Source organism: Pseudopipra pipra, chromosome 10 (assembly GCF_036250125.1).
Source record: "Pseudopipra pipra isolate bDixPip1 chromosome 10, bDixPip1.hap1, whole genome shotgun sequence".
In the NCBI taxonomy this organism is placed as follows: Eukaryota; Metazoa; Chordata; class Aves; order Passeriformes; family Pipridae; genus Pseudopipra; species Pseudopipra pipra.
The window spans coordinates 2,685,566-3,712,203 of NC_087558.1; the positions used below are offsets into that span (position 1 = coordinate 2,685,566).

The 1,026,638-nt window shown below is 40.7% G+C and overlaps 8 protein-coding genes and 9 long non-coding RNA genes across 34 annotated transcripts; 5 read left to right on the plus strand and 12 right to left on the minus strand.

The window, feature by feature from the left end:
- Positions 1-608: 608 nt before the first annotated feature.
- Positions 609-124,154, plus strand: LOC135419427 (uncharacterized). The gene is made up of 4 exons (XR_010432982.1): positions 609-810; positions 26,248-26,441; positions 115,143-115,201; positions 123,870-124,154. It is a non-coding gene; the product is annotated as an uncharacterized LOC135419427 (long non-coding RNA).
- A 1,270-nt stretch (positions 124,155-125,424) lies between these two features.
- Positions 125,425-175,876, plus strand: LOC135419428 (uncharacterized). Its single transcript, XR_010432983.1, has 7 exons — positions 125,425-125,566; positions 129,636-129,701; positions 149,446-149,508; positions 159,868-159,974; positions 169,035-169,090; positions 173,203-173,320; positions 175,181-175,876. It is a non-coding gene; the product is annotated as an uncharacterized LOC135419428 (long non-coding RNA).
- Positions 175,877-182,100: 6,224 nt separating this feature from the next.
- SI (sucrase-isomaltase) lies at positions 182,101-224,038 on the minus strand. Of its 2 annotated transcripts, none has more exons than XM_064665780.1 (48): positions 223,995-224,038; positions 222,473-222,596; positions 221,115-221,188; positions 218,526-218,643; positions 218,336-218,445; positions 217,535-217,686; positions 216,070-216,241; positions 214,618-214,717; positions 214,225-214,337; positions 213,587-213,712; positions 212,745-212,876; positions 212,459-212,578; positions 211,626-211,739; positions 210,790-210,874; positions 210,093-210,210; positions 209,544-209,715; positions 208,770-208,886; positions 208,129-208,283; positions 207,756-207,840; positions 206,995-207,051; positions 206,503-206,627; positions 206,147-206,235; positions 204,502-204,551; positions 203,058-203,228; positions 202,400-202,549; positions 200,918-201,124; positions 199,881-200,035; positions 198,717-198,885; positions 197,814-197,910; positions 197,293-197,405; positions 197,069-197,194; positions 196,141-196,269; positions 195,922-196,029; positions 195,767-195,829; positions 195,386-195,520; positions 194,716-194,800; positions 193,682-193,820; positions 190,854-190,987; positions 190,077-190,111; positions 189,869-189,985; positions 188,505-188,653; positions 187,900-187,984; positions 187,759-187,815; positions 187,028-187,155; positions 186,740-186,828; positions 185,378-185,427; positions 183,910-184,080; positions 182,101-182,691 (listed from the first exon to the last, which is right to left on the minus strand). In XM_064665780.1, exons 2-48 carry the CDS (start codon positions 222,594-222,596, stop codon positions 182,629-182,631), a joined length of 5,433 nt encoding a protein of 1,810 aa, XP_064521850.1. In that variant the 5' UTR covers positions 223,995-224,038; the 3' UTR covers positions 182,101-182,628. The 2 variants fall into 2 exon arrangements, with proteins under 2 accessions (XP_064521850.1, XP_064521851.1); XM_064665781.1 differs by having other exon boundaries at positions 214,618-214,713; positions 216,066-216,241.
- A 2,066-nt stretch (positions 224,039-226,104) lies between these two features.
- LOC135419430 (uncharacterized) lies at positions 226,105-233,561 on the minus strand. The gene is made up of 3 exons (XR_010432984.1): positions 233,439-233,561; positions 226,839-226,931; positions 226,105-226,231 (listed from the first exon to the last, which is right to left on the minus strand). It is a non-coding gene; the product is annotated as an uncharacterized LOC135419430 (long non-coding RNA).
- A 31,349-nt stretch (positions 233,562-264,910) lies between these two features.
- SLITRK3 (SLIT and NTRK like family member 3) lies at positions 264,911-279,358 on the minus strand. Of its 4 annotated transcripts, XR_010432986.1 has the most exons (3): positions 271,115-279,356; positions 267,337-267,405; positions 264,911-266,685 (listed from the first exon to the last, which is right to left on the minus strand). XR_010432986.1 is itself a non-coding variant. In XM_064665786.1 (2 exons), the coding sequence occupies exon 2, from the start codon at positions 277,576-277,578 to the stop codon at positions 274,735-274,737; it is 2,844 nt and encodes a 947-aa protein (XP_064521856.1). In that variant the 5' UTR covers positions 277,579-277,596; positions 279,228-279,358; the 3' UTR covers positions 271,260-274,734. The 4 variants fall into 4 exon arrangements, 3 of the variants coding, with proteins under 3 accessions (XP_064521856.1, XP_064521855.1, XP_064521854.1); XM_064665786.1 differs by lacking the exons at positions 264,911-266,685; positions 267,337-267,405 and having other exon boundaries at positions 271,260-277,596; positions 279,228-279,358; XM_064665785.1 differs by lacking the exons at positions 264,911-266,685; positions 267,337-267,405 and having other exon boundaries at positions 271,260-277,596; positions 278,535-279,356.
- A 3,054-nt stretch (positions 279,359-282,412) lies between these two features.
- Positions 282,413-805,282, minus strand: LOC135419436 (uncharacterized). Of its 2 annotated transcripts, none has more exons than XR_010432987.1 (3): positions 804,907-805,282; positions 804,745-804,811; positions 282,413-282,432 (listed from the first exon to the last, which is right to left on the minus strand). It is a non-coding gene; the product is annotated as an uncharacterized LOC135419436 (long non-coding RNA). The 2 variants fall into 2 exon arrangements; XR_010432988.1 differs by lacking the exon at positions 282,413-282,432 and adding an exon at positions 494,618-494,628 and having other exon boundaries at positions 804,907-805,281.
- LOC135419431 (uncharacterized) lies at positions 334,806-343,340 on the plus strand. Its single transcript, XR_010432985.1, has 2 exons — positions 334,806-337,861; positions 342,162-343,340. It is a non-coding gene; the product is annotated as an uncharacterized LOC135419431 (long non-coding RNA).
- BCHE (butyrylcholinesterase) lies at positions 409,594-457,682 on the minus strand. 2 transcript variants are annotated; one of them, XM_064665782.1, is made up of 4 exons: positions 457,410-457,682; positions 435,671-437,192; positions 419,302-419,468; positions 409,594-412,026 (listed from the first exon to the last, which is right to left on the minus strand). In XM_064665782.1, the coding sequence occupies exons 2-4, from the start codon at positions 437,185-437,187 to the stop codon at positions 411,905-411,907; spliced, it is 1,806 nt and encodes a 601-aa protein (XP_064521852.1). In that variant the 5' UTR covers positions 437,188-437,192; positions 457,410-457,682; the 3' UTR covers positions 409,594-411,904. The 2 variants fall into 2 exon arrangements, with proteins under 2 accessions (XP_064521852.1, XP_064521853.1); XM_064665783.1 differs by lacking the exon at positions 457,410-457,682 and adding an exon at positions 440,328-440,486.
- LOC135419291 (uncharacterized) lies at positions 540,692-559,975 on the minus strand. Its single transcript, XR_010432905.1, has 3 exons — positions 559,836-559,975; positions 547,171-547,250; positions 540,692-540,874 (listed from the first exon to the last, which is right to left on the minus strand). It is a non-coding gene; the product is annotated as an uncharacterized LOC135419291 (long non-coding RNA).
- On the minus strand, positions 673,907-685,888 carry LOC135419292 (uncharacterized). The gene is made up of 4 exons (XR_010432906.1): positions 685,707-685,888; positions 684,070-684,216; positions 674,478-674,553; positions 673,907-673,950 (listed from the first exon to the last, which is right to left on the minus strand). It is a non-coding gene; the product is annotated as an uncharacterized LOC135419292 (long non-coding RNA).
- Positions 787,168-804,702, minus strand: ZBBX (zinc finger B-box domain containing). Of its 3 annotated transcripts, none has more exons than XM_064665788.1 (18): positions 804,442-804,702; positions 804,130-804,239; positions 801,837-801,924; positions 801,219-801,332; positions 799,612-799,705; positions 797,920-797,968; positions 797,664-797,773; positions 794,984-795,158; positions 794,098-794,218; positions 793,455-793,585; positions 793,089-793,198; positions 792,663-792,769; positions 792,004-792,035; positions 790,751-790,992; positions 789,805-789,964; positions 789,164-789,313; positions 788,092-788,227; positions 787,168-787,380 (listed from the first exon to the last, which is right to left on the minus strand). In XM_064665788.1, the coding sequence occupies exons 3-18, from the start codon at positions 801,902-801,904 to the stop codon at positions 787,308-787,310; spliced, it is 1,872 nt and encodes a 623-aa protein (XP_064521858.1). In that variant the 5' UTR covers positions 801,905-801,924; positions 804,130-804,239; positions 804,442-804,702; the 3' UTR covers positions 787,168-787,307. The 3 variants fall into 3 exon arrangements, with proteins under 3 accessions (XP_064521858.1, XP_064521857.1, XP_064521859.1); XM_064665787.1 differs by having other exon boundaries at positions 804,399-804,702; XM_064665789.1 differs by lacking the exons at positions 804,130-804,239; positions 804,442-804,702 and having other exon boundaries at positions 801,219-801,391.
- Positions 805,283-832,104: 26,822 nt separating the features above from the next.
- Positions 832,105-839,097, minus strand: LOC135419293 (uncharacterized). The gene is made up of 3 exons (XR_010432907.1): positions 838,635-839,097; positions 836,514-836,564; positions 832,105-832,445 (listed from the first exon to the last, which is right to left on the minus strand). It is a non-coding gene; the product is annotated as an uncharacterized LOC135419293 (long non-coding RNA).
- A 28,807-nt stretch (positions 839,098-867,904) lies between these two features.
- PDCD10 (programmed cell death 10) lies at positions 867,905-880,457 on the minus strand. Of its 2 annotated transcripts, none has more exons than XM_064665799.1 (8): positions 880,345-880,457; positions 873,622-873,836; positions 872,968-873,021; positions 871,517-871,634; positions 870,741-870,867; positions 870,365-870,443; positions 869,966-870,048; positions 867,905-868,392 (listed from the first exon to the last, which is right to left on the minus strand). In XM_064665799.1, the coding sequence occupies exons 2-8, from the start codon at positions 873,715-873,717 to the stop codon at positions 868,311-868,313; spliced, it is 639 nt and encodes a 212-aa protein (XP_064521869.1). In that variant the 5' UTR covers positions 873,718-873,836; positions 880,345-880,457; the 3' UTR covers positions 867,905-868,310. The 2 variants fall into 2 exon arrangements, with proteins under 2 accessions (XP_064521869.1, XP_064521868.1); XM_064665798.1 differs by having other exon boundaries at positions 880,208-880,412.
- Positions 880,452-925,897, plus strand: SERPINI1 (serpin family I member 1). 2 transcript variants are annotated; one of them, XM_064665791.1, is made up of 9 exons: positions 880,452-880,621; positions 904,767-905,034; positions 906,339-906,569; positions 909,086-909,280; positions 910,094-910,298; positions 917,257-917,354; positions 922,417-922,503; positions 923,710-923,799; positions 925,134-925,897. In XM_064665791.1, exons 2-9 carry the CDS (start codon positions 904,785-904,787, stop codon positions 925,208-925,210), a joined length of 1,233 nt encoding a protein of 410 aa, XP_064521861.1. In that variant the 5' UTR covers positions 880,452-880,621; positions 904,767-904,784; the 3' UTR covers positions 925,211-925,897. The 2 variants fall into 2 exon arrangements, with proteins under 2 accessions (XP_064521861.1, XP_064521862.1); XM_064665792.1 differs by lacking the exon at positions 880,452-880,621 and adding an exon at positions 886,408-886,583.
- Positions 925,898-927,736: 1,839 nt separating this feature from the next.
- LOC135419441 (uncharacterized) lies at positions 927,737-939,208 on the minus strand. Its single transcript, XR_010432991.1, has 3 exons — positions 939,105-939,208; positions 931,255-931,290; positions 927,737-929,433 (listed from the first exon to the last, which is right to left on the minus strand). It is a non-coding gene; the product is annotated as an uncharacterized LOC135419441 (long non-coding RNA).
- LOC135419438 (protein tilB homolog) lies at positions 936,900-950,063 on the plus strand. 7 transcript variants are annotated; one of them, XR_010432990.1, is made up of 9 exons: positions 936,900-937,085; positions 938,022-938,136; positions 938,746-939,805; positions 944,832-944,982; positions 945,460-945,553; positions 946,549-946,662; positions 947,363-947,505; positions 948,120-948,317; positions 949,709-950,063. XR_010432990.1 is itself a non-coding variant. In XM_064665794.1 (7 exons), the coding sequence occupies exons 1-7, from the start codon at positions 939,463-939,465 to the stop codon at positions 949,818-949,820; spliced, it is 831 nt and encodes a 276-aa protein (XP_064521864.1). In that variant the 5' UTR covers positions 939,398-939,462; the 3' UTR covers positions 949,821-950,063. The 7 variants fall into 7 exon arrangements, 5 of the variants coding, with proteins under 5 accessions (XP_064521864.1, XP_064521863.1, XP_064521866.1 ...); XR_010432989.1 differs by having other exon boundaries at positions 936,904-937,085; positions 938,746-939,484; positions 946,549-946,667; XM_064665794.1 differs by lacking the exons at positions 936,900-937,085; positions 938,022-938,136 and having other exon boundaries at positions 939,398-939,484; positions 944,840-944,982; positions 946,549-946,667.
- A 16,306-nt stretch (positions 950,064-966,369) lies between these two features.
- Positions 966,370-995,008, minus strand: GOLIM4 (golgi integral membrane protein 4). 2 transcript variants are annotated; one of them, XM_064665801.1, is made up of 16 exons: positions 994,682-995,008; positions 982,373-982,447; positions 981,173-981,222; positions 980,396-980,449; positions 979,727-979,877; positions 978,326-978,408; positions 977,621-977,704; positions 974,041-974,208; positions 972,864-973,196; positions 971,403-971,641; positions 970,890-970,969; positions 970,392-970,504; positions 969,098-969,265; positions 968,615-968,683; positions 967,011-967,091; positions 966,370-966,678 (listed from the first exon to the last, which is right to left on the minus strand). In XM_064665801.1, exons 1-16 carry the CDS (start codon positions 994,866-994,868, stop codon positions 966,517-966,519), a joined length of 2,097 nt encoding a protein of 698 aa, XP_064521871.1. In that variant the 5' UTR covers positions 994,869-995,008; the 3' UTR covers positions 966,370-966,516. The 2 variants fall into 2 exon arrangements, with proteins under 2 accessions (XP_064521871.1, XP_064521870.1); XM_064665800.1 differs by lacking the exon at positions 977,621-977,704 and having other exon boundaries at positions 994,682-994,982.
- Between the last annotated feature and the right edge of the window lie 31,630 nt (positions 995,009-1,026,638).

Below are 1,026,638 nucleotides of genomic sequence, written 5' to 3' on the forward strand. Positions count from 1 at the left end.
GTTCCCCTGACTCCCAAGAGGCCACAAACTTCTCTCCAAACACGTCATGCCCTCTTGTTTTTCCTTTGCTATTTTTGACAAGTATATCAAACCCAGCAGATGTGCAAGGGGGCACAGCCAAAACAGCACAGCCGCTGTGACAATCACGGAATCATGGAATGGGTTGGAAGGAACCTTAAAAATCATCTCATTCCAACCCCTCCACCATGGGCAGGGACACCTTCCACTAGCCCAGGTTGCTCCAAGCCCCATCCAACTTGACCTTGGACACTTCCAGGGATGGGGCAGGCACAGCTTCTCTGGGCAACCTGTGCCAGGGCCTCCCCACACTCACAGGGAGGAATTCCTTCCCAATATTCCATCTAACCCTGCCCTCTGGCAGTGGGAAGCCAATCCCCCCTTGTCCTGTCACTCCAGGCCCTTGTCCAAGGTCCTTCTCCAGCTCCTTTGTAGAGGGACTTTTTACAGTAGCAAAAGGGGGACAATCTCAAAGGAGTTGTTAATTTTGGCTGCTGACGTATTTAAACGGAATATTGTCTGGAAAACAGGCTGGCAAAGAACAGGATGACTTTATCCCAATAACAGAAGGAGAAAGGAAAAGGGGAGGGGCCGGTTCTCACCCATGGGGGGGCTGAGAGCCCTTAATGAGCTCGTTAAGAGTCATTCCCTTTCCCAGGTGCCCCCCATCCCGAGAGCAGTGGAGTGATGGTCCCTGAGGGAGAGGAGAAGCTGAGGAAGAGCAGAGCTTCGGTGGGGAGAAGCTGCACATTCCAAGGGGACCCGTGGCAGAAGGTGCACCCAGGAACCCAGGTAGGCTGGGGTGGCTGTTGAGGTGGGGTTACTGGGTCAGTCACCCCCTCTTTTGGGGTTTGCTGTGTTCAGTTTTGAATCCCAGTAGGATTAGTGCAACAAAATGAAAAAAAAAAAAACAGTAAATGCTGAAGTGGGAGAAGCGGGACCAGCGCTGCTCCCATGTGAGCCTGCTGCACGTTCCCGTTTCAGCATCAGGTGTCTCGCCTTCAGACTGGAAAATAAAAAGAACAACACGCTCGTCTGAAAAGGACAAATGAAGGGAAAACGTCTCTGAGGAGGCCTGAGTGGGAAGATGTTGGGAGGCGTTATCTGGAGTGTCTGGGCTCCCTCCCACGCGTGTCGGGGAACTGGAGCACAACCACTCCATAAACCCCCCCCTCCCAGAGCAGGAGGCGCTGGAGCTGCCACGCTGTGCCCTTTCTAGAAACCCTAAACCACCCTGGAAGCTGAAATAAGTCACCGCTGCTGTAGGAAAACAAGTCGGGATCATTATTCACGTGGATTGCTCCTGTAGGATATGCTGATTTAAATTAGCTCTTGCTTACTAAATGAGCTAGGAAGAACAACCTCGTGTTAATGCTGAGCTGCCCAAGAGAGGCGAGCAGTGGGAGGATAAAGTTATCATTAGTGTTCTGCCTGATGTTTTAAATTACATAACACAGGACTATGTGGAGAGGTAGATGCTCCTCACCGTGGTGCATTTTATCTGGCTGGGCTTGGGGCAGTCCGGGCTGAGGCTTCTCCTCTTCTCAGAAACTCCCAAAAATTGATATTTGACCATCCTCTTGCATTCGTTTATTTATTTGGTTGGTTTCCTGTTGTTTTCTTTTTTTTTTTTTTTTTTTGGTCAGTTCTTTGCATTTGCATGAAAATAAGGCTCGGTGTAGCCTTGCAGGCAGGTCGGGAAAGTGAATCCCTCAGGGTGGAAACCTGGATTTCCTTTCCTTCTCCTGTGGTGGTTTTTTTTTTTTTTTTTTTTGAGAAATCTGAACAGTCTGAGGGAGTGCTCTGTCCATCTGGTGAGGTGGCAGACGTAGCTCGAGAGGACAGCTTTTACCTTGGGTGTTCTGTTTGCATCTCCTCCCTCTCAACTTCTGCGTGTTTTCTGAAATCTTACAAAAGAGGTGGTATTCAGGAGTGTCTCAAATTGCAAAGGACCCTTCAGAGTTGCTCTTGTTCATCTCTGAACAACGTTCTGAGGTCTTTATTCCTTTCTTATTTGTCGCTCTTTAAAAAGCAAGTTTCCAGACCCTTGGGATTTGCCCCCCCCCTCCACCCCCGTCCTCTTGCTCTCAGCAGATGATTTTCTGCTTAGACTTTGTTTTTGAGCAACTCCCTTTCCTGGGGATTTCCAGCTTTATAAAGATGTTGAGATGTCTGCTATTGCCGAATTTCTCAGCTCATTGACTGGTACTCAGGTGCGAATGTCCCTGACCCTTTAGCTCGGCTTTGCCACAGGACGGAGCCGAAAAGCGGGGAAGAAATCTTCTGCACTTAGAGCGGGTTTAGCAGCCTAATGCGGATGTTCAGAGTATTTCTGATGTCCCCCAAATCCTCTTAAAGTTCCGCAGAGATGTCTTTTGCAATGCTGATTTGAACAACAGCAAAGCGTGGGAAATAGGATGAAAGGCCACCCTAGGAATAAAAGTCTGTATTTCAGAGGCTGGGAAGGTTTGGAGGTTACCTTTAATCTTAACCACTGCTGCTAAAACTTTGTCAGAGGTGTTGGATTTCGCTTTGTCTTTATTTTATTTCTGTATTTCTCCCGGATGGAGGCAGACTAATGAGTAAGCTGACGACTTTTCCGCTGACAACTGGCTGCTCGCTCTATAAATCTGTCTGGCTTCTACAGCTCCTTTCTTGGACTTAGAAATTTTTGCTTGCTCTTCTGCCAGAGGCAACCTATGAACCACGGCTTGAGTGAGGAGTTGGCAGGCAGTTCTGGTGATTTACAGCTGTCTGTGCACATGCAAGTCCTGGTGTTTCTCTCTTGCATCCCAAGCCAAGGGAAGTGCTGAGAGTTGTCCTTTATGGTGTTTGAGCCCAAACCGTCCATTTATTGATTAAACCTCTGTAAGCAGCTCGGCAGGTTTGCATGACAAACACCCAGTTGGGTTTTACACTAAACGTTTAATGCATCTTGAAGGGTTCAATGTCTGCTCAAATCATTTGGAGCTATTTAACTAATGGGGGGTCAGGAAGGTTGTTGCTGGGAGATGGTGGTAAAACATATTCTGGTCTCATCTATTGACACTGAATTATTGGTTGAATGATTTACCCCGCGTTAACGATGCTGCATAATAATTGTATGCCAGAGATGTCTTTAGGATGCTGAGGTATTTCTTACTTCAGCTGTAGTTCTGTATTTCTCTACCTTTCCTGTGTCCTTTTAAAAGTGGGGAGGGAATTACCAAGAGCTCTTCAGAAAGTCATGGAGTGCTTTTCAGTGAAACACAGTTGGAATGTTCAGTAGTTAACAGTTGAAAGAATAGGAATGTTGTTTGTTTTGACTGGAAGAACAGTTTGGTCTTTCCATATGTCAACTGTGGAATTTGCTTCCTACAGAGGAATGTAATTATGAAATGCTTTGAGCTCCCGTTGTCTCAAGGTTATGTTTAGGACATATTAAACAGCCATCAGTGTCTCATAACAAATCATAAATGATACAAATTGGATCAGCGGCCACTGAAATGCACTGGCTTATAACTGTCGAATAATTCAAGTGCAAGTCTCATTTACTTCAAAATGATTGTAAAAATCAACTGGAAATTAAAACTCACATTTTCCTCAGTACTGTGAGAGGTCAAAATGTTCCAGTGCAGTTGTGGACAGCCAGAGAGCTGAATTTGTAGCGCAGGGCAGGTTTGAGCTTGGATGCAATTGTGATCCTCTTCAGAGGGAGCAGAGGTGAGCTGCTATCCCCCAGATATGTCAGAGTTTTAGTGTATTAAAAAAAAAAAAAAAAAAACAAAATAAAACCCCAAAACACACCCATGAATCTGATCTTGGTTTAAAAAGTTTGGGATTTTTATGCCCTGTTTGACAGGCTTGCTCAGGTATTGAACAGAACATGTGCTTGTGTGCTGGGAGATCTTGTGGAATATTAGTCTATGAAGGTACAAGTGCTGGTGCTGTTGTCAGAATGTTCTCAAACATAGCTCTCAGCAGGAAAACTACCTTTGGAGAATACCAGAATCATTAAGGTTGGAAAATCCCTCCAAGATCATCCAGTCCACCCTGTGCCCCATCCCCACCTTGTCCCCCAGCCCAGAGCACTGAGTGCCACGGCCAGGCCTTCCTTGGGCACCTCCAGGGATGGGGAATCCAAACCTCCCTGGGCAGCCCCTTCCACTGCTTAACCACCCTTTCCATGAGGAAATTCCTCCTGATGTCCAACCTGACCCTCCCCTGGCACAGCTTGAGGCCGTTTCCTCTTGTCCTGTTGCTTGTTGCCTGGGAGAAGAGGCTGACCCTCAACTTGCTGCACCCCCCTGAGAGTGGGAGAGAGAAGAAGGTCCCCCCTGAGCCTCCTTGTCTCTGGGCTGAGCCCCCCCAGCTCCCTCAGCCACAACTCATTTGACTGAGCCTCCAGCCCCTTCCCCAGCTCCATTCCCTTCTCTGGAGTCGCTCCAGCCCCTTTCCAAGCTCCCGTTCTTGCAGTGAGAGGCCCAAAAGTGGACACAGGACTTGAGGTGCCTCAGCCACACCCAGTACCTTTCTCTCCAAAAATAAAGCCCTAATAAATTTTATTTGTTTCACTGTTTGATTACTGATTTGAATTACTGATATTTTTTACTTTCCCTGCCAGCCCTTGTTCAGGAACATCCCTCTGCTCAAACAGCTTCCCTTCTGCAGAGCACTGATTTTTCAGCATTGCAGTCTCCTCAACCTCTTCCCTGCTGTCACAGCCTGTGCCAGCAGCAATAAAAAGCTCGTGATGTCGAGTTAGGAAGGAATATTTCAGCTCCTGACCAGCCATCGAGTGCATAAGTAGCCATTTGGCATATTTACACCAACAGGCAGTTTCCTTCACGGGGCTCACTTAAGCGTGAGAGTCTTTGCCCAAGAGCAGCAGCGTTTGGGGAATAAAGGTGTCAGCCAGTCCATTATTCCATTGCTTCTTTTTGACAGCAGTAAAATGTTGGTTTTATTTGCCACCCCGCTGTTCAGAGCCTATAATAAAAAAAAAAAAAAAGTGGTTCTAAATCAGTATCGAGGGAAAAGAAATGCACTTTGTACAAAATCTTAAAGTTCTGGATGCAGAGGCGACGGTTTGAAAACACGCAAAGAGCGAAAAGATGGGAGGGCTGGAGTTCCTCCTGCAGACTTCTGTGCTGCCTGTCATGTTCCTGCAGGGGAGAATCACCCCAGAAACGCTGCTGAAACTTGTCTTGCAGGTCTTTTTTCTGATTATCCACCGCTCCATAAAGTGGAACAGAAGAATGGGAAAGGCTCGAGCGCTCACAGTGGGTTCTGCTGACAGGCAGAGCCTTTCTGCTGCCTCCAAAGGTCTCCCAAGTTCAGCCCAGTTCCTGCAGTAGTGACTTGAAATAGAGTCAAGTTTGGGAAATAGGATGAAAGAGCACTTTAAAAATAAGGAGTACTTGTCTTCACACACGTTTTTTTTGCTCCTGGAGAAATCACTTGAAATGCAGTTTACTTTTTCCCCCCTCCTCGTTGCTCCAGTGTCTGAGTTTTGACTGGTTTTGCTGCTTTAAAATGAAACCACTGAGTGGTCCAGGGGGCTGTGCTTCAGAAATGTTATATATATATATATTTTTTTTTTATAGATTTTGATGTCACTGTAGCAAAATAAAACCCTGTAGAAGTGAGAGATGAGGGCTGAGAGGCAGAGAGCTGTCTGAAGTGTACCCCTTTCTTCCCTGTTACCACATGGAAGGTAGAAGTAAATATATAGATTTTAGAAGTCATCAGAGTTTCTCTACAGATAGTTTATGTCCATGCAACTGCCATGTTATCCTCTGAGAAAAAATTCTAAATGCAAATATCTTTTGTATGTGCGTGTGTGTTAAATATTTGGACAGGTAGAAAACTTGCCCGAGGAATGTGTGTGTTTGTGGGTTTTGTTGTTTTTTTCCTCGCTGTAAATTGTTCTCTTTACTGGGAAAGGAAAGTTTTCATCTGTTTTTGAAACACTAATTAATAACAAAAGTGAAAGGAGATGTTAGATTAACAGGATAACGCAGTAATAAAGGATTTCCAGCCTTTATTCCAGTTGTTATGAATTTCTTCAGCTCAGATGAGCTGCCACGAAGCTGTGCCTCAAAGCAGAAAAATACTGCAATATTGGATTGCTTAAACTCACCTTCAGTATAAAACCAATATTGGAAACATATTGTCTTCTTTGATTTTATTATTATTTTTTTTTTGGCTTTTTGATACCCAGCAGTCAGTGCTGTATCTGTGAGCTCTTAAAGTTCAATCAGAGCTGTAAAGAAAATACTTTTATTTCAAAATGCTTTTTTGAAGACAGATGTGGTACCACAGCTGCTTCTTGGCTGCTCTGTAGGAGCTGTTCCTGCAACCAGGGGATTCCTGGGAGTTTGTCAGACTTGGCTGTCTCTGTTATCCAGCTATTCCTGTGCTGGGATGTGTCTCAGTGCACATAAACATCCACTCTGGGAACTGGCAGCAGGAGTGCACAGGCAGCATTGCTGAGTTAGGAAGGAGGTCATTTATCTTGGTGAAAATATCTTTGCAAAGCCTTTGTTTTCTTCAATATTTAAAGACTGACTGAGTGTAGTTCATCCACAAGTCTCTGAGGTCCTGCGTGACCTGGTGAGATATTCAGACTTGTGGGTGCATCTGAGTCACTCAAGAACGACTCAAAATGAAGATTTCCTCTCCATCATGATAAACTAAGAAGGAAAACTGAAATCTGTGTGGCAGCAGAAAGCAGATCTCTGTGCCAGGCAGCTCCCACTTTGCCCAGTAACAGAGAAGAGGGGGAAAAGCAAGACCTCCAGAAGAAAATTTACCTTTTTTTTGTTATTATTTATTTGTTCTGAACTCCTGATATGAATTTTGTAAGGGGAAAAAAATCTGGCAAAGTTAGAACTCCCTCTAGAGTCTGTCCATGTTTTATCCAGCTCTGCACAGGAGTTTCACCTCCTTGTAACTGCATTTCAGTGACAGAGTCTTGAGTTCTGACCTGGGTGTAACAAACCACAACCTGCAGCTTGCAAATCTTGCAATGAGGCAAACGAGATCTTTAATTCTATATTTAAAATTCCTTTCTGTTTCTCTGTAAATAATTAAATATAAAAGTTTAAATTGTTGGCAGCCTAATTCATCTTCCTGAAATATTTGAAGGTGTTTAATATCCCATGTAGTGAAGAGGGAAATATGTTTCTCTGTTTTTTTTCCTGTATAAACTATATTTTTTTTCTTGGTTTCATGGGTGTAAAAGAGTTCCTGCTGCTTTCAGTCCCACTGCTCAAATGTGATACAGTTTTCCATGTGATAACATGGCAATTATTTAAAAGGTTTTGAATCAGTTCAAGTTGTAAAGAAATAGTCCTATTAACCTCTAATTATTCAGTACTAATGATTTTTTTTTTTTAACTTTCTGCTTTTAGTATCTCTCTTCTGCTCTTTTATAGTATCTTTGTTAAAAGGTCAAGCTGCTTTATGGCAGCCTAAACTGACTTGGGAAAAGAAGAAGGTCATGAAGTTAAAACAGCATCATAGTGGGGGAAAAAAGGTGGATTATTGGTGCAAAGCCATGAATAGATTTTTCCAAGTCTCCTCTTGCCCTTGTGAACTCAGTTTACACAAGAAAAGTTCATTTCTCTCTGGAAAAGGACCAGGGCAGACAAAAGCAAATCGTGATGCCTAAGCTTTGGCAGCTTAGTTGAAGTGTAGGTTAGTCCTGCATCCAGCAGAAATTAAAACCCCTGGTAAGAATTTGAGACCCAAACTCTCCAGTTCGCTTTGTTCCATCTTAATTTATTCACAGAAGAACTGCAACTTCTTGTGTCTGTGTGAGTTTGTTTGTAAGAAGTTCCTTTTCTATGATTTTTTTCTCCCCTTAAAATATGATTGGGCAGGCACACATGATTTTTCTTCCTGTCTTTGGCACTTTTATGACCAAATAGGTGTCTGTGAGTGTAGAAAAACACAAAAATGTCTTGTTACATATGTCAAATCCAGCATCCCAAACTCTGATGACAAGAAGCTTAGGCACAACTGGCTTCTAAAAGCTCTAAAAATCACAGAGTGGGTGAGGGTGGAAGGGATCACAGTGGGTCATGTCGAGCATCAGAGTAAAAAAAAAAGTTAAATATGTTAAATCGATTAATATTCTAGAAAAAGAAAATTGGAATAAATGATGCAGTTCTGCAGTTTTGAATCATTTCATAAATCTGACCATGTGAACTGGACAATCTGTATTTGCCCTGTAAGGTGTGTTTGTGGCTTGAAATATTCCCATGGATATTTCACCTGGTTTTCCACATCACTTGGGCTCCTTTCCTTTTTTTTTTTTTCCTCCCCTCTTCTTCTGCTTTCTAAGTTATTCACCTGTTCAGGTAAAGTAAGGAAGGGACCTTGTTGCTGCTGTGAAATTGCTTCTGTCTCTTACTGCAATAATATGATTTTTTTTTTCATTGTGGAAATACATCCTAGAGATATATATGGGAGTCAGTATTGAACTTGGCAATGAGGTGGTTTTGGGGCACTGGGAAGTTTTTCCATCCCCTCATAATCTCTCTTGGTGGTGGGTTATGGACTGAGATTTGGGATGAAAGCAGAGCAGGATATGTGGAATCTGTAACCTGTTAAGGCATAACTTGCTCCAACTAATCAAACTTGGAGTGTGAGAAACATTATTTGTGTTTTCATTTTTGTATTTCTTTATCAGAAAACAGATCCTTTCAGTCCAGGCAGGGGACCACAGACACAATTTCCTTTTGTTAGCACATAATACTCATAGATAAAATGACTCCCCCTTTCCTGCCATCATCTCAGGAGCACACAGAGCTATTATTCTCTTTCCTCTTGATTTTCTTCCTCCCCATTTCCTTTGTGAAGCATTTACTACGTTGTGTACCTCAGATGTGCTGCAATTAGAATTAAATAATGAGTAGAAGTCCAGAGGGGAGCGTTGGGGGGTTGTTGAGAAGCAGGGAAAGGTTCCAGGAGAGATGGAGGGGGGAGATGTTGCAGGTGTATTAAATCAGAACAACTGAGCAGAGGAGCCTGTCAACCTCAACCTGCAGTGAGGGTCTGAAGGAGCAGAGAGATTTGTAGTAGGCAAGGAGAAAGAGTAAAGAGAGAACTGAATTATGAGTATTTATCTTGCTGTTCTGCTCCCAAGATTCACACAAGTCCATAAAATACAACCTGACTAGGGAGCAGATGCTCAATGTTTTCAACAAAGCCTTTCTGCCCTCATTTTACTTATATGCAACTTTGCTAAAACCCATTGGTCAGTGAGGGAGGAACAGAAAATCTGGAATATTTTCTGAATTAAGGGAAGGGATGTGTGAGTGCCTGTTACTTTTGGCTTATGTTTCCTGACCAACGTGTTCCTGTGTGAAAACAAACTTCTGCTGCCTTATTTTCCTGGCACTTCATCAGATGAATTGCAGAATATTGATGAACATGAATGGCTCTGTAATGGCCACCAGAGCCAGGAAATCATCTCCAGAGCAATCACCTTTCTCTTTGGTCAGGTTTTAGGTTGGTCCTTGCTGGTACATCCTGGGAAGAACAGTGAGGGTTTTGTAATCAAGTCTCTCTCTTTCTGACTCATTGTTTGTGTTCCTGGGTCTTTTCTCTCAGTTGCTGTGCTCTGCTGTGCGTATTTTCACGTCTTCCAGCTGAATCATAGTTAAATTAAAATGGCTGTGTCTTTCTGGAAGCTTTTATTTTTGTTTGTTTGGTTGTTTTTGGATTTTTTTTTTAAACTTAGTAATTCTGCAGCATTCGGAAATCAGAGCTGTGATGACTTAGAAGCGCAAATCTCATCAATATTTTGGCCTCAAGCTGCAGAAAGGGAGGTTCAGGTTGGATATTAGGACAAATTTCTTCACTGAGAGTGTGGTTAAGCATTGGGACAGGTTGCTCAGGGCAGTGGTGGAGCCACCACCCCTGGAAGTGTTCAAAAAACAAGATGTGGCACTTTGTGATGTGCTTTAGTGGGTATGGGGTGGAAGGTTGGACTCGATGATCTTGGAGGTCTTTCCCAACCTTAATGATTCCATAATTTGCTGCACCAATTTGCTGTAGTTCTGTTAAATCCTGTCCTGTATGTTTTTAGCATTGGCTATTATTCTTTCTCTTGTATTTTTTTGCACACAAATACACCTGAGTTACACCTGCTTCTTCAGCAACCTTTTTTTTTCTGTGTCTATTTATAACTTCAGGCTTTCCTTAGAAATAAATTTAGAAGCCTCATGCATTGTCTTTTATGAGTTTAATGAAAAACTTTCTTTTTTTTTGAGAGCACTGGAAAAAAACTTGAGATATTTAATCTGTGGCTTAGAAGTGCAGCTCCACAGGTACATCCCCTACTACTGCTGTGTTGGTAAATAACCCTAATCAAGATTGATGCTCATGAACCTCTTGCAAAGCTTCTGCTTTGTAAACATTTTGATCAAAGTACACTCTGAAGAGCTCTTTGAAAGTTGTGTTTTGAAGACCTGTGTGATCATGGTGTTTTATCATCATGCTTTACAGATGACAAATCACCTCAGCTGCTGAGAACAGAAAGGAGTCAGATGCCTTTTTTTGTTTTGTTTTGTTGGTTTTTTTTTTTTTGAGTGTTGTGGTGAGAGATTTCTAAACACAAGAGGTTTATTTTAATCACCCATCTGGGAAAGAGCTGTAAGAAAAACTTCATTTGAAGCCAAACACGAATTGTTTTTTTAATTAATATAATAGATGTGCATTCATAAAAATCTTTGTGGAGAAAGAGGCTGAGGGTATTCCTGGGGGAAATCCCAGTCCAACATGCTCCTGGTCACACCTGACCTGTGCTGTTTGATCAAGGAACTCATTCCAAGCTGCCTCAAAATTCATCTTGTGGTTTCTTGGCACTGTAAGGACACCACAAAAATTATTCAGTTAATGTTTGTTTGGTTGCCTTTCCCATCTGTTTTCGGATAATCTGCAGAAAGGAGGAGGGATTTATCCTAAATTATTGTTGGTTTGCTCAGCTGCAGTGCTGAGCACTGCCTGGCTCAAGTTGCTGGATGGATTTTAATGAACTTCACAGAATCATTTAGGTTGGAAAACGCTTCCAAGATCATCAAGTCCATCCTTTGACTGATGCCCACCTTGTCCCCCAGCCCAGAGCACTGAGTGCCACATCCAGTCCTTCCTGCGACACCTCTCTGGGGTGGGGACTCCAAACCTCCCTGGGCAGCCCCTTCCCAAGTTTAACAACCCTTTCCATGCACAAATTATTCCTTAATTTTTTGCAGAAAAGTTGTTTTGACTTCTTTGGTGAGATTTCTAAACACTAGAGTTTTCCTTTTGTTGGATTAATATCCTTAAAATGCTGAAAATCTTGGAAGAAGTGGTTGCTTATTGACTATTTCAGTCAAGAATTAAAATAAAACTAAAATATTAGAGTATAAAATATAAATACTAAAATACTAAATAAAGCAAAACTAAATACTAGAGATTTTTTTATCTAATTATGTAAGTAGAAACATAAGATCCATGTTCCCTGTAGGAATCAAGAATATCTGTTTATACTGAATATGAGGTGGAAAGAGTGCTGGGGATGTAGAGCAATTGTGCAGGGAGACAAAATAAGAGGAAAATATTCCTAAATTTCTCCTCCTATTCCTAAAATTACTGTAGTCTGATCTTAAAAATATCCTTGTTCACTGAAATGATGTCAAGGGTTGAGTGTTATGGTTGTGTTATGTAGTTATTGGAATTTATTTCTGCCCTTGAATCTGCTCCAAATCAGTCTCCTCGTCACAAAATACCTTATTCCTTGGTGATTGCCTTTATTGAAAATCAGAATCTTCATCCAAACTGATCTCTTGGCATGTTCAGGAGGAATTTCTCCATGGAAAGGGCGGTCAGGCTTTGGAAGGTGGTGGAGTAACCATCTTCTATCATCTCCTTCCACTGCCTCTCAACCATGGAAGATGTTCTAAAACCTTCTCCAAACTTGACCTCTGGCATTAATTAATGCTGTTTTTAACATCCCTTCCTTGTCCATAGATTTCAATCTTGAGCCAAGAATCCCTTTCAAGGAAGGAAGTACCATTAATGCAAAGCAAAAGAAGCAGGAATTTCCCCATTTTTTAATTAATAACGAAGGTTAAACCAATTTATTTCTCCCACTGTACCGTGTGACTGTTAATCTTAATTTCAGAAGATGGTTGATCTGCCTGCAGGGAAATAAAGGTGCATCTTCTTTTGAAATGCCAGTGACATCCTCCCCCACTCCCGTGGAATTCCAAGTTACAAAATGCAACAAGGAAACTCTTTTAAATGTGAATAAATAATCGAGGAAAGATTAATGCACTAATTGGACTGTAAAATGGAAACGATGTTTCCCTGCAAAGGTGCCTCAGTGGGGGATACAGCTTTAAAAAATCAAAAGCACAGCACTTCACTTCTTGCTTGTTTTGATCTTGCCTTAATTTTGAAAAGCTCAATTAGTTGGTTGTTTTTTTTTTTAGTTTAATATTTTCTTCCCATTGAGCCTCAGCCTAATTATTTTTCTCCTCACTTTTCTAACCTTCCAGTAGAGTGTTATTTTGCTGTTCTGGTTTCTGTTACCTGGCACTTGCATTCTGTAAGAAAAGAAAAACACATTGAGTCCTTTCTTCTCCCCAGCCCAGCCCCCAAACCCATCTGGAAGTCGGAGGAAACTTTTCTCTGTACCTTTTATTTTCAAAGATTTTGTGGCATCTACACATGAAGGATCAGCCCCTGATCTTGTTTAATTAGCTGTGGTAAAGCAGAGACCTGCATGTTTACAAAAAGTGCCCCCCAGTCTCTTCCCTTTTCTCATCAGAAGCATTTAAGTGAATTTAGAGAGACTTTCTAATTAACTTAATAAAAATTAACTCTTCTCTCTTATTTTCCTTGTTCTTGCTTATTGAACTGCCATAGGGTTGTTCGTTATCTTTCAAACTCTAAATTATTTTTAATATGTGCGTTTTTGGAGCCTATTTTGGAGTTTCTCCTTAGTTTCTATGGCTGAGGGCTGGAGGAAGAGGGGGACAAACTTCTTCTTGTCAGAACTTCCTGAAGGAAAACAGTTCTATGAATTAGGGAAATTTAATTCTGATGCAGGATCAGCGATACCAAAGGAGCTTTATTAACACTGCCACTAATTAAATATTCTAGACCTTTATTTGCAGTTGGGCAGGTGTGATTGTAGTTTTATTAAATCAGAAATTCATGGTGTCTTCAGCCAAAGAATCCACCTCATTTCGTGGTGAGTTCCTCAGGAGTGGTAACATTTGTTGATTCAGTCCTGTAAGTGAGCTTTTCCATTGGTGTCCAGTCAGCAGGTAAATGATAATTTTCCAACCCTTTAAAGAGAAATGTAAGATAAATGAACACAGCATTAGTTTTTGTATTATGTTGCTTTTGTGAATATCGAATGTGAAAAGCTTAGTTTATCCAATGTATTGAGACCAAAGGCTTTGGGGTGAATTGAAGCAGAAAGGAGAATTAATTCCAAGAAAATGGGAGCATCATAAATCCAGTTGTCCTTTTTTAGGGAGGCTTAAATCAGGTCAGGTTCACCCAGATTGGTTCAGGCAAATGTAATTGTTCTTTTTGGGCTTTCTGGGGCTTGCCTAATTATAGAACAAGGAGCTAATAGTAAGTTAGGGCTGGCTCTGAACTCTTCAGCTATTGTGTTGTTTCAGATTTAATTCTCTTTTCTTCCCTTAAAATATACACTTCTCCTGTGTTATCACCACAGCTATTGAAAGGAGTATCAAATATTGAGACTTTGGGATTACTGCTTTTCATACTCTCTTTTAGGCTACAATAAAATCCCACAGAACTTAGAACAATTCCTTTCTGGGTGCTGTGTCTCTGTGACTGCTGCAGACTTGGGTTGATTTTCTAATGGTTGAATACACTGTGATTCCTGGGAGTGAGCAAGAACAGCTCTGGAATAATTGTTCCTCCACTCACTGTCCCAGTCATGTCTTGGTGTCTGCCAGTGGAAATGTGTTCAGAGGAGCAGTGATAGAATCCCAGAGTCTCTGAGGTTGGAAAAGCCCTCCCAGCCCATGGATCCCCCCTGTGCCCCATCCCCACCTTTGTCCCCCAGCCCAGAGCACTGAGTGCCACCTCCAGTCCTTCCCTGGACACCTCCAGGGGTGGGGACTCCAAACCTCCCTGGGCAGTCCCTTCCAATGTTTAACAACCCTTTCCATGAGGAAATTCCTCCTGATGTCCAACCTGACCCTCCCCTGGCACAGCCTGAGGCCGTTCCCTCTCCTCCTGTCCCTTGTTCCCTGGGAGCAGAGCCCGACCCCCCCCCAGCTCCCCCCTCCTGTCAGGGAGTTTTAGGGAATGAGAAGGTCCCCCCTGAGCCTCCTTTTCTCCAGGCTGGAAAGAGCAATTCTGGCATTTTCAGGTACAGTTCATTAAGTTACATTTTTCGTGGTGGTGCCTCATGAATGACCCTTGTTGATGTTTCTTTATATGAACCTCAGTCCCAAACTTCCGAAGTTTTCATCATCTTTAGGCCTTTTTTTTCCCCCAGGAGTTAAAAAATTAACTTTGAGGCTACTGAACTATCAAGTTGCATGTCGCCAAAAGGAAAAAATGTGGGTTTTTTTCCCAGTTGTCACTGTTTTGCAGTGGGATGTGGTACCTGAGATCAGCTCAGTTGCTCAGAACACCAAGGGTGTGGGTTTGGTCCCTCCAGAGGCCATTCACTTAAGAATTGGACTTGATCGTCCTCGTGGGTCCCTTCCAACTCAGAATATTCTGGGATTCTGTGATTTTGGTGTCATGTGGAACTTTGGTTTTAGCAGATTTTTGAATTTATATTTTTCCTGCCCCATCTGCCTGTGCCATGTGTTGCAGTGCAGGCAGCTACTCGAGCTTATAAAGAGCTAGAAGGGGGTTTTGGGGGCCTTTTGGAAACATTTTCCATGTGCTACTGACAGTAAAGGTGGCCCAGGGACTGAAAAATGGGAGCACAGTTCTTCATTAAGTTGACTTTTGAGCTTTTTATATATATATATATATATATATATATATATATATATATATATATGTATATACACACATCTCTAGAAGTGTTCAGAGTCAGGTTGAACAGGGCTTGGAGCAACCTGGGCTAGTGGAAGGTGTCCCTGCCCATGGCAGGGTGTGGAACAAGTTGGTCTTTAGGGTCCCTTCCAACCCAAACTGTTCTGGGGTTCTATTTTTATAATATCTGTCTTATAAAGAAGTGGAAGGTAACATTGCAGAAACAAAAAAAAAAACCTCTTCCCTGCCCCTCCAAAAACTCCAGGCAGGTTGTTATAGGGGTAATTTTGGGGAAAACCAAAAAACACCGCACAGATAACGTAAAAAATAATATCTAAATAGAAATGTCATGTAGGAATAATAGCTAAAGACAATTCCAAAATGATTTTTAAGTTATTTTTAGAGCAGAGTGAGGATTAAAGGGTGTTTTCCATAGATGTCAAGCAACCATTACTTTTGCACATTCATTATTCTTTGTTGAGATAACAATTAACATGTATATAATGGGCCTGGAACAAGTTCACCACTCATAAGAACAAAGCTAATTAGAAGAGTGTGTGAGCCTGTTTGATATTGCCTCAAGCAGCAGGGAGTGATCAAGAATTCCTGGTGAACTGATATTACATTAAAAAAAAAAAAAAAGGCAACCCATGTGAGGCAGCCAAGACAAACTCCTGTTTCCAAGGAAAAGGCAGGAAAAAATTGAGTGGAGCAAATTTGGTTTGTAATATTTGGTCCCGTTTGTTTATTAAGCAACAGGGGTTTAAGTGAGATGTTTAAATCTTAAGTCGAGCTCATGGGTGTCTAAAAAAAAAAAAATCTTCCATATCCCTGGCAAGGTAAATGTATCATTTATTCCAGGAGGAGTGAATGGCTGGAGCTGTTCTTGGAGAATGAGCTGTTCCTCTCTGATCTGTGTGTAAATAGAATTAGGCCTAAAGAAACAAGGTAATCAGAATCAATGTTTTCTATCTATAGAGTCGCACACTGCAAACACAGGGCTCCTGCTGTAAGAACACTTCAGAAAACAGTATTAGATGTCTTTTAGAGAAGGAAAATCTGATCAAATAATAAAAATTCTCAAGACATTTCGATGAAGCATCAGTATTTACTGGGAAGAAGGAGGATGGTACCACGACAAACTGTGAATAAAGGAAGTTTCCTGATTAATTCTGTTCCTGTGTTAAAGGATTGGTTACTTGGATTGTTGAGTCTTTGAAAATTCCGGGAATTCAGGCAATAGTATGAACAGTAATAAGAGGATAAGATGATGGTGTTAAAAATAAGATTTAAAAAAAAAAATCCTTTGATCTGGGTGAGGAAATATTCGAAGCAGTGTTTGGTTTTCCACATTTGCCTCCTGGTTGCTGTTAACTTGAAAGTTTTCACTTTTTAGAGCTTGAGGTGACACTGTGGGATGGGGGGAGGCAGGAGGCTCTTAATCAAAGGCTGGAGAAAGACATTGATTAAAACAGAATAAATATGGCTTTATCTTAGACATGTGATAGAATTCTCATATTAGACATGATATGGAATTGCTGTGCAATATTATGGATATTTCACAGCTTTCTGGGTTGGCAGTTGTTTGTCCTTCCCTTTTTTGGGCACAATTATGAGGATTTATTTCTTGGGAATCAGTTAAATTCCCTGGAAGGGGCTCTGCCTGGACTGGACCTAGTAAGAGTTCTCTGCAGTGCTGCCCTGGCCCAGCAGCTCAATAACTGAAAGTTTTTATGAGTGAATCCCTGGTTCAAATTCAATAAGAGTTTTCTCTTTGTGCATTCAGAGCGAACACTTTGGCTGAAGTAAAGTAGAGGAATTTTAATACACTCCTAATCCATTTAAACTGGTGGACCACGTACAGGCTCCATATAATTTCTTTTTTTAAATATATCTGTGCTTCAGTCAAGCATTGCAATTTGCTGACAGATTTTCTTGCTGCATATTGACTTCAATTATTTTTGTGCCAAATAGTCCCTTACGCTTCCACAATAGACACATTTCTTCATCTGAACCTACATCTGTTTCTTTTCCTTTATGTCGAGCTCACAGACTGCATATATTGAAATATAGATTGGTTTCTGTATTACAGCATTGAACCTGCTTTTAAAATATAATCTCCTCAGAGTGGAAGGCACTGGAAATGAACCAATGTTTGAACTAAAAAAAAACAAAAACAAAAACCGCCCACAACTTTATATATAAAATCAGTTTTCTCGTCTGCGGTTTTTGTATATCAAACACAATATTTAATAGCAATCCCCACACCTCCAACTTTGTAAACACCATATGGGAAATGAAATTAAATACTTCATTTAAAAAAAAAATCTCAGTGAAATACTATTCTAAAGAAAGTTTATTACACTAAAACAGGGAGCAAATCTTGATTTATGCTGTTTAGCACAGTTTTGCCTGTGCTCCCAACTTTTGATACTGAAGTATTGAATCTAAATCCCCTTGATGAAATATAATATAGAAACCCTCTTCTGAGCATATTCCAGCTGAACAAAGAAATTATTTGCTCTAATTCACTTTATGGAGATGTTGTAGCAGCATCTTGTGTTACACAAATTGCAGGAGCTGAGGAGCCTGATCTCACTGTTAAAATGCTTAAATTGATTTTGCAAGTCTTTAATAATTTCTCACTGTTCTACAGCTCAGTAATAAATGAAGTTGACATTAAGAAATCTGGTTTGGGGCTGGAAATGGGACAGGGATGTGTGCGCAGAGCAGGAAAGCATTAACCGTTTTTATGTGGCACAGTGTGGTTAAATTGTTATTTTAAAGTTGTTCTTTTAATGCAGATTGGGTGGGAAATGCTGCCTGGATCTCATGGAAGTCCTTGGAGAGGGCTCCAGCACTGTGGGAATTTGGAGAAGCCTGAGGAACACGGACTGTGGGATAGAGGAGAATTACTTGATGTGAATTCTAATTTTCTGGACCTATTAATACATCCTGGACTCTGCATGGCTGCCAAATCATCATCCTTATTTAGTGTGTCTCAGTTATAAATTTAACTACCTTGATTCAGTGAGGCACTTAATCATGCAGGGAATGGCAGTGGAAGAGCTCATTCCACAGAAATTCCCAAAGTTTGGCTTTCACCAAGTCCCTCTCCTCTTCCAGATCTCAGTGCTCAGAGAATTCACCTGCTCCTCAGCCTGGTCCTGTGTCCCCAGATTGTAAAACTGGTCACAAAATGATCCTGACTTCCCTCGTGTACTTGTGAGTCCAGAATGGACTTGCTTCCCACCTGGAGCTTGCAGGCTCTGCTCTAGGATGGAGACCTGGGAAGAGGGAATTCTTCTGAGAAGCTTTAGTCAAAGTTGTAAAATAAAAATCCTCAGTGTATACTTTTTAGAGAATGTTGGCGAAATAATTGCACACAGAACAATTTGCAGCTGATACTGGTCAGTGTGTCAATTATTGCATCATAAACTCACTGATATTTCACATCCATATTTCAATTTGAAGAATCCAGGTCTCCTTTTCCACGGGAGCTAATGAAAACTTCACGGAACGAGGAAGATAACGTAACAACACAAAGGAAAAAATTTGCTATGAAAAATTTGTCTAAATTAAGGCTGTAATTGATCTCCTCAGCTGTCCTGTCTTGAGGAGCTGGCCAGATTTTATTGTGCTTTATTGCTGAATGACTGATCACCACGTAGATGGAACGGAGCAAGCACCATATGTTTTGTTCACCTAAAAGCTCATCAATTCAACGTCTGTTGGGTCCCTCGAACATGATGTGTTAGCAGATTCCTTCCAGGAAAACAAAACCCAACTACAAAGTCATCAGGTTGAGGTATTATCCTTTCAGATGTTTTTTTCAACCCAATTCGTTCCTTGGCTGGAAATACGAGCCAGATGCAGCCCTGAGTTCTGATTAATTGTTTGTCAAAAACCGTGTAGCACGCTGAGCATGGAGGGATCTTGGGTTGCTGATGAAAAAACCCAACAGTCTCCACAAAACCTCTGTGTAGAAACACTCAGAGAAGAGCAAATCTTGGATAAAATCATCTTTTATGATTAGCAGTGGACACCACAGGGGTGGCAGCATTTGATAGAATATGGATTAAATTGAATATTTATTTTAAGCTTGGCAAAGGTTCGGAGAGCGGGGTTATTGTGCAGGTTATTGTGTGTTGTATTATTAGAGCAGGCTCTGGAACGTGAGAGTAAAGGAATTGTGGTTGTAAAATGTCAGTGCAGCCTTGTGAGGCAGACAAAGAGCTCCTCAGGTAGAGAATTTGGAGCAGACAGGATGACTCAAGGCTGTGTGTCACATCTCTAACAGAGGGCAATGAATCACTTGCCCAGGCAGTCCCCGTGCTTGGCCCAGCCAAGCCTGCTTAATGTCCTTATTCCAGGAGTAACCTGCCTGCAATTCCTCTGTCCACAGCAGGTTCCTCTTCCTTCTCATCTTGGTTGGTGAGTTCTGATGCAAACAAAATGGGATGTTAGATCTGTGGCATTATGTACTGCCCACCATCCCACCTGCCCTGCTCTCCTGAGGGATCTTCTGCAGTGCTGGCAGCAGCTCTTTGGGCCATTTATATCCCAGAGAAACAGGGAATGATCCAAATGAACAAATGCCATCTCTCTGGCTTTATGACTTTGAAGTGCAGGGTGTTAAGGCCATCCTGATGCCACAATATGGGGATTTTTCCATGTGCCAGCTGAAAATCAGAGGAAATCTAAACTCCTGGAGTATTGCAGGATAAACCAATATGATTCAAACCCATCATATATTAAAGAGAAGTTTCTATCTTTGCACTTGTTTTCACAATCCTGTTTTATTTGTATTAAATTCAAAAGGGAGGAGAATGTTGCTGCTTTTTTTCTCATTACAGTTAAAAAGTTGGAAAAAGTATTCCCTCCCACTTCCTTCTGTGTGTGACCAAACATTAGCCCCAAACTTCACTATAGATCCACCCTGCTTTTAAAAACTGCAGCATTTCCAGGCACAGTTGTCCAGATCTGATGATCTTTTAGACTTCATCACCTGATAGACTCCTGCGATCATTCTTCTGACCACAGAATATGGAAGAGGGAAGGAAACCCCAGATATCCAACTTGCTGCCCTGTTTGTTTAACAAACTCACTTGTGGCGAAGTGAGATTTCTGAAAGGTTTCAAATGTCCTGCAGAGAGGGCTGGCTCTGTCTGTGCTTTACTGAAACTTTTGCAGAAATCACTCCCATTTATCCCTCCCGCTGTTAGAGAGGTGAAGGAGGTGAAATATCTCTTCCTCTCCTCTCTTTGAAGCTTTTTTTAGTGACAACGTTGTATTCCTTCTGAATGAATAACTCACTGCCAGGTCAAGCAGAGTGTGGGGTGTTGTGTGTGTGTGTGCACAGATAAATCCTGGGCTTGGATCCCTGCTTGCAAATAAACCCAGTGATGTTAAACCCTCGCTGAGGCTGATTCAGTTCTTACCCAGCTCAGTGGAAGTTCTGCCTGGGGGAAAAACTGAGAACCTTCACAGTGACTTTGATTTCATTCAAGCTCATTTTTGAAAAAAAAACCAAAACCCAAAAAAACAACCAAACAAAAAACACACAAACCAAAAAACAGCTGATCCACCAGAATCCTGTGAATGCCACATCTGTGAATGTTGAGGGCTGTTTCTGCTGTGTGTGATTACCACAGAACAGCTCTGAAAGATCTTAACAGTGGAGTGTGTGAGTCTTTGATTCCTCCCTCTGGAATTAGTGCAGTTTTTTAGAGCACACACAGAACAACTGACTATTAATTGCAGCTGTTGCTGACATCCTGAGCTCTCTCCTGGCACTGCTGGGCTGTGAAGGGGAAGTATTTGGGCTGCAAAGCCTGGAAATCAGGAATTCAAACCAACTCCTTACAAGTTGCTGTGTCAGTGAGGTGAGAGGAAGGAATGGCTTCTTTGGGATTCATAACCAGAAGTTCCATTTGGACATGGCAAAGTTAACTTGGGCCTGTCTGAGAGGAAGGAGTGGCTTCTGTGGAATTCCTAATCAGCAGAAGCTCCATTTGGACGTGGCAAAGTTACCTTGGGTCTGTCCTGTAGAACAGCCCTTGCCACCAGTGTGGAGCAGTGAAGGAAGCTCAGTCCTCATCTCCTGGTTTGTGTGAACGTTCAGAAAGGAGCTGAATGGGATTGTCCAAAACTTGCTCTGAAATCAGTTACTCTGCAGTGAACAGCAGCATTTTCACTCCTTCTGCTCCTTTGGTGTCTTGGACTGTGCCTCCTGGAGGAGAGAGGAGGGAGCCAGGCTGGAAGGGGGGTCTCTGCAGGCTCCAGACAGGGGTGGAGAAAGGGGCGTGAAAGTGCAGCTCAGCTCAGGCGTCTAATTCAGATGTTCTGAAACATCCTCTGAAAGGAACCTTTTCTTTTTTTTTTTTTTTGCAGGGATTACATAAGAAGTGGGAGTTGGGTGATTTGAGTCCTCCTCAGGGTATTAGTCATAACACAGACACTGTCTTGAAACATCTCCGCTTGATACATCTGTGCTTTTAGCTTTAAAAAAGGAATCATTTGGCTGTGGTGGGACTTGGGAGCCTGTAGGTCCTCGCTGGCTTGAATTTTTCCTGTGTGAGACATTTTGCAGTCCTGTGTTAGGTATTTCTGCTGATTTCTCAGCATTGGAAAACCTGGGCAGTGGGGACTCGTTTTTTATCTCTCAGAAAATGACAAATACAAACTTAATTGAAAGGGAAATGATTTTCCAGATTTATAGATTTCTGAGGCTCAGAGCCTGCATGAGTAACTTTAATTAAATTCATTTTCCTGCGGAGCTGCTCGTTGTTTCAGTTACTCAAATCTCTACACATGTTGCTCCTCCTTGCTTTTCAATTTGCTCATGAGACGTTATTTAAATGCTTGTCAGCTGCCTGAGAGAACCTGGAGGAGCAGGGATAACTTCAAGTGTTGCACAGGAAAGGGGAAAAACATTAAATTCTGTCCTTTTCCTATTTTTATGATGCTTCATATGGGCAAAACTGAGTCAACACCCATGTCTGTGTTGGGTGAGAAACCTAAAACATGAAGCAATCCTGTTATTTTTCTTCAATTATCTTCTCTTTGGCCTTTGTTTTGGTAACCAGGAGAACACATGGTAGTGATGAGAATTTGAATGCTGTTAATTAGGTAATTAAGAGTGCCTTGAGAGGATTATTCATATATAAAAGGTTAATGGGAGGCTTTAATTTATGGAGAGCAGCATGGCCAAAACCAACGGAGGGGAAATGTTTGGTGGCTGAAAAAGAGTTTAGCTGGAGAGAGAAAAGTGGGTGATGGGGAGAGGGTTGTGTTTTCTACCAGGGCTACAAAGAGCTTTCACAAAGTGGAGAAAAAGGTGGTTCAGAACTGGTGTGGACTGAGGGTGTTCTGAGGAGAGGAGATGTGACATGAGGAGTCTGCGTGACGTTAGTGCAAGAGGAAACAGTCAGACGCGAAGAAAGAATTGTTTTATCAAAGCAGCAGCACGATGCCCACAGAGATGAAAGAAGGAATCGTGGTCTCTGAGCTCCTGGAGATTAAGAGGCAGATGTGTGAGACTTGTGTGAAGAGAGAAAAGCAGTTTTGTTCTCGCACAAAAGGTGTGCTTTCGTTTCAGTCAGCGGCGGCTGCTTTTTGATCCAGGAAAAAAATTCGAGAGTGAGGGAAATTAAAGTTCTTAATGTGTTTTCTTGTTTCCTTGTTGAGTCATTCTGAGAAAACTCATAAGGAAAGGATGGTAACTAAGTGTCTAAAGGAACAGTCTGTCTCACAGAGAGATGATCAGACCAAAGAAGGGAAATGATTTCCTGAAGCTGAGCCACGGACAAGGTCAGCAGGTTTGGTGAGAACAGCTGAAAAAGGTGCTGACGTTCCTCTGTTTAATTATGGAGGGTGTTTGGGCTCTCAGGCTTTTAATTCTGTGCCCTCAACTTTAAAATGTGCGACTCAGTGCAATTTTGAGGGAGATGTGCCCCACAGGAGAGCACACACAGGTTGTCCCAGTGACCAGTGGACAGGTTGCCAGAGGAAAGTGTGGTGCATGGGGTTTAAAAAGTGTCAGCAGGTCAAAGCCGTGGGTTAAAGTCTGTAAGAGTCATGGAAAGGATGGTTTCTTTTGGGGTATTTTTAAATATTTCGCTTTGAAATGAAGGAAAGATCTTTCTTGGTTTGTTCTCTTTCTGGTTCAGTGCCTCTAAAATTTCTGCTCCATCTGGTATGGAAATTTGAGGAGAGACCAACAATAAAACTCTGTGTGGGGATGATTTTATTTAAAAAAGGTCAAGTTAGTTAAGTTCCAGAATAAGTCAAAGGACAGTTCTCATGGATGTGATACTCAGACTATTTACCTAAGAAAGGACAAAGACATCAAGCAGTGAAGATAAGCTCTGAATTATCATAAACTCCATTTCACATGAGAAACTGGCATTTTAATTCAAAAGGAAATATTCATAAGCCATCTTAGTTTGTAATTTGAATATAATGTGATGAAACCTGGTAATAAGAGACTGGTGGGGTTTCTTTTTCTTGCTGTCACAACAGGTGGCTGTGGAACACGGTCTGAACAGCACAGCCCTTCCAAAATAATCACCTCAGGAATTTTAAGAGGAAATTCAAATGCACATCAAGGACACAGAAACAGATCTTACCTTGCAGGGGGAAGAAGTGAGAGTTCATTCCAAAGTCCAGGGAGTTTTGTGAGGAAACTCATGTTGATTTTGGTCAATGAGTTAGTTTGGTATTGAGGAAAGCTGCAAAATCCGTGTGTTATTCGTATCTTGGTCAGTGAAAATGAAGATTTATTGTGAGAAGAGGATTCTCAGCTGGTAGGAAAATTCAGTGTTTATTGGTGAGATGGTGGGAATTGCAGTGAGTGCTAAGGAACATCATGAAACTGTGTTTCAATTGCGAGAATTTACCACCTGCTTTTACCTCAGCTTTATCTTACAAAGCCAAAGTGAAGGAGTAAAAACCTCACTGCACAACGAGCAGAAATTTGGATGAGAAAAAGATATTTTAATTCAGTTGTGCATCAGTATTTACAAACATCCCCACCTGAGTTAGGACATTTTGATTGCATTTTATTTTAGTGAGGTGCTTTCAAAACTCATGGCTGGTGAAAGAAACTCCAGGCAATTGATCTTTAATTCCTGTTGAATTTTTGCTTCATCTAATGAGGTGATTCATCCACAAGGTTGTCCTTGTTGAGCTGCCCATTAAACACATGGCACAGCCTCTCCTTTCCATGCTTTTGGAAATAATGATCCGTTCAGATGTGGGGCATCAGATGGTCAAGGTTTATGTAATGTGTTTTTAAGTGACATATCCAGGTTGGAGCAATCCAGGGGAAAAGAGCACGTCTCAAAACAAATTTTTTTTTTTTAGCCAATTTGTGCTTTTGACTGTTGGAGAAGAAACAGCGAGTTTTGGAGAGGCTTAATGGCTTTGGAGGTGGTTGGGGAATGGTCAGTGTGTTGGACCAGAGCACTGAGGAGGGAAAATCAGCAAAGTCATAGAGCAAACTATGATTTGGGTAAATAAATGGTAGGAGGAAGCATCTGCCTTCATCTCTGTTGGGTTCTTGTTGGAGTCCAAGCCCTGCAGAGCTCATTCCTTTATAGGTTTTACCCAGCACCCACCAAAATCAGTTGAGAAGTTCTCCAGCCTTCTTCAGATTGTGTCCAAGGGGCTTTTCCATGGTTTCCTTATGGCTCAGCTGCCACTTCTGACCAGCACATTCCCAGTTGCACATCACCCACTAAAACTATGACAATATATCCCAGCTTTGAGAGCTGCCAGTTATTTTGCAATGTCCTAACCAATGTGGAAGAATTTTTCAGATCCTTTTCTTCTTTAATTTCAGTGTTGTATCCGTGATTTTTGCTCTGTTGTGCAGTGTAATGGCCTTGCTAATGTGTTCCCATGCCTCAGTGGTGAGCTACTTAATGTATCTTGAAATAGTGTAATTTTGTTGGCATTACAGAGGACATGGAATTATATACATTATTCAGCACGTCCCCTGTTATTCCCTCGAGAGTATAAAAATAGAAATGAATAAAAAGTGCTTTAAGTGGATATATGGTTATGAGGGAGATTAAGTCTGTGTGTACACACAGGTTTGTCTTCTTCCCATGGTGACTTTGCCCTGTGTGACGTGAGGGAAGGAGATGACCTTCCCCTTGCAGAAGAAAGACAAAGTGGGTTAGAAAATGTGTATAATTTATAAGCCATTCTCTATAGATAAGAGTGAATATCCTGTATAAATCACAGCCTTGCAGAACTCAGGAAGGTTTGTCAGTGCTGTGACACGATGCAAGCCACACACTGTCAGTTTTGTATCTTCTCACAAGGTGTGTGTTGGATGAAAAATAAATCTGCCACAAAATGGAGATATTGCAACATGTTGTATTGGGTTTGGGGCCAGAGTCTGTGTATGGGAAAGGGAATCAGCTCACCGGGAAGCACAGAAATCCATAACTTTGCTTTCCTCTTGAATTGTCTCTAAAGCCTCTTTGTATCTCTTATTTTGCAATTTGATATTTAAGTGCTGATCAAGTCACCAAAGTATATAATATTTGATTTTTAATGCTCACAGTTGGCATCAAACCCCACAGATTTGCAGGTCAGGCTGGAGATGTCCTGGTTCTTGAGAAGTTGTGGACTCTAAGCTGTGCTGTAGGTTGGGAATAGGGAGTGGGATGCAATTTAAGGAAAACCCACCTGAAAAATTGAATAGATTCATGGAATTGTTAAGGTTGGAAAAGATCTTTAAGATCAAGTCCAACCATCAGCATGGCACCATATTCACAATTTAACCGTGTCCTCAAGTGCCATATCCACATGTTTTTTGAACACTTCCAGGGATGGCAACTCCACCACTTCCGTGGGCAAGCCTGTTCCTGGGCTTCACAACCTTTTCTGTGAAGAAATGTTTCCAAATGTCCAATCTAAACCTCATCTGGTGCAATTGGGGCCATTTCCTTTCATCCTTTTAACAACCTGCTCGGGGTGTCTTGCAGGAAAATAAACGCAGAGCTGAAGGCAGGTTTATAAACACAAGCGATGCTGGGCTGTCTCCTGCAGCTTCCAGAGGTGCAAACTGTTTTATTGGTATTAGCAGGGAGCCCCTTGGCTGTAATTAGGCAGCCACAGAGTACAGAATATTTCTCCAAGATGCCACAGCACTTGCTGGTTTGATCTAACCCACTGGTGCCTTTTTCTTCCTTATTCCGACAGAAAATGCCAGTGGCTGTTTCTTGCTCTGTGGAAGGAAGCTAAAGGAGTTAATTGAATTAAATCCTCAATCTGGGTAGCCAGGAGTAAGGCAGACTGAAAACTGAAGCCTGAACTCTGTTTGAGCTTGAAGAGAGACACTAAGAACGTCTTGGAGAGCAAATCTACTGCTTGGAGACCAGCGGGGCTGGTGAAAGGTAAGACTTCAGAGCAGGGTGGTGTGGAGGCCACCAAAATGTGACCAGAACACTTCAGAGCTGATCCAGGGGTTTGCAAACGTTCTCGTTGCTGATGACTTAAAACAATCTTGCTCCCAGTGGTGGGGGATGAATTAATTGTGTTCCAGCAAAAATCTGATAAGGCAGAAACAATTCCCATGTCCGTGTTTTGCCATTGGATGGTTTGTTTTGCAGGAATGGTTTATTAACAAATGTCGAGCGAGAAGAATCTTTGTGGAGGAAGGCAGTGTATAAAACTGAGGGTGAAAATCTGCTGCTCGTAATGAATTGGCTTAATTAGGATCCAATTAACTAAATGGTCAAAACAGAGGGACTTGGACTTTGCAGTTACTTTGGAAAGCACTGAATGTTGAGGGGTTTTTGTGCTCTGCCACAGTTTGAAGCTATCAAAATGTTCTTGTAAGAGGCATAAGAAAAAAGCCTGGCAAGTCAAGTCAGCTACAAACTTCTAAATCGTGACCACTGAATACAGTGAAATGCATTAATAGAGGAGGAAATGAGAGAATGGCAAAAAAAATTGTACAAGTCACAGCAGAGGCAAGAATTAGGTCATGGAGAAATGGCATTTATTGGCAGAGCAAGCAAGGGAGGGATTATGTCCTAGAAAATAAGAAATTAATGCTTCATTATTGGTGGTTCTGCCTGTTTTTGGTATCTGAATATAGACCTTTATTTTTTCACAAATAATATTTTATATGTGGTTTTTACACACTCTTATTTCTCTTGATTATCCCCAGCAGGGCAAAAATTCAGATCAAAAAAGCGATGAGAATAAAAACAGGGTCTTGTCACTAAAGTTCTCTTCCATTTTTAGAGAGAAACCTGTCAATAATATGAGTGGGGACTTAATGTGTAGGCTGATGTTTGTTCTGTGCTGGTAACGTGGTTTCAGTGTTTCCTCACTTAAACATTCAAGGTCAATTAAAACTTAAATAAACAGATTAAACTTTGCCTTGCTGGCTGTGGAGAAGGCAGTCTGTGCATGGGTCTTTATCACAAGAGCTAAAAGGCTGAAGAATTTGCTCCTCTGTGTGCAAGTTACTCGATATTTCCTATGGTTCCTTCCCAAATCTGACACTTAAATAGAGTGTCTTGGTTTTATGAGGGTTCTGACCTGAACTCAGATCTCATTGTCACTTTGGAAACAAACATCTTTCTTTCCAAGGCCTGCAGTTCTGTGCTGGATGTTGTACAAAAAACCACAGTATGTGTCAGCTCTGCTTTGAAGGTTGTGGGTTTAGTCTGGGGAGGCACTAACTAGATAATTGCTACCTGCTGGCACAGAGAATAGGTTGTTATTTAATGTATGCAGATTTTTAACAAAAAAAAAATGTTAAGCCTGCTGAATAACTTCATTTTCAGCATCAAAATGCGCCTTAATTTGAGGCAGAGATTTTAAAAATATACATTATTCCTCCCCTGTGTACTAGTGTTGTGAAGCTCTGGTTTATCACTCTTACTAATGTGGAGCAAGAAGGAGGCTGGATTGTGGTTGCAGGAAGTGCTGGGGTTTGTTGTTTTGTTGGTTTTTTTTAAATCAGTTGAGCAACAAGTTTGCCTTCCTCCTGAAGTTTTGCCCTTTAACCTCACAAGGGCTTCAGGAGGATTCCTCATGTGCTCTCACACTCCTTGTTTTCATGTGCCCTTCCTTTCTCCTTCTCTCCCAGTGTGTGTTGCACACTTTCTCTCTTGCTCTGCACAAAGTTGGCAGCTGAATGGGTAAGGCCCGTGGGTATCTGTCTGATTTTACTCCTCCTTATCACTTTATCCCTCTTTGGAAAGCATCCTCTCATTATGTATTCTGTTCTTCCAAGCTCAGGAAGATGCATTTCCCAGGTAGGATGGTTCAGGGTGTGTTTTATTTACATGCTGTCACTGGGAAGAGTTTGAGATGCTGGATAAGGAACAAGGTGCATCCTCTTGCTTCCCATTTGTCCATGGATGCAGTTCTGCTCCAGATTTTGTCTGAAAGAAAAATTACAGTAGCTTCTGATACTGGTATCACCTTGTACCTCTTGGGGGTTTTAAAGTTCTGTATCCCTTCACCCTCGTTTCTCCATCTCTGACAATTTCCTAAGAGCAGCAAATCTAAAAGTTCCTTTTATCTAGTCTTGATTTCTGTGTGTAGATTAAACACTCCAGATGTTTCGGATCATGATATGCTGCAGAGGTTATTTTTTTCTAGACACTAAAAATGAGGAATACAAAGGATAAAGACAGACTGGATTTAGCAGAACCAGAGGAGGTTTTAATCTTCATGCTGGGAAGTATCATCCCAAAAACTTCCTGGCACAGCCTGTTGAATAATTTCAAATACCATTTTCTTGTGGCATCATAGCAGTGTTATACTGTGTAATTTGGCAACTGAAATGCTGTGGCAAAAGATAAGTGTGGCTCCTGGCTATTGTCTTCTGCAAAGCAGAAAGTTTCCTCCTATGCGGGCTGGTGCCAGGCAGAATTACAGTCCTGATCCTAACAGCCCCAAAAGCAAGTAGGGCAGAAACAGCTCCTATAAATCACTGTTTTCAGCAGAGGTTTGTGCCAGGTGAGGAGCTGGGCTCTGCACCTGCTTCATCCTTAACTAAATAGGTGCTGATGCAAGTTTTTAAACTCCAGCCTCTATTTCCAGCTGTCACCGTTGAGCTGTGGCTTGGCTCGTTCTTCCTCTCACTTGACAATGTGATGGGGAATCTGAGAAACTGTTTTCAGGGATTCTAGAGTTTCCCTGACCTACTGTTGAGTTAAAACATTGGCTCCTGCGGTGAGGAAACCTTATTTACACCTAGGAATTGCCCCTGTGGCAGTGTGGAGACAAGAGCTGTGTCTGAGCTGTGGCTCTGCCTCTGTCCCGTTGGGTTTGCGGCACCAAATGCCATCAGTATTTGTGGAAGAGCTTGTGGAGCTGCCTGGGGAGCCCAGGATGTGCCCAAGAAGGTGCCCCAGGCTGTTTTGGGGAGGGATGGTGGTACCACAGAACAAGAAGTGCCTCTGGGTCAGGTTCCATCACGCCTCCGTCACAAACCCCGCACTGGGTGTCACCACCTTGTGTCCCCCCACCTGTTCTGACCTTTCCAGATAAAACAGGAGCATTGCCTATGAACAGGTGAATATTGCAAGCTGCTGTTTGGGTTGATTAATTGGTGGAGCTTGTAAATCATTTTCTGTAATAATTACACAGGTTGAAAACGATTAAAATTCATCATCGGCTGCTTCTTACAGTCAAACTTGTGCTACTTTATGTGGTAGGTGGAATAATTTATTGTGAGAGCCCATTTAAAAGCTTTTTTCTGGAAGAGATTAGCAACTGTCATCTTTATTTCTACTATTCTGCTTTTCTAATATTTGTGTTTCTACTCCCACTTCGACATATTTGAGGAATGATACCTTGCTGGGAGGGAAATGGGATATAAAGGCTGAACACAACTGGATTGTTCCAGGAACTCCAGGCTACTGCCTGACCTTGCAAATGCAGCCTCCTTGAAGTAATTCAAGTAGCTGTAGCTCATTATTACACCTGAGATTTGGACACCCTTTAAATCATCTTGTGTGGTTGAGGTTTTAAACCCTGGGTTTCTTAAATAAAGGGCCACGAGCAAATTCAGAATTGTTTTGCCCCAAAACAGGAATTAGGTTGATGGTATCGGTCAGCAGCCTGAAAATAAACACAAAGGAGTTCTCTTATTACAGATTTTTGTGAAGGAGTTCTCTTATTACAGATTTTTGTGAAGGAGTTCTCTTATTACAGATTTTTGTGAAGGAGTTCTCTTATTACAGATTTTGTGAAGGAGTTCTCTTATTACAGATTTTGTGAAGCTACTTGTTGTAGGATGACGTAGAGGTTCTTCACGGGGACTTGTGGACTGACACTCAACTGGCAGTTCTTGTATTGGGAATTCAGATTTTTGACTTAAGCAGATCAGCACCAGCTTGGAAAATAGGAAGATATCCCCAACTTCCTTGTTCATGTGTTTCCAGCTTCAAAGCGTGAAAAGAAATAAAAGTTGGGACTTGCGGAGAGGACTCGCATTTTTATTCTTAGTTTCCTGAAATATAATTAGGGGTGTTGAAATGGAGGTTTTGTGCTTCTCTCCATCTATTCTTTGGATGCTGTGCTGAACGACGCTTTCCTTTTCCAGCCCTGTACCTGGAATAACTCGTCCTTCTGACTGAAGGGATCTGCTGGAATGTGGGGGAAGGAGACTGGCACAGTTGAGCTGATCTCTGTGACAGCTGTGCTGTCTCTGACAGAGTCAGGAGCTGGGACTCTCTTTCTCATTTGGCTCATGATTGCAGCTCTCACTCTTTAAGAACCACAGGTCTGCTTCCTCTTGCTGCTGTCGATGGTGCATTTTCTGCACAGCCCAGGTGTTCACTTTTTATTTCCTGGCAGGTGGGTGAGACACCAATTCCCAATCCAGGCAGATCCTCGCTGTGAGGTGTCTGGGGATGTGGGAACTCACCCCCTGACCCATTAAAATAATTTAACAGTCTGTTTGGTGGGAACTGTGGCTTCAGACTTAACTTGGAGCAAATTTAACTACTCACCAGAGCACACAACATCTATTATTACCAGAGAAGCTTTGCTCTCCTGAGCTTTAATTAGAAAGCCCCTATTGTAGGTTGTCACCAGGATGCCAAAATAGCCCTGATGGGAGTTGCTGCCATTCATCACTGCTCTCCCCTCTCTGAGCAGGAGCAGGAGTGCAGCACAAAATTATAGGTAGCCAAGCAATGAGAAATGGCAAGATGATTCACAAGTACCATCATCCCCAAGCTTGGAGATTAATTGAGTGAAAGATACTCTCTGTGCAGCTTGAGTTAATGAATATAACCAATCATTCTGGGAAAACACACGTCTTGATTGCTTTCCAGGGAGGAAGGGAATCTCAGACAGCTTTTGTTATGCCACAGTTAGTTCCCCACTGCTAGTTAGGGCTCAGGGGCAGGCAGATTACACAGACTCTAGGAATTTGGGCTTTTTATAACTAAGAACAGCATTACTTGAATAACTCCATATCAGATTGTTATTCTGTTGAGTGATTTCCAGATCAAATTGGAAAGTTTGTGAGTAAAGTGACTTTCCTCACCCCACTGATCACACTCAAACCCCAAAATTCACGCTAACATTCTTTAGCAACAGCAGAGAAGTAGACTTGACATATTGAGGCTTCTTGAGAGACCTGGGCTGCTTTGCAATTCTGTTGTGGCCAGAGGTTTCATTAGAACAGCTGTTCACCTCGAGTCTGGTTGTTAATCCTTTCTTTATTATTGTTTTATTTTTAATAAGGAGGAACTGAAGAGTGCAGCAGAAGTGTTGGGGATGTTCAGCAACACAGCACAGGCTTAGCTGGCTCCAAGCATGGATGAATGGGCATGTAGGATTCTCTTTCATCCAGCTCTGTTTGCATTTGTAGGGGTATTTTCAGCTACTAAAAAAATTAAATTTTATCCAGTGTTTTAAATCTCTCCTCTGAGCTTCAAGGGAATATTGTCTCTGTGGATTTTCTTTTTTTTAATGAAAAAATGTTTTTAGTCTCCATAAAACCATTAAGGTTGGAAAAGAACTCTTAAAGATCATCAAGTCCAACCCAGCACCACCACCATGTTTTCTATTAAACCATGTCCTCAAGTGCCACATCCACATGTTTTTTGAACACTTCCAGGGATGGTGATTCCCTGGGCCTGTAAGACTCGAGGCTTCCTCTTTGAAAAGCACCCCTTTCTTGAGTGTGTCTTCCATGGCCTTTAAAATCATAGGCAAAAGGCATTTTCTTTGGTGTGATATTCTGGACCTTGTTATTCCATCTGCTCAGCTCTTTTTGCCTTTTTTTTTTGTTTGTTGTTGCTGTTGAACAATGTGTTGGGTAGATCTGGGAAATTCTTGGTAATAATTACGTCAGAAAACAATGAAGCAGTGCAGGATTTGGAGGATGTACCCCAGGTTTTGGTGATTAGCTGATAATGAAGGGCTGAGGAGATGCTGTTGCTTTAAAATGAGTCATTGCTGGCAGCTCCTGGGGACAAGGACTCAGTGTGAGGCAGGGACAGGGGACACTCTTAATTTTGGCGTTCTTTTTATGGGCAGGTATAGAATAAAGGAATAAAACCACTCTAAGATTGAACTGTGAAACTGCACCTTTTAAATGCAGATTTGCTGCTTCCTGACAGTTTGTTTTTTCTTTGGAAGGGGGTGATTTGTGTCCCGGTGTTTGGCTTTGATCTCCTCTGGGTTTGTGGATGTGGCACAGGGAGATCAGGCTGTGATCCCTGTGATCCTTCTGTGACTGCAGCCACCAGGACCACCCTCAGTTACTCATCTTTTCTCCTTCAAACAGCTTGGATTTTTTTAGGGGGGATGGGAATTTTCAGGCTGCTCTGTTATTAGAACATCCATCACTATCTTTGGTAGTCATTAAAATGGTGTTTGATATTTAAAAACCAATCCTCAAAATACTCAAGTGATGTTTATTGACACTCCTGTCACTGCCAGAGGTGTACACAACCTTAACCTTTTGAAGTTAAGGATTACATTGGGTGATAAACTTGAACCTTTTTATGACTTTTTTTTTTCCAGAGCTGGGCTTTTTTCTCCCCTGTTTGTATGAAAGGCTGTAATTTTTCTTAGTACTCTTGGTAAAAGAGCTTTCTTCAAAGGCTCATACAAAAACAAAAGCCATTTTTTACAATGCTGGGAGGAGTGAAAGAATCTACAGAAAACCCCCAAGCCAGGCAAACAGAAAAACCCAGATACCTCTTTAATATGTTGGTTCCATGCCACAGATGAAGTTTACACTAATTAGAAATCATCTGGAGGCACGGCAGCAGATTGAGTCTTCGGCTGGAAGTGCTTCCTGACAGGTGGTTTCCCACAAAGCAGCATTACAATTACCTAACACACTGTTTGATTTGTGTAAACCCTCATTACTACTCACATTATTTAATGAACTATGTGCATTCTCTGGCCTCCCTGCAGAATGCAGTGCTCCCTTCCAAACCTTGCCGAGCTCGTGCTCTGGGTTTAACTCTTCTCTTCCGAGGGGAAGAAGAAACAGCACCGTAAATGAGGAGGTAAAAATTGGAATTTAAATGCTGAAACTTCATATGTTAAGAAGAGCATAGAATCCCAGAATGGTTTGGGTTGGAAGGGACATTAAAGCTCATCCAGTCCCAACCCCCTGCCATGGGCAGGGACACCTTCTGCTATCCCAGGTTGCTCCAAGCCCTGTCCAAGCTGACCTTGGACACTTCCAGGGATGGGGAGGATTTGTGATGGTTTGAAATTTTAGCTGTGTGGGGGTTCATTTTAGTGAACCATCTTGACTGGTGAGATTTTATTTAGCTCAGTTATGTTTCATTGCAAACTTATTTTGTGGACTGTAAGGAGTAACTTCTCGCTCGAATGTCTGGTACAAAAATCAATATGAACACTTAGAGATCTTCTCCTTCTGTTTTTAAGAAGTCCAGCAGAGATTCCCTGGTTACTTTAACCATCCACAATCAGAAAGATGAGGGTTCTGCTGGTCACTAAGGATTTCCTGAGCTTATCAGAAGTTCATGTATCTCTGCAGGCTTTGTATAAAACGCCCTCAGGGTTATGGACTCTTTGTTATTTGCAGTCCTGGTCAGAGTGTTGCTGTTTCAGCCCCACGGGAGGTGTTTCACAGACTGAATTTCTGTGCAGCAACACAGCAGCAGAATGGTCTGTGACCCAGAGAAATATTCTCTTTCATGTAGTTCAGGCTCTGATGTGATTACACTCTTCAGCAAACACATATATTGAAATTCTCCTTCCAAGTGAACTTGGCTGTTTGCTGTTTATTATGAGAAAACCTCTTAGTGGAGCAAATGAAGTAAAAATTTGAATCCACAGGCACAGGGAGAGATCTATTTTGTGCTGTTTGCTTTCCTCACAGACTTATTTTAATCAGTCATTATTTCTATTTGATTCCTTTTGCAAATAAATTGAATCTTAAAACTTTTCCAAAAAAAAATCAGAATAACTTCAACAATTCCAGAATTATGACTCGTGACTACAAATGGTGAACTATACAAAATAGCACAGAAAGGTGTTTGTTTAAAAGCAGTTATCACTGGGTAGGTCAGCAGAACATGCAGGGGTTTACTTGTCTGGTGTTAAAAGAACTCAGCAGTTGAAGGGGTTTTTATGGAATCTGTTTGCTACATCAGCTCCTTGGGAAGAAGGAGCTTTTAGCAGATGAAGTAATAGTGTTAATTAAGGTTATATTCTTATGCACTATGTCACGGATTATATCAGCAGGTGTCCAGGGCACACTTAGAATCCCAGGATGGATTGGGTTGGAAGGGACTTAAAGCCCATCCAGTGCCACCCCCTGCCATGGGCAGGGACACCTTCCACCATCCCAGGTTGCTCCAAGCCCTGTCCAACCTGGCCTCGGACACTTCCAGGGATCCAGGGGCAGCCACAGCTTCTCTGGGCAACCTGTGCCAGGGCCTCCCCACCCTTATAGCCAAGAATTCCTTCCTAATATCCAATCTAAACCATCCCTCCTTCGGCTTAAATCCATTAGGACTCAGAACTGAACAGTGGTGTGGACTAAGCTGGAAATGTTTATCATAAGGGGAGAATAAATGTAAATAAGCAGGAGAGGCTGAGCATCAACTGCACAGGGAAGAAAATAAGAGGCAGCCCTGGGGTCAGAGCCAAGCGTAGGAAATTGTGGTGGCACCAAGACACAGCTCTGCTTGTCCCAGTGCAAACCCAGTCCCTGAGTCAGGGAACTGATGAGATGGAACCCTGGAGTCGTGGAAAGAATTTTAGGGAGCATCACTATCAGTAATTCATGTCAAGCATTGATGGTCTGTGAAAAACAAATGGCTTCCCCTTGAATCCCATTGGCAGGAATGTTCTGGTTGCAAGCATTTGGGCTCCTTGTAAGGAAGTGTCTTGTCTTCTAAGAAGAGGTTTTAGGGGCTCTGACCCCAGGAGGAGACCGGGGAAACCTGAGCATGACACTGTGCTTGGAGCAAAGCCCTGGAGCTGAGCTGCAGCTGGGACAGCCCAGGGCTTGGGAGCAGCACAGAACTGATCCCTTTGGGGTAACAAAGCCAGTGAGGAGGGAGAATGTTGGTTAACCAGGATTTTACCAAATCCTGGTGCTCTTAGGGGAGGAGTGTGACAGAGCACTTCTCCCAGCAGGAAGGGACATGATGGTGCCCCGGGCTGGCTCTGCCCAGGTAGTGCTGGCATTCCAGGTGTGTGCCCTCACACCCCTTGCCCAGCCTCAGAGACATGTTTTCCTCCTGCATTCCAGTGATGTTGGCAAAGCTGCCACTGCCTGTTTTCAGGCCAGCTCTGAACCACTCAAGCTTTGAAATACGAGCAGGCTCGGAGTGTCTCTGAGCTGTCAGAGGGACATGTGTATTTTGAGGCCCCAAATCTGGGCATCTGTTTAGCAATATTGTCTGAGCCACCCCTGTGAGTCAGTGGAATTACTCATAGTGCACACAAGTCCATTTATAGACCTCTGCCAGATTGGAGCCTGACAGTGTGGTGGGATGAGCAGCTTCTCAGATGCTGGCTGGAACATTTATTGTTAAAAAAGCCTGTGGCATCTAAAATTATTTTCCAAATCTAAGACACATTCCTAAAGTTAAAAAGGTGTTTTACAGCATTACATTAATGAAATTACGTTTCACGTCTTCCAGTCAGAGATGCACATCTTCATATTTCCCATGAAGCTGAAGTTTATTTTAGGGCAACAGATGTTCCAAGGTGTGTTGATACAGAGCTTATCTTCTCAATCAGCCTTTCCTGTGCCTGTTGCAGAGGAGACTGAATGAATTCGGGCAAGGCTGATCTCTTCCAGGATTTTTTTTTTCTGATGAGTTGCATTGTGGAGGAAATTGCTCTTTGATTTTTGCCCTCTTCAGCAGCTGCTCTTCTCACTGAAGAACTACTGCACCAGCTCAAGATCAGGTTCAAGTGCAGCACTGCTGTTAATCAGGCTCAGTTAATTTGCATCTCACACGGAGCTTAATCCACTGCCTATTGAAGTCACTGGAAAAATTCTCTTTGACCCGTGCAGGCTCCATAAAAACTCAAGTCTGGGTTTCATAACTAAAGCAACTTAAAAAATCCACAGTGGACATGAAAACTCAGTGGAATTACACAGCTGGCAAATCTGCTTGCATTTGCTTCCCCATAACAAAGAGATGATTTTTAAGAATAATGAGGTTTAAATGCAGGCAGTGTTTACTGTCCCTTGGAAATTTTCACTGTCAGCTGCTTAGAGTGGGTTTTGTTTTAAAAATCATACAAAGGTGAGGCTTTCCTATGCCAGAAGGAATGGGATATATCTTGTCTGATCAGGAAAAAGAACGAAAAATGGAAATATGAGAGGCATTTTTATCCTGCACAAATGGCTCAGCATAAGGTGGGGATTTTTTTTTTGTCACGCTTTGCTACTTCTTCCTGCTGATGGGAGCTTTGTGTTCGGAGGCAGGTGAGCAGCTGAGGGGGGTGGGAAGGCACCTGTGGGCTGGAAATGCTGTGCACAGGTGGGAATCTCCTGACCACAGGATGCTCAGCAGCTGGGCCAGGGCAGTTCCCTGCAGGAAGGGCAGCAGAGGCAGGTGCTCAGGGCTCCTGCTGAATCCACAGAACACAGGGGAGAAGTGCCAGAACAAAATGTTAACTGTGCTTGGCAGGTTTCACACAGTACAAGATTAACTGTTTAAACCATAATGGGGGAAAAAAACCCCCCAAAAGCAGCCTGAGATGTGCCAGGAAGGTCTAAGTAATCAGCATGTAAAAATAGTCCAGAAGGTTGTTGTTCTCCATAAAAGTGTTGGTATTTTTTCAGTTTGCTGCTGGCACAGGTTGCCCAGAGAAGCTGTGGCTGCCCCTGGATCCCTGGAAGTATCCAAGGCCAGGTTGGACAGGGCTTGGAGCAGCGTGGGCTAGTGGAAGGTGTCCCTGCAGGGGGTGGAATGAGATGGGCTTTAAGGTCCTTTCCAATGCAGACAATTCCATGATTCCATGAAATGCCCAACATACATTGCCTCGGGGGCTTTCACTGACACCTGACACTCGGAGCAGGGAGTTGGCATCAGCAAATATCCACACAGAGCACTTTTGAATCCCTGGTTATCTGCTCAATCTGGTGCCAATCCTTCAATGGCACCTTAAATCCCTGTGGATTCAGTGAATCCTCAGCTGCAGCAGCAGAGTGAAGGCTGTGAACAGGACACCAGACAGAACAACCTCCTTTGGAATTCCTGATCATTACTCACTGAAGGAGATTCACTTTGGGGGCTGTGTGGCTGCACATGCAATGCCAGTCATTTCTAGAGCTCCCTTTTCCAAGAATAATTATGTCTCACTCTGTTTCCCAAGGAATGTCTCAAATTTAAAGTTTCCCTCACAGTTTTTTTTTTCCTTTCTGGAAGGAAATACATGAATATGTTTGTACCTTTATTGTTAGGTCAGTGGTTTGATTGGTCTGTAGAGTTGTGAGACCTGAGCAGCTCTGGTGCTCTTCACCCAGAATGATTTAACCAGGAAGGAAATTTTGAATTAAACCCTCTGTGCTTCTGCTGCTCTTCATCTTTTGACTATTTAAATGGGAAAAAAACCCCAAAACCCAACAACAACCAAAACCCACAAACTTTTCCAGTGTGGGTAATTTACCAAGAAACACTTGGAAGAAAATATTAGTGAAAAGCAGTGCCTTTCATGTTCTTCAGTGTTTCCACAATACAATTTTGGAGTTTGTACCTTCTTTGAGGTTGTGGTTTGGTGCAAACATGATTCTCTACCAGATTTTATGATTCTAAATTATAAAATGCTGCAAAGTGTGGACGATTTAGGAAAATCTTGATTTAGCTGCCCTGCCAGTATAGAATGCTATTTCAGAAGAAGTCCTTAAGAGGAAAAAATACCAGTCATGCGTTACTAAGTCCTTGCAAAAATAACTTTGGTAGAGTTTTCATGCAGATGCCAAAAGCACCAAGCCAGTGACTGCAAGAATAACGTGTTTTATTCACTTTGTCTTCATGTCCCATCTGAGACACTGAGGGAGGAATTCCTGGTTGGGATTTTGAGCTTTGGTTGAGAGGTTGCCCTTATCAGAAAAATCACACCTTTAGCCCCAAGTGGTCACAATCTGCATGGAAAGGTGGTGCTGCTGCAGAGGTTGTGGTGGCACCACTGACTCTGGCCAGGCTCCAGCACCAGGGAAACCTGTGACAAGCTGAGCTCTGGGGTGGTAAAAACCTTTGCTCCAGGCTGAGGGTAAAAAAAATCAGGATTTCAGACCCTGGAAGGAAGATTGTTGGGCTCTTAAAACATAGTCATCAAAGATTTAGCAGTGCTGGGTAACGTGGGAAGTCCTGCTTGGTATTTAATAGAGGGCATTGCACTGTTTTCATACAAATTGATAAAATATTCCATGGAGGCTTTTCTTGGCTGAAGTAGAATAAGAGGCACAAAGGAGAACTGTAACTATGGACTGGTTATTGTTTTGGTTGGTTGGGTTTTCTAGTGTGTGTTTGTTTGATTTTAGTTTTTTAGGGGTCAACTTTTTGTTGTTGTTGTTTTGTTGGGGTTTTTTTGTCTTTTATATCTTTGTGATTTACTTCCAAAGAGGTTTCATAGAATCACAGAATGGTTTGGGTGGGAAAGGACCTTAAAGTCCATGTAGTTCCACTGCTATGGGCAGGGACACCTTCCACTAGCCCAGGTTGCTCAGAGCCCCATCCAACCTGGCCTTGGACACTTCCAGGGATGAGAAAACACCTTTTTGATAATCTGGCCCATATAAAAGGTGGTGTTTGATTCCCCAGCTCCTGGATAGGGATGTATTCTGCTGAATCAGCAAGTGGTCTCACAGGACCATGTTTATCTGCCATACAAAGGCAGTGTGCCCTCAGGATTAACAGAAAATACATCTTACAGGTTGTATTTTCCTGACAGTCAAAAGGGTTATCTTTCATTCCCACCCTCTCCAGTGCTGAACTTTGCTGGTTTTGTGGGTAAATGATACAATAAGCGTGGATGTGCTAATTTTGAGTCACTGCAGGGGTTAAAACACTCACAGATCTGGTCCTTTCCCAGTGAAGGCATCAGATAATGTGGTGTGATCCCAGATGTCAGTGCAATTTTCAGGTTCAGCAGCTGTGCCAGCACAAGCCACGTGTCAGGGACAACTCACACTTTACTCTGCAAGGAGTAAAGCTGGTGTAGTTAAGCTGCTTTTAGCTGGGGAAGTTTTGTGCCCCCCAGAACTGTAACTCAGTGGTTAAATTGCTGTGATTCCATGGGAATCCCTTAAGCAGATGGAGGAGAGGGATGGGCTTCCTCACTAAAAATCCATGGCAAAATAGGAACTTCAATTGGGAACTCTCTGGAGCAAAGGTATTAACAGGTTTTTGGGATGCATTAAACACTTCTAATAGTTTTAAGAGATTAATTCTAAGAACTTCTGCATTTGATGCTTCGGTTCTTCGGTCACATTGTGGGGTTTTTTACACTAAACTTTTATGTATTGGCAGTTGATGGGTTATTTTTTTTCTGTAATATTTTTAAAAATTCTATATAGTCTGTAACATTTCCACAACTTGCATCTCAGGTCTGATAATGAGCTTGATAATATAATCCCTCATCAATTGGAAATGTTCCTTGGTGTACCAGATGAGCAAATGAGTAAATCTCGCATGTCTCACGCCTTGAAAACACGAATATTTACCAAGATTAGCTTCTCAACCCTAAATGTCACACTTTTACACTTACATCTAAGTGTAGATCCTAAGTGTGGACTTAAAGGCTGGCATTGCTTTTTGTTCTCACTGAAATGCTGTTTGATAGGTGAGCTTGTGCCCCTTCCCAAGGTTATGTGTTTAAATTGCTCCATGTTTGAATTAAAACCAAGCTCAGAGATATCTGTGCTTTGTGAACATCATGGCAAGATGTTTAAGGTGCTGTAGCACCAGCTGCTAAACTTGTAATTTTGGTTTCTTTTCCACTGACCTCATATGGGTTCTCGGGAGAGAATGATACACGTGCAAAGAGATAATATCCCACTATTTATGTAAGTGATCTCTGACAGGAATTAACATTTGTCAGTGGAAGATAAATTTGGAGAGTTCACTGTCTTTATCCCTGGCACAGATCAGGGTGAGCAGAGTTTTGCCTGGTTGAGTTGTTCTGAAATCGTGTGAGATCTGTAAATTCGGCCTTATAATCTCACTGGAGGGAAATGGTGCTCTTAATATCCAAAGCCTATTAAAAAGGGATTTCACATCTTTGGAATTTATTATCAAACCTCAAAGATATGAGACTCCTTTTTTAATAGGTTTTGAATTTTATGGGCTCTCTGTCAGTGAGTAATATTGTTGATGTGGTTTAAAGCTTGTAAAATACATTTTTTTTCCCCCTTTCATGGCAGTTGTTTTAAAGTAGTGATTTACCAGTTGTTGGAGGAGGTTTGTTGTGTTGTCTCTCCCCCCCCTTTTTTCCCCCAGTGAACAGATTTTTATGTAACAAAAATTTCATAAGCACTTGGTATCATGGAAATCACCTAATTCATTGGAGAAATCTGCTATTTCCATAAGAATAACCTTTTTTTTCCCCCCCTCCCTCTGCCAGTCCCATGAGTATTCAATGGCATTGGAACATTGTTTTCCTTACTGTCTTCATAATAAATTCTGTAATACCAGTAATGTACTTAGAAATACACTAAATATACTTATTATGGCAACTGCAACTATGCTTCATACAGTTTCAGTAATTAGCTGTGCTAATTACAGTTGGGATGTGGGATGGGAGATGCTACATTAAAACCAGAGAAATTAAAACAGAGCCATTTTATGGAACTATTATGTTCTTTTGGGGACTGCAGATCTTAGTGAAGCATTAGCTAATTAAAAACACCAGGATAGTTCCTGAATAAACTATTAAAGCTAAAGGTTACTTTCACACTTGAGTGGGATATGTCAAAATGGTTTTTTTTCCCTTATTTGTAGCCTTTGTAGAAGAAAGATTTGAAAACACTGTGAACAAAAAATTCCTTGGTATTATGATGGCACACGTCCCTGCTGGTTGAGGGATCTTGAAAAGACTTTTCCTTTGTTGTCAGTTTTTAGCTTTTGTCACCTGAAGGGGCTCCAAGAAAACGGGAGAGGGACAAGGTCTGGAGTGCCAGGACAAGGGGGAATGGCTTCCCACTGCCAGAGGGCAGGGTAAGATGGGATTTTGGGAAGGAATTCTTGGCTCTGAGGGTGGGGAGGCCCTGGCACAGGTTGCCCAGGGCTGCCCCATCCCTGGAAGTGTCCAAGGCCAGGTTGGAGCACCCTGGGCTAGTGGAAGGTGTCCCTGCCCATGGCAGGTGTGGAACTGGATGAGCTTTAAGGTCCCTTCCAACCCAAACCTCTCCATGATTCCAAGGCATTGGCCTTGCAATTCTGTCCCCTTCCTGCTCCCTTCCTGCTGTCCAGCAGGGCTGAGGGCTGGTTCCCTCCCTGTGGGAAGAGCTGCCATCCCTAAACGTGTCTGAGACACTTTCTAGAGTTGTGCTGCTCCACAGAGCCCTCTCCTTAGCCTTCCTCAATCCTGGATACACAGTCGTTTAGCCTCTATTACTGGAGAAATCCTTTTCTCAGCAACAGGAGGCAAGCAAAGAAATCCAGGTTTTTGCAGAGGATTTTTAAAGCCACAGTGACATTGACTCTGAGGAGACAGTGGGATGTGAAAATCACAGAGTTTGACAGCTCATTGTAGGACAGAATTCTTTCCCTTTGCAAGACAATACATCTGTCCTGGGACTGTCTCTGTAATATTCACAGTTAGAAAGCATCAGGTTTGGGAGACAAGTTGTGCATTTAGAAACATCAGGTTTAGGAAACAGAATGTATATGCAACAGATTTTCACTGTCATAATTTGTTTAAAAAAACCCAAACAAACAAAAACAAACAATCAAACAAAAAAAAACCACAACAAAAAACTGAGATCTGCTGCTTACTGGAAATCCACTGCCCTGGAAGAGATTCCCAGAGAGGTTTCACATCCCTGGGAATGTTCAAGGCCAGTCTGGATGGGGCTCTGAGCAAGCTGGTCCAGTGGAAAGTGTCCCTGGCCATGGCAGGAGGTGGAATGAGATGAGCTCTAAGATCCTTCCAGCCCAAACCATTCTGGGGTTCTGTGATTCCTGCTTGTGTCCTGAGGGATCATAGGCCTTTTTTCCCTACACAAGCAGCAGGCAGTAATCAAATCCCCCCTTAAAAGCTTTGAGTTTGCTTCTTTTGGAGTAAAACAACTGCTCATCTGCTCCAAGGTTTGGGGAATCTCCTTGCTCTGCCCCTCAGGAATGTTTTAGGCCTCTTTCAGATGAACATCACTCTCATGCTGATTTATCTGCAGAAGTTGCATGACTTCATTGTTCACGTTGTGGAGAAATCTGTTCCCCCAATCTGGATACTCAGATCCTCCTGCCTATTTCCAATGCTAATTCTTCGGTTCTTGCTTTCAGTTTTTCCTGGGGAATAAATTTCCAGGGGAGCACAATGAGGCTGAGGGAGTAGGAGGGGCAGAGTGAAGGCTCTGCAGGTGGGGGGAGTTATTTAGTTGCCAAACTGTCTTTCATGTCTTTAGGATTTCTCCACCTTTTTTTCAAAAGGACAAGGATCTCTTTAAGCCTTTGGAAGGGAAAGGTAACAATTAAAAATATTAAGTAAAGATGTTCTGCACCAAAAGGGATCAGAGCAGAAGTGTCTGGAGATACATCTCAGACTGTGTGTTACCAAAACTTCCTCTTGCATCGTTCCAGTGAATATTCTCTTTAGAAAATATCTGCTACAGATTATTTATATTCAAACTCAGTATAATTAACAGTCAGGGAGATGCTACATCCACATGGGCAAAAAATATTTAGTTTAATTAGCCTTAATATTTCCTAATGTCCTTCCCAGCAATGTTAATGCTCTTAGAGGTCATGTCTTTAATTCCTTCAGCCTCAGAACAAGTCACCTCACATGCAGAAGTTGTAGCTCATGATTAATCAGCTTTGCAAGTTTTCAGGGTTTCACCGTGGAAGGTTTAATTTTCTCTGACAATAATTATTTTCAGATAGAATTGGAAGACTGGCAAGAGATCAAACTGGTCCTTCTAATGTTTTCCAGGGAAGTTGGAAAGTGAATAGAGGTAGGCAAAGGACCTCTAGCCATCTCACAAGGTACTTGCCTGCTCAGCCATGGACCAGAGCAGGGCACAACTTTCCACCCTTCCAAAAAATACATGGAAAAAAGGTTTTGCAAGCCTTGTCTGCTACTGATAACTTATTCAGGAAGCTGACAATTTATGCCTGGAGAAAAAGCATTTCTATTGTAACACACAAAGAGCATGAATTTCAGTTGTTTTAATTATGATTTCTCTGTTTAAATGTTCAGTATTCGTCAAATCGTGTTTCCAGAAGGAAACATCCTAAAGATATGAAAGGAAGAGTATTATTGATTGATCAGATTAATACACCAATCCTGTTAAAGCAATGAGTGAGATTTCTATGGAAAATACTCTGAAGGGTTTGAATGGAGTGCTGTGGTTTGGAAAACTTGAGTTTAGTCAGAAGGAATTGCTGGAGAAGCACAGACTTGTTATTTTTTGGGGTGGTTTTTTGATTGTTCCAGTCAAATCTGGAACACAAAAATAAACCATCAGTGTGGCTGTGACCTTCCTGTCCATGGGGGATTTCAGAAAGAGAGAAAGAGGTCGAGCTGAGAGATGAACAAGAATATTTCTTTAAAAAAAAAAACCACCACAGAATAGCAGAAAAGAATTGTAATAAATCTATGATTAAAGAGGTCAGTTATTTCTGACATGCAATTTAGTTGCTTTATTTTCCTTTCCCTCCTTCTTTTTGTTGTTTGTTTGTTTGAGGAGATAAGAAAGCAAAGGCTGTTTGAGAAGGAGAAGCACTTGCTTGTTTGAAAAAGAGAGGTCATGTAAAAATACAAATCTGAAGTGCAGTTCTCCTCCCACTCTGAATAGGAATTTTGTAGTGGGTTTCTACAAGAAACTACATCAGTATTTGTTAGTAAATCCCTGTTGTTGTCATTCTCATGCTGAGCAAATGAATACTAAATAAAGTAAAACGCTGGAATAATCAAGAAATTTCAATTTAGGGTTTGAGCCACAACAGTTCCATCAGCCTGTGACTCTTTGAGGAAACTCATGGTCTTGCTTTCAAGTTGGTCTCCATAAAGAAACACCTTAAAATTAGCAAAAAATGTAGAGTATATTGGTGGTTGACTCAGCATTATCAAGAAGAAAGTTCTTTACTGTCATGTGGTATTTTTTAAGACAAATCACTTCAATGAATTGTGAATTAACTTTGGTCCAGGCCCTGTTACTGCCCATCCTTCAGAGGCCCAGAGTGGAGATTGGATGGCACATGCAGAGCATTGGAAGGTGGTGGATAAGACTGTGCTTCTTTTAAAAGCTTAAAGGCAAAATTCCAACAAACCTCCTCCCAAAATATCCCATCCCACAGCACAGGGTTTTGTTAGAGGTGTGTGAGTGAATATTTAATGCTCGTCTGCCATTTTGGAAAGGGCTCAAAGTCAATTTGTAGCAAAGTGCAGGTGATGATTTAGGAAAAATTTAGAAAACAAACGAACAAAACCATCCAAAAAAACCTTCCAGGGTTTTTCTCTGTTTGTTTTTGTGCAGCTGACAGATTTTATGGCAGCTTTAATTCAAACCCATCATCCAGGTAGACAGAGAAGAGGAGTAGAAATCTGGCATGGGTGGAGAATAGACTAGTGGGCCAGATGGTAGGAAACATAAAGCTCCAGAATACAAGCAAAGGGAGAGCTTAAAGGAGATTATATTTTATGTCCATAAACAAATTGGCAAAGGAAAGAGTCAGACCTTTAAAAATAGAGTGACATTTCTTCAGAGAAGGTGAGCACTGCTTAAAAAAATCATTTTGTATGGATTTCTAAAGACAAGCATCCAAAGGCACCACTGAATTTTGAGTTTCCAAAGGTGAATATTTGAAACAGAAATGAGATCACAATGGGAGAGGGGATCCAAAGTAAAACTGACACAGAATTATGGGGATATCTGCACCTGGCCAAATTGGATCATATTTTGGTGGAGGCAGCAGGTTTAAGGAAAGATGAGGGGTCTGTATTCAGCAGGGGAGAGAGGAGCCTGTTAAGGATGAGCAAGGAACACTAAACATTCCATCTGGGAAGGCTCCAGCACTATGAGGCTCAAGAAGAGGATTATCTTCAAAACTGAGAATACCTAAACATCCAGTAATGTCTTCAGAACTGGGCATTTCCAGTGGAGCTAAAGCTTTTCAAACTTAACCCTTGAGCAGGGCCAAATGGAAAGTCCTTTACAGAGTTTACCTGCATGGAATAACCACGTGGCTGATCATTCTGGGAAGGAGTGGAACTTCTTGGTTTAGATAAATCCTTAGTTTTAGGATAAAAGATTTCTCAAGTGAAAGCAGATCATGAGGGTAGAAAATAAGTAGGTGGCCAAATGTAGTTCTGGAAGTAATTACCTGATACTGTAGAGTAGTGGCTGGAATTTGGGAAGGAAATTTATTCCTTTTGAGACACTCAGTGTTGGTCTGAGCAAAAAGGAGGAGGAAGTGGACAGGAGACTAAATTGCAAATGTCAGGGAACCACGAGGTGGAATCAAGAGAATGAAATGAGCTGTAATTTCACTGTTTGCATGGTGTGAAATGTTTGAGAGACATCTGGGGCTCTGGGGACTCAAGTGAAAATAAGATCCTTGGAATAATGTTTAACTGGGGAGCAGGGGGAGAGCAGAGAATAAAAAAATGCTCTTTATTAGCCAGGTAGCTGTGGGCTGTAGTTGATGTGGTTTTGAGATCACTGTGCAAAGGTCTGTTATTCCAGGTGTGCACCATGATGGGCAGTGTTCAGCTTATCTCACCATGTTATATCAGAATAACTTGGATCTCTGGGCAGTGATGAGGGTATCTGGAGGGGAATCAGCCCTTTACAGACACTCTGGAGGTTATTTCTTCTAAAAAGCCGAAGTTTCCTTGTGCTGGTGGCATTGTCCTCGTGCAAAGACATTTCCTGGTGCTCAGCCCCGTTCTCAGCTCGAGGATTTGACAAAGGAAATGGATCTTTGAGGAAAACAATCCAGAAATGGGCCACTGGCTTGGCTGTGTGGTTTTCTTTATTGATTGAGGGGGATAAATTGGAGAAAGCTGGGGAAAGGAGGAAGGAATTGGCGTGAGAGCAGGTTTAGAGTTCATAACACAAAGTCCCTGCAGCAGCTGACCTTGCTGTTTTTCTTGTTCCTGATTTTTCTCATGTATTCCTTGGAGGACAAGAGGAGGAGAAGGATGCAGGAAGAGTTCCCAGGGGGGTTGTTCTGCTAATGCAGGTGTCTGTGCTGAGGGATGCACAGGAGATGTTGCATCAGGAGGCACCAAACCCCAGTGTAATCTCTGCACTGAAAGCCCAGGGATTTGTTCAGACGTGGGAATTTGTCAGGGGGAGGAAAGATGAGGAGCTATTAAGCTGAGAGCAAGCCAGAGAACGAGGGAAAATGATGCTGCTTTAAAAGCCAAACCAACCACCCAGGTGGAATTTGTTCTTGGGATTTTGCAGCCGGGTGGAATGTGATGGATCTGCCAGGAAAGGGATGGAAAGAAAACCAACCCAACCTGCTGATCCGGGAAAATCAGTCCCAGTAAAACATCCAGGGAAAAGCAGAAATGCCTCAGTGATCAGTTAAAATGGGAATGTTCCTGTAGAGTTAAATGCATTAAATAATGCTGATATTAGATAGAAACATGAGCCTGATCATTAACTGCAGAATATAAAACTGACTTTGTAGGTAGAGCATAAAACACCTACTTTGATTTACTCATCAGAATTGTGATCTGACAGTAAAATGGAGTGATAAAAAGATTGCTCTTTTTCCGAGGTAACATCTCTACTTCCTATAAAAAGCTTGAAACCAACTTTATTTGTCAAATGTAATTCCTGGTATGAAATGTGGGGGTCGATAATGGAGCGTGAAGGAGCTGCTTGATTTAATATTGCAAATATTAAGGAGGATTTAAAAATAATGGAGGGATAATAGAATCTGGTAACATTAAATTAAACTTCTTGGAGAGCGATCAGAACCCAGGGGGTTAAATCCTGATGGGTCTTAAGAAGTCAAAGTGTCAAAACCCTGGGAACTCGAGTGAAAATAAGTCCTCTGGGATAATGTTCAACTGGAGAGCAGGGGGAGAGGGGGAAATATTCAGTTTGGGGTTTATATTGGTGTTATTAGTGGAATGAGGAAAGTTTCATATGTACATGAACTGGCTTGCTGAAGGCCCACAGAATATAATTTTTGGGAGGCAATCGACCATAAAATTGGGAAATTGGTATTGCAACTTCATTCAAAGAACACGAACTTCTGCAAGGAAATTCAGTGTTTCTGTGGGGCTTGTTTTGTAAAGGGAACTTAATGACCTGCACTGATTTTATTGGGATGGAGCAGGAAGAGCATCTTGGGCCAGATCAGTGAAGAGGCTGTGCTTGTCCTTGCTGTGCTCACAATTTTTGGGGGAATAACCCCCAAAGAAGAGGAATTCCTTAAAGTGTGACTAAAAGGCAGGTGTGTCAATATTTATATTTCCTTAAATTTCCAGGAGGTCTTCTGTGATTGGAAAGATACTCTGGATAAATGAAATAATAAATCATTTCTTAATAAGAAACAATTATTATATTAGGAATATAATTAGGGATGTTAGGAAACAGTTGTTCCCTGTCAGGGTAGGGAGAACCTGGCACAGGTTGCCCAGAGAAGCTGTGGCTACCCCTGGATCCCTGGAAGTGTCCAAGGCCAGGTGGGAGCAACCTGGGCTAGTGGGAGGTGTCCCTGCCCGTGGCAGGGGGTGGAACTGGATGATCTTTAATGTCCCCTATAACCCAGACCATTCCATGATTCTGTGAATTAAGGATAACTTCAATATGACCTTAAATATATGGATCTTTGTTCCTTTGATGCTGCTTTTGTGAGGTTTGCTGCATTTTGAATTCCTCTCTGTGCAATGTCGTGGCTTCCAAAGCAGAGGGGAGGGAATGTCAGTGCATTCCTGGCTGGAAAAGTAGGGCAGTTTCTCTCAATGAAGAAAAAATGACGTAGATATGAGACCCTCCAGGGAAGGAATTGAGTGCAGGTATTTCAGAGCTTTAACTATTAGATTAATAGTAGAAAATATCCGCAGCACTTTGGAAATAAAAGTGTTTTAAGTTATTTTGGGATCTAACTGGAGTGCTCAGCTGGGTTCCTGCTACTCTTCAGTGGTGGGATTTGGCTGTACCTGCATCACTCCTCAGGTTTGATTGTCTTCTGTACTCAAATGGGGCTCAACCCAACAAAGCAATTGCCTTTTACAGAAAATCCATGGAATTTCATTGCCTAGCACAGGATATTCAGGATTTAGTGGACTAGTTATTCAAGCTTGTGATGCACACACAAGGAAAAAATTGAGAGTGAAAAAAGAATCCTGAGATTGGATCATATTTTGTTACACTGATGCCTTATTAGTGACACTGTATAGGAAATTCATTTGTTTAAAACGCAGCTATCAAGTTTGACTCTATGTCATAAAAAATAGATTAATAGCTCTGCCTTAGAGCAACTTGGAAAAAAAAAAAGTATTAATCTTGTCACTTCCTCCTCCCACTCACATTGTAATGTTTTAATGTGCCTGCCATGAGTCTTTTCATAGTATTTATTTGCTATGATACAGCAGCCAGCTACTGTTTCTGTATTTTCCAGCTTCCTTTTAATTTCTGAGGGACATACCTGGCTTTGCTCTCTCTCTCCAGTTTAACAGGCTAATGGTCACTGGGAAACGTCTGCGCCGGTTGTAACTCGTAGGGAGGGAACTTTGTCATGAAAAATGTGATTTAATTCTCACAACGAACCAGTGGAGGCTTCTGAGGGACAGCACAACCTGCTTTTCCCTTCAGAGTGGTCTCCAAGGGGTACATTTATTTAACCCTGTTCCGTGTGACAATTCTTGAGAGCACCGACCTGAAAAAGGGGGTGGGGGGAAAGGCAGTATTTTAATGCCAGGTCCCCTGTGGTGGAATCTGAGGGGTCTGATAACATCTTGCTGTCCTTAATGTGCTTCTGCAAGTTGCCAGGAGCCCCTGACGTGATGGATGAACAGAGCACATCAAAGCAGGCAGGTGGAGATGTTTTATTTCCACGGGTTTTTCCTCCCCGAGAAGTACAACCCCACGAGTGACAGATGGGTGGAAGATGTCAGTAAATCATGCAAGGCCCTGCATTAGCACATTTGTAAAGCTCTGCTTTGTATTTGGACGTTTCCATGAGCGTTTTCTTCCCCTTAATTGTCAGGCTGTGCCCATCTGGAACTAATTGGAAAATCGGAGGGTTAATGGTCACAAAAGATGACTTGGGCCAATTAACTGGGATATTTATATAAGTTCTGTCTCTGTGTGAGTTTCTGTTATGAATATTATTTTCACTTATCTGGCACTGGCAATAATAATAATGTTTTAGCCATTAAATTACGAACATAATTTCCATAACAGATACACACACAATCCAAATTTTTGAAGATTGCTGTTTGTCAAAGGATGCCTTATTCTCTAAAGCACATTCTTTTAAACTTGTGAGGAGAAATACAGATGATTTGAGGAACATCAAAGCTGTTGTAATCTCTGTGTATGGGGATTTACTCTCCTTTAAAGTTCCTGCAGTGGAACTCCCTGACTTTGTGAGAGACTCTTGACTATTTGGATGTTTGTGACAACAAAACCCCAAATCCTTCTCCTTCCATTCACACTTGAATTTTCAAGTTTCATTTGCAAGATCTAAGATAGCAAATTAATTGGATGTAGGGATTGATTTAAAAGTCAATGTCATGGTGACAATTGGCTATTTGCAAAACTTTCCCCCTGTGCCCTGTTGCTGAAAGTTTTGAATAAATGGGTTATTATGACAGTTTGGAGGGAACTTTTAAGCCCAGGAAAAAATCCTTCAAGCGGGTGTTGATATTTTCACTTCATCTTGTGGGTAAAATGATGCAGAAATCTTTTATCTATTTCTACTGAAAACATAACATTATGTTGAAGGAGAAAAATATCCTATATATGTGTTGCTTTTCATTCTCTTAAAGTATAAACAAGATGCATTGAACTGGAAGGTTGTTTATCTTCATGTTTAAACCAAATCTTTGGGATCTGAGGACGTTGTGAAATGTTTTGGGAACTACAAGAGGAGTATTTTAGTCCTGAGGAGTCAAATTATCCCGGTTTGAGGTACTTCTGATGTGTTTTCTTTGCATTGTTGCCTGCCAAGATGCATTAACATAATTATTAGAGATTCAGAGGTTCATTTAGGTTGGAAAAGACCCTTAAGATCGAGTCCAGCCACAAAGGAAATCCACCACTAAACCACATCCCCAAGTGCCACATCTGCTCTAAGTGTGGCCATTAGTAATGTGAATATTTTCATAACTTCTGATGCAGAATTGCAACATTTTTGCATTTATAATTAAGTTAGGAATATCCCAGCTTTGTTTATTCATTTGCTGTAATATCAGCTTTTATAAAGGATTTTTAGGCACGATTTTAATGTTACAATGACATCAAAATTGACCTCAGTGGGTTGGAAACGTCCATGTACTTAAAATGCACAAAGCAGCCAACAGAGCAAGTCTGACCACCAACAAGGACAAGCTTAAAATACTGTGTAAGACAAAAGGACCATTAATATGATGGATTTTTACTCTCATTCTCATGCAAATATCTGTGTAAAGCACAGGCTGGGTCGGTCCTGAAGAACTTCCCTTGACCTTCATGGGAGACATGATTATGGATGAAGGATTCCAAACCTCCTCATTTAATTTCTAAATATTCTAAATATTCTAAATATTCTAAATATTCTAAATATTCTAAATATTCTAAATATTCTAAATATTCTAAATATTCTAAATATTCTAAATATTCTAAATATTCATCTATATGTGCTTTCTTATTTTTTTATTGTTACTTTCCCAGGCTCATTGCAACTTGTAGGAGTTACTTGGTGTGATTCTTTGGTTTTGGTTCTTGATCCTCTAAAGACGAGTCCTGTTGTTCAGAGTCATGAGCATTTGAAAGGCCTGATTGCACATTCTTTGTGACAAGAATTTAGTGCAGCAGCATCATGTCTTTGTGCAGGTGGAGCATAATAGGTGCTCCTTGAAGGTATTGTGACAGTGCAAGTAGAAAATCATAAATTACAGGAAGGGAACTGAGGTGTTTTTGAAAGTTCAAAGCACATCATTTGTCCGTCAGTGTCTCCTCCCGTCTCCAACTTTGTCACCCTGGTGACAAAAACAAGGAGAGCTTGGGATGACTCTTTTGTTGCAGTAATTGTGACTCGTGGCATTTGACACCATGGGTTAGGTAGTGACTTCTACTTCTGTCAGTTAGAAAATAAAAACAGAGCAGAATTTCTTGATTTTCAGTGCGCTGTCGTTTCTCCTCAGGGGAGCGAATATTCTTTTAATTGCTAAAATATTCAGCTTTAAAGATGTGGGGTTTATTCTTGATCCTTCATTTCACCTGTGCACACGTTAGTTGTGCCCATGAATAGCATTTTCAAATTCCTTGGGAAAATCAATGTGGAACTTTTGCTGTTCCTCATATTTACACGCTGTTCTACACAAATGCAGTGGTTTTCAGGTGCAAGTGTTGAGCTTGATTGGAAGCATTAAATCAAGTTTTTCTTTAACTTCTCCCTAATCAAACACAGGATTTGGAGAGGAATCAGCGTCTGTATCCCTATTTCTGTTCCTCTCACTGAGAGAAGAGCAAATATGCAACCTGGAAAGCACCAGAACACTGTAAATTAGTATATAAACAGTGAGTTCAGTGTTAACAACCAGCAGGGGTTCTGCCCTTCAGTTTTGCTGTATAGATTATTAAGTACAAAGCAGATTAGATAAGTAAATATTTTAATTTTAATTGTAATCCAGATTTTTGTACCAGTTGCTTCATATTGCAAAGAAAACCACAGGATGGTAAATTTTGAGCCTGCAGAAGAAACAGTCCAGATTAATATCAGAAAGGAAATATATTAATGTGCATTTCTTTTGTTGTTTTTCGTGGTGTCTGATGCACTTCAGTCAATACCAAGTAGCGTTTTGAATACCATCCAGGATGATGTGTCTTGGTTTTTGACCTCAGCTCCTATTTCCAAAGCTGATCTCATGAGCACAGAATAAATTGTGCAGTGGTCTGGCATTAACAGCCTCATCCTGGGAGTTAAATAAACCAAAAACATTTTATTGGTTATTCAGTTTAGACCTTTTCCATCTGAGTTCCAGCAAGCTGCAAATATGTGCCTTTGCCTGCTCAGCTGTATATTTTAGGATGTTCTCTGGTTGATACAATCCTTGGATCTGGATTTTAATTTAGTGTAATTGAATAGGGCTAATGCAAATTTAAAAATGAAAGTAAAAAATCTGTTAAAAGGGAGAGAATTTTCCTTGCTGCAGCATTTCAGGGAAAGTTTGGCAGTGATGGGGATGCGATCATAGGACCTGAAAGTGTCTCACAGAATCATGGAATGGTCTGGGTTGGAGAGGACATTAAGGATAATCCAGTGCCATGGGCAGGGACACCTTCCACTGTCCCAGGTTGCTCCAAGCCCCATCCAGCCTGGCCTTGGACACTTCCAGGGATCCAGGGGCAGCCACAGCTTCTCTGGGCAACCTGTGCCAGGGCCTCCCCACCCTCCCAGGGAAGGGAACTACACAAACCATGGAGGCACATCCCTGATTTTAAGAGTGCTCCAAGCGGAGCTGGTAAATCCACTCTGGCTTAGCAAATCCTGCAGTTAGAGGAAAAAAAAACCCAACAAACCCAGAACCCCAGAGATGCAACTTCTGCGACAAGGAGGAGGGAAAAAAGCATTAAATAGCAGGGAATCACTGAATCATAGAATTGTCAAGGTTGGAAAAGACCTTTAAGATCAGGCCCAACCATCATGATCACCACTAAGCCATGTCCCCAAGTGCCACATCCACAGGATTTTGGAACAGTATTTTGGTACCCTGCTGGTTACTAGAGGGACTTTGCATTTCGTTAAGAAACAGTTGATGTAGATAATTCTTATTTTATTTTCAAGACCTTTTTTTTTTTTTCTTTGATCTAAAAGAAAGAAGATGCTGAGCCAGGGAGTAGAGTTCTGACATGGCATTTGCTTTGCTCTCCTCCTCTTCCTGCCCCCCTGATGAAGCAGCAGTTGGGAAGAGCAGCAGGGAAGAAGAGGGTGGGTGGTGCAGGAGCAGAAGGAAAGGGGCCCCACGCAGAGCTTTTAGCTGTGTGTGCTGCACTGGAGCATTGAAGCTATTTTTAACTCAGAAGTATCACAGTGAAATACATTTAATTCATCCAAAAAAAAAAAAAAAAAAAAGGGCAACAAACCCTTTTCTCAAGCTCCACATCCCAGGTAGGATTCAGACAAGCTCTAGGGACGGAGGTATTTTGCTGTTGGAAGTGGCAGCTGGGATGCAATGACCTAAAGAAACCTTCTCTCTTCCTGTAAAAACCATTTGCAGCAAAGAAAAAGAGCCAACTCAGCAGTTTTCCTTTATCTGAATGGTTATATCATCTCCACTAGGAGTAATTTTTTTTTTTTTTTAATTCCATGCAGCTGCTGTGATATTACAAGGAAATATCCGTGGAACAAGCCATTAGCATTTGTGTAAGAGTGGCCATTGACTCAGAAAGAGTTATAAACTGAGCTCTAGGTGGTTTATGTAGGTAATCATGAGGCTGTTTGAGGACAGAAACATGTGCAGAAATGCAAAGAATATTTGGGTTTATGGTTGTGGGAGCAGATAAGTATTGAAGAATTATTTTCTTCAGAAGTGGCAAAATCGAAGAGGTCTCACAGGATGGCATTGTTCTGGGTATTTTGAGAGAAATGGGGGGTTTAAAATGGAAAATTGATTTGTCTTTAAAAAGATTTTTGGCTGAGTGGTCAGTTTGTACAGGGAGTGGTACCCTGTGGATATGGTTTATTTTCCTGGTGGAACTCGCAGCTATATTTTGGGAGCCTGTTCTTGCTTTATAGCTGAATTCCACAAACTGCTTGTGGCCTTGTGAGGCTGAGAAGTTTGATACTTTTTGGGGTCTGTCAGAGCTGGTCTTACCATTAATCTCCCTGCCCAAGATCAGCTGTCACCACCACCCTGTGGTGGGCACAGCCCTGCAGGGGAGCAAACCTCAGCCTGATGAGGCAGTGGGATGGATTCATTCTTCTGTGTGCAGAGCAATCCTCCAACAGATGGCACAGATGAATGGGATTAGTCACTTTAAACAAAAAGCACTAATGAGTAAAGTGGGTTTTTTCCACCACCAGTTGTGGAATTCAGAGTGTTGTCAGCTCAGGAGGAGCAAACTGAGGCTGTGACTTTGCTGGAGAGACCAGTGACAGGAAACACGGATTGGAATGATATTGTGGGTTCTCACTGCAGGTCAGAGAGAGAGAGAGGCTCCTGAGCCAACATCATGGAATCACAGAGGGGTTTGGGTTGGGAGGGATCTTAAAGATCATCTCATTCCACCCCCCTGCCATGGGCAGGGACACCTCCCACTAGCCCAGGTTGCTCCAAGCCCCGTCCAACCTGGCCTTGGACACTTCCAGGGATGGGGCAGCCACAGCTTCTCTGGGCAACCTGTGCCAGGGCCTCCCCACCCTCACAGGGAGAATTTCTTCCCAATATCTAATCTAAGCCTTCCTTCTCTCTGTTTGAAGCCATTCCCCCATGTCCTTGTCATGATGTCACATCATCCCTTGACAAAGATGTTAAGCAGTGCCAGGCTGAAGCAGAGCTGTGCAACAACATCCCCATCCTGTTCCTCTTTCCAACTGACAGACATCCCAGTCCTTTGGAACACGACCATCCAACAGCCAAACCCTGTTTACCCTCCCTGAATCTCCCCAGCACCGTCCCTTTGTGCACTGGGACTCTTCTCCACTCTAATGGTGTTCCAAGAGCATTGCAGAGTTGTTTTAAGGAGAGGATTTGTTTGCCTGGTATTGATTTTTGTTGCTGTTTTTAAGCTTTGGGAGCTAGTTTGGTCCTGGGTGTTTTGTATTTTTGGTTCCATGGATGATGTTGGCGTTTTCTCAGTGATGGAGGGTGTTTTCCCAGGCCTAGTGAAATCCAGTTAAAAATAGGAAAAAAAGTATCCAGAATAGGACCAGTGTCTCATGTCTCAAAGCTCTAAAAGCAGTTGTGCCTTTGCCTCTTGTAGTTTTTCTGTTACAGTGGATAAAAAGTGATTCTTAGTATGAAGCTCAGAGAAGCTGTGGCTGCCCCTGGATCCCTGGAAGTGTCCAAGGCCAGGTTGGACAGGGCTTTGGAGCAACCTGGGCTAGTGGAAGGTGTCCCTGCCCATGGCAGGGGGTGGAATGATTTTTAAGGTCCCTTCCAACTCAAACCATTCTGTGAGATCAAACTTCCAGAACAACGTCCTCCTGCAGGAGTAACATTTCAAATAAAATATTAATTTAGTGAGATTCCCACCAGAAAAAAAAAAACCATAAAGTGTCATGCTCTCTGTGAGCATCTGGACTTGTGCCCCAAGTTCTGCAGAGTGCCCAGGAGAATTCTGAAGCAAAATGTCCAGCTAAGTGTGGTTTTACAATCTTGACCTCCTTATGAAGTAGAAAAGCCCCAAACTGGACAAGTCTGAGATCAGCTGTCATTAAAACTGTTAAATTTAGGGTTAAAAAGTGTCAGTTGGGGAGTGACACAGAGTATTGGTGTTTATCTGCATTTCCCAAATATCACATCAAGAATTGTATTTCCCACAGCCAGCAGGTACAGGGAGCAACTGCATCCACCTGTTGGATCCTGTCTAATCCATAATAATAATAATAATAATAATAATAATAATAATAATAATAATAATACTTTGGAATAGGGACTCTGCTGTGTGCAGTCTATGCAGGGCTTTCTGCAGCAGGCCCTAATCAATTGGGAAGATTTATAAACACTGTTAGAATTCAGGGCCATGAATAAGGAACTTCAAGGCCAGCTTGGACAGGGCCTGGAGCAACCTGGTCTAGTGGGAGGTGTCCTTGCCCATGGAGTTGGGACTAAATAATCTTCAAGGTCCTTTCCAACTCAAATTATTCTCTGATTTTTTTTATTCTTTTGAATAAAATACCTCAGTTGGATGTCTAGGCTAAATTCCTGACAGATCATTTCAAAATCATCATGTCCCGATCTTTTTCCTCTTTTTTCTATTTTTTTTTTTTTTCATTCTCAGAATGAAAATCTATAATATCAATGAGCCCTCCTCCCCCTTGTCTTTGTGTAACCTGCACACCTCTGTGTGCTCTCAGCTGCCTTCTGCTGTTTGGCCTCTAATTAGGCAGCTACACTAATGAAGATAGTGAGCACGACAGAGGGTTTGGTGCAACTTTTGAAGTGCCAATCAATGAATATACCGACAAATTATGGCATTTTTTCAAGGCTGGAGACAGATGAACTGAGAAGGCGGTTGCACAATGATTTTTCCCTCCTCCTACCCTGGAAAACTAAAGTCCAGACTTTTTTTAATTAGGCTGCAGCTGCCTCTCTCTGATGGGAAGTGGCAGGGAGTTTTCTTCCATGTTACCCCTTGTGCTTTTTGAGGTGTTTATATATCCATTGTTTTCATAGAATCATAGAATATCCTCAAGGATGATCCAGTCCAGCTCCTGGCCCAGCACAGACACCCCAAAAATCCCACCATGTCCCTGAGAGTGTCCAAACCCTTCTGGAAGTCTGGCAGCCTTGGGGTCATGACCACTGTCCTGGAAAGCCTGTTCCCTTCCCTGGGGAGTGTGTTTTAGAAGATATATTATAATCTTCAACTTAAATGTCTTCTGGTTACCCCTCATGAGATGGCTTTGCTTTCACAGTCAGGGGTGAGGGCATTTTGCATCAGTAGTAAAGCATTAATCCACTGTGTCCCTCATGCTTTGGTAAACCAGTGTGTTTATACTTGACAAAAATCATGATTTATATATGTCACAGAGGAAACAGGCCTTTGCCTCATGTTGCTTCTCTGATTAGATCATGAATTACACCAAGCTGGCACAGGTTTTGGACAGGATGCTTAGGAAATAAAGCAGAAGATCATTATTGAGGAAATAAGAAATATTACTTCTTGTTTTCTTCAGTGCAGGAGATCCTTTAATTTAAAGCTTCGAGGACAGGCCACAGAGCTGTAAGTGTGGAAGAGTGATTCAGACACAGCATAAATCATCAAAACACAGGAGGAAAGGTCCCTGTCCATCACTAAAACCTAAGGAGTGACTGTGCTCCACTGGGAATTTGCTCCCTTTTCCTTCAACACTGTTCCTTTGGCCCTGGAAAGGCACTTAGGATTAATCTGCTGGTAATGCTTTCTAAACAAGAGGATTAATTCAACAACTGAAAGAATTAGAATGAAAGGCTTCTTTCTATTGCAGACCCAAATGAAACGAAAGGAAAAGAAAATCCTTGAATATTAGTGATATGTTCTATTTGACTGTATTTTAAACTCCTTTTAGTCACTTAAGGGCTCATTCAGAATATTTGTATGAATAACAACAGTTTTGAAATACAAGCACAGTATTTCCTCACATAATATTGTATGTAAATGTGTTGTTTGGCTCACTCAGCTGGAATATTTACTTAGTTCATATGATCTCTAAATGTGATTTACAATATTGATGCCAATAACCTTTCTGATTTAAGAAGTTTTTTCATTTGTTTTTGTTAAGAGGCTTAACCACTGGCAAGGTTAAAGCACAAAATTCTGGCATCAAAGAACATAAAAAAGCATCTCTTGCTAAAGTGTATTTTAAAGGCCAGAAGGGATTAAAAAAGTTGGTTTTCTTCAGAATTGTGGTAGCCCATTGTCTGAAATAATTTCCCATGAGCGTGCCTAGAAAAAAAATTAATCTGCATGACACCAAATGATAAATATATGTATTTATATATATAATCTTTTCTGACATCAGTGTGGAATTGTAGAGCAGGGAATGGTGGAGTGCTGTGAGCTGGGTTTGGCCCTGCAGGTGGAAAGCAGGTGTTGAAGCTCTTCCTCCTCTCATTACTTGCTCTTTTAAAGCTTTTCTCATAGCCAAGAGCAGTGGGGTTTGGTTCCAAGCAGGAAGAATGATACCATGCTCTAAGTCTGAGCAAGAGAGGCTTCTTAAATCCCTGGCTGAGCTGCAGATCCCTCAGATTTCCTTTGCTCCACTTGCAGTCCTTGTCTGACACTGCACCAAATCCTCTGCTCTCATCCCAGGCGGGGAAGGGAGAGGAACCTGGAGGGCTTTGGAGAGGGAAGGAGTTATTTGCACCATCTGATCTTGCATTTGGCTGTACCTGGACACGAGGAGTTGCTGGATCCCCCCCCAGAGCTGGATTTGTCAGCCCAAACTTGGGTGTTACTCTGAGCACGGGGGTGACCCTTGTGCCTGGAGCCTTTAAGCACAGATGAAGTTCGAGGTGGGGATTCATTTCAGAGGAAATATTAAGGCTTCCCTTTTTCAATTCCAGTCACTCACTTGAATTATTACACACGTGCAACCCTCACAAATGTTCAGGCTGCTGTTATTCCTGCTGCAGGATAAAGGTGTTTTCCATATGTACTTTGTCTTCCATGATGTTTTCTAAAAGGCTCTCAGCTGAGATGAATGAATGCTAAAGCTTGTGGTTCTCCTGAAAGTCAGGGAGGCCTTTTGCTCCAGGCCATAGATCAGAGAAAGCCAACAGTGAACCAAAGTTGACAGGTGAGAAGAAATGATTTTAAATTCTCCACGTATGGAAGGGAATTCACTGAATGCCATCAGTCAGACTTTGTCTCTTCAAAAGAGTTTGCACAATACTGTTCAAAATCTGCTTCTTCCTGCTTGCCCATCAACTATGTTAATTTATTATTATTTACCATAATGTAATTCTAACTCCAATTAACTTATAATTAATAAGCACTTGACATTTTCAGAGTACTCTGAAATTAATCCTCTCAACGCGCCTCTAAGTAATTGTTGTTCCTAAAGATGAGAGAACCAATTTTCAGATTATTCCTATTTATTGAAATGAAATCTATCACAAGAGGAAGAAAAAAGGGAATGCAGAGAGTGAAATCCCAGTGTTACTGATCTCAAAACTGCAGAGAAGTCGGACAAGGATCAATTAAAGTGGTTTGAGTGTGTTGATAAACCTGCAAAAAGCAGCGCTGCCCTTTGCTGCCCCAGCAGGGAGAGCAGAGCCAGGGTGAGTGTGGGATGGGAGAGGGCAGTAGGACACTCTGGCCAGTGAGAGGACTCCAGGAAATGGCAGGGAAGTGAGGCAGGGGAGGTTTAGGTTGGATCTCAGGAAAAAGTTCTTCCCCCAGAGGGTGGTCGGGCACTGGAACAGGGGAATGGTCACGACCCCAAGCCTGTCTGAGTTCAAGGAGTGTCTGGACAATGCCCTCAGGGACAGGGGGGGATTGTTGGGGTGTCTGTGCAAGGCCAGGAGCTGGACTGGATGCTCCTGATGGGTCCCTTCCAACTCAGCCTGTTCTGTGATTCCCAATGGGCTGCTTGTGGGGTGCAGGATGTGAGTGGCTGCAGGACCATGGGTTTGGTGTCTCCAAACCCTTGTTGACCCTCTCTGCCTGGTAGAGGGGATTATTAACTCATCCACAGCCCTGATGGACCTGGTGAGAGAGATTCCATGTGGCCCTTCCCTCATGGGGATGGAGCAGAGGCCGTGAAAGCCCAAGCCAAGAGGGCTCTGGTTTTGCTGCAAACCAGAGCAGTGAAAAGGTGGGTCTGAGCCCTCAGTAAGAGCAGCCTCCTGTGAATCCCTGGGCACTCCACAGAATCACAGAATATCCTGAGCTGGAAGGGACCCACAAGGATATTCCATCATTCTGGAATGCCAAGGATGCATGGCACAAGTACTTTATGAGTGGGATCATCTCTGTCCTGTGCTGACAGACCTGGACCACCCTGATCTCCAGTGTTGGCATCCCAGCCGTGTCACTCTGTGTTGATTTTGGCTTAACATTTTGGTAGATTTTGCGGCCAATATTCTTTTTTTTGGTTATTATTACTGTTTTTGGGGGTCTGAAATCAGAGTAGTCATTACATAATCTGCTTTTGCCTTCACACAGGCACAATTCTTGCTGTTAGCTGAAATAAAGGGCTTTTGTGAGTTAAAATAAAGGGTTAATCCGTTCAATTCTGGCTCTGTGAAGCTGGCTGTTCTATTTTCTGTTCTCTTTGGCCTGTTCTTGCACTCCTGTGATGAGACTCACACAGGAGATGTGTGCCCTGATGTCTGTTCCCTGCACTGTGACATCCAGCAGGTCAGTCCTGTCACTTGCCATTCAGGGCTGCTGAGAAGAATGTCTTCATCCATAAAAAACAGTGGATAAATTATAGATATCTGTGTTCATTTTTCTTCCCTAGACTCCTCAGTGATGTTTTTTCTGTTCCAGCTACTCATCTTGATGTTTTGCTTTGTCTCCTGAGTGTCTGTGTGTGAGAGCCTGATGTACCAGCACCCACTGGAGTGCAAGTCATTCCCTTCCACAGCCCAAGGACAGATTTTCTTGGTGTCTGAAGCATTCCCAGCTCCTGCAGGACAGGCTGCAGCTCAGTTCCTTTCCTGTAGTGCTGCTACATCTTGGTGAAATCCTACTCTCCTCCCTCCCTCCCATCCTTTGTTATTTATTGCTTCCTGGACTTCATGTGATAAGGTACAAACATGATCTTACAGAGGCACAAGAGTTTTGGGAAGGTATTTCTGCTGGAACAACTTGAATTTCATTATTTTTATATATATTTTGAGTTACCTGCATCAGTTTTTAGCTTTTACTGCCTCTTCTTATGTAGCTGAGTTCTGGTTTTGGCTTCAAATTGCTGCCCTGACTCTGTTGAGCTGCAGTGTGTGTGAACAGTCACCAAACCACTGTGATACAAGTTCCCAGCTGCTTTCCCACATGTTTAATGGATGTTTTAGTGGATTAGGAGTAGTGGATGGGGTCTGTAGTGGTTCCAGCAGGGTTGATTCATTGCTGGTGTCTTTTGTGTCCCTCTGAGGCAGAAGGTGAGATGGTGCCCAGCTCCTCTCTGGGTGTGCATCATGCCCAGAGTCCTCTGCTCCTCCTTCCCTTTGTAAATGGTGCCTCCTTCAATCTTTATGTTCTCTTGTTTCCCTCTATTAAACATCCCAGGAATGCATGTTTATTTTTTTTTCATGTCTCTGAGCAAAGAACAAACCACAAAAACCACTGCACATTTTAATTGAAGTGGGGTAATTTTCCCATTTTATTTTTTTTTGGGGCCAGGCTACAATCGACAAATCAGTTTTTCACACAGCCTGAACTTGAAAGACCAATTTATCACTGGGACATAATAGGAGGGAAAAAAATATTCCCCCTTATAAATCAATTTTAACAGGTCAAAACTGTAATCCTTTCACTTTTTCATCCCCTGTAGATACCCAGTGCAGCTGCTATTTAAAAAACAAACAAGCAACTCACTATTGACTTGAGTCAGGACTAGATAAGACACTATCTATGCATGAGCAAGAAAATTCTTGCAGGAGATGTGGACTAGAAGACAAGTAGATTATCTCTCATGCAGAGTTATTTCTCCCTTGAAATAATAACAGATTAACATGCCAGCTCCTAAATCAATAACACAAGTTTAACTTTCTCCCCAAGTTCACTCCCAAAACCTTTCAAAGGTTCTTTTTTTTTTTGCTGTTGTGCTGAAATGTTAAAGTTCCACCATTTGGTTTTGGTGGAAATAGGGCTTTTATCCTTATTTTGTAGGACCTGCTTACATTATTCGTGTCCTTCGGAATAACAGATGCTTAATTTATTAACTTACCTGAATAAACAGCAAAGCCATGGATTTCATGGAGCTTTTGGTGTAATTCTTTCACATGAGAGACTCCAAATTTATGGGTACATGTCTAAAAAGAAGGTATTTAAGTGAGATATTAAATAAAGCTCAAAAATCGCCCCCTTTCCCTTCTCAACTAATATTCAATTATTTTAAGCTTTAAAACAAAATCCCACTAAGAATGTATCTGTCTTTAATTAAAAAAAAAATTAAATCCCAAAGTATGTTAATAAAGTTTAAAATATTCCTCTTATTGGAGTCCTAAAGTAGGAGTTCTTTTATTGTGAATGAGTCTCTCTTTTCTGATTTATCTTCTGATTACTGAGACTTAAAAAACAACAGCAAGAACAACATCAGCAAAAAAACCCCAAACTCTCAAAAAACCACAAACAAAAAGTTAAAGAAAAATATTTATTTAAAATGTTTCACTTTATATAGGAGGGCTAAATCTGCACATTTTAAAGCTCTAGATGAATAACAAGCTCAAGGTATAAGTGGAAGCTGCTAGAAAAGGAAATAAATTAAACAAGCTCAAGTTCTTTAATTGTTGAACCTTCTCTTTTTTCTTTCCTTGGTTTGATAAATCACTTTTTATGGCTGGTAAAGATGCAGAAATTTACATCCTATACCAAAAATAAGCATGCAGGAGTAAAAGCAGGAATTAAATACCCTTCAGTGTTTTTTTTTCCCTTTCCCTTTTCGTTCCCTTTCCCCTTTCCTCTTTCCCCTCTTTCCTCTTTCCTCTTCCCTTTCCCCTTCCCATTTCCTTTTCCCTTTTCCTTCCCTTTCCCCTTTCCCCTTGTTCCTTTTCTTTCTCTTCCCTCTCCTTTCCTTCCTTCCCTCCTCTTTAAAGTTACTTTATCTGATGAAATAATTTACTGCCACATTTGAAATAGAAAAAAGGTTCTCAGCAAAAGGTGTCTTAGGAAAAACAAAGACAAGCAAGAAGTAAAATAATGGGATGGCATCGATTTCCTGAGTAACAGAATCCTGGGATGTGTTGCTCTATTTTGGTCACACTAAAATGTTTCAAAAGAGCAGAGTCTGCAAAAAAAACCCCCATCCCCAGAACCCACAGAGCCCTGGAAGTTTCACCCACACAACATTTCGTGGAAGGGACTCAATCCCTGAGGGAATGGGGGAAGAATTAGCTCAGATTTCTTAGGGCTGTTGCTGCCTTTCCTGAGAAGGTCACATTGGAAACTTCCATAAAAATTTCGAGCTGATCTCTTAACTTTTCCATGTATAATTCATCTTTGGTCTCCTGCATTTCTCTTCTTTTATGCTGGGTCCTAAACCTTTCAACTGATATTATAAAATGGGGGCTGAAATGAGTGTTCTGAGATGGGAACCAATGTGAATTTGTTGCTGAGATTTGTAAAGATCAGCATTTAATGGTCCTGCCTTTTACCAGCTTTGATGTGGTCACTTCAAAAACAAAGCTGTCCTTCTCAGTGGACATTTAAGCTTAGCTGAATGCAATGCAGCAGCATCTTAAAATGACAGTGTTTGTCACAGGGGATCAGGTACAAACTTTAAAAAATAGAATAGTGAGCTCAAGGTATTCACAGCTGCCAGTTTGTGCTCACCTGGAGCCAATGATGTCTCCAATGTACTGGAATGAACCTGCATTTTCCAGATATTGTATGTATAAAACAAGCCAGTGACTCAGAGAAATATTGATATTGCTTACCCAGCTGTTCTTGCTTGATTTCCTACTTTCCAAATTATGTTTTCCTGAAAGTTATGTTTTCCCAAGCTGGAGACACTTTAAAATATGCAGATATGTGTGTTAGTGCAAATTTGGATGTGACTGGAGGTGCTTAGTCACAACCAAGGATAAGACTAATTGTCTTTTCTAAAAATAAGGAATATGCACTGGATGGGGAGACTCCAAGGGCTTGTTAAAACAGTTGCAAGCTAAATAAAAAGTTTCATTAAAAGGAGCCCTATTCAGCACTTATTTGATGTGTGCCTGGGTAAATAGATCATTTGTGCTACCGAGATGTTCTGAATTCTGGTTATTTTTGCATTTTCTCATTTCAGACAGAGCTGCAGTGCTGTGTTTTACAATTTATAGGCTGCACACACTCTATAGGCATATGTAGGTGCTAAATGACAGCTCTTTGAGGATGAGTTGACAGCAAAGCTGAGCAGCAGTTTTCTTGTCTATAGACTCAGGTGCTCCTCAGAGACACAGATATCAAACCATGTCAGTCCCACATTTAGCTGTTTGCTAATAATAAAGTTGTGGTACTCTCCAAAGCAACATTTCATAGTAAGCTCAGTGTTTCCATAAAAGCATCAAACAAAATTAGAGGCAACAAGCTCTTATGGAAGTGGGGAATTTATTCAGCTTAAATCTGAACAGACCAGGGAAGGTGTTTCCCAGAATGTAATAAAGGGGTTTTTTTTTTGAGTTGTAGGGATATCAGTGTTGTCCCTGCAGGAAGGAGCAGGGAGCAGCAGTGTCACTTGGCAGGTGGGGCTGGTGGGTCCAGGGAGTGTAACCAAAAGCAAGAGGTTTCATTTTCAAAGGTGCTGCTTGAGCCTGAGAGAAAAACGCTCTGTCCAAAGGGATAGAGAAAGAATTGCCATTAAGTGTATGATTTAAACTGAAATAGTGTAGGTTTAGATGGGATATTGGGAAGGAATTGTTCCCTGTGAGGGTGGGGAGGCCCTGGCACAGGTTGCCCAGAGAAGCTGGGGCTGCCCCATCCCTGGAAGTGTCCAAGGCCAGGTTGGACAGGGCTTGGAGCAACCTGGGCTAGTGGAAGGTGTCCCTGCCCGTGGCAGGGGGTAGAATTAGATGATCTTTAAGGTCCCTCCCAACCCAAACAATTCTATGATTCTGTGAGTAAAGAATTTCCCGAAGAACTTCCCAGACCAGTTCCTCACATTCCATGACACGCCATCATTGTGGAAGGTTTCCTTTCCTTGGGAAGGAGCACCAGAACAGGAACCACAGAGCCAGGAAAAATGTCTTGTGTAACAACTTTTTGGTGCCTCGTGTTTCAAGTGGTCTCCTGTTCCCACCCCCTGGTGGAGTTGAGCTCCTTTGGGCGTGGATTTGTTGAGGTTTCTCTGGAGCTTGGCTGGAGTTTGCAGCTGCAGAGGAGATGATGAGCTGATTACTCCTCCGAGCTAAATATGCTGAATGTGTTCCATTGCAAAGATTGAGGGAATCTCAGAGAATTCCCTTGCCCCTGCAAGAGGATATTGGTTCCTTAGATCATGGAGAAATAGTTGGCAATTAAAACTAAAATTTATCAGCAAAGGAAATAATTAAAAATATTATATTTAAGCTAATACATTTAATAGGAGTGTATGTATGAGTTCTGCTCAGCTCACAATTATTATGTGTTGTGCAAAAAACCCCCTATGTTATTCTAAATAATAAGTGTGAGATGAGTTGATAGCGAGTGTTTTATGATATTTCAGTGTTACAGAGTGTTTGAGATTTGAATATTGATTTAATTAGTGTACTGTTAGGTGATATACACACATGGATTTAATGAAAACTAACACTAAGTAGTGAAAACACAAGTGGCTAAAATACAATTTAACTAGTAGGTAAAGCTTGAAGTGTAAAATAATGTAATTTTTGTTACAGTGCTATTAAGCAGTTATTAGTGCCAGTAACACAGGCTTAAGTCCTCTAAACCCTCCTCTCTAATCTTGACAGAAGCTGTAAAAGAGTTTTCCTAAAACAGAATGTTGGTCTGCAAAGTTGTTGTCAAGAGTTTTCCAGGGGCAGGCAGTAAATGTTGCTGTCAGCTAAAGGAGACAAATAATCTTTAGCTGGTGCAATTAAAGATCAGCTTTGTCATAATCATAAACCAGAGTTCCAAGGTCCTGCTGTTGGGCTACTTTGTCTTCATTAATAAATGATGATCCTGAACTGCAATGTTGAATTATTTGCAAGGGTCTTTTATTTCTTCCTGTCTCTGGATCGACGTTCCCACTGTAAAACAATCCCAATTTCAGCTCGTCCATATATTTAAGTGTATCAAACCGAGCCCTGATGAGTTTTGGATTTAAAATCTGATGTCACCCCCCTGTAGCATTTGGAGCAGTGACTGAGGAAGGTGCTGGTTTGGAGGTTGGGAGAGCAGCTGGAGCGAGGCAGGGTCAGGTTCTCTCTGCTCACGTCGTGTCTGACTGGCACGGACAAGTCATTAAAGGAAAGCTTCGATAACTCCCAAGTTAAAAGTTCATCCCCAAAGTTGTTCATCAGGAGGCAAGAAACGTCTCCTGAACTCTCACCAAATGAGAGTTATGGGGAAGAGAATCATAAACGTGTCACGGAGGGAAGTTATAGTGCCCAATGTTCCCTGTTTAACGTGAATTTTAAGGGATACAGCAGAGAAAAACTTTCCCAAATCGTAGCAGAGTTTCACAGAATGACTTGGGGAAATAAGTTGTTAATTTGACAAAGCTACTGCATAGTTTTGATACTATTACACTGAAAATATAGAAACACATATTTTTAATGGGATATGCATGGATGAAAAGTCAATCTAAGATTCCTCTCTGAATTATTTAGGATATTGACAGGAGAAAGAAACTGTTTAGTAGTTTCCTCCATGTTCATAATGCAAGGTGAGCAGTAAATACAAGCTCTTAGCTCAACCCCCTGATTTATGACTTCATTAATAAAGTGGATGAAATTTCTTTTATTCATTGCTTATTCAAATGGTTTGGAGAAAATATGTGTTTTAAATCAAATGCAGTGCAATTTCTAATGAAGCCTCCAGAGAAACATGGAGTGAATATTCAAAGAAATATATATATATATATATAGAGAGAGAGAGAGAGAGAGAGATATTCTGGAATTGTTTAATATCATGATAACAAGGAAAAAAATCATCCCAGCTCTGTCATACCATGCAGGATTTCTAATCTCTAATTTAGTGGATAGAATTGGTGTTCAATTCCTAAAATAAAATAATTTAAAGTAAAATATCAAGTGTTAAATGTATACAGAGTAGTTTTCTGTGGGTGGTACCTGCTGTGTATTCAGCAAGAGAACACACAGGGTTATAGGAAGTGTCTGTATTAACAAGTCCTGGATATGAGATATCAAGGAGGAATTTATGGGATTTGTGAATTGGTTTAGTTTGGGTTTTTATTATATATTTATTTATTTAGCTCTGGCACAAGAGGCACAAGCAGCACCTCTGAGATCCATCTGTTAATCTTGGGTGTTCTCCCTCTAAAAGGTGTTGGGTCTCCTGTATCTGGAATGGAATTGAAGTGGAAAATATCATTCCATGGCGGCAGAAGTAGGAATTTAAAGTCTGAGATTGTGGTTGGAAACAGTCAATCTTTAAGGTCCTTTCCAACATAAACCAGTCTTTGATCCCATAAAACTCCTCCATCCAATATTTTTCATAATGTATCTGTCCTAGGAATAAGAGAGGGAGTCACAACCAGGTGGAGAATTCCTCTTCCCGTGCCCACCCCACTGCAACGGGGAAGGTTCCTCTGGCTCCTGAGCTTTGGAGAGTGGGGAGATTGTACCTGGAAAGCCAGATTCTCTGGAAAGGCAGATTCCTTCTTGTACAAGGGCACATACATGGGCTATGGGACATCAGGAAGAGACAGGATGGTGAAGTTGAGCTCTTTTTGGATGGAGTGAAGTCCAGTCCCTGTGCAGCTCCTGGAGAAGAGTGTCTTCCCAGTGACCTATTCCAGATGTTCCTTGTGCTGTCCTCTGCTTCCATGGGAAAATAGTGAAGGGATGTTTATATTTCTGACATTTTCCTTGGTTTTCCTCTTTTCAGTGAAGCTGAGCACAGGCTGTCCATCCACATGAATGCAATCCCTGGTTTCTGCACATGGAAACCTTGCTGTGCTGAGCTTGGGAACAGATATTCCCTTGGCTCGAAAGGAGCTGGGATTTGACTCTAATTGTTCACTGTTCTCCCTAAATTGTCATCTGTGTCCGAGTTGTGTTTGTGGATATAACAACCTGCTTCTATTAATTAACAGAAAGTTAGGATTGAAATTCATGAGGGAAATTAGTGTCCTTTTCAGTTCACGGAAATAGCTTCACCTTCTGCTTGATCCCATTTCTGTCCTGTTTTAAATATATACAGTTTAATTTTAAAAAATTCCGGCATTGGGTATTTTAACAGGAGCCAAAGTTCTGTTCTGAAACACTCACAATGAAAACAGTATTTTTCAGTGGAGCAGCTAAAACTGACTTTTCACCTGGAGAGGGGACTTCAAACAGGCTGAAATTCTGGGTTTTAATTACGTTTTGACTGCTGAAGGTGTGGGGGGTTTTTTTTGTTAGGCATTAAAGGCCAAACAAAGTAGCAGCATCACGGCAGCATTGTCAACCTGGCTGTGGGTGCCTCTTGTGCTGGAATATAAAATTCAGGAAGGAATAAAATAAAATTGAGGGAGGAATTCACAATTGTTTTGCAGTACATATTTTAATAAAGGAATGGAGACATATATCTCCTTACTATCTCCGTTTGTGATGTTAATGGAGAGTGTTTTGGTATTTTGGGATCCTGCTGGAACTTTCCTTTATACATTTATGGCTGTTATATTTGGTTGTTTGTGCATTATCAACACTTTGGGTGTAAATCTCAGTGTAGCTTAACCAAGGCATGGAAAAAATAGTGTCTCAAAAATGCTGAAAGTCCATGGACATGGAATTTGGCAGTTTGTTGGAGATGTAGCTGGAATGGCTGTGAGGATTGGAATTCCCTTCCTAAATCCCTTTTGGCACTACAATCTGCATTTCTGCCTCAAGTAGTATACATAATTTATAATATTATTATATATTGTATATAATGTGTTATATATAATCATATATGTAATCATTTAACCTGTCCCACCTCTCCCTTTGGGCTGTGTGAAGGGTGGCTTCATTGATACTAAATATTGCAAGGAAATGACTATGTTTGGCTGTCTTAATAGAAAAATAAAAGCCTAAATTATAATCTGGATCACAGAATCACTGAGGTTTAAAAAGCTCTCTTAAGATCATCAAGCCCAGCCCTTGACCCAGCACTGCCAAACCCACCACTAAACCATGTCCTCAAGTGCCACATCCACAGGTTTTTTTGTAGAGATCCACAGGTTTTTTTTTTGTGGAGATCCACGTGTTTTTTATTGAGATCCAAACTTTTTTGTTGAGATGAAGATCCCAGCCGTTATTTGAAATTTGGAATCTGACCCAGCTGTTATTCAGGGAGTCTGAACGTTGGGAAGCAGCTCTGGAGACCAGAGATGGAAGTCCCCTTGCACAGGAGGGAAGTGTGGGGAGGCAGGAGGATCTTTCCATGGCCTGTAATGAAGCCCAGGTTTTTCCTTCAGTGCAGATCACACTCATTTCTTCATTCTGTACAAATTCAGAGTCATATTCATTTTAGATTCCTCAGACTTTAATAAATGAACCAGTAAGAACTGCACTAAGAGAACAAGAGCTTCCAGAAAGACACACTATGATCCATTTAAAAAATCTTTGGTGATTTTTGAAGCATTTTAATTAGTAGACTAGGATAGTTTTATTTTTTTGTTGTTGTTGTAACTGCTAATTCATGCTCTTTAAATTATTTCCTTTTAGATGGCAGAGCTTTTTAAGGATGATTACCTCATTCATCTTAAATCTGTGAGGGCCAGGCACTGAGTGAGAAATTAGAATTGAAGGGTTTTGTGTACAGACTATCACCAAGCTGATCCCAGTCCTCCTGCACACGCCATCAGCAGCCAGATAAATACATTTCCAAACTTTGATTTGTTTGTAAAAATTATTTTGACAGATGGCATGTGCATGGGCAATTTAAAATCTGACTTTTATGGCGTGTTTATGACTCTTTGTAAATAATTGCATAGTTTCTTCTGGAGAAATAACATCTTAAAAGATGATTACATCTGAGGATGCTTTGCTTAGTTCAGTGTCCCACAAATCACAGTGTCTTTCTATTAAAGCAAGTCTGCTTATTGTATTTTATTGTGCAGCAGCATTGCATATAATGATTATTTCCTTTTGTGCTGTGCTGGAGGGGAGTGGTTACTGAAATCTGCTGTGTCCTTGCCACCTGCCAGACTTCATGCACCAGCATTTTTCTTTTCTTTTTTATTTCCCTACTCGGCTCCCCGCTCTCCCTCTGAAAGGATTGCACAGCTTGGCTTCCCATCTACTCCATTCCTTGAATCAGGAGAAACTGGAGCTCTGTGCATTCAGGAAAGCAGCAAATATCTGTGGGCAAGGAGATGAAAAGAAAGCTCTAAATATCCCCCCAGAGGTGGCTCCTGGCACTGGGCATCAGTCGATAGAGCAGATTGTCCTGGGAACGGCCCTGCATCGACAGCCCGGATTTATATTAAATATTACTTTCATCTGTTGCTTTTTATCTGCACCAAGATAGATCTGTTGGCTCTGTAGCTCAGATCTCCATGTCTTTGCTGCCCGTTTCTTCTCTCTTGGTCAGGCATAACCATTTGAGTGATGGCAGATATTTCCTGGGACAGTCTCGCTTTGCAGTGGCCGTGACCCTGCCAGGGGTTCCCTCTGAAATCAGGGGGGGTTGTGACAAGTTTTTAGTTGTGTAAATATTCATCCCTCGATTCCACCACTTCCCTCAACCTATTCCAATTCCTGAACACCCTTTCCATGAGGAAATTTTCCCTAATATCCAGTCTAAACTTTGCCTGGTGACACTTGAGGCCGTTTCGTCTCATCCTGTCATTTGTTACCTGGGAGAAGAGACAATACAGACATACCTGAAATGATTGCTTATGTATTTAATGGATTTCCTTAAACTTAATCACATCACATGCCCTGGGGCATAGTGGTCAAAATTGCTGGGAGTGGCTTTCTGGGAAGATGAGAGGAAACACCAGTAAAGTGAGTGAGCACAAATTAGAGAATAAAGCAGCTTCTAATTGCACATCCATATAGTCCAGTAATCCTGGGATTACTGTTTTATGATTTACATCTGATTAAATCCTCTCTTATCACAGAGGCACTCGAAGCATCACTTTAGGTGATGATCTGAGAAGTCCTAAAAGAGACTGTTAGTTATTGCCAAGTGATTAATTTGCATCCACTGGTGAGTGACTCTGGAATTTGTCCCTGTGCCTTCTCCTACTGCAATGATGAAAACACACTCTTCTTAATTTTGTTTCTCACAGCAAAACTTTTCTCCCTAAATCTGATGCAAACCTTGACCAGTGATCTGTAGAATGCTCCAATAAACCCTTTGTGACAGTGATATCTCTTGAACTGACCATTCAAAAGCCTTGGGAACTGCAGAGTGCTCCTAATTAACTTGTCTGAGATACTGTTTATTCCATTTGTCTCTTTTCCTTCCTATTTTCCAGTGTCACCATGGCATCTGTTTGTTCTCATCCTTTTCTTCTCCCCCCACTAATTATAGATATGGGAAATGAAAATCTAACCTTGCTGGAAATTCATTAATATTAAAATATTCCCCAGATAAGCCTGTAAATCTCTGCACTGCACAGTTTGTAGGTACCTTGCTCAAGGATTCACCTTTGGAGTGAATGCAGGAGAAATTAGTAACCATTTCTTGCATATTCAAATTTACTTTTCAACTTCCAAACCAGAACAAAAATTTCTGTCCTCCTGCTGAGAATTGACAGGGATGAACTGTTCCAAACTTCAGGTAAAATGAACAAATAACTTCTAGAGAAATTATGCTGTGACCGTGTCCTTTTAACGAAAGCTCAAAGTTATTTGCTACTGTTATTATAGTCATTATTAAATATACATGTAATGCTGTACAAATACAGTACAGAGGTCTGTGCTCTAAAAACTAAGAATTAGGCAGAAGGATCCTCAGTGGTGGGACTTTTCAAGATGATTTCCTTGGGACTTTTTTGAGTAATACGAGGTGGATTTTCGACCCTCTGCTCCAGGCCTGTCAGCTTTTCTTTTGATTAAAAAAAAAATACAAATTTAATAAGAAAAGATACAAACAAAATAACCCGGTTGAAATTACACTCTGAATTATTTAGGATGGCGCAGGAGATGAAAGCTGCTTAGAAGTTTCCAGGTTGGAGATAATGCATCGTGATCGATAAAATGAATCCTGTCCTTCCTAAACCCAAATATATTTGGCATAAATTATTAAAGAGGCATAAAATTGTCTGATTTCATTATTAATGCGAGGTTATGCTGTGGAGCTGAGGAGGTCACCCAGTACAAAGTTAGCACTTGGATTTCGGAGTTTTGAGTTTTTAATTATTTGAAAGGGTTGCAGAAGAGCAGGTTTTGGTCTTCACCTCCCCTTCATTCTTCCTGTCTCAGCGAAATCCTCCTTGAAGTGTGAGATTGGAGGGGTCCAATTCTTAAATTTGAGGGTGCTTGGGGGACTGTGCCTTCATACAGATGATCCCAAAAAACCCTCTTTCTGTTACAAAGCCAAAGGAGAAGACAGAGATGAAAAATAAATGTTGACAGTGCACTTGCATTGTTGGTGTCTCAGTAGAGTTGTGTCAGTACACTGAATTTCCTAAATATTCCAGCTTTTCCACAGCAGCTCTGTTTTAACTCCTTTAGGGTGTCTCAGTTGGCTGGGCCAGCACTTTCTGGATGACAGATTTTCCTCCCTGAACCACTCTGATCTTTCCCTTCCCTCATTTCTTCTTTCCAGAGATTACAAATGCCAGCAAGTCTTGCTGATTATTTGCTGTTCCTGTCATCAGCTAATTCAATTTAAAGTTATTTTTTACAGCAACAACAAATCAAATGCCTGTAGTTATTGATAATTTTTTGGGTATGTTTTCAACCATTTTGTGTTGCAGTAAGTCCATATACTCAGCTATGATGGGAATCTCAGGATTCTTGACATAACTCTGCCCTCACATTGCCTTGTGAGCACAAATAAATCCTGGTGTGGTGGACTTAGGCAGAGAATGGTAGTTTATTATCCAAAAACATCCCAGGTCCTTTGTTTGTAGATGCAGCTGGAACTCTGATCTGGGCTCTGTGCATCATTTAAGGGTTTCCATCTTTACATTTTACTCTTCCTTTAGGTTTCTCTCTTGATTTTTACTTTCTCTGCCAAACTGTTCTAAGTCCATGTTTGCTGCCTTTAAAAATCTGTTGTTTCACTGCTTGAACTGCCTGGAAGAATCCTCTGGAATGAGGATTCTTTATAACTGAAATTTACTCTTTCCCAGAGTTATTTCTATGCTTCCCATTTCCAGAATAGGAGGTAGGTTACTTAATTTTTTTAATTCATTTTTTCTAAGTTGCATTATAACCTTCAGTGATGTATTTCCTGCTACCAGCTGGATTATGGAGGTGTCCCATGGAGCTCAAATCCATCCCCTTCTAAGGCAGAGAATAGAATTTACTCCCTTCTCATGTGCTTCAAAACAGTGAATTCACTTGATTCTCTTTTCTGTGGAAATACTGGTGCATGTCATTCCAAGAGAGACTCTCTCCACATTCCAGTACTTTATAATCAAGGAAGAACTATTAAGAACTGTTTTTCTCACACATAACACGATCCTTTTATAAACTTTTCTTCCTAACTTTCATGTTTTGAAGCTGTGCTTGTTGGGCAATTTGACTCCCCCATTCCCTTTTTTACTTTGTTGATGTTCAGAGAGTAAATCTTGTGAACTTCCCTCAAAGATCCAATTTCCAGGTTGCTCTCAGTGATATTTTACAGACTAATAAATCTTATTCCAGGATCATTCACAAGTAAACTTCATCCTTTACCAGGAAATAAATAAATACAGTGGAGCCTTCTGCAGATTTAAAAGTGTTTTCCTTTTCCTTTTCTGTGTGCATTATCCCAAATCATCAAAATAACTAAAAACTCAAAAGATTTAAAGACAGCATGGACTGAGGTAGAAGCACATCTTGTAATGCTGTTATTTTTTATTGGCATGTGCAAACTGATGCTTAGTGTGTTAAAATAGTATTAAAAGGAAACAAGAAGCATTTATATGTCTGTATATAAACACAGAGTATTCTAGGGGACAGACAGAACTTATAAAAAGTGGCATCTCCTCTATTAACTTTCTTTATCACTCTCCAGCCCCAGCACTGCTCTCTGTGTCCCTGTTATTTAGGTGTCACTTTGAGTCTCTTCTCTTTTATAGGCTTCCTGTATCCTTGGATCTGCCTTGTTTTCTAAGACAGGTGAGCTCAGAATCACCTTTTTACACTGGTAAAATCCACTTTATTGAAAACCAGTCAAAATGCTGCCATTTATTATAATAAGAAGACTCCGTTTTATTATTTTTATTATTTTTAGTTAACAACACAGATTTCAAAGCAATTATTTATCACACCACAGTGATGATTGTTCCAAATATCTGTGTGTTTTTCCAGGGATAATATTATTAATAGAAGTACAAACATTAGCAGAAATGAAGAACAAAGCTGCATCTTTCTTTCCAGCTCTCTCCTTTAAAGTAATTCCAGCTGTTCCATCTTTTCAGGAGTCACTGCAGTCTCCAAAGTCAAACATAAATATAAAAGAAAAAATTAAGCAGCACTTAGTTTTTTTTACCTAATTTATGTTGTGGTTCCTTTTTATAGTTGTGCATCCTCCTTTTTATTTTTGTATGTATTAGTGGAAGTGTGAAGTCATCTCTGAGCAGGGGGATGAAACCAAATTTCAGATGTGATGGGGAAAATTGATTAAATGTTCTCACCACAGAGAATCAGCTCCAAGGTCTCTGGCTGTTCCAAGGCCACAACCCTTGCTGGAAATAGAAAGCAGCAATAAATTGAAAAGAAACCAGTGATTCAACCTTAAAATTCCAGAAAACCTGGGAAGAAATGCACTTCAAGGTTTCAGCAGTACTTTGTGCACGTAAGTTCCTTTTTTTACATGAAAGTTTAAGAAGATTTGCAGCGGCTCTTGTATAAAATATAACCTGTTCAGAATGCAGACACTGTAATCCTGAGCTCTGTCAAAATTCATCCCAGCCCTATCATCTATTAAACCACTGTGTAAACTGTAGAATAAGATTTCCAGGGGCTGTTTTATTCCATCTTTGCCTGGGAAAGAACATAAGGGAGAGAGACTCTGGCACGACTTTTAAGTTACTCACACCAGGAGGAAGGTGCAGGAGAGGAAAGTGCAGCTCTGAGTTCCTTATCCATCATGACCTGCTTTTAATAAATAAAATAATTTAAAATAAAATGGAATAAAATAAAATAGAATAAAATAAAATAGAATAAAATAAAATAATTTAAAATAGAATAAAATAAAATAGAATAAAATAGAATAGAATAAAATAAAATAAATAAAGTAAGCTGGAGGTTCAGTCCCTGGAAAGCTATCTCTGGTAATCCCTCTCTCTACATGCTGACCTCTGTGCATAGTCCTATACATTTTTGGAATGGGAATGGTGATGGAAATGCTTTCGAGGAGCCCAAATAAAATGGGACAAAGATCTCCATACAGGACAGGCCCAACCTTTGTGCCAGCACACCTTTTAATTTCCGTGGATGCTGCTCCTTTCTGCTCCTGTCTTTCACCTCTTGGGCTGCATAAGTTTAATTCTTTGCTTTCAAAAATTCCTCCTGGCGTCAAAATCTCATGAAAACTGGTAAAAAATCCCATTTAGGCTGCATTGGTCTAAGATTGAGAGCCCAAGTCTGGCAAATCTGTCCACATATCTAAACTCCCCTGAAATCTGTGGGATTTAATAGCTCTGGCCTGCAGCTGCTTCATTTCTGCAGTGACTTTCTGTGGTGACCAGAACTGCCCATCCTTTTCCAGATGAACTTCCAGCAGCATCTGTGGTATTTCCCTATTTCTGTGTTACTGTTAAAAGTAGTAGTTTTCTTCTTTCTGTACCAGATAATTCCAACGTGCTGATCCAGTATCTTTCCTGATATTTATTTTCTCTCTAACATTTTGCTGTTTGCCAGTACCTCTGGCTTTGCCTAAATCCAAGAATATTTTAATGTATCCATGGAAATTCTTATTTTTCTGCTTCATACACCTTTCTTTCAAGTACAAATAGGACTCATCTGATGGCCCACCACCTTTTTTCCTTTTGAATAATAAAATGCTTAGATGGACCAGAGAAAATATTCCCTTTTTTTCCCCTCCACCAGTAAATCTGTACCTTTCATCAAGTGATGTGCTTTTTGTATTTGTGTTCACACAAACATTTTCTCTTTTAATACCGATTCCTCTCTTAACATTTGGGGCTCTTCTGTGACACAAAATCCAGTTAGAGCTCAGTGCTCACTCGAAGCAGATAATGTGATTTATTCTATTAGCGTGGATGGGCACCGTGTTCCAACACTGCCCCTGAGTCAAGTTACATTTTAGACATCAAAACAGGGCTGATTAGGTAAAACGTGGTGAAAATGTGATTTAGTTATACCTCAGTTGCAATACATTTTTAGCCTGGGCAAAATACCCTCGTTTTGGTGCTCAGGTGGAGGGTTTATTTGTGCAGCAGTGCTGACCCAGAGACTGTGATTTATCTTTAAACACAGCTCTCAACTGCTCGTTTGCTTCTGGAAAAGCCCTGGAAATTTTCTATTAGCAGCCTTTAGAACTCCTCAGATCCTCAAAACTCAGTTTAATCAAGATCTGATTAACACTGTTGTGTCCTCCCATCCCTATTTTCTGCATGGAGTGGAAATGATTTAGGCTTGGGGAACAGGAATCCTCCACTTGTCTTTTGGAAGAAACGTCTGTAAACCAACCTCTTTCAATAGGAAGGCTGTGGGTTTTGTAGATAATCTAGAAATTACTGCTAATTGAGTAGGATTAGCTTCCAAGTGCACTATCACTAGAAAAGATCAAAGAAATGAAGCAGATCTCTGATTTTATTTCTCTACTTGATAGGTTTTTTATGCTAAGAACCTCCATTTCCTCATTCTGTCAGACTGCAAAGTCTTATTTAATATGACTTGAATAAATTGCTGCTCAGAGCACTCTCCCAAAACTATTGTTCTTTGTCAGCAGGAAAATACCATCTCACTAACTACCAATCCGTGTTTCTTGAGCTGGGATCATGAAGTGCTTGCAATCTCCTTGGAATATTTCATAAATACACTGTTCCAATTCGTAACTCTGATCTGTCTTTTTAAAAATGGAAAGAACTCTAATCCATGTAAACTGAAGTGCAACTTGAGGCATGTCTTACCTAATATCAGGTTTTTTGCATGTGGTTTCCTGTTTTCCTGGATATTCTGTGAAGTATTTCTGGCCTGCACCATGTCTAGCTCCAGAATATGATTCCAGGTCTTTATTTTCAGCTGAGATGTCCAGTTAACTCGTGTTCCTCATTGGATGTGCCTGTCTTTTGATCCCATGTTTTTTGCTTTTTATCCAAGTACCATGATTAGATTGCCTTTTGAATGAAATCCAAGTCTTCTGTGCTGCACTTGACAGTTCCCAATAAACCTACATTTCTTATTCATGGGTACCACAGCTATAAAATTTGGCTCAGGATAATTTTCCATAGGAGTAAACAACATGAAAATCCAGAAATCAAAAAGCCTCTTATAGGCAAAGGTTGTAGCCCCTTGTGCTCTCTATTTATTTATTTTTTTTCTATTTTAAAGGCACTTGCAGAACTCAGCTTCCCTCTTACATTGTTCTACATCCCAGTTTCATTTAAGTACAGAAAATACCTTTCCATTCATTCAGCCATGAAGCTCTTGGTGTTACAAATGGATTTTTCTATAAACATTCCCCTGTGGAGCCAGGTCTGGATCACATCAGAACAGTTCTCCAAAGGAGCCTCTGGAATGCTGCCCAACCTCTTGTTTCTCCTTTGCCATCAGAAGCTCTTCTGCCTACTAAGTGCCTCAATAAGTCCTTCTAAATCCTCAAATCTTACATATCTTTATAGCCTTTGCAACTCCAGCTGCCTCTGGTGTGTGTTTTATACTGTTCCCCTCTTCAGACTCGAAGTGTGTCACTGTAACATCCACCCTCTGTCCAGGTTGTCCATCATCCCACTCCTTTTGATGGCTGTTTCCATCTTCAGCTTTTTCCCTGAGTGTGCCATATTTCTCTTTGGAAAATTTCAGTAGCCTTTCCCAACTCCTCTTCTGCCTGAACCACAAAGCTCTTTTTGATTTATGAGCCTTTTTATTCCTTTGCTTCCTTCTCTCTGTAACCTGTGTAACCAATTTACCTTTCCAGAGAGAAACTACAATCCAAGACTAAGTGTGTGGCTGTGGAAGTGTCTTTTTTTTCCCAATGGCAAAATGGGATAGAACATCCAGACAGAGCTGCTTTGCTTTGAGATAAAGAGCTAATCCCAGTTATTTAAACTTTTCTTCAAAACTTAACAAGCAGAGTGATCAGGATGTGAAAATAAGGGAGAGTTTTCAGTTCATATTTTATTTCCTGACTTCCTGGTGTCAAATCAAATAGTGTCACTGTGGTAAATGTAGACAGGGAACATGGAAACAGAAAGCCCAAGGCCAGTGGAAGGGATGAAGGCTACTGGACAGACTTCACTTGGCTCCCACCAGATCACAGAATCATGGAATGGTTTGGGTTGGAAGGGACCTTAAAGCTCATCTCATTCCAACCCCCTGCCATGGGCAGGGACACCTTCCACCAACCCAGGTTGCTCCAAGCCCTGTCCAACCTGGCCTTGGACACTTCCAGGGATGGGGCAGCCACAGCTTCTCTGGGCAACCTGTGCCAGGGCCTCCCCACCCTCACAGGGAAGGATTCCTTCCCAATATCCCATCTAATCCTCCTCTCTGTCAGTGTGAAGCCATTCCCCCACCTTGTCCTGTCACTCCATGTCCTTGTAAATAGTCCCTCTCTATCTTTCTTGTCAGCTCCTTCAGGTCACCTGGGTCACCCTGAAGGCTTCTCTTTTCCAGGCTGAACAATCCCAGTTCTCTCAGCTTTTCCTCATGGAAGAGGTTCTCCATCCCTCTGATCAAGTTGGTGACCCTCCTCTGGACTTGCTCCAACAGAATTTGGTGGGTTTATTTTCCCCAGAATGAGAAAAGCACTAAAGAGTTAATAAACCATCAAAAGACTTTTGGCCTGGCAAAGGAGATAGAGGTGGATGGATCAGTAGTCCATGGAGACAGAGAGGGAGGAGCTGCTTGAGGAATGTGCTGCTTCTCTCAACACAGCAAAATCTTTGAACAGAACTAATCAAGTCTGTCTTGAAAGGAAAAATTCATATCTAAAAAAACCCCAAGAAGCCTATTTTCTTGTGTTTTACCCTTTGTGTTATTCAGTGGGCAGCCAGGAGAACAGGACTGGGAGTGAACATGGTGCTGGTTGATGGCTGGACTTCATAATCCATAAGGTTTTTCCAAGATTAAGGACTCTGTGATTCTGTGACAGTTGGTGGTGCCAGGATAAGGAGCTGCAGCCAAGGGCTGTGATATAGGGTTAGTAAAGCCATGTTTTCACTGTATCACCAGCTGAGAACATGGGCCACCTGTGGAATGAGAGCTCCAAATAACAGTGACAGGAGTGGGGCTTGCTTATCACTTACAGCTCTGTTTAAGGTGCTGAACTGAACAACTTCAAGTGTGATAGTAAACCAGAAAAAGAATGATGTGGAATTATGATACAGTGATTTATTTGTGATTTTTTTCCTTTTAGAAACTGTTGGAAAGTCGAAAAGCAACATCTGCCTTTCCAAACTAAGGTGCCACAGTTGTCAACTCCTATTAAGACAAGTAATACCTTCTTGTGTGTGAATTTGTCTATTAACGTTTCTTCCTCCTTATTCTTAACCATGCAAATTAAACAAACAGAAGGAAATTGCATCATGTGATTCAGTGGAAGCTCTTGCCAGCTGCTCCCACTTTATTGAGCAATATTTCAGCAGGCTGGTGGGGCATTTGTGGTGATGCACTGCATTGGTGCATCGTTAGGGGAACCGTGGTCTTTGATGTATTAGTCGATAACAGTCCTGAGGAGGAAAAGATTTTTGAGAAGTCCAACTCCAGAAATCAAAGTTAGCCATAAATGCACTGTAAATGGGAGGCATTGACAGCTCATGTTCTCATGTTGCCTTTCTGTGTGTGAAAATCTGTGTCACCGGGGACTGGGGGCAACCTCAGCATCTGAGTTTCCTCACTGCAGGCCTCAGTGTAAATAGATATTATATATATATATAGGTGTGTGTATATATATATATATATAATATATATATGTAAGGAACCAGCAGTAGAAGAAGGCATCAGTCTTTCCTGACCTAGGAAAAAGGGCAGAGAGGTCCCCCCCAACCAAGGAGGATGTTTTGCCAGCAAAACCCGTGGTGGACTGAAAGATCCTTGCAGGCTTTAGAGCTGAAATCTGTCTCAGGCTGTGCAATGATCCTTTTAGTTTTCTACCGAAGTGGTTTTTGAAGAGAAACAATCTTAACACACTGTCATCATCTGTCCCTTTCTCTCTAATTAGTGTTCTGTCCTGATTACAGTTTCAGGCTGTGGCACAGCATTGTTACTTATCAAGGCAATTGCTGTAGATGTATCTATTAGAAGCACATTGATAAATGAGGTTTAATTTTAAGCAGCCCTTCCCTCACATCCAGTGGGTGGGAATGGGAACTGTGGGTGAACAATTGCAAGTGTTGAAAAGTCCACAAAACCTGTGGGTTTTTATCATTCTGGGCACCCTCCTTTGTGCTTTTTGCAATTCCCAAGGTTAGACAAAAATACTTTTTTACCATCTAAAGATAAGGATTTAACCTTCAGTATGTAAATTATCGAATAAGCATCGTGACCTTGTTAAAACAAAGTGCTTTTCCTCCATTCTTGGCTCTTTAAAGAAACACCATTTAAAAAAAGACAATGAAATGATTGCTCCTCTATGGTTAAGCAGGGAAGTAAATAACTTAGGACATGACTAATCTCATCTTAGGCTAAAACCTCTTCTAGTGAGCTATTTTTCAAATAAGTTTCTTAGTTAGGAAAGATGTTTATATGTGTTTTTTTCCCTCTAAATTGGGTAATAGCTGATGAGTAAATGGGGACACATGAAATAGCAAAGAGAAATATTTGTCAAGTGCCAAAAGGTTAAATTAACATTTATTTGGGACTTTTTAAGCCAGAGTTTTTACACTGATTTGGTGACTATGCAAGGAGGTTTATGAAGCCATTCTTGTTGTTAAGTGTTTGAAAACACTGAAGTTTTCAGTGTCAGGTCTGTGTTTTCAGTGAAATTATTTATTTGACAAGAAACGGGAAGGGAAGAATAAATTGAAGGTTGAACCTTAGAAGCTGCCAGAAATTTTTATTTGTGGTTTGACCACAACAAATGTCAGGATGCTGCACCTTAAACCGGTTTTGTGTGTGCTTTGTGCAGCTGTCACGGTCGTTTCCATTGCATGGGAATGAAGAAAACCAGGACTGAGCCCTCTGGAGAAACAGGGGCAGGAAAAATATGATTCTGCATAGTCTGAAACAGATCTGACATGATGAAAACAGTTCCACTTTGCAGATTTTCTAAGTGTTATAATACAGCTCACAGAAGAGATGTTTAGTCTGGAAACCCAAATATTTTAAGTCAGGTGGAGCTTCCCCTTTGCAGTTGGTCTCTGTGTTCTAAGAACCCACTCCAGCCCATGGCAATGGGAACTTATTCCAAATAAATCTCCCTTTCTCCTTGACTAGATATTAGATTTTCCTAGAATTACCTGAAATTTTTGCCCACTGGACACGAGACTCCATAACAAACCTCGAAAAATTCCTCAAATTGGAAAAAAAAGACTGAAATCTCAGAGAAAAAGCTGAGATAGAAAATGAAATAAACCTCATCAAGTTATCTGAGTGTCTTGCTTAAGTTATCTGAGAATTTCTGACCCTCCTGATTGCCTTAATTATTGTAATTCCCAAACTGAAACTTTTATTTTACAGAAAAAGTCTGAGGAATTTGTCAGAGCTGTCAGTCTGGCAGAAAGTTTTGGCTTGATCACGTCAGCATTTTCTGACTACAATGATTTGCAGAAACAAAAAAATTCCTGACTCTGGATTTATTAATGTTTTCCCTCAGTATCAAGCCACCAGGAAGAAAATTATGCTTCAGAGAGATGTGCTGGAGACAGGGTAGTTCTCCAGCTATCCCTGAGGACACTGGAGTTCTGCACTAGCTCAGGGCTTTCCAAAAAAAACCCCTTGTACAGCTACAAACACAGTGGGTCACGTTGTTCTCTCACCTGAACCACTGCGGGGTTTTATCCAATAACAATTTAATTAATCTTGGTAAAACTTAATTTTTCATCTATTAATTCCTGACCCGATAGCTTCAATAATTCTCCAACTAAATTAAAACTCTTCTAATCTCCTTTTCTCTCTTTTTTTTATTTACCATTAAGCAGACGAGATGCAAAAAAAAAAAAAAAAAAATAATAATAATAAAAAAAAAATTCATCAGGTTAAGAGAGAAAACTGTGTCCCTGCTCAATGCTTATCTTACTGTTTAATTTTGAAATTCTCTTTAGTGTCTTGGCTCTCCAGAGCAGATGGGCTGTAGGCTTGCTGTAAATCAACCTCCAAGTAGCTGTCTCTGGTAATGCCTGGGGCTGTAAAATGTAGGTGCTACCGGAGTTGGATGGAGCCCACAGGGCATCTTGCCCATTTTTGCTGTTGTTTCTTTATTTTTCCACATCGCCGTGGCTCCAACGTGACTTCACTTGCTTTTCCCGAGAGCTAAAAAAGCCATCCTGCAGGATTTGCTGGATATTTCCCTGGGTACATTCCTGTCCCTATTTCTGTTGCACAGTTCTTACCTCCTGCCTTTACCTGAAGCTCTTGATCCCACCTTGTTCCCACCAAAGAGTTGCTCTCATTCCCACTCCAGGTAGCTAACAGATGCCATCCCAAATAAATCAGAATTTTCTGCTATTTCCCAGTGCCAGAAGATGACAGCACAGGACACACAAATCTGAAGATGCATCTAAAGCTTAAGTTAATTTTAATGTTACTAATTTCATTATTTTTATTATTTGTGTGTTTGTAATGCCCCTTTTTTGTAATCTCACTTTTGGTGCGGCAGTGAAAGACTTTTTATAACCTGAGGGCTAAAAAATAGGCTGGGAAAGGAAGATGTGAGCTGCAGATGGATGACATGAATAACTGGGGACAGAACAGGCTGTGAGTCGTACAAAGTTATCCATCTCCTCGTTTTGCCAGGAGCTCATCATTCCATGAGGCTGTTCCAATGAAAAAAACCATCTATAAAAACTTTTGATCCAACTTGGTGAGAACTTGGTGTTTCCAGCAGCAGAGCTCAATCCTGAGCTCGGGTTCTTAACTTCCCCACTTTGCTTTTGTTTCTCCCGTGCCTTTGGGTCAGCTTTGAACTCGATGGTAAAGATTTTAATTTGCTATTTTTGGGTTTCTGAAGTTGCACAGTAGCGTTCCTTCGTCGTGTCAACAGAGTCACCAGTTCTGCAAGTAGGTCTCTGTTTGGTATTTTTAGGAAGGGCTCCATATGTGCAATAGAGCTGCTAGAACAGCTCAGGAATTAAAGAGGGAGCTCGAGTTCAGAACTGAAATTATCACCTTTGAAATTCAGCTGAATTAAGGAAAAAGTTTCCTTTATTTGTCATTTCTTCTGCTCACCTTGCAGGGGTTTCACCAGTAGACCAGTAGCATCCTAAAAGGCTGTAATTTTTTACCAAAACTGGCAAAAATACAAAGCAACAAATAAGATTTGGGTTTGTGAATAGATAACTAAGAACCAGAAGTAAAATTGAATAATTTGGATGAATAATTTGGCTTTGGGGTGGCTGTAAGAGAGAAAATTATCCAGATTTCCAGCAAGCATGAATCAATCCTTTGCAGGCCATGTAGGAATTTGGGGAGAAAAGAAAATGTGCTCAGCCATTATGAAAATGGGGTTTAGCCTCTGTAGTTTAGCTGTTTTTTCATTTTCCTTATTCAACCATGTTTAAGAAAAGAGCCTTTGGATTTTTTAAACTTCTTTAACTTTCTTTGGAGGAAAAACGTACTATTTCTTACTAACAAAAAGCCTCATTCTGCCATTCCCTTCTTTTTCCAGAGGTTTACCTGTTTTTAGTTGCTCATGCATTGAGCCAATCTGCAGGGAGAATTAATATATTAGATATACCAAGCCAGCTCATTTTTCTTCTGTCACTTTTGCCATGATTAATGATAGCAAAAGTGTGTTTAACTCTCTTCCAAATGACACTTCTGCTATTGCTCAGTGCTTGGATATTTTTTGAGTCTGTTATCATTAACTAAAAATAAATTCAAGTTAAACCGCAAAGGCAGATAAAACTATTTCCTTTGTTATTTCCTTCTCTTTCTTGTTTATTCTTGCTTTGTCCTTTTGAAATTACTGTATCTATACATTCAAATATTTTGGACATTTCCAGCAGCTGTAAAGATTATACAATTAAGCAGCATTTAAGCTTATTGTATTTTATAAATATAGGATGACATATTGATATCTTCTTGAAATGGACAGTTTCAAGCTCATAATTGTCCGTGGACTAAAAGCTCTGGGCCCTGAGGTGGCAGGGAAAGAAAAAAAATCTGTCTCCCATCTGATAAACTAGCTTTAAAGGGAATCAATACCTAAATCTATCACCTGCTTTTATAACAATAGGCTGCACTAGAACACAGCACAAAAAATAGCCAGGAAACCATTAGGGGCAGGAAATACTTCTAAACTGGTTTCCCATCAACCAGCAAAAAGGGGGCAGAAGGGATGCAGGATAGAAAGGGATTGTTGGTAGAACTGAAAACAAAATATTTTAAGGTTAGGAGGCATTTTTAGGAATTTTAAGGCCTGCTTTGCAAAAGAGCCTCTCTGTGTGCACAGGACCTCTTGGGGTTGGTTATAAACTTTGGATCCTCTTCAGCTGTTAATTCTTGTATTATATATGTTATATAATGATTCTTCATGTGAGGAGTGGCTGAGGGAGCTGGGGGGGCTCAGCCTGGAGAAAAGGAGGCTCAGGGGGGACCTTCTCATTCCCTAAAACTCCCTGACAGGAGGGGGGACCCAGGGGGGGAGGGCTCTGCTCCCAGGGAACAAGGGACAGGAGGAGAGGGAATGGCCTCAAGCTGTGCCAGGGGAGGGTCAGGTTGGACATCAGGAGGAATTTCCTCATGGAAAGGGTGGTCAGGCCTTGGAAGGGGCTGCCCAGGGAGGTTTGGATTCCCCATCCCTGGAGGTGTCCAAGGAAGGGCTGGAGGTGGCACTCAGTGCTCTGGGCTGGGGGACAAGGTGGGCATCGGGCACAGGGTGGGACTGGGTGATCTCAGAGCTCTTTTCCAACCTTAATGATCCTGTGATTCTATGTCTGTCTTGATTTTCCTCTTCTTTTCTCTCTCATGAAGGCAAAATGATTTTAAATTGTATTCCTACCTGTAGGTGGGGGTGGAAATTCCCAGCGCTGCTCACAAGGAGAGGGAGCTTTTCCAGTGTTTATTTAAACAGCACTGCCAAGCCTTGAAGGAAGTGTTTGGTAGGTGAATACTTCCAGTGCTCCTCTTAGGAAAAGTATAGTAGATTGATGGATACTATCTTTAGTGAATATTTGCAACACACTGTGAGTCTCTCCAGCTTTTGAGTCACTGCAAAGCAAAACTTAACGATTATCAAAGCTTATTATTTCATAAGCAACCTGCCCATCAGCCAGTTAGAAAGAGGGGAAAAAAATATGCATTATTAATGCAGATTGGTAATGCTGTGTGAAAACTGTTCAGCCACTGTGAAAACTGCTCATCTACCAACAGGCAAAGAGAAAATCTGAATTATTAATGTGTATTATTAATTCTACCCCAAATCCCTTAAAGGGAAATGAAAGGTTTCAGCATTTCTTTTGAAGAGATTTTAGAGTGGTGGAACCAGGGTGTGCATAGCAGCTGTCTGCAGCATATTAAAAGGACATAAATAATGAATGAGTTATGGAGAATCGTCCCACAAGAAAAGCAAAATATGCATTGTTAATGTATATTATTTGTTATTAAATGAAATCCCGAGGAAGAGAATTTTAGGAACTGGAGAGCGACCGCCTTTCTCAGACTTGCTGAATAATCAATGGGCAAAATGAAATCATGTCTCAGGAATGTGCTTTGTCTGCCTCACCAGCTGGGCTTGGAGAATTCCGAAGTCCTGTTTTTGGGAATTGGTTGGGCTCAGTGGAAGCTCCTGTTTGTGTGGCAGTTATGGAATGTCAGGAATGGAATTATGGTGCCTTCAGTTGTCCCCACACCAGGTGATGACCACGGGCTCAGGGGTGGACGTTGCTGAAAGGGGAAAGAACGGGGAGAAAAATTGTTAATTCAGTTTAGATCACTTTTCAGATTGACACAAAACCCAGCTGTTTGTTCTGGTAAGGGTGGAAAGCTCTATATTTTTTTCCTTTTTATGACAAGATGTAGCAAAATAGGAAATATGGATGTAGATGAACGGTAAAGCCACGTACCAGTTGGATTTCATCCTTGTGCTTTTGCTCCAGAAAGCTTTCCTGTTCTCCCTGAAGTTTAGGGATGTGCCTTTGGCTTTAGTTGGAAAGCAGAAACAAGCATTTCCAAATGCCCTATTTGTGTTATCTCTGAAGGTGTGGAGTCCACAGCCCAAGAGCTTCAGCAGAGCCATTAAAGCTCTAATCTATGTCAAATAGGCTGGGTCAAGAAAATAAATGAGATGCATTTTATGTTACAGAATCTCTTAGTTTCAGGTCACTGAGCCAATTTCTTAGGACATGATACATATTTAAGCCTCTTTTAAAGGATTTTTGAGCACATTATCAGATTTACTCTGTAGATCAAGTCTAACTCATTTTGACGGTCTAACAAGCTTTTATTGAATATTTAGGCTGCTGTGTCAACAGGAGTTTGGTGTGTGTAAAGCCCAGGTAACAACTGCATGGACTGATCCTTGTGGTTACTTGTGCTGAGATGAAACACATTCCCACACCTGGAGCATCTGCTCTGCTCCAGGCACACCCCTCTGAGCATCACTTTTGCCTGCAAAGTGGTTCTATTGATCTGGTAAAAGGATTATTTTGAGGGTGAACATGTTCTTAGCCAACCCTGTGAACTTTTTTACTCATCCCAGAGGAGATGATCTATCTTTGGGTCCGTGGTACTTCTGTGGTTGTCATCACTGGCTTTCCATAACTTTATCCTCTCAGCCTGGGGAGACACAGAAGACACAGAGGCTTCTGGAAAGTTGTGGAGGAAAATTATGTTGGGGAAGTGCAAAACCAGTCTCAAGGTGTAAGATAAGAGCTGCAGTCACTGCCCTGTCTTTCCTCTTCCATCAGGAATACCTGTGGAGGGATGGACAGCAGGTGAGGGAGGATCCAGTGGTGGATTAATGCAGAGGGATGTGAGAGGGTGATGATCAGGGCAGGGTCAGCAGCACCTTCCTTCTGTCACATACTCAGGAGCTGAGGAACCATCAGACTTCCTCTGAAGATGTATTCAATCATCAGACCTTTTTGTTTTCATCTTAAATTTGTTTTGCAGGTTTATTTTGGTTACATTCAAAAAAAAAACCCCAAAAAATGGTAATGATGATTATTATTATTACATACAGAAAGAAACTCCTTTACCCAGCAGAATGTCAAAGCTTTAAAAGACACAACACAATTTATACACCCTTATTTTTGCAGACCTGAACAACTGCAGAACAGATGGTTCAGCTGGTAATGGAGGTAAAAGGCTCTGCAGATTAAAAAAATTTTGGCTATTTTTATTCCGTTTCTGCCTTGGCATTTTGCCTATGTTTTGCATCTTTGCATATCACAGAAAATGAGACATTTCTGAGCGTTCTCAACTTTTTAAAACTCCTGGTTTATTCAGTGTAGGAGATCAGACCACCTCAGAAGTGAGAGGTGACCCAAAGAAGCAAAGAGACAGAGTTAAAAGTGATGGACTGTCTTCAGAATTTCTGATGAAACAAATATTTTGGCTTAGGAATCTTTCTTCTTCCATTGAAGCCATTTGCCTTAAACAGGCTGTGATAAGAGTTTGCTTGAAAATAATTGTCTCAACACATATTAACCAGTGTAATATGGACATAGTTGCCTTTTAAGCCAGTTAGTTGACTTTTGTCATCAAATTAGGATTTAGGGAGTTAAAAAAAAACCCCATAGATTATTATGGTGCTCTCACAGCTTCTATTTGATGTCAACCTAAAGAGCATTTGATTCCATTTGTTGTGCCCTTTGGAAAACTGTTTTGCTCCTTGCAGGTTTTTCAGGTGGTTTGTCATAAGGTACCTGTAAATAGTCAAAAATCAAGATATGTGGAATCTCACCAAAATCAGTGAGGCTGTTTGTGCATTTAAAGTGAAAGGCTCACTTGGATGTTTTGCTGAATCAGTGTCTTGCTCTGAAAAGTGAAGAGGATGATCCTGCAGTCCCTGAGTGTGGAGTTGAAATACGAGTTAAAAATCACATCCACAAAGGAAGGGCTTCTCTGTGGCATCATCTGCTCAGAAGATTGAACTCATCTGTGACATCCATCAAATGTTTGCTCAGTGTGTTGCCTTGACTGTGAGATTTGCTCAGTGTAGCCACGCTCCGGATGCCAGAGCCGGGGATGGGTTTGGCAGCAATAACTGATCCCACCAAAGCGGCCGCTCTGAACTTCTGTCGAGATTCGGTTTAAAAATAGCTCCCAACTCCCTTCTCCTGGAGGGAAGTCTTGAGCTGCCAGTCTCCATCTCTGGCTGGAGAGCAAACAGGAAGGGTCTCCAGAGCTTGGAGCCAAGCAGCTGCTGGCTGGAGTTCAGAGAGATCCGTGGTTGGGGCGATATGGGCCAGAGCTTCTCAAAACCCCCCCTGTTTCTCTTCTTGTGCCTACAGAGAAGTTCTGGCTTGACCTCTGTGACCCTGCCCAAACCTTGCACTTTACTCACATCTTTTCCCCTCTTGCCACTTGTTTCTTTTCTGTGGGTACCATTTTTTAATAATCGATGTGATGTCCACGGGGAGAGTATTTAAGAAATCGTAATACTTAACGACCTTCTTACCTTAATTGAGTGTTTATCTCAGCTATTAAAACATTCTTGAGAGGTCTTTTATAGAAAAACCTGGAGGTGCTCATTAAAATTAATGTGTGTGGTTTGTTTGTTTAGCTGCCAGAAAAAGAAAAAACAAGTGTTTCAAGTCTCCCTGTTAATGTGCAAAGGTGAGAACTGGGATGAAACTGTGACGGGTGTGAAGAAATTGGGAGCAGACAGAGGCTGTTTTTCTAATGTTTCAGACCTGCTCTTATGGTGCAGCACAGGTTGATTTACTGGCTAAAATGAGGAGTATTTTTATTAAAGATACTCTGTAAAATTAAGGGGGAAAAAAGATAATTAAGGTAAATCGTCAATATTGACCCTGAAAGGTTAGGAAGGTTTTTGAGTCATAAAAAGCAGGCAACAGGGAGCTGTTCAGTTGGTTCTGGAGCCTGGGGTCACCAAAGATTTGAAACAGCATTAAATTACAGTACTGCCACGGCAGGCACTGGAAAGCCAAGAAAAAATAGATTCCGTGGGTAGGGATGAAATATTTTAGACAAGCTGATTACCTCATGCAGAAAATGAGTTAGCACTTAATACTTGAGCAGCCCTATAAATTGTTTCTTCCTTTAGGAGTCATTTGCAGTTATTTTTTAATTCTGAATTAAGGTATTTTGCCTTATGGGGGCGGGGTAGTGCCAGTGTCAGAAATCAGACTTGTAGGAGCTGAAAGAACGTGGAATTGTTGAGTTCACAGAGCCCACACTTGTGTCTGGTGGTGAACAAGGTGGAAATGGAGGCCTGCAATCTTAAAATACAAGATTTTGCCCAGGAGCCACAAAAGGGTAAAATATGAGAACTGTGGTCATGGTTTGCTTCTCTCCCTGCACCTCTTCGTGTGCACTTGGGAAGTGGACTCAAGTGATAGATATGAGGAAAAATTCCCTCATGGAAAGGGTTGTAAAGCTTTGGAAGACCTCCTCAGGTGGATTTTCCATCCCTGGCAGTGTTCAAAAAACACGTGGATGTGGCACTTGGGGATGTGGTTTAGTGGTGAATGTGGTGCTGGTGCTGCGTGGACGGTTGGACTTGATGATCTGAAAGGTTTTTTCAACCCTAATGATTCTGAGATTCTGTCTGAGATTGCAGTATTTGGTGAGGAAAAACTCAAACCCAGTCAATTAGACTCTGAAGTGAGGAAAGATTCCCACAGCACAAGGACTGGACTGTGACATTATGTTCCAGTGCTTTAGTTGTGCTGGTCATCAGCTCATGTGTGACATCTGCATTTTGGAAGATGACAGGGCTAAAAAAACCCACTATATATATAAAAAATATATAAAAATATAAATATATATATAACTGTGGCTGCCCCATCCCTGGAAGTGTCCAAGGCCAGCTTGGAGCAACCTGGGCTAGTGGAAGGTGTCTGCCCATGGCAGGGGGTGAGATTGGATGATCTTTAAGGTCCCTTTCAACCCAAACCATTCATAGATTCTAAGAATCTATGGAAAGTCATGGTCAAGATCTCTAATAAAGCACAAAAAATGCATCTATTATTAGCCTGGATCAGTGTTGGGCAAAATTGTATCACTTTTCCTGCTAAAATTTTGTCATGATATTGGAATATCCAGGTGATTGCAGTTTGTTAAAACCCCAAACATGGATGAGAACAGTAGCTTAGGGAACTGAACAGGAAAAAAAAAAAAGGATATTAAAAGCTCTCTTACACTGGTTTCAAATGTACTGGTTTGTCTGACTTTTCCTAGTTAGTCTGTTCCTTTCTGAAGGAGTAATGTAATTATTCCTGGCACTGATAGTGCTGACAGCAAAGCTGATTCCAGGATGATAGTGGAAGATAAAGGGACTTTGGTATTCATTTGAATAATTGGTTTGACAAATGCAAAATAGGCAACCAACAATTTAAAAAAAAAATGCAGATTGTAAGTAGTGAGTTTGGGGATTTCCATTAGTCAGAATGCAGAAGAAAGAGTAAAAGGCTTAAAAGGTTAATTATTTTTTAACAAAAAAAAAAAATAGTAAATGGCCTGAATGAAAAATAGGATGAATAGAAAAATTACTGAAGTATTAATGTAGCAAAATGATCTTAGTAGAGTAGTTTGAGCTCTCTTTTAAACTGAGAGTACCATGGTTTTGTTTTTTTTTTTGATTCCTATAATAAAGGAAGCTTTGCTGTTTCAGGGTGAATATATTGAATTGTTTGCAAGAATTTGAGAATTCAAGTAGCTGGTAAAAATGTATCAAAAGAAGTAAAATGGAGAAACTTCACAAGTTGCTGTGTCATTTGTACAGGACAACTGTGAGATTTCAAGGCTCAGAGTCATCTGTGGGTCATAAATTTGTGGGGTGAATCCCATGAATTTCCCATTAGGACCCAAAGAAAAGGTGCTGGGAGAGAATGACAAGTGTTCAGAAGGCAATTTCAAGCAAATTCAGCTGTGTAATCTGTGCTCACAGTCAGTTTTACAGACGTTCACAATAAATAATAAATAAGCTTTATCCTCATTTTGAATAGTTCTGTCAGAGCTGCTGGAGTGGGAATGAGGATGGTGGGGGTTGTTGGTGTCAGTGCTTCCATTAGCCATTTAAAATAGTTCTGTTGGAGCTGCTGGAGTGGGATGAGGATGCTGAGGGTTGTTGGTGTCAGTGCTTCCATTAACCAGGCAGGTGCAGGCTCTCCTGGTTCATGGTGTGAGTGACAGGTCCAGAGCCTTTGGGCTTCATTTAGGGATGTTTTGTGGACTAAGACTTCACCTCCAGTTCACTGACATCATTCCACTGAGATCCCCAGAACCTGGAGCAGGGAGTATAGTTAAACCAGGAAGAACAGACGAGTTCCTTCCTTTGACTTGAACTCTTGACTTCTGCAACTCGAGAGTCGTCGTTGACCTTCTCACTCTGTTTTTTGGTCCCCTTGCTCCGAGATCTTAACTGTAAAGGAGTGTGAGGCAATTATTAGAACAATGATAAAAATGCTTCCTCTCCTGTAGGTCTGCAGTGTTGTTTGAGGTGGCTGCAAGTCCGTGCTCTGAATTGTAGAAGAGCGGAGGGACCGAAGGGGTGGGTGAGCTGCATAGCAAACAGCAAGGTTTGCTTTGCTCAACTTCTGGCAGCAGAACTAACACATGAGTGGTTGTTCACTTGCTCTTAATAAACTGCACCTAGAAAAATAGGGATGAGGAGGGAGAATTGTCATTAGAAGCAGAGCTTTTTTTGTCTTCTGCTTCCCAGTCCCTCGTTTCACTCTCTGTTCCTCCTTCCCTTCTGTGCTGCAGTAAATATTGATTTGAGGGCAGGAGCAACAAGGGCTTTGCCTGTGCACATGCTGATCTCATCAGAGGTGAATAGGAAAGGGCAACACTTAATGACATTTTCTTGAGACCAGAAATCACTCTGATATTTAAAAAAAACAGCATTATGCTGAAAAACGAAAATAGCTGTCAGTGGGAATCAGCATTAATGTTGTGCTGCTGGAGGCCTCCTAAAGGTGGAACTCTCAGAGAAGCTACTGGAGTATTGCATAAGATGTTTAGAACTACTAAGAACAGTTTTGTTTTAATTTTAAAATATAAATGTAAGTAATAGAGCTGCGTATTAGAGTGGAGGGAAAGAGGTAGGAATGTAATTGGCAGTTGAAATTTATGGATTACAAGTATGGTTCTGAGGTCCTGCCTGCTGAAGAGCTCCAAGGTAGTGTTCTTAAAAGTCAGCTCAGTGGCCTGATACCCATCTTGGAGAAGGTAGAAATGACATTATTTTGAGGTTTCTTGTAGGGCTATGGCATTGTTTTACACTCCACAGCCCCCCTGGGATTTTATCTTATTAAAGTTCATGGCTTATGTATAAAATAGACCATTCCAAGCATGAGCTGCCCAAAGTGCCTGTGCAGAGTGTGCTGTGCAGGGAATTGCTCATCTGTCATCAGCTGGAGAATGATCCAGATCAGCCCCTGACACTTGAGAGTTATGACAGCACATGCTGGATAAATGGAAGATTCTTGCTTACAGCAGAGACATATTTCATCTGTTTAAATGTCACAGCAGTGCTGTCTGTACTGCTGGGTGGGGGAGGTCATGTTCTCAGCTACTTCTCGTCTGACCTCACAAAATGCAAGTGTGAAGTCAATCTCACAGCTCAAATGCTCAACATGATTCAAAGAGCCAAACACGAGGAACAGCAGTCACAAACCCTTCATGGTGAAGGACAGCACCTGCTCTTTGATTTATTTCCAAACCAAATTAAATAATCCCCTGTGAGGGTGGTGAGGCCCTGGCACAGGTTGCCCAGAGAAGCTGTGGCTGCCCCATCCCTGGAAGTGCCCAAGGCCAGGTTGGATGGGGTTGGAGCAACCTGGGTTAGTGGAAGGGTCCCTGCCCATGGCAGGGGGTGGAACAAGATGATCTTTAAGGTCCCTCTCCACCCAAACCATCCTCTGTTTCCATGATTACGTGCCTTAGAAATTTCAGTTTGATATTTAATTGTTTCCTTTATCAGTAATGGCAGACTGAGGAAGGACCCTTTGTCAAGAGGAGCAGGTCAGTGAGCTGCACATCTCATTTTAGTGTCGACCCAAAATGCACAGTGCGACGAAGAAAGATGTGTTTGCTTTAACCAAGATTTTAGAGTTATGTTCACAACAGCCATTAGGCCAGCACTTTATACTTGTACTCCTTTTATTAGAAAAAAAAAAAAAAAAGAGGAAATTTGCTTAAAAAAATTAGATAAGTGTATTTCTAACCTTAGGTAGGCTGATGTTGTTAAATTTGGGCAGATGTCCAAGCTCCTTTGCTTCTTTAGCTGCCATCAGGGTTGTTACACTCCATTGGTTTTAATTGTTCAAGCAAGCAAATACCTGTCTTTGAGCAGATCTCTGCTCTTTGGTTGTGTTTGTAGTGTCTTTCCTTTCTTCAACCAGTCTGAAACTTGGGATGGTGTCCATCTGTGTGTGTGAACCATCTCAAACATTTCATAAGCATCCGAAAACCCAATCAGAAACCAACTGGGAGAGGTTCCTTACTGCCTAGATGAGGAGATCCTGTACTCAAAGATAACAGTCAGGGTGTTGTGGACTTAGAAGGCAGGTGCTGATGTAGCAGAAGGATCTGCAGTCCCATAACCTTGAGAAATTAGTGAAGAAGGAAAGATAAAGCCACTGTTAAGGAAAAATTCATTAGGAAACACTTTTGTTTCTGATGCATCGTTGGATACAATTAAATTTTTGGCAAGAGCAATGGTATTGAATGTTTTGTCCAGAAGGTTATTATAGCTGAAATTGAGAGGCTGGACAGCCAAACAACGACTGTCATCAAAGCAAAAGGGAGAAAAATTGCCTTTTTGGCAAAGTGCAAGGAAGTGCTGAGGTCCCAGTGGGAATTCAGGCTGGATTCCTGTCAAAGGTGGTGTTCCTGATCCTGCCCTGTGTGAGGGTGACAGAACCTGCTTCCATAGGTAGGATACAGCCTGACGTGTAGATACGAAGTGTAGATGTGGTTATATATACCATGAGAAATATATATTATTCCTTTATCATGTAAAACATTTAATGGAATCATCCTGCATTCCAAACAAAATCCCAAAAAACAACAACAACCCCCCCCAAACCCAAACAAAAAAAATCCCAAGAACAAAAACAAAGAAATAAAAAACCGAAACAAAGAAAAACCACCAGGAACAGAAACAAACAAAAACGCCCAAACCAAACAAAACCCAAACCAAAACCAAAACAAACCAGAACCTCCATTCCCCTTCCAAAAATAAAAAACAACCCAAAACAAACCAGCCAGGAAAAAAAGGGAAAGGAACACATTATTTCTGCAAGCAATTAAATCCCACCCTTTTTATAAAATACAGACTCTTCATTTCTTACCTGACTTCTGCAACAGCCACTTTAGATAACATAGATTATTAATTATTATCTAATTACGCAGAGTTGCTTTTGCAGACCATGAGTTTCTTTGCTTTTAGAAGACACAATTGTGTCTTTTAAAGAAAACTCATTAAAACGACACCTACTTTGAACAGAGGATGTGGTTCTAAGTGCTTCACACCTCTTTGAACAGCCTGAAGAGTTGTTTGTTGCCCAGCAGAAGAGCTGGATCTCTGCAAGGATGGTTTAGTGCCCCTGCTCCTGCAGCTGGGTGTAAATAAGTGGGTTATGGAGCACAGTCCTGCTTCTTGTTATATGTTAAACATTTTAAAAGGTTGCTTGGCTGGCCAGGGTGTGGTTTTGTTGCCCTTGCGAGAAGAGTAACAAGCTGTTTTCAGACCAAAGAATAACTAATCCACCCTAGTTTTTATTTAAATAAGGGGTAAAACAAAGACTTTTTTAAGTTAAAAAGTAAGACAAATTAATACATCCTTCAGCTGAAACACTTCTTTGTTCAGAAGCTTCAGGACTTCTGATGTGAGTGCATCCAACCCCTCTGCAGAGCTTTGGTGAAGAGCTCAGTTTAATAAAGCAAATCACCAGGGCCCTGCAGAGGGGCCCCATAAACATGTATTCCTTGTCCTTTAGCTGTGCTCACACACCAACATCCTGCTTTCCTCTCAGGGTAATAAAAGGAAGGTATCAAAGTGTTCCTCAGAGGATTTCCCCTGGCTGCCAGGCTAATTAACAGAGTGGAACTCTTTGTGTCGTGGCTTTCCTGATTAGATTTATCAAGGAAGATCAGCAATGGGTTTCCAGTTGTTTTATTTTTTGGCTTTTTAATTCCTTTCAAGTGAGATGGAAATGAGACATTCTGGTTTGGATGATCTATCTCCTTGTCTCCTTCCACACAGAGGGATGTGCATTCTCTCACCTCTCTGCTAATCCATTGTTTATTTTCACTAATCTTGCTAATTATGATTCCAAACAGCCTGAAACCAAATAGTTACATGAATGTAACTTCAGAAATATCAGTCTCTTCTTAAGAACACAGAAAGATTAAGGGGGACAGAATTCCAGCAGGAAAAGGGCTGAAGATTGATCAGCCAGGAGGGTTTCTCTGAAAGAGTTGGGCAACCATGTCATGAGTCACAAACTTGCTTTCAGTTTGCTCCCAAACTTTTTTGGGGGAGAAGAGAATGAATTAATTGTCCTTTAACTTAATTGATGCTCTACCTCAGTCATTTACAACCTAGTGAGGAACTTATCCCAACAAACCACAAGTCTAAAAAATTTTCCTTGTAGTTAATTCTCTTCTAAAAGGAGATATGGCATCCATACAATCTTATCACCAGCCAAGTATACATATATATATATATATATTTATATAAACATACCTGTTTCTTGGAAAGGTCATCTCTGTTGAAATGTTAATTAGATGTTGATGCTGTTAAATATTAATAGGCTGAAGTTCAGATAAAAAAATTCTTTCTCTCACTATCAGTGTAACTGTATGTTTTTTAATGTCACCTGTGTACCAGAGTTTATTGTGGATAAAGAAAATCTGCTTTTAGTTTTCTTCCTCTCAAGTTACTGCTCACTGGAAAAGCAGGCTCCTAAGTTAGTGCTCACTGGAGTAATAAATTTAAATTCTTGTAAGCATGAATTTAAAGCCGGCAGTGCTGCTGAAGAAACTCTTAATAAATTAAACACATTAATTTCACTTTACCAGATTATTAAAACACTTAAATATTATTAGCTGGATAGCCTGAGAGCAGTGGGCTTCTGCATGGGAATGTGTGCAGTGTAAGGCTTCCAAGAAGTCCCAGCAGATGGAGGATGCTTAGTGACTCTTTCAACTTATTCCTCATTCCTTTCTGAATTCTCTGTGTAGCAGCCTGGATTTTCCTTGAAATTAATTGTTTTAATTACGGCAAATGGCTTGAATGGCTTCTGTGTGAAGGAAGAATTAAAACTCTGGGAGGGTTTAGTGCAGAGAGGGGACATAAAGAGGGCACAGGATGGAGATATCCCAATAATGAATTGCATACACAGAAAGTAAATCTGGCACTTGCTCTGATCCTTTCTTATAATACAAGAACCAGGGGACTTGTAAGGAAACCAAAAGGCAGTAAAATTAAAACCATGTATTTACACAAATGCAGAATTAACCTGTGGAAATCATTCCCATGGGAGTTTAGTGAAGCCAGGAGCTCAGTGGGGTTCAGGAAGAGATTAGAGGTTTCTATGGATAATGGGAACATCTGGAGTTGTGTTGGATGGTGTGAGAAGTGTAAAGGGAACATGAGACAGCAGCTCCTGCTGAAGGCAGTGACAGGGAGGGGGAGTGTGGAAACCCTCAGGAAAACAGCTCCAGAAGGCCACAGCTGACACAGGGAGGGAGCCAATGACTGAGGTGGGGAGGAACAATTCCATAATTGTGCATTTCACTCAGTTAATGCCACTGTTCCACTTATTTTGGGAGGGGGTTGCACTGGGATGGAGCCATGGGAACAGGACACACAGTTCCCTGCTCGTTGTGCCCCGACCGAGCCAAGAATGGAGGTTTTAACATCAGGGGAGAACTAATTCAGATTGTTGCTGTCTCACAGAGTTATTATCACAACATTCCTAAAGAAATGCATAAGAAATAAATATAATTCATCTTGGAGAAGCAGATGAATATTGCAGGGCAGCTGAGATGTGGTGTGAGGGGAGCTGGGTGGTGGCAGCACTGCTGGCACTCAGTCACTGCTCGTGCTGCTTTGCCCAGCCAGTGTTTGAGTGTGTTGAATTTTTCTGAGGCACTAATATTTGAAATCCTGTAATAGCATCATTTCTACAGCCATAAGTTGTCCACAGTTCATCGAGTTCCTAAAATAATCCATGTTCTCTTCCCTTGTCAGGAATCTCTGCCAATATTCCGGAGACCAAGGCAGTTTGATGACCTACGTGACATTATTATTAAGCCTATTTCCCCCCTTGCTAATAATAATAATAATAATATTATCCAAATGGATTCTCCAGGGCTCTCTATCCAGCACATGCAGGGAATTGTTCACTCCAAACACAGATGTTGTGGAAATGTAGCAAACATATGGCAGGTTGGAGGTGGATTTCCACTTCTATTTCATTCATCAGCCTCTTCAGGATCTCTACCAAAAAGTGCCCAAGATATTTTGACCCTTCCATCGATGATCTTTGTTAACCCACTTGTGTGAGAAGAATTCTTTTGGCTGAGCATCATTATTTGGAGTGAAAATAGGAATTCCACCTCAGCACTGGTAGGTGTCCCAAAAGGCTTCTCGTTCACGCTCAATTGAATTTGCAGCAATCCTAAATGTTTCCCAGACCATTTATTTATGACCTATTTCATTCTAGGTGATATTTGAAAGCTCTGAAACGTGGCAGGTATGATCTTAGGTAGGTCAGTAGCTGCCCCACAGCTGGATGTGTACACTGTAATTCTTGTTACTCCTCAGGTAGCACAATTCCTGAATAACATCAGTATTTCTAAAGCAAATATTTTGAGTACCAAGTTACTTCTGTGTTGGAAATGGAAACAAAATCTGACTCACAACTTGAAAATAGCCTAGATTTTCAAAATTCTTGAGTTTATGGTGTTATGTATTATTATTTATGTATTTATGGTTCCAATTGTTAGGGTCGTTAGAACCAAGATTTCCTTGGACCTGAAATCTTTCCCTGAGCTTGGAACATCATGACTTTAGACAAGATAAAGAACACATAGTAAGTGAAAACTCCTCCCAGACTTCTTGTATTTGACCTGTGCAGTGTGTGACATTGGAGTAGACACCATGAGGGCCCTTTCCACCACAGACCCCCTGTGGGTGCTGTCCTGGGCTCTCCAGCACAGGGACCATCCCTATTGCAGAAGTTCACTGCTATGGCTGGAATAGGTGACTTTAAACTCCAAGGAATTCTTTTCCAGCTGCCAATCCCCCCCCCTAGTAACAGCTCATTGTGAGTTATATTTACACCTGGGCTGACACTGTCTGTGGGAGCTGAACAGCTCCTTCAGAGAATTGTCTTCTTCAGACTCACCTTTAACGTGCTCTTTGTGTGAGAGCTCCTTTTGTAATTTCGTTGAAGCTGAACTATGGAAGAATCCTGATCTAAATAAGCCACTGTCCCACCAGAAAGACTGTGACAAATATTAAATATTCTTATGCCCCTTGCCGATCTGAAAGCAAATTTGTTCTTTCCCTTTAACGCTGTTCCTTTGTCCCGATGATTCATTTGGTGAAGCGTTTTGGTGCCAATTTTTTCCCCTCTTCGTAAAGCTAACAGGTGTTTCTTGGATTTGCCTCATCTGTTAGGAATCACTGTTGAGTCCAGCTGGAATTTTTCCCTTCAGTAGCTGGGCAGTGCCCTGCACTTGGGTATTGTGCACCTGGTCCCAGTCCGCCCAGTCCACCCCCAGCATCGGAGCTGGGTTTGGCTGGTCAGGGCTCGACAGCTGGTTCATCAGATCCACATCATTGTCTGTGCAGGGTGGATTTATTGTGTTGGATTTGCTGTACACAGCCCAGGGCACCTGTATCACATTATGGAAATGCAACTGCTCCTGCCCTGAGATGATGTTTGCTGTGGGAATGTGATTAAAAGCAGGTACTAGTCCAGAATTGTTCCCTTTTCTAAAAAGATCAACACTTGAAAGCAGGAACATCAACAGCTCTCCTTAGGCAGTAGCTGGAATTTTTGTGCAGCGCAGTGAAAGCTGATTTTAATAAGATTATATTGTCCAAACTCTCATCTTTTTAAACTAAAATGTTCTGCCAGATTGAGATGAATGGGTAAATTATTCCAAATACAACACACGTACAAGTTCTCATCAGTCTTTGCTTTGGCAGGCAGTGGATACACGCATCCAAAGTCACATGGAGCAAAACTGTCCCCATTTGGTAGGAAATGCCAAATGGTGTTTGACAAATATTAATTTGATTTGACTCGATTGTAGTGCAATATTTTATTTGCAAGATGTTCAGACCTAATTAAAAAATATTTCTGACATATTAAAACCTCGTGGAAAACATGAGACTCCTTTAATTGTGCTCTGGTAAACCAAGAACTCAGTGGAGTCAGCCACATTTTAATCTGATTCTAGAGAAGTAGATTATTTTTGTAATATTGAGTGAAGAAGGATTAAAAAAATATTTGAGTGCATTTTCTATTCTGATCTCTTGGATTTGGTGATAATTTTATATATTTAATTTGTCTCTGGGAAATGTAGGGAAAGTTATTTCTTTTAAAAATGCCATTACTATATTTTAGATTTCAGAACTGTAAAAAGAGGGAACAGTAGATCAGTTTACCCTCATCTTGTGAAACTGATATTGTGATAAAAATACAATTCTGATTTTGCTATTGCTCCTCATTGTAATAATTCACCTCTTATTTAAGAAAGATTTCATATTTGATTATTTCATTAATCAATATTTAACACCTTGGCTTTGACTTATATACTGTTTATAAGAGTGCACAAGCAAAGTCTTGACCAAATACCTATTTTTTCTTAGAAAAAGAGGCGCATAGAAGAGTTAGCAGTAGTTTTTAGGATTTGAGGCTGGAATGCACAGCAGTCACTGCGGCTTCTCCTGCTGCTTTCAAGCTTCTTTACAAAATAAAATCACTTGCAAGGTTAATTAGAACCAGGAGTGTTTCACTGTAGGTTTAACACTCTTGAAATGTGCTGATTCAGATGAGAACACTGACAGGGTTACTCCTATGGCTGATTATCTGGGCCTTAATTATTAGATAATTCAATTCGGGATAAATAAGACCTTCTTGGTGTAGTGGCTCTCTGCCATTTGTGATTAATATTTCATTAGGCACAGAGCCAGGAAAGCACTTAAGCAGGTGCTCAATTTTAGCCACTTCAGTCAATTATACTCAGAATTAGGCATATGTTCCAAGGCTTTGCTTGGCTGGACCCCTGTTCCCCAAAGCTGAGCTGACCTTTACCTTTGTCATTTATATGTAAGAACATTTTTTGTGTTCGTGTCACCAAGGATTAAAAATAAGAAATTTGTTTGTCCCCGCCACAAACTGAACGTTGTCACAAGTTCCCTGGAGAAAGCCAACAAAGGATAGATTTCCCCAAATCCTTGTTTTCCTTTGTGTCCTTTGTCTCTCCAGGTGGCAATCCCATTAATGCACCATGAATTATCAGTCTTTAGGGACATGAGCCTATGAAATGTGTTTGTGTTGACAGAGGGTAAAGTTTTCTACACCTTTTCTTTTCGTAGTAAATAATATTTAAAATAACATTGCAGCTTTTCCACAGCTCAGCAGACAAACCTCACCCCTTACCTTCACCTGCTGCTTTTTGCATCACCAGCAGGTTTTTGCACCTCTTTTAACGAATTACTTTTGATTTGCCAGCATTTTGAAAGGCACCAATTAAAAATCATAGGCTGAAAATGCAAACCTGAAGCCCGTGGTCAGTTTAATTTGTATTTTTCCAGCCTTTGATGGCAGGATCTGCACAGCAGAACAGGGAAATGGGGAAGGGCTGAGGTGTCTCTTGCTATAACCAGAGAAACCTCCAGTTGTGAGACAAGTTTGTGGACTAAGAAAAGTCTTTCTTAAACTTATTTATGATGACATTCAGTTCAGGGTGTATCTGCTGCAGCATTAGTGGTTTTGAATCTTTCTGGTAGGTTTGAAAACAGGGTTTGACAAGGGTTTTCTTTGCTGCCTTTCTCATTGCAGATGAATAATTTCCAAAGCCTCTGTTCTCATTACTGATCTAATTTTGACTTCTTTGTGCTTTGAAAATTACAGTGTTGCCACGTGTCAGATTCCCTGATTTTCTCTCTTCTTCCCAGAAGGTTGGATTAAAGCCTTGTCCTCTGTTTGTACTTCCACACCCTGTGGTCTTGTTGTGCATCTGTTGTTACAAAACACATAATGGTGCCTTTCAGGAGATGGTCATTAAACACATGATATCCATTTTAAAAAGGGGTAAGGTCTAGAAAAAGGGCATAATTGATTTGTAATCGTATTGCATGGGCGAAAACTGAAACAAAAAACACAGTTCAAGTTGCAAATGGACAATTTGTCCATTAAATGATTTCAACGTGGTCACAGAGACAGAGAGTTGATGGTTCAGGATGTATTTGCTTGCAGCATTAGTGGTTTTGAATCTTTCTGGCAGGTTTGGAAACAGGGTTTGACCAGAGTTTCTTCTTTTGTGAGTGGCAAAAAAACCCCAGAGAAGTTCAGGCTGATCTGAAGGAGTTACTGGGGTTTATCCACTGGAGAAAGAAAAAGGAGTTTATGTGGCATTCCCATAATTTGTAGGATATCTCAACCTTTGCTTCCCTATCCTGTGACCAGGATAACTTCCTGGTCAACAAGGAAAACCTTCAGCTTTCACGGCAATAAATATTGGAGAAATATCAATCACAGTTTTCAAAAGTATTAATCTACTGGAAGGTCAAAGCTATGATAGGACTGTGTAACTTTATTAAGTCATTGCTGAAATATATTTATTTGACATCATTAATTAAGAAATGGTGGCTCAAGTGAAGAAAAAGAAAGTAGCAAAATATCTAAGATGGTATCCAGAGGCGGGTGGTTTGTTCTGGATTAGCTGTTTTATTTTGATTTTTTTTTCCTTGTCAGTAAACTATAAGAAAAGGATGTGATTTAACTTACTACAGGTTTCTGGGTTATGTATTTGGATTACACCAGAGATCAAATATTCACATAGTTTAGAATTCCATGTGTGGGACATTTAATGTCTGAATGGGCAGCAGCAGGGAACAGAAACAGCAGCCTAGGAAGTGTGTGGAATTTTTTGTTGTTACATTATATTGTTGTTCTTTTATTATTTGTATGATGACAACAGGGGGTTAAGAAGTAATTTTAAAGCTCCCACTGAAGATGTGAACTGCTGGTTCCCTCATTTTCACATTACATGTACCCAGAGAGCAAAAGGCAGTTGAACTGAATCCACATATCTGGAGAGTGGGAAAATCCTCTTAGATTCCAGCTCACTTTCCGAAGTGCTTCATAAATCCCTTTCCTGATAAAATCAACTCAGAATTTACTGAAAAATGGAAAATTATTAGCAAAAACGGGCACAAAACCCCCCTTTTAGTCAATATTAGGAGGAGGTTTGTGGTGGCCCCTGCAGGGCCCAACTGTCTGTTCCTGCTGGGAACATCGATCCTTTGATATTCCTGTCTCAGGACCTGTCTCTTTGTCTTCCTTTTTCATCTCAGAACAAAGCAATGTGTTCTTCAACTTTGACCAAAGAGATTGGCTGTGGTACAGGAGGAATAATCTTACCTGTCCAAGGCCCATTAATACTAACAAAAATATGCTCTAAATGAGACATTTATACAAATCAATATACATTAAAATGTATGGTGAGCCAAGGCAAGCCAAGCAGAACTTGTTCCTTAATCTTCATTAAAAATAGAAGATTAAAACTTTATCTCCTCCCTCCTGATGCAGAAAGGTATGGGGAAGGGAATGTGACCCAAAATTAAATTTTGTTAGCTATACAAAATAGGATTTTCAAAGTCAAAAAAATGGTTAATGCTTAAAAAAAAACCCACAAAAAAACAACAAACAAGTAAAAAAAAAGTGTTCATGGTTTGTATTATGCTATGATGGAAAAGTATTTTTTATAGTGAGATAGAGAGGCTGTCATTGGGAAGAATTAGGATTTTTAACTGTGTCCCCACAGCAGCATTTCTCTTTTTATCTCTGAATGTTCTCACTTCTACACCTCCAAATGTCAGGAGGGAGAGCTGGGATTGTTCAGCCTGGAGAGGAGAAGCTTTGGGGTGACCTCACTGTGGCCTTCCAGGACCTGAAGGAGCTACAAAAAAGATGGAGTGAGATCATTTACAAGGGATGGAGTGACAGGACAAGGGGGAATGTCTTCAAACTGACAGATTGGATATTTGGAGGAAGTTCTTTGCTGTGAGGATGTGAGGCCCTGGCACAGGTTGCCCAGAGAAGCTGGGGCTGCCCCATCCCTGGAAGTGTCCAAGGCCAGGTTGGAGCAACCTGGGCTAGTGGAAGGTGTCCCTGCCCATGGCAGGGGTGGACTGGATGGGCTTTAAGGTCCCTTCCAGCCCAGGCCATTCTGTGATTCTATGCATAAAAGCAGCCTGCTGGTTTCAGTTCCTACTTCTGTGCCTTTTGGATGACTTGGTTTTTTTCCTTTTATTTTTTGCTTTCCCCTTGACAGCAGTGGGAGTTATTCCTGCCTGCACTGTGTCATTGTGGTCACACTCATTTCCAGCACCCCTAGTGCAACAACAAACCCAGAAATTAATCCTTCTGGGGGCCCTGCGAGGAGCAGAAGAGGACTGCAGGCTTTTCTTTTCTTTATTTACACTAAATTTTTAAGTGTATCTTCTCTTTTAGATGTGATCAGCTGAAGTACTTTACAGTTGTTACTGATCTCACTTTTTTTTTTTATCAGAGCATTTGCCCATGGGCATAAACAGAGTGGAGTAGGGCTTTCATTTCAAGATTCAAGGACCTTTTGTATCTAAAAGCAAGCTGGCTCCTTTTACCCATTAGTCTATCACATTATTTGGTCTCTCAGATGCACTTTTTCCTTCTTTTCCATTTCTTAGGACTTGCAACAGTTAGCAGGAGTTGCAGGGTGAGCGTTAAGAATGCTGTGTCAAAGGGGCACGAAATGCTTTGTAGTCCTCAGATAGAGCTGCTTTCCAACTGGTTTATTTTCTGTAGAGGTTTAAAGTAAAGAGAGGAGAGGGCAGAGAAAGGATAGTGGCAATGGGGATAAATCCTCAGTAACTCTGAGGATTAGAACTGATTACAATCCTCAGGAACTCTGTGGCTTCCTCAGAAGTTCTAATCCCGCTGACAGACCAAGAGGGCACTGGAGGAGGAGGGTGAGGAGTAGTAAAGTTTTTCCCTGGGCTTCTCAGGCAGAGAAACAATCCCACTTTGACCAGGAAGTTGAGTGAATTTACAGCTCCTTTGGCCCTTCAGATTTGTCTGCTTGGAGCTTGATCCGTGGGGGTTTGAAGTTGAAACAAAGACATCCAAGGACAGTCAGTCCTTGCTGGTCCTGTCTGGTAGCAAACTGCATCCCCTTATTGCCTGGCATGCCAGATAAGGAATCTGGTGTCCAATGATTAATACTCCATCAGTTATCCTGGTATTAATTCTTTCACAGGTTTCAGGGCAAATCCATCCTTGGATGAGTATCAGGGTATTCCTGATTTTCTTCCTTCCCAGCTCCTCCTTGCCACAAATCAAGGGAGCCAAAGAGCTTAGCATGTATTTTTTTTTATTATAATCTCTTATCACACAGCTGGGTGCAGGTTTGGATTTCCTCTATCTGTCCATTTTCTCTCCACGTTTCTTCATTTTAAATTCATCATTGAACATAGGTTTTAGAAACACTAAGCCTAAGGACACTAGAAAAGAAAAAAAGATGTTCCAGCCATATTTTGCATACAAATGGACAAAGCCATCAATACATCCCCTTCTTTTATGTGCTGGATTATTTTTCAGGGTTTTTTTTACTGTGAACAGCTAAGGCATCTGGCTTTTTTTTCCAGGAAAAGGAAGGTTTGGACTGTCACTGTACTTCTTACCCTCTAAAAATCCTGACTAAAAGCTAAGCTAGTCTGGCTTTTAAGAGGAGGCAGAATTGAGCTCAGCTTGTAAGGAAAATTGATAGCAAATATCTGCTCTAAGTTTCATACAACTGTGGTGCAGTGCCCAAAATATTCCTTCTTTAAATGTGCAGGTAATCCTTAGAACACTGCGGTAATCTGAAGGCTGAGCAAAAATCACCTCTTCCCTTCTTTTGTGTTTGGGCCAGATGGATTAGACTCTTTGACCCAAATAATCTCTTTCCTCAAACTAATTTAACTGCCCTCTGAATGCTTTGAGAAATCCCAAGGAGTAGTGAATGTTTTCATATTTCCAGTGATTCCCATTGCAGGTGAAAGAGGATAATTGAGGATTTGTACCTCACCTGCTGGGTCAGCACACTCGTGTTTCTACTTCATTTTAGGGTGAAGGTGCTGTGTGTGTGTTTAAGTTTTGCATCACTCCCACCTCAGTAGTTCTTTTCTCCCTTTCAGTGCTCTCAGAAACCAACCCTATGATTACCCAGTGCTGAAATACAGCACATTCCTCTTATTTTGATTGTGCTGTCTGTCATTTTGGTGGACTTAGGAGATTGACTGTGTGATGAACACAAACCATGGTGTATTTATTCCATGGATGTGGTGACAGGGCTTGTGCTGTCAATCCCAACACTTGTATTCATGGCTTTCATGTCATGTGAGGGCTCCTTCCTCTGCCTCATCCTGCTCCAGGTCCTCCTCGGGGCTCTCCATCCCCATTTCCCTCCTGCTTGTGGTGAGGGAGATGAGCAGGAGCTGCACCCGAGGCTGAGCGGGCAGAGAAAAACAAAACGTTGCTCAACACTCAGAAAATTCAGCCCCTTCCAGGAATTTTTGGATAATTCAGCTGGGCCCTTCGTTTTTGAAAGCCAACCAAGTGATTATTTCTTCTGTTGGTTTCCCCAGGAGTGGGTAAAGGTCAGGGCATGTAAAAATTACTGAATGCAGTGGAAGTCACTCCTGTTTTTTTTGAAATCCGAGGAGATTGAGACTACCAACATCTTTTAAGGGCAACAGAAGATGAGTTTTGAGCAATTAGGATGTGAGGAGTCTGATAGGTTTTTCTTCAGATTCGAGAAGAGCAAAATGTAGGTGAGTTCTTGCTGGGAACTGGAGCAAAAGGCAGCAGGAGAAACATGGATTTCCTCCTGGAAGTTTAGTTCTGAGAGAGGCAGGTAGGCAAGACAAGCTCTGGGGGTAAAAATAAAACTCAGGTGATTTGCATGAGTCTTCAGGGTTTATTTTAAATGCACCTATTGATTTTTTTTCCCCCCCAAAAAAAAGACATGAAATATTTGATTTCTGCAGTGAAACCTGCTAATTCCTGCCTAAAACAGTCAGGCTGGCACAGAGGTGACACTTTGCAGTGTATCCTGGAACTTTTAGTAGGGAAGCACATCCTTCTTTCAGTGCACAACTGGCTCAAACTGCAGTGCTTCTAAATTGGTGCATGTGAAGTATATATATAAAAATATATATTTGGGGTTTTTTTCCCCCCTCAGAAAAATCTATCCCCAAGAGGGCAAAAATATAATTAGAGAGCCACCATTCCTTTAAAATATTTAAAATAAGCAACATCTGTGAGTGTTAAGGGATGATCACATTTTATTTACCCCAGTATGTTGACTTTTGGACACTGTTAGGATGTTGGTGTTCTCAGCTCAACTGCTGCAAGTACTGGGGTAAGAACCAATTTTCACCCAAGATCAAATTTCAGAGCGGTGAGTGATCATTTGGTGTCAGGAATTTTTCCTCCAGAATGTTATTTGTTTCTTGTTTTCCACAAAGGAGGCTCTGCATGAGGCGCTGCATTAAAAAATAGCAGCGTGGGAATGGAAAAAAAATTAATAATCATTTATGTATGTGGGCAAAATATGATCCATATATATGTGGGGGCAAAATAAACTTCCACATTAAGCTGCTCAGGTGAAGTAACAACAATTTGAAGCACTGACACAAACCAATTACCCCAAAACCTGATATGAATTTGTGGAAGAGGGCAGCTAAAAAAACCCCTTGAGATGGAGATATTTCACCTCAATTCCTCCAGAGAGGCTCAAGGGCAGAAAGAACAGGTAACTAAGAGTATCTTTTGCATATAAATAATTTCCCATTCTGCATAGAATTGAGATAGTAGGAAGGAGGGAATTGAAAAGGTGGCACTTGTGTAAAGATACTGTGTTTCCTTGAAGTGGGATGTTATACATCATCCTGAGCCCTGTGGTGGAAAAGCCAAACACACATTGCTGGAAGTGTAAGTAGAAAAGGCATTAAGCTGATAAAGAGACTGTGTTAAATGTCAGGGAGGAAACTCGTAGCACTTATTGCATATGTAAAAATAAAAAAAGTCCTTTCTATTACTCACTAAAAAATAGGAAAAGTTACTATTAATGAGAAAGGCTGTATTGTTACTGGATAATAAAAATAAATCAGGACTGTGAGGCACAAATTTCTTTGTAGGTGCATCAGGATTTGCTGTAAGTGCTAAGTTATGACTCTGTTATGCAGTGCAGTGTGATGGTCCACTTGTAGAGTGTTTCACACCAGTTCTTACATTTACTGTCCATTTTAGTACTTGGTCTAGTTGATTTAAAATGCAGCTTAAGTTGATTTAAAATGCTGTTTAAGTTAATTAACTATTTCAGCATTAAGATTATCTCTAAGAGCCAAAACGTTACGTTTGGGTGTTAATCACAGTGTAGCTACAGCTTTTTAATTTGATTTTTTGTTATTGGAGGTTCAGGACTAGTGGAGTGCCCAGCAGTGCAGAGCATTACCAAATTCTTCATTTAATCTAACCTGTAATTCCCTGCAATTCATACTGAAAGCTAAATACATAACAAACCACGAGACTGGACTGGGCTTGTAATTGAAAACCAATCCCAAGACAAACATTGTTATTTACAGTTTAAAATAAAAGCTTGTGTTCAATACCATCATTCTGCTATTTTCCTGCACTATAATTTCTCCTGAAAGATTTGTTGTGCTCTATGATTTCACGTTTTATTCCCCTGGTTAGATTTTCCTCTGGGTTCTGATTAACCACACTGCGTTTGTTCTGATGTTGTTGGAGTAAATGGGAAGTTATCTCTGAATCCTGTGGTAAGAGGGATAAGCTTGAGACCTGAATTTCTTTCCCAGTTCAAGGATCAGTTTTAAAACTGTCATATTCATGATGGTGGGTGATAATGTTTTAATATTACACCAGTCAGCAACAAAACACCCCCAAAGCTGACTTTGGTGGTGCTGCTGCCAGCAAGGTTCCACCAGATCTGCTGCTTTTCCACTCCCAATTAAAAACAAGACCTGGATCCAGTCTCTGGATCTCAAAGTGTTTGTTTGAGCTGGAGCAGATGTTTGGGAATCGATGGTTTCTTTCATGGCCGAGGGGCAGATCCTGCTCCTTCCCTCTGAACTCCTGCAAGGATCTCTGTGGAATTCCTTTCTGTTGAGATGCTTTGATTGCCTCCTGTGATTCCACACAGTTGGAAACCCGGCTTACTGTAATCTTGGCTTAACAGGCTCTTCAGGCTGGTCAGGTTTCCAGCTAAGCAGCTCTTGGAAACCTCAGTTAATGCTTTTTGTTTCCAAGCAAGATTTTGCCGTCCTTGATTGGGAGATAAATGGCTCAGATATTACTTTTTATGAGAGATTTCCCAGGTTTTCCACTCCCCGGATTTCAAAGGTGCTGCATTAGCTCATGTTATTTTATTTGCCTCTGTGTTATCTGCTTGACACAATCTCTCCCTTTCTTTCTGCTTTTGTTTAATTGTGATTTCACATCTCTTATGCCTCTGGGTTGCCTGCTGGGATGTTTTTATCTAATCACAGAAGGATCTGATGGTTTTCAGGAGCACTGCTGCTCTTAAGAAATAGCTCAAAACATAACTTGCTTCTTTGTCTGAGTGCATATTTACCACTCCTGGGCCCATTATTTTACTGAATAATAATCCCATCTCACAAAGACTTTAGAGCATGTTAAATTACAAAGTGCCTGTAGTTTGTGGGTGCCTGTTTAATTGTTTGCAGCTTGTTGAGATATAAAATGCCTAAATACATTTTCCTTTTGTGTTTACTCTCTGAAGGCTTACTGGGGTGAAACTCTGCCTTTATTTCTTAGCTTAAAAATGAAACTTTATTTTAGACTGGAAAACTTCAAAAGAAGAGAGACTTTTCCCACTGCGTGATATCGGAGTTTTACACATTCCCAACCTCCTGGAAGCTCACTTTCTGCCTCAGACTTGCAATCAGCCTTCAAGAATACTTCTTTTTCTGTTAGTTTATCCCCCAACTTGCAGCTCAGAGGTGGATGGAGTTGTGTAGATACTTTAGGAACCGGCTCAGAGCTCTGTCAGTATTCTGAGACTTCACAAGTCCAATTTGTGCTGCTGGGCTCCTTTTCCCCTCCCGTTTGCACATCCCTGTGACTGAGGCAAAGCCCAGGAACACCCTGAGAGGCTCTTTCAGGAGCTCTGGCTTGGCATCTCTGAGAAAGCTGGTCCTGGATCCTGAGCCTTAAAAATTACAGACCTTAGTAAGCTGGTAAAACAAAGCTTTGGCTGATGTGATTTTAGGAAGCTGAACTAGATCTGTCATGGATTCCTCTCTAATTTTACAACAAGTACAATTCTGTGGGCTAATTAGCCATCAATATCTAAATGTTGTTTTAGGGGGAAGGATGGAGCTGGTCCAGCAGCATCCACAGTGTACACCCCCTATATGCCAGCAACAAACTGACAGTATTAATGTCAATTCCCAAGAAATTTTGTGGAATAACATTTACAATTTTGGGTTTAAAAGGAGACTTTGCATGTCTTTACATTTCAGTCACTCAGTGGGAGAATGGGTTGGAGGGAGCAGCACTTGCTGCTGTCTACCAGTATTTGGTGTGGCTCCTACAAGCCAATCTGTGCTTTAGTAAGGAGTATTTTTAGAATGGAATTTTGACTCTGCATAGTCTGTAATAAAGAGAAACAATTCCTGGTGAGGGATTCTCTGTGTCTGTGCCCATGTCTGAGTGTTCACATTCAGCATCATCTGAAGTTCAGGAAATAATCCTTCCTTTTGACAGGCAGAATTGGAACCACAGAGGGGCATTGACTGGGACAAACACAGCAGTTGTTCAAAAACTCTCTCTCAATTATCACTGCAGTTTTGTTTGCCTGAATTCTGCCTGCCTGCAAAATAGGATTTGCAAAAACTCTGAGCCAGATTTTAATTCAATAGAAATGAGAGTGGAGGTAACCATGGTAGAATCACAGCTTTTTATTCCAGTAGAAAGTGTTGAAAGAGTTTCACAGCCAAGCCAAACCATTTGTTTGTTGTTTTGTAGTCAACGTTTTACAGCCTTCTTTTAGTACAAGCTGTTCATTTAAAAGAAGGGGGAAACTGGTCAGGGCATGAGCTCCAGTGGTTTTCTGCTTCCCTTGAATAGGAAAGGAGCTTTATCTCCCCTTAGAAGCCTTCAGATAGTCTGACAAAAGTTACAAAATACTTTAGATTTGAGATGAAGGACTAGAGAAATCTGTGCTGCTATACTGGGAATTAATGTTGGCATTGCTCTTCCTCTTGTTGTATCCTCCCAAAATAATAAGATAATAAGATGTTTCCTGAAAGGAAAGTCCACTGAGCTGCCCTGAGTTTGAGTTTGAATGAGTTTGGGTCTGCTGAGTTTGAATGCTGTGGGGACCCATCAGAGATAAATTTACAATTTATTTGTAAATTCACTTCCCAGTCCTGTTGACTCTGAGGAAAAAGCCTGAAGTTCAGCTCCTAGAAAATGTTTACCCCTGGATCCCATTTGGGATGTGAGGAGCAGTCAGTGAAAGGCAGTTCAGGTGCCAGCAGCGTTAAATGAAGTAGGAGCAGGTGGGATCACATTTCTTCATTTCTTTATAGCTTTGGTCAAACAATCCATTAGGATTTGTGCCTCACAGGCTCCACAGGAGCGAGCTGGGGATGTCCTGGGCAGAGAGATGTTGGTGGGAACTTTCTGGCCTGGCTCTTGAGTTAAAAAGAGCATCTGGGAACTCCTTTGCAGTGGCCACATTTTGCATAAATGCCTGGGCTGAGATAAATGTCTGAGATACTTGGGGATTACTGGGTGTGAGGAACAGGGCCAGCCAAAGGCAAGGAACAGCTCTGGTCAGCACAGGGATTTCTGGAATAATACATCCCAAATGGAGCTTGGCCGGGCTGCTGCTGTTGCCTTTTTGGCTTTTGTGAGGGAGGAAATTTTAATCCCTTAAATCGTGGTGGGAAGGTTGGAACGAGATGATATTTTAGGTCCCTTCCAAACCAAACCATTCTGTGATTCTACGAAATTCAGCAGCTCATTTTTAAGATGCTTCTCAGACTCCATCAGTCATTCCTGTTCAGTAGTGTTTGCATCACTCTTCACTCTCTTTTTTCACACATTTTTTTCTGGGACAAAACTGTAATTAAATGGGATTGGGGAGAGGGGTTCAGCCATGGTTTACTCAGTGTTGTTCTACAAAACAAAGTGGAGTTATTTTTTAAACTTCCATCTCTCATATTCCTGTGCTGATGGCCTTTTGGTGCTTGAAAATGTAAGATGTCCTACTTCTGGTGGTACCTCTGTTGACTTTTTCTTTAGCTTTGAGTTATCCTGAAAATCTTCACTGTTTCTTTATGTGGTTTTCCTGCTCAGCAATTCCCTAACATTGCAGAGAGAAAGTCCCCAAAAGTCTTGGCACTTGTGGAGGAGATTCTGCTTTAGAGCCCTGAGCTGCAGGGTAGGGAAAAGCTTCCAAATAATCCGACATATCAATGCTTTCAGTTATTAAATCTGAATTCCTGGGATGTGTCTCGAATCCCAATATAATCAACTTGCACGTGTGATTATTATTATTTTGTAACAGTAATTAAGAACAGGCATAGCAAAAGTGTTTCAGATTGGAAGTTGCCAAAGAAAATTTAATTTTGGTGCTCTTACCACACTACTAAAGCTCCATGATTTTAGGTGTTGACTTTCAGTTTTCATCTACCAGCTTGTTTCATGCTAGAAACCTCCTTTTGGGGGCTAATTACACCCTTGTTTATGTATTTTTAAACAAAAGCACGACTGGAATGACTTTCACCTGCTTCTTCTGGTCTGTTGAAGGGCAGTGGAGTTGGGAATGGTAATGGCACATACAGGCAGCAACAGGGAGAGGGAGGGATTGATGGACAGCACTAAGTCTGGCAGAGGAGCCCATGGAATAAACAGGAATTATCAAAGTCCTCTCTGAATTCTTCTGAGTCTGCATTGCTCCCTCATGTGCTAATCAGACTTAAAATTTGGGGCATCATTCCTTTGTAGCACCTTTGGTCTTCACTGACTGAACAGTATCAGACTGATAACTAGAAAAGTGATTTTTTTTGGAGGGCAAATCATGGGGTTGAAGAAAAATCTGTGTAGAATTTTGCTTGTTATTCTTCTTTGCTCATCAACAAAGCACCAAAGTTTCAGGAAATTATATCTACAACAATAATAAGCTTAAAAAAAGGGATAATAAAAAGTATCAGGTGTTGGCAGTGTGTTGTGAAAGCAGCTGGCTGGTCCTAAATCTAATTCCTGGGGTTTTATGGTGTGGCAGTAAAGAGGAGAGCAGACAGCACTTACCCACCGAGCTGGAATTAAATCCAGATTTGTTTCAGCAGGGCATTAATGGGGTTCCTGCAAGAGAGAATCTCTGCCTTTGGGTCTGTTACTGGGTGGCAAATCATCTGGACGGGGAGTTTTTTGAGCTGTGACAATATGTTACAAATCAGATTCTCCCAAATTAAATTCATTATGCCCATTAACTGGTTTTCATGTGAGATGTACTGTCAATTATCTTTTTTTGTGTGTGTGTGTGAAGCCTTTTACAGTAACTAAAGGGGCTTTCTTTGCCTTTATTCCTCATGTCTGTGTGGTTCACGTGCCTGTGCTATAATTCCTCATTACTAAATGAAAAAGTCCAGGTAGCTTTGCTGAGTTTCCCCTCTGGAAAATACATTTTGAAAGGTCAGTTCCTCACTCCTCTGTAAAGATATTAAAGACAGAATTTTGAACCAGTGGTATCTATTCACCAAAAAAAAAAAGGGAGGGGAGAGCTGGCAGCGTTGTGTCACATTATGAGCTTGCTGCTTCCTTAAAAAGGTGGTTTAATTCCTTAGTTATGGCCTTCCATAGAGTAAAACCCATTTACAGCTGTTCAGAATGTTTTCTGAAAGTGCAAAGGATTTAAGGAGAATAATCAAAGCAGAAATATTCTGTACTGGCCCTGCCCAGGCTCAGTGGATCCCAAAGCACAGGTTTCTGGGTTCCCTGACTGACCACGTTGTACTGGGTATTTTCTGACCTTCTGCATCATTTTCTGTTGTTGAATTGCTTAATTTCAATATATTTTCTATATATTTGGGCACTTTCTTTATAGAAACTTTATAGTTTAGCAAGTGGATTCTTTAGCACAGTGGTCATGTGGCATGAGGAGCAAATAGGAAAGGTTTGATCATAGAACTCAGTGAAATTCTTTGTGCATTTCTGAGCTATTTACTCATATTTGGGCTAAATTGAAGCCAACTTTGCCCCTCAGCAGCTGGTCATGTCCATTTTTAGCTTTGGCCTTCTTTAAGGTAGAATTATTTGAATTGCTATACCAATATACTCCCAATCCAGTTCATGACATGAGCATCTCTAATCATTGCTGTATTTTTGTCCTCGCTCTTCCCAGTTTTTAAACCTCTGAAAATAGCTCAGGAAAAATTCCCAGGAGCCAGGAGGGAACACTAAAATGGTATATATACTGTAAAATATATAGGTCCTACAATAACAGGAGGTAAGATGGGTGTAACACTGATAAATAATAACAGAGGGATCAGTTGGTCATTTTTAGCTGGGATCCCATTTTAGTCAATCATCTTAATTTGGTACCTGGAATCCAAAGAAAACTGGGGATGGAAAAAAAGAAGTGGAAGCTTAATCACAGTATTATTTTAGGAAACAGGATTAGCAGGGATGCAGAGACGTGTATCCTCACAGGGATAACTGAAAAGCATTTATTTCATCCCATCAGGGAGACTGATCATGGCAAAATCATTAAAAAATTTAAAATACAGACCAAATGTACATTAATCTATTACTTTATGCAGATGGTCAAAAAAAATCTTAGTTTTCTTTCTTAATTTTTTAGTCAGTGCCTAATTTGGGTTTTCTGAATATGCTTTAAATGAACAGAATAGTGAAATCCATTTTTTCTGATCACTGTTTCAGATTTCTGCCATGGAAGGAGACCATTTCTTGATCCTGAACCAGAAAGTCCCTTGGAAAAAGTAAGTGGATTTATAATCGAAGACAACAGTTAAATTCAGATGTTATGAAAATATTAATGACGTTTTAATGTCTTAATATCTAGTAAGAAAGTAGTTACAGAAGATAAAATAGCCTGTTACTTTCCTTTCCTCTACTGCAGATATACCACAAGTGTGTAAATAAGTTTATTTTAACAGTAATGCACTGTTTATCTTTTTTTCAGAAAGGGTTGTTTTAAGAATTTCTACCTGATTAATAAGGTTGTGATCTCTCACCATTTCAAAATCTACATGTATTTCTAACAGAACTCTGCCATTCTTAGAAATAAGACATTTATAAATGCCCATATTTGGGATGATTTAGCAGAAATGCTTGCCTGGTGTGCTTTCTTATGCCCTGAACATCTGGCCTGATGTTCAGGCCCATCGGTTCTTTAATTCCAGCGTGTGTTTGTGCCACTTAGAGAGGAGGAAACTTCATCTGGATTTTAGTGCCAGTCATTTCAACCCCCTGGCCTTGGATGGGGGATGATTAGTGATAGAAGAAAAAGATAATCTTGTATTAATAAAAATTGGGGTGGTTTTTAGGACTGTTGTGTCACTGGAATGTGGGATGTGACATCACTGTCACCCTTGATTGTCCCCATAATTGGTGAAGCCACCATGGACACGTCACTGCTGTTTGTGCTGGCTTTGAGCTGAGACCTCCCAGTGCATTCCCAGTATTTGGTTTCTCTGGATAAGGTGGAGTCCTGTGGGAATTTCTTGCCCCCAGGACACGCCGTGTCTGTGCAGAAGCAGCAAAGTGAAGTTTCTGTTTGGAAATCTGATAAATGGGTGAGCAGATGGCGGTTTGTACGTGTGATGAACTGATTTGAAGTGATTAAGACAAGTGTAAAATTGGATTTTGAGCATCTTAAAAAGTGCATGGCTCACTTACTTTAGATTTCATGCAAAATAACAGTAAGTTCTGTGACAATTTGGAAATTTGGCTGAAGGAAAGCTGTTAATAATCCTGGTGCTGTCTCACTTCTTGAGGGATGGAAGTGGTACAGCCTCCTGTGGTGGCAAAAGCAAGGACTTACCGAAGGGTATTAGAACTTTTACCCAGCTGGAAACAGGAGTTAAAAAGGAACTTCCCTACTATTTATTGTTTAAAATTTTACTTTTAGTGTTATGTGAAAAACTAAATCGTTTAAAGTGTTAGTTCTGGTTTTATGTGAAAAAATAGTGCACAGAACAAGGATTCAGTCTGCTCTATAATTCAAAGTTTTAAAGGTTAGTTATTGTATATAAATATGACAATTCCATACCTATGTGATTACAGGGGAAGTAATGGGTGGATTTACAGAATTTAATCCAGTTTATTTTTTGGTTTTAGCATTACTTTTCTAACTCTCTGGACTTCTGAATTCATTTTGAGTGGCCTGTTGAGAGCTTCAGCTGTTCGCACCCATCACAACTTGCCTAAAGGATTGCTGTTTAATTAGGATTGAATTAAATGACACAAACCAGCCTCAGCTCCTAAATATCACCATTTTTAATCCTTCAAGCCACTCTCATCAGGCTTAGAAAGGACTAGATGCACCTGCAGCTCATTCACCTGTACAGGCACTTAAAATTCTGCCTCACGAGTGGCAGCGATTGCATATTCACCTCAGATCTGCTCCTGTATATTCATGATGGCTCCTCTCTGAACAAACAGTTCCAGCAGGATATTATCAAGGGGAATGCTGAAATAATATTGCACAGTCAACACAGATCTTAACTTGACCTTTTTTTCCCCAGCCCAGAAATATAAATGTAGCCGGTCTGCGGCTCGGAAAGTAAATTAGGCAAAGCAGGGAAACCTGCTGTTGGTACAAGTTTTCTGCTAATAATTTTCTAGTCTAAACAATCTCCTGTGATCCAGAACTCCCACTCCCATCTGCAGGCCAGCCTGTGTGCCACACAGCTTCCCAGTTTAGGAAGGGGACAGCCCGTGTCTGAGGCTCTGAGAATCTCAGCAGAGCTGCTCGGGGGACGTGGGCTCGGAGCTGAAGGGCTGCTGATGGAATCTGACCCCCCAAACTCTCTCAGAATTCCCAGAATTCAGTCCCTAGGGACTGGATCTTCATTTTAATTGTGCAGTTAAAACCCACCATTCTAGTCTTTATAATACAAAGTGTAGAAATTCAGGTTTTTTTCGGTTTTTGGTGGTAATCACATTACAGTTATCTGAATTAAAACATGGAAATGCTGATTGGAAGGGACCTCTGAGTCAACCTCTGCTGCCTGAACACTCCTTAAACCAGCACAAGGTCAGGTCAGACCTCGTCTGGTTGAATCTTGAAAACCTCCAAGGATGGGGATGAGTTGCCAGGCAGCATTTCTACACTAACAAGCCAAAAAAACCCACAAAAACCTCCAAACAAACTAAAAAGTGCTGCACAAATGTCTCAGTTAAGTCATATTTTCACTTTCTATTTAAACTGCTATCTGTGGCCTTTGAAGGAACGTAGTGAAAGGGAAACTGGCAGGTTTTACATAAATAAATACATTAAATCTTGTCTCTAAAATTCTGAAAAAAACAAACAGATGATGAAATTGGTGTAGCCTGAAGTGCCAGGAAATGAAATAATGGTAAAATACACATATTTGAGAAAAAGATCTAATTTCATTGTGCTGCCATCCCAGCAAAGGCAAAATAGAATTAAACTAATGATCATTTGGAACATGTTATTGTACATTTTGCTTATACAAATGGTGTTGACTGTGTGTTACACAACATTTACCTTATTCACAAATGGGAATTTTTAATAGAATGTTTTTATTTGGAGAAGATATTTGCATATGCACTCATAATTTTTTTTTTCTTCTGGAAGATAAATTATTCTCTTTAATACACAGGAGAAATAAGCTGCCTTCCCACCAGCTTCCATAGAAATGTAGTTCAAAACTCCTTGTGATGTAGAGGGAGATTTGCAGCTCCACAAAAAATAAGAGGCTGTGATTTTTTTTTTCCTTTCTTTAAAGCAGTTCTCTTTTTTTTTCTTTGCTTTTCTTACCTGTAGCTTTATTTATTGAAAGTGCACTAATTTGGTTTCAAGGAGAAAGTGTAGTAAACAGATGGAAAAAAAATATTGGTATCTTTTGCCACCACTAAGCATCTTGCGGCCAGGAAATATTTATACTTGTAAATAAGATAACATTTAAAAAATTCTCTTTTGAAAGCCAGGAAATGATTCTTAAATATGGGAAAAAAAATACCTTTGTAATGAGATGTATCTGTGCATGTTGCCTGGGATATTAGACACTAATTTATACAGCTCAAAGTGTGTTCACCTATTTTCAGTTTATGAGCACAGATATACTGGGAACAAAGCTCTACCTTCTGAGAAGATAAGTGCTTTTTAGAGATCTCTGGGGTCTCTGGGGTTTTAATTAGGGATTTTTATAGCTTTTGTATACGAGCTTCTAAGACCTTTTTACTTCAAAATAAAATTCAGATTTTTTTTGTGTCCTCCCTTGATCAATTTTAAGGCCAACAATAAAGGTGGAGGGAACCCATTCCTAAATATTAATGAGTGCCTTTCTAAAAGGAGAAGGAACCTTCAGCAGTGTGTACGAGTAGTACCTTTAAAGGGATATTTTATAAATATATAAATAGTTCTAGAGCATTTGTAATTAAAGGAATAATTTAATTATGCTCCCAGATTTAGGCATTGACTGGTGAACGCTGCGTTTTGGGACAAGCTTTTCCATGCAGGTCTTAGGATGGGAGTGATGTGCATTTATATCTATATATCCTGCTAAAATCTGGCCTGGTTTTTGTGCTGTTGATTGAATTGCTTTGGGTTCTTCTTGCTGAGGTGGTGATGGGTTTAAAAAAAATGAATCTGCATAAGAACCTTGGCATTTAAGCCCTTTAAGTATAAATGAAGACACAACTTGCTCCCTGAATGGTTCCAGCAGCCTCCTGAGCCTCATCCGTCGTGGAGCAGCCCAGGCCCAGACTGGAACAGGGAGATGTAAATGTGTCAATATATGGACAGTGGTTTATGGGAAGGGTTCGTGCTCTCCTGCCCTTCCCACCCAGAGCACACTGGGATGTGCCTCTGGCTTGGGAATGCTCATCTGCACGGGCAGCCCGGAGAGACAAGTGTGCCCTGGGCTCATCCCACAGCAAGGGCAGAGGTGAGGGGGGAATTCTGCCCCTCTGCCCCCTCAGGTGAGACCCCCCTGCAGAGCTGCCTCCAGCCCTGGGCTCCAGCACTAGAAGGACGTGGAGCTGTTGGAGAGAGTCCAGAGGAGGCCCTGGAGATGCTCCGAGGGCTGGAGCCCCTCTGCTCTGGAGCCAGGCTGGGAGAGCTGGGGGGGTTCACCTGGAGAGGAGAAGGTGAGACCTGAGAGCCCCTTCCAGAGCCTAAAGGGGCTCCAGGAGAGCTGGAGAGGGACTTGGGACAAGGGATAGAGAGAAAGGACGAGAAGGAATGGCTTCCCACTGCCAGAGGGCAGGGATGGATGGGGTATTGGGAAGAAATGCTTCCCTGTGAGGGTGGGGAGGCCCTGGCACAGGATGCCCAGAGAAGCTGTGGCTGCCCCTGGATCCCTGGGAGTGTCCAAGGCCAGGTTGGACAGGGCTTGGAGCAACCTGGGCTAGTGGAAGATGTCCCTGCATGGGGTGGAATGAGATGGGCTTTAAGGTCCCTTCCAGCCCAAACCATTCCATGATTCCATGGTCTCTCCATGAGAGCCTTCACCCACCTGAGCCCCTGGCAGCACGTGTCCCATGACACCTGCAGGCTCTGCCTCCAGTGCTCCCCTCTGGGGACCAGGAGCCCCTCAGTGTCACACAGGCTGTGGAGGAGCCCCCTGTGCCACCCAGTGCCCACCTCTCCCTGACCCGCTGGGTGCTGGGGCGAAGGGGACCCAAATTGTCCCAGGTGGGGTGACTTTAACTCTCATGAGTTTCAGTGGGTGCCCATTTACATCCAGTCAGAGCTGAGGGCGATACACTGGGTTAAGCAGCTTGATAAGGGTTGAAATTCAATGTCTCAGGGTATCATTATGTGCCCCTGGAAGCTCTTTCCGGAGATGGAAGTGGAATGACGAGAGCTGGATTAGGTCATGTGCTAAATGACAGGTGAGTTTAATGGGTTCTGACTGACACAAGCAGAGCTGACACATCAGGGCTGCCTTTCTCAGCTCTGCACTTCATCTGATTACAGGCAAGAGATTATAAATTCTTTCTTTGCAGAGGAGAAGTGGCTCCAGGAGGTTGAAACCGTTAAAAGTGGTCTCCATCAAAGGCTTTAAGTGTTCAGGGCAACGCAGCCACCCTTGTGTTTCCAGAGTAATTACAAAGCTAAAAACATATCAACAACCCTGCCCTTCACACTGAGAATTCTTCTTATTACAAAGGCAAATAGTCAAAAGGAATAAAGAAAAAGGAAAGGGGAAAAATTGGCTGTATTCCCAGATAACTGGAACTTCCAGAAACCGCCCAGCACTGACAGAGACTCCAACAGCCAGAGCAGGGTGTGAGGAGGAACAAGGCCTGAAGGACAGAAGAGAGAATAAAGCAAACGGGCACCTCATAAACAAAAATTCATTCCCTATGGATGGTGCTGAGGGCCTGGTTTGGGCTGAAAATTTCAGGGAATCACAATTAAAATGTAAATCACGAAGGGATTTGTTTAACAGGACGAGGAAGGTGATTTGGAAGGTTGGGTGGAACTGTTTTGTTTTCACTGGTCTCTGAGACTGTTGGGGCACCTTTGGGTGCTACTGAAAGGTACCATTTTATGGAGGAGGGCTGTTGGAAGCAAAAGGGGAGGTTGGGATGGAGGTACCTGCTCAGCCTGGATGAAACCACCCCTTGGAACTGGGTGGTCAGTGTGGTAGTAGAACCACTTGCACATGAGCTCAGAAAGGGAGGAAAACTGTGGGCAGGAATGCTGATAAAAGGATATTTTAACCTGGAAGGGACCGCAAAGGAAATATATATTTCCAAAAAAAAAAAAAAAAAAAAATTCCAAGTTTAAAAAATAAAATAAAATATTTACAAGAGAGACATGGATACTTTAGTTTGATTATTCTGCTCTCTGATTTGTGGAGAAAAGGGGTGCTCAGGCAGGTCAGCACCACCTGGTGCCCTCCTGGCACCTCCTGTGACGTGGTGCCAAGCGTGCTCTGCCCCCAGCCCCACACACGGGCAGCTCTGCCGTCAGCAGCTCCTTTAGAGATTAGAAAGTTCACTTTGCTACAAATTATTTATGGTGTTCAGTTTTCAGGGCTGTTCTGAAGTGCTGCCTTCAGCTGGGGCTCAGATGATAACTCTGTCAAAAGCTTTCTTAGTCAGCAAAATATTAATAAATACTTGACGGCGGATCACGTAACACATATATTATAAATATCGTTTATCCCTGGAAAAGAGCACAAGTCACAGTAATTGTTGACAATTTTATTCAGAAAGGCTGTTTTTGTTTTTTTTTTTTCACACTTCTGTGCATCATCTGCCAAAAGAAACCCCCCCCAGACTGGGGAAGTTTGACTCATTGTGTGACGCAACAGAAAACAGATGGCAAACCCTTCACAGATTTTAGGGTTAGGCCGTGTGGGGTGGAACCCCCACAGCAAAATTCGTGGTTTTTAAAAGTCAGTGACCTCATTTTGGAAACTGGGTGTTTTTCTCGCTCATTTCATACGTTACTTGAGGCGGTTTGGGGTGTTTTGAGGTGGATTTGAGGCATCTGGAAGTAGTTTGGGGGGGATTTAGAGGGTTTTGAGGTGGGTTTGGAGAGGTTTGAGGTGGTTTGGGGGGATTTTAATTGGTTTGGGGGGGATTTGGGGGGTTTTGGGGTGGTTTGGGGGGGGGGCTGGAGGTGAAATTTTGGAATTTGGGGGGGCTTGGAGGGATTTGGGAGGTGGTCCGAGGAATTTGAGGTGGGTTTGCGAGGGTTTTGAGATGAGTTTGGGAGGGTTTCGAGGTGGTTTGAGGAGGTTTTAAGGGGTCTGGGGATGGTTTGGGGAGATCAAAATTACATATGAGAAATAGGGGGTCATGGTGTTCTTCTCTTTAGTTTCTGTGGTTTGAATAAAAAGATTTCTTCAAGAATTTTAGTTTCAAAAAAAATAATTCCCAACATTCCTACAATTCCTATGACAATTATTGTAGGATATTATTGCAGTTTTTACAATTTATGGTATATATTTGTGTCTTCTCTGTTAAAGCCTTGTATTTGTATACAAATATATATGAATATATACAAATATGTCTTAAAGGTTGGACTTAATGATTTTATAATTCTGTGGTTCTAAATAAAATCTCTGACATGTTGTGGAAAAAGGTTGGGATTACAGGATAAACCTATTATGATAAAGAGGGGGAAAAATGGGGAAATAAGATACAAAAATTATGTAGTAACTTTGATTAGACTCAAAGGAGTTCCCTTCTTCCAAAAAGACTTTTACACAAAAAGATTTATAGCTGATTTATAGCTGAATTATCTGAATTCAGTTGTGAAATCAAGAGAAATGTAGTGCTTTCAGACACAAATACAGGCCCAGGAGTCTTTCTGAAAACAGAATATTGTATTTTTATATTTTATATTCACCCACAGATTATTCTCCCGGGTAGAAACTGGATTTATTTCCATGGAAGTCTTTGCAGGAATGAAGCTGTTGGCTGTAGGAAGAAAAGAAAAAAGTGAATGGGTTCACATGGGAATATCAGGACTTTTCTGAAAATATGTGTTTTTTCCAGGTTGGGATTCATATGTGAGAAGATCTTTGCTTGTGGTGCTGTTTGCTGGGGCAGGGGAACACCCAATTCCGAGATGTGTCATGGTCTGCCTGCTCTTCCTTGGTTTTGTGAGCTGGGAAGTTTGGGAAGCGTCGGCAATAATAACTCTTTGCTTTTCCTTTCTGTTTCCAACCTAAACTTTTCTGTAACCTGGCAGAAGTTGTGAGTGAGATGTTCTGTGGGTGACCCAGGAGCCCTGCAGGCACTGTGTGTGATGTGCAGCTCCATCCCTGGTGCATCCCTGGCTGTTCCTGCCCTCACCTCTGTCCTCCTGCCCTGCCCTCCTCTGTCCTGCCCGTCCCCTCCTGGCTCACACAGAGGTCACTGCATCTGCTCCAAAGGGGCTGAAAATGCTTTAGCTGAGGACCTTCTGAAATCATGTTATTTTAATGACTCCATTTGGCTTTGGGCACATTTCTATCAGCTGGTGAGCACGTCCTGCAGCTCTTTTTGTTGACTGACAGGTGATATTGCAGCAGTCACTCAAGCGGCTGTTTTAAGATGCTTTGGATGATTTGTCTGTGCTGGGATGATTCATAGCTCCATTTTTATTTCATAATAAAGAGAAAGTGAGAAGGATTCTGTCTTCTCCTGCGCTTCTCACTGCACTGGATTGCCCATCTGTATCTGTGACCTCTTCTATCCCATCTCAAAGTTCAGAAGAAAATAAGTGCGAAGTAGCACAAGAACTTTATAAAATAAATCTCTCTCCTTTGTTTCTGGCTATTGACTTTCTGCTGCCTGCAATGTTGGCTTCAATACCTGGCTCTGTCTGGAGTGAATTTTTGGGATCTTAAAAGCAAATGTGGTGTAGAGCTGCCAAAATCTTGCTTTATCCAAACTTCTCAGTATTTGAACCATTTTTTTCTGTGCTGTGTCTCTGTTTCATATTTCGTGCCACAGGATGGACCCTCCTTTGGAAAAACAGGATAACTCTGAGAGAATCTGAATGATTTAGGTTGGCAAAGACCTTTAAGATCATCCAGTCCAACCTTTACCACTGCCAAGGCCACCACCAACATTCAGGTACATTGACTTTCTTCAACTGGGAATGGGGAAACCCCACAAGAAGTGACACCAACAGCATCCAAGAAATAACTGTGCTAATGGACTTTCTGGTCTAGAACAACCCATTAACTCTTAAAAAGTATTGCTCTGTGTCAGGAAACAGCAAGGATAGTAAAAATGGTGATGGATGTGAGACATTACATACAATTTCACACTTCTTTGGGTTCTGATTTATGGATGTTACTAATTTTACAGGCCAGTTACATGTTTTGCAGAAATCCTAAGATCTAATTATCAAAGGTGCTGCTCCTGTTCAACTCTAACTGAAGTCATAACCTTCCTGAAAATAGTCCTATAAATGATTTGCCAGGTTCTACCCAGATTTATCAAAAGAACTTTTATGGTAAAAAAAAAAAGAAGAAAGGATTGGTGGTGTGTGTGCTTAGGATGGTGCCAAAGGCCAAGAGTGTGGGGCAGCATGTGATTAACATCATTAGAGCATTTAATGCAGCATCAAAGGGAGTATTAGAGGGCAAATATAAAGTTAATCATTCACTCTGAGCTGGAGATAACCCTATAAAGAGATAGAGGAAAATAAAGGTAGGAGAGCTGAGATGAATGTGTGTGGACACCTTGTTAAAAGTCTGTGTGTGTTGGGGGAGTCTGTGACACTAAATAGATCATAAAACATGAAATAGTATTATTGTCATTTAATCCAGCAACCACAGCTTTAATTTTATGCTTAAAATTAACTTATGCCATTCAGAAAGTATTGTCTGGCTTAGAATATTTTCAACTTTAAATAATCACCGAAGCATCATGATTAATTCTAGTCACTGTGTTTAAAATATCACTAGTTTTAAAGTATATTTTTCTATACTAGTATCCAAAAACTTATCTCTTTCAGCTGGCCTGAATAACACATTTTCAATCTTGTTCACCATGTAGTTTCTGGGAGGCTTTTAAGTTTTGTTTTGATTTGCACTGCAAGGAACTCTGAGACTCAAATATGGAATTTCTGAAGAATCAATCTAAGAACTGATCTTATTTGATGTTTTCTCTAGTCCTCTGGAGAAAAAAATGAGAGGATGCTAATGGAAGTGGTTGAAAAAATGGGAGCTATTGTAAGAAGAGGAGGGCAACAATATCACAGAGAAGTTCTTGAATGACATTTGACAAAAAATAGCAGGCGGTGTTTAGCACCCGAGAGGATGAAGTGCAGTGTTCCAGAGTGAAGGATGAACAATTTTAAAAGGAACAAATTGAAAGGCTTTATCAGGTGGCCATGACTGATCAACATGTTGGTGCATCACTCAGACTGGGACAGGCGTAGGAGATGAACTCTAGGGATCGTAGGGAAGGGGAGATGGGAATAGAGAGCAGAAGAATATTATCAAATATTGTAAGTGATCAATTTACTGTGGTTTAACAAATTGCCTCTCACCAGCTTCTTTGTAGGAATGTGCCACATGGATTTCCTTCTTCCTCTGGTGGATTGTACAGTGGGTTTAAACTGCCTCGTGTGTGGTGATGGACCCACAAAGACCCTCTCAGACATGGACCCTGGACCATCCCATCCTGACTGTTCACAGGTATCAGTTTTGGGACATAATCAAGCTCATCCCATCGTTTACCGTGTTCATTCCTATCTTTACTTTTTGAAATGAACCACCCAGGGCCCAAACTAAATGTTTCTGATGTTTTCACCTTTCATTAATCAACCTCTAATCTTACAAAGAGGCACCTCATTAGTTGGGCAATGATCTAATCTTTATAAACCTGAGTTTGATTGGCATTAATTACACTTTTCTTAGTTCTGTGCTTAATGAGCTCTGCCTCAGTCATTCCATTACTTGGCCTGGAATCATTGTCAGAATGATAATTATATAATTACTTTGTCGTTCTGTTTGTCTCTTGTATATGTAGACAAAACATTGCACTTCTTTCACTTGTTCTTGAATAGACATTGAAAGTCACTGATCATAAATAACACTTGTTTGAAACCTGTGGAAGGAGCCTGTGTTGGCCCTCCTCGTTTATGATGCCTGTATTGAATAACTTGGCCTCTTAATTTTTGAAAAGAAAGTGACTCATCATCTCATGGACAGAATAAATCAATTGGCTTTTGGCACAACAACAGGTGAGTTACCATGCAGTGAATTACCAGTGTTAATTTTTCTGCCATTTTTGTCTAGTAATGGATAAATCCCGTTGCTGGCATTCCCTACATCTCTGCTGTGCATTACAGACTTTTCTGAATTTTGGGAAAGATATTGTAGTTCTATTTATTCTTTTTTAAGCAGATGGTCAGAGGCTTAACCCTCTGACCCTTTCCTGTCAACTTTCCACACTTTCCAGCTCCTGCTTCAGAGTCATTACACCGGTTCCCAGTTTCTTCTCACAGTCCTGGATGCTGTATAACTGCTTTTGCTTCCCAGACTTCTTTCCATATAATCTTTTTCAGGTTTGGTTGTATTTTATGGCCTCTTTTCGTCATTGTAGGAGACACTTGTAACTTCAGCCTAAAGAAGTTAATCACAAGTGAAGCTTACAGTTAATGGGCATAATGGGCAGAGGCAGAACCCAGAGTGTCTCCTGGGTTTGCCTTGCTCCAGGTCTGTCCTTGCTCCTTTGTGCACAGCAGAGAAGGGAGTTGAAGAGAACATGACACATGCACAATGCACAGCCAGTGCCATCACCCTCCTGGAGCAAAGCTGCCAAGGGAAAGAGCCTCTTTGAGTCCCCTTTCTCACTCCTTTGCTCATTAGTCACAGCTCTGACAAGCTCCTCACTCTCTCCAAGCTTCCATCTCCATGTGAGGAGGGAACGACAAATTGCTCCAAGCTGAGGCAAAAAGTTGATGAAAGACTCAGCAGTGATAACGCTGCCATTCCAAGTGGTGGGACAATCCCACCTCCTCCCAAAACACCCTGTCAGCTCAGCCACATTCAGGTGTTCAACCCCCCCAAAATATAGCCAAGCAAAGAAACTGGTCAATAGAATGCATCAAACCCAAGTTAGTTTGACATCAAAGGCTGAGCTCCCACATCTGCTGGGACATGCTCTGTGTCCCCAGGGCTGCTCCTGCCACTTGCTGGTTCCCTGTCCCTGGCTCTGCAGTGGTGCTCTGACTCAATATTGATGACCTTGAAACTTCAAAAAACCCCCAGACTTTATAGCCTTTCCAAGTGGTTATGACTTGGTTTTTGATGCGTGTAATAGAGCCAGATTTTGGCTACGTAAATTCTGCAGTCCCAAAGCCACTTGAGTGAGGATCCACATTTAGGAGATAGTGGTTTTTTTGATACTTTGGCAGTTTTATTTTATGAGGATACTTTTTTCCTTGATACTTTTTTTTCCCCCACTGTTTATGTGATGCAGTGGAGGAGACAGCAATGGTGTGAAAAGAGAAGGTAATGCCTGGTAAAATGGAGAGAGTTCAGTGATTCTGTGAAACAGGAAAGATTGCCTTGGAAAATTCACAAACTAATCAGAGCTCAGGGACACACACAGTGTTTTATTAAACTGGAAACACCTTCCTGCAGAACATGAACACTAAACCAAAAGAAACCTTGTGCTCCAGTGACCAGCTGTTAGAGTGTGTGAATACAGGATCCTGGATGTGGAAAACATTGTTAGCAAACACTTCTGTGGGTTTTTTTGTAGCAATGCAAGAAGGCTTAAAAAATGATGAGTCTCTGTTAGCTAATAAAGGATTTATCGCCGTATTTTTTATGGATTCCAGTTGCATGAGATTAGATATTCATGTGCTGGTGTCACTGTCAGCATCAGTGTGGGTTCTTACACCCATCAACAGTTAAACTTTCCTCAGCAAACAGCCCTCAAACCATCGGGGTGGAATTTGGATTTGATGTCCTGCTCCAAGCTCTGATATTTCAGTAGTTATTTTTAGTCTGGAAACATAAAAATCCCTACTTGTGATTCCAAGGCAAAGAGGGTATTTCTGGAACAAAACTCTCGGTGCTGCTGTGCTGAGCACCTTTGAGCTGAAGGAGAGTTACATTTTAACATCCCATTTTATTGTTGTTGTGTAGGGCAGATGGACTCACCCTGTGGACTCTCCTCTTTCGGGGTTTGCCTTGACTTGGAATCCTCCCACACCACGAACTGACCAAGCAGACCATAATAACTTTCTTCATTGAGTGTTCCCTTTTCAGGGTAATCCCGATCATTGAATCCTACCAGTGTTTCCCACGAGGAATGAAAGAATGGTCAGTGTCATAAAAATCCGAGAATATCAACATCAAGACTGCAATAAGCCACAAAACTAAAATTCTGGGCTCCTGGTCTTCTGTTTCTGTCCTTGACCTTGCAAATGTCAGTTGAAGTGCTGTGCTTATGAACATACCTATTTATGTCATTTCAAACTGCATTAGAATTTAATGAAATCTAATGGACTCATTTATTTTTTTATGTATTTGCTGTGTATCTAATGCCATCTTAACCAATTTTACCCTCAGACTGAATGAGTGATACAGTTAAGTGACCATGAGGTGTGACTTTGGGCCACAGCACAATTCATTTTTGTCTCACTGCTGCTGAAGTTTGATGTGTAAAGGCTTAAATATAGGCTTGCAACTCTAATGCACTGAGGATGGACAATATAATCCTATTTGTTATGTTAAAATAGATAACCATGAAATCTAATATGCCTCCTGATAAATTTGTTATTTTTAAAACTTCACACAGTGCCCAAATTTTAGCTCATAATTTTAGCAGCAGATACAGGAATTTGGTTATCGGTCCTCAGTTCCTTGCAAAGTATTTATCCAGGAGAGGGGGTGAAGTGCAGCCACAACATCATATCATTTATTAGACTTTGGACAGCAGTAACTTGGATGTCGACTCTATTTAAAGACATCTTATGTGTCCATGCTCTTAAGTTGAAAGTTCATTAATTAAATTGTAAACCGAGCTTTGATATTTTGGAAATCTGGTCTGGGGATTTTTTTTTTGTGTGCCACAGACAGATTATTTCAGGATCTTTCAACCCAAAGCTGTACAACAGTAAATCAGCATTTCCACAGACAGTTCTTGATGTCATCTGCTGCACTTGCTGTTTTAGCACATGAATCAAAGGTGTTGCACTGCAACAACTCAGACTCCTTCAGCTAAAAACTAATATACTGAAGACAGAGGAGACAACAAAGAGGAAATGGGGATGAATTGGGCTGGAACAGCAGAACTTCTCTCCTGACAGAACTCCTGACTCTGTGTTTCCATCTCTGATCCCTTCTGGCAGAAGTCTTACATATTTCCAAGTTGCACCTCAGTTTTTAACTCCTCTGAGTGCAGAACAGGGTTGCAATGGATTGAACAGCCCTTGTGAGCATCATTATGTGGCTGCTGAACCAGGTTCCACCCCTGCAAAGGAAGGTTAGAGCTGCAACCAGCCCAAAATTGCTGAGCCTTCTCTACATCCTCTTTATATGAAATGTTCTTTTCAGTGCTACTGTTCTCTCTTCCACAGTCTGCAAGGCCTAAATCTGTCTTTAATTTCCCTTAAAAATGTCAATTTGGGTATTTCTCTCTCCCTTCTCACCATATCCATGATGCTTTTTCTTCTTTTGAAAAGGTTCTGCGTCATTCTTTCATGCTGAGGTTTTGTAATTCTTTCCCATTTACATTTCTCTCTTTCAGGTCAATCTCCACTTATTTGAACAGCAGCTCCCCATAAAATCCTAGTGCAGCCCTCTCTACATGCAGGTAAAAGAATTTATCATTCTAATACACTTGAAAAACACTTTTATTTTCTAATTATTTGTTTCAACACTATCACTTCTCAAAAAATCTGTATGAATATACAAGTTGCTAATGGATAATGTTTATGAATTATCCTCGATTTCCTGTGTACTAAGCCAAGTCCAATTTACTTAATTATTGGTTAAATCTGACTGTGCTACATTTAAAAAGAAAGAAGAAACCGAGACTTTGATTAAACTTTTGTAATCACTAATTGCCAACCAAAGAGAAGTAAAATTCAGTGTGGGAAAAGTAACAAATTGGATTTTGCTCTGATGGTTTTCTTGTGTGGTGCATGCTTAATACTGTGAAATCACTATGAAATTGCCATTATTATTCTTCAGTACAGAAGTTCTTTAATACAATCTTTGCAGGTAATTTACTCCAGAGAACAAGTAGGTGTTAGAACATGATAAAATGAAATTTCTGTAAAAAAACCCCTGTTTCCTGTTCCAGGCCAGCCTTGTTTTCCCAGGAGTTAACATGGAATTTAAGGTTTGGGGTTTCTCATTTTAAATAAAAGTGTACTTGACCATCATACCAAGAAAAAAATAGCAGCAGCAGTGTGTATGGAATTATCTTAATTTTGCTGGAGATGCAGCAGCTTTTAGCTCACACTGGAGCTACTTTTTGAGGCAGGTAATTTCCATTTAAATAAAGGTAAACTATTTCTTATACATTGCTAAATGTGAACCGACAGTGGGAATGAAAAGGACAATCTTACTAATCCTTGTGTTGGGCTTGAAGCTGCCTGAGAAATTAAAGAAATCCAGAATGGCTTATCTGTATCTATAAAGAAAATCAGCTTGTCTTTTTAGACTACAAGAGGAGAGATTTAGATAAGATGTTGGGAATAAATTCTTTACCCAGAGGGTGGGGAGGCCCTGGCACAGGTTGCCCAAAGAAGCTGTGGCTGCCCCAGCCCTGGAAGTGTCCAAGGCCAGGTTGGACAACCTGGGATAGTGGAAGTTGTCCCTGCCCGTGGCAGGGGTTTGGAACTGGATGATCTTTAAGGTCCCTTCCAACCCAAGCCATTCTGTGATTCTCTGAAAATCAAAATTAAGTGCATCTTCACCAAATGTGAGCTCCCAGCTCACTGTGGAACCTCACCAAAGCTGCCTCTGTGTTGTATCACTCTGGGATGTTTGACTGGTGCAATCTGTAGGCCTGCACTAGCTAAAAAAATATTATTCTTTCTGCTGGTCAAAAGTACAGCATTCTTAAGAAAAATTACTAATATTTCAATTTCAATGTAAATTAAGAAAGATTTGATCCCGATTTTGTATTAAGTTGCAACTGTCCTGCTAAAATCAAAGGAATTGCAGTAGAGCAAAAACAAAATGGGGAAACAAACCCATAGAAAGGTGAAAAAATTGTTTATATGAGCAAAAAGAACAATATTTTGTGGTTATAAGAGAGCCTAGTGGGATAAGTATAAATTAGACCTGAACATTATATAAAGTAGACCTGAACATTAAATGAAATCCGAGGTGTCCCAGTGATGCATCCCCAAAACTTCCTCAAAGGGGCTCTGCAGGTGCAGAAGGGTTTGGGCTCTTGGGAAGGGAATGGTGCTGCTGGGGGAGGAGTCCCAGCTTCCCAAAAGCAGTGGGATGAGGGAAAGGGGAAATCCAGGTGAAAGACAGTTTTATTTGGATCTCAGGATATAAAGTTGATCCAAGCTCCTCTTGGATCCTTCAGTCAGTGGGAGTGAAGCAGGACACAGGGCTCTCAGCTCCCTGGGTCTGTCAGAGGCTTTAATCACACCCAGAGGAGTCATTTTCCTTCAGCCTTTTCCATGGATGCCTGGCAGGATCAGACATTTCCCTCTTTCGGGGACATTCCCTTTCCCAACCTTTTGGAGGAGGTGGTTTGTGCTGAGGAATGTGCAGCACTCACTTCATCCTGCACTGCTTTCCCAGTTCATCCTGCACTGCTTTTCCACTTTATCCTGCACTGCTTTCCCAGTTCATCCTGCACTGCTTTCCACTTCATCCTGCACTGCTTTCCCAGTTCATCCTGCACTGCTTTCCCTCTTCATCCTGCACTGCTTTTCCACTTCATCCTGCACTGCTTTTCCACTTCATCCTGCACTGCTTTCCCACTTCATCCTGCACTGTTCTTCCCATGCTGTGGGTTTTGCAGGTATCCTGTTTATTGCTGAGGTTATTAAAATGATATTTTATCCCAGGAGTGAGACAAGCACTTAGTGGAGCATATTTAATGAGCAGTTTTGCCATAGGTACACGGGGAGGGAGATCACTCAACACCTCCTCGTAATTGCATCACTGGAGGGGGTACAGGTTGTATTTTTGGAAGCAGCACTTTGTAAGCCTTGCTGTGCATCCCTGGTGCTGGAAGGAGAAGCAGTGAAGATGCTTCCTGCCTTTGCCAGTGCCCACACCAACCATACCCAGCGGGGCAAGGGGCCTTGTGCCACCTTCCCCTCTCAAAAGTCACCACCTCAGGGGATTTTGGATGGGAACAGAGCCCCTGTGCTCTGACATGGTACAGGGAGCAGAGTGAAAATGTGTTTCAGCTTTGCCCAGCACCTCCAGCCCACTTTACTCTGTGAAAGTGGTGCTTTGTAGACATTTCATGCAAATGCTGCTTTTTTATCATGTAAACTTAGGCGAGTGGGGTGTCTTTTGCCATAAATAAACATAAGCAGGTAGTGGTAGCTTTTTTTTGCTATAAATATAGCAAAGAAGTGGTGTCTTGCTGTAAATCCCTCTTTTGTACAGCAGGTTTGTTTCTGTGTGCTTCCAGCTGTGTGTGAGCTGTCCCATCCATGACCCCATTGCCCTCTGGCAGAAATGCTTTGGGGACAGTGCCCAGCAGTGCCAGGGGTTGTGTGCTCACGTGGGCAGGGCTCAGACTCAGCTGGGCTTTGGGGGACCCTGTGCCACTCTTACTTTATCCTTTCTCCTGTACCTGTGGATATGCTCATGAATTATTTACCTGCCTCTAATACTTTAAATTCCTTAAGTCTCAGCCTGTCTGATATTTGGGGCTGAGGATGTCACAGGTCGCTGGTGTCACATTTGTGTGCTGAGACACGTCTCCATTTACCTCTCCTGCCTTTGGTATCTTCCTGCAAGTTTCAATACCTTTGACTTTTCTTCCCCTTTCTCTCTTCCCTTTGTCCTCCCAATTCCCTCTTCTCCATCCACAGCAAAATTCAACTTAAATGTTCAAGCATTAGGGGGGATGGCTGGGCAGGAGGATTCCTCAGGGATCTGAGTTGAGGTGCAGTGCTAAGAAAAGAGAGGGAAGAATATGTTGCTATTTCTGCCTTCTTGTGCTTTATCTTTAAAAATTCACCAGCAAACCAACCTCTGGTTCTGTTGAAACACCACCCCGTTCTTTCTGGAGTGATTTAAACGTGAGAAGAAGAGAAAAATATCTCTTTGTGGATTTTAGAAGATGTGAAATTAAAATAAATAATGGAATTTCTGCAGCTTTGGCATTATTGATAATTTGCTTCTCCAGCCCGAGGCGAGATTGAAAACAGTCAAATTTAGATTTCCCAAAGGCTACTTCATGAGAAGAAATATTCCAATTTCTGTTTCTATTTTGGTTTGTTGCATGATTAGTGCTTTTTCAATAGAAGTATCAAATTTTTATCACACTCATGGATGTGTGTCTATTCCTGTACCTGTTCACTTTAATACACTTCAGCAGAAGGTATTTATATCTCTAAGGTGATTTTCAGCTGTTGTAGCACTTGCAGATGCAACAACAAATGATTTAGAGACAGTAGTTCAGTTTAAATAAACCCCAAAGTTACCAAGTGTCTGCTACCTTGTAACAGTCCTCTGAAGTGATTTATATTTTCCATGTTTGCTCAGAAAAAAAAAAAAAAAAAAGCTGAAAGGAACGTGGTAGGAGATTTTATTTCAGTCTTTCTAATGATTCATAATTAACTTTGAGGGAAAATGATATTTTTAACTCCAGATTTGCATCGCACGTCAAAACCGATCACTTAGTCATGGTAGAGCTCTATTATGAAAATTCCACAAAGATAGTGGCTTTTTTTTTTCTCCTGCTTTTCTGTACCTGACTCCAGGGATGGGAAGAGGGGATGGAAGCAGTGACAGTCCTGCAGCAGAGACACGTGGTTGGTGTGCAGTGGTGGAGAGGGATGAGGGTGTGGAGATGGGAAAAGGAGGAGAGTTCAGCCCTGTATTCTTTATTATTTGACAGTTTTATGAATAAACACAAGACATGTTCATTCTCTGTGCTTTAATAGCAAAATCTACAGGAAGAACATTAAAAAAACCAAGCAAACTAGTCTTAATTCCATAGACAGGCATCTAATAGGGCAGAGTTAGGTTGGATCTCAGGGAAAGGTTCTTCCCCCAGAGGGTGGTTGGGGAATGACCAGGCTCCCCAGGGCAGTGGGCACAGCCCCAAGGCTGCCAGGGCTCCAGGAGGGTTTGGATGATCCTCTCAGGCACATGGTGGGATTTTGGAGTGTCCTGTGCAGAGCCAGGAGTTGGAATTGATGATCCTTGTGACTCCCTTCCCACTCAGGATGTTCTGGAATTCTCTGTTTCTAACGGTTTAGGTTTTGGTTTCACCTCTTTGCTGCAGATCTGATGCTCAGAACCACAGAGTTCTTCCACCAGGACAAGGAGTGAAAAGTGGATCCTCCTGCTGTTTGATTTCCTTTTCCCAAATGTACCCAAACCTTACCAAAGGTATAAGGTATCTATATTTCTATCTATCTATAAAATAGCCTCTGTTTCAGTGCCAAGGCAATCAGGTGCAGTCAGTCCTCCCTGTAAACCTGCCCCTTTAGGTCAGGATGAGCTCAAATCCCGTGCTTAGAGGATGGGAGGGACATCTCCTGAATGTATCACACATTTGATTTATTGAACTGCACCAAAATGAACAGATTGAGTCCAGAGGAAGAGTGCAGCAACACGGGGTTTAATCAAACCATCCCTCACTTCTGCTGGAGCTCACTTTGGGGTTTATTTTCTGAATGCAGATAGTGTGCAAAAATAATAAAAGGATGTGTTATTTGAGACAGAACAGTTAAAAAATTTTAAATCCTCTCTGCATCGTTGTGCACATTATTATTGTTTTGAATATGACACAAGTGTCTCTCTTGATGCAAACAAATTAAATTGCTTTCACGTATATACAATATAATTATACCCCACAAGGGATAATGCAGTAAACACCATGTTTCAATGCTTCATGTGCATTGAAAATATTGATTAAAGATGCAGATAATCTATTCTGCATCACTTTGTAAGAGTCATATTTCTTCCTAGGAAATTTCTGCCTGTGCTCTGAGGTGTTGGCACACCAAGGGATTCAGTAGATTGAAACCACAGATGACAACTGGTGGCATTATTGAATTGAATCCCCTGAAATGGAGGCAGCTCCTTCACAAAGTTTATCCAAAAAGTTAAAGAATTAATTTTCTGAACTGCCTTGTTGTTAAAATCTGGACAACCAGAGGGAAAATGGTGTTTTCTCTATCTTTAAAACACGTGGTTGAGCTCAGGACTTGTGAACCAATGGGCCTTACCTCAGTATTTAGTAAAATAGCTGAAAAATAACAATAGATTAATAATGAATGTGATATATTCTAAGGATAAATTGCAGTGATCCCAAAAGGAAAATTTTCTTTCCTCCAGAGTGTCAGCAAAATAACAGATAACTGAGAAGTGATACAGTTAATTTATTTTGGGTTTTAAAAAGCTGAAATGACCATTAAGGAAACTGAGAGTAATCACAGGGCAGGGTATAATGAACTTTGCTGGACTAGAAGCTGCTTAAGGAAGGAAAGAAAGAATGGAATAAACAGGTTTAGCAAGTTAAAAACTGGACTGGACTGAAGACTTAATTCTGTTTTAATCTCTAATGGATGTTATTTATGGCATCGGGTGATGTATTGTCATATATCTGCTCAGGATTCAGATAACTGGGCAGTGAAAGGTCCTTCCTATCAATCAAAACCAACTCCTCATTTTGTTTTTTAGCAGCTTTACTCGATTACCAATAGCTGTCATTCCCAGAAAATCTAAATAGCTGTAGAAGGAGGAAGTTTTTATTACTTGATAGATGGATAACATTTTCAAAGTCTGCAGTTTACAGAGCTACAGTCTAAAAGATCCACCTTTATTTATTTGCTTTTATTATTAGGATGACAGTTGTTGTAATAATGAATTTGCATTTGGATATAAACCTGTAATTAAAAAAAAATCACAGGTTTTATGGGGGAAAAAATTTATAGTAGATCATCTGGTTGATGTTCCTGTCCAAATAGAAAACTCCCAGGAATTCTTTTTGCATTTTGTGGAGCTTGTAAGTGAGAGAATCGAGCATTTAATGGGTTTGGCTTTGTCCAGTCTCATGGATTGTATTGTTATGTCATTAGACTTGGTCATATTTGAGCTCTTCAAATGACCTGGCAGGGCAAAAACGAAATATTTTTTTGAGGCTGAACACAAGGATATGCTCCCTAAACAAAATTCCTTTCATTTTTAGTCTCCAGGCCGTGTGTGTGCACGTGAATTCGTGTGTACACACACGTGGGAAGGAGCAGGGCACAGGTTTGAGTGGGCAGAAGGTGTTTTGTGTATTGAATGCACATTCCAAGGGCTGCCACATCTTGGGAAAGTCACAGGACAGGTGACAGATTTATAAAAATAGGCATTAGGGTGAATAGTTTTCCAGAAAAAGGATTTTGGATGAATATTAGGAAGAAAGGCTTCTAAAACCAGGATAGGGGGAGACTCCAGAATGTTTTACTGACAGAGGTTAAAGATGCTGCTTCACTGGAGATTGTCAGAGTGGAGAAACATCCCCCAGGCAGATGCAACAGCAAAGCTAATTTAATCCAGAGCAGTGTCTTGAAACTTAAGCTCAATTATATTAATTGCTGAGACAGCCCAGGACAGGGAGCAGTTGGAATCTCTGCTTCGAGGGTTATCAGAAGAGGCAGGTGAGTTCTTTGGGGCAGCAGTACCTGTCTGAAGTTCTGTTCTCGCTGCACTGCAGAGATTTATGGATTTTAGTTCCTTAATGAGATTCTCAAAACCATTTCTAAGCTTCAGAGTCCCCTGTCCTAAAACCCTCCCTTGTTTATGGACTTGCATCCTCACAACTCTGTTACTCAAGGCTCATCCAGGTCTTGGATCAGTGCCAAGGAATGGTTTAAGCTGGGATCTTGGTGACTTCACAAAGCCACAAGTTTTGGTGTGAAGCTCCCATTGTCATTAGTATGGACAGGATTCCTTCACTGTGCTGAATTCCACAAATGATTGATTTTTGTCAGAACTTTGAAGGTGCTTCTTAGGCTCATAGATCTTTCTGAGTTTTGTATTGGACAGTCTGAACTTCTGCTTGATGCTGTGTGAAGTTCTGTCTGGGAGGGTGGTACTGAGGGTGAGTCTGTTCTATCCCTGCCTCTCAGGATGCTTCTGTTTAATGATGTGAACTCCTTTTTTTTGATTAGGGACTCAGTGCTGTCAAAACAGCCATGCAGATTTTATTACAGGTGTGCAGAGATGCTGTTTCGTTCCACTCCTTGGATGGCTGAGTAGTTTTGTTACCCAAATCTCTGTGAACACCTCAATTCTTCATTATTTTGTGAAGAGGCCACCCAGTGAGCTGTTCCAGTGGAAGGAAACAAAGGTGTTTACACATACCTTGGGAGGATGGTTTGATGTCACAATAATAATAAAATATGTTGTTGTGATCAGAACATCATTTGCACGGTGTGAGGGGGGAAACTGAGACTCCTGTTACTGATGAGATACTGATGATGAATAATCAGCTTCATCTCTCAGAGAGGTAAACAACAATCTGGGTCTGAATGTGTATCAAGGGAAGCCTTTAATTTATTTTCACGAGTCTTTGCACACAGATGATATTCTTGGATTCCTTTTCAGCAGGATTCTTTTCCTTTCATCTCATTTCCATCAGTGGGAACATCCCTTTCCCGAGCCCAGCTCTGGTTTCATGATGGAAAGGAAGTGGCCATGGAAGGGTTGCTGGTCATGCAGCATCCTCATGGCTGGGCACTGGAGAGAATCCCAATCATGGAGTGATTCAGGACCTCTGGAGATCACCCAGGCAGGGTCACACAGAGCAGGTGACACACAAACACATCCAGGTGGGTTTGGGATGTCTCCAGAGAGGGAGATTCCACACCCTCCTTGGGCAGCTGTTCCAGTGCTCTGCCGCCCTCATGGAAAGAAATTCTTCCTTATGTTGAGATGGAACTTCTTGTGTTTTATTTTATGGCCACTGCTCTTCGTCCCGTTGCTGGACACCACTGAAAAATTTGTCACCATCCTCTCGACACCCATTTGGAGATGTTTGTATGGATTGATGACATTCCCTCTCAGTCTCCTCTAGGCTAACCAGGCTCTCCTAAGAGAAATACTCCAGACTCATCATCATCTTTGTGGCCTCCACTGGACCCTCTCCAGTAGATCCTTGTCTTTCTGGAGCTGTGGAGACCAGAATTGAACACAGAAGTCCAGGTGAGGCCTCGCTGGGACCGAGAGCAGTGGGAGAAGACAGAGAGAGGCAGAAGTAGCTCAAAAAAGGAAGATGAAGGAGCAGAATCAGACACAAGGGGAAAAATAACTGCAGGATTTCACACTAGGGAGAGAGAAACCAAAGAGTTCTCCCAGCAGAGGTGGTGGAGAAGCAGCTCTGCCCAGGCTGGCGAGGAGCAGGCACAGAAATAACATTTGCAGCTCTATTTTTAATATTAAGAAAGCAACGCTCGAACTGGGCACTCAGCTGCCACTTTCCATGGAAAAGATGAATGGTTGCAATGATGCAGATACAGGTTAAGCACCATATCATCCCACTTTCCAACACAGGCATATTCCTGGAGAAATGATAGATGCCTGCTGACACGGCTTTCCCTGGGATCTTTTCAATGCTAATTATTGCACCGAACATTCAATAAGTGAGGCAATTTATCTCTCTATCTCCCACCCTAATATGTGCCTGAATTTTATCACTGCTGTGAAATCAATGAAATTATGTCGTGTTGTAGCACAGTGCAAGTCTGTGTGTCTAAACAGGGATTTTAAGGACATGAGAAAACCAGTTTGAATGGGAGAAGCCATTTGTAAAGATCAGCTCATTAGAGAAACTTTACATTACTTTATTTTCCCTCCCTCCCTAATTTTCTTGTACAGATGTGTCTTATCATGTGTTTGCCTCATTTTAGCATAAAATCTAAAGGAGATTTGTTGGGTTTAATTCTGAGGTACCTACTAGGAAAGGGTGTAAAAGATGCCATAAAGAGGGAAAAAAGCCAGACCTAAGAGTATCTTCTTGTAATGAGTCTGCCACCAACTGCTGCCGTGATTATAGAGCTGGATTAAGCCCCTGTGATGTCCTAGTTAACTAAGAAAAATATTAAGTGTCACAGAGACTTACTTGGTATTTGAGAATCTTCCAAAAGGAATTGTGCATTTTAAGCCATGTTTTTTTTTTTTTTTCAGTTCTAGTTTAGGGATTACTAGATGGAGTTACACCAGCTTTGGAAAAAATGCTGGAAAGTAGGTCACAAAAATGCTGAAAAACTGCCAGAAAACTGTGTTAGTTTAATTTTCTGTTTCATCCTCTACCTGATAGTCCTAAGGTGCTTTTTTTTTTTTTTCAGGGCTACTATTATGCAAATAAATGTGCTCTATTTTAGGTCAAATTAATCTATTTTTCCACTGTGGAAGGACTGTGGAGTAATAAAACCCAGACAAACCCAATTCTTGAGTTTTTACTGATATGGGGCTTCTGCTTGGGTTCTGAAGTGCTGATTCAGAACAAGATGTTCTGCTTCAAATCAGTGCAGGTTTTCCTAGGTGAAAGTGATGTTTTTTTAATTACATATTTAGCAATAAAAAAACTTTGCTTGTTGACTTACTGCAGCAATATTTGCAGCTCATAATACTGAGGCTGAAGAAATCTCTGCTGTGCTTTTTATCTGGCTGTTATCACAGTGTTTAGGATGTAAGTAATGAAAATGTTAATGTTTATGGATTTATTTGTTTGCTCTTAGTTATCTGCTTGCAATAATGTTAAAATTTGGCCATATTGTTCTGATGCTGTTGCATAACTTAGCCTAGAAATGAAAAAAAAAAAAATTAAAATATTACTTTTAAGGGTGTCATAGGATTCTTTCTTGAATTATGCATTAATAACTTCACCTCACCTTACCTGAAGGCAAGTTCTAGCACTTAAGTTGTAAAAGGACAATAGTTAGGGTAAGAACTAGGATTAGGAAGATGTCAGGCATGTGTTCCTAGTGGATAATTAGTGATGTTTGGGGGCATATGGAAGACACCAGACAGTAAAAAGTAACTCTGTTTCTTTGCCACTTTATAAATCACCACAGTCAGTCTGGGTTTTTTGGGTAGTGGCCAAATTTTAAGGACTTGTGCCTTAGATATCTTGTATAAACCTAAGCTGATAAAACCAGCTTTGAAAAGAAAGTAGATATCAAGCAATTCTTCCTTTTGACATTGAGTTGTTTTTTTTTTTTTTTTCCTGGGAAAACTCAATACTTTGGGTTTTTTTTATATTGGAATGCACTCTGGCTTCCCAAGAGAATAGAATTAAACAACATGATTAAAACAGGAACAAGTGCTTGTGTAACATGTAGAACAGCTGGAGTGGGGGGTGAAGCTCACCTTTACCCTCAGTGGTGCCTCCTCCAGAAGAAAAAGTGGAGTCAGGGAAGGATTTCTGGTGGATGTTCACTTCCAGGCTGGGGAACAGGTGGCATTTGGCTACCTATGACTTAACTTTTCCCTCCTGATCCTGTTGTGAGTACGACAGCTTGAAGAATGCCTGGGAAAGGGGCTGTGCTTTGTGGAGGAGCAGATCTTCTGCAGGGCACTGAGCAACTGGTGTGTGTTGAGTTCTCTGCTCTGATCTCTGATTTATATCCAGAGGTGTTTGAGTCTGGAATGACTTATTCCTCTCTTTTCTCTAAAATTCCTCCCTGATCATGGGGAATTTCCGGGAAACCTGGAATTCAGAAATTTTTCTGCCAGTCTCCTGTGCTTTGCACAGCCAGGCTGGTCCTGCAGTGCTCAGGGTTGTTTCCTACAAACTGGGCAAGAGAAAAACATCACCCTCAATCAAATCCATTCTCTCTCATTCATATAAATCAGGGAACATACCTGTAATTTGCTGTCTGGTATTATTTGAGCTATTAGGTGCCAATAGTGATGTTACAGATGTTATATATGTCATATGCTGCATATGTGGCTGTTATGGGAAGAAGGTGAGTCGGTTTATGGTGATGAATTTGGTTTTAATGGCTTTGCAAAAGCAAAAGGATCATTGTTTGGGTGTAGATAAGGATATGAACCAAAATCTTCCTGGCTGGAACTTCTGGTGTGTTCCTTCAGGTCCACAAATGTCATAATTGTAAGGGAAAAAACCAAAAGTCATAAAAGTATAAGGTCACCCTAAGCACACAAGATTTCCTGTGTCTTTAGCCAGCAGTGAATTTATGCTTTATACCAAATATTAAATCTTTAACAATTTGTCCAAAACCTTTGTGCAGAAACAATGTCCTACAAGAGTCATGCTGAGAAAGAATCTAAATGTTCCATTAGACCTTGAAAACTTTGTCTTTTGTGCTCTTGTTTGTTATCAAATTTGGTCTGAAAGGCAGAGGGTTGTAATTCACATTGTAAAATGACCTCATTGTTCTCTTCCTGACACTAAAGCCTGTGGTGGTTTGTAATGTGAGCAAAGAATTATGTCAATACAATATTTTTGCACTCATTCTGTCCTCACTCTCTGTTCCTTTCATCAGCTTTTTATAATCCTAGAAAGAAGATTCTGTGGGAATCAATTTGGGCTTCTTGTTCAGGGATGGAGAGAGGCAAATGTTTTGTTATATTTTTATCCTATTTACAGTTCTTAGTACAGTTAAACTTTTACCAGTGAATGGACACACCATAAAGATATAAATAGTTTTATTGGGAACTGCTCTTCTAACAGGGAGCACTAACAATTGCTTTATAACAGAGCAAGAGGAGGACAGAGAACACTTCCTACAACACTGCTTTAAAATGTAAGGATAATTGGGTGGAAAATGGATAAGAAATTAAAAACAACAATAAGGATACACTCAGTTGTTAAATCTAATAGCTAATATGCCTGAATTAGGCAATGTGCTGCCTTCTGACAGCTGCTGCTGGAGGTTCTCCCAGTAATTAACAATCAAAATTCCTCCCAACCACCTGAAAATATGGAAACATGGAGCATTTCTCTCTTTGCCTCCCCGGATGGCAGTGGGACGTGGCAGCTCTGCTGCTGGAAGATGATGTTGGTGCTGAGGTTGTGCTGTAAGAGCTGATGTCAGGCACTGAAAAATGACCTGCTTCATCAAATCCCTTACTTAAATTAGCCCGTAATCTCAGATTAAAAACCTCCCAGTAAAAAGCTCTGGCTGCTGCTGGCTCTGAAATTATACAATCCTTAGTTTAAATTCATTAAATAGTTATGTGGAAAGGGGAGCAAGCCATCTGTAATAAGCTAAAATTGCTGACACAGTCCTCATAATAGGTTCTTTCCCAGAGGTTTTTATTGCAGTTATATAAGAAATCATCGACTTAGGAAGTTCAAAGAAACTTTCAAAATAGATCTTTTTTTTTTTTGGTTATGTTTTCTGAGCGATGTAGCAGGAGACCATGAAGATATTGCTCATAATAATTAGAGCTGTGAAACCTTGGGAGCAGATGCCTGGGGAAAAGGGGAACTTCGTTATTTACAGAAAGTTTGAAGAATCCTTTAAAATGGAGGAATGTTTGAAATCCAAGTTAAAGTAGCCACTGCCTGGGAATCATGTTAGTTAGGCCTTTAATCTTAATAATAATTATAGAGGATGATCTGCAGATCTCAGCTACAAAATCACAATGCACTTGCTCGATGGATTTTTGGGTTCTCTCTCATCACACAACAGGTGATTCCAGGATGAACCCAGCGGGATTTACAGCGTGGATAATTCCAGGATGTAACTAAAGCACATGGATTTGCAGCCTGGAGCAGGAGGTGGTTTCCTCAGCCTCCAGCCTGAGCCCCACGTCCCAGTACATCACACAACTGACAGGCCCTCCCATGTTGGACCAGCAGAGTGATGGTGGAAATGAGATCTGGGAGCAGGAGGGGCCTGGAGGGTTTCTTGGGGTTGTTCTGAATTGAGAGAGAGAGAGAGGACAACATTGGAAATGAGCTGGAGAAATGAACTGGTTCATAACTCCTTCCCTTTCTGAGGGAGCCACAGAAAAAACACCACTCGGGGGGACTCGACGTGCTTTGTTTCATTATTCTTGTTACAACAAACACTTAAATAATGCCTTTTTTTTTCATCTCAGCTTCTCCTTCACTGCAGGCAGCAGTTCCTTATATTCCAGTCTGTCCTCTTGCTCACACATCCATTAATATTCACGCTGGCCCAATGCTCCAGTTCAGCATGGAAAAGTCCTGAGAAATTATTTCTTTCCCAGGCTGCAGAACTCACTGCCAATGACATCCCAACCTCTGGAGAGGCAAATTCATTAATTTTGGCAGAAAAATCACAATTTCTGCTTTGAAAGTATTGATTTCCTGAAAAAATACTGAAATGCCTTGTCATTAACACCTCTTTAGACATCTACAGCAAGGTACCTCTAGGTCCTTTATACAAGATTAACTAGAAATGCTGCTCATTTTTTTGGACAGAGCACATTCACAGTAACCACAGGACACCAGTTAAATTTTTTTTTTCAGGCCCATCCATAAATAAAACTTTTAGCATAAGGAAAAAGCATCCAATTTGCTCAGGGAAAAGTCTGAATACTCAATGAACCTCACACCAGGCCAACACTCAGTGAAGATCAGTTCAGCAAAATCACGTGACAGTTGTGTTTTTACTTCTGTTTTTCTTTATCATTTCATCTTTATCTAAATGTGGAAGCGAGGAATTTCCAGGGAAAATAGTAATATTATATGTATTTTAAATAAAAGTTACAAGAACACAAGATCAGAGTTTCATAGGATTGCAAAATGGTTTGGATTGGGAGGGAGCTTCAAGACCATCTGGTTCCACCCCCTGCAATGGGCAGGGACACCTTCCACTAGCTCAGGTTGCTCCAAGCTCCATCCAACCTGGCCTTGGACATCCTCAGGGAGTTACAGTTCTTTTTTATCCATGAAATTATTTATAGTTCCATTCTGTAAAGAATGTTACGAGGTAACTTTGTTTTGAGGATTGGGTAACTTAGTTTTAAACGGATTTTTTTTTTTTGCCCCTAGCCAGTCATAGTTTTATCTAGTTCTAGTTAAAAAATCACAACTTTTGATTATTTTTTTTTTACAATTCTGGCATTTATGAGCTTTCAGATGTGCCAGCAGTTAACCTTTATGTGACAATGAGTGAAACCTCTCCAAACATGTGCTGGTTGATTTATAATTGTATCTGCATTAAGAGCTCAAGTTTAAACCAAACAGTTGGAATCGGTGTCCCAGAAATAACTTCTTTTCAATATTTGGTGTCAGTCAGTATTAAGGACTGACTGATTATTCTGTAGCTTAAAAATTCTTGGCACAAACTTTGGGACATGCTGAGGATCTGGAGGAGATAATCTGTTTGATGGATGATTTATCTCAGCTCTAGGCCTGTGTTACCCTTAATTTTATAAAAGGGAGGAGGACTAATAACGCCCATGGGATTGTTCATAGTGCCTGACATTTGAAGAGGTGAAAAAGTCTTTGAGTAATTGGAATTGCAGTTTGAAGTAGTGTGGATGTCCTGTCACTCCTCCTGACGAGCTGAGGTTGGAAGGACAGCTTTCTTAGCTGGGACTCCAATGTTTAGAAAGTATCTGCCATTTATTAATCCCAGGATCTCCACACTCCAACCTCTGTGAGACGGGGAAAGCTCTTTTTATTCCACCTGTCCCACCTTCCCATTGAAACTGCTCATGTGTGGAAAATAATAAGATGGGTTTGGGTGTGTTTTTCAGTCATACAAATTCACCTCCTCTGCAGCTCAGAGCTGGGGATGCACAGGGTCTTCAAGTACCCAAAAATATCTGATTCTTTCTAGGTTAACATGTTGAACAGTGGAGTGATCTTAGTCCTTCCCTTGAAAATTCCAGAGGTGTATAAAGCTAACATAAATCTGCCCAAATTATTAAAATTCAAAGAGCAAAAATTAAAATTCGAACTGCAGAGTGAACACGAGAATTTGGGAGGTCTGGGAGTGTTTTACGGAGCTGCTGCCAGGGGATGTGATGTAAAGTGCCCTCCTGAGCAGAATTCCAAAGGTTTTCTTAATCCATCACAACAAAGGTGATCTGTAGTGATGCCTTCTTAAAAAGTCAGCCCAAAAAAATCTGCACCACAGGCTGATGATTCTTTTAGCTGCATGTTTTAAATAGGAGATATTTTTGGAATACTGAAACCATTAAAATCTGCTTTAGGTACCTGTGCTAAATATGGTTAACTGGCTCCACTTGTTAAATTTCTTTCCATTTCTGACAGAAGTTGGGGAGGAAGAAAGGAAAAGGGTCTGTTAATTCTGTAGCACTTTTTTTTTTTAATGAACTTTTTTGATTGATGTTTTGTAATTGCTGAAAAAAATTGTCAATATCAGTATTTTCAAAAAGGTTTGGCAAAATACACAGTAAATATTGAAATATTATGTGGACTTCCTGTATAAATTGGGTCATGGTTAATAACTTAGAGACTTGCTAAAACCAGAATGTTTTGTATTGCACAGGATTTTTTTATATTGAAGCATATTGAAGTGTATCTGGGAACTGAGCAATCCCAAATTGTGGAGATCCTTGTGGACAGCATGAATCCACCTCCTGGGTGGGTAAGGAGAGCTGGGCAGAAAAATTGCTTTGTGAACTCTGCCAACATCAATGACACTGAAATATCTCCTGTAATAGAGGTCAGCAAACCCCCAGAAAATTGCTTTATCATAATTTTTCTTATCCACTTTCTAGTCTTGACAGAAAAGAGAATTGAATTGTTAGATCTGAGGTATTATAAAATAGAGATGTCACTGGTTTAGAGCCACATAAATGTAGGTTTTGTGCAGGTATGCACTTACAGTATTAATGCAAAATATATTTCGGGCCATTAGTTAAATTTCACTTAAATACAGTGTATTTATGGAATTAAATGTGAATTCAAATGGAGACTGACAAATGACTGTTGGGGTGATAGGGAGAAGAAAGAGCCTACTTTAGGGTTTTGCTTAGTGAAAAGGAATAAGACTTTCATCTGCCAGTATCTGAAGGGGTTAAAAGTTGGGAGAAAATGATCCTGCTGGCACAATAACCAAGGGCTCACAAATAAACAGAGACTGGGAGGAAGATTAATTTTAACTGCTCAAGGTGAGAGGCTTCAGATCTGTCTGTCAGTGCTTGTGGTGGTGTAAAGGTCTCAACGTTTTGACTGATCTGTGTGGGCAGCTTTGGGGAGGGTTGTACTGCACAGGTGACACCCCTCAGGCTGGGGGGGTTTATTGGCATCCTGGCAGCAGAAAGCCCCAGTTACACCTGTCATGAATTTTCAGCAGAATGAGGATCAAATTCATCCAGAGGAGCAATCCCAGAGGGCCCCGAGGTGGTTGGAGCAGCCAAATGTGGCTCGTGGGCACTCCTTGCTAGTCCTGGTCTCTGGAGGGATGGAAGGATTCCAGGTTTGCTGTGTTGAGCAGGTAAAAGTCTTGTTTTTCCAAGAACACTTTATGTGCAGAGGTGGAGTCAGGGGGAATTAAATCAGAGGGTGAAGAACAAAAGCCCTGATGGATTTTGGCTCAGATAAGGAGAGGGAAGCTTGCCTTCAAGAGAGAGATGGATGCACAAGGCCTTATGGATCTGTGTGGAATTCCACTTGAGTTGTCCCCTAGGGCTCATATCTTGTGGTTAGGTGGCTAAACCCAGCTTTGAGCCCAGCCCTGCTCCTGCAGGAGCAGTTTCTGGGTAAAGCAAGTGGATGATCTGCCATAATTCCTGCATGGTCCAGGTCCCACTGGAGGGAAGGGCCATCTCAGCACTGCAGTCTTACATCCTCCTGCAGAGATGGTCCTGTTAGTGAGGATGGGGAAGCTCCCTAAAACTGTGCAACCCTGAAAATTCCATGGCTTTTCTGTGGCATCCATGGCTTTTCTCTCCTTTGCACTGCACAGGACTTGCTGTTTAATCTGTGAGGTTTTGGTCCTGGGAGCGAGAGGCACCAAATTCCTGGTGGGATGTGGTGCCAGACTGGTCGTGGCTGATTAGCAAATGTCACCAAGGCCTCTGCTATTCATGGATCATCATCCAGAAGGGTTTGGGGCTCCCAGTGTGCTCTTTTGTACTCTTGAGTGTGGTCCTGCAGGAACTGAGGTCAGTGGGGAAGCATCCCAGTGAAATTGTAGTATCACGCCCAAGAACAGCTCTGTAAATTCGAAAATAATGTCATGGCATTCTGCATTCCATTTTTTTTCCACTTCAAATGCAACAGCTCTGGAGATTAAGAGAGTCATTTCACTAAAACCAGCCCTGCTAACTCCTACTTAGATCTTTAACTCACACTTGGATCTGAAAGTCACAGAGTTCTCCTTCTGGTGCCCTGTCATCAGTAATAAATGCTTTGCAGTCCCCAACTTGCACCTTGCATGGCCTCATTGCCTTCAGTGGGTTGATCAGATGTAATTAATTCACTCCAGAGTTGTTTAATGATGCATAAGAAGGAATAGATTCAAGCTCAATCTTGTAACTGCTTTGCCTCTGAAATCTTAACAGGATTAAAGCACCATTAAAAAAATCCAAGTAGTTCTGTGAGCAGTGAAACTAATGAAGCCAGGATTCCTATGGATTTGTGTCTTTTGCTTGATTGACTATTTAACTGATTTATGGGAAGATTATTTTATCTCTACATACACCTCTAATCCCTTTCTGCTGAATATTTTGGCAGTTCCACTCTGCTCGCTGCAGAAATTCCCCAGTAGGATCAATAGTTATTAGGACAAAATTGTTCAAAACCTGGCTCCTCTTTTACCTAACCCCCTGGCTTTAGAAAATTGAAACACTTCAGTTTTTTTCTTTGCATCTTTGACTGCTACATTTTGATGGGAAAAAGCAGAGAGACATAGTCAGGAGCTCGATAAACCCTAATACCATAAAATAAAGATGAAAAAAAGTGACATAAAGAGTATGTTCTTTGAGATAATTCACAGGGCCGTGAGAATAAAAAGAAGCAATCACAGAGCAATCTTGAAAAGTGCCAAAAGGCTAACAGTATTAGAAGAAAATGTTTATGACTGAAACAAAGTTGTTGGGAATCAGATCATGGATTTGGAGTGGGGAACCACGCTTTTATTTTTACTAAGTCCATTATTTTAAAAAGCTTTGGGAAATAGTTCTGCTTAAATAGAAGAGTAAGAATTAAATAAATGTCTAAAAAAGAATGTCACCAAAATATATAGGTCCTAAAAAATGCACTAATGAACCAGATAAACAGTTACCTGGGATGAAAAAAACCTTATTATTAAATTTCTCTGGGTTTACCAGCTGTGAAAATAAAGCCTGTGTCATTCAGGAATATAATAAATCACATTTTAAATGTCATGTCACCACTCACTAGGTTTTATAAAACTCAGACTACCCAAGTAGTTAAAAAATCTTTAGAGCTTTATAGTTTATGAAACCCAAGAAATAGGAAAAGTCAGGGATAAGACCCAATACCTGGGAATGAAAAAAATATACTTAATGTCACACAGACAAGGAAAGGAATAGCATTTGTGTGTGTGTGTGTTCTTTACAACCTTTGTGCACATTCTGTATTATTTTTATTATTTATTGTATTTTTTTTCACATAAGTTGTGAGGGTTTCATGGTGTTTTTGGTAATTCTAGAACTAGTCTTGAGCAACACTTTTCATATATAAAAATCCCAGGTCCTGAATGTTCATAACTCACTAAAAGACACTCTCAAGGTGTAACCATAACTAGAGAGTTATTTATATTAAAATAATATAATTTCTTGTGTATGTGCTTTGCAGTGGCAGCAACACCCACATTCAAACCTGTAAATCTGCCATAATTTGGGGAGTACAAGTTTTACAGTCATGGCTCAGATTAGAGCAGACAGAGCTTGTTAAGTTCAAAGTCATTTGTCCATTTTGCTGTTTCTGATTCTTCACTCCAGGAGAGTTTGGATTGTATTAATGTGCTTTTTGTTCAGCTGGAGGAAAATTCATTACAGACTAATTCAATAAAAATGGGTAATTTTAATCAACTTGATGTATTTCTCCTTGGTTACTGTATTACAAATCAATAGTAGTAAATCCATAGTTAAGACTTGCAAGCTGTTGCATAAAGATCCAGTGACTTCTGTCTCAGGGTCTTGAATTAAAATGGAAAGAAAGAGCAATGAAAGTTTAATGTCTGAATCCTTCCAGTGAAAAGATATTTTTCTTTTCTTTTCAAAATTCTGTGATGGATACAGAAACGAGCTCTAGAATTTTTTAACTTAAAAACCTCAAAGTAATTAGTTTATTTGTTCCTCCCTGATGGATTCTCTGCCCCTGCTTTGAACAGCCTTTCCACGGATTTCTGTGAATAAAATGTAGGGGCAGAATTTGGGGGCTGGAGGTGAAAGGTGCAGGTTGAATGGTGATGATTTATGTCCTTAAACTTCCCTCTTTTGCGAATTTGTTCCTTTAGGAAGCTCAGCAAAGCAGTGGATCTCCCAGCCAGCCAGAGAAGGATTTGAAGGCTTCTTTCAAGGTAAGTGTAAATACGTAAAATTAAAAAATTTGTTTTATCTACGTGAGATGATTTTTGAGAAAACAAGTGCAGTGGATTTTTTTGGTTGATATAAAAGATGAAACCTGAGGTGAAACTGGGAGGAACAGAACTTGACTAAAATACATCTCTTACGGAGAATTCCCCCTAATTAAATTGAAAAGTTGGCACCTTTGTCAGTCCTAAACGTTGCAAAGAGAATAATTTATGAATCCTGGCAATCTCTGTTTAACAGTACAAGGTTCACATAATGCATTTCCTGCACCTTTTGAGATCAGATCTCGAGGACTAAGACCTGGACTTGTTAAAAACAAGCAGCACAAAGTTATTTTCAGGTTGGCAGCTTTCCGAGATGAAGATCAGGACAGTCACATTCCACTGGTGTGTCTGTCCAGGAGGTACTAAATGAGTTGGATTTGTTGCTTATTGTTCATGTTTCTTCCTGTGTGAGTTTTTACAAATCATGGCCACATTCCCAGATATCCTGAAAATACAGGAGTGACAGATTTCATATGTTGTACATACAGGTCATCGAAGTTAATTGCATGAAATGGAACAATCCCCTGATTTAATCCCTGCATTGAGTTTATTTAAAACAAAACCACTTGTGAGATGTGAGGTAGTTTTAGGATTCTTTTAGTCAATTCCTTGATGCTGAATGCCAGGAGAATCAATCTGTATTTTGGTTTTGGAATAAGCCTCAGTTTGCAGACACTGGTAAAAATTTGCTTTTTTCCTAATTAATGACTTTCATTCATGAGAGTACTGAAATCAGAAATTACTGCTGATAATTAAAAAATAGACAAATAAGCATTTGGGAAGGAAAAAAAAAAGCTGGAAACAAATTTAAATTTAATCAATTAATTAGAAAAATTAAGACACCCTGATTTTGGTGATATTGTTTTAACTGTTAATGGACTGAGAGAGGAGACATCAAAGATCCTCTCCAATATTAGGGTGAGACTTTTTTTCAATAGTTGGGCAATATTTATCACTGAAATCAAAATTTTTCTTCTTGTAAAGAGGAAAAAACAGAGTCAAAGATCTCTTTAAATCTATAAAAAATGGAAGACTTTGATCTCTTTTTTTTCTTCAAAGAGAAACATGTAATGCTGGACACGGACTTGTTTGGCTCAGCACAAGTAATCAAGTTGAAGACATAAAAATATTTATTGGCAGTTAAAAGAAGAAAATAACAGAAAAGAAAAGAAGAAGAAAAGAAACAGTTTTGGTCATGATTTGTGTGCCTGAATATTGTTAAAATCTCACTTGTAGTGTTAAATATGCTGCAGAGCAGGAGCAGGTCTCTCTGTATTTGGAAGAGTTGCCCTGTGGGACAGTGCAAGGCAGGTGTCTGTGGGTTATCCCCTGGAGATAATATTCCTTGCAGGCAGGGTGGGCCCATCCCAAGGGATCAGATAATTCCCCCAACCCTTCCATAAACCTTCCCTGGCCAAGCTGAATTAAGACAGACAATATTGTTTTCAACCCAGGAAATCATTTGTGGGGGAAATGTTGAGCTCTCCCGTTTATCAGCAGAATGAAGTGGTGAGGAAAGCACGTGGTGGGAAGTTTATCAAACTCCCAAGTAATTGAAAGGAGCAGCAGTTTGAGAGGTGGGTGGCAATATTTCACTGGGCTTTGATGCAAACTCAATTCTGCTGCTCGACTGGTAGTGATTTTTACAAGGTTTTAATAAGGGGACGTCTGTGACTGTAGCCTTAGCAGAGTTCATGTCCTTTATAGCATCAATAATTTACAATAATTCAATAGGGACCCGCAGAATATAAAACAATCCTAGTGGAAAATGACTTCATTGGAACCATCTTCTGTGGCTGAAGATTCTTTTAAGTGTCTGGTTTCAATGAAACACGAAATAACGTATCCATTATACTTTTATCATTGCACAAGAGAAAACCTTGTTCAACAGTCTTTTGGTGAAGAGAGTTGTTACATTTCACTTGCTTTAGTGTGAAGAGAACAATTTCTCATCTTTGGGCTGCTTCTGAAAAATTTCCAGTGTGACTTGAACAGGAAAGCATTTAATAATTTACATAATATCTATTTTAAAACATGTGCCTAAAGAAGTGCCTGAGATGTTGTTCAGATAGTGTTCAGTAAAAATGCATAGACCCACTTCTAATCTTGGTCACATCCTCCATCCTCCTAAAAGCAGAAGATTTCTAGGGATTTTAATAGAATAAGCTTTACAAGGGAAGAATTTGGAACCTGATGTGTCTTACAGCACCTCAGCATCCTCTGAGTACAACCAGGACTTGGGGCTGCTGGTGCATGAGAGGTTGGACACGAGCTGGATTATCCTGAGCTGGCCCTTTCCAACCAGGCCATTCCACAATTCTGGGACATGGATGGAGGGGCAACCCCTGTATTTGAATCTCAGAAGTGCTGAAACCATCGTTGTCACATAATACTTGATTTTATCCTGCTTTCTGAAGAATTAAACGACCATTCTCTACAACTTTTTGTCTCCATGTGAACTCCCTGCTTTCCCCAGTTTTCAATCTGTTTATCAGTGTTGTCTGAAATTGAGAGAAATACCAATATTTTCTATAAATAATAATCCAGATAGAGGAATGAAATCATAGAAATATAGAATGGTTTGTGTTGGAAGAGACCTTAAATTCATCCAGTGCCACCCCCTGCCATGGGCAGGGACACCTTCCCCTATCCCAGGTTGCTCCAAGCCCTGTCCAGCCTGGCCTTGGACACTTCCAGGGATGAGCAGCCACAGCTTCTCTGGGCAACAGATCCTTTTACAGAAACCACTGTGATAAAGTCTGTGGTTGTGTTCAACCTCTGTTGTTCACCAGATAAACTACATGAGAGATCATCCTCAGACAGGTGCTTGGAAATTAGTTTGTGTTATTCCTGCTTTTCCCACAGTTTCTTCCTTCATGATAATCACTCTTAATCTTTTTTAAAAGAAAAGAGTCACATGAAAACCCAAATAACAAGCAAAATGTCATCTGTGCTCATGTATCCTTAGTTATTTGACATATATCCTGATCTATTTTGTATCTTTTTGGCAATAATTCAGTTGTCTTTAGATCCCTTCAGCCTTTCAGGAGGCTTTATTTGGTGTTAATTCTCTCTGAAATCAACTGAGTTTGCCAAAGAATTTCTGAAGGTTCGAAACCCATTTCTAGTCTCCTGGAAATCTTTTCATTTTCATTGTTGTCACAAGGCTTTTTCTACATCCCCTTTACATAAGTTAAATTAAGAACATAGGTCTAGTCATAGTCGTAATCAATTTTCTGATTCTGTAGAGAAGGGAAAAGTGCTGGAGCATTAACAATTTTTAAAAGTACATTTAAATCATTATTCATTTATAGGGTTGCATTAATTTCTGAATAATGCAGCACTGGAGATGGATGATTCACAGCGATGTAAAGTCTTTTGTAGTCATTTAGAGCCTCATTATATGAATCTATCACTCACTGTTTCCACCCACAGACACTTCTTGAACTGATGAGGCAAAATCATTATGATGCAGATAAAAGGGAGAGCCTGGCAAAACAAATACAACAACAGTTTTAATTAGGCTAATGTTTTTAAATTCCCACAAGGTTATAAAAGCACACTTGCAGCCGTTTCAAGCACAAATGGATCAGGGCTCAATCCTTCCCAGTCTGAATACGGGATTGAATCCAACTGCAGCACCAAGCAGTGATCCCAGCTCTTCCCAAAAACGGGCCTCTGGTTCAGCAGCTGCAGGAGAAGTGGCATATCCAGGTCGGTGGAGGAATTTGCTGACTCGGCACATAAACCTGCAAAAGCCTTGATACCCCAAAATGAACCAAACTGAACCCAAAACAAAGCAGTAAAGGCAGAAAGAGTAATAACCTGTGGGTCCCAGAAAGCACAAATAGGTGGAGGTTGGCTCCAAAGTGCCAACTCACACGTTGCTTCTATTTATTTCTATTTTATTTGCACAAAGGCTTCTTTTTCTATTTGTTTCCTCAAATAATGACACTTGTGCATTGATTTTCTTTTTCTTTGTTTTTGTCTTTTGGAAATCTAATCCTTTGTTAGAGGTAGGACTGTGTTATTAGTGGAAACACGAGCCTGTTGAGGGAGGCTGAAGTGCTTCATCAAGCAGAAATAATGTGTTTGGTTTCATTTCCCTCCCCATGGAGAAGATTAGAGGCATGAACAAGTTAGGGTGGGGTACAACCAAGGGCTTTGATGAAAAGAATGGAAAAAAAACCTGCTAAATTTGATATGAACATTTTTTAGATCTTTACGAGGTGTTTTGTGAGCCATTTTTTACTTCTTAATTTGTGTGCACTTAACAGTTTTCTCATGGAAATTATAAGAAGAAGGAATTTCTATGCAGCTTCTTGTGGGCAGTTCTTGTTTGAAGAAAATTTTACTTTTCAGGCAGAGATTTTTTTTTTCTTTTCTACTTGTCTGTGTTCCCTTAAAAGGTGAAGGATGTCATTCTCTAATTTCTGACTTAACAATTCACCACATCTTTTACTGTTAACACACCCTAATGCTTAAGACTCTGCCATGAGTCTCTGTGGCTACTGGTTGTTCTGGAGCTGTTTTTAATCTTATATCATAGATTCATGGAATCACAGAATAGTTTGGGTTGGAAGGGACCTTAAAGCTCATCTTGTTCCACCCCCTGCCATGGGCAGGGACACCTTCCATTAGCCCAGGTTGCTCCAAGCCCTGTCCAGCCTGGCCTTGGACACTTCCAGGGATGGGGCAGCCACAGCTTCTCTGGGCAACCTGTGCCTTTTGGAGGGAAGAATTCTGTCCTAATATTCCAACTAACCCTTCCCTCTGTCAGTTTGAAGCCATTCCCCCTTGTCCTGTCACTCCATCCTCTTGTAAGTTGTTGTTCTCCGTCCTTCTTGTAATTTGTGGTGCCTCTGAGTTACTGCAGATGTACCCAAATACCTGCTCCTCAAACAGGCTTGAGAACCTGTTCTATGTCTGCTTCTAGTGATTCCTCTGGGGATGACTCCCACATCCTTGGACAGTAAGGAAAGGCTGTGAAGGGCCACATCAGTGGTGTCACACGTGCCAGAAGCACAAAAGCTTCTTTTGGAGCTCTTGAAACTCTTGGAGCTGCTTTTTCACCTTGATCTTTGAAGATCAGAGGAGATCAAGGCCACCATGTGACTGCAAGATGTACAGAAGCACAGTGCAGGCTCTCAGGAAATGTTTATTGAGACATTTGTTCTCAGTGTTGTGTATACAAGGGGTTCACATTGTTTATTTATTTATTTGCTTCAGGTATTTGGGCAGAAATACGAAAAAGCTGCAGAGTACAACTCACTTTTAGAGTCTTACACTCTGGAGGGAGTTATCAGAGCTGCTGAGCTCAGCACCCCATGTGTTAATTCAAAGGTTCTCATAGCTAAATTTCCTGGGTGTTCTAAAAAAATTAAACTTCCAGGGAAAATTATAAAGGCAAACAGATTTTTGGCAGCTGGGCTGAAATTACTGCAGTGCAGCTTGTGCATTCAGCAGGAGTGTTGAAGGCTTTGTGTGATGATGGGCAGAGCCTCTTCTTCCTTCCCACAGCGAGACCCCCCCAGTGGGACATTTGGGATCACAGGCAAAAAAGGACAAATCTGGACCTTTGAGCCCCAACCTGCTGTCCAGAGGATGTGGGTTGCTTCAGCAACACTGTACCTGCTCAAGGGGCCACCAGCTGCTTTGCAGGGTGATGGAGGTGACAGATCCTCTCTACCAATAATTCCTGTTCATTATCATCCATATCTGCCATTTTTGTCACCCCTGAGGAGGAGGGGACAAGCAGTCCACGTGCAGAGTGGCTTCTTGCATAGCTCCCTGTGAACAGGCCAATTTCTCGTGTTTTAGCCCCAAATGGTCACTGGGTGCTACAACCTTCACATTCCCCATGGAGAACAGGGAATATGAAGCATTTTACAATTAAATGTTCCTACCCAGTCTCCCTCCCAGCTGCCATCATCTCTTAAACATGCTTTGTGAGTGGTTTACGAACTGACACTCCGGGGGGGGGGATGTGTCTGATGGTGTTTGTACCAGTTACGTCCATTATTGAACCTGCCCATTGTCACTTGCTGTGTGAATGAGATTGTTATTGCTCCTCCAAAATGAAGTGTGCACGAGTCAGAAGCGCTCCATGAATATGGAAATGATGCAGGAGGCCATTAATATGCTATAAATTTTGCAGCTTAGTGCTTTGCTCGGAAACCGCGAGCGGTTTGATTTCGCCCCGTATCCAAACACACATCCAGCAGATTGGTTTCCCCAAGGAAAAGGCAGGTTATGGAGAAGTTATATTTCTATTAGGCAGCATTTGCATAGAAATGATTGCTTCCTGTGGGGCTTGAGGTGGTAGGAGAGCGAGGGGAGGAGGAAGTGCAATGGTAAAACACCACGACGCCGTGATTGTTTTTAAATATAGAAAGGAGAACTTGTTTTATACCCACGTGTGATGGTGATGGTGCTGTCATGAAAGATGTGATCACCTTGTGGCAATGCAGGTTACAAAAAACGAGTCATGGTTAGTGATGTATTTAAAAAAAAAAATATAAAAAAAAAAAGTTATTTTCTTGTTCTGATGGAAAACCAAACTTTTAAATCCTTGCTGAACAGTGCAGTAGAGAAGCCAAGAGCAGAGTGAGACACCTTCCCACTGGGGAGCTGTTCTCCTGAGTCTATTTGAGGTACATTAGCATGGAAATGCTGGGAAGACTGAAAATGCTGCTTTTCACATGGAATTAAAATCATTAGGCATTTCTAACAGGGGTTGTTAAGTACAGAAATGCCACCAGGGGCACACTGGAAGGAGCGAGGAGGCTGCAGGAGCCCCTTTGGTGCTGGTGGGCACCAAAGAACCCTTCAGTGACCAGAGCAGGACAGAGCCACTCTCCTGGCACAGCCCATCCATGGCTCTGTGGTGCCTGTGTGGGAAGAGACGGAACTGAGCTCCAGGGATCTTCTTCCAAGAGCCTTCTGGCTTTTGGAGTGTTGCAAGGGAAAAATAACACCTTGTTCCCCTGCTGGTTTCACTGCTTTAATGCTGGAGTTAAAAGTTCCCTCATTTAGCCAGGCTTGCTTAGCTTTCACTGGTAATTGTTCCTGCTTCTTTCCTAATTGCTCCTTGCCCCGCTGGAGAATTTGGGTCATGGAAGCCAGGCCAGATGCTCTAGCACAGTTGTTTTGGGATGGGGATATGGCAAATCAATTGATCACGAACGAATTTCTTGAACTGTGTGATGTGCAAACATGAGTCGAGTCCTTCGTGGTCCTGGCACAGAAACATATTTTCCCTCGTTGAAGAGATTTAAAAGGGAGAATATTCTCATTCCAATTTTTGTCGTGAGGACAGATTGCTTTCTTGTTTTCCATTCTCATTAGAACCTCTGTCAAAAAGGAGCCATTTGGAATTTTAATGCTTTATATTTCTTGTAATTCACGATGTTTAGGCTGTAAGAACCTGACCTTTCCACTACTCTGTGATTTGACTGACTGATTACTTCCTCCTCAAGTTGCCACCCCTTTTTTTCCCGTGTTACAAAGAGAGGTAATTAAGGAAGATTTACGTGTCTGTTCATCATTTCTTTCCGTGGTGTAGGTCACACGTGTCCTATTGTTGCGGTGAAGTTAAGAGGTATTAATCACTTTGGGTGAACTTGCAAAGCATCCCTTCCCTTTTTCTGGCTTTCATTGTTCTCAGGTATGCTAAATGAGAGTAAAATATGCAAGAATAGTCTCAGGCATAAAAATTAATGATCAAGACAGAAATTCACTATAGCAAGAGGCTTCGAAAACAGCTATTTCGAAATCACAGTGTTGGCTGAGGTTTCAAAATAGCTGTTTTCAACAACTTCATGGTCTTTCCACTCCAACAACAGATTCCCTCGCCTTGCTGAATAACTCACAGAGGGATTTAATGCATTTCATAAGCACCTTCTAACAGAGTTTTCAATTTATGAAAGTTGCTTTGGGTGAATCTCTGTTGTGGGTGTTTATAAAGCCATTGTAGCGGCATTAATGAAGAATCTCCACTGACATATTGTCCTAACCTTTGAATATTGCTCAGGTGAAATCCTCTCCCTCGCTGACATTTAAATTAAACTTATTTTGCAGCATGCATTCCTGAATAAAAGTCCTGAATAAAATCTGTTCCTGACTGGCTGCACAGCTTTGGCAGCCACGGTCTCCTAATAAAAACACATCTCTAGAAAGGAGATTAAAGTTTACAGGCACCTATTTTTGAGCTTGCCACATTTGTTAGATCTGAGTGTTCTAAGTTAATGTAAGACAATACAAACATTCTGTGTGGATAGAGATTTTATTCATATGGGGAGAAATCTATTGTGAAGTTTAGTTCATCTTGCATTTTTGTGACATGTCCTCTCCTCGGTGCTTTTTGTTTGGTAGAAAAACACTCTTATATTAAAGGAGTTCTGCCCTGTGTTTGAACAACCCCATTTCCTATTTCATTGGCCAGAGGCATTTTAACTGTTTCCTTTTTAATTATGCTTCAGGTAACATTTTGGTACTAACTCAGAAGTAAATGTTACCAGAACATCAGCACCTCCGATCGGAGGAAGGAGAGAGCCCAGTTCAACCCCCAGGCTGAGTGTGAGACCAACCTTTCCTGGTGATTCTGTGGGAAAATTTGGTGTGGCTGCTAAAGCCATTTCTGTGGGTTCTTTCACAGATTTACCAAATCTGAAGCCATCACCACCAAACCTTCTGCTTTACCAGGTATTTTGGTGGAAATGGCTCATCCAGCCTCACATTTCTTGTGTCTTCTGCCAGGATCCCTCCCAGAGGTACTTTTGCCCTTTTCTTACCAGTCTGAGGGTTTGGTAGAGAGGGAAATATTTTTTTAGGCTGATTTGATTCTGTGTTGTTCTGCCTGCAGCATCTTGAAAAACAAATTTATTCAAATTTTAAAAAACAATGTTCTCAATCATCCTCACTCCGTCTTTTCCCAGAGTTGTCTGAGGGTTTCCTTGAGGTGCTCTTGTCCAGGTCTCTGACTGTAAGTGAATAATCTGTTGCAAAGCTGTTTTTTGCTCCCTGCCTTCACACCTGATGAGTAGATCATGCGTGTACTGGTACCAGTGCTGGCACTGGGCATCCTCTGCCAACATTTCATTGTCTGTGAAACTCTGCAAAGGCAACTTCTTCATGTGAAGAGGTAGGAGAATGTTCCGTGTTCCTCCTGTAGGTCTGTAAAAGTCTGCCAGTGACGAGGCTGCCTTTCAGTGCACCTCAGAAAGCTGCAGTTGTGAGGTGACAGTTCTCCTCCCGTGACAATCACTGTCACAGGAATAGCTCAGCGCTCTCTGCACGGGCTCAGGGGGCACATTGGCTTCTGCCTCACTGGTGACATTCCCACAGACAGAAGGTTTAATGGAGCTCATGCCAAGGCACACACACTCCAACAGAAAAATTAACTGAATAACCATTAAAGTTTATGGAGCGAATTCCTGAACGTGGGAATCCAGGGGGAATCCAGACTGAAGGAGTTTGTGGCTCCTATCGCTCCTTAATCAGATGTCAGCTCCCATTTCCACAGGCAGGTGGGGACTCACTCTCACCAACACACAACCACATTTCCAATCACCTATTTTATGCTAAAAGAGCCTAAATTTAACTCTGCTTGAATATAAAAAAGGAGCAGAGCTGCTAAGGCATTTAATAGGGGCGTGGAATGCTTTGAAAGTCCAAACTGATTCTTTTTAATGTCACTTGGGCCTTGCTCTGCTCCACAACGCACAAGTCGTGGCACTTCAGCACCTGAACAGTGGCTTAAAGTTAGAGGAAAAAGTTGAAGTGTTGTAATTTGGTTTTGAATCTGAAGGTTTCTAATTTCAGCCACTTCATCTTTTGAATTTATTTCGGCCTATAAGTTCTTTTCAAAATGCAGTGATGAAGCTCTCTGACAGATAACAAGGACAATCAATCAGCTTGTCAGCTGGGGAGTGAAAATGCTGTTTGGGAAGTGAAATCACAGCATATGTTGAAGGGAACAAATAAGAAATTATTCAACAAATTCATGGACATTTGTTACTGAAATAAAGTGGTTCTGAAGCACCACCTTCTTTGGGCACGTTTGGTTGTGAAAGTTTCTTTTTATTCCTCTCTGGCCCAAAAGGATGGGAAAAAACTGAATTAAAAGACCCTATTGGGTAAGACATTCCCTTTGGACACCAGAGCTGTGTGTTGCCATCTGAGCCATCTCCTGACATCAACAAAAACCTGGAAATACTTCAGTGTCTTCAATGCAAATTGGGTTTTTTTGTTTTGTTGGGTTTTTTTTTGCTTAATTCTTCCTCTTCTCTCTGGTTGTTGCAGTGTTGATGGTAACTCCTCTTTGTGCTGTTCCAGTAAGGATGGTCATTGGAAATTCTTCTGGGAAAAACTGTCCAGATCACCTGAAAATCTGGGAAGAATTCAGACAAGTAAGATCTCGTTTCTGCTTTTTCTCAGGAGATTCCCAGTGAAATGTGGCTGGGGCAGGTTTGTCACCTGCACTTGCACTGAATCTTCCTGATAATTGAGGAGCATCAAGAGAGACTTGTCTCAAAGTCATGACTTACCATTTCCATTTAACTCTCTTGAGCATCTGAAGAGACTTAGATTAAAGTGCAGAGGGAAGAGTCTGCTATAGATGAGGGAAGAGCATGAAATAGTACCTGGAAAAGGTGAATCTTTTGGCAGATGGAGGTTTTCAGAGGCTTATGAAGTGGCACTGAGATTAAACTTTTTTGTAAGATCAGGTACAACATGTGCTATTTAATCCCTGCCTGGGTGTAGCCTGAAAAATAGGAGAAGATTTAGTGTTTTCATTGATTTACTTAGAACTTTAAAGCAATTTATTGTTTAAATGGCTACAGCAAACATCTCTTCTCCCCTGGCTGATATAATTTCCTTAAATTGCTGGCTGTTTGTGTCTTCACATTTTTCTTTCAAGTTCATATTTCAAATCTGCATAGAAGACTCCCCATATTTTCTCTCCAGCTTGCAAATTTGCTATGTCTCAATTCCTGGGAGCCCCAGAAAAAAAAACATTTCCCATTTAAATGAATGAGAGAAGTCACAGTGCAAGATTGATTTCTGCTGCCCCGTTTTTCTTATTTATTCCCAACATTCTGCCCATTTGCCACGAGCTTCTTCACATTTCAGAAGCAGCCAGTCTTCTGTGAGGACAAATTGTGCTATTTATTTCTGTTCTCAGAGGAAACTAATGGTTTAGTGGGTGAAATGTCCAGGACAATAAGGAGAACTAGTCCTGTGTATTCCCAGCCAGAGAAATACATCTCAAGTAAATTGCTCTCAGCTGAAATCATTGCATGTCATGGAAGTAGGAACTGATTTGTATTCTGTTCTTTGTGTTTCTGAAGCATCAGAACCTGCCCGTGGGGAGGAGAAAGACAGGCTGGGCTTCACTATGCAAATAGTTTGGTTTTTTAGAGGGGGGGAGAAAAATGGCAAATGGATTTTTATGACATTTTTCAAATGCAATGTTTACCCTTCATCTTTAAGAGGATATATCTTTGTTAGGAACCAAGAGGGAAACAGCAAATTTAAAAGGAGAAAGAAAAAAAAAATAGAGTTGTTTTAAATTGCAAGTGTATCTGGGCTGTCAAAGCTTCACTCCCTGCTTTGGTCCCAAGCCCCAGTCCCCACACTGCTATGTAAATATTCCCGATTTTGCTCAGCAAGGCTTGGTTTGGTTCAAAGTAAACAACATCCAGGATTTTTTCCCTCTCTCTCTGACTCTGCATAACACTCCAGAGCTGTCCTGACACTCCACGAGGACACTGTGCTCTTCTGCCCACCCAGCCCAGCAGCTGCACCATGAACTCATTTCAGGTTAAGCTGAAAAATCATAGAATCACAGAATGGTTTGGGTTGGAGGGGACCTTAAAAGATCTTGTTCCAGCCCCACCATGGGCAGGGACACCTTCCACTAGACCAGGTTGCTCCGAGCCTCTTCCAACTTGGCCTTGAACACTTTGCAGGGATGGAGCATCTGCAACCTCTCTGGGCAAAGCAGAACCCTTTTCTTAAAAACACAGGGGATACCTGTGCCCCAGAAATGGCCTGGGTGATATGACAGGTGCCCTCAGAGGGGACCATCCCTGAGCCCAGCTGGTCACTGAGCTCTGCCTGGAGCAGAAACCATGGGATGTATGGAATGTAGGAACCCACACAAGTGTCACCGAAGTTATTTCACTGCTCTTATTTCAAATGGGAACGAATCACAGAATCATTAAATTTGGAAAAGACCTCCAAGATGGTGAAGTCTGACCTTCACCTGTATCCCACCATGCCCACTAAACCATATCATGGTTTGAACACTTCCAAGGGTGTGACTCCCTCACTGCCCTGGGCAGGCTGTGCCAAAGCTTTGTCACTCTTCCATTGAAGAAGCCTTTCCTGATATCCAGCCTGAACCTCTCCTGGCACAACTTGAGACCATTCCCCACTAGATAATAAATGAATGCTGTGGCCTCAATCCTAAAGGTGTGGGACTTAGCCCAGGGAATGTGGGTGCCAGGAGCTGGAACAAAGTGTGGCCAGGCCACAGGTGGTATCACAGAAATTCCAGTTCTTTGAAAAAATCTCATCAGGGACCTTCAGGCCTTTGAAATTCAGGCTTTTAGTGTATTTAACATGATTAGTAATATCTCCCAAATGCTCTCTCCCTACGTTTATTTTGCATATGCCCTAATTTCCTTGGACACTGGTGACAGTCACTGGTGTGTTCTCACTGTGTCTGGCAGCAGGTGAATCCTGGTGAGACATTTATCATTTCCTTTGCAAATATATGCATCTGCAAACTAACATAAAATCACTCCTGCTGTCACTGTTACATAAAGATGCTGATATTCAGGAAAGCAGTTTTCTCCATGAACATAATCGTTATAAGAATCTCCCTTTCTTTTAGTTGTAGGAATAAGCTATAGCTATAAAGATGTTTATTTCAGACAATTTCTATTTCCTTCTCTTTCCTTCAACTTGCTTTGCAAGAGGAATAACCTGTGTGGGAACTATAATTCCACAGAGCAGATACCCCCTAAGCCTCATGTGGATTGCCTGGGTTTGAGGCCAGTCCAAGCAAAATTCATTTCCTAAATCCAAATAGACTCCTGGAAGAGTTGTGGCATCACTGTGTATCTCTGAGAGAAGTTTAAAAGCTGAGGGGTTGAGTTTTGCAGTAAAAAAAAACCCAACTGGCTTTCCTGGGTGGGTATTGAAAAGGGAAAAAATTCCTTGTGGTTCTGCAGAAGTGGGATTTACTGCCAGGGCAGTGGAGCAGGAGCTTCAGTAAATGGTTACTGTGCAATACATGGTCCAGATTTTCATTACAAGCCTCGAAGAAAGTTACAGAAAACATACAAATCAAATTCTAATATATTTTTGGAATTTCCAGAGCTGCCTGAGCCGTAAGAGTTCATTCCATCAGATGCTACACTTTTCCCTCAGCATTTAAAAGAGAAAAGGTTCTGGAAAAGTAGCAAAACTGGAGTCTTTTAATTAAAGTTGTGAACAGCATAATTATTTCAGTTCTCACAACATTTGGGAGCGAGCTAAGTGTGATATTTATATATACACACATGTATAAGCACACATACATACCCTCTGGAAAATCAAGTCTCTCCAGTTTTTTTTTTTATTTTTGGGTTTTCAATTTTGTCAGCTGTCCCACAGCAATTAAGAAAAATGGTCTCTGTGAGATCCTCAAAGAAATATGTCCCAGTGACTTGAGAAATTGAATCGGAAAAACTTTAAAACATGAAGATTGTGGTAGGGAATGTGGATTATGATCTCTTGCAGGATTTGTGGTGCTGCCTGGAGAAGTTGGGAGCTCTCTGGAAACTCATCCTTCCCAGAGGACTCTCCTGTTGGCCTCTTTCCCCTTCTCAGTGTAAATACATTTGAGAAATTCAGGTTTATTTATTTTTATTTTTTGGTTTTTTTGCTTGCAGTGCTACCTCTCCATACAAATGCCTGCAGTGTGGTTTGAGGCTTTGACCTGCTGTAAAACCCCAGTTCCTTATTTAAGGTCTAACTCACATATTATGCTGACTCTTACAGACTGGAAAAGAAGTCTGTTGTATAATTTTTCTTCTTGACTGCACTGTCTGAACTTGGTTTTTGCTTCATTTTATGCTTTCAAAGTGATCATAGCACCCTGGATTTTTTTTTTTTGTTTGTTTGTTTCCTAGATTTGGTGAAAGATATTTACCTAGTTCTTATTTTTCATGAGGTTGGTGGGTTTTTATTTTCCTAGAATGGAGTTCTCACTCCTTATTGCTCTTACCCTTCCTCTACCACTGAGAAGCTTTTTTAGGAATGCCTTTTTAGCTCTGTTTTTGACTTTCTGGCCTATAAAAAAGGAGAGTTTGTTCCAAAAGGTTGTTCATTCCTAATGTGACACTGCAAGCACAAGAGTATGGTTTTGTTCCCAGGTTTTTTTCAGAGGATGTGTGTGCTAATGGATCATTCTTGAGGTTTGGAGAGATGGTTTGGGATTCTATCCATCATTAGGCTGAAATCATAGAATGATTTGGGTTGGAATGAACTTAAAGACCATCCAGTTCCACCCCTGCCATGGGCAGGGACACCTTCCACTAGACCAGGTTGCTCCAAGCCCTGTCCAACCTGGCCTTGGACACTTCCAGGGATGGGGCAGCCACAGCTTCTCTGGGCAACCTGTGCCAGGGCCTCACATCCTCACAGGGAAGAAACTCTTCCTAATCTAACCCTCCTCTGAGTTTGAATCCATTCCCCCTTGTTCTGTCACTCCATCCCTTGTCAACAGTCTCTCTCCATCTTTCTTGTAGCTCCTTCAGGTCCTGAAAGGCTGCAATTAGATCACCCTGAAGCTTCTCTTCTCCAGGCTGAACAATTCCAGTTCCCCCAGCCTTTCCTCCCAGCAGAGCTGCTCCAGCCCTCTGATCCTCTTGGTGCCTCCTCTGGACTCTCTCCAGCAGCTCCATGTCCCTCCTGTGCTGGTGATCCCAGGGCTGGAACAGCTCTGCAGGGGGGTCCCAACTGAGCTGAGGGGCAGAATCCCCTCCCTCAACCTGTTTCCCAAATACTCTTGAGTTTGTGGTGTGTGGCTTAAAAACAGAGAGGTGGGATTTGTACCTCCAAGGCAGATCTTTGGAAATGCAGATGTTTTAAAATGTAGATGTTCAGATGCAGCTGCATGTCCTGTGATCAGGCTGATGGCTTTGTTCGAGTCAGACAGGCAGACTCCTTCCCAACGAACAGGGAAGCTCTTCCCTCAGCAAGTAGGCCACAGAATCTTAAAAGGAGAAAAGATATTGAAAGGAAAAAGAAATAAAAGACATTCCAGCTCTCAAACTCTGTTATTTCCATCTCTACGACCGAGACAGGAGTGAGCAGGAGCTTCAAAAATGCAGATTCACTCTCAGCACTTCAGTGTTGTTCTATAAAGGTGGTTGTATGAAGTATGTGTAAATATATATATTAAAATGTATATTTAATATTTATTTAATATAATCTGTATAAGATATATATTAAAATGTATAAATCTAACGAATATATATATGGACAAATGTCATTTTAATTCACATACATAAGAAATGCACAACCAACAAGTACCACATACAATTGCACAACCACCCCAGAAACAGTTATTTGACACCAACACTGTAAAAACTAAGCAAATTAAAATGAAACTTTATTAAAAGTCTAATTTGGGGAGTAGGGACACACAAACACTGTCATAAGATATGACCATTTGACCATATTTTTTTATTTATCAAGTGATGGGGTGGAGTTTCTCTTAGTTTCTTATTCCAGTTGAATTGTGAAGTTGTGACATTATATGATTACCTGAGAGTTGCTTTTCTGAGCCAAAAATGCCTCAGACAGCTCGTGGCTTGCTTTATGTTAGTCTAAACTATTTTCATTAGCTCCCCTAACAAAACAAAAATCTTGAAAATGTCGTTATGTTTTACTCTTTAAAAAAGAAGTACTTTGAAATGAAACACGGGAAGGAAAAAATAGAAACAGTTTTGCTTTGAAATGTTGAAACAAAAAAACACCACTTTGAAGTCTGCTCAAACTCTTTTCCCTTGGATGAGAAACGATCTTGTGAATTAGATATAAATAGTTCTGTTGACCTGAATCTGCATTTTCCCACAAATTTGTTCTTACAGCCACACTTTGTCCATTGTCAGCAGTGCTAAAAATCCCGCCCTGCACACAGGGAGTGGCACAGGAGTTCATAAGATCCCATTTATTGCTATTAATGGAGCGGATATTTTAATATCTGCTTGTCTAAATATATCTGAACCACTAAATCCTTCTGTTCATTCCTAGTGGACGGGTTTCCTACTGGTTTTATTTGCCTTATATTTGAAGTTATTTTGACTCAATGGGCAACTAAAATCCTCAAAATTTCTGAGTGTCCAAAAAATATTCTTCATTCCCAACATCTGTGTGGGAAGTAATTGTGTTTCCTATTACTTTTTAATTAATACAAACAAACAGCTGGATTTCTGATACAGTACTTCCAACAAAATAATTTTCCAGCCTACTTTGTGCCCACATTTTTCCTTTGCTGGTGATTTCCTTTCTGAAAGGTCCAAGTTCTCAAATGCAGATGTGCAGCATTTCCTTTGTCTGTCCTTCCTTTTCTCTCTCTCTCCTCCCTTTCCCTTCTGCCATTCCCACTGGGATGTCGGTGCCAGGCTCTGCAATATGTGCATGAGTTTTTCCAGGACAAAAGAACCAAGAATTTCCATGGATAATGAGGCTATGAATGTACCAAGGGGTACAAATTTACCAGGATGGTAAAAATTTCTTCCACTTTGGTGCTGCACTAAGTCAAAGAAGCTTCAAAATTATTTTAGGTAGATATAAAATTAAGTTTATTGGCACAAAAAACTTGCCATGTAGTGACTGTGCTCATTTTAAATGGTGTCTCCAGGCAATACTTAGTGCAGAACCAATTGCTTTTTGATTTTTGATTTGTTTAAAAACAACAATTCTAAATATGTAATAAATATTTGCAGAAGGAGTTGCTGCACACAGTGGTTTTGAGACTATTCAGATGTACTTTTGGATCTATATTGACAGATCCTCTGTAGCTTTGGAAAAATCCAGCTCTAATTAAGGCTACATATGCCAGGATAAAAGGATCATTTGTATTTTATGTATATGAAAGCAAATCTCTTCTTTCAAAGCAAGATGTTTGCTTGCTTTCTATTTTTTTTATTTATTTATTTACTTCTATTTTTAATACCCTTTTTGGTTTTATATAATGTATGTATCTGACAACATTCCCTGCCTGAGACTAATTTAGGGGGAAAGGCAGACATTTTTATTTTTAGAGGCTTGATCTGAGTAAATGTTGAAAAATGTACAGTAAAGCCAAAGTTTCCTTTTCTCTTGCAGCATTTCTATTCTTGTGCTATTTCATAAGGGGATGGGGGTTTTTTTGCCTTTCCTGGCTTGTTGTGAAGTCAACAGACCTCGACATGTTGACAACTTGCAGGGTTTTATTGTTAAGGGGGACACCAAGTGACAAAGACACACACTTAGATGTGCCTTCCATCGCTCCCTGTTAACCTCACAAAGCATATTTGGAATCTGGCACTGATTGGATTGCGAGATCTTTATCTGCTGGAATCCTTTTCAATATATGCAAAAGGGTTGCAAAACCAGAATCATCCAGATATTCCCAAACCGTGCACAACTCCACAGGAAGATGTTGATTTGAAGTGACAAAAGTCAAGGGGTGCCAGTTCAGGCAGCTGCAGATTCTCACATTTTGTAGCATGTCTGTTTTTTTGCAGCCTCACACATTTCTGGCCCCTCAATACCTGTCCTAAATTGGATAAACAGAAGGTGGAGTGACAGTGTCTCACAAGTGACTCCAAAGAGCAGAATTTTAGAGCAATTTTAGAATTTTTAGACCAATTTTAGACCGATTGAGGCCAGGTCTTGCAACGGCTTCGAGGAGTCAAATTTTTTTGGAATCCACCTACGTTATCCAAATAATAGAATTATTGTAAAATGTTTCCATTCAAATATTTCCCTTCTGGTACTTTCGGGGTCCTCAGCAAAGCTCAGAAAAATCCCACTTTTTCTGTGTGTAGAAATGGAAAGGGAGAGAGGGGGAACAGGTGATTAATGATTTTAGGTGTGCAAAAAATTTATTTGGAAGCGAATTGTAAGGAGTGACAAAAACTTTGCTGCTTTATCCCTTATGTTTGCTTATTTTGCCAATCATAGCAACTGTCTTATATTATCCCCTTCTTTTTCACAATTGTGAATAGAAAACTTAAATCTATTTCAGGCTGTGTTGGGCAGTGTCAGTGTGAGCTGTTCAACATCACATGTTTTAGTACCAAAGTATAGGAAAAGAGAATAAACGGGATTCTTGATCTCTATTCCTTTGTCCCGTGAGTTTTTTAATATGATTTTATTCAGAATATTGTGCAAAGTTTAGAAAAATACATCCAGTTTAGATTCAATCCATGCCTACAGCTGCTGGAGAGGGGGTGGGACGGCTCTGAGGGATGAAGAGATGACAAACCACCAGCAACGAGGGGGAAGCTCCATGTTAAATTTAGCCAATAATTAGTTCTAGATTTTAGAATTCTCATTGTACAGGCACATGCACACATATATATGATCATCCTGTCACCTCTTACTTGTACACTTGTAGGTCACATGAAATAAATAATCTTTCCACGTATTTTAGTGACCCATCAAATCCCAGGACTCAGTGTTTCAAGCTCTCGCTGCAAAACCTGCTGCCTTAGGTTTTTAATTTCCTTGAAATGTCCTTTTTTTTCTTTTTTTTTTCCCCCTACCAGCGAGAATGTGCTAAAATGTTTATCAAGCCTTGCTCTTTTCCCTGAGAAACTCAAAGCATAATTACATTTCATAATTATCCAGCGTCGCCTGGAAGAGCCTCGTTCACCCTCTGGACCTGTTGTTCCGTGGCTGTTCTATCTCTCGTGCAGAGAAATTCTCCTCAGCTTTACTGAAACAACATTAATCCCATCAAAAGTGACTCAGATAATGTCATCAGCTGTGACACAGTGTTCTCAGAATGTCCTGCTTCTGCTGAGGTGTAACGTCCTCTTAGGTGGAATTAAATTATGCCAAGAGGATTTTCTTGGTGGGAATAGAAAGGGAGCATTTAGGTACAAGGTTGTTTAATTTCAGCTGATGGTTTGTATATTCAAATATATATTTATATATTCAATTCAGCGTGTTATGAGGTCATACCTCTCCAAATTGAATCCTGGAATGGTTTGGGTTGGAAGGGACTTTAAAGATTGAGTCCCATCACGAGCAGGGACACGTTCCACTAAACCAGGTTGCTCCAAGCTGTGTCTTTGAACACTGGAAATAATGAGGCACCTGCAACTTCTTTTGGGCAACTCGTGTGCTTCACTTGATCTACCATCTCATCCTGAATCAGGATAAATGAATATGCTCTAATACTGGCTAATTTCTTGCAGCTGGAGAACCCGGGGTGCTTTATTCAGCTAGAAGTTGTGTGAAGATCTAAAATGAGGTGAGGAGAACCCCAAAATGAGTCACTTCAATAGAATCATAGGATAGAATCTATGATTCTGTGGAGGGGGAAGAAAAGCTCCTGCAGGACCTGCAAACACTGTCCTGCTCTGGGAACATGTGGTGCCTTGTTCCTAAAGACCCTATCTCCTCATTCCCAAAGCAGCATTTTAGCTTATATTTGGCTCTAATATTGCAAAGTTTGCTGCTGTCCTACTACTATGAGTAGCCCCTACAGCTTCCCTGGGAGAACATCCCCCAGTGGAACCAACGGCGTGAGTCAAAACGCCGTAATTTGGTCATCTGTTAGTTTTATTATCCTCCTAAATTATACTGCACTAACCTGTAATTTATGGAGTCCTGAGAGCACTAACTGCTGGATATATTGCTTCATTATCTATTTAAGATGCAAAGCAAGCCATTATGTTTGTTGTATTATCTTTGTCAAACTTTATTGCTTTCGTAGTTGGCGAGAGCTTTAAGTGTGTTCCACCACGGCTTCGTGGGCAATAATTCTTCAGGGTTTATTTCTAACCATCTCCTTTCTTTTTTTTTTTTGGAAGTGTAATGCAGCAATAGTTGTACTTACTAAATCATGAATTTGATCTAAAATGTTATAGAAGGAATGTCTTCATTTTTAGCAAAGCCTTTGTCTTTTTTTTTTTTTTCTGTAGTCGGCTTTTCTTTAAAAGCATTTCAAAAAAGGAAATACACATTTCTGAGAAACGAAATCTGTTTAAACTTTGTTCTGGTTGTCTTTACGTTCATCCAAGTAAAAAAGGAGAGAGGTCATGAGATGTAGAGGTGACATAGTTATCCCCAGAATTTGAGGGGAATCTGGAGGTTGAGTCCCTTCCTATCCATGTTGTGGTGAATCTTTGCAAGTAAAATGAGCCTGTACCTGATGTGTTCACCTTCTCAAAGTCAACCATGATTTCTGATGTAAGAACAGAATTTTGAATTTGCAATGAAGGCAAACAAGTTCTTGGTGTATTACAGACCCTGCCCATCTCCTTTTTGAAAGACAGGTTTTTATTCACCTAATTTATTCAAGATCTACATGAACTTCTGTGGGTGGTTTTTAAAAACACTGTACTCCAAACTCAGCTTAGCTTTCATTGCTGTTAATTGCCTCCCACTGAAGTTCAAGTGGGTTCTGAAGTGTGTGGAGAAGGTAAAAGAATGTCTGAAGTGTTCTGGTATTTAAAAAAAAAATAAAGGAGATTGACAAGTTGCATTTGTACCTGCAGAGCCCTAACATTTCTTCATCAGTCATGTGGAATTCTCTCTATTGTGCTTTTCAGAAGCGTTACTTAGTTTTTGGCTGTTTTTTCATCATCTAAGACAATTCATAATTCTTTCCTTTCAGAACAGTTTGTTAGAGTGATGGAAAACAGTCAAACACTTCCCTTTTTGTGACTGTGAATAAGGAAAAAACTGTTAATATTTGATGATAATCTTTCTGCACTAGACCAAACACAATTCTCTGCAAATTGAAATAAAATGCAACACTGCAGAGGAAATGCCCCAAACTGGGTATTCAATAGTCTTTATTTTTAATAATTTATTAATTGTGTGATTATTACTGCAAGTAACACAGATGGCAAACTTGACTGCTCCATATATATCATTTTTGGATGCAAAATATAACATCCTGTGGCCTTTTCCCTTAAAGTTTCTCGTAATTCTCGTGGCAAAATCATCAAAACTACTCAGTGTGACTGTGGCCTTCAGGGATTACAGACACAAAAAAAGAATGTGGCAGCTTCCCCCTGAACAAGGCAGATTTTACAGCACCTCTACCCAAGCCATAAGGGCTGGTTGGGGCTTGAAACTCAGCACTAAAATTTCCATCAGTGCCTTTTGTTTTCTGTTATTGTCCTCACTGGAGAGAAGTTCACAGAGGATTGGTTTTATGGTAGAGAGAAATAAAAATGTGGGGGAAAAAATAAAAAAGCCACTAGACCAGTGTTCTTGCATGGAAAGCTACAATTTTAAGAGCTCTCTTGACACAGTGTTATTGTTAAGTTAAAGGAAAAAAAATAGCAGTAGAGTAGCTAATGTGGATGCCATGATATCTGTGATTCTATTAAAAATATCTAGTAGGAAGCTGCATTTAATCTTAAGTTTCTTTTAATCTGTGATCATTTTAGCCAAAGTTTCTAGTGCAGTGTACAAAACTTGAGGCTGTTTCATGGTTGCATAGAAAACTCATTAGAAAAGAGTTAATAAAAATACCTAATATTTTCAGGTTTTGTGCCATTTAGACAACACAAAAAATGTTGGCATTATAATAGTGGAATTTATGTAAAGCTTTAATTATGATTTATGTGTAGAGTCTACAGAAAACATATCAATCAAATAATTGCTAATTTCACAATGCTGAGAAAAAGAAAAATCCCCATTTTTAGGGGAAAAGCAGTAGGATTTATTGCTGATAAAACCAATCATGGAATCATAGAATGGTTTGGGTTGGAAGGGACCTTAAAGCTCATCTCATTCCACCCCCTGCCATGGGCAGAGACACCTTCCACTAGCCCAGGTTGCTCAGAGCTCCATCCAACATGTCCTTGAACACTTAAAAAAAGCCAAATTTCTGGACTTTTCTCCCAACACAACTCCTGGAGGTGGTTTAGCTGAATTCCACTGTCCTGAATCCAGAGTCATTTGAGTCTCTGAGTGATGCTCCAAGTTCTCCCCCCCCCCAACTTCCCACCTTGAAGGAATTTCCCACTGATCTGTGATACAGATGGCCCTGCCAAGCTCTTAAATAAGAAAGAAGCCTCAGAGCACTAAAAATATTTAAATTGCTGCCTTTCCAGCTTCCTCGGCTGCTTCCTAATGGGCCTTCAAACACAACCCGGGTTGTTTCTCCGAGCGCATCGTGCTGCCAGCCCTCACAGACAGATCCCTTCTGCTTCCCAGCTCCTCTCCCTCCCCTGCCTGAGATCAAAATGCAGCTGATTCCCAGCAAACAAACAAACAAACAGGCTGCGTTCCCTGACAGCCTCTATTCACCAGAGGAACATCATAATGTGTTCCTCTCCCTGCTTTTGTTTCCCGAGTTGTCAATTAGAGGGAGGGAAAGTGTCACTCTCAGCACCAGCTTTATTTCTGTGGCCAGATATTTTTTTTTTGTTTGTCAAAGTGTCAGCTTGCCGGGGGTTTTTATGTCTCTGGAAATATTCTTAAAAGATGTTCTTTCATTATCTGGGTGTACATTTAAACCAAGTGCTTTTGAAGTGATGTTGTTAGGCTTTGGAAACTTCTGAAGTTGACAACAATAAAGAAGAGTGGGAAGTCGAAATTCTTTGGTTTCAACAATAATGTTGGGTTGGTTTTTTTTTCCCCTTGTTGTTAAAATACGTGACTTAGAATTTAAAAAAAAAAAAAAAGGAAAATAAAAAGGAAAAGTTTCCCTAGTTTTCGTATTTTTCACAGTACTACGTGCAAACTTTCTTCCCCTCTCCCATCTGCAGCTCTCCTTGTGGCCTCAGGGATGTGCTTTCCCACACATCCCTCCCAGCTGCTCAGGAGCTATAGGGATGTAGGAATATGGAGATCCCTCCAGAGTTAGGGATATAGGGTGCCTTCGGGATTTTAGGAGGCTCCACCTGGGCTGAACCTCCTCATCTCACATCTTGTGGTGGAACAAGTCCAGAGAGGAGCAACGGAGCAGGGAAGGGGCTGGAGCAGCAGGAGCAGCTGAGGGAGCTGGGGGGGCTCAGCCTGGAGAAAAGGAGGCTCAGGGGGGACCTTCTGGCTCTGCAACCCCCTGACAGGAGGGGGGAGCCGGGGGGGAATCAGTCTCTTCTCCCACAGAACAAGTGACAGAGTGAGAAGAACAGGCCTCAAGTTGCACCAGGGGAGGTTTTGAATGGATATTAGGGAAAATTTCATCATGGAAAGGGTTGTAAAGCATTGGAAGAGGCTGCTCAGGGAAGGGGCAGAGTCACCATCCCTGGGAGTGTTCAAAAACACATGGATGTGGCACTCGAGGACACGGGTTAGTGGTGAAAGTGGTGGTGGTGCTTGGACTTAATGGTCTTAAAGGTCTTTTCCAACCTTAACGAGGCTGCAATTCCATGTTTTACTGTGCCTGTGCTCTTCCAGGAGGATTCCAGTAAAACCTTTAATTGCCCCTGAAAGCCCAACCTCATAACCACTGGGTCACCTTGCACCGAGAGCTCCTCGTGTTCCAGGGGGTCTCTTCACAGGAAATATTTATGAGGTACCTACAAAGTAAATAAGAATAGAAATGTGATATTTGCAGCAAAGGGGCTGAGGGATTAAAGCAGCATTTCCTCACCATGTAAAACATTTCCTGCTGCTGTTTGGCTGCAGCAGGTTGGAAAATTGCTGTGGGTTTGCTGCAGCACAACCATATTTTTGGGTGCAGAAGATACCTCAGGTGAGCACCTGAGCAGGGGGGTGATGTTCTCATACCCATTTTGCAACAAGTGCATAGCTGTTACTTTTTATTTTTACAGGATGGTGAAACCAACTGAAGGATTTCAGGGTTTTTTTATATTTAAAAAACTCAAAAATGTTTAAAAAATTGACAATATATCAGGCTGCAGGAAATAAACTATTTATTTTGTCACTATTTATTTTATTATTCTTGAAGATAATTACCAAAATAATTAGAATGTAGTATTTTAAGCCTTGCAACTGCAGGTGTTCTTAGATTTATTTTATTATTAGATTGATATTTTTAATTTATAAATATTACTTATATGTTATTTTATGTACTGATTTTCATGATTACTTAAGATTATCTCAAGAAACCAAAGGAAAACCTTATGTGTCCATCCACAGGTGTACTGACTTAGATTTCTTTTATTATTAGATTTACATTACTAGTTTAGAAATAAAATTTATATTTATGTTATATTATATTATATTAAATATTATATATTAAAATTATAAAATTTATATATTAAATATATATTAAAAATATATTTATATATTAAATATAAAATATATTTATATATTAAAATATATTTATATATTAAAATTATATATTAAATATTATAAATATATTATATTAAATTTATATATATGTTATTTAATATAATGAGTATTTAAAATTATCTCAAGAAACCAAAGGGAAACCTCATATATGCATCCACCTATACAGCTGAACAGGTAGCTGGAATATATTTGTGTGAATAAATTTCATGTATCCATAAAAACAAATATGGTAATTTTTTATTTTAATTTTATTTTTTAATTTTTAAATTAATTTTAATTTAATTAATTTTTAATTTTAATTTAATTTTAAATTTTTTTGTGGTAAATTTTTACAGAGTTGCCATAGCATGAAAATAATCTTCTTCATAGATGCAGGAAAAAAGTTACAATATGTTATATTTTTTATATATATATGATGATGATGATGATATAGTTAATATAAAAATAAAAGAGAAAAAGAAAACTAAAATAAAAAATAAAGAGAAAAGTAGAATCAGTTCTGCAGAATATGGAAGTGCCTGTCTGCATATGTAAATATTTATCATGACAAACACATTCTCTATAAATAAATGTATAGATGAGTGTGAAAACCACACCTCCAGCAGCTGGAAATATTTCCTCTCCAGGGTGTTGTTTCTCCATGAGAACAACAGCAAAAAGAATGTGATGATTCATTACTCAGTACATAAAGAAACTTTGACTGTTGGAAATACATAACTTTAAAGTTTGACATTTTCAATGCATAATCATTATTTAAAAAGCTGCTTTGGTTTTGCTCCCCCTTTATTTAAGGAAAGAAATAATTTCAATTTGACCCATATATATGTTTGTATTCTCATAAATACACTTTATGGTGTGGTGGAAAGTATATTTCCTATTTGGGATCTAGTAGTAATAAGTACAGGAATCTCATAGGAATTATCTAGCAGGAGGTAGAGAATTCCAGTTTTTGTTCTTCCCTTGCAAGGAAATATTGTACAGAAGGAAAGTGTGAATTATCTCTCCAGAGCTCTAATGGAAGACTCAATAAGAAGAGCATTAAAATACATTATGAGAGGCAAAAAGCCTGACCCAAAATTATTCTCATAAGATATTAATGAATGGTTCTAATTTCTAGGTACTGAGTATTTAAATCGTGGAATATCTGGAGCTGGAAGGGACTCATAAAGACTCTGGTCACGCACAGGACACTTCCAGTGACAGCCTGATGGTAACACTCACTTTCTGAAAGTCTTAAAATCATAAAAATATGGGAGGAAATATCAAAAAATAAACATGTTGGAAGTCTCAGCATAACAGGGCATGAGATACAGCCAGTGAGGGGAGTGTTGATCTGAGCAAGGTTTTCATCTCAGGAATTCCTCAAGCTCCCTGATATAACACACACGGATTCAAAGCCTCAGTGACCTTAGCACATGAGTTCTGTTTAAAATAAGCTTGACTAAATCATGTTTCCAAGCTTACCTGCAGGTGTAAAAATCACTGGGGCAGGCAAAATATTTTAACTCCAGATGTTTTCATACCTGCAAATCACCTTCCCTCACACCCTCATGGGGTTTTGCAGCCCCCAGTTGCACAGGCAGGTTTTTCTGGCTCAAATGTCACCCCTGCTTGAGAAATGTCAGTGGATCTGATTCCTGTGGAAAGCACACTATGAAATATTGCCTGAGCACAGAGGTGTTGCCCCAGTGAACTTACAGCCTTTTGAGTTTTTGATGCACCACAGGACCAGCATAAAGATGCTCAAAAAAAAGGATTTAACTGAACTTTACAGTCCCAGACCCTCCTAAGTCTCTCCTCCCTACCCTCTCAAGTATTATTTGTCACGTATTTTTAGTTCCAATAAGAAAGAAAAGAAGAAAACAAAAGAAAAAAGAAAAGAAGAGAAAAGAAAAAAGAAAGGAAAGGAAAGGAAAGGAAAGGAAAGGAAAGGAAAGGAAAGGAAAGGAAAGGAAAGGAAAGGAAAGGAAAGGAAAGGAAAGGAAAAGGAAAAAGGAAAGGAAAAAGGAAAGGAAAAAGGAAAGGAAAAAGGAAAGGAAAAAGGAAAGGAAAAAGGAAAGGAAAAAGGAAAGGAAAAAGGAAAGGAAAAAGGAAAGGAAAAAGGAAAGGAAAAAGGAAAGGAAAAAGGAAAGGAAAAAGGAAAGGAAAAAGGAAAGGAAAAAGGAAAGGAAAAAGGAAAGGAAAAAGGAAAGGAAAAAGGAAAGAAAAGGAAAGAAAAGAAAAGAAAAGAAAAGAAAAGAAAAGAAAAAAGAAAAAAGAAAAAAGAAAAAAGAAAAAAGAAAAAAGAAAAAAGAAAAAAGAGAAAAGGAAAGGAATTTCCTTGGGAGCATTTCAGAGGCCAATAAACGTCCACATAAGTGAGAGAAAATGAGGAGGATATGCACAGGGAGAGTTGTGGTATCCAGCTATAATTAGTGTACCTACTGAAATTAAATATTTAGCTTTTCCTATAACAAATTCAGTGGCAAAATACACCCTGAAACAAGACTCAGGAGCTTCATTTCTTGTCATTCCATCCTTCCAAGGGACCTTGTCCTCATGTGCAGCTCCACTCTTTGGTTTTGTTAAACCACTCACAATCTGGAGGGTTCAGCAATTTTATAACCAGCTTCTTATTTATTTCTGTATGTCACTAGGTAAGAAAATATTCACTTTCCATTTGGGATATGATAGTGAAAGAAGTGGGGTGAGATGTGTGATGAAAGGATATTTCCAAAGAAAAAGGAAAAAAAACCCCACACTTTTTTGTGTTCACCAAGTCTGGAAGTGCCATAGGAATTATAAATCACTTAGATCTGGAGAGTTTGAAACTATTTGGGGAAAAGGGGATTGATGAGTGTTTACTTGTCTGTGCACTGTGAATGCAGAAATTCACCTCTGTTTTCTGAATTCATTTGGAAACAAATATTAATAAGGATGATTGTCACCTGCATCTGTCCTGAAGCAACAAATTAGTGCAAGCACTTGAAACAAGGTAATTAATAGTTCAGAACATTCTAAATAATATATTGCTGATTTTTTTTTTTTTAATTAGGAAAATTTAGACCCTGCCACAATTTTTAACAACATGCTGATTTTTTTATTTATGGAGTTTGTTTTTAATAATTATGGTTTGTGTAACCACAAGTTCTTTTGGGTGATGTGACTAATTTAGGAGAATTTGATGATATATTTTGCATATATATTTGAAATGTAATCTCTGAAATTTTGTTAAAAGAAAGTCTTTTAGAAAGTCCTAGACGTGGGCAGTTTAGATTCAGCTCATATACATATATTTTTCGCTCCTTAATTAATTTAAAACTGTGCAAACATCCTACAGTGTTATGTCCCAGATCCCTATGTTAAAAAAACAAAAGAACAAACAAAGTGGCTGAAGCCATCCCTATGAAAAGAAATAAAAGTTATTTCACCAAAGGCAACTCTATTTTGATTTCTGAGGTGCTGTTACACAAGAGCTTTCGGGAGAAGTGGGACAAGGATAACAAGAAGGGGGTCGTTATCCAAGAGTTCAAAGGTAGGCAGCTGATCAAAGGTTAAATACAAGAAAAGGAATTATTCCATTCAAGTTAAATATAGGACTTTGTAACCTAAATAGATGCTTAGCTTCAATTAAAAACTCTTGGAAAAGGCTTTTGTGCTGTGGGGAAGTTCTCAAAGTCAGGCAAACTTTGTTTTTATTGCTTGAAAGGATCTAGGGGAAGGGAGGGAAGGATGGGATATCTCAATTTTCTTTCCAAAATGTTTCTAGTTATAAAAGGTAGAGGGCAGAACCGATTAGATCCATTTAAAATTGCAGCTTGCAGAGGTGGCATGAAAATATTTTAGCTTCTAAAGTTGGAGATGGAATATTAGAGCCTGTAAAAGCATTTTCTCAGGAATAGGCAGAGCCTGTAAAAGCATTTTCTCCAGCCTGGTCGCAGCACAGAGCCCTGAAAGGAGGCAAAGCTGGCAGGGAAAATGTGCAAAGGAGCAGCTGAGGGGGAGAGAGTTCGACTGGGAGAGGGAATTCATTAAAGGAGTCAGATGGAAAGTTGTAGAGGAAGCAGGAGCTGCCTGGATGAAAAATAACAAAATGCCCTTCCCGAGCATCACTGGCTGCACTGGAAGATGGATCAGGAATGTTGGATGGCACTGATTAAATGAGAGCTTGGATATGCAGAGCAGGAAATTCTGTTTTCTGTCATTATTTAATAAGAGGGGAATGTTTGAAAATAGTGTGAGGAATTGTGTGGATCAACAGGAGACAACAGAGGGGAGAGAGGAGATGCTGTGGCTGTTACTGTAAATGGATGTCCAGGGTTGTGTCACCTTTTCAGAGAGCAGGAAGTGTCATTAGAGAGAACATTTAATAAATATATATCTGATGGTGTAAATGCTGTTAAGAACTAATTGCTCATTAATCTGTTAAAAATAATAACCAATAGAAACAAATATATTAGTGAAAGCAATAACAAATGGTTGGACTTGAAGAAGAGCCTAACTCTTCAGAGGTTTCCTTTTGCTGCCTTTGTTCAAACACGTCACAGTGTGTTACCCCCCAGTGCCTTCATATTCATGAGGAAATAACACAAACCATCAAAGTTCTCGAATTGTTAGGCAGCAGCTGTTGTAGATTCAAATCATCAAACTGTACTCCTCAGTCCTAGACTTCTGTCCAAATATTACAACCAGGTTGGACAGGACTGGGAGCAACCAAGTCTAGTGGAAGGTGTCCCTTCCCATGGCAGGGGGTGGAATGAGGTGACCTTTAAGATCCCTCCCAACCCAAACCATCCTGTGATTCTGTGAAAACCAGATACAAGGTTATTTGTCCATCCATGGATACAGGGCATCAGAAGGCTGTTGCATCAACTCCTGATTTAATCCCAGCTCCCATGGCTGTGTCCTGAGGAGCTGGTTTGGATTTTCAGATCCACGTGATGGTGAATATTTTCTCTGTTGCACAGCAGATCCTTCCAGCTCTTCCCATGATGTCAAAGAAAGCCATGGACACAGAGGGACTCCTCTAGATCAGATTCTTTGCTCTCCACCATCCCAGTGGTATTTTCAAGACTCAGTTAATGGCAAATAATGTTTTCAACAGATACTTTTTGGCCGCTCTGCTGGAATGTCACTTTTATTTGCCTTTCCTGCTCAATGCAAATAGCTTCCATTTTTAAAAAGAGCTGGGATATCTCAGTATCAGCTGCTTTATGGCCTGACCCTGAATATAGGGTTTATATCAGGGGAGTAAATGGTGCACTATATCCACCTGAAAGGGCTCATGAGATTATTAAAAAGGGACCCACTGGTCAGAGAGCATTTCTAAATTGCTCATTCCATAATTATTATAATGTGCATAACGCCTCATATGCATTAAACATTCAACTGAAATGACTCTGAATGGGAGAACAACCATATAACAAGGAAAAACCCCTTCTTTTACATAATAGAATTTAAAATATCAATATATATATATAGTGTGTGTTTAAGTGTGTACACTTCTACATGCACTTATGAATTATATATTTATAGCATATTCCAAATGTGTAGTTAAACACTTCAGCTTTCCACACAGGCTAATTTGAAGTGTGTTGGCATTAGATTAAAATTTAATATTTCAGCTGCAATCAGGATTCAAAAATTCCTATTGCAAAATATTGGTATTAACTAATAGTGAAAACATCATCAAGCCTCACTTACTCCACAGAAACACAGGATGTTAGTATTTTCTGGAAGTGGAAAAAGGAACTTCCAAACTCTCCATTACTTACTTATCAAAAACGTCCTGGCTTAGCTAAAGAAAACCACAAAAGGGTTTTGAAGGGAAGGGATTTGAAGGAAAGAGTTGGGAAGGGAAAGGGGAAAATAAAGACAAAAAGGTGAAAAGGGGAAGGGGAAAAGGAAGGGGGAAAAAGAAGGGGAAAAAGAAGGGGAAAAAGAAGGGGAAAAAGAAGGGGAAAAAGAAGGGGAAAAAGAAGGGGAAAAAGAAGGGGAAAAGGGGAAAATGGGAAGGGAAAAAAAGGGGGAAAAGGGGAAAGGGGGAAAGGAAAGGGAAAGAGGAATGGGGATGGGGCGAAGGGGAAAATAAGGGGGAAAAGGAGAAAGAGGAAAAAAATGGGAAAAGGAGGAAAAGGGGAAAGGGAGAGGCTCCTCCTCCTGAAGGGGAGGTGGAGGTGAGCTTCTCCTGCTGAATCAGTGAGGACATTTGAAGCCTTCCCCCCCTCCCTGTGCCATCCCCTGAGGTGGCACCACCACTCTCTTGTCACAGCCCAGCCCACGCTCCCGCCGTGTTGCCAGATGTTTCCATCCAGCTGCTACTTCCAGGCTCCAAGGAAAAAACCCAATTAACTGCACAAGTGTGGCAGCTTCATTAGAACAGGCACAGCCAAGTGTGACGTGGTTTTATCTTTTACATCAGTGGAATTGTAATTTCGGGGCCGTCAATGTCTCTTCAACACAACAATACCTGCTCCACCCCATCCACTCACTCCTACAGTTGTGCCCAAGATGAGGCCTTCAGAGTAAATGCACAATTTGGGAACGCTTTGGAGTGACACTGAAGGCACATGTGAGCTGGTTCTTCCCTGTCTCCTCCCCACACCAATTAGTGGTGGTTTTCCTCTCAGCTGGCACAAGTGGGCACTTCCCTTGAGCAGGGAAGGAGCTACTGTCAAATTGCAATAGTTCCATGGAGGAAGATCTGAGGCAAGGGAGGAGATCTGGGAGTGAACAGCTCACTGCTGATATCCTTCAGCCATAACTTGAGACAGGAGGAAGGGCAGTCACAGAACACCATCTTCCAAAAGGCAAAAAAAAATGGGAGCGTTTAGTCCACAAACCCCACAAATATTTATAAAATCGTCTGTTTTTGCAGCTATAAAAATTTCTTGCGGAAAGCTGCAGTTTTCTGTCTCCTTCTCATATAGGAGTGATATCAGGAATTAACCCTGCAGCTGGAGACCTGCATCCTGACACAGAAACATCCTGGAGATGCTGGAGTTTTATTATTTTTTTCTGTAGGGTTGGAGTCAGAATGTGTTCAAGGTGAGTCACCCTCTGGTTATTACAGGACATTCCTCTGGAACATCCTCCAGCTCCTACCCTGGCAAGGGTGTGATTTAGAGCTGCCACCTCCATAGTGCTCATCCTGGGGTGGCTGTTAGAAAGAAAACTCCCAACTCTTTCCAAGCTTTTCCTCCTTTTCAATCCGTTGAAGGATTCTTGGATCTTCCGCTTTCCAAGCATGGGAAAGGTAATTAGGCTGGAATACCACACGTTGCTACAGCCACATAAATCACAGAACCATTTGGGCTGCAAAAGGCCTCCAAGATCTTTGAGTCCAAACTACAGAATCAGATGAAATACAAACTACTGAATGAGCAGGAGGCTGCAGAGAGGTTCAATAGTCTTGATATTAAAGAAGGAAAACAAGTGAAATGAAAGCCCAGTTTTGCATTTTTTTTTTCTGTTTTTTTTCTCTCTTTCCTACCAAAAGCAGAGCTTTCCTAACAGAGGACGAAGATATTGGGTGGGAAGTCATCCAAAAATTCACCCTGGCCTTGGAGGGATCTGCATAACCACAATAAGCTTTTAAGTGCAGTTGCTCTACACGACCAAGTTACCCAAATCCTTTCCATGTCGAAGCTGGAGCAACTGGAAAGCCAAAGTTTTAGGGATCCACCTGTGAGACCTTGGCTACTGAGCTGTTTTACCACAAAATTCTGAGGCAAAAAATAATCATTTAAATGAATGTCACAGTCATTACAACTTACTATGACCTCTGACAGCAGTTTGTTCCCATCTAATTTAATTGTAAACGTGCTTTACCAGTCTCTTTAGATCATCTGCACTCTTGGGATACAAAGAGTCTTTAACATGAATTACTGTTACAGTAAACACACAACAATGTTCCCTTCGGTGAGATAAACACTCAGAGATAAACATTCATGAGTTAACCTTGAAACTTCAGGTTTAATTTTACAGCTTCAGGTCAAAACACCAAGAAACCAAAATATCTGGCTAAAAAAAGCATACAAAAAACGCCAACTTCAAATGTCTTTTGCAAATATCTTAGTATTTTATAGATCAACAACTTGAAACATTGCTTTGTGCTAAATCAGTCATCTGAAAACATTTGCTTTATCTGGTCTTAAATACTTCTCCATAGCAGTGGCCTACATAGGTATAATTACAATTAAATATAGGTACAGTTATGGCCCCAAATCCACGCAGAGGTAACATCAACTGTGTGTTTTTTACAAAATCTGGGATTCAGGAAATCAGCCACAATTCTACTCTGTGAGAAAACACAGAGTTTTACCTTCAGTTCTCAGTTTTGAAAGATTAGGTTAGTCTGAAGAGCCGCAGTGTTTAGAACACAGATTTTGCTTCCCAAGGAAAGACTGTGCTCAGTCTTCAACACACAGAATACCTGAATATGAACTGACTGTACTGGTGTGTTTTTATAGTAAAAAAGTATTCTAAGATGAAAAAAAAAAGCTGCTTTGGAAATTGAAAAATTGAAAGAGAGTTTCAAAACATGAGAAGATTCAGCGTTGTGGTCGATGTTGTTTTACAGGCATTTCAGCTCCATTGCAGGGTGTAGTTCTGGCCTAATCTCAGCTCAAGCCCAGTGATTGTCAGGAGCTGGGAATAAAACAGACAAAATGGACAATTAGTAACTTTGCCCTGAACATCCACAGCGTTTTCTGTGTTCCACAGAGATACTGGCTTCTCGTTTTAAACTATGATTTATTCCTCTTCCTTTGCTTTTGTGTTTGTATCACTATAAACAGACTTTAAGCAGCACAGAATTAGGAGTCTGACCGTGGTGCTCTGATCCCTTCCTTCATTCAGAGGCTCTTTTAGAACTGAGGTTCCTTTTATTTTTAAAATAAAGGAATTTTTGAAAGGCAGCAAAACTTGGAACGTGCTGTAATTCAACCGTGCATGTGGAATTTTTTTCCATCCAAAAGTCAACGGCAGAACAAAACACTTCCACTCTCTTTTGCATTTTTAGCTCTCTTTTTTTTGTTGTTGTTTTGTTTTGGGTTGGTTCTGTACAACTTCTATAGCTCTGGCTTTCCACTGAAAGAGAGGAAGAACTAAGTCTTAACAGAATGCTGAATTTTAAAGGAAGGGGAGGAAAATCCCAGTAACTCTCCCTCTGTCAGAAAACCAGGAAGACTGAACATCTCAGCAGTTCTGTTCGTATTTGCAAGATGCTCTGTAGAAGTGGCATCTCAAACAACAACAGTTAAACAGATTGCTTTCAGCTGCCTTCAGAAGTGTTGGATTTTATTGTCTGGGAAGGCAAGAGAAGATGATGCCCTGGACAGGCACAACCCATGGAGATGGAAACCCCAGCACTGTGAAGCTGGTGGAAGGTTTGTCAGTAACTTCAGAAGAAGTGGGATTTGCCATCTATGTGTAGGAATGTCTACAGCTGAAATGGGACCTGACAGAACAAGAAATAGTGGGAGGCAAACAGGGCTGGGAAATGGAACTGTTGTCAGACAAGACTGACAACAACAGAGTCATGTAGAGACTCTGAAAATACCTGGAGATGCTTTTCCTTCCCTCAAATCTCACAGGTTGCAAGTAAAGGTATTGTGAAGAGTGGAAATCAAGCATAGACCAAAATCCACCACTTTTCCACCTCTGGAAGTGGTTTGGGTTCCTCAACAGGAATTCCTGTGCTTAAGGGTTCTACCACACCCAGTAGTTCCTATATCCATTATCTGATGGTAGATTATGTATCTTGTTGAAATGTATTTCAAATCTGGTATTCCAGCTGAATCTCCAAAGGTGTAGGAGCACAAATGCAGGTGTGAAGGTGTCATCACCCTGCAAACATCATCTCACCTGCTTGGTGCTGTTGTAATTCGAGGCATGAGGTGATTGGATTGTCCCACTGTTCTGCAACACAGTCACCTGAGTGACACTGCTGGGCACCCCCAGGACTTTAATGTCAGTAAAATTTAAGTTATTTGGGTCAGTGTAGCCACCGTGCAAAACCCTGATATCTAAAACATTCTGAAAAGGAAAAAAACAAATATCAGAGACTGTGATTAGACTGGTACAAGTCTAGAGAAGCTGTGGCTGCTCCATCCCTGGAAGTGTCCCAGGCCAGGTTGGAGCAATCTGGGCTAGTGGAAGGTGTCCCTGCCCATGGCAGGGGGTGGCACTGGATGAGCTTTCAGCTCTCTTGCAACCCAAACCAATTTATGATTTTATGAAGTCCACTTGAGCTTTTCATTTGCTGTTCTTACTGCCAACTTTTTAAACTTTGTTTTTCTAATACCTATGTAGTATTATTTATTTTTCAAATGCTGAACTCTTCAGTTTTCTTCACATTGATAAACCTGGCCAAATCCTGGGCTCTGCTGTGCCTTTAATTGCCACTCAGCTGAATGATGTGAAGCAACACGAAACTTGTAACCCCCTGCCGTGGGCAGCAAGTGCTGCAGGACAAACCCCTCCTGCACTTCCAGCTTCTGCGAGAGCTGCTCCAGGCTCTGCTCTCCCTGCTTTGTGCCCTCCCAGAACAGCTCCTGCACTCCCATCAGCCCCTCAGCCCTCACAGGTCCCCTCCCATTCCCAGTCACTGTGATTTTAAGTACACTCTGGGCACACAATTCCTTTAGGATGTGCCCAGATCCCATGCAAATGTGCTGTGACACAATTCTGCATATTTAGTGCTTAGAATTACTTTTCCTGTGAGTGGTTTTCATTGTTGATTGATTCAAGACCTTTTTAATTAAGCTTTTCCTTACCAAGTTTTTGTAAAAAAAAAGGGAAAGGTGCATTTACTTTCTAATCTCCTTACAGCTGCAAATACTGAGTATTAGCAAAACAAACTTCTCTTCCTGAGCGATTAACACCCTTTTATTTGACAAAGATAGAATTAAATGAGAAGAGAGAACAGTGTGGATAAAATTAGAAGACATTCTGACACCCTGGAAAACTAATGAAATAAGAAAGTGTGTTTTCTACTACAATAGAAAGAGCATTTCTTTAAAACCAAAAGTCCATATAATTAGAGTCTAATTTTATTTCAGTTAATCACATGATAAAAATTGAAATCTGACAATGCCATAAATGTACAGCCTACTTAACAAAACACTATAATTTATAACTTTAGAATCATTCCTAAATTCATTCTCAGCACAGTTTAATCATATCACTTGTAATTTATTCAATTATGAGCACAATTTAATGTTGGGGGGGGTATATAGACACTATAAAGATCCAAATTAAAATACCCATAGTTAAAATACAATAATAATCACCTGAAGTGATTATTCAAAAAATGTGAGCTGATGTGACTTACCTGATTAGCAGTGAATGATGTCAGCAGATATTGACCGTTTTCATATGCATCTGTTAGAAAGAAACAATAAAATAAAATGTATTTTCTATCCTCCTTATTTAACACATTATCAAAATTTCAGTTCAAGAATTGTGTCCATATATTACACACAACTATATGTATCTATATGTAAATAAAGAGAAGTTGTGCATTTCCAGAAGATATATTAGATAGCAAATACTTTCAGGATTGAATGTGTGCTGTTTAAATGAGGCCAAAAGAACATTTTAGAGGTAAGATATATATTAAAAAAAGCAATGAAAGAGCATTAGGAAGATCAGGGGTGTTTAGACTAGAAGGAGAAAGACGTTTCTTTCTCACTGAAGATTCATTTCCCACACCCACCTCTATTCCCTGTCCAATTCCATGTGACACACGACCAGGATAAAGGCTGATACATCTTTGAAATTGTTGTTGTATATTTTACCACCCCTATTATTCAGCCTTAAAGGCACTCGGAGTAGTGCTGAGAACCACTGGAATGAGGTTCCTGCCTCTCCTGACTACTGAAAACAGATCACAGGCACCTGCTGAGATGCACCTTTGTAACCTGAGTGAATTCATTTTGTCATCAGACTTCCATAAGCGTGGCCATCATTTCTGAATTCCAGTGCTGACAGGAATGTTGGGTGTTGTGAAGCCCCTCAGGATGCACCAACGGCATCCTGCAAACTTCCCTCCACATCATCATCCAAAACAGCCCCATTTTCTGCGTTCCTTACATTAATTTTGGGTGACAGCTTATTGTTATTACAGGAGTGATGCTCTCTGGATGGAAAGGACAAATGATATTTAAATATCTCTTATCCGAAATTTCGTGGTGTTGAGGAAGTTAGTTAAAGCTCCCACATAATCTCTGGTTATGGCTCCCATAGGTTTGAGGATGAATCTTTGTGCTGCCTTAGGCCCAGGGCACAATTTCATTTATACAACATATTAATTCTGTAAATCATAGCATTATGTGGAATAAATCAGGGAAAATCACGTTTCTGTAATGGTTTAATTTCAGTTTTGCCTCTGAAGGCAGGTTCAGGTATGTCCTCCAGAAATGTGATGGCTTTGTCCAGAGTCCATCGTTTCCCCCTGCTCCTAAAGCTTCTCCTCAAACACCCCACACCACTGCAGAGTTTGTTTCATGTCTCCTCACTTCTCATCCTCGGGTTTTGTTCTGTCTGTTTTACTTTGGGTTTTGAATATCTCCAAGGGTGGAGGCTCCACAGCCTCTCTGGGCAACCCGTTGCAGTATTTGACCATTCTCACAGCAAAAAAAAAAATAAAAAAAAATAAAAAGGGCTTTATGAAGGCAAGAAGCACCAGACCTACCAATTGCAACTCCATCATCCCAGTAAAGGTGTCCTTCTGCAAACAGACTGTCATCCAATGCCACCGTGAGTCCCATCGCGTTTTGCCGGCTGTGGAAAACACAATTTCCTCAATTTCCTCAGCAGATCACATTTCATATTTCTCTGATGTTACAATTTGTAAAGGGATATTGCACAGCCCCCAATTCACCTCCTGTAACCATCTTCCCAAGCCCCATACTATCAAATTTCAAGGAGAAAAGCAAAGAGAAAAAAAAAAACAAATTTAAAAATTTTCGGTTGATCTTACCTGTAAAATGTTGTCCTGGCAGGATTTTGCCAAGGAATGATGTATCCACCTCGGATATGCAGGTTGATATGATCCAAAGGAGCTGGGAAAACTTGGTATTGTCCTCCCCCAAAGCCAACATATTCATCCTATGTACAAAAAAGTTAAAAAGTTTTACAGATGGTTGGGTTTTTTTGTTTGTTTTTTTTTTTTTTAGAATGAAATGATAATGTTTTTCTAAACAGATTAATTAGTAGTTGTTACTGCAGGAGTAACTACTAATGCTTTTAAAAGGAACTCTGAAATTTTGGCTCTATGAAAGACTTGACTGGAGGTGCAGCAGCTGAACCAAAGGGGCCGGTCAGGTGAAATCCAAACCTGTGATTAATGAAGTTTGATCCCTGCTCTTCCTATGACCAAATCTTTCATTATTTTCCAGGAAAGATGATGCAGCTAAACCTGCTTTGTCTTTCTATATTCCAGGATTCCATTACAAAGACATTCTGTGTATAATTTGAAGGTTAAAAAAGTCAATTGGGATCTAAATTAAAGGTATTATTTCACTTTTTAACTTACTCTAACCCTGGGCAAGTTATTATACAGGAATCAAGGATTTATTTTTAATCAGCTAAGTAGATTTTATATTTCTAGGAACTTATGTTAAATGCAAATTAAGCAGGAGAGTGTTCCCACCTCCCCACCACCCTCAGCACTGGGAAGAAGACATAAAATATAGTTTTTAAGTGACTTACAGTGTAGTAATCATACCAGCGGGCACGGGGCAAGTAACCCGTCACTGTTAGAGCATTCTGGAATTAAAAACATGTGTTTTAGGCACCTTAAATCAAAAAGTGAAGCTTTAATATTTTCATAATTGCTTAAAATCAGCCTACCTGCTGCAACACAGGGGTGATGAGCAGGGCAGGCCCCCAGAGGAACTGCTCATGTATGTCCCAGGTTGTTCTGTCGTTCACAAACCTGTCACAATTAGACATTGAGAGGTGAATTTTTCCAAGGTTTCCTTCTTGAAGACATTTTTGTCAGCCATTGAACCTACTCTTCCTACTATCTACCGTTTCCTCATCTTTATTTTAGCATTAATAATGCACAGATTAATTAATGGTTGCCAGGAATGCATAAAGATCCTAATGTGAGACTCATTATTGAAATGCTAGTACTTAGCTTTACTTTTTTTTCTATTTCTTTGCTTTTGCTTTTCAGTGGATTTAGACAATAAAACTCTGAAGGTCTGTTGTGCCTGCCTGGCATGTGCAATAATAATCATGGGAACCACTTTTTAATTTGTGCCGCTGTTTTCTTAGACAGTTGCTTTGGAAAAATCAGATCATCCCATGCAAACAACTCAGTGTTCCTCAGCCAAGACTTGTTTTTTCAATGAAGGGGAAAATGCTGCAATGAAGAGAAAACTTAGAGGGGTCTTCACTGAGGAAGTTTTAATGGGAATTCCTGATAAGGAGAGCAGAGGAGTTGCACTTACTCATGCAATACAGGACGGACCACAGTGCTGCCGTTGGCATGGGCATCATGCAGTAGTGTGTAGAGATAAGGTAACAGGGTGTATCTGACATTCAGCACCTTCCTGGCAGCCTCTGCAAATGTTGCATTCCAGGCAGCAGGATCTTGCCTCTGGAAGAGAGGAGACCATTGTTAGTGAAGCTGGATTTTCTGTTGGGAACAGCTGAAAAAAAAGTATCAATGGAGCAAGATAAATCCAAGGATATTTCTCCAACAAACGCAAGCACTTTCGTTTATTTTTTCTTAAATATGGAGGAAGTGATGCTAAAAACTGTAGGAATCACTGTCAGCCCTAAGAGGGAAGCTTGGGGAAATACTATAAAGAATGTTTAATGCCAAGTGTCCCCAGGGTGGGACACATCCCAGTGCACAGAATTTATCATCCCTCTTTTCCACAGGGCAGCTCTCTGGACTTGCAGGGGGACACCAAGCACAAAGCACTGATGGCAGGGAGCACTTCCAGTCTTTATTAAATGTAGGGAACAATACCTTGGCAGATTGGGTAAGACTGGGAGCAGCATGATAACCCTGAAGCTGCATTTTTAAAGCTTTAACAGGCCTATCCAAAGGTGTGTCACTGCGAGATAAAGCCCAGGGGGTTTGAAAAGGAGACTTTAATCCATGAGATATATTCCATATAAATAGCTCTGCTCTCCTAGACCTCAAGCTTTAACTGGAATAGAAGTGCTGTTTCCACTTCTTTTTCTTTTCCCAGTTATCTTGTTTTACAGCTTTCTCCACCCTAGTCCTTAGCCAGCACAGATCTACATTTAGGCAATTATTTCCCTTTCTTTTGAGCAGAAATACAATATCTGATGGTGGCAAATGTGCAAAGCACAGACATTTCCGAGTCTTACTCCAGCATCTTATTACACTGCTCCATTTTCTCATTTGTTGGGTAATTATGGGCAATTAGGGCTGAGAGCACCAGGGTCAGTTTTGCTCCTCTAAGTGTGTTTGCCATCAAAACTCTATTTTAGTCGTGGTGTAGCACATTCAAATCCAAATGGCACAGAGGGGAAAATATGCAGGAGTTTGGTTTAGTCCAAGCAAAGTTAGAATGGGCATCTTCCCAGTGATCCCAGTCCCAGAGCAGCCCCTCTGTGGGCATCAAACCTCCCAGGTAAGGGGAAGGTTTACAGGAAAGCAAGTATATAAATAATGACAATTTTTATTTGATAAAAAGCCAAGTATGTTCTTTTCTTGTCCATTTTATTGGAATGTACTTTTTTTTTTTTTTTTTTTGAGCCAGGCCACCTTTTGCATTGCTTGGCAGCTCTTTGCATGTGTGGTGCTGTTAACAACCATTAAAAAGTTGCATCTCACCCTTGTTCCTTTCTCGTTGTGATTCCTGGAATATGGATAGAATGCACCCAGCTGCGTCCAGCGAAGACACAGCTCATACTCTGAGTCTCTGAAGAAGCCACAGATATCAGCTCCTGTCTGAAATATTTAGAATGATCCGATTGGAATACTGTAATATCATGTACAGCATCAGGGTAATTGAATATAAGTTAATAACTTGTTAGCTTACATAAGATATTCCAAAGAGACTGAAGTCCATCATCCCTGAAAAGAAAAATAAAATGACATTACTGGCTGGGGTTTTTTTCCAGTGGTTGCATAGATAATACATGTTGCAAAGCTGAATGAGCAGAGAATAAAAACAAGTACAGGCCCTGTGATTCCTCTAACATGTCACGTTTTTCTGCTACAGAAAGAGATGGGAGGTTATTGGTCAGGAGGAAACAAAAAAAATGAGGGGCAGGACACAGGACATGAAAGTGGTGGGTATAAAAGACCTCCTGTGGCAGAAGGAAGGAAGAAGGAAAAAAAGGAAGGAGAAAAAAAAAAGGAAGAGAAAAAAAGGAAAAAGAAAAAAAAAGAAGAAAAAAAAAGGAAGAAAAAAAAAGGAAAAAGGAAAAAAAAAGGAAGAAGAAAAAAAGGAAGAAAAAAAAAGGAAGAAAAAAAAGGAAGAAGAAAAAAAGGAAGAAGAAAAAAAAAGAAGAAGAAAAAAAGGAAGAAGAAAAAAAGGGAGAAGAAAAAAGGAAGAAAGAAAAAAAAGGAAGAAGAAAAAAGAAGAGAACACAGATTCTGATACCTGAACTAAAGTGCTTTTTCAGCCAAAATCCCATGAATACTAAAAGCAAGCAGGTGAAGGAGAAGCAAGGCTGGGCTGGACGGGGCTTGGAGCAGCCTGGTCTAGTGGAAGGTGTCTCTGCCCACGGAATGAGATGACTGAGGTCCCTTCCAACCCAGACCCTTGTGACTGAGTGATTCCACGAGCACAGATGTTTCCCCTGGCACGTACCAACGATGGATGTGCCGAGCTGGTCCCAGGCTGCCGTGTTGTCCCCCAGCCAGTGCCCTGCCCACCTCCCGCTGCTGGGGTAGGTGGAACGGGTGATCACGATCCCGCGCTCCTGGGTGGCCTCATGCAAAGCCCTGCCGTTGAAAAGAGACAGAGAAACGAGTTACATGAGAAATATTCCATGAGCTTTGTTACCTAAAGGCCCCTGGAATGAAATATCTGGGGTTATACAGCCACAGTGAGGGGCTGTGTCAACAATGCTTTGGAAATGGCAGCTAAAAGTTCCAAAGTAAACACAGTTTACGTCACATGTAGAACTGCTCGAGGATGGGCACGACCTGAGTGTTCTGCTGACTCAGTCCTGGAGCTCCTGGAGATCTCTGCTCCAGGACTCAGCCAAAGCTCTATCCGTGAAAAGTAATTATTCATGTCAGAAAGCCTGGATTTACCCCCAAACAGTTCCTGTATTCACTAATGAGGGCTCTGGCTCTGCAAAAACCTCATTACAAAAGAACAGCATCGGGGCAACATCCCGAAGTTTCTGTGTCTAATATACAGAGAACCAAAATGACACCAGGGTGCATAAAAGAATGCTCACTTTTAAGTTACAGTGTTTTATGAGTTTTGTGTGAAAAAAGAAATCTTTCTGTTTGGATACTTTAGCATTAAAATAAATATTATTGCAACATTTCTTCAGTTTCCAAAGTACTCACTTCAGTTACTGCCACAGAATAAAATGGGGACTGAAATATATATATATATGTATGTATCAAAGTATATATTTTGCAGATAACATTTTCAATAAATTTCCAGTGTAAGAATATCTGTATGAGCTGTGTAATTTATTCCAGTGATTTCTCTTAAGGTGCTTCTCAAAAGAGAAGGAAATATTTCACTACATTTCCATCCATTCTTAAAACACAGAAATGATGGTAATATTTCTCTTACTGTCAAACTGTTGTCTACTCCTTTGGGGTAGCACAACAAGGTTTTGGGGAAGAGAGGGAAGAGACCTTCTACTGAGGAGGAAATAGCAGCAGAGACAACATGTGATGAACTGAGTGCAACCCCTGTTCCTTGTCCTCCTCCACCCCTTGTGGTGAGGAGGTAGAGAAAACAGGGAATGAATTGTGCCTGGGAAGAAGTGAGGACAAGGGGGAATGAAAAATTGGTTTTAAATAAACACTCTGATTGGATTGGTTGTAAATGAAACTAATTTCCACAACCAGTTGCTTTGCCCATGGCAGTACTGGTGAGTGATCTCTCCCTGTCCTTATCACAATGCACAAGCCCTTCCTTGTACTTTCCCTCCTCTGTCCAGCTGAGGAGAGCAGTGATGAACAGCTTTGGTGGGCACCTGGAACCCAGCCAGGGCTCAACCCTCCACATCCTTGCAATGCCCAAATCCCACGGGACTGGGCTGACAGCAGAGGGATCAGACATTCCTTCCTGTCCTGTCAGCAGTTTCACTCCTGCCTTGACTGGCAGCTCGGCCCTGGCCTGCTGCCAAATAGAACATCCGCTCAGTCACAAATTCCAGCAGCCTTGATATTTTCTTTCTTTATGGTAATATCAAAGTTACCAAGGGCTTTAAGGTCATTTAGACTTACAGAGAAACGCTGTTCCTTGCTTACTCCTGGAATTGTAAATGAAAGAGCACAGAGACATTATCATTAGATCAGACCTTATCTAAAGCAGGCTGGGGGACTGTTCAGAGGAACAGATATTGCCTTAGAACTGGGAAAATAAATGCTTGAAAGTAAAGCTTTATGCACACACTTTGCATTTTAAAAGTCACTGTTCCATCTTTTCACTCATTCTTGATTTGTTTTAGAGAACATAAGTGAGCCCTTCTTAAATTAACAGGACTGAAAAACTGTCTTCATTTTTACTTGGTGGATGTAAAGTGTAAGGGAAAACCAGCATCAGCCCTAGGAATAAACCAGGGAATCACAGCAAAACCTAGAGACAATAAGTACGTTCTATTTTAATTACAGTAATTATGTGGGTCTATCACTGAGCAATTGCTGTTCCCCACAGCTGATCCAAACCCTGTTCTGTGCTCTGCCCTGGGAAAGAACACCCGAGTTGGTGGGTCTCCTGCTCTTGTTTGCAATGCAGAGCATCACCCTGGGGAGCCCTCAGAACAGACACCTCTTGGTGTCTCCACATGTGTTGGGGCAAGGAAACACTTGGAGAGTAATTCCATCCAAATTAAAGTATCTCAGCAGTAGCACTGTGGCCACCTTATTTCATAATGCAGGTCAGCAGCACAGCTTGCCCAGCAGAACATTGATATGGATGAAGCCCTCAGAAAGGATATACCAAGAATTCCTCCTCAGCCAGGTGAAAAATAAGTTTCTTTAGTACCAGACTTGAGTGAACTGTCTTTAAAATGTACCTTGTAAATCGTGCCTGCTCAGGGTCAGTGATTTTAAAGCTGCTAAACTCAAAGTCTCTGTCAGGTTGTCCTGAGACAGCCGGGGATGCAGTGGCAGCTCTGCGAGCTGGGGGTGGGTTTTCTTCCCTTCTCCTTGGCTCCAAGTGCAGAAGGGATTTATTGCAGTGAAATCATGGAAGCAAAGCTCCAGCTCAGACCTGCCCAGTCCCACCTCCCCTTCTGCTGCAGCTCAGGCTTCCCCCACCCTTCCTGTGAGGTGACTGGAATTACACCAACTTCCGACCGGAAAATCAAAGGTATTATTACACAAACCTTTCTCGGGCATCTTAAATAAACTGATAAAAGTTTTGGCCATAAGAATGTTGGCACAGAATATTCATTTGTAACATATTTTGGGGACAGCAGGAAATGCGCAAGGTCCACTTACTCTAAGGTAGGTCTTGCCTGTGACCACCCGTAAAGGCTGTGGACATCGAAGTGTCTGACTGCAGTCCCATCTGGGAGATACTGTACACCTTCCATGCATGGAGTTTTGACAATTAATCCCTCTGACCTGAATCCCAAATCTTGTGGAAAAGAAAGAAAAAGATTTATTGTTTGTTAATAATAAGCGTGCAATAATGTTTTCTTTTTCTTAATTTTCATAATCTCTTAGGCTTTCAATCATACATTTATTTATTTATTCATTTGTAATTATAAAAATAGCATTTCCAAAATGGAATATTTCCAATATTCCTATGTAGGCATCTGGGTCTGTAAATATTTTAATAGTGCATTTACAGATGTTCTTACTGAGGAAGCTCAAAGAGTAAACAAAATATATCAGAAAATATTCCAAATCTTTGTAAACATCGTCATAACACTCACACAAACAGAAAAATGGGTTTGGTGGGGGTGTGGTCTGTGTCTGACTATTAATTTCCTGAAAATTCCTGAGAAACTATTCATAAAAATGGAATACAACAGTAAGCAACAAGAGTATGCTAATAAACCATTGATAAATAATTCCTAATTAGTACTACTTTATACCAGTTCTTCAGTGAAACCAAGCTAAGAAAGCAAAGCATTTCAAGCATTTGACTGCACAGATAAATGGTAATTAGAGGAGACACATGGATATTTTCTAAATTTTTAATTAATTGCATTATTCATCTGAGAAAACTGCAAAACACAGAGCTACATTCTGTGCCGTGCCTCAAGCAAAGCACTTAGATATTAAACAGGTATCAAAATCCATATTCAGGCGAGGAGCTGAAAATAAGTTTATTTTTAAGAAGTGCCACACGGTTGCTGCTCCTGCTGAAACAGCTGCCCAGAATCTCAGAAATAAAGGGCCACGTTCAGTGAGGGGCTGTGGGTTTATATTCCCATCTTTATTTAGGCTTTTGCACCCCATGTAAGAGGTAAGAAATTACGTGGTAAGAACAACCTAAAACTGATTTAATGAGAGATCAGACTTACGAGGAATGTAGGGTGGGTTGTTTAGGAGGTCGTCTCTGCAGCCATCAAGGGCACCATTATAAAAAGTTGCTGGTTCATTCATGTCCTAAAAACCAAAGAGCAAAACCCCATTTGTATTGGTTTCAAGCCTACAGAACCCATTTCACCCTGAATTACAAAGAAGAGCGTTGTAGGATTCCTCAGGAGACCCTGCAGCTGCAGGTTTAGTCTGATTTTTCATGTTCCATGAAGGGAGGATTACAGGGAGGCTGGAGAGGGACTTTTCACAGGGGCATGGAGTGACAGGACAAGGGGAATGGCCTTGATCTGAAGGAGGGCGGGGTTAGATGGGATATTGGGAAGGAATCCTTCCCTGTGAGGGTGGGAAGGCCCTGGCACAGGTTGCCCAGAGAAGTTGTGGCTGCCCCATCCCTGGAAGTGTCCAAGGCCAGGTTGGACAGGGCTTGGAGCAACCTGGGCTAGTGGAAGGTGTCCCTATGTTTTGATTTTACTTATCATAGAATCATTAATGGAAAAGGCCTCCAAGATCATCCAGTCCAAACTCTATTTAATGGGAATTTAACACCAGACACATCTGAGCTGCAGCAACAGATGCTGGGAATTGTGTCCCTCTCCACCGATGTCTGGCAGAGAAAAACAATCCAGAAATCAGATGGATTTCTACACTTACAGTCCACAGGCCATCGAACTTGACACTGTTCTCGGGATTGTTGGTATTGTTGTAGTACTCCAGGATTTCTCTCTTCCACCACTCGGCTGCAGCAGGGCGGAAGAAATCTGGGAAAGCAACATGTGCTCCATAGAGCTGGAAAAATAGAAGGAATGAGCCAGATACAAGATTAAAAGCATACTACTGTTAAAATGTTGGAATTTTGTAAAAAAATAAAATAAGAAGGGCAAAAAATAATTACTTGCTCGCTAATTTTTTTGCCTATTAGGAAGGCTGACCAGTTTCTGACTGTTATTCCTTCCATGAGATTAATCAGTTTGCTGTTATTTTTATTAATTAACATCTAATTTGAGTACCAAACCAAACCTTATGAACACTTACCTGTATCTGGGTTTGCTCAGGCAGGGACTCATTAACTACTACATTAGGAAGGAATGGCCAGACCTAAAGGAAAAAGAATATTTCAAAGAATCAAATCACACTGAATGAAATCTGAGCATCAGGGACAGAAAGAACTGTTCTTCCCTGTACAGTACCTTGGAATATATAATTTCATCAGAATTAGGCCGTTTTATGAAGACATCATTTTCCACACCTCTATCAAACGTAGGATAATTGGTTTCATTTCCAGAAATGGTTGGATCCTACAATTAAAAAACACTTTTACACTCAAACCTCAAGTTTATAAAGCTGTTGAATATATTCTGCATTCTGCAATGCTGTATTGATATTTAAAAACACTGTTCCAAACTGACCAGGATGATGATGAATCTCATTCCATCTGCTTTGATTCTGTTAATCAGAGCTGGTAATCCAGCAAAGCGTGTGCCGAGGGTGAAGTCCAGTTGCCTCTCCATGTAGTCAATATCTACATATTGGACATCCTGCAGTTAAAAAAAAACAAACCAAAAACAAACAAACAAACAAACAAAAAAACCAATTAATTTAAATTAATTTCTCTCTTTTTATTTTTTTTTGCTAAATATTGAAAATCTGCCAAAATAAGTAAAACACTGAACGTTTGATCTGTAAAACTGGAAGCAGTGGTAACTTTAGACTAAAGCTGTTAAATGAATATTACACAACTTATCAGCAAGTCCAATTCAAAATAACCCCTTCACTGCTGCATCCAGTCTGAGGGTAGAAATTGATACATGATAGACAAAAAAATTCCTGGATATGTATATATATGTCTGTACACAGAAACTGCACATGTGCTTCCATATCTATAAGAAAACAGTGGAAATAGTTGTTCTATATCGAAACCTTGATATTAATTGCAGTTAAAATGGAGTCATACTCAATTTATAATATAATTTTGTTAGGTCTATGTGCTATTCCAACCTTCCTAGCAACCTGTGATGAATCACAGTGGACTTGACAGAGAGCACTATGGAAAGCTGCTTCCTTTTTTCCCCCGTTTGCTTTCCTTGTTGATCTCTGCTCCTTCGTGCTGCTTTGGCAGGAATGATAAAGAAAATAAAGCAGCCTAAGGCCCACATTTAACATGGCTCAGAGTCTGCAGAGATGTTCAGCTGTGGCATAAAATCTGCTCCACTCTACCATGGCGTTTTTTTTTTTTTTTTGGTTGATCTGTGATTTTGTGTTTAAAATAGGTCCTAGTTAATGCTATGAAGCCAAAATTGCAGGAATGAGCTCAGCTATGAATTGTTTCCAGCGTACATGGGGAATGTCAGCTGCCTTCATCTCCTCCACCACCTGGGAGACCTCTGAGTCGTTCCTGTATCCGTAGCGGCACAACTGGAATCCCAAGGACCAGTAGGCTGGCATCACCGGCCGTCCAATCAGCTGGAGGGGAGGAAGAATATTTGTGGTGAGCAGGTGAAGAGAGAACAAAGTAACCAACCCAAACCCAGCATTAGTTTGTACGAGAACAAGGATCCTACTTCCGTGTACTGCTGGACAACCATCTCCGGCGTGGGGCCCAAAAACACGTAGAAGTCGAGAACTCCTCCGATTGTCCGGTAGGTCAGGGCAGGGGTTGGCTGGAAAGTCACATCTGGGAATGGAGGAGAGGAAATGAGTAAAGGGCACCTGTATCTACCACTGCTACAAAACACTGACCATAAAAATAAAACCCATTGAGGAAGAGGGGAAGAGTCTGTTTACAAGGGCCTGGAGTGACGGGACAAGGGGCAATGATCTTAAACTGAAACAGAGCAGTTTTAGATCGGATTTTAGGAAGAAATTCTTCCCTGTGAGGGTGGGGAGGCCCTGGCACAGGTTGCCCAGAGAAGTTGTGGCTGCCCCTGGATCCCTGGAAGTGTTCAAGGTCAAGCTGGAGCAACCTGGGCTAGTGGAAGGTGTCCCTGCCCATGGCAGGGGGGTTGGAATGAAATGAGCTTTAAGGTCCCTTCCAACCCAAACCATTCCATGATTCTGTGAAATAAAGTGAAGGTTTTCTTACCCATTGCATTGCTGTTAAGCAAGAAAACCCCGTGGGCATTGCCATCTTCTTCAAGAGCCATGTAAAATGGATGATAACCATAGGAATTCAGCTGGTACTGCAAATAAAATAAACCACATTTCACTGGGGAAACACCACAAACATTTGTTTATTTACATTTAGTAATATGTTTAATAAAAGACGAGGCACAACTGCCAAAGATATAACAAATAAACTCCAAAATTATATACCTAAACTCTACACACCTACAAAACATATTTACTTTCCAGCTTCACAATTCCAGTCAGCCCTGTTCAGGCTGCCCAGGCAGGAAGGAAAGCAAAGGTGTTACTGCCCTTAAAACTCACTAATGAGAAGGCTCTTCCTCAGGACAAAACTTTCCCTTTTCAAACAGGACCAGCTGTTTACGTGCTCAGGAGAAGCTGCTGACATTCTGTTATCTTTCATTTTCTCAAAAATATATTCAAACCTGACCTGAGAATTGGAGCTATAATTAACCACCACTTCCATTGGTCATTCTCAGCAAATTGCCAATGTGGCATCTTGTAGGAAATAACAGCAACAGACAAAAGATTGCTGAGTTACCCCTGTGGGTACTAAATTAATCCCAAAATAGTCGGAGTTGTCCTGACTCGTGTCTAACTTTCAGAATAATAAAAAAGGAGGAATGTGCTGTTATTTCTAAGCCATTTGTCATCTTCTAACACCAGCTCAAGGCCTGAGCTCCACACATTGGTCTTGCAGACCATGAAGAACAGTTTTACACAAGACCTTTGCCATTGAGACCGTCCAAATTACAAGCCCTGACAAATATGATCAAAGCCAATGGGTGTGTCCAGTACTGGACTTTAAATTCCTACTCAACAACTCATGGGTCCAAAAGTCGTGTTTTCTGGTACTTACAGTAGGAGGCTGATCCCTGGTGAACATCCCCCAGGTTTGCCAGTTGATGTCGTTCCGGAAGGTGGGTTTTTCAGACTCCCCGAATCCGTAGATGTACTCGGATGCCAAGCGGGTGGAAATCTGGATGAACATGTCACTGAAGGTGAAAGTGGGCAGGGCTGAATTCCAGCTGGAATGGGAAGAGGAAAACAAGAGTGGAGTGTGGTCTCAGTGCTGTGTTGAGCCAGCAGACGCTTTTTTTAGGCTACTCTCTTCCTCTGAAATTCCTGCTCTTCAATAAAAAGGGAATAAAACCGTTGTGGTTCTCAAGAAAACTTAAAGCTTGTTAAATGGGGGTGTCTAAGAACTGATAAACAGTTTAGAGACACAAAGTCTCTCTCTCTCTCAGAGAGAGGTATATTATGCACAGGCATCATGGTCATCAAGTTACACTGTATTTTGGCAATTTAGTGGCAAAATGTGTTTCAGGACAGTATTTGCCTCCCAGACTGAGCACTGGTGCCACATGGAATAGAGAAAATAAGGTCCTTTTTACAGTTCACTGAACTTTTTGTGCAGATTACGCTGAAATTGCATTCACATTTGTTGTAAATCAGCATCTTTAGAGTTAGAAATCAAACTGTAACCTCAAGTGCTCTGCCAAGGAATTACATCGTTCCAGGAGCTTGAACTGCAGGTTGGATTATTACTCTGGTTGGCAAAAGGGAACCCAGCTTCCAATTAAGTCTTAAGAACTTTAAAAATTGGAATAAGTGGGTTTTTTTAATAAAAATCATAACACACAGCTGCTAACATCATTGCTTTCTGTTTTCTAGCTCTGAATTAATCAAAGAAAGAAGTGAAGCTCCTGTCATGTACCAAAACCCATCTATAAGTTCGTTGAGACATTACTTCCTTCTATGTATTTTTTTTTTTCCTAACCATTCCCCAAAACTGAACCAAATTGTCAATCCTTAACGTTCAGTGCTGTGGTCACCTAAGGAATATTTTAGGAAGTGTAGGAAATCGCTGTGCCCCCCCCGAAAGCTGGGAATTACACAAGGAACACCCACTGGGAGCTGTCAGTGTCCCTCACTCCAGCACAAGAAAACAGTTTGCCTTGAAAAGAGCTAAAAAACCACAAGTGAAATAAAATAAAATAGCATAAAGTAAACAGTGACTTACATGAGTGTCCCTGTGCTCCTGCGCTGGATTCGTATTCCAAAGGGTTTCATCTGAAGGGATGCGTCATAAAGTCGGCTCTGGCTTGAGCTTGTTGGGGAGCTGGGGAGATTTAGTGGGATTGGGACCTCATATCGTGAGTTTGCATAATCATAGATCTGGGAAGGAGAAATCAATTTATTCCAATAAGCAACACGTTTGAAATCTTACCTACAACAGTGAGAGAAATCTGATATGATTTTTAAAACACTTGCTGTGATTTTCTAACACTTGCTGACTATTTTCTTTCAATACATTTTCTTCACAATTATTTCACAGTATTTTGTTCAGGGGAAAACAAATCCCTTAAGGATTTATTTTAGATCAGGAATGGCTTGTCTAATTATCTATATGAATTTAAAGTATGTACTTATATTGAAAATATTTATATGTGCTTTCTGTATGTGGTAAATATCTTTCTAATTAATCTTTTTCTCAACTCGTTTTTTTAATGATTCCTGTATTCTGAAAGTTGAAATAAGTTAGTTTATGATGTCTGATCATTTTATGGCATCACACTTAGTTCAGTATTGTGAAATGCATGGCAATAAATTACAGTTAAACAACAGTGCATCGAAAAATTTAGAACAGAAGTAGAATGATGGATGTAAAAATAAGCTGTAGAGTCACGATAACACTTATAGATAAATTTACCTTATCTATAAGGTAAATATAACACTTATAGATAAATTTACCTTATCTATAAGGTAAATATAACACTTATAGATAAATTAACAAAATACTTTCAGTTTCAAAGTTTCTGGTTGCCATTACACATTACATGTTTGATTCATTTCGTCGTAAAACTGAGCACAAAATTCCACGACGAAAAAAAAAGATGCGAGCAAAGAGCAACAACAAATAATTGCTTAGAAGGAGAAACATATTTTGACAAAGGTGCTTGTTGCCTGTGTAACATAAACCTGACTATAAAAACCTGTCATAATTTCCATAACCAAGGTTATTTTTAACAACTCCTGGAAGTCCTGGGGTGGGATTACCTTGAACTGCAGCATGTTGTCCAGGTGATATATGACCTCCACACGTAGGGTGCTGATGGGAGTAGTCAAAGACTCATTAGCTCTGACGCTGGCAGTGTCCAAAGTCAGGTCAGCCACAACCCCTGTGGAGGAGTATTGGATGTTCTCTAGGTAGTAAGGGGTGTCAGAGCTGAAGTAGCAGGAAGGGACGTCCGGATTTTGTGTTTCCTGATGCAAACAGAAAGAAGTTACAGGTTAAGGAGCCAGATTTTTTTATTACTTACAGCAAGGAATCCCGGTTTTATCAGACATCCATCAAATGTAGGATTTGAGGGAAAGCTTAATGCAACTACCAACAATAAAGAAATATCACAGAATCCATTGATCTCTACGCTAAATCAGATAGAATAAAACAATCCAGTGAAGGCTGTACAAATAGTTCAGTCAGGAAACTGAAGCCTTGGTGGATTTAATTTCCCTGCCGCTCTGATCTTCAGCTCATGGTTTAATCCTGGCTTGTTGAAATTCCTAAAGCTTCCTCACTCTCCATCCCAAAGCTTCCTCCCTTTCAATCCCGCTGCTCTCTGGTCTCCGACTGCCTTCAAGGGGATGTGCCCCAAACCCATCGGATATTCAGGCAATATCAGAGATCTTTCCATTGGCTTTTTTCTACAAATTATCCTTAAAACATCCACTTAAAATTATACCCTACTTATCTGAAGTTTCCTAACATTTCTAAATGCCCAAAATTACAAAAAAAAAATAAATACTATTAATAGTACAATAAAACCAGGAGAGTTCATCAGCCCCTTCAGCTGTTGCTGGTTCAAGAGCACCAGCAGAGAAATTTGTTTGTCATTCCTGGGGGATAAGACCAAGATGTACATTTTGGATTTAGAGGAGCATGAAGTAATTTAGTTGGAGGGATCCTCTGTAGTTCAACCCTGCCAGGTTTAGAGATATGGGATATTAATAAATGAAACAGTGTGTTAAACAACTCCATGTCAAAGATTGTGATTTGGAAAGAGCTCATTGACATGGACATAAACAATTAAGGTCACATCAGAATCAAAATTTCCAGGAGATTCAAGGGTTTCCCCTCAAACTCAGATCCAGAGGAACTGATTTGATTTAAAATGTCCCTCACTGCCTGTGAAGGTGAGACAAAGGGGATGAGCCTTGCAGGCCACGGTGCCAGTGAAGCAGAAGAGGCAGCTGCAGGTGTTATTATCCTTTTTCATGACTCTAATACTATTTCTTTCCATCTTTCAAAAAATACCACATTCTTCCTCAATTTCTGATGCACTTTGAGAGAGTTTACCCAGTTGCCAACTAGTGAGGAGAACAAAACCCAGCAGTAGAGGCCAGCTGAGATCTGCACCCCATTTTATTTAAAGCTGACAAATCTGCCAAACTACTTTTTATTTGGTAACAACCACAAAGAAAAAGCTCTGACTCTGGAAATCTTTCTGTCTCATTAGTTTAGAGAAAATAATTACTTACTTCCCAGGTACAGCCAAGTTGTTCACATTTTTCTTGTGTTGGATCAGGACTGGGATAACAATCAAACCTTTCCTCGAGAGTTGTGTTTTGCTGCCATTGTACTGTGTAAGATCTTCCCAGTTCAAGCTGAAGTCCTGTTATAGTGGCAGTCTATAAATATTAAACAATAAAGAGTTATTAAATGTCACATCCCATCCATCTTTCCTTCAGTCAGCAGAGCTGCTGGTGCTCAAGGATAATGCACTTTGTGACTTGACAGCTCACAAACCCCCCTGTCCTGTAATATTTGATCCAGTCTCGCTTTTACAAACACACACAACCGATATTCTTGCAGACAAAAATCAGAAAAATTAGGAATCTAAAAAAATTGAGTTAATCCCACAGCTTCCTTGGAAGCAAACCGGAATAAATACACGAGTTAATATAAATAATAATAAATAATAATAAACTGTTTGCTGCACTGAGGGTGCGAGACCACAACTTAGATGCACTTTTATGCAGTAGAGTTGAATGCAATTTTACTTTCATTCTGCAATAAAATCCGCATTATATTTTACTGAAACAGCGCTAGCACTGAGGACTGTCCTTTGCAATACACAAAAGAAAACCGATGCAATTTGAAGTATGTTTACTTTCCATATTCCTGTTACTGTTTTACCTGGTATAAAGAACTATAGTTGATATTAAGTGGATAATCTTGCACAACATTGTTTTGATACACAGTGACTGATGTGACTTCCTGGCGCACTCCGAATATCCTGATTTCTTCAAATCTCAAGTTGTTTGGATCACTGTAGTTGTTGAATGCAACATTGATGTGCAGAGTATTCTGAAAAATAGTGGACACGTTCTTATAAAAAAAAAATCTGCCAAAAGTCCTCTTGATTTAACTATTTCTTTCTGATCAGATTTTCATATTATAGCATAAAGTAAGCCAATCTAATTTTCCTAACATAATAATTCTTGCTCTGCTTGTTGTTATCACAATAATGCTTTTCTCCATCTGTATAATGTGCTTTATAGCTGTGTTTCAACTTTTTCTTGTTTGCTTTTTTGGGCAATAAAAAAGGCTGGGGTGTGTCTGTGACAGGGCAGGTAAATGTTGCTCAACTGTGATCTCGCTGGGTTTTAACAAGCAAAGGTTCTTATTCACTTTCCCTGATATAAAAATACCACTTCCTATTCAATGTCTTTAATTATTCTTAGATTAAGAGGCCAAAGTGCAGCATGGCTACCACACGTGCCAGTGTAGAACATCCTCCATGTGACACTTGAGGTTAATTTTTAATTCAACGTCATTACAGTCACGAGATGATTTGCTTACAGGTGTTTCAAACTCCAACAGCAACTGAGGTTTCTTATCTACAAATGATTCTTTGATTACTTATGATTAAAAAAAAAATTACTAAACCATGTTCTTCCACTCGTGTTCCTCTACATTCTCTCACTTGTCTCGTGATATTCCATCATGGCAAAGGAATGAATTCCTTTAGCAGATATTTATTATTATTATTGTTGTACAAATAATATGTTATCATGTTGTGTCCAAATTCCTTGTTATTTGATAAGTCCTGTCAATATTGAATAGAAACACTCTCAGGACTTCACCCTGGTGTAAAATAACCCTGCCCAGGCAGTTTCAGCTTAAACAAATAACACAATAAAACTTAATCATGATGGAGTTTCCAGGGGTTCAGACAAAGTGTGGGTTTTTCTCACTCTTTGGAGTCATTCAGCTGTATAAAAACCAGAAAATCTATTTTTTTTAAAATTTCCACAATTTTTAGAATCAAAACCACTACATGCACCTCCTTTTTGACTCTGTTTTAACTGCCACTGATGCTTCATAATTTTCTCTCTCAATAAACATCACTGTTGAGTTTATTATGTGAAAAGAAATAGGAGTTCTTTACCTACTTATATTAACTAGCAGGAAAAAAAACAACAGATTTCATCCCCGTTAAATTACAGTATTTTGAACATGATTCCTCTTTGACTTTTGGTTCTCAGAGGAAAATAAGGAGGGAGAAGAGAATGCTCTTGGACGACACTTGATAGAAATCAAAACTTGAAAATAAGAGCATTTAAAATAAAATACTTACACTGGAACATATAAACTCATAGAGAAGGTAGTTTCTATTCTCAATGGTACCTAAAAGGTAAAGAAAGAAATTACACTTACGCTGCAGAACAGAATTAAAACCCGGACTGTGCCACTGCTAGAGACCAATAAATTGTTAATTATTATCATTAGTGCATTCAGAAGCTGCTCTAAGCAACTCAAATATTTACTAATGTTTCTTGAGGAACTGAAATTTCTCTTTTTGTTTTTCCCCCTGGGCCAGCCTCTCAGGAGATCCGCTCTTCCCAAATTTTTCAAAAATTCGTTGAAATCAGCTTTTCAAAAACGGACTGATTTTTATTTCACTGGCGTTCCTCCTTATCTTAAATACAGATGTTTGGGTGAAAACCAACCCTTTAAAATAGCCCGTAACAATGATGACAATGATGATAGTAGTAAAAACCATGGAACCATAAGAGAGGAAATAATCCATGAGCAGGAAAAAGAAATACAAAAGTTGAGCCAATCTGTCCTTTTTTTTTTCCACTTCATAAAAAAAAAAAAAATAATACTGTCATCACAAGTAAATTGTAAATGGTTTCCCTGAAAGACTAAAACCTGTAGGTTTGGGGCAGGAAATAAAATCATAAGATGTTTTAGTGCTTTGTTTGCCAACAGTAGTGAGTACAGTAATAGCTGCATTATTTTAGGCCCTGCCAAAGGAGTCCATCGAGCTGTCACCCACATGTACAGCAGCCACCCAAGTCCTTCTGTATTTATGGCAGCAATAATCAGCTGAATCACAGCTCTATTTCTTAAAAGCATCCCTAAATTCCACAACATTTCAAAAAGCAGAGGCTTGGAAGCTTTCCTGGGAGGTAGGGTTGGTTTGGTTAACAAGAAAAAGGAGTTATGGAGGTTGAAGGTGTAAATGTGGAGGACAAGGGAGGTGTGCAATTAGGAAAGGGGGATGCAGTTGGGGACCCCAGGAGCTGCCTGTTTCCATGGAAGTTGAGTCAAGGCTCCAGCACTTGTACAAGTAGAACACATGGACTGTGACTAAATATTGGAGGAAGGTTATTTGTATCAGAAGACAGAGGGGAGAATGCTCCAATTCAGATATCACCCATGGATGGACAGTGGTTTGGGAAAATCACCTGGGAAAATCTGTCATCTCCTGAACACCTAAAGATTAGATACCTTGCATACCAAATAAGTCCATGAATCACCATTTGCACAATCTCTATCTAATTCCCAGAATTATAAATGAAACATGCAGCTAATATTGCAGCATTCATTCTTTTTACCCAGTGGTAATATTACTCTGACTTCACTCTTGTCTTTCCACTGCTCCAGGATGAGCTCTGCTTTCCTTACACATGCATGGATTCCAAAAGCATGAACTTCACTGGAAGCCAAAACCTCAAACTAGGGGTTTAACCTCAAATTAGAGGTTTGTGTCTTTTTTTTCTTTACTTGTGTGGAATTCAGTCATGACTTTAATCTTACAATTAATATTTTCAGTTTTCTACTTAAAATGATGAAAAATTATTGATAAATGAGCAAGCAGTAGCAGAGTGCTACATCATCTTTTTTTTTCCTCCATGAAACCAGCAGGAACACTGAAACTTGTGCTTTTTAATGCTTTGTTAATTATACTTATTCCACTATTGATAACTGCTCACCTGTAGATTCCCCATCATCCCAGAACAAGTCCCCAGTAGCATTATTATTATCATCCAGGGCAATTATAAGTCCCATTGGATTCCTGCGGCTGTGGAAAGAGAGACTTACATGTAAAACAGATATCTAAACAATCTTAAAACATTAATACAAATTGCTGTGCAAATAAACCTACAATTCACCACTGAACCTGTAACACGAACAGGTGTGGAAGTGAGGTGTGGCCCATGCTATTCCCAGATTTCAAGGTGAAAATGCTAAATACAATGAGCTGCTGCTTATTTGTAACCTAAAATTCCTCAACCCAGTCTTGGAAAAATAAAACAAACCATCAAAAGCTTTCAGTTTTGAAGAATACCTTGCAACTGTCGTGTTGCCTGGGTTTTGGAAAGGGAAAATGTATCCTCCTCTCAAATGGACTCCGATTTTGTCTGCTGGTGTTGATAAAGTGTACCATAGTTTCCTCGAATAGATTGGATTGCCCTTTTTGACAGAGATGGAAAAGAGAACAGGTAATGTTGTTACTCACTGCTGGGAGTGCTTTCTTAAGTGCTGAGTTTCATCAAAATTCTTCCCTTTAGAAAGAGCTGGAGTTCTGTAAATATCTCTGGGCTAATGGGGATGCAAAGATCAAACACCTGCATATCATTATGATCCAATGTCCTGTATCTGAGTCCTTTCTCGAGGTGTTGATTCATGAGCTCACTCCACCACCCTTCATCCCTTGTCTCACCATCTCCTTCCCACAAGCTTTACTTTTGGCAGCCCTGCTGTGGTGACAGAGACCTATCTAATTTAGTCCCATTGCCATTTAGGAAACACCCCCACGGTGTCCTCTGCGTTTCCTTACCGTCTCAAACTCGTACCACATTGCATCAGGTAAGTAGATATCAGTGTAAGTCACTCCCTGGAAGGTGAACAAAGAAACAACACTCAGATTTCAGGGCAACTTAATCAAATAAACTCAATATTCCAATAAAACTAAAGTTCACTGGGAGAAAAATCATCGATACTTGTGCATTTCTGGTTTTCAGGGTGATGCCCAAAAAGGAGGAGAGCAACCCAAACACAATATTTGCAAAGCCACTGGGAGACAACTAAATCACTGCTCTACGAGGTGGCAGCTTATTGCAAGCCACCCAAAGTCACAATGCTTCTAACCCAGTGAACCAGATCATATCCACAAGTATCTCTATGTCTTCTTTATTTCCACATTTTTCAGGTCTGGCCTCTTTCAGATTTTTGCTTTCCCTTTATGTATTTAACAAATGATTTGTGTTTCTCCATGGCGATCGTGTTGCTGGAATGGACAATCATTATCTACAACATTCTGCCACAGAACAAGTCGTGATCTTTTGGTTTTCTTGTTGTGCCACAGGCTGAAATGCAGCAAGAGAAACTGATTCCAAAGGAAATTCAGAGGTAAAGTAGAATATCACACCAGATACCTTGGACTCCCGAGAGGACTGGAATATAGGGGTTTAAGTGCAAGATTTTCCATTTCAGCAGGGATAAAATTATTTCTCATTGGGAGCAATAAATTAAGGGGGAAAAGTGGTGACTCAACATGTCATGTGCTTACAAGAGAGATCCCAAAACAGCCAAACCTACTGGATAAAGTACAGGGGAAATCAGCAGCCCAGGACCCCAGAGGAACTGCTCACCGATGTCCCACGTTGCTTCATCGTTGTAGAACCTGGACACATGGGAAGGATAGAGCAGTGACTGGGTTTTTTTGTGATCTGTACCATCAGCAGCAGTCCCAAGGTATCAGGGTATTGATTGTCTAGGATCTTAACTAAAGAGTGTCATATAAAAACTGCCTTCTTATTACTCCAAAGCGGAATTTCACGTCTTGGGAAGCTGTCTATAGACATTCCAGTGTCCATTTTCACAGGGTACACGGGGGTCAAAGTCTCTAACAGCATCTGATGTGCCTAACTCTTGTTACAAAATTGTCCCACGGGCTGATGAGCAAACTTACTCGTGCAGAAGTGGCCGTACCACTGTGTCCCCTTGGGTGTGAGCTTTGTAAAAGAGCGTGTACAGGTAGGGCAGCAGCATGTAGCGAATGTTCAGGTAGTGCTTGGAGCTGTTCACCAGCACTGAGTCAGCTCCAAACACAGCTGGGTCTTGAGACTGAAAACAAACAGCAACTTGTTATTTGCAGCACGTAGACAATGTTCTGTGAAAGGTGGGAGAAGCGGCTGCTGTTTCAGAGAGGCTGGAATTTAACGGTGCAGCTCCGCACTGGGTTCTCCTTCCTGGTGGTGTGGCCTCAGGTCCTGCCCCTCTGGGCTCCCCCTGCACATCCCTCATTCCCCATCACCAAGGAGGGCACTTCAGGGTTAGTCCAGGTTTTATCCTGGCAGCCAGGCTGGTGCCAAGGGGCTCCCGAGAGTCACACAGCCCTCAACAGTCAGAACTACTGAGGACACTGTTGCCAAATAAGTGTATCCTCCATCAACCTTTATGAAGCTGAACCTCTCAGATGTGAGACTTCATAAAGAAAGCTTAAGGTTCTGCTGTGTTCAAACTGGCCAGCGATAGCAATGATTAAAAGTGATATTAAAGGAAATGTGGTTGTGTAACACGAAGCAATTTTTAAGCAAAAGCACAACTTACTATGTATCCTTCAGAATTGTGATTCCTGGAGAAGGGGTAAAATGCTCCCACTTGCATCCAGCGTCTGCAAAGTTCTTCTGTGGTGTCGTCAAAGAAGCCACAAATGTCTGCTCCAATCTTTAAACAGAAGCAGAACATGTTGGATGCTGCATCTCAAATCTCTGCACAAGGTGCATTAATTCAATCTTAATTAATAATCATGGGGACTGAGCCACTCAACACATTTGTGTTGCCTTTTTTCTTCCAAATTCAGTTATATTGTCCAAAAAATTAAACTGACAACTAGCTACCACTGCCCATCATTCTATTTCTTCCAGATCTTTACCCTCCTGATTGGTGCTAATATGTAGACATTAGGACAAAAATCTCCAAAGTCATGCAAATTTAAATCATAGAAAGGAATTTGGCTATTTACCTCATAAATGGATGTCGCTATTTAATTTGAAATTACAAGAAAACCAGCGTTTTACATCTCTCACTAGGGTTTAAAAACTACTAGAAATAATGGGTAGCTTGAGATGTATAAAATCATAAATTTGTTAACCACATTTATCTCACTATAGACACACAGTAATCAAAATAGTGGCCTAAACCAAAAATCAATAATTGGGAAACATAAAAAAGCTAAAACCAGATTCCTAAAGAGGGTTAATTTGGAGCTGCAAATGTAGGATGGTTATCTGTATAGTGCTTGATCAGATAATGTGTTATCACAGAGCTGGAGTTAGTGCTTGTCCCTGGGTTTTGAAAGGATGGCACAAAGTGATGTCATACATAAGGAATTCCAAAGAGGTTGAACTCCAGCATTCCAGGTATTGCCCATTTTAAGTGATCCCATGTTGCTGCATTATCTCCCAGCCAGTGTCCAGTTTGCTTTCCTGATCCCATAAAAGTAGATCTTGAAATCATGAAGCTCCTCTTTCCAGGAAACACGCTCTCGATGGCTCTTAAAAGGAAATGAGACTGGAATTATGCAAAGACAACTCAGACATTCATAGTTCCACATAAGGCAGATTTACACTGATTTATACTAATTATTCATCCCAGGGATGTGGGATCCTTTACGGTTTGCAAGGTGTATTTTAGCAAAGTTCAGGATGTTAATTTTAAATAATCTTTTTACACAGCTCTGACAACCAATTTGTGGCTTTTTCCACCAACTCGAGTCAGCAGGTTTTGCCTTATCTGAATTGGCTTAAATGTAATACAATAGTTCCCAGGAATTGTGTTCCTTTAGTAGTCAAATCCCTTGGTGTTTTGGAAAATGCAGGTCATGTGCTGCTCTGAAACCCTTTTGTGAAGATTTTAGGATGCATTCCTTACCTCCGTGTTGCTATGCCCATGGAATATCCATAAAGATTGTGGACATCATAATGCTTCCCCCAGTTCTGCACTGCATCCATGCACAATGTCTTGGAAAACATCAACCTGTCAACAATTCCTCAAAGAAAGGTAGAAAAACATCATTTGTAAGGTATATTTTTACTTTTAATATTTCCAGTCTTTTCTTTCATGCACAGTCATGGTGTTCAAAAGCCCCTTTTTCCTCTTTAATTTTTCACCAAGGCAGTAGAAGTACTACAAAACAGAAGTGCTGCTCTTGGCTGTTGGTTTGATCCATCTTTGCTCTGTGATATTCCCACTCTTGAGCTTTGCCCCTTCCAAGGAATAACTGAGAATTTTGCTCTTAAGTTTCTGAATCATCATCTGACACATTGGCAAAAGTTACTTAAATTTACTACTTAATGCAAACTATGAAGTCCATTTTAGTTCTGGATATATCCAAAAAACCACTGATAGTGTCATATTATCAGACATAATTAAGGCAGCAACAATATTCAGAAATAATTTGACAAGAGAAGAAATGCATTTGTAAAAAACTACACCTACATTAGACATAGATTTTCCCATCCATAGGAATGTTCAAACTAAAATCATGTTGTATTCTTGAAGATAATTTCACAATAATTCATAATTTATTTTTTTATAAATATATTTTACTTTCTGATTAAAGACTTACCAGGGGTGTAAGGAGGATAGTTTAAGTCATTCTGTTCACAACCATTACTTGAGCCTTGAACGAAGCTGGCTACTTCATTCATATCCTGAAAAGGAAAGATGCAGGATATAATAAAATTTCCATAAGAATATTTTCCTAAAAAGGTCTTCCATTGTATTTCTTCCACTGTATTCTCTTATCCTTTAAGGAATCATTACTTGGTATTCTTAAACTGCTCCTTTATGAGATTTTTCCAAGTCCCTAAATTTCAAACTTTGCTGTCTCCTTCCATGAATATTTTGTTTAATAGTGGAATAAGTGCATTTGTATGTGCATCCCAGAATGTGCTGCAGGAAAAGCATGGAATGAGAGAGCAAATCTTGTCTAGGAAGCCTGAATTTTCCAAAGCTTTCTCTGGAATAGCAACTGCAGATTCCCTGAGTGGGAATTCTATGAGCTACTTGGAGCATAAACCCATAGTTTATATGGATTCTATTCTGCATTCAGGGTCTATTTAGCACATGTTCACTGAGCAGGGATGCAGGTCCCCAAATATTGCCATTCCAAAAACAGGAATGAACTTGCTTTCGGCAATGGTTCATCAATTGAAGCATTTAAGTGTCACTGAACATCCCAAACCCAGCATTTAAATGCCACAATTCACGACTCAAATTAAAATTTAAAATTCAAATCTAAACTCCAAGTTTGACACCAGCAGACAGACACATCCTGCACAGATTTTGGGTTCCTAAGAGTAAGAATCCCTTTCAAATTCAGGACAAACAGAATTTAATATTCATCTGCCCTTGACTGTTTTGGAAAAGGAAAAATAAAAATGACAATTCTGGGTTACTTACAATCCAGATTCCATCGTATGGCACCGTGTCATAAAACAATCTGCATTCTTCCACCCACCAGTTGGTGCACTCTGGGTTGGTGAAGTCTGGGAACACAGTTGCCCCTGGCCACACCTGCAAATATTAAAAGGGAATTAATTAATTAAACTTATGATATTAACTACATATTATATGATATAAACAAAATTATATTAAAAAGAGTTCACAGAATCACAGAACTGCCCATGTCAGAAGGGACCTTGAAGAAGGGAGAGAGAGAATGAATTTCTTAGATCTAGAGTTGTCAGTAATTCTTCTTGTCAGTCATAAAAGGAACAACACACAGCTGAAAAGTTTCTCAATATAAGATAAAATTTTAAATTAAAAAGGTAATATGGGAGCTGGGTCTTCAGTTATTACTGAAAATAAATAGGATCTGGCTGATTGTCCCTTGAGCCCTCAGATTACCTTTCAATGTAGAAAAAATTTAGGGTTAACGTGAAAAAAATGTAATTTTAATCATAACGTAAATTTAATTGTAACGTAATTTTAATTGTAGCGTAATTTTATTTCTATCGAAAAAATAAATTTAAAATTTAAAAATGTGAAGAAAGTAATTCGTTTTAATCCAAAAAAATTTTAATGTCAAAAACCACCTTTATAATGTAAAAAATTGGAAAAAAAAAAAAAGAAAAAAGAAAGGTTGAGAATTTTTGTATCCCGAGTGCTCTCACTGGTAGTAATTTTACTGAAAGAAGCAACTTAGAAATGAGAGTTTTAAAGGAGCCCCTTGCTCTAATTTAAACTATAATAGTGACAACAGACTGAGTTCAAATGCATAAAACCACAATTACCTCCCCAACTAAGGGTGTTACTCCGTCTGTTCCATTAATCCAGACTTTTCTCTCTGTTCCCCTGACGTAGCTTCCATATGCACTTCCATCCAATAGATTTTGTGTGCTAATGGCAGGATCCTAAAAAAATCAGGAAACAGAAAAGAAAAAAAAAAAGAAGAAACCAGCACACACTCCATTAATTATTGTAGGCAAGAAATGCAATAATTACAGAGAATAACGAAGTATAATAATAAATACTTATAATATTAGTATTTAAAGGGAAAGGAGGTCATTAAATGCTTACCAATATGATAATATATTTTTGTCCATAGTTGTGCATATACTCTGCAAAGTTAGGGAGATCTGTAAAGTTCTCTGCATCATAAGTGAAATCTTTCCTTGCCTCCATGTAATCAATGTCAGTGACCTGGGCATCCTGAAAGAGCAGGAATTCATCTTTTACACGTGGAGTGAGATGTAAAGATTTTTCTGTTAGTCCAAAATAATTTCTTCTGACAATTCCTGCTTGTTTTATACTGAATTTACTGTGGGGACTTTATGGCAGTCTGGCAGAAAGTTTGCTGTCAGGACAACTTGGAAGCAACATTTCACCTTGGATTTACAGCCCTAATTAACTGTTCTGACACATCTTTTGTACCTAAAAAGAGCTGCATTTAAATTAACAGAATTTAAATGAATGCATATATTTGCATCCTTTCAAATAACCCCTGGACTTGTGACTGTGTCACTGCAGTTGCCTGATTTCAAGAGCTCTTCCCTTAAATCCAAACGTTCCTTCCTTAACTCTTGGCTTAATATTAGGGCATTTTTATTCTATTAAGACATCAGGTTAATGCCATCTAAAATCTACTTTTACAAGTTAATTGTACTTTAATTTTGACTGTCCATTAAGAATAATATATGGTTCCAGAGAACAATAAAAAAATTATTTCATAGACTAGGTGACATGAGAAGAAAAGTGGATACAGTTGGATATGTAAAAGTATTACAATAAAGTGCTCAAGTTACACTTTCTCATAATGGGTCTACCATTAAAATGCACAAAACCTCAGAAATGTCCTAATTTAAACTGAGCTGCTGAACAGCTCTGGGTCCTTCCTCCTGCCCCCCTCACCCCATACTCACGTAGGGGAGTCCAATGGCCCTGTTCCTCTCCACCACATTCACCACCTCCTCCAGGGAGCCGTAGTTATAGCGGCTCAGCTGGAAGCCCAGGCTCCAGTAGGAGGGAAACATCGGCAATCCCACGAACTGCAAGGGGAGAGAAAACATCCCACGTGCCATCAGTGCCCGTTTCCCTAAATCCACATTCCTCAAATCTGCTTGAATAACACACACTAAATGAGCCTTCACTCCCAAATGCAATATTTTTTCTGTGTTTTTTTCTTAATTATTATTTATTTTAATAAACAAAAATATCTGGGGACAAGGACCATTCCTTAAAATATCACTGAAACCTAAGCAGATCTTGAGAAGTACAAAAGACTCCAGTGATCTTTTATGATCATAAAATCATGGCATGCTTGTAGGCACACTGTCTGTGCTATAAAATTGCCTTATGCACAGGAATTTGTCCTGTGCTTTACAGGAGTAAGTCACATTATTGAGATATTAGAGGTTATTCTTAGTTAGATATATACTGAGTCATGCCTTTGGTTGATAGGGTCAACACACACTGTCATACAAAGAGACAACAAAACTGAAATAAATCCCAAGAACTTTAAACAATCTGTTCAATGCACAACCTCTGTAGGTAACGATACCTGCAGGTACTCCTGCACTACTTGCTCTGGAGTGTCTCCCAGGAAGATGTAGAAATCCAGGATCCCACCAATGGTTCTGTAGGTCACTGCTGGAGCAGGCTGCACCACAAACTCTGCCAGACAAGAGTGCACAAAACCGAGCCTGAAGACCATCTCACTCTAAAATAACTTCTTAATTTTCCAGATTAGCAAATTTACTGAAGTAAAAAACACAAACCACAAATACCCAGAGAACCCAAAGCCATTAATTGAACTTTCTAATATGAATAAATGTATTCAGATAACTCTTTTAAATGTCCAGGTTTCCATTCCTTTACATCCTACAGAGAAGAGAATCAAAAGAAATCCAATTGTTCAAGCTTTTATCTTTTAATTTTTACAAAGATTTCTTACCCATGGCATTGCTATTCATTAAGAAAACACCAAAGGAGGCTCCAGTGTTGTCTTCCAAACACAGGAAGAAAGTGTGAACTCCATATAAGTTACGCACTTCCTAAAATGATAAAAAGAACATGTAAGATGACTAAAATCTAACAACAATCTCTGTTCTGCGATAGTTCAAAATGTACCACAGGTAGAACCCGAAATTTAAAATGGAGCAAACAGCAAACATTTAAATCCTGACACTTCCCTATAGTTCTGTTTTCTCTTTCCTGGCATTATTCTCCTTTATGAGAACATTTTCCATTAAAACAAAGGTTCCCCAATAAACAGACGATATAAGTGAGCAGATGTGATGGATCTGCAGGCAGGCAGCACATACTGCAGCACTATTTCTGGGTAATAGATGTGCACATCAAGCCAGCAGGAGAACTTGAAAGGTGCTTTCATCACCTTTGACCATAGATCTATATTTCTATTAATCCTGAAAGCTAATAATTTTATGTGTAATCTATGGAAATAAGAGTGCTTTGCTTCTTTTTTTTTTTTCCTTTCTAATGTGTTGTTGTTCTTTGTTTGTTTGTTTTTCCCTGTTGTTATTATTAGCAACAAAACCCCTTAGAGATGTTGGCAAGTGTTGCAATAGTTGTGCTTCTTCTGCAAAGAAAACTCAGGTCTAATTAAGAACCAGAACCTGAGTGTTTTAAACTCAGCCTAACTTGATTCTGTTCACTGTTAGTTAAACTTAATGAGTCTGCACTCGGTGGAGCCTCAGCTGAGAACTATCTTAAACCAGAGATAATGGTGAGAAGGAGTCTCAAAGTAAAGGATACATATTCCAAATCATTAATTAACTACATATAGTCATCTCACCCTCTGATTTCTGTTAATACAGCTCCCAGTTCAGTGAAACACTGTTCTCTCTTAAATTTAAGCATATGGGTTGTTGCTTCATGAAATTGAGGTAATGGCAACAAATAGTCTCACAATTACTGAGAAATGGGTGCCCCAGAAATTTTTTTCATAAAGAGACAGCCAGAAAAACCTAAAGGAAGAAATCACACCTAACAGGCATATTTTATCTTGGAAAGAAACAGCTGTTAAAGAGAACTTTTCCATCGTTTGGTGAGCTACAAGGATGTTACCAAAGCAGTATCTGAACTGAACTCTGCACACATTGCATTATTATCCTATGCATTAGGACATACTAATTATTTATTAGTCTGTTATTTATTTTACTTGTCAGTAGGAGCTGAAGACTCATCTATTAATGTTTATCAACTGGTTATCAACTACAAGGCGACACAAAAATCAGAAATGGTTCATCAGCACCATCGAGTGTGTGTCAGTAACAACGCACAGTGCCCGAGAAGTCTTTTGGGAAAAACCCGGTGGATACATTAATGCCTAACAGGTTTGGGTTACAGAACTGCAAAGAATGAGGTGAAATGCAGCCAGACTTACTCCAGAGGGGGGGATGTCCCTGGCCAACATGGGCCAGGTTTTCCAGTTGACGTCGTGCCGGTACTGCTTGTGCACGTGCTCCCCCACCCCGTAAATGTTGCTGCTGGGCAGTCGGATTGAGAGCTGTAAGAACTGGTCAGCATATACCAGGGGGCCTATGGTGGTGTCAAACCTGGTGAAACAACACAAAAATAATAAATAAGAAAAGTGTTTCAGCGAGGATCGCTGCAAGAACTGTTCAGTTGTTTTAGTTGGGCCTGGATGGCTCAGGTGTCCACCCAGATCATTCAGGTTTTCTTGCAATTGGTGATAGCAGCAGATCTGTCAGAACTCTGATCCTTCTGGGGCCTCCAGTGTGATAAATTATGATAGAAGTTCACAGATTTTATAAATATCTGGACAATCAGGATTTTGGTAATGAAATGTAATGCCACATTGGTTCCCACTTTACTTTTTCAGAGGCCTCCCTCGTGCAAACAAATTTATCAAGGATTTATCTTTGAGGGGCTGCCCTTGCCCCATGATAACATCAGCTTCCTTTAGATACTCAGAGTCCAGCATCATTGTATCTTTCTTTTTCTCTAGAGACCAAAACTGTTATGAAATTAAACAAAAGCCTAAGGAAAATTTAGACAATGTTCCAGAGCACTGCTTCAACACAGTTCCATTGGACTGGGTTTGTTATTCCCCCTCCATACACCTGTTTAATCAGACATGCATTACTGAGTACCAAGTCCATCTTCTGTGCCCTCTATAATTGCAAATCAATCATTGCAGAGGAATTCTAAGCAAGCAAACAATACTAATAAGAGCAAAAAGTAACCCCTAATTAATTAAACTTGAAGCCTGGGTAATCCAAGTGGCCTGGCCCTGTGACAGGTAATCATTGCTGGGCTGGTTTAATAACCAGGTTCATCCTGACACTTCCCCTCTCTAATGGCCACTGGGTTGGGTTATTTACTTATTTTTAGAAAGGCAAATGGGATGAGAGAATCCAATGTACAAGTCCATCAAATATCTAACTTACACCTTATATGACCAGCTCAGCAGTTCTGGACACAGTTCTATGACACAGCTATTCTGGATATCACAGGTCTAAAGGGCAGCCTGGCTTTGGTGATTCAGGGATTCAACATGATTGCAACAAAGGAGATAAAAGATGCAATCAGGAGTTTTCCCACATGGTTTGCACGTGCAAGGAGTGCTTCAGGTAATAAAATATTGCCCAAATTGATGGAATAAAGCAGCTGCAGAGATTTCCCCCTACTGGAGGGAAGTGAAGAGAGAGCCAGAACTGAAACCTTTCGGACAGAGCTCTCCATAGCACAGTCTTTGCTTCCAAAGACCTCTCAGGAGTCCTTGCAGAATATCCATCAGTCAAAAGAAGAGAAGACTATGCCCTGTGTGGCAACACCAGCTTTCAGAGAACACCCCTGTCACCCAGCAAAGCACCACAGTTACTCACAGCACTTTGCCATTGCTCACTCTGGTCACCACGAGGCCAAAGGGGTTCTGCTGCAGTGTCACTTGGTACTTCAGGTTGGAGGCTGCAGATCCAGTGAATGCTTTCACGTGCTCATGAGGGACTTCATACCTTTGTCTTTTAGGATCAGTGATCTGCAAATATTTAAACAGAAGTGTTGGGCCTTTATAAACTAATCCCCAATTCAAATATTTTTCAGCATAAAGACATAGTTCTGAGTCGGGGTACTTCCACCCTTACCCCAGTCTCCTCTTCTGCTTTCACTGTTATTCACTTCAAATTCAATTGCTAATTTTTAACCATTTTCCTCATAATACTTGACTCTGTCTCCCTGGATCAGCAGGAACCCACCATAAGATGAAGTCCACCACAGAAGAAGCTGCTCAAGCCCAGAACTCATTGACACCCCACATTCATGGCATGGACTGTTGAGCCTTCCAAAGAAAACAGGAATCATTGGAAAAGCTAATGCTGTCTGTCAAAATGATTGAGAGGTATGGCCAGCCCACAAATAAAAAGCAAGTAAAATATGTTTAAACCCAAATTTTTCCTGTGATGAGGACAAATGGTGGATAATATAAAACCTGAGATTTCCAAAGTCTCCAATTTTTCATGCAGAAATCCCACTGTGGTAAAGCTGATGCACTGAGCAGAGAGGACAGAGAAAGGAGACAGAGATTTCAGTGGGAACCATGAGGGTGCCTCAGAGGGATCAATCCAGCCCTCCAACCTCACACCTTGCAGAGAACAAGAGCCTTGGAGCAGCAGAGAAAAAGGATTAACCTTGAATCGGAAGCGATTTGATGTCTGATACTCCCCCGTGAGCAGAACGGTCTGGATGTCGTTCCCAAAGAGGGTAGGTGATGGCAGCCTCTTCAACGTAGCCTCAAACCCTTGGGAGGAAAACACAGGTTATTGTGTTATTCTGGCCACCAGCACATGCAGCAGTGGGGGAGCCCAGCCCGCAGCTCACCTGCCGTGGTTGATCTTTGTGACCGCACTTTGTAGCCGTGTTTTGGGGAGAAGAAGCACCAGGGCACGCTGGTGTCGGCCAGGGGGCTCCAGCAGCAGCCACGGCGGGAGCAGGTCGTCTGAGATAAGGACATGGGAGGCACAAATGAGCTGGTGTTACACAAATAAATGCATACTAAACCCATTTAAAAAGCACATTTTACCCCAAACACCAGTAATCATCATAACATCTGCAATCGGATCAGCTCCTTCTTTGAAACTCTGTTGAGGGAACTCAGTGGCACAGAACACACTAAGGAGGATTCTTTCTGGATTCAGAGTCAACTTGCTTATCAGACATATGTCCTTTCTTAAAACCACAAGATCCACAGGCAAAATGAACATTTAAAAATAATTATTGAACATTTAAAAATAATTATTGAAACATTTGAGCTGTGCAGTACAGTGTCACACTATAGTGCACACAGCTGAGATGCAGTATAGTGTGACCAAAAGGAACAAAGGAGCAGAGTTCACCAAAGACACCAGGGAGGTTGTTATAAAAGCTATCATTGAGTATAAACAAAGATGTGATCCCGGCCTCAGAGCTATAAAACCAGCACAAGAGATACCATCACCCAATAAAGCCAAAGTCAAAGCTTAATTAGGAATAATCCTGGATACGAGGAAACAGTTTATGATGGGGTACAGCATGAACTGAGCACTGAGGATTAAAAGAAGAGCTTGTCTCTGCTGTTACATGAACTCAAACAGACCTTTACCAGCAGGAGAGAACAAAAACAGAAGCCAAACCAACAATACACTAGCTCTGCTCACTGGAATTCAGATTTTACTGGTGTGTTCTGTGTGTCTAATCAAACTTTGTGAAAATTCTCCACAGCACCGAATAGTTAATAAATATTTGCTTTCTTTCACCGACCTTGCGATCAGCTAATAAATTAATTTCTCCCTTTCTTCCTTTGTTTCTCCCTTTCTGTTTTCCTCCTGTTCCCTCATTTTTGCTTCTATTTGTTTCTATCCTCTGCAATCCTACTCATTTTCTGGTTTCATCTTGAGCATATTGCATGAATAAGGGAATCAAGGCAGACAATAACCTTCTACATGAGCTTCAGCAAATCATGGTTTTCCCAGCTGCTGTTTATTGTAAAACCATTTGTGCAAACCACTACAGAAGAGTGATGTTATTCTAAGCAGGTACCTGTGGTTTTCCAGCTCTGCTGGTTGCTGTGTCAGAATAACCTAAAGGACAACCTGATTGCTTCCAGGGGGGAATGTCTACAGGAATGAATGGAATCACTGGGCTGGGACTCTGTGTGGAAACCTGACAGCTTTCCTCAGGGCACGGGTTAAAGGTGAGATTTCTCTCTGAAATTATCCATGAAATTTGCTGCCTGGTCTTTCTTCACCGAGGAAAGAACAGATTCAGGAATCATTTATTTTACCTCTAATTCCAGAGCAGGTACCCCCCAGTGTTCCAAAGTGCACCTGGCCCTACATTTCTGCTGGGATCTGTAATTTGATTATTTTTAATTCTTTCTCACAGTTGCAACCAGAGCAACACTGTTTCCCTCCCTGTATGATGAGTGCAGCACTTAATGTGGGGTGACTGGTTCAAAGGTAGTAATTAAAGATTAAAGTGATCTGCATGACTTCCACAGTGCTGTGCATGTTCCTGGGGCAGGGAAGGAACAGCAAGAGCAGAGGAACAGGCTGTGATTTGAACCTTTCCTAACCTGTCCCCCACAGGACTTGATTGAACTATATATCATAACAAAACCCATGGCATGACAAGAGCTTTGCAACTGTCATATCTGGAATTAAACTGGGAATTCCCTCAGAGATTGAGACAGCTGGCTAATAATTTTTTATGCTTCTGTGATTGACAGAAATGTCACACATCACACCGGGTTTTTTCTCCTAAGCTGCCCCTGCCCCTAATAAAAAGAAGATTCCAGGCATCCACCAGCTTCCATCAGAAGATGAGAACATTCATAAAAATAAGATGAAAAATAATTATAATTATAATTATAATACTCTTTCAAGGCTAACTATTACAGAATGTTTCTGAATGTGAGAGCACTGAAAAATAGAAGTTATCATAGAATCATGGAATGGTCTGGGTTGGAAGAGACCTTAAAACTCGTCTCATGGTACAGGGAAACCTTCCAGTAGACCAAGCTGCTCCAAGCCTGAGATGATACTTTTCACTGGGAATTTTAATTGAGTTGTTTTTAAGCCAAAATATCATTTCCACAACCATGAGAGGAGGATGCTGAGGTTCAAAGTGCTTTTGAAGAGAAACTGTGGCCCTTTGTCTCACATTTCACGTCTTGCACATTTGAGCAAAGCCCATCTTCACCTGCTATTTCTGAACTATTACAAAGGCTAGTTTTTGACCATCACACGAAATGAAGCTGTTCAGGCAAAGCTGTTAAAATAAAGAGTGACTTTTTTTAACTGCTTGATGTCTGGCTCATTTTGTTTCCACCTGTCCCAAACCCAAACTGCTGGGGAGAATATTTTTGTTAGTAAGCATGAGGTTTTATGGGAGAAAGAGTATTTTGTAGTATTTTCTAGAATATTTTCAGACCTTTGTTGCCAGTTCATCTGGGATGCAGTCAATCCTCTCCTCGTTTCGTATATTCGAGCATTGTGGGTAAAAATCTGTTTGGGAAAAAAAAGAATGGGTTATTTACCAGCATCCCCAAACTGCAGGAATAACTTGAATACCTCTTAACACACTAACTTCTCCCACTGGCTTCATCTTGGACTTCTAAAATAGATTAGAAGGAGTATAAATTATTGCTCCTATGATTTATATTTACCTTTGAAAAATTGCTCACGACTATTTCAGATGGGACAAACTCACTTCAAAGTTTTGGAACACGGGGTAATACTGACGATATTGATGCATTTATTTCTTAAGGTGTGCATTAATCCCATTTCTCTGTGGGTCTATATGTGTTGCTTCTTGTGAAAATAAGTGCAAAATTAAAATGAGAAGGAATTTTCTCTTTCCTAAATGTCCCTGTGGTGCTCTCATGGTGCTCCTTCCCCTGAACCACTGTTTTCCACAGGAGCTGGAATTAGAGCATCAGGTAAAAACACCTTAAAGCTCCATTAAGATGCTCCATTAAGATTTCAGGTTTGTCAGACTGAATTTAAGGTGACCTCCGGGCAGCTTTAGCTGGCAAAAGGGTGCACTGAATGTTACTTTACATATTTGGGAACATTGTTCATGTCTGGAACGAGGACCACGAAGTGTAGAAGTGTGGCCTGGGGCTGACATGCACACACATCCCCAGACTTGCCTCTCTGCATTATCTGCACTTGTACTTTTTGCTCAAGGAAACTCCTACTCGTGACAGAAACAGGAAAATAAAATGCAGATATTGGCCTGAAAGGACAGTTTTATTAAAGCACAGAAATGTTTGCTTTGTATAAGCAATTATTTTTTGTTTTTCTGCCGTTTTCACCTTCAAGCTTTTTGCTTCAGTCCCTGTATGTAAATGGAATTACTCAAAATGGAACTGTGAGTAAAGCAGGTGCTCTAAATCACAGCCCTACAGCACAAGAGGGTTCTAATATACCAATACATTAGCAAGAAATACTGTTGGGTTTTAGGGTTATATCTCCCTGGTCCTTTTTTTTTTTTTTTTCCAGAGTTACCTTGTTTCATACTCACAAATTTTGAAATTATATGAGTTCTATGCTCATAAAGAAAGTCCAGCCGAGGGAGGAAGAGGTAAAACATTTTTCATGACTATAAATTCTGAGTCAGGCTATTTATTACATTCATAACTGGTAATTTTACTCAAATTATCCGTAGGAAGGACTGACCATGATCCACCTTTGGATAATGCTAAGCACAGAACAGTGACACTGAGTCAGGCAGCTCCCACTCAGGGGTTTTGCTCTGGCCCTACAGCATCCATGGGAAGTCCTTACCTGGATCTTTGACTCCAGTATGTCCTGTTGCAAAAAGCCCAATGAAGACACAGAGTATGGCAGTGACTATGCAGAAGAGGATGATCAGGCTGATCTCCAGCCCACTGAATTTCTTTTTGCCCATCTAGACCCAAAGAAACACAGCAGGTAAAAGGAAAACACAAGCAACAGCTTTGAAAACCCTACAAATTGCATTACCAATTCAATAAATTTGCAAAATTATGAAGTTATTCAGGTTTTAAACCACGTCATCTAATCCCGAGGCTTACATAAAAAACACTCCTTAAGGACTATGTGCAATAAATCTCCAAGTCAGGACAATTCACACAACACAGATTATGGTTTTATTACACAAGTGGCCAATCACTGAGAAATGTATTTTGCTCCCCGAAAACCGCTTTACACACGGAGAACAATTTTCTCCTGAGATTAACTATGGGGTTCCCTACCTCCTACTAAAATTCTTGAAACTGGAAACAAAGAAAATCTTCTTTCTTTTTATCTTTTTTTTTTTTTTAAAGCTTTCTTTCCTGCTTTAGTACAAACACAGTTATCTTACAAAGGAGGAAGCTGATTTATTAAAACTGTACTTGACAAAGCCTCTAATAAACTCTGATAATGTGTCCATGACACGTGGGAAAGGCAAGACAGAGGTAACGGGGTAAATTATTTACACAATGGAAGAACAGATCATGTGTACAAGCTCATGGTACTGTGGTTGCTGCTGAAATCACAACTTAAATGCAGGAGAGTGTGCTGATGGAGTCAGTGCCTTAAACTGCTGTAAAACTTACAATTTTCCCAGAATTTGGAGGGGTTTTTTTGTTGGGCAGAGTGGAAGCAGTTGCTCAGCCCCAGTGAAAGAACACTCCAGTGCTGTTAACACTGAACTGTGCACCAGCAATAAAACTAATTAAAATTAATCTCCAGCGTCCAGATCAATATCCATTGGCAGCTCCTACTGCATTTAACATTTGGTTAAGAACATTTAAGCTTATAAAACAATCTCAAATGCAGGGAAATTGGCTCTTTTTAGTTAAATCAAGGAAGTGTGGGAATACATGTGCATTGTGCTGACACAGCAGAACACTCCTATGTGTTTTAGTGATGACCCAAAGCAATGAAAGACACTTTAAATGAAACTTTTTTTTGTGTGAAATCACAGTTTAAGTCATTTTAGTCTCCTGCCTGCCATTTCTTCAAAGTACAACCCACTGCCCTACAAGTATCCTCATCTCAAAAACCTCTTTTACTGCGTCACCCCACATGACATCAACCAGCAGTCCTAAAAAAACTAATGGTCATTTTTCTGGAAACCAGGATCTTATTCAAGTTCTTGTCATCCAGACCTCCCCCCCAACTGAATCACTGCATTTCAGTTCTTTCCTTCTCATGGTCTTCCCCCTGAGACCCAAGACTCGGGAAATAAAGCTTTATAATTTATAAATATAAATCCCGTTGTGTGATGTGCACATTCATTCAGCTCTCCAGAAACTTAGATGCAATCAAATGAGTGACATACCTTAAAGCTCCTCTGGTTCCTTCATGTGCTGCTCTTGGCTGTAAAGGTCAAGATGAAAACTGAAGCTTTATGTTCTGTGTTATCAGTTTTCTGCCTTGTTTGCAAACCCATCAGCCAATGGGGTAATTATGTTGTACAGGCACATTGCACACACTTTGGACTGAGCAGTCACTGAGATTATTGCAGGAATGGCTGGTTAATTATAAATATTTGGGTTCAATATAAAGCATCAGATTCTGCAATGAGGGAAAAAACCAGCCATAAAATGCGTAACTCCTGGTTTCTATTGTCTCCTTTTCCCATATCTTTGTTACAGAACCTCCACGGAACCTTCACGTGAGTTGTCACTCATATGTGCTTTAAGCACCACAAGAAGTCATTAAACATTCCCAAATCAGGAAAAGAGCTATTTCAATAGTTGCAGGAGAGAACTGAATTAAAATCAGTGTTAATTTTAAAATATTAATTTTAATAATAAACAGATTTCACGGCATGCTAAAAATAAATGTCAAAAGCAGAAGGAAAAGGTGAAAGATTAACATGGAAAAGAGTTTATAGGGAAGAGGCTTCAATCATAATCTTAATATGAAACCTTCACATTTAACTGAGTTTTGTGTTTTTCTCACAACAGATATTACATGACCTTAACATTAGGTCTTTGTTTTCCACAGGAAAGCTTTCATGCTATTAAGTGTTTACAGGTTATTTTTCAATAATAAAGAAATGGCTGAGAAGTGCCACTCGTATTTTTTTGAACCGTTCACAGGTTTGTTCCTCTTCCACAACCTCACCTCTGACTGGGGCAGTGCAGGAATGAGACGTTTCCTCTGGGAGCACAGGGGGAATGGTCCTCTTTTCCTCAGTCAGCACTTCAAAGAAAGGAAATCAATGGCACACAAAGAGCACTGGGGCTCTCCTGCAACCATCCATCTTTGCCCAGATCAATGCCACCAGACTGCTTTTGGAATGCTGCCTGTTACTGAGCCACCCCTCCCTCTCCTGTTTATTGGAACAACACCTGTGTCCCCACGTGTCCAAGCAAACTCTGGAAATATTGCTCAAAATGGCTAAATATGCTGCTTTATGAGTGCATATTGAGGCAAAAAGAATAGCTTCCTGTGGATTATGAAGATGATAACGGTGAGGGAGGCCTGAGGGGATTGTTTGACGTAAATCTCTTTTCCAAGGTGTGTATTTCATTTCAGTGTTCCAGGAAAGTGCTCCATCCAGCCCAGCAGCTGTCCACAGGTTTCATTTAACCCTGCCATCAATAAAACAATTTGCTTAAGTGCTTTCCTGAATTCACGGTGCTGCAAACTTTTATTATCCATCACCTGGTGAACGTTCCCCGTGCCCTATAAAAGCACGAAACAAAAAGGCCTCACAAGAGGGATCAACCAGCAGTATTCCCAGCTGAGGGTGTTTTCATTAGTCTCCAAAGGACATCAACAACAGGGCTCTCAGGGCAAAAGGTGGGATATTGAACTCCAAGAAGGAGGAATGGGAAAAGCTCTTCAGTCAGGGGCACTGAGAGGCCTCGAAGACAACCAAGAGCTCCATTAAATCAAGAGCTGGAGCAGTGTGGTCTCTGCTGTGTCCTGCTCCAGCTTCCAGGAATTAAGAGCTGATTCATTCCTGACAGCTGGGAAGAAGAATTACTGGAAGCCCAGGAGTATAGGCTAGACTGGAGAGAATAGTGTAGGAAAACAAGGCAGGAAATTAGGCACCGCTAAAATGCAGTAATTTGAAAAGAGACATTTATCTCTTCTCTTGTAACAGGTACATTTTTTAATTAAATCATGTACAACTTGACAAACTTGTTAGCTGGTCAGAGCCAGCTCCCTGGTTGTATTCTTTCAGTCAGGTGTGCTAATAATTGGGATTTCAGCTAAGGGACCGTGTTAGGAAAAAGAAAGAGCTTAGAATTTTTTTACAGTTTCATGAGATTTGTTGGTTTTTAGGCATCAAATATTTAATATAACTTATAGTTAAGTTGCAGCTCTTAGTTCCTGTAACAATCTGCTTGTGGGTTATCAGTTCAGCCAGGAACATTATTATTATATTATGGAAGGACATCACTCAGATCCAGTGGGAACCCACTCCCCACATGCCATGTTTGCATGGCTGAAACCACTCTGAGATCCCAGTTCAGCACACTGGGAGCTCTGCAGGGCAGCTCTTTTCAGTCACAAAGCTGAGCAGTTTTTAGAGTCCTGGAATCTCCTCCAGACACCAAACTGAGCAAGACAAAGAACTGAGAAGCCTCACAAGTGCTTTGCAAACAGGTTTTTTCCCCCCCCAAAGAGGCTCTGGAGAGAATGAATTTGGATTCATCCAGTGTCGTGTCATTTTCCCCGAACACCCCACAATTCAGGGTCAGGTGCTCTGAGCTTTGCCTCAGACTAAATTAGTTTTCATTTTATAGCAACTGACAGCCAAAATATTTTGATTTTGTTTACCAACCAGTTTCAGAAATAAAGTCAACTGAGTAATTTCATTGCAATGGAGAAGTAGAAGATATTTGAAGTTCATTTTCAAAATTGGTGCAGCTTTTCTAAAAGAAATGCAATTAGATATTGTACAGAAATGATCTTTTTGTAGGTTAATACTTTTCCATATGTCTAAGTGATGGACTTTTTTCTCCCTTCAAATGTCAAGAAGTATGGCAGAGGTAATAAACATACTTTAAAATTGACTCCCAGCATTATTTATCAATTTTTATGAGGTCAAGTTGGAGACCAGTACTAATTATGACAGTTACTACAAAGATAAGAATTCCAATGGAATATATGGCATATAAAAAGAGGAAATTTTGCAGTTCTTAGTGGAAATTGAGGAAAATACTTGCTGTGAATCCCTGAAATACAGCTCAAAGTCTTAGTGCAGCCGGTGCAGTACACTTTGCTCAGGTGTTTGTGATGGTTCAGTGGGTAAGACCTGAAATCAGAGGAAAAATGTTATAAAATACTTCTAAAAAAACCCCCAAACCCTCTCATTCTTATTTTAATAACTGCTGAACACAAGAAGCTGAAAGCTAGAAGGCCTCTGATGTAGAAAGAACAAGTGTCATGATGGTTTGAACCATAATCATGAATATAAATCACTTGATTATGTCTGAAAATTAATAACTGCTGCTCTCCAAGATAGCACATGGGAGGTCTTAGTAGAGCCAAGTCTTATGTATTGCCAGTATTTATTATCTACCTTTTCAGGTGAGAAAAATTCCAAGTTTGCACAAAAAACCCCCCACTTTTTCTTTGGCCATTCATGTCTCAACATATGGAGATATCAAAATGGGGTTGATACAGTTACTTGATCAAAATCTCTTGCCTGCTTTTTGATTTTTTTTAAGCTGTAATGAGAGAGCATTGGGGATATTCCAAAATGCAAAGTGCTCTGCAAGCAATTTGAACCTGTCATTTGTGGCTGACAGTATTAATTTTAGGAGAGAGTTCACTGCCTATGAACAAAGGGGGAAAGGAGATTAACATTTGTTTCCATCTAATTTCCAGCTCCTGATAGTGCACCATTTTCAGAGAATACCACCAATAATTCAGGTACATCCTCACAGCTCTGCCTTTGTGCTTTGGGCAAAATGCAGAGGAGAGAAAACCATTCTTGAGTTGAAATTTGATAGAAGCACCACTTAGAGCAAAGCTGAAAACAAACCCCAAAAAACAAAGAGAATTTTAATTAATTAGCACATCTTCCTGCTCCTCAAATACAAACTCACAGCTTGCTGACTTTTCACACCGAGCCCACTGTGGGTGCCTGTTTTGGAGCCTTTTTGCAGGGAATTGCTGACAGGTTTTACCTTCAAATCTTCTCTCAACTTCCTCAGCTTTATGTGACTTTCTTCTCCCTGCTCCTTCCTACCTGAAACGCACCAGCAGAAAGGAATTTTCACTTCTACCAGCAGATTTAGAGACATCAGAGACATTTTCTGAACATGGACATGTCAAGGTTAACTTTCAAGTTCAATTTTAATGCTGTGAACAAAAAATGGGCATTGCCCCACATGAAACCTAATTGGTGGAAAGCTGAAGAACTGAAACTTCCCTGAAACAGGGAAGAAAAAAAGCATATTTCAGGTTTTAAACCTCTTTAAAAAGACATCCTCCTCCTTCTGATTCCTCATAAAAGAGGAAAAACTGTCCCTTAAACCTCCCAAGGCACGTCATTAATTTTTTACCCTCTAGAAATGGATAAATTCACATATGATGTGCTCAGCTAAAGCACATACTTTCTAATAGACAAATGAGATTCTTGGATTTAAGAGCCCGAATCACCCCAGTCTGTATTTAGGTTGTCAAAATGCTCACTAACATAAAATAAATATTTATACAACTACCTATTTGTGCCTGTTTGAAGACACATATGCACAGACCACCAGGAAGCCCAAAATTCTGCCAGCTCCAGAGATTCTTGAGTCATCCCTCAGGCAGATCCAAACCAGTGTTTAATGTACTTTCTAATGTTATTTAAGTAAAAACACAAAAAACCTGAGGACTTGAAATTTCTCACTCACAGAAGCATATTTTTTTTACAACCAGGAACACCATAACTTTTAGGCATCATTTTTAAAATAAGATTATCCTCTATGTTAATAATTATAATAGTAATAATTGTAAAAAGTTACCAATTATCTTAAGGGAAAGTTACGGAGCTGCAATACTGACAATAATCTAAAAGCAATAAAAAACTTCAGTTACTAAACAGAGCTCAAAATACACCTTATCAAGCCCTAACTTCATAGTCCACAATTCCTAACCACTTTTTTTTTTTAATACATTTTTACTGAGCAAGAGCTGAAATGACAGATTGTGTCCCAGCTTTTGGAGGGAGGAAACGATAATGCTGAAAGTGGCTGCTTAATGAAATCAGTGTTTTGACCCTTTGCATTTGTTGTCAGAGCTTGTCTGGTGCCTTTTTCCATGACTTTCCCTGTCCTTGCTGCAGATGGTCCTCCAGCCACTCCTGTGCTTCTTGCTGCTACTGAGCAGGGAAAAAAAAGCAAAGCCACCATTATTATACACTGATTCCTTGCCAGCTTTTTGCCTATTTAGACATTGTATTGCAGGGGATTATTCAGCTTTGCATTTCTTTCCAGCAAAAATAATCGATGCATAATAATAACAAAATAATAACAAAAGGATTAAAGGCTCTGGAGCTTTTTTCAAGGAAATGGTGAATATTTAATAGTCAGATGTTTGTAATAATAACTGAAAAATATGAATAACACCAATCTTACTCCTCCATTTCTACGTGATAATTTAGCAACCACTCAGCAGGAGGGCTGGTCTGGGTAAGGGTCAGTCCTGCAGGAAGGATTGATCAGCTCTTCCATCATTCCAGTGCTGGGAAACCTCAAAGTTCCAAGACATGTGACCTCCACTGCCACAGACACCTCCAGGTAATCACAACTACACAGTGACCTCTAAAATTGCACCCAGGGGTGATGTTTGTATTGATGAAGGATTCAAATCCTAAAATGTTAAATAAAGCCCTCAGACACTTCTGTTTGACACAAGCGTTGCTCACAAATCCTTACAGATTCTGATCATGCTGATTTTGGGGTTTTCTCTCTAAACACAGCACCTGGAAGGTTTGTTTGGTGGGGTTTCTTCATGATATTTTTGCAGTCACTTGTAATCTCAAGTGAGAGTGGGAAGGAAAACATCAAACAGTGCCAGACTGTGCCCAAAGCCTTGGGGTCAGCAGAGCTGCCAGAGTTGTGCAGGTATTGAGCATCCCACCTCCAACCAGGAGTGCCCAGGGAGCTGCACCCACAGCCACCACAGAGGAACCTCAGCCCTCCTCTGGTGGAAATCTGTGTGCACTGACTGACTTTGTTTCCTGCTCACTGAAGATCTCAATAGAAGGTTGCTGCCAATTTTCCCTCTTCCAGATGTCCAGGTAAGATGGATTTTCCTCTGCAGACTCCACTTATCCTTCCTTGAGTCGAGGTTCAGAGACAGAGGCATCAAACAATACAAATGTACTCAGTGCAGAGCATTTGCTGGGCTGATGTTCTGTCACATCATGGGGACAGCAAACACCACAGAAAACCTCAGCAAGGCACAGCAGCTGATAATTTTTAAAAGTGGCTCCAAAAATCAGCAGGTACAGGTTTTCCATTCTTTTTTTTATTTTCCACTCTCTTTTTTTCCCCCCTCATTTTTTCCCTTCCCTCTACACCTGGAGGTGTGAATACCATCACTCATTATAACCAGCAGACTTATATCTTGAAGGTTATTGGAGGTTCTTTGGTGTCACTGTCACCACAAGGCCATCAACACACATTGGCTTTTTAACCTTGTCCTTCAGGTGAGTTTACAACTCCCCACATGACAAACTCCCAGCACTTGTGGCCAATTTATTTCCACGCTAAGATGCTCTCTCAACCCATCTCCTCTCCCTTAAACACCACTGCAAAAGCCTTGATTTGAATTCTTGTCATTATTTAACAAAATATGGAGGAAAATACCTTGGTGACTCAATCTGGGGTAGAAAACCACTTGGATCAGGCACTGCTGTCCTCTTGGATGGCTGCTGGGAGAGCAAAGATCCCTGTCCATCCTGCAGTTAAATGATTTTACAGCTTGAGTGCACAGGAGGGTCTGAGCAGAGCCATGATCTGCAGAGAATCGAACACAAGTGTCCCACAAGAGCAGGAGCAGAGAGAGAAACACTCAGGTGAGAGAATGGAAAGACAGGAGCAGGGAACTGGCCAAACCAAGGGGAAAAAACCTCAATGCCACCATTTTTGTAGGCTAAAATTGGTGTCTCCACGGGATGCAGGAGTGGTCATGGAACACACTTATAACTTTTCCTGAGAGCAGGATAACTCTGATGACAAATGCTTGGGAGCCAAGGTTGCTGCCAAGGGCTGTCTGTAACAACCCTGAACAAACAGAAAAACTGTGAGTTATGCCAAAGGTAAGATGTGTTGGCAATGACAATAATGACCAGCATACAAGAAACACCCTACAAAATACTTCTTAAAGTCCTAAATAACAAAAAAACCCCAACTCTGCAGAGCCTTGGCAAACAGCTATCCTTACAGGTAATATTGAACTGCATTATTAAGGAAGTATGGATAAAGAAGGAATCTTTTACTAACTCTTTAGATTTACCAGTGCATCACTCACTCCAGGAAAACTTTACTCCATGGAAGGAACAACTTGAGTACCAGAATGACCTTGGGCTGTCTCTAAAGTTTACTAGAGCTGAATAAAGAATTTTGTTTCAGTTGATAATACACTTTCAGAGACATAGAATTAACCAAAAGCAATACTAAAACCAATCAATACATTGGCAAATTAAAGCAAATGAAGTTGTTACTATGGCAATATAAAACTTCACATAACAGTCCTAATTTATTGTGAAGGAATTTGAAAGATAATGAAAGTAGTGATGAAGAGATAAATGTTACAGACTGTTGGCTCTAAATTAGTATAAAATAAGCACCTTGTTAAATGAAACGTTTTTCTGTCTGACTTGGAAGAAGTGGAGTCAGTGATACGTGTCCAAAGGGAATGGAACACAATCCCAATGGCAAAACAATAATTAAAGTGCCAAAAAAACCCTGGTGTGATAATATTGATAGAAAAATTTTCATTCACCCACAGGAAAACCTCTCAGGATGATCAAAAAATGAGCTGAGCATTTGTGGCCACAAGTGTTCAGGTGGAGGTACAGAAGTGATAAATAACAAAGAGAAAGTAATATTGTGGAGCAGAAATGTGTGAGATAGATATAAATGTCTCGAAAATTTGGTGAAGAGGGGTTATGTAATGCCACTAAAATGGGGAATAATAAGGCAAAGGGCAATTGGATACTGTCAGACAATGATGACTCATGGATATAAGGAATTTTTGGTCCCCTTTTGCCAGAAAAAATTGAGTGCACCTGATTTAAAATATACTGGTTGTCTGGTGTCTGTATTTGTACCAGGTTGAAGCAATGCAGTGATAGCCATTTTACTGCATAATTTAAGCTTTTCTGTCTGAGGCAAAAAGTGGAGGTATTGTCAAATCCATATCAGCACCTGGGTGATTATTGCAATCACAATGAGGTAAATGCTCAATGGAAAAGGGTTGGACTAGGGAATGAGCTGGTTTTAAACTAATTTTTTTCTGTTCAAAAGTCAATGTGCATTGTCTTTTACATTTTTCAATTCATTTGTTTTGGTTCTGTACAAAACTTCTATAATTCTGGCTTTCTAGTAAGAGAGAGGGAGAAGTAAGGTCTGACAGAATGCTGAATTTCAAAGGATGGGCAGGAAGATCCCAGTGAAAGAAGAGGTTGGAGACTCTCAGCAGTTCTGTTCATATTTGGAAGGTGCTCCATAGGAGTGACATCTCAAACAGCAACAGTTATACACTTATTTAATCTGCCTTTAGGAGTGTTTGACTGGGGACATGCCCTGGTCAGGCACGAACCACATGGAGGGAAATCCACACAGAAAACTCTGGAAGAAGTGACACTTTTGACACAAGATATCAGTTCAAGAAATTATATAAGCACCTTCATTTATTTATTCCTCAGTTAAGGAGTGACACTAAAAACAGTAGGTACGACCCAAGAGGGGAAGTACAAAGAGAAAAGTGGATAAAAACACGGGGGAAATACTATAAAGAATGTTTAATGCAAAGTGTCCCCAAGGTGGGACACATCCCAGTGCACAGAATTTATCATCCCTCTTTTCCACAGGGCAGCTCTCTGGACTTGCAAGGGGACACCAAGCACAAAGCACTGATGGCAGGGAGCACTTCCAGTCTTTATTAAATGTAGGGAACAATACCTTGGCAGATTGGGTAAGACTGGGAGCAGCATGATAACCCTGAAGCTGCATTTTTAAAGCTTTAACAGGCCTATCCAAAGGTGTGTCACTGCGAGATAAAGCCCAGGGGGTTTGAAAAGGAGACTTTAATCCATGAGATATATTCCATATAAATAGCTCTGCTCTCCTAGACCTCCAGCTTTAACTAGAATAGAAGTGCTGTTTCCACTTCTTTTTCTTTTCCCAGTTATCTTGTTTTACAGCTTTCTCCACCCTAGTCCTTAGCCAGCACAGATCTACATTTAGGCAATTATTTCCCTTTCTTTTGAGCAGAAATACAATATCTGATGGTGGCAAATGTGCAAAGCACAGACATTTCCGAGTCTTACTCCAGCATCTTATTGCACTGCTCCATTTTCTCATTTGTTGGGTAATTATGGGCAATTAGGGCTGAGAGCACCAGGGTCAGTTTTGCTCCTCTAAGTGTGTTTGCCATCAAAGCTCTATTTTAGTCTTGGTGTAGCACATTCAAATCCCAATGGCACAGAGGGGAAAACATGCAGGAGTTTGGTTCAGTCAAAGTTAGAATGGGCATCTTCCCAGTGATCCCAGTCCCAGAGCAGCCCCTCTGCAGGCACCAAACCATGATTGCCACTCACCTTGTTCCCCTCTGGTTGGGATTGCTGGAGTTTGGGTAAAACACACCCAGGTGGATCCAGCAAAGGCAAAGCTCATACTCCGAGTCCTGGGAGAAGCCACAGATAGCAGCTCCTGTGTGAAAGTTTAAAAACTGTCATTGCAAGGCTATAAAGTCATTTACAGCATCGAGATAAGATATGGAAGGTCATAACTCATGAGCTTGCACAAGGTTTTCCAAAGACACTGAACTGCATCAAACCTGAAAGGAAAAACAAGTTATCACATTCCTCCCTGTTTTGGTGTGCTGAAAATACACATTCAACAATTAGCTCCACTCCTCAAATAACTGAATATATTTCTCAGTTCAGGGGAATTTATGCTTCCCAGTTGCTCCAGCAGGGACACAAGCACCTTTCTCTGCTGTGCATCCTCTTCCTGAGAACAAGCCCTTTGCAGTCGTGCACTGGGAATCACCACAGCAAATCCTACACCACAATACTGGTCAGAAACCTGCCCTGATTAAATCCCACTCCTCTCCAGTTAAAGATCCACCTTAATTGCTTAAACAGCTGCTTTATAAAGCACTATTTACTCATTTTTCTATAGGATTTGCAACTTTAGTGCCACTGTAATTACAGCGAAGATACACAAGTCACTTAAATTACTGGAGCAATTAAATGAACTAATGTGCCACAATTATTTCTTCCAAGACAAACAGTAAGTTTTCCAGGCTCTTTTATTTCTTTGCAACACGCTGCACAACATTTTCCTTCCCTCTTTGGTTTCCCTGTGTCAATAATGCTTTGGAAATGGCAGCTAAAATTTGAAAAGAAAAGACAGGGTATGTCATGTTTAGAACTGCTCAATGATGAGCACAGATCAAGTACGTTGCTGTTGCTCCAGGACTGAGCCAAAGTATCCATAAAAAGCAATTTCTCATGTCATAAAGCCTGAATTTACCTCCAGACAGACAGTTCCTGTGTTCACTAGTAAAGGGTTCTGGCTCTGCAGAAGCCTCCTTAGAAAAGAACAGCACTAAGGCAACATCCAGAAGTTCCTCTGCCTCATGGATGGAGAACTGAAATGACACCAAGTTACATAAAAAATTGATGTTCACTTTTCATTTACAGGGTTTTATGTGTTTTGCATGCAAATGCTCTTCCTGTTTGAAAGGTTTAGTAGTAGAATAAATTATTATTACAACGTGCCTTCAGCTGCACAAATGCTTCTTCACTTAGTAGCAAAGAATAGATATATATGAGATATATATATGATGATATAAATACATTTTTTCAAAACTCATCTTTTTCTAGAAAATTTAAGTGCAGGAATATCTGTACAAGGTGGGTAATTTATCACAGTGGTTTCTGTCATGGTACCCCTCCAAACAGAAGGAAATTTTTCACTACATTTCAGTACATACATAACACACAGAAAAGCTGGTAATATTCCTCTCAGTGTTAAATTATTTTCTACTTACAATGCCCAAATCCCATGAGACTGGGCTGACAGCAGAGGGATCAGATATTCCTTCCTGTCCTGTCAGCAATTCCACTCCTGCTTTGACTGGCAGGCTGCCAAACAGAACATCCACTCCAAAATTCAAGCAGCCTTGATATTTTCTTTATGGTAATATCAAAGTTACCAAGGGCTGTAAAGTCATTTAGACTTATAGAGAAACGCTGTTCCTTGCTTACTCCTGGAATTGTAAATGAAAGAGCACTGAGACATTATCATTAGATCAGACCTTATCTAAAGCAGGCTGGGGGACTGTTCAGAGGAACAGATATTGCCTTAGAACTGGGAAAATAAATGCTTGAAAGTAAAGCTTTATGCACACACTTTGCATTTTAAAAGTCAGTGTTCCACCTTTCCACTCATTCTTGATTTGTTTTAAATAGAAAACATAAGTGAGCCCTTCTTAAATTAACAGGACTGAAAAACTGTCTTCATTTTTACTTGGTGGATGTAAAGTGTAAGGGAAAACCAGCATCAGCCCTAGGAATAAACCAGGGAATCACAGCAAAACCTAGAAATAACAAATATTTCATATTTTAATTACAGTAATTATATGAGACTCTCATTGAGCAATTACTGCTCCCAACAGTTGATCCAAACCCTGTTCTGTGCTCTGCCCTGGGAATGAACACCAGAGTTTGTGGGTCTCCTGCTCTTGTTTGCAATGCAGAGCATCACCCTGGGGGGGCCCTTGGTGGTGTCTTCACATATCTTGGGATGTGTTGGGACAAGAAAACACTTGATGGAGAGTAATTCCATCCAAATTAAAGTAATCTCAGCAATAGCACTGTGGTCACCTTATTTCATAATGCAGGTCAGCAGCACAGCTTGCCCAGCAGAACATTGTTATGGATGAAGCCCTCAGAAAGGATATACCAAGAATTCCTCCCCAGCCAGGTGAAAAATAAGTTTCTTTAGTGCCAGACTTGAGTGAACTGTCTTTAAAATGTACCTTGTAAATTGTGTCTGCTCAGAGTCAGTGATTTTAAAGCTGCTAAACTCAAAGTCTCTGTCAGGGTGTCCTGAGACAGCCGGGGATGCAGTGGCAGCTCTGTGAGTGAGTGAGGGTTTTTCCTCTCCCTGGCTCCAAGTGCAGAAGGGATTTATTGCAGTGAAATGGTGGAAGCAAAGCTGCAGCTCAGACCTGCCCAGACCCATCTCCCCTTCTCCTGCAACTCAGGTTCCCACCACAGATCCCTGTGACTGAAATATCCCCACCTGCCAGAGCTGTGCTCAGCCCTTGGAACACCCAACTCCACTGGACTGGAGAATCAAAGATATCAGAATGAAGAGTATTCATTTGCTACATATTATTATACCAAGGTGATATATAGAGAGAATTTCATTTAGAAGATACTGCAAATCTTTTGGAACACTGTCACATCATCCATACAAACACAAATCCAGGTGGGGCAGGGGAAGATCCGTGTCTGAATATTAACTTCCCAACAATTCCTGAGAAACTGTTCATATTAACTGAATACAACAGAGGGGAATTGGAGCACTTTAATAAAGCATGAATAAATAATTGGTAATTAGTACTTTACATCAGTACTTAAATAAAGCCAAGCTAAGAAAGAAATATTTCAAGTATTTTACTCCATAGATAAATGCTAATGAGAGGATAATAAAGGGATGTACCCAAAACCCATTAGATATCCAAGCAACATCAGATGAGACCTCTCCATTGGCTTTATTCATACAAATAATCCTTAAAATATCCACTGAGAATTACATCCTATTTATCTAAGATCTCCTGACAGCAAGATCAAAATGACTTTCGGTTTCCTGCTACAGCTGAGCAGAAACACTCACACAGGGTATCCTGGGGTTAGAGGAGCTGATGTAGGTTAATGCATCAGCTTTCCACCTCTGGATAATTCCCATCAATCCTGCCTCGTTCTCCAAATGAATCCATACCTGCTCCACCCAGCTTAATTGCTGTCCTCAACAAAATCAAAGCAACCTCTCAGCTGGAGCAAGTGTTTAAAACATGGCCAGACCGTAACAGGTCCACAGCCTAAATTCACAAGAAGAGTAATTTCCAAATGTCCAAAATGCCAAAAAAAAAATAAAAGAAAAAAAAAAGGAAAAAAAGTATTCTTAATAATGCAAAAACTCCCAGGACAGTTCATCACTCATTCATGGCTTCAGCTGGTTCAAGAGCAGCCAGTGGGGAATTTTGTCTTCATGCCAAAAGGAAAGGCCCAAGCTGGAAATTTTAGATTTAGAGGAACACAGAGGGACCCTCTGAAGTTCAACTCTTCAAGGGCACTTTGCTCCCACATGTTTAGAGCTGTGGGATATTAATGAAAAAAACAGTGTGTTAAACAACTCCACGTCAGAGACTCTGATTTGGAAAGAGCTCCTTGACGTGGATTTAAAGAATTAAGGTCACATCAGAATCAAAATTTCTGGGAGATTCAAGGATGTCCTCTCAAAGTGAGACCCAGAAGAACTGATTTGATTTAAAATGTCCTTCTGTGACTGAGGGAGAGACAAAGGGGATGAGCCCTGCAGGCCACGGTGCCAGGGAAGCAGAAGAGGCAGCTGAAGCTGATATTCTACCTTTTCATAACTCTAATATTATTTTTTTCCACCTCTCAGGAAATACACATTTTTCCTCAAGTTCTGATATAATTTGGAAGAGTTTACATGGCTGTAAGCTCTACTACTGACATACTTTATCATTCATTACCCTAACCCTTGTGGTAGAGGATTTCCCTTTTCTAACAGAAAACAGTTGAAGCCTTTTCTTTCTCCCCGTTCATTTGGAATGTGGGAGGTTATTTGACACTATAGAATTGTCAGACCCTCTTAAGTCTTTCCTGTCCTCCCTTGCAGTTTAAATAACACATTCTCTAGACCTGTAACTGCTCTTTCTGCTCTCTGCTGGTCTCCACTTTACCCAAATCTGTGCAGAGCACTGACATCTGTCAGCAGATTGATCTCTCTAACTAAGGCCCACCAAAGTTAGGAGGAAAGATTGCTCACTGCTTTTCCAATACAACCCTAAGAACAGATTTTCTGGCCAGAAACCTTTTTTCCTAGGAATGAAGAAGGGATATTATACCTAAATTTATAAAGGTTAGGTATATCTCATAGTAGCTTGAGTTGGTTCTGCTCATACCACTTTCTCTTACACTGCTCTATTCTTAGGCCAGTCTCCCAAGAGATCCAAATTTTCCCTTTATTATCCCATAAAATTTATTGATATAAACTTCTCTAAAATGTACTAATCTTTTATTTTACAGTTATTCCTTCTTAGCTTCTCTTAAAAGTTGATACACAACTCAAAGTTAATCCTTGAAATCCTGAAAAAGGACTTTTAATCATCATCATTATCATCACCTATGCCATGAAACCATAAGAGACGAAACAACAGCAACGAGAACCAGAAATACAAAAGTTAAGTCGAGCAATCTGACAATTTTTTTCCACGTATGGAAAGAAAAAATACTGTCACCACAAGTAAATTGCAAACATTTTCCCTGAAAAGACAATAACCTGTAAGTTTTGGGGCAGGAAATAAAATCATAAGATGTTTTAGTGCTTTGTTTGCCAACAGCAGTGAGTACAGTAATAGCTGCATTATTTTAGGCCCTGCCAAAGGAGTCCATCGAGCTGTCACCCACATGTACAGCAGCCACCCAAGGCCTTCTGTATTTATGGCAGCAATAATCAGCTGAATCACAGCTCTATTTCTTAAAAGCATCCCTAAATTCCACAAATTTAAAAAGCAGAGGCTTGAAAGTTTTCCTGAGAGATATGACTGGTTTGGTTAACAAGAAAAAGGAGTTGTACAAGTAGAATACATAAAGTTTTCTACGGGTTTCTTTCCTTTCCAATTAATTTTCCAGTATTGCCACCACTTCACCTCTGGAGAGCAAGAATGGTACTTTTTTGACATTTTCTGTAGTTGTCCCACTAACAGACTGTACAATAACCTCCCTCAGCATCTCCTGCAGGGTGGAGTTGTCTGAGCTGAGATTTCTGACGTCCATGTCCTGCTAGGAAATATCTGACAGGGAGTTTGGGACTCCAAAGAGACCAAGGAGTGAAGCTGAAGGCTTTGGATGGATGGAGTTGAGTGTCTCCCTGTCTCACCCCTTCCAGCTGCCTGTCCTGACCTTCTCCCGGGGTCAGTGAAATATGGAAAGGGAAACACAGTCCCATTTTCCTTTCTGCTGCTTCTGTTAGAAGGACTGGGACCTCCAGCAGAGGATAAAGTAACTAGGAAATCAGAAAAAGAGGAGTGAAGTTTGGAATCCCAAGAGTGGTTTGCTTTAAAGGAAGTTTAGTTAGAGCCCTGGACCCTGAACAAGTGAAAAAAAAATTGTGAATAAGGATAAATTTTCAGAAACAGGAGGATAAACTAGAGAAATTGGACTGCTTAAGGATCTAGAAGATAGTTTGTTGTACCAGAAAACAGGTAAAAATGCACAAATTCAGATACTATACTTGCACCTGCTTGATTACACAAAATACCTCCAGATCCTGTCTGCAGGATCTCTACCTAATTTTCAGAATTATAAATTAAACATGCACATAATGTTGTAGTATTATTTATTTTTGCATCAAAGGTGGTGTTACTCTGACTGGATTCTTGTTGCAGTCTGTCTTATTACTTAAACTATAGGAAAACACCAAAGGAGGCTCCAGTGTTGTCTTCCAAAGATAAGAAGAAAGTTTGAACTCCATATAAGTTAAAAGAACAAGTAGGATGATTACAATCTAATAACAATCTCTGTTCTGGGCTAGTTCAAAATATATCACAGGTAGAACCTGAAACTTCTCAAAAGAGAGCAAACAGCAAACATTTCAATCCTGACACTTCCCTACAGTTCTGTTTTCTCTTTCCTGGCATTATTCTCCTTTATGAGAACATTTTCCATTAAAACAAAGTTCCCCCCCAATAAACAGATAATATAAGTGAGCAGATGTGATGGATCTGCAGGCAGGCAGCACATATTGCAGCACTATTTCTGGGTAATAGATGTGCACATCAAGAGAGCAGGAGAACTTGAAAGGTGCTTTCATCACCCTTCAACACAGATTTTACATCTAATCTATATTTCCATTAATCCTGCAAGGTAATAATTTAATATGTAATCTATGGAAATAAGAGTGTCTTGCTTCTTTTTCATTTCCTTTCGCGTTTTTTTCCCCCTTCTGTTGTTATTATTAGCAACAAAACCCCTTAGAGATGTTGACAATTGTTGCAATAGTTGTGCTTCTTCTCCTAAAGGAGAAAATTCAGTTCAAATCAACAATAAACAGAACTTGAGTAATTTGAACTCAGCCCAACTCAATTCTGTTCTCTGTTAGTTTAACTTAATGAGTCTGCAAAGAGCCATCAGCTGAGAACTATCTTCAAACCCCAACACACTAATTATTAAGAAGAGGCAGTTTATAAGAGGAATATTTAGTAGGGATAGAAAATAAATGGGATTATTTCTATAATAGAGCTTGTTTATAGCGAGACAAATGTGAGCTAATTCAGATTTTGGTCCCGAAATCAAAAACGAGCTTCACGACGTTTCACCAGCCCAAATCACCCTCTGCGTCGCCCTCTCTAGTAATTATATCTTGACAGTGCCTAATTAGTTCCTCAAGTCAAATTCCCCCACAACTATCACATTTGCAAAGAAAATTTGAAAAAATACACTGCAAACACAGAGCAGGTAGAAGGCTCGGAAGGCACAAGAAACAGCAGTGGGGGTGTGTGGAATGTGTGTGTTCAGTTCGGTGGCACACGGGGCTGATGCAGAACTGCAGTTTTCTCAACTCCAGCTGGATGTAGACAAGAACCAGGAGGCTCAGGTCAAGTTGAGCCCCTGGGTGTCCCCCCAGCAGAGCCAGGAACATCCATTCTGCCAGAGGAGGCAGCTGAGGAGCAGCAATTTTTATCCTGGTCTTAGGTGTGCTCTAATATTCCTGCTCTCTTCGCCCAGATCTTCCTCTCTGTGACCCCTCCTGTGACAAAGAGGTACCACAAACACAGGAGGGACAGCTTAAAGAGTCAGAAATCCCCATGAATCACTAGCAGAAGTACCTTTAGATGCCTGATTAATTAACAACTTAGCTCATAATGCTGTTCAATGCTACAGTTCTCCCCAGGGAGCTCCACCACACAGTGCTTACCTCACCCCACATAAAACCAGTGTTTCAACCTCTTCTGAGGAAAAACTCCCAGAGCACGTGTCTTGAGGTAAGGGGTATGAATTCCAAATTATTGATTACATGCAGAGGTCTAAGTAGGCTGAGAGAATTGGGATTGTTCAGCCTGGAGAAGAAAAGACTTCGGGGAGATCTAATTGTGGCCTTCCAGGACCTGAAGGGAGCCAACAAAGATTGAGAGAGACTTTGGACAAGGGATGTAGTGACAGAACAAGGGGGAATGGCTTCAAAGGGAGAGTAAGTTTAGACAGAATATTAAGAAAAAAAAATATCTCCTGTGAGGGTGGGGAGGCCCTGGCACAGGTTGCCCAGAGAAGCTGTGGCTGCCCCAGCCCTGGAAGTGTCCAAGGCCAGGTTGGACAGGGCTTGGAGCAACCTGGGCTAGTGGAAGGTGTCCCTGCCCATGGCAGGGCATGGAATTGGATGATCTTTAAGGTCCTTTCCAACCCAAACCATTCTGGGATTCTATGTCTACCTCTAGCTCCTGTTGTACACCTATTTCAGCAAAACACTGAAGTGCTCACTCAAAGTAGAGCAAGTGGATTGTTACTTTATGAAGCTGAGGTAACAATGACAAATGGTGCTTATTTGAGGGTTATTAATTAATCATAAATAAACTACTTTAGGAACTCCAACAAAAATATTTAAAAAAATCATATTCACAAGTATTCTTTTATTGATGTTCTACATTGATTTCTTTCTCCAGAATGTGTTGGTTATGTCCTACATATGTAGGATTTTCACTGGGTTTTTACAACATTAGCACAAGTGAGTGCTTACAAGCCTTAGCAAATATTCCCCTGTTCAAAGCAAGAGCTATTTGTGAACAGAGCAACATGATCTGATTGTTTACATCCCCAAACTGCAGAAAGTACTTTCTCTGGGAATAAAAAGTTGGAAAAAGCAACGAGCAGAAAATGAGCATCGTTGTTTGAATTGGCACCTCAGCTGACTTTAACCCACCCACCCTCAGGGTGCCTCTGCCAGCAAATCATTACAAGGAGGAACAGGCAGAGCAACAGCAGGTACCTCTGTGCACAACTGTTCAGAGAACTTGAATCAAAGCCTGAGGAACTCTCCATGCAGGTAAAAGAGTCTTCTCTCACAGCTATGGAAAATTGGGTGCCCTGGAAAATGTTTTGGAAAGAGACAGCCGAAAAAAGTATGGAAATAAATAACAGGTAACAGACACATTTTGTCTTGGAAAGAGACAGTTGATAAAGAGAACTTGCCCATCATTTGATGAGCTACAGGGATGTCACTGAAGCAGCATCAGAACTCTGCACACACCAATGCATTAGGACATACCAATTATTTACTGATATGTTATTTATTTTGTTTATCAGTAGAAAGTGAAGACTCACCTATTAATGTTTATCAATTGGTTTTCAACTGCACACCAACACAAAAAATAGAAATTGGGGAGCATTTCTCAGCTCCATGGAGCTTGGAGTAATAAAACCTCAGTGGATATTCTTAGTGTGTCTACAGCATAATAGGCTTGGGTTCCAGAACAGGGGGACATTTGCACTCCCCTCTCCCACCAAAGCTTCCCACCCCACATCCCAGGCTGACTCCTTAATCCACTCACAGTAACAGGGCAGGTGGAAACTTTCTGTGGGTGGACACAAACACAGAAAAACTCCACTCTGTCAGAGTTTGCAAACCAAGGCCAGGGAAAATGAACCAGACCTGCTCTTGAGTCCTGCTGGGCCAGTCACCCCAGGGAAAGGCAGATTATGGCTGTGTGTAAACCAAGGGTAGGTGAGCACAGATTTAAGTAATAACAGGATCCTTAGAGCATTTCAAATCCCATTTGATGGCCAACATCTCCTGTGGCAAATTCTGCACAAAGCAGCTGCTAAGCTTTTAATGAATGTGAAGTTGGTGTTGAAAATAGATACAGAGATGACTGTATATGGCTGTACAAACAGAACAAGCCAGAGATCAATATTCCTCTTTACATCTATTAGCAAAACACACAGTAAAAGTCAATTTCATTAATAATGTTTCTTCTGTTAATTTAATTTTGCACCTTTTACCTTTCTCATTCATTCCAGACAAACAGTTCCTCTTCCAGATAAGGATTACAAGAGCTTTGCATATTTAAGCTAAACCTAATTTCAATTCTTGATTCTATGGGAAGGACTGGGGAAAGGGTGGGGAAATCTGAGCGTCCCAATTCCTGCTGTGGGCTAAACCAAGGAACAAATCCCTGCAAGGCACTGGATTCACCCTCTTTCCTTTGGCTCTGCTGTAAAGGAGAACACAGGACTCCAGACTTGCTTGACCAGCAAAGTTTCGGGTTGTGACTCCACCTGTGGTCCCTGATGGTGCCAAAAAGGCTTCCTCAGACCCCTCAGGCACCTCCCTCCTGATGGATGCTGGGGACCAGCCATAGGGATCTTTTCCACAGCCAGGTGTGTGCCCACAGCACCACCAAAATGTGCTCATTTTCTCTCTTGTGACACCAATACTGGGATTTTGGTGATTTTTTTTTTTCTTAGTGACACAATAAAATATCTCCCCAGAGAGCCAAGTGCACCAGAACAGTTAAACCTCTTTGCATTTCCTCAGCAACATCAAACATCCTGGGTAAGGGCCTCCCATAACTCATGGAAACAATCAAAACATTACATTTCATTACTTTTTTACTTAATAATGCTCATTTTCCTCTTTCATTCCTCTCAGATTTTGAATCTTTCCCATTGGCAAACGTATCAAACTTGGAAGTAGTTTTGAGTTTCCCCTCAGCCATCACTTCTTAAATGAAACAATCATAAATAGAATGCAATTGTGAGTTAAACCAGATTTAAAGCAGAGAGCAACTGCAATGAAGCTGATCCTCAGATTTGAAGGTTATTTTCAGCTTCATTAAACCAAGAGCTTACAGGGATCTGCAGGAACTCAGTTTTTCCCTGAAAGCAGAGAAAATTGCTTACTTTGAGACACCAAAATACCTTGATGTTTATGAACATCATACACAATTTCAAATCAATAGGCTTTTATCTACTCATTTGATGCAGTTTTAATTAGAAACTCATTTTTACAACCATATTTCTGTGATATTTTTGACATTTAACCGAAATTCTTCATATAAGGAGAGTAGCACAGCTTTCTTTACATAAGCACAGACACATTAATTTTAAGGGTCTTTATGACCTCAGGTGATATATGTAGCTATTAATATATAGTTATATAACATATGATTATTAGTACATTATATAAATATTAAGTTCTACATAATTTCATTGCTGAATATCATTAATTTTGTTTAGGCATGAAGTGCTCCTTAAACAAATAAACACACAGAAACTGCACAAACAACAAAACCAGGGGAGTTTGGCTTTGCTGCAATTTTAATCTGCTCATTTACCTTTTCCTTCTTCTTGAAAGTTAAAAACCTCAACACTAGAGAGGCTTCTTAAATTAAATAATCATTGATGTATTTCTGCCCAGTTTTAATGATTCCAACACTCTCTTGCCTGCCTGGTAAACTCCTGAAACCTGCTGTTGGGGTGGAGAGAAGGCTGTAATTCCAATGAAACCATAGGAATCTTTCAGGCCTCCAGGGTTATGGTTTTGGGTCAGTCAGAACTCTCTTTTGGGGGCTCAAGTGTGACAAATGATGATGGAAGGTCACAGACATCACTGCAATGTTTTTCTCTAAAGACCAAAATGCAACCACTCTTAGCAAATTAAGCAAAGGCCCAAGGAAAATATAGATAATATTCCAGAGCACTGTTCCATTGGACTGGGTTTGTTATTCCCCTCCATACACCTGTTTCATCAGTCATGCACTACTGAGTACCAAGTCCATCTTCTGTGCCCTCTATAATTGCAAATCAATCATTGCAGAAGAATTCTAAGCAAGCAAACAACACTAATAAGAGCAAAAAGTAACCCCTAATTAATTAAACTTGAAGCCTGGGTAATCCAAGTGGCCCTGTGACAGGTAATCATTGCTGGGCTGGTTTAATAACCAGGTTCATCCTGACACTTCCCCTCTCTCATGGCCACTGAGTCTGTAGGTTTGTTTATTTATTTTTTTTTTTGGAACCTAAATGGGATGGGAGAATTCAATGTTCAAATTGAAATATTTTGCTTACAGAGTAACTTACACTGAAGGTTATTTTGTGTATTTGGGAACACTGTTTACACTCCACAGTCCTCTTTCCAAACACAGAAATGAAATGTTACCTCAGGATGAGATGGACACACATCCCCAGACCTGCCTGTTCTCTCTACCTGCGATAGCTACACTTGTACTTTTTGCTCAGGGAAACTCCTACTCATGACAGAAAAAGGAAAAAAAAATATGCAATATTAGCCTATGTGGGCAGTTTTATTAAAGCACAAGTGTTTGCTTTGTATAAGCAATTATTTTTTATTTTTCTGCCATTTTCACCTCCAAGCCTTTTGTTTCAGTTCCTGTGTCTAAATGGAATTACTCACTCAAAAAAGAGCTGTGAGTAAAGCAGGTGCTCTAAAGCACAGCCCTGTAACACCAGGAGTTCCTGATGTACTAATACAGGTTTTTATGGGTATAGGGATTTTTTTTTTCCCCACATAGTTTGGCTGCACCCACATAGTCTTCCTGATCCTTGATCAGGAGTATCCTGATGCTAAAATCCCAATACAGACACGGACTACAGCTGTCCCCAGGCAGAAGAGGACAATCAGGGGGAGCTCCAGCCCACTGAGCTTCTTGCCCATCTAGACCCAGAGAAACAGGAAAAAGGAAAATACGAGTAATAGCTTTGAAAACTCTATAAACTGCACTACTAACTTATTAAATTAGCAACATCTATAAATTATTCAGGTTTTAAATCGTGTCTCCTAATCCCAGTGTTTAAATAAAACACTCCTTAAGGATTGTGTGTAATAAATCTCCCATACAGGATAATTCACCCAGCACAGATTACAACATTATTACACCAGTGGGCAATCACTGAGAAATGTGTTTTATTCCCTGAAAACCACTTTACACACAGAGAACAATTTTCTCCTGAGATTAACTATGGAGTTTCTTACAGGTTACTGAAATACCTGAAATGGAAAAGAAACAAAATCCCTTTTTTTTCCCCCCCTCCCACATTTTCTTTCTTCCTTTAGAACAAACACAACTACATCCTGTTTCACGAAGGAGGTTGTTGATTTGTGAAAAACACACCTGACAAAACCTTTAATGAGGTCTGATAACGCGCTCAGGACAGGTGGGAAAGGCAAGACAGAGGTAACAGGGTAAAGTACTTATTGCTACAGTGGAAGAACAGATCACCTGGATAAGCCCTTGGGATCTCACAGGGGCTGCAGTTCAGTGAAAGCAAAACAAACTGTCACAGGAGCTCCAGTGGTTGCTGCTGAAATCACAACTTAAATGTGGGAGCATATTTATATGGATTCCAAGCCCTAAACTGCTGTAAAACTCATGGTTTTCCCAGAATTGCACTTTTTTTTTTGTGAGGCAGAGCAGAGTGAGGTGTGCTGTGCCAAGGGGGTGCCATTAACACTGAACTGTGCACCAGCAATAAAACTAATTAAAACTAATCTCCAGCACTCAGATCAATATCCATTGGCAGCTACTACTGCATTTAGCATTTGGTTAAGAACATTTAACCTTATAAAGCAGAGCTGAAACACAGATAAATTGGCTCTTTTCAGTTAAGAACATGTGTGAATACACATGCTTTGCATTGGCATATCAGAACACATTCTGATTTGTATTGTGTTTTCATAGCAGGGTGTTTGTGGTGGGAGGCTGCAGCAGCATCTTCTGTGAGAAGAGACCAGAGACTGTCTCATGTTGGGCAGACACAATTCCAGCCAGCTCAAAAATGGACCCAAATATGAGCCCACCTCTGGAAATGGGGGGGGTGCCTGTCATAAAGTTTAAGAAAAGATAAAGAAAATCCCACTGCACAGCAGCTGTGAGACAGGTGTGAGGGAAAACTGTGAGAGAAAGAGCCCTGCAGACAGCAAGGTCACTCCACCTGGATTCCTGGAAATCCCACAGCCACAGGGATGAATGGAGAGCAGGAGCAATGCTGGCCCGTTCACACCCCAGGGGAGTAAAGCCCGTGCTTAGATAACTTAGATAACTCAGTGCTTCTCAGTGTAGTCATTAACAAAGAAGTATTTATAAATACCATACTTCTGGTCACATTTTCTCCTATAATTTTAAAATTTGTAGCCATTTTGCTCCAGCAGGGAATATTCTACTTCAAGTGTGAAAGTCCGATGTATATTGAAAACACATATTTTTGAAGAATACAATGAGGAGATAACACTCAGCAGTCCTGAGTTCCACCTAACATGTTGCCTAGGAGCCTTAAAACCTAACTTGAATGCCACAGAAGGAATTATACACCTTAAACCCCCTCTGGTTCCATCACCTGCTGGTCTTGATTGTCACAGAACTATCATGGAGTCACAGGATGGTCTGGGTTGGAAAAGTCCTTAAAGATCATCCAGTTCCACTGGGAATGGCTTCAAACACAGAGAGGAGGGTTAGATGGAGTATTAGTTAGAAGTTCTTCCTTGTGATGGTGGTGAGGCCCTGGCACAGGTTTCCAGAGAGGTTGTGGATTCCTCATCCCTGGAAGTGTCCAAGGCCAGGTTGGACAGGGCTTGGAGCAACCTGGGATAGTGGAAGGTGCCCCTGCCCATTTCAAGGGGTTGGAATTGGATGGTCTTTAAGGTCCCTCCCAATCCAAACCACTTTGTGATTCTATGAAATAGTTGTAAAACAATCAAATCCATGACAAAGCCATGACTAATAAGTTATCAATTTTAATATTTATATGAACACATTAAATGACATTTTCAAAATAAATGTCAAATGCATAAGGAAAAAAAAAAAAGGATGACCACAAAAAGAGTTTACAGGGAAGAAGTTTCAGTAAGAATTGAAGCATGAAATCTTTATATGTAACTGGGTTTGTCTTCTCAGATTTAATCTTAAAATTAAATATTTATTTTCCAAATCATAGATATGGAACAACTACACGTGCCATCTCCATTACCAGAGTCCTTTCCATGACACTTGACTGACTTAGTGACCTTTAAACTGTGCCTGGCACCCAGTGGTACTGTTTGCATTGCTATGATGAAGGATTAGTATCCTGAAATGTTACATAATGCTCCTGTTTTATACAGGCATGTCTCACAAATCCTTACCATACTGATTTCAAGGTGTTCTCTCTAAACACAACAGCTGGGAGGTTTTTTAATTAAAAACAAACAAACAAACCCCATTTAAAAAAAAACAAAAACAAACAAACAAAGAAAACCAACCCAAAACGTGGTTCAATATTATTTATAATTACTTATTGACTTATTAATCACAAATCAATGATAAAATATCAATTTGTTAAACTAATAACAAATTCACAGAAGACTTTCCTCCACAGAAGGAGTAACCTCACTCCTGCTGTAACCTTGTTGTGGAGACACTCCTGCTGCCATCAGATAAATTAAACTTGAGCATATGAACTAAGATCCCTTTAGAAAGTGGGGAATATTACAGTATCCCTTATTTCAACTGTGCCATTACTCAAAAAGGCTGTTGTTATGCTGGATATGACACTGCTCTCAATGAAATATTATGCTAATAACTGAAGAGACACATTGCTGTAAAATGGGCCTACAATGCTGCCTGAATTCCTTAAGGGTTATTTTTCAGGAAAACTGACTATACATTATTTTTTTTTCCTACTAACTGCTATCTGGTTGCAGCAGAACTGCCAAAATATCACAGAAGCCCTTTAGGTTACAGTGACTTAAAACTGAATTTAATCATCATAAATAAAAAGGAGTAAATCACCACCTAAATTAGCCTATTTATAACTTTATCAAAAGTAAACATTGACCAAATTTTCATTCATTCAATTCACATTAAAACTGATATTGACCCAGTGAGATCTAATCCTTGAACCAAACCCAGAACAGAAATCCCTCTTCAAAACTTCAATGCCAGAAAAAAAAAAACAAACATAAAGAAGATATAAAGTACAAATTTATAGGAATAAAGACCCTGTATTTGCTTCATGAGTGTGATGATTTCTGTGAGGTCATGTCCTGCTTTGGGCCTCACTGGGAACAATCATGAAAAAACAAGACCCTGTCTTGGTTCAAGACAAATATATTCTAGCCATCATTTGAAAAAAATATTCTTTCATTGGGTTTTATGTGCTATTCAGAATAAGACAGCAATTCCACTCTTTTTTGCATGAAAAAGAAAAGCCAAATACAACACCATCCTCCTCTTCAAGTCCATGGATAGACAGGAGATAAAAATTGCAGTATTTAAAACTGAATTTCTGTGAGAGCAAACCACAGGCTGGTTTATTTAGTCCCTGTGATTTTTAAGGGAAGCTACAGCCACTGGTTCTGCCAATTCACGTTAGAAACACAGAAATACATTAATTTTATGTCTTCACCTCTTAGCAGTGTCTCAGGAAGTTAAACACAAACACCTTCAAAGCTCCTTGTCTTTCTTCGGGGAGGGAATATGAGGGACACGTAGCTGGTGATTAGTGTAGGTCAGACAAAGATTGCAATCTGTTAATTCCTGGCCTTTAAACTTAGAATTCCCAGAGCCAGGTTGCCAAATTCAAGTACATATAAAAGGCAGATTGCATGAAAGAAATGTGAGGAGGGACGTTAGAGTGAAACAAATGGGGTTGAAGGGAAATCCTAAATACATGGAGAAAATAAGCCAGAAGACAAAGTGGAACATCATTCTAAATCTATGGTAGTGATTTGGTGCATCTACTACAGATACAGGACAGCTTTAAATGAGAAAAACTCATAATTTAGCCAAACAGGATTGAATTACTACACAAGTTCTGATTAGGATCACAAACATATAAAAATTGGTATAAAGTTAACCCACATGCCCCTTAACTTTTAAATCAGTTAAAATCCTGGGGTAGGAGAATGTTTTCATTGATCTGGTGAAGACCCAGAGGGAGTGAGCTAGATATGGTTGCCACAGGTGTGGGCTGTGATTTTAAAAGCCTGAAGAGAGTTTTCTTGTTTATGCCAAACAAGCCCCATCTTTGCACTTTCCTGGTGATCCCCTAGGAGTGAAAACATCTTGGCTTTTCACAGAATCACGGAATAGTCAGGGTTGGAAAAGACTTCTGGAGATCCTCTAGTCCAACAGTTTGGGTGGTGTTTGTTTTGGCAAAATAAATACCTAGGATGCCATAATAACTTCCCATATAGCAGCAATCTCTATTTATTCCCTCAGGGACAGCACCAGAATCACCAGAACTGTCAGTACCCCTGACATCTCATTGAAGCTCGTGGTGGAACAGCTCATAATTCCCTGGCTGCCACCGCAATCTCCAGTTGCTGCAGCTCCTCCTTGGGAAGGGTATTTTTAGCTGACTCAGCAAAGGGAGGACCTGCCCACACATTCCCATCCCCCAGCAGTGGAAACAGGTCGCTGGAAGGAGTAGCACAGCCCATGGAATGCTGTCCCCAAAAATCTGAATAATGGTTCAAAAGCTTTCCTGCAGCTGTATTATAAACAACCACAGAAATCTTCTAGTTCAGGACCTTGAAAGCTGCCTTTTGTCCCAGGCAGAGGACTCAGAGTGGTACATCAACACCCAGGTCCTACAGCAACAAGGAACACAGGTGGGAACACCCTTGTGAGCCTTTAGTACCTTCTTATTCCAGGAGCTCCAGGCTGGTCACCTCTGGATCAGGAGACAATGTGGATCCTGCCCTCTGGGTGGGGTTTATGTTGGGTGGGAACCAGAGGGGTTTCAATTTGCTGATGACCTGCAGCTGCTACAAAGCAGAAGACACAAGATCTGGGGAATTTGGTTGTTATCAAGCCAAGCTTGTGAGTTTAGGGAATTCATCTAAGCAGGTACATCGATTTGTTCACCCAAAAAGAGGCAGCTGCATGTCCAGCACCTACAGAGGTTTAAGCCTACCCACGTTTTTTGCTGTCAGAGGCAAAAAATGTGGTGGGGAGAAACATTCAGAGATGTTTTCCAAACCCCCAGGGACTATGGGTAGGCATGAAATGAGGAGAAGTAAGCAATGAGTGGTAAAAAAAAAAGACTTGTGCTGTACAGCTTGTGAAAAAAAAAAAAAAAAACATAAAAGAAAAGGAAAAGAAATATAAAGACAACTATGCTAGATATCTTTCACCTCTAAAGTGTGTTGCTTAGACAAGAAACAGGAGAAAGGACAAGGAAATATTTAATATTTCATTTGACTATTTGCTGAGAAAAGGCTATTGGGAGGAAAAAAACATTCCATTCAATTTTGCCCAGGATTGCAAGCCAGGAAGCTGCAGTTCCCAGAGGGTAGCAATCTAATCACAGATGAGATTATTTCTTGGGCACTCTGGTCACCTGTGCTTGTATATCCCAGGTAAGTGGTGACTGTCACCTGTGCTGCCACTTGTCCATGGTGCCCTGATACTGCAGGAAGCTGCTTGATTTCCAGAGCTGCTGTCACTGCTTTCTGTGGCTTTATTGCTACAGCTTATTCTCTGCAGTGTCAGAAACACCCTGCTGTGACTCTGGACTAAGTGACAGATGTCACAAACCTCCTGCCTGTCGCCGTCCCTGCCCCTCACACAAGGAGGGCTCAGCCTTGTCTTCAGATTTGCTCCTTGCTCCAGGTGAGGATTCAGACATTTCTCATCCCTTCAGCTCTCACTGCTCGTGTTGGAGCCTCCAGCTGGCTGACAGCCTTCACAGGAGATGTTTTTCCCACCCCCAGGGAGCAGCCCCATTCTGTGGTGTCACACCAGCAGGCTCAGCTCGTGCTCTGGAGCGGGGTGACCTGGCCCTGAACTGGTGGCATTGATGGATCTATTCTTTCTCCTGAGTTTCTGCTTTCTCATCCTTTTCTTCCTTTCACTGTAAAGGGAGCAAGTGAAAAATTGGCTTCCTCGGGGCGAGGCAAAATCAGCACATGGAATTTACTGCTGGTTTGCTCAGCTGAAACCCCACAGGGTGAGTGGCCCCTGGAAGAAAAGGGTTTGTAGCCCGCCTTGACAGAATCCCTTCCAAAGTGCTGTGGCTGCTGGGGGGAACTGCACAACCAAATCAACTCAAAGGGAAATGAGAAACATCTTAAAACATCTGAATATTCAGTTATTTGTCCAAAAGGTACTTTAATGAAGCAAAGAAAAAATGAATTCATCTTTGCTGTTTTCCAGCAGCCAAGGAGGCTGAGGTTTGGCATCTGCATGTGACAGGGAGCACAGCACAGGGACCAGCTGCCTGAGCCCTGGTTTGGAAATGCAGAGACAATTCAGGTGTTATTTCCACCTTCAGCCTGTGAGATCACTCCCAAAAGGCATCACCTGCCCCCAAATGATGAGGACACTGTAGGAACTTGGACAGAAGGAAGTTGATCAGGACCAGATAGTCACATAGACAAAGAACAACTTTTTGACCAATCCTAAACTGAGTTTAAATTCCAAAAAAATTGTTAACAAGCCTCATTAACATGAATATTTCTGTGAAACTGGAAAGCATTATGCAATTGCAAATTATTTTTAGACAATGAACTGTTGGTTCTTAACATGTAATTTTTCCTGTCTGAAGACTAACACAGACACTTTTTTTCTAATTTTCTAAAATAAATCCTTCCCCAAGAGTGAAAGTCAAAACTGGTTAGCTGCACTGTCAGAGAGGAAAGAGAGTGTGCCTGATTAATTTAAATTAATTTAATTTACCTTTCATGTACCAACAGTTGAGCTGGAGAGTGACTGGGATCATGGGATGAAACTTGTATTCCTCATGTGACATGCCACCCAGGAGGCAGCAACAAACCTTTTCCTCAGCAACTCCCATCTTAACTGCTTTTTTATGGGTGTTCCCTTGGCTCAACTCATAATTTTAGGAAGAAATCCTTCCCTGTGAGGGTGGGGAGGCCCTGGCACAGGTTGCCCAGAGAAGCTGTGGCTGCCCCATCCCTGGAAGTGTCCAAGGCCAGGTTGGATGGGGCTTGGAGCAACCTGGGCTAGTGGAAGGTGTCCCTGCCCATGGCAGGGGGTGGAATGAGATGATCTTTAAGGTCCCTTCCAACCATTCTGTGATTCAATGAGTTTCACCTTGTGCAGTCCTAATCTCTTTGTGGGGTTTGCTTTTTTTACCCACACTAAATCCAGCTCTATGTGGCCACAGATGCTTTGTGTAGGTTATTCCTGTCAATAAAAGAAATGAACTTCAAGTGTGTTCTCCCATCATTCTTCCCTGGAAGCAGCAAGTGGACAGTTTGGAGTTCACAGCTCCAAATCTTTGCTGCTGGTTGATCTGAAAGACATGAAGCAGCAGGAAGGCTCAGACTGGTTTAAAGAACAAATAACACTGAAAAATAAAAAATCCTGCAGGTATTTGAAATTATTATTTCACTTTCCTCTTGAAGTTTTCATAGTCTGACCTAAGCAGTCCTGATCATCCACGTAGGGTGGGATGGGACTGTTATCCTGGAGGTCTGCACCTGCCTTTCTGCTGTTAAACCCAATCTCTTTACATTGGGTCTCTGCTCCTTGATGAGGATGTGGAATATGACAGAACCTCCTCAAGGATGGTTGTTATCACAACACACAGGAGCTGCATCTTCTGGCTGCACCAGAAGCTCTTGTGGCATCACAGCAGTTCCTGGAGAAGGAAGAGTTTCTCACCCTGCTGCCTGTGCGTGTGGTTTGCAACCAGATCCCGGCTCTTCCCCTGGAGGAGCTGCTGTTGGAAGCAGGATGAGTAACTCAGCTTTGCTCAGAGGCTTGGAGGAACATCAAGTCTGCTCCTCAGTTAGCTTTTTAAGCATTTGAAAATAAGAGAAATCAGCAGATGCAAACAGATAAGCACAGCCTATTGCCTCGGGTCTGAGAGTTATTTCTGTTGATTTAATAAGTCCCTGCTTGGTCAGCTCTTGCTCTAAATGATGAGCTGGTTCCATTTTTCAGTTATATGCTCATACTGCTCTGAAAATAATATGTGGTTTAGTAGAGAACAGTGCTGGAGATCAACTCCTTTAATTACCACCACTCTTGGATACCTATTAGGGATGCTTCCCCTGCCAGAAATAATAAAATAATTGATAAAGTGCAAAGAGTCGGGTCTTATATCAGTAAAAAAAATAGTTTCAGATCAAAAAGGATTAAGTTCTTGCTTTCTCTTCAAAAAAATCTATATTTCATCTTCTGATTAAAAAGGAAAAAGAAGAAATATACTGAAATGCTTTGCCACTTGAGTCTTGGAAAATCAGTCAGTTGTTCAAAGTCAGAAGGACCTCAGCTGTGTGTCCTCCCTACACAGCCAACCCTGACTGAGGCACTGGAGAGTCCATTTTTGGAGAATTTCACTGCCTGTCTTGACATTTTACAGTTCCCTGTCCAGGTTCTTCTTCAGTTTGAAGTTGTGACCTGGGAAATGTAGAAATTTTGGGCTCGGCTCTTCTTTGTGTGTTTTTGTGGACCCCAAAAGTTGTCCCTGCAGCTGAAAAAGCCTCACAGAGACCCCTGGCTCAATCCATCTGTACTTGCCCAAATTCTCCACAACTGGAGTGTTTCCCTGAATGAAATATCTGATGTTTGTGCTTTAAAGTCTCATTTACATTCACTTTTGTGCTTGTGTGGCACTTACACAAAATTCAGAGAGTTCTCAAGTAAATGACTGTTGGTACTTAAATACAGAATATGCTCTTTAAACATATAATTAAGCCCAAGATACTTCCAGCAAGTGCATTGAAACCCACATGCCCAATTTCAAGGCTGGAGCCCTGTCACGTTCTGAGTGTGTGTTAAAATCACCTTTTAATTAAAAATCTGAGGGTTTTTTTCTGTCATGTTCTATGCATGTTTATCTTGCATGAAAAGGGGAGGTTTTGGGGTGTTTCCTCAGCATGGTTTTCAAGTGGGGGGATTAGATTTCCTTCTAACTCGTCTCTATTTCTGGCTTACACTTGAACATATGTTTATTTTGGAGGAAAAACGTTAAGCAACAATACAAGGTTGTAAATATAGTGGTGTAAAAAATGCCTGTTCATTATCCAAGCCTGTACACTGGGAATTTTCTCCTGGCAGTTCAGTGCTCTGCATCAAAGTCACATTTTCTGAAAACTAACATCAAAGTGATTCAGCTCATTATGGTGGTGTTTCAGCTACACCTCTGTAAATGAAAATGGAATCACTGTTATCGACTTTCCATTGACTGTATCACAATTATGTTGTAAAAGATGTGATCCAGCATCGAGAAATGTTTCAGGAATTGAAAAACTGATCTGTCTTAAAAAAGAAAATAAGTTGGTTTTACTTTCTTATTATGACATTTAACAATTATTTAATTATTTAACTACTTATGGTGGTGAAACTACGTAAGGAATTCTCTTCAAGGAAAATAGAGAGTCCACAGTGTGATCCTGAAGACAATAATATAGGACATAATCAGTCCTATATAGTTTTTTAATTTCAGTTAGGCAAAATCCCTAGTCAGGGACTTCATGAAACAATGACAAATCTTATCAGAAGCCAATGAGGAGAATTTGTCTCTCTGTGGTTACCATGAACCAGGCAATATTTTTAACAGATTTTGATCTTTCTGGAGAAGAGCTCAAGACCCAGAGATGTTCTGAAGTCCTGAGGACATCTGAAAAATTATTGTAATATGTCTGGTTTATATATAATAACAGTCATGTATATATAAATGAGATTACAAGGTGCTTTTTTACGTCGCTCACATATAAAATGAGCGAATTAGAGAGGTGACTAACTTGTTATATGATTAAAAACTGCTGCTGAAATGGTTTAAGGTTTGTGTGTGGTTCCTTTTCCCAAAATACCACGTGATCTCTACGTGGTTTTCCAATTTAGTTTCAAAAGTCCATCACTAAACAAGAGTTATCAAACAATAAACTGGCAAAGATGGAGCAAATCCTGACTCACAACTGTGACCTCACTGTAACGGCCTTGATTTGGCCATTTTGTAATCTTGTGCTTATTTTTATGATTTGAGAAACAAGTTAAAACTGTAAACACAGGCATGACTCATTTTATAGGCATATTCTCCAAAAGATGCTTACCCAGGGTTTTTAAATGCTTGCTAGTTTATGCTTCTGTTTCCTGGAGATATTTAGAGAAATAATTAGAACCAGGAAGATGCAGAGCTACTACTTTTATTAATAATGCACAAACTTGGGCCAGCCAACAACTTGTACACAGTTATTGAGCATCTAAACACTACAAAAAGGACTCTATAGATTTTACATTAATATTATTTTCTTGAAAGCATTAATATTCTGGAATTTTGAGTCAATCAAGTTCTGCAGATTATAACTTAAACTCAGATAAAAGAACTAACAAATGTGGGAATTTTGCCTGAACTAAAGTTTTTTTTTTTCTTCCCTATTTTGTGTATGATTATGCATTTTTCTGTTGAATACATGCCTGGAATCACAGCATATTTTTCTATTCTAGCTGCTAAAATATAACCTTCGTGATTGATGCAGCATCAGTCCTTATCATTCCCTCACTGGAATTTCTGATCCCACACAAATCCACGTCCTCTACTGAGATTTTTCCAACCCTGCAGCTGGGAAATTCTACTGAATAATACTAAATACTGTTACAAAAGGGACAAAACCAACTGAAACCTGACTTTTAGGACTGACTGCAAGCTTTTAAAAGGCAGCTCTGAATTTTTGATTTTTTTTTTTTTTTTGCCTGCATAACTTTTGGGAGTCTTTCACTTTTCATCAGCAACGTGCACAATCTGGCACGACGTGATAAAACGGGAAGCGAGTCCACCAGGAAATCATTTCAGTGCTTTTTTCTGAGTGTTGCAAACACGCTTTAGTGGCTGTAAAGAAACTTATTTCGTTGAAAGGATCCTTCTTGCATCGTGTTTCTCCGAATGGCTCTGCAGCAGCCACAGCTTTGCTGGGCTCTGTGTGTCCACGGGGATGTGCCCGCACAAAACCACGTGAGGAGCCGTGCCCTGGAAAAGCAATGGGAAGAATTATATTCTGCTCATAAGCCTCCCATTAAGGGGTTATTGTTTCTTAAATAAACCTAAAAACAAGCAATGGTTTACATTTTTGTTCCTCTCGTTAAGGATGATTCTGCAATTTTTCAGTTTGGATTTGCTCGGAAAATATTCAAAATAACCCACATTATCCATAATCCCTTCCAGCCTAATTCCACTCAGTGTTTACTGATGATGCTATCTGACATCCCTAGTAACTGAGGACTAAGTTTAGCCTCCAAACATGCATGTTGCATGCAGTTCTGTCAGGATTCCCTGCAGACATGGATCTGCCTTGACTGAGAGGGATGTAATTTGTTTGCTCCGGCCAAGACGAACACGCGGCTCCCACGACACTGGGACAAAGCAGATCCTTTGTGGCAGCGCCTCCAGGCCATGGTGCAGATCCCTGTGTGCAGTGCTGCTGATCCCTGCCAGCCCTGTCCCCCTGCCTTGGCACTGCAGGTGCCTGTGCCAGCCCAGCCCTGCTCTTTGGCACCCAAAGGACACGCTGCTGCACAGATTTATCCCCCAGGGTGGAAAAAGGTGGGAGAGCTAATGCAGGGATAGCAGCCCAAATGCCAATTGTACCCGAGGTGGGAGGGAATTTTCACCCTGATTTCATTTTAGGCTGGAGAACAGGGATTTTTCATTGCACCTGAACAAAATGCAGGCACCTCGAAACAGGTTAAAAAGTTAGATCCAAACCATTCTCCCCTGCTTGTTTTCTCCCTCCAGCTGGCAGCACACTGGTTTGAACAGCAACCCCATCCTCTTCCTCACCATCTTTACTTGTGGATATTTCCCAGCATTTCTGAAGAGCCATCATGGCCTTGGTGTCATCAGTCCCTGCTTGGGTTTTTCTTCCCTGCTCCCCATTTCTGGTCCCACAGTTTTTCTGTATGTGGCTCTTGAAGACCAGTGTGTCCCCTTCAGAAAAAATCTGACTAATTCCCAGCTTTCACATTATGCTTTCCATGCAATGATTTGTGCTTTGAAATAGGTGTTAGAACTGTTCTAATTGCACCCAAGGTGGGAGGGAATTTTCACCTCGTTTCAGTTTCAGGCTGGAGATCAGGGATTTTCCGTTGTGCCTGAACACAATGCAGGCACCTAAAAAAACAGGCTAAAAATCAGATCCAAGATATTCTTCCCTGTTTATTTTCTCCCTCCAGCTGGCAGCACATGGTTTGAATAGAAACCCCCATCCTCTTTCTCACCATCTGTACTGGTGGACATTTCCACCATGGCCTCAGTGCCCTGCTTGGGTTTCTCCTCCCTGCTCTCCATTTCTGTCCCCAGCTCTTGGAGACCAGTGTGTCCCCTTTAGAAAAAACCTGACTAATTCCCAGCTTTCACATTATGCTTTCCATGCACTGATTTGTGCTTTAAAATAGGTGTTAGCACTGTCTCATAGATAAGGAGAGGGAGACATGCAAAAACCACAGGGTTTTTCCGGCTGGCTGGTGTAGACTGAGATCTCCAAAATTCAAATAACCCACCCCACCTTGGCCAAGCTGCTCTGCTGTGTTATTGTTTCCCTTCTTGCAAAACATCTTTATTCCTATTTGCAGCCTCAAAGTGATGAGCTATTGACTGCTGGCAAGCCAGTGGCTGGAATAGTAAATAAATCTTCCATGCCACACTGCTGCCTCTGCAGCCAGAAAACGAAGATGACACGTCTCTCATTACTTTGTGCTGTTCCTTGTATAATTTATGAATCTCCATGGCATGTGTTTTGAGTCGTAAATGTGATCTGCATCCGGGTTTGACATCAGGAATGCAAAGGACGGCTCCCAATAATGCTGCTCCTCGTTCACGGGCAGAGTTACAGTAAATAACACTTAATGTGAAATATGTAGTGCCACAGTCAACACGACAGTGGGCTGAGGTTGCTTCTGCTGAGGATGCTGAGACTACTGGCAATGAGGGAAGGAGCTCCAGCAAGGGCTGGGCAGCAGGGTTTACAGGTTCTTTGCAGAATCCCTCCTCCTCGTTGTTGCTAAGGCAGCACTTAAGGTAAAACACTACAGTAAATTTGTTTTGATGCTTCTGTTACAATAAATTCTAAAAGCTCTGTCTAGATAAAATAATATCTGGTCTTCACTCCATTAAAGCTACTGAGGAGCAGCTCCAGGTAATCCAAACCAATTGATCCACTGTAAATGTGGATGTATCTCTTCCACTGCTAAATATGAGCACAATGTCTCCATCCAGGGCAATTTTTCACCAGGTTCAGAGACTGATGTCTGCATTCTCCCACTGCCTCACTAAACCCAACCAGGAGCACTAAGCAAGATGCAGATTTACTATCAGGGTGCACTTGTGTATGGAAGTCTGTGGGATATCAACCACTGCAGGATGAAATGCTCTCTCTCCACAGGGAAAATAGCACAGCCAAGAGTCTCATCGGATTTCTGAGCTGTAGAAATCACAGAGACCAACTTTCGCTCTCAAACCAGGACTGAAATGTTATCTAATTTTGGAAAAATATTGTAGGCAAATTCTGCTTTAAATTACACTCACCTGAACCTATGGAAACTCAAGGGCTGATCTTGCACTTTCTGAATATACAGAATAAATTGTTCCCTGTGAGGGTGGTGAGGCCCTGGCACAGGTTGTCCAGAGAAGCTGTGGCTGCCCCATCCCTGGAAATGTTCAAAGCCAGGTTGGACAGTGCTTGGAGCAGCCTGGGCTAGTGGAAGGTGTCCCTGCCCATGGCAGGAGGGTGGAAAAAGAGGGTATTTAAGATCCCTTCCAACTCAAACCATTCTGTGATTCTATTTTATGATTCTATGGTATTTCCTGAGATCCATTGGGAATCTGCTCTACCCAGAGCTGTGCCAGTGCCAGCAATGGTACTGTCTGTCTCTTGTGCCACACAAGCTGTGTCTAAAAGGTCAGCAGAAAGTGAAAATACCTTTATGTGACCTCTCAAGTGCTGCTGGTTATTGTATTTCTCAGGTATTGCCCAGATCTTCCCCAGGGCCAACCCTTCCACAGAGGTTCCGCCAGTCAAAGGTTGGACCCAATGATCTTGGAAGGACTTTTCCAACCTTAATGATTCTGTGAACCAGTTTGAGAGGTACAAAACTTACTGGGATGATCCTCACAGCTCAGAGCTGAGCAGAGCTTCACAGTTTGGGACTTTCCTGAATATTCCACTTTTCTTTACTTGTTACAAGGTGCTGCAAGGTTAAGAATTGGAAACCAGCCCAAAAACAGAACCAGCTTTTCATCTGGAAGGCTTCAGGATCAAACATCTGTAAATCTCCAGTGCCTCCAAACAGGGGGCTATTTGGGCTCTCTCCACGGCACCGGGAAACTTGGAAAACACGTTGCAGAGAATCCTAATTTGAAGTTTTTCTTATGCCCTGATTAAGCTGTGAAAAGAAACAGGTGAATGTAAAGAGAGCCACCCACTGCAAGCACATTAATTATAGGTACTGCAAATCAGCCAATAATGAAGGTGAGACAGAAATCCAAGGTTTTAACAGCTTAACAATGCTCCTTCTTCTCTCGTTTACCCACAGCTGCAGGTGTGCACAGCACAGGCTTTGTCTTTGCAAGGCTAATTTGAGCATCCTGAGCCCGTGACATTGCCAGAAGTGTTCCTTTATCCATGAATATTATCCTGCCATACCTGTCCTATGCAACAGAGACTCTCAACCCCCGTGCACATTTTGTTTCATGCACAAATAAACAGATGAAAACCTCTTTGTGTGCCCTCCTTCAAGGACCATTATGTTTTTCAGGACCATAGCTGTGGCACAAAAGCTAAAAAAAAAGTAAATATATAAATTAGGTCATTGAGACCGTTCTCCTGATATTGTGGTGACATTTCCCTGAGGATAAAAGAAAAAAAAAAAAAGGATGTGTTAAAGAGTCTAACTTCAGAAAAAACATCTTACTCCTGGTGTTAACCAGTGCCAGCAGTCAAGGACCTGCCCATACACAGCTGAATGCTACAGGGCCAACTAAAGACACACATTTGGACTTTTTTCGTGTTCTTTTCGTCATTAATCATTCAATTTTACTGTTAGTTTGTTAAATTGGATACACAAAGTAAAACACTCAGTTTTAGTGCCACATATCACTGGAGAAGCAAAATAGCTGCTATTTTCTCCAAGTTCTACTATTCCCAACCTTCCATTTGCCCAGAACTATCACTTTTAGTAATGACAAAGTGGCAGCAACAAAGATTATGAACTCAGTCATAGTTTATATTTGTAATGAGATAATAAAAAAGTGACCAAACTCTTTGATATTGGTCCAAAAGGATTATTCATTCATAAGCTCCTGTTGGTTACACCCACATTTCTGGCAATGGAAACCCAGTTTATTAATTTTAGGCCCTTTGCCACCAATACTCGAGGTTTTCTTCCCTTCAGTACTTCATTCCTTTATTAATCCTTAGGATCAGAGAATCCCAGAATGTTTTGGGTTGGAAGGGACCTTAAAGATCATCCAGTTCCAGCCCCTGCCATGGGCAGGGACACCTTCCACTAGCCCAGGTTGCTCCAAGCCCTGTCCAACCTGGCCTTGAACACTTCCAGGGATAAATTCTTTATTCTTTTCCTAAAATAATCAATTACTGAAGTGAGAGAACATGTAATTTCTTTTAGAAAAAAACTGATACGAGTAGAAAAAATTTTTTGAGTCCAGAAAACAAAACCTTCATGTGCCTGAGTGGGGTTTTTTTCCATAATACCAGAAAGATTAAAGATTCTTTTTTTTTCCCCCTACAGACAAAATTGACACAAATCAAAGCACATAAAAGTTAAGACGTTTTTTCTAATAAAAAAATTGCTCTATTTCTATAAATATAAAGGCTTGAAAAAAAAGTATTTTCTTCTAAATTGGTATTATTTTCAGAAAGCTTCTCTATGCTTCAAAAAGGAGTTTTCTCAAGATGAACAATGTGGGCTTTTTCTTAAAATGAAAACAATTTTGAAAAGGTTTTTGTTTGAAAAGGTTTTGTTTGTTGGTTTCAAGGAGTCACATCTTTTTCAGCTATCAAAAAATCATTAAAAAATCAGGTTGAGGATTTTGGTTTCAAATTTTCCGACTTTTCAATGCAAAATTTCTGAAGATGAAAAATTTTCAGCAATTAAATCACTACCGGACTGTTCAGACCTTAATCCTAACACTGCCACATAAATATCCAGATTTGTCAGTGATTTATTACCATAGCAGAGTATTTCAATAAGTTAATAATTATTTTGATATGAATAATTTAACTTCTTGGTTGTTTAATTTTTACTTCATCCTAAAATCCCTTCCTACAGAAAGAAATACCAGTAACATAATTTCTCCCTTTTCATACAAATGCAAAGTTCCATTAAATAGAGTATCTGGACATTTAATAACACATTATACTCATAATATTTTTATGAGATAAGAAATTCTTACTGTCCTCCCCATGGAGATGGGAAATTGGGAACAGGACTTTAATTCCAGTTAAATTCTAATTAATTTTAAATATCCAAATGTTCAGATCCAACACAACCACCCAAAGCTCCAGGTAGGATTAGTGGGTGGCATAGACCCCTCCCAGGGAATGTTCTGCTCCCCTTAGGACACAAACCTCTTAAGATCACTTTCCCATATTCTACCTGGGGAACAAATTGCATCTGATTAAAGTAGGATGAGTCTGTACCAACAGGATTTATAGAGGGAAGAGGAGGGAAAACAAAGACTTTTCTGAGGACAAATTTGTGGGTGCCTCTCATACTCCAGAGGAGACCTTGGTGGTCAGTGCCTGATTATTTGTTAATAAAATGCATTCTATAAAACATTATCATTATTATTATGGTGAAAATACCTCTCTGTGGTTTAAGCAGGATTTGGTGAAGGGATATTTCCTCAAGGATTTTTTTTGGCAGCCAAGGACAGGAGAAGGGTTTTAGGTGGATGTAGAAGCTCATGCAGGACTTGAACAGGAGCCTGAGAAACCCTTGTCCTTGTGAATCACCAGCCCATCCATGGGCCAGGAGATACTGGTGGCACCAGAGGTCATCACACAGCAGTGATTTCAGCTCTTTGCACTCCCAGGGGATAGAAAACCACCCCCTGGGTGAAAAGGGTGATGACACACAGGGGGAAGAAGCCCAAGAACTGTGCTGGGCCGGTGCCAGCTCACAGGAGCTGAGAAGTTGGGCTGATTCATCTTCATTTTTAAACTTACTTAAAGAAATATTAGTGGCTGCTTAGAAAGCCTTCCAGAGGAACACCAGCAGGTACCAAACCTCTTTGAGTGACCTCATCAGAGGGGGTGACTGCTGTGCTGAGGGCAGTGGAGCTGCAACCATTTAGACCAGGGGAGCCTTAGGCGCCTACAGGGCTTTAGGGCATCTCCTTTCTTTGGCTGTCTATCTACAGCATCAACTTGGTTTGTACATCTGATCCTAAAATCCGCTTCAACATAAAAAACCACAGCAAAATTCAACTTTACAGAAGGCAGGGTTGGTTTCTTGTTTCTTTAGAGCAGCAGTGCAAGCCCAGGTGCACCAAAGATTAAATTCATCCTGCGAGGAAGAGATTGCTACAGAGCATAAGGAGATTTGCAAACCTCATCACTCCTTTCCTGGCTTCAGTTTGTGGGTTTCCTGTGTGAATGGCTGCTCCCCTGAGGACACAGACATCCAGGCATCTTCTTGAACAAGTGACATCAGACAAACTTATTTCCCAAAGTCTCTGGATGCTCAGCAAAGCAGTGGCTCTCTGAGCTTTGTGATTCACTCTGCTCAAATCCTGATGCTTCTTGCTAAAAGGAGAAATTAGCCATTTGAGGATGATATTCCCGTGTGTGCCCCAGAGACACTGCATTCAAGTGCTTAGCCTGACATTAGGCCTGCATGAGTTAATTAAAAAATAATCATTTTTTCTGCTCCTCTTCTGGTTGCCTTCACTCAGGCAAATATGCTGAAATCACAAAACCAGCAAAAGGATTGCTTTAGCTAGAAGATACTATATGAATTCAGCATATTTTCTGCATAGAAATATGACATTTGTATGGAAATGACCTATTTTCTTGAACAGGCAGCTATATATCACAGAGAGTTTCACTGTAACATTTATGCAAAAGAGATTGGGAAGCACTTTCCCATAAGGTGCTTATTTCCTCCAGATGAAATAATAAGGCAAAGCATAATCAAGAAGCTTAGAAGAAATATTTCCCTCAATGTCATATGTTTTGAGCCACTGGGTATTTGTTTTGATTTCCATGATATTCTGTGTTTGTTTGTCTTCTGCCTTAAAGGAAGCAAAGGGCTCAGAAAGGAATAATCCATTCTCCCTCTTTCCTTTTCTAATCACATTACAGTTTGCAGGAGATGGCAGATTGGCAGCCTGACAGATCCACGCTGCCCTAGTGACCATGGCAGCCCTGGCCTGGTCACTGGTGGAGGCCCAGGGACATTTCTGTGCAGCAGCAGCAGCAGCAGGAGTGCAGAGGGAGCCGGGAACCGGCTTTGCCGCTCGGGAGCCAAAATCCTCCTGACACATCCACGTTACCATGACCTACATTTATCCCAGCACAACACATGTGGCAATTCAGCAATCGGCCACAATTCCGGGCAGACAGCTTAAGGAATGCTGACAGAGATCATTACTTTGCAGCTTTTCCCTTCAGCTGCAGAATTATGGTGTGTTATTCCAGGGGCTGAGCCACTTCCAGCTCCAGTGGGGGCAAAACTCAGGGTAACGACCAACAACACAAAATCAACCCCGATGCCAACACATCACATCGATAGAGAGGTGCTATAGCCATAGAATACATAACTAGTAAGTCATTTTTAGGTTGCTTTTATTACAAAATTACAATTTGAATTAATAGTTGCACAGCTACAAGATTGTTTTTATGCCAGCGCTGAATGAAACTCTCTGACCTGATTCAACCCCAACGAAGACAAGTGCAAAATTCACCCTGCTATGAATGGGTTTCCAGCTGAGGGATCCTTTGAGCTTATCATGAATTAAGGTATAGCTTGTTCTGATGATGAATTGAAATGATTTTAAATCAATTATAACATAAAAGACATCCCAAACTAGATGTTCACTGAGCTGAGATTCTTGATTTACAGCCCAACATCCTGCCCCTAAATGGAAATCCATACATCACTGAGTCAACGTAATCAGACTTCAGATAACTTACTTTAGAGCAGAAAATTCATCTTTTTTTTCCTCTGTTCAAGCCATTAGCATTAGCTGGGCATTAACAGCAACCAGAATAACTATCAGTGCAGACATTTCACCATCAAAAATCCATGAGCATAACAGAGACTTCCAAACAGTCAACAACCCACTTTGTTTGCCTACAAAACTAGCCCTGAGTCATTTTGGCCACCATTTTATGTCACAAATGTAGAACGGCTGTGGAGCAGATAATGATTCACTCTGAGCCCTCTGGAAGAGTCAAAACCTTCCAGGCTTGTGCTCGGCCACAAGTACCACTCCTTTCTAAAGAGAAAAGAAAACTTAGGACACTTGTGCCAATGTGATATTAATGGAAGCAGCTTTTTGTTGTGTTTTAAAGAAAAAGGACACACCGTTGAATTGTGACTTCCCATAGTTGCATGACTATTTATATAGAGAAATATAAATTCATATAAATGTATACATATCTATAGATACACATATAATACATTTTAGGCATATACATACATACATATATACACACAGTGCTATATACACATACACAGATTTGTATATACATATATATAAATATATATATATATACACACAAATGCACACACAGCTTGCTTTTTAGCTAGCTAGAGTTATAAATTCTCCCTCCCCCACAGAGCCAAGATGATCCCAGCTGCCTCTGCTGAACACCCCACGGTTGCCTCTCCATCCCAAATTAAATATAATCCTCATTATTCTGCCGCTCTGGTTCCTGAGAAACTTGGCAACCTTTCGGAACGACTCGAGATGCAGCAATTCCTCCTGCCTTGCCTCTACTAACCTATTCTAGGAGATGCAATATGCTGCTAAGATTAAGTGTCCAAAATGCTAATATGTCTGAGAAGTGCCTCCACTGACCTACATTGGGAATGTAGGTCGTAAAGTGGCTATTTTTAGCTTCGTTACCAAAATGCCCATATTTTAATAACAGTCCAAAGCAAGCCATGCTCCTGAACCCCCCAGAACTTTCCAGCAATCTGATCCTACACTGTAACAGTGCATTCATGGGTACACACTTAGATACACACACAGCACATGTGTACATACTGTACAAACCCAGTGTCAGCATTTCCATAACACACGTCCCCGTTCCAGAAGAAGTAACGACACGGGAGGCAGTTACTCCTCCTTTGAGCTGTCAGCAACTAATTTTAGGAGCATCTCCACTTTTCTCCCTGAAGTGTAGCTGTTAGGGATCCATCTGCCCAGGGATTTGTGCTCTGAAGGCTGTGACAGGCTTTGGTTGGCTCGGAGGGGCTGGCAGAGCACGGGGCCCGTCACACCACCGGGGCCAACCTCGGGGGGCTGCTACAGAGCCGAGGGCCAGGTGGGCAATCCAGTTGGTACAGAGGGAAGTCTTGAGGTGCAGTACACCACTCTACAGAAAAACCCAACAGAGAGAACCACATTTTCAGTTGGCCCCCGCTCCGGGCACGTGGGCGATGTGCAAACAGAGGGGGCAGAGCTCGTCGTCAGCCAGAGGGATGTCTGAGCATGCAGAGGGGTCAAAGCTGAGAATGCCAAAGACCTGGAGGCTGGTTGAGAAATTGGGCCAAAGGCAGGAAAAATAGGGGTTTATGAGATATTTGTTTACCTGCTCTAAAGAGTTTTCAACAAGATTTTCCTGCTGTTATTGACTGTCTCCACCCCAGCAAGAGGCACTTGGCTTTCAGGTGCCCTTGGCACTGTCAGCCTTGGCACAGTTCCCACCTGTCAGAGCTTAACCCACCTCCCAGCAATGCCACTGTCATTCCTTCCATCAGCATTCCTGGCTGTAGTGTCACAGCCCCTCAGTGCTGACAGGAAGAATATATATATTTATATTTATATACATATAAATTAGATACATCCACAATTCTTACTTTATTGGTTTAAAAGTGAAGGGGAGAATTAACTATGGATTAAATGAGGACTCTTTGCCTTAATCAGTGCCTTTACTCCTCCTCAGGGCTGCAGAACAAGGAGCCCATAGCTGTGATTTGCCCTTTCTTTGAAGGAAACACTGACATAAACTGGATCTAAAAAATACCTTTACTTGCCATATTTCTTTGCTTGCCAATACTATCCACTTTCCAAAGCAGCCAGGGGTTTTGGGTCACTGCAAGAAAACATAACAGAAGTGATGCCACATGAAATTGTTCTCCAATTAAGAAGAATGCATTAGCTACACATCTATTTCAGCAGTGCTTTGAGGAAAACTGATCAGATGTGCCCTTGCAGGGCAGTTTAACGGCACCAGAGAAACTCTGGATGAGTTTTCTAAAGAAAACAGAGACAAAATTTTAAACGCCCAGCTTTTTAAAAGCTCATTTTTCACCAAAATGCTACAATATGATTTTTTTAAGTGCTCCCTGTGCACACTGTGCCAGTCCCTCCAGTGGTGCAGCACCCCAGGGACTGGATTTCTCAGGGTGGAGCAGATTAGCTGGACAAATCCAACCCTGGAATCTCACTAGTGGGAATTTCTTACACCTCCCTTTGAGTCAGATTGTCCTGGGCACTCTCAGGACACGGCAGAGTGAATGCATATCAGCTCTACTGAGTGGCAATTCCTGCACTCTTTTGAGCATAACTCCTTCATTCTCTGAAGAAAATAAAAAGAATTAAATTTAAAAGTCCTATTAAAAAGTATAGTTTGGTGAGAATTTTCACACTTTGCAATATTTCCCTCTCTTCAGTCATACTCGGAATAAAATCAAACCAAACAATCACAGAACAAAAAAAAAACCCCCAAAGCAAACAAACCATTAATTAACTTTGATTTGCAAAACCAAAGCCTCCAAAGCTCAATGACAGACTTTGGTTAAAGGGTTATACAATAACAGACATTTTATATATATATGAAATAACTTAGAGACCAAGTACAAAACCAAAGGTTTTTGTAGCTTCCTAGAAAACTCATCTCAGTTTAGGACAGTCTTTTGTGACACACTCAGTTTTAAACAATTTTGGTCTGAAAAAGTATCAATAAACACATTCCTGCAGTTCTTTAACATGTAAACCAGGTACTGTCTCTGGAAAAGCAAAGTAAAGCTGAGGAAAGCAAGAAAAAACTCCACAAAAATCCCATAACGGTATATTAATGCCACTGTAACATCTGCAGAAAGTCATTAACTTCAGATGAGATGGTCCCTGCAGGATAAAGGCTCCCAAACATTTCCTCTGCTTTTTTTTTTGCCGTTTGGTTGGTTTTTTTAGGGTTGCTGTGGCAGGATTCCCCCCTTGGCGACGGTGCCAGGTGCCACCATCAGCAGCAGGGATGGCAGTGCCATCAGAAGCAGCAGCACATCTCAGGTCTCTTCCATTCCAGTAGTGATTTATCACAGTTCAGGAGCTCCTGTTTGGAATCATTCAATCCCTCCTGGAAAATCTGATTGCTGCAGAGAACCTCCCTCCCTGGCATCACGCTACAACAAGGTGCCAAATTGCTGTGCCACGTGCCATGGGCAGGATATTCCTCCCCAGCTAGTGGCACTTGTTTGAATTCCCAGGTACTGAGAGATTCAACCCTTGGCTAGCCTAAAATATTTCTTCAGGATTCTGAGATATCTTTCTTCAGGATATCTCTGAGAGTTAGAAAATTCTGGTGGAGAAATAAAGACGTTAGAAAAAGCAAATGGACATTAAAGATTCAGTGTATGACATGAGTGAGTTATTCATATTTTATGTTGTGCTATGCCCTCTATTTGTACCTATTCTTTTTAAGGCACCCAACAGCTGAGTATATCATGTACATCTTCATGATGCCTAAAAATAACCCCACACTTCAGATGAGCATCCTTAGCATTCAAAAATATAATGGTTGATGCAACATCCACCCTGCAGAGACTGCCCAGTGTGAATGTGGGACAAAGCATTCCTTTTCCTGTCATTTTTCCCCCAAAATGATCTGTCTGACACCATTCTGAAAAACACAATATTGACCAATTTAACAGAAAATGCCACCACAGGGGAGTGTTTCCAGATACAGTCCCAGTGACCAAAGATAACCCACAAGTTTCACCTCCTGGGTGAACCCCGTGTGTAGCAAAGCAAATGCTTTCCTCAGAAACACCCCAAACTGCCCCAAACAACCTCAACAAAAAAGAGAATTACATAATTTTACTACTGGGAAACTATAAGGATCAAGGAAAAGACATTTTAAGAATAATTCTCTGAAACACAGTTGTCAGTGCCTGTTAATTACAGAATCATAGAATGGCCTGGTTTTGTATAGTTAATATTCTTGCTTTCAAAGAGAAAGATAATACTAATAAAGTATTTCCAAACAATTTGCAATTGTTACATTAATAATCTTCTTGGCTAGTTGGTTACCAATGACATTAGGCCTAAACTTATTTGTCTTGATGCAAATATTCTTATTTTAAAATCAAAAGCATTAATTTGTGAGTGAGGTCAATCAGAAAAATTACTAAATGGATGCAAACCCATTTTCTCTGTACCATGACTCATTTTATTCTGAAATAGTCACAGGGAGCACTTGTCTCAACATACTTGAATCCACTTAATATATGTTGTAATTTTCTGAGATCAGATTTTGCTCCTCATTCAAGTCTGTTGACTAAATCTGAGCATAATGTGGTGTTTCAACACTTGCTCCAAGGGAGCAGAATTGGGCCTCCAGTCCATACCCACTCAAGGGTTTGTTCCAAGCACATTCCAATTCTTCCACTGGCTCAAACAGGTTTCAAACTGGGGCATAGCTACCCCTGCCCAATCAAAACAGCAATATTTCAAGAACTGGAAAAAGGAGATGTATTTCCACTCACATCAGCATCAAAAAATAGCAATTTTTGTACAAAAAGCTGCCGTGAAACTCCATATTGTGTGGATTTCCATTTCTTCCACGGAGAACAACTGTGTTGTACTGTATAACCCATTCATAAATCCATCCCTACATAAATTCACTGTGAAACCCAGCTATGAGGGAGCCAGATTTAGAATCGGGCCTTGGAAAACTCAGAAAATAAGAATATGCCATGCACAGCAGCCTGATTTCCAAGTGTACATAAATCCACATTGTAAAAGCAAGTGCCTTTGGAAGAAGTGCAAGCCTGGAACAAGTTCCCACCTAAGTGGCTGGAGCTCTGCCAAAAGTTGTACCCTGTGGTTGAGTGATGTAGCTGAGCGATGAACTCCCCCACTCACAGCCAAATTCTACACAATTTTTTTTCATATGAACATTTCTGTTCAACTTAAACCCAAATCATCAGGTCTCCTTCCTCTGAAGGAGGTACTTGAACCAAGTGGAAGCAGCACAGAGCTCATGAAGTGCTGCTGGCACACCTGAGTTCTCCAGAAAGGTGCAGCACTGCAGATTGACATTTTGTAGAGACCTTTTTTCTCCTGCTGCAGGAAAAGTTCACAGAGAGAACATAAGTTGAACGAAAACACACATTTCTAGCTTAAAACCGAATCAGCCACACTCAAAAGTGGGTTTTGTCTGGAAAGGCCTCTGACAAAACCTTGAGCTACCACAGCTTAACTCATATTCACTGAATAACAAATGAGGTTCTCACTCTCAATACTCATCTAACCAGAGCAGTTCAGGTCCTATCTTCCTGCAACAGGCATTGGATTGCTTCCCAAAATTCAGATTATTATTCATACTGTAACAATGAACATCTTTCTCTCACTGTTGATACACTCAAGAGATCCATGAAGCAATTTCCAAGTAAATTTTTTAACCCAGGGCACAGTGTGACAGTGACATCAATGACAATATCCAGAAACTAAAAAAGAGCACCAATAACTGAGCACCATCCTTTCCATTTCCCTGTGTGCAGCTGTTATTGATTGGGACTTACCTGGCCTTGCTGTTCTTTTCCACCTGTAGGAAGAATTTCAATATAGTCAATGAGTGAATAGACCAAATACATGCTGAAAACTTTGCTACCAGCACCCTCACAGGCTGAACTGCTCAAGCCAACACCAGGTACTTGTACAACAATGAAATAAGCTAAAAAAATATTTATTTAAAATAGTATCCCGTCAAACAGCTCTAATGTAACTGCAGATCACTTTGACTTTATTTGATTCCTTCCCAGTATCATGAATGCTACCAAGAATACTGCTGATAATGATATAATTAGCATTAATAATACCTAATAATTAGGTGTAACCCAGGTAAAGAGTCACCTATCAGAGATCGGAGATGATGGATCCATTTTAGTTTCCTGCAGTGGAAAGCACTGCTGCCACCCACTCAGCCTCAGCTCAACACAATGAAACAGCAAAATAAGAGTCATCAAAACACCCTTTAGACATCACACTTAAATATTGTCAACAATTCCAAAGCGAATTATCCCTTTAAACATTGTCAACACTTCCAGATTGAATTGTCCCTTAAATATTGTCAACACTTGCAGAGCAATTCATCCCCAAATCATCTCAATACACAAGGAAAAGGAAGTTTCCTACGCAAGGAAAGAAAAATAACTCAACATAAGCCAAAAATTATCTCTTTTAATACAAAATTCCATTCTCATAGAACAAATTTATTTTCCACTGAATAAATAGATCTGCTCACCGTCCACGGGCGAGATTACTGCCTATAGTTATGTTGAAATTCTCTTGCCTTTCTGCAGTTTAATTAAAATATAAACATTATTTGCAATGTTTACTCTATTTGGATACAAGTATGAACACTTGGGGGTTTGGTGACATTGCCAAATGTTTACAGCACCACTCTCACTGGGGGTTGTACTTTAACCTGATTTATACAGCTCCACATTACTTTGCATGTAGGCTCATGGATGTAATTCTTACAATTATGATGAGGAGGATCTGGCCTTTGCACTTGCATGTTTCACACCTTTAGCACGTGCATGCTCTTCTATTATCCATTAAAAAAAAAACAAACAACAAAACAAACAACAAAGCAAACGAATGAACCAACCCCAAGGGATTAGAGCTGAAGGCAGCAGTGAGAAAACACGGTATCAACTCAACAGAAGAAATTCAAATGGGTGACATTTTTACTGATGTAGTGGAGATGATGCTGGGTTTACAGACGTTGGGAGCTGTCCCTGTGTCTCCAGACACCCACAGCTACTACCATGACTCTCCAAGACAGATGAATGCAAAAAGCCTACAAGGAGCATCCTGGCTGGAGCTGTAAATAGCAACACTGGGGGGGGGGGGGGGGGAAACAAGTATTTATGGGTTTATCTCTGTTAAAACACATTGTGCGGGGTGAAACCGAGCTGTTCCCCAGAGGGAGGAGGGCGGATGGTCGGGAGAGTGACCTTGGGGCGGGGAGGTGACAAATCCCGGTCCCCTCAGGACAGCGGCAGGAGCGCTCCGGGCAGCACCTTTGGAGCTCAGCGGGCGAATAACCTCCACACACCTGGATACATCACCCTGACCGCTGCTCAGACAAATTATATTTATGGATAGATTGGGGGTTTCTGTATAAAAATCGCTATTTGAAGAACTTCGGGGCGGCGCAGGCCGTGCCCCGCCCCGGTATAAGGCGCCCGGGGGTACATTCAGCGGGGCGGGCGGGGGGCACGAGAGGGGTCGGGAGCGGGTCCGGCCCGGGAGCGGGGTCGGGATGCAGGAGCGGCTCCAGAGGCGGCTCCAGGAGCGGGTCCGTGCGCGCTCCCGCCCCAGCGCTGGAGCGCCGGTGCCACCTGGCGGCCGCGCGGGGCCGCGCACCGCGCCCGTCCCGGGGCCGGCGGGGACACAACACCGGCGGGGACACGGTGGGGACAACAAGGACAGCACACCAACGGGGACAAGATACCAACCGGGACCTGCCCCCCGGGGGCAGGGAAATCCGATCGTCTTTGGTCTCGCTCCGCTTGCGGCGGGAGCGGGGAGAGGTGCCTTTCCAGATCGCATCACCCCATTCCAAACTGGAAATGCCGTTTAATTCACCCCCTCTCCTGTGCATTTTGACCGCTCGCCCCGCACGGACTGCGGCTGCGAGCGCCGGGGGCACCCCAGCGAAGCCTCGGTGCCTCCAGCAGGCCGGGAGCCAGCGCTCCGGCGGGATGCGCTCCCAATTTTCCCGGTATTTTTAACTATCAGCAGAGCACAGCAGGGATACAGATCGCAAATCGGATTTGTGACAGTCTCGGGTGGTATCTTGGCAAGAGACGCTGTACAGGGTTTTTTTTTCTCTGTTAACATCACAGTGCATCGAACTGTTATTAATAAAATAGCGTTCAAGGTTATGGGAGGGAAGGAAATCTCCGTGGGGGAAGCTGAAGTTTCAGGTTCAAGCTTTGTATTCCTATATATATATATATATTTGGGGTTGTATATATATATATATATATATGCATTGTTTTTCAAAACGTTTTATTAGGAAAGCTATACCAGACGCATCACTGTACAATGATTAAACATTACCTTTACAATTTATATTCACTTGAAATTACAGAATAAATATATGCACATTGTTGTACCTTTGTGTGTGTGTTTGTGTGCGTGTATGTGTGCATGAGAGAAAACATTAAAAGTGCTTCCTACAAAGCTGTTAGTGAGAGGTGCCCAGTAGCTTCTTTTTTTTTTTTTCCCTTTTTCTGTATATTTGCATGTTGCTTTTATTAGGAAGGTGCGGATGTCCTCCAAAAAACCATGGCGTCATGATGAAGTGTCACTGAGCATCCCCTAGGTGTGTGCGCCACGTGGTGACATCCTTTGGGCTGCTCGGCTCCGGGGAGGGGGGGTTTCCCCCAGCCCACGGGATTCCCCCCGCGGCCCCCGGGCCCCGCTGCCGCCCTGCGCCGGGGGGCCGGGCTGGCGGGGGGGTGCGGGGAGGGTGAGGGTGAGTGTGCGTGCGAGGGAGGGAGAGAGACAAGAGTGAGACATTCGAGCAAGACCCTCCCCTCCCTTCCCTCTTGCAGTTTCCAGGCATGCAGCAAACTGCGCTCGTTTGCTTCTTTGCATTTTTTTTTTTCTTTTAAATAAATGTACAGAATCTGTGCCATGATGGGCAAGAAGAAAGCAAGCCACAAAATGCCATCTTCCCTCCCCCTCCCCTCCAAGGGAAAATATCAAGGAAGTTTACTCGCAACGGAGAAAAAAAAAGTAAAAAAAAAAAAAAAAAAAAAAAGCCAACAAACAAAACAAACGACAAGAATAAAGAAAATAAAAGAAAAAGGATAAAGGAAAAGAAAAAAGAGAGAGAGACACACACATAGAATTTACTTAATCAGGATCAATACAAAGATCCCCCATAATAATAATATAATAATAATAATAATATACCTTTATGACATGGCACAGTCAAAGTCTCAGTTTCAGTATAAAAAATAATGATTGATTAACATCTGCTGGCAAAAGTCTGCGAAGGCACTTCGTCGATTACTGATCTGAGAAGGGCCCTGCCCCGCAGCGCGCACATCTGGCGGGGCAGAGCGCACAGCTGTATCCTCTGCCCGCGGGCGGCGGGGCCGGGCGGGCGGCGGGGCGGCGGTCAGAACCGGTACGTGGTCTTCTCCAGGACTTCGAGGTAATCCGGCTTGGTTTGGAGTTTGGCCCTTAACTCGAGGTATTCGCTTGTGGGGGTTTGGTGGTCCGGGAAGCCCTTGCCGGCCGCGAAGAGGAGCGTCTCCTTCAGCCTGGCGTCCTGCTGCAGGTCCGGGTATTGCATGCCGGGGGGGTGGACGTGCAGTTCCTTCAGCTTGGGCACGGTGCCGTACAGGCAGTCCACGAAGCCCACGGCGCAGGGCGGCGGGCGGTCGCGGTCCCGCGGGGCTCCCCCCGCCGCCGCCGCCGCCGCCCCGAGCGCGCCCGCCGCCAGCCCTCCGCCCGCGGGGTGCTGGGGGTGCACGGCCACGATGGTGTTGAGCTGCGAGCTGGACACGGCCAGGCTCCACTCCTGCTCCTTCTCCAGCAAGGTGCGGTAGCAGCTGCCGGGCTCCGGCGCGGCGGCGGGGGCGGCGGGGTGGGCGAAGCCGCGCTCGCCGCCGCCCCGCAGCAGCTCGGCCGCCTCCCCTCCACCTCCACCTCCGCCGCCGCCGCCGCCGCCCGCCGCCTCCTCCTCCTCCCGCGGCTTGTAGATGGGGTTGTTGCACATCTGGGTCACCGGGTGCGGGATGTAGTCGTAGACGTGGCCCGCCGGGGGCGCCTTCTCCGGGGACCGCTCGCCGGTGCCCCCCCCGCCGCCGCCGCCGCCGCCGCCACCCTCGGGAAAGAGCCTCGGGCAGCGCAGCGGCACCGCGCCCAGGTCCGCCGCCTCCGCCCGCGGGCCGCGGAACGGCAGCTTCCTCCGGCGGCGCCGCAGCACGAAGGCGAAGAGCCCGGCGGCCACCAGCACGGCGGAGAAGAAGAGGACGAGCAGGCTGAGGATGAGCACGGACAGCGGCACGGCGGCGGCGGCCGCGGCCGGGGGCAGCTCGTAGGCGGCCGCGCCGGTGGCCGCGGGCGGCGGAGGGGCGGCGGGGGGCGAGGCGGCGGCGGCGGCGGGGCGCAGGGCGGCGGGGCACAGCGCGGCCAGCTCCAGGGAGCGCAGGTCGCGGCGGGCCAGCGGCTCGGGGCTGGCGCACAGCACCTCGCCCACCACGCTGACCGAGCTGAGCGCCTCCAGCCACTGCTTGAGCGGCACCAGCTCGCAGGTGCAGTCCCAGGGGTTGAGCTTCAGGTCGATCTGCACGATGGCGTGCAGGTGCTCCAGCACCCCGGCCACCGGCAGCGCCAGGAAGTGGTTGTTGCGCAGGTTGAGGCGCGCCAGGGAGGTGCCGGCGAAGGCGTCGGTGGGCAGAGTGCGGAGCAGGTTGTCGTTGAGGAAGAGGAGCTTCAGGTTGGGCATGAGGCTGAAGGCCGCCGGCTGGATTTCCCTGATCAGGTTGTACTCGAAGTACAGGTAATGCAAACTCTGCAGGCCCCGGAACATGCCCGGGGTGAGCCGCTCGATGTCGTTCCCGTTCAGGTACAGGCTCTTGAGGTTGGGCAGGTTGATGAACGCCCCGTCCTGCACGTAGGAGATCCGGTTGTTCCCCAGGTGTAAGAGATCCAAGGAGGAAAAATTCCAGAAATCGGAGCGGTAGATTTTCTGGATCAAATTCCCGCTCAGGTACAACTTCTTGGCGTTCAAGGGCCTGGGCAGGAGCTCGGAGATGTTGTGGAACCCTCGCTCCTTGCAGTTGACCGTCAGGCCCAGGTCGTTGATGTGCAAACTACAAGAGCAGCCGGTGGGACAGATGATGGGGATGGGGGGCCGGGTCTGGTAAGCAGCCACGGGGGGTTGGTTGGGCCCGGGGTACAGGCCGCGGGGGGTCGGGGGAGGCCGGGGTGCCCTGGGCTGCTTGGTGGGCTTGGGCTGCTTGTTGGACGTTTTGTACTCAACAGAGGAGGCGGTGAAATGGAAGGAGGACAGCATGGAGGAAGGCTTCGTAGGCCACGCGTTCTCCTTGCTGGACGACAGCTGAGGGATGCCCAGGCTGGCTTCCACCTCGGAGTCGGACAGCATGGGACACAGCTTGCTTCTCTTGATCTCCCTCAGGTCCTTCCCGTGGAAGTGGAAGGGGGTCTCGCAGGTGATGTCCCCCACCAGAGCAGTGTAGGGGATGCGCTCCAACCAGCTCTTCAGCTGCACGATCTCACACGTACAGTTCCACGGGTTCTCCTCCAGCTGGATCTCCATCAGGCTCCTGCCAATATGGTCCAACATCCCGCGGTACGAAAGGACTTTTAGCCGGTTCCCGCGCAAGTCCAAGTGGGTTAAGGACACAGACTTAAATAAATTGGTGGGAAGCATGGGGATGAGATTGTCATTTAGGATAAGGACCCTCAATTTACTTAGGTTTCGAAATGCCCCGCTTTCAATCCGTTTAATGACATTGTAATCTGCCTGCAGATATTCCAGACTTTCCAAACCCAGGAAAGTGTCGTTCCTGAAAATGTCCAATTTGTTTTCGTGCAAATACAACCTCTTCAGAACTCGGAGCCCATTAAAAGCCCCCGTCTGAATGTCCTGCAGTGCATTGTTCCCAAGGTTAATAGACACAGCATTGTTCAAGTGAAGAAAACTGTTGGTGTACAATTTCCTCATGGAATTCCTCTGCAGATAAAGTTTAAAAGGTCTCGACCACGACTCTGTTATCTGACTAATATTTATAAATCCTTTGTTGTCACAATGTATATGGAAAAGGCTCTCCTTCACTTCACAGTAACATGGATCAAAGCAGGGCTCATCCAGTTCCTCCGAGTCCTCTATCAAGGGGATAGGTGTAGTCCATGCTAGAGCAATTGTGCTTAGAAGAATTATCCACAACATCCTTCCTTTATGAAGTGTCTCTGCTGTGGACGGTTTCATCATTTGATGGTGTTTACAAAACTGCAACGGGAAGAAAAATGCAGATTTCAGTACTTCTGCCCCGCTCCTTTTATTTAAGCCCCTACCTGCCAGACTCGTGTTAGGCTCTTGGAAAGTTCAGCAATTGTTGGGCAGACGTTCACAACCAACTCCAGGGGTGTGGGATGGGCGAGCCTTGCCCTGATTTATACTTAAGAGATGGTAGACGGTTCCATCACGCGATAGCAGCCTCCCTTCTCCCCCTCCCCGTGGTAAATGCCACCTATAAAGGGGACAGCACATGCAGCCCCACACAGCAACACGAGCACACACAGGATGGACGTGTTGCATCTCTACATGATTTCCACCGTAGGACCAGCGTTTGGAACTCCACGGATCTCACACTCGGGTGCTTTGTAGCCATCACAGCCCGCATTGGCTACAGGGGGGGGAAAACACCAGTGGGCAGATTTCTCTGGTGTCGCACTCCATCCTTCATCCATGCAAACTCCCAAAGTTATTGAGCCTCAACCCTCGAACCCCTCTCCCTCCCAGCTCAATATATTCCACACGTAAGTTCAGAGGAGTGTGCAGGGTTTGCTGATGTCCCTGGCAGAACGGATCCCCTCAGAAATCCCCACAGTATCTTTACCGGAGTAAATGGTTAACAGCCCTGATTCGAAAGGGAAGCTTCCCCTCGCAAATGCGCCGGTGAATTAATGCAACTGGTATATTATCAGATAAATACACACCACATATTAGTCATTTTAGCTGATTAAAGCGTTTAGAGATGATTAATCTTTCTAAAGCACATGCCCATGCGATCAGCAGATCTAAAGGGAAGTGACAGCTAAAGAGGCACCTAGGATTGAAACGCTCAGCCTGCCTTGGATTAGGGCATTTTGTGCCCCCAGGACCAAGCAGGAGACCCGGTTAAAAAGCTGAAAGTGGAAGGAAAAAAAAAATACCTTGACACTTACCAGCCGATAAATTTGCTATCCTACTATATACGTTCCCGAATGAAGACACCATTCTTCTCCAATCAGATGAAAATAATGCTGCACTAATGAGATGCAGCTCCTTCAACATATGGTTTCACCCTTCCTTTCACCAGATATTTTAAATGTATGGGCACAGAGAAACGCTAAGGATGGTAATAATAACGGTGGTGATGCAGCCCTTCCTTGAATCCCTGAAATGCCCATTAGAATCATTCGGAGCGATCGTTGCTTTTAGTCTTAATCTCTCAATAGAAAAGGTCCTTTTTGCCTTCCTCGTGCAAGAACTAGAAAAATTTGCCCCCCATCCACAAACTTAAGAGCAGAAAGATGCATTTAGGGGAGAGAAATGCCAGAGGAACAGAAATCCTTAGGATCAACTTGCAAATGAAACCCTCCCCTGTGGGAAAGAGGAGATGGTTGAAAGCACGAAAAGAGAAATACCCTCTGCAATTAAAACCAGCATCTAATTGGGGAGAAGGGAGAGAGATGAGAGCTATATTGCAGTATCAGTCTCTCTGTCTCCTTTGCAAAATATTAAGTTCTTTCTCTTCTGCAAGGGCTGTAATAAAAATAAAAAAATAAATAAAGAGGATTATTATATCTTTTTTTTGGAAGAGGGGGGTGTCTTTGACCCTAGGCGGAAACAAAAGGATCCAGAAAGGTTGTACTTACCGGTTAGCAGGAGAGATTTTAGCACATCGTTACAATAGAAAAAAAGCAAAAGAGGGAAAGGGGGGGAAAAAAAAGCTCGAGTTTAAAGATTGCTGGTTTCTCTCTGCCTCTCCCTCTCTGTGGCTCTCTCTCCCTCTCTCTCTACTCCTGCTGAAGCTGAGGCAAAAGGAAAAAAAAAAAAAGGCAGGGAAAAAAAAAAAAGAAGAAGCAAGCCTGAAACGTGCTGGGAATGCAATGAGCCCCTCAATGATCTTCTTTAGGATGCAGAGCTGCTGTTTGGCACACTCAATGGAGGAGGGAGGAGAGGGGCTGCTGCAGGCTCCAGCGCCGCCGCCGCCGCCTTCTCCGGGCAGCGGCAGCGCGGAGCGGGAGGCTGGGGCGCGGCGGAGCGCGGGCTGCGCTCCCTCCCCGTGTGCGGGTGTGTGTGTGCGGTGTGTGCGGGGCGGGTGTGTGTGTGTGTGTGTGGTGCTGTTGTTGCCCTGGATCAGGCTTTTCCACGTCATGAAAATGAGCTTCAAGAAGGGGAACAAATGAAGGGGGCGCGCTTGGCTCCAGGTCGGGGGCGCGCATTTGGGAAGCCCTGACTATACAGTTTTTTTGGGTGGGTTTTTTTTTTTTTTGCCTTGCCTTTTTTCTTTTTTTTTTTTTTTTTTTTTTTTTAAGAGAGAAGGAGGGGGCTGGTGGTTGGCGGAGAGGAAGGGAAGTGGGAAACGAGCAGATGGGGGAGGGAAAAGCCTAAGAAGAATCAGAGAGGGAAAAGACGCTGGGATGGGGCAGAATTTGCACTCCCCCCTTCCTAAAAAAAAAAATACAGGAGGAAAAAAAAGGAAAAAAAAAGCCTAAGTCTGGAGGAAATCAAAGCTGCTCTGACTACGAATGCCAGCGGAGGGCTGCGGCGGGGAGCAGCCCGGGGGTCCCGGTCCGGCCGCCCCGCTCTCCCCGCCGCCAGCTCATCCTCCTCTCGGTCCTGCTGCCTTTCCTTCCGTCCCGGGGCCGCTCCCGCCCCGCAGCCTCGCCACGATCCAGCCGCTTCCCGCAAAGCCAAACCCCTCGGGGGAGAGACTCGGCACCTCCCGCATCCTCCCGCCCGGCGCGGGGTGTGCGCGGGGGCGGAGGGGCCGCGCCCGCGGAGGACGGAGCGGTGCCCGCCCGGCCCGGGAGCCGCCGGCAGGTAACGGGGCTGCGCGGGGGGCGCAGGGTCCGCGCAGGGGGCGCAGCGGGAGCTTTGCGCGGGTTCTCCCGCGGGTCAAAGTTGGTGGGTGAGATGCGCCTGGAGGCGGGTGGGGGTCGCGGACGGGGGGCTGCGAGTCCCCCCTGGGTCGCACCCAGGCGGGAGGGAAGGGCTGCGGGCAGGGCAGGAGGCGACCCCCGCGGTGCTCCGCGCGTCCCCGCTGTCCGCACCCGCGCACACCCCTGCGCACCCCTGCACACGCACACGCATCCCCGCCCATCCCCGCGCACACATCTGCGCGCATCTCCGCGCACACATCTGCGCGCATCTCCGCGCACAGCGGGAGCCGCGGAACTCCCGGGGCATCCCGCACCCCTCGCCATTCCCGGCTGCCGCCTTGAACCCGAATTCCCCTCCCGCCCCCCGGGGTGACCCGGCCGGGAGGAGACTTAACTGGAACCGCGGCTCGGTAGCAAAAAGTTGAGGGGCAAAGCTGCTGGTGCGGGCGGGAGGTCCCGGGGGACCCGCGGGGTCCCGCCGCCCCGGGGCCGCTCTGCGCGGGCAGGGGCGCAGCGTCCGCGCCCGCGGACACGAACCATTTTCCCCCGGCTCCCGAGCTCTCCTGCACCGGTGCAATATGGATGCACCGCTCCCTCCTAATTAAATTGCTGCATCATTCATTTTCTGACGCGGGAGCGACATGGGGGACCGGCAGGCGCCGTGCGCTGACACCCCCCTTTAGGGATGGGGGGGGAAGGCGGAGAGGAAGGGCGAGAGGGGGAATCACAACAGTTTGTTCTTTTAACAAGATCGCACAGCGGCTTTGGCAGCACCTCAGAAAAACGACCTCTGGGCGCTCCCCGCCGCACCTCGCTGTGTTTGGGGGGCAGACCCCCTTCCCCATGGGTGCTGGTCGCTGGGGAGGGCTGGAGTATAGGACGGGGAGCCCCGACCTTGCAACTTTCCCAAATGCCACCGAATATCGCTCGTTATCCTTGCCAGGGCTCCTGCCGTCGGGCTGTGCGAAGGGGCTGGAAGAGGGGAGGGAGAGGGGGGCTGGGAAAGGGGGGATGCCCCTGGAATGCAGATCAGCGAGCGCTGCGGGGCTCCGCGGGGAGAGACGGACATCCCACCGGGTCCTCCGCCCGCAGGCAGGGCCGGCCCCGGGCCCACGGACACCCCTGTGCCGCCCCTGCCCTCGTCCCCGGCCGGCTGTGACTCGGGGCAGCCCCGCGGGATGCCCCGGCGGAGGAGGGGGATCGCTCCGCACCTCGCCCTCCATCCTTTCCGTCCCCGCAGTTTTCCAGCGGGGTGAGAAGTCTCCGCTGGCCGCAAAGGCGGCTCTCACAGGGTTTGTCCAGGCCGTGTCCTCTTGTCCCCGCAGCCAGGAGACAGAAGTCACCGCGGGCCATGCCCTGCATCTCCCTCCAGCCACAGCAGCTCACGGCCCTTCTGTCGCTGCTCCACACACCCTGCTGAGAACAGGACCGGTGCGAGTGAGATTGGCAGGAGCTCCAGAGAAGGCTACAGCTGATGTAACCAAGACTAGGACGTCACTCGGTTATTAATGATAATTATTATTATTGGCAAGCGAGCTATTTCCTTGCAAAACCCCATCCTGGAGCTGTGGAGTCGGCAGATATGCATCTCAGCAGGGCGGGAGCTGGCAGGTGCCCTTCGGCTGCCTCTTCCCAGCCTCAGTCGTCATGACTGAAATGCACCTTTCCTCCCTGACAGCCTTGTGAAAATAAAGGAGAGAGACACAACTTAGAAAAGGATACTTGAGCAGTCACTGTACTTTTCTGAAATATCCTCACAGCATTCCCTTTCCACTGGGGGCGAACGTTCCCCCCACTGCAGTCCTTGCACAGCAGGCATTCAATGCTCCAGTTAGCCTGCAGTGTGAACCAGCCCCTTCCCTCTCCAACAGAAGTGGCAATGGTGGAGAGAAAGAGGGAGTTTTCTTCCAAAGCTTGCTCTGCCTGTCCAGAAAGAAATATGCCAAGCTTTAATAGTCTCTGTGTCTCCAGCAATCTACAGCAAGGGCAAAAGCAATAAATAGTGCAAGGGCAAGGGAAACTCTCTTGTAATTATTATAGATGGGAGCTGCTTCCCAGCTCTCTCGGTTTTCTTAGAGCTAGGGAATGGTTTAGAGGTTCTGGATCCGAGTGTGGAAAGGGTTTATACACAGCCAGTGCCTGGGTTCCAGCTGCATTCCTGCCTAAAAGCCCCGGCAAACCCAGCTCCCTGGGGAAGGCAATCGCCTCCAGCTGCCTATTACTGGGGCAGGAGAACATGTGGGAACCCAAGTGTGGGAGGGGGAGCAGGGCCGGGATGTGATTAATCCGTGACGCAAAACCCACATGCACTGGGCTGGGAGAGCTGCCAGCCGGTGCTCCGGGGAGAGATGCCTCCTGTGCCCCTGCCGGGGTGCAGGGCACGGCCCACGGCTCAGGGACAGCTTCCCACGGGGCATCCTGCCTTTGGGGGCCCCAACAGAGTAACACGGAAATCCTGGAATTAGGAGGGAAGGCCGGAGCTCTGGGCTGTGGGAAATACAGTGCTGGAACTCTCCAGCAGACAGAGAGTGGTCCTGGGCAGAAACACTCCTAGCTGCAGAGGCTGCACGAGGCAGACACCTCACCGTGCCATTAAAATTCCTTCGCTGGTCTGGTGACCTCTTTTCTTGTCTCCAAGAGATTTCTATTTGTCTGGTGTCTTCAGATAAATATATTCAATATTGAGGTTCCCCTCCTGGCACTTTTTTAGGGAATTTCTCAAATATTCTTGGGTTTGTATATTATAAATTATTCAAGAAGAAATTTTAGCATTTTTGAATACGTTGATAGAGGAAAATCAGAATAGAGAATCTTCTCTGAGTAGCAGTTAGTGAAGCAGTTTATGAGGCTTCACTTTTCTTTTTTCTTCTCTGAATAGCAGTTAGTGAAGCAGTTTATGAGGCTTCACTTTTCTTTTTCCCTCTCTGTTCCTTAATTCCTTTATCAGACACGGACAGAGAAATAAAAGCATCAGGTGGAATTTACCTGTAGATCTTCTTTGGAAGAAAATATTTCTGTTAAATCTATATGGTATCATCCCAGTGGTGTTTTAGGGACCACAGCCTCTCTCACTGTTGTATCAACAGTTCAGCCTCCCTTCAGGGGGATCCAAATTGGATGCAGAGGGTTGTCCTGTCCCCCTCAGGTCAATGTAGAGGTTTCACTGGCTCCTGGAGGGTCATATTTGGAGTGTGAGAGCTCAGGCCAAGGCTCAGGTCCCCCTGAGGGGCCTTCAGGTGTTACTGGCTGCTCCTTTTCCCCACGCCCTCCTGGTATTTGACACACATAAGCACAGGCACAGATTATTTGGACTGCATAAGCACTGGTGAATACACATGAAATGGAGGAAATGTAAGACTTTTAAACTGTGCTTTTCCAGCTGGAATCCTTCAGGCTGGAGAATCTTCTTATGTCAAACTGATGCTCCTGGCCACGATTTTTCTCAGTCATTTCATTATCAGTTATTTATTAACTCATGGAATAGAAGCTGATTTTTTTCTCAGTCCAGCTGATTTCGATGTGTTATTTTTAGATGAAGTTAAGAAATAACAATGCACCCAATTATATTAGCACAGGCTGTTTCTAATGTAAAAGTGTCCTCAGCTACCTTAAACTCAGTGGGACTCTGGAGCTGCACAGAAAGCCCAGCCATGCCCTCAGTAACAAGTTATGTGTAATTGGTTTCCACTCATGGGATTTTTTTTTTTAAGCAGAGAAATTTTGCCCAGTATTTGATGATATGTGTAAATATTAAAAGGAAAGGAGGGAAGAACTAACAGATAGTATTAAAATAGAACAGCAAATACCAGCAAATTGTGAGTGCAGCAGTTTTAATGGGCTGTTATTAGAAATAAAAGAGAAAAGGAGGCAAAATAAAAGGGTGTTTTAATAGGACAAAATTGACAGTTCTGTTATCCTCACTGATTCCTGACATTTCAAGATCAGTTTTTTATCTAGTGTTTCAACAGCTTTGGATGTTTTCTTCTAGTAAATCAGACTTAGCTATAGCTTTTTTCCCCACCTCAGGTATGTAAGCCCATAATTTTTTTCTAAATGTGCTGATATTTATTATACAAAGCATCGAAAATCTCCATGCTCCTCTTATATACGAGCTCCTCTTTGGCCTTTTTTGGGATGATGTACAGCTGTGGTTGGGCATGCACAGCTTCCCCTGACAGCAGCTGGAATTCCATGTGTGGGTCAAAGGTAGATTAATGCCCTCAGGGTGATCTCCTCCCACCAAACTGGAATCATGAGCCATCCTCCAGCACTGAGAGGGGCTTCTGCAGCTCTTCACACAGGCAGTTCTGCAGCCCTACAGCCACATCCTGGAATCATGGAATCATTTAGGTTGGAAAAGACCTCTAAGACCATCAAGTCCAACCACCAGGTTCAGCACTCAACCATATCCCTAAGGGGACATCGACCCCTTTTCTGAACAGCTCTGGGGATGGTGATTCCACCACTTCCCTGAACAACCCATTCCAGTGCTCGACAACCTTTTTAGTGAAGACATTTTCCATGATATCCAAACCTGCCCTGGCACAACTTGATGCTGTCTCTTCTTGTTCTATCGCTTGTAACTTTGGAGAAGGATCCAATCTCCACCTGTCTGCAACCTCCTTTCCCCCTTCATGACAACATACTGCATCTTTTTTAAGCTTTTTTATTCAGTACAGAGACTTGTTTTCAGCTGGTAGCACAACTGCAGGTTTTGATGTCCTGAACAAGGACGAACATGAAGCACACAAAGGAAGAGCATGGACTTGAAATTGTGTTTTCTGAATCTCTCCATCACAGACCTTCAGATGGCAATTGCTTGGTTGCTCCCATAAGAAACATCTTAGACAATGCAAAAAATAATGCTGGAATTCTCTCAGCTGAAACACTTGTGGAATAATCATTGTGGTTTATTTTTGCACTTACGCGCTCTACATCTAAACATTTTCTGCTGCAGTTTCTACTTTGGTTTTCTTTTAACCTTGTGTGCTAATCTTCCGTATATCCCAATTCCTATATTTTGCCTGTGCACACTAAAATGGAGATTACCCTCCAGTATGTGCTGTGGATTTCCAGGGCATCTGGATTTAGAGTTGCCGGAATTAGAAACATGAGCCAGCCGAGATCATGCCATGGCAACTCCCCAGGACTGGGCCATAAAGCCAATCAATTTAAAATGTAATAGAAAGCACTATTGCTGTGCTGACTTCTGTGTGAAGGGAAGCACTTACTGCTCGTTTGGAAAGAGAAACTCATAATTCAAAATTGGTTTCTAAAAACCAATCAGTCTTGATCCTGCTTTTAGTGATGTCAGTGGTGACACTTCCGTTCAGTCCAGAGGTGCCAGAATTTTCTGTTTACTGCTGTTACTTCTCCAGTTCCTTCTCTTCTCCCTTTCCTAAGCTCCTTGCATGGTTCAGAGGAGGCACTAAGATGATCAGAGGGATGGAGCACCTGTCCTATAAGGAAAGGCTGAGAGAACTGGGATTGTTCAGCCTGAAGAAGAGAAGCTTCGGGGTGACCTGATTGTGGCCTCCCAGCACCTGAGGGGAGACAACAGGAAAGATGGAGAGAGACTATTTACAAGGGATGGAGTGACAGAACAAGGGGGAATGGATTCAAATTGGCAGAGAGGAGGGTTAGATTAGGAAGAATTTCTTCCCTGTGAGGGTGGGGAGGCCCTGGCACAGGTTGCCCAGAGAAGCTGTGGCTGCCCCATCCCTGGAAGTGTCCAAGGCCAGGTTGGACGGGGCTTGGAGCAACCTGGGCTAGTGGAAGGTGTCCCTGCCCATGGCAGGGGGTGGATTGAGATGATCTTTAAGGTCCCTCCCAATCCAGGCCATTCTATGATTTTATTGATTCTTTTTGAAGACACTTAAGACAGAGATAGACTTCCTCATTCAGCTCAGAGGCAGAGAGATGGACAGTCATTTTAATCTCTTACAGAAAGGATTTTGGCAGAACTGGAGGAGATGGTGACAACGATGTTTCCTCTCCTCTTGTGAGTCTTGCCCTCCTTTCCTTTTGCTGCCACTGACACAAGTCTTACAGTTATGAACAGGAGATGATCTTTCATGTGAAATGGGCTCAGCAGTGAAGTTCAAGATGAGCTGACTCACCCTGATTTCACGTCCCTCTAATGGAAAGTGTGGACTAATGTACATCTCTAAAAACAGCAAAAGAGATTTGGGTCTTGAACTCGTGGATCTCCTCTAACACCTCATACCGTAACACTTGGGTTTCTAGTGCATTAACACATTAGCATCCACTTAAGATATAATTTTTATTGTGCTAAAATTACTAAATGGTGAGAGACAGAATGAGCTGAAGTACCTGAGTGTGTCTTCCTCAGCCTTCAGCTCCCAGCTGACCTCTGGAAGAGTCTGGAAGAGTCTTGCTCTCCATCTTTCCCACCAGCCAGGGATACATCTGACTTAGGCAATGGAAATTGCCACCAGAAATCAAGTTGTGTGGCTACTTTACATGAAGTAGTTCCCTGTTTCCTTGTCTGATATAATGTTGTTCAAGAGAAAAATGGCTGCTTTTCGTTTTTCTCATACTGAGGGGTTTTGCCATTTTATATAACACCAAATTTCTTTTACAGGGACCTGTGGGAGCTGCCGTTTTTGATCACTACATCCAGATAGTCATTACATGTGCAAGGAGGATCAGAGGTCTAGAAAGTAAGACCTGTCAGGAAAGAGTAAATTAGGATTGTTCTGAAGGGAAGAGTAGAGGGAACATGATATTACTTTTGAATTACAGAAAAATATGTTGAAAAATGAAGGGAATACTTTGTTCCCTACAAATAGCATCAGAGAGAGAAGAAGAAATTGGTTTTAATTTGTAACTAGAAAGATGAGTATAAAATATTAGGAAGATGTTTGTGATGGAGAGGATGGCAGAGCCTCTGGCACAAAAGGCCTGTAAAAAGGCAGGTGAGGTTCTGTGGCAGGAATGGCAGAGGACAATTCCTGTGGCTCAGAGATGGAGAAGGTGATCCCCTGAGAATCCCCCAAACCCTACATTCCTGTGATTGTTCATATTGAGGGACAAACTGTTTGTGATCATATACTGTACTCCTTTTGATATATATATAGTCATTAAAGACAGTAGGAAAATCCATTAAAAAACAGATTTAGAACCAGATCCCAATAGAAATAATGGCATAAAAAACTGTAACATGAAAGAACTGAAGGTTTCTAGGCCAACAGTGCATGCATGGCTAAGTCGTATGCTAATCATTGTATATCCAGGCTCTGAACTCTTTGGGCTGAAATCATCATCTTGAAATTTTATATATATATTATATATATGGATACACAAACACTCATGTGCCTGCAAAGCTACATCCTTGGATAATTTTGCATATCTTCAGTTTTTCAAGGTACTTGTGTTTTTATTTTCTATTCATTTTCAAGCTCTCTGTACCATCCTTCCATCTCCAGTTGGCTGGATAGCCAGAAAACCAGTTTCTTGGGTAGTCACCTTCCAGAAACCAGAATTTTAGGCAAAATCTCAATATAAGTAGATTTACAAAGAGCTCTGAGCATTGGGGTTCTTGAACATAGATAAAATCCTAGGTATTAGTGTAATGTAATGTAAAATCTATAACAATACTCAGCATTTCCTACCCACTTTTATAGTATTAAATGTTTGCAGTTCCAGGGAGTGTGAGCAAGGCTTCCTTTTAGCTGTTGATTTAACTAGGCTTAAAATCCAATGAATAAATTGTACATAGTTCATCAGCTTGTGGGGTGCTCAGTGCCTACACACCAAATAATAAGCTCCACATCCCACTGTGAGCAGTTTATGGCCAGGAGACTGCAGGAACACCACGGTGGAACTGTCAAAATAAAACATGTAATGGACTCATAAATGAAATGAAGGGATATTGGTTTAAAATCAAGCCCATAAATAAGTGTCACACCTGTCCCCTGGGTGGTCAGCAGCAATCAAGCTGTTATATTCTGAACCTATTTCCGAGCTGGTGCTGTCTGATTTGTCCTTCCTTCCTTGCTGAGAGATATCAAGGGGGGAAAGTGGAAGACTGAAGTGATGTGGTGCCATTGCAAAGGGTGCAGCCGAGAGGATGTTCATATTTCAAGCTAAATATGCACCTGACCCAGGAAAATTGGAGGCTAATTATGTTTTACTGTGTTAACCCTTTTAGAGAAAAAAAAAAATCAATGAAAATAAGTTTACAGCAGCTGTTTTCACCACCCAGCAAGGTTCTGGCCTTTCCCACAGAGGTTACTCTGCATGTGGAAATAGTCTAACATAAGGATTAATAATAATAATAATTTACACTGTGGGAGTGCCAAGGATTCCCTCCATGCAAGGTACTGTAGAAGCAAAAACTTTCCATAGGAAAGCTTCCAACCAGTGACTAATGTGTGTGAATCTACTTGTGATTATTCCTCTTCATACCCACAACTCCATCTCAGTGCTTAATAAATTCAGCTCCCTTTCTTAATTTAATTCTCCCCAAGGTTACTAATTTCAACAGGGAGTTTTCATTATTTTTCTAAAGAAGCCGTAAAGGCAGGTCCAGCATTTGCTGTCTCCCCACAAAAGATCCCAAGGAACCACCTAAGTGGTTTCAGGGGTGTACCCCATCTGCTAAAACAGGTATTTGTTCCAGCAACTGCTTGGGGACTTCATGTGGTTTTAGTGCAAAATCTTTTTTCTCGCTTATTAAAATTTTAAAGATGGTATTATTAAGTTGTAAAATCGCACTGTTTGAAATGTAATCTTTTCTTCTGCCATTTAAGCAGCTGTTGTTTGGGGAGAATCCATTCCTGCTGAAGCCTTTTGGGGCCAGCCTTACGCAAATGCTGTTGAAGAGTCCCTCAAACTTGAATTAAATTTTCCAACCTAAATACACAACGTAGAGGAGGCCCTTTGTAACTCCCTGCCAGAGTGGTTTTAGTGCTGAACTGTATCACTGCCACAATCATGATGCTCCTGACCTGCAGAGCAACCCGTGGGTCCTACCAGGGCCAATCACCAAACTGGCTTCATTCCCATCTCTCCTCCCTCTGTAGCATCCTGAAAAATCTGATTTTTCCTGCTGATACAAGATATCTAAGGAAGAAGAGATTACAGGGACAGGGGAGAGATGCTGTGGGTGCATTTCATCCGCCCACAGCCGTGGGCACCACGTGTCCTTTTGGGCTTCCAACCTCTTCTCCCTTCCCACACCTTCTCCCCAGGGTCACAGGCCTCCCACTGCTGCTCCTGGTGCTGACAGGGGCTGCCAAAATTACCCTGTAGATGTTAAAGTTTTCAGGTTGTCAAAGGGACATCACCAGTATTGTCCAGGCAGGGACAGATTCCTTCATTTCGAATATATGACTAAAACATATTCTGCTGTTAAACTGGATTAAAATACCAAAAAAAAGCAGCAGAATGGCCAAACTGCAGGAAAACCTGGGAAAACACAGGCATTGTCTGATTTTCTGGTGTGCAATGCAGATGCAAAAGGCACCATTTTTTCCCCCCATTTGCATATCTGTAAATGACTGCAAGGTAGGGTAGAAGGAGGCCAGCTGGATTCAATTACACAGAAAGGTAAAAGCCTTTTGCTTCTGATTTTCATTTTCCACTTTAGAGCAGGGTCACATTTTGAATTTTCTTCACAGCCTTTTAAAAACCGAGTGAAGTTCTCCACAACGCATCCCAAGTGTGGGAGTGCCTGTTAATCAGAATTCTAGGAGGAAATTCTGTTTTTATGCTAATAATTAATGTTTTGTCTCGTGCAGTCTTCCGAGTGATCCACATCAAGCACATTTTAAGGCATTAAAGCTGCTTAGGGAGATTTCAGGGGACACTAATCTGCGGGACTTTTGCTGACAACCTAAAGGCAACGTCACGTGAAAGTCTTATGACTCAAACCCACCCCGAGCCCATCTGCAACATCCTGAGCCACAGAGCTCCCAGGAGGACACCCCAGCACAGGATGCTGTGTTTGTTGGGGTTAGATGGGAGGTTTTTTTGGTGTGCCAGAATTATTTCTACTATTTTCAGATGGAATTGGGGCACCAGGTTAGTGACATCCCAGGATGACATGGGGCAAAGAGGGATCTTGAAAGCAAACCTCTTGCTCTGTATGATTTTCACTTACTTAATAATAATAATAATGATAATAATAAGAATCATGATCGACATCACTGTCAATACCAGCAACAATAATTACAGTGACAGCAATAATTACCTTTCACTAGCTCTTCATAAGCCTTGATCATTATATTATGTGTCTTCTAAGCTTTTTTTTTCATCCTTTGCTTCACACTTCAAGTTGCAGCAGCCCTGGTTGTGCAGTGCTGAGGCAGTGCCATAATTCCTGCCCTCCATGCACAAATGCAACAAGGAAAGGGGGGTAAAACTGGGACATAAACCTATAGGAGTAGGTGGGCAGCAAATAATTATTCATTCTTTATAGCCATTTGTACCTTATAGAGTTTGTTCTCACTCTGAATTATTGGCCTTTGCTGATGAATATAATCCTATGAGTAGACAGTTCTTTTGTACTTGGTGCAACATGAAGGTTTGTTAAACCTTCCCCATCCATGCCCTTATTCCTTAACCAAGCCTTTAGCACAGTAGTGGATTTCCCAGGTACCCAGGTGATGTTCAAATGCCCTAAAATTAAAGGGGGATAAAGGCAGAGCCAAGGAAGTAGAACAGCAAATTCTCTGGGTTAAGATGACAGACAGGTTAAGATGACAGACATTGTTCCCCCTCCTACTTAGTCAGCTATATTTATTTTTTCAGTGGATTTTCTCCTTTTCGGAGTTTCACTGTACCCTGCAGTGCCAGGGAAATGTGTTAAGAAAGCTCTGCCACAGGGAATGGAATAGTCTTACAATTTGTGCACAGGGAGGGAAACAGGTAGGGATATTTGGAGCCTATAGGCAGCTAAAGGAGTTTGAAGGAGAGCTGGAGAGTCCTGACAGTCTGATGGTTGTATGTTGTGCCGGGGATGGAGATCCTTCCACTTCCAGCCTGTAGCACAGGTGTTCCCTGCAGCAAAAGCAATATCCCCTGACACTCTATGGATAGCAATGGCTCTGAGGTTCTCATGTGCTCCCAGTGAAGTCTGGTGGTGGTTATTTCAGTCCTAACCTCTTACATTCCCACATTCTTCAGGAACGCCGGCACCGCGCTGCTGCCGGTGTCGGGATGATCAGTCTCCGGGAAGGGAGGCACTGGATGTGAGCATTCCCATCCTGTCTCCAGCAAATTCTAGCAGGTTTTAAAGTTGCTGTGATTCTTACAGGATTAGAGGAGGTTTCCACCTCCCCCAGCCCCTGTTGTGTAACCCTGGGGACTGAACGGGAGCATCGGCCGCTTGGGGTGGAGGGGGTTCAGTCTAAGGCTCCTGAAGTCCATTTGCTAAAATATCCTTTGTTCTTGCTTTCTCCCAGGAAGGGAACCTCACTGACAGAAAGCAGTCCCTCAAAGAATCCTTGGCTAATTTTAGAAATGCAAGGGTTACTTGCCCCATTTATTGCAGGTGTAAGGAGCGAAAAAGCCTTTCTGCACCAAACCCTTTTTTCCTGTTTTTGCCAGTGTGAGTGAGAAAGAGCCTGACTTTAACAGAACAGATAAAAATAAACCCAGCGATGGACAAAGCCAATTATGTTCTCCATTGCCTAGGGATGGGCAGCCTAATTTGCAGCTGACAGAGATTTGATTGACTGAACCATCCTTTTTCTGATCCAGCATTTGAAGTAATTTTTATTGTAAACCAATCATTACCATGCAGGACTCTCAGTACCATCAGTGTCACCATGACAAATTCCCACATCAGCGTTAGTGTTGCTGTTGGGGTTTTTCCTCCCATCCTTCAGTGCCTGACATGTTCTGGGAAGTGCTGGACATGGAACACCATGGTCTGTCCTCGGCACGAGCCCTGGGCAGAACAGCTAATGGGTCGTGTGAGAGGGACAGTGCCAGCACCAACACTGGGGGACATGTTTCCAATCTCTTCCCTGTCATTTTGGCAGGAATGCTAAATTTAGTCCTCTAACTGGGAATATACAGACAGCACATTAGGCTGGGAGCTTAGCAGTGTACATTTTCTCCATCTTCATCTGGAATTGTCTCTGATTTTGCTCTTTTATGTGGTTTTTAGGCCATAAAATGCTTTCCCCCTCCCTGAGGATATTGTGCTGGTTTGTGTCCGACATCTGTGCAATCGAGTAAGTCCTGAGCTGTGGTGTAGCATCCTTATGTTCCCTGAATGGACACACAGGCACAGCTTCTGCCCAGTGTTGTTGGACAGAACAGCACTTCATTAGAACCAGCTGGAGTTGATTTTCACCAGAACTTCAGCAATTTCCCTTTCGAGCAGCCAGATCCCTGATTTTTCAGAGTTGTTGAAATTTAATTGTCTGCACCAGAAAAACTTCTCACTGGGTCACGTGAGCTGTGGGTGCAGAGGCACGAGGAAATTTGGAGGAAGTGACCTGAGGGGATCCATGGAGGGTGAAGATCTGTTGCTCTTGCAGAGGTGATGTGCCCTGCATTCCCTTTCTCAGGTCCAAGAGGGCACAGTGTAGACCCAGGAGGCTCCATCTACACATTTCCCCTATTTCTCTTAGCTGTGAAATCTGCAATTTCTTTCTTTCTGTTACAGTATCCAGTAAAGACTGATTAACAAATGACAGGCAGACATCTCTATTGCTAACAGGAGGAATAAAAGCCTATAATTTTCATAAAACTTCGCTCTGATATTGCACAGTTCTATCAACACCTCAACTCCTGCCAAAGTCCTGAGTTAAAGGAGGGTTATTAAGGCTGTAACATCAAGCACAGAGATGATGAGACAGTTCAGGGTTGTGGTAACTGGTGCACCTCAACTTCTGTCCCTTCCAATCATCCTCTTCAGCTGCACAGCTGCATGGATGTAAAGGTAACTGCACTGAAGAACTGGGAGAAGAAAACTACATATTTTCCACTCATATGCTTTGTGCCTTATAATTTAGATTGACTACATGTTTGTATTGACCAAATATATATACATTGATTTTATTAGGTCAAAAAATCAAAGATGGGCAAATATATTTAATCATTTTAGTAGAATTGGAAAGTGGTTATTTTGGCAGCAAATCTAAACATCAGTTAAGTGAAGTTGGTTTAAGTGGGTTTGTATTAAGAAAAAAAATAGTTTTGTTTGTTTTTACTTATATAAGCCCTCCTTCCTCCTAGTCTGTGGCTTGATTTTAGCATTCCATTTTGGAATACAAAGATTTGATCCAGGAGCTTTGCCCAAATGGTGAATGGGGTGTCCTGGCAGGAACCCTTCTGGAGGCAATGGGGCAGGAGGATGCCCTGCCATAGATGGGACACCACATCTGGTACTCCAGGGTGCTTCAAGCTCATCTTCTACCCCTGCAGTGCATCAGCAGGGACTCATGTGGGGCTCCTGACCTTAGTTCTGGGGTGGGATGTGGTAACATAACTGCTGGACAGGTGTAGGATCTGCTTTGAGCATCGAGAAGAGCTCGTGGTGGGGTTGGCAGAGGTCGGGGTAGCTGGCTGCGTGATCCCATGGGAAGGGCAGAGGGGCTGGGACAGGTGGGAGATCCCATGGGAAGGGCAGAGAGGCTGGGACATGTGGGAGACACGGCAGCCCTCAGCGTTTCTGGGATCTCTGCAGGGATCTGGGGTGAGAACTGTGCCCTCATCGCCGCCGGGGAAGTGCTGAGAACAGTCCTCACAGACCTGTTTCAGGAACAACCCTGTGAAAGGAAACAGATTGCCTCAGGCGAGACATTTAGAGGGTCTTACACTTCTCTTTATGCTTTTAAAGTGCCTGTTCTTGCTCTCAGTGAAATGCTGCCTTTCCAGGATGAGCTTGGACAGGGACACGCTGTGTGCTGGGCACACCTGCCGAGTGCTGCTCCGAGCTGGAAGAGCTTGTTTAGGTCATTCCCACCCAGACAAATCCAGAGAAACAGGAAGATCTTTGTGCATCCAAATATTGCTGCGGATCTGCTTTGTGTCATAGAGTGGTTTGGGTTGGAAGGCACCTTAAAGCTCATCTCATTCCACCCCCCTGCCACGGGCAGGGACACCTTCCGCTATCCCAGGTTGCTCCAAGCCCCATCCAACCTTCCAGGGATGGGGGATCCACAGCTGTGCACCAATAATCTCATGTAGCTGCTTACAGCAGTTAAATACAATTTTATCAAATGCAGATTTGCTAAAATTGAGGCTAAAAATCGAGGCTTCCAAACTCCTGTTCAAACTCTCAGGGTTTGGAGTTACCGAGCACGTTTCTCAGGGATTTCAATAGGCCTGGTCCTCCCACCTGTTCAAAATAAGCTTTAAGACTATTCATCTTGCAGCACTCTATGTTTAGACACTTATTTTTGAAGTTTTAATTTTATTTTTTAATGTATTCCCCCTATCTGAAAATCAGAAGAAGGTTTGCTAGAAAAATAATGACAATTTTTCTTTCCCTCCACCTTTTTTCACATTAATTACTCACACATCTCTCTTATTCTTCTGCAAGTTCTCTTAGTCATGGATCATAACACAACAGCCACTGTCATGCTCAGCCTTCCCACCCAGCAGGGGCCACGTAGTAGGACAAATGAATTTTTCAATTAAATTATATTTTCAATTAAATTTTCAGTTTAAACCCTAATTTCTCTTTTAAGAAGCCAGACAGTTGAGACAACAGGCAGAAGTCGAGTGGCAGCAATGAAGTTCCTCCAAATAATCACCCATTCTACTTCAGTCCTTTGTTATGTGATAAACCAATATGTTGATTTTTAAGTACAAGAACTAATTTCACAAGGCTATTTTTTAGAATAATCCTCCAGGAGTTTGATCTAATTTCAATTGATGCAAAAAGTGATCAATAATTATTATTACACGATCAGTTTTCCTCAAGGCCCATCTTCTGTATAGATTTTAGTATATCTGTACAGCTTATAATGCTTTTCTGAAAGGGGAAAATAACATTATAACTCATTTTGGGGATTATAAAAGGAGTAATTTTCTTGAAACTGGTCCTTAATGTAGCTAATAGCTCTTGGCTTCACCTCAAGATGGTTAACAAGCCCATCGTTAACTATGGCTAATGAAAAATTAATTAAACTTTTTATAATCTAATACCAGATGACAAATCATTATAAATCATGCCCTTGGTTATTCATGTCACTAAAGCCAATAAATGAGTTTGAAAGTCCATATATATGTATAAAACAGAACTGTAAGCAAATATACAGTGGCTTATGCCAGTTGTCAAGAGTTGTTTTTTTCAGTGGCTTTTAAAATTTCTTCTCAACAAGCCCAGAATTCTCACTAATGGGTGACCCTGAATGTAATTTTTGGAAGATTTAATAGGAAACCTGGACCTTGCGTGTGATCAGAGAGTCCTGGCCTCTGCACTAGGATTGACCACACCAACCTGAAAGGCAATTACCAAAACTGTGAAGATTTAGAAGAAGGAGGGCAGAATTATTGCAAAGAAAATAACTCTTTCACTGGATTTTAAACTCTTCCAGGATGCCCATACAAACAGGAAACTAATTTTTCTTTCTGTTTTGAATTTGCTTAAGTAACTCAGTGAAGAAACAGCAGCAAGATCAACAAATTCTATGTGAAAACCAGTTTAAAGGGAGCTACAGGACTTAGATGTGCAGGATTAATGGCAGAAAACGCTGAGCACTCAAAGAGCTTGGTCAGAAACCGTTTTGTAAATCCAGTGGATATTTCAAAGATACCAGGATTAGCTCACAAACCCCCAAATACTGCCCATATATGACTAATATGGGTTGTAACATCTGAGTGTCGGGGTTGATACAACCCTAGCACTTCTTTTCATGAGCTGAATGTTCCTTGTGTGGAATTAGGGCACTCCAAGGGAGCTTTGTGAGGAGCAAAGCTCCTGTTTGGAGTGTGGAGAGGGGAGCAGGGCAGGGCAGTTGGGCAGGTCAGGAGCAGCCAGAGCTGCTGCTGGAGGTGACCTCCTGCCCAGGATCCAGGCCCTGCCCATCAGCTCCCACAGCTCCTCTGGGCAGGTCTGCTCCAGCTGCACACATGAAACCCTTTGTGGTGATGAGAAGAGAGGGTTTCCTTTGAAGTAACTCCTGTTCTGTGTGTGATGTGCTCCCTGTCCTTTATTCAGGAGCTCTTTCAGTGCTGCCCAGGCTATACCTGCTCCTCTTCTGGGGCCACAGGACTTGACCTCTATCCCTGTGGCTCCTTTGTTTTCTATTCCTTCCCCTCCCATAAGACTGGGACGTGCTCCCCGCATGTTCCCTTCAGGGCTGAGCTTCCAGCTCCACTTCCAGTGCCTGGCTCACCTTGTGATCCCTCACACCACATCCCCTATAGATCTATATATACACCTCAGGAAGATGGAGCTCAGTGGCAGATCCACGTCCTGTGGAACTGCTTTGTGTCCCATTAGGGGTGTACTTGTGCTTGGAGACAAAGGCCATTCTCAGTGAACTTTAATTAAAGACCCAAAAGTTCCTGAGGTACATCAGTAATTACTGCAAGCCAACACAAACATATTTCCTGCCTATCCCTGTTGCTTGAAAAAAGCCCAAATTGATTTATTTTCAAATGCAGGCATCAGTTTGCCAAGTGCAAGAATATGTAATGCAGCAATTATGGGCATTCCCCAAAAGCTGCTTTTATGTATTTATGAAGAAAGCTCCCATGGGTACCACTCCTTATAAAATATTTGACTTGGAAATGCTTTTATTTTTCTAAGTTCTTTTCAGTTTCCCATTTTGAAAGCTGATGTAATATTTTTCATACCATGCAATATTTCTTTGAAAGGCCAACATCCTGTAGCCAGAATTGCCAAGGAAAGCATTCAGGCAGCGAGCAAACTGTTGTGGACACATGCATAGCTCCTTAAGAAAAGCTATTTTACAAAAGAGATCACAGCATCACATCTGTTTTTTTTTTTTTTTCTCCAAAGACCATATTTAAACTGATTTTTTTTTTTTTGAATTATCTGTAATTCAGACATACCCTAAAATGTAATTAATTTTGATCCCAGCGTTTCTGTGATTCACATGATGGATAACAAATGGGTTATGCATATCCCTAATATAACAGCATTATATCAAACACTCAGTTTATTGCATTACAGATGATACCAAGTAATGGTAGTCATTCACATGAATAGTTCTCAAGTCTGATTGAATTTGATTCCTTATTAAAGAGAGTTCCACGGTGCAGAATATCACCCCAGCAATGAAATACAGAAATTGCTTCCAGCATGTGAAATGTGCAATTATAATAAGCAAATATTTAACTCATACTATGCTCTTGGGATCACAATGTCAATAAGAGACTTAAAAAAATTAATTGTTTCATCAGGCAGCAGCACCTCAGGAGGATCCATAGCTGAGGTGGTTCTGCCAGGGCTCCCCAGTGGGCTGAGATGGCTTTAGGAGGAAGCTGATGATGATACTTGATAGAAATGAAGGCTGGGATCTGCTTTACCATCAAAATGTTGAACATAAAATTAACAATCATCCAGTTATGACAGCAATAAATGACAATGACATTCAGTTGATGGGAATGTCAGAGGAAAATGGGAATGTAATGCATGTGTGTAGAGTTGTGGAGCACACACACATGGGGTGAACTTCACCAAGGGGTGCTCAGAGCAGAGATTTACTTCAGGGGTGCAAAAAAAGGGCAGTCACTGTGCTCACCCTGGCACAGAAGGTGTAACTGCTGTCTAAATATTGCTCTGAGAAGAAAAATAATATTCATTGTGACCCCCCCCCTTAATATTCCTTCAAGTGCTTTGGACAATCTGGTCCTGAGGATGCTTCTGATACGGAATTAAAATAAAATTGGAATTTCTCCCCCTTCAGAGCCTCCCGCCTTTCACGCAGAGCTGGAGCCGCTCGTTGCTTTCGTGCTGACTGGTGCCATTATTCATGAGCATTTGCAGCAGGAGACAGATGTATGAACTCTCATTTTTCTATGGAAGATTTCTTATGGAGCCAGCATTACCAGGCAATGATTAGATAAGATGACACCATGGGAAATTCAAGATGGAAAAAAGCCGGAGCGGGGAAATGCTGTGGAGGTGGAACACTCTGAGTCCTTATTGAAGGGCCTTCATCTAGGGCATTCACTGGGATTCTTTTAAAGGCACCAGCTCTCTAATGAAGCTTAATAATTGGGATTTGACAATACCTAGCAGCAGAAACTGCCTGGATGCCTAATAATAGTACAATCGTTTGCTGTTAGCCCTTTGCTTTGCAGCAGGATACGTGTGCTTGCATTGCTCAGTCTAAAACAGAGATATTTGTATTTACTGAAATGATATACCTTTGTGATATGTATCTCTCCATTTATCAGTTTCATTGTTTTTCCCAGGCAGGGCTGCAGGGATTTCCACTGACTAACAAACACCAGGGGAAATTTAGGATGAACCAGAGCCAGTGCCAGTTAAAAGCAGAGCTGAGAATTCATCTGCTTCAATTCCAGTGCTCTTTTATGGAAATCAGCTGTCTAATCAGGACTCATTTGTCGTCACTTTGCGAGAGTTGGTGTGTCAGGATAAATTGAGTCATTAATTGCAAATACACCAGTGAGCTCTTGGAATGTGGATGTGATGTACCTTGTGCACGTGAAGATGTTGGAGGAATGGGATGTGCAGACAATGGGAGGCTGCAGCAGTGAGGAAATGTTGAATATGAAAGGTGAGAACAGAGGAACTGAAATGTAAAAGGTGATTTTAAAGAAAAGGCAACTATTATACACAGCAAAGGGAAAAGCAGAGATAAGAATTAAATGCTGGATGTTCCATATGCTTTCAAACATATTAGGAGCAGAAAGCTGCCATAAGTTACATTTCATTGCATTATATGAAACATGAAAAATTACAGGCTTTCCACTCCTGACTTGTGGTATTTAACATAAGTTCCAACAACACTGTGCAGAGGTGGAATGGCAGGATAAGGACTATTGGGAAGGGATGCTCCAGAGGGGCTTCAGGTGCTGTTGAAGGGGTCTTGCCTCTTGGGAGCTTAGGATTCTCAAATTCTACTTGTTAATTTGGATTTATTTAACAGTTTAAAATGGATTGTGATGAAGTTAAATAGAAGGAATTTATGAAAATTCTGTGGCACAAATAATGAAAATATTGGCTTTTTCAGCAGAGCCTCGGGGAAAAATCGCTGTTGGATCTTGTGCAGCTCTCCCAGCAACTTTGATGGTGTTGTAAGCTTAAAAAAGCACTGAATCAGGCTGTCAAATAACCTGAGCAGAAATGTATATATATGTGAGGTGTTACATAAAAGAGGAATTTTAATATATCATAAAAAACCGGTAACATGATGACAAGAAATCTGTTAATTAGCGTGTCTGCCATACATCTTTTTGAACAGTCACCTTAAGAAGAACCCAAGACAGCAGTAGCAACAATGTGATACAAAATAATTAGCTTGTTTTCAGGGCTTAAATAGTCATTACTTTCTTGTGAAGTCCCTAATTAAGCTAATCCCAGTTTATAATACATTAGCAACAACTATTTATGTGGGAGCTACTTCTCAGAGGATAAAAATAACTTCGAGTTTCGAAACGCTCCGAATGATATGTGAAAACTGTAGAGCTTGGGACAGGAACAATACAGACTAAAAAAAAAATTACGTAAGGGCTTGATTTATTCCTCGCTGCCCACATGAAATTTGCTCACCTGAAGGCTGCAGATACAACTGTTTAAAAGCTTTCATGAAACAATCTTCCTCTCTCTGCCCTAAAAGCCCGTGACAGCCTGTTACCACGATTTTCTCAGGAGGTCCTGTTACAGCCTTGCCCAATTATTTCCTAAAAAGTGTAAAGCCTCTTTTTTTTTTGCCTGACTCACACTGCAATAGATGAAGGAGTGATTTTCAGTTTGATGTTCCACTTCAGTCGAAGGAAAAGAACTGATAACATGAAGTTGACACAAAACAAAGCATAAAGGCTGCACTGTTGGACAAAATGGGCTTTGACCCCTGGTCCCCAAAAAAGAAAAGAAACTCTAAAAAGGCAGAAAAAGGTACATTTTGGAAGAGGAAGATCCGTATCTTACAGTTAACATTTTTTTCAAGTGGACAGATTTATTACTTTCCTTGACTTTGTGCCTCGCTTGATAATCCACCTGTGGTCAGTTGGAGGCAAGATTTAGGTACAAAGCCCTCAAGTTGTGCAGGAATGAGCTCATGTTTATGCAAAATTAGCTGAGGTGGGAAAATACAGACTGATATGGAAAAACAGGGACTCCCTTCCCAGCCAAAAGGAATAATTTATGGGGAAAAAAAAAAAAAAGAAAAAGAAGAAGCTGAAAATTCAGCCAATGAATCCTTCAAAGAGATCAAAATGAAGCAGGGAAGCCTGGATCTCCCTGTCTCTTGGAGACAACAAGGAAGGAACTACAGTTCCCATTTAAAGACAGAGCTGAACTTCTCTACTTAAATAATTTGTAGAAGCTTTTGTGTCAGTTTAGGCTGAAAATCCTGATGTGGTAACCACAGTGAGCAAGAAAGTACCTGAGATCAGCTCAACGTGTGCTGAGCCACAAACCACCGGGTTTCTTAGAGAGCTGCTTACCCAGGCACCTCCTGAAACCTGTGGTTGTTTTATCACATCATGGAATATTCTCTCTGTTCCCCCTGTTCTCTCCTGTACAATATCAATAATTCATCTACTTTTCTTACATGGGCTGTTTAATATGTTGTAAGAGGCAAAATATACACAGTGTGTATAAGGGAAAGGGATTTCCTGCAAAAGATGTTTAAAAGACCTGGAAAGCCCAGAAACGTGGATGAGGCAAAGTGCAAGGATGTGTCTCACCCAAGTGTAATAAGCAATTCCTTTTCATGCCCATTTTTAACTTTTTTTTCCATGAGAGGTTCAAAAACCCACTTCTATAAACAATTTTCTAGGGCAAATATCAGCGAGTCTCTGATTTTGACCTGTACAAAACAGAGAACAAATAAGCCACAATGAAACAAGGCACTGGAATAATGGGATATCGATGATCTCAGAGGTCTTTTCCAACCTAGCTGATTCTGTGATATTGTGTTCAGAGCAGAGGCAACACGTACACAAACTACCTCCTATTTTTTTGTGGTGTTTGGCTCTGAATCGTGAGTTAAAGCTGCTGATTCCCTCCCTCAGGAAGACTTTGGTAGCACTGCCCAAACCAGCATGTTCAAGCCTCCATTCTCACTATGCTGAAGACTGGGACAGGCCTTTTCAGTCAAAAAATCCTTAATGCACACGGGTACATGCTCAGATTTATTTTTTTATGAGCACATTTAAGTTAGAAATGATTAAGTGGAATTAAACATGGATGCCTTTTTAACGGAGCCCGTTCCCAGAAGACATTTTTTCCAGCATTCACTCCAAAGACTCCTCTGGCAGTGTTAGATTTGACTGCAAATGACAAGCTGTACACAGGAACCAGACATTTATGTCCCCATCATCACTTATTAACTGTTGTTATTGTCGCTGACAACGTAGTGATAATAATAGGGATTCTTTCAACACCTGGCTTTAAGATGTAGGAGTTTATGACATTCAAAAGTATCTCAACAGAAGTGACAAGTGAAGGCATGCTCAGAAGCAATTTATCCTGGGAACTGTATATAAAAGCCATTCAGCAGCTGACTGGGACCTTGGGGGGTCTTTGCTTACCCTGAGGATTTGTTGTAGATGTTGAAAAGCATTTTCTTTTAATAAGGTCTCACCATCTCCACCTGTAAATCACTCCCCAGTGTCAGTGTGTTGCAGCTCATCCAGGAGAATGACTAATAGGGAATAATAGTGTTGCAATAAGCAGTGTGAGGACAGCTGTGGCTGAGTGAAAAAAAAAAAAAAAAGGCAGGAAAAATGGCTGTTGCTGCTTCGTTGACTAATTCATGTCATGAGGTGAATGTGCTGAGATGCTGATTTCCTTCTGCTTTTGTGAGATGTGAGATTCTTCTAAGAGGTGTTTGGCTGCTGAAAGGCTCAGGCCTGGAGAATGGAGAATGCCTTCATCTTCCAAGATTTTTGTTTTGTGGGCAATGGGATGTGAACCTTTCAGGCACTGCCTCGTCTGCAGTACGAGGAGCTGGATCCTGTCCCCTCATCCTTCTGGTGAGCAGTGCCATGTCCAAACACTGGTCCACCACAGACACCTACCAGCCAAAGCAGAGAGCATCCCTCAGCACAGGCAGGCCAGATTTCAATGGGATTTTCAGTGGGATTGCTGTGAGGACCTGAAAATTATTGAGACAGGCCAAAGCCATCCTAATCTTTCCAGTAAATCTACATCTATAGGATTTTAAAAGAAGGGTTAAAAACAAAAACAGTCCCCAGCCTGTTGGAAGACCATCTCCACTTGAGTTGCACTGTTGGAAAAACAGTGCAGCCTGAGCAGCCTAAAGCTGTGCCTGTGCCGTGGTGGGTTTGGAGGGACCTCAGCAAGACTTGGAATGCCAGGACGTGGCCAAAGGAGTAACTGTGTTGGGTGTTTTGCAACTCAGCCTTCAAGAAGCATTTGGATAATGCTCTCACACACTTGGAAGGATTTTTGGTGTGGCTCTGTGCAGAGCCAGGAGTGGGACTTGATGATCCCTGTGTGTCCCTTCCAGCTCAGGATGCTCTGTGGTTCTATGAGCTGTTGAGGTCTCCCTCGACAAGACCTTGGAGTCCAACCTGTGAGGTACCCAAGGCACTGATGACCATCACTGGCACAGAACTGGCCTCCAAGGCTGCCCAGCTTTGCAGCAGATGGCTCTGCCACAGCTCTGCCTCTCCAAGCCCTGGACACCTCCAAGGATGGCAGTGTCCCTTCTCCACCACGTGCACTGTGCTCCTGCTGGGAAAATTCTTCCTGCTGTCCAAGGGAATCAATCTTTACACGCTCTCCAGACATAAACTAATGATTCAGAGTGATCAAAATAAAATCACTTAACTAATGCATTATCTGAAGCTGGAAGAGGCATGTTTGAGTTGTGCTATAACAAAGGCAGGGGGGATAATATTATCCAGGCACTGTCTCTCAGGATTAGAGGTATGAGATATAATACATATAAGGACCCAAGGGTGAGATTATCTCAGGATAATACACCCCTTTAGGTTTGGAAATTGCAGCCAAAGCAATCAAACCTGTTACCATAGCATTCATTTTAATGCACAGATAAATTTGTAGCTCTTGTTTATATAGCTCATCCTCTGGAGGCACTAATATTGTTCCCTTTAAAACTCCAGTTAATGAGAAAATAATGGAGCATTGTAGATATAAGCAAAAATTTTTTTCCCACTGTCACTGTCATCATCTTTTATACAGCCAGATGGATCTTTGAAAGTGTAAGTTGGATTTATTTTATGTACCACAAAACCTTTAAAAACCTTTCTTTAAACAGAGCTTTCTGATTCCAGCCTAAAGCCAAAAATACTTACTGTCTGAACATATTTATAAATCAGTATATCATCTATAAATCTTACCTTATCCCTAATAGAAAATTTAAAATTGCAAGTCTTAAAACTTCACCTTGGCAACACACATCCTTATTTTATTGGCTTTCCTGGACAGAAGTCACTGATGAGATAGTGAGTGTGGCCAGGGAATAGGGATTGCATATCCGTGGCTGAGTGCAGTGAGCTGTGTAACGAAGCCATGTGTGTTTGCTTTCCTTTGTATACAGCACTGCAGCAAATCTCCAGCCATTTTCAAGGGTTTTTTCAAATCTCTCTTTACTCCATAACTTCTCCTAATCCTTCTGCCCCAGCTGAGGAGATCTTTTTTCATGGAGTGTCCTCCAGTGCGAGGATGAGACATTGCCAAAGTTGACATCAGCAAGTCTGATACGAGCCAGTACCAAATCTCACTGATTCGTTTTGTCTGGAAAGGATTGGTGGTATATACATAATTTACATTATTTAGCATTTATTTTTCATCCACATAAACAAACACTTCTGTGGATTTGGTCTTCAGACATTCCAAACTTCCTAATATTGAATACGAACAAAAGTAACACAATTTGCTGGGACTGAAGTTTTGCCCCGGGCTCACTGTGGGAGTTTTGATTTGAGCAGGAAAAGCTCCAAGGCTTCTGTTGGCTGTACCTGCTGGCGAGGGCACCTCCTTTGCGAGATTCATATTGTAGTTTTTTGTCCCTGGTGCTTTTGGTTGCTCTCAGTCTTATTTGAATTTGAGACTCGTGATGAGTCTGGACATACAGAGAGTCATACCTGCTCTTCCCTTTGTGTTGTCATTAGGGACCCTTTGTAGCTGGTCTGTTTGGGGAGTTAAAAGGGCATCTCTTTGGGATTAGCTAAATTTCATCTCCCTGGGACACCAAGCCAGGCTCCTACAGAGGTTGGTGCTTGGTTCATGCAGAAGAGTTGCAGGCATTTCGCTCTAGACGTGCAGGGTGGGGTGGTGAGATGGTCACCAGCCACATAATCACAGAATCAACTCGGTTGGGAAAGACCTCTGAGATCATCAAGTCCAACCTTTAACCCAACACCACCTTGGCTACTAGACCATGGCACTGAGTGCCACAGCCAGTCTCTTCTTAAATACCTCCAAGGACAGTGACTCCACCACCCTGAGGCTTTTGCAGCCTTGTCCCCACATGGCCCAGTCTCAAGGCTTGCAAACCTGCTGTTACAATGGCAATGTAATTATTGACTTCAGTAAGAAAAATGCTGCTTTGGGAAGGCACTAATGAAGTCAGCCAAAAACCAGTGAATTGGAGAGAGTGCTGCATTGTTAGAAGCACTAAGAAATATTATCTCAGTTGTCAGCAATGGCAGGAGGAAGAGGACTGTAAAGCTTTAGCTGTGCCTCACGTTTCTGTACGAGCACAGAAATAGGATGTGACGGGGCTGACTAAGATTTAGGGAATTGAGGAAACAGGCTGATCATATTAAAAGCCAGGACTGGGGATTTAAGAAAGGCCAGACTTAATTCTCCTATTCCTTAAGCCCTGGATGTCTCACCAGAGTGTGAGATGCCTCCTCCCTGCTAACCCTTGCAATTCCAAATCTGCTCTTTCTCATCCCTGTTTTCCTTAATGCCATGGGGCAGACACAGTTGGAGTCACACTCAGCTTATCCCACTGGGATCTGATCAGGAAAACCATTCCAGCTTCCTCTTGACAGATTTACTTTGAATAACTTTATATTTCAAACTGCCTTGGGATAGGAAATATGTATGGAAAGTTCTCCAGGGATTGGATTAAGTAGTTTTAATTACACCACTGGCCTCTATGAAGAAGCATTTCTTGAGAAACTTTGAACAAATATACTCTTATTTTTTTAACCTCACTCGGTGTATGGGAATTTCCTACATCTAAAAAAAAAAAAAAGAAAAGGAAAAAAAGAAAATTTTAATTTAATTATATTGTTTTAATTAAGTCTGCACAACCACTGTGATCTGCTGTGTGCAGATATCTCAAAGTAGGATCAGGGGACCTTATCCATGTTCCTTGCAAATAAGCCCCGGCAGTTAGAAAGTTCAGGGATTCAGGGGGATTTTTTTAGGATGTCCTGACACCTCTCTGCAGATGTAAAATTGTTCTCCACACTGTGTTTCTAACACTCTGCCAAATCTGACTTTGGAGGCATCGAATGGCACCGTTTCCATTCCTTCCTTTGGGGGACTGTTTTAGTTCAGCTCATCCTGCTGTTGGGAATAATTTCCTCTTAATATTCCACTCCATTTCCCCTCTAATCCCGTTTATCCTGCTTGTAGCCCCACGTACCACCCCCGAGGATCCTTCCCCTCCTCGGGGTGTTTTGCCTCAGGGACTTTTAGACCACTCAGTGTTGTCTTATAATTATGGCTCAGCTGAGCTCCACGAATTCCATATGTACCAGCAAACAGGGAAAACATCCTGAATGAATCCATTCAACTCTGAATCATTTTACTGAGCTTTCCCCAGCTCATCTCTATTTCATTGCATTTGCTGTTTGGTCTGTAAAACAGAAATCCCAAACTGCAGCCCCAGGAGGGATATTCCACTGAACAGAGAGAAAGGATTATGTAAAAGTAATAATAACAACAACAATAATAATGATAGATGAAAACAACAACAATAATATCATAATCATCTTCTCCATGCACGTTTTTATCTTGACCAGGGAAATATTTAGGTTTATTTTGAGGCTTACTCTGATGGATTTTAGCTGGAGTTGGGGTTGTCAGAGCCTGAACCCACATCCAGGGAAGGCTTTCAGCTTATTTTAATGCCTATTAGCATTATAGCAGACTATATTAGCAGGCTGGGTTTTTAAACCTCAGGCCTTCAGTTTTCAAGATCCTGACTGACACAGATCAATGGATTTTACTCCAGAAACTCAGCTGGGACAGTTAATGCCCATTAAGTTGGAGACAGTGGTGTCCAGACAGGTCCAAAGTGCTTTTCTGAATTGGATATTATTAAAAAAAAAATTGTAGCTTGATATAAAAATATGAAAGCAGTGTATTTAACTATGTGATGAGACAAGTCAATCAGATAAGAAGGGAAGATAAATTAATGTATAATTTGCACATTTGTCGAATGACTAAATCAGTGTTTTTTCACTTTTTCCAGTCAAGTGGGCCTTTATTTAATGCATAACCTGTTTAAGACCCTCTTCCCTTGACAGCGAAATGAACCCTGTGACCATAATTCTAAATTCTGTGGTGCAGTCGTGTGTGAGGTTGCAGGTGTGACCTTGGGGGATTATGGTATAAGCAGAATGAGGATTTAGACATTTTATTTTATTTTAGGAGATAACAAGATTTTAAATACCCTGTGTCTTCTAATTGCCTTTCACGACCCTTTGGAGTTGCAATCAACTGGCTGAGAAAAGCAGCACTAAATAAATTGAATTTTGACTTATCAGAATTAAATTCTCGAGGCCTTTCTCAAGGATGGTGTATTTTTCCACATTTTACGTAGGGAAAATGTTGCTAGAGGGGCAAAACAGCCACATTAATGATGGCAGTGAAATCTTGCTCCTTTGGAGCAGGTGGGTTGGGGTCACTGTTGTTTTCTAAGCAGCCTTTGCTCTCACTCCTCATCATCCCCCTGGTTTGTGGCTGATTCCAGCACCTCAGTTGTGACAATAAATCCATGTGGGATGATTCCAGCTGGAGCTGGGCAAGGGAGGAGTGACTGTGGGTTATTGCAGCACTTTGTTGTGCCTTGCTGTCCCCTCTTGTCCCCACGTGTGGCCTTGTGGGAGCACCTGCAGCAGGGCCTGTACCTTTCCAGTGGGATAAAACATCGGATATTTGTCCATGTCTTTCCACTGGAATGGCTTCTCTTCCAAGCCCTTGAGCCATTCTCAAGGATTTTTCATTCTTTCAAAATGAGCAGTCCAGAAAAAAAGAGTTCTTTCATATTCACCCACCTTCTTTAAGGGTAAGTGCCACTTTCACAGGGTGAGAAATATTCAGTTGTGACAAAATACGGGAACTCTGTTGGCTCTGGAATTTAATTCCTTTGGCCACTCAAAGTAGACCATGGTTGTCCTGCTCATTTTGAATGAGAATGGTCCTTCCTCACCCTTTAAAAAGGCCACTCTGTCCATTCCCAGGTAATTATCTTAGATCACATTCAGAGGTTTGAAGATTATATTATTTTTTCAAGAATCCAGTAGCATCAGAATTTATCTTCCAGTAGGAAACTGTCATTTTAAGTGCAGAGATACAAATAGCATTCCTTTTTTTTTTTTATAAAGATAACTTATCTAATACTATAATGCCAACATCAAATAAATCTGGGGATGAAATAAGGGGTTACATAAATTCACTCAGCTATCAATGAAATACCTGTGATAATACTCATATGTTTATTGTACATCAAAAAGCATTTTCCACACACACACACATCGTGTATACCCAGAATTTCCTGGCTGAAGACAAAGAAAGCAAAGGGGTTTTAAAGGAAGAATTGCAAATAATGAGGAATCATACAGCTGACTTATATAAATACATGAGCAAATACACGTTGATTGCTACTCCATGCTGATAAATGCAGCCTATTGAAAGCTGGGAGAAGGAAAAAAAATGTCTGCTAAACGTTCCAGTGTTGCTGAATACTAACCAGGAAAGAGATTTCAACTTTATTGTTGGGAAATCCCCCAAGCCTTTGCTGTGGGGCTTCAATAGGCAGCTGTGCCACACGTAGGACAAACAGAACCCTCTGCAAAGAAATAAACCCCTGACAAAGGAGCTGGGGCTGCAAACCAACAGATCCCAGGGCTAAAGATACTCCTGCCCTAAATATATTGATACAATTGCTATTGTGCTGCTGAAATTCCTATTTTTAGAACAAGCTGATTAAAAGAAGTTGTAAAATAAAAGCGCCAATAACAGGCTGTAAGGGGCTTGTTAATCTTTGGAAACAGATCTCGTGCTTGAGAAATGGATTTGAAAATATCTAGCAAAAAGCTGGATGAGCAGGTAGGGTTAGAAAGCTGGTTGTCAAGGGGAGAATAGATGCCTTCACCTGATTTTGTTTTCACTCAAAGTGATAATATCTGCAAAAAAAGATATCACTGGATATCCCAACTGGATGCCACAGTTATCAGTGGGCAGGTGATAATATCAAGCAGTAGAGTACTAAATCATAATTGCACTTATTGTATAAATGTCTGCCTTTCTACAAGGTTTTCAATAATATCCCTTTTGCAGGCTTTTGGATATTTGGTGATTATTCAGATTATAATCTTAGAAGCATGGCTGGATCAAATGTGTTCTGGCAATGTTAATTAAAATATTTGAAAAGCTTTCATTTATTTATTTCAGTCACCTGCTAAGGTTAGTGACTCCATTTAGTGAGAAGTAAAAAAAGCTCCTTTTGAGACTTCTGGTATGGGAAAAGGAGTGAGTGGAATAAATCTTTCCCTCAAGGAGGAAATCCAGCACTTCAGAATGTAATACCATGGGTGAGGAAATGCTCAGTGTACACACAACAGCCCTGATATTTTCCCAGTAAATGTTTTAACACATTGGATAGTTTAAAAGTTTAAGCCATTTTCAAAGTTTTGGCTGTTTGCTGGCTTGAAAACCTGCATTAAAGGGGATTCAGGAGGAGGGAATTGCATCTGGGAGGAGAAGCCACAAAGTGAAGATGCTGCAGGAGGGGGTGTGTCCATGCTCTGAAGGTGCAGGTCCATGTCCCTGCAGTGTCACTGTTTTCCTGAGCCCCCCTGAGCACAGTTGGCCCCTCTGATCTCCAGCTCTGTGCCCGTGGGGATGGAAGTTGTGCCCTGTCTTGAAGCTTCATTAGAAAGCAAAGCACAGATTGTGAAACCCCTCTGGGATGGCCAGATAGAATCACAGAATGGTTTGGGTTGGAAGGACCCTAAAGCCCATCCAGTTCCACCCTCCTGCCGTGGGCAGGGACACCTTCCACTAGCCCAGGTTGCTCCAAGCCCCGTCCAACCTGGCCTTGGACACTTCCAGGGATGGGGCAGCCACAGCTTCTCTGGGCAACCTGTGCCAGGGCCTCCCCACCCTCACAGCCAGGAATTTCTCCCTCATATCCCATCTAACTCTGCCCTCTGCCAAACTGAAGCCATTCTCCCTTGTCCTGTCACTCCATGCCCTTGTCCAAAGCCCCTCTCTGGCTCTCTTGGAACCCTTTTAGTCGCAGTTTTACAAGTACATGATATATTGACTTTCTTTTCTTGGAATACACTTCACAAGATGACAAACATGTAATAATGTCAGTTTAGCAGCACAGTTTCGCCATTTTTTATGAAGATTAGCAAACACAAGCTGAAGGAGTGCCTGAATGAAGGGAGAAAGTGTTCCTTTGGTGAAAAACAGACTCACTCTTTTCAAGCTTTCTGTGCTCCTGGATCTAATATGAGAGTAATACCTATAAACACACAGAAGAGGAGGGAGCAGCAGTGTGGAAATTAGTATATTCTAATGGGGAAATTATAAGAAATGTAGCTGTTCTTGCTTTCCCTACTGATCCCAACCTTCAGAAGCCTCTAAATTGAATTGTAAAATAATGATCTCCTTTTCTATTTTCTACTAAGCCACATAGTTAATCTCCGATACAAAAATACATCAAGGATACACATAATTAGGAAAAAAACTATTATTAAAATAGAGAAGGCCTCAAACCAAAAGGTTTCCATAATTTCCAGTGCATATTTGAACCCAGATCTAAATTCTCTGCCTGGGTCTGCCTATGTCTAATCCTTTTGTTTATAACCTGATTTTCAGGGGGAAAATCAGACTATGGTCTTAACAGGAACATTCGTCTGTTGCAGCAACACACACACTGAAATAATCTGAAACAGCCTGTCTGCTTTAGCTTTTTTAAGCTTATGATTATTTTTTTGCTGATGATTTCCAATGGCAGCAGAGTAAGAACAGCAGACAGGCCTGGGAAAGGATCGTCACCGTTATCAACAGCACTCGGTGCCAGACTGTTAAATATAACAGAGCTCCTGAGCTCGGGAGCACCAACCACCAGGAGAAATGGTAATAACTTTAATTAAAGTTGTCCTGTTATTGGGGATTTCCATGGCTTTAATAAGGTCACTGGTGTCACAGCCATGCACGTATTTTAAATTTCTGGGTTTCTCAGCCAAAGCAAACCTGGCATTTCAGCACATTGTCAACCTGTGTGACATCATAATTCCTTTGAAACAGGAGTTGTTTATTTAAGTTGCAGTTGCATGTCCAGGCTCTGCACAATGAGGGCTGCAGTGTTGTCCCTTCTGCTCACCAGGGACCAGTCCTGACCCGATTGCAGAAGGCAGGTTGTGCCATCCACTGTCTCTGTCCTCTGGTGCCCTGAAGACATGCAAATGTGAAAAAAATGCAAGGGACATCTGCTTTGTATGAAAACCACTGTTATGCATGATATATAACTACCTTTTCTTCCAAATTGCTTTTTTTTTTTTTCCTAACATGCCCTCTTTCTCTCCTGCATCTCCTGCCACCAGGTCAAAAATAAAACTAAGGGGGGGAAAAAAAAGACTGACAACAAAGAATTATTCTGAGCCTTTTGAGAGAAACCAGGATATTTATGGATTTATTGTATTCCCTATGATAACAAGTTTCAGAGATGTTAGTACACTGTCAAATATTTTTCAAGGTTAACAGTTTAGGGATACAATTATGTTGCAAGTTGTCTGCAAGATTAATTAATGGTATTTCAGAGATATGGGAGAAAAATTGTTCCAGGAGCTCTTAGAGTGTGAGTAATCCCAACTCAAGCAGTAGTTCCCCTTCATTTTATTCCTCTTCAGAGAATGTATTCCCATGTTTAAGGCATACTCAGAAGCAGATAAAATGTGCATTTTTGGGCTGAGGCAAACAGTGATGGGGAGGTAATTCTAAAACCAACCCCTACAGTCACAACTGGAGCAGGGATGACCCTTCAAGAAAGGATATTTTAAATAAATATTTTCCTGAGGCAGAAAATACCAAAAGATCCCACAGAGGCAAGGAAGGTAAAGGTGAGAGTCAGGCTTAGAGGAGCTGCCCTTGACATCAATAGTCACTGGGCAGGCAGTGGGAGGGCAATGGGGACCTTATTGTCCAGCACTGATAGCAAATTTATTGGGCCACTTAATAAAAAGTCAGGGATTGTTTGTGAAAATAATTGCAAAGTCTGAGGGCTGTGAATATGAGAGATCCTAAATAAAAGGAAAAAACCCACCAGCACCACAGCTCTTTAATCAAAGCCCTGCAACCCCTACACATATCTATGCATCTATCTATAATCTGATATTATTTTTAATCCTTTTTTTAAATCCCAGGCACTAATGAGGGATAATGCTGGATTGAGGAGGGCCAAAGAGATTTATTGATACAAACTCAGAGGCGTCGCTGTAAATCAGGACAGTGAAGTATCCACTGCTGGCTTATGTTCTCTTCCTGCAAAGGGACAGGGATGAATGAACAAGTGTCTGAATGAATGACTGAATAGATGAATGAATGAAAGAATGAATGCATAATCAAATAAATACATTAAAATACATTGCCAACTTGCTCACATAGCAAGGGAGCTCTTCGGGGCCTTTGTAAAAATACAGGCAGCAGTGTCCTCGCTCCTATTAGAAATTAAAATCTGCTTAGCCCAATCCCTCTGGGTGTTTAATTTTTACTGAAGGTCAAAAGGTGCTTTGCATTAGGAAAAAATGCAGGCCCATGTAAGTCCCCTCAGTGATGAAGAGCACCAGGACCCCATTGCCTGTCAGGGCTGGCCACGGGCAGAGGGGACCCCAGAGGTCCCCAGGGCCACCACACCCCCAACACAGCAGCTCAGTCCCCGTGGAGGACAGATTTTGTACAATCATCAGCCTGTTGCCCTCCTCCCTGCAGTGCTGAAGGCCCTCTCCTCCCTGCTGGCCACAAGGCCAACCTGCATTTTGTGGAATCATGGAATTATGGAATCAGAAAATCATGGAATCATTTAGTTTGGCAAAGACCCGTAAGGTCATCAAATCCAGTTATTTAGGTTGACAAAGACCCTTAAGATCACCAAGTCCAGCCATTCCCACAGCACTGCCAAGCCCACCACTAAACCCATGTCCCCAAGTGCCACATCCACGGATCTCTCAAATCCCTCCAGGAATGGTTATTTCACCACTGCCCTGAGCAACCTGTGCCTGGGATGGACAACCCTTTCTGTGAAGAAATTTTTCCTGGTATCCAAATTAAACCTCCTCTGGCACAACTTGAGGCTGTTTCCTCTTGTCCTAACGAAGGGCAAGCTTTGTGATGCCTCTTTGGAATTCAGTCTTAGGCTTGCATGCCATGTATCAAGGTGGCATCTTGTTCTGGGCGAGGGTGAGAAGGACAGGTGGTGGGAGCCTGACAGGTACCCAGTGACAGTTGTAGGCTTTCCATCAGGAGGTTCCAGGTACACAAAGGACTTGCCAAATTCCTCTGCCAGCTCCAGCTTGCAGAAACCACCTCTTTGGCTTCATGGGACCAGTTTTATTCCTTTTGAAGAGACTGTGGTGATCCAAATTTAATTTTTTTTTTTTTTTTTGGTGAAATCCATCTCTGTTTTGAACTCTTTGACATGATTAGTGAAGTTCACTTGCATTTCAATCCCATTCCCTCTTCTGTAACGAGGTCCTGGAGGATGAAACTCTTCTAGCTTGAGATGAAGGTCCTCCAAATGAGAAGAACAGAGCTCTGGCTGCCAATTTAATTAGCTTTCACGCATTCACACACAGATGGAAGGACTTTTGGAAGGAGAGAATATATTCAATATGAATAAATGACTTCATTTTTTAAAAAACTAAACCAGCAGTTTTATTTCCCACTGCTAATATTTCTGTCAGTCAGGTCAAGGATAATGAACCAAAATTCTACAAGGGGTCACCCAAACCTTGGCTTTTCTTATTGCAAATGTTCCCATTCATAAAACCTACATCTGCAAGCACAAAATCAACAGTTAAATGTTTGCCTTTTCTGTGTCCATATTTCTCCAAGGAGAGATGATTTTTACCCAGCTTTCACTTATAACATTCTGTTGAAGTTTTCAAAGGAAAAAACAAGTCTTTTAAACTTTGTTCCTGTTATTATTTTTACCTGTGGGTAAATATGTTCTTTGCTGTTAATAGATCCTGTGTTTTCCTTCCATTATAAGAACTTTTTTCTATATGTGTCTCCAGTCATAGTTTGGATTAGTTCTGTTTCTCACAATTTTTGTGAGTTAATTTTTGCCTTTTGTTGAAAGGAAAAACCACAAAAAAACCAAACCAAACCAAACAAAAAAAAAAATCAAAAAAAGGAAACAAACAAACAAAAAACACCAAAAACCCAAAACAAACCAAAACACACATACACACACAAAAAAAACCCAAATAGAAAACCAACCAACTAACCAAAAAACCCCCAAAACAAAAAGCCAGCCCTATAAGGGAACATGGTTCTGAAATAAAGGAAAATGAACAAAGCAGTTGTTTTGGAAAGTGTTAGAGGTGCACAGACAGCAAAGTTCATTGTGCTTTAGCAGGACCCAGGTTGCATGTTTTAAAAATTGCTTCCAGCAGATGAAATAAGCACTAAAAGCAGGTGTTTACTCCAAAAGCTGCAGCAATGTTTTCTGTCATGTCCCATTAAATCATGTGAGCTGCATCTTGCTGTTACACCACATCATGGACGCACGTGTGGTGAACCCAAAGTGGAGTAACATGATGTGACAGACAACATTTAGCACAAATATTCACTTATTTGACTCAGATCCTTGCTATCAGCTCGAATCAGGGAGCGTGGCCCCAAATGGGGCTGACAGATGGATGTGAACCCACCGAGGAACAGCTTCCAATGTAAACCTGGAAGTTCCTTGTGGTGTACCTGGTGCTGGTCCTGTTGGTGGTTGTTGCTCCTCTTTTTCAGCATTTCCTTCCCTGCTAGGAGTAGTGGGACCAGTTGGTTGTCATTTATTTTGACATAACTCGTGGCTTTCACATGAGGGATTAATCACATACTTGGTAGAGAAGGGCTGTCAACTGACAGTTGATGGAATTGCTGTAAACAGGTTTTAAATGAGCCAAATTGTGAACTGCACAAGAAAGTGTTTGGTCTCTGTATTTATGTTTAGAGAAGGACTATTTTAGGTAGCAAGAAGCTTATCCCTGAAGGCACCTGTATTTTGTAGAGTGGCAAAGCCATTTTGACTGACTCAAAAATATTGAGGCTTCGTTATTGCTCTTGGAGCAACTATTTCATGGTAATACTTCTAAAAAAGTTTAGGAAATAAGCACATGTTCACAAAGACAAGAAATCAAGCAGGAGCCAGTCAGCTGAGGTGCAGACCTTGTCATACAGGGATTTTTATAAATATCAGTCCTGACCTAGATGACCATTTCCAACCCATGGGGCAGGTCTTGGACATCTCCAGAACCATGGTGTGTTTTGGTACAATTTGTCCTGACAGAAATTAGGATGAGAGAACCTCATTCCAGGTATCAAGGAGGGCTTCAGGGCTACTAATGAAGGTAGTTCAAGGGTATAAGGCCTGGCTGCTGATGTATGAACAAATTTGCATGTGGATTTGAAGGCTCTCCTTCTTATGGTGATGGAGCCAGAGACATGGACCAAGCTGCCCAGTGATTCCCTGTATCCCACCAGTATGGATATTTAATGGTAGACACAGCTCCAGAGAAAAGAACAAGAAGACAGCCAAGACTTTGCAGGAGTCTGAAAAGAAAGCTATAAATGTCAAAATACAAGATTGTATTAAGGCAGTAATTCATAGGGTAGAATATCCTGAATTGGAAGTGACTCATAAGGATTATCCAGTCCAACTCCGGGCCCTGCCCAGCACCACTCCAAAAATTCCACCCTGTCCCTGAGAGCATTGTCCAAATGCTTCTTTAGCTCTGTGAGTCTTGGGGCTGTGACCACAGCCCTGGGGAGCCTGTTCAGTGCCCAACCACCCTCTGGTGGAACAACCTTTTCCTAATATCCAACCTATGGATAATGCACCTTGTGAAAATTCAATACAGGTAATTCAACCTACGCAAAAGAAGAAGAAAAAGGGAACACCAATAAATTTCCTTTGGTCTGTGCCATCTTAGCCAAAGCTGTTGGCATGTGTTATATCTGAGGAACGAACTCAGCCTGGCTCCTGGGAAGTTTGGGAAGCAGGGCTGTTTCCATGCCCCCAAACGCCTGGTGAATCCCCTGCCCACGCTCGCTCCGGGAGCCACCGCCACCTCCGTGCTTTGTGCTGACGCTGTTCACTCTTCCCAGGAAACCTCAGGAGCCTCCTTGCCTCGGGCAGTCTCCTGGAGATGTGGGGATGGCTGGATCTTGCATCAGCACTCAGCAGTTCCTGCTGCCCTGTTCACAAGCCGAGCGTGGGTTGTGGCTCCACAGGGACGCGGAGGGGAGGCCCCGGCACGACAAGACTCCCCAAAACGCACTGTGATGGCAGGGTGGGAGGCTTGCCCAGCAGCCAAGGGGAGCTGAGATGAATAAATCATTAGCCAAAAGGTAAGTGACTTCACAAATTTTGCTCTTTTGTGAAGCAAACCCAAAAAAGTCCAATACCCAAAGATCCCATGTCCACGCTGAGAAGCTGCTGAGCGGGGAGGAGCCCCCACAGGCTCCTGGCTCTGCAGCACTGGCACATCCCTCCTGCTCAGGCTGGCTGTGAGCCTTTACCAGCCATTTACTGAAGTGCCAGAACATGTAAAAAATGCTGCTTCTTTCTCCTGGTCACACCAACCCCTCCAGCAGCTTTTAAGGAAAGGTTTCTGCCCCTCTGCCCAGGCAAAGGCATCGTGCCTTGTGCTGGCTTTGGAGTCTGGTGTGCCAAGGTGGAAAGAAATCCTTGGAGCAACTGTGCTGTTCTCTTCATACCTGATGAAAAATAATAAAAGAGTGATTAAACAATTAATACTGGGTGTTGCTTAACAGTTGCTAAGAGGTTTATATTCTGTAATATTCTGAAGCTTTTTTTCCTCTAATTTAGGAATAAAACAGACATAATTGAGCATGCTATTCTGAAGTTCCAAATTACACTCTGAAGAGAATCGAAGGAAACACATTTCTTTGATTTGAATATTTTTCTCATTAACAGGAGGCTCAGAGTAAAGCAAAAATATTTGATGCACAGAGCCTGTGGCGGCATCGAGTTAACACTGGTGTGCTCCTGCTTTTTACCTCATGTTTACTAATCAATCCAAAAAGAAAGGTCACATCTTTCATCACAAAATGGAAACTTTTTGACAAGAAACAATTGGGATTTCAGCGTTCCCTTTGAAGTGGGTTTCAGTGTGGGGACTGAGAGCCCAAAGTAGTGGCATTAGACAACCAAGCAGAGCTGTGCCCTTGAGATGTTGGGCACCACATACTCTAAGGCACTCTCAGGTGTATCAAGGTATCATGCTGCTCTAAAACAGGGGTATCTAAGCCCAAGTTGTTTGGAGAAGAGAAGAAATAATGTCTGGGTGGGTGTTGGTAGGAAGTTTTGGCTCAGACAACAATGTCAGGGTTGAGATACTGCTGCATGTCCGGGTCAGGGTGCTGCAGGACGAGCCAGCCTGAAGGTGTAAGAGCCACAGCCACCTGCAGAGTGTTAAACCATGTTCCTCCTCTGTGGAGTCTTCTCTCTTTTATCTCCCTTGTGCCTGTACCACAGCCCTCTAGTTCTATTCTTTCCCTGTTTTTTTTTTTTTTTAAAGACCCATATTTTGAGAAAGTGAATTTTCTTGGCAGTTGGGAAAAAAAAGACTGTTTTCCCAGGTAGAAAATACAGAAATTCCACAACCAAAATAGTCTCCGGGTAATTTCTTCTTTTTCTCTCCCTTTCCTATTTCTTCTGCTCCAAGGGGAGGAGCAGCCCTGCTGGGTAAGGGAATTTCTGCCTCTCTGGGAGCAGTTCCCACCCATCCCTGGGTGCAGGTGGGAGCTGGACCAGGGGTTGCCAGTAGAAGTGGCTGGATCACACTGCTCAGAGCTCACCTTCACTATCCCCTGGGATCTCCTGCAAGTTACAGTCATGCCCTCGAGACAACTGAGGTGAGATCAGAGAAGCGACCATGAAATATCTCTGGTTCTGTTGTTCTTCCTTCCCCTCCACTGGTTGCACAGCCATCAGCCACCTCCAAGGAGCCTCCCAGGTCGTGACAACCACAGGACACAGACTTACCCCTGGCCAGGACTTACACCCTCAGCCTCCTGGGGAAATGGTTAGTATGAAAAGATGCCCACGTTGCCTGCAGCTGTAGCACATATTGACACACACAGAAGTGAGATAAATTTGAGTTCTGGGCATCATTAGCTCAATTGAAACTGTGATTTTTTAGCTCAGACCTACAGGCCACTGTGGAGAAGAGTAATCATAAGACAGAAACGAGTTCCCTAGTTAAAAATTAATTCCCTAGACTAAAAATATAATCAAACGGTGTCTACAGTACTTTATGAAGAGCTGGGAGGATAATAAAATTTAAAGCAGTGCAACATTTGCATTTTGTTCCTTTCTCTCCATATTTTTCCATAGACTGCCTTTCTGTGTGCTTGTTAATCATATGCACTGCTACAGTCCTGGCATTTTAAGATCTCTGTTCACATCAAGACTGAAAGGAAACTAATTACAATCACATTTCAGGCTGGTTGTTCAAAGCTCGTACGGCGCCGGCTACAGCACAGGAGCCTTGACCTTTATTTGTAAGCATGGAAATAAGGTAAAGATGAAAGATTGGTTTTCCTCCAGCTCATACTCAGGGATCAGGAGGCCCTCCGGAGCAGCAGGGATGTGGCAAACCTCGCTCCTCGCCTCCTCTCCCGTGCTGGCAGCAGAGGCCAGTAGTGCTATGCAGAAGCTGTGCTCCACTGCAGAGAGGTGAAGGAGAGCTTCACGTTATTTTACAGCTCCCCCTCGGGCTGGAAGAACTCGGGAAGAATTAGAAGCCCAGAGGATTCTGCCTTTTTGACCCCCATCCACAGCTTGGTTTGCAGTGCCTGGTGCTCAGATGATGGAGGTGCCTGTTACCTGCTGGTGAGAGCTGCTGGCAGTGCTACAGCCTCTTTTGCCACTCATGTTAGGGCTTAATAACACTAATAGGATCTAGGAGGATGCAGCAGGGCAGAACAAGGCCCCTCAAACCTGAGGGAGTGCTGGTAATCCTAAAGCTATCCCTGATTTCATTCAGTGTGGCTGCATTGAGAACAGGTTGAGTGGCAGAGTTACACAGTGGGCTTCACCCTCTCCGCTGTGCCCCTGAATTTTCCAAGCTATAATTGTAATAAATTTGTGCTATGCTCAAAATAAGCTGAGAGGTACTTACACAAATGGGTTTCAGCCCAGGAGCTGCTGCTGTGGTGGTGTTTTCACCAAATACTCCTTTCAGGATCACTACCAGTTTTTCAAAGCTGTGCCACGGCAAGAGCCGACCCCAGAGGATCTCCTGAGCTTCCATCCTCCCTGGATTATCACAGCTCTGCACTGGAACCAGCTCACTGAGGAAAAGTTCTCCATCCCTGAACCAAAACAATCCCATTCTCCACTTGTATTCCACGCTGTGTTTACCCTGCACAGTTATTGCATTTGCCAGGCTCCATGTTCATCACTGCTGGAGCCCCGAGGTTCAGTGGCTTTATTGGCAGGATCTGCCAGGTAATTTGTACCTCCTGGTTGGAAAAGCTCTATTTAGGGCATTAAGCAGTGAAAGAAGGGAAAAACTCATCTCACACCCAACGCAGAGCCCTGCTGCAGGCAGAGGACCACGCTTTCCTGGTCCATGCTGAGGACACAGACCTTGGAGTGGATGATCCTGGGACCCTGGATGCCACTCCAACCAAGAAGCAAAGATGATTTCACAATACTTTCGTCATGTGTTCTCCTTCTGCCTACATTCTTCAAAGCAAAAATTTACTCAGGCAAATATTTACAGAAACTAAAGAAAAAAACCAGACCCGTGCTATAGACACTGCTGCAGTGAACTTCTAATTACAATCCACAAAGTGGTTATGAATAAATTTATCTATTATTTGTGTAGTTCTAGCACTGCATACGCTTTGCCTTGTACCATTACATGCTGAAGGAAACAATATGCAGCATGAAAATGAAAACAATTTGACTTAATTATTTACACCATTACCGCTGCTTTGAATGAGGCCTTCCATTTCTTCGGGATTTTGTAAAATTTAGCTGCTAATTATGCCTGCTTAATTAATTTTATTTATCTGCCACTACAATAAGATCAAAATAAAACAAACAAAAAAACCCCCACAACCCTACCAGAATGTAAAGCACAGGCTGTGTCCCCTCACTGTAAATGTTGCTTTTAAGCCTTCATGATAAAAATGTAGTATTTTGTACTGTTTCATTTCAAGCGTATCTGGCCACGCTCCAGTACTATTTAAGTGTAAACAGGAAAAGCCTTGGAGGACAAGTAATCATACTGAAATGACACAAAGATCATTACAATAATGTTCCAAAAACATGGCAAAATTAGACATTGCAAAACTGTTTTCTTCTCTGAAGTGTTTCACCAGATGGTGAAGAGTGCTGAAACCGTAGATCCGAGAGGGGAGGAAAAACATCCCCGCAGTTTCCTCCGTGCAGGATGCTCAGCTCCCATCCCAGCTCATCTGAAGTGGCATCTCCCACCTTGCCTCCATCAAACCTTCAAGCTGGAGATGACATCAAGGTGTTGGAGAGCAGCTCAGTGTTGAATCACAGCCTGGGAAATCCCCGCTTTGTTCCGTTCAAGTCGTCGACCGGATTTATTCCGGGATGAGAACAAACGAGCGTGTCAGCAGAAGTTATTGTGGTAATTTGTGAAAACTCTTAATGAGATATTTTCAGAGCTCATAAAAAGGAAGAGCTATGTCATTGAATTACTGCACAATAAGTGCATTTTGATACAGGAAAAGAGTTGGGCTTTTATCAGAAATGGCACTGCATGAGTGGGGATGTGTCAGTGGGTATTTAAAGGGGTCTGACAAGGGTCTAACAGCCATTTCAGAAAGTCAGAGCTGCTTCATATAAATGGGGACATATCTCTGTGTGTTGCTGCTCTGTGAAATGGCCACAAGTGAGGTGACTGCACCTTTATCACTAAATACGTTCCTTAAGGACTTGACAAAATTTCTTTCTACATGACTTGCTGTGCCTTCAAATGTCATCAGCTTTTTCCTTGCTTTGTTGTTAAAAATGTCTTAGAAATATCTAGAAGATTTTGATTACCCATTAAAGTAACATCTAATTTTGTTACTTAGATATTGATAGGAAATCCTTCTCTCATGGCTAGGGGTTTCTACTTTTAGGAGTATTGGTGAACTCCAAGTATCTGCCCTCCATCCATCCATTCCCTCCCAAACCTCCAACCTCTGTTAATATATATGTTGGAGAATCTATAAATGAACAAGGTGAAGTGTTTGGAGTTCCTGAAATCACTAGTGGTTTCTGCTAACCCAATCCTAGCTCCCTATGGAAAAGCCTGTCATGTCCTAGGAGACAGGAGAGTCACAGTGGGAACAGGAGCTGTGCTCTGGAGGCTGGAGGAGAAAATTTCTCATCAGCTGAACACAAGCAGCTGGACTGAAAGATGATGAAGAGGGTGTAAATGTACTTCCAAGCCCTCCACCTTCCAGAAATGTTGGGTTTCTCAATAATTTCCTTGGGAATGTACGTGACAAATGCAGATCCACAGGAAAACTCATCCTTCTTCGCTGAAAGAGCCTGAAATGGAAGGTGACTTCATTCCCGACTGGCAGTCATTCCAGTTCCATGCTGAGCAAGGAAACAGCCTCTTATTCAGCATATCACAAATATTTTTGAACTGAATATTCATCATGTCCAAAGAATGGCCTGCAGGCTGCCTTCAGTGTGCTTCCTTCACCCAGAGGTAGCAATAAAAAGCAAGTAAAAATCCCACCATTTTCCATCTATCCCCATTCAAGGAACATTCGGAAGTGGGGCTTGCAAATGGAAAAGGGTGAATATAACATTAGGAATCCAGTTTATCAGCTTGCATCCAGCTCATCTGCTTAAGTGAAAAGCTTGTTCGTGGATGGGTTCCACCAGCCTGTGTTCAATGAAGGGCTGATTTTAACCCACTTCCTTGAGGACAGGTGACCATTTGCTGAGCAGACATTAACTGCCATCCCAGCAATCCCCCTCTGATGTCATGGGATGCAAAATGTCTCACAATCCTAAAAACCAACTGTGATCTGAGCTTGCACTGATCCCATGTTCTTCCCAAGCTAAATAACTTGGGAGAACCAGGTCTCAGGGACACTGAGCCTCAGTTTCCAATCTGTAAAATAGCAATGAAGGACTTTGGTAAAAAATTATTGTATTTTTCCCTGACATGGGTTGTTCTCTTTTTAAAAGGACTCTTCCAGCAACACCAAATCTTTCTGAAAACTTGATTCACCAAAAAACCCACTTTACAATAATTGGTAACCTCTCTGTCTTCAGCAAGGCCAAGATTTTATTCTCACGTCTGAGCTTAATTATGTTTTCAGAACCGTGTCACGGAGGCTTAGATGAAATTCTTGCTTTGTGTGCAAGAAAGTCGCTCCACATTTGCATTTGCTTTGACAAGAACCACTGATCTCAGCCAATATGGAGCACTCAGAATTGGCAGTGCTCCAGTTGGACATCTATTTTACATTCTACCTAAATTCTAGGCAAAATCTCATCCCTTACATTGAAATGCTGATATCTTCAAGGGAGGGAATAAAGCCTGATATATCAAAATGAAATCCTGCTGCCAAATGCAGAGCTCCATCTCTAGCAACCAGCAGAGGTTGCTCTGATGTTAATCATTAATCATGGAGCTTATTTTCGGTGATAAAACCCGTGAAGGAAATCAAATACAGATATTGAGATGATTAAATGATCTGTGAGCAAGAATGACATGGAATGTGCTGTGGGTGGGTAGGTTGTGAAGCAGCAATCCCTGGTCCATATCTTCTGGACAACCAGCTGCCCACGGGGTTTTCCAGCATCATGTTGTGACCAGGTGGGCTCCAGGAACAACAGAGCATGGCCAACACATCCTGCCTCCCATGAGATGCTGAGAACTGGGATTCTTCTTCTAGTATATAAATTCTGTCACACTGGGCCTTAAAAATTCAGCAGTTCTGCTAATTTTAATTGATATTTGAATGGAAATAAAAGAAACAGATTCTTTGCCCTTACTTAGCAAACAGGATTTTTTTTTCTTTCCCAGTTATTAATTTCCTTAAATGTAAAGTGACATCTAAAATGAAAACAGTTTATTGCTTGCCAGGAGCAAAGCCAGCCTAATTTAAGAAATTCAGAATCAAAGCTTTTGAAGCATATCAGGGCATGTTTATAAAACAATTATCATTGCAAACGTTCTCTCTGCTCAACGCAGCCTCTTCAGGCCACCTCCAAAAGCCTGAAACTTCATCCCCAGTCTTCCCCACCCTGAAATGTTTCATCACTTGCACAAAATCAGGTCACCCCTGGATTGCACCTTCCCTTCGTCGACCCAGGCGTTCGATCCCAAGTCAAACCAACCTGGAACTATTCGATGCCGAAAGAAAAATGAACTTGGTGCTTAAAATTAAGTGGTAGGCTCATTATTAAGAACTGGCAGCAGACAAAGGAGTGCAGTGACCTCTCCAACAGAGCATTTAAATCTTTGCACAACATGCTCTGCTTGTGCGAGGCTGGTTTCACAAACAACAGCTGTGGAGTTCGTTAACATATGAATCCCCTTGAGGTAATTTGGAGGAGCCAAATGTGCTAAACTAAACACCTCATTAAAACAGTACTTTAAAAAAAACAAAACAAAACAAAACAAAACCCCCGACCAAACCCCAAACTAATTTCACATTTCACTTTCACATGTGGAGGTTCTGTTATACGGAATTCATTCCTCTGCCTGGCTGCAAATAGGGGGAGGTTAAAAAATCAGTGATACGGGCTTTTCTCTGCTGAGATGCACTCGAGACTAAAGTGTCTTTGAAGTGTAGCCTGCCACAAAGAAGCAATTAACTGAGGACAATAATGTTTTCTTTTGCTCCCTGTTACTAAGCACAGGCCAGGGGATTGTACTGAAATATGCAGGACCTCGTTTCTCCTGAGTCTGGGAGCGAATGGACACAACCCAAGGGACCCTCTCCTGCAGGTCTTGGATGGGGCCAAGGCAGAAGCACAAACAAGTGGCCCTGGGGTCACTGTGCCCCTCAGAAGGGCCTGGAAGGAGATTTTGAGGGAAGTTCTCCCTAACAAACACTGCTGCAAGTCCAGGTGACCACATACAAGAGGTACAGTCTGAAGGCACTGGAAGAAACACCTCTCTTTGGTCCTGAAGGTTACAGAGGGCTCAGGTGCCTTGATCAGATTTTACCACCAAGAATAGCTGCTTACCATCCCTTTTTATTTCCCCCTTTTTGATACGAGTTATATAATTGTGCCTGTAAAGAGGTTCACAAGCTCCTTGGTGCTGCTACTAAAAATCCCTCCTGGAAAACATCTCCTGCCCAGGTAACGCTGCTCAGTGAAGCTTGAATGTCTTCAAAACCACACAGAAATTCACACTTCTCCGAAAAAACATGTTTTCTTCTATATCTCCAGCTGAATTTGTTGATGACTGGAAGGAAGGATGTGACAGACATGTGTTTCTGATGGTCCACAAAGAATTTTATAGTAGTAAAAAAGCAATAATAAGATTGATCCACCATAACTGCCTCCAAAATATATAAATCAATCACCCCTCTTTTTTTACCAATTATTTACTATCTGCATCAAGAGCATTTTTAAGAGATGCTCATAGAATTGAATTCCTAAATGGGACTGCAAGCCTTTTTAAAATGTAGATGTAGTTTTGGATTTTGATAATGTTCTGAGAGGCAAATGACTTTTTTTCCCTATAGGAAATTTTTCCCTTTAGGAAATTGTGGTACAAAGTTGTATTGGATGACCTCAAATGAAAGGATGCCAGGTTAGAACTATTGGATTTTTCTGTTGTTTTCCCCCCAAAATTTTATGTTTCCTGTATCAGAAAAGACACCAACCTAAATAGCAATGATAATTTGGAACTTCCATAAGAAATATTTAACATGGATAAAACCAATAGTTGTGCATCAGCAAGGTACTTATGCATGCTCCATAGTTTTTATTTTCCCTTTTAAAGCCTTGAATAAAGGCTTAATAAGGAAGCTTAGGCAAGGAACTTGCTTTTTGGGAGACGAAGAATAAAAACTCCCATGCCTGCTATCTTATTTTTGTTCAATTTAAAGCATAGCTTTATAACATGGTGGAAATTCCTCAAGGTTTTGTAAATACTCTTCTGAATTCCTCCCAGGTATTAGTATGTCATCCAAAAACCAGAAAATACTATTTATTCTCTGCAGGATTCAATCCATTCATCTTTGAAATCCTGCAGGTAACTGGCTCCCCCCAGGGTAATCTTTCCTACTTCAATAGGCACGAACGTGTGAGTTCAGTCAGAATTAGTATGTTTCTAAAATTCGGATTCCTATGTTGCTGCCAGGCTTTGGACAAGCACAGTTTGGAAAACTCTATTCCCTTTGCCAGTTTTAGAAGTAAATCCTGTGGTTTGGGGGTTTTAATGGGTACAGTGAACGCAGTACATGCTCTGATTTCCACATGTACAGTCATTCCCACTCTTCCCACACCTGCTTTTGCTTTTCCATGGTTTCTTTGCCTGTGTTCAGCACAATTATACACTTTAACAAGTGCAAATGTTCTTCCCACTTTTCCTACAGCACAGTTTTTGGCTTGGTAAATTCAACTTTGACTATTCCCATTGGCATCGTGCTGCTTTCCCACCTAGCTCCAAGTTTTGCCTGATTTATCTAATTTAACATCTTACACGTGAAGCCACTGAGAACCTCCAGTGGTTCTGCTCTTCCTGGGATTTATGCACCCCAGTTTCTGAGAGAAATGCTGTGAAATAACCTTTGAGATCATCCAAGCCATGCCTTTAGCACCTTCACTGCCTCCCACCCTGTGGATGTGGTGTGACCAAGCTCATGGATTTTTAAATGCTGGCACATTTTATAGGCTTAAGTTGAGCTCAGCAGCTTCTGCAGTGGCAGTTCCTTCATCTACCCAACATCCATCAGCTTCTTTCTCAGTTTGGGGAATTATATGCAAACAACAAATTGATTTCTGAGAGTCTTTTTCACAGAATTACCATAACAACAAGGACAGTCATTGCAAACGTGCCAAAAATGCAGAGTTTCTTGCTGGTTTCTGAGATGCACCTTAAATTCAGGAATTTGTGGTAAGCACATGATGTTCTGCAGAGGCTTTTATAAGGACTTCAGAATCCATCTCACTGCCTTGTGGAAAGCCTGAGACTTTGAGCGTTGCAACTGCAGCATAAATCTTTAAACTGTAGGTTTACTGGTAAGTAAAAATTCCATTGCACAGCTGTATTTCTGACAGCAGTTGCATAAAATGTTATTCATAATAAGAAGGTTTTGAAATCTTTCTCTCTTTTCATTTATCTGGAAACTCTGTCATATATGGCTTTTTATCTCTGAACTCATTTCTTTTAAATCCATCTTTCATTGCTATTTTTCTGATGAATTAAAAAGCCCCAACAAACCCCAGAAAACAGAATGAGAAAAGCAGTGAAGAAGCAGCTCCAAAGCTGCACTTTGTTTAAAGGAAAGATGTTACCCTGGATCCTAATACAAACCTGAGACTCACCTGATACCATTGGGTGCTTAAATCATAACTCAGGTGAAAACAAGACATTCAGATTATGGACTTCCTGTGAAAATAAAAAATAAACACATTTAGGAGTGAGAACAGCTTTTCAACCCCTCAATGTATTGCTGGATTTCCTTCTTGCCTGTACATCACCCAAGCTGTTGTAGGATGGGAGGCCCTGGCAGAGGTTGCCCAGAGAAGCTGTGGCTGCCCCATCCCTGGAAGTGTCCAAGGCCAGGTTGGACGGGGCTTGGAGCAACCTGGGCTAGTGGAAGGTGTCCCTGCCCATGGCACTGGATGAGCTTTAAGGTCCCTCCAACCCAAACCATTCTAGGATTCTGTGGTTTGTTTTTTTTCCAGCTAAAGCCTTGCCTAAGTTCCTCCTGCCTATTTCTGCCTTCAGTCAGTGCCTCCAAATAGCAACTTATTCTCCTTTGAAAGACAAATCTGTCTCTCAGAGCAGCCCTGCCTTGCTCTGAAAATGAAATTTCATTTCAGGAGTTTCCATCAGCTCCCGTGTTTAACCATCTTTCTCCCAGTCTGCAGCAGAGAGCAATAAAGGAGCAGGTCACCACAAAATTGATTCCTTGCAAACTCACATGTGTCACACCAAAGTTAACCACTGACTACAAGTAAAATAGATTTAGAAGTCTTTTCAGAGCAGCAAGATTCTAGAAGAAGAGGTCAAATTACTTACTTTTATGTTGTCATAAAGCTACAGGGACATTTTTTGTCTCTTGTGTGTTTTGAAAGGATCACAATTTTGTCCTAGGGCCAAATGAATTAATAAGAGCAATGGTGATATTAAAATCAAACAGGGCTATTATTAGGCATTAATTGAAAATTAATAAATATATTTTAAAATCAATTACTGTACCTTTTACCTTACAGAGATAGAATTAGTTACGGAAATACTTTCACCTTGAGTAGATTAAAAATACCAATTTTTTGATTTTTCTTAAAACTTTCTGCATTGCCCATAGAATTCTATTGGGTATCTCTGTCATTCATGAAATAAATAACATAAATAATATGAATAGCATAAATAAAATGAATAGCATAAATAAGATGAATAGCATAAATGAAGAACATAAATGAATTAATGAAATGAATGGTGGGATTCTTGGGGTGTCCTGTGCAGGGCCAGGGCTTGGACTGGATGATCCCAATGGGTCCCTTCCAACTCAGCATATTCTGTGATTCTGTGATAACAGAAAGAGCTAAAAGAATGTTAATTAAGGAAGAAACAAATATATTCAGCCCATAAAATGAGCAGGACATGCATGAATGAAAAAAAAAAAGACAGGATTAAATACTTGCAAGTTGTTCAATGCTGAATTAAGCAATGGACCAACACAAGCTTTGCTTGTCCTCCCAACTCAAGACTTACTCTACTAATCACCTAATCTTCAAATCTTTAATATACTAAAGCATTTGCCTTTAAGGCAGCAATAATTTAAGACTGCTATCAAAATGAATGGTTTTCCATTAGGCAAAATAATTATGTCATATATCCCAACAGTGTCTTTGGAATTCCATCTTTGCAGTGAAGGAAACCGTCCGTCAGCTGCCATTTGATCGAAAATCTTGATCAAAAGCTGCTGCACAGGGAGAATGCAAATAAAAAGTGACTTTTCCATGTGCCACAATAATTCAAGACAATTCATAAAAATTAACACCTAAAGGACAGGCCCCATGTCACCCCAGAGCCCTGGTGCACTTTGAGGAAGGCATTTGTGTTTTTATTTACGTGTTTGGAAGCCGGCATCGGTACCTGTGCAAATTTAAAGCCTTGCAACTCTGCCCAGCAGAACTGACTCGTATATTTTCACTGTGGCTTTTCACGGGGTTGTGGGATTGTAATTGTGAAGCCAGTAAATCCTTACAGTCTGTGATTTCTTGGATGCTGGTTTCGAAGCCCTCGGTCCCCGTGAGACGTGTTTTACTGCCCCTCGCTCACACAGAACCAACATACAGTGTTTCTGCGCAGGACGTGCTTCAGAATTCACCCCAAGGTAAGAAATTAGGAAAAGTGAAGGGGATTAATTTATTACCTGGCTGGTGTTCTGCAATATTTAAAAAAACCAAGCTTTACCTCATTTAACTGGAACTTGCACTTGGATGCTGCCACATGGGATCACTCCCATCATCGTCTCTGTCGTTGCACAGGATTATCTTGAGCAAATACTTCGACCTTCCTGTGATTTAATATCTGTTTATCTCTCTTTGAGGAGCAGGTTTGTCTGCAGGGAAGCTGCTGGCCTGCAAGGCAATTCCAAGCAATCCCATAGAATCCTTAAGGATGGAAAAGACCTCAAGTCCAACCTTTGACCAAATATCACAATGGCCACTAAACCATATTGAGAAGTGCCATGTCTATCCGTGTTTTGAACCCTTCCAGGGATGATGACTCCACCACTTCCCTGGAGAGCCTGTTCCAATGTTTAACCACTCTTTCAGTGACTAATTTTTTTACTAATGTCCACCTGAACCTTCCCTAGTGTAACTTGAGGCCATTTCCCCTTGTCCTATCTCTTGTTACCTGGAAGAAGAGGCCGACTCTCACCTGGATACAACCTCCTTTCAGGTACTTTTAGAGAGCACCAAGGTCTTCCCTGAGCCTTCTTTTCACCAGACTAAACTCCAGATCTCCATGGAAGGTCAAGGGTGGCTCCAGGAACAGTCTTTCTGGCTACAGCCTCTCCCAACATCACTTTGAGATGTTCAGTTATTAATATGCAGATGAGCACCTCACTTGGAGACTGAGACCTGACCCTGTTAGTCTGGACACCTGGGCTCATTCTGCCCCATTTATAAACCACCTCACGGGGTTTTTTTGCAATCATAAGTAATCAGAGACCTGCTCTCACTTCTCATCAGTAGAGGTCACCTCCAGGGGATCCTTTGTCACATCTCTGGGTACCAGGTATGTTTTTGGAATATCTGATTGCACACATGTCAGTGGAAGAATCCCAGGTGTGTGGGAGTGCTGAGACAAGGACTCAGAAAAGAAACACAGCCAGTGGTGTTTGCACAGATCTCTGTGTATGTGGTGGCCACTGAACTAATAATTGTCCTGCCTTCCCCTGGGATATGGAATAGGACAAATGCAATCACTGCAAAGCACTCACAGCTTGACCCACTGAGAGCTGGAGTACTCTCAAATGTCAGGGTAATAAAAGACAGTTTTATATCAAAACCCCCAAATAAGTGTTAGAGCCAAATGTCTCATTTGGAGATGGCAAATCCTTGACTTTTTGCTTTGCAGAGTTTATGTCTTCTGGTCTTCAACTTGCAGCCTGCACAGCCCTGACTGCAGTCCCACCTGGCTGTGGCTGCTGCAGGTGGGAGTATCATGGGAGAAGGATCCAACCATCACCACAGACATTATTGCCCATGCAGGTGTGGTTAAAGTCAGTAACAGTGCATCTCCAGATGGAAAAAATCACATTTTCCTGTTGCTGTGCACAGTCCTCCTTATTGATGCAATGAAGTCTTGTGTCGTGGGCTGGGTTCCAGTTGGCTGCTCTACCTGGTGTGACAATAAAGGATTTTAGCAAAAAAGGTGTGTGCAAGGAGCATTTTGATTTTCTTTATCAAGTTACCAGAACTTTTCTCAGAAAAACAAACCCCATTTGGTTGCAGACCATTTACCCTGTTGGTGGGGAGGGCTCTTAAATAAGTTCCTTTCAGGGATTCCGGTTCACTGTTTGAGGGTAAATTGTGGGAACGCACCACTAGAGGTCACCCAACATTAATTGTTACCTAATCAGCACATTTTGACCCCATATTTTAGGTCATTCTACAACTTTCATATATAAGGCATTGTGAACTTTGACTCTTAGGCTGATTCTGGCAAAACACAGAAGAGCTGGAGACAGAAAATGTTCCTTCAGCTCTTCCCTCGTGTGACTCTTCCCAAGGCTCCCAAATCAGCTTTGCTGTTGGCTCTGCAGGCAGTAAATCATTCTTTCCTCAGCCAGATTAATAATGCTGGCAGTGATGAACCTCTGGAAGGGTTGGGTTTAGAGGCTCTCAGCCCTGGCTGTGTTATCTCAAATAGCTGCTCACCCATATTGAAAATTAAACCAAAGTGAATGGTACAAGTGAGGGAAATATAAGGGAAAAAAACATCTTCAATGTTTTCAGGTCTTTCACCAACCACCCTGTCCCCTGTAAAATTGTAACCACTGATATGTAGAAGAAAAAAGTAGATTTTTATAGCAACTACTTGACTAACTAAAAGAGAGGTAAAGCAGTTTAAATTTGATTAATGAGTATCTGTTGAAATATCTCTGCATGTGTTTAATCAAAAGCAGATGTTCTATTTGCAGGGGTTTTTTCCATAATCTCTGCAAAAGATGATAGCAATTTGTTTGCCCAAGACAACAGGAAAAGGGGTGGCTAATTAGGATGCTCTAGAAGGTTAAGACCACCAGCTGCTTGTGCACATGCACACATCACCTCCTAGATGTGATCAAACACACTCAGGGCACTGAGTCCTCCCATCCCTCAGTGGATAATTTTGTCCCACCAAAGCAAAGAGACTTTCATTTCAAATCCAGCTCAGTGCAGTCAAACTCCCATAAAGGATTCTCTATCAAAAATGACCAATTCTTATTTAATTTCTCTTTCTGGGTTCCTGCTGGGTTACTCCCCTCACCTTCCCCCTTCCACTCAGATGAACTGACAAAGAGTGGATTAACTACTCACTTTATCCATATAAATGAACATGAGAACGGTAAGGAATATTGCAATTTCCTGAAAAATCATTTATTAACCTCCCAAGACCAGCATGTTGCAGGTAGGGAGAAACCATTAAAGCACTTTAGGTTGAGCAAAAATTGATCAGAGTCTCTGGTATCCCAGTTCCTTCATCAAGGTAATAAATAAATAAAGCATCAGCATCTGAAAAGTTGCATGGCTTCTCTCTCTGCTTTGTAGAAGCATTAATCTTGCAGAGGTAAAAAGCAGAATTAGCCACAAAATATCATGGTCACAGTCTCAACTAATGGAGTTTGGATGTAATTACCATTTTTTCAAACTCTCAAGCATCCTCTAAACCTCTACCCAAGAGGTTTGTAGGGCCTGTTGTGATAGGACAAAGGGTAAGGATTTTAGACTAAAAGAGGGTAGATTCTGACCAGATTTAAGGAAGATGAGGGTGGTAAAACACTGGCAGAGGTTGCTCAAAGAGGTTGCAGATGCCACATCCCTGGAAATATTCAAGGCCAGGTTGGACGGGGCTTGGAGAAACCTGGGCTAGTGGAAGGTGTCCCTGCCCATGGCAGGGGGTGGGATGAGATGAGCTTTAAGGTCCCTTCCAACCCAAACCCTTCTGTGGTTCCATGATTTTATTTCAAGGCCTTCCATGGTCTGAGACATCCCTCGTGTGCTCACCCTTCACATGTCCCAAAGACATCATCTTTCTGGTATTGATGAAGGTTCTCTTTAAATCATATTTTAACATGTTCACCTTCTCCTGAGCTTGCACAGAAGTGTTTGCTGGACTGTCATCATGCAACAAAACATGATTTTTTAAAGTCAGTGGGGAACAAGATAAGAAGAAGCCAAAGCTGTAAGCTTGCCATGGAGAAATGGAGGAGCAGCTTTGCCTTTTTTTTTCCTTTTCCCAAAATAATAGCTCTAATTAGGGAATAAACCCACACCAATGAAAAGTTAATACAAAAGACCAAGGGCTGAAGAATCTTACTTGGGAAAATCAAAATCAAGTGGGCTCAGTTGGGGAAACTGTCATTCCTTTTCAAGGGAAATTAGAGCTTTTGATATTCAAATAGCTGCACAACTCCAGAAATCTTGTATTCCAGCTACCTGGAGCTGTCAGTTGTCCCAGCTGGGTCACCATAGGTGATTTTTACCACTTATATATCTCTTGTTCCCTGATCAGTCTATTTTTCTGCCTATTGTTATACCGGCAACTATTGTAAAATATTCTCAGCTGGGGCAAATAACTCCCTACTCCTTTCCTTTTCAGCTCCCCAAAAAAGATCATCCAGCAGCAGAGCAGAGTTTCTAGGAAGATTTCTACCCAGCTGACACAACAATTTGCAAGGATTTGTTCTTCCCCCCTACACACCTGCCTTTTATTCTTATACCTCATCATAAAAAAAGCTGATTTCCAATTTATGGCACCTAAATCGCAGCCACAAGAGCCTCCTCCTCTCAATGCCCTCAGTTTTATCTGAGAAATTAAAAAGTAGGGAAAAAACTTTTTGCTTCTTGTTGAAAAACATGCACAGATGTTTTTTTACCAAATGTATGGATTAGATGATCCAGTTGTCAGTGGCACACTTTTTTATCAGACTTTTAAGAGTATTGAATGATGAAGATTCAATGTAGGTTTTCTACTCAGTGTTAAAGTTTTCAGAGAGGTACAAATTCCATTTACATATATTGGGGTTCAGGTGCTCAGATTTTTGCAATAATCCAATAAATGTTCAAAATTAGCACTGAAAACTAAGGGAAAGAAAACAACTGTGATGTGTTACCGAAATTATAAAACAGGACTCACAATGGGCATTATAATTGACTGCATGGAGACAATGAACAGCTGAGCTCATATGCCATAAGTTTCCCATTTCAAACTAATCCATAAACTGCTTTTTCAATTCTCTAAAAGCATATAAAAATACCAACAATTCTTTCCAAGTGTCCCCATCAATCCAATAAAAACCTCAGTGGTTGCAAAGGACAACAAATAGCTTTGATACTAAAAACATCCTGTTATTACACTAAAACTGGTTTTGCAATCCCTGTTATAGTGTTTCATGTGCTCTCCTCTCCCCGAGGAAGTTGTGACCAGCACTGCTCTGAGCTTGGTGTCTCCTGCTCTCCCCAGTGAAGACATTCACATGTCCACAGTCATTGTCTTTTAAAGAACTGGTTTTGATGGGGAAGTCTCAAATGGACCAGTTAAAACCAGCATATTTCCCAACTAAGCTGAAATATAAGAAGATGCAGACAGAAGTTGCACAGCTGTAGGAAATCAGTGCAATAAAATTTGATACAACCTTAAGAAGGGGAAGGATTTGGCCAAATTTTTGCCTCATTACATTATGCTTCTAATTGTCCTGTCATCTTACATTCATATCATTTGGCCTCCACCTTCTGTAACAACTAAAAATGTCATTCCTTTAACCCTTGTTTTGCTGTTTCCTCTGGTGCTTTCTACACATTTCCATCCCTGGCATTTATAACCATCACCAGCCTCTGTGCAATGACCTCTGCCTGGGTATGAAAAAAGCATCACAAAATCTTTAAATCCCACCTTGATTTACTCCAGACTTTGTCTGAGTTCCTTTACCATGATGGTAAAGTGGCTCCATACACAAATTCCTGCAGCAGAGACACTCTGGAAATGCCTGATTTCTGGATGCAGATTTCTTTTGTCATTGCACATGGCAAATCCTGGAATTGCTGAGGCTTGGAAATTATCCCAGACAGGGCACACAGGGGAGATTGGGAATCACACACTGAAATCAAACCCCCTACATTTAGAGACAAAGTCTTGGACACAGTCTCTATCCTCTGAAATTGGAAAGAAAAGAGGGGCTCAGCCAATATTATCTGGTAATGTGAAGATAACTGCAGCTAAAAGGGGCTTCCTGTGTCCAGAAAAGAAGCTGATAGATTGGATTATATTGGATTAGGACATGAAGGATTAGTGGAGAGGTGGCCTGGCAGTGCTGCTTTGCTGGTTACATTAACACAAAGACCTTCCCCAAGTACCCCCGTGTTTGCAACCAGGAGTAGTTTGGAGCTCAGTTGTTGGGATTGGCTTTGGACATTTCTGGGCACCCAGAGCTGGAGTTCTGAAGCCTGTGGACAAATTCTCAGGAATTCAGCATGTGCTGTGCAAGGGTGACCAGTGGCTTTACCTCTCTCAGAGACATAACCTCGTAAAATTCTCTCACTCAGCAATTCCAGGATTTGCCATGTGCAATGACAAAAGAAATCTGCATCAAGAAATCAGGCATTTCCAGGGTGTCTCTGCTGCAGGAATTTGTGTATGGAGCCACTTTACCGTCATGGTAGAGGAACTCAAAGTCTGGAGTAAATCAAGATGGGATTTAAAGATTTTGTGATGCTTTTTTCATACCCAGGCAGAGGTCATTGCACAGAGGTTGGTTATGGTTATAAATGCCAGGGATGGAAATGTGTGGAAAGCACCAGAGGAAACAGCAAAACAAGGGTTAAAGGAATGACATTTTTAGTTGTTACAGAAGGTGGAGGCCAAATGATATGAATGTAAGATGACAGGACAATAAACAGAATTAGAAGCATTTTCATGCACCCACATGCCCATGAGCAGGTACTTTTTGCTCTCATTAGGAGAAGTTCTTTCCCCAGAGGCTGGCTGGGCACTGGAACTGGCTCCTCAGAGAAGTGGTCACAGCACCAAGGCTGACAGGGCTCAAGAAACATCTGGACAATGCTCTCAGGCACACGGTGTGGTTTTTGGGCTGTCCTCTACAGTGTCAGTAGTTGGACTCATTGATAATTTTGGGACCCTTCCAACTCAGGGGATTTTATGATTTGACCATCTTTGAAAGGCAGTGCTGGAAGGCATGAAGAGGACAATGTGCACGACCTGCAGGTGTGCCATGGAAATGCTCTTTTCCTGTTTCATGCTCTTTGTAAGACATCTTCCTTAAACCTTGGCACAGCTCTGTCCCCCAAGCTGGAGGTCTGAATCCAAATGCCAACTTGCTCCTCTCCTGGCTAATTGGAACTCGAGCACAGATATTTCACAAGAGGATAATTATGAGCTGGTTTCCCTGCTCTGTTTGTCTCCATTTTTACATTTATAGTGTCTGGTCTGCTCTGCTGAGCTGCCAGTCATCCCCTGGGGACACTCTCTCTTCCTGACAGCTCCTGGGACTGGCTGATTTTCCCTCATCTCCAGAGCTTGCTTTCAGGTCCTCAGGCTGGGACACACCATTTGGAAGCTGGACCTGTGAGCAAGGTGGCTGCTCAGGAAGTGCCTGGTAGTCATGGATCTGCTCATTACCACCCTGGCAGCTGGTTCTGAGCTCGGAGGAACTCAGTGCTAACGAGGGAGCTCATCCTCTGATCCTCTCCTTGCTTGGCTCAGGAGGAGCTGGTGGCTCAATTGCCTCTGGCTCACCTTCATCAACTGCATTTATTCAAGGGTTTTGAGGAGCTGCATGTGAAAGGCTCATGGATGGAGGTTATCACGTGGCTTTGCTTTGCCTACAGACAAGGATTTCATCTTATTAAAGCCAGACTTTGGCTCTGCCTTTTGCACTGAGTGAGGTCTCCCACAGTCCCCAGAAAACAGGAAAAAAATGCTGGACAAAATAATTACTTTTTTTTTCTTTCAATAATCCTGAAAATGAGTCACGACTGACAAGTGTGAGGCAGAAGCATTTGAAGCACTACAATTTCTTTTTCCAGTGTATTTGATATTGAAACAGGGGATGCCACTGTCATTGCAGGAGAGGTTATGAAAGCATTAAAAGGGTTAAGACCTTAGCTCTGCCCGAGGACACTGCTTTTTGCTTTCCTGTGCTGCTCTATCCTATCAGGTTTCTTGCTCCCTCTGGTCAAAATAGTAACTTATATAATTGCCTAATTCATATAAGTTTGCAAGGCAACAAGCAGAATGAAAAATCTTGCGCTCACAAGGCTCGGAAACAGAAAAATACACATAAATCAAATAAGCACCTCAAACACCTGAAGTGACAAGTAGCCACATTGAATTCCTGCACTGCAAGCTGGAAAGGCATGAAACAGAGCAAAAAATGCAAAGCACAAGGCCAAAATGTGCCAGGCAGCCCTTTTAGAAAGCCGTGCACAGCACTGACAGGGGCTGGTTGGCATTAGTGCCCCTCAGCTCTGATTTGTTCCTCAGGTGTAACAGCTGCCCACAGGTTGTGCCCACACGAGTGAATTGAGTGTGACACGGAGCCAGAACACTGTGGTGAGTTGCTTCTTGTACTGATAAATATTTAAGGATAAAGCCTGAGTGCTTGTTCTGCAGCATCTGATCCTTCTCAGTTACAAGAGGTAAAAAAAACAACTTGCAAATTGCTGCCCTTAATGGAAAATTAAAAAAAAAAAAAAAGATGTTGATAAGCTTGTGGTAATGGATCCTGTATTTTGAATTGATTTTTGTTTGTGTATGAAAATGCTTCATCAGTGAGAGAATTTTAAGAGGTTACTCCTCTGAGAGAGGTAAAGCCACTGGTCACCCTTGCACAGCACGTGCTGAATTCCTGAGAACTTGTCCACAGGTTTCAGAACTCCAGCTCTGGCTCCCCAGAAATATCCAAAGCCAATCCCAACAACTGAGCTCCAAACTACTCCTGGTTGCAAACACAAGGTTCTTGGAGAAGGTCTTTGTGTTAACCAGCAAAGCAGCACTGGAAAGTAAAATTCCAGAATTGCTTTTTTTTTTCTTTTTGCTTTTATTTCTGATATCCAGCCCTGTCCCTCCACACAGGTCAGCCGTGAGGGAAGGGAGAACAAAAATGCCCATGGGCCACATTTCAAGGCTTTTTTCTTCGTGGAATTTTATCTAAGAAGAGGGAGAAAACATCTCAGCCCCTCAGAGTTGGAGTGGCTTCTCCCCTCTTCTCTCCTTTAGCGTGAAGTGAGAGATTTACCCAATTCACACCTCGGTGTTGCTAAATAGCAAAATGTCCTGCCTTCAAAATGTTCCATAAGCCCCCAGTCAGCTCCATGACTCTGGAATGAGCAATCACAGCTTTGCCACAACCCCTGCAAATAATATTTGCACAGTTCCCCTGACAAACAAGCACGGGCAGAAAGCATTTACAAACCCTGGCAGTGCTAATTGCTTCTGGGAGCGTCTGGAGATATTTTCTACCTGAAAATATTTGATGTTTTTGATGAAAACTCATATATTGTGGCTCACAGACAACAAGGTAAACATTTCCACTCATTTGCTCTCTGGATTTTGAAATTAAAAAAGGAAAAGAGCCACATCTGTGTTCAGGAGTCCGTTTCCAAGCTCCTTATCCAGCTGTGTTGCCTTCCCTGGCTGGACAGTGTTGATGGAGTAGAGTCAGAAATTTGGGATTTGCTTCTAGAACTTCAAGTGCTAACACCTCATGGGGCATTTGTTGCTTGAAAATTAGGAATTTATGAAGAAAAAAAAAGGGGAGGAGATGGAATTAATTCATTATTTCCTTCTAGGATCACCCTCCATCCTCAATTCTGTAACAAGGTTTGGCTTCTGTGGACCTTTTTCTGTGATTTAAGGTAAAACCTGTGGTGTAAAAGTTGTTTGACCTGCTGTGAATATTCTTTCCTTTCTATAGAAGAGCTCCTCGATCAGAGAATAAAATCCCAGAGTAGGATTTTTTGTGGCAATATCTTTATTGATTCAAAAAAGGAGAAAAATAAAGTAAAGCAATGGCTTTCCACCAGTTTTACCCATGTTTATTTTACATGCCAGGAAATTTCCACTGGTTCAGCAGGAGCAGGAGATATGTTTTGTCTCACTGTAAGTTTGACTTTTATTATTCTGAAATACCCATTCATTTTTCTCAATATGTGAAAGCAAGTTAACAAATGTAAATATATTTTTTTTATTTCTGATTGCTGGTGCGGAGTGAACGTGGGGAAAGCCTGGAAACTGCTGCTATCCAGATTCTGTGGAAAAAACCCAACCCTTTAAAATTCATAGGCTTATGTTTTATGAGATATGAATCCATTCTGTTTCATTATAAACTAGAAGGGAATTTTCATTGGGATCCCAGAAGTGAACCAGGAACAAGATGGAACGGATTCAAAAGGACTGTTTAGGAACCTTGATCTTTTCCATGATCAGATAATGCTGCAGGATGAAACAGGACAAGGAAACCTGGGCAGAAGCCATATTCCACAGCAAATATATTGTGCAGAAATGCACCTTCACTTTGACAGAATCCACATCTGACTTTCTAAATATCTTTGTCAGTGTTCCCATTAAGCTTTTTTAGCTCATAGAAGTTCACCCCAAGAATCATCCTTACTTTTTTAGGTGAGAGTTTTCTAAAATCTTGTATATACTGCATTTCTTATACACTGTGTTTAAGTGTTATACACCTTTGGGGCTGGGATTTGAGGGGAAAATCAGAAAATATTCAGCCTCAGTCAAATCTCTGTTTTTCTGGAATCCTGCCCAGGATTTTGAAAGTGGAATTTCATAAGTAAATATTGGATTGAGTCTGATGAATCCAAAGGATTTTCACCACTGAAGAACTGTCATTGTAGAGGGTGATTTAAGAGCTTTGAATTTTGTTGTCACCCTCAGTGTTATGAAATGCATCTATCCCTGCTCCCAAGATCCCTTCCAGCTGCTCCAAAAAAGAGCAGTTATTATCATCTCCAGGCAAGGTTGGTTTTGTTCCACAGCAGATATTAGAAGGAATCCCATGTAATCAGTCAGAGCACGTGTGGAGAGCAGCGCTGGAGCTGAATTTTTTAGGAAAAGCTGTAAAAAAATTCAAGTGTCACAAATTTTCTTCCTTGTTTCTCGTGTTTCTCCAACTCAGCAAATCAAAACAAATGTAAAAGGGCTCCTGCCATGTTTGCAGCAAGCACTGTGCCTGATACATTCTGAATGTAGGTTAAGAAGGCCAAAAAATAAAAAAAAAGGCAAAATAATTATTATACCTCACAACACACCCTCAGAGTCAACAGCCTGTGAAGAAGTAATTTATGTGGACGTATCAGCGTTGCAAATCTTCAACATCCTTTTTCAAAAAACCCCAATATTTCTTCTAAATTCTCTTCAGATGTGAAGGACTGATCCCCAGGAAAATGCAGAAGGACCTTGAAGTGAAGGGCTGCCGTCATGGCTCGCAGGGATTGGCTCCTCCCAGGTTTTCAGCACAATTATATGCTTATTACTTCGGAAGAGTTGGAAAACAAGCAAGCTGCAGCTTTTAATGAAGCTTTCATAGCAGTGAGGACTATGAAAAAGCATTTAAAGCAGCTCATCTCCTCCTCTATTCAGGCTCCCTTTCATTTCCAGAGGCAGTTGCGAGGAGAAATTTGGATGCTCTCCAGTTTGGGTTTATAAGGAAGCAGAAAAGGAGATAATGGCGGAAGTTTGTGCCTTCTTCCCCTGTGGAAATTTCATCGTCTTCAACGTTTGATCAGATTTTGAGGAACGAAAGACAAAAAAAAAACCAACCCAAAACCAACCCCAAAAACCCGGCAGATATTTCCAATCCTGCATTTTAAAACCTCAAAAGAGCTTTGCAGAGCCTCCCTGCATCCAGAGCTGCTTCAGACTTTTCTTTTATTATTTTGGGGGAGAGGCAGAACAGAACCAGTTACTTATTCCTGCCACCTGATTATAAAATCCTGACTCAGAGCAGCTGAAAGTTGTGCTTACAATGCACAGACATCCATCCCAGCCCTTTGTACTGTCAGGCTGCCACCCTAACAAGCCAGAAATATGTATGTGAGTGGAGAAGACATTCCAGGATCAGAGGAACAGTCAGTTACCACTATATTATTGAGACTGATTCCTTTGTCAGTCCATAAAAACTAAATGTGACCCCAAAGGAGACATTTTTTATTATGGGGACGCAATTTTCTTACCCTTTCATGGGACTGTTTTGATTACCAGCATTATTCACAATTCTCTAATTAGACAGCACAGCATTGGTATGCTGGTTTTTACTCTTCACTTTGGATGCTCACAGGCATTACAGATGCCATGAGAAGGTGCATTTTTGCAATAAGATGGAATAATAATAATCCTTTTCCTTTCTGTTTTTCTGCACAGAGGCCAGTGGGGCACAATATTTTAATATGAGTCTGCTTTAATCCTGTGACCTCACATATGCACTTGAAAAAAAAAAAAGATGAGGTTGAACAATCTGTTCATTTGTTTTTTCCGTTTCAAAGAGCTCGTTTGAAACTTTGGAATCAAAGCTCATATCAGGTTTTATTTCTAAAAGTGCACACAACCCATTAGGTGAAAAAATACAAGTGTTGACATGTGTGAAATTGTTCAAACTCAGGTTCCTGAATTCAGGATCTCACCTCACACTTCAGTGCTCCTGGAAGGTGACCTGGCTTCATGTGCCAACATGGAACTCCCAGCCGGGAAAAGTCTGGGAAAAATGAAGCCATTGCTTTGTAGGTGCCTAAAACTTGACCAAGGGAATTTAAGGGACTTGACTTAAGGGACTGTAACTTTAGTAAGGACATTGTTTGTCGTTTTGTCTATTTATTTCCATAAGAATTGCTGTTCATAGCAGAGTACGAAGACTGAACTTGACAAGAGGAAAAATGTGGAGCATTTCTGGCTTCCCAAAGAGTTTCTGGACAACTGTGAAGAAATCTCATCATGCAGCAACCTATTAATAGCAGAGGGGGTACAAACTACCCCGAATCTTCCTTTTTTTTCCTCAGACTTTGAAGAGTCATAACTCTTTGGCATTTTGAGGGATGTTATGGATCAATTCCCTGCTCAGGATTTCACTTTGCAGGCCCACTACAGCCCTAAATGTCATCTGTGGGGAAGTGATTCCTCTTTGGTTGGTTTGTTTTTCCTCCCTGAAGCCTGTCCATATTTCACTGCTCAGGAGTCAACCAGGGGGTTTTTACAGCAGGTCCAGTGAAGTTCACTTCTCCAGCTACAGCCCAGCTGTAAAATACACAGCAGAGCTTTTTCCTTTTTACTTCCAGGCAATGAGTTTTGGTCATGTCACTTGAACCCACCTAAAAGAAGGAGAAAGAAATGTGTGTTCAGTGAATCTGAGGAGAATTAAGGAGTTACAGAGCCTCAGAAGGATTTTAGGCAGTTTTATATTGCCCAGCTCAGCTCACATTCATATTGTCTGTCTCAGAGCCTGAAATGAGCTGAGCTGTGTGCTGGATAGAGGAAACTACCTCTGCTGACTGATGTATCTGAGCAATCTGGTTTGGATAGGGCTGGATGATACAGAAAAGAGAGGTTTTTAGCTGCAAAGAAGACCAAAATCTAGATTATATTACATTTTTATTATACTATAATACATTTAATGCAAGCAAGAACTAGATAGTGTTAAAACCCCACAATTTGCATGCAGAGGAAAACAAATATTCAGTAAAGAGCTGGGAATTTTGTTACAGTTAAACACTTCCATGGGAACTTAGTTATGTCCAAATTACTGCTTAAACTCGGAGGAGGAAAAACTGCAGCAAGCTGGAAGGTTGTGCTGCAAATGTATCTGCTATTCTAGATAAAAGCATAAAGAATAAACACCTCCTAAATCAGAGTAATTATCCAGTTGTGCCTGGGTTCTGACTACGTGAGGCACTCAAAAACTCTCCCAGGAACCTGAAGACACTCTGAACAAAGTGTTCTGTCAGTGAAGATTTATCTACAGTTTCACCTGATAAGATTTTTCATCTTGTTTTGAGCAGAGCAATTTACTCTCCTCAGCTGTCTTGCATTCATATATGTGGAGAAGAACTGGATTGATTGTCTTCAGGCTTCCTGCAACTAAACTCAGCAAATTAGCTGCTCATGATTCCAGCAAATGACTGCTCTCTTTTTTTTTTTTTTTTTTCCTAGTGCTCCAGGAGTAATTCAACTGCAAAGCTTTGGCCGGGAAGCTGAAAACTTGTTTAGAAACTCCCCAAAGAGGAAAGAGCTGCTGCTATAATTAGTAAAGAGGTGCAGTAATACATAAGATGGTGCTGATAGCTCAGAGAACCCAAAGAAATCGAGCTCTGTTTCTCCTGGTGCCTTTTCTGTAGAGGTGGATCAGCTGGTGTGTGTCACATCCGTGGAATCCCAGAATGGTTTTTAGAAGGCACCTTAAAGCCCATCTCATTCCAACCCCCTGCCCTGGGCAGGGACACCTTCCACTGGACCAGTTTGCTCCAACCTGGCTCTGAACACTTCTAGGGATGGGGCACTTTGAGCAGTAATAACAGCATTCAGTGGTAACATCCAGTTATAGAAAAGAGAAACCCCTTTATTTTCCAAATTAATGCAGTTATCCATGTCTCCCTCAGCCTGGATTAATCCTACACGGCTTTAGAATACAGAAAGAGCAGGAATAAAAAAATTTCAGAAGGCAGATCCACCTTTAATGGAATAAGACACCTTTTACTTCACTCCAGAGAGACTCTCAAGTGCTTCTTCAGTTGAGAGGTCACAATTTGGCATCATGTACCTGAATCCATGTCCAGTTCAGGGGTTAATCCATGTTTTATCCATTATCAGAAAAAGACTGGCTACCTTTTCTCCTTTTGATGTCAAAAATCTGAGACTACAAATCCATTAAAGCCAAAGTGCTGTTAAATTAGAGTTGACTACCAGGGGCTAAAAACCAAACCAAAATAAATGCAAACCCACATTTCTAAGGGGAAATACAGCACATTTCCCACACTTCATGGCAAAACAAGAGTTGTAAAATCCTCAGGGGAGGGTTTGTATCTTCCCATGTGTTTTTAAAAAGCTAAACTTGCATTCCCAGAGGTAATGGGAAAAAAATGTAAAATGTATTATTTGTTCTTCAAATAATAAATACTGGCAATTATCACCGAAGAATAGATGATAAACAATCAATGTCTTTTTTTAGTTTTGCTTTCAGAATGAAATGTTCTTTTCTTTGGAAAGATGTTGTGTATGAACCATTGTATGTTATTGTGTTAATAGATTAACAAGATGTTTTTATAATTGAATTGTTATCACTGTGGGACACAATCTCCACATTATTTAAAATAAATTATATTTTCTTACTTAGTTGTTCTTGATCCCTGTTTGTCTTGTAATTCTACAGTAAAATTACAGAGAAAGAGGTACCATTTGCAATTTTTTGCACTTTTAGATATTAATTCAGTTGAAGTCTTGTCCATTTTGTTAAAAGTATGAAACATTTTGAAATGTTGCCGATGAGTTTATGTTCATGTAAACGAAAACATTTAAATCATTTATGGCAAATGTTTATAGTGATTTAACTGTGGGAGAACTTGTGCCAACAGTTGTCTCAGTGTAAGCTTGGATTAACAGCCTGACAGACTAAAACAAGATTAAACACAAACAGAACTTGGGTGGTGCCTTTTTTCTGTGCTCGCTGGAAAGGCTTTGGTAGAGAAACAAAATCAACCAGAGGATCATAGGATGGTTTAGGTTGGAAAAGACTTGTAAGATCATCAAGTCCAACCATTCCCCAGCACTGCCAAGGCCACCACTAACCCTTGTCCCCAAGGGCCACATCCACAGGGCTTTTAAATCCCTGCAGGGATGGGGATCCACCCCTGCCCCAGGCAGCTGTGCTGGGGCTGGACAGCCCTTTCCAGGAGGAAATTTTCCTCAATATCCAACCTGACCTCCCCTGGTGCAACTTGGGGCCCGTTCTTCTCATCTTGTCACTTGTTCTGTGAGAGAAGAGACTGATCCCCCCTGGCTTCCCCCTCCTGTCAGGGGGTTGCAGAGCCAGAAGGTCCCCCCTGAGCCTCCTTTTCTCCAGGCTGAGCCCCCCCAGCTCCCTCAGCTGCTCCTGCTGCTCCAACCCCTTCCCAGCTTCGTTCCCTTCCCTGGAGTTGCTCCAGCCCCTCAATGTCCTTCTTGTAGTGAGGGGCCCAAAAACATCCCCGGAATTCCAGGTGTGGTCTCAGCAGTGCCAGCACAGGGGTGGTCCCTGCCCTGCTCCCACTGGACACACCCCTGCAGGCACAAGCCTGGGTGCTGTTCCTCATGTAACCATAAATCAGGAGCAAATCCAGCCTCTGGAAATCAGGGCTGAAGCTGAAATTCAATCTGTCAAAGCTCCATTTCTCAGGAGTTTCTTTGTTTCCACCCAGAGACAGTGCTGGGTGGGAGAGGAGCATCTCAGGGTTGGTTCATGCAAAGCCTGTGATGCCTCCACTGTATCTCCAATTCTACCTCAGCTCTCTGGCCTGTTGTGGAATCTTGGACAGCAGCACAGCTGTGGGACATTGGACAAAGCACTTTAATTTTATCTCCTCGTTTTCTTTTCACTCTAACAATTCACTTTCTGCCACTTAGAATAAATTACTTTTTTCATCCAATGACTTTTGGCCGCGGTATGGACTTTTCAACGCAGGTAAGAAATAATAATCCATCATTCCTCAACTCTACCATCTCTGCCAAAAAAAAAAAAAAAGGAAAAAAAAAGTAGAAGAAAAAAGGGAAAAAAAAGCTAATTCCAAGCTGGAAGGAGATGGGAGACTTCAAGGAGTAAATATATCTTCCAGTTCTGAAAATCCTTGCTGCTTTGGCTACACTTCTCTCACCAGCTGAGCTAAAATTGCAGCAGCTGGAAGGTGGTGAGAGCAGGGCAGACATGACCTTACTGACACAGAGGTCCTTGAAATCTGTAAAAAGGAGTGAACTTGAGGGAAAAGTCCCGATTTGCATCAAGAAAACCATATTGAAATGGAGGAGGGAGAGGGAAAGCCCCGGGGCCAGACACTCCCCAGGGCTCACTTTACACTCCCTTGAAAAAAGTTTAACCAGGTTCTGATGCAGCATTTTATTTTTTTTTTCTTTGACTTTTAATTTTTCCAGATCCTTTCTCTGAATATAATTTGTCAGAGCAACTTCTGATGAGTTCTTTCAACACTGAAGGAGGAGAACAAAGCGTTGAGGGCTCTGTGTGAAGCCTCTGGTGTGAGGGACATCCAGACCTGCCCAGTATATTTTGACCATTTCCCTCTCATTTCTCTTCAATCTTATTAATTCCAACTCCCTCTTCTGCTTTTGTCTTTTAAATCTTATTTGTACCATTTTATCCTCGCTGTTCAGGTTTTTTCCCCTTCCATAAAACCCAATAAAATATTAATATGGCATAAAAAAATCTGTCTGTGCTGGGAGTCTCTTGGAACTATTGATGAAGCCATGAATAAATTATGAATCTTTATTTTGCTTGTGGTGTATCAGATTTCACGTGTTCATGATATTTTCTGGGAAATAAGCTTATCCATCAGAGGTTTTGCTTGTTTGTTTGCCTGCTTTTATTTTAGGTAGCCCTTGATTTATTAACCTTTGGAAAAGGTAATGTTGATGTAGTGCTACGTGAAATATAAAAAATTCCATTTGGATCAATTTTTTAGTCTCTCTTTTCTGGAAAAGGAAAAAGGAAAAGAACAACACCCTGCTTATCCCAGAAAAAAAAATCATATTTTTTCATCTTTATGTTGTTGAGCTGCGCCTTCCAGTATTACATTGGCCTAAGGAAAAAAACCTTTCAAATGTGGTGATTTTCACCATTAAAAAAAAGAAAAATCTCCAAACCTTGGGTATTGTAACAGTAATTCTATTTTCTTTGGAAAATATGTCTCTCTTCAGCAGTCTTAATCAAGATTTTTCCTCCAATTACGCACTAATTTGAAAGTTTAAGTGCGGGTTGCTCTTTTTTAAAATTATAATTATGCCTTAGTCTTTAGTGCAAGACTTGCATCAGTGCAAGGCTGATGGCAAAATAAATCTGAAATAGTTTTTCTGGAGATGTTTGCTGGTTTTACTGACAAAGGATCTGCTCATTTGGGCATCCCATTCCTGGGATAATCTAATCAGAGATGGGATTTTTTTATAACATCGATTTTCCAACAATCCATTTAACGGAGGCAAAAGAGAGTTTTGAGTTAAATCTCTGAAACAGAGACAAAGACTGGCTGATGTACAGCTGTCACTTCAGGGGTGATAAGAAACGTAGCTCCTAGCACACACTAAGGAATCACTGCCTATTTAGGCTCTTTAACTTGTGCCTGGTGGGCACAAAGAGTTTAGAATTTAAAATTTCCTGCTCCAGAAATGCAGGTGAAAATCCTGATAAGCTGAACATCAGGAGTTTAGTTTGGAGAAGAAAAGTCTACTTTTTTAATGCAAAGCATATTATGTATTTAGAACAATATGTATTTGGAAAAGCATGCCTGGGAATCCTTAAAAAATCCTTAAAATATTAATATAGGAGTTACAACATTAAGATGCGACATTAATATTTGAAACCTTTTAAAATTCAGTCTGAAAGTTTGGTAACTTCAGAATTGTATTTAAGGCGTATTTTTATTAAATATTTCTCAGGTAAACTGTGTCTTTTTTTAACATGACATGAAGTCCAAAAGCTCAGCAATGGGCATCCAAAGAGGACACAAGTGAAAAGGGGACTGAAATCCATGCAGAGTTTTGGGTTCAGCCAGAAAGGTGAGGGAAAACTGACTCTCAGGTAATTCCCACTATAAAATTCCTGTGAAACCACAAGGCTAAGCAGAATTTAAAGGGAAATAGAGTGTTTGACTCACAGTCCTTTCTGTAGGATATTAATTATAATTACTGAGGCTTAATGACAGTGGACAAACATCACTGTGTGATAGAAATGCAGGGCAGAGGATTTTATTTCTTTCTTCTTTGTTTTAAACAAATTTTACCTGCACGACACATCCAGAGAAGTGTTTTTCCTCCATATATTCTGGTAATATTCAGTTCCTTAAAATACACATCTGGTTAATATATATGTAATTAGAAGGAGAGGGAGAAAAAAGAAAAGGAGAAAGAAGGAGAAGAAGAGGAAGAAGAAGAAGGAGGAGAAGAGGAAGAAGAAGGAGGAGGGGGAGAAGAAGAAGAAAAAGAAGAAGGAGAAGGAGAAGAAGGAGAAGGCCAAGAAGAAGGAGAAGAAGAAGAAGAAAATAATAGCCAGGACTAATTTTCCAAGAGTGTTTCCTATTTTAGGTATGAAGTGTGACCCATGTGAGTCCCTTCTCCCCCAGAATTTAACAGGGTTCGATGCAGCAAACCATTTAAGAATTCTCTTAGAAATAAAGGGATTTTTCTCTACAGATTGGTATCAACATCCACCCCCCATGAAAGGAGGAGTTATGGATAATTACTGTGTAATTGCTAGTACATTCTCAGACCCTTGGGAAAGGGAACAGAGCTGGGGAAGGAGGATCTCCCACCATCCCTCCACCTTGTGACTCTGCTGCCCACCTTCTTCCAGAGCCTATAACTGGATGAATCCATAAAACACTGGCAATAACAATGGAAAATGTCCCTTTGGATGGAGAAAGGAACTCAGAGGAGGGGATGTGGAATGCAGATTAGTTGCCACAATGGCCTGAATGGTGGCACTGAGGGACTTCCATCTAATTAATGTGACAAGTGGCAAATGCAGGTACAAATCAAGCCACAGACACACCTCAAGCAAACACAAGAGGAGCTGCTTTGAAGAGACTCCTTAAACCATTCTGTTCATGACAGAAAATAAAGGATGACGATAAGCCTTGTGTTACCTAAAAAATGAGGTGAATTTGCTGAGCAGGGAGAAAAACCACCCTGTCCTCTTTGCAAGGAGAAATCGCAGGTTTCCAGCTTTTTTCCCCCCCTTTTTTTGGTGGTGAAACGCTCCCTGGAGGAGTGATGGTCATTGCCTCCTGCAGATCTCAGACAAAAGAGGCCGTTGTATCGATCCCTGCTCCTCACTGCAAAGTTATAATTAAAAATAAGTATTAAAGCTGGTTACAGTGTAACCTGGCACTCCGGAGCTGGCTGCGTACAATAAAAATCACATCATGTTCTCCCCGTCAGGAAAAGCCGTCACAGATCCAATTTCCAAGTTCTGCAGTGGTAATTGAAGGCTGCAGGAGGTTGTTCAGCAAAAGTTAAGATTAGGACTTAGCTGAGAACGTGTCAGCAGGAAGCTGCATCTCGTGCAAATTTTGGGGAGGCAGCGCCACAGAACAGGGCTGAAGGTGAGAAGTCCATCACTCTCACACTCAGGAATCAAGAATATTTAAAGTTTACATCAGGCAGTGGATATATCTTGGTTTTGATTAGCAATTATTTAAAAAAAAAAAAGGCATTAATCTTTTATAACGTTAACTTCTGTTCTCTGACAGTTTTTTTGGCTGGGAAGAAGGATGATAACACTGCCAGATGATCTGTCCCTGAGACTGGGAGATCATTCTCTGCAAGTACATAAACAGTATGAATATATATGCCATAAATATATTTATAAATACGGGCAGGATAGTATCTGTTTAAACAGGAAAGGTCAAGTTTAAGCCCTCAGGAATCTCATTGCAGGGAAGGTGAAGCCTGCACTTCTCTCACTGTTTACATGTGCTCACTCCCATTTCACAGTGGAAATTGCCTCCGTTAGAGTTGATTTTATATTTTTCTCGGAACTGGAACGGAGTAATTTTTTAATACATTGAGTTCTCAGACACTGCTGTGCAAGGGTGTTGTACCTTTGAGAAGCATCTCAGTCCTTGTGCAGCCTGTCCTTGACTCCAACACTGCCCCAGAGCCTCGAATTTGCCAAGGTTTGTGCATTTTTTTAAAAAAATGAACAAGGGCACGGTGATCTTATTTAGCTACTGATTTGTGCAGCTGCTGATCTTAAAAAGCTTGAGAGGTAGATGGATGTTGTGAGTTGTACAACACCAAGGCAAAGAAAAGGGGAGCCTGTGAGATTACTGATCAATTTTCTAAAGAATCATCTTGCAGGAGGCCCAGCTGTAAATTGTTTCATATTTCTCTTTAATTTAAGCAAAACCATCTAAGGTGACCCGCTGGCATCTGTCTATGTTGACTTTAATGTATTTTATTGGTCTTTTAGCACTGCTTCTATTGCTCATCAGCTACTCTGAATGCCCCTGTAAAGTTTCCCGAGGAAAATAAAGATGCTTACGGTGGAAATTATTTCCCTCATTTTGAGACACATTACATTTATTAATCTAATGCTGAATCTCCTCAAATTGCTGCTTTGGAAAGAGTGAATGGCAATTTAGGATCTCCTGTGCTGGGTGCTCTGGTTCTTAATGGGACATATCCTGACAGTCAACCCATGCACTGAAAGGAAGAGATAAAACATGGGGGAGAAAAATTATCACCAGGGTCACAAACACAGAGTTGAGGGGAGGGAAGACTTGTTTAAGCTCACCTAAAATAGGCTGTGGCACAGTCAGGTGCTGAACTTGGACGTCAGGCTCTTCATCTCAAGGCCAGGTACACAAAAATCCATCCTCAGACTTACAGTTTCAGCGAAATAAGGATGAAGCTTTTGGGAGAAGTTAGAATAAATTGAGAGAAAACAATAATCTTATAAATGTAATTTTGAAAGTTATTGCAGGTGGGAGAAACATTAAAAAATATCTGTATATTACTTGTGTTGTCTAAACATTTAAAATCAGAGCAGCTTTGATTTCAGAGCACAGAGATCATCTCTCAGCTTCTCGAAAATCTGCTGCCTCAGAGAAGAAAAGAAAAAGTCTCGAAGTTTAAAAACAATAATTGAAGTTTGTTAATTTGCAGCTCGCTGCTTTTGCCTTCAAATAATTGTAATGTAACAGCTCAAGAGGGATGTGTGATAGTTCCTGCAATAATAACACTCATAATGAAGTGATTTGCTTTTGCTATTAATACATCTGAAGAAATCTCAGCATAGCTTTCATAAATGCTTATTGGACTTTTCTATCCATTTCCACAACCCAACACCTGATTATCCCCTTTGTTATTTCCATCAGGCACTAAGAGTATTTCGTGTTACTTAAAAATTGAGGACAACTTTCCTCAGCTGCTTTGAATGGGAAAACTGCCTGTGCTCCCAGTCCCTCGATTACACCCACGAGAATCTCCCTCCCACTTCAAACAATAAAACCCATTTCTGTCAGTGCTGCATTTGTTGAAGCTGCTTCAACAGAGGCAAAATACCCCTTAAGTTAATTTATTTTCTCTTTAGCTTCCGATTCAATTGTAGTTTTTTATAATAAGAGGGAAATCCTGGGTAGGACGAACGGTTTAAATATTTAAATATAGAGATTAAACTAGTTGCTGTAAGCTTAATCTGGAAAAGCCAAGCAGGAAAAATGATAAAGGGAATTAGAAAAGACACAGCAAACAGGAGGGAATTGGAATTAGTGAAGCCAAGGAGCAAAGGTTGGTAACACCCTCCTGTTACAGAAGAATCCACATTGCCTGGGAAGTTTGGTTCTCTGATCAGTGACACCAAAAACCTCAGGTGATTTATTCATAAAGGCTTTGCTTAGCTTTGAAGTCAGAGAGAATTTTCCCTTAGTAAGGGCTTCAAGATGAGACCCCAGATGACAAAAGGCAGCAGATCAAGGAGGGTGCAATAAGTTTGTGAAGTGTGGGACGTCACTTATGCTCATCCAAAGTCATTTCCCTGCCCTCGTCCTCGGCTCTGTGCCAAGGAAAGCAGGGCCTTCCTCGGGAATGAATCACAGCTTTTAAAGTAAAAAGATCATCTTTTGTTCACTGATTTATGGGGAAAAAAATACAAATTCCCCCATGACCAGACTTTAGCTAAATATTCCAATATTTACAGAAAAACATGTAAACCTTGACAGGGAGGTGAGAAAATCGACACCAGCTCCTTCTCTCCCTTTTAAACTCCGAGCAGAGCAGCGAGTCCTCACTTTTATTGGGATTCAAGTATCACTCACAAGCCCTCGAAGAGGAGCAGGACTAGAGGTTTATCACATCAGGATCGTAATGAAGGATCTGTGCTTTCTTCTTGAAAGATCTTGTTAACTCGTTAAGGAGCACTTCTGCTGGGTTCTGTTTTTCTCATGTGCCTGCTGCAATATATACAGGAGAGAGGAACTGAAACACCACTTCACTGCAAAGAAAGCAGGGGGTTTTTTTCCCCTCTTTATTTTCAGGACTCTCAAGGACAATGGGTTATTAGTGGCCTTTCACTCTCCAGGGCAGGAACTTTTCAGGCTTCAGAAATTTTTCCCCTGTTGAGTGAATGCAATCCATTGAATTTCTTTATTACTTTCATGTTGCTAAGGTCTACTTCGATTTCTGAGCAAATAATTAACTGCTACTCAAACCAGGAGAACGAAACTGGAACTGTAACAGTAGCACAAAGAAATCCTCAAATAACCTCAGAATGGCATGAACTGATTTTTTATTTAGCTACCAGTCCTGAAAAATCAAGGCAAATCATTTTGGATTGGCTTTAACAAAAGCATTTTAAACCTTCTTGAACTAAAAAGTAAAATTGATGGCTTTCTTGTGAAATGAAAACCTCCACTTGTTCTGGGCCTCTAAAAGCTTTGAGATTGTTTAATATTAAATATTTTAAGAGATGAATGCATTTCATTTAGTAAAACTTTAAAATTATTAACCTGGGATCTTTTTCTCCCAAAATTTTTTCATCCTTTTTTATTCTGATTAAAAAACCTACAGAAACTGGAAAAGTATTGTATTGGCAACATGAATTGAGCTGTCTCTGTATTTTTGGAAAAGCTATAGGCAAATTTTTGTTTCCAAAGAAAAAGTCTGATCAACAGCCCAGAAAAGCAATGACTGTACGTGCAAGGGAAAAAAAATAATGGTGGTTTTTTGTTATCTCCAAAGATAAAAGGGAAGTAATATATGTTTAATTGTTACCCATGAAAAACATGTGGACTGTTAAACAGAGAGGAGTAATGTTTTTAAGCTGAAGGGGGTGGTAGATGATGGTGCATATCCTCTTATTTTTGTAAAGAGAACGGAGATTGAGCAGTTACCACATGGTTTCACAGAGGGAAAATAGGCTTTTTCACTTGGAGGAGAGAAAAAGAGTATTGGACAAGTGCTGAAGATGCAATTCCCAGCACATCCTGCCTCTTTTGAACATCTCTGGTTTAGTGCCTGCCTGGCTTTGTGTGCCATCCCCACTTACACCCACACACTGGACTGTGAGGCAGCAACTGGCATCTGATGTTCAGAGCAATCATTTTCCTGAAAACTGTGGGAAGGACAAGGCTTTCACTTCACTTAAGCTAAGAAAAAAGTATTTTCAGTCTGTTTTTTCTCTGTTATCTGGAAGTCAGTAACTGAAACGTGCATGGAGAAGAGTAACGAGCTCAAAATCCTCTGGATTGGTACATCTTTATTTCCATATAATTTGAAATGCAAAAGGCACAGAATGTGATATCACAGCCCAAGAAAACAAGACAGTAAACCAGTCACCTCGAAATACAACCCAGGTGAAGCCATCAGCAATGAGTTACCGTGCAAGTGCATCAGGCAAACTGATAATATTTTAAAAAATTCTTACAAAGTTCTTTGTAAAACTGTGAGAGTTCCCTAACAAACCAGGGAGATGTCAACAGCATTTCAATGTGTATGAGGTGGGACAGCAGTTCCAGGAATTAGACCATTAAACCTCTACATTGAGATAATGGAACTGTTAAAAAATGGATGAATGTGGTGCTTTTCCATATGGTTTAGTGGGCAGGGGGTGTTTGGTCAAAGGCTGGACTTGATGATCTTGGAGGACTTTTCCAGCCTTAATGATTCCATGATTCTGTGATATGGGTCACTCAGAACAGGCAAATTCCGTAAATTTTAATGATATTTGCAGCTGTCACAGCAAAAACCTCTTTACTTCACAAAGGTATTTTAACCAAACTACTTTGTAAACCATCAGTTAAATTTGGCTGTTGCATTTTTTCTATTGCATATGGAAGTTCTTAATTGCTCCTGTGGAAAATCTAAAAATAATGGCTATATTTATTGATTTACTTTTTGAAAGTGTTAAATACTTGGGAAATTTCATTCCTTCTATTGTGAAGTTACCCTTGAGCTAATGTTCTGCAAGTCAACTGCAAGAAACTAATAGTGCAGCCAGGGAAAATCAGGTGTATTTATTTCATCTTACTGAAAAGTTTCAAAATATGACCCACAGGAATTCATTTAAATGTCAAAATTGGTATTAAAGAGGGGAAAAAAAAAAGAAAAAAAACCAGTTGAAGAATAAATAAAAGGAAGAAAAGATGTGACATGTCTATTCAGTCCTCACAAACCAGGGTCACCTGTCCTGAAAGCACTACTGTTAGATATTTATTTAATCATATTTGAAAGTCTTTACTTCACAGAAAATCTATATTTTCTGCAATCTACTCTGGCTTTTAGCCATTCTTATTGTTAGCAAATGGAAAGATTGTCCTAATAAGCTCCCTTTGGGATTATTTTATCCTGGCAACACAAAACACTTTACTCAGAAAATTATCCTCAAACCATTTTATTCCTGACGCAGTTTTTTCCAGCCCCACCCTGCAAAATGGGCTCAATTATCCCAATTTCTACCATGTCCAAGCAGAGACATTAAAGAAAATATCAATCATGTCTGGATTGAGGAATTAGGAATGATAAAAGCTGGGGAAAACCACTTGGGCAGGGATGGTGGAGCAGGAGTGGGGTTGGTGGTGATGCTCAGGGTCAAGGGTCAGCTCTCAGAAACCTGGGAGCTGCTGAGGGATCAAACCACTCCAACCTTCTACCTTTTGCAGGATGGCTGCAAATCTCCTGCAGGAAGGGCCTCTGAAGGCCTCGATTTGTCCCAGGGATGGGTTTGATGGATGATGTCCCGTGTCCAGAAACACACACGTAAAACCTCGTTTGACTCTGGATTCTGCTGGTTCTTGTGTGACTCAGAGGGCAACTTTATTGAAAATAAAGTGGAATGAATTAAATCCAGACATGGAGAACGTATTTAAACTTGGGAACAGCAGGGACCATTTTTTCTGGCCTAAATGTTTATCATTAAATTGTCCTCAGAACTATTTTCATTGTCTGGCACCCGACAAGCAAAACCTGATTTTAGTTTCGCTGCAGTTCCCTGCACCAAGGCATCAGCTTCCATCCTCCTAATTACTCCACAATGACATGGACTGTGGATTTTTTGCACCTCAGCCCTCTTTTGTTAAGTAACTACATAATAATGGCAATATTTAACACCCAGCCATGATTTAACTTGCGTTTTATGTCGTTGCTGCAGCTTCACATTCTGTTTTTAAATGTCCCACTATGCTTTGGGAATCAATAACCCCATGTATGTATAAATATATATATATATATGTGGCTTTTCAATTTCTCACAAAGCAGAACTTCAATATGTCCCACAGGACTATCAGATGACCCAGGAAAACCTACACACTTTGTCAGCCTTGGCTTGAGCTGAAATCAGTAAATCTTTTCTCTTTTCTCTCTTTCAGACCTCACGAACCCTCTTTTTGCCTGGGGTATATTTACATACATCCACTGACACCAACAAGGCAACGGGGAGAGCCTGGTTTACACCTTGCTCAGGTGCTTCATCTTTCTCCTTTGTTCTTGCTTTAGATCAAACCTTTATGAAAAAAAGGCTTTTTGTGAAAATATTTATATCCCCCACTCCTTGGGGAGTGTCTTCCCCCAGATTCTCTTCTTTGGGGATAAAAATAAACCTGCTCGGGTACAGCTGGTGGGATTGCATTAATTAGGACTGTAAAAATAATTATTAGGGAATTTACATATCTGTCACATCCTTAGCAATGGGAAAGATGAAATGTAATGTTGTGCATTATGTTGGAAATTCACAGCTAAATCACATCTTCGATAAAGAAAAAGTAAACATACTACACAAGCTGAAAATTAGTCCAAAATTGGTGTCTTTGTGAGAAGATCTATATGATTAGGAGAGTATCAGGCAGAAGAATTTTCCATCCAAGGTAGACTTTTCTCACAAAAATAGGCATATATATTATACAGAGGTTTATATCAGTACCTGTAATTTGGTGTTTAGTAGCTGCTGACACAAATTCTGAAATTCCTAAACAACACAAAATAAATTTAGTCTAATGACAGTTCAGTGAAACATTTTTTTAGGTTAAAAACTTACAAAACAGACAAACTAGAATAAACTGGAATTAACAATAAAAAAACTCTTAAGCACTTCTAGTGTTACAATTTGCCTCTGTTTCTCTTTTGCTCTTCAGTTCTGATGTGTTTCTGCTTGATGTGGGCGTTGCCAGGAATTTTGGGGAAATATCCAACTTTTTGGCTTGTTCATCATCAACATCAAGAGAAGATCTTGTTGAGGGTTCTCAGCACTTTCCAAGCAATGTCTAAATATTTGCCTCTTAAAAAAAATAAATCAGCCACCAATCCAACCTGCAGGAGCTTTTACTGCAGTTAAAGTGGAAATGTCCAACTCAGGTTACTCCCACATGGAAATAGTTACTCTAAATGTGTTAACAAAGTGCTACAAGGAATGTGACACAGGTGGCAGATTGAAGGAAAAGTCTATTATGGGAGCAATGGACCAGATTAGTCCAATGTTGTGTTCACTCATAGTGAGCCTGTAGGAGAGGAAATACAAGAGTGCCCTTGCCATGGTCGTCTCCATGGGCTCCCAGATTCCTCAGATGTGACAACCTTGGAATAAGGATTTGGTGAAAATATTGTACTGACATAATTTCTAACACAGGTGGTAAAAAAGTATTCCATTGCAGCTTTCAAACAGATAAGGCAGAAGCTTTTCATCTTCAATCTTCTAAAAAATGAAGAATTTTGGTGTCTCATTTTACAAGAAGTAAATGCCGCTGGTTAATTTTTTTACTGTTATTTCTTTTTCCTTGATATGAAGAAATATAATTTTTATTAGTACTACTATTGAAAGGAGGCTTAAGAACCTGGATCAACCCTCAGCTATGCAAGCCCCTTCACCCTCCTCTCTATAGGGATCCTGATGTCCAGCTGATGCCACCCTTCCTCTGGAATTTATCCACATGTTCTTATTTTCACCAAGGCAATTCTCCATTGTTTAGAAAGCTCATTTTAAATGCAACCTGTGTTCTAATATTCCCCAGGGTGTTGGTGTAGGACACAGGACATGACTGAATTCAAATCCTTACTATGTATATTTTGATTCCCACCTTTGCAGCTGCTTTATTTTCTTTGCAAAATGTTGACTTTTGTATATTCTCTCCATATTTTTTTTTTTTTGTGTGTGTGTGTCTGGCTTCAATTTAGACACTATCACTTCAGGGCTCTACAATTCTGGGGAAGAGCATACCCAGCATAATTGGGCTCTGATTTTCTTGGCACCCTGGTGGACTAATATGAGGTGTTATGACTACTACAGAGTGTAATGCTGAAATCAGCATAAAGCCTGACTGCAGCACAGCTCAGAGCTAATAAAACCAGCTAAAGTACAGCTCTAGGAGGGTTGTATTTAACATGCCAGCTATTAGTGTCTGCTGGCAGTAGATAAATATCAAATATTAATATTTTTATTAACTGAGAATTCAGAAAGTAATCTAATTAACGTCCTAATAAAGAAAAATATTTGCCAAAGAATTAATCACACCTTGAGATAGTTCACTCCATTAGTTTTGACATCTTCATCTGAAGGAGCTGCCTCTGCATCCCATTCTGGGCACCATTAAATGGAATTAATTGGGAGGAAGCAGCTGTTGTTGTATCATTTGCTATGACCAAGACAGAGATGCGATTTCAAAGCTTTTTGTTATAAATATTTTCAATTCTGGGAGTCAGCAGGCTCTGGCACGAGAGTGTTGGGAAATATGTTCTCCCCAGGATGGAGACAGGGAGGGATTTCTCCACTCTCTGCTGGCTCTGAGCCACCCCTTGAGCTTTCTCTTGCCTGGGGGTCTTCACAGCAGCTGAGCTTGGTGGGAGCTGGAAATAATGGTTGTGAAAAGGAAAGATGTTTTCCATGTTGCTTATCCAGACCTCTGTTGCAAACAGAAAGAACTTGCATGGTCATGTCCCAGAAAACAACACAGCAAACAACAGGAAAACAAAGGGATGAGGTTTTTCCAGCCCACCCTGTGCAAGCTGGAAGGGTTGTTTCCTGCAATTTTCCAGACTAGTTTTGAGACACCCAAGTGATGAGATACCCTGGGGCATTTCTTTTATGATCCTTCTTTACCTCCTGCCCTGATGTTCAACCTTCATTTTTCTTTTTCTTACACTTCATGAAATTACCCCAGGTTATGAAATTAAGCATGATACATCATTTAATTGCTCTCCTCTCTGATTCTGCAGCATAAAAAGTGAGAAAATACACCAGCAAAGGAGAATTAACAGATGTTGTAGCCGAAATAAAGCAATGCTAATTATTTATACTTTATGAAAAAAATCCCATTTGCTATTTGTAAGTTTAATGTCACATCACATATAAATATTGATAATAATGGAATATAGAGCCTCCATAGTCTGCAGGCATAATTGGTTTGCCTTCACATTGTCTTATTTTACATAAGGAGAAAATCAGTTGCAGTTTTAAATGAATTGTTGGAGGTTTAGCAATCCTGCCTCTTGCAGAGGGAGGAGTCAGAAAGTCACTGTCTATTGCTCATCCCTTTGCTCTAAATCTCACCTTATGCTATAAATTAATTCATGTGTGTGTGAATTCATGGCAAACACAACATGATATAAGATGTGCTTGTGCTTCTGATTACAAAAGGAGAACCATAAAAACTAAACACCTCTAAAGCCCTGAGGCAAACCCAGGAGTAAGAAGAGTTATATGAGGATGACTTTAAACAAAACCAAAATGTTTGGATATGACAGAGAAGATCCAAGGAATTATCTGCCTTGCCAGGTTGTAAAATTAAGTGGAAAGAAGCAGCCATAAAACACTAAGGAGGAAAAAAGGTGGTTTCATTTCTGCACCAGTTTGTAGAGCTTTTAAGTTGCATACCTTTGCTTCCTCCCTCCACAGCAGGTCTGCTGCCAAAGATAGAACACTATTTAAATTTCCTCTCTCCCCATCCTTTAAGCATCACTGATAGCAGTGTAATCCTCACCTCCTGTCTCCTGCATTTTCTCTGAGTCTCTTTAGTAGCTCATATTCATGTTTTTCCAATAATGAAGGCTTTCTGCTGATAAAACTCTTACATATTTAAATGACTTTTCCAAGCAAATGTAGTCTCCTCTTCTCAACTTCCAGTCAAGACAAGCAAAAAAAGAGCCCAATTTAAAGGAAGGAGACTATCAACCAGATGGGTAGAAATATGTTCTCTGCGTGCCTGCACTAAAAGGAGAGAAGATATAAAGCAGCATGAATTGGTCTTCTAAAACATTTAATGCAGTCTCTTCACTGTCCTTTTTCTTTCATAATACTTGAAAAGCAGGTGATTTTTTTTCTTGAGTAAAGAGTCTGGCTGGAAGTCAAACCTCCCTCCGGTCTCAGCTGGTGCGTCCTGGGAATTGAGAGCGTGGCAGGACTGCAAAAGGTATTCTTGGGAAATTCTGTCTTCAAATCGTCGGAACCAACTCATTCCCAGGACCAGTGAAACCGGGAAAAGCGATTCACTCAGCCGGAGCTTTGTGTCTCCATCCAAACCCCCAAATAAAAGGTCTAATTCAGTGTCGTGCTGAGTAATCGATGTCCTCTTTAGGCCTTAATGAGACCACTCAAGCAGCCGCCTCAGGGCAGTTAAGGAGTGCAAATTAAGGCAATCATTTTTCAAAAAGTTGGTTGTCGGGGCTGTAGGAATGTAAAGACCTGTTGTCAAGACAAAGTTGATGACGGAGTTTTGATGGAGAACCCAACCCACTGTTCATTCCCAGCGGGAGCTCATCCTGGATGGTTCACCTGAAGGCTTCAGTGCTCTCTGGGGTTTCAGATGTTCCCTGTTGGAAGTGCTGTGGAGAAGAAACATCACCAGGATGCCTCACTGAGTCCTTCAGGGTCTCTGTGAGACCGGAGCTCCCCAGAGAATGAGCAGATGTGAGAAACAAAGTCTCAAATTATAATTGAATAGGAGTTTATTATATGGAAAAAGCAAACAGCCGGCTGGGTGACAGAAATGAGGACTGATTCCCCAAATCTGCACACCTACTACAGTGTACATTTGGCATTTATTTTAGCTACTTCATGCATATTAATTATATCATATACATTTTACAGCTAAGTATTTAATATATGGGTAATGGTTATCTCTACAACCAGTCATAATTCATGCATTCTTGGATGAACAGGCGCCTAAAAAGATTTCAAGTTCTACCATATTTTATTCTTAGGATAGCAGGGAGGTTTAGGACTTGCTGACCTTGCAAGGGTCTGTTTTATTTCTTTATGGGGGTGTAATTAAGTTTTACAACCCGTTTGTTTTATTTTGATGTAGTCATCCGTTTGTTTCACGAATCACAGCTATTCATCACACAGAGATTGTTGTGTGAGGCACGAAGAGAGAAGGTGGAATGATCAGATCTCCAAACCGTTTTCCATACAAACATCCAGTCAATAAACGACAAAAAAGAACTATTGGAGACATTTTTTTCTCTAAAACTACAAGAGTACTGTTGGTATAAGGCACTGATATCTGTTCCACATCAGAAGAATGTGGACTGACATAAATAATATTCTTAAATCTAATCAAGCCCAGAGCTACAGTGCAGAGCTTTTCCCATACCCATGGATACAAGGCAAAGATTCTGGAATCAGAGTGAGCACACCAGAACCAACCTCCTTGCACTGGTGTAAACTTGAGATAAATGGCAGGAGAATCAGGCCAAGTGGAAAAGAAAAGAGAGGGCAAAGCACAAACTGGCTCCAGGGAGAAGGGAGGGGGAAAGAGGCTCCAAAATAACACTGAAAAATGTTTTTGCCTTTCCTATCCCTTGTATTGAACACACCGACAGAAAAAAAGGCTCCCAAGGGATGGTCAGAGGGAAAGATTATTGTGGAACACTTTAAAATGCACTTTACTTCACCCACATTCGTCTGAGAGACTGGGAAAAAGAGATAAGAAGAGGAGATGAAATAATATAAGGAATAAAATATTAACATATACACAACATGTCAGAAGCACAAATAATGGAATATTTGATATTTTGACTCTTTCAAGCTTTGTGATTCTCAGAAAAGCATTTCATTTTTGAATGAATTAATTAAATGTACATTAATACCTTTCACTCACATAAAATTTGAAGGCATTTTAACAACTTAATTACATGGTGGCGTGGAAAGGAGCTTTTCCATCTTTCACTCTTTTTCTGACATCTTGCTCTTTCTCATTAGAATCTTTAGGAAAACATTCAACTGGATTCCTGGAAATACCCCCACAGGTATTTTTTTTTCTTTCCTTCACAAAGTATTAAAGAAAATCAATAAATAATAGTGATTACTGAGGAAGATTGTCTCTACCTGCCTGGTGCCACAGGAAACTCTCCAGAGAACCTGAACTAATGTAATTTAAAATTATGTTTTTTTATGTGCTGCTCATTCCTACATGCTTTTTCATGTATCAGGCTACGAAGCAATGAAATTCACTTTAATTTTCCACTTCTCTTGGATGCAATGACAAGCTTAGGCTGATTCAGCAGAGTAGAAATAATTTTGACACTTGCAGTTACCAGATGAGGTTTAATATAGGGATTCAAGCTGTCATGGGAAATCTGCAAGTGCTTGCAGATTCATAAGTTTATCCATAAATGTTTGAGAATTTGCAAGTATTAGGGGCCCGTTTTCAAATAAAATTAAAAAAAAAAAAGGGAGAAAAAAACCCCCTTTTAAGCATTTTGGGAATTTAAGATAACACATAAAGCTAAGAAAAAATCCTCATTGATAGGAAAGCTGAGCCACAGAAAAACTGGGGTTTTTTAGGTATACATTCCTGGTTGTTCTGTTGAGATTAATGGTTCCATCTCTCTGGGAAGCTGCAGTATGTCTGTGTGCAGATCTGCATCTCCCAACTCAAAAAGCAGCCTGGTTTGAAGGCTGAGGCATTAAATTCTCCCCCCACAATATGAATCTGTTCTGCTAAAGTCATCAAGAAAATATCAGGTTGGGGTTTTGGGGAAAAAAATTGCCAAAAGGGGGGAATGTAGAATCATAGAATCATAGAATAGATTGGGTTGGAAAAGACCTCCAAGATCATCATCATGGATAACATTCCCCTCTTGGACCAGAGCTCACTCCCTCTCTTGCCCAAACTGCCTTTCACACAATCACGGAATGATCAAGGTTAGAAGGATCCTTGGAGATCATCCAGTCCAACCTCCCTGCCCAAAGAGGGTCTCCTCAAGCACACTACTGGATTGTGTTCAGATAGCTCTTGAATATCTCCAGGAAGGAGGTTCCAGCACCCCTCTGGCAGCCTGTCCCAGTGCTCAGCCACCCTCACTGTAAAGCTCTTCCCTGCCATCCCAGAGATCTGGTCAGCTTTGGCCACATTGCACAGAAAACATCCACACTATAAAACTAAATAGAAATCTCAGTTTTCTTATTAAAGTTCAATTTCTGTAGAAGATGCTGACAGGGGCTAAAATTTTGCACTTCAGGAATATTGTTTTTATTGTTATGCAGATTACAGAAAGCCTTAGCTGAACTGTGCCCCCCTTCCAACTTGTTTTAAGCACTTAAAAACACACTGCTGGACCCAAGATCTGCCCTACTCAGGATTTGAATGTCCTCCACATGTTCCAGCAGGACTTGCAGCTGACATTGCAGCCTCCTCAGACACCTAAACTACTCATCTTACATGTCATATGTGTGCTCTCTACAACTACCTGAATAAAGGTTGTACCAAGGTCTGGCCTCTTCTCCCAGGCAAAAAACAACAGGACAAGAGGAAAAGGCCTCAAGTTGTGCCAGGGAAGGCTCAGGTTGGACATCAGGAAGAATTTCTTCATGGAGAGTGTTCTCAAGCATTGGAAGGGGCTGCCCAGGGAGGTGGTGGACTCCCCATCCCTGGAGATGTCCAAGGAATGACTGAATGTGGCACAAGGTTGGACTCAATGATCTTGGGGGTCTTTTCCAAACCTGATGATTCTGTTAGTTGATGATCTTAAAATACTTGATGTGAATATACTTGACAATCTTGCCCTCCTTTGGTCATTTTTAGTGTTATTTGGCTTTATTCACCCTTCCATATAATGACTTTATTGAGAATGGACCTCTACCATTGCTGTGTTTTCTTGGAAAACCTCTATTTATAGAAAATTCTACATGTTGCTGGACACAGCACCTAGAGATTAATATTTGGGATGTCAGTTTGCAGACACAGAGTAAAAAATGTTCAGAAACAGAGACAGGGAGAGTGTGGATAAGGAATTGCTGCTATCACTACTATATCACTACTATCACCTACACTGCAGGTGTAAAATTTATGCATAGGGAGATAAATGATTTCCTTAAAACTATACTGCAAGTCTGTGGTGTAGAGAATTAAATCCCATAGTCCTAACCTCAATCCATTAACCACAAACTCATCTTACCCAGCATGAGTCAATAGCTGGAAGCAGAATTTTTCTGTTAGACAGCTTCATGCTTTGTATGTTAAAAGATTCCACTTCCTCTCAGTGAGTTCCTGAGCCCTGGCCTGGGAGTAACAACATCTTATTGGGAACAAGAAGGAGCTGGAAATACATGGGAAGACCTTTATCCTGTCCAAGATTTTCTCTAGGATCTGTTGTCCGTGCATCAGCCTGCTCCCCAGTGGGACCAGGTGGCTGTTTCTCACAAATGTGTAATAAATGATATTTTGAAAAGCTGCTTAAATAAAAAATAAACACAACGCTGTATTCCATGGCATCTCAAAGTATACAGAGGCAGGGAGGGATTTGGGATAGAAGGGAATGAGCTGGTTATGCATTAGCAGGGAATAAATTAAAGGATTAATGCCTGGGGGATTGTGACAAGGGCTAAAAGTGTTTGCTGCAGGAGGAAACAGGCTCCAGGATCATTTTGTTGTCCCAGGTACAGTAATAAAACATGTGCACTGTGTCCCTGGAGATGCTTCCCACTCATAAAACACCTTAAAATGTTGCTTTGCTGTGCCTGATGGTGGTGGGTGGTTTCTCTAGGAAAAGACTTACGGAATCTCTGCTTTGCTGAACGTGCAGAATATTTGGATCATAGAACCCATCCAACCTGGCCTTGGACACTTCCAGGGATCCAGGGGCAGCCACAGCTTCTCTGGGCAACCTGTGGCAGGGCCTCCCCACCCTCACAGCCAAGAATTCCTTCCTCATATCCAATCTAAACCTACTCTCTGTCAGTTTGAAGCCATTTAAACATCTCCAATCCCAATCCAAAGCCTGGCACAGAACAATCAGGTCAAGGTTCGAGTTTTGCTTGACCTTGAGGATGGACTTTACAATTAAAGAAATAGCTTAAAGCTCCTCAAAATCATAACATTCTCAACTTGAGATGACACAGACAGGAATAAAGGAAAAAATGGGTTTTTCTCGTGTTCATTAATTCTTAATCTTTAAAACAAAGGTTGTCTTAATGCTCAGGAAACCTTCTTGCAATGCTTCACAAGTGGTACAAAATGGGGGGGAAGATTGACAGAGGTTAAAGCAGCGACACTGGCTCAGTGTTTTATACATCATCTCAAGTTTTTTTAGTGGTTATACAGCACAAAAACCTACACATTTTAAGCACTAAGTGCAAATCATTTCTCTCCTGCCACTGAGTGCTCCCATTCATCATCTGCATTTCCCTTTCCTACAGCAGGCAAAAAAAAAACAACCCAAAAACACTTAAAAAAGTTGCACAGCCACACTGGATTACTATTATTTTATGCTCTTGAAAAGAAGGGAAAAACCTGTTTGCTGTGCCCACAGAGAGCAGGACAAGAAGGACTGAGATTAAATTGTAGGGAAGGTGATTCTGCTCGGGCATTACAAGATTTTTGTGATCTAGGAGGTTGCAGGTCTGTAGCATTGCAGGCATAATCTTGATAAACAAGGAAGGGTTTTCAGGTTGATCAGGTCTTAGGGAAGAGAGATGGACTGGATGACTCTTGATTGTCTGACATTTTCTTAAATGTTGCTTTTAAACTCTTTTTTTTTTTTCCAGTATGTGATGCCAACTTACCTCGAGGAACCTGAAAGGTTTGTAGGCAGAAATGTCCACTTCATCAAAGAAAGGGCACTAAAAAAGAGAAACCCAAGGAAAAATGTTTTTTAGATAAAAAGTAATATTTTGGAGGTTTTCTTACTATTTTGCTAAAAGATTCCATTTCACTTTGTGTAAATTGTTGAAAGACTGGCCTCATAAAACCTACTATTTTTAAGATGTCCCATGAAAAGGAAATATAACAGGTCAGAAATTAAAAAAAAATAAATTAAATCTTAGTTATCCAATAAATAGTTGAAGCAACAAGAATTTTTACATGGACAAGGCCCCAGGTTCTTTTAAAATATCTTTTATATGCTTATTTTGAAAAGTTTGATTTTATTTTACAATGGAAGGATGATTGCCAATGAGAGCAGTTTTGCCCTGGGTAGGCAAACAAGGTGACAACATGTCCCAAATCCTCCGAACATGGTCAGCACTTTTCTCTTTCAGAGCACAGAGGGGCCTCCCCTGGCTGATTGTACCTCCTGCTGCTGAGATTTTTGGCACGAGGCATTTTGGGAAAGTTCTTTGGAAGGAAGCAGGATGCAGATCAGACACAAGGTCCTTGCAATCAATAGGAGTTTTCATACAGATCTCAGATAGTTCATGTATTATTTAAAATACTGTTGTGAACTTGCCAGGAACCACTTGAGAATGCACAGACTAAAAGCAAGAGAAGCACCTCCAGTCTGATGGGAAATTCTCTCCTCTGATATTGGGCACCATTTCTGCAGATATTGCTCCTCCAAGGCAGTGGCAGATGCCACCTTTGACACCTTTAGCACATCCCAAACAGTCATGGACCTGCAGTTCAGAGCTCCTGCTGAAAATTCAAATGTATCTTGCATTTTGAAAGCGAGACCAGCATTATGGAATATCTACTTTATGTGTATATATGTATATTTGTATCTGCTAAAGTAACAAATTCCCCAAAGGGGTGTATTTTTCCACATCCAATCACTGGTCCCATTTTGATTGTTCCTAAAGCATTAAAAATTAAAGAGAGAAAAGATGAACTAATTAATATCAAATGGAGAAATCGATCTGTTATAAAATACATATTGAGCACAATGAGGTCTTTAATTTGTTGGTGTTTTACTTCAGGAGCAGAGAAAGAGGGAGAATGTGAAAAAATCCCAGACAGATCAGAGATGATGTGAGCAAAGTTTTCAAGATTTCATCCCCCCAAATATAAAATAAAGTAGATATATCAGTGACTTGCTTCATAGAGGAACCTGCAGCTTTGTGGTGAATTAGGAATGCCAAACACACACAATTAGTAGGTTCATTCTGCTAAATGGTTTTAATTATTCTTGGCAGAGGCAGAACAATTCTACAAAAGTTATTTATGATTTTTTTTTAATTAATTGAAGAATTTAAATGAAGCACTTGAAACAATAGTGCCCTTGATTAAATATGCACAGTGCAATTGGCAGCTGAACCCTAGACCTGAAAACTAGGGGTGTCCAGCCTGGATGGCTTCCAGAATTTTCCTGCACACACAGGAATTTTAAATATTAAATACATTTATTCTCATAAATTTTATGGAATCACAGAATAGGTTGGATTGGAAGAGACCTTAAAGACCATCTTGTTCCAACCCCTGCCAGGGGCAGGGAACCTTCCACTAGAAGGAAGGATTTCACTGACAAAACACTTTGTTTGAAGGTTTCAAACCGAATTAATTCTCTGATCCTGGATAAATTCTTGGAGATCCCCATGCACTTTACAGATAAGATTTTTCAGGAGCACCCAGCACTTGCCTTGGTTTCTTTCCAATCCAAATAAAAGACCTATTTGTTTAGATGGGAGCAGAATTAGGGCAGTGCAGTGACTTCTGATATCCTAAAAAAGGATAGACAGGACAAACCCTTGTGCTGAGAAGTGTTTTATGACATAAAAATTTACATCTTAGAATATGAATCTCTAATTTTGAACGTCTTTTGATCTTATTCAGCATCATTTATTGTCCAGTGAATTATAAAAATAGATTATTTTCAGTGTATAGCTAAAAACATCCAAGATTTAAATCACATACAGCCAGGTTGCTTCACATAACTCCACAACCCCCCCTTTTAAACCAAAATAATCCTGTTATTATTGGGGATACAAAATTAGAGAAAAGCAATTCTGTCACTAAAGAGCTTAAAAGCTAAATAAAAATATTCCTGTGATTTCTATCCCCCTTCAAGTAGTTTTTGTAGCATTTAAAAATTATTTTATTCAAAACCTGTAAAAGGGTTTTAGAGTAGGACATTGCCTTGCAAGATGCTGCAGGGTAGTGCAGGGTGTAAAACTTGCAGGAATAAAGGACTTAGAGATCCTAGAAAAAAATGGTGATGCAGAATTTTGGGAGGTTTGGATGTTTAAGGCTAAATAGAGCAGAAAAGAATAGAGGAAGTAGAAAGTAGATATTTCGAATAGAAAATAGAATTTTGAATAGAAAAATAAAATATAGAATAGAAAATAGAAAATAGAATAAAAAATAGAATATGGAATAGAGAAGAGAAGAAGAGAAAAGAGAAAGGAAGAGAAAAGAGGAAGAGAAGAGAAGAGAAGAGAAGAGAAGAGAAGAGAAGAGAAGAGAAGAGAAGAGAAGAGAAGAGAAGAGAAGAGAAGAGAAGAGAAGAGAAGAGAAGAGAAGAGAAGAGAAGAGAAGAGAAGAGAAGAGAAGAGAAGAGAAGAGAAGAGAAGAGAAGAGAAGAGAAGAGAAGAGAAAAATAGTGTACAGAAAGTGTAAAATAGTAACAGACTGGGCACATTATTTTACTTTTTGAAAGAGTTGTAGAAACTTTTATGGAATATTTTGGCTTGTTTTTCCTGGTAATAAAGGTTTTAAAACCCACCAACCTTCAGCACTGGAGGAGGATGTACCTTTCCATTTCTCTGGGTTTATTTCTCTCTAATCATCAGGTTTTAGTACATCCTTCCACTGCCCCCAAAATCTAAAAATCATAAAAATCAGTCAGGGCTAAAAAAGAACTTTTTGGCTTCTCTGGAGCAGTGCTGGTTGTTCCAGACTGTTTAATCCAAGATCCAGACTTCTAGCATGGTGAACAGTAGGATAAGGATCCCACCATCCTGCCTGTGGATCCATCCCAAAATCCCATGGAATCCCAGCTGGAATCCCATGGGGGCTCAGGGCTCCTCTCTTCACTCAGAAGAGACCAATCCCACCTCAAATTTCAGAGTAGAGCTGGTTAGTTCTTCTATTTGTTTTTTGGTTTGTTTTTTTTTTTTTTTTGGATGTTGATTTACTTTTAATAGAGATCACAGTTCATTAGCTGATTACATATATAAGAAACTTTGCGACAACAACAATTATTTAAACAAGTCAGACACCTCAAGATCTATTTATCTCCTGATAAAAGTAAGAAGGACACATAAAACTTGGGGGATGCATAAAAAACTCTCTGAAATGTCTAGTCCACCTCTGGATTTTTGCTCCTTTTTTAACCTTAGGGCATGCAGTATTAGCTAATGGATTTTAAACTAGATCTAGCTCAGTGGAGAAGGCTTTTCAATTTTATATGCAGCAGAAAAAGTGAGTTTTCACACAGAATTTATATTCCTTGCTGAATCGAAGTCCATTTGCCTTTGATCATCATAAAGAAATATAAATCAGCTGTAGCCTTCCTTTTGATTATTTACCCTTTTACACAGACCCCTCAGGCAGAAGAGACTCGTGTTTGCTCTTGATTAATTTGCTGTTGTGTCTTTTAAAGGCATGTGCTGGTTGCAGCAGAAACATGAGGGTTTTTTTTGTGCTGAAACCAGTGGACAAATCATATCATTTCCTCTTATTATTCCCATTGCAGGAGAGGTGCAGACAAGCCATAAAACTACCAGGTTTTAAACAAATGAGGTGGGAAGTGATGGGTATGAGGGGGTTTTATAGAGCAGTTCTTATTTCACATTTCTACTGGAAAATAAAAAACACTGTAATTTCTCAGCGTTGTTCACAGGCACTGTTAGACCAGAAATTACCTGAAGTTAACCCTCTGCACATTAATTAGAGATTGCTTGGGCTAAGCCAGACTTTTCTGGAATCTTTTTAACATACGGGAAAGAAATAAAAGGACCCTTCAAAAATTCAACTTCGGGGAAAATATACAGAAACAGTTGCCTCCTTCCTGCTAATTTACAAAATCCTGTAAATCCTGGGTTTTAGGGAAGATCTTGTAAAATGAGAAAGGCAATATTGCACTGTGAGGATGAGAAAGTCTGGTCTCTCTTCTGCCTTTACGAAAAAAGGTGGATAAATGCAGGAGGAGACAAGGCGTGGGAAGGAGTGACAGGACATTGGGAATTCCCACTTCCCTGGATCTCAAGCCCTGGGACTGAAGGTCTCGAGGCCATCAAACACAGGAAATGTGGTCCCAAAACTGCCAGCCCTGCTTGCCTCAAACAACAAAGTCTGAGCAGGAGAGAGAAAGAAGGAATTCTGATTTTTTTCCATGAACACAAAGTCCTGGAGACAGAGTTGGGGTTTCTGTCCCAGATTGCTGCACATGGAGCTCCTGCTGTTGGTGCCATGAGTTGGAAAAGCTCTTTGCTTTTCTTGTTTCAACCTGCCATTGTAGATGACCAAATATTGGGCAGGTTTCAGCTGGTTGGTGCTGTTACTCAGTGGTTTTATGTCGCTCAGCTTTTTCTTCATTTCAAGCATTAGAGATATTCTAAGTTGCCACCAGATGGTAAATGTGTTTCAGATATGCTGACCACCCTTCCTGAAATGCTTGGCAATGCCTGGGAATTTTATTTTTTCTAGCCACTGGTCACAGCTGTAAAGTAGAGAAGAAAATGAGTTAATAAATGATGGATAGACAGATGGATGGATGGATGGGCAACTACAAATTGTTTGAATATGATTATCACTCTAGTTTTGCCTTATGATTGAGGTTAAATATCCATATTGTTGAAATAAAGAAAGAATATTTTAGGATCTGCAATTAATTTCATAGGTCTTGCCTTAAAACATAGAAAAACCTCTTCTGTCTTCCCCATGTCTATAATTATGGTTTTCAAAAAAGATCAAAAAACAGGGTGGTGTTATATGTAAATTCCCAAGCTACATACAAGGAATAAAAATGTTATTCTTGGCCACATTGTTTTCACTAAAGACCATAATGCAACACCTTAAAATATAATTATTAATCAATGTGCTGATGCTGCTGATTATCCAAAGTTACTCCTGGAAGGGTTAAATACTTGAGGCTGCATTACTGTTGGCAGCAAAATTGCTTAAAGTGCAGGAAAGTTACAGATATTCAGAAGCATTTTATGAAGTTAATCTAAAACATTTAAGTTAAATTAGGTTAAATTTGAGTGTGAAGGTGAATGAGTAATTGATAAAGGTGAAATAAAAGCAGATTTTCTAGGAAGAATGTCCTAAAACAAGTGTGAGGTCTTCAGGTGGTTTTCGAGCCATTAAAATTCACATATTTCACTTTATAGTAGTACATAGCTGTTGCTTTTTGTTTTCATGTAAAGCTCCCAGATATAATTTTAAAAAAGGTTTTTTGAAGCTCCTTTCTTAGACATCAATGTGGGATAGGAAGGTCAGATTTTGAGAGTCAACAGAAACACAAGGAAGAGGGTTTTTAGCAGGGTTATGATCAGCCTAGAAGGGATATCTTGAAAGTCAATGGCAAATGCTTTTGTTGCCTTTGGCAGAGCAGAGTCAGCCTGGATCTGGTCTCCTCTGGAAAACACCTCCTTGTTTTTCATCAAAAGATCATTTGAACTATCAAACACTTGAATCTGCAAAAATAGAAATCTCCGGAGGAAAAAAAAAGGACTTAATGTTGACAAAAACAATGGTTGTGCTCCTTGCTTTTGATTGTGACAGGAAAACCTCCAAACCAACTTTTTTTTTTTTAATTTAACTTTTATTTTATTTTATTTTTTAAGGATTCCTGCACAGCTGCCTCTGGTTCTCAGGTCCTGAAGGCACTTGTGAGCTGCACCCTTGGCAGCAGGTCCAGCACCTTTGGCCTCAGAGCAAGCTTTCAAACGGACAAAAAGGGAGGTGGTTGGCTACAAATATAAATAAAACAACACTGCACAGTTGGCACATACTCAAAATACTGTTGGATTGTCCTTTAGCACTGCTGTCCCCTGGGAGATGCAGTGCTGTTGCTCTGGGAAGTTAGAGGTGCTCCAGGAGTTCAAACATTGAATATATACCTGAGGATGCAGTTCCTCACCCCAAATATTTGCAAACCAAGCAGAGCAGACTAAGAAACTTGTTCTCATGTCACTTCTTCTGCCTTTTGTTGGATTTGAGAAATTAATTTGGATTTTTCTGGCGCTTAGGCCAATGAGTGCCCAAACGCTGCTCATTCATTCTCTATAAATAGATTAAATTGTTTAAGAAAACTAAACATAACAATTGGAAGATATTATATGGATTTTAAAGAAGGATTTCTGAACTGGAGGCTGTTGTTTGCCAGCTGATGTGTGTTCTGTGTGCGAGACGTTGGCCTCCACCAGCAGCCAGAACAGAACACTGCAGGGTCAGGTGGTGATGGTGACTGCTGCTACTTTGCAATTTCTTGGTGACAGTGATAGATTTTAAAACAAATTGGTGCTTAGATTCCAGGGGAAAATCCCTCAGCAGATTACAGCAGTGTCAGGAGGGGTCAGAGCCAGGGCCTGATCCCTCTGACACATTTTCCTACCTCCTGCCTGTTGTTAAACAGCACAGGGAGAGGTTTCCTCCTGCCCCTGCCCCAGTGAAATGCTTCAGCATTGCCCCAGCCCTCCCCTAGAAACATTTTAGCACATATTTAGTGCTTTTGTGTGGTAGATAGGGAAAGGAAGCAGAGAGGAATCCCCTCACACATGAAGCTGTTTGTCCTGTCCCTACCTGCCATTTGTTACACCACGGGCCAAGACCAATAAAAAGGAAAATAGATATTTTACCTTGTCTTATCCAGGCAGGACCCAAGTTGTTAGAGAGGCCACGCTGATGAAAAACAAATCTGCTGAGGACATCCAGTCTTGCAACAAATTCACTGAAAAGACCAGAATCTGAAGACCTTTAACTGGCAAAGGGCTCCTAATGGATAATTTGTGATGCAGTGAGTGATAGAGTGAATTATTGGGAAGCCTGAATTTGTGGAACACACATCTGGGGTGCCGAGCCAAGATCTGCTTATCCCCTGCCCCAAATAGCACCAGAGCACAAGCAACTTTCTGATAAAAATGTAAGTAGTGAATTGGCCATCATCAAAAATCCTCCAGACCTAAATCCCAAAAGCATCAGAGATCAAAGAAAGTATCTGGAAATGTATGGACTAAGTGAAGGTATTGGCTGTACCTAGGACAGAGACAACTGTTTGTCTCTGCTGAGAAAAGAAATCTGCCATCAATGAAAAGGCAAAATGGACTATTGTCAAGTTATAACAGCAAAATTAGACTGTATTTACTGTTGTTTCTACAGAGCAGACAGCACTGATGGTTGCTATACTTAAGTGTTGTTATCCGTGTTATTCAGCTTCACTGCAGCAAACAGGGGGAAAAAAAACCAACCTAAAATTGAATGTTGGAGAAAATGAGATGATCGTGAGATCAGGGTTTCGCTGGCACTGTCTGTCCCTTCAGCCCACACAGCTGCTCTCAGGTGACCACAAAAGAGCCTGTTGAGGAAAACACTTCTCTCAAGGGCAGGAAGAAATCATCTTTTCTTGCAGGGTTCTGAAATTCTTATTAAAAAAAAGACGATCCCAGTTTGTAATTTTAACCTGTTTGTGACGATTCCCATCTACTTTGGCGTGGAACTGCTGTAAGGATGTGGCAGGAATTCCTCACTGGTTGCAAGGGAAGTTGGCACCATCGGGATCCTGGTCCACTCAGCCTCCTCCAGCTTCAGCTGCCAACCTGTTTAATCAGATCTGCTGCCCTTTGCTGTCAGTGCCACAAGTGCTCCAGGTCTAAATGAGAGCCTGCATCTCCCCACCTTGTCATCAAGGAACTCTGAGAGCACAGTGGCCGTGGTAGGTGGTCATTATTTTGCCAAGGGGATCATATCAAACCTCTGCACTGTCCCAGAGCAAATCATACTTGATGGTTCTAATTGAGAGCTCCATTTCTCTAGACTGATGACTTGTGTCTTTGCAGCACTGTTTTTCAGCCTGGAATATTACTTGTTTCCTTCCTTCACTGCCACTACACGAGCAGGTGTAGGGTTTTATCCTTTGCCAACCCTGTAATCTGCTGTTATTTCTGCAAGGTAGCCCTTTGAATCAGGTATTTCAATTCCAGTGATTTGATTCCTTTGGCAAGGTTTACATAAATAAAATATGCCATAGCAATCCAATTTGGAGCTTACGTGATTGCCTTCACTGCCTTTGATCCCCAAACACTTGAAATGTGATTCTTTCCCTCAGCACAGATACCATCAAACAGAAACTTCCCTCAGCTCTGTTCAGCCCAGACCTATCAGTTTTAACAACCTTCACTTGAAAAAAAAAATAAAATAAAGTAAAAAGAAATTAACAACCTCATTCCTAGCAAAGTGATGAGTGGAACCATTTTTTTTATGCCTTAACTTATTGATTGCCCTTAAGCATCTCATTTCAAACGTTTTCAAAGGGGAAAGCAAACAAGAGTGTGTTTTACAAATAAAAAAAATCAGTTTAATGAAAAAGTCCATAGGACAAATTGATTATGATCCTTGCTTGGGTTTTGATTAGGAATATTTTAAAACAATTTTGGAAACTATTTTTCTAGTTACGTCCCCGAACTCGCTGTTTACTGAACTTCTCAATGTACATATGGATGAAAACTAAAAAGAGAAAGCTGATTAGAGAATGACAGAGATTTTCTAAAAGGGGGATTTACTGAAACGGATCCTGACTTGCTAAGGCTGCAGAATGTATTTATATAAGTGATTCACCATACGGATGTGGGAAAACGTTCAAATATTTGTGTATCAAGTTTCAGACTCCCATAAATGTTTGCTCCAGAAAGTAACACCGACTATAAAATATCTCTTTGCTCTAGAAAGTAACAGTGCCTATAAAATATCTTTTGGCTTCCAATCATACATTTAATTCAGGGAAGCCAAAATGACAGCATTAACCAAATGCAGAGGCAAGGCTTTAGTACCTGGGTAGTAAATCCCTGTCGTGAAAGTGAGTTCATGACAAGACTCCCACTGCCAAGTCTGTGTTTACGTGGCAATTCCTAAATCCATCTATGCCATTTGGGGTGTTTTTCAGATCTTGGAATTATATATCCTGCCAAGACTTGGCCCAAAAGTTGGTATCAACCACAGCAGCTTGTGAGTGCCTGTGTCTGCCACAAGCAATCTCTGTAGGGTCACTGGCAATTCCATGTGTAGGAAAGAAGGATCCTGCCATGGTTGTGTAGGATTAGTGCTGCAAATCAGTGCAGAGAGATGGTCCATCAGTCCAGGTTAGGAAAGGTGGATGAGCTCCTAAGGTCTATCCAAAAAGATAGATCTTAAAAGTCTCTGGTTTAACAATATCTAATTAAAAAATGGCCTGTAGGGCCACATCCTACAGCCAAAATCTCTCTGGGTAATTGGAATAACATACTGCCATCACTCTTCTCCCCCAGGATAAAAAAAGAGCTGCCCATCCAGACTTCAGGTGAAACAGAGCTTGGAGGAAGGTAAAGAGAGACAGACCATCACCAAAGTTGTATTTACATTCCTAAAATCATGGAATCACAGAATGGTTTGGGTTGGAAGAGTCCTTAAAGCTCACCCGTTTCCAGCCTCTCTGCCACGGGCAGGGAACCTTCCACGAGACCAGGTTACTCAAAGCCCCATCCAGATGGACACTGTGAGAAAATCTCAGTCATACAAAAACATGTTTATTTTAGTGAAGTTATTGTTAGATTCACTCTTTAGTTCTGATTTTACTCCCTGCAACATAACATGGTTTTTCTCAGCACATTGAATTTGAACGAAAAGGAAGAAAATTAATATCCCTTGTTATTTTTTTTATGGTTTGGAAAACAAGAACTTGAGGAGAAAATGCAGTATGACACAGCCAGTACTGCAAACACGATATGATAATTTAGATAACTGAAAAATGCAAAACAATATAATTACCTGACCCAGTGCAGAAAAAATGCTGTTGCTGCAGTGTGAACTTAAAAAAGGAGTAAATTTGGGATTAACTTCCTGGATAGAAGTCTGGGTGGGGTATCATCAGCTGAAAATACTGTCATTATTCACAGGGCTGCAGTTGAGCTGGTGCAAAATATGTCACCCTGTCATTTAAGGCACAAAAAAAAAATAATCATAAAAATCTGTTTGAATCATGTAATCACAGGTACCTCTGGGACAGCCTCTTTGTCCTAAAGAAGAACTGAGGGTATTTTGGAAAGCACATCCACTTTATGTCTTCATCCAAGGAAACAACCACAAATCAATTGGATTAGAGCCTGCCTGGGTGATCCAGGAGTTAAGGTTGTGCATGTCAGCATTTCTATTAGGTTGATAAGTAACCTGCTGTGAAAAATCTCACCAGTAGCCAGGATGGTCTCTGCAAATAAGTTGTCTTATTATTTCCTCCAAATTTTAAATCATTGGTCATTTGGAACTCGTGTCAGCTTCATTTTGCTGCTGTGAGCCTGCCAACTTCAAGAACATCCTTGTGCAGATATTTATACCTGAAATACCATGTGAGAATTGAATTTATCTGCTCAGGTTTGGAAAATGAATGCTCAGCTAGTCCCTGTTGGTGGTAATGGAGGAGTTAAGGCTCCCAGCAATTTTGGGGAATGTAGGCTTTAAAAATTTATTACTAAAAAATGATCCAGCAAGTTTAGTCATCCTGGGTTTCTATAATGAAAAGATGTTTAAATATATAAACACACAAAGCAAATATTCAACTAGAAATGATTCACAGATGCATTTTTAAAGCTTTTGTGACAGATTTTAATATAAAGTTTAAACAAAATTGCCAGAATAAAGCTGGTGGATATTGAATTCTTGACTTTGTTGTTCTTTTAAGGATATATATGCTCAACAACAGAGATCCAACCACAAAAAAAAGGTCTTGCAAAATAGACAAGATCTTAAATAGGCCAAATGAACCTTGAAGGGAGAAAAAGGCAAAGCTGCACAAACTGCCAGTGGAAACTGAGAAGACTCAATAAGTCACAATATCAATAACAAATCTTTGCTTTGTTGCAAAGGCTGTGTGTGGTGTCATTGGTCAGGCAGGTAAAAAGGGAAACCCCATTCCCCAAGGTAGACTTCCCAAAAAACATTTTTCCAGCCGCTCCCCTGGAAATCAGGACACTCAGGGGCTCATTTTCTCTGTCACATCAGAGTCTCAGAGGGGCTGAGATCACCCAGCCCAACCCCTGCCTGAGCAAGGGCAGCCAGAGCAGGCTGGGCTTTGAACATCTCCAAGGATGGAGACTCCACAACCTCTCTGGGCAACCTGATCCTGTGCTTGACCACCTGGTTTTAACGCCCCATGTTTCACTTGGTGCTTGCTGGCTCCCGGCCATTCACAGGGCACCACTGAGGAGAACCTCTGGACAATCCCAGCTCGCTCAGCCTCTTAATCATCTTCATGGTCCTTTGCTGGACTTGCTCCAGTATGTCCTTGTCTTTCCTGTACTGGGGAGATCAGAGCTGGGCCCAGCACTCCAGCTGGGTCTCCTGAGTGCTGAGTGGAGAGGAAGGATCTCCCTCCTCCTTCTTCTGGCCTAAACCAGCCCAGGACAGCAGTGACCACCTTTGCTGCAAAGGCACATTGCAGGTTTATGGTCAGCTTGGTGTCCACCAGGACCCTGGGACCTTCCCTACCCAGTGTATACTGGTGCAGGGGTTGTTCCTCCCCAGGGGCAGGACTTTGCACTCCCTTGATGAACTCCAGGATGTTCCTGTTGGTTTCTCCAGCATGTCCAGGTCCTGCTGAATGATAGCACAACCCTGTGGTGTGTCAGGCACTGCTCCCAGCCTGGTGTCACCTGCAGACCTGCTGAGGCTGCACTTTGGCCCCATCCAAAGTCCTTAACGTGGAGGTTAAGCAGTGTCTGTTCCAAGGGAAGTCCATTCTATACCCTCACCACTAATAAATTACATTTCTACACAAGATAAGTGTTCATCAAATGAAAATGATGCTACAGCTTTTTCCATTTTCCCCCTCACTGCCACTACAGAATAGGACACGAGTGCACCTTGGGAAACTAAATTAATGTATTCAAATGGGGGGGGGTTTACCTTGAAAACAAGCTGTAAATATCTCTTAAAATACATTCAATCTCTGTTTAAACTATCACGAGGAACATTCAATTTGGTAGCCAACTAACCGAGCAAAAAAAGAATTTACATATAAATTTTTAACAGTGTGTTTTGAAATTAAATCTGGGTTGTGTTGACCTCAGTGTCTGTGCTGAGCCCAGGGATGAGAAAGGGACCAAAGAAAAAGGTCCCTTTGCCAAAAAAATGTTTTTGGCAAAGTATCTTTGGAAATGTTTTTTAAAACTGCATGTATAGGGTGAAAAATAAAAATTTAATTGCTTGGCTTTCGGTTAACCCTGGAGAATATTGATAATAATGTTTTATCTAAGGTAGTTATAATTGTTCTGTTCCAGGAAGCCACATTATAATCACATTAAGACACTTCAGGGTGTCTGCCCTAACAATGGCATGTCCTGCTGGGTCTTCTTACTCAAATGTGCTCACAGGGGCTCTCCCTGCTGACTGTTCATTTATCTTTTCCAGGCACAGATTGATCCCAACTTTCACCATGTTGTATTTATTTTGCTGAGAAGAGCTTTGATCAATGCATATGAGCTGAGACAACCAAACTCACTTTTCTAAGGAGAGTTTTCCCAAAAAATATCCTGATGAAATTTATTTATTTGTGCCACACCTTGCAGTCTATTAATCCACATACATGACAAGATAATAACCAAAGGAGCAGACCATGAGAATTGTTTCTCTATTTGGCAGGATTGCTTATTCTGCAGGAAAATTTGAGTTAATGGAAGTGCAGATGCATGGGCCCTCACTGCTCATCCCAGAAATCCAGGCACATCCAGTTGGGTTGGTCTGAGGCTCTTATAAGACACATTGACTTCCTGGGAATAAGGTGTTTGGGAATGTAGCACTAAATAACATGGGTAAAGACCAGCCACTTATTTCTGTGGCAGCTCCATCGTGAGTAGATATGAATGTGTTCATGTGGAAAGGGGCATTAAACACTACTTCACACAGAGCCCATGTTTTCCAGTGTAAAAGGATATGGAAAAACAACCAGCAGCCTCCAAAGTGCCACAGCCAGATTTTTGACACCATTTCAGCACTGAAATGACATTAATTCAGTCAGTTTACAGCAGATTACTCAGGTGAAGGCAGCAAGTAGCCAAACACAATGAAGTGTGCAGAAGAGATCTAAAGTTGTTTTAATACTTCAATTTAAACAAGTTCCTCAGTAAACCAAAGCTGCTCTGAGTCCTTTCACCATCCCTCCTAAGTGGGAATCTTCTTGGGAGCACAGCAGTATCCCATGGGATACACTCCTCTGGGTTCTCTGATGTCTAATAAAGGGGGAACTGATCTTTATTCTCATTGCTTGCACTAATATCCTCCCTTTCCTCCAGCTTCTGGCTTTTCCAAAAATGGAAGGCATTTAATATCTCTGTGAACTCCATCTCTTTGTTAAATTTCATTATAAATACTTAATGACTTAAAAAGCCATTAGTACAGACAGCTGGACAGGCAAACAGACATATGAATGTGCAATTTTATATATATATATATTATATATGTGGTTCATACACATCTAAAAATGAATTTCACCTTGGACACATTAGCAATATTTTCCCACTTCTCCAGTAACATTAGAAAGTAAAATCCTCTCTAGCAGCAAATGAGATTAAAGGTAATTTTGTCTCAGACTCCTTCTCCAAAATGACAAAGCAGAAAGGCTGCCTTTTATACAGGTGAAGTACCAACAGTTTGGAAATTACATGTTTAAGTAATGAATGAATTCCCTCTTGGTTTGTTAACTCAGCATGGCCTAAATTAGTCCTGTACCTCCCTTGCATCCCAACCAAGAGCATCTGCAGAAAATGCACGGGAGGATGTAGAAACCTATAGAAAAATGTGCAGCAAAGGGTAGAAATAAATTCCTTGTGTTACTTCAGGGCTCTGCTGCTCTTCTGGGGTTGTAATGCAATACAAACTGCTTTGTTTTTAAAGCTCAAAAGAGGAAAAAAACATACTAACATTGGGATAAACATTATTGCTTGGAGTCTTCTACAGAGAAATTAAAATGGAAGCCACACATTAGCTCCATTAATGGTACTTTATCTGAGATTTTTCTTAATATTGCAGGATCCAAGGGCTCAAGTTCCACATTAATATCTGTTTTATGATCCCCCTGCCCTTAGAACGCACCATAATTTCATTATCAATTCCAGACACCCCTGTCTGAGATGTATTTTCAGTGTTTACAATGCTTTCCAAAACAGAGCTAATGAACTGTGTGTTTTAAAGGATTCTGGGGGGTTTGCAGGCAGGTCTGGTATTAGAGATAGAAGGCAAATGGCAGCAATAAAGTTCAAATGATGCCTGGTGTACAAATAAAAGTTGCAAGCAGCAATATCTTTGCATAATCGTGACTCATCTGAGTTATCTGCTAGCAGAGGACTTGGGATGGGAAAACAGGAATTTCATGAGGGAAAGGAAGAAGTTCTCCATGAGAAAGAAGGAAGTTCTCCATGCTGGGAGCACGTCTATCACCAACTCCTTACACACATACACAGATATATATATATAATATATATATATATTACCCAGCATTAGAGGGAAACAGAGCACCCCACACTCACCCAGAAATTATACCCTCAGATTCAATTTGCACATTAAAAAAAATAAGAAAAATAACAAAAATCACAATTATTCTGATTTTTCCCTCCCTAGAAATTCTACTTTAGTCTGATTTCTTCCACCTCTGGTTGGTTTTTGTCTTTACCCTTCCTCCTGCAGCCTCAGCTTCTCGCCTGCTGCTCCTTTGCCCAGACATGTTACCCATATTTGATCCAGGCTAATAACCACTTACATTTCTACTTCTGATCACTCTCAAACCTCTCTCTACATCCCTTTTTCACATCTCCACGGTCTATATATCTGTGGAGGTATTTACAGATATCTCCACGTGCCTCTCTGATATTTTATGCTCGGAATTACTGACACAAGAACCTGTTTCCTCATCTTCTCTAGAACACCCAAACATCTTCTCTTGCTTTAGCATTTCACTGTTAGTTCTTGCACCACTTACATCCTTTTGCAGATCTTTTTACTCTTTAGCTGCACAAATATCCCACACAACTTCCTCAGAACTGATTTTCACTTTCACACATGCACAAGTGTTGGGGTAGACCAGATTTTTATGGGAGCAAAATGACCTGTACCACCCAGAATGTAAATGCACATTAGTGAGGAATGTGTACATTAAAACCAACCAAATAAAAAAGCTCACAGACAGTCTGGGAAGATCCTGACCTTGAAGTGTCTGTGGTTGGCAAGTGTTGTAACAAGGCTGTAAAGCTCCAGCCTGTGCTGTATCACAGCATGTTCTCTTATAAGCACCTTTGGAGTTGACAGGAAGAAACATATTTTTCAGGATCAGCTCAGTCATCTTAAACCAGACACTTCAAATAGGTCAAAGGATTGTAAGGGTTGCACCACTCCCCAGCCATTATTCCAGTGATCAGCTCCAATGCAGATGTTGGCACTGTCAGTGTGCAGAGTTTGGCTAGACAGAGCCTCACTCAGTGGGATTTCCCTCCCAGGAGCTTTTGTCTCTTTTCAGCTCATCCACTAACAAACATTTGTCCTTGGCTTTATGGCAGAAACCCTTATCAAGACAGAAAAATTGCTATTTGTGCACCCAGATCAGAAGGGAGATGGTGCACAGAATCAGAAGAGAGTGCAGTGGGATCCCCCAGAGACTTCCCAGGAAAACCCTCTGTACATAACCCTTTTTTCCTCTTTCAGGTTTTATCCCAGGTCTTACACCTGGACAGAAGTTTATGTAAAGCCTGTCAAACCACACTCTGCTTCAGCCAATTTTAGCATCTTCAAAGCAGGTTCAATTTTGCCTGCACCATAACATCCTTTTCCTGGTGGAGATCTGCCTCACACTTTGTTTTATTGCATTGCAGGCTGATTTTTAACTTAGCTGGAAACTGTGAACACGGCCAGAATAATGTTCTGAGACGTGGTGAGTCTATTTAGCCTGTAATGTATTAGCTATTTCCAGAGGAAATAATTCTTCAGGTTCATGTGTTTTCCCTCTTGCTCAGCTACAGGACTTCTCCCCGGTGGGCAAAGTCTTTAAAGGTCGTTGTCTGTGTGTAGATAACCTCGAATTGCTCCAAGATCTCGCTGCTGCTTTCCCTGCCACCCCTGCAGTGGGGAGTTTCTCCTGCAGGTGAGGCAAGGGCTCATTATCGCCCTCATTATTCTAAGTAAGCCAATTTAGCGGCGCTTTCCCATCTGGAGCTCTCTTTACCAGCTAAAATGCAAAATCAGGTCTGAGACAGGATCATTTGATCAGATCAGGGAGAGTTCTGGCAGAATTTGTGGGACTTTTTCCCTCAGGAATGATTTAACATGAGGAATGGCTCTTCTTCTGTCGCCGGGGCAGCTTCTCTGAGGTGAAGAACCGACCTGCTGTCTAAGAAATGATTTTTATTTTGTGTCCAAATTGGAAGTATAAAAGAAGTGATGGAGTTTAAAAAGGGAAAGCAAGAAAAGCTGTGTGGGAAGGGTTGATTACCAACATCCAGGCCAGGAAAACTGCTGAGGATCCACACTGGGATCACTCCACAGAAACACATCCACTGCAGAGGTACTGACTTGCAATAAGCATTTTGGAGCTGGTATCTATGGGTATTTCTACATCCTCTTGTTTCAAAGGAGATTATAATTAATTGTATCCCAGTATTTCCAACTCAACTAGGTACATCCCAACTCCAAAAGCAGAGGAAAACTCTGGAGTAAGACTCTTTCAGCCAGGAAATGTTGGAGGGGAGAGGAGAAACAAAAAGCAAGAGCAGTCTGACTCCATCTGAGTCCTGAATAAATCTGGGCACATTCCAGGGTAATTAATTGCCCTGTACAGCTCCATCAGTTTCTGTTGCCTTTAAGCACTTGCCTCTTAAAATTCTTGCCCAAAGCCTGTTTTGGCATGTTTTCTTAATGCTTTCTTTTCCCTGCTGAAAACCCTGGCATTCAGTTTGTGTTGTGAACCCTGCGTTGAATAAAACCCACAGGAGAGTTGAGGGGAAAAAAAAAAAAAAAAAAAAGAAAGAAGGTGGTGGCAAAACACCCTTTTGTTTTGAAAGAACTTGCCCTGAATTTGGTGGTTTCTGCCCTCAGCTCCACCTTCCCACTTTTCAGAGGTGATTGGGACTGGCCTCAGTTTCCTGGGAGCCTGGAGAAGGCGTTTTCCTTGCAGTGCCTTTAGCTGGGAAAACCCTCCTTGGATACCCTGAGCTCAAACCTACAAAATCCTCCTAACCACTAATTTATAAACTAAAATAAGCAAACTGGGACAAGCAGCTTGAAGAAAGACTTTCAGCTTATATGTTTGTGTTTCCACACGGTGTTACCATTTCTATCATTATTTTTTAATAACAGCCTGAGTGGCTTCAGAAGGAATTTCTGGACTCAGGATATTTTAAGGGCCTCCTGTTTACACTGTATTTGGGTTATTAGACATTCAGGAATATATTTTTAGAGAGAAATATTTCATGTATTAAAATTCTTGCAAGGAGGAGCAAACTTCTTGTTATCTTCCTGCAAAAAAAAAAAAAAAGCCTGAAAACAAAAAAATAAACAAAATAATTGTAATATCTGAAGGAAGGGAGAAGTAATAGAAAAATGCAGATGTCCAGTGTGATGAATATAATTTAATATTATCCATGCTGTTATTCAGACACAAACATCACTTGGAGAGCATTTTGACTTTGATGTTTGGTTACAGATGTTTGCTTGTGATTATTGCCACTTCCTCAGTGAATTCCACTGCCTGCACACTGGGATGTTGCTGGGTTGGGTCATTGACTGTCCTTAATTCAGACAGCAGAAATTTGATAACACCATGATTGTAAAAATAGATACTTTAATTTAGTTGGCCTGTCTTGATTTAATAATTCTACTTTGCTGTGCAGCCAGGAGTCCTTAGCAACCAATGTCAAGGCAGCTCCTGAGGGCCTCCCTTGGCATTAAATGTGCCTCCAGGTCTAAGTGACCTCCGTGCCTCCATCCACACCTGCTGCCAAGGATGTGCAGACAGGTGGGGGGAGTCTGGGATGCTCTGCCTGCGCTCCCCAAAGCCATCCCAGGATACTGGACGTGCTGAAAATTGCCTGGCAGTCTGTAGGAAGGGCAGGAAGAACTAAAACTGCATTTCTTTACTGAGGGAGTGGTTAACCAAAGTGGTTAAGCTTTGGAACAGGCTCCTTAGGGCAGTGGTGGAGTCACCATTCCTGTAAATGTTCATAAATGAGTAGACAAGTGGCATTTGGTGAGAGGGTTTAGTGGGCAAGGTGGGATCCAGGAAAAGGTTGGAATTGGTAATCCTGGAGGTCTTTTCCAACCTTGATGATTCTCTGATTTGTGTTTTTGTGCAAGGTTGGGGCATTCCTGGGCTGGAGCTTGTTTGGAAGAGGGATGGACAGGGCTGGCTTTGCTGGGAGTTGCCCTTCCTGGAGTGCTGCATCCTCCTGGATGGAGCCAGAAGGTTCCCAGTAAATGCTGGCACCCAAACCCACCCAGAACCAGGGAAAATCAACAGCTGGATCCTCTCCTGCCCCAGGGCTCAAATGCAGCTTCAGGATAGTCACAGAATAATGGAATAACAGTATGTTTTGGGTTGGAAGGGACCTTAAAGTTTGTCTCATTCCAACCCTTGCCACTGGCCAGGTTGCCCAACTCATCTTCTTTCTTACCACCTTCACGTGCCTGTTAAACAGGGAATATCATTACTGGTGGCAAGATTTATTGGCACAACATTCCTGTTTACAAGGTACAGGTGGCCTTTAAGGCAACAAGACTCCAAGAGACTTTCAGATTCATTGTTTTCTGCTCAGTTGGAAGTTTATGTTATTTTGCATCAGGTCCTGGTGGGATCCCAACATTCTTAATCTCCCAGCTGCAGGCCCTTCAAAAACTGAGGGGTTTAAGTCTATTCCTTTAATTTAGTCCGAATTTGAAAGTTTTTCTAGGATCTCCTTTTAATTCATTTTTAATTCCTTTATACATTTTTAATTACATTATTAGAGTGCTTGTGTTGAAATTCACCTGGAGTGCTGCACAGAGATAATTAGTTAAAGCAGAAGGAGAAAGCCTATTGTATTTGATGCTGTTGAGGATTACTGAAATTCAAAATATTCTGGCTTTTTAACTTTCAAATTGTACACTAATACAGCCCAAATGGAAATTTGCATACAGAGTATGAACCTGGCAAATGTGAATGGGAAGGAACAAAAAGACAAGCAAACACCCACTTTCCCTGGGAATCTTATAATGCTCATTATTAGGCCTGAACCAGTAATGAGACTGTATCTGAATTTTGATTAAAAAATTAATTGCTGGCTAATCGTAAAAATAAAAATAAGAAGAAAAGGATAAAGCAGAAAAGAAAAGGGCCATTTAGAGGGATGGAATTAACTGCAACACAATGAATTCCCAACTCCAGCAGTGTAGGACATGTTCTAACAGCCTTAACAAAGTGTCATTTCCCACTCCAGGTCCAGAACATGGGACAACAAACTCTGGCAGTGTCAACAATACCAGCACATTCCTATTTCAAACAATAAGTGCTAATTTGTTCTTTATTTACAGATGGAATTGAAAACAATAATATTACATTCATGCTATGGAGCTGTAAATATTAGTGTTACTGGTTTGTCTCTCTGAGTTTTTGGGGGTCTCCTACTGAGAACAAGGAAGACAAGTTTGGTTTCTTCTGCTTCAGCCAAGGAAAATTTATTGCTTGGGAAAGCTCATTTATTTTTAAATCTTTGCTCTCCTGATGGCCATTCCTCTTAATAGGGATTAGCTCAGAGCACTGCTCACCAGAGAGGAGTTAAAGTACAAATCATGGTATAGAATGGAATTCAGAGGAAGGTTTGGAGATGATCTTGCTGACAGCTGATGTTGTGTGCCCAGTTAGAAATTTTAATACCACTTTGCTTCCCTGGGAAAGCAATTGATTTCACTGATGTGCTGCTCCAAACCTGGCAGGTGAAACTCTGCTCAATTCATGGGGAGTTGGATATATGATAAATTCAAGATGTATGTCAGAAACTCCCTGACTCACTGATTTCCTAAAAACAATTAAAATAAATAAATAAATAAACCCAGAGTTGTATTTGACTGTGTTGTGTACAAAAGTCCTCAAATGCTGCAGGGAAGAAAGAATTTCCCTGTGGGAGCAAAACAACAATACCTGAAATGGAAGATATGAAAAATTTAAAAGCCCAGGTGCCTCGTTGCTTATTTGTATCATAAGACACTTGCAAAAAAGTTAAAAATAGGTGAAATTAGGTGAAAGAGTAGGGGAAATTCAAAGAGCAGCAGAGAAGGTTTTTGGAAAAGGAGACTTTGAATTTACAAAAATTTAGAAAACTGAATTTTTCTAATCAGAACTGAACACTGAGATTTAAGGTTGCAGAGACTGTGCTTCAGAATTACAGTCCAAGCTTCTGTTGGTCCCTCCATCTTCAGGGAGGTTTCAGTGTAGAGCTAATTTTTGGTACAATATTGGTGATGAGGTGTGTATGAGGCAGCTCAGCAACAGAGTGTCTCAGAATTGAAGACAAAGTCCTAATTTTCCACTGAAAAAGCCACTTTGCTTACAAATTTGAGACCTCTCATTCTCTTCCTGTATATATTTTCCTTGAATTTCCTTGAATGTATTTCCTTGGATTTCTTGTCTGCTGGTTTTACTATTTAGCCTGGTAAAACAGTTCTGGTGGAGAATTTAAATTAAAGTTAATTCACCTCTCTGGTACCATGTACTTGCCAAGGATAAAGAAGAAATCTGGCAGAGGAGGAAATTCCCCTCTCTTCAAAGGATGTGAACTATCCCAGACAAGGATCACAAGACTGGATCTTCCTTTAGGAGGTAAGATATCAAGGCATCCTCAGAGAATTTCAGAATTTGTCTTATTTAACAGTCAAAAAAAGGCCAAAGGTCCACCTTGAGACAAGCAGCACTCCAAAGCTCTGTGAATAAAGCCCATCAGTTCATAAATCAAAAATTAGGGAGTTTGATGGTGACATCAAATCTCTGTTTTTTGATCACACCACCCATGGGAATCTCAATCCTGTATAATTTTGTACCAGGTAAAGATTTTTTTGACTCATGGCTGCAAAGTGGAACTCACAGAAGGAAACTTAAAAGGTGCTTTCCCAGTTTTTCCTGCCTGGGAAGCTTGACTGGTTCTTATTTCCCTGGCTCTGCTGGACCATCCATGACTGACCCCTCTGATGGACTTGCACAAAGAAAAGCAAGTTAAATCACTTTTTCTCTCTTCATTTTTCCTTGAGGTGGTTTGCTTCAGCTGTAGAGTAAAATGTCTTTTACAAGGACATTCCATAGTTGCAGAAGAGAGAAAAATCCTCCTTTGGGGGGATGAAGGAACACATCTGAGATGGGGGAAATCTCCAGCTCCTGAAGGACCCCATTAATTTCTAATGGCAGGGAAGGAACAGATGGGGCTTCTGTGACAGCTGAGAAATCTGAGGGACACTTTTCAGTCTGTGCATGACAAATGCTGCAAGACAGTAAAGCCAAGCTCTATCTGTCATTGATGCAGCAATAATTACCAGTAATTTGAATTGCTGACACGGGCCTGATTCAGAACCTTTTAATACCTTTACAAGACTTGCTCTTGGAGATAACTGGAAAAGGAGATTGCTTTTCTTTGTTTGCTCTGTTCTTTCTGAACATGCTGGGTTAGTTTTTATATTTGTGGCCAGCTGAAATGTCAGACACTCTGATCTCCATCAGACAGGTCATCAATAAATGATAATGATCTACCAGCTCGTGGCTGTGTTTTCAAAACCTTCCAACCCAAACAACTCACACGTGCTGAGGGCTTAAAATATTTTAATCCTTTTGATAGTAAGTGAAAACCATTTCTGTAAAAGTGTGGTATAGCTGAAGTCTCTAACCTGTCCTTCCTCAAAAAAAACCCCCTGTGCAAATGAAGCTTCTCTGGGCATTTCTAAATGATAAGTTCACTCATTTTATGTTGCATATTTAATTTCAAACATCATTCCTATCATCTTAGGTGACTAAATGCTACTTTCTTAAGTTGTTCTTCACCTTATTTTGGCACTGGCCTACCTGGAGCACCATTTTAACCTCTCAGAGAGCCAAATAAGTGTGGATTAGCTTTGGAGAATTTCAGCTTCCAGAGCCTCTGCTCCCAATTTCAAACAGCAACAGCTCCAACTTCCAGCTCAGAAGTTTGTAGCTTTGGGTGCTGGCCAAAAACGATGCTGTCAAACTGATATAAACCATCTGCTATTGTATTTACCATTTTTTTTTTTGGGCTCTCTATAACTGGTTCGGAGGTAAGTCCTTCAGCATAGTCCTTGAATACCAAGTTTTTGATGGAAGGGACAATATGGTCACAAACCATCAGTTTAACTGAGCTCAGAGAAAGTAAATGAAAAAAATAAAATAACAAAACACCTCCAGAGCCAGCTGGGAGATGGTGGGCCTGGTGCAGACAGAGGTGGCTGCACAGCCTTGCTTACTCTGGGGACTTGGAACACAAACTGGTTTTGTGATGACAGCAAAGACACAAGCACAGATTTGGAGCTTGATCTTTTGCCTTATTGAAATTTATGTCGGATAAAAACCAGAAAAAACCTATTTCAAATGTCCATCCCTTTGGTGGAAAGTTGGATCTCAGCTGGATTTCATCAGAATGTTGACATTTCCACCAAAGAGAAGGTGGGAGATCCTTTCATTACAGGCAAAAGGCAGTGAGGATGTTACTAAGCAACCTGCTCTAGGTGAGGATGTCCCTGCCCATTGTAGGGGCTTGGACTAGAGGCCCATTAAAGGTCCCTTCCAATCCAAACTATTCCATGATTCTGGGATTCTACTTGCAAAAATAGCTTTCTCAAGGGGGGTCTGTCTTTGCCTAGGCCTGCAGGTTTCCAAAAATTATGGATAAATGGATTATAATATCTGACATGCCCCTAAAAGGGCAAACAACAGTAGTTTGTAACAACTAAATTTTTTTTTTTAAATATTTGACTTGATAAAGAGTAGGATCAAGCCATGTCACAATTTCAATTAATTCGTGACAATACAGAAAAAAAATAATCTCCTTATTGTGTTCATAGAATCATAGAACCACAGACTGGTTTGGGTGGGAAGGGACCTTAAAGATCATCCAGTCCCACCCCCTGCCACGGGCAGGGACACCTCCCATTATCCCAGGTTACTCCAAGCTCCATCCAACCTTGGAGCCTTGGACACTTCCAGGGATCCAGGAGCAGCCACAGCTTCTCTGGGCAACCTGTGCCAGGGCCTCCCCACCCTCACCCTCAGTAACAAATTTATTCCCAGTATCTAATCTAAACTTACTGTGCTTCAGTTTGAAACTGTTCCCCTTTGTCCTGTCCCTACATCCACTTATAAATAGTCCCTCTTTGCCACACATTCTTGTAAAAACTCCAGAAAAGATTCTCTGTCCCAAAACCACAACCCAAACTCCTCAGTTTTTCATAAGCATGAAGTTGGAGTGAAGTGGTACCCTGGGAAGTGCAAAACTTATTTTATTCAGCCAAGTCACCTGGGTATCAGTTCTTGCCAGAGTTGACAGAGGGGTGAGAACAGCAAGATGATGATTCTGGAAAATCCAAATACTAATAAAAATCCACAAGAAGTAATAGTGGTTTAAGTAATCTACTTGCCCAGACTTTAGAGCATGTCACTCCCTAATCTCCACGAAAATAAAACATCAGTGTTTATCTGCCAACACTGCTTAATATATAGTCAGCAACCTCTGAAATAGGCCCACATAAAATAAAGTCTGGCACAAGCACAGAGGTTGCTTTCCATCCTGCACTTCTCCAAATGTCATGGAATGACAGATTATTGTATTTTGCAGCAGAACCCACTGCTGTCCAAGCACTGAGATTTAAACAGACATATTTATGTGGCATTCCTGAGTTTGCCCATCAGCTAATTAATTTTCTTTTTATTTAGAAGTGTGTTGTAAAACTTTGGAGAATGCTGATGAATTTGTGGCAGCCTTTTTATCCACCACCTCTACTATGCTTTAAGGAATCTTTTGGCTAAACAAAATTTCTAGCCTGTAATAAAAGCAGTGAAAGAGAATAGAGGCCTTTGAACTTCCAGTCCTCTCCGTGTCAGGAGATTATGCACGAAGCACAGAAATTATTTTGAATCCAAACATTGTCTGTGTGTGTAATAGATGCAAAGCCAGAGCCCTTTAGCATCCAGGGCCCTCATCAGCATCACATCCAGAGGCTGCAAATCCTTCCACACAATTCCCAAAAACCTGATTACTAAAAAATGATCGAATCTTTCCAGGTCACGTGGAACTCAGCAATCAAATATGAGCCTGCAACAGCTTATCTGATAAATCCTATTTCTAACCCTTATTACCAAGGGATAAAGTGCTAAACAAAAACCCACCCACTTTTATTTTTATCTTTGCTCTGAGTTTTTGAATATGCAGTTTTTCTGGGCTATCTTTACTACATAGTTATTTAGAGAGACGATTTACAGGAGTGTGTAGTGACAAGACAGGGGGCAATGGCTTCAAACTGCCAGAGGACAGGGATAGATGGGATATTGGGAAGGAATTCTTCCCTGTGAGGGTGGGGAGGCTCTGGCACAGGCTGCCTAGAGAAGCTGTGGCTGCCCCATCCCTGAAAGTGTCCAAGGCCAGGTTGGACAGGGCTTGGAGCAACCTGGGCAAGTGGAAGGTGTCCCTGCCCATGGCAGGGGTTGGGACTGGATGGGCTTTAAGGTCTCTTCCAACCCAAACCAGTCTGTGATTGTCTGATTATCTAAAAAGAAATCATAAGCATGACAGGGGAGAAAAAGGGAATTTAAAAATAAGGTTTAAAGAAACTACTCAGCAAAAAACCCCCAAATCCCTCAGAACTACCTAATACAAAGTTCAGTGTCTGCCATTTCCCCCTGCAGGTCCCTTCCTTCTGCATTTCTAACCCCTCTGTGCCTCTTCTTGAACCTGTGCATTTGATGGAAGACCCGTGTTTAAACTAAAGCTTCACCACCATTTAATATCATTAAATGCCACAAGAGGTAATGATGAGTCAGGGCAGTGTTGTGGAACCAAGACCCTTGAAAATAGTGTTAAATGAATGGCAAATGTTGTGCAAAGTGTTGTGGTTAAATTAGGTTGCTCTGGTATTTCTTTGCCTCAGCACTCGTTTTTTTAGGACTGGGGCTGGTGGTGTTTGAGCAATGTTTTATTAAGACAAATGTGCATGGAAATAATTTTTAAATTATCAGCGTTCAGGAAAATGTTTGCAGATAAAAAGAGGGATTGTCCAGGGAGTAGATGTGTTTGTGTATGCAGGCTAATCAGGAAGAAGGATGGAGCTGCTGGAGAAAGGCAGAGATAAAGGCAAAAAAATCCAAATAGTAATTTGATTCAAGATCTTCTTACAAACAGTCCTAGGTACATTTTTAAAGTTGTTACAAGAAATATTGTGTTATTGGACAGCAAAGACACAACACAGCTGCATTATTTCCTGTTGCTAATCATCCTTTAATACTTCTACCAAAAAAAGCTGAATCTTTGTTTGTTCTTTGAACACAGAGCCTCTCTTGTTTTTTGAAAGAAATTAAAGGGAAAATGGCAAAAATTTCATCTCAGAAAACCATTTTCCATTCTCTAATCATGTTATTTTTACCCCCAAACCCTGTGTTGTACACTCGAGTTGGTAAATCACATTCATTGCTTATGCAAGGCACAATATATTCACCACGCTGCACTCAATAGATTCAGTGTTACAGTGATTGTTTTATTAACATTAAAATCATATTATTAATGAACAACATCAGCAGCTTCTTTATGCTAATAATGATTAATTGCACTTCTATTTTGGAAAACAGCCGACCTCCAGCAATGTATCAGAATAACATTTGAGGCTGGCACATCTCCTGCAAAGCTTAAAGATAATTTGATAGAGCAGAGAATGATGTGGCAAAGCCAATCAGTCACTAATCTCTAACAAAATTCCATAAGATCATTCTTCTATAGAAGTCAGTCACTATTCTTTAATTATATATATTTTTTTTTTAATGGACAGACTCTCTGCTGTCACCATTCCAAAATCTGGGCTTGCTAAATCAGGAGCTCTCCTTGGTCTACCTGATGAACTCCATTGGATCTGCATCATTTTTTATTGAATCCAAACATTTCTGATGTTCTGAAGGTCTTGTGTGAAGGGGTGAGTGTGCAGAAACTTGTTCTAAAAATAATATATGTAATGTGGAAATATTGTTAGTAGGAATTTAATTCTTAGTACATAATCAGGCAGGTTTCAGCCCTAGAGGAAGCCAAAATACCAGAAATTTAGTTTGGATTCTGAGATACCCAGAGAGAGCCAAAATAAGAATTATTAAGCGCTCATCATAGAATTAATCCATAAAATAGTGGAGAAAACTTCATGAAAACTCTTCCTATTCTCAGAAGAACACTTCCATATTAATTTCACTCCCAAAATAGGTCACTCTTTGTTATTAAATAACTATTGCTTGCTTGATTTCTTTTTTTAGAGGAAAACTACAAGGCTGACATGAAGCTTGGGAGGTATTTTTGACTGGAATGTGCTTTTAAATGAGACCTACTTCTACTCCTTCTAGTTCTTTTCTATTTCTTGTGCTAGTTGCTCTTGTTGAACTTTCAAATTCAGGATGAGATTATGGCCTCATTTATTCCCTCTTGCTCTGGGTTTGTTGCAAGGCCTTATTTTACCCACTCTTTTCATTCTCATCATTTTTTCAAGAGGAGGTGGATAAAAGGGGTATATTTATGGCATTTATGGTATATATTTAGTCCTTTGTGATTTATCATGTATTTTTAAAATGTGTTGCGTACTGGATCAGATCCGTGGATAAATTCAGGAACAAGAGAAGGCAAAAAATGCTGGAAAGTGGACAACAACACCTGATTATACAAGTTTTTGGGAAATGTCTGTACACAGCCCTTGCCACATGGTGTTTTTTGGCCCCATAAAGCCTGTTACTGCTCACTTTGGTTTGCATAACTGCAGGCCAATTAATTTTCTGTTAAACAAACTTACCTAGGCAGGAACACACAACCCCCAGGGGAGTAATAAATTGCTTTCCCTTCTCATTTTCTTCCCCAGATGAACTGCAGGCACTTTAGATACCCACTCAAACTGTAAATCCCCGGAGCTTTTTAGGAGAGGTGGTCTGCAGGTATGAGGATGCCATCCAAAATTTCCCCTAAGAGTACTGGGATGGAGCCATGAGGAACAATTCCTGCAAAACATTGTTTGAAAGGGAAACTCGAGTATATTCCCTGCTTGTGGCAAGGGTTGGAACTGGATGATCCTTAAGGTCCCTTCCAACCCGAACCACTCTATGATTTTATGATGTTGCCTTTAATGTGCTGGGTTGAATCCTCCAGTTTTTATATTATTTCCAAGTGTTGTCAGGTCGACTCTATAAATAAGTGACATATCAGGATATGAAAAAAACCTCTATTTTCTTAGACCTCTGTGAGCTAGAGGTGATTGTAGAGCACACATATGGTACCTCCTCTGTGCTTGGTATAATCTATACCCCGACCAAAATATTTCTTGGATGTAGTATCCTAGGAAGTATGTGGCCCTGGAGACAGCAGAGCTGGAGTTACTGCCACAATAAGTTATGTTACAGCTAAATAATGTTACAGCCCAAAGTTCATTGTGCTACAGGAAGTGTGGGGAAAGGTTTAAAGGGAACTTTTCTTTCCCAAAGGATCTATGTTTCTTCACCTTCCATCCTCACAGACTAAAAATGTTATCTCTATTACCTCAACAATCTTGTTGTAAGACTTTATGGGTTATTTCTGTGTTCATGTACGTTTTGGTGGCTTTTTTTCCTCTTTGCTCTCTTTTATACGTGTGTGAAAAATGAATAAAAGCCAGGCAATAAAAGATATTCCATTAATAAAAGCTTTTCAGGTCTTTATTAACCACCAGTGCCATTAGTCATGGGGAAAAGAGAATCCTTCACAGTCAGAATTCTCAAGTTGATTCTCTTAGACAGCAAAAAAGGGTAAAAACCAGCTGCACTAAAAAAAAAAAAAAGCAGAAAATACCAAGCTACTGCTTTCATTGCCTCATGATTATGTTACTTACATTTATCTGATGAAAACAAATACTTGCTGTAAATGTAAAACAACATGATCTGAGGCAAAAGTGTTGGTAGCCTGGCACACAATGGGACCATTTACATCCAACAGATTGCAGTTATTGCCAACAGACCCTGTTTTCCCCTCTTATTTTGTGTATTTGTGACTAACCATGCACTAAAAAACTGTACACAAATGCTCCATTAAGGAACTTCTGATAAGTCATGAAGGCTCTACAGCCATCAAGAGATTTGCTGAATATTAAAAACTTTTGCTGTTCCATCTAACTATGAAAAAAGAATTAAAGATATTTTAGTGGATCAAATAATCATCTTTTCTTTCTGCAGTCGTCTTTTTGGAATCTACAATTCCAATCTCACACCAAGAAATATTTGTCTGAACTTCCTACTCTGCGTTTGTTAGATAATGTTTTATCACCCTTGTTATTTACACAAATGTGGTATTTGGTGTTAAAACACAGGAGGACATGAAACCATCTTTCCATTTGGGATTCCTGCAGCAAACTCTATTTTTGGGCAATTCCTGAGCTCACTCAAAGCCCTGTTGAGGTCGTGCAGCACAACATTCTCATACACAGTTTGTAACTACCCTGCAAAATCAGTGTTCTCTTCACACCTACATGGGAGCTCTTTAAGGGTGCAGGGGGAACTCCTAAAAATATCAAGTGTTCTTTAAAGGGAGAGAGATCCCAAAGGTTTGATGTTGCATGAGCTGAAGGATTTGCTTCATGTGAGCTGATAAATGTGGCAAGGTGACACCATATTAATCAAACACAGGCATGAACAATCATGGCATTTTGGGGATAATGTTTCTGAAGAAAATGAGCCTCAAGTTGTCAAGGACTTGGATTTCAGCTGGTGCTCCATCCTGTGGTGTAAGATTTGGTTTTACATGGACAGAGAGTGTTATGAAGACAGTTCTCGTCCTGGTAATTGAAATCTGAAGTGAAGAACCACATGAAAAACACTGCGAGGAAAACATTTGGTGCTCCAAAAGTGAGGATTACATTGAAGTTCAAAAGAATGAAGAGAAGTGTGTGGATAAATTAGTCTAAATACTTCAAACCACCCTGTTTTATAAACAATGATTAAATTTGAGCGAGGTACTAACCCCAGCACTGTTTGATTTGCTGGTTTTTCCTCAATAGAGGACATTTAGAGAGCTCTGATGATGCTCCCTGACCCTTTGTACCAAACACCAAGGGAAAAACCACCACTGTGCTACTCTTCAATAGAGTTGCTGAAGTTTACCACACACATTCTCAACACCTCATTTCTGCAAAACCAGGAGCTGATTTTCCACTAACTGAGATAATTTTCTCGGGTTCAGTGGAGACACTCCTTATTCACACAGCCAAGAAAAAGGAAGGTCCCCAGTGTTAGCAATAAACTTTGCTTCTTGCCTGAAGATAAAGCAACTGGTATTACATTTGCAGCAGGAACACCCATGGCCTCTATCCTATTGATTTTCTATGCTATTGCAGGCCTGGAATATTGTCTGCTCCTGCCCAGCTGGAGGTGTTCTGTGAATTTCTCACATTTAAATATTTATTGCTCTTTCAGTAATTTCTCAAAAGTTTCCCTGAGTTTTTTTCAACTTGTCTAATCTACACCTATGGGGAGGAACATTTTGAAAGCTGCCAAAAGCCAAAGTATTTTTAGAGAGGGCATCATGTATTGATTATTGCCAAATCTCAGCGGACTAAGACACTGTGTTATTGTCAGCATTTTTATTGCTGCCACTGCTTTTTCTTTTTTCCCTTTAATAGTTACAAGTGACTCTAATATATTTGAGACCAAACTCTTCTACCAGCTAGAAGGCACTGAGAACTTTTCACAAGAACCAAATCTAGCTTCAAGAGACAGAAAAATGAATATACTTGCTGTGTTTCTATCACCCATTGCCAGTCCACAAGCAGAAAAAAAGAAATGCTATTTCTGTTTGTTCTGACAAGCAAAGAGAATAATCTCATCCTCCTCTTGATCTAACCATCCCTTCACAGATTACAGTTATCTTATATGTAATGTAAAAATGTTATAGAAATTGAAATGCGTGAAGGGTAGACAGGAACAGATCTATCAGGATGCAGAGAAACAAGAATTCCGCAGGGGAATTGGGCCCAGAAAACACAGGGATAATTTGTGAATGATGAAGATTCTGCCCATCTGGAAAATTTTATGGAAAGTTCAATTTGATGCACACCTGAAAGGCAAAGCCCTCCTTGTTTTGCTCTGCTCTCTCTACAGCTTGGTAAATATTTACCCTCTTAAAAAGCCCTGTACAAAGCACAGGTCAAATACAGAGGTGTCAGCTCTTGGTCCCAGACTGTTCGTGGTCCTGCTGGAGAAAAGGAGGCTCAGGGGGGACCTTCTGGCTCTGCAACTCCCTGACAGGAGGGGGGAGCCGGGGGGGGGGTCAGGCTCTGCTCCCAGGGAACAAGGGGCAGGAGGAGAGGGAACGGCCTCCAGCTGTGCCAGGGGAGGGTCAGGTGGGACATCAGGAGGAATTTCTTCAATAAAAGGGTATTGGAAGGGGCTGAGGGACAAGGTGGGGATGGGACACAGGGTGGACTGGATGATCTCAGAGCTTTTTTCCAATCTTAATGATCCTGTGATTATCTTTATTCCATGATCTCCATGGCTAGCAAAATTTTATTTGTATATTTATCTCTGGGAAACAGCTTTTCATCTCTCCTGCTATAATTTATTTTAAAAAAGAAAATCATATCAGAAACGTTCTCCTTTTCTCATGCCATAATTTGCTACAGACCCTGACATTAAGCAGACCTTTTTTTTCAGATCCTGATAGAACATTTCTATTCCTAAACAGACACAGATAACCAAGGCCACTGGCAGTGAGAGGCTTATCTGTGGTGTTCCTGTCAGAGAATACACAGGTCAAGTGAGCCAGGGCTTGCACCAGAGAAAGGGAAAATTAATTGGAAAGCCCAGTTTACATCTCAAATAATGAACTTGTTCAACTCACTATTCTCTCTGCTTTTAGTATCCAGGAGGCTGGGCCTGGCCTGAGCCTGCTGTGTTCCAGCTGTGTGCACAGCATTCCTCCCTGCAGGAATGCTAAATTGGACTTTTATTTCTTCTGCTCCTCCCTGTGGGTCAGACCAAGGCAGGGCAGTGTCAGTGGGGATGGTGTGACAGATCAAACAGGAACCTCAGCACCCCCAGGTTTCCTCCTGCAGTTCGAGACGTGCCATTCCTCTGTCCTGGTGTCCTTTGTAAAACATCCTGGGATGAAGGGAGGGCACTGAGGGAGCTCCCAGGAAAGTTGGAGTGGAGCAGGAATGTTGCAGCTGCTTCCCACCAGCACGTGGAGGGAACAGAAACCACTCCAGAAATGAGGTGTGAAGGGAACTGAGCTCCACTTGAAAGGACTTTAAGAAAACATGGAACTGCTCAAGTTACTGGGATCAGTGGGTGAAGGAGAGCAGAGCTGTCCCTCAGCTCCATGCCAAGGCCAGCCCTCTGGAAAACGAGATGGGCTGTTATCCAGGTACACAAGTTATCAACACCAGGAATCTTTGCTCAAAAAGTATTTTCCCTTCCCCTTCCCTTTCCTTTTGCTTAAGTAAGAGGAAGTGTGGAATGAGAGTTGGAGTTATACAAACTCCAAGGATGTTCCTGCATTTTACAAGCCCATTTGCTGATTTTCACCTGCTCTGGAAATCACCTTCCCAACATTGCTGCAAAGCCCAAACCTAACAGTGCCATTGTGCTCATCCCTTAAAATAATGCAGATTATGTTAACCAACTTCTAAGCAAAATCTAAAGTCTTCCATAAGTTCTACACACACAGAGAGCAGTTACAGAGCAAATAACATGGATCACATTATGAGTGTCCTCATTAAAATCTTCCTAATAAAGAGCCCAGATCAGCAGGACAGTTCTGCACTGACTTTACTCAGCAGAGTTCTCTCTGCATTTGTTACACAAAAACTTTGTACAAATAACATTATTTTCTTTTTTCCTTTGTGTGTGTTGCTCCCAGTGGCTTTTTTTTCGTGCTATTCTACCATTTCTTACAGGTTTCTGTGTGCTGTAATTATGTCAGTCTGCTTTCCAAAAATACCTTTTTTTGCTACTGAAATAGAAAGGTTGGGACTGCTGAAGAAAGGGAGAATAATTCTTACAGAGTTATTTCAGTTACTTCAGGGACTGCCCATAATGTTTTTACAGCTTTCCATAGATTTTCCTTCTCCCTCCACTTGCACATATTTGGAAGTTACTCAGGCAGTGTGACATCCTGAATATCACAGCTTGGGAAAAGAAACTGCTGTGCCTGGATGAGCACAGAATGGAGTCTACATGGATATTTTACATGAGACAAGTGGTTATTGTCAACCAGGCTGGGAATATCTTGCCTGAACATTTCCAGGCTGGCTCTAGGCCTGTATATGCAGCAGTAGCAGTGATGGAGTGGTTACAATATTCCTGCAGCACACAAGTTCCCTGCACACGTCAGCAGGTTTTATCAGACTCCCAGGGAATGTCTGGGCTGTTTATTGCACTGGTGAAGTTTGATTTGAATAGCTCAGACCAGATTAGGCTTTTTGAAAACCCCGACTCTTTAATTTTATATTTTAATGCTTTTTGACTGGCAGTGGATCTAAAGGTTTGGGGTTTTTTGCAAATTTTTATCAGAAGCAAACAAACAGGCAAAATATTTCCCAGAGATTGCTCTGCAGTCCATAATCTTATGCAATTTTGGGGCTGAAATGTGTAAACAATGTGATTGGGCAACGTGACAAATGCCATATAAGATAAAACCCCCAAGAACTAAGTTTCTAATATTCTGAGCAGACTTTGAGACTGGCAATATTTAAAAATATAAACTCCAGCTCTCTTAAGAAAACCAACAGAAATCCTGTCTGCACCGAGGTGGACATTCAGAGAGATCTGCTTTAAAATATTTGTTCATCAGTATGGGAGACCAGCCTTCCTGTGTTAGCTCCAAACTCTCCCTCCAGCAAGGTTATGGAGTGGCATTATAATTTCATAATAAGATGTTGTGAGGCATAGGATGAGCACAGTCTTCCCAGTGATATGTATGGGGCTGCTCAGAATTGGAGGCACAAGGAGGTGCCTCCCATTAAACTCCGGGAAATTGCAGAGCCCTGTTAAAATAGTGACTCGGAGCTTTCTGCAGCAAAGTGCTTCGGCTTAAGTCCATCCTTTTTCAGCAGAGCACTGATTTCTGTGGGTAGCTTTAAGCACCAGTACAGTCAGTTGATTTTAATAGAGCCGTGCTGCAGAGATGCTCGCTGAAACCAAACCCATAAAAGCAGTTTAGAAGGGCAGTTGTCCTGGCAGAGGCCAGGAGGTGGCAGCTCTTCCATTTGCTCCCCTCTCTCTCACCCCTGAAGCACAGAGGAGAGTGGCGGTCTGAAAAATAAAAGCTAGACACGATTCCAGCATGGGGAAAACTGGAATGCTTTATTGAACACGAGAACACAATTTTAAAGGCATTTGGGGCTAAACATGTTAATGAAGGGGAGAACCTATGTTAATTGGGGAGTTACACAGGTTTTTTCTGCAATTTCCAAATAGTTAATTTTTCTTCAAGCAGGATTACATGGGGGATAGAGGGATTGCAGGGGTTTAGACATGGTTTTAACAATCATATCAAAAAGTTCTTATATCTCCGGGTTGCACATCAACAGGCCTCAGGACAAAGGTCCGAATTTCTTGAATCACAAGATGTTTGTCAGCCTTGTTTGCCAAGGTTTGTGATTCAAATTTACCGAGCTTCCTTCTGCTGAAAGCTGGGTTTGGGCTCCTACAGAGGAGGTTTTGCTGCCTGCCAGCACAGCACCTTTGCCTGTCTGCAAGCCCTCAGCTCCTTTGCTGGCTGAGGGACAGCTCTGTTACTGTGCCAGGCTGGGGAGGAGATGCTTCACTCTGGGACATGACCCAGGGCAGAGGCATTCCTGCTATTCCCTGCCATTTCCCGCCATTCCCTTCATTTCCCGCTCGCCTCTGCCCCGGCATAACTCCTGTGCTCACTCCCCAGAGCACACAGTAATCAGATATCTGACTCCATTTCCTTCCAGGCACCTGCTTGCAGTGGGATTAGAGGGATAACGAGCTAAATCTCCCCCAGCCAGCTCTGCAGGGGGAACTTACAGCCCAAATATCCTGTCCTGCACATGATCCAGGATTGCAGTGATCCTGTTGATGGCAATTTACTCACACACACGAGATTAAAAAAAAACCAAATCTCTACTCTTAAGCCTTCTGTTACACATCTCTAAGGCATTTAACCACAATGATTTTGAAGCCATAGCTGGGTGATCTCCACAGGACTGGACTTGGCAGTGTCACATGTTGCTGGTCATGGGATGGGGAGAAGTTTGGAGCAGTGGGTCTGTTGTCCCACCACGAGGTTTGTTACCATGTCACTGATCCCAACACAGACCCTCAGGAACTGCTGAGATCTCTCTGGTTTGTAAGACCTTTGTGCAGCAGTTAGTCTTGTCTTATAGTATGTTATTGATATCATAGGGTTAGAAGAGACCTTAAAAATCATCTGTTTCTACTTGCCCTGCCATGGGCAGGGACAGCTTCCACCAGACCAGGTTGCTCAGACATCCACTCAAACTTGCATTGAACGCTTCCAGGGAAAGGGCATCTATAAAGCAGAGGATTCACCCTTTCTAATAATAAGAAATCGCTCAAAAAATAAATGAAACAAATTAGTAATAAAAGACAGTCCTCAAGAGTGTTAAATCCAGATTATCCATCCCACATGAGGACTGGAGGCAGCTAATGGCAAAAGACTTTGGTCTCTAAATTGAAATCCTATGGCTGAGTTGGTGGCTGTATTATAACACTATTTACAGACACTGTGTGAAATCACAGGCATAATAAATCCAGAGAAAGAGCTCCTGAAATCGAGAGGGAAATTCACACTTCATTGAATTCGGTGTCAACTTCCATTAAATTCAAAGGGACATGAGAGTCTTCACGGGGTTACTGAGCATCTGTAAACACTTCCAAGCATGCCCCAAGTTACAGGTTTATTTTTCAGTTCAAAGAAATTGGCCCTGCAAAAGAAACGTTTATTTCTTATTAGAGAAATAGGAGAGCAAAGAAGGATGAGATGAGAAGCTTCATAAGTGAGGAAAGACATTTAACAAATTGATCAAAATTTGATGATATTTGGGGTGCAAAACAAATTAGGAACCTCACTGGAGGTGGGGGACCTAATCTAATATGACTTGTGACTTTTTTTTACAGTTTTGACAGCACATATTCATTCTAGAGTGCCCTCAAAGGCACTTGTCATCCTGACATTTCAGGGCTGATGTGCTTCATGGAAGCACTGGATTAATGGACATATTTCACAGAGTCACAGGATGGTTGAGATTGGAAGGAACCTCCAGAGATCATTTGTTCCAACCCTTCTGCTCAGGCAGGACCACCCAGAGCCAGTTGCCAAGGTCAGGTTGGATGGGACTTTAAGCAACTTGATCTGGTGGATGGCATCCCTGCCCATGGCAGTGGGGTTGGAATGAGACAATCTTTAAGATCCCTTCCAACCCAAAATATTCTATGATTCTGTGAATTGTCCAGACAGATTTTGAATAACTTCAGGGGTGGAGACTCCACAATCTCCCAGAAAAAAGGTTTCCAGTGCTTGCTCACCCTCACAGTAAATGTGTTTCCTGGTGTTTCTGTGGTTCAGGTTTTGCCCATTGACTCTTGTCCTGTCCCCGAGCACTGGAAGAGCCTGGCTGTGTCACCTCTGCACCCTCCCTCCAGTGATTTACACACATCAATAAGGTCATACCTCAGCCTTCTCTTCTCCAGGCTGAGCAGTCCCAGCTCTGTTTGGAGACTGTTTCCTCCTTAGCTGTCTTCACCAAAAGGCAAACTGCCAGGTCCTCTCAAGGCAGGGCCACCAAGATCCCTGGAGTTTATATTAATTAATCACAAGTTTGAAAGGAGAAAAAACATTGCTATGATGAGGTTAAAGAGCTCTTGTTCAAACAAAGCTCCTAGCTTAAATAGCACAGGGAGAAAGGAAGAGAGGAGAGATGGCTCAACATTTCAATAATAAACCAGATTTAAAGGCTGTGCCTCTCCCAGCACAAATAGGAGAGGCAACAAATGTGAAGTTGACACTTCATCCTTCTGTAAATCTTCCTGTGGGAAAGGTTATAGTCAACAAAGCATTGGAATTCTTGAGTGTGTGACTTACATTCAACCTAAGTTATAAATACATGTTTAATTGCTCTGCAGCTTGTGTGTGTCTGTGCCAAAGAACAACCCATAGATCCACTGTGGATCTATGATTTGGTCTGGCTCAGCTGTTAAATTAGGCCTGACTTTAAAGCCCACAAACTTCAACTGAAAGGCTTTCATTGACTTCACCTTACAGGAGGTTTCTAGTGCAAAATACTGAAGCAATTGGCAGCAAAAAAAATCTTAGAGAATGAAATCAAAATATGACTGAAAATAAAACCATAAAGTTTTCTTAAACTCTTGGCTTTTTATTGCTACTCAGAGCTAAAAGGGCGAAGAGAGGAGCTGGGGAAACCTCTCCCAGCTTGAAGCCTTAATAGTTATAAACAACTTGGAGTGGCAGGAAAGGCAAAATGAAGAAGAAAGAATTAAGGAATGAGCTGCAGTTGAATTCTGTGTATGGGAACACCCTGGTTGGCAACCACTATGGAAAATCAAATTGTCTTTCTTTATGGTAAAGGAAAACAATACAGAGGAATCACACAGATTTCTCCAAGTTTCATAACACTGAACAACAGTACAAAGGAAACAGAGAGGAAAAGCAAGAAATGGAAAGGAAAGGGTGAAAAATACATGAGTAACTGAAACCTTTTCAAAAGGAAAATAGAGAGATTACTTAGATGTTAGTAAAAGATATTAAATAATCTGCATTTAAAGGAAAATGAAGTGGTTTTTTTACCATAGAATGATTTGGATTGGAAGGGACCTTAAAGATCATCTAATTCCAACTCCCATTCCATAGGCACGGACACCTTCCACTAGACCAGATTGCTCAGCACCTTGTCCAGCCTGGCCTTTAACACTTCCAGGGATGAGGCATCAAAAACTTGACATGTCCTACGTTTTTGTTATGTGAAGTTGGATTGAAACTGGAGATTAACAATTATCCCAATCAGGTAAACTCCAGATTCTGATGTAGAAAAAATTATGTGTGTTCATATTATTTATCTTGCTGGATTTTAATAATCTGTATATTGACAAGGAGAAGTGTTATTCTCACACACAGAAAATAAAAAAGGCTTTTTGATTAGGGGGAATGGTTCTGCTCTTTGAAGATTTTCTTGATAAACGAGTTTCCTCTTTTACTACTGCACTTTTCAGGTTAGTCACAAACCCAGGTCTGAATTTCAGGGGCTGTTGAACGCGGTCGGGGGAGATGTTGCGTCTCTGGTTGGAATGTTTGATGGGACCGAGTTCCACCACAGGAAGCAGCAAAAAGTTTTCCTTCATAAAGCAGGTGGAAGGGACTTAAAACCACAGTGTCAGCAGTTCTGGCCACCTCTGGCTCTGTTTGGCACATCTGAGCTCTGCCATCCATCAGTGAACCAAACTTCTCCCCGTAGCATTGAATTACTCCGTGTCTCAGAAGCTGCTGAGATCCCTGGCTGGGGGACTATAAAGTGAAGTCAAGCAGACCAGCCCTGATTCCCAAACAGCAAAGGAGAAGCTCCATAATTCAAACAGAAATACCCTTGGAGCCCAGCATGTATTTATTGCAAACCACAACTCATTCCTTTATATTTTATTTCACAAATTCTCCATTACTTGCCTCGGTTCCGCTGAAATGGCCTCCTGTATTTCAAGGTATTCCGAGCTCATCTTGTGCTTCTCTTCTGTGTGTCAGGAAATATTCAGACAATTGAACAATCAGAGCACTGAAAAGCTGTTCGGTGCCTCGTGATGCAAGGAAGTGTGAGCTATTTAAGAACTAATGTGAAAAATGGTAAATTATATGCTATCAGGTAGGTCTAAAAGGGAAAAAAAAAAAAGGAGGAATAAGTCAATATGATTAGACAGGGCTATATTCAATGAGCACACTTTTGCTTTGAAATTGTGCAAGAAGGATGTTATTCCTTAGGAGATTTTCCTTGGGAATGTGGAAGAAGTATCTGCTCTGCAAGATACATTTGGCCCCTGGAATCCCCATATTTATATGAATTATCTGATTTAAAAGAATTGGATGCACAGAAATGGGAATTTTTTTCTTTTACACCAGAGAAACCAAAATGAATTCTCTCTGTTAAAATAAACAAAGATTATTTATACAAGAAAAGAAGTGTCCGATCAATCATTTTTCAAGCAGAAATGATGTCAGAAAGAAAAATGTTGCATTAATGATCATTATTTGGCCACTCTGCAGAGGTTTCTCTGGAATGAGAAGTTGTTGAGTTAATCTGAGTGGACACACCACAAAGCCATTACTTCAAACAGCTGGTAACTTTGGCCAAAGGACTAAGTGAGGGTTTGAAACCAAGTGCCACATAAAAACTGAATAAAATTAGAATTGCAGAGTGTGTTTTGCTGTTCTTTGTCGATGGAGATTTCCCAAGCCTTTAGTTGGGAATTAAATCTGCTTGTTCTGAGGTTCAAAAGGTGGGTAAATATTAACAGAAGAATTCCCACAACACCTACAAGTAACATGAGAGACCAGAGGTTTAAATGAGCCTGTCCTTCTTTTCACAAACTTTGGGGAGATCCAAGAATGTCAGAGACTGTTTTCAATTCTTACAGGATTTCCTGATCACAGTTAATTCATGAAATCCAGTTTTCAAACACTGAGGTTCTGCTCCAACTGCCAAACTTTTGCTCCCCAGTCTCAAAAATGCCCCCCTTCCACAGCACCATCATTTTTGGATTGTACAAGTAAACAGCCTGAGTTTATCTTCCCAAAATTCTGCCACTCCAGAATATATTTGGGTTGCACTGAAAGTCTACATCTGGCTTAGAAGGCACAAGGAAATTGGCCCTGCAGAAAATTCAGTAATTCATGAGCCATGTGCTCATAAAGCGAGAAAAGCCTTATATAAGAAGATACTTTTTTACAATATATATAAAAAATAAAGCAGAAATTGTTTAATAGAGTCTCCAGGATGAAAATATATTCTATATTTATTAATATTGGAAAAATCTAATTGTTTATGTTCGTTGAAGGTGGAGTCAAAAGATTTTACCAGAGTGCCCATTCCCATCAAATTTTAAGTCTATGACAAATTATTAAGACACTTTCATGAAGCCCAAAGGATTGCAAAGGAAATGTAAAGATACTTTTAATTATAGTATTTTCTATCAATATATACATTTATACTGAAGTAGATACACTCTACAGAAAGATGGCAAGTTTTTGTATGAAGAAAGGTGAGGAGGGTCAGAAAAGATGCACATTCTGCAGAAAATATGGAATATGGGCACTGTAATTAATGGATCAAATTGCCAGGGAATTGTAAAGAGGATCAGAGGGCACAAAGATAATTAGCAGATCAAAGGGTAGGAAGCCAAATGTTGAACTAAAATGATAGTAATGGAGACAGCTAAAGAGGAATTATTGACCAATAATTGTATTGCTTTAGGCAATGTGTGCTTTGATAGAACCATTATGAAGAAGGTTTTTAATGGACTAATCTGCTACTATAAATGTGAAGTTATGAATGTCAAATGCCATGAATTCATTTTAGAGCCAGAGTGCACTAACAATAATCTAGATTTTAGGAGTTTTTAACAGGAATATCCATGGAAATAGAAGGAATTCAGACCCTTCCTTTGAACAGAGAAATAAAAGTGTGGTTTTCAGTGACTTGGCTTGTTGTGGTATCAACAGAAATTACAATCAGATCTGTGGTACAATGAAACTAAACTGTTGAGAGCTTTGATAAAATAGCAGAGGACCCTCAGGTGGCTGAGATCACCACCAGTTTTTTCAGGATGATTTTGGTTTCTGCTTCCATTTTTCAGAGTCCATTCACTAGGAAGATATAGAAACATGGAATGGAATATGTAAATTAAATGGCATCTGTAGTTAGAACCTGGTGGATTTTTCTCCACAAAGAGGAGTAGATAAATACAATTTGTTCACAGCTTTGTTCTCCCATTTAGCTCATCATTAAGAGAAATCTGTGGGGAAAAAAGGATGTTCTGAGGCGTGGAATTTTTTTTCATATATAGAAAATATCTCCCAGATTATTAAGTGATAGAGAAGATTGAAAATTTCACTCAAAGGAGCTTTTGTGCTTCTGCTGAAGGCAACGAAAAAATTTTCATTAACTGAAAGTCACCCAATTGTCTAAAAGTGGGAGTGCTGGGTCACTCCCAAAGATAGATGGATATGGAAGTTTTATGGAATGGAGGCAATGGTGAGTGTGTCTGTATGAAATTGAGGGTTTGGTTTGTAATAATAATTTTTGCAATCAAAATTATCCCTGCTACAGGATTACAATCTTGTTAAAAACAGAGTTGGGGAAAGTTCTAACTATGCTCATCACTGTAGTCCTGAAAATGAAACATGAAATGGGATGAATGTCTAGATACAATATATATTGAAAGATAACAAAGCAATGCTTTTTATTTTCTGCAGTTATAACTCCCAATTTTAAGAAAAAAATATAAATATATCTGTTTTAAGTCAGGAAAAATGAGACACGGTTAAGGTTATTGAATGACTGATGTAATTTAGTGACTGTAACAGTATCTATAAAATTGATATCTCTGTAATTAGTGAGTGAGAAAAGTTTAATATTTCAGAAGTATCATTTTGGATGTGTAATTTCAGCTACTCCTCAGTGCTAAATAAGGTCCCTGTGAATTACTTTCTAAACAACTCTTGATAAATGATCAGTCACATCTTTTGCTGCTTTTTCTGCATTAATACCCTAATTGTCTCACATATGAGATGGTGAAATAAGAGCAGGCTTAAAACTCAGTTGAAATGTATGTATTTTGTCAGAAGTGGTGCTGCACAGGCTCTAATAGAGAGAGGATGATGAGGTGCCCTGGAGTGATTAGAAATGCTGCAAGAGGGAATTTAATTTGGAAGATTGAGAGGTGTGGTGATAACTCCTTTCTGCCTCCACACTTTTACCACTACTCAGTCTAACTGAGGACTTCTGAATACTTTATGAATTAAAGAAATTAACCCCAGCACTCCCAAACTGAAGGGACCCTCCACACTATTTGTAGATGGTTCTAAACATCAGCTCCTGCAGCCATGGAATATCTTGAAGCAGAACTGAAAATAGCAGAAGGTGCTGTTCTTTTCCAGGCAAATATATGGATTTGGAAGGAATAGACAATTTTCAGTTTTAATATAGCAATGCTTTAACACAGCAATAATTACCTGGCTACCTCCAGATCCCTGAAAAGAACTACAGTATTTTTCAAAAGTGATATATATGCAATGGCCAGATTCAATAAATCCCAAAAGACAAACCCCACACACAGCCTCTGTAAGTGTCCTCAACTGAGAGGAAGAAAACTCTTTAATTGTTCACTATTGTGTTGGAATTAAGCTTCATTTTCCCTTCTAATTCTCCCTAAACTAACTGAAATCATTATGTGACTAAACCCTCCCTCCCTAGGCCAGCACTTCTTGCCTCCAAGCCTTATTTAATCTCACCTGCAATCCAATTAAAAGCCTCTCAAAACTTCACACCTGCACTAATTGTGGATTCACATCAGTGCTTTGCAGTCATTAAGTCTATGAGTTAAAGTTTTTTATGAGTGCAACTAATCTGGTTTATCAACAAAGCACTGGAAGTTTTCCCTGCTAAAACAGGATAATCAGTGCTCGGGCTCTGAGATTTCTGCAGGGGTCAGGAAGGAATTATCTTGTCTTACCAAGCATTTCAAAATGCCTAATTATGTTTGTTCATAAAACTTGCTCCTGAAGCGACTGAAATCCGAGGAAAAGCTTTTGAACTTTTAACTGTGAATGACTAACTTGGCTGAGGTGTTGATTTATGTCAGGAAGTCTTGTGAGTGTTTTATTCTTCAGTAAAGACCAAAAAGATACCGGGTTTGTGTTTTCAAAGTGGAACATTAAGCTTCCATCTTCATGTTGCTGGGATAGTTGGGACCCTATATTTCCATGGATATATGTGTGCATGGATGCATATTCCCTGAGAGGGAAGGTTGGGACCCTATATTTCCATGGATATGTGTGTGTGTGCATGGATGCATATTCCCTGAGAGACACATGGTGTGGTCCCCCCCAGCTCACAGAACAGAGTCAAGGTGAATAAATATCTGTTATTACCATGGTTGTTAATAACTGTGCACACAGTTGCCAAATTCCTGTTATAGATCCCAAAGTTCCAGTATGCAAATACTTAAAATTGTCTATTTTGCTAAAGATTTTCTTTTTTAAATTAAATTTCTTCCCCCTCATCCAACAGCAATCACTTAGCAATGGAAAACCCACCTAGAGCCATAGATAAATGAGGCTAAAGAAAAACAGAGCAAGGAGAAAGAGAGAAGTACTTGTAATTCAGCCAGGAAGCTTTTTTTTCCCCTTATAGATTCTTGCTCCTAATCCACCCAGAGTAAATCAACACGTTTGTGGCACGTACTCCAGCTGGAGCAGCCGTGGGGAACATTCCCAGCTGCACAGATCCCTTACACAGGTGCTGGGCTTTGGGCTCCCTGGCTGGCCAAGGGCAGGGAGTTTTTGGCAAATGCCTATAATTCCGTGGACTGGAAGAGAAAAGGCAGGGAGAGAGTGGTCAGCTGGCACCAGCACTTTCCATACAGCCCCAAGCCCGAGCCAGACCTGCCTGTCTCATTCCTAACCCCGTATTCTGAATCACTGTCAAATTCCTAAACTTATTTGGCAATTCAGTGGGAGGATTTTTGGCTGGAGTTACTGGAATGGAGACATTGGGATACTCAGTATCTCTGTGTATGCTACTAAACCCTTCAATTGTTCATTCTGGGACAGCAGGAGTTGTGGGGAGTCTTCTCCTTTTTTAGTTTTTTCCCCTCCTTATTTTCTGCTCTCCCCTCAGTTTTTGGGTTTTATTCCATTACCCCCTTTGTTTTTTTTCTTTAATTTTTTTTTTATTCCTCTCCCTGTTTGTTCATTTCCTTAATTCTCTCCCTCAGACATTTTAAACTATTTTTTTGCCCTTTCATTTTTTTTTACTCGTGATTTTTTTTCCCACCCCTTCCTTGTTTGTTTGTTTTTTTAATTTTTCCCTTTGGATCTTAACCACTTTTTCCCCTTATATTTATTTCCCCCATGCATTTATTTTGTTGTGGGTTTTTTTTTTTTTTTTTTAACTCCCTTCTTGGTTTTTTTTTGAGGGGGTTGTTTTTTGAGGTTTATCTTCCCCCTTATTAAATTTTGCCCCCCAGCTGGAGGGGAAAGGAAGGACAAGAGGATTCTGTGGCCAGGCTGGCACTTGGCAGTGAGAGCTCAGGCTGTTCTTCATGAGCTGGACACGCTGCAGGTGTAACTCAAGCACAGTGACGTTTGTTATGGCCCCTAAATAGCTGCTGCTGATGTTGCAGAACTGGTGCTGAGCCAGTAGAAATGATAAACCATAATTAAGCCCAAAACCACGACATTATGATGTTGACAGAGACAAATATACATCTCTCCTCTGTTAGTGCCACGTTCGGATCAATCCATGTGGGATCTGCACTCGAAAATGGGCCCAGTCACCTGCTGATGGTCTGTTGGGAAAGGCACATTAGAAGGGCCTCCATCAGGTTTTTTTGTAAACTGAGGTAATTTTCTCTCCAGCACTCTAATTAAAGTAATAATTATATTAAAAAAAGGGTTAGATTCCTTATGTTGCAAAGATACTTTTCCAGCTGGGAGCTGACAGAGACGAGTTGTCTGTTCGTGAAGACCTAAACTGGGCACGTCTGTCTCTGTGTTTATAGTGCACTAATCTCTGCTGTATAAATAACCTCTAGTGACCAAAAAAGGCCAAAAAGCAGACTTCCACTTCAACAGAAATTTGGCTTTATCAGTGTGATAAACTTGGAGCGAGGGCCAAGGTTTAGGACAGCAAGGCCTGAGCACCCACCCCAAAAATCCAAGCTGTGAGTGTCAAATCTGCAGTTGGGAGGATGCCTGGAAACCTTGGGAAGGCCTTAGTTGTACCAGACATGACTTTTGGTGCCTGAAGGCCCCTGTTCAAGGAGAAAAAACTTCAATATTGGTTGGTCCAAGTTGACTGGCTCTAGACAAAGTACTGTGAACATCCCAACTCTCTCCAGCAGCAGAACAGATGGGATTTCACTCAAATAATTCTTAGCTCTACTGACAGCTTATCTAACCCAAATTCCTTCAGACAAAACATTTAAAATGAAAAAAAAAAATTAAAAATGGTGGTTTTATTGAACGGTTTTGCTGGGAAATATCTGACTTCAGTCCCTTCTAAAATATGTGTGAAGTGTCTGTCATTTAACCAGTGTGCTGGTATAGATTATAAACCTAACGACAATTGGGTTAATGCCAACATTTTTGTTGGCACTGCAGTTCATTTTATTATAACCTTTCAGCAACTCCGTGACTAAATTCAGAATCCTTGCTTTGGATATCAAGAATGGTAAGAAAGAATCAACATATTTTCTCTGGTTTCACAGAAAAACTTGTGGGTTTTGGCTCTTATGAGTGAAAATAAAACATAATTGGCAACATCATATCTTCAGTGAGGCCTGAGTGAGACATCCCTCTAATATCCCTCTAATATTATCAGTGACACAGGTTTTTCTTTTTCTTCTTTGTTACCTTAACCATTTACATCCAGGTACTTAAGGCTTTCCTTTTTTGTATGTGTGAGACATGAATATATACATGATGTAGTGATTCCATATGGATGATAAATGGAGATATTATTTCCCAGCATGCGAATAAATAAAAAGCCACCAACTCACACCCAGCAAATCAGTAAAACCGCATCTCAAAAAGTGGTTTAACCTTTGTTTTATTCAAAAAAAGGATACCTTCCCAGCAAAATATTTTATGAACTGCTTCTCCACCTGTCCTTTCCAAAGGTTGTTTTACATCTTAATTGGCTCAGATATTTTTCTCCTCATTGATTAGGCTGATCAGACAGATGGATGGGGAAATATATCTAAGAAAAGGGTATCAAAAGAAACAAATGATGCTTTTAAATGTGCTGCTGGTGCTGTCAGTGCTCATTGTGACAGATCAGCACCCAACAAATCTATGAAGTCCAGAAATAAAATGGGCAGTGCCAGAACTGCTCAGTGATGGACAGAAAGTTCATCCTCCTGTGTTTATTTTCAGCAGCTCATCACCAGCACCAAGAATATTCAATAAATACCCAATGCACTATAGACTGACACAGCTCTCCATGCCATTATTAATAGCAGTAACTATGCTAATATATGTAATGAGCTACTTATCTGTGCTATAAACATGTAGGGCTGCATTAAAAGCACTTTTTAATCCCAGGTAATTTTAAGGTTTGATCAGCTTGTTCAAAAATCAGATTTTTTTTTTCGTTGTGGAGCTCTGACTGCAGCCTTTGAAATCCTGTGCTAAAAGGTGGTTTCCCATAATGTAGTCAGGAAATAATTGTGTTCTCTTGGAAATAATTGAACAGATGATAAGTCATCATCTCTTGCAGAACTTGGCCTTTCTGTATAAATAAATCCTCTCAGTGCAAGGATCCTGTGTGGTCAAACTGATTGCCAGAAAGAGAACACTCTCTGTTCATTATCTGGATCTCTTCACTCTACTCAATCCAAAGAGGCATTTTGTAAAAGCTTGCAATCACCAGAACAGAAAATAGATGCACTGAGATGTTATTGCATTTACAGAGAGCTCCAGGATAATTTATTTATGAGATGCCTTGTTGCTTTTACATACTACTTACGTTCATCAAATTTTTGGCATTTATTCTTCCCAGTTGGGCCAGTGAAAAGCAGCCAATTAAGGTGTTATTCAGGCATAAAAATTCCAGCCCCATCATCACAGAAGCAGAGAAGTAGGAAAGCGAATTATCCAAGGGTGGTTTTTTTTTTTCAGAAACTTCTAATAGGTTCAGCTCAGGTAGGCAGAAAGGGGTCTGGGAGGTGGCAGGTAGAGCTCAGAGCTGGGTCCTTCCCACCAAGGGCACAACGTTCCTCTGCAGTGATGCCCTTCCCAACCCTCTCCAAGAGCAGTTTTTGGCAAGGTTCCACTCCTGGCTGAGCACGGCTGTCGTGTCTGGCTCTTGATGAACCATTTGGGTGAAGTATTTGGACAATTTTCTTCCTGTGATCCGTGGGGATGTTCCTGTGCAGGGCCAGGGGTTGGACTCGATCCTTGTGGGTTCTTGTGGGTCCCTTTGAACTCAGCACCACGTTCTGTGATTCTCTGAACCTGCCACCACCTGTTCTGCAAGTGCAGAGACTTGTCTGTCGTGTTCCACGGGGCTGTCCCTCGACGAGGAGGCAACTCAGTGGACAAAAAATGTCATGATTGGAGCTTATCTCCACAGGAGAGACTTTGACCAGGTGAAGTCAGAGGGTGCCTGAGCAACAAAAAGCTCTGAGTTCATCACTTGTGAGTCTGTAGTTCCTCACTCCTTGAAAAACGAGGATGGGGGAAGCAGAGGTGTTTGGTTTTCTGCCTTGTTTCACCCCAGCACTCGCTGATGATTTAGGTTTTCAATACACAGTTTGAATCCTCTCCCACTGTGGCTCTGTCCCACAAATCTGGCCATGAAGGAAGTGATTCACGCTCTAATGGCAGCCCTAAAACTTTTTTGTCCAACAAACAAATATCATTTTGTGTGTCCAGCAAAGTTATTGTACCTTTATGCTTATGGCAATTCAGTTATGTCTGAAAGAAGATTTAAGTGTGGTGGTGTTTCAGTTAAAGATCAAACTCAGCTGTGTTTTGCATGGTAACACTGTAAACCACTGCTATTTCTATTAAAAAAAAAAATCCATTTTCCTCTAACAGATTACATTGTTTCTTTGAAGTGTGAATCTAAGTAGCTAATATTTATAATAACATGTACATCATTAATCTTCAGACTTTATAGTCCTATTTAACCCAGTGAAGCTTCAAAGGGTGCAGATGCCATACACTGTTTATTGAGATAGGAGGTAAAATCTAAATGAAAGATCTGAGGAATCAAAATTATATCTGTAACATTGTTTTTTAATCTGCAGAACACATTTAATTCCAGAAGTGGTACAAAGCTACCTGGATATTTGCCTGATGAACAGTTCTATGGACACACTGGAAAGGGTAAACATATTAATTAGAGCTTGCACAGCTCCTTCTTGCTGGTGTAATCATTAAATTGATTTTTCCAGTCTGACATGTAATTGTTCCAGCGATGGAATCCTGCTTTCCACTCTCGTTCTGCTTCATCAATATTTCCTGTAAAACATGAAATGGGTTACATTAATCTAAATTTGAATCTCTTTGTATGCTAATTGAAAAATAATTTTGATTATCAATGTCATCTGCTCCAAATACATTATAGGCTGGTCCTTTGCTTGTTTTCTTAAACCTGGAATGACTGAAAATTCAGTGATTAATGCTTTGTCTTTACTTCAGGAAGAAAGAACTGCAAAGATATCATTCTGGAACATTGCAGGGCAATAAATATACTTATTTATGGGCTTGTGGCTTTTGGATAGTACTTCTGTCCATCAAATTCATCATTTTAAACCCACTTTTTTATTTTTTTAGTCCTCAAAATATTCCTTTGCTTCAATATACTCTGCAGTGAGAACTCCATACCCTAAAGACTACAATATGTAAAATGAGGTAGATGCTTGTAAAGATAGAATGAAATCACAGCTTTATTCCAGGCAATTGCCATTAGTTTGAATGGAATCCAATAGATGGCCAGGATTTCACCCTCCCCTAGAATAAATCCCTGAGTTAAAAGCAAAAAGGGCCCAGGTTTGGAGGAGCTGTGAAATGTGAACTATGTCAACATGAAACCATCTTCTCTTTCCTGTTTCATCCCAGCCTATAAAGCATTTGCTGACTAATCCCGTGTCCCAAGGCAATATTTATTGCTAAATTTGTTATGAGCATCAGAGCAGAGGGTGAGGATGAGAAGAGTAATAAAAGTACATCATTTCACAAGGTTCTCAGAGTGTTTTACAGACCAGGATCACTCTCTCCAGCCCCCAAAAGTAATTAACCCTCCAGGGAAATGAAGTGACCTCTCAGGAACAGCCCATACAACAAGGATATCAAAGGTAACACATGAGGGCTGTGTCACACCCTGGGGCTCATTAGTTTGTAGCAGTTGTGGACTTTAGGGAAAAGTTTATAAACCACTGATGATCTCTGAATGCTTTATTCATTCTGGACCTGGCTGTCTGGGTGTCCCTGTTGCCATAGCTGGCTTCCAAAAAAACTTGGTAATTGTGTTCTGGAGAGAACAGTTCCATGGTTTCTTTATGCTCTTCTGACTTTATGTTCTTCTGCTGCAGTGGAGCACCAGCCCTTTCCCTCCATAAATACACCCTTTCCCCCTTTTTTATGATCTGCCAGCACTGTAAGTGTAGCTGGTGATGGGAAAATGAAATACTTTTGTGTTTTACACATCAGTAGAGAAAATATTCAGGAAAGAGAGTTAACTGAATCAGAGATTTAGTCTGGAGAAGCATCCAGTAATTTGGTTGCTTATCTGCAGTTTAGCTCAACATTTCCAAACCTTTTTGGTCTGGAAATCCAGATGGCAATTTAATGAGAGTTTGAAATGAGATTTACATTGCTTCTTGGTTTTAGTGAGACAAGAAATAAAACCAAGAGACTTTTTCTTGGGAAAGTTCTGTGCTTCTACATTGTTCAAAAGGGAAAGTGTGGAGAACAACTATGGGAAAAAATCGTTAAAAAATTAACCACACTCTTCTCCCTCAGTTCAAAGTTGTAAATAAGCTTGGTTATATCAGAGATCAAAGAAAAATTCAGATATTTTTAAATTTTTTTTTCTTCAGGCTACAGTTGCCATTAACTCAGAGAGGATTTGTAAGTGCTGGTAACACATGACTCAGAACTATGGGGAGAAGACACACACATCATTGTGCTTTCCTGATTCTAAGAACTCTCCTTTAAACATTTTTTAATTTAAAGATGTAGGCAGGGTCTCAGGTAAAGCCAAATTTTCCATGTTAAGTCAAATGGATTGGTAATTTAGTGTATGAAGCTGTGTTAATATTATTTGGAGAAAAATACCTAAATCATATTTCTTATCTTATTCTTGATTTTGGGTATCCAGTTTTATTTATCCAGGTAAAGCCTCCACTTATGAATTTAAAAAAGACCAGTTCCTTCTTTAATTATTCAGGTGTAGAGTGCTTGAAGTCTACCCAGACTTTAGAAACTGGAATATCTCTACCATAGACACATCTTGAATTAAAAGTCACTGTTGTAGGGTATAAATTATGAGGCATTTCTGTGCTTCTTAGAGATTATGGTGAAGAAAGGAGACAGCTAGAGAAAGCAGGCACCAAAAAATTGAGAGTAGCCACCATTATGAATCTAAAAGACAAAAGGGGGAAGGAAAACACTGAAATAAGAACTTGGATTCCAATTTGTTTGCTTTTTTTTTTTCTTTTTTTTTTTTTTTTTTTCCAGTGATAAGATCCAAATTGAAGTCACAAGTCAATGCATCCCATTATCACCAACATCATCAATCTCTTTGAGGCAACCACCCATGACTTAGATGAGCTGACAGCTGGGAGGCAGAGCAGGAAAAGATTAGAGAATTCGAGCTGACCCATAATTACAGCTCAGAGCTCTGGGTGACTGCTCTGGGCTGAACTGTCAGGGGGGCCACTAACAACCCCCAGGGGGGATTCTGCTCCCTGCAGTCATTTAGGCCACCCAAACTTTGGAGTAATTCTCGTTAGCCCAACGCAAAGCTCAGCGAAGCCGACAAGGAGAGAAGGGGAGATTCTGCAGGCAACGAGTCAGAGCTCTGAAAGGTCCCAGTCATAGAATCATAGAATCAGCTGGGTTGGAAGGGACCTCCAAGATCATCAAGTCCATCCCTTGATCCAACCCCGCTGTGGTTCCCAGCCCATGGCACTGATGCCACATCCAGTCTGTCCTTAAACATCTCCAGGGATGGAGAATCCACCACTTCCCTGGGCAGCCCATTCCAATGGCTGATTACCTCCTCTGGAAAGAAATTCTTCCTAATATCCAACCTAAACCTCCCCTGGTGCAGCTTAAGACCCAGCCCTCTTGTCTTGCTGATAGTTGCCTGGGAAAAGAGACCAACCCTCCCCTGGCTCCCCCCTCCTGTCAGGGAGTTGCAGAGAGTGAGGAGGTCTCCCCTGAGCCTCCTCTTCTCCAGGCTGAACAGCCCCAGCTCCCTCCCTCACACCACTTGTGCTCCAGTCCCTTCCCCAGCCTCGTTGCTCTTCTCTGGACCTGCTCCAGCCCCTCCATGTCCTTCCTGAGCTGAGGGCCCAGAACTGGACACAGCACTCCAGGGGTGGCCTCACCAGCGCTGAGTCCAGGGGCAGAATCACTGCCTTGGACCTGTTGGCACACTGTTCCTAATAATCCAAGGGTTCTTGGATTCCTCAGCAGTGCAGACACTGCATTTCCTATCCCTCCATGCAGCCTTTTCATGGCATTGCAGCAAAGTGACATTTATCACCACACAGTCCTTTGAGCTGCTGGATGTGCCAATAAAGTGCTAATCTTCAATGTATTTTTGTGTATTAACATTTAGATTGGGACAAAGGCCATGTAGCTGTTATGATATAATAGAATTAATAAGGGATGACAAGTTAGGATTAATTTTTGTGTCCTCAAGAGCTCATAATTAAAGGTACTTTAAAACTTCCTGATTCATTAGTGTGATAAATGCTGCAGGTTTGTGCTGTAGATTCTCGTGGTGAGAGTTTCACAAACGTCCAGGAAGGAGAAAACAAATAGGATCTACATTCTAGTATCTCTATTCAGTGTTCTTGTGACCCTGCCTTGAGACTGGAGGATCTCCAGAGGCCCCTTTCCAACCCCCTGTGATTCTCTGATTCTTTAAATCACACTCTCTGAACATCAAAACTTTGTTAACCCCAACCATATATTCATTTTCACTTGTATGTTTAAGAACTTCAGATTTCTTTCTTTATTGTTTTTCTTCTTCCAAACATCAGCAGAGCTCTCTGGGAGAGGAATTATTGTAAAGGCTGGGATCTTTCCAATGACACGGGTTGGAAGGTACTGGAGTCAGAAAGAAATCAGATTGTTAAGGTACAGAAACACACTGCCCATAGGTGCAAAGAGTAAATTTTACTCTATCAATAGGTGCTGTAGTATTGGTGAGGTGACTTCTGACTAGTTCACAATTCTGTGGAAATTTAAAACTAATTGTGAGGATGAATGTTCTATTTAGCCAAATTTTCAATATTCTTACTCCCCTGAGTGTTTAGCTCTGCAGAATCCAGACACTGCTTGGAGGATCACAGCAAACACAATTATTTTTGTTACTCACTGGCCAAGAGGTTGAAATTTCTCTGCCTCCACATCTGAAATCTTTTTAGGGTGGTTTTAAAACTTAATGTATTTATGGCACCTACTTTGATTTCTCTATAGATGATACATGATGCAGTAATATATATATAAAAAATAGAAAAATATGTATTAGGCACACTAAAATAGTAATGGACCAGTAATGGAAAGCTTGGCTGCCTGCAGCTTTCTATAATCAAGAGGAAGCAGGCATATATAAATAACTAGGGCTCTAGATGCATTAAAGATTGTGTTGAGGAGGTAGAGACTAACATAGATGCTTTTATAATTAACATATGATTGCTCTAAAAGCTACTTAAAAGTCACTTAGTGTTTACTGTCCCTCCAGTGTATTTCTTGTAGAACCAGTCACCAGCAAAACTTCTGGGGCTCGTCCCAGTGCTCTCACCCTCCAATGGAACATTAAATCTGAGTGCTCCCAGCTTGGCTGGGGCTGAGGGGGATGGAGGGTGTGCCCAGTGCCTTCAAAATGGGGTTAAAATCCCAGTGGAAACTGTGTCTACTTGGAATTTAGAGCTCATGTGAGGCAGGTCTAGGGCCAGTTTACTTATCTGGTGATTGTTACCAAGTGAGGCACAAAACTGAGAGCTCTGACCCAATGATAGGTTTGAGTGTTGAAACTCAAGGAGAAGACATTGAGAAATCTTCCAAAACCATACAAAGTTCTCTAGAGAGATCAAGGCCATGTTTTATATGTGGCTGTTACTCTTGTGTTACTGTGTGAGGTTTATTCTTTCCTTATTAATTTTTCTAACCCGTAACCGTGATTTTTTTTTTAATGTATCTGATTCAGTTGCTTGAGGAAAATGTAAATTATTTAACCATAAAGATGGCAGGGGCTAAATATTTTCCTCTCTCATATATTTTAACTACCTCGAGGAACTTGTCTTGCCCAGCCTGTGATGGGAACAGGCTTGTTCAGATGCAGGACATGTTTGGAGCTGGTCATTAAAAGCTGAAAAGATCTCAAGGGTGGCAAGGCTTGTGCTTGGATGGGTCAGGAACTAAACAAGTGGCTACCAAGCACATCCTGATCCCTTTACACTGAGAAATCATTGCAATTTCTGTAAAATAATGTGCTTTTGTTGTCCTCTTTGGGTTCTGCCTGATAGAATTCTACCTACCTGAACCCTACTTGAACTTGTAATAATGATAACATAAAATCTCCTTACTTCTTCTTCTCTGTTGTCTTACATCACCTCGTGTTAAAGCAACCTTTTTCTAAGACTATTGCAATGGAAGGAGTAATAGAAAAGAGACACCCTCAGAAAATGAGAAAATACATATATTTATGGGATTCACTGTCCTTTGGGCATAAGAGGAGAAAAGAAATGCAAAACAATATTTCAGTGAGGAGAATTATTGCAATATAAAGTATTATATCATGGTCTTAAGCAGACTTATAAAGAGATTTTTTTTTTGTCAGGATGCTATAACATTGTATAGGGATCATAATGGAAATACTATGTTTTTATATTTACAATATTTCAAGGACTGCCAGATGTAGACACATGACAAAACAGTGCTACCTCAACAACATTCCTGTCTCAGCTCTACATTAGGATCCAGACACGATGATTCTTTTCATTTTTCCTGAGAATATTCTCATGAATTTCTTGTAATTGGATGCTGTAAATTTATGTTGTAAATCACTGATTATGGCAAAAGTGATGTGTTTCTGTCTCCTGGCAGATCCTGGGTGTTGCTTTGTCATCCCTCCCACCACGGGACCATGCAAAGCCACTCTAGGGTTGGTCTCTGCCCGGGGATGTTCTCCCTCCTGCTCCACCCCAGAGCACTTGGTTGTGCTCAGCCCATTTGTAGGATACACATTTTTCCACAGGGATTCCCAGCCAGGTTCAAAAAAACACGGAAAACAGTTCAGTTCTCCTGGCTCAGCACAAACGACTTGTCAGAGTCTTTGAATCCTCCCCAAAATCCATCTGTAATTTGGTACACTGTGATTTTAAAATCACAGAGTGAGGCTCATAAATTATTCATTTTACCTACTGATTTTGCTTCTCCTGATTTAATTGAAAAACATCTGTTGAACTGAGAGGGGATAAAAGTTGAGCCATAATACAGTCATAGACTCAAATGAGGAAGGAATAAATTATTTCAGAAGGAATCATCTGTGCACCGTGACAGTTTACATATTTTTAAGACTTCGCATATTTTTAAGACTAGCACTCAAACTGAGCCTTACAGGAAGATTTTAAATTACTAATTAACATTTTAAACGTGTATCTTATTTCTGAAACGAGACTTTCCCCCAGTCAAACTGCAGAATGTGGTTCCAGAGCTGCAAAATCACTTTATAAAATCAATTCCTTTTTGAAATCCAAAGCACAGAGGCTTGGTCTGTTTGCTGGGCTTTGTGAAAATGGTGATGTTTGCCTGCTAAAAGTTTGAGTTCTCCCTGTTCAACTGGACTTAGAGTTTCACATAGCTCCTTATACTTTTCCAAGTAGTGAAATCTCAAACCCCCATTTTATACAGGGTCAGGTACAAATCAGTTGTTTGGTTTAGGCAGATCTTGCAGTGTCTGTTTGTCATCAATGGCTGACACTCCAGAAATAAAACACGAGGCTCTCACGTGAGATGGAAACCAGAATCCCCTCTTGGCAGCAGCAACACACTTAATATCCTCTGTGGATTAGCTGCATAATAATAGAATCCCATAAATAATAGATAATATAATCCAAATATAACAACCTTAGACACAAGAAGTTTATACAGAACATCTAAAGCTTCCAAAAGTCCCTCCTTAAACACTGTTTTTCCTGCCTTCTCCAGCATCCAGGAACCCAGAGCCTGGCAGCACCAAGGCTCTTCCCTTGAGAACAGGGATTTGCAGCACTTTTAATGCCTCACATTGTGGCTGCATCTGCATTTTGGGCCAGAGAAACTCCACATCACAAAGTCCTGGGCCTTGGTTTGTCCCCAGTTTTTGTCCTAACACCAAACAGGGTGGTGACCTCTGGAGAGAAGCACAGGGCACGTCCTGGGATCCTCATCATGGACAGTTTTATCCAATACCTGAACACCTCAGCTACAAATAACACAAAGATTTGAACTCAAGCATCACACTAATATCCTTGCATAAAAGTTTCACATAAAAGCATGCATAAAAGATTTTTTTACCTGTCATTTCCAGGACTTTGGGGAAAAAATATTTCCAGAATCGACACTGCTGAGCACGGAGTTTTGTCAGGATCTCTGGAGTGCTGGTGTTTAGTGTCAAATATTTCTGTTCATTGCTGGTGAAGGCTGGCCATCTTATTCCATTAATCAGGGTCCCATTAGGAGCCCTAAATGAGAAAAGAAACACTTCATTTGGAATGAGAAATCACCTCAGCACACCAGTGCAGCATTATTTGGTCTTACTTAACAGTTATTTCAGTTTAAATGTGTTAGTTTGGATTTACTGGTAAATCCAAACTAACACATTTAAACTGAAATAACTGTTAAGTAACAGGGGGGAAAAGGAAGGTAAATGTGATTTAGTCTCATTTGAAAAAAATATATTTATATTCCCCTTTTTAGGTGTTCTGGGTTCATCTAAGGGAAAAAGTTAATAAATGACCATATACAAACTACTTGGTGAATTTGGAAATTCTCACAGAAGATATAAATTTTTGTGGATTACTCAAGAACAAGCCAAGCCACAAGTCTGGGAGGTTGAGTGGTTTATGATTCAATTTGAAGGTTGCTGATCCCTTTAAATACATTGGACTAAATAACTGGGATAAACATGCAAGTAAAGCCACAAATAATGTCTAAACTTGAAGAGAAAACAATTATCCCTCGTTAAGCAGAACTGTTCCTCCTTGAATTATGTTGAGCCCTGTTAGTAGAGTGTCAAATGGGAACAATTTGAAATCTTCTGGAAATTGGGAAGAGGTACAGAGTGCTTGACCCTCTATAAAACAAGCTCTGCATGTTAAAGGATCACAGCTGTTGGTGCTAAACTAGTTTGATAAATATTTATCAAACAACAGAATTCATGAAGTTCTAGGGCCAGGCATCCAGTTTTTTACCTCCAAAAAAGACAGTACTAAATGAGGGAAAAAAATGGTTTAAATATGTAGAACAACAAGAGTTTTGCATTAAGGAACAAATGAGACAGAACATGATTTTCAGAAAAAGAAGTAGATAAGTACTTCAAACAGTCACAAATCACCATTAGCTCAGAAGAGGTTAGGAATAGAAACTAAACATCTCATTCCAGTGTAAGCAGAAGGAGCCATCCTCTTTTCTAGAAGCTGATATTGAGGAACCTGGGATTTAGGGCAGAACAACAGTAACTGATGATTCTTGGTGGGATCAATTAGGAACATTATTAGCTAAGTTAATTTGGTTCTCTCTGCTTTATTTTTCACCAGAAGGCAGCAGGCAAAGGGGAGTCCAGGGTGTGTGGAGCCCATTTTTGGTTTCTGCTTGCCAAAGGTGGAAATTGAGGTGCCAGGTGCAGGTGGGAGCAGTCAAAGCACAAGATGCAGCTGCTGAAGTAATATCAACATCTCCCAGTTAACTCAGAATTAACCAAGTTTTCAGACCAGATTTTAATATTCTGGAGTCTTTGGCACTGGCTGCTTAGAGAAACTATGTTGGGGTAAGAGCCTCAGCGTGTCATTTCCTCAATTGCTCCCTTCTTTATGAATTTTTCGTGACTAATTCAGCTCTGATTAACCTGCAGCACCTTTTTAAGCTGCACATTTATTTGTGGCTCATGAGAATGATGACTTAAGCAGAGCTGACTTGCACTTCAGTTCAAGATCAGAACACTAATGGTGCTGTCAGTATTCATTTAACAGCTTTTATGCTATGAAATAAATCATGACATCCCACATTATAATTTCCAGGTGTGTGGGGGGATTACACAATGGCTCAATGGCTACAGATGTATTTTACTAAAAAGTGATTGAAAGAACTGTCAGATGAACACAGCACTTTGAAATCCATGAACCTGCTGATTATGCCATTCCCTCTGCATTTCCAGGAAGTTTATGGCTCAGAGAAATGTCCAGTAATTTCCTTCTTAGCTTCATTATTGAAAATTTCCCAAGTTAAAAAGCAGCTCCCAGTCAGAGCAAAATGGAGATCACAGGAGCATAATTTTGAACGGGGAAGAACAAGTTATGATTATAACCTCATTGTTCCCTCACAATTGCTTTCATTCCTTCTTGCTAATAACTTCATGATGAGAATTGCAGTGCCCAGAATAGGCTATAAAATTCCCTGTTCTTTGCACCAAATTCTGAGTTTAATAATATTCATATAGAAAAGTAAAAAGTATGGTGAGAATATCCTTAGTGAGCAGGAATCCAAAACACTGCACAAACTTCTGTCCATCTGTGTTTGGATGGACAATCTTTGCTGATACATCACAGGAACTTGTTTCTTCTGACAAAAATAAGTTTGATTTCCATGGAAATCTCCATCTTATCGTCTTTATCAGTTCCTCAGACCTCTGTTTTTTCATCTTCTGGTACTCCTTAGCCATCTCTGCTTTACTACCTTCCTGTTTTGCCCTCTCTGTGCTGACACTGGGGCCTGAAGATGTGTCCTGACAGTGTTTGGATCGTGCAGCTTCAGGGAGAACTTTTATCTTCTGCATCTGCCTTGTCAAATCATCCTTCTTGGACCTCTCTCCAGATCTACAAGCACTAGGCAGGGAAAACCTTCATTTTGTTTGGAGAAAATGATCAAATGATTTGGGTTGCAAGGGATCTTTGAAGGTCATTTAGCCCAACCCCCTGCAATGAGCAGGGATATCTTCAACTACACCAGGAATATGAGCTTCACTCAATATTTTAGAAAGAAGCTGGTTCCTTTTCTGCACAGTTTTTCCTGTTTACAGGAGCAAGTCTTAAGGCAATTAAGAAACACAATTATTTGAATTGCTCCCAGAGAAGAAATGCGAGAGGTAGAGAGAAGAAAAAAAAAAAGACCAAAACAAACTCAAACCACCTGTGTTTAAATTCTGATGTGAACAGAATTTGTCTCACTATTTCAGATTTTTTTTTCCTTTGCATATGCCCTGAAGTTATAGCTGGACTCTCTCTACTCTGATAGTGATACAGCAGCTCATTTACAGTTAATTATTTTGTCTTTAGGGCAGCCAAACTTATTTTCTCATTAACTGGAAAACCAGAGTGTCTTTGTGGGCTCAGTCTCCAGTAAAGCTGCTCTCGTGTTCTACCCTCAAACTCACGTGTGCTGTTATTGAAATTCATGACCATTATTTAATCTTGTGCCCAGTGGAAGTTGCTTGGCTGCACTTGTTGTTACAAAGATCAGGTTCGTCCCCCTTTGAGTATTTATGTCCACAACCGTCAATAACACTTAATTTTCAAGATTAATTTATAGTAAGTATATTAGATTTGACATAGAAGTGAAAAGGGTTTTACAGGAGCTTATTCACTGATCATTTCTCTGCATTTAATGTTCGTCTTCAGCAACTTCAGAAGGAGAAAGTTAATTTCATTCAAATGGAAAATGCAACATGAACACGGTTCTGTTAATCATAATAAACATACATACATTACCATTCTCATTAATGTGATCAATATAGCCTGAAATACAACCCTAGCTCACTGCATATTTATTTATATTCAGATAACATTCCTTTTACAGATGGTCTATCACACAGATACACAAAAATATGTAATTCATCATCTGACTTTTTTTTTTGGTAAAAATTCATGTTATAAAGTACTTGGGAAATATCCACTTTATTTTGTGAGTGAGCTCTGAATAGCAGAGCGAGAATTCATAGAGTACATTCCATCATTTAAAACAGGTTGTTCTTTTGTACTTTTAACTTATATTTTGATATAGTCCACAAAGAAAAATTTTCTCTGCTAACTCTCCTGAAAAAGTTTTTAGGCTGTTTTAGGATGAGTATTGTAAACCAAGTGTAGCACATGATATCTCAGATGGTCCCAAGCTTTTACCATACTCCTCTTTAGCTGCTCTATTTGTGAACAGAACTGGTTAACATGTTGTGCATTTCCCCAGAGCACAAGAAAACCAACCTGCCCATCATTTTAGCTGCTGGATTAGACCAACCCAAACCCACCAATAAATTCAGAAGCTGGAACACACTTTTACCTCCAGTCCCTGGTGCAGCCCCTTCCTCCAGCCTGACAAATATTAGCTCTGCCTGGCTGGAGCTGTTGGTGGAGGGATTGCTCCCTGTGAAGCCTCATGCACTAATTTCACCTGGAAATCAAATGCAGACCTGCCCCTTCCTAGATGTGACTGTATTGGCTTCAGCCTGGTTGGAACTGCTGATGCTTATTTTCAACTTGGCCCTTTTTCTTTTAACCAGCTGATTTTAAAGGAAGGAGAGAGCGAATGTGAATCATTTTTTATGATCTTTTGTGATTCCTTGTAGCTGTCGGGCAGCGCTGGCAATCAGCAGGTTTTTATGGGATGGTGTTTTATGGTGTGTTACCATGAGCACCACATAACTGGGAGGGGGAATGGCCTTGGAGCTGCAACAGCAGCAGTAACCCCATCTCTTGCAGGATTTCTGCAGCTGCATTACAACACCTTTAAAAATGATGGAAACAGTCAGCTGGGCATCAAACAAGAAGCACGTTGGAAATGTTTCACCCCGAAGGAAGCTCTGGGAGCAAGGGGTGTTTCTGCACGTTTCTGCACCATATGGACACGCCTATATGTGTCTGCACCATCCCTGGAGGGATTTAAAAGGCATGTAGATGTGGCTCTTGGGGACACTGGCAGTGCTGGGGTAATGATGGTGATCTCAAAGGTCTAAACCGAATAGATGAACCTTTTCTCTTTTCCCTTCCCTTCCCTTCCCTTCCCTTCCCTTCCCTTCCCTTCCCTTCCCTTCCCTTCCCTTCCCTTCCCTTCCCTTCCCTTCCCTTCCCTTCCCTTCCCTTCCCTTCCCTTCTTTTCTCTTTTCCTTTTTTCCTTTCTTTTTCTTTCTGTTTTTTGTTTGGTTTTGTTTGGTTAGGTTTTTTATTTGTTTGTTTTTCCCCACACACAGTCTGGAAGAAAACATTTTGTTACTTTCCCTTCTATTCCCCATGGAGAGAAGGACCCTCCTAACTAGCAGGAATGCTGATGAGGAGCACCAGGCTGTGCTGAGGGCTGGGAGGTGTTTTTGGCATTAGCCAGGCAAACTTATCCAGATGTATCCCATAATTTCTAAAGGCCATGATGTGTAAAATTTATACCTGTGTTCACCTTCCCAATGCAACACAACAACTGCCAGATTAATATCAATTTTGGATGGTGACTTGGTCCCCACAGGGCACATGTTTGTGTTGGGCTTTGCTTGGATGGCACAACTGGGAGCTTAACAGATAATTCCAACCCAGTCCCATTAAAAAGAAGAGCAGGTTTTACTGTTAACTACTGGTTGAGTCTTCTCAAACCCTCAAAGAGTTTGTCTTATTACTGGGTTCTTCATACCAGGCTATTGGTTTCAGCTGACTCACTGATAAGTAGACACCAGAGAGGGCTGTGAGGTTGAAGGCTCAAAGTCCTTAACCTGAGGAGCTGTCCTACCTCCTGCAACAAAGAAAATGAACGTTCCCTGGAAACTTTCCTAAAAAAAGTTAGCCAGGGAAAGGATGAAGAAATATCTGTAAAAAAAAAACAAACCCAAACCATTAACTGTAAAACATCCCCAGAAGCTCCAGTTCCTGCATAAAATCTCCATTCAGAGACTGAGGGCTGTATAAATCTGGAAAGCTCTCTCTGTGTGAATATGCAGACTGCACCTGATGCAGTATCACCATCAATTGGGTCAATATATCCATGGTTCAGTATAATGAACTTACTCTTAGCTTTTTTTTTTAATTCAGAGAGTTATCCAGGACCTTTTCCCAAGCCACTCAGCTCATCTTCTGCCACCCATCAAAATGACTCGATGGGTCTCCCTGGATAAAATCTTTACATTATGCCAAAATATTTTACATTAAATTGTACACTTCGAGGCTGTTTGCTATTAAAAAATGCAAAAGCAAAAAGAAAAAAAAGATGACAAGGGCACTTTTCAGTTCATTATTCAAAGTTTATGGGTGGCCCATTTGGAATAACGAGCAAGGGGGAGTTATGTTGGTTTTAATGTCACTGCTGCTACCAGTTGGTGCTCTTTATACATGATACTGCATAAAAAGTTAACTTGCTAGTTTTAATTTAATTAAGGGGCCCTTCAGAGTACTCCTTAATATCAGCTAATCATGAAACATCTTTTTTTTATTGAACTGATGGACCCTCTGTACAAATGCACTGCCACACTTTATTTTTTATTTTATAAAACTCTCTTAAGGCCTTTATCTTCTTAGACTGATGGGACAGACAGCAGCAATCTAATCTATCAACTGAAATTATTATTATAATTATAAGTATTATAGAATAATAATAACAATATTACTACTAATAATAGCAATAATAGCAACAATAACAACTAAACTTTAAAAACTATCACACTGGAAGGTAACAACTCAGATAGGGGTATTGTCAGCATGTGCAATACTGGGTGATTGGAAAGTGTCCCTGATTATCTGTTTCATAAACTAAATTTCCTTGGAGCCTTTGTCATCAGTGTTCCCAAGGCCTCTGTGCCTGTGGCACTATGAAGAACTGTGGAACTTGGAAAGAAAATAAAAAAAAAAAGGTCATATTTAAAATAAATTGGTTTTTTTAGAAGTGAATTTTTGTGAGAATATAGTAACCAGTTTCTGAAAATCTAAGTAATTAAACCCTTCTCATTTACTTGTTCCTTAACAAGGTGTAAAAATCCTAATTTTGTGACATCAAATCCCACAGTAGTGAATGGAAGGACTCCTATGGTGAGCACTACAAGTCTGGGAGAGGTGGAGATTTGAACCCTTCAAACTACATTTATTAAGCAGCCGGTTCTGGGAAGTTCATTAAATCCTGTTGTGCTCAGCTCTCACTCCCAGCTCCCACACACGAGTCCATAATCCAGTGACCATAAAGTGCCCCTGAGCCACAGCAAAAGGAAACTGCTTTGCAAGTTATATCGAAGGTAAATATTATTCCTTCTGCTGATCCTTGAGGAAACCTGCAGGATCCAGCTGGCACAGCCTTTAGCTGACAGAAACCATAGAAGGACCTTTGCAGCCAGGCTTTCTTACACCTTCACCAGCTAAATAAAGCTCAGGATATTCCTTCCAGATTCCAGCTGGGTGACAACAGATGAGTGTTTAAATGTCTTAAACTATAAATTATCATGCTATGTGCTGTTACAGCCAATATCAGTTTCAGGAAATGAAGCAACAAGCTGTTGCTTCTTTGTTTTGGTCTTATTGTGTTCTGCTCAAAAGAGAAGAACCCATCAAGTTGAAATGATTCTTGATCGTGCTTGGTACTTATTCATGAATCCCTGGTGTATATATATAAGATGGGTCTTAAGGTATTGGCCATAAATAATGCAGTTTTTGAGAATTTCAGATCCAGGATGTTCTGCCTGCAGCAGGGTACGCCTGTTATGCATTTAGGGTTCCTCAAATCCTTGGCTCCTGCATTGGAGCCTGCTCTTCCATCAGGAGGAATACTGAGCTGGGTCAGTTGAGCCAGAGCTAACGAGCCCCTCAGACCCTGCCTGGGTATTTCTGACCTCCTGGTCCCACCCTGGCACTCCTGCACACGGGGATCCTCCGCTGGGAAAGTATTCCAGCGAAGTCTGGGGCTCTTCCAGGAACCCTTGCCCCAAACTCCACACAGAGGGTATGATCAGATGTGATTTTATCATACCAGGTCTGAAACTGCCCCACTGCTCCAAGAGTCACTGCCACAGTGATGATTTCACACCTTCTCCAGGACTCCAGGTTCTGGTGTGAATATTCACATTTACATCACTTTTGAATAGACATGAGAGGCAACACCACAGCTTAGTCCCTCTTTATTCTGAAGGAACACTTCTGCCTTTTTTTTTTTTTTAAATGTTCCTGTAAAGTGCTTTGTAAGATCCTCATGTCCTTTGGTATGGGATCAATTTTAGCTTTAAAGGGCCACTTTTCAAAGCTGTTATTTCTTAACACTCTTGGCTGCAGCAAGAAATCAAATGCAACTGTAGTTTTTAGTCTTAGCTTGTAGAGGTTGGAGAGGGCTGTTTGGAAATGGAAGAAAGTCCTGAACCCTATTGAGACTTTGAAGGAGGAAGTAACTTCCAAAGAAGGTAAGTAAAGGAATAAGTAGAGGAAGGCACATGGCACTTGTCCTTTTAGTCATCCTCTGAGACTGGTTTATCTCCTCTACCACATCTTTTCTTTCTCAGGACCTGGGAAAAAAAGCTTATACAGTATCTTAACCAGAATTACTCCCTTGAACAAACCTAAAGAGTGGCTGTGAAGGGAGAGAAAAATGGTTTTATTGCTATGGAAGTATTAATACTGTGTTTTAAATTCCCAGTGCCTTTGGTAAAATCTGTCAGCCCAGTTGGTTGTGAGAGAGAGTGGATACTGTGCTCATGTGTGTATGATTGCTGGTTCCATCCCTTCCTTCCTCTCCCATTAATAAAGTTCATCCCAGGCACCCAGGAATTGTTAGATAAATGTGTTCAATGCTCTCCTTATCTCCAGAGCTCCAATTTTCAGTACAGACTGTGCAGTTGATACTACAGTAGGATATGATGTTTGAGATTTGTTTTCAATTGTAATTGCCCTAATCATGATTTTCTTTTCCAGGCAGATGCTCCACACAGCCCTGCACCCAACAAAATTGTGTGGATTCAGCGTGTCCTGATGGATTTCTTCATAGTGGCATTTTCCTTTTTATTTTCCACTACTGCCACTGCTTTATTTCTCTGAGTGGGAGGAAGTGCATGAGTCACAAACTTTCACTACCATGTAATCCAGGCCAAATTGAGCAGTCCTATAAAGGAAACTATTGGGCATCTTTTGGGAGGGTATATATGTGTTACTGCTTCATCAGAATCAGAACTGCTGAAACTTCATGTTGGAAGATGTAAACAAGAACGTAGAATGTTCACAACCTCCTCCAAAGATGTTTAAAAATAATAATAATAAAAATGATTAAGTTATTTTCTTATCTGTTATAAATTCATTGTAGGTTTGACATTTACAAATAGAAGTTACATGTAATTTTCCTTGATAAACACATTCAAATTCTGTCCCAGCATTGTAACATCATCTGAGCCTGATTTGAACTATACCAAGAGGGAAGTACCAACATTTGGACTGAGAGTTATAAAAGACATGCCCTCAAGAAGAAAAGGGGGGGATATCTGAACCTCTTAAAACTTCTCTTTCAGAATTGAGGGGGGTTAAGTGGAAATTATGGTGTGCAACTATTTCACAACCAGGAAAGAACAACTGTTAAACCTCCAAGCATTTCCAGTTGTACAGAAAATTCACTTGGACGCTACTCACTGAGAACACCATGAGTGAGATGGGTGAGATATTTAAAACTTCATTAGTTAAAAATCATAGTATTTGAACAACCATTCCAGTAGGAAAAGGATCCCTCTGGTGTAAATTTGAGGCAGCAACCTTTAGAGTTTGTACTGTATAAAATGAGGAAGTTGTTTAATATTCCCCCAAGGAAAGGTAAAGAACACAGATGGGGATCAGAGATGTCTGGAAAAGCAGAGGATGGAAGCTTTTAATTTTACATAGAATCATGTAAAATTTGGTGGAAAAGCCTGATTTCTACTAAAGCAGCTTCTAGATTTGTGGGGACAGAACCTCACAAACCCTGTGACTAAATTTCCAACTGCATTTGCCCAGAAGTGCCTTCTCTTGCTGCTGAATGAAAAAAAAATTAAACACTATATTGAGCTACCTTCAAAAAATACAGTGTTGGGTAACCTCTGCTGCTCCTCATTTCCTCCCTTCTCCCCTTTGCCACTTCCCTGAAATAAGCCAATCTCTTGCTTTGGGGAGTAAATTAAAATGTCTACTGAAAGGTTTCCATTCTTCTCGTGAATTTTCTCAGCAGGACTTCAGATTAGTGTTCCAGAACCACCTGGAAAAATGGGGTTTGCAGACCTTTCCAACTGCAATTTCTGTCGTCTGATGATGAAACAAGGACTAAGCTGCAGAAAAGCAGCGTGGAAGAAGAGTGGCCCTAAAAAGAGGATTAACTGTGAGTGAACATTAATTAGAATTTCACAGTGGCTTCTGCAGTCGTGTATTTAGGTGTCTGTAAAAGTTATGATATAGGGGAAGCAATCTTAATCCTAAATTGTCTCTGAAGGATGTTGCTTTTATTAGTGAACCTGCCTTACACATAACTCAGAATAAGTTCACATGTATCCTTCCTTCATTTCTCCCTTCACAGATTTCTTCACCCCCTGAAATGCTTAGAAGTCTTTCAGATATTTTCTTCTTTCATATATCAATCTCTTTTTGCTCTTTCTCTCTTCTTTGTGTATTTCTTGGTCACTGACCTCTTGCATCAGTCAGCATTTCCCTCTCTTGCCTTCCCATTTTCCTTCCTCACGTGCTTTTCATCCAACACTAAATTATTTCCATTCAGGCTTCTTAATTCCACTTCCAAATTTGAGTAGCAATGGCACTATGGTTTTATTTCAACTCTTGAAACATTTGTTTGTCTTTGCTCCTCTCCTTTCCTTGGAAAATATCCGTGTAGCCTCTTTGCCAGGGAACCATGTCCAGTGTGGGCTGTTCTACAAATCTCTGTTGTGAGAACAGGTGGAGCCACACCCAAGATATAGAGTCACAGAATCACAGAATCACTTAGGTTGGAAAAGACCTCTGAGATCTTCCAGTCCAGCTGCTAATCCAGCACTGCCCCGTGGTCCGAGTGCCACGTCTGCACGGTCCCTCTAGGGATGGGCACTCCACCACTGGGGAGGGCTGGACAACCATTTCCATTAAGAATTTTTTCCAAATATCCAACCTAAGCCTCCCTTGGTGCAACTCAAGGCTGTTTTCTCTCCTCCTGTCCCTTGTTCCCTGGGAGCAGAGCCCGACCCCCCCCGGCTCCCCCCTCCTGTCAGGGGGTTGCAGAGCCAGAAGGTCCCCCCTGAGCTTCCTTTTCTCCAGGCTGAGCCCCCCCAGCTCCCTCAGCTGCTCCAGACCCTTCCCCAGCTCCATTCCCTTATCTGGACATGCTCCAGCCCCTCAGATTTCCCTCTCTTCTTTTACAGGGCCAGCTAAAGGCAGCACAGCTCTGCAAAAACCCACCTCAAAGAGATCCACTCCTTCTCTTGGACCCTGTGTGGGGGTTTGTGTGTCTCTGCCTCGGCTACAGACCCAGGGAGTTCACCTTGCTCCCTCCCAGGACTGTGAATCATCACTGATGGTTTGGATCCCTCAGCCTTTGACAGTTGAATTAAAGTTTCCCCTTCTCCACAAAGCATTGCCAGTCCTCTCTTCAAGGCAAACCTCTGCATTATGGTTTTAGGTTTTTAGTTTTATGTCTCGCTCAATTACTCCTACAATATTTGGACATTTCCTTAATAGATGTTCTCATCTCCTGTTTGAAAATAATAGTTTGACTCATCTGTTGTAGGGAATAAAATCTGTGAAGGACCAAATTGCATTTACTGCACAAGATATCCTCTTGTAATTGCAATATTTGTAATAGCGTTAAACCAATCTAAACAATTTTATATCCCAGGCCTATTTTGAAAAGAGGACTGAACCAAATACTCCTGTTTTCAATTCTGAAATTCGATGACAGCTTGTCAGCTTGTAGCCAGAAAGGGAGAGATGCCTGCCAAAGCAGGGCTCTAGTTACTGAGTTTTTCCATGATGCACTTTTTCCAAATAGTTTGCTAAAAAGGTGTTTCCATTACTGCTTCTGAATGTAACAATATATATGGACCCTGCAAAGATGATGAGTCACTTTTAAGAACCTAAAACTGAAGGTGGAGAAATAGAAATAAAGTTTCTTAAAATTTGACCTTGTTTTACTGCTGGTTTGTTTTTTTTTTGTTCATTACTGTGATTTCCACAATTTTTTTTCATGGCTCAGAAATTACTCACATTAATGGGAGTCTATGTGAGAATAAACGTGCCCTTTTGGGCCAAACTGAAAGCTTTGATTTTCCTTAACTTGGGAAAGGAAGACTTTCCATATAATTACTTTTACTTTCAGAAACTCTTCTCATGATTTGTGTTTTTTACCTCACATCCAGAAATCTTTTGTTCAGGATTCTTGACCTTATCAGGGAAAATCACTAGTTAAGATGAAAAATGACTTTTTCTAGATGAATGTGAGATGTCAGGAGCATCAACCTCAGGAAAAGTCTCCTCTTGGTGCCCCTGAGTTCTGGCTCTGGTGTGTTTGAAGACCCTGTGAGGATCAAAGTGGCTCCAACCCAACCACCTTCCTCTCTCCATGTGGCTCCCTGGAAGAAATACAGCCCACAATAAATTTCTGACCTTCAAGTGGCTTAGTGGTACATAAAACTTCCTACTTCCTGAAGTATAAGAAAATTAAAAGTGGTTGGAGTTTTTTATTTTTACTTTTTGCCACTATATTCAGTCCTTGCCATATAGAGTATATAGGTCCCCAGTTCAACTGCTGTCTGGACTCTATATGAGGCTGTTGGTTTTGTTCTCACTGGTCTGAAACTACTCTCTATAAACAGGTTGTGATAAGTTGGTAACAAAAGCACTGAAATTTATTATATGTCTACCAGAGGAACATCAGGGAAAGGCAATAATAACCAGACAAAGTGCTTCAGAGCTTTAGTGGGACAATCAAAGCCTCACAAATTCCCCTAAAACATAGCAGGAAATATTTCAAAGGCTTCACTTTATAGAAAAAAAGCTGCAAAGATTTGTTTCAGCAGTTGTTAAACTGGCAGCCAGACAAGTTTTGCCCGTTTCCTTTTATCCAAAACATTTTTCACAAAGCCTTAAAAAATATTATCTTTGTGTGTTCCACTGCACCCTTATTTGAGTTCTCATCCCATCTAGTTTGTCTGTCTCATGACTAAAGAACACAGTTACCAAAATAAATGAAGAAAGTAACGGGAAAAGCATAACCTGGTGCCCACTGATTTGGGGGCCATCTAGTTTTTCATGTTAAATAAAACTTCTCCTTCCTAGAGGTGGCAGAGAATTCTGCTGCTTTCTGATTGATAGTAGCTGTTAGTGTCACTTTACTTTTGAAAGCTTTCTGAAGAATAACAGAAGTGCAGCAAAGAATTGAACTTTAAAAGTGTTTAAAAAGAGAAATTGAAATTTTTTTTTTCACCACAGGTGGAGCTTAGAATAAAGTGTGCTGGAAAGAACTCAGGAGAAGGCCACTGAAAACTGACATTATTGTTAAAATGAATGTTATTTACACATGAACATGATCATTCCGAGCCTGATCCATGTGACATCACACTGTGGTTTCCTGCTGAATGCAATTTGACCACATCTCTGTCCAATTTGATGATATGTGGTATTTTATCAAATGATTTTAAGGCTAACAATTGATATTCAACTGCCAATGTTCTTAAATACAAGAATAAGCTGAGGAGACCCTGGGTCAAGGTAAAGGGAGGAATTTAAACTCCCAGTGTAAATCAAATGCATTGATTTTGGAATCTGTTCTTTCTTATAACCCAAATATTTTATTATGCTTGATTTATTCAGACAGCAGGAGTAATAAGTCTCTTTCTTCCCTTGCTGGTAGAACAGAGATTTTTTTTTGAGGGTATGATGAAAATGTTGTTCTTTCAAGGATCAAATACATGCCAAAAAAAAAAAGTATTTTATGAAATTACATTAACTGCACGAGGAAAAATGGGGATACGTGGTCAACCCTACTTGATACCAAAAGTTCAGCCATGAAAAATTATAATATAATGAAATAGCAGAAATTTTCAAGTGATAGAAAGGAATTATCATTCCTGGAAGCTTTTGCTTCCAGTCCCAGGAAATCATGGGCAGTTTATTAGTAGTTTAATTTCTCTGCACCTTCATGGACGTCAGTATCCACCTCCAGACTGACCTCACACTGCTCAGCCAGCTCATCCCTGCCTGTGGACTCTCTCCCTCCTTCCAAGATCCCAAGGGATAACCTGTGCCCCTGATTCCTTAGATCTGCTTTGGAAGTAAATCATGGGCATATTGGATATTTCTGAGGGAAGAGACACTGGGAGTGTTTAACTGGAGGGAAATCCCCCACACTGTCACTCTGCTTGGCCACAGCTCCAGGCTGGGGGCTCCCCTGTGTCCTGTGCTCTGTCCAGAGCATCAGGGGCAACATTAGCTGGCAATAATCCAAAGGGCTGATCCTGAACATTCCTGCCAGGAATCCCATGGGCCTCCCAGTCTGTCCTTTCACCATAATACTCCATGTTCAGACCCAAAAGGTCATTGGCTTTTTTTTTTTTCATTCTTCTCAAACTATGTGACGTGATAAATCTATGATGCAATGAATAATATGGTGTGATATAATACTATATAATATAATACTTCATACTACATTATACTGTAATATACTATAATATAATACTAGATGATGTGATAATTGGGATTATTCAGAAGAAAAGCTTTGGGGTGACCTAATTGCAGCCTTCCAGTACCTGAAGAGGGACTTCAAGAAACATGGAGAGAGACTATTTATAAGAGCCTGGAGTGACAGGACAAGGAGGAATGGCTCTAACCTGACTTAGAGAAGGTTTAGATTGGATATGAGGAAGAAATTCTTCCCTGTGAGGGTGGGGAGGCCCTGGCACAGGTTGCCCAGAGAAGCTGTGGATGTCCCAACCCTGGAAGTGTCCAAGGCCAGTGGGAGGAACCTGGGCTAGTGGAAGGCATCCCTGCCCATGGGAGGGGTTTGGAACAAGATGATCTTTAAGGTCCCTTCCAATTTAACCATTCTACAATTCTGTTATAAAAATAACCTTATTTCTCTGGGTAAATCCTGCAGACAATCAGGTAGTAATGGCTTCCCCAGCTCCAAGGGATTCCCAGGCTGAGGAATCCTGTTGTGGATAATGGATCTGCAGGGACTCTTGTGGCTGAAAAGCAAAGGCTGATTGTCAAAGAAGACCATCTCAACAAGATCTTCACAGGTGTTACAGACTGTGTAAATATATGACAGATTCCTAAAAGTGACACTATTCCCAGGGGTCCAGAAGAGGGATACTGGAGTATAACAACAGCACCTAACTTCAGATATTTGCTCCTGTCTCCTACTGAATCATCTACATCTGCCATTCCCTATTCATATTCACAAATAAAAATTCTTGATGCCTGTAATTTTCCAGGAAAAGTGGTCACTTATCACTGATATTTATTTTTAGCAAGGATGTGAAATAAGCAGTGCCTGGAGATTTGGAAAATTGCATCTGCTACTGACAGGGGTGGGGGTGGACTGGGAAAGCCTTGGGCTGGCTGACAGTCTCCTTTTAGTTACTGAGAAAGGCAGAAATCGAGAATTTCACATATACTCTTGGGATGCTTTGAAGGAATCACTTCTCCTTTTCTCCCTAACAACTTTGCTTTTGTTCTTACATGACTTTGGGCATTTCTCAGGAGTTTTCTTGCTTTTACCCTTCAGATTCTCTCCCCCATCCCACTGTGGGTGGAGTGGGTGAGCAGTTTTCTGGGGTTTAGGTGCTGCCTGGGGTTAAACAATGACAGAAGCAGAAAATGCTCCTAAAGGGCATATTTTTAACTTTTTCTATCACCAATTTCATTCCTCACATGAGAATGAAAAGAAAGACCACTAAGGTCAAAATTTGGGCTCGAAGACTCCTCTGAGAAACAGCTCTGCCACCTCTCAGTCCCTCCCAGTCAGAAAACACCAGGATAAATATGATTTCTCCCAGTTTTGTTGACTCTACCTCATCTCCTTCCCTCTGCAGGCTCCTCTTCCCTCCCTTGTGCTTTTGTACTTCTGCACATTAGAATATTAGGTCAAACGCCCTCACTAAAAATGTGCTGTACAATATTTCTCATTTTCATCTTTTCTGCTTGATTTTCTCCTCATCTGCTGGAGACATCAATGGTAATTTTCCCCTCAGAGGTTTGCCCTTTGATCATGCCAGAGTTTCCTATAAACATTATATCAAAGCAGGGCTTCCCCAGTTCTTTATAAATGTTTATCATGTGCTCAAATATGCCAGGAAAACAAGGGTCACTTATTAATCTTGGAATTATCAGCAATTTTTATTACTTCCCCACCCATTGTACACTATGAATAATGTGTTACAGAGCCTGAGGTGTCTGTGCTCTGCTCAGGGAGCAAAGTGTCATATAGTGGGTTAACCCTCACCTTTTACTGTTACAAAAACTGCACAATTTTATTGTTTATCCAAATAGTGATGCTTTTGATACTTGTGTAGAAGCAAAGAGAGGGATTTTTTTGCTGTTTGCTGTGAAAACCACTTGAAATTCAATCTGTAGGGTAATCTAATTATAGTGTTTTTAGCAGAACTAAAATAGGAATTTTGAATAACTGAACAATAAATCTCTTCTCATCTTTCCAGGCAGCACCAAAACGGTTAAGCTTTTTCTGCTGGTGAAACAACAAGCAAAAATCAAACCAATTTCCACAGTAAACTTACCCAGTTTTGGCAAAAGTTGCCCAGTCTCTCATCATGGAGCGGCTCAAGATTTCCTCAGCTTTGGTGTAATTCACCTTTCTCTCCAGGGGCAACCCAAACACAAACTCAATCTCGTAGCCATGCATCACTCCCATCCACTCAGGCCAGGGGAGCTTGGAGGATCGATGTTCAAAGAAGTAAAAGAACACGTTGTTTCCCAGCTGGGCGAATTTTGTGCAGAATTCCATGACAGGACAGATTATGTTGTAGTCCCCGACGGCGTCGTCCGCGGCATCACAGTAGTGCTCTGGCTTGTGCTCGTTTTCCCAATCTGTGTACTGAAAGATTATGGATTCTATTGCAAGTTTGCTCACTCCTGGGAAGGCCAGAGTTAAGGCTGTCTCAAACTGGGTTTTATTGACCAAGCCATCGCTATCCTTGCTGAAGCCAGGGACTCCATATGCTAGAAATCCTGACCCTTCATCTTTGTTAACACCCACTAAGATCTGTGTTTGTTTGAAAAGGCCTTTCTCAATCAATTTTTCTGGCATGTCTAAGAGAAAATTGCCATCCACCGTTGGACAAAAATATACTTGCAGAAAAGAGCCACCTGGAACAGCAAAAATTTCATTCTCCAGTATTTCCTTCGGGTCCTTGTCTTGGAGGCAGAGAATTAGCTCTGTCTCGTTGCTGGTGGGACACTGGAGCTGTTTAGCTAAAGCCACTGTTCTGTTTCTGGCTTCAGATGCTGTGATTGCAGCCCAAGGGGCATTGGCAGATCCACTCTGCATGATGGCTCTGGTGAATAAAGGATGGCTTTTGGGGGAAAGGAGGTGGTAGCTGACAGAAGCCGAGCCAGCGCTCTCCCCAAATATCGTCACGCTTTTTGGGTTGCCTCCAAAGGCTGCTATGTTCTCCTGCACCCACTGAAGGGCCAACCTTTGATCAAACAAACCTGCATTTCCAGGAGCTTCCTGGTTTCCTGGCAAAGCCAAAAATCCTAATGCAGCGACCCTGTAGTTCATGGAAACCACGACAACTCTTTCTACCCTGGCCAGAAACTTTCCATCGTAGACAGGCAGGGCAGTGGACCCAGTCTCGAAGCCACCGCCGTAAATCCACACCATGACACTTGCATTCTTGGGCTTGGGAGAAGGAACCCACACATTAAGGTACAAGCAGTCTTCACTCAGGTTAGTTTTTGGGTTCCACATCTCTGATCCAGCAAACCCCGGGTAAGTTGTATCTATATGCTGGTAACAGGAGTTGGCGTGTTTTGTGGCGTCCCAAACATCCGACCACTTCTCCCGAGGTTCTGGCTTTTGAAACCTCAGTCTGCCCATGGGTGGCTGTCCATAAGGTATTCCAAGGAAGGCTGTCACAGTTCCCCCCAGGACCTGCAGGTTTGTCCCTCTGACCCTGCCTTTCTTGGTGGTAACGATGTTGTCTTCAGGCACCACCTTCCTGATGAACATGTACAGGAGAAGAAACCACATCAGAAACCTGGTAGAGAGACTTGGACCATTTGCCCAAATCATGATGCCTGAAACACACGAAAAAGTAATTCAGAATTAGTGTTGCAATTTGTTACTGCCAGAGCCAAAATGAGCTATTAAATAAGGGTGTAGGCCATCCCAGGGGCTTTGAAAACAAGATGGTGCTGCTGCACAAAGCTCAGAAGTATTTAACCATAAATTCTCATTTGTCCGTTGTGTTGCAAAGACTGTGTTTGGTATTTTGTATATAGTCAGTACTTCAGACAAATTCTCATGCTAAAAAGCACAGAACTGAACGAGCCAGACCAGGGAAGGTAAAGTCATATAAACAGGCTCTGATTACTCCAGTTAGCAGGTGACTTAAATGCCAGTCAAGACTTAAATGAGTCATGTCTTTCAAGATCTTGTTTCTCTAGAGGAGTCCAAGCAAGTTTACAACTACCAGAGTCCTACAAAGTAGTAGTCAAACTTCTGCTACTTAGAATGAACATTAAAATGCTAAAACATCAAGGACCTTTGAATACATGTAGATGATGCCTAAAAATTTACATATTGTCCACTCACTGGTTCCTGAGAACCTTTCCAAGTGATAATTAGTATTATCTAAAAGCTGGGGGAATAAAAGCTGATTATATACCACATATAAGTACTAATAGTCTGATTTACCCCAACCTCCTCAAATGCTATAAAACCATAGTACTGTCCTCTTGAAAGTGAAAATTCAGACAAAGACTATTTGCATAAATCCATTTCTGTGGTTTACATATCTGAAAATGCTCAACAAAGCTCCCTTCTATGATGTAGTACATCATGTACTCTGTCCTGCCCCTTTAAACAGGGCACTCTTTGTTAATGAGGAGAATTTGTGTCCTTAAAAGGAATGAGGCCAATTTGTATGGAAAATACAGCTGTGGCCTAATTTGAGCTCCTCCTGATTGTTAGCCTGTTCTTGGAAAGAAAATGCAGAGGGGGGGGGAAAGGGAATATTTTGTGCAAAGAGGTTCCTAACTTTGAGACAGCACCAAAGGAGCAGGGGGGAATCTTCAAGGATATTTTTATCATTCATCAAAACAGATAGAAAATAGATAAATTTTAGAAAGCAGGAACATGTTGTTTTATCTTGTTGCTGTGTTAAAAAAAATAGATAAGGTGGTGAATGGGGACAACAGAGTTGGTGTCACATTCCACCTTCAGCTTGACTTGCAGAAATCTGTAAGTTACCCCTGTTTGCTCAATTTTAGAGATTTGAGTTGTCAACTCATGTGGTCCAGCCATTCCCAAGGAGTTTGGGTGAGCAAGACTCGCTCTGGCACAGACAGGAGGCTCACTCACATCAGTTAGTGGCATTTAGCTCCTCTCCCTTTGTGGCCTTTGAGAATCATAGAATATTCCGAGTTGAAAGAGACCCACAAGGATCATCCAGTCCAACCCCTGGCCCTGCACAGACACCCCAACAAACCCACCCTGTCCCTTGAGCTCTGGCAGCCTTGGGGCTGTGCCCACTGCCCTGGGGAGCCTGGTCAGTGCCCAACCACCTCCCAAAGGGAAGAACCTTTTCCTGAGATCCAGCCCAAACCCCCACAAGGACCAAAGCAAGAGCCTGTATTTAGTTACCCCAGTTTGCTAAAACACTCAAGCCTAAATCCCATTGTCTTTGAGAGAATTTGGCATAACTTAACCAGTCTGCTGAATATTTCCAGCCTGCCAAACCGACACGGACTCCACTCTCACTCGGGATCACTTTTTAACACGGTGTGTTTAATTTTGAAATTTTCTCAAGAAGATTTAAGAGATGCCACGGAAGGAGAGAAGAGAAAAATAACCTGGTTTGCTCAGTAAATCTGCTCTTAAAACTTCACTGGTTTTGAGCACCCCAGGGCTCATCTCAGCCCCTCTGCAAAACCAGACCCAAACTCTTCCCCCAAGGTCCTGAAAACCCCCAAGATCTGGGAGAAGGATGATGATGGAGAAGGGATGGAGAAGGGATGAAAGCATCCAAGGCAATGGGGTGACTGGGAGGAATGTTAATATTAGGGGTCTAGTTGGGTATTTGAGCACCCAGTACCACTGTGAGATGGGAGAAGTTACTTCTATACATTCATTGCTTCACTGACACTGTCACCTCACTGAACATGTGAAGAAAGATCAGGGTCAAACCACCACAACAAGCTGGAAATAATAAGATATTTCAAATACTGTCGATATGAAGAGAAAATAACACTAAGAAAAGCAAGAGGCTTTAAAGTTTCTAAAGCTTTTACTATCTCAATAGTAATTAAAATTAATTCCCCCATGCACTTCCCTGTTAGTTAAAAAGGAATGGGATGGGAGGAAAACACTGTAGCATTGCAAGATATGAAACTGAAGAAGTTTTAAACAAGAATATTAGAAAGAAAAAAAAAATAATAACAAAAAAATCAGTTGGGTACTTTTTAAATTAGCTCTGCAAATTTCAAAGAAAAAGTTAGAAACAGATCAAGCTTGAAAAACACAGAAGTTTCGTACTAGTGAATGAAAGGACTTGTCTCAAGCTACTCTGCCAATATTAACAGAAGCAGTGACAGGGGATTATTATTACACCTCGACTGCATGGCAAATATTACATTTAATAAGGTTTTTAATGCTGCTTTAAACCAAACTCAGCAGTGTAAAGCACACTGAGCAAAACAAACATGACTTGATTATTACTATGAGAGTAAAAGGGTCAGAAATTGCTTTAGCTCATCAGCATTAACCCGGCATAGTTATATCCTACAATGTATTTGCATATTTTAAAAAGCTGCTGCTGGAGTAGTTTCCTCCAGCAAAAGTTAAACAGACTCTACTTTTGCATTCTTATTCAGCAAGGGAACACTGTTTATTTCAATGACCGTTTCCTCCCCTTGCAAACCCTTACCCAGCCAAAAAATCTATACACAGGGCTATAAAATCACTATTTAAATAGGAAAGACGGTTGAATTAATAAGTGATTTCTAGCTCAGCTTAATTTCCTTAGCCCAGGATCCCTTGAATAATCCCGAGGTTGGATACACACGCTGCATTCCTGGAGCAGAGGGAGTTTTCCCAGGAGAGCAACAAATGGGCAGAGCAGAACGTTTTAAAAGATCCCAATCCCCATACAAATCAAGCTGAACTGTAAATTTTCCTGGCAGACAGAGACACGGAAAGAGAGAATCACTTACCCCACTTCTATTACAAGAGCTACAAAAGTTTTTAGGAGTCGGGATCTTTGGGTACCTCAGGGAAATGCAGTTGTGCAGCTGCTGCTTTAAGCCCGTAAATTGGCCAGTGCTGACATTATAATCAAGTGTTTCTGACATAAAGCTCGCGAGAGTTGGCAGCAGCAACTTGATCTGCAGGCAGGCACTGCTTCCCACCCGGCATCTGCTCCCGGGATAACGGGATCACTGTGGGAATGCCATGGAGGGACACCCGTGCTGGGCAAATCCAGGCAGGAGCTTCCAGGGGGCTGGGGGAACTCAGGGATGTGTCCTTTGCATGGGGCAGCTGGTTTAGGAGCTGGAAAGATAAATAGAATGGCAAATATAATAAATCCTGCCCGTCTTTGCTTAGAGCTCTCTCCCACCTGGGCTTTTTTTGCCCAAGATCAGCACCTTTTTTACCCACTGCAAACTTTGCACTGTAACACGAGTGGTTATTTTTGGTTTTAAGCAACTGTGGCAGATAAAACAGGAGTGTCCTCTGCCCAGGCATGTCACAACTGGCAAAGCATCAGGTGTGTCACTTGACTCGCTGCCATCAGGGCTGTGGCAGAGCTCTGCGTGGTCCTCTGCTGATGGTGGGGTTAAAAATGGGACCCAGACAGTGTCACATGCTGATTTCTGTCTTCTTGGGCTCCCAACAGGAAATCACCCACGGTGCTTAGGACACCTGATACCCTCATTTTACTCCAGCCTCCTAAACGCTGTTCCCACCAGAATTCCATGCTGCAGGTACAAAGCCAGGCTGAACAACAGGTCAGGTCCTACAACATGGGGAGGGTCTTTAAAATGCAAATATTTTGGGGCACAAATGAATAGAGAAGAGGGGTGGAGAAGAGAAATAAATTATGTCCACCCTCCCTACAAACTGTCTTGTCAAACCCACATCCCTGAGCCACCCCATGAAACTAGAAGGTGACTCCTTGGTGGTGGGACTGTTGCCCCCCAGGAGCATTTGCCCTCAACTTCTGCTCTGAAAAAAAAGCAACTTTTCCACATTTTAAGTTTTTTTTTTTTTTCTATGAAGCACCTTTACTTCCCCCTGTACAGCCAAATACAATTACTTTCCCTGTTTAATAATCAAACTACAGCTCTGTTTCAATTACACAAAAGCAATATTTGGCAATGCAGAGAAGAGGAATAAAGCAGAAATAAAAAGTTAAGTGTGAAGTTTATAGACCTTAATATGGAGAGCACAAGTGGGTTTTTTTTTTTTAAAGCTAGAATGGGAAATGGTGTTTTAACAGAGGAAAGTTTAAGAAATCATGATAATTTCATTTCTCTGGGTAATTCTGCAGTCTCCCTTTAGGTGTATTGCATGGACAAGCTCACTGGAGAGAGCATGTGCCAGTCTAAACCTAAACCACCACGGCAAGGGGCTGGAACTGGAGGATCTTTAAGGTCCCTTCCAACCCAGGATTTTCAAGGATTCTATGATTCTGTGATAAATCCCTAAGCTTTCAGCATGGGAGCGTTCATTAAAGTTGCCAGTTGGGAATTTGGAATTCTTAGCCAAGATTGTTGTGTCAGCAATGCAAATAGAAATATTTAGTGATAAAATAAGATTAATTCAGAATTAACTCGAGTGACAACTCTTGCTGATTAAAACTTTTCAAGTGCAGTTTCCTGCAGGAAACACCAAATCATGCTCTTCAAATTAAGGCAATTTCAGCGTTCTCTGATGTGCATTCACTGCCTTTCTCTGATGCCTCTTTACCCCCTTTGGAGATGTGGCCAGCTGACACACATTTCTTTCATTTCCATGACATCAGAGGAATGAATCACAAGCCCTAAATCTTGTCAGAGGCCGCTTTTAAATAAGGTATTTCAGATGCTTGTGACTAACCATTGCATTCTCAAACCTTGAGCGGCAGAGAAACCGCAGGACACTCAAACACAAAAAATGCAGTTTCTGGGTTTATCTATTTTCCAGCATTGTCTGCCTTTTCCTACATCTGCCATCAGGGCTGTGCCTTCCCCTCTCCTCACCCCTGTCTGCTCCTCTTTACAGTGCCCAGGGCACCCAAACACCCCCTGCTCTCAGGCAGAACCCTCAGAAAATGCAAACTGTGGAGCCTTTGTGACAAGGTGACCCTGGGATAAGTGAATCGACTGTCTCAGGCTGTTTCTGAGGCAGCAGAAAACACTGAATTCAGCCTTGGGGTTACCTGGGTGTCCTCAGGGAAGAGTGGTTGGGCTGTTAGGCATCTCAACTATTATCCTCCAGTCTAATGTTAGACTATTATGCTGCACTTTTAAAGAAAACTAGACCTTCTTCTATAATTTTTTTCCTTTAATTAAAAAATTAACATATAAATTAAAGTTTCACTACTGTGTGCTGTGCAAGGAAACACTTCTTTTAGTTATTGCTGAGATTACTAAAAATACCTGGGTAAAATTAGAGCTTAAATACATTTAATGCCTTTTGTAATTCTGTGTAGAATCGTTGTTTTCTCAGTTATCCTTTGGGAGCTTGAAAGGAAAGGAGGTGTAAACCAGTGCATGGAATACTATATGTGTGTGTGTATATATTTATATATATGTGTGTGTGTGTGTTGTATATATACATACACATATATATTTATTCTGTTACTTTGAAATATCTCCATCCATCTATCTAATGAGGTTTTATGAGGTTATATGATTTTTTCGTTTAAGGTTCTTAAAGTTCACTACAAACTATAAAAGTGTCTTTTCCTTATTTCATGTGTGTATGTGAAAGCAGTGTCACACTGTCATAGGAATTTTGATACAACAGATGTCTGTCCAGGTGTCTTAAGAAGTGAAAGCCAAGGTCAGCTCTAGGGAAGGTTGATATTTATCAGGCTAAGAAGTTTAGAGAATTATAGTTATTATATATATAAATACATAAACATACATAGAAATACATAATCAATATATATTATAAAATATATTTTTGCTGTTATTTAATTAATTATTTAGGTGCCTTTCAGGATATTATTTAAGCATATGCAGATTTTTTTGAAATTATTAATATCTTTAGTCGTGCACATTCCATGTTATCATAGGATCATAGCCCTCTGAGCTTTCAAGGTCTACCTGCACACAAAGAGCCCCATTCACCAGAGCTGGTCCTGCCCTTCCAAGCCACCTACAGTTCTGTAAGAGCACCTGGGCTCCTGTGAGGATAACTGGGCTGAAAAGCTTTGAAAATGTCCCTTCAAAATAAAGGATGTCACATACCAAGTGTGGGCACGTCCAGGGAAATATTTACATGCTCATACTATGCAAAAGTAGGAAATATTCTTATTTTTTAATTGCTGGGAGGGTAATCAAAAGGCAAATTATAGCTAAACTCTAGGTAATGTCACTTGTGTGAAGATGTGGGGAGGTTGTTTTAAACTCCAGCTCTAAAATCCCTCGGGAGGGTTCAGCTCTCTCTGATCCCTGGCTGAATTTTCACGCTGAGCATCTGTGTGACCTTGGCTGAGACCTCTGAGAAAACCACCACGTTGGGAGAAAAAAAAGCTGTGAGGAAAAACAAGTAAACTCGAGCTGCACAAGATGCAAAAGGTGAAATTGCAGACAGGGGTAAGATTGCTGAGAAGGGGACACTTAACAGCTCAAGGACTCGCAGGGAAAAAACATCAAAGCTGCAAGCTGTGAAATTTTCAGGTAAAAAATAAAAACACAGAAGAGGGAGCTCAGCGGCAGCAAAGAACTACTGATGTTGAGCTTTGGGGCTTGCAGCCATGATATTCTACTGTGAATATTAGGAAATAAATCACTGCCTTTTGTTTTGAGTTTGCAGAGCATCTTTTCATGCCCAAATCCAGTGACCACACTGGATAAAGGGTTACACCTCTCAACTGTTTCCTTATTTCTTTTGAAAATATGTTTGGTATGAGACTGATTGCTCTTACTGCCCACACACCTCTGTATATCCATGGATGTAAACCAGGGACACCCTAAATAAACCTGGAGAGAGCTGAGGTGTTGCTGCAGGTGATGGTCAGACCCGTCCGAAATTCTGTTGTTATTCTGATTATTCCAAGAAGCCTCACCACAGAGTGCCTTCCAGGATGAGCAGAAGTTCCCAACAATGGATCTGAAGGGTAATTTGATAATATTAGGAAAGGTGTCTTAGATACACACCAGGAAAATAGATACCAATTTATTAAGTATACAGGAGACACTAACACTCATATAAGCCATTAAACATGATTATATTTTCCCCTTATTGGTTCAATTATGATCCGCTGTGCCTTTTTCCTTATTACTCTAATTATAGATCAGTATAATTTCCTCTTTATTAGCACAATTATGGTCTGTACTTTTATAAATGTCTTGGAGAAATCAGAGCCAATGAGAAGATATAGTCAGTTAAAAGATAAAGGTATTATTATTATTATTATTTCTTTTGAATGTTCATGTATTCTTAATTCCTTGTGGTATTATATAACTCAGTATTTTGTCTCATATGGGGATCAGGTTCAATAAAATATGATTAATGTGTACAAAATATGTCTTTCATGACATTATTACAGCCTGATGTTTACCTTGCAAGAAAATAGGCAAAATTGAAGCCTCAGCAAAGAGCTCATCTTGTGTGAGCTTTTTAAAGCTTATTAAATTACAAGTTAGGTTTCTCAGATTTCTGCAGATGATTAATTAATTGAATATATACCTTTTTTTTTCCCATTTCTTTCCTATGAACAGTAAAGCTCTAATTGTTTAAAATAAAGATATTTGAATTCCCATGGTCACCTGCCAACAGCACATAGAAGTTCAAGATATTATGTTCTCTCACACCCAAACTCTGTGAATAACTAAGAAGTTTGGTGGATCAATGAGCTCCTTTGCATCTCTAAAGTAGAATTTCTACCTGAAAGGTGGGAATTCTCCCCAGTCCTCCCAGTTCTCACTCTTTATTTTAGGCTTTCAGTTTCTACATCCACGAGAGAAGGAACATCTCTAATGAAAAATGCCACAGGGATGTTCAAAGGTTTATCTTAAGTCACTGCTGTTTTCAGATTTCAATTTCATCCAACGTGGTGAAAACAGGAATGAAAGAATTGAGCCCAGCATCAGGACCTGCTGGAACCTGTGGGAGGGAAGTTACAGAGCAAACAAGTTCAGTGTGCCCCAAAAATGGGTCACAGCACCCGAATGTGTCACAACTGTGGATTTTAGTGGAAATAACTAAAGGTTATTTGGTGTTTGGCATGAGATAAAGTTTCAGATCCACTGGTGCCCTGTGGTAGGTCTGAAGCTTTTCGGAGAGAAGGTGTGGGAGGTCACTGCAGCCCCTGTGCTGGAAAAGCCCTTTCCAACAGCTTTGCTCAAGTAGAAGGAAGAAAGTGTTGATGGAGGAATTTAAAAGACATGTAGATGTGGCACTTATGGACATGATTTATGGTGGCCTTGGCAGTGCTGGGTTAGTGGTTGGACTCAATGATCTTTGAGGGTTTTTCCAACCACAATGATTCTGTGTTGGCCACATCAGGACACACGTTTCATTTTTCCGCACTAAAATTGCATCAGGGCAAAACAAAAAAAAAACATTCCAGAGCTAGTTTTACTTTATTTTCTATAATTCCCAGCAGACTTGATCTCTTGGCCTTTGTGTTTCAGGAAAGAAATATAACTTTGGGAAAAAACCAAATGACCCTGGAAGAGCCTGCGCTTGTTTTGACACTGCTGGGGCACCACGGGCCGTCCTCTGACACAGGGTCATGAAAGCTCAGAGCCACTAGAGCAGCAAACTTGTCAGGCTGGGTGACTTCCCAAGAGAAGGACTTCCCTTCCTTCTGTGGATGTGCAAGTGTTGTGGAATCATGAAAACCTCGTTACGAACATCTGTGCAAATGTTTCGGGAAGACGCCGCGATTGGTGAGTCCCAGGTAATCCATCACGGGGCCATCTGCCTCAACAACAGCCTTGTCAGAGCAGGTGGCTGAGTGCTAAAATACAGGAGACCCCCTCTGGTCTTGCTCTGTGTTTATGTATTAAGTACATAACGTTAAGTGAAGGGTAATGTGATGCTCCAAATGTGAGGATCGATGCGAATTTTGAGGACACAAGTCAAAATATTAAAGCCATATTAATTCCAACAGTGTTCTTAAAATATTAATTAGGTATAACTATTAGAGAACATCATATTATAAAGGAGATAGAGTTATTCTACATTAGTTTAATAACAGTACAGTCTGCTTATGATTATCCCACCCCATGCAGATCCCTGATGGTTTCACCCACCCCATAACCTTATCTTTCCTTCCTCTCACCTTTGTTTGCACGAAGGAAAATGTACAAGCCTGAATCAGCACTGACTTCTCCCAATCCCTTTCCCTCTATCATGTAGGAGCATTTTAACACCAAAAATGATCCCTAAGCCTATTTTCCCCTAGCAGGAGTTGCAGCAGGGAAGGAAAACTTCAGGGCAGTGCTAGAGAACCTGGCACTGTGAGCAGACCCTGCCAACCTCGGGGAGAAGAAGAGGCAGTTTTAGTGGTTGCAGGAGTGTTACAACTCTCTGCTCATTCTCTCCCTTTTGCCTGAAGGCAGGTTCAGTACAAAATGCACAAAGACAGTCTACAACCTGAAAGACTTTCTATTTAAGTTATCAGACCAAGGATACTGGGAAATTGAAAGTTGTGCCCAAGATCACAGAAAGTCTGAATTGCATTCAGACACCCAGGACTTTAAGACACTGTTCTTTTTGGTTTGTTTTAAATACCCCACTTTTATAGCTGCAGTGTGGTAGGTTTTCTCTCAATATATCACTAAAAATAAAGAATTTGTGATGGTAATCTTGAATAAAAGAAGCATTTCCATCTATTTTCCACAGTAAACAGAAGTCAGCCCTTGGAATTCAGAGATTACATTTTCTAGAAGTCACCACAGGCAATACCCAAAGGAAGATAGTGAAGAATATCCCTGGGCTCCCAGGAAAGCCACCTGGGAGCAGCCTGCCCAGGAACTGCCAGTGCTTCTTGTTGGAGCCACCAGCACAGCTGTGAATCTTGTGTGCACAATAATCAATCATAATAAAGGTTGTAGTGAGGATTCGGTCTGGAAATGGATTCAGGAGGCACAGATGGAATAACATGGCACAAACCCCTGTGCCTTCCTTTCTGCCAAAGCAGCAACTCACTCACACTGAAGAAAACCCACAGGTAGGTGGGTGGGTGCTGCTGGGTGAGATTTACATGGATTGCTTTCCAGTGCCCATCCCACAGGAGCACAGCTTCCATAAAGTAGAATCACAGAATCATTTACTTTGGAAAAGACTGTGAGTGTATTCCCAGTGCCCCTGGAGGAATACAGGATGGCTAAGGCTTGCTCAGTGAAAGCATTCAAGTGAGTTTAATTTTCGTGTTCACTCCAAAAAAAAAAGAAAAAAAAAAAGCAAATCTCACCCCTGGCTGCTGAAAACATGGAAAGTTTGGAATGTTGCACAAAGAGATGGAAGTGCCTGTGGTATTGATTTTCTCATCAAGCACACTTGTGCTTATATCAGATGTGAGCTGTCCTCCCCAGTGAAAAGGCATTTACCAGTGTTTAGGATTTAACCATGTGAAAAGTGAAAAGCAATTTTCTAACCTTCCTATGCTGCCTTTTCTCTCCTCTTTTCATTCTACATCTCCCCCCACACACCCCAAATTTTAGTTGGCTATTCATGAAGCCAAAAAATCTGCAGTGATGTCCCCATGCAGAGTGTAAAAAATAGTTTCCCCAGTAAATGTTAACAGCGGCCATAAAACAGCAAAATAAAATAACACTAAGAAAAGCAATCGATAAAAATCTGTACAAAAATTAAGTATTGGTGCATGAAATAGGAAAAGGGGCTGAATCCAAATGTTTTACAGAGAAACTTCGAAGCTTTTTCCAGAGAAGATGGGCAAGGAGTAAAATTGATGAATTTTTGCTGACATAATTATACCAGAACAGACAGAAGCAGATTCAAAGCAGAGGATACAGAGGTGCTTCCTGTTCATCAATGGATATTTATTCAATAAAGTGGCTGAAAGGAAGACATATTGCAGCCTCCTCCTCCTCACCCAAAAATCTTGAGGTAGGAAAACACCAACAGCCAACAGCCTCACTTGAATAGCGAGGTGAGATTCTCCACGTATGGTAAACCCAAAATATTTGCTGGAAATGACAGTGACCCCACAGTGAACACCCCATCAGTGATAATAACCAGCATGGGACATAGCAAACATTCAAAGATTTATATGGAGCAAACCTTTCACTTGGAAAGCTGTGCTGGGCCACTCCATGACTGGATTTTCAGTCAGGATTTTCAAGTAATGCAAAGAAGATCAGTATGAGCAGCCTTGGTGACAAAAAGCTTTCCATTTAACATAAGTGGCATCTGGTGGGAGCAGAAAGATGGGACTCACACACACTGAAAACCACAAAGCAACATTTGTCAGTGTATAACCAAAGGAATGCAAGGCACTGGGAGGTGACAGTTATGTGGAATTGTTTATAGGAAGCTCCTTGCCATGCACTGAGGAACAGAGGGGTGTTTGCCTGAGACAGGATCAGCCAGAAATGGAGTCTGGAGCTTCTGGCATTTCCCCAGCAGCGAAAACAAGAGGTAGGATGAGGGCAGGCGTTGAGGACAAGTCACTGAGAGGGAAGCAGGAAGGACTCTGGCACCATCAGGATGCACTGAGCCAGTCCCATCCCAGTTATTAGCATGTCCACCTTTGACAGGATGCCTGAGGAGTTTCTCCATGGGACAGCTGCTGAATTGCATCATGTCAGGGCACAGGACAGAGCTATTAATGACTTTTAATGTGATACCCTGCATCCTGACAATGCATCCATTCCATGCCATTAGCAATCCTTAATCCCTGGATCAGGGACATTGATACACCAACCCCAAGAGCTCCAAAGGTGTGCAGTGCCCATGTCTGCAGCACTATATACTTAAACCATTAGGCAAAGACCCAAAATATTCTTTAGTTCACAAGAAAATTAAGACATATCCAGTGTTTTCTGAATTTTCCCTTTCCAGGTGTCCACCTACTCCTGGTTAATGAGAGAGTGTCACAACCAGCTTTTCAGAAGTATAACCAAAATATATTGCTGCTTATTTTCCTGGCAGACTGCTTGCATCACTTTAATTTAGGAAGCAAAGCATTTCACAATAATCACAGACATGTAAATGAGGCAAAAAAATGGTGTTTATTCTGTTGCTTTCCAAATTTAAGCTGACCTAAATAATTTAATGCAAAATTTACAGCAATGAGAACACACAATTCGGTGGACAAATATGGGAACACATTGAATTTGTTCTACAGAGCTGTTGCTCCTCCTCCTACATGTACTGGAAGTGCTGATATAACATTTATTTTCAGGGCATAAATGGCACTGTGAAAACAATACAGACCCTCTCCATGTTCCCTCCATTTACAGGGAGAAGGGAGAGCATGAAAACTGGGAACGTGACTATTCTCTGAGAGGGTTTTTGATACTCAGTTGTCAAGAGTTTGCTCTCTATAACACCCTGTGAAAGGAGGTCAGAGCCAGGTGGGGGTCAGTCTCTGCTCTCAGGTAACAAGTGACAGGACCAGAAGAAATGTCCTCAAGTTGCCCCAGGGGAGGTTAGACTGGATGGTAGAAAAGATTTCTTCACTGAAAGGGTTGTCTGGAACAGAAACAGGCTGGAACAGAGGGATCACCATCCCTGGAAGTGTTAAAAAAAATTGAGGCTGTGGCCCTTGAGGACATGGTTGGTAGTGCTGGGTTAATGGTTCGACTCGATGGTCTTGGAGAGCTTTTCCAACCTGAATGATCCCATGATAGGAAGGTGTCCCCAAGGAGCTGTGGCAGGAGGGGCTGATGGAGACATGGCAGCTCAACCCAGCTGATCTGAGATGCTTCATCCAGCAATCAAAACTACCTCTGCTTCGGGAGCAAAGCACAAATCAGTGTCTCAGCTGATGGGATATAATTAGAGAGTGATCAAAGCACATCAACCAGATAGACTTGACATCACCGTGCTCACCAATCCTTTTCAGCAAGTTGGAAAATAATCTGGAGTTTCTCCACCCTGAAGCAGGATGTGTGGGAAGCTGGCACAAAGCCATTTCATCTCAGAGGTTTGTTTGCTGTCCATAGCTGTGGATACCTGTGGCAGAACTCAGCATGATTCCCATACCTGCTCTAGTGGGATGCAGGAACCACATCACCTCCCTGTGCTTTAGTGGGCTATAGGGAAAAGTTGTGGACAACAGCATTTGGTCTTTGATCATTTTGTCCTCTAATTTGGCACTCAAGAAAAAGAAAACAATTCTTTCTCTTATTTATCTTTTCCTTTTTTTTTTTCCCCTATTCTACACTTTTCCAAAGCTCTTTCTACAATTTTTCAGAAGTGTCATCACTGGGCTTCAGAGTATTTTGTCCTATTTATGTAATAATGTGTTTCCTCTGTAATAAACCAAAGCAGAATAATAATCATCTTCAGGAATTTCAACACACTTTATATATTTGATCACCATAAAGAAATAAAACTTGAGTGAGTTTAAATGCATTAATCACACTTCCACGTGGACTCAGTGCTTTCTTGGACCAGGACTGTGAGTCATTCTTCAGCCATGAGCTGGGCTAAAGGACAAAGATGAAGCAAAGAGACACCTCAGCATTTCTTTCTGGGGAAAATCCTGTAGGAATATTCGCTGCATAAATATAATGCTACTTTTGCCCCAGAGCACTTCAGTCCGTCAGTGTTTCCGTAGGTGTCTTGTAAAATCCCTTTGCTCTCAGGTCCAAAACCACTCAGGTGAAATCAAAGGTTCTTTCTATCAAGCCAAGCAGGACTGAGCAGTCTGTGTTTTGGACACAGCCTGAAGATAAATAACTCAGAAGGGCTGTGGATTCCCAGTCCCTGGAGATGGTGAAGGCCAGGCTGGATGGGGCTCTGAGCAACCTGGTCTAGTGGAAGGTGTCCCTGCCCATGGCAGGAGTTTGGAACAAGATGAGATTTAAAGTCCCTTCCAACCCAAACCATTCTATATTTCTGTGATTCTATGAAAAAGCCTCTCACAATCTCAATAACAGCCCCAGCACTGGACTGGAGCCCCTTTCTAGTTACAGTCAATGGCTTTTGTCCCCTTCTACATGATCAATAAATGACCTGAATATGTAGTTTGCAAGATATTTAGTTCAGCACCCACAGCAGTGCCAGCTGCTTTGCCAGTAATAACAGCCTGTTCTTCAGAACCCAGCAAAACACAAAATGTAATTAATTTTATTTGGAAATTCTGTCTGAGCACATTTGCCACCCGTTTCACTTCACTGCCACATCAGAAGATACACTCTGACCAACATCACTTGCCCTGAAGACACAGAGGAAAGAAAATAAATGTTATTATTGGTGTCTGAATATTCCTTCTGTGTAAATGCATTTTATACTTTGCTTGGCTTCGACATAATAGAAAGAGCAAGACAAACTTGCATTTTTTTCTACACACACTTTCCTTTTGTCTATTTTTCCAAAATTTTGCATGCTGCATATTGCAAGCTTTTCTTTTTAGTTATACACCTCTAGCTATTACCTTGGAATAAAAATTCAGACACATCCAGCACGAACTGCACCTCGGGGTTTCACAGTCAGTGATGTTGGGAAGGATCTGCTACTTTATCTTTTTGCAGTGTGCCCTGACAGTCTGTTTTTTTCTATTTATTCTGAAAACCTCAGGTAAAATAGTATCTTAGGAATGAACTAATGAAAACCAGCTGCAGTTCTGAGCAGGTTTGTGGGGAAGGGATATTTCTGTGTTTTCTGTGCAGATACTTGATCTGATGCATTAGAATAACCATAAACCACCAGGTTGTGCTGTTGCCCTTAAGCAATATTCATCACCACAGAGCTGGCTCATCTCATGGCTGCTATTCATCCAAAATCCTAGAAAACCAGAAGGAAAGCAAGCCCCTCAGACTCATTTTGCTTCTGATTATACAGCTCAGTATTTTTCACAGGACTTCGTCTCACTTCGAAAACCACCAGCAGCGTTTGCTGAAATTCAGGTGCAAAAAAAAATTAAAATAAGCAGTAGAAGTAAAATTATTAAAATAACCAAAATAAAATAATAAAAATAAAATAATTTAAAATAATAATTTAAAAAAGGTTCAGCAGCAGCACAGGCTTAGGATGCCAACACTGCACAGCTGACCCTGGTGTTACACACAGTGCAATTTCCAATGAAGCTTCCATTAATTTCATAGCTGCACCTAATTTTCACTACTGCATTTCTACCCCTTGCATAGACCATTTCAGTCTTTCAAAACTCTACATTATCTCAAAAATCAAGAGTGTGCCTAGGAGAGATCTCTGAGGATGCCTTGGATATGTAGGGATTAATGAAGATGTTGGACATGGTGTCCCTTTGCAGTTGGAACCTCAATGCACTGCACTAACCCTTTGAATCTTATGAATGCTTCTGCCATGCTGACCTCATTCATAATTTATTCAGAATATTTTTCAGATTACCCTTTTTGATAGTTTATACCTGAATATTTATTTTCCTTGCTAACTTCTGAACAGATTTAATCTTTCCAGGTTCCCCGTTACATAGTTTTTAAGTAAATCACAACTAAACAGAGAAGATTTTTTTTTTCTACAAGACTGGTCACCTCAGACAGTGGTGTGATTCAGGATTACTTTTCCACATGACTAAAGAGACACTTTGTGTGTGTTAACTGCAGAGATATGTTAACTGCAGGGATATGTTAACTGCAGGGATATGGTAACTGCAGGGAAGTATTAACATTTTTAATTAAATGAAGAATGTGCAAGAATGGTCATGCAGAGTCTGAGCAAAGGTAAATCAACAAATCATAGAATGACAGAATGGTTTGGGTTGGAAGGAACCTTAAAGGTCATTCAGCTCCAAGCCCTGCCATGGGCAGAGACACCTTCCACTAGCCCAGGTTGTTCCAAGCCCTGTCCAACCTGGCCTTGGACACTTCCAGGGATGGGGCAGCCACAGCTTCTCTGGGCAGCCTGTGCCAGGGCCTCCCCACCCTCACAGGGAAAAAATTCTTCCCAATATTTAATCTAAACCTGCCCTCTTTCAATTTGAAGCCATTTCCCCTTGTTCTGTCCCTCCAGGTCCTTGTAAAAGTTCCCTCTCCAGCCTTCTTATCATCTCCCTTCTGGGACTGAAAAGCCACAATAAGGTCTCAGAGCCTTCTCTTCTCCAGGCTGAACAATCCCAAATCTCTCAGCCTTTCCTCACAGCAGAGATGCTTCATGCCTCTACTCATCTCTGTGGCCTTCTCTGGACTCTGTCCAAAACCAGGGAACTTTGCAAAAGTAAAGTAGAAGAGCAGACAAAACATAAACTGATGCAAGTAAAACTTCCCAGCCAGCAAAAAAATGGAGTCTCAGTAAGAGTTTTTTGCCTCCTGTTGCCACCCAGTTTTTCTTCCTTGAATTCAGCCAAGCACTTTTTGCAACCTTGGAAACATTCAGCGTCCAGAACATCTGGTGGCAAAATCCACTGCACTGGGACATGAGCCATGAAAAAATGGTTCCTTTCAGTTTGCTTTGAACCCACCCCCTGGGAGCTACACGTGAGATAAAGGGAAAAGCAAACCTGGTTAAGATTCAAGGCTGGGTCCTGATAATTTCCCTCATAAAACTAGGTAATTCCATAAAACCAGTTTTATGGGCTTGTGACACAAGAGATAAGACTGTCCCACAACACAAAACTAAACCAGGATCCCAAATCTTTAAACCTACATGAAATAACTGAGAGTCACTTTTAGAAAGGATTTAGTTGAATTTTAACATCCAAATCACTAAGCATTTGACTATTTATTCTCTTCTTAATATTCCCAAATATTTTAGGATTCTTCTTCAACTACCCTTCAGCTTTTTCCTTGGCTCTGGGGAGCTTTTCCAGGCTGTGTCCTTTCCTCCTCAATTGATGCAACACATACCGTCCTCTGCCTTCCCTCAAAGTACTCCAAGAAAAAAACCTTTTAGCTGCACCATATTTCTAAGCCAAGTCAATCTGTTTCAGTCTATCAGGGTTTTTGAGGATAACAAAAAATTTACTTTCCCAGCATCACCCTGTCCCTATTTGAGAGCATCATTCTTGATGTGGAAGGATCAGAAATATATAAATACATCATTATTTCATTTTATTTCTTAGAGATCAGCTCAGACCATCAAAAGTGATCGTGCTAAGACTTACATAAATAAATATTTTTTGAAAAACAGTTATTCTGCACAGAAATGAAGGTCCCAAGAGTCAGTCCTTGTACCTTCTTCATTTGGTGTACAGGACCCCTGGAGCTGTTCTGGTCTCATCCACCCAATCTACTTTACAGCTTTGTTTTGGGGGGAGAAAAATGAGAGAAGACCATTTCTTGAATCAGAGAAACTCTGGGAACAGGGATAAAGAAGCAAAGGAAATAAAAGCAGGGCAAGTGGTGCAAAGCAGGGCTGGGATGTCCTGGAGTGAATACTGAGACCAAATTTGTCCTGTCACTGAACGGTCTGCAGGCTGTTTGCATGGCACTGAGACAGGAGGAGCTGGGTATCCAGACTCTTCCTTTCCACATTTCTCTCAGATTCCTTCTTTTCTCTGCAGCTTTGCACCAACATTCCCCTCTGCCAGGTACTGAGAGAACTGATTTGGTTCCAGGCAGGAGGCAACTGTTTTCCCTGTGCAGACCACGCACCCACATGCCCCAATACACACACACACACCTCTCAGTGGAAACTTCTCCAGCTGTATTTTCTCTCCAGAAAGCTGCTTTATGTAATTCCATATTGACTGAAAGGATTTTCGGGAGAAAAATACATCCAAATTAAAATCAGCCACTTTAAAAACATGGAAAGAAAATTGCTGTGTAACAGTCATACTCCTGCCAGAGAAAACCAGGTGTAGAAAGGGAAGAAAAGCCTTTCTAAGGGTTTTAGAGCTGGGAAAGCCTGGGAACTTCATTTTTAAGGATTCTTAGAAATGCAGTGATTTACTGCTGTTGCTCACTGAAAGTGTGCTGGCTATGGAAAAATGCAGAGAGGTTTATGCCAAGGTGGAGAAGATGAGGAGCTCTGGGATCCTGACAGAGCAGCCTGGCTTCTCCAGGGTCCAAAAACCTGAGCACAAATGCTGGCAAATCTATAAAATGAGATCAATCCCAGGAGGGAGAATGCAAAGATTTAACTGACCACTACTGCAGCATCACACGTGTTAATCAGAAGTTACCAGCAGCATCGACCCCAGGGCTGTGGCAGCTAATAATTAACTTAATTGTGCCACAGTCCACCCCTGGCTGCTGCAGGAGCCCTTGGGGCCAGCTGGGAGACAAAAGGGAAAGGAGAAGGGAAAAGCTGAGCACAACTCCTGTGTCCTGAGGAAGCTGGAGAAGAAGGAATAATCACTCAGAGCTTGTCTCTGAGCAATCAGGCATGTTACATTATGGCTGGGATTTTTAACTGTGAAAGCTCTGGGATATCAGCAGTGTCTTGTTGAGCTGTGACCAAGGATTAGCTGCAAACAACCTCTGAGGAGCTCCCCCAGCCCCAAAAGCTCAGAACCCTCCCAGCATAAGCAAAGAGCACGCTGGGAAGGCACCATGGAGTGCTGGTAAATCTCAGAGTCTGAGCTTTGCTGATCTCACGGCAAGACTGCAGCACAAAGAAAGACAGATTTGAAGCATCCACCTTTCTGCCACCCCTTCTGTGCCAGTGGAGGAGCAGGGAATGAGCTCAGAAGTGTGTGTGGCCCGTGGGTTCTGTTTATAACCAGCGTGATCAGCCAGAGAGAGGAAGAGCTGCAAAACTGCAGCACAAGTGTGAGTGCATTTATTATGGCTGGAGTTTTGATGGTTGGGAAACTCCCCGTGGGATCTGGGCGATGCAAGCAGCTGACATTTAAAACATTTTAATTCCACCTTCGTGTCCCGCTAGCACTTTAAAGAGAAAAGAATTCACGCAGTTTCCTTCCACTCTGATGCCTCATTTTACCTCATTCAGTTTACACCACCTTATGCTAATTCTACATCCAATATTTTCTGCAAAGCCTGACATTGATTTTTTTTTTGCACCCATTTTAGATTTTTTTTTTTTTTAAATGTTTAGATTTAGAGGATGTGTTTTGCTCCTCTGCAGCTCTGGTAGTTCCTACACCAGTCCCCTTTGCACAGGGGTGACCCCACCTGGGTGAAAACCATCCCCTTGCTTTTCCATATGTCTGTACATGTTGTAGAGTCTCTCGGTGTCCCCCAGTGGGGCACAGAGGTGTCTATATGTCCCTTTTGTGGTCTAAGAAGAGATTTTTCAGTAGTAAAATATAGTAGTAAAGTATTACAATATATATAAGAGCATATGGGGCCCTGAGCAACCTGATCTGGTGGGTGCCATCCCTGCTCATGGCAAGGGGTTGGAAATGATGATCTTTAGAGTCCTTCTGACCTTCTGTTCCTTTCCATGATTTAGGATTCCTTTCTATTTTTTGCATTTTTAACAATAAAGAGCGTAGAAAGGACCAACAACATGATATTTTTAGCCATCAGCAATCAGTTCATTCTAGTTTGGAGATCCCAAAATAGAGGAAACATATACACACACACACACACCCGATTTCCTGCTTAACACCTTTAGTCCATGCTGTGTGAGCAGCTCAAAGCCCAGGGCCAGGCATGTCTAGCAGCCTGCCCAGGGCTCGGGGGGCAGTTCAGTTCATTTTCCCAGATTCTCATGGCTGGCTGGAGCTCGGAACACCCTCCAGCTCTTCTGGGCCAGTGCCAGAGGCAAAGCCTGCAGGACCAGCATCCTCCGAGGGGCCGGTCCAGAGTTCAGGATAAAGGACAGGGGAGCACCCGGAGCCCTGGACGAGGAGCTGTCACAGCTCCAGCTGGTGCTGCTCGCACCCTCCGCCCGCCCAAATGTCAGACCCGCGGAGGTGGCATCAAATTAACACAGAAATGAGGGGGAAAGCAGCAGCTCTTCGTTTGTTTACTCCGACCCGCCTGTCTGATCTCATCAGCGCTGCCACCTCTCCCGCTCTTAACACTCCTGTCTCTGAAAAGGAAGCAGAAAGGACCAACCTTGAAAGCTGATTTTTCCCGTCTGGCTGTTTCTCCCGTCGAATAAAAGAGCCAAGAGCCGGCTACCAAAGTAGCCAAACTATTTATACCCCCAAATGCTGGTTAACCCCCGAGATAAGCGGGAGGTTGGGGAGCCAGGAACAACACATGACTCCAAAGATGGGCTATTTTTTCTCTGTAAATAAAGTACTGAAGGAAGGGCGCTTCAGCAAACAACTGAATGAACCACACACGTTTCTGCTCAGCTGTGTTTACTCATCTGTGCTGTTCCTGCTTTGCTGAGACCTTTCCTGGTTATTGCATGTTTTTATAGTGACTGGTAGGACCCGAGTTTTTTTATTTGTTTTTCAATTCCTTCCAAGCTCCAAAAGAAGCACATGCAGATTTAATTGTTTTCTATAACTGTTTGCAGTTTTGATTCACAGGATGGATTTGCCATTTGAGTGGAATTTAGATTCCACATTGCTTTTATTAGAAGTAAAGAAGCATTAAAATCTAATATAACAATGAGGGACACATTCAACTTAGTTATTCAGTTTTCATGGTGTTGCTTGGCTGGACGAGTGGTGGGACATCAGTGAGAAAGGGCTGTGTTCTGGTCAGGTCCCTGCTGGGGCATTGAACTACTTTCTTTTCCACTTCCAACTTTTTGAAGAAAAATAAAACTCTTTTGTTGTGGGTTTTGGGTTGAGTGGTTGGTTTGGTTTGTAGTTTTATAGAAGTATTTTTGGTGAATATTTTAATTGAATATAAAACCCCAAATTTTCTGCGGAAGGAAAACATCTGAAAAATAATTCAAGTTGAAGAAACTCCATTGTTCAGTCCTCAGCAAATCTACAAGGTTGTCACTCTCACATTGTCACTTGACTGTATATTAGCCCTACATGTGTTTGCCATCTGCATTACAAACTCTTGAGCCTGAGCCATTTATGTCCTGAGTTTTGGCCAACTAAAACAACACAAGCAAGTTCAGCTGGAAATAACATTTGCCTGACTCCAGCTGCTTCCATGATCGTCCCCAGCTTCAGTCTGGTGTTATTATGCTCTTGATTCCATGTAATGAAACATGAAACATTTTGAAAGGATCAAAGGTGACCATGCCCTAAGCTGCAGAGAGAGTGGAGCCACTCAGGAAGTATCAAAGTACAGGCTTGGAGCAACCTGGGCTAGTGGAAGGTGTCCCTGCCCATGGCAGGGGGTGGAACAAGATGAGTTTAAAGTCCATTCCAACCCAAACCAGTCTGATTCTGTGATTTTGTGATTCATTCAGTGGTAAAGCACAAACAGGTGGCACAGCCAGGCCATGATTAGCTTGTTAAGCCAATGGTAATAATTAACTGGTAACAGCTGATAATGGTAACACCAGAAACAGGGGTAAGAACAGGTGGTGTGGGTGACACAGACCTTGAGCCTTTTGAAGGAGGGGAGTGCTGGGACCTGGCTGGGTTTTCCAGGTGCCACCAGCTGGTTTTCCAGCTTTAAGTCTGTGCTGCCAGACCTTTGTTGGTACCTGTTGTCCTGGGACTCCTCACACACCCTGATTCCAGCAGGTAGGTCTTTCCCCCATTACACCTGGAGCAGTTTCTGTGCTCATCCCCTGCCCGTGCCCACACATCACATTCCCTGCTCCAGAATGATCCTGTTTAGCACCAGCAAACCCACTCAAGAGGTTTTATTGAAGTTATGTGTATTTAAGATGTTAAATTACAGATGCACATTCAGTTTTCAGTGGTGTCTTGCTGACAGTTGGACCAGGGAAATGGTTTTTAGGTTAAGAAACTCATCAGGAAACTGGACTGGAGTCTCTCAGTTGGGGTTTCTGTTTATTTCTACAGTATTAAAGAAAACATGGCTTGGTTTATGTAAGTTTTTGGTAAATATTATTGTGCCTAAGATATATTTCACTAATGCCAACAGTGTATTATTTTACCCAAATGAACTGCTGGCATGATTATTTTGATTATTTTTCTGTGAAAAACGTTCACTGAGGCCATGATATTTCACCCCTGGGTGTTAGATTTATTCTATACACGTTAAGACAGCTCTGGCTTTCAGTATTGTAATTTGGAAATATAATCTAAACACACTTCACAAGAATTTACTGTCTCTTTTGATCCTTGACCTGTTTATATGGTAATTATTAACTAGCCTAATTCTGAGAACTGTGTTCACGTTACGTTTTTACACAAGATACCTTGGCATGATAAAATGATGCCTAATACAAGTCAAGGTTGCTTTTGCTCAACCAGAACAGTCACATTAATTCTAAATTCAGTGTAAACAAGAAGCAGAATAAATGTTTTCCAAGTAGAAGAACAAACCTGGCAAGGAATAAAACATATTCATGCTTTTAAGTTCATAATGTGAGTGTGCAGAAATACAGAATCTCGGTTTTCAAGGATGTCAGGACATTTTACAGGCTATGGTTTATATATTGTTTTCCCTTTAATTTTGAGCTAATTTTTTATTTTAACCAGTCTTAATCTGTTCCATTCCAGGTATTTATAATTTGTACATATATCCAAGATTGAATTTGGGGCTGATTTTGAACGTCTTTTCAGGCAAATGCAAATCAGAGCACAGATTGAATTTACCTGGGGATAAAGTACCAGCACAGAAACCCCCCACTATGAACTTATTCTGACTCACATAATAGCAAGGCTCCAGTGCTGTCAGTGATGCTGTCACAGTCTGTGTAAGGATCAGAAGAGTTACTGGTTTTAATAACTTATTATTGCATGATTTTTCACATCACTGCTTCCTTGACTTCAAGAAAGTCATCTCCTACACCATACTCAGATAAACCATATATATTCAGTTTTATAATTCACTCTCTATAAAATATCTTTTCCAGACATCCTACTTTTCATTTTCTGAATATTTCTTATTTTCATTGTCAGTTTGGAAATTAGGCTGCAGAATTAAACAGATCATTCCAATAATGGTCTCCATGGACAAGATGCCACCTCTTCCCTGCTTCTTCTTCTTCCTGTCCTTGCTCTTTCTTGCAGCACTTTGCTAACACTTTATATTCAGCTTCTTATCTAAGACCCTTGTTTCTGCAGTGCAGGATATGTTGATTTTCTAAGCATAAATATGTGACATTGCAGATGTACAGAGCATGTTTGTCTACAGTAAAATATATGTGATTTACACTTGGATGTGGCAAACCTTCCCCAGTAGTTCTTTAATCCATATTTCATTGTACATTAGTATCAAATCAGAAATGGCCAGAAACTATTTTTCAATGTGTTTTAACATAGATTGCAGTAGTGTGAAAAGTCTAAAAGCAGTGGTTTAATGTTGCCCAAGTGTACTATTGATCATTAAAACTGGTACTAGAGTGAGTGAAGTCCTGTACTTTAACACCTACTGAAATAGAAGTGGTATAGATCCTCCTCTAGTGTAAATAGTCATGCTGAAATCAAAATGAATAAACCTGTGATCATTTATGCCAAGCAAGAGCTGGCATTTCCTAAGTTTACAAATATTTAGCTGTATTTTAAATTGCCTTTTTCATATCGAAAGGAAAAAAAATAAAAAAACAACTTCTTTATTTATCCTCTGAAATTTGTCTTTGCTTCCTACGTTTGGGAACCAAAATACAGAGGGTGGAAAAAAGGCAGGAATTGCTAAATAGAAATAGCTCCCTCCCCTGTCACGAGCTGTGTTATGGCATAGAAGTCAGCTTTTTACATTTTTCTCTTTGCTTAATATTTCTTAGTCAAGCTCTTTGCTGTGCAAATGAGTGGGCACATGCAAATAAACAAATTTACTAATGGCCTTTAATGTTGTCAATAATTTTAAAATCTAAAGACTTAAGAAAATAATGTGGCCAGAGAGGAAAACTCCTGAGAAAGAGTCTTACACCACCTGTAGGCAGCGTTTCTAGCAGAAAAAAACAACCAGTCTCAGACAAATCATGGTAAAAAATGTCCTCTGGCAACAAATCTTTGGGCTACTGCTACAAATACCCTCATTTCCCATCCCAGTAAAGCCTTTTTTTTTCCTCTGAGTGGAGCAAAACAGTTTGAAGATAATGACTTGAATACTACATTTGAGAAAAGACTGTAATCTTAATCAGGGAGGGGTGGAAGTAGAGAGAAGATTACACAATCAAAAGATAGGAAGAGTGTTTATTCATTATTAAGAACAATTTATCCTCTGCTATTTCTGCATCTCCTGGTGCAGGCTTTAAAACATATGGAACTTGCACAGGAAGGGGCTGGGAGGAGACAGGAATCTTTTTAAGGCAGATGTATTTCATGGCATCCTGGGGAATAGGAAAGATTACTGTCTGCATTTCAATAGCTGGCATTCAATCTGATTTTTAGAAATCCCAGACCATAGGACTTCCATCTCTTCTATTATTCAACAGTTTAATATGCTGCATTTCTTGATATTTACATCAAATGTCTTTCATCCCTTATAATATATTCCCTTCACCTGTTAAAATTCTACTGTCATATAACAGAGTGAATAATTATTATCCTTTCTACAGGCTTATGTCCTCAGACACTTGAAAGCTGTTATTGTGTTCCTGCTTATTCCCTATTTGGCCAAATTATAACTGCTTAATTCTCTTCATTTTTCTTCCCACTTCAGTTCTCACAAAACCCCTTAATTTTTTATTCTGTCTCTTCTCTGATTCCCTTCCAATGCAACATCTTTCTGGGAGAGCATTTCTCAGAGTTGCCTGCAATGGCCAGAGCAAGGTTGCAGATAATTCCTGCTCTGTGACTGCCATCCATGGCCAAAATCCTTTGAAGTCCTTGGCTGAGCTTCCAGTGGATTCAAACGGTGCTGGATCTTAAACTTGCATTTTACTTCTTATGCTTCTTGTGACATCCTCCAACTCTTTTCTCCATTACTACTATTCCATTTCTTAAATTGCTGGTTCATCTTCTGATTGGTTCTGTGCTTTCTGTTGGCTTTGTGTTTGCAGTAAAATAATTTTCCTCCCTTGCTGAATCTGTTTTGGCCAATGTGCACCCACGCTTCCTCTCAAAACCTTTTTATTTCACTCTCCTTATTGACATTTCAAATCTTCTAGAATGAGCATAATCTGTGTGTTTAATTAAGATCTCAATTATGTCCTTTTTCTAAATCATTAATGAAGATATGAAGTAAACCCAGACTAACAATCAGTGTGTGTTACCCCACTGGACATTTCCAACCATCTTGTTTCACAGCTGTTTGTCATCATTTTTTTCATTTGTCTTTTAGCCAATATTCAATCCACACACCATTGTCTCCAGCCAAGCAGACTTGAATTAATTTTTCAATTAAGATTTCATGAGACAGTGTCAAATGCTGTACTAAAATCCAAATATCTGTCAACTCCCATTCTGGTTTTTTTTTATTATTTTTCTTTACTTTTTTTTCCCCTGCTCCATCTGTTTAAAAGTTATTCCTTCAAGTGCTTCACACAAAGACATCAACAACTATCCCACATCTGGATCACTTTAAAATTGTGCTTGTCAGCAGGTAGACTTGAATTACCTGTTTGTCTAAACACCATTTAGCTGAGGGTTTGCAGACCATGAAGAGACATCTCTCTCCTTCACTCTGCAGAGTGACTGATGAAAGCTGGAGGAGTTACAGGCTTGTTCTAACTAAATCCACTCTCAGACTCCTAAATCTCTCCATTATTTTAGTTTACACAGATTGAAAATAGTTTCTGTCCCTTCCTTATCATGGTCCAAAAAGCAGGAGATGAATGTGTAGCTGAATTCACTGATTTTTATGCCAACTAGAGAAATTTCTTTCCACCTCCATCATCTGGTGCCCGTGGTGTGCCCAAACCAGCAAACCCAGCCTTCCTAAATCCACGGTGCTCCTCCTCAAAGGGTCTAAGGATTGGAATTTTGACAGTTTCATTCCTTTCCATTAATCCTCTGATATTTCCATTTCTTTCAGAGGGACTAATCATGTAGAGAAGTGCTGTTAATGTTAATTAAAATAGTCTAACTTGGATTTTTTTAGAGCTGCTCTGTGCTTCTCTTGTTGAGGGGAAAAGATGATAACCTGTTGTATTAACACATTATTCAATTTAGTTAATTCCTTTCATTCACTGAAAACAGCCATGAAAGTAATTGTTCTTGTCTCTGTTAACTCGCTGTGTCCTGGATCCTCACTCTTTACTGAGTTTCATGTGATTAAAAAGATAGTAAATTTCTATGAACATATCATTTTTGTCCAATTAAAAGTAAATCTCCAGCCACTAGAATGGATTTCAAATTAATTCACAGTGACTAATTAGAAGGCGTTTCTTCATTTATTCTAGAAGAATATTACCAGAAAAACATTTTATAATATATTCACACTCCTGCCAACACAGAGGAACCAATAAACAAGTTTTGAAGTATTAAAGTGCTTTCTTCTTCTGTGAGAGACCATCAATGTCCATTTTTTCAGTAGCCAGAGACTCAGATTAATTGCTGAAGGATTATGTATTTCTTTTTTTAAAAAATCACATCTGAATCTATGAAAGATTTAAAGAGGCTTTTGAATAATGAAGAAAGCCATTGAAATTAAAGAAAGCCAATGGCTTCTATTTTATTGCAAACATATTTTAAGGCTTGACAACAGTTGCAGTGTTCCCCTAATTTTTGCTGTAAAAGGGAAGTAAAACAATAGTTTATTGTGGCAATACTTCATACTGCCCTACTTCTGTAAATTGTCTTTAAGCTCTAGGGTAAGGACAGAACATTCATGTTTTTAAATTGGATACAAAATGCTGTTTCTATGCAGTGGCTGCTGTAGCATAAATTGCTATACAGAGACTACCAGATATATCTGAACACAGTGATGCTCAGCAAGTTGTGGATGTTTCTTGCCTTGCTTTACCTGCAACGCTTGTAGTCTGTGCTCCTTTGAAATGTTTTCCAATGTTTGAAAGGTAGAACACAGACCTGGAAAATGTTTCCTGCTTGTGGGAAGTTGCAGAGTTCTCCTTGAAACAGCCCCCAAACTCTCCAAGCTGTTCCAAAGTTTTGCAATGTTTTAGCACAGCTAATTTATAATATAAATTGTGTGACTGGTGTGAACCCGTATCTTGCACCAGGAATTTTTTTATGAGGACATAACTTTCTACACACAATAATGGAGAGAAAATAGTCCTTATTAAAGTTTCATTGGAGAGCAGCACAGGGTCGTGTGTGGTGTCAGGGAGGTGCTGCTCTCTCCAGATGCCACTGAGGAGGGGCCAAAGGGTGGCCTTGCCTTGTGCCTTCTTGGACAGGCAATAGCAGGGTGATGGATTCGGTGTGTGGGGTGGGTGCTGTGCTGGCCCAGCAGGAGCAGCACCTTCCTTGGTGTCCTAGTTAGAACAGCTGGGACCAGTTCATCACTGGATGGGTGTAACCCAAAACTGTGTATTCTAGAGCCTTCCATGCCATTGCCCAGAAACTGTTATCAATAGAGCATTTACACCCTCTGCCCAGAGCACCCCTGACCCCTCAGGCTATAAACTGGGTGTTCAGAGGCCTGTGAGACAGGAGGATGCTGCTGTCCTCACACCCACTGTGGAACTCCCTGCCCTGAGGGAGGTTCTGGGCATTCCTGCCTGAACTGGAGGATATATAATCCTGGGGTCTTGGGACTTTTTTAACCACTTGTGGGATCCAGAGGAAGACTGCAGATCACCGCTCTCAACCAGACTGCACCACCACTCTTGACCAGACTGCACCAGCACTCTCACCAACAGGTTTTCCCCTCTCCTTTTACTTTGGGCTCAGGGGGCCCAAAGAACACCACTCTGTTCATGCCCCAGGGTGCTGGGTTATACATTTGGGTTTTGTGGGTGAAAACCAATTGTTTGTCCGTATAATCGTATTTATTGTATTATTTTATTAAATTGTTATTCTGACTTATAATCTCTCTTTTGAGTTGGCCTCATTTCCCCTGCTGGTTTACCTTTAAATCAGCACACTTGGGAAAAGGTCCTGGGAGTGCCCAGGAAGCAGCTGAACGTTTTGCAGGTGGTGGGATGCTGCTCATATCTGTGTGATATTCCAGATGGCATCTGGAATAATTACATTTAGTGCCACGTGAGGAAGGGAACTGTGCCATTAAGGAGCCCTCACTAAAGCTGTTTGAACTGCTGCTGCAAGTCAGACAAGTGCATAATGTGATACTGAGCAATTAGACATCGAATTAGCAATTAGCTACTGAATCGAGTAGATCTCTGCTGTAGATACCAACTGTCTCTGGAAACTCCTTCCTTGCTTGTACTTTCATTACACTTCCTTTGTTATTCATTACAGAGCAGGCTTTTACATTCGAAAATACATTTTAAGGCTATTAAGTGCTAATGATCACTTTGTAGGGTCCTATTGCTTTATTTCTTTATTTATTTAAGAGCAGAACGAGCAGCAGCAACTTCTCCCTTTGAGAAGTTTGGGTGAGATGAGGCCGTTTGCAAGAAGAAACAGGCAGCTTTTGCCTTCACAAAGGGGTGGGAAGGCCAGCTGGTAACTGTAAAATTAACAACCCAGTAATCTGATATTTTAAAGAATAGGGGACATCTGAAACATGAGAACAAATTAAGCCCTGCCATGGATGAGAAAACGTTACCTGAAAAATAGGTATTTAGAGCTTAGCAACAGATGCTGCACCTGAAAAAAAGGTATTTACGAAGATGTACAAAGCTGCCTCTGCACCTTCCCTCCAAACTGCTCTAAACTTCACAATAATTACAAATTAACTTCAGAGAGGAGAAATGTGCACATGCAGCAGCAAGCAATTGCGAAACAATTGTTCCTTGTTTCTGAGATTAACACATATATTGAGGTTTAATTGGCATTGATTTATAACGAGAAGAATTTTGAAAATAACAGCATGTTCTTATTTGGTTTTAGTGCTTGGGTACCAGATTTCTTTTTTTTGTTACTATTTATTTCAAATTGATGTTACAAAACCTTGAGTTTGCTGTAATAGGAAAAATAGCAGTTTTCTTCAATGCTGTTTTCTGACTCAGAAAAAAGTGAAAAACGTGTCTATCGACTTGTTCACTTCAGAAGACACAGCAAAATCTGGATACGGTGGAAACATATATCTCCATATAGTTTCCATATCTCCAAGCTAGTGCCTGGTTCAGAAGCAAATCTTCAATTTACAGCAAAATGCTCAGCTTGTTGTGTGGATTTTCAGCAGCTGCACTTGTTGAGTCCTTTGAAGTCACCTGTAATGTCAGCCCGGTGGGTGGAATTAGGCCTGTACATTATTCATGGAACTGTGTATTCCCAGCCATCTCCAGCCATTCTTCCTGGGCATTAACCTTTGGTTTTTGTCAGCTCCAACATTTTCTATTTTCCTGAGTGTCTATAAGCTGGAAATAAGAAGGCAGTCAAGGCTGATGTTAAATAAAATCAGCTATCTTCTAAGCAGGACCTGATTTAACTTCTTTTAACTTGCATTTTTAAAATCATGTTTTGCTCCTCATAGGAAACTATTGTCCTTGATATTAATGCTGTTCAAAAATTATTCCCAAAAAAACATGGAAGTCTTCAGATATAAGTATAAAGCCATGATATACTGTTAATAATTAGATTATTTTTTTGACTCTCTTTTAGAAAAGAAAGAGTTAAAAGACTTATGACCTATAGCTATAATGTGTTAAAAAGGCTGGGTTTGAAGAGAATGTAACTGTGGCAGGTGCAGCTTTTATCATCCTCACAGAAGATGAGGGCACACAGGAGAGAAAGGGTAGGGAGATGAGATATCTACAAATCAGACTCTAAATAGACAACCTTTCAAAAATATATATATTTCTTACAGTTAAGAAAGAAACAGATCTCATAAAGTGATTTTTCTCTATATTTAAATATCTTATAATGTTCTGTAAAAAATAACTTTCCTAAGGCTCCAAAGGCTGAAAATATTATATTTTCCTTAAGACCTAAAACTCCTTACAGACTCCATTTATTTCTAATGGCATCAAAAAGATGTGAATTATGGGCAGCACAATCAGTACATTAATATTTCCCAAAAGTCTCAGAGTGGAACTGCAGACATGGGTAACTTTTGCTTTCTTTTGTTAAGAAAGTTTGGTCTAAAACATTCCATAAATGGAGTCCTGCAGCAGGTTTTGGTGCTGGTTTTTTGGTGTTGTAGAATGATTTCCCCTCAATATTTGGGTGCACTGTAGAAGAGAATGTTCACACAGACAAACTGGCTGAATATTCCACTAATTCATAGGATACCAACAATAGGTTAGACAATATTAGTTCAGTCCTTTATCGTTGTTGAGACTTTCCCTGGATAAATGTCCTCATATCTCTGATGATCAGGTATCAAATATATGCTGTTATCTCATCTTGGCTGCTTTTAGTGGATAAAATGGACAGAGAGCAGAGAAATAAAGTTTCATTTGCAGAAAAAGCCTGTCTGGGTGATGTTATATTAGCCCAGAGTTAGCATAAGAGAGGCGTTTTTTGCAAAGTTTGTTGTGAAAAAGAAGTTTTATTTACTTATTACTTGTATTCTGATGCAGATTCCAAGAGATTAAGTGAATATAAAAATGTGGGGATTTCCATTCATGAAATGATGGTTCTTATCTGTTTGTCCCTAACACCATTAGAATTCCCAGAGACTCAGACAATATATTAACGCTCATATTCGAGTTATCAAACGTTAGTTTCCAAGATCTGGATGACATCCAGATTGTGGGAAAATCAGAATTGTCCCTCTCTCTGGACTTCAGGTGAAGGCAAAGTATTTTCTGATCTCTCTAGGAATAAAATATTCAAGCAGATTTGACCTCTATTGTCCAAGAAAGAGGAATTGTACATTTTCATGACAATCACAAGGTGATGCTCAGACCAAACCTGGCTTTAACCAACTGGGAGTTGGTTCAGATGAATCTCTGAAATTTGTCTCCTCCGTTCCTGCATTTTAGGCAGCTCCAAAACAGCTATTCTACTTTATTTTATGCTTTCTAAATAGCACCTAAGAAGCAGATAGCCCATAAAGAGGTAATTTTATGTTTTACTTCAAGTGTGCATCATTTTATCTTTCTGTTTTGACATTGATTTATGTATTATGCCAAAAATAGAGAATGTGTATGGAAAAAGCAGCTGCTTGCTTAGAAACACTCAGTTCAAGCATTCCTTAGCTTGCAGAGTTACTCATGGGATTTTAAATCACATCACATGGTTATTTGCTCTGACATCATCTTTCACTACAATACACTATTTTTTTCCACTGTATCTTGCCACCTTCAGTTGATACAATTCTCACTGCTCTGTAATGTAGTCAATAAATATTGCATCTAATTCTTGAATTTTTTTTTAATTTTAATTGCATAATTTTCAAAATGAGGTTGTTATTCCTAAGTAAATGGGGGGGGAAAGCCTTTTATGACATGATTCTACGATTCTGGGATCTTTTATGATTCTAATTCTTGGTGCTGCCCTTGAGGTGTCATGGTCCATCCTACATCTCTTGGCTTGCAGAATGTCTGTTTAAGCATCCACAGCACAAGTTTAGGTTTGTTGCTCCAGCAAAAAAAGAAACATTTGGAAAGGGTTTTTTGTCAACATAAAATCCATGTTCATTCCAACACACAGAGAAAGATTTCCTAACCTGGGGCACTTACCTGTCTCCTTAGTGGTACGTGCAGAGCTGCCCAAACACAGCCAGTTTGAGGTTCTTGGACACACAAGGAGCTACAAATTGGATATTTCCGTCTCTCAGCAGCACAACCTGAACCAGCCACGGCATCTCTACTGGATAAGGCTCTGAGCAAAACATGGGCATGGAAAGAGGGACTCCAATCTCTCCTTTACAACTTAAAGAAGCACCAGAAAAAAAAAAAGGTTGATCCCTCCTTTTATCTTGTTTATAACCAGACCCCTGCTTCCCTATTTAATTCTCGAGCTCCCAGCCTGTACCTTGCAGGAGGAATGGGGGGAAAGAACCAAGCAGTGTGTGGCTTGACAGGAGGCTGGGAAGAGGGAAGGATGTTGCTTTGCTGGCAGTTTAACACCAGGAAACCTCAGTGAGTGTGAACCAGAGGGAGTAGGGATGTGTGTTTGATGCCAGGTCTCAGCTATTTGCTGACCCAACAAACCCTGAAGCTCAGCAATGAGTTGCCTGGGTCTTGCAGAGGTGTGTGTTGCAGGGGGTAAATGCCTGTTAATTCCTTACTCCAGCTGCCTCTAATTAGGCCCTTCTGTAATTTTGTGAAGGTTTGTTTTACTTTTGTATCTCCACAGATGTTTTCCCTGTGTTTTTTGAAAGTGCCTTTGAAGTGTTGCAATTATCCCTCTGCAGAGCACAGTGTGGCTCCCTCCCTTCTCCTTCTCTCCTTTCTGTCTGTACCTCCATCACCCCCTCCTTTCCTCAGCCACAATTTCCCACTTCTCCTCTCCATTTACTCCTGCTCTGTCCAACTTTTGTCACTCTGTTCCTGTTCACAGTTGTTGTTCTTGATGCCTCCCAGGTTCACCAGTCTCGTGTCTCCTGTCAGAAATTTTCCACGCTTTTCAGAGGAGCAGGAGGACCAGGAAAAGCCCTTTGTTTTGCTTTTTGCCTCCTACCACATTGGGCCTGGCTGGAAAAATCTGTTGAAGGACTTTTGAGCAGGGCATGGAGTGACAGGCCAAGGGGGAATGGCTTCAAACTGAAAGAGGGCAGGGTTAAAAGGGATATTGGGAAGAAATTCTTGCCTGGGAGGGTGGGGAGGCCCTGGGACAGGTTGTCCAGAGAAGCTGTGGCTGCCCCTGCATCCCTGGAAGTGTCCAAGGCCAGGTTGGACAGGGCTTGGAGCAACCTGGGCTAGTGGAAGGTATTGGGGGTTAGAAAATGATCTTTAAGGTCCCTTCCAACACAAACCATTCTGTGTCCATGAATAGTCTAATTAGTAAATAGAAGTTGAGAGAGGCCACAGCACAGAGAGTGGAAATGAACTGTCAGCTGCTTCTTGGCATCTTGTCTGGATTTCTAATGAACAACTCTGTGCACACTCAGTTTTCAGAAGCTTGTTATAGAACCAGATTTGTGTTGGGGAGGTAATTTTAAAGGGTTTCCCTACATTAAAAAGCATTCTGTTAAATGAAACAATCCCTTGCTGGCTTCCTGTGCCTAGAAATGCTAAATTTAAAAGGTCCTGGATTTAGCAATTAGCACCATTCCTGACTTACGTTGTGTTAATGCAACATGACTAATTTCATTCCCTGTGCTGTAGTGCTACATGGCTTCCAGTCAGGAGCACCTCAGCACAGCAGTTCAGGAATGGTTCAGCAGAAACTGGTTCTAAGAAATATTGACTCATGTGGTACAGGTGTTTTTTTATCTCTATATTTATATCTCTATCTATATCTATGTTTACAACTCGTTCCAGTGCATTGAAATAGTGTTTCTCCATGAAACAGCACTGAAAGCAGTTCTCCTTTAACTGAAAAATGTTGGAGGTATTTTAGAAACCAGATGTGGTTCTACCATGAATTTTTAGAAACAAGATGTTTCTAAAATACCCCAATTTTCTGGTGTAGAATATACCCCTTAATAATTTGGTTTGCAACAATAAAACCAGGTGAAAGTGAGCCCTCCCAGTAAAAAATTCCAGGCAAGCACAAGGGCAAGTCACCCACAAGAGAAAATGATAAAGTGCTTTTGAACTCTGTGCTACCATCAGGTGTTTTATTACTCCATGTCATCTTAGATATTTTCCATGTACTTAGTGTTGCAATTAATAAAAATCCTGATATAAAGGTAACAAGGTGTCAGCTTCATTTCCAGTTGAGTCTGTCTGTTGATTAAAAACTACTTCACAATGACATTAAGCTGCAAAGAACGAGTCAAAAAAAAAAAAGCATAAGCCCGAGACACGCACTGTCAGTCCCCATAGATTTAAATTTAATTAAATGAGAAAACTGCAGGACTCTTTTTGCTCACACTGGAGATTCCCAGAGCTATCCCATGAGCAGTGTTCAGTTATTGCGAGTCATGAGCTCAGCTTGGAATATTGTTTTATCATTAAGGCTGCCAGTCATTCCCCATTAGGTCCAGGCTCTGAAATGCCACGGTGCAGTGATGAAAATAAAAGGCCTTGGCCTTGTACTAAAAGCGTCCTGAGGATGCAGACTGTGTAATCACATCTCTTTATCCATTTACTAACACAGCCAGCCAGTTGTTTGGGATGTGAAATCCAACACTGGAGTGCTGCTATTTTGAGAGGTGGTGACCACCTGCTCCTGGATGCAACAGAGCCCTTCATTTCATAACACCCAAAACGTGGGGTTGGGAAATGATGGAGAGGAAAATGGTGCTGTTTTATCTCCCTTTGAAACCACGTCCTGGACCCACAGCCATGGGAAGCAATGCCCCATCTTCCCCCTCTGCTGGTGTCCTCATTCCTCAGGGAACATGGAAAAATGCTTCATGTGCTCCCAGTAAATCTGATATTTTTCCCACAGAGTATGAGAAAGAACCTGACAGTGCTTCCTAACCCCTGCAAATAATTTGCTGTCCTTTGAAGTATGGAATTATTCATCTGACATTTCATCTTGTCTCTCTACCAGCACCCTCAAGTCAAATATAACATCTTTTAAGTCCGGTTTTCTATTTTTCATTTTTTTTTTTTATTTTAGCTCTAATATTTGTAGGTTTTCTGTTCTCAGAGACAAATTAGGAAATAAATGAGCCTGCAGACAAAGCTGAGAATATACTGTATGATAACAATGATGCATGAAGATGAACATGCATGTCATCAGCATCATTGCCAGACATGTTCTTGTTAATCTTTTTTTTTTTTTTCAGAAAACTGGCTTATAGGGTTGGAGAGAGAAATAAAGAGGCTGAGGAGATGAGAAGAAAGAAAGGAGAGAGCTGGACAATCAGACCTCCCCAGCCCTTCTTACTTGCTCCAAAAAAAGGTCATTTTTGTCTTTGTAATTGCTGAATTTTCTAAACTGACCTGAGCTGGGTGAGGAACTGTCCTTTCAAGCAAACACTGTGACTTTTGGAGATTAAAGGCCAAACCATGTGTTCATGAATTTTAATGTAAACAAAACCAGCTTTTTTTCTCCCAGTTTTGAAGATCTTTCTTTCCTTTGTTGTGTGGGGTGAAGGGCAGGGGAGCAGAATGGCCAAAGGCTGAGCTGCAGTGTGCTGGGACATGTGTTCTCATCTCCAGCCCAGTCTTACCCTCCATGCTCCAAGGACATCACATTTACAACAAAGAGACCTGAGGGACTGACACCAAATAAGTACCTGGAGCAAAGCTTTTCCCAAACATCACTGATGGAAAAAGAATACGAGACAAGATTAACCCTCCTGCTCTTCCCAGGTTTCTCTGAATCTGCTCTTTGTTAACAGACAAAATATAGGTTTCATAATGCATGATCATTGTGGATTTTTTAATTAATTGGAGGAGGGGGGAAAGTTCTTCCTTGTGTTGAATTAATAATATTGGACATTAAGTAGTTGTTTGTTGCAGCTCAGTCTGCTCTGAGTACCATGGGTTAAATTTGTACCTGATTAGTCCTGAGTGGCAAAAATACAAATGTCTGTTCTCAAACATGGCAAAATTTCTTTAAAACCTCAGTTTATTCGATTCCCTGCCTAAATGAATCCAATAAAGCAAGTTGCTTTACTGCAACAATAGTCATTAATAATATCCATTTTCAGAGCATTTTTAACTTATTCTTCTCAATTCCAGTGAAGTAGCTGAACATTTCTGGCTGGTTTGTCACCGGGGAAGGAGCAGGGGGAAGCAGAGCTCTGTCCCTGCTCTGCAGAAATGTATTGACAGGCCTTTGGTGGGACTGTGGCTGTGGCAGCTCCATCCCAATTATCCTCAGCAAATATCCAGGCCAAGGTGACCTGTCAGAGGAGTTCAGGCAGGACTCTTGTGAGGCAGCATCTGCAGAAGGTACCAGCCATGGTTTCTTACATCCTTCCTGTCCTGTGGGTCCCTCAGTCACAGAATGTGTTCCCAGCACTTATTTTGAAGCAGAGCTGATTTTGCAGGGCGACTCCCATCCCCAGTTTTTGACTTCTGAAGCTCTAACTAATGATGCTGACGCACCAAAAATGCCATCTGCCATTTCAGCACTGACACCTGCCCTGCACAGAACTCCGAGCATCTCATATGGTAATGCCAGAAACATCCAGGCTTCAATCTCTGCCATCCACCTCAATCCTCCTCACACATCTCTCCTTGTTAGATATTCCTGTACCTACATCCCTATATAGCTACACTAACATCACAGAGATTCTCTGGGAGTTAAAAATTCAGACTCTATGAGTATTTTTGGGAAGGAACACAACTCCTATTTCTTCAGAACTTCTTCACTTTGAAATCTGCAAGAAAAGAAGTACCTGCAATTTATTTTATTGCTCTGTTTTAAGGGTACATAATTTTTTTTTCTTATGCAAAACAAAAAGTCTGGATGAGTAACTACATTTTGAAGTATATTTGCTCTAAAATAAAAGAATTGTGCAGCTGGTTTTGACACCTGCAGTATAAAGGTGCTGAAATTCTGAAATTGTAAAGAACATTATAACTTCTTGTAATATATTGAAATAATATTTCTATCATGAAAAAATGAGTTCATGTCACCAAAAAGTGACTGAATTAATATTTGACCCCTTTGAGCTGAAAATGCTCATTCCAGCTTGAAGTTCTCCAAAAATTCATAGAATTCCCAGATGGTTTGGGTTGGAAGAGACCTTAAAGATCATCCAATCCCACCCCCTGCCACGGGCAGGGACACCTTCCACTAGCCCAGGTTGCTCCAAGCCCTGTCCAACCTGGCCTTGGACACTTCCAGGGATCCAGGGGCAGCCACAGCTTCTCTGGGCATCCTTTGCCAGGGCCTCCTCATCCTCCCAGGGAAGAATTCCTTCCCAATATCCCATCTAAACCTGCCCTCTGGCAGTTTGAAGCCATTCCCCCTTCTCTTATCAATCCATGCCCTTGCTGACAGTCCCTCCCCAGCTTTTTTGTAGCCCCTCTAGGTCCTTTAAGCTGCAATAAGTTCCAAATGACAACTTTGTGTGACTACAAACGACAGCACTGTGACAGCAGCTTTAAGTCCTTTTCCCAATCTTCTACCTCCATCTCTTCAGATATTATTATTTTTGATCCAAATTCCACTTGATACAACCCAGCACCTGAAACCTGCCCAGCTTCAGCAGAGCTGCCTTGGCTGAGCTCCCCCTGAAGAGAAGCTTTTGTTTACAGCACTTGCTCTGCTGCATCCCCGTGTTTGTGCTGGAAAAGCCACTCGAGTGATTTGTAAGGAGTTCAGCCTCTGTGCCAAGCATGAAGCCACAGCTCTGCAGGAGGAATCAAGGCTCTCAGCAAAGCAAAATGCAGCAGCACTGGATGGCTCTTCTGCACAAGGACCACTCGAGAGCACAAAGCTCTTCTTGCTGCTACCAGCACAATGGGATTGGTTATTAAGGTTTCTTTTTCAATCACCACTTGAAATTTCTGCTCTGAATCTCAGTAGCTACAAGTTAAGATTATTCTCACCCTCTCCTAACTTTTGTCCATCCTCTTCATTTCAACACAGCATGATGCATTTTTGTTAGCAGGTGAAAATTATTCCTGTTCCTCTGTTCTCCACTATTTTTTTCTCCAAGCTCAACTATGTTTGTTCCTAGGGAAATGCCAAAGGACTTGGTACACTCTAAAATGTTCAGGCTTTATGGGGACAGTGGGAGTGAGGATGCACAGGAGCTGTGGTGCAGTTGGGATGCAGCAGCTGCATCCTGCAGCCCTCCTTGAGGGGTGATTTGAGGAATCAAATTATTTCTGCAAATGATAAAAAAATTGATTCAGTGGTTCAAATCACTGAGGAATGATCAATTCAAAATTGATTCAAAGTTGATTCAATGATACAAATCATTGAGGAATGATTTGCATCTTGTGGCTGCTCAAGCATGAAAGCTCAGCCTGGGAGGAACCCAGTTTTGGGGCATGGCTTTTAGAGCTTGCTAGGCATTTAAAGTTTCAGACCTAAAATATCGAAGTGATTTTAATTTGGTTTTTTTCGTTAACAAGCTAAAAAGAGTGAATATCAACCCCCACCCCCTCCCCTTCCATAGAGGGGATTGTTTTAGTTCTGTGAAGCTGATATGTTTAAAGCTGTGTGTGCGCTGTCTGTTGTACTGCACTTTTACATTCTGTGCATCAGAAAGGTTATACAGAATATAAATAAGTTTAATGATAAAAAGACATTGTAAAACAAACAAATGTAGAGCACCTGTCTTTAAATTGCTTTTGCTCCTCGTTCCTGACACAAATAATGGTCAAAACACGATTCTCTTGCATAAATCGTTTCCATTTCAATGAATCTGTGGTTGCCAGCAGGACAATATTTACATCTTTGCTTGTTCTATCAGCTTCTGGATTGCAAATATGTCTCAAAAGAGCAGCTAAGCAAAAATCTTTTGGGAAGCTACAAAATGAAAAAAAGATTTTCTTGGCCAAGAGAGAAAACTGGAGCGATGAGCTGCTTGAACTCTAACATCTCCCATTTAGTGTGGAAGCAACAGCAGCAGTGCAATGCTGAATTGACAAAAATTACTGCCATTCAGTTCAGCCATCCAAACTATTTTGGTTCCAATTAAGCAGAAGAGAAAATGCAGAAAATTGGACAAAAAACATCGACAAAAAAGTCCTGATTAGCTCAACTGAAAAGGCCAGGATGAAAAAGCTCGACTGCACAAGGGCAGAAGAGAAAGTTGAACCTATATTTGGAAATGATAAGAAGGGTGGAATAAAAGATGAGGGTGGTTGTATTTATTTTGGTTTTCACAGTTCTATCTTAACTTGAAATGTTTGGAGGGCAAGGTCTAGGAAAGATTGCCAGCAAGAGATTCCATTTTACTTGTCAAATATTTAATTCCTTTATAGGAAAAAAAAAAACCAAAACAACAAAAAGCTAAAAAAAAAAATTAAATCTGGCCTTTGATCTCTCATTTCTTTGATTGAGAAACTACATAATCATTTTATAAAATGGAGCAACTGTTCTTTTATCCCTTCATTAGATCAGCTGGTTCACTGTGCCAAGAGGGTGATGGAACCACGAGTTGAAAAGTGGTGTAAATTCGGAAATTGCTCTGTATTACAAATTCCTTTGAGTACAGAGTTGCTGAAGCAGCCTGGGATCACCAGCCAAGATATTCTGTGGTGTCACAGCAGCCTCAGCCCCTCCAGTGCTGAATGTCTGCTCTGTCTGCCCTTCACTTCATGATGCAGGTGCTGCCCAGAGGTGCTGGGAGGGCTCCAGGAAGGGATGATGTGACTCAGGTTGTGCTCTCAGAGCTCCTTTAGCCTCAGTGGTCCTTTTGAAGGAAGAATGGATAAAAAAATGAGGGGAAACCCAGCTGGATCTATCCATCAATCTACCTGTAGCACATCCTAAAAAATCCACATTTTGTTAGGAATTAGCTGGTGGTGTTTCAATACATTTCTCATCCAGCTGCCATTAATATCACATTCCTGTTACCTACCATGGAAATGGGATTTAATGCAAATATTCTGCATAAAAATAAATGTGAGGAACTAAAAGAAGACCCTCATTGTTATTGCTGATCCCTCTCTGCAACTTTTTGCCATGTGCTTTTGTGTTGTTTTTTTTTATTTCCTTATTGGCATTTTGGGAATATGTGTCAGTGTTCAGCCACAATGTGTGTAAGGAAAAAAATACAGCATAAAAATAAGAGTTATGAGCAGTTGCATATATTGCCATAACAACAATATCAGGCTCCTTCCTGGCACTGTTTGCATAAACATTGAACAAAATGTTCTTTATGGAGAAGCCTGACATTATTTTCAGTTTTACTGTGAGGCCTAGAACAAATCTTGATCTTGATTTTATACTCTTGTATAAAATTAGACCTTCCCTAGCACCAATATCAGACCAGATTTACTGAAAAGTATCTAGTTCCTATATAAACTCAAGTGATGTTCACAGCATTTGTTTATTAAATTTACCAGATTCCAATGAGAAAAGTATTTAATAGGATTAGTTAGGAAATAGTTTGTTCAATTTTTAATTCAATTTTAATTAACATCTCAAATGAGTATCCTCACATTAACTTTTCAGTTTAAAAATGCTGAAATGTTTTATAGTAAAACATTTCAACTGATTGTCTTAATCAGTTGTGTTGATTGCTAATTTCGTGTTTCCCTTGCAAATGTTTCACAGCTTGGGAGCTTCAGAGCAGAATGTGTAGCCTGGGCTTCTGAAGTTACAGAAACACAGAAATGGTAGTTTATTTTTGTTTTTTTTTCCTCTTGCATTTCTATTTTTATTTAAATTTTTGCATCAGACACTTCTTTTACTGTATGTTTCTGGTTTTGTTTGATATCGTTATCTTAATTTCTGCAGCACTAATGTGATGCAAGATGTTTGATACTTTTGGCTTGCAAATATTTACTGTCACTTGCGTTGGAAGTGAAAGTCTGAACTGGTTTCTGTGGCGGGAGTAGCATTTTTATTAGTTTATTTAGTCTGCCAAGAAGTGCACTGTTTACTGCCATCCTACCTCTCTTATTCCCTGAGTACAAGGTGAGGTACAGCAAGAGGTGTGAGGGGATCAATCACCACACATCATTCTCTTTACATCATTCAAAAGCCGGATTTTGACCCAAGCCATGAGAGTTTGACACCACTTTGGTCATTTATACAAAGGGAATTAGTAACCTCCATCCAGTTGGTAGTGCAAGTAGGCCTCTGCATCCAAATACTTAAATTAAATTCATACCTTTGTCTGGAAATCTCAGCAGAGCTTTCAGGATGGAATGTGACAGGGGTTTGTCTCAGGAACCACACCGTGCCCTGTTAGTGTTTACCCAGGCCTTACTGGGCATTATGGATAACTTCCCAAATATTTCTGAGGTGTGGGTTCTTTCCATCTGTCTTTTATAGAGAAAAGCACGACATTGGTCACAGCCATCAGGTGGGACCAGGAACCAAAGCATCAGCTTCTTTCTTTACAACTTATTTAGGGTTTTTTTTTTTGCCTTAATCCTCCATTTCTAAAATTGAGGAGCAATAGCAGCACTGAGGATAATGTCAGGATCCCACTGCACTGACACTAGCTGTGTTTTGTCTCATTTCAGTACTTTTTGCACCTCAGAAATCCCCCCTGATTCCCCAGGCAGGTGCGTTGAGGAGGATCCCACCCCACAAATGCCTCAAAAGCGGCGACTCCATTGGCACTTTCTCCTGATCCTCAAACTATGACGTTATTTTCCGTGCCACGTGCAGGAATCCACCCCAAATTTGATTTAATTAAACATTTATAGCACACCAATGTAATGGTGCTGTTGTAGCAACGCTCCTGGCAATGATCCAGTTCCCTCGTTGGAATAAACGGTGCAGGCTTTCGGCTCCGTGGTTTATTCACTCAGGGACTGTGTTACTGCCTCATAAAACAGTGAGATAGTACTATTATCACTTAATTATCCAGCAAGCTTTTCCAGGCTTCACTTCCACATCAGCCACAGCACATTTCTCTGAACCCCAGAATGTGTGGGAAATACAAATTGGCCTGTTGGAACATGCAGAAATAAATCTCGGGAAGGTGTTTTGTCAGGACTCGGAGATTTATCAGTGTATTATACTCAAATGTGATAAATTGCTGCTTTAGAACAAACCAGCGAATATATTCCTAATAGAATTAATTTTAACAGATAATTCTGAGTCATCACCTGTAATACTTTACATAAAAAATCCCAGTGGCAGCAATGGGCTACTTATCTGGGGAATGAGGATTCACTGAGGAAAAAGAGAGAAAGAAATGCTGAAATTTAAACTGCATAATCGTTATCACTAATTGTTGGTATCTGCAACAGGTATTTTTGGGGGTAATTTCAATAATAAAAATACCTGAATGTCACACATGGCCACAATTTATTTCAGGAGATCAAGGTTATCAGTACTTTTTTCTGTTTGGTGACTAACAGGCTTTTCTTCTGTGTTGAAGCACTTGTTGAAGTGAGGAAATACTGTTGAAAAAGAAGAAAATAAAAAATCTAGTTAAAACAATATGAACTTTCCTTAAGTTCTTCTTATTTTAGGTAAGTTTAAGACATGATGTCACACAAATTAATGTAAAGTGTAGGATTACTTTTTTCATATCTTATTTCTGTAGTAGCTGTTATTTTTTTCATTCAACATAATAATTTGTTTATTTATTTAAATTCATGCTGATTTAATCAATGCCTAGAATGAAATTTGTACTAGGTTTATATTAAAATGGGAGGTTTTTACAATGTAAGGATATGAAGCAATCCATATCTGTCTGCAGACTGACAAAACTGTTAGGACTGCCAAATGTTTAATTTCCCTTGAAACGGGTTTGGAAACGAGAACATTTGACTTAAGTGACTAAATAAAGATTCACACGCTTGAGTTTTAAAGTTTTAAATGAAGTGAGTCCTCTGACTCTCTCAGTTTAACGACCTCATTCAACCCCTCAGGTCCTTAAGGTGGCTCCTGCTTTGGTGTGTGGTGCAGGGTAGGTGAGTCCAGGTGGCTGTGCCAGCAGGGACAGCAGAAGAAGGGACTATAAAATGCTTCCCAGGCAGTAAATTCTGGCACAGGGAAGGGCTGCAGGCACTAAAGAGGAGCGGGATGCACGGCATGTCCCACAGGCAGCACTGTGATACACCAAAATCTCCCAGCACTGCTCTGTTAGAAGGGAAAAGATCCACCCTCACCTGTACCCTGCTAGGAAACAGAGGGCAAGAGGCTCTGAAGGTGACTGCTGATCCTCGAGCCAGCTGCTTTTTCACCATGGAAAACTGAAAAATAAACGAAAAAATGCTGAACCACAAACTCGAGTAAAGGAGTAAAGTTCAGCTGCTGCATATTCATAGTCTGAATAAGCCCTTCTTGCACTGACACAGACCCTTCCTGCATACCAAAGTCGAATGCTTGATATTCATAAAACACTCCCAAGATTTCAGCATTCACAATTATTTACTGCACAGTCCAAATTCGGGTGGCATCTCATTTCCTACACTGTAAATTCATCTCCAGCCCTTGTTACTACACCCCGTGCAGCTGCAGAATCCTCAGGTATTTCACCCCTGAGGATTTTATCCTCAATTATTCCTCAGCCTCCACGTTGCAGTTCTTCCAGCATCGTGCAACACAAAGCCAAATTTATCTCCAGGTACATATTATCCAAGCTTAGATGCCTATAAGCATAAGTAACCTATCATGCTGCTAATTCTGGTTTTAGGAAATAGGCAGGAAACGAGGCTCAAAACATACAAAGAGGCTCGTGTTGGTTTTTGCCAACAGTGCAACATTTCTGGTTCTTTGAGTCTGAAGAACTTGGAAGGTGAGTTTCTGGGCTTCAGACAAGCCAATACCAACAGCAAGCTTGGCAAAAATTATGAAATATCTCCTAAATTAATCTCATGAAAACTGCCCACAGCTCACTGCCATGATATTTTTCCTTTCTTTCTTTTTTACCCTCCCCAGCACTAAATATAGAAACACGAATGCACGAGGTGTCAATTTTTTATCCCTTATTTATAGAAATCAAGAGGTGTAAAAATAACTGAGAATGACTAAAAGTTATTCTCTGGTGCATTCCTGACAATTGAGTTCTCTCTCCACATCACTCACAGCAACAGTCTAATTTTAAAAAGCAAAGCATTGTTCTATTCTTTGAGCATTAACCTGCAGGTCTGTATCCACCTCTAGCAAAGTAACATAAATAAATATGGCTTCTTTTTTTTAGCAGTGTAATGGTTAATCATGCTTCCTAGATTGAATTAATATCCTAGGAAAATTCTAATTTGATTATCTGTTCTCGCAACGGAAAAATTCAAGTCATTTGTTGCCATTTACAAGAGGAGGATTTTGTCTTTAGAATGTGAGAATTGATTTAAAAGGAAACATTCAGGCTGCAAACCAAGATATCCAGAGACAAAGAAGGAAATCGAAGCATTCCAGGTTCCAGATAAGGCTGGCAAAGATGCTGAGGAACTGCAGAGGCCCTTGTTCCCTTTTAGAGGGACACAGGAGAAAATTAAGCAATTACTTTTAGATAGAAAGTCACAGAGGGAGAAAAAAAAAAAAAGACAGCTCAATAATAAAATATGCAGATAAAACCAGAGCTGGAAGAACTGAATCTCAGCAGAATCATTTCTGAAGAAATCCAAGTTGTTGAGGGTGAGTATTGCACATCCTTCTGGCTGCTGAGGAGATTCATCCCAGAGATGGGTGGGAGATACCCTGAGACATTTCCTCTCAGATTAAAGTGAAAATACAGACACGTCCCATTGTACTGGCTGAAGTTTTGTGACAAAAGCAAGACTGGGAAAAAAAACTAAGATGCCAAATGACACTTTTCCAGTATGAATAACTAATCTTAAATTCTTATCCACCGATCGTCGAAATAACCTCTTTGCTATTAATCCTACCCAGACAACAGCTCAGACTTTATCCTGTAAGCACTCATAAGATGCTTGTATTATTTATTTCACAGTTATATATCAGATTTAATCTTCAATTCTTTCAGGTAAAACCCACTTGTTTGTTATAAGCATTGGCAAACCCCTTGCTGGAGAGATTCCAAGGGATTTGTGACTTCTCTTCCATCTGTAATTGGAATACTTATTTTTCTTAGGCTTTAGCTGGGAAATATTTAGTTTACTGCTAAGGACCAGAATACGTCCTTAATAACATGTTATTATTTAGCCCTAATTTTTAAGCTCTTTTCACATGGGAATTTGTTATTATTTTGGTGCTATCTCGCCAGGATACTTTATTCATGAGGTAGCATTACTTTTTTCAGGTAGCAAATGACAGTATATATTAATAATAAATGTCATAATATTTAAATCATGACTTTAGCACCTGGATCACATAAAATCTGTATTACAAAAGTGTTACAATGCACGCCAGCAAAATAGTCCTTAAAAATAGTCTTTAAAAGTGAACTTCACTGAAGAAAAGCAGTTTAAGATCTGAGACCGTCTTTCAAATATTGACATTATGATCTATTTATATAAAGACCTCACTCATGAACTCTACTCAAACATCATCAGACTCTTTTTGTACCCACATTTCCATAATTCCAAAGTTTTCTCTGCCCAATGTCAGGTATTTGAGCCTGCTATTTTTGTCCTTTGCTCAAAGAAGACCGTTCAAAATGAAGACAGTTGGGTGAGAGATATCTACAAAAGCAAATATCAGCCAGACTGCTGCTCCAAATGTGTGCTGAGGGAAATGGAGCTCCTTTCACTTGCACCATGGAAGGACCTGGCATTTTGTATTCTGGCAAGGCATCAAAAGATTTCTTTCCTGTGAATCATCCACAACCTGCAAGAGAACTGTCTCAGAAACATGTGCTGCCTTCCAAATATTCACGTCTCGCTCTTATTTAAATGAAACTTCCAATAAAAGAAAAAGTTATCTCTTGGGGAGTAATTCTTGTTCAAAGTAAATATATCTCTGGAAATTGCTTTAGGAAAGCAAAACTAGCCAAACAGCCACTCTATGATTCGTTGCAAGAATTAACCTTTTATTTAGGATTATGGACTTAGACCTACTGCCATTCCTCACATGAATAACTTCTCCTTAAGTAAAAAGTACAACTGCATTTCAAAGGATTTTCACTAAGTTAAAAAAAAAACAAACAAACAACAGTTGGGCTGAAACCTCTCTGTAAAAAACATGTTCTTTTAAATTAAAAAGTGTTTGTGTAGAGGAAGAATGGCCAATAAATTCCGGTTAAAGTCAATTCTGTTAAAAACCTTAAATGTCTGCTCTAATAAAGACTTCAGGGAAAATAAATGGTACAAAATACTTCACAGGAGGGTTCAAATGCAAGGCATATTTTCAGATAACTAGACAATCCATACTAGGATTTGTTGGAGGCAAAATGTGCTTTTATTAATCTTTCCAGAAGTCCTTTCCAAAATGGGTAAGAGACTTGAATTTAGGCTGGTTTGCGAAACATCCAAGAGGATTATCCTGGGCTTAATATGCAGATTTTTCTGGACTCCAAAAAATATTTACTCTTGTAAAAAAGTTGTGTATTCTATCAGGTTGCAACCTTGGCTACAGATTTTATAGGAGTTCAGAGAGGCAAAGGCCAGGGAAATTTATTTCAGTGCCATCCCCTGTTAGTTTGAGTTCAGAACTCGTCCAATTTGCTGAAAGTTTCAGGTGGAGAAGCTGAGGTTTTTTCCTCTTCAGAGAAACTTCTTTTAAAGGATTTTCACCCTATAGAATCTTCCAGTTGATTTTGCTAATCCTCAGGTTAGATTAGTGCCTGGTGTGTGACTGGGGATGGGGTGACTCAGTCCTTGCTGGAAGTTCCCTCACCCTACAATATATAGAGAATTCCCTGTGGTGGTCTGACAGAGAAATCCTCCTCCTCTGGTGGGTGATGACATTCCAAACCTGTTGTTTGTGCTGGGAAATTGGGATGTTTATTCCTTTGCAAACCCAGCCCTTGTTCCTTCAGGGTTTTTTTCCCCTGCAGTTCCTTTCCCTTTGCAGATGGTTGAGGTTGCAGATGGACGTGGGAGCATCAGGCTGAGCAGGACAGCTGTTCTTCCCATCCCTCTTGCTATGATCCTGGTTTTTATGTCACTGCCTCTTTGGTTTGTTTGGTTTGGGATTTTTAAACACTTTGTTCGTTGGAAAAAACAAAGAGGGAAGGGCCAGCTGGCAACTAAAGCTGAGCTGGAGAGAGAGAGAGGAAAGGATCAGGGCAATCACATCTCTACTGACTTTTTATCTGGGGTTGGAGATTTTGTGGTTATACTTAAGGAGTGAGCAATAAATCCCAGTAGGGGAACTTAAGGAATGCAAAATTCAACATAAAATTTTACATTTAAACTCCTTCTTTCCATCTTTGTTTGCCTGTTCTCCAAGAGCAGACTGAAGCAATCACTGAAACAATTACAGAAAACATGAAATCCAGGCAATATCCTTATTTTGTAAGTGAGGGAGGGCACATATTTTCCCAGAGGAGTTTTTGGTGTTGGGAGGTTGTAAGGTTGTGGCGCGGTTTGGTTTTGAAAACAAGGAGGGCATCCCTGTATAACTAAGGGGGAATTTTTGACTAAAATTCCTAAGTGCTCAAGAATAATTTAATGCCAACAGGGTGTAACTTGCCTAAAATAGCTACATGTCTCCAAACTTGCTAAAATTGTTACTTTATCTGGATTTTTCAGTTCCCCTGATAAGATGTGGTTTGTCTGATACTGATAAGCTGGAATTGATTCCGGGCTTGTGTGAAACAAGTGAAAGTCAAGGGGAAGATTTGGGTCTGTGGTGTGGGGGAATCAAAACGTGGCAGAACACAAAATGCAAGGTCTGATTTTGAGATGATTGGAGAGAAAATGATTAACTCAAATAAACCATCATCTCCTTCAATTAGTAAAGAATACATGGAAATAGAAACTAATGTTAGGTCTATTATTTCAAGGCTGATTTAGATTAGTAACCCATTTATTAACCATCATGACACTGTTCTAGCTCTTTTCTGTATGAAATTCAGGTTTTAATAGTGTTCTCCCCAGTCCATGTCAGTAGAGAAATTTTTAGGGCTGAAAATCAAGGTTTTAAGCCTGGATTTCTCTTAAGTTTAGTCTTCTGAAAATAAAATAAAGCAATTTTACTCTGGCCTGTGTTAGGTCAAATTCCTGTACAGGCTTCCTATTTTCTTAGAGTCTCCAAAAACATAAGACCTGATTTTTAAAGGCAGCTTCTCATTTGCTTTCACAATTAACTACAGGCACAAATATTCAACTACCTGCCTGCCTTTAACAATCAGGCAGCACAGCCCAGTTTTTCTCTGCTCATGTTTAACACAGCAAAAAAAAAAAAAAGAAAAGCAATTATAAATATAAAACCCATTAAATCCATATGTACAGATGAGAACCAGGTTCTGCCACTTTTTAATGGTCAGGAACAGGGTTTTTTGGGGTTTTATTTTGGTTATCAGTGGGACCAGCTGCTAAAGAAATTGCTAATACTGGTAGGGGAGTAAGATTCAAGAAGGCAACCCTGTGTGAATAATAACCTAAGTACCCATTTAACTTTAAGCACTTCTTTATGGTCCTGGAAGTTAATGGCTTTACACATTTGGTCAAAGTTAAGCATATGTTTAATGCCTGCCTGAATTAGAAATTAGATCTTTGATCTTCAGTTTTGCTTACACTCTGTATTATTTTGTTGGGAGGTTCATTTTGGGAAGGCAGGGAAATAGCAGTCACTCCAAATGATATCCTTTTGCAATTAAACGTTGCCTGTACAGTAGATTCAGCACATCAGCACTTAACATATTTCTTCTTAATGTATATTTGACTGTATAAGAGCCATTAAATGGAACCAACTATACAATTGTTTCGATTAAATTCTCTAGTTCTCCAATCCAAGCAAAACCACTCAAAGTTAAGAGGAAAAAATAACCCAGCTTTGGAGTGACTTTAGTTTTCTATTTATTATATCAAAGTTTAGGCTCAGTTTTTGCTTTGTGTAACCTGGCAACTCATCATAATTCCCTTATTTGACTTAAATTTGCTCAGTCCCAGCTGTGATACCTGATCTTACACCCCTATAAACTATAACTTATTAGAAGAACTATGGAAAAACACTGTTTTACCCTGTATTCAGTTTTTATATATCATTTAAATACCCTCACCTTTATTGTACTTATTGGGAATTAGCGAGATCAATGCCTTTTTCAGTAATAAAAGGCCATTCCACTTGCTCATAGTCTTCAGAGCAAGTTATGCCAGTCTTCAATATACACATAATTCTAAATATCTTCTTTCTATATCCAGTGAGATTTTAGAGCCTGAATCCCACAATAAAACCAGATTTAGTCTCATCAAATAAACCAGAAATCATGTGTTGCTTGACAGAAAATACAAGATTTCTGAAATTGTGGGGGGTCAGTCCTTCAAACTTCCACTTGGGGACTGTGGTATCCCTGTTTTCTGGGAGCACTGGTGAGTTAGGACGGGTTTTTGGTGGCAGAATCCTGCTTAGAGGTCTGAAATTAGTGGATCTCTACAGCTTTGCCAGCAGAGGGATGGGGAAAATGGCCTGCAGAAGGTACCAGTACTCATAGGTAACATGACAACATCCCCATTAATTAATTTAATTACTGCAAAATAAGCAAACTCCTGCTGGTTTCAGTGGAAGTTACATCAAGAACAGAATACTTTACTGTGAGCAAAGATAAGACTTTATTTTATAAGAGTTTTATTCATACAGAAGACTGTCTGAAAGGGAACTACAGGAGTAGCTGATCCTCTTTGTTATGCTGAATCCTGCAATGTGAAGACATAACTGAGGCCACTTTCTGCTTTAAAAAATCAGGAGTCTGCCCACAAAATCAGAATTATCTCCACAAGAGCCTTGCAAGTCAATCCTAGACATTAGCAGGCAGTCCAACTCCAATTATCCTTAACTAGAACCTTCCAAGTTCATCTTCTTCTCCTGTCCCCGTAATAACACTTGTGTTATCTCATATTAATATTAAATATGTATTGTTATTCTAATAACTAATTATCAGACTCATAATGCTAATGATGGCAATTCAGTTTGTAATCTCATCTGTTCACTTTACCACAGTTGTTTATTTTCTTTCCTGCTTTCAGAATACTCTTGATTTGTAATTAATCACGCATTTTGACTTTTTTTAATTAGAGATTCGCTGGTTTATTTTAAAATAAAGGATCAGGAGGAATAAAGAAGAGCTGGCATGGCACTGCAAAGAGAAAACATTTCTGTTCTCAGTGACAAAACAGCTGAAAAAAATGTGGCTATAAATGAAGGATGGAACAGCTGAGTAACTTGTAGCAAAGAAGAAGTAGATAATTTATAAAATGTTCCTACAAAGCCTGTTGTTATTTTGTTTTAAACTTTCTCTCTTTCACTGGGGATCTTTAAATTCAAAAATATCTATTTTGCTGATGTATTTATTGTGTTTCAGTCAATATCCAGAAGGCAAAGGTGACTAAAACAACCTGATGGAGAAAGTTTCCATTGATCTCCCGGAATAATTGTGTTATTCTATTCTGGATGTATTTTAGTATCTTCTAAGAGCACTGAAATGAATTGAAGGTAACAAAACCTTCCTTCTCTAACTGTTTTATACATTTAACTTAGATATTATTTCTAAAACCTTAAGGTAGTCTGGCAATCTTTTTCTCATACCTTTTTTGCTCTTTAGTATGTTTTCCCACTTCTCAATAAGCATAAATTTATGCACTCTCAAGCTTAATCCCATTTTCATTGAAAAAAAAAAAGTAATAGTATTTGGGGGTTTATTTGTTTTGTTTTGCTTTTTTTCTTTTCTTATGCTCTTTTAATTTGCTACAGTTCCTACACTTTTAATAAACTGATTTTTCTCACCCTCTGCTTTCTCAGGTGTGCAGCTATTGCTGTGAGGACCAAGAATTCTCTCCAAACAGTTAACAAAATCTCCATCTGTATTTTTGTTCCCTTGAATTTTAAATGTATCAGTGCTTGTCTGATTGAATGCAATGAACCACCTGCAACAGAGAACAGGAGAAGGTGTTTTTTTTCCCTACCCTCAAAATGCAGCAGCCACTGTGCCACATCACTCTGAGTTTTGTGAGCGTGTTTTTATTGTTGGTTCCTTGTCAGCAAAACGTTCTCTGCTGACCATGAGGCAAGAAAGTAATTATTTCTGACAAGAAAAAAAATGGATTCTTCTCACTCCTTTTATTTATTAATTAAAAAACCCGAGATACACACCTTTCCTTCAGCACTGCTACGATCAGAAAAATTGGATTTAGACCTTAATCTGCATCCCTGTGTTTCAACACAGGATCAAAGCGATGGGTTTGCTGTTTGCTCCTGATCTTTTATCTGTGGTGCAGTGGAAAACATCAAACACAACTCATTTATTTGCAGCTAACACATGCATAAAGAGGGCAAGGCATTGTAATTACACTTGTGTAATGCAAACTGAATTCATTTGCAGCTTTGTCTGCACAAATGCAGTATATTCATACTGTCAATATTCAGGAACACTCAACCCTGTGCCCTGCTGAGACATTAAACAGCTTTAGGAGCGATATTTTTATTTTAGAGATGTTTTTTGGTCCCCAACGCCAGCCCAAGTGGCTGCACTGTGTTTTATTTATTTATTTAGCTGTGTTCCCTACAAACAGCTCCCCAGCCTGGCCTGTTGTTTGGTTCTGCCCCTCTGACTGACTCTGTGGCTAATCAGGATTTCCAAATGCTGGGTTGTTCGCACACGAAGCTTAGAGGTGAGAAATTCTGTCATCACCCAGGGATTAAGCAGAGGTTTATTCAGGTAACTCGGAAAAAAATTCCTCTATGAGGTTTAAAACAGGCTGTGCATCTCAATTTTCAAACTTGCCCTGCACAACTAAACACCCTCCCTGGGTGGGAGGGCACTGCCCTTTGGCCAGGGGGCTTTTTTATGGTGTGTACCTATTTTTTTATTATTTTAAAATATGCACAGAAATGGTATGAATGATAAATTAAATTTTTTTTTTTAACAAGTTACCTAAAAAATAGCAATTACAGACACCTATTGGAACTATTCTCCAAAACAACCTCTCTGTTAGATGATGGACTTACAACAGGGAAGTAAGAGCAAGGGGAAAAGTATTCTCTTACTGAAAAATTTGAGGTTTCCACCAGTACCTCTGGGTGCAGAACGTGAGCACAGCCCCAATTGGTGACACAGTGAGTTTATTGAGTGAGCAGCAGAACCACCTGGGCACATATTCACCATAAAAGGGTGATTTTTGGCTTCCAAAAAAATAGAGTGGGGAAAAAAAATCCTAAGCACTCCCCTGTCCATACTGTCCATATTGCATCCCATCCAGTCTGTTCTTGCTTGGGTGAATTCCCTTATTCTGGAGCCTCAGTGCAAGAGGTCAGTGAGCACTTTAATTGCATGTGAGAGAAGATCAGCTCCTGGCACAATTTATAACTAAGGTAACTAGTTCAGAAATCCATGGCTCATTTAATTTTAAAAAGAGGGTCTAGTTTAATTATTTATGCTGTATAAATAATGAGATTCCAACAGGCTGAGGAGTCACTGAAACATTATGATATTAAATCTTTGCAAAGAGACAGGAGGTGAAGGGAGAGGTTCTTGTGTGTTAGAAAGTGTGAGGATTAGCAAAATGTGAATTAGTAAGGGTCTGCTGCATTCAATATAGAATTTAGGGTGAACTATTTACTGTTGGCATAACTTATTAAAGTTAATTATTAAAGTTACTTATTAAAACTAACTCTATGAGCTGGTAAATAATAGAAAATGCATTTGATGAAAGAAATGCTAATTTTTTTCCCTAAGAATGCTATTTGAAGTTATTTAACAAATTCCATTTGCTATTATCTATTAATAAACAGTAGGAAATATTCAATACCCCGTGTTCAAACCTTGAAGCATTTCAAGCAGATGGGTGATATTTTGGGTTTCATCATTATTTTTTTTTTTCATCTGTTCAGATTTGTTTGAAATTAAACTCATGCAAGATGAAGGGTGTGGGAGAGAAGAAACACTTTTTATCCCGGGATGCTGAGCTGAGAAGTCAGCACGTGGTTGACTGTGTTGATGGCACTAAAATAAACCAGGGAGAGCTCTCCTAAAATAATGTGTGGTCTATTAATCTAAAGATTAGGCTGGAGTGTGACAGCCAGGGGGAAAAGCAGGAATCTATTCCCAGTGACAATGGAAGCCCTCCATGCAGTGGGGATGGAAAGGTGCATTATGCTCTGTAGGGAAAAACACCACCAAAGTCCTTCACAATTCCCAAGGAGCAATAAACCTCATGGGATGTGACACAGAGAGTGGAAAAATGTGGGGGAAACAAGAATTGGCTGCTTTGTCTCCCAGAAGGCTCACAAATCTGACACCAGAGGCAACCAACCAGTTGTTATTCCTAAATCTTGGACCCCTACAGCAGAATTTCCAAGTCCACATTTGTCCCTGTTTTCATAGGTCCTGTTCCGTGTTTTGTTACCTTGATCCTTTATTAATTCCATTTAATTACAGGGTAATCAGTGCTGCAGTTTATGTTCCTGTCACTTGTTTTGCTTCTGTAGGAATACCTATCAGGAATCTCAGCCCCTCCACACGTCAGCTCTCCCCTATTTTTCATTTTGACATAGTTTGTAGCAAGTGTCATCATGGGATTGCATTTAAGCTGCTGCTGACAGCATGTCATTGTTCAATTAAGTTTTTTGACACCTCTTCTAATTGTATATCTCAGCACCTCATATTCCTACGAATATGCTGTTTCTCACCTGCCCCAGTTGCTTAAAAGGCAGGAAAATCTCTCTCCTTTCCTCCAAATGTGAAGATTGTGTTGAATTTATTTTGTAAGTGTGGCATTAGAATCGCACTCAAAAACCCTGCAAGTTGATGCAAACTTTCCTCAGAAATCTGAGGGATGGGGTTATTCACCTACTGCTGGAAAATTGCAGAAGTTTCTGGAAATTTCCCCACAAAATGCTATTTTGGGCAAATTTCTATGGATAAAGGCACATTTCAAACAGTGTTATGATGAAGTCCTTGATCATTCTGCTGAAGCACTTACAGACCATCCCAATTTCAAGGTTGGTTTTCTTTTTCCCACAAAAAAGAGACCTATTTCTAAATATTGTTAAATGAATAAAAAAGTGAAAAAAAATTCAGAATCCGAAATCTGACTGAATTATCTTGCTGAACAGAGGTAGTTGACCTTGTACAACACAAATACAAAGGATTTTTTTTAATTTTTTTTTTGCTAAAAGTGTGTTTGGGGTTTTTTTATGTTCATTTGTGGCCTTGCATTTGGGATTGTTTATTTCATTTCTTTAAGAACAAGCTTAAATTTCCACAGGGTGTCTCTTGGAATGCACCAGAAGAAAACATTTCAGAGTCCTAGAGAAGGAAATCTTTTACTGCTGAACCTTCATGGAATGACTAACTTTGAATTACAGTGGCTGTGAATCAGCTGGGAAACGAGGTAAACGTTTTTAATGACATAAAGTTAATTTCTGGATGTCCTTGAAGGCTCTTTGGCTTTAAAACATTTCTTCTAGACTGGTCACACAGGACTCAAGTTCTATTTTGGGGAGAAAGATGAAAATGCTGATCTTCTCTTTTAATTTTTTGACAAGATGAACACAAGAACTGAAACAGGTTGTGCTTCCTTGAATAAAAGAACTAAAAGTAGCTGGATCTAAGTAATGTAATACCCTTATAATTATAAATGTGCATTTTTTTACAGCCAGCACGGAAGAAGTTTTTCAAGCAAATGGAAAAATTCTATTTGTTTGGTTGGTTGCTTGGTTTTTTTTTTCCATAAATCAGAACTTAATTTATTACTGAAAACAACAAGTGTGGGTAGGAGGCCTCACTGGGGAACAGGTTTTTAATCTTGGATCTCTGTTTAGGACAATAAGCAGAAGCATCATGAATTCCCTTTTTAGAGTTGATCTTTAATATTCAGCAGTTTGATTTTCCTTCCACTTTCACGAGCAGGAGAGACTTTGTGGTGCCTTCCCAGCACTTAACAGCATCAGGCTGATTTTCCAGGCAGTGTGAAAATACATTTTCATGACACACCATTCATTTTATGGGGGAGAAAAACACCTGCTCAGCACCTTTGTGAGAAATAGGAATTAATGCTGCAGAGGAGGCTCTAGATAAGTTTAGATAATGTTCAAATTCCAGGCATGAAGTTGTGATGTAAATCAAGAGGTGCAGTGAAGCTGATGCCAAACAGATCAGCTCCCATTTTCCTGAGGGATCCAAACAAAAGCTTCCCAGAGGCTCTTTGAGATATTCCATGGAACTGTTGGAATCTCATCCTCGCCAACACCCTCAAACTGAAGTTTCATTAAAGCTGGAAAAGACCTTTAGGATCCTCAAGTCCAACCATCCACCACCACCATGTTCACTGATTAACCACGTCCTCAGGTGCCACATCCACACGTTTTTCAAACACTTTAGGAATGGTGACTCCACACCTTCCCTGGGCAGCCTGTTCCAAGGATTTACAACCCTTTCCATGAAGAAATTTTCCCTAATATCCAACTTAAACCTTCCCTGAGGCCATTTCCTCATTGTTTAGCGTGCAGAGCAGACACCGAGGATTTAAAGAAATATTTCCTTGCCTGGTAGGATCTTTGATTGAGTGATACAGCAACAAGCATCTCTTGAAGAAATAATTAAATATTAAAAAAAAAAAAGTTATGGCAGCAAACCACTTTTCACCAATATTGCAAACTGGTTGAAATGGATGTGTAAACCAACACCTTTTTTAGAAGTTAACATTTTGAGTGAATAATTATTTCAATACATTTCTGAAGATTTGGCAGTATTTCTAGTGCTAATGGGGAAGGTAAGAACACGTGATAAACCTTTGCACACCTGCTAGATATTTATTTTCATTATTTCTCTTTTTTTCCTTTAATCATTCTTTTTTCTTCCAACTGCTGCCTCCTCCTTATTAAAGGTTATTGTATTCATAACCTTTCCTTGTAGTACATAAATTTTATTTCTTTTAAAAGTGTCTATTCAAATACTCTGAAGTCCATATCACCTCCTTTTTTTTTGATTTTCATTAAGCTGAATTATTTCCCATCCGGTACAAATCATTCTATCTTCAGAGCTTTTGTTGTCTCTGACTCACAGATTCTAAGATAAGACTTGAGATACTTCTGGGGTTTATTTTCTTTTACTAAATGCTTTTTTTCCTGTGGTGTTTGAGTTGGCAAAAATCTTTCCTGTGTGGTGGAAAGGATCTGACTCATGTTACTGCTTCCTAATAGATAATAATATTGCCTGTGGCCAGGATTTTCCAGACAGGTAAATCACACACCCGGCTCCCATCAGCTTTTATTGGATCCTTCCTGACCTTTGAAGAAGATTGAGCATGCATTAATTTTTATTTTCTTGCTTTATAGTGTGCATTCCTCTTACAAGAAGCACCTCACGAAAGAAGAAATGAAAAGCAAATATTTATCTAAAGAAAGGTGAGTAAGTAAGGGAGCAACAGGCCACAGAAAAACTGTGTTTCCTCTGAGAGGGAACAGAGCAATAGAAAAGATTAAAACCAGCAACAGCAGAAATTCTCATAACAGGAGAAATTATTACAGGGTGAGATCCAGAAAGAGAAGAAATGTTCAGTTTAATGTAAACTGTGCGGAAAAACCTAATAAAAATACTTCTACAAAACTCTACAGTTTGGGTGAGGAGGATTTCAAGGTGTTCAGTCTCAACAGCAGCATTTATTAGTTGTTAATTGAGGGGTGGTAAAGGCTTTTCATTTCTTGAATTCTCTAAGTCAACATCAGGTATTTTCATGATAGACCAGGTGTAACTCTACAGTGTTGGGTCAAAGCTGTTGGCTCTGCTCTTTAGAGGTCAGACTGGAGAGTCTGAAAGGACCCTATAAAATAAATTAATTTTATTTTACCAAACTAATTTTATTCAATCATTACAGTGTTATATGTATGTTTAAGAAAAATAGCTTTATTTAAAGAAAGTAAAAATTATAACAGAGTGATTTATACCTGCTTTGGCCAGACCCACACAACTGTACCAGGAAACCTAAACAAATTGAGAAACCTTCTGCACTGTCTTCAAGTTTATCATGTTCCTCAAGGCAAGGCAGAGGAAGAAATAAATAAGGTGGCAGCTCGGGGGGGAGAAGTGTCTCTGGAAAAGATGTCATTGTCATTGGGAGAATTAATGAGGAGGGATGACACGCAGGAGAGGAATTAGCAAAACAGCTCTTGACATTTGTTAGGAAGAAAAGAGCTCCCAGCAGCTGGAGACAAAGCAATCCTTCAACACATGTAGGAACAGCAGAGGAACTGAGGATCCAGTAACTGCCACTGGCAAAGAAGGTGGGGATTTAAAAAGAAAAAAAATAAAAGATTCCATTGCAGTAAAGGAATAAATTTCAAATTTCACCCGGTTGCATTGTGGGGTTTGTTGTTCCTCAAAAAATACGCCTCGGGATAAAAAGAAGGGAAAGCTCCAGTTGTAAACTGGGTGTGGCTCAAGGGCATCGTATGTGACAAACTGCAACAGCAGCTTTGCAGTACAACTTCGTTTTGAATCTCTACTGCCTTTTCTAGAGAGAAAATGCTCTTTCTGGGCCTCCCTCTCTCTGAATTTCCATTTGCTTTTGAGGGCTGCAAAGTGATGGAGAGATTTGAGAGATTGATCAGTTTTCCTGAATCAGAGCTCACACTCCAAGCAGCTGCAACAGATGTTTCTGGATTATACTAAGCAGTCAGAGCATGAAAAAAAATCCGGTGTAGGAACAGAAACAGGAGAAAATGATGGCCCTTGACTCCAGGAAAATAAACTCAGAACTTGACAGATTCAGGTGTGAGCTCTGGTAAGTCACCGGTCTAAATATTCATAAGAAAAATGAGTATTTGATTACTTTTAAATTGAATCCTTAATCTCTGTGGACCTCTTCTATTCTTTTCCTGACAGAAAAGCGGTTTAGGAAGTACAAAATGACATATTCTTTTAAGCACTTAAAGCTGTTTAGAGAAAACATTTTCACTTAGGTACAAGAGGAAAAAAAAGTTTCAAAATAGGTAGCGGTTCAACAGAAAGCAAAATGAGAGAACTTTGGAGACTGCAATTCATTTTCTTCATGGTGGATTCGTTGAGATTTATATGGGAGCTCATAAAAGGCAGAGGTGGCGTTCCAGAATTCCAGCAGCGAGAGCAGCAGCGACTTCTCGGTCTGGGATTTGCTTTAACTGCCTGAAGTCTCACAAAGGAAATTAAGTGCAGTCAACCAGACAGCCTGGTGCACTGGTCACCACTTCTGCATTCCTATTGCAGTTGGATTTACCTCCTGACCGGCTTTTCCTTCGCAGATATAAAAGTTTATGGCTACAAAATTCCTCGGACGAGTTACGTTTGTGAGTCCCGATGGCGGAGATGGAAATTCAAGTCTCCAGCTCCTTTATACAAACACTTGGATGTGAAATGCCATTACCAAAAGCCTTGCAAATGTGCATTTTGTGAACTATTGTAACACCAGGAGAGATATTTGGCCCTTACTTTACCAACATCTACCACAATAACAGGCACTACCTCCTCCTGCCTATGGAACTAATGATATTTCCAGAATTTAAGGGACGATCACTTCTAGTTTTACCATCTTGTGTTTCCTAGGAAGTCAATATCAGTGCTAACTTTTTCCCATAAATTGCTATTTGGGCTGGATTTTAGGGGAGGGAAGAACAGATTCTAGATTTTGGCATTGTTTTCCAGCTGCTCAGTGCAAACCCACAGGTAAAGGACGTATTTTCCTGAAGGCTTTTCTCTGTGGAAAGAATATTAGATACATTGGGAAGTGGAATACATGGGAAAGGGATGTTTGGAAGCAGAAAATTCCCAGTAACCACTAAAGGTCCAGCCCCATGTGCCATCAGGGCTATGCTGGGAGCAGAAGGGAATCATTCCTGGACAGTACCAGTGGTCCTGGCAGGAGGTTTCTCCCAGCTGCCCCATTTCCCAGGCAAACATATGGAAGCCAAATGGACCTCGTAAATATTTGTTTCCCAAATCAGTTAATGACAGAGTACAAAAAAAGCTCGTGAAACTTTAATTTGATGGGACATTATTATGGGCTCTCCAGAAAGCACAGACATAAGTAGTCAGTTGAAATTATGTCCAATACAGATGAATTTTATTTCTCAGGGGGAAAACAAACAACCAATATCCCCCAACAAACAAACAAAACAAACAAACAAGCAAAAAAACAACAAAATAAAACAAAACAAAAAAAATCACAACCAAACAACAAAACCCAGATGTGCAGGATGAGCTGCCCATGTTAGACAAGGTTGCTGATTTATGGGAATTGGCACAAAAGTAACAACCTTTGCTTTGATTATATCACCAGAGCACCAATGTGCAAGTAAACTGTAATCCATTACATTTTCAACTTATAAAATTTATTAGACTTGAACTGGGATCTTTATTCATGCCAAGCTCTCTTCTGAATTTATGGCAGTTCTACAATCATTACTCAGCCTGAATGGAATCATACATTTCTATGAATTAAAGTGAGAGGCAGCTTCCTAATTAGCATTACAAGTGTTAATGAGAGATCACATGAGTTGCAGTGAACAGAAAGACATAATGTTATCAGACATTCAGAGTCAGACATATTTAAAATATACTCTTCCTCTTTTCTGAAATTCCCACTCCCAGAAGTCTCCAGAGTTTAACAAGATCATAAAACTGGAGCAGCATTTCATGGAGTTCCTTTTAGTTAATATCACAGTATTAAATAAGATCTTTCCTGCAAAGGAAAGAAAATGATTGTTCTCTCTCTCCTAAGCTGACTGTGTAAAATGTTCTTCAATAAAATCCAAGAAATTAATATTCAATGATTTACAGTAAATCTCTTGAGCACGGGAGGTTTGCTCTAGACTGGAAAAGCAAACACTTATGGGTACATTATTATGATGGCTTATGCTAATTAAATTGAAGCAGAAATGCTTAATTTATGCTTTACCATCAAGTGCAAAGGGGAAAATTCTTTCTTGGTTCAAGCTTTATCTTGTTAAGAAGATTTACCTCCTTATTTCCTACAATAAAGAGCTATTTTTGAGACTCTACTGAGAAGGCAGAGGCTGCAGAGCTTTTCTGCCAGTTGCCATGACACTTTGGATCTCAACCTCCAGTTCGATACAATAGCTGCAATTAGGTAATTAGAACATTATCTCAAAGTACACAGCTATTGTACAAAAGAAGAAACATTCTCACTAAATATGCTACTTAGTCACTAATAAATGATTTTTTAAGAAAAAAAAATTATATTTTCTAATTATAATGAATAATTTATTTCTCCTGGGGATGCTTGACATTTAAATATTGTACCTCGAAAAAATAAATACAGGATCCATCCAATATCATCTTAGGACACGTGAAATTTCTCTGACCTTTTAGTTATTTTTCTTCAATCAAATATTGAGAGAGAAAAATATAGTTATTTTTCTTCTATAAAACATTGAGAGAAAAAGAACAACTATAATAATGGGTTATTCTGGTTTAGCTCATTGTTATTTTCAAATTCAAAGGCCTTAATGAAAAATTAATCCATCTTTTATTATTTTTTTTTTTACTATCTAGAAGGTTTTTATCTAGATGGAATTGATTGTGCTGGGTGATGTATGATCCCACTTCCCTGAGGTGTTCTGCCCAGGGCAGTGGTGGAATCACCATCCCTGGAATCATTCAAAAACCCTGCAGATGTGGTGCTTTGAGACTTGGTTTAGTGGTGGACCTGGAAGCTCTGGGTTCATGGTTGGACTTATTGATCTTCACCAACCTTATTGATTTTATAATTCAAATAAACAAAGGTCTTGGTCTACACACACACAAATGCCTGGCAGGTACAGACTAATAAATACAAGAAGTAAGGAATGAAAATGAGTAGCCTGGTGAGTTGGGGTCTGAGGCCATGAGGAGCCAACTTATCTTCCTACTGCTTTTATAATAATTATGAAAAGAAAAGCTATGAGGAGAAAAATGAAATATTTGTGCGTTTTCTGAAAATTCAGCTCGAGCACAGAAGGAAAAGGCACCAGGAGCATGTGGATGAAATGCAGCTCCTTGGAAATCCATGGGATTTCTTTCACTGATGTCAAGAGAGGCAGATCCAATTTTTGAGTTCCCCACGTAAATTGTTGACTTTAAACTGCTAATAACCCAAAATAAATGTTCAACCACCCAAAAGTATTTTGTCTGGCTGTACCCAAGTGACACCACTGGCACTGAAACCACCTGTGCCACAAAACAGGTACCTCTGTGCTCCAGCCAAGATTCCACCCTGTCCCAGAGACCAGCCCAAACTATCCGTGTGTTCTGGTCTCCAAAACACATTTAAGTTCCCTGCCTGTTTCCTGGAGAGGCTGCACATGCTGCACAAACCTGCTGTGGGCAAAGACTTCCCAACATACATCTCAGGAATGTCGTGGCTGTCGCTGGGAAATATCAAATGCCAAGGTTTTCATCATTTATTATGGAATATTTGACAGGAGGGGACATTTCAAGGACAGAACTCTAAATTTAAGCATTTGTTTCTGCCTTTTTTGTGTCTCAGATTTGTTCCCATTCCCCACCCCATTTATCAATCCCTTTCAGTAATCATTTCTGCCTATATTTATCTTCCATAATCACCGACCCTCATTTCTCCACGTCTTGAAGATAAGAAAGTTGCTGTCAGATATTATGCAAACTCTGAACATCCCTGGCACGAAAAAAGGGAACACCAATCCCTCACAAATGAACAAAACTCTCTTAACTTCAAGAAAATTATGTATTCCCTGATAAGAAAAGTTATCAGCCAGATGCTAAGCTAAGCACATGAACATAAGTCACCTGTGACTGAGTTATGGCACTTTTGGCTTCCAGGATGTTTGCCCACAATCCAGGGAAACACTTCACATTTTTTAGGACTTCTTGATTTTGTTTTTATTTCACATTTACACCAGTTCAAACCTCTCAAGTCCTTTTTTTCTTTTTTCATTTTTTTTTCTATTTATTCATTGATATTCAAAGGATGATGCTTCTTATAACCCAATTCTTTGGTTTAGTGAGGCAATCAGAAGTTTGCTGACCGGGCACTTTAGATATATCTGGCACAAGCTAAAAACAAACTCAAAGATAAATCCAAAAGCACATAAATCTCAGCTAACACAAAATTCTCAGGCAGAACAAGTGCACCAGTAAATTCCAACTTGAGCCCAAATACATTATTTTGCATTGTGAGCAACCTTGAGGACTAGCAGAGCAAATTATTTCAGACCACAAGATGAACCATTTTTTAGCAAAATTAGGTCTTTTGGTTTCTTCATTTAAAGAAGGAGAGGAAAAAAAATAATTTTTAGAATAGTTTGGATCTTCAGTGGCCTTGTACTTCATGGCTATGCCATTCAGCTCCTCCTAGAACCAAACCTGATTCAAATTCATCATTTTCTGTTCCTATTTCTTCATTTGACCTTTTCCATTGCTTCCCTCTTCAATAATGCCTGTTCCATGTATTTACAGGATATGTGCCCAAGTGTATCCTACATAATACAACACATGGTATTATTTGAGTGAACCACAGAAGAAAAATCAAAGTTAATATCTCTTTCCTACGCTTAATCAAGCAACATAACCATAACCCCCATAATCAATTTGGAGAGGCTGGAAAACTGCCATGGGAGACACTTCCCATCTCAATCTGCAGCACTCTGTCCTCCCAGCTCCTTTCAGCTCCCCACCATGAGAGCCAAAATAATAACAGTCACTAAAGTTTGAACTCCAAGTAGTATTTGGTCTCACAGCTGAAACTCTTTAGAACAAATAAACAAGGAAAAAAAAAATCTTCTATTGTGTTTGTCAAGGCAGTGAAATCTGCAGGGGAGACAAGGATACAATGACAAAATGTGTTGCTGTGGGTAGAGTCGCAAAGATCAAAGAAAGCAAAATGTTAATTTTCCAATATTACTGTTCCTTTCTCTTCCGCTTTCACTAAGTTTCAGTAAAATCTATCTCCTGCTCTTCTTCCAGGCAGCTCTGGCTGCTGCTGCCAACCCAGCTTCCGTCATTCCGACGGTGACAGACTCCATGGAAATCTCTCTCAGCTCCCTATTTCTGCTCGTACTTATTCTAAATCCATCCTACCACAAGTGAGAAGGTACATCCTCGCCTTATCCAACGCCTTTTTCCCTCTTCTCTCACCCTGTCACCCTCCCTGTGCCCTTTGTCACCTTTTTGCTTCTCTCCTCTTAAATCCCCCCTCGCTTCACCCAAAATCTGACAAACCACAATCCCTCAAACCCTGGCAGTAACATCTTCTACCACTTGTGATCTGGAAACCATCAGACACCCTCTTGTCTATTTATATTGCAAATCCTTCCATGGAGAGATGATCCATTCGAGCAGAGCCTGGTGCAAATGGAACCCTCTTCCCAAACTGTCTTTTGGCGAGACTGAAAAAAAAAAAAGGAAAATCCACCTGTGTGTCCCTGACAGGTGGTGACATCCTGGCAGGATGGAAAAGAGTTTTTTGGATTCATTTGTTCTTTTTCTCAGCCTTCAAGTGATTTGTCATGCAAGGTCTGTTCATAATGTCACCAACTGTCCTCGAACAGGAGTTCTCTCTGCAGGTCTTTTTGCTAATAATAATCCAGCACCTCCTCCCTCCCCAGAGCTGCCTCCTCCCTCAGATTATCTCCTCATTCTGCTCCACTTCTTAGAACTAATTAGGAAAGAAAGGATGCAATGGCTCTCAGGACAGGAGAGATGCAAAGGGACAGGACAGAGCAAGAGAAGAGAGACCCTCAAAACCTACCATCCTTGAATCATCCTCATCATCCTCAGTATTGAAAGGTAAAAATCTAGCAGTGCATCTCTTGCATGATACAACAGCCCAGTCCCTGGTTTTACAGCGTTTTAGGTACCCACACCTCAGCCTATCAAATTATGCCAAATTTCAAAACCATTTATGACAAATATTAGTTAAGAAAAAGGCATATTTAACCCCACCAAGGCGACAATGTATTTTTACCAGGATATCAAAAGCCATTTCCATTTTATTCTGTGAAACAATGTCTCTCAAAACTAAGGTTTCTGGCCATCAACTCTCAAAAATTCTGTTTCCTACAAAACCTGTGCAGAGGAAGTCGCAGGTCCCTCACAGCTCTAATGTTCTACAAGGTTTGGGCAGGTGTGTTTGATTCCTGGTTACTCAGTCCATCTATTTCTGTTAAAAAAAAGTGACAATTTTTATTTATTTTACCTTTTAACATACATTAAATCAACAGACATGCCACATGTTCTTACTTACAGCAGCAATTCCCATTTTCCTTGAGTCTTCTTTAATTCACGGATTCAATGTAGCAATTATTGATTTTTTCCCCCCTTCTTTTAGTAGCAGCAAATGTTACTTCATTAGTGCATCAATCTTGGGTTTCCTTCACAATAAGTTCTGCATTAAAGCTGCAGCCAGGAAACACAGAGTGCATGTTTTTATTTATTCCAGGGGCAATAAAAAGCACCAGGGTCTTCCACCTACAAGGATTCCCTGGCTTTTGTTCCCCCTTTGCTTCCACAGGCTCATTCAGTCCAAATTCGGGCACACTTAGAGATTAAAATGAAGTCTTTAAAGGGAGGCATGAAAATGGTTAAAACTAGAATTAGAGAGGGAGAAATAGAAGCAAGGAAGCAAATTCTCCCCATCAGTTCATTGCTTCATGACCTATCACTTGTTCCTTGTGAATTTTATGTGGGAACTGATTTACAGGGCAAATCAATCACTGTGGCAGAAAGAAAGCTGTCCTTAAAGCTGGGTGAGAGCGTCTGTCTGTGGCAGCAAATGTGCAGCAGGAATAAAGATTGAGTACAAAGTTCTTTGCTTTAGAGGCTTCCCAAAGTTTTATATTAAAAAAAAAAAAAAGGTAAAAAAACCCAACAACAAAACCCCAGTCAAAACACCAAGAAGAGAAACAAGCTTTCAAACATTTGCCAAGACTATAAAAAAAAACCCCAAAACAAAACAAAATACAACAAATTAAAAAAACCCAACACTTAAATATGTACTCAAGTTATCTCTGCCCTATGAGCACCTGCTTAGCATGTAAGTACTGGGAAAAGGGAAATTGGTTAATCCTTGTATGTATTAGAGTACAAACAGATATTTTAAGAGGTATTTTGCTGTTTATGAGTAGTAGAGAAGTACTTACAGAGCAAGTTAGGGGAAAAGCCTTAACTACACCCCAAGGTGCAGCACAGGTTACAAAGCAAAGCCTTACTTCAACAAGTAGAGCTGAAAGAAATTAATTCTTAGTTGGTTGTTTGTTTTTTTTTTCACCCAGGATTATTTTTTACACTGAAAATAAGTCATTGAGACTTTGTTATTCCCATATAAAGTCTAACCTGCCTTATTACCACTGTAAGAGACTTGGGCACGACAATGAGGAGCATCTGGGGATGGGGCAGATGTACCCCCACAACTCAGACACTCCAGTGCTGTCAGCTGGGACTGGAACAGAGACAGTCAATCAGTGAACTGAGACATTTCCCTCAAGTAAGAGACAGTCTGGATTTCATTATCCAAGGCCTTCCCAGGGTAAGAGCCTTAATGGCTTCACTGAGCTCGCTGGGAAAGGACAGTCTCTGAAAGCAAAGGAAACCTCTGATGGGTTTAAGTACTTTAATTTTTATCCCATAAACAATTCGAATGAGACGAGCTATGTAATAGCTTTTTTATGATAATTATGTCTGTTTGGTCTTTTACCAGATCATTAAAGCTACCGAGGTTGCTGGAGAGCCAATTTTTTTTTTCTTGAACTGTTTTAACTGTTCTTATTTGATTGCTGGAGTTTAGTGATAATAAAGATTTATAAGCAGCCAAGAAAAGATATTTTTAAAAAGCTTTTCTTCTGAATATAAACAGTCCCTTCCTCTGCAAATAGTTTCAGTGACAGCTTTTCCTTTATTAAAAAGCAGAAAACAATACAAGAGAAGTTATCTGGAAAACATTGAAAAGAAAAATAAGGGTTTTTTCCCATAATATTATGGGGAAATGAAGAAGGCAAGCAGAAAGAAGAACATTTTTAATAATGAGATCTGGCAAAAATTCAAGCATAAATATTGCTTCATGAGTTGGGACTGCAGGGTCAGGACATGGGGATGAAGTTAAGAGTGAAATTAAGAGGAACTTCTTTCCGTCCTAAAACTCATCTCTGGAAACAATTCATTCCACTTCAACTCTTGGCATGGGATTGCTCCTGTAAAACCATGGGATGGGGTGGGTGGAGAAGGATGTATAGATACAAATACCTATAATTTCTTCCACCAGAACACAGGACTCTGAACTCAGGTTTAGTCCCCATCTCCAATAAAACACAACGCAAGAGCTGCTTCAAAGAAAATTAACCTTCCAGAGTCTCCCCATTTAACAGCCTGAGGGATCAAAACACACCAGAAAAATACCAATTTATTCACACGTTTACTGCCCGAAGTGTTGAACACACAATTAGTTTTATGGGGGCAGATTTTTCTCGTTACCAACAGTTGTGTGTGTTTATGAGCCTGAGTGGTTCCTGCAGCACCGAGTCCATCAGCAGCTCTTGCCACCTGCATTGCAATCCTCAGGAATTTAATTATAATCCCCTGCACATATCCCTGCAGTTGTGGCATCAATTACTCTGTTATCACTTGGATGTTATTTATTGTACCTGCTTAACCTTTGTATTTTCTAATAGGTTTTTCAAAGTGGTTTTACTCAGTGTGCTTTGTATACTATGTATATCATACACAGCAGTATCAAATTTAGACAGAAATTTGCATAGTTCTTCAAGGTGTAAACTGATCCTCCACTCAAAGCCATTAAATATCATTTATCTGTATATGAATATCTCTTTTTTCCAAAGTCTCAATCACATCTATATGCAATTTGATTCTCAGGAAGCAGAAGCACCTAGAGTACATTAAAAAAAAATTTGTTTCCTTGCATTACAACTTTCATTTACATTTTTAATAGAAATAGATTTTTAATAGATTTTGCAGAAATTAAAACATTTAAAATATAACACAGTTTGGGTCAATGTTGTTAAAAAAGGAACATGGATTGTTTGTGGGGTTATTTATGCCCAATTTTTGTATATGACCAGGCATTTCTTAACTGATCCGAGTCTCCAGGGTCTGGATGTCTGGTCTGCATTGCCAGAATCATAAAACTCTGATTTGGTTTGACACAATTTTGGATCAAAACACTGGAAATTTGTCTTCTGCTAAAACACAAACCATGTGGTGAAAGGTAATCTCACCAAAATGTTCACCTGAAAAACTGCTGCTGATTTTTTTCTCTACTGCCTTCATAAAAAACACCCCAAGTATGTCAATAAAAACAACAAGTTTTTTTTTCCCTGGTTCTTTTAATAAAAGCAGCAGCTATTGAAAACCGGAGCAAAACTAGTGTTTATCCCCCCAGTGATTCAAAAAGAAAAATATTGAACCTCACAGAATTAATTGTCCTTAGAAAATAAAAAGGAAAAGATTTCAGTAGCAGCGTTTAAAAAACAGCCACTGCATGAACCAGGATGAAATGATTATTGACATTATATTTGAGACAGTTTGGTTTAGGGGCAGTTGGGCTAAACTGCCCTGCTGACACAGCTGCTCCTTGTGGTGCCACCAAGGGAAATTCCTGGATGATCCAGACAATCATGGGGTGTTTGGGGGGGGGTTAAGCCATCAGGGTCCAAGGAAATCAGTTCTGTGTTTGCAGCCTCAGTGGGAAAGGAGAGCAGAGCCATTTGTGCAAGAGAACTTTAATCCAGGTCCCAGGGAGAAGGTCCCACACAACACCACCAGACACTTCTGCAGTTTAATGGGAAAGCCTACAATGCTTCCTAAAGATCTATGCCTAAAATAAATCATATCTGCTTCTTTTATTCTTCTTTACTATATCTACTTCAAGAACAATTGCTTTCCAACTGAGTTGCTCAATCACTTTTATAGAGGATAGGAGAAGAGTTAGGAAGTATATAAAAAGCACGGAAATTTTATATATCTCATTATTGCCCCAATACTTTGATGTGACCAAATTAAAAAAGTAAAAAAAAACCCCAGCAATGCAGACACTCAAAAAAACCTCAAGAAACCAAACCACAAAAAAACCCCACAGAACCCCCCAAACAAAAACAAAACAAAGGAAAAAAAAAACAAAATAAAAGAAACAAACAATACCCACAAAAACCCCATCATAAATTCTGGTGCCTAGAATCTGTAATTTACAACAGTACATTTTAATTTACTTTATTTTGGGTTTTTTTTTTCATAATTTGGTTGAAGAAACATGTACTGAATACCTCAAAGAAAGTTCTAGAATACAATATAACAGTGGGCACAAACTTTAGGTCTTTTAAATTTACCTTCCCTTTAGGAATTTCGTTAGGTTAGAAATAATTATTGACAAAAAAAATTCCCTGTGAGACTGAGATCCAGTACTATGAAATTCATTTCACTCTTCAGGCAAGTGTGCAGAATTTCCAAGGAGATACTTATATCCTTTCACTGGCCCAAGAAACTGCCCCTGGAAAAAGGTCAGGGGCTGCCTTCAGTTAAAAATCGTGTGTAGGGGGAGAAAGTAGGAATTAATTTGGACAGAATAGAAGGGAAATAAGCAGCCAAGACATGCTCCAACCTGCAGCACTTCTGCCTGTCACCCTCGGAGGAGGTGACCCCAAAAAGAGCTCTGAGAAACCTCACATCACACACAGGAGCAAAGCAAACCAGCCCATCAAATGTGACTCTCCTGGAGATTTAAAGAGGTTTCCTTGAGATGTAAAGATGAGACAGTGGGAACAGCAAGGTTTTACTCCTGCAGGAGGGCCATCAGTGCTGAAAGGGGTGCTGGGGCAAAGCTGTTTGAACATGCCAACACTTGTGCAGGAGGGATGAAACTTGTGTGTTTGGGACCCCACCCCGGCATAGACACAAACTTTGTCTCCCCAACAGGGTCTCCAAGATGTGCCACCATGGGGCAAGGCCAGAATTCAGCCCCTGCAGGAATAAACATCTGGATTTTTCCTGCCCTCCTCCAAACCACAAGAGTTTGCCATCCCTTTTTAGAGGTTTTCATGCATAAGAACAAGAACTCCAGTGCCCCACAAATGCCTGAACCGAGAGCACTCGCCCTTAACACCGTTTTGACAGGAAAGGGCCCATGAACACAACATGTGCTGACAAAGGAATTGCTAATGATGAGTAGAAAAAGAAATGACATTGTTAGTTCTGCAAGATTCTTCACTTGAAAAGTGCTTGTGCCAACGCTGGCACGTATTTTGTGTCTTTAATGTTCACCCTTGTTTGCCATTATAAAGCAAATATTTGTCAAATCCCTGCGCTCTGAAGTTCCCCTGGGCTCTGCTGCCTCAGACACGGATGTGTCAGAGGAGACTGCAGGAATTCAGAGCAGAAAATGGGAGGTCAGGCCTAGGTGGAAAAGGAAAGAGGTATGAAGAGTTTAAATCTAACCCGAGTCAAAGGACTGGCTCAAGTCAGCAGGTCCTTTGGCACCGCATGGTTGATCAAAGGGAGGGACATGGAGGTTCTGAGACCCTTCCCAGGCTGGGTCAGACAATTCCCTTGGGATGTCCATCAGAAAGTGATAAAAGATGCAGCCTATGCACTGATTTCATAGAATCAGAGAGTGGTTTAGATTGCAATAGACCTCAGAGACTATCTAGTTCCAAAATCCCACCACAGGCAGGGACACTTCTTTCCTGTTTAGCCCTTTCTATCTGGCCACAGACCATCAAGCACCAGGATGTGCCTTCCCCTTCCACCACTCTGCAGCTCTCCAAAAACCCAAGTCCTCAATAAATCACCTCCTCCAACACCATCCCAAATGACTCCCATATTACCAGATAGTCAGTTACGATTCTAAGATATCAAACAACATTTATTTTATTGTATGCTTATGGCTGAGATTCAGAAATGAAACAAAACAGAGAGTTAAAGCCAAATCAAAAATTTGGAAGCTTTCCTCCCACTCAGTTTGTTTTCAAAAATATCCCATTGATTTTCAAACACATGTTTTATTGACTCCCAGCTTATTGACTCCCAATTACTCCTAAATTACTTCTGTAATTTCTGCTCTGGATACTGAAATGGCTTAAGACACCTTTGGAAGTCAGAGTCGTTTCTATTTACTATTTTGTCCTATTTATTATATTATTTCCATTTCCATGAAAATGTTTTATCATTTTCAGAGTTTGCTCCCTTGTCTTTTTTACAGGAAGGCAAGGGATGGGAGCCAGATTTTACCAACAAATTTAAGAAACAAACAAAAGGACAAGGAGAGAGAAGATATAGAAAAGTAAAAATTTTGAAAATTATCCACATGTCAAAGTTTTCACAATATTGGAAAAAAATTGAAATTAAAAACATTTACATTTATAATTACACAAAGGAGAATTAGAAGCCAAATGAATTACCAAACCAAGATGGCTCCAAATGTGTTTGCCAGTATTTCCTGCTTTATTCCAATTAGCCATAACTTTATAATTTGCCTTTTTTCTCTGCACTAGTCATTCCAAGACAATGTCAGTGTTGAGTCCATAAGCATTTTGAGAATTAATTAAAATGTCATGAAATAGTTCTTTCATTAGCATATATATGGTCATAAAAATAATTATAATTACTTCTTAGAGGTGGAGGAGAGTTAAGTTTGATTGATGGAATTAATGAAAACGGGGACAGCTCCAACATACTAAATAGCAGAAACTTGGAGTATTAACTATCTACTGTGTGAAGTTGGAATAATTACAGCAAGGGCTGAAAAGATTAGTATTCAAAAAGAATAATGTACCTTAGAGCCTAAAATACCCGTTGCAAATTGTGAATGTATTTTCAGCTGTTTATAACATTCTCAGAAGAAAAATATAATTTTGATTAACTTCCAAAGACTCCCAGATTAATAGGTATTTGCAGTCTTACAGAGAGTACAATCAATCCCTCTAATCTTGTTATCAGATGCTAAACAGCTGGGTGACCTGATTTAAGTGTTATGATTTTAAGGAAGTAATAATGTATAATAGTTTCCAAATGCCTGCTAAGAATTTGCAAGCTGTATAATACACCAAAAGATATGCAAATAAACGGCATTAAAAGAAACATTATAATTAGCCCAGGAATGCACATAAAGCGCTTGTGCAGCCATGAGCAACCTAATCTTATTTCAGTTGTGTTCCTTTTCATTTAGTCTCTCCTTTAAAGACCTGCAGCACAGCAATGATGGTTTTGGAAGCTCCGGTGAACCCACCCTGAAAATGCTGTTAAGCTGAATAAAACCTTTTGATTCAGTAGTTCACAGGATGGGTCAGATTGGAAGGGACCAGTGGGTCAGCTGGTCCCACTTCCAGCTGGGTCATCCCAGAGCACATGGGTTGTGTCCAGAGAGTTCTGGAACATCTCCAGCGTGGGAGACTCCACATCCTCTTTGGACAATCTGTTCCAAGAAGTTTTTCCTCATGTTCAGGTGGAACTTCCTGGGCATCAATTCCTGCCTGTTCCTCTTGTCCCATCTGCTGTCCCAGAGCCTGGTCCATCCTCTGCCATCATCTGACACACATTGGGAAGGTCCCCTCTCAATGTCTCCTCTGGAGGCTGCACAGCCCCAGCTCTCTCAGCCTTTCCTCACCACAGAGATGCTCCAGTCCCTTCAGCATGAATTAAGACCCTCTAATAAAACCGATCACAATTTACAAGAACATTAAAAAGTTAATATATAATTGGTACATTCATGATATTTGTTCTTCTCCATACAGTTAATGTGCAAAAAACCCCCAACAACCAAGCAAACACAGGGCTAAAAGTGTCATTAAACTCCCTCTGTGGGGTCCACATTGTGAGCAGTCCCCTTGCTGAGGTGGAAGTGGTCAAAGCTTAATTCTTCATGCAGAAACAACTAATTTTTTTAACACACTTAATTCCTTTGTCATTCACCCCCCCCCCCCCCCCCCATTATTATGAGTTATTTCCAGATGGCAGGTTGCTGATTTTTTTTCTTTTTTAAGAGCAACTGCCAAGTTTATGAAAAAATATTGTGCAGAGGCATTAACTGCGTTTAAAGGTCTTTTCTTTTTTTGTAAGACAGTTCTAATCTCACATTCCCCCTTCTAATCACACAAACAGTTTAGGCTAAAAAAGCACTCCATGGTAGGAAGAGGGAGGGAGTGGGCACCCACAGCTGTGCCTGCTGCTGCCAGGGAGTTTGTTTTCCATCCTTGTGTTGATAGAGATGCTCTGACAATTGTGCTGCCAGATTCTCACAAATGCCATGTTTTGCAAACTGCCAAATTAAGGAGTGAAGATCTTGGGTTTAAAAGCATTATGTTTTAAATATTTCTCTTTTTTTTTTTTTTTTTTTTTTGCTATTAAGGGAGCATATGGTGGAAAGCAACACATTTTAAATGGTCTTACTGATGGCTGGTGCCCAGGGGAGGATTACTCTATTAAGAGGAGTATGAGCTACTTGGAATTATTGATTAGAAACTTCCACCAAACAGTGGAAATACCTGTAGTGTCTCATTGAAAAAGGATTTAATTTGTGCTTTTCATTCTGTTTGAAAAGAAACTACTGCCACAAACTTTCAGCCAACTGAGTGCCCCTTCCCTTGAGCTGGATGTTATAGGGATGAAATTGTACTTTCTCCCTCTCAGACTTGGTTTACAACTCCTTGTATATAAACCACACATGCTTTGGTAGGACTGATTTATCTGCAGCACTGTAATAGAACTGAGGAATCAGATGAGCCTGGAATAAAGCATTGCAATTTCTAAACTAAACAGCAGCAGGAGGACAATCACAGGGTGCCAAGGTCTGTTCCAGGGTTACTCCATTCCATAAGGATCTGTCATGTCAGGGACGGCTCAGCCACTCAAAGAAATATTTGCAACCAAGTTGTACGGGATAATCAGAGAATTCTTCCTCCTACCAAAGGTGCCTTTGCAGCTAACGTGGATCTCCACACGTCCCCCTGTGTTCCACGAGGGCAGCTGTGCCCTTCAGCCAGGCCTGGCAGCTCCTGTTCCCTGCAGAGCACCCCATTCTTTACATGGGGACTCCCTGAACTTCTACACATTTATTTCTTCCTCCTGCATTTCTATGACCAGCGTCTTAAACCCAAGAGTTCCCTCCCTTCAAACAATTGTACTCCCTCCGTGAGTTGAGAGTGGGGCTTTCATCAATTATTCACTGCTCTGAAGATGTAAGAACTATCTCAGGGCAAATTTGGGTTTCTTCTCACTCCTCAGAAGCAGGAGTTGGAAAACGTGTGCACCTCAGCAGGGAGCACATGGGAGCTCCACTCGCTTTTAAGGGAAGGAAAAATCCACCTCTGGCACACTCTCCTTGCATATTGGAACGAGGACCTCCAGCTCAACAGCATTTCCAAGACTTATAAATAGGGATGTTGAAAGAGACTGACATTTTTCAAGCAGAACTGTCAGAATTATTTCATACCAGCTTCACCTTTTTTTAATCTTATTCATATTTAACATTCTCCATAGAGGGTTCCTACCTCTGAAATTAAGAAAAAGAAATGTAGGTATAGGAATGAATTCAAGTTTTTTTTTAATGCACATTTTGCTTTTCTCTCTCTTTGGTTTTCCCCCAATATCATCTTGATTGCAATTGTTAAACCAATGACATTAAAGAAGTTTTCATATGGTTGTTTTCCAATTAAATATTCCTCTATGTGATGATGTAGATTAATTAATTTGGCATAGGAAATAATGTATATTCCTTAACATGCCATGAGTTACATTTTCCAAAATCTCTCAACCCTCCTACAATAATTTTTCCCAAAATCACCACTGATAAACCTTTCAGTGTGCCAAAAGAATTAGGCTAAATTTAAGTTTTTCTGATAATCCTAAATAATGCTGAGATCCCACTGTTTATCTTCTAAAGTATTTACCACAAAATAAGAAGAGTAAGGCTCAGAAGAGTAGAACTATATTTCTTAATTTAAAATAAATTTGGGGTTTCCCCTCTCTCTATCCCAAGGAAAACAAACCCAGCAACAACAAAGCCCTGGAAATGGTCCTTATAAGCACAGCTTATACTACTGAGATTTCTACGTGCACATTTTACAGAAAATATAATCATTAAAAACTAACTCCAAAAAAAAATCAGGGTCTAAGGAGATTATGAATAGAGGATAGTGTTGGCTTTGTTTTTAATGAGATACTGCTGATTTTTTCAAAGCTTTTTTTATTCTTATCCACATTTTTACTCACATTCAGTGTAACCCAAGTTATTTTCAACTATTCAACAACTAGTTCTGTTAAACAGGACAAACCCCTCACATCTCCTGCCAGTTTAGAAATATGCAGGTGCTTGCATCTTTCTGAGCCTTTGTGAATATTGTACAACTTTCAAGTCTAACCTAGTTTTCCTTCTCTTTTTTTTTTCCTAGAAATATTCTATAATCCCTTATGAACGGTGCAAAAGATTCACAATTTCCAACTACTGCATAAAGTGGAAAAAATTAACATCTTCAAGATTGTCACTGAGATGGGCAGACATCTCCCCCCCCCAGCCCCAGCAGGCTGGGCTTTGATGAGCCAGGCTTTAAAAAGGAATTTTTAAACCTCTCAAAACCTATAGGAAAAACATAATGCAAATGATGAATATCCTGCAAAGTTACCTGTTCTCCCCTGGATCAAAACATGTTGGAATAGACTGAAAAACACTACTTTTTACCCCGTTAAGTTTATTATGCTCTGCATCCCTGAAGTACTGTGTTTCCCATATGGCTGAGTGTAGGAATTCTTTGGATAATGGTGGGTTTGGGTTTCAATTTTCCCCTGTCCCTGAATCAGCCAAGTAAATAAGCCCATAAATAAAACATGCAGTGCCTTGATGGGTGGAAATCCGGACTGGGTTTGGAACACACGTAGTTTATTGACTCAGAACATGTGATTTTTGGGACTAGGAGGCAGGAGCTTCTTCTGATGTCCTGAGAACTAGAACTGCCCTCCATTCACACCTTACAATGCAGCAGAATTAAGAAAACACCTGTAAAATGCAATTTAAAAATATCCCATAATGCAATTAAAAAATACCCCATAATATATTTTAAGTCTTGAAGGAGAACACAACAATATTATATCCCCATTCTAGAATTTGATTTAGGAAAGCCACAGAAGAGGAAAACCACTGAATTCTGCAGAAGTTCAGCCTGTTCATCTCATAATTGCGTCGGGCCAGAAGAATAAAAGTAATCCTTTGAATGAAAGGAATAAATCTGCTGGCAAAATCTCATCATAAAAATCTACTTTGGTTATGAAAACACAGAGAATGTTCCTGTCCAAAAGATCCAGTGAAAACTGAGGGGAAAAAAAAAACAGCATTCTCAGCTTCAGAGTACATGACATTTAATTACCAGAGGCTGCTCTTCACAGAAGATGTACCACAAACTGCAGGTCTTGTTGCACTGCAGGAAACTATTATATTATCAAAGATTTATTTCTTAAAAGTGCAGCCACTTCAGCTAAAGCAGCCAATGATACAATCCATGCAGGAGAGGTGGCTTGGTGGTGGTACTACAGAAAACAACAGGCTTTTTTGTTTCTGACAAATACAATATTTCCTGCTCATGACCACTAAGAATGGGACAAATCATCAGCTTCAGCCTTTCTGCTCATTCACTGAGTCTTTCCCCTCCAAAGATGCATTTCCTTTTAAAAGAAATTCCATGTTAAAGTTTTCCAGCCTTTCCCAGTGCTCCCCTCAGACACACAAGGTGCCCCCACATGTATCAGCAAGGCTCCCTCCACCCCAGCCTGCAGACCCTCCTCCACTATATTTTCTACCACAAAATATGGTATTTTTAGACCTTCAGAGAGTGTAAATCTTTGTGAAATCTCTACCATAGTGTTATCCTCTGTCCCCTGAAAGAAGGAGCCATTTCCCCTTTTGGGGTGGTCACACCAAAGATGTCTCCATTCTTTGATGGTTTCTTTGTATAAAGACATCCCTACGATAAAAGTTTAGGAATGAAATGAAGAAAAGGAATGAAGCTTTTAGATTCAAAGATCAAAAGTAATGTTGCTTATTTTATTTTATGGGGAAGAGGGTCAAGAAGTGAAATCATTGTTTTCCTATATTAAAATGCAGCTACAAGAGAGCTGTGATTTTCTGCTGTAGGGAAAGCAGTGGGCCTTTAATCATGACACTTTTATAGCTATTGAGAATTTAGATCCAAGTAATAGGCCCTTGAACATCAGAATTTTGCTAAAGACTTGAAAGAAGTGGTTAACTCTTGTTTGGACTGTAATACTCAATTGATAAAACAATCATTTCCCCCTTCTTTCTATTAAAAAACACCTCCAAAGGATAAAGTTTTATTTCCATTTTCTGCCTTAACAATACTTCTTTTACTAACTCACCTAGATACCACATTGTGCAATAAAGTGTTGATACACACAAGAAAAAAATAAAAACAACCAACCCAAAACTCCAGGTTATGACACACACACAGAGAATTTGCTAAAATATAACCAAACTTGTTTTACAGGCCACTGCTCTGGGATATGTATTTTTACTCAACATCTTTGATTATGCTGCCACCAGCAGCTTTTAAGACATAAAAAGGCAAATGACAGGTGCTGTCAGTGACTGGAACAAAAGCTGTGGAAGTTCACTGAGCGTGTAATTCGGCAGATTTTAGCAGAGCCCAAAACCCACCGTGGCTTTGACTGACTTGATCTTTCAGAAAAAGCTGTTTGAGGGGAGAGAGTCCCGAAATAATGAATTGGATGGAGCGTTACATAACAGAGAACTCCTCGGGGTCTTGTCTGCTGCCTTATCTCATCAATTGTAATGATTTTCATGTTAGATCAAAGGAGAGCATAAAACAAAACTGAGATGAAAACAACTATTCATTGCCCTCGAGTGAATAGCTTTTGTTTTAAGACACTCCTAAGGAGCACTGGAGAAGGTATTTCTTTCTTTACACAAATCACTGCTCTGTAATCTGTTCTCTGACAGCACCAACAGCTCCACTGGTGGAGGCACAGGCACCTCAAAACAAGTTTATCTGTTATGGGTGGCCAGGTGGAGCCACTATTCCCTTCGGGATTTGTTTTTTTTAAATTTTTATGAGGAATGGGGATGAGAAAGGAAGATTGTCTGCACAACAAAAAACAATTTAAAAAGTACAATTTTTGATTTGAAAATAAAGAAGAAAGCAGTTGGCAGAGTTTTCACCAGAAAGAAGGGGCAGGAATATGTCAGATTTCGTGTGTGCAGCAAGAGTGATGTTTGCTCTGCTCCATTTACCACAAGATCCTTGACTTGGGAAAAACACCACAGAACAAGGACACATGGAAAGGCTTTCCCCTCTCTTAGGGATAAGGAGAAAGTTATGGAAAGTAGGAAAAACAATTACAATGGAACCTTTTGCTGGTGACAGAGCACCATCCATGGCTCGCCAGACCATTAAGCTTAGGGAACAGGAATTTCTGAAAACTAATTTATGTCCAAAGGGACTGTTGCATCATGAACATGGTATCAAATTCCAAGGAAACACATTTTCAGCAGAGATTGATCCAACTAAAGTTCAAATATTGGTAAATTGTACTGGTTAAAAAGGGCAGTTTAATTTATCAGGTTGCAGAAATTAGGAGAGAGACTTTAGCCTTGTTCTGTGAACTCCAAGCAGTTTAGAAGACGACACTGAAATCAGACACATTTAAAAAGAACCTTTAAAAGTGCAAGTTTAGGATGTTTCTTTTTGCTAAAACCATAATTGTGTATTTACCACAACTATTAAATTTAATTTCCACACAGGGATATAGTGACACAGAGAGGGGATTTTGAGGAATGATCTACTAAAAAAAAAAAAAATATCAGTAATTATTTTTCAAACTCAAAGGCAAGTAATTTTTTTTCCTTTCTTCATGCATTATGAATGAATTAATTCCCCTAAAATTCTTAATACAGAAATATTTTATTATAGTTCAGGAATAAAAAAAAAATATCTCATGAAACCTAAAATGAAAATGCTTATTATCAGAAGTGAAAAAATAATAATTTGTCAAAGTTAACTTCATCTTCAGTTCATGAAATATTCATGAGCAGAGCTTGAGTCCTTTAAATTTGTTTTTTGGACCTATGTAGTATTTGCTCCTTCCAAAGTGTTTTATTATTGATCAGCACTCTGGATCTCATGTGATCCTTCCTGTGGAAAAATCAAATTTCATCCCTGGAATTTCTCTCTCTTGATTGGATTAATAAGATTCTCTATACCAGAAGTTCTTGGTGTTGTCTCAAGGGCTTTGAAACACTCAGAGAGGGTTGGAAGATAAGTGGGTTAGGAAATGACAGAAAACACTAAAGCTTTTTCTTTCTGGCTCACTGAGGCCTCAGAGTCACAGCTCCCACAGGATAATGTAAAATTTAGTGGCTGCTTACAGAATTTGAATTTAATTTGCCTTTTTTCGTGGTCATGTATGTGCATGAGCTGAGAAATGAAGGAAGGAAGTGGATATTTCCCACCTGAGCCAATTGCATGGCTGGGGATCTCAGGATCAGCCCCTTTGCTGGGGTGAATTATCCACTAACACTGCTAACAATTTTCTTTAGTTGACATGAAATAAAAAGATATTTAATGAATGAATTGAAATTTTTCCTAATAGTCACCACATCTCTTGCAATATTCACCTAGTTATTGCTCAAAGCTGCTACCAATTACTCCAAGTAACAACAGGAAAACTTGTTATTTCAAGAATTATTTTATTTAAAAATAATTTTATCCAGAGTCGGATCTTGTAGTCAGAGTGCTCAGCTATGGAGCAGCCTGACAAAAACAGATAAAAGCACAATCAAGTTACCCTCAAAGTTAAGGTCTGTATGTGGGAGGAAGGAAAAATAAAAATATAGGGTGTGACACAGAGGGTAAAGAAGAGTATAGGGTGTTTTCTCTGATATAGGCCCAGAAGAATTAGACTTAAAATTTCTTTGAGAAAGTTTAATCAGAAAAATAGACATCACAACAAAAAGCCTCAAAAGCCAGACTGCTTCCTATCAACAACCCTGGTGTTTCCAGCTTTGATGAATTATTAGACAGTGGATAAATAACCCATAGAATGAAAAGAGAGAAAAGGAATTCCTTGTATTAAGGATATAAATAACTTAGACCAGTGTGAATTCTCAGTAAACATAAAGAGTGAAAGTCATGTTCAGTTGAAGGCTTTGACTTGATTGTACAGAGAGTTCTTCAGCAAATTTGTCATCTGGTGCTTAAAAGCTCCTGGAGACCCCTGCAAGCACCAGAGATGGAATTGTTTGATTTTATCCAAAGGTAAGTCCAGAACTGCTCAGGAAGGGAAAGGACACTATGACTGACACCTTTTGAGTTGAACTCCCATTATTTAACACAGGTGAAAAGTCTCTGTCTGGGACCATTTTGTTTATTCTCCCTCCTCTTCACAAACTTTAGACAGTAAAATGTTTTAATTCTCTGTGTTCATTAATTACAGCCTCGATCTCCAGAGGGCAGGGAAGTCCTTCAGTTCTGCAGAATCAAAGATAATTTGGAAGTCAGAGTCACATTCATTTCTATTTGTGGAAAGCATTAATCAAATCTGAAATTGCTTCTTTTTTTTTTTTTTCTTTCATTCCCCCTGAATTCTTCACAAAATCCATGACAAGCCATCAACATGTCAGAGCCTGGATAATGCTGCCCAAATGAGTTTCCAGTAAAACAAAATCAGGCAATATCATCCATTACAATCATCCCTTCAGAGTTATCAGTGTGTTGACTCACAGGCCTAAACAGCAGAGAAAGGAAAATGAAGGATGAAAAAAGATACCAATTTTTAAATAAGTTATAAAAATTATTGCACTGTAGCAATAAAATTAACACAAAAAAAACCCCAAAATATACTTTAACTCTGCAAAAAAGGCTCTATGAAGGAATTGCTTTCTCTCAGACCATTTACAGGTACTTTCCTCCCCTTCCTCCCTTACACTGGTGATTATTTCTAAGTGCATTTTGGAAAGTGAGTGGAGTATTAGGCTTTCTGAGCAGCCTGAAATGAGGATATCTGATCCAATAATCTGCAGATTTAGTCTCATCATGAAGGCTCCCTAATTGTACCCTCCTCAGATAGAGCAGAATTAATTCTTGCCATTCTTCCCCTGAAATGTATCTGGGCTGATACACTGATAATAATTTTCTTATCTCAGAGGCAGACAGTTATGGAAAGAGCCTGGAAAAAAAATAAAGGGAAATGTTGAAGGTGATTATCATAATGAGAATGTTAATTAGCTCCGTTTCAGACACCAGTTGTTGGCACATGAATCACCAAGCAACTCTCCAAATGTTTCTATAAGATTCTTCTATTTCTAATCTTTCTATTTCTTCTATTTCTCTTGCTGTCATTACAGTCATGAGGAGCCTTGATAAGGAACAATAAAGTTGATTTAAGCAGCTGGGAAAAAAGAAGTGTATTGTTGGGAAAGACCCACATAATCTCTTTCTCTTTCAAATGGTTTTTATCCATGATCACAAGTACTTGGTAATTAATATAGTTAAAGGGAAGACCAAATGTGATTTATTTCTGCTGCTCAGTGGGTGGGGAATATGGGACATACCTGGTCGTGCATGGTCAGGCCCAGAAATCTGGATTTCAACTTCGTCTCTGGGGTTTTATACAAAGAAAAAACAGAGGAAGAAACTTATTCCCTTTTGGTTTTTTCAAGTGTTTTTTCAAATGCTTTTTTTCCTGAACTCTACCTTCTCTGGACACCCCCAAACCCACTCCTTTCTTACCTTGTTATACCAAGAAAATTACCACCACACCAAGATGCAGCTGAGGCTGGTGCTCTAAGAGAGAAAACATTTTTCCATTTTCTCACTGCTCTTGTGTCCTTTGTAAAGAAGAACTTTGAGGGAATATTGGGATCATTTTTCTGAACAACTTTGCACTGTAGATCAGGTTTCTCTGAGCCCCAGCCTTGGCACTGCTCAGATTCCTGCCACCCATTCCGAGTGTACTGTAAACTGTTTACCTCAGAAGGGTGTCATTTTGTCTTCTTCCCACACATCTGATCTCCCTGACTCTTTTAGATATCAAGCCCCTGGTTTTGGAGCAGGAGTTCTCTATTTTAATATCAGGGCAGAAATTCAATGAGCTGACATTTCTTCCCACTCCCAGACAAGTCATGAAGTGCCCAAGTTTAAACTCCATCCTGCTGCGTCTGCTGGGGCATCTCCCAGCACAGCAGGATCCAGTGCTTCCCACTGTTCACTTCAGGAGACAGGTTGGCCCTTTGCTAATTTGGGTGATATGTTCCATAAAATTTTCGTGGGATGCATCAAGTGCTTGTTAAACTCTCATGTTACACCTACTTGTAACTCTTCCCTCTCACAGCTCACCCAAATAGCTGAATTTATCTTAAAAACAACATATATGGTCAAGCTGGTCGTTATCAAGAACTTGTTTGTCAGGTTTTGGTTTTCAACTCCCTGAAAATGAGTGGCACAGTTAAATAAAGCAGAAGGATCAGCTCAGCCACACCCACTACAAACAACTGTAACTGAGGAAGAAAGCAGATGTTTGGAGTTGGATTTGTAATAAATATGACAAGATAAAAAACATAGTCTTTGAAGAAAGAGGTGAAGCTGTGTTTTCATTCTCTAGGAGCTTTTCAGAACAAGAATAACCCAGTGCCTTCCCTCATAGTTCTGTCTCTCAGTATAAGGCTTTATCTTCATTAACCCTTTGTTACAACCCTCTATAACTGAGGATGCTCCAACCCCTCCACCCCTGCTGGATTCCAGCAGCATTTCCTTACCCTCTGGCTTTCCTTCAGAGCATCTACTTGATCAGCTCCACAGTGTCTCATGACCAGTATCCCCCTTTTAAAGCCTCCTCAGTGCTCAGAACACTTGATCCCACAGCTGATCCCAGAGAAGACATCCCAGTTTGCCAAATGCCAGGACACCAATTCCAGTTTACAACCTCAGCTTTCCTGGCCTCTGAGGAAAAACTCCCATGTTTCCCTTTCCACGTTTCTAAACAATAATAACTTTTGCATTTCCCTGAAATTACAAAGAAAAAAAAAAGTGTAAGTACACATAAAGTTATTAGTTTATTAATAAATCACATTTGTTTAATTCTTTCATGGCTAGGAATGCATATAGAGCTAAAACTAATAGCATGGGTTTTTCTGGGCTTTCCCATCACTCTTCTCCCAGCATTTCCACATGAAATGGAACTGAGGAAGTAGAATTTCCATAGGAGAACAACTACACTTAAAATATGATATGAATCAAAATCAAAAAGTCCCTGATTCTTAACACCACTATTCTCCTATAGCCTCAATTTTTATATTACAGCAGCCTCTGCAAGCATGGCTAGGGAATATCCAAGCACAGAAAAAAATTAGGGAAGAGGTCTATAAATCCATAATGACTTGTGTTTTGTTCTTATAAATAAATGTAAAGAACACATCCACCTACAGATCTTAGCTGTAGATGCTGAAGGATGTTGCAGCTCCAGTAATCCATTGTACCATTAAATAATGGTACAAAGTGCTCCATGTCTCTGGGAATGTTTCTCTGTTGTGCTTAGATGGAGGGTGTATTCCCACAGGACTTAGTCCATGCATCCAGACAACCCAAAGCCATGTAGCCATGCTGGTGTTATGCCAAAGCTAATTATTAATTTGGGTTTTCATTGTTCTAATGGAGTCGTGGAGCATTTACTCACTTCAGTGTTGGCACAGCCTGGAATACAATCTTTGTCTTCCCCCAAGAGCAAGTTAAAATACAGGATTTCTACCATTTTAAAGACCAAGCTTTATAAAACAAATTTGAATACTCTGTTTTGGTTTTTTTTTATTATTTATATTTGCATAAATACGTTTGAAAAAATATTTACCACGTTTCATCTGCATTAGGAGTTATTTCCTACTCATTCTTGGGCTCTTCACACTCAAATTTGTTGTGACAGTGGATTAATATTTACTTACTACTGTTTGTAACCTCCCCATCAGAGTCACAAATCCACTGTTGTGCTCTTTGTAACTCAAGGAGAAGGGGGCTTTAGGAGAATTCTTTCTGAGAGCAGTCACAAGCTGTTACTCTAACAAGCAGCACACAGACAGGTTTCCTCTCCCTCTCCAACAATTCCTCATGTCAGCTGGAATTACGTGTCCCACAAACTCCCCTATTTAAACAGCCTATTTATAACTGCATGAGAATGCTCAGTGCTCAGACCTGGAACATAAATTCACTGGTTTTGCTTTGTTTCTTCTTTTTTTTGATTAAGGAAATGGTATCGCTTCAATATATTTGATGTCACTCACCAAACATTTTTTACCAATTTATGTGGTTTTCAGACAGTCAGACATTACTCATGGTGATGTTTATCATCATTTATCATAAGCTTTCCCAATTAAGAAAATAAAAGCTCTTCCATTTTTATTTTCTGTGGGCTTCTCTGTTTCCAGACTTGATTTTTACTCTCCATTTTTTCCATATTTTTTCATGGTCTTTTTTTTTGTGTCAAGGAATCCACAATTCCTCATGGACTCAGTCCCTTCAGGTTACTTCTTTCCATGGAATTTAGCTGCTACCTTTATTACCTTACCCAATGTTGTGCCCAGCATAAAAACAAGAGAAAAGTCTGCATTTCTGAAGCTAAGTTGCATTTTTCTTAAAACCAAACAATAAAATACATAAATGTTTCTCTATCAGTCTAATCATGAGCACCTACACCATCTTCCTTGAGCTCCCTCTCATCATCCTTTTCCCTCTCTTCCTTTTATTCATGTGGCCATTATTAAGATTAATATATAAAGAGATTATTTACTTTCTCAGTGAAAAGCATCATTATTAAGTGCTATTTAGGTATGAATTCAATGCCATCAGAGAAGTTTCAGTATCTGTGTGGGGAAAAAGGGGCAGCAACACAATCCACCTGTTGGGGGACAGATGAAACCAAGATTTTCTTTGTGATTTGATGCCTTTGCAGCACTGTGTGACATCTTTAAGAGGTTATGCCTGACCTGCGTGGCCATTCAAAATAAAGCTTTGTTTAAAGTATATGAAATTATTAAATTATGTTACTATGTGCACCTTTTTCTTCTTCATATTCCAAAGAGGCCTTTTACCACTGGAGGTGATTTTACAATGATAATCAAGGCCAGGTTGGACGGGGCTTGGAGCAACCTGGGCTAGGGGAAAGTGTCCCTGCCCATGGCAGGGGGTGGAATGAGATGATCTTTAAGGTCCCTTCCAACCCAAACCATTCTGTGATTCCATGATTCTCTGATCATTGCCATGGATGAAATTTTCTTATTCTCAGCCTTCAACACCCAAGTGTAAGCTGGCTCTGCTCTCTGCAGGAGGGCACTGAGCTTCCTCAAATCCTCAAGCAGATGAGCACAAACTGCTACAGGACTAGTCAAAAGCCTCCCACCACAGAAAGGCACAACCACGTTGATGTATTTGCAGAATAAAATAGTATCTGGTGGCCAGTGTGCTGTGTTTCATTTCAGTGATCTATTAAGTAGCAAAAGATGAGCGCTGGACTTCATCTTTTGTGAAGCAATTTTACTCTCCAGCTTCTGCTGCCGGAATGTGAACTGAAGGATGGCTCGCCGGTAATTTGTAATAGCTTGGGGGATAGGGCTGCCTGAGCTGGGAAGGGCTGCAGATGAATCAGCAGGTGAAAATAGCTGTGTGTCTTTTAAATTTTTAATGGAGATTAACACTTTGTCGTGGCAGTGCATCACTCAGTGGAACATGTGGAATAACGCTCCGTGTTGGATGAGGCGGCGCGAGGCCACCGAAGAGATACAATGACAACCCCCTGACATAAAGCCTGTCCTTGTTTGAACCTCCTGCCTCTCCAGAATACAGACAGACACATTCCCACGACGGAGGACAAGGGATGGCTTTCCATTTGTTTGTTAGTGGATGTATAAATCCGAAGGAGGAAGTTAATTAGACTCCCTGTGTGCAAGGCAGTGGAGTACACTCTGATTGCTAATTATTTTAATATAGGTAAACAGCTATTGACAGTACAGGTAATTTTCCCCCATCCACACTTTAGAGGCTGCCAGGTATCAGTCTAACAGCTCAGAGCCAACCTGAGGCAATCTAAATTATGGGGTTTAATCAATATGTAAATGGTTATTGTGGAATACATCCATGATACTTTGCTGCAGCTGCCCCGTCATTCCTCAAACACGGCAGGTGTTAACTCCGGTCGGGATGTGAGTGGCTGTTCCTCACCCTGACAGCCCATTTCTGAGCTCACATCTCACTCCTTTACCCACATATTCTCTGTTTACAGCATCTCCTACTCAGTTTAATTGCTGTGGCCAATGCAGCTGAACCCAGCAAGGTGCAAAAACCCCTCCCCGTGCTGAGCCATCCTTGTTCGTGGGTTTGAGAAGGGGTAGGGAGTGTGTACCTGGTGTTTGGATGGTCAAAAGTGCCCCACTGTATTTGTTTGCCTTTGGCATTGTCACCAGAGGTGTTTCTGCCAGTTCTACAGCTCTGAGCTTTTGAAAATTTTCTCAGCTCTTCTTCCCCAGCAGCCCTCTCACCTTGTATTGACCTCTCCCTTTCAATTCACTTGTTTCCTTAGCAATAATAACAAAAAATAATAAACTCCGAAAACTTATTATCTTGTAATTTCCTATCCTGTAGCCTCTAAGGCATAATCTAATTTAAAAGTTTCCAGTTCTCAGTGTTTTGTACTTAATATTTGAGATGTAGCAAGGTGCCTTGTCTCATTTGTTCTTGCAATTGTGTCAAAAAGCTGTACAATATCTTCAATTTTAGTAGGCATGTTTCTTTTACAATTTAATTACCATTTTGTACACTTTCCCTTAGGTGAAATTAGATTTAACACTGATTTGGTGAACGATAACCAAGGTTCTTTTCTTCTTTACTTAGTTCTAAATGTTCCTTGGGAGCCATTTCTGATACCTTCCAATATATTCAGCAGTGGAAAACAGAGAGGTCCTCCAATATTGCTCCTTCCAGCTGGCACCAAAACCATATTTCTCTAAACCACGACCAAATTTATGTTTTGGATCAACTTTGGATTAATAAAGGCCAAAAAAAATATGGTTTGCTTGCAGCAATTAATATATTCCCTCCTTCTAGAGACCTACAGCAGCTGGCACAAAGTAATTGGTCGTATTTTTCAGACCCAGAGAAGTCCAACTGCTTGGTAAAGTTAGAGATAAATACTAAACCACTTCAGAAGAGGGTAAGAGGGGTCTGAGGAGGAATACAGAACATGGAGCCCAGAGGAAGATCCTCTCCATCAGCCTGAAAGATCCTGCTTTCCTGAGGATGGTGTTCTGGGGCAGCTGCAGGGAGGAATTCCTGGGGGTCAATTAACACTTGGAATCAACCAGTGACCCTCAAAGAGCAAAGTGTCTGCTCAAGGATGTGCAGGAGGAGATTCATGGCAGGAATGCACAGCTTGGAACACTTCAGAATCCTTCCATTAACCGCTGACCTGCTATTAGTAAATTTGGTTAATTGATGCATTTATTGCCCAACCACTGCCTGTCTCAGCCCATTAAACATTATTTGTGCTGATTCTGGGAGGGTCTCCTCTTGCTGGCAGCACTGGGGCCTCTCACCCCCTGCCCCTGGGAGCCACAGGAGGAGGAGGTGGTGACTCCCTGCAGGGTTTGCCTTGAGTCTCTCCATCCCCCCTTCCATTTAAACTGGCTGCTGGGTCCCTCCATGGGCACACAACATACCCTTGGTAGTGAAAAATGGCTTGAAACCATCAAAAAAAAAAAAATCTCCTTAAAGGAAATTTCCCATTGTGCTCTTGTGGACTCCTCTTCCTCTGCAACCTTGAAACCGCACCTGAATTCATCACAGACACAAAAATTGGTTCTTCTTTACCCCAAAACACCCAGAATGCTTCAGGCAGGGGAAAAAAAAAAAAAAGTAAGAATAACATTGTGAAAAGTTGCTGCTCTTTGGCTTAGTTTAGAGAGGCCGATTCCAGTGGGATCTGTGGACGGTTATTTTTATGCATTCATTGCTCATTGACCAGGATAATCAAATAGAATATTCCATTTGCTTCCTGCTGTTTAAGTGCCTAATTCAAAGCTAATTGAAGTCAATGGGCAGATATTTGTAGACTTTAATGGATCAGCCATAATCTTATGGCTACCCTCGTTGTGTAAGTTATTTTATTTATCCTAATTATTTTCCTCATCCCATGCATGCTTGCACAATTATTTATTTCACATGCATAATCATCATCTGTAAGTGGAAGCATTTTAAAGTAGTTATTAAAAGGTATTTCAAGAGGCATATTTGCACAGACCTGTGGCTGTGATAATAGCATATATATGGGTTTTTAGCACAATAGTACTTTGATATCCAGTGTAATGGTTATCACTATAAAAATGTACTTAAATTACAAGGGTTTTTGTTACATCAGCTACATAGGAAGAACTTATGCTACCAATGTGATGATATTAAAAACCTATATATATTTATACACTAATGGCTTAACTTTTCACCTACTAAGAACAAAATATACCCTGAACAAGAGCCAAAGTATGAGATCCATGAAAAAAATGCTTTAAAATATCTCGTTAGTGTTTCCCAGGAAAAACAAACAAAAATAAAATCAAGAAAGAGCAACGTAAAAAAACCACACTGACAAAAAAAAAGCAATGAAAACCAAATGAACAGAACAAAGTAAAAAATAAATAAATACCAAAACCAAACCCAAAACACTGCAAAACAACCCTCCAAAGCCAAAAAAATCCCCACGTGTTAAAAACTATATTATTTTTTTATTTATATTAAAGTGCTTTCATTTAAAAATTAATATATATATATTTCAGCTTTTAATGAATCTCATCAAGCTGAGATAAGGATTGAAATTAGTATATTCTGTTAGGGTTGATGTCTCTGCAGCAAGGATGTGAGACCAATGACACAAACTAATAATTCATATTCCCTTCTGTTTTCTCAGCTTTCGAGCATCTCCAAAGTCCTCAGGGTGCTGCAAATTCTCATGTCACTTGTTGTGAGGGTCTGAATCCTACAGGAAAAATCTGCCTTTCTACCTTTCTCAGGGGTTTCTTCAGCTTTTGTTTGGAGAAACACCTGTATGCGCTATAAAGAGTTACTTTTATGGATTTTTTGGGAGGTTTTCAGTGCCAAGAATTTGATCTCACACCCCTGACACAGAGAGATCAAAAGCCAAATGTTTAGTCCTTAATAGCTGAGGCTCAGTGACACTGTTTTCTCCTGTAATGAAGTGCAACACTTAACAATCAATTGAGGCTCACCTTTGTGCAGTAGCTCAGATCCCCATGGAAAGTCCGTGTCCATGGGAGCAGCAACACAACATTTCCCTGTGATGAGTTTTATCAACCAAACAAAGCAAAATCCTGGATAATTCTGTCTTTGACTTCTGCCAGGGCAAAGACAGGTCAGCCCCAAGTGTTTGGAGAAATCTGATTTTTTCTTGCCACACAATCAGTACAGAATCCAAGCATATAATTACAATTCCATGCACACAATATTTGGATACCTAATAGTGCATTAAGCAAGTTACATTGAATGTTTTGATATAATTTAATCTCGCTACGTGTCAATATTTAGCTCCTAATTAATAGCATATTTACTTCTCTGCCATACATTGGTGTGCCAATTATGAGCTTAAACACCCTTCCCCAGCTCAATACTTGTTCTGGAAATTAAATACACTGAACTGAACTTGTCTGTGATGTAACTTCATCAAAAGCAATGAATTCACTTCCAGAAAACATTTGATGCACTGCACAATGTGAATACAATCCGAAGATGTTTTATGGATTGTATTTTCCTCCTGGGATTGTTGTTGCTTCAGTGGGTGTTGTACACACCCAAGAAAGAGAAAGGTGCATTTTTAATTGCAACCTCTTGTTTCCTATACATGGATTATTTCCAGTTCATCTCCCTTTCAGGTTTATTTGGGCAATAAATTTACAATCAACTCAAACCCATCAAGTATTACAAAAACTGAAATTGTGCCTGACACGCTATTTTTTTGTCCCAGAATTGATTAATTAAGAGGTTTAGCCAGTCATTTTTCATCCAACATTTGAGGAAGAATTTTGACAGACGTACATTCAATTAAAGTGTCTTCCATCTCATTTCACCTTTCTCCATTTAGCCCTTAGTCTCTGCAGAATAACTCTGTTATTTAGTGCCTGTAAAGAATTCATAAATATTCCAGCCTGTCTTTTTTTTCTTGAGAGCTTTACTCTCACAGACTTTTTCTTCTGAATTTTTAGTTGTAATAAAAAATCCTCTGTGTTTTCTTCCTATCTGTACATACAGATATGCAATAATATGGATCACATGGATCACAGGAAGACTTTCCAAGCGAGTCTCTGCCCGTGGGGTTTTGTGGATGGAAAGTCCTGACCCTCCTGCTCAGCTCAGGACTTATTTCTTAGGGAATAACTTGGATTTCACCCCAGGACAAGCCCAGTTTTAAGGGCTGCTCTGTGCCCTCACTCCTCTGCTTTCTCTAGCACTTTATCAAAGGCTCTGTGAGTCAGGAACACAAAGGGAGAAATAAAATCCCACCCACGCAGGAAAGTGATGGAGCAGATCACAACAGAGATCACGACTATTCTGGAGTGTAGCCTTTACTTCAGAAACTGAGACTCTTTATTTTTTTTTTTTTTTATTTCCCCCAGTGTTTCTGTTCCTGAAAAGTTTCAGCAATTTTACTGAGTTTTTCACACACCGGGAAAGTAATAACTGAGTAGAATCAGAGAAAGTAGAGACAAGAAGGAAAATAAATATATGCAATCTTCAGCCAGTGAATAGAAAGGATGTAGACAGCAGCAGTAAGGCTTTTAAAAGGCAATATTTATTTCATAGTATCTGATAAACCTAAGCTGTATTATTGGGAGAGAATTCAGCTGGACACAGGTTGAAGAGAATTCAACTAAATCCTAAGTGAAAGATAAGACCAAATTATTTTTGTTACACAATGTGAGTTAAAATGTGAGTACTGGATAATAAAACATAATGTAATGACTCTAATAACTATTTCTGTTAGGACTGAGGAAAACTTGACGGTGCAAAGGGAGATGGATGATTTAAACATAAACACACTTGTATAAAGTAAATATTGTCACAGCAGCACTTTTGCTATCCTGAAATAGTAATTCATGGAAATGGTGGTGTGAGGATTGAGTTCCAGCTCAATAAACTCAGAGCCAGGGATGGCTTTGATAATACAAGAAGGGGTATGGAAGTTCAGCCTCCCTTGGTTTTACAGAGATTTCAGTAATTTCTGTTAGTTTATGTCATGTTTAAAATGTTTTGTCTAAGAACAAGTAAGGTAACAGTTCCTTTTGTTGCTAGAGATGATGTGTCCATCACAGGTGACCCAACTCCTCACATGCCTGCAGTTCCAAGCAGAATTCCCTTGGTTTTAGTACATTGCAATCCTCTTTATTTTCCATAGCAGATGCCTGGTTCTGCTCTTGTTAAGAGGGAAATATTTTCTTCTGAAAATAACAAACATCTTCCTGTATTCCTTTAAGAAACTTTTCTCCTCTCCACACTGTCTTCCAACCCATTCCTTTGGAGACCTGCAGTAAAAGAAGCCTTCAGTGAAAGCCTTTCACCACAAATTACCACCCCTCAAACGCTAAATATCAAGAACCAGGCATGCAGTTAATTGCTGACAGTTAATCCACAAAGGAAAACAACTCACCAAAGTTCAGCCTAATCATGAATACATTCAGGGGAATGATAATCTGCTCGTGATGACTCCATGTAGAGAAACAGTCTCGGAACTCACCCGGTGAATTATTCATCACGGATTGTTTGCCAGTGTTACAGCCAGAGATCGCAGTCCTGGATTTTTCCTGCCACTGCCACTGAAAGAAATGCAATCGCGTTTCCTTGCAAATGCAAATGGAAAAATGCAAATGCAAAAATGCAAATGAAATCGCAGAAATGAGAACAGAATTAACCATCTCTGTCATTAAAGTGCAGTTGATCACTGACTTCAAAATAAACTGCTTATCTACAGGAAGGTGCAGGACAAACTTCAGCCTGTGGCTAAATGTTCATCTTCAATGAAAAGATTGCCCAAATGGCCAGAAACTCAGCTCAAAACAGCACCTCCTCACTGGCCTATTAATCTGAGAGAGAAGGGATCAATGCTTTTTCATTTCTCAAGCTTTCCCAGAAGGTTTCCCTTTGTCCAAAAGGATGTACTACATTGCCATCTTTTTCCTCTCTAACTTTGAACAAACTTGATATTAAATTCCTTCCTATAGAACTCTCTCTCAATGTTAAACCAAACAGAAGTTGAGATCTCTTTAGGAAACCCAACTGCACCTCCAAAGAAACAAAGCTTATTTAAAAAAAAAAAAAAAAAAAAAAAAAGACTCTATTCTTGTAGTTTTTAAGGTCAGAAACAGAAACCCTTCTGAGCCAAAGCTTCTTGAGGACTGCAGTGGCTGCTAAATAACTGGGCAACCTAGAGGAACAACATGCAGGGTATTTTGAAGAAAACTCACTTTCTGATACTATTTTCTACCAGGTAATTGTTTCTATCAGGTGTAGTGCTGCTGTTTTATGTGGGATATAAAGGAGGGTTTCTAACCAATGTAAGTATATCTTATATCATGGTACAATGCAGTAAATACCCTCAATTATAAACAGAATCCATATGTCTTCTGGTTTTTAATCCACAAAGCTCTGAGGAGCACTAGAGAGCTCACAAAATAGGCAAGAAGCAGCACTGTTCCTCCAGTGGGTCCTGTTCTTTTTTCGGGAGGTGAGGCTGGGGGTTAATGCAGCAGAGAAGCAGCTCTCCAAAAACCCAGAAATCAGTGTAATGCCCAACCATTTCCACTAAGGCTTAAATGGCTTCTCTCCTTATTCCCAGAGGAAAACTAGGCTGATGCCACTTGTCTGATGGAAGGCATTTTGCTCTCTGACTATTCACAAACATGACTTGTGATCAAAAGTCAGTCTGACTTAAAAAATCAAACCCCCCTAAAAGCCACACGTACCCTCAGTACTTGAACTTCAAGGCCTCAAAATGTGAAACCTCAAAATTGAAATCAAGGCCTCCATGTGAAACATCTTTTCATCTCCTGTTTGTTTATTTGAAACTTTGAACAAAACCCAGGATCTGATCCAATGTATGGTTTTCCCAAATTATTTTCTCACTAGTTCATTGGTCACACGTGGCAGAGTTAATCCATATTATCTTGGCTATTCCTTCTGAAACAACAACATGAAACACAAACACATGAAATAACCTTAATAAGTAATTAAAATCAACATATTTCAATATTTACCCCTATAATGTCTCCTTCTATACCTGCATAGGACTGTTTGGTGAAACAAACTTGGGGAAAGGGAATCTGGTGTTGAGCTCAGTTATAAATAAATTAAAGTTTCGTGAAAAATGCAGAATGTTTTTTTTAAGTGTGTGTGATGAGAGTATTTTCAGACCTTTGAGCTCAAGGTCTGGCACATTTCTGGCTGGAAATATGGGATTTTTCTGGCCCACTTCCCCTGGCCTCTCGCTAACTACTCTTTAAATCGGTTTCTTAGTGCAGTCACTAAGGGCCTTTTCTGTCCTACTTGCTCACAGTCAGTATTTATTTGCTCATGTGGAATAGTCTTACTCACAGTCAGTATTTATTTGCTCATGTGGAATAGTCCTGCTGGCTCTAATGGCTTGATTTGTCAGGATGGGAGTGAGAGTGAACAAGGGAGCAGGGTTGGACCATCAGTGGTTCCCATCAGACTCACAAAAAACTACCTGATTGAAACTGAGAATCCAAAGGAATCTTGATATTCCTCCTCTGGATTTTTTAAGGTGTTTACAACTGCCTTTCCCAAACAGCTTTTCTCTTCTTCCTAGAATTAATTAAAGTGGTTTAAACTCAGGCTGGGACAGTCCATTCCCAGAAATAGAGTTCAAAGACCAGTCCTAAGGAGAAATAAATGTACCGTAAGCTGTATCTGTAATCCAAATTTCCATGTTAAGTATCAGGAGATAAAAGGAAATAAATACTTCCATAAGTACAGTGAAGTTCATGTCTCACTCTCCTTTGGCTTCAATGTGGTCTATATTGAATAAAAGTACTCCCATTCCTCCCCAAAATATGGAATATAAGGAATATATTCCTGGTCAGGGGAACGGTTCATGTTGATAGTCCATTTTCAAAATATGTTTAATATTATATACTATGCTTTATATATATCTATATATATATTAATGTATCTGTTACAATTTCACACTATATTAAATGTAATACAATATTGGACACAATATAAGCTAAATAATTTATAAAAAGCATGTATTTTATAATATATATTTTTGACATATATATTATATAAAATTCTGATTATATGTGAAATAACTGTCATAGAAACATTCTTCAGTATCTCTGTCACCTTTTCATCCAACACACTCTGCATTTAGACAGTCTATATTAAATACATGAAGTATTTTAAGACAGCAGAAGAAACCAAATCCCCCGTTAAAGACTTTGTTGAAACTTCAGACAAAAGGGCTTATGGGCTTAAGGTGAAGGGAGAATTTTAATTTTAAGGAGAAATGTACTGTGCTCCCTCTTAAAATTCTGAAGTTCTTCCCCTGAAAGTTCAAATTTTCAGGTCCATGTTAATTTTTTTCACAACCTTGCCTTGTTGAAGACAATCAGAAAATGAAGCAGAAAAGAGAAAAAAGAAAGATTATTTTTTCTGTGATTAAGCCATTAGATAAAGACCAAGAAGCTACAAAAGCCAGACCTCTGATGAGCACTCCGGAAATACTCACGAGGCTGAAAAACATTAATTTTGTACCTCATTTTTGCCTGCTTAGTGCTGAACTTTTTCCTCCTCTTTTCCCCCCTCACATTGTCTGATTCATTCCCTCCATTTTCACTTTGAGTAGAGTTAAATGTCATGACTGTTTTCAGTTTTTTAATTAATTTTCCATTCTACTTCACAAAGCAATTAAATACTTAGAAATTTGAATTAAGAAAGTTTTTCCTCAATGAGTTTCTTACTAAGTACTCCCTTACCTATAGTTTCTCATTCACCTGGTTGAAATGTTACTTCATTTCTTTGACATATATGCAGTTTAATGCTTTTTGTCATTTTTCATTTACATAAAACTGATTCTTGCCTTCACACTTTTCAGACTCTTTCCCAAACATACTAAATTTAAATATTTAACTAAGCTACACTTAGGTCATTTCACCCATTTAGGTTAATGTTGACTGGCTATATTTTGCATCATGGACAAGTTCTGTCTTTGAAGAAAGTAGAGGAATTTTTTTCCATCAAAAAGTGCAATTTAAATGTTGGCTGGAAGCTACAAAAAAAAGGCATCAATAAGCTGAAGTTCTCTATTGTGTTTCATTGCTCTTTCCGGTTATTATTATCCCCACAGGATAAATAATGAAACAGGGATAAACTGAGTCATGATGCTGCTTAGTGGATCCAATCCACATGTGATTAAATAGTGATATTAAACTCTTAGGCTCATGTCATGACTCATAATTATTAGTAATCTACTTAAAACAATTTGTTACTCAGAGCTAAAGGGTGAAGCTCAGACTTTTTTTGTTGCTCTATACAGTGATTAATTTCTTCCTATGTGAAATAAAATGCCATATAATCTGGAATTGTCTATTTTAGAGTGAGTGCATCAAGCCATTCGTGTCAGTCAGTGACCATTTTTCTGTCAGAATTTGAAATCAAGTTCATCCTTATGTTTGGTGTCTAATGAGAAAATTGATAAAGGTGATAAAAGGTGATAAAAATGATGAAAGAGATGTTTTCCAGTTGTACTTAACCAGTAAAAAATGTTGTCTCTTTAAAGTTCATCTCTCAGAGACAGAGATAAAATGTGCATCTTGCTTCTTGCTTCTCACTGCTTTGAAGCATTTGCTTCAAAAAAGAAGCTAAAGAAAAATCAAGAAGGAATTTTTTTATAATGAAATTAATTATAAAATTCTTATCTTGAATGTATACAGCCTTTATACACAATCTGTTCTGTGTAGGCATTGTTGTAATTCTGTTACATTTAAGCTGGTTCTCTCAGAAGTGGTATTGAAAAATAATAGAAGGGTAAGGAAAGGATCTGACCAAGTGTTCTGCTATGAGGGAGTCTGACAAGATTCTGAATTTATACAAAATTTATACAATTTATAAAAAACTACAATCAAAAATAAGAAAGGAACGAGGTCCTGCTTTTGAACAGCCTTGGAAACTTGTTTTTCTTGCCGGAACAACAACCCCAAATCGGAGAGGTGACACCCACAGAAAGACTGTTGTAATTTTCATCATGTACTAGAGAAGTCCAGTCAACATCCTGCTGAAATGCAAACAGGGTTATGTTGGGCAAGAAAGAGCAAAGCTGGATTTATCTGTAAAGCAGGGAAGAGACAAATCTACTTCTCTGTCTCACAAGCACAGGCACTGTATTTGCTGGGGGTACAAAAGGAACAGTGCATTAAAATATCTCCTTTCTATTGTTGAAAAGACATTTCAACACTTTATTTTAAAGTTCTTTACAGAATCTACTTTTATTTCAGCCAGGTACTGAATGCTTTGGAAAAGCTGCTAATTCAAGGAAACACTCGGGAGTGCTGGTTCTATTCTAAATCCTTATCGTAATAAAGATCAAATTGACAGTCTCTCCTCTCTGGTTTCTCTGTTTGAAACTGCAAAGGGTTCTTGAGCTGCTGCTGCTCATGATTAAATTTGCTTTCTGCCACGCAATTACATTTTTAAAATTCTGTTCAGTAAAATATTTCTAACTGCATTACAATAAATTTAACCCAGTGTCACAGGAACATATGATTCACATTAACAGCTCCTCCTGCTGCTGCTGCTGCCTGGTGATGAGCTTCCAGCAGCAAATGGGGGAACTGAATTTTTTTTTCCTCACCTTCAAGAGTTACATCCAGCCCTTCACTGCGAAAATAAAACTGCCACAGGATACAGGAAATAAAGCTATTGCAGGTAATCTGCTAAGCCTTGGCTCATTCCTGCTATCAGACAACAGATTTGCTCTTTAGCCACCACTGATATGTTTGACATCTGTCACAAAGGACCCATTGGCTTTTTAAAGATCTCTTAGGATGCTCTTTTTTTTTTTCTCCTTACAAGCTGTTCCTACCAGAAACATGTTTCCAACCACAAGGAGAAGGTGAAAAAATGAGGGAAATACCTCAAATATACCCAACAAACCACCTGAGAAAATGTGCTGGTAGGTGTTTAAACTGGAATATCAGAACAGAGCCTGAACACCTGCTGTATGTGGCTGAGTGACAAGGATCACACTCACTCCCCTCCATCATTTGCTTCATCTGATAGTTTTCTTTGGAAAAAGCCAGATGCTCCATTAGAAAATAAGATGTTTTATTTAATAAAGAAGAAAAAGTCTGTCTATTAGTTTGAATTTATATTCATTGTTCCTTCATCTGGTTAAGCCCTTCATGTTGCTAATATGCTAAATTTAATGAGCTTCTAATTTTTCTTCACTTAAAATACATTGACTTATCAGAGCCAACATAAAATATTACATATAATATAGAGACAAAACATATAAAGATAGCTGGGAGGGGAGAGGGGGAAATCAGGCCATTTATGAACCCAAGTGGTTCTTAGAAAAAAACTTATGTGAGTAAAATGCAACAGGAAGTAATTTAGAATCGAGTTTTGCAGAAGTTCAGGCAATCTGTGGTTGCTGAGGGATATTAGATTATAATATGCACCTGAAAAACACTCCACTGCAGACTGCAGAGTCCATCAGAGGCAAAGAAAGCCTTAGATTTCCACATCTTTCCTGTTCATCCACTATTATGTCTATATATACATATTTTGTACATTTTCTGTCCATAATTGTTCCATACAAAAGTTATCAGCTCCTGGGGATCAGATTGGCATTTCTTATTCATACCTTTCCCCATCTAGTGAGTCTCTTTTAGAAGATGTGAAATTTCTATACTTGTAGATTACAGTTTATAAATAAACTTTGCATCATTTTCTGACTACATAGTTACCATAAAGGAAGCCAAATAAAAAAAAAAATAATGCCTGCACTGAATCATATACATTTACATCAGCAAAATGATTTTTTTCCCATAATCTGACTGCTCAGATATTCTACTCCTTTATCATAATCAAAAGAAAGGTGGGTCTTTAATTTCTTTAATTAGATAACTCTTAGCAGGGAAAATGAAAAACTGAAATGAAGCAACAGAGCTGAATTAAAAAAAAGAAAACAAAAAATCTCTTTGCTTTCAAACCAAACCCAGCTGAAAGCACAATTTTCTACTCTTATTAAACTAAGATGTCTGGCTAAACATGAATGTTTCATAAAAGAATTTGGACCTCTTACAGGACATGAAAAACTGAAATATGTTCGATTTTTAAGGAGGGAGATAGAAACTATTTTCTGTTTTAACTTCTGCAGAAGGATCCACCTTCCAAGGCGTCAGATGTTTCCAGCTGCTCTTTCTGTGCCAGAGCTCACAAAACCCAGGTGGACTGTGGGCTCTGACATTCCAATGCAATCTAGAGGTGGCTGCTCCATCCCTGGAAGTGTCCAAGGCCAGGTTGGAGCAACCCAGAGCAGTGGAAGGTGTCCCTGCCCGTGGCAGGGGTGGAATGAGATGATTTTTAAGGTCCCTTCCAACCCAACCCATTCTGTGATTTTATGACCAAACGTTCCCCACAATGTTCTGTCACAACAACATGGCAGCCTTTCACTTCTGTACCAGCCTTACAACCCTTCTTTCCTTATTCAAATTTATCCTTTATCTCCTGAATGTTAATCCAAAGGGATTAACAGGACCAGCCCAGCCTTTCCCAGGCTCCTCTGGAGCGTTGCAGCTCTTTGCCTTCCACTCTTTACCATCACATTCACTTATGGTTGTTTTTTTTTCCCTCCTTCCCAGCTGTCATAAAAGAGGAGATTGAAAGGGAGGAGCATTCTGTGCTGCATCTCCCAGCCCCAAACAGCTCAGCAGGGATTTAGGGTGATTTGCACAGTCATCCCCCCAAACCCAGGATGTTGGAAGTCTTTTGTGGAAGTGAACAAAGAGTGAGGCAAAGAGCAGTAGGTAAAAATTGCACTGTGTGGTATAGAAAGGGAGGAGAAGGGAAAAACCCCTAATACTGCTGAGATTCTTCATCATGACCAGCACCACTGTTCCCAGTCCCTGCCATGTGTGTCACCCCATGCCAAAACCTGGGGGGAAAAATTGAATCTTAAAGAAAAAAGACAGGTAAAATGCTTGAAAATGTCTTTTTGTTGTAATCAGTTTTACAGGATGCTGGTCCTGCTGGAATCTCTTTTGGGGGTGATGATCCTGACTCCTCAGTGCTCGGATCAGCTGGAATGAGGACTGGAGCCTCCTCACCTCACTCTGCTGTTCTCCCCAGGTGCTTCAGTGTGACAAAAATCTCCCAGCATCCAACCCTAATCTCTTCTTCCTGCGTTGTCACCTCAGAGCTGTTCCTCTGCAGCCAGCTGCAATATCCCAGCTTTCCTTTGGTGACAACACAGAGGCAGGAATTCATCCTGCTCCTTTGGTGAATTTATGCCCCACGGTGATGCAAACGAAGCAGGGAGTTGTTTCTGGAGCCTCCTGAGCTGATTCCTCCCAGGAGCCAGGCTGTGATCTGCCAACTGTTTCTGCCCATTGCCCCTCTGTTACTTATCTCTTAATGACCTTTCAGAAGTGCAGAACATATAAAGTTTCTTTATCCAATTATTACTTGCAATATTCAAGTAGCTTCTGTGTGAACAGCGTTAAATCCTTTGAGCATCTGGCCTTTTGTGTTAAATGAATTTAATCAACCCTATTCTACTAAAATAGATTTTTTTTTTGATTACAGGCAATTATTTATTTATTTTGATATTCACAAATTATTTACTCTGTAATCTTAACATTTATTTTTCATGGTCCTGAATCATAAAAGTTTATAGATGGGGTGTTTGAAGGGAGAGAGACAGCTCATGTCTACACATTAAAGTGTGTTATGGTTTATGATGTTACAGATTGAACAAGTATAAATATTAAACAAATGTGAAACTTCTGAATAAAAAACCCGAAGGGGATAAGAGTAATAGCTACAACTTCAATGCAGTTGGTAACTCCAGGCAAAATTCCATGTTTTTTCCTTTTCAGAGGCCAGATGTATAACACGACTTGCACCTAAATCAGTAAAAACTAATCAAATTACTGTTCTCCTCACAACCCAACTCTGACTGTGGTGTGCAGAAATTTTAGAGGGGAAGGATTACACACACAGGTATTTGAATTTAAATAGCCAAATACACAGAAATTTTAGAGGAAAGGGATTATACACACAGGTGTTTCAATTTAAATAGTCAAATGAAGGAAGCTTGGATTTGAAAGCACAGTTTTCCACGAAATTTCACACAAGAACTTAATGACAAAGCTGAAAAATCTATAAGCATTGTTACCAACATGTAAATTAGAGATGACATAGTATTTTCCTTTTTTTGTGACAGAAAAAGTGCTGCAAATCTTTACCAGACCAGTGGTCAGGCAGGTCAGGAGAGAAAGCAGAGCTAAAAATAAATTCATACAAACCCATGAACATTTGGCCACCTCAAAAAAAAAAAAAAAGTATTAAAATGCTTTAGTGATTCAAAATTAGCTTCCCATAGACAGTTTCCTCAGTTATATAATTCATGATTCAACTCTCAAAAAACTTTTCACTTCACAAATTCTGAGCAGTCTGTGTTCTGAACAATGCTTTTGAACTGCCAATATGGCAAACAATCCCAGGGTGTTTTCCGTGGGGAAGAGGGAATCATGAGCTCTGTTCTCCTACTGAACCAGCAGAAGCTTTGCCCTGGACTTCAATGGAAGAAAGACAAGATTTCATGTCTTTAAAGAGGGAAGAGCATCAAAGTGGGCACCAAACAATGCACAGATGTCCCAGGAAGTGACTGTGTGTTGTAAAGGGTGAAATCCTGGCTGCTGTTCTGGGGTAATTTCCCATTCCTTTTCATATCCCGGCATCTCCCACTCTCTGTTCCTGCATAATGAGTTGATGAAGCTCCAGTTTGCCTCCATCACTTTGTGATCTGACATTCCTCCTAAGATGTATTATGTATACAAATTATTATACTTAAGAAAACTTTTGTTCTGAAAAATCTCATCAAAAGGAAGTCTTTTTCAACTGAAATAATTAGCAATGCTATTTGATGTGCAGAGAGAACACAACCCTGCTTTGGTGGAACCATTGCCATTTCTTTAATGCCTAAGGCCTTTTATACACAGGGGTTTGGAAAAATTTGGCTTTTAAAACTTGTGGAGTTATTAAACTTCATTTTTGAAGACTCCTCAACAAGTTAACAGGGCTTTTTTTCAAGCAAAATAATTGATGAATCTCCCTCTTTTTTTAAGATATCAACTGTCAGAGACTTTGGAGAACAAATGGGCCTGGAAGAGTCAAGTATGAGAAGAATTTCTGTGGGAGTTTCATGGACAAACCACTTACCACCTGGGACCTGAGTAGGCAAGTTTTTTGGATGGGGGTCTCCTTTTTGCCTCACTAGCACAAATCCCCCAAAGCTTTATCCATCTCTAAGAGATCAGAGTTTTACTCTGCATCATGGGTCTGAATTTGAATCACATCCCTTAATCCAAACCCATCCCAGATGACCGTGTACACCAAGGAACTGCACGCTGGGGACAGAAGAGAAACAACATTTCTTTTTGGGTTTCAAGCGTACATAATTTACATCTGTAAGGTGTTTGTACCAATCAATTTAATACTGAACTATGTTTATTGACTTAGTATATTCAGCAGTTTCCACAGGGCTCATCCCTTTGGTGCAATCAAAGCAAGAACATTAAAACTTCCCATGAAGTTCTCAGCACTCCAGAGCTGCTTCTTCACCTGAGCTGGTAAAACTGTCACCCCTCAGGTGTCTTATTCAGCTCCATCTCCAGAGGGGGAATCAAACACTCCATCCCAACTGCCCTTGGAGCAAAGAACTCACATGCCCTGTTGCTTTGGGAAGGCTGTGTTGTCAAAATAAATGACTACAGTGTTGTGAATGTATTTCAACATTGGCTTGGAAGAGACCTTAAAGTTCCACCCCCTGCCATGGGCAGAGGCACCTTCCACTAGCCCAGGTTGCTCCAAGCCCCGTCCAACCTGGCCTTGGACACTTCCAGGGATGGGGCAGCCACAGCTTCTATGGGCAAAACCTGTGCCAGGGCCTCCCTACCCTCAGTAAAGAACTGCTGTTGATGCTGCTGTGAATCATCAGTGATATGTGATGTTATTGGGGAGGAAAAAGACTTTACCACCTATTTGTTCCTGGAGCTGTTTAGCAGCCAGAGAACTTGGAATACACACAGACTTGATTTTATCTTTAAATATTTAAAGTAAATAAGCCAGACTCACATACAGAGGGAGCAGTGGGTGACTGACATCTCCCAAATGATCTTCAAACACAGAAGAATTCAGCTGATCCCAATCTCCAGCTTCTGGCCATGGCAGAGTCACTGCAACGTGTGGGAAGAACAAGGAAATCAGAACTTCACAAGGCCACCACTTGCCTTAGGTATGTCTTCTTTAGACCCTGCAAATATACCTCAGATCTTCTTCTGACTTTTAAGGAGCTCTGTGAACAGTCTTTTCTCTAAAGCCATCAGTTATTAAAAGGTCAAGAAAATGGAGCAGTCCTAGAGGAAGAGATCAATTAGGAATGCGTGCTGGCGAGCTGATTAAGTTTTAAAAGCTCTTCATGCTAAAATATTATCTTTGAGATAATGTATTCTATAGCACCCACCAAACTGCTTTAATTCTGTAGTGGTTCTGTGAACTTTTAGAAAGGTTCTTGAAGAAAAAAAAAACCAGTTAAACCCTTTGAATTGAGATACATTAAAAAATCTAATGAAGAAATTAAAATGGAAGAAACACAGTTTCTTTTGCCAGGCTCTCACCAGTATTTTCTATGCAGATGTTATGTTAACTCCAGGATATTGCTCTTTGGAATGTCCCAGCTTTAATTTCTTCTCCCTACTACCAAGTAAGATCTCAGTTTATCAGGATGGTTAAGCACATGACTAATTTGATTGATCTGTCCCCTTAATAAATGTTCATATTTTTGAGAAACTGAGTATCTATATTATTAACCAAAAAAAAAACCTCAACAAACCCAAAACAAAGAAATAAACATTCCCCCCAAACTGAAATACAGCCTGGTCTTTATTTCCCTTCTTGGATAAAACTATATCCATAGGCTGGATTTCAACCTTATTGAGAAAAAAATTCCCAATAGTAACAGATTTTGTATCCAGACCTTAATCCTTCTCTTTAATTACAGACACTGTGTAGGGAGAATTACCAGGAGAGTATAAACACAGGACAGCAAAGAATTTGATGCAATAAAACACAGGTCTGATTTTTCCTCCAGTTCCTACATGACTCTGTAATATTTTCTTGTTTCTCTCTGAAATCCTTTTGTGCTTTCCCAGCTGAGAATATAGATAGAGGAAATCAATGCAAAAGCAGAGTTTCTGCTGATATTTAATGGGGTAAACAATCTATTCTAAACTCTTCTTAACAGACAGCTCCTCTGAGATGTGCTTGGCAGATGCTTCTCAATCCAGATAAAATATATCCCATTATCTTCTTTTCATGTGGTAGTCACTTGGCTCCTCAAAGATTCATATCACTTCTCATTTGGAAATTTCTTATTCTGTAGGGAAATGGCTCCTCTAAAAAAAGCAGGTACAGAAGAGGAACTCTAACAAAAGGCTTAGAGAATGACTCAAAGGGAATTAATACCTTCAAGACCCGAGTGAAGACAGAGTGTCAGCTTCTCCAAGTCAAAAACTGAGGATCTGATGCAAAGATTTATTAAAATTCCACATTATTTTTAATTATTCTATTTCTTGCTTTGTCGGGACAAAAGTGTTGCTGCATGTCAGGGAGACAGGACATCTGAGTCAGCTGTGTAAGAAATGCTTGGAGTGAGATGACTGAATCGAAAAAAAAAGACTTAAAGAAGAAAATATATTGCAAGTTGAGCAACTGGGATCAAGCAGAAATATTAATTGAAATTGGAGGTGAATCTTGTTTCTAGGGGCACATCTGCTCAAAGAAGTTCTGTCTGCCTGTGTTCTTTCTTGAAGGATGTTTGCTACTCACCTTTACTTTAGAAGTCCTGAGATATTAGTGATAAAAATTATAACTCGAGCTAAAATATCAGCTTATCGACAGTTCTCAAGGCACAGATTCACCTAATCAAAGGACCTGCTTCTAAGTTTCTAAATCAACTCTGACTCCAGGAAGCCCCTGAGCAACCCCCTGGTTCTGTGGCTTTCAGAGGAACCTGATGTCCAAGGTGAAGCTCATGTTTATGGGACTTTTGGAGAACTGGGATCTTTTCCAGAACCATTTGCTACAGCACTTGAAATCAGGCATCTGCATCAAGTTCCTGGTTATAACCCTTTGCAAATGTGCAAATGCAGCCCTGGTTTGATGCAAAATGGATTAGAGGTGCCTATCTTGGGTATCTAATACTGAAAGCTTGTCCTTGGGGAGCTCAGACAAGCATAAAGTCATATTAATAACTTTCTATCATCTCTCAGAGATGAAAACTTGAAGAGCATTCCCAGGAAAAAAAAAAAAAAAGGACCTGAAGCATTCAAGAAACACTTTAAAACCAAGATTAGGAGTGACAGGTTATTCTCACAATCATCTGTCGGCTCTCTAGAGGATATTCTGTCTTTTGCTTTTCAGATCCATGAAAGCTAAAGAACAGTAAATGGAAGACTGAAGACAAGGTTTCCATCCTTGGGCTGTGGAAATCGGAAGTAACTCCAGTTTACTGATCTCCTAAAATAAAAAAAGGAGGTTTTTCAATTTAACTTAGAATAAAAATAAAAGTTGTTGCTCATTATAACTCATAGCTAAAACAATCATAAATCAGAATAAATAATATAAATAATAAAATTCTGGATAAATCAGAAATTTAACTCGAACTAGTACTCCTGGTGTATTCTTGATTCCCAAAAACTACACCCACCATGATTTGTCCAGACTCTAAACCTCCGTGTCAAAACAGGGACGACTCTTTAGAAGTTCATCAAGCAAAATATGAAGATTTTCATATTTTAATATCAAACCTTCATTTAAAAAAATGGGACACCAGGTATTTTCTATGTGCAGAACTTCAGAAACAATTACCTTTCAGGAGGGGCCACTGCCTTAGATGGAGGCTGTCAGAGCTGCCTGTGCAGCCCTCTTGCTGTAATAGATGTGATATTCATACCCTAATTTCCATAAAAATAGGTTTTACAGAGTAACTGTTCTGGGATTTATTAGATTTTCCTGCAAAGCATTATAATTATCTCATACATCAACCATAACTAGTGCTTGTTATAAATGCCAGTTGCAATCATTCCCTGATTTTGTTGATGTTCTCAGAATATTGGAGTTATACTTCAGTTTATTTGGAGAAAAAAATCCTTCATCTGATTACAAACTGCGTGTTTACTTCATTGTATTTAAATTAATGATCAGCTTCAAACCCTTCATCATTTTAAGTCTCACTGTCACAAAAAGTATTACATATATTAAATGTATTAATAGAAAAGCTCAGGGTGTTGTTTTTTTTGGTTTTTTTTTTTACCAATTGTTATTTCAGAAGTGTTTGTGCGGTACAATGTTGAGTTTGGAAATAACCTAAAGCAAAAATATCTGAATTTTCTCACTTATGTGTAGACTGACAAGAAAATGTGCACATTAATTATTCTAAGCAATAATTTGGACTGAATATCCTCTTTGTGCCCCTTTCAATAGGACTTATCCTGTGACCTGTTTAATGTTCAGTCTTTGCAGGGTTGTACAAAAATTCAGGTCGAAGGAAATATCCTTGTGGTTAAAAACCAAGGTAGATGCAGTTGTACAGCCCAGTAGTTACAGCTGAATACTTAAAACTCAAACAGAAAGAAACAGCTCCTCTCTGTATAAAAACGTGTGCATTGCTTCCTTCTATAAATATCCTGACATTTCAAAATATGTTTCTGTTTGGCAGAGAACTGAGAGTCCTACAGGTTCACAACGCTGGGGTTTGAAACGGAGCCACCAGGAATTCTTCATGTTCTCTGATGTCACATTAAACCTCCTGTGGAGACTTTTCCCTTGCATCACACAAAGGATTTATATAAAGATTCTCTATAAACTGTTCCCATATTAATTTCCTGCCCCATACTCTTCTTTCATGGCTGTAGAAGGTGATTATTCAGTGGCTTAAAATGACACATAAGTGGCTTAAAATAACAGAGGCATTTTTGCTTTTCGGATTTTGAATCCAGAATTGTTTCATTGTGTTTTGGAGGGTTTTTCTCAGCAATAATAAGGAAATTATACTCTGATAATCGATGTTCTCTTGTACAATCAGCTCCATCCCACGTGCTTTGAGGGTTTCCTTCCTTGTTGTTCAACAGACTAATGGGTTTTGCTGCAGATCCTCACCTCACATGCTTTGATCTTGGTTTTACTTCTGCCTTGGTAGACTCTTTCTGTGAAATGAAAGCTTTTTAACAGTGTTCTCTCTTGTGCCACAATCACATTCTTGTCTAATATTTTCTCACAACTGGTGCTTCTGGTCAGAATTCCCCAGTGTGAGCATCACTTCAAGATTGAAATGTTAGGTTTGTCATTTAATCTGTTCCTCTAAAGCTAATGTTTACAGAAAAGCTACTAACTCCCAAAATCAACCAGGTGAAGCTTAGTCCCATATATTTAGACCTTTTTTTAATTATTTTTTTTATTATTATACATTTTCATTTTGATCCAAACAGAAACATTGTATAGAATCACAGAATGGTTTGGGTTGGAAGGGATCTTAAAGATCACCTAATTCCAGCCTCCTGCCTCTGGGTGTTGGAACATTTGCAAATATTCTCTCTTTGATGAAAAAGTTCTTGAAAGCATTAGAAAAAAAAGATCAAATATTCAAGCATCTGGATCAAAACATAAAGATATAAAACAGCCTCTTGTGTAGCTCATTTTTAGCTCATTTGGGCTCTTGCTGAGATCTTTGCACTGGTGGTCTGTGGTACCCAATTGCAAACAGATATCGAGCAGGTGGACAGAGACTGAAGGAAAAAACTCCTCACTGTGACAGGACTGAGTTTGGAATGGTTGCCCAAAGAAATCCTTGGTCTCCCTGATGTAGCTCTGAGGTTTGCCTTGCTTGAAGCAGAAAGTTGAACTACTAGACTTCCAGAAGTCCATTCCAGCTTTTTTTCTTTTCTTTCTCTTATTTGTTTAATCTTGATTATATATTTTTCTGTTTGAAACACCTCTGGGTTAATTGAGAATTCAAAGAAATCCCAAATTTAGTCAAACAAATTCATGTCACCCGATCCGGGCCACACCAAGTCTTTGGGTGACTGAGTGTTCACCAATTACATTTCTTAGGTTCCCTCCCCAAGATACTCACAATAAATATTCTTATATCATGAGATAAATATGGGGGTTTTTTTCCAGTGGTGTTCAGGAGGAAACAATGATGAGAGAGAAAGAAACACTGTCCAAAGCTGAGATTCACAACATCAGCCCTTCCATTAAGTACAGGGCAGAAGCAAAACGAGGTGGAGAGGAGAATAGGCCATAACCCAGTTTGTGCTTCAACAAAGCAATTTATAAATACTACATTTCTAGGAGGAAAGAATGGAGAGTTTTCGAAAGTCTCAGAGGTAATTAGCCAGAGAGGTTTTGGCACTTGATTGATTGCTTTTTGAAAAACATTAAAGCCCCCAGAGCTGCAACAAAGTTAAAAGCTTAGGTCTAGACATGAGGTCATCATTCTTCATTATCACTTTATGTGAAGAAATAAAAAAAAGCAATGCACCTGTGATTGAAACTGAAGCACTTATTGATAGAACTCTCCACCACAAACCTCCCTTTCCCCTCTCTGCCATGTAACAAATTATGCTATTTACCAGACACTGTTCCAGGGGGGTTGTAAGAGGCTCCTCACTCCAGCCCCGAGCCAAGCAAATTGAGCAAACAAAGAGTGAGCCTAATCCACAATGGTTTGCAGAAACAGAGCTGATGGATTGATATAAATTGTATTCTTCCTCGGTGCCCAAACAGCCCTGGATTATGAGAGGGTGAGACGTGAGCCTGACACACAATTATTTATGTTGCCCAGCGCTTTGATCTCACTGGAGCCCACAAAAAGCACAATTTCTGCAATGAAACCTTTCAAGGCCACCAACCCCTTGGAGAAAGTATCAGCAGTGATTCCTTAGGTGACCTCCCATGGAATGCTGCACCCACAGCCCTGGAGGATTCTGGTTGCTTCTGCAAAGTTCCCATTGTGTTTCAGCTTCATAAAAAATATCCCCTGACGGTCATTTTTCAGTTGTATATTGCAAAAATCTTGCAGGACTGTAAAAATGAGTGCAAATATTCCTATATTAATGACCAGAGTCAAGCTTTGAAGCACTTGGTCTAGTGGAAGGTGTCCCTGCCCATGGCAGGGGAGTTGGAATAAGGTGATCTAAAAGGTCCCTTCCAACCCAAACCATTCTGGGATTCTGTGATCAGTTGGTGAATAACACAAAACTACACCCTGTGGAACCTGAGCCACAAATTCACCCTGACTTCCACTTTCTCAGCTCTGTGCAAGCTGATCCATCTCCCACTCAAGACTTTTCCCCCCTTTTTTCTTCTAATTCCTTCTATCATTCTTCAGTAGGGGACTGTCAAAGGCTTTCCTAATTTAAATCATCAGGTGTAGCATCCATAGTTATTTAAATTTGTTCCTATATGAAGACCATGAGACTGATTCACTGTATGTAATGTAATAGGTTCAGAAAAGCCTTTGTATCCAGAGAATTCCAAATAAATAAATAAATAAATAAATAAATAAACTAAAACCCCCAAACTGTAACTGTTTCTTGTTCTAGTAAAAAAAAAAAAAAAATCTCTATGCTTTACTAACTTTAAAGCATACAGTTCTGTATGCTTTACATACAGTTTTACTGTTCTGTAAAAAAAAAAAAGTGTTTCTGTAGTGTTTGCAGTAAAAAATGAGTGACAGCAGATGAGGTCTTTGGTTTGAGTGGCAGTAGTCTGTATTTTTTAGCTTATTGCTGGAAATAAGTTCATTTTATAAATAAAAGTATGTCCTTCATGCTGAGGATATTGCTGAAATTATCAAAAAATTAAATACTTCTTCAGACTTTCTCCTAACAGAGCACTGTCATTAAAGCTTGTCCTGCAGACCCCATCCCTTCCTTGGTTAGACCTGTTTGTTCCTCCTGGGAGGAGGTACCTGCCCTTTTCTTGGACAACATGTGTTAGATCATGACATTTCAGATAATTACAGATTGTCTGAATCTTGCCATTTTCAAAAAAGGCTTCAAAGAGAACATTTCTTCCCCCCCTGCACCTCAAGGCAGAACACAGAAGATGAAGCACTCTGTGAGGAGTTTTATTCCATCTCTAAGTGATTCAAGTTTCACAGCAACTTCTTGGTGCTGCTCTCCTGTTGTTTTGGTTTGGTGCAGGGTGACAGAGGTAGCAAAGGCAGGGATTTTTTAAAATAAAGATAATACTTTCTGCTCAAAAATCATTTTCCAATGAGCTGTAAATTTCTCAGGCTTGTCCCAGATTTTTTTTAATCTTTGTATCTGGAATAGTCTTACTTTTGACAAATAGTTAAAAGGTAGAAATACTTTCTACCTTCAGATGTAAAGTCACCAGACTCATGTCTGGTCAAATCAGGCACTCAACATCATTTTCCTTCTTTGCTCAGGGATACAATGCTGACTGGTAGAAAACACATTTTGAAGTTTGTGTTAGGAATTTTGTAATGCATCCTACTTTTCTGACTGTCTGGTACAGCTCAGAGGAATGAGCTCTGGATTAATAAGATATTTGTGAAGCTGTGAGGTTGCTGCTGTGCTAATCATGACAGCTCTTTGCTGCACTTTCTGTAAGGGAGGTGCTTGAGGAGTCAGTCTCTCCTCTGTAACATGCACAGAGATCCCAATGGAAGGATTTAGGGACTGAGATTCCATAAAAATTCCACAGAAATATGGTGGAAAAACAGATCCTGCCTTGGACCAAGAGGACAAACCCACTGACTTCTTGTACTTCCTTTGAGCCCTATATTTTATCATCCAAATTAGTGACAGTATTAAAGTCTAGTTTTGGTTGAATTTAGCTAAAGGTTGTTCTTCCTCATCTTTTCTGATTCATGCACAGAATTTAATTAAAAAAATAATAAACCCCAAACTGTTTTCAATCATATCTGGCTTTGAACATGTTACATGGGAGCCTACATGGAAAACTTTTGAACTGCATCCACTATTTAAAGTATAAATGAAAGATAAAACCTGACCTTGATGGCTGCTCTTCCAAGAGAGAGAATCAGGACTTAGGAAAGTGTTTCTACCCACTGCTGGATTAAAAAAACTGGAATATCTCAGAATGTCAGAGGCCATCACTTGGACTGATGGGACATTGTAAAGTTTGCTTCACAATATTTGCACTAAAATGACAGCTCCACCAAATATTTGAAGCATGTTCCTCTCTAATTGTTTTGTCTCAGATTATCACAGTGCCAAAACCATGCAGTTTTACTGCTTCTTTCTCACAAAAGTTATGGATATGCCAATGAGAGTCAGAGATAAGCTAATGGTAAAACACTCTGATATATCTCCCACCAACACAAAATTCTGCTTTCTCACTTTTAAAACATTTCCAGCTTCTAAATCAAATCCTGCTGTTGAACAAAATCCCACAACACAGCACTAGGTCTCTGCAATATGGTACAGAGATACAATTTTAGTTATTTTTTCCTGCTCTGAGAAAGATATAGTAGTGGATTTGGACATGATTAGACCATTTAAAAAATGCAGCATTTTATCCTTGCAGAGAATTTATTAGTTTTCAATAGTGTCAGTTTGTTTACTGAATTCCCTCCCCCAAAAATACTCATAACCACCAAACCAACCACAATATCAAAAAAACCCAAAACTAAAAAAAACCCCACAACTAAGAACCTCAATCCCACACACATCCAGGCATGATAAATCTTACTACAGTCTGTTATTAAATAAAAATATCTGTTTTTTTTTTTCCTTTTACAAGAATCTTGGAATACTCACAAGTGGAAAAGCAGGACTGCAGGTGGCCATTTTCTACACATTTTCCTAAACAGGCACGGCACAATTCCTCTGAAATTCCTCTGAAAGGCAGATGTACAGCATGTTTGATGGAGAAAGGAAGTAGTCAGTTTTTATTACATGAAAAGGGGGGAAAAAAAAAAGCACTAAGGACTAAAGGAGAGAAAAATCTATAGTTGTGCTTTCTGTGAAAAATTCGAATGACTGTTCCACTTTTAAATGTCCTCACTACACCTATCAAAAGAAAATTAAGAATAAAAGTTACCTGAACATCTTGGGACTTGAAGTATTTAATTTTCCAGCCAAGCCAGACTGATACTAATTCATATAAATCACAGCAGAGCTCAGCAGAGAAGCTGTTCCCAGGGATTGCCGAGATACATCTCTTTCAAACTTTTGAAAACACTATTTCACTGCTCACATAAAAGTGACTGGAGAACCTGAGTGAAAGTCCATTGGTTCTTTTGGTTGACTAAACACCATTAATATATTGTGCCATTTACTTTGGTGAAAGCCAGACATTCTGTGCTTTGGACAGGGGGCTGATGGCTCTGTGGCTCTTCATAATTCACTTTATCACCTATTTGGTGCAAGTGGCAACAGCTGAACTCCAAGTGCTTGAGATTTGTTTCTTGATAATATACCCTGTGAACAATTCCAGCTGCTCCCTGGATTTTCTTTTCAGCAGGCATCACAACAAACTCTACTTGCAGTTCCCATAATATTTTTATTTTTCTGACCATCTTTCTCTCTAATGGAATACATTGAGCTCATCTCACAGTATTAATAACCCTTCTACCTCAATGTGAGCCTGCTTGTCAAATCAGAGAAGAAAAATAACTACATGGGGTTTAGGTTGATTAGAGATAGTAAAACTCCAAGTTAGGGACATGTGAGATCAATACTTTATGTGAAATCTGTGCTCTGTTAAATCCTGCTTCCAGCAAGGCTTTCAAAAGTCCATCTAAAGCCTGGCCCAAAACATGCTCTGCCCAGGTAGCTTTTGTCTCTAAATTTTAACACAAATTGGACAAGACATGTCCAATGCCTTACATGTATTTTAGTGCCTGCCTGGAGCCTGTGTATGATTTATTACAGGGAAGGCAAGCTTCCCCTTATCCTAAAAAGGGTGAGAGTCTCTTACTGAGTGTCTAAGATGAAATGCTCAAGATTTATTCAGAGGCATATGTAAATTTGTATTTATTAACAGGAACCTCAGATCTGAGACAAATCTGAGAAAAAAAAAAAGGCAAAAACATTAGCTAGTCAGGTTGTTTCAAGAGGAAAGAGGAAAGGCTGGAGAATGGGGGCCCCGTGGCCATTTTACATTTTTTTTTAATACATCTTTCCCTTGTAAAAGAACTCTTCAGCTTCAATGTCTCCAGCTCAGTCCCAGTGTTACTATTAGGGATTTCTCCATGAGCTGCACACTAATGGGGAGGGAGAAGGGAGGTTCTGCAATCAGGAGCTGCTTTTCCAGTCACTGCTCAGGAGCTGGAGGTGTTGAACACCCTCTGAGGCTCCCAGCCCTGGGCAGGGCTGCAAAAGAACACTAAAAAAATGAGGGTTAGACTTACCTCTCCTCTACTGATAGACGAGAGGACCTACCAGCACACTAAAGCTTTTTTTGGGCTACAATCTGTCTTAAACCCAAATCCTGCTTATCACCAAGATTAGCTGATTGTTCTCCCTCGGTGTAAGGATGTAATTATGCAAACTCTCTTCTCTCCTCCACCCCTTTCCTTCATTAAGCAACTTGCCTTTTGAAGAGCTCTCCTACAGGTGCCACCAGCTGTGGTAGAACTCGAGGAGACAACAAATCTTTACAGCTCTGCCCAGTCTGTCACAGTGACAAAACACGTCAGCACCTGTTAAAACTGCCCTCTGAAAGGTTCCCCAGTGACCACAGAAATTCTGGATGCACAGAAACACAAGATAATTCTTCCAAGGCCATGGGGAGAGGGTTTAAGAGGCCTTCAACACCTCCCAGAGATGGGGATGCACAAGATTTTAACTCGATGAGACTTGAAGCTCATTATAATGGGATGGCTCTGCCAGCGACGGGGCCGAGTCAGAGCTGACTGTGAGGGGTCTGCAGAGAGTCACATCATCCAGACTGGGAGAGTGACAGGAAACTCTTAAAATTATAACACAATTTGCTGTAAAACATTTTCAAGACATAGGCATTTACACAGTATCACCAAGTCAGGTTACAAGAGCTCCAGGAGGACCTCGCAGCCTCATAGGGATTATATTCAGTGTTGCTTAAACATCCCTGCAGCGTAAGGCAAAGGGGCTGCTAAGATATTTTGGGGCTATTGCCATTATTATTATTATTATTATTATTATTATTATTATTATTATTATTATTATTAATCTTGGTTAATCATGACATAAATGTCCTGAGCTCAAATTGAGAGCGAGCTTGGTTTTCTGCTCCAAGTCAAGTAGATCAGCTCTAAAAGAAGCACAGAAGATAAAGGACTAAAAAGGGAGGGAAAAAACCTCTTCTAGTTAACTCTTCTGGTAAACTGGTAAAACTGAGGTTCGCCAGGGAGAGGGGGAAGTGCTAAATATTGCATTTAATTTGAAATTCAAGAAAAAAGGATGGGGAAAAAAAATCAACAAGTCAGAAAGTTTATTCACTTTTGGGGGAAAAGTCAGAACATTTTTGTAGAAAGAATAAATGCTTTTGTAGAAGGAATATACTTTTTTGTGATAAAAAAACCCTTGCCTTGACTCAGGTTGTAACACTCTCTCTGGAGCTCATACAACCTGTAAAGTAAGTTTACAAAACCTTTAACTACAGGACTCATTCAATTTAATGATCTTATATTCTTTTCTTATTTCTTTGCTCCCAATAGATGGTTGGGGAAAACAGTCAAGATGGCTTCGCTGTGTAATTACTGATTTTTAAAGATGAAGCATTTAATAAAACACCCTGGCTGTTTGTGTGTACTGGCTATTGAAAAAAAGGAAAGAAATCCCAGCTTTACTTAAAGTTTCTATCACAGAGGACTCCTAGTTCAGATATAAACAGTAATCTGGAACAGTTGTCTGCCTAGTCACAAATCCATGCTCATTTTCAGAATTTGACAATAAGGTATTGAGAGTTTTCTATTTTTAAATTAAATTTCCAATGTCATTAAACTTTAGTTAATTTATTTTTTAAAAGTTTAAGCAATTCTCGCTTCATTTCACATTATTTTATTATTATGGATTTCACATTATTCTTGGTCTTTCCTGACATATTTAGTCAAAATTCTTTTTCCTTAAAAAGTGCAAAAAGAATCAAGTAAGTGAATCACATGGATAAAATACTAGAGATTAGAAAACACAGTTCTTCACACGTGAAACAACCTATTCTTAATGTGGAAAATTTGAGCTCAAAACCTGTTGAAGTCTGACTTGAAATAGTTGTCAGTTTGAAACATCTGAAACAATTAATGCAAAGCTTAATTTTATTTAACAATATTATGACCTAAAGGAGCTATTATTCCTAATTGTTTTCTAATTTAACCATTGTGCACTGCTCGTGCTTGATTCTGTTAGCACAAAATTTGAGGGGAGATTATAATTGATTGAATTTTAAATGTCAGTTGTCTTTATGAAGCAAACATCTCCTGAATATGAACAAATATTAATGAGGAGTTTCTTCCAAAAGGGACGGCTTAGGGCTTATTATTTATTTTTTATTTGAATCTGAGTGTCTAAGAGGAACTCAACTATTAAGCAGGCGTGGAGGGAAGGATGTGGATGAAGCCAGTGATGTGTAAAGCTCCATCAGGACCAGCTCCCTGATCCTGACTCCACATCTTTTAAAGCGTCAGGATGCAAAGGCAAACAGCAAGAAGCTGATTTAATTCCTATCAAAACCAATGGAAATCCTGGAGGAAAAGATAACAAAATAGCAGTGCAAAGCTACTGCAGTGTAATTGGGAGATAATCAACTCTGCTTTAAGCTGCCCAGGCAGTGGTGGCAGCAATCTGGAGCTGGGTTCAGGCAAAACTATTCTCCTTTTGCAGGAGATTTTGCAGCCTGATCTGAACTCCCCTGCCTGGATTTTGCTGTCCTTATCTTGCCCTCACAGCAGCCCCAACAGCTCTGCTGTGTATTTCTGGGGGGTAAGGTCCCTCTTTCCCATATGGATCACGTAGGGCTGCCAGGGGAGGAAGAGTTGCTGGAAAATGAGTCATAGAATCATAGAATGGTTTGGGTTGGGAGGGATCTTAAAGCTCATCTCATTTCAACCCCCTGCCACAGGCAGGGATACCTTCCACTGGACCAGGTTACTCCAAGTAACTCCTGTCCAACTTGGTTGGAACATTTAATAATTCAAAGGACCGATGGACTGAGCCTCCAAGTGGATGAACAGTGAAATTAAGGACTGCTCAGAAGAGTAGCAAAGATATAAACAGTTTTCTTCACTGTCCCATGTGCACCTTGTCACAAATGCACTAAATCTGTCTTAACAATTTATTATATTACTGCTCTTTGGAAGGAAGAGTAAATGATGGGATGTTATTTCTCTAACATCCCAAATAAAACACCAAGAATTGGATGGGGCTTTGAAAAACGTGGTCTAGTGGAAGGTGTCCCTGCCCATGGCAGGGGGTGGAACTGGGTGATTTTTGAGGTCCCTTTCAACCCAAACCAGTCTGTGATTCTATGAATCAATATTTATTAAACAAACCAACCAAAAAAACAAAAAAGCCCAAACAAGACCAACAGTATGAGAAAATAATATGATAACATCACAGTGTAGCTGTAGTGAAAATCTGTAAACATTTAGACATCCCCTTATCAAAGCCTTTTTGCCTGTAAGAAACACTTCAAAGGAAATCGTAGAGTTATATGCATAATATGAATGTATTTATTTATTTCACAGTAATAAAAGTATGATCTGAGTGGAAAACAAATGTGAGAGAGGATTTTAGAAAGTATCTACAAGGTAATTTTGAAGCTATTTTGCCTCGAGCACTAAGAATTAAGAAGGCTGAGGAAAGCAGGGGTTTGTGGGCTTCGTCGCCCTCTTCCTTTCCAAAGGACTGTAAAAAATGAGTGCTATTCAAGAATATTGAATTTTCAACACATAAAAGTATAATCTATCATGCAACAGATTGTTATTGCATTTTTCAGCATAATTATAAACTTGAAACCAGAAATATATTGAGATATCTGAACCAACTGGAGTGACTAACTGATCCTATCAGTGGGGTGTCTTTCAAAATTACAAGTCTTAATTAAAAAATTATTGTAGCTTGCCTAGAAGGTGATTTTGAATATGACTGGAAGATTTAGAACCCCTCACATTTTACAAGATTTTTTCCTTAATTTGTTTTTCCTCCGACTCTTGCACTTTGAATTTGTGGAATGATGTTGGTGAGAGACGAGGCAAAGGGAAAAGAGGCCAGTCTCAAAGAACAAGGAAAGTTAAAGCAGAAAATGAAGGAAGAGTTTGGACATCAATTTGGTTTTAAATTCAGATGTTTTAGAGGATTTGAGATTCCCTTTTCCAAGTGTCAAAGGACAGTGAGAGAGCTTTGAGCATGTTTGTTACAGGATACAACAGCAAGTGTTCAGCTTTTTAAAGAATAGTTAGTTTTAAGAGAGGGACTGTATGCTACTTGTTGATCTCTTCCTCGATTAACTCTTGTGGGTATCCATTAGCTAATTATGAAATGCTTTCAAAATATTTGAGGTGAAAATGTTAATGACACTGGAAAATAATCTGAAGTGTCATAAAGAGCGCAGATTTTTTGGAGTGGGCCTGTCTGACAGAACTGAATGATCTCTGATGCACACCAAGGACTTATCAAAAGCCCTGCAATTATCTTCCGCTTCCCTAACTTGAAATCTTCCAAAGCAGGACAGAATTCACACCAAAAATGAAACATTTGTTTTGATTCCTGATCAACACGCACTTGCTTTCATACCTTCACCTGCCACAGAAACAGTGCTGGGAAATGGTGGAGGAGCAGGAGAGAAAATGTGGGGCAGTGCAGAAAATATCACTTATTTGAACTGATATTCAGCTCCTTCTTGAGTTTCTGACGATTCTCTTGAGCACATCACTCTGACTCAGCAAGGAGAGCAGTTGTTCCTTAGCCCTCAAATTTAGGAGTCAGTCACTGCCACGACACAGCGACACAAAAGGCTGTTGTCACAGTCCTGGCCAAGTGCTAAATGAATCTTCCCTCTCCAAACTCTCCCTGGCATCCTTTTAATTCTCTTCTGGGCATCAGAGATCACTGAAAAAAACCCTCAGTGACTTTCCAAGGACCCCGTTAGCAGGGAGTGTAGGGGCACCTCTTGCTTGGCCACCTCTGGTGTCTCAGCAGCATCAATTCCTGGTGGTTCTCCCCCAGTGCACACAATAGTCTGGTTATAATCACAGGCAGGATATGGGAATGTGCATTATCCCTTTTCTCCCCTCGTGAGGAATGCACTCCAAAATAGCTGTGGCATTTTCCCCTAATAGCCTCACATTTCACTTTTATTTAATTTGTTACCTGCTGTCTCTCAGAATCCTTTCTGCATTGCTGCCCTCCCTCCTGCTCTCCTGTATTTTATTTCTGCTTGTTATTCTTTTTTTTTCCACCCCTTGAGAGAAATGCTATGCATTTATCCACTTTCAGTCACAAATTCCTGGATTTTATCCAATGTTCTGAACTTTCCATATTTTTCTGTGCACCCTCTCTTTTTCTGCCCTTTGCCTCAAAGAGTTCCAGTACAAAACTTGTTTGATTTTCCTTTAGTTCAGGTTCTCAACCATTAATTTAACTGATTGGAAGGAAGGATGGGCAGGCAATGAATCTGAGTGAAAATCAGATAAAATTCCTATTGATTTTGCTTTTTCTTTTCTGAAAGACTTTGGTGACCAAGGGCAAACAGGACTGGCCAAAGATTTCTGGTGGCAGCAGGGCCAGAAGGAACACAGATATTTTCCAGACCGTTTTCATTCTCCAGCAGCTGAGGGAAGGAGAGGAAAAATTTAACATGTAAAAATGGGTTTATATGGAAATTTGTAAGTGTCTGATCCTATCTTCCCTCTAACACAGTCTGAAAATAAGGCTCACTGCCCATATATGCAAACAGAATTTAAGGAGTCACTTTGAAAGAGCTGCTAATACTGATAAGCACAAGGAGAAGAAAGATATTCACTTTATTATTATACTTTATTGTTACACTCACTTTAGTATTCATCCTCTCAATGATAAGAATGTCAAGAAGGCCCTTCCTATACAATTATTAACTGTCAGTCTCACTTTCCAGTGTGATACAGTCAAAAAACCCCACAAACAAGGAATAAAGAGTCCATGAGGATACTGGTAAAAATAATAAACTATATGGAAATAAAAAAGAACAAAAAAATTGGGTTTTTTACTGGCATCTCTGGGACATTTCAATAGGAGTTCAAGTAGAAATTAACAGTCTTTGCAGTGGACGAATGTTTCTTAACAACCTCACTCAACAGTTTCAATCTACTTCAGAGATTTTTTACTTATTGCCTGGGCAATAAGCATTTTATTTACTTATATTCTTTGGAGTTAAGTGACACTGTCTTTCTTTCAATGACATATTTTCTGGTTTAGAGATGCGGAAAATAAGACTGTGGAATTGTCTTTCATGGAAAAGTCTTTGTCTCTCTGGAATAGTTAGTTTTGTTCCAAAATGAGGTGGTTTTTTTCTGTTTCTGAAGAAAACTTCAGTATTGTTTTTAGTTTTCACTCTGTATTTTCATTGAGTTTATTCAGGTATTTCAAGTGCCTTTGCAAGGGGTTGTAAGACATCAAATCCTGCATCTGTCTCCATCAAGGGTGGGCTTTGCCTTGGCATCCTGCATCCATCCATCCATCCTAATCCCCTGGCAGCAGTGGGAGTTTTCATTAATGCAGTACAAAGAAAGGCAAAAATCCCACACTGGTGGAAGCATTTTCTATTCATTCTGAAGAACTTTGCAGCCAGATGCCTTCTGAGAACATGGAGAGGAGCCACAGTGAGGTGCAGGGGGGGAAGGACAGCCTTTGTCAGGGGAATCTGGGTGAATCACTCGGTTTTGCTGTCAGTCTAAAATAAGCATCAATAAAGCGTCAGTTCCCTGCTTTACAGGGTTTGTAGAATGCTTTGATATACTGATATGCACTTCTCTACAATTCCCAACAGCTGAGTAAAAAACCTCTGCAAAGAATAAATTATTAGCACAGAAACTTGCCTGAGTCTTTCACTGCCATTTGTGGGCACCTGCAGTGAAGGTGATTTTCTTCAATCAAGGGTCCTGACACAACCAAACAATTAAATAGGATTATTATTATTATTAATTATTATGATGATGATGATGATGAGTGGAGCCCCTCAAAGAAATAATCAACTTTTGTTAAACAACAAATAAACCTACAAACTCTCAAAGCCTATATTTTGGTATCAACTTAAACAGAAAGTATATTTTCCCTAAAGAATTTCCACCGGAGAGAGCAGGGCTGACTTATCAAGGAGAAAAGCAGCCCCCCCCACCCCCAAATGATGCTGCATTTCTGCCTCTGCCTGGATTGTTTTCTTCTAAAGATTTTTCCTACAAAGGGAAAAAATAAGAGAGATGTCTCCATGGGTTGATTAATACTGTTGCTAAGCTCATCTGGCAACACTCTATCCTCTGTAAAAGACAGGTGCCCTTTGCAGAGAAATATCCCATTGTTTTTCCCTTTCTCCTTTTTTTTCTCTGTACAAGCTCTCCCATCTCAGGAAAGAAAGTGCTTTGTCTTAATGGCAGTGATTGTCTGCTGTGGGGAGACCTGGGAAGACAGAAAACTGGAGATGGCAGATGGAGAGAAGTAGAGAAAGAAGTTTTATTACTTTTTAGGGCCTGGGAAAGGCTCCTGCTCTGCTGACAGTTAAAAATTCCCGATACCAGAGACTCAAATGACTGACTGGATTGTCCCAAATGGATATTGAACAGCCAGAAGCCTTATAGAGAATATAAATACAATATGAGAAGTTGGCTACTTGGAAAAGTTACAACCCCATTCTTTCATAGCCCAAGCAGAGCTTTGAGTGTGTTGATTCAAGATCTGACACAAATACATTTCAAATGGAGCAGAAGGTGAAATATTGTGTTGATACTGGTGTGTGAGCTCTAAAGCTGCCCCAGGACATGGTGTGTCCTGCTCTGGACCACCTTGGATTGCTGCAGGGACTGACTTTGGGGTGATTGCAGTGGGAACTCATTACAACTGTTGGCAGCGATTTGGAAGCCGGTTTCCAGGAGTTCCACGGCTCCACATGTGCCCTGTGACTGATTGGAATCTGTCAGGGCCCTTCTGAGCTAGCAGAGACTCTGCTGAAGTTTCTTTTCAGGCAGTGATGGATTTAGCAAGCTGCTCAAGGGGGAAAAAATGCTTTGGTTTCCTCCCTTCACCGTTGTACATCGTGTTGTTTGTGCTGCAATAAGTGAAGAGAAGATTAAAGTTCCTCTTATTAATCTCCCACCTTTCACAAGTGATTTAATGTTTTACAAGCTTGGGTAGTGATTGCTGATAACTTCCTAGGGAACATGGCAGCAAGACTTTTCCATTTGCCTTTAACACTGAGTTCTTTCAATAACTATCAGTAACAAAACCAGGCTGAAGAATATTGACAGCTGTCAGTATTTTCCTGAATATAGGTTAAAATCTGATGTCATTGAAGGTGCAATGACACTTTTTTAGGGTGGGTCCTATGGAGAGACACACGCAGGATCAGTAAATGGTAAATTGGGGCTCATGGCTGGGAAAGGAGAAATGAATTCTGTGCTCTTCAGGGCTGATCTTAAGATGAAGTAAAAAACACTCCAGTTCCAGATAACAATGGTGGCTCAAAGAACAAAGAGAAGCAATTAAAAAACTACAATTGCAAGTCGAGGAGAAATAATAGAACATATAAACCATCCTTTTCTTGTACATTCAGCAACTTCTTACTCCCCCTTTTCAGTGCCTTGACAAGATCTACACCTCTGCTTCAGATCTGAGAGCCTGAAATTGCCACCCAAATCATTTCCAGCCAAACCTGGAGATGCTGTGGGACACGTCAAGGGAAATGATGCATTGACTTTATCTAAGGCACTGGTATTTATGGTCTGGTCTTTGGGAGCAGAGCTGAATTCAGCGACTTTTTCAAAAGAGAGAGCTGTAGGAGTTGGTAATCTTGATGCTGAACGATATGAAGTGGCTGGCACTGGAGTCATTCCAGAATAATAAGCTTTTCTCCTACCTTTTGTGAAGGTTTTTTTAAGGACAAAACATCTTGTGATACAACTGACAGCTGTCCCAGCTCTGCAGGCTTCTCACACTTCAGTACCTACACCAACCCATGAATATTCAAAATAAGTTCTGGGGATGATTTTGATCTCTTTTTAGGTAAGAGAGCACTCAGCACTCAATTTCTGCTACTGAAATGCAATTTTATTTGTGTTTTACCAGTAAGTCCCACCAAGATCTATCACAGTAAGCACTGTGAGACCTAACCAGGGGATTATCCTTGATTCCCTACAGCTCAAACCAGCTGCACAAAGCATTGTAGGAGATTCTGCACTCGAATTTCCAAACTCTTGCATAGCAGTCACGGACTAAACTGCTTCCCAGAGCATAAAGGATGGCATTCCTCTAACATAAGCTGTTAGCTCAAATGTAATGTTTCAACAAGATTAGTCTCTTTACCTGACTCTCTAATGCCTTTTCTTTTTTCCATAATGTGTCAGAGAAAAGTGATGTACAATTACTGGCCTGTACTGTGAGTGTGCTGGGTTTCTCAAAGAAATGATAAAAAGCACTTCTCCTTTCCCTGCTTCTGCTTATGGTCAGGCTTCCAGAAGGTAATGAAGCCTTTCATAAGCAGTAATTTATCCAGAGAGCACCAAAGGTTCAAAATCATGGCTTAGGCCCATTCTAAAAGTCCATTTCAGTTACATTTTCTGCTGTAAAGACAAGGAGGCAGCAGCCTTTACATGCTCAAACACTGTCCTGTCACCATTTCATCTTCACCAAGGCTCTGATCTGTACCTGTGATTTCACCTCCCCTACAGGTGCCACCAAAATCCGTGGGGTACATTCTGTATATGGAAAAAACCCTGTGGCTGAGGATCCTTCTATTCATTGTTGCTGTATATTCTATATTCTTGTGTTTAAATCCCTACTTGACAATTTCATCTGAATTAAGACTACTTCTTTTTGCTCCACATTACTATCTTAATGTCAGAATCAAAGTCAATAGCACTGTAACACACTTTGCCTTCAAAATTATCTACCAGAGGTGTCACACAGAACTCCTCAGACAAAGTTCTTCAGGAATAAAGATGGGAAACATCCAGGTTAATTCCATGATGTGACACAAACCACTGGAAAATGCAACACTCAGGTTGATACCATGTCTTTTTTATTACTCCAAGCTCAGTCCAAAAATCTTATGTATAATCCTTCTACAGGAGATTCTGATTTTCAATTGAACACGATAATTTTTATTTTTTTTCCAACATTTATGGAGGTTTAGATCTGGATTAATTTTCTTTAATTTGTCCAGGATTTTATAAAGGAAGGGAAGAAAGAAGGGAGGGAGGCAGGGAGGGAGGAAGGAAGGAAGGAAGAAGCAGCATTTGGATTAATTGACAATGCCTGATATATGATAAATTGCATGTGATGTCCTCCTATAAGAGTAGATCTTTAAAGGATTCTTTTCACTTTCTTCAGCCAATATATAACTTTAGAATAATAATGTACTACACACACACCTGAGCATTTTTAAAGGAGACTGATTTTCCTAAAAGGCAACATGGACATGGACATTTTTTTGAGCAGTCCCAGTCCACCAATTAAACACATAATAAAATGTAGCAAAAAAACCACAAACCCAAACCCACACAAACATATCAACTGCTCCCTCAAAAAAACCCAGCAAATGCAAACTTCTCATAGAGATCAGGACACTCCTGTGGAGTAAAAGTTCTCTCAGTATTTCCTTGGAGGTAACAAATGATCTGCACAAATCAGGTAAAACAGAAATATATGGTGTATTTGTACAACTTTGGTAAGGAAAACTCAAACTTCCAGTGCCTTTCACAGTCCTCATGCTCTGTAATCTCATCAGTGCAGACAAGTATCCCATGCCCAGCACTGGCAGATTTCCAACCGTTTCCCTTAAAGGTCTTAAACTGTTCTGAAGGTTGTGTGTCAGTGTGTCACTAAAGAGTTTTAGCATTTTCCAGGGATCCCTGTGACCCCTGGCAAGAAGAAGGAGAGGGAAGAAGGCTCACTCACATACACATCAATGCAGGACCAGTTCTCCTGGTGTTTTTCACTCATATTGACGTTACACCACAAGCCATAAACTTTATAGAATGTCTGTGTCAATATTCTGAGTATGAGACTTAGCACAAAGGAGATGATGATTATTATAAACATTGAATTATTGGTTCTATGTAGAAATTTAGTATGATGGTAATAATTCATTCAACAGAATGAATAAGGACAAGGAAGAATTAAACTCTGAGTATTTAGGATTTTTCATCCCAAGTAAAGCCTTCAAGGGCATTTGTGCTTCTGTTGGAGGTAATTAAAAAATCACACAGGTTTAGGATAAATGGAGAGGAAAAAACAGGAGATAACATGAAATTTCTTACCAGGAGCCACAGGTCACCATCTAGAATAATTTAGATGGGAAGAGAACTCTGCAGACCCTCTGATCCTCTCTGTCCCTGAGAGCAGGGCTGACTTCTAGGCTGAATCAGGTCACCTGTGGTCACACCTAGTTACATTTTTAATACCTGTAAAGACAGAGATTCATCAGCCTCTACAGGCTCATGTTCCACCAACACTACCACCTCCACCATCCCCACCACAAAGCAGATTTAGTCCCCTCTTCATCCCATTGAATTCCTGAGCTAAGACTGGAGGGAAGCATTGGGGGAGCTGTTGGAAACTTGAAGCCCTTAGAGGTCAGACATATTTTAAAATTCCAGTACCTGAGCGAAGAAGTTTGGACTAAGAAAACTCAGAGCAGACAAATTTTGTATCTTTACATTTAGCAGGAAAATAAGCCAAATTCCAGTTTTACCATGTTCAAAGAAAAAAAAAATGTTTGGCCAAATAAGATGTTCTTTTCCCAAAAACATTGCTAATTCCCTGGAGTTACATAAGCACTTCTTCAGAAGCAGACCATGACCAAAGAAAATAATTCTTTTAAATCTTTAAAAGGAAAACCCTTTAAATATATATGGCTTGCAAAACAAGCAGCAAAATGCTCTTTTACTAAATGGATTCCTTTTCAGTGGCTAAATTTTTAAAGCTTAGATGGTAGAAATAACTGATTTTCAATGACAGCATATATCTTTCTTGTGTCTGATTAGCTGTTGCCATTATTTATAGCTTCGTGCATGTGATAGAAACATAGAGAAGACAACATGAATCTTTCTGCCTCTGTTGACAGGCCAACTAATCCATTACCAAGTCTCCTCCATTCTTATTCCACTTACCTGTAAACCAATAGTGTCAGAGCTGAATTATATTTGATATTGAAACTATTGATGAATTGCAAAGGTTAAAATTAAAGTGTGATTTATGTTGTGATCAGCAGCACGGTGTTAGGGCACCAAGTGATCTGTGCAAAATTATAACCATAAATACACTTCAGGCTTTGCTTTAGAACCTCTGCCAAACAGCCCTACTCTTTTTTATTTGTTTCATTCTCTGTCCCTCTTTCCTCTCTCTGATACTATAGCAAAAGAAATGCAAATAATTTTGCTGATAAAGATCATAAGCTGCCTGGTTTTGATGACTTTCTGAACAAAAGGCTGTAACTCTCTTTCCCTGGAGACTCATCTGAAATACTACTGCAATCAGTGGAAAAAATATTGAGTGGCACAACACAGACTGAGTTTCTCACTTGACAAAGGCTACAAAGGCAACAAAGTTTATAAAATTCTGAGTATAATTCACTGCAGTTCAGTAAGTGAACCTTGAATTCAGTAATCTTTACTAGTGTAAAAAATACTTAGCAAATGAAAGAATTATTTCCTCAAACTGGAATAAAAAGTTTCCTTATGCAGAAAGCTCTTCTTGCTTCATGTAGGCACCAGTTTTTCAGATGAAATATTTAACAAAAGTGAACAGTCGGTTTTCTATATCTGCACTTTGTAAGGAAACATCCCTAAAATATCTTTCTGATTCTCAGAACAAGGTTAGAAATCCTGACTGTTATTCTACCAGTATCTCCCATTTCTGTACCTTCTTCCACTTCAGGTGCAGAACCAACAACCCAAGTCCCAAAATACCACTGAAACAGGCTCATCCTGTAGATTTGCACCTCGAGGCTTAGGGAGTAAAGGTTAATAAATTCTCTTGCCTCAGCAGATCTCCCATTCCTCACTGCATAACGACAGTGAACTTGAACTGCACTCCTGGGTGTGTCTGTGCAGGGAGCTTCAGCCAGTTCCTCCTCTGCACGATGGCAAAGAGCTGCCTGGCCTCGGTGTGCAGGTTACAGCTGCAGAAAAAAGAGTGAAAAAAGGCAAAACTACCAATTTCTGGCCACAGCAAGTCCAACCCTGTTAACCCTTTCCTTCCCAAGCACGGAATTATGGAGTTATAGAATCCACAGAATGGCCTGAGTTGGAAGGGATTTCAAAGACCATCTCCTTGCAACCCCCAACACCTTCCACTATCCCAGGTTGCTCCAAGCCCCCTCCAACCTGACCTTGTGCAATTCCAGGGATGGGGCAGCCACAGCTTTTCTGGGTAACCTGTGCCAGGGTCTCACTTTCAGTTTGAAGTCATCCCTCCCTTGTCCTTGCTCTTGTAACCTCATTAAATAAAACCTGAGCAGAGAGCACAGAATGGGAGGAAACAATGTAAAACCCCCTCATCCCTTACCCCGGATGACAAAGGTGGATCAAAAAGTTTCATTGGGAAGTCTCTGCAGAATTAGACTGATCCAAAGTCCCAGGCTGTATAATTCCTGAATCTGCTACTAAAGAACTCCTTTAATAGTCTAATCCCCATGATGCTGAAATTCAGGATTTGCTGTGGAGAGGAGCACAGGATGTGACACCCGTAGCACCAAGCATGACTTGGACAGCCTGGGAGGGCAGAATTTCTGAAGCTCTAACTAAAATCTTAAAGAAATATCTCTCCTGATATTTGCCTGCTTTCATCTTGCTGAAATATATGCTTGACTTTCCCGAAGTAATTTAGTGTGTATTTAATAAAGAAGAAACCTCTCCTGGAGAGTAACCCAAAGGGATAGATTTGTTAGCACAGCCCTGATTTAATTGGTTACACAGAGATTTTGTACTTCTACAGGTCATGGAGGAAAAGCAGAAACAATGACAAATGAATAAATTCCAACTACACAAGAAGTATTTATTTCTCTGTTTACAGTTTCTAGTCACAGAAAATGTTGTGTCTATTAATCCTGACATTCTATATGCCAAGAGTGAGTTATTTGATGCACTGCTCCTCAAGCATTGGTCCACCCCTTCCTGACAGCAAAGAAATAACTTATCCCTTTAAAAATGTTGCCTGGTCATCTTTGGAGGTTTAAAGGCCAGTTGATTCACTGTTCTCAAGTTATCTCATTAAAGGGACTGGATGGCTCTTTGTTAGACACCAGGAAAATGGGAATATATGGCAATGTATCTGCCTGTCTGTGTATCTGTCCAGGTTTAACTGCAGAAAAAAAATCCTCAAACTCGAAAGATATGTTTCCAGCAGAAAGAAAATGTCACAGGATAAAATTAATTCCCTCCCAGTTAAGCACAACTCCAAAAACTTGTGCGGTTCTCAGATATTTGCAATTTTTTTTTATCCCAAACCAGAATATTATCTACATTCACATGAAAAAAAAAATATTCAAAGCTCTGACCTTCATAAACATTACCAGGAGCTTTGCCTGATTTTACCCCAAGAAGATAAAGTAAGTAATGTTTTGAGACAAGTTGTGGAGAGATTGAGCAGCAAAGTAACTCAGCAAAGGCTGGCAAATCCTCACTGGAGAATTGTCCCACCAGTTCTGGGACTGTTATCACCCCACTGGCATTTGCAGGGACTAACTGAAGGTTGTCATGCAAAGGGACACTCACACATTTACTCTTTGCTGAGATAAACCTGGGAATCAGGTTTTTCTCAGTGCCTTAAAGATTAGAAAAAACTGCATTAGCAAAACTGCACATTTCCAAAAGCAAATGAGAATTTCCCTGGTAGTGAGTTCTGTGGGATCCCCTCAATCCCTGATCCCAGATTTCAGCTCTGTGAGCATCCAGAAGCAAAATGGGAGCTTTCTTTTCCTACAATCTGCTAAACTGCTCCTAAGAGTATTTTATAAATAGACTTTTTATGTTTAGATTTATACACATTTAAAATTAATAATTCTGTAATTCTGAGTGATCCTAATATTAGTTACTCAACCAAGCAATGGCAGGAACTGAAAGATAGGCTGTGGAAACTGATATCTGATCATTTTAAAGATCTATAAAACCATTCTGGTACATTAAGCAGACATTAAAATCTACGGATGTTTGTACAAGTTAGGGGGTTGTGGTGGTAGGAAATACGATGCAAAAGACTGCAATTTTCAGGACAGGAAAAAACAATGCTTTTAAGGTTTTTAAAATATTTCAGTGATGGAAAATGTTGGTTTAGGTTTGTGTATCTGAGTGCTTTAGAAATAAAGGACATATTCCAGGGGAAAATTGCTGTGAAACTGGGGTGGGGTGGGGAGAGAAGGGGAAAACCTTTGCAGAAAATGGTTGAAAAGCCACCAAATTGTTCAAATGCCAGGGTTTTCCACAGTGAAATGGTCGTTGTTCTTTGCAGCAAGAGAGTTTTCCCATGTCATTGCACATCGGGATGACAAATATATTTCCATGATACTGCAGCCAAATGTTGTCTTCCCTATTCAGGCTGAGCAGCACCTTATTTTGGAACCCTTTTTGCTGGATGTAGTTCAAGAGCACTTGACAAAGGATGGTGGCATGTCTATTTTCACGGGTGGGGAATGCTTCAAGTGATTCCAGACGAATGCTTGTGGAACAACCCAGTGGTTGCGGAAAATTGCCCAAGGAAAGGATTTTCACATCCCTCCGCTGAGCAGTGCTGGTATTTCCCAAGAGAGCCCTCCAAGAGTTGTCAGAGAACATCTTTGGGACTCCCACTTATATTAATGAAGGTGCACAGCGTGAGCAAAAAGCTTGTTTAGTCCTATTCAACAATCCTTCCAAGAGACTGAACATATTCTGTTCACTTCAGAGCACTTTTCCTTTGTGGGAATTCATTGGAGACATGATTAATAATTATTATCCTGTCCATATTAAAGAGGATCTTGTAGGTGAAGAGAAAGATTAAATGTACTTCCTAAAGTTCCATCTTAATGAGTTCAGTTTGATTTAGCAATTGATTTCATTTCGATTCTCCAGGAATTTTGCAAGCTGCCATCTCGTTGTCATTTGTGCTTGGTCTTTGATTACAGAAGTTGTGAAAGCAACAGCCAAGATAAAGAAAGGTGGAAAGCAGCATTTTCCAAATATTCAGGTTTTAATTGAAACTCCTCACTGTAACAGGAAGTACCGTCTCTGTTCTCTTTTTTCTATAAAGCAAAGGAAAGGACAAGGGGAAATGGCTTTGAGATGTGCCAGGGGAGGTTCCAGTTGGATATCAGGGAAAATTTCTTCACTGACACAGTGATTAAGCACTGGAACAGGCTGCCCAGGGAAGGGATGGGATCATCATCCCTGGAAGTGTTCGAAAAATGAGCATACATGGCACTTGGCACTGTGGTTTAGTGGGCATGGGGATATTCAGCCCAAGGTTGGACTTTATGATCTTGGAGGTCTTTTCCAAGACCTTATTGATTCTACTGATCTTATTGATTCTACTGATCTTCTTGATTCTGTTGATCTTCTTGATTCCATGATTCTATGCTGGTCACCAGAATGAACCATCATTGTGCTGCTGAATTCCCATTTCTCTTCTAGGTAGTGCAGGTTTGGGAGAAAGATTCCCAGTAACTTATACATGAGATAAGAAATCTCTGTGCCCAGCTCATGAGCAGGCTGACTCTAGTTTATATTTTCTCTACTTCCACCATCACAGAGATTTCCTGGAAAAGAATGTCCATCCATCAGCTTTATCTGGTCAATTAAACATATCTCTGAGATGAGACACAGTGGAGGTATCTCTGGTGTCAAGGCCTCTCCACCAGAAGAGATAGAAGCTGGAAGTAAGAAAACATGACAAATTTCTCTGACTAAAACCTTCTTTGGGTTTAAGATAAACTCATAAATCTAAACTCCATCTATAGGTTAGATAAGAAGTATACCCAACTAAGAAAAACAAATGGTATTTTGCACAAAGAAGGAATTGAACAAAGTTTCCTTCCATTTGTTGTTAGAATAGTTCATTTAGGTTATGAAACAGCACGACAGCATTGGTCCATCTTTCCAGAGCAAGCTCTTAGTGCACCAAAAATGTTGGAAGTTTATAGTGAATGTAAATGAGTTAAAAACTTCCCTTTCAGCCCGACGAAGACTCTTCTTGAATTGCACAGATGCTCATGGTGTAATTGTCATATTATTTATATGAAGTTCCCAATATGGAAGCCCAGCAAAATGACACAGTAAATGACACACAATTTAGAAAGTAAACAGTAGTTGTGGTTTTTTTCCCTTAAGTTGCTTCTTTAACTGCATTGATTAGCAATTCATCATCCTATTTAAAATTCAATATTAACAAAATTGTAATGGATCAGCCTTGCTCTGAAATCAATTCCATAGTCATAGCCATGCCTTATTATGAAGTAATGGCAATGCTAATTTTATTCTGCCAAATGTAAATTGAGTGATTTATCACGCCATTATACAGTTACACTGCTCCTTCAATTTGTTTGCAAAATGAAAGGAGGCAAAAGAAGAAACCTCAGGGTTACAACTACCCATTTTTGACTTAAGTAGCACTGAGTTTAGCCAGTCAATCCATATAAACTGTAACACAGGATTTTAAGAAAGGAGTCAGAACCATCTACTCTGATACTGCAAGTCTCTCTGACTTCAGGCTCCCTAATAGCTCCTGAGACTGGCTGGTTTTCCTGCCAGGTGAGAAACCAGCACTCCATTTCTGTTACATTTCAGGAAGAGATTTAATAAATATAATGCAGGAGTGAGAAACAGAAAAGATTGCATTGTGTCCCTGATTCAAGTCTAACTCGCTGGCAGCACCTCAGGTTTTTGCTTCATGGCAAAGGATATCACATGGAGACATTTCAGGAATTTTGTGAGATTTAATTAAGAAAACTTGCAAAGCAGATGCAGCTCCTTAACTAAAGCAGGGGTATTCAAAGAGGTTGTCATCACCTTTCCCCCCACTGATTAAGAGTTTTGCAGACCAAATGCCACTTTTAGGAATCCACTGGCCCAAGTTTAACCAAGTGGAGCAAACCCAAAGCATCAACAAAACAGAGCCTGACAGGATCATCAGTGTCTGCCAAACCAGGGGCACAAAAACACAGCCACAGGACTCAGTCAGTGGTCCCCAGCCAGCTGGAACCCTGGTGGAGACGAGACCTTGCCACGCTGAACCACTTTGGACTCAAATCCTTTCTGATTCCCACCACTTGGAATATCAGGAAAACTCCCTCGGCCACGAGTCGAGTCGGGAGCTGTTGGGGGGCCCTGCCACTGATGTGATTCCACCCCCAGGGTGGGGAACAGAACCAGGACTCAGGAATAAAGCCCTTTTGCCTAAATCAACTTCTGGAAAACAAGAAAACAAAACCACGGTTCTGTTTACAAAACACTTTGCCCGCCGGAGTTCCAGCCATCCCTAATTGCTGTGGTGAATGATCTTTTACAGGCCATTTTCATATTCTGTAAATCTGTCTCTTACCCCTACTTATTGCATATCTAATTTACTGTGAACAGAAGAAGCTAATAATATTACATCTGCTAAAGGAGCTGGGATGCATGAAAAAGGCCAGCCATTAATGTTTTGTATTATTGAGCTTTTAAGGTTTTTTGACTGCTGGCGTTTTGCAAAGTACAGTCATTTTAGTCACTGCTTTGGTGGCTGCTACATTTTCACAAGGACAGGCTACATGGCCTGGAGTATCTCTAAATAACAATAAGAAATAGCAGAGTAAAAGTATTTGGCTTATAACTATGTAAGATGCACTCTAAGCTAACCTTAAATGATAACATATATTAGACTTAAACTAGACTCGAGATTTTTGGCAGGAGCCTCAGGGATTGATGTGATGCTGTGAAAAATAAGCAGAAGGGCAACTGTAAAAAATCTAGAAGAATGACCTATCTGGTTATAATGTTGGCCCTGTGCAACTTTGTGTTTGTTTCACCGTTTTCCCCCTTGTTATTCCTGGAAAGCAAGCAAACCCTGAATATTGAAAATGCCTAATACAAGTTTTAAGTCCAGGACAATTTTTGAACAGCTCAGAAAAAGCAGAAATTTGACATCTTTGAACAACAAACAAGTGCACAGGGTGGCAAACAGTAAGTGGGTATTCCCAGAAAAATTTTGAAAGGGTATATATTCTGTAAATTTGCAAGACCTTTGTTTTTGAGACTTGAACATTTTGTTATTTCAGTAACCTGAAAACAAGAGACAAGAGAATTAAATACAGTCTAGACTTAAAAAAAAAATGCAAGAAAGGGCAGCAAAAAGAAACAAATGAAAAGTACCATGACAAGAATCCAAGATAAGTTAGTGATGAAAACCAAAATAAAGAAAAGGAAAAAGAAAGTAAAACAGAATGGAATCTGTGTTCTAGTTCAACACATACCCCCAGTATCTGCATTTGTCCTGGATATCTTTCAAAAAACTGCTTTCTAGCAAATTTATTTAAAAAAACCCAGCCCTCCATGGATTTTCCTGGAATGTCTGTGCATTAGCAAGGGGTCAGAAGGAGGTGACATGACTCGTCATTGAGTGTTTGCCCTGTAGTACAGACATACCCTGAAGGTCTCCTTGCATCCTGCTCTCTGCCCTCCTTCCCTCCCAGATATCCTCTGGAGAAGGACTGACCTTACTGCAGGTTTCCAGAGACAGGAACCCTCTGCCCTGCCCGTGTGTCATTCCCGGGATGGAGCCAATTTAGCTTTAAAAGCCCCAAATCCAACCTGATCTGCCAGCAGCAAACACAACAGGGTGGCAGGAGACAACCTGGGCAGCAGCAAACAGGAACATTTCCCATGAAGCTGTTTTATGTCTCTGGAACTTATGGCTCATCAGTCAGGGAGCAGTAATTGCCCAAATTAATGCCTCTGTCTCCACGGTGCCCCGGGGTCAGTGGGGCAGTGGCTGGTTCCCTCACTCAGGCAGTTCATGCTCCCACTCACTTCTTCTGCAAGTGGGGGCTCTGTGAGTGACACTTTAAGTGCACAGCCACTTGTCTTATTCTTGCAAATAATACCTTTAAACGTTCCAAGGTCTTTTATGCAAAAGCTATAAAGTTGTTTGCAATTAAAGAGCCCATTTGTATCCATGTTCCTCTGGTTTGACCTTACTTGAAAACCACTTCAACAAAAAAAAAAAGGAGGAAAAAAGCAGTTAATTGTAAGTAGTCTGGGAAGTCAGATGGAAATATCAAGCTGGAGATAACTTTCTTCTTTAGTTTGTTTGATACCACGTATACCTGAAATCTCAAGGAGTCCTTTGCTGACCTAAAAAACATTTGTGTGATGAATTTCTTGCTCAGTGGTGGACTGAACTTAAACCTTTACATGGTAGCTGGAGTCTTTTCATTGACTTTCATGGGCCTGGACCAGCTCTGAGCCTCTCATTTCCTTTTTATCCCATCCTGAATGTGAGAAAAGCAGGCTAAATTACTGAACCATTTAAAAAAGTTACCTTTGTGCCAGGCAAAGAGGACATGACCGCATTGTAGGTGGAGAGACTTGTTGTTGATCAGCTTATTTTCTTCCAACAACAATCCAGATGACAAGAAGTCAGTGTGAGTGAAAAGGATGAACTGAAGCAGTTTTGCAATTGAGGAAAAAAGCATGTCAGAAAAGCAGATATTTTTCTGCAAAAAACCATAGAATTTCACCGAAGCAAAGGGTGAAGCTGAAGTCACTCCTCACTGTGCATTCAGATAACCTTTAGAAGTGTTAATGTTAGTGTGCTGTGTGTCTCCTAAAGTCCTTCCAGAGCTGTAAGGCATAACATAGAAAAAGTGCAGACCTTAATAAGTTACAGTGATATTTCTATAGAGGTTGGAGCTCATCACTTGCAGGGTTCAGAACAATGTGCCATAAACACCCAAGGATCAAAACCTTCAGCTAGGAATGCTAACACCGCCTCATTTTAAATTTAAAAAAAAAAATAAAAGTAGAGAGAATCAGTTGGGAAGCAGAAATTATATCCAACTAGTAAACACTGAAGGGATTAACACAAAAAGAAGAGGTTCTGAGTTGTCTGACATGATTGTGTGAAGATGTTTTTCTCTCAGTTCTATAAACATGGCAGCTTTGGAAGAAAACATCCTAAATGAGTTCTGCAAGCTGTGGATATCCCCTAGAAAGGCTATCACTGAGTATAGATTGATATTTTAAACTCAATCTGGCAGAGAGATGCATGTGTGGAAGGGATGTGCAGCAGCTGCTTGTGTGTTACAGCTTTGGTATCGCTCAGACAACACCCAAACAATGTGACAGGAGAAGCAGAAATCTGAATAACGTGGTACAGATGATGTGGGTGCCAAGAGGAGTGTTAAGGTGACAACCCCAAAGAGATTCACTGCCCTGCCAGCTACCCCTAACCTGCAGGGTCCTGGGGCACTGCCCACAAGTCTGAGTGATAACTCACGTCAGAATAAGCCCAGGAGCAATTTTTTGGAGAAGAAACCCAAAACACAGAGCTCTGGAGAAGAAACAAAACCCAGTGTTTTAAGAGCGTGTAGTACATCCTAGAATTCAACTGCTCTGCAGGTTAGGCAGAGTCTCTGGCACTACAAATCAAACATGATGTGAACATGGTCTTTTCCTAACATTAAAGGAGCCCATGGGCAAGTAGAGCTCTGTGAACCCCCCCATGAGACTGTTCTGCAGCACAAGTCCTTGGGACTGTGGGAAATGCTGGGTCTGCCATAAACAACCACGTAAAGGATGTCAGCAGTCCTGTTTGGAGTTTGTTCCTTTCCTTTTTCTTATTATTCTTCTTATTATATTTTCTTTTCTACTTACCAGTATTCAGCAGAACTCATTTTCTCCAAGGGAAAATACCCTAAATATCACACAGTGCACCTGTTTTCCTGCTCCAGCAAATATCCATCCATCCCCTACCATTTCAAATGCTGGCAATAAGGCAGCACATTTATTTCCTACAAGGGATTAGTTCCTTACAAACCCACACTGCTGCTGCACTAACAGGGGAACAACTGAAGGTACAACCACTGCATTAATACTTTACCATCAACAAGCTTTGATCCTCCCTGGCTGCAGCTCACCATGGCCAATTAATTCCAGCTGAATCCTTGCCTATAGGCTAAAAACACCTAAAGCACAAGTCTAATGCTCTTGGAATGGTTCCCCTGAGAGCAAACCTACAGACAGAAGCAGTTTTAAAGTAACTCATCTCCTGAGAGGAGGCAGAAGGCACTGGGTTCCCTCTAGGCTGTTTAGCCAGATATTTTCCTGGCACCCACGGCGGGTTTGCAGTCAGGCTGAAGCTCCACGATGTCACTGTTGTACCACTACATGCTTGAATTATATTAGAGCTGACTTGAAGTGCTGCTTCTGGATTGCAGTGCAGGCACAGTCAAATCTGCTTATGAGCTTTGGGAAATTTGACTGCATCTATGTCCCAGCTATCCTGAAATTTCACTCTATGTCCCAACTTCCCTATGGGAAAAACCCCATGCGGTGAAAATTTCAGCTTCTCAGTCTTACCTGTATTTTGTAACCTTCCCAGGGTGTTGTGGTTCACATTTAGCCATTAATTCACTGGAATTGGGCTGGCAAGCAGCACACTCGATTTATATTTAATCCACAAACTCCTGAACATTGATCTGTGCCAGCAAATCAAATGTAAATGCAAAGTAACATGTAATCTGTGAAAGCTAAGGAAAATTACCAAGTGACATACATTACCATGTGAAACAACTAAATTAAACACGATTCCTTCCAAATGAACAGAGATGAGCCCCTGCACTGAATTTAAAAGGTCTAGTGATTCAACAAAGGCTCTGTTAATGAATCAGGAGGCTTATCCAAGGGAATATTGAAATAACCCAGCTCAGCAGCCCAGGGTTTCTTTTATTTGTTTCATTCATTACTTTGTTTACCAACACTAAAACCCTCTGCACTGCGAGTTGGCCATGAAGAAATCAGACTGATTAATGGAGAAAATGGAGAGAAACCAGCCCAGCTGATTAACTGGAAGATAAACAAAATTCCTCTTTTTTAACCAACTTCCTCGAGTTAAAATGAGACTCAGAAATCCTGCCCAGAACTGCTCTTGTATTAAACATGCCCATCTCGAATCTGGCATCTAATTCAGGGGCAGACCTCTGCAAAGGTTATTCATGTGTTATTTTTCCAGCTTTTTTATTAGTGGTTACAGCAACTCAATTCTCTCTTGCAGAAGAGTGAAGCTAAAAAATCATAACACAAGGCACCCTAAAGGCTCTGAAAAGAGAATTAGGAAAAATGTAATCTGCACTTGGAAAAGCCCCCCCACTCTCCCCCATTCCATGGTGGGTTTGTGCAGGGATGGGAGCAGGTGGTGCTGCAGGTCACAGGACAAGGCAAGAGATCTGATTGTACATGCCCCAGGCATACAAATTTGCCTGAATTCGAATTACAGGTGGTTTGTCTTTCACTTCAAAAAATTAATGTTCACAAGAATATTTGAATTTCAAGACTCCCTCAGAAATTAATTTCCCAGGCTGTGAAAATGCTGCAGAAAAGGCAGTTCTATCTCCTTTTGACTTTTCCAACCAGCTGGATGTGCTGAGATTTGGGCTCTTTCATCCTGATGGGGCTTTAGAACTTTATTTTGCACAAAACTGTTGGCACCACGACATTAAATGGGAGATGAAGTGCTATAATATACCCATTGCCTTTTTATTGAGTGCTTGGGGTTGCAGCACAATCCAATATAATAAAATTTGTGCCCAAGTTTTTATCCTTTTTTTTTTCCCAAATGAAATGACAATTGGAATCATTCAGCAACTGCATAAACACCAAAATACTTCCTTAATCTCAATTTAGAATTCCTGAAAAGAGTTAAAGGGATATTTAGCCATTAGAACTCCACTAAAACAATATAAATGCACTGGGTCACATCATCTGAGGATACAGGATCAGGAACTTCATAAAATTTTCACTAGTAAACTGATGCAAATAAAAATAAAATTGTCACTAATGCACTTCATGTATGTTTTAGAACTTGATTCCCTCAAAATCTGTGACAATTATGGACATTAGATTCAAATTTAAACTCACTTCAACTTGCAGTTTCATAGCAGTAAATCTTTATCTCCATCTTTATCCTTTGGTATTTCCAGCTGGAATTAACCTGTGCTGATATAACTGAAGCATAATCAGAAACAGAGTAATAATTACTTTGTAAGGTATTGGTTTGGGAAATCTGAAATAGTCTCTCTTAAAATGGCCATGTTAATTTATTAAGTGGGATAACTGAAACAGGGATTACTGGGAGGGATCCTCTACTGAAGAGCTGAAAATGATCCACTAAAACCCTCCTATGGGAGGAAAATGTGTTCAGTCCAGGTTGTGAAATCAGATTGAAAAAGGAATTACACTCTTTCCCACCCTCCAGATGAACAATTTTCCTCCTGGGGAAGCCAACAGACACTTCCCCCACCATTTTGTGCAGAAACCTCCAGACTCTCCTCAGCAGTGAGGGTGTCACTGATGCAAAAAAGTTACATTCAGGGGTTTTTTTTAAACTTCTTAAGGTCCAGAATTTAAAACACTGGTGCTTATGAATGTGCCAACTGGGAAAATCTATATGATTAGAGCTTCTGTAATTTTAAGTGTCTCGCACTCTCTGCCTGCTGTAATCAGGGGCTTCACTGAGAAACTCATCTCTGAATCAGCCAAGAGCTTGTTAATAATTCCTGATTTATAAGACATGGTATCTGTGCTCAATAATGCTAATTTTATGGATTCACCAACAGCTTCTTAAGTAATGTCATTATTTAATGTCAAAGGAGAGGGGAGTTCAAATAAACCAGCTGCATGTTTTCTCAATTTTGTGAGCTGCCTCCAGAGGAGAATGCAAAAAAATCGAGAGATTTGGCATAACTCACATCATCAGGATGGATTTACCAATCACACAGAACTGAATTATACCTCTTATTAACTAACAAATTCAATATTTAATATAAAGGCAACCTAAAGGGGATAATTACGTTTGCAATATAAGCAGGAGGTTGTGGCGTGCAAAGGTACAAATTGTCAGAAAAACAGGGTTTCATAGAAAGCCTTTCACAAAGAGCTCTTTGTCTGGGAGCAAATTAGACCTCTCTGATTAACTTTGACTCATGGAGGGGTTGCAAATGATTCAATTAATTCAAAAATTACTTTCATGGAAAAGATTTGTGTTTCTCTGCTATTTAACTAATAGTGAAATCAGTTTAATGACACATTTAAACTTAGGAAATCTTGTGCTGGAAGGATTCAGACAGCATGGTAAGAGTTTTTTGAGCTGGTACCTTAAAAATTTCAATTCACAGCCAGATCCTGCAAAACTTGTTGGGATTTGGACAAAAATTCCAGCTAGCACATCAAACAGCATGTGATTTTTTAATTATAGACTGTTTTATCTCATTAAAATCAGTACAAAATAAACCTCTGAGTCTTTTTATTCTCTGGTTTTCCTCTTTTCATGTGGGATTCAATGTAATTGAGCTGTAAAAAATTTTTAAATCCACATATATATATCTCTCACATATTTTTACACATCTTTATTTTAATAGGCAAAACTGAGGGTGCAGACACTCCAGCACTCAGATGTTAAATGGATCTGTACTGGAGGTGTCCTCCAGCATGGACTGGAGAATTACAGAATCATTAAGGTTGGAAAACATCTCCAAGGTCATGGAGTCCAACCTTTCACTGAACACCATCGTGTCCCCCAGCCCAGAGCACTGAGTGCCACATCCAGTCATTCCTTGAACACCTCCAGGGATGGGGACTCCACCACTCCTCTGGGAAACCCATTCCAATGCCTCACCACCCTTTCCATGAAGAAATTCCTCCTGATTTCCAGCCTGACCCTCCCCTGGTGCAGCTCGAAGCCATTTCCTCTTCTCCCGTCCCTTGTTCCCTGGGAGCAGAGCCTGATCCCCACCTCACTGCCCCCTCCTGTCAGAGAGTTGTAGAGAGTGGGAAGGTCCCCCCTGAGCCTCCTTTTCCCCAGGCTGGAGGTACCAGGTTCACTAAATGATTCACTAGTTACTAAATATCTCCTTTTTTGGAGGGAGTCTAAAGTTCTGACCACATTTAATCACAAAATTTCCCATTGTGAGAACAGAATTGCAAGAAATCTGTCCTGGCTCAATTACAAATGGGGTCAAACCCTGCAGTGTTTATTTGACAACACTATCAGAGAAATGGGATTTAGTGACAGTGATTTGACCCCATACTTCTGTACAATAGATGTCACCTGAAGTCCCACTTGAAAATATAACTTTGAGCCTTGTAGGAGCTCAGAAACATCTACTTGAGCAAAACAGGGATGAGGGTTATCCCGTGGTTTTTTCTGTCCTTTCTGAAGAAAGCCCTGCCAGAAGCAGGTTGAAGTATTAAAATCCCTCCCAAACAGTTTGCAAAGCTTCTCCCTTAGCAACACGTTTTCAGCAGTAAGTGTGCTCTGATCACAGCTTAATACAGAGGATCTGGGCTGGGATTAAACTTTACCATGTTATTATTACACATTTTTAGGTACAAAGACAACAAAACCTACCCAGGCTCATTGCAGCTTCCCTTGCATTCCTCTGCTGCCATGGGCTGATGCTAAAAGGAGTAAACAGATTGCAAGAAAGCAGGATGAACTCACACATTTAGTTTGTTGTTATCTCCAGGCCAGCCCAGCTCAGTGTAATTCAGCACAATTCACTAAGTTCTGCCCAAGGAACATCTGAAATGAGATTACAGGAGAATTGAAGGTCAGTCCTGAACTGTGTCACCAGAAGGAAATGCAATGTATTCTTGCACTATATTTATCTCTAGTAAATGTTGTGCAACAAATAGGATAAAGCAAAAGAGGTGCAGAGTGGGCAGGGAGATAAAATTGAAAGCAAAATGTTTGCCAGCAAGGGCACGTGTCAGGCAAAATCTCACCATGAGGCAGATCTGGAATCCTGGGGCTCGTTCTGAGAGCTGCTGCCTAAATTCATCAGTTTTTTAAGAGTCACTTATGTTTAAAGTAGATTTTTTTTTTTTGACAGGAAGTGAATTGGTGCATTTGAATACATGTGGGGAAAAAAAAACCCAAATAAAAAAAGTTCCCAAACTTACACAAAAATTACAAGAGAGTTACTGGAAGAAATGATGTTTTAACTAAGGGCTCCATATCTGCTTTCCAGCCAAGCTTCATGTTTGCTGCAGGGAGCAGAGTATTCCAAATACCTTAGCAAATGTCTGCTAAAATCAGATTTTACCTGGAAATGTTCACTAAATGCTAAACAACAATAGATTTTTCTACATAATCAAATTGTGCTGCTATTAATACTTCTCATGAAACACATTTTATATTGAACCCCATTGTGATTTACTTATTACTCACTATAAAGCATTTTAGCTCTCCTTTTTACAGTTAATTTGTCACATAACTCTTCTCCTCCTCTTGCAAAATAAGCAGGGAAATATCACTGAGTTATAAATTCCATTTTTGTTTCCATCAGTTCATTATATAAATTATTCAGAACTGTTTTTATAAAGTGGGGACTTCAGATTCCTTTAAAAAATAAGAAGAAAAAACAGTCCTGAAATGAAAGAAAAAAGGTAAAAAACTGTAGGTAGTTGATGCAACTTTTAATTATCCTTTTAATTAAGCTGCAGCTTGTTCACCAGTTTATAATCTTGAGAAAATATCCTTTATTCAATAGAAGTTGCTCAGAATATTTTATACACTTACCATAATAATTGCTATTCCAAGCCTCCTAACAACTCTCTCCCCCAAAGAAAAGAGGAAAGAAAACAACAAAGGAACTATTCCCAAGGCACAATATTTCTTTTGGGTTTGAACTCTCCATTTACATATTCATCTGCAAAAAGCAACATCTTCTGACACCTCCACAGCACCTTTTACAGCAAAACATCCTCTCCCTCTGCAAGCCAGAAGCCACCACCTTGCACAGTGCCAAATGAGGAATTCTAATCAAAGAATTCCAAACTGTGACACATTTCCTAATTAGAAAATATTTCCAGCTCCTGTTCTGAAAATAATCAAAGAAGATTTCCAGCACTTACATCAAACCCACACACTCCTGAGGGCACAGGAAATTTATATCCCAAGTACCAGGAAGAGTTTGGGAGCACTTTGACTTTTATATCAATATTCACGGGTCGTAGTGAGATCCAAATACTGTGTTAGCAGCCAATGGTTGTTTGGGAATCCATGAAAAATTACTGCATTTGAATTCCCTTTTGCTGGATGGATACCTGCACCATGGAAATAAGAATCACAGGTTTATTTTTTTCTTAATTTATTTAAATCCAGCATTTACCACTTACTGAAAGAAAACAGATATGAAAATGATGCAATGATGAAATAGAAAAGTCATTTTCCCAGTCAATAAGACAAAATCATGGATGCAATTTCCAGTGACTACTATTAGTATGTTAATAATTAGTAGTTATTTTAATAATATACATATTTATTAACTAATATAATACTCTGTTGTGTGCACAGTGATGTTCACTGTGCACAGTCAGATGACTCTGCTTTACAGAGAATTTGATTTCTATCTTTCATATGACAAACATGACTAAGGATAGCAAAAAAAAAAACAACCCAATGTTAGACTTAAAAATGTTTCGTTAATTAGAATTCTTCTTTCTTAACACAAAAGTAATGAACACAATGTCACAAGAACTGACCAGTTTTGATGTGGGATGGTGTAGAAGAAGAAAATACTCCAAGCACTTTAAAATACAGCCAAAGCATTCAGAATCTGGGGTCCAGCTGAGGGTGAAACAGGGATGTTCCTCTTTGTGTCTTGCTCTGCAGAAGGAGAAGGTGGCAACTTGTGGTAAAGTCACCATAAAGCAGGAAATTTGACAATTCTCGGGTTGTTTGTTCCAAGAAAACAAATGTCAACAGGAAACAACCGGAGAAGATTCTCCTGGAAAGACAAATCCATATGTCCTGGAACATATGCCTGGAACGAGAAAAGATGAGGAACATGGAGGAGAACATATGAGGGATGACATTTTAAAGGCAAAACAACACACAAGATGTATCTGAAGGTCTTTTCTAACCCTATTTCCTGCTGTTCAGTGTAAATTCTGCTTTTCAGCTTCAGTTCCACAGCACAGAAAGTGTCAGCTGTGAGACACATCTTAAAAATTAAACTCATTTAACTGGTGCCTATTTACTCACTGAAGGATCAGGGGTTTTGAGAGGGATCTCCAGACCCATCTCAGAGTGGGTGGAAGTGTCTGGTGAGCCAAGAAAAGGCTGAAATTCCGGGGCAAGGGGGCAGAGCAAAGACAATTCAGGGAAGACAGACAGTAGATGATGTTGGAGATGGTTCTAAAAGGGGGTTTTGGAACTATTTTGACCTGTGGAGGTAGGAAGAGGAAGGCCCCACTATCTCTGAGCTAATCCTCTGTCTGACTAAGAAGAGAAGGATATATATCAAGAGATGGGAATTAAGTGTGACAAAAAAGGGTAAAATTTTAGTGATTAAAATGTCAATAAACACCCATCACACATCAGCAGTGTTACAGCAGGCACTGGGAGAAAACATATTGCCTTTTGAAGATGAGAAAGGGCAGTCAAGAAGTCATAAGTTTTATCTGGAACATCAAAATATAAACTGATTTTCTTTAGATAATGCTGTGTTAACATCTGGATTATTAATTATAAAGCAGATGGCAGTTGACAGCAGATGTCAATAGTACATTTAGAAAGGATTCATCTGATTGAAAACAAAACTTTTTTATCTCCCAAAATAAAAGACAGTTGTACACATAAAATAGATTCTAACAGTGTTGCAGGGGAATGAGGCAAACTCTGTATATAGAAGTGGGTTTTTTATAAGCTATCATGTTAAACTACTAATGTACATCCAGCATTATAATAATGGAAATATGCCTGAATCCTTTTAATCAACACCACTCAATCCTTCATGGGAATATGATAAAAGCTGTCAACAGAATTGTATAAAGAAGGCAGGATTAGTGGTGTCTTTTAGCAAACCAATAGCAAAGTATCTCCTGAATAAAGTTTTGTTCATGATACTTTCTGTCCATTCTTGCTCAACTGAAGTACTTTTTAGTATCATAACAATGTGTGAACATCCAAATATTTTTGTTTACTCTTTGATCCTTCCTCCAATAAACATGTTACAGCTCTGCTATAGTTTTAAAATATTAATATACTTTGCTTTGCATTTATTGATTTGATTTTAAGGAGATGGATCATGTTGTTCAATAGGATCAGAGACTGAAATATTTTATAGTTGTTATTCATCGCTCTGAACTTCAATAATCTGTGGCACTGCCTTGTCCTTTAAACTATTGGCAGCACTCTGTGGTTTTTATTAAAATATCTGGGATGCTTCTTTTTAATTTGTCAGACAAGGGAGGGCACAGGTGGTAAGGCAGAATAGGAAGATTCATCTGAAACAGAAATAACCTCCAAGGACCTTGCCCTGCTGTCTGTGTTTATTCAAAATTCCTCCTGACTTTTGTGAGAATTCTTCCCAGCTAATGATGCTGAGTGTCAGCCCAGGCTCTTTTCACCTCTCCAGCAGGTAAACAATAATTTTCATCTGCTCTGAGAAATTCACATCATTTGATTTCCACCTTGCTCGGGGATAGCTGGAAGAAACAAAAAAATATCCACTCAGTTAAAATGTGGCTTAATACAACAGTACATTCCAAATAACCTGGCAAGTTTAAACAGTGTCTATTCATGTCACCACCCACAGCTGAAAAGGCACCACCAAAGACATGAATAATGCAGACAGGCCACATGCCCATGACCTAAAACAATAGTTCCTTGTTTGGAAAGCTGAAGATGGAGCAGAAAGGCAGATTTTTTCAGGTAAATAAACCTGTTCAAATTGACTTGGAAGGATTTGCAGCTGGGGCAGAGGAGTCGTCAGCAAAGTTCAAATAAATGAGAGTTCTCAGAATTAATATAAAGCTTCATCTCATCTTGCAGCCTGAGAAAAACTAATCAAATCAAATAATTTATTCAAGGGATGCCAGCAAGAGGACAGCTGTCATCTCAATTAAATTAACTCCTATTGCCAGTCGTGGCACATCATTCCTCTATTGACCCCAATACATCCATTTAACATGTGCTTATGAGTTATAGACACTCCTTAAAGGTAATTCTGGATTCTAAGCCTATGTTTGCCTTCTGCTAATTTAGTTTTGTCCCCTGAAACTCAATGTTTCTTGTCTTGATAACTACCAGTCAAGCCTGGTAATCTTTAAGGATCCCTCAATTTGATCTTTTTCATACCTCAATACGTTTCATCCTTAAAGATTTTTTTTTTAATTTATAAACGGGAATAAATTTCATAAATGTGCAAGATGAAAGGACTTTGTGGAGAATTTGAAAAGTTTCTCATGTAACAGAGGAATTCTAACAAAAAATCTAATGGTAAAACAATGAAAGCCCATTTGATTACACAGATTTATTTTTTTTAAATTAGTCTCTTGTACACTTTGGTAACTGAATTTTTTAGTATCATAAAATAAGAGAATATTCTGAGTTGGGAGAGACTCACAAGGATCGTTGAAATCCAAATTCCTGTGTTGATATCATCCAGAATATGAATATTAGCACTAGTCTGAGTGTGGCTTGATATACAATATTTGTAATCTATTTACTGTTATCCAGTTTAGTTTTGTATAATTAAATGTATAATTAATTTGAGCCAGAGAAAAATGTGATACCCTTCCATGCACTTTTTATTCCTAAAACATTGTTAAACAGTTTTCCAAGAATTTCCTTTGGGAATTGGGAAATCTGATGAAGAGAATAAAGGAGATCTTAGGAAATCTCCTCAGCAGGATGATTTAAACCACTGCACTTCACCAGGTGGGTGTAGAAGATGGAGAGAATGGGGTTTTGCATACTGAGGAAATCTCATGGAAGAATATAACATTTTATTGAATGTGATGAAAGTAATGTAAGATGTTAAAGTTTAAAACTCTTCCATATTGTAATTTGTAAATCTTTATGGCCAATATTCATGCAAGCCAACTGCTGTAATAATCACTTAATTCCTGACTCCACAGAATTTAATTCTACAACCCAATAGCAGAATGATTTTAATATTCCAGCAGTTATAGAGTGTCTTATTTAAATCCAGATGCTCTCTGAACTACCTGCTCTTTCAAAATTTGACTTGAACTAATAATAATTACACTACACACTATTAGTTTTCAACATCATATCCTTATCCAGGGATAGGTTCTAGACAGGGAAAGCAACATAGCAGCATTCCTGCCTCATCAGAAGTGCCTCAAAAACAAGGATCTCTTTGCAACTAGGCAGCTAATAAAAGTAGATTAATAATCCTTTGTAAGGAAAAAATACACTAATATTTTCTAAGGTTCAAATTTAAGCCTATATTTATGCACAATATACTAACCAGGAGCAGAAATAAGGGATGTATGCTAGATAAAAAATAGAAAGTGTTAATTATATATTGCAGTGATTTTTACCTTGTGGGCTATCGAAACCGAATAAAAAGAAGAAAAAAAAAATCAAAGTGATTAATTATCTGATAATTCCTTCAACAAATGCAATAAAGTTTCTCTCCTCTTTAAATAACATGAAAATATGCAGTATTTAATACTAGACAATAGTTTTTAATCCTGGACACCATGGGACATCTCCATAGGAAACATCATATTGGTATCAAAGGAATTCTGGAGCATTTAAGTGCCACTATTGAGATCAGCCTGTGCAAGGATATATTTTCTTTCACTTATCCCATTACTATTAATCTGAATATTATCAGAGAAGAGGCACCTGCTGTGATCAGCCTGCAATTGGTGGCTTCTCCACCACGACCAACCTCCATTTTCAAAGAACAAACAAACTGGAAGCTCAAGATTAAGGGGTTTGTAAAACTGTTGACGTGTAAAGAGACTTCGAGAAACGAAACCATGAAGACTGAAATGCATTAAAGAGCTATAAAAACAAACAAATAAGCAAACAGAAACCACTAAATATTTCCACAACCTGCTCAAACCAATCAGAAACTTCTTTCCTAACCCAAACCGGCTGAACAACCCAGCCTACAAGAAAAAAAGAGGCACAAAAGAGCCTGAATAACAACCACTCCTCTTTTGTGCTCTCTGCTGCTTTCAATTACTTCCCTTAAGTGAACAAATCACGCAGAAGATGTTACCAGTCAAATTTGTGATGTTAGTTAGTACCTGCACTAACATTTCAGCTGCTGAGTTAATAAGTACTCCGCGTTCTGCCACCCACATATTTGACCTTTCCCAACAAAAACCGCGCGGTGTTTTAAGCACAGTAATTCGAGTGTGACATCTCGGACAAGTTGGAGGCATCATTTGTTGTAAACCAGTTTCCTTCGGAGCTCCGTGTGCATAAATTAGGTTGCATGATTTCCGGGCCCTCAATCAAAAAGCAATTTGTTTCCACCGGGTTGAAACAGAGGAGATTTAACTCATTTTGATTTCGGATGATTTTCGCGGCGTCGGGGAACACGAGGGGTCAAGGAAAGGGCCTCGTTTCTCCAGCCTTAGTCATGACAACAAATTGCTGGAACAGAGCTGGGAAAGGAACCAGCCTCTCAGCTCAGGAGTGTTCAACAGCTACAGCAGATTCCTTAAATTGTTTTCAAAATCCTAACAATCTGCTTTAGTGCCAAATCTACCAGAGCCCCAACTTTGAGTCTGTAGAATTTCTGGTTTGGAAAATCTCTTGGAATTTCTTCTCAACCTCTCTTTAATAATTCCCATCACCTCATCCTACTGCTTTGTAGCATCCTATTTTTATCACTTGCTTCCCAAGATATCCTTTGCTAGATCTGCATAGTTTCTTCCTTTTCTGTTTACCCAGTTATTTCTTTAAACATTGCTTGATTTTAGGGCTGTGTCCTTTCCCTGCTGCTATTCAACAGCTCCACTGAATCCATTTGATTTCCACCTTGCTCGGGCATAGCTGGAAGAAACAAAAAAATTTGAGGTCTCAGAGCATTTGCCTTAATTCTGATGCTCTGGGCTATTTTCCTGTAGCACATCTGTAGTCTTACATTTAAGGGGAAGAAAGTCCCTTCTGATTTCAGGCAGGATCAGATGGAATGTCCTTCACTGTCCTTAACCCCTGGTTATCAGAGCAGAGAATAAAATATTTTGGCATAAAGGTGCTTCTCTCCAAATAAAAACATCACTCCAAAGTTTCTTGTTTGCTGGATCTCTTCAGTGGCTTTACTGAAACTGCTACGAGTTGGAATGAACTGAGTTTAGAGACATTCTGAGTATTTTTCAGCTCTCTGTGAGTCCTTGACAAGTACTTTTCTGAGGGGAAAAAAAGAAAACCTTCAAGAAAGAGCTGTTCAGATTCCCAATCATCTACTGAGGTTTAAGTAAATAAAAGAATTCTTCCTACTAAACATTTCCTTTGGCTGAATTAACCTCCATTTCAGCTGAAAAAGGTTAAACATTGACACAAAATGTACCTTTCTGAAGCAAATTAAAAGAAGTGGAAAATCACAAGAAACAAATCACAGAGGTTACTGGGACAGAGCAATATTCTGGATGTACACAGTGTAAAACACGTACTTAGAGCCTCTAATTCCTTGTTCCTCTCCTGTGGGAATTCAGGAAATCATACAGAGATGGCAGCCAAGTTAAACAGGACCCTGAATCTCTACTTTGAGTTTTCTTACCTTTCAAACTGCAAATCTTTGGCTTCTGGAGGGTTCTCTGGTTTCAACTTTTAAGATTTCCAGGTTGCACTCCCCTACTAAGACACAGAAAATCTGATGTTCCCTGGTTTGCTTGACTTAGTAGAAACATCACCAGCAAATGACAAGTTGATGAGGAGCCTGGGCTTCACCACAGACCCTCAAACTAAGGAGGGAAAGTGTCATTCTTATGGGGAAGAGCAATAAATCAACCTTCAGTGCTGAGAATGGGTATTGTTTGCTGTTTGCATTTGCTTCACATCCCTGTGGGATGGTCAGGAAATTCTGTCAGGAGCTGCTTTAACTCCCAGATTCAGCATCATTGTCAGCTCTGAAGTCTGCTGCCACTCATTCAAGTGCTGGGAATTCTATATCAAATTCTTAACTGGATCTGAACTGTTAGCTAAAAAAAAGGATGCTCTTGTCTACTCTGGAACAAAAATACTCCTGAGATTTTGGAGGACATGCTGTTGGCTGGTTGTAGTATCAGATAATACTGATATAGAATATCTGCTTTGCAGATGACGTCATGAAGAGTCAGATACAAGTGATCCGAAGGCATTTTGGGAACTCTAAAGGTGAACTTTTCACCACCATAATAGTACCAAGTGACTCCAAATTTAACACATCTAAACCACCTTATTTAAACAGCAGACTGGCAAAGATGTCTCAGGTTTCTCCTGGAACCTGCACGACATAACCAGGCACAACAGAGCACAAGCAGCCTGTTTTCACTTGGGATTTGCAAACTTTGACCCTTTACCTTCTCAAGTGTCTCAACTTGTACACTAGAATAGACTTTCTTGTACATCAAAACAGGGGTTACTCCAGTTGTACCTTGGGAATTTGTAGAAGGCCAAAAGCTTTCCCTAATCAGAAATGTGTATCACACATTACCTGATCCGTGTATGTTACCTGTGACAAGAGCTACTTTTCCTCATGGATTCACCTTCCCCTCAGAACTCACAAATATATCTCTTTTGACCAGGATGTTAAAAAGCTGGTGTTATTGTTTTAATAAAACCACATCTGCAGAAATGCTGAAGATTAGGTAGAGGTTGGGCTTTCTGACACCCAGTGGGAGTGCACAAAGTGTCCAACTGAGGTTTCTCAAAGATAACATTTTTCACTCTGGCCAAGCATTGTCAATCAAATTTTTCAAAATACACAAGAAATAAAGTGGTACAAGTGAAAAGGCTACGAGGCTCCTTTAATCTCTGAGCAAAAGGTGGCTGTAAACTAAGAATATAACAAGTGCTTACTCTGCTACTGTTTGTTTGTTTTTTTCTCCTTATTTATTTCCTTGGCACCAATTATTGGCCACCATTAGAGATAAAATACTGGACTATTCAAACCTTCTGTGTGACCCAGTCCACACAGATAAGTAAAATGTCCATACCAGGGTGAAGCTGAAAACAGGAAAAGATGGATATTCTTCTCTTTTATAGGTTTTCACTGTGGAGAGAAGTAAGAAAAATTAAATGACCTCTATAAAGGAAATGAGAAAAAATACTCGGAGCACAATAAAACCTCAATGTCTGATTATCTTACATAAAGGAGAACAAATTGATATTGCAAATTGTTTTGGTCTAGATGGAGTTGAAAACTAAGGAGAAAGACTAGCAGGGAACGTTTTTTCTTTGAGTTTATGCTATTTTTAACCAAAGTAGATTTGCTAATCTTTGTGTGGTTATTTCTGTTGCTGTAAAGTGATTTAAATATGATGGCATTTATCATCTTTTAGACAGGGGAGGGATTCATTTGACAGGTTCAGAGTGGATGTAGATGTCTAGAGGAACTAAATATTTAAGCTTTCCCCATAATCTAGGAGTATTTGAAGGCCCAGTTCAGTTGCCCATAGTTAGTTTAGTGACATTTAAAATCCCAGCATTTCCACCTCCTAATACATTGCTGATCAACTCCTACCTTTATCTTGCCTTTAACATATATTCAGTCCTAGAAACCTAAGAGTTAATTAACTAGTGACTTTTTTTTGAGTGGATAAATATATATATATATAAAACATATATATTTATTTGCCTCAGCTAGTGTGTTATTTCTCTTTCAGTTTGATTCACAACATGAAAATTAACCTTTAGTGTTGTTTACCATTACCATTACTAACAAATATGTTGCTATAGAATAAAAATTAAGGATGCTTTCCACATAGATCACCTTTTAAACTCTGAAAACAAAGTCTTTGATCTTCCAGTGATATCATACAGCTGTCACCGAGCTTTTTCAGGCAAAGGATCTCTGGCTTTCCAAAGAAACAAAAATTAAATTCCAGATGAAAGTCACTAAAATTTAAAATGAATTGAGAATGTTGCAGTATTTTCAGTTCTTGACACTAATGATGGCTTTTAAGCTATTGTGCTCCTCACTTAACACTGGGATATTGTATAACTCTGGAATGTATTTCATTCCTCCTTAGTTATACTGCAAATGTTTCCTAGCAACCTGGGATTGAGAAACTTAAAATAAAAGATTAAATTTTCCTGGAATCACAGAAATGCTCTCCTGCTTTTCCCGTTCCAAAGGAAAAGTAGTGAATTCCCATCTTCATTTTAATGGATCTTGTCCCAGTGTTATTTAGATTTTGGTACGGATCATTCGATTGTACTGATGAATATCTGGAATTGATCTCCCACAGCCACACAGCATTTGTTTGTAAACTATCAGCACCTTCTGATCCTCCAGTGTGGGCTGGAATATCTGTTTCCCTGGATTTAATCTTGGATTATCCCGGGTGATTGTGGCAGGATTTCAGCACTGCACTTTTACATATTTAAACATACGTACAATGCTTTTCCTTATCTCTCTAAGACTGGTTACTTCTTGCCTGCCTTTGGCACAGGAGGCTTTTATTCCTTCACTGATGCTCAACTGCTTGTTTTGATTCCTGGAAACTTGTTTAGCAAACATTAAACTCCCCCACAATTGTGAATATACTGGGCACTGTGTATTTATAACCACCTCTAATGTAAATGGCATTTACATTAGAGATGGTTATAAATAAAAAAAAAAAAGGAGTATTTTTTAATTTTCATGATCCACAGATATATTTAACAGCATATATTCCATGGAATAGAAGGTATCTCTTAACTGGAGCTTCTGGCATGGGATTTCTTTGACTTTGCTCCTCTCAGTCAAAGGACACTGCAGGGCTCAGACTATTTCACAGCAGACACTCTACAGGCTTCACTTTTTTTTTTTTTTTTATTCTTTTATTATCATGATCATTAGGAATGTGTGAACTTCATTCTGGACTCTGACTGTACTCAGGACTATGATAACAGCAACCCCAGTCCCTCGAGGTGAGAGAGGAGAGAACAGTGTGGACTTGCCAGCAGCAATTCCTCATTCCAGCCAGGAGACACTGCACTCCACTGCTACCTGCAGTTCCCCTTAGGGAAGGGGAGGGAGCACAAGAACTTTCAGCTGAGCAACTTCTCATTCTCCAGCTCTGGAGGAACCAAACTCCTTCTGCCAGATGAGCCTAAATGGAGCAGAAGGGGCTGCTCCCTCAGGAAAAGGTCGGGAAGCACAGTCAGTAGGAAGGTCAGCCTTTAGTTACTAAAGGATCTTACTGCTCATTGTATCCTTGCAACAGCATTTCTGCTTCAGAGAGTTAGAAGTTCGGGCTGAAGGAAGCCCGAGACAGAGAATAAACTGGAGAGGTGAAGGAAAGGTGATAGGAGAGAAGATCTCTTCCCAGGGAACCCCTTCGGGGGCACCCTAAGGTGGAACCTGCTGCATAAACTCAGAGACTCCATCAGAGGAATTCTGGGGTTGCAGGAACAGGGTTGCCAAGGGATACCCCAAAAGTTTCACTGCTACTGCAGAGCAGATTTAAGTGATAAAACATATATTTTCACAGCAAGCAGCAGGTTAGAAGGCAAACACCTGACCTAAGTCTGGAAAACTCTGGGTTGGGTTTAATTAGCTCCCCTGACTGCCACAGCTGCAGTTCACCAAGGAGGTTTTAAGGAAGAGTGGCTGGTCCTGCCCTTCCTCCCAGTTACAAAGAATCTGAACAGATTTTTCCTGTTTGACTGAACCAACTACAGCTTGAAGAGAAACACAGTTGGCTCATGAAAATGTTGATGGATCTGTAGAAAGACTTTGGAAGTGTCTTGATTTAGCCTTTGAAAAAGGCAGCCAATTTTCATCTTTGTTTATCCAGGCACATATGGATGACTCCACAAGTAAAGAAAAAACTTCTCCTGCTCTGTTTGGGGTATGAGATCCAAACGAGCTGAGACAGAGTCAGTCCTCTGAAATCTGGCTTATCAGTTATGAAACCTAAGTTTTTGCTCTTTGGAAAACTTGTCATACAGGGAGAGCTGATATATTCCAGGTGAGCTGTTAAAGGTGATATACAGAAGAGGTTTTAATCAAATTATGATTCATTAAATAATTTTCCTGGAGATTTTTCTTCTCTGTTTGTCGTCAAAACTAGAGGCATGGTGTGTGTCTGCAGTAATGGTGAGTTTTCTGGTATAAATGGTGGGGTTTATTTTAATTAAACCAAAGTTCTTTTCTCATCAGATAAAATTAACTGAAATAAATTTTTAAATTTCCCTTTATTTACCTCAACATCACAAGGTAGACTTGGACTGGGAATTGAAAATCATGGCAAATGAAAGTCACAAACTTGGGAATATGTCACTTTAGAGTCTGCCTGAAGCTGATTTATCCATTTTATGATGTAGAGTCTGTTGAACAAGGACATCTACTTATCATTTGAGTGTTCTCTGAAGTTTTACAATAAGTTTGATTGCATGGTAACCTTCATCCCATGTCTCTTGCCTATCAAAATGCTTGTTGTGCTGTAAATAGATCTCAGTTTTAGAGGTAAATATTCAAAACCCTCAAGGCTGGGTTAATAAGTTAGAGAAGCCTATTCAAGGGAAAAGAAAGAACCTACTTAGGCTGTCGATACAATTCACAAAATGAATTTTTGTGCTCTGTCAAGGGAATGTTGGAGTCAATATTTGTTGCACATAAAATGTCAAACACTATAGAACTACAAAGCTGTCTGTCTTGCACCACTGTTTCTAGAAAGGTGACAACTCTTCTGGTTTAAAAATGACAGTAATAGTTTGGAAGTTTTAACCTAGCATTGAAGGGATGTAAGATTTTTTTTTTTCCTTAAAGCCTGGGCACATTGCCAAAAAAAAAAAAAAAGAAGGGTATAGTGTGGAGTTATATGAAAAAAAAGAGTGAAACACCTAAAGAAGAAATGACCTGAAAATGCAGGATGAATTGCCAAAGGAAACAAAGGGCTCAGGCTGCATTCCCACGTTCCTGATTCATGATAACCTAGGGGTGGAGGATGGATTGTATTGGTGTGTTAGAAGGACACTATTGATCTAGAAATCAGACCTTCTTGCAGAGGTGCATAAGTCTTTTGACTTCTAAACATTGGACTTGTCAGAGATGAATGAGAGAGGGAGAGGAATGTTAACTCAGAAGAGAGAAACTCAGAGCTGGAATGGGCTCCTGTCCTTGTAGAGGCCTTAAATTCATTATTTTCTCAGGTGACAAAGAGCTGATGACACAGCTTTGCTGCCTCTCCTGGACCAGGAGCACAGCTGTGCTCTGTTTGATGTCTGTGTCATCTTAGAAGGAGCACATATGTTGAGGATTTTGTCCAGAACCTGCTTTAGGAGAAATCTGGGATGGCCCAAGTGTTACCTGGATGACGTGAGCACCTCTGGAGGTCTTGCCTTGCACTCCAGTGGGATAAAACTGCCTCCAGTTCCAATGGATGGAAAGAAAAGAGGAGTTCCTGCTCTGCACCAAGATCCCCCTTTAGCCCCCAGGGACACTCCAGCAGCACCCGTAGCTCCAGTAAATCCATCCATGAGGGCCAGGCAGGGACAGAGCTGTGGTGAAGGTCTGGCAAAGAGGAAAACACCCAGTTTCCAGCTGTGGAACGTGAAAACCAGAAATAAGAACAGAGGGAATTGATGCTAAATAAGTCCTTACGATTATTACCTATCCCATATTTTCAATTTTATTTTTAAGATGGAAAGTCTTTTGCATTTTCACTGGGAATAAATGCAATTATTTAAAATTTTTTGCTTCCTTCGTACGTCTGCATTACAAGCTTCCTTTAGGAGTCTCAATTTCTTTGCCTCTTGGCAAACCATCACAAGTTTGAAAGCACAATGTTTGCAGTCTCTTTTACCAAGATGAGCATGTTTTACAAAATTGATTCTCGGAGGTCTCCTCTGGGAAGGTGGCTACGCTGATTTTGTTCCCAAATAACCTTACAGACAAGTGTAAGGGGTTTGTCTTCCTCCTGGAATTGTCAAATCTGTAAATAAAATTAAAATTACAAATTACAAAGGTCCAGCTGCTATGGCATGATTTGGAAAAATCTGACTCATCCAAGGGAGCCAAAGGTAGTTTCAATATAAAACTGATTCCCAGAAACTCTTAAAGGTAATTGAATTGGGAAAATATGTCAGTGTTGTTCCTTCTCCCAGAAGTTGTTAATGCAGGGAAACACACAGGACTGAACCTTTCCCTCAGAGGGACAAGGCTTTTTGTTGAGCGTGTAATTATGGGTCTGTGAGGAATTTTGAAAAGTTTCTTTTAGCTTTAATGTGTTTTCTTTTGCAAACGTTCCAGTATTTAGCAAAATCCGGAGTCTTCCCTGTCAGATATCCTGGGCTGGCAGACAGTGTATGATTTTGTGGAAGTCATTTTTACCTCAGAAAAATAATCAGGTTGCACATTCCAAATGTCTCCTGTGGCTGTTAGAGAGGTCTGTGACATTTCTTTCCAAGGTGGATATGGACACTTAATGACAATTACTTCTGACAATAATGGCAGGGTGGTAAATCTGGGAAGTGAGATGATGCATCATTTTTTCTTTAAGAAATTCTTGCTTATTCTTTACGATACAAAGATTTATCCTGTGCTCTGCATGTTCAGCACTTAACTCTGACTAGTCCTCCCAAGTGTCACAGAATGTGAATATTAAAAGTAGTACTTAACATTACTGGAATTAATCCACACTCATTTTGTGTTTTTTTTTTTCCTCCAGAAGGCTTTCTAGGATTGTGTCAGTAGAGGTTTTCTTCCTTGGCAATCTGATCTGCAGTTTTAGAGGTCTAAACAGCCTCAGAGAATCAGAGAGGATGTGAAAGCAAGTGCAAGCCCCTGTTTCCTCAGAAAGGCAGGACATTTCTTACATTACTCTCCTACCTAAGTCCTTGCAGTCCATTAGATGGGACAAACACTGACCATGTGCTTTTCTTCATCTTTTCCTCCTCTCTTCTTTACAAGAAGCTGGAAGAGCCAGGCCCACAGACCAGTTATGTGTCTCACTAAATTACACTGTTCAGTCAGTTCACTTGCTCCATGTGTGTGCTCAGTTCACAGTGGATGTGATGTAATTCAGTTTAATTTAGAGCCAACATCTTCAGGCCATGCTGTTTTACCCTGTCTGAAGTCAGGAATGTGCAGGAGAGCTCTTGTTGCAGAGTCGCTGGTTTACAACCCCTGAGCTGAGTTTTGACACACCTGCTGTATATTAAAAGGCCAAAAAAATCATTTAATGCCCCTCAACACACCCCCACAATAACACTAAACACTTTTGCACAAAGTAACAGAGTCATAGTTTTATCTGCTTCCCCAATGATTCCAAGGCCAGGGTTCTCCACAGTGCCTCACTCAGCAAATTTTGCCTGTTTGTTCAGAGATATGAAGAAGAGAAATACAGGGATAATTCCATCCTTACCTGGCCAGGTAGCAAAGGCAGCTGCAATTTTCCCATTTGGATGTTGAAAGAGAGAAGGAGGGGATTATTTATAAATGGGGCTTAGCACATACTCTCATAACTCATGAACATTGGCTTCAGAGTTTCAGCTTTTGGATTCGGGAGAAGAAAATAAGAACCAATGTTTTTCCTCTCCACCTTTTTTGGGTAGAATCCTTCAAGGATATGTTAAATTACTGGTGTTCTTAGCTCTCAGTTCAAAACAGTTTGATGCCTATAACTCCAGAAATACAGCTCTCCACAGGCATGACCACGAGGCAAGGATTTCATTAGCCTGGATGCATTTCATTCTCCTCAGGTGACACTTTGTCAGTCGGTGACACACGGGGCTGAACCTGGAACACTTTGATCTGGGCTAAATCCCAGCAAGTAAAACAACCTTAACAGAAGTTTTCTTCAGCGTGAGTAGCAAAATCTTGTGGCTTGGTATTGAAAAATTCAGTGTCAGGTTCAGCATGCCTTGAATATCTCATCTGGGATGGATTCTATCAATGTTACAGCCACAAATAAGTGATTTTATTTTCAGTTATAACTTCTCCTTTGAGACAGGACTTCAACCTTTGGCCAGTGGTACTTTTCTTATCATGTAATAAATTGTTTGATTCCAGTGATTTACATAAATAAATTGTAAATGTGATCCTTAGAACAAAGTGCCATATACTAAGATAAGTATATGAGGTCTGAAAAAAATGAAAACTCTGACTGTCCAAGCCATACTCTGGTGGGCTGATGTTTAGTTTTAATTTTTTGTAAGTCAGTCAAAAATATGGACTCAGATCCCAAGTAAAGGACAGACAAGAACTTACGAGAGGGTCAAATAGCAGTAGTTGCCAGCAGTTAAATTTTTATTATTTGCCCTCTCCAGCCCCTGCAGGCAGAGGTGTCTCCTGTGAAGTCTATTTGAATTACACAGAGAAAGAACATGATTATCAGTATCTGGAGAAACACATTAACATAAAAACATGAATAGCTGTACTTACCCAGGAGAGGAGATAACGACCCTTTTCTTAAAAAAATGACCTAAAAAGTGTCATTTACTTTTGAAATATTAGAATTATTTCATCTATTTAAAAAAAAAAAGAAGAAATGTTATAAAACTATTAAATTGTGAATGTTATAGTAATAAAGAAGTAAAATAGATGCTTGAAACCAGACAGAACAAAAAAAAATTAGAAAAAAAAAGAACTAACAACCTCTTACCTTTTAAAAATAGAGTTCTGATTCTCCACATGAGGATATCCACAAGCTCCTCCTTCTGTGTTCCATGTCTTGTACCTCTCCAAAACTCTTCAGTGCTGCACTACCATCCCCATCATGTGACACCTGCTTCCTCCCACTCCATCCACGTCTCCATCCCACAGCACAGCCACATTCCCTCTGCAGTGTCTAGAAGTCTCCTTCACTATAATTAATTTAAGTGCTGGAGGAATTGCCTCTAGCAATTAAAATTAGGAAATCAAACAGAACAGTTCTCCAGATAACGTTTACCAGTCTCCACTGGAGTGAGAATGTCAATATGTCTTGATGGGTTTTCATTTAGAAAAAGGGAAATGAATTACCAAAGCAGAGAAAAGCCCACGATTCTACCACTGCAAAACAATATCCAAACACACACAGCAGCAGCAAATAAATCATGAGACGTGGCCTTTTTAAAGGTCACAAAATAACAAGCAGTTCAAGATTAATTGGTATTGGCACATCTATTGTAAAGAGGGGGGAAAAGTGATCAATGATCAAAGGACAGAAAGAATCCGAGAGAACACATGCATCATAAAATGCAGAAGAGGTCAAGGGAGTGACCTCTGATGTGAGTGGATGAATGCAAAAGTAAAGGGGAAAAGAATTATTGGAAATAATATTTTTAAGTTGCAAAAGAAATGGTGGCTGGGTCTTATGATGAAAGTAAAATATTTAAAGAATTTTGTTCAGTGGAGAGCTAGTGAAAGGGAAAACTGAGGGTAAAATTTTAAAAGCCCACAAAAGCTGAAGTGTTCTAAAAAACTTATTTGGAATGTATGGATAAAGAGAAAATACCACTGAAGCATGACTATGTCACCAGTGAAGTCAGAAATAGGGAGATTAAATAAATACGTAGGAATGATTGTTTAGATTAAGCAATCAATGAAACGTATTTTTGTGGGACTTCGAGAGGTCTCTTCTTCTTTTTGGCTCTTTTTTAATTTTGCATTTAATAAAGAGTCTTTCCAGTGCCAGTGAATGTGAGCACCTAAATGCTGTACATCTTTATGGCAGTGAAGTCACAGCTGAATGATAAAAGAACACTGACATATATTTGCTTTTCTTGTCCCTCACACAGAATTGGTTGAAGTTGGAAAGTCCTCTGATCCAACCAGCTCATGGGGAGACTTCCTTGCAAATAACTCACTGAAAACTTTTCCAGGCTAAAATCTGCTTCCAGGTATCTAATTCAGTAAAACCAAAACCTGCATGAAATACATTTTGCTGTGAAGAGGGAAATTGGTTCTCTAGGAATTTTTTAAAGGGTGATGCAATTTGTTTTTCCAGATGACACCAAATTACGCCATCCCACAGCACTCACAAATAATCCTGGCATTCCTGAGGCACTTTCAAGATCTTATAGGTCTTTAACCACCTTTGTTTGAGCAACTTTTAAAACAGTTTGAGCAACTTTTAAAGCAGTTTGAGCTTTTAATCCAACCCTTGTAAAATCCAGAGCTTGGAAAGTAGATAGATGGGGCTTGGAGCAACCTGGTCTAGTAGAGGGTGTCCCTGCCCGTGCAGGAGGTTGGAATGAGATGAACTTTAAGGTCCCTCACAACCTAAACCATTCTGTGATTCTTTGATAGTACTATGAGAATAAAACATCCTAAATAGAGAACTACTGTAAAATTTAGAACTTCTTCATTCGTTCTTAATTAATTACATTTTGATTAATTAAGCTAGAAATAGACATTTAAAAAAAAAAAACTAAAATAAAGTAATAAACAAACCAAACAAACAAAAACCAGGAAAAGATACTTCTGTGGCTTTACCTCTTTACTGAGGAAGATCATCAGAAAATTTAGTCTGAGCGTTAAAAAGCCCAAACCCCTGAGATGTGAATACCTGATTGATACCATGGTTCTGCCTCGAGCAATAACCACCTGTGCAACCTTCAGCACAGGTTTTGAGATCATTTTTAAGGCAAGTTCCTCGTACTTAAAGCAAATCTGAAGATATAAATGAAAATATTAAGCTGAGCTTTGCTCACAGTGCACGGAGCTGATTGGGATGGGAATCTCAGGACAATTGCTGAGAAAGGCTGCTCAGATAATCACCCAGGGCCAGCACAGGAATTTATATTCACTGTTATTGGTATGCACCTCTGATGCATTTGCACAGTAGGAATAAAATGAGAGAGGATTGTAACATCTTGAATAGAACATTTCATCTCCCTTTCCTATCAGTTACTTTGCCATATATTGCACCACTTTTCTCCCCTGTTCATAACACTTAATTCACTCCATCAACACAGAGAGAGAGAGAGACAAGTCTGCTTTTGCCTAATTAACAAAATAAGAGAATACTTGTGTATTTACCTTTTACAAGCAAGTATATTGATTGCAAAAATGACTGCTTTGGAGTAAATTCTTGTTTAATTATCACACAACTAACCTGTTTCTATCCCATTTATTCCTTTCAGCTCCCTTTACATAAGGCAGAGGCATTTGCTGCAGTGATCACTGCCAACATTGCAGTCCACACTCTTTCTACAGCCAAAAGAACACAATTTATGGAAATTATGGCATTATGACTTATTAATGACTTATGATGGCTTATGGCATTATTAATCTGAGAAGAACAAGGCACCAGTAGCATTTACCTGCCATGCATGATAATTCACAGTGAAAAGTCAAAAGAAGATGGTGAGGAGAGAAAAGGAAGAAAACAATATGATTTTTATGAAGTCCCAGCTCTTATTTCAAGAGCTAAAAATCTCTGCACTTACACAGACTGAGGAGCTTCTCATTCACCATCTCCTCATTCACTGCACTGGAAACAGAGGTGGGTATTATCTATCACACATCTAAGTCAGGAATGTATAAGCACAGGTAAGAAGTGGGGGGCTGTTTTATAATAAAAAACTGGTTTACAGACTGCAAATCTCAGTGCAAACTCTGTCCCAGCACAGACATCACAGCAGTACCAGGCAGACTGAAGTAGCTGCAGCTGCATTTCCTGCTCTCTTGCTCACCCTGGGCAGGAGATCTCCTGAAAGCAGTTAAAACCTTGGTGACTCCAGAAATCAACCCTGAGACACGTGGATAGATTCATGCTGTCCTGATGTCATTATTAACTGTATAAGAATAAGCATAAGTACCAAAAGAGGCTCACAGGCTGGAGAGGGACTTTTCCCAAGGGCAAGGGGAATGGCCTTAAGATGAACCAAGGAAGGTTTAGATTGGATATTAGGATGAAGTTTTTCACTACGAGGATGGAGAGGCCCTGGCACAGGTTGCCCAGAGAAGCTGTGGCTGCCCCATCCCTGGAAGTGTCCAAGGCCAGGTTGGACAGGGCTTGGAGCAATCTGGGTTGGTGGAAGGTGTCCCTGCCCATGGCAGGGGGTGTGATGATCTTTAAGGTCTCTTCCAACCCAAACCTTCTGTGATTTTGTGTTTCATTTACAATAACAAACCATAACAATGGCACAACAATTTTACTGTTGGCACCAAAAGGTTAATCCTCAGCCTTTCTGTGCTGTATTTCCTTTAATGACTGATGCTGGAGGAGTCTGACTTGATATAATGTCTCTTTGATAGGTACCATGGCACTAGGACTCACATAAGGATTAAAGATTTTTTTCAAAAGAGGTGTGGAGGGGCAAAGCTCAGAGATTAACTTCTTTCCAGGCAGATACCACAGCAGTAAGATTAAGATACTTTCCCTTCCTACCAGACAAAAATAAACAACCGAGGAGAAAAAGCAATAAAATGATTTTTTTTTACCCCCAGCTAGTGAGCTTTATTAGCTCAAGAGAGTTTTGGGAAGGGCTTTAAAAATATATTGGGTTAAAAAGTAAACATTTCCCAGCTTTATAAAGTGGAATTTCCACTCTCAGCTGAGCATCCAGTGGGAAATAAAAAAAAAAAAATAAAAATAGGGATTAGGATTTGATTCAGGAAAATGCTTTGGGGCACCTTTCCAAGCAGTCATGGGTAAAGGGCTCTGAATTTAGTTAATCCCATTCCCTCCTGTGGTGCACGTGGAGTCACCACCCCTGCAGGATTTACAGATGTGTAGATGTGGCTTTTGGGGACATGGTGATGGTGGTTGACAGTTGGACTTGATGACCTTAAAGGTCTTTTCCAGCTTTAACAATTCTATGATTCTATAACTTTCCTAGGTTCAGTGATGCAGTAGCTGCTTTTAGTTATTTTTATTTATTTTAGCTTTTTTAGTTTTAAATGCCTTTAAATGCTTGCCCCTTCAGTTTATGAGAATATTTAGGAATAATTACAAGTCCCATAAAAGCTTTTTTTCTTTTTTTTTGTGTGTTACTTTTGGACTAAATTAGAGTTTAGAGTATCCCTTTAATTATCTCAGTGCTAACAGGCTGTCACAGTATTAAAACACATGCAGTAAAATCCTACTTGATATAAGATAATTTTCTTATGCAAATGCCTTCAGTTATGACTAGATAATTTATAATCATAAATACTAAATTCAAACAAACAAAGCCTGATCATTCCAGCAGTGCAGTGGGGAATGGAGATTGCAAATTATTCCGTGTCAGGCTTATGGGAAAAGGTTATCCTTTCATTGTCTTTCATTTCTGTTTTTTCATTCAGACTAAAAGCAATTAAAGAGAATTCAGTGTGTAATAAAGGACATCCTACTATACTCATACTTAATAGCTATTATGAATTGAAGTATTTTTGAACCACAGTTTTATTTTTTTTTTTAAATTTTAACTAAACAAGCCTAGTTTTGAAAAGAAAACTACTCTGGTAGGGACAATTTTAAAATGGTTGTAATTGTGTTTAGTGTATAATTGTGTATTGATGCATATTGAACATACACTCTTTTTCCACATGCATCTCCAAAAATTGTTCTTGTTACTTTTTAAATTAATTTCTCACCATATTTTGTTGCATTAAAAAAAAATAGAATTTATAGTTAAATCTTAATTCTGAGAAATTCCAGCTTCACCTTTCGGATGCCATTAGGGATGTTCCAGTTTGCTGCAATATCCCTTGAGACTCAAAACAGAATTACTCAGTAGGAACATCATCAGAAGCCATCAAAGCCCTTTTTTACTGTAAACTGTTCAATTAAAAGTAAGGAGACAAAACATATCCTCATATTCCAAACACACACAAAGCCACAGGGCACTTAGGGGTGTTTGTGTTACCAAGGGTAGTGGGCTATAAACTGTATTATTTATCATTTTGAGTCTTCTTTGCTGTAATTCAGATTATATTCATTTTAAATGCGCTAATCAGTCAACAGGAAAGCAGGAGAAATGACACATGACCAGTCTTAAATAAATATTACCTTTTAAGTCTAAGATGATGCTGGCTTGGCTTTTTCCCAGTTTCAATCCCAGCACTTCCCATCCCGGGTAGAACTGGTACATTGTACAAGCTCCAAAAATAGGAATCACAGATCATTTCTAAGGAAATGAATCACTTTCATTCCTAAAAAAAAAAGTCACAGTTGTTCATAATCCATTATTTTACAGGATCACAGAATTAATGAGGCTGGAAGGCAACTCTGGATTTCACCTTGTCCAGTCCCCTGCTCCAGCTGGACCAACATTTAACTAAAAACCTGTTTGCTACAAACTTTATTTTCCTTATTTCTCAACCTTAATGCAGGTAATGCAAGTTGCCCTCTATATTTATGAAATAGCTGTAAAGTACCTTGAAATAACTTTATTAGAGAAATGTTGATTTATTTTCTCTGGAAGAACCAAAATTGTTGTGCAAGAGGAAATAAGCAGCTCTCAGTCTTAGATTTCAGTTTGCTTGTATAAAAATGCTGGAAGAAGGTTGGCACTGTGGACCACCTTTGATCTGTGGTACCCAAATTATTTCTTCCACCTTCAGGAATTACACTAAAGAACGACAACCACACCTCAAGTTTATTTTTCTTACGCTGTGTTGTTGTCTACCACCTCAGTTGAGAAAATGATTTACCTAAAAATCAATTAAATATGAAAAAAATAGCTACAAATACAAGAGTCATATTAAATAATGATGATTATCCACTGTTACCAATCTTCACTTAATTTGGTGGCTCATACACAGCCTGGAAACTTGTAACTGGGCACTTGCAATGCTCAAATATCCATTTAATTTGACAGATGTGCTAGTAGTTCCTACAACCAGCTAATAACTCTCCCTGCTTAGTTTACTGAGACTAAAAGGAAAAAAAAAAACCAACTGAAAATTAACCACTGGTTCAGAGCACTGAAATCCGTCTGCTTCATTACAGCACAAGTAGTAGTTAAAAAATGAAAGTATTTACTAAATCTAAAAGGAGCCACAGGGCAATTGAGGTAATTGGTTCATGAATCTGCCCCAGTGGATTTTTAGCAGTAAAACAGTGTAATTAAATTTGCACTTGGCCTCCAAACAGACACTGAATCAAAATATTCTAGAAAAAATAAAAAAAAAAGTAAACAAATAAAACACAAACCGAAACTTTTGTGCTCTGTTTGAAGTCTCCTTCCAGTAGAAAACATGTTTCTTAACTGAGACCAGGCTAGAGGTAAATGACCAATTTTTTAAAGTTTGGGGATTTTGTGAGAAGTATTTAAATTTACTACCAGCCACCACCAATTTTAAGTGTTTTTAGAAGTATTTTTTTTTATTTTATGGATTTAACTCAATCTAAAAGGCAATTTAGAGATGGGGTGTGGGGAAAAGGAAGAAAATTACTTTGAAAGCATGTATGTCTGGGTTCTGACTTGATGGTGTTCATATACCCTTAGGCCTGGGAAATGAGGAAGGAAATGTAAGATATAACTTGAACCTAATATTAAAAAACCAGCAAATAATCTGCAAAGGGTGGATAAACAACAGTTTAATCTCTTTGCTTATAACCATAAAACCTGCTGAGGCTGCCTGAGTGCCCAAAAGTATATGTTTAATATTAATAGACACATTGTGGGATGAGCACTGTGGAGAAGGAGTCTGTGGGAGAAAGGTCAGGGCAAAATCTAAGTATTAAACACTAAAACAAATTTTAGCAATAAGTTTTTTGCCTTTTTCTTGACTTGGGAGATGTTTTTGTAGTTTCTGTTTCAAAGCAAAAGCACAAAATTAGTATTAAATCAATGTAAAATCAGAAGACAGTTACTGTTCCCTGCAATATGATTTCTCTGCTTCAACTTCTTTAGAACCAGAGAATATTATTTCTTGGTTTTACATTAAATAATGTGTATACATGTGTATACATGTATGTGTGTGCAGTTTTAGTTTCATTCATGCAAAATAAACAACTAAAAATACAGTGTTTTGTAGTACCCAGCAGCTGGCATAAATTGTCAACCTTAAAATTCTTTATGAGCATTTGTAAAAGGGCAAATCACAACCCCAAGGTTGGTGTGAGGATGGTTGAGGGTTTGATCCCTGTGTGGGCCACGTTGGACTCCATGATCCTGGTGGGTCCCTTCCAACTCAGAACATTCAGTGAATAATCCTCTGATATTTCAGTCAGGCCCTGAAAATCACTCTGTGGTTTTAAAGACCCAATTTCTTTCCTTCAGGCAATGGATCTGGGCTGACAAATAGAAAATGAAGGAAAGGAAGGAGGTTCTTGTGACCACCATCAGGCCATGTCAGTAGGTGCATCTTGATATGTAGGGCAATTTTAACAAAAAGCTCTGTAGTGTGGTCACAATTTGAATTTTTTGGGACAGCTGCTCCAGCAGTGAAGTGAGTTAGGTAAGAGGAGAGTGTGCAAAAGAGCTGTAAGTCTTTTCACCCCAGGCATTTGAACACCCAGCAGATATTTCCACAGGTATCAGACAGGAGCAGTTGTGTGGCCTGTGAGCATCCCTTCTCCCAGTTCAGCAGACTCTGCATTTTTTGGCACTTACCTGAGATCAGTATTTTCACCTGCCCTTGAGCAGAACACTTTGCACCAACATTTCCTCCATCACTGGGAGTGGCCACTGTCAGAAGTACAAAATCTCTGGACCTGTCAGTCCTGTCTCTGGAGATCCTGAGTGAGGCAGAGCTGAGAGAGAACAGAATTATTGTTTAATAAAAAGATAACATCTTGAAAAAAATCTCCTTCATATAGTTCTGCTAATACCAAAGGAGAAACGCTACAGATCTGACTTTAAGTGTTCAAAGGAATGGATGTTAAAGTTATTTCAATTCACATTTCACTCAGACCAGTGTGAGAATTTATTATTTCTTTATTTGTTTCTACCGTTACTCCACACCATCAGTATTTACCCCAGTGAGGACTGTACACAGAGATTGAATTTCCCATGATATAATGCCTGTCCCCACCCCAGTTTCCCGACTGGACCAAGGAGCAACAGCTCCTGATGGAAAACCAGAGTCCCACAGGCCACGTGGAACTGCCAGGGACAAGAGTAGCTGCAGCTGGAGCTGCAGAGCTCTATAAATCCAACGTTTACACACCTCCCTGGACACTCAGGAGTGATTTACAAATAAAGAGAAACAAAGCACCCAAGCAGTGTGTAACTGTCATAAAGAATTAATAAATAAAAATGAGCCACTGCTTAGTTATTTGCTGTATTTGTCAACATTTTTATATCTGGACAGATCCCTAATACTTTTATATCCTTTCTCCTACCACATGTGTGGCTGTTGTTTCACTTGTAATAAAAGCCTGATTTGCAGAACACCACAAAAGAGCAAAATAAAGCTATTTTTTTTCAGGTGAAAGAGATTTCAGCTACAGGTCAAAGTGATCCTTTTCCTTCCTGCGTTGTCGGAGCTGTTCAAGGTTCCAGCTTGCAGTGGATATAATTATGCATAATAACAGTAATTTCTAGGATATTCTAGTAAATTCATAAATAAAAGCATTTCTATTACTTTATTATGTTATTATAATAAGCAAAATACATTGCTGAAAGCAAATATATTAATCATATGCCTCTTAAAGACAAAAGTGCCATAATTAATTCCTTTGTAATTCCCATGCAATAGCAGCCACGGAATTTCTTTATATTTGCGTCCCACCACTGCCAAAACACCCCCCTCAAGGGGCACTCAGAAGTGTGACTTCACCAGCACCTCTGGCAACACTTAAATTGACCTTTTAATTTAAAAACTCCCCTTTTTTTCTGTGCTGATGGTGTTTAATTGATCAGAATTCAGCTCCTTGAAACACTAATGCAATCCAGGAGCACCACTGACCCCAACACAGGCACCTCTGTTAAATATTCCTTTAAGCACTTGATTTTAATGGCATTCAGGCCTAAAGATTAACTTCAGTTCCAGACTAACACACCTCTAACCTGGTCTTTTAAAGGTGACTTAGGAGGTGAATTATGGTTTTAAAAGTGCAAGCACAAAGTCTAACTAGTTAATTAATTGGCTCTTGTTTTATAACAGGCCACTTGTGCAGCCTGTTACCTGCAAATAATTCCAAGGAATTACAGTGCTGGATTTTGCTTTCAGTCAATGTGATTATTTATATTGTGTAAGAAGGAAAACTGCCGCAAAATCAAGTTCAAGTTTCCCCCTCTTTGTTCACAAAATGGAAATATATCACAGAATCACAGATCCAGAAAGAGAGAAAAAGAATTCCAAGGTCATCAAATCCAACCTTCATCTAAATCCCACTTGTTGCCTTAAACCCACTTATTACTATGATTTCTGAAACATCAACCCACAAGATCTTTGGAAGCTTCTTAAATGTGAATTCAATTAAGAAAAAAGCGAGATTAAATCAATGATCATCATTTAAATAACACAGAATTGGATTTAATTTGAGAAAAATTATTAGTATCTGCCATTTGGCTTTTGATTTCACACTTAATGTCTTTTCAATCTGATTAAGTTAAGAAAAATAATTAAAGTCAACTGAATAATCTTAAGGGCTGGTAGTTGTGGAGCTGAATTAGTGGTCTTTGGTGCAAATTGAAATATTAAGTCCATTTGTTTTCTTCTGTAGCAATTCCTGAATCCATGTTTCTATGAAATTAAAATTTTAATGAAACCCCACATGCTTTCAGTAATTTTAACAGTAATTTTAACAGTAAATAGTTAATAATTTTAACAGTAGAATTAGTAATTTAAAAAAATCCAAACCAAAACACCAACCAATAGGAAGGCAAACTGTCATTGGTGATTCTTTCACAGGTAGTTGTAAAATTAATATAAATATAATATAAATTAATACCTTTAAATTCCACCAACAAAGTAACTCTCCACAGATTTTTATCAGTTTGGAAACCCACACTTTTCCATGCAATGCCTTTCATAGTTTGCTCCTAATAAACTGCTGAGACCTCTGCATAAATTACTAACTATGGAAACAGTGGAAATAACTCTGGTTTACAGCATATTCTTTTGAAAATATGTATAATATGATGTGTGTGTGTATTTGTGAGTCGATATTTGAGAACCTGCCTGCAGAAGTAATAGATAATTTATTTCAAAACAACCAAATGCAGCAGATATGTAAGATTTTAAATTCCTCTCTACTTAACGACACAGTAAATTAGAACTTGGGTCCCCATATCCCCAGAGTTCAATTAAAGCAGATGTTTGAAAAACAGATAGTAAAATAATTCGGTTCGAGCAGCTTTTCAAGACCATTTTCCAAATAAAGCAGAAGGCAATTTATCTGAGGCTCTGTGCACTGCATGCTAAACTTTTTTTTGTCTTTGTTTAACGTTGTTGCCTTGAAAACAGCTGGGTGGGGGTTACATTTTCACTATATCAAAGACAAGAAAGCTTAGAAAGTCACTTCCTGTAAATGCTCAGAGAAGTAGACTTTTATCATTCAATGTTGTCTACTACCTTCACAGTCTGTAAAGATTCAATCTGTCATTTATTTAGTTAGTTTTGGTTTTTATTATTCAGGATTTACCTGAAATTCCTCTGCACAACATTTATAAGTTTCTTTAAATACTGGTGCAGTTAAAGAAGTGATTGTGTTCGGAAGACCAGAGGACTAAAAATATCACAAATACCTTCTCTAAATGCAAAGTTCAACACCTTTATTTTTTCCTCTGTTTTCCTTCCCCCCACCCAATATCCTTGTTTCTGGTAATGTGCTGTATGTTCCAGCAGATTCCTGTGGGAATCAATCTGCCACCTTGCTCTGAATTAATCAGCATCTCAATTGCATGTGAAATGTTGCACTGCATTAGCACCAAGGGATGATCAATAAATGACCAATTCAGTCAACATTTGGGCAGACCTTGCAGAGTGTGAGGTCAGGCCTGATGAGAATACAATGGCACAAGTGTCACCAGGCAATTGCAGTGATTTGGCAATAATTAGGATATTGCTTTTACTGAGACAGAGCTCTTAAACAACCCCGTTGTGCTGGTAAACTAATATAAATACCACAGGTTTGAAAAACACTGCTGATCAACCCCTTGTAAATAAAGCAAAGTCTAGTTTTCTCCTGAAGGATCTAATGACAGATTCACCACTTCTCATCAGGTCCATCTTGGTCAAGCAGCACTCATTTTTCCTTTCACTAATTCAACATTTTATCAATAAATTACATTTTAACTTGCAGCATTATAAGTCCAAATTGTATCCAAAAAATATATCACAGAAGAAACAAAATTGTACTTTTCAAGTGCATCATTCTAGAGGAAGAGAACATTTATTTTTTCTGTAATACTTTTGATATTATGGAAAACATTTAAGTGATATTAAGATGCAGGATTTGATGGAGTCAGCAAACACAGCAAGAAGAAAATGGAAAGTGCAGAGTCCTGTGGATTTTTCACACCTCCATAAATATCAGACTGTCTCTCTCATTTGCCTACTGTCAGAAAAATAGGACCCCTTGGCAGAGCTCAGCTGCTCCACCTGTAGTATCTTACTCCCTTTTTACACCTGTACAAGATCTGGTTTTTGAATGCCCAGCTTTTACTCTGGAGACACAAAGTCTTTATTTTGTGTTGCTGAAGACTAAACACCATCTAATGCAAGGGCTGATTCCCACAGGAACATCACAGGAAGGCTAATGCCCATAGGAACACCAGTTTGTCCAGAAACAGCCTCCTTTCACCAAGAGAAGCCTCTCTGGAACTATGAAAGGACAGCAATCTGCCCAAGGTGAAATTTGAGTTTAAAATCTAACAGACCACAAGGTCTGAGCAGCAAATCTGAGCCACCTGCACGTTCTTCTTCCAGAAATAATAATACAACTATTTAGCAAATAAGATTTTAAGCAGGCTGGTTCTTCAAAGAATAATAATGGACTTTCTCACACTGGGAAGTTCTCTACACCACGAGTGAGCTTTGGGTCTCCAGGAAAAGACACCATTTCCCTTGGATTCACACATTAAAGTCAAAAAGAAGTGCTGCACAGTGGGATTGGTGATATTCTCTGACCAAAGGAAAGGCCTGAAACACTCTTGCTCATGCTGGGTTTGATGCAGACACGTGGCTCTGAAAGCCACCAGCAGCCACAGATCTCATACATTTCATGTCTTGTACATCCCAGAAAGAATCTTATTTTATTTAATTATAAAACTATGGTTTTTTCGCTGTTGAAACACCGGTGGTAATAATTTTCTGCACTGTAGAGGCAAAAAATAATGAGTTTGTCCATGAAAGTTCAGGTAACTAATCTGAAGGATTGTGACTTCTCTCCCCCAAAGTTAAACATCTGAGAGTAGAGAATAAAAATAACTCACCATATCAATTATATGGAGTCATCTTCTCTTCATGTATGTCCTCACTTGTACTCCTTGCTGAACATAATCATCTGCCTTTGACCCAACTATATGCAAAGAAAAGTTTCAAATTAGTTATTTGACTTGTGTTTTCCAGACCACAGCAGAGAAGACCTGCATATTTTCACGAGAAAAGACAAAAGTTTGCCCTTTTCCCCTCCATTTTTTTTTTCCCAGTGCAAACTTTTGCACAAAACTAAGCAAAAAGTCTGAAAGCGGGAACAGATCAATGTGTGATCCAGATATTTTTCACCTTTTGAAAGCTGCTGTATCCACACAATTGCCAGCACTGTAAATGTGTGGCTTCCTGCTATCTCTAAAAAAGATCAGAAATTACCTTGTTTATTTTTTTTTTTTTTAGGAACTGCCCTTCATTGTTTCATCCAGACACTGATTTTTCTCTCTGTAGGAAATGAGTGATTTGGTTCCTAATTCAAACACGTGAAGAAATTAAAAACAGCCTCTTCTGCTCTCCTGCTTGTGCTTGGACTAATTTTAGAATTTTTAGGTTTTTAAAAATAACAAATAACAAATTCACAAAACATAATATGTAGTGTGTTAAATAGGGGTCAAAAAGGGTCTTGATCCATTTTCAATATATGACCCTCCTAGATCACAGCTGTGACCAAAGGACTCTTGTTGTGAAGCAACAGCACAATTGTCACCAAAATTAGTGGCAAGAAAGCAGGTGAGTCCTTATGAAAGTTCTGCTTTCAGATACACTTTCAGCTCAGAGATCTTATTAGAGCACTATGTTTACTTTGCACTGCAAAAAAACCCAGCTGAAACTATAATACAGGATATTAAATCATATTTATACTTAGAAAGTTGGGTTTTTTTTGCTTTATTGGAAGAATAGAAACAAATATTAACTGTAATTCAGGGTCTAAAACCTGTTAAAAGGAAAATTTTAACAAGCTGGGTCACTGCAATTTATTCTTAGTTTCAAGAAGAGGAAAATTCATTTAAATTTAAATTTAAAAATCCCTCTACAATTAATTCAATTGGACATGAGAACGATTGTAACAATTTGTAAGATTATTAGTAAGAATAAGGGTAATCTCATTTAAAAAAAACAATCATTTTATGATTGAAAATACACTTTTAAATAGGCGTAGATTTTAAAAGAATACCAAATTTATTTCTTTTTTAAAAGCTGCCTCAATTTCAGAGTAAACCAGTACAAGTCTCTGAATTTACTCCACGTTTCTCCACAGACATTGAAGAGAAAAACCTGGAAATGGCACAAAAACAATAAAGGAAATATCACCACTTCAATAGTGATAAAGATATGGATTAACCAGACAAATTCTCTATGGAGGATTTTTGTCACACCTTTGCAAAAACTCCTGCCAGACAAATGGGAAAACTGAATTATCACCACAGTTATCAAAGACATTCTGTGTGCACAGTGTCAGTCATATGACAGATGGTTTTATCTACCTGCTACTTTGAAAAATGCTGCAGTATTTCATAAAATTTACTTGATAGTTTGTCCTGGAGAGCAGCTGGAGCTTAAATTTGCACAGAACAATGCTGAAAGCAACATATCCAAGAAGGTCCAGGGCAGAGTGGGGTTATTTTTCTCCCTCCTCGTGACTCAAGAGCTCTGCAATCATCGTGGAAAAGCAAAGTATCATTGAAGTGTCCTCACATGTGAGAGCCGTGGGCTTTGGGCACATCCATGGGCTTCCCAGAACAAATCCAATCCCAGCAGAATCTCTGAGATGTCCTGAATTACCTATGGATTTATTTCTATTAGATAGGGACAGTAAGAGACCCTAAAGTCTTACTATAAACTGATTATTTCAATCATATCAAATACAGTAGTAGTAATATCATTAGAATTAGCAGTATTAGTATTATTAGCATTATTAGTATTATTAGTAGGATTAGTAGTAGTGTTGTTGTTATGACTATTATTTTTTTCCTGTAAGTGCTCTTGCATTAGTTGACATAAAGGTAAAAAGCTTGTGACTCTACGTGATTTATTTTAAATTATCAGGTAATATAGAAAGTAAACTAAATATTTATGAGTTCCCAGTGATAAATGAGAAGAGTCATTCAGTTAATGAGTGCATTGACTATTAGATATTTGCTGTATCTCTATAGCAGAGCCTGCTAGTCCTTCACTAGGACTGCAAATATTGGTGGCAGAGGGGACAAGCAGTGACTTAAAAAATTACAAAGCTTAAGTGAAGCAGACTGAAACTAAAAGTGGGGCTCTTTCATTTCATAAAAAAACCCCCAAACCTGAATCCCTGGTTTTCACTCCAATTTGAAATTTAAAAAAATGAGATAATAAGAATAAAACCCAATCAAGTTTCTACGAATGGAAAGTTCAAAACATCACCTGTCTTGGAACAAAAGAATTATATATGAGAAATTTAAGTGAGTCTAGGAGGAATTGATGACTTTTAGCTGGAACTGAGAGATAAAAGATTTAAAAGACATCATGTTTTTGGAAAAAAATGAGCTGGAGGGTTTTTATCTCAATGGAGTCAAATACAATGTTACACCATAGAAACTACACACAGAAACTTTGTTTTAATGGGCAAATTTTCATTCCTTTTACTCTAGAGAAATGTTTAAATGTAATCATTTTATGACTTTATCACTTACAAATTCTATTAATAATGAAACAGAACTTACACATCTGGCAAATTGTTAGTTGTATTTGAAAAGAGGGAATTTATGTTCAAATCTTAGATTCCAACGGAATAATCTCATTACTAAAACAACCTCTTTTCAATATGCATCCCTTGTGCTGAAAACAACTTAACTTTCATATGTTCCTCTGTACAGGAACATATCTGAAAAGAATATATTTACCATATATATTAACTTTTAAATTAGCCTTTATATTCATAGTGCATGTAGAGAAACATAGAGTTTCAAACCAAGGGATGTTATTAGTGACAGTATTTTATTGGCAGCAATGAAAAAGTCACATGTTGAAATCCGTATATCATGTCTGAAGGAGATAAATAGTTTTTTGTGGTCTGGTGGTATATTATTATATATGTACATCATCTTCTTCATCAGTTCTGGTAGATCAGGATATCTCCATCTTTTCTATCATCCAGATGAAAGACAACTGTAATTATTTTTGTTACCTTTGCAAACTTCTTGCTCTACTGACAGTTTCTGAATTATTGAATTTTACTGTTGTTTGTAGCTCTCCCTCTTCCCTTTACTCCATTTAAATTAATTTAAATGGAATTTTGGGGATCTACACTGGCAGGAAAATGTACCAATGCACCAAACAAACAATACCAAACTCTCCAGACCAAATGCACACAGAGTCAGGAGCTGCTTCACATCTTAGAGTGACAAAAACATCAGTGTTTGGCTTGAAAGTTCATCACATGAGAAGCAAGTTTTCCATTTTTACTCCAGACATTTTTTGGCTGCATGAACACCTTTTGTATGGACTCAGTGAGCAGCTCTCCAGGGTGACTGCCTGGAATTCAGAAGGATTTAGCAACAGAACCCCTTTTTAATAGTGGCCAAAGAAAAGGTGCAGAGGAACACACAAGGTTCCCATAAACATAATTGTGGAGAAAATATCCCTGGAGAAATGCTCTCCTGCCCTTCCTCAGTTCCCTGCTTACTGAAGCACTTCCACCTGGTGGTTCACAGTGGTCAGGACTGCAGTTCTTCAGGTGGCACAAAAAGGAAACCAAAGGAGTCCCTAAAAAATCATGTTCTCACTGTTCTTATCAATCCTGTCCTTGAGAAGAGATTAAAAATCCAGTCTACAGATTTAATCCAGTCTACAGATTTAACATATTGAATTTTCATCACACACAATCACCCTCTAGAGATCAAATTTCTGCTATGCAAGATGTACCCATCACCATCCTTCCCAAACACCTCTTTGTTGGTGTTATTTATTCATTTTTGCTCTTTGAGAAGTACTTGGACAGAATATTTGTTTTGTCACCAAATACGGACAAGTTAGGGTTCAGTTCTCTCCTGTTTCCTGGCCTGAATTAGAGCAAGGAGTTAAAAACAGATAAGATCTCATGTTACACTTATAGAGTTTTGATATAACATTGATTGTTATATCAAACCTCATTGTTTTCTTCTTTCTGTTGTTTAAAAAACCTGTGAGACTGAGGTGGAGAAAAATCTGTAACACTCACACTACAGGGATTTTTAAAATGTATTATGTATCATATCCATGGACATGTTAGAAAAGGAACTAAATCCTCCTGTTTAATGAAATTTTGTAGTTGCTACATCTACAATTCATGTATAGAAACCGAGACTAGCTTGTTACAGAAGCAATAAAATAAAATCCTTTTTCAAATTAAATATTCTCTAGTTCTCCAGTCGAGCTGCACATTTTAATTACAACTCTAATGAACTGTAAATGTGACATCAGAATTCTTGTCTAACACCAAGAATTTGGGATTTAATTAAAAAAAATAGAATTATACTAAGAAGATATGTTTAACGATTATAGTGCAATTAAAATACGCAATCAAGCTTGCATAAAGTACATAATCTTGGGATACATTTACATAATGTTCTCTTTGTTTAACTGGAAACTATACTAGTTCCTAACTCTGTTCTGCAAACTGCACCATGGATAAACTTCTCCCTAACAACCCCTTTTGCAGCATCTCGACTGAGGTTCCTGTGACCAGATTCCTGTTTCAACTTCTAATTACACACATTTAACATCTTTTTCCATTTGACACCTTTTTCACAGTGAGCATCTCCTGCATTGCCTGTTAAGAAATGATTGACAGATCAATCTGGGATGAATTTACACCAAGGAAAAGGGGGACTTTTGTATCATAAATATTGAGGGAAGAGAGAATGAGAAAAAGAAAATCTTTTCTTGGAACAATTTAGGCAGGTTTTGCATTGGCAAGGAAAAGGCAAATTTAGTTGAACTAGAAGACTTTGGGTTTTTTGCCCCTGTTGTAGGCAAGGAGAATTTGGTATAATTTAGTCAGGATTTGGGCTTTCTTTCTTCCCTTCAGCTCTTGCTCACAATTGCATTTTCCAACCTTTCTGTTAAAAATGCTGAGGTAACCCTGGAGATGTGAGGGAGGGATCGAACAGGAACATCTCAGTGAACAAAAGAGAGATTTTCACACACATTCCACAGAGGTTTTATATATTCTCTAGCAGTGCAAATCACCATTTCATCTCTGGTTTCAGTCTGAATTCTCTGAAAATGGACCTCTTTGAACTGTCCAGAGTTTCTTGAAGGATGAGCATCAAAATCTTCAAAAAACGTCATCACTGTAGGAGGGAAAAGCTGATTAAGATATGGAATCAGTGCCTCAACCAACCTGCAGGAAAAGAAAATATATGCATTGCACTGCATGAGGTTTTTTTAAAAATCCTTCTGTTTAGATCAAGTGCTTTAGAGGATGAAAAATGGTGGCCAAATCTCTAAATATTTCAACTTAGGTGGAACTCAAATCATCTGTCTTCATGACAAATTAAATCAGAGTTGACTAAGTTTTGGTAAACTTTGCTATATTCAACCAAATATAGGGAAATTTAAGAAAATCCCACCTTCTGTGGCCATGCACACTTTCTTTTATTCTCTTTTTTCTTAATTAAAAAACCTCTAGAACCAAAGGTTCTTTTTATTCCCTTTCTTAACTAAAAATGTCTCTACAAGCAAAGGTACATACATATGTTGGTCTCTCCAATGACCTTGAGAACAGTATGATTAGAGATGCATAAACTTTGCAATACTTTTAATATCTCAATAACTCTGACGGGTAAAAATACTGAAAGTTTAGAGTTTATGCATATTTGGGGGAAAAAACAGAAGAATTTTCACGAGTGACTAGAGACACATATCAATTATTTATTCCTGAAGCTGTAAAAAGAAGGAGCTCATTTTGAGAAATGAGCAAAATTCACACTTATTCAAAAGTGTTGTTACAAACCCTTAAGCCCAATGAAGTAAAAAGTGATTTTTGTGAGGCCACTGGATTGTGTACAAGTTGCATTAAATGTATTCTGTAAAAGTTGGCTGTATTTATAATAAAGTTATTTTAATATATTTTCCATAAGATTCATGTGCCCTTTGATTCCTCATTCCTTCAAATAAGGAAAGGGAAAAGGAAGAAAAGGAAAGGGATTATTTCATTTTGCAGAACTGCTGGGTGTCTAAAAGAGCAAAGCTGCCTTCCCCAGCAAACTCCAATTAGCTTAATTAACACATGTGTATAATGACTCCTTCAGAGATACAGTGACAGATCTGAAAGGAAAGGAGCATGTTTGTGGAACAGTAACTTCCACAAAAGAAAAACACTTTGTGTGGGTAGCACAGTGTAACACGGAAGGAAAAGGCACTTTAGAGTTGCTGTAGACACTGTGCAGAAAAGAGTAATTTTTTAGAGACCAACCACATTCTGGAGCCATAATTTTTCTAGACTTCCTTTGCTCAGTGTGTGAAATGCAAGTAATTATATTTCTATTGTTCTGCAGCCTGCAATCCCCCATGAATTATGCTCTCAGAGCCTTTATTTTTCATTTGGGTTCCTTTGTGCTGCCACCATCCACAGGAAATTTCTGTGAGTGCCTTCCTAACCCGGGACACTGGATCTCCCTGGAATAATGGACAGGATGGGTTTGCAAGAAAATACTTTCTTTAATACAAGAAGTGTTGTGGCACTTCACATTCTGAGTCCCATTGTCCAAATATTTTAGATTCCTCAACAAAACCTTCCAGCTTCTCTCTGGAGCCACAAGTCTCTGGAACATCCAATATTCTGTGCCAACATTTTGCCCAGGTCTAACCAAAGCCATGTGTTGTTGAACCTTTAAGAACTGAAGCAGTTCTGAGCAAGACAATTCATGTTTAAAGTGCTGTGATAACACTTGGTTTTGTTGGGGAAACTCATTTCAGCTCCGTTAACAAATTGCCCTGGGAGGCACTTTAAATTTAAGGGCAATTATTAAAGCAGCTGCCAGCAAAGAAAGTCACTTCCAAGAGCACTTGAAGAGAAGAATCAAAGCAAACCAACAATTTATTTGAGAACTAACCAAGGCAATAATACTCTAAATATAGTTTACTACTCAAGGGGGAGAGAAAGAAATCAGATCATAAATACAAGATGGAAAGACCATAAATTAAATTCACAGATTAAATAGAAAATTAAAAATTGGGTTGAGGAAGGGTCAGTTTGATTTTAATAATATAAATTTAAATGTGAAAATTGTCAATAAATTCCTAGTCCTTCTTCAAGGACCATCTTCTAAATTGGAAGATACAATAAAATCAATATTTTTATTATGCTGTTCCTTACTTAATTTCAGTAAATACAGATGTAAGAACTGATGGCATTGGCTTAAACAATCTGTACAGAGGGATGAAAAATGTAAATGACTTAAATGATTGAAATAAAAACCATTAAAAAATAAAAAATTTGTTTTATGCCTAAGGTATTAAGCTAGTCTGTATTTTTATGTTTTCAATGGCGATAATATAAATAAATAAAAAATAATAAAAATTCATGGTTTAAAAGAGAAGAAGCATTTCTCACTGTTATGTGAGAATGAAAAATATGATTATAACAAGAAGACATATCTTTATCTTGGAAGAAAATGTAAATTTTTTAAGTTCAAGTCCATTTAAAATTACAGTAGCCTTGGTTGGATATTTTCTTTATGAATTTGGTGAGTTGACTATTCATTTGGTAGTGAAGAACACGAATGTTCATTTATAACCTTTTTTTGGGGGAAAAAAGTATAGACATGAAACTATTTGGACCAGTCAAAAGTCTCAGTGAAACAAGTTACTAAGCTGTTTTTTTGGATTTTTTTTTTTTGTAGGAGTCTTTAATTAAGTATTATAGATATAATATTGAGATAGAAAGATTAAGAGAAGCACTGTCCAAAAAGTGTCACTCATTGAAGGACACCAAATTTCATGCCCTGTAAAGCGTTTTTATATCAACCCTTTCTTCTCTCCAGGACTAAGAGGTACATTATTGTATCATTAAGTGTTTTAATAAGAAATTAAGTGATAAATACTTTTAAAATCTAGTCTGCAGACTTCAAAATCATTCAAATGCTTTTCAAGTATAACTCTCCAGCTGTATTTAAAAACTGTTTTCACTCCACTCACATTCAACTTTTTCATTTTTATTATGGATGGGAATAATATTCATTTCATATCTGTCATGTACTTCTATAAAAAGTCAGATTTGATCTCAGGTTCAGCTTTTGGAGACGGCTGCTTTTCTCTCCTGATTATTTTATCTGACTGTTTTAGGATTGCAAAGCTCAGATTGTGGCAGCCAGTGTGATAAAATCCATGGAATCGAGAATAGTTGGGCTCATTTCTTAAAAAACCTCTCATCAACTCACCATTTTCCTGCATATGTTCAAAATAATGGCTCGAAGATTCCCATAAATATTATCGAAAAGAGAAGAAATGTCACATAAACTCTGTAAAAAAAGAAAAACCAGTGTAAAAGGCATTAATTCATGAATCTGCATCCTCTGAATGTGAGTCAGACATCAAAATATACCCTAATATGTTGTATATAATGTGGCAAATCTGACTAAAATAACTATTTCTTCTTGTTTTTATTATAATGGAAAGAAGAAAAAAAGTGAAAATATAAGCCATAAAATTATTTCCATTTCTTTTTCCTGTAAAAGCTTGGAATAACCCTTTGTGATCCAAGAGAAATTACCACAGAGAACATGGACCTGAGAAGTTTTGTCCAGCTGAAAGGGTAATAAACCCAACAATTTGGCAATTATATCTGCAAGGGCAAAATCCTCATTTCTGTAGGTTACAAATGGATGCTGGAGAGGCAAAAGTGCATCCCTGGAGTGTCAAGAACTTCCACGTTCTCGTGGCCCTACTTCTGCCCCAGACAGAGCAGAACAACCCCAATAATTTCCCTAAATCAGTGTTGCAATAACTGGGAGCAAAGAGGCTCCTTTGGCCTTTCCTTTGCTCCCAGAGAATAAAGACTTTGATCCTTCACTAATTAAAGTGCACAAGGCACCTTTTAAGGAAGCCTTGGGATGGTGGGAGATGACTGGAGACCTGTTCCCTTTGCAAAGAGAATGATGGAACTTGCAAGCATTTATTTAAAGCAAAAATGAACTCTTTGATCTCTTTAATCACATAATCCAGAGAAAATGATTTCTTGACCACTCCAAGAAAAAGTTCCAAATGATTAGTGCTTCAACAGAAGACCTGTTTTAACCTGATTTGCCCTAAAGACACCGTGCTTTTAGCTTGGAAAAGTTGCCCTCAACCAAAAAGAAATTAAATTCATTTTCATTCTAATTTGTTCCATTTCTTTCTCATTTCAATACTAGAAGTGACTTAAACAGAGGTTTAGCTGAAAACTTAAAACAATTGGGATCAGCTCTTTCAAATGGACTTTAAGCAAATTATGCTCCTCTAATTTTCAGGTTATTTTTAGTCAAGTCTCTAACACACCATGTGGATTTAAAGGAACAGATTTGAAACTATAATTACAAAGTGAGGCTTTAGAAGTTCAGAGCAGCAACCCAGCTGTAGTATTTAGCTGGAAAGCATATTTGAGAAAGCAGAATCCCACAATCTTGTTCCTAACCCAGGGAAACAGCAAAAATATAATATCTCTTAGAAGCATCCATGGCAGTGGCTGCTAAACAGTGAAAATCTGAGCCTAGTACTTATTGCTACAAAATTATGAAAATACCTTTCTTATTGTGAATGTCCTTTTCTTATTTTTGACTTTTTGTCAGGTTTCTAGAAGAAGAAGTTTTAAGTGTTGTTGCAGGACATTTCTTCAGTGCCTAATTTAAGTTCCACCTTACTTCACTCCATCCCAAAGTCTTAGGAAAGTAAAATTTAAATCCTGTAGCCTCTCCTAGAAACCAGTTCTTCTGGAATGTATTGACAAATTTCAGATGTGAAGTCATGTTACCTTTCTTTGTAAAATATAATGTCTTTATTCAAAGTAAAGATCAATATAACAAACAACATATATGGGAATGCTCATGACTAAGATCCATCACTGTTTCCACATTTTGTGCAACATCTGCATCTACTCTTTTTAATTATCTCACTAATAATTTAAGCTTTATTTTATGTGCATTCAAGTCTCTTTTTTAAGGCTTTCTCCAGTTCAACAGTGCTACAAATGTAGTAAGTTAATAGACTCATACCTTCACCTTTGCCACAATCCTTGTCCTCCTGCTTTCTGGAACTGTCAGGGCGTGATCCGGTGGCTTGTGCATGAACCCCTGGAAGATCCATTCAACCAACAGCAACTGGAAAACAAAGATGTAATTGTGTCTGTGCACTGATCTTTGTGGTGCCCTGTGCTCTGAGATCACAGTAACCTGTACACACAGTGTCATTCTCTTATTTGCCAAATGATGACTCGGAACGTGATGTTACTACAAGAGTGTCATAAATCAAATATCACCGTTTGGGATCGTGCCCAGATATTCCCAGGAGACCCTCGTCCTTGTGAGACAGTGTAGCATGGAATGTTGGCCACTCTGAAGCTGAAAATAATCAGGCAAGAAACCTCCTGAATAAATGTAAGTTATTCTCAGCAGAAGGCAATATTGCTCCAGTAATGTCCCTAAACAATATTCCTTCCCAAATTCCAGCACACAGCTCTGACACAACCCTCACTACACCAAAGACTCTGAATTTTATTTCAGCTATTTAATGCTCTTATTGCTTTTTCATAGAGGAAAACCATAGTGAAACCAGGTATCTCAGGGTTTTGGCACAGCAAACTCACCAAGGAGTGAAGGCACAAGAGGATTTGTGCCTTTTACTGTCATAACACATGTTCTTGGAATATCTCAACAGTGAAAGGTGACTCCCATATTTCCTTCCCGAGTATGAAAGTTTGATAACTCAGAGGCACCACAAGTCCCTCCCAGGTTTGAGAGTTATTAAGGTCAGTCACGAGAAAAAAAAAAATCAGAATCACTTTTTGCTGGTGAAATATTAAATTTATTTTATGAGGAATATGTTTTATCGATTCCCATTCCAAGAAGAACAGGCAGCTAATAAAGCACCCAGGAGCTTTTTGTCTATCCTTCCATCTCCCCATGTTGAAACTAAAACTGGTGCTTGAGGGGTTTTGTACATTCAATAGAAAAACTTAAAAGTACTTTAAGAGAACAGTGTTTATTTAAATGTCTAAAATACTTTAATTCTCATCTGTTAAAATAAATTTTCTTTCATTTTTCTTTCACTTTCTCTCTTACCTTCTTTCTTCCTTTCTCCTCTGACTCAATATTCTTTTCTCACAGGTTCTAACCACTAGAATTTTTAGATGTAGTAAGCATTTTTCTTCATAATACAGTTATAACTTTCATCCTTAACAAAATGAAGAAAGATTAAAGTTGATTATAAAATAGAGTGAGCTTGAGCTGCTCTATTTTTAGTCCTGGTTTAACAAGGTTTATATCCTTGAGGTGAAGAAGACACTGGGCTTTGTGTGTTTTGTGCAGGTGAATAAGCAGTGGGTCAAAAACAAAATATCAGCTATCATGTGAAAATGAAAAGAAATTAATTGGTGTAAAATAGGACACCACTGTTGAAAACATGCATTTATATGAGTAAAATTTCACGAAAAGAGCCTTTACATGAAGCGAACGGAGGATGGGAGATGGGGGCTGGAGTTCTGCAGGATGTGGTGGTGGGAGCTTGAGGTGCTCACAGGCAATGCACAGGTTTGGAACTTTTATTTCACGCTGTGTCTTTAAATAAGGCCAACACTCCTGCTTTAGAAACTACCACCACCACGTTAAGCCGAGATTTTCACACCCTGTTTGTGCACAAAACTCGTCCCGCCGCGGCACGAGACAGCAGATGAGCAAAGTTCTTGTATTTCCAAATTGGATTCCCCGGAAACTAATTGAATTTCTGGATTGGGGATTTAAAACTCCAAGTAATGCATTTTCTTAGCACAATGGTTGCACACAGTGGATTTCATGTTCCACTCCTGTTAACAATGATGCTGTGCCTCTAATCTGCAGTGCCCTTGTAGCTGCTCCGTGGTGTGGAAGGCTCTGACTCCACTAAGAGAGTCAGGGATCTGGAATGCTTGATTTCCTTCCAATATGGTCACACCAGCTGCCTAATAAAGCCCTTCAAAAGAAGGAGCTTTTGGATTTGTAGGCACACATAAACCAGAGGTGGATTCTGAACAAAGGGTTTAGCTCGATGTGACAAAAAGCGTGGGATGACAAAAAATTATCCTGAAATCAGTAGAGTAAAATTATTCTGGGCTGTGGAAAATTGAAATAATTCATATAACATGTTTCTGCCACACTGAACTATGAAATGTTTCCTTAGAGGAGCCTTAAATACCAGTTACATCTCATTATTTTTTATTTATAAATTAAAATTCTGGCCCGGATTCAGGGGAAATTGGCACTATAACTGAACTGCATTTCAGGGAAGAGAGTGATTTAGTAGCAGGGATAGAAGATAAAAACAACTATTTACTCATTCTGAAAAGGCAAACCTTGACTCCTTGGGAACGGTATTTTCAAAAAGCACTCAACATTACTTCATGTTCCCCTAAAGTCACATAAAACTCCTACTCAGTTCATCAGACCATTTCTTCCCACACTAACTGCTGCTGATAATTATTAAAGATAACTTGATACTTTCTCTTGGCCATAAGAGAAATGAAGAACCTTTTCTTTCTCGTGCTCCTTTTTCCATCTAGTCAGTGGCACAGTTTCCAAAATAACTCCTCCCTGTTCCATGACTTCCTGTCAAGGCAGGAACACATCACAGCACAGGAAAGAGAAAATTCAAAGCTTCCCTCAATAAGTCAGGGAGACTTAGATCTTTGCCCCTCAGTTCTCCTTAAACCTCACTTTTTCCTGAGGGAGAGGCCTTACGTTTTCCTTGTCTGGAGAGATCCAGACAAGTTTTATGGATGTTCATTAACTTTGACCCCTCAGTTAATTAAGTAACTCCAGCCCAACAAGCCCTAAGAGACAGAGGCATCAAGGGTCAAAAATATCAGTCATAGACAAAATCTACTTCCTACAAATCCGTGGAGAGAAAAAACCCTTCAGACTCCTGCTGTCAGTACCAGTGGTGGTGTTTGAACTCCCATGCCTTCCTTTTGTGTGCTCCCAAAACAAAACTGGGAGCAGTTATTTGTAGGAATTCTGTCCACACCAGTAGGTGTTTGGCAAACTTATGTACTGGGTAAAACCAGTTTGGATCCAGAATAAATTGTATTATGCGACTCTTATCAAGGGTAAGAAATCAGCACTGGGGCCTGCCAGGAGAACTTTTTCAAGCAGTTCAAGGCAGTGCATGGAAGGCTTAACTCAAGTAAAGAAAGATTGTTCATTAATTAACTTGTCAAACCCACTTCATTAATTAATTTATCCTCTCATTTGTCTTTACTGTGCATTTTCTTTCGCTGCATTTCAGTATTCAGCTGAGCTCTGCACTTAATGAGAGCAAAAATATTTCTCTACAGATCCTAACCAAAGGCACCCATGGAATGTATCTGTAAATATATGTATATATGCATTAAGAAACTTAATGTGATGTTAGATATTCAGCTGTTTGGATTCATTTTGTTATTTTTAATGAATGATGAAAGGAAACTTTCTGTTTACATAGATGTTCATGAATTTTAATGTTACACTAGAAGGAATTAAACCAAAAAGCACATTTAATATGGCAAGACTTCCCATAGATAGTTCCCAAGGATATGAATATTTAGTTTACATTTTTGGGGAAATGATACAATCAAGTCTTCCCCAGTCTAATACTGGCATAACAAGCAATGAATTCAGGATATGCAACAAGGGTTTTCTATAAAATGTAAGCATATTTCAGAGATGCATCTAAGCTTTAAACAGCTTGAGAAGAATTTTAATAATCACAAGCTACCCTAATAACAAATAAGGTGAAAATATGAAATAAAAATGTAAACAATAGTGATCATAAACACAGTAAACTTTCATGGCAGTATCAATCCATTTTTTTTGTTTAGAACACCTTCTAAATCTTAATCTGAGTTAGTGTTGGTCATTTACAGAAAGAAGAATTTTAGAAGTTTCCTTTTTTAATTCCTCTTTCAAAACACTTATCATCATAGAAAGCTTCCAATTCTGCTTCAACATAGTGATTTTTAAAGTTAATGCCAATTATTTATGTGCTCTGAACCAAGGTACCGAAAAGATTGATGTGTGAGCCAGTTCTGAACTTCAGCCACAAAAAAAATCCTTAAAAACTTGGATTACATACCTTTGATTATACTAAATAAAAGTTTACCTCCCGCTAACTAGGATGGGCAATACAATTAAAAGGTATGTTCAGTGTTTGCTTTTCAGAAGACAATTTATAATCTGATTTGGTTGGGCTCAAGAGAAGCTGAACATTCTGAGCAAATAAAAAAAAAAACAAGTTCAGGTTTTTTTTTCAGCTAATCCGAAAATAAACATGACTGAAAAGAAGAAAATCAGAGAAAACATAATTACCTCAGAGACCAGACAATTCCCACAGCTGATGCCATCTGGTTTTTGCACACGAGACAGCCCAGTTGCCACTTGCAAAAAATGAAGATGTGATCAAATTCCTCCATCAGGTTTAGGAGACTGGAAAGACAGGTCAGAACTCAGCCTTTCTTGACGTGATAATCAGAAGATACTTGAATGTAGAAGAGTAAGGAAACAGCTATATCTACCTATGTTTATCTACAAAATCAGGAAAGGAATGCAGGAAAGTAAAGCTGAATATATTTTGAGCATAGAAAGAGAAGTAATTCAAATAACTCACCAAAAATGTGAAAAAAAAATGGGAATATTGAGCAAGAACATGAGAAACAAGCTGATTTGGCAGGACTTCTGTAGACAACTGGTATGTACATGGTGGTTCTGTTGAATCTACATAATTGTGTTGTAGTCACCAATCACTTTTCCCAGGATTCACCAAACATGACAGGAAAAAGAGAGAGGGTTTTTCCAGAAATATCCACACTTGCCTAACGTGACATTTTTCTGACAATACAAGAATCCTGCTTGCTTCGTTTGGCACAAGAGATTTCACTTCTCAGGTCTGGATGGAGTCACTGCAGAGCACAGGGATGGGAATGGATCAGGTTGAAAAACAACACAACTCTGCAGTCAGGGTATTTTCAAAAGTAATGACTTATAGGAAAGACATCCAAAGAAACATGTAAATGGTTAAAGATTTAGCATTTGGCTTTATGTTTGAAATAAACACAAAACAGACAACTACCAGGTTCGGACACTTCATTAAAAAAATTATCATAATTTCTGGTTTACCAAAACCAAAGTCTACAACAAGACTCAGACCACACTGATGACCCAAAAGGATGACTCAAAGGTATTTATGCAGATATATTTCAAACACCACAATGATTTTTCATTGATACAAAAGATATTTGAGTGCTAAGACCTTCTGAAAATTCTAGTCTCGTCAATCTAACTTCAGGAATCCAAGTACTTTAACAAACATTCATGACTGAAGTCTCTCAGCCCAATTAAGGGGTAATGTTAAACTAAATCATCACCAGCAGGCTTGATTTTTACCAGATAAAGCAGCAGAAATCTAATGAAATAAAACAGTAACAACTCACCAGTGAATCTGCACAGGTTGGTCACACCTGATTCTTCCCAAGTTCTGTCTCTAAAGTTCATCTGACAGCAATTTTAATTACTAATATATTTGTCAGCAGAGCAGCTATTTCCCAGACATATATTTCACAGCTATTATTTAACTTGTAAGAAATATATGGAAATGCTGTCTGTATGTTTGTTTTGTTTTTTTTTTTCAGAGAGAGTTTTCCTTGTTTTGCCCAGAATTTTTAACAGGTATATTCTGTTCATGTTTCTGTTCTTAAATGCCCATGGTGGATAATCTATTAAATTCAAGATAAACTGTTAAACAGCCTTCTTGCATGTCCTCCTGATGACATGACATGCTAAAACCTGCTGAGTAGTAAAAGACATGTTTTAACACAATTTGGCAGTGGTTATCTCAAGGCATCATCCCATAAGTTGCTGAAGATCAAAAAACACAATAATTTTGTGAGAATTTCCTTTCCTTAGAAGGGCACAGTCTAAACTTGTGATCCTATATTCATATGTCATTATAAGTTCATTTGTTTTAAGCCTTTCACTTCCTGCAGTGAATATATATTTACACAGATAGATAGAGGGGGATTTTGTGTTATATTTTCCATTTGTTTGTGCTTTCATATTCGGTAATTGTGATCAGCCAATCGTGAAGAAGATGATCATCAAAGCATGTACAGATGCACTGGTGTATGTTTGGAAAACACAGGGAAGACTTGAGAAACATTTTTCATTATTCAATAGAAGCCTGGAAATCCCTTGGGCCCCCTGATCCAACTCTGCAAACATGTTGAGTCCTGCTCAGCTTTCCTCTGTGTAGCACTTCAAGCTGATTTTTAAAAATTAATCCTTCTCCAAAGTTACAAGATCTTGCTAATTTTTATTTGTCTTTTAACTGGAAATGATGTAGACTTCAGGGTTTTGTATGTTGAGTTATTATGACAGTTTCAATGATGAAATCAAAAATTAGTCATAACAATCAGTTGTGATGCCTTGACCAGGGACATTTAAATAATACCAGTGTGCCCTGAGGTTGTTCGTGTAAAATTCTTGATATCTGACAGAGACATTCAATCAAATAATGACTTAGAACAGCAAAGAGGCAGAATCTGAAAGAATTGAATGCAAAAATGAGCAAATCATTATTTTAAACTTTCATCTTATCTGAGTTTCACTACTTCTCTCTAGAATTTCTAAAGATAAATCAGATAGTTTTGATATTTTCTGAATGGGAACACAGAGAATCATGGAAAGGACTGGGTTAGAGGGGACCTTAAAGCCCATCTGGTTCCACCCCCTGCCATGTGCAGGGACACCTTCCACTAGCCCAGGTTGCTCCAAGTCCTGTCCAACCTGGCCTTGGACACTTCCAGGGATGGGGTATCCACAGCTTCTCTGGGCAACCTGTGCCAGGACCTCATCGCCCTTACAGGGAAGCATTTCTTCCCAATACCCCATCCATCCCTTCCCTCTGGCAGTGGGAAGCCATTCCCTGTGTCCTGTCCCTCCATCCTTTGTTCCAAGTCCCTCTCCAGCTCTCCTGGAGCCCCTTCAGGCACTGGAAGGGGCTCTCAGCTCTCCCTGGAGCCTTCTCTTCTCCAGGGGAACCCCCCCAGCTCTCCCAGCCTGGCTCCAGAGCAGAGGGATTCCAGCCCTGCGAGCATCTCCAGGGCCTCCTCTGGACTTGCTCCTGCAGCTCCACGTCCTTCCTTTGCTGGGATCCCAGAGCTGGAGGCAGCTCTGCAGGTGGGGTCTCACCAGAGCAGACCTGGGAGCTTTGTAACTACACATATCATTCCCAAAAATAAATGCTGACTCCTGTGGTTGCCTAAACAGATTTTAATGTTGGCTGTTATTCTGCCTCTTCAAATCCACCCTGTTCCTGTACCACAGGATGTCCATGTCTCCTGTGCATTCCCGTGTTCACAGGACTTGCTCCTGCGTATTTCTCAGTAAGCTGCTGAGCAGAGATAATTTGCTTACCAAGAATTTTTCATTTAGTCATTCAACTTAAAAAGATCTTCAGAAAAAATAAAATCATAACTCGAAAAGTGGCTACAAGAGGAACATAAATGTGTTTTTCTAATCTCACATATGAAAGACTCCAGTGGTTAAGTCACCAGGCAGTCACCACACACTGTGGCTCATTCTCTCCCACTCTCCACTCCATGGGATGCAGAAAATTGGATAAAGGTCAAACTAGTGGGATGAGATAAGAACAGTTTAAGAAATAAAATAAAGTAAAATCTAATAGTAATTAAAATAGTATAATAGTGGTATAATTATAATAGTAAAATAGTATATTATTATTATCATTATTATAATTATCATCAAATACATAAATAAACTCTATCCCAGCTGAAACCAGGAGAAAGACAGAAGAATATTTCCTAGACAGTAAGTCACTCCTGGAGCCAGGCAAATAGCCAAAACACATGATTGCAAACAGCAGGAAGCATTTCTCCTTCCTGCTGCTTTTTTGTCTCCTCTAACATATCACTGCAAACCTGCCCTCTCCACTGTGTGGAGGTGGGGCTCTGGTTCTTCCTGATGGATCGTGGCTTCTGAAAACTGTGGAAATTTTCCCGAGGGAAGTTTGATGAGAAGGTCAGTCCATAGCAAAGCTGGTTCAGGAGAGAAGGAAGTTCTTAAAATATCGTCAACCAAAATTTCTGCCTCTGTGAAGTTGTGTCATTTCACTGCTTTAGTTATTCTGACAGTTTACATGGGGAATGAAGTTGTCTACAGTAAAATACATAAAATATCAAAAGAGTCATTTTACCAGTAGATGGACCCAGAACTCCAAAATACCTTTGTTCTGATCCTTTCTTTGGTATCACAGATCCTCTCCTTCCAAGCCCTAGGGAAGTCTCATTTATGAAAGGAGAAGTGTTTTCTTTCTTACAACCATTTAAATTGAGAAACTAATTAAATGTCCTGCCTATGCTTATGTTTTGGGTTTCATTATATTTTCCTTCTCCTGTTTAGACTTCATTCTACATAACAATGAGTGAATTCAAAGCCTGTTTTCTGTGAAGGCTCAAAACATTCTGGTCCACAAAGAACAGCCAGGAGACCACCTGTTATTTCCTTCTTTTCTGAGGAGCTGAATGCCAGCCTGGTTTCTTCACCCTCTTTAAACTGAGCAGTAATTCACTGATCAGCATCGTTCATTCATTATTCATTCCTGGTGTTCACTCATGATTCACTCATGATCCACCCAACCACAGACACTCATCTGTCCTGAGGTTGGGCCTGCTCTGCCTTGTAAAGTCAGAGGAGCTCTGGGGTTTGTAGAACTGGCTGTAGGAGGAACTGCAGCAGGAGAGGAACCTTCTGGCAACCCTAAATCAGAGCATCTGCTCTCCAGTGTCAGCCCCTCCCTCCTGCCCAGCAAATACCTGTGGAAAACAAAACACAGACAGGGTTCCCTGAGCAGCAATGTCCCCAGGCTGCCCAGAAGCAAGTTGGAACCATCAACAACTGCCAAATATTATGGTCTGTGAACAGCTGTGAACAGGGGAAACAAAGTAGTTCCAAAAAACTCCCATTGTAGTAGAATAAAACATCCCCAACAAACCATATTCAGCCCTCTAAATAGCCCTATTTCAATGAAACATTAATATCCTCTGTGGTTGGATATTTATCACATTTTATCAAAGAATAATTTAATGGTTTGTCCTGGAAGGGACCTTAAAGACCACCTGGTTCCACCCCCTGCCATGGGCAGAGACACCTTCCACTAGCCCAGGTTGCTCCACATTGTTTTGAACACTTCCAGGGATGGGGCAGCCACAGCTTCTCTGGGCAACCTGTGTCTCACCACCCTCAAATTGTAATAAATTTGTGTAAGTTTATTACCAAATTATATGGAGATTGTACAGGGGTTGCTGTAATAATTCAAATATGTGTGTTTAAAATCCAATGTGGAGACAGCACACACTGGAGAGCAGAGTTACCAGAAATCAGGAGATGGGATCTGATAAACCTGCGAGAAACCAGTAGAACTCAGAGAATAATTAATCCCACAAATATACAACTGAGGTAGTGACTAAAAAGTTGTTATTAAAATGAGCTTGAGTGATTTATAGAGAAAGACTCACCAGTTACAGTTACTGGTTGAAAAAGACCAAAGGCACTTGCATAATAAACAACAGTAAAATATGTACATAACAGTAAAAAGTATGGACATATTTTTAAATATTTAAAAATAGTAAAGAATATGCAATAATCATAAAGAATAAATAGTAAATAAAATAGGTAAAAGTATTTTTAAAATAGTAAAAAGGACGGTCAAAATACAGAAAGTTTCCTCAAGAAATAGATAGAAGCAAATGGGGAAAAAAACAAAACAAAACAAAACAAAAAAACCCAACCAACCAAACAAAAAAAAACACCAAAAAAACCCCAAACCCAATAATTATGTAAAAATAATTAAGCAATGGAGCAGACTGGGGAGTTGTCAGTGCTCCAGGTCTTTAAGAAGAGGTTAGATATGTAGGAGATATCAAAGTAGGTTGTGAAACCTGCCTTACAACAGTCATAGAATGAATTATCTTTTCAGGTCTTCTCCAGACCTGTCACTCTAATTTCAGCATTTTTATATTGCTGGTATTTACAAGTTCCTGGGTTTTTTTATGAAAACATTTGTTCAGAGGACAAATAAATAAGACATATATAGGCTTAGCTCTAAAGTCTGTACAGTCTGTGCAAGTTTCATTATTTTAGGCTAAATATAAATATCATATAAAAAGTCTGTGACTGGAACAAAAAATACCCACAAAATAGCATTTCTGGAACAGAGACAAAGGTATTTCTTCATCTTAGTGACAAACAGAATAATATATTGCAGAAAAAAAAACCGAAAAAAAACCAAACAAAATCACAGACTCTTTTAAAATCCCAATTGCTCTCAAACTCACTGGCAGATTTCACAAATTTCATGGAAAAGTAAAAGATTTATAAAGAATTAAGTTGCTTCAAGTTTAATGAAAGGTGTATTTGAGAAGGACAGAGAGAAGACTTTGAATATTTGCAAATTTAACCATAACTTTTGCTTGCACTGGGCAATTTTTCAGTCATAGTTGCCAAATGTGTTATTGCCAAATTAATTTGGGGTCAATAGTTCCACAGCTCAGGGCTCAAGATGCAGCCACATTTAGTTTCCCTGAACTGATACAACTGCTATTAATTAGTTTAATTTTCTTATTGAATAAAATCAAGTTATCCATTTTAATGCCTTTTTTTAGTTATTCTTTTTATTTTAGTACAAAAATAGTTTAGGGACTGAGCTACAATTCTAAAGATTTGTAAAGGTGTAACTTCAAGGACTTGGTTACCCTGTAAAAGCCTCCTTAAAAGAGATATTATTGCATCTACTGTACTCCTATGCTTTTTTACCTCCCAAACATCATGTTTCTATTCTATCCATTTTTAGACATAAATAAAATCAAGTGTGAATAAGTCAGAATAAGAATTAATCATAAAAATCCAAATTATTAGATGAGTTTGATTTGAAATATGCCATCTTGATTTATACCATAAACATCCAAAGCCAAATCCACAAATAACTGTATTTATCATCATATTCCATTAATCTATTTAGGAAGTAATTTATTTAATTCAACAGTTTTGGGGGTTTGGATTTGTGGGCTTTTTTGTTTCTTTAATTGTTAAGAAACTTGGCAAAGGGGAAAAAAAAGGTCACTGATATGTTCTGTCTGCGTTTCACAGCTCTGCCTGTATGATTATACCCTTTTAAATTAAAGAGAGTCTGTCTGGGAAAAGAATGATATATAACTTCTGGAACAATGCTGTGTTGTCTTCCTACAACAGGGACAAACAAGAAAGCAAAGAAGCAAAATCAAACCCAGAAAATTCCATTGAAAGCAGGATCTTTCAGCAGAAGTGGAGGTTAAACAGCATTAAGCCACATATAAGGAATGTTAAAAAGTAGATACAGCATAAGTGCTCCATAAACTGCAGTTTCATGCAAATTAACAAAATAAATAGTAGCATAAATGGTGATAATTACATTATTTTCACTACTCCTCTTTCTGCAGCTGTATACAATACTCAGCCTACACTCAAATACTGACTAAATCAAAGCAAAGTGAATTTAATAGGTCTATTAAAAGTGTACTGCTAATGCATCTTTATATAACTTTGAACAGCAACACCACTTCTACAGGAATAAGGATAAATATAATGCGTCCCAACAAATAGCAGTAACTGATTTTAACAGGCACTTAGACAGAGAATATTTGTTTAGATCAATATCCAATTAAGAATCCAACTATTCAGAGTCTACACTTTGGTTTCCCTGCAAATTACGAAAGCAAAAGCCATTAGTAAATCTTATTAGTTTCGTGCTGGTCTCTTGAGATTTTTTTTTTCCACCTGAATACTTTGCGTCCCTTAAAAGATAATTTTAAGCGCAGTGTGATATTGATTGTTTCAAGGCACTAATGTGAACTGATCAAACACAGGCAAAGAAAATTTTACTGTATGCATAGTCAAACTGGGGCCCAAGATCTGTCAACACCAGAGGTTAATATTTCCACTTTACTAAAAAATTAACAGCTAATCAGTAACTCCAAAAGAGAATGGAGCCCTACTAACATTTGTGCTCATGGGCTCTGGGTAATGGCACAGTCAAGTAGCTGCAGCAACATCATGAAATATGAACTTCAAAGACTCTGAAGGTTGAAGGTTTATTATTTTGAAGGAAGGCAGAAAGAAAATAACTCCTTTTTCTGTTTTCTTTTTTTCCTGCATTCTTTGTGTTCCTTCTGCCTAAGTGACTCATACTGGTGCAGACCATACATGCTGACTTCTTTTATGTACTGAATAATCATACAGGATGAGAAGTGAGACTGAATTAGTTTTCTTTACTGAAATAGCTATAGCCCTTCCTACATACAGCAGTTATTTAATGAAAAGCAACTTTAAGTTGCAATGTTGAATGAAAATGATGAGATTTTTCCCTTTCCAGAAAAGATGCTGAGATCCCGGAATTTCTCCCCTTCACCACATGAGTTTTTAAGGCACAGCTTCTTTCTCTTCAGCCCTCTGACATCAATCTTTTTATGGAGGGAAAAAAAACCAACTCCTCCTAGGCTTCAATGTTACACTCAGAGGTAGTTGGAACATTTCAGTGAAGGGATTCAAAATTAAGCACCACAGTTAATTCCTCCTTTTCACTTGGTTTTCCCTATTGTGCCTAGATAAGAGATAGACTATGGCTGGCTGAGTCTCTAGAGGGATGAAAGCCTCCTGTGTCTCTCCTGCCTTCCCTCAGCTAATAAATGTCAATTGACATAAGTGGCCTGGTGCTGTCTGCTAATTAGACCATCACTTATACACCTTAACGAGAGCAGAGTGACAGCTGGAACATGGTTAGGAAAGGAATCCGAGAATATTCTAAAAGAAACATTAAAAATCTGCTTTTCTTCATTATATATATATATATATATATATATACACATATATATACACAGTTATAAAGCAGCAGCATTTTTAGTTTAAAAAAAAAGAAAGTTTTATTTTCATTTCACGATCAAAATTCCAGCATATCCCGTCATGTTTCCCAACCAATAATTGTTTTGCTGAATAATATGAACAGCACATCATTTAGTATCATAACTCCTCCTGATTGTCACCCCCTTGATATCAGACAACTTTCACTATGGTAACAATGTTCCATAGTCATGAAGAGGCTGTTGTAGTAAGAAAAAGAAGGAAAAAAAATATAAAAGGAAAGGGAAAAAAATAAATTATACAGCCTTGGTAGAACTACTGAGAAAAATTGGCCTAATTTCTTTATATACTGATAAAATTGTCTGCCATCAGACACTGTTGGATCAAGGGTTGGACTTGATGATCTTGGAGGTCTTTTTCAACCTGGTTGATTCTATGATTCTATGATCTGTGCTCTTGAAAAATGGGTATTTTAACTTTTTTAACGTAAGTTAAAGGTTTCTTTAACTGAGTGTAATTCAAGGCAAACCAAAGGAAGATGAAAGCCATCACTGACTCTAAGAGGTTTGGGATCAAAGACTAACTTTATAGACAGTAGGGAAAGAACCAAACTTATTTCACCATCAAATACAGTCTTCTGCTCACTTAGCAACATACTTGTGTCAACACTAGTTTATGGGTTCAATCAGAGTAAAAATTATAAGTTTTATTACAGGATGCCACTCTTAGAATTGTGAAATCATGGAATGGTTTGGGTTGGAAGGGATATTAAAGACCATCTCATTCCAAACCCTCTCCCACGGGCAGAAACACCTTCCACTAGAGCAGGTGTGAAGAATATCCATTGCTTGTGAAAGAAATATCTCCTGGTTACAGAAGCAATGAAAAAGAATGGTTTGTGTTATCCCTTTGTTTATCCCGTATATTTTTCCCCACAACATTTTTTACACTGTCTTTCCCAGCCAGTATCTTGGCATTCTCAGCAGTAACCACCACTGTAAGAGAGAATGCAGCATCCAAAATCAGTGTATCATAGCATTATAAAAAAGAAATGGCCTAATGTCAGGAACTTCCACTGACAAAACTGAAGTGAACTTCATCTGAGAGAAAGAAGGAATTCTTTCCAGCAGTTCCTACTGTTCACACTTGCAGGATGTTTATTCAAGGAAACATGAAGGGTACTGGTGAAGGGAAATAGCTGATGTGACAGAAAAGCAAAACTACAGGATGACCTATTTTGCCTGGAGAGACTGTGAATATCATCACTTGTAGCACCAACCATGCTGTGCTCTTACCTCCAGTGACAGATCAAAGTGCTGGGGGAATCCAGGGACAGCAGCATTACCTGGAGTGACACCGGGACAAAGCAAAGCCTTTGGAGGAGGTCACTGCATCAAAAGGGTGAGAAAACAGTAGCAAACTTTGTTTGGGGTGCAGATAATGAAATTATCACAAATATTAAGCATGAGGCAGGAAGATGCATTCTTTCAGGAGCTCCACCTGATTTCCTGGAGACTGCCAAGTCCCACCAGCTGATTTTTACTACGAAGCAGACTAAGCCAAGAGGCTGAATCACAGAATGGTTTGAGTTGGAAGGGATCTTAAAGATCAGCTTGTTCCACCCCCTGTCATGAGCAGGGACACCCTCTACTATCCCAGGTTGCTCCAATCTGGCTTTGGACACTTCCAGGGATGGGGCAGCCACAGCTTCTCTGGGCAACCTGTGCCAGGGCCTCACCTCCCTCCCACAATAAAAATTTTCTTTCCTAATACCTAATCTAAACCCACTCTCTGTCAGTTTGACTCCACTCCCCCTTGTCCTGTCACTCCATGCTCTTTTAAAAAGTCCCTCTCCATCTTTTTTGTGGGCTTGTGTCACCTAAACTTGACTAATCTTTTAATCAGTGTCAAGAGAAACTGGTGAGCAAAATATCAGCTTCTTTTGAAAACCAGATTCCTCTGACCACTCAGTTGACCACGTTCACGCAGCATTAACACTCCAGTGGGTCTCTCTCCTCCAAACATTATCACCTGTAAGGTTTTTTAGAATCAGGGAATCCAGACAACCTTGTTTCTGCACTCTGGACCATCTTGAGCCATTCAGAGCCATGAACTTAATCTTTGCTGGAGAGAAGTTTTTAAAATGAGGTGGGAACTGAATCAGATTATAAAAGGATAAAGTTTATTCTGTGCTGGGCCCAGAGTTCTTGACACTGTACTTTGTGGCCATTGAGGTATTTGTGATTCAATGACCTTTAGTGCACTTTATAGTGTAAAGGACATAGAATATCAACCTCTTTTTTTCCTTATCTCATATGACTGAATCTGTCACAAAGACTAACTTACTGATTAATGTTCTCCAAAGAGATTCCTTGAAATTGTGTTCAACTTATTGATCATTTTCTGACATTTAAATAATTTTTTTGCTCTTAGATCTTCTATACACTTGCTGCCTGCAAGAACATGAGAATATATTTAATATTACATATAAATACAGTAATTAAAGTGGTATCTCCAGTTATTTCTGGAATTAAAACAATGTTTTAGCTAATGCTGTGCCAGCAGAGGCAGAACTAGTGTCTGCATCATTCAGGGGCTTGTAGCAAAGCAGTCAGAGGCTGCTCAAGAGATATGATTCCTACCTTAAAATGAATATATATGAAGCTAATTGATTAATTTTTCATCATCTGCATGAATCTGGATTCAGTTTCCAAAATCACTGTATTGCCTGTTCAAACATAAACAGGAGTACAACTGAATAACCCTGATTTAAATCAGAGAACTTTATATTAGAAAGGAAATGCGCATTCTTACTTTCAGTAAAAAGCTTGTTCTCTTGAATTAAATTAGAGGCTGGTTAAAATGATTTGGTCACATTTGTATGTGCAGATCTTCACAACTGTTTTTCTTATTTTCTTCTGAGAAAAACAAAGTTTTGGTGTCTCAAACGTTCTAAATTGTCTGCCAATGGTTCAGAGCCAGTTACAGAACAAATCAACAATATGAACTGTATCTAACTGCAGATATGAAATGGCATCTGACATTTGTGGGTCTCTTCCAACTCAGAATATTCTGTGATTCTGGGTGATTCAGTGATTTGAAACATAATCAAATCTGGCCATTATTTTTAGTTCTTCCAAGTCTGCTTATTTATATTTAGAACGACATGAACAAAATACAAAGCCTGTAGCAAATGTAAAGCATACATAAAACTCCCCAGAAAAGTCCTTTTCTTTTTGAAGATGAAATTTTGACCTATATTTCTGGGACACTAGAGAAAAAAAATTATAGCACAAATTGTACAGACATTTCAAGCCATGACACATATTATTTTGTGTCAAATAAAAATGTTCAAGCAAATAATAATGAAGCCCAAATTTTCACATGTCGCCTTTTAAAAGGATAACACACATAAAGTCAACGACAGAAGACTCTGTGCTCTGCTTTATTCCACATCAAATGTAAGAAAACTTATTTTACTTCAGAGTGCAGCTCAGATGGAGCAGTTGACACAATTTGTCATGGTTTAAAGATACACAGAGTTGTTAACGTGGCTCAGCTCAGGCTCTGTGACTTGTCATCAACTTCATCTGCAGAACAACCTCCCAGAAATGGGGGTCAGCCAGTCTTTGTTCTGCAGAGACAAGACACAATTTACAGCTCAGAGATTTTGGAGCCACTTCACTTAGCACTTCTGTGACAATTCTGAGGCAGAGAAATGGATGCCAACCAGGAAATTTCGATTCTACATATTCAAAGAGCAAAAGAGACGCTCAGATTTTTAACTAGGGGTGTAACTGTTGCCTTGCCAAGGCACAGCTCAACCTTCAAACAGTGGATTTACCCACATTCAGCACCTTTTTGGTTGTAGTTAAATATTTCAGGGCTCTGGCTTGGATTTGGGCTCAGAATCATTTCCAAAGAAGGCTGGCAGCAGGTGTTTTTCACTTTCATATGCAATTTGTTTAAACTCCATATGATCAGTTATATATAATTTTTGCTTCTTATGTCATAAAACAAGGACAGTTCTCAAATATTTTGGGCTCCAGGTCTTTCTCATCCACCAACAGCCATCACTGCAAAAAAATACCAAGAAATTTCAAGACACTTTGAAAATACAAAAACCTGCTTGAACATTCCTAAATCAAGGTTTTTTCCTAGGTATTGACAATATTCAATCTCTGAGGTAGGAAACCGAAACCATTTGCCAAAGAAATACGAAACAACAAAAAAGTAATGGTAAAGTCCTAAAAATCTTTTCTAAAAGTAAATAAATCACCTTCTGGATATTCTAGACCGTAGATTATTGAGGAACAAACTTGACTTTTTTCAATTAGTTTAAAATAAGATCCCACTTAGAGATGCAACCTCATTATGAAAAGTATATAAAACATTGAAAGTCCAGAGAGAAAAAAAATCACATCTCTGTGTTTCAACTGTGTTTTGTTTAAGGTTAAAGGTTTGTTTGGTTTGATTTGGTTTTTCCACAGTCCTCAATTAGCAAATTAATGAGCTGTTTGAAACCTCAAACCATATCCAGGGCCTCAGCTTCTCCCTTTTTGATAAAACAATGGTAAATGAGCCCTTTAGTGAGTCTGGACTTTCAATTTAAATTTCTGAAGCATTCAAGGAAGTTTTTCCCACTCCTTTAAGCCCCAAATGATGACAACTGACCCCCCCAAGAGTGAACCCTGTCAGCCTGTGATTGCCAAGTGGGCAGGAATGAGCCAAGACTAATGATTTTAGACAACAATCACCAGATAAATGTGTGGTGAGCAAAGATAAACAATATCAGCTCGAAATGGTGACATGATGAAAGGCAGACAATAATGAACAATGTCAAACAGAGATTGCCAAAAAGATTAGGATGAGCAATGTTACATTGTTCAGGCAGCTTAAGTAAATGAAGATAAATGACACTGGACACTGATTACTGAGCAAATGGACAAATGGATAAGATGTTGCGTAGCAACATGAATAAAAAAAAAATTGAATATTTTAGTCTTTTTTAGAGGTACCATAAAATACAGCAGGACTGTACACTACAGCATAGTTTCCTTCATGTGTTTGTTCTTTAATTCTGGGATCATTCAACCCAACAGGGTACATATTCTCACAGGAATTATTTTCAATTTCACCCACACGGCCTCTGCTCTCAAGACATTTTGTTCTCATTCTCTGCCCCTGAAGGCTTGTAATTCCAGTTCATTAGGAAAACAACAAGTCTGTGGTGCCCTTATGGATCCTGTGGGTTGAGTTTTCTTTTCAAAAGAGTTGCATGTTGGGGGCCTAATCAGTGTTTTCAATGAGCACTTTTCACAGTACCTGTGAAAAATAAGATTTGCAGTTATGAGAGTGACGGCTGTGGAATACAAACAACAGTGAATCTTCTCCAAAAAGAGAATTTACAAAGAGTTCATGTAACTGATTCTCTGCTACTGATGGTCTATAAAATGTTGCCCAAGAAATCCATCCATCCACAGTTTGGATGTGCATTTAATCTCTAATTCTTAGAAATCAGCCCACCTTAAATTTGGAGTCCGATCTTTAGCTGTATCTCACAATAAATGGATGTTTGGTGACTTTAATGCCTTTTCTTCTGATGGTCAGAATAACACAAGAGAGACTCCTTCCACTGTGAATTGAAAAAGAAAATCAGTGTGAAATTCCATCATCTCTTTCTTTTTAACCTTTGATAACCAACTGAAATGTGCTGCTATAACTGCCTGCAAAAGCATTAAGGGTTCTGTGTTTTAAAAATGGCTTTTATAAATAAGGAACTTTAAAAATTCACTTATAGCACAGCAACTCTAATTGGTACAAGTTGCAGACTGATTTTACAGAACTGTCCTGAGTTGCCCATTACAGCTTGCTAAAGCAATATATTTCCAAAGCAACATTGCACCTCATTCTGGAAGATTCCTTAATTAATTTGAATGCTGAAGCACTGCAAAAACAAAAAAACATGTTATGCAACATTTAGTTTCGCTGAACCATCCAGCAGCATAATTTTTACCAGTTTCTCTATGTTCCCATTGTGTTCAATTCTGTTCCTTGTATGAGACTGCAGATGTCTGTGCCTTTTCCCCATAGCTAAGGCTGTTCTCTAATATAGTGTAATGGCCACAGTATAACCCCCAGATCCAGGACAATTCACTTGTTATGGGAGGTTAATAAACTTCTTTTTCACATTTCTATGGAACATTGACTTTCAAATACATACTAGTGACTGAGGTGTTAATTCAAAACAGGCCTTTGAACAGCTAGGAAGAAAATGAGAAGGAAAATCCAATTTCAGAAAATGTGTAAAACTGTGTAGAGGGGAAAAAATATCATGTTTAGAGAATTGTCTGCAGATGACTCTGAAAATCTCTTCATAGACAATGATGGTGTTGGACAGAATGGAACCTCATTGCTTTGTCTAAAAGCAAAGGCACAGCGACAAAATATTCAGGATTTGGGAGAAAAGGTCTCTAGATCAGGTCTGTGCTGTTTCTGTTCCAACTTGGTGGTTGCAGATCAGCTTTTCTGCTCAGAGCACTTCAGTGCACTCACACACAACTACACCCCAATTCCTGAGCCCCATCCTTAGTGAGGATGTTCCTCCTTGCAAAATCAACCTGCCCTGAGACTTCCAGCTTGTGCTGAAACACCAGGAATAGCAGAAATCCTTTTCTGTTTAGCACATTTCAAGGGCAAATAAATAAATAAATAAATAAATAAATAAATAAACAAATATTGGATACTGGGGGAAAGAGGGAATTTTGACAGCCTACACTCAGATGCAACCACAGCGATCCTGAATGTCTCAGCTTTCTGTGCTGGTCCCAAGCATAATTCAACTCTTTGCCACTAGAAACTCTTTTTCCTGATCCTGTTCTCTCTGCTGAGTACAGGATGCCATTTTATCAGGCTCTGGAAGGGCTCATTCTTTGCACTCAGTGCTATGGGTGGCATTTGGGAATAGATGTTTATTCAGAGGGAACTGAAGAAAGAAAGAAATAATCAGTTTATCAGCAGCAGACAAAGCACACACACTGTGATGATTGATATGCATTTGAGTGAAGAACTGCTCTTTTTGCCATTAAAACTTGTATTACTTAAATCACGTCTTTCATCAAAGTCTTCTAATTGCACTACAGTTTGTGATCATTTAATTATCTGTGTTTTCTGTTTAAAATGGTATCTTGAAAATATACCGTATATATCAGAGTACTTCTTCACTTTTAAGTAAGGCAAAATGAGTTTTTCCCGGAGGAAAGCCTTTTCTTCTTGTCCACTTTGGGCTAAAGCAAGTTAATAAATGCAGAATATTCTCAGCTCTTCAGCTGAAAAGGCAGTCATGATAATTATAAATTCCTGCTGCAGTTTAAGGTTCACAGGACAAACTCACAATGGCTTCATTACAAATTCTGTGTGATCTCTTCATACATTTTAAGCACCTGGAATATTTGCATTTCTGATTTTACTGGTGCAGCCTTAACAAGAGAGATATACCCTCACTCAGTATAAACTGGATGAGGCTCTGACTATAATTTTTTGTTGATTCTGGGTGTAACTGAAGAGAAAGAAGGAAACAGAAATTGAAAAAAAAAAAAAAGGTAAAGATTGGCTATTGCACTGTGACTTACATTGTGACATCAACTCATCTTTTAAGGGGTCACTTCTTAAAGTCAATGACATTATTTTTTCAGATGTTCTTTGTCCTGCTCCCAGTGAGATGTTCAGGATTTGGAGGTTCTGGCAGGCCAGTTCTGAAAGAAAAACAAATTAACACCCCCCCAGTTGAGTGTCTGTACACTCTAATGTCTGGATCCCTTTCCCCACCCTCGACGTGGGGGAGCCCAGTTGTAGTTCCATCTCCATCTGAAGAACCATTCCGACGTCTTGAGGGACGGGGAAAGGGGACTCCAGGGACAGGGTTTTTCAGGCCCCGAGCCTGGAGGGGAGAGGTGCTCCCCCCTCCCCCCACCACCCACGTGGCCCCATGGCAGGCACAGAGACAGCACACCGGGCGTGGAAAGGAGGCAAGAGAGTGTTTATTGGTGGGGATGTCACATTTATAGGGTTAGGGAGAATCACAGGTTAACCAATTAGAAGTCTCAAGGGGCTTACAGGAACACCCAATCACAGGAAGGGGTTAACAAGGACCAATGGGACACCTCAGGACACCTTTCCCAGGACATTCCTGCATGGGAGATAACAGTTGCTATGGGGGGTGTTGGGAAGAAGAAACATGTGTTTACAAAGGGACCACAAAGAGCCATCCTAAAACATGTTCAAACAAGTTTCTCATCAGACTTAGTGCTACATCCCACCCTTTTTTATTCCTTAAAGATGAATATGTCTTTATTGATATATGGATTTTAAATTTACCCCATTCTCTTAGTGTCTGAGGGTGTCCCTATAAAACAGAATTTAAAAATGTTTTTATTGATGTATTCATAAACAAGTTTTTCACTTATACAAACTTCCAATTTACTGCTGAACCAAACAAACTACTTATTGCTGTTAATTTTAGTTTCATTAGAGTCCAAATGGTTGTTTTCTTCTGTTTCTCGGAGGCAGTCCTGGTGTCCAGAGGGGCTGCGGCGGCGGCTGCTGCCTCGGCCACATGGTGGGACGTGGAGGGTGCTGTGTGCGGCAGGAGCAGGGTGCAGGCGGGATCGGCGGGGGCCGCCAGCAGCGCCGGGGTCTCGTCGGGGCGGCGGTACCGCGGGTGTCCGGTCCGGTCTGTCGCGGGGCGGGGTGCGCCCCGGGCGGCTCGGAAGGTGGGAGCTGGAGCGGCGGGAGCGGGGCTGGCTGATGTCGGGGCTTCCCCAGAGCCGCGGCACGGCGGGGCCGGCCCGGGGCCGGGAGCCGCGCAGGGGGATTGCTGCGGAGCTGTTTCTAGCAGCTTTAACCCTTTTTTCGCCATGCTGGCGTGGTCTAAGTCCCTTGTTAGAAACGGGACTATCTTTCAGGTTAGCAAAACAGTCTTATTAGATGACTTGCGGATGGAATTAGATATGTTCTTTAAGCTTTCTTTTTCTCTCTTAAAGAGGCATGCACGCTTCTTGTAGTTACAGGTTTACAGGGGGAGAGGTTTAGGGAGTATGCCGAAGTCTGCTTATAAGGGAATATGCCGGGTCTGCTCCTTACCTGAATGTCCTCAGGAAGGTTGAGGTATTCAAAACAGGCTGCTCTCTTGTGGTGATGCCGTCTGCTAATACCTTGACGCTTAGACTCCGGTCCACCGTTGAGCACGACTTCGCCCCAGTCTGTGCGTTAGGACTGCTCTAATCTTCACAGAAGAGTTCAAACAATCTTGGCCTTCACCACGTGGCACCAATTACGGCGGATTGAGGGGGATTGGGGAAGACTTCGGGGCGTCGGGGAACACAGATGTCGCATCTGCGCCTTAGGAATCACCTATCTTCATAGAAGAGTTCAGTAAATTCGTTTCTTCACACGGTGGCACCAGTTCTGGATCCCTTTCCCCACCCTCGACGTGGGGGAGCCCAGTTGTAGTTCCATCTCCATCTGAAGAACCATTCCGACGTCTTGAGGGACGGGGAAAGGGGACTCCAGGGACAGGGTTTTTCAGGCCCCGAGCCTGGAGGGGAGAGGTGCTCCCCCCTCCCCCCAGCACCCACGTGGCCCCATGGCAGGCACAGAGACAGCACACCGGGCGTGGAAAGGAGGCAAGAGAGTGTTTATTGGTGGGGATGTCACATTTATAGGGTTAGGGAGAATCACAGGTTAACCAATTAGAAGTCTCAAGGGGCTTACAGGAACACCCAATCACAGGAAGGGGTTAACAAGGACCAATGGGACACCTCAGGACACCTTTCCCAGGACATTCCTGCATGGGAGATAACAGTTGCTATGGGGGGTGTTGGGAAGAAGAAACATGTGTTTACAAAGGGACCACAAAGAGCCATCCTAAAACATGTTCAAACAAGTTTCTCATCAGACTTAGTGCTACACTAATGTATAATAGGTTTGTTTAAGCTCATTCAGATGAACAGTGATTTGCTGCTTTATTAAATTTAGCAGAGATTTACATTAAAGAAAATCTAAATATCCTGGGAAATCAAGATTTGTCAAAGTGGCCCTTTGGCCAATTAACACATGATATAGTTCTTTCCATGGGATAATTATGCATCTATTGTTTTCTATCTTTTATGCATACACGTGTACAGATAAAAATCTACAGGGACAGACAGAAACAACACATTGTAATTTAAGTGGTTAAATGAAAAATGTCTCAAAATTAAGTTAGTGACAATGATTTTCTCCTTGCTTGTGAAGTCTTTTGGTATACTCAGTGCATTTAACAATATTTGGGATCATATTTGGCTTGAGATCAATCAATTTGCCTGATTAAAGCACAAGACATGATGGATGGGTTTTTGAGATATGTGTGAAAAAATCTATGTGTGATAAAGATATACATAAAACTTCATCATATAACACAAAGATAAGCTGATAAATGCATTTTCTAAGAAGATAGTAGATTTTCTTCACATGGGTAAGTGTCAAATGCATGTAAATATGAAACATTCTTCCAGGCACTTTAATTCTTCTCACAGCACCGTCACCTCTGTAACGACAATATTATTCTTTCAAACATTTTTACAATGATAAAGAAGGACTGGATTTAATAAAGAGGTAATTAACAAGCTGTAATACCTAAACAGCCCTGTTTATGTGGGGTGCCAGATTTTTTATATCCTCATTTTAGTCATCTCTGACAGCAAGTCTCTGGCTGATGGTTATGCCAGTCATAATTAAAACTCTTTCCCATTACATTCATTATCACAGCAGATGGGTTGCTTTCGAGAGTAAAAGGTATCAGTTTTATATCATAAAAAAAAAAACCATTATTTGTGCACTGAGTCTTTCTACTTCATCCCTTTGTTTTCTTTTCAAAGAAAAGGAAGGATTAACATAAACACAGAAGTTGAGTATTAACATGAAAGCATTATAGAAACCACAAATAGAACGATTGGAATCTGAACGTTAAACATAGGAATGTCATGATAATATGCTGCTGTAACCTGTATTTATAGATCAATTTTATAGTACAAAATCATAAATGTAGAGAATCATTACCAGTCATCTGAGATGATTAGAGGCCAGTCACTTAATTTACTTTTACCACTGATACAGTCTGGGTGTAGTAAGTCTGACTGAGAAACCAATGTCAGCCTTACCTTAGAGCTATTAAGTGTTCAGACTTTAATTTCCAATAGAATAATGTCAACTCAATAATTCCCTGTTTTTTTTTTCTTTTTGAGACATTAAGAACATCCTCCATGCCTAAGTGATGAAAAAATGAAGCCAAGACAAAATAAATCCCATAAAACACTGATAGGGAATAATGTTGAGGAACAGAAGTGGTTTGTGTATTTGGATGATTTTTGAAGGTTGACTAAAGCCTAAGAGTTCACATGTTCTCAACACACAGGTTAGAAAAAGGGATACACATCATTCAAGAGCAAAACCTGTCTGCATTTGATATTACATCTTATTTGCATTTAAATGAGAAAGGGTTTAATAAGACCTGCAGAGCTGTTTGGAAGGAACAGGTAGGAAGCCAACCATATTTTCCTTTTAGATCTTGTGGAAAACAATTTTACTTAATTACACAACTATCTCAATCAGCATTTTTTTTTAGCGCCTAAAAAAGAGCAGAGAAATGTCTGAACCAACAAACTGATGAGCTGAACGGTTCATTTGCTCAGCATCTTATTTATTGGAATGGCCAGTCCTTGGCACTCCAGGCAGCTGTACAAAACACTCGGCACTAAACAGGTGTTGAACAAGTTTTCCACTGGAACGATTTCCTCCTTTCCCTCCTCTGGAACACACTGTGTGCTCTCCATTTCCAATTGCCAGCCTTTGCTGGCTCTGAGCCTGCGCTCGGTTGTTTAGAGCTGTGAGCAATTCATCACTTCAAAAAGCCAGCTCAGCACACTTGAGCCATCTGAACTATTCCCACTGCCACCCTCCCCCATCAGGTTTGAGGATATAATGGGGGAAAGCAAGGACTGAAACTCTCCTTTCTAACATTGCTGCTTCCAAGAGGGAAATAGTATTTCTCTCTTCTCTTCCTCTTCTCTTCCTCTTCTCTTCCTCTTCTCTTCTCTTCTCTTCTCTTCCTCTTCTCTTCCTCTTCTCTTCCTCTTCTCTTCCTCTTCTCTTCCTCTTCTCTTCTCTTCCTCTTCTCTTCTCTTCCTCTTCTCTTCTCTTCCTCTTCCTCTTCCTCTTCCTCTTCCTCTTCCTCTTCCTCTTCCTCTTCTCTTCTCTTCCTCTCCTCTCCTCTTCTTTTCTTTTTCTTTTTCTCTTCTCCTCTCCTCCCCTCACTTTCTTCTCTTCCCTTCTTTCCTCTTCTCTCATATCCTATTTATTTTTTCACATTTTTTACACCCTTTAAGATAAAAGTTCTTGACATATGTCCTACAACTCGTTCATGTCTCAGCCTTTTAGTTCAAGATACATTGGGGAATAACAAATTTAACAGTGCAGCTGGTTGAGGGAAGGGTGGTTTGCTTCAAAAAAATGGAGAACAGAGATATTATTAATTTTAGCTGAAAGTGTAGGAGTTTGCAGTTCAGTTTTCTCAACGTGTATTCATAATTTACATACAATTCCAGAATAGTTCTTAAATACTTACCAGAGTTATTAGAGGAATGAAACCCAGAGAAGCCCTCCAAGTGCTGCAGAAGGCAGTGGGTATATTTGTGAACTGTCCTGGGTAATCAATACACAGGACATGTCCTGTAAGTTCTGAATGGAGCAGAGGTCCTGTGCTAGTAAAAATTGCATTTTTAAGTCCACCCAAACAAATGTTACCCTTGCTGCTGACATTTTTAATCCTTTTCTGCTGCTTCTGTAGCTAAAAATTGAAAGTAGGTCATGCTGCAGAATTACCTGTTACAGATTCGTCACCACAGTTGGAAAAGGAGGAACTGGCTCAGCAACTTGAGAAAATTAATCAAAACCAAATAATCATAAGATACAAGGCTTTCTTCAAGGCAAAATTAACACTGAAGTCACAGAAGCAATGAATAGGACAGAAACTCTAACTGAGAAGTTGATAGAACTCAAAAGAAGTTGCAGGTGCTCATTTCCAGGTGAAAACTTAAAATTAAACTTTCCAGATGCTGCATTTCCAGAGATTAGAACATTGAACTTTACATACGAAGCACTGATGAATATGAAACCAAACTAAATGATTCCAGTCTTCTGGGAACTGACTAATTCCAGCCACCTGTAATCTGGATATTTATAATCATCCCTTGCAGTCATTTTGAGAAGTCTGTGCTTGAGAAAATGAAGCAATATAACACTAATCACCACTTTACCTGAGCCGATGGACTCAGGGCACAAAGAAATTGGGCTGAAACTCCAATCATCCTGCAAAAATGGATCAAAACATATCAGGTGTCCTGAGCACCCACTTTTTGATATTTGTTGCTCCAGTCTGGACCAAATGCCACAAAATGTGGGACAAATCAGAGTCACTGTGTGAATAGCAGCTACTTCTCTTTTGAAAATATGATGATACCTATAAAAACACACACATATGTATGAGCACACATTACATGGGCACTCTGCTATGTATTATTGATACATGACTGCATGAGAGGAACATTATTAATTAATCCAACAGAGAAGAGAGATTACTAATGGTTGGCTCCTCACCTGGCTAATAAATGTAATTTGACATGCTATTTCACGATGGAATTCTTTAGAGATTTCCAAAGACTCCATAACTTTTAGAACCTCCCAGACCTACATCAAGCCTTTGGAAGATAATAGACTCCAAATCAACACTTCACTAAGAATTCTTTTACTTTCCCCTTTAATTTTGCTGCTGAATTCTCTAAAAATAAGACCCTCTGACTTGTGTTATGCAGGTGTTCATATTGCAGGTACATGAAGGTGTTTATATTGCATAATATAACCACCTGTATATACCAGGGCTGCATTAAGGAGGGAACTATGTCCCAAGAGCTGCAGTTTATTAGTTTGGATTTTCTCTGGGAAGCAAAGCCAAGTCCCAGTTGCAGCCTGTCAGCTTTCCTTTGAATTGAAGATCCTTCTCATCTAAAAGAGTGTCACCAAAATGGGACAGGTGGTTTCAACAGTTGCTAAGAACTGCTAAACATCTCTGGTAACGGTGCCATAATGTCACTACAAGGATGGCTTTTCCCCCAAAAACTGGTCAGAAACCAAGTTTAGCTACTTTAAATGCAGTTCTACTGGTCTGTCTATACATTCAGGTACATAAGGATGGGTTTATGCATAGATATAGATATAGAAATAGAGATATATCTGTGCAAGGAACAGGAATGATTACTGGATTAAAGAAACAAAGGAAAAGATGACCCAATATTTCAAGAATACCAAGGACCTAAACTTCAAGCTCATTGTTCATCTCAGAGTTTGAGTGCAGACACACTTCTGAACTTGAAGTTAGAAAATGTCAAAAAATACATCACTGTTCAGAAAAATACAACAGAGAAAGGAGCAAATAAAAGTTTGCATCAGCTCTGAAAGCGAATTTCAGAGTGTAACCAAGTCTTACTTTCTGAGGACAACAGAGGTTAAATTAGCCACAAACTACTCCCAAAGTTTTCTGTTAATATAAGCAAAGCTGCTGTGGCACCTGGTGAAAATTTTCATATGCAAGAGTCTCTCTTGCTGTATTTATCAATATAAAAGACTGATTCAAGTACTCTTGGCAACCTTTGGTGGTGCCTGCATCAAGACATGTGAATACTTGCAATCAGTAACGAGAGACTCCACTTCTGTCACTGCAGAGTACTGGTCTCTTGTCAGTACATAACTAATGTGCTCATGATTTTTCAGCAATGCCTGTTTTAATTTTAGAGAAAATTAAGAATTCCTATTTGTGGCATGTGGCAAAAAAAAAAAAAAATCTACAGGGATAATATATCTGATTAAGATTTCACATGAACTGACCACAATCAATCGTGATCAATAATAAAATTAAAAATAGATGATCAAACATCATCATCTAAATGGATTCACTTTCAATAGTTGTTCATTGAACGTTAAATAATTCTTGGCCCATTAGCTGAATGAATCAATTTGTTAAAATATTTAATAACACTCTGATATTAAATGTTTTTCAAAGTGTTAAATCATTGATATCAGACATAAAGAACACAAGATGGGTTATTCTCAACATTTAGAATCAAACATCCAGAACAAAGCCTTCATTATGTATCTGAAATATATGTTTTGGAAATATGTTGTGACAGTACTCAAAAGTTGTTTTTTTCACCCAACTGACACCAGATTTATGAATCTGATCACAAAAAGTCACTAATTCAGTCAAAATTAATTCATGCCAAAATTACCTTAAACTCAGACAGGACCCAGACAGGTCTGGCCAAACATGCATTGTGCTGCTCCAGTAAAGGACAGGAAAACCCACAGAAAAGTGAAAATCTCAATATTCTTACTTACATGATATAAACATTGTTTAGTGGCTAACTATCCTTTGTCCTGATCACATATTTTTACCTAAGAGAAAACAACCCCTTCTAATTTTAAGGAGGTCTGGATTCAGATCAAATCTTGATTCACATTTCGTGCTCTAGAAAATCCACCTTCCCAGAAGACTGAAGAAAATATTTTTGGAATTTTAGAGAAGGTCAAATCTTAAAGTGTGTCTTGGCACAACATCTGTATGGTATTTCAGTCTCTTAAATTGTTCTGTTGTCTTGAATTCAGTTTAAGGAAAGTAATTTTCTCCATATATTGTCTCATCAGTTTTTGCTGATTCACTGATCCTCCTTTTAGAGTTGGTTAATTTATATTTTCTCCTGACTCCAGTGTAATTTCAAGTGTTGGATCCACTCTTGTTTATTTATTATTTTTGTACCGAAGGTGCATAACTTCTGCATGAGAACATAACTAAATCAGCCCCTTTATATAAAGATCTAAATTATTTGGGCAGGTTATTGTGTTTCCTAATAGAAAATAGTGTCAGATTTTGGACACCTTAATGAACTTTTTTGAATAACCCAGAAATACATTTTCTGCAGGACTTTCATTAGGCGAATAACCAACTGCATAAGTGAGTTATAGTTTTCAACTTTGCTCCCATTAAAAATCATTTTTCATACAATGACCAAATAATATTTATTCATAAGAACATAAATCTGTTTTGGCACAGATGTAAAGATTACATCAGATGACAGGTATGCCCTTGGCCATTATAAGCTTACACAGGCTTTCTGTCTGCTATCTAAGGCATCAGCCCTTTACAGATAGTTAATTAAAGTTCAAAACTTTATGATAGAAAGAAATTCCTTTCCTAGAAATTAAAATTTGCCTTATGTTACAATAACAAGGCAAACTGAATGCCTTGTTTGGATGATAGACAGCAATTTTCTGGATTTTTTTGGTTTTCTCTTCAGCAAATGCTCCCTCCCCCTCAGCTGCCAGGAGGTCTTGAGAGTGGGAATATCTGAGGTGTGTCTTTGATTCCATTTCCAAACCCAGTGTGATATCAGGCTGTGGGCACCAGTCAGCTACAAAACATCACGGCCCACAACAAGGGGGGTGTTTTTGTGTCACTGTCAATCCTTTTTTGATTGCTTTTATATGTAAAAAAAGAATCTCATTGACCAGCCACCACTTTGTCACCACCCATCCCATGTCCAGGGACCAATGTTCCATATTTCTGGGACTGATTCCAACCATTCTCCAGCTCTACTCCAGGTACAGCCTGGCTGCCCTCACTGAGATAACAACTGGTTTGGGTGGCAAACCAATGGGTCTGCTCCTTTTAGAGGATGGAAACTACTTCTCACACAGCCCATATCTTCCAGGATTTCCCAAATCCCATCTTGAGCCCAAAGGTATCACCTTTAGCCCGTCATGGATTTAGGCCCTGTCAGACATCCCATTCTTTCTATTTTCAGAAGATTCTCCTGTACAAACTCTTTGCACTTTGATTTACCTCTCTGCACCCTCCTTATATCCAAATGTCACCAATCCAGGTATAATGTCACTGCTATTCTGAGTTCTATTCTCTCTCCACCTCAGCCCAGGGTCAGCTGCTTTTGTACCAGAGCTATTTCTCTGAGCTGGCTGCCACTGACAAAAGCTTTTCAGTTCATACTGAAAATGGAGCAATTAGTTGTTTGCCTGACTGAGGTTCTGTGTTTGGAAATCAATGGTAAATTCTTCTTTTCATCAATTCGAGCTGCTAAAATACAGACATATTCATAAATTCATTATGAAGGAAAACTGCTGGAAAAAGGTAAGAAATAGAACTTAAAAAGAGCCATTTTGTTGCTACAGTTACAGTGCATTCATAAGAGTTACCTGAAATCAGTGCTAATATCAAATTCTATGTCAGAGTCTCAGGGATGTCAAAAGAAACACGTCTCCCTATTTTCTTTTTCTTTTTGTCCTTCTCTTTAATTTTACAGCCTTTACAAACAAATAGCATTCATCATATAAAGAATATTTCCCAAAAAAAGCATTAATGTGTGGAAATCTCTGTTATGATCAATCAGGACATATCTGAGAATGGGACTTACACCCCATGCAGGTTTGTGGTCACTCAGCAGAGGTCCAGAATGCAGCTGAACAGATGGATAGTCAGCTTATTTTAGGGAAAAGGCTTATTGACTTCTAAAGGATGCAGGATTACTACAGAGCTAGAATTTCTTTTGGAATAAACTAAGAGCAGGAATGCATTTATGTCTCCTGTGCATAAAGGAAAACATGTTTATCACCTTACAACACTGAGGCTGGAGATAAGCTTTGCCATTTGCCTACAAGCAAATCCACGCAGCTGGGGGAAAAAGCAAGTGCTGTCAGACAAGATACACAGCAGGTCTGTGCAACAACTGTGGTTGATTCTTTTTCATAACAAGAAGATATGGTTCATTACAGTTATGTCATTATCATACTGGAAAATGGAATGCTCCAAGAAGTAAATCATTGTTTATTGTGTCTCCGAACTGCTTACGGAACAGTTCTTCAGTTTAAACCAGTTCTACCTCACACTTGAGGGGATTCATCTTATGAACCTGCTGTAATAAAATATAAAAGCATGCACCTCGTTTATGAGATAGATACCGGTCAATTTTATAATGCCAGATTAAAAAAAACAAGTGTTAGTTTTTCTTTCAGGTTGATTATAAGTCATATCACCTCTTATATTCTACCCAGTGATAATCTGAAGTTCTGCATGAGTTACTTGGTGAATGAACAGAAGCAAAATTCTCTTGGAAATATCTGTATTTTATCAAATTCTTCAGTACTGCCAAGTGCAAACTATTGAAAATACTTTTCATCCAGGCCATGGACAGAATTCACTCTCTGTCTCCCCTGATTCCGAGATTTAGAACCAGGCTTTTAGTCACAAAAGGCTGCTCTTAAGAGTTTCAGTGATGAGTGTGACAGTCAAGGGGTTTAATATTGTTAACACACTCAGAACTTGTACTAAAATTTCCTCATGTTTTACGGAAGAAAATGTATCCTTCCAGTTCTGCTCGGGCAAGTTCCACCCTGTATTCTGATGTGACAGCAAGCACAACATTTTTAAAACTATAAAAGAATAAACAGCCATAAATTCATGTATTCTATGCAGGAATTACGTGAAAAAATACGTATTTCCATTATCTACATAACAGGGGTGTTTTTAGTTGTGTTTCTGGGAATTAGTATTGCCTTAAAAGGTAAATAAAGAGAAGAGGAGAAAATCCTCCACAGCCAACCAGAAACATCTGGAGGAGCTGATGCCAAACTGTTGGATTAGTTCCCTTGCAAAAACATCAGCAGCCTGCAAACCCCCAGGAGGGTGTCAGAGCCAGGAAGGTGTGATGGTCACTGGACACTTCTACTAAAGAGAGGAGATTCATCTCAAGAAACGTTCAAAATCCAAAAATTATGCACCAAAGCTTAGATATGTGGAATTATCTCCTTTAGCAAGAATATCAATTACTGGCTTAGACTACACACCTAAATTTTAGGTGACTAAAACTGGATTAAAATTATCCCACTCTAAATGAAGGCCTTGCATAAAAGAACAGAAGCAATACTGAAAACAAGGTGTGTGTCATTACTGCCAAAAAATTTATAAGTCGCAGGAACACAATTTCCTATTTTTACAGCCTCATCTGTATAAGCATTTTTATAGTCCCTTCTATAAAAATGACTAAAAGTGCTACATAAATATTAATGAATTAACCTCCCTGCATCCCCATAGGTAGGTATTTATTTTTATATTGAATAGCTGGAGAAACAATTGCAGTAAAGCCAAGCTCTGTGCACAAGTCCAGCTACCAATTGTTTTAGAGAACCAGGAATAAATAATCCTGGACTCCTGTTAGTAGACAAGGAACCTCAAGGATGAATTTTTATCCAGACATATCTATGACTTCAGAGCAATGGGATTCCAATGACTTGTCCCTTGTCACAGCACAACTCTCCAAAATCCAACATTTTTAAAAACTTGGAATAAACGGGATTTTTTTTTTTTTTGGTGCCGAATTTCCATAGGTGAAAGTGTTTCCTAGAAATTGTTCTGCAGGATTGGTATCTGATGATGACATTTTTAACATGCCAATTGAACCTTTTCTGTGGCCGAACATGAGCCTGTAATCCAGGAGAGACCAAAAGATTTCAAGAGAAAAGTAGAAGAATCCAAATTCATTCGTGGTAAGAGAGAAATTACTAATGAATGTAACTCTTCCCACTGAAATAACTTAAAAACCCACGTCAGGTTCCAGAACACAGTTTACAACAAAGAGATAAAAGACAAAAAATCTGACAAAAATAATAAAACCAGCTCAGATAAGAGTGTGTACAAGAATTAGTAGAAATCATTCCGTTGAAATATTTCCTCCTGAATGTTCTTTGAAAAGACAGTTACTTAATCTTGAAATGTGGTTTGGAAAAAGCCTTCTACATAGTTACTATTAGTTTTAATTGGTTTTTCTTCCTCCTTTTTAATTTTTTTCTAATTTTATCACTATCTTTCTCTTGCAATGTATCAAATCCAAACCCAAAGTGGCCAAGATACGAAGTGCCATTGAAAATAAACCTACTTTACTTATGACTCCAATAAACATTTTCCTTAATGACTTAATTTCCTTAATAACTTATCTGAACACCACATCCTTATGCTCTTAATGGATTTTTTCCCCATTATCTCATAAGATAGTAAGATATCTTTTGTTGAAATACAAAGCAGTTAAATCTATTTTCCTAAAAACAGCTGACAGATCCACTGAGTGTGTACAACTCCAACATCAATTTTTTATTCTAACTTTATAATGACCTGCATGATATTGATATACAGAGAAACTTCTACCTTGCATCAAATTTATGTGTATCACCCAGAAATCTACTCAAAAACATTTTTTTTTCATTTGATAGCTAAAGGAATTTTTGATAGAATTGTTACCAGTGACACAGGTAATGTATTAACGTTTCAGACCATATTTTGATTTATACTGACTTTAAACTACCTTATTTTTGATCTATAGTCAAAGTCTCCAAAAATAAATCCAATGTTGTTCAAATAAATAAAATTTAGTAACTACTTGCAAACTCAGTCAGAATTACTTTTGGACATGATTCTGGTGACCATCCCTGTGAATTGCTATGAAGACAAGACACAACACACTTTTAATGAAATATAATCATTCAGGTACCAACCAAAGGAAATGCATCAAACACTGGATAAAACTGGATTTAGAATGGATAAAAATTAGAACATGTTTCTACAATGCATCCGAATTCGATGTCATCACTCTTATGAACTTTTTATGTAATATCAACATAATAAAAAAAAGCCATTTTGTACATTAAGTGTGAAATCAGTGTGATTTCTCTTCAGCATTTCAGCTATTCGAAATAACTGAAATACAAAGCTTAGAAAATGAAATTTGTAATTTTCCTGAAACTTTGATCTATTTTTAGTAGGGAAAAAAAAAATCAATTCAGTTGCCAGTTGAATATAAAAGCAAAATCAGAATTATTTGATCTGCACAGGGAAATCCTGGCATTCCACAACCACAGAGGCAGAGAAAAAGGTTTTGTCGACTACAGGAGAATGAGAATTGGGTAATTAGGCCAAATCCTATAGTGCTTGGTTAGGATTTCAGCTTGTGAGAATAGCCTGTAAGTGGTTATTATTATGATATGACACAAACCTATTATTTTCCCAAGCATTTTGTAAATGCAGAGGCAGAAACAGCCCGGGAGTGATTCTCTGCTCCAAACGGTGGTTTGAAACACACAGGGGGAAGATGTCACGACTTCACAAAAACCACACATCCCATTACTGCCAGGGAAAATAAAAAGTACCTTCTTTTCTTCCATCAGGGCACAGACACTAAAATCAGAAGAATTTTGTGATGCCAGTGAGTCCTGAAAGGGAATTTTGGGGTCCTGATGCATTTCCACTGTCAGCACTGACACATATTCCTTGATATGATGTGCCACAAAATTATCCTGATCTCCAGGGCAGCAACATTTGCTCACAGCTTTAATTTCATTTTATTTACTCAGTGTCACTTAGGCAGCAATAATGACTTTCTCACCACAATAACTTGCCTGGATTCTTTTGTTGTTCTTTTGGGGACCCGGCGGTTTTTGCAGCACAAACACCATTAGTTGCTGTTTGTTTGTGATTATTAGATATTGCAGAGGTTCACTCTGTTTTCTGATAAACTGGATGACAGGGTGGGGAGTAATTACCTGCCATTTCACTGATCCTTCCCTACAATGAACCAAGATCTTTTTTTTTTTTCCTCTTTTTTTTTTTTTTTCATTTTTCTTCTGTTTTGGGCTTTTAAACTGTGAATCACCACCAGAATCTCTCAGAAGACTCTCCTTAGAATTTTGGTCTAAATCATCAGGACATCATTTCTAATATACCTTTCCCTCTTATCCCTCCCTGAAGACCTTTTTGGATTATATGGGCTAAGGGAGGCTTCTCCTGTGATGCCTCAGTGAAACATTTACCTTTTCATGCTTTTGCACAATATGAAGCACTTTGCAGTGAAAAATTGGTTTCTTCTGACTCTCATAAAATATATGTGGGTTCCTCTTTGCTGCTGCACTATTAATTCTTTGGAATTACATAAGGAACAACTTCTTATTAGGGAAGTATGAGCTTATTGAGATCAAAGCCCTGCTTTCAGCTGTGTTAAGGTCCCTTTATACCAGGGAAAGGTACTTTATAAGCAAGTCTCAATGTCTCACACTAAGTGGATTCAGGGACACATTTTTTAACATTTTGGCATGAAATTTGGGTATTGTGGAACTTGTGGGCTGGCTCTTTTCAGGCAAATTATTTTTTTTTTTTTAAAAAAAAGGGAAGACATCTGACCTTGCTATAGAAGTATACAAGGAAAATTTATAAATTTGCTTGTGGAGAATATTGTTCCTTCAGCAGAGTGGAGCCATTACATGATTTCATTTTCTCCAAGCAGAAAGAATGTGCTGTGTCACAGTTTCCTTTAGTAGTTGCAACTATAAGGTGAGCAAAAGTAATACGTATTGTCTGTCTAAGAGAAATATAATTTGAGGAACTTATAGTTCCTTCCTTGTTGCTGGTTTACAGGTTAAGCACAAAAAATTCCTAGAACATGGAAAATTCAAACAAAACATGTTCATATTTAGCACATATGGACAGAAACAGATTATATCTATTGAGGAAAAAATCATTATCATATAAATATGATGTTTATATTGTAATAAAATATGACTATTGAAATCTGTCTGTAAAAGCTAAATGAGAAAAAAAATGAGCTTTTTTTGCAGCATTTTTCCATATCAGACTCAAAGTGTTTTACAAAGAACACAAGTATTGTTACCAAGCTAAAAAAAATACTGAGATACAGAGAGGAAAACTGAGTCTCAGTTTAGGATATTTGGGGGTTCACTATATTTTGGGAAAAGGTAAATGTAGGAGAGAGAAAAGACTGAGTCCCCCTCATCTCTAGATACAGTTTGGCTTATTTGTGTAGCACCATGAGCAAACTAAAAAGCAAAGTGAAAACATTCTAATTTCAGAAATTCTAAGGTGGATAAGAATATTTTCCAATGTGAGATAAAGATCTCATCATATTATAACAGTAATATTATTGTATTATAGTAAACATTAATTTTAAACTTCTGAAATTAATGAGGATGGGATTTCTGTCATGGAGTTGGAGGGACTGATTCAAATATTTAACAGAAAGCTTATTTTTTATCAAATCTAGATGTTTTCACAGTAATGGGTTTCATTGTTTTAGAATGTCACTTGATGAAGTCAACACAAGATCATTTTTGTAGTAATAAAAATTCATCACATAAAACCCCTGCCTAATATTGCCTATGAAAAGGAAAAGCAAACAGACTTTCCTTAAGAATTCCTTTCCTGAGTATTGATAGGTGTAAATTAAAAGAAGATTTTTTTAAAAAAAAAGCTATATCTTGAAGAGGTTGAAAGAGAGTTCTATCAAGATTGTCTGTAGACAGATGCTTTACTTTGAGTGGATTTGCGGTTTGAATAAAGGCCAGAAGTGCTCTGGTATTTTAAAATTCTTTAATTCTCATATATTATGTCAAGCCTTTAACAATCAGACTGATACCCAGACAATGGGCTCACTACAGAGACTTATCCTACTCTGCCTGGCACGGATGGTGTCTGGCAAATCCTTCCTGTTTTAAAAAAATCTATGAAAAATCAAGATGCTCATGGAGACAACACAGACTCCCCAATCTGCTTTAGCCCATTTGCTTTGCACATTCTTAAAGGCACAGTGCCCAGCAAAGCCAGGTTGGTCTTTTCTCACAACTTTGGCATTAATTTTTAAAAACTGGAGGGGAAAAAAATCAAACAGAATAAAGAAATAAATAAGTAAGTAAATAAAGACATAAACACTAAGGTATGGATGATTCCATGGGGTCAAACTTGCAGGTGCCCTGATGACAATTTCAAGCTGCTGCTGCTTGAAAGGGGCAGAGGGCAGAGATAAATGGGATATTGGGAAGGAATTCCTCCCTGGGAGGCTGGTGGAGCCCTGGCACAGGTTGCCCAGAGAAGCTGTGGCTGCCCCATCCCTGGAAGTGTCCAAGGCCAGGTTGGACAGGGCTTGGAGCAACCTGGGCTAGTGGAAGGTGTCCCTGCCCATGGCAGGGGGTGGGATGAGATGAGCTTTAAGGTCCCTTCCAAACCAAACCATTCTGTGATTCTATGATTAACACATAGGACATGACTGAAGCACCTCCCCAGTTTCCATCAGCTCCTGCCCCATCCAATCACCATCTGAGCCGAAAAACACACTGCTCAAACTTCACTACTCCTGTTTATTACCCAAAAGTACATTATGCTATGTTTGGGAGGTGTTTTAATTTAAAATCAAGTGTCAGTTTGACATCTAGTTTTCATTAAACACTTCATTTTCTTGTAGAATCACAATCCTTGTGGACGACAAGATCATCTCTCTCCTGTTTGTAAACAGGGGAAGCGCTGCTGGCACAGCTTGTGTCGCTTCATTCTCGTCCTGCAGGAAGGGACAGTAGCCCTGATTAAGTCTAGTTAATGTTAACAACCACTGTCATATTAATAAGCATTCAGGGGGGGTTATTTTAAGGTCTGAGACACATTTTCCATGTAATCATAGAACTCAAGGAGGGAAGGCACTCAGAGGTCATCTGGTCTGTTCCCCGTGCCCAAAGGAAGGACCAGTTTAACTTCATTTGTTGTGACAGACACTTGCTGCCCCTCCACCATCATCTGACCTTCTGGGTATGACTTTACAAGCACCCTGAGCAATCTGTTGCATTGTCTTACTGCCCTTTTTGCTCCAAGTTTGATCCAAATCTTTCTACCTGCAACATAAAGCCCCTACAACCTGCCTATCTAAAGAGATTTTTATTCTCTTCCTTTCAGCAGGACCGTTCTGCACACTTGAGAAGGTCTTACTGTGCCTCCCTTCAGCCTTTGATTGGAAACAAACAACGAAAATGTGAAATATAAAATCATTTCCTAGAACCTGATGCTCTTCCTTCTCCATGCTATAGTTCCTAATTGATTCATCTCTCTTGAAGTGCTCAAAATTGGACACAGTCTGAGACCTGTGTGTGGGACAGAAGTAGTGGTTTAATCACAAATCTATCTGTGCTCATGTAAATCTTCTTCTTTATAATCTATAATAAGATTATTACATTCTGAGGATGTTCTGTTGGCCCCTTCTTGCACACATTTTAACACAGTTGTCTGATATTTAGTTTACATGGTCCAAACCAGACCATTTTTTTTCTTCAGAGCCTAACAGAGCTGAGCTTTGGGTGGTGTTTCCCATCTGCACAGGGAGGTAATTCTGCCCAGGCACCCCTGTGGTGTTTATATGGCTGGATGGGATCAGTTTTTATTCCCATCCATTTATATTTCTCTAGTTTGGTTTCCTTATCAATGAGCATTCAGCATGTTTTTAATCTCTAATATCAACTGCATCAAAAGACACATAACAAAGCCTGTACTCCACCCACAAAGCCTTCTGTTATATAAAGAAATCAGACTGGTCTGATGTGAATCATTATTTAAAAAATACCTGCTGGCTCTTATCATCTGTGAGAAGTAAAATAAAGCCAATTGCTCTGCAAATCCTGGCTCCTGTACTTTGCTTTTCTGAGGAAGACATCAATTTTCTTTCTCCCAGTTCTCCACCTGCCTCAAACCCACAGGCTGTTCTGATATTTACTGTGCAAACACTTCTCAATATTAATCCAGACCAACGTGATTATGTTTTTATTATTAGTACAAAATTCTAAGTAGTTCTCAATCAGAGAGAGCCCTGAAAACCAATGTTACAGTCATTATTACAGTGGCTAGAAGTATGATAACTTAAAATGTGCCTGTTCAAATAAAACTACATGTAAATTAACTTAATTCTTTTAGATATTAAAAATAATTGCTAGATGTATTAAAAATATGTCCTGCCACAGTATACAGGGGAAAGATCTTGGATCCTTTACTCATTTAGCCTGTTTTCTGTTTATCTGACATTTTTCAATACATAAAGGTATCAGGGAAATTTTTAACTTTTTACAGGATACTTATATAAAACAAATTATTATATATTCACCATAAGCCACGGTACAAAATGCTACTCAATCAATTTGAATATTTGAATTCTTTTTAATCCCACAAATCACCTGCGAGATTAAAGCCTCAACATTGATCAAAATATTCTTTTTCACATATAGCATCAGCACCAGAGTATATTATTGACCCAAAACTCACAAAAGCAACTACCAAAAGCCACATTTTGTAAGGAAAGCAAATTGTTTCTTCTTCAGAGCAGTTTTCGAGAAATGAGCTCCAAGATAATTCACTTTCCTAAACTGTTCACCAGTTCTAAAATCTACATTTTTCCTTATTCAAGGACAACCCCTGGGTTTATGACTAAAAAATGATGATAAAAAAGGCAATTACAGGCTCTGTTGTAAGAGGCTAAACTTCCACCGAGCAAGGTTAAAACTTTATAAGCAATTAATTTTTTTTCTAGGAGAATATACCAGATAACTGAGTACAAAAGACAGAGACTTTACAGAAAGTAGAAAAAATGTAGCCAGAAAAATGGGGTTAATTTTGACTACTGTCCTGAGGAACTGAGCACATTTATACAAGGGTTCAATTTGGATCACTTCTTTTAAAGAGTGATTAAGCCTTAATCCAATACAGGCACATGTAGAATTGAAATTTATATTGCAGATTAATGGGAACTCATATCAAGATGTTATAATAAGTGGCACAAGCAGGTAGCCCATTTCACAGAATAAAAAATTATAAAAGGCAATATCTACTTTGTAGCAAGTGCTTCCAAAAAATACATTATTTTCCATATGCATAACAATACATATGCAAAACAGAGAGATTTGGGATTTCTTTCTATTTCACATTAGTGGAAAATTAACCTGTTCCTAATAATAAAACCAAAAGCTCTTTGAGTGCATTTTAATAGGTTCTTACCTGAGGAGTTCTTTATGCTCTTTTATTTGAGGAGAACATCTGATACCTCACCTGCTCTTAACATAATTCTGTTCAGGACATCAGGGGGTGTCAAACACCACATTTTTGTGGCCTGCAGATCTTTAAAACCTTCTCCAGAACTCAGAGTCCAGATGAGGAATTCAACCAAATAAACAACTGAATAAAAAAAACTTCTCCCAAAAAGTGGAACATCACGTGGGTCTGGGCTACCACTCTAATGATCCAGCAAGGTTCTAAACTTGGAAATTTATAGTGCTTTGATCCAGGAGTTTGGTTTGGCTCCTGAACCTTAAACCAGTCCCACCTTTTACTCTTACACTTTGTGTGTGACACTGTTCAAGGACAGGCAGCAAAGTGCCCAGATCCTGGTGTCACTACTGACAGAACTTCACATCCTTGTCTGTTTTTCCTTTAAAACAGGCTTTTATGTGGTTCTGACACAATTCTGAAAAGAAAATGTGCCTCCAGTATGTTGGGAAAGAACAAGGCTGAGAGGCACAGATGTTATTACTTGCTGCCATATGCTGTTAAAGCTTTAATAATATGCATTTATACTAAGTTAAAAATGGTACTTCAGCACTCTGAATGTCAGAAAAAGAACTGTTCATTCCTTAGGAAAACACACCAACAAATGGAGCAACATTCTTAAAAGTGTTGTTGTATTTTTAACTCCACACAAGTGGCTCCTTGGGGACATTTTTGTAAAGATCAAGCAGATCATTAGGAGTCCCTCTAAAACATTTTCTATTGACTTTCTTATTTTCTGAAGCAGCAGCTTTGGTTTATGTTCTCATCTTGGTTTACTTGACAGGCACCTTTCACACACAATTTTCAGATATAAATGTGAGCCCCAGGCTAACACAGGAGCCAAGAACCAACCCTTGTGCACGTCCAAAACACGGCAATATTTCGGAAACCTTTGCCACCACAAAAATTGATACACGAGCATTACCTCACCTCCCCCTGGACAACATCTCTGCTACCTGTTCCATTCATAAGATCTGCTACAGAATGTTTAGGTGGTTTAGAATTCTGTCCAAAACTTCACATTTTGGAAAGACTTTCACTAAAGTGAAGGAATATTTACCAGAGGTTTCCAGCTGTGCCACTCACATGACTTTGATGGGTTTCCTTCTCCTCTACATGGGTCTAAATTAAAAAAAAATAAAAATCTATATTAACATTTAAATAGACTTTAAATCTTTTTTTTATTGTCATATTACTCATCTACTATTTATTTGTGTGACATAAAAATCAAAATCTTAACCGTGCCAGGTTAGTAACTAGCTTAGTGGCCAGAAGTATGATAAATTAAAATATGCTTATTCAAATACATCTACATGTAAATGTAGTTCTTTTAGATATTAAAAATAATTTTCATATACATTAAAAATATGTCCTGCCACAGAATATAGGGAAAAGATCTCGTGTCCTTTACTCATTTAACCTGTTTTCTATTTATTTGGCATTTTTCAATACATAAGGGCATCAGGGAAATTTTTAACTTATTACAGGATACTTGCATAAAACAAATTAGTATATATTCACCATAAGCCACAGTACAAAATGCTACTCAATCAATTTGAATATCTGAATTCTTTTTAATCCCACAGATCACCTGAAAGTGAAATTAAGGCCTCTAAACTTATCAAAATATTCAAGTATAGTGTCAGCACCACAGTATATTATTGACCCAAAATTCAAAAAACTTGATTTTCAAGGTACCAACAGCCATGACCTGATCATTGCCAAAAGTTACATTTTGGGAGGACAGTAAATTATTTCTTCTTCAAAGCATTTTTCAATTTATACTAATTACTAATCAAAATGAAATATAAGATAGTTGTCTAAGAGTTGGTCAAGCTGACCCACTGTTCCACAGTATTGTGGTTTTTCCCTGTATCTGTTGTTAGGGGAACATATAAAAAGCCTTCTGAGAAGACAGTAGTAGTTTGTTTTGCTGTTTGTTTTGTTTGCAGTCAAGATGACAGATCCTATAAGCTTACAAAGTACCTGCCCTGCTTCTAAAAGAGAACTCTTCAGGGTAAAATTCAACTGCCAGCAAATGAAAAGCCAAAAAGAACAAAACTCGAACTTTGAACAAAAATGCTACTTGGAATATGGTGGAAGCACTTTGTTGTGGTTATTTGGTGTATTTTTTCCTATTTTTAATGGAAACCTGCAAAAACTCCACGGTCTTTAGGAAAAGTAAAATAATTTAATTGTAAAATAACTCAATCACAACCAGTTCAAGCCAAACAACTCAGAAAAATGTTTCCCCACCCTTTGAACGAAAGAACTGAGGACAAACTGCCTCGTACAAATGTTTGATCAGAAGCCCTGATGGAGCAGCCAAAGCCTTTCTGTGTAACTTTCTCTCTGCTGTGCTTTCAATTGAGAAAATTCCTGCCCATTTATACCATAAATGCAGCAGGTTTTGTCTGCCTGCCTGTGAGAAGGGCTCGTGTACCTGTATCCCTGAGCAGATGGATGCAGGGAAGAGGAGGCGACAGCTCCAACAAGACCAGTCATGTAAAATGATTCCCCAGGAAATGTGAAATCTGCAGCCCTGACAGCACAACCAGGAGAAAGTTCTATTAATTAAAACTTGAAAGAACAAGGCTCTTTATAACATCCATTCCAAATATGTTTTGTCCCCATTGTTTGCCTTCAGGAACAATTCCATTTTTCTGTTGGACTGTGACATGTAGAGTCATTTACTCTAAAACTTCTTCCCTTCTCTGACCTTCCTTAGTTGTTTTTATTTAATTTTAAATGTAAGTCACTCTCCATCCTTTCAGATACCTGTAACTATTACTAAATTGTGATAATTATGGATAAAACATAGAATGGTAGGTAAAAATAACCCCTCTCCCCTCTGCTTTCCAAGGCAGAGGGGAGTTCCCCTTCCCACCCAGCCCTTCCCACCCTCATATCCAGGCTGAGGGCTCCCTCTCCTGTTCCAAGACATTTCTCACCACTGTACTTTAAAGAAGGTAGAGAGGTGCAAAACATATCTGACAGCCAAAACACGGGATATCTAATAGCACTCAGGAAAAATTATACCTTTCAATTCCTTAACATCGAGAATTTGGCAATTAACAGGAACTTCTCAAATCATAAACCATCTTTTGTCACAGAGCTTTGGCACCAACTGTGGCAACGAGACACTGCTGTGCACTGGCAAAGATATTATGAATGGGTCAGTAGAAGGACAGGCAACCAAAAAAGGTCATCCTGGGACAATCAGAACTCCTCAAGATACAAAAGCAAATAAAATAATAAACATAAATTTAGCAATTACTCTGTATTTACAGAGAGACTTGCCAATTATAGAACATGTAACAAAACAATGAATATTTCATTTTCTCTTCAATCTGGCAGAGAAGAAAATCACTGAAATGAAGCATTTCATCTACAGGAGAAGCACAGGCAAGATGCTGACACACATCATCAAAAGACAAAATTAAAAAAAATCTGAGAGCAATAGAACATATTAAACTTAATCAAAATCAGTCTATAAATATTCAGTGGCCACCCACTGCTTTCCAATTAAAATATTTGATTTCAAACCAACCAAACACAATTTTTTTTAAAACAGAAATGGAACAGAAATCACAATTTTTATTTGGACTAGATAACAAAAAAAAAATTAAAAAAAATCAACACCACACAGTCAATGAATAAAGGAAAGAAACACCCTAAAACTTTATATGTAAGAAGGTAATAGATTAAAGTCATCTGTGGCAGGAGAAAAAACATAATTTCTAATAGATCTTTAGTCAGGCAATTTTGGATCTGTGATAGAAATGTGACACCTGATTGAGCTGATAGATGTAGAACTCAAAAGAAAAATTTCCAGTCAGCAAATAAATCAGCAAGCAAATAAAACAATGAAAATGTGAAATGTTACAGAACCACGAACAACTATGGGAGAAATAACGTGAAATCACTGAATTTAATGGAAGTCTTTCCAGTGACATTAATACAATTCCCAGCTGGCTTTTGTGCTGGAAGCTGACGGCAGTTTGAGGTGATACAATCATTTTTGATCACTAAAACCCAACGGTGACAGATCCCTTCTGTTTGGCTGAGTGTCCGTGTTGGAGGGAGGGGGAAAGAGGTGCCATTAGAGGGAGATGAAATGTTCCACCACTCCCCATCACAACTGAGAGCCACTCAAACATTTCTGGCAGTGCCCTTGAGATAACCACCTGTCACATCACCAGAATGTGAGTTATTTTCTGATGTGGTTACATTCCTAAGCCCCTGTTTTCAGTGTAACATATTACTTTTTAGTGGCTGGGACTCCACACAGCACGTGTATTAATTTCCCCCTCTGCCGACGGAATTTTTAATGAAGATAAATTGCAATCGTGACATTTACATCTCAATGATTTCCACAATTGAAACATTCTCATAATACTGGTGCACATGCTGTAAGTGGGTTATGCAGCCAGATACTAAAGCAATCATTTTATCATTGTCAGAGTGAATATAATGCCTACAGCAATCAATTGGGCTTTTATGGGAACAGTTATCTCAGCTGTTTTTGCATTGAAAAAAATGCACTGAAGTGCCCATTATCCATCTCCACTGTCAAAGGACAAGCCATGATCTTAGCTTTCATTCCCAGGAGTGGGAAACTCTGCCTTACAATGAAGACCAGAAGACAAGAAAGGACCAAAGTGGTCAGCAATAGCCAAGAGCAAAAGGCTCAAGAGCCCTGGGAAGAATAAACTGGAGCTACCTGACTCTGGGAACAGCACTTGGGTCAATTAGAAGTTCAGCTGCAGGTTCTGCAGCCCTGGAGGGGAGGAGGTTGGACCTGGTCAAGATGAAGAGGAGAACTGAAGACAACAAAGGTGCTAAAAAGGAGATAGACAAGTGAAAAATGAGGAGGTTGCAAGAGTTCTGGTTGGAGAGAAGTCCTAGAGGAAGTACCAGCACAGATGTGGGGGAAAAATGAGGACAGATTGTCGAGTTTTCTCTATAAAGAGCTACGAATCTAAGTTTTCCAAGAGCTGGCAGAACAGCCAGGACAAGCTTTTCTGCAGCTACTCCCTTTTATTTCCAGTGGTTCCAGGAGTCAGGTGAGTTCACATGTTTCGGGTCTTCGGGTCACTTGGCCCTTTGCTGTTCCGAACTGCCAGAGTGGCAAAAAAATAACATGCTTTGGTTATTACTGAGTCTTAGGGAAACTGCAGCAGTAATCAATAGATATTTTATGAAAGAAGGGTGGGTAACACACAGGAGTCATTAGTAGGACCACTTTTTTTGTGGTTTAGTGTGACTCATGATCATTCCCTACACCCCAGCAAAAAAGCCAGAATAAATTTGATTCAACAGTATTACAATGGACATACTCCAGCAGAATTTATCCCAGAATCTACAGGTATTCCCAATTAGATTTGGAGAACATAAAATGTGGATTTTTTTTTTTTTCCCTTTCAGGTTGTGCCTGATAACCCAGACCCTCTAACTCATTAATATCTGAGCTGATGACATCAGCAAAGTCTTCACATTCCTAAATTTTGTAAACAATGACAGGAAACTTCCAGTGGTAAAGTTCCTTGAAGTAATTTCTGCTTTTTTTGTAATGCATTGAGTCTCCTGATCTGCTCAGCAAGAGATATTATAGTAATAAATCTTTTTATACTTTTGAAGAAAAATGAACAGCAAAGGTTAAGGCTGGAATACACTATTTAAAATAAAAGAATAAATACTTCTGCCAGCTATTTAAACATTCAATGGCCAGATACACAGAAGCAAATCTGTTAATGTTTCTGTTCACACCATCGATCCTTGCTCAGAGCTTGCAAGTTCTGCAAACATAAACCCTTAAGCCCTCAACTTCCATACTTCAAATTTGCAGAATTTTCAGGAATTTACTAGGAGAGAACAATTTCTTGAAGTTATTGTGAGAAGGTCCCACCAGGAATCAACATATTCAGATATCTCACAATGTACCCAAAGAGCAGGACACTTAATTCATTAGCAAATGTAGTGGTCGAGGTGAGTCAGGTACATTCAGGCACCTGCACACACAGACATGACTCAGAAAGGAATTGGCAATTCTGAAGTTCCTGCCAGGCAGGAGTCTCCCTACTGACAGTTGTTTCAATAAAAATTTATTTACTTGTCATTGAGTATAGATTATTTTTAATCGCATATTTATCTGGAAAGATATCAGGCATAAAAATACAATTTAGCAAGAAAAATTCCACAGTTCTGTTAATTCCAAGGAGAAAAATGGGAAAAGAGACTTTGTTATTGCTGATATTAAACAAAAAGAAAAATTATAAAAGTCACTGGGTATGTAAAGGCAGCTCAGTTCCCCACTTAGTTTGGTAATTAAAAGCTGGAGAATTACCTGTGTCTATGCTGCTCTTTAAGATGCAGTTCAGTAGCTGGGAGGAATCTGGCAGACTCCCAGATTTACCTGCTCCCTGACCAGGCTCTTTTGCTGTCAGGCTGTGCCTCCAGGCAGGATCCAGCAGCATGTCAGCATTCCTGGCACACTGGCACCTCGCTGCTCACCAAACCACACTTGCAGGGCTGACATCTAAATGGATGCCAAGGAGAATTAAAATTGAGGCAATTTCACAAAACCCATGACAGATACTCAAGAGCAAATCCACGGACAACTGTTAGGAAGAGAAAGAGACTCACTTTTCAGAAGCCTAAACCTACATCTCAGGATTCTGGCCTAAGGAGAGGCAGAAAGATACTTTACCTGTCCAAGGTCCACCGGAAAAATTCAAACAGCGCAGTGAATTGAGCCAAATAAAGACACCATTCCCTGGAAATCTCTTCTCCACTAGTGTGGATGATTGAGCAAAAGCATCTCAGCCCTCTGTGAGCTGTTTCAATCCTATATTGCAAAGGCTACTTGTATTTTCACTACCCTACCTTGAAAGGTCTCATTCTTGCCTTTGATTTCAGCTGGTTCAACTTGACACTCCCTTTTTCCCCCCCAGAAGCAGTTTACTCACTCCTGAGCTACTGTGACGTGAGAAACACTCTTTATACTAAAAAGCAGAGATGTGGAGAATGGCATTATGCATGGCAAGAGCTTGAGAGGTGCTGGGAATAATATTCAAAGAACAGAAACGTGAGAAGTTCGAAGCTGCCAATGGAAACAAAGGGAGCAGCAAGAAAGGAGAGTGTAGAAAATGTATTGTCAGTGACTCCTGGCCTGGAATTGAATCCCTAGGTGAGTGCTGGGGAAATCTCCTGAATGCTGATAAGGTGCTTAACATTATCCAGTGCTGGGGCTGACTTTGTGAGTGGAGAAAATAGAGAGGGAGAAACGGAAACACAAAACAGGGTTCAAGGAACTGGGGGACACAGCGACCAGAGTGCTGGGAGGCTGAGGGGAAATCCTGCACAAATCCTGAAAAAACAGCCTGGAAGAACAACAAAGACCATTTTACAGCCATTGTTCTCACAGAGCTCAGGGCACTCACTGTGCAGGACACCAAGGTATGAGACCATGGGATTAAAGAACACTCAAGAGGTGACCAGTGGGCATCTCAGTGTTCTCTTCCTTCTTTTGTTTATATTCAGGACATATTTTTACTCCACTGAGAAGATCTGAATTGAAGCAAGGAGTGTTTAATGTTTACATCCAGTTTTACACCACCACCAAGAAATATTTTGCCACTAATAGTCTGTGCTGGTGTATTTCAGTACCTATTATTTTTAGGTCAACGCTCCAGATATTACAGATGTAGCATTTTCAGATCATAAACAACCATCAAAAATTAATATTACTTTAGTAACAAGAACATAAAGTATATAATTTAACATAAGGAAACACCTTCAGGAAATAAATCTGGAAGGACAATTTTAAACAATTTTTAGGATTTTGACTTGTTTTGGATCTCCTGAAACTTGAAATGACAAAGCTCTGCTTTTAACAACATAAGATGGAAAATGTAACCATCATGTGTTTTTTAAATCTCATATAAAGAGACATCTTGTAACAATTCCACAGCGATGAAGTTGTCAACAGTGTGATCAGGTTTCAAAACATATTAGATACAAAAAGAAAAAGCCAGCTTTGAAAAATATCAATCCTACTTTTAAAAATAAATTTTTGAGCGTATCTTAGAATCCCACCTGATTGTACAACCGCAAATTCAGACAGTCTAAAATAAATAAAATTTACTGCTATTAAGTTGAAAAGCAGTAACATATCTATGAATGTACTGTTTTCATTTCTAAACCCCTTCCTACACAGCAGGGACCATATTACTTTGCCCACCCTCTCACCAAGCAATGGATGTTTTCATTACAAAGGTAACTTGAAGAGGTGGAAGAGTTTTGGAGTTTTTTTGACAAAAAGCTGTCCTTTTCAGCAAATTATTGACTTTGAATAGTGTTTTGGGACCCCCAAAAATCCAATTTCTGAGCCCAAGCCCCCCCTCCCACATCTCACCCCAGTGTGAGAGGGGTTTTCCAGACACAACACAAGACTCAATATGGGGGGAAGGGAATTATATTACAATCACTACACAAATAAATATTATAATACATTATATACACAATCCTAACTATGTCTCCTACGATAAAACAATATTTACAAAGGATCAAATTTCTTCTCCTTCCAATAAAAGTTCAGAAGGGAAAAAGGAAAGATCCTTTCCACTCTCAGAGCAGCAGTGTCTCTCTTCTTCCATGCAGCAGTCATAGCTGAAGTTGTAGCTGGATTTCTTTCCATTACACACAGGAGGTCTCCTCTCACCCCTCTCACATTGGGGTGAGATGTGGGAGGGGGGCTTGGACTAGGGAATTGGATTTCGGGGGTCTCAAACTACAACAAATAGCCTACCAAGCTTTGTGAGAAGATATCATGACTCATGAACAGAGAGTCAACTTTAAATTCTCAACTCTCTGCTATCCAAAGTCCAGCTTAGACAAAGTCAGACAATATTAAGCAGCAAGTTTTAGAACCCATGTGAGATTTCCCTGCCTGCTGGGTTTCCAAAGTAAAATGTCAGACTGTTGAAAACAAGATATTCTGTGGAGCACTGTCAGCCTGACCAACTTTGGAAGGCAGTGAGGCACCCAGGTGCCTTTGTGCCTCAGTGTTTGGACAAACTCCTCCTGAGCAGCTCATCTGTGAACAAATGTGGCTCTGAACCGATGCCAAGGTCAGGGATGTGCTGAGTAAGTACCACTGGCAAGTCAAGATGCCTGAGGGCACCTTGAGCTCATACACCCGATTTTTCCACTATGTCAAAGATGATATGAGGGGAGATTACATCATGTAACCTGCCATCTCCTTCCTTTTTGTGAAACCCTTGTTCTCCCCCAGGTTGTGAAGTCCCTCCCATGCCTGGCACAGCTCCCAGACCTGGCACTGAGCTCCAGTAAAGAGGGACAAAACCCCTGATTTGGGGTGAGCTGGGCTGAACCACCACAAAAATATGTCACCACCTACTTATTCGAGTTGTAGGGGAAATCTGTGACCAGCAGAGCATGAATAAGATGCAAAGCTCTGACATATCCAATGTCTTCCTCTGGGTTAAAACAGGGAAGGAGTGGAAAACACATCCCTGGCTGTGCTGTCTGTGGCAATCCCAGCCCGGCCCCACGCTGACAACCATCTTGCAACACAGAAGGCAACCTCTTAATAAACACTAAACCCTTCTAACCTGAAAGATTGCAACCACTCTAATTACCAGACATTTTAATTGTTCGACGAAGGCTCAGAGAAATATCAGCCACTCTGGGGCCAGAGAATAATAATGATAATTTTGCCTTTCTTTTTCCTTTTGACAGGACACAATCCACTGGGTGGTATTTCAGCATGTGAAATTAAGAGGCAGATGCCCAGAAATGTAGATATTTACTAAAAATAGACCTCATTGAAAAGGGTTTGCAAGGTTTTGCCATAAAGAAAAATCAGGTTTGTTTTTTTCACTTCCCAGCAAAATTTGTTTTTCTTCTCTGGCATGTTAATTACTCAGAGATTGTTGCTTTTTAGAACATTTTGTAGGGGATATCTTAGTTCTTGCATTTAGAAACAAATTGGTTTAGTTACAAAACAATAGATGTTTCAAAATATTTGTGAACACGCCTGCAAATTATGATCTGTATAGATTTTAACTTACCTTTTCCCCTTTTGTGCTCAACAGCTGGACAACACTGGAGTCAGCAAGGACAGTTGCATTAAAAATTATGTGGTAATACCTTAACTACACGAACCAGTCCATGTAGAGCTGTTACTGTCACTATGGAATATAAAAGAAATCATGTAATTATGCCCAATTAAAAGGCAGTCCTGTTGCTTGTGACAGTGGGAATTTCATTATGCTGGAAAAAGTGAATAGACACTAAACAGAAAATGCCAGTTTGCAACAAGTAAACTATTACAACAAAATAAATAACAATAAAATCGATTTCATTGTGTCATATGCCTTTTGTTTCTGTGGGAATAAAGTTTTATTTCCCTCAGTAATTTTGTTTGCTGAAGGAATGGATCCGAGAATCACACCAGAGAGATCTTGTAATTCACAGCTCCAGTTCTTATGCCCTGAAAGTCCTTTTTTTTCAGAGCTTTTTCTCCCTTAACCAGGCAAAAAGCACATCCTTTCATATCCCCACATCACCATATTTCATATTCTTTCTGCTCTACTTCAGTAACTCCTCTGGTGACAGGGAAGGTTATTCAGGTCTGGAAGGGTCTCTGCTGAGTTATGGCAAACATATTTAGTTAAGTTTCTTTTTTTTTTTTGATAGTATCATTTGGAAAACAATCCCAACTGTTTGTCTGAAGCTCACCCATGCCCTCCAGCACACAACATTTGAAGGCAGCTGCCAAACCAGCAAGAAGTCAAGTCTGCTGACACCCCTGAGTTTGCTCAAAATGAGGTGCAGCTCTCAGGGAGCAAAGGAAAGAGGGAAAAAAAACACATCTGATGCCTAATTAGGAGCTGAAGACCAGCCCTTACAATCTGAAACCTTCCTTCCTCTCTGCAGTAAATTTTTTGTAGGTTAAAAATTTAGTACATTATAAATTTAAATTTTTTCTAATTCGTTATAAAGGCTCTTCCTTTATCATTCTTTAGGACTGCTTCAAAATCATAGAAGATTTGCTTAATTATTGAGCATTTTATTAAAATGCTTGGAGCTGGGTTTGAAATGTTGATCTCCCTTCCAAAAGGAAAGTGTGCCTGTGAAGATCTTCGTGGTGCTTAATATACATATTTTACATTGCACAGTCTTACCATGGAACCATGGAACGGTTTGGGTTGGAAGGGACCTTCAAGACCATCTCATCCCACCCCCTGCCATGGGCAGGGACACCTTCCACCAGACCAGGTTGCTCAGAGCCCCATCCAGCCTGGTACTGAACACTTCCAGGGACTATTATCCTAAAAATATCACCTCTATATTAAATGTTGACCAAATAACATGAATTTCACATAGATCAGCATCAGAGAGGTTCATACACGCTGAGCTAAGAAAAACACCAATTCACTTATGAAGAGTTTGTGTCTGAAACTCCCACAAAGCTAAAACTGCAATGCTTTACAATTTGTGTAGAATATTATTTGCAGATTGCACTTTCTGTCCATGAAACCAACGGCTCCTAATTGTGCCATCAACTGGTTTAGATGACAACATCTAAACCCTTTGTTTAATTTTCCATTGCTGAAAAACTGGGATCCATTCAATGTTCCAAGACAGGCACCCTCAGATATTAAACCACCTTTTTGAGACTGTTTGTTGTGTTGTGTGGGTTTTTTTTTTTCAATTGAGTTCTCTATTTTTGTTACAATGGGCAGTTAAACCAGCTGTGGAAAAATCTGTGACACTTCATTGGCAGGTCACATCACTTCATAAAAGAACATGTTTGATATGAAGATAAAGTCTGCCCACAGATTATCCCTTTGTACAGTTTAAGAGTGGCACATTTCAGAGGCTACACTTCACTACAGGCAAAACCCAAACACATTTCATTTTTCACCTCGTGCTGATATGATCTGGAATCGGTGAGATGATGGGAAGGGAGGGCAAGGTCAGAAGAATATAAAACCTTAGAAGTACACAAATAAATCCTTACTAAATAAAAGCATGCAAAAGCAGTTCAGAAAAAAATAGAATTTAAAACCTCAGAGGTTAATGTACATAAACAATGCGAGAACTTCTCAGGAGATAGGAAATGATGCTCCAGGTAAAGCAGTGGTTTGAAGTGATTTTGAGAAGTAATTTAAAAATAATTCCTGTTGGGATAGTTTAAGTTTTCTACAAGATCCTGTGGTCGTATTTATGCATCAACAGACATTATTGGAATTTGTTTGGATATAAATGCATTGGAGAATAAGATAATTATGGAAAATTTTAACTGTTCAGACACAGACTGGACATCAAATTCTCATTTATTTAGAGAAAAAACCACCTCAGAAAAGGTACTGAGAAAAAGGTCAGAGAGAATGAAAAAAACCAAACTCAAATCAGTAAAGAAGCTGAATTTCAGAAACTAGAAACTGAAACCCGACAAATTCAAGGTGGTTTTACAATGAAAACAAACAGCACAAGGATGTTTCATCACGTGAATAGGAAGAGAACATGAAAAGACAAAGTGAGGCATTTAAGCATTAAGATAAAACACAATCTAGATACAGTCAAACATGCAAATAAATACATTAAATTTTGAATAACAGTAGTACTGAACCTGGAGCAAAACTAAAATTGCCAGGGGAGGGTGAGAGCACTGTCACTGAAGTGAGTAAAGTGTTGAGATGAAGCAAAATATTTGCTCAGCAGGATAAGAGAATTCTCATCCCAAAGTATGAAAGTAATTGATCTTTTGATTTATTATTTTTTTTAAATTAAGGGACATCAAATGACTCTCCCAAGAGAGCACTAAAATAATTATTTCATTTTTAAATTGAGAAATAAGTGGTGAGAGCAATTATGGACCCATTCTTGTATCTCGGGCTTGTATGTAACAATTTAAACACTCTTAAGGGGTGAGTGGAAGTAAAGACCTAGAAAGCAAATGGCAAATCAGTATCCAATGGAGCCCAGGTTTCTAAGGAAAGATTAGTGATACTGATCTACTGGTTTTTCCTTTTTTTTTTCTTTTTTTTTTCCCCTTTTTTTTCCCTCTAAGAGAACTAGTTTCTTGGAAGGGAAAATGAGATCAATCTAATTTATCTGGACTTCAGTAAAGCACCTGATTAATTGCCAGGCTGGAAATTAGTGGTTGAATCAGCTCAGATGAGGATCAGCACTAAAAATGAAGGTGGCCAGAGACCCATCCGAAAGAGAAGAGGGGACTGATGAGTTTAGGCTGAACTGCCCTGTGACTGCATGGATTTAGATTTAATGACTCAGAGGGTTTATTCCCTTGTCATTTTGATGCCATTATAATAAGGAAGAGGTACCCACCATCAGGATTCTTCCAGAATATAGATTCCATACAGAGATGTTTGCCTATGGAGGACTAATAAAGAATAACAGCACGTAGGTCCATCTAAACTACGACTGGGATCATATTAATCTTTTTCCTAAAACCACACATGAATGGAAAGGTAGGTGCTGGCATTTTTATGACACTGTGGTGTGTCAGTCTGTGAATGATGACTGTGAATAAATATTGCATTCAGGAAATTTTAATCTCCCTTCCATCCGAAGTTCATAACGATATCCATACTAACAGATTTATATTCCCCAGCCAGCCAGTCCTGGCAAATGACAAACCCTGGCATTCAATTGCATTAAATGATAATTAGTCAGTCTACCTCTAATCTGATGGTTAATAGATCATGTCAAAGGCTTTCTTATGGAGAAGATTGAATTGGAATTTCATCTACAGCATTAACATAATGCATTACAATAATGGGTCCCAATCCCAGACCTGAAGCTTCAGGGAAGTTTGGATATGGAAATTAAGCTGAACCTAAGCTTTCTGCCTCAAGTGTCTCACTGTGCAAAACCAGAATCTAGGCATTTTTCTCCTGCTGAACTTGGGAGAAATTGAGATTTTAAACAGGTAATTACATTACCTGAGTCCAGTGTGGCAAGGCAGTGCTTCCAAGATTTAACCACTAATAATGGGGTGACTAGAGAATCTCAGGAAAGAAAGCAGCTTGGTTACCTACATACAAATTCCCAGGGCTGTGAAGGTGATGAATCTTCCTGCTTGGCTTCATTCTGCCATTCTAGAGGAGCAGCAGAGTCTTTTAGGTATTTTTTCCATACCTGCCAGGCCCAGATAGATGTGCCAGAGAAATTCTGGCATCTAAACTGACACTTAAGCACAAATATCTTTCTTCCTTTATAGGCACAGGTTCTCCTGTGCTGGGAATCTCTGTGGCCTTTTGAAAGGTTTGAGGGTGCCAGTAGCCCAATTTCCACAAATCATAAAGCATCACATTTGGAGTTCAAGCTGGTAAACAAAGCCAGCTTCAGAGACAGACAACAGAACCACTAAGTGTAGATTTGTAAACTGCTTTCCCTTCACAACAATCCCATATTCCCTTCACACATGTCAGCTCAGAACCTGCATGATGAATAACAGCGATGTGTGCAGCATCCACAGCACAGCACGAGCCATCAGACTGTCCTGCAGGAATGTTTTAGGGACAGCCAGACTTCAGGGACATTTTACTGACTGTGTCCATGTGCAGCTTGGCTCCAATCAGTCATTCCTGAGGACAACAATCAAATTGAACACAACCCACAGTCATTAACATCATTAATGGATGAGTCTCTGAGGAGAGAGAATTTCGTGCTGCCCTTCAGCTTTCTGGGAGACAATTCTTGGAAGAGACTGTCATGTTTGACATCCCCTCTCTGATCCCCAATCCCCTGTTTCTCCTGAGCTGAGTCCTCATACGCGGAACTTCCACCAGAAACGTTGCCCTGCTCCTGCCATTCAACTGGGTCTGTGAGGATCAAGCTCTCCTCTACCAGACTTAGGTATTGCAAATGTTTCCTTTGATTAAAAACTAATCTATATCAACCCTTCCAACTGGGCACTCTGAGATGCCCAGAGAAATTGGGGATGCCCCATCCCTGGAAGTGTTCAAGGCCAGGTGGGATGGCACTTGGAGCAACCCAGTCTAGTGGAAGGTGTCCTCGACCCAGTCATCTGATGTCTGTCCTAAACACCTTCAAAAGATGTTGAAAAATCAATTTTACTCGTATTTTTTATTAAGGGATAAAACTTACTCAAATAGAAGGTGTAAGAAATTAAAAAAAAAAATCTGCTCAATAAATTCTAATGTGATTTCTATTTCAGTCAGGGAGACGTATAATAAAACAGAGCACTATAACGCAAGACATTTTTCTTCCAAATACTATTCTAAAATGCCTTAAAGATTAGAATAATATAATCACTAAATTAAATAGCTCATAATGGAAGTGATCAAATATAGTATTAAGAGGCTCAGGCAAATGAGAAAAGCTGCTTTCCAATGAGATTTTAAAAAGATACAGCAAGTCACTGAGACAGAGAGACTCAGAAAGGCTCTTCCAGATGGCAGGGCCTTCAGAGGAATAGGGGTTTGCACCAAAGGCACTTTTGTGGGAGAGCAAAGTGAAGAAATGGTTGTCAAAGCAGTCAAAAGAGGGGACAAGTCAATAGAAGGTGACAAAATAGGATACAAACAGCAACAGCAATGGCCAGATCGACTGGGACAGATCACATTTACAAAAGGATTTTGTATAAGAGGAGAGAATTATATTGAAAAATAAAGGCAATGAGACCACAATGTGAAGTGCACAGGTAACATCATTGAAAAAGTTGTACAGCCAAGAGAAGCAGGATGAGGAGACAGTGGTGAAGGCAGGAAAAAGAGAATGATCCCTTTGTTTGACTGTTTGAGCCAAAGGTGGAAGAGATTTGTTGACAGAAATGAAGATACTCTCCAGAGAAATGGACTTGCAGTGTTTCTCAACAATCACACTTCTTGAAGGCTGAGGAGATTAAAGAGCTGTCAAACTGATCTCCACCTATCACACACCTGGGGAATGTACATTCCTGCACCTACAGGCACTGGGAGGAATAACAACATCAAACCAGCAGAATTTCTTACAACATGAAGAAATTTTGTCACTTCTGTGTTTCATTCCAAACGTGACATTATCCATAATCCTCTGGGCTTTTGTGGGAATTTTGCCTGAAATGTGCCAACGTGACTACTCCCACAAGAGAGCAGGCTTGGATGTGTTCCCTCTGTGATGTGTCTGACTTATGAAAATAAACCATTGATGAGCATCAATACAAACAATCAGCCCTGTAAACATTTCTGCTGGGCTTGAGAATCGCTCTGGAGATGCAGAGATGATTATTCAGCAAATTCCTCTGCAATCCCCAAACTGATGAGCACGATCTTTCATCCAAGGTCTCATCTGTGCTCAGGGGAATTATCACTGCAGACACCTCTTACTGAGCTCTATCATTCAGGTAACATCATCCAACAGGATTTTCATCCACTAAATTAATTTACAGTAAATAGGATTTTTCTGAATGCTTCTTTGGAGAACAATATCATTCTTAAAGAGAAATTGAGCAGATGCTTTTAAAGAACATTAGACTTCAAGCACAAATCCACGTTGACATTTATGCCCGAAACATTTCTACAGCAGGTGGATGATCTATGAGGATGCTCCTCCATTGCACAGTCATTCTTTGCAAACTCAAAATTCATCTTAAGAAACAAACAATATGAATACTAAAATCTATGGAGTATTTCATGCTTAAAAAGAATGCTCAGCAAGAGCTTTTAAATAACAGGGAAGGAGCAGGACAAGTGCCTGCATATGGAATTAAATAAAGTGGATCTGAGAGGTAACAAGGACCATTTACTAAGATCCCAATTGAACCTGAAAAATAATTGAGAGTTAAGAAACCTACCTTCTTATTTTAGCCAGATTTTTATTATTAGAAATATTTTATTATTATTTTATAGCCTTTGAGACTCCTAAATTTGGGAATCAAGGGCTGTGCATTCCTAACTGTGCACTGTCTTTCCTCAGGAGGAACTTTCGTGGATCAACCAACTGCCACAGTTTGATTTTAGGGGAAAAAGGCAACTCCTGTGTCAGCAAGTGAAGTTACAGCCTTGATCAGGTAAAAAGTTACAAGCAGGAGTGAAGAAATTCACACAAGTAATGCCATTGATTTAATTTGCTTTGTACTAAATCAATCTCAAGGCAATTCATTCACATGCAGAACTGTTTCCAGCACAGATTCCTCGCAGAACATCTTTTAAAAAATTGGAAACAATCATCGTAATTGTTAAGCAGGAAAATATTTCAGTGTTGAAAAATGACATCTCACTGGAAATTAATTATAAGCAGAGATGGCAAATCTGTTATTGTGTCCTGGCTGTTTAAGTTAATTAGTTGGGAATACATAACTTTGCAGAGATTATGGACCAAGATCTTCAACAGAGAAACTCTAGAAACATTTTTCCTTCAATGTTCCATTTTAAAACTTAATTATTACTAAATGAGAAGCAAATGGATTTATGAATTCAAGGGTTTATAGGGAACATTATCAAATTAAATACTAATTACTTCTATGCGGTAACTGCCAAATGTGTTATTTTCTTATTTGGGACCTGAAATAGTCAAAATATCTACTTTTTTTTGAACAAAATTTCCTTGCTTTTGAAATGCAGCCTCCCTGCAGATGAACTAAACCTACACACACAACTGTCTCCAGCAGACTTGATCAGAAATAATTTCACAAACTCTTCACACTCCACGGTTTTGCAGTTCCTGGTGGGCTGAGGAGTGTTGGGAAACAAAAAAACCAGAAATAACCAAAATTCCTAGCAGTCTCCTCATGTACATCTTAGCAAGAAAGCTCTGAATGCACAACTGGGGAGCCCAAACAACCCCAGACAGCCTAAAAAGAGAGATTAATGACATTGCTCAGTTACAGCTGCACAACTCTAAACTGCCTCAAATATTCTGTCTAAAAGTTGCACTGTAACTAAATAAAACCTAAGGAAGCACTCCCATCACTGGCACTGTCTTTACCAGCATTTTACGGATGCTTTTTCATCACAAAAGAAAAACAAAACCCAATAAACAGCACCTTCCAGTGCCTCAAGGGCCTCCAAGAGAGATGGAGAGGGATTTTGGACAAGGGCCTGGAATGACAGGACAAGGGGGAACGGATTCAAAGTGACAGAGGGTAGGGGGAGATGGGATATTGGGAAGAAATTTGCCCACAGAAGCTGTGGATGCCCCATCCCTGGAAGTGTCCAAGGTCAGGTTGGAGAGGGCTTGGAGCAACCTGGGCTAGTAGAAGGTGTCCCTGGCCATGGTAGGGCATGGATCTGGACAATTTTTAAGGTCCTTTCCAACCCAAACCGTTCAGGGATTCTGTGATTATTTTTATTTTCCATAAGTAAGGGAGAAAAGACATGAAATATCCTGTGAAATACACTGGTAAACAATGTGGAGATTAGGAACAAGATTCCTCTGTATTTAACTGGAATGAGCTTACTGTAAATCAAAAACTTAAAAGTTTTAAAGTTGTAATTGGATCAGCAGGGCTCTGACAGTTCCCTGGTTTTATAGCAGTGTGGATCTAAAAGAATGGCTTTTTCTCAAAAGAGGCTCACAAGAGACAAGCAGTAAAAAAGATCCAGTCTGGGATACATTTTTCAAAGGAATTTCAAATAGACTATCAAGCTCTTAATGCTCTTTTTGTATTAGGAGTAAACAGAGCTCCAGTTTAAACTTCAGAATGTAATATACCCTACTTTGCCAACTTTTTCTCATTGCACCCAAGACCCCATTATTTGACAGATGACAAGGACTTACCTGATTGTCTGCAGTGTTTGATATCCAAGCTTGACAAGCACAGTCTATTAAATTAGAGGAATGCCAGCCAAAGAGAGTGACAGACGTTTTCAGAGACAAAGAGGAGCAAATAAAAAATAAATAGTAAGATTTTCACCTGTGCAGCCCCAGCTCACTGTTATCAAGACTCTTATCCCTCAAAGAAAATGATTATAGCTCAAAATAAAGTTAGTGACTAAGATTCTGTGGAGAGCAGCACAAAATTCATAGCAAATGCTTATAACCCTATCCCTAAAATCCATTTATCTGAGTTCCACTGACTTTCACTGGGTCTTAGATATCTAAACCAGTGAGATGCTTTTGAATAACAAACCCAGAAGAGCTGCAGATAAAACTCTGAGCATCTTCAATTCAGAAAGTTCTGCCTTTCTGGTACAGAAATCCAAAATGTGATAAAATGTCTGCCCTGAATAACAGCATGAGCCCAAATGTCTGCTGAGGGATCCTAAATAAAGGGTCAAGGCTCGAGGCATCACCTCACTGGGGCTTTGTGAAGCAACAAGGAGTTGGATTTTCCCCCTCCAGTCTCTACCTGTGTATTCCAGGTAAATCCCTGGTTATCCATCAGCATTCCAGGCACGTGGAGGGCACAGAGAAGGGAAGGCCACCTGTCAAGCGGAAAAAGAACAAGTGCTATTAGGGAGGATTTTACAAAGTGACAACAGCTCAAGTAGCAACAGGGACAGTGCAGTTTATATGCTTAAAATATAAGCAGGAAAATAGCCTGGACCAAAAAAACAAAAACACCTTCCAGGGGAAATTCCATTAGGGAGATCAAGGACCAAGTTGTGTTCTCAATTTGTACAAAAACCAGCTTGGCTATAGGGCAAATGCATTAAGTGTTTGACAACCCAATAGAGCTTTGAACTCAGCTTGATCTCATCTTTTACAGTGTTATTTTATTACTAGTTCATAATTAAACTTCTAACAAAAACCATTTTATGTTACCAACACAGGCCAAGTGAAACATTTGGGTATCAACCTTGTACCCCCCTTGCTGGGTATATCCTAAAAGCTATAAATATTTAACTGCCAGGAAATATGACACCTGTCTTACAAGGGGGAAAATATTATTATGGCTTAAAGTATATTTTATTAGAAGAAAAATAATAAGATTGGACATATGCATAATCTGAATGCAGGTTATAAAATCAGGAAAAAAAGGAGAAAATAATCTAATGGGATATGAAAACATCTATTAAATTATGTCTTTGTTCTGACTCTCACTTTATCTTCCCAAACTTTTGGGGATAAATGGCTACCTAAGAGCACCAGTGTGGGATTGACATGAGCACTGCCCCCGAAATCATGAAACCCACTCAGATTTCTGAGTTAATGGATGTATTTTTAACATACAGTAATATTTCTCCAAGAGTGTTCTCCAATAGTAGTTTCTCCAAGAAACATTCCTGTGTTCCACGTTTGAACAAGGTTTATATATGAAATTTGGGGAAGATTACCCACAGATCTAGAGCAAATTACAGAGCCTTAATAAAAAAAAAAAGAGCCACTTATCTTAAGTGGAAGCCTTTCCAATAGGAATAGTCATTTCTATTCACAGCATGAAACTGCAACAATATGACAATAATTCCAAAATTTATATTACAAGTTCTGAATTGGAGATTAAATGCCTGCAGTATCCCCAACTCTGGTTACAGGTTATCACCCCTGTGCAATTTTGGACAAAACCAGAGTGAATAGAATTCAAAAAAAAAAACCAAATTCCCTGTACATTGTCAAATATTTATAATTCTTTTGAAAATTCTCATAATTTCCAGATGATAAAAAGAATACTTTCTAAATCTATCTTTTTCTTGTTGTTGGTTAGTTTTTCACTTACATTTTCTCTGTACATTCTAATTATAAATTATTTTGGGGCTTATTAAAAACCTTTTTTTTTTCCCCTTCAGCCAGCACACTGGCTAAGATAAATTGAATGACAGGTAAACAAATATAGATAAATATTGTGGTCCCATTTCTGGAGCAACACACATATTTGTGGCAAAATCCTACCAGGCACATCTGGGAAAAGGAATTAAGGTGATCCAGGCTGGTTGGTGGTGCTTAGTGCACAAACCAGGATTATTATATTCATTTATTTTGTTATCAGAGCTCACAAACTGCACTTGCTGCTCTAATGTGGAAAAAACATCCAAATATAGGAAATACCAACCTCTATTAATATTGGTGCAGCCACTATTGCTAAGATTGGGTGGTTTTTTTCTATCTTTAATTTGCAAGGTGATCTGAGCTGCTCCAGTCTTCCTTTCATTAAATACACTGCTTTTTTCCATCTCAAATATCAATGAAGGCAGCTGCTGTATAAATCTTATAGTAATTGCTGATACTTGAGTAAGAAAAGATTAGAATCACATGACACATAACCCCTGGAAAGGATTTGAATAAAGGGGAATATTTCACAATAAACTCCACTAAATCCTTCAACTTACGGACTTTTTTATATTGAAGTACCATCACTTTGTACAACAGCTCCAATCTCTGGGGACAAAGCCTTTGTGCTTTTTTAATTAATTTCTTCCTTTATCTTGATGATCTTCTTGATTTGCTGAAGCAATCTAACAAGAGTGTTATTTTAATAAAATTGCACTCACCATTTCTCTGCCTGGAGTTCCCAACCACTAATATGGAATAATCTACTATGGATTTACAAGTTTCAAATAAATTGGCCCCTCTTTGCAGCACTGCCAGAATGCTGACACTCAGCAACTAGATGCACTCCTTAATCCAAAATTTATCATGATTGTGGTAGCTATGGAATATTTTATCATGCTTATCCTAGAAAAATTGCTACAGGGTTTGGGGTTTTCTTAAATATTAACTAGGTAGTTTTATATATAATTTGCTTATAGCCACAGGCTGACCTTAAACATATAATTTTGTTTACTAATTATATAGCATTTTATAATCCTTTTTCATTATTAACTAATTTAATTAAGTTGCTTTTGATGATTTATTTATTTCCCTGCAATAAAAGCTGTAGATCTTCCAGACTGACACAAATTTCATCCTCTGGGGAAGAGTTGCCCCATTTTATACCTGGTGAAGCTTTGTCCTGTGGACCTCAGCAGTGCCGTGTTCCAGTCCAGATAAACCTCTCATCCTCCAAAAATAAAACTAACACATCTGCATTTTCCCAAATTCAGAGATGTGTAGTGTTGCAAACCTTGGTGCAGTTTGGACAATGTATCCTCAAGAGATCACTTTAGTAGGATTTTAATGAGGCTCTGGGACTGTAGTTGAAATACATTTTTGTTTCTCACTCAGGCACCTTGCCTTTTAACACTTCATCACTATTCATTAAGCTTAAACTGCTTTTTTAACCCGTATTCAAAAACACATTTTAAGGTGAGGCAGCTTCTTGGAGAGCCCTCAGGCAAGAACTGCAAGTCTCTCAAATTGCAGTCGTTTTTCTGGCAAACAAATCTGCCCAAAAAGGAAAGAATATTAAGGAGAACTTGACATGAAAAAGCAGCATTTCACTTTTTTCTTCCTTTTTTTTTTTTTTTGTCTTTTTTAAAGGTTATATTTTAACAGTTATTTTTTGCCATGACAGCAGTAACGCTACGAAAGGCACGATCCCACAGACAAGAATTCCCCTAAAAGTCCATAAATTTCAATCTGTCAGGGATGGGCTAATCAGTTCAGAGCCCTAGAGGAAAGTCAGATACTTTAGGCCACGTTTAAAGCCTGAAGAGAAAATTGGTGTTGACCCAAGATTCTATTGGAAATAACTGGGGAAGTTGAATCAGTGTCTTTATTTACTGTGCCCTTCCCTGGGATGAGCACAGGGAATCCAGCTGGAACTGAGGATGGAGGAGCAGGAGCAGAGCTGACACAGCCTGTTTGCTCAGGACAGAGGAAATAAGGCCAAGCCAGTTAAGGGGAATACCTTAATTTCTGAAGCACCTCTTCCTCCAGCAAGCTCCAAAATTCTCACTGAATATGGTTTGGGGGCTGATTATAATGTTAATTTTGTCAGAGACAAAAGACAGCAAATTCTCTGAGTTGAAGGTTGTCATTATGTCCACATCATATTTATGACTGCAATAGCTAACCTATAGGAGTCCTAGACATCAATGAAACACAAATAAAACATATAAAAACAATCTTGGGGATGCCTGTGGAGGAAAATGAAATGGAAACTTTAGAGTATGTTCAATTTCTATGATCTTTGTGGATCCCTTCCTATTCAGGATATTCTATGATTTGACAAGAAAATGTAAAATTCATAGCTTTTCCTCTATGTTTAGAAGCATAAGCAAATGTCCTATACTCACAGCAAATATTTTTGCACATTGTGTAGGGATTTATATTTAAAGCCCCTGAATTGTTTGTTTTCTTTGAAGTATAAATAAAAGTTTGAATCATAAGCACACAATGAAAAGGCTGCAACTCATAGCATAACACTTACCTGGTTTGCTGACTTCAGATTTGCTCTCCCAATTCATAATGATTGTTAAAAATTAAAACAACCCCATTGCAAGGCCAAAATAGCTGGGTTGGGTGGGTGAACTGGTTGGGTTAGAGGATGAAAATGTTCTCTGCCAGATTTAGCTGATAATTGCAACCAACATCAACCAGCAACACCCCTGGATACAGGTGAGCCCCTGACCTATCACACCAAAACCTTTTGGGCCAGGTAAGAGTGAACTGGGACACCTTTGGAACATTTAATCTCAAGTTTCTGTGCCAAGGCATCATAGAGAGCATGGCATTAACAGCATTTGTAGAGAAAAGTATTAAGAGTATTACAACACAGTATTTTTCCTCCTTCCTTCTCCAAAAATGAGGAAAGAAACAACAAATTCTCTCTTATAAAATGGGTTTTGACTTGTTTCTTGGCCAGGAACATGAGGTCCTGGAAGGTTCATGAGACATTTATCTGGTGTAAAACACAGTTCAATACCTAAACGACTTTTTCCTTTCAAAGTTTAAATAAAGCCCAGCAACCTTTAGCCTTTAGTGGTTCCCCATTGCTAATTCCTTGAATGGAAGCTTTTCTGAAAAAATAAAAAGTGCTTCACTAATCAGGAGAAAGGGAAACATTTTACAGTTGACCACTGTGCTGTTTGTGTGGAAGAGAGGGTTTTAAAGAAGCAATACATCTTTTTCTATCTGTGTACAAATATATCTCATTATTAAGCTATAAATCAAGCCTCGTGGGCCAATTCAGCTGGAAATATTAATTACACAGTTCGGCCAACTGTCCATTCCCTTTCCTGGTGAATAAGAGGAAACTACTTTGTGATTTGTTCTGCACCCAACCAAAAAACTTGAAGTTTTTTGAGAAAATTCGTGTTTCATTACTTGGCCATTTCCTGTGAGATATTTTACCACAGAGTTCTTCAACATAAAAGGAAATTTATTTTGCATTCAATCAATTTTACTACAATGCTTATATTCATCATTACATTTTTAAAGTCCGTGGCTATAGCTGTGAAATTAAATCAATACACATTTCTTTGTTCAGAGGAACAATATAACACAACAAGGCAAAGGAACAGACTACATGACATCCTAAGCAGTTGTTTCTTAATTTAAAAATAGAGATAGAATGCCATCTACTTGTTGGTTTCCTATATTGCTGGCTGAGGAAAAAAAAAAAAAAAAAAGAGCTCCCAGCCTTAGATTGCTGCAGTTTTTAAGTGTGTGCTCTGGTTAATCACCAGTGTCCAGAGTACCTGGGAAAAGAGCAGCCCTGCCATTAGCATGCACCTGACACCTCCAATGCATCAATTATACAACACAGCCCAGCTCCCTCCCCTTCCAAGGTACTGCCTCCCAACCGCCAAACTCTGGAAATCATTCCAGGCTGGGAAGGAAGAGACACCCTCTGATGTTTGTTTGTGATTTAGAACCCAGATCCTGGCCAAGAATTTGCATTACTGGAGGTATGGAAGGAGCCAGGAGCAAGTACAGTGACAGTTTTTGTTCTGCAGGGCTCAGCAGGATCTGGAGGTGACTCTACTTGGTTCCCAAAGTTCCAGAGTGGGTGTTTTCAGCTGGACAGAGCATCCAAGGGTTGTTATCCAAGTGCAAACACAAATTTCTTCCTGTGGTTACAGAGCTTTCCTCACACTATCAAAAATCAGAGTGCCTACCAGAAAAATCCCAGAGAGCCCCTGCTAACCCACAAGCTCAAAGGAGGACACTCAGGATGGTCCTGCTGGAGTGGACATGTCCCTGCCCATGGAACTGGGTGGTCTTCAAGGTCTCTTCCAACCCAAACCATCCTGTGACACAGACTTATGACTTCAGGACAGACATTTATAACACCTGTGAGCTTTGGTTACTAAAGCCCACATCAGTTCCCTATTAATTCTATTTGCACCTCATTTCTCTCCTCATTTGCAATTAATTTTGTTTAACTGACAGACTACGAGGTGTTTCAATAGACACCAAACTTAAAAAACTCTGCTGTACCTAATTTAGTTGATGGGGAAAAAAAAAGAAAAGAAAGTGTTGTCTTTTTTTTTTATTCCTTCCCTTGCAAGAGGAACCATCTGTGGAAAAAAAAGTCCTGGAAATAAGATCTATAATTACTGTGTATTCAGTTAAGTTGCCATATCACCAGCTTTTCAACACTGCTCTCTCCCAGCACTAGTAGTTCTTTTACAAATATTTATTTGAGAGCTTTATAAACCTTTTAGAAACCTTAACCATACCCAAGGGGCTAAACAAGCAAGTCTCCAGGGAAAATTCCCCTGCTTTACAGAAAGGGAGAAAACAGCTCTAAATCTGGGAATCATAAATATTATTATCAGTGTTATTGTATTTGCTTTCTGGGTTTTGATCCCACAAGGGATGAAGCTGCCACAGTCACTCAGAAGCCAAAACGACTAAAAACGTGCTTCAGTATAAAATAAAACTGTTTCATGCCTCTATTCATGGGGCTCTGCAGGCTGATTCCATGAGAAAATAGCCAATATCACACAGAATATGGTTGAATAGGAAGGTAGCAATAACAGTTCTGCTCCTTAAATGCTGCAAAAAGTATTTTTGAGATATCTGATGAAACAAGCCAAGTGATTTTTCCACTCTCCTTTTCATTTTGGATTGGATACAGATCCGAAAGAGAGAGAATACAACAGTAAAATACAAAATATCCATTATTTAGTACTAGCCTATTTACAGAAGCCACTCAATCTTTATTCTCTCAAAGTCATTATGGAATTGATCAGAATCTCAATTAATGCAGTAACACATGGACTTGTGCTTGTTACAAACAGGATCCATTCCAGCTCCAGATAAGAAAATACAGAATTCTTAAGGATGTTGGGCTTTGCTGCAACATGTGCTCCCTCTCCTGCCCACTTTGAGTACCTTTAGAGTGTTCTTAGCTTTTTTTAGTTTATATAACTGAGCATATTTTTAATATATATGACAGCTTCCATCAGTTCTTTACGTTCTAGGTGACTCTGGCAAATTTTCCAAAGCTTCTGCTCGTGTTGAGTGATATTATTACTTGAAATAAAATCTCCATGACCACACTCTCAATGTTTATATTAACACTGACCAAAAAAAGAAGTTCAGAAAGGAGGATTGTGGAAAAGCAGAGATAAGGAACTGAGCTCATCTTAGTTGTTTACATAATATATTGAGGGTCTTTTTGTGCTTTTGCCTTGTTCTTTCACCTCCTCCTCATCCCAACCATTCTCAGGAACTAAACCTCTTCCTGAAATACTGTCAGACCAACAAGCAGAATCAAATTCAAAAGCAATAATGGAAACCTCAAATAAATCTATGAAGGTGAGGAAGGATGAGAATGAACAGTGCTTGAGTTATTGCTGCATAATTCCCTACTGAGCCAAGGTAATAATTGGCAACCTGAACAAACCACATCTCTGGAGTTCTCTGTGTCTCCCAGCACACCTGGGACAGATAAATACTGGGAATACTTCTGAATCCACCAGACACTCAAGAGAAAACCATTCCAGTCTGTCCCCCTCTGAAGTACAACCCAAATCCCGACAGAAAGAAACAACAGAGAGAATTTTTTGTTCCAGTATTCAAAGCGTGGCTACAGAGAAGATGGAGACTCCCTTTTTCCAAGGAGTCACATGGAAAAGATGAGGGGTAATAAGTAAAAATTATCCCTGCTGAGATTTCCATTACACAAAAGAGGGAAAGTTTTCACAATGAGAACAATCAGCACAGGACAGTGGTGGGTTCCCCACTGTTGTGCACTCCCAGGATTCAGCTGGACAAGGTGCTGGGACACCTTGTCTAGACCCAGCTTTGGCCAAGAAAGGCTGGACCAGACAGTCCTTGAGGTCCCCTCCCAACCTGGTGTTCTGGGATTGATTCCCAAAGCACATCTATTCTAATTGAGCCACATTACCAATGAGTTTTATTCATTTTTATGTCGAAAGTGTACGTGGGTGCATTTAAGCAACAAACTCACCGTGCACTTTGTGCCTGCAAAATGGAAGCATCTTTAATTTCTGCAGTTCCACCTAAGCAGGTTAGGTCAGGTCAGTACAAGCAATTAATACAAATGAACGAGAAGTTCATAAAAGCAGTTTAATTTGAATTAACAATTCATCCACTCCCAGACTTTGTTACAGTGAAGAGGCTGCTGCTTTTATCTATTAATATTTCTATTTCTGTAGCAGCCACATGATAGAAGGTGGATGTATATAAGCATAATTCTATGGAGACAACTTCAGAACCACTGCCAAATAGTTTTCATAGTGCAAATAAACATGAAAATATGTCAGGAAAACTTGTATATTGTTTTCTTTTTCCAAGTGAAACCCTGCAGCCCTCAATTCTGAACTAGCACTTTTCTAGGTAATCTGCCATGTATTCCATATATTGTGCAATATATAAATATGTATTTGTGCATTATGCTCTGCGTATGTGTACATCTGTAATATATTATATTATCTGTATATGCTATATGTTTGAATAATATTACATACAATTATATATGCAATATTAAATAGAGCTTTTAACTACTTTCCTTAGCCTGTCTTCATGAGATACCCTTTAGTAGCTGTGCTATGGAAATGGAATGAATTACATAAAAAGCAGTGGAAATTCCAGAAATCTGCACCTGGTCATTTCCATTCAAAAGCTGCTACAACATGACTCCAACCCCAGGAACGAATCTCTTAGACCGTGGTTACAATTGCCATGGAAACTGCTCTCTTAATATCTTTGCATTTGACACATCTGCCTTATTTTGTCTGCAATTTTTGAAGAAGCAACCTGCTGGCACGTAACACCAGCTGATAGAAATAAATGAATAGAGACAGGTAGTGGTCATGGAGAGGACAGGAGGAAGTGGGATGGAAAATCTACCTCGACCCTGGAGGTGCTGGAACAGGATGGGTGAGGAAAACAAACACAAAAGGTGGTTCTAGACATGGTGTAAATGGGCTGCATTCAGGGGCCTCTCCTCCTCCCAGTGCTCAGAGAGAGGAGGAGAGACTTTCTTCATATTCTCGGAGTTAATCAGCCAGTTAATGCACTGTTTGTTCCACCTTTCCAGGTCATTACTGCCAAGGAGTTGGCACGGGATGATGGTGAGCTCTGTGCAAACCTCTGCCGCGTGGATCGAGTCCATTCCCTGAAAGTTTGCTGAACATAAATGGAAACACTTATTTCTAGGCAACTTCCATGAAGGACATAGTTTGGATCACACCAACCCTGTGACTGGGAATGTGCACAGCAGGGGCAGGGAGCTGGGGCAGGGAGCCAAGGCAGCTTTCAGGGATGTTTTGTTTCTTTTGAGGTTCCTGAGGCTGTCAGTGAAATCAGAAGAGTCTGAAACAGCCAAGAGTCCTTCACACCAGCTTACAGCAGAAGCTACAGAGAATCATAGAATATCCTGAGGTGGAAAGGGACTCACCAGGATCATCCCAGTCCAACTCCTGGCCCTGCACAGGACAGCCCCAACAATCCCACCATGAGCACTGCTCGTGCTGCATCTGCCCCCAAAAAGTACTAACAACACTCAGCAGTCATTACTGCACTTTACAGTTTTTGAAGTTCTTTGCAAATATTAATTAATGAGTCTCCCAACTCCTCTTTAAGGTGGGTAATTAGCTGGATTTTATTTTAAAACCCCTGTAAAGTGGAGAGGTGAAGTGACTCACTGTGAAGCAGTGGAGGTGCTGGGATTCAGCCTTGGATCACTGTTTCATGCTCAGGTAACATTTCTCTGCTGTCATCACCACAAGGTCCCTCTTTGTGACCATCTCTTCTTCACTGAGCTCTTCCTTCCCAGTAATTTAAAAGCACACCTAGTAATTTAAAAGCACATAAAAGACTGGACCCAACACTAAAAGTGGCTGTAACTTCATCTAGTTCCTGAGATGGATGAAATTGGATCTGTTTACAGATCCTAGGCACAGAGTATTTCAGCCTTGGTTGAAGTCATATCACTGGAGTATTAATCAGCAGTGGCTAAAGCCATAACCTGAAGTGATTAATACTAATATTAATAAGTCTAACACCACCTCAGGGGATATGGACACCCATGGAAGTCTCTCTTATGTCAGATTACAACTGGTTTGCCTGCAGGTTGCCAAAACTAAGGTATTCTCTGGAACATTTTGGCACAAAAAGTAGCTATTTTCTGATAAGATTCCATTTCACTGGAAAAATTACAAGCAGAATCTCTAGGGAAACCAGTAAAAGCAGACATTATCACCTGAGTTAACTCAGTGTTCTAGCATGTTGCTCTATAAACTTGCAAAGACTTGGTTTGATTTTTGTAAGGATTGATAAATCACAGATTGTCTTCCCAAAGGATTTTACATCTCAGCTACAGTTTAGATGACACATTCCTCTCCCTCGCAGCCAGGAAGGACTCTACACACCCCTTATTTATTGCTTTTACATAGAAAATGCTATATTCTGTCTTTATTGACAGAATTTGGGGAGAAAAGACAAAACACTTTGAAGCTGAAATGGTGCAGCTTTCCTCTTCCAGCCCAAAAATCCAGATTTAACATGAATTTTCAAGGAAGCATCAGGAGTGCTTTGGTAGAAGGCCCAGGAACCCTCATCTCCCAACTACTGGAGTTCCCTGGATTGTGTTAAAGGATGCACAGACTACTTCCACTTATGAGCTCAAGTAATTATCCTCCCTGGAAGTGCTTAATTTGCATCATAACTTTTATTCCCTCCAGGACATGGAGTGTAGGCAGGTCACCTACTGAACTCTGGATGGATGTCACCTGGTGTCACTCGACACAGACAAACCACCCAGTATAACTGTAAATAGAAACTGCACTTTAATTGGATTATTAATTTAATTACTATTTATTTCATTGCTGTTTGCTGCTGCTTTAGGACTACAGGGCACTGGCTGAGATAAGAAACAGCTGATTTATATGGTCACTATTTAATATGGACTGAAATCCAAGGTTCCCAAAGCTGTTCCAGGCAGTGGAAAAGTTGCCAGCGCTCACACCCTGCACCCACTGATACAATTTTGCTATAAAACAAAACAAGTAGAGTTGGGGTCCCAATTAAGCCATTTTACAGTTTGGTTCATATGTATTTTTACTATTTGAAACCAGAAATCAGAATTTCCACCCAGAAGTCACCATTACAACACAAGCCATGTTATTTCTTTACCTTGATTATTCCTCCTCTTCCATTTCCCTCCATGTAAAAACTATCCCACTCCACCTGCCTTCCACAAGAGGAGTATTATTTTCCCCTTCACACAGAAACCTCCTATTACCACATCCAAATGTTTTAACTGAGAGAAGCTAAATCTTACCGTGAGTTCCTTTGACAACAACTGTCAGTTTGGACCTTCCATCTTCTGTGGAGAATTCCCCATATTCTGCAGAGAAAACCAAGCTTCCCCCTCCTCATCTGGGAAGGCAAGAGACTCCAGGCACTGGCAGCCTGCTCCTGCTTCACATTCTTTTCTCTTCTCTTTATTTTTGTGCCAAAAGCTAGGAGAGAATTCATTGTGGCACTTCAGGAACAAAATATGGTAACAAGAGTGTAGGAAATCCGTTCAATAAATTGTCATGTTTCAGCAACACTTGTCTTCCTGAGGGCTGATAGAATTGCCCATTCCACTGGCACTTAAATGTCGTGTTCCCCATCATAATATCCTTGTTATCATCCTCCAAGTGCTTCCTTTTCTTCATCTCGCTGGTTCTGTAGCAAGGAAGGGTTATATACGTCCCTTGCACTGTGGTTTTAATTCTTCCCTCAAACAGAGCATTAACTTGCCTGATCACAGAGAAATTTCCTTTCCCATTTTCTTTCTGGGTTGCAACAACTGTGTCTACACAATTCCATCCATAAATGCAACTCTCCCAAGGGCAAATCCCCATTCCCATGCACCCTGAGACAGCCTTGAAACAGTCTGGGGGGTCCTGAAATCCTCCTGCTGAAATTCAGGGCCAAACCCAACCATAACTTTCTTCACTATTTTTCCCAGCTTGAAGCTTGCCAACAAAAAACCCACATAAAATGAAGTGTTCTCCACTTGTCTCTGCATCTCTCTGAAAACTCTTCAGCAGAAAACCTGCATCCATTTGTATAAAAATGCTAATACATCACCCAGCCAGGCACTGGGGAAACGTGCAGCCCTTTGCCAGGAGGGAAATGCAGATCCAGGAAAAGAGTCGTGGATTTGTCTCCAAATGCAGAGAATATGTGGGCACAGGGTTTTGAAAAGAACCTTCTTTTACAGAATTCAGTGACTGGATGAACCAGCTGGGGAATGCCTGAACTGAAAAGATTTGCCCAGTAAACACTAAAAAAATAAAACAAACAAACGGAAAAACCCTCTTGAAATAACCCTACAATCAAGTCAAAGATGGTAACAATTATTTAATAAGAATTAAGAGTTTGAGGCATTACCAAAAATAGAGAAGATTTCACTATAACAACCTAATGAACGTAACATTATTTCTGCTATTTAATATCCTAACATCTTTTTAGAGAATATAAATTATTCAATGTTCAAGTGCCTTGTAATTTGATCTAAATGATGAATGGATTAAAAAAAAATCTTTTAATTGTAAAATCTATTTTGTATGCAGCACACAGAAACACCCACCAGGCCACTGAAACAGGCTCTCAGGAGAACTGTGTGGCTCAGAAGTTTGCTAATGGGATGTGGTGTCCTTCATCATTAAGATCATGAGTTGAATCCACAACTATGTTGGAAGCAACTGGAAATGGTTTCTCAACATGGCTAAAAATTCAAAGCAGAGTTATAAGTTCCCTTCATCATATCCTCCCTTTTTTTTTACTCAGGAACATCTCTAACTCCTGGTGAAAATGGAAGATGTTCAGCCTTCCGGAATTTTTTTTTTCAAGGTTGACCATTCCACTGGGTTTCTCACTCAGGCTTTGGCCAACTCTCACACTTGTCCCAGCCCACCGTGGCACACAGCAGTCATTCCTTGATGGATGTGACACCAGGTGGTACAAAAAGTCATAGAATTACAGAATGGTTTGGGTTGGAAGGGACATTAAAGATCAGCTGGTTCCAAACCCCTGCCATGGGCAGGGACACCTGTTATAGACCAGGTTGCTCAATGGACTCACTTGCTTTAACAATCCAGGACTAAAATCTGCTTTGAGCTCTGACCTTTCCTTTTATGCACCACACTAATTCTTAATATTTTTCTACATAAAACCATATTTCTGACATTTTTTTGCTCGTGTTTTTCTCTGTAAAATACACACCTGCCTGACTCTGAAAGCCTAGTAGAGTTTCTACTTTAAAATACCTGAGGCGCTGTAAGGTAACCAAGGTAATTAAAATTTAATTTAACTAAAGTCACAATGACTAAAAAGTGAGACCACCATGCCATTACAAAAGCAGAGAACAAGCAATAGGCAGGCAAAAATTATAATATTAAACCACATTACATCAAACTTTGTTTTCCTAGAAGGAAAGATATTCAATCTTGAGAATTACTGAATTAGTGTTTTGGACTTCATGGCAACACCTCATCTTCCCACCAGCCTGCTATGTGCAACTCTGAGAAAATGACTTTTTTTTTTTTGCCTGCTGCATCTAATTCCTTTGAAGCAACAATTATCTGTAGCTATCTGGAAAGTTCTTAGCACTATACATCTTCTACCTCTGTTGGATTTTTGATGCCCTCCTGTAAAAAAGTAATAATGGTTGGTTAGGGTTTGTTTGTAGGGGTGTTTTTACAGCACATGTGATCACTGCTTACCAGTTTTACCTCTTTTGATCTCTCCATTCCACTTTAATCACTACTCTGAAAATCTGTAAGGAACACCATAAAAGCAAATATTCACATTAGAATGTGTAGATAAACTAACACCCCTGAGTTGAACACACAAAAAAATGGGGCACTGCAGGGGCAATAGTAGATGAATTGATAAATCTGAAAAAAAAATAAAAACCTAGATCTCAGCCATCTGCATGTGAGTCAATTAACCTAAAAAAAGTTTTATTTTACCCAGAAAGGTTCCTCCCTTTTGTACCTTTGCCCTCCAGTGCAGAGCTGGTGGCATTGTCAGCTCCCAACTACCTGTGTTGAAAACATCAGTGGAAAAGCCTCAAAACCTGAACGTTCCCATTTAAATAAATGAGGGAATATCGTGCTGTAGGAGCCCTTACAAAGACATCTTTTAACACCTTTAAAATTCCCCACCTTCCTTATTAATATGCTCTTTAGAAAAGCAGAAACAAATGGCCTTTCAGGGGAAGACATTTGGCTTGCCTGAGGCAAACTGTGATTAAATGATGGAAATCAAAGACTTTTAGTTTAAAAAAATGACTAAAACAGATGAGAGGAAATAATTTAAAGCTAAGAATTTACTGATTTAGAAATATCATTGTTATAAAATAAGCTGAGAGAAGCTTAGCAGAGTTTCTCCAGAGTTTTCCAGGAGATATCCATTAAAAGCACTTCCAGGTTTGGAGCATTCAAAGAGTGATGTGTGAGATCAGCCCAGTCAGATCCTGCCTCCTCTCAAAATATCTGTCCACCATCAATCTTTAAACATCCAACGTCACTTCAAAAAGACTGCACCAGCAATTTAAACAGAAGCCCTGAGCTCTTTTGGTTGATAAACAAAATCCATGTATTTATTTCCTATAAAGAAATACGAGGTTTTTCTTCATAGGGTGTGCAGAGATTAAAAAAAAAAAAGAATGTTCCCTGTTAACAATAAAGTTGACATAAAGTGTATTTCTATTAAGCTCCACAGGTATCTAATAATGAATTGAAGAACCAGAGAAGATGAAGCACAATTTTCAGAGGAATATATTGCCAGTCTCAAAAATACCATTAAATCAATTTAATGTGAAACTTCTATTAAACATTTTTAACGTATTTCAGAATGATTTTGTGATTTGAAACACAAAAAGTGGAGCTAAATTTACTATCACAAATGCTTTGATGATAAGTTTGCTAAGAAAATTGGTAATGGGGAAAAAAAAGGTAGCCCCTTTTTTATTAAATACTGCACCACAAAATCATTCTGACCCACACTTGGGACACTTTAAATTTCCAGGGAGGGGAACATATGTGAAAAATTGCTAGAGTGGGCAGAATAGACTTTGTTTTCATATAAAAATAACATACTCAGCATCAAACAAATCTACTATCTGTATTTCTGCAGATCTCCAAATCCATAAGTTTCTTGCTGTTTTCTTTTCTGTTGGAATTTCAAAGAAATACCCAGAAAAATTACACCATGGGGCAGAACCTGCACAATTTTACCACGACACTATGAGCAGGAGATTTATTCTAAATTAGCAACTATAATTTCCCAGACATAGTGGCTTTTCATTGTCACTTGTTTTCAACTTCAAAAGTGTCACTTCAAAGAGAAAAAGAAAAGGACCTGCAGAATTTGTGCACTGGAAACCTTCTAGTGGTGACTTTTATTTATAGTGGGGAGAATGGAGAGTTTAGGATTAAATCCAACAGGAGTAATAATTTGAACAAAGTAAGACTAAGCCATAACAAATGATTTGTAGTGATTTGCAAACTGCTTAAAAAGAAACAAGATTATTTTTACTGCCTGGGCTTGCATAAGGGAGGAAGGTTGCTGAGTGAATGTTGAGTTTTAGAGGATGAGTGAGTTCCAGAAAACTTTCTGATGCTTCCAACCTGATTCCCTTGCACCTGGAGCCTGCAAAACCACTGCACACTTGGCTTTCTCTGTTAACTTGGCTGTAACAGTTTCCAAATGATTAATAACACCTTTGTACAGGACCAAATAAACACGTAAACTGCAGCAAACTGAGGATTGAGGACCCTGGAACGTAATTAGCTACTTGCACGCTTTTTTACTGGCAAATATTAAACTACACAGCAAACAGAAATAAAGGACAAAACAGAACCGTGCAGCATCATTACTCAATAAAAATGATACATTTATAACCTCATTACTCACATTTTATAGTGGTGGATGCTGAAACCCGGAGAAGGGGCTGTGCAAGGTCACACTGGCAGAGTTTGGAAGAGAAACCAGACATCTCATTCCCTAGACTGGTGTTGTGCTCACTGTTTTATATTGCTTTTTCTCCTTTTTTTTTCCCCCTCTTTTTTATTTAAACACAGATAGATCAGCCTAGCAAACTTACAAAAAAGGCCTTATGTGACACACAGATAAGTGTGGATTTAAGATAAGCTGCGTCTCCTGAGCTTCATTGGCAACAATAGGGTTTGTTGATTGCAATGAACCATGTGTGGAAATTATATCAGTGTTAACAGAAATGTATGGAATTCTTTATGGTAATGTTCTGGTCCCTCTGAACTCAGGGATGAAATTTCTATTGTGAATAAACTGTACTCACAATATTGGATTCAAACTTTTGCAGCTTATAAATTATCTTATCCAAAAGTGAACTCCTGCCAACCCAAATCCTCCTGCTCTCCCCAGTGCACTCTGGACCCATTGCTGAAGGAGGGAGAGTGGAAAAGGCAGAACAACACAGCTTTTCAGCTCAGTCTTCATGAGGACTCACTTGCTAATGATGCTTTTCTTTTTCAGCCTCTGGAACATCACGTGATACCTCTGGAGAAGGAAAGGCAAATGGAGAATGGGTGTCTACCTCACTAAATCACAATAAAAATAATATTTACAAATAGAGAAAAAAAGTTTAGCTTGTTTTCTCCTCCCTGCAGAGCTTCCTCATATTCTTATTTTCTACAAGTAACGTCAGGATATTTTAGACTGAAATTCTACCAGATTTGGTTACTTGACATCCCTTTCCAAGCTCTGGGATTTCTATGGTATAAAATGTGTAAGGCTGTGTGTCTTTACCTTTAAACTGTTTCCCAAAGCTTTTGCCATCGTGCCTGAACAGAGTTTTAACCAAAAAAGCCTCCCCAGGAGCTGTGCCTGGATTTGAACAGATGCAGGCTCTGCTCCAAAGCCCTGGGCTTCTCCCACAGCCTCGTGACTGATCTCAGGGAGAACAGACAAGAAAACTGTTAAACTTTGTCTTAATCCAGCTGTGAGAGAAACTTGGCAAATAAAATGACTAAAGATGTCTAAGAGACAACAAGTTCTGCTCAAAATACTTTTGGGTCTTCTAGTTGCATTAAGCTGAGAGAAGTTGAAGTCCATGGCATGTCATGGCCATGGCACGTCATCAGATTTTTTTTTGTGGTCAGAAATCTGTCAGAACAGGTCTTTAGTTCTTTTCTGATCCGTATGATACTGAAAATAACAAAGATTTAGCTTTTTTAGTGAAACTAATTCTTATTCCCAAAACTGTAAAGAGTTACTCCCCATATGCGGTATTTTTAATGAGAATCAGGCCAAGATTCAGGTCAATGAAAATAAGAAAGTCAGTGAAAGGTGAAGTTTTTATCTCATAAACCTGAAAATCCATAAGCTATACCTAGAAATAAAATGTATATCCTATTACAAATGAGATTATGAACCTGAAATTACCCCAGTGAGGAAATCATGTCACCTCCTATGACAGCTGAATATCATCAGAATAAACCGAAGTCTCTGATTTCCTACAATCAGGAGATTCTTATCATGAGAAATGTCTGAGTACCCATTCACTGGAGCTGTAGAAACACCATCCATTCCATCAACATCAAGTGATATAATTTGTGGCACTAGCAAATGAAAGGATGCCTGTGGACACAACAAACCAGGGCTGATCCTTTCATTATCTTTTCAGAACTGCCCACGCATTTGTATTTTTGTCTGGTGATAATCTGACTGGAAAGGAAGGCAGCTCCCAGCACACAGGCATCAGAGTCATTTTTGGGAAGCTAAACACCAACCTCATCTTTCACATCCTTTTACACCTCTTGCAGGCACTAATGGAACTCAGAATGGTATTGGCACTTTCTGCCAAATGACACTGCAAGGCTTGTGCCTCCTTCAAAATAAGCCTGATTTCTAATTCTGCTGCCCTCAGTCACCTCTGGCAGTGCCTTATCCTGCAAATAGATCAGCTCAAAGCCAGGAGCTTAGTTGCAAAGCAAGGTCCTTTACAATGTAAGTGTCCCAGAATCTGAAACTTTCTTAGGCTGCATCCACATTATCTCTTTGTCCTTGCAACACCTGAGGCTGTTCAGTGAGTGGAAGAACAGAGCACCATAAAATGAGGAGGGAATGTCAGCTGTCAGTGTGAATATCTTGGATTTGTTTCTCTGCTTGCACGTACTGGGAATAGAGAATTATATTTCAGTTTTATTGGCAGCCAGTTTATTTTGTATTTACAATGACCTGGACTGGCAGTTTACAATCTGCCTGCAGAGCAGCTGAACAGAGCTGCACTCTCCCACAAGAAGACTTCAGGAGTCATCTGGCAGGGACAAAAAGTGTAGCACCATAAGTAATTGTCTCTTCTAATCCTTCCAGATCCTACAGAACTAGGAAGCAGAATATTGCTATAATGTGCCTAAACTTAAAACTCACTAAAAAAACAAAAAAAAAAAAGATAGAGTTATAGAATGGTTTGGGGTGGAAGGGACCTTAAAGATAATCTGGGACACCTTCCACTAGACCTGGTAAAAAGTTACTCCCCATATGCAGTATTTTTAATGAGAATCAGGCCAAGATTCGGATCAATGAAAATAGGAGAGGCAGCGAAAGGTGAAGTTTTTATCTGATAAAACTGAAAACCCATAAACTATACCTAAAAATAAAATATATTTCCTGTTACAAATGAGATTATGAACCTGAAATTACCCCAGTGAGGAAATCATGTCACCTCCTATGACAGTTGAATATCATCAGAATAAACCAAAGTCTCTGATTTGTTACAATCAACCAATCTGGTTACAATCGCCCAACCTGGCCTTGGACACTTCCAGGGATGGAGCAAGATGCTGAAGATGAGGAAATAATGCTCATGTGGGCATTTAACACGCAGTTACATTGGGAAAAATAACACACCAGCATTAACACAGACTAGGAATTTAGCAACCTTTGCTTCCCTCACAAGGTTTTGCAAGAATGGGTATAGCTGCAAAGATCAAGACATGCTTATATTTTAAAAAAGGATCTCCAGTTTGAAAAATTCAATGAAATAATATCAAATATTGAACTTCCTAGCCTTCTTCCTTTTTTTATTTTTTTTGTGATGATATGTTTCAACTCAGAAAGAGAGTTTGAGCAGAGTCACTGCTTCCTTTAGAACACTTGTGGGGTTGGGAAATAACATTCCACTACCCAAATCTTTCTCTCTCCAGTGCTCACTGAGAAAAGAAACTAAACAGAACCATCCTGTAACATGCCCAGCTACAGAATATCATTGCCACCATCTCTGGCTTTGAACCAGGAATTCATATTACCTTACATAAGCATTATTTTCATTAACAGATTGATAAAGACAATGTCAAGCCCAAGAACAACCCTGACAATAAAATTGCAGCATCAACCTATTATTAGCACCACAATCACTCAAATGCTGAGAGATTTTTAAAGGAATTTTGGGATCAGGATTGTGTCAGCAATATACTAATGATGGCAATTCATGGTCACTTCAATCACATGTTTAGGTTTTGTTGTTTCAAGGTAAAGTGTTTGCTCTTGTTCTTTCATCCTTGTCTCTTACGTTGTCATCCACTTCAGCATCAACGTTATTAAAAAAGTTTCCCTTCAAGTTCCCTGTCAAGAAAAGTTTTCCCTTGGCTTGTTGTCCAAGTCCCTCTGTAGAAAGGAAATTTCAAATTTGTACAGAAGTGAGAATGCACTCTGGACACAGAATTAACAGTATTTTAAGGGCAATATAAACCCTGCTGAGACAATGTCTTGTTTGACATGGTCATGCCAGGAGAAGTAAAACATTTCCTCCTCATAAAAATTATTAAAATATTGAAGTGATGCATTTCTGGGACGCAAATGATGTTTTGTCTTCTGTGTGAAGAACAAATTCTCAGATGGACAAACATGATGGAGATGTACAAGTCTGCATGAGAAACAAGAGATAAAATGAGCTCTTCACCTTCTTCCCATGCAACTCCACCTGTGACTTGGTATTTGGGGAGTTTTCCATTTCTGCACTGAACTAACAAGATACTCAATTTTCCCAGTAAATGTGCTTTGTTTGTTTAATTGATTACTTTCCCTAAAAGGTAAATGTGTACTACATTTGGAAGAGGTTCATAAGTGAGGAAATCCAACACCTATTATGGAGATTCCACTGAAGTCAGCAAGTTAATCCGGGAACAGAAGGAGCCTCTGGGGGACCAATCTGATGCTCCAGAGCAGATATTGCCTTTGTGCCAGGAATAAATAAGTGTATCAAAAATCACCATGAGAACTCTGATCAACATTTTCCTCTTGTATAAAGAAAACTACTGATTAAAAATATGCTGCTTGTGTAAATGAGTAACCCTGCAAATGAAACACTTGCTGATGTTTTAATTCAAATTACTAACAATTTACACTAGGAGTGTATATACCCAAAATTATGTGTATTTTTTTCCATTAGCCCTTTGTATTTTGCACTTCACAGTATCATAATATGCATGGTAAAAAATGGAGTTAAAGTTTTAGGAAAAACAAAAGAACAATATACAATAATTCATTAAGCCAATAGCTGCATATGAAAATAATGGTCTCTGCTTTCTCTCTTCCTTTCCACATTTGAGGGAGGAAAAAAATAAACCTTAAAACTCATCAGGGATCCTTGGCTAAAGCTTAACTTAATCCCCAATGCTCTCTTTGGAGTCTTTGCTTAGGAAATGATTGGCAAGTACCTACAGGAGTCAGTTCACATCAAATGGAGTGGAATGACTGAATCATGAAATCAGGAGGTTATCTGAGCCCATCCCTCCACTGTATTTTACATCCTTCTGCATCTTACCTGCTCTTAAACGCTTCCAGCAACAGGTATGTCACAAAATCTCTCCTCTTCATAAAAGGATGAAAATGAGATGTTGAAAATACTTAAATGGAGCCAGAAAAATGGAGTGTCAGCAGGTATCAGATGGGAGTTCAGCAGGGTAGGACCATAGAGCAGGTGTGAGTGGAGCCACTCCAGATCTCCTTCAGCTTTGACTTGCAGTAAAACCCAGGAAAAAGAGTCTTTTCTCTTTTTTTCCCCTTCCTTCTGCCCTCCCCATTTCCAATTAGAATGGCTGCTTCCTCTGTATCAGTATTGTCTTCTCCAGACAGTGCTACTGAGTGGCTAAATGGACAAATAAAAGCAAGGGCACAGAAAGGTTAATATTGCACACAGGAGAAAAGGCACCATTAGTGCATATATTGGGTTGTAGTTAATTAGCCAGCAATCAACAAACGTCCTGTGCCTGTGAGCTCCATACACAAAAATGTAATGAATTTTTATTTTCAGACACATATAATAATAATCATACTCATTAATCCCAGAATTTTGTTTCATTATTAGGTCAACAATATACACAAAAAGGGTCACTGAGCCTGTATTTGCTTAAGTTGGCTTAGCCCTGCACAGTGATTCCAGGCTATTGGTTGACATTCCACTTTTGTCAGGATCTCAACATGCCTGGTAATATTTCCTTCCCAGGAGAGACAGGTGTGTGAGAGGGAAAAACATATTTCTAATAACACACATTGTTTTCTCCATTAAAACCTTAAAGAACATCCACTTGTGCCTTAACCCCTCATAGGGTTGGTCACACTGAGCCTTTGTGCCTGCACAGGGCAGGAAACCAACCCCCAGATGTGCTGTTTGGGGACCTGATGGAAACAAATACATACCAGAAGCTGGAAAGGCAGAAATAAAAGCTCTGCAGAATAAAACCTGTACTCACACGAGAAGCAAGAGAGAACACCTCCTAAGTTGTTTGTAAGTCACCAAACTGTTTGCAGTGTCACAGCTGTTCTTCAGTTTGCAAGAAATTATTAATGAAATTATTAAAAATTACATTTTTAAAAATTATATGATAGCACACAATACCAAATAAACACTGTACAAATATATATATATATATGTTAAAAAGAATTAGTACTTTTCATTATCTCAGTCGGAACACTTTGACAAAGTGAAGATAACAAACTATATTGCTCATCCTGGAAAAAAAAATACTGTAATCCAGAAGTGATGCAGATGAGAAGAGACTCAGTCAAAAGGGCCTTTCTATGGTGATTCCCTTCTTCACACTTGAGTACTGAAATTTATTCCTTTACCATCACATTGTTCCTACTCCTTATGACTTGGTTTTCCAATTATCTGTAGATCCAAATTGCTTCAGCTCAAATTCACTTTTCCTGCCAGGATGACCAAATATTACAGTCGAGAAAACTGAATCTGGGACATTTCTATTTGCATCATATAAATTGGCCTGGTTTGATTCCCAAGGGTTGTAAAAACCAGGTATTCCTGGTTTATTCCCACTGACCCAAGCTTTACATTATTTTTTTTTTCTCCTAGGTAACAAGTGACAGGACAAGAGGAAAAGGCCTCAAGTTGCACTAAGGGAACTTCAGGTTGGATATTGGGAAAAATTCCTTCACTGAAAGTGGTCAGGAATGGGGACAGGCTGCCCAGGACAGTGGTGGAGTCACCACCCCTGGAAGTGTTCAGAAACATGAGATGTGGCACTCGGTGCCATGGTCTGGGTGACAAGGTGCTGATCAGTCATAGGTTGGACTCTATGAGCTTGGAGGTCTTTTCCAACCCCAATGAGTCCATGATTCTGTAAATATTCACAGCAACAAACTCCCACCATCCCTCACAATCTCACCACCAACCAACCAGCAGCACACTCCTGTTCTGGTGCCTCCTCCAGCAGCCACGGTTCAGACACCAAACCCAGGTTCTTTCTGCTGCACCTGAGCCCTGACATTCAGCCAGCTGATAATTGCTTTTTCTGTGGATCATTTGCCTGATCACTCTCATTTCCAAAGGCAGAAAAGAAATTTCTCTCCTGGTGGATAATGTCTGAACCCACGAGAGGGAGAGAAAAGCTCCCATGACTATTTAATGACTTCACCTAATGACAGTGAAAGCTCCAGAACCAAATCATCCCCAGTGATTGCTCTAATATTAAGCAAGTAATTTAGGCCTTTTTTTTTTTCCTTCCTGTATTTCTTTCTGGCACAAAACCCAAATGAGATTAATAGCTCCCTTGTTCTCTCTCTCACCTAACATCTCTCCCACTTCTCCCTCCAGGAGTGACCTACAGCTTCATGGAGAGAGTTAATCTTGTCAGACAGAGGAGCTGAGCAAAGCTGTTACACAGCTCTGAGACCACTTAATTCCCTGGGGAAAAGGGGGATGGGATTTGAACACCTGCAAGAAGGTAAGAAAGGTGTTTGTGTCCCCTGTGGCTGCCAAGCTCTTCATGAGGAACCCACCACAACTCTACCTAGTCACTGATTTTTTTTCTGAACTCTGTAGAACCCTAGTGCAACTGCATGAGTTTATTGTCCTATTCCTGTATTTTTTCCACAGTATCAAGACCAAGATGCTTGGCATGCCCAGAATCCAAAATTTCAACACTTCAACACTCCGTGAGTGAAATCTGAAGCATTTAAGAATTTTGGGCATGAACAAGTTTGGGAATTTATCAAAGGTCAGGGAAAAGGATGCCATTATCTTCATTATCCTTCACTCAGGGAGACCATTGGGATTTGTGTATCTACTTCCTAAGGATACAACCATAAAAAAATCCAAACTAAATTTCTAAGAAGACCAAAAGAAGTCAGTCTTTGAGCCCAAATTATCATCTATAAATTTTGACCACAGAAACAGGTAATTTCTATCCCCAGGCAGAGGAGGAAAAGAGGTACCAGGAGCAGGCAGACAGAACTAGACAAAGCATAACTTATCCACTTTTCAAACATGCCTTTTCACATTGTTCTATTAGATTTTGCACTTCACAATAAATGCTGAACCCTTGGAAGCTTTGTTCTAACTATTTGCAGTCTCAGGTCTGTATTTTTCAATAGCATTATTGCATAAGAATGATAAAAATATGGATTTTGCAATTTTATATTTAATGAAAAGTCTGAAGTTGAAGAACTCCACTGTGATCTGTGGATTTAAATAAAAACACAGCACGCTGCTGTTTGGAGACTTCAAAGTTTCTAAAGTCCACCTAAACTCTGCAAATGCTCAGCTGTGAAAATTTGTCTCTTTTACCTTCAAAACAGAAAGCAAGAACAGTCAGGCAGAGTTTCATAAAACTAACATTAAAAAAAGGGGGTGAAAGAGCCCCCCCAGGTCATTTCTACACAGAAAGGACACTTGTTGCACAGAGAGCCCTCAATGGCTCATCCAACCAACAGTGCCAATGCATGTGCAAATGTTGGTCTTTCCAAATTCAAACAGATACACCTGCAAAGTTTTTTTAGAAGTCAAAATATCAGCTGTCTTGCCTAAGGAGCTCAGACTCTTTGAACACATGTAACATGTTTTCATAATTACTCACCAGGCCATCTTGCTCTGGTCTTGTAAATCACTCCTTTAAATGAAACTACCAAAATCACAGGGGAAAATATCATTGGCACGTAATAGAATGTCCCAAAAGGAAATTAATACAAGTCACAAACAAGGAATAGGAATAGGAAAATCCTTATGGGGCCATATTTTCTCTTGTCATTGCAGAGATCAACCAGCACAGGGAAGATGAAAGGCCTGCTGTGGTCTCCCGTGCTTCAAACGCTCCAAAACATGGAATTCATCCAGTAACTCATCAAAAGTTGCAGCTTTCACTGGAACTGCATCTAGTTTTCACAGTGCACATGGGGTTTACAAATATTTCTTTGGATGCACCGTGCATGGAAAATCTCTTTGGCAAGTACTCAGGGAGGAGGTGTTAAGGCCAAGGTGGTTGCAGGGGACCAACTGCACCAGAATTTTGGGCCATTTCGAGTTGCATGTGGTGATCTGATCCAAGAACATCTGAAGGCAATTTTGTCTTCAAGGGTACATGCTGCTTCTTGAAAATGTCCTTGACAATAGCACAATCTGAGTGAGCAGAATGGCCACTCAGAAATTGGGAACACTGACAATTTGAAGGGGATTAGGACTCCTTTGATTGAGAATCTGAGCACATCTGGCTCCCTCAGTGTCTGTGTTCTAGTGACAGATGTCATTTCTACAGCAATCAAGGATGCAAAAATGAACATAAAGCACTATATTTCCAAACATTCTAGAGGATGAAAGCATGGATACAAATCCAGAAGCCCAAAGAAGAGGCAAAGTTCCACAAAGGAAGGAGTAGCTCAGCAGGCAGATACTCTGCATGGCCTCAGGTTGACATCAGAACACAGATTTTTCATAATCGTTTCTTTGCAGCTCATTTATTGGGACATTTGGGAGGTGAAATGTGGCTCTGTCACTTATTCTTACAGTCCCAGGGTTTGAGACATTCTGTAAGAATTCTCAGAAGTGAGAAAAGAATCAGTGCCAGGCAGAATCAAAGGCATGTTCTCCTTATTTTTGCAAACTTCTACCAACATCATAACCAAGAATTTTTACTTTGTTAGACCAAACTTAGCAAGTTTCATCCTGAAAATGTTAAGATTACTGCTCTATGGAATACATAAGGCAGAGTAAATCCAGTTAAATGCAGGTCCCTGGAGTTGATATAACTGGCCACAAGTGTGGCTGACTCAACAGGACTGTACCTCCTCACATCTGGGAGCAGTGTGAACATCTGTCACCAGTGCTGCCCAATTCACAGGCCTAAATTCCAGTTTTTCACATTTTCCTACTGTGTTCTCATATGGATTATCAGAGCAGGATGTTTGAGCATATAAAACTGGCTGCATAATCAAGTATCTCCATTTAAACTAAACCAGTAGCAGGAAAACCACCACTTGCTCAGGACACAAACATTTAATCCTTGCTTTTCCTGCCGTTTCTAGAATTTCTAGAGACCAAGATGAACTTTAGAACACAAAATTCTCTCTGCACTGACCTGTGTGTACTTGAGTAGCAGTCTGGATATGTATTGTGCTACTTTGGCATAAGAACCATAAAAGAACCTGAAAAACACTCCCTTAAAAGACAAGTTCTGAGCCCTCCCATCAGCAGTTTGCTCTTCATTTCACTGGTGCAGTGAAATGACCCAGCAGATTGTCATCTTTCAGCTCATTTGTGGTTTGGGGAAATGAATCAAGACTTTCCAATGTCTGTTCTGTGGTAAAAAATGTCTACAGAGAGGTAGGACTCCTTTTATAATCAGTATGAAGTGTTATATAGAATATATGCATTTCCAAGGAGTGAAATAGAGGCAAGCCTTGAGAAAAATTGTATCTCTCAAAAGACATTAAAAGAACTTTTCTAAACTTTTCTAAATAAAATCCTTAACTTTGGAGGAAGGAAAAAAAAAAGCAGTGACATCAAAAAGCAACATCAAGTCCAAAAGACACAAGGAAACATAATTTGATGGGAATTGCAGGTCATTCCCGCTGCCATTGAGAAAGGAATTAGGGTGTGGGGGACTGCTTAATGCTCCACCATGTGGAACATAAGTCAATAAAATTTTAGTTATTCAGTAAAACACCACTGCAAAGTCTCCTTGCTTGACTTTGCCACTGCTGCTCTGAGTGTCAGCTCGGAATAACTTCGCTGGGAACATTTGCTGTTTGCTTTCCTTATCTGAGCCACTTATTCCAATTGCTGCAACGCTGTGTTATGACATCAATATTAATAGCAACACATGGATGAGAAGATGGCTTTTCATGTTTCCCAGCCATGCATGGAAATTCTCAGAATCTGCATTACATGACATTCCCTGCACTATGTATTTTTATCATTATTCACTGATAAAAAAATCTTTCATAAGCACTGGGCAAAGTATGGTAAAAAAATAATATTCAATAACTTAAGAACATACAAAGAAGAAAAAAAACACTAAGTCAAATCTGTGTCATACAAGAAAAAAATTAATTGAATAAATTAAACTGGTTCTGGATCAGCACAAGATCTCCTAAGGGTGTTTAATAGGAATCTTCTGGATACAGAGATCATTACCTCCACAAGAAGCTCATTCAAGGTCCCTTCCAAACCAAACCCTTCTGTGGGTTTCTATGTTTTAAAATGGGTTTTGAAACGCCAGGAAAAAAGCAGTTAAAATACTGCAAGGATTTTCAACTTCCAAAACTGAAAATACCACTGAAAATAAATCAATAATCTTTGAGTTCCAAAACTGAGCACTGTTAACCATCTTTTCCAGTAATACAAACAGCTGTGAATTTGAGCCTCAGAAAAAAAAAAACCACCTTCCTGAGTATTAAAACATTTATACACACACACATTCCTCTGGCAAGGGACACCACGAGCAGCTTCACAGAGAGCACCTTTGAACAAGGTGAATGAAAGGGCCTGAGGTTCCTAAAAACACATAAAGAGAGGACCTCCCTCATCCTCACTGGTCTCTATTAAGAGTGTTAAGACAAAACAGCCCCTTTGTAGCTCTCTGACAGGACATGGATTAGGGCTGAGTTACTGCTGGAGAGTTTTTCTGATGTATTTGTGAATAGAGCTGCAACCCAGCAAAACCATCCTTCCTGGTATTTTGTCTCTCTTTTTGCCATAATTGCTACAAAAGCGTACTTGCACTCAACAGTCTTCTTAAAAAAACAAGTCCAGCCCAAAATTGAACACAGTTCCTGCTGCTGCTTAACAAATTGTAGTTTCTTTGTTTGCTTTTGAAGTCTAAAAAGGTTTGTGTTTGTTATCCAGCAGCATTTTTACCCTGTTGGACAAGAATGCTGTGTAGACATGAATTATATTTTTTAATTAAATTTATGCATGCAGGGGAAAGGGGAGAAAAAGCATCCAACAAAATTTTTAATTGGTCCAGATAAAAATTCCCATATACTGACTTAATAGTAAAGAATTTCCACAGTACCTGCCAGTGGGATTCTTCCCCTTCCATCTGGGATTTAACAAGTGGCCTGAGGAAGGTGAAGAGTTTTTTTCCTTTACAAAGAAAACTCCTTCGTGCATTTTTCAACATTTTTAAGCACTTTAACACATCAAAACAAGGAAAAGAAAATGGGAATAATAGGAGTGCCCAGCTCTGGGCATCCCCAGGACTAAGGCCATGAACCCTCAGGTTAAGGCATGGCAGGCTCTGTTAGAGTTTTGTGTGTGTCTCTGTGTGAAATTTAAGTTATTAAATAAGTAACAGTGACATGACCTCCATAAGGAACCTGAGAAAAATCAAAAAGACAAGTTTCTGCCAGAATTAGCACAAAAGTTCCTGGTTAAAATGTGTTAGAAGGTATCAAATGAGATTGACTTCTGTGAAACAGGACCAAAAACCAGCCAGTCCCCACCACCTTCGTCTCTCCTTCCCCTGTGCTTTGTGTCAGGAAGAGATGAGACATAAGTGGCTGGATAGACACTAATTCAGGGACATTCAAAAGGACATTTAGGAAACTAAACATTTAGGTCCAAAATTTTAATGAAATCTGCTGTGCAGAGAAAAAAAAAACAACATTTAATGAGTTGCTGTATACAGGTATTCCTCAATGTTTCTGACATTATTTTTCTAAAATATATCTATTTTTAAGCCAAGAGAATAATTTCAGTAGCTCTAATATTATCCAAGTGTTTAAATTGTGAGCAAACTGACTTAACAGCTGAAAACACTTGAAAAATAATAAGACAAGAAGTTTTGGGTCACACCAAATAAATAATATTAAAATGGACATTGTTTATACACATTATATTTATATAAGAAATAACAGCTTGCTGCAATAAGGAAAATAGCTGATTCAGTGGTTAGGAAACTATCCTGGATTTTGGGTATTCCATCCTCAATGGATTCCTGTGCACTTGGTGGCAAGTGAGGTTCTTTGATGTCTCCAGCCTCAATAAAAAGTATTATAGATTTCTTCCACCAATCAGAAATGCTGTGAGGAATAACACACCAACAATTATTGATAACTGAGATAGAAAGAGGATGGAAACTGTAAAAAAATTCAGATTAATAAATATCCAGGCCAATTAAATCCAGGTTAACACAATCATCAAGTCTGCATGACCTGTAGGTGGGAAATATGATCCCAGTAATAGAAGAATCAAAGACAAACCAGCCAGAACAGCACTTCTTTCCTGCACAGTGTATTTACTGCCCAAAGGTCAGGTAAAATGAATTGTTATCAGCACCTGGCAGCCAACAGGGATGCAAAGACATCCAGCTCCACATTCCCAAGTGCTCAGAGGCATCCCTTGCCCTTGGCAGGTTCTCCTGGTTATAACTTCACCCTGCTCTTAAAGAAGGGCCAAATTTCTGAGGGCAGGACGGTGAAATTAAATATATAATTGGCCCAATCGCAGCTGCCACACAGCTTGAACAGTCACTTGCCATTCTAAAGCAGATAAACAGGAAGAAACATTGAAAAAGGGGAGCATTTTGCACGTACTTTTCACAGCCACAGAATTTTTTCTTGGAGGAAGCAGCACAAATCATACGAATATCAGTGACACGGTGACATTTCATTTTTCATCAAGGTTTCACTCGTAAGGTGGAGCCCAGGCTTTACTCACAGTCTAATTTTAGGCACTGCTCTCTCTCCACAGAGCCTTGGCAGAAATAAAAGCTGAGGTCAAGCCCCCAGAGCTGCAGGGACACCAGCTGACTCCCACCCAGCAGCACTGGTTTAATGTCAGCGTGGCCATGCCTTGGGTCAGAGCTTCCATGGATGCAATGACACAGTGCGAGGGCAGAGGAGGCTCAGGGATGAATGAAAGATTAAAGCATGAATATCTGCCAGCTGCAGACTCAACAACTCAGAATTCAGCGGCCCGGGTGTGATTTATGCACAGTATTTAGTAACATAAACGTCGTGTGTATTGAACAAGATTTATGTGCAATTTGGGCAGAGCTTGTACCTGAATCAATCTCGAAATTAGAAACACCACAACGCCTCTGACCATAAAAAACAACTAACCCCGAAAGCCAGGTAAAACAGAATACGACAACAGGCTGGAAAGAGCAACATTTTTGCATGTCAGAATTAATAAATGTCATGTTTTGTGCTCATGCAGAAAAAAAATGCAAGGTCACTTTGAGCAGCTCCAGCGAGCACTCACGTACTGTGTGGTGAGTTTTAACATAATATAAAGCCATCTGGTCTGGAAACTCAAACTCAGCAGATGCATTTGGAAAACACGACATTCATTTTTACTGTGCACTAACGTTACATTTAAAGTGTGCTCAAAAGCATAACTAAAACAGATTGTCCCTTCCAGCATTTGTGTTGCAAACATCGGTGGGGCCTCTGTTTTCCCGAGCCCTTGTTCAGACCTTTGCTCTGCTTACCCTGCCTGTCCAAATATTAAATGGAAACTTCTCTCTGATAAATACAACTCCAAATAATCATCTAAATGCTCTTTTATGCTTGTTAGCTATTCAAATTTTCTTAAGAAAATAAACTATTTGCTATCAAAGTTTTTGTCCTATAAAAATCCACTTAACTAGAAAAGCAAAGCCTTACTTGCTGTCTGGTTTTTCTATTAGTTACATTAATTCTTAGTCTTCACAGTAAAAATAATTACATGAGTAAAAAGGCAGACAAAAATATGAGACATTTCCTCTTCTTGGTACTGAAAAAGCCACAGATCTGGAACAGTGATAACACCACACCCACCACCCTATAAAGTAACAAGTTCATCTAGAACTTGTTATTATGAATCCACATTTTTTTGAGTTTCAGTATGACTGGGTTTTGTCTCTAGAGTCTGGAAATTGGTTCATTTCAACCAAAAAAAGGCAACCCTAATTAAACCACCTGCATATTTGGTCTTTAAGTAATCTAAGAAGTGAAAATAATTCTTGGTCCCTTTGTAAGATTTCAGGAAGACAAAATTTCTATCATAGCTTTCAGTCAGAGTGGTCTTACATCAGTAAGGACAGTCATGTTTTCTTTATCTGGTGAAGAGGCCAACACAAACATTCTCAAAATTTCCTGCCTTTCCATAACTTAGAATTAACCTGCAAGAGACTTTGAAGTCTTTTTAAAAACGCTAGGCTTTTTTTTTTTTTTTGTTACTTAGCTTTTTCTAAAAAATCTACCTGTGTCCCACTCTAATTTTGTAGTGTTTGCAAAGACAATTCTCCATCACCATCGACTTTCCCCTTGTTTCTGCTGTGCCAAGCTTAGGTCCCAGAGACCTAAGCAAGTTTCAAAGCTTTGAAACATTTCCTGGAGTTACAGCACTTTGCTCCACTCCTGCTTCTGAATTCCCTCCACGCTTACCTCACTTGTGCCTTAGCTGGCTGAAAGCAGAGGATCTCCAAGACTCCAAATTCTTGTTTCTCTCCCAGATCTTCCATCCCAAGTGGAATACTGCCAGCACAGATCCCAGCCTGACCCTACCAGGATGGGATTTACCCATAGCTGAGCTGCTACACTGCTGGCCCTTTCCCCCTTTTTTATGTCTTCCCTAAATTCCAGTTCCTATAATGCAGCAGTCAAGTCACTATTCACAGCTTGTAATTCACACTTGCTATAAAACATTATACAATGCTCTCAATGAAGGGCTCTCTCTATATAAAATTAATAATAAATGCATGAGTTGGATTGTATACCAGCAGCATTCCTCCTTGGAAACACATCTTTATATTGAAGGCCTGGGAAATGCATAACTCCAGTCATATTTAACTTCCTTTCCTGTTATACCCCTTGGATGTCACAGATCCATGCAGTGGCTTTCAAGATTCTTTTGTTGCCACATAAACCAGTTTGATTCTGACACCAAAAACAAAAAAAAAAGGAGAAACATTAGATAATTTGGGATTTTCTTTTGTTTGCAGAGAATGGAAATATAATTGCACCTGGCAGAGGTAAGGAACTGCTGGAAGTCAGATCGATTCTGAATCTATGGGCCCGGAGCAGAAAGAGAGAGGAGTCTGAAAGCCTAATTATCTCAAAAGGCATCTGAGATGTGCAGTGAGTTTATAGAAATGTACTGCCTGTCAGCTTGTGTTACCTAACAATGGCTCGTGGATGGTTAAATCAGTGGTGGAGCCTGACCGGGGGAACATTCCCGAGGATTTCACGAGTGCCCTCCGAGAGAACGACCTGTCCACGGGCATTTTCCATATTGTTCTCTCTGCTGCTCCATCTTTCAGCAGCGTGCCCTGCTGTCAGAGTCACAGACTGCTCAGCAGGGAGTGGAGCCAGGATTCCAGCACCTCTGCAGCCCTGGGAAGGGGCTGGATGGCACAGGGGGTGCAGCACACGCCGCGTCCTCGGCGGGCCCCGCTGGCACCGCGGTGTTCACAGAGCTGAGGAAATGGAGAGACACAATGCAGGATCAGACTGCACATTTTTCTTAATCTACTTGTCACAAGTTGTTTGAAGGATTAATCACATCAGCTTTATGATCCATCCTGCACGATCACAAGTTGGGTTTGTCACAATAATGTCGTTGTTTAACGCGCGTCAGTTGTGTGGACTCGTTTTCAGGGTTCTGAAAAGGTTGCAGTATGTGAATATCTGCCATTTTAGAGCCTTCCAGGAGCCACAAGAAAGCTGGAGAGGGACTTTTCACAAGGGCATGGAGTGACAGGACACAGGGAATGGCTTCGAAATGACAGAGGGAGGGTTAGATTGGATATTGGGAAGAAGTTCTTCCCCGTGAGGGTGGGGAGGCCCTGGCACAGGTTGCCCAGAGAAGCTGTGGCTGCCCCATCCCTGGTTGTGTTCAAGGTCATGTTGGATAGAACTCTGAGCAACCTGGGCTAGTGGAAGGTGTCCCTGTCCATGGCATGGGGTGGAACAAGATGAGCTTTAAGGTCCCTTTATACCCAAAACATTCTGTGACTATGATTCACTACGACCCCACTATCTGTACAGTGGCATCTGCAGAGAACACTACATGAATTTTGAGAACAAAACACTAACAACACAATTTTGTCATCCAATAGGAAAATTAGTTGGAGGCTGAGAATGGCAAATTAGCCTGGAAGTGAATACAAATAAGCAAATGAACTACTGGGACAATCCATCAGAAGTCATAGCAGTTCTGGCAGTCACAGGGATGACTGACTGTTTTCTGTGAGAAGCAAAGAACAATTCAGGAGGTTTGACATTTACAGAAGGTCAGGCTACAGACTCTCTTCTGGTCTTAAACAATGCAAACAAAAGGAGTTTTCTCTCTCATAAATTTTTGTTAGACGAGATACTCTTAAAATCTCTGGAGCTGTGCACAGATACACTGGATGAATATATTTCCATCTTTTAGAGCGATGGTAGATGGTTAAAAGAGAAAAAACAGAGCCCAACATTGCAGGAGTGACTCCACTGAGAAGTATTTCTTATTTCTCTTATGAAAATAAATATATGGTAATAAAAGCAATAAGGAACAATGAGGTACCACTACCACAAATGGCAGAATTTGAACCATTTTACTGTTTTTAATAAGGTCCTGATCCAGGATCTTATGGACTTTAATGCTATTCAAAGTAAGACTAAGGAACTTATGATCACATTTTAACACTGATCAACACAGAAACCAAGGCCAGGCCAAAGGGGGTTGATCACAAGCTATAAGGAACATCCCTTTTTTCAAGAAACCCCAAGTTATCTGTAGAGGGGATAAATCAGTAAAATCTTTCTAGAAAAAGTTCCAATCACAAGAGAGAAGAGTCTTGTTCTCAAATCCCATTAAATTTCCATAGACATGACCCAGACTGTCCTTTTTGAGTCCAAGCCACATACAAATCACAATAATATTCAGTGAACTCCAGCTACAAAGGTCTGTTTTCTTTCTCAACATCCACAAATAAGCCCTCAATATGAGTTTCTTCTCCATTTCCCATATACCCAATTAGTGAGCACTTCTTCTCTATACTTTACAATTTCGAGAAGCTTTAAGCAGAGAAACCCAAAGGAAAGAGGCTGACAGAGCTGGTGCTGCTGCAGAAAAGAGCAGAGTTAATATATACAGTGGAGCTGCACTTTAGAGATTGTTCTGGCACAAGACAATGACTTTTGCAGCTGCCTTTGGAATTAATTGTGTGGATATCCAGATGAAGTATAACCCAGTGTAATTGCTTTGGTGAGGAAAGAGAGGTGAGTGCCACTGGAAGGGAAAGTTCTCATTTGCAAAAAGTATGATTTGAAGTTATGGTTCATTAGTCTAATGGTAATAATGAAATTACAGTGTTTAAAAGTCTGTAGTTACATTAACTTGCAAAAGAGCAGATTTACTACAAAGGCAAATCTGGGCACAGGAGTAACACAGGGCACTCCACAGCAACTCTACACAGATGGATGTGGATGCAGTTTACATGTAAGACTCAGTTATAACTACAAGTCACATACTAGAATAATAGACTTTTGACCTAAAATGTAATTTCTTTAAGTCAATGGGTTTCAGTGTTGCTTAGTCCAGCACTTGGGGCTTTCTTCCCTCAGAGGTTGCTTTACACCCAAACACTTGTAATCTCAAACAAGTTCTTGAGTGTCTCCAACACACCATGAGAGGTCATCAAAACATTTTCAAATTTCGGGAGGAAATTTTAGAATTGATTTCCATCAGAAAGTGAGTGCACAAGGCCATACACCAGCATTATACAGCTGACACGTTACATGGGACAGCTTGTAATAAAGCCATGACCATTTTCTCTGTCAAACACCTGTACTCAAGTGTTTGCAGAACAACTCACCTCACCCTGCAGAGATGTGGTAACACTCTGTGCCAGCATCCCATGTTTGCCATTGGCTGTTATCATCCCTTGCAACAACACAATTCTAAATTCCTGAAAGCTCCCACTGTGTTCTCCCCATGAGAAAAATGGAGACTGTAGAAACTTCTCTTCCCCATTAATGATATCAACTTAAGCAGAGATAGAAGAAAGAGGGAAAGAATAACAGGTAACAAGGGTAAATCCTTTTTGCTCTCTGATTATATCAGCTCTTTACTCAGATAAGAGTCTCCTGAGCTCTGTTTTAAAGTCTGAGTTCAAATGCAATATCAAATGATGCTTCCTTTTCTCTTGAAGATCAGTGGAAATGATGTGGTGTTGAGCAGGCAACACCATCTAGCTGAGGAAATTTGGGGCTGAGATATACAACTTTATGCTCATTAAAAGTGTAACAGTGAGCAGAAAATACACAGGAGAGCAGACATGAAGCCAAGGCATTAAAAAAAAAAGAACGGCTTGTCTCCCTCCAGACCCAGGAAACTTTTAATTTGTATGTTACCAGAATTCTTAAATCAAGTATTTGGACTATTAAGGAGATACCTGTGTGGACTGAGTTTTCTATTAACTATCAAACATAGTCATAAATGAAACACACTTGGACACACCAGAAAAGGAATCCTGATCTCAATACAATACTTACCAGTAGAAGATGAAGTCTTTAGGATGGATTTGGATAAGTAACTGGTCACCTTCTGAAGATTCCATGATGTAATTAACAGCTCAGAGATCTTAAACCCATTTTATCCTCTGCTCCAAAGGCCAGTCATGTCATCTTGTACCACTTCAGTACCAAATCTCCTTCTTTATCCAGTTCTACCTAAAAGGCCAACAAATCAGTCTGGAGGAATCTCCTTTTCCCATGAAAGTACTATATTATTTAGGCCAGGTTATGAAATCTGCTTTATTTGTGAAACCTTCTCCATCTTCACAGTAATAAAACAAGATTTTTTACATTAATTTTATCATTCTCCCTCGAGCTGGCACCCCCAGAATGCTGTAATTCACATCCTGGAAATGCACTTCAGTGAACTTTCTACAATGACAGCTTTGTTAGAAAATTTAGACTTCAATTAAAGCGTGAAACAGCCAGAGTTAAAATACCATTTGTGGTGAAACTGTTCTGCTAAATGCAAGATTGCAAGACACTAAACAGAATGGATCCAGTTATTACATCAAGTTCTATCTCTGCTATTCTAATCAGTACTAAATACCATTTGAAACAAAACCCCAATGTATCTGGTGCAATATGAAGCTGATATCTCAGTTGATTATTATTTTCTCATTACAATATTTTTAAGGAGTCCTAGAGATTTATATGAGTAACTCGTATTTTGTGCTGACAGCAATTTTACATGGCACTTTCTTTCTCCTGTGACTTGCTTAATTTGGTTTTAGATTTGCAAGTCCTAGCACATAACTTGCCCTGATTAAAAAAAGGAAGAGAACTCTCCCCCCAAATCTATTTTTAATTTCTTGAATTGTGCTCTGATGAGTCTTTTAGGGAGAACTTTACTGACAAATTTCTGCAAGGATTTTGTTTGTCATTTTCCCCCACTAAGACAACTTTTAATTTAAAGATAATTTGAGGGTGAAACATTGAGACAACCACAGGATGAAACTATTGGGTTCTATGAACTGACTCAATGCCATCAGTTTTGTACAGGGTCTCATTTGCTGAACTTGTAAATATTCAAAGTAGGTGAGCAAATAATTTATGGGCCATTTGGGCAGCACATGGAGCAGCTCTGCCCCAGGGGAGCACCAGAGGCATTTTGCCTGGAGCTGCACAGGTACAGACAGGAGCTACAAATTGTTCCACCTTCCCGAGACTGTGCACAGGGAACAGGATCACCTGGGAAAATTCCAGCTGCTCAGCCCAAGAAGTTTGTCAGTAAGATGCTTTCCTTTCCACTGTGGTACATCCACATGCAGGAAGTTTTATGTGTTTTCATTCTAAGAGGAAAGAGTCTCTGACTCCAGACAACAGTTACCTTGAGAGTTTTCTTTCAATATGGTTTTGCCTCAAGATTTCTCATGGTGGGAAAACTTTTTCACTACCATGGTCCTACAAAATTTTATTGCCTTTAAGTTTTTACCACCAGTCCTGTCAGGATCACTGACTTTTCACAACCTATTTCCTACATTCTCACACTATCTATACCCACCCATGCTATAGGGTTTATCTCCTACAGTAAAATTAGCTTGTTAAAAGATATTTCATCCCTCTAGTTTGGAAGGAAAATAGCAAACAATTCAACTGATTTTACAGGGTTTATTGATGTGTGTATATATATATATATATGTTACTGGTATATTGTTTTATGGCTGGGGACTTGCACCACATCAGTGACAAAATACTTCAGAAATGTTGCTGCAAATTCTTCCAGCACTTTTCTGAGCTGCATTAAGCCTGTTGTGTGAACACAGTCAGAGCTGAGGATGTGCATAATAGTTCTCTTAAATATGAAAGGGAAAGAGATTTTTTAAAAGCTTTGCAAAACCTTCACTGAAATATTTCTGATTACCCTAACACAGCACAAGTGATGGTTCCCAGCTTCTCCCTCCTCTCTCAAGATTGTTTAAATCTCTTTAGGAAAAACCTTCTCATTATCATTTTCCCCCAGAAACTCGATCCCATCCCTGATTTAAAAAAATAAATTAGGTGAGATCAATAAAAGAAAACTCCTAAACCTCTGATTTTAATATATATTAAACCACTACACCACAGATAAACACAATCTATTGCACAAAATAAATAGATCAATCTGTATTCTACCTGTAATTTCACAGTTTGTAAAGTATATTCCCTAAATCACCTCCAAGTCATGAGGCATTGTTATTTGCTTACCTTCTTCCTCTTGTTCTACCTTAAACTCTTAATTAAAAAGAAAAAATTAAATTAAACCTAGTTCAGGACCAATTACCCTGCATGACATTTTAATTTTCCACTCTTTACTTTTTCCTTCCCTCAAGGCCGGACACAAGAACCATCTCCACATCTGGGGAGGGCTGGAGACAGCTCCTGCAGAGCTCATCAGTGCCATGCTGGGGGCTGGCCAGAGGAATCATCACAGAGATCATCAGCCAGGAGCGAGCAGCTCTTCCCCCAGGCTCCTGGTGAGCTCCTCTCCAGCGCTTCCACCTCCTGCCAGCTGAGAGGAACAGGGACCAGGCACCAAACTTCATCCCCTTCAACAATACAACAGAGCCTGGCCACTGCATTAACCCAAAAATAATCAACTTTTAAAGGAATACATGGCATGGAATCACAGAATAGTTTGGGTTGGAAGGGACCTTTAAAGTCCCTGTAGCAAACACAGATCTGGGATGTCATACACAGAGTCCAGTTCCAGGGAGCCGTAGGGCAGCTGGGATGGGTTTCCCAGACTCATTTTCCTGAGCTCAGTGCAGCAGTGATGGCAATTGAGTTCTCATAACACCAGATCCCCCTCCAGTCACAAACACGGCCATCAGCAGTCATGGGTAAGTAAAGGCCCCCATTTTGGGAGAACAGACTGACAATGGGCTGTCTAAGCTCACAGCTGTCAAAGAGAGCAGGTGCAGGGAACAACCCAGCCACTTAAAACACATAATTAAAACCAGAAGTTGTTACCACTCTGATGGCCACACGACAGCCCATGTGGAACCAGCTCATGGTCCAAGTGGAGCTCCTCAGGACCAGGACAGGTTGAGTACGTTCCCCTTGTCACTGCAGGGAGAGAACTCTCACCTAACTGCTGCTGCTTTGATGTTCTTGCTGGAACTAGAATCACTTCAAAGACTCTAAAAAAAAAAAAATATATATATATATTTCATTGCAATGACTACTTATGTCAGGGTTGCAAAAACAGGGCTTTTGTTTATTGTTGTATTTGTATGATTCTATGATTTGTTGTATTTGTATGATTCTATGATTTTGGCTAATTCTTACCCACACAGTTTCCTGATATGCTCAATTACCGAACATGTTCATCCCTCCTACCCAGTGCATTCCATCATCAAGGTGAGTATTGTGGAGTACACACTGGAAGGAGCAAGACAGAGATCTTGAGCTCTCCTCCATTCCTTATTCACCAGCCTCAAGGGCCAGATAAAAATAAAAGACGTAATTTAATTTTCAGGAAAATTAGTTACTATTCTTTATTTAGCTTTGTGTACCAGCTGCTTTCCTAAAATGATGGGAGGAGATGCATGTTCCAGCAAACCTACCTCAGGTTTTCCTACACCATCCTCAAAGATTTAACTTTTCAACAATCCTCCTTTTTAAATATGGGAGCTGAATGACAGACTTTAAATGGAACAGACTCACAAAAGTAATCAACATTTAACTCAGTAGACTGGTCAGGCTGGGAATCCATTTTGTCCCTGTTTTTCCCCTGGAAGATCTGAAGCAGCCATATGACAGCAATATTCCAGATGGCTGTGGAAAGCCCTCCATCTTTTTCAGCAAAATGTTGATCTTGGTCCAAAAGGCAGGGAAGGAGTTTGATGGACACACACGAATTTCTGCAGTGCCACATCCCACTGAACGGAAGGAGAAGAAAAGCAAATCTCGTTTACAAAGAAGTCTCAGCTCAGGATTCAATTTGAAAGATTAGAATGAGGAAACATATAATTGTCAAGACCAGTAATTAGAAATGATTTATTGCCTTCCCTTGTTAAGCCTATTATTAAGACAGAATATTTTCCCACTCTTACTACTCCTAACATATATAAAACCTCGATTATTTACATCTTTTGTTTTGCACAAAAACTTCAGGACAACTGTTTTAATAACTCCCACTTAACTGAGAATCAAAGCACTGTTAGCTGCATTTGCTCACTAAAAATCTTTAATGAAGCCAGCAACTACCAAGGAATATTAAAAGCTAAACTTTATTCCCCAGTGAAAAGCAATCAACTCCTATCTCTATGTCTGCATTTTCTGTGCTACCAAAGGAAAGTGCTTCCCAAAATGACTGTGCATCTCAGCACACTTTGCCTGCAAAGCTTAATTTTTCCTGACACTTGTCCCAGGGTAAGTTTTTCAGAAGAAGTTGCCTTAATTTTGAAATTGACTTTTAATGATACTAATATTTCAAAGGGATGTTTTTTTAAAATACACTGAATTCTTGGTACCACTTGGATAAATTGATGAAAGGATGAAGGATTTAAAAATAAAATAAAATTTAAAAAATTTATAAAATCAAACCCCACAAAAACCAAACATCAGAATTTCCTCACTTTATGCTTCAAGGTCCCTAGAAAAACACCTCATAACATCCTAATAAAATAGAGGTTTTTTCCTCAGCTAGCAAAAAAAAAAAAAAAAAAAATAAAAAGCTGGGGGAGCAAATATCACTTCTGTTTATTTGACTGCTCAGTAGTTAGGTCAGTCAGAGGCACAAGAACATCTATATTCAATTCCTTACCCAAAAGAGATTCAAGTCTATATCATTGCTTTTCGACAGGTCTGAACCTCTCAGTCCTAAGCAGTTGAAGCTTGTTCTGGTGGAAGAGCAGCTGTCAAAGGCAAGCAAGTTCTATAAGAAGTGATTAAATGTTCAATAGGTTCAAATAAGAAAGCAGACACAAGCAGAATTCCCCAGCAAAACTTTCCTGATACTTTTATTAGTGGTGACACCGGTACTAAAAGCCAGTGTATGAAATATTAAATGCTTACCTGAAAGCACACCTCTCCCACAACCCCCAGGATTTTCTATGAAATTTCTGAGCCTGAATTCACAACTGTTTCCCTCCAGCTTATGTCAGCAGAACTTCCCTGATCCCGAGCTCAGAGCTATTTTTCCCAGCCGGAGTCCCCGGACAGCTCCATCAGCACAATAGCAGGTATTTTCCACTTCTGCACAGTGGGAGTTTTTCTACTTTCTGAGCAGCAGCACCATAGTCCTGCCAGCTCTTTAAATACAAACTGTGTGAGGTGAGACACTCAAAGTTCTGCCCAGGATACATTCATAACTGAGGTTTTTGCATTAAATCAGTGGAACAATAAATGCTACCTCTTATTGACTTACCAGTCCTTCCTGCCTGAATTTCCCTGTGCTCCCAGTTTATTGGACTGTAATGACTTGCTGGAATAAAAAAGTGCTGGTAGGGAAAGCACTGATACCACATTTGAACACATGTTGTGTTTCTAGAAAAACTGATGTTGATGGAGAAGAATAAATCACCTCCTAGGAGCAGCTCAAAGAACAGGAAGCACAAAAGCTTATCACTTTTTCAATCTTTCAATTCTAATTAAAAAATTACTACCTCTCCCTACAACCCCTGAATCTCTGGTCTTGCTTCTTGGGGTACATGATGTGTGATTATTATACATGTATAATTATTATACATAACATGCATGTTTTAACCCTGTAACACCATCTCTGCCAATGGTCCCAAATTCCCTTATCATGACCCACAACTCTACAAGCTGCTGTGAGACCTCTCTGCCTCTCACAGTAGATTTTCCCACCTTTCCCACTTACAGCACATCCCTACAACCACCACAAAAACAGGCAGCATGAACCAATTCCACCAGAAGTAGCAGCAGCTGGGATTGGCTTGGGACAGCATCACATGAACTGTCCTTTACTGTGAAATTCTCCATCGATTACCAGGGTTGAAATGCCCACTCTGTGTCTAGAGAGGAGAAAATTCACCCCTTCCATCTTGGCATTAGAGAGTTCTCAAAGAGAGTGGTGGAAATGTGAAACGTAGTAGAAATGTTGCTCACCATCTGTATCTCACTGCCTAAATTACCCAAGGAGGATCAAAAGAAGCAAGGAATTTATTAATTTAAAACCTTCTTGTTATACTTTACCTGGACACAAACACAGAGGTCACCCTTTCAGCACGTTCCACATCAAGGATTTGATGGTGCACTCAGGATCCAGCAAGAAAATATCCAACAATGTTTAAATAATGTTTAAGTAGTACTTACTAAAATTAAGAATGAAACCTTTCAGCTCTATTACACTCCATAGGCAAATGCATATTTTTATAGATAAGCCAATTATTTTAAATTTGTGGAATGAAAGCATTCCACAAATCACACCTGGTTTTAACCAGCAATTAGTTCCAGGTAATATCTCTGTGCTCATGCACTACAATTATATACTAATAAAAGATAATCATCCCAGTTTCAAGTGTCAGAAGGTTACATTTCTCTTTTCCAATTTAAATATGCTTTGGGTTTAAATGCAAGGCTTTCAATTGCATTTAAGATGACCTACACTTATTTCTGGGGTATCTTGGGCTAATATTTCTGTACTGCAGCAATTTTGGAATATGAACACACACATTTTTCTATCCCATAGTGCTGCAGGTTTACACTTACCTAATCTTCATTAAAACCTCTTATATAACTTTTGGATTTCACAATGCAGAGGTGAGAGAGACGCTGCCATGAATTCTGAGGGTTAGTCAATATGAAAGCTTCAGGTTTACAAAGCACATGTGAAGACCAGGACTTCAAAATGAACTTGTGTGTGTCTGTCCAGTAAAACTCTAATTAGGATTCTCACAAGACATTTATGAGGTTCAGGTAACAAAAAACTAGACTAGTCTAATATCACTAGATACAGAAATATGAAATACTAGTAATATTTTCTGAAAGCAATTATCACATGTTACTGCAGATTTCATCTGCAGTAATATCTGAGCATGTAATATATGTGATCAGTGAGAAAGGATGAGGCATTAAAAGATCTGTACTGTGAATTAATGCATTCATTAAACAGCTGGAGTTCTACCCAGACTTTGTTGCAAACATTCCAACTGTATCAATATCCCACTTCCATTCCTCGGAAGCAGCCAGGGTTGTTGTTTGGCAGCAAAGCACAGATGTTTTACAAGTCAAACCCCTGGGTTTAGGAAAGGTCGTTCAGGGTCTTTCCTGAGAGTTTAAGTGCATTAGCCCCGAGCACAACTGGTTACCCCCATCCCACTCGAGGTGAAGTGGCTCAGACAGAAGCAGCTGAGCAGTGGAATCACTCACCATGTGCTGGATAATGAAGGAATTGTTGCTGTTGAAGAGTCACCTCGTGAGTTTTCTGACCCTGGCAGCTACAAGCCATCACTGTCAAACTGACTCTTCCCCAGGGTGGTGGGTCAGTGGTGGCTCAGCAAACATTCCCCTCTCCTGACAAGTGACAACTGCTCAAGCTGTGATGTTCTCTCTGCTCATTTTCTCTCATAGGTGGCTCTATTCCCAGTGCTCTAACAGGATTCAGCTTCATAGCCAGGCTGCTTATATTCCTCCTAGAGATTGCAATTATATTTCTGAACTATTCTTTGTGTTGCTGTGAGAATCAAACAAAAGGCAAAAAAAAAAAAATGTTTCGATGAAGGAAATTTCCATAATATGTGGTGGCTGTCACAATCTTGCTGATAGAAATAATTACTCCTCCTGATGTAACTACACTAAACCACTGAGAAACGTGGATAAAAACTGTTACCCATCTGTGCAAAGCTCTTTCATACATGCATATGAAAGAAGAGCTAAATAGAGAGATTAGAATACTCTGGGATGCTCAGACACAGGACACAGATCCCAAGGTGACAGGAACTTCTTACCTCAGACCTTGAGGAGAGGAAGGAATTACCTCTCCTTTTAACAGCAGCAAGGGAAGGCTACACAGGATACATGGTGATTTTGGGTAACTTTCAGTCTGGCCTTCATGTGATCCATTGGATTATGCACACAAATCTTCAGTTTTGGCTGATAAACTGGAAGTATCAGGAAACAAAAGCCCAGCCTGCTGTAATGTGAGCTAATGATATTTTTCTGAGTGAGAGAAACCCACACTATCTGCAGATAACAGGTATTGTTTACAGATAAAACACTGTGAGGCTGCTGTGAACAAGGAAACAAATAACAAATATCATTTCCAGCGATGGTGGGTTCTGCCCTTACCCAAAAATCAGCTATAAGACAGCTCAATTTATTGCCAGGTGCATCTCTCTGATCACTTTAGGAAATGACTCCTACAACCCACTCCAGCGTGGGTGGGAGCACCTGGGCACTGCTGAATTTGCTGTCTCAGGTGTTTGTAACAGGGTTCAACAGCAGAGCTCAAAACCTGCCTGAAAGCAAAGCAGAAAAGCAATGAGGCAGCAGCTCACAGAGAACCTCTGAGCAAAGCTCAATGTGGGAAATCAGCTAAAAGTTAACTCAGGTGGCAGACACAGAAATGGGGCCACGTCTGTGTGGACAAGCAAGGGGTGTCCTCCAGACACCACAGCCAGAAAGCACTGCAAAAGTATTAGTAGAGAGGTAGCAATTGTAAAATTATAGAATCATACAATGGTTTGGGTTGGAAGGGATACTAAAAATCATCTCATTCCAGCCCCCTTGCAACGGGCAGGGACACCTTCCACCAGGCCAGGCTGTAGATCTGCTCTGTTGCTGAGATCTAATCAAAATAAGACCCACTGTCAAAATACTCTATAACAGTGCTGCCAGGTTAGAGACTGGACCCAAAATTAGTAGAAAACTTCCATATTGACAACTCTAATATTAGTTACAGGCTGCCTATTATGGAAACTTCTGCACCAACCTATCTGAGCAAAATTACCTTCTCTCCTCAGTGACAGTCATAATTCATTAAACACTGCTGGATAAGGCCAACCCTCTGCAGGACCATGTCTGACCACCTCAGGTGACCATTCCACCCTCCACAGCTACATCAGCAAAGAGACATCCTCCAAATGGCTTTCAGCAGAAAAGAAAGTTGAACAACAAGCCCAGTTGCCTGAGGGTGGAATTGCACCTACAGTCATGAGCCAGCAATAAATGAGAACACACAAAGCAAAGGATCTACTCAACTCTGTAACCAACAAAAGAAGTTATTTACCTGCCCTGCACCCTTTCAGTGGTTGGATTCACCCATGGGAGCTTCTCCAACGGGTTTAATTCCACCACAGCCAACACGAGCCCTTCAAAGCAGTTTAGGGATAACCACGACTTCACTGACCTGGGGGCCACTCTGGGACATCTGTCTGTGTCCTTCCCTTCCAGGGCAATCCAGGGGTTCTGTGGAGCCGTTTCTGAGCATGACCCAGCAAGAAGTCTCAGGGCTGCACATCTCCAAGCGCTCGGGTCGCGTTCCAGCCCCGTAACGTGGAGGATGCTGCCACCAAGAGTTTTGAAGACACAAGTGGCTCGGTGACAGCTGCTGTCAGTGAGGACAATGAAAATTGGCAGATTTAGCCAAGTATGAAGCATGACAAATTGCAGGAAGGCAAAAGGAAGGCAGTGCCTCACTCAATTCAGGAGTCAGATGACATTTGCCAGGGAGCTTGTGGGAATTCTTCCGACGGTCTCCAGGATGTGCTAAATGTTATTTGCATTATAACAAATCATAAGGTATCGAGTGCAAAATCATCTCCCTTTAATGAACACTCAGAGGGGAAAAAACATCAGAGTCAATTAGAAGGCTGAAGCTGTAAATATGTTGTGCTTTACATCTCTCTGAAGCATGAAGGAGCTCATAAAGTGCATTTAATAAAAATCAGCAGCGAAATCACTGCAGCTGATCAGACTGACAGTGTTTCTGAGTCTCTCTCCATCTAAACTAGTGGTACATTTCCCAAAACCATGTTATTCTGCATGAAAAGAGAGAGCCTACACATATCTGTTGTTTCTTCCCACTGAAGTGGAATTGTCACTTCATTTCTTCTCAAGAAAACAACCCAACTGCATCCGTGCCCTACAAAATAACAGCTGAAACCACAACCTACATTTGCTTAACATCAACAGGAGGTGTTCTGTTATTTTTGACAGATTCTGGATGTCTTTTACTAAATAGGCTTTGTTTTGTCTGTTGATCACTTTTTCATCTTTCATAATATTTAGTTTCAGTTGCTTTAGAATCTGGGTGCAATTCTGATTTTTCATTGCACTGTTCTCAGGTGACAACTGGGATAAAAAAAAAATGCAGCAAACATTTTTAAGTGCTACCTGTCAGCCCAAAAGAACTCTACAAACTGATACTAAAGGACCAATTTTCTTCCAAAATACTACTGTCTTTAGTAATGCTTCTACCTTTTGAGCATAGAGAATTAAAACAATGTATTCCATAGCTTTTACAGAAACCAGAATGCATCTGAATTTCAAGTTACATTTTAAAAACAGAACAGAACATCTCATCAGTAACAATGCTATGCTATTTTTTTTTATGATTTACTAAAAGGCACTATCTAAAATCCACCTTTTTTTTTTCCCCTTATCAATTTGGCTGTCATGTAACTCACACAGAGATAACCAAGGGGAGCAGCAGGAACCACCCACAGACATTCCTTATCTCCCAAGTTCAGATAAACCCAGGGAGGGACCAGATATTCCAGAAACAACTGGACACAAACTCTGTCCCAGTCTCTGGCCCCTCTATGGCAAGAAGTGAGAATTACAGCACACAAAGTGACACCTTTAATTAGATACCATATTTTTCTGAGCTGTGCCAGTGACCCATAACACCTCAGTGATGAGCATGACATTTTGTTGCAACCTTAAACCAGGTAAAACATTTTGCTTTTAATTTAAAAGCCCATTCTTTCCTATTAAGAAATAATTACATCATTTCTTATGTAATAAGTGTAATTATTACACTTATTATGGAAGTGTAATAATAATTACACTTATTATTGTAAGTGTAATTATACACTTATTAAGTGTATAATTTTCATACACTTAGCTCTGGAGAATGGAGAGTAAACAAAGGGAAAAACAGATTTTTTTTTTCACCCCTTTCTCTTTCGTATTTTATTATAACATAATTTCAAATTATTAAAGATCAGTTTCAGAGGGCACCACCAATTCCAGTGCTTCTTCCCTTACAAATTTCCCACCATCCTGTTCAGTCACAGCACCTTCAGGGCACCCTGCTAATACAAATACAGTCCAGGAGATGTTTGAGCTGCTTTTAAAAAAATATCTTAAATACTTCCAAGTTTTTTCGTAGAGCAGAAAAACAACAGGTTGGGCCCATCATTATGGAAAGAACAGAGGCCACTCAGCTGCAGCAAAATGAAATTAAGCCTGTTGGGAGATAGGTGACAAACACCCTCCCCTCTGATCATCCCTTCTCCATCACCCCTGGTCACACAGACACGACTCCAACCTCACACACTCCAAAGAACCCAAAGAAGAGGGGAAGCAAAAGGCTTGGAATCAAGACTGTAATGTTATATATATTTTATGTATATTTTATATATATATATAGTTTATATATATGTTATATATATAAATATATTATATATATAAATATATAAATATATATATTTAAAAGTATATATATAAACTTATATATATATTTTATATATATACTTTTAAATCTCACTTAAGATAGGAGCTCATCATAACCCAAATCAGATATTTTCATATCCAGTGGCTGTAACTGCTGTGGGTGCAGGGAGGAGTTGTCTCAGAAATAAGACATGATAAAGACCCTTCCTTAGAAGTTATCAACAACCTAAAAGAGTTTGAGAACATGGTGTGGTTCCTAATTATACATTGGGAACATTGGAGAAGAGATTGTTATAAAAGTAACCCACACAGCAGGCTTTGTTTCCACCAAAAAAAAAAAAAAAAATAAAATCTGCAAGTGTTTAACAAATACTTCTATTCTCACATACAAATAATGCTGTTTCCCTCAGAGACTTACACATCTGCAAACCCTGCTGTACATGAGGAAAAAAAAAAAATAAAGCAAGACAGTCAATATTTTTGATAAAATAGAGTTAAAAAGGAAATCTGAAATCCCTAATGTTGTTCTCCATGTCAAAAAGGAATAGTTTTATCTTTCTATAAAGAATGCAACAAAAAGAAAACATTCTAAATCCAGACTTCTTCAGACTTTCAAAGATAAGATGGTGAATAATAAATTTTAGGTAAGAGGTAGGAAGAAACCTCTTTGCTGTGTGTCTACATTCAGCTGCAGCTCAGCACTGCTAGAAAACACTCAAGGTTTCAATTTATTATTATTTGTTTCTTATTAAGATAAGCATGAGCTGCAAAATGCAGCTCTGGATCCTCTCTGGGTTACTGAAAACTGGGTAAAATGTCTCTTTGCAGGTAAAATCCCTGTTCAGTGCTGCCATCCTGGAAGTGGCAGTGGTAAATCCCAGCTTCCAAGGCAGATGGGACATCTGAGCATCCTCTGCTGAGATTTGTAGAGAGGAACATAATCATGTCTGTGCCTGATAACACCTACTCACAAGGATAAGATTCGCCATCCTTAATCACTTATTATTTTCTAGGGATTCCTCTTCCCCAGTTTTTTTTTTACTCTGATTTGTGCCACTGAATTCCCAGGCAAAGCAATGAAAACCAGGGGACCTGTTCTGACAAGCACTGGGGTTCAAAACCAGCAGATGGCTGTGAAAGAACAATCACACCTTCCCAGGGCACAAAAGCACAACAGAGGGATATCAATTCCTATGCACACCAAAGATTTCTTGAAACAAACTGTACTTCCTGAAAATAAAATACTCTTAAAACTCCCTTTGCCTTCCTTCCCCTCTTTTTCTTGACTGGAGTTGGCACCCTCTGAAAGTTCTGGTATTGTCTTCCCCAGCCCTGGAAGAGAAATTGAAAATTCTTGGGCTTTTTTTTCCCTCTTTTCTCTCTGAACTTTGGAATTGTGCTTAGCAACTTCCTGGCTGATCAGGGAACTGAACTGAACCAGTTTTATCCCCTACCCAACAGATTTTGTATTCATTTTTCTTCTCTTATATCACCAAATAATTGCTCATGTATCCATATGAACAGTTGCTATTTAAATGGCTGTGGAGAGCTCAGTTTCTGGCTTGTTTAATTGCCTGAGGCCCTTGGCTAAGATCATCTGAGGAGTTTTGTACAACTACATCATTTCTTTTAACTGCTCAGAATGAATCCTCTGGTCTCCTGTGTGATGGTGCTGCTTGTGACCCCTCCATAACTCACAGACATTAATTGTTTCCTCTGCAAAGTGGGAGTTCACACACAACCACAGACTGGTTTGGGTTGGAGGGGGCCTTATAGACCATCCCATTCCAACCCCCTGACATGGGCAGGGACACCTTTCACTAGTCCAGGTTTCTCCAAGCCCTGTCCAAACTGGCCTTGAACACCCCAAAACCATCTTCAGGGCCGCCCTTGATCTCTTCCCCACCCAGCCTATCCTTGTGCTTGGGATTGCCCCGATCCAGGGACTGGACCTTGCATTTACCTTGCTGATCTTCACCAGGTTGACACAGCTCCATCCCTCCAGCCTGTCCAGGTCCCTCTGGATGGCATCCCACCCCTCCAGCACATCAGCTCTTCCACACGGCTCTGTGCTCCCAGCAAACTGGCTGAGGGTGCCCTCGATCCCACTGTCCATGTCACTGACAGGGATGTTCAGCAGTGCTGGTCCCAGCACTGATCCCAGAACTCACCACTGGTTTCCACTTGGCCGTCATCACATGGAGCACACCCCTGAGTGTGTCCTTGCAGCCAATTCTTTACCCACCAACCGGTTCATCCATCAAATCCATGGATGAGTCTCATTCCCTCTCCTCTCTCCCTGTACCAGCTGCACAGTGCCAGGCCTGCTGGCATTAGGGATTAGGAAACATGTCTTACTGATGGATTGCTGGGTCCCACCTGTATGTGCTCATCCATAGCTCAGAATTCTGCCAAACACAACTTCTGCTGTGCCATTTACTGCATCCATAATGACATTTTTGTTATTCCCATGCCAACAATACATCACCCCGTTTGTACAATCCCTTTCTACACAACAACAATGCTGTCCATACTCTGACAGGACACACTGCCAGGAATTGACTTTAAACACTCTTCCCACTAAGAGGTTTTATAGCAAGGACTCCAAGGGGTTTGGATTGAGTGTTTTTCCTTTGGGGTTTTTCCCTGGCAAAGTTAAGCTCAGGTCTGTGTAATTGGAATTCCTCATTCACTCCAGTTCTTGTAATCATCACCACAAGAACAAACTCTCCAATTTGGAGTTTCCAGTGTAGCCACTGGAATAAATCACTCTGCTCTGAAAGAATTAATCTTGGAATGGATGGGGTTGGAAGGGACCTTACAGGTGATCTCATTCTGCCATGGGCAGGGACACCTTCCACTAGCCCAGGTTGCTCCAAGCCCTGTCCATCCTGCCCTTGGACACTTCCAGGGATGGGGCAGCCACAGCTTCTCCGGGAAAATCACTCCACATTGTGCTCCACAGCTTTTCCACAGAAAAGGAACCTGCAGCTAAGATGAAAAGATAGACCAGTGAGCAGGTTTTAGTTTTCCTCACAGCAGCTGGTGTGGGGCTGGGGTTTGGATTTGTGCTCTAAACACTGTCAAGTCCTTTTCTGCAGAACTCTCAATTTTGGTAGGTTTAAAAGCACATTTTTCTGATCTTGGGGTAAGTATTTGGTGGTGTTCATCAATGGATTTATCATAATCTTTTCAGAAGTTCACGAAAACGACAGTAAAAATTACATTCTTAAAATGGTTCCTGCAGCCTTTTTCACCAGTTTGTTCTGACATGGAACTCTCCACAGGCCACCAGAGCTTAGAGCAGCACAGAAACAGGCAAGACAAATGAAAGGTTGTCTCTTTGCTGTTGCTTAAAAACAAATTATAACCGGGGATTTTTGCTGAGATGTGTTCAAAATGGAAAAATTCATTATTTTCACCACATGTACTAAACTTAACATCTTTCCCCAAAGATTAAAAGCAGGCATCAGCCAAAGAGCATCTGCTTTTTATCCTCATCACTGGAGCTCATAATCTCAGACACTGTCACACATAAAGCTGTAGGAACAGGGACAAATGCAGTTTACCCTTAGGTTACCTCCCACAGCAACCCCAGGATGGCTCTCAGTCACTTGGAAATATTCACTCCAGGAACTTCTTACTGTTTTGGAATGACAGAAGAAATATCTGGGGCCAAGTGAAGTGTTCAGACAGAAACTGGGGTTTTTCTAGTTTGCTTTTGCGCCCTCTGTTCCTCTGATTGAGGCAAATTCAGTGAATAACATCATTCACTAACGATAAAATTCAGGTTCCAGCTCACTGCAGCCTCTGCACTGACTGTGCTAATTTGCTCTGTGAGGTCCAGCAGTCCTGCAGAACATTCCAACTGTCCACTTACCAGAATAACAAAACCACAAGAAGCTCAATAGTTTTCATTAAAAGAAACTTGAATAAAAAGATTTTGTTCTGAATGGAGGCAGTGCTCTCCTATGAGGCTCGTTTTCATGCCTTTTTTTCCCCCCTATTTAAACAGAATTCACAACGCTCCCATTTTCTATTTCTTCCTGCAAAACATTTCAAATTGTCTGAAATTGAGCAACTGAAATAAAAATTAATTAAACATCAGACTAAAGTGAGATTATCGGGGTTTATAAATTCTTCCCTTTGGGATAGGAGCTTCTGTTTAAGATAATTTTAAAGCAAAAACCTCCTAACTCCACAGTGTTTTTGTATTAAGCTACTTATCAAAAGCTTTTCAGAGAGGAAAGAAATGATAATGTTAAATGAAACTCATGGGCATAGTTTATTCATTCTATGGAAAATGAAAAAAAAAAAAAAGTAGCAGCTGGATCATATGGAAGAAACTTGGTGTTCTCTGTGACATCATTAAGAGATTCTCCAGGAGGAATGAGCTGAATTATTTTGGGGGAAAATAGCAAGATTTTTTTATGTTGGAGTTGTTCATCCTTATTTTTCTTTTGTTTGTGCTTCCAGAGACATCACCCATGAACAGGACACAAGGTAAAAACAAAAACTGCCATCACTGAGCCTCCAGCAGAGCTCAGGCCATGGGATTTCCCTGAATTAATTGGTCAGGCAGTGCCCATTTATGGATCTCAGTGACAAAATACACATTTTGCTCTCTATGTTGTTTTATATATTCTCCAGGAAAAAAACCAGGCATGTAAAGAGCAGCTCAGGTGTTCCCAGTGTGCTGAGCTGGACAGGTTACAAAGCTCTTATTTCCACCAACAAGGTTAAAGTGATGCTTGAATGATCTTAACACTGTCTTAAGCACTTTCAAAATCCTCAGGAACTCAATTTTCCTGAACTTTGAGAAACACAAACAGTAATTCATTGATTGAGAAATACTAATACTTGAAGTAACAGAAGGGAAAAAAAACTGGTGAAAGGTGCTGTGTTGATAAATAAATATTCAAATCAAAGCTCAGATGAGGTTTGAGTACATATTCCCATAGAATACCAAGGCAGAAATCAACTTTTTGTCTCTGTCAGAGGTGTGATAGAGCACAAAAGTTCTGCAAATGCAGTCTGACTATGAAGATTTTAAACTTTTCACAGCAAATGGCAGCAAGATTTTATTTTAACTACCACCAAACCTAATGGATAAGATCCTTGCCATGTACTAAAAGTTCATCCTACTGTCACATATCAAACCTAATTTTTGCCAAGAAGACAGTGCAGATAGAATAACTCAGTAAAATTATCCTCAGACACTCCATGTACTCCAGTGCTGTGAGACTTGCTCTTGCTCTTTCTATTTTAGTGCACTTTGAAAGTCAGAACTCAGCTTAAAAAGCCAAGGAGATGTGAGATCCTGCAACCCCAATGCAATCAGACATCTAAAAGTGTAGCAGGCAGCAAAAGTACAAGACAGAAATTGGGCTGGAGTTGGATTCAAGGCAAGGAGCACGAACTCCTGAGCTGATCCAAATTCCTTTCACTGCAGTGAAATCAAAATGGATCATATAATAGAGGAAAGCCAGGATTCAGTGTTGTCGTGCAGGTGACATTTAGAAGGCAGACTTCTCAAATTTGCTGTGAACAACTGCATCCCACCTCTTCATCTCCCACAAAGGAGCTCAAATCCTGATCCTTCTCCAAAGCTGTGACAAAGGACCACTGAGCAGGTACAACACAGGGATCAACAAGGGATGGCAACAGTGCTCCACACCTTCTGCTGAGCCCACCGGGAATGAAAGCACCAGGTCTTTCTTCCACATCAATGGCAAAGCTCTTGCTGAATTCTGTGGGAGCAAAACTAACCCCAGGATGAATCCAAAGCTCTGCAGCCCGTTTAGTCTTATCTCCTGCCCTACACCTGCTGAGCCACAAGCAGAGGCCAGTGTCTGTCTGATAATGAGCTCACCAAAGCTGCTTTGATAAGCTGCAAAGATAACAGTCCCCTCTCTTAGATCCACACCAGTCAACAGTTTAGAAGGAAAAACTGGTCCCTGAATTGCTGCCTAATTACCTTGAGAACCTGCCAGCTTGTTCCCCTGCATCATGTATGATCCTGGTGGGTTTTCAGGCCCCACTGAAATATTCACCACCCTGAAATACTGCTGGAAGCCAAATGCCAAAAATTGATCTGCATTATTTCCTGAGGAAAAAAATAAACAAAAAAGTGGCAGGATCACTTAACACACAGAAAAAAAAAAAAAAAAAAAGATGCAACTCAATTTTGATCTCTGTTTTTCAATAAAACACAATGGCAAGAACTCAGCCAGCAAAAACTGCCAGGTCTGAAAACCAGGGAACAGCCCCAGGACTTCAGTACTCAATTACTGAACTCTACCCAAAATGTCCCTCTTTCAGAACTGACTCAGTGCTTTGACACAGCAGTGAATTAGCTCAAAATGGGCATGTTCCTGTCATGTCACATTAAACAATTTGGATCTGAGTGTGGCTAAGCCAGTCCTCTTCTCTCCTTCCCTTTGTTTCCCAATTCCTCATCTCCATATTCTAGCCAGTGTCTAGTTCAGATCTCCTTGTTCAGCTCTGTCTTTCATCCTGCTCCAATTCCCATCTCATGCCTTGACCCACTCCAGTCTTCCTTTACCAAAATAGTGACAGAACTGTCAAAAAATTGGAATTTATATACACTAAATTTATTTATGTTTTCCTATGACCATAACAATCAATTCTGTTCTTAATCACATACTGAAAACATCACGTATTTTCCAAAATTTTATCCTAAAGAAGAGGACCCTTCCTTTGTGATAAACTCATAATAATGGAAACATCAGAAACTAATAATCAGGGCAACACTTTTTAACTTAGATTTAAAAAAATCATACTTCCCTGGATATATATATTTGTCTTGATGTAGTTGGGAGCCTGTTTACTGCAAAGAAAATTCACAACCAATTTATTTTGTTTTCTTTTTAATTTCTCTTGCTTTGCATTTTGTCTTAAGTGCAACTTAGATATATGAACTTAAATATAATCTTATTTAAAGTATAACACAGAAGATACACTGCTAACTACTTAACTCTATAATCTCTCAAAGCTGCTTCACTCTCATTATTTCAGATTGGGATCTTCAGGCACTATTTCTTCACTAATTCTAATTCTATCAGAATTGAGCTCAGCTCTCAAAACGTGGAATCCAATTTTTACACGTCTTCTTTCTGAGTCAGATGGATCAAGTGAAGGCAATCTGAGTTCAGACTGTCATACCAAGTGAAATCTGAATAATCTGGCGACATCTAAAAATGAACTCACACTTCATTGAGGAGTCTCGGAATAAATCACATTATGTAACTTGTCACTGTAACAGACTTTCAAATACAAGTTACAGGTCCAACCTCTGACCTCAGATTGCATTTTAAGGGCTGTGAAGCTGCATTTTGCATTGATCCTTTGCTTTTCCAGCTCATCCCACGCTGTGCTCCCCTTACTGAAGTCAGGAGCATTTACAGTTCAATTTTGCCTTTAATAATCTTTCACCTCCTTTGCAAGTAAAAACATCTTTGTCTTTATGTTAAGCTATGGCCACTAATCTCTCTTGCTACCATGCAACTTCTATGTGGATTGAACTGGAATCACTCCTGAAGAAAAAAGAGCACTTAAGGAATAAGAACCAAGATTTGGATGGAGGAAAAAAGCACACAAACCTTTTTATATTTAAAAACTGGCACAGATGTCTTTCTTTCTTGGGTAAGTAGAGGAATGACAAGACTTGACCAAAAACTTTGCAGTAAAGTTTGAAGAAATCCAAATTTTAAAACAAAACATTTAGAAACTCTTATTTTGAAAATACCCCAATCAAAAAGATTTCCCCCCCACCCTTTCACATGTTACCTGATGTTAAGGATTTTCTTTCTTAATCTGCTTATGGTGGGACATAAAGGTGTGTCAGCACATCCACCTGTAAACACAGAGGGGTTTGGGAAAGGGCTGAAGTATCTATTTGTAGCATGGCCATTTGGTGTGTCCCAGAGCCATGCAAAAGGACACACAGCTAATGGAAAAGGAACAAGAGCATCACATTCCCAAGTAAAACTATTGCTCCAGGTCTATTCTTTGACCACTAAGTCTTCCTACCATCAATGTGAAATGTCTCTACAGCAGTTAAAGTTCAGTGCCCAGTCTACCCTGAAATGAAAGCCAGAAGATTCCCCTCCTCTCTGGAACAACTTTCTACATGTTTGAAGGTCATTAACAGGTTTTCCCTCTTTGTAGAACAATTATATTTGTGCAATATGCAATAAGATGTTCTGGTTTAATGAGGGTAATTTGTTCGCGGAATAAGATGTATAGCTCTTCTCATATTTTCCCCATCATTTTTGTTTAATATACAGGCTGAATCTGTATGATTGATCTCTATTCAGTCCTCTTTGTCCTTGTTCTCAATTTTAGGCCCTGCCCATGCCAACACTATTCCCAGTCCAGGAGGAAGCTGCATCTTCCCCACGACGAGATCAACTCCAAAGCCTTTCTATTCTTTTCATTAAGTTTTGAGTTATGACTCAGCCAGGCCCTACCAGCAATTTCAGAAAACACATCACAGGATATCATTTTTACTCCCTGAAGTGCATCACTATTTTAATCTGGAGTTGTAATTGACTCCACTTTTAAAGGAGGTGATAAAATGCTCAGAGTTGCTGCGCTACCTCCAGATAATCAGCCCTCCAATATAAAAGGGAGATAGCAGAGCCAAAGGGGGAGGAAATGAGTACAAACACATTATAATGAGCCTTCACCACATTGATCTGTAATTTTATTTCAGGTTATCTATTAATCTCTGAACTGTATGTTTTGAATCATATCCAGGGGAATTGTACCCCTGTAGATTCCTGTTCAAACCTCCCTGAGTCCCAGTCAACATGTGACACATTTTGGGAGTGTAAATACCATGGGCAAAACATGATACTGAGAAAGATAAGAGTGAAACTGGGGGGGTTATCAGGGCCAGCATTGTTTTTTACTGTGTAAGATAAGGCAGAGTTCCTGTCCCTTTTCAGCAAGCGACCATCATGTTTGGTGACAGCAAAGATAAAAGCCCTTTGAAGGTATAGACTTTCCAGGGCTTAAAGTTGTAGTGAAGGTCAAAAGCAGCAGTGGCTCAGCCCTGTCCACTGCCATCAGAATTCAGAGGTGTTTCCACCAATCTCCTGAAACCAGTGAGGTTTTGTGACAGCAGGCAAAGGCACTTGGGGTGGGACACGAGAGAGGAACAGAGAAATGGACCTGATGTTCTGTAATCCTACCTAATCCATAATTGTGTCGACTTCTGGAATGGGATGTTTCCACTTGCTTCAGCACCTGCTAGACTAGAAACCTGCCCTTTGCACTGCAGCCAGAGCAGAACTTGCTGACCTTTATGTTCATCTTTTCCATGGATCGCTGGGAAAGGACTCAAAAAACGAGCCATGGTTTCAGCAGCTCGGAGACAACTCAGCTCTCCTTCATCATTTATCTTCTCTGAGGCAAAGATTAATTCCTTCTGTGAGAAAAACAACGTGCCACAGGAAGTTGTGATCTAATTACAGGAATATTTCTTACTGTACTCCACAAATATCCAGAGCCTTGGCTTACACACATTAAATCAATTTTATGGGGAAAAGGTAGGACCACACAGATCATGAAAGCTGGAGCTACTCACTGGGGGATTTTTAGAAGCTGAGAATGTACAGGCTAATGAAATGTATTTATGTTTATACTTCCAGACTTTTATGGTCATCAACTCACCACAATATTTGAGAGTTCATCACCAGGCTCTGTTCTGCTTTCCTTTCATCCCATGGATGCATCAAGTTTTATCTGCAGGGAGCTCAATCACAAAAAGGAAAGGTAAGAGGTTAATTGTGTCTCAAAATCTCTTTGATTTCTCTACAATGCCCGTCTCTGCCTAGGGCCCCACAGCCTGACAAATTAGTTTTAACAAATCAGAGGAGCAGAGGATTCTATCTAAATAGTAAATATCACAATACTGCTACAATCACAAAAACTATCAGTTGGGCTTTATATCACATCAGACAAAGTTATCAATTATAGGCCAGAGATTTCTAGCAAATGAGCCTTAATTAACACTGCTGCTCCTAAATTTCCTTATTCCTGAACATTCCCAGCTGCTATGGGAAATTAATTAAGGCTTAAATCTTGTGGTTCTTTCTTTAGCACTTGTTGCATGGCAACATTCATTTTTATGTATGAGCTTCTTCCTGCAAATGACTTTATAATAGTCTTATCCAAAAGATGAGCTGTTAGACTCTAAAGACAGATATTTGCACGTCTTGATTTAGTTTTGTTGGGTTTTTTCACTCACAGGACATGAATTATTCACTGATAAGAGCGACTGTAGAGCTCTGCTTGGTTCTAGACATCAGTGGGATCAGTCAGTCAGAGGATTGATCTGGATTTAACAATCAGTTCCACAGGTGTGGAAAGATTATTTATTATTTCTAAATTTAAGTTCTGATCAAGAGGCAGTTTCCAGGGCAAAAGTTGCAGAGGTGAACAATCCCATAGAGGAGACTTTTCCTTCCACTGAATTATGGGTCAAACTCACCCTGGGATGAAAAAGCCTCACTAAATTCATGCCATGGCACGGGAGGATTGAAACACCCAAGGTACACCTTGATTGTAACTCTCTTCACAACTAATGTTAATAAACATGATTCCTGATCTCAATATTTTCCAGTGCATAACTAAATAAATCTTAGAAGAAAAGCAATGTCTCCACAACACATTTTTGTCTGTATTTTTTTTTTGCTTCCAAGATCTGTGATGATTAAAATGCCGATATTTGTTTCCACACAAGACAAGCAATCAAGTCACCCCAAACTCCAAATTTGTTACTAATATCACTCTCAATGTTTTGGAGGTTTAAAAATTTGACTGCAATAAAAACAGTTACTAAGAGAAAGAATCAACACTTTATTTTACCACACAAGTCCATATCAACCCAATCCCAGGTTGATTTCTGCCCGTGGATTGCTTAAACCTAACAAAAATTGAAAAAATGGAAAAACTCATAGATCAAAACTTATATCTGGATAAATGTGAGCTAGAAGAGAAACATGAAACCAAACTTCAGTTCTCACCATGTTTAAAATCACAGGGTAAAAGCTAGAAAACCTCAGTCTGCTGAATTAGGAAGAAATATTCAATTTAAAAGATCAGAGACTAATGGAGCATTCAACTGTTCACTGTTTACATCCCACATTTTTCACATAAGGAGCACTTTGGTGCTTCCTTCTCTCTCTTTTTTTAAAGGAAATAAAAAAAAAGAAATTCAAAAATAGAAAAAGAAAATAATGTGGTAATTTATATAATAAGATATAATTGGAATAACATGGAAATAATTACTAAAAATACACAAAGTTCATATAAAAAGAAACTTTCCTAGCAGAGCATGTACAAGGCTGGAGAGTTTTAACTATGGCTCTGCAACAAAAAGGCTGAGGAATAAAATGCCAGTATTTCATGCCATCACCTGAGAGAGCTATAGAAATATCTTAGTGTCATGTGATCAAAAAGATCACAGCAACATTTAAGAACATGGGTTTAAATTCTACAAGGATAATTACTAAAAATAGGATCAACTAACTGAGGAGGTAAAATTAGGAATGCAAAAGTAAGAATCTTCTATCAATTATTAAATAAATGTAATAACTTTTGAGTAGAGTGGTTTTAATAAAATCTAGAACCCAGCTTTATACATAAATTTAAAAAATAGTACTGATTATACATCTTGAAATTCCATAATTCAGACATGACCATGCATTAGATTTTTCCCTCTTTATTCTCTTGTACATCAGACTTAATTAAGAGGCACAGGATCTTCTCCATGTACTTTAAGGATTTTAACAGCTACTATCCTGAGGTTTTGGAGCTGCACCAAAGCTTCCCTACCAAAGCCCTAAATATATTTCAGTCTTCAAAAGAACATTACATTCCTCTGTCTGGGCAAACTCTGACCACTGACACCAGAAATATGATTTTCGACACAAAAACTGTAATATTCCAAGGTAAAAAAAGATTCCATAAATCAGTGGAGAAATGCAGGATGATAGACAATGACAGAGCAATCACTGGATCCTCACGTCTCATTTTTGGGTTCATGTTCTCCAGAACTGTTCCCCACAGCTCTCCTGGAGGAAGGAGAACCCTCCTGCAGCTGCACCCAGGGCTTCTCACTGATAAACACCTACTGGGAAAAACTCTGAGTTGAGGCCAATCTCTCCTGAAGGCCCTTCCTCCTCCCCCCAAAACAAAAAAAATTTCCTCAAAGAACCTGTTAAATAAAAATCTTATTCTATTACCCTCTTATGACCAAGTCTTTTTTTTTTTTTTTTTAAGAATATTAATTTCTTGTCTCTGTCAAAACAACAGGAATTTTTACTTTGTCTGATCATTATTTCCTTAATCATGAAATCACAGAATCACAGACTGGTTTGGGTGGGAAGGGACTTTAGAGATTAGCTGATTCCACCCCCTACCATGGGCAGGGACACCTTCCACTAATCCCAGGTTGCTCCAACCTGGCCTTGGACACTTCCAGGGATGGGGCAGCCACAGCTTCTCTGGGCAACCTGTGCCAGGGCCTCCCCACCCTCACAGGGAACAATTTCTTCCATATATCTCACCTAAATTCCCTCACTTTCAGTTGGAAAACATTAATATTAAAGTGAAGAAAAATTGTTTGCACTGACAAAACTGATGTATCCAGAGAGAAGATCAGCCAGTTTCACTTTTCTAAAGACATTTTTACTCAAAAAGATAAACTACACTTCAAGCTGCCACTGCAGCTCTGCAATCTGCTAGTACATGATAGGACCAACAAACCTGTTCCCAAAAGGATACAGGCTCAAAATGGAAAATTCACTGGCTATTTTTTCTTTAACTCTGTTATAAGAAAAAGTATCATCTGAAGATTTTAAAACCAAACCTCAGTTCAGTCAGAAGATTTGAAGATGTTCAGATAAAAGTTGTTCTAAATTCAGATAAATCCCAAACACCACTTCCCATTAGTTTTTTTACATTATTTCAGTATTAATGAAACTGTAACCAGTCCAGCAGAGAAAACATCCACAGTACACAAATTTATTTAACGTGACCCCTTTTTGTCTCACTGAGGCTTTAAATGCCCCCGAGTCTGCTCCCTGCCAGTCCCTTGGCACTGAATTTGTCATATTAGCCAGGAAATCCAACTACACTCATGCAAACAAAGTTTTCCTTCTGCTGCCCCTGCTAGTCTAAAATAATATATTCAGACTAAAGCAGAATGAATTATGTGCAGAGAATAAACAAGAACAAACACACCAACGTATCCATATTCAAACATTCCAATCAAGTGTGAAAGAAAGCTCCTGCTGGGAGTTTGTTTTGGTTTGTTGTTTGTTTTTTTCTTATTTGAACCAACTCACCCACTTCAGCAACATCTCCACAGTTTTCAAAGGGACGTGGAAACCAGTGCAGAAGTGCTGAACTCTCCTTGCACTCCGGAGCAGGGAATGTTGAGCTCATCCATCATTGATGGCACACACCGAGCACAGCCGGGAAGGCCACGCCGACAGTTTGCTCAGGACAATGTAACTGGAGAGGCAATCCCGGGATAGCTCACCCTTGGAATAATGCTGCAGACACAGAGCTCTCTCTCATGCAAGTTAGTGATGGTGCTACACAGCTTAAAGCATCAAAAAGGTGCCTCATTTTTTGTTATCTCGTGGCCAACAGCAGTTCCAGGACAGCCTGGTACATGTGAAATCCATGGGACAGCACAGCATCTGCCAAGGCAATTATTTGTGTTAGTACATCAAATGCCAGCGAGGCATTAATTTGGAGATGATTAGAACCTGCTGTTTTCTTTGTGAATAATTTATCTATTGACTGTAGTAGTCATTTATTGATAATTTACAAATGGCAAACACAGCCCAGCTCTGCTGGCTGTTGGCAGCCTCTCACTGAGCAGCCCCAGGAACAGGCTCCAGCCAACACCCACGACCCCCTGCTCTCTTTCTTATTCCTTATGCTTAAGAATTAAGTGGAAGGTGTCCCTGTCCATGGCAAGGGGCTGGAACTGGATGATCTTTAAGGTCCCTTCCAACTCAAACCATTCTATGATCCTTAAATCACACACTGGGGTTGAAGCCCACATCACACCCAGGACCTCCACTTGCCAAAGGCCTTACAGTCTAACTTGAATAAAAACATTCAAAGAAACACAACAGAGGTGCAAACAGATATAAAATCCACAGCAAATTGGAAGAATTAATTTCCTGTACTCAGAAAACATCTGTGATAGTTTATGCTCTTCCTTTTGCGTGTTTATGTAGCACAAACAGCTCCTGGAAAAGGAGAGGAGAGAAGATACCTCAACTCAAGCAAGGAAATGTGTTCCATGACAAATAAAAGAGAAGGTGAAAGATATTTATATTGGCAACAAAAGAACACCAGTGATGAAATTTATATTTTTTTTTAACTGTGAAGGACAAAACAGAAATCATATAAAAGACAAAAATAAAGAAACGGAATTAATAGGGACTAAAAGCAAGGACAAGCTACAGGTCCCTGATGGTGTAACAAATTACAAAGCAGGTAGAAAATAATGTCAAGAACTATTTATTCATCTCCATAATGGGAACAACTTCAGGCAAGGACAATAATCACAAAGCAGGGAAGTGTTCATTAATTAAATGGAAACAAATCAGGATTGTTCAAGGCACAGCCTGCCAAGGAGATGTTTGGCAGGCAGAGATATGAAATGTTCTTCTTTGTGCTCTGAACCTTTTGCATGACAAGAGGTGACAGAAAGTTTACTCAGGCTCCTGGCTGCACAGGTACTACTTGGCAGTCACATTCAAAATGTAAATTTAGATTATTTATACATATTAAGGGCTTAAAAAATACAACAGTGTATTGCAGGCAACTATGAAACCCTTGACTTGCCCACCAGGCTCCCTCTGCTTGCCCATTTCCTCCTCCCCTCCCACACACAGCACAGTTTCCACACTAGATACACATGGGGAACATCCCTACCAGCATCATAGGTAGTCCTTAAATGCTCTTAAAAAATTAAATAGCCTTCTATAACACCCAGGTAGAAGTTCATACTCCTCCGACTGGAAAAGGAGATTCAGCCTACATATTCTCTTTAATGGAACAGAAATATTTTTATTATAATTTTTACAACATTTTATCTTTTTTACATTTTTTTATATTAAAAATTGCAGTATTATTACTCACAAAATTCTCCTCCATTGGCCTGTCCATGCAGATACATCCTGCTCGGACCCAGCCCTTCAGAGACACAGGTGCCACTGCAGGAAGACACAAAATCCTACACATTTTTGAAGCAAAGAAACTATTTGGCAATAAAAAGAGGCATTTCTTGAGATAAGCAGTGCCCCAGCTGGGGACTCAGGCCATGATTTTTAATCCCAATGCTTGAAGTTTTCAATGTTTTGTCAGAGCTGGGGATTTTCAGATGTGACCCTCTGTGGGTGTTTTCACCACCAGAGCTTAAAAAGGCTCAATTAATTGAAGCCACTGAAAAAAAAAACCAACAAAAAAAAAAACCAGGACAATTTGCATACAGAGGGACAATTTATTTGCCAGGTTACAAATTAGGAGGTCTGAATTATGAACTCCTGAATAACCTGATGTACAGCAGGAACCACAATGAATCCTTAATGACAAACCATAAAGATGATGTGATAAATATGGCACTGAAAATGAAATAAAGGATGTCACTGAGATCTTTCCAGAGGAATCTATAAATCAAAGAATTATTAAGAGAATGTTAAATTTTTCCTGATTTTAGGAGTTTACTTTTTGTCTTACTGACCATTCATCTATTTCACAATCTAGTTTTTCTTTTTTCTTTTCCTTTTTTTAAACTTACGTGCAAATGACTTTTGCTTCACATATTTGCACAGAGAAAAAGAAGCCAAATGGGGGAAAACACACGAGCTACTCAACACTGATCAAAATCCCCCTAAAATGAACTAAACCCTGCTGCAGATTAAATACAACTCCATTTTTTACAGCACCCATTTTAAGTGGAAGCTTCCCTGCTTTTTTTCACTGCAACAGGAGCTTATTCATACTGCTCAGTGATCATCCTGCAACCCCCAAAAAGCTGGAGATTCTCAGACTTCCATTATTCTCCTCTGTATTCTCTGAAGTCACTGTGAGAGTTTTCACAGGGAAAAAAAAAAAAGTAATTTCTGAAAAGTGCAGTGAATGTAATATCCATGGGGTGATCCTACAGCCCATGTTCAAAGAAGCATAAAATTATCTGCCTATGAAGGTCAATTAGTTTTGACATTAATTTTGGTAGCATAAGTTGGAGCATTTTTTTCTACACCAGTAACAATCTGTATAAAGCAAACTCTAGGAAAAAAAAATACACGAACAAATGCAAATTGCAAAACATTTTCATTATTATTTCCATTTACAAAGGAACTGAAACATCACTAAATACTTTTATATAATTTCAGCTTCCCACAATGGGCATATTCTTGCACATTCCTGTTACTGAGATTGGGCCTGATTATTTTGTAGGAGTCAAAGCAACAGCCATTTAGGGAAAATGCTTAAGAAACTGATGGAAATTATAAGTTATTTGGAACAAAACACTTGAAAAACCACAATGAAACCTTATTTCAAATTAATTACACGTTTTAATCAGAACCATAGATATAGCACCAATCTAACCACAACAAAATGTAAATGAAAAAGAATTAAATGAAAAAAGTTTAAAGACTTGCATGCAAGTGAAACAATTTATCATTCTGCAGGAGAATTTCATTTTCTACTTTAAAAAATATGACTTGCCAAAGGAATCCAGCAATAACTGGAAACAGCCCAATTCCCACAAATGAATGTTTTATATTTTCAAGTGTACTTCTGTTAATTAAAAAATTAATTGGCCTTGAAAATACTGGAGAGTCTATATTTCATCCCCCCCCTCCAAGCACATGGGGAGATATTTTTAACCAAATCCAATTCTCTGATCTGAGAAAAAGCTGCAGGAAGGAGCATTAATAACTTTTTTCTTCCTTATTATTATTATTATTATTATTATCTAAAAAAATGGTCTTCTTAGTAAGGTCAGCCCAAAATTACTCTCTGAAGCTCTGGGAAGACCCAGCTCCCACCAAAGAAAGTGGGAAAACACGTTTTGAAACTTCAGAACAACCCTGTCAGCATGTAGGTTCTCACTCTTGACATTATAGGCATTTTTAGGACCTTTTCCCCATAAATTTTCATCAATTCCTGATCAAAATTCCCAAATGGAGAATGCTGCAGTCCAAGGATAACTTTGAGCACTGGTGGTGATGTTTTCCTAAACAGTTTCTCTCTCCCAAAGGTGGCACCCCTGGAAATCAGTCAGCACAGGGGGATTTTGGGAATTTATCCCAATGCCACTCTGCTCAGAGCCGTATTTCCATCCCCACTCTGCCTCAGAGCAAACAGGATTCTCCCCCAGTTCTGGAATATAAATTTGCTCCAGTCCTTTCCTAATACATAGGGAAGCAAAAAGGAGTGGGAATGACTTTGAGAAAATTATGAATAATTTTTACAAATGAATAATTTGCTGGTTTCTTCCAGAAACAGAAACAAATTTAAAGCACAACTTCCCACTGCTCAATTTGCTGAGGGAGACTCTGCCTTGGCAGATGGTGTTTCTGATCAACAATTCCCATTATTCCTTGAAATGCCAAAATTAAAATGTTCTGATACTTGTATTAATACTGATTTCTCTTTTCTCATGTCTTGTCAATTCTAATCTCAATATTATCTCCTTTTTTTTTTTCCTGAAAAGAAGTCATCTTTGGCAAAGAATTAAAGTTTAGAGCAGCCACAAGCTCCAGTCATGTCCCCCCCCTAAAAAAACCCCCACCCATTTGGTCACTACACCTGCCAAGCACATGGGAAGGATCCTCTCAGTCTTCCAACTCTCTATCCAGCATTTCCTTATGAAATACTGGGACTCAGGTTGGTGGCTGACGCTCCCATCTGTGTTGTCACTCAGGTTCCTGCTGAGGGATCAGAAGGAAAAGATTTATCAGCAGCCCCACACAATGTCCCTCCTTCAAAAAACATGTGGGTTTTGACCAGGCAACTGAACTGAACCCTCGGGAACTTTTAAGATAAAAAACTATGAAACTGAAAGTTGTAGTACCAAGAAAAACAAACAAACAAACAAAAAATTACTTTTCTATCCCTCTGGTTTTACTCAAATGGTCAATTAGACCCAGTTAGTTCTGAACAGAAACACACTGCCTCAACTAAGTTTATTTTTACATATCTACACCTTCTTCCAGCTTTGGAGAAATTCAAACATCTGGTTATCCTGGCCCGGCTCCTCAGCTTCCTGCTGCCAAGCAAGTGCTCCAGTCAGTGCCCTACAGCTTTTTTCCCCCCCTCCATGTCCTTCTGCTGGCTGCAAACCAGCAGAACTCCAGGTTACCCTTTCCTGCTTCCTTGTGCAAAGCCTGGTTTCCATGTATTCTGCTGCTATTATTAGGTTGCCCTGCTTCCTACTGCAAGTCCTCCCCCAGCTCCCAGCAGGACGCCGGTTGCTGGCAAGCTCCACGAGCCCGAAGGCTGTGCATCTGTTCAGAGACTGACAGGTAGCACAGCAAGTTAAAAAGCCCATAAATTTGCAGCAGGAGGCTCAGTCCAGGCAAATAAAATCCACGCTCGGCTCTGTTTTGCCAAGCACCAGGTTGTGCTGTGCCACTCTTGTGGTGCAGGGACCATCCCCATTCCCGTTCCCCTCTGATCCCTAGGGATGCACAGTGCCAGGGGGAGGATCTGCTTGTGCCCTGTGGCAAGTGCTGGGATAACTCACATTGTCCCTCCTGAGGGATGTGGCTGTCGGGTTGTGTCTCCCAGGCACTGATTTTTCTGGGAGCATCTCCCTGTCTACAGGCCAAGCCTCCAGCACGGAGCCCATGCCACCTTTCCACTGCTCGAATGGTTTTGATCCATGGGTCAGGGATCCAGGGATACAGACCTGGAGAGAGGTCATAACTCAGGGGTTGAAGTCACCAGCACAACATCAGCAGCAGGTGGGGTCAAGCTCACATGTAACTGGGAAAAAGAATTGCAAGATGCCCAGAAAATGCATCAGCACCAAGTTTCAGTGTCATTGAAAGAAAGCACATTTCATATCCTCGTTTCTATTCTTTGTGTTCTGAAATGGCATGAACCTCTTACCAATAAAAAGAGTAAGGTTGATGGAAAGACTGGAAAAAAAAAAAAATCAAGCAAGAGTATGTTTAGTGACATCACTCACTGACGCCAAAGCACCAGCTCACCATTGCCTGGATCTACAGTCCCAGGGCTCCCGAGATGGGAAACAGGAGGTCCCCAGTTTCTTTCTGTCCACTCCATGTAACAAAAGGCCAGATAACCCAGATAACAGAAGAACCCTGAGCATGAGCAACACTGAGGTCTGAATTCCCTTCTGGAGGCAGAAGGCGCCTTGGATGGGCCATCCAGGCAAGTGTGAAGGAAGCCCTCCAAGATCAGTCAACATCTGGCAGCTAAGACAGTCCAAGCTTTGCCCACAAATGCCCTGTATTACTTTTTAGTTAAAAACTTCAGGAACACTTGCTTTTTCGAAGCCATCTGTGAAAATCCTCGTGATAAAGTGATAGAAAAGAGAAAAAAAAAATTAAACTCTGTTCTTAGCCTCAAAAATCAGCATCCCACTGAGATGAATGATGGTAATTCACATTCCTGGGAGTGCTATTATTTCTGTCACATGGAGATTGAAGTTTTGCCTGCATTAAGGAAATGTTTTTAAACTCCTTGAAGAGACCTTAAAGCTCATCTCATTCCAAACCCCTGCCTTGGGCATTGGCAACTTCCACTAGAGCAAGGTGATCAGAATATGGATTTCTGGGATGTTGTTTTCTGGGAGAATCTCAGTGTAAGTTAAGCCTTGATAGAACACACCCAACTCACTTCTTCAGACTGCTGGGCACCAATTAGATGGTGATTTTAATAGTCTGGGGTTTGCAGGACTTGAAGGAAACAAGGAGAGGAAAGGGAATAGAAACACCTAATCAACATTTTTCTCTGCTGTATCCTAAGACCATCAGAAAATGGAGTTAAGAACAAAGAAAGATCCATCTTCTGTGTGTTTTATAGCTGACACAGACCCACAATTTAACATTAAACAGCCCCATCCACACCAAGTCCTCCCACCCTGCAACAACCTGCAAGTAGCCAATGGGCTGGGTAATTAGCAGTTACACAGTTAGTAATAGTAATTCTGAGTAAAGAAAATGGACAGGAACATCTTCATGCGAAGCAACACAAGTCTAGACCTTGTTGCCTCAAAAAAAGTGTGATTAGAATAAAAATAAAAATCAAATCTAAAAATATTTTCTAACTTCCTGTCCTCCAAGGTGTATTGTAAGAAACTCCCACGAGAAGTTGAATCCTACTCTGATATTCATATTCCAACAAGTAAAAAAGCAAACAAATGCATTTAGAAGAGTGGATGCTGCCATTCTGAAGGATGTCAGTTCACAAGTATGGCAAAGGTGGGATAAGAGCTGTTCCAACTCCCAGCATTTCCCCATCCTGTTACATACTGTGAATCAACAAATCCAGGATGATCACCTGGTCTGGGAAGAAATGGAACATCCAAGCAAGGATCAAAATCATTCCATGGACACTTCCCAAAACCCTTTGCTCACATTCTCACCCCACCAATCAATTCCCAGGTTTCAAAGGCACACGGAGAGTTCTCATCATCTAATTGACCGCTCCCATAACACGGAGGGAAGAATTTCAAAGGAGGATTTTTGTAGTCTGGAAACTGCTCTTCAACCCATAAACCATAGTAAGAAAGTTACACAGTTTAGATAAATCACAACCAGTAAACACTGGAGAAAGTTGGGGGCGGGGAAAGACAGAGAAGGTAAATATTTCATTCTGCTAATAATATTTATAAATGAGTGTCTCCTTAATTCTACAGACAAACCCAGAATCCATGTGCCAAAAGGAAGTAGGTGCTTCCAGGTCAGTGGTGCAGGGATGCTCAGGGCAGAAGGGGCCACGAAGGGCTGGATCTCCATGGTGGGCTTTGCTCAGGGCCACCAGAAGAGGCTGAGGATGGGAGAGGCATCAGACTGGATTAAAGCCTGCAGCTCACTCAGGGAGGATTCCAACTGCTGGAATTCCATATAAATCACAGGAAGGATTCCAACAGCTGCAATTCCATATAAATCACCACATCACTTCTACTTTCCCCCCCTAAACTACCACTTTTCTATCATGAAGCTCCTCTTACTAAACTGCTCATACCTACGCTCAGGAGGGATTTATTCTTCAACTGCTACATAATTTAAAATAAACTTGATTACTTTTTCAGCAGCACTGAGCAGGTTTGAACCTGGTCTCTGTTAAAGCTTGAGGTTTAGGCTGGTTTTGTTGTTTTTGTTTAAGACTAGCCATAAAATAAAGAGCACTAATTGATAAGAAAAAGCCTTTTTGTGTGTGTGTGTGACACTGTTGCAGTTGTGGGGGTTGATTTCAGGTCATTGCCTTTTCCCACAGCTTCACATGAACTTCATTCCTGTCTCACAGAACTATTGTGCATTCATTTTGCTGGTTTTTCTCAATTCTGTGACAGAAATGCTTCGTTCATCCCTGGCAGCAGCATCCCTCAGCCTGCAGATTGTCACCATGTGGGAACCAGTGACTGCTCACATGAGACACGGGGCCTTCTGCTGCATTTCCACAAAGTTAAAGACGAGCAGTTTATTTGCAGTCTGTACCTGCAAACCTCAGCAATGCACTCGTGCCACCTATTGGCAAGTAACAGCTGAGTTCAGACTTCTGATGAGCACAGATTTGAACTGCAAAAGTCACAAATTCGGAGCTCCAGAGCAGCCTGAAAACTTCCCCATGCTCCCCAAACCCAGGAAAGGCCACAGCGAGTCCTCCAGGATTTTGAAAACGTTCTCCTGAGTCAAATTTCTTATTTTTCAAGTGTCTGCTTAGTAAAAAAATTAGTGTAGAATCAGAGCTTAAATGATATTCAGGCTTGTTCCTCCAGAACAGTTTAGGAAAATACAGATTCACAGACATGTTATGATTAGTTTGTCAAATATAACAGGGTTCTCCAATCCATAGAGTATCTCTCTGAATAATTTCTTGTAAACAAAATGCAGTGTCTAGTCAGCTTTGGGAGTCCTGCCATTACAAAGGCAATAATGAACATGACAGGAAATATTTACTGCTCCCAGCAAGGCAACAGACACGTTCTCATTACCTAATGGTGGAAAATGAGATTTTTTTTTTCTTTCAGAGTATTTTTCTGGTCCAAAAGACTGAAATAGCAATACAATACATTTATGAGCAGGTGTTGGAGGAAAATGTTGTGTGTGGTATCTCAGAGACCAGGAATACCTAATATATGCCCTTTTTTTTTTTCATTTCTTCTGAAAACTGAAGCAAAGCTGGCTTAAAACCTCGTGCTGCGTGTTGCTGGCTTCACTCTGAGTTCTTTTCATCTTTAATAGAAGCATTTCCTTCTGCATAGGATGGTCATCCATTTAATTGCATGGTACAGAGAGAAAAGCAGAGGCAAACTCAGCTGCAGAGATAAATCTCAATAGAAATGTAATGAGTGCTCCTGCCAAGAATCATTTACAAAACTTCCTATTCAATGCTAACCAGCAGAAGTGGGACATCCACAATCCCATCTGTGAATCTGGAGATAAGAAGCTGCTATTCAACAACCCAAAGCAGTTTGTTCCTGGCTGGGAGCAAATCCACTACTTTAAATTACCAGTAGAATGATAAAAGCAGCATTTTTGAACTGCAACAGTCCCTGAGCTGCTGAACCCGGGGGCCTTTGGGCCTCACGGCTGCAGTTTTGACTTTTTTGGAACTGGTGAACTGAATATCTGACAAATTAAGAGACCAAAAGAATGGGAAAATCCAGACTGACAACTGCTTCTTACCATTTCTACAATCTGGAGCCACAGAAGAGAATCCTCATGATGAACTTTGGCCCAGAGGACACGAGTGCTGCCTCTTTAAATGCCTTTTCTGCCAGCTGACAGATGCTTTTCTATATGTCTCCACCCATGCTTCAGACTGTAAATACTCCAGATATTCTCTGGTTTTTCTTCCAGGAATTCCAAAATTCCCTCAAGGCCTGGAGGAAGGAGGAGAGGGAGAAGCCATTCTCTCTCCAGATGAAGATATTTGGAAGAGACTCTTCAGCATCTGCTAGAGCTGCTGTCAGCTGGCTGGTGGGAGGACAAGCAGATCTGAAGTATCTGACTCCCAGCAAAAGTTAAAGTCAACCAAAAAGCAACACTTGTGAATTCAACAGAGTTTGTGCTGAGATAATGCTCATCCTTGGATAACATCACTTCATCATGTGCAGCAAAGCAAATTATTAGCATTAATTGTTCATTATTTTATCATTATTACTATTCCATTAATATAATATTTTTCCCTAACCAATAAAAACAACAACAAAACAACAGTTAAAAAAAAACCCCAAACAAACTGTACTAAGATCAGAGCTGCTTCAATCAATCCTTTCACTCAAGGAAAATTCTGGAACAATAAAGAAAAGCCTAAAATTCTCTGGTTTTATTTCAGCATTAATATGAGGATCTGAGAGAGCTCCACACCCCTCAACTACAAATGCTACAAACACTCCATTAACTCAGATTCATCATCTGCTGCCCTGCATTTGGTACCATCCACCCATTCCACCAGTTATTCCTGCAGTTCCTCAAAGACAAGCTCCCAGTGCTTTTCCCCAGTTCCTTCCTGCTCTCTCCTCTCCAAAAATCAGTCTCTGATGGCTCTTATCTGACTTTTTAGGCAAATTGAATTTTTACAAAAACACAGGACACTGGTCAAATTAAAGTCTTTATATTCTGTTGCTCTGAACTAAAGGAGCTCTAATTCTCTGTCAGCCAGCCAAGGTCATTCATGAGCCTCAGGTAACCAGCACCTTTTTTACATATATATATATATAAATGCTCTGATGTTTTCAGAACATCCTTTCCTTTGATGTTCCCAGCATTACCTGGATACTGTACCTGGGATCAGCACAGAGTGCAATGGTTTGAGACCTGTGTGCAGTGAGGATGAAGACAGAGAGAGGGAAGAAGAACAGATGTGGAACACGAAGTCATCTCCTGTGTGTGCTGTCAGTGGGTCACAGTCCATCCTGAGCCAAACAGCATCCTCACATTCAAACAACAGAGGGGTAGAAAACTCTCCTTCACTCCACCCTGACAAACCCAGCCAGCTCCAGACAGCCAGTTTTCTCTTCCATCCACTCCATGACTTTTCGTCTGCTGCTGTCTCTGACATGAGAAAGCAAATGGAAGCATCAACATTAAATTAACAACAAAAAGAAAATCCCTCATCCACCGTCCATATAAAAACGCACAGAGAGAGATCAGACCATTCCACTTTGACCCTCAATACAAAATCACTGCAAGAGTCTTCAAAATCCTGCCACAACCCCTAAAATATCTCATTTCTCCAGCCAGATGCTCAGATTATGCCATGATCTGCCACAGATCTCATCTCATACACCAACCAGAGAGGTGCTCATGTTTCAAACCAGCACACAAGAGTCTCCTTTGCCCTCCCACACAGCCCTCAAAGGCTCTCCTGCTCTGTAATCTCTAATATATCTCAGTTCAGCTTCATATTACCCCTTCTCCAGAATAAATCCTTGTGAAGCCTCAGGAGGGACCAAGAGGGATCACACGTGGCCGTGGGACATAAAGGGAAGCTCCTGAGCTGAGCAGGGTGATGGGGATGGGTGACACGAGCACTGCAGCCAAAATTAGATTCTGCTGCTCATACACAGCACTGATGGTTCCTTTGGCAGGAGATTCCATGAAATTTATGATCATGCACTGCAGTGCTGAGCCCAGGGACAGAGCCTTGCTCCCAGCACAGTGGTTTCATGTGCAGCTTAATAACCAGGAGCTCTCTAATGGCAAATATTGGGTGTACCAACCTCCTCCTCCACTGAATTGCACCTTCCGTAGGTGTGAGAGATGGGAATGATCATAAAACTAATCTAGGCAGGCTCTCAGGAGAACAAGGAGTATTCAAATGCAATCAAGGCAATATGAAATCCACTCTGTGAAAACTCCTGGCACATCTCCTGGTGCATTGCTCAAATATGATAACAAGAACACTGATTTTTTCTTTCTGTGGCAGATTAAGGCAGTTGCTCTAAAAACAAGAGTTCCTTTATTTTTTCTCTATTGGGTGGAAAAGCTGTATGTGATAAAGTAAATCCATCCAGGGGGGCATTAAGATGTAATATTGCTCAGCAAATATGTACCCACTGAAGCACTGCCACCCAGAATGCTCCTTAAATTAAAAGTAATGAAGCTGAAGCATCATCTTTGATGGGAACAGAATTTGCACCTGCAAATCTGACACTCAACAACTGTGTTATTTTTTTATCAAAAAACTCTACAGTTCTGTTAAGCTGTAGTTGACTTGTGGCACCCTAATTTCACATTTCTCACACTTTTCAGAGAGGAAAATTGAAATATGTAAAAAAATGCTTTTAAAAGTAATAGTTATTGAAGTTGAATGGTTTTTATCAGCTACAAATCAATACTGTAGATATAATCCATGGATTTTCTATCAATTTTCTAGAAATTCCTTTAGGTTTAGTTAGGTAAAAGTAAGACTAAATAACATCAGTTATTAATAATTCACTAGCCCTGGTATTTTATTGGCAAAATTCTACTGACTTCAAAGTACTTAATGGGAAAATATAATGATGTAGAGAAAAAATAGCATCCTTTAGCTAGATAATTTTATACATGGATAGACAGATGAAATAAAATTTCATACCATTAAATAATCTGGGAAGTGACAGGAAAGGTTAAAATAAAGAAAGCAATGATTTTTTTTTTTCTTGCCAAGGAAAGTTCTGCTTTCAGGAATAAAATAAAAATCAGAGACTGATGCCAGGGAAGGGGAAGAAGGGAATGGCTGAAGGAAAGTGATGAGAGGGGGAGCTTTTGGTTGGAAATTCAGCAGCAACACCTCCTGCACCAGGTGAAGAGGTCGGGAATCTTTTCCCTTTCCAACAACTTCTCACCATCCTACTCTGGGCAGGTGAAAGGATTTATGGAGATGGACAATCAGCTAGACCAGGAGCCTATAAAAGTATTAGTAAAAGAGGTTATTTTGTAAAGGATGGGAATTGATCATTTGGATACAGAGGGGAAAAGAGAAAAACAAAAGTGAAATGACAAAATAGGGGGAAAAGACGTAAGAATTTATAACATTAACTCCAATACATAATGGACTAAAATATAGAATCCCAAATAATTATAGGAATTCAGTCTAGTTCTTACGTTATTTCTGTGTAATTTAACTCTTTCATCCTTGGTTACAAGGGCAAGAAAGGCTAAGGAGGAGTGAACAGGGCACATGCAGGATGAGCCTGGCACTGCCCTGCACTGTGGTGTTCCCTGCAATCCAGCACCTCAGGGTAGCACAGAGCACAGGCTGCAGCAATTTCACTTTTTTATTGGAATTGTTTAAAGTGCAGGAAGGTGATTTTCCTCCCTTCCACTTTTTTTTCAATGACTTTCATGTGACCACGTTAGCACAATTAAAGGTTGTATTTCTCACCCAGTCTTCCACCTCCTCACCCACTGCCCCCTTTAACTCAATCATCATCTCATTCACCTCATCCCAAAGAACAAGTGGAGAGCAGCATTCCCTTCTAGTTGTGTTCCCAGGACATCCTGTCACTGAACTGCTCTGGGAGGAGCAATTTCCTTGGTGGTTCCTGTGTGGAATCCACTCCGTTCATCATTTCTTCCCAAATGTCACTTCCTGCCCCAACCCTATTTTCTGTTTAATATTTCAAGCCTTGATATTTAATAATATCATGTAATAATATCAGAATAATACCTCTAATAATGTTTCTGGGAAACCATAAGATTTTCATTAATTACCTCAGTAAGAATTAAAGAAACAAGAGCAAATCTATTGCCTGAACAGAACCACATCACCACCGAGGCCTCTCCAACACTGCAGTTTCAAAAAGGTTGTTCAAAAAGCCTAAAAAATTTCCTTTTAGACAGAATTTATAAGAGAGAGAATAAATGAAAAAGCAGAGAAGATCTCTTATTTTGGTACTTATATAACCTTAATTTCTTTTCTTAAGAGCATTCAGACAGCAGACAGCCATTGCTTTTCAATTATTCTCATCACTTTCCACTATTTAGTGTGTCTGCATAATTTTGAAAGTTGAATTTGGGAATATTTGCAATTTTGAATAAAAAAAATTAGAATCTTCTAAAGTTAATAAGCAATGACATTTTTCAGGTAATAGATTTAATAACCAGGGATACATATTACTTGAATTTCTGACTGCAAAAGGGATTCTCCAGCTCTCTTAAAGGAAGTGATTTCTACAGCCATGTGTTGGAGAAGATATTTCATATTTGGAAAGGAGAAGAGAACACATTTAATTTGAGAGCATAACATCTGATACCACCCAAAGGTAATAATATTCCATTCTTTCTTTCCAGCATTGCATTATTTTTTCCCCACTAATACACTTTAGAAACAACACAGATTTAGAAGAAAATCCAAGACACATCTTAAAGATTCCTTTGATAATGTTAATATGCCCTTTAAAACTGAGTCCAGCTGGGAAATTGAAAGGGTGACAAGTGGAACCAACTTGTATTAGGTTGGCATGGGACCAGTCACTGGCATGGCCTAAATGACAGTGACTGCATCTGGAGAGGGGTTGATAAGGAAATCCTGTTACAGTGCAGTGCTAGATTATTATTTTCTCTTCTCCTTTCTTAAATTACATCTTCTGTGATTTTATTTTTGTCATTTCTTCATTTTCTGACGACCAAATTGGTTTAATTGAAACCCTGCTTTGATTAAACAAATGCCTCAGCGATAGCTCCCAGCACTTCCTTTGAGGTGAAAAGAAAACCTTATGTAAACTAATCTGATCAATCCAAGATTCAGGCTGGGCACCCTTCCAGTCAGAAGTTTAAAATTTATGACAGTAGTTTACAAAGTACCTTCCAACTGAGGACAAGAGAGAGCATAAGCTCTTTAGATGACCTTGATCTCTTCAGCTTTACTGGAGGTAATCCCAGGGGAAGGGTTGTGCTGTAACAACCCTGTCTGCAGATGGTTCCAAGAGAAATCAAACAGGAGAGACTCACCCCGGGAAAATCTGTCTTGTGTGCAGACATGCTCTGGGAGTACATGGTGGGGAAGTGATCAACCAAGGTCTACAAGGGTTAAGACAAAGATAAATGAGTAAATTTTGTCAAAGCTTTACATTGGGCTCATCCACACCTCCCATTTCCAGCTGGAACTGTCACTACATTTTCCTCCTCTCAAAGGCAAATCTCCATCTTTAATGAAGCTGTCCTGGGAGTTCACAGGTTTCACAAACCTGGCACGGCTGTCACAACCTTGTCAGGAGAGGTGGAGTGTTTAAAACAGCCCTCCTGCTGCTGACATTTGTGTTTCTGAGGAATAAACACGATCCCTCATGACTTCCACAGGCTTGTTCTGATTCTGAATCACATCACGCTGCCAACACAGTGCTCAGGACACACCACCTGAAAACTGACTCAAAGGATTTTTAGTTTCTCACCATTGTTTTCCCAAAAAACCAACATTTTCTCATTCAACACACTGGCTAATGGCAACATCCAAAATACAAGTCAACTGAGAAAAGCAAGTAAGTCACTGCAACACATCTCAAAGAGCAAATATTGGGGGTTATTTCATCATTAAGGGTGGCTGAATTAATGAGAAGCAAAAGAAAAAAAATCAAACATAAAATAGTCTAAAAATATGGCTGACTTTCCTCAGCAAAGAAGGTCTGTGGGTTGCATGCAGGCTCCTAAGGAATTTTTGGAACTGTGAGCCGACTTCAGTCAGACCTGTCAGATTAAACGTATAGAACGTAATTATCTTCTCATTAAAAATTTGATTAAAAAGACATACAAGAACATTGCAGAATGTTAATGTAAAGACACCATGTTTTGCATTAAAAGATGCAGAGTAAGTCTGCTAAAGAGGCTGAAGCACCAGAGTGAGAAAGATCTTCAGCCAAAGCTTCCACTGCTGCTTATTGTCCTGGATTCAAAAAGATCTTTATCTTCTCATTTTCTAAACTCATTTTCCTGGAAAAACAGTGCTCCTGATCCATATAGAATCCCAGGATGGTTTGGGTTGAAAAGAAGCATCCAGTGCCACCCCCTGCCATTGGCAGGGACACCTCCCACTAGCCCAGGTTGCTCCAAGCCCCTTCCAACCTGGCCTTGGACACTTCCAGGGCTGGGGCAGCCACAGCTTCTCTGGGCAACCTGTGCCAGGGCCTCCCCACCCTCCCAGGGAAGAACATCTTCCTAATATCCAACCTAAACTTTCCCTCCTTCAAATGTTCCTTGAGATGGCTCTACATTCACAGGAATTGTTGGACTTCTCAGGACTTTAGGAAGCTTCACAAATACTGGTTAAAAGTCAAGGAAAAATTCAAGATCTGCTTTAAAATAAAACTGGAACTTTTGTTCTGCACATCAACGTTTCAATGCTGCAAAATATTTCAATCTTCCTTTCTGTTCTATTTTTTCCTATGTCACATTGAATTCACCCTTCAGAAAGAGGGAGGGAAAAGCAGGGTTGTGTTGTTAGGTGGATTCCTGTCATCACAGGGCACTAATGTTTCCAAACAAAGTCCTGTCAAAGACTGGGAAGAACTTGAAGAAATTCAAATGGTTTGTGTGGGTCTGAATTTTGATTCTCTGGTATTTGACTGAGCATCTGCTATCATAAAATGCATTTTTCTTTTAAACTGGTTTATATTTCACCCAACTTCCAACCCACTTGGGCCTATAACTTCTATCAGGTGAAAATTAAGGTAAAATATTACCCAGGGCCCAAACCAGGATGCATGGCTGGCTTTAACTAATTTTTTTAGTGTGGTTTTATGCACATGTGCATCCTAAAGCATCGATACAGCTCAACATTTGTACAGCCAACATCACTCCTGGCTCCCCCCATCATTCATTCAATATTCATTTCATATTCCCGCAAAGTAGAGAAGTTATTTCACTTCACTACAGAGATTAAATGACTGACTTGGAGAAATTCAGTAATTCTGTAAAAATGCCAAGATCAGAATCCAGGTCTCCTGACTGACTCCACAAAACCAGACACTGCAGCTTTGAAGTTTGAAGTGCAGAAGTTAATTCTCATTTCTTGTCCAATACAATCTATTTACTTCTTCTTCAGGATTAAAACTAATGTTTTGTCCTAATGAAATACCATTTTTTCTTGGCAAATTCAATATTTCAGGTGTTTTGGTTTGTTTTTAATGGAATTCTTATGTAGAACATCATAACGTACCTTCCATTGGTTGAATTTTTAACATATATATGTTATTATGAGTCAGGCCTTTGAAAAAGGCATTTCATACCTGGACAACAATTAAAATTCCTTGTTACATTATCTAATTTGTTAGTTTTCAAGCAGTATAAGTATCTCCTATTTCATGTATTCCTTCAGCAGTTTAAGCTTTTATATCTATAAATATTGAAATCACCTCAATACATTCTCCCTGTACATGAACTGCTGCCAGAGTTACATTTGCTTTAGTTTTCAATCTGAATAAAGACAAGCCAACTGATTGTGATCTTTTCCTCCTGGTTCATTTACCAAATGATTTTAAAAGAGAGAAAGCAAACACGCAGAGCTGACAAGGAATATGAAGCTTCCTCCCCCCCTAAGCCCGATTAAAGGAAGTCGTCCTGAAGTTAATGTCAATGGAAATATCATGGAAACATGACTGCTTGTGATATTTCCAATGGAAATACCAAACAAAGAACTGTCCAAATACTGCCTCTCCTGTAAATATCATAAGGATATTTGCTGCTCAGCTCAGAGGTGGGAGGATAAAAATCGAGAAGAGGAAGAAGGGAACAGAAACAGGAAAGCAAAGTGGGAAAAGCTGAGGGACAGAGTGTGGCTGAGCTCTCTGTGAGGACACAAACCCAGAGGAGCAGAAGTTCCCAGGAATGTAAACTCTACTTTAAAGGTTGGGGAAGATTTAGAACTACACATGAAATGAGTGAAAAGGAGGGAAGGACAGAAGAAAGTCCAAGACCATCCAGCCTGGTCTTTAACAGCTCCAGAGAGAGTTGTGGATTCCCCATCCCTGGAAGTGTCCAAGGTCAGGTTGGACAGGGCTTGGAGCAACCTGGGATCATGGAAGGTGTCCCTGCCTATGGCAGGAGGTGGAACTGGATGGGCTTTAAAGGTCCCTTCCAACCCAAACCATTCCATGATTAGAATCTAAGGCACAGAGATAGAACAAGCACACTGGGAATTGAAACCAGAATGAGATAGAAGATGCTTTTTAAAGAAGTAAAATATATTTACACAAACACACACACCCCTCATAAACACGCTTGTATAATCCTTATATATGTTACTAATTCAAACTAGTAGATAAATATGTATGCATGAAAACAGTAAAATGTAAGTGTGTGTATATATAAAGTAATTTCCTTGACAGCATTTTCTTGTCAATGGAAATATATTGCAACGTTTATCTGGATACATCCTCTCAGTCAATTATTCCAGAAGCCAAAATGTATTAATGAGAGAGACTGTACAGCCCAAATCCTTGTTGGTTTTCTCTAGTCCATCCTACACATGACAAAATTAGCATTGGGCATCTTAGGCTGCATATTTAAAAGTTGCAGTTTTCAGCTCTTGTACAGAAACAAGACAAAATATGAGGAACTGTGGTTATTATTTCATTTCATTTTACATGAACCCTTTCCAGATGATTAATTCTGTATTTTTTCCATTACGAGTGTTATAAGAAGTCTAGAGAAACCTTTGCAATGTAAAAATACTCTGTAGAGAGAGAGGAAATCCTGTTCACAAGTCAAAGTTATTTATATTTGACTGCCATAAAAATAAACTGAATATTTAACCCATTTTGTAGCGTGGATTAATAATGCATAACTGTGCACAAATTGTATGGGAAAGCTTTAGTCATTTCTGAATCCTTCTGATCAGTGAGGAAAATGTCACAGAGAAACCCTTCCAAACACTACTGATGAAGGAAGCTTAGAGAGTACAATGAACGCTCAGCCACTGCACAATTATTTATAATTACTCATATTGAACTGAAAAACAATTATTCGTATTACAATTCCTCCTGGATGTCTCACACACAGGCAAAAGAGTCCTGCACCAAGGTCAGAAAGGCCAAAAGATCATGAAAATAAAAGTGGAAGAAGAAGAGAGCAGGAACTTCCTAAGTGATTTCACAAAACAGAACACAACCAGCAGAAGTGAGAAGAGCCACATCTTGAAACTGCCAGTTGCAATTCCCATCACAAACCTCTGCCTCCCACCTGCTAACGCAGGTATAAAACTAAAATAACATGTGACACGTGCCTGCCTTGCCTCTTGAAAAAATTAAGTCCAAAAGTTAATACAATTTACAAATGAAGTGTACAAGACTATTTAAAAATATATACAAAATGAAGATACAAATTAAGTATATATACAAAATGAATAAAATTGCAAATGAAATATAAATGAAATCAAATCTAATCCTCATTTCCAACCTCACACTCTTCCAAAATAGTGGCTAAGATCTTCTTGCCCTTTAAATTCATTTAAGTTCATAATATCTTAAGAAGGGTTTCATTTATCACCATGAGATGAAAAGGAATTTCCTTAAGTGAGAGTCTTTTGTCTAGTTGTTTGCATCAACTTGAGAACATAAACCAGGCAGGCAACAGCTCAGAGACCCACAATCATCTGTAGGATTCCCACAGCATAAGTGTTTTATTGATCCTCGTGTTACAAGGCACCATTTAAGACACGAGTCATTCCAGTTTCAAGCACACACTTCACCAGGTCAATAAATGTTCCTCTGCTTTCCCCACCAGATCACAAACATGAAAGCAGGAGCTGCTTCTCCACATCCCTTGGGGACTGGGATTCACACCCCGTGGATTGCACTGCCTGTTCCATGGACTCACCCAGACTTGCTGATAAAAGAGGTGCTGTGGAGCCTCAGAGCAGAGCTCCCCTGGGCTGGTACATTGTATCAACATCTCTCTCCAGCCAAAAATCAGGATGATGCAGAGCCCAATTAGCATTTTCTAGTGCCTGTTCAGCTGCTGTTTTCATAAGGAGTTTTAATGATGTGCTATGAGGGAGCCCAGGCAACTACTAGAGAGTTTTCAGTTCAGCAAAAGCCTCTTGGCACATAAATCTTCCCAGAGTGTGGCTCTGGCAGCCAGTCCAGAGTTCACATCTACCAGAAGGTGTATTCCCCCTCATTACTGCTGGGAGGGCTCAGCAAAAACTGAATTCCTTGTTTTGACAAAGCACCACTAAGGTTTTTTTTATAACAACTGGGAACATCTGCTACTACTGGTGCAGTCCTCTCTTTGATCAAACAACTCCCAGTCCTGCCTTTGTTTACTACCTGCTCAAAAAAACTATTTATAAACACACCTAGATACAGATTTAGACAAGATATGGGAGATTTAGACACAGCTATATACACACACCGAGCACTGAACCACAGAATCATGGAATCATTAAGTTTGGAAAAGACCTTTCAGATCATCAAGTCCACCACCATGTTCCCCATTAAACCATTCACACATTTTTTGACATGTGATCACTTTGAGATCTCTAAATTCTTGAAGCTCAGCTGCACAATAGGATGCCATTTTCATGTGAAGGGGACAAAAAAAATATCCTCTAAGCCACAATTCAGCTCTCCCTGTAGAAACTGGCTTGAACAGATGGAATCACATCCATTCCCCCACTTTCATCAACACTGTCAAATAAATTTAAGACATGACTGGTTAATAGAATAAGTAGTTGAGCTTACAGCACATCTAATAAATCAACCAGGTAGCAGCTATTTTGCAAAAACAAACAGCTTGACCAGAATAGTAAGAAAGATATAATTTGACAAGTAGAAGCCTTAAAATGCATATCTGATTTAAAAAAAAAAATACACAGCAGGACAAGAAAGATCTGAAAATTGCTCTTCAGCTCAGCAAAGCAAACAACCACCTCAGTTATGAATTATGTAACTATGACTTAAAAACATGTCTGTGATTCTATGATTAAGGTTGGAAAAGACCTCCAAGATCTTTGAGTCCAACCTTATTATTTAAACCTTGAAGTTATGTATTTACTGCTTTTGTGTGTACCTTCATTTGCTTCTGAGAGAGGAAAGGCAAACCAGGATTTATGAGCACTGTGGAACAATTTCTGCTCCACAGGAATGGAATCTTGGGAATGACACAGACAAGGGCAACCAGGATTGTGGTTCTTACTCCCCAAGACAAAGAGGGGCTGGTTTTCTTCGGTGTTGGGTTGGACATGTGGCAGGACAGATTACCCAGAGCAGTTTGTGCTTTCTACTTCTTCATTTCATGTTTCTACAACGGGCTGTAAAAAGCAGAAAGCGCCGTTCCTGCCTCGGAACATGGAACTCCTGTGGTGAGGAAGCAATGAAAGCAGAGGCTGTGGCTCTCCTGGGGATCACAAAGAGAGACCTGAACGTGAAATCCTCCCATAAACCAGATGTGCTTCAAGGCACATCCAAACTTCTGCCAGTTTAACCCCCTCCCTCCCACGGCACAAGAAATCCCTTGACTCCACAGCAGGGCAGCAAATGCAGGATGGTCTTGGCACCAGGCAAAGATTCTGGCTTGGTACTGAGCTTTTTTCCTCATCTTACTTAGATTTTGAGACATTGAAGAATCAGTGCCTACAAGGGAGAGCACACCAAAAAATACCTATTCTGTCTAGGACCTTGAAATACATTGAAGGCTCCACGAAAATAATAAATAAAAATTCAAAAGCTGCAGAAAACTGAACAGTAAAAGACAGTTTAGCTCAATAAGGCCTCCTTAAAACAGCATAGGCCCCTGGAGATATATAACACCAATGTATATTCTCCTTGAGGGACTGTAAACATTTCAGAGCTGTGTTCATCTTAAAATTAAAAGCAAAAAAGTCATCAACGAAACAGAAGGCAGACAGACAATCTGGCAGCAAACTCAACTCCCCTTCCTTAAAAAAAAAAAAAAAAAATTCAAAACTCCTTGGTTTTCCAGCTACGATATAATCACAATTCACAAAAGTTCCATAACCCACCAAACACATCATTTTTCTTCAGGCAAATTAAGCACTGAAGCAACTGGACTTGCTTTGTACCTCGTGATTTAGCAACATTAAACCCACCAGAGTGTTCTCAGCAAACACTCACTGACAGTGAGCACCTCAGGTCAAACTGACCCATTTGGGGTCCCACCTGCATGATATAATTTTCTGACCAAGCCAGTGGATCTTTCCAGAATTCCTCATTTGCCCCACTTCTTTAAGTCACCCCAGACAAAGCCCACCTGGATTCAGACACTGATAGATCCAGGATTCCCTTTTCCAGAACCTGCCATTAACAATACACAAAATATTGGACCTTTTCTTTTAAATGTTTATTTTTCTAAGATAGTTGGGGGATACAAAGTGTCGATGGGGCTTCCAGATATGTATTCCCAAAGTTCACAAATTTGTCTGTCAAGAACCTTGATTCAGTTACATCTTGAAATTGATGTTGCTTATTTTTGGATTTAAAAGAAAAAAAAAAAAGAAGTCTCTTACTCTCACACTTCAGTGTTTCTGATGCCAAAATAATACACCATGGAAGTACAAATTTAATAAAGCCCCTTTTATATAGGATAAAGCCCGTGGGACTGACAAGGTGTAGACTATATAATTAGCAACCTGCACCTTCATACACTTGTTGCCTGAACAATAAGCTGAAAACCTGAAGTATCTCTCCACATGTCAGCAATCCTTTCACCAGCACAACTTGCATACTGATGAATATTATGTAAATGAATTTACAGATAAAAAGGAAAAATACCTATTCTGATGCAAATCACACTCGGCACATAAGCAGTGGGAGTGACTGAAGCCTAAATGCCTCTTGTGCTTTTTCACAGCACAAAAAAAAAAAAAAAGAAAAAACCACAAAACCCACTTAGGAAAAAGCTGTTTGGATGTTCTTACTGCTGCTGACATGGAACCAGGAGAAACTGAAATTAAAAAACCTGATCCACATTTAGTATTTGCTTTAGTTCCTGCTTGTTTAATACCAACGTGACACCAAGAGAATAAAGTTTGGTGCATCTGATCTGCTCTGAGCATGACAATAAAAGCTGCTTTGGGTAGATTTATTGCTGCTTTTAAGAGGCCAGTGCACCAGTGATGCCCCTGAAGATCTGCACAGGTACCTTTCCCATCTCCCCACTCTAATTCTCCCCTCCTCTGCCCCTCTCTCCTCATCTTTACAGAAGTTCAGCTGAAGTCAATAATTTGAACTTAAATTAGGTGGAAGAAAGCTGCAGGTCCAAAAAATGCATCTTTGCATTTGTTTCAAGTAAGAAAAGAAAAGTTTAGTAAATAAACCAGTCAATATTACTCAAGCCTCAATTTTCTTTAAAGGGGCAACTCAGTAAAGGAAATCAGTAGTAGCAGGGAAGCAGCCCAGTATTTCTCTGCTTATGAGAGCTGTGCCAAAGCACAGATGGTGTTATAAACTTTCCAGATATAAAGCTTAGGTTGTTTTTACCGTTTTGCACCTGCATATTTCCCTCCTAAAAAAAATCCTGCAGAAGAGCAATAAACCCCAGCCTGTTCCTCGTGCAAAAACCCCACTGCTGGTATCAGACTCCCTCTCCATCCTCTCTCCCCCCTGTACCTGCAAAGAGAGAAGGAGAGTCAGAGAGACTCAGTCAAGTACAAGAAGGAAAAATCCAGAGGAAACTTGTGTGGAAGCAGAGAGCTGGAAACTTCTGGAGCATCCCTGGGTGTGGACACCACCCAGTGCAATGGGGACACCAGTCAGAGCTGAAGGAACAACCTCAGGAGGCAGTTTAATCCTCACACACCCCATGAGCACTGGCACTGGTCAGACATCTCCCTCTCCCTCCATTCCAATTCCTCTGATACACTGACTGGCCCCAGGTGCTGGAATTTACCACAGAAGTGCTTGATTTCATTTCTAATTCCTTGTGTACACGTAAACTTGCTCTGGCTAATTTAAGGGAGTCTATTCCAGCACTGAACTCCTGTAAGGACATTTCAATTTTAGTCTAATTTAATGGATTATTACATTTTAAGCTAACAATGTTCTTAGCTGATTTCCACTAACCTGAAATAAACTTAGTTTATGCTGAAATAAGAGTGGCTGCTCAGCCTATTGGACCAGTTTAATGGAACTGATTTAAATTGCACCTTAATTTAAAGAGGTACAGTAATGCATATAAACAAGCTCTTAGTGATGCTTTGAATATGAAGAGAAACAGAATGAATATGAAAATCTACAGCCACTGTTGGGTTGTACATCTCAGCTTCTCAAAGCCCAGCTTCGAATCTGACTTGGTTGGTAGTCAAGGAGAACAAACACAGCATAAGAAACAAAGTAATTAATCTTATTTTCTACATGGATTGCGTTTAAATTATGCAAATTCAAAGATTCAGCATTTCTCCAAAGCTAAATAAAAAAAGGGGAAAGGCACATACCTGAGATTACATACATTTGATATGGGGCAAATTTATCACTGAGAGCTTGATTCTAATGCTCAAATAATTTGAGATACCATCAATTTTGGACAGGAAAGCAATGAAAGAATACAAGCAAGAGACACTGGAGTTGTGCTTTTCCTCTGTAATTAAAAGTTATGAAACTGTCCTCTGTTAATTGTTTGTTCTTTGGACAAAAGCAAAGTGCACAACTGCAAAATAGAGTTGATGGTTATGCCTATAAAGAAAACAAACTATTAACTACTTGGGCTCAGTTTACTTAACTTATATTGCATTTCAAACAAGAGAAGTTGGTTATTTGCCACTTCTAAAACTTTTATGTCCCCCAAGATTTAATTCATTATGCTGAAATAGAGTGCAAATAAAATATAAGGAGGAGAAAATGATGGTATAAACCATTGTGCTGCAGCGAGGAGAAGCAAGACCAGCCTTATCTTGCCTCTGCAATGCATTCTCCATTTTCTTCTTCAAATGGGCTCATATATAATTTTAAGGGTTTGGAAATAAAGCTTTCCATGTTACTATCTGTTTAATGTCAGCTGCTCACTATTTCATGGTGGGCTTTGTGACAGCCTAATTCTGCAAGACAAGCTACTCCTCCTGCCTTGAGAGTTTAGGCCAAGGTGCTGATCACAGTCCTTAAGCTTGACCTCAAACTTTGAGAGCTAATTGTTTCTTTGACTCTAAATTAACATAACTTTTAAAAAAAAATAAAAAGACCAACGAAAAACCTAAACAACCTTATGCTTCCTTTCCATTGATACAAATCAAATGCTCATTCTTGCTCCCTTAAGTTTGGGCAAAAGTATGCAGATATAAAGTCTGACATTTTCATCTCTCACAGGTAAGGGCAGGTCCCTCAAGACTATGAGCAATAATTAATTAAAACAGATGAAGACTTACAGTCTATGCCTCTTCAAAAGAAAAATAATTAAAGAATCACAATTTTATTATATTCATGACTCCTGGGAGAGCTGAACTGCATTAAATTATAATTTTATTAAGTTGGACAATTAATATATGCTAAAAACAAGTCTGAGAGAACAAATACCACAGCAAACTGTTTCTTTACTGAAGTGTCCCACAGCTCCCCTGCACTAATCCAGGTTTATGGCTGCTTTGCACCACCAGAGCAGCACAAAATAGCCAGAGCACATCAAGGAATAGGCCTAATACCTTCAGCAAAATGTTCTAGGGGTTTCTTAACCTGTTTTGGGGCCTGAAGAAGGGAGAGGGAAACTCAGCAGTGTATTAACTGAACACACAGCAATTTGGATTAAAAGTGGGTAACTCAGCAGGCAGAAAGCATTAACCTGGATTCTTCAGCACCATCAACCCAAGTGTTACCACAGACAACTCAGTCCATTCTGTATCAGGGCTTTTTTCCTTAATTCTCTAGTTCTAACTTGGCACAAAGTTACAAACAATCACTGTTGACTTTTAGTATCCCAGGACAGGCTGAAATCCAGCCCACCTATATCCCACATAATGGGAATGTATCTTACACCAGCATCCAAAACCTCAGGTACCAAAACCAAACAGCACTGCCTGTTCTCCAGAGTAGGATGGCCTTGAAGCAACAAACCCCAGCTGGTTCTTTTGCAATACAGTTCATTGCCACCTACACACAGGTTCTTCTGCAGGCTCAGAAGCCAAACACCCAAGCACCTAATTCCCACATAAGCTCTCTCCCAGCTCAGAAAGAAGGGAAACTCTGATTCTCTTGGAGAAGTCCCTGAAGAAGTTGAAAGGCCAAGTGCAAAGAACACTTAACACACATTTGTGGGCTCTGCCCCAGAGTCACAGCCACACTCAACTCACAGGAACAGCACTGACACCCACACTGAACAAAGGCAGAAAGAGCCACTTCTCTTTAAAAAGAAACTTGAGAAATGGGATCCCCTTACCTTTAAAAATGTGGCAAACAGACCTCCAGAGTGCTCTGAGCATCCCTTTCAGAGCCCTACTTTTAAATGACTGCTTCACCGAAGTTCTGACCTGCAGAACTCCTGTAGTTAGGATGGTAAATCATTTCTGGAAAAAAAAAAAAAAAAACAATTTTTCACTCTTCTCCAAACTTGTTCTGCCCTATAAAAGTGCTGTTAACACACAGAGGTATTCCAAGCCTCTCTGACAAAGGAAAAAGGCACAGAACCTGCAGACAGGCTTCCCAGGAGCCCTTTATAGTGGAAGTGAACAGCAGGAGAGCTCTGTCTGTGGCCAATTAGGCACCTTGTTAACAAAGACACTCCTTAAGGAAGGCAGGTCCTCCAAGCTCAGCCATCTGGGGACCCTTCCCAGCCCTTACAAGGATCCACTGCAGGAGCCAATCTCCTCCTGAGGAGGGAAGTGGAAGCACCTGTGGAAGGGAGGGAAGAGCACAGTGGTCCAGGGTCCCCCACCTGGCAGAGGGTGGGGAGTCCCCAGGCAAAGAACAGAAACAGAATTAACAGAATTAACCAGAATTAACTCCTGGCTCAGCTTTACACCCACTCACAGGCTGCAAGTCTAATTACATAAAAATCACAGAATTTCACCCAGAAAATGCTGTCTGACAGAGCACTGGACAGAAGCTTTGTGTTTGCAAACTGGGCACAGCTCCACATTTACCATCTTCACATTTAAACCACTATTTGTATTTGTTAAATTGTTGAGTAAAGTCCAGTCTGAGAATGTTTTGACTCTTCAGCTATATTTGGTAGCTGCTTATTTGTTATTTCTAAGATGACAAACATTTTGAGGAGGAAAATTATTAGGGCAGAATCATCTTCCAAGCAGGTACTCCGAGAAAAATTGAAGCCTGTTGCAAAGCTGACATACTCCACAGTTTAATCTTGAAACAGATCCAGTGAGGTAAAAGAGTGTTACAAGTTCAAGGGCTTGAGCTGTAGCCAAGAAAAAGGAAAGTTGGCCAAGGTGCTACACGAGTACGTACACAGTCTGTGCATAAAAGTTGTAGCTGTCCTTTCATCCAAGGGGAGGTGAAGAGAAGCAGGAAAAAAATCCCACCAGTTCTGTGACTTAGTTTAGGCACAGCAGAGCTTAAAACACCATGTGAAAAGAGCAATAAATTTATGTGTTCCTGAAGAGTCTGATTTGAGACATTTGAATATTTTACAAACATCGTCCAGTACTTGACACCATAAACATAAATAATCAGAGCAGAAGCTGAAATAGCAAAGTGAAAAAACCATCACAGTTTATAGAAATTTTTTATATTGGAGAATCAGTGCAGGACCCCTTGGGAGGTCTGGGGTGTCTAGTTCTGGGTCTTCCCAAAACTCCAGTTTCTGTCAAGACGTATTTATACACAGCTGGTAATAGGATCAGAATGTCAGAATATCCTCAGGAACTGCAGAAGCTGAGTCAGTTCTGAACCTCTCTCTTGTATTGCATGACAGGAGAGGAAGGAAAACCATGTCAAACTGGAAAAGACAAGTTTTGTTCTAGAGCTGTAAGACCATACTGGTAATGAAGTTTCCAACCAGGAGACTTCTCTCCTATTTCCATTTTCTTCAAGAAAAATTGTACAGCATCCCAGAGCCCTGCTGAATCCTGTAAAGTTCTGGGGTAGGAACTCTGATTTGAACATTGGCATGAAGCTGCTACATATGATTTAACAGCAATAGATATTTCATGTGGTAGGGATAAAAAATAGAATGAGGCTTAGAAAACCAATCAAAAGAAAATCTGGCTGACTCTTCTTATGTAAAAGGTCTGTGAAAGATATTAAAGAACAGTACAGGAGAGTCAAAATTTCTAGTTCAAAATTGTGCAAGTGTATATAAAAAAATCACACACAGATCACCTTTCATTTATCAAAACAAGTTTGGAATAAGCCTTAAAAATATTTTACAAGCATATTTTTAATACAAATATAAATATTAATATAAATTAAGTACCTCATGCGACTACAAGAGATCATGGTACATGGCCTGTTTAAAAATACAGATCCTGCCTTGGTTGAAATAAAAAAACTGTTATTTAAGATGTCAGGCATTACCCAAATGACTTTCAATGGGAAAAAGATGAACATCAGCAACATTGTTAAAGATAAAAATAGACCGTGGTAATGGATAAAAGGGGTATCTTGGGGCTTTTTGTTGTTTCTTTGTTTTTAGCTTATTTGGAATAACTGTGGAGTTGGATTTAGGTTTCCATTAATTATCATCTGCTCGTAAAGAACCTGAAGAAATCTTTGATCTTAAAGGAATCTTTCCATTCCCAGTTAAAGGCGTGCAGGGTAAGAACACAAAGTACACGAAATCCTGTTGTATCTGGTTAGTAACACATGAGGGCTGTGAAATGAGCAGGTCATGGTCCCTTTATGTGCCCGGGGCAGAGCCAGGATGGCACAGCTGGGCTGTCCAAAACCAGCCAATATGAACCATGGCCACGATGTCCACCAGAGACAGCCCAGCTTTTGGACAAACAGCTTTGATCTGCCCATCTCCTGCAAAGCTGAGGTGGCTGCCAGGCTCCAGGCTGGAATTCAGAGCCCTGGGAATGCATCATGCATTGCTCTGTGTTAAACTCGGGTTTATCTGTGTGGAAGGCACCTAAACCAGCACGTGTTAATGCTCATTCCTTCCTCTTTGAAAGTAATAGGATCAAACAGGTTGTGCAGAGCTAAATGTGCAAAGAATAGTTCCAGGTCAATTAGGTATGACCTGCTCCACTCCCAAACAGGATTTCCCTGTAATCTAAACCAACAGAGTTGCAATTGTTCTTTCAATTGCAGCTTTCTGGTCAAAAAAGTGGAGACAAAAACCTGTTTCCAGTTCAGATCACCAGCCCTTCCTTGCACACATCTACACTAAACTAGTAGAACAAATGATGTGGAGGGGTTAAGGGATCAGCTCCTTACACCTTGCTGAAAAACAAAGCTCCAAAAATCAGACAAAGGACTATATTTAGTTCAGGCAATCACTTATAAACCATTTTATGCTTTAAAGTCTTTTCTCTTGCTAAGAGATGTTGTGCAAATGAAACAGCTTCAGCCCTAAGACTGGTGGTATTATTTCCAGCCTGAGATTTCCTGGGCACAAATAGATGCAGGACAGAGCACAGCTGCTCTGTAAATCCAGCACTTCAGAGATGCACTGGATTTGCTGGATCTGCACAAATTAACCCTAAATCTCAGGCTTTCTTGAGCAGCCAGAACTGCTCTGGCTCTGAGAGATTGTTGTGGTAAACACATCCAAGGTTCCTGGAGCTGAACAGGTTACTCACAGCTCCTGCAGAGCAGCCAGGAGGGATCAGATTGTTCCATGTCCAACACCCAGACAAACACAGAGCATTCTCAGAGCATCCATCTGAACAACAAGAATGACTCCTCGGGGCATTTTTGAACAGCATTCAGATGAAAAGAAATAAATAAAAAACCCCTTCTAGGGGCAGAGCAAACCCAGGAACAGCAGTTCACAATAATCCAGTTGAAGTGAGGGATAGAAGCTGAATGCAAACCTGAGCTGCAACAGCAAAGATGGATCAAACAAGAGCTGGAAGATTTTGTTTCAAAACAGGAAGGCTCTTCTCTTGGTTTGTTTTCCCAACATTTATTTAGATGGCAACAGAGGCAGGAAAACACAATCACACTATTTTTAAAATTGGATGTAGCAGTCAAAAAAGGATTAAAAGTTTGGCATAACTGCAGGACTGCAGCCCTTGACGACATCAATCTTTTCTTTTTCAGGAATTTTTCCCAATCTGTACACGGTAACTCGTCCTCAGGCTCTCCAGGAGTTCCCTCAGCTGGCACTAGATGGGGGTGTGATGCACAGCATCTTCTGATCGCAGTGATTCATTCTTTGGGGGGAAAGGAGCGTCAGAATGAGATTTCAACCCGATGGAATCCTGTTGAAATAGTTGGGACACCTTATTGCGGACAAAAAACCCCAGCCATAAGTCTTAATGCCCTTATTTTTTAAAATACTAATTTGATTATATTCACTGTGTCCTAAATTGAGTGTGGTAACCTCGACTTAGAAATGCAGGATGGGAAATTACACATTCCTCCTCCCACACCTTCCCATCCTTTAGAAGGTTTCCATATCAAAAGCATTGCCACTGACGTTTTCCAAAATTTGAAGGGGGAAAAAAAAAAAGTATGTTTAAAAGTTTTGTTTCAAGTTTTTATTTTTATGATGAAGCCCTGAAAATTATCCAGAAAAATAAACCATTTCTATAAACCTCCTGGCCTTGAAAGAAACTGCTCTAGAGAGTAATGACCCCAATTCTCCCTCTTAGGTACCACCTAGAAAAGGTCCCAAAAAAAGGAGCAGGACACAGAAAACCATGTCTCTTCCTTTGCCTTTCCCAGACCACACATTCAAATCTGTTTGAAGCAGAAAAAAATAAATCTGCCCTTAGTTTGTGATCTCTCACTCACCTGTCACCGGAAAGTCAAGCAGTGAAGTCGCTTTTTGAAACAGTTTTGGTTACTCACAGTGATCTGTTCTTAGAAATTAAAATTATATTGCAAAGACCATGGTGGTAAAAACTTTAATCTGAATTATCTTACTAATGTTTTTCTCCTTTGAAAGGCTTAAAGTGAGGGAAAAGTTTCATTTGATTAGTTTTTTAGTTCACTTGTATGTGTTCTACTTCCTTTCTGAAAAAGAAAACCCTTAAGTTTCTGTGACTGTCAGGCCATTTTAATGAGTTGAAAAATAATTTTATTCAAATTATTCACCTCTTTTCTCTCTTGGTTTTTTAGTTTCTTCTCTTCTTACTGTATTATATTACTATTCTGTATCCTCTGCAACAAAATACTCACTTCAAAATGACCAGATTTGATATTTTGACCAAAAAATTACAACAAGCTAAGTGATGTACAGAATACTAAGTGATATATATTTATAGAATACCACCTGCAATTTCACTGCATTGTATGGAATTTCATCTTTTTTAATTTCTTGCTTTTTTCTCTGGTGGGAGGACAATAGAAAGGATGAGGGAGGGAGGAATCTGAGGCTGATGAAGTGGCCCCGGGAGTGTGAAGGTTCAAGACACGCCCTGTAGCTTTGCCTTGTCTGCAGCACAAATAGCACATCTTCCAGTAAAATATCTAATATTATCAAAAAACAAAAGGATCTGGCTACTCTAGGAAGAAAAATCACTGAATCTATCTAATGATCTATTTATATCCTGAAGCATAAGAATTAATAGTGTGGTAATTTCATCCCAGCTACTGAAACAGCAGAATCTATTCTTATACTCCTGATAAATGGATTTACCCCACAAGTGGTTTAGAGCCTTATTGGGACAAACATGAAGAAATTTTAGCCAACAATAAATGACTCCATTGCTTTTGGCAAAGTAGAACAGACTCAGAAATGCTCCCTGCACAAACTGCTCATTATAAGGACAATCCCAGATAGTGAAGCTTCAGCACAAAAGAAGCAGCTGAACAATTTTGGTAAATATTAATGCTGCTTATCAGTCCTTCTAAAATGTTCACATCTATCAAAAATATGCTGTAATGATTATAGTTTATAAGAAAAGGATCTCACAGCTCCCAGGAGATGCTGAGCTGAATTACTCAGACACTTGTCTTGGTTTCTTGAAATAATCAGAAGGTGCCTAAAGCCAATAATTAGTGCTTAGACTTCAACATCTTTTTCTTCTCTCCCACTATGCAGATTATTGTGTCCTGTTCTTTTGGGGATTTGTGCTCATTTATATTCTAGGACTCATCTCTTAAGAGGAACCACCCCAGCACAAGGAGCAATGAGTGGAGGTTCCACACTGAGCAGGGGCTGAGAATTTCACGAGTAAACTACACAGCAACTGAGATCCACAAATGCCAAAAGGGCAGACGGAAAAAAACAGGGACTAAATAAATCTTGGACAGGTTCCTGAAGTGGGGAAAAGAGATAATCAATAGAAGTGTCAAATCTTGTAAATCAATTTATTCTGACAGTCCTTGAGGCTCAAGGATGGGGCAAGGGAAGGGAACAAGCAGCTGAAGCTGAAGAGAGGTTCACATATACACACTGTATATGACACATGCAGGGCAATGCAGTGACAGAAGTTATAAAAAGAGTCAAAAAGGACAAACAAAAAAACCCACCAGAACGTAATTATGGCAAACTGCACATTAAACCAATGTCCTGTGAGGAATAGTTTAATTTATCTATCATAGATATTTAGCTACCATAGATACAGCCCCCCCCCCGAGCACCAGTGTCTGAAGCAATCACCATGTAAGTTCTTTTAAAATAAAAAGTTCAGATTTATCACAGTATTACTGTCCTGAAGTAGTTGAAACATCTGCCATACTCTCAGCTTACCACAGGAACCCACAGAACTGCAGGAAAGTTGTCCATGGTTGTTTTTTTTTAGTTGTCCTGCCTTTCTTATGTTATCTGTGCATCTTAGGCAAAGGATTAGAGAAGTCTTGTTCTAATTCCAGTTCCTTCAATAACAGAAGGTCATTAAAGCTCCAGAATGGCTGGGAGACAGTGCTGCTGAGTGACTATGTCACATCATCTGCTGAACATATTCCATTCCAAACCAGCATAAACCAGTAGACTCCCTGCCAGTGAATTTAGAAGACTCTGTCCTATGTAAATAAAAGTTGCACTTCTATACCCAAACTGAGATAGTAAATCTATTTCTTTTAAATAGATCACATTTCTTTTGATTTATCATTGAACAGTTGGGGTTTTTTTCTCTCTGTTCCTTGAACAACTTTTTTTTCTGCCCAGAAGTGGACAAAGATCTTCCCTTAGATTTCGCAATCCCTGGTTCTTCATGTGTAATTTCCCAGTTTGTTCATAAGTGCCCAAAAGCCTCTTTGAAATGATCTCCTCCAGTCAGAAAATCAGAGATGTTCTAGTTTCTTCTGAGCTCCTCTATTTAATTAACTTCAAGTGCTGTATTCTCTGAGGAAGCAGAGGGAGAGTGTATTAGGGGGTGTGGTATAAATTACACAGTAAATTGAGCAGAGTGGAAATCCAAGACAGTTTGTGTGCAAGAAATTTTCTTTAACACACCTGCTGCTTGAGAGGCCAAAGGGCAGAACTTGCTTTCCAGCTGTTATTTAAGCCCCCATGGAAGTGTGATCCCTCAGCATCTCCAGCAATTTGATCCATTAGGTGCTCACACAGAGGGGAGCTCCCAAAGGCTTTGTAAGGATTTCTAGAGCCTAAATCAAAATCATCACCTAAAAAACTAGAAAAAAACCCCACCAACTCACATCCTTACTTGTTGCCTTGGTGAGGAATTCACAGTCTTCCCTTTTGCCTGAAAGTTGCATCTGAAGGATCCAACCCAGAGACATAAATCCAACATCTCTAATTAAGCAGAGGGTCTTTAACACTGTTGAGAACCCAAATCTACTGAGCATGTTCCAAGCCCAGCTCGTAGACAAGAGCAACTGGATTGGCTCTAAATGATTGCTAGAGCATCAGATAATATCAGATAAGAGCTTAACAATTAAAACAACTCTCCAGGGAAGGGAAAAACAGGTCAAAACAATCTTCCTCCAGAGAGAATTCAAGACCACATCATTCCCTGATGATGATGACACCCAAGTGAGCATCCCAGAGAGCAGGCCAAGGAGAATAATGAAGAGGAAGGCAAATCATGCCAAATTAAAGGGCCATAAGGACAGAGTGCAAAATTCCCAGCAATGCTGCAACCCTCGAGGCTGTGACCCCCTGGCAGAAGGTGGAAGGGTGACCCCAGGTCTGCTCTCATTTATTCTTTACACATTTAATGCTCCACAAGCACTGGGTTTAGGAGGAAACAACATCACCTGGAGAATTCTTTTGGAAAGCAAGGACTAAAGCTGTGCCTTTACCACCAGACTACCAGCAATTTGCTCCTTTGGAGATGTGAATTCATACTTAGGCTGAAGTTTGTAGCAGTTCAAGGGCAGGTTGGACAGAGCCTGGAGCAACCTGGGCTAGTGGAAGGTGTCCCTGCCCATGGCAGGGGTGGGGAACTGGATGATCTTTAAGGTCCCTTCCAACCCAGACCATTCTGGAATTCTATGATCAATACTGGCTGGAAGAGGCAGGTTCAAGGCATCTCTTTCAAGCCTGGTTTAAAAACTAAGCCCAGTTCTACACTTCTTTAAGAAACCGTGTAAATGCACAGTCTAAGCAAAGAGAACAAGTAAAACACAAAAAGAGGAGCCAAGCAAAGTTTACATCTTGAATATCTATGAAAAGCCACACCATTAAATCCATATATGTTCATTAATTATTCTTTGAGCAATCAGTTAAGTAGGAATACAACAAGTTTTGCAATATAATATGACTACATTTTGGTGCCTTCATGAATCATATCAGCTTCAATTTTATTAATAATATTCATTTCAACTGTCATGAGGACAAATTGTAAATGATTTCAGAAGCCTTTCTTAATTGTTGCATAGAGGGGAAAATATTCTCTCATATCAGGTTCTTTATTAAAAAGGATAAGCAAATAAATCTATAAAACATTCTGGTAGTTGCTGGGAAACCTCATTGTTGATATGACAACCATGGCACAGTAAACCAGATTAGAGCTTGTTTCTGATCTGTGTACTCTACATTTTCATTAAGGAAAGTGTTTTCTATCTGCTATGCTATAGTGACACCTACAGAAAAAAAAAAAAAATCTAAAATGGGGCACCAGGGCAGGGATTTGATTATAAATCAATTTTAAGTGCTGCACAACCCCACTTGTGTATGTCTGCAATATGTATTGTTTAAATTCCGGCCAGGAAGCTTTGGAATTACCACATGCCAGTCTCCCGGGACCCAGTTTATAAACATTTTCATGGCAGTCATGGCAGAAAATCATGCTAATAGCAAGTTTCCAAGCAAAGTTGGTTATCCTAATTGCTGAATATATGCTGCTAACATTCCTTCAGAGGCAGAGACTTCTCCAGTTTTCCGAGGATCAGCACTTTTTTTCCTGTGGTGCTGCTGAATTTACAAAAAGGAGCATCTTCAGAATCTCCCATTGATTTTGTGTTGTTGCATTGATGTCGTGCAATGTGTTTGCTCTTGAAAATGTACTCAAGACTTTGCTTCTGCTTTTGCAAAAGGAAGGAATATTCCTTTTTTTAGCCCTCCTTTCCTTTAATAACTCAGAATGAACTGCTCTGGGAAGTTATGGCACAGCTTTTATGGTTTACAACACCTTCAACATCAGAAGCCATTTGCAGGACTCTAATTCATTTAATATGATATTCTTGAATCCTCAAAGCCTGACATCATGGATAATATTTTCCTTTTCCCTTTCAACAGAAAGTGGCAGCACAACCTCCTCTTTTTCCTGTCCTATTTCCTTAACACTTTTAGGTATTACAGTTAACAAAGAGTTAAACAGCAGCACAACATCAAAGGCTTCAATGAAGAGGCCTCTTTCTTTGAAGGATTGGATAGAAAATCTTGAGTCACTTAAAAAAAAAAGCCTTCATTATATTTCCCAATATAAATTAAAATTAGCATATTTTAAAATTAGTATCATTTTCCTGGAGAGGAAATTCAGCACTGAGGGTAGTACTGAGCTTTCTGTGATAGAAGTGAAACCTCTGGAATAATCCAACACCCAGAATAATCCTGCTTTTTAAGCACTACGACACACCCTTCCCTAAATGGGTCGGATTCTAAGAAAGAGATATAACGTGTAAAACAACACCCTTTTGAAATATTCACCAGACAAACAGATTTTGCTGCTCAGAATAAAAAACTGTCAGTGATATGCAACCTCAGCGTGACAGAAATCTTACAGGGGCTCAGAAATTCCCAGAAGGGATAACAGCATAAAACCACACTCTGGAGGTAGGACAGATCTCCTGTTTGGTTGATTTTTCCAGGATCCTGGGTTAATGGAGGCACCCTGGGTGCAAGGAGGATACTTTACTCATCGGTCAGTAATGGTTCCACAACCAGAGGGCAAAGTCCATGCAAGGTTTGTTCTCCCCTATGTTCAACATCTGGATAAAATCAGAAGGGAAGAACTAAATAGCTGGACTTGGACCTAAATATGACACAACAAACAGCTCTTGGAGTTGCCTTTATTCACTCCTATTTATTTAACCCACCTCTGTTGCCTTAGGATAACGTTTTCTCAATTAACTTGACCTCAAGCTGTGTCTGTCCCAGACATTTGTGTTTGCTAAAGTGTGCAGGTGACATTTATTTGCCCAGATCAGCCACTCTCATTACTCTGAGAAGACCACAAGGACTCTAAGCAGGGCTTGATTCCAGTCTTAGCACTGCCACCATTCCAGGCTGGCAGCAGAAGGCCTCTGTGGAGTTCCCTGTGAGTCTCTGAATAAACATAAATAGTCACCGAAAAAAAGTTGCCAGCCATAAACCACTGTTTTATTACTCCCTGCACTTCAGTGTTTGTTCAAACTCACTGTCAGTTCTTTCTAAATCAAATGATAAATGAAAAGAAACAAGAAGGCAGAAATGATGTGGCTACTCCTGTAAGAGATAAGGATTCCTTCCTACCTCACCCCCAGACAAACTGATGTGGAGAAGCTGCAATACAAAAGTAGGATGCACAGATATTTTGGACAGAGACAGACACCACCTGTGAAATCTTTTTGCTGTGCACAGCAAGAGTTAAAACCAACTCCATTACCTCCTTCCTTAGAAAGCTCCTCATATTCCACCTCCCTTAAATTGCTCCCTAACTTAAGTAATCATCTCTTTCAGGCCCTTAAGCAATAATAACTGACTGGAGCTGGGGGGAGTGAAAACCAAATAACAGCAGTAGCAGTGGAGGCAGCACAGCAGCAGCAGAGGTATTTCTGCTATCAGCCAGTGTATAAAACATTGGCAGTTTAGAGAGGAAGGAGCCATTTAAATATGACAGGTTTTTAATATTTTAACTGCAGTGTGTCTGAGTGTTGCCCCAGGCATCCCAAAGTTTGCTGTACCACATAATTCACTTTTACAATTCTCTCACACACGGAAAGCAAAATAAAATACATTAAAAAAAAAAATACCAAGGCAGGCAAACTCGTGCTTTTGGTGAATCCAAACCCACAGTTCCCCTGAAATGATTGCTGTCATCAAGACCTCTCACTGTCATTGAGACAGACAAGTGCCCAAGTGGATTCCTGGATAAAAGCAGGGGGGTGGATGTGTCCAAAATGTTAAAGCTCTGATGGTGCAAACTGTCCCTCAGCATCAGACAGGATTGTCTCTAACGTGGGTTTTTCATTTACTGCAGAATCTGAGGAGCTGTAGCTGATTTTCTATCAAGTGGCAGGGCTGTCTCAAGGCCCCAGCTGTGGCTCACCCACCATCAAAGTATTGCTGCTTTAGCTGCCACTACCTTTTCCTGCTGCTTTAACTTCCTTCCATGCATCTCACGCTGCTGAGGAGTCACTTGTAGGTTTTGTCCTCTCCCAATCCTTCTCTGCAGCCAGGAGGGAGGTTGGGCAGTATTTCCACCTGCAGCAATGGTAAAATAAAAAGGGGAAAACCTGTTCCCAGCTGTCTCAGCATGTTTTGAATTGATCACATCTGGGTCATTTTGGGGCAGTTCAGTGTGTGTTACACAACAGCAAATGAGAACTGACACAGCCTCGTGCTCAGGCCTCTGCCTGTGGTGTGAAATGAGCTTTACACTCATTTCAATTTCCTTCCTTTTGCTCCTTGTTTTGAGGTTTTGGACTGGAATGGATGCTTAGAAAGAGCTGGATTTAAGGCTGCCAGAGGTCAAGAAGGATTTGGACAATGCTCTCAGGCACAAGGTGTGATTTTTGGGGTGTCCTGTGCAGGGTCAGGAGTTTGACTCGATGATCCTTGTGGGTCCCTTCCGTCTCAGAATATTCTATAATTCCATGATTTGTTTGGCAACAGGGCTTTCAGGTTTCACTGTCTGACTGTGATGAATTTTTGTGCCAGAGCAGAGTTTCAACCAGTTTCTGTTCTTTTTATCATTCAAGAGAAGAATAGGCTTATTTAATTCAGGTCATGTTCCTTCCTTTATTTCATTTTCTTTTCACAAAGCGGAGTCTCGGCTCCCATCTCAATACTCAAAATACACTATAAAAATATGCAGCACTGATCTAAAGAATATTCACACGTAAATTCCTGTCTGTAATTAAGTAAACACTCCAAAACATGATTTCATTGCAGGAAAAACCAAGCATAGCTTTTAACCTCTGCTTTAGGTGTTGCCTGGACATAAAAACAACATCACAGAAGAACAACAGTGCACAGGGTAAGAGTGTAGAATTTACATTTCTGCTCTAATACCACCTCCAGAGTTTAATTTTATCCATTTGCTCAGACACCTCACTATGACTTCAGCTATGGTGCCTGAATATGAATATGAAACACTCCTGAAAACCTCCCTCTAAATGCCCTCTGCCATCCCCCATTTATGTCCCACACAGAAGCAGATGCAGAGTCACACAGAGAAAAGAGAATTTGGGCTTGTGATCAGGTTAGACACATGGAACATAATATACACAGAATTTAGTATTGTGTATTTACATAAATCTCAGCTTTCAGAAGGCAAATGTCACACACACCTCAACTAGAATCCTTAGGTGTCATCTGCAGACAGATGGTCCTGAAAGAAGCCCAAAAATGTCCACACAAATGAAGGATATTTCTGTCCACTGCAAACTAAGGAAGGATATTTCTGTCCCCCAGTGCCACAGGTAAGTCAGAGGAGTTCTGTGTCCAGGAAGGACCTGATAAAACGAGGTATTCAATGGAATAATAACCCATCCTGCCAAGAGGGGAAGGAGCAATGACTGCAGTGTCCCAGGTAACTTCCCTCCATCCTCTGCCCTTGCACAGCCACCCCGAGCCAGGCTCTGAGCCAGCACAAGGAGCTGAACAGTTTGAACCTGAAAAAGCAGAGCCTTCCCAGCCCACTGATGGCAGAGTTCTTCCAGGGACCTGGAGAGGCACTAACAAAGGGAAAAAAAGAAGGCAAATATCAGAGCTGAAATCAGGAGACCCCTCCCTTTTACAGGAGAGAACCACCCCCTCCCAAACCCACAAAGAAAAAACTGGAACCTTTAAAACATTTGGTAGATTAATAAATGAAGAAAACATTATCAATGCAATTACCAAAAGCTAAGGATTGTTTCATTTTAGTGTCTAAAAGACTGGTTAGTCAGTCAGGTGGCTTTACTTTTCATTTTCCCTACTACAGGACATAACTTGACCTTCACAGGACAACCACCACAGCATGAAAGGCAATTTTCTTTCTAGAAAATTCTACAAACCCACTGAAACTCCTACCAAAACTCAGGATTCAGTAACTCCAAATGTCTGCATTGAGTACCCAGCTGTTGTGGTGGGCCCAAGATCCTGAGCCAGTCCAAGGGAATCATCCTCCACTGATAAATCAATGCTCTCAAGATTAAAACAAAAAGCCACAAAATCAAATTGCTCCCAGGTGGCCAGCAGGAAACTGGGTATAAATTGGATTACAGGATAGTTAAATGCAATATCAGTGGGGAAAGAAGGTTCTCTCCACTGCTATGTCTGCTTAGGAAACTACAGAAATCATATCCCTGAAAAAGACACAAATTCTTTATTATTTATTGAATAGCTTTAGATTTGTAACAGAATACAGCACTTAAAAATCAATGTGAGATAAGTCACTCCTTTAGCTCAGACTTGGAGTGTTTCCAGTTACTCAAGTACTGGTAAAAGTAGTGATTTATGCTTGAATAAACTTGAACACTGGGTAGTGAGAAAATCATTTAGCTTCCATTTAGTGACTTCAAGTTCTCTGTCACATGCTACAGAAAACCATTCTGTAGCTAATTTTCTTAATTTCGGATAAATTTGGGCTTTAGTGGCTTTCTTAAAACCCTTTTAGTTAAATCATCTTATTTGAGTGTTCTATGCAAGCTTCAAGCTTTATTGGAGAAATAAGAAACTACACAGCAAATTTCCCCCCAGATTTACCAACTTCTGCTGGGGAGTTTCATCCTTTCTCAAACTGTGCCTTTCTTGATGCTTTGCAGGATAATTTTCCATGAGCATCTTTGATCAAAAGCATCCAGATGTTTCCTTGTAGCTCTGCCAAATGACAGATTTCACATCTCTGCAAAAAATAAGGAATTTTAGGAGCAGTCAGTCTTCAAGGAATCTTAGAATTCCTTTGCCTCATCATGTGGATGGTTCTATTAAACCCCTCCTAAACCATTTAATTACACTAAAACCAATGTAGCTCCCAAACCTTTTACCCCACACACAGCTGTATTCATAAAAAAGTGAATTATTCACATGCCCTCATGAGGACCAAGGGGGATCTCCTGACAGACACTGTTATCTTTGAACACTTTAGCAAAGTTTTAATTTAGGGTTTTCATTGCTGCCTCTTGTTACATAAGATGACTTGAAAGAAAAGCACTAATGGAGAGAGAAGATCCATTTAAACCAAAAATGCTATTGAAAAATAAACACATTTTTGAAGGCCAAAGAAATCAATAAATAAAATCAGAGTTAATCTGGAACTGAGATAAAGGTTCCAACTTGACTCTTAGAGCAGTGAAGTTCTGGAAGCACCTCCCAAACATGGTGTAAATGGCAAAAAACCAATGAATCAACAAAAAACTAAATTATGTGCTGTCTGCAAAATAAGGATTAGAGTTGCTGATACAGGACTGCTTCTTGTAGGGCCTCTAATGGAGAATTTTCTCCTAAAGCAGGCAGGGAGTTTGAATCCTCCTGCTACCATCCCATCAGCAGTGCCACTGTGCACTGAACAATGCAGCATAACAAGCTTCTCCATCAGGACTTCCACGTGTGGCACTTGATTGCCATTCAGCTTCAAGGAACTATAGCCAGTGATTATTTCCCCACCAGCAAATTCAAAACTCAGCCATGACTTTGACTGAGGTTCCTTCCCACCCCCAGACAGTCATTCATGCATCAATATTCCATTTCCTCTGTCATACAACAATTTCTGCAGCTCCCACAGTCAGTTTTAATTAGAATATTCAGAGTCATTTTGCATCAACAGCACATTGTCACCTATTTACCTCCTTTTCCAGCCCACATTTGTTATTCAGTTCAGGCCTTGGACTTGTCCTCCATATGAAAAAAACAACAATCCTGTCCTCAGTTCCTCTTCTTTTTTAATAGGTTACAAATGCCTTAATGCCTGATTGCAAATGCCTGATGTTTTTAATCCAATGCTCGCTCAATTTCCTAAAAAGCTTTTATATAATTTTTAAGAGGTTTTTGGAAAAATCTACACATAACATGTAGATTATGTCACCCACACCAACATACTCATTAACTTATCCTAGGAACTAAAATCTTCCAGGTGCTGTTTATCTTCATAAAAGTTACAGTGATAACCCTCCAAACATATGTTTATCTGTTCCTCTGAGTACCTTATTTTTTTCTTATGCTGCACTGAGTCAGATTTAGTTGTCTTTGAATTCAGCTACGCACTGGAACACTAAAAAGGCTGGTGAAACAGTTGCTCCCTGCTATTCCTTCGGATATAAGTGGTACCCCACAGCAGCAGGCTGGTAATTCCACATTTTAATTCCCTTAGAAGGGCTGGGTGAAGCCCATCTGCTCTTTGTGCAGTGTCAGTGCCCAATTTATTGATTTGTCCCGAGGCCTGAGGATGCTGAAGAGAACAAAGCTGTGTTACAAAGGTCAACTCAGTCCAACAGACCCCACAGGAAACTCGCAGTTTGCAAGATCATTTCTCTAGAAAAACTCAGCTACAGATGTGGTGCCTCTTTTTGGACAGGAGAGAGCTTGTTTGGCATATTCTGGCTGGGTTGTGTGAGGAACCAGAAGGGAATCTGCCCAAAGTCATAACACTAAGGATCACAGAAGCACAAAGTCAGTGAAAGACCCCTCAGAAAAGAAAGACTTCACAGTAAAGACCTCTGAGACCATGGAGTCCAACCTAAATGTCTATGTATCCCACAATCATCTGATGATTTGATGCCCTATAATCCCACAATCTTGCTACAGATCATTTATTAGGCCATTTCCACAGCTTTTATACACACACACACTCTGAAAACATATGAACATAGGGTTAAGCACCTATAAATACATTGTTGCCCTTGCAATTTGTAATCTTTCTATTTTAAATCTAGTCCCCCTATAAAAAAGGCAGAGCAGTCCCTTAGTTTCACAGCCACACACACACACTGTGTGTGGAATTAAACCTACTTTGCTTTTTTCTCTGCTCTTCCTTTCCCAGCTCCCCTCATCTTCTAAAAAATACCTGGTACTCAAGTTGGCTTTATCAGGGCTTTGTCTCCTGGATGCCAATAACCCAAAGTAAGTAAATCATTCTCATCTGATGGCAATGCACACACCTGAAGGTGGAATTGGTACAGGAGAATTGTGTTGTGTGCATCTTTGCAGGAGCTTTTGGTTCCTGGCTGTCACACACACAAAAAGCCATTGATTATTTTGGTTTCCTGACCTCAGATCTACCTGAAGTTTTAGAGGGTACCAGCAGCATCCCTGCTGAGGCTGCAGCCAAAGGGGAACTCTGATGGACAAAACAAAGGCTGGAGCCAGGGAGCCTGCTGAGGAACAGAGGTCAAGGCACAGCAGGGAATCAAGGGAAAATCAGGAGAACCTTCCCTTGACTGCAGCAAGGGCTGGGGGGGGGAGAGGCCTGGAGAGGTCAGTCCTGGGGACCAGAAATTTCTGTAACAAGTGCCTGGGACAGAAAACTCCCCATTAAACACCAACTCTGCTCTGCAATCAGCCACATCTCTCTTGTCTCCTCTCCCTCCATGTGTTCATCACCTGCTGTGATGGAAGGAAAAGAAGGGATTAAGGACAAGAAAAGTTTGAGGAGCAAGGAGTAAATGCCTTCTGTAGGAGAGGATAAAGGAAAAGCAGAAGGAATTGCAAATGCTTATTTATCTTGCAATATATTGCACCTTGATTAGCACTATTGGAAGGAAAGGGAGCAAGAGGGGTTGGAAAACACGGAAAGAAAGCACAGAAGGATAGGGAAGGAAACTGGGCTGGATCTCAGCAGTGTCCAACACCCACAATGTTTTGCACAGGTGAATTTGGAAACAGGCAGTTTATCCAGAAAAATGAAATTCAGGTAAAAGTTTGGCTGTTTAGTGTCAAAGAGGATTAACAAAAAAATAATTTCTAATAAAACCAATACTTTCACTAAACAGAGAAAATCAAACCAGCTACAACATTCCTCAGTTATCCTTCATCCGACACGAACACAAGAATGGAGCAGCTGCCACGTTCTGCTGACAATCTGGTTGACATTTTGACACATTGCTCACATTCAGAGCAGTTTTCTTGTCTCTGAAGCAAACAGATTTTGCTTTAAATAGCCCATGTCATGCAGTGATCCTCACAGGCACAAATCCTTGGGTGTCATTCATGAAGCAAAATGTTCAGCTGATTTGTAAATTAGAAGACAACAGACCTTGAATCAAAATGAAGACTCAAATACAGAGCAGATACCACCATTTCAGCATGTTTTTAATTCAAGCACTTGTTGAAACCCTGAAAACAGTCACTGACATGAGTGAAGTGGGCAAAGCCACACAACTCCTGCTCTGCATCATGAGCTGTGACGCTGCAGGAAGGGTCTGCAAAAAACTTGAGAGCAGAAAAGCTCTCTCAGTAGAGGATTCACTCATGGCCAATTTAGCCTCTCCATAAGAAAATAAATGCTGCCAGTAACATGCATCCTGCTCCTTTATGCTATTTCTGTCAGAAAAAAAAAAAAAAAAAAAGTGGGCTTTTTGGTTGTATTTGTTTGTGACTATATCCATATTTAACTTCTCATTTTGACCCAAATCCTGTTGTCCAATATTATGAAAGTCACAGTGTGCTTTTGTAAGTCTTTTAAAATTGACAAAGCAAACATTTTCACCTTAAACAAAACTCATTACAAGGCTTAGTCCCTCCCCTTTGTTTGTTTGCCTTCATACAGAGACAACTGAAGAGATTATAAAATATGTTTTAAAAAGTGTTGTTCACTGAAGACCTGTCACCCTTTGTGGAAACTGAGACTTTTAGGACGTGGTCACACATTAACCAGCCCAGCAAACAGTAGTGGGAGGAGAGCTGGGGGGTCCCAAGAGAAGAGCAACAAACCTGCTCATCCCTTTGAGCCTCCCAAAGATGATTAGTCATACAATCATGGAACGGTTTGGGTTGGAAGGGGACCAGAAGGATCATCTCGTTCCACTCCCTGCCATGGGCAGGGACACCTCCCACCAGGTTGCTCCAAGCCCCCTCCAACCTGCCCTTGATGCCTCTTTTGCTGGAGAAATGCAAAGGAGATGCTATTGGGGCTTCAGAGGTTTTCCAGCAGAGTTTTTCCCCTTCCTAACAGATTTCACCTAGGAAGGACATCAGGCCCTCGTCCTCCTCCTTCCCTAAATGAACTGTTATTCAGCATTACTGCACTTCCTCAGCTGTCCCAGAGTAAAGCAGAAAGCAGGAACAGCATCTTAACACCAAGCAAGAAAACCCTGCATTGCTCTGACAGTGCTTCCCTGTGCCCTGGTAGACCACTGGACACTGGGAATACCTTGGAGTGCCCACAACTCCTGCTCTGTGTTTAAGTGGATCAGCTTCTGAGGGTGCTCTGGCTTCTAAGACAAGTTTTATTGTGCTAACATGCTGAGAGTGCAGCTGCCTGGGCCAGTAATCTGCAACTAATAAAACTCCACAGTTATTTCTTTTTGTGAGATTTGACTAAATAAAAAAACAAAAGCTTTTGTTGAGCAGTGAGCATTCTGGTTGGTTTGGAAAATCGTCAGAAAAGAAGCCTCATCATTCCTCAGCTGCCTTAGCAAATGGAGATGCCATGCAAAGCAGTCCTGACAAACACCCTGCAGAGAGAGCAAAGTTCTAGGAGTGAAAAACAACCCCTATTGGAAATAGTCTGTCTGGTGGGATTTTCTGAGCAAAAACCACACACCCCACACACTGTACCATAACCTTGGTCCTGGTACTGCTACACAGCTCTTACTTCTGCAGCTTCACACTACAGGAACAATGTAAATACAAGAGACATTAATGCAGCAGTTGAATATCCCAACTTTTACAGCTTCAGAATAAAATGCTTGAGGGAAGAGGAAGGAAAATAGTTTATTCTTATTGGTATATTCAAAGTGTTATACACATAAGTTATATAAGCAAACTCATCAACTTCCGCAGAATTACATTGCCAAATAAATTCAGGTGGAAAGATTAACATGCAAAATATTCTCTAGAAAGCTATTTTGACTTTCAGAGCAGTCATCTCATGCAGCATAAGAAATGTTACGTGGTGATGCTTATCCAAGAAAGTCAAGCAAATTTTAATTTGTACTGCAGAATGGAATTGCATAAAACACTGTCTTTTGAAGTGTTGTAAGTTATAAATGTCTGTTAAATTATGAAAAGATACTTCATGTTCCCAGTGCAATACAGAAAAAAAATAAAGGGTAATCATCACATTTCTGTATTGGTTTTTGATGAAGTGAACAGCATTTGCAATTCCTCAGAACAGTCAATCTTCTCTTTCAAGCAGTTTGTAAAACATCAGGATGATTTCCAGTGCCCTTTAAATCCAAGTTACAGTTTAATTTCAAAGATTTTTCCATGGAAATAAGTTCTTGCCAAGCAGGCCTAAAAAATTCCTAGTAAAATTGAGGCTGACTCAGCAACAATAAGATTCATACCTATGAATGTCATTTCCCATTATTGCTAATTCCTCTGTCTTAACCTTGGCCCAAGCAATGGTGTCATGGTGGAACCAGTTCTCAAACCTTCAGCCTATTTCATGAGTTAACCAGTTCTTCATCAGACAGCAGAAAACACTTGCAGTTGCTTAAACACCTCTGTCAAAAATCTAAACCAGCAAATATATTCCATACAAAGCAGGTGATTGTCTCTGGCCAAACCTACAAAGAGAGCAAATTCTAACTTATTTGATTTAGCAATGTCTGTCCATATTGGCTTTGAATCCTTCCAGCTTGAAAAGTGAAAAATCCAATCCCCTTGCTTAATATCTGCAGGCAAACTGAAGTTTGGTGCTGAACTCCAGCAAAATGGAATGGCTTTTTTTATCCATTCCCATCTCATACCCATACAAGGCATCAATTCCAGAGAGGCTGCAGACTCCTCATCCCTGGGAGTGTCCAAGGCCAGGTTGGACAGGGCTTGGAACAACCTGGTCTAGTGGAAGGTATCCCTGCCCATGGCAGGGGGTGGAACAAGATGATAATTAAGGTCCCTTCCAACCCAAACCACTCTGTGCTTCCATGAAATTTCAAAGCATTCCACAGCAAGTGGTTTGAAAAGGGAAACAGAGCCTCATGAAGATGATTTTTATGTCCAGTTTTAGTCTTCCCACTCTTGACTACATCACAGGAGGAAAGATTAACTCATAACCAAGCTCTTATTAAACACTCCATCTTCCTGCACGGGAAATATTTGTCTACCTGCAGTCAACCTGGAGATTTCAGTTCCATCCACATGAATCCTGCAAGCACTGCAAATAAGCACAAGAAATTTAGGCAGCAGACTGTGAGAACTTTTGGACCTACTATGACAATACTTACCACTCGTGAAGTTTTGCATGTCCAGGGATTTATTTTAGTAGCCATATCATAGCTTTAAACAATAAAAATGAACAGGAGTTATAAAATGTGGGTAATCTAAAAAGGTTTTAATGGTTATTTTACAGCAGAGGTCAAGCCAGTCACCAGCTCACACTGGGAACAGAGGATGTTCCCTGTACCAGAACATTTGTTTGAAGATTATTTCCTCAGCTCTGTATTTCTCAGGCACTTTATCAGCCTGAACCCAGTCTCCTACACTTGAGAAAGTTTATAGCAGTCGAAAGATGTTGGAAATTACTTCCAGGAGCTCTTCTCTTACCAAACCATACACAGAAGAGCTGCTCCTGACACTCCAATCCCCTCTTTCCAAATCCTGTACACTATATTGACTGAGCATGGTCAGGCACTGGGCTCCATTACAGGGATGAACAAAGTCACTGCATTATGTAGGACATTTTAGCAAATGGATTCCAAAGTCATTTAAACAGTGACAGCAAAAATGTGACCAAGAACATGATGTGCTTTTTCACTGGCAAGGCTCCCACAGGCTTTATTAAGAACAGATAGGCTGTCCCAGGATGTTCTTGAGATTCCATCATCCAAATTTAAGCCATTTGCATAATCTGTGCTGAAGGGGAGGCCAGGATATTTGCTTTTTACCAGTGTGGTAAAAAGTAATCAGAGTCCTTATCTCTGCTCCTGTTTTGACCTTCTCCAAAAAAAAAAAAAAAAAAACCACTACGACAAAAGCAACTTGTCATCTTTTAAATGAACACAAGCCCTCAAAGTCACCTCTAAAAATGCAAAAAATCTGACAGTGAGAAAAAACAGGGAGGGTTGGGCAGGAGAGGAGGGGTTGTATCTGTAACTGAAGCTCTTTCTGTTCTAAGAACTGTTGTCACAACTGTTCTCTCACTCCTTTCTCACCTGATTCTGAGGTCCAACGTTTCAGAAGCACAGGCCACCTCACCTTCAAGGAACATTGTGGAGCTGAAAGGCTTTAACCTTGGTTAACAGGTTGGCCAAGAGAGAAATAACCTGGGAAAGCTTAATGATTGCAATTGAAAGGGACAGTTCATATGGTACCTCTCTGCCTCCAAAGTTTCTGGGATTTTTTTTGAAAAACTTCCTGTTGTGCAGTTTGTGTCCTAATTGTGATCATAAAAGCTGATTTTGCAGCACTAACAGCCAAATGCAAATAGCAGCTGTGTTTTAAGCAGCATATGATGGCTCTATTGATAATTTAATAGTAACTCTAATGTAATACAGTAAATAGGAAAATTAAATATAGTAGTGGAGAAAGTCTATATATATTTGGCAAGCTACACTAGCCAGATAAAAATGATGCAACTGAGCAAGACTATTCCAAGATGCTTCACAGTACTTGAAGAAACATGTTCACATTTTTCAAACTGAGATACGTTCAATTAACTTTTCTTCAGGCTTTCCCTCTACAAACAATGCAAACTTACAATAAAAGAATAAAGTTATTTGTCAGAAATAATTGTCAGGAATAACCTCTGGTGCAGAAGCAGCATTGGTGGGAGTAGTTTGTGTGCACATCGTGGGCCACTGTGTTTACTGACAGCTCAGACACGATCCCAGAGGAGCTCTGGGAGCCTGAACAGGGAATCTGTGCCACCTCCAGCTCACAGGGACACAGGAGGACACAGGGAATATTCCCTTCCAGGCCCTGTGGTTTAGTTTTCTAGGAAGAACAACTGTCCAACAATGGTTGGAAGCAATGCTGGCACGTCCTTCATGGGCCAGCAAGGACTATTGAGAGTTTTTATTGCTCTGTTTCTTTACCCTCCTAAACAATGGATTGCCCAGTTTGCAGCCATTTAAGGTTATAAACAGAACCTTAAGTAGATCCAAGCATAATTTCCAATTCACAAGGATGACCTTTACATCTTTGTGCAACTTCTTATTTAAGAGTTCTGTACCTGCTGCCTTTATTTTATGGTACAGAAAAACTTGCTACAGCTAAAAATCACGGAAGGCCTCTCCTAAGGGAGTTCCTTTAGCCAGGAATCATCAGATATATAGTGAATTTAACACGGGGAAGATCCACACCAGAAAGAGGAAAACAAAATAAACTGGAGTTTTATTATTTCATCTTGCAAAACAATTTTTAGAAAAAAAGTAGAAGTACCATAACTGAGACACTGCTACGGGAAAAACAGGCAACTAAAAGTAATGTTTGTGTTCTTCAACACATTAACTGGGTAATTTTTTGTTTTACTGTGTTTAGAGAAATATTTTATATAGACACTGGGACAAATCCTGAAGGATTTGCTGAGGTGTTTTTGTTAGGTTTGGGGTTTTTTTTCCCCAGACTTTTTAGTTAAACTGGTAGACAGAACCTAATTCTAACCTACCAAGGCTTCATACTTCATTCTGCTGAATATTTGTTCCTTGGCATCTCTGTTCATTCCTTTGGAAGTCAGCATTTGAAATCCAAAAATTTCTGTTTTACTGAAATCAGTAATAGGTGGTTTTTTTTATTATTTTTGTGGGTCTTTACATCCCCCAGCGTATGGAAAACCAGTTTGGGGCTTTTTTTGAGGCTTCCCTTTCTTGTGCTTGTGAACTGATCTCTAATATTAACATAGTTGATTATGTTTCCATCCCTTACCAAAAGCACAGGCCTATTAAACAGCCTAATTAATCCTAATTAAATAGAAAGTCATGGAACACTTCTCTTGACCAAAATAATTTCGAAATGCCCTTGTGCTGATGGCCTGTAATTTGCAGAATTCATTTTTCAAATGAAAAAGACAGATGTCTTTGTCTCTGATGCAAATGGCCTGGATAAATTAAAACTAATTGGGTTTATGTGGTTCTGATAATTGAATGAGATGCATGTAAGCTGTATTATGATGGAGGAAAGAATAACTCTTAATTTTTATAAATGAGGTGCAGCAAATGACAGAATCTTAAAGTCTATTAAAGGTAAAATCAAACAGTAACACGGAGGGAGGAAGAGCCTTGGAGTGTGTACCAGGGACCTTTAGAACTCCAGTACAAGCAGAGCCATGAACAGTGTTTTCAGAGGGATTCAATTCTTGCCAGAACTGGTTGAAATGAAACAGGAAAATCTGAATTTTTTTCTGCCTCAGTTCTCACTGTCCAACCTCAGCACCCCTTTGTGTGCACAGACAACTGCAGAAATCACTTCATGTGGTTTATCTGCCTTGGCTGCTTGGATAAGTGACCCTTCCACATAAAAAATAACCAAGTCAGACAGGATCAGGCAGCCAGACAAATTGCAGCTCATTACAATATTCCAAGGACTCCCAGGGAAGCACTTTAGAAGTAAGTGCTCAAGTGGAGTTCCCAGCTGGTAAGTTTGTTTGTATTTTGAGCACAAGGCACATGGATTTTTACAGTGCAAATTTGCTCTTTGATGGTCATGGAAACGTGGCTGTTTGAGCTGAAACAACGGCACAGGCACAAATCCCAGCCCAGCACCCTGGACAGGGTCATGTGCTGCAGCTCCACCAGGAACTCCCTCAAATGCACTCAAACACCTTCAGGAAGATGATGGGAAGAGAAGCCTGGGATTTCCAGCTCTTGGAATCATGTGGAATTTGGGTTCTTCCCTTTTGTATCAACGTATAACACACTGAGAGCAGAAAATGGTCACATTGAAAAAGGCAAAACAAAAAAAAGAGACAAACTGTAGATCTGCCAGACTATTCAAGATGAGGTGTGCTCACATGAATCCCAAAATACTTCAATACATAATAAATGGGATACCCCCTCTCAAAATCCAAACTGATTGCCAAGATAAGTCACAGGATTTACACTTTGTAAAATCAGATCACTAAAAGTCAATGTACACAAAAAGACAATGTAGACTCACCCTAGAAGCTCAAAAAAACAAAGTGATCTTTCACTTTTCCCCTCCTTTTTTCCTCTTCCTCTAAATGAGCAGAAAATGTAATGTTTCTGTGCAAATCCCTTGACACGTGGGTATAGCTCAGCCATCCCTACAACAGGCACAGGGGGAAATGAAAAAAAGAAAAAAAGAAAAAAATAACATAACAATTTGAACATGGTATTTGCAACAAGGCAAAAACCATAGAGTGGTTTGGGTTGGAAGGGACCCTAAAGATCATGTGGAGAAGTACATTAAGCCACATTCATAATAATAAGCAGCTTTCAACATTAGATTTGTTCTTTTTGCAACAGAAAACAAGCAATACATATCACAAAACTGCAATTTCTGGTCTTCCACTTAGGATATCAATTCCACCACTACAACTTATGGTGAGGGGGGGGGGAAACAACACAAGAAATCTTCAAGCATGTTAAACCCAGGAATATAAACCAAAGATATATTTAAATCACTAATACATTGAAGGAAGCTTATTTTTAGCCCAAATTTTGGTAGAGGTATTATCAGAAGCATTTTTTTTTCTTTCAGGAAAAAGGGATGGGAAGGGAAAACCTTTCAAATCAGATGTTGAAAGCAGTCAGTGAGTTTCTAGTTATCTCAGACAAGTACAAACCCTAAGGAGTCCCCTGCCTGCTGGGGGCTCCAGGAACACTCTGCAGCAGCACCTGCCTCAGTGGTTTTCCAGTTAAAAAGGTTGGGAACAGCATGGAAGCATCAGCCTGCTGTGTGAGGGAAGTGAGTGTAATAGGAATATTTGGAAGAGTGACTCAAAGAGAAAGAGGAGGTTACAGCCATGACAGAAAAGCACTGGCCTTAATCTCCAAAGTACAACCCCTGCCTTGGGATTCCATTCTTCCCATTTCTGGCAAAGAACTCCTGTAATAAAACACCAATATACAGTGAACTCTATAAAGAAAACTGAGGTGGAAAATATGCCCTCACCTTAAGGACAAGAAATGAGGCAGGAAATCAAATCAATGGTCTGTTCAGCCCGATGGCTCCACTCTGTGAATTAGGGCTGCTGAAGTAGATTTTCCTGTAAAAGAAACTGTTGAAAAGATGACTGTGCTGTCTAATATCAGTGCAGGGGGGCACAGACAACCCATCAGAGTCCTGTGGTGTGGGTAAAATACAAACCAATATGTGTTTAACTGTCAGAACCCAAATAATGCACTGGAATGTTTCCACTGATATGTCAGTGAAGGGCACCTCCCACCTCTGAACACAGAAATGCAAGATTTAAAGCTTCTCTTTCTATGTGAAAATGTCTGTGAACAAGTTACCATGAATTTTAGGCAATTTACCCCTAAATGGGTAAGAATTGTCAGAGAAATGCTTTAAATGAACCCCACTTCCCAACACTACGAGACAGAAATTCTTGTCCCTGAAATTTTTTTATTAAAACTGAGAGAGGGAGAGGAAGTTTTTAAGGTGCTTTGAAAATCACCTTAAAAACCAGACTGCAGGAAATTAATAAAAGGAAAAAGTGTCAGCCATATTCAAACAGAACATGATGAAGGGAAAAAGAACTTTAAAGCTAAGAATGCTGCTGTGCCTGAGCATCCTAAAGACGTTGCCAAAAGACACCATTAAGGTAATTTCAAAACTATAATTTCCATAAAACTCCACTAATAATAATCCCTGTTTGGCACCTCTCATCTTGGCAACATAAAACTGCATTTGGAGACACAAAATTCCATCTGTGGGCAAGAAGACTTTTATTGAAATGAAAAAAATAAAGAATAGAACATCCTGGAAAAAAAAAGAAGCACAACACCAGTTTTCTTTTATTCTGTTGTTTCTTCGGACTAATAAAAAAAAACAAAAGCAAGATATTTTTAAGGAGTTTTACTGACAACTTCACAAGATAATCCTTAGTAAATAATATCTTGAGCAACACTCAGAACACCTCTTCTGCTTCTTGGTTTGGTGTGACACACAGAGATGGAGAGGGAATTGAGTCCTTTCTGTGTTCACTGTAATGCAAGAACCTGTAGCTTATCCTCCAGAATTTCCTCCTCATCCATTTGGCTTTCATCCCAGGCCCTTAAAAGAAACACATTACGTTGATTTTCAGCACCTCAACTTGCTCTGCTTTGAGCCTTAGTGACAAATGTTCACATATGTAGAACCAAAAAGCAAAAAAATAGCTTTTGCAGGAGGTTTTGCCAGCACACACGGGGTACAAGCTGCTGTATTCAACTTTTGCCCTCAGTTTTTGTCACAAATCTCTGAATCAGCTAAATTTCCACAGCGTGTAATTAACCTCACACTGTCTCTCTGACTCCTTCTAGTTCTGAGATCATATAAGAAACCAGTGAGACACAGAACTTTGGGGAACTTCCCTATTTCCAGTCATCTCCTCAGTGTCCAAAATAACAGGTTTATCACAGATAAGGGTGAGTTAAAGGTTATTGGTTGACCTGCTCACAACTGCTCTTTTCAAAGTACCTTAAAACTAAAGAATCTGGGTGATTTTAAAGAGATTATTTTATAAATCTCAGTGCTAATGCATTAAAAAAACCCCACAATCCCAAAATTTATCATTTGGATTCTCAACAACAAAATAAATCCCTTAATTCTTAATCTGAGCTGCCTGAGAACTGGTTTAGGACACCAAGGTACAACACAGACCATGCTGACATTTCTAATAAGCAACAACTAGAAAGTTGAGATTGGTTTTATTTCAGTTCTGACATGATTTTTGGCATATTGAGCATTTTAAAACATCATTAAAACACTGCAAGTTTAACCTACCCAAAAATATCATCTGTATCATGGTCTTCTAGCTCCAGGTTTTCATGGAAATCTGTAGTATTTCCATAGATGTTCTCCAAGTCTCTGCTGGAGGAGGTTCCATCTTCAGAAGCTGAGCTGGAATGTTTTTCAGGATCTGAAATGTTTTAGGAACAAATATAAACAAAAAATGCAGGATCTACACTATCAATTTTTAAAAAATCCCAGAGTAGCAACAAAAACCTGCCATTAAATGTCTCAAAACAGCTTCAGCTGACAAAGAATGTCACTACAAACTGATTTTGCTGAAGATTGTGAATTTATAGATGTTAATAAAAAGGTCATAAATACATTGGAAAGTAGCACCTCATACTTCAAAAGCATCTTTCAGAGAAGAAATATATATGATTTAAATATTATGCACAATGCCACAAATTTGGAGGAAGGGAGACATTGTGATTGTGTGCAGAAAGCTTAAAACTTTGGTTCCCTCTCTTAATTTAAAATAACATGAATAAAAAGATAGACACTTCCAAATAGTTTTCTGGGATTCAAAACCGACAGTTTTGATTCCTGCACACAGCATTATTTAAATTAAAGTGCCACACTGGTTGCTCATGATGAGAGACATAATGTAAACCACATTTCTTGAGATGGAGACAGTTGAAATTGAGAAAGGTAAAGAAGTGCAGATGTAGTTGTGCATTTCTTGGTCCCTTGTTTCTTTTAGCTCATGTAATAATTACTTTAGTAGCAAAGGAATCCTTTATTAGATCACATCCATACTGCACCAGGGACTGCAGACACACAGTAACACACAAACTTGTGCTAAAGAGTTTATTCTCTAAATATTCAAGTTAACAGGGGAGCAGTGGAGTAGAAACAGAAGTAGAAACTAAGCACAACAATTAGTAGTGATAACTGAAAATAGGTAAATTTTAACTCAAAAGCCCATTTTTATGAAAACAATACCATGTATACAAGCCATTGTACCAAAATACATAAGATGAAGATATAAAAATGACCTAAATTCAGAGTCATCACAGTGTGTCTACATTTTACATAAGAAAAATGATCCTAAGTAGGTCCTTACCTGACCTCCACACCCCCATGTGAGGAGAAATTCTATTTTGAGCCCTGAACCCATTGGAGGGTCTGTTCAACTGCCTTTCCAAGACACCTTGAACTAGAGAGTCCTCAGCATATTCACTTAAGCTCCTTTCAGAAACCCACTGTCCACCTCCTGAAATTAAAAAATTATCAGAGGAAATTATTGGCAGGTTTTGTGTTAATATGCACTTAACTGGTCCTATATTTGCTGCATTTAATGTGTGTGATCTAAAGAAGCCATGCAATGAATTTTCTACCCATACAGAACACACTGAAAGCTTAATTTCAAGTGATACACTTGATCAAATTAATAATGTTCACCAACCATTTCACATGTTGTTTCTCATACACCATTAAAAGCAATAGGAACCTCCTCAAGCCAAATTGTCAGGGAATAGAAATAATTATATAAATCTATATCAATCTATGGCACTGGATTGATCTAATTTACCTCAAGGTAGCAAGTTTATTTTATCCTTCCACAAGTCCACTGTGTGCTGGCATGACTTGAACCTGAATGACTTCCAGAAGGAAACTGGATAGAAGTTACATGGAGAGAAGGATGTCTTACAGCAACAGGGATAACTATGTGTATTTTTGAGGATTTTATTCACATGCCAGTACCTGGAAAAGGGAGGCTACTGTCCCTAGGGCTGGAGGCAGCACACAGGGAAGGAGGTGCTGCCAGAATTCCTTGTCTGGGGTTTGCACCTGCACCAAAGAAACCTTCGAGTCCCCGATACCACGTGGCAACAGATTTGTGTCTTCTGGCTACATCCTGCAGCTTGAATAAAACACAGAGACATCAGAGACAGGAAAGGAAAGAGGAAAACTTCACAAATTGTCCTTGCAAGTTTAGATTAATAAAATGCTCATCTTATAGGACTGGGAATGATTTTGGCAGCCTGCTGTAATTCATATGGATGATGTTTTTGTACAAGATACGCCTTAAAATCCTAAAAAACTTCTCATGTTGTGAGAGTTTGAGTCTGTTCTTTCACTGTGGACATGAAAAGCAGTTTTTCTTTGGTTTCACTTTTGTGTACCTCAGTGAGAGCAATCACTGTTTAACAATGACTTCAAATCTATGTCCCAACCTTTTCTAGGATTTTTCATTTTTAATTTTACTTTCAGCCAAAGAACATGTAAGGAACTTAAGTCAGATAAGAGCACCTACAATTTTTGGTCATTGAGCAGAGAGGTGAAGTAACCTCAGTTTTAACATGGTAAGAGCTGCTTCTCCCCAGCATCAACTTTTTCTTCTGTCTGAGACCACACTGTTCTTTCTTTTGCTTTTTTTAGCACTAGCAGAAATTTGGCTATATAAAGTAGGAAGCAGGGAGACCTTCATCCCCTACATATGTGGCAGGCAGAAACAACCCTTTAACTAAACTTTACTCTTATGGGGTGGAGTTTCTAGAGGAGAACAAGGTGAAGTGGTCAAGTATTGCAAGGCAACCACACAACCACCCCAACTCTCAGTTGATTCAGGAACATGGTCTGGTGCCCCCTACTAAAGCAGATTAAGCAACATCATTTATCTATTTAACAATTAGACATCATAACTTACTGGTGAAGATTTCTTAACTACAGGCAAGCCCAAGCTGTGACTGTTACAGACACTGCCCAGTTCCTGTGACTCTTCCCTGGTTTCCTGCAGTTCTGTCTCAAGGTGTTTGTTGCTCTTTGGTTCAGTAGGGTTGGAGATCTCCTCCAGTGCTTCCCAGAAGCCCAGTGACCTCCCAGTCTCTGGTTTAATACTCTCCTTTTGCACTGCATTTCCTTCCAGAGGACTGCAGACAACCATTTTTTCTACAATCATAAAAATAGGTATATTTTTTTAACGGAAATATGAATTATAACCTGCAAGTCCACTGTGTTTTCTTCATGAACTTCAAATGTAAAACCTCCATTAAAGAACTGCAATAGCAGCAATTTCATAAAACATCTTTAAAAGCAGTATAATGGTTTGGAATCCATCCTATCAGGCTGTGAATGATTCTGCAAGCTGAATTTCTCTGTTCATACAACACACAGGCATTTTATTTTTTACCCTGTGCCCACAAAAGCACAGAAATCACATCTGATTAGTCATCTCTTGTTTGGTTGGGGTTTTTTTTCCCATTTGAAGAGTTAAACGAGCAGTTTCTTGAACTCAACACAAAGAGAACAAGTGCCAGGTCTTGAAGTGCTGGAGCAAATGTTTGGGACTTGCAAGAACAAGAAATTAATAACCTTTACATTCTAAGTTATTTCTTAATATTAAAAAAGTGACTGGTTTTTTACATAGTTTAGGACACAGAGTAAGATCTGTGGGACTCCTTAAGAGTGCCACAAAATAAAGCTGTCAGATTTTCACAGTGATTTCCCTGACATGCAGTTGGATTACTTAAACACCAATGATGATCTTTCATGCAGAACAGGTAATCATTTATACAGTTTCTCAATCTAGCTACATAAAAGTTTTTTATACATCAAAAGCACATATGCTATAAATTAGATTTAATACAGATAAACTGACTTGAAGATGACCTGCTTTATAATGGGTTTATTTTCAGTATCCAGCTCCTATTAGGTTAGTTTCTCCCTCAAATACAAGCTCAGAGAAGCAAGATTTCTGTCACAGTGATACCCTTCATTTCAAAATTGCTCTCAGAGCCCATCAAATTGTAATCAAGGGACCTGATAGCTCAGAGAAGGGCACATAATTTAACTTTAATTATTTTTCAGACAATCATCATAGTTGCCTCCCACATCCTACATGAGAATGATAAACTGTACACATTTAGGTCTATTGTACAAATAATAACTTTCCAAATTTACCTTGAGAAATTTCTTGAGAAGAAACAGGATTTCTGTCAGGAGGAAAAAGGTAAAAAACAGAATGTCAGCTGTGGAAGTTAAATGACAAGAAGATTTTCTCATACACTTTCTCTTGGCCAAAGGTCTGGTCTGCAACTGCTGAACAGCTTTGAAAGGGAAGGAGAAAAGACCAGAAAAATAAAATATAGCAAAACAGGTCACAGCTAATCAGTGTGGGGAGATCAGAAGAACTGCACATGTGTCGTTAACTATGAGGACTTATTTTTGTCTGGAATTACAAAGTTAGTCAAGTGAGAACATCTTAAAAGAGCACAACACTGAGTAATGACAGATTTTGTATGTGAGTTCCTGTTTCTGCTGAGGCTGGAGCTTAGAAAAGAGAAATTCTACCTGGAATTCATGGCAAGCACATGGAAAGAACTGTATCTTACATGGGTTGACATTGGAGTGATCAAAGAAACCAAATGAAGACATTTCAAAGTGATGCCTCTCCAATTACAGGCAATTAATATTCTGTAGTGGCTTTAAAACAATGTATCAATGACTCATAGAAGTGTGACTGACTGCAAAGAAAAGCCCCCTTTTCTTAGGGATGTAACTAAACCAGAAGATGGGATTATTTCCTTTTCTCTTCCACAGAATCTCTGCATTCCTGATACCTTCCACACTGCTCCAGTGCTTCAGTTTTTCCTTGCTGGTTCATTCCCTCAGCCCCAGTTTCCACCACCAAATAGTTGGATGATTCTTCCAAGCCTGTGCTGTGAAACTAAATAAAAACCAAAAACCATCCATATTCAGCAATGGATTAAAATTTAAAGAAAAAGTCAAGTAACTCAAGTGATTAAAAGCTTGAAGACTTCATCTTTGTATAATTTCTATATAGTTCAGGTCCCTGGATAGAACAGGAAAAAATACAGGGAACTTCTGGAAAAATAAATTTTCCACATTGGTATGGAAAAGATAAACCCATACTTTTTTCATACTGCAAATTATTTATTAAAATCTTTTAAATATTTAACTTATCAAGATTTGAAAAATCACTTCAGATGACTGAAGATTCAGGAATTCCTTTATTACACACTTACATCATCAAGGAACTCAATTTTCAAAGAGGACTCTGACTCTGCATTTTCAGAAGTGGTGTTGGATTCTTCCCCTTTAAAAAGAGATGCCCAAAATCTCTTCATCTCTTCAACTAGGAAATATAATTAATTTCATGCATTTATTTTTTTCCTGTTTGACTTACACTTACAAAAATGCAAACTTTTATTTATCTTAAAGTACCACAAATTCCTCCTTTCATTATTGTTACTTTAAGCAGAATCCTCCCAAGTGTATAGCTGTTCAGCAATAAATTGAAAAAAATTTTGCAAAATAAATTTATTTTGCAAAATAAATTGCAAAAAAAAAAAAGATATTATTTAGGTTCAATAAACAGAAATTTATTACACCTGAAAAGTCATCCACATCATCATCATCATCTCCTTCTCCTCCTCCTCCACTCACAGCCTGATGGACACTCAGGGTTTGCACAGGCTTTAAATCTCTCATGCAATTGTCAGGAATCTCATCAACAGGAGTTCTGAAAAAGGAGAAGAAATCAATCTTAAAAAGTCATAATTACATTATATATATATAAAATATCACAGTCCTTAAAACAAAAAAAAAAGAAAAACCCCACCCCACTATTTACTCCAGCTGTATTAACTCTTCCTAATTTCACTGAGATGACCTTGCACCTCAGTGAGTAACAAAACAACCCTGCAACATTTCTAAAGGCATCCTGATGCTTGTGCTTCCCTCTCTCTATAAAACTCCTGTAGCAAATGCCCCAGAAAAATCAAGCAACCAAATATCATTATCAGTCTTCAAACTCTACAGTAAACTGAGAGCAAAGAGAATCCCTCCAAATACTCCCTCTGCAGTAATTCTGAACTATTAAACCATCAAGTCAGGCTATGATGGTTATTTTATTCAAATAAAGCACTCTGTATACACTCCCCTTAACTCTTGATAATGTATCTAATATGTTAGAAGTTTCAAGGGGATTTTTGTTAATGCTATGAAGTATTTCTGAGCTTTTCCTTTCAATACCTTCTGTATTTCTTAAGCAAGAGTTTCTCCATGTAGCTCAGGCCATCCTTCTTGAATTCCACTTGGACAGGTTCCTCCAGAACAGTAACACTGGTCTGGACCTCACAAATTCCCACAGATTCTATTAGAATTATTAAAAAAAAAATATACAGATGTTCAGGCTTATAAACTTGTTATTTATCTACATTATTCTTGAATGAACAACATATTGGTAGTCTATCCCTCACTGAGTCTTTGTATAATTCCAAAATTTAAATGGCCAGCAGATAAAAATCCCACCATATCACAGGAAAGAAAAGAAAAAAAAAGTCAGTATAATATTTGTACAAAAAATACAGAGAGAACAAACACCATCCACAGACTAGAGGAACAAGACCAGCTTGCACAAATACAATCAGACAAGAGGATTTTTATCCCCATTTTTCCATGCATACTTCAGCTGATTGCAGCTGTTCATTGGGACAAAGAAATATTAAGAGCCTGTGGAAGGCAAGCAAGAAATGCATTTTGATAGAACACACAAAATCCTGAGCTTTGCACATTCCCTGCCTCAGTTAAAAGCTGGGACTTTATGCTTGAGCACTGCAGTTCATATTAAAGTGTCATGTGAGAAACAATGCCACAGAAGGGACATGAGCTGAAAAATCTGGCCAATGCCACAGCTGAGTACAAAAACTGGGATAAACATTAACCTGCATGTTACTAAGATAAAAAAAAAGAAACCTTCAGAGGTCGTTGTTATTGATAAAGGAACATAGAGAGAAAAACTGAGAAAAAAACATTTATTATTCTAACAGAAGATCTCCCTTCACCAATCAAAAGTCTGCCAACTCACCCAATTGGCTCTTAATGTATTTAAAATGAATTAAAACAGAACAAATCCTACCTGATGGCACCTCACTGGCTGGCACTTGTTCCCTGTGGTCACTATTCCCCTTCCTCCATTGAAGCAAAGCTTCCTGGAAAGACTTTGCAGATTCTTCCTCATTATATGAGCCATTTAACAATAATCCTTCGTCCTCATTTTCAGGGCCTGTACAGGTTGATTCTGAGGGTGGTTCCTAAATCAGTTCCACGACATAATTAACAAAGCACTGGTGATGACAATTCTCTCCCCAGCAATGTTTTTAGTGTCCCCTGTGGAAATGCAACACTCAGTTTCCTGGGCTCAGCCAAACTACCCTGGAATTCAAGATCACTCAGGTTTTATGTGCTCTTGCTCACAACTAAATTGGAACATTCTGTCAAGAGCTAAAGAAGAAAAACTAAGAAATTTGTATAAGCAGACACACAAAAAAAACCACTTTTAAATGTTTCTAATAGCAGAGAGCAGTGGCCATGGACAGCCCACATTCTATGCACAGGATATACGGTCATGGAGAGCTCACACTCCATGGACAGGACAGATTAAATGAAGCATTTTATGCACCACATCTCATTTAAACTAATTTATGAGCTATGTACTTTATTAATGAAGTTCTACTCATTGAAGCTTCACAGCAAACAGAAGCACATCTGTAGAGGTCAATAAAAGGAAAATGTTCCTAAGGAGTAACTGGAACACCAGGTCATACATTAAAAAAGCAGTCCAGGGAAGTCCAAATTTTAAAAAACTAGATGAGATTGACTGAAAATAGCTACAAAGGGAGAATAACAAGTACTACACTGGGATTTTGCTGATTTGCAACCTTCGTTAGAACAAATAAAACTACTGTGGAAAGTTTTGACGACCAACTCTTGAACGATTATCAAGCAAAACCGAGAAATATTTTATGTTCATCCACACAGAGAGCAGAAGGAAAGACTTTTTGTCTGTACAATCCCAAAGCAGAGCACACGTTCTTACCACAAAGGGACAGGCAGAAAGGGCAATGAGAAAGAGTCAGAGCAGCCTCTACAGCAGCAGAACCTGCTCACCCCACATCTCTATGCCATGATCGACCCAGCGACTCTGCAGCTGCTGGTTGCACATTAAACGGTCCCTGTGACTCGCCCTGAGCCTGCAGACACACGAACCACCCTACAAAGCTGTTCCTTGTTTTCTTTCGCACTTCCCTCCGATCCTCGCGCTGCAAGGCGGGATGGGCACGGCTCAGAGTTTACTGGGGGAATGAATCCCTGTTCCTGGGGTTCCTGGGATCGGCAAGAAGCACTCGAAAGAAGGCGGGCCTTCACCTAACGCGGGGCGAGCAAATCGTCGCTGCATTCGTCATGGAAGTCAGGATTTCCAGCCCGATTTATCCCCTCAGCCCCGGGAGGTGGGAGCGCTCCGGGATTCCGGCGCTGCAGCCGCAGCCGCGCTCGGGGCGTCCCGCGGGGCCGCAGCTCCGCCTGGCGCACAGCCCTGGAACTGCAGCCCCGCTCCCGGGATCGCTCCCGGGAAAACCCCTGGGAAAAACCAAACCACGCACTTGGGGATTACTCAGTAAATACTTGGGGTATTTACTCATTATTGGGTGAGCAGCAATGAAATTGCGCGGAGGGCATGGAAAAAAAAAAGAATTAAGGCAGCAAAATCCCACTGGCTCTGATGGCAGAGATTTCAAATCCACAGGAACCTTTTTTTTGTAAGGAAAGCCATTAAAAGACACACACAAAGTATCTGTTCCATCTGGTTTGAGTGTTAGCAGCTCCAACGGGTTTTATTTGCCATAAAAGCAATGGAAATAAATCACAGCAGGACCCCACAGGCCAGGGAGGGGGGATCTAAGTGAGGTGATACTTTTTATTTCCCTATTGAAGAGTGGAATTACTCTATTAACTAAAGTTACTTCAAAAATCAAATAGTATGAAGCTACACCACACTTTGGAGGCCAGGTTTCTTATTTATACTTTCTGAAAGGCAAAATTTATTAAATAAAAATCACCTCATAGTTGATAACAATAATTTCCACTCTAACATAGCAAGTGCCAGCTTGGAAAGCAGCCACAATTCAGCACGTGCCCTGGTCCTTATCAAAGTATTTAAAGCTATAAAATATTCATGGGTCACTCAATTCTTCCCTATTTGCCTGTAATCACATGTCTTATTTTATTCACAGAGTGGTGTTCTTTAGGTAAGTAAGAATCTTCTTCAGTCACATTCACATGCTGTGCAAATTAATAAAAATACAGCTTAAAGGAATTCTTTAGCTGTTGCCAGTTAAAGAACTGGTCACAGTTGTGGTAACAAAATCAAGTCATTTGTTTCCCTGCATTCAGGGAGATCAGTGCATAAAACCTCCCTTATGGGCAACAAACAGTTATCACAGAGACAAAGCCTATGTGGGTATCACCAATGTATTTTAGGAAACAGATGAGAAAAACTCTTAATATGGTTTCGATTCCAGAAAAAGAAGATATTTAACTAATGTAGGATCAAATTAATCTCAAATGTTTAAGTAGTTTTCTCCTCTTTTGAAGTTGCTGCATGGTCACTCTGGCACCTCAGCCTGGACAAACCCAAGGCAATTCATTTTACAACATATAACAATGTCTAATAAATGTCTGTCTCCATACTGCCACAAAAAACTTATATGCATATTATATTGTGTTGCTGGAGAGTAATTTTTAAACCATTCACTTACCAGCAGCACACTCTTAATTTCAGATAGTCCACATGCAACCCTCTCCACTTCAGAGTTCTTATGTGCTACAGCATTTTCCATTTCAGGCTTAAATTGTTCTTTCACTGGCTCTGGAAGTAAACAAACAATTAAAAAAACAAACTAATCCAGTATTCCAGTCTCTGATTTCTTTATGCCTTAATTGCAGCAACCTCCAAGAATAGATAATCTACCAGAAAATCATGAAATTTTATTTTGTTAAGAAAGATGTCTTTACCTTGAATCTGGTCTTTGAGTATTTGCAACTTCACTTTTCCTGAAGAAACCTATATGGAAGAACATATGCATATATATTTAAGATGTTAATGAAAATAAATAAAAGAGTAACTTTTGATAGAATAGAATGAAAATGTTGCTTGGTTCCAGGAAAGCAGCCAGGCATGTATATGAAGAGAAAACTGCACGTACTGCTCATGACATCCCTGAAGGCTGGGACCACTTTCCCTCCCCAGCCATGAAATGATGTTGTCCTTGTTCGCCCAGCCAGGAATGTTCTCCAGACCATTCCATAACTGCAGAACTTGCATAACCACAGTGATCTAAACTCAGACATCACTCAACCAGAGATGTCCTCTGCACATACAACCTGCACTCACACCTACCCCTGTTTGAGGGGGGAGGTCTCAGCCTGTTTTCACTCTGCTTCTCCTCATGACCCTTCCATGATTTGGCATCCCAGTAATTAACGATTTTCATCCCTGCTCCTCACTTTTTCCCTGCAGAGTCCACACTGAATCCTCACTGGCCCTCACTTGCCCCTTGCTTTAATTTTACCCTTTAAAACATTCTGCCCCATCTCAGCCATCAGAGCTGAAATCTGAAGTCTTTTGAAGCAGCAACAGCTTTGAGTTACTCGTCCCAGAGAAGGGGAAAGAGAAGGAGGTGGGTTAAAGAAAACCTTTTCATTTTATTGGAATTGAGTGTGTTGGCTGAGAGGACCTTCTTGCCAAACTGCTGCTGCTTCAAAAGGCTTCAAACAGCAACTGTGACGGCTCAGTCTGAAGTTGTCATTGTCTGGTTTTCTCTCCAGACTTATCCAAGCTTTGTTTCAGCCAGTTCCAAGTGGTCTGTGTTAATTAACAGCTCTCATTTCAACCCAGCACACACAGCACGGCTGCCAGAAAAAAAGCAGGAGAGAAAACTTTCTTTTCAAGTCCCACTCAGGCCAATTTGTGCCTCTGCAGACACATCTGTGCCTGCTAAAGCAAAGAGGAAGCATCTCTAAGCTGAATTAGTTTGGATTTTGGGATCCCCTACAGATTTTTCACAGAACAAGCGAAGAACATAAGCTCTGTTATCACAACTGGGATTTTACCAGCACTTGTGAACATTGTTTGCTGACAGACACACCTAATACCTGCTTCCATGATGTACACAGCCTAAGCTATTAAAATACACTTATTTCACCAAAGAATAAAATATTAAGACCAGCTTATTCCAGTTGGAAGTGATAACACTCCCTACAAGGTTCAGTCTTCAGCTACTTACAAATTTGACCAGCTTTAACCATTCCCAAATGTCTGCCTTACCCTGAATATTTTTTAAGTGTGTCAGCAAAATTGTCCTTGCCTATTCCAAAAGGGAATAAGGGAAAATAACCCATTGAGTGAATATTGAAAAGAAATCACATTTTTCAATTCTTACAATATTAAACCCGTAGAAGCAATGATAATTTGCTGCCTATCACAACTAAAAACACAACAGATCACTCCAGAGAACTTGATGTTCCTCCAGCTCAAAGGGAACCATAAGCTTGGCATGAAAAATAAATAATGAGGGATTTTACTCAGAAGGTGCTTAACCTCTTATTATTTTTATAGTATTTAAAATTCCCATGTTCTGCAGCATAAATCTAATTCTAAACCTTGCTTTGTTTTAAATAGCTTTACTTGCAAATGTACTTTAATACCTTTTTCCAGTTTTCTTTACTTTGTGACAAAACTCGGGCTTGGATGGTCATTGGTCCTGCCTGTCCAGATTTCCAGTGATAAGGACTTAATTTCCTGTGAACCAAGAGCAAGAAAAAACTCAAAAATTATGTGTTCTGTAAGCAAGAGAAACATACAGGTTTTCCTTCAGGTTTTTAAATATGAACAGAGCATCACAAAAATAAAATACTGCTCTAGAGGATAATGGATTCCCCAAAACACAAACACCTCCTCCACATTGCACCCTGCTTCTCATCTACTTTAACAGCAGTAGATATATAAAGTGTATAAGAAAGAACTGATTTTGAAACTGGTCTAAGCTTTTAAATGTAAGGAAATCTCAGGTTGGTTTTAGAAGAATAAAAACAGAAGTACACCTTAGACAAGTCTTCATTGTCCCAACTTACTCCAGGGCTTTTATCCAGCACTGCTAAAATGCAGCACCTTTTAATAAGTCAGGAACAAACACCTACAATCTCAGTGATAAATCAATTTAGATTTGACTGCTATGATGAACATGGAAGATGGAGGGGAAGAATTTAAGACTAAGGGAGATTAAACTGTGATTTTCACCTTTAGGACACTGCAGAACACAGTGCTGTGGAATAGTGAGCAAGGATTCAAATGTAAAACCTGCTCTGTTTTACAGAAAAACAAACATAGGGCAAAACAAACAAAACCAAACAAAACAAGGAGCAAGAAGAACAGAGGAGGGAAGAGGGATGAAGGCCAGGCTGGATGGGGCTTGGAGCAACCTGGTCTAGTGGAAGGTGTCCCTGACCATGGCAGGGGGTTGGAATGAGATGATCTTTCAGGTCCTTTCCAACCCAAACCATTCTGTGATTCCCACTGCTCCTGTCATTTGAGCTCACCATGACACCACCATCAGGATCTGCAGGTCCAAGGACATGAGAACAATATGGGGGGCCAAGTGCCACACATTATCTGGAAATCTGCCTCATCAGCCCAGGGAAACACTGCCAGAGCTGCAAACTGAGCAGCACCAAGGCTCCAAGGTATCCAAGGCTTTTGCATCTCCAGTGACACAGCACATCAGGCAGGAACACAAAGAAACAGAAGCAGATGTTGCAGGGATTTGCCAACATTCAGAGTGAGTCAGAGAGATTTAAACTTCCACCCCAGCATTTGCTTCATTCCATTGTGCTTCCTTTCCAAGCCTTGTTTCTCATCATACAGGAGATGCAGCTCTGAAGCTACACAGGCACACGAAAAACGGGATCAAAGCAATGTTGAGAAAAGAATCCTCCTGAGAAACTGCAGAAATGAGACTAAAACAGTGCAAGAGAAACCACTCTCTGTCTCCTGCTGTAAAATTAAGGGGACAAATCCAGTCAGAGAGCAGAAAAGGGAGAGGGGGAAAAAAGGGGGGAAAAGGGATCAAATGTCACATGTGACTTTAAAAGTAACAAAGCCATAGGGAAGCAAGTTTATCATTGGGAAGAGAAACTGGAGAGACTGAACACTTTTGTGAATTCCAAACTTTGCAGGAGAATCCATCTGGGGCAGGGGGAGGTGTGGAGGGAGCATCTCACTGGATTCCATTTTTCCATACAGAAATTCCACCTACTTTCTCTCTTCTTTTTCTCTGCTCATGTTTGACTGGAGTTGCTGCAATTTCTTCTCCATCTCTCTGTTTTCTGTCTCTAACTGCTCTTTCTCCAACTGCAATTCTCTGACAGTTCTGGAGGAGTTAAAGCAGCAAAATATTCATCAGAAATTACAGGACAGTGAGTGAGATACCTGAAGAATTTTAAAGCAGCCAAAAAAAAAAAAAGTCACTCTTCTATCTCCCATCAAGACTGGAAACAGTTCTGGAAAAGGGGTGTGACAGTGACAGGGATACTCCAAAATGAGCTTTAGAGTGGCCAACACAAAAGTCATACAACTGTGTGCTCAGAAAGGTTTGTTGTTTAATTATATTAAAATCAACCATCCCAGTGACTTCTTTAGTATTGTTTGTATTACACATTAGATATACAGAGTTATAAAACCTTTAACTCAAGCAGAAAATAGATTAAAGCCTATGAAAAGGTCAAGGATAAAAGCATAGGGAAAATGCTAGAAAAGAAACACATCATGATTCTTATTGCTGTGGCACAAATAAGCTCTTCTATTAATGTTGCATTAAAAGCTATTAAAAGTTAACACAACACATCTCAATCTCAATCAGACAGAATGCACTTACTTTGTTTTTAATCTCACTGAGGTTCCAGTTTTTGAGCCTGGGAGTATCACAAAATCATTGATATTCATGATACCCAGTATAACTCCTTCTGAAACAGAGAATTTCAATAATCTACAGTCAGAAACCTGTTGAAATGGGAATTTGATTGAAATTAAAACAGTAAAAAACTCATTAAACATCCAAAAATATTCACGTATAGGTGAGAAAAATGAAGCACAGAACTTGTTTATATGAAGTACCAATAAAATCCTAGAACAACTCTAAATTAAATTTAACTGGAAAAAAAAAACACCACCTTTTTATTACTTTTATGATACCAGGGAAAAGATTTTCTTGTCTTTCATTTGGGCAATTCCCTAAAGTTCAATGCAAGCAGTTTAATATTAAATAAAACAATAAAAATGAACGAGACCCATAGAAAGCACAAAGAAGGAGAAAATTGTACCAATGGCTGTGAAGTCAAAGCATCTCAACGGACTTGGGAAGATAAATTCCTTCTGTCATGTACAAATTGATACAAAGGAATACAATAACTCCCAGAGCAGAGTTAGTCCCTACCCTCAAGACTTCAAGACAATGGTATTTCAAATACATTTTTTTCCCCACGTTGTAAAATATTCTTCCAAAAGGCAAGTTCATCCAGCACAGATGAACAGTCCAAACTGGTGCCACAGAACCTGAAACAGTGACATTTCAGTGCTGACACAATGTGTGCACCAAATATGTTTCTTATGGTGTCAGAAAAAACCAAACCACTCAATCCTAACATCACGTCAAAACAATTGTTCTTTTATTACCTTCTAAGATAAAACAGGATTTTATTAACTTTGAAAAGAAGAAAGTTCCTCTCTGGCAAATGTGTGCTAGCAGGACTAGTGCAGCTGGACAGAAGGAGGAAACACTGGGTTTGAGGGAGCCCAAAAGATATTTAATAGTAAAAAAATATAAAAAAAAAAAGGTAAAATTATGAAAAAAAAAGGGCAAAGAAAAAAAGAGGTAAAAAATAGTAAAAAAAAAAAAAAAAAAAAAAAGAGGCCAGCTTAGCAAGCCAATGGGGGAAAAGTAGTTAACTCACATAAATCGTATTCTTTTATTAACTTTAAACATTTGCTTCCAGGAATATTTTAAAGAGGTAAGTTAGAAGTTGTGATAATAGCAGAGATAAATATCAGATGTACTGTGTGAGAATATCAGAGATAAAAGGCCCTGTTTTTCAGGAACACTGTAATACTGGGTGGAAAAAAAAAGTCTCAAGTTGAAAGTAACAGGGGATAGACATGAATTTATTTAATAGCTATTAGAGTATAGGCTTATTTTTTTAAGAACAGCTGTTAAACTCTGAGATTGTAACAGTCAAACAAATAAACAAACCCCATGGGGAAATATGCACCCTTAGCTTGTAAGACATCCTTAAGTATCCATGAGATGGGTGCTCAGGACCGACAGGGAAGTCCAGCAAAGGTAACCCCAAACTCCTCAGAAACAGATTCATAATTTAAATACAGACAGGAGTTCCTTTTTTCCTGTCTGCTTTTTGTTTAATGAATCCTTTTTCTCTCACTAATAGGTAACACAATTTGCCAGTGAGGCAAACAACAGTAAAGCAACTCATCAACATAAATAAATCAAGCATTAATTAGCCACATCCTTTCTGCCTGCTCTTCTACACACCCTGTACTCAAATTTCATCATTCTAGCAGGTTCCTCTGTGCTAATGGATACAGAGTGCCACTGAACAAAACAAACAGTGGTGTTTTGGCTAAATGAAATTTAATTTAACTCTAAAGCCTGCATAGCTAAATGAACCCAAATTCCACACACCCCGTATCTCAGCTTAGCTCACGTTTCTTCCTAATCAATTTAAAGATGGGTTTATAACTCAAAGACAGCTGAAGATGGGTGCAGTTTATTTCAAACTACAAGAGTTTAACTAGAGCAGACTAAATTCCAACAGCATTCTCACATCAATAAAACCATAAAATCCGAAGGGATACTACTGTATATGTAATAGCTCACATCCAATTATTGTAACCATGAACACGGATTTCATGCTACACTGAGTCCTATCCACTTACCAATAATTCAAACCTAACTCTTTCCTTTGAAGAAGAATTCTAAGTGTAGTAAAGAATTTGTCTGTCATTGCTCCCCACCCATTTGCTGTTAATTACAACAACTGAGACACTCAGACTTGTGGTTTTTCCAAACATTTAACGTCTCGCTAACTAGTTAAAATAACATAAAAAAAAGAATGATATTAAAGAAAATAAAAAAAGGAAAGAAAAAACCCCACCAAACAAACTTTGATTGCCTTGTTCATCTGCCAGTCTAAATCCAGCAGTCAGGTAGGCCAATGGAATCTCAGTCTCTCAGGATAAATTCATATCCTCCATGCCCCAATATCTGTGACACCAACAAGAAAAAAAGCTTTTTAAACCAATTATCCATTTCTATGTTTAATACCATACAACATGCACCAAGTCAGACCATGAAACCCAGATTAGAACAGCTAAAGGACACTTTCCCTAAATTATCTTCCCAGAGTTTGAAATTTCCCCCCACTTTGGAAAGACGTATTATCTTGACGACTGTGAAAAGCCAACACCTATTTCCACGAGTGGTGAATCTCCACTGCTTAACCAAGAACTCCGGTTTCAACTTGTATTTTAAAAAACTTCAAACACAGAAGACGTGAGAATGGTCTCTGTGTCTCCAAGCAGCCTACTAAAAAAGAAAAAAACACATTACCAAGCATGTTTCTGGAGATAAATGCCTCCTTATCCACATTGTACAGCTACAGTAAGTGCTCTGTGAGCTGCACAGTCTGCCCAGAGGAAGCAGAGCAGGGGGAGCAGCAGGTGGGGCTATAAATAATAAATTTATTGAATAAACGGAGCAGAGTCAGGACTTGCCTTTAAAGCTTCTCTCAAGCTCTAGTGTGTGCAGAGCAGTCGGTCCGGGCGGAAAACTCAGCTCTGGGGAAACAGAGAGAGCGCACAGGGGCAGGCAGAAAATCAAGACCTAAAAGCCTTACAGCAAAGCGGTGGGGTTGGGGTTTTTGTTTCGTTACCGAGGCTCAGTTTTCCGAGGCTGATGAAAGGTGGGAAGCGCAGGGAAGAAGTGAAGTGCCCAGAACTGTAACCTCAGACTACAGAGCCGTGAGGGGGGGAATAAAGAGCAGCGAGGGGGGCGAACACAAATTCCAGCTGTGCGCGGGCAGGGCACGATCCGGGGGCACTTCCACCTGTGCCAGGCGCTCCCTAAGCCCTTGGTGGGGGCGGCAGCGCCGGGGCGGGACGCGCTGGCTGAGGGTCCCCTGAGGGGAACCGCCAGGACCCCCCTGCCTACTCTGAGGACTCAGCCCCGCGGGGTTGGTCCCCGTCCTGATCCCGATCCCGATCCCGATCCCGGTCCCGGTCCCGGTCCCGGTCCCAACCCCGGCCCCACGCTGGCCCCGCGGCCGCCGCCGTTGCCATGGCAGCGCGGGCCGCGGGAGAGCCCATTCGGCGCCGCGGGGGTGGGACACGGGAGAGACTATCCCGTGCGGGGCTGAGGGGAGCGGCCACCGCCGCCCCCCGTGGGACCACAGCGAACCCCTCAGTGCCGTGCCCGCATTCAGCTGAATGTGTGGACTCGTGGAACTGTCAGGGTTGGAAGAGACCCTTAAGATCATCCTGTCTAACCATCCACCCAGCACCTCCACTGTAACCCCTAAAGCGCATCACCCAGCGCCAGATCCAGCTTCTCAGGGACACCTCCAGGGATGGTGACTCCAACACCTCCCTGGGCAACCCATTCCAAGCCTGACCGCCCCAACAGGGAAAATATTTTATTGAATCTTTCCTGCCTTAGATTAAGGCCTTTTCCTCAGTCCTCTCACCACAGACATGGCAGAAGAGATCTGCCGTCACCTGAGCACAACCTGCTTGTGGAGAGCGATGAGGTCCCTCCTGAGCCTCCTCTTCTCCAGATTAAACACACCCAGGTCCCACAGCTGTTCATCATAAAATGTAAAAAATTTAAACCCCGGGCCCACAATACCCCCTGTGAGCTCAGTCCCTCAGGTGTCCAGGGGCTGCTCTGTTATTTCCAGCCCAGCAGCATTTCCATGGTGGCCCAAGAGCTCCATTGCTGAGGGAGAGCGAAGCTGAGCCCTTGGTGCTCCCACCCTGGACAAAGCTCGGCTTTTCACTCACTGTATTTAAAGCTGATCCTTAAAGTCTCTGTGCCTCCAGTAGACTCAGTGCTGCTCCGTCCCACACACCACCAGGAGTGAGACTCCCCCAAACCCTGAGACGCAGTAACAAACAGCACTTCCACCCCCTGAGTTTTCAGGACATACTTTATTTACATGGGTTTTTTTCCCCACAATAAGTGCAAAGGATTTTATCCAGTGAAAACAAAAATACGTGGTTGGTGCTCTCACACTGCAGCTTGGGTGAAGTGCGCTCCCTGCAGCAGAAGTGGTAGGGGATGCCCAGGAAAGCATGGAAAGGGGGAATGACCTCAAATTTTACTGCCCATCCTCCCTGTAAGCAATTCAAGGATTTCATAGAACCACAGAATCCCAGAATGGTTTGGATTGTAAGAGACCTCAAAGCTTATCTAGTTCCAAACTCCTGCCACGGACGGGGACACCTTCCACTAGCCCAGGTTGCTCCAAGCCCCATCCAACCTGGCCTTGGACACTTCCAGGGGTGGGGCAGCCACAGCTTCTCTGGGCAACCTGTTCCTGTGTCTCATCACCATCTGAGTAAAGAATTTATTCCTGACATCTAATCTAAACCTGCCTTCTTTCAGTTTAAAACTGTTGCCCCTTCTCCTGTCACTATCTGCCCTTATAAAAAGTCTCTCCCTCCTTTTTATAAGCCACTTCCATCCCATTTCAACCTTTATTCCCAAAGCTCTGCAAAACACACCTCTGTTTATCTTTGAATCCAGGCTCTTCTGTTTTCATTCTAACTTATTATTTATTCACGATTTCGTCTCTGGAAGAACCAATATACTCTCCCTGCTGATTTAGTGCCCTGCTTTAAGCAGCTAAATCTAAATCAACCTCACTGAGTGCAAGGAGGCTTCAAATAGCTTTTCATACCAGTTATCCCATTATCCACACAAACCTTTAGTTAGTGCTCAGGACCCAAAGCTACACAGGGCTCCTTGTGATGTTTAATTTTTCAGAAAAGCTCTTTTTATGCCCACCCTGTAGATATGTGCAGTTGTAGATCTGTGCACACATCTTGGCTCTTCTGGGCCAGGTATTTATGTATCTGCCAATAAACAATAACTCCCACACCATCCCCTCAAAGGATACCTGGAGTGCATGGCAAGATTAAAGTTTTTATCTGTCAGATTGTTTCAGTTTATCTGCTTCGAGTCTTGTCCTCCCAGTTTTGGTGGCTACACCATTGTTTATAATTGATGCTGCTTTAGGGAAAAACAATCTTCACAAAAAAAGCTGCCATTTCAGGAAAAAGCTCTCTGTGATCCAAGCCAAGCTTTAATAAGTACAAAGTATTATCTGTTTGAAATTTATGCACTCTAAGCTGTATTTCATTTGGCAAATTTGCATTTGTCCCATATGTATGCAAGCTAGGAGGCAAAAAATAACTTACACCGTTTTTCTTGACTGTATAATCTGTCTGGCAGTAATTTTCCTTCATCATCCTGGTTACAGTACAGTTTTCAAGATTTTACCCTGACAGGCAGGAGAGCCTGTGGAAACACATATGGATTTATGGATTTTTTTGATCTTGAGAAGGAACTGGAGTTTGCATACTGTGTATCAATCTGAAAATATTCTATATTCTGGACCTTATTTGAAGTATTGTTTTGCAGTTTTTAAACATGTTCTTTCCTGTTGGAAAACCATGTTCTTAGTAGCCACATGAATATAGTTTTTAATATTCTATAATAATGCCTTACTGAAAGGCATCTCATTGTACTTGGGATACATACCTGTCATTTTTAAAGAATGTAGAAATAATACATTATTCTAAATAAATTATGTTACAATACTCCAGACTACTTTTAATTACAAAGTTTCCACTAGGAAAAATGCAGTTTTAGATGGAAAATAATTTTCTGCAGAAAAAATGGCGTTCAGCTTCCAAAACTTAAATGATTCAAAGTGACTTTGTGAGCTTTGGATCAAGTGCTTCAGCTGGAAGAGTATCAAGAGCCTGTTTTGTTGAGGTTTGGCCCATTATATTTACATACATGGGAGATGAAGTCATGCAGGAGTTGATGGTGGCATATTTATAATTAGATTATTTAACTTGCAGCCATTTTATGTCTCCTCTGGTCTTCAGTTCTATTTTTTTATTTTGTTTACTTAGATCTCATTTCCATAGACATAATTTCCTACTTTTGCAATCAGCTTTTTACGAGTGTAGAGCACACAAAATAACCGAGTACATGCCTTATTTCTACCAAAGTCACTTTTATCAAAAGTAAATGCAAAGTTTATAAGGAAAATAACAACTGAAATTCAACTCAAATCCATCTGGTGGAGTTGTGCTATAAGTTATAAACCTTCTGTGTTTCTTAAGGCTCTTCCTGTTGCTCTTCTCTTCCTTTGTTCTCATGCTGCTCCTGACAACAAGAAAACCAGATTTATGAGCTTTGTGGGGTTTGTCATCCATATTAAAATATTTTTAACTGTTCTTGAAACTCTGTATTTAAAGCTCCAGTTGGAAGAGCTGAGCACAGAGGTGACTGAGTGACCAAGTGACTGACCAAGGCTGACTTTGCTTTGCAATCCCTTAAATTTTTTTCAAGCTTTAGGTGAGGTTCCAGATCAAGATTTCAAGCTTCCTGAGGTTGCAGAGCTGTGAGTTATGTTAATGCTGGAAATGAAGAAGGATCAGGAGATATAATTTCATTTTTTCCCAAGCTGCCTTTAATCACTTTCCACAAATAGTCATGCAGTTCAAATTCCACTTCCATGACCATTTACCAAAAGCCAGTTCTAAAATCTCATAAACCAGTATTTGCAGGAAATGGACTTTTAATTTGGTCTGAAACAGCTTATTGTTATAACCAGGAAAAAATAGAAGCAACATAATTTTACTTACCTGATGACTTACCATGGCCACTAATACACTTTCAATAAAAGCAGGATATTTTTAGTCCTCAAGAGGAGATTGTGTTACTTATTAGGAGTGAATTATTTGCTCCATTTTGTCAATACAGCAAGAACTTTGTCTTCCCTCTTCCCCCACTATTTTTGGCTGCAGATACATGTATGGAATGAAAGCTACCAATCAGATGTTATTCCTTTAGTCACAGCAGATCCCATTTAAGATGGTCTGGAGCATTAAAGCTATTTAAATACAGGGCAACCCCTGAACAGCTTAATCCCTTTTGCTGGAGAGGAGAGGGCTGGTTAAGTCCATTGGGAAGACAAACCCAAGCAGGGTTTGATTTCCTGTCAAAACCGTCCTTCCCACTTCCCAGAACAACACATGAAAATTGTCATATTCGGTACTTTTTTAGCATTTTTCATAAATAGGGGTTTCCTTGCTCAGTCAGAGCTCCTTGTTTGATTACAAATCTTGGGTTCAGCTAAGCACAGACCTCAAACCATCAGAGTTTACCTGATTAAAAGAGATGTTGGTCACCTTGAGGAGTGCTGTGGAGACCAGGGCATTTGTGCTTATGTGCCTTGAAGCAAAAGCACACAGTGCCTTTTCTCAGCCCTGCTTCCCCCGAAATCCAACCAAAAATATCCAAAAATGGAGCCAAGTTTCAAGTTTTTTGTGAGATCAGGTGAGTTTCAGGTTTCACCACCAAGTTTCAGGTGAGTCTAAAACCTGCAGCCTCCACATCTGAAGGTAAAGCAGGTTGATACCTACAAAGAAAAGCACTTTGCAGTAATAAATGGAAGGGATTATGTTCAGAGGTTCCCCTGAATGCAGCTGCTGGGTAGTGTTTTATTTGTTCACTTTGTAAGGTTAAAAAAAATGAACTTGTCTCAAGCCATTCAGGTTTAAGATAGGCTTTGCTCCCTGGTTGGAGGGAAAGATTAGCACTTATTAGAGCCTAATCTTAATGATATCCATTTAAAAATAAGGCTTCAAATTGTCTAAAATATTAAAACATGATGAAATGGAAAGACTTAAGGCAGCTGGAGTCTTCAGAGAGAAAAAAAAATTGAAAACCTGAAGATTTATCTGCAAAGATTAAAGTGGCTTTAATGGCAAAGCCCTAAGAAAATAAAAGAAAATATCAGAAGAAGGGAAACAGCAGCCTTTGCTCGTGTCTGTACAAGGCAAATTAAGTTATAGATGTGCTAAAAAGGCTTAAGAAATTATAAATCAACTTAACCATTCAGTTGCTGTTTCACAACCAAAGACAACACAACCATTTTCCTTTGTCTAGTGATTTGTTTGTCTGGATTTGCAGACAGTCTTTGCTTTTCACATAAAAGAGTGTTAATGTATTGAGGCATTTGCAAGTTTTAAAAATAGAAATGGCTTTTTTTCCCCCCCAAACTGTAGGAAAGAGAAAACATAATTCTTGTTTGTGTGCAGATATTCTAGTGAAGAAGACAGAGTTCCTCACTGATCGCAGGGTGAGGTGGGGTGAGAATCATTGCCCTGAAGTTTTAGCACTCTGAAATTCCACCTCTGCCCAGGATCTTCCTTCCCTTTCACTCAAAAGCTCCCCCATCATAAGTGAAAATGGTGTCTTGTGCCCAAACCTCAGAGGAGCCTGGATATGAAAGGCCTTTTCAACAAGGTTTTCAGCAGGGAAGGGTGTGAAGAGCAGGATGGCAGGATGAGCACAGGGATATCCATTGGAGAGGGGAGTTTGTCATCATGTTCAGCACAAAAAAGGGCTTTTTTCCAGCATGAGATGGAGCATCAACCCGAACATTTCCATGTCAGTACTGTATCCAAACAGATGGATCCTTTCTGGGTACACAGGGAATGGCAGCTGGGTTTTTATGGAAGGCTGAGCTGAATTTGCTTTGCTTCTCCTCCCCAGTTACTGATCTGTGATGACACATTTTTACATGCCCAAGGTTATGCAGATGTGAGTCTGAACTCACCTTGCATCCATTCTTCTCTCCCTCAGACTCACAGCACTGCTTTGCTTTCCTCATATCCCGAGTTTCTCGGTGCTGCTTTCCATGCAGCCCTTTGGAGATTTGCTGCCTTCCCAGGACTTGATGTTAATACAGCAAGTATTAACTTGGCTGTTTTAGGGCAGCATTTATCTAAACTTAACTGAGAAATTCTGTCCTTTGAAATGGTTAATAACCTTTTACTTCCATTTTCACAACTGCAGCATCTCAGTTTCTTTCCATTCTGGAATGACAGAAAACAGGAATCAGGACATAGCATGTCTAAGATGAATTTGGTTACAATAACATGCACAAACTCCCTGGAAAGATTGAAACTGAGAAATCCTCCACTGAACTTTATCTCTTGACATTCCCTTGACATGGTTACTGAGTGCACCTCAGTTCTGCAATTTATCCCTGTAATAGCTCTGCAGAGCTTCTTCAAAGCCTTGCCAAGTTATTTCGGTGTCATCATCAATATTTTCTTCCAAAAATTGGATATGAGAAACAGTAAAGGGGCAGTTTATATGTGAATAATGATTAGCTTTAACAGCAATACCAAATCATTTCCCATAGCCCTGGTAGAAATAGTTCAACTATTTCCCATCTCTAAAAGAGTAAGACACAAAAAGCAATGCAGATCACAGTCCAATTTTAGAGCCAGAATGCCAACATATCATCTTTTAAAGAACTTTCACTGGAATTGCTTACAAATATGAGGAAATATTGCTTATTTAGCACCTCTGTAGTGGGGAGAGATGCTTCTCTAGAGAAGAACTTTTAATATCATCATTAAAATAATTCCATCTAGCAAAACTTTGCAGTTTTAGTGGAGTATGTGCAAAACGTGATAAGGATGGTTTGGTCTGCTTGTATTAAATTCCTTTTGTTGCTGAACCACTGCAATGGCTTATTGAAAATACCAAAAATCAAAAGCTCAGCTCCTGTTTTTCTGGGCTGGCAGGAATATAGCTCTTAGGAGCACATGTCATATTGCCATCATTTCTAATTTGCTGAGTAACTGTGATCAGCAGCAAAACCTGACTGAACTCGCTGCAGGTGGGTCAGAAAAGGTGATGGAGCACAACTGATTTGTGCCTCCTCAAATCTTTGTTGTGTTAAAAAAAGAACTCACCTCATTCCTGTGCTTAAGTTGCTGGGAAAGTTTGCGTTGTAAAAAACTTTGTGAGTTCTGTGATAAGGAGAGGAGGGTTAGGTTGGATGTGAGGAAGAAATTCTCCCCTGGGAGGGTGGGGAGGCCCTGGCACAGGTTGCCCAGAGAAGCTGTGGCTGCCCCATCCCTGGAAGTGTCCAAGGCCAGGCTGGAGCAATCTGGGCTAGTGGAAGGTGTCCCTGCCCATGGCAGGGGGTGGAATGAGATGAGCTTTAAGGTCCCTTCCAACCCAGACTATGCTGTGGTTCTGTGAAACCCTTGAATTGCTTTCAGCAGGCCTTTAGAATTCAGAAAGTCTGGAGAAATGACTTTTATTAGGTCTGTACAAGTTCACAAGATGGAAACTTTGAAAAGCTTTAATAACAGGACTGCTCATTTCCCAGTAGGCACAGTGCTCCTAGAGAGGTATCTGGAGCTCTGGATAAGCTTTTTGAGGGCAGAGACAATGGATGGAGGAGGAAAATATCTCAGGAAGCTGATCTGAAACAATGATGGTGCAAATTCTTTCATTCTATGCAAGAATTTCTTTCTTATTCTCATTTTAAGAACTACAACTGTAAATATATCCCCCTGTTAACTGATATCCTCCATATCCCTCCAAAAAAAGGGGAAAACTTTTTCTCTGGATCATCTCAATCAAAGAGGACTCAAACATTTTTGACCTCCCTGCAGAGATGGGTTTCTGTGCTTTTACTTTATGATTTTGGACTTAAGGTATCTCAGTTCTGCCTGAATTCTGCTGGAGATGCCAAAGCTCTTTCCCAGATTCCCCACTGTGCTTTTCACAGAAAACTATTGACAGAATGCCATGATTGAATGGAATAATTGTAAACACTGGTATCCCAAAAAGTGAGCCCTCTCTCCATGTAAAATCCCACAAAAAAAATGTATTTACTGCCTCACATCTACATAAAGAGGTGTCATTTTAACATCACAGCTCCACTGGAATTTGGGTAAACAATTAGCCAATGTTTGATATTTGGCTCTAAACAAAGATGTCTTTACAGTGTCTATTTTATAGTCTGGTTGTCAGATCATCACCAGGCAAAGGCAAGATGGAATATCCATCAGGAAGTTGTTGGCAATACTCCAGATAAAGAAGAAAAAGATTCACGTTGTGTCTAAAAGAATTCAGCAAATAAACAAGCAAATACAAACCAGCTGCTGGATTAAGAACAAAAAAAAAAAAAAAAACAAAAAAAAAAGAAAGAAAGAAAAAAAAAGGGAAAAAAAGTGTTTCCAACATAGAAGAGCTTCACTGGAGTCCTTTTTTGTCCCAAAAAGCAGCAGAAGTTAATCACCTCTGCTGGCAGGTCAGAGTTAGAGACTAAAACATTGGTCCTGCAGCTAAATACAAGTGAAGGTCTCGCTGTTAAAAAATTCATGTAAAAATCATTCCAGATCAGATATTTTCTTCCAATTCCAGCAAGCTGACAAAAGAAAGAATTTAGGTACCAGGTCACAGCGGGCCTGAATTAATCAATATGGATTTCAAATACATCTCCTTGATAGTTGCATTAAGATGAGCAGATGATTATTGCATGGGCAAAGAACAAGCTGTCAGAGAAACAGATTTTTTATTCTGAAATTCTAGTTTTCTCATCTTTTTTAGCACTTAATGGATAAAAAACCAGTACTTAACTATTAGTAATGAGCTTTTAATTTCAGGAATTACATCTTGCTTGCTTTCTGTGATTATTCCATCTCTCTCACACGTAGTGGTCTTTTTCAGCCCTCCCCAAAAAAAGCATGAAGTCTATACAGGCAAAGGAAGAAAGGAGAATTTACTTAATGCTAATCATTACTGTGAACTTTGGGTTTTCATCAGCTGCTAAATGTCCTTGGCATTAGAAAATACCACAGCCATAGGTAATGTCACAGAACATTAACAATTCCATATTTTTATCAATTTAACTGACCTTCCCTGCTGTTAGTATTTATTTGAATAAGAAAAATCCAAACACACCATGGATATTATAGTGACACTACTACATAGTTCTCTAAATGCCTTTCCTTACCCAAGACTTTCCATCATTCATTTCTGAAGACCTCAATAAAAATACCAATTGTGTAATCAGTAGAAATAGGAATTTCTCTTCTTTGTATGGCACCCATTTGCATCTCCTACAAATGATCTGATTCAAACTCATAATTTAAGAAACACCTCAGTTTTCACATCATAAAACAGCAGGAATTTTTGTCATTAAAGGCATATTGTTAAAAATGTTATTATGGAAGGGTGTAGGGATTTCCTGCCTCCCCTGAGCACCCATTTCCTGGTTGCCATCATATAGTGCTGTAATAAAGTCCCAAATATTCTGTCTTACAGTAGAGAAATAAAGAAAGGAAATGTGATTATTATTCCCCAGTTCATCAGTACTAAACTCTACTACAATAGTGAGGGACTTGAACTGTCTATGGGTGGAGAACAAGGAAAGCTGGGATGAGGAATCAGGATTCTTTCTGAAGTAGAAGTACTTGTTTGTTTTAATGCTTTATTTTATTCAGAGACCTTGAAAAATCCCAGCAGAAGGACTGCAGGGAGAGGGAAGAGTGGCTGAAGATCAGTTAACTGTGATATAATAAACAATACAACCTACTAGACTTCTGCTGTGTTCCGATATGGGAGTCCATGATTCATTCTTTTACAAGAATAAGTCACTTCTCCACCCAATGAAGAAATAACTTTTATTTTTCCCTTTTCAAATCCACTACCCAAAATCCAGAACAGGCTGCATTTGCCCCTTGGAAGCTGGAAATGTGGTCAAGCCTCAGGATCAGCCACCACAGGCCACTGACCCATCACTCCTACTTTTTAGTCCATCTTGCAGCAAAGAATAGTGACCCAGCTTAGTAAAATACATTCTTAAATCACAATCTTAAATTATAAGGAGAAAGTCTGCCTGAGATTTTATATGGGTTTTATATGTGTAAGATGTATTATCTGCAAGGACCCAGCAGAAATAATCATTGACAGTAACATTTGAAATAGTGTGTGGTTTTAACTTCTTCCACTTGAGACGTGGTATTTCGTTTTAAAACTCATGCTCAGAGCATATTGTAACTATGTGCTGTTTTAACTGTGGTTATTATTTCCCCTGCAGGCATTTGGCAAATGGAAGCCATCAAATGGCCCATTTAAGTGACAATGGATATGCTCAAGAAAAGGGGTTTACAACTGAGCATGTGCTGGTAACAAATGAAAATTTGAAACCGGCAAACTCCTTCAAAAATGAAGTCAAGTTACCTCCAGTCCCCTCTTAGTATCCTTCCTAGATGTAGCAAATCACTTTTTGTGCATTAAAACACGCTGAAAAGCAGCTTAAGGACCAGAAAATGGTCCTTAAAGCAGAAATTCACTTACAGGCAAAATTTACATTCCCAAGGTGTAACACAAAAATGGAGGGAACTGTCAGGGCACAGCAGTCCTGGGTGTCCTGGAATTGTGCAGGGAAGATTCTCCCAATTCTTTGCTTTTATTTAAATTATGAGAAGCAAGATGAGAGCTTGATACCATGAACACCCTTGTAATTTCTCTATGTCAAGCCTTCCCTTTTTACCTTGTGAAAAACAACAAAAGGCAATGGAAAGAAGAATGGAGATAAAAAGCAAATATATTACTTAAGACTTCTGCCTCCTGAACATCACTAAGCCAGGCCCAGCTGAACTGCAATTCCTTTGTTCCAACACTTGCACAGCCCAAGTTCAGACTAAGCTGGACTTCTCCTCCTCTGCAACAGTTGCAAAATCTGACAGTTCTCGTGACTGGCAGAAAAATGGCTTGAATTGAGGCCCAAAGTTATGTCTTGTCATTGATGATGAAGGCAATAATTAGTATTTCACGTATGTGGAGAAACCCCATTTATATTAAAACACCAGATCTTATTCCCTGCAAAAAATGCGGCATTGATACCTCAGCAAATATTCCTGCCAAGAGCCGCATTCCAGGGTGCAGGAAGGTGCATCCTTAGACAACATTTACAGGGCAGAGACTCTTTGCTTGGTGAGTTCCCTCTATCACAACTCCCCAAGCTTTATAAAATATCATTCTGCATAACAATATTAAGAAATGTTTCCTAGGGCTGGGAATCTAAAGGAAACCACTGATTTTCAGAGCAGCTTAAAGCTGCCCTGTCCCTCACAGATCAGCTGGTCCTGTGAACGTGGTGGTGCTGAATTCCAGCCCCACTGAGCAACATCTTGGATCTGTCATGGATCATAAACTCAGTGTAAAGCAAACATTCAGGACATAGGGGAAAGTGGAGAATAACTGGCAAAAAGAAATGATATTGAAAAAAAAACTGCAGAGAATTTACCATCTGTTTTGTTTTCCATCCAGGTACTTCTAGGCTCTGAACAAGCTTTTGTGCCTTGGAAATTCACCAGTTTTACAGCCACCGGAAAAAAAAATTCCTCGTTGCTATGGAAATACCATTCTTTCCTGATGAATCCCTCTTGAAGGTGGAGGACATTGGCAAGAATAAATGTAAATTTATTTTATTTTTTTTATGATGTGTCAGACAAAAGTGGCTGGAGCAGGGAGAGCTCCTCGGCCGGGAACCAAAACGTTAGGAGATCATCATCTCCATTTGAACAACACGAAGTAGCTGTGTAATGGTGTCATTAGCCATCCACAAAACACATCCATAATCCCCTGAAGCTCGTGGCACTGTACCTCTGCTGCTTTGTGAAGAGCTGCAAATGTTCCGAGGGTTGGCTTTGTGCCCAGAGGTCTGTTCTAATGAAACACAAAGTTGAGGGAGATCAATAACGCTCTCCCCTTCCAAACAGCCTGTTAGTGCAATCTCTGTAAAGGTGATGGGGAAGGAAATTAGATGTCTGTGAAAACTGGCAGCATCCCTGGCAGGTTCACAGAGCAGAGGATGCCTTGTCATTTTATGGCAAACCTCAGCAGGTGGAAGCCACTGGCAGACACAGAGAAGAATTAGAGGCTGAAGAGTGTGTGAAAAGAATGCGATAGCAAAACTCTCTTTTTTTTCCTCTTCTTTCCCCTCCTTTTTCTTTTTTTTCCTCTGCCTGCATCCCAGCACACCTTCAACTAAAATTCACCCCCTCAAGGTGAGCAGACAGACAGAAAGACAGACATGGTGATGCTTCACATCCTTCCCCCCACTTGGAGCCCTCCTATAAATACAACCTGGTGGCTGCTGAGGCCGCTATCGACCCTGCCTGTGCAGAGGGGAAAATAAAATGAAGCCACAGCTTCAGCATTAAGACCTAATCTATCCTCCTGTGCCTCAGACATGTGCAGTGATTTATGACCAAATTCATCCCGCCCCTACAATGCTCTCACCATCACTAACAGGCTCAGAGACTGCTCAAAAAACTTAAAACACAGCTCAGCATAACATGGCAAATCTGGCTGTTCACCTTCTGAGTTTCTTCACAGGGTAATACCGAATAAAATTAATTTCAAAAGAAAAATATGAAAAAAAAAAAAGAAATTTAGTGTGTCAATGAGATCTTTGGTTCTCTAATAAATTGATATCAAGAGCTGAAACTGTCATAGAATCAGAGAATGGTTTGAGTTGGAAGGGACCCTAAAGATCATCGAGTTCCAACCCCTGCCATGGGCAGGGACACCTTCCACTAGCCCAGGTTGCTCCAAGCCCCATCCAACCCAACCTTGGACACTTCCAGGATGGGGCAGCCACAGCTTCCCTGGGCAACCTGTGCCAGGACTTCCCCACCCTAATTGGGAAGGATTTTTTCCTAATATCCAATCTAAACCTGCTCTCTGTCAGTTTGAATCCATTCCCCCTTGTCCTGCCACTCCAGGCCCTTGTCAACAGTCTCTCCAACTTTCTTTTAGCTCCTTCAGGTCCTGAAAGGCTGCAATTAGATCACCCTGAAGCTTCTCTTCTCCAGGTTGAACAATCCCAGTTCCCTCAGCCTTTCCTCCCAGCAGAACTGCTTCATCCCTCTGATCATCTTGATGCCTCCTGTGGACTCTCTCCAGCAGCTCCAAGTCCTTCCTGTGCTGTTCCCCAGGGCTGGAGGCAGCTCTGCAGGGGGGTCCCACCTGAAGGGGCAGAGGGGCAGAGTCAGTGTGGGCAGCACACAGAGATACAGGTGATTTTTAAGTCACTTGTGTGTTTGGCTGTTGTTGAGAACACTCGGATTTTGAAACCTTTGACGATTTGATTCCCATTTGTATTTGTGAATACAAACAGGTGCAGTTCCAGAGCACCCCCACCGATGTCACCAGCAGTACAGCTCAGCTGCTTTATGCCACTCCATCAGTGGTTCAGTTTATTACAGCCTATTTTCCCCCCTCTCTTCAGTTCCCTACTCATCTCGCTCTATTCTTCTGACTGTCATTTTTTCCAGCCTTTGGAGATGAAATTCGTTCAGTGTGGTGGCCACCTGCAGTCAGTGCTCTGCTCCTACCCATCTTGTAGCAACAGGCAGCCTGAGCAGAGAGTTCCGTGCCAGGGCCTGCCTGCAGGACACCTGGCAGCAGGCACAGAGATGCTGGTTAATGCAACTTGGCTGTTTAAGTATTTCTGATAATGAGGGAAACAAATTATAACAGCTACAGATCTCCTGCCTGAGTGACCAGACTTGCATCATAAACCTTTGGTCTATGAATACACCATAAAAGCCAGGTTGTCCCTTGGTAATTTTTCAGAGAGCCTGGAAAGGGCTGTGGCAGGAAACAGTGGTTCAAAGCAGCATCCAGTATGCTGAGTACTTTTTATTCTAAGTGCAAATCATTGACTGGGCCTGTTAAGATCATATTAGAATGATAAAAATAATTAAAATTGGCTTAATGCCTTTCTAAGTTTTGAGATGCAAATACCCCTGCTGTTAAAACATGAATTCATCTGTTCCATGCAGGTTGCACACATTTAAAAAGTATTATCAAAAACTGTAGAATTGCCTTTTGAAGTAATTTTTTTAATCTTTCACTGTCTTACTCAGCTGAAACAAGACAGTTTAAAACACTTTTTTAGGGAAGGTTGAGGAGAGACTGGAGCTACAGGAAATTTCTGACACAGGATGTAAATTTGAGAGCAGAATCTCTTGTGACAGGAACGAATGCTTCATTCTCCCAGTAGTTTTAGTGAGGAGCTCGTGGGTAAGGTTTGTACACACAATAACTGGGTGTCAGGTCCTACCTGTGTGTGCATGGCCACAAAATACGATCCATAGGGACCAAGGTCTTGGTTTGGGATGCTCAGGGATCCCAGCTCAGCTGGAATGCAGCCCAGCAGCCAAGGACTGAGGTCTGCAGCCATCACCTGCCCCGTCCCACTGTCAGCAGGGCTGGGGTTGAGGTGTTCCTGCAGAGCTCCAAACACACTGTGCAACAGGAAACCCTCAGCTAAGGATTTGATTTTGCCTGTGTTGAAGCCAAAGATGTAGGATCAAGCTTTAAACAATGGCTATTTAATTCTAAAGGCTTTTTGGTTTCTTCAACATTGTATTCAAGGGAAGAGCCCACATAATCAGTGTGTCTCTGAAGGGCAGGAGTGATTGATTTGGCAGGGAATTTTAACATCTGTTTAAATTAATCCATTGCACAGAATCACGGAATTGTTACCGTTGGAAAAGCCCTCCCAGCCCATGGATCCCCCCTGTGCCACATCCCCACCTTGTCCCCCAGCCCAGAGCACTGAGTGCCACTGCCAGTCCTTCCTTGGGCACCTCCAGGGATGGGGACTCTAAACCTCCCTGGGCAGCCCCTTCCAGTGCCTGAGCACCCTTTTCAGGGAGAAATTCCTCCTGACACCCAACCTGAACCTCCCCTGGCACAGCTGGAGGCCGTTTCCTCTTTGTCCCTTGTTGCCTGGGAGAAGAGGCTGTGCTCCTTCTTTTAGAGTTATTTCCTACATTGATTTGTAGTTGTTACCATGTGAAAAACACTTTAAAATAATAATAATAATAATAATAATAATAATAATAATAATAATAATAATAATAATGTACTGCAATTTATGTCAGTAGCAGAAAATCCCTTACACAGGAGACATAGCAGCAGATCAGGAGATACTCACCAGCATCTCAAAGCTGGTTTTAGTGCTTGTCCCTCAAACCCCCACTGCCCCATTTCAAGAAGTGGAGCAGCACCAAAAAGGATGAAGAGCCTGATGGAGACCCAGCACCACCACAGGGACAGAGCCCTGTCCCCCAGCCAGGGACATCCCAAGAGCAGTGAAAGCAGAGCCTTGCCATTAAGCACTTGTCCTTATCACACTTTTTCCCCTCCAGATGATTGAAACCAATTAAATTACTGAAGCCGGGGAAGTGATTTATCTTCAAATTCCTACTCTTGCCTGAGAAAATTAGATAAAACAAGACTGACTTTTCTCAAGTTTTATTGCTCCGTGTCTTTACTCATGGAGGGAACTTGGCTCTGTCTTCTGGGAGTGTTATCTCTGACCTGTAGCAGGACTGTGTGTAAATCAGCCTCCTAAAGTAAACTTCTGTGTCTGAATGGATGTCACAGCTAGTCACAGAAAAATCCATGTAAAATTAAAAGCTAAAATTCCTATCTATGGCTTTCTTCCAGATATAATTTGGCTTAAGGTAACATATTCCTTTAAATGCCCCAATCAAGGACACAATGAAAATTGTTTTATGACTAAGAGAGTGTTTCTTTCCTCCTGAGAAACATGATTGTCTGGTTTCCCTGATTTGGGCAGCAAATGTTATATACACAAATGTTGTATCACTCTTACACACATACCAAGCCTGTACATTATTTTAATTATTGAGAAATACTCTGTAGCAAGTAGAGAGTGGCTCTCATGGCAATGATGAGCCTGGATTTTCAATTGTGTTGTGCCCCCATCCACAATTTTTAAGTCAAAATCACTAAAGGTGCTGGTAGAAATCTGCCCTTAAGTGACATTTAAAGAATAAGAATTTTTTCACTGATCCTTCGAAGCCCAAGTCAAACTTTCCTTTCGAAATGTCACTTTCAGATATTGGCTTAGAATTCCACTTCAAAAGGATCATGAACGCTCACACACCCTTTTCCTCCATTCAGAGAACTGCCACAGCATATTTATTTGCTTTTATGGGGATCTTATTTATGGCTGGACAAGCAGGATACAAAGAAACAGGATATCTCTGATGTCTCAACCCAGAGTATAAACGTCAATCACCTCGGGGAGCTGAAGGCAGGGATTTTAAAAGCATCTCAGCAGCTCTTTTGAGAATCCCTCACCAAACCCATCACGCTGTTCATCACCTGCACCATCCTAAAGGCATCATCTGAAAAGGAATAAAACCAATGGGACTTTTCCCATTTACTTTAATGGGCTTTGGATCAGTGCCCACACACATTAAGTCTCAGAGATAAATATATCTTTAATTCAAGTTTTCCAAAACAGCTTCTGTTGAGATCAATCAGGAACTGACTGGTCCTGTGGGAGAAGAGCCGAGGCCCACGCAGGGCTCTGCTAAAGCTTAAGCAAAAGTAAGCTGGATTTAAGCACTGGGAATACCAAACATGACTTAAAATATTTAACTTTCTTCTGCTAATGGCTCTCACTAACTGCTCTGCTGTATCCAACTAATACATTCTCTGTTCCCAAAAGCCCTTGAAAGGATTAGCATGGACGACTCCTTGGAAAACAGCGTCACACCTCACCACTGTTTGGTTTTAAAGTAGGTTTGCCTTGGAAAATAAAGACTAAAACAAGGACATGGATAAGCTTAACATGAAAAACAATTTGATTAATGCACCAAGGGCCTCAACAGGTGAGGAATGTTCACTGGGCTGCCTTTGGAAGAAATTAATGGAGGGAACAACTTTCAGTTTAATGGGGTAACGAGACCTTAAGAAATGCTCACTTCTGTCTCAATTTCCCCAACATTTTTGTTTACCCTGAAACCACTTTTGTGACAGAGTTCAGAGCTCTGCATTTGTAACCAATCTGTTACAAGGGGCTTGCGACAATCTCATCCTGCGTGGCTCCACGAGGAATTGCTCTGTCCTGTGCCTTTTGCCTTTCTTCCCACAGCACAAGAAATCCAAAGGAACTTGTGTAATCCCCCTCAGTCGGCACAGGGGCTGTGGTTGAGCCCAGCCTTTACCTGGGGCACGCTGCAAATCCAGACCCATTCCTCAGTCTCTCACCAGCTGAACACACCCGTGAACAAAACAGCTTTAGCCTAAAAGCAATCCAGTCTAACCCAGAGAAATATTGTGACATTAAAAGCACTGGAAATATATGATAGAACATCTAGGAAGCTTTTAATCTGGATGAGTCTGAGATAAGGCTGCTGTCACTTACAGGAGGTGTTGACAAGCCCGTTGTGCCTCAGTAATGTATCACCCAGCCTGTGAGAGCTGTGTCTGCACAAAAAACGTTATTTGTGGCCGTTTTACAAACACTCATTGTCACTCTGCACATTTTAAATTTGAGCTTGCTCAAGCTTAAAAGGAAGAGAATGCCATAAATAATGTTTTAGAAACTTCTGAAATTGAGCAAAAAAGCTTTTCTGTAGACACTGTTTAAAGTCCAGTTTATTGCCATCACCTCAGACTGGACCTCTTGTGGGAGGGTGGGGATCTTCTTTGTTCAAGAGGATAAAGATTTAGTTTCAAGCCCTGAGGGCAGAAATAATCAAGCCTATGTCCCAGGTCCAAGCAGAGCTGCCTCCCATCTGCACCTCAGACCCGCAGAGCTCCAATCTGGGACAGGTGAGCAACAATTGCTTTCCACTCCTGCCAGGCAAGAAAGGGCATCGCTCCAGCAGATCAATTTTTAAAAATTGGCCTCTGCTTGAAACTCCTCAGGTCTGAAATTAAGTTTAAGTGATATGTAGAAGAAAATGTTCCGTGCAAGCACCAGGCAGTCAAAAGGGAAAGTCCCTCAGCTCCTGTGGCACCGGCAGATCCATCTTTCTGTCACCCTCCAGAGCAACCTTCTCTGCCTCTTCACCCACCCTGACCCCCCCAAAAACCTCGCTGCTCCCACCCTCTGGTGATCTTTGCCACACCATCTCCAAACCTGCCCACACGCTCAGGGTAAGAGCTGCTTGTTTCATTTTGCTGTGCTGCTTGATTATTTTAATTATCTAACTCAGAGTTTCTCAGAGCAAGGATAATTTTTCACCACTTAGAAAGCATCAAGCATGTAGGAATGCATGTAATTGAGGTCCTAAAGTCATTAAGGCAAAAATACAGGAGAGCTGGAAAAAATTATCAGAGAACACTCACAGGAGAGGTGAGATACAGTTCTGAGAAAAGAAATAGAAATTAAAGTTCTATTCTTCAATTCTTTGGCTTAATTACTTAACTCTCCTCAGATTGCTTTATTCATGTTAAACCACTGACTCCCCATCCCTGGAAGTGTCCAAGGCCAGGTTGGATGGGGCTTGGAGCAACCTGGTCTTGTGGGAGGTGTCCCTGACCTTGACAGGAGGTGGAACTGGAGGATCTCTAAGGTCCCTTCCAGCCCAAACCATTCCATGATTCTGTGACTCATATCCATGGCACTCAGTGCTAAAATGGCTCTGAATTAATGAACACACATTTGATATTACCCATTATCATGTTACCCTGCAACTATGTTCTTGTAGGGAGAGATTTTATTGATTTTATTGACTTGGAAGTTTACAGGATGCTGGCAAAAAAACAGGTTTTGACCTTGTAAACAACTGTGCACTTCAGATTTAATTTGAAAAGCATATGTAAACCTGAATAGTCCTACTGAATGCACTGTGACTCAAATCTTTGCAGGATTTGCTCTGGAAAATTACACATGCAAATTATTCCACAACAGGATATTTTGCAGATTGACTTAAACTTGAGGATGAGCCAACATAGTAACATTATGTCAGTAAGATATGGAAATTGGTTTGAATAAAGCCCATTTGCTAGTGACAAAATATTTTCCAGTAGAAATGAGAAGACAAACACTCCCCCACGTACTGCAGAGAGCAGCATTTCCTGAGCAAAAGCTGCATCTGAGGCTGGAAACCAGCTCCTTGTTTTCTTCCTACAGCCTGCCCTTGCTCCTTAATGGAAAGCAAAGTTCCCAGTGGAGAAAGAATTAGAGCTGGAGTTTTTAGAGAAAGTACCTCTTAAAACATTCTGTCAGTTTAGCCAAGCACTTGAATCGCCAATTACTCTCCCCAAATTTATCCACAACAGGTATTAAGCTAGAAAATATAGGAAATGAGGTTGTCTACAGAGATTTCTTACCCTTCAGATTAAAAAAAAAAAAAAAAATTAGAGTAAAACAGTGCCAGAATATTGGCTTTTTTTTTTTTTTTATATCCAAGGACACACAATATATTTTTTTCCTTTTTTTTTAGACCAAGAGCAGAAGAGCTGTGATTGCCATGATTAATGTTTTGACACCACCTAATCCAATCAGGCACCCAGCTCAGCTGCTAATTGCCATTTGCATATGGCTTCATGATACAAAGGGATATACAAGCACTGGTACAAGTGTGAGATCAAGGTGGGGGTCAGCACTTCCTTAATCTGAATTAATGGGTATCAAACCCTGGAGATGGAACATGTATAGGAAGAAAATCCCTGCAAACACCAAGTTCTTCTCGGGGCTCACACTTGCATTTCTTTTTTAGGGTTACAGCAGGAAACTCAGAGAAAGCCTTAAATTTGGAAGAGGGTAAATAACTGACAAATCACTGGACTCAAACTCTTTGGTTTAAATCAGATGAGGATTTGGTCGCTCTCAGTCTTAAAACACTCCAAGAACATGTAAATGCCTGGAAACCTCAGCAGTCAGAGAAATGATTCAAACCAGACAAAAAAACCTATAAAAATTACCTCACTGATTGCAGTTCCTTTGATGAAAAGCCCAGGACAAGCTCTGGGATCCTCGTTCAGACCTATAAGCTGAGTAAGGACGAGATCCCAAGGAATGGCTGAAAATGTTCCCCCCAAGAAAAGAGGGAGCACAGTGGAAAAACTAATGGCACAGAGCAAAGGCAATTTCCCTGGATCAGGCATTCTTTATACACACCTTCCTCTGCAAGAGGAGGTTTATTTTTCTCCCAGCTTTGCTTGCTGTTTGTTTCTTATCTTGCCTTCTCTCCACACTCACTCGCAGAGTTGCTTCGCTTTTTTGTTCAGGATCATGAATTTCTTTGGGGAACGGGATCTTCTCATCAAATGCAGCTTTCAAGGCTACAAAACAGGAGTGAATTCCACATCAAAACCAGGGAGACATTTGGTGAGGTGCACTGTGAAAATTAGGCTGTGGGAAGAGGGGAAAAAAATAAGAGAGGCAGACATCAAGCACTCTCCTACTCCAAGAATAACACTGGATTTTCTGCTTCCAGTTCTGCTGAAAGAGTTAGATTTTTGGCAACTTTTCTCCCAGTTAGGCTTGTTCAGTTCTGAGGACCACGCTGTTCCATCTCTGCCTCACCTGGGACCAGGTCTAGCAAATCTGATGGGATATAAACATGGAATCATTAAGGCTGGAAAAGACCTTTAAGATCGTCATGTCAACCTAAACCCACCACCATGTTCACCATTAAACATGGATGAGTTAAGATCCCAGGGAACATAATTCCTACAGAACAGGAAAGCAGATGGACTGGATGGAGGAGAAACAGCCCTTCTTTGGGGATGGCCCCATTCCTGGGAAATCCTCAGCCAGAGCCAGCAGCTTTTTGGGCACCAAAAGCAAACCCAGTCCATCTCAGGGGAGAAATCCCTGGGAATGTACCTTGATGGTGCTTTTGTAGCTGGTGATTATATCTTTCTTCCCCACTTAAACCTCTACTAAAAATCAGCTGGAGATCCTGAGAACTCCAAAGGGAGAGGCCTCCCTCCCTCCCTGCACGTGCTGCTCCTACCAAAACCCTCCCAGTGTCAGGCAGAACTTTGCTTTGGACTTTTACACAGGGACAAGTTAATCCCCTCCTCGACTCGAGGAGACTGGACTGGCTTTCCCTTCCCCCCACTTCTCCAAATCTCCATTCTTTTAATTTATTGTATCATCTATCCTGCCATTAAGGACTTGAAAAAATAATCAAATTATCCTCTACTGAAAGAAGAGCATTAAAACTGTTCCCTGAACTCCTGCATGACTGAGCAGGTTTAGCCTGCAGCCATTTATTTACACGGATACAGCTGATCTTCAGGGATTCCTCCTGTCCCGAGCAAGATTCTTTCTTCTCATGTGCATAAATCCCTCCTGCTGAAGTCAGACTAGTTCATGAATAAGAATTAATTGATATGCACTGAGCTGTTTCTATGACACCTGGTAGGATCTCTCTGGAGCAGTGTGGGCAGGAGGGCTGTACTCCTTTCTTTGGGAAAGAGGCCTGAGGAATTAAGTCACTCAGAATTCCATACACTCGGATATTTTCACAAGATGATGAATGTTCGCTCCTCAGGACGTGGCTGAGCTGCACAGATCAAAATTGCTACAATCATTTAAGCAGAAAGTGCATTTAACAAGCCATGAATCCAGCAGGCAAAGGCTGAATTTGATTCCTAAGTGGTTGTTATCACTGCAGAGAACAATAAAATCAAATCAAAGCCACACAACACTCACAGAGCCCTGTTCATCACTGCCCAGGCAGGAACGGTGCCCTGTGTGCAGAGGGGGGAAAGCAGCCAGCAAAAAACTCAAAATAACTTTTTCTCCCAGCTCTGGAATCTCCCCTTGCAGCTATAATTGCAGGCACTTAGCTCTCGGGAAAGCCACAGGATTTATCTACTGATTTCTGTAAGTTTGAGATGAAACTCGCAATGATTTAAAGGATCAGAATTTTAAAGATGTAAACTGCCTCTCTGGCTTCAGTTCATTAAAAGGTACATTAAATTTAAAAAAAAAAATAATTAATATGTTACCAGGGCTTAATATTTAATTTCAGATACGAGAAAGCAATTTCAACACACACTTAAATAAGAGAAGTTTTGACTGGGAATTGTTAAACTTAGCAGCAAAAGAGGATCTGATACAGTTTTACTGCTACCCTGGTCCAAAAGGCAGCAGAGTGGCTTTAATGAGTGATGGTTCAAAGCCTCAGAGAGCAAATCAGCTCACAGTGCCCATGTCTGTGGCACAGCCAGTGCAGGAAAAACCTCAATAATCAGCGGGCTGGGGACAGGACTGTGGCCACAATACATTAAAATAAAAGCTGGACTGACATGACAGGGATTTGTATGAACAATCCAGCTGTTTCCTCCCCATATAGTGGTCACTGAGAGGTCAAGTCCCTTTAGAACTGAAATACTGAGTTTATTTAGTTTGGTAATGGGGATATTCACACATATTCACCCTTCGTGCAAGTTTGGCTTTTAAAATTGCACTGTCCATGTGATTTTAATGGCTTTATCCCTCATTTATCTCATTTTGAGCAATTCACAGTGCACGGAAGTGCAAGACTTATTTTTATTTTGCTTGATGAGTTTTGGAGAGTTACAGCTAAAACACTGGGGAAGTTCTGGAATTGTGTGTATTAAAATCCCACAGCATTTACACCTGGCCTCCCACAGAAAAGCAGAGAGAGGTGGGGAGAGACGTGGAAAGAGAGAGATGCTGCTGATTAAACCCTTACTGAGCAATAACTTCCCTTGGTCAGATGAAACCTGCTTAAAAAGTTTAAAGCTCATATGATGATTAAATCAGCTCCAAAGCATTTAATTTAAAGATTGCACGTTTGGCCTTGCTGAGTCAGCTGCAGTGTCCAACACAATCAGGTTCTCTCACCTCATTTCTTTCCGGGAGCTGAGCTATTGACCTTTGAGATCCATCTCACCCAAAGTGAACCTGTCTCCCAGCAAAGCTCCAAATTCTGACCTGCAAAGAGCTGGTACTGGTGTCTATAACCCACCTGAATGCTCCACATGCATGGTTGTATGTGCCACATACCCTCCTCCCCATCAGCAGGACGTTACTGTCAGGTTTGGAGAGGAGGTTTTCTAAGGAATAGGAGCTGCAAAGCAAATTGCAAAGCCATCAGAAAGCCTCATCAGGATGCAAAGACACTAATGAATGCACAAGTCAGCTGCTTTAATGAATCAAATTAAGCAGCTGGACAGACTTTGCCAAGTGCCAGCTTGACTTGAACAGTGAAAAGGTGTCTCTGAACAAAGATAACACCCAGATAACAAATACCTGTTTTAATGAGACTGGTACTGCTGATAAATTCTCAGGACTTTCCTTGTTCAGTAGGAACAGATGAAGCAGAATGTTGTGCTTGGTACAGAGAGGCTACAGAAGTCATTGCTTTCTTCCAGCCCCCTTTTCAGCCCTGTGTTTGCTTGAAAAACATTTCCAACTTTGTTCTGTTTCATCAAAAGTTTCTATTTAATGAGTAATTAAGCACCAGGCACTTGCACACTCAGTGTTGGACAGGGAAAGGAGGAGTTTCTGTCGCTGCTGGGGTATGACTGGAACTATACTGAGGAGAAAATGATTCCTTCAGTTACCTGAGGCAGGCTTTTGCCCAGCTTCCACTCTCCCATCTTCAGGTAGCTGAAGTGGAACGAAACTTCTGTTTTCCAAATGGACTGAGGGAAGTCTCTCATCTTACTAAACACCACACCTGGGCAGAAATCACTTATCACTTATTATGGTACAATATCCAAATATCACTTTTTTCCCATACTCTTGGATGTATTTCACAATTTAAAACCATTTTTCCTCGGTGAAACACATCCAGAAGTCAGTATTCCAGACTCATTTTTTTTCCAGTTAACCTATGAAGCCTGATCCAGCACCTGATGAAGGAAGCTCTGGTGTTTCCATCAAATTCAGGGGGATCTGGAACATGTCTTTATAAAGTAAGGAGTTGTTGAGGTCAGATTAAAAGTCTTACTACTTCCATGAAGCCTCAAATCAGCGGCTAAGCAATAAATCTTGGAGTTCTCTATTACCTTCAACTCATTTTAGCACAGATGGTAAAAGCTAGTGACCTTTATTTTTTTTTGCCTTTCTGTGCTGAGAGCTGGAGTAATGAGAATATAATGAAGGGCTCATCTTCCAGCAGCCCAGGAGGACACAGATTCTCCAAGCACCACTCCACTGTCCTTTTCCAAAAGCATTTCTCAGGGAGAGGCACAAAGTCAAACTCATTCATGCCATCGGTCTCCTCGAGGGCTCCAATATTCAGTGACCTAAACACACTTTACAAATCCAGGTTTACTGAGAAACCAAATGGAATTGTGCTTCTATAAGTTGACTTTTCTCATCCAATCTTTATAATATTGCTCTACCAGGCAGATAATACAGTTACAGGCAAAAAGTGTTCAGAACCTCTAAACAGATGGGCAGGGTAAAAGCATCTTTGATTGTGGGTTGTTTGGGGGTTTTTTCCCCTTACTGTCTTTTAGAGAAAATAAATAGTTCCCTTTCTTTCCTAATACCAGTTTCCACTCCAGTTAAAAAGCCAAACCTGCCTGCTGTGGTGGGATTCTTCCCAAATGAGATGAACACAGGTAGTACAGTAAGTGCTGGGAAACTGGGCCAGCCTCCTGAAGATAATTAATAGTGTTAATTATTACTTGGTTTTGTGAAAATAACCTGTACCCAGAAAAATTCAGGTGCTACGTATCATTTATTGCTGAAATATTTAGATGTCATTTGAAACAAGGATACCACGAGTCAGCTGGGAATCAGTTTGGGCCCCTACCAGGAGGAAAAATGCCTGGGAAATCATATGTAAAACTGTCAGCTGAAATAAATCTGTGCCTGCCCAGAAGCCACATCCCTCATGGCCTCCCTGAATGTAACAAACTGAATCCAAGTGTCTCCCTCAAGGTCGGGCTCACGGGAGGAGTCGGTGTGTGATGATCAGCTGCAGTTCCCACACTTTGCTGCCCTGCTCTGCATTGACATGTGGCTCATGCTGCTGCCTTCAGTCTCTTTTTGAGCTATGGAACTGGGAGATTTGGAAAGCATTTAGGGGGTAAACTTTTCAGATACACACAGTTTCTGTATTTATTTAGAAATACTGATATAGTTGTGTATGTGTGTAAATCTGGCCCGGAGCTGACCTTGAGGGAAGAATGCAGAATAAAGGTTTGTGGACCACCACAACAAAACCACCACAAGGTTTTATTGCTGCCTGCTCAGGAGTAGAGTCACAGAATGGTTTGGATTGGAGGGGACCCTAAAGATTGTCTAGTTCCATCCCCCTGCCATGGGCAGGGACACCTTCCACTATCCCAGGTTGCTCCAAGCCCCATCCAACCTGGTCTTGGACACTTCCAGGGATGGGGCAGCCACAGCTTCTCTGGGCAACCTGTGCCAGGGCCTCCCCACCCTCACAGGGAACAATTTCTTCAAAATATCCCATCTAAACCTACATTCCTTCAACTTAAGCCATTCCCCCTTGTCCTGTTCCTCCATCCTTTGTCCCAAGTCCCTCTCCAGCTCTCCTGGAGCCCCTTCAGGCCCTGGAAGGGGCTCTCAGGTCTCCCTGGAGCCTTCTCTTCTCCAGGTGAACCCCCCCCCAGCTCTCCCAGCCTGGCTCCACAGGATTAAGTGTTAAACAGCCACAAGAACATTTTAGTGACCCTCTGCTCTTAGGCAGAGACCTTTTATGACAGGGCTGAAGAAAGAGGCAGGAAACTCTAACCACCCTTCAGTAGGAAGGTTCCTATTCTTCTGTGGTTTTGTGCCTGAAAAGTCAATTTAAAAACCAACCCCAGAATATTCCATTCATAGATATACATGTAACTAAGGGAATTATGTCAAAATAGCTGTTTACCACTTCACTGCTACACGTTGGTTTGGCATTTAACAGTTTCTTTCCTCTCTGAATTCTTCCAAGAACAATGAAACCTCTTTGGGGTATAAACTGAAAACCCAAAGGATGGCATGTACTGCATCCCTATCCTGAGACATGGAATCACAGATTGGTTTGGATTGGAAAGGATCTTAAAACTCACCCAGTTCTACCCCCTGCCACGGGCAGGGACATCTTCCACCAGACCAGGTTGCTCCAACCCCATTTCTTCATGGTTTTGGAAGGCCTCAGATCAGGTAAATGCCATTTACAAATCATATGTGACACGACCTAATCATACAAATACAAGATCTTTAGCAAGTGAGCCAGAAATTCAGCTTACATAACAAGGCTTCCAATCATCTTTTTTTAATGAAATTTTAATTATGTAAAAATCAGTAACTGGTGTAGAGGTTTCAGCATTACCATAAATGTCTCCAAAAAAGAACATAGTCTAAGAAATGCCTCCCCATTGCTGCAGAACTGGAAACTGGGACGTGTTGATGTGACCCCAAAACAATTTTTACCAAAAGCACTGATCCTGAGGAATCTGGCTCTAACAAAGGAGAGGATCCCTCATGAGGCCACTTTCTAGTAAAATATTTACAAGAACACCCAAAAGCCAGTTTCCTTTTCATGTGCTTGTAAAAATGTACCAAAAGTGGCACAGCTTCATCTATTTCTCTCTTAAAAAGTTTCTTCTAAAACTTGGAGAAGGAACTCTCTGCCAAGGCACCCCTCGGGCTGGGATGTGGGAGAAGGGGCTCACACCTCTCCATGCTGGCTGCCATGGCTGGGAAGAGGGGGGGAAATGTCAATTCCTTGGAAAAATGAATCTATTTAACCATTTTCTGTTTTCCTATCAGAATAATAAAACCTGGGCCCAATGCAGATGTGATTTCTGGCTGCTTTACGGATTTAAATCTGGGGGTGAATTCGCCAAAATTGGATTCTGGATTTAAAGTATATTAAAAATGGTTTTAGCTGTGTTCTTTTTATCTGCTGCTCAGTCTCTAACAAATACTTTCTCCCACACAGAATTAACCCCACCTGTCACAAAATTCAATCTTAACTAATTTTTATGATGCAGATGATATTGCTGGGAAATTCCATTTCCTCTTTGCCCATCACATGTTGGTTCAGTTCCTAATTGAAGGATGAAGAAAGCAAGCTTGAGAAAGCACATCAATTTGCTTAAAATACAATTTCTGTTAGTTTAAGAGTCAAATGGTTCAAATTGCAGGCAATTTTAATGTTAAAATAAAACATAAAATTTTGTCTTCCACCATCCTCAAAAAAATTTCATCTGAAATGTCCTCTTTTCTTGGCTTTTTATCCAATTTTGACATAGGTCAAAGCACAACACTGCATAAACCCACCTTGTATAAGTTACTTACAAGTAAAATGACTGTTTATCTCCAAAATTAGGAGATTCTTTCTCAAGAAAATAAGTTTCTTTTCTTCATGTCTTCATCCTCATCAGTCTTTTTTCTTCTTCTTTGCAACATCCTTCCTGTGAAAGGCGAGAAGATTTTCAATTTGCTGATTTTCTTCCTGAAAATACGAAGCAAAGGGTTGCTTGAAGCTTGAATAATTTCTTGCAGTCTTCAAATAAGATGGGCAGACTCTCCTATATATAAATATATCAGTTGTCATCCTTTTCCTGGAAGAAAAAAGAGAGGAAGAAAGCACATCTTTCCCCTGAGACATCTGTAGAGCGATAGTATTTATTTCTACCAGAGCACTTCTTAAAAGTGTTGTTTTTAGAAGTCAGAATAACTCCCATACCACAGCTGCTTTTTATTTATATTTCATATTTCTACCCAAGTGCTGGCTAAAGAGGGAAAAGTTGTTCCTAAGATATTCCACAGAAAGACTGGTACAGCTGCATGGAGAGGGGGCGGGGAGCCAGCACTCAAAAAAGAATATTTTCAGAAAAATAACTTCAAGTCTGGAAGCTTCCTGGGGACCATCACTTGTAATCCTGGATCTGGAGGACTGATCTCCTCCTCCTCCTTATGAGGGGGGTGGGAATGGGAAATAATTTTCCCTGAGCTGCCTGGCTGGACACTCAAAGGGCTCCGTGGGCTTCCCTCAATAGCTCAGACCTGGACTTCGAAGCTTTGCTCCATTTTTCCCTTTGCTAAAATCAAACCAAATCAAACCACAACAAAAATTAAAGCCACAAGTAAAACCTGATTCCTTTGCACTTGTCTTATTAGGGAACAGAAAATAAAGTGGGCTGATTTCCTTGCACTCTGCCTATATTTTCCATACTTTTGCTTGCCCCGCTTATTGGGAGATCCTGACTTCCCTCCTAATGGCTATCATGGATCCAGCTCCAGCCTGAGCATCCCATCCTGCCATCAGCCACCTCCCAGGGAACACAGCTTACTCCGCATTCCTCCTAAAACACAAAATAGGCTGAAAAATTCTACATTGCAGCTGCCTCTGTTATGCGTGACCTCGTTGTTCCAGTCACTTCCCAAATATCGACTGGCACAAACCTGCAAATAAATTGCATCCACAGGTGATACATATTACAAGTGCTGGAAGGATTCATTTCCCTGTGCAGTGCAAAATGCAAGAGTTACAGCACAAAAAAGTCTTCTTTCCCAACTTTATTTCCTATTCATGAATACAGTGCTCCAAAGTAAATCTCTGTGTAAAGAGGTTTCCTTATAGGATTGAAAGTCACTGGTGAAAGTGAATAGAAATGGAGAGGGGGGAAAAATATAAATCAATAACCCTGTGGACAGATTTCTTTGCATATAGTAAACAAATCTGCATATTTTCAAGTTGCTATGTAGACCTATGAGGCGGATTTGAAGAATGGCCAGGAAAAACAACAAAGAATATATTTCCTGTTCTCTGTGACCTGTATCCTGTGCAGCCTCCCTGACTTGAGGACAATTTCATGGGCTGTAGGCTGCACACATTATAATTCTATGTTTGTTGCCAGGCTGGGTTTAGACTATTTAAATTCCCTGTCAGTACCAGTTATGGTCAAATTATCTCCATAAGAAGTGAAATGGACCCGTAACGAGACTTAATACTTTGTTATTTGAAAAACTATTCCAACACACAATTAAAAACTCCAAGGTCTCTAATTGAACTGGCTTTTTTAGGAAGAGAAAATTAAAGTTTGCTGCATAATTAATAAATCAGGGCCATTAATAACCCCTAAATGATCCCTAAATTTCATTTTACTCATTATAGACAAATTGAGCCGAGTCAGTGTACAGGAAATACTTCAAAACACCTGTCAATGAAATATTCCTTCTACCACCTAGAAAGAAAAGCCTCCTAACAGCTTGTGAAATCAGTGCCACTCGTTAAAACTGCCTTCAGACTTTGTGTGCCTTCCACAAGTCCTTTAAGCACGACCACGGTGCTGTTTTAGTCACCACTTATCTACCAGAGATATTCCCAGCTTTTATCAAGGAGCTTGTGTTTGTAAATAGGCATCACAAAGAGCCCCAGCTCATTTCCCCATTTTTGTACTGAGCTGCTTTTCTGAATCCCAATGCCTTTTGAAGAGAATTTGCACATTCACATGATTTTATTATAACGAGCTAAATTCTGCCATCCTTCATCCCGATAAAGAGAATCGGATCCCGGAGATTAATCACGGACTTTCAGCAGAACCATTCACTGAGTGATGATCAAACCCACCAAACAAGGTGGCAGATGGTGGCCACACACAGTCTCTTCCTCATTTGCACATCCCAGCCATGACATCAATGAGTTGTCTCCACACCAGCAGCTGTCTGAGCAGGGAAGTGTTGCCTAATTACAGGAGCAGATCCCCAGCTCCTGGAAACTGGCCTTGCTCCTTTTATGTCAGCAGAGATGGAGAATTTAAGGAGTGTTTGGACAATGCTCTCAGGTGCATGGTGGGGTTCTTGGGGTTGTCCTGTGCAGGGCCAAGAGTTGATCCTTGTGGGTCCCTTCGAGCTCAGGATATTCATAGAATCATGGAATGGTTTGGGTTGGAAGGGACATTAAAGATCATCTCATTCCAACCCCTGCCATGGACAGGGACACCTTCTACTATCCCAAGTTGCTCCAAGCTCTGTCCAACTTGGCCTTGGACACTTCCAGGGATGGGGCAGCCACAGCTTCTCTGGGCAACCTGTGCCAGGGCCTCCCCACCCTCACAGGATGGAATTTCTTCCCAATATCCAATCTAACCCTCCTCTCTGTCAGTGTGAAGCCATTACCCCTTCTCCTGTCACTCCAGGCCCTTGTAAACGCTCCCTCTCTCTTTTTCTTGCAGCTCCTTCAGGTCCTGAAAGGCTGCAATCAGGTCATCCTGAAGCTTCTCCTCTCCAGGCTGAACAATCCCAGTTCCCCCAGCCTTTCCTCCCAGCAGAGCTGCTCCAGCCCTCTGATCATCTTGGTGCCTCCTCTGGACTCTCTCCAGCAGCTCCAAGTCCTTCCTGTGCTGGACCCCAGGGCTGGAACAGCTCTGCAGGGGGGGTCCCACCTGAGGGGGCAGAGGGGCAGAACCCCTCCTCCCCTGCTGCCCACCCTGCTTTTGATTTTGCTATTCCAGGACTCCATGAATTTTTATCACCTAAATATTGTGTTCATGACTGGTGGGGAGGGTCTGTGGGACTGCAGGACCCACAGCACCAGCAGTCCCTCCACACATCTCCCCAGCAGCAGGCTGAAGAATAAACCCCTGAAAGCTCAATAAGCTTATTGTTCCTTTGACATATCAGTGACATTCACAGCATCATAAACCTTGCTCATCTGAAATATTTAGCTCCCTAGGAGCAGTCAAACAGCCATGCATCCTGGCTGGCACATCCCCACCATAGATCACTCATTTATTCCTTACAGCCCTCCTGGGTGCTGTGTGTGCTGAGAACTGCATTCCCAGAAATGGGCATAAATATCTGTATTTATTTTCCCATCATACTGGCTGGGGAATTGGGGAGAGGAAGCCAGAATAAGAATCATACAGAGAAAATGGCCCGACAAACACTCTCAGTGCACTTCCTCCAGTGGAGTGCTCGACATTATTCCTCATCTGCTGTGCCCCAGCTCAGAGTGGGCCATAATTGCAGACTTCCAACCAGCATTATGATTATTATATACGAGATGTTAGTCTGTAAAGATTGTCAAACCAATGAAATTTGCAGGTTTGGAGGAGCCTCCAGGGCAAGGCTCAGTTTTCTGAGCCGTTCGTGTTATTTATAGTCTAGAACTAAACAAGGCAGGAATTAAGGGAATGCTCCTGGCTGAAGGTAATGGGATGGAAATGCTGAGGTAGGTCTGTGACAGCAGACAGGAGCAATAGCCTTGAGGATATATTGGAAGTGTGGAGGTGTGCAGAGCCAGCAGCACCTCAAGGCTGTTTTTTGTCACTCTGACAGGACCAAGTCGTAAATAATCCCCCCAACTCTGCACTCAATTATCAGTAATTTAGTAGCACCCAGGATATTATATGGAAATACAGCATGTCACCTCCAGTTCCCAACAAAATCTCTTGGATAGGTTGCTTTCTCCCCTGGTTTGGATTGCAGAGGCTTTGGAGGATTGAAGCACAGCTTAAGGTTGGCATTTTCCAGACTGCTATTCCAAACAGCTTTTCCACCACGGCTCCTAGGACTGAACCACACTGAGTTTAAATGGATCAGCCAATCTCGAGCCAAAGTTACAGAAAATAAATACATAAATTCTTACCAAATCTGATATATACATGTGTTCTATGAAAGCTCACCTTTTTAAGGCAAACAGAACTTGCAGTCCTGCAGGGGTCTAATGCTGGTCACTGAAAAAAAAAAAAAAAAAAACAACCAGAAAAAAAGTTATTTTTTAATGAAAATCATAAAAATATTAAAATACCATATTAAAATATTGGTAAAAGTTTTCTAAGGATGTGAGAAATGGGTCTTAGGGACTTTGTTATTCTGTTTATCACCAGCAACTCCCAGTCCCCACCTGTCCTGGGAAGGGAAGGGGCTTCATTTCAGGTTCTTATCTCAGACCCAGCCCAGTGGGGATCATTTCCCACTGCCCTGTTAGGCCAGAAAAAAGGGACATTCTCAAGGGCTTCAGTCCTGCCTCCTTAAAGCCAGACCAGGAGCTTTAGCTCACGTCTCCTTTCAGTGCCTCTGTGTAATTGCCAACTCGATTAGCAAAAACTGAACTTGCAATCTTCAGTATCAGAAAGCATCCAAATGAGAGGCTGAAATGCTTTACCTGCTGCCTCTGATACAATGAGCTGCTCAGGAGCACGTGCCAAGTGAGGCAGGAGGTTACTTAAATAGCTAAAACATACCCAAGCAGAGGGAAATCAATGAGGAGTAAAGATTATGTGTAGCATTACATTTTAAATATTTTTAATTTTCTTGTGTGTACATTGTACTTTTATGCATGATGGGCTACACAGAAAATGTTAATGATATGCACCAACTCCCCTTTTCAGCCCCCCCACTGCAAATCACACACATCCCACACACCTCTGGGGAAAAAATGCTTATACTGGAGAAAAAATTGTTCACAGTGCACAAATTCAATATAAACAGTCATTTGTCCTTGATTCTCGAAATGATCCAGTGTCAGTGCAGGCTGAGGGTGGAGGGATTGGGAGCAGCCCTAAGGAGGAGGAACTGGGGGTGCTGGTGGATGAAAACCTGGACATGACCTGTCCTGGGATGAGCCCAGAAATCAAAGGTGTGCTGGGCTCGTCCCAGCAGGGTTGGCAGCAGAGGAGGGAGGGTTCTGCCCCTCTGCCCTGCTCAGGTGAGACCTCACCTGCAGAGCTGCCTCCAGCTCTGAGATCCCAGCAAAGGAAGGATGTGGAGCTGCTGGAGAGAGTCCAGAGGAGGCCAAAGAGATGCTCCCAGAGCTGGAGCTCCTCTGCTCTGGAGCCAGGCTGGGAGTGCTGGGGGGGTTCACCTGGAGAGGAGGAGGCTCTGGGGAGACCTGAGAGCCCCCTCCAGTGCCTAAAGGGGCTCCAAAAGAGCTGGAGAGGGACTTTTTGTCAGAGTTTGTGGCAACAGGACAAAGGGGAATGATTTTAAGCTAAAGAAGGATAGATTCAGATTAAATATAAGGAAGTAATTCTTCCCTGGGAGGGTGGGGAGGCTCTGGCACAGGTTGCCCAGAGAAGCTGTGGCTGCCCCATCCCTGGAAGTGTCCAAGGCCAGGTTGGACAGGGCTTGGAGCAACCTGGGATAGTGAAAGGTGTCCCTGCCCATGACAGAGGGGTGTAACAAGATGAGATTTAAAAGGTCCCTTCCAACCCAGACTATCCTGATTCTGTCACACCTGCTCAGACCTGCACTCGGCCCCCAGCCAGCCCCTCCTCCTCCCAGGCAGGGATGGATCCAGGTGATAACAAGGGCACATTCCCACTGATCTGTCCGGCAGTAAACATCCTGTATCTGTCACTGGATTCATGGCAGTGAAATGCAGCACTGAGGGTAGGACACAGACACCAACCCCCCTTCCCTCCTTCAGCCTGAACACACAATTTCTTCCCGTTACTCAGGTGGAAGGTTGTAATTACCCTCATAAAAGATGCACAAATGAACCAGTCACAAACAAATTAATCTACTCACACCTTGCTATTACAAAGAAGTGTTTTATCTGTACTGTCTTAAACATGGTTATTATTTCTAATAGGTTGAGCTGAATTTTGAACAGAGCTGCCATAAAAATGCTTTCTGCTGAGAAATCAAAGATAAAGCAGGACCTGCTGCAAATCCCATTTATCCAGCATTAGCAGCACATCAGTGATATCACTGATAGCATGGCTACAGTGACTCAAATAAATACATAATCATGTGAGTATCTTATAACATCTGTTACCCACAGACTACAATGACATCCTGACCTCAGAGATGTTCAGATCCACGACGTGGGTACAGGGATCTTCCCACCTAAAGAGCTGTCAATGCTTTTCCAATGATCAATGCTCAGGGAAATATCAGCTGGAAAAAAACTGGAGTTTCCAGTGAAGTGTTTCGGTGATAAAATTCTTCCCATTTCTGTTTATCTGTCGATTGGAAAGAGACAAAGTGAACCAGACAGCAAAATTTATATCTCCCCAAGGGACCACAACAGCAGGATTATACAGGATACAGGTGGACATGGTGAAGTTACAATCAGGGAAAACAGATGGCTGCCTTTGCACCAGTGGTAATTTAATAAGACTTTTCCTGATAGAAACAGGAAGCAGAAATAATCAGTAACAATGCTCTTATCTTTAATTTTACCATTTGCTTTTAGAAAGAAAAAGAAATAAGTGATCCCAGCTGAAGAGCGATAGTGCTCAATAGCCTGGTAGGAAGAAAAATAGACTGATCTTCACCAAAACAGAGGCCTTTAGTCCTGTTTCATGTGCAGAATACAAACACAATTTAGTCTGTCTGCAACAATATTTTACATAGTGCAGCAACGTTTTCTTGTTTGGAGATTAACACTGACTTTCAACTCAGCACAGCAAATAAAACTTGCCTTTATTTGAAGAAGCAAAGCCATGCCTAGAATTGGAAAAAAATAACTCATTGAGAAGACACTGTAGAAAACTCCATCACTCTAATTAGACTCTGCTTAAGTGCAGGAACACAGGTGAGTTGTTCTCCAGTAGAAGTCACCTGGGCCCCCGTGGACACCAGAAAGCCCAGGAGGACTGGCTGGGTGCAGAAGGCTCAAGCAGAACTCACCACTCAGATGGCTCCAGAACTTGTGCTGGCAGCTAATTGGGATTCATTTCTTTGTGTTGGAAGTCACCTGTATTTGGGCTGTACCTGAACCATCTTTCTACTCTCCTGCTGTGGTCAGTGGTGCTTCAGAGAGCAGTTCATCCCACCTAAACAAACCAGCCAAGAACATGGGCTGGTTGGAGACTAAACTGCATTGGTGGAGACAAAAAAATAAAGAAAAAAAAATCAAGACAAGTATTTAGATGATACAATTTGAATGAGGTGAACTTCAGACTCAGCTCTCAATTAAAAACAATGCAATAATGAACATCATTCTCAGTTCTCAGTTCATTGCAAATGAGGTTCAAAGGGAGTTTGGGCTACTTATGAGCCTTGGTTCTTTTGCAGGCACGTGTGAACAGCACCAGTGTGTTCCCATCTCACAGCTGGGATTTCAGACATAAAACCAGCGAGTTCTATAAATACACAACACAAAGCACAGAGAGAGGTCGTAGGTACCCTTGGCATTAAAGGCCTCTTTCTCCAATCCCTGCACTGCCAATACCACTACTGTGGTATTGAGCCTGAGTGTTTTCCTTCCTGAATTTCAATCCTAAAAGGCAAAGATATTTGTTTTGAAAGTTTGAAAAGAGACAAAGACACAGAAGCAATTAGTTCCTTTTTATTCCTCATCTCACAGTGAACAACCGCAGCACAAATTGTCTCCTCAGCTGGAGCAACATCTGTATTTTTTTGAAATTATAAGTCTACAAAGGAAATGTTTGCAAATTATGCCTCGATATTTTTCATAATGCTGGTGTAAAAACCCAGCAGAGAGGTGCTTTTTATAATTTCAGTCCTTTGATGATCCCGAACAATTTTAAAGTGCCCTTTCTTCTCTACTACAAAGCAGAGAGAACAAAGCCTTAGGAAGTCAATGGTGGGGCAATCCTGTGCTGTAACCACCAGAATATGGACAGACAAATGGCTTGAAACAGGATTTGTTGTGCAGAACTGGAGCCTTAATTTGTGAGAGGCCTGGAAAGGCATTTCTTCAGTGTGCTGCAGCTTCTAAAGCAACATTCAGTGATGTGCAGCCAGACCTGAATGTTCTCCCTGCACCGAGTTGCCAGTGAGTTACTGAGCTTAGAGAAAATTTGACCTTCATAGATTTTTATATCTTAAAAAACTGAAGCCAACAATACATTTCAACAATATATCTTTGCCTGTTTTTTCTTATATATGGTACCTGTCCCAGCATGTAACAGTTCTCATCTTCAGTGCCAGGATCTGGGAGATGTCAATGGATCAGTCCTTTCCAGCACTAAGTTTATGGTGACAGGGAAATCAAACTTCTAATTAAGAAGCAAAAAATAAAAAATGAGTATAGGCAGAGCAGAAAAAATGCTCTATTAATTTCAGAGTCGATAAAGCAATGAAAAAACAAATCACCAAAAAAAATTGATAAAAGCAAAGAAAAAACAAGTGACACAATTAGTGACTGTGGCTACATCACATACCTCTCATCATGGATTCTTTTCCATGTAAAACTGAGTTTTCCCTGCATTAGTCTAACATGATGCTAAAACCCAATTAAGCCTTTACATTGCTATGCACCAATATATGCTTTTCCTAGGCTGTTTTTCATTAATTTACAGTCTGGCTTCTATGGATTAAAACAGGTTTTCAAAAGATGCAGTTTGGGGAAATAGTGGTAGTACATCTCATTTAAATGCACTATAATTAATGCAGTGATAATTTATATTGACAGTACTTTGAGATAAGATGTATTTGCCATTAAAGCTGGAATGCATTTCACCTGCTGGAATTACAACTATGCCTAATTCCTGGCAGGGAACTATTTCAAAGGTGGTGCATGTATTTGTTTTATGTATGAGATTCAGGGAGGCTTCATCTTCCAGTTTTATTTACAAGACAGAAAATCTGAGATAAGGAATTCCCTTGCTGGATCATCCCAGCTGGACTCACTCGACCTCAGCTTTAGGACACAAATGTAAAACTCTGACTGTTCTTCAAATTTGGGCTTCTAGCTTATTCTTTAAGAGCACCACCATTACACATGCTTTTTTTATTATTATTTAAAACAGAACTATGGCTTTGTAATGCTGCTTTTTAAAAGTGAAAATGGAAGATAGGCACAATACACAGGAGACCTGATAGACCTAATGTTCTAAGGCAGAACTTTTATATTTAGACAAGTCCTAATGGAGCATTAAGAGAAGCCTCTTTTCCAGGAAATGCATATTATTATTATTACTGTTTATTAGGACTTCTCTGAAATAACCTTCCTCTGAGAGCACTTTTGATTAGACAAAGCCAAGAGCTTAATTCACATTAATCTCAGCACCAGCATTCTGGATAATGGGGCAAGGCATGAGGGCATGAGCTTGATCTTTGTACAAGGCTGATGTCAAAGCAACAAGAACATAACATTGCAAAGAATTTCCATTACAGAGAGAAGTTTCTGCCTGTGAGGCACCATCAGAGGCCAGAAATACCTTAAAAACCTGTTTAATTGTTATTACCTTCTGACACACCTGACAGGACACAGCCAGTGGAGGAACCAGCAGGTTCTGATCTGCACCAGCACAGCTCCCATTTCAAAACCTTCCTCTTACAGGGACAGAGGTGATGACTGCTCTCTAACTGAGGAGTGCTCCAACTAAATGTCCTGCTAGGGGTTCCAAGGGTCTGGTACCACACAGGGTAGGGTGGTACAACAGACATTTTGCAGGGACTGCCCAAAAGCTGCTATAAAGGGCAGCAAACCCATGGAGGTCAGAGCCTTGTAAGGTTTCTGACACAGCCTCTCTCATTTAGCTGGAAATAACTGAGTAAAACCAGCAGGATTTCTACCACGTGTTGCCTGGTCCTTGCAGCAAGGATTGCAGGTCATGGTTGGTTTGTAAATCTCAGGTTTTAGGCGAGTGATGAACTCAAACACCATTTTCCCAACAGCGCTGTGGCTTCACCATTTTCCTTAGCAAGGCAGTGGAAAGCAGCACCCTGCTGCTTTGCCATTTCGTGTCAGAATGACTAAAACTCTGAGAGAAGCCAGTACCTCGAAAGGCTAAAGGAGAAGGACAGGCTTTCCTACACCTTTGCAGCTCCCCTGGTGCTCCTGGAGAAGAGCCTGTTCTCGCTGGCATTCAGGTGCTGAACCTCAGCATCCCCATGACAACCAGCTGAGGGCTGGATTTCCTGCCCACTGTCAGTCAGCACAGATAACAGCAGGTCCTGTGTTTGAGCTAATTACCTGGGGAAAGCAGAAACTGCTGAAAGAGAAAGTCTTGCCATGTACATCTTCATTAAAATAATCTCAGCCATATGTGCTCTGAACACTGAAATCTGAAATGCAAATCACAGAGCACTTGGCATTGGTTTGTATTTTTTCCCCATCTTTTCAATTCACTAAAAAGATTTCTGATCCCAACCTCAGAGATCCCAAGAGGACTCCTGGGTCACTCCTTTGGAGCATCAGCAGGGGGAGAGGCAGGGCAGAACTACAGATACAGCCCCTGAAAAGGGGAATTCCAGGAGGCTGAGGAGACAGCAGCTTACTTGGGAATTCATCAGTAAGATCAAAGTTACAAGTTAGGAGAAATTTCATTTAGAACCATTGTTTCTTTCCTGTATTTTTGTCCATGGACTGAACTCAAGAACAACAAACTCTTGCTGTTGTTTGCTGCATCAGAGAGCCAAGTCTGATGGCCTCAGTTCAATCCGAAGTCAAGACATCACCATCAGAACAGATCATTTCTAATTGTACCATCCCAGTTATAACTCATCAATTAAAACTGTCAGACACTTGATACTCAAGAGCATCCCTGGAGGTGTCCAAGGCCAGGTTGGACAGGGCTTGGACTAACCTGGGATAGTGGAAGGTGTCCCTGCCCATTGCTGGGGGTTGGGGCTGGATGAGCTTTAAGGTCCCTTCCAACTCAAACCATTCTGTGGTTCTGCGATTACCTTCCAAATTCTTGTCAAGAAAGTTTCTCCCTGTTTCTTTGAACTTTAAAAGACAAATTTCAAAGATGTATTTCTTCATAGTGCAAGTCAAACCTACAAAGTTTTTACAGCAGAAACTGCACAAACCTTATAGCACAAACTAACATTTGCTCTTATTTAAAGCCATAAATACAATACTGATCCATTCAAGCAACAACTGGTCAAAACTATCAGATATATTTTCTTGTCTACTTTGTAAAAAAAAAAACTCCTTGAAGTGAGGCAGCATGATGCTGCCCTTTAGAAATTCTTATTTAATTACAGAAACTCATTTGAGAAGCAACACACTTCATACTTACCCAATTACAAAGACTGCTCTGCCCTTAAAAACAATCTCAAGCAGAGCAAAACCTAAGCTCTGATTAGAATTAAATTTCCCTTTTACATGAATGTTGGTATTTTCTTCTACATTCTAAGTTCTCTGCTGATTATTGAGGGATCCTGGGAGCGTGCAGAATGCTCAGAAAGGAAAGGAAGAGGAAAAAAAGAAAGATATTATTTGATATATTAAGAAATAATATCCTTTCTCAAAAATATGCTGGAAAAGTTAAAGGGAAAAAAAGCTCTTGGGAGCTGTCATGACACATCACTAATTTCAGAAGGTTTTATACATACATTACATACATTCATAAATATATATAATTTTTATGAGCAACTAGCAGAATCAAGAGCACCAAACAGTACAATCACACAAATATGAAAGGACAAAAATCTTTTAAAAAATATAAAATAAAATAAAAATATATTTTTAGGTATACTATAGCAAGAAGCAACTTGCCAGAGTCAAGACAAGAGGAAAATCAGAAAAATTTCAGCAATGCCAAGGAGGCCAGAATGTTCAATACATTATTTAATTAGTCTTATTAAAGATGTCAAGCAGGCAGTTAACAGCAAGGACAGGAGGGTAAGAGCTGTCTCTGAAGGGGGTCGGATCATAACGGGAGGAGACGGATGTTTCCAAAGTCTGAGCAGTGAACCTCAAACTCTGAGCACTGAGGAATCCTGAGGAAAACAGCACAGCAGCAGGAAATTGAAAAAGGCAATTGTTCTCCCTGGCTGCCAGCAAAGGGGGAATAGAAAACCATGGCAGAGTTATTTCCATCCAGAGGAAAAAAAAAAATTAATCAGGAATAATAAAAGGATCTTTCTGGTCTGCCAGCAAAGGGGGACGAGAGGTGAGCAGTGGTCACAACCACCTGAGCGAGAACAAAGCACATCCCAGCTCCTTTCACACGGAAAGATGCAGGTGATTTAATACATCTTGGGGTTGGACAGACATTCTCCTAATTAGTTGTGGAGATTAAAGTCTGTCAGGAGAGGAGCAGAGGTGTGGATGTCTGTGATTTCCTGCCCAGGTGGGAGGGTGAGCTCAGCCTGGCAGGGGGTGGGCAGGGCCCCTCCGTGCCCTCAGGTACCACCTGTGTGATGGAAAGGACCTGGTGATGTGGATTTTGGAGGCTCTAATTGCCAGTGGAGGTAAAATTAGAAATTGGGATGATTTTAGATGCTATTCTTTCAGAAAAAAAAAAAAAACAACAAAAGTTAAGGATATATTTATGTATATAAATATATATAAATACATACACACACACACATTATATATATATTACAGTGCTGGAGAGAGGTCCAGGAAATCTATGGATCAAGGAGACAACAAGGCATAGGTATGTGGTTATTTTAGAGTGGAGGGAACTGGGGAAAGCTGTGACAACAACCCCCAGTTCCCTGAAGGCTGTTGCACTGCAAGAAGGGAATCTCCCATTGTCCATGACCACGGAAGGACAGGGAGGCTTTGGGGACCTCAAACTGCAGGAAGGAAAATCTAATTAGGCACAAGAAAAAGCTATTTAAAAGCCTTTTTTTTTTTTTCTTTTTCAGAACATAAGGCTGGAAGAAATTATTTGAGGAATTAATGAAGACTCCATTACCAGAAGTTTTTAATATGTTAGAACAAGTTTTAATGGCCCAGGGCTGCCTCCTGAGAACCTCCTTCTCCTCTGTGGACAGCAACCAGCAGGATGGGGCTTATGATCAGCTCATCCAAGGTAATTTAAACAAGGAGTGTGAGAGGGAAGTTAATATCTAGCAATAAAGAAATGGAGAAAAATAATTTAAAAAAAAGATAAATTATAAGAACTGACATTGAGAAGTGTAAGATCTGTTGCTGCCTCTGCAATGATTGGCAGGTAAAAGGCACAACAGGGCCAGAAAATGTGGTTTTAGCCCAATATAAAAGTGATGAAGGTGAGGAAAGTTATTTAGGACTGGACAGTTATGGTTACAGCTCCAGAGGACTTCTAGAAAATGAGTTTTCATTATTGCTCTTTGAAGATCTGATTAGCAAAGCAGTAAAATTCAATATTTACTTGCCCTAACAAGCATTTCACAGCAAAGTTAACAAGGTGGTTGCTTCTGTGAGGGCTTTGCTGTCCAAGCCCACCCGTGCCCAGCGTGGGAGCAGTTCAGGGTCTGATCACTCCAGATGGGGAAGGTGGCATTGAATTTAGCATTAAACTCCATGCCTTGCTTCCCAGCTTGGGAAAGCATCAGTTTTCTGGATGAGAGGTTATAAGAGGGCTTTTCCCTCCCTTTTAAGCCACTTAAATAGGTGTTTTTATTAATATATTCACTGGTAATTGCAACCAATTTTCAGTGTGCAGCTGCACAGTTAAATTTTGCCTTTTAAACCAGGCAGGGAGCATCCCAACTGAATGAATAACTCAGATTTTGCAGGACCTGCCTATGGAAACAACACATCACCCAGCTTTGGCTGACCCTCTGCACATGCTGGCACTGCTCCAGTGTGGGCAGAAATTAATTACATTATAAATTATATATAAATTAATAATAAATATTATATGAATACTATTAATAGTAGAATTAAATCATTGTGTGGTAATTAATTTTATCAATAATAAATATAATTTATATTATTAATTATGTGTAATTTATATATTATGATATAATATAACTCCATATCCATCCATGGGGTGGTATTGAACATGCCAAACTCAATAGATGGATGTACTGGAAGACAGACACTGCTCAGTTCAAAAAAGTCAGCATCTAAAATTGAATGAATGGAAGAGGGGAAAATAAAACACAGGGCAGGGGATATCACAGGCTTACACACCATTGTAAGTGAAAATGTACATTTACAGCCCAGAAAACATGAGTTTCACAGGTACCTGCCCTAGATGTATTTATCATCTTCACAGCCATGGTTCCAGATACTAAAAAGCAAAAATAGCTTTAGCAGTAAAAAACACAGGCCACGGGGCAAGAAAATAGGTTTAAATCTAGACACTGAGAGCTCTAAATATCTAAGGGAAATAAAACTGTAATCTAGATCACATCCATTTATAGATGTGAGACAGATTTGCTCTATGGAAGAAGCTGATTCATCTAAATAAACTACCAGACTTGTATTTTCAGCTCTTCTGAGATGATTCTGTTCTTCTTCACATGGGTGTTATTTTACTCCAAGCTTTATTGAAGCAATGCTTCAGAAAGATGAACTAAAAGGACAACATTTCATGTCAAACCCCTGATATTCATTGGAGACAGGATTAGCTGTGGTATTTAGGATCTGTTCCCAAATCACCAAGAAGCAACTTGTTCCTCTGAGCCTCTCCAGTAGTTACTGTCTGGGAATCATGGAATTGTTTGGGTTGGAAGGGACCTTAAAGCTCATCTCATTCCAACCCCCTGCCATGGGCAGGGACACCTTCCACTAGCCCAGCTGCTCCAAGCCCTGTCCACCCTGGCCTTGGACACTTCCAGGGATGGGGCAGCCACAGCTTCTCTGGGAAACCTTTGTGCTTGGGGTGTTTAATTTTTCAGTGTTACATCAGAGCAAACTGATATCCAAGTTCAGGCATACATTTAACTTCAGAATATCTCTACCAAAAAATCCTTACAGATGTTTTTCTCCCCAAAATAAAAGCATCCAGTGATGCTGCTGTCTGAAGGGAATTAGTCACCCTCTCCTTTTGATTCCAATCTTGTGGCTCACAGAGATTCAATTTCACCAGCTAAACTGAAAACAGATACACATTGAAAACAGTGTTCCTCTTGCTAAGCAACTCTTTATTAATAACAAAATTAATTTGGTACTTAATATTGAAGCCTTATATGGAAAACATGCAGGAATTGGTCCATTGTCCATGGATAAATTCACACATTGTCATGGCTAATGCCATGATAAACTCATATGGATGTTTTATAGCATTGGGGTAGTGAAGGAAGAACTCTTAGACAATTATAAATACAGGAGGACTTGCACTGGCAAAATACACCAGTCCCAGTTCACAGCAGGTGGGAGAGCAGTGCTAAAGACTCAGCCTTCCCAGTAACTTCCTCAGCATTGCACGGAGCTGGGATTACCCACCAGAGCTGCAAATCATGGAATGGCTAGGTTGGAAGTGATCTTAAAGATCACCTGGCTCCAACCCAGTCATTCCCTTCAGGAATTGATTTATCCCAACACTAAGTCTAATTCCTGTACCTCCTCCTCCTCTGCTCAAACACTGGTGTGTTCCCACAGGGTCCCACAGGAGGTTGCTGTCACCTCTCCTGGTCTCAGCCTGCACCAGCTTCTCTGTTGAGCTGAGATGGATCTGTACTGAGCTGGAGATAAACAATGTTCTGCTTCCATGCTGGCAGGAGAAATTTCCATTTCCCGAGCCAGGAAAAAACTCTCGAACGCTGATCTTGCCTTCGGAGCCCGATCCAAAGAGAAGCTGCATTTGAACATGAGAGATTTCGAGTGCACCAAAAGCTATTTGGGAAAGACAGTTCAGCCTATAATGTACCAGCACAAGCTCCAATGAGTCTAAAAGCTCTTTTAGCACTCAATTGTTGCTGGAACAGAGAGATTTCTCTGAACAATTTTTCCTGCACTCTGTAGGCCTTGCTTGCCTTGTGTATTGTTTATACTTATAGACTGTGTGAAAATATGTGATGTTTATACTTGGTAGCTGGGTGTCTAATTATAAGGTTTGAGAACATAATATGTTTATAGAAAGAAAACCTTGAGAAACTAGAGATAAAGGTACACCTGCAGATTTAGGAAAACCCCTAAAAGCAGATTAATTAGAAAGAGGTTTCTATGCCAAGAATGATTTCAGGTCTCATGGACAGAGCCTCAGATCCAATAAACTGAGAGCATGAGACACGTGCACAAACTGAGCTATCCAATCATCTTGTTGTGAGCATGTACCCTGAGCAAACTAAACTGTATAAAAGTTAACTGATTTAAATAATAAATTGGACATTGCTTTGATCACATTGGTCGTGTTGCTATGTCTCTAAACCTCCTCATCGATACTCAGTGGTGGCTGATTAAAGGAATAATTGGTAGCCATAGAGGCTCCTGGGAGGAGATTGTATTATACAAGCATAGGATGGTTTGGGTTGGAAGGGACCTTAAAGCTCAGCCAGTTCCATCCCCCTGTCATGGGCAGGGACACTTCCACTAGCCCAGGTTGCTCCAAGCCCTGTCCAACCTGGCCTTGGACACTTCCAGGGATGGGGCAGCCACAGCTTCTCTGGGCAACCTGTGCCAGGGCCTCCCCACCCTCACAGGGAACAATTTCTTCCCAATATCCCATCTAACCCTGCCCTCTGGCAGTGGGAAGCCATTCCCCCCTTGTCCTGTTCCCTGATAAAAAGTCACTCTCCAACTCTCCTGGAGCCCCTTTAGGCACTGGAAGGGGCTCTCAGCTCTCCCTGGAGCCTTCTCTTCTCCGGGGGAACACCCCCAGCTCTCCCAGCCTGGCTCCAGGGCAGAGGGGCAGCAGCCCTGTGACCCCATTAATGAAACAGCAAAGTAACCCCTCATAAACAGAGCTTAAAGTAATCTAAAATTCTCTTAAAGCACATATTTAAGCAACTTCTGATTCTTCAACCTGAAAACACTCTGTCCAGAGGGAGCAGATGCCAAACTGTGCTTTCAGACAGGTGGGCACAGATGCTTTGACAGCAAACTACATCACTGGCTTCTGCTTTTTTTCCTTTTTAATCAGACTGTGGCACTGCTGCCGTGCTACAAACGTCCATTTTCACCAAAGGGATGAAAAAATTCGTGCTGCCCCCACTCAGAACACAATGTTTGCATCCCAAGGAGTGGATAAGAGGTGGTGCTGGGGCTGGGCAGTGATCAGAGGAGTGTGTTCCCCGAGCAGCAGCCCTGGCTCCTCATTGGGATGCACAGGGTGCTGTGGGACCACGGGCTGCAGCGTCGTTCCAGCGCTGGGAAGACAAACAACACTCCCTCTGAATACCAAGTGGGACCACGTTTAACTGAGTCACTTCAGTCTGAGAACACCCAGGGCTGCCACTGTGAGAGCCACTCATGGAAAACGTGCTGGCAGAGAGGGATCTGCACTAATTACAGCTCATGCATATTGCAGGATCCGGGGCATCCTCAGGGACAGGGAAGGTGGCAATAAAGGGGAGTTTTATAACCAAGTCCATTTGTGACTGGCAGCCACTAAACACTGGCTTTCCTCAGAGACAACCCTACAGCATCTCAGATTAGGGCATTTCTTTCTTTGTTTCTATTATGGCTGTTTTGCTGAAGCACAGGACATATGATGATTTTGTATCCCTTTGAAACACTGACCTTTTCCCAAAACTAAGCCCCTTTCTGGTGGGAAAGGCTAGAGGACTCCAACTGGTGTGGCAATTCCACTGGAACTGAGGATAAGCAGAGTAGCCACATTTCTCTCCAGGGAGTGCCACAAAACATCACAATTAGGCTACAGGGAAGCTGTGGCTGCCCCAGCCCTGGAAGTGTCCAAGGCCAGGCTGGATGGGGCTTGGAGCAACCTGGGCTACTGGAAGGTGTCCCTGCCCATGTCAAGGGGTGGGACTGGATGGTCTTTAAGGTCCATTCCAAACCAAACCAGTCTGTGATTTTATGAATGTGAGATAATTTCCCATTAAAATAAGGGCTTGTTTCTTTTCATCCCTCTGGCCTGTCCAAAATCTCTTCCAGGGACATACTTTCAACCTTTTTTTTCATGGAAATTCAGAAAGGTGAGTTTGCCTTTTTCCCTTGCCTGCTTCAAGACTGAATTGCCCAGGATCCAACCACAGCTTTCCTGCTGCCTCTGATCCTTCGAGTTTCCTGCTCCATTTTCAGTGACATCAGTTCATTATTAGAAGAGATAAAGGGGCATCTCTGCACTTCATTAAGATAAAGAGAAGAATGGGATTTCAGATCTCTGGGAACAAGCCAGCAATCTTCTGGATGCACAGCTGATGCTGAATGCCCCTGATCCTCAACACCTGTGAACATAGTAGAGAAATCACCAATTATCTCCAGTTTTTGCCTCAGAAAGGGATTCAGGAACAAATAGCTTTCGCTGCAGAATGTCTGTCTTGCTTATTATTTTCCTCATTTGCCACTAAACACGTTTTGCTTGGCTTTATAAAGACTTGTCAACCACCATTTCCCGTTATTATTTGGTTTGTGTCAATAGCCAGGGCCCTGCTGTACTATTATTCATGGCATGAACACACATTTATTCCAGTGATCTCCTGCTCCTGCACATTACATTCTGTGGCTTTCACATTCCTTCACAAAAGAAGGAGGGAGCTGCAGAGAGGTTTGTGGCTTGCAGTACACGTGGGTGTGTATCCCAGCTCATCAATCACACTCATTTTCCTCCCCAGTTTGTGCCTTTCTCATTTGACACAGTGCTGAAATGCATTTGGTTTATAATCGGGTGAACGAGAGGAAGCAAAGCCGTTGTGTCCGAAGTCTCTCGCTCGTAGACAGAGAGAAATTAGAATCACAGAAAGAAATTAGAATTATCAGAGAGAAGCTGAAACATCAGCATTGGCAGACTTACATTTTGCAGGGGTGTCCAAAGGCCTGGGAATATCAGAGGTGAGCTCTGCAGTCAGGCTGGTTGGGAAGCAATCCGGTCAAAGTCTCCTGTGGAATCATCCAGGGGCTGGTGCAGGAGGTTTAGATGGGAATATCACGGTCTGTTGTGCACGTAAGTGAACAGGCAGTTCCTAAGCCAATATTTATTTGGTGTGTTGTAAAGAGCCCTCGATAAGCCAATGGCAGGAACTGCCACGGATCAGAGGAAAAGGCCCTTGGGGGCCGGTTCCCTTCAGCATTCCTGAAACACGGAGCTGCCGGGGATCAATAGCTGAATGCAGGCAAGGAATCGACCTGGAATCAAAGAAATCAAAGAGGGTTTGCTGTGCACTTTCCCTGCATCACCCTCTGCAGGGGCCATCCAGGAGAGGCAGAGGTTTTAGCTAATAAAATATCCCATTTCTCAGAAAACGAGAGGATGACATCTATCATCTATTATATAAATGTAACCATTTATTATAGTGGTAATAAAGTATAATGCTTTTTCTTTTAATTCCACCTTCAATTACCTGTAATTTCACGAAGCTTATTTTCTAGACTCCATCTTATCTTTTTTCAGGTTGATTTATCTTTTGAAATCACAGCCACCATGTAACTGATGCCATAATTCACTCTGATGGGTGATGCACATACAGGTAAAAAAATACTGGCACAATACCCAAGCGTGGCCATCATAATAAATCATGGTAAATTAGTAGAGAGAACTAATTTTAAGGCTTTTAGCATAGCAATTAAGATGAGCTTTGAGTGGAAAATAAGAACTCAAATTCAGGTTGGATGGAGCTCTGAGAAAGCTGGTTTAGTGGAGATGTCTCTGCCCATGGCAGGGGGGTGAAATGAGATGATCTTTGGGTCCCTTCCAACCCAAACCAGTCTGTGATTCTGTGAAACTCCCTGGGCAACTCTGGAACACACAGATGTAAAGAAGCCTCCCTCCACACCAGCACGAGTGTATAAACAACACTGGCTGCACTTGAAATAACGGCATTGAAGGAAGAGCTGTATGCAGCTGTAAAGCAATTCCACAAATTGATCTTACAGAACCAGGCACATGATTTTAAATGATGTTAAAATTCACCTGCAGGGTGATACCAAACCCGTTAAGGAAGGCCCCTGTGATGAACTGCATTTAGTGGGAATTGGTCCTGCAGATGTTGGATCCTGCGAGGTCCCCGGTGCTTGTGTTTCAACTCCAGACTGCTCACATGCTTAAGAGTGTTCCTGGAGTCCTGCCAGGGTTTTGCATATATTAGATGGCTCCAGAGAGAGCAAGGACAGGAACCTGACAATGGACTGGATAATGTACATTTAATCCTGGGAGGTGTCCAGTGGCATCAACACTCACAGACTCCAAGCTATGGGAGATCCTCTGCTTCAGAATGGACCATAAAGGGATCCACTGTGGGGAAACACTGCACTACTATATAGAACACAGCTTTTTAGGTGAGATCCATAGGGAAAGAGTGAATGTCTGTGAACTACTCCTTCAAACCACTGCCATTTCATTATAAATACAGTTCTGAAGGGATTTCTCATAAATTACCTCAATTTTGTCCATGCTGCTGCACCAGTTATGCTTCACTCAGCAAAGCAAGACTGGTATTAATGTTTACCAACACACTGCTTCTTATTCTTCCACAAATACACAGTTACTCTACAGTATGACAGGATCAAAATGAAATTCCCAGGGTATTTTTTCTGCTTAAAACCCAAGTGCATTTGTAATTTTTGCTCTGCAGTCCGTGCAGAAAGACAAATAAGGAAGGTTTGAAGCCTGACTGTTGCTCGAGGACTCAAATCTGCAAGGTTGTAAGAGGCATTTATGACAAGTGGTGTTTCATGAGCTTGGTAATTTGCAGTTTGTTACAAAGACATAAACTCATTTCTGACTAAATTGTATTCGAAGTCATGCTCCTCAGGGAACGTCTGACTAAAAGGTGATGTTAAAGTAATTTCCATAACATCAAACTATGCAACAAATTAAAAACTTCATGGAGGAGAAAAGTGGGAGAAAGGAGCAGGAGCTGAGATGGAACAAATTTCTTCATGGTACAGCTCAGAATGGGGAGAACTCAGACACTGCTCGGAAAACTGCAATGCTAAAGCTGCTTTAAAACAAGCACAGCATTTGATTTTCAGCTGTTTGACAGTGACTGACTTCAGTCTTTGAAATCATTTTTCAAACCATCCAGATACTCTGCAAAGCCTCCTCCAAGGAGCAGACTCCTGGCAGGAACAACCCAGCACAGCTGCCGTGGTTTGGGAGGGGATCTGGCCCCTAAATTTTTCTCAGAATAAGCAAGATGAAAAGCAAATCTCATGTCCTAAGGAAAGGTTTGAATCTGCAAGTACTCCAGCAACCAGAACTGCTCCCTGCAGTAATAATGGGATATTCTAAGGGGAGAGACCATTTGATCCTTTCCAGCATTCCTCTTAAGGAGAACCAACTGATCATTCAAACAAGGAAACTACAGCAGTGAAGAAAACCTGTACCTGACACAGAATGACCTGACTTGGAATCACAGAATGGTTTGGGTTGGGAGGAACCTTAAAGGTCATTCAGTGCCACCCCCTGCCATGGGCAGGGACACCTTCTGCTAGCTCAGGTTGCTCCAAGCCCTGTCCAACCTGGTCTTGGACACTTCCAGGGATCCAGGGGCAGCCACAGCTTCTCTGGGCAACCTGTGCCAGGGCCTCCCCACCCTCCCAGGGAAAATTTCTTCCCACTATCCCATCTAACTCTGCCCTCTCTCAGATTGAAGCCATTCCCCTCTGTCTTATCATTCCATGTCATTGTCCCCAGTCCATCTCCAGCTCTCCTGGAGCCCCTTTAGGCCCTGGAAGGGGATCTCAGCTCTCTCTGGAGCCTTCTCTTCTCCAGGGGAACACCCCCCAGCTCTCCCAGCCTGGCTCCAGAGCAGAGGGGTTCCAGCCCTTGGAGCATCTCCATGGCCTCCTCTGGAATTACTCCAGCAGCTCCACATCCCTCTGATGTCAGGGGATCCAGAGCTGGAGGCAGCACTGCAGGTGGGATCTCACCTGAGCAGAGCAGAGGGGCAGAATCTCCTCCCTCGCCCTCCTGCCCACGCTGCTTTTGACTTGAGGAGGTGAAAAAAAAAGGTTGTCAACCCTGAAATTTCAAATCAGGACATTTATCAAGGCAGCTGCACCAGCTGCAGCAGAAGAGCCCATCTTATTAACAGTCCCTACCTGGCAGGTCTTTACATTTTAATATTTTAATGTCACTGCTGTGGCTGGTTCCCTTAATGAGACAGAAAGTGGTTTGTTATGAGAGACTGAAAGACCTCAATGTGCACAGCTTGGGTGTGTGACAAATAAGGGGGTGACAAAGTGTGGGAGTCACTGAAGGCAGCCAACATAAACAGAAAAAAACCCCTGTTTAGTGTGGTAGGATGATTATAAATGTGAGGAATGGTCTGCAGCAAGGATGAGGGCAATTTATCCTGGATATTAGAAAAAGCTCGAGCGGTGAGACTGAATTCATGTTCTGTGCTGCCAAGGGAATGGCCTAAATGACATGAGAGAGTTTCTTTTCCTCCTGTAATTTCCATCAGCTTATGATTCGGTGATAAATTCCCTTCCTACCCTTGCATTTCATTCAGGTCATGCACAGGTACAGCACTAGAACAAACCTCCAAAGCCAGGGGGTTGAGACCTCTGATGCTGTGAGCAATAGAATATAAAGTCTTCCCAAAAATTTAATAATCTCTCACTTTGCTCAAACGCCAACTGGATATTTTCTTGTTGTTTGGTAGTTGGTATTTTCCTCTTACAGTTCCCACTGGAACTGTACTAAGAGGAGCTGCCTAATGAGAACTGCACAGCTAAATTATTCAAGGCCAATTTATATTTATATATATAATCGTGCCAGTACTGTACTTTCACCTGACTACATTTTTCCCCACACCCTTCATTACCCTAAAATATAGATGAATGCCATCACAACCTTACTCAGCTAGGAAAGACTTACCAAAAACCTCTAGGTTTACAAGAAAAAAAAAATGTAAAAAGGGCAAGAAAACAACTACAGTTTGTCTTCTGCTGCTCACAAATCTAAAATTGTATTCACCAAGCAGCCAAACCAGCTTTACTGGGAGTTGTAGCCATGCCACCACTTCTTAAAGATCCCCAAATTATCTTGATTATTATCCTATTTTAAAAAAAATTGGTTTTATTAGTTTTAATTTTAATTGTAATTTCTATTGGTTTTAATTATCAGCACAAAATAGAAGGCATTAAAATAATAATCACTGACAGACTTATGTTTAAATATATAGAGAGAGCTCTGAAGTTGGCACAAAAGTGTTCAGACACAGAAGACCAGTCCTGATCTCACCATGAATGTGATGTGCCAACATATATTAATGGTGCAATAAGATAAGTATTTGAAAAAAAAAAAAAGTAAGAGGCACACATATATTTGGAACTTTAGACAGAACTGAGCCTTCCCTGACATTCAGGGATGGGTTTATTCCATCATAGGGATGAAATATAAATGCCACTACTGGCTGTAATCTCCAACTGTAAAGACAAGAGGGAATTTCATGCCTTCTACTGAGCTCAAAACAAAGTAATCCCAAGACTTCTCAGTTCCATGGGGAATATACTTATATTTTGTATATATATATATATATATATATATATATATATATATATATATATATACACATGTTTATTGCCTTATCTGTGGGACAGTCACTCTGCTGAAATCCCAAAAAGGTCTAAATGAACTCCAGTTCTAAAGAAAGGGGTTGAGTTTTTTGTTCTGAGCTTTGGACACCTGAGCCCATAAACTCATTTTATTTCAGATGATTTACTGAACAGCTGTTGGATGGTGACGATTTTTGGTTGCTGGCTCAACCTGGTCTGGTGAAATTGGCTGAAAGCTCCTGTATCTTGTTATGAATCTCCTACAGGATTATCCTACAGAACACGTTTTACCCCCATTTCTTCAATTATCCTTTACCAGCCACTTTTGTATGTACTTACTTTGGGCAGGGAGAAAGGGGAGGGCAGTGGGCAATGACATCAGGAGCACAATCCCATTTCTTCCCGACAATTTCCTGTCTGTCCTGGTAAATGCTGCCTCATTTTTCTGTTAAATAAAAACGAGAAATAAAATGAAATTCAGCTTCGTAATTCTTGTGTGGAAAAATCACAGCTAATTCCTGTATTGATTCTATTTTCTTATTGCTGTTTCTGCCAGGCTGTATTTTTGCATTATCATGATAGTCTAGACTGTAAATGATATGTTTGAAGAATAACTTGTTTCACTTATGAGGATCTCTGCTCTATGGAATGTAAATACACCCTGATTTTCTAAGGGGATGAACAATCCCAAATGCTTTGCCAGTGGGACAGTGAGAGCACAGACAGAAAAACTCATGTTGTGTCTTGGTGGCTGAAAATGGAAACCAAAAGGAAACAAGCCAAGATTCATTTTCTCATCATGATGACTTCTTCAAGCTGAATCATGACTTTTCTTCTACTAGAGATGTTTTAACTCAGACTTAAAGACATAAAAACCAATGCCTAAAAATTAAATTTCTAAATGTAACATTTGTAAAAGGGTAAAACTTTCATTTGGCAAATGTTGAGCTAAGTACTCTTAATTTTTTTTTTTATAATATTCCCCCCATACACACACACTTCTATTTTTCTAGTTAAGTACAAAATTTGATTCATTTTTACAGCTAGTTTCAATCAGTCCAAAGTGGCATTTTGGGTTGAAGAAGCTCACTTGGCTTTACACCAGAGTGGAGCTTCAGTACATCTATTCAACATGGGTCATCACACCCCCAGGTCACAGGCCACTTCCAAACAATTCACAATTTATAGGATGTCTGTAGAAGGATAAAGGGAATTGCTGCTGTTTTACATCCCTTTATTTTACCACATACACATAAAAAATGAATTTATATTATGCAGGTGCTAAAGCATTTGCTCCAATAGGACCCTCGGCCCCATCTCTGGCTTCCTGCAGCCAAATGAGTCACTTGGGAAGTGAGAAAAGCCCAAAAATGCACACCAAAAATAAATAAAAAATACACTACAGCACAGGAAGGGAAGAAGCAAATTCCTGGTCCCAACCAGTGACCAGCAGAGGCATGTGATGAGTCCAGTGCAAACATTTCCAGTGCTCAGGAGCCTTTAAAGCTCTTCCCTCAGGCCTAGATAAGCCCCAGGTATTTTTAGACTTGATCTCATTTCCTGTCTCGACTCTGCCACTCAGTTACACAATGTTTCCCCAGGACTCAAATTCCCCCTGAAGGCCATTTTAGGTTCTTTTTCTCTGTAAGGAGAACAACTTCTTCCTCCAAAAGGAGGAAACCCCCCTGTCAGTAGCCAACACAGCCGTGGTTATCCTACAGTCATAATAACTCGATCATACAACAGTATCAGCTTCCAGCTGAAGCAGTTCTCTTCTTATCTACCCCAAATATTGAAGTAGAGATTCATAATCTCTCCTCTGACCCTGAATAGATTCTGAACAAGTCAAACCCTTAATCTCTCATCACAAAAAGATTAATCAATTCCCTTGATCTCCTTAACCACACGTCTCCGGTTCCGACCCCACTCACGACAATCCTATTGAACAGAGGGAGCCAGAACCACACAGACACTTTTCCAACTCACCACTGTCCATTATAGTCATAAAATACTCCCCTGACTCTACAAGTGTTGGGGATGCTGCATCTGTTCTGCTTCAGGAGAATAATCATGGGATGCTTTCTCATGGCTCTCACACCGGTGATTAAAGTATTTTCCCATAAATACCCCCCTGAGGTGTTCTGTGTGTAACCAAACTGCCTGGATTCACTGAGAGATGGAAGAAAACCTGCCACTTTTCCAGCATGGGACTCCTGAAGTCTCATCTCGAGGTGTACCATGGTCAGGCTGCTTAGAAGTGCTTGCAGTAAAGAGAAAAAATAGTAATTATTAACTCCTATGTGCACACTACATTAAGAGAGTATCAGGGCAATGATTTCCCAAGATTTGTCCCACAGTTTTATTTTTTATTTTCAATAGACACAGTATTTAGGCCTTGCTTGGGTAAAACCAAAAAACCTGGCAGATTGTAAGTACATATTGACACAGGTTGCCCAGAGAAGCTGTGGCTGCCCCATCCCTGGAAGTGTCCAAGGCCAGGTTGGATGGGGCTTGGAGCAACCTGGGCTAGTGGAAGGTGTCCCTGCCCATGGCAGGGGGGTGGAACTGGATGGGCTTTAAGATCCTTTCCAACCCAAACCATTTGCGGATTCTCTATTTAACCACAATTAGGACCTCTCCAGAAGTGCATGTACATGCCAAAACATAACAAGACCCCACTCTGAAATGAAAACTTTCAGTATTACACTACAAGAAATAATCCAATGTTTCTGGGATAAATTTGAAATGGAGGCCACCCAGGAATAATTCTTCATAAAGATTACAGATTCTACTGTACCTTTAAAATAAAAAAGAGACTTAAGAATGTTGTTCAAACACCTGATCTTTAGGGGAAAAAAAAACATGAAGCTCAGAAACTCTCTCTATGACATGAATAAAACTTATTTAACCAGAGCACCTCTGCAGGTGCTGCAGTGAGGAATGAGCAGTTTAAGGTACCTGAGCACTTTCCTGCTGCAGGAAGAAAATATTCAGTAGACAGGTCAATGAAATAGTAAATATTTTCACCTTCCGCACAACCATTTCCTACAAATTATGACTGTTTTCATCCAGTACTTGCTTCCCTAATTTTCTTCTGGCAATATAATCCATGCAGAAAACTATCTGAGCACTTTAGCTGAAAAGATACTGACTTATTTATTCTGTCTCAATTCTGAAATATTTAGAGGACACCATCTAGTTTTGGAGTGTTCCCACACTGTGAGTGGTTTGCCTTTGCTCACATTAAAACGTTTCTCACTCTAAAATGTGACAGACTCACTGCCTGCAAATCCTTCCTTTATGCTTGGGAAATTTTATTATTATTACAGTAACGTAGCTGAACTCAGGGCCCTGTGGGGTGGAGTCCTTAACTAATGAACAGGGAACTGAGGCACAGGGAAATCCAGCAGGTTGGTGGGGGTCAGATAAAGGTTAAAACAGCTGGAACCACCACTCCCGTTTGGGACAAGGCCACTCTTGTCCTCTGCCAGTGGGTGGTTAAAAGATTTAAAGGGATTGTACATTTATTTCTAAAGTGCCCCACTGATGATGGTTCTGAGGTCGGTATTGAACTCTGGAGCACAGAGGAGGGATTTTTCACAACAGGGGAGCTCTAATAGAAAAAAGGAAACTGGAGCCTCTCTGAAACTGCAAATTATAAATTATTTGACTTTCCATAGAGTTGCCTACTGAGTGATGTTCTAAACACTGGCAAAAAGTTGATGTAGTTTGGATACACAGTTCTACAGTGTTAGCAAACCAAAGATACAGCTTGATTAGCTACAGGATAGAAAGGAATTGTGGACAACCAACAGCAAGTTACACTCACATTAAACCAGTGCAGCTTTCCCTACACACCAACACTTTCCTACAGGAACAGCTTCTAATTCTGCCACATCTGGGAATCTTTTAATCCCAAAAATGGCAGCTCTCAGGAGTAATGTTCCAGTGTCACACTTCGTGTAAGGAAAATTTCAAACCTTATTTTAACACTTAACTACGGAATTTCAAACACTGTCTTTCTGGATTTCAAGTTCCATTCCCAACAGCATGAATTCTTTTGCCCAATTGTAAGTTATTTCACTGAGATCTGTCAGTAGGAAAGCAGCTTTTTATCACAGAGACTGAAAGACAGAGAATTGTGGATGTAGATGGGGTGTTGGTTTTTTCCAACTCTAATAGCTCAGGGATAAAATTCATACCAAATTATCCCTCTGATTTCTGCTGCTAATTCAGCTACAAAAATCTGAATTATGGAACAGCTTTTACAAACTCCTTTGCTCCATGGGAAGGGGGGATTTCAGTAAAGCAGTGACAGCCTTGCAATGGGAAGAGCAGCAACTTCATCCCAACAAGCAGCAAGTGAATACAATATATCCAACCAAAAATCTTGTCCAGCTTCCACTGGTGAGTGTCCACACATTCAGGAATTCACTGGAAACATCTTTAGACATTATTTAAAGGTATAACTAACTTGTAACCATCATTCCCTGACTCCCCACCCAAAAAACCCCACCAGACTTACGCTCACCATTTCAGACAGTTTTCAGAGGTCGAGAAAATAAATGTAAAATCCATGTTTTTCATTCATTTCTACCACACCATTCTCCTCCAAATAAATTTTGGAAATAGAAAAGTAACAAGTCTTGTGTGCAAGGCTTGAACCAGCAGCAGAAGGTACAGGTTTTGAATTAGCTTTTAAGTCAGAAAACTCCCAAAGCTGTCAACTGGTAAAATTTAGTTCCAGGTCCTCAATTCAGGGAGACAACCAATCTAGAGATGAACAGAACCAACAGCAGCTCACAGCTGAACCATTCCCCTGGTAAAATCCATTTACTTTAGGCATTTTTGTTGATGAACTTTTCCCCTTGTTCCCCAAGTTAGGCTCAAAGGACAGTGACTAATAAGCTCAGAGAAGAGCTGAAATTGGAGCTTGGAGTCTGAACACAAACACAGCCCAGGGAGGGCTGCTGAGAAAATAAATGGCAGTGTGGAGTGTTCCTTGTGCAAACCAACCCCATCCATTTCCAGCAGCCTCAAGGGCTACAGGAGAAGAGTTTGGAAACAAATAAAAAGTCTGGGCTGGAAGTTATGCCCCTGAGCTCTGGCTGTGGGCAGAGCAGGGATCCAAGTGCCCTCAACCCCGTGCCCAGCAATGCCAGGTGCTGCTTCTAAACCCCGGAGCTTTGCCAAGGGACAAATTTGCAGCCTGTAGAAATGAAGGATGATTTTGTACCAAAAATCATTACATAAACAGTCAGCAAGGTTTGCACCTGATTCTTCCCTACCATTTATAATTGCAGCCCACACAAGGTGCAGATGATGTGGTAACTGCTCGTTTTGGCTCAAGAATGGGGTAAACAAAGCAGCCCCAGCTCAAACTGGGGGCTCTGGGTTTCCTCCCCAGTAAAGAAGCCCAAGAACACCAGGCACATCCCACTGGGCTCCATGTCCTTGCAGGTGGAGCCCTGGGACAAGGTTACACATCACACCTGACACCTCAGGAAATGAGAATTGGCCAAATGGCCACTTTGATCCCTAATTATTCCTGTGTGTCAGCCTTGCTGTTTAATTTCTGTCCAATAGACACAGTCACAACAGGTGTTTTTGCACCTCAGCTATATTTTTCTTATTCATTACTCTCCTCATGCAAGTTGCTCCCTTATATTGACAGGGAGTTACAGCAGCATTATTGCATGTTCATCAGAAAAAGCTCCAGATAGCAAGAGGTCAACAGGTTGAACTTCACTGCCTTTGGCATCGTCAGCAGTTGGTGTTGCTGGTATTCCATGATAAAAAGGTCTCTCCTTATGCTGGAAGGAAACAAAACCTCACTTAATTTTTATGTAATGCAAATGTTTGTTTTTTTTAAAAAAAAACCAGCTTTCTCATTCAGATAAAAATATTTACTTGCACACGCCTTTACAATTAAATGTTTGCTTTGGGTTTTATATTTACAGTCATGTAAAAAATGCAGGTAAAACTCAGCTCTAATTATGTTTTCTTTGCCCCTTTAACTTTTTAATTTGTATTGAATAGAAATAGGTGGGATTTTTTTTTTTTTCTCCCATTACCTGCAGCAACCAAGGCTCTGTGTGAGGCTTCAGAGAAACTGGTATCAAATTGGAGCTTGTCAAGACTCCGGTCAGGATCGTGGCTCCCTAAATACTGGGCTGGGCTAAAGGACCTCAGGTGAGTTTTACTGGCAGGACTGTCTGGATACAGAGGGAAATTACAGGTAGGATTGAGTGGAGTCCCCATCCCTGGAGGTGTCCAGGGAATGACTGGACATGGCACTCAGTGCTCTGGGCTGGGTGAAAGGTGTTTGTTGGTCACAGGTTGGACTGGATGATCTTGGAGGTTTTTCCTACCTAAAGGATTCTGTGAGTTTTTCTTCTTAGCCTTCAGGGGTAATATTTATTATCCTTACTGTGTTACAACCTCAACAGGAATTCCTGATCTCCCAAACCACTTAAGAAAATGCTCTTTGTCACTCACTAAGCAGATGTAGAAAACCACACAAGATTATTGATATCACACGGCTGCACAAACAGCAGGGAAAAAAGGGTTACCACACTTTCCTTGATAAGCAAGGCAAAATCCTTCCAATTAACATTTTAATTAGGAAATTCACTCACCATGGAAGTTCCTGCATTTTCTTAAAGGTTGTAACTCAGCCTCCTTTTAAATTCTTTCACTGTGGCTCTAGCAGAGATTAGATACCCAGCAGCAAGAAGGGAGACTAAGTGAATTATATTTGTAGCTCATACTTTATTCTCTTTACTTTAAAACTTCAGGCACTCAGGCTTCTATTTCACCCATCACTTGTCCTTGGAGACCAAGGCAGCTTTGGGGAAAAAAGCAATTACCTACTATGAAAAGTCTAATAGTTACAATTATGAAATAATAAAATGTCAGAGACACGTCTAATTTAGATATAGGGCTTTCAGCTTTTTAGCTTAGTGAAATACTACAAAATATTCTCTAAAATTATTCTATCCATCAGGTGTAATCACTCCTCTGACTGTGATATCAAATGCAAATTCACAACTGTTTATACAGCAGATCTGAGTGTGCATGAGAAATCAGCAATTGAAAATCTATTTTGCTTACCTTGTCCCCAATAATGGAATTACAGCACTAAAAACACTTTTCCTTCTTGAACACTCTGAGTAAGTAGAACACTTTTGTCTCTAGGGTGAGAAGGATTTATCCTCCCTTCCTCTTGCTTCTTGGAAGAATTTAACATCCCTTCCTCTTGGTGCTCATAAGTGTCACTGACAGTCCTTACAAAACCAACTCAACCTCCCTACATGGCCACCTTTGGTTTCTGCCTCAAAAAGGAATCTTTATGATTTATAAATCTTTAATGGCAAGAAACAAACTGCAAAGGAATAGCAATAGCAAAGTTTAACCAAACTTTTAACTGCAATTTTCTGAGCAATCTGATCTTTACCCAACAACACACGTTGTCTGGAAGGGCTGACTCCTAAATTGCAAATACTGCCAGGTAAAGTCATACTGATCTTCACACAGGGATAAGAAGCACTGAAAGGTGGCAGAATGAGGGAAGAGATTAAACCCTTTATCATACAATCACAGACTGTGAGAGTGCCCAGGTGTTATCACAGCCCAAGCTCTTTAGGGAGTGCAGTGCAGGCACAGAGTCTTGCACCTCAAATGTTGCTGAGCTGCTCCCCTGACCTTTCTAATGAACATTAAAACCCCCGTGGACTTGCACAGATCCCACAAAAATAGTTGTGATGACATGGAATATGTGTTAAATTGGAGAAGAGATCACAGGTGATCACCTGTGAGTCAATCCTGGTGTTCTGCCCTGCACTACACGAGTCCCTGAGGTGACAATGTGCTGCCCCAGCCCCTGCTCTGCCTCCTGAGCTGTCACAGCAGCTGTGCCTGGATGGGGGAGAGGACAAGGTGCAAAACAAGTCATGGAGGAAATGCTGATGCCATCCAGCAAGGAACTGCTACAGGTTGTAACCAGTGAGAAGCATCTTGCATTGGTCTCAGACATCAAGGACTGTGTCTACAACAGGCAATCTGTGGGCAGGAGAGAAGGACAGAGAAGCCAAGGGACATCCCCTCCACAGACATCTCCCCATGAGCCAAACCCTCCTCCCTGCCTTGCAGACACCAGCACCAAAGAGTTCTCTGGCAAAATTCCAGCTCGTGTTACAAACATGAGGAGAAATTGTTTTGTCTCAGCCTCAAAGGAACAATTTTAGCATTGCCCAGTACTTTGCTCTTTTTAGAGGTCCCAAACCTTGAGATTGTGTATCTGTGGTGATACAATTCATCCCATGACTCAGTGAAGGAGAGGGGAAAAAGGACAATTGGTCATGGACAAGGTTAGTGAATTCTTCATCATAAATTAAATTCATGCAGCATATTAAACTTCAGTATTTGAAGGCCTTTTTTTATTCTCTCAGACTGTTGTAAAATGACATCTAACGGGAGGAATGAGGACAAAGAACCTGGCTTTACAATAGAACTGGACAGATTTAAGGGCAACATTATACAGCACTTTTTAATTTCTGTAACAAAAAGCCAAGGGACACAGGAGCATCTTTTCAGTCCTGCTTTTTAGCACTAATTCTGCTCTCAGGCAGTGCCTCTGGTCCTGAAGCACATTCCCTGCTAGTCTCTTTTAAAAGCAGCATCTGCCCAGATGAGTATGAGAGCAAAACAGTGGAGTAAAAAATGGCACAGGGAACAACTGCCCTGAATCATTATGCAAAGCTCAGAGAGTTCCCACACCTCCCAGTACAAACTGCCTGCAATTCCCTTCCCAGGAGGCACTGGAGAGTCCCTCTGGGAAGAGGAGCCAGGCTGGGCTTGGCAAAGCCAGATTCTCAGGCAGAACAGCCAGTGCCTCCTCCAAAGGCAGGTGACAATCAGTGCTGTACCAAACCCAGTTATTAGTATTGCACATGCTGGTGCATTTATTTGATTTCCCCTTCAGACTGGAACAATCTAAAGCTCAGACATGTGGCAAGTTTGTCTGGACAACCTTCTTTTCACTCCCCAGCCAACTGAGGGAGCAGAGTCTGCAGGAGGATCAGATAACACCTGCAGAACAAGGCACATCCCCCCCGACACACAGTGCAGGAGCTGAGAACATTAAGAAGGAACTTCACTGGTAATCTAGATAAGATCATGTCAACAGATAATGCTTAATCAAGACTGATCCTATCTCATCCCACTGCCTGGGTGCAGGGAAGCTGTGACAGCAGAACACTCTGATATTCCATACTCACCGTCCAGATACACCTTGTGCTGAGCTGGCACAGGCACATCTCACCCACTCAGACACAAACCTTTATATCACGACTAAACTAAGCTTCTAACCAGAAATAAATCAAGCTTCTAACCAGAAATAAGTCAATCTGAGCTTGTCTTCATTGCTTTTACAGGCTGAGGAAAATTGAAACAAGTGATTAAGACGTTTCTTTGCTTCATTAACAAATATACAAAGTTTTATTTTGTTTATTAGATTGATTTTCTGTATGTTAACATTATCATAGCAGTTATAACCCACATTCACAGCAGAAATTTTCTAGGAGCATTTTGCAACACTACCTGCTGTATTAGAAATCCTTAAGAGAAACTTATCTTTAGCTACTCAGGTAACTTGAATAATAAAGTGCAAAAACCACAATAAAATTTGACAGACATATGTCCCAGCTCATATTCAGTGGAAAATAGAGGTTTATAAGACCACTAGATATGGATTCACTGCACACAACAGAAGAGTGTCACCTGAAGACACCAGTTTTCAAGTTTTCCCATTACCAGACATAGATTACAATGAATAATTTTCCATTCATTTTAAGGGTAACATAAAGAAATCACAATGAGGTTATAAATCAAACAAAACACATTGGCCAGACTACCTGAAGCTCAGCCCTGTATTTGGTACCTTTTACCCAGTAAAGGTTTAGGAAAGAACTGATGAACAGGAACAGTTCATTTCTTGATGCAACAGCCTCTGATTTTATCAGGAATCAATTAAAAGGACATAACACAGCATCTTGTTTGGGACCCAAGTCATAAACGTTTTTTTAATATATTTTTATGACACTTATAAACATGGTATCATTCAACTAATGATTACCAACAGCTGCTACTGCCTCTCTCAATTCAAGAAAAAGAGAAATCTCAGAATATTATGGGAATTAAGTCCAATTTGGAAAATATAACCCAAGTTTTCATGTCTCTGTCTCCTTGCAGCCACTGCTGCAGCCTCCCCAGTACCAAACACTCTTTTCAAGACAAATGAAGTATCATAAACTCCAGGTGCCTCTCCCTTCCTTCTAACCTAATTAGTCTTCATGAAGCCCTTTGGAGCTATGACTTAAGTGAACATCATCCACAAGGAAGACTACTCAACCTTTTTACTTACAGAATGCAAAGATGCAAATGAAATATTACTCTAATTACAGTCAGGCTGTCTCTTTAGTAGCTGCTAAAACTGCTGCTCTTCTACCACTTTCCAAGAAATGACAGTTCAGCAGGCCAAGCTTTGACAAATAACAGGAAGTTTTATCTCTAAATTGTATCTGCATCCCTTTGTCATGTTCCTAAGCTCAATTTGCTAATGACACAACACACCACTGTCAGAATAGAAAACAGGCTGAACAGCAAAGCTTTAAGGGCCATGTCCCGTTTAGAGCTTCACGTGGAATCAGAAATTTCACAAGGTACATTCCCAAGGAGTCATTTTCACACAATACTCTCCTTACATTGTTCCATTTCACTACAGGCAGTGCTCTCATCAAGGAAACAATTCCATGGCCAGACAGACAGCAGAACACCCAGTGCTATTCAGGAGGGCTGCAGGTTGCACTCCCCCCCTCTCTGATGGTTGAAGCAGATAACCAAATTCAAGGACCCAGCTGTTGGACTCTGGATAAGGCACTTGCCCCAAATGAGCAATACAGCACCAGGCCAGTGTGCAAGGAAAGTCTGGATGGACCTTTTCTTCAGCATTTACACCTAAAAAAGGAGTATTTCTGTAGCAATTGTGCTCTTTCAGCCTGGAGTGATCCTCCTGCAACAGCCTGTGCAGCTTTATAAACTGCTTCACATTCTTCTCTAAACCAACTAGTTATGGCCACAGATTTTAAAGATCTTTCAGAGGTTTATTCTATTTCAAAATAAGCTCAAGGTGCACTTCAAAGGGGCACGTGAGATTCCTTAAACTAGTGAAATACCACCATGAAATCACAATGATAAAATTTATTCTGTCCATCAGCAGCTCTTAACCATCGACACAGCCAAGGTTTGTCAGTGGAGGTCTCACATGATTTCAATCCCTGAAAAATAGAAGTTGCCTTGTGGCATGCATAGTAGAGATATCACTAGTGCTACCTGGAAGAGTTCCAGCTTCTCTCCTCCTCCCTCCCAAAGGGCACCAACTGAAAACCCAGTTATCTTAATATTTTAAACTCAACCTTTGCTGCAAACTCAGCTGCATATATTTAAAATAATCCTCTGCTCCAAACCTTGGAATAGTCTAGGAGTAAAAAGCCTGTTAACTCACCACCAAGAGAAGATTAAGGAAGAAGTGAGATTTAGTTTCTATCAAAAACAAAAGAACATCTCACTTCTGAGTTTACTTATTACTTTGTCAAAGACATTTTAATGTAATTATTCTGGTATTCTGGTCTAGATCACAGCCAAAAAATCTCAGCTTTAAGGAAAACCCCTGATTTTACACTGATTTGAACTCCCAGTAGCTTTAAGCACCCAAATAATTTGAATTATTTTTCCATTTAATGAACGTTCTGCAGTTCTAGAAAGATGAGTTCTGCACTTTTGTTCACATACAAAAAGACAGTCTAACAGATGTAAACTATTTATTGAATATTTGCCACCAATATCGTTAAATACATAATCTTGCAGTTTTCCGCTTTCAAGTTAAAATGTCAGAAACAGAACACCAAATATTTACAATTCTTATAAGGAATGTTACATAATGACACATTAAGGCGTAAATTCTTTTGGCTTATAATTCTGAAAAGAATGATAATAGCAAAAAAGTGATGCAAAATCTTCCTCGTGAGATTATGATTAAGCTACAATGTTTTACAAAAATATGGTGTAAGATGGCAATAATCCCATTCAAAATCCTGCATTAGGCCCCCCTGGAGAGGGGCTGATAATTTATACAGTCAAAACTTTAAAATTTACATATAAAGGTACCCTATCCACCATTGAAAAGTACAACTCTCAACATATACAGTTTTCAGGCCACAGTTTTGAAGGTCTGAAGTATCAAGTTGGTTTGATGAATTAGTCGGTTGGCACTTATGAACACATTTATTGCCCTGTGGAAAGAGAAAGACACTGCTTCAGATGCTTTTAGAAACATGGCATTCCATAAATCCAGCATTATTGGCATCCAGGCTTTGAAAATTGGAAGTATATTGATGTCCTACCCTGTCCTGATCTACCTGAAGCTCAGTGCTGGCACCCAGCCTCATCTGCACAGCTAATCCTAGAAAGGCTGTGTTTATTTGGCAGGAACTTAAAGAATTGGGCTCTCAATCATCATTGACATCTCAATTGTTCGATTCTGGGGTTTAGCTAACTAAGAAAAAGAGTGGAGCAGATGACTCAGGGTTGGAACTGGATGATCTTCAAGGTCCCTTCCAACCCAAGCCATTCTCTGATCCTGTGACTGTCAAACTCGTGTTCTTTCCAAAGCCGAGCACTTCACCCCCCACTAATTTCAGAACTGGCAAATATTTCCTGTAGAAATACTAAGCATGCACATATGTGGAAGGAAATTGCTATTTTAGTTATCTTTTTGTTAAGAAGGGTGTGGAGTCACTGGGTTTTTGAGCTCAGGAATGACACCTGTGAGCAGGATGTTCTCTTTGGGGCTGGTACCTCCTGGTGGGAGCAGGTTTCTCACTCAACATGCAGTTCAGACAGATTATAACTACTCCTGATTTCATAAGGATAGGAAATACAAACCTTATGGAATTTCTTACAATACTGCAAATAACTAACACACTTTAAGCTTATGCCTACAATACACAGCACTTCTGTCCAGTAATTATAAAGTTACGGGGTCTAAATTTCTCTTTTTGGTATCATAACCAAATTTAGCCCCAATTTCAGTAAGAAAAGAAAATCAGAATGCTTTGATTGAAGCAAGATAGTATTCCCAGTTGGTCTTAAGACTTCCTTGCCCTTTAGTAATGCACCATCTCCTGGGTGTTCTTAGTCTTTGCCAAGCTCAACAAGAGCTGACATGAAAGGGAGTTCTCATTTTTAGAACTGCAGCACACAGAACCCTTTGGCACTGTCAAAGTCTGAGGGGGATACACTCATCTTCCCAAACAATCACTACAGTGAATTATACAGGAACATGGACTTCAAAAGCCAAGGTGAAGACCTGGAAAAAGCCTCAGTTTGAAGGCTAAAATGTTCAAAGAGAAAAGACTCAGCTGAGTAATTCCAAACACTGCAAAGCATTATAAGGGCCTATAAAGAAAGGCCAATAAAAATGTAAATCAAAGAGAACATTGCACAGATGTTTAGTGTTTGCAAATGATACTTCAAATAGGTAGATTACCTTTTTCAATAAAGAATTCATAATTTCTTTGTCCTTGTATACACACTGAGAAAAACCACACAAGGCCAGGAAATTTAACTTCACAAATTCAGATTCAAAACTAACACTGCATATGGGTGTTGTATTGTGGTGCATTTAAAAAAATCCACTTTCCTCAAAGGCATTACAAAAGAAATAGTATTTAAAGCAGCCACAATAGTCTGAGGACATAGGTACAGAAAATTAGGCAAGTGCTGAAAAAAGTAGCTTGTCTCATTTTCCCCTGTTGATTGACACAGCCTTACTGATGTAAATTATTAGTACAAAACCATACTTACTTTCCATCTTTAAAATAGGTTTTCAGAGTATCACTGAAACTTTTGGAGTATTTTACAAACTCTTTCTTTTGGTGCTCAAGTGCCTGAGAAAACAAAAACATCAGGAGCAGAGTCTTAGTTCACATATTGTTGGGTACAGTGAGAATCTTGAGGTTGAACTGATCAGAAAACTGGCTGACATTACATTTGGAACAGCATTTTGATTCTCATTTTTCTGAGAAGACATGAAGAGATATCATTCTCTTCCTATAAAACTGCCCAGACCTATCACATAACAATTTTGCTCTTAAATCATTATGTCATTGACCAGTTAAAGTCTCCTACTCATCCTCTGATCAAAAGGAAATGCCTCCTCTTAGACTATTTCAAATATTGTATGTGAAGAGTCGCTGCACATACCCGCCGGTTCTGGTACTGGTATTTCTTGAAGACATTATTTACTGTGTCCAGAAGTTCCTTTATTGCACTTGCAATGTCCCTATTTGGAAAAAAAAAAAAAGTAATTGTAATATCCTTAAGTGATCCCATTTAAATGTTGGAATTCAATCCCCTTCTAGGAATCAAATACTTCTTAAAACAGGTTCTACAGAGTGAGTATCAGACACGATGTCACAAGACCAAATGCAAAGAGCCAGAGCAGTGCCCTGGGAATTCAGTGTGGGAATCAGCAAGGTAAGTTTGGTCAAGGAACATCTTAAACATTTGAGTGAGAATCAGGCCTAAATAAAAAGTCTGACCTCTCGATCTGCAGAAAAATCCATCACATGGTACTTACTTGATTGTCTGAAGAAACCTCACTCTGTCATTGATCTCATCAGGAATCTTACTAAGAATCTGTTTAAGTGCTCGTGCTTTTTCATTAAGATCTTGGAATTCAGGTTCTGGTCTTTCAATCATATACTCTACCAAAAAGAACATATTCAGAAACACCATTAGTGTGTCCTCAAGTCTCCAGTGACAGCTAAAAACACTCCACAAAAATGCAGCAGTAGTGCCATGGGATATTTGAAGGTGAACAGCACAAAAATAGCCCTGACCAGAAAACTGCAGTGAATACACTCTGTATGAACCAAAACACAGTGCAACAACCACCTTTATTACTGCACGATGGAAAAAGAGCCCATCTTAATTTATTTGAGACACTGAAGGCACTACACTAACCCAATTCAGTATTAAAATAATTTCAAGCCTATATTCTCCTTCTCTGACAGTGTAACTATTGCTTTTATTTTGAAACAGGGGGGAAAAAAAGAGCATGTTATACTCCACATGCTTTTTTCTGTGTTAGCAATGCAAAAGGTGTACTGTGCACCCACAGAAATATAGTCCTTAACATTCATTTTCTTTTTTTCTCTTATTATTTAAGTATGGTCTTCAGGAAGATTCAACTTCTCCTAAAGAGGTATTCAAGAAATGCAAATTTTCTTTGACCCTGCTAAAAAAAATTGTATTAAGAAACAAATAATCTCTTCTGAAAAAAAGGCAGAGAAATGCCTATTTCTAGTTAGCAGTGTAATTAAAAATCCAGTTATTCAACATGAGATTTATTACCTTCTACATCATCAGCTGCCATACGCAGAAGAGACTCCGTGAAGTTCACGTCCACACTTTTTTTCTCCAAGATTTTCATGATGATGTCCTGTGTAAGACCTGGATTTTCTTTTTCAGCCTGTACAGTAAAGCAAGTTGTTACTCTGAAATATGCAATGCCTGAATGTTGCAAGCACAAAGGCAGATTTTCATGTACCTCGCTTCAGATACTGCAGGAGTTTGCCAGAAACTTCAAATTCTAATGGTTTTAGAGCAGTAGATTACATTGAAAACCATTTTGCCCACTACAACATTCATTATTTTGGGCTACATCACTGATTTGGTATAAATAACTTTTCCAATAAGCTTTTCCACTCGTTTCAATTTGAATGAGAAAGGTTTTCATGAATTTCTATATCCTGTTATATTTTCATAAACACTAAGCTTTGAGACAAAGACATTGTATCCACTGGAATTCAAGTCACTCCAAGCCAGGTGCTGCTCCCCCACCTCCCACGGGACATTTTATAAACGTGCCTCTTACGAATCACATCATATGCTCAGACATCATTTGGGAATCGCTTTTTCAGTAAAAAAAACAGCTTTTGATTGATGATATATCTAAGTAAAACTAAGCTAGAGCTCAGCTAACACTGGAGGTGTTCCCACTACCTGTGCTGCTACTAAAAAAACTGCACTATGTGGAATAAGAATGAGACTGTGGGGTGGGTTTTTTTGCTACCAATATCTCAGTTTTGACATTATTTGCACCCAGCTCAGCTCCTTATCATTAATTGTAAAAACATTTAGCTTGCATGAGCTCTAGCTGAGACTTCAGATTGTCAAGGTACACTTAGATTTAGGCTTATAAACAGGCACCTGCAATGTAGTTGCACAGCTCACATGTTAAGATTTGTCATGCCTGCAATTATTTTTGTTTTAGGAATTTCAAAAGATCAGCACTTCAGTAAAGGAGGATAAAGGAATTTTCACCCGTCAGGAATATAAAAGTTACAAGTCTCTTTTTTCCATTTACTGCTGGATGCAGACACAAGCACTGAACTTATCTTCATCCACAAAAAATTCCCATTATCACTCACTCTGTAAAGCACTTCCAAAGCCTGCTGTGTGTCTACTGCTCATGAGCACCTCTGCCACATAGTCTTGGCAATTTTAGACTAAGTATATTATTTATTCACTGACTGCTTCCTCATTTAAGCTTTTGTACTATACGGACAAGACAAAAGTCTGTTTAAAATGTCTCAAGTGTTTCATTTAGATTTCTTCTACTCATAACATCAGACCTCTCAAACTTACAGCCCATGCAATTGTCTACTTCACTTTTAGAAGTGCTGGATCAAGGCTGGAGTCTTCAGATGCAAAGACAAGGACAGAAGAAAGCTGACTTTTTAGCTTTACTGTATATGGTTTACCTTTTAAACAATCATTCTTCAAAACAAGTTACTTCTCACCTTAATAAAAGCTGCTCTCAGCGTCTGAGCTGCAGACAGGTTTACTCTTTCTAGCTGCAATGAAAGTTTAGAATTGTTAGGAATTCTGAGGTTATTAGAACAAAACAAGTCAAACACTCATGCCCTGCCTTACACACATAATGAAACTGGGAACTGACAGAGGCTTTTAAATTACTGGTGTCACTTGAGAGATACTAAAATGTTCAATCCCAAAGGAAAGACTTCCCCCTCCTCAAATCAAATATGTCACTGGATGTATTTTGCAGCAGAAATGTCACAGAAGTTTTTGAGAGCATCTTGCCAATCTCTGATACTCACAGAAAATCAAATATCCTATTAAATTACAACCATTAGCAGTAAAATTAAAATGTTCACAAGTATGTGTTTGAGTGTATGTTACTTCCTGCCACAGAATACCAGACCTGGCATTTTTGTGAAAATCCTCTGTAAAAGGTAAGAGAAAAGATCAGGGCCGAGACATCCAGCAACCTCTGAAGAGCATGAAATAGTATTCATGGAAAAAGGGTAAAACAATGCATGGGAAGGAGATGGTGTCAGACACAAAGCTTCCACAGCCAAAATGAACAACCTGCTACTATGCCCATGTTTCCCAAAATAAAGGGGATTGTTAAATTCAAGCAAACTGCAGCTCACCTCATTAAAGACCGGGTACATGACAGCATAGAGAGGCATGGAAACCATAGAAGTGGTCTCTGCTTCATTCTTCATCTCTTCCATTGTCATCCTCATTCAAAGAGCCACTTCTCAAGGAAAACACTATAGAAGCAAAAAACTCCTCATTCACTGAAATGTTTCTTCTTTTTCCTCGTCGTGCAAGAATACTTGAAGGGCTTGAAAAACGTATTGTCCTTAGGGCGTGAGGGAAAAGACAAAACAAACACAACAGTTACAAACACTCGTGACTGGCAGGTTCTAAAAATGAAAACACAGATCAACCTCAGCTGGTTACTGCCCAGAAACCAGCAATTCCTTATGACGTGAGTCAAGTAAATATGGAATGACCACTTTGTGTGACTTCAAAACCCTGAAATCTATTAAGTGAAATCTATTGAGTGAATATTTTAAAGAGTAGGGTGCTACCAGAAGTGGGTTTTATTTTCTTCAAGTTCTTATGGAACCGATTTTCCTGAAAACAGTGATTTTGTTTGATATGTATTTACAATAATCTTGCCACCACTCATAAGCAGCAGCATAAGGTTCCTGACAACTCCCCTACAGAAAAAGCTTGAAATGCTGCAAACCCAAACCCCATATAGATGCATCATGACTATTAACATTAGAACTACCTATAAATACCCCATATTTTTGCACATGCATCAAGCTGTGCCTACTTTCCACCTCTTTGAATTCCTAATATTCCCTCTTTGGGTTTATATAAGCTGAAGTCATGTTTCCACTCTGGGTGTGTCCCCAGCTCTGTTCACTCAATGGAAAATTATTGTTCCAGTAACTGAACCTCTGTTTTGGAAGTTCTCCACCCAGTCCAGCTCATAATATCCAACATGGAGCCATCACTGCTCAGACATAGAAAATATGTGGAAAAGAAGAAAGATCACCCTACAGCTCACAAGAAATCTTTGTTCCAGCCTACTACATGTTCTGTTCATCAGATTCTCTAAAAATATTTTACATGACATAATTGAGTTTAAAGACCTGAAGTCCAAGTTAGAAATAAAAATAAAAAGGAGATTAACAGGTTTAATTCTTAGATTTGCTTGGAATATCTGATGCACTAGAGGAGGTTTTTTCCTCCTAACAAGCTTCAGTCATCAGGCATTTGCACATCTGCATAATTTATTGACATTTTAGTAAGAAGTGAAAGAAGTGAAATTATAAGAAACAGCAGAAGCTACTCCAGCAATCAATATCACTGAGAGTGTGAACAGGTGAAAAAAACCAAGATATTTCTTCCAGTTATATTCCTCATTATGCTCTGCAGCAGCTAAAAATCTTAGGGCTGTTTCAATAAAGGAACAGATATTTTTTTCCAGGGCAGGTTTATAGTAGTTCAGCCATAATTACACAAGTGAAATTTGTTATTGATTACAGTCAGCACAGAGAATAATTTGGATGACTACAAATATTATACATGTCTCATCTGAGCTTGTGAACAGGCACTGTGAATGTACTTCTAAGTAGGTGAAGAACTGGTCACACAACAGTTAAAACACTGAAAAAAATTAAACGTGACTATAGTAAAAAAAATTATATCAGTTTTCTGACATGGATTGCTTATTCCAAAATTACTCTTGCTGTTCTAACCCTTCAACATAACACACATGAAAAAGTCCTAAAGCCCCAGAACAGGATTCCCAAGAGTTCAGAGAGGGATTTGTGTGGATACGTCCACATGGATGGAATTGCAAAAATCAGGGTTCTCACATTTTTCTCCCCTACCCAGAGATATTTTAGAGCTGTCAGGAACATGGAAGAACACAAGTGAATATTCACCATTCCTCAAAAAGTGGAATATTTTTCAAGAACTTGTTTCAGAGTTACATAAATTCATGCAAGGTCTGCTCACATGGGGGGGTGGGAACTTGTCTGAGCAAGTTTTCACTCCCTACTGCAGGTACAAGCTGTCCCATTTATTATCCATGAGTATTCCCTGCTCCAAAGGCTGGCATGTGAGGGACAGAGTGGCTGGAGAACTCTTTGTTTTGCTGTTTAAGTCCATGTTTCTGGAAGTTCAGTAAACATAAACTCATGCAAGATACTAATCTGACAAGCACCACCGAAGGCAGCACTCACAGTTTAATTCACTGCGAGGTTTTATCCAGGATTGTGTTCTCAGAGTAAGTTTTTTAAAGAGTTAAATCAGGTCACTGAACATTGTTCTACTCTACCCAAAAGATTTTTATCACAGGAAGAAGGGCAAAAAAGGACAGAATTGCCATTAGATATAATTACTTTGTTTTTATGGGCTAGCAGTACCCACACACACACACAAAAAAGGAAATACTAAGTGAAATGATGGATTTTTATGATGATGAAAACCTATTACACTGTGGACTACCATGAAGAACTCATTTTCTCCTGAAGAGCCATAAGCTATTGTTACTAATCCATGGTACAGCTAAACTCCTCATATAAAAACAATTATACATTATCTATTACCTCTTTACCAGACACTGACACTCCTAAAAAAAAAAAAAAAAACAAAACCCACCACTTTGGATTTATATAAAGATACCAGTGTTGTGACTGGAGAGGTGGATTTATATATACACATGCACACAAGAAATACATAAGAACATCAAATGCCTTTGTTGCCAATGTATGAAAAGAAATATATTCAATATATCACACTGGTTGTTCATTATTCCAGAAACCTCCCCATTTTCTAGAAGATACATTAGGAAGCATCACACTGTCAGGCAAGTACCTGACTGCTGACCCTGCCACACTATTTATCTTTGCAGCCAGGGATCAGCTTCTTCACAGCTTTTGGATGTAACTTATGCACTTCAGGCTTTGCTGGTGTTAAATAGAAAGAATAAAGATCTTCATAAAAAATTCCACATTTACTGGGCTACAGAAAGACAGTTTGTCACAGTTGCACTAAACCACCTACAAATATCCCTGAGGAAGGGCTCAATCCTGGTGAGGGACCAAATCCCCATGAAGTTTCTGTTCTATTATTTAGATCAACTATTAGCAAGTTCACCAACCTTGAAAACGACCTGACTGGAGCCAAAGTTTAATGCACATTATCAGGCAGCCACGAGGAGCTTCCAGCATTTCTTCTGGGATGTGATCAAAAGCAGCTCTGCACAGCTGCCAGCCTGCATGACACTGTCTCCTAACAGCTTAACTTCAGTTCCCTGCTATCTCCAAAGAGCCTTTTCTTTGAGAAGAGTTTACCCCAGTTTCATCTGCCAGCTGGATTTTTACATTCTCAAAAAAGATGGAATAAGATTCCACGAGAAGGTGATGTATTAGAACAGCACAATGGAGTGGTGCAGTTCAGAAAATCCTGGGAAACTGCTGTAAGATGCATAAAAGGTGTTACTCTGCTGGCAAACTTGTTAATTGGTCTGAGAGGGCAGATGAGGAGAAGACAGCAGGACACTGCCAAATATGACACTGTGTGTGAGCCTGAGCTTTTCTTGTGACAGTGATCCCATGGATTCAAATCCATGTATGTGCAATTAGTAGCAATGGGGGAGAATGTACAGAATGACACAGGGAATTTACAGAGAATCTAGATTTGCAAACTGTGCTAAGATGCCAGTTAATACAAGCCTGCCTGCTCAATCTTAATCACCACACACATCAAGAGAGGTACTAACATGGAACACATCCTTTCTCTGTCAGTACAAATCTGACATTCTAACCTTTAAGTCTCAGCACTAAAATATTACCCCATTCAAACACTGAGAGATGTAGGACAGATTTGGAAAGATTCTTCACAGACCCATTCCCCATATCCATCCAGTGACATTTGAATTCATTCAACTGAACTTTGGCAGAAAAAAAAAAAAAAACCTACACCAAGATAAACTTCCTGTGAGCCAAAAAAAGGTAAAGAGCACAAACCACCACCCTTCCCAGGATGTACAACCACCGTTATCGGTGTCTGAGGTGACAATTTGCTTCCTCTGATGTGTGTCATTTACTGACAGACTTTTAGCCATGGCCTAAAAATCAAGCAGAACTTCAGAGATACTTAATAAGAACACAACCATCACGATGGAACTACAAATCCACAAAATCCACACCTGTGCATAGGCCAGGGTGAAAACAAGCAAGGTGTTCACCAAAGAAAGGTGTTTGTGTAACACTATTTCTGAAACAGTGAAAGAAGAGGGCAGACTCTCCTCATTTCGACTGTTTTAAAGAGTTTTAAACCAACAGAAATATTTGGCATCAATTGGCAGGATTTCAATCTTCAGTTGTGTCATCAGCAGATCTAATTCTGCACTGAAGTTGTCTCTATTCCCTTCTCCAGGCTCCATCCACCTCAGATCTCATAAGTGCTTAGACATTAATATTCTTTTTTAGAAAAGTATCACAGAGGAACAAGGCCTGAGGCAGTGATTTACAAGAATTATTATTTCAATGGTTGGCTTCTAGCAAAAACTACAGCTCTATTCCTGCTAGAAAAGACTGTCCTACTGCCAAGAAGTTCTGTTCCACTTTCTGCAGCGAGGATTCAAGAGGTTTTTACCTTTAACCTGACCTGAGATCCCTGAGTTAACGGAAAAAATAACCTAAGTCCAGGAAGAAGGAGTGGGGGAAGGGAAATAACAGCATAAATTCCATCCTGAATTCAGAGGCAAAGAGCTTGAATCAAAATGTAAGAGCAATGTGGATGGGTTTAGGTCAACTTTGCTGTTGCAAAGTTTATAGAAGAAAAAAAATTGCAGAATATGCTCTCTTAACTATATGCACATCCCACACATAGCTTGGTAACTATGTTTCTCTTATTAATGGTCACTTAAATTAAAAAAAAAAAAACAACAAAAAACCACAAAACCAAAAAACCTACATCTCTTTTTTTGTCAGATGTTACCTTACCTGCCCAATTTCAATTATTTCCCACTGCATAACTTTGATTGTATTATACAAAGCTTCAAGGCTTTGTGCTTCAGATACAGAATTACTTTCCTTCTTTTTAAAACTGTATGAGTGAATGCCCTGGGATTACCATACAGATCAAACCTCAAGATAACAATCTCTGTATTTTAAAATCAGCAAGGATAACAAGGAATTTCAAAAAGGCAGGCTAGTGCACTGATTCCATATTCTACTAACTCTCACAGCCAGCAGTTTCACTGAAGAAGAATGTCACCAGAATAGAGTATTGAATTTTTGGAAGTGCCTTTAAAGTGTCTGGAACAGAGAGATGCAGTTCTCAAACATCCCCACACACGTGTAACAGCCACTTGCAAGTTGAGCTCACTGACAAAGCAGAACTGCTTATGCGTTTTATTACTGTCAGAACAATTCTATGACTAATTCAGAAATCAGACAAACCAGCGATAAACCCAAGATGCCTAATTATAGAACCATAGCAACAAAGTCCAAGCCTAAACTGAAGTCAGGCTTACAATTAGTTCATATTCCTTTGATGGACGTCAAAATGGAAGTGATTTAGTCTGTCCTAACACATCCAGTTTGTGTCTAACGTGAGAACCCACAGCCTGTGCTCCAGTTCCACTAGTCAGCAACACTAAAACTGTTATACAGCATAACTGAAACAGGCCGTGGTTGTTAGAATATATAATCACAACAACATACCCCTGTTTCTCTTTCTTTTTCACCTCCTTGGGAATGTGAAAGTGAACCTATTTATCAAACACCACCAGGTATGACACAGCTCCGAACACGTAAACAAATCCCAGGGGACAATTAGTTCCTCTGATAACAGGAACAGCACAAACCTGGCTCAAGGTTTGAGCCATCCAGTGTGTGTGAGACACAGGAGAGGAACCAGCCAAACTCACCAGTTCAGTGAGCACCTTAATGGGACACCCAAGCCCTGACTGCTCAGTCCCTAAGGGGGGCACAGCCCAGGGGACCCTGCTAAGAAGGAATCGGGGAATCACAGAATCAAATAGGTTGGAAAAGAACTCCAAGATCATCGAGTCCAACCTCTGACCCAACACCACCTTGTCACCCTGACCAGAGCACCGAGTGCCAGGTCCAGCCTTGCCTTAAACACCCCCGGGGTCGGTGACTCCACCACCCCCCTGGGCAGCCCCTTCCCCTATCTAATCACCCTCGACATGAGGAATTTCTTCCTTATGCCCAACCTCCCCCGGCGCAGGAAGGAGCCGAGGTGCCCTTTCTCCCTGCCCGCCGCAGCCACCTGACAGCGCCCGCTGCGAGAGGACGAGCTAAAAATAAATGCACACACAAAAATAAAACACATCCGGGCCTGCGCCTGCCGGGCCCGGGCCGAGGGAACCGGGAACCGGCACCAGGCCGGGCACGGGGAGGGCCCCGGAGCCCCGCGGCCGCGGGAAGGGCGAGGGGAAGGACGAGCCCTGCCGGGGCCGGGGGCAGGAGGAGGTCACCGCCCGGCCGGGAGGGCAGGGGACACCCCGCACACCTTCCCCGCACGGCCAGGCCGCCCCGGCCGCTCCCTGAGCGCGGCCGCGGTGCCGGAGGAGGGTTTAATTCGCAGCCCCTCTCGCAGCCCCGCAGGGCGCGGCGGGCCCCGCGCCCGCCCCGCGGAGCGCCGGGCAGGGCAGGGCAGGGCTCGGCTCCTCACCTGCCCCGGCCCGCCGGGCCCCGCCGCTCCCGAGGGGCTTCGCCGCCGCCGCCGCCGCGCCGGAAGCGCCCGCGAGGAGCAGGAGGAGGAGGAGGAGGAGGAGGAGAAGGAGGAAGACCCGCGGTGTTACCACACACCAGGCGTTGTCCGGAACCGCGCGCGGGGCCCTGGGGCTCGTAGTCCGCGCTCCGCGACCACAAGCCCCACAATGCCGAGCGGGGCGGGGGCGGGGGCTGCGCGGGGCGGAGCGGGGCGAAGGCACTACCCCGGGCGGCGGCGGGCGGAGCGGGGCACAGCGGGGCTGAGCGGAGCCGAGCACAGCCCAGCCCGGCAGAGCCGAGCCCAGCAGAGCCGCGGCGGAGCGCGGAGCGGCGGGCGCACCGCCGGGCAGCGGGCAGGGCGGCGGTGGTGCCGGTGAGTGCGCTCGTCCCGTGGCGGGTCTGTCTGTGCGAACACACCGGGCGGCTCTAGTTTATTTGTTATAAACGAGCGAGGCTCCCCGCTCCGTGCCGGTGCGGAGGAGCCGCTGCCCGTGCGGGGGTCGCCGGCGCTCTCTCAGCACCTGAGGGAGGGACGAGCATGGGCTGCGCCCGCCGCTGCGGCGGGAGAGGGGCGGTCGGGATCGGAGCTGCTTCCCCGCGGGATAACCCAAAAGGAGTGGGAATCAAGCCGAGAACCCCCTCAGTCAAGCCCAGGGACCCTCAGGTGCTCGCTCACCTGCTGCGGGCAGCGAGGGCAGGGACGCGCTCCCTCCCCCGCCCCCGGGGGTCCGGCGGGAGCGCTCCAGCTGGAGTTGGGCTGAGAGGAAAGTCGTGCCCAAACACCCGCCCGGGGTGTCCCGCGGGTCGGGCTGGCTGTTCCCGGCCGTTCCCAGCCCGCAGCTGGGCTTCCAGAGCCCGGTTGCGAGGGGCTGCTCCCGGCTGTGGCACCCCCGATCCTGCCGGCTGGCTCAGCGCGCCGCAGACCGCGTGTGCGCCGAGCGTTCTGCATTTTGGCCATTAAAACAACCAAACTTGTGTGTTATTTGTCGAGGTAACGCTGTTACTTGTAATCTTTGAGCTTTAAAGTTTTACGTTACGTTGCAGAAAGAACTCGATTATTAAAAATTAATATTAAAAATTAATGGTAAGGCATCACCTCAGTTTTGCGTTTCTGATGCATCACTGTTAAAACTCTTTTTTTTTTTTATTTTTTTTATTTTTTTTTTAAATACCGGTCCTTATTACCTAACGTTAAGGCACATGAATTCCCCAATGTGAACATGCGGATGAGCAGCTTCAGCGCTGAACTTGTCAGGCGTTGGCTGCAACTTCTTGCGGCACTGATGGGAGAGATGGGAAGAGTTTGATACCTGTGGGAACAGATGGATCATGTGCAGGTGTCCCTGCGTGTTACCTGTCCCCACGTCCTCCACTTACCTCAGCAAGAACAGTGTGTGTGGGGGAAATAGAGGGAAAAAAAGCACCTGGGTTGTTGCACTTTAAAACATGTGTGCATTTTCTCCTTCCCGCACCAGCTTGTTTTAATCAGACTGTGTATCATCTCTCGTATATCAAATGCTCCACACATCTTGGTATTAAAGGGCTGCTTAAAACCTGCATAATGTGTATGAGTTTTGTACTGTTAATCACCTTCGAGCTCTGATTCCTCAATTCTCATCTCATTTTTGGTGTAGTCTAATGGAAAATGATGCCATTCCAAGTAGGTGAGAAGTGTTTACCGAAATGTCGTAGCATAGATTGAGCCGAATAAATGCCTGTTAATGGTGTTTTATTCTTTCAGTGAAAATTGTACATTTTAAATAAAGCTACAAAGCTGCAGTCCTGCAGCTGCTAAAACTTAAAATAGGTTGTTATCCCCCTCCATCAATGTTGTGATACTTTTCCAGATTCTGTTGGGTTTTGGTTGTTTGGGGGGTTTTTTAAGCCATAGCTTAAATCCATTGAAGTTTTTAGAATTACTGTAGCTTGGTTGAGCATGATGAGGAATAGTAGCCCAGGCAAGGGAGGGAGGAGAAAAAGGTTGGTGGCTGTTTCTTTGAGGTAGGTGTTGTCTACAGAATTACACAGGGCAACCTGAGATGTGATGATACAATGTGAAGGCTTGTGGCAATGTGAAGTTTCCTGTTAAATGTAGTCATGAGTTCCAAAATTTTTCCTCGTGAGACTGCCTATCCTGTATTCTCACATCTTCTAATTGAGTTAAGAGTTTTTAAATTTGCTTTTGAGTTTGTCTCCCCATCTACCATTGTAAGCGAGCAATTTGTCCACACGAGTGACAGCTTCATGAATACTTTCACCTACATCTGCCTTCATGTTCGAGGCTGACACCCCACAATATGCTGTGTGTCTGCTGGCCTTTGGCATTCTTTAGCTACAGCACTGCTGGCTGAAGTTGATTCCAAGAACAGCCAGGGATAAATGCGGCTCGGAGCTGCTCAGTGTCTGGCTCCCTGCAGGAGCACACCGAGATGGTTTGGGGTTTGTTTTTAAGGTTTGGGTTTCTTCTTACCTCCTCTCAGATGGAAGAATGTGTATATGTTCATACAGAATCTAGTAGAGTTCTAGGAACCCTACATTGTTGTAATGACCCCCTTGAAATTTATTCTGTAGATGTAAATGTATTTATGTGTGGCTTAATTCAGTTTATAATCTTGTGTATCGCAAAATGTAGCAGTGGAGATGGGTTAGTGCTAGTAGGATCCTTCACATCAAGATCTGGCCACTCTTAGCTCTTTAAAGGCCTTTTTAATTTCTCAAAATTTCAGATTTGTTTTTGGGCTGCTCATCATCCATGAAGACACATTTTTGGCATGCCTGAATACCTTTTAAAATAAGCTCTAACAAACCGTGTTCTGTGTGGGCAATACATTATTCTGTCTTTGTAAAGCACAGGCTGAGTAGGAATTAATACAGGGTACATCTGTCCTGTGCTCAGTCTGCAGGCTGTCCTCATCTTAATTAAGCTGTGTATGTTAAAAACTGGTGTGCAAACGTGGCTTTAAAGTTTAATGTCTGTTTTTCTCTATTTTATGTACACTTGCATATCTCAGATGCAGTGTAGTGGGCAGATGGTAGGGAGAGACGTCTGTAATTAGTGATAACTTTGTTTTTTTTCTCTAAATGTACGAAAGACCAGAGTAGTTAACTTAAATTTCGAAATACCTTTAAAATTCTTGAGTTTAATTCATGTCTTTTGAACGTGGTCTTGTGAATTGAATGACTAAAGGTTTGCAGAACTTGGGGATGGGGGGGGAAATAACGTTTTCCCGCAGTAGGAAAGAAAACGCTTTCTGAATCTTGAATTATTGGCTTGGCAGAAGAACACATTTTCTTTAAACTTCTTTGTAAAATAGTCGTGGAGATAAAGCCATAGCCACTTCAAGACAAAAAGAATAATCCCACAGCTCAATAATAACTGTAAAGTTTTGGATTTATCTTCCCTCTGCTCTTGGTATTTAAAGCAGTACAATGCCAGGGATGTAAGGAAAACTGCATTGATCACATTAAGCATGTATTTATTTATAGTGTAAATACCTTAGTGCAGGTTGTGTTGGAGAAGATCTCTAGCAATACAGTAATGTGAGAATTCAAGTAAGATGAATTCCTGTGTGAAATATCTTCAATTTCCTGACTTCACTCAAAGGGCACCGTATCATCTCTTTTCACTTTCCCTTCCCCAGATTCCATTTCTAAAATGGTAATGGCATATTGGACTGAACAGAAACGTGGATAAGATAATCTGTGCATTTTGCTAATGAGCAAAGCCATGCTACATTGCATTAGTTTGAAACTAAAAGCTTTGATTTCTTTTCTGCATTAGTCTCATCCACTTGCACATATCTGCTTCTTGTTGGTCCCTGAGCTCAGCCAAGCTCAGAGGTGTGTGCTGGGAGCTGTGTGGTGACTCTGCATCTAAAAGCAGTTGGTCACTGCCCTGTGCTGTGTGACAGAGTTCTCTGCCTGCTTGTTCTGGGTACTTCTCAATAGCATCTCGTTTGGTGGCCTCACTAAAGTATCTCTGATAAAGAATTGTCCTTATGTGGAGCTATTAAAATATCAGCTCTAAGGTCGTGTTCTGGTTTGTTTAATACACTTCAGAGCTAATGATTATGGGAAGTGCAGCCCGTGGCTAATGTGATAAAAGCTGCGTGAGTTATCCACGTCTTTTTCTGGGCTTTTGGAGTCGTTGCAAAGCAGCTGCAGCTCTGAGATGGGAAAAGAGGAAATGTCTTATTCATACAAGCTAATGAGTTAAATGTGTGTATGGCTTTTGGGTTAATAAGGTTTGACCTCCTGTGTTGTAAAGGATTTTTGGTTTAGTCGAGTGTTCAAATATTATGATAATTCTTTGGAAATATTTTTGCAGACCTTGAGACTATTCTGTCCATAATGACAAGTAATTTACTGTCTAGAAGGAGGAAGTTAAAACAGGGTGGTTGCATTTAGTTTTAACCAAATGCCTTCTGATTTCTGGGCTGTCTTTGCACTTATTTATGTACTTGAGCCCTGCAGTCTTTCACCATTACATCTAAATAAATAAATGCTTAATAACAGCAACTGTTTCTGCTCTGCTGTGTGTGTCTGACAGTTCTAACCCCATGATGACTTGATGGGCCTAATGGACAATCTGCTGCTTCTAGAAAGATCAATTCTGTCTGAATGCAAGCTGTAGCTGTACCATATGTGCAGTGGGACTTCTGCAATGAACAAACCAAGCACTTGTTAGCTGGGAATGGTCTCTCCAGACCTCAGAAGAGCTGCAGTTCCTGTGCTCTTCTGTTTTCATCTATTTTTGTCATCCATGTTTCTGCATGTGCAGTGGGTTTGGGGGGATTTCCTCATCAGAGAAAGGAGAACTGTCATTTCCTTTTTAACCTTTTTGAACAACACATTAAAAGCTTTGTTTTGCTTTTGCAGTTCTGACTGCATTCTGAGAATTTTGCTCAGATACCACAGAAGAGTGAGTGCCTTTGCAATGAGATAATATGCCCGTTCCAGCTCTTGCTTCTCCTGTAGAAGTTTGGAGTGAGATGGAGAACTTGGGCATCTACTTTTACATGTGTATTTTTTTTTTTAGCTGACCTTGGCATGTCAAGGTAACGTTCAGAGCGTGGGTACTTTGCCAAGGACTGGCTGTCGGAGCTCCTCACGATCACTCAGCCACTGGAGATGCCTCCTTCCCTGGCAGTACTGCAAAACTGGAGTTTAGGAACTGTTTCTCTCTGAGGTGATGTTTCCTGCCCTAGTTTTCCCCATACATCTCAGTTATGTAAGTTGGAGTTAAGAAGAAAGTGGGTTTAAAGATTTAAGACATCTTTTTTTAATTGGTACAGCAAAAGTGCCCTTTTCCAGTGCTTTTCCTTCCACATTTAAATTAAAGCAGCTCCTGGAGCATTTAATGATTGTGTACTTCACATGGCAGTTGGAGTTCACTGAAGCAACTCATGTTTTCTTTCTCAGATATCTTTTTTTCAGAAGTGTTTGCTCTGGTTTCTAAACTATTTAAAGCAATTAATCAAACCCTGAGACAGCAGGAAGAGCTCACTAATATCAGATCTTCAGCTTGAGATCCGTTTGATGCAAAGGGGAGGTGCCCAAATCCCTGGGAGTGTGTGTAAAGCCTGTAGGTGAACGATGACCTTTTCATCTGCAAAGAGATATGAGAAGTGGGAGGAAGAAGAGAGGGGAGCTGAGTTATTTTTACTGTAAATATGTCACTTTATTGACTTGTTAATTTCAGATTTATTCAAAAAAAGCAGGAGGAGGAAACAGCGATGTCTGCCAAAAACAAAGTAATTAGTGGGAGTTGAAAGATGTCTAATGATTCTTGCAAGGACTAAAGAGGAATAAACTAGTCTCTTATTAAACTGGATATGGACTTCTAAAACACTGTAGTAATTCTATTTTGTCTTTAAGACCATGTGCAATTGCATATGGTGAATAAAAACCTCTTTAATACAGTAACATTGTTTATTCACAGTAACAGTACAGGCAGCAGGTGGGGTTTTGATTTAGAAAATAAAATAAAAAAACCAAAGCTGACTCCACACTTCTAAAATAAAGGTTCAGATAACACTTGACAAAGCTGATGTTTGAGTTGAAGATGACAGAAGAGTTTTAGATTAATGCTTAATGTGCCTGCTACACTTCCATGGTCTAGTGTGACCAACAAGGTCTTGTTTCATGGCTGCAGGTGCTCCGGACCAGCTGCTCTTTGCTGTGCCCAGTGACTGTGGTTAGGCCAGTCCCAGGATCCGTCAGCACATCTGCTCCCCTAATTCCCTCCAGCCCAAGGAGCTGTTGGTGGAGGTGTGGAGTTGAGGAGCTGGGAAGAAGAGGACAGCAGTGTCTGAGAATCCCTTCAGAGGAGCAAGGCAAGGTTTTCAAAAGCACAGCCATGCAGGGGTTGTGATGTAACCCTGGGAGATGCAGAGCTGAACCCTTTAATTCGGTGCTGTTCTGCTCTGTGGTTGCTGTGATCTCCTTGTCATCCTGCAGTGATGTTGCCCTAAGTGTGACAGACAGGGATTGTGTGTTGTCCCCACTGATGGTAGTGAAAGTCTGGAGGGAATATTTTGCCTTTGCCTCAGGTCATTCCTCTGCATCAGAACTGGGCCTTCCCCCTTCCTCTGCTGGCCTGGTTTATCCTCCTCCCTCAGTGCCCAGGTTTACCCCTGAGCACCTCCCTTTCCATGCTCCACTTTCCTCTGCTGTTCCCACAGTGCTCTGTGCTCCTGCACTGAGGGCTCACAAATCTTTGCTTCCTTTGACCTCCAAGGGTCCTGACTTCTGCCACCTGCAAGTGCCACTGCAAGGAAGCAGAGCTGTGAGAAGCACTTGCTGTGGGTGAGCAGGAGTAGGTTTATTACTACCAGTTCAAACAGAAAATAGCAGTAGTCTCTGAAATGTCCCAGTCCCATGTGAACTTGGCCAGAAGTGATGGGGTTTCATCTTAATATTTTTGTTTGTTTCTTTTAAGCCAGAGGGAATAAAATGTCCGATGAATAACTTCTTCCCACATCTCCCCCTGCCCCTCATCTGACAGACTCAGGTGTATCAGGTGTGTGAAGACCATCTCTAAATAGCTCCTGGGAATCCAGCAAGGCAGGAGATAACAATCTTAGAGAAAATGTTATGGTAGCACAAAAGCCCACGTGGGTTTTGGAGCTTTTGGAGTCTCCACTTGCACAGGAGCTCCTTGGCATCATCTGTAGCTGACAGTTTCCATCTGTTCTTCCTGCCCTGCGTGTGTTAAAATTCTAAAGAAAGCAGGATATTAGATCTATGAGGAGATACCAAGGAAAACAAATACCAGGGAGGAAAAAAGCAAAGAGAAATGGGTAATTACAGGGGATGTGGAGCAGCAGGACACATAGAGAAGATCCCTATGAATGTAAGTAAGAATCAAATTGACTGTAAGTAGATCTATTTAGAGGGGATGATATACAGGAAGCAAAAAATGCCATTGGTAATTTATCACATACAAATGTGAGGGAGGAAAATGTACATAAAATATCAAAACAGTGCACTTGTGGATTTGACAGAAGGGATGGCAGGTCCTCACATGTGAAGTGACAGCCAAATACCCTTTAGCTGCTGGAGGACAAGCTTTCACTCAGCCCCAATGAAAGCAAATTCTTGGAGTGATGGAAGCATATTTCCCAACAAGAGCACAAGGACATCTCATTTTTGGAAGGAGAGGAAAGCAGCATAAATTCAAATCTGCATGTAAGAATTGTTACAAGGAGCTGGGTCTGTTGTGGGATCATCCTTACCTGTAGGGAAAGCCCTGTGGAGACAGAGGAATGATAATATGTGTTCCCACTATTTGTCATTTCGGGATTGGTAGAGAATAATTGAATTGATTTTCACCATCCTTCCCTAATCCTTATCTGTGTAACTGTCCTATATTGGAGTTATTACTTAATTCCTTAGGAAGTATAGGGCTTTAGGAGAATCCCCAGAAATATTGCTGAAGCACTGAGAGAGCAGGGACAAAATTAAATTTTTGCTTTCAAAGGCTCCAGGATTATCCCAGGAGCTCAGGGAAGGTAACACCAGTGGATAGGATAGTTTTAAAGGAAGAAGGAAAAAAGCTCCCATGTTTTTAGATCCTTTGGCAGTGGACAAGTCACTTAATCTATACTTAACCTATGTTTCTCCAATATAAAATGAAAACAGAGTCTTCCTACTCATAAAATAAAATCCATTAATGGCTGTGAAGCAGCTGGGTATTAAAAGGTAAAGGTCTATTTGACTGTGATTAGTACTTTTAACAACCTTAATGTATATAAACTGTAAGTAACTAGATGGTCATATAATTCATCTGTCTTAGAGCAGCTTGGTATAGATTTTTAGAGATAGCAGATTGTTCCTATTACTTACTCTAAGGATAAATTGCAACATTTATCATAGACTTCCATTTTATTTTGTAAATCTTTCAATACAGTGATTGAAGAACACTTTGAAAGCAAATAATTGCAAATCCTAGATATTGTTTGAATTGTAGGGGGTATTTTGGACCATCCTAATCAAAGAAAAAAACATAATCAATAGAGTTACACAACACAGAAATGTTATGTTTGTTCAAGGAGGCCGTTAGAACACAGCATTCATTTGGAAAATATTTGGGATAATAACCTATCATTCACTCATGGAAAATTGCAATGTGTAAGTTGAATTTCAGTCAAAAAAATACTTGATATCCTTTTGAAACAAGAAATTGTGCCATCGCTGGAGTCTTGCAAGGTTGTGCACAGAGAGGAAGCAGCATATTAATATGAAATTTCCATCTTTTTCATGCTTAGACGGAGCAGATCTGAAGTCAGTTCATTCACCAAAGTGGCAATTTGGAATGACTTGACAAAGCTCACTTGAGGCAACGTGCTCTTGCTGGTTCCCTTTAAATATGGATTATGGAAAACTGCTGAAGATTTTTGCATATTTCAATTACCACTTGTTCCATTTGCTTACATTTTACCTGGTTGACTAGAGAAATAAAGTTTTTCTGAGCATCTTCTGGCTTATACAAAATCTAGTTAATTAAGACATGCTATACTTTCTCCCCAGAGTCAAAGTATAATGTTCAGCTGCCCGACTTGCATGAATAATCCATCACTGGGAATCATTAATTTAGAAGACAAGCCATGGTAATTGATGTCTTTATGCAAGCTATGAAAATGCTTAGGGAAATCACTTATTTCTTCTTCAATTATTTTTTTTTTTCATTTGTTTTAGAATATTTCAAGGCTTGAGTAGCATGGATTCTGCAGTGGGTTCACCCAAGAGTAATGGTTTCTGTGGGAATCTGGTCCATTTCTTGGGTTTGAGTAAAAATGAGAAAATTTTTAATCTGAAAATGGTTTAAAATTGTAAGACTTAACCTTGTGCACATGTACTGGATGAACCTGTTTGAGTTTTGGAAGTTTCCAGTAGAAGGACCTGGCATAGTGATATGGGCAGGAGCCTTTATGTGGTAAAAATGCCTTTAAAAATCCTGTCATAATTATATCTGGTAATGCAAACAGGGATTGCAACCATTAACACCTGCTGTGTAAGTTGCTATTTAGACCTCTCTATATTACAGGATGAGTTGCCAGCATGTTTTTCTATTTAATTAAGCATATAAAAGGTGGATGATATGTATATTTTGTTGCAACACTTACATTTAAAGTTAATTTAGCACATAATTCATAAAGTTCATCCATATGTTACCGTATATGTAACCATCAGCAAGAAAAGTTACCAGTTTTGTTTCCTTTCTAGGAATCTCTGTACTTTCACTCCTAATTGAAATATTAGTGTTTCCTACCAATTAACAATTATTTTGTCTGTGCTCTGAACAAGGAAGAGGCAGTTGGTTGGTATTGAGTGGGAGCCAACAGTGGTGGCATTTCAGGAACAGTTCAAAAGTGGAATAATCATAACCCATATATGGGTTAAAGCATATAAAAGATATATAATATGGATTAAAGCATAAAGAGTATATGTAATAATTTCATATATGCAAAATATTATAGACTTCAAGTCTTTCAGTTGACTTTAGTGGGCCTTGGACTGCAAGTACATAGGACTGGGATGGGTTTTATTCTTTAGAATGAACTTAAATAGTTATTGTGTGGTCTGGAGCTGAAAAGCAAAGTGGACCATTTCTACACAGAAATTTAAGATGTAATGATTCTGAAAACAGGCAGCAGACTTTTGTTGTGTGTGGTTTTGTTTGTTTTGTTTGTTGGTTTTTTTTTTACACTTGAATATTTATTTCCCATTTAGGCATCAAAATAGAGGCTTATTTGCTTGGCTGCTCCTGTTTGTTCCCAGCTGAGCCCTGGTGTGCTGCACTTGGAGAAACCCAGCCCTGAATTTTGACATTGTGCATAGGAACAAAAAGAGAACATGTTCACAATAAGCTGAATTCAAATAGGCTTTGCCATTTTGGTTTAATTTCGTAAGATATGAGAGGTGAAATAGTGCTGATAACTTCTGTTATTGAAAAATGATAATCACAACTTTTATGAAGTAGATAAACCATGTTTATTAATGCTTTCCTGGACATTCAGTGACTTGGCCCTGGGACATTAAATGCCTAAATGGGTTGTGTAATTAACTTTTTTCCACTTACAGATTGAGCAGCTAAACATGCAAAATTTTCTGAGAAGCTCAAATTATTTTTGTTATGCTAGTTTAAGCCAAGGGGAAATAATTCTGATTTTTCAGGCCTTTTAAATAAAAGCAGAGCTGCACAGTGAGCAGAACTGGGTTCCTGGTGGGCTTTGTTTGGCAGCCGTAAATCTCACAAAATGGGCTACTTCAGTGTTTCCATCTCTGACACAGAACAAAGATTGAAACTTTACTTGCCAGCTTTGCCAAAGAATTCCAAAATCCTTGAACCAAAACTGTGCTTAAAGGGATCTTGTGGATGTGGGTAGAGACCTCCCCAGGCAACCTTTTCCAGAGCTTTCTTGTCTTTGCCAGCAGAATTCTATTGTTAAAGTCCAGCCTGATGTTTTCTTACTACAGTTACAGGCTCTCCTCGACCCATGCACGCTGTGTACACAGAATAGTACTTTAATTCCTTTTTTCTTCTCCCTCCCTGATTGATATCAAAGTTAGAGACTGAAATAAAACATCCCCAAACTGGCAAAGTTTAAGCTTTTAAATCCATATTAATTTCATACTTGGCTACCTCAACTGGCATCATTGTTAGTCCAATTAAAAAATAAACACCAGCCTTCGAGAATTCGTAGCTGAGCCGTGTCACAGGAAAGTCACCGAGGAGAGGGAGCACTCCTGGTTTTTGAAAGGCATTGCTTTTATTTCTCAGCAACCACCTCGACCTCTCTGACAATATCATAAACCAAATACACAGAAATACACACAGTGTGATCAGGAAAATGTCTAGTCTGCATTCCTGGATAAAGTAACCTCAGCAGTTCCTGGAGGGAGCGGGGAGTTGCCAGTGGCAAACAGCAGGTACATGTGGTGCAGTTCCCTCCCCGAAACAATTCAGACCCCTGGAAATGTGAACAACCCGAGGACTTCCAGGAAGTCAGTGCTCTAATTTTGTACTGTCATGGTTTGACTCTTTCTATATAATACAGGTTAAACTAGTAGAACCTTTAAAATGAGAACAAGGAAATGTTTGTTTAATAAGGCCACAGTAAAGGGTTTTTTCCCTGATGCAAAGTCGCTGAAGGGGAGTGTGAGAGTGTTTGAGGTTAGGGATCAGCTGGGGCCGTTCAGCCCTGTAATTACAGCTCTGATAAGTGTGTTTTCAAGTCTTGCTCTACTGAGGGTTTCCTTAATCCATCCTAGGCCTTTCCTTGCCCCTCCTAATGCATCGTAACAATTCCTGAAACCCTGTGAATCATGGGAAAACAAGTGTTAGGCTGGTAATTTCTGGCTGTATAGAGACATAAATGCAAGTCTTGCCTGGGCAAGTGCATGGCCATGTCTGACATCATTATTATTGTATTTAGAAGCCACAGTTAGCACAAAAATATTACAATTCTCTATGCAGTGAAGACTGGATTGTTTAAAGTCAAGCTTTTTAATGTAGCATTGGGGGAGGAAAAAGAATAATGAACTTTTAATCCATTTATAGTAGCCTTGGTTACTGTGGCTTTGGGAGCTAAAATAGACATATATCCTGGTTAAGGTTTGATGTTTTCTGCTCTTGGCTACCCCATATTTTTATGAAAACAAGCACAAAGCTGCTGCCTCAGCAGCAAACAGTTAATGTTTGTGCTTTAAGTATGCAGAAATCCACGCCACTGAATGTCACAGAGGATGGGACACTGGATCCAACGGGGCCGCCCTCACCTGTAGACAGTTTACTGCTTAAAACAACAAATATCAGTGTTGTTCTTCACTTCAAGGCAGTATATTCTGTACATTCTGCCTTGGATGAATTTGAACAAAGAAAAAACCCACCTGAAGTTATTTTTAGGTTTATAATCTCATGCTCTAAGTAGTGTTTCCCCATTAAATTCTATGCCATGCCTGTTTTTCCCCCCTAGGAAGCAGGCCCACCAAAATTTACAAGTGTCTCATGTGTCCCAGTGATAAAGTTGGTGCTCACGAGCCAGAGGTGCACAGCCCACAAGGTGCACAGTTGATCTCTTGTGCTGCCTCAAGGATTAGCAGAGTCTTTGTGTGATGAGAGATGAGCTTTTGCCCACTTACACCTCAGGGTGGATTTGGCTCCAGTGCAGTAACTGTTCTGTGGTGACTGGCTAAAAAATGGGCAGGATCTGGGCAATGCTTCCCATGCAGCTGCACCAGCTCCAGGAGGTCTGTGTGAGGCAAGTTGTTCTGGTTGATTGTTGCCCAATGAGTTTGCTGCTGAGACATATTGCCGGAAAATTAAAACATTTTTTCTGCTGTGGCTGTGTTAATGCAACTGCTTGGCACAAGCTGGGCCTGATTCCTTGCCCTGAGGTACAGCTGCCCACCTCGCCTATTCCACAGCTTCCTTTAGACATAACCTGTGGAAAGCTTGAAAACTGGGATCTTATATACAGGCCCAAGAATTCAGGTTGGCCTATTTAGTTTTCAAAGCCACGCTAATTAAAAAGATTAACCTAATTTTTCCCAAGAATGTGGATATTACCCATCAATGTGAAATATTAGACGCGCATGAATCATGGCTTGTAACACCAAAACTGGGAGTAGTGTTACAGCCTCTCTAACAAAAGGTAGAATTAATATTCACTTGCCATAGGGAATCCTTATGGAAACACCTAGGGCTTGCTGGAAAACAGGTAGTTTGATTTTTGGGAGGGGGAGACAATGAAGTTACAACCTTCATTTTTCATTCTGGGCGTTGGAAATGACTTGATTACTTTCTCTAAGTTATTGGAGTTTTTGAATTATAAAAATAAAACCAAAGCCTTGGAAAACCCAAAACCAACAACCAAAAAACCCTCTAAACAAGGGTTTGGAGTGTGTTCCTGGGGCCCTGGGGAGGTTGTGTAGATGGGAGCCAACAGAGCACAGCACAAGTGGCCTGTGATTGCTCTTGTTCATGGGAATTGCTTTAGCATTTAGAATTGGGTCTAACGTGATGTGAACTCCTCTGTGTGGGAGAATAAGCAAGATTAAGACAAATTCAGCTCCCTCCATGTGGTGTTTAAATGGCTCATCATCGAGTGGGTACTTGGAACAGCGTCAGTTCTCATAAACACAAACCAATGAGGCTTGAACAGTGAGCTGCACAAGTGCTCCAAGGCCAGATTCCACCTTCCAGGCACAGCTTGAGTCCTGGGCTCTGAACTGAGCTGTTTTGTCCGTGCTGAGCCAAGAGTGATGTTTCAATAGCTACAGGTCTCCAAGGCCAGGACAAACAAAACTATCAGAACAAAAATGAGAATATTTTCTCCCCCCTTTCCCCCACCCCCAAAACGAGTCTTGTTTTTTGCCTCTGACTGAGAAAACTGTATTTCTGTGGCCGTTGCATATGTTCTGTTGTGAATAAGATGCCTGCACAGCAGGGAGTGGTTTTTCCTCTCTGCCTTTCTGTTTCTAACTTTCCCGTTTATCCCTCGAAGCTGCTGCTGTTCCAAATATTCTCTCTGAACAATTCAGACAGACATGCAGGGCACCGAGCTCGCTTCTCATTTCCATGCCCTGCCAGCTTTCCCAGTTGGAACACTGTGAGGCTGCCACTGTTCCATTTGTTCTTGGTTGTTTTTTTTTTCTTAAGCTGGTAAATTCATGGAAGCTTGAGAGAAATAAGAGGGAGGAAGGACTGGAATGATGATGTGGAGAAACAAGCATGTGGGTTTTCATAGCAGTTCTATCCACTGTGCCCCACTGGCTGGTTGTAACTCCTGTCCAGATAGGAGTGATCGGTTGCTTGTATTGGTGTCTGGAGTCATGTCTGTAATTGGGCAAATATTCTGGTTCCTTCCTTCTTTTAGATATTTGCAGAGCTGCTCTCAAGTTGAAACCAAACAAAACTGGAGTTGAAGAGTTGAAGAAATCGTGGTGATAAGAGAGGCAAATGGAAATATTTGAAAATACATGAAAAATAGCAGCAGAGCAAATAGCAGTGATGCTGAAGCCTAAGAGGCAAGAATTGGAATTGGCCTTAGGGCAGGAGCAAAGAGAAGTTTAATTTTCTTCTCCACGTGGTCTTCCCATGCTTCTCACTCCTTTGGGAAGACGACTGATCAGCATCCTTCACATCAAAAAGAAATTCATATCGAATGCCTTGTTCGGAGTTTTCCACTGTGTAAAACCCAGAGTGAAAAATCCTGCTACTGGCTGAATATTATTCTGTAGTTTTTAAAAAAAAAGTCTGTATTTTGTACTAGAATTTATGCTGTTATCTTAGAGCAATATTTGAAGTGGAGGGGCTTAGAGCTAAATTTTTCTCTCAGCGTCAGTGATGTTGATTAAATGTACTCATTTACTGACTTCATTTCTTCTTTCTCACTCTCTTGTCCCTGAAGTTTCTGTGCAGCCCAGCTTTCCAGCCTGTTTTCACTCGGATTTTTGGATCTGCTGCTCAGGCTCAGCTCACTTGCCAAAACAGCTCTTTCAGCTGCTTTTAAGCACAGGCTTTCAGGAGGTCTGTCTGGCCCCAGCCCCGTGCCAGGGCAGCTCCATCAGCGGGCGGTGCCAGCGCAGGGCCCGGCTGGTCCAGGGCAGTGCCAGCGCTGCCCCGGGGACTCCCTGGGCCGTGCTGCTGCTGCCTGGCAGGGCTGGGGCTGTCAGGACACTCTGCCTGGGGCGTGCAGAGCCTTCTCAGAGAAACTGTAGCTGTCTGGAAGCTCAGCTGCATCTTCCATGGAGAAAGGCTCCGGAGCTGGGAAGCGTTGGAGGAGCAGTGTCTGTGCATTGTAAATACAATCCTGGGAGTGATGAATTGCTCCTGGTAATTAATCAGGGTATAACATCTACTTTTAGCACCGGGGTTAATTGTTTTTGGGCTTTTCCGAAACAATCTGTGTTTCTTATTACTGTACTGTGAGAAAGTAATTCTGATCTCAGAAGGGGAAAATAACTCTCCTGGCAAGAGGGACATTACCTAAATGTAAATGGAGCCCAGTGTTGATTGCAAGGCTGAAGCCAATGTTGTTTTGGAGGAAAACAAGCTGTTTTGTATGTCAGGCTTGCTTTCAGTTTATGAAGTGACAGACTCCTTTTCTGAAATCCTGATACATTTTAATTAACTTTCTTCATCATCTTGACACAGTTGTACCATATCCTGATCTCTTTGCTTCTGAAGTCCTTGTGACAGGAGCTGGACAAAGTATTGAAGAATTAACTTCTGCTTTGATCTTTTGAAACACTATTTAACACATAATGTATATTTTTCTACTTAGTTATTTGAGGATGGTTCAAAGATTGTCATTCTTCACTGCATTTTGTGAAAGACATTTGAAAACTTTCCTGAGTTGGTTGTTAGGCTTTTGAAAGGCATTCAGCAAGTGTCTTCCAGAGACACCCAATTTTAAGGTACTTTTGATGCAGTATTCCCTCTTCCTACGATCCTGGATAGTGAAGGGTTCCTGTTCTGTTTTTGTTTCTCCCTAATTAGTCGTGTCTTCCAGTCCTCCAACTTGGGAAGGTTTAAAATTGGCTGTGAGAGCTTGTTAGGATGCCAGGCAAAGCATATAGACTAATGTAACAGATCTCGAGTGGCTTTATCCATAAATGTGGAGTTGCAAGAAAGTGTGTGGCGCTTGAAACACTGTATTGCAAACACACTTGCTGTAAATGCTCTCACAAAATGTATTATTAATATATTTTGGTTCTGCTGAAACTGTAATATCATCCTGCATTAGAGCAATATCTGTGACATAAGTGACAGCTTTCATCACTTATAAAACTATGCTCCAGTACACGCAGGAACGGCGCCTTTAGACTTAAACTGCACTGATTGCATCTGGCAGTTGCATATGGTGGAACTTAACTACTGCCCTTTAATTAAATTATAGTGGGAACTTGCTACTGGGAGCTTCCTGATCAACTGAATTTCACAGTAAAATGGCAGAAATGTGGCTTATTGTAAGTAAGGAAATGTGCAGTACGTGCAAGAGCAGGCAAGTTGTTGTTCTTGTTTGGAAAAGAACTGATTGCAGTGTGGCTTTTCTGCTGCTCCTGATAGAAAGTGACTGCTGCAGAATCAGATCACACTCTGCCTTTCCCAAACAGCCCCAAGGAAATCTAAAGGGAGGGAAAAGAATGGTGCTGTCTCCTTTGGGGTGTTATCCCCAGAGGTTGCACTGTGAGTGGAGCACTGCCTTGGCCTTCTCACTCCAAACAAACATTATTGCAAAAGTAGAACTTGTCAGAATTGATTCTTGAGAGCTTCTGAGACCCAACTTCACCTTCTGTGCCTGGGTATTGTCCCTCCTTCTGTGGTCGAGTCAGGTCAACACCTTCACCACAAGACCAGTGTGCATGAGGGTGACCCCCTTTCAGGGGGGTGTACAGGGCTGCCAGCCCTCACTGAGGCAGCAGTGGATGTTAAAGACACCAAACCAAGCCATCTATGCCTGATTAAGCTGCTTCTGTGGAACCCTCAGTTTTGATCTGTTAAAAGCAGATCCAATATAATATTTCAATCTCCAGCCTAGAAGTTCTCCCCAGCCAGGCTTTGTTGACTTTCTTGGAAGAGTCACTTGCACACCCCCAATTCTCAGCCTCTAGAATCCTCAAATTCCCTAATGCTTCAAATTTTCTCCTTCACAGAGCTTGTGGGTTTTGTGTTTCCTTATTTATAGCTTTTGCTTTGTGGGGCACACTGGAGCTGTCACAAGTAAAGCACTCTGCCAAACTCCAATTTTTTTTTCCTTGTAGACAGAAGAAACAAATAGAGAAATTGCATACAAGTCCTCCCAACTGCAGGCCTTACAGTAGTAGTTTTTGAATTAAGACCACCTTTTTTAAATTGTCGAGACATGTATTTAGATGTTCACTTCAGGCTATTCAAATTTAAGTATTTTGGACATGGCTTCTCAGCATCTCTTTTTATTTTTTAATTGGAGCTGAGGGAATACGCTTGAGGAAGCGCAATTAAGACAACTTTGGCTTGCATAATTGCCCTAGCAGGTTAGTGACTCAGTGCCAAGCTCCATGAAAGTTTAAAAACATTTGGGATTTAATGGTAAAAATTGTCAATACGAAAGTTCTCAAGGTACCATTTTCCTTTCAGGTTTTCACGAAGCTCCTGGTGCTGTGGAGTCATTTGAAAAATGAGGGGCATGGCTTGCTGTGCTTTGGAGAGCAAGGTTTTAGTGTAGTCCAAAAACTTCCTATAGAATGACTCCTCTTGGTCTCAATCACTATATCCTGGAGGTTTAAATGCTATTTTCTGTATTGTTATTGTGCTGCTTCTAATGAAATTAACCTCGAGGTTTCCTGCTCCAGAAGGCAATGACACCATAATTGACAGATGGTGATAAAATGCCATAAGTTTATCACTAATGTTTGTGCAGATTGAAATATGGGTGTCATGGCACATGCATGGAACAAACAGATTCCAACAAGCTTAATGGTTCTACACGTGTCTGTGGGATCTCTGCTTGACAAGGTCAGATGCTCACATAAGCTGAGGATAAACATTTTTTAGGGATAAACATGTTTTGCAGCACAGAAGATGTAAATACATGCCCTAATATAAAGGACTTGACTTGCTGGCTGAATGTAACACATGTCAGAGCAGTGATGTGCTTGCCTGCTATTGAGAGGAATGTATAATTTTCCAGGATTGTCACCACTTCCAGGAATCAAACTACTTCTAATAACCAAAGGACTTGGCAGATCCCTTCATGTGCTGCTTGCACTGTCCCCGATAGCTTAAAACATTTTATGGACATCTAGTTATTTTCCCATTTCCTTGGGTATATTCTCCTGGCTCTAAGCAGTAACACCTCATGAATTGCATGTCTGTTGCTGTGAGAATTGGCACTTTAATTTTCCTGCTATCACCTCCAGGCAGGCTCTGGATCAGCTGCACGTGTAAGGATGCCCCAGTGCATTGTGTGGGCAGGAGTTCCCATTAGGATGTTTGATTCCAGCAGTTAGCCCTTGCTCTGCTGTCCCCTCTACACCTGTGCCACTGGTTATGGAAAAGAAATTATTTCTCAGGTGAAGTCAGCTCAGGTTTGAGCTTTGTTTTGTGCTGGAGGGAGAGAGGGGCTGAATGATGGGGAGGAAGAGGACAATGAACAAAGTGAGGAGCTGATGAAGAGTCACACTCCTTCTGTGGGAAGTAAAACCACAGCCTTCCAGTTGTGAGAATACTTCTGCTCCAGCAGAAGCATTTTTGCCCATCTTCAAACAAAAATCTAAAAGGTTGGATTTCTGAGCAAAGCAGAAAGGACTGAAAAAGCAATGTTGTTCTGCAGAGGATCAAGTGGCTTTGTAAGAACCTGGAGGGCTGTGGCAGCAGCCACATTCCCCTGTTGTTGCAGGGCAGCCCCAGGCCAAGCCTAAACTAGTCCAGGAGCAAATCCCGGCCATCAATGGGAGCCTCCTCTGCACATCCTTCAGGGTAGCCATGACAACCACTGCTGGTCCTGGGGACTGCTGAGGATCTCACTCACTGCTCCTGCATCTCCTGTGCTCAGCTGGGGCTCTCTGGGCTCTTTGTGGAGGGAGAGTTGTGTTCATTTTCTAAACTGTTACTACTGGTTAGGTGGTCCCTCCCTGTTTAATACTCTGTTGGTTGATGTGATTGCCAATCAGAAATCACCCAGAGTAAAGGTACCTGCAGCAGTTGTCATATTTACTGATTGGCAGAGCAGCAGAGGCTGAATTTCACCAATTTCAAACTTCTTCCAGAATTAATCTGTCGCAAACATGATAGTTTTGGTTTGGTTTGAGGGGAAGGAGAATGACCCAGCTCCTCACCGAATCCATAAATAGTGTTTTTTTCCCTCTGACCATTAGCTCTTGTTCCCTGAGTACATTCAGCTCTTGCTTTATCAAATTGTTCTGCCAGACTTCTGTCTGTTATTGCAGATGCTCTTTACAGGAGAGAGTGTAATCAGTCCTGCTTTTCTCCCCGAGCTTTTCTTCTACACCCTGATGAGGAATCAGCAGTTTTTCTCATTTGTGCTTCCCACACCATTGGTGTTGAGTTTGCAGGTAGCCAGGAGTGATCTTTAAGGCAACTAATCTTAGTTTAGTCTCTGTGTACTGAGGAACTAAGGCAATATATATACCAGCTTTATTTTGTAAGCTTTTAAAGCCATAAATGAGTTTCTTTATAAAACCCTCTGTCTGTAGAGGTGTTAAAGACAAGGAAATTATAACCCATTTTTTCAACCTGTCTGACAAGTACAAGGTACTAGAATGCAACCCTTAATTGAATTTTTGGCACCTTCCTACGCTGAGTCCAGTTCTGGCTGTTTCAAATTTCACAGTACTTTGTGTCTGTGAACTCAGTTGGAGTTTGTTGATATGATACCTCCCAAAATATCTTGTCTTACAGAGAACACCGGCCCCTTCTGCATCTCGCTGAGAGCACATGTGATGAACCGAATAGTTCAGGGTTTGTGGGAGTGAGGGGGCGATGTTGTTCTGCTTCCTCTTAGTCATCCCAGCCTTATGCTCGGGAAAGGCAGGAGCTGGAGAGAAGCAGCAGTTCTGTGTTTATCAGATGAGTGTTTTTCTTCAAACATTACAAAAACGGGTGTTCCTTGTGCCCAGGAGCACATCTGGGCTGGCCAAGGGCAGGAGAACAGGAATGCTGCCCTCACACTGAGCTGGTTGTGACCACTTGTGGAAATGTACTGGGCTGACTTTCAGGACTGATGACAACTTTGCAGCAGTTTTCTGAAATTCTGGATGAAAAGGTTCCCTGGGAATTGAACTAGTTGTGACCTCAATGCCAGTACCTGCTGAAGGACATCTGGAATCTTGTGGTTTGCTGTTCTGTTGATGTTTTTTTACCCTGAGAACAGTTGCAAGCAAGAGCAAAACTAATACTCTGACAAACCTCTGTAGCAATTGTGATACACAATTATTTAGCAAGGACAGTGTTTGTATATTTGTGCTGATTTGTTGATTGCCTGGCAGGAAAGGTATTCATGCATCAAGATAAAATAAAACAAAACTCCCAGTCTGAGACTGGCCCTCAAATGAGAAGTTCGTATTGTTAGTCTTAACATCTGTGTGACTGAGGAGTGAAGGTATTTTTAACAGCTTTTTTCATTCCCACATGTAGCCAAGAAATGCAAAGTGCACAGAGTAACATTTGAAACTGATGGCTCTTGATTTTTAGACATTGCTCAGTGGGGACTTTGACTCCCTTCCCACTGCTGCAGTGTTATTTAAGTGGATTGCACTGATGCAGATCAGCACTGACAGGCTTTGCTGGGGATGTCTGAGGAGGAGACAAAAGACTGAGTAAAAAGTTTGATGATACTCATAGGAACTCTTTAACTTTCTGTATGTATGTTACATAATGTTCAGCTTCACTGCCTTCACTTAAGGCTTGTTTGTGAGGAGGGCACAGGGAATTCACAGCTGCTCTCAGGGCTGCTGCAGTGACAAACCAGGGTGCCCCTGCCTCTTACAGGACACAGATGCTGAGAACTTGCTGCACATAATTAGTGCTCAGCTGTTGGTTGGATCCAGCCCTCCTGCATGAGGAGGCATAAAACCAAAAGTAATAGAGCCTGAAGTGAGGCAGGACCAGGGAAGCAGGAACTGCTCTGACTGGAATGCCAATTAAGAGCTGGATTCCCCGTTGTCAGAACAGTGAACTCATGTACTAGAAGTGAGAGAAGAATTGAACTGAGGAATTTACCACAGACATCTTTGATTAGATGGATAAGATAAGACCATTTTCACCCTGGCTGGCAGGGATGGATCAGATGTCTGTGGTGTTTTACAGCCTTTTCCCTGCTGACCGCCTTCAGTTTGCTTTAAATCACCTTCCCTTGCATTGTGCTCATTATATATTTTTATGTTTTCACAAATATCTTTAGAGAGCAGTGCCAGCCAAAGAGCTGGTCACATCCTCTGCCTACACCCAGGTGCTCCTTCCTGCATCCCTGCTGTCTTCCTTTTCCCTGGACATGTGGATGGGGAACTTCCCTGTGAATTCTATTGGAAAACCTCTCTAGACTGAAGTGATGTGGAAGGGGCAGGGGGGAAATAGAGATTGTTAGACTTTATTTCATTTTACTGGGAGCTTTAATTCTGCACCACTCAACCTCTTGTGTTGCCGTCAGTGGGATTTGGCATGTATTTAAAAACAGACATTTGGTACTTTGTGTTGTTAAGTGCATTTCAGTATAAATTGTATTTGTCTCCATCTATGTACTTACCCCATTTTCTGTCCAACTAAATAATGAAAAGTATTGTAACTTAATTATTTCACTTAAGGAGCTTTTCCAGAGTGGTCACAAAGAAACATGCCTTTGATTTGTAAATAATTTGGGGGTTTTTAGCATTGTCTAATACCAAATATTTTATTAGCATTCAGACAGTCTGACCTGCACATTAAGCACTTAATTAAGATGTATAAACTTCCCTCCTGCAATTATTTAAGCCTGTCTGGCAATAGCACACAGGACAAAGATCAGTGATGGAGGGCTGAACAGCTCCCTCTGCAACTGAAAGGCTGGGGAATTTGACTTTTTTAAAATTAAAGGTTATTTTATATCTGTTTTAACCATGTCAGGTCTCAAAGTGAGCTCAAACAATTCTTGATCCTGGAGGGGAAAGCTGAGCTCTCTGTATAATTGCATCCACATTGAGCTGCACAACTGGTTTGTATGGATTAGGATGGGAGAGTCCCCAGATTTGGGTTCATCCTCAACCAAAGAAAGATGAGCTTCTGCTTATCTATTTTTTTGAGCCCCGTTTTTGATGCTGCTCTAGACCTGTGTGACGTGGGTTCATTAAGCCTTTCTTGCCTTGTGCAGCTTTTAGGATAAGAGAATAATACCTGGGCTCAGTCTATCCCAGGGATGTGCTGACTGAAGTCTTATGTAACATGGTGAGAGTTGGGTTTTTCTAAAATAAAGAAATCTAGAATACCCCTGATCACAGAGAAATCCAGTTATTTTCTATAACAGAAACCTTAATATCCTTAAGTCAATACTTTCTAAACGGACAGGTTTAAAAAAAAAATGAACTGCTATGAAGCAAAGCAGTTGTTGGGGAAGTTTGTGGTGTGTGGATAATGGTTTTGGTTATAAAAAACAGTCTTTGTGAAATAACTAGTCATGGTCAGAGTGCAGTGTTTGCCACTGGGCAGCAGCGAAGTGCTGGGGACTTTTGGGAGTGAAACATGTCAGCAGCAACTATTAAACCTGGTGCTTCAGGCTTGTATGGCTTGTCTGGGCTGTTCTTAAACAGAGTAAGAGCCTTCAGTGGAGACTTTTGATACCTTGCTAAGGATCAGAGGAAGATTGATCAGGTAGCCCAAAGGGATGAAGTGATGCCAGCACACTGGAAATGGAGAAAAGGGGGATATTCCTCACATATATGGAAACAACCATGAGAAATGAGAGGAGAGGCAGGGTCAAGGCTCTCCTTTTCCCTGAACTCTGTGTGATCCCTGCACTGGTTCATCTGTTTAATTTTCTCAGTTCAGGACTAAACAAATCCAAGGCTGGGGGACAGGAGGAATCTTAACCAGTGCCAGCCCCAGTGGCTGCCAAGGCACGTGTGTGTACCCAGTTGTCCTCTGTATTTTCTCAGCTATAAAATGTGAGTAATAACACTTAAATTATGGATCATTGTGTTGTGTGAGTGAATTAGATGCTGCTACACAAGCCTTTGAAGATGAAATGCAGAATATAAATGTTGTGTAAAGCTTGCTTTGTGCCATGGATATAGAACCCCATGGAAATGGGGGCCCAGGATTGCTGGGAAGCATAAGGAGAGGCACTTGGGCTGACTGCCTGCAGATGGGTTCAGTGGAGCAGCAGCATTCCCACAATTTGTGCTGGGCTTAGGAGCCCTGCACACTGACGCAACAACATGGAAACACTGCTGGAATAAAGCTTTTAGTCCTGTCCTGTCCAGCCTCCTGCCTGGGGAGGATTGGCTCTGTTGTGTGTTAGAGACACCAGGAGGGGCAGAGGGAAGGAACTGAAATGTGAGCTCTGTTGGTTGTGTTTCTGACCCAAGACATGGAGCATTAGTGGGTCAGATGCTGAGGGAGCACGGAGTGTAAAGGGAAGAAATGGAAGGATGGAGATACACACACACTGCTCCAGGAGCTGGAATTTTACTGTTGGTAGTGTGATGAGCTGAACTGGGGTTATTCAGAGTGAGGACTGTTGCTTACTGAAGCATTTTGCAAAGCTTGAAGGATGGATTAGTCAAAAGCATCAGTGCTCACCCTTTTTTTTTTATTTAATTTACTTTCTTGTTTCCACAAGAGTCCTCCTGCCTGGTATGTACAGAAACCCACTCTGAGGGGGTGTTGACTCCTGGCCAGCATAGCTACCCAACTTTTCACATTATTTACTAACAAAAGGAGTTTCATTTGGTAACCAAGGAATGATTGATTTTTCTTTCAAAGAAGTTTTGGCTGCTTGCCAGGTGTTTTGCAAGGGAGCAACCTCACGGTACAGTAACTTTGTCACTGTGTCAGCGAGCTGTCCTACACTGCTGGAAATATTTTTTCCCTTTTGGGGGCTTAGAGTGACTTAGATGAATAAGTTGTATCCTACTGGAAGGTCAAATGAAAGAAATAGTGGCTTTTTGGGTCTCCCTGGTGAAAAAATACAGAAGCACAAACCGGTTCCAGGTCAGCCTTGCTGAACAATCACAAGAGCAGAATTCAAACATGAAGTAGGAAAGGTGTTGCTGTCTTTGGGGTCGTCTTCTGTAGCAGCCACGAGTGTTTTGTTAATCTGGGGCTGAAAGAGTTCAAAACCATACATTTACCTACTGAAGCAGATTTTTTTTTTGTTTGAAAATAGATCCTTACCTCGGTTTGAACATTCTCCTCCAAATAACTGCATTGTGCATTGAGCTCTCACCCGGGTTTTTTTTCCCCACAGACTTAAGACTAAAGTTGAATCTTATTTTACTTGAACAAAGTTAACTTATTTTCTCTAAAATTTATCTTGCAGATCTTAAAGTCTCAAGTCATGTATTTCCTTGGACTGTTGTCTTTGCTTGTTTTGCAAAGTGAAGCCTTCAAGACCAATTTTCCCGATGAAACCATTGCTGAGCTCTCTGTGAACATTTACAACCAGCTGAGAGCCACCAGAGAAGATGAGAACATCCTTTTCTCTCCTCTGAGCATTGCACTGGCCATGGGAATGGTGGAGCTGGGTGCCCATGGAACCACTTTGAAAGAGATTCGACATGCCTTGGGGTTTGACAGCTTGAAAAATGGTGAGGCCTCTTAATCATGTGTTACTTTTTTAAATAAACAGGTGGCAATGCCTGAACAGGGATGCAGGTGGCCTGGTCATGGCCTTGGGTTATTAATCACTGGGGTTTTTGGTGTCCTGTTGATGGTCTGGACGTGCTGGAACATGTTTGAGTGGGTTCTGCATGAGCTGAGAGCAGCTGACACACAACCCTGGCTTGGGCACCTGAACCTTCAGCTACTGCAGCCAGCTGTTCATCTTGCTTGCTGCAGAATAAGCTTGCCTTTACCTCCAGGGATATAAGAAGATTTTTAGGAACATCCTTTTTAGGGATTAATAGTGAAACCTGAAAGGAAAGCAGTAGTTTCAGCAAAATTGCTTATATTGATATCAAAGGAACTGATTTGAAACCTGACTGAAATTTCTTATTCATACAAAGTGCTGGACTTTCAAGTTGTCAGTGAAAGGCTCTTGGGGAGGAATTTCTGAACACAGTGACCAAGCTGTGTTTAACAAAACCACTGCAGGGATGATGCTTCTCTGTGGAGGCACAAATTTAATTCTGCAGCTTGTCTCTAGAACATTAATCAATTATCCCTCAGCTCTAATTGAAGGAGTTATGCAGTTGATTTGAGCTGGGCCATTCACTCTTCTCACTGAGTGGTATTCAGTGAGAGCATCTCCATGATTTCTGCTTGGAATATATCATTGCAATCAGATTTTAAAGTTTGTTTTGTTGTTGTTTTTTTTTTTAAATTGGAGATTTCAGCTTCAAGTATATGATGCAGCAGTACAAGCTTCCTAGACTGCTGTAGTCCTCCTCAGGATCCCTCATTACCCAAGCAAATGATTCTGTCCTACCCCACACAGGATCCTGGGAAGTTCTAGACCTGCTTTTTGCATAGAGAACTCTGTGGGAAGTCCTTAGTTTCAAAATTTGAAATCCATTTTTCCTTAAACAAATGGCTTTTAGGATGGAACAAAAGTTCTGTTAAGGATTTGTGGTGGCAAGACATACAAATGTGACCAGTAATAATTTCTTTAATTGCTCTTTTGATGTTGAAAGGATTTCCAATGATACCTTTGTTTCTGATGGGATTCAAATGTCTCATTAATTATACTAATTATAACTAGTAGAAAAAATAAGCTCCAAGTAATATGTTCTTGTAAAATATTCCTTCAGTTCTGAAAGTGTGTGTGTAGGTTTAGAAACAAGTTTATTTTAAAAAAGATGACTTTTTTTTTTGTCTTAGTGAATTTTCAGCAGAAAAAAAACGTGGATTAACTTTTTTTTCTGAACCACTGAAGCTGTTTTTCTTCCCTCAGGTGAAGAATTTACCTTCCTGAAGGACCTTTCTGACATGGCAACTACTGAAGAAAGTCATTACGTGCTGGATATTGCCAACTCCCTGTATGTGCAGAATGGGTTCCATGTCAGTGACAAATTCCTGCAGTTGGTCAAAAAATACTTTAAGGCTGAAGTGGAGAATGTGGATTTCAGCCAAAGTGCAGCAGTTGCTGCCCAAATCAACAAGTGGGTGGAGAATCACACAAACAGTAAGTCCACGGGATTCTTTTGGACACTTCCTGCAGGAGGTGTTTCTGTTTCCAGACTTCTGCAGTGTTGTTGAATTGTTGCCTTGGCTTTTATCTCTTCTGTTTGAGTCTAAAGTTTCTCCTCCCACAAAAACAATTCTAGTATTTCTATTTTTTCCTGTGTGGGAATGATCTGTCACAAGTAATATTAGTCACTGTTGATCATGTAGCATCTATTTGAATTTTTTTTTTCCCTCTGGTCTTACCATCTTAAAGTACCTTTAACATTTATTGAATGAGAGTGTTTTAACAGCAGACATTTTAATAGTATTTTAATACTAATTTTGGTATTAAATTATATAAAAAAGACAAGTATTATTGCCAATGGCAGAAAATTTGTTGAATTGTTGGGCTGTGCTTTGGATTTGTGTAGTATCACTACTCTGAGGAACTCACAGTGACAAGGTACTGAGAAATAGACTGTTGGGGAATAAAAATGTAATTTTGAAGCACAAAATCAGGCTCTGCAATGGAATTTTTTGCAATGGGAGGGATTGACAGTGTGTTTAGAGAGTAGTTGATTTTAGGAAGACTGTCAACAGTTTCACAACACAAATCTGCAGCAGGGGATTAAGCCCAAAATTACTGCTGTAAATAAGCACACTGAGAGCTGCTTGATGCAGTGCTGGCTTGGCTTGTCAGATCCCAAGGAGGAGACATTCCCTGGATACCTGCAGGGTCTCCAGGTTAGGGAGTGCAGTTACTTCTCCCATTGTAAGGATCAAAGCATCATCTCCTTCTGGTTCATCTGGCCCACTCTGAAGGTTGATGTTTTACAAGGAATTCATCAGGTCTGACTCTAACCCATTGGAAATTTGAAGGGATCAGGGTCCCCATAAGGAATTCACCACATCACCATCTGGTCTGAGCATTTAAGAATCCATAATGCTTTATGGAAGTGGCTCCAAAGCTGGAAACCTCCTCATGTAATGCTTTTGTTCCACTTTGACAGTGATGTGGTGTTTTTCCAGGGGAACGTGGCAGCTGTTGTGTCCATAACAAACTCTGCCCTTTATCTCAGTCTCCAGGTAGAGATGGATGTCAGTGATGCAGCAGATTGCCAAGTGCTTTCAGGGAAACATGGGGTCTGTCTGAGGGAAAAGGAGAACCAGGGCTGACAAAGACGGGGGGGCTCTTGGCATCAGGTTGGGATGTAACAGTCCCTCAGCTGCTCTCTGGCCACTCCATCTCATTCCCTCCTGCCTCCAGCTCTGACAGAGGAGGAGGCTCATGTTCTCCTTAGGAAAGGGGTTCAGGACAGGCAGGTTTCCAGTTCCAGCAGGATGAGCCTGATGGGAGGCTCAGAGCAGAAATGAGAACTGTGAAAGGTTTCTCTGGGCAGAAAAATGCCTCACGTTTCATTAGTGTGTTAACGAGATGTGCCTGAAAAAACATAAGGCAATATGACTTCCCAAATAGAAACAGAAACCTGGAAGTGTTTTCCTTCTTAATGTTTCCTTTTTCTTTTTTCCATCTCGTAGTGAGTGTGGCAGTATCAGTCACAACTCATTCCTTTATCCTTCTGGATAAAATGGAGCACAAACAGCAACCTGGAAGAAATCCTGTCCTGGGATACACAAATTTCACACCAGTTAGTCAGGATCATGTGCTCCAGAAAGCAGAATTAATTTGTTTTTTAAACCGTGGATTAAGGAGTAATAACCAGAGCGAGGAATGTGTTTATTTAACACCTTGCATTGCAATATCAGTTAAAAATAGAAGTGAGCAAGGAAAGCTGTCACTCTTCAAGAGCAGTGGCAGAGCCGGTCAGTGCACCAAATTTACCAAACTGGAAATGATTTTGCCGAAATCAAGCCATGTAAGATGAGCAAAAGCAGGTACCAGAGTGTGTTGTGATGGGAATGGCTGGTGTAGGAGAGGGAGCAGAGCAGCTGCCCCGCTCAGCTGAACGGAGCAGATGCTCTGTGGCTCTTCCCTTTTGCTGTTCAGGAGCTGATGTCAGTGGAGCAAATGCTGTGGATTCCTGTGGGGTTTTGATGATCAGTCCTTACTTTGGAATCAGTAGGGCACTGCTGGAATGGAATGCTTCCTTCAAAACTGGCCCAGGGGGAGTTCCAGTGGGTGCACGTTAAACCGAGCTCCCATTTCAGTGCTGCTTGGGATCAGAGCCAAAGTTTGCACAAGTTCTGCCCTCAAGATGAAAATGCTGAACAGTTTCATAGCCCCAGTGTAAACATTCCATGTGTGACCCTTTTCCACGTGGTTTCCTTGTGGGGTATATTTAGTAGTGATCAAGAAACAGTTGACTAACTTGTGCTTGATGGAAGGGTTTATGCACCTACACTGTGATTTAGGTTTACAAAACACTGGCAGTTTAATTTCAGATTTAATGAAACATCTGAATTGGAAATTACATGTTAGCACAGCTTTTTATTTTCTTGCATTTTCCAAGCCGTCTCAAGTTTTGATTTAATGCTCAGTTTGACACACAGACTGACAGCTGGGTTTCTTTTTAGGTATGATCAAAGATTTTGTGTCTTCGGGAGACTTTGGTGCTCTCACTCATTTGGCTCTCATCAATGCAATCTACTTTAAGGGCAACTGGAAGTCACAGTTCAGACCTGAAAATACAAGAACTTTTTCTTTCACTAAAGATGATGAAAGTGAAGTGCAGATTCCAATGATGTACCAACAGGGAGAGTTTTACTACGGTGAGTTGGACCTTTAGCAGTTTAAAGCCAGTAAGTCTTGGCTTAATGGGTTTGTTGCAGTAATGTTAATTTCTTCTTTCACCTGGAATTTTTAATGTGCTGTTTGCCCAATGAAGGGACTCAGATTTTGGTGTCTTTCCCTAATGTGTATGTGATAACTAGATAACAATTTTAATGACCTGTTTGGTGCCACGTGGTGAATTTCAGAATGTTTATTCCTTGTATTTACCCTCTTTACAATTCTCAAGTTAGTCCTGCTTATCACAAAAATATTTTTCTTGTCCTGTGCTAAATATTAAAATGAGTAATATTTGCTCAGAACTGTTGTAATATCCTTGAAAAGGTAAAATAGGGGTTTCTTGAACAGCAGAATTAATGATCATTTTTATCTTGAGCTTGAGTTCCAAGGGGGTTCTGTGGTGTCTGGCATTGGCAGCATTTCACTGAGTCTCATCACTGAAAAATTATCTCTCCTGAATACAAAACCTCTGCCCATTTCCATGAAGGTCTTAGCTGCCTTAAATTTTAGCCTTCTCTGTCTAATCAGTGGAATTTGGGTCATAAAAGTGTCATTATCTCCAAACTGTGTGATTGTGTGAGCTTGTGTTCTTCAGGAAATCACATGTAAGCCTCAAATCCTATGAGGAAGAAACCAATACAAATTTTATGCAGAATAAGTAGGGTCATTTTTATGTTTGTTATTATGTATGTTTAGTAAGTACTACTTAGTATTAGGGTTCTATTTTCCCCTATCTCCAGTAAAGACAAAAGAAAATCCTGCTAATGGCTTTTTTTGTTATTTTTCTGTTATAGGGGAGTTCAGTGATGGCTCCAATGAAGCAGGTGGCATCTACCAGGTTCTGGAGATCCCCTATGAGGGAGATGAGATCAGTATGATGATCGTCCTGTCCAGGCAGGAGGTTCCACTGGTCACACTGGAACCACTGGTCAAAGCCTCCTTGATTAATGAATGGGCCAATTCTGTAAAGAAGCAGAAAGTGGAAGTGTATTTACCAAGGTGAGAATGTGCTCCCATGGCACTGGAGGGGGAAAAACTGCATCCAGAATGGTTGGAGGAACAGAGTAGGGAAAACTTGTCCATCTTGCCCAAGCCTGTGGTTGTGGAGCACCCACAGGAAGGTTGTTTTTGCAGGAAAGCCTGGGGGGTGTGGGGCAGAGTGATGGTTGGTTGAGCAACAGATGAGCTCTGCATTTATATCCCTTTCATAGAACACTCCAGAGGGGAAAGTTTCCTCCTCATCAGGAACATATCCACTCGGAATGATGCTCAGAGTACTGCAGAACTCATTATGGATAAGTCCCATTTAGACAGGAGCCCCAGAAATACTGCAAGTCTGAACTATCAGATGTTTCATTTAGGTGCTAATTAGGTTTCTGTGTGCTGCTATTTGAAGAAGTTCTAGTAGTGTGTGTCTGTGTGGATACAAATGGTTGAGTGTTGAGAAATAATTCCAGTCAATTTGAGGCTTTTTTCTTTGCTGAAATAAATGCTGCTTTCTTTTTCCCGAGAGAAGCAATAAAATTACAAGACATTATAGCAGAAGGGATGAAACTTCTGTTAGTTCATTTGCAGGTTTTGGGTGCTCAGTGGCAATTTGCTCCCATCTACCACTTAGGATCTTTTCTGGAATCCTGCTTCATCCACCTCTAATTATTTTTCATGCTCTGTGCCTGATTTAGTAGCAGAGTTGTTTACTACTAAATGTCACTAATAATGTACAGTTGGATCACTGTGTCCTGCAAGTGATTCATCCTGATTTCATGGAAGTGTTTATGTAACAATAGGGCACAGTTTCAATGGAATCACTTCACCTTGCTCTGGTTTTGTGGCACTGTGAAGTGAGTACAGAGCAGCAGGAAAAATAAACTGTAGTGAATCCTTTTAATCATTAAAATAGTTGTTTTCAGGCGAGTTGGAGATTTGAGTTTGTCACATTTCCCGTGTTAAGGCTCCCTGCAGTCCATCAGCTTCCTTTCCAAAGCCAAGACCACTTTCCAGAAGCTGAACTGCAGCTGAGCACAATAAACAAGGCTGGCCAGGATAAATTAGGTTGAGATGGACTGGTGGTGTCAGCGTGCCCTGATGCCAAATGGAGACAGAATTCCACTTCTCCAGCTTTAAAAGCAGAGTGGTGAGGGAATAGCAGCATTTTTGGGCTGTTTTTTTGCTGCCCCATAGTAAGAGTTTCTCTCTTTGTTTAAGTCACTGCTCTTTAAAGAAGCAGAAGAGCAGCAAAGAGCTGCATTGCAGGTTTTATACAAACTGAACCTACTCTACACTATTCCTGGGATTTTTTTGGTTTGTTTTCTCTTGGAGCTTCAAGTCCCAGAGGCTTCACAAAGTCCACTAAGACACAGGGGAGGGGAATTTCTCACGGGCTCTTTCTCTGCAGACCTGGGCAAACCTGACCTAGATGTTAATTAGAGGCAAAATCCGAGGATTCTTCCATCCCTTAAGCTTTGTTTTTATGCCTGGCACATTTCCCAGCCTGTACATCAGCTGCTGAAGTTGGGCATCTTCTCTCAAAGAATTTCTGGAGTGTGAGATCCACAACAGGAGTCCCTCTCCATTGATTCAGTGGAGAATCTGTGAAAAGCACCTTCCACATTTGAGAATCTTGGGTGTCTAAATGCACCAATGGCGTTGAAAACATATTAATTATGTTCATGACTTGAATTAAGTTTGTAGAGGTGGTCTGGGGGTTTGTTTGCTTCTAAGCAAGAGCAGAGACTTCAGGATTCTCTGTAACCAGGTGTGAATTTGAGCCCTGGGGTTTGTGTGATCATAAAATGTCTTTATTTATTCTGCCCTCGGGCTTCTTGTAATGGCTGTCTCTCTTATCCAACAACCTCAAAGAGCTTGATAAACACTTGCAAATTACAGTTATACGGAGGCAAACCAGGTGGAACCACGTGCCAGTTACCTTCGGTATTTCCAGATTATAAAAGATAACTATTGTGAGCTTGAAATTCCATATAGTAATACTGCAGTCTCCTTACAGCAAATCCAAAGATTAATTGCCTGCTCCCAAGGTGTTGGATTTCCATTAGGGATTTAGAGGTGATCTACAGGATTTTGTCAATGCTCTAAATAAACACTTCATAAATATTTGATGCTGTGACTCAGAAAAAGCGTGTTATGAAATGTGGCCTCCAGGCTGTGTCCACTGAGAAATTGAAAGCAGCAGTGGAATAAAATTAAATTTTTATATCTTGAAAGATGCTATCCAATTATAAAGTGAACATTTTTTAAACTTATACATTTGTAATAGGACCTGAATGACGAACCAAAGCAGAGTTAATCACAACTTTGCAATTTCTGTCTGCATTATCTGTGTGCAAATGAAATTGGGTATTATTCCTCTTAATAGCAAAGGAGAGATTTGTACAGAATTGTTAAATTATACTTTCTCATTTTCATTTCCAAATCATTGTTTCCAGCTTAACCCAGACTAAAATGATCAACATTTTAATCCACTTTTTGTATAGGAGTGAAACAGACCATGAATCTAATTTACAAAGCTGTCTCTGTAACATAAATTATTTGAAGAGCAGAGGAGGAACTGGTACCTAATAGCAGTGCTACAGTTTGCAGATCTCCTCTTAAGGAGTGTTCCAAATCTCTGTAATGATCTTGCTTTTTTGTACACTTAAATTCCTTAAAAATGTTTTATTTAGACAGTGCTGAAATAAGTGGTTTTAGCTGAAGGTTGTTTCTCTTAAAAAAAAAAAACAAAAAAACCAAAAAAAACCCCACACAACCAGAAACAAAAACAAAACAAAACAAAACAAAAGAAAAAAAAAAAAAAAAACAAACACTCAAACCCCAACAAAAATCTAAACCCAAATTAAAAAATCCTCTGTCTTTTGGTTTTTAACCTGCTGTCTCAAGTCCTCTTTTCATGAGGAATGGAATGAGCCAGTGCTGGATGTTCTGGAGATACAACCACAAAAAAGGCATAAGTGTCCCACTGAAATCCATTCTCAGCCCATATTTAGCCCTGGAAAGAAGGATCTTGCCAGAGAAAAACCCACAACCTGCCTTTCTTCACCTGGCCAGAGCAGATGAGTGGAGGTTTTGGGGTTGGTTTTGCTGTTAGTGGGGTTTTTTTTTGCTCTCTTGCTTGTTTGTTTTCAGGCTGTTAAATCATTCAGGCTGGTTCTGGCACCTCGGGACAGCCCAGCTGAAATTCCAGCCGAAATGTTGGAATTGATATCAGCTGGCAGCTTGGCACTGGAGGGGCTGCTGGGGTAAAAATAGTGCTTCAGATCCTCAGAGCCTGCCCTCCAAGCAAGAATACTGATGTCAAGCAATGGAGCCTTTTGTTCTGCAGAATTGAATGTATTAGAACCAATCTGAAAACCTGGAATTTTCTTGCTCTGGCTCGTTCAGAACCCTTAGTAATTTTTGAAATGATACACTTTGGGATGAGTCATTTTTCTGCTGGATGACTAGACAGTGTCCCCTGATCCTTCTGGGAATCCTGAGCATCTAAAAATCAGAAAAAATGTAGCATTATGGAAGGTTTGCACAGCATCATAAAACATGAAGCCATCTTTTTTTTTTCCTGTCTTGGATGTCTGTAAAATAGAAGAAAGATGGCCTGATGTGGTGTATTAATGCTCTCTGCAAAACCTAAAGGCTCAGACACAGAACTGCAGAAGACTCTCAGTGACATAAATGCATTATTTTAATCTAATGCTTGTGCAAGTTTTAAATTTCATTAAAATGTCCCAGTTCCCTGCTGAACTCTCCAGAGAATTTTTTGCTGGTTTCTCAATCTAATCTTCTCTTCAGTGTCTGTTCCTCAGACTTCCCTTTGTGGTTTTTACAGCTCCCAGTTGCAGCTATTCCATGATTTCTGATACTGAAGTGTTGAAATTGATTTTTTTCGTAGTATTTTTAGCATCAGAAGCACCTAAAAGATTGGGGGGGGGGGGGGGAATATGACCATCTGGTTCATTATATGCAACAAACACTGCAAATAACCATGTGTAGCTCGGCATTCCCAAAGTCTGGAGGTGCAGCAGATGCCTGGGAAATGAGATGGAATGTCAGCTCTGTGTTCTAAGTTGTCAGCTTTGATTTTGAATACTGACATCACTGTCTGGGAGGAATGCACAGAAATCCAAATGTGATGGAAGATAACTCACCCTGAGTGTTTACATGGGATTGCACAGCCTGGAATTAAATTTCCCAGTGTAAAGCAGCCCTGTTGTTTCTCAGAAAAGGCCGATTCTGGTGTCAGCTAAAATATTGGAAATCTCATTAATAATTTATCTGTAACTCTCCCTGCTTTTCAGAGCAGGAGGAAAAGGAGAGAGGATACTATTTGGAACAGTAGTTTGGAGTGGGGATTTACCACAGGACAGAACTAAAAGAGGGGAGAAGGGAAGTAATTAGTTTTATTTCCATAAAGGGATCGTCTGATATTTAAACAGCTGATGATGTGATATTTTTAGTCTGCTTTTTATGACAAATAAAGCAGGAACTCACTCCTGTAGATATTGTACAGACCTTCCCTCATGCACTTGTTTGGAATTTACCTTTCCAGAGGTCTCAGTCAGGGACAGAGCCTCTATTTTAAGGGACTGCTCCTGTCCTTCACACAGGGATTCTCGAGCAGTAGAACCAATCAACTTGTTTGCTTTCCCTTTTTCCAGATCCATGTTCAGCTGAGGCTTTACAGGTTTATTTTTTCCCAAAACATCTCCCAAACCCTCCCTGATCAGTCTGCAAAGGCATCCTGTGCCCCACTTCCCTTCTGGGTCACAATCCATGGCTGAGTAGATGTGTGTTTCCTGTCTAATGGGCCAAAGACTTAAACCCACCTCGTTTTCCTTTGATACCCTGCAGTTGGAAAAAATGTGCTTTTTTTCAGTTATTTTTCTTATTTTTTACCTCCAATTCTGCTTTTCATGCAGACTTGACTTTCTCCTTTCCTCACTAGTTTGACATTGCTGGTCCCTACCTAAATTGTGTTGAAACCTCAATAAATTTAATAGTGGGGTGAAATAAAAGCCAGAAAGGAAAATATACAGCACTGAAATTTTTATAAACTGCATTTTAACATTCATATGCCTTCTCTGTTTGTAAGGTAGGTTTTGACCAGCGTGAGTGTCCACAGCTTTCCAGGAGGAAAAGAAAGCTCACAGGACACATTTCCATTTCCTAAAATCTTGTTGTGTATTTTCAGGTCATCTCATGTCTACCCACATCTCATTCATTAAAATGATGCCTTTTTTCTTCTTTTTTTAACAAATGCTTCAACATGCAGAACATGCCAGAACACCATGAGGAGCTTCCTGCAGTACTTAAATCTTTTTTGGTCTCTTCTGACTCTTTTGAGAACTGCCAAAGCAATAAAATCACAAGAACCAGTTCCTTTACTTTTATTCCAGGCATGTCCTGGAATTGTTCTGGACAAGGTACATGAACACTTGCAATGCCACCAGTGATTTATCAATCCTGAACTATCTCCAGATCTTATTTTACTCCTAAAATCCTTCTGTGGGTAATGACTAATATGCATCCCATCAGAGATTTTTGGCTTCTAGAGGCATTTGTAAGTTCATTATGAGTGTAGATTGTGTGCTGGATTTTTCTCCTTCTGTGTAAGTGAGGAAGATCCACTTGACTCTCATCCAGTTCTATTTTGATGTCCAGATTCCTCTTTTTCAAGCTGCCAAGTTTGCACATGCTGGGTTGTACATCTCAGCTCGTCATGAGCTGTGCTCTGCCCAGAGTTCTGGGCTGCACTTCCTCCTGAAAAGAACATGTTCTTCCATGGAGTTGAGGGAATTTAATCCTGAAAAATAAGATTGCACAGAAACACTTATTTTATTTGGTTCTGGCACTTCTTTGTGCCATCACTGAGGGCTGCTGGGTAGCTGCAGGGTTGTTTTTGATTCAGTGGCTGGAGAAACTCTGACAACACCTTACAGACTAAAAATTTTGTTATTCCATAGTTACAACCAGTCACTGTCATCATAATGTAAATCACTGATAATTTGCTTGCTTATTCCACAGAGAACCCACAACTCACCCACAACAAACATTTGTACTCAGTCCCCTGTGTTTGTCTGTAGATATCTGGTATTTTCTGCCATTATTATTATTTTTCTGACACATTTCTTCGTTTCTCCAGCTGTCCAGTCTGTTTCTGGCCACACAGAAAAGACTCGAGTCTTTTTTTTGTCTCACTGACACCAGGCATAGCTTTGATGCTGTTTGAAAAGCAGTGATTAGAAATGGAAGGAGCTTTTGTCCCAGGTCTTGCCCTCAGGACAGGTCTCAGTTTGTCCTTCCAGCACAGTAACATTCCCTAGAAGGAGGCTTTGCAGGCTCCCCCTGAAATCCTGCCAGCTTGTACTCACGTGTGCATTTACACTGGCAACTATTTGTTTTCCCTGTTGTTTACTCACAGTCAAAACCCAATTACAATTTTGCCACCAGACTAATTAGAAGCTGAGTCAGGAATGCTTTATGTTCATATTCATAACTGTTGGTCTTTGCTTATACTGTCACAGTGAAAGTGGAGTATCTTTCTTACTTTCCACTCCTTCTTTGCCCACAGCTCTCTATGAAAATCAGCTGTTATTTGCCTCATTTGATATTCTGTTCTAGTATTTGTACAATTAAATTCAGTTTTTGTAGTAAACCTCTCGTATAAAAAGTAATCATTTCCATTACTGCTGCATAATTTTGCACTGAGGTTTTATGGTCACGGGCTGTACGTACCATTAACATATTTTTGATTGCTTGTGTATTAGAAAAAAGATCCAGCTGTGAGTAAACTAATTTGTTTATAGGCATTTTTAGAAGGTGTCACTAGCAGTGAACCTCCTCCTTTGTATTATTTATTTTGGTGTTTTTACCTAGAAATTTGAATCTTCTAATACCAGTGAGCAGTGCTCACATCTGGCTGTTTGTGATTTTCTGTTCCATTCTGCAGGTTCACAGTAGAACAGGAGATTGATCTCAAAGAAGTCTGGAGAGGGCTGGGAATTACAGAGCTGTTCAGCAGCAGTGCTGACCTCACTGCCATGTCTGGTAAGAGGTTCATGTCTTGTCTCTCAAGGTATATGAGGAAATCCATTTTTTACCTGGGAAAGTTCACTCTGAGTATCTCAGACCTGGCTCTCACTAGAAATTAGAGAAAGTGTGATACTGTGAGAGCAGTGAATGGCTGCAGTGCCTTCCTGGCAGAGGAGATTCCCACACCAAGGGATTGTCATCCTTGTATCCCTAGAGGCTGTTTGTTCCCAGCATTAAGAGCATTAAGCTGTTGTACAATTAGTCATCTCCCCAGATACCTGTGGATGGAAGGAGTTCTGAGATAAAAGCCATTTAGTCACAGATGCTGCCTGCCTGGTGCAATATGTTGTCAACACTTAATTTTCACAAGTTGAAATATCCAGTACGTTTAAAAAATCAGGTGGGAATGAGATATTTATACTTTTTAATACCTCCTAAAAGGTGTTCCTAGAATCACAGAATGGTTTGGGTTGGAAAGGACCTCAAAGCTCATTCAGTTCCACCCCCCTGCCATGGGCAGGGACACTTTCCACTAGTCCAGGTTGCTCCAAGCCCCATCCAACCTGGCCTTGGACACTTCCAGGAATGGGGCAGCCACAGCTTCTCTGTTGAAGTGGCACAAAAATGCCTGAGAAGTTGATTCATCTTTACATAACAGGAGGAGCCAGGTGAGCAGTTTATTAATAGAGTCTGTCTAGACCTGAATTTTGGGAAGCCCAGAATGAAGCAGTATGAGGCTGCTGTCCTTGTCCTTGTAATTTATGCCTCTACACTGCTCTCTCTGTTTTTTTGGGTTGTTTTGCTCCATGTGTTGCTGCCCAACCAGCCAGGTAGATCCTGATTGGCAATCCCTGTTCTGCATTGTCTGTCCCTGGGAACAGTCACACCTGGGTGCTTATTCAAAGTGCTGGTAATAAGTCAAACCTTCCTCGAAAATGCACAGAGCAATGTTTGTGATGTTCACATCATTCCATTTTTGCTAAGTCTGAAATCCTGTTTCTAGTGTATCATGCAGCTTATTTCACTTTTCCAGTGAAGCTGTGGGAAAAGCTAGAGTTAGCTAATGAAAGGAATTGAAGTAAATGAAAAATCCTTCTTCAAAGAAATAGCATTTTTTCTGGAGAAAAACACCTTCGATTTCTCTGCAACCTCAAAGACCAGTCAGCTTTCCAATAAATTCTGGTCTATATATATAAAATTATTTACTTGAGGAAAAGCATTAAGGAGAACAGAAAATACACAGAGATGGAACCACAAAGGCAGCTCCTGGCTCTTATTTAATTCCATATAAAATTCATCTCTGTATCAGGGACTAATTCTGTAGTGGAGAGGTTGGCAGAAAGAATCAGGTGCTTGTGTCTTAATCCGTGTGACCAGTGATTTGTTTCAAGTTTTATATTTTTGACAACTGTACTGTATAAAATCAAAATACCCTCTTCTGCATGACCGAATTAACTCCTCTGCCATTTAAAGATTAACTTGTTTGTTGAGTACAGAGCAGTGTACAGAGAGAATTCATGAGTTTCACTGTAACTTGCCTGCTTTTCACTGAAAAGAGGATGTGCCACCAGGGGATGAAAAGGTCATTTGTAAATTAAGAAATAAAAAAATTGGGTTTGAATTAATATCTTTAATGAAAAGCCCACTGTTGATGCCGTGGAGGTGAAGTTTTAAATAATGAAAATACAGAGTTTATTTCCTATTTCTAATTTTCATAACGTGAAATGTGGAGGGAGGAAGGGAAAATAAAAATCATGAAGAAAATTTGTTCAAAGCTTGCTTTTACAAACACCAGAATGGTACATCAGGTAGCAGGGAAGTGGAAGCTGGAAGTTTCCATGAATCTCAGGGTCAGTCCACTGGAATATTTGGCACTTCATGGAACCTTAAATGCAAGTATTGGAACAAAATCTTTGTCTGGACACTTAATTTAGGAAGACATGAATCATAAATGAAATATAAGGAGATTTTTGAGGAATTCTGTTGTGTTTAAAAATACTTTCCTCCTCCTCTCCTGTTGCTTTTGCTTTACTGTCAAGGAAAGTCGCTGCAATTTCAGCAACAACCCTAATCCTGTGAACAGATCCAGGCACATTGGTGGGTTCAGCAAAATTCCATGTGGGTTTAGTGAATAACAAGGCAAATTGCAGGATTACAGACTTGTTTTTCAATATTGAGAATTTTGTGCTTTTTTGCACTCAATCTGAAAAATGGAAATGGAGGAGTTGGCTTTGCCCTCTGGAATGTCTGGATTCTGAGCAACCCAAGAGGGAGTTCTAATCCAGAGGCACATTTCAAATGTTACTCCCTCGCAGAAATTAAGTTCTTTGTCAATTATCCCAGGTGAGTAGGAGGACATTCCTCCTTGGCTGTCAGGTCACATATGTTCTGACTCTCACTTTCATCAAAAGACTTGACAGTATTTGCTTGCATCTGATTCCATCAGATGTCCAAAAGAATCTTGAAACAACTTCTGATATTTGGCATTTTAGAATTTACACAGCACATAAACTCACTGCTTGAGTGTTTTGACGCCACTTAAGATTTACCCTTGAACTAATTTCAATACTGAAATTCCCCTTCTCTTTCAAATGATTATAATATTTCTTAGTGTTTTATAGAGTCTTAAATGGCAGCTGCTTTTAATGCAAGGTGACCTGCGTGGCAGTGAGCAGTGAAGTGATCTCAGTGACTTACTTTCACAGTATAAAGTAGTTAGAAGAGCATCAGTCCAGTAAATGGCTCTTTGAAGTCTTGACTGACGTACATATAATTTTTCTGGGACAGCCTAAGCTGGAAGAGCCAATAAACCTTCGTGATTTCTTTAAAATGAGACTTGCAGAGCAGCCAGTTGGCAGCTGAGTAGGAGTTTGCAGACAGATGGAGTGTGATGACAAATGAAGTGTGATGCTCGTGGAGTCCTGGACATCAGGAGGGAGCTTCACATCCCTCCCACTCATTAATGGGGATCTGGGCTTGGGTCCTGCACAAAGCTTAAACCTTGGCACCAGATCCCCATGGGACTTCCCTGAGGTGTTAACAACCAAATCATGTTGGTTCTTATGAAAATACACATTTGAAGGAGCTGCTAGAGAAGAATGATGTGATGGCAGATCCTCAGGTGAGCCCCACCTCGTCCCCAGTGAAGGCATAAGGAAAGATGGATAATTGTGAGGAGATGTGATGCTGGAGTTTTGCAGTCAGTGACGTGACAATCACCAACTGCATCAAAGAGGAGCTGCCTGAACTCCCAGTGACAACATTGTGCTTTCATATGAAAATAGATTCATTCACTTCAGGGAGAGATGAATGAGAGGGATGTGGCAGTGCCACTATGAAGAGGAGAACCTAGAGAAAGTAATTTGGGATGTGGAATTGCTCTTTTCATCATCCAAGGACAAAGATATCCAATGATGTGAAAGGCAACAAATTGAAAACAAATAGAAAGTGCTTCTCTCATGGAAAACTTATGCAGCTTATCTTGGCTGGGCATTCCTTGGGGTTATGAGGTTGGTAGGATTAAAAAAAATAAAATGGCTTCAGAGCAATGACAGCTGTCTATGGTACATTGAATAAAGGCATTCTGTGTATTCTGGGGATTAGAAACTTGGTTTAGGGTATAAGGCATATTTTTCTCTTGTAAGTTGTGCTGTAGTTTTCATCTGTGAGGTGACTTGGATCTTCTGGAGCAACAACAATGCCAGAGCTGGTGCAGTGTGCTGGACTAACTGGGTGTGTTGGTCTCATCTGCAGTGACACCTCTGTTCCTGTCAACTTTAAATGTTGTTGCTTTTTTTAATACTCAGATCCTGAATAGAAGTAGACCTGCTTTTACACCTGATGGCAAATGTCAGCAGTGTTTGTGCTGTCAGAATTAGGGTCTCTGAGCTCATCAGGTGGAGGCCAATCTTCTGAGGTACAAAGTGCTCCGACCAGAAATGTACCTTGAGTTCCAGAAGTGCCACCACACTCTGCAAAATAAAGCACTGGGGATGAAAATACAGAGTATTTCTGGGACTGTTACAGGTCACAGGATCAGAGTTAAGTGCTGTGGTAACAAAAAATAGCTTGAAAGGCATGATTAGGCTAAGCAGGAATCTCTTTGTTATTAAACATTAAAAATGTATTTGGGTTTAAGATTTTTGCTTAATGTTCAAGATAGGTAGGGGCTACATGTCCCATTTTTTAAAGTAACAGGCTGGAAACTTGAGCCCAACTTTCAGGATGGCTTTACTGAAGGCTTGGAACTGAAGCCTAGAACTAGTACAATTTTTAGCAGCCTTGTATATGTTTTATAGCCACAGTCCCCAAGGGGATGATTTGGGGCTCTTGGTGGTGGGATTGAAGTGAAGCAGCTGAAGCAGGAGGTTTAATTCAGTGCAGTGAGATCTGCTGGGGAGAGACATTTCAGACTGCTGCTTCTTGTGCCTTTGACTTGCTTTAGTGTTAGAACTACTGAGTATTCCAGTAGGTCTGATCCTTTAGCCACTGAAGGAAAGTAATGAAACACTCACAGACTTAAGCAGGAGGAGGCTTGGACTGAAATAAAAATACTGACGAAGAAGGATGGAAAACAAACAAGACTAAAAAAAAACCAAGTTTCCCAGTGGGTTTGGCAATAAATGTTGATGTTCAGCTTCTTCAAAATATAATGGAAGAAGAAAGAAAAGACCTAATTTTCCTGGAGAAAGTCTGTATTGTACCTAACACAGAAGTAAAATTCTTTGTGTCTGAGTATTTGCTATATAATGTCATAATCCTTTTTTCCAATAGTTGTATTTAAAATCTTATTTTCAAGGATTGTTTTTTACCCTCTCTGGGATAGTGGTGCTCTAGGCAGTCCTGAGCTATTTTAATATCCGTGCTGTAGGAGAGCATTACAAATTTAAGTGAGGTAAATGGTGCTATTAAAGGTATTGGCAGAAGGTATTTTAATGCAACAAAGCTCTTATCCTTCCCTGCCTGCTATAGAAGGTGAATAATAGTGTTGGGGTTTTTGGCAGTGTTTGGAAGGTTTTTTTAAACACCTCAGTCTTACTGTTGAGCCACTTGAAATGTGTTTCCTTTTCCTCTCCAGATAACAAGGAACTTTACCTTGCAAAGGCATTTCACAAGGCATTTCTAGAAGTTAATGAGGAAGGATCAGAAGCTGCTGCTGCCTCAGGTACCGACTGAAAAGCAGAACTAAATCAAATGTCTGGTTATTCTGTGTTAATTAATTTTTTAAAGCTGACTTGCTGTACAGCCAGGAAAGCTAAATAGGATGGGGACACAGCATAGCAAGGTACTGCTTTCAGAGGAGAATTCTGGAAATGAAGTGTTGGCATTTTTTTTTTTCAACATGTTGTGTTTCACGAAGGATTTTGAGCATCCTGTGAAAAACCTCTTCTTCCGTGTTTTCCTTCTGGTTGTCAGGAGAGTACAGACTGCAATTTATATTTTCTTTATGGAACTTCAGCTTTCATTGTTTTTACCTGCTAATTGAGATGGTCAGAGGCATTTGATCAGAGTAGTTAGAAGGAGATGGGAGTTGTTGCAATTGCATTTTAATAAGCAATTTTAATAAGCAATACTCTGAGATGCAAGATGGGAAGTGCTGAATGCAAAACCACTGCTGGCCCCTGTTAATGCTGGGGGCAGTTGGTTGGTTGACGTGATTATCACATGGTTTTCCTAAAATTAAGTCACATTAGTTGCCAATATGGATCATCAGGTGATTTCCAGTTGCCTCTGCTTGTGCTAGTCTTTGAGGAAGGGAAGAATTGCTTCCCTGGGCTGGGTTGAATTGTGCCATTAATATGGGCAGAGATTACTGGCAATGCTGGAGTCTGTATGAACAGTGCAGGGGAAACCTGAAACTAAATGAAACCCTGGGAATTAATAATAATGTCCTGGAGAAATCTATGCATCTCAAAATAAAAATAACAAAGAGTCAAATTTTGCCTGATTCTCAGTTAATTTTACTTTCAGCCTCTGCATTATTTATCAACACAATATAAAAGCTGCAGGATCAGCCCATTTAATTGTGGCACATTTCATAGTTATTAAGGGTTACCTTTTACTGTGCACCTCAGGCTGGAGCTGTGTAAAACAGGTCAGCAGTGCTGGCTAATGCAGCTCACTCCCCTTCCACGAGTGAGGGGAATCATAACTCCTCTGAAGGCTCTGGATCTTAAAATTTATCAGCTGAGTCATTCTTAAAGCCAAAATTACTCTGCAGGTCCCTCTCATTTTCAGTTAATATTGTCCTGTTTCTTGGTGTGGAGTGTGGGACTGCAGTGGCAGCCCCTGGGCTGCAGAAGTGTCTCTCCTGAGGAGCAGGAGAAGTGCTGTGCTGTTTAACAAGTTGCCTGTGTTCTTTTTCTTCTAGGAATGATTGCCATCAGCAGGATGGCAGTGCTGTATCCCCAAGTTATAGTTGACCATCCCTTTTTCTTTTTGGTCAGAAACAGAAGAACAGGTGAGAATATTGCAGACTCTTGAATTTTTCACAGCACACCATCAAGTATTCAAAAGAAAATTGCATGTTTTGATCAATGAACTGGGCTTGTGTTATGAATTTTCATTAATTATTATGACATTTCCTTAATTAATAATTTTCCTTTTAAAAACCTAATATTGAAAGACTCACCTTTTCTGTGCCCCCTGAATGTTTCTTCAAGTAAGACGTCGAAATCTGACAAAAAAGACATTCAAAGTGATGTGATTAAAAACCCCAGGGAAGAAAAATTCACCATTTTTGTTGTGAGAACACAGAGTTACTGCCCTGAACATCAGTAATCATTGCATCCCCTCAGAGCTTGGCTGTAGCAAGACCAGTGAAATACGTTCCCAGCACCAAATGATTTGCATAATGGACAGATATTACAGCCATGAATAATTCTGTTGTGCTCTCCAAGTGCTCTGTGGCAGGTGAGGGATGAGAACAACCCTCACCAACTAAATGGGCAGTGATTAAGTAATTCCTCAGTTTCGTATTTGTAATTTGTCTTAATGATGTGGCTGTGACTGGATGTAAAACCTTCCTGTGCACTCACAGACTGTCACATGGGTCTGTGTTTGTGATCCCCACCACAGGTAGCAATGTTTATTTAGGTTTGTTTGTTTATTTAGATTGCAATAATGCTTCCAGTCCAGCTGGGCAGAGTCCTTGTGTGACTTTTCTCTTGTACAAAATTCAAAATACAGCACTGGACCAGATACTAAGAAGAAAATTACCTTCATCCCAACTGAAACGAGGCCAGCAAGGCAGGATACCAACTCTTGAGGGTTTTTTTTGACCAAACTAAATTGAGTATCCTTGCTGTTGTAGACACATTAGGCAAAAAAATGTATCTGGAGGAGGAGATCTGTCCTTTTTCCCTATTCAATATGCAGAAATCTCCCCAAAAAGAGAACTGCAAATCAGAACAGAGCAGAACCCAGTTACTTTGGGATAGTTCTTAACATTGCTGTTGCATGTAGAAAGAGGAATGGCCAACAACTGTAGTGAAAGCCTCAAAACTTGTTGTTAATCTGGAAATCTAAGGTTAAAAACTTCTTGGAAGAAAGGTCTGTGATAGTGACCCTTCTCAAGGCAACCCCAAGTGCTCAGGGTTGGTTACTGTGTTCAAAGGGGCTGTTGAGCCATTGCCTTTCATGGCCACCAAGTTCTCTGCTGTATCTTCCTCTGAAAATCAGGCACCACGTGCTCTCGAGCTTATTATTGATTGGTGTTCATTATCTCAAAGCCTCATTTTTAATTTTGGTTCTGACATCTCTCCATCCCCTCCTCCCTTCCCGCTCTCCCCACAGGTACCGTGCTATTCATGGGAAGGGTAATGCACCCCGAAGCAATGAACACAAGTGGCCATGACTTTGAAAAGCTTTAACTGCCACCAGCCACCAAAAAGAGGAGATAAGCACATAAAGTTTGAAGTTAATATATTTAAGGTTTGCTGTGTTTCCCCCCCAAGATATTGTTTCAAACGCTTTCGGATCTAACTGCGTGCAAGTCAGTTCCCAGAGGGAAGCTTACAGTGTTAAAGTAATGGTTCTGTTTCTGTTGTTGTGATTGCTGTGTCCTTAAAATAAAGTTGTGTACATGTCAACAACTGTTTCTTGTTCTAGTGGATTGTAAAGCAGAAAACTGCAAACCCATTATTTGTAATTTTTTTTTACGGTCCAAAGACTGACTTGATCAATGAGACAGGAGCAGAATGTGCAGCTCTGAATAATGCAAATGGCAAAACTTGGTGGTGATTTCTAAGAGCTCCATGTGGACAATGTGCTCTCATCCTGTTCCTGTCAGAGCAGTGAACAGCCTGTGCTCTGCTGGCTGATCGGGGGGGGAATGGAACAAAAGAAGCTGAGTGGATTTTATTCTCTGACTGTGGTAGACTTTGTGTGAACTCTCCCCCGTGATTCTCAAATGTTGCTTTTCTGGATGCTCCTGCATGTGACTGCCACTGACCCTCCCTAAGTGTTGATGACAATAAAAGTTGATGGCATGAATATCTGAGCCCTGTCAGTGCAGAACAGCTCTGTGTGTGACTGAAGTAAAATACTTGAGTAGTAAAGTCATTTGTGTGCACATATTTTTCTCCCCCAGAGTAGTTGTTCTACTTCAACCTGAGCTATTCACTCTCTCACTTCAGGGATCTAGAATGTTCTATCTCAAAAAAAAAAAAAAAAAACCCAAAACTGAAACACCTTGATTTTAAGTGTCTAAAAATTCATAAATAAATGCCTAAAGGAAAAACACAATCCTTTTCATTTCTTTTTCTTGAGAATAAACTGATAGAGAGAAGAATGACACGTAGCACAAGTAAATATTAGCAGGAGAGTTAGTTGGTGTTTCCATTTGGAAGATGAGAAGAAGTACCCATTGTCAGCAGAGAGCCATGTAATTATTTCCTCCCTCGTTGTGCAAAGTACAAAAAGAACAGTTGTTAAAAAGGTAAGAGAGAACAGGGGAAAAGGAGGGAGGAGCTCCTCTGAAACACATCATCAGCACAAACCTTTGGATAAGAAGTGGGCTTCTTCTCAGTCAACAGGATTTTTGTCTTAGGAATTCTATGGGAACAAATGCATGTTCTTGAACTTCAGTCGTGGGCTTCTCTGGCATTCATTCACTTCAGAGCAGCACAGACACTGCTCACAGAGTTATTCATGCAAGGAGGACTTCCAACATCTGACACATTGTTCAGTCTTTTCTCCTGCTGGTGCAGATCTGGGATGTGATGGATATTCTCTGTGGAGGCTGGTTATGCTCCCCTGGAGAAAGGGCACTTGGACACATTTCTGGCCCTGCCTTCTTGAATTGTTTCAAAAATGGGGCTCCTTAGTGTGTTGCTGTTGCTTGTTACCCTTATATGTTATAGTCTAGGCTTGGTGGGAAAGTTTTGCATTTAAATTTAGACAAAAATTGTAATTTTAGTTCTGGATAGCTGAAAACCTTCTTCTTGGGAGGGCAAAAAGGGAGTGCTGCTCACCATGAGCAGGGGCTAAATTCACCAAGACACGGAACTAGTGTCCCTGCAGGTAAAATGAGCTTTGATGGGGGTCATACAAGGGCTCATTCTTCATATTTAAATAGTTCTATATCCCCTCATGTCTGTAAAAGTAACCCACATGCTGAAGATCTCTTTTGGGTTTAATCTCATGGGAGCCTGATTTTTAAGCCATGACCTTTTTTTCAGGCTAATTTTTGTGGTTCTCATCTGATTTGGAAAAGACACAAGAAAGCCAATGTTTTTTTTGAGTCCCTCAGAAGTTCTTCCTGACCAGTTTTGCCTTTTCTTTGCACCAGTTCCTGGTAACAATAGAGGCTTCCTACGGAGGGAAGAACTGGAGAGAGATTTGAACTGAAGCTGTGGAATTTTGGAAGGACAGCTGGCAGGCAGGAGTGTTTACAGAGGATATCAGGCGAGTGCACAGCCTTCCCCAGCAGTTGGATTGAGCAGGGGTACAGCTGGAATTATGTGGAATTAAACATTCCAGATCTAATTCTGAGAACTGCCTGAGTGGGCACATAGGAAAACCAGCAGGAACAGAAATGCAAACACTGGTGATTTCACTTGCAGCTCTCCTGGTCCTTACAGATGCAAAACAGCCCTTTTATGTTTCTAGAAAATTGAGAATTATGTGGTTTTCAACAACACGAATTGATTTATTTCCAACTTATGCAAATATGTCAGTTGTAGACCACAATGAGAACAGCTCTCAAACAATACTGCTTTTCAGTGGGAATATCTTATGTATTGCTACCAATTTATTGAGGTACATGAATACTACTCCATTATGGGTTTTACTCTAGATTTTGTATAATGTTCCTTTCAAAGACACTTTTGCTTTTTCAATACAAAACCAGCAAAATAATTTTGTCTTTTTGTTTGGATCTCTTTTTGGTAAGGGAATTTGTCAGCAGTAGCTCATGTGTGAGTTCAGCTGTGTAGTCTTAAAAAAAAATGAAGAATTGTATTTTGTGTTGGAGACTAAATCAGAAAATAAATCACTGTAACTTTTCTAATTGTGCTGTGTAAGTGACCCGTGGTGTAGCATTGATTACTGAGATCCTTCTGTGCTGCAGCTGCAGTTGAAGCATGAGAAGAATAATTCCTTGCACACCTGGAGTCCAGGTGGGAATGCCTTCCAGAGCTGCAGTTGGAAAGAGTATTTTCCCTAAGAATCCTTTTAGTAGTGGGGCTACTGCTGGAGATTGACTTATTTAACTAATATATCTAACTAATAATGTATTTAACTAATAAGATCCCACTTGTAAATGATTTTGAGCACCAGTTTTTTGTAGATTCTACATTTAAACAAGAATTTGTGTTTACGAATTAGAATGTTTTTGTTGCTGTTCCAAGCACTAATTTTCACTCTCTTTCCACAAGCCCTGATGGTGGCAAAGTAAACTGTTGTTTCAGTGTCTGAGAATCAAGAACATGGTATTCCTCAAACAAAGAACATGTTGGAGTTTATACCAAAAACAAACAAAACCAAACTTAGGCAAAGCTTTTTGGGCTAATTTTTATTTGTCAATGGTGGACAAAAGAAGAAACCACAAGATGTCACTCTATCCTAAGGAGCTAAGAAGGACTTTCCTATTGACAGTAATCCTGTGGGAGTGCTGGAAAGCTGAGCAGCCTGAGTGGGACTTAAGTGGATGTAGATGTTGTACAATCAATGAGTTTGGATCATAGATAGATGGGATTAATATTTGGGGACGGGGGGAACAAAGCCCAAAATACTTGGTGTTGCAAACTTTGCTCTGAATCTTTGATGATGGATTGCTGGGTGAAGTTCATCGCTCCCAGGAGAATTCTTATCCAATTTTTGGCCTGCAGGATGCATTGTGTGCTGGGGGTGTGGGGGGATAACAGAAATAGGTTGTTCTCCCAGCCTGTCTCCATGAACAGCCCCAGAGCCGTGCTGGGGTTACTTTGGAGTCAGTGCTGCAACAGGACATATGATTTCTTTTCTACAAGAGAGAAATAACTGGGGTTGAAGTCAGTGATATACTGCTCCTATTATTCTGTTGTTCTCTTTTGTTGTGGCTCTTAAATTCCCCCCCCCCTCCCTTGCTGCCTCACACGGTGTCACTGGAATTTCTGCAGGAGCAGATTCCCTGGCAGGTGTTCTTTCTCCCTGAGCCAGAGGCAAATAATATTCCTACAAGGGTTTTCTTAAAGTGGCAACAAGGCCTTCTCCAAAAGTGTTTACAAGCTCGTTCTTGGGTTGTTTCTGCCCCTTGAATTGGGCAATCTTTGCTTTTGTCCCTGCAGTGGAAAATGGAAACACATGAATTAGAAAGAGATGGATGAGTTACCCCCAAACCCCAGTGCCAGGGAGGAGGAAAACAGTACCTTGGTAACTCAGATAATACCAGCAAGAACTGAGTTGACTTCCCGTGTGAGCTGATCTGCATCTACTGGCACACCTGATGAAAAAACTGTAGATTAATTTAGTTTGTAAAACTGTCTGTGGTCTCCAAGGGGTTTGGATCAAGCTGTCACAGGGGTCCAGACAGGAGGGAGACTCCAGCTGCTCACTGGGACCTTTGTTCACTGTTCACCGGGTTCTTTGGCTTCCAGCTGGCACTGGATGAGGGCTGGAAAACAAAGTTACACGTGAGGAACCATTCTCAGTGCACACAGTTGGTACTTTGCAACTCATTAACACGATGTATCTGTCACCCCCCTCGTCCAGGACTCTCACATGACATTCTTTTTACAAAGCACTGCCTTACAACCACGCCCACAGGAATATTTTCCATTTTACAGCACTAGTTAGAAACCCATCATGGACCAGTTGCTCTAGGCAGTAGGCAAACTGAATGAAAAGACAGACAAAAGTAATGTACTCAAAATGCAATCAAAATTGCAGTTTATAGACAATAGCACAGTGCAATAGTCAAGGCTGTGAGGTAATAAAGGATATCAGGCTTATTCCCTCACTCTGGCAGGCAGGTAATGGAGAAAGGTTGGAAAGATAAATACATTATCCAAGACACAGATAATGCTTGTAAAATTCTAGGTCTACCAGGACCTGGTTGAGGAAAGAATTGAAATTGTTCCTGCAGCTCAGGAATTTAACCCACTGCCTGAGTTTTTATCTTTTCAGCCACACTGACTCACAACAGGAATGATGATTTGGATATGACCCATCCTCTACTGATTACAGGTTGGTTTACTACCTTTCTCTCATAAACACACAACTTCCCTATGGAAGAGTGATCTTTTGGACAAACTGGTGGAAAATTCCTACAGAAAAACAGTTCTGTGTTTGTGTAGAAGTGCTTTTAAGGAAGGGAGGAAAAACATACAGAGGAAATCTGGATTGTGCCTAAGTCACATCTTTAGTGTCCTCGTTAAGGGATTGGAATTGCCCTTGGAAAAAGATGAGCTTCAGCCATTCTTTCAAGTATTCTACTACCAAAAGAATTTAGACCCAGTCATAGTTTAATATTTTTGCTCTATTTACAGGTATTTGTTAAGAGCTGTGTTTTAAACCCAAGCTGGAATCCTTGCAGGTGGTAACTGTGATAGCAGCACCTGAGCAGAGTGAATAAAATATGTCAGAACGTGATAAGAAATAAAAGATATCAACAAATCCATCTTGCCCTGAAACCTGTAAGGATCATGGTCTGGACAATGTCAAATCTCACTGGTCACCAACAGTATGACACAAAAAGCCTGTTTATTTGAGGCTTTTGTCATTGTCAGAAGACTTGGTAAATGTGAGTTTCTCCAGTTTGTGAGTTCACATCAGTTTTTTGATGAGAAGTTATTTGTGAATCATCCCAATATTTCAGAACTAGTCTTCCTGCTGCAGTTTCCTGGGGTGCAAGCTGAACAGGGTAACCTTCAGTGATTTTAATTCATGTATTTTCCAGTGTCATTCCAAGTTCAGTGTATATACACATATGGAACAAAGTGTTCTGAGGAGGTGACCTCTTAATTACTGAGCTTTTGAATCATAATGTGTGGGACAGAGAGCTTGGAATCATGAGTAAAACAGCCTTGGATCAAGCCCTTACAAAAGCTGAGGATGCTGCCAGCTCTTCCTCTTCACTGATGATACATCAAGATAGGCAGAGCAGAAATTAGGGGGTGTCTAATTCCATAACCTTAAATGTTTAAATCAAGCAAACAATCATGCAGTGTCCAAAACACCCATAGCAAAGAGCATCACCAGAAGAAGCTAAATTTAGTCAGAGTCACCTGGAGCCTGTTCCAAATCCCCTTGCAGTAGATCATAAAAGGATTGCCATTAGTTGCAGCCAGTTTGGGACCACACGAGGTTTCTCTCAGGCTATGCCCTGAAGCCTGAGTTCAAAGAACTGGGTGGGAACTGACATGTCTGTGATTTTGTGGGATTAGTAAGAACTCAATTTTTGCCCCATTTGCAGAAATTACTTAAGCCCACTTACCTGAAAATATGAAATGGGTTTCTAATCCCAGTGTTTCTACCAAAAAAAAAAAAAAAAAAAAAAAAAAAAAAAAAAAAAAAAAAGGTGAAGACTATAAGCATGCAAGATGGAGAATTTGTAAAGCTGTATTTGGTGTGTGTGCACAGACACTCATTAAATGTGGATATACTACAAGAATCACAAATCCTGCTATTATTTTACTCTTATAAGTAAGCAAAACCTAACCTATTGCTGCATGAAACCATAGGATAATGCAGTACAAAATAATGAAGCCATTCTATGCCTCTCGGTTTAGAGACTTGTCTTTAGTGCAGGATGCCTGCAAGGGAATAAAAAAGTTCTTTGCCCCCTCCCTTTCTCAGTCACCAGCCTGGCTAAGCTCCTCTCTCTCGGTCCCTGGAGTTAAATGATGAATTCCAGCCTCCTGAAACCAATGGCAGCAAATTCCTCTGCCTCCAACCATTGCACAGGGGATTCACAAAGTTAATAGAAGGAAACAGATGAAGGCAGAGAACCTCAGGGAAATCAAAGATATCAGTGTTTAACACGAGGGGCAGTGGCAAAGCTCACCAGGAGGGCCCTGAAGAGGAGCCACGACCCCCACATGAGGAGCTGGCAGAACTCATTCCTGATCTGCTGCCTCTGTATCACTTGGCATGTATTTTGCAGATAGAACAACTCTCTAGTAGATTTATTGGCAGTGCACTAAGAAGTATCTTCAAGAGAAGTTAATTCAGGCTCTCTTAGCCTTGATAACACCTGCTGAAAATATGCTCCCTCCCATGGACGACGAGAGCACAGACATTATGTTATGATAGTTCCATGACAAGTGACTCCCAAAAAGCAACAGAGAAGGCTGTTTTTCAGAAGGGCCATTAACCAGCTGGCAGCCCATTTTGCACCCTTCATGGTAAGCATGATAATCTGAGCAGCATTCAAGAAAAAGGCAGATCAAAGTCTCTGCTGTTTCCCCAGGAAATGCATCCTGATGACTCCACAGAGAAAAGGGTCTCAAGTGGAAAGAGTGTTTTACATTTCCATCTCCTTCAGTGCTCCAAAGCCCTGCTTATTTTTTGGAGTGTTTCTGTACAAAGCCTTTTTTTTTTTTTTTAATAAAGCTTGGGGATTATTAATTTTGCAGGTGTGTTCACACTGAGCACACACACCTGAAGACAATCTAATAAACAAAGGGGTCTCTGTGCCAGTGTTGTGCTTTTGTGTGTCCTGGCAATAATGCTGCTGGTGCCTTCAGCTGCTCTAACACTACCTGAACCTGCTCAGACATGGCAGTTAAGGCTCGTTTTTCCCCAACACAGTTGGTAGAGAAGTATAAAATCAGTATTTACTCCTGTTCTAAATCTCAGAACACACACCAGACTCAGAACTGGGCTCTGCTCCACATATTGGGCTGTATCCCAAGCGACTCATTGCACAGAAAACAGCTCTGCTGGAGTGGAAAGGACAACCCTCCTGGTGAGTGACCAGCAGGGACAGTTGGTCTGGTGCCCCAGTGACAGGGTTGGGAGAATCCCACTGGTTTGGCACCGGGCTGAGCTCCTGCCCTTTTATATCTCGTGATGTCTCTCTAAGGCCGAGTTGGAACAATAGGATGCTGTAAATTGCTGACCATGAAACAAGATTGAGGCTGATGTGCAGCAACCTGCTCTGTCCCAAACCCCAGGCCAAATCCCTGACTGGCCTTGTTGGGCCCAAGTGCCAATGGATTTATGCAGTAGGAAAATCCAGTGAACAATCACAGCATTTAAAAACAAGCCAACAGATCTGAAGCATTTGGGAGCAGCAGCTGATGTTCCCTCAGAGAGATAGCACATGATTTCTATAATCATAGAAATACATTTAATTTTGTTTATTTAAACCAGCTCGTGTTTTGCTGTGAGCATTAATCATCTGGTGTCACACAATGGAATACTAAATGTCACACACTGAGTCACATCTCCAGCGACACTGTGAGCAACATTCTGGCTGTACTCCACAGCTGGAGAAAGAACTGCTTCATGCCTTGCTGGCTGTAGAGCAAACACACACTTGCAGCTTCATTTTGTATTCAGCAGCTCTCCAAAACAGCGAAGGCAGCATGCAAAATGAGGAGGAACACCACTGAAGCTCAGCTGCTCATCTCTCACAACTCAACTGCAAAAAATATGAGGTTTGAAAGAAGACATTAAAGAACAGGTATCAGCAGAAATATTCTGCCTCAATCAAGGGAGTTACACCTTGTTGCTTTTCAGTAAGTTTTGTTTGCCTGAAGAAGCAACATCAGCACGTTTGCTGCTGAAAACAGGGCTTTCTTCTTCTCCCAGTGCAAGGCAAGGAGAAAAGAAAATTCTCATTTCCCAGCTGCTGAAATACAGCATGGATCTGGCAGCAAAGGGGAGCAGCTGAAAGATGGCATAGTTAATGTTTTTATTCAGGGGCCTGACAGGTCTGTGACTGGAGAATACAGTGACATAAAGCAGTTTAACAGCACCTTTATAGCCCCTGTAGGCCAGCACTGGACTTAGAGCCTCTTTGAAGCCCAAAGATCAGGATGGATCTCAATAGTACAGGTTTCACTCTTTTTTTTTTTTTCCTGAAAGAAAAGCTGCTGCTTCTGTCACCTCCTCTCTGTTAAAGCAAAAGTGTGAGGTGGGGAATGACCCTCTGAGAAATCCAGCTTTGTCCCTCAGAGGGGATTTTGGATGAAAACAGCTAAAGCAGAGTGAGGCATCGGGTGAAGTGATTCCATTTGCAGCCAGTGGATCACCTTCCCTGGGCCCTGATTGAAAGGGATCCCGTGGCAGGAAGGACTAATACACATGGATGGAGCACTGCCCACACCAGGAATTACAAACACAGGCTCTGAGAAGTCCCACCAGCACCTTTGGAGTCCTGCAGTGCCAGAACTTGGGTGGAAAGACATTGTTGTGGAGAGTAAGGGGAAGGCAAATAATCCACTGGAAGATACTTTGAGGTCTTCTTGTGTTTTGAATATATGTGAGTCCAGAATCCTTCCTCTACTGAGGTCAGGAGACCTGATTTAAAATAGATATTTGTAACTGGGCCTTGTGAATACAAAATACCTGTTGCTCAGAAATCCCCACTTGGTGAGGCTGAGCAGCAGGTACAAACCCTCAGCTGAGGGACAAAGCCATGGGAAATCAGTCCCTAGAATCCCTCAGTGCCCCCAGTACTGCTGGAAGGAGAACATCCTCCAACCCTCAGAACACCCAGGCTGTGATACAGCAAATGCAGTCTCTGACTTTGAGCAGAAACATTTTCATTACATTTAATTTCTCTTGGCAGGCTGTGCCTGTTCCTAACTTTCCAGGCAGCAATTGTGGACAGCCACAGTGTGTCTGTCTCCTTCCTATAAAAGAAGCACTGGAGAGAAACAAGGCTCTTTCTCCTTTTTTTATGTAACACAAGGCTGCCATTTTTTCCAAATGAAAGCAAGTGGGAGCAAATTATTTGGATTTCCTCACAAAAGCTGCAGGAACACAACACCTTTAATAAAAACAGTTGATTCTCCTCATAATGCTTCTCTCTTCTTTTCCCCATGATCACAGGAGGCCTTGCTTTCTGCTCTCAGCTAGAGAACATCTTTATTATCCCTGCAGACAGTGAATAACAAGGCATTCATTCAAACCTAATTTTTTTTGGCAATAAGAGCCGGGGAAAGAATAGGGATAAAAAAATCAGAGATGTCAGGAACGAGTTCTGCCTGTAAATATACATTCAGAGCTCTCAGTTCCTTCTTTGATTGGAATGGGGACAGGCATCTCTGAATTTTAAACAACTGAATTATGTTTATTGTTCAACTGCATTGCTTTTCTGTGTTTTCCTGCTCTTTCCCTCCTTTCTTAGCTTATTTAGAGCTGGGTCATTTTTACCACCTTGGCCCAGCAATGGAGTAGTTTTCCTGTTCCATACTTAAAGAGATTATGCTTATTTCTCTCAAATATCTGACATATGACAACTTGGTAAAGCCACTTTAATAAAGAAGGGCTCTGGTGACTCCCAAGTATTCCCATATTTGCAGGATCTGAGTTTTGGGAAGGGAGGGTTTTGATGGATGAAGTGAAACAATTTTTCCAATGTAATCCAGGTCATCAATTCTCCACAAAAAGAGGAGACATAACTCTTCAGCAGTTGGCAGCAGTTTCATAAATAAATGCAAAAAATTGTGGAAATATTGTGGCATCTGCAATGATGGAAGTTAAAGAGGAGAATAACCAGAGATGTTACTTCCAACAACACGGGGGGAAAGGAGGCTCACAAGGCTTCAACAGGAAATTGTACATCAAAATGAATTCAGAATGATTTTCATATGATTAAAATTACCTGATGAAACCTATGTTTGATAAATTAGGAAGTACTTAATGAATGTTGTATTCCATTGGGAATTGCTAACAATTAAGATGAAACATGAGATTCATAATAAGGATGTGGATGGAGGAAATGAGTCTGACCTCATACCAGAGTTCTCCATCAAATGCCTGATCTTGTTTGTTTTGGCAGCTTTGGATGAAGTGTTTTAAATTTTGGGGGTTAGACAGAAATGGCACCTGGACAAGTGGAGACTGACAGCAAACTCATTAAAATGGAGGGGACTTTGTCCATCACTTTCAGTGAGTTCTAAAGCATGACTTGGGTGAAGGAACACTCAGTTCAATCTCTTGTGAGAAGTCTGGCAGATACCTGGCAGGTACCTTTGGGATTTTTCCATGTGCACATACAGGTTGGATTCTGCTCCAGCTGAATTCAGTGGCATTATTTGTGAGGGTAGAAGGTTAAGCATGACCTCATGTGCATCTGTGCATTAGGATGCAATAAATTCATTCAATATAACAAGCCATGTTTTAAGGTTAAAGGGAAAATAAATCTCAGTGAGGTATAGAATGGGAGAAATCATTATTGCTTGTCAATCCACAGGGGTGCTGCCTGCCACCCACTGCACTTGGGGTATGATTAGGTTTTCTCTTTCAAGTTGCCAAATGCAAGAAAAGGAAAGTTAAGGTCAATATTTTTTTGAAAAGAAACTTTAAAAAAAAATCTTAAAACATTACTTATAAGTGATCTTTCTGTAGTGTCAGATAAAATCCAACTCATCCAGAAATTGTTGACCTACATTTGGTTAGAAAATTCTGATTTGATACTGAAATAAGTCTCCTAAACCAAATAAAAATTCCGTTCCCCGTTCCATAAACATCTCTTCTTATGGCTTGATCCAAAGACTATAAAATCAAGGACAGGCTCAGTTTTTAGTGCCAGACATTGTCACTATGACTTGCAAGCCTGCTGTTTTTCTAGAAGAGAGAACCAAATTTCAGTACTTGTTGCTTGGTTACAGCCCCTCCAACCCTCTTGGAATCCCTGGGTTTGTAACACCTTACAAAACCAGACATATATAGTTTTCACTTCAATAATTTATGCGCCTTGTTGTTGATTCCTTTTTGTCTGGTGACCCTGATGAAAAGTTTCACTAACTCTGCTCTCCTCTCCAAGGCTTTGTCCTGTTGTACTTGGCTTTTCCCTGGGAATGCTCTCCAAGTCCTGCCAGAGGGAGTCGAATAGTTGAGTGGAATCCTGAACGGGCAGGACAGAAAGAAATGTGTTGCCTGGGTAACTCAGCAAAATGTCCAGTTGATTTGTGCAAGTTGTGCCTGCTTCTCTGCCCAGGCACAGATGAGCATCTGTGCATTTAATACTGTGTTCCTTTTCCAGTGCTTCCTGTGACTGTCCACGCAGATCATACTAAAGAAATAGTCAAAGAAATTCTAACTGGTTGATCCAACTCCAATACCACGGATTCCTGGATATGGTCAAGCCAGGTAAGATCAACAGAGAAATTCACTTTCTGCTGCTGCTAAAATGTTATTAAACTTTTAGATCTGATTTTACTTAATGGTTTGATATCACCTAAGTAAATTAAGTATTTTACGTAAAGAACACGAAATTGCACCAACAAACTAATCTTTACAAGCTGCTGCATCTCCGATTCAGTAAAATGTTATCATCCAGAAGTGATTTTTAAGTGTTCTTTAATGATGATTAACGAAATGTCAGCTCAGAGAAACTCAGCTGTTTAAATGCAGACTTTAAAGCCAGACTGTTCATCTAGTCTGATCTTACCCAAGCCAGGCTCTGTGAATGCTGTGGGAATGCTGACCCTGGTCACAGGAACAGAATTTTTGCTGGCTATTGCCACAGTGCCAGCGTTTCATGGTCTGAGCATTTCAGTTATTTCTGTATAAAAGGAGGCGGGATAATATTATTTCCTTTCTTCCTACTCTTTGTCTGTCTGCTCTGTTCAATTAAAGCACAAACTCTCTGGAGCAAACTCTGTTTTCCTGGCTTTCTGTGGTGCCCAGAACAACAGGGCCTCTTGTGGCCTACAGCAGTCAGAATAATTGGAATTGTTCCTGTCATTAGTCAGACCTCAGGATAAGCCCTATTCTGGCCAGTTCATACATATTTCATGCACCTGCAGGACATCCAGGGAAGCATCTGATCAAATGTAGATGTGAGAGACATGTGGTTGAGACTGATGCCCACCCTGCATTTGGCCTGCTCAGCCATTTCAGAGACAAAATTACTGGCCAAAATTGGATAAAGTGGGGAAAAAACCTCTTTCTTGCAGAGTTGGGGCATGCTGCTGCATTTCTTGTCAGAAGCACATTTTTATGGGCAGGTTGTAAAGATCTGAAAAATGGTGTTTATAATGGAAAGGCCGCCACCATGTAAAATATGTCATTTCTCTGCAATAGCACAGAGATAATTTTTCATGGGCTTTATGAGGATTGCATTTGCCACAGAAGATCTGAAGCCCATTAAGCCCTGATGAGGACCAATACCTTTCATTTTGTACAGAGAGGAAAAATGGTAAGTAGAAAGGCCCCAAATTACAGTCTTGTTTGATTTAGATATTAATTTTTTTATTCTTAGCAGGCAGAGAAAGGATACATTCAAGTGACCTGATGAATCCCTAATACTCCATTCTCTGCCCACCCTGTAATAAACTCAGCTCTTACCACATAAAATTTTAATGAAACCTGTGTGAAATGACTACTTTGTTAAATTTCACATAACCATCTGTCAATTCAACATTTGGAACCACAAAATACCTTTGCACAGGAGCTGAAAGTTTCTAATAACCATTATTCTCCTCTACTTTACTGGCGTGGTGAAGTTTGCCAGCAGAATTTCTGAGGGAATGTTTTGGAGCCTCCAGTCACTGTTGGGGAAAGCACACGCCTTTCTGCACAGAAAAATCTTTTATTGATCAGCCTTTGCAACAACCAAGAAGAGAAAAGGGAATTATGAGGGAAAGGGAGAATAAGGAATAATTCTTTTGTGAAGAAATTGAAAAGTAGGAAGTCAGAACCACCGAGGGTTTGACTATATGATATTTCCAGATGAATATCCCCGGGCAGAGCGGATTGTGTGCTTTTTTCCACATTGATTTTAACTTATTTATCCCTCTTCTTTCAGTGCTGAGCCCAGGAGCTCAAGTGAGGCAGGAGCTGTGCCCATGGTGTGGGAGATGCTGATCAATAGGGCGTGATTGAGTGCTCCATTATAACCTTACACCGAAACCTGGTTCCCGTAACAGCTGCCGGAGTTTAAAAGCCATCTGTAAACTTCAGCAGGAGCTAACCAGTGCCCAGAACAACACTGGGCTGCAATTCCATCAGTGGCACCCTGCCAGCATCTGCACTTTGTCTGGGTGAGCCAAACAAACATCACACCAAACATGTTTTCAAGGGAATAGCTTCACCGGACCGGCTCTCAGAACCTACATCTTCGGTGTTTTAAGAAAAATACAACATAAAAACAGACACAAAACTGACCTGTTGGTTCCCACCAAGAGAAGAGTCTCTTGTTTTCGTTCTCAGCTGCAAACTCGAAGAAAGAAGCCTGGAAGGTTGTTTCTAAAATGGCTGAGCAGGTTCAAACAAGGCAAGAACCCTCAACAGATTGAAGAGGTGCCCATAAAGAACTTTCATGAACGTTACATAAAACACGAGGCTCTTTAAGTAGTTTCTTTTCATCCAAAGTTCTTTGATAAATTAATAAGGCATTTAACAAGCCATTAATGAAGCAGGAATTCTTTTAGGCAAAGAGAATGTTAACTTCAAGTGGGCAAAACTGTGAAAGCGATTCAGGAAAGTGAAGCCGCCGGAGTGAGCAGACCAGAGATTCTTCCGGATGATCACGTATCTTGCTACAGGTATCACCAACCTATCTTTAGGCACCTTCTGGAAAGACAGTTCATTGATACCAGCTCCATCAGCCCAGGAATTTGTTTGATGTACTTAAGAGATTGGTAACAATAGCTCCTAACGTGACTGCGTTGCGAGGTGACAGCGTTTCCTTGGAGACGGTGAATCCATCCAGCCCCGTCCAGGATCCTTGCAGGTTACCCCTCTCCAGAGGCTGGAGAACTCCCTCCCTATGCAGGGGCAGAGATGGGAAGATAAGCTTTGGCTGTAGACAAATAGCCTTATGCAAGATGTGAGGATTTTGTGCACCAGCGAGACATGTCTGAAAGGTAGGAGGGTGAAAGGAGAGCCGGTCCTGTAGTCATTGCACCGCTTGACATGCTTTGACAACAAAGATAGTGTTACAGGATTGAGTGTCTTTTTAGAATGTACCAGCCTGTATTGCTAATGGAGGTTGTTGTGCAGCAAAAACAGGAATTCAAATGGGGGATTTTTTTTTTTTTCTTGGTGCCATCTTTTGCTGAAAGACAAAAGCTGTCCCGTCAGAAATGCCTAATTTGTTGCAAAAAATGTGTGAAAGGCACATGGATTGAGATGTGGAATTTGTATCCACGAAGAAAATGTTAGTTAATATTCTAGGTATGTATAATTATGGTGATAGGACCTAATTATGTTAATTATGTCTTGTGGGGGGCGATTTTATGATGCATAAAGCAAGATAATTGATGCTACAGCTAACAGCAAGGGTGCACTGTAGCCATAACTTACAGGTGTGTTTGTCACTAAATTATGCTCAAAAGAGCTGCTTCAAAATGTTGCATAATGTCTCATAAAACTCCTATAGAAATAATTGAAAGGTAATAGAGCATGGAAACACTGTGTCCACATCCTCGACTATTGTAAGTTCAGAGAGTTCTCATAATAAATGTTTGCATACAAGCAAAGCTGCTCCTGAGCAGTAAATTGGGTGCATTTGGAACTAAGGACAGCCCAAATTGTGAGTCTGACGCCTTTTAAATACCTCCAGGATTTGTGTTTGTAAGTTAACCCTGCAGTTCATTTATGTGGATGGACTTTGGCTTGTGCCACTGACTGGGACAACAAAAATAATGGGGTGTTTGTATCCTGTGAGCAAACAGCTACTTGTGCAAGTGGTTTGGGCAGACCCAGAACCAGCTTCTTGGAGCCTTTGCAAAATCAGCAGCTCTGACCTAGTGACAAGAACTCCTTGCTTTGGGAGGATTTATCACCCTTTTCTTAGTTTCTTAGGTTTGGTTTTAATTTGCTTTTTCTGAAAGATGATCTTAAAACACGTTTGGTTCGGTTCCTTTAGAATGGTCCACATTTTTCACTTCCACTGTAGCAGGGCTGAAAGAACTTGGAGCACTTTGCTGTAAAGTACCAACCTGACCAGACTTCACCGAGATCAACCACATGGGAGCAGGGACCTTTCCGTCAGATATGCTCTGTGATTCGGTGGGATGTGAAGCTGTAGGGAGCACCATAGGAATTCTGACACTGGATGTGTGAAGAGTTAGTATGAATAGCCCTACTGCTTCTTCCCAGATCTTTCATCAAGAGCATTTCAGATCTAGGGGGAAAGCAGACATCACTCAGTGAAAGCTAAGCCTGCTCAAGGCTGCTGATTCATGAAGAGCAGCTGGGAATAAGACTGTGGGAAGCTGGACCAGACCCCAAAACTACTGAAAACACTGGGACTGAAAGCCTTTCAAATCCCAACTGCAAGAGTTCGCTTATAACCTTCTTTATCTTTCCTCCTCTTCCACTGAGCTTTCCATTTTCTGTGAGGCAAAGCTGGACCTGTGCTGTAGAGCCTCAGATGTTTGTTTATCGAGGCTGTCATTTTATCAGGAGAAAGGAGTCTTTTGTCTGACAGTCCTTTCTTAGCAGCTGAGTGTCTAAAATATACACAGGAGGGATTTTTCACTCGGTTTTTCCCTCAGAATATCTTTCCCCGCTGTAGTTTCAGAAGTAGCTCAGCTACAGCTCTTCAAAGTATTTCAGGGGCTTTTAATGTATTCTGCCCATAAAGTCAGCTGGGCTCAAATGTACTTGCACTGCATTAAGGAAACTTAGAGCATTCTGGAGTCTGTAAAAATGTGGTCAGTGGGAGGAGAAGCATTTCATGGTCTCACAGCCGACACTGACGTCTTGATAAAGTGGGACTTTGATCGGGGAGCTCTGTGGCAGTGCCTGATTTGCCAAGATATGGCCTCATATCTCATCAGTCGTGTTTTGAAAAATGCAGTAGCAGTTCTGTCCTCGTTCCTACCAGTTTGCAAAGCATTTCAGCCCCTTAATTCCCCACTGGGACTTCCACTGAGCAGAGTACACGAAATACATGGGCTTAGTCGTGAGTACTTTCACTTACCTCCAGTCACCTCTAGACTTCAAGGTGGTGCTTAGGACTTGTTTAGTACAATTTTTTGCTTGTTTGTTTAATTATTTAGATGGAATGGGTGGTTTATATATTTCAGTGCTGCTACATGGAACAGAAAGTTTCCCCTGAGCTTTTTTGAAGGGATCAAGAGTCCTTCTATTTCAAAATGTCTCGTAGGCACTTAGGGTGGAATCCTCCTCATCAAACTTCAGATGCCCTGAAGTTGTGCCTACTCTCAGGGAAACCTGTGGGATCCTGTGGATGGTGAGTCATTCCAGCTGAAAGTAAAAAGCATCGAGGCTGGGTTGAGTAAGTGAATATCTGGACATTCCCACTCATCTCCAATGATTGGAGAGAGAGACAAAAAAAATGTCTAAGCCTGGATTTCCAGCCTGGCAACTCCAGTTAGGTGGGGGAAATCATACTTGAACCAGATGGAGGGTTTAGATGTTTGATTTTGACTGGTGTACTCTGAAATTTTGTACCTGGATTTGATATCAGTGGCAAAGGTAGCTGTGGTAGGAACCAGACTGAGAGCCACCCTCAGAAATTAGAAGTTGGTCACACACAGGATTTTTTTACCCCATAATCATTTTAAGTTTCCTTTCAAGTCTTCTTTTGTAGAATTCTTAAAATATAGTCAAGTATCTCTACTTAAAATACACCATAGACACAGCTCCCCCACCTCAAAAAGAGAGAGACTGGAGGAATGCTATTGCCACAGAGGGTTTCCATTAGTGAAATTAATTCTTCTCTCATAAGAATTTAGGTCCATGATTTATGATAACCACCAATTTCTCACTGCAGGCGAAGTGAGAGGAAATGACTCAGCCTGGACAGACATCATGAATCTAATTTTTTTTCCCTTAATGCTTGACATAATCTAGTGTGCAGCTCCCAGAGGTGTCATTGGAGATTCATATCCAGCCGAAGGGCCTCACAATCAAGGCAGGAAATTTCGTTCCTTTCATGTATTGTGTGATCTGTAATTGCTTGGAATTGCATCCTGCCTCGTTCATTGCCATTTCTTTTGCATCAATTTTGCAGCAAAATAGGGAGGAAAACAAAGCAAGGGAGAGAAAAGCAGGATGGCACTTGCTCCTCCAGAAAAATCTCCTCTGACAGAATGTTGAGGTCCAGCTGGTGCTTATTAAACTCAGGGAGTTTTGAGATGAAAAATGTTTCCTTCTGTCACTCTTTCCCATGGAAATCTCACTCCCCACCTGATTGGAGAAGTCGTATCTATCACATATTGGTTCTCGACTTTTAGGTTTTATTTTCTATCACGATATAGAATTTTGTGAGTGGGTTTCTGCCAGGAAATCAGAATAGGTGTTGTGTGAAATGGTTCAGCTAAAATGTTTTATCCCACATTTCGAAGCACTGGGAACGCATATTCCTGTCTCAGCAGAGGAGGAGGTATCTGGCTGAGAAGAAGGTAGGTTTTGAAAAGTCTTGCAGTTATAAATAGTCATTTGAATACATCCTAAAAAATCGCTTCTAAACTGAGAAAAATAACAGACCTTTTTCTTAAATACAAAATAATTTCTCCATATCTCTTTGGTATGACCTCATTTAACATACAAGGAAGCAGAAGCAGAGCAAATACCGAGATAGGGCTAAACAAGGATTCCCAGCACTTTTTATTTCCTGTTGGGTTGGGTTTTTTTAAAATATTGACCCAACATAAATCCCCTTTTCACAGGGCTGCTGTGCATGGGAACACCTGCTGCTCTGTGACACACACACATGAAAATGGCCTCGAGGTGACTTCGAAAACCAGTAAATAGCTGTTTGATTTCCCAAATGCTGAGCTCACTCAGCTTCTCTGAAGTCTCCTATGGTTTATTGGGGCTGGTTTGATCCCATTAACAACCACCATAAAGCATGAAGGGAGGAGGAGATCCGTGTGTCAGAGCCTGGGAGCACTTTTGGGCCAAAGCCAGCAAAGATGGAATACTGGGGGAAAAAATCATAGTAAGGTCAACAGCACATGTTTCTTCAATAACCTGTAATTGCACCTTTTAACTGATGTTCTATTTAGTTTGTCTGTTACACTCAGTAGGAAACTTTCTTTGCCTTGCTCCCCAAACCATTTCAAAGCTGCATTTTTATCTCCATTCCTGACTAGAGTTGTTCTAACAATACTCACTGACAGCTGATACTTTCTGGCAAGAGCTCACCCAGCCTGTACAGTGAAAGTCAAATTACAGTGCTGTGTGCACACACTTACTCAATTAAATCATTTTTTTTTCAAGGATTCCATGGTAAAAGCTGCCAGTCTGCAAATTCTTCAGTCCCTCTAAAGCACAGTTGGAGGAATTGCATCGTTTAGGGTATATAAAATGGGCTTTTGGAAATGTTCTGAGGCAATGGAGTAGCAAAGCACAAAAGCACATCACTTCAGGTTGAAAGTTGGGCTTGATGATCTTGGAGGTCTTTTCCAACCTTATTGATTCTATGGTTTGAAGACTCTATTGGACTAAGTTCAGCTTTTCTCTGGATCCTTGAGATTCCCCTAAAATGTATTCAAGAGATTAAAATAAATATACTGGTATAATATTAGTAAAATAACAAATTAAAATACATATACAAGGGATTAAAATAAATAATTGAGGTATCTTTTCATCCAACCTGGATCCATCAAAGCAGGGCTGTACAGGGTAGAAGGGGACACATCACACTGCTGAACAAGATCAATCCTTCATTTTCTCATGAATTTTTCTATCAAACTGTCAGTAAATTCCTCATTCTGATGTTTGGACTCATCTCTGAAATCTTCCATGTATGTACACACTGCTCAGGTCAGAGGTGAGGTCTATGGTTTGACCTCAGGACCATGTGGCTGTTGCCTGGTGCCAAGTCCTACCCCATGCTACTCGGTGTTCTCTGTAATTATAAAACAATTTGCTTTTCTCTGAACAGAATCAATGCTGGTTTAACATCTCTCTCAGTTCCTCAGGTCTGACTACAAGCAATGAAAAGTTCAGTAAATCCCATCCATCCTGCTGCTCCATCCTGAGGGACACACACCCAATCCCACCGGGATTATCACAAGGCACAGGAATCATCAGGCCGAGCTGTGACTCTGGGCTGCCTTCCCCAGTAAGTGTTTGGCTTTACCAGCCTGAGTACTGGTTTATAAAAGAGAGACATGGCAAAGAATAGCTAAGGCAGAAATCTCCTCCTCAGTTTTGGGGCTGATCCTGTCACCTCTTCTTATCTTCCAAAGCTGGGGCAGATTATAAATAAGATTCTATGCTGTGGTGTCTGTGCTGAGGAAAGGGGTTTGACTCGGCCTCTGAGCACTCTGCACCAAACTGGAGGTGATGGGCAAGGGGATAATAAGCCCTGGAAAGGCTTCTCCAATATTTGAGCCGATTTGTAGAAGTAAACCAGAATGAGCTGTGGCAAACTACTCTGAACTGTGAATTCTCACAGCATTTACCATCTTCAGGACGTGGCTCTAACTGGAGGGATTTCTACTGCAATAAGGTCAGAAATACGACAAAATACAGTGTCAGGAACTGAAGAACTTTTACTGATTCTTTTATGTCTTTATTTTGCTTTTTTTTTTTTAAGCTTCCTTCTGACTCCTTCAAGTACCTTGGCTGGTGTGACATAGAGGAACACGATGTTCGAGGAAATCAGCTCCGCTGTCCCCGAGTGAGAGAAGGTGAAGATCAAAAAGACACGTTCACATTTAAGCCTTAACTCTATTTGCTCAAAACCTATGTGCCTAAAATGTTATGACCAGAAATCATGGAGTTTGCCATTCTCTTGAAAAGGGGTAGGATTTTATCCCATGTTGTACAGATGTGCTTTTTTTTAATCACAAAAAAATTATCATTTTTAATTTCAAATAGAACAGTAAATTGAAAATTTTTAGTATTAATATGGTGTTGATTACTTCTCTCAAAAGTTCATTAACATTTAAATGTTACTCAGAATGCAGTAGCCATATGCCAAACAAGAAAACAAGAGGGAAATACAATCCTGCAAACAGTGGCACATATATTGTGTTTTAAGGCTGAATTGGCTCCATTACAATCTACAAACACACTCAAGAATGAAAGATGGATTTCAAAATCCAGTATTTGCAAGTTTGGGACTAAACAGTGGAAAATTTCCACCCTGTCCTTGCTTTAGTTAGGAGTTTGAAGATGTCCATAGCTCTAGACATTTCAGTAAACCTTAAGAATTTAAGTGTTCAGTGTGTGTCCTTCTTAATACAAATGAGGTTTTGAGTACAGTCATTGACCCCATTGTTGTCAGTGGAAGTTGCAAACACCTTCCTTTCTCAGAACAACTAAAGGCTAACTCAGAGCATGTGAAGGAACTTATAGAAACAGGATTTTAGAGCTCAGGTCCTTTTGAACATCCGTTTAAAAATAGCTTTATTTTATTCTGACCTGTAGAAGAACTGTCATTTAGCAACCACGTACCAAATCATCAGGACCTCAGATTGCTTGTTGAATTATGGGCCAGGAAATGGTAGAAATATCTTCACATTAATTTATATTTTAGAAGCCTGGAAACCTACACACCTGTAATATTATATATATTTCTTCATTACAGATCTCTTCCCAGCCACATATATAATCTTTCAGCAGGTAACTAAGTGCCAGTTCCATATCACATCCACTGTTATAAATCATTTTCTCTGACCAGGGCCCCCAGAAGAAGAGCTGTTTTTCAGAAGAGAAGAACATACTTTGAAAAAAAGAAAACAAGTAACTGACACAGAGAAATGGGAGAAGAGGCTGCAAGAGAACTGGGAAAACTGTGCTGTAAAACTTTCTCATTACCATTTTGTACTCTGGTTGTAAACAAGCCAAATAATAACATGTTGGCTGCTCCCTGCAGTGAGCAGGTTTAAAGCTCAGGTTGGCACCTTGACATTGTAAACCAGAAGGAGTTTACAAGGGAAGAAGGACTGGAATATAATGTTATTTAGGTTGTGACCCAAAAGATAAAAAATTCTGTGTTGTGACAGGGTTTGATTTGAGCAACCTGATCTAGTGGAAGGTGTCTCTGCCCACAGCAGGGGTTGGAACTGCATGACCCTTCCAACCCACACCATTCCATGGTGATTCTATCAACATTAATATCTGGCTGATAGACAACACTTTTGTTTCAGATGAGTTTGGAAGCCAAACCAATAAGCCACAACCACTTAGTCCTGCTTTCCCCACCCAGTGCACACACTCTGGCCTCCCCACTCAAAGAGTGGGACAGTAAAATTCATGCTTAAAGGATGACTTCTTTCATTATTTCCAAAGAATTATGGAGTCCATCACTACAGCTCTGAGGTGAATTTGGCAACTGGCACCACCAATTGTTATAAGAGCAGCATCATAAAATAGATAAAACCTTTTAACTAATTCTGGCAATAAAAATATTTGATGAATAGTTATTAGAAAGCAAAAAAAAAATTAAAAAAAAAAAAAAAAATGAGTGATTTATCTTATTTTTCCCTTCCCAGGAGCTGAACCTTTCATTCCAGGACCTGGGTGATGATTACCAGGTGGAAAACTTCAAGAGGATTCTCCGAAGATTAATTCGGGTGGAAAAGCTTTGGTTGGTGGACAATTCTTTGACAGACCTCAGTGCCATAAGGTTGCCAAGGTAGACAAAATGTCCTATTTCTATTTTTATGCAATATCATAGAAATCAAAATTATTACTTACTTAGGTAATAGCTGGAGCAGACTCTTGAGAACCACCAAATATGCTTTTTGGGGGGGAGTGTTGTATTGAAAATCTGTCAGTATATTGTAGTTCTGAGTTCATGTCATCCCAAGCTGAAAATACTCAGTGAGGGGATCAGATGATGACCCCTTCATTCCTGGGGACTAATTAATGAGTCTTGTGGAGTTCAGGGAGATTTGTGCCAAAAAAAGAAAGCTGTTGCACACTGAAGGAATCTCCATGAAGAGATGGTGGAACAGAAGCCAAGCAGAGGCCAAGCATGACCATGACAACTGTATTTTACAATCCATCTGCTGCTCTGTGTGTGAGTGTATGGAGAGTTGTGAAACTGAGAACTGGAATAGTGATGCATCCACTGTGCAATATAAAGCAAGCTGAGAGTTTAAAGAGTAGGGATCTGATCTTGATGTCCATGAGTAGGCAAAAATGGCACAAAAGTAAAACTAGTGTATAAAATCCCCCCCTGTGTTGGCTTACAGGTATATTCTGTCACAGATGTGATAGTGATGGCATACAATTTATACTTTACAGATGCAGAGAATTAAATGTCAATAAAAACCACTTTAGATCCTTCAAACAGCTGCCAAAGATCCCTCAGATTCAGCACTTATCTCTGGCTGAAAATAACATTATGACACTAAGTGGAATATCAGATTTCAGACACACTCCGCTCGAATCCCTCATTCTCAAGAGGAATCCCTGTGAGTTCCAAGAAAAATACAGACAACTGTAAGTCTAACAGCTAACAAAAGTTGATAAACACAAAGAAATGTTTGTGAGACAGCTTAAAAGGAATAGGATTTCAAATACAACAAGCTTTCTAGAAGAATCTTTTTTATTTTCCTCTAGTTTCAACTATCCAAATTGCTCCAGGACCATGGGCTGGTGAGCCAGTATCTGATAAAAGCCCCAAAATATTCAGAAGCTGCCTAGGAGGCTTTCTAATCACATGACTGGCAGTTCTGGAACTGAACTAAGTCCATGGATCAAGTTTAGAGACAGTGAGTAGGGCAGACAAATTAGATTTCCTTTTATTAATAGAAACTACCTATTACTCAAACTCTCTTCAGTCTCATTGCATCCCTCGTGTGTTCTGCAAGGAGTCTAAAATTGCATTACATGTCAGAGATGGAATCAGGAGGATGCCTTGAAAGATGAGAGCAAAAGCAAGAGAAAATTGAGTTCCCTTCATTTGATTTTTTTCTGGAGTCTCTCCCGTTCCTGGCAGCGCTGGGGAAGATGCTCTGCCTTGAACACCCCACTCAGTGTAGGTCGTGTTGCAACACAGACTTAACAGACCTCCCTCAGGCACTGGCAATGGAAATTTAAATACAAAGATAAAGAATTTAGGAGAAGATAACTTATTTTAAGCTTCACTCTCCAGAAATGTGTGTGGTTGAGAGTTTTTCCTCACTGCACACAGTCATGTCAGCCATCTGCAGAAGGCACTGTTGATATATTAAAGATAAACCTTACAGCATGTCTAGGATGGGATACATCTCTTCCCACCTCATCCTGGAAGGGGAATAAAAGACAGGAGAAGTTTAAAAGAAAGTGTTTAGTGAAAACCTTTCTGTGTTTCCAGTTTGTTTTTCCTTTAGTCTTCCAGGCATTCCCTTGGCAGTGGGATGGTGATGCTTATGCTTTTTAAAGGTAGGAAGGCAGATACCAGCAAAACATAAATTTAAAATGATGGATTTCATATTTTAATTGCATATCAAAGGGTCCAGGAGAACAAAAGCAGAAAAGCACTTTTTAATAATTACTAATTGTGTTTCTTCTCCCACTCCTGCCAGTTTTAAGGCAATTAAATACTGGTATTATTTTGTATTAAATTCTGGTATTACTTTCACTGCCAGTGTTGGCAGACACATACTTGAAGTGCTTCACTCAGTCCGAGGATATAAAACTTGTGCAACAGAGTGAAACCTGAGAATTTCTAATTAGCTTTTTATCAGGTAAATTCTGCAACAAATGGCAAATCAAGATTTCCAACTACAGAAATTCATTTTAGATGTGTTTGAATCCACTGTTTGTTTTTTAGCTGTGCCTATTTTGTTCTCAACATTTCCCAAGGTTATTTATCTCAATTTCTGCTTTTCTTTTGTCTCTCTTTTAAGTGTATTCTCCAGTTTGCCAAATCTGAAAATGCTGGATGGGATCCCAAAACTGCCAGAGGACTGTTCACCCCCAGATATCAGGTTTTTTTACAAAATGTGTACTATACTCTAGCACTGTATTTTTGGGGGATCACAACTGTGCTACAACCACCTTGCTGAAAAGAGACAATAAATCCTCCTTATGGAAGTCACTAATTTTTTTTTCTAACCAAAGAGATATTGAAGCAGAAATATAACAGTTTTGAATGCATTTGTGATACCACAGACTTCAAGTAAGTATGGATATGGATATGTAAATAACACATAATGTGTACGCTGAGTGTCATGAGTTCAACATATTAAAACTATTGGGTGACTTTCTTGTCTAGGAGCTCTGTGTAGACAACAACTCACAATTACTGACTCCCACCTCATTCACTTAAAACATATCCAAGTTCAGACCCCGAGTTCATTGTGGGAAATGGCACAGGGATGAACATCCAGGCTGCAAAGAAAAGGAAAAAAAACCCCACAGCTAAATAAAAGAACCCACCAATGTCCTCGTGCTCTTTAAGGTGCTTTGTAGGTGAGAAAAGCAGAGCCACCCTCACCGTTTTGACCCTTAGAAATAAAAAAAAGTAATGCAAAAAGTTCTTGCTTTGAAGTTTGGTGTGGCTGGAGAGCACTGGGGAGGAAAATCATGGAAAAAAAAGAAACCCTTTTACTCACTGCTGGCACTGTTTAGCAATGTCTTGTTGCTTAATAGAGGTTCCTCAGAGCAAAGCCACAAGAAGGAAAAGAGCTGTGGAAGCTGGAAAGGGATTTGTAAGGGCTCCCCAGGATATCTGAATGCAATTATGCTTCAGAGGTATCTGTCCTTGTCTTGGATTGATTTGCTGTTCAATTTTTACCTTTTTTTTTTTTTTTCCCAAGCAGCTCATGCTGGCACAGAAATAGCTGTGCCACCAGTGGTGCAGGGAAAGAATGACAGAGTCCTGGAAAATGAAGACAATTAAGAGAATTGCCTAATTCCAGAGGCAGTCAATAAATTCTCTGCTGTGCCTTGGCTGCAGGGGCAGTTTGGTTCAGCTGCACAGGGGGGAGGAAGGGCTGCTCAGCCCTGGAGGGCTCTGCAGGGCCACAGCTCAGCAGCAGAAAGGTCACAGCAGCTCTGTACAACATCTGCACTGGATCCAGGCAACAGAAATCACCAGCCTGGAAAGCTTCCAGGCTTTCCCTTAGGACTGCCCTTACCTCTGCCACAGCCTGGCACTCAAAACAGGTGATCAAAATATTGCATGAACTGAATCACAAGGTTTTGAATGTGTGATAGTATCTGGCTCAGAGTGTTTTCCACAGCTGTGACAGGAAAAGGCAAAGGAGCACTGCAAAGAGGCATCAGCTGGATGGATGGTCACCCTCAGGAGATATCCTTGAAAATCGTGGAAGCAGAGCAGTATTTATGTGCTCACAGGGTTTGAAAACTAGACCCAGTCAGTGCAATCCACCCCAGCACTGGGAACAGACCACACTGAGACAAACCCCTTCCCAAACATAGCACAGAACCGAGAGGGACAGCTCAGCAACACACAGCAACGAGCTTTTACAGATCCAGAGAGGAACTGTGTGCTTCACACAGACACAGAGGCAAGCAGAGCTTTGGAAGGGGCAGAGCAGGACATGTTGTGCTGTACAGCACGGCAGAGTGGGCCAGAGGAATGGCAGGGTGAGAACAGAAAACAGGAAAGCTTTCTGAGGAGTGGGGCTGGTGCTCTACCTCCAGATATAATATAACACATTAAAAAAAAACACTGTTGAGTTTGGGAGTGGAAGGGTGAACACAAAGGATTCAGTATATTCTTTTCAACTGAGGAGGTATGTGGGAAAACACCATGTTCTTGGGAATAAGTCAGGGAGCTAAAGCAGAGAGGAAACAAAGCCTGTGGGAACACCTTTACTGACCCAGCCTTACTGACCTGTCCAAGCCCAACAGCAGCTGGACACTGGCTGCTGTCAGGCTGTGTGACTGGAAATGGGAAAGGAAAACAGGCTTTGCCCAGAGTATCAGACCCTAGGGAGCATTCAAATCAGCAGTGCTGAAATCACAACAAAAAGCACTCGAGGACTAGGCTCTCTTCCCAGAATCCAGCATTAGAAAGTGAGGCTGAGATGGAAATTGCTCCAGTCCCGTGGGCAGACAGCTCAGTTACCAGCTCCTAGTAAAGTTACCACCCACTTCTAGCACATGTAATTAGAAGCTGGTTGAGTCTCTCCTGGGAACACGCTCAGAGGCTTTGCTATTTAGACCTGAGCCCTGGGTCAGTCACAAGAGAAAGGCACAGACAGTGATTTATTTTTTCCCATCAGGAAGCTGGTTCTGCTCTCATAATTTTTTATTTCATTATTTTAATGCTCTGGCTTTGGGATCCCAGGGAAATACGAGGTAATATCTGGGGAGCCTTTCTGATTTTATTTAAAGTGCATCCAACAGCAAGAATGTCCTGGTGATGTTTGAGTCATTTTGCTGCAATGAGATTTAAAGGAGATCACAGAACCACAGAATGGTTTTGGTTCAAAAGGACCTGAAAGGTGATCCAGTTCCACCCCCTGCCATGGGCAGGGACACCTTCCCCTAGCCCAGGTTGCTCCAAGCCCCATCCAACCTGGCCTTGAACACCTACAGGGATGGGGCATCTCTGGGCAACCTGTGTCAGGGCTTCCCCACCCTCACAGGGAATAATTTCTTCTCAATATCCCATCTAAACCTACTCTCTTTTAGTTTTAATCCATTCCCCCTTGTCCTGTCACTATGTGCCTTTGTCCACAGTCCCTCTCCAGCCTTCTTTCCAGTACTTTCCTGAAGGTTACTGGAAGGCCCCAAAGGAAAGCCTTTTCTTTTCCACAAACACAATTCTCTCAGCCTTTCCTCACTGGAGAAGTGCAGAACAAGGAAAGCTGATTCTTACTATTTTTTTTTTTTTTTATCGGCCATAAAACTGGGTTGTTAATTACTGAGGGTTCTTTGCTGTTGAAAAGCAGTTGGTAAACAAGTTCTTCGAAAGACTGTACACTGCTGAAGGGTAACACTCTCCTTGCCTTTATCCACTTCCCAAGAGCACTGCCTGCCTCCAGCACGGACAGTGTGCTCAGACACCCCCTTGGCTGCTGGGCTGGGGGTCGGGGGTGCCTTCCATGCCATGCTGGGGGCACGTCCTGTTCCCTCTGCTGCCACTTCCCATCTCCCAGGAGCTGGCTGCTGCTGTGTTCCCATTCAATCTCTGTCCCTTCTTGTTTCTAAGTACAAGCTGACTTTGCAGTGAGTGATTTCTGTATGCTGTGGTAAAAAGGTATATATTTGTGAAACCATCTACCTGAGGAGAGCTGTGCCCCCCGGGAATGACTGATGGAAATTCTTGTGCTGCTGCTGTATGACACCTGGGCATTGTCTTTCAGCGTGCTGCAAGGACTGTGGAGCTCCCTTAGGACTAATCTGAATTCATCCTTCCTTCTCCAGCCTCCTTATGTTGTTTTAATTAAGTTGTAATTCATCTCTTTCTTGGAAACAAATTGTTTTCCTAATTTACTTGGAAACACATCCTTTAATTTGCTGTAGGGCTGTACGGTGGTGTGCTCTTTGCAGCAGAGCCAAGGTGCAAGTTTCAGAGAAGATGAATAGTTTCCCAGATATGCTCAGCTCTTGTCCTTTCCTAGAGGCAGGTGAAGGGCAAGTTTGCTGTCACCAGCTGGGCCATGGCTCATTCCTGACCCACGGGGCTCTGCAACTCCCTTAGTACTAATTTTAGCTGCTCACTATACAGTCTCCTATTCATTTTACTGTATAACCCTGTTTTAACAAAGCCTACTGATTGGGAGAGGAGATATTCACAGAATTAGGGGTTTGTCTACTTGATAGATGTCTGTGTGAGCACTGGGAACAGTCACAGCCATTAATATTGGCTCGTGTGAAATAATATGACCTGAACTACCCGACAATAAGAACTGCAGAGAGCAGGGCAGCCACCAAAAGCTGGCCAATGAACTGCAGTGTAAGTGCCAAAAGTTCAAATGAATTAGAAAAAGGAAAACGTTTTTATTCAGTGGAATGAACTGCAGCCAAAAGAAATGGAGATTTCACAGAGAAACACTGAACTTTTTGGCAATAATAATCAGCTTCTCTTTCTTCCTAAAGCCATTGTGAGTCTCTTGGCTGGTGAGTTTTTTTGTAAGTCGTACCCAACATGCCTGAAAGAGCCCACCTGAGGGAGCTGGCTTTAGGGCTTGCTTTAAAGTGCCTTTTTTCATCTTTGTGCTAATTTTTTGGGCTGTGCAAATTACTCTCAAGTATTTCCTGGAGGCCTCAAAGAATTCTGTTTCATAATATTTCCAAAGGGATAAAATCCCCTTGTTACGGTGCTTCTTAAAATCAACTAGGCATTCATTTTAAAGGTTCCTTTTAGACTCACAATATGTTGTTTCTGTGCAGAGATCTGGCTCCCAACCAACACTAGAGATGAGCACACTCAGAGCACCCCACATGTCTGTCACAGACTGTTGCTGTTGTGCATTGTTTAACCATTTTTTCCTAAAAAGTTGTGAAATTTAAATTCCACCCCACTAATTTCCACTCCAAATTAAGCCCTATCAGTATTTCCACTCCTTGGTTTGGGGGGTGCTAACAAAGAGTCCCTGTTGCTGCTTGTTTGCACTCGTGCTGTGATGAAGCATCATTTTTCATTGCCCAGGGCAGCTGGGGCTGATCTCCTGCCTCCCAGGTGTGTCTTGTTGCTGGAATACCTTGTGGTGGTCAGGACAGGCAGCTCAGTGCTGATGCTTGGATAGAGAGGTCCTGATGGACATCACCTCATGGGATAGTTTGGGCTGGAACAGACCCTTCTGGAGGTCACCTGGACCAGCCTCACCCAGGTAAGATCCTGCACCCAAAGGGCTCCTTTGCCCAGATTGCACCACAAACTGATGGGTCTCACAAATGTTTGAGGATCACTATCAGTTATTCCAGGGATCTGTCTTCATATAACCTCTGTATTAATGAGAGTGTTGGTAATAACTGTCCAAAGTGCAGCACCAGGCTGGGATTTGAGAGCAGCATTTAGGCAGAAATGTCACAGTAATTAGAGACTCAGATTTGCTCAGTGGATAAACAGAAAGGGGCTTTACACAACAGGTGTTTATCCAGCATTTTTCCTAGGTGGAATAGTGTCCAGTATAGCTTTTTCATCCCCTCACCTGCCAGTGGGGATCAGGATATACAAGAAAAAATAGTCTCATAGTCTGTTTTTGAGAGCTTTTGTTATTAAGTTTTTATTGTATGACATTGAATATATGCTGCTTTAATATTGCACAACATCTCAGCTAATTCAGCTGTCCATACTTCCTAATCCTTTCACAATGAAGCAAATATTTTTTTTTCCTTTCTTGAGAGATACCAGAAATCCCACTTAAAACACACAGCAAAGCCAAACAGCAAAAAAACCCACTTGTAAAATGAAATTGCATTCAGTAACACTGAGAAAGCATTTCAAAGGCAGTGAAACATATCCAGAAGGGTAACTCCAGCCAGCAACCACCGTCTGCAGGAACAGTTTTAAAGTATTTCCACATTTTTATGCTCTTTTCTCTGACCTTTAGTTCAAGGCCATCTGTGCTGAGCAGCTGATTCTTATGCTCTCTTGAGTGGCTGCTGTAAATAGGCTCCAGTGTATCTAATGAGGACCAAAACCTGTTGGAAGAATTTTTAAACCTTCCCCCTTCCAGATAAATTTGGATATTACTAATTTAGCCCCTGAAGGAACAAGTCTATTAGCCCTTTGACAGCTAATTTAATTCCTGCTAATGTATTGTGCTGGATGAGCTGGGAAAACAGATTCAAAAGCCTTTTGGAGGATAATAGGAAATCATCAAGGGAAAAAAAAAACACTATGGAAAAAGAAAATAGTTGAAAGATTAGGCAGAGAGAGCTGGAAGTGCCTGCCTGGCGTGGGTTGTGTGAGGAGGTTGGCAGCTTGAAGGGGGAGCTGAAGGCAAGTGCAGAGTCTGAGGAGAGGATAAGGTGAAGAACTTGGCTTGAGGGAAAATACATTCTGTTTTCAGGCTGGTTTGTCATCTCAGAGTTTTAGGAGTTTGTGCTTTTCACTGTCAGATAAAAAGTAGGGAGCAGTGGTTAAATCTGGGTCTGTTTTTTTCTTCCAGAACCTCAGGGACTTATGTAATCTATTTGATTTTTATCTATTGTTCCCATAGACCTTTATCTCTAGATAAGGCCACAAAGTGCTGATTTGTGTAGATCCCTTGTTGGCTCTTGTTGACTCTTGAGCTGGCACTGTGCTCCCAAGTGACCAGCCAGCATCAAAACAAGTTATTTGGATGGGAATCTTTTCAAAAAGAGATAATTTATTGGCCCTTGCAGTGTTTCTGGCATACAAGGAGAGGTAGAGGTTCTTCCATGGAGCTAAGGGAGTAGCAAAGCTGCTCCTGTTTGCAGGACATCCTGCGTATTAACCTGCACTTCCCCCAGATTCAGCCCTCCCAGTTCAGCAAGCGCAACACAGTCACCAAAGTCCACGTCTGACACCTCTGTCTTCTCCTCTTGTCGTGTATTTTGTGGCACCACAGTTGCTGCCAATCTGATTTGATGACTGCCATGCCTTACCAAATTTCCTGCTATAAACCCAAGTAGCAACACTGCAGCTTCCTGCTCTGCTTAGGCCCTGGATCAAGACAGAATTTCAAGGCATGTGGGAGCCCTGCTCCCGTTTCCATTTGTAGCCTTGTCAGAGATTTCTCTGTTAGTTTTCAGGCAGGCTGCTTTCTCTCTCAGTGCCTCCTTTAAAGTGCAGTGATAACATTATTAGTGAGTAACTTGTCTGCTTGAAGCAGAAGATCCTCAGGCACAGAGAGCAGAACACACAAAAATAAAGCCCACAGTCTCAGGAGGTGTTTGCACAGCTCAGTCAGTCTCTCTAGCATCTCTGCAGGTTTTGGTGGGATAAGTCCTGAGAGGCTTCCTGCCACCTCCCAGTATATCAAGCACCATGTGGGGATATCCCAGCCCCTGCTGATTCCCCAGCTCGTGGGTGTGATGGGAGAGGGGCAGGTCCAGGGGACGGAGGTCGCCCTGGAGAAGGCAGTTCCTTGCAGAGGCACAGCTGTCAGGGCTGACAGGTTGTTAGAGATTCATGCTCACTTATGAGCCATGAAATAAAGCTCATCTCCCCAGCAATTTACTGCTGTGCAGTCCCATTGATTTTTATGGGAGCTGCCTGGTGTTTCATAGCAGAGTGTAATTCTGCTCCTTTTCTCTTGGACATTTCCAATTTGCCTATCACTCACTTAATGGCTCAGTGAAGAGCCCACTGAGCTTTTTATAGTATTTAAATGGGAGACATTATCATGGCATGGATGCTTTAATACACTAGTGTATGAATCTTTAATACATTCCTATTGATCAGGTCTTTGTATGATAACAAAGTGCCACTCTCCCTGTTTACACAGGCAGAAAACTCAGGCACAGGAGGGAAACCAATTGCAAATGTCACATGCAGGATTTAGCATGTGAACTCAAACCCACTTACTCCAAATCATAGAATGGCCTGGGTAGGAAGAGACATTAAAGGTCATGTCATTCCCACCTCCCTGCCATGGGAAAGGGCACCTTCCCGTTTTCAAACTTCACACTCCCAAGTTACTCAGAGCTCCATCCAACCTGGCCTTGGACACTTCCAGGGATGGGGCAGCCACAGCTTCTCTGGGCAACCTGTGCCAGGGCCTCCCCACCCTCACAGGGAAGAATTTTTCCTAACATCCCATCTATCCCTACCCTTTTTTAGTTTGGATCCATTCCCCCCTGTCCTGTCACTCCAGGCCCTTGTAAATAGTCTCTCTCCATCTTTCTTGTAGCTCCTTCAGGTACTGGAAGGACACAATTAGATCACACCAAGAATTTGCTTCCCCAGGCTGAGCAACCCCAATTTTCCCAGTCCTTCCTCACAGCAGAGATGCTCCGTCCCTCTAATCACCTTGGACAAAAATCTGGTATCCTGACTCCCAGATTCTTTGAAAAGGTTTTTCCTGTTGTTTGTAGGTGTTGGATTGGTTGTGCACAGGAGGAGCCTCATGTCTCTGCCTCTCTGTTATTGGTTCCACAAAGCTCTGTTGGGGCTGGTGAGGTTTAATCCTGCTCTGCCCCAAGACTTGACTTGCAATTAGATGAAAATTACTGCAAAGGAGCTAAAACAGGTTCTAGGGTTTAAAAGGCCCTAAAGGCAGTTATTAATTTATGAGGGTAAATTGTTGGTAAGATGATGTGAGCATGTGGAACCAGCTCTTGGGGTCATTAAAAAACAAGAACAGATTTATTGACTGATCAGATGTCAATAAGCTTCCCTTACAAGCGTGGACATTGTATCCTGTGAGGGAGTTAGAATGGGCAGGGAAGGTATCAGCCATTGCTAATACAATATTAACTAGAATTCCTCTCTACTTAATCCTCTTATTAGGTATTGCATTACTTTGGCTGTCAGTGTGCTTGCTGCCTGTTGGTGAGAGCGAGGAAGGGAGCAATCTGTCATTTTTTGAGAACGTTGTAAATGGTTTGTGTAAAAAGGGATGATGCAGCAATCCATTTGTGGTGATGCTTTGCAGGAGATGAAACCCAGATGGGCCCAAATCTTGTGAGGAATGGGGGAAATTCACTCCGGGTTTACCATTTTCTGTCTCTGACAGTTAAATGTATGTCTTGCCTTGCAGAGTTCTTGAATATGGGCTTGGTAATACAAATGGGAATGTCCTTTACCTCCCTATCCAGAAGGAACCAAACAAACCAAAGCCTTCCTGGAGTTCTGAAGTCTTGTTTCCTTGTTTCTCTGTGTTTTCCTTGCCTGCATTCACTGGGATGAAATCTGGGGCTTTCTGAGGCAGTGGGGAGGTTACAAACCCCACTGCTCACACCAGATGGGGTTTGTGTGTCCAAAGAAACGGGCAGGGAACTTCTGCAGGGTTCCCTGGAATGTGACCTGGTGGGAGCTGCTTTGGCTCCGGGCAAAATTATCTCAAGGCAGCACCTTTAGAAGGAAAAATGCCACTTTATGGAGGGAAGGAAACAAAACCTGTGAAAACTGGAAGCTGCCTCTGTACTTTCACCTGAGCTGAATGTTGCTTTCTACAGGAGACACCACAGAAAGTGCAGCTGCCTGGGAACAGAGGAAGAGCCAGTGCAGGATGAACAAGTCCTGTGTGACCTCATCTGGCTTAGAAAATATTGATTTCCAAAAGAATTAGCAGGGTGTGAAAATAGTTCTGTGTTCACACGAACCAACTGAGCAGGGTCTGGGATTGTCCCATAGGAAAAAGAAGAAAAAAAAGTTATTTTTATTTTATTTTTTCCCCTGATGCTTAAAACAGAGTAAATTCACGGTGGAGCCTAATCTATGCATCTGTGGTGCTGTACCTGGTATGAAAAACAGCACAGCTGTTGCACACCAAAGAGATTTAAGGCACCTTTCTGAAAAGCCAGGGCTCTTTGAAATATTCATGAATCTTTCGCAGTTTCCTGAGACACAGAGGAATGTCAAATCATCTCCTCTTCTTTTTCCACACTGCTACATTTGATAGTTTGAGATGGGAAACCTTTGCTATCCAACAAGATGGAAGTGCCCCCTTCCTTCCCCTCTTTGCCCCTCATGACCCCGATTGTAATTCCTGTAATGCAGATGCTGCTCTAACAAGGTGGGTTACACACCTGCAGCTCGAGTTTGGAGTTTAGGTTAATTTAATGGTGACATTTTCTGCAAAAGGTTTAAATCCAAGAGGCTCAATAAAGCAGTTTAGCATGTAAGGGGAAGACCTGAGGTATCAGTGCCATCTGGGAGGATTCACATGTAGTGGAAATCCAGAACAACTGTTAAAGGCAGGAAACCTAAATGGAATAAATAAAACAGGGTAAGGAAGGACAGAACTGTGCTCTGTGTTGCATTTAGGTAACTCTGTGCAGCTGAAGCAATGTGACAGGAAGGTTTGGATGGGGAATGCAGCAGGCACTGAGGTAAATTGCAAATTTAATGGTGTTTGCTGCGAGGACAAGCCCGGAGGGAATGTCTGACAGTGTGGAACCACTACGTACAATAACCTGTGAGCTGCTAATTACAGTACAGTCCAAATCAATATGGAAATGGAAGCAGGCTGGAAGCTGTGGCATATTCTTTCCTCATACTTGCACCGGGTCCCTTTGCTTTGTAACAGAACCCCCAAATAACCCCCAGGAACTCTTCATTTTTTGGGGCTTTGGATATGTCTCCTGGATGGGGTTCTGAACCTCTGTACAAAAGCACCAATGAGAAACTCCTTTCTGAATAGCCTCTCTATTTTGAAACTGAAGAAGGATAGGTATCAGCTTGTCCAGTATTCTAATTTCCAAGATGCTTTCTCCAGAATAAATCTCAATGTCTTTTCAGGAATAACGTGGTTTGCGGCTTTGCAGATTTGTCACTGTGAAATATAACACTTCTACAAAGACTTTCTTCAATCACAGCATCATTTTCGACAAATTTATTTTAAAACCCATCAAAATATTGATCTTGAGATGGGAAACATCTCAACACTTTTCATTATTACACCACATCCCCTAATTTTACAAGCAGATCGATCCACTGACACGACCATCTGGCATGGCAGTAAAACAAGGAGGGGAACTATTTCCACATCTTATGTGGAAGCCCAAGGGGTGCAGTTGGCTCTTCTGTGCCACATAATGTTACTGCTCCTCGGTGGGAGAGCCCAGTGGGATGCAGGTATTCCTAAAGGACTAACTTGGGTTGCAGGATGTTGTGGAAACTCAGAATTGAGCTCATCTACGAGAGTCTTGCCCAAGCTTCAGTCGATAGAATTCTGCAGAAACTATTTCTTGATGTAATAATCTGTATTTCTGTACACCTGTGTATTCCTATCCATAGAATCCTAGGATGGTTTGAGTGGGAAGGGACCTGAAAGTTCATCTCATTCTACCCCCCTAACATGGGCAGGGACAAAACCTGTGTCATTTCAAGGTAACACAAAATGCTCCGTGGACACTGGAGCCAGTGAAATCTGCTGTCTTGGGGTTCATGTCCTTCATTCCTCTTCTTGCACAGTAACTGTGGTTATATCTCCAGTTATTCCACTCCTGCTCACATGCCCTGCTCCCTTCCACATCCTCTGATTCCTGGTGGTTTTCCAGCACGATGGCTGGTGCTGAATTTACTTGTCCTAGGGTTGGAAGGGACCTTAAATCTCATTTCATTCCACCCCCCTGCCAAGGGCAGGGACACCTTCCACTAGCCCAGGTTGTTCCAAGCCCTGTCCAACCTGGCCTTGGACACTTCCAGGCATGGAGCAGCCACAGCTTCTCTGGGCAACCTGTGCCAGGGCCTCCCCACCCTCACAGGGAAGAATTCCTTCCATAATATCTAACCTAAATTTCCCATTTTTCAATTTATACCCATTATAATACATATATATATATGTTAAGCCCTCTCAGATTCATGCACAGGAGCTGTTGTGTTTCTCACCTGTCACAGCAAATGACCAGAAAATTCCTGTAAATCCTTGTAACATGGGAGGGCTGTTAATATTCCATTGGAATATCTGCTGTGCACAAGCAGCTCGGGGTCCTGCAACCAGGAGTATCTTACACAGGGCTGACCTGGGCTGTTCACCACAATTACTACTTTACAAAGGTATTTTGCAGCTCCTGCTGGGAAAGATCAAGCTTTCTACAGGTTAGGGACAAACCACAGCTCTTTCCATTCTCTTTGACACCAGTGGGATTCACAAGGTCTGTGATTTAATTTCATAATCTCATTTTTACAGAACTCTGACTGTTTTCTTCTAACAATAGCATTTGGTCATTAATTAAGGATTCTGTCTTTTCCAAAATGTCACCTAGAGCTTTCTTTCTTATTTTTTTTGTTCCCTTGACATAAGGTCATGGATAAAATTCCCTGTGAGGTTTAACCTTTCATTAAAGCTCACCTTTTTTTATCTGCTTCAATTCATAGTTAAGCTCATAAGGGCACTAAAGGCAACTCTGTGACAGCTTTTCCAGCCTGCTCCGTGATGGGCATTCCCTGAAGGGGCTGTTACTGCAGCTTCCAGGGCACCAGGAGTGTGTCCAAGGCATTTTGTGCCCCTGTGGTCACGTAGGTGGCTGACAGATGCAGCACTTACGATGAAGAAAAAACTTCCTGATAGTTTTGCCACCTCTGAAACTTTGGCAGAGCATTAATTTGTGCAGTGGAAATGTAGATCTGGAGCTGAGGAAACACACAGGCCCTGGGTGACCTCAGAGGTGAGGCAAGGGAAGGTCAGGAAAACAGTGAGAGATCAACCCCAGGGCAAAATTCTGCTGCAAAATATTTTTTGAACCGATGAAACCATTCGCTGTGTGGTTGAAAACATGCAGAAGATAGAGTTTTATATATTGATGACTGTGATCAGAAGGCTCAGCAGGACTCTAGGGCTGAACTCAGGCCCAATCTGGTCTCTGTTCCCAGGTTTCCTCTCAAAAACCTTGTTAAAATCCCCTGTGCTGCCTTCCCTCGGTGCCTCTCCCTAAGACAGGGTCTAAACACTTTCATAAAATGATTCGTGATCTGCAGGTAGAAGCAGCTTTGAGAATGAAAAGTTTATTATAGGGCAATAATTGTGTTTCAAGCAATCAGAGGTTATTGATGTCAATGCACCTTGAACTTTCCTTGGGGCATTCCAGCATGTGAGCAACGTGAAGCTGTTGCCAGTCTCATCAGCTGAGTCCCTGACTGTAACAGAGCTGATAAATACCTTTTATACACTGAAATTCAAAGAAAACATTTTAAAAAGACTTTATTAGTAGATATGACAAAATCATTTTGTTCTTTATTCCCTTTAAATGCCATGATGATGAGAAAATCATGAATAATTCTGCGTTTGAACCAGCAAGAACTGTGGAAGGGAAACCTGTTCGAGGGCTGATGATGTGTCAGATGGACTGAAGACAGCTCTTTATCTTGCTCTGGATGCACAGCTTTGGGCTTCTCGTTCCCCTCACCCTGCAAATATTCTGGCTGTAACAATAAACATTTATTTCTGGCTGTAGCAGAGGAAGAAGCTCCCTGTGCTCTGTAAACATGTTTTACGTGCTCAGACTTGAAGAGCCGAGTGAAGGTCGTTTTGAGCAGGGAGTGCCCTGCGGCTCCTTCGCCGGGAAAACCTGCGGCAAAAGTGGATAAAACTTGTCAGGACCTAATTTGTGCTCAGTGCCAAGTGTATCTGTGGGCTGTGCTCTGAACCACAGCCAGTTTGCTGTTCGCTGTTAAAGATAACACAGCAAGGAACAGCATTTTAACTGAGGTGAGCTGTGGAGCCACAGCACTGGATCTGATCCGCTGGAGCATTTCCTGACCTGCAGAATTAATTCCATTGGGTTTTATTCATTGAATGTCATTGTGTTGTGTATTTATGCCTCTTACCATCCTCCTGACTGACCTTTCAATCTACCATAGGCAGGACTCTCTCACAATGCCCAAGCTGGGCTTGAATTAGAAAGACTTGTCAAAAGATGTGCCGTGATCAAAAATTCATCACAGCCTTTATATAAATTGCTGCAGTGAGTAATTAACTTAATTACTAAACATGGTGTATTTCTGGCCTGAGTTTTATTGTGGGGTTTTGTTTTGTGTTTACTGGGAGGCTGAGGGCTTCTGTCTCACTGGGTGGCTGCCTCTGAGTACTCAGCCAAGTCTTTCCTGAGCTGTCTGGAGCATGAACTTTCTTTCCATAAGCTGAGTTTTCCCACTGGTCTCACCCTGTTTCCTGAACTGTCTCTAATATTTTGATGAGTGGATGTCAGCCCTGGTCGTGGTGTGCCCATGGCTGTCTTGGGCTGCCAAATCCCAGAGTGATGTAACTTTTCCCTTTGAATTCCAACTTTCACTCCATTGGTGTGTGACTCTCATTAGTCCTAAACCACAGTGTCATGCTGGGAGTCACACTCTGTGAGCTGGAAAACTGAGACAGAGCATTTCCCTCTGCTGTTCATTCTGTGTGCCAGGGCTGGAGCTATGGGACATCTCCAATTTATTTTTAGGTCACATAAGCTCATTAATTTCTTGATTTAGCAAAGCATTTGGCATTCTCTGAATTCCAGGGATCCTCAAACAGTGAGGACCTGACATGTGGGTCCCCCTTCTCATCACCAGCTCAAGCACCCAATGGGCCCAGTGGGTCTGGCACTAAGTGACCCTTGTCAGGCACAGGGTTGGAATGACTCCAGGGGGAGCCCAGAGCAGGTAGCTGTGCAAGGTCCCCCAAGAGACTTTGAAAAATATTGGAATTGGGGTTTGAGTCCTGCATCTCTGAGCTCTGAGCTGCTGGCAGGGAGCAAAGCTGGCTGGGGAGTGTGGGAAAGCCCCAGAACTGATGGAGTGGTGGCCAAGGTGTGCTGTGGAGGTGCCACACAGGTTTTGAGCCTCATGTCTCACTCATAAAGTTGATCTTCAATCAAGTAACTCTTGTCTGCAGTGAACAGGCTCTTGATCAAGCACAGAACAGGCTCTTGTGAAGACGTTCTTGGCCTGTTCACGTCTGATGTGCACTTATTGTGCTTGCTGAAGTGACCATCCATCTGTGGGGAACACAGGCTGGTCCAGCACAGGGGGAGCCTTATCATCATCCTGGGCAGGGTTTTGTCTCTCTTGCTGGAGCCACCTGTTACCCAAGTGGATGATATCCAACAGAATATCATGAAAGCTGCTTAATAAACCTGCTTTGTGCCCTGGGACACTGGGACCTGTGAGCAGCTCTTTGATTTCACCCACAATCAGCAAACTGCTGAAGCAATTGGAAAGGAGCAAGAAGCAGCTTATTGGGAAGATGCTGTGCTGGGGGATAGTTTGTACCTGCAGGTGGCTTTGGAGTGGCTTTCTCTGCACTGCAGACAGTCTGTTTTTCACATCTCCATGGGTACTGCTGTATCCATTAATATAAAGGCTCCACCCCCCTGAAAATACCACTCCCCTGAAGAGCTCCAGCTCTTTCCCTGCCTGTCCCTACTTGCTCTATTAAAATGGAATACAAACACACTGTTAGGAAAACTAACACAAAACCTCACACTTGTGCAAGATCAGTAACTATGTCCTAGTTTATTGACTGCAGTCAAGTTTTATTATGCCTCAAATAATTAAATACTGCAACCGTGACATTAAAAATACAGGCCAATTTACCAAAATAATTGTATTCTGAAGATTATGTACATATTATACATTTTACAGTCTCATGTAAACTTTTTTATACATAAGGTAAATCTTATTTATGGTAACTAGAAAACCCAAAATACTTGTTGACAAAAATCTTCCTGTGAAACGTAAGCACTGGGTTGGGGACATTTAGGAAAATTGCAAAGAATGGAAACCAACTATAAAACTTAATATAATTGAGTTAGTAGAAAAATGAATTAAATTACATTCATATAAAAAGTTAAAACTAAAAACATTGCTATGCATCATTATTAAAAAAGGGGAAAACCCCCAATCCTTCGTTTTATATATTAACACACACTTTGGGGAGCTCCCCTGGGCCTCATTTCCAGCAATGGGGCACAGCCTGGGAAATCCAGATTCCCATTCTCCTTTAACATATATTAAATAACTAGTGTCTGTACCAATACAAATATTGTATAGATTCATGCACTGTGATTATGTTCATAGCCTACACCAAGGCACAGTTTTTGTGTTGTCCCCCCCACCCTCAGGTTTCCACATGCAGTGCTGGAGGTGTTTGCTGGGCAAAACAACTTCTGTGGGGTTTTGTCTCGAGTCTGATTCTCACACCAGGGCACACAGAAATCCTCCCAGCACAGACTTCAAAAAATAAATAAGTAAAAGAAGGTAAAAAGGCCTTAGTTCAACATCTTGCACCAATCATGTCAGCTCAGTTACTCTCTGCAGGCTCCAGAAAACGTGGCACTGAGGCAACACAATCATAGTTCTCCGGTCAAATATTTTATATATTAACAAGGACAACGAAATTGTTGCTGCTGTAAATCTTCATTCCTGTGACAGCTGTAGTGTTGTGATTTGGCATAATGGAGCTTCAAGTCTAAATGGGTTCCCAGCTCCTCCAGCACACCCCCATCTGCATGAGCTGCCAGGCAGTGCGTGTAATTGAGGTACCTGGGTATGCTCATTAAAATAAATGCATAATTGAAGTGTATATAAACAGCTGCCAAAATTAACAGCTGTTAACCTGGCTGCATTCTGAAGGCTTTGTAGAGCTTGCATATTTTATAACTGTTCTGCACCTAGAAAAGGCCTGGTCCTGCAAACAGCTCGGCCTGTGCTTGTCCTCGTGAGGTTACAAGGAATAACCAGCCCTTAGTCAGGATAAATCCTGCCATGGAAGACAATGAGCTGGAGTGACTAAAGTCAACTGGATTTAGGCACTAGAAATATTCCTTCAGTGTTGAATGTGTCTGAAATTACACCAAACAACCCTGTCAGACCTGGACAAGGTGAAAATGTATCCAAAATGGCCTCTATAAACCATGCCCAGAATTAGAGAAAATTAAACCTCGAGGATGTCTGTTTATGTACAGCTGGAATAGAAAAGAAATCCTAATCTAGAGTATCAAAATACCGTATTCATATAAACATATGGGCACCTAATAGAAAAGTAAAAAGTGTAAAACACAAGCTTTTTTTTTTTTTTTGGAAATTAAATATCCTAAAAAAATGTTCTTTAAAAAAAAAATAAACCAAACCAAACTACAACAGGAATTTGTGTCCTGAAAAAGAAAAATGCAGGGACTACATCTCCCCTCGTCTACGAGATTTTGCTGCAACAGCTCTGCCTTCCTCCTCCTCCTCCTCTTCTTCCTCCTCATAATTGTCTTCATGAACTTCTTTCTGGTTGTTCTCTTCTTGCATTTCTTGCTCTTGGTCTGTCCCTCTGTTATTCTTTTCATCTGCCTGATTGGGGGAAAAAAAAAAGAACAGGAAAAATTACACACAGATATTCAGTGCCAGTTCCCTTATAGTTTATTTTAGGGCAGTGAAATAACTGTCAGCTGGAGCTGTGAGAGCTGATGGACAGGAACAGGAGAAGATTTTCCAAGGCCTCCAGGCAGCAAGAACTGCTGTGGAGGTGGAAGGATGAGCAAAATGGAGTTGGGATGGCATAAAAATTTCAGGTCTATGATTAAAGCAAGCTGCAGCAATTATGTAAGATCCCTGTGACGTGCTCACAGTTGTGTTCAGGGTTTGATCATGTCCCCAGACCTGTGGGTTTGCCCAGGACTTACATTTTCCTCATTTTCACCATATGGCTCCTCAGCGTTGTGTTCCAGTTCTCGTTTTTTCTCTTCAGTCAAATCTTCCTGGACCTACAAAGCACAGAGATGTTCTCCATGGTTTAATTTCCTTTTAGAAAGTGGCCTGTGGCATAACTGTGCACATTTTCACAGCACTGCTTTTGCAGAATGGAGATTTTAAAGGAGGGAGGAGAGGGCATGGAGAGGTTAAAGGAGGATAAAAAACCCATAAACATCCAACAATCAGCAAACTCACTCCCTCTGAGAGCATCTAACTTTCAACTACAATTCTCACAGACCCTCTCATCATCACCTCACACAGTTAGCCTTCCATCCCATGCTTTAACTTTACATAGATATTATCTTCTCCTTATCTTTCATAGTAGGAGTGTTGTGTCACGATACACCAAAAGAGTCATTACTGACACCCCCACCCCACTGTGGACTCCCAGAACTATTTCAGTTTTGGCATGCAATGCAGGTAATTTAATGGTAACTTTGGCCATGCTCTCCCAGAATCTGAGGGATCCTTCTGCCAGCTGCTCCTGGAAAACCACAAAGGAGCAAGTGGGGGATTGGGAGCAAAGAACAAGCTCTTCCAGTGCTATCCTTGGAGAGAGCAGGTCATGCTGAATCTGTTTCCCAGATGATCAGCTCTTGGATCTCTCACTTGTTCCTGTTCTGTCAGCACTCTCCCTCAATTCCATGTCCCAGTTTCCACATTAGGTGCAAATATGAAAGAGGAATGCTTTTTGCAGTAAACCTGATTTTCTTTTGGAGGATCCTGTTATCTGCTCCAAACAGTGTCCTGCAAGCTGGGTAAGATGCACCCCTCACATTGGGATCACTTTGAGGGAAAGATTTCAAGAGCAATGTGTAATATTTGAGTCAATCTACTAAAGAAATTAATCCCCCTTACAGCATCTTATGTCTCTCTGAATTGCTCACTCAACCCCTGCTCACACTTTACTACTTCCAGTAAGCACACTGGGCATAGCCCATGTACTGAATTGCTTCCTGTAAGCCAAAAAGGAGATGCCAGAAGCCAATCATTCCCAGTTCCTAATGAGCTGGTTTGATGTCAGGAACAGTATTCTGAACTGGTGAATGCTGAGTGCATCCCAGCTAATCCAGGAATGAATCAGGTAGGTGCTGAGGGCCTGCAGCATGGCTCCTGCCTGCAAATAGCTTGGATTGCTCAGGAGGAGCACCAATAAATCAAAGTCAGAGCTAAAGAGTGAGTGAGTGGCCAAGGAAGCAGTTTGCCCAGAACGGCAGTGTGTGATTAGACATTAATGAGGTTTTCTGTGACCTTGAGGTTTCCAGGAATTTTTTCTTGTGTTGTGATTGGCTTAATCTTTTCAATTATTGCCCAATTAACACTGTGTGGCATGGAAGACTGATGGATTGCATGAGAAACCCTGAATGTATCCAGAAGGGGACAGCAGAGTAATGGCAAAAGCTTTCCAGGTTTGTTGAAGTCAGACAAAGTGACTTGGGTTCATGATGCAGTTATAAAGGATACCAAGGCTGAATGTTAATGGAGATGTGCTCTGCTACCTAAGTCCACATATGCTCGAGGTCTATGTTCTTACCTCCTCTTCTCCCTCATCCTGGTATTGCTCATCCACATTATCTTCCTGCTGGTCGGGGTTTCCTGCCATCTGCACAAAGATCACAGAACAATTCAGTTCTAGTGCATGCCTATTAACTTTAGAAGACTGAAGATTAAAGCTTCTTGTTCTTGAACTAAAACTCCATGTAAAGCTAAAATAACAACAATGGCATAAGCAGTTTGAGTTCCTTCATCAGCAGCAGTGAGAGCCTGGTTACATTATTCAAAACCGCCCTCAACTGAAAAACAGCAGGATGATTATAAGAAAAACTACTTCACAGAATACAGCAAGACCTTCCATACTAAGCAGGAAGACAGTGGAATATTCACACCACTAAAGACCAAAGCCATAACAATACAGATTGTCTCTGTCTGGAGGAGTTTACAGCTTTAACAGGGTTGAAATGTGCAGCATTTGACCTCCTGAAGAGGCCCTGTGGGTTCCTCCTTTCCCTTTACTGACCACCAAGTGCTCTTCCATTCCTGGATGTCCTTGTTTCTGACTGGCTTCCTTGTGCTTTTCATTTTCATCTGGTAGGTTTTCTTCTCGCTCTTGCTCAGCTTCCTCGAATTCATCTTCTCCCTGATTATTGGGGTCGTCAGCAGGATTCACATCTTCCATGGCTGCCTTCTGCAATTTTCAGAAATGAATGTTAAACGCACATTTTTAGCTCATGGTCAAACTCCCTTTCCCTTGAAAGCTACACTGGCATGAGCTGTGCTAGAACCAAACTCCATCCCCACTGACACCAGCTGGAATCTCTACAGGATCAGGGCTCGCTGGGTAAAAGCACCTCAGCACTGGGCAGAGACAGAGCAGAAGTACAAGTGTCTGTCTGCTAAAAACCAGACTGAATCTCATGACCTGTTTCACAGAGGCTGTTGAACAACTTTTGTTTATTGACTATCTGACAACTGACAGGGCCTGATAAGGCCAGGTGAACAAAGATAAGGGTTTAAATGCTCCTGGCTCCAGAGAGCTGATGTGATCCTTCAGTACCAGACTGTCCTGCACTATTGACCTTGTCTATGTCTGTAATAAAACAAAACAACACTCACCTTTCATCTTTGCCATCCAGAAAAGGAGCATTTTCTTTCTGCTTATCATTCAGTAAGAGCAGTTCTGTAACTTTATAGCTAATAAGTTAAAGGTCCTCTGGAATTATTTACTATACACTTTAATTTGCTGAAGGGGAGTAAAGAAAATACTCTTGATGTTCCACAGCAGCAGGTGAGATGGAGTTTGGGGGAAGGCACTGGACTGACTCTGCTGCACCCAGGTCTCTGTGCAGTCAGTTCAGTGCTCACCTACATCCTCCTTCAAGGCCTCACAGTTCTGTACTGACTCCAGCTGGTTTCTGTGGCTCTTGAGCTGGCTCTTACCCTCTTAACTAACCACAGCATCAAAAATACCATCTCAGCTCTTTTTGACTGACCACTCATGTTATTTTTCTGAGACCAAATTTACCTGTTCAAGTCCCAGCTAAGTCCAAATCCTTTATTCCACCTAAAGCACAGATCAAAGGAATGTGGAAATAAGCAATTTGCTTCCAACAAGGAAGCTTCTTTTTGATTTCTTCCCAAATCAATAAGGACAGCTTTAAATAGATTTTAGATGTTGTTTTAAACTGTCAAACCTGTCTCCCTAGCAGACCTCTCTTCATCTTATTTCTGTAACACACAATTATGTCAGATGAGACCTGTGGGTTCTCACTTCAGTAACGATTGCAATCTGCAGCATCTTAATTCATACTCACTGATTCATCAGCCTGCTGATTTTCTGCTTGATGTTCTGGTTCTTGCTGTTCATTTGCATTATTTTGATCATCATCTTCACCTTCATCCTGGTGCTGGTTGTCATGTTCATAAGCTGAAAAATTTCTTAGGTTATTATTGTATTAGAGCAGTTTTCAGTCAGTCCCTTCCTACCCAAACCACTCCATGATTCTATATAATTTAAAGAGATCAAACAAACCCATAGACAGAGCCAGGAATGTAACCAAGATCCACAAAGCCCTATCCTAGGAGCTCAATCAAAAGGACACTTTTTCATTCAGGAATGTGAATATGATCTTTAGTAATTCCTCTATTCCACTCAGTCAGTTCAGTCAGGGTTATTTGAGCTTCTGGTTTTAAGTTGCAAGTTTATGTTTCACTTGAATCCAAACTGCATATGAAATGAATATTAAAGTCTCCCATGCAAGGCAGTACACAGGGAACCTGTGAGCATGGCAGGAACAGGAATCTTTGCTTACCTCCTTCCTCTTCCTGAATCCCTTGCTCTTCTTCCCCTTGTACAATATCCTGGTCCATGTTATCATAATGAGCCTGTTGGCTGAGAACATTAAATGCCAAACATCATTTCAGTTTCAAAAAAGTGTGTTTCTGCTTTAATAAACAAACCCTCCACCTGCACCTCTGCCTCTCTCAGCACCTGCCAGAATGGGTTCCAATTTCACTTTCTATTACCAGATATTTTCTCCCATCACCTTCCCTGAAATACATCTGATAGAACAAAGACTTTCCTGTCCTGCTACACCAACTTTGTGCTTGTATCTCTGTCTGGAGTTCGCAGTGCTCGTGGCTATGGGTCAGGCAAAGAGCAAAGTCAAGACCCTGAATTTTAGGAAAGCAAAATTCCAGCTCTTCAAGGAAATAGTCAACAGGACCCCCTGGGAAACTGCCCTCAGGGACAAGGGAGCAGAACAGGGCTCACACCACAAAACCTCGAGCACAGACCACGACAAATTCACATAGAAGAATTTAACCTGAGCTGGGTTTTGTAGAGTTTTTCCCCTTGTTCTGCCTGTTTGTGGAGCTGGAGCTCTTTCTCCTGGAGCTGTTGCTGCCTCAGGATCTGCCCCCGCAGCCTTTGCTGGTGCAGCGACTCCTGGTGCTGCCGGAGCTGGTTGGCCTCCTCTGCTCTCTGGGCTCCAAGATGCTGCTGCTCCAGCTGTTGCTCATAAGCTGGTTTTTGTCTCTTTGGTACAGCTTTTGTTGGTGTTATCTGCCCAAGAAATGTGTTAGCCACAGATTAATCATCGTTTCAGTGATCAGGAACAAGCAGGGAGAAACCTGTCCAGAGGGAAAACTCTGCAGCAAAATTACAGCAAGATTATTTTAAGTTTTCCCATCTTTGCTTTAAGTTTAATTTTTTTTTTTTTTTTTTAACACAGACTGGAAGTGTTGAGGTGTTTGTGGAACAAGAGAAGATCATGTGTTGAGTGATGCCAACCTTTCCTTTTCTCACATATCAATAATATAACCCCCCCCCAATTTACTACCAGTCTAAGGAGGTTTTGATGGCTGACAAGACAGCAAATGTTTCCATTGATTTCACTGGTAATCTCAGTGGGGGTTGCTTTTAGCCTTGAGTGAGACACTGCACATTTTTTACACTCAGCAATAACTTAAAATAACTCCAGTTTCACAGCTTAACCCATTGCTGCTGTTCTGACCCACTGCACCTCTTCAGCAACAGCTTCTCATCACCCCGGAGTTACACAATTAATCTGCCAGCAGAGAGAGTGTTAACAAAGCCTAAGGTGAGGCCAGTAAAATACATTTTCCACTGGAGATCCAATCTAGAATGCAAATCCAGGATTTGCTGGTTTTATTTAGGGCTGCACAGAGCACAACTGGCTGTTGCTGAGCATTGATTTCCCTTGGCTATTCCAGTCATGTTCACCTGGCAGTTAAAATTTCCTGTCAAATGATGATGAGCATTTAGATGGCAAAGTGTTTGCAGAAGGCAGGTTTATCTGACAAGGAAACACACCTCAATTTGATGAGATGCATCACATTAGCAAAGCAGGACATCTCTCCATCACAGGGCTGAAGATAAGCCCCATTCTCACCTGCTGTGTGCTTCAGCAGCTGCCACAGGCCTCAGATTTAAAGCAGGAGACAAGATTCAGTCTGCTGCTCTTTTTTATCCATCCGTTGCTTTTTATCAGCAGAATTAATGTTCATTAAGATTTGGCCAGCACTGCAGTACAAGTGTGCTCAAGCTGAGCCTGAATCCTATGCATCCAAGTGCTTTGAATACCAAATTTTCTATGAATGTGACACTAATTTTATCTAAAAAGCAGTGAGTGCTCTGAATCCCAAACTTTCTATAAACACAACACTGGTTTTACCCAGGAATAGGTGAGTGCAATGCAGGACCAGCAATGATAAGAGCAGCCTCATTTAAGCAGCAAATCTGATCAATTAGAGGAGCTCCATACCTCTGACTGGAGGTGATCACCCAACATGTTGGTTTCTTCTTCTTTCTGCTCCTGCTTTTTCCATTCATGCTCTTCTGGGACTTGATCCTGTTCCTCCCCTAAGTGCTCAGGCTGACCTGCCTGCTCCATTTCTTCCTCCTGAAGTTCCTTTTTGCGTTCTTCTTCAACTTGATCAGCACGTTGCTCGACATCTTCTCCAGCCTCTTGTTGCTCCTGAATATTCAGTTCTTTGGGATGCTGGCCCTCATTAGCCCTTCTCTGGAGATGGAAGGGCTCAGCCCTGTCTGCTTGTTCCTGGGTATTTATTTCTCCTCTCTCTTTTGGCTTCTCATCCTGCAAAACACGCACAGGATTATGTGTGTACAAGATATTATGGGGGTTTTTTAGTTTTGAGAGAGCCAAGGACAGATATAGATCCTTTATCCCAGCCTGGAGCACTGAACCTGCTGTCAGGAGGGCCAAGGTTTGGAACAAGCTACTCCTCCTGCCAAACAGTGTCACTACTGATTTGTGGCTCTGCACAGCTACACAAGGTGTTGTACAGTTACATCACTGAGCAGGTTAAGTGTCATTTCATTTGAAGTGGAACAAAAACTCTTACAATTTTGTATTTTACAGACACATTTTAGTGGTGGCCTTGGCAGCGTTGGGTTAATGGTTGGACTCAATGATCTTAAAGTTCTTTTCCAACCTGAATGATTCCATGATTTTTATTTCCTGTGGGTTCTGCCGGCTGAGAGTTCTTGTAAAACAAAAACACAACTGATTTTGTAACACCCAGACTTCATGTTTTCTTCTTGAACATTGGAGAGTGTGCCAGTTTTAAAGACACTGACCTTCATGTGCCACTGGAACTTTATAAAACACAATTTCTTCAGAACTTGTTCAAGCTTTTCTGTAACACGTGAGGTATTTAAAATTTTAGAGACCACCTATTCAGGAAGTTAAGATTTTTAACAACTCCTTAAAACAGCTGACACAAATACACTTAAAACTGCCTTACAGTCACATGAGAAAAGGTCACCATGAATATATTTTTATCTATAAGATCAAACCGTTCCTCACTGCTTTACTCAAGATCTGAGAAATAAAACCACACTTCTAACAGACTTTCAGCACAGGTTTTGCTGAATAAGAACCATTTCTGTGGTGTATGAAGCCAGTCAGCACTTCCTACCTCCTGGTGCTCCTGGGTCACAGGTCCCTGGTGCTCCGGGAGGTCGCTGTGGGGGGACAGTCCTCGCACCTCAGGCTGCTCATTTCCTCCTTCCAAATTCTCAGGCTGTCGGAAACTCGGTATTTTTTTGAGGGTGTCCTTCAGCTGTTTGTATTCCTCCACCTGGGACTAAAGTCAACATGTTAATTATAGTGTGTCCAAACTAATTTCTCAGTAAAAAGTAGTTGCCTCGGTGTAAACTTGCTGGCAGGACACATGGTGGAAAGACTTGATATTGCAGGGAAGAGAAGGGACAGGAGTTTTGAAACAGGTTTTATCTCCACACTGATTTATCAGGATCTTTTCAGCCAAAGTGCACATGCATACAAAGTGTATTAGAAACACCTCTGTGGGACAAAGAGGAAGATCTGATTTATTCATGCCAAGCAGAAGTGTCAGAAGGGGATGATGCAGTTTCCCTGGCAGCCTAAAGCAAAGGAAATGGGGAGCACCACAACTTCTCCTTTGCAGGTAGAAAGAAGTGCAGCTCCTCCAGAAACAGTGGTTTTAAAGTATATACATGTCATGAAAATGCCAAATCTGCAACACTTAGACAGGTGTTCCATGAGACAACAGCCAACATACAGAACTGAGGCAAAGAAAGTCATAGCACACCACTGGTGAAAAGCAAGGAAAAAGAAAAAAAGAGAAGAAGTAGAAAGAAAATGTAAATTTCTAAAGTCTTCCTGAAATGCAACGGTAAAATGTTGTAATTTGATTTGCTGTTTAACTTTGTGCAAGATCAGGATACTTTCAAAAGGCTTTAAAGAGAATCCAGATGGGTTGGGGCACCAGTCCCTGGCTCTGCAGCAGATGTACAAGAAAGGTTATCAATGTAAATAGATTTTTTTGGGATGGGCAGGATGTATAAAAGCTGCCCAGCACATACAAAAGGTGGTGCCCCACCAGAGGGTTTCTCTGCTGCTCCTGTGGAGGTGGTGGGTGTGTTTGCTACCAGTTTGAAACCAGAGGTACATTTAATAATCCTTTATAAAATACAGGTTAAAAACTGTGTGGTTCCCCCCCCCTGGGTGTCACTGTGTGTGCTCTGTGGTATCACAGCACTGCTGGAGCAGCACAGGCAGGAAGCCTTGGAGCACAACACTCACACAAAACAACACCCACAAGTGCTACAGGCTGACATGGGGCAGCACAGCCCAGCTCTGAAGGCAGACACACCTCAAAGCATCTCCAAAAAGCCTCTGTTAAAACAGACAGGCATAAAAGCAAAGCAGAGTGCACAGTCATTCTTGTCATTCCAGAGGGATACTCCTGCTTCCTGATTAACTGCTGGAGAGGCCAAACAGAAATTTTAGAGGAAAAAGTAATATTTACTGAATGTAAGACTAAAACACAGGTCTTTGATTTTTTTTTTCCCCACTTGCTGACCATGCAGAGAGATGAACATGCTGGGATGTGTTGGAATGAGTCCAGAGGAAGCCACGGACTGGAGCTGGAGCCCCTCTGCTCTGGAGACAGGTTGGGAGAGCTGGGATGTTCACCTGGAGAGGAGAAGGCTCCAGGGAGACCTGAGAGCCCCTTCCAGTGCCTAAAGGGGGATTACAGGAAGGCTAGAGAGGGACCTTTCACAAGGGCATGGAGGGACAGGACAAAGGTGAATGGCCTTAAGCTGAAGGAGAGCGGGGTTAGATTAGATATTAAGAGTTAATTGTTCCCTGTGAGGGTGGGGAGGCCCCTGGCACAGGTTGCCTAGAGAAGCTGTGGTTGTCCCATCCTGGAAGTGCTCAAGGCCAGGTTGGACGGGGCTTGGAGCAACCTGGGATAGTGGAATGTGTCCTGTGGCAGGGGGATGGAATGAGATGAGGGTTAAGATCCCTTCCAACCCACACCATTCCAGGTTTCTATTATATTTAAGCAGTGCACATCCAGATCTGAATTCAAGCACTCTGTTCAACTGCTGAGTCACTAAACTGAACATTCTGATTCAAGGCCACAGCTTAAAAGGTAGAAAACAGGGTTTATTAAAATAAATAATTAATCAGTCTGGCTGTGGAAAAGCACAAAGACTACAATGCTTTAAAGATTCAGGTCACAAACTCTTTAGTGCAGTATTGACTGCTGGCATTCAATGTCTAGAACACACGTAGGAATGGAGGAATCGCTTCTGGAGCTGTGAAATAATCCCTTGGGAACTCTCTGCAGCTGGTTTGCAATGGTGCAAAACACCCTCTGTTCTGAAAGCGTGGGCAAGACCCTTCCCTTGAAGGAAAGGTTCTCCACAGGACAAATGCCACATCCTGACTGCAGACAGAAAGGCTTTGTGTGACACAGGTTTTCTAATTAAGGGGCTGAATCAAAGCCAGGAGAAGTATATGGAGCTTCCCTTTGGATTTGGTGAACCTTAAATCAGCCCCTGCCTCTGCCCCTGTGGAACTTCAGTTGTTAGCAAACATGTACCAAGTAGCAAACGTGGCCAGTGGGAGAAGAACTTAAAATTAGCTGTCAGCATGTTTTAGTACTGCAGATTAAGACTCCTCAGATATTTATCGAAGAGGGAATTTTCTGATCTTTCCCTATTTTTTTTAATATCTACACATATTGACATGCACAACTGGGGGGGGGGAAGAAGATCCAATGCTTTTAATGCTGATAATGATTTTGTGGACCATGAAAATGCTTAAATGAAGAAAATCAATCAGGAATAAAAGTAAATTCACACTGCCTAACTGCCTTTCCCTCTGATCATTGACCAACAGTCTTCCTCTGCTCCAGCATTACTCCTGCTTTCAGATTCCCTGCAGTCCACACAGCTTGTACTGTCACAGCTGACTGAGCCTGCAACAGTTTGTGCTTCATGGATAGTTCCCTTGAAAATGACAGTTAAGAAATATAATGCTGCTGCTTTTTTTTCTGAATTAATTTCTGTTCCACCCAGAGTTTAGAATGTAAATATATATTTATTCCTCCATATAGACTTTGCTGCTGCACTGATGCCCATTGCCCAGAGAAGCTGTGGCTGCCCCATCCCTGGAAGCGTCCAAGGCCAGGTTGGATGAGGCTTGGAGCAACTTGGGCTAGTGGAAGGTGTCCCTGCCCATGGCAGGGGATGGAACAAGATGATCTTTAAGGTCCCTTCCAACCCAAACCATTCTGGGATTCTATGAAAACCTTGTAGACATTCCAGTCACACACAAAAAGAGACTTTATACCAGCAGTCAGGTCTTTGTAAGTGATAAATGTGAACATCAGAGAGTGGGATGTTCAACTAACAGGAGTTTTATCAGAGAAGGCAGAGGAAGGAAGTTATTGACAGCTGCCATGGAAGCAGAGATACTCTGGTTATGAGTAACACATGCACTCTTGGGCCTGTAGAAATAGAGCTTTTTTTGTTTTCTGACAGCCCTGTGAATTGTTGCAGCTTCTTAAGAGCCACCCTTGAACTCATGCACTTCCCTCTGAGTGCAGCACAGTGCCAGTGAAACCCCAGCATGCCAAAGGCCACATGCACCACACTGCAGTGAACCAGGAAAAACAGAGTTTGAGGAAGCTGAGAGCCAGGAGAAGCTGCTTTCCTTCTGACCTGAGCAGCAGCTAGTGCACTCTTGTGGTCTTCCAATGTCACCACAAGCTGGTTGTGCTGGGACAGCAAGTTCTTATGCTGTTGCTACACAAAAAGAAGAACATTACATGTTTCACATAAAGTTCATAAAGGTGAATTAGGGAGGCTGAGGGGTTTTGAACTAGGAAGAGAATTCGATTTATTTTGAAAGGAAAATCCTGAGCTGGAATGACAGCACTTATTTATTTAACATGGAATGCATATTAAACAGACAGAGGAAGTGAGCACACCAGGGAAGGGAATTTGGAGGCCAGGATTTGTGTAGCTAAAATAAAATTAAAAGTTGGGGGAGATGATGATGAATGTTTTAAAGGAATAGAGCTGGAAAACATCAGGCATTGAGTTTTGCCAAAACTCAGTTCTTAACTTGCAAAATCAAATTCCCAATTGTAATTTCTATACTAAACACTTCATTGTTGTGGGTTTTTTCATTTGTTTGTTTTTCAGGTTTTTTGGGGGTTTTTCCCCTGTTTTTTTTTTTTTTTTAAATGAGCAATTTACCTTAAGTGCAGGTGGCCAAAGACAAGAAATCCAGTTCAGCCATATTCCTCTCCTTTTGGCCACACAACAGAAACTACAAGTTTTCAGCACAGCCTAATCCTGGCTTGTGAAAACTTGGGAAATTTTTTTCCTAATGTTGAAAGTTCTCCTCGGAGCAAAGCCTACCTTGACATCCTGCAGCTGGGTGTGAATGTCTTGGTGAGCTTTCCTCAACTGTCTGTTCTCCTCTCGTAAGTTATACAGGGATTCTGTTCAAAAGAAATGACACACAGAATATTACTACAGAACTTAAACCTGCTCAGATTTATAACACCAGGCTAAGGACCAAAATTAAGAGTGTAACACAATCTACACGAAACCCCACACAATTGCTACAGTAAAAATTAAACAGAATAATTGTACGGTTTGGTTTTGTTACATCTCTCCCCAGCCCTATGAAAAGCTTTACATTTTCAAGCAGAAAATTGTAACATTTGATTAAATTTTATATCAGTGCACTCAGTCTGCATCTGGAACTCTGCACCACTGTTCCCGCTGGGCACTGCAGATGGCAAAATTCCATATGGAAACCTGAATCTTTGAAAGGCAGAGAGGAAGAAACCCTCCTCTCTCTCCCCACATGGCATCTGGTGAGTGAGAATTTTCTGTGGTAGGACCAGGCTACTCCTTTGGAAGGGATGACAAGATGGCCAGCATGCTTAAAAAGCTTCTGGGACCAGGGAGAGGGGCTTGTATTCCCACTTTTTACATGATATTGATGTGGAATATCGTGGGCAGATATAGGCAGGTTGTTCCCACACTCCAGGCTGTCAGGCTGCAACTCAGCTCAGCCCAGCTCACTGTGTGACTGTGCTGCCAAGGCAGAGCTAATAAACACAAAATCCTGCAAAAGCCTCTGCAGACAAAGCTGCAGACAGCTCCAAAACTAACTCCTGAGTCAGTGACACATGGCAGAGCATGGCTGAGGGCCCTGGCAGGGACAGCCCCATCCTTTTGTTCCATGGAATTGTGTAATGAGGATCGAAGAAGCCTGAAAACTGCCAAGAATCTATTTAACAGGAAACTAGATGCCAAGAGTAAAACATGACTTCATCATCCAGGTATGAGCTGTTTCAGAGGAGCTGATACATAGAGGGGAAAATGAGGCCTAAAATGCATATAAAGTCACTTCATGAAGAGGCACAATTAAATTTCTGATAGAAGTGGCAAATATTCTTAGATTACATTTCAATTACAAAAAACAATAAAGAGGTAAAACTATTCTTCCAGGTTTATACAAGTCTTAGCAGTAAAAATGAAAGTCTGGCTAAACAGCCTCTGACACTTGACAGGTTTTTAAGTGCTGAGTTTCTTACTATTTCTCTAACCCAGATACAAACACAAAGCACACATGAATAGATTTCAGAGAGAGGCCACAGACAATCATCAGTAAAATGTAACTTAGCAGGAGGCAGAAGATGCTTGAAACCTGTGAGTGAGAACAGAGAAAACGCCTCTCTCGCCTCACACAAAACACAATGGCAAACACACAATTTAATGGGACAGTCAGACACAGGTGAGATTTACCCTTCAGCTTGGAGATCTCCTGCTCTTTCTCCTGCTGCAGCTGCAAGTATCTCTCCTTGTGAACACTGAATGTCCTGCTAAACTCTTCTCCTTGTTTTCTGTGATCTTCCTCAAGGTCAGCGTGCTGCTTCTTCAGTTCTTCATGTTGACTCTGCAAATACCAAGTTGGGACAGTGGAGCAGTTCTGTATCTGCATATCTGGCTAATATTGTCTTTGGCAATTTGTTTAATAAGCACAGATGAATGGGAAGCATTCATCACAGGGAGGTTATTATTCAAAGCATGCACATTGAAGCTCCTCTCAAACACAGAATGATCTCTGTGATGAGCAGTGTCCTGTTCCAGGGCTCTGTCACCTCAGCCCACATTGCACTGTCCCTCTGGGAGCTGCTCAATGTGTCTAAGAAAATCCTCACATGCCAAACTATGTGAGGGCTGATAAGTCAGCATTCCCTACAATAATTGCATTTGATAAGATTAAATTATCCCCCCCCCGGAAAGTCTGACTGGGAAAAACTGCAGTAAATCATCTTTTAAGGGTACTGTTGAGTGAGGAAGGCACCGTCCATGTCCTGACATTCTGGAATGAACCAGAATCCAGCAGGGCTGTATCCCCCCAGCATAACCAGTTTGACAGGACACTGGTGTCCTGCTGCCCCAGTTACCCACCTTCAGCATCTGGTGTTGGACACTCAGAGCACTGTATCTGCTGTTGGAGTCTTGCTGTAAAACACAAACACCGGTGTTAAACAGAACCACACTGACATTCCTCTAAATTCCATTCAGTCAGTTATTTAGGAGTCACAAGATAAGGGATGTAACTCCCCAGGAAACAAATTCACCCTCCCCCTTGCTCTGGAGCAGAGCAGGCACATACACTTACTGCAGCAACAACACATTTTAACTCACATTACTCAGCTCACAAACTGCTCCCCAGTTTCAACATGAAATAGCCATAAAATCCTAATTTACTCGCTTTATAAAGAGTTCCCTACAGGTCTCTGGGTCCTCTGCCAGATACAGTGCCAGTTTTCCTTCTGGCACTTGGTGTATAAAACAAAGTTTCTTGATGTTTTTATGCTTTCCAGTTCAAAGACCACGTGTTAGAAAGCTGTCATTGTGCTTTTCCCTGTGGACTAAGCTACAAAAAGATTTCTAACACCTTCTCATTCCCCTTTCCCCTTAAATATAAGAACATTATGTTTGAACTACCATAATATAAATAGGAGGATATTTTCTAAATTAATTTTCTGGAGAGATATTAGTATCTCCTACTACAGCTCCAATAATTAGGAGTTGGAGAGCACTTATGCATGCAGAGTAGACTGAGATAAGTGAGAGCTCTTTCAATTAGTATTTTCCAGGACCTCTTTCTTTGAACAGTTATAATTACAAAGCATTTCCTTTCTCAGCTATTAAAAACTTGTACTAGGAAAGATGACTTACCCTTCCTTTATTTAGTGTTTCCTGTGCTTCTAGTTTATAAACAAGAAAATCTGCAACATAAAAAGGGAGAGTACTGATGAAAAAAAGAACAGGAAGATAAGAATCTGTGCTTAAATAACTTGACTGTTGCATGCATAAATTCTGTTAAGAGCTGAATACTTGTGCAGATACAATTTTCTTAGAAGGGTCTTAAAAAAAGGAAGAATTTAACAAAATGCTGAATTTATTTTCGTTAAAGGGTATCACAGTTTCACAAAATGTTTTCATTTAAAAGTTTCACATCTTGGTGTGACATAGAGGGGTAGAAGCTCAAGACTCTGGATGGGCCCATGAGCATCATTCAAAAGGAAAAGGACATTTATAAATTGTGTATTCTTGGAGATGAGAAAACATTCCCTCCTTGGTTCCTCCATCCTCTTTTTAGGGTTTGAAAACGCTGTCTCACCCTCGGGTAGCAGCAGGACCGTTCTACACTAGATGGCACCAGAAACCCACAGAGAACCTCACAGTGAGAATCATTTCTTACTCCTTTTCATCTGTGCTAAAGTAGCAGTTTTAATTCAGCACCCGAGCCCTCAGTTTTAGGAGGAACAGAGGCTTTACTCTGAAAACTGTGGTGAATTTAAACCAACAAAAGAGTGAGAAAACTCAGACGACTGAATCCTGCTGAACTTCCATAGAGAGCAGAGTGTAAGAAATACAATTTGTGCCAACATTTCCCCCTCACACACTTCTCTGGAACTCTGTTTTAATCAGGAAAATATATGTGAGCATGTGTTTACCCTTAAGCATGTGAAAAAGTACCGATTCAGAGTCTAATTTCCCAATGATGGAATGCAGGAAGAGACCCCATGTTTTTGGTACAAGTTTTGAATGTTTGGCATGCTACAACAGGATTTCCACATGCCCACACTCCACATACATGTTAGGGTTATGTACATGGATATAAATATATTCCCTGTGTATATTGTGTCATGTTGCAGGGATCTGTAAACAGTACTAAAAAGATGATTGCTTTTAAAAATATCTGATTAAAAAAATAAATAAATAAGAAAGAACCACTAAAAAGACCAGCCCAGCTCTGCCAAGGGGGTCCTGCTAATGTGTTACTCGACTCATTTAAAACTGAACAAAGAGCATTTGAAGTTACTTTCTGCAAATAATCAAGTTGAACAGTCAAAGTGAAAAGCACGTTTTTACCTTCTTTTGCTTTCTTATGTTCGAGCCTTTCCTTCTGTAATGACTTTTCTAATCTTGACCTGTGCTCATATACAACTGAAAAGAGAAATTTTGTATGCATAATTGAAAAAGTAACATATACAAACCCCACCACCCACCCCCAACACACCGCAGGGAGCATTGGCACAGAACACACCAGGAAAATACAAGTGGAATGAGGTCATAGGATAAAGGGCTGTTTGTATCATCTGGGACAGTATTTTTTTTCCTTTTTGCATTGTTTTATTGATCCTGAATTCTGGGTTCTCTGAGTGCACAAACATGGCTGTGATAACCAGGTAAGTGTTTTGTCTGTGGAGACAGTCACCTGTGGTGGAGCTACATGAAAGCTGCCAAATCCTCTTCCCTTCTTGGGTATGCAGGGACATTTTTCCATGCTTCCATCCTCTCCTGCCTTGTTTGCAGAGAGACGAGGAAATAAGGCAGGACAACTTCACTGCCAGAGTAATTCCTGGCAGCAAAGGAACTGTCACAAGGAGGGAAGGGATGCACAAGGGCAGAGGGCTGAGGGAGGGGCAGCACTGCACAGGCTGCTAAGGCTGAGGCACAGGGAACCTAATTTCTAAATTCTTCCAAAATCTGGGCATACAGTATTCCTTTGGCACTGCCTACCAGCAATTTATGACTCTTAAAGACTGTCCAAGCTGCCCACAGGTCCTTTGTGTACATCCCAAGATGGGTTTTAGGTTGATGAGCTTGTTTGTTCCCTGTATCTGTGTGTATTCAGGACATCCGATATCTCCTGGCACAAAGTCCCCCCATTTCACTGCCAGTACAGCAGAATTTCATTCTGCCTGTGCTTTGGACATGGAGTTTGGAATATGTCTCACAGAGGATGGGGCACATCAGTCCCTATTTACCCTTTCCTCAGCACTCACTAGGTTGAAGGATCATTATCTGAAATAGCCAAGTTTGCACCAAAGATACCAATTAAAACTCCTGAAAATGTACAATTATATCTGTTTAGGCTCAGTTTAATGCAAGCATCTTTCACTGCTGTAAGTACAACTTGCACTCTTTCAAATAGTTATTAATTTGTATTAATACAAGAAGTGATATTTTTCTATCAAAACTAGGAAACTCATTTTATGAGAATAAACCACTGGTGAACATAAGCCTTCTGCAGGAGGCATCAAGTAAAGATTTGTATCTTGGCAGCTTCAGAAGGCTCCTCTTGCACCCTAAAACCTGTTCTTAATTCCACCAAGGTGCATTCTGCAGGCTTATCTATGAGTGTTTACGTGTTGGCTCAGGAGCTGGATTGCTAATCAATCCCTGGCACCTATCTCCACTTTGCTATTTATCTTCTAAAGTCAAGGGCATCAGTCAAGATGAACCAATGTATCAACATCCTCGGCAAGAAAACAAGCATGTAATGAATATTCACAAAGTCACCAGCAAGCAGGCCTGGAGAAGGGGGGGAAAAAAGGCAGCAGTACAGTAATGGTTTTATTTAGGTCCTGGAGGTAGTGAATGCTGAATTATAGTGCAAAAGGAACAGTGGTTGTAGCACAGCAGCTCAGGAGAGCAATGAAAAGCCATAATGGGTTTCTCCTCCCATGCAATCAGAGGTGGAAACAGGCTTTTTGGCAAACAGGCTGAACCACAAATGGATTCGGAGGTAACATTTTCCATCCCACTTCTCTGTCTGCAAGTGCACCTTCCACAGCTCCTCCTGGGGCTTTAACAAGTGTGTTGGGAAACCCTGCACAACAAACCCAGAACAAGGCAAGAGGAAAGGAGAAGGAGAAAGCAGTAGTTTGGGGTTTAGGGACCTCTCACATCCAGCTGAATCTCTGCTGAGCTCTGCCTTTCCTGCCTTCACCCTGAACTTGCCAAGTCTCTCCACCCCTCTCAGGTGATGCATCTTCACCCTTCTGTGTGCTAACCTTTGAAATACTGGGACAATGCTGGAGAAGTCTCAAAAAAAGGGCTAAACCCAACTTCCTCCTACACCTCTGACCTTCTGCTTCACTGACTGGCTGGTTCAGCAGATTTCTCTCTGATAACAAAGTCCATAATGTGCAATGTAATTAAGATTTTGATTAAGAATCATTATTAGGAAGGCACAGCTTCCATGTTTTCTCTCTTGCTCTTTTGTGGGGTAGGTTGCAAGTCAGATTTCGTAAGTACATAGTTTATCTCCCATAAACATAAATTATTTCCACCAGTTAGGAACTTTAAGAGTCCAAACTACAAAGGGCTTGTTACTACAGCAGGGTGTTCCCCTTCTTCACTGCCAGCCTGGATAGAAGATGGCTGAGCAAGAAGCTGCAAGAAATAAATACATTGAAAAGCAGGTTTTTTATAAGAGGTTTCCCAGCTGGGGGGGAAACTGCACAAATAACTTTTCCAAGGGTAAGCTTTTAATTTTGTACTGGTCTTTACACAAATCACTGAAGGTTATTTCTACTTTATATTAATAGAGTGATAAAAAAGGGGGAAACTGTTGTCGTCTAATGGCTACTATGCACAATTCCAAAGCTGGAATAACTGCAGGTATCAGTTTAATTCTTGAAATTACCTACAGAATGTAACCTGTACAAATGAACAAAGAACCACATAAACCCACAGAGCCCAGAATGTGAACTGTAACATCACAGCTTGATAAAACACCTTTCACCTTCAACAAGGAAACACTGAACAGTCCTTGAATTGATCCCAATTAAATCAAGTCCTTGATTTAAGGCTTTCCTTAGACAGAAAAGGAAGTAAAGGAGAAGGGGGGGTGCGGGATGATCTCTAGGTTCTCAGATTACACCACTTTGACCTGTGCTGAACGTTAATTGCAACACAGGAGTTGAGGGAGGTGATGAAAGCAAGATTATTTAACAGTCCTGGTTATTTCTCTTATCATTGCTCTGCACCTCTAAGCAGTAAAACTATTACCAAGCATATATTTATGTATATTTAAGAGAAAATATTTCCTTGTTTCCATCATCAGCAATTTTGTGACTGTCTTGCTTTGGTTGTTTGGTCTGCCAGAAGCATGATGTTGGAGTCTAAAATACCCCAGCTTCCACTGTCTTATATACTGGAAATTCAGATTACATTGGCATTTAAATATATATGATGCAAGAAATTTTACCAATTTCAATGAGATTGTTTCTTACACAATTCTGCAATCTTTCTCTAAGCTTACAGTAATACTTTTCATTTAAAACCAGCAGATTTCAGTAGTCTTGGCAACAGCCAGTGTTATTTTTTCTCAGATTGTGGCAGAGTTGAACTGAACTAGCAGTGTGGGGTAAAATGACCTTTTCTAGTAACACTACAAAGGCCTGTAGGACATAGATTTGCTGTAAAAATAGTTAATTCCCAATTCTTGTAACTGCAAATAGAACCATTTAAAATGTGAATCCAGCTTTTCTGCTGAGAGTGAAGCACTTCCATGAGCCAAGGAACAATCCCTTCAATATGGGATGTAGGATAAATTCCCCAGTCCAATGACAGTAATTGAAATTCTGATCTCAGAAGGTATTTCATTACTCCTCTGACACTAATGTCTCATGCTGGGAGAAGATGTTATTAATACAGCAAGACCTGCTTCCTAAGCTTCCTAAGTATTTGATTAAGTCAGTGAATCTGGCTTCAAACAAAGAGATTCCCTATTTCACTACTGATAATCTTATCAGACATGGATTATCAGGCTCTGGGCAGCTCCTGGTCAAGCATCAGGATTCCCCAGCACAGTACAAGCCATGCTGGTCACAGGATGTGCTACATCCATTCCAGAGACTCTCAACTGACAGTTCAGCAATAAATGGATATTCCAGTGACACTGCAAACATCTAAGGAACAGTGGAAGTATTCCCACAATAAAGACTAGGAAAACTATAGTGCAAGAAAACAACATTAGAAAAAACCACATCTTTATCACAGAATCCCAGAATGGTTTGGGTTGGAAGGGACCTTAAAGCCCATCCAGCTCCAATGCCCTGCCATGGGCAGGGACTCCTTCCACTAGACCAGGTTGCTCCAAGTCCAAATAATTACAATACATTGAACAAAACATTGAAGCTATTTAATAATTTATGCCCTTGAAGTTTTCTGGTTTGAATTTATACAAAAAGGACAGAAATAGAAGCCAAGACAATGCAAAACTGATTGTGTGTGAGGTTTAATTATGGAACACTTTTGCGTCCAGGCAGATGGAATGTTCTCATTGTGCTCACTGCAAACCACAACTGGCACTGGATGGAGTATGAGAATTACCTTCACTTTAAAACAAACTCCTACACTTTTCAATTTACTCACATGATCAAGTAATGGTTTTGCCTAATTACAGCCAGTCACTGCAAATTCCTCCTGGAAAACTAACCCATGCATTGGAAGTTGTGCTTAAAAATAACCACTGCTTTGACTTAATTCCCTAGTCATCTGTGTTTGCTCAGAGTACTAATAATTTTAGGAGAAAAGTTTGCATTTAATATCTGGATCTTCATATCCAGGGGATTTGCAGTGTTTGCCACAGACCTACCACTGATCTCAGCTGCACAAGGAGGAAGTGAAACATCAGCTTTCAGAGATCCTGCACCCAAAACGAGCTGTCAGTTAAAATTCTCTAACTTAGTCAGTACTCCAGCAGTCAGAAGTTCTGTTCTAACTACAGGTTAGAGCAACTAGGTCGAGTTTTGCTTTGACTGCAGTTCTGGAAACGGGGGAATGCTGAGGGAATCTGGCACATCAATTCAGTTCACCCCGGAAACACACACTTGTATTTCTAAGAAATCGTTGTGGCCTCTATTCATTTATAAGGGTGACATGCAATTATAAGGATGACATGAAAATTAATTTCTGAACTGGAGTAAAATCTCCATTTCATAAAATCCTTTTCCTCCAGCCTGCCTCATTCTTAGAAGTCAATAACACCTCTAGGAAACAACAGATTTAAGATATGTTGGGATAGAGGGAAGGATTTATCATGTTCGAACAGTAAACTGTAATAGCTGCTGCTATAAATAAATTTGAGAAGGGGTATTAAATGAGATTAAATATTTAATCCCTCACAGATAGGCTTCAGACCCGACTTTCATTAGGAAGGAGATCATGTTTTCTAGAAAAGATTTCCCATGCACTCCACAAAAGATTTCTTCCAACCTTTGGTACCATAGGAGGGATCAGCATCCCACCCTGCACATGCTGTTTCCTACACACCTATCCATGCTATTTTTTTCAAGTGGTGATAAATGCAAATAGCTCAAACAAAACCTGTGTAGTGATTTTGGACTTTAATTAGCAGAAGAACACACAAAGATTCAGCAGAGCTGCAGAGACAACAGTTTTCTTCTCACATCATCTGTTTGTTGGGTCTGCTCAACCCTCAGCTCCAGGAAAAAAGGGGCTGTTCTTTCTCTCAAAAATTGTTTTAGACCCTTTTTTCAATTTTATGCAGGTCTGGTGATTCTGTCTACACAGTGTCAGGATCTATTATTCAGAAACTAGTCAAAAATAGACCTTGAAGAAAAAAAACCAATCTATATATGGACAAACTGCACCCAGAATCAAAGAGTTTGAGATAAAGATTCATAATTTTGACTGAAAATGGCTTTGCTGAGCATGGTGGTGTGGATAGAAGCAAGCTCCCTACTCTGCCCTCTGGGAGCTCACAAAGGCCATACTTCTCTCATCATGTTTGTAATTAAACCCTGGAAATGACTGCCAAACTCTGGGATCTGAGTCACCTCAGGAAAATAAGATAGTGGGCTAATTTCAGATACCTTGGGGGGAGAGAGGAAATGTAGAGGAGGAGGTGGAGAAATTGCAGTTTCTTTTATTTCTTAATTATGATACCTAGTAGCAAATCTCAAGAAGTTTGGGTTAAGCTACATCACCAGAAAAAGATCAGAACTGCATCCAGCTCAGAAGACCCTTCTTTAAACAAGGAATACCATCCAAACAGGTTGAATTCCTCAACTGCTCACCTCAGGCTCCAACATGACTAGCAATTCATGCTCCTGTGTCCTAAAAATCCCAGGAAAAAAAAATCATCCAACAAAAGATTCTGCTCTAATTACTTGTTCTGTATAGCCCATTTTTTCAGTAATCTGAATTATTTCGCTTTCATTACTATCCAACCTCAAAGCAGCACCTGACTTTCAGCAGGACAGATTAAATTACTTTTTCTAAGCAAGGCTCCTATTCCAAAATGAGCAAAGTGAACTCTATTAGCCACAAATTGCTGGCAATACCCTCACCACTACATCAGAGATGCTATAATGGGTACTCAACTCTCAGAGAGGGTGGAAACCTCACTAATAATTCGCCCCACCCAGACACAAAGGCTGACAAGCCTGAATCCTGCCAGGAAAAAAACCAGGCCAATGAGACAACGTGCTTGGAACGCTGTCTTCAAGACTTAGGAATTCAATCAGCCAGGAATATGTGATAGGAGATGACTGACAAAGAAGCCAGAATGCAAACTCACCAAAGCATCCACCCATCCTGCCTCTCTCCTCCTCTCCCAGCTCTGAAGTGTCCATAAATCCACACAGATCCACCACTAACAGGCTTTAAGGGGCTTAAATCATGATCAGTAACAAAGAGTTTTGGGATATAGGCTCTGTCTTGCATCAGGCTGGTGGCTACCAGGCTCAGTGTTAAACTGGGGAGAGGGAACATCAAAACCCAGGGAACAAACCCACCCTGTTACCTCACACTGCTTAATATTCCCTCTGACTGTGCTCTGTGATCTTCAGCCCAGGTTCCAACCTGGGTGCAGATGGAACACTCTGGTGCTGAGAGAAATTTATCCTGGAAGTATCATGTCCACCAGGAAAGTGATTTAAAGCCACTCAGGCAGGGATTACAGGAATGAAAAACAAATACAAACACGGGCACTTGCTCAATTTGTCTGTCCAGTCATGGAATTCCACTGCTGGGAATCTTACTCGCTATGGACCTGGAAACAAACTTCCCAGAGTTAACTGAATGGAACAGAACTCAAGCACCTTTTCTGTATTCAGGTTATGAAGCAATCTTGGTAATTCTAAATAACCCAAAATCTTCAGGTTGAGCTTCCAAACAGACATATCTTTCTAAAGATACATTTTACATGTACAGATGCATGTATGAATATACATGACAGCATACAGCTCTTCAATACTAAAATTTCACACAGTTTCAAATGTTTCATGTGTTTTAAGTATTTAGAACATTAAATACCCATTGAAAATGTGAATGGAAGTACAGAAGGCAGATTCTTAGAGGAGGTTACAAACCAGTGTCCCATTTCAGGAAGCCAGGTAGCAGAATTTGGGATGATGTATCTGCCACTTCGTGCAGCCCTGCACCTGGTGTTGAAGTACATTTGTGTGCCAACAGCACACACAGAACCAACCTCTGCTATTATAGTGCTGCCATGGATCTCCCAGATCTCAGATAGCAGCAAAACACAATAAAATAAGCACTGTAGCATTACGTGCAACCTGAAACTCACAGGAATGACAGGAATTCAGGCTGTTATTGTGGAGAACAACCAACCACACAGGAGCTGTGGAGATGTAGCTCTGCTTGTATGATGCACGTGAAAAATAAGCCATCAAAAGTTAGTTCTTCCTAGTTCTGCCAGCTTAAGGTACAAGTTTAAATAGTGTATTATCAAAGAAGGGTGTGAGAGTGAAGTACATCCCCATCTCTCTGTGCTTCACTGAGAGCAGCTTTGGCATCTCTGCAGTTTGCATGCAGACATAATAAATATTAACCACTGAAGTGACACAGAACTATGATCTAGCACTGGGATACATTATGCAAGTCTACATACACAGAGCTGCTCTGGATCTGATCAACTTCTGGCAGGTCACCTCCAACAGGGGTCCTGGTTTGGGACAAATGGCACAACGGGCACAGAGGAATCTATATTATCTTTTCAGCTGGTGCTTTCTAGCACTGGATAAGAAAGCTTTGAGGAAATCCACACCTTGAATACTCTCAAGTTCAGAGTCCCTGCTGGGCTGGCTCCCAGGATTACAGCCCAGTCTGAGGCTGCACAGGGACTGCTCAAAGCCGTCAGATACATTCAGACTCTCAGAGAAAGAGCAGGAAAATTAAGATAGTACAAAGCACTAAATGTAGGTTGTTATAAGGATTAGGGATTAAAACAGATTAAACAGATTAAAATAGTACTTAACACCCAGAGGATGAGAAGACAGAAGCTGCAAGGGCTAAAAAGACATTTGTAGATACATTCAATCTTGCAGCAGTCACAGATACAATGAGGTTCACCCACAGCCATCTGTGTGTTTCTGTTCTAGCAGCTGAAGCCTGTTTCTATAAAGCCAATAGTTCAAGACTTAGTTTGACACATCTTGGTAGGAGGCAAAGAGCATCAAGTTTTGGTTTTATCAATTGAAGAAATACTAAGCAAGATTATCTTCACATTTCAAACACATAATGCTCAGAGAATGAGATTTAAAAATAATCATCTTAGTGGGAAGATCAGCTCCTCTATGAAAGACCTTACAGATCACAATGACTTTAGATTTTCTTAGCAGTCAAAAAATTTTGTGACATCTCTAAATTTTGCCCCATCTCTAAATTTTGCCCTGGTACTCCATCTGAGGGTTGCAAAAGCAGCCCTACTTTCTCCATGCTCAGCAGAAATTCCAAAGTTTGATGCTCTTCTAAAAAACCTTCTACAACATGAGCTTCTAAAGGGGGTGAGTTTAAGACCCCAGCTTCTCCACACCAGTTATTCTTATTGTGTTCCCCAAGTCTGCCATCCTTCCCATCACACCCTGCCCTTATTCCAAGGGGCACAAACACTTCTCAGCTGAGTAGCTGAGGCTGTGCACACCAGAGAAGGCAGAACTCCCCACAACAGCAGCCATGTGCAGCTCTCTTCATGTGTTAAAAGATTTTGAGACCTCTTCCTGCACCATTTCTCAGTGACCTGTACATTCTGCCTTGGTAGATGAGAGCTGTTTTCCCATGTATTGAGCCTGTTTCACGTGCTGTGTTTGAGCAAAACAAGGCAATGAAAAAGATAAAAATCTAAGTTAACTGGCTTTTCCAGCAAAAGCAGAAAGCACAGCTCATTCGGGCATGAAGAACTGGGAAGTACCAAAAAGAAGGTTCTTATTACCTACATGGATGAAAAAACCCTAAAAACCCAGGAAAAACAGTAGAGGTGACAGGAGGAAGTAAAGGGAGCTGCACTCTGAGCTACAGCTGAGGATCCTGATTGAGATTGTGGGCAGACCAAAGGCACTCACATCCCAAATTGCCACTGTGCACATAAACTCAGGAGTTGCCCCTGATCCTCAGGCATTTCACAGACTCAAGTTTCACCCACAAGCCCCGTCAGTGCTCCTCTGTGAACAACCAGGAAAGCAACTGCCTTTGCAGGCACCAGCAGTCACAACAAAACCCTACAAACCCTCAGATAACAGGTGATATTTCACTGTCACCCAAGCATTTCAATGCAGTCAGACTTCCAGGAGCACAGCCAGCATGCCAGGAGCCTCAAAAACGCACTTTAAGAAGTTTATTTTTTTAGTTTATATTTAAAACAATAAAAGCTTCCTGATGAATTAGTTGTTCAGGATGTGGAAGTCCAAGATATGTTTCTCTTCTCGGCTTGTAATGAGTTTAAAGTCTGATTTAATCACCTAGAAGAGCAGTGAACACCAAGAAATCAACCCCTATTGGTACAGCAACCTCCTGTCCTCCTGTCCTCCTGGTAGTGCTACGTCAGTGACTTTGCCCTTTAACTGGTTCCTGTTTAAAAGATTTCCAAGTGTTTCCATCACACTTCAGGCCCCAAAGTCACCTCTAGTCCAGGATCTATAGATTATGCTGCATGGAAAATAAAAGTTGTATCACGTTAGTAACGCACTACTTTATTTTATTGTTCCCATAAAATAAAAAACTCGAAGAACAGATGTAGCTCAGATATTCTTAGAGGTGTTTTCTATTTGGCAACGGGAACGCTGTTAATTTAAAGTCCGGGTCATTTAAATTCAAAAGTCCAAAGTGCAGTCACGTACTGCACCTGTAAACAGGATTTTCTGTCAACATTTTACGCTGCTTCGAACTCTCGGTTTAAAGAAAATTCCTTCCTGTTGTTCCACATGAAAGAGTTAAACAGGAGAGGTTCAGAAATGGGATTGGTGTCGGACACCACCAGTTCACACCGTGCTTGTGTCTCTCTGGGTGAGCTGGGCTCAGGCATAGGCTCTGAATTCCCCATGTTCTCCTCACTGACCAACTCCTACTGCAGAAACCCAGGTGATTATACAGGGTAGGCCACTTCAGAAAGAGTCATTAAGAAAGGGAAGAAAAGTTTATTTCCCAAATCCTCTGAAGTCCACAGGCAGATACCTTCCCTTTACTTTAGTGGGACATTAGGCAGTACAATGGTTGCTGCTGCATTTAGTTTGCATTTAGTTTGTCTCTGTGCTCTCAGCCTCACCCTCTCTCAGGTATAACAGCTACCTTCATAACACAGGAAAATTTAAAGAACTATTTTATTGTTACATTATATTTTTCCCTCCATTCTGTGACTTAATTGCTAGTAATTACTTTTTTAAACAAGGTTTACTGCTACCATACTTGGCATAGATAAAATCTCCTGCTTATTACGCTTGATAGACTGGCCTGGATCCCAGAGCCATGTGAATTTATTGCTTTGATTGTGAAATCTATTAATGTTATCAGATTCTGGTCAATATTTTACATTTCCCATTGATACACTGAAACAAGCAAGAGAATTACATGAGGCACAGCTCTGTCACCACATTTGTCAACTACCAATTGCCTGCTGCTTCCATGAACATACTTGGATAGGTGGTGGCTACTGAAAATAATGTTTCAAACACGGAAAGTTAAAACTTAACAGTTCAGACCTAATGTATCAGATCCAGAGAATCTCTCCTCTGTGTTAGGATAAAGTTTGTTGCACATAACAAACTTTTGGTAAAGCCGAAGCAACAGAAAAAGCCAACTTGTCAAATTTCAGCTCGAGAACAAGATGTTCCTGTGTCCTCTGCAAATTCTGTTGGCAAATATACAGCCTAGCAAAAGTAGCCCTTTAGCCATCTGCCACATACCCATCTCCCAGCCAAACATTTACACCTTTTTTGTGACTAAAATGAAGGTTTCTGGCAGATATTTCCATGGTATTACTTGGAAAATGGCCTGAAATTGAAATACTAAGTAATGATGGTCTCAGATCGTGACTAAACATATTGGAGTAACAAATCCCTGTAAGAGTCTAAGAGCATAAGCCCAGCTCTGTGCTCTCTGCATACAAACTGTGTGCTTCCAGGCATGCTTTTATGTGTGCTTCCACAGGGAAAGGATGGCTGAGGATCACCCTGGAGTTATGTGCTGTTACAGCTGCTACAGCAGATCCCTCTGATCCTTGGTTTATACCCTTCTTGAGAAATGAAACTCTTTTGAAGGTTGGCTCTGGGCTTCGTGCTGACCCGATAACCTTGCACTTGACAACTCGAGAGGTGCTGAGGTCTTGCACTTCCCAGACCACTGATGTTTCATGTATATATTTGCTGCTTTGTTTCTGATTTCTGGACATGCTGATGTCAGACACGGGCATCTTTTACCTTCAAGTACAGGACATACACATTTGGTGCATCCTTCAAACAAATTACACAAGGACCTGTATTTATGTGGCAGCTTTAAGCCAAGAAATTCGAAGTTATACCACAAGTAATAGATTAGCCTTATCCAAATAACTTATCTGAACTTCACTTTTAAATTACCCTTTCAAAAATGCTTTATTAGAACACTCCTCTCCTCCTCCCTGAATTGTGAAATCTATTAATGTTATTAATGTTAATGTTATTAATGTTAATGTTATTAATGTTAACGTTATTAATGTTTCCAGCCCAGAAACTGCAGCTGAATATTCAGCATAAAATTAACATTTCAGTGACAACACAGAAGCACTCAAAAGTCCCACACTGGACATGGTCTGCACTGCTAGACGGGTACCTGCTTCTTCCATTCATGCTAGGAATTGCAAAGGGATGTGCAGTCCTTTGGGAATAAGAGTCACTATAAAATGTGTGGGAGTGAGGGGGAATGAGAGTTGTCTGGGAATCCACGGCAAAACCTCAGCAGGGTTAGGATCCCACCCACGGTGAGATATCAGAACCCCACAGGGCGGAGGAAGAGAAAGGGAAGAAGCGCATTGGGAGCAAAACTTTGGGAGAGGTTGGACAGCTGGAGCCCAGACCTCCCGGAGGAAGAGAAGGAGGGTGCTCTGCAAGCCCCGGGGAAGGGCAGCAGAGGCTCCTGCCGAGCAAGTACCTTGTAGCTGAGCCGAGAGGGACTCCTGATGCTGCTGGTACTTGAGCGCCGTGGCCTCAGCCTTCCTGAGCTGGCCCTGCAGCTCGTAGTAGAGCATCGCCCCGTAGAGGAACCCGAACACCACGGTCAGGAGCAGCAGGCTCTGGAAAATCCGCTTCTGTTTCCGGGAGCACATCCCGTTGCCCATGTCCCCGGCGGGGTCCCGGGGCCCCCGCCCGTCACGGCTCAGCAGCGGGCGGGAGGCGGCGGCATCGGAGGCCCCGGGAGGAGGAGGAGGAGGAGGAAGGGGAGGAAGGAGGGACGGAGGGAGGAAGGCGGGGCCGGCCGAGCAGCCTCAGCCCCTGGGCACCGCCGCGCTGCCCCGGGCGGGTTGCCGGGCGCGGGCAGGAGCGGGGCCGGCGGGGCTCATGCTGGGGATGCCCCGTGTCCCTGCCCCGGTCCCCGCGGCCCGGGCGGGGGCGGCGCTGGAACCGCGGGATGCGGGAACAAAGGCACCTCCCCGGCCCCGCACTTACGTGTCCCCCGCTCCGCCGCGGCTCCTGCCGCGGGATCCCCGAAGGAAGTCCCGCTCCGGGCGCGGCCTCATTGGGTCCGAGCGCGGGGCTCTGCCCTCCCTCCGGGGCGGCGGCGCCGGAGCGCATTGGGTGCCCGCAGCGTCCGTCCGGAGCGGGGCGATGCTTCCCCGCCCGCCCCTGCATCCACGCGTCCTCATATCCCCGCATCCCCACGTCCTCACCTCCCCACGCCCTCACCTCCCTACATCCTCACATCCCCACATCTCACATCCTCACACCTCACATCCTCACATCCTCAGATCTCCACATCCCTACATGTCCAAATCCCCACATCCTCACATCATCCTCATATTCCCACATCCTCTCACCCCCACATCATCCTCACATCATCCCCACATCCCCATATCCCCACATCCTCACATCATCCTCACATCATCCTCACATCATCCTCACTTCCCCACATCTCACATCCCTGCATCCCCTCACCCCCACATCCCCATAACCCCACATCCTCACATCCTCATCTCCTCATCCCCCAGAACAAGTAAGGGGGGGCCTCATCCCCCTGTGTGAGGGGAGGGGGATGAATAGGGGTGTGAGTGACACGGGGGGTGTGATGTGGGGTATATGTGACACGGGGGTGTGACAGCTGGTGTGTGACAGCAGAGGTGACACACAGCTCATGGTCTGTGTGGCACAGCCAGCACCGTCTGGGGCTGAGAGGTGAGGGGAAGGCAAAGCCTCAAAGAGCCTGTTCTTATAGCCAAGCACCTGAGGCACACCCTTCATAAAATCACAGAATGGCCTGGGATGGAAGGGACATTAAAACTCATCTCATTCCCACCCCCTGCCATGGGCAGGGACACCTTCCACTGGACCAGGTTGCTCCAAGCCCCATCCAACCTGGCCTTGGACACTTCCAGGGATGGGGCAGCCACAGCTGCTCTGGGAAACCTATGCCAGGGCCTCATCACTCTCATGGGGAAGAATGTTTCCCCCAACAGTCAGTCTACTCATCATAATAACTTATTTTTTCATAGGTCACTTGCCTCAGTTTGGTTTGGGTGCTGTGTCATGGCCTTCACTGCTCTTGGCCTTTCCCTCTCCCAGAACCCAGCCCAGGCCACTTAATTAAGGCACAGAGTGTGTCTGTGGTAACAGTGCTCCCAAATCCCACTGGGGTGTGTGAAAAGGTGAGACACTGGCATAACTTCAGAATTAGGCTAAACACAGTTCTCTCTCCCAGTCTATTTTATTACAGGAAAAACAAAACCCAACCAAGACTCAAGCTAAACTAGCTTGAGTTAGTTAATTTAAAAAAAAAAAAAAAAATCAAAGATATACTCCAAAGATATTTTTTCTAAAAATATCTAACTAATTAATCTATGTTTTTCATAGTCATTATTCTGGCCTTAAAGTAAAAACTACATCAAAGAAGCTTAAAAAAATTCTTATTTAAATATTCTACAAATATTCTACATACACCAGTAATTAATAGCAGTCAGTACCACAAGCTGGTATGGTTTAACTAAGTGTATTTCAAATATCTGTTTGTTATATTTTAATTTATCAGAATGCCTTTCTCTCCATCTGAGGACCAAAGTTTTCAAAATGTTGCATTAGACACCCAGGAAGGAACTGTAATGGCTTTGAAATAGTGATAGTTGGAAAAAAAAAAATCATAATTTTTTTCCTTGCCTTTACAAAGCTTCCTAAGATACTCAAAGTTACATTTAAAATCTTTTGTTCCAAACCATGAGTGTTTCAAGTTGAGGCATTTTCATGCTGCTTTATAGCATCTATTTCTTTCACAAAGTGTTCCCAGAAGGTTTCTTAGTATCCCCCAAACTCCAGGTCCCTTCTCTCTCCCAGACTCCTTCAGAGCTGCCCTGTGCTTTTTCCCCTTCCAGGCACCTGAGGCTGAGCTCAGCTGAGTAAAATGAGACAATTCTTTATTTTGAGACTGAGACTTTGAAATCATTGAAGGTGATTTATACTTCAGTATTGCAGCTCTTCAATGATTTAATTTCTTGTGTTTGCTCTTGTTGCTTACATCACCTTCCATAAAATCAGCCTATGACTTTAGTTTTGATTAGTTTGCACTGGAGAACAATTGGCTAACATTTAAAAATGTTAAAAAATGTTAAAAAATGTTAAAATGTAAATTTAAGAGGACACTGAACTCATGTTGTTTTTAATACTTATTCCAAATACATTAAATTCGTTATGGTGTAAATATACTTTATCTGCTTTTAGAATTTGACAACATCATTAACAAATGCTGAGGAAAAAAGGCAAATTAGTATCTCATTCTATTTAATCAAATATTACTTATGCCCATTATTAGCTAGTGATATATCTCCTCTTCACCTTGTGTAAATTGTGATTCTTCATGAGCAAACCAATTAAAGTTAAAGTGAGGAATTTATTGGGAGCAAGGGACTATTATGCAAAGCTATTAGGCAAATTTGAATTGGAAGTCCCAAAATAGAAAGGTTTGGACCTAAAAGCGACTCCAATATATTCAAAAGCCTTAAATTAGTTGCTAGGAGAGGAATGTTGCTTTGACTAATCTCTGGGTACGTTACTGATATAATCAGAAAAGATGGGGGATAAGTGCTTTCCAAGCCTGCTTTGAGGCTGCAAAGGGAATTCAAGGCAGGAATTTATACACACCTATTTATCACCTTTAGCTTCATTTCCCAAGCAAATGAGGCTTGTGCAATCAAACCCTCAGTCTGTGCAGAGAGGACGAGCTGTTGGCCAAGGCATTGGCCAACTTCAGTCAGATACCACTGGGTCGTAGAAATGTTGAGCAAAAATGAAGTTCCTCTAAGTGTTGAGAAATGAGAGGAGCAATATATCAAGTACAACCCTGTGAGATCCCTCACAGAAGGAAAGGCTACATGGACTCAGATTCAATTGGGTAACTGAGAAGCTGATCAGGGGAGAGATGGTGGAAACACCCCATTTTTCAGGGACATGGGTTCTCACTGTCAACACAAGATGTGGGAAGCCAGTCCTCCGTAATTTGGACATCACAGAACTACGTTTGGGGTTTCTTTTTTTTCCTCCTTTGCCTGTTTTCCTCCTCATAGTGTAATTCTTTCGCACTTTCTTTCCTGTTTTTCACTGTCAGTTTTACTAAACTTGATGCCACAATTATTTTGTAACTAGGGATACCAGTTTCTAACAAAAGTGACCATTGAACAGCTTTGAGGTTTTCCAGAAGGATGCAGGAGCACAGCAGTTGGATGGATCAGGCAGCAGGTCTTTTATTTACTTATATGTATGTTTTTTAATCCTACCAATCAGTGGATCAGGGATCCAAAGTGATGGAAATGTACAGTGAAGGTTGTCCCACACACGCCACAGCCCATTCCCTTGGCTGCCAGAAGCTAAGGAATGTTCTGGCAAGGCATGTGTTTTTACCTCACCAGCTACAAAGTGCATTCCAGCTGCAGATGTTTAGCCAAGAATGACCTTTCTGTCCAGTGGCTGAAGCTTACTAATGCATACAAAGATTGTTTTACTTCTCAGTGCCATTTATTAGTGATCAGGAACTGAAGGAATAAAAAGGTTGGGCTTGAAAAGGTGAATGCTCCTGGGAAAAAATGAATTTATCCCTGCCTGAGGTCACAGTCTGTGACATGAGGGGAAGTCAGGATTTTTATAGCTGGCCTATGTCTGAGTGCCCAGTTTGAGTAATCAGTTGAACTCTGTTTGTTGATGTCTAAATTTGAGGTGAGGTCAAGGAGGGTTTTGATATAGAAAGTGCTGGGGGAAAAAAAATCAAACAAGGTATCCCAAACTAGACACTCAAAATTAACAGGGCTTTGACATTTGTGTTCTGGTGCCCTGAATTCCAGGTGTGGAACAGGAGGTGATGATTGATTTCTACTTCATGAATGCATATAAAGATACATTTTTCTAAATCTCTCAGCATTCATAGTAGGAGTGGGGATGAAACACCAGAAATAATTCTATGTGGCTCCATAGAATAATTTAAATAACATACCGTGCTGAGGTGAGAAATGTGGATACTGGTGGAGATGACTAAGGAGGCTACACTGTGACTTTGGGTATCTTGTTCCTGGTGCTTCCTGACTTAAACAATCTTGTCATTATAGTGGCTCCAACACATTATCCTTTGTAAATAATTAATGCAGGTGAGCAGATGCACTAAAATGCACAGATGTTTTAGCAGGACTAGGAAGTAATGGAGCTGTATTTGCCACAGATCTACAAATTCACTTATGTGTGACACATAGGATGCACTTGGAATTGCCATACATTGCTTTATGTCACTGCCATACAGTCACCACAGCTGAACCTCAATGTATCCTGTGCTGGAGCCATTACTTGCCTGTCAAGGCAGAGAAACTTCTAAGAAACACTGAAATTTGATCAGCCTTTTGCTGCAATCCCCAGAAAAAAAAGCCCTCCTCATGCCATTACATGCTCTGTTGTTCTTAATGTGACAGCTGCTATAAAAACAAGAGTAAACACTGAAAGTAGGATCCCAAAACAACGGGCAGATGATCCACCTTAGGAGAAATTTGCAACTGGAAACCCCTGCGTTCCGAGGAACAAAAAAGAACAATAATAACGATTGAGTGCTAATGATAATCTGGATACTCCAACGATTATTTGGATATTTGAGCCTTTGGGCACTGATCTAACAGCACGTTTTATTTGCATTAAAACAGGGATTCTGTGGGTATTTTGCTTTTGTGTGTTTTGTTGATGCTGCAGATCCCTCTGAACCACCGGGTGAAATGCAAACAAAAAACAACAATTTAGGCTGCCCCGCGCAGGGGGATGAGTTTTGTAGCACGAACAACAGCACATCAAAGCCGGGGGATTGTGCTGCAGTGAGGTGGGAATGGCAGGGAAAAAATCCAGCTCCTGGGGGAACACCATGGAGGTGTAAGAACACAGGAGCCTGGCGGGTTTTCCGTGCAGTTGAGGGCTGGGGAATTCTGTGTCCTCGCTGTGAGGGAAATGGGCTTCCCCCTTTTACAGTTTCAAAAGGCAGCAGTTGCATTCCGTATTTTATGAGCTAGAGGAAATTGTTGAGCTTGGGAACGCTGACTACAGACATTGTTTTTCTTCTCATACATAGAATAATCTCCAGTGATTACATTTTCCTGGTGCATTTCCCACTGTGCTGTCCAGACTGGAGGCCATGGCAGAGGCAGGAGCAAATAAGTCAGTGAATTTTGAATTGTTCCATCCCCTGATTTTTCCAGTCTCGTCAGACTTATCCATATTTTTTTTTTTCACAGCCTTTGGTTTTCCAGCACCTGAACAAAAGCCAGGGCCTGATATCCCACAGCTGTAAAACTGGCCTTCCAGAAATCTCATCTTCATAATAGTTTCCATTATCGTTGCACTGTAAGATAGTGAGTGATGAACTAATGTACTTCTCATTGATATTTATATCTGGGATATCTTTGTGATTTAAGGATGTGAAGTGAAAACTTTTAAATGGAGTTTGGAAGCTGTTACTTTGCAGAATTAACTTGAGGAGAGAAAACAAACACTCTGGAATTTACGTATGAAATCTGAAGAAATGCAGATAAAGAAATTTAAATGAGCTTAAAATGAACTCTGGACTTTAACAGCCATATCCACCTTCATTTTTGTCTTCAGGGGACTGCTATCTCTGATAGTGATGTTATCAAGGCCTGCCAGACTCAGAAGCTGTTTTTCCAGTCAGTTACAGGATTATCCCCAAATTGTGGTTTTAATTTAATTGGAGTTATTGACTTCTAGCTTTTGTGCTGCCCTTACTCACCAGGAAAACGTGTGCAGGCTTCTCTCCCAAAGCACGACTATCTGTCCTAATTGTTAGTCTTGGAAGTGTTTACTGTTACATTACAAACTAAAATTAGCTCCAGTGCAAAGGAATTTTACAGATTTGTTTGGGAACATATAAAAATACAGAGGAGTGGAGAAAAGAGCTGAATTTGAGAAAAGCCTGTCTGAAAAATCTCAATCTCTTTCCCTGAAAGATATCCAAAATTACTTCAGACCTATTAGTGAGGAACTTCTCTTGACTACTTCCTGTTGAGAGAATTAGTATTTTTTATTTGCTACCAAAACCTTTGTGTAGGACCCTCTCTCCATCCTCTTATTTACTGGAAGATAAATGGCTGCTGGCAGCTCTCAGTCACTGCCACATCAGTTTTCTTCACAGCTTTCCCCATTTCCCAGCTCCTCATTCTGTCTGGGATAAGGGATGTTCTTGCAGAGATCAGGTTTATTATGTGAGGATGACAAAGTAAAGAACCACTAAGGCCTTGTCTGAAGGTGGTCCTAAAAGATATAATTAACGGTTATACCAGTTAGATTATTGAACCAGCTGTAGAAATGACACTGGGAATTGATCTTGGATCCGTTCAGCACTGTAAGGACAGGGGAAAAAGAGATCCTAGGAGCTGTTTGTTTTTGCAGTTATTAGGACCGATGAGCTCAGAGTTTGGAAATGCTGCAAAAAGGGAGAGAAGACCTGGAGCAAAGTAAGGGGAATTCACACGCAGGGCGGAGAGGGAATGCTGGATATCGGTGCCACCTAGTGGGAACTCTCCAGAAGATCGAGAACAACCAGGCTGCTGCTGTACACCCTAAAATACCCCTCAGAGAGATAAAGAAATTCCTGATGAGGGTGGGAGTGCTCTGTAGCATCAATAAGTAAGGCAGGGAGCGTGTGAGATGAAGGCAACAGCTGGTGGATGAAAAAAATAAAGTCAATTAAATCTCTGGTACAGCTCCTTACAAGGGGACTTGTGTCTTTTAGAATTAGTTAACAAAAAATCCTAATGACACTGCTCATCACTGTAGAGGAGCTCTTTGCCTGTGATGTAACACAAGCTGTGCCCTGAAATTTTGGGGAGGGACAGGAGACTCTTGCACATGCAGGATTTATTAACCATACCTGGATTGTAAGTGCTTGGAGGCAATGGAGCTCATAAAGTTTTACAAGCATTTACAGAGCACATTTACATTGTGAATAAAGAAGTGCCATGGCTGCTGGTGAGAGCCTCAGTGTGGAGTTACTGCATAGTAAATCATGAACCTTGAGAGTAAAACCTGCTCATCTACATTATCAGACATTCTTGTGCTCTGGCCATGATGATGAGCAGCCTCTGAGACACACAAAGTCCAGCTCAGTGCTTGCCTTTTTTGTTTGATTTTTTTTTTTTTATAAATTAGTTTCCTTAGGAAATGATGTTGCAATCAGCCAAGGGTGTTGTGTTTGTGTGTTGTTCTCCTTCAAACCTCGAGATTCATTGTCTGATTCAAGCAGAATTACCAGAGGGCAGCAATGTCAGATATGACATTCCTGAAAGTTTCATGCAAATAGGTGTCTGGGTAGAGGAGAGTGAGCCAGGAGGGAAAGGCTGAACTGTGCCATCGACTATCCTGTAATGACATGGAAAAACACTTTATACATACTGGAATCACAGAAAAAACCTATCATTACTTTTCATACTAAACCATAACCCACAAGATTTTCGAAGAGAAGCTTCTGTTGGAACTATCTGTTGAGTCAAAAGTAACAGGAAAGCGGAAGTAAAACAGGAATGTGAACGGGATTAGGGCATTAAGCAGCATCAGGGATTTTACTCCTGATTACACTCCCTGCAGTGCAATCACATTGCCAGAGCACAGTCATCACCCTCACAGCCCAGCACCTGCCTGGCACCCTGGCACCATTCAATGCCACAAAGATCTTTGCTGGAGTACATTTATATCCTGGCAGAAACCTAAACCCAGGCTGTGCCTTACCTAGATGTCTCTTGCTGTTTCGTGACAGAGCAGCCTGGTGCACTCTGAACATATTCTTGCTGTTTGCCACTCATTCTACTTTAAATGTGAGATCACTTTGTGCCCAGGTGAGGGTTCAGAACTGCAATGTGTGACGCCAGCAGACACAAGAACTGGTGGTGCCTCAAGAAGGTGCTCTGTGGTTTAAAAGGGGGTGAAAATTCACACAGGAATGGGCTGAGCTCACCATCTCTGTGCTGCCCTTGGGACATCTTTGCTTCTCTTGTCTCTGGGCTCAAAGAAGCTCTCTTCTCCCTCCCACTTATTCAGCCCTTGATGTGAAAAGAGGAGGATTTGGTTCATGAGGCCTTGCATCTGTAGGGATCAAAGGTGTGTTGACAATAAGTCAGGCCAATCCTTGAGGAGGAGAGGGGGAGAGAGAAGAGATACCACAAACCTGGTGATGCAGTTCATAAAATCACCGAACCAGCTGGAAGGGACCTTAAAGATCCTTTCATTCCAACCCCCCTGCCATGGACAGGGACACCAGACCACTCAGCTCCATCCAGCCTGGCCTTGGACACTTCCAGGGTTGGGATATCCATGATCACTGGGGACAGTCCACATGTTTCAGCAAATATCCCCAATCCCCACAGCATCAGGTAAACTTGGAAACCTGATTCTCTGAGGTTCCTCTTTGGATATTTTGTGCTTTTTGGAGTCTCACTTATGCTGACCTGCTACAGGGCTGGGACAGGAGACTTTGTAGATGAGTTTTACATGTGTGTTATCTACAGCATGTTGTTTATTATCTTCAAAGGGAATCTCCTTTCCAAACAGCCCCACAGAAGTTCTTTTATTTAAAAATAGCAACCCTGAAGAGCCTTTGGGCTTTTCTTCTTACAGAGTGCATGAGTCAAGGAAAAGCCTGAACATATAGGGAGGAAGTGACACAGACATACTGCTCATGATGAGAGCAAATGGAAAACAGAAACTTGGCAGAAGCAGCAAGGAAGATTAAAATACATCTGGACTAGAGCTGTGGTATTCCAAGGGGTAAAATAACCAAAACAATTGGAAATCAAACTACATTATTGGATATTTTAGCATTCAAATGCCAGCAACGACAAGAGTGAATCTGCCAAATTTTGGTAAAATAACATTTTATTATGCTGAGCTTTCTACAGTGGCTCAGGTAAACCTCCTGGTTGCTTAAATTTAAGTTGCTTGATTTGTACAGTGCCTCAAAGAATGGAGGCAGCTGCTGCAACAGAGCAACATGGCTCTTGAGTTCATACAGGACATGTAGAAGAAACAGGCTGCTAGGAAGTGGATGTTCTCCAGTTTCAGAGACCAGAAAGGTCGAAATCTGAAGGTTACAGTTAAATAAAATAATTCCTGACCTCTTACACTTAAAAATGATGGATTAAAAGTGGAATTCCTAATCAAATCACGTATGCATTATATTTACCTAAGGCCTGCACTTCTCAGAATTACTCTGTAATGTGTATTACGTGTAGGAAACAAAGACTGGAATTCCTACAGGCAGTTTTCTGGGTGACACACTGGTTCTATTAAAGCCAGCATCAGATTATTGACTGTAGCACACTCAAGATTTCACTTTTACTTTCTTTTCCCTTCACAATTTAATATGTGATTGCTTTGTTTTGACTTGACTTATAACCTAAGGCATGACTAATGCTGATATGGAGCGATAAAACTTCCTGTTAGAGTAAATCCCAAGGAACTCCAGGAACTTTATTGTCAATTTGGACTCGTACCAATGTTACAGCGGAGAATTTTTTCATTTTTATTTCCACAGTAAAAGTAAGAGGCCCCAGCTGCAACATGACAGCCAGGCTGTGTGTTAGAGCAGTTTAGGTCCAGAGCCAGAACTGTATTCTGCTGTCTGAATCTTTTTCTAATTAAAATACACTTGATCTACTGTTACAGGGCTGGAGAGCTTTTGAAGTCAGACTCTCACTTTTTCACTTTCGCAGGGTATTTTGAGGAAAGAAGGTTATCTCTGTTTTGGGACACGTAAATGGAGTTGGTTAATAGATTATAGTAACCATAGGGTAGATGACATTGTAAACCTCATATTCCACTTTGATTTGCTCATCCCAGATTTTTACTGCATTTATCACAATGGTATTTGGAGAAATAATTAGGTTTCAGAGGGAGCTTACTGAAATTTCTGAATTTGTTTTTTTTTCCCCTCAGGTCAGTGTCCACTGTCTTTTGGGGCTCTGTTCATGTGTTCCAGTGCAAATTTTGAAACTAGTTCAAGAAGTAGGTTTTATATGATTATCTGAAGACATGAAGCCTTGGGATCAGTTAGCATTACCCATCCTTTTTGGACATAACCCTTATAACAAAATATGCCAATATTTCTCTATAAATATCAAAGGCACACGGTCTGGTCTGAAGCAAAGTAAGTATTTTTTAATGGAAAATAAATTTCCATTTTTTTAGTGGGAGTTAGAGTATCTGGGATATTTTTCTTGAAAACAGGTTCTTTTTTTTATTTGAAGGGAACAGCTAAACCCCTGATTTTAACAAGCTTCACACTGTTAGCAAAGTGCTTTTTACAGCTCACTTCAAAGCCCATGCACATATATCATGTTATATGATATATTCGTGTGAGATGCAACACACAGCCCAGAACTTCAGGGTTTGCAGAGGCTGGATGACACTCCACAGTGTCACTTTAGGGGAGCACAGTTTTTCCAGAAGAGCAGGGTTTGGTTTAAACTTGATGTTTGGCATATTAACCTCAGAGGATGCTTTACAGATGCCTCATTTGGGTTGTGGTTGCCCCATCCCTGGAAGTGTCCAAGGCCAGGTTGGACAGGGCTTGGAGCAACCTGGGATAGTGGAAGGTGTCCCTGCCTGTGGAAGAGGTGGAATGAGACAGTCTTTGAGGTCCCTTCCAACCCAAACCAGTCTGTGATCCTGTGATACATCTGTGAGTGGCAGATGTCCAACATGTTTAGTTAGTGCAGGATTTTTTCTGGCAACAACAAACAAACACTCTTCAAGGTGCCAAAGCTGTTACCACTGCTCACAACTTCTACATGTTTATAAAACCTGCAGAGTGTGTTCCCATCAGCTGGTGCTTACCCAGGGGTCCTGCCAGACTGCAAGGCCACAGACTAATGGTCATACTTGGGAGTTTTTTTCACTTCCAAAGGAAATTGTGCAGTTCAGCCTGTGTACAGCAGTCCTGTATAATAGGAAACTTCACCCAAGAGATCTGCCATCAGTCTTGAAACCACTGGAAATCTTTTTAGTCCTTCATGGGCTCCAAACTTTCTAGTTATAAAACAGCTCCAGAACATGCATCCAAACTTTCTACCCATAGTGTTTTGCTGGGACACAATTTAAATTCCTTTGAACTCAAACTCTCCTTGACTACAAGAAACATTGACTGGGATCCTGCCTTTAAAAACAGCAAAGTGAAGGAGCCTCTGTGCTCAGTCACAACTGGTCAGGCCTTTGGGATCTGAGCTGCTTTTCACACAAACATCTCCTGTGTGAAAAAAAGGACACACTGTCAAAGCTCTGCCTCTGAGATGGAGGGATAAGTCTTATCAGAGTCCACAGCCAGGCAGAGCATGGATAACAGCTAGATGTGATAACACACATATGATAACACCTACCTGAGATATGGCACATGGATGTCACAGTCTTCTCTGAATCAGGGAAATGAAGAATTCAACCATGGCTTCTGCACTCCTTCTGGGAATAGGTTGCCCAGAGAAGCTGTGGATGCTTCTGGAAGTGCTCAAGGCCAGGTTAGGTGGGACTTGGAATAACCTGGTCTAGTGGAAGGTGTCCCTGCCCATGGCAGGGGGTGGAGTGAGATGGTCTTTAAGGTCCCTTCCAACTAAACCATTCTGTGATTCTCTTCTGTGATCCTTTTCTATGATTCTATGATTAAAATATTCCAAACCCTGGCCTTCTGAATGGTTTGGATATCACATTGAAAAGACTTGATGTCATCCCAAGGCGGATGGGGATCATAGTGTAAATCTCCAGTTTTTTGGGTTGATGTGAGTTTCTCTCTTCAAATAATGAGCTGCTTTTACTGAAACAACCAACCAGGAATGTGCTCCTGCCAATTTAAGTTATTTTCCTTTGCACCTAAAGACTGAGACTGGAAAAGCTAGGGTTTTTTTTTTATGTTGTACTTTGATCATACTTTTTCTCTGGCCAGTATCTTATAAATTCCTTATCCCTTAAAGTTTATGTGGACTTTACTTTGGGGCCATATTGACTCCTGGGATCAGGACCCTGTTGTTGCAGGGAATTTGGAAAAGGGATTACAAAATACAGGGTATGAGCACACATAATAAATGTGCAGTAAAGAGCTTTTAGCTTGTGTCTTTCCATCAGTAGAACCTATCTAGTAATGGCCAATAACCCTGACACAACTGAAAAGAGGATGATGGGAATAGACAAAAAGAAGAGTTATGTTGATCCCCAACTCATTAGGAGCCTTTTTAAAGGAGGGAAACACACTAAAAATTCCTTACCCAAGCTCCCTGGTGTGTCTTATTTTTTACATTACTTCTAGAATGCAGATTCCTTCTGGACAAGGGCCACCTATGCTATGCATTATTGTGGGTTTCTTATTCATATTCATCAGCAAGAAGCTTATCCAAGCTTTTTTAGGAATCTCCATTTGGATTGAGAGCTGCATGACCTGTAACTTCATCTTTTCCTGACAATAAGCACCACAAAAGTAAATGACTTGAGTACATTTGTGGCAGTATTTGCAGAAACAAATCCAACAGATCCTTCTGGGGTTCTTAGTCACCTCTCAGATGCTGAATAATAAGTCCTTTGAAGTGAGTGCATAATCCTTTTTTGGGGGGTTTTCAATGAAATGTGACTTCATTGGCAGTGACAGGGAAGCCTCTGTATGCAAATCAACTTGTGCAGATGAGATATTGTTTTACTTTTTAATGAGAGGAGAAATGCTAACTGAAGTACAGTGGTGTTGTACATTAAAAAGGAGCAGTATATTTGTTAGCCAAATTTAACACCTTGTAAGGAGAATATGTAGTGACAGAAATATTCCTTACAAGTGCAGCCTGGTGGGAAAGTGCTGAGATGTTCTGGCTCTCAGTCAGCACAGTTCTACTTTACACAGGTATGGGCACTCTCAGGATGGGGTGGTTGCTCTCCAAATTACTCAGGCGTGGTTCCAATGTTCATTTTGTGTTGTATTTATTACAATCTATGGATGGCACTGGCATCTGAACCTCTCAGCAAATGCAGAGGTTGTAGCCAGGTGGGGATCAGTCTCTTTTCCCAGGTAACAAGTGACACCAGGGGAAGGTTTAGATTGGATATTAGGGAAAATTTCTTAGTAGAAAAGCTCTTCAAGCATTGGAACAGGCTGCCTTTTGCAGTGGTGGAGTCAGCATCCCTGGAAGTGTTCAAAAAATGTGGCACTTGGGGACATGGTTTAGTGGTGAACACGGTGGTGGTGCTGGGGTGACATTGGACTTGAGGATGATAAAAGTCTTGTCCAACTTTAATGATTCTATGATTTTGTGATTCTGTGATCCGTGGTCACTACCGAAGAAACTTCTCCAACCCACGTGGTGCTTCTGTCTGACCCAGGTTTTTATCCAGAAATTCTGTTTTCTGCTATTCAGGCACCCAAACTGAGAGCCAGCTCGAGATTTATCCTTTCTCTCCTTTCTTCTCTCCTTGTTCAATCATGATTAACCATAATATTTTTTTAAAAAAAAAAATTTCTGTTCTATTTACGCTCTACGATTCCCAACAGCACTGGCACATGTCAGGAACGTGATCCCGAGGATCCCGCAGGCGGGACTCGGAGAACTCCGGTTTTTGTGGGTCTTCAGACAATGGCATCTCGGACCTTAGTGCAGGCCCAGAGACCCGGTGTGTCGTTCCTGTGGGGTACAGGAGGATCACAGACGTCCTTATCTCACAAAATCCGGATCCGAGAGGAGCTGAAAATGCGGGATCGGGAGTTTTCCCGGGATTCCCCCGCCGCGGCCGCCGCTCGGTGCCGTTCCAGGGTCCGGCCGCCAGGTGGCACCAGGTCACTGATGCTGGGGAATATCCCGGGAATTCCCGCATCCCCCGCGCGTTCCCGCATGGAATCATAGAATCATAGAATCAGCTGGGTTGGAAGGGACCTCCGAGATCATCAAGTCCAACCCTTGATCCACTACTGCTGCGGTTACAAGACTATGGCACTGATGCCACATGCAGTCTCTTTTTAAAAACCTCCAGGGACGGAGAATCCACCACTTCCCTGGGCAGCCCATTCCAATGGCTGATCGCCCTCTCTGGAAAGAAATTCTTTCTAATATCCAACCTAAACCTCCCCTGGCACAGCTGCAGACCCAGCCCTCTTGTCTTGCTGATGGTTGCCTGGGAGAAGAGACCACCCCCCCCCGGCTCCCCCCTCCTGGCAGGGAGTTGCAGAGAGTGAGGAGGTCTCCCCTGAGCCTCCTCTTCTCCAGGCTGAACAGCCCCAGATCCCTCAGCCTCTCCTCACAGCACTTGTGCTCCAGTCCCTTCCCCAGCCTCGTTGCTCTCCTCTGGACCTGCTCCAGCCCCTCCATGTCCTTCCTGAACTGAGGGGCCCAGAACTGGACACAGCACTCCAGGGGTGGCCTCACCAGTGCTGAGTCCAGGGGCAGAATCACTTCCTTGGACCTGTTGGCCACCCTGTTCCTGAGCCAGGCCAGGATCCATTGGCCTTCTCGGCCACCTGGGCACACTCTGGCTGCTGTTCAGCTTCTTGTCAATCCAATCTCCCTCGTGTTCCCACATCATCACCCGGGCAAGGCAGCCTGGGGAGAGCTGGGTCTGTCTTGGAGAGGGAATGCTGGGCTGAGCAAGGTGAGCTTCGGCTCCACCTTCGCCTCCTTTTTGTGTGATGAAACTTAAGTCCTGTGAAAGCCAAACCACTTTTGATTTAGGTTTCAGATTTAATAAAATGAAAATTTCTCCAGAAGGTCACTGTGAAGATTGGAACTAAACCCCAAACATTCAAACTTCCTGAAAGGAAAAAAAAAAATGCGGTTACGGAGTTCTCTACACCAGCATGTTTTTTTTTCATGGGGATCCAAGGAAGTGCTAACTCCTGGTCTGAAGGATCTTTGTGAGAGGATCTTTGTGAGAGATTCTTTCACATCTACCCTTCATACTCCAGGACAACTTTGTGGAAAGCCATTTGTTGTCATCCACCCAACTCTGGATTCCTTTTCCTCTTGTTTCCTACAGATCTGTAGCTGAACAGATTCTGTTCACTGGGTTGATTTTATGAGCCCTGTAGCAGCTACGTGCTACTGTTGGTTTATTGTTCCTCTCTCCTTACTCCTGCAGTGCCTGTGCAGTTCCAGGTGTTTGGGGAACATTTGTCAGTTCTTGGGAAAGGATCTGCCAGATGTTGTAATACATTCATAGACTCACAGAGTGGTTTAGGTCGGAAGAGACCTTAAAGAGCATCTCATTCCATCCCCTGCCATGGGCAGGGACACCTTCCACTAGCCCAGGTTGCTCCAAGCCCCATCCAACCTGGCTTTGAACACTTTCAGAGATGGGGCAGCCACAGCTTCTCTGGGCAACCTGTGCCAGGGCCTCACCACCTTCTGAATAAAGAATTTCTTTTTAAGTTAGTCCTTCTATTCTGCTTCAAACAGCCTCAGGAAAAGTTCTAGTCTAAAGAGCACACTCGGTTTCTGAGTGAGCTGCTTTAGGGGTTTGGAGATGAATTCATCACTGTGCCAACACAAAGGCACTGCCCCAGAGTGCGACCCTTTGGTACACATGTAAATAAACAGGTTTTTTTGTTTACTGTGCTCTTTTCATTACTTGCATTGGGCAGCATCTGGCATTGTACAGGGTAGTCTGACTGAAGGGGCTGGTTACTTGGAGCAACAGCATTTCCTCCTCCACAAAGCAGTAAATACTCTATTGACACTCATCCTCCACTATTCTACTCTCTTCACTTGACAGTAACCCCGTTCAAGGAAAATCAAAGCTGGTTTTGTTTCAGAGGGTTTTTTTATTTAACAGTTTTATTTCAGAGACAAAAAAGAAACGTGAAAAAAGGAAACAGAAAAAAAAATCCTTCCCTGGATGGTGGCAATTTCTTCACAGAGTTCAAAGACATTCATTATGTCACTAAACAAGACACTGTAACTGTATGTTAATGTTCATCTAAAACTCCCATCAGCTGATGCACTTTCATGGGTTAGTTCTATGCCCTCTACTATATAGAAAAAACTCAAAATATTGTGTTGTACTAGAGTTGTGGCTTGGGAACTGGACCAGGCTGCAAGATAACCATGCTCTGAGCATCCTACCCCTGCTTCTGCTCGACCTTGGACATGTTACACACAGCCTTTGTCTGCCTGAATGTCCATCCATTAGGGATGTCCATTTGCTTCTCCCCATGTGTTGTTTACTTAAACTATAAAAATTTAACCTCTCACTATATTTTTTCACAAGGGATTTTGTCTCGGTGGACACCCCTAGATGTTTGTTAATACAATGGAAAAATATTTGCTGTGACATTTTTTATTGATTTATTTTCCCCTTTCTGTTTAAAAATTGCTGATAACACTCAGGAAAACTTTCCCAGAACTTTAAGGCAGCTTTTGCCAGAGGTTTGTAAATTGTTTTGAGATCTGCAGGAGGAACATTCTAAAGTGCCAAGTGAGATGATAATAGTGTCAGTTTATACAGTCCACAGAGTTTCAGTGCAGACAAGTAATAAAGTGCTTGTACCCAGCTGAAACTGGGGGCTTACAAAACATTTTAATTCCCTTCTTCCCCCCACTCCAGGTCTTGTCCTGCTTTTCCTTGACCTGCTGTTCTCAGTGTGCTGGAAAGTTGCTTATTTTCAGTGCAAATTTGATTCACACAGCCCAAAGTCTGTCCTGGAAGTGAAGCACTTTGGTTCATGTTGCCTCATTATTTTCCTTCTTGACACAAGGGGGGTTTTGCAAAGCTTAATTGAAACCAACAGGAACTGTCTCACAGTTAGAAATACCTACTAGGTATTGAGTTTGTATACTTGGGCTTGGACACCAATATTTATGGCAAATTGGTTTAAAACTTACTGTGACAGAGTTGCTGTGGTCCCATAGGATTATTTATATCTTGGCATTTCACCCCTTAAAGTCCAGGGTTTATTTCACAAATAAAAAATGCATCTGTTCATGTCTGCTAAATGGATTTTTTTGCTGCTGTGAAGTCCCATCACTGGGAATTGCTGAAACCAGAGGCCTCAGTCAGGCCCCTGAAAGGAGAGGAAAGTGGAAATCTGTGTACATGGGGGCTCACCAGGCAGCTCCAAATGGGGCCTTTGGTCACTCATTTTTCTCAGGAAAGGCTTTTATAGGAGATGTTTGTGGAGGAAAAATCCTAATAATCTTAAAAGCATTGGAAACATGTTTTTCCTTTCAATGGACATCTGTTGTGCTTAAAGACAAAGCAGGGTTAGAAAATAACGATGATTTTGTAGCTCCAGATTGTCTGCTCTGTTTGTCCATCCCCAGAACAAACTGCATTTGTCAAAAGTTTTGCTAAGGATTAGTAAGTGTTGATGTAAGTACAACATGCTGAAGTGTGCCTGGAGAAATCACATCATAACTCATGGAAATGTAAAGCCAAAGGCAGAGCATCCCCAGCAGTCTGGAGTTCACAGTGCTGGAGGGGAGCTCTTGGTTCTTAGGAGAAATTATAAATGCTCCTGGAATGCAACTTCTGCAGCTTTGGGTTGTCATCTCTGAGCACATTGACTGTGCTCTGTTGGCAGCTAAAAGAGAGGCAGTTATGGCACGAGGAATGTGCTGAACAAGGTCAAGAACGTTTGAAGGCAGCAATTTCTTTCCTTGGTAACATGAGGCAGGGATGTTTCAACAGCTAAAAAATCAGGATGATTCAGGGCAGGCTTAAAAGTGCCAGCACTAAAAGAGTGATAAACACACAGAGATCCAGAACTTTCTACTGTTCAGCTGGTTTTATAGCTGATTACTACAGAGTGAGCACACTAGTCAGTAATCATAAAAAGTCCTGTTGGGTTTGCACCTCAGGGGAGGAGAAGATGGTGGAAGTTTTTTCAAATACCCGTTTTTTGGCAAGTTGTAAACATGCCTTAAGAGCTCTTTGCAGGATGAGAATTTCCTCTGGAGTCCAGGACTTGAAAACTGGATGGACTAAGTAGTGACAAGTCTTTCTTGCAGCTTCAGCACTAGCTGGATATAGCCCCTTTTTCTGGAAGAAGATAAGATTATGGGTATTTTGTTTGTTAGAAGAAGATTCACTGAGTGAGAATAATTCATGTTTCCTAAGCATGCCACACTTCCTTAATGTGCCTTTTCTACAGGCAAAATGTGCCTGTGTCCTGTCCATCATCTGTCCTAGAAATAGGGAAATGAGTGACAGAAAGTATTTGTTAAAAATTGTTAAAATTGTTCCACAAATGCCGCAGGAAAGATACATTCATGTAGTTGCACTGTGATATATCCTTAAAGTGAAATATACTGGGGGAAAAAACGTGGTCAAGGGGATGTGTTAAAGGGCTTTTATCTGCATGGGTGCTTCACTTTGCCAGCTCTGACTAAATATCAATTTGATATTTGTCCCTTCTAACCACATACTAGAGCTGGAGTTTGCTCAGCAAAACTGTCACCCCCCAGGTCCAAAGATCAGCTCTTTTCTTATCATCCTGATCTGTCTGAGCCTTAATAGGAAGACATTTGTTTTACATATCTAAGGGTAATAAAACAAAATCATTGCAGAAGGGAACAGGTGGAAACATTCATGTTCTCTGATGTTTAGACTTGTATATCACAACAGATACTGATTTCCAGAGACTGATGGTTTATTATTAGTTTATTTCTCATAATTAGGCTGTCTGTGTGCTCACATGGACTTCGTGACTCACATCTCAGCACATTATCTTGGGAAACAGACCTATTATTTTTGAAAGCCATCCAGCAATAAATTAGCTTGGAAGAAATGATAGTCCAAAGCACCTTTTTGAATAGATTGCTGTCATGCTTGGTTCCTATCAAAGAGAAGCCTGGATTTTCTGTCATGACATATGGATTAACTGAGCCTCTCCTGCTGTGAGAAAACAAAAGACAATTGGTGATGCATGGAGAAAAAAGATCTTAAAACAGAGACATCAACAAAGAAACACGACAGCATGAAAAGACAGAGTACAGTCTGCTGTCCACATTTACAAAGTCATCCTGCCTGCAACTCCAGCATACAGATATTGCCTATTTTTTCCTCAAAGTAAGTGACAGTGTTCCTTAACTACAACATCTCCAAATCCCTGCACCTCAGGCAGGAGGAGGGAGATGTTAACCATGTTTGTTTTGATCTTGATGTGCTTTCCTGCTTGCTGTGGAGCCACAATAAGCTTACCCATTGTCAACAAGGAATAATTCTCCAAGCACAGTTCCTTCCTTTGCTCTGGTTTTCATTTGCTCTTCCACCCCAGTGGGATATTTCAATGGATATTTCAGTGGGATGCAACAGAACAAGCTGATTGCTGCATTTCCCCTTCATTATTTATGCATGAATATGGCTTTTACCTGACATAATTTTATTTTTTTTCTTGTGTTATATGCACTTCTGAGGTATTTCAATAGCTCACTACACACTGTTTAATGTGACTTTGCAATTGCCAATTACATCTTGACGCTGCACCTCGAAAAATATGGAAGTTTAACACAGCTGGGTCTCATCCGTGTGAGACAAAGGCTCTGTGCTGGATCAGATCACATCTCACCAGGCCGTAAAGTAACAGAATATCCTGAGCTGAAAGGGACTCACAAGGATCACCCAGTCCAACTCCTGGCCCTTCACAGACACCCCAACCCTGTCCCTCAGAGCAAACACTCCGGGAGCTCTGGCAGCCTTGGGGCCGTGACCAAACCCTGGGGAGCCTGGTCAGTGCCCAGCCACCCTCTGGGGGAAGAACTTTTTCCTGAGATCCAGCCTAACCCCCCCCATGACTCAGCTCCATGCTAGATCCTGAGGCTCAGAGGCTTATTTTACTGTGGGTGAGGGAAAGCCCCTGGCTGCCAGCAGAAGTCACACAGCCACGGTAACTTTCTTCTAGGAGTGCAGCTTCATGAATTTTGAACTTCCTGATACTTCTAGAACTGAACCAAGTGAATCTTGATCATTGTCTCATGTTCTTGTTCAGGTGGTCTGAACTGGTGCCTTGGCTTTTACCCCTTCAGCATTTTTGTGTCAGTGTCTTCAGTAATAAATGCTGAGCATTTTCTCAGTTTTTAGAGAACCAGGCATTTTATTTCCTATCCCTTTAAAAGTATGTCTCTTCTCTGAAATTCAGGCTATTTGTGTGAAAAATTATTCATCTATTGTGCAGTTGCTGTCATACTGACTATTGCTTTTAAGTGTGATTGATTCTTAAAGAACAGCTAATAGAGCTCTTTGCCCACTATCCTCTTGTCATTGTTGTAGATAAAAAGAACCCTTTCAGCAAGAGAAACTATTGATTTTATTACACCTTCTACAGACTGCCATCAAAACAGAACTAGAGAGCTTGATCCTTCCTTTACTAATCCCTGTTTTACATTGGTAATTCCTGTAGCTTATTGCTGTGAGAAATGAGAGAGGCTCACACAGCCCTCTGCAGATGGAAGGATTGGAACTGTCATCCCTTAAAACACTGTCTCAAAATTATTCATAAGAAAAGCACATGGACTGTGGGACTTGCACAGAAACCCTGGGAAGGTAGAAGAAAATGGTCACATCTTACTTTACCCACAAAGCCTTTAATTATTGATGAGCTCTACCTGCTTACATAACCCCCATAATGTAAATATACCTGCATATCATAGACATTAATGGATTTGTCCTTAGGCCACCTTGGCAAGGCAGGGAGAACTTAAAGGGAAATTTGAAATTAAAGCACAACCCCCCAGTGCCTTAAGACATCGAGGTGAAATACAAGTGCTTTAATCCTGGCAGTGCAGTGAGAATTGCAAGCCTAAAGCTCATAATGGCCATGGTTTTGATAGTGATGCTTCCCTAATGCTTAACAATCTGTTTCAGCTCGTGTCCAGAACTGTCTCTGTCGTAGCTGGGCTCAGCAGCTCTGCCTGCCCCATGCTGACACCCCTCTGTGCAGGCTGCTGCCCGAGATAACCTCTCCAGAAGTCATGAAAACAGGATTTATCTTCACTAGGAATTACGCTGAAGGACACGGGTCTCTATTCTTGCACAATAGTTGCAAAGGAAATATTTCCCTTCTGTGTTTCCCATACTTCTGCCAGTCTTCCTCTATGGAAGCACCTGACAGACGAGAAGTAGGGATGAGAAACTGGGGATTTCTGGAGAAACACTGAGAGAAAGAGGAATCCGAGGCAAGGATGCAGATGGATGGAGGTGATCTGAGCAGGCTGTGGCTCCTCAGCATGGTGCAGGAGCAGAAGGAGGCATTGAGCTGAGAAAGAGCTGACTTGGCCTTGATCCCTCTTCTAAAGATTGCCAATTCATCAGTGATCACTGGACATAAAGATCAGGATAATCCCAGACTGCAGATTCCAAACTGATATAGTTATTTTTTCCTAGGCCAGTATTTATGCCCAGAGGAAGGTGAGATTTAGGACATGTCTTTGTCTTTGTATTTTTCTATAGGATAATTTATAGGCTTCCTCGTGGTGATGCTGTGGATTCATTTCTTCTCTGCTGCAAGATTAGATGCTGCAGCTCTACTTTAGGAGCTAAACAGCCTGAAGTTATCTTTTTTACAACTTTACAGCTCTTCTCATGGCTTCTTTTCAGGTCACCTACGAGCTTTGGGAGCATGAAAATAAACCCAATGGCCCATAAACTTTTAATTCCTAAGCCATTAAATTCTGGTTCCTGTGCTGCGTTTACTGACTTTTAAGTAAGTGAAAACAAGCCTTAAGATGGACAGGATGGTTTGTCAGCAAAAAATGTATATTTGAAAGACATCACTGCTGAAATCAACACTTAAAGAGAGCAAATACAAAAACCAGCATAAATTTGAAGATTCCAGCTGAGTAATGTTGCAAGGGCCAAAATACACCACAGCAGTGCAGGAAGCAAATCCCATTTTCACTGAAAATTACAATATAATGTATACAAAGAGCAACTGCTTTTCAAACTAGCTTTTAGTACGTTGATGTGATTTCTAATAACATGAGCAGCTGTCCCGGGGAGCTGATACCTAATTCAACACACACAGAGTTAAGTGACAGGGGAGGAGCACCACAGCTGCAGAGGCATCCCCCTTTATCCATATGGCATCCCCTTTATCCATATCACGTCCCCACCAAGTTCTGAATGTCAATTACACATTGCCCTGGCCCAAATTATCAGCTATAATGCAGCTAATTGGTGTTAAGTGAATGTTTTCTACCATATCAATTTAACGAAATTAAATGTTTCTGTTGAATTTTCCTCCCGTGAGTCCAGTACAAAAGTGGGGAAAATGCTGCTGCACAGGATGTTCTGCAGTTGTTTAGACCCACAAAATCAACTTTGTAATTGTTGATCAATGGATGGTCTTCTTCCTGTATGTGTCATTGTTGAAGATAAAGGTTCTTTAAAGAAAATTTAGGAGGGAACTTGCTGGTAGTGTTCAAAGACAGACGTGATGGAAACTCTAATTCCTCTGTTAGCCCTGCAGTGCTGACCTTGGCTGAGCTGGCTGATTAGTAAATATTTAGCTGCAAAGGACGGTGCTGTCACACTGAAAAGAAAGTTGACATGTATTATTTTCCAATTCTAACTAAATTATAAAAAAAAATAACATTTCACATTGCTAATAACTTTGCAAGTAAAGTCAGGCTGCAGGTCTGGACTGCCTTGGCACCACTGGTGCTGTTACCCACGCTATCAAGATATGGGTGCAAGCAAATATGCCTTTTGAAATTGTTGCTGGTCTTTGCTTTTTTTAGCCTCTGGATGTTTTTCTGCGATCTAAAAGACAGAAATATTTTTCTGCTAAGAGAAAACATCATAGCATGCCCTAATATCAGGGTTAGTTTGCCATTTTTTTGGTTATTATTTCGATTACCACAAGGCTAAAGATCCCTAGGATTCTCTTGCACACAAACCAAAAAGATTATTCCCACTTCAAGGAGCAAAAGGCTTGGTTGTTGGAAGTCACTGAAAGTTAGTTAAATTGGCAAACCTCCACAGCTCTTTCATGCAGTTACTTCAGGTACGGCACTGATTTGAGCAGGGGAGTTACTCGAAGAAGATCAGTGTGTTGTTCTTGTACCTGGGGCAGCAACACACTTTGGTTGTGGGGATACAATTCATAACTGAAAGGCTCAAACCCAGCAAGGAATGTGGGATTGAAAGGCACTGCCTGGTGACCAAGTCCAGTCCCCTGTTACCACATAAAAACATATCTTAGAGTTCTTTGAATGAGTTTATAAATTTCCACCACGCAGATAGTTCTTTATTTTGTTCCTATTGCTTGTGTTAGGAGGCTATTCCAGACACTCTGCTCAACCCTATGTGTGGCTGGTTTGGACTGGCCTGTTCTCATGCCATATCTTCTCCTGTGCCAACATCCTTGTGAGTCCCTGATATTTATCCTGTCCCACCACCCTTTTCACAGTGTGCTTTAGGAGAGCACTCAAATAACAACCTCTCTGCCCCAATCTTCATTTTACTACTTTAAACAAGCCTTATTGCTCGTCTAAACAGATCAAATTCCTTCCCTTTTCCTGGCTGCCTGTTTTGTTCATCATCATAGACCTGCTCCATGTCTGCATCATTCTGAATTCTCTTCTCCACACCCCTGAAGAGTCGAAGTTGTACGTGGTATCTCAGAAGACTCCCTGGTAGGAGCAATTATTATTAGTCACCAAGTGTCCCTTTTAGCTTCTCATGGCTTTAGATTTCATCCACGTTGTCCATAGACTTCAGCCTCAAAATAATCTTGCTTTTCCAGCATGAGATTCTCGTCCTCTTCAGCCTCTTCCCCAGGAAGCTCCATGAGGTTATGCCTATCATTTGTACTATTTTTTCCCTGAGACTCATCACTGAGGCTTCATTAATGAGCTTCCCATAACTAAACAATTCCCTTTTGGACACAACTGACCATTACATCCTCCTTAGCTTTCCTTGAGGTTAAACAAGTTATTTTGCACACCTAAGTAATGCTTCACTGAAGTCTTTAGAGAACAGAGTTTGCACCTAAAGAGTCAATAATAAAAGAAAAATGTTGGATTAGTTGGACAAGGTTTAGCTTCATAAACTTTTTACAATTTTTTTCCATTTCCATTAATCTTTAATTTTGGTAAACTTCAGAAATATTTTTGATTTTTGCACTAATTTGGAGGTCAAGTCTAAAACGCCTGTTAACTGCTGACATTGCCTTTTCCCTCTGTATATTTGGGTGTCTAATTTCTTATTGTTTTGATATTTGAATTAATAAAACATGCTTGATTTGCAGTACTTAACCCACTCAATGCTGATTTTGTCAGAGCAAAGACTGCTTTTTGCATGCTATATCTATTCTTAGTCACTTTTCGTGTAACTCTTTGTAGCAATGTGGGTTTCTCAGACACTTTCCTTGCAAGCCTTTTGTGGGAACGTGGGTTTCTCCACAAGTTAATAACGGGCACAGAATTATTATCTGGGGATTCCATTCCAACACCATTTTGTTGGTGTTGGATATAATGGTGGCACAACCCGTTAAGCTGCAGATAAACAGCCATGCAGGCATGTGTGAAATATTTAATTGCCACTTTCCTGCTGCAGTCCTGTGCTTGCTGTTTCCTGGAGCACGGTCAGCGCAATTCCCATCCTCTGAATGATTTTATTTGCATTTAGCAACAAATACTGCTGATGCTAAAATCTGTCTCCCCTAAGAATTTAAAAAGAAAGCTTATTAAACCGTTTTCAGTTCATCAGCTCCCTGTAGACAAGAGTGTTTAAATCCTGCTGTATAATATATAAATACCTATCCATGTGTGCATGGCAGTGTGAGGTTAACTCTGTGTATTAACAGAGCTGTTCCAGGATATGTAGGATTCCTTGAGAATAAAGGAAATTAAATACCTTTTTATGTATCATGGTTATTACAGTGACAAGAATCCTCTCTGCTCCTCAAAGCAGGAAAACAGGATCTATGTGCTGGTAACTCTTTAATACTTCATTTATTCTTTTAAGGGAACTTGGTTACTAACATATGAATATTTATTTATTTACTTCTTTTAATCATGTCTGATGAGTGCTTTTGGAATATATGTTTCAGCATGAGGCATTCCAGGGAAGCTGTGGCTGCCTCATCCCTGGAAGTGTTCCAGGGCAGATTGGACAGGGCTTGGAGCAACCTGGGCTAGTGGAAGGTGTCCCTGCCCATGGCAGGGGGTGGAATGAGATGAGCTTTAACATCCCTTCCAACCCAACCCATTCTGTGTTTCTACATTTCACTTTTCTCATGTCCTTGGTCTCAGACTAAAATAAAACTGAGTGGTGGTGTTTAAACCACACCTGAGTTTGACCTGTTTTGGTTAAAAGAACCTGGTTAAATTTTGGTGGTTGTAGATCACATGGATCATTCTTGTCTATGGGGAGGGGACCCAGCAGGAGGGAAGGAGAGAAAAAAATCCTTGTTTTTCTATCAAAATATGACAAAGGTATCCTAATTTTAAAACATCTGGTTAAGTTCTAAAACAATCTGAAAATCTGGGTCAGGTCTTGCAGTTGCTACTTGTTCCAAAGACATACTGCAGTCCACGAGTGTTAATAGGGGAAAAACTAATGCAAAATCATTTTTTTTTCCTCTTAGATTTCAGTATCATCAATCCCATGAAATTCTCCTGTTTTCTGTTAATAGTTGGTAAATAGATTTATAGTAGGTGAACTGTCAGGAGGAAAAAGCACAGACTAGTTCTCCTTTATGCTATGGATAAAGCACCTTTCAAAGGCAATAAAAACATGAAGAATAAGGAAAAAAAAAGTCTCCTTTTTCATTTCATCCTTCCCTCCAAGCCACTACATTAATTAGCTCTCTGACTGATTACTCAGTCAAGGACTTAAAAGATCAATGGTGACAGTAGCCAGGCAGGTAATTTAGAGGAAAAAACAGGAAAGTCTAATGTCTTTGGGAGAATGAAATGTGGTCTAGTTGTGTCAGCAGAACAGACAGAGAGGAAAGTTATACACAGAAACACACTATTGAGTTTCAGTTCTTCTGTGACAAATTACCTGAAAGTGTATTCCTGGGATTTCATTAGCTCCTAATTGGAAGCAAACAAACAAAGCATTTATTGCTTTGAATTTTAGTATTTTAAGTACCACTGATGTGCTCAGCACTGTGTCAGACAAAGGAGAAAACACAGGCTCACATGGCAGCTCACATCTGCAATCCATGAGCAATTCCAAAGGGATTGGGAAACCCTGAGGAGAATTCGACTTCTGAGCACTTTTTTTCTTTGATATATTTTGCCACTGCATTTTCAGTGATGTAGATGAGAGTTACTGGTTTTAACATCTAACACCCAAATTTTGAGGGGGCTGCCGACCCCGGAGGATAAATTAGAATGATTGAAGTATCAGGGCTGGTTTAAGCTGCAGTTTTACCCCAGTGTTGTTATTGCCTGGTTTGTGTGATTGAGTTCATCCCTTTCGTGTTGCCCTGGCACTCTCTGAACTGTGCTGTGAACTAACTAAAAAATTCATCAGGGGAAGAAGAACCTCTTTTATCACATATTTCAATATTTTTTGCATTTATTTGTTCGAATCTTCTTAGAGAGTAACTCTTTGAAATTTCCTATCCTCTGGATAGATCAAGAATATTTGATAATCAGATTGTGTTGTCTCCCTCTTGTTGGCTGTCCAAGTCTCAAAGGACTCTTTGTATCTCCTCACTTGATGAGCCTTTAAACACGAACACCCCAAATTTGATTTCTCTGAACACGTAAGCAGACAGGTACTCTGCTAAATTTTTGAAAGAGTTGCTTGTTCAGCTGTTTGCAGGTTTTTGAGGTGGGTAAGAGCATGGCCAAAAGAAGATCACTGAGAAAAAGTTGTTAAAAAACCAAACAAATTATTTCCTCCTAGAAAATATCTTGTAATACACGCACAGCCCTGCCAAATAATGGATGTCTCTGAAGTTTCTAAACCCTAATTCTTCCCTTTGTGTTGAGATGAGGCTGGAATAGCTCCATTAAATTTAGAGTTACATCTGGCTCTCACCTGTGTAGGTCAGAGAAGATGTGAGTCACCCCCAAAAGCGTGATTTTAATTTGAATGTACACAAGCACACCAGATTAGCCACTCACTGGAGTGTCATTATCCCAAATCCAGAAATAGATAAAAGTACTCCCAGTTGCTATTGCCTGCCAACATAAAACTTATTTTAGGATTATATTGTCAAGAGCGTGTTTTTACCAGGGTTTTGGTTAACTAATGCTAAAGAGGAAAGCTCAGGAATGAGATCAGTGTTCTTTATAGAAGTAATTGTGAATGTGGGTAACATTTTATTTTCCCAATCAGATGTAATAGCTCCCTACAGAAATATCCTCCTGACTTGAATATCAATGGGTTTCTACTAATTCTGACAAAAAGAAAGACTTTGTGTGAGCATTTTGTTTCCTTTTTGGAGAGACTGAGGGGAGTGAGGGGAGACCTTATTGCTCTCTAGAATTACCAAAAGGAGCTTGTAATGAGGTGGGGGTCAGTTCCTTTTCCCAGGTGTGCCCAGTGACAGGACAAGAGGAAATATTCTCAAGCTCAATGCCTTCCTTCATGTTTTGGTAAAGGAGAGGTTTAGATTTGATATTAGGGAAAATTGCTTCGTGGAAGCATTGGAATAGGCTGCCCAGGGCAGTGGTGGGGTCACCATCCCTGGAAGTGTTCAGAAAATGTGTGGATGTGGCACTTGAGGACATGGTTTAGTGGTGAACATGGTGGTGGTTGACAGTTGGACTCGATGATCTTAAAGATGTTTTCCAACCTTAACAATTCTGTGATTCTACTGCTATGGGGTCAGATTTTTCAGACCCTTTTTATTTTCCCTCCCTTCCAACCCCTCCTGCTCTCTTCTCTGAAGGAACATCAGGCACGAATGAAAACCTTTAATTTCTGTTACACTGGGCAAGTGCAGCTGGTGACTGTGGGATGGGCAGCATGGAAGCAGATGGGGAATGAGTAGGATTTTGACAGAAAATTCCACAGGAGGCAAAACTATTCAACACACATGCCCTGCCTCTCATCACCCCCTGTGCTGGCACTTCCCAAAAAAGGCCCACCACCAGCATCCCAGTCTCCAGTTTGCTCAAACACAGGGAGTTTGTCACTGCACCCCATGCAGGGGCTTGGCTCTGGGTGGCAGAGAGTGTCCATGGATGGCTCTGTGGCTCCCAAGTAATGGAAGAGAGGGTCAGAGGGCAGAAATGCTCAGAAAGACAGAAACGAAGCAGGAATTTCAATTCAAAGGTAATAGATGGGGTTCGGAGGCTGCTATTAGCAGAAATTATCACTGTGTTAATGTATTTCAGGCAGCATTTTTTACAGTTAAATGGTGTTATTTTCCTAGTTATCCGTTCCCTGACAAGTGGTTATAATCAAAGCTGTCTGTGAGCACTATTATCAGAAACTTACTATTATGTGCTGGAGGAAAAAATATCGGGGGACGCTGCAGTGCCAGAAACCTATTATATGTTTTAAAGATCTACTGCAACACCAAGTATTTATTTATGTACTACTTTTACCTCCTGTGGAAGAAAATAATTTTAACTTAATTTTCTTGTCTTTCCCAACTGCTTTAGAAAATGTACCTCCCAAAATAAGCCCATAATTATGATTAACAACGCGGGCTGGATCCTCACTCGCTGTAAATTAGTGTTCCCCTACTCCTTGCAATGGAGCAAGGCCAATTCCCTGCAACAGAGAAAGCTCCCAGTGCCCTTGGAATGCAACTTTAGGTCTTTAAGGGTATTAACAAACCTTCTTTAATGTAGTACTGCACAGACTTTGCTCTGGCCAGAACTTAAAACCCAGGATAAATCAGGCATCGTGGTCCTAAAAGTCTTTGAAATTATCTCGTAAGCAAAATGAATCCCTTCAATATATTCTGTGGATGAATTAAATCAACAAAACTGCTATTGCTCTGTCATGTGGCCTGGCTTTGGAGCACAACTTTATTTTCTTCTTAATTTTCAGGTTAGCCATATACTTAAAAATATTACTGTAATTCTGGCATAGCTCTGTAAAGGAAGGAACTCCAGTGAGACAACATAGGAAGGAGGTAATTACCAAAAAATATTTATATTTATATAGTTGACTACAAAACATGAAGGAAAAAAAAAATTCACATACCATAGGGATTTTGAGGTCAAGGATATGAATAGGCAATAATAAATTCTTCACTTTTCATTTATTATATCCTTAATAATGATCAGATTAATTGGAGCATCAGAGCAATCAATACATTTTTGAAAACATCCTCTTTTAGGCTGCTCTGCCATGCTCTCCATTCAGTAGGTGCTGATGAAAATGATGGTCCAAGACTAAAAGTAGTGAAGAAATATTCAGAATTCCTGAGGACACACTGATAGACACTTTGCATCCCAAACAGGTACTATCCCTGCAACTTGTTCTTTCCAGATCTCCACTTCTCAGCATCCCCTCTTTTTCATCTTGCACCTGGGAATTGAACAAACAGAATCCAAACAGGGATTTGGAACAATCCTAAATCAGGGATACTGTGAAGACAAATGGTAAATGTCTGTTACCCCAGCTGCTAAGTTAATTACTGTAATGGGAAACATCTTGACAGAAGCATTGCATATGGTTATTAGCAATTAACCCACCACTCCAAAAATCACAATTCCTGCTAATAACAGAACAGAGCTCAGCCTTCCTAATTACAATCTCTGCACGAAAATTTCTTTATATCAGAAGGGAATGTGAAATCCTGTAACTAGCTACGATTTAAAAAGACTGGAAATGGAGATACTGAGAATTAGACAGAAAAATGAAAATACAACAGGATGGTGTGTTACTGACTCAAAGTTGTGGGCAACACTCATTCATGCTTGGGGATACACAGCAACTGTCACAGCATCTTTGTAGGAAGACAAAATTATAAATCAAAATTAAAATGCTAATGAAGAGGGGAATATGCTTTAAAATGGAGAGGATAGGATGGAATGTCCTGAGAGATACCAACTCTTCTACAGAATTCATGATCTGGACAGTGCTGTAAACAATGTGCTGAATTTGGGTTGCACTGGAATCTGACAGAACAATTTTCTGATCAACAAGAGAGGAGAATCATGTAATTTCCATCCCACAGAAAGTCCTTCAGTGATATATGGAGGGCGTGAGCTGCTTTTTCCCTAACCACTTGTATTCCAGGCAATCAGACCCCATCATAACTCACCTGCACAAAGCCACCAAGGGGAATTGGTGCTCAGTTCAAAAGTTGGTGTAGCTGAGCAAGATGTAATTTGATTCCCCAATAAGGAAGGGAACTCCTGTCAACATGCTCAGTGACTGGTTTGGTGGTGGCCCTGGTGTGGTTTGGAGGTGTCCAGATCAAAGATGGACAATTTATAGCAAATTAATTTCCTGACAGAAGGCACGTGCCTAGTTGGCCATGGCAGGGATGTGGAGTATAAAGAAGTCACTAGTGCTGTATCCAGTGCCCTTTTGTCCTGACACAGCCCACTGTCACCACAGTAAGAACTAGAATACAGGAGTCAGCTTTTACCTCTGTGTCAGGTCAGAAGGTTTAACTGACTTGAGGCACAGCAGATCAAATATCCCAGCAGGCTTTGACACTGCTTCTACCAGTGCTGCAACTCCACTCATGGGAATGATCCCATGTAAGTCAACAGCTTTGCAGAGTATTCTCAATTAAAACATATTCTGAGGAGAAAGCATTAGATAATATTAATAAGCAGGGCACATTGCACAGGCTGAGTTTACACTGGAGTTCAGGGCAATGCCAGTGTCACAGCAGCTAAAGCCAGACCTGCAAAGCTTTCTGCCCAGGTTGCAGGAGATTTTACACAGCTCCATCTCCAGAATTTGGCTGCAGCTGTATTTTGCTGTGTGCCCCCCCCAAGCAAAGGTCTCATCTATTAAGTGGCCTTTACTCTGCATTTCAGTACCTCCCAATTTGCATGTTGCTGTTCCATTATCCTTAACAACTGAATGTAATAAATGTTGTGTATAATTTGTAATGATCACACACAGTTTTGAAAAATAACATTGAACTGTTTATTTTTGAGGTCCTTAAAGATGGAAAAAATTATTTTTTCAAGGCTAATTTACCTCTCCTGGAAAAAAAATCTAAACAGCTGAGCAATAAGATCCTTTGCTATTTTGCCATGATGTGATCCTGAATATAAGCCAGGTTGGGATGACATCACAGGACATAATGAACACTCAGCTTTGACATAATGAAGGTCTATTATTTTATGAAGAAAGATTTTCTGGGGTTTAAGAAATAAAATGATTAGAAAACTATGTGCTCTGCAGGAGGTAATGAGATTAGCTCAACACATGGTCCTGCAGAGCTAGAACTACTCCAGACACAAGAAAGACTCAGCCATTCAGTGGAAATTTCAGGGTACAATTAATCTGCTCTAAGGTCAGATAAGGGCTGTGTCTTTGCTTCG

Coding starts and splice junctions, on each gene's coding strand:
- SI (XM_064665780.1), bottom strand. CDS start 222,596: ATGGGCAAAAAGAAATTCAGTGGGCTGGAGATCAGCCTGATCATCCTC. Junction 195,830..195,921: donor ATGAAATTATATATTCCAAG/GTACTGTACAGG, acceptor TTTTTCCTTTAG/GTCTGGCCATTCCTTCCTAA. Junction 195,521..195,766: donor CTGAGCAAACCCAGATACAG/GTAAGTGTTCAT, acceptor CTATTTTTCCAG/CTCTATGGAGCACATGTTGC.
- SLITRK3 (XM_064665786.1), bottom strand. CDS start 277,578: ATGATGAAACCGTCCACAGCAGAGACACTTCATAAAGGAAGGATGTTG.
- BCHE (XM_064665782.1), bottom strand. CDS start 437,187: ATGATTTGGGCAAATGGTCCAAGTCTCTCTACCAGGTTTCTGATGTGG. Junction 419,469..435,670: donor GCAACTTTTGCCAAAACTGG/GTAAGTTTACTG, acceptor TTTCTCATTTAG/GGCTCCTAATGGGACCCTGA. Junction 412,027..419,301: donor CAAAGTCCTGGAAATGACAG/GTAAAAAAATCT, acceptor CATGTTTTACAG/GAAATATTGATGAAGCAGAA.
- ZBBX (XM_064665788.1), bottom strand. CDS start 801,904: ATGAATATCAATGATTTTGTGATACTCCCAGGCTCAAAAACTGGAACC. Junction 794,219..794,983: donor AGCCAGTGAGGTGCCATCAG/GTAGGATTTGTT, acceptor TAATTCTAATAG/AATCTGTGGGAATTTGTGAG. Junction 790,993..792,003: donor TTCTCAAGAAATTTCTCAAG/GTAAATTTGGAA, acceptor TTATGATTGTAG/AAAAAATGGTTGTCTGCAGT.
- PDCD10 (XM_064665799.1), bottom strand. CDS start 873,717: ATGAGGATGACAATGGAAGAGATGAAGAATGAAGCAGAGACCACTTCT. Junction 870,868..871,516: donor GGCAGCTGATGATGTAGAAG/GTAATAAATCTC, acceptor TCTTTTTGGTAG/AGTATATGATTGAAAGACCA. Junction 870,049..870,364: donor ACCAGTACCAGAACCGGCGG/GTATGTGCAGCG, acceptor TTGTTTTCTCAG/GCACTTGAGCACCAAAAGAA.
- SERPINI1 (XM_064665791.1), top strand. CDS start 904,785: ATGTATTTCCTTGGACTGTTGTCTTTGCTTGTTTTGCAAAGTGAAGCC. Junction 905,035..906,338: donor GTTTGACAGCTTGAAAAATG/GTGAGGCCTCTT, acceptor TTCTTCCCTCAG/GTGAAGAATTTACCTTCCTG. Junction 917,355..922,416: donor TGACCTCACTGCCATGTCTG/GTAAGAGGTTCA, acceptor TTTCCTCTCCAG/ATAACAAGGAACTTTACCTT.
- LOC135419438 (XM_064665793.1), top strand. CDS start 939,760: ATGCAAGATGTGAGGATTTTGTGCACCAGCGAGACATGTCTGAAAG. Junction 946,668..947,362: donor AGAACTGGGAAAACTGTGCT/GTAAAACTTTCT, acceptor TTCCCTTCCCAG/GAGCTGAACCTTTCATTCCA. Junction 948,318..949,708: donor CAAGAAAAATACAGACAACT/GTAAGTCTAACA, acceptor CTCTCTTTTAAG/TGTATTCTCCAGTTTGCCAA.
- GOLIM4 (XM_064665801.1), bottom strand. CDS start 994,868: ATGGGCAACGGGATGTGCTCCCGGAAACAGAAGCGGATTTTCCAGAGC. Junction 969,266..970,391: donor ATCAGCAGGCTGATGAATCA/GTGAGTATGAAT, acceptor TGAAAATTGCAG/AAGGCAGCCATGGAAGATGT. Junction 966,679..967,010: donor ATGGTGAAAATGAGGAAAAT/GTAAGTCCTGGG, acceptor TCCCCCAATCAG/GCAGATGAAAAGAATAACAG.